Consider the following 866,279-nt stretch of genomic DNA (forward strand, 5'->3'; position numbering starts at 1 on the left):
TCTTTGAGGAAAGGGGTTCTACCTATTGATTTTTATATTTTAAAGTCTTAACAGAGAACACTGAACATAGCAGAAGTTTAATAAATCTCTGTTATTAAGATTTCATCAGTGAAATACAAGTTTGCTTTGCTCATCATTGTATCCCAGTGACCTAGGGCAAGATCTTATTCATTGTAGGAATTTAGCAAATATTCGTTAAGTAAACATGATTTGGAAATCTTGCTATTGGCAGGTACAATTAAATCTAACATGAAAAGTTTCCCTTGGGGGAAAAAGTAAAGTTTCCCTTGGTGTCTTAGATTGAGGAATAAATGCAGATCAGAGTATGATTCTGAAAGATGTTTTATTTTTTACTATGAAACAACTCTACCCTACAGAGGTGGGGAGCAGGGAGGGGAAGGGAGAGAAGCTGGAAACAAACAAGTGAGGCTCACAGGAGAAAATAGCTCCTCCAAGGGGAGCCACATGCTCTGATACCCATGGCAGTGGCATGAGGAAGCAGCCTAAAATTAGCAGGATGGGCAAGCCCAGGAAGGGAAAACCACGGCAGCCTTTCCTGCCCTCAACAAGTGAGGTGAGGGGCTGGGAGTCCCGGCTGGAACTACCCAATGTAGCCTTTGGAGCTCCACTGCTGTTTGTGCCAGGTAAGGTCCTCCCTCAAAATTCATCTTGGGAGGTAAAGCAAGAGATTTCTTAAGGGGATGTCCAGATAATTGAAATATTTAATACTGTCCCAGTAAAAAGGTGCCTCCAGGAATCTAATGATTAAGAGAGCAATAGATGAAGAACATTCTATTCATCCTTAATCAGGGTATTCATCTGAACCACTCCCTCTCACCTTATTGAATTGGGGCTCTCTGGGGTATGTAGGTGCTGCTTCTTTCAAGTGTTAAAGAGGGGAGGGTGTCCTAGAAAAATCTTTAAAGCCATGTGGGAAAAGGAATGATGAAAGGGCATTGCCAAGCAATGTAAAGAAACTGCAGAGCCAAGAAGGAAAGATCAGAGATAATACAAATAGGACTCAGTGGGCAACAGTCTGCTTTTTTCATGAATGAAGTGCAGAGCAATTGAGCTGATTGAGGACAGTCAACAGAATCCTAGAGAGGACCAGAATATTCTGTATTATTGTTTCATAAAGAACTGGATCAGTGATAGATTTTTACGTTGCACATGAATAACTCCCAGTCAGGGTGCTGATCTATCACTCTCCATTGTTTCTATAAGTTTCTGTCTCCCATACTAGAATTCATTTTAATAATATATTACCAATTGCTTTTTGAAGTTACAGCTCCTCATTAATGGTAAAAACCTTCCAGTGCTATTAACACAGTTTCTCACAGGGTTAATCTGAAGGAGTTGTGCAAGTGGATAGCAGAAATTCAGAACTTTAAAAAAATAAATTAATTGAGATATAATTAATACACCATACAATTCACCTGCTTAAAGTGTGTAAGTCAATGGATTTTAGAAAATTTACAGAGTTGTGCAACCATTGCCACAAACAATTTTAGAACATTTGTATCACCCCCTCATATCCAATAGCAGTAACTCCTCTTTTCCTCCAACATCCTCCCACTCACAGCCCCAGGAAACCATTAATCTACTTTCTGTTTCTGTAGACTTGCCTATTCTCGATATTTCACATCAATGAAATCACACAATGCGTAGTCTTTTGTGAGTTCGTTTGTTTGTTTAATTTTTGAGACAGAGTCTCACTCTGTTACCCAGGACGGAGTGCAGTGGTGCTAGCTTAGCTCACTGCAACCTCTGCCTCCTGGGTTTAAGTGATTCTCATGCCTCAGCATCCCAAGTAGCTGGGATTACAGACATGCGCCACAGTGCTCAGCTAATTTTTGTATTTTTAGTAGAGACAGGGTTTTGCCACGTTGGCCAGGCTGGTCTTGAACTCCTGGCCTCAAGTGATCCACCCACTTTGGCCTCCCAAAGTGCTGGCATTAAAGGTGTGAGCCACTTTGCCTGGCCTGTTTTTTGTTTATTTGTTTGTTTGTTTGTTTTTGAGACTCGCTCTGTCGCCCAGACTGGAGTGCAGTGGCGCGATCTCGGCTCACTGCAAGCTCCGTTTCCCGGGTTCATGCCATTCTCCTGCCTCAGCCTCCCGAGTAGCTGGGACTACAGGTGTCTGCCACCATGCCCGGCTAATTTTGTTTTTGTATTTTTAGTAGAGATGGGGTTTCACCGTGTTAGCCAGGCTGGTCTCGATCTCCTGACCCCATGATTCGCCCGCTTCAGGCTCCCAAAGTGCTGGGATTACAGGCGTGAGCCAGCGCGCCTGGCCTTATTTGTTTGTTTTTAAGAGAATGCTTAAGTGTGCGAGAAGAGAGAAGAGAAGCCTCTTTTGTTGTTGAAGTATCAACTGTTGATTCACCCAAAAAAGGATCTGTAATTGTCTCCAGTCTCTGTTTTCAGTGAATATTTATAACCCATTACTCTAAGATTGTCCAGTTATAGTGGTACTTCAGTGTTATATATAATGAAATGATTAATAAATGCTTTACAGTAATGATAATTTTCACTTAATGATAATCTTGGATATGATCTGATGGAATGAAGTATATCCATTTAGGGTATCATTAGAGAACTTATATGGGACACAGCCTAAGGTTTTAGTAAATAATAAATGAAGTATGATGTAGTGTGTCTAGAATAGCGCCTTGCAGGTATTAGATTATTAGTAAATAGGCATATTTTCCTCCATCCGACTTTCAGTGTTAGACGTCTACTCGTGTTATAAAACCTACAGAGCAGATTTGAAAAAAATCTTAACCTGGCAGAATGCTTTGAACATACTACTCAATGAACACTTTTTTTTTTGAGACAAAGTCTCACTCTGTCACCCAGGTTGGAGTGCAGTGGCGCAATCTCAGCTCACTGCAACCTCTGCCTTCTGGGTTCAAGCAATTCTCCTGCCTCAGCCTCCCAACTAGCTGGGATTACAGGCACCCACCACCACATCCGGCTGATTTTTTTGTATTTTTAGTAGAGATGGGGTTTCACCACGTTGGTCAGGCTGGTTTCGAACTCCTGACCTCAAGTGATCTACCCGCCTCGGCCTCCCAAAGTGCTAGGATTACAGGCGTGAGCCACCGCGCCAGGCCTCAATGAGCACTTATTAAAACAGGTAAGGTAGATATAGTCATGAATATGTGCAATATAGAGCTGTGACATTCTTTCATAAAGGCTGGGGAAAATAGTTTCATATCCCGGACTAGGAGGCACTAATTATAATTTCAAGTTTGAACTATCAATTATAATCTTAGATAACCTACTTACTTTCTCTGGTCTTTATCTACATCTCCAGACTAGGAATGATAACACTGGATTATAGCTAAAATGTTATACCCATTGTTCATACTGTAAAACTCCATTATGTCTCCAAGACATACCTGCCCTGTGTTTATTTCATGCTAAAGGTGACACATTGAATTATAGGATCGCTTCTTAAGGAAGTCCAGTTGGTTGACTGTCATAAGACCTTGGAGCTTATAATTACATTGATGAAATTACCAGGTTTCATTGTCTGGTGTTCAGCTTTTCAAACTCAGAAACGTAATATATATTTTTTCCCAAAATTCTTAGAGTGATCCGGCCCCTTAGCAAAGTACTCGCATTAACCAAATTCCCAAGAGAGTACTAGGTCAGCCAGAATTCCAATTTGTTAATTTACAATGATAAAAATGGTTTTAAAGCAAACCAAACAGCATGTTATGTTAAAAATCAGCTTTTCTTTTCTTTACGAGGAAACTTATTTTTTAAAAAACTAAACTGAAATTAGAATGCTGCTGGGTAGGCATGGACTGGAGAAAGGCAGGTAATTGATTATGGCATCTTGTGAGCATTGGCCTGGGCTCCCAGCTTCTCCACCAGGAGCAATAGGGCTCTCTCGGGTGGACAGTGCTGATTCTTTATTCTCTGATTTCTCTTTCCTACCTGTCATTCTATTACCTCTTAAGATATAGATATATGCATATTTATATTTAAGTATAAAGACATATATACATATATACCATCAACTAGACTACAGCCCTTTTTTTTTTTTTTTTTTTTTGACAGGGTCTTGCCCTATTGCCCAGGCTGGAGTGTGTTGGTGCAATCTCGGCTCACTGCAACCTCCAGCTCCCAGGCTCAGGTGATCCTCCCACCTCAGCCTCTCGATTAGCTAGGGCTACAGGTGCCTGCCACTATGCTGGGCTAATTTTTGTATTTTAGGTAGAGATGGGGTTTCACCATGTTACCCAGGCTGGTCTTGAACTCCGGGGCTCAAGTGATCTGCCCCCACTTAGCCTCCCAAAGTGCTGGGATTATAGGCATGAGCAACTGCGCCCAGCCTAGACTACAGCCCAAATTTGCTCGTTTTTTTTTTATTTTCCTTCTTTTGATGTGCTTGAGGCATTCTGGTTTTTTGATGTGGAGGAAGAGTTTTACTATTTTGTCCTCTTTATAAAAATAAACACTTTTATTAGAACTTTTTTTTTTAAAGTGCAGCCAAAAAAAAAAAATTACAAGAGAAAAATCACCCGTAATTCTGCTCCCTGGCTATAACTAACATTTTAAAATATTGTAATCCAGGTTGGGTTCTTTGGCTAGTACTTGTAATCCCAGTGCTTTGGGAGGCCAAGGTGAATGGATTACTTGAGCCCAGGAGTTCGAGGGTGCAGTGAGCTATGATTGTGTCACTGCTCTCCAGTCTGGGCAACAGAGCACAGCTCTGTCTCTAAAAAAAAGAAAAGAGTATTTGACTCCAGAATTTTAAAAAATAAAGTGCAGTCATAAATATTGTTTTGAAAACTGGTGAAAAAAATTTTACATATCATCTTTCCATGTTAAGAAATGTATGTTGTTGGCCGGGTGCAGTGGCTCACACCTGTAATCCCAGCACTTTGGGAGACCCACCGAGGTGGGTGGATCATCTGAGGTCAGGAGTTTGAGACCAGCCTGGCCAACATGGTGAAAACCTGCCTCTACTAAAAATATGAAAATTAGCCGGGCATGGTGGCAGGCGCCTGTTATCCCAGCTACTCGGGAGGCTGAGGCAGGAGAATCACTTGAACCTGGGAGGTGGAGGTTGCAGTGAGCCGAGATTGAGCCATTGCACTCCAGCCTGGGGGACAAGAGTGAGACTTCGTCTCAAAAAAAAAAAAAAAGAAATGTATGTTGTTTCCAGTTTTTTGCTGTTACAAGCAGTTCTTGATGAACATCCTTATAAATACAGGAATGCTAGTTGTTCTTAAGGATCGTCAAATTACATGCATTATTCATGATATGTTGATTTTCTAGTTAAATTTTCAGAGTGTAGGAGTGCTGTATGATGCTTCCATGTGTTTTCTATAAAATAAAATTCTTTCATAATTATGTCACTTTATTTTATGTGTCATGTTTAAGCTTTCAATCCTTTGTATATTATTTCATTCTTATACTCATTGTAAATTTTCTGAAGTAAGCAAAACAGTTTTCCTCATTTTTCGTTAACTGAAAAGGTGAGGTAACTGAAGCATGTAGAATGATTTACCCAAGGCTGTATAGCTAGTGAGAGATAGAGCTGGGGCTCGAACCTGCTTGTTTTCTTGGATCAGTGGTTTCCAACTTGTGAGCAAGACCCCTGGAGGGCCATGAATTAACTGTAATGGGCCCACAAATCCATGTGTACATCAAAAATTATCTGAAAACAGATAATTTTTATTTTTTTTAGTAGAGATGAAGTCTCACTATATTGCCCAGGCTGGTCTCCCATGAACCCTTGAGCTCAAGTGATCCTCCTGCCTTGGCCTCCCAAAGCGGTGGAATTTTAGGCGTGAGCCACCAGGTCCAGCTGTCTACAACATTTTTACATGTTGGAAAAAGGAGGCCTCATCCCAACCTTGAAAAGATTAGAAACCAGTGCTTTTGACCTTGGTAAGTTTCATTATATTTGCTCTTAAGTATTCTAAAATGGCTTAAAATTCTTGACAAAACCATGGCTCTAAAAATGTAGCTGACATCAGAAAGGGGTCTCGATCCAGACCCCAAGACAGCGTTCTTGGATCAAGAAAGAATTCAGGGCAAGTCCATAGAGTAAAGTGAAAGCAAGTTTATTAAGAAAGTAAAGGAATAGGCCGAGCGTGGTGGCTCATGCCTGTAATCCCAGCACTTTGGGAAGGCCAGGCAGGCAAATCACGAGGTCAGCAGATCGAGACCATCCCGGCTAACGTGGTGAAACCCCATCTCTACTAAAAAAAAAAAAAAAAAAAAGAAATACAAAAAATGAACCGGGTGTGGTGGCGGGTGCCTGTAGTCCCAGCTACTCGGGAGGCTGAGGCAGGAGAATGGCGTGAACCCCGGAGGCGGAGCTTGCAGTGAGCCGAGATCGCACCACTGCACTCCAGCCTGGGTGACAGAGCGAGACTCCGTCTCAAAAAAAAAAAAAGGAAGTAAAAGAATAAAAGAATAGCTACTCCGTAGGCAGAGCTGAGTAGACATAGACTGAGTATACATATTGTTGCTTCTTGATTATATGCTAAACAAGGGGTGGATTATTCACGAGTTTTCCAGGAAAGGGGTAAATATTTCCCAGAACTGAGGGCCCCTCCACTTTTTAGGCTACATAGGGAAACTTCCTGTCATTGCCATGGCATTTGTAAACTGTCACGGTGGTGGTGAGTGGGAGTGTCTTTTAGCATGCGAATATACTATAATTAGCGTATAATGAGAAGTGAGGACAACCAAAGGTCACTTTCGTCGCCATCTTGGATTTGGTGGATTTTGGCTGGCTTCTTGACCATATCCTGTTTTATCAGCAGTATCTTTACGATCTATATCTTGTGAAACCAATCCTGCCCGCCTTCTGTCTCATCCTGTGACTAAGAATGCCTAATCTGCTGGGAATGCAGCCCAGCAGGTCTCGGCCTTATTTTATTTTTTAATTAATTTTTTTTTTTTGAGATGGAGTTTCGCTCTTGTTGCCCAGGCTGGAGTGCAATGGCGCTATCTCGGCTCACTGCAACCTCTGCCTCCCAGGTTCAAGCGATTCTCCTGCCTCAGCCTCCTGAGTAGCTGGGACTACAGGCTGCCTGCCACCACGCCCAATATTTGTATTTTTAGTAGAGACGGGGTTTCACCATGTTGGCCAGTCTGGTCTTCAACTCCTGACCTCAGGTGATCCATCCACCTCGGCTTCCCAAAGCGCTGGGATTACAAGCGTGAGCCACTGCCTCTAGCCTTGGTCTCAGCCTTATTTTACCCAGCCCCTATTCGAGATGGAAGTCACCGTGGTTCAAACACCTCTGGCATAGGTAGCAGCATTTAATACAAATAAAATTTATTTCGTGATATGTAAATTAGGCTCCTCTGAAACAATGTCACTGGGTCTTAAAGTTTAGCATTTTCAAAGAAAACAAAAAATAGGTGGGTGTGACTGTGTAAAATATAAAGCATGGGGGCTGGACACAGTGACTCAGGCCTGTCATCCCAGCACTTTGGGAGGCCAAGGTGGGCAGATCACTTGAGGTCAGGAGTTCGAGACCAGTCTGGCCAACATAGTGAATCCCTGTCTCCACTAAAATTACAAAAAGTAGCTGGGCATGGTGGCGGGTGCTGTAATCCCAGCTACTAGGGAGATTGAGGCCTGAGAATCACTTGAACCTGGAAGACGGAGGTTGCAGTGAGCCAAGATTTCACCATTGCACTCCAGCCTGGGCTACAGAGGGAGACTTTTTAAAAGCAATGAAGAAGATATAAGGCACGAGGTCAGGAGCAGTTTGGGAGGCTGTGGTGGATGGATTGCTTGAGCTCAGGAGTTCCAGACCAGCCTTGGCAACATGGTAAAACCCCTTCTCTACAAAAAATTCAAAAATTACCTGGGTGTGGGTGTGGAGTCACATATCTGTGGTCCCAGCTACTCGGGAGGCTGAGGTGGGAAGATTGCTTGAGTCTGGGAGGTCGAGGCTGTAGTAAGAAGAGATCACTCTATTACACTCCAGCTTGGGTGACAGAGTCAGTCCCTGTCTCAAAAAAAAAAAAAAAAATTATAAGGCATGAAAGGCATGCATATGACTAACTCTTTTTTGGCTGTAATTTGCAGAAGCATCCTGTGCACTGTGGCAAGGTGGGAGAGCCTATCACAAATCACACTGCAGACCAGGGTCTCCCTGCCTCCCATCTGAAGTACCAGCCATTTACAACTCCACAAACTGAGTACCTAGAACCAGCCTAATGTGGATCCTCCAGGCAGAGCTCTGTTACAGAGTCTTACTTCAGAGACTAATTGGAAGTGAATAATTTAAAGAATCTTCCCCTAAGTTTTCTTTAAAGACAAAACACTTTTGAATGTTCATAAGCATAGGTTATATGGAACTAAGAGTAGCAAGACAAAGTCCTAGGGACAGAAAGGAGAATGGTGGTTGCCAGCAGTTGGGGGAAGAGGGGAATAGGGGGTTATTGTTTAATGGATACAGAGGTTTAATTTTGCGAGATGAAAAAGATTCTGGAGGTGGGTGGTGACAATGGCTGTACAACAATGTGAGTGTACTCAATGCCACAGAACTGAAACCTTCAAAATGGTTAAAATGGTAAATTGTATGTTATGCATATTTTACCAAAATCCAGAATGGAAAAAAAATTGTTATCTGGAGATCAGATTTCAAAATAAATTTTTTATTAGGCCTTTTTCTCACAAAATTGAAATAGAATAGAATTATGCTAAGATAGTTCATTATTAGGTATGAATTTGATTCAGAGATCGATAAAAGATAATATACACAAATCAACCGATATTTCTAATAATTCCTAAATCATGTCATCCTATTTATGGGGACAAGATTCACCAAAACCTGAAGATTTATAAGATAAACACTGGTCTGGGCAAATGATAACTCTTAATACTTCAGTATTGACTTGCCGTGTAACTCTTAAGTCAATTGTTCTTTCTGTATGTCAGTTTTCTCATATGTGAAACATGAGTATTAAAGCAGATCTGACTTTGGGAGGTTGAGGCAGGAGGATCACAAGGTCAGGAGTTCAAGACCAGCCTGGCCAATATGGTGAAGCCCCGTCTCTACTAAAAATACAAAAATTAGCCGGGCATGGTGGCAGCCGCCTGTAGTCCCAGCTACTCGGGAGACTGAGGCAGGAGAATCACTTGAACCTGGGAGGCGGAGGTTGCAGTGAGCTGAGATTGTGCCACTGCCCTCCAGCCTGAGTGACAGAGTGAGGCAAAAAAATTATTCAAGCACAGTATTATTAATAATATTTGGGCATTTGAATATAATAGGATTTAAAACATCACCGTTCCTTTGTATTTGACATCTGTCCCAGTTCATCATCATTATCCTCAGGAGCATTTATTTAGAAGAACTGAATCTGCTTTGTCTTATTCTACATAAGAGTGTTTATATGCATTCAACGGTAGTCTATTAGACAATTCACGATCATAGAAAGGTTAGGATATTCCTCACTTTCCTAGATTTCTCTATTCAAAATCACTTAACCTTAACAATAATTTGGTTAGTCTATGTTGAATACCAAGCTTATGCTGACATCCTTTTTAGATCAGATAATACAAGAGATATATCAATACGCTCAATTATTATTTTCCTATCACAAAGCACATAGCATAAACTGGATATACTGCTCTGATATTTGTCTCTGCTCTACTTATTTGGCTAAAGAAGGATTGTTTGATACCTGGTTGTCAGATCAAATTATAATTTAAATCCTTTAGCTATGTTTAGCTCCTTGGCAGTAGGTGAGTAGAGAACATAGAATTCAGAAGCATATGGTTCAGGAACATGGTAACTAGATATGAAGCATTTTACCTCTATGTTACCGGTGTGAATCTGAACTTGATTACTATTGGTGCTCTGTACAAGATGTAAGTGATCTGATTTGCATCTCTAATGGAGCACCCCATGTTACAAAACTCATCACCCTTGGCACTAATTAGCATTCTTGTTGTCAGCCTCGGGATAGACGCCAAGGACTGAATCAGTCTGGAAACCTGAACTGCTGCTGTGTCTGACTCATCAGTCTAGGTGGCCCATTCAGCCTTTGGCCTTTCCTTAGAGTTTACAGCTCAGTGCAACTGGGTGTGCTCCACTCTGTGACTTCACAAAGTGAACTAAAAGATGTTTATTTAAAATAAATATATTTTTATAATAGTAATGATAATAGTGGTGGTTTACATTTATTGACCACTTGCTAGGAGCCAGGCATTGTTCTAAAAGTATTAACTCACTTAAGTCTCACAGCATTCCTATGATATTTTCCTCTTTTACAGAGGTGAGAAAACTGAGACACAAAGAGATTAAATAACTTGCCTAATGTTTCTCACATAATAAGTGGCGGAGTTGGAATACAGCTCTAAATACTAAATTACTCTCTTCCTAATTATAGCATTTATTTGATTTTCTCTTTTATCATCTTACTATATAGCTGATTTAAAAAAAAAAAAATCCGTGTCCAAACCAAATGGGGCATATATCAATTTCCAAATTTTAAAATTGTTCATCTTTCAGTACTAGTTTTTAAGTACTATTTGTTTTCAAAAGAGGTGATGTCCCTTTCTTAAATTTAGTTCATGTGCATCATTATTCTGAACTTAAGGTCCTTAAAGATCTCAATTTTAGGCCGGGCATGGTGGCTCATGCCTGTAATCCTAGCACTTTGGGAGGCCAAGGTGGGTGGATTGCCTGAGTTCAGGAATTCCAGACTAGCCAGGGCAACATGGTGAAACCCTGTCTCTACTAAAAATACAAAAATTAGCTGGGCATGGTGGCAGGCACCTGTAATCCCAGCTACTTGGGAGGCTGAAGTGGGAGAATCTCTTGAACCTGGGAGGCGAAGGTTGCAGTGAGCTGAGATTGCGCCTCTGCACTCCAGCCTGGGCAACAGAGCGAGACTCTGTCTCCAAAAAAAAGATCTCAATTTTACTATGGCTTTTATGCTTATCTATTTTTTTATTATTTAAGTTAAACATTACCTGATCGTGGCACTTGGAAACGTTCTCTGCCCTTCACTTTCTAAATTAATAGATTTAGAATCTAAATTAATTTGAGAGGACAAAATAAAATAAATCTCTATCAAACACTTAATTCCAACACATAGTTCACATGATTGGTGAACAAATGACAAACAGGCAGTCCAGCTACTTCTTTTTATTAACATAGTAATTAGATTATTTTCACCACTATTCATGCAAAATTGGAAAGCAGGTAAGAAATTTTTTGGCTGGGCACGGTGACTCACACCTGTAATCCCAGCACTTTGGGAGGCCGAGGCGGGCGGATCATGAGGTCAGGTGTTTGAGGCCAGCCTGGGCAACACGGCAAAACCTCGTCTCTTTAAAAATACAAAAATTAGCCCGGTGTGGTGGCAGGCGCCTGTAATCCCAGCTACTCAGGAGGCTGAGGCAGGAGAATCGCTTGAACCCAGGAGGCAGAGGTTGCAGTGAGCTGAGATCATGCCATTGCACTCCAGCCTGGGCGACAAGAGCAAGACTCTGTCTCAAAAAACAAATTTTTTTTGAAAATCTGGGTCTTTATTTTATGAGATTTCCCATAGTAGCCAGGGAAGAAGTTTTTAATACACTAAGTGACCTTTAAAATAAAGTTCACGAAGCAATTACATATGTTTCGATGAACATATAAATTAATCTGGTTCTCACAGTTTTCTTAAGACTTAGTAAAATAATATTGGTAGTAATTACTGTTTAGAGACATAAAATAATCTATAACCACCTTTTAATGTTTCTTTTTGTTGCCTTGTATACCCAGTTACTCAAAGCTGTTGTAAGTCTCATTTGGCACACATTTATTGCTCCAGTTTTGCTAATAGATAAAATTTGGGGTGGCTCCCAAAATAACCCTCATTAGACTAAATTAATAATGTCAACTTGAAAATCTGAGTTTTACTGCTGGCTTACATGGATATGCAGCATGGCCTTTCTAGTGCTTAACTTTCCTATATACAAAATAATCATAATGAAGACCAATTTCAAGGGCAGGAGTGTTGTTTTGTTGTTGTTGTTGTTTTTATTGGCATGTAATAACAAATATGTGATTGTAGGTAACTTCAGATGTCTACTTTAAAAATAGTAACTACAGCCTGGCCAACATGGTGACACCCAGTCTCTATTAAAAATACAAAAATTAGCTGGGCATAGTGCCACGCGCCTGTCATCCCAGCCTCATGTCTCAGGAGGCTAAGACATGAGAATCACTTGAACTTGGGAGGCAGAGGTTGCAGTGAGCCAAGATCGTGCCACTGCACTCCAGCCTGGGTGACAGAGCAAGACTCTGTCTCAAAAAAAAAAAAGTAACTAATAATTTGCAGATAGAGATGCACAGAGAGAATTGCTTATTATGTATTGTTGCTTCAATTCCTTTAAGCTATTTCTTTGACTAGTGAGAGATAGTAAATCACCTGCATTTCCAAGGACTTGGAAACACTTTGGAGGAAGTCATGAAATCAAGGTAATACCAATATCACCAGATGTCTCCATCTTGTTACTCTGCATCTTCTGTGTTTTTTTCCAAATAGATTCCTGAATGCATTACTAATGAGTGTGCAGGCCTCTGAAATGTGGCGTGGTGTAGCAGACAAGAGCTGGGCTTCGGCGTTGTATGGACCTTAGATGTGAATCACAGCTCTGAGTGGCTTTGTGCAATTTCTTCTCTGATCTTCAGTTTCCTCCTCTATAAAAAGAGGATAATGATATAGTATACCTTGGAAAATCTTAAAGTATGCTTCCTAAGTCTTTTTCAGATCCTTGAATTTGCAAAAACCACAGTAGCATATAATTTTTTCAGTTTCATCCTTCACTAAATAGGGATAATGACCTATACTTCCTGGGTTATTGTAGTAAATTAAATTATGAATTAAATATGAAGAACAAAGCTTGGTTAATGTGGATGCTGGGTTGGGGTGAGCTAGGGTCACTCAGGGAGCTAAATAATTCATTCTGGCTTATCTGCCTTTCCAGAAATGAGTCCAGTTTGCAGTCAGTCACAAATAGTTGAAATCATGATTGAAATTAGAAAATATTATGTGTGTTTTAAGTGTACTGTTTATTTCTGGGCAAACAGGAAACAGTCTGTGGCTTGAGTGGGATCCCCAAAACCAGCGCATGAGAATGAACAGAACTGCCCATCGGCGATGAGGATTAGGGTCATGAAGCACAAAACTCATTAGAAGCAGCATATGGAAGCAAGAAAGAGCCTGATCTTTACAGGGTGGATAGAAAGCAAGGACCTTATGTAAAACAAAGGTTGGGCAAAGGTAGTCAGAAAAAAATAGTAGTAAGCCGGTTTAGAAGGATGTAAAAGTACGAAAACACCTCTTATTAGCACCTGTGGACGAACCCTTGGGCAAGGTGGTCACTGAAAACAGCACCAAGTCTTTTTCAAAAGCAAGAATTCCCCTATACCAATTATCTCAAGAATTATAAGCATCCATTGAGCCAAATGCACATATAGTTCCTCAGTTTGTGACTGGTGCATGGTGAACATACGATCATTTTTAGCTCCTTTCTTCATTTGATTTAATTCTTAATAGTATTTTTGTGTTAAAAAAAATCATAACCATTAATGACAATTAAATCAGTTAATGTTGCTGAGAGTCTAGGCCATTTGATCTTTCCTGGCACATGATAAGTTTTCAGTAAATACATGTTGATTGACTGAATAAGACAGTTTACACATCATTTTTATGGCATGCCACAGATAAATATTTATTATGTGCCTACTTTGTGTCATGCCTTGAGATTAGAACTGAGTGACCTAAAAAGAAAAATTTTGTATAGCTTCAATTCTCAAAAAGTTGATCTAGTTGAGTAAATAATACATAAATACGTAAAAAAAGACCTGGTTGAATTCAACAATATAAGAAACACTGCAACAAGCAACAAGTAGTTGTTTAATTACATAAGTGGAAGTGACAGTGAACAAAGGCACGAAGTAAAGAGAAGGCAAGGAAATATTGGTGGAACATTTTGGTTGGAGATAAGTAATTGTGTAGAAGAGTGGCAGGTAAGACCAGAACAGTGGTTTGTATTTCATAAGATTGGGATGCTCACATTTCTGATTATACCAAAGCTTTTCTTATCCTTGATGAAAATTTGCTCTAGCTGCCTTCATCAGTATGTAATGTCATCCTTTGGCCTGATGGTATTTTTTAGCTTTATATTCTCTTTTGTCCGATATTAAGATTACTACACCAACTTTCTTTAGGTTCATAGTTGCTTAATATAAGCTTTCATTCCTTTCATTTTTAACATTTTTTTTCATTTTGTCTTCAATGTGTTTATTTAATATTCTTGTTCTTAACTCCAGGTTGACAGTATCTGTCTTTTAGTTGGTGGATTTAACCTATTTGTACTTATATTTACTCAATTTTTTAAAACTTACTTCTGATAGCTTATTATATTTTTAATTTACTGAACTTCTCATTTCTTCCTTTTTGTTTCTGTTCCTGATTTCAATTGTATAGGTCAAGTTTTCTTCTGCTGGTTTAGAAATTGTAAATTTTGTTTTTATACTTGTTATCCTTATCTTAAGATATAGTCTCATATTTACTTATCCCTATTGACTTCCTTAACTTATTAATATTTGCATTTTTCTCCTAACAGGAAAAGTACTTTATCACATTGTCATCTGCCTTTAATTTTTTGATACTGCCCAGAATTTAAATTCTGGGTTCTCTTGAATGATGAATATTACCAAAATATTTGGTTTTCATTAATTCTCTATCTCTTAAACAGCAATTTTCAGGGATCTATTTCTCTCTCCTTTTTTTTTTTTTTTTTTTTTGAGATAGGGTCTCATTTTACTGCAGCCCAGGCTGGAGTGCAGTGGCACAATCAAAGCTCATTGCAGCCTCCACCTCCCAGGCTCGATCCTCCTGCCTCAGCCTCCCAGGTAGCTGGTACTACAGGCACACACCACCACGCCCAGCTAATTATTTTTTAAATTTTTTATAGAGGTGGTGTTTCATCATGTTGCCCAGGCTGGTCTCAAACTCCTAGGCTCAAGTCATCCACCGCCTCAGCTTCCCAAAGTGCTGGGATTATGGCTGTGAGCCACTTCACCTGCTGTGCTTCTCTTATTTTTATTACTTTCTCCCAAAATGTTTTCTCACAAAAAATGAGTCTTTGTATGGCAAACCATTTGAGACCTATGTGAGAGAGTACTTTTATTATACCTTCAAATTTGAATGACAGTTTGTCTAGAAATAATATTCTAGGTTCAAATTTCTTTTCCTTCCATTATTTAAAAATATGGCTCTATTGTTTTGCATTCAGTGTTGCTGTTGGGAAATCGAATGGCAGTCTGGGTCTTGTTCCTTTGCAGGTGAACTGCTCTTTACTTATGGAAGCTCTTGGAATATTTTCTTTGTATTTGATTATATTAACTTAACTACAATTAAAAAAAAGAAAATTTGCACAATATTGTCAGGCCAGTGGACTTATAATAGATTTATCCCCAGCTAAATTTATCCCCATTGTGAAAAATTTTTGTGTTTAACTTCTCTGTAACATTATCTGCTTACTTATCCCTTTTAGTGACATTATCACCTGCATTTCGAACTGAAGCTCACTGTCTAGCCTAAAAGATGAAGGGAAAGGAGATCTAAGATATTTAATACACATGATAATTACATTGAACCATGAATCTTTGTTTGGGCTGTTTTGATTAATTCATTCTTAGTTTGGAATGAAGAGCAATTTGGAGGTGAGCAAAATGGATGAAAAAGCAAAACAAAAAGATTTTGCAGGTCTTCCTACTGCCTTTATTCACTTGGAAGTTTGCTGACTCTGGAAAATGCCAGACATATAGATTCATATGCAAATAAAAATGTGAACTTGGATAAGGATATAAGATACAAATTTCTTTTGAATTTTCCATGGTCTGTGTTCTCCAAGCTCTTCCTCTGTACTCTTTCCTCCTTGACAACAGTTTCATTCCATTTGGCACTTACTATTTTCCTGACAAATTATATGTAATAAGATGGTAACTTCCCAGAAGTGTGTATTAGCCGTTGCTATTTCAGTCAACCAATTTTATTGAGTCTTCTTTGTGAAAATAGCCCTAGAGCTTAGTCATATGCTATTTTTCTGTACCCTTCATGTTTCTATTAAATAAACACAAAGTCAATAAAACTAAAGTGGTATCTTTAACAATCCCATTGCCCATCAATACATATGAAAATCATGATGAATTTCCTCCTTTGAGTGAGTTCTGATTTTTGAACTAATCTTAAAGATTCTTCTTCATGATAAGACAGTGGAGGGCCATTGAAAAGAGAGTGAGTTCTAAACTAAAAGGCTTATGTTAGGCTGGGTGTGGTGGCTCATGCCTGTAATTCCAGCACTTTGGGAGGCTGATGTGGGCAGATCACCTGAGGTCAGGAGTTCAAAACCAGCCTGACTAACGTGGTGAAACCCTGTCTCTACTAAAAATGCAAAAATTAGCCAGCCGTGGTGGCAGGCGCCTGTAATCCCAGCTACTTTGGAGGCTGAGGCAGGAGAATCACTTGAACCTGGGAGCTGGAGGTTGCAGTGAGCTGAGACCGCACCATTGCACTCCAGCCTAAGCAACAAGAGTGAAACTCTGTCTCAAACAACAACAAGCCTCTAAAAGGCTTAGGTTTGAATCTACTCAACTGTGTAACTCACTGGTTGGGTAACTTTGGGAAAACTATGCTTCTTTAAGGCGTAATTTCCTCCCAGTAACATGCAGATAACAACACTTTGCAGGGTTGCTATGAGAATTAAATGAGAGTAACTTAGACTACTCCCCAGCCTAGAATACACTTGTAAGAAATGTTAGTTCCCATTTCCTTTCCCGCACATCATTAACATTAGTGTGATTACCTGGGTCATGAGTAAGAACACTGAACTTTGTTTTCAGTTTTTGGAGATGTCCAAGCAGACCAAAAATAGAATCTGTGTGGAATCACTCAGATCCTGGCATATTGGCATATTTTGAGCTAACCTTATGAAGAGAGAATATTCAAGCTGTTATTTTCCTACCCCTAACTTGTAAAAACTTTATTGACCCATGTTGCTGTGCTCAGAAATAACACCAAAGCATTTAAATTTAGTTTTAAAAGAACAAACCTCTTGTATTATTTCAGCACAATAATTATAACAAATAGAAATGAAAAAATAGGTCTGTCATAGCATTCTGACTGCTTCCAATGCCCCACTTTTCAGCAATAATGCCTAACTCCAGTCTACATATCAATTCATGTTCCCAGATAAAACATTGCATGTAGAGTTTATTGCAAGCATTTGCTTTTTTCTTTCTAAATTATCACTTCTTTTTGTTTGCTTAGTCATACAAAATAATGTCAGGGTCGGTTTCAGTCAGAAAAATTACAAACTTAAACCCTATATAGTGTTCCCTTAGAATATTTACTAAAAGAAAGATATATTTTCTATTATTTCTTTCTTTATTTATTTTTTTGAGACAGAGTCTCACTCTGTCGCCCAGGCTGGAGTGTAGGGGCGTGATCTTGGCTCACTGTAACATCTGCCTCCTGGGTTCAAGTGATTCTCCTGTCTCAGCCTCCCAAGTAGCTGGGATTACAGGCACGCACCACCACGCCCAGCTAATTTTTGTATTTTTAATAGAGACAGGGTTTCACCATGTTGGCCAGGCTGGCTTTGAACTCCTGACCTCAGGTGAGCCACCCGCCTCAGCCTGCAAAGTGCTGGGATTATAGGCATGAGCCACCATGCCCGGCCTAATATGTTTTCTATTCATTTTTACCTTGAATTTTTCACAAATATGTTGGAAATATAATCATTTGAATATTTGCAGTGGTTATGAGCACAGACTCAGGTTCAATTTTGGCTCAGTCACTTACTTGTTGTGTGACCTTGGGCAAGTTTTAAACTTCTTTCTAAGCCTCAAGTTTTCATCTGTAAAATGAGAATTATAACAGTACCTACTTCATAGACGTTAAAGGAATCTATTAAATAAAACACACACACAAAGAGCCTAGCATAGTGCCTCGCACATAGCTAAGGAATGTTAACTTATTACTACCAAGACTATAGTATATTTATGTGTGTTAATATAATCATTATATTAATGTGGTGAGAAGTAGGATTTAACTGTATACCTTGAGGAGTACATACATGGTAACAATTGTTCCAGATTTCTTCAGTAACTTAGTCTCAGAGTGCTCTTTTAAAAAGTTCTGAATAGATTTTCTTCTTGGAAATAATACTTTTTGAAAAGTGTAAACTTTGATATGTACTACATACCAAAAGAACAAGTAAAGGAAGCTTTGTTGTGTTTTAATGCAAACCACACAGTAAAGCTTTAATTTAATCACCTTAAAATTAGGGGAACAAACAGGAAGTGTTGTAATAATTGATTGTTTTTTCGTATTTACCTTAATAAATGCCTTGACCATAGTCCCAGTTTGGTACCAGATAAAGATATTTATACATGTAATATGCATCCTGTGTATAGATATCTTATGTATTCCATATGCTTTATTCTTGAGAATTTCTTCACTCTTATTTTCATTTAGACTAAGGAGAAATCAAGAAAGCCTATTTCCTTAGTCATCTTAGTCATTATCCACCCCCACCAGCCCTGCAGGCTAAGAACATCGTGCAGACTGAGTTATTAAAGTTGATCTGAAAGAGCAATCTGTTCTAAATGACTGTCCCTGGATCTGCAACGGAACCCTGTAAATACCCTTCATTACTCTGGCGGGGCAGTATCACATTTCCTTCATGGCACTTTTGTGTCTGACACAAGTTAGGCAGTGAGATTTGGACTTTAGATGATCCTGGTTGATTGATATAGGAATGGTGCTTCTCCTGAGACAGGTAACCACAAATTTACTTCTCAGGATAATGTTTTAAAGTGGGTGTTCTGTTTAGTTTTTAAAAATGTTTTTAGTTTTTAAAACTAAGTGGGTTTTGAACTTTTAGTTTTTTTTTTTAATGTTTTTAGTTTTCCCAGGCAAGCATTTTCAGTAGTTTAGATGAAAAAGAAATTTCTTAGTGATTTCATTGTCTTTTTCAATTATATTGTTGTCATGCCTTTTATATAAGATCTTTTATAATCCACCACCCATCTATTGTTTTGGATAGTCAAGAACTTGTCTTTGCTGTGAAAATTTTTCTCATTAAAAATGGCTAAAAAATACATACTTTCTCTGTTTTTCAAAAATACGGCATAGAGGTTTTGTTTAGTTTTTTCATCTGATACTGGATATGTCAAGATGAATCTATGAACTTCAAGCAAAACTTATTGAAGCTTTGGTATATGTGAGTAATTTGTTTTAGAGAACTGGAGCCTATAGCGATATAAAAAAATAGCAAATGCAAACATTTTATATGAATCTACTAGCATGGAAATTCTCCCATGCTTACCGTCCAAGTGAAGACTTCCTCTGCCATAGAACTTCCAGATTCCTTGGCATTCCTGTGGATCATCCCAATGTGAGTAAATTGTTTCTGTGGCTGACTGACTGAATTAAGAAAACAGCTGAAGGCAAGCACAGGATCGTGTTCAAACCACAAGAAACACATGTGTTGGATGAGCCACTCAACTTTATGGGGAAGGCTTAAGACATGTAACCAACCTTGTGTTTGCTTGCCACTTAACAAAGTTTGTTTTTAACTATGTTGGGCATTAGAAAGTTTTAAAGATTATTTTTTGTATCAATAAACTCTGATGAAATCTTGAACTAGTAGGTTTGTGATATAATGTTTATACAATTACAACTGAAGATAAGCAAGGCAGGAGCTGGGTTATTTGGAAGCAGAAATTAGTTTTTAAAAACTAAAATCTAAAATATGTTTGATGTACTATAACCAGAGTGTTCACAATTACTAAATATTATTTATTTAAAACATTTATATTCAGCTTTTTTTCAAAGAGCTCAAAAATTGTGTATGGTATCTGTATTTGAAAATGTTGCAGTAAAAATGAAAAGAGAAAGATGACTGCCATTCAGAATGTCTTTGGCTTCTCTTTTCTTTTTTTTTTTTTTTTTTTGAGACAGTCTTGCTGTGTCACCCAGTCTGGAGTGCAATGGCACCATCTCGGCTCACTGCAACCTCTGCCTCCCAGGTTCAAGAGACTCTCCTGCCTCAGCCTCCCAAGGAGCTGGGACTACAGGCATGCACCTCTACGCCCTGCTAATTTTTTTTTTTTTTTGTATTTTTAGTAGAGATGGGGTTTCGCTACGTTGCCCAGGCTGGTCTCAAACTCCTGAGCTCAGGCGATCCGCCTGCCTCAACCTCCCAAAGTGCTAGGATTACAGGCGTGATCCCCCGCGCCCGGCCGGCTTCTTTTTTCTGTAACTCTTCTTTTGCATTTTAAACCTACTTTAATTCTTCATATAGATTCCTAATTTCACTGCCCAACCAGCTTTATTCTACCTTTTAGTATGAGTCTCCTTCAACCTTAGTATTCTATACCTGGGTGAAAGGTAGAATACCAGGCTTATCATGGCAGTTTGCAGGAAAGTAAAAATGTGTTTACTTATAGTGTGTTTAAACATTGCCTTTACTAGCCACCTGAAATAGAGGTTCTATTCTCCCATGGGAGAGACCTACCCAAGACCCAGCAGCACTTAACATTGATTACGGCTTAAGATCTGAGTGGGATAGTGGAGGAAGATCCTCTTTTTAAATAAAAAGAAATTGTTGGCATATCCACATAAATAGAATATGCAGAAGGACAATTAAGTGGTCTTGACATTAGTATCAGCACAAGATTAGGTAAGAGAAAAAATAAATCTGTACATTGAAGCTCTGGGTTACTGTGGTAATGAGAATAACCTGTACAGATAATTCATTTCCTCCTGTATCCTCTTCTCTCCTCAATACCAGTTATTTCAATCTGAATTATTTAAAAGTGTTCTTCATCTTTTTTTGCCTGTGTAAGCATAAAACCACATAAAAAAGGTGTAATTAAACCTCCAATGTGATCACAATAAGCAAAGAAATTTTATATCTGTTCAATGTACTATCAATAGTCTCACGATGACTGAAGAGGATAAAGATCTCTTCGTAAATTCCACGAGGTCAGAAATTTTTGTGTATTTTGTGCACTGTTTTATACTCAGTACCTGGTACACAGTAGGCATTACGAAAATAATTATCAAATGAATGAATGACTAGGAAGAAACCCTATAAGCAGTTGTATGACTTAATTAAGAAAGCTAGATTTAAACCAATGTGTTTCATGCTATCAGAATCTAAGAATGATCTTTTTAAAGAATAATAACCATCATTTAAGTCTGAATTTTCAAAGTCCTGTCTTCTACCATGATTGATAATGTTATAGCATCATTTAATCTATACTAAGCAATCAGGTTAACTTTTTTCAAGTTTATTTATTTATTTATTTTTAATTTTATTATTTTTTTTGAGACAGAGTTTCGCTCTGTCCCCCTTGTTGGAATGCAGTAGCGTGATCTCGGCTCACCGCAACCTCTACCTCCCCGGTTCAAGTGATTCTCCTGCCGCAGCCTCCTGAGTAGCTGATTTATAGGCATGCGCCACCAAACCTGGCTAATTTTTGTATATTTAGTGGAGACGGGGTTTCGCCATGTAGGCCAGCCTGGTCTTGAACTCCTGACCTCAGGTGATCTGCCCACATCAGCCTCCCAAAGTGCTGGGATTACAGGAGTGAGCCACTGCGCCCAGCCAAGGAATTTTTAACGTTAGTTACCTTGTCTGCTTTTGCTTAGCCTTTGGACGAACAATCCAAAAAAGCTCTCAGCTTTAAAACGTTAGACCTTAGCTTCAGGTTGGCTTTTCATAGCCAAATGTCCTAAAATGTATCAGTGATTTAATGAGAGTAAATTTCCTATTGATTAAAATTAAAGATCTTAAAAATTAAAATGAAGAGTTTTCATACATTTAAAAATAATGCCATTTTTTTGAATGATGAACTATGGTATAATGCATTTAGTGTTCATTCCAAACGTCAATCAATAAATAACATGGGCCTCTAGCTATAAGGGAAATTCTATAGGTAAAAGAACTGATTGACCCCCACCCCCATAGGTGCTGTCCTGCTATGGAATCCCTTTGCTCAGTTTTCTCCTGTCCAATCAGGTGGAATGTTTCACAGGCACATGGTTTATACAGCTCAAAATAACTTGGGACCTGTGAGCTGACAAATGCTCTGGCTCCGGTGGTGACAGGTTGTCCAGCTTCTTACAGCCATCTTCACTGAAACTAAGGTTAACTCCTCACTCTCTATGGACGGCTACTCTCTATTTCCAAGGGCGTGAAGAATTTCCCTCTTCTCCTGTGCTTTCATCTAAAAGTTCTCCCTGGATAATTATCATTGCAGTGGAGTGCCTGGATTGGACATCCTCATCTGGGTCAACTAAAAAAAGAAAGGTAATATCCAGATTTAAGTTCACAAGTGTGTTTTGATAACAGGGCACTGACAGTGGAAAAGCGAATATTTCAAAGAACTCATTACTGTTACTTGAAATGAAACCTAGGATAACTGTCTAATTACATATGACGGGACACGAAATTAAGTGAAAAATAAAGCTTTCCACATGTAAAGATTTTGGAGGGGATTGATGAGACTCACAGAGATCACAGACTACTTGAGTTCCTAAGGAAAAATATCTCAACAGAAGAAGTTGTGACATGTTGCATATCTCATTGGCATTTTCCACACATTCATTTATTAAAAGAATGTTGTTTATATAGAGAATATGTAAGCAATGCCAGTTTCCTTTTTAAAGGAAGTTGAATCTAAAATAATATGCCTGCATAAAGACTTTCATTTTAAATTTTTTTATCATGTAAAAGGATACGCTTGCTATATTTAGTGTTGGGAGATCTGCTCCCTGGATTAATGTACACAACAGCTGCAGAAAGTCTTGCTCAAGGGACATTGCTCTTTCTTTCTCCTTTCTCTCTCTCTCTCTCTCTCCGTCTCTTTCTCTCTCTCCCTTTTCAGCTGCATCAGAAAGACACTTGACAGTCAGTGGCAAATGTTTGGCCTGGTACATTGCACTATTAGCAGTAATAGATGCACATCTTGAGTTAAATTTTAAAAACTGTATAAGCAAAGACAGAGAAAAGATGGATTATTATGTATTTCCAGTCCTCAAAAGTGAACATTACAGTAATGGTGTTAAGGAATTTTAGTAACTTATCAACAGATTTTTATATGCTTATTAAAGATATTAACATCAGCTTGAAAGAAACAACACAGTCATCCAGTTTTCTTTCTCAAAAAAGTATGATTCAATTACTTTTACTTTAGTAATAATGAAATGAATCCTACAAACACTAAATTAAAAATTTGTCATAACTTTATAGTCTCTCCTTAATAATAACAGCTCTTGAGTTCACATAAAATTCATAATCCTTTTCTAGGAAATTGAGAATGTCTATACTTACAGCTATCATAAACATATTTTTTAAAACAGAAAATAAGATATACTGTCCGACACATGATTTGACAACAAGCAAAATATTTAAAATCAAGGCCATCCCAAGAAATCTGAAATATATGGATAATATACTTACAGAGGTGTCAAGAGATAAAATTATAGGCCTTACAGAATCTTATAATAATGGACTATGAAACAAACAGTTGAACACTATCCAAATTCTGGAAGTGTGTCTCTATCCCCACTTATAGTATATGGCTAATGCTACTGGAACTCATAATAATGTGTTAAAACCCCAGTCTTCCATATATCTACAATTTATAATATAGACACTACTACAATATGCTTACAAAGGCACTTTCAGTAGAACAGACACAGAACCACAATTTATGGACACAAGAAGTTGAATGAGTTTTTGTCCAAGCTGGTTTTGGAATTCATAGTGGTAGTTTTTGCAAATTTGCTTTTGAACATATGAGACAACAGGTAAATCAGGTTCCATTTTGAAAGGGTTTTAATGAACTAATGTTGGTATGTGAAAAAGTGAGAGTTCAATTTTTCAACAGTTAGTTCCTACACGTAATAGGAATAGTAGACTCAGTTCACTAACCTGAAAATATAAGTCAAATGCTCCTGCCAACCCTAGAACAATTAATTTTTTTTTCATTCACATTGAGATTTGACAAAGATGTTGCTGGTCTCATGGTGTTAGATAACAAGATAGAAAAATGAAAGGGTTTTCTTAACAGGTTTTCCCCTCTCCTAGGGGATGATATTTTTTAAAATATCTCTGTGGTGCTTCATGGTTGACCAAATGCTTTTAAAACTACTATAACATTACCCATTTGCTTAAAGGGAACAACTTAGGTAGAGACTAAATGGTCTGTTTAGAAATTTAAGAACAATTTCAGCAGATATATTTTTGGTGGGAACAAAGGTTGGTGGGACTATTTACCTGCAGTAGCTATAGAGTTCTCAGAGTTCATGTATAACCAGAGTCACCTTGACAAGCTCTGTGCAGGCTCCCTGCTACGGAGACCTCCACTCGGAGTCACAGTGCACTCCACTCTCAGGGAGGGGCCCAATAGAGCCTCCCAACAAAGTGCTTGAACTAGAACTTGATCTTGAGATCCCTTGGGACACCTACTGCTCTCTCAATCTAGCAAATGTATTATGTCAATTTAATTAGGGAAGTTAGCTTTTTTCAAATCCTTAATTACCTTAAAAATGACACAAATAGTAAGAAGCTGAAGAAGAATGAAAGTGTTAAATTTTTGCATTTAAAAAATAAATATTTGAGTTGATAGGGATTGACGAAGTTTTCCCATTTGGGATTTCCTTTATAACAGTTTGGTTCATTATGAATGGTGAGATCTTGAGAGTGATATAAAACCTCCTATGCCTATCACTTTTGTGACAACCACCAAACCCTTTTTCTTTTTTGATCCTAGATTCTTGAAGTCTTCTTGATTGCCTTCCATGAGACTTTCTATGGGCCATAGGATTTATTTTTTACAATATTTCTTCTCTGTCTTTCAGATTAAATAGTACCTTTGAGCTCTGGCTGCAGTGTCTTTCACTAGCGCTTCCCTACATGTTTGTCATCCTCTGGATACAAAAACATACATAATACGCTTCGTAGGAGCCAGTCTTTTTTCTCCCACTCAAACGAAATCTTTACTTTCTTTCCTACATTCTTACTTTTACCAATTCGATTAAAATAATAATAAGAAAATGGCCTACTCACCTTTGGCTTATTATCTAAAAGTCTTCATTACTTAACCTCTGCCCTTAAAGGAATGTCCCTAAACGGATTCTCATTAATTCCCTGATGGATCATCTCTGCTCGGCCTCTTTATCTCAACATTCTTTTCTGATGTATGCATTTGTCTGTATTTATCTTTTCTTCTTTCAAACTGAAAAATTTTTGAGATAATGTGTCTTATATGATTTCCATATTATTATTGACATATCATTTCCATATTCCTCAAGTTCTTACTCTGGTAATGCAGTATATACTAATTTATTAAATTACTAATGCCGTTCACACGAAAAATAGACTAGAAATAAAAGTAAGATGGGGATGATCACTGTGATAGTGAAGGGATGGATATTGTAATAGTGTACCAAGTACACTCCATCTGCACCCAGATTTTAAAAAGGTGATCTGTACATAACTCTCCAGGACTGGTTCCCGTTCACTGGGATTTGGTTTTTGACCCAGCAAGAACTTCTCCAAAAGAACTGACTTAGATACTTCTCTAGGGTGATATCATTGGATATAGAAGGCAAAACCAACAGGTCAATACTGGCATTAAAAAGAGGGAGCAAAGTCTATTTTTTCTTTCCCTAAAAAGCATTCTGGGCATATTAATTACACATCACCAGCAAAAGGTCACCTCAAATTTGCATAGTGCTCTACAGTTTTAAAGTGTTTTCACAAACAGACCTATGAAATGAGTAGGGTAGTTCTGCTCATCCCTGTTTTAGATGAGTTACTTAAACATATTTATCTTTTCCTATCCTGGCTCTCTTTACAAATAATTATTAACTATTAGGCTATTTTTGGGCCTGCCTCTAAACCAGATTTAGGTTACTTAGGAGTTCTTTGGTTTTTTCATGAATGTGCTTCCCACATTATAAGGAATGTAGAGCAGTGTTTAAAGACACATGTAGCTAGGTGCGGTGGCTCATGCCTGTAATCCCAGCACTTTGGGAGGCCAAGGTGGGTGGATCACTTGAGCCCAGGAGTTGGAGACCAGCCTGAGCAACATAGGAAGACTCCATCTCTACAACCAATTTTAAAAGTTATCTGGGCATGGTAGAAAGCACCTGTAGTCCTAGCTACTTGGGAGGCTGAGGTGGGAGGATTGCTTGAGCCCCAAAGCTCAAGGCTGCAGTGAGCCATGACTGCACCACTATACCCCAGCCTGGGTGACAGAGTGAGATCTTGCCTCAAAAAAAAAAAAAAGACACATTTAAAAAAATAATAAATTCGTTTTTTTCAGCTTTATGAAGGTTTAATTGACAAATTAAAAATTGTATATATTTGTGGTGTACAAGGTAATGTTTTGCTGTATGTATACATTTTGCAACGATTAAATCAAGCTAATTAATATATCCATAGCCTCACATACTTACCACTTTTTTGTGTGGTGAGAAAATTGAAGCTCTACTCTTTTAGTAATATTCAAGAATACATTACATTATTACTAACTATAGTCCCCATGCTGTACAGCAAGACTCCATAATTTATTCCTTCTCCTGTGTAACTGGAACTTTGTACCCTTTGACCAACATCTCGGCATTCCTCACACCCAGATTTGTTTTCTCATTTAAGTATCTAATACTTCACAATCAGAATACTTCACTATTTATGTTTGAATTCAAGTTACTTCATACTAGTTTTTGCCAATTCTCTGGTCAATGCCCCAGCTTAAATTTTCATATTATAACTAAAAAATGAGTTTATTCCATGTATTTCCAACAACAGGGTCTTCTTAGAGCCTGAAGAAGGATAGCACCGAGTTAACATGAGTTGAAAAACATGTCCAAAGGTATCAGCCTCAAACTTTTGTTTTTATGAACCTGACTCTCTTTTTTTTTTCTTTTTTTTTTTTTTGACGGAGTCTTGCTCTTTTGCCCAGACTGGAGTGTGGAATGCAGTGGCACAATCTCGGCTCACTGCAACTTTTGCCTCCTAGGTTCAAGCGATTCTCCTGTCTCAGCCTCCCAGGTAACTGGGATTACAGGCACCTGCCACCACGTCCAGCTAATTTTTGTACTTTTAGTAGAGACAGGGTTTCACCATGTTGACCAGGCTGGTCTCGAACACCTGACCTCAAGTGATCTGCCTGGCTCGGCCTCCCAAAGTGCAGGGATTACAGGCATGAGCCACTGTGCCCCACCATAAACCTGACTCAACATTTTCAGAAAGTTCTTAGGGCAGATCCTCTTTTCTGGAAAAGTCCTAGGGAAAAAAATAGAGATATTTAGGAAAGTAAAGGAAGTAAAATAAGCTGTCTATGTTGCCAAATTATTTTACGTGATTTGCTAAAGTCTATCTTGATGTTTGATGCCACATTAATTGTTTCATTTCCAATCTGGTGCCATTTCATCAATGCCATGATCTGTTTTCAAGGGTAATTACTCATTCTTATTTTGAAAGTGGGAAAAAAAATCTAATTTTCCATTTTGTGAGAAACAGAAAAGAGGAAACAAACTCAAATATCACTGTGACGGGGCATGGTGGCTCACGCCTGTAATCCCAGCACTTTGGGAGGCTGAGGCAGGTGGATTACTTGAAGTCAGGAGTTTGAAACCAGCCTGGATAACTTGGTGAAACCCTATCTCTACTAAAAACACAAAAATTAGCCAGGGGTGGTGGCACGCGCCTGGAATCCCAGCTACTCAGGAGGCTGAGGCAGGTGAGTTGCTTGAACCCAGGAGGCAGAGGTTGCAGTGAGCGGAAATTGCACCACTGCAATCCAGCCTGGGCGACAAAGTGAAACTCCATCTCAAAAAAAAAAAAAAAAAAAAAAGTCAAATGACACTCTGAATACTGCAGCTGAAATGTCTAAGAGAACTTACGATTTTCTTTCCTGAAACCTGCTCCTGCCTCATCCCAGCAAATGATTTTGCTAATGACCTAGTTGCTCAGGGCATAAATATTGGAGTAATTCTTGACTGCTCTTTCTTTCACATCCCACTTTTAATCCATCAGCAAACCGCATTGGCTCTACTTTTAAAGACATCTCAAATACGAGCATTTCTGGCCATCTCCCATGGCTACCGCTCATTGGTCCAAGCCACCATCATCCCTTGTGTAGCATGTTGCAATTGCCTCCTAACTGATCTGCTCACTTCTACTGTTACTTCCTTCAGTTTGATTCTTTGCATAGCAGCCATGATGGAACTTTTTCAAAACCATGCCATCTGCTTCTCAAAACCTTTAAGTGGTTTCCCTTCACACGTTTAATAAAATTTGAAGTCCTTTCCATGGTCTGCAAGACCTTAAATGATCTGGCCTTGAACCTTTCTGCCCTCATTTTCTTTGGCTCTTCTTTTTCACGCACTTCTTCGCTCACTGGGCTTGACTTAAACATACAAAACACTCACCTCTTCAGGCTTTGATGCTTACTTCTACCTCTGTCAGGAACATTTTTTTTTACCAGATGGTCACATGAGTAACTTCTCCACTGCATTATAAGCTTTGCTTGACTTTGCTAGCTAAAATAACACACTTTGTTTCCTCCTCCATTATTCTCAATCCCCCTTTTCTATTTTATTTTTCTTCCCAACATTAATATTTTCCCTACTAGAATGTCAGTTCCATTAGGATAGAGACTTTGTCTTTTGTTCACCACTGAATCCACAGTGCCTAGAACAGTGCCTGGCACATAGTAGATGCTCAATAAATATTTATTGGATGAATAAATGAATTATAGGGTACCTATAAGAGCACTTATGATTTTTTTTAAGTACAAATTTTATAATAGTTATAAAATTAATGCTTAAAATAGAAAGTTTTTAAATTAATGCTTAAAAAAATAATTTTCATATTTTTTATTTTGGCTAATATTTTATCAGTTTAACAATTTATATATGCATTTTCATCTGAGAATCCTCAAAGATAGAATTGTTGTCCTATTTGACAGATGAGGTTAACTGAGATTCAGATGCATTAAGTGACTTTCTCAAGAAAACAAAGTTATTTAGTGTTGGAGCTGGGATTCAAACCCAGGTTTCTGATTATAATCAGATGTTCTCTGATACTTCTGGTATGAAAGTAAAGCATTCCAGCCTGGTCAACATGGTGAAAACCCATCTCTACTGAAAATACAAAAATTAGCCGGGCATGGTGGCAGGTGCCTATAATCCCAGCCACTTGGGAGGCTGAGGCAGGAGAATCGCTTGAACACGGGAGACAGAGGCTGCAGTGAGCTGAGATCGTGCCATTGCACTTCAGTCTGGGCTATAAGAGCGAGAGTCTATCTCAAAAAAAAAGAAAGAAAAGAAAGAAAAAAGAAAACAAAGCATGATTTCAGTTATTTTATCCATCATAAATAAATTTTCACTTGAAAGTCATCTTAAAGTTATGACTGCCTTTACCAGTTTATAGTTTTTCTTTGTGTCTATAAGTTTTCTTTGACCTCCTTTATCTGTCCTATTTTATCCTACAATCAAAAGTGAAAGATAGGCCGGACATGGTGGCTCATACCTGTAATCCCAACACTTTGGGAGGCCGAGGCAGGTGGATCACTCGAGGTCAGGAGTTCAAGACCATCCAGACTGATCAACATGGTGAAACCCTGTCTCTACTAAAAATACAAAAATTAGCCAGGCATGGTGGCACATGCCTGTAATCCCAGCTACTTGGGAGGCTGAGGCAGGAGAATCGCTTGAACGTGAGAGGTGGAGGTTGCAGTGAGCCGACATCGCACCATTGCACTCCAGCCTGGGCAACAAGAGCGAAACTCTGTCTTAAAAAAAAAAAAAAAGTGAAAGCTAATAGTAGAGTTAGCAGAAAATTCTAATGAACACATAAATTCAAAAAAAAAAATTTATTGACCACCTTCTATGTGCTATGTGGGTGCAGAGACGATGGTGTACAAAACATAGTGAAGGAGACAGAGAAGAAAATACACTTCATATATTGTGATAAGTACTGTGTTTGGAGACTGTGTCAAGGACAGTGAGCTTTGGGAGCACATTGGAGAGGTACCCAACTCAGGGAAGAGAAGAAATCCCAGGGCAGTGATGTCTCAGCTAGGAACCAAAGACCATGTAGGATTAGGCCTGATAGGATAGTGAAAAGAGGTGGGCACAGGAAGCAGTCCAAGCAAAGAGAATACAAAGATCTGAAGTCAACACAGTTAATTCATGAGACTGTATTTCAATAGAATACAGATACACTGAATTAACTATGAATGTAGACTTTGGTTTTTCTTCAAATTTTTCCTCGGATCAAGCCACTTCACTAGTTCTGCCTCCATTTCTTATCTATAAAATGGAGGCCATGATACATGGCCATAGCTGTTAAATAATAATAATAATTATTATTATTATAGTAATAGTAACTTCCATTTATTGAATGTTTACTAAATCCCAAGCACATTTAATCATCACTTCTACCTATGATATGGCTACTACTATTATATCTGTTTTACAGATGAGTAAACTGAGGCATATAGAGTTTAAACTTTCCCAAGTTTATACGAGGATATTAGGAAGTGTCAGAACTAGGATTTGAACCCAGTTCTATCTAATGCCAAAGTACTAGGTCATAAGTACTACATTAAAACATTAAAGAAATCTTTATTTTGAATACCTGAAAGTTTTGTTGTAATAATTTATCATAACCATAAACATAAGAACAGGTACATTAACACCTCAATTGGCTTCTTTTCTTAAAAAAAAACTTATCTAAGAATTTTATTTTCTATTTCCACCACAAATATAAACTTTTTTAAAGTTCTTCAACTTTAACATCACCTTCACCAAAGCATTGTTTTTTACAAACATCAGTTGAATACCCATTATAGTGGCAAGCCCTATTTTAAGGACTTTGCCTTTGATGTTATTAATCCTTACTCCCCTGGGAAATAGATTTTTTCATGTTTTACAGATGAAGAAACCAAAGCTCAAATAAGTTAACTTCTCAGAGTTACATAATTGTTACGAGATGAAGCAGAATTTGGAATTAGATCTATCTGGTACCAAGGCCAATGCTCATTCCATGTTGCCTCAGTATAAAAGCTATCTCAAAATAAAGAGTAAAAGACAAAGTCACATTAAAACACAATATACAGGCTAGGCACGATGCCTCATGCCTGTAATCCCAGAGCTTTGGGAGATGGAGGTGGGAGGATCACTTGAGGTTCTTTGAGTTGGAGACCAGCCTGGGCAACATAGAGAGACCTCGTTCCTACAGAAAATTTAAATATTAGCCAGGTGTGGTGGTGCGTGGCTGTAGTCCCAGCTACTTGGGAGGTTGAGGAGGGAGAATTGCTTGAATCCAGGAGTTTAAGGCTACAGTGAGCTATGATCATGCCACTGTGCTCCATCCTGGGTGAGGGAGTGAGACCCTGTCAAGAAAGAAAGAGAGAAAGAGAGAGAGAGGGAGGGAAAAGAGTGATGAAGGAAGGAAGGAAGGAAGGAAGGAAGGAAGGAAGGAAGGAAGGAAGGAAATTTAAAAAACCACAATAAACAGTAATGTCCAATGAATAGAGAGAAAGCCATCCTGATTTATAAGGCACTTAATTTCCCCCCCATCTAAACAGAAACAGAAAATTAAACGAGGCTAAAGAAATAGTTGAGTTACAAATGAGGATTTTCGGTATATTAATTACATTTTCAAATAACATTTTGCACCTTATTTCATATATCTTTAACTGTTACTACATGTAGTTGGTGCACAAATGAGAAAGATTTTCAATTGGGGTATCAATTATACTTTCATATACTATTTTGTGTATTATTCACTGTTCCATGAAATTTAATAAATAGCCATATAGTTCTATTTAATGAGTAATAATTTAATTAACTAATTTCTTATTACTGAACATGGTTACAATTTTTAAATATTATCATGTGATAAACACCTTTGTAGACAAATCTTTGCCCTCCAACACCTTTGCATTTTATTTTATTTATTTATTTATTTATTTATTTATTTATTTATTTATTGAGACAGAGTTTTGCTCTTGTTGCCCAGGCTGGAGTGCAATGGTGCAATCTTGGCTCACAGCAACCTCCGCTTCCCAGGTTCAAGTAATTATCCTGTCTCAGCCTCCTGAGTAGCTGGAATTACAGGCGCCCACCACCACGCCCAGCTAATTTTTTGTATTTTTGGTAGAGACAGGGTTTCACCATGCTGCCCAGGCTGGTCTCAAACTCCTGACCTCAGGTGATCCACCCGCTTTGGCCTCCCAAAGTGCTGGGATCATAGGCGTGCGCCGCTGTGCCCTGTCACCTTTGCATTTTAAATTAATCTTTTTTAAAAGGCATCATAGACTTCATCCAAATAAGTAGCTCTAGTACGGGCAATCTCAGTCTGTGGCAAGTAGGTGGGAAAAATATTTTACTGTGGATGGTCCTTTCAGTCATCTCTAATTGCTTCTCAAGGTGGCTGCCTACTTTGCCAAATCAGAGGTTAGTTTGGGATAGCATTCTAGAAGTTTGGGAACTGGGACAGTTCCTAGGAAGCCTTTCGTGTGATATAAGTGATGCTGTCATATAAGAGAATGGAAAGAAATCAACTGAAGTAAGTTCTATTATAGGATGTTAAAGCCAGAAAATATTTAGAAGATTACTTTTTTCTCCACTTTCCCACACAGTAGCCAAGAATGGCAAATAGTCTTCATCTCCATTGCCATCTCTGATTGGTGATGGCTGAAGGAGTGGAGTGTTAGGAAAGTCAAGGTCAAGGGGAAAGTACAGTAATCACTGAGCTGCAGCTTTTAAGGATGAGAGAGAGTAGTGACAGCCTAAGTCACAAATTTGCCATCCTTTAGTAAATGTTTGAATGAATAAATGGATATAATATTAAAAATACAAAATTGGCTTGCATTATTATATTACTTTCTTAAGACTTTAAAAATATTTATTTTTTGAATAGGTAATATCATATAATTAAAATTCAAAAGTTAGGAAGAACACAGAGCGAAGTCTCCTGCCAAGCATCATATTCCATTATATCTCATTTCCCCTCTTAACCAAAGTTAATTTAAGATTTTTTAAAAACCTAGGCTCTAACTCATATCTTTGTAGCCTAATATGAAGAAGCTAAATCATCATAGTTTTCAAGAACAGGTTGAGCCTAATAACAACATTGAATTTAAACAGCTTGTCTCTAGCAAGCTTGTCAAAAAACAAAAGCATTGTTTACTTTCCATGAGCTAGCTAGATCAAGTTCATATTTTCAGTAACTAGGTGAGATTATGTTGTCAATATCTTTCAATTTCTATAATTCTATTACATTCAAGGTAAAGAGGAGAGGGTGGAGAGCAAATCTCTGTGTATGAAAGCACTGTATAACTAAAAGACCATTATCGACATTATCAATATCAGGCTTAGAAATGTTATTTAATATTATTACAGTTATGTCATGGCCTTCACAACTGAACTTGCCTTTAAAGAGTTTAATAAAGTGGTAATCATCCAGGTCTTTATTTTCAATTTCAGGGAAATTTCATTCTGTTCTTATTTATTTCATAATTTGAGAGTAATATTTAAGTCTTTAAAGTTTGTAAAAGGGGGAGGGCACAGTGGCTCACCCCTATAATCCCAGCACTTTGGAAGGCTGAGGTGAGCGGATCACCTGAGCCCAGGAGCTCGAGACCAGCCTGGGCAACAGGCAAAAACCTTGTCTTGCAAAAAATACAAAAATCAGCTGGGTGTGGTGGCACATGCCTGTAGTCCCAGCTACGTGCAAGGGTGAGGTGGGAGGATTGCTTGAGCCCATGAGGTGGAGGTTGCAGTGAGCCGAGATTGCATCACTGCACTCCAGCCTGGGTGACAAAGTGAGACCTTCTCTCAAAAATAAATAAATTAATTAAAAGTTTGTAAAAGTATTAAAATTAGGCAATTCTTTATTTTGAGCTTTAATTTCTAACGAGTCTGCAGTGCTATAATAGACATAGACTTGTTATTCCCTAGAAATGATCCAAACTTTTTGTTATTATTATTTTGTGACAGCATGCAAGACGACAGCATAGAAGCTTCTACTTCCATATCTCAGCTTCTAAGAGAGAGCTATTTAGCTGAAACCAGACATCGGGGAAACAATGAGAGGAGTCGAGCGGAGCCCTCCTCCAACCCTTGCCATTTCGGCAGTCCTTCTGGGGCCGCTGAAGGAGGCGGAGGCCAAGATGACCTTCCAGATCTTTCAGCCTTTCTGAGCCAAGAAGAATTAGACGAAAGTGTCAATTTGGCAAGACTGGCCATCAATTACGACCCTTTGGAGAAGGCAGATGAAACTCAAGCTAGAAAACGACTTTCTCCTGATCAGATGAAACACTCACCTAATTTAAGTTTTGAGCCTAACTTCTGCCAGGATAACCCTCGAAGTCCCACCAGCTCTAAAGAAAGCCCCCAGGAGGCAAAAAGGCCACAGTATTGTTCTGAAACCCAGTCCAAAAAAGTATTTTTAAATAAGGCTGCCGACTTCATTGAAGAGCTATCCTCCCTTTTCAAATCCCACAGCTCCAAAAGGATTAGACCTCGTGCCTGCAAAAACCACAAGAGTAAACTGGAATCTCAAAACAAAGTTATGCAGGAAAACAGCTCCAGTTTCTCAGATCTGTCAGAAAGACGAGAAAGATCTTCTGTTCCCATCCCTATCCCTGCGGATACCAGGGATAATGAAGTGAATCACGCCCTGGAACAGCAGGAAGCCAAGAGGCGTGAAGCGGAGCAGGCTGCCAGTGAGGCGGCTGGTGGAGACACTACACCAGGGTCTTCCCCTTCATCTCTGTACTATGAAGAACCTCTGGGGCAACCTCCCCGGTTCACTCAAAAGTTACGGAGCAGAGAAGTTCCAGAAGGAACTCGAGTACAGTTGGATTGCATAGTGGTAGGAATTCCACCACCTCAAGTAAGGTAAAAATGTCCCATTGGTAATGCTGAGTAATGTTGCTTTCCATCTACCATGACCCTCCCAAGTATTATCATTTAAGCACCTGGTTTACAAAATTATATACTCCCTTTGAGAAAAGTAGTCGGTATCTAAAGCAGCTTGGTCCAATAGAAATGTAAACCTAGTCACGTATGTAGTTTTAATTTCTCTAGTAGCTACATTTTTAAAAACTAAAAAGAACCAGGTGAAATTAAAGTTAATAACATACATTATTTAACTAACATATTAAAAACATTATCGTAGGCTGGGCGCAGTGGCTCACGCCTGTAATCTCAGCATTTTGGGAGGTCAAGGCCAGCCGATCACCTGAGGTCGGGAGCTCGAGACCAGCCTGACCAAAATGGAGAAATCCCATCTCTACTAAAAACACAAAAATTAGCCGGGCGTGGTGGTATGCGCCTGTAATCCCAGCTACTCCGGAGGCTGAGGCAGGAAAATCGCTTGAACCCGGGAGACGGAGGTTGCGGTGAGCCGAGATCGCGCCACTGCTCTCCAGCCCGGGCAACAAGAGCGAAACTCAGTCTCAAAAATAAATAAATAAAATAAAATAAAATAAAACATTATCATTCAACATATAACCAATATAAGAATTATTAATAAGATATTTTACATTATTTTTATTATACCAGGGATTTGAAACTCGGCGTGAATTCTACACTGACAGCATATTTCAATTTGGATGTTAAATTTTCCTAGGGAATACAACCTTCATTTTGGCCGGGCGCAGTGGCTCCAGCGTATAATCCCAGCACTTTGGGAGGCCGAGGCAGGCAGATCACTTGAGGTCAGGAGTTCAAGACCAGCCTGGCCAACAGGGCGAAACCCCATCTCTACTAAAAATACAAAAAAATTTAGCCGGGCGTGGTAACAGGCATCTGTAATGCCAACTATTCAGGTGGCTTAGGCAGAGAGAATTTCTTGAACTTGGGAGGCAGAGGTTGTAGTGAGCCGAGATCGCACCACTGCACTCCAGCCTGGGCTACAGAGCGGAGGCTCCATCTCAAAATGAGTAAATTAGGCCTGGCGCAGTGGCTCACGCCTGCAATCCCAGCACTTTGGGAGGCTGAGGCGGGCGGATCACGAGGTCAGGAGATCGAGACCATCCTGGCTAAAAAGGTGAAACCCGGTCTCTACTAAAAATACAAAAAAAAAAAAAAAATTAGCCAAGCATGGTGGCGGGCGCCTGTAGTCCCAGCTACTTGAGAGGCTGAGGCAGGAGACTGGCGTGAACCCGGGAGGCGGAACTTGCTGTAAGCCGAGCTTGCACCACTGCACTCCAGCCTGGGCGACAGAGCGAGACTCCTTCAATAAATAAATAAATAAATAAATAAATAAATAAATAAATAAGTATAATTAAAAATTCAGTTATTTAGTTGCACGAGCCACATTTCAAGTGCCCAGTAACTGCATGTGTCTAATGACTACAGTATTGGACAGCGCAGGGCTACAATTTATAGCCTAAAAAAGGTCTCTATGCAATGAATACCTGCAGTATTTTTTTAAACTTTAAAGAAACCCAAATAATAGCATAAAAACCTATAGAATTGGGCTGAGGCTAAAGTCAATTTAAAGATTCATTATACATGTATTAAATGTATTATACACTTTCCATGTCAGCTTCATGAAAGCTATGACTGATGGATAGAGAGGTTATTCATCTTTTATTTGCCTACCATGGTCAGCTTTTCTGTGAGGCAAATGCAGTGCAAGTTTCAGGACGCCTCACTTGACTAGGCTATACCTAATTTTGCATTCTAAGTTTATTTTACTTTTTAAAGGAGCCCTTCCACATTTATGAGCTTCAGGTCCCACAAAACCTGGAACCAGCGTTAGCCCCTAGGGTAACATGTCCTACTTTTGATTTTATAATGGAATAACATGTGAAAAATGTGGTTGAAGTGGATTACTTTTGTAGAGAATTCCTGGTATTTAGAGTCCTACAAGAGTTACTTTGTGTTTGTAACTACCTGATTATTACTAGAATATGATTTCATTACTATTTAACATTTATTCTCTGTATGTAAATAGGGCATCTGGGCATCATCTTTTTATTCCATAATATTCAATTATAGGACAATAGTAGTATTAATAATAGCATTTTTGTTTATATATAGGCATATTAATTCAAGGGATTCTGGCCCAAAGACATATTCATATATTGATTTTTGCTTTTCAAAGGCGACATAAGGCAATGCCAAATATTATTTCTACAGTGGCAGATACATTTGACTATTAGGTTATCCTGCTGACCTCCTTGAGGGCAGGGATTCTGTTGTTTTTACCTTTGTGTCTTGAGCACTGAGCACAGCTTTGGGCTCATGGTAGCCACTCAGAAATGTTGAATGAGCTAGTGGATAAAGAAACAGGAAAACAAGAAACTCAACTTAGATTTAAATCAGAAGTGAGACCGTTGGCCTAAGATGTAGCAAAGGGTTGGAACTGAAAAACACAGGGCGGTGTCTACTCTTCTGCTCTGAACGTGCCTGATGATACTCCCTGGGACTCTGGTTGGTAATGCTAGTGAGATGTCACTACAGCCCCATGACAGCTACTACTCAGCAGCATCTGGTCAGTCTAAGTAAGCTGGTGAGCACTCCAGTTGTGATATACACAAAACTTAGGTTAGTCCTGTCCAATCCATTAGTTTCTGGACATAGATTGATTAAAACAAAAATTAGACCAGATCATTCAGGTCTCATCCTACTCATTTTTCAACCATGACAATCTCAGATACAAGAATGAATTCAATGCACCACTAAGAAATGTCAATTAGGAAGACATTCCCCACAAAGCAAAGTAATCTGGTGGCCACTCAGAAACCATTTAATCAGCCAACTAAAAATTTGCAAATCTTCAAATTTAAAAGTGAAAGAAATGTACACAGTTTCCATGTAGCAATGCTAATTTTTCCTGGGAAGAATTTCTTTACTGACAGCAATCATGCCTGTATCCTAACCACTGGTTGGATGCTAGGAAATTAGTAGGTATATGCTAAATATTTTCTGAATGAGTTAGTACTTAATTTTATGACTGCAATTAGATTAAGAATAGAATTAGAATTGTCCGAGTAGACTATTAGCTGCCATTTTCCTAAGCACAGAATTTATATAACTCCAATCAGAAAGCAAATATGTATTTATTTAGTTAGTTTTTACTGTGTGTTCGGCACAGTGATCAATGCAATGACAGACACAATATAAATATGCATCCCTGCCTTCAAGGAGCTTGCAATACAGTTAAAGAAATAATCCTAATTTTTATAGTACAAACTTTAAGTAGTGTCAGGTGTCAGAGAAGGAGTGAAGGACTAGAAAAGTCAAAGAAGTCTTCAGAGATGTAGGAGGATTTTACTTGAACTTTGAATAGTGAAAATTTAGGTAGAAAGTTTCTTATTTACTCATTCAACAAATATCAATTGAGTTACTAAAGTGATTCACTGGGAGTACAAAACAATTGTGAGCTAGTGGAGGTCATAAATCTTGTTTTGAAACCAAATCTAAACTCTTCTGAGAGGGTGGCTCACAATCTAATAGCTAGGAATCAGGCAGACAGCAAACAAATCAATCACTGCAGTATTATGTAATAAGGGCTATGACAGGAGTCTGTAGAGGAGGCAGTGGTGGCTTAAAAGAGTATATGAGTTGCTTGGCCTGGAGTGCATGATAAAGGAAGTGTTAACACAGGAGGTAGAGGAGGCCAAGGGTAGAGGGGAAAGCAAGTGCAAAGCTCCCGAGGCAAGTGTTATCAGGGAACCATAAGTACTCATCTATGTCAAGAACATAGGGTAAAGGTAAGAAAGATTAGAGATAAGGTTGAAGAGGTAGGTGGAAGGAATGGGTCCTTTCAGGCCAGGTCACTTCAGCATGTTTATGGAAAGGCACAGACGCTCTAATTATAATAATATTTTTTATATAGCAGAGAGGACACTGACCAAACTGGAAAGGAGAGTAGAGTCAGATGACTTCGAAGAACCTTGAAAGCAAAGCAGAGTAGTTCAGACTTGGTTTCAAAACAAACTGGAAACCATTTAAGGTTATGTATAGGGAAGTAACAAGATGAAAGGGAGGATTTAAGGATAATTAATCTGCAAGAATAAGTCACACCTGGAAAAAATGAAGCCATGAAGCCACTTAGGAAGCTGCGGAAGGTATCCTAGGCATCTGATGCTCTGGTCGGACTCGGGTAGGTGTGGTAGGAACGAGGAGGAAGGATGTCAGCGAGCAATGTTTAGAAGAAAAGAAATCAAGCTGAACTTGGTGACACACCACAGAAGAAGGATGGGTATACAAAATTTACTCCACAAGTTTGTGGACCTGGATACTTGAAAGAAAGATGGGGTCTCCAGCATGGACTGAGATAAGGGAAGAAGTGGCTGGTTTGTGGAGGAGGTCGATGGGAATTTGAGTCTGAGGGGACAGAAGGACCATTTCCAGTAGGCAGCCAGAAATGCAGGACTGAAAGTCAGATGAGAGAGTAGTGGAACTAGAAACATTCCAAGGAATACCCTGGACACTGAGAAAAGCCTGACACAGTATCTCTGTACTTACAAAGGAACCGTAAACACAACTAATACTTGGAGCCATCTCCTAGTTGGTTCAGTCCAGTGCTAGAGTGGAGTAGTGATTTTGACACAGAGTCTCTCCGTCACTCAGGCTGGAGGGCAATGGCCAGATCTTGGCTCACTGCAACCTCCACCTCCTGGGTTCAAGCAATTCCCCTGCCTCCAAGCAATTCCCCTGCCTCAGCCTCCCAAGTAACTGGGATTACAGGTGCCCGCCACCACACCCAGCTAATTTTTTGTATTTTCAGTAGAGACGGGGTTTCACCATGTAGGCCAGGCTGATCTTGAACTCCTGACCTCAGGTGATCCACCTCCCTTGCCCTCCCAAAGTGCTGGGATTATAGGCGTGAGCTACCATGCCCAGCCTGGGACACATATATCTTTTTTTTTTTTTTTTTTTTTTTTTGAGATGAAGTCTCGCTCTGTCACCCAGGCTGAAGTGCTGGAGTGCAGTGGCACAATCTTGGCTCACTGCAACCTCCGCCTCCTGGGTTCAAGTGATTCTTCTGCCTCAGCCTCCTGAGTAGCTGGGATTACAGGCACGTGCCACCATGCCCAGCTAATTTTTGTATTTTTAGTAGAGATGGGGTTTCACCATGTTGGTCAGGCTGGTCTTGAACTCCTGACCTCATGATCTGCCTGCCTCGGCCTCCCAAAGTGCTGGGATTACAGGTGTGAGCCACCGTGCCAAGCCTGGGACACATATATCTTTTTAAGATAAAGTAGTGCTATTGAGTTTTGAAGAGGGGTGGGGTAGAGATGCCTGGAGCCCTACCTGTTTGTTCGCCACTGAAACTTTTGAGGCATCTCCACAGGACCCAGGAAAACAGATTTTGATTCAGAGGATTTCCTTAAAAAATACCTTAAAATAACAAAGTAATGAGACATTTTGGTTTGCTAAATAGGAACACCACAGTCAATAAGGATAGTATCCTTTTTTGCTATCTTAGCAAGAAAATATAATAAGCATACTGGGCAACTGAAGCCTAACCTATGTGCTCCTGTGTATTATATAATCAGTGTTTTGCCCATGTTCTTGTAACCCTAGTTTAACAAGTTGAAAAATTATTTTGTTTATATTGTTGATTTCCAAGTTAATTGGGTAGAAATTGTTGTATAAGTAGGGGTGGAATCCTGTATCACTGAAGCTAGTGTGTTTTGCAAGCCTGTTAATCTTTCTTGGACATAGCTTCATTGGAGGAGTTGTCTTAGAAAATGAAATACGTTCATGTATTACCCAGAGATGAAAGAGTCTGTGAGAATTCACAGCAAATGGCCGTGATCCTTTCCTGTATCCCAGCTCCAAATTCTTTCCCCAGGAATGTACAGCTGGGTAACTCTATGTTTGCTTGTACACAACCTTTCCAGGCAGCACAAATTTACCTTTTATAGATGTTGATGCCTGCTATGGCTGTTAAGTTTTGTTATTGCTGCTTCTAGACATTTGTCTACAAGTAGTGTAGGAAACAAAATAGTTATAAATAAAAAGCATATCTGAATTTCATATTACACTATTTAGAGGCTTTTTCTTTCTACTTTTTGGAAAAATCTAGATACCTTCATTCATTCATTCATCCAACAAATATTAAGTGCCTATTTATGTGCCCCATACTGTTGTAGACACTAAGGTTAAAGCAGCAAACAAGACAGCCAAATTCCCTGCCTTCATGCAGCATAGAGTATAGTAAGGAACACAGATAATAAACACAAATTCCATAACTGTTTATATAATTACAATTGTGATAAATGTTATAAAGGAGGGAGCATATAGCAAAGGGACCAAACCTCATGGGTTGGGAAGGTTTTCTTGAAAATCAATATTAAGGCTGAGACATAAAGGACAGCTAAGAGTTAGGCTGGCAAAGTAGTCTGTGGGGAAAAGTGTCGCAGGCTGAGGGAATAGAAAATTTGAAGCCCTTGATGCAGCAAGTTAATTGGTGAGTTTAAGAAATTGAAGAAACCAATTATGTCTTGATGTCACTAAATCTTAAAGAGTGAGGGGGAAATGGTTTGAGATAAGCATAGAGAGAGACTAGACGCCAGATTCTCTCTCCTCTCTCTCTCTCTTTTTTTTTTAATGTGCCTTAAACTAGTTCCAAGAGGTCAGATTCTAAAAGCCTCCTAGAGCAGGCTACTCAAAGTGGGTCCATGGACCAGCAGCGTCAGCTTCACCTGCGACTTGATGGACAGGCAAATTCACAGGCCACATCTCGGACCCACTGAATCAGGATGTCTAGGGAAGAGGCTCGGCCGTCTGTGTTCTAACAAACTGCTGATAATTTGTTGAAGATAAGCAATGTGTGCAAAGGGGTACATTGTTCTAGTCTCTCTATGTATGTTTGAAGGTTTTCATAATGAAAATATTTTTAAAAATAATATTAGTAACTTTTACATGTTTTAAAACTGATACAAGTGAAATCAGAATGTCTGTTTTCTTCTACTACTTGAATTTTTTTCTTTAAAAAGTATATCCATGTTACACACAACTCTAAACCACTTGTTTTCATTGCTATGCAGTATTTTACTGTATGGCTAGAATAATATATCATTGATGTACATTTGGGTTGTTTACAGGTTTTTTCCTAATATGAACAATGTCATTACAAATGTTCTAGTATGGTACACAAGCTTTTCCTGGTGAATGAGTGCGTTGGGCATAAAATTGCTGGCAGACTATGTATAACTTCAACTTTATGATAATACCAAATTGTTTTCCAAAGGAATTGTTTTGATTTACATTCCCACCGACATTGTGTAAGAGTTTTGGTTGTTCTACATCATTGCCAATATTGATATTATTGTTTGAGACCAGAAGTGTTTCAAATTTCAATTTTTATTGGATTTTGGAATATTGCATTATACTTACTGGTTGAGCATCCCAAATCTGAGAATTTCAAATCTCAGATGAGATTGGCTCTAATAAACATTTCCTTTGAGTGTTGTCAGCACTCAGAAAGTTTTAAATTTTTGTAGCATTTTGGATTACATATTTTTGGATTTGGGATGCTCAACCTATACCAGACTTTTACATTTTTGCCAGTCTGATGGGTATGAAGTATTATCTCAAGTGGTTTTAATTTTCATTTCCGCAGTTACAAATGAGGTTGAAATTTTTTTGTTTGTTGACCTTTCAGGACTCTTGTTTTATGAAGGGCCTGTTTACATCTTTCACCCATTTTTCTATTGGATTTTTTGTTCTTTTCTTATTGATTTATAAAACTTTTAAAATATCCTGTATAGACTGGGTGTGGTGGCTCACGCCTGTAATCCCAGCACTTTGGGAGGCCGAGGCAGGCGGATCACCTGAGGTCAGGAGTTCGAGACTAGCCTGGCCAACATTGTGAAAACCCGTCTCTACTAAAAATACAAAAATTAGCCAGGCGTGGTGGCGGGCACCTGTAATCCCAGCTACTCGGGAGGCTGAGGCAGGAGAATTGCTTGAACCCGGGAGATGGAGGTTACAGTGAGCCAAGATCATGCCATTGCACTCCAGCCTGGGTGACAAGAGTGAAACTCCCTTTCATCCTCTCGAAAAAAAAAAAAAACAGCAATATCCTGGATACTACTGGATACTAGTCATATAACACGTTATGAAAATATCCTCTTCTGGTTTCATTTATTTTTCTATTTCCTCTTTTTATTTTTATTTTATTTTAGTTTATCTTTAGATAATTAGATATTCTTAACTTTTGCTCCAAATTAATTAATTTTTTCCTTTATGATGTTGGTTTTTGTAGTTCGCATCTAGTTTAAGAAATTCTTCCTAACCTCAAAGTCATAAAGATATTCTTGTATTTTGTCTTCTAAAAATTTTGTAATTTTGTCTTTCACATTTAAGTTTTTAATCCACTTAAAGTTGATTTTTGTGTATAATGTAAAGCCGGGAACCCATTTTCATTTTTTAAGATTGGATAGCCAATATTCTAGCACCAGTTGATGGAAAAGTATATCTTTTCCCCACTGATCTATAGTGTCAGCTCATCATAAATTGAAATTCCATAAACGTATGGGCTTTCTCTTATTTTCCTGTGATTTATTTATCTCGCTATAATAGGCTTTTCACAGCTCTTGGTTTCCAAATTTTTCACTTTAAGGATTTTTGGCCTTTCTTGCTCTTTTGCCCTTATAATATAAATTTTGGAATCCTCTTACCAAGTTTTAAAATCTAGGCCGGGTGTGGGGGCTCACGCCTGTAATCCCAGCACTTTGGGAGGCCAAGGCGGGCAGATCACTTGAGGTCAGGAGTTCGAGACCAGCCTGGCCAACATGGTGAAACCCCGTCTCTACCAAAAATACAAAAATTAGCAGAGCATAGTGGCGGGCACCTGCAGTCTCAGTTACTTGGGAGGCTGAGGCAGGAGAATCGCTTGAACTCAGGATGTGGGGGTTGCAGTGAGCCGAGATCGTGTCAGTGCACTCCAGCCTGGGCAACAGATCGAGACTGTGTCTCAAAAAAAAAAAAAGAACAACAACAAAAAAAACTAATAAGATTTTTGGAATTGCATTGAATCTGTATATCAATTTAGGGGAATTGACATCTTTAAAATACTGAGCTTTCATAGTCAAGGACATGGTATATTTCTCCATTTTCAAAGGTATTCTTTAATTTCTGTCACCCAGGATGGAGTGCAGTGGCACAATGATAGCTTACTGTAATCTTGAACTCCCAGGTTCAGGTGATCCTCCTGCCTGGTTGTCCTGAGTAGCAGGGACTACAGGTGTAAGCCACTATGCCAGCCTTCATAGGCGGTATTCTTTAATTTCTTTCAAAAAAGATTTGTAATCTTTTCTCTGGGTCTTACAAATCCTTGGTTAGCTTTATTCATAGGCATCTCATTTTTAATGCTATTATTATTTTTTAATGCTATTATTAATGGCATCATTGTTAAAAATTACTTTCTATGTTTGTTATGTAATAGAAATACAATCAACTTCTATAACCTTGTTAAATTCATGAAACAATTCTCCTTTGGAGGACTTTTCCTCATTCAACAACCGCTAAATTTATGGAAATCTATCTATAGATTTTTGGGTGTGTTCTTCCTTTATAATCCTCTATTTCGTATTTCATTATTTTTGCTGTTTTGAGCTTGCTAAATCCTTTGGTACAATGTTGGACAGAAGTGTCTTTTTCTGTTCAATACATGCTCTAGTCTTATTTCTGATCTTGAAGAGAATGCTTTCTAGCTCTATAATAACATATTATGTAGGATTTTGTTGTAAGTTCTGATGTCTAAAATACTAAGATTTTTAAAAATCATGAAAGGATGTTGAATTTTTTCAAGCACTTTTTCTGCATTTATTGAGCTTATCATGTGTTTTTCCCCTTTACTCTGTTAGTATGGTAAAGAATATTGATTTTATAATGTTAAACCAATCTTGAATTCTTTGGATAAACACAATTTTGTCATAATCCACTATCTTTTCATATATTTCAAGATTTGGTTTGCTAATTTTTAAAAGGATTTTGCATTTTTGTTCAAGTACAAAATTGGCCTCAATTTTCTTTCTCATATTTTTGTCAGAAGATAATTGGCCCCAAGCCCCAGTTGTGATATTTAATTAGTACAACTGGTATAGCCCTTGAGGCTGGTTATGGTTTACATCTTTCTGATTGGTAGTGGCATCCATTCTGAATCAGCAGTTAATTACTTCAAGTATCACTCCTGTCCAGACCATACTGCAAACGAATGCCAAGATTTAAAGTTTGGGTAGATGACAAAAATCCCCTAAAGGAAATTGGCAAGGAACATTCCAAATGGTAGGGGGGATATAGGGCAGTCATAAAAAAGAAGAGTTGCTTCAAGAGGGATTAAGTAGTTGACTACAGTGAATACTAATTAGAGATCAAATAAAATGAAAACTGAAAAGTATCATTTGATTCAATAACAGGGAGGCCATAATGACCTCAGTAAGAGCAGTTTGACAGGGTGATGGGCACCAAAGGCAAATTAGAAGTAGTTTAGCAGTGAAAAGGGCATCATCATCCCAAAATGGTAGACTGAGCACATGGGCCTATCTTCTCTTCCAACACCCCAAAACCTAACTGGAAAACCATATAGAATGCCATGTGTAGACCTCAATTTTTTTTTTTTTTTTTTTTTTGAGATGGAGTCTTGCTCTGTCACCCAGGCTGGAGTGCAGTGGCATGATCTCGACTCACTGTAACCACCACCTTCTTGGTTCAAGCAATTCTCCTGCCTCAGCCTCCGTAGTAGCTGGGATTACAGGTGCCTGCCATCATGCCCAGCTAATTTTTGTATGTTTAGTAGAGACGGGTTCTGCCATATTGGCCAAGCTAGTCTCGAACTCCTGACCTTATGCAATCCACTTGCCTCAGCCTCCCAAAGTGCTGGGGTTACAGGTGTCAGCCACCATGCCCGGCCTATAGACCTGAAATTTTAACAAATTTCTCAAAGGTAGAAAGCATATAGATGGAAGAGAGTCAAGTTTTGTGGGTCCTGAAGTGTACACAGTTTGGGAAGTCCCCTTTAAGATAAATAATGCAAATTGTAAATATGCAATTGGGTACAGGGCTTTGGAAGGGAGCCATGTAGGTGAAGAACCCTGAAGCTTCATTGGTTTCATGGTAAATCTGCCAATAAGCAGGTGGAACTTGATTGATAAGAGAACCCAAAGCCCAAATTGTATCCCAGAGAGGACTGTTGCAGCATAAGGAACTCTCTGGACATGCTCCAGGCTCAGGGACAAAAGATACAATAAGCGAGAGGGGGCCCAGGGCAGTCAGGGTGATTAATCTGGGAGCTACATTCAGAGCAGCTGTGTAGGTCAGTGCCTCCTGCTTCCCCTGCTTGGGCTGAGCCACAAGCACAGCCAATTTACACGGAAGCCAGAGCAGCCAATGTGTGCTGGACAAGCAGGGCAGCATCCCAGATAGCCAGGAGGACTGAGGAGCTACTGGTACACAGTACATGCCTACCTGAAATTACAGTCTGCTCCTCCCCAGCAATCACCAAATATATCCCCCTGTAATCAGAGCCAACCTCCACAAAAAAGCAAGATTTTCAAAAAGCTAAGAAGTCAACACCATGAGAGGCTCTAAATTGAACAAATAGAAGAACTTACCCTAAAAGAAAGAGTTAACATAGCAAACAGAAGAAGGGAAGAAATCATTCTTCAAAATCTATAACATGCAAAAATTCAAGTACATTGAATTAACATTAACAACAAAACTAAAAAATTCAAGATGTTCGTTTGTTCATTCATTCAATAACAATTCATTCAGCACTCCCTACTAGTCTCACTACTATCAGGGACTATTCCAAATACTTGGGATTCATCAGTAAATAAAGCAAAGTTTCCTGCCATATTACATTCTAGATGAGGTGAAGGAGAACAGATAAATATTATATTTAATAAATAAGTAAATTATGTAGCAATTTAGTAATAAGTACTATCAGACAAAGAAAAAGAAGGATTTCTAGAGGAGACAATAAAAACTTTCTAGTCACCCCTCCTCAAAGTAATTTAATGTTTAAAAAAACTATTTTAGGAACTGTTTTCATCTTCACATTTATTCATCCTCTCTTTTGTTATATCTAAAATAGGATATGTGGGCCAGACATGGTGGCTCATGCCCGTAATCCCAGCACTTTGGGAGGCTGAGGCGGGTGGATCACGAAGTCAAGAGATCAAGACCATCCTGGCTAACATGGTGAAACCCTGTCTCTACTAAAAATACAAAAATTAGCTGGGCATGTTGGTGTGCTCCTGTAGTCCCAGCTACTCTGAAGGCTGAGGCAGGAGAATCACTTGCACCTGGGAGGTGGAGGTTGCAGTGAGCCGAAATCGCACCACTGCACTCCAGCCTTGTGACAGAGCAAGACTCCATCTCAAAAAAATAAATTAATTAATTAATTAAATTAAATTAAATAGGATATGTGGTAAGGGGTGGTATTGATGTCTTGGTATTAGCCACTACCTACTTATGCTTTTCTTAAGTTACCAAGAAGTTTCTGCCTGGAAGAACTCAATAAATTATTTTATTTTATTTTATTTTATTATTTTTTTTGAAACAGGTCTCACTCCTTCACCCAGGCTGGAGTACAGTGCCATGATCTTGGCTCACTGCAACCTTTGTCTCCTGGGTTCAAGCGATTCTCAAGCCTCAGCCTCCCGAGTAGCTGGGATTACAGGCACGCGCTACCATGCCTGGCTAATTTTTGTATTTTTAGTAGAGATGGAGGTTTCACCATGTTAGCCAGGCTGGTCTCAAACCCCTGACCTCAAGTGATCCACCTGCCTCAGCCTCCCAAAGTGCTGGGATCACAGGCGTGAGCCACCGTGCCCAACCAGAACTCAATAAATTTTAATAACACTTAAAACATAGACATATCCTCCCACTTACACTCCTACCCTCCCATGAGTGGAACATGGACATGAAGACTTAAGTTTACTAACTCAGTAGCAGTCAAACAGGACATACAAATTGTGTCACAAAATTCAACATAACTTTATTAGACAACATTTATTATTATCTTATTGTCCGATATATTCCAGTTGCACTCTGTATATGAAGAAGAGTTACTCTGATGCTTGGAGAGAGCTGGAAATGTGAGTAAGCAAATGTACTACTTTTTGGCTGTGTTTTAGGCCCCACATTCTTCACTTAAGAGATCAAGCATTGCTAAATGAAGCTGGGCAAAGACAATTAAAGGAAAGTCCTTTTCTGGTGCACAAGCCTTCTTGAAAAAATGAAAATGAAAAAAACTTGAGGCTATAATGACCCTAGTTGAGTTATTCAGTTAACATTCACACAACAAATATGTTTTGAGCAGCTAAAATGTACCATACACTGTGCTAGGTGTGGGATAGACAGAGGTAAACAAAACAAATGAGATAATTTTAGCCCTTGTGTTTATTGTTCAGTAAGGAAGAGAGACACTAAAACAAATAAACCTACAAATAAATATATAATTATAAAATATATAAGGGTTCTGGAAAGGAAAAGAACAGGGTGTTAGGAGAGGGAATAACAGAAGTTGGGATAGGGACTTTGGAAGGGCTGGGGCATGGTTAAAGAAAGACTCTGAGTAATCATTCTTTTAACAAGCGTTATTACTGGTGAGTCAGAATAACATTCAAATTACGTTTAGAAGTTGTTAATGTGCTAAAACAATGAGTCATAATATTTATCCAAGCCATATTTTAGAATAAATAGTAACCTCACAGCAGAATGGTGATAAAGAGCCAAAAGTCCAGTTACATCTGAAAAATGTGTCTCTTCAGTGTCTTCCTTCTTTCTTCCCAGGCTTGCTAGCTAGCCAAATGAGCAGATCTGGCAAGCCATCCTTGTGCGTGAAAGGTGGGTCCTTTTCTTTAACCATCTGGACCTGCCCTATTTATCCCAATCATTGACTCATTTCTATTGAGCCATGAATCATGCCTGGCACCTACTGCCATTCTGTAAGTGTCATGAGGATTTGGCGTTCTAAAAACATGCCACCGGTCAGGGCATTTCTATGAAAGCATTCCCTAACATGGATGGAGGTTTGAGAGTATGGTTCCCCCTGACCCTCAAAAGTCTTCAGCATAGCAGGGTAAATTTAATACCTTTTCAGAAGCCAGCCTGATCCCTGCCTAATTTCTAAGTGGGTCATGCTGTTAAAGTCAGAGTGACGGTTACCGATTGTTTTTTTAGGCCTGCTGAGGCCATCCTGGCCATCTGAGTAAGGACAAAAACACTTCTGACAGAGAGTTTGGGCATTTGAATCATTCCACTTATCTCCTTCTGGCTATCCAATTGCTCATAGATGTTTCCACTCTCATTTTGGTAAGGACGAGAAATGTTCTCTAAATAATTTAGATAATCCTATAATGTTTGTATAATGGAAAGTATTAGTTTTGAAATAGCTATTGATATTTGTTTTATCAAGTTAATAGAGTTACATTGCTTTAAAAGCCAAATGTTATTAAAGAACAGACCATTTTCAACTCTTTTTTGCAATTTTCTGTTTATTTACCTCTAGCTTCTAAATAACATGCCAGTGGTTCAAACTTTTTATTCTCAGGATCCCTTTACAATCTTAAAAATCAGTGAGGCCCAAATGAGGTTTTATGTGAGTTGTAATATTTTATTTATTAATCATATTAGAATTTAAAACTGAAAAAGATTTTAAATATTGTTTATTCATTTTTAAGTAGTAATAATAAACATGTTAACAAAAAAAATTTATAAAAAATAACTACATTTTCCAAAATGAACAAAAAAACCATTTAGTGAGAAGAGTAGCATTGTTTTTCATTGTTCGCATATCTCTTTAATATCTGGCTTAATGGAAGACAGCTGGATCCTCACATTGGCTTCTGCATCCAGTTTGTTGTATTACGTTGTTTGGGTTGAAGTAAATTTTTAAAAATCCAACCTTACACAGTTATGTAGTCAGAAACAGGAGGAGTATTTTAATAGTCTTTTCAGGAAATTGTGGCTATTCTTATTTTATACCATATTAAAATTAACTAGCAGTAGTTTCTGAAAGATTTGTTGCAATGTGAAATCTGAAACCACACCAATAAACTTTTGTGCTCTGCTATACTGAAACCTACTGGTCTGTCTTGAACTTTGAATGGATAATATCACGCATTGGTCATCAGGAAAATTAGTAATGCAGATCTTCCAAAAGGTGATACATTTTATTATATAATATTTTAAAATCACATTTGTTAATATCATCACTGATTTCATTAAAAAAATTTAAGTATTGGAAAACCATAAACTTACCGTGGAGAATACAAGTTTTCCAAACTTCTAATTTTCCCTTGAAACCTCAAATTTTTTCATTCCAACAAATACTGTCAGTTTTTTTTTTACTTGAAATGTCAGGTTTACTTCCTTCAGTTTTGAGAAAATGTCTGCTGAATACCCAAGTTTGAATAACCATAATTTGTCTATCATTTGTTCTTTCAAGTTGAAATATTGTTTCATGCATTAAGCAGCTAGTTCAACCCTTAATGTAAACATCACACAAGTGTTCTTCCATATGCAACAGATTTTTATGCTATTAGTACTTATGCTATTAATATTTCTCATTTTACCACCCAAATATTAAGAACACATGGACTCAAGGTGGAGATTAATAAAAGTAATGATTTTTACTGCTTCATCAAGGACATTTTTTGGTGAAATGGAATTTTTCTTTTTCTTTTTTCTTCTTTTTTTTTTTTTGAGATGGAGTCTCACGTCGTGCAGGCTGGGGTGCAGTGCCGCGATTTTGGCTCATTGCAACCTCTGCCTCCTGGGTTCAAGCGATTCTCCTTCCTCAGTCTCCTGAGTAGCTGGGAATACAGGTGTGCATCACCATGCCCACTAATTTTTGTATTTTTAGTAGAGGTGGGTTTTCTCCCTGTTGGTCAGGCTGGTCTTGAACTCCTGACTTCAAGTGATCCACCCGCCTCAGCCTCCTAAAGTGCTGGGATTACAGGCATGAGCCACTGTGCCCGGCCTCTTTTTCTTTCTTGTTTCTTTCTTTCTTTTTTTTTTTTTAATTGCAAGTGTGGTGGTAAATGCAATAACCACTAATCAGTTTTGCAACAGTGCTTTAATTTGTGTTGCTAAAGCACCAGCAATTAGACCCACTGTGGCTTTTGCACCATCAGTGTAAATGTCAATACAATGAAAAGGCAAATAATATCTTTGTATTATATAAAAATAGTTCTGTCTTCACAGAAAGTGAACCACACTTTCAGAACCACTGTGATATGCTTCTACTGCTATTGCTTGGTTTGCTGATGTTAGCCATTTCTGCTGACTTCCTATTCTGCAAGATGAAGGGTTAGCACCCTTTAAACTAGCATTCCCCTTGCTCCTTTCTTTATCACTTCATTATAATCATCACACTGTGGTTTAGGAAACTGCTTACCTTCCAGTTACTACCTAAGTATTGTTCACTACCAAGCCTGGTAGGGTAAAGTGAATGCTTCTTTGCTTGTACAACTCTTTATTTTGATCTTAAAGTTGATGACACCATTTTTTTACATGCTTAGTTCTGTGTTTCTATTGCAAATTTGTCTTAATCCTCCAACAGATTTGTGTAACTTCTCCTAAATATTCTCTTCCATGCAGTCTTAGGTGATCCATAAGGCCCATGTTTTTCCCTAGAGAAATCCCTTTAGAAGCCCTTCTTCCTCCTGCTCCAACATGGAGCAGCTGCTGGCTCAGTCTGCAACTCAGCCTTCATTCCGGGACATTCACTAACGGCTCAGAAGAGGAGAAGTGACCTAGTGGGGAGATCTAAAAGCTCATGTTCCAAACTTGTAACCAACCTCCCTGTTTTAAGCTCTGTATCTCTTCTCCCATTGTCAGCAATCTTGTGTCTCCAAATCCCAAAACTTTCTGGGGTTCTGCTGCACAAATTGGCTTCTTCTTTGACTAATATCCCCAAGTGGGCACTTGGTTTCCACATTTCTCAAATCTCCTGGCTCCTCAACCTGCTTTCCACCTTCCGAGAGTTTTGAAGTCTTAGACCTGCTATTGTCTCCCCTTCCATTCTTTTTGTCTCTATGGTTTTGTACCTTTAAAAAATTCTTTTATTCTCATTTTAGGGGCATTTCAGGAGGGGAGTAAAGATAAACATATGTGCTCCATATGTCTTGTTTAATCGGACATCCAGTATTTGAATTTGGAACTGCACACGCTCTGAGGATTTGTTTGTACAAGCTCCTTGTGGTCTTGGTAGTTTTATGCTTTGGGAGATTTATGAACCCATTTCAGCAGCTCTATGTTCTGCTGCTGCCACAACAGAAATCAAAGGTTGCCATAGAACTTGATGAAGCAAATAACAAATACTTAGAAAATATTAACTGTGAATTTTTTCCATCATTCAATCTTTCAACAAACCCATCAAACACTTATTTTCTGAGTACCTACCATGTGCCAGGGCACTATTGTAGGTGCTGACATTGTAGTGGTGAATAAGACCAATACGGTCCTCTCGTGCACTTTGCAGTCTAGTGAAGGGAGCAAACCACAATAAAATAAACAAGTATATAAGACAATTTCAGATAGTAACAAATGCTATGAAGATAACAAAAGAGGGTAATGTGCTGGAATGACTGAGGATAAGGGGGCTATATTGGGAAGAGGGTCAGGGAGGGCCTCTCTGAGAAGGCGACATTTGAGCTGAGGTCTGACTCATGAGAAGGACCTATCTTTGTAAAGGTCTGGGGGAGGAGGGTTTCAGGCAGTGCCAAAATTCCAAAGTGGGGAAAAGCTTATGTGTTCACAGAATCAAAAGACCAACGTGGTTGGAACATATTGAAGGGAAGAGTGATGGGAGATGGGGTCCAGAAATCAGATCTGGAAAGGCAAATATGGATGATGGCCCAAATAGAGGTAATAATTGAAACTATAGGATGAGATAAGATGGCCAGAGGAGAGAGAGTATATAGAAAACTGTGGTAGGCACTGTGGATGCTTGCAAGAGCATCCAAGACACTGTCCTTACCTTCAAAACATTTACAACCTAGGAAACTGGTGAGGCAAGACACATTTTCAAAATAGAAAATAGTAAAAGCGTGTATAATCAGGTATTTGCATGACATAGTATAGGTTTTTTTTTTTTAGGTGAAGTTAGAAAATGTAACAATCATTCAGAATTGATGGTAAAATATAGCTTTGTGGAGGAGGTAATATCTGAGCCAAATTTTGATGGATGACTTATATTTGTAGTAGCTGAAAGGCAGAAAAAGAGAATCTCAGACAGAAAAAACATGGGCAGAGACTTGAATGTGTGGAGGTGACCATGACATATTTATGGAATAATGAAGAATAGCTTGACTGTTGGGAAGTAAACAGGTGAGTTTTCTTCAGTGTGCTTTAGAATCTTGCCTTATAGGATGTGTGTGGTGGCTCATTCCTGTAATCCCAGCACTTTGGAAGGCCAAGGCGGATGAATCGCTTGAGCCCAGGAGTTCAAGACCAACCTGGGAAACATAGCAAAACACGAATCTACTAAAAATACAAAAATTAGCCAGGTGTGGCAGCACGTGCCTGTGGCCCCAGCTACTTGGGAGGCTGGAGTGGGAGGATCACCTGAGCCCGGGGAGGTTGAGGCTGGAGTGAACCATGATCATGCCACTGCACTCCAGGGCAACAGAGTGAGACCCTTCCTCCACCACCCCCCCAAAAAAAGGGCCAGGCGCAGTGGCTCATGCCTGTAATCCCAGCACTCTGGGAGGACAAGGCGGGTGGATCACGAGGTCAAGAGATCAAGACCATTCTGGTCAACATGGTGAAACCCTGTCTCTACTAAAAATACAAAAATTAGCTGGGCGTGGTGGTGTGCACCTGTAGCCCCTGCTACTCGGGAGGCTGAGGCAGGAGAATTGCTTGAACCCGGGGGGCAGAGGTTGCAGTGAGTGGAGATCGGACCACTGCACTCCAATCTGGTGACAGAGCAAGACTCGGTCTCAAAAAAAAAAAAAAAGAATATTGCTGTATAAATGGTGGGAGGGAGACAGGGATTATAGCACTGAGTGGTTAGATCTAAATTACAGTAAAGATTAGCAACTGCCAAGGCTACTTAATTTTTGACACTTAGTAGTTATTATACCTCCCACTTAATTACTTTTTATTATGTTGATTAATAGTTATTATTTCAAAAAATGAAAAAATGTAAAAGGGTACACTGAGCCATCTCACTCCTATCTGTCCTTATCCATCTTGTTTCCCTTCGCCCCTAATAGCCGCTTATGATTTGCATTTTATTCTTTCCAATTTTCTTTCTGCAAATGCAAACAACACGAACATATCTTATTTCTTGCCCCCTTGTAAGGTCATTTTCACAAGTATAAGGGTGGGGTAGAACTTCCACATATCTATGGTGGGGCGACATAATGAAACCCGTAAACCCCATTTCTTATACAAGGCTAGCACCCTATATGCACTATTTTGCACCTTACTGTTAAAATTCAATTATATATCTTGGGATTCTTTCCATGTCAGTACATAGTGATCATTCTCGTCTTCTTTTTAGAGCAGCATAGTGTTCTGTTGTGTGACTGCATCAGTCCCCTGAGGATGAACGCCTGAATGGTTTACAATGTTTTGCTGCTTGAATGAGTAGCCTATACATTTGTCATTTTGTATGTATACCAGTGGATCTATAAGATAGATTCCCACAAGTGGGATTGTTGGGTCCAAGGATATTTGCATCTGTAATTCTGGCAGTACTGGCAGACTTCTTTCACAGGGTTTATGCCATTCACAGTAGCAATGCGTAAGAGTGGTCAAACATTTAGAGTTTTGCCAATCTTCTACGTGAAGAATGGAATTTCCATTTAATTTTAATGTCCATTTCTCTTATTATGCACCTCTACATTTTAAACATTATTTTATATAGTATTTTTGGTAAACTTTGGCCAGAAAACTAGGCTGTAATAAAAATTTCTAACTTCAAGGATATAGAATTAAAAGAAAATATCATAACCTACAGAAACATATTTAACGTGGGTTATTTGCCAGAGTTGGGCCACTCCTGGGAGAATATGACCCCTCCTCCTTACTCTGATGGCTCAAGTAACAGAACAAATTAATTTTCATTTAGTTAGGTCAGATAAAACTTAATAGAAAGAAACGAGTGTCCTCAACTGTACGAACCTGTATTATCTCTTAGATTCTCTCATATAAGCGAATGTAGCACTTAATGCATATGATAGGAATCAGAAAGTCATTTTAGGAGAAGCCAAGTTCCACATCAAAGACCCTGATCTTTGTTCTTGGCTGTTCCTGCTTTCTCACCAGTTTTCTCAGTTGTACCATTCTTAACTGGAGCTACTTTCTAATTTCCTGAGTGTGGTGTCAGTATGGTTTGAATACTGCCAACTCTTCTCACTGTTACAAAAAAATAATGTTATAATGATGGAGTTTTTTGTTGTTGTTGTTCTGACTTCAAATGAAGCTCATTTAAGAGAATATCTGGAGCTGTCTATGTTATTGTCTTGCATTTGAGTCATGTCCAATGACCATATCCTTTTCCCTGCAGGTGGTACTGTGAAGGCAAGGAGCTTGAAAATTCCCCAGATATTCACATCGTCCAGGCAGGAAATCTGCACTCACTGACCATTGCGGAAGCCTTTGAAGAGGACACAGGACGCTATTCCTGCTTTGCTTCTAACATCTATGGGACAGATTCGACTTCTGCTGAGATTTATATAGAAGGTAAAACAAAATGCTCTTGGAGTATGACACTTAATAGTAAGACATTTAGTTATAATAAATAAATATTTATTGAGGGCCTCCTCTACCATGCGCTCTTCTAGGCAATGAGGATACAGCAGTGAACCGAGTAGAACAAAAATACTTAGGCTCATTTACTGATAATTTACATTATATGATGGGAAAGACAGAAAATAAACAAGATAAACAAATAAAATATATGATATGATAGGTATATATAAACACTGTGAAAGATACAAAAACCAAGAAAAAGAGATAGGAATGGTGTATGTATGAGTGTAGGGGGCGGAGGAGTGGGGAATGAGCCACAAGGTCGTTTGAGAGAAATTTACTCTAGGCAGAAAAATCAGCAAGTGCAGTGGCCCTGAGGGTGGGAGTGTGCTTGTCTTAAGACACAGATATGAGCCAATGTGGCCAGGGTGGAGTGAGCAAGAAAGTAACAGAAGATGAGGTTGAAAGGTAAGATGGGGTGGAAGTGGAAGGAGGGAGGTAAGCAGATCACAAAAGTCCTTGTAGGTCATTGCAAGGACTTTGGTTTTGACCCTGAGGTAGATGAGAAGTTCTGGAGCATTCTGAGCAAAGACATGACATGATCTTAGTTTTTTTGTTTTTTGTTTTGTTTTGTTTTGTTTTGTTTTTAAGACGGAGTCTCACTCTATTGCCCAAGCTGGAGTGCAGTGACACCATCTCGGCCCACTGCAACCTCCGCCTCCCGGGTTCAAGTGATTCTCGTGCCCCAGCCCCCCGAATAGCTGGGATTACAGGCATGCGCCACCACACCTGGCTAATTTTTGTATTTTTAGTAGAGATGGGGTTTCACCATGTTGGCCAGGCTGTTCTTGGACTCCTCACCTCAAGTGATCTGCCCACCTCGGCCTCCCAAAGTGCTGGGATTATAGGTGTGAGTCACTGTGCCTGGACGATCTGACTTAATAGTCACTATGGCTGCTGTTTGAAAATATACTGCAGGGAGTCAAGGATAGATGCATGGGTACCATCTGGGAACACTGGAAAGGCATTTACATTGGCATCAGGTTTATATGATTAATTTGAGGTGAAAAAAATCAACTTATGCTCCTTTGTATCTACCTATATTTGCATTCCTATTTTATCTTATCCTCTGAATTTTGTCTGCAGATCATTCTTTAGCACTTTTTTCACCAATAATACCTTATGTATGCCTTGGTTTTAGCATTTAAACATATTATTATGGTATAGATGCCCATTTATCAACTAGATTGTAAGGCCACGACTTATTTATATCTCCAATATGTACTTGTACTAGGTACTTACATAGTACCAAGTACATAGTGAGTATTTGATAAACATTTTTTGAATAAATACATGAATAGAAATGTGTTGTATGTGTATGTGTTTTTATCCTCACATTTTTGGAGTCCAATAAATGCCTCCAGATTTAGCTGTTATATATCTTCGTGGAATGCACTATCTTGAGAAGTAAATCCAGGATCAAAGCTCTGCTAACAGTGCTGAGATTGGATTGCTGGGTTTTTTTTTTCTTTGTGACAAAAAGATTTTAAACACCCCCTCTCTCACAATGAAGTATGACTTGTTAATATTAGGACTGGACGGAAGAGCATCCACCTACACCTACAATGTTTGGAATCCAGTGTAATCCCTTCTTGTATTCAATCTGTGTAGGCCAAGAGGAAGAGGATTTACGAACACCAGAGAATGTCTGCAAATACTGCTCTGTTAGGCCAAAGGCATCAGCAGGTGTTTTACATATGTGAACGCTTAGAAGTTGGGTCAGTTAATTTGAACAGTGCCACTAACTAGACATGTGACCTTGAGCAATTCCTTCAACTTCTTAGGGCCTATTTCCTTGTTTGTCAAGTTGGGTGTTAGTGTAGTGAATCAATGAGTTCATTTCTTTTTTTTTTTTTTGAGACGGAGTTTTGCTTTTGTTGCCCAGGCTGGAGTGCAATGGCGTGATCTCGGCTCACAGCAACCTCCGCCTCCCGGGTTCAAGCTATTCTCCTGCCTCAGCCTCCAGAGTAGCTGGGATTACAGGCATGCACCACTATGCCCAGCTAATTTTGTATTTTTAGTAGAGATGGGGTTTCTCCATGTTGGTCAGGCTGGTCTCGAACTCCGGACCTCAGGTGATCCACCCCCCTCGGCCTCCCAAAGTGCTGAGATTACAGGTGTGAGCCACCACGCCCGGCGTTACTGAGTTCATTTCTAAGATTCTGTAGGTATTCAGATATTTAGGAATCAGGTAAACAAAGTATCATCTTAAAAATCTTATGTCGTGTTTAGGAACCAATTTAAGAAATTGTCATCTTAACAATCTTATGTCTTGTTTTTATTTTTCCAGGGGTTTCTTCTTCTGACTCAGAAGGCGACCCTAACAAGGAAGAGATGAATCGGTAATTCTGATTTTCTGTCTTATAGCTTTAGCATCCTCAGATCAATTAATAGCTCAAAGAGAATGATTAATTGGTTACTAGAACTTAAGAAGGGTGGCTCCAGGGTTTGACCACAAAAATAAATAAATAAACAAACAAACAAACAAACAAATTGAGTGGATTTGAAGAAGACCCTACTTTTGCTTAAGTCTTGCCTAGCAGATAAATTTGAATCTTTCCAATTTACTCCCTACAGAGGATGAGCTCCTTAAGGGCAGAAATCCTTTGTTCATGCCTACCTTGAAATGATAATTTGCTTCTAGCTTTTGTGCAGATACGAACATTCATAACCAGAGTAAATGACTCCTCTTTTACCCCCTTCCTATATCATTCTCGTGGCCTTGAGTCAACTCCTCCTTCTCTCCTGCCTTTTATGCCAACCACCTCCTTAGAGGGCTTCCTGTCTGCTTCTGCCTTTTTCTCTCTTTTATAGTGTCCAAACTACGACCAGTTATTCTCTAAAAGAGATCAAGATTCTGATCCTATTGTTTTCCTGACTCAGAAAAAGATTATCTATGAGAAAACAAAAATCAAACACAAAACAAACAGCAACATTTAAAAAAAATCTTAACATGGCATACATACAAAGCCTTATTCAGTAGAGCATCAACCAGGTTTTTCTGTCCCCTCCTTCCTTCCCCACCTCAGGCTGTCTACATTGTTGACATCTCACCCAAATCATGTATAGTTCCTCTTCACTCCTTTGTTCAAGCTATTCACTTTGCTAGGATTGCCCTATCTTCTCTGTCTAGCAAACTCTTATTTGTCCTGCAAAACCCAGTCTAAATGTTCTTTCTCTTTGAGCTCTGTAATAAACTTCTCCCCTATTGCACACGCATCACTGCTTCCTTGTGGCTCCCATAATGTGTTACAAACCTAAGGGGTATGAATTTTGATCTATAAACTTAAATAAGCAAGAAATATCCCATTTATTTATTTGCTTTAAATCTACTTGTAGTTGTTGGGATTTAGCCTCCGTTGTGTATCATAGAGACTCAAATTAACTGTGACTTAAATGAAACAGATATTTATTTCTTATTTACATACAAATCTGGATTTGGTGGGTAAAATGACCCCACATTCCACTAGGTTCCTCTGTGCTTCCTGCTTTCTGCTTTATCTCACACTAAGATGTTGCCCTCGTCTTCTTAGGCTAAAATAGAAAGAAATAAAGGCTTGTCAGCCTTTTAAGGTCATCTCTCTTAAAATGCATATACCACTATCCCTCATATCCCATAACCAGAAAGTACCCATGTGGCCACACCTAGCTGCAGTGAATTTTGGGATATGTAGTCTTTATTTGGAGCAATCATGTAAAGAAATCAGGTATTCTATTATTGTAGAAGAAGAAAACAGATGCTTTGGATACACGGATTGGCTTTGCATTAGCACATCATTCTGCTTGAGACCAAATGCTGCCTGGTTAGGGAAAACATCCAGTCTGGTATTGAGTGTCACTTTCCCCCTCACAGTTTTACAATGAGCCATAGAGAGAGAGAGCAGTTTTGGAGTAAGCACCATTCTAAACACATTACATGAATTATCTTATTTAATCCTCACAAAACCCTATGAGATAAGAATTTTTTTATTATTTATTTGTTTATTTTGAGACAGAGTGTTGCTCTGTTGCCCAGGCTAGAGTGCTGTAGTGCGATCTCAGCTCACTGCAACCTCTGCCACCCAGGTTCAAACGATTCTCCCACCTCAGCCTCCCAAGAAGCTGGAATTACAGGCACACGCCACCATGCCTGGCTAATTTTTTTGTATTTTTAGTAGAGATGGGGTTTCGCCATATTGGCCAGGCTGGTCTTGAACTCTTGGTCTTAAGTGATCCACCCACTTCAACCTCCCAGAGTGCTGGGATTATAGGTGTGAGCCACCGTGCCCCCTCCGGGAATTATTATTTCCCCATTTTAGAGATGAGGAAGCTGAGGCAAAGAGATATAACACCTAGACCAAAGGAAAGCCCTCTCTCATCCAGTCATCTATCCATGGGTTACAGGTGAGAGGCCCATGTCCCAAATCCCAAGTTCTCTTCAAGTCCAGAGCTTGTTGCTTTCTGACGTGTGTAATTACTGATATCTTTAACAAGACTGGGAGCCGTTTACCGAGAGAGATGGCCTTCCCCTCTGGACGTAGGTTCTCCCTGGGGTCAGGTTCTCTGGCAAGATCCACAGACCTCTGTCTCTTCCACAACAAAACTAAAATAATCTCCCCTCTGCAGCCTTCTCAAGAATACTTGCTGGCTCTCTTGCCCTTCAAATACTCTCTTTAATTTAATTTGTGTAAACTTGAAAAGCTTGTTGACTTCATGCCATTTCTACTTTCTGCCATGCCAAATTCTCAGAGGTTAAGTTTTATATATGAGAGACCCTGTCTTGGATCAGAGGTATAGATTTAAAAAGCCTGGCCTCTTACTTGAAATGGGAGGGGGAGGGAAAATACCGAGGGTAACAACAAAACAAATCTCAAAAAATTACCTTCTGCACATGCTTCCATCACTGCATTTGTCTTGGATCTCAGTTAACTGTTAATATGTTTGACTCCCTGGCTACACTGAGAACAACGGCCCAAGGACAGGAATGGTGTCTTATGCATTTTCGTGTTTGCATTGCCTAACAAAATGTGTAGCAAAAATGCCCTTGGTCAACGTTTGTAAAATATCATCAAACCAAGATTTTTATTACACTCACCTGTAAGCAGTGATGCCATTACTAGTTTTCCTAAAATAATTTTCACAAAGAGTGATAGGTCTATTTTATAATCTATATTTTAATAATTTCTCAGAATCCAGAAGCCAAATGAGGTGTCATCTCCTCCCACTACCTCTGCAGTCATTCCTCCAGCAGTACCCCAAGCCCAGCATTTGGTGGCCCAACCTCGTGTGGCAACCATCCAGCAGGTACAAGAATCCAAGCGAAACACAAGTGCCATCCACTGTGACAGACAGTCATGGTGACCATGACCATCTTGCATGGCATGATCGTGTTTTTCTCAGGTGCAACTCCATCATCAGGATAATCACCTTGTATTTCTGATGTTTGAGAGCAGTGGTTCCTGTTGCTTTGGGAACATATTCTCGGGCTTCAATAGGCAAATTTCTGAGGAGAAGAAACGCTTTACAAATTAGTCCCTGGCTTTTCAGCTTTATAAAGGGTGCTGATTACATATGCAGTGAGCTGTCAGCTCTCAGACTGGCCTAGAACAAACACTCTATATCATAAAACCTGATTAGTTTCATGGAGCTGCAGAGAATTCCACTTTCTAAGACGAAGCAAGCATGTAGTTATTTTTTAGAAAACAGCAAAGGCTCTCATCCTTCAAGTTAATAATAATGATACATGCTTATTGTAAAAACACTTTAAAAGTACAGAAGTATGCCAGGTGTGGTGGCTCACACCTGTGATCTCAGCACTTTGGGAGGCCAAGGTGGGAGGATTGCTTGAGTCCAGGAGTTTGAGACCCGTCTGGGCAACATAGCGAGACCCTATCTCTACAAAAAAGAAAAAAAAATTAGCCAGGCATGGTGCCATGCACCTATGGTCCCAGCTACTCGGGAGGCTGACATGGGATGATCACTTGAGCCTGAGAGGTCAAGGTGACCTGTGATAGCATAGCTGCACTACAGCCTGGGCAACAGAATAAGACCCTGTCCTCCCACTCCCCCCCGAAAAATGTATTAAGTAAAAAGCTTAGTCAAGATTCTACTCCAGTGCCTTCACTCCTCAGAGGTACTTCATGTTAGTAGTTTCTAGTGGGTAGTTCCAGGCATTGTCTATGCATATAGAAGAATACATATATGTATGCATAGACTTTAAAACATATGAAGTCATACTATCTAAATATACATATAACATGTTATTGATGTATTTCTTTTATATACATATTTTTTTTCTGTTTTTCAAAAAATTATTTGTAGAGACGAGATCTCACTGTGTTGCTCAGGCTGGTCTTGAACCCTGGCCTCAAGCCATCCTCCCGCCTCAGCCTCCCAAAGTGCTAGAATTACAGCTGTGAGCCACCATACCCAGCCTGATATATTTCTTTATTGATGATCAATGTATTTAAATATATTTATCTACAACCTCTTTTTAAAAATTATCCAACCCATTTAGTAGTGCAGAGGGGTCAAGTTTTAGTTCTAATCCATTGGTTTTCAAACTGTGATCTGTGTAGCCCCAGGGGTTCTACGGAGCCTCTTTGGAGGTTTAGGGTTAATGACATAGATCCACAGATCTACATGTGAAGGGGTGGCGTGGGGATAGGCAGCACATATTTTATAGCCACCATGACCTAGAGAGAAATAGAGTCAATTCAGTCTAAAATTTGAAGTCTGTGATTCATAAACTTAGAATACATCAGTTTTTTGGTTTGGGATGCATTTCATATACCAAATTCTATAGGTTTGTTATGTCTCACTATCCATCTAATAATATTAGTAACAATGAATTTACTGTTGCTTCCCTTCTACCAGTGTCAGAGCCCCACCAATTACTTGCAGGGATTGGATGGAAAACCTATCATTGCAGCTCCTGTGTTTACAAAGGTAATAAAAATATTACTTCTTTCTGTCATGGCTTTAAAGATACCACAGCACCCAAAGTTATAGGATACAAGATTTATTCATTTTTATCTCAGGATTTGGTCTTCTGTATGTACGGTATAGGGTTTGGGTTGTTTTGTTAGTTACTACAGTATCGCTTCAAGTCCCAGATTTCCAATAACAGTTTTAGTAATGAGAGAAATGTCTTTCCCTCTTACCACACTAATCTCTGTGGCCATTATACAACTGTTCAACATAGGAGCCACCCCTAGAGGTCAAGTGATAAATTTCTAGCCACATATTACTCCAAAGGTTTCTCTGAATTTTTAGAAAAATTCAATTGCAGGTACCTGGCTTAGGTGCTCAAGGAGATGGAGTTAAATGCTCTTAGGAGGTTTAACATAAAGCCTCCCTCCCTCTAGGACAAAGAGCTTTCTTTTTCTATTCCATAGTATCAACTGTTGAGGTGGCATCAAATTCTGAGTCTCATAATCTTTGTACTTAGCACTAGAAAATTTAGTCAAGCACATTCATTTACAAATGAAAAACCAAGGGAGGGCCAGAGAGATGAAGCCATGTAGCCAATGTCACAGATCCAGTTAGTGGCAGAATCAGGACTACAAACAAGTTGTCCCAATTCTCAGACTATCAGACTGTGTTTATATGTTGCCCAAGCCAGTGAGTGTGAAGATGAAAAAATGGAATCACATTAGATTTTATGGTATTATGAGGACCAAATAGGCAACATCTATGCCTGGATTTATTGTTTATTGTTTGTATGAACACCAAACTTAGGCCCAAATAGATTTTATCCTCTTTGAAGTATGCTTTGGTTTAGAGCAATGGTTCTCAATCATGGTTAATTTTGCCCTTCAGAGTCATTGGCACTTTTGTTGTCACAGCTGGGGGGTTGCGTTCCTGGCATCCAGGAATGGTGCTAAACATCCCACAACACATAGGATGACAGCCCCCCACAACAAAAATTGTCTAGCTCAAAATGTCAACAGTGTTGAAGCTGAGAAATCCTGGTTTGAGCAAAATGGAAAAAATGGGCTATTTTTCTAGTGAGTACTGATCCTTAAAGGAATAGCTAAATCCACAGCTTCTACAGAAGCATCCATTTCATGGGAGCTCTGCTGTATCAGATCATTCAAGATGGTTTTCCAAAACCCAGAGTGGAGTCTAGAGCGAACAACCATGTTTACCAATATCCATATCAGTTAGGCAAACATTCTTATGTGAAACAAGATGCCTCTCAATTTTTCAAGTTCAGTTCATAACCTACATTTGAGATTTTAGCTTTACTATTTTCAAAGTCTTGAAGTAGGAGAGCAACATGTTGTGATTTGGTGGATACAAGACTTTGATGAGGAGTTATAGGTGGACCTTTATGCGGGGGGGTGTATGTGTGTTTGTAACACAGCTAAGAGAGCTACTTCTTATTGTCTCTTATCATCATTGCTAAGTCATCTAACCTTAAAACAGTGATTAAGTGCCACAGACACTTTAATTTATCATGCCAGTTTGTCACACCTTAGAGACAGTGCTGACTCTTCAAAGGCAGCTAAACCACAAGATAGTTTATACTCAGTCTCAGCTAAAGTCTCCCCCTCTCTTCCCTTCCTCAACTCCATCTGCCTAGACAGACAGGTGACATCAGAGGGATATCAGGTAATATCTCCACTCAATTTGAAATCTTCCTAGGTACTGTGTCTTCCCTGCATCTATGTCTAGGAAAAGAGTCCAACTCTGTAAAATAGTTGGAAGAGATTTATTCTCAGCCAAATATGAGTGACCATGGCCTGTGACAGAGCCCTCAGGAGATTCTGAGAACATATGCCAAAGGTGGTCTGGGTACAGCTTGGTTTTATACCTTTAGGGAGACATGAGACATCAATCCGTACATGTAAGATGTACATTGATTTGGTCTGGAAAGGCAGGACAACTGGAAGTTGGGCCTTCCAAGTCATAGGCAGATTCAAATATTTTTTTGATTGGCAATTGGTTGAAAGAGTTATTAACAATAGAAAGGAACGTCTGGATTAGGATAAGGGGTTGTAGAGACCAAGGTTTTATCATGCAGATGAAGCCTCCAGGAGCAGGCTTCAGAGAATAGATTATAAATGTTTTTTATCAGATCTTATCAGACTTAAAGAGTCTGTTTTATCAGTAATTCCAGGAGGGTATAATGAGGCATGTCCCCTTCCCATCATGACCTGAACTAGTTTTCAGGTTAGCTTCAGAATGCCCTTGCTGAGAGGAGGGGTCCATTCAGATGGTAGGGGGCAGGCAGGGGAGGGTGCAGAGCGGGTGTGCGCTAAGAATTTCATTTTTGGTTGACACATGTCACCCAGAGCATACCTCTGGCACGTTTATCATGACAGTAAAGCTGTTTACCTTTCAATCTCTCCCGTTCACCTTGAAGACTATCTCTAATAACTAGATAGGAGTCCATAGAGGCAACAATAGGTAAAAAGTTGTTATTATTTTGAAAAGTCCAATAGGACTTTAACATTTATTTATTTGTTTGCTTGTTTGTTTTTTGAGATGGAGTTTCAGTCTTGTTGCCCAGGCTAGAGTGCAATGGCATGATCTCAGCTCACTGCAACCTTGGCCCCCCCGGGTTTAAGCGATTCTCCTGCCTCAGCCTCCAGAGTAGCTGGAATAGCAGGCGTCCACCACCATGCCTGGCTAATCTTTTGTATTTTTAGTAGACGTGAGGTTTCACCATGTTGGTCAGGCTGGTCTAAAACTCCTGACCTCAGATCCGCTCACCTCAGCTTCCCAAAGTGCTGGGATTACAAGCATGAACCACCACACCCGGCTAACATTTATTTTATTTTATGTTATTTTATTTTATTTTATTTTATTTATTTTATTTTATTTTATTTTATTTAGACAGAGTCTCCCTCTGTCACCCAAGCTGGAGTGCAGTGGCATGATCTTGGCTCAGTGCAACCTTTGCCTCCTGGGTTCAAGCGATTCTCATGTCTCAGCCTCCCAAATAGCTGGGACTATAGGTGTGCACCACCATGCCTGGCTAATTTTTGTGTTTTTAGTAGAGACGGGGTTTCACCATGTTGCCCTGGCTGGTCTGGAACTCCGATCTCAGGTAATCCGCCCACCTCAGCCTCCCAAAGTGTTGGGATTACAGGCGTGAGCCACGGTGCCCAGCCACATTTATTCTTTACATTTAATTTTCATGAGCTGATTAGAGCCACAGATTGAGCTGCCTTTGTGTGGTGATTCTGATTAGCTCCTTCTATTAATAATTAGATGCTCTGATTGGCAGATGCATATACTTTTGATAAATAAAAATAGGAAAATGAATTAATCATTCACATACTTTGTTTGTTAGATAAAATATCTAAAAGAAATAGCTTCATGGTGGGAAAATGGTCCTTAGTACACAGACCCAAACCCTGACGAGGCTTTCTCAGCCTCGTCAGGATATGTGCTTTTGCCTCCATAAATGGGTTAAGGATTGTTCAGGCATTGGGCACTAGGATAGGCAGTGGCTCAGATTCCAGAAAGACTTATCAGCAATGATGTGCTTGCGTTAGTTTCCATCAGTGAGGGCAGGATTGAGGTCATAGTCACTGCCAGTGTCATTAGCAAATTTCTGAGTCAGAGCCACCAGTGATGGATGGTATCATGTGGCTATGAGCCATGATAACAGATTATTTGCATATGTTTGTTTGGCTTCTTCCTGCCCTATTTACTTGTTTAGGGACTTCTGGCATTCCATTCCCTGTGACTCACTTTCTATACTGCCCAACAAAGCATTTCTTTGCCAATCGTGGCAAGAAGCCAGTTTTTTTTTTTTTTAAAGCAACGCTTAGCGAGCAGAGTTTTATTTAACTCCTTCCTCTGCTGGTGACAGCGAAGTACTTATCTTCTTTTAAAGAAAGTTAAAATGAAAAGGAGAGTAGCCCAGCAAAACAGTGGTAGAATTTGAGAGAGGACTGTGGGATTCCAAAACTAGTTCACTACTCTACTCATAGGTGATACCTATGTTTTTAGATGCTCTTTAACTGTGGATAGAGATAGACTATCCTCCATCCTCTACGCAGTATCAAAAAAACTTTTGCTCTGTTTATGCAGGGAAAACAGCACTCACACTTCTTGAATGTGAAGGGAGGTCGATGATCAAATTAGAATCTTACTCCTATCACTGCTCCCACCCCAGCAGCAGCTGCTCTGGCAGGCTTTCAAGGCTGCAGCAGCCCTGGCCCCAGCTGCTTCAGCAGTAATTTGAAGAGTGCAAGGGGGCAGGGGAAGCGAGAATTTGAAAAAGAGCACTTCATTATATAACAGCAAAGGCAGGAAACCCTGAAATAACTGGGCCGGTAGTGGGATCCAGATTTCTGGAGTTCATGGGCCCCTCTCCCCATTCAATCAATTCTGGAGACTTTTCTTACTCAATGATTGCATGGGGCACTTGTGACAGTCAAGGGGCAAAAGAGCTTTCAATCAGACAGTTCTTTATCAGTAAAAACCACTTTGATCCAACTCCATCCTAAAGCACTGTGCACTTGCAGCATCTTCCAAGGTGCAAAATTATCAACTGGATTGAAAAACAAATAAAATGGCAAAACGAACCTTGTAGCTGACATCTTTTAACCAATAAGGCAGATGCTGTTTCTCAAGGATGTCCCAGCATTATGTTTGTGGTTATAGATCTACTAAGCAAGAACTATATCCTTTCAACTCACGTTTATAGCAGTGGGCATGGTGCTGGGCACAAAGCAGGCACACATTTATTCTGTGGCAAATAACTTCCATTTCAGGCCAGGCACGGTGGCTCACAACTGTAATTCCAGCACTTCGGGAGGTTGAGGCAGGAGGATCACTTGAGGCCAAGAGTTCGAGACCAGCCTGACCAAGATGGCAAAACCCCGTCTCTAACTAAAAACACAAAAATTAGCCGGGCATGGTGGCACTCGCCTGTGGTCCCAGCTACTTGGGAGGCTGAGGCAGGAGAATCACTTGAACCCAGGAAGTGGAGGTTGCAGTGACCCGAGATCATACCATTGCACTCCAGCCTGGGTGACAGAGCAAGACTCCATCTCAGAAAACAAAACAACAAAAAACAAAACAAAACAAAAAAAACCCTTCCATTTCAGCTAAGAAGAAATTATTATTTTCATTACTTTGTGACTTCAGAGTATCTTTAGGAGGAATAGAGAAAAAAAGTAAAATGTCAAATGGCCATGGAAGAAGACAAGCTTCCCAAGTCTCTATGTTGTCAAGTCACCCTACAAAGAATGTCCTCCCAGATGACCAGTTTAGTGATGCCACACAAGATAGATTTGCACTTTGAATACTGCATACCTGAGGAGGTTGTAGATCTTTGGTTATAGTGACTTTAGCCCAGACTCATAATTCCTAGAAAAGACTAACTTAATCTTTGCTAGTTGGAGACTGTTTGGTCTGTCTCATTTGTTGTCAGTGAAGCTGAAATGATCAAGTCTGTACACCCCATGCCATTAGTAACCAACAGCCTAAGACCTACTGTTGTGATGAACGTGATGACAGCTACACTATGTTCTAATAGGGTAACTGGTTTGGATCCTGATCTGTGGCAATGTGAGCCAGCTCTTTCTCACGAAACTTTGTAGAAAAGCAGCTTTCAGCAATAACAACCATCCTCATCCTTATAACTATGACTCTTAACAGTTTTCTAAGTGGCTTGTGAGATGACCCTTGGCACCTCCTTTACTGAGTATTGATGATGTGCCACACTGGAATGAGCTTCCATCACAGACATTAGGAGGCCCATTCCATACACTGTAGTATCTCACATAACTAGGCTGGGCTCTTGAATAGAACACAAGTCTTGCCCTTTGATGTTAAATGAATAACAACCAACTGATGGTTTAAATTGTGAGCAACATATTTTCTCAAGGAGATCCTTTTGCAAGCAGGGCTTTTGTGTAATCTCTGCAGATTGGGAACTGGCTCATATATCTGAGCTCAACTTTAGGCCATGTCAGAGCATATTAGATTGACCTCATTCTACTGTGAATGTACTGTTTCATTTACTCAACCCCTTCTGCCACCACCACCTTTTTTGATGTTTGGTTTGGCTTTCTAATTGGTTTGCCTCAAGAAGGAATGAAAACTTTATTATGTATAAGCTCCAGGAGGGTGTCTAAGTGCCATTAAAGTTTTCAATGGTCCCCAAAGCTGCCATTTGAGCACACAATTTGCTCAGAGGTCAGGGTGGAGGACATACTCACCAGTTTGCCGGGAGCACCCAAAATTCACTGATGCTTCCTGTTTTCCATTCTTGTCGTTAGTAGATGTTTCGGGAAGACAAATAATAACAAGATTTTTCTGTCAAATAGTTCTTTATTAATTCAGAAACCACTCGGTGCTAATCCCATCCTGAATTACTTCAGCAAACAAATTTGGGACCTCAGAAAGAATAAAACACTAGCATTGAACTACAGCGCCTCCTGGCTGTCACAATATCAATGCATAACATCCCTGAGGTGAAAGTCTCTTACACAGCTAATGCTATGTGGTTTTCCCCAGCCCCATATTCTCCTTAGGTAAATGCTATTAAGTACGATAGGACCAAGTACAGAATATCATAAGTTGTTCAGACAAGAACTGTAAAAAATAACGAAATATTCGTAACAGCGAATGACAAAAGAGAAAAAACGATTGGCTTTCCCCTTCTCTGAAGCAAGAGCCAGTATTTCCTAAATGCAGGTCCAAAAATTGTAATAATAGAAATCCATGCAGCATTTGTTGCTTACAGAGTTTGTGGAGGAAGTTTAATTGTAACCTTTTTTATGCTTACAGTCTTTGGGCCAAATGAAAAACAAAAATATGCCAATACATGTGCCGAAAAAGCATTTCATAATCACATGAAGTGCCAACTACAGAAAAGAATGTATTGTTTTCAGCTCACAAACCATGATGAATAAGAAACTAGCTGTGAAAAAATGTGCATTTTATTATCTTCTAGAGTCTAATACAGAATACACTGATATCTTACAATTCAAAGTGGTCTTTCTAAACCTTTCATTGTGGGAGTGTGGAAAAGCATTTAATGATTCCTTCGCAAATTTACAACGTATTTTACAATGACATTGACTGTATGTGTGACTAAGATTTTATAAAGATTGTGATTGCTTTTATTCCTCAACAGATTAGTGAGCCTATCCTGTAAAGACCACATAAGAAAAACAAAACAGCACAATGAAAATCAATTTCCAGGACTGCAGAATGTAAACAAGGCAAAGCTAGGAAGACAGAACCAGTTACTTGGGCCATAGAACCCTTCCACATTATGAGCAGCCACATTCTTTTGTGGACTAATACATCACTCCTATGTTGAACACATCTAGTAGATACTCACTGCAAATTTAAATATTATTATTATTTCTGGAAATCAAACACCACTTGGGCACTTAAGAACAGAGGTACTGAGGCCGGGTGCGGTAGCTCAAGCCTGTAATCCCAGCACTTTGGGAGGCCGAGGTGGGTGGATCACTTGAGCCCAGAAGTTTGACATCAGATTGGGCAACATGGCAAAACCCTGTCTCTACAAAAAAAAAAAAAAAAAAAAAATTAGCCGGGCGTGGTGACCTGTGCCTTTAGTCCCAGCTATTCAGGAAGCTGAGGTGAGAGGATCGCTTGAGCCTGGGAGGTTGAAGCTGCAGTGAGCCATGATCACAACACTGCACACCAGCCTGGGAAAGAGAGTGAGAACCTGTCTCAGAAAAAAACAAACAAACAAAAAAAAACACCCCCGACCAATAAAAAAAAAACCCAAACCAAAACAACAACAAAAAAACCACCCCAAAGACACTATATTAAAAGTAGCTATATTACTCAAAATGTCTTGCCTAATATTTAATAAATTTACTTAGCATTGGTAGAGAGAGAAAGGAAAACAATAGCGAGGGAAAAGCTTTATATAGGCTCAGATGATTCTGTCTTCAAACCTACTTTTAGGATGTGAGGGTGATCTGGCTGTGACATCTGTCACCCCATTGATGGCCAGAATTAATTCAGCTGATCAGGCTGGCTATGCGGGTGCCCTTTTTCTCCCTCATTGTTTCCATGTGCGTCCCTCCTGAAGCTGTGCGCTCAGTGGAAGAAGATGACCATCCCTGATAGAGGAGGACCAATCTTAGGTCAAGGGCATAGGAGTAGCCACGCTCGCCTGCTAGAGCCTCCAAACAAGCTCTCAAAACTACTTTTGAATGCACATCCACAGAACTGAAGCTGCTAGAGATGTAGATGCTTTGGAGAAAAATCCAAATATGGAGACGGCATCTTTTTCTAAAATTCAACACCGAAACTAGATTACAAAAATGTGTACTTTTTTGTTCTAACTACATTCTTCTTATCATTATAGATGCTACAAAATTTGTCAGCTTCTGAGGGTCAGCTGGTTGTCTTTGAATGCAGAGTAAAAGGAGCTCCATCTCCTAAGGTTGAGTGGTATAGAGAAGGGACTTTAATAGAAGATTCTCCAGATTTTAGGATTTTACAGAAAAGTAAGTTAATACTTTAAATTATTTTCTGATATTTTGTTTTTATGAACTTATTGTACACACTTATTTTTATAACTTTTTAACAACTAATTAAAAATATAGTCAAAAAGAATAAAAAACACCTGTAATCATACTCCTGTTAATATTTCAGTATATGTTCTCCAAGAATTTTTCCATGCATAGTTTTTAAAGAAAAGCATCATATTCTTTTTTGTAAATTAATTATTTACTCAACATTTAATGAACACCTTTCCATGTCCATAAACACAGAGCCTCCTTACTTTTTTTTTTTTTTAGATGGAATCTCACTCTGTCACCCAGGCTGGAGTGCAGTGGCACGATCTTGGCTCACTGCAACCTCCACCTCCTCGGTTCAAGCGATTCTCTTGCCTCAGCCTCCCCAGTAGCTGTGAATATCTACAGTTATTGCCTTGGAATAAATTTCTAGTATGAGAATTGCTGCTATAAATTTACCTTTTTTAAGGCTTTTAAAATATGTTGCCAAAATGCCACCCCAAAGGGTTGAACTAAATTTAGGATGGTCACACAATTAATCAGCCAAAATGAGATCCTTTAGGGGAGTGAAAGAGGATGCTATTAATAATTATACAGGGATCCCAGGCATAAACTAGGTCTGCCCCAGTTGAACTGGGACACACGTCGCCCTAGCTATATCCTACTACAACCAACAATACGTGGGAATGCCTTTCATCTCACACCTTCACCAACAATGAGTGTTAACCATTTTATTAAAAATCTTCACTAATTTTATAGGCCAAAAAATGGGAACACTTGTTTTAATCTGCGCTTCACTAATTAAATCTGGGATGAAACTTTTCTTTTTCATATTTACTTAAGTCTTTGTATTTCTTTATTTCACATTGGGTTCTTGCTCTTTTTTATTGTAAGAATTATTTAGAAATTTACATGGTTAATTCTTCTTTTCTTATCGCACAATGCTTTCACCTTGTCATGCAGTGCTTTCTCCTTGACCCATTTCAGCCATAAACTACATTGCAACATACTTGCTTTTTAAAAATATGTTTTATTAACTATGTAGAGCAATCATATGATAGAAAAACTTGGGAAAGAAATTTGCTAAAATGTTGGCAGTCTTTCTCTGGGCAGTGAGTCTAGGGTCAATTGTTTTACTTCCTTTTGCATTTCTGTATTTTTTTAGTTTTTCCATAATGAACATATATAACTTTTATTTTTTATTTTTTACATTGATTGATAAAAATTTTACAAGTTACCATGTACAACATGATGTTTTGAAATATATATACATTGTGGAATGGCTAAATTGAGCTAATGAACATACGTATTACCTCACACACATCATTTTTTGTGGTGAGTTATTTGCTTTTTTCTTAATCTTTTTCTGCCTATCACAAAATAGCAGTCTGTAGATCAGTGTGACATATGAATCAGAGCTACTCTCAGGTTTTATTGGTAGTAGCAGCAACAATAATATATTCTGAATGCCATTTAAACTGAGAGATGCCGGGCACAGTGGCTCACACCTGTAATCCCAGGACTTTGGGAGGCCAGGCCAAGGCAGACGGATCACTTGAGGTCGGTAGTTTGAGACCAGCCTGGCCAACATGGTGAAACCCTGTTTCCACCAAAAACAACAAAAACAAAAAAAACCAAAAACTCAGCCGGGTGTGGTGGCACGCATCTGTAGTCCCAGCTACTCTGAAGGTTGAGGCAGGAGAATCACTTGAACCCAGGAGGCTGAGTTGCAGTGAGCTGAGATCACGCCACTGCATTCCAGCCTGAGCAACAGAGTGAGACCTTATCTCAAAAAAAAAAAAAAAAAAAAAAAAAACAGAGAGAGAGAAAAAAAAACTTCAATGGGTCTACCAGTGTAGAAGATTAAAACTAAGTTCAACAACTACTTTTTGAGTGTTGGCAATTCAATATCAATCAAACACCTGTATTCAGTACCACCGTGGGCACTTTCATGAAGCCCAAAGAATTTTAAGATAAGATAAGAACCTACTCTTGGCTGGGCATGGTGGCTCATGCCTTTTAATCCCAGCACTTTGGGAGGCTGAGGCGGGCGGATCACGTGAGGCCAGAAGTTTGAGACCAGCCTGGCCAACATGGTGAAACCCCGTCTCTACTAAAAATACAAAACTTAGCTGAGTGTGGTGACAGGTGCCTGTAGTCCCAGCTACGCAGGAGCCTGAGGTAGGAGAATCACTTGAACCCAGGAGGCAGAGGTTGCAGTGAGCCAAGATCTTGCCACTGTACTCCAGCCTGGGCAACAGAGTGAGACTTCGTCTCAAAAAGAAAAAACCTACTCTTGAAAAAACTATGATCTATCTTGAGGCTCTTAATCTTAGAAACCTCAGAGCAGGAGGTATAGTGTATATTTTATTAGGATATCAGAGCCCAAAGCCAAGAACAATCTCTCAATCTTCACAAACCTTTTTCAGGTAAGGCTGAATGAGTGCCAGTAAAAGCAAGAGTCATTTCTGAAATATAACTAACTCACAAACCTCCTTGGCTAAGGTTTATGTATCCCAAGTGAAACCCAGATTTATTTCAAGAGGAAGCAGTATCATTTAATTGTTGCTCTTGGGCAAGGCACAGTGGCTCCTGCCTGTAATCCCAGCACTTTGGGAGGCTAAGGCGGGCAGATTACCTGAGGTCAGGAGTTCAAGACCAGCCTGGCCAACATGATGAAACCCCATCTCTATCAAAAATACAAAAATTAGCCAGGCATGGTGGCACATGCCTATAATTCCAGCTACCTGGGAGGCTGAAGCAGGAGAATTGCTTGAACCCAGGAGAATTGCTTGAACCCAGGAGGCAGAGGTTGCAGTGAGCTGAGATCGTGCCATTGCACTCCAGCCTGGGCAACAAGAGTGAAACTCAGTCTCAAAAAAAAAAAAAAAAGTTTTTGCTCTTTTGCTGCCTTTCTGTAATATCCATCCTGTCCCTGTTGAGATCATCTTACTTAATATTGTCACATAATCTTATTGTATCACTCCTGAGTGTGCAAGAGACTGTGAAATTCTATAGGAAGCTTCTGATGAACATGTAGTTTCTCAGTAAAATAAATGCTCAGAATCTTTTACTTTCTTTTCTTTTAGAACCTCGATCCATGGCAGAGCCAGGTAAAGATGATTTCAACTTTAATTTATTAGTATATGAGTGATTTTATATATACAAGAATACATAATGAAGTTACACTGAGATGAATAAAAAGTGAAAAATAAAGTTTTAGGAAAAAAAGATCCAAATGGGCCGGGTGCAGTGGCTCATGTCTGTAATTCCAGCACTTTGCGAGGCCGAGGCGGGCGGATTACTTGAGATCAGAAGTTCAAGACCAGCCTGGCCTACATGACAAAATGAAACCCCATCTCTACTAAAAATATAAAAATTAGCCAGGCATAGTGGCGCACGTCTGTAATCCCAGCTACCTGGGAGGCTGAGGCAGGAGAATCACTTGAGCCTGGGAGGTGGAGGTTGCAGTGAGCCGAGATCGTGACACTACAGTCCAGCTGCGCGACAGAACAAGAATCTGTCTCAAAAAAAAAAAAAAAAAAAAAAACATCCAAATGAACTATAGCTATTATTGTAGGAGGAAAGGAGGGGTGCATGTGCAAATCTGGAATATATATTTAATACCTCACATGAATGCAGCTGGTTCTTGGTTATTGAGAAGTGTTTCTTAGGAATATTTTTCCTCCATAAATGGCCGCCATTTGAGCCCTCTCAAAACTAGGCAAAGCAATTTTTATAATGCTAGGTCAATTTCATTTCCATAGCCTAGGTATCTCAAAACTTATGCATCATCAGATTTTGAAGCTTGCAGAGATTCAATAAAATATCTGTGATGTTATTAGATTTGGTTGGGAGGATACTACGACGAGATACAAGTGACAGTAGGCGAAGTTAGAAAATACAAGTCACTCACAAAACAGGGCATAAACATCTGAATGCCCTCTCTGTGACCACCTGGAAAAATCAGATTGTATTTGCAACCCTGTGACAGAAAGCTGGTTTGTGATCTCATTATTATAATTCTCTCTTCAGGCCGGGCATGGTGGTTCACGCCTGTAATCCCAGCACTTTGGGAGGCTGGGGCGGGTGGATCACCTGAGGTTGGGAGTTCAAGACCAGCCTGGCCAACATACATACAACCCCATCTCTACTAAATTTACAAAAATTAGCCAGGATAGGGTTTTTAAGGGTTTTGGAGTGGGTTGAAGAGCGGAGATCACTGGTTGGTTAAAAAGTGTGGGGTGAAGTCATGGGACAGGGAGATGAAGAAGCCGGGTTCTCATGCTGATCTCGATCCTCTGTGGGGGTCTTCAAACTAGTTGCTGGAATTCATGGCCTGAAAAAAATGTCTTAAGAGATCCTTAAACAAAAGCCTTATGAGGCTGGGCACAGTGGCTCACACCTGTGATCCCAACACTTTGGTGGGAGGATTGCTTGAGCACATGAGTTAAAGACCAGCCTAGGCAATATAGTGAGCCTCCCACCTCTACAAAAACTCAAAAATTAGCCAGGCATAGTGGTGCATGTCTGTGGTCCCAGCTACTCGGGAGGCTCAGGTGGGAGGATCACTCAAGCCTTGGAGGTGGAGGTTGCAGTGAGCCAAGATTATGCCTCTACACTCCAGCCTGGGCAACAGAGCAAGACCTTGTCTCAAAAAAAATAGAAGCCTTATGATTCTAATGTTAGAAATCCTGTCTATAGCAGCTGGGTGCGGTGGCTCACGCCTGTAATCCCAGCACTTTGGGAGGCCGAGGCGGGTGGATCATGAGGTCAGGAGATCGAGACCATCCTGGCTAACACGGTGAAACCCCGTCTCTACTAAAAAAAATACAAAAAATTAGCCCGGCGTGGTGGCGGATGCCTGTAATCCCAGCTACTCGGGAGGCTGAGGCGAGAGAATGGTGTGAACCCGGGAGGCAGAGCTTGCAGTGAGCCAAGATCACGCCACTGCACTCCAGCCCGGGTGACAGAGCAAGACTCCATCTCAAAAATAAATAAATAAATAAAAAATAAAAGAAATCCTGTCTATAGCAACAATGGGGATGCAAATCAATTCTTAAACAGTCTTATGATCCTAATGTCAGAAATCCTATCTATAGGAACAAGGGGATGCAAATGGTCAGGATCTAGTGCTACGTGACTTTTAGTGACAAAGGAAGTGGGTCAAAGTGCAGCCTGATTAATGCTTAACTATATTTCTGTCCAGAACCTAGTATGCAATTCTTGTCAACCCTGTGGTTATGGTTTCAATATCACACTGACTGGAATTGTGTGTCTCAACTACCACTTAACAAGAATAGAGTTAGCTTGACTGGCTTAGACCAGTCATGATTTACCATCTGAGGCTGAGAGGAACCAGCTTTCTTCAGAACATATGACCAATCCAAGTAGAGTAGACAAAGCCAGGGTTCTATCAACAAGGAGGTAGGAGGATGAAGAGTTACTGAGTAGGTACTTGCTTGGTCCACTGTGTGCTGCTGTGACCGAATACCTGAAACTGGGTGATTTTTAATAAAGAACAGGGATTTATTTCTTACAGTTCTGGAGGCTGGAAAGCCCAAGATCAAGGGGCCTGCATCTGGTGAGGGCCTTCATGCTGTGCCATTCCATGGCAGAAGGCAGAAGGGCAAGAGAGCAAATGCGCAAGAGAAGGGAGGGAGAGAGGGGGCCACTCTTACTTTCATGACGAACCCACTCCCAAGATAACAACATGTATCCATTTATTAGGGCAGAGGCATCATGACCTAAACACCTCCCTTTAGGCTCCACATCCCAGCACTGAAGCATTGGGGATTGTTTCCAGCACATGAGCATTGGGGGACATGTTCAAATAGCAATACTCAATACTACCTGCCATGCCCCACTGGCCAGATTTCCTAGAAACAGTCTAGTTAATTCAATTCAATTATCATGAAGCACTGAGATGCCTGCCAAGTTTCTCCTAATGCAACTATTTTTTAATAATTTTGTTTTTAATGTCAGTTCAATGGAGTGATAACTGGAGGTTTATGCTGCTGTCTTATACCTCCTCTTTATTAGCTGTCAAGGAATATCTAACTTTAATAATTTTGGACTGTAATCATGTGGTTCTACCTGGGAATCACCTCTGTAGTTATTCACAGAGAATCATCGTTCACAGTGTATCAGAGTAATCCATAAGAATTACCACAGTAATACAAAAGTAGAAATGCATTTCACTCTTCTTTCACACAGAATTTCAAGTTACTCTATCAGCTCATTACTACTAGTAAAGCAAAATATTTATTTGTTGTCCAATTTTAAATTGTGGTCCTTGTTTAAAATAATTTCAATGCAAAAGTTCCCCAAGGAAATAGTGAGAGATCTAGGCTTAGAAAATGTTTTATTAGTCCTTTAATTTCACAGAAACTTCCTTTTCCTTTGACTCCTAATTTGTTTTTGTGATTTTTTAAGTTTATTGTTATACATTTCTATTTTTGCCATCTGTACTGATGACATAAAAATAGAAGATTATCTGAGAATCCTTATTTTTACAAAATCCCCTTGTCAGGCCGGGCATGGGGGCTCACGCCTGTAATCCCAGGACTCTGGGAGGCCAAGGCGGGCAGATCACCTGAGGTCAGGAGTTTGAGACCAGTCTGCCAACATGGCAAAACCCTATCTCTACTAAAAATACAAAAATTAGCCGGGCTTGGTGGCACATGCCTGTAGTCCCAGCTACTCGGGAGGCTGAGGTAGGAGAATCGCTTGAACCTGGGAGGCGGAGGTTGCAGTGAGCCGAGATCTTGCCACTGCGCTCCAGCCTGGGCAACAGAGCGAGACTCCACCTAAAAAAACAAAAAAATCCCCTTGTCAGTACTTGGCCTGTCTGCATGGAGTTATTGTTTCTACATTCTTTGACTCATTTTGCCTACTAATCAGTCAATTCAATCAAACAATTGTTTTGACCAATTGTTTTCAAAGAATTAATATAGCCAGCTTTTTATATTGACTTTGTAGAATCATCATCTGATACCAGTAAATTCTATAATTCTGTTTTCATAATGAAGTCAGTAACCATTCTGTTTCACTGGCATATAGAGGAGATTTGCACCTTGGTCATTGCTGAGGTGTTTGCAGAAGATTCTGGGTGCTTCACATGTACTGCAAGCAACAAATACGGCACAGTGTCAAGCATTGCACAGCTGCACGTGAGAGGTAAGGACTCTTTAATGCTAGAACAGTTTAGCCTATGACTTTGAGTGTGAATATGCAGATTTTGTGTTTCCATTCCTTCCTGTTTTTCATACAAAGCTGGCTTGGCTCTTCTAAAAAGATTTGAATTATTGAGGAAAATGTTCTTGAACAGTGTCCAATTTTCAACTTCTTATTGCGCTTACAGCCACCACCCCAGTTAACCTGCTGTCATCACTATATTTCCTGAGAACATCTCCTCAATAAATTTCTAAATTTCTTTCCAAAAGGGTACTTAGATTTTAAATTTAGTTTTTTATTTTTAATTTAATTTTTTCCTGTATCCTTACCATTCTTTAATGCCCAGATGATGATCTGTTTTTGACAAGCATTTTCCCATTCATACATTCCTCTGGTGTGAACACTTTCCCATTTGTGCACATGCCCCAATTCAGGCTTACAGTGGCTGACAGCTCAGGTCCTGTGATTGTCCTTTCAGGAAATGAGGACCTCAGCAACAACGGGTCTCTTCACTCAGCCAACTCTACCACCAACCTGGCAGCTATTGAGCCACAGCCCTCCCCACCCCACTCAGAGCCTCCATCTGTGGAACAACCCCCCAAACCCAAACTCGAGGGGGTTCTGGTGAACCACAATGAGCCCCGGTCCAGCTCCAGGATTGGGCTTCGTGTGCACTTCAACCTGCCTGAAGATGACAAAGGAAGTGAAGCATCCTCCGAGGCTGGTGTGGTGACCACCAGACAGACCAGGCCCGATTCTTTCCAGGAGAGGTTCAACGGACAGGCAACAAAAACCCCAGAGCCTTCTTCCCCCGTGAAAGAGCCCCCTCCAGTTCTGGCCAAACCCAAACTGTAAGTAAAAAGTAGGATGAATAACCAGGAGCTTCTGTGATCTTTTCTTGAATCTGATCTCCTTAAAAGTAATGGAACTCAGCTAGGCACAGTTGCTCACACCTGTAATCCGAGCACTTTGGGAGGCTGAGGCAGGAGGATCGCTTGAGCCCAGGAATTCGAGACCAGCCGGGGAAAAATAGTGAGACCTCTGTCTCTAAAAGAAAAATTTTAAAGTAAAAAAATTAGCAGGCATGGTGGTGCACACCTATAGTCCTAGCTACGTGGGAGACAGAGGCAGGAGGATCACTTGAGCCTAGGAGTTTCAGGCTACAGTGAGCTGTGATCGTGCCACTGTACCCCAGCCTGGGTGACAGAGCAAGACTTGTCCAGGAAAAAAAAAGATGGAACCAAAAAGGGGAATTCCCAAATGAGAAAATACACATTAAATGTTTTGCCAAATGTACATCCTTACATCAATAGAAGCATGCTATCACTATTATCCTTAATTAATAATCTACCTCCAAGCAATGTTGCACTTAAACTAATTCAGAAACATTTGTCTGACATTCTGACATCAGAGTCCCCAGGTAAAGTACTTCTGTGCTTCTCTCATAAAGACTTTTTTTGTGTCTAATCGTCTTTACAGTCTGTAATTTCATCCTTATATTTCCCATTTCTGCTTCAACTTAAGCTTCTGTAGTCATTATGGAAAAACTATTTAGTAATTTTTAGATAGTTCCTAGCTGCAGCTGGATGAATATAATAGGATGAATAAGTGGTCATGATTTTCTGACTCAACTCAGGAGCCTACTGTGGTTGTTGCCCTGACTCTCTAGAAAGCCATGTTGCAATGTTTAAAATGTCCATCCATAACAAAGCAAATAAAGGGCATGATATTGCTATTATTTCCTGTTTCATCCACACATCAAAATGATAAAAAAATTGTTTCTAATTACAGAAACCTTTAAATATCAACATCAAAATCTACAGTCCCAGTGCACCCACTGTGTGTTGCTCATCACCATGAGATGTTCACTAGAAGCCATTCGTGTTTAGTTTCATATTCTGCTCACCACTATATAAGGCAAAATTCTGGACATAAGATTCAATGTTGTGAAACATGCCTCTAAGCAAGTCACATCCAGAAATGTCAGTCCCCTCAAAGTCCTGTCAGTCACAGGAAACAGGAATCCACTTAAAGTAAAAAGAGGGGAAGAGGTTATTGCAGGGATATAGGCAGAAATGGGTAAACCAAACACAACCAAATCCTGCAGGAGAAGAACTAGAGAGGCGGGAACTGGGCCTTTTCACCTGTCACTCAGGATCACAGGTCAGTCCAGCCTCTGTCTGATGGAGCTTGCGCGGCTGGTTCGCCCTCTGTCTACGTGAGCATCTCCTTGTTTCCTCTTTACTTATCTGATCCATTCTTCTCTCTTTGAAGACCCATCAGCTCATAAGTGGCCCATCATGGCCATGTCCCCATTCCACATCATGATCTGTGTCAAGTACCACTGTTAACTAAATCAGTCTCAGCCCCTCAACTCCCAATTCTATTTGGTTCAGGCTGATCAGGTGACCTCCTGCCCCCTCCCCAGTACACTCAACTGTTAGAGGATTTATGTTTGGAAGAAACTGGGTGGGAGAAGTTCTCAGAGAAGGGAGTTACAGGGAACAGGTAACCCCAAACAACCTCCTGGGGAATTGCCTCCTTTGTAGGACTGTCTCTTCCCCAGTAACAGTTTTAGGGGCCGTTACATATGATGATGGAAAAAAAATTCTGCCAAAATATTTAAAGAGGTTTATTCTAAGTCAATATGAGTGACTGCGGCCCAGGGAAATACAGTCTCCAGAGGTCCTGAGAAAGTGCACCCAAGGCAGTCAGGTTGCGGTTTGGTTTTATGCGTTTCAGGAAGACAAGAATTGCAGGTAAAATCATAAATCAATACAAGAAGACAAACATTGGTTTGGCCCAAAAAGGCAGAACATCTCAAAGCAGGGACTTACCAGTCATAGGTGGGGCTGGGGATTCTATGGCTGGCAATTGAAAGAGTTAAGTTTTGTCTGAAAACTTGGAGTCAGTAGAAAGGATTGTTCAAGTTAAAATAAGGGAATCCGCTGTTTGTCATGTGATGCCATGCCAGAGTCGGGATGAAAAGAAAACCACCATACACGGGGTCAAAAAGGCCTGTTTCAAATTAGCCAGGTGTGGTGGCGCGTGCCTTTAATCCCAGCTACTCAGGAGGCTGAGGTGGGAGAATTGCTTGAACCCAGGCACAGAGGTTGCAGTGAACCAAGATCGCGCCACTGCACTCCAGCGTGGGCGACAGAATGAGATTATTTCTTAAAAAAAAAAAAAAAAAAAAAAAAAAAAAGACCTGTTTCATGAGATTTTATGGCTTGTAGAAGTGACTTTCCGGCCAGGCATGGTGGCTCATGCCTGTAATCCCAGCACTTTGGGAGGCCAAGGCGGGCGGATCACGAGTTCAGGAGATCGAGACCATCCTGGTTAACACGGTGAAACTCCGTCTCTACTAAAAAAAAAAAAAAAAAAAAAAAAAAATTAGCCAGGTGTTGTGGCGGGCGCCTGTAGTCCCAGCTACTTGGGAGGCTGAGGCGGGAGAATGGCGTGAACCCAGGAGGTGGAGCTTGCAGTGGGCCAAGATCGCGTTACTGCACTCCAGCCTGGGCAACAGAGTGAGACTCCGTCTCAAATTAAAAAAAAAAAAAAAAGAAGTGACTTCTCTCTCTAGGCCCCTTAGAATAGGATTTGAGCATGGAAAAAGGTCAGAGTTCAGTCCTCAGGTACGTCGGTTAGGATTAAGTTGAGCTTCACTTTGCAGACAACCCAAACTAACAGGGTTTAAATACTTGAGGGTTTATTTTCTCTCACATAAAGTAGACAGGGAGTCTGGGGCTGTGATGTGGGTTCCATGGTCATTAAGAATCCAGTCTCCTTCTGTCTTTCTGCTCTGCCATCCCAAACACTGGCTTCTTCTCCAGGTCCCCTCATGGTCCAAGACGGCTGATGGTGGTCAAGTCACCACATCTACAGTTCAGGCAGTCAGAAGGGACAATGGGCAGAAGTCATAGCCTTTTTTTTTTTTTCTCCAAGATGGAGTCTTGCTCTGTCACCCAGGCTGGAGTGCACTGGCGTGATCTCAGCTCACTGCAACTTCTGCCTTCCGGGTTCAAGCAATCCTCCTGCCTCAGCCTCCCGAGTACCTGTGATTACAGGTGCACACCACCACGCCTGGATAATTTTTGTATTTTTAGCAAAGAAGGAGTTTCACCATGTTGGCAAGGCTGGTCTCAAATGCCTGACCCTGTGATCTACCCACCTTGGCCTCCCAAAGTGCTGGGATTACAGGTGTGAGCCACCCACCGCACCCAGACAAAAGTCACACTCTTGATGTTAGAATCCCTTCTAAGGAGACTTCTTAGAGGTTTCAACCAAAATCTGCTTCTGCCTCTTTGGCCAGAATTTAGGCAGATGGGACACTAGTTGCAAAGGAGGCTGGAAGTACAGTCCCTAGCTGCACATATTGCCACCATGAACAAAATCGGGTTCTTTTACAAGGGGGGAATTAAGTAGACAGCAGTGCCTGCCACATGAGACTTCCAATTAATATAAGACGTCTTTCTACTAAATCATGTAGTGACACCCTCTAAAAACATAGTTCTCAGCACTATATAATTCTTTAATATTCTTTGCCTTCCTTTTCTCTTGTATATATGTATATGTTTACATTAGTATAGATATGAATATATATATTCACACCACATACACATACACCACACCCTTTGTAAATCTACATGCCTACAACCTTTTCTTACTAGTTTTAACCTCATTAGTTTAACCTCACAACTTTGCATTAAAATATATTGACTCAGTCTTCTCAAGGATACAATTTTCTGCTTGTTCCTTCAATTTGCTATTCATATGGAAAATAGAGATAATGTAGATCTTAAAATTGCTACAGAAAGGGAAGCTGTCATTTTTAAACCTTGTATCATCAAAGCCTGACTTTGAAATTTCAGATTGAATATTAAGCTGTCTAGAGCAGTGATTCCTCACCCTGGCTACACTCTAGAATAAAATGTGGAGCTTTTAAAAAACATTTATGCCCTCCAACTCAATTGAATCAGAATCTCTCCACAGATTATTTTAATGTGCAGCCAGTTTGGAAATCACTGGTCTAGAGTTAGAGAAATAACCCCGGCCGGGCATGGTGGCTCAAGCCTGTAATCCCAGCACTTTAGGAGGCCAAGGCAGGTGGATCACTTGAGGTCAGGAGTTCTAGACTACCCTGGCCAACATGGTGAAACCCCGTCTCTACTAAAAATACAAAAATTAGCCAGGCATGGTGGTGCATGCCTGTCATCCCAGCTACTTAGGAGGCTGAGGCAGGAGAATCGTTTGAATCTAGGAGGCAGAGGTTGCAGTGAGCTGAGATCATGCCACTGCACTCCAGCCTGGGTAACAGAGCAAGACTCTGTCAAAAAAAAAAAAGAAAGAAAGAAAGAAAAAAGAAATAACCCTGAGAGTTGCTACTATTCCCCACTCCCTACCACCCACCCGCTATACCCAGGAAAACACAATAATTAACATTTAAAAGTGAGATAATGTCAGACAAAAGTCAGAATATACTAGGAAAGCCTATGCTTTGGGGCCAAATGTTTCTTTAGGGCAGCAGTTCTCAGTCCTGGATGACTGTGAGAATCACCTGGGGCTTTGTGGTTGGCAGACCCGCTGCATCAGCATCACCTGGAAGCTTGGTTGGAATGCAGACTCCCAGGCCCCACCCTACACCTGCCGAATGAGAAACTCTGGGGATGGGGGCCAGAAACCTGTGTTTTAACAGGCCCTCCAGAGGATTCTGAGGCCCAGTAAAGTTTGAGAATGACTGACCTACATTTGAAAAGATAATAATAACTCTGTCTGAATTCCATCCCAGGTAAATTAACTCTGAGCAGGTGCCTAAAGCAGCAAGGTTCATTTGTCTTTTACAGTCTCCAGGTGATTCAAATGTGCAACCAGCACAGTGACTACTGCTAAAACCACAGCAGATTTACTCAGAACTAGTTTTCCAAGTCAGTGATGCACTGGCAAATGTTTAATGACTGACAGGGGTGAGAAAGCCCTGATTTTTAGCATTTGCACCAATTTCAAGCTACTAAGAGAAAGTCATCGAATGGGTAGTTGAGATGTGCACTACCTGTTCTTCAAAGCCAGTGAACTGGCTCCAGCACACACTGCCAGAAATTGTCATTGCCAAAACTGCTTTCAAAAGTACTTGATACAGTATCTCAAGTTGGTTGTCTGGCATTTTATCTTAAGAATTCAAAATCCTTAATAATTTCTTTTATATTCCTTATAATGCAGAGTCTTTGTGTCCCAAAAGCAACACATATTTCCAAAGAACATAAAACCAGCAAGGCGCTTGCCTGTAATTCTAGCACTTTTGGAGGCCAAGGCGGGCAAATTGCTTGAGCTCAGGAGTTTGAGACCAGCCTGGGCAACATGACGAGACCCCCAACTCTACAAAAAATATAAAAAATTGCTGGGTGTGGAGGCACGCACCTGTGGTCCCAGCTACTTGGGAGGCTAAGGCAGGAGGATCACTTGAACTCAGGAGGTTGGGGCTACAGTGAGCCGTGATTGTGCCACTGTACTCCAGCCTAGGTGACAGAGTAAGACTCTGCCTAAAATAATTAAATAAATAAAAATAGAATAAAGAACATATAATTAGTGGTCCTGAAGCACTGTGATCTCACTTATGGGTCTTCCCGTGGTTACTCATTCAACAGTAGATTCTCCTAAACATCAAAGTTTGACAGCCTTAATGACTTTATGCATATATGATTTTAAGACATTTTTGTTGCACTTTCTTTGTTAAAAAATAACTCTTTTGTGAAGAGAAATTCAATAGACCATTGAATTCAATGGACCATTAAGGCAAATCACGTGATGCCTCTGTGACTCAGGTTCTATAAATGGAGAAACTGCTTCCAGTTTGATCTTTCTCCTTTTAGGAACAATAAAAGTCTAAGGCAAGGTTTATAATCAGGGTGAGCATATAATCATCATTCAAATTAGGACATTTCTGAGAGTGAAAGTGAGTTCTATTAATAATGATGTCAGGGCCGGGCACGGTGGCTCGCGCCTGTAATCCCACCAGTTTGGGAGGCCAAGACGGGCAGATCATTTGAGGTCAGGAGTTCAAGACCAGCCTGGCCAAAATGGTGAAACCCTGTCTCTACTAAAAATACAAAAATTAGCCGGGCATGGTGGCAGACACCTGTGGTCCCAGCTACTTGGGAGGCTGAAGCACAAGAATCACTTGAACCCAGGAGGCAGAGGTTGCAGTGAGCCAAGATCGCACTACTGCACTCCAGCCTGGGCAACAGAGTGAGACTCTGTCTCAAAAAAAAGAAAAACAAAAACAAAAATAATGATGCCAGGAAAAGATGTTAAACCAGGACCTTCCTGAATGTATGGGGACATATGGTCACCTTATCTATAAAGGTTTGTTATCGCGAGAGAATGAGAAACCTCTCTGAGACACATCCGGCTTCTTTGTTAAGGTCGGCTCTAAAACAAGGCAGAGTGGAGAATACAGCATGTTCTCATGGAGAATTCAGCCCTTTTCAGTAACTCACACTGGCATGTAGCTCAGTGCCTTCTGTTCTGAAGCTGGGATACTTTCCTCTGGTCATCAGAACTTTGAGCACTGCCTACAAGAGAAACATTGTCTCTATTTCTCTTTTCCAATTTATAAACTCTTTGTTGCACAACTCCAAGGTCGCAATACAAAGAATACAGTGTGAAGGACGCCCTTGGAAAGAAGGAAAGACAAACTCACCAATTATTGATCAGCTGATTTCTTGCCACTCTGGTTGTGTGTTCTTTATCAACATCAAGTTATTTTATTTATTTATTTATTTATTTATTTATTTATTTATTTATTTATTGAGATGAGTCTCACTCTGTCACTGAAGCTGGAGTGAGGTGGCAAGATCAGGACTCACTGCAATCTCCGCCTCCAGGCTCAAGCCTGGGATCTCAAGTGATCTTCCTGGGATCCTCCTGGGATCACTAAAGCAATCCTCCCACCACAGCCTCCTGAGTAGCTGGGGCTACAGGCGTGCACCACCATGTCTGGCTAATATATATGTATATATAATTTTTTTTTTTTTTGTTAGAGACGGGGTTTCACCATGTTGCCCAGGCTGGTCTCAAACTCCTGGACTCAAGTGATCCACCTGTCTCCGCCTCCCAAAGTGCTGGGATTACAGGCATGAGCCACCATGCCCCGCCTATCATCAAGTTATAAACAGTCTGTCTGAACATTGTTTGAAAGGTGAGGCCAATAATAACACATTTCCTTCTCTCTCTCCACCCTTGTTTTGTGTACAGTGATTCCACTCAGTTACAACAGCTTCATAACCAAGTCTTACTGGAACAACACCAATTGCAAAACCCACCTCCTTCATCTCCTAAGGAGTTTCCTTTCAGCATGACTGTTTTGAACTCCAATGCTCCCCCAGCGGTGACAACATCCAGTAAGCAGGTGAAGGCTCCTTCATCACAGACGTTCAGCTTGGCCCGGCCGAAGTATTTCTTCCCCTCCACGAACACCACCGCAGCAACTGTGGCCCCTTCCAGCTCTCCGGTGTTCACTTTGAGCAGCACTCCTCAAACTATTCAGAGGACAGTGAGCAAAGAAAGCCTCTTAGTGTCTCACCCCTCTGTGCAAACCAAATCTCCAGGAGGGCTTTCCATCCAAAATGAGCCACTCCCACCAGGCCCAACAGAACCAACACCACCACCATTCACATTTTCCATCCCCAGCGGAAACCAGTTTCAGCCCCGCTGTGTGTCCCCAATTCCTGTCTCTCCTACCAGCCGGATTCAGAACCCAGTGGCTTTCCTCAGCTCTGTTCTGCCTTCTCTCCCTGCCATCCCACCCACAAATGCCATGGGGCTGCCTAGAAGTGCACCATCCATGTAAGTGTCATTGAGGTTTCTTGATGTAAGATGCTAGTTAAGAGTCGATGTGCACATTGAATAGCTTGATCTGAAACAGGGCTCTCATTTTGTGGATTCCTAGATAATCTTATTCTCTTAGGCACAGAATGGATGTGGAACACTTCAGGACAAAGGGGATGATTACTTTGAATGATTATTAATAATTAAAATATCAGGCTAGGTGTGGTAACTCATGCCTGTAATCCCAGCACTTTGGGAGGCCGAGGAAGGCAGATCACTTGAGTTCTGGTGTTTGACAGCAGCCTGGGCAACATGGTGAAACCCCCGTCTCTAGGAGAAGCACAAAAAATTAGCTGGGCGTGTTGGTGCATGCCTGTAATCCCAGCTACTCAGGAGGCTGAGGCAGGAGAATCATTGAACCCAAGAGGCGGAGGTTGCAGTGAGCCGAGATCACACCACTGCACTCCAGCCTGGATGACAGAGACTCTGTCTCAAAAAAAAAATTTTTTAAATTAAAGTATCAAAAAGACCTTTACAAATACCGATTCTCTGCACAGGGCTTAATTCCCTAAGTGCCTAATGACCGCTGGTTTCTGGTTGTCATTTCAACCACTCTGATTTCTAGGCCTTTTTACCCTGGCCAGTGCTTTTCATGGGTGTGTCAGGTGTGGATTTATCTTACAGGCCATCCCAGGGATTAGCGAAGAAAAATACAAAGTCTCCTCAACCAGTGAATGATGATAACATTCGTGAAACTAAGAACGCAGTGATTCGAGACTTGGGGAAAAAAATAACTTTCAGTGATGTCAGACCAAACCAGCAGGTAAGATTGTTGGATTTAGAAGGTTTATTGAAATTTTATTGTAAGGAATTTAATTTTGCTTGATTCAGTCCTCGGATACTCAGGTAACCTCAGTGAGGCTGATGTTGCAGCTCAGATGGTAGAGCACAGACTAACCAAAGGTCATGTGAGAAACCTGCCTGTGTGGATCTGCGGTTCGTAATTCTCCCAGTAGTTAACTCAGTTTACTTGTTTACATGTATTTACCCAGAATAGGATATATTAAAGAAGAGAGTAGACAATCTATTGCGCATCCCAGCAATCCTCACCTCAGTTTACAATCTAAACTTTTTTGAAACAGGTCTCGATCTGTCACCCAGGCTGGGGTGCAGTGGTATGATCACGGTTCACTGCAACCTTGACCTCCTGGGCTCAAGTGTTCCTCTTGCCTTAGCTTCCCAAGTAGCTGAGACTACAGGCCCAGCTAATTTTTTTAATTTTTTGTAGAGACAGGGGTCTTGCCATGTTGCCCAGCCTTGTCTCAAACTCCTGGGCTCAAGCAATCCTCCTGCCTCAGCCTTCCAAAGTGCTGGGATTACAGGCATAAGACACCACACCCAGCCTATGACCTAGACTTTAAGGAATTCTGGGGTTCTAAGCTGTCTAATCTTCAATCTAATGTGCTTAAAAGTTTGATCACCAGTACCTCTCAATCCTTATATTAGGTTGAATCATGTGAAATAGCCATTAGGCAACATCCTGTTGTTCATCCTATACAACTCTTTGCTTTCTAGTAAATGCTTACACCAAAGGAAAAAGAGGAAAGCCACCTGTGAGCATCATTCAAACAAAAGAAAGATAGACTGAACGTTTTCTTATTTGAGGCATTTATTTTTGCTTTTGAGAATCCAGTGGTTATTTTTAATGCAGGTTTACATTATAATAATCTAACTCTTGGTTTATTTCCCAAGATTGGAACTGATAAAAATATTACAAAATTTCAGTCAGTACAGTATGCCAAATATTGTGGAATTTGTGGACTCCTAGAAACAAAGCTCTCGACTTCCCAGACCATATGCTGTTTTCCTTAGTGTTTCTGTCTCTTACTTCCAGTGGAGCCATGGATATATAGTAATTCGCAATTGTGTTATATATTGAGCAACTTATACTGAGTGGATTCTTTTGAAAATGTGCTTCTTAAAATCTTTTAAAAATTCACTTAAAATTATTAAGGAGAATATTTAAACTTGCCATAACTGAGTATACTTTTCATGGATTATTTCACCAAATTTCATCTATTTCTGGGAGGCAAATGCCAACGCTACTATTCTTCTCTTCCATCTTCTAGACAGAGAAACTAAGGCACAGGCTCAGTAGTGGAACTAGAACTAGAGCTATGGTTTCTAGGATACTCTCACATTTTCCCTGAAACGCTGCAGTGTTTTCAGTTTTACAGAACAGTTACCTTCAAGCTCTATACATGTTGCTCTGTCTAATGCAGATTTGTTTTCCTATAATACTGTCACCACACTTGTGGTTGTTAATCCTTCTAAGTGTCATTGTAATTATAGCTGTATTCAGCCTATGTCTTTTACAACTCGGAGAGAGAGCAATTAGAGCCTTGTAAAAACAATGCTAGCTTGCACATACGCTGTTTGATTTTACTTTTATAGTTACTCTGTAGGTAGATCCAGGATACCCCATTGCCCAGCTCAGGGGAAAGAAGGGTTTTTCTCTTAGTTACCTGACATGTGTGTACATGTAAACGTGAAATTCCACAAGTTGAATGCCATAAACCCAGTAGAAATCTCTCTTAAACCTCCATCATGAATTAACTTCTGGACTAATCGCAGGAACTAGGAAAGTCTCTAAAAGCACCTCAACACTCTCCTCTGAATATTTGTGACATATGTCATTCTCCTGAGAATTATTATTCTGAGAATTATTGCAGTTGGTTAATTACAGAATTGATCTTAGACTACATTCCATGCCATGGATAATGAAATCCAAGCTGCATAAATGAAATTTGGGAAACTGGGAGCTGTCTGAGATGGAATGCTTGCATTTGGATGGCAGATGTTGACTCTGAGGAAGTTTTGGGAAATAAAATGATGATCATATTATAATATTGTTTTATCCATTGCTGTCTTCGGAAATGATAGTAAAAACATCATGAAGAACTGTCTAAAATATACTGTGACCCACGCTGGTGAAGTTAAGAAGAAAGTCAGCTTAGGAAAGTGTAAAAACACTAGACAAGCAGAGAAAGATTATGAAGAGACCCCTGTGTATTGATAGTCGTCTAGGCCTGCAGTCCGGGGTCACAGGAATGAAAATAATCTGTGTTCTCATTCCCATATTAGCCTACACATGTGGGAATGGGGTGCAAATGATTCCTTCGGAAGAGTATGCATTTGTTTTGCTTTGAAAACTTTTAGGTCCAGAAAGCTGGGTTCTCTTGCCCTATTTTAGTTCTAAGTAAATAAAGAATACACTGTCCTAGAACATTTGCATGATCTAGCATTAACACATTGTGCTGAGCATGAAAATAAATCAGAAGTCCTTGAACAATGAATATTACTGACTATAAACAATTTTCTCCCCAGAACTCAAATTTATAAATTATGTTTTAAAATGTGTTTTCTTTGATGTATCTACCACTTTGTGTTTCTCTGTTGTGATAGTTCAGTCTTTGCCTTTTAACTCATCTTACGTATTTACAATTAGCAAGTAACATTTGTAGATTCTTAGAACCTTTTGAAATGAGAAGGTGCCATCCTTTCAGAGGCTCATATTTATTAAAATTTTTAGCTTTCTAAACTTACAACAAAGTGTCTTTGAGTTGGGGATGAGCCAAGAGAAAGGTTTCCTTATTTCTAGATTTTTAGGCTGCATCATTTGCTATTTTGAAGAGTACCATTCATCACCAGTGGATCTTGACTGGACATCAATAAATCCTAAATGGTTTAGGTTAGAATGGTGAATCTGAAAAGTCAAAGGAATCCAGGATCACGGCCGGGCATGGTGGCTCAGGCTTGTAATCCTAGCACTTTGGGAGGCCGAGACAGGCGGATCACTTGAGGTCAGGAATTCAAGACCAGCCTGGCCAACAGTGAAACCCCGTCTCTACTAAACATACAAAAATTAGATGGGTTTGGCAGTGGGTGCCTGTAGTCCCAACTACTCGGGAGGCTGAAGCAGGAGAATCACTTGAACCCAGGAGGTGGAGGTTGCAGTGAGCCGAGATCATGCCATTGAGCTCCAGTCTGGGTGACAGAGCGAGACTCTGCCTCAAAAAAAAAAAAAAAGGAATCCAGGATCACAAAGCATAATGGAGCTTTCATGACAAATGATTTTAATTCATACATGACTTAGCATGAAGTTCTGCACCCAGTAAATATTTGTTGACTAGCTATGTTGACTGAGTGTTAATTTCTAATCTCCATTTCCCACCCCTCTACCCCCAGCTAATGTCTTATTCCAACTTTCCTCCTTGACCTCATTTCTCTGGAAACTTTCCCATCTCGTTATTTGGTCCTCTCACACCCCCTGCTTTTTATTATTATTATTAATGTTTCTTTTAAACTATCTGCAGTTTCCAGATACTGCCCTACGTGACAGAGGAAAAAAAAATAAGTACCTCCTAATTTTTGTTCTGCCTTTTGTTCCTCTAATCTCCTTCTTCTCTGAACTGTTCTGTCAGTTCTTCTATTTAAGTCTTTCCTCTTTCATCTCTTACCATGAATTCTTTATGACAATCCTCTTTTGTGAGCCGTGAATAGTCATGCCATTCATTCCCTTTCTAACAAGAATTTCACATTGGCCTTACATTCTACTTTGTAAGGCCACTGGCTTTATGCTGCCCACTTTGGGCATTTCAGGACCTTGGCTGCTGGGATAGTGAAGTGTCTCTGTATCCTCTGCCATGGACCCACACAGAATGCACCAGTCAGGAGCAACCTGGGGGCTCAGACTGGGCGGTGTCTTGTTCATTGCTGCATCCCTGTTGTGCATGGTGCAGAGTAGGTGCTCAGTGAACATTGCTGAATCAACCCACGACTATGGGATTTACATTAGTTTCAGAAAAGGTAATAAAACTGTTAACCAAGTAGAAAAGTTTGGATTTGTTGCAAAACTATGGAAAATAGTTCACTTGACTATATAGATTCTGATTATACCTCATTATGGATACTACCCACTATGGTAACAATCCAACTTAATTAGCTGATTTTAAAAGATGAAAACTTTTTTATTTTTTTGAGACAGAGTATCACTCTGTCACCCAGGCTGGAGTGCAGTGGTGCGATCTCCACTCATTGCAGCCTTGACTTCTCGGGCTCAAGTGATCCTCCCACCTCAGCCCTACCCCCAGTGGCTGGGTCTACAGGTGCAAGCCACCACACCCTGCTTATTTGTAGTTTTTTTAATAGAGAGGAGGTTTCGCCAAGATGAAATCTTTTAAAAACACACAGAAATTAAACAAAACTCTTGTGTTAACCAAACATTTAAGTATAAAGTAAATCTGTGCATCTTTTAATAATTCTTTATTCTTAAGTACAAAATTGGATTGAAAGTATTTTTAGGTAAGCTCCTTGAAGGTAGAGTCTGTGTTTTGCAGAATGTTGTATCCCCATTGTCTATCACAGTGTTTAGCACATAATAGGTACTTACTAAGAATTTGGCAGCAGAGACAGGGTAGGCTATGATAACTAGTTATTTCTACTGAAGGCAACAAGTGATGTTAGATAAATGGCAAAATAAATTATCTTCTAGTTATGTTAACCTCCAAGTTTCTGTCACCCAGGCTGGAGTGCAGAATGCAGTGGCGCATTCTCTGCTCACTGCAACCTTCAGCTCCCAGGCTCAAGCAATTCTCCCACCTGAGACCTCCAAGTAGATGGGACTACAGGCACGTGCCACTACTCGTGGCTAATTTTTGTGTTATTTGTAGAGATAGGGTTTCACCATTTTGCCCAGGCTGGTCTTGAACTCCTGAGCTCAAGCGATCCACCCGCCTTAGCCTCCCAAAGTGCTAGGATTACAGGCGTGGGCCACTGTGCCCGGCCTACCTCCAAGTTTATTTAAGAATCCTTTCTTCTGTCTCTAAACTCTGTCTGTCTCTGGAAAGAAAAGGAGAACACTTTCTCTAACACACAGTGCTTTCTTTTACTGCACATCATACCCAGAATCTGTTGGGAACACTTTGAGCAGGTCTTCTAGCTGGCTTGATCCTGTTTGATTATTTGCCCCTGAAGTCCAGGCTCAGGACCCAGAGTAGAGAAAGCCCGCGGTGAGCTCAGGCAGTGACTGTTGGATCATGGCCCATACCTCAGCAGTGCCATATCCAATTAGGATGCATCATTACATTATGGTTCGCAACAGAAAAACTGTCTCCACCAATTGGAAGGAACTGCCAATTTGAAGAAACTTTTTGCTGATGTGTCCCAGAAATCAAATGTTTCAAGTTGTCAATTTATCAGCCTGAAGAGGATTATCTTTTTTAAAAAAATGGTTATATTTTCAAGTGGCATATTCTTCTGAAGTAAATATTTTTAGCTTTTCATTTCCTTTCATAAAGCAACTCTAATTCTATGCAATTCATTAGCCTAGAGAGGATGGGTCATTTCTCATTGATTTAATTTCTATAACACCCAGATTTACACAGAAAAAATATTCTTTCCTTTGAGTGTAGACGTCATCTATGAGCAGCTAACACAAAAACTCCTGTTTTTACTCACAAAGGAGATGAGGCAAGGGAAAATGGAGAACACGGCATAAACCCAGTACTGGACATTTAAAATGGACATTTACAAACAGTGGATTGATAGTGAAACATTTGTGCAGAACAGTGCAGAAAATACCTTTACATTTAATTTTAATTTTTTTTTTTGAGATGGAGTCTTGCTCTGTTGCCCAGGCTGAATTGCAGTGGCATGATCTCGGCTCACTGCAATCTCCGCCTCCTAGGTTCAAGATTCTCCTGCCTCAGCCTCCTGAGTAGCTGGGACTGCAGGTGCTCGCCACCATGCCTGGCTAACTTTTGTATTTGTAGTAGAGATGGGGTTTCACCATGCTGGCCAGGCTGGTCTCGAACTCTTGACCTCAAGTGATCCACCTACCTCAGCCTCCCAAAGTGCTGGGATTACAGGCATGAGCCACCATGCCCGGCCTAACTTCTGCTCCTGATTCCTTCCTTTCTTGATCTTGAAAGGACCTAAGCTGATGCCACATTGACTTTGTTTTGTCTGTGGCCTACAGATGCATGATGGGAACCACAGCACACCCTCTGCCCTGACACACTGTCAAGGCAGCCTTCCACTTTGCCCATCAGCAAAAAGCCAAGCTTGCTCCTCACTCTTTAGATTTCTCAGGCAGGGGGCAGATGGCAAACCCCTGTGTCCTCCTAACTGTAGGAGGCATAGCAAGCTCTCCAAGCTCTCCGATGGACCCTGGACCCTCTCCAAGAGGGTCCATTTAATCTCCCTCGCTAAACTTGAGGTGAAACAAGTACCCCAGGGTTAGGGGTGGAGGTAGGCATCTCACAGACATTAATGGCTCTCTCCAAAGTCCTCTTGCTGGGTCTTCTCCCTCCTGACTCTTGAGTCTGTGATGAAGGTAAAAGGTTGAAATCATCTAAGCTGTCCTTAAGCACCTGCTTTGAAATTTCTGAATAATAATGTGTCTCAAAAGTCACTTGTTTTCTGATATCTAGCCCATCTTGGTGCCTCAGTAGAAACTTCTGATTACAATCTAGTTACAAGTGTATCCTCACTACCTGGTTACTAATGTTATATATATATATAACACATATATATATAACATATATATAACACACATATATATATAACATATATATAACACACATATATATATAACATATATATAACACACACATATATATAACATATATATAACACACACATATATAACATATATATAACACATATATATAACATATATAACACATATATAACATATATATAACACATATATATAACATATATATAACACATATATATAACATATATATAACATATATATATAACATATATACACACACACACACACACACACACACATATATATATATGGCATTTTTTTTTTTGAGATGGAGTTTTACTTTGTCGCCCAGGCTGGAGTGCAGTGGCATGATCTCGGCTCACTGCAACCTGTGCCTCCCGGGTTCAAGTGATTCTCATGCCTCAGCCTCCTGAGTATCTGGGACTACAGGCACTCGCCACCATGCCTGGCTACTTTTTTGTATTTTTAGTAGAGACGAGGTTTCACCCCATTGGACTGGCTGGTCCCAAACTCCTGACCTCAGGTGATCCACCTGCCTCAGCCACCCAAAGTGCTGGGATTATAGGCATGAGCCACCACGCCCGGTCTCTAATAGTATATTTTTAAAAACTCATTGAGTTCTCTGTTTTCATGACCTCTCAACTTGGAGTACTGGTTAAGATAATAAATTTATAGCCAAGTGTGTATTTACTATACACATTTATAGTCAAATAAAATGCACATATTTTCATCATATTGCTTCTGTAGTTCCTTTGGCTAAATCAATTCAAACATTTAAATTCTGTAAAATCAGGCCCCAACTTAAAATCAAGTTCCTAAAATTGTTTGTTTGGAATACATAGAGACAATGTGGTATTTATATTCTCAGGCAGGTGCTTAAAGCTATATATAACCCATTGTATTTCTGAAGTATAAGTATAATCATAACTTACCACCATGTATAATAATATTTCTCTGCGGCCAGGCACGGTGACTCACGCCTGTAATCCCAGAACTTTGGGAGGCTGAGGCGGGCGGATTGCTTGAGCTTAGGAGTTCAAGACCAGCCTGGACAACATGGCGAAACCCCATCTACAAAAAATACAAAAATTAGCTAGGTGTGGGGGTGCTGTGTGCCTGTTGTCCCAGCTATTCGGGAGGCTGAGGTGGGAAGATGGCTTGCGCCCAGGAGGCAAAGTTTGCAAGGAGCCAAGATCACACCGCTGCACTCCAGCCTGGGCAGTAGAGCCAGACCTTGTCTCAAAAAAAAAAATTATTTGGAAAAAAAAATAGTTCATAATACAGAATTTCAGGAATTCATCTTTCCCTGTAATAACTCTAACAGTGTAGTTAGCCAAGAACTTACCAGTTCTCCCCAGTCAGGCAATAGAAGCTGCAGAAAAGGTTCTTTAGCTTGTAGCAAGAACTCTGTTAGAATAGGGGCTAGAGGTGGTATGGATGGATTGGAAATTTGAGGACATAATAAAACAAGATAAGAAGCCATAGAAGGTTAAGACCTCTTGCTTATTGAAAACCCCCAAAGGCCAGGTACAGTGGCTTAGGCCTGTAATCCCAACACTCTGGGAAGCCAAAGTGGGAGGATTGCTTGAGCCCAGTTCAAGACCAGCCTGGGCAATATAGGGAGACCTCATCCCTAGAAAAAAAATTAAAAATTAGCTGGGCATGATGGTGCATACCTGTGGTCTCTGCTACTTGGGAGGCCAAGATGGGAGGACTGCTTGAACCCAGGGAGTTGAGGCTACAGTGAGCTGTGATCATGTCATTGCACTCCAGCCTGGGTGACAGAGTGAGAACCCTGTCTCAAAAAGAAAAAAAAGAAAATCCCTCAGAATACTTCTCCATTTTGGGCTGGCTCCTTGGTTACTCCCTTTATTTTATTCTATAGACCTCAGGGACTGGTATTCTTGTTTCTCTTCATCCATCAAGTTTTTCTTTTGTTCCTGGTAATTTGGATTCAGATACGTAATATCCTGATACAAAGCAAGCAAAGCCTTTGTAAAGGTTTTCAGGAATAACTGGAAACAGACTATGTGAGAGTAAAAAGAGTCTGATATCCACCTTGATATGCCCTTTTCTTCACATAGTCCCATAGGAACAAGGGCCATTCGTAGAGAATTGGTAAAAGGATCGGATGCATGAATGACCCAAATAAGATTTACCAGAGTAAACACGAGGAGTCCAGAGTAAACCCAGATCCTGTGTTAACTGTTGGAGGCATTTTTTTTTAGACGGAGTTTCACTCTTGTCCCCTAGGCTGGAGTGCAATGGCACGATCTTGACTCACTACAACCTCTGCCTCCCGGGTTCAAGTGATTATCCTGTCTCAGACTCCCGAGTAGCTGGAATTACAGGCACACGCCACCACGCCCAGCTAATTTTTGTATTTTTTGAGGCATTTCTTTAAGGAACTGTGGCAGGACATGGAAATGAGATAGGAGCAGAGGAAACAGGAATGGAATGAGGGCGGGCAGCAGACAACAGCAGGGTTGGGTCTGGGGAAACAGCTGCAGCCCCAGTGTCAGGGAAGGGACAGGTTGGGAGACGAAGCCTTGGAGCTTTCTCTTCTGACTTTCGGTGCCTGTGCCCTGTCCTTGGCTGGCCAGCACTAACCAGTCCTGGGAGTATGCTGAGAAGTGGGGGCTGGAAATGGGAGGTGGAGGACCAGGATCTGTAGCATCGAGAGAGGAAAGAGGAGAATCTCTGGTGGGTGAAAAGGAAACATCTGAAGCCACACAGCCTCCCCATTCCTGTTAACCATTTAAGGGTGGATGGCTATAACTTGGTGATGATGGAAACTGGGACTTCCGGCCGGGCGTGCTCAAGCCTGTAATCCCAACACTTTGGGAGGCCAGGGCAGGTGGATTGCTTGAGCTCAGGAGTTCAAGACCAGCCTGGGCAACATGGTGAAACCCCGTCAGAAAGAAGGAGGGAGGGAGGGAGGGAAGGAGGGAAGGAGGGAAGGAGGGAAGGAGGGAAGGAAGGGAGGAAGGGAAGAAGTGAAAAGAAAAGAAAGGAAAGGAAAGGAAAGGAAAAAAGAAAAGAGAAAAAAAGAAAGAAAGAAACTGGGACTTCTGCTTGCTTTAGTCTTTGTTTCTGAAAAATGAACAGAAAACTCTGAAAAGCACAGATTAGCTTTTAGAAAACAATAACATTTTCTTTATGATTTACCCATAGCAAGAGTCCCCAGCTAATTCCCTAGTGGGGGCCTCCAGGGTGGGTGCCATCCACATACCCTCCCCAACACCCCCTGCCACGTACAGGCTCAGTCAGCACCTCTAGGCACTCCTCCTTATGAGCACAGGCACCCAGTCCACACCCCTCCCCACCAATGATCACAGAGCCTGAAATAAATGGAGAACAGCCACCCTCATGAAAAGTTTGGGGTCTAGGATCTGCATGTGGAGTGAGAACTATGTGAATTATTCATTTTGAATGTAATTTGAAAATAGTAAATAATAAAATGTAGCACCTATCTCACATGGTAAGGGAATAAAATGATTTATTGGTTTACTTCTAAACATCCTGGAAAATAAACCCAAATTTATTAAAAAGAAAAGTAATATCAATTTAGAATCATATCAATTTAGAATCATGAATACAATCCAACAAAGAAAAAAAATATCCTGGTGTAATTTTAAACTGGCAAGTCTAGAAAATACTTCAAACTTGTGAGACCATTTAATATATTTCTGGAAAATGTAGTCATTGTGAAGAATTAGGCTGAATCATATGAAACTTCTGATAGTCTACAATTGTTGACCTACAAAAATGTCAGTTTCACATGGTTCTACCTAACAGGTGGATAGTGGAAGCTTTAATTGTTAACTTTTCCCAAAAATATTCCTATAATGTAGGAAATAATCTTAATATATTTCAACTAAATCTGGTTTCAGAATCCAGTAACAATCTTTTACTTTAACTGATTTGAATGATCTCATTAAAAATTAATAAGCTTTGCTGGATGTTAATCACTTTTTCCACCCTATAAGAACTGTGTACTTACTTTTTTTTACCCAGTTTGAGACGAGGCAGAGAGGAGCAGATTTAAAATTGGTTCCAGTAAATTAAAACCAAGAAACACTTGGTTTCTGTAGTTCCAAAGTTAAAATTCTATCCAAATTCAGATGATTATATTGAATGTATAAGGCAGTAATTAGAGAACATCACTAATGTGATTTAGCTTGAGAATGCTTGAGTCCTGAACTCAGTTACTCTCCCGCTGACTAGGGGCAGGTGCATATCAGCCACATGATTCCAAATTCCACTTCAGGAGCATCCCAGTACCATCTCCATAGAGCTCCCCTAAATTATAAAATTAGGGTTAACTAGAGTCATAAATTTAACCAAAGGTCTCACTCTCACCCCAAGCACATGGCTCCAGATTCCCCAAAGATGTGTTAATGTCAGAAAAAGTGATTGCTTCTATTTGATTCATGTATTCACTCATTCTTCAGATCTTATTGAGCGCTCACCTGCCATGGTGCAGGTACTCTTCTAGGTGCTGTCAATATAGGGAGAAGGAAGACAAGATCCCTGCTCTAGCGGAGCTAACATTCTAACACTTGAAGATTCAATCATTCAATCAATAAACAAACAAGAAAAATACTAGATAGTAACCAGTGCTATGTAGAGAATTAGAATGGGGAGTTACATTAGATGAAGGGATCTGGGGAGGCTGCTTTGGGGAGGTGACATTTAAGTTTGATGGGCAGGCTATGGCAGGGAGAGGGAGTAAGAGGAATCCAGGATGAGTCCTAGATTTAGGGTTTACTTAGTGCTGTCAAAGTGTGGTCCGAGGACCTGTGCCAGCCTGCAAGATGTCACCTCTCTGCCTTGAGATTAGCACAAAAATTAAGAGTAACCATTCAGGGCTGGGCATGGTGGCTCACACCTGTAATCCCAGCACTATGGGAGACTGAGGTGGGTGGATCACTTGAGGTCAGGAGTTCGAGATCAGCCTGGCTAACATGGTGAAACCCTGTCTCTACTAGAAATACAAAAGTTAGCTGGGCATGGCAGAGGGCGCCTGTAATCCCAGCCACTGCACTCCAGCCTGGGCAACAAAACAGAGGGAAGACTCCATCTCAAAAAAAAAAAAAAATAGTAACCATTCAGAAAATTTCATAGAAATTTGACAGGGAAGTTTTATATAGTATACAATAATTTTGCATTTCTTTCATTTGGCTAGTAATTTGTTTTTATTTTACTTTACAAAAGTGCAGCCTGGAAATTTTTAAAACCTGATTTTCATGGTAGACAGTGTGAGAAACATTGGTTTAATCACTCAACCAAGTGGTGAATAGTGGTGCCATTTCCTGAAATGAGGAAAAGTAGGTTACAAGTATCTCTTGGGGACAGAAATCAAGCATGTGCTGTTTGAGCCATCCTGTCTGAAATGCCCATTAGACACCATAATGTAGAGTAGTAGTATATGACTCTGGAATTCTGGGAAAGAGACCAGGCTTGGAGATATGGATTTGGGAGTCATCAGCAGAAAGTATCTGAAGCTAGGAGATTGGATGAGCTCACCTAGAGCAGAGGAGCACAGGAGACTGGTGCAGTGAGAGAAAGAGAAGGAAAGACCAGTATGGTGTGTCACGGAAGGAAATGTTTCAAAAGGAAAAAGTAGTCATCTGTGTCTAATGCTGCTTAGATCAAGTAAGGTAAGAATGGATAAATGACAATTAGATGTGGCATATTTGGAGACCCTACAGTAGCAATCTCAGAGGAAGAAAAAGAACACAAGACTAATTGAAGTAGGTTAGCAAGAGAATAGGTGACAATGAAACAATCTCATAACATTAGAGGATTATTTCACATGGTTTTGTTGTGAGGGGGGCAGAGAGATGCAGTGAAAGCAGACATGGGGTTAAGAGAGATTTTTTTCTTTTTCTTTTCTTTTTCTTTGACACAGAGTTGTGCTCTGTTGCCCAGGCTGAATTGCAGTGGCATGATCTCAGCTCACTGCAACATTTGCCTCCTAGGTTCAAGCAATTCTCATACCTCAGCCACACCAGTAGCTGGGATTATAGGTGTGCACCGCCACACCCAGCTAATTTTTGTATTTTTAGTAGAGACAGAGCTTTTCTGTGTTGGCCAGGCTGGTCTCGAATTCCTGGCCTCAGGTGATCCACCTACCTCAGCCTCCCAAAGGGCTGGGATTACAGGCGTGAGCCACCATGCCTGGCCTCTTTTTTTTTTTTTTCTATCATTCTTGTATTGTTACAGTAGAGATATATTTTTCAAGACAGGTTTTCCTCAAGTGTGAAGATGGAAAAATCCAGTAGAGACAGGAAGCTGGTGATGCAGGCATGTATCAGAATGCAGTTCAGAATGGCTTTGCCAAAATAATGCTATAGGAAGTTTTCCATATTGAAAGGAACACTAATAGTAGCTCTGAAAATTATATTCCATCTACATTCCATTTCCTACAGAATTCTCCTGGGGCTGCATGCTCAGGTGGAAAATCAGGATTCACTAAGGCCGTGTGGGATTTTAGGAGAGACACTGACATTTCCTTTAGTGCTCCATGGTGAGAAACTGGATCTGGAACATACCTGGTTCATTTGGATTTCATGGTATAAATCTAACGTCTGAATCTTAAAAAGTGGCTTCCTCAATTGTACTGATGGACATGTTCTTCCTTGCCATATGGAAATTGAAACACGTTTGTCATTTTGACAGGAGTACAAAATTTCAAGCTTTGAGCAGAGGCTGATGAATGAAATAGAGTTTCGCTTGGAACGTACTCCTGTTGATGAATCAGATGATGAAATTCAACATGATGAGATCCCCACGGGCAAGTGTATTGCTCCCATCTTTGACAAGAGACTCAAGCACTTCCGGGTCACAGAAGGCTCTCCAGTTACATTCACCTGCAAAATTGTTGGGATACCTGTTCCAAAGGTAGGGAAGATGACAAGCCAGTTGGCCACCTCACAGCATGAAGCTATAGACAGTGCCTTCAAGAAGGTCTTTAAAAAATATACGCAATGTTTTTTCTTCTTTTTTGTATTTGTTATTGATATAGTTGTACATGTTTTAGGGTATATGCAATATTTTGATACATGTATACAATGTGTAATGATCAAATCAGGATAACTGAGATATCCATCACTCAAACATTTATCTTTTTTGTGTATTGGGAACATTACAGTTTTTCTCTTCTAGCTATTTTGAAATATACAAGTTATTATTAACTATAATTTTTCCACTGTGCTATCAAGTACTAGAACTTATTTCTTCTATCTAACTGTGTGTTTTTACCCATTAACCAACCTCTCTTCATTCCCTTCTCCCATCTATCCTTCCCAGCCTGTGGTAACCACCATTCCACTCACCACCTCCATGAGATCATTTCCTTTAGCTCCCACATGTCAGTCAGAACATGCAATACATGCCTTTCTGTGCCCAGCTTACTTCACTTAACATAACGACTTCCAGTTCCATCCATGTTGCTGCAAATGATGGGATTTCATTCATTCTTTTTATAGCAGAATAATATTCCATTGTGTATAGATACCCCATTTTCTTTATGTATTCATTCATTGATGGACACATAGGTTGATTCTGTAACTTGGCTATCATGAATAGTGCTGCAGTAAATACAGGAGTGCAGATATCTCTTCAACATACTGATTTCCTTTCTTTTGGATATATATCCAGCAGTGGGATTGCTGGATCATATGGTAGTTCTATTTTTGGTTTTTGGAGAAAAGAATCTCCATACTGTTTTCCATAGCAGCTGCACTACTTTACATTTCCACCAACAGTGTATGAGGGTTCCCCTTTCTCCGCATCCTCACCAGCATTTTTTTTTGTCTTTTTGGTAATAGCCATTCTAACTCTGGTGAGATTATATTTCTTGGGGTTTGATTTGCATTTTCCTATTGATTAGTAATGTTGAACATTTTTTCATATACCTGTTGGCCATTTGTATGTGTTTTGAGAAATGTCTATTCAGGTCTTTTTTGTGTGTGTGTGTGAGACAAAGTCTCACTCTGTCGCCCAGGCTGGAGTGTGGTGGCACAGTCTTGGCTCACTGCAACCTCTGCCTCCCAGGTTCAAGCAATTCTCGTGCCTCAGCCTCCTGAGTAACTGGGATTACAGGTGCCTGCCACCACACCTGGCTAATTTTTGTATTTTTAGTAGAGACGGGGTTTCACCATGTTAGCCAAGCTGCTCTCAAACTCCTGACCTCAGGTGATCCACCCTGGAGGCCTCAGCCTCCCAAAGTACTGGATTACAGGCGTGAGCCACCACGCCCAGCCTATTCAGGTCTTTTGCCCATTTTTAACAGTCTTTGTTTTTGTTTTTGTTTTTTGCTATTGAGTTGTTTGGGTTCCTTATATATTCTGGTTAGTAATCCCTTGTCAGATGGATACTTTGCAAATATTTTCTCCCATTCTGTAGGTTGTCTCTTCACTTTGTTAATTGTTTCCTTTGCTGAGCAGAAGCTTTTTACTTGCTGTAATCCAATTTGTCTATTTTTGCCTTTGTTGCCTGTGCTTTTAAGGTCTTACCCAAAAAAAAATTTGGCTAGACCAATATCCTATAGTGTTTCCCCATTGTTTTCTTCTAGTAGTTTCATAGTTTCAGGCCTGGCACTTAAGTCTTTAATGTATTTAGACTGGATTTTTTTATCTGGTGAAAAGTGAAGATCTAGTTTCATTCTTCTCCATATGGGTATTTAGTTTTCCTAGCACCATTTGTTGAAGAGACTGTCCTTTCTCTCAATGTATGTTCTTGGCGCCTTTGTCAAAAATGAGTTGGCTATAAATACATGGATTTATTTCTGGGTTCTCTATTCTGTTCCATTGGTCTATGTGTCTATTTTTTTGCGAGTACCATGGTGTTTTGGATATGATAGCTTTAAGGTATAATTTGCAATCAGGTAGCATAATGCCTGCAGCTTTGATCTTTTTGCTCAGGGTTGTTTTGGCTATTTGTGGTCTTTTGTGATTCCATATGAATTTTAGAATTGTTTTTTCTATTTCTTTTTTTTTTTTCTTTTTTGAGACAGGGTCTTGCTCTATTGCCCAGGCTGGAGTGCAGTGGTGAGATCTCTGCTCACTGCTACCTCCACCTCCTGGGTTCAAGCGATTCTCCTGCCTCAGACTCCTGAGTAGCTGGGATGACAGCTGTGTGCCACTATGCCTGGCTAATTTTTGTACCTTTAATAAAGATGGGATTTTGCTGTGTTGGCCAGGCTGGTCTTGAACTCCTGGCCTCAAGTGATCTGCTCACCTTGGCCTCCCAAACTGCTGGGAATACAGGCGTGAGCCACCACACCCAGCCTGTTTTTTCTATTTCTGCAAAGGATGTCATTGTTGTTTTGATAGGGATTGCGTTGAATCTGTATATCACGTTGAGCAGTATAGACATTTTAACAATGTTAATTCTTCCAATTCGTGAACGTGGGATATCTTTCCATTTGTGTGTGTGTGCCCTCTTCTATTTCTTTCAGTGTTTTATAGTTTTCCTTGTAGAGATCTTTCACTTCTTTGGTTAAATTTATTCCTAGGCATTTTACTTATTTATTTTTGTAGGTATTGTAAATAGCATTGCTTTCTTGATTTCTTTTTCAGAGTGATTGCTGTTAGTGTATAGATGCTACGGATTTTTGTAAGTTGATTTTGTATCCTGCAACTTTACTAAATTTGTTTACCCTAAGAGGTTTTTGATAGAGCCTACATTTTTCTAAAATATAAGATCATGTCATCTGCAAGCAAGGATAATTTGACTTCTTCCTTTCCAATTTGGGTGCCTTTATTTCTTTTTCTTGCTTAATTACTCTGGCCAGGACTTTTAGGGCTACATCAGATAAAAGTGGTAAAAGTGGGCATCTTTGTCTTGTTCCTGATGTTAGTGTAAAGGCTTTCAATTTTTCCCTGTTCAGTACGATATTAGCTGTGGGTTTGTCATATATGGACTTCATTGTGTTGTGTTCCTTCTACACTCAATTTGTTGAGGGTTTTTTATTATAAAGAGGTGCCGAATTTAATTGAGTGCTTTTTCAGTGTCTATTGAAATGATCATATGGTTTTTGTCTTTGATTCTGTTTATGGGATGTGTCATGTGTATTGACTTGCCTGTGTTGAATCATCCTTGCAGAGCTGAGATGAATCACACTTGATCATGATAAATAATCTTTTCGATGTGTTGTTGAATTTAGTTTGGTAGTATTTTGTTGAGGATTTTTGCACCTATGTTTATCAGGAATATTTACCTGTAGTTCTGTTGTTGTTGTTGCTGTTGTTGTTGGGTCTTTGACTGGTTTGAGTATCAGGATAATGCTGGTCTTGTAGAATGAGTTTGGAAGTATTATCTCCTCTTTAACTTTTTGAAATAGTTTGAGTAGAATTGATATTAGTTCTTCTTTAAATGTTTGGTAGAATTCAACAGTGAATCCATTAGGCCCTGGGCTTTTCTTGGATGGGAGACTTTTTCGTTACTGCTTCAATCTCATCACTCATTATTGGTCTGGTCTGCTAGTTTTCTATTTCTTTGTAGTTTAGTCTTGGTAGGTTGTATGTGTCCAGGAATTTGCCAATTTCTTCCAGGTTTTCCAATTTGCTGGCATATAGTTGTTCATAATAGTCTCTAGTGATCCTTTGTGTTTCTGTGGTTATCAGTTGTATTGTTTCCTTTTTCATCTCTTATTTTATTTGGGTCTTCTCTCTTCTCTCTTTCTTTCTTAGTCTAGCTAAATGTTTGTCAATTTTGTTTATCTTTTTAAAACACCAACTTTTCATCTCTTGTATTTTTGGTCTTTTGCATTTTTTTAGTCTCAATTTCATTGATTTCTGCTCTGTATTTATTATTTCTTTCCATCTACTAATTTTGAATTTGGTTTGTTCTTGCTTTGTTCTTTGAGATGCCTCTTTAGCTAATTTATTTGGAGTCTTTCTGGGTTTTTTTTTATGTAGGTATTTATTGCTATAAACTTCCCTCTTAGTAAGAAAGTCTTATCAGATTCTAGTGAAGTGTCTACAGAGGGAATGAAAACCCATACCAGAAAATTAGCAAAGCCCAGATAATTTCACTTAAAAAAAAACCCCATCAGGAATGAGATCATTAAATAGTCACGCTAAAAAGAAATCAGACTTATGGGTAAGTTCAAATTTTAATAAAAGTTTAAAATAAATGTCTTAGTCATGATACTATATTTTGGGCTATTGATTTTCATAGCCATCAAACTCACCAAACTGATATTTTTCTGTCTGCTTAATATCTATTTAATATCCACAGGGTACCTGTTCTTGTACAAAGTGAACTGTATTAGGTTGGTAAATGCTGAAAATGTCATATCGTTATCACTGGATGCTGAAAAATCACATCAGTCAGCAGATTTTTTGGCAGTCAGCTGAGAGAAGGATTTACACCCAGCATGTTTGTGGCAGAGGATCTCTCTGCTCTACTTTCATAAACATTAGCATAGTGTTATCATGTATGGTTAGGTAACCAGGAAAAGTAGAGGAGGACAGCTGTAACCAGCACTTTATCTCCTCTGTCTTTGAGAGATCTCCTTCACACATGCAAAACTTAACAGGAAATATATAGATAGATGTGTATGTGCACACACACACACACACACACACACACACACACACACACACATAGATATTTACATTTTGGCTAGATGAGAAATTTAGCAAGTTAATCCTAGCCTCATTCCATTTAGTGTAACAAACCATACTAACCTTTCAAGCAAGGTGACTTGTTCTAAGTGCTGAGATCTGCAACTGCAGGAAACTTGAGCTTGTAAATAAGGTAATGAGAATATCCACTCTCCTGGTTTTCATTATTTTGCTTCTGAAGGCATGTCCAGTCCTTAGGGTGGCTTTTAAAACTATGTGTGAAGTACAAGAAAAATAGTCAAAAGCTTCATCTTAGTCCTAAATTATATTGGATTCTTGACTTAAATAATATAATATTTAATATTAAATAGTATTATACAGGTACGAGTGGAGGGGCATATTATACAGCCATTTTTAATATGTTTTATAACTTTTTTTCAAGTGCTTCATAAAGTATGGTCACTTAAAAGATGGCAGTTGGCCCTTTCCTCACCCCAGACCCTAGTTCATTAACCTCTAAAGATAAACAAAACAGTGTACATCTTGATAATTTTTCATTTCAGGTTTACTGGTTCAAAGATGGGAAGCAGATTTCTAAGAGAAATGAGCACTGCAAAATGAGGCGAGAAGGAGATGGGACATGCTCTCTGCACATTGAATCCACTACCAGTGATGACGATGGCAACTACACCATCATGGCAGCCAACCCCCAGGTGGAGACGCAGGGTTCTGCGCTGTGCTGCACTCTGAGGAAGGAGCGGTTGATGTCATTGTGAATGAGACCTTGAGAAGTGCGAGTTACTAAGGATTGCTGAGGAAAATGAATGAGAAGCATTGTGATTTTGTGTAACTAGGGCACAGCATCACAACTTAAAGGACTAGTTAGCCACTGACAGGTCACTCAATCCTTCAGCCTTTGTCAAGGGACCTTAGTACTATTTTTTCACTATGTATACCTTGCAGACTTCTTGAACTAGATCTTGTGTTTCTCAACACATTGATTCTCTTGAAGAGTCAATAAATCATTATATCAATCATTCTATCAAGAACGATCTGTCATTTTTGTTCTTTAGTGAATAGGCAAATTACTTTGCGAAGGTTTGTGAATATCCCTCAAACTCATAGTGTCCACATTTTGGGATTGTTTTGTTTTTTAAACTTGGAAAGCCATAATCATCCACTTTCCTTTTCTGAATGAAGCCAAATCTTAAAATTCCCCTAAAAGATGTGGCAGAATAAACATCTTCAATTACTATTTGAATAGGAAGTACAGAACTATAACATCCATTCCTACTGAAATGTTAGTTTTGAAGAATCTCTGTTGAGGAATGTATGAAAATATTTGGCCATGCTTTCTAAATTTTGACTGAAAATAAAGTTAAGTACATAAGAATTCAAATTTCTTTTTACCTTTGACTTGTTCATATCTCAGTTTAAAAATGAAAGTCGTTACCATACTCTTAAAAATCTCTCCCCCTGGAATATTAACAATGATTTAAGAAATCATATTTTATTGTTTTTATTTCTCTCCCCCAAAGAAAAACTCATAATAGCCAAAATTTCACGGTGTTCTGGTCCAGAAATTTTTATGTAAATTGAAAAAATGTGAGATTGTTCTTGTTTTAATCTTGCTCTTTTTCTGTTTGTCAGGGGAGAATCAGCTGTTCTGGCCACTTGATGGTACAAAGTTTGCCCATTCGCAGTCGGCTAACCTCTGCTGGTCAGTCTCACAGGTAAAGACAGTAAGAATTCCCCCTCTCTAGGCCCTTCCCAAGCACCTGCCCACTATCGTGAGCACCAAAGTACTGGATCCACAAATTCTTAATTAAAGGTAGTCCTTCACTTGCAGCACTAGCATCACCTGGGCGTTGGTTGGAAATGCAGAATCCCAGGCCCCACTCTGGATCTACTGACTCAGAATCTGCATTTTAACAGAATTCCCAGGTGATCCACAAGCATAGTAAAGTTTAACAAGCACTAGTCTCTGGGGCTTTTTTTTTAAGTTTGATTTTTATTTTTTAGAGACAGGGTCTCACTTTGTTGCCCAGGCTGGAGTGCAGTCGTGTGATCATAGCTCACTGCAACCTCAAATTCATGGGCTCAAGCCATCTTCCCACCTCAGCCTCCCAAGTAGCTGAGACTACAGACGCATGCCACCATGCTGGCTCAATTTTTCTGTGTGTGTGTAGAGACAGGTGTCTCACTATGTTGCCCAGGTTTGTCTCACACTCCTGGCCTCAAGCAATCCTCCTGCCTTGGCCTCCCAAAGTGCTAGGATTACAGGCATGAGCCATCACTCCCAACCTGGCATGCTTTTAATGGTTCAAAATTTGTAACCATCAGTAGCACCTGCACACATAATATGTAAATCAGACCCATTGAAGTAAGTTACCATCTTTTGTTTCATAAAACAGAAACCTTTAATGATTGAATGTATATTGATGGAATGTTTTTGTTGTTGTCTCCAATACAACAACTGGTTTTCTTCCTCTCTGATTTTACTAACCACTAAGAAGAAAGAGCCTGGCTTTCCACCTGAATCTTACGGTGCCACGAAGTCTTAGCAAAGCATTCCATAGCTGCTGACACAGACGAATTAAATGTGACTTACCAAAGGAACAAAAATAGTGACCCATGTTTCAGATACAGTATTTCACCACCGTTGCAACTATACCTTCTTCTTCTTTTTTTTTTTTTTTTTGAGATGGGGGTCTCACTCTGTCACCCAGGCTGGAATGCAGTGGTGCGATCTCAGTTCACTGCAACCTCCACCTTCCGGGCTCAAGTGATCTTCCCACCTCAGCCTTCCAAGTAATTGGGACCACAGGTGTGCACCACCATGCCCAGCTAATTTTTGTATTTTTTTGTAAAGACGGGGTTTCACCATGTTGCCCAGGCTGGTTTCAAACTCCTGAGCTCAAGCAGTCAACCTGCTTCAGCCTCCCAAAGTGCTAGGATTACAGGCTTGAGCCACCACACCTGGCCCCCTCTCCCTTTGCCTCCTCCTCCTCCTTCTCCTCCTCCTCCTTTTTTAAGAACAGCTGTTACCGTTGGTCAGTCTTATCCAGTTTAAGTTCATAGTCATCTTTAATGGTCTGCCATAATTTATAGCCAGGTTAAATTTTATTACTCAAAGACACAGGGATTGCAGCTGCCTTACTCTGGGTAATAAACAGGACTTCTCTTTTGGCTCTCGTTTGAGGTTCAGATTGAATACTGATCTATTTGTTTATTTTGATGGCTTTTGAATAACTGGTCGAACTCATAGCAAGGGGAGCTGAGCCCACTTAATCCAGAATGACAGAAAGAAGCTAAGCCTGTTTATTTGATTGCAGATCTCGCAAGACAATCCCACAGTATATGAGATACTTACCACTTTGTGTTTTACATCAGCTCCACACCATTATTTATTGTTTATAGTCCAGCCTCCCCTTTCCCCCTTCAAAAAAAAAAAATCTGTTCTCTAGGTCTGTAGCCATGCCTAAATGCCTATTATCATAAGTTTGTAAATTTATTTCTATGTTTAATATCTGAACATGCTTGTTGTTATAGGGGAAGATCCCGAGTGCAAGAAAGAGACAAAGAGCCCCTACAGGAACGCTTTTTCCGACCACATTTCCTGCAGGCTCCTGGGGATATGGTAGCTCATGAGGGGCGCCTCTGTCGGCTGGACTGTAAGGTAGACTCCAGCACCCATGCTTAGTTCCAGATCTGTTCATATTTTGTATTTGTTTGCATTCATTTTTATTTGTATTTGTTTTGTGGGTTTTTTTTTTCAGGAAAGATGAGATGGGGAAGGGAGACAGATCACTTTTTTTCATCATAAGGCTTGTTTGGAGTATTTAATGTCAGATGAAATTATTTTATGAAATTTTTGAATCTCTATATATTAATAAAAATTACATTGGTATTATATCAAGTTAATTGCATTTTTAGAAGACAACCAAAGAGGTGATACACAGTAGTTCCCCCTTATCTGAGGGGCCCGCGTTCCAAGCCCCACAGTGAATGCCTGAAACTTTAGGTAGTACTGAGCCCTATATATACTATTTTTTAAAGTTGATAACCAAGACAGCTACTAAGTATCTAATGGGCAGGTAGCATAGACAGTGTGAACGCGGTGGGCAAATGGGTGATTCATACCCATGGGTAGGATGGAGTAAGACGGCATGAGATTTCATCATGTACTCGGAACGAAACACAATTGAAAACTTAGAAACTTTATTTCTGAAATTTTTCATTTAATATTGTCAGATTGTGGTTGACCTCGGGTAACTGAAACTTTAGACAAAAGGAGGACTACTATAATTCAGACATTTGCATCTAAGCCTTTTAAGAATTCTAGAATGCTATGGAAGATTTAGATACAAGCCTTTTCATATGGTGTCTGGAAGGCCTTTATTACTATAAAGCCATATGGTGTGATTTTCACATCCTTGAAGTGAATTGTTGAATGTGTGGCCTTTGAAAATTTATAGACATGAAAATATGGCTCCAAGGTAGTGTATGAGAACAGAAGCTGGTTTCTCATACTAATCAACCTCCATTACCTTTAGCTATTCTGCATTCTCATTTTTTGACCGGGCTCTAGTTGAGCAGCTTGGATATCTCTCAGAATGAAGAGAAGCTTATGTCACCCTTTCTGCCCATAGATGCAGAATGCTATGGAAGACTTAGATGCAAATTAGTCAAAACTTGAGATTAAGCATTCATAAAGGGTCCACTTCTATCTGTGGTTCTTCTTCTCTCTGTGGCTGCCTAAATAATATTCGGATTGATTGCTACATCCCCCTCCCTAAACTCTGAAAGATTCCCATGCCTGGGTCCCATCCGCAGAGATTCTCACTTATGGTAAATGGGCACCAGGATTTTTAAACACCTCCCACATGATTGTAATACACAGCAAGATTCAAGAGCTCTGGTTTAATATCTGGCCTTTCATCATCCTCAGCAAACTAACACAGGAACAGAAAACCAAACACCACATGTTCTCACTCACAAGTGGGAGTTGAACACTGAGAACACATGGACACAGAGAGGGGAGCATACCATGCCCTGTTGGGGGGATGGGAGGGGTGAGGGGAGGGAACTTAGAGGACAGGTCAATAGGTGCAGCAAACCACCGTGGTACACATATACCTATGTAACAAACCTGCGTGTTCTGCACATGTATCCTGTGTTTTTCTTGTTTTCGTTTTTTTTTTAGAAAAAAAATCTGGCTTTTCTCTTGGCTATTAGGTATGTAAGCAGTATATCATCTCTGAAATTGATGCTGCAGGCCTATTATATCTATCTATTTCACTTTTTAATTCTTATTTATTCTAATCTAGAGTATAATCAAATAGGTTAACCATTACCTTAACTGTGACCAAAGTACCATACAGTTCAAATTCATGCAGCTGTTTATTCAGACTCTTCGTTTCTCTCGATGCCCCTACAGAGAGGTTTCTCATCACTCCATGTTTTCTCTCACTGTCTGTTTGGTGCCAAGCAAGGATAAAGAATTCAGCCATCAAATAAATGTGCCTGTCATCAGTCATGTGCCTCAGCTGTTCTGTTGTTTATTAGGTGAGTGGTTTACCGCCCCCGGAGCTGACATGGCTACTCAATGGCCAACCTGTGCTACCAGATGCCTCCCACAAGATGCTGGTCAGGGAGACCGGAGTCCACTCTCTGCTCATTGACCCACTCACTCAGCGCGACGCAGGGACCTATAAGTGCATCGCTACCAACAAAACCGGGCAGAATTCTTTTAGTCTGGAGCTCTCTGTAGTAGGTAAGGTTTGCTGCTGGGACCCCTAAACACAACTTCCTCCAAAGTCATTACCCAAAGAGGCAGAGCCTCTGCCAGAATTCCTTCATCCTTTGCCCTACTAACTCCAATCTCAATTTCCCCTTCACTGTGGTAGGGGTGGTATTTCCCACATCACTTTCAAAAACATGCCAGTAATCTAAAATCATAATATGACACCATGTGCATAATACCCATTAAATAAATGAGAGCCATTGTCATCATCAGTCAATCAATCAATCAATTAGCTGTCACTAAATTCCAGTTATTTGCCCTACAGTCCATCATTCCTGGAACATACTAGGCTCTTTGTCCTCTGTCTAAGCTTTCATGCCTTTGCACCAATGATCCCTCTACCTGAATGTCCTTTTCTACCTGAATGTCCTTTTCTGCCTGGCACCTCCTACTCATTCTGTAAGACCTAACTGAAATGTCACCACCAGGTACAGTGGATCCACCAGGCACAAATACCCCTTCCCAGCCTAACAACCGTAAAGTGTTTCCATAGCACTCAGAAAAGGAGAGATTCATAGAGCAGGTAGGGCCTTCTGTGTAAATGTTAATTATTTGCCTCCCTGAAGAGATGCTGAGCTCCTAAGGTCAGAGACTGTGGCTCGTCTTGCACATCTCCAGTGCCTCTGTCTCTCTTCTGCATATCTCAGTGCCTGGAACATGGAAGGTGCCCAAGAAATATTGAATCAATATCTAAACAAGTGAAACTTTATATTCTTAGATGATGTGAATGAAACACTGTAATGCCTATACATAAGGACAACAAGACATTGTCATCTGGGAGGTGCCAGCCCTGAAGTAAATTTCAGAATGCAGGAATTCTGGTGCTGGGCTTCCTTCTGCTCTCAGTGTGGCCCTTTAAGAAAATCAGGGTGTGGGGCACGGTGGCTCACACCTGTAATCCCAACATTTTGGGAGGCTGAGGCGGGTGGATCACCTGAGGTTAGGAGTTCAAGACCAGCCTGGCCAACATGGCAAAACCCCATCTCTACTACAAATACAAAAATTAGCCAGGTGTGGTGGCGCACACCTGTAATCCCAGCTACTAGGGAGGCTGAGGCAGGAGAATCGCTTGAACCCGGGAGGTGGAGGTTGCAGTCAGCCAAGATTGCACCACTGCACTCCAGCCTGGGTGACAGAGCAAGACTCCATCTCAAAAAAAAAAAGAAGAAGAAATTCAGGGTGGCTTCAGCATGCTAATCCTCTCTCTAGGCTAGTGGCGGTTTCCCCTGTATATCTTTTTCCTTCCCTCACTTTTAATTTCTTCTCACCAATAAAACAGGAAAAACTCATTCTGCAAGAATACATTGATTTCAGGCTTTTACCTTTATTCCACTATTTTGCTAAAAAATATTGACTTTGGAACCCTAAGACATGAGGTACCTTTACCTAAATTTGTCCTGGCCAAATCTCTAAAAGCCTCCTTGGGAAGCACAGTCTTGTGTGTGTGTGTTTTAGATAGTGTTATTCTGTAGGTGTCAGATTTTTGTGGAAAAACTATTATGTCTTCTACAAAATAAAACTCCACCCCCAAAAATCTGTTTTAGTAAATAAAATATATGGTTCTCAAAATCTACTGTTGAGATATAAAAGAAATTCCTTTAATTCCACCATTCCTGGCATTTGCATCCCATGCGAACGACCCAGATCCTCAAGTATTGCCTCTCGTGGGATGTGCAGAGATGGTTGCCCCATTTCTTTTTGTTTTTTAAACCATTTATGAAGCTTTTATCAAGGCAGTGATCCTCACTAAAAGACATGAGGAGTGTTCTGACCAGGAGGTAAGGTGGGTGCATGCCCACTCTGCTGAATTCCAGAACTGTGGTGACTGTGAGGCATGAACCTCAAAGTACTTACTATTCAAATAAGAATGACCCTTCTCCACCAGGCACAGTGGCTTATGCCTGTAACCCCAGCACTTTGGGAGGCCAAGGCGGGTGGGTCACCTGAGGCCAGGAGTTCGAGATCAGCCTGGCCAACATGACGAAACCCCTATCTCTCCTAAAAATACAAAAATTAGCCAGGCTTGGCGGTGCACGCCTGTAATCCCAGCTACTCGGGAGACTGAGGCAGGAGAATCACCTGAACCTGGCAGGGGAGGGGTGCAGGCAGAGGTTGCAGTGAGCTGAGATCTTGCCACCACACTCCAGCCTGGGTGACAGAGCAAGACTCTGTCTCAAAAAAAAAAAAAAGAAAGAAAAAAAGAATGACCCTTCTCTTGCTCAGCCAAAGAGGTGAAGAAAGCACCTGTGATCCTGGAGAAACTACAGAACTGCGGTGTTCCCGAAGGCCACCCCGTGAGACTGGAGTGCCGCGTGATAGGCATGCCCCCACCTGTGTTCTACTGGAAGAAAGACAATGAGACCATCCCTTGCACCAGAGAGAGGATCAGGTACAGCAGCCACCACATCCAGAGGGACTCCCACTCTCAGTGGGGCTTGTTGCGCCACCCAAATAAGTCTGCTGCTATTTGAGTCTGGCTTACTTCATTTAGAATAATGCATTTGCGTTTCATTGATATTATTGTGTGTATTAAGAATGTATTCCTGGCCAGGCGCAGTGGCTCATGCCTGTAATCCCAGCACTTTGGGAGGCCAAGGCGGGTGGATCACGAGGTCAGGAGATCGAGGCCATCCTGGCTAACATAGTGAAACCCTATCTTTACTAAAAAATACAAAAAATTAGCCAGGCGTGGTAGCAGGTGCCTGTAGTCCCAGCTACTCGGGAGGCTGAGGCAGGAGAATGGCGTGAACCTGGGAGGCGGAACTTGCAGTGAGCTGAGATTGCGCCACGGGACTCCAGCCTGGGTGACAGAGTGAGACTCCGTCTCAAAAAAAAGAAAAAAAAAAGTACAAGGAATTTATGGAAGATTTTGCAAATTTTTTGTCCCATGTCTTCAATTATATCAGGACCCAGAAAAGCTCTTTGAAGTAAAAAAGCTAACACAAAATGAAACATCAAGGCAGTTATACTCCTTTTCCATCCATCACTAAATGATTGTTTTTAAAGTAAGCTTAAGGATCCAGTTTCTTAAACTGGGTACGTTGCTTAATCTTCCCTAACCAACTTAGGGAAATGGCAATTTCTTTGCCATTTTGGTTTTATACCACAAGGGGACAAGTAAGTAAAGGTAGCTTCTGTACAAAACTTTCTACTGAGAATTATTTCACCACAGTAAACGGAAATTGCCCCAGAGAATGCTGTAGCTGTTGGGTTTTAAAGAATTTTGACATCTAAAATATGTGTGTGTATTGTGTGTGTTGGGATTGTGGGGGTGTGGGGGTGTGCATTTTTCTACAGTAAAACTTAAGCAAGAACAGAGAATAGTCTTGGGTTAATGCTCCAATCTAACAATGCAATATGTTAAACTAGATTAAACTATATACTCTAAATAAACTGAGGGTCTACAATTTTAAATATGGTTTTATTGGGCAAAAACAAAATCAATGTCTGGAAAGTTCATTCCCAGTCGAGGCTGACTGCTGGGACCGGGTGATTGCTCAGTCCTGGACTCTGAGGACCAGCTCGGTTTAGTCACCACTTCCTGGGGAAGGCAGTGGCAGGGGAGGGAGGAGGAGTGACTGAGATGCTGCCGTGGGGAAAGCCTAAGACTCAGAGACCGCTGCCCACTCACTGCCCATTCATCTTCCCCCTGCCTTTAGTGACAAGATGCCTGTCATTTTAATGTAAGCATAGGACATTCTGGCTGGGCACAGTGGCTCATGCCTGTAATCCCAACATTTTGGGAGGCCAAGGCAGGAGGATTGCTTGAGACCAGGAGTTGAAGACTAGCCTGGGCAACATAGCAAGACCCCATCTCTAAAAAAAAAAAATTAATTGTCTAGGCATGGTGGCACACACCTGTAGTCCCAGCTACTCAGGAGGCTGAGGAGGGAGGATTGCTTGAACTCAGGATTTGAAGGCTGCAGTGAGCCATGATCATGCCATTGTACTCCAGCCTGGGGACAAGCAAAACCCAGTCTCAAAAGAAAAAAAGAATAGGATATTTTGATACTTTAAACTCATAGTGATTAGCTTCTGAAAACCACACACCTAGGAACATCTGAATGGTCCTAAAACGCGCACGCACACACACACACACACACACATACACACACAGAGAGAGAGAGAGAGAGAGAGAGAGATACAGTTGCTCCTCAACTTACGATGGACTTACCTGGATGTAACCCCATCATAAATTGAGGAGCATGTGGAATGCAAGCATCCTAAGTCAGGAACTGCCTGTATATCACTGTGATTATAACTGTGTTGTAAGTGTTGTAAGTATTTATGGTTTTCATGTCCCTGCCTTCTCTCACCTATATACCTCTGCTCAGGACATTCCTTCTTTGGGAACTCTCTTCGCCTTCTTCTCTACCTCCACGCTGCAGCCCACTTCCCTAATGTCTGTTATCCCTTAATACTCACCTCAAACATCATCTTTCTAAGGAAGAGCAGTGCCCCTGCTTCCTCCCCAGCTTGGTCCAGGACTGAGTTGATGTTCTTCTACCAGCAACTGTTGCACGTAGTCACAATTGTTAGTACTAATGGTTTCATTCTCTCTCCCACGACTAGACTGTGAGCATCTTGAAGGAAGAGACCACGTCTTCTTTGTTTTCGTATGTCCTGACTCTTCACAACACCCAATGCCTTTCACCTAGTAGCATATTATGTAAGATGAAGGAATTACAAACAAATGCATGAATTTCCACGGCTATTGCCTCACCTCACTAAACTACAGCAATAGCACCCTAATGTGTCTCTCTGCGGCCAGGCTCAAGCCCTATTCAATACCCCTCCTCACCACTGTGAGAATGACCTTTTAAGAATGCAAACTGACCGGGCGCAGTGGCTTACGCCTGTAATCCCAGCACTTTGGGAGGCCAAGGCAGGTGGATCACCTTTGGTCAGGAGTTGGAGACCAGCCTGGCCAACATGGCAAAACCCTGTCTCTACTATACAAAAATTAGCCAGGCATGGTGGCATGTGCCTGTAATCCCAGCTACTTGGGAGGCTGAGGCAGGAGAATCACTTGAACCTGGGAGGCAGAGGTTGCACTGAGCTGAGATCACACCACTGCACTCCAGCCTGGGCCACAGAGTGAGACTCTGAGACTCTGTCTCAAAAAAAAAAAAAAAAAAAAGAGAATACAAACTGATTATATCAACTCCTGCTTAAAATATATCATTAGTTTCCCATAATCTGAGAGGAAGGGTCCCGTCCCTTTACCATAGTGCACGTGACCCTCTCCCCTGCCTTCTTCCTAGTCCCCCCACTTGCCAGTACCCCGTGTGCACTCCAACCCCAGCTGTAAGGAATATGCCATGATCCCTCCCACACCACCACGCCTTTGTGCAGGCTGTTCCACCACCTGGAACAGCCACATCCCACCATCCCTGTGAGTTTCCACTCGACCTTTGAGACTGAGCTGGAGCACATCTTCTGGGAAGTTTTCCCACCCTTGAATTGGCTACATTATATTTCAGTGCTTGAGAAATAGATTTTTAAAGTAATCTCGTCTTAGTCGTCTCAGGTCTTTATACAGTGTTACATTTTTCTGTGAGCCTAACCTCACATATGCTGGTGCTTCTGAACATCCAGTATCTTCATGCCTCCTTCTTGATGCCTGTGGCTTCCCAGAATAACCTTTTCCCCTCTGTCTTCCCCAGGCATCTTTCCCACGACATTACTCTAGCATTTGTTGCATTCTATTTATCTTTATTTCTACTTATTTATCTTTTATTTATTTATTTTCCATTAAACTTAGGGATCCTTCTAGAGAAGGAATTTCTTTGGCCAGGTGTGGTGGCTCACACCCGTAATCCCAGCACTTTGGGAGGCTGAGGAGGGTGGATCACCTGAGATCAGGAGTTCGAGACCAGCCTAGCTAACACAGTGAAACCCTATTTCTACCAAAAAAAAAAAAAAAGAAAAATTAGGCAGGCATGGTGGCAGGCATCTGTAATCCCAGCTACTTGGAAAGCTGAGGCACAAGAGTCTCTTGAACCTGGGAGGGGGAGGGTGCAGTGAGCCGAGATCACACCACTGCATTCCAGCCTGGGCAACAGAGCAAGACTCTGTCTCAAAAAAAAGAGAAGGAATTTTTGTCCTGTTCATCTTTACACCCTCAGCACCCAAGGCAGTAGCACCTAGCATTTTCCCCAACATAGTATTCGTAAGTGTTTACTAAAGAAATATATCAAAGAATGAATGGATTAATTAATTGACTAATCAGAAGGTGAAGGTAGCCAATGTGTTAGTGTAGTGAAATTGTGGTGGATATTTTATTACTTTATTCTTGTTATACTTGTTATTGATTGATTTATTCTTTATTCTTATTACTTTATAAATTCTTAGACATAATAACTTTCAATGAAAGGTAAACACTTATTCATCCTTTGAGCTCAGGAAGCCGTTGCTGTTGCCCCTACTGTGCAAATGAGCTGTGGCAGCCCCAGAGGAGAGCTTGGAAGTATGAGTGATAAGAGGGCCAGGCCAACAAGGGGTGTAGGGAACATGTGGCCCTATGGTTTTTGATCCATGGCTGCATATTGCAATTACTGGGGAGTTTCCAAAAATCCTAATGCTTGGATCCCAGCCTTTGATTCTGATATAATTACCTGGGATATGGCCTGGGATTCCAATATGCAGTCAAGGTGAAAAACTATGGATGTGGAGAAAAACAGAAGGAAACAGCAGGCTGATTTCCTCCTAAACCTCGTGAAGCTGGAAGCTGCACGAGCCCAGCTGGTTACATTAGGAAATGCCGTCTATGCTGCCAGTTCATCCACCCCCTGGCTCTATTTTGTCTTGCTTTCCCTGTTCATCCCAGAGCATCCTAACAAAGTTATCGATGAAATGTCCAACCTTGTTTGGAAAAGAGATCTTTCTGAACTTTGGTTGTGAAAATTGGGGGTTCTGCTGGTGGGGAGCGCAACTTCAGTGGACTTGCAGCAGTGGGGAGGGCAACAGCAGGTCTCAGCCCCAGCTGCCCCCTCCTCCTAGCATGATTAAGCTCACTGCTGCTCTTCTTTGACGTCTTCCACCTTCAAATTTGTCTTGATGTCTGCCTTAAGCTGAGTTCCCCCTTCTTCCTGGAACCCTAAATTTGACAAAGGCATTTCTGCCCCCCGATAAAATATAGGTATATTCTCTCTTTTTCTCCAGTATGCACCAGGACACAACAGGGTATGCCTGCCTTCTCATTCAGCCAGCCAAGAAATCAGACGCTGGATGGTACACGTTGTCAGCCAAGAATGAAGCCGGCATCGTGTCGTGCACTGCCAGGCTGGATATATACGGTAAGTGTAATGCTGTTAGTTGAACATCTGTATGCAACTGACAGCTTAAAAATATTTTTTTAAAGATAAATGGGTCAGGCAAGGTGGCTCATGCCTGTAATCCCAGCACTTTGGGAGGCCGAGGCAGGCAGATCACCTGAGGTCAGGAGTTCAAGACCAGCCTGGTCAACGTGATGAAACTCCACCTCTACTAAAAATACAAAAATTAGCCAGGCATGGTGGCACACACCTGTAATCCCAGCTACTCGGGCAGCTGAGGCAGAAGAATTGGTTGAACCCAGGAGGCAGAGGTTGCAGTGACCCGAGATTGCACCACTGCACTCCAGCCTGGGCAACAGAACAAGACTCTGCCTCAAAATAAATAAATAAATAAATATAGATGGAATATGTTTCCATAAATGAATCGGGTAGACTATACTATATTTTAGTGCTTAAGAGATAGATTTTAAAAGTCATCTCATCCTGGTTACCTCAGGGCGTTTGTACACTTTTACATTTTACTATGAGCTTCACCTTCTTCCAGAACAGTGCCTCTAATACCAGGAATTACAGCTAGTCCAGAGTTTGCAAGTGCTTGTGCCTCTGAACAGCCAATGTTTTCTTGCCATCTCCTTGCTGCCGCGGGCCACCCACTGGAACTTCCCACTGCCTGTGATGCCCCGGCAGAATTTTTGAAACTCCTTTCATTTATTCCTTTAACAAATGTGTGTTGCTCCAATCCCCCAGACTTCTCTAATAATAGAGAGCTGTCCTAATAATAATAATAATATCAAGTGACATTTGTAGGATGACACATAGGCTCCCCTCTCTCGTCCAAAGGCGGGATTCAAAGTGATACCTTTAAATCTCCCAGACCCATGAGATTATTATAATTGTAGTTACCTTCATTTAACGCTGAAAATTACATGAGAGTAACAACATTGTACAGGCTGTCCCACCACCTGGAACAGCCCACCCCACCCTCCCTGTGAGTTTCCACTCAACCTTTTAGACTGAGCTGGAGCACGTCTTCTGGAAAGCTCCCCCACACTTAAATTGACTGTGCTATATATTTAGTGGAAGACTTGGAGAGGTTAATGACTACAGCTAGGAAGCAAATCTAGGCCTTTGCATTGTTTCTTTGAACCACATTTCCAATTTTCAAAAGGATCTAAGAAATAAATTTTTATTTATGTATTTGTGTGCTCAATCCTACACTTTTTGACATTAACTGGTATTTTTAGAGACATATTTCTTAACCCAAAAGAGTGGTTTTTTTAATCCTTTTTGAAAAAACATAATTGATTAGAAAATCTCACATTCAAAACTGGCTTAACCTAATTAGCCAAAATAATAAATAAGACTAGCTCTGTCTATTACCTGATAGATCTCTCTGCTATTTATGGTTGCATAGCAGGTATTCCCTTTATTTAGTACCATACAGGAGGGGCTTCAGCCTGCCATTTTCTCTAGGTCTAGTTTTTGGAGAAAATATATAATTTTCTGGTTATTTTCCCTTATCCTAGGACTTGAGAAGAGATTAAACTGTGAAGGAAGCAGACACTAATGTACTTTTCCCTGGAGAAATCGGGGGAGAAAGAGGCCAGTAGTGATATGTTCCTTAATCAAGGCTCAGTCCTTAACCATTTCCCAGTCTTCACCAAGTCAGAAGGCAGTAGGTCTCCAACTGAGAAACTCCCCACCAATAAGCCCTGAAACAGATGACTCTTGTGCCAATCCTGCCCTCCAGTGGCTGAGTTTCCAGGTCACTTTGCCCTGGCTCTCCTCTCCCTTTCGTTCCTGTCCTGCTTCCATAGCACCAACAATAGGCAGTGCTGTTTCCTCAGTTGGGACCTAGGATGGAGGACGCGTGGAGGACTTGGGCTGGAATCGATTCCCTTCCCCGCCACCACACTTCCTGCCTTTCTGAGGAATAGGGACACGTAGGGCTCCCCTCTCTTCTCTCACTTCCTAATCCTAGGAAATGCAGTAGTCCAGTTAAGATGTCAGAGAGAGCCGGGAAGGGCTAAGAGATGGAGGGGCTGGGAGGAGAGACTGCGCAAGAGCAGGCCTTACTGAGTGTCTGCTCTTTAGTGAAACCGCTCTAGGTTTGGTCCTCCAAATTTTGATTTTTCTGAATTCACTCAGAGGTATGTAGACTGGAAAACTGAATCAAGATGATGAAATCAACAAAGGACCAATTTCTAAATCAGAATGCTAGAAAGGGGCACAGCTTTCCAGGACCCAGAGCACGAGAGTTCCCCACCTAGGGAACGCCCTTCTGCACACCAAGGTCCCCAGAAACCTAATCAGAAGATTGCCCAGTAATTTCTGAATCAGAAACCACAGCAGAGACTGTGAAGTTTGGACAGATAGCTCGCTCAGGCCATGTTCAAACCTTAAAGTCATATCTGCTAAAAACAGCAGCACTTGGTGAACATAGAAACTCTAATAAATTATCTTTTGTCCCTGAACCATGGTTGATTGTATCTAAATTACTTTTCAGTCTTCTTGCTGTAACAATAGAACCTGATTAGGGAGGTGGGTAGGTAGGTAATGACTGATTAGGGTGATTAGGGTGTGAGGTAGGCACTGCTCAGAGGGGCAAACCCATTGTTTGGCTTTCATTTCTGCAGCTTTCTTGTCTCTATCTTTTGAGGTACCCTCTTTGAGAGCCTACAACCCTCTGTACACTGCCCCTAACAGGTCTTCATGGTAGGACGCTGGAAGGGGATAAGCTTGAGAAATCACCCTCGTCACCCACTCTTCCATCTTATAGAATTCTTTTCTTTTTTTTTTTTTTTTTGTTTGTTTTTTTCTTTTTTTGAGATGGAGTCTCGCTCTGTCGCCCAGGTGAAGTGGCATGCCTTGGTGTGATCTTGGCTCACTGCAACCTCTGCCTCCTGGGTTCAAGTGATTCTCGTGCCTCAGCATCCTGAGTAGCTGGGATTACAGGTGTATGCCACCATGCTCAGCTAATTTTTGTATTTAGTAGAAACTGGGTTTCGCCATGTTGGCCAGCCTGGTCTTGAACTCCTGAGCTCAAGTGATGTGCCCTTTTCAGCCTCCCAAAGTGCTGGGATTACAGGCATAAGCCACCGTGCCTGGCCGCATCTTAGAGGAATTCTAATCTCTCACTTGTAGGATTCTAATCTCTTACTGAATTAGAATCACAGATTTTGGAATTAGGGGCTTAAGATATCACCAGCACAGTTTCCTTATTCCTGGCAGGGAAGGCTTTATTGTTCTCTTCTACAAACGAGGCAATTCAGACCCAGGTATAGTTATATGCTTTACCAAGAATGCTCAGGGAGAATCGGGGTGAGGACAGAATGCACCTCTGCAGCGTACATGCTGGACTGCATTCCTTTGATCATAACACATTATTTGGTCCATTTTCCAGCTCAGTGGCACCATCAGATCCCACCGCCCATGTCTGTCCGGCCCAGTGGCAGTCGCTACGGATCTCTCACCAGTAAAGGACTTGACATATTTTCTGCCTTTTCCTCCATGGAAAGCACGATGGTGTATTCATGCTCTTCTCGGAGTGTAGTGGAGAGTGATGAACTTTAAGAATGTCTAGGTACCTGCTGTGTAAGAGAGCGGACTGTGGAGGGGGAATGAGAACAAGCCAGACTTGGTGGTTTCCAAGCAACCGAAGTTGAGTAAGTTCCCACACTGCTGGACCTGTGGCAAAGAGTGCTTTGAATAAGTCAGCTAGGGATTCTTGCAGTCTCAGCTGAGGGAGAAAGGTAGGGCTGTGCCTTCTAAAGATTCCAACAGAGATGTGAGAAGATAATACAGATGAACCAAAGATGTCACACAGTTGCCATCCACTGCTTTGGGAAAAAACTAGCATGCTCCCCTGCTCCCTGTTGTGTTAGGGATGTTTAGGTCATACTAGGAGCAATTAGGAGCCATATGCCTGGGCTGAGAAGAGCTAGGCAGTAGTGACCTTAGGATATGACTAACTCACCAAACAATGCCAAGGAGAAAGGCGGACAGGTCACCATCACCTTTCATCGATTACATGTATAGCAGTAGTTTTGGTGAATTCACCAAATCAGCTTCCACTTAGCATTAGGAGGTCATGCCATACAACTCACGTATGCGGGCAAACACTTTTGATTTGCATATCCTGGGTGTACTGAGCCACATAATAAGGTGTCAAAATGTGCTTGAGATTCCAAAAACTTGCTGAAACACTTGATATTGCACAGTGCACTTATTTTGTGGCCAAAGCATGGCCTTACCAGCTTGTCTGCACTATTTTCTTTTGGGTGGTGACTGTTTTTTTCTGACTTTGCATATCCCTAGACACTAGAACTAAAGGATTGGTAATAAACCAATCAGAAAGAAATCCTCTGTGGGGTCACTTTAAAAACTACTAGCTTCAACTACCACTTACAAAATGTGCAAGAGTCATCATTTGCCCATAAAATACACCTCATGGGCTCCTACCCCTTTCCCCAAAAGTCTGAAAGTGTAGGAGGAAGGAAGAGATACAAACAAGGAGAGGAAATGATGGGAGAGTGTTGTTTTTGTCACTTGCCCCAGCAGAGCAGGGGTTTTGGAAGGAGAGGTCTTTAATAGCTTTGAAATGCTTTGAGATCATTGGTCAAATTGCATTTTCTATGTAGAGAATATTCTGCTAGGTGGAAAAGTTGGGAGAAAGGGGAATATGCATCTTTATTCTAATCACCAATTCAAACCCTGCCTCTTAAGGAATTTTTAGACTTAAGTTCACTGTGATATCCCTAGTACCTAGAAGAGTACCTAGCACAAAGTAGACATTCAATAAATATTTGCTGGTTGAATGAATCTTCTGTTATTATGTCTATTATAAGATAACCTAATCTTATATTCTGCAGGAATATGCCACCCACACACCAGTCCAAACACTGCCCTGGGAATGCTCATCACAGCACAGTTTGCTCTAGGCTGTGCAGGGAAATGAATTGCAGGTGTCTGTTTTCAATTCCCTGTGCTGGAATCCCTGGTGCTGTCTGTGCCAAGCACACTCAGCTGGCATTGTATTTGTGTGAACAGACAGTAACTGCTTAGAAAGGCTTGAAACTGTCTTCACTTCAAGGCAAGGATTTCCAGCATAAAAATAAATTCATTCACTGGAGAAATCATTTGTATGTCTACTCTGTATGAGATGCTGTGCTAGAGATACTGCGGCAGATATAAAGATATGAACAAGTCACAGTCCCTACCCTCAGGGAGCTCACAACCTATTAGGGAAGGTAATATTTGAGGTGTGCAGAATGCTGTCTCTTGAAGCAAAATAGAAGTTTCTAGTGCTCTTCATTCTATTTTTTTATAACTTTAAAAATCTTTTCAATCTTTATTTCTTAATGAAACAAAATGCCATAGGTTACATCCTCAAGCAATAACTATTTCAATTATTCAGCAGAATTATTAGATTCTGTTTTTTAATGTATTCAGTAACAGCAGTAAAATACAGGCATCCTTAATGGAATAGAATGCATTTCATATGGAATCCAGTGAAATATTGTTTCCATATTGACTTCTGAGATCTCTTATAAACAAAGAGCACTTTTTTCTTTCTTTCTTTCTTTCTTTTTTTTAATGGAGTCTCACTGTCACCCAGGCTTCAGTGCAGTGCCACGATCTTGGCTCACTGCAAACTCCGCCTCCCAGGTTCCAGCGATTCTCCTGCCTCAGCCTCCCAAGTAGCTGGGATTACAGGCACACACCACCAGGCCCGGCTAATTTTTGTATTTTTTGTAGAGACAGGGTTTCGCCGTGTTGGCCAGGCTGGTCTCGAACTCCTGACCTCAAGTGATCCACCCACCTCGGCCTCCCAAAGTGCTGGGATTACAGGCATAAACCACCGTGCCCAGCTTAAAGAGCACTTTCTAACTCCAGGACTGCTCCTAGATTGTACACCAGACCTCCCCATCACAGCTACTTCTGTAAACCCTAGATAGTTCTCCCATGAAAGGATGTTCTTCATCTCTGTGTTTTAGCTTTCTGAACAGAAAACTAAGATAAATATTACATTTGGCAACTAGGTGGCGTTGTCTCACCCCAGACATTAACAGGCCTAAAAATTACTGAAATTTGAGCTATTAGATTATGTTAAAGCGGGGTTTCCCAACCTCAATACTACCGACACTTTGGACTGGATAATTCTCTGTTATGGAGGACTGTCCTGTGCATTGTAGAATGTTTAGCAACATCCCTGGCCTCTATCCACTAGTTGTTCTTCCCCAAGTTGTGGCAGCCCAAAATGTCTTCAGACATGGCCGTATGTTCCCTGAAAGGCAGAATCCCCCTTTGTTGAGAACCACTGTGTCAAACAAATCAAGGCCCTGCTTTAAGAATTCCATTAGAACTCAACCGAGCACAATGACTGTAATCCTGGCACTTTGGGAGGCTGAGGCAGGAGGATCGCTTGAGCCCAAGAGTTCGAGGCCAGCTTAGGCAACATAGTGAGATGCTATCCCTACAAAATATTGACTTCAAAAAAGAATCCAATTAGAATTCAATTACAATGAGGAATATTTGAATAAAAATTTTAGTTCCATTGGATGTTTGTTTTCAACATATCCAAAATCAGATTCATCTTCCCTTTATAATCCATTCCTCAATCTAGTTTAATGATTTCTGTTATTGGCACCATCAACGTTCCTCATAATTCTAATAAGAAACATCCAAGTCAGTTTTTGCTTCCTCTACCCTATCAATGGACAAGTCCTGCTGATTCTACTTCTATCATTCTTCTTATAGTCAGGAGTTTCTTCCTTTCCCCTGCAGTGCTCCAGTTCAGACTTCCATTACTTCCTTCACTTGCCCTCAATAATACTTCTTTTTTTTTTTTTTTTTTTTTGTGAGATGGAGTCTTGCTCTGTCACCCAGCCTGGAGTGCAGTGGTACAGTCTTGGCTCGCTGCAACCTCTGCCTCCCAGGTTCAAGCGATTCTCCTACCTCAGCCTCCCAAGTAGCTTGGAATACAGACGTGAGCCATCATGCCCAACTAATTCTTGTATTTTTAGTAGAGATGGGGTTTCACCATGTTGGCCAAGCTGGTCTTGAATTCCTGACCACAAGTGATCTGCCCGTCTTGGCCTCCCGAAGTGCTGGGATTACAGGCATGAGCCACCAGGTCCGGCCACTTCACCTCAATACTACTGACTTCAACCATAACATACTCCTTCTGGTCTTCCTGCCTCTAGTCCTGCCATTTCTTCCTACTCAAACCTAGCCCAGATCTCAGCAGCGGATCATTCTTTGCAAAATACTGCTCCAGTTATATTAATATTATTTCCAAGTGTTCAAACCCCTAATGGCTACCTGGAGCCAATTCAGGTACCAGCTGACCTGCCCTGTGCTACCTAATATGATCCCAAAGCTTTTCATCCATTACTCAGAAAATGTGCCCAACACAGCAGCAAACCTCACACAGGCCCCTGCTTTTCAGCCACATGCCTTTCTTCTGCCTCTGCCTGGAAGGCTCTCCTCAGTCTCCACCTACGGAAGTCTTATCAGTTCCTTCAAGTCCATCTCAAATGCCATTACCTCTGATATATTTTAGGATCTCCCACACTCCAACCAAATATAATTCTACTTTCTTTGAAGCCTTATACCAAGTTCCTTGAGTCTGGAGGAAGAAAAGATTACTTTCTACGTGTTTTTTTGTTTGTTTGTTTTTGAGACAGAGTCTCACTCTGTTGCCCAGGCTGGCTTGCAGTGGTGTGATCTCGTTCATTGCAACCTCTGCCTCCTAGGGTTCAAGCAATTCTCGTGCCTCAGCCTCCCGAGGTAGCTGGGATTACAGGCACCCCCCACCATGCCCAGCTAATTTTTATAATTTTAGTAGAGACGGGGTTTCACCATGTTGGCCAAGCTGGTCTCGAACTCCTAACCTCAAGAAATCCACCAGCCTCAGCCTCCCAAAGTGCTGGGATTACAGGTGTGAGCCACTGCACCCGGCCTCTACAGTGCTTTGTACAGAACACAGCCTCTGTGTACCTGCCTGCCCTCCCTCTTACACTAGCCCACTCTTGCTTGCATTAGGTTTTGGCTATTTGTTGGTACGGACTGTGTCAGGAGTTTTTTTTCATGCCTTATATAGAGTAGTCACTCAATAAATATTTATCAACCTAAATGGAATTTTAAATTGTATACAAGTAGGTTTATTTCTATATAAAGTGTATTCAGTCTAAGCAGCGATTGTTAACCTTGCCTGCACATTAAAAGCTCCTGGGGAGCTTTTAAAAAATCTCAACACCCAGGCCATTTCTCAAATCAACTGAATCAGTAGCCCTGGGGTTGTGACACAGGCATCAGTATTTTTTAAAGCTTCCCAGGTGATTCCGATGAGCGACTAAGGTTGAGAAGAATCATTTTATTACCATGATTATCGTAGAACTTACCCGTAAAGGTCTGAAGGGATGCAGATGGCACAAAGCTGTAGTGCTGGAATCCATGAGGAAGGTACTGCCCCTGGTTACGCGTGCAGTATGTGCCTGGAAAATAGAAATAAGCACACACGTTGGCTTTATTAGACCCTACTATTTTGTGCTACATTTGTTAGACATGCAGCATTCATGAAGCCCCCAAAGGAAGCTCAGAAACCTGCAAAAAATGGATCAAGGAAAGAAGGAAAGTTGATGCAATTTGCCTCGCCATTTATTTCAAAAATGTGTGCAGATTCCATAAGCACCCTTCTCTCCAAGCAACTGAAGGGCTTTTCATAACTTAATTAGTCATGGCATTGGGGATCAGAGGGAAAATGGAGAAAGAAAATGCACCGTTTAAACCAAAACTGCCTTGTTGAGATAGATCACTCTTCACCAAACTAAGGGATTATGCAGAATTTCCAAATAGCAGAAGTGGTTTAAATGCATCCTTCTCTTTTTATTCATCACTTAACTTTTGTAGGCATTCAATAAGAAAACATGGTCAATAGACAAGCAGCAAGTAGACTTAGGGCCCTGAGGAACACGTACAAGGAAGAATCATTCCCAGAGGAGTCAAAAGATGACTTTGGTAAGGGCAGTTTCACCTGGATAATCCTCACATGATAAATGGGTTGTGCTCCACATATTCATTTGTAAAGTGGTTGTTTAAAACTGAGACTATATTTCCTTACACACATATCACCCAACGCTGGATTCCCAAGTGAATCCAGAAAAGCCCGTCTAATTCATGACTGATTACAGCACAGAAATACCTCCCTTTACTGCTTCTCACTTCACTGTACTTCACAGATACTGCAGTTTTTACGAATTGAAAGTCGGTGGCAACCCTGTGAGAACGTGTGCTCTCACTGCCTGTTTCTGTGTCGCATTTTGGTAATTCTGGCAACAATTCAAAATTTCAACATTATGATACAGTTATGGTGATCTGTGATCAGGGGTCTTCGATGTTGCTATTGTAATTGCTTTGGGGCACCATGAACTGCACCCATAGAAGGCGGCAAATTCAATCGCTACATGTTGTGCGTGTTCTGACAGCTCTACCAACCGGCTGTTCCCACATCTCTCTCCCTCTCCTTGGGCCTCTCTAGTCCCTGAGACTCAGCAATATTGAAATTAGGACAATTCATAACCCTACATTGGCCTCTAACTGTTCAAGTGAAAGAAAGAGTAGTACATCTCTCACTTTAAATCAAAAGCTAGAAATGATTGAGCTTTGAGAGGAAGACATGTCAAAAGCTGAGCTAGGCCACAAGCTAGGTCTCTTGTGCCTGTTAACCAAGTTGTGAATGCAAAGGAAAAGTTCTTGAAGGAAATAAGTGCTACTCCAGTGAACACATAAATGATAAGAAAGCAAAACAGCCTTATTGCTGATATGGAGAAAGTCTGAGTGGTCTGGATAGAAGATCAAATCAGTCACAACATTCGCATAAGCCAAAGCCTAGTCAGAGCAAGGTCATAATTCTCTTCAATTCTGTGAAGGCTGAGCTAGGTGAGAGAGCTGCAGAAGAAAAGCTGAAAGTAAGGCTGGGCACGGTGGCTCACGCCTGTAATCCCAGCACTTTGGGAGGCTGAGGCGGGTGGATCACGAGGTCAGGAGATCAAGACCATCCTGGCTAACACGGTGAAACCGCATCTCTACTAAAAATACAAAAAATTAGCCAGGCGTGGTGGCGGGTACCTGTAGTCCCAGCTACTCGGGAGGCTGAGCCAGGAGAATGGCGTGAACCTGGGAGGCGGAGCTTGCAGTGAACCAAGATCCTGCCACTGCACTCCAGCCTGGGTGACAGAGCGAGACTCCGTCTAAAAAAAAAAAGAAAAGCTGGAAGCTAGCAGAGGTGGGTTCATGAGGTTTAATGAAAGAAGCCATCTCCATAATCTTAAAGTGCAAGGTGAAGCAGCAAGTGCTGATGTAGAAGCTGCAAGTTATCCAGAAGATCTAGCTAAGATCATTGATGAAGGTGGCTACACTAAACAACAGATTTTCAATGTAGATGAAACAGCCTTGTATTGAAAGAAGATGCCATCTGCGACTTTCCTAGTTAGAAAGGACAAGTCAATGCCTGGCTTCTAAGCTTCAAAGGACAGGCCGACTCTCTCATTAGGGGCTAATGCCGCTGGTGACTTTAAGTTGAAACCAATGCTCATTTACCATTCTGAAAATCCTAGGGCCCTTAAGAATTGTGCTAAATCTACTTTGCCTGTGTTCTATAAATGGAACAACAAAGCCTGGTTGACAGCACATCCGCTTACAGTGTGATTGACTGAATATTGTAAGCCCACCATTGAGACTCAGAAAAAAAGTTTCCTTTGAAAATATTACTGCTCGTTGACAATGCAGCTGGTCACCCAAGAGCTCTGATAGACACATACAAGAAGATTAATGTTGCTTTCATGCCTGCTAATACAACATCCGTTCTTGATCCAGCCCATGGATCAAGGAGTCATTTCAACTCCCAAGTTTTATTATTTAAGAAACACATTTCTTAAGGCCATAGTTGCCATAGACAGTGATTCCTCAGATGGATCTGCGCAAAGTAAATTGAAAAGCTTCTGGAAAGGATTTACCATTCTAGATGCCATTAAGAACATTCATGACTCATGGAAGGTCAAAATATCAACATGAACAGGAGTTCGGAAGAATTCGATTCCAACCCTCATGGATGACCAAGAGGTTCAAGACTTGAATGGAACACGTCACTGCAGATGTGATGGAAATAGCAAGAGAACTAGAATTAGAAGTGGAGCCTGAAGATGGGGCTGAATTGCTGCCATCTCATGATCAAACTTTAGCAGATCAGAAGTTGCTTCTTATGGCTGAGCAAAGAAAGTGGTTTCTTGAAATGGAAACTACTCCTGGTGGAGATGCTATGAACATTGTTGAAATAACAATAAACAATTTAGAGTATAACATAAACTTTGTTGATAAAGGAGCAGCAGGATTTGAGAGGATTGATTCTAATTTTGAAAGAAGTTCTACTGCGGGTAAAGTACTATTAAACAGCATTGCATGCTGCAGAGAAATCATTATGAAAGAAAAAGTCAATCAATGCAGCAAACTTCGCTGTTATTTTAGGAAATTGGCACAGCCACTGTAACATTCAGCAACCACCACCCTGATCAGTCAGCAGTCATCAACATCAAGACAAGACCCTCTGACAGCAAAAAGATTATGAGTCTGTGAAGGCTCAGATTATTGTTAGCATTTTTTTTTAGGAGTAAAGTTTTTTTTGGTTTGTTGTTGTTGTTCTTGTTGTTGTTACAGGGTCTGGCTCTGTCGCCCAGGTTGGAGTGCCGTGGTGTCATCTCTGCTCACTGCAACCTCTGCCTCCCAGGCTCAAGCCATCCTCCCACCTCAGCCTCTCAAGTAGCTGGGACTACAGGCACTCACCACAGTACCTTGCTAATTTTTTTAAGTTTTTGTAGAGCCAGCGTCTCACTGTGTTGCCCAGGGCTGGTCTCAAACTCCTGGGCTCAAGCGATCCGCCCACTTGGGCCTCTCAGAGTGCTGGGAATACAGGTGTGAGCCACAGTGCCCTGTCAAAGTATTCTTTAATTAGGGTATGTACATTGTTTTTTAGACACAGTGCTATTGCACACTTAATAGACTACAGTATAAACATAACTTTTATATGCACTGTGAAAGCAATAAAATTATGTGACTTGCTTTATTGTCTGGAACAGAGCTCTCAGTATCTCCGAGGCATACCTGTACCTATTACACTAGATTGGGTTATGGCCTCAAGAACAGGGAACCAGACAAAGCAGTGAATAAGAGAAAAAAGACTACTTCCTCCTCCTTTTCGGTGCCTATGATGTGTCAAAGCTAGAGTGTCTATGATCCTTTCTGCATCTAGCCTTCATTCTTTGTTTTTCTTCCCAGGTGCCCTGTGCCCCATGTTCTATAATCTCACTGCTCTAACTTGTCCCATCTCATCCCTTCCCCAAGGCCTGCCAGGGTGCTTCACGCTCCACAATGACCTAACTCCAGTTCCATACATCTTGGCTTGGTATCCAGAAGAAACCAGTCCAGTTGAACAAATTCTAAATGCCCGAGAGTCTTTTAACTTCACAGAGGTGCTGAATTTTTAAAACCAATTGCTTTCTCCCTCCCATCAACTTCTATTTAATAAAATTGCTGAGAGAGTTTTTAAAAAAAAAATCAAACTGTGAGGGGAAATAGAGGGAACTGACTCAGACACCCGAACTGTTCCTGCCAATCACAGCCTCTTCCTTTCTTCCTTCTCCTCCATGTGCTCCCAAAGTACCTTCCAAGCCGGGACCTTGAGTTTATGTGCATATGGGCTATTAATAAATCGATTGTAAACTCAAAACTGCCAGGGAAACCATAAATGTAGGCAAATTTACTCATAATAGCCTTTATTCAGGGTCCCTTCCAGGGTCCTTGGGTAACTTGCATTAAAAATATTTCCACTAATGGTTGAGTTGAAAGTCAACATGCCTTACCGGTAAATGAACAGTTACTTAGACTTCAATAGAGTCAAAGTCCTTTTAATCACTAATAGCTTTTTCTTGTTTTAAGTGTATCAATATTCCAGAAAGTTCATTACTGAAGCATTGTTTGAAGAATGCCAAGCATCTTCTAAACTTTGACAATGCAGTGGTCATCAGTATGCTAAAAAGTTGCTAATATCATGTTTTTAAAAATCTGTGCAGTGCAAAAAATTGCATATTTGCTAAAAATATGTTTGCCTCTTATTTCTAATTACATTAGTTAGCATACTTGGTATTATAGAACCATAAACAAGCTGCCTTTGGTTAATATGTACATAATAGCCACTTCAAATTCCAAAGAGAAATAGCCTTGAACTTGCAAAAAATAAAGAAAGAGCATACTTTTCAATCCTCTGAGAATTGTGCCATAAATGCTGAGAGTATTGAAAATGGCTGCACTGCTATAAACATTAATTTGCTAGAAGATTTTAACATATAAGTGAATAGAAACTGTTTCTCTAATAATAAAAAGTAAAATATTTCAACATTATTTGACAATAGTATTTTAAGGCTGAAATAAATGTACATTTTTCTTTAAAATGTAGAAAGTAGTTATAGTTTCCAGGTTTAAAGATTACTTTTTGATAATGAATGAACCAATTTTTTTTTATTTCTTAGAACTGATAAGAGCAGATACTACACTTGGTCTTAGCTAAAAGGCCAAGAAGCAATTGGACCAATTCTTCTTTCTTTCTTTCTTTCTTTCTTTTTTTTTTTTTTTGAGATGGCGTCTCACTGTATTGCCCGGGCTGGAGTGCAGTGGTGTGATCTCGGCTCACTGCAGACTCCACCTCCAGGGTTCAAGCGATTCTCCTGCCTCAGCCTCCCGAATTTTTAAATGTACAAATATATTTGATTTTTTTTTTTTTTTGAGACAGCGTCTCGCTGTATTGCCCAGGCTGGAGTGCAGTGGCGCAATCTCGACTTATTGCAACCTCTGCCTCCCGGGTTCAAGCGATTCTCGTGCCTCAGCCTCCCAAGTAGCTGGGATTACAGGCATGTGCCACCACACCTGGCTAATTTTTTTTGTATTTTTGGTAGAGATGGGGTTTTGCCAGGTTGGCCACGCTGGTCTCCAACTACTGACCTCAGGTGATCCACCCACCTTGGCCTCCCAAAGTTCTGGGATTACAGGTGTGAGCCACTGCCCTGGGCCTTATTTGACATTTAAAAGTAATTTTATAAACGATTCTTATTTATATTGTATAAATTACTACATGTATTACAACCTGGTTAAAATATCTCTGGAGCAACAGAAAGATAACTGGATTTTGGTTTTCATTCTTAAACGCTTCTTAACTGAAAACAAATACACATTAAAAAATGGGATTTAAAGATGGGCAAGCACAGTTTGGACTGGAAATTCATGGAGATATGAATATAATCTTGTTACAATAAGAGGTGTTTTTATACTCACAAGAAACATAAATTATTTGTATATAGCTAGCATGGTAAAAGTAATTGCTCAATATTCCAAAACTCCAAAAACTCCAATGTTTCTACACAGATTCAATGAGTTATCAGCAAACAAGAGATAGATTCCTGTACTTTCCACATGATTACTGTTGTAAGAATCCAGTGAATGTATACTAGTATTGACTATAGTTGTCACTGCCAAAAGATGACTAAATATGTATACAGTATAAAAGTTTTACTGCATGTTTTAAGGGCAGTAAAAATCCTAAAATAATTCAAATGAGAAAATTTTAATGCAACTATATTTTAACACAGTATTGGTAAAAAATGTTTCCAGTATTTTGATTTCAGAGACACCTTATCCTCTTTTATGATTTTCACTTAGTTTTTGCAATCATTAGCATTAAATTTATTGACCTAATCTTCTCTTTTCATTATCTCCCTGTCCAGATAAAAATTTTTAGAATATTTAATAGCATTAGGAAAGCTTCCTAGTTTGTAAATTCTTAGGTGAATTCTAAGGAGGATTTTAGTCATTCAAATGAGTTTAGATAGATTCTCTAATATTTTCATAACTCTGGGATCTCTGTCTCTTTATTTGTAAAATAAGCAAAGTAGTGAGGTTTGCTGAGGATGGAGGGTAGGATAAATGCATAAATAAATATTTATGAAGCGTTTAGACAACCCCCCCCCCAAAAGAGTGGTAGCAGTTTTTTAAATATATATTTTTAAAAATGTCTTTAATGTTTAAAATATTTTTCTCCAAAGTAAATAGTTAACTTGTTTAAAAAGTTCACATTACTGGCCAGGCGCGGCAGCTCACGCCTGCAATCCCAGCACTTTAGGAGGCCGAGGCAGGCAGATCATGAGGTCAAGAAATCGAGACCATCCTGGCCAACATGGCGAAACCCCATCTCCACTAAAAATACAAAAATTAGCCAGGTGTGGTGGCGTGCGCCTGTAGTCCCAGCTACTTGGGAGGCTGGAGCAGGAGAATCGCTTGACCCTGGAGGCGGAGGTTGCAGTGACCCGAGATCCCACCACTGCACTCCAGCCTGGGCGACAGAGTGAGACTCCGTCTCAAAAAAAAAAAAAAAGTTCACATTTCTTTCCTGCCCACTACTTTGTCCTTCCTTAGAAGGGTAGTACACAATGATGGGATTTTGTCTTCCAAGATGGCATGCAGCAAAGAAATAAATGGACAAACCTAAAGAAAAATCAAATGGATTTTCAAGAAATATCCTGTCTGCTTTCTGTAGGGAGATTCCAGGGAAATTCACTTCAGTGTAGGCAGAATAGCCTAGGGGAATTTTGACTTCTGTGTCTATGATTGAAGGTAGTGGAAATGATGACTCCACCGTGCAGAGAAATAGCAAGGGAGTTTCTGTATTCCTTTCTGGCATAAGTAGTTCAGGACAATTCCACAGTACTGTCCCAAACCCTAATGAAGAAACATCCCATGCCAGCATCTCAGTGGCCTTACATTGAATAAATCAGCTTTAGAATACCTGGTATACGTGGACCCTCAAAAATAAGCATATCCTTTGGTCTCTGTTTTTGCATTCTCAGCTACATCACGTCTGAACTTAATCCTGTTGATTCACATGAAGACTGACAAATGATGTACACCCACACACACACAAACACACACACACTTCAAGTAAGGAGTCGTGGAGCACCCACAGCTGACTTAATTCAATCCAAATCAAGTGACACCTTGTAACGCTTTTTCTCCCTCTCCATGCATAAGTTCTTCCCACTTGAAAACACACCAGGCCCCAGAAGTCCCGCAAACATGGTATGCTTCCATCTCAGGAAGCTGGAGTCAACTTATTTTCTAGAGTACTTTTTTTGGTTATTGAAATCTTAATGCAAAAGCCATTATAGTGACTATTTTGAAATGCGTGCATTGCATAAACTGTATATTTCACCTCTATTACTAGAAAGCAATTAACAGATCTTGGCTTTTATCCATGTTCCTCCACATCATGCATGTGAAGACCTTCTGTGGAACTGAAAACCAGTGATCATTTAAGCCAAAATGTCTGCGAGCATAAATCACGTCCTTCCTCAGAAGGCACATGGTATTGTATTCTGGTAGAACACGTCATCTACATGACACCCGTTGCTGTTCCCTAGTCCTGCTTTCTTAAGGATTTGTTGGGATTGTGTTTTGTTTGGAAATTTTGCAATTAGAAGAATAAAAATTAAATTTATGAATCAGAATTTAATATAAGCTGCATGTTTTTAAAGGCAATTTAGAGGATGTGATGGACTGTTTCTTTATTTATTAAATAAAGTTTTATTTATTCTCAACTGATTGTTGGGTTGGTTTTGCTTTTTTTTTTTTTTTTTTTTGTCCCACTCTTAGTATTCTGTGTTCTGTTACGTGATGGTCACTCAGGTGTGCCCATGAGAGGAGTCATAGGAAAGGCTCAAGAAAACAAACTTTATTGTACTCACAGATCCTAGAAACAGGAGGCATGTCACACCATGCAGGGCCACACGGGGAAGCACCAGCTTCAGTCAGGAGGCAGAAGGGGCTGGAGCAAGGTAAGAGCCTAGGCCACGGCCCTTATTGTAGTTCCTGTGAGGAAGGCAAGGCAGGGCAGGATTGGCTTGTTTAAATAATTTGGAAAGGCTCTAAGGAGAAGTCCCTAGCTACCTGGTATCTGGCCCTGAGATAATTAAGGCAGGTGAATATTACTTCCTGGTGTGTACAGGCCAGATCTCTGGATTGGTTAGTCTGCATACCAAAGGCAAGCTTTCCTTTGAGCCCTTTGCTATCCTTAAAAATTGGCCAGCCTTAAGAGGGGCAGTCTCTCCCCACCCAGAAAAGTTTTTTGTTGTTGTTCTGTTTTGTTTTAAGAAACAGTCTCATTCTTTTACCCAGGCTGGAGTGCAGTGGTACTCATAACCTCAAACTCCCGGGCTCAAGCAATCCTCCCACTTCAGCCTCCCAAGTAGCTAGGATTACAGGCGCACACCACCACACCCAGCTAACTTTTAAAATTTTTTGTAAAGACAGGGTCTCACTATGTTGCCCAGAGTGGTCTCAAATCCCAGGCTCAAGTGATCCTCCTGTCTGAGCCTCCCAAAGTTCTGGGATTACAGGAAGGAGCAACCACACCCAGCCCAGAAAGTTTTTTTAAATGTTAAAACAGCATAATATACAGAACATTTTAAAACTAAACAATATACTTAGTATATGAGATGGGTAAATTCTTGTTTTCCAGAACAGTAATTTGCTGCATAACAAGGTTTTAGTCAATCACTTATATGACAGTGGTCTCTTAAGCTTAAAACAGAGTTGAAAAATTCCTATCACCTAGTGACTTTGTAGGTAACTGATACGGTTTGGCTCTGTGTCCCCTCCCAAATCTCACTTTGAATTGTAATCCCCATAATCCCCACGTTCTAGGGCGGGACCAGGTGGATATAATTGAATCATGGGGACAGCTTCCCCCATGCTGTTCTCTTGATAGTGAGTGAGTCTCACGAGATCTGATGGTTTTATAAGAGTCTGGCTTTTCCCCTGCTGGCACTCATTCTCTCTCCTGCCACCCTGTGAAGAGGTGCCTTCTGCCATGATTGTAAATTTCTTGAGGCCTCCCCAGCCATGTGGAACTGTGAGTCCATTAAAACTCTTTTCTTTATGAGTTACCCAGTCTCTGGTATTTCTTCATAGCAGTGTGAGAATGGACTATAATACAGTAACATAACATTGTAGTGCAACACATGACTCAACATGTCTGTAGTGATGCTACTATAAACAAACCAACTGCTCTGCCACTCATACATATTCAAACAATTGCACATACAACTATGTACAGTACATAATACTTGATAATGAAAATAAACAACTATCTTACTGGTTTATGTATCTATTATAAAATACTTTTAGAGTGTACTTCTTCTACTTATAAAAAGAATGGGTAACTGTAAAACAGACTCAGGCACATCCTTCAGGTGGTATTCAAGAAGGCATTGTTATCATAAGAGATGGCTCCAGGCCTTATACTACCCCTGAACACCTTCCAGTGCGACCAAATGTGGAGGAGGAAGACAGTGACATTGATGAATCTAGCCCTTTGTAAGCTCAGGTTAATGTGGGCCTACAAAGGTTAATGTGGGCCTACAAAAGGTTAATGTTTCTTTTTTTTTTTTTTTGAAACGGAGTCTTGCTCTGTCGCCCAGGCTGGAGTGCAATGGTGCGATCTCAGCTCACTGCAACCTCCGCCTCCTGGGTTCAAGTGAGTCTCCTGCCTCAGCCTCTTGAGTAGCTAGGACTACAGCCATGCGCCACCATGCCAGGCCAATTATTGTATTTTTAGTAGAGCCAGGGTTTCACCTTGTTGACCAGGCTGGTCTCAAACTCCTGACCTCAGATGATCTGCCCAAATCAGCCCCCTAAAATGCTGGGATTACAGGCGTGAGCCACCATGTCCGGCCATTAATGTGAGTTTCTATGTCTTAGTTTTTAACAAAAAAGTTTAAAAAGTAAAAAAATTAAAATAAATTTTAATTTTAAAAAATCTTATAGAATAAGAATATAAAGAAAATATTTTTGTACAGCTGCACAACGTGTTTGTGTTTTAAGCAGTGTGCTTTTACAAGAGTCAAAAAGTTTGAAAATGTCAAAAAATTACCAATAAGCTGAGGTTAATTTATTATTAAAGAAAGAAAATATTTTATAAATTGAGTGTAGCCTAAGTGTACAGTGTTTATAAAGTCTGCAGTGGTGTACAGCAATGCCCTAGGCTTTCACATTCACTCACCACTCACTGGCTCAGCCAGAGTAGCTTCCATTCCTGCAAGCTCCATTCATGGTAAGTGCTTTCTACAGGTGTGCCATTTTTTATCTTTAATACTGTATTTTTACTGTACCTTTTCTATGTTTAGAAACACAAATAATTATCATTGTGTTATAATTTTCCACAGTATTCAGTACAGTAACATGCTGCACAGGTTTATAGGCTAGGAGCAATAGGCTGTACCATATAGCCTAGGTGTGTAGCAGGCTAGACCATCTAGTTTTTGTAAGTACACTCTGATGTTCATACAATGATGAAATCACCTAACAACGCGTTTCTCAGAATGTATGCCCATTGTTGAGCAATGTGTGACCGTTGTCTTTCAGCTTTGGTATTTTGGGGATACACGATTCATCTGAAATAGCAATCTAAAAATCCTATGTAAATTCAATATAATACTTGTTAACATTTGTACCCACTAGTATATTTATAACCAGAGAAGGGAAAAGGTGTACATATGAGACAATAGATCATATATTTATTGTCTTATGTGTACTTTGAAATTTCTGGCTGGGCGCGGTGGCTCATGCCTGTAATCTCAGCACTTTGGGATGCCAAAACGGGCAGATCACGAGGTCATGAGATTGAGACCCTCCTGGCTAACACGGTGAAACCCTGCCTCTTCTAAAAATACAAAAAAGTAGCCAGGCGTGGTGGCGGGTGCCTGTAGTCCCAGCTACTCGGGAGGCTGATGCAGGAGAATGGCGTGAACCCAGGAGGCGGAGCTTGCAGTGAGCCGAGATCGGGCCACTGCACTCCAGCCTGGGGGACAGAGCGAGACTCCATCTTAAAAAAAAAAAAAAGAAAGAAAGAAATGTGTTTCACACATAGGTATAGAAAAGAGATATCTTCAGTGATGTCTAGACAGAGAGCAGATGCTAGCCAAATTCAGTACCAAAATAGCACTTTGCTTTTACTGCAATATGGCGAAATTTAAGTGAATTGAGCCTTAATTGTTGAATCCTGCAGCTCCACTAACCACAATCTAAATACACCCTCATCTGTGCCATATCTAGCAGAAATTTTAGATCTTCATTAGTATAAATATCAACTCATTAACTAAGAAACTGGCTATATTGGATGTTTAGCCTCGTCTTCCTTATGATCTGCAAATAGAAAGAATAGAAAGTCGGCCAGGCGCAGTGGCTCACACCTGTAATCCCAGCACTTTGGGAGGCTGAGGCCGGTGGATCACGAGGTCAGAAGATCGAGACCATCCTGGCTAACACGGTGAAACTCCATCTCTACTAAAAATACAAAAAATTAGCCGGGCATCGTGGCGGGCGCCTGTAGTCCCAGCTACTCGGGAGGCTGAGGCAGGAGAATGGCGTGAACCCGGGAGGCAGAGCTTGCAGTGAGCCGAGATCGCGCCACTGCACTCCAGCCTGGGCGACAGAGCAAGACTCCGTCTCAAAAATGAATAAATAAATAAATAAATAAATAAATAGGAAGTCAGTATAACCAGTTTTTGGTAATGAGACTAATGGTGGCTTGTCCCATCTTTTTTTGTTTTTCTTTTTGTTTTTGAGACAGGATCTCACTCTGTCACCCAGGCTGGAGTGCTGAGGCACAATCATAGCTCACTGCAACCTCAAACTCCTGGACTCAAGCAATCCTCCCCCAACTCAGCCTCCAGAGTAGTTGGGACTGCAGATGCACACCACCACACCTGGCTAATTTGTAAATTTTTTGTACAGATGGAGTCTCACTTTGCTGCCCAGGCTGGTCTTGAATTCCTGGCCTCAAGTTATCCTCTTGCCTCAGGCTCCCAAAGTGCTGGGATTGCAGGGATGAGCAACGGTGCCCAGTTACCTTTCCCATCTTGATAGTCCTGTTTATTTGTATGTGTTTCTTCAAGAGTTCTGACCTTGGGGTTTGGGAGCTCAATCTCTAGCTTGCACCCAGGGAGAGCCCACATATAATAATAGCTAGTCAAACTTCCAGAGGAGATCTTCCTTTATTATTTAATGCCCCTCTATTAGGAGCTCTTACAGCACATATCCCTGGTACAACACTATTGAAGGATTTGGCTAAACTCTGTTTAGGACTACTTAATGATTAATGTGTGTGTGTTCTCTTTTGGTTGTCTAGCCAAGGACAAGAATGGTGTCACATAAGACTGGGTGTGTGTCGGTACTTGATAATATTTGTTGATTTGTTGAAAAAAAGGAGCACAGATACAAAAATATTTTTTAATTTTAATGTCTTGTCAAACTAAAAAGAAAATGAATTTCCAAGATGAACAGTATAAAATACTATAGCAAGTTTTAGGTTGCTTGGTAATCGAAATTCTATTACATATCATGATATATGAATCTTGACTGCAAAAAGATTTTATACTTGGTTTTAGCTGAGCTCCTACTTAATAAACCACAATGGATCTCTCAACATACAGTTTGAAGAGTTTCATCAAAGATTGGATTTGATCACTGAGACTTATTTACTTTTCCCTCATATGTCTTCCAGGAAAAAAAAAAATAGTACATTGAGTGGGGTGGAAAGTTTAGAAATTTGGTAAAAGCTAAGTTGCTTCCAGAAATCTTCAAAACCCAGAAGCAGAAAGCTAAAGGCTTAGTATTTAAAAGACAGACTCCCATTCTTTTGGAGGAGCGACGTCAGGGAAGAAGTATGAGATTAGAATCCCATCATTTTAATTAAATTGTCTTATTTCATTAAGAAAGTGTTGTTAAATTGGTAGCCAAAAATGAAATATCTGTTGAAAAAATAACTTTTTCTGTGCAAAGCCCTATACTAGAAGCCATAGAGATACAATGAAAAGCACACTACTCTTTCACAAGGTATTTACAGTTCAGAGAGGGAGATGTGACATCCTACCTGAAAAATGACTAATGATCTTAATATATTTTTGAGACATTCTCTGATAAACAAAAGCACCGATTTTGCTCATTCTCGAACTCTGCACACTTCCTGGAGTTATTAATGAAGCTTCTCAGGAGATCTGAGTAAGTAGACTATTGTGCCCAAATAGCAAGTAAGGCAAATGCCTTGAATCTTGCCATTGACCCAAGTGCACACTGCAGAGTGGAGTTGTGACTAGAAAGGGGTCCTGGCATCATGACTTCTAGAATTGTGTTGTTTGTCTGCTAGATCACATAGCGTCTTTTAAGAGTTGTTGGAGTCAAGAGGTTAAACATTTTACTATTGAATTTGCAGTTTCTAAATTTTCAGTTTACTATCAAATTTGCAGGAAGCAAAGTTCTGAGCTCTCCTGTTTCTCATTAATGGATATCACCTGGAAAGGGAAATGCAGCTTCAAACTCCCAAGGGGTTTCTGAAAATACACTTGTGATTTTTTTTTTTTTTTTTTTGAGACGGAGTTTTGCTCTTATTGCCCAAGCTGGAGTGCAATGGCACAATCTCGGCTCACTGCAACCTCCACTTCCCGGGTTCAAGCGATTCTCCTGCCTCAGCTTCCCAAGTAGCTGGGATTACAGGCATATGCCACCACGCCTGGCTAATTTCGTATTTTTAGTAGAGATAGGGTTTCATCATGTTGGTCAGGCTGTTCTCAAACTTCTAACCTCAGGTGATCCACCTGCCTCGGCCTCCCAAAGTACTGGGATTACAGGCATGAGCCACTGCGCCTGGCCCACCTGTGATTTTTTTAAGTGTAAATGTATGTATGGGCTGGGGAAGACACTTTCCCTCATTACACACCAAACGGATTTTGATAGGGATAACTAAGAAAATAAAAATTGTAATAAAGTCTGTAGATAAACTGTGAAGAGGCAGCTGTGTCTGAGGTTAGGCTTGGGAATCCAAAATAAAAGAGTTTTGGGAGTCATTGGTGTTTTTGTTGACTTGTGACAAGACAAATTCCAAATGCATGGATAACTTAGAGTCCTGCTTTTCCTAATTATGAGTAAGACATTCTCCCAAATGCATGCACCACTCTTCACCAAGTCACTCTTTACATGAAGGGCTTGGTTTATCCACGCAATGGTTAAGCAAATTAATGAAAGTAATTCAAACCAATACCATGTTTATTATTTTGCTCCCATTTTGATTGGTCTTGATGGTAGTGAAGCCCTTATTGTCCAACTTGTACTGATTAAAAGGAAATCACTTCCAAAGGCAATATTTTTAATTTCTGTGTTAGTTTTAGAAATATAGAAGTGTATTCCTGTATATGTGTATATATACATTACTGTATACATATAAGAATAACTACATATATTTGGGTACTTGTAAGGACTTAGTAGCAATCTGCTTAATGTGGATAATAAAATATTGAGGAACTGTGTATCTAGTTACTTAAAAGCTAAATATTTCACTTTAATCTTTTTAAAAATCAACAAAAAATATACAAGTTGACAGAGAAAATGTTTAAATTAATTACATGTACTCTCATCAGCTTTTTGAGGAACTACTACAAAGCGGCACATTCGTTTATTGGTCGGATTAGGTTTAAACACTCCACATCTTTGCTCAGGGAAGCATTCTATATCATCACCTCCAAAGAGTTCTTTAGCGCCATCAGGAAACTGGCAAGGTACTTGGCATGAAAAACAAATCCACGTTTTTATTTATATTTTATAAAATGTATATTTTAATAATGTGTACACAGTTTAAAAAAATACAGAGCACCGATACCCATGTACTGTACCCAGAAAAAAAAAGTGTTTCTACTTCATGCTTGCACACACAATGCACTAAAGCAAAAACGCATTTACACAACAGGAAGGTAGCTCTGTTGTGAGCAAACACAAGTAATGGATACTGTAACTTCACCCGAACAGGACAAACTCACAAAGTTTAAGAAAGTGATTATTTCTCTGAGGACTGGAACAGAATAGCTTAATCCTATTTTTCTTAAGATTGTTTTCCCTCAAAGTAGCCCAGAAAAGGGGAAAGGGGGCATTATTTTCACAGCAATCAACCCATTCACAAGATCCATTAATGAAATCTACAAAATACAAAGGAGGAGGGGAAAAGAAAGGCAATTAAATGATTGCGTCCATAGGTCTGATGATGCGAATAAAGGTAATCTGAGAATCGACTAATTTTCCTCGAGGATTGCATCCTTAGAATCCTGGGCCGCCGGAGGCTTCTGGGCTACTTGGGGCAGGGCCGAGGCTCGGAGCGGCTGCCGGACACCCACCCCCGCGGAGGCGCGCGCCCTAGGTGGCCATCTGGAAGGGCTCGGGCTGGAAGCCGAAGAGTCTCTGGCTGTACAGCTCGCTCTCGCCCGGCAGCTTCGCGCCCGGGAACGGGAGGTAGTGGTCGCGGCCGAAGTGCTCACAGTGGAGACCCACCCAGTCCCGCTCCGAGCCGAATCGCTCGGCCTCGGCCAGGATCCGGGTCAGAGCCATGATGTAGCTCAGGGCCATCTGCAGGGTCTCGTACTTGGACAGCTTTTTATCCTGGCCCCACTGGGGAACCACCCTGCGTAAGCGGTCGAAGGCAGTGTTGAGCCCCTGCATGCGGCGGCGCTCGCGCGCGTTGGCCGCCAGGCGCCTGCGCGCCGCGCTCTCCAGCCGCCCGGCCCCGGCGCACGTGCCCGCGCACTCGGTGCCGCCCGCGCACGGGGGTGCAACGCGCGCTCCCGCCGGCGGGCCGCTGGGCTTGCAGGACTTCATCCCCGGCCCCAAGCAGCGAGGCGCCGACCTCGCACGCCCGCCCGCTCAGGACCTGCGCGTGGGCTGGTCTCTCGAGCCGCTTCCCAACGTGCCTCTTCTGAGCAAATAAGTCATAAACAAAGCAACTCACGTGCAATCAAATAGTTTACAGTGGGGGAGTGCGGGACTCGGCCTTCTGTTCTACTGGATGACCAGGCTGATATCTCTTCACTTGCCCAAATTTAGGGGAAAATGAGATGCTCAAGAGAAAGTCATTTTCTCAACATGAAGTTGAAAAAGAGAAGGAAACCTTCTGCAGCAGAGTTTGGTGTGGCTGGTTCGAGGAAGGCCTTTCAAGTCCTCTGGGAAAGCCTGAGACTCCTTTGCAGGAAGATGAACTCTTTCCCGAAGCTCAGGGAAGGAGCGCTTTTAGCGCAGTAGCTGTCGGAGAGTGCAGAATGAATCTTGGAGGGAGGAGAATTTATAGCAAAGAGCTGAAGGAGGGAACAGGTGGTGGCAGGTGGGCGGGCGTCCCTCGGCTTCTATCTCAGCACCTTCCTACCCTGGGAACTGCGGGGAGGAGGGGGCGACGCACAGCAAAATCCTGACATTACAGCATTAGTCTGTTGAAGTTTCTCCAAAGCTATGTCCAACACTAACTAACACACCATCTGGAGTGGCCTGGCTGTCCCCAAAAGAATAACAAGGTGGGGGTTGGGGCAGAGCTTGGTCTATCTTTTCCCGTATCAGTGGGCAGCTTACGTATCAAAAACTTAACCGAGACTTGTAAATTATTAGACATCATCTGTGTGAAAATGTTGGTTTCGGCATTATGAGATACATCGGGACTGTAGTATAAGAGGATGTAGCTTTGTTGAGAAGTGTGACAATTTTGCATAACGCTAATCTAATATACTGACATTTTAATTTTAGTTATTAAGTAAGTTGGAACAAATTAGCAGGTTCCAATATTATTGCAGACCTGGAATTTTACTGTGCAAATAATTTGGCTGTTTTCTATGAAATAATGTATTATAACATATCAAAAGATATTAACGTGTATATAAAACTTTATATTATTCTAATTATATAATTGGGTTGCTTGAATTCAGATACTTAGGCAAATCAATTCAGTATTTATACTTCATTCCCCCTGACACAGGTTCATAAATATTTGTGGGAAATGCACTGAGATGATAACTAATCATTTAATCATTTAACATTTAAATCAAAGAAAACTAATCATAATGCACATTTTTGTGCAAAATGAGAACATCTAAGTAACTTCTGAGGTTTTAAAAAATAGTTCCCAAAGCACAATTTTTGAAAATAGTTTACATCTTTGAACATTTCAGTTGTGTCAACTGCCCGCAGGAATAATAACAAAGCATGATTTCTGCTATTGATAATGACGATCTAATTGATGCAGAAAAACCATTAATTTGATTCTCTCATCTCTGCTCATTTCTCACTCTTAAGAGGAATCAAGGAGCAAGAAAACTACCTCCAAATAGGTTCAATCCAGAATCCTTACTGGATTTTTTAGGAAGACCAAGTATGCTCTTTCTCCTTTTGAAATATGGATATGTCAGCATTATTCTCAAATATGTTTATTAAAATGTCAACAAACTGTCACAAACTAGTAGTCTTTTAACCGTGACTTGCTTTCCCCACCATTGCTCAGACTATAACCCCATTGTGACCGCCCTGACTCCAAGTCCTGTCTTCTCATAAATAGTTGATTAATCCCCCAGCTGAAGCAATGACAATGAAATGAAGTTGAATGACATGAAGACAATAGGAAGCAATTGAACATTAATGATCTCCAGCATGACAGATGTTGAACACAGACTTCTGCATGGAGCCACTCAGCTCTGTTACTTTGGGTCATAACAGTCTTGGTTGGGAACAGCAGTCCTGTGACAGAAAAGACTATGTTATATAGTCATCAAAATGTCAAATATATTTTTCTGTGTTTCTGTGGAAATCTGCCCTATTAATGCCGTTGTTCTTCATATTCATTTGCTTCATCTCTTTCCTCCAAAGAGCTCCCTCTGTGCTGCTCTGTGGAATGTTTCTCTGCAAAATGGACTGTACATTTGTTCTGGATGTTATTGTCCAAAGTGCTAATGAGATGTATGATTTTGCAGGCCATGTACCCAGGATTGATGAGACTGTAGCCCAAGTCCAAAGGCAATGAAAGCATAACTTGAAGAGAAACAGGAAATACTACTGTGCACACAACAGTTATATTAGAACATAAACTAGCAGATACCTATGATATGAAGTTGATCCAAGGATAGAGAGAATTGCTGCAGTAAAGGGTCTTAGAGGGCATGTATAACACATTTCCCAAATGTATTCTGAAAGACATTATTAGAATGACAAAGATGCTTCTGGGGGAAAGGGTTCCATTGTCAAATAAATTTGGGAAACAGTATCTGCTGTCTTCCACTTGGAGAGTCATGAAGCAAAATTGGCACAGTAAAGTTTCTGAGAAATCCTGGAGTAAAGAAACCTATTGACTCCAGCATTTCTGAGATCTCCTTGAACACAGAACCCTCTTATCCTAGAAAGATCTATTGACAAAGTTCCTTGGCTGGGTGCAGTGGCTTATGCCTATAATCCTAGCACTTTGGGAGGCCGAGGCGGGAGGATTGCTTGAGACCAGCCTAGGCAATATAGTGAGATCCTATCTCTATGAAAAATGTTTTAAAAATATTAGTTGGGTGTGGTGGCATGCACCTGTAGTCCCAGCTACTTGAGAGGCTGAAATGGGAGGTTTGCTTGAGCCTGGGAGGTGGAGGCTGCAGTGAGCAGTGATCACCACTACACTCCAGCCTGGGCAACAAAGTATGACCCTGTCTCAAAACAAACAAAGTTCCTTGGACACTTTTTCTAACCTGCTCTAGTACATTTCATTTCATTTATTTTATTTATTTGTTTGTTTATTTTTTGAGACAAAGTTTCACTCTTTTTGCCCACGCTGGAGTGCAGTGGTGCAATCTCAGCTCACTGCAACCTCCACCTGCCAAATTCAAGTGATTCTCCTGCCTCAGCCTCCCAAATAGCTGGGATTACAGGCATGTGCCACCACACCGGCTAATTTTGCATTTTTAGTAGACACGGGGTTTCACCATGTTGGCCAGGCTGGTCTCGAACTCTTGTCCTCAGGTGATCCACCCGCCTCAGCCTCCCAAAGTGCTGGAATTACAGGCGTGAGCCACCGCGCTCAGCCTTCATTTATTTTACAGAGGAGAAGGAGACTGAGATCTAGAGACTGAACATTGTACTAAAAGGCACTGAGCAATTTAATGATTAGATTAAGGCAAGAAGTCAAATCTCCTGCATCCCTTCATTTTAGAGGCTTTAAAATTAGAAGATCAGTTAATACAAGCCCCTCATTTTGCAATGGGCCAACTGATATCTACCAGTCACTTCCCAGTCAGACAAGTCACTAATAAAATTTTCAGGAATAGAATTAGCAATTTTGTGCATAAAGGACAGCATCAGTTATTTTATAACCCTAGTGTCTAGCACACTAGACACTAGAAAATAATAAGTAGTCAGTAAATAACCTGGAATGAGTGACTGGAACAATAAACTAGGTAAATGATAGATGCGGGCCAGAATGAACACATTCCTAGTGAATAACCCAGACAATGATTCATGTTCCCTCACCTGTAGGGAACGGGAGCTAGCTGCACATTTTGAATGCAGAATGACTTCTTAAAAAACAGGCTGGGTGCAGTGGCTCACACCATCATTTCAGCACAGGAATTTCAGACCAGCCTATGCAGCATAGTAAGACCCTGTCTCTACAGAAATAAAATTAATTAGCTGGGAGTAATGGAGAATGCCTGTAGTACCAGTTACTTGAGAGGCTAAGTAAGGGAGGATAGCTTGAGTATAGGAGGTCAAGGCTGCAGTGAGCTATGATTGCACCACTGACTCCAGCCTGGGTGACAGAGCAAGACCCTGTCTCAAAAAAAAAAAAAAAAAAAAAATCCATAGCCTTTTGGGCCAGAAGAACATGTATGTCAGACTAATTTCCACAGTGTTTCCATACTGAATGTATGATCTTACTAGTTGAATTGGTGGTTACCATACATCTGGTGGTTGGCCAGAAATCAAAACTGGCAGATGGAGATAAGGAGATGGCAGGAATTGGGGGTGGACCCAGGGAAGAAGGAGTTTGCACATGCAGAAGGAATAGAAAAATAGAAAATATTATTTTAAAGGTAAAAGATCCATGGCTAGAAATTATTACATAAAATGTGTAGAATAGGTTTAAGGGTAAACATTCCTTTATTATCCAAAACTGTGTTTAATTTTTAAGATGAAAGCTCTCAAACACACACACACACACACACACACAAACACACAAAATTAAAAGAGAGAAAGGAAAACACTTGGAAAAAAATATTCATTCTGAAATTTGCAGAGAAAACTATGGAAATTGAAGACTGAGCCTTCATTATTGAGAGTGTAGCAGTCAGGAGACTCTGGGTCCCCTAAAGACTAAGAGGAAAGTCAGCAAAGGACAAAGGAACAATGAAGCTGAGGTCCACTCCTATTTTATTGAAAACCAAAAGTGCAGTGTGTTAACAGTTCCTGTAGCTTTATTTATTTATTTATTTATTTAAAGGCGGAATCTGACTCTGTCTTCTGGGCTGGAGTGCAGTGGTATGATCTCAGCTCATTGCAATCTCTACCTCCTGGGTTTGAGCAGTTCTCCTGCCTCAGCCTCCTGAGTAGCTGGGGTTACAGGGGTGCACCACCACACCCGGCTAATTTTTGTATTTTTAGTAGAGATGGGGTTTCACCATGTTGGCCAGGCTAGTCTCAAACTCTTGACCTCAGTGATCTGCCTGCCTCGGCCTCCCAAAGTTCTGGGATTACAGGCGTGAGCCACTGCGCCCAGCCGAGTTCCTGTAACTTTATAATGTGCTGCGTAGTTACCAGGAGGAGAAAAACCCACAAAAAGATTGAAGGATTGAAGCCAAATCTTGTACCTCTACTCCCTGCCACTCAAAGGTCCAGGGAAGAGAAAAGCCAGTGAAGGACAGAAATTAAGAAGGGACAGGGACTAATCATGAGGTCAAGAGAAAGATGACAACAATGGGGGGCCTTGTCCCAGGCCTCGGCAGTAATCACTCACCAGAAAAATCCAAGCTCACCAAAGGACCCCAGGAGGTTCTCCAGCTTCCAGTCACTTGGCACACTGCTGGAGAATTCTGGCTAGGCACTTTGATTTAGACTCTAGTTGCCATGAGCCAGACCGACTTGCACAGTTTGCACTCTGCCTTCACTCTTCTTGCTAGTGGATCTTAGAGTCCTGTTGGCATTGTGGCTAAACATAACACCATCTTTGGAGTCCATTTTGAATCCTGGACCCCCCATCAACTAGCTGAGTTATGTGCTCTTGTGCAAGTCACTTCTCCTGTTTCTCCACCTGCAAGGTAGGAATCATAATACCTACCTCATAGGGGAGATTGCATTAAATAAGACTGGGCCTGCAAAAGACCCTGCCTGGTCCCTATGAAAGTCACCCTTTAAATGACAGCGAGGATTACATATTATGAATTTTTTTTATAAATCGTAATAAAAATGAGCTTGTCATCAGTTTCTGAAGATTCTGAATTAAATGAATAATTTTTGAACCTTTTATACATCGAACTATAAAGTCATGATATGAATCTCAGCTGTGTGATCTTGGCCAACTTACTTAACTTCTCTGTGCCTCTCATGTTATATGTAAGAGAGGAATAGTAATAGTATAATCAATCTCATACAATAGGATTAAATTAGTTTCTCTTTGTAAAGCACTTAGATCTATGCCTGGCATACAATTAAATGTAATATAGCTGCTTGCTTAAATAAACAAAATAACCTGTTGCAGTTTTCCAGGGTGTAGAATAGTCACCCACTCCTGCTTATTTTTGCTTCAATTTTCTGCTCTTGAGTGCTGGTACCTTAGGGTGAACAGGGACAGGGAGAGAAGGGAAAATTCAAATAGGTTCATTTTGCCTTTGATATTGGAGCAATCTTGTTTGAAATGTCAGAGACTGGCCAGGCGCGGTGGCTCACGGCCGTGATCCCAGCACTTTGGGAGGCTGACGCAGGTAGATCATCTGAGGTCAGGAGTTCGAGACCAGCCTGGCCAACATGGCGAAACCCCGTTTCTACAAAAAAACTACAAAAATTAGCGGGGCATGGTGGTACACGCCTGTAGTCCCCACTACTTGGGAGGCTGAGGCAGGAGAATCGCATGAACCCGGGAAGCAGAGGTTGCAGTGAGCCGAGATCGTGCCACTGTACTCTAGCCTGGGTGACAGAGTGAAATTCCGTCTCAAAAAAAAAAAAAAGTCAGTGACAGAAGCCAAAAGGCTGCTCAGGGAAAGCCTTAGTTGGTAGTAAGTTTAGTGATTTCATTAGAGTTTGAGGTTCAGTTTTACAGTTGCAGACACATAGTTAAAAGTGTTCATTTTCAGGGGATGCTCTACTTGTCCAGTGACTGAAATATTTGCATTTACCATCCAGGCCTCTTCCTTCCTGGTACGGAGGTATTTGAGGAGACAAACTGACAATCATGATGTTGCTTTACACATATAGAACCAGAACAAAGGGAATGGGTCTTAAGGATGTGCTAAGCTTTTTGTGGCATACTTAGGCTGGCAGCTACATTTCTCAGAATGCCTTTCCCTGTGTGGCTCCAGATTTGAGTTGGGCAAACGAGCAGTTGCATGAGCTATGGGAGGCATAAGTAAAGTCACCAAAGTCTGGAGACGACTGCAGGTTGAGGGACAGGAGAGACAGACACAGAGGTGCCAATGGAGCCCAGTTTGTGTTTGTCTTCTCTTATTCCACATACAGCACACACCCTCTCGACTGTTGGCCCTACTGAGCAACAGCAGCCCCAGGCCCGCCACCAGATGCTTCATGTGAACTCAAGGAGGTGACAGCCACAGGGCACCTGGCTTCTCTGCCACCTCCCTGCCCTTACTTCAGCAGTTGGACATCCCTGGCTTCCGGAGTCCTTGCATGCTCGGATTCATTCACCCAAGCCAGTGCTGCTTAGGGACTTTCATCCAATCCTTCAACAACTTTTTTTTTTTTTTTTTTTTTGAGACGGAGTCTTGCTGTGTCGCCCAGGCTGCAGTGCAGTGGTGCTATCTCGGCTCACAGCAACCTCTACTTCCCGGGTTCAAGCAACTCTCCTGTCTCAGCCTCCTGAGTAGCTGGAATTACAAGCGTGAACCACCATGCCCGGCTAATTTTTGTATTTTTAGTAGAGATGGGGTTTCACCATGTTGGCCAGGCTGGTCTCTAACTCCTGACCTCAGATGATTTCCCCAACGGGGCCTCCTAAAGTGCTGGGATTACAGGAGTGAGCCACCACGCCCGGCCAGAAACTTCTTTTTTGGACCTTTATGTCCCTAGCTCCTCTCCCAATTGTGTAAGACCTTGTCCTTCTAAGAAATTCCTTCTTCCATTATGCTCAGAGTGGCTCTGCTTTCCTGACCGGACCCTGACTGGAGCAAGGGATATTTCATCCAGACCTCAGTAAGGCCACAAGACCTATCCCTGCCTGCCAGTGGAGAGAGACCATCTGCACAGTGTCCATGTGTCCACCAGGATACGAGACTTTGTATCTTGGACAGGGATTACTACTTCTATCTGTTCAGCCCTGTGCCAGGCAACATCAGGGATAAGACGGCCTTTAGCCTATTGGAATTCACGATCCAATTCTGCAGGTAAGATCCATTTAACAGATATTAAAAACCTACCGTGAGCAGTAAACCAGGGTCTTGCTCCCCAACAGGTGCATAAGACAACCAATTAGAGTATGGGAAAATAATATAAATTTTACTGACATTTGTTTTACATCTTTCTTTTAATTTCTGTCTTGGGGTGGAGGGACCCCACACACGGGGGGAGAGTAGACATTGCCCCCCAGCAACTCCCAGCAACACAGCTCTTTTTCCTTTTGCTAATGGCCCCTTTCAAGAGAAATAATGTCCTCCAAAAGCAATGGCAACAGACCTGCTGCTTTGTTTCTGCTCTGAAATGGTGGCATTTGCTGTTTCACAGTGAGCAGGTGGCTTTCTTCCCCAAAGGGTGGCTCTCATTACATCCAGGTTTCAGGCGGTACCTGAGTCAGCTCAGAGTTAAAGCCCAGAGGCTTCACTTGCCCAGGCCAGACACTGATGTCGGCTCCCTGCCCCGTGGGAAGTGGTTTTCTGTTTATTTTAGTTGGTTTAGCCTTTTTTGTTTCCTTGTGCAATTTCAGCAGCTTGGCTAAACAAGTTATTCTAAGTGTCCAGACACCCGGGTCTTCTGATTCTGAGGTTGTATTCCCATCACTCCTCACCATTGTTTTTGACTCTTACTTCCTGGCTGTGTGCCTGCCTCCTACTGACCTCCACTGAGAGGGAAGCAAAAAGATACCATGGCTAGCTGGCCAGACATCTGTCCCAATCGGATTCCTAGGCGATCTTTAAGTAGAACCCCAAACTGGAAGCCATATGAGTGTATAGTCTTTTCTATTCCTTTGGTAACTATATACCAACTTGTTTCATTGTTTCAAACTGATTTTCATTTGTTCATTTACTCAACAAATTTTTATTTTATTTTATTTCATTTTTTGAGACAGGGTTTTACTCTGTCACCCAGTCTGGAGTGCAGTGGCACATCATGGGTCACTGCAGCCTCAACTTCCCTGGGCTCAGATGATCCTCCCACCTCAGCCTCCAGAATAGCTGAGAAAACAGGCACGTGGCCACCATGCCTAGCTAATATTTTTATTTTTTATTTTTTCAGACGGGGTTTCACCATGTTGCCCAGGCTGGTTTCAAACTCCTGAGCTCAGGCAATCCACCTGCCTCGGCCTCCCAAAGTGTTGGGATTACAGGCATGAGCCACTGCGCCAGGTTTGACAAATACTTATTGTACTTACAATGTACCAGGGATTGTAGGCCCTAGAGATAGTGCTGAACAAACTGCAAAAATCTCTGCCCTCGTGCATATTTAAAACTGGTAATGTTGGTATCTTCTTACATGTTTATTTCCTGCTTCTCCAAATAGACTAAAAATTCTTTGAGAGAAGGGACAAATTTTCAATGTCTGGTTCTTGCTAGAATGTTCAATAAATACATATTTGCTGCTTGGCTGACTGAAGTTCTTACTTATTCAGGCTGACCTTAAGCTAAAAAAAATGGTTATCATCACCATAACAATATTTGCACCTTCAGGAAATACCAAATGCTCACCCAGTGTTAACTCCAATTCTTATAACCCTCTTTGAGTGAGGACAGTTGTAATCCCATTTTGTGGCCAAGAAAACCAAGGCCCTAGTTAAACTGAGCAACACAGCAGCCAGGTTTGAACCCAGCTCTCTTTCTACACAGAGCTCATGCTCTGTGCTGCACTGGCCCTTGTCTGTGAGAGCTTTGATGGCAGGAACACGGCCTTATTCTTCACGGTGTACCCAGTTCCTAGAAAAGGAGCTGGGACCCGGTTGCACTCATTAAATATGCTGGGATGTGTAAGCAGTCACTGTGTCAGGCCCAGCTGGCCCCCATTCTGCTAAACTATAGGCACAGGATCTAGCAATCTGCAGGCACAGATGAGCCTCATTCTGTGAACCAAGTCCAAGGGTTCCTTGGAGCCCCATTTCCCACTAGGTGTTGTCTGATATACCTGGGAGTGAGCCAGAGGCTCCTGAAGATGCATAAACCTCACCTTCTTCTTTGGACCTTCCTGCAACACCCCTTCCCCCATGGGCCCTCCTCCTTAGGTTCCCAAAGTTCCCATCAGCTTGGGTAATGGGGTCCCTTGTCCACCATGAGATCTCTCCTCTGAGGACCTGGACTCTTGCTCTTCTCTCAGCAGAGGACTAGGGGCCTGCCTAACCTACACACACCTTCCCAGCCCCGGCACCCACCACTGGATTACTCCCACACTGCACCGTACCTGGAGCCTCTGCATCTCTTCACATAAAATCAGATCCTTGCACATTGGTGCCAAAATAAAGTCTCAGTTTGCCTTGTCCCTCTGCCACTGAGCATCTGACCATCCTGCTCACATGCCAATTTCACCCCCGAGTCAGTTCCTCCAACCCTGGCTGCCATTGTTTGCATGTTCACCTCCCTGGGACTGCCTGTTCTTGAGGCTTCGGTGGACCAGGGGTGGACCTGAGCACCCGGCACTGACAGTCATGACATTCCTGCTGACTGCAGTGCTCAGGTGACAAGTGACACTCATGACCTTTCTTTTCAGCACATTTGTCCCATTCCCTAGTGGCTACTCCCAATTGCCATATAATTTGTCACTCTACGTCACTTGATTCACCTCAGCAAGCTTGCTTTGCTACTATCCGAGGAACACTGAATTGGGTCCCAGGTAACATTGGTTCCATGTCTCCATGCTCCTTGGTGGCATACATGACTCACGTAAGTCATCTAGGATGGAAGCCAAAGTTGGCTTATATACTTAACCACTTCAGGCTAAGAAACACTCCTATAACATAAGTTTTCTGCAGAAGCCCATTAAAAGAACCTCTTACTGATTGGATCCCCAACATGTCCCCAGAATCAAGTGGTTCGGAGTAATTCCAGAGTGCTGACTCAAACCCCAATCCCTCCTTTTTCTCATTACTCACTTTATCTAGATCAGCTTTGTTGGTCCTCCAAAGTGTGTTTCCCAAATGTTGTCCTGAAACTGCTACCCTTCAACAAAGAAAAGAAAATTCTGGCTTAGACAAAGCTATACAGTCATCCTTTGGTTCCTGTTGGGGATTGGCTTCAGGACCTTTTTTGGATACCAAAATTTATGGATGCTCAAGCCCCTGATATAAAATGATGTTGTATTTGCATATAACCTATGCATATCCTCCCATATACCTTAAATCATCCACAGATTACTTGTGATAGCTAACACAAAGTAAATGCTATGGAAATTATTGTTGTACCGTATTGATTAGGGAATAATGACAAGAAAAAAGTCTGTGCATGTTGAGTACAGACACAATTTTTTTTCTCAAAAAAAAATTTTTTTTTTGAGATGGAGTCTAACTTCTGTTGGGCAGGCTGGAGTTCAGTGGTGTGATCTTGGCTCACTGCAACCTCCACCTCCCGGGTTCAAGCAATTCTCCTTCCTCAGCCTCCCAAGTAGGTGGGATTACAGGCATGCGCCACCACACCCAGATAATTTTTGTATTTTTAGTAGAGACGGGGGTTTCGCCATGTTGGCCAGGCTGGTCTCGAACTCCTGACCTCAGGTGATCCACCTGTCTTGGCCTCCTAAAGTGCTAGGGTTACAGGCATGAGCCACCACACCCGGCCTTCTCAAATATTTTTGATCCACAGTTGACTGAATCCATGGATGTAAAATCCATGGATAGGGAGAGCCAACTCAATGATTGTTTTTTTTTTTTTAACTGCAGGACTTTTTAGAACGTTTACTATGATTATGGTTTTTCTCAAGACAGAATGTGCAGCATTTCCTGAACTTGTATGGCATGGAGCTCCTTCATCTCAGAGAATATCCAAAGAGCATGTCCATAAAAAAAATTTTGAAAAATGCTAAATCCAGCTGGGTGCAGTGGCTCACACCTGTAATCCCAGCACTTTGGGAGGCTGAGGCAGGCAGATCACTTGAGGCCAAGAGTCCAAGACAAGCCAGGTCAACATGGCTAGACCCTCGTCTCTACTAAAAATACAAAAATTAGCCAAGCGTGGTGGTGCGCACCTGTAATCCCAGCTACTCAGGGGGCTGAGGCACAAGAATCCACTTGAACCCAGGAGATGGAGGTTGCAGTGAGCCAAGATCACAGCCCTGCACTCCAGCCTGGGTGACAGAGTGAGACCCTGTAAAAAAAAAAAAGACGGAAGAAAGAAAGAAGAAAGAAAGAAAGAAAGAAAGAAAGAAAGAAAGAAAGAAAGAAAGAAAGAAAGAAAAGAAAGAAGGGAGGGAGGGAGGGAGGAAGGAAGGAAGGAAGGAAAGAAAGAGAAAGAAAGAAAGAAAGAAAGAAAGAAAGAGAAAGGAAGAAAGAAAGAAAAGAAAAGAAAAATGCTAAATCCATAACTTAAATTAAAGAGTAGTCTGTCTTAAAACATTTCAGTGGATAATTTTTAAAAATCCATACATCTTTACACTCAGAAGTTTTTAAACTTGCTATTTTGAAATTAAAGAACTAGATTCCTCCTCCCTGCAATCTAGTCATTCTTTTGAGCCCTGAAGATTTCTCTTATAAAGTGACTTATAAGCATGCAAATTCTCCAGCAGTGTCAAGGGTAAGGTAGATGTGCTGGGAGAATATTCAGGGACAGAACTGGTTGGCAAGGAAGATGCTCAAACACTCATAGTTCCGTTGGCTGTGAGGGGAGGAAGACTTTTCTTCATCCATCCTATGCTCCTGGCTGAGGCCCCTAAAACAAAAGACAGCCAGGCACTGTGTCTCACACCTGTAATCCCAGTTCTTTGGGAAGCCAAGGCAGGAAGATCACTTGAAGCCAGGAGTTTGAGACTAGCCTGAGCAACACAGCAAGATCCTGTCCTACAAAAAAAAAAAAATTAAAAATTAGCGGGGTATGGTGGTATGAAGCTGTGATCCCAGCTACTCAGGAGGCTGAGATGGGAGGATTGCTTGAGCCCAAGAGTTTGAGGCTGCAGTGAGCTGCGATTGCATTACTGCCCTCCAACCTGGGCAACAGAGCAAGACCCAGACTCAAAACAAACAAACAACAACAACAAAAAAAACCAAAAGACTGATTAACAAGAGAAAAGCATATAAATTCATTTAATATACATTTTATTTGACATGGAGGCCTTCATAAGGAAACGAAAACCTGAAGAAATAGGTAAACCTGCATGTTTTGTGTGCCAGGTTTGATGAAGAAGTGGATAGTTGTGGAGAAGTATGATTGCACAAAGGGATTTATCACCTAATGGTGATAAACTGGGGGAACTTAGCAAGGTCTGTTTGTTCAGATTCTTCCTTGTGTCTTCAAAGAAAAGGATATTCCTTTCCTCCAGGTATAAGGGGGTCACCTCTCTTTTTTTGAGATGGAGTCTCACTCTGTCGCCCAAGCTGGAGTGCAGTGGCCCGATCTCGGCTCATTGCAACTTCCGCCTAGCAGGTTCAAGTGATTCCCCCACCTCAGCCTCCCCAGTAGCTGGGACTACAGGTGTGCACCACCAAGCCTGGCTAACTTTTTTGTATTTTTGGTAGAGATGGGGTTTCACCATGTTGGCCAGGCTGGTCTCGAACTCCCGACCTCAGGTGGTCCGCCCACCAGTCGTTTGACCTGCTTCAGGGGAGAAGGGCAGGGAAAAGGTGAGAGTGACCTTCCTGCTTCTGCTGTTTTCTCAGATATTTTGGGGATCGTGCCCCGAACCCAGTCTGCAGGCAGCCTAGAATTTGGCTGTGTATACAGGAACCCAGGAAAGGAAGGAAGTGCCAATAGAGAGAAGGGAAATGGTGGCAGGGTCAGATTCAAACTCTGGCCTTCCCCGTAATTTATTGCCCAAGGCCTGGTGGTATACACATGTCTGTGAATAACCTGCCTCTGCTATGTGAATGCTTCTAACTGTTGTTCAGTTAACCCACTAAAAAGAAAAACAGAATCAGACATCATGTGCCTCACAATGGAAAAACACAGCATCTAGTATACTCACTAAAAAATTAAACCTGAATTTTATTAGGTCTCCATATCTAATGATTAATTTGCATGAAATTCAGGGGAGAGAGAATTATGTTAAGAGAGACCATGGGGAGGCAATCAGCAAAATCCAGAATTAAGAAACTGAATAAGACAATTGATTGGTTTCTCCAACAAATATACTGCATTTTTTTTTTAAAAAAAGGAGGGAAATGTGTAGAATTAGAATAAGAGACTAGAACCATATCAACCAAATGCAATGTGTGAGTCTTGTTTGGATCCTGATTCAAATAAACCAACTCTAAAAATATTTTTGGGGCTATCAGGGAAATTTAAGCTCTGACTAAATAGCTGGTAATAATAAAGAATTATTGGCTGGGCACAGTGGCTCATGCCTATAATCCCAGCACTTTGGGAGAACAAGGCAGGAGGATCACCTGAAGTCAGGAGTTCGAGACCTGTCTGGCCAACATAGTGAAACCCTGTCTCTACTAAAAATACAAAAATTAACTGAGTGTGATGGCACACATCTGTAGTCCCAGCTAGTCAGGAGGTTGAGGCAGGAGAATCGTTTGAACCTGGGAGGCAGAGGTTGCCGTGAGCCAAGATCATGCCATTGCACTCCAGCCTGGGTGACAGAGCAACACTCTATCTAAAAAAAAAAAAAAGAAGAATTATTAGGCTGCATGTTGTGGTTCACATCTGTCATACCTGTAATCGCAGCAGCATTTTGGGAGGCTGGGGCAGGAGGATCACTTGAAGCCAGGAGTTCAAGACCAGCCTGGGCAACATAGCAAGACCCTGACTCTACAAAAAGTGTAAATATTAGCGAGGTTAGGTTGCATGCACCTGTAGTCCCAGCTACTTGGGAGGCTGAGGCAGGAGGATTGCTTCAACGCAAGAGGTCAAATTTACAGTGAGCTATGATCATGCTATTGCACTTAAGCCGGGTGACACGGCGAGACCCTGTCTCTAAAACAAACAAAAAGAATTATTATTATTTTAGATGTAATAAAGATATCATGGTTACACTGTTTAAGGCCTTATATGTTAGGGGTACATACTAAAATATAAATGAAACTATATACAGTAATGTGTAAGATTTACTCTAAAATAATTCAGGGTGGGGGGAGTAGGTGAAGGTATTGGTGGAACAAAATCAGATGCCTACTAGTTAATAATTGTCAGAGCTGTTTATGGACACATTGTGGTTCATTATATGGTACTATTCTCTCTGTTTGAAATTCTCCATTACACCAAATTTATTTATTTATTTATTTATTTATTTATCTATTTATTTATTTATTTATTGAGATGGAGTCTCGCTCTGTTGCCCAGGCTGGAGTGCAGTCGCGTGATCTCAACTCACTGCAACCTCCGCCTCCTGGGTTCAAGCGATTCTCCTGCCTCAGCCTCCTGAGTAGCTGGGATTACAGGGATGCGCCACCACGCCCAGCTAATTTTTGTATTTTTAGTAGAGACGGGGTTTCATCATGTTGGCCACGCTGGTCTCAAACTCCTGACCTCAGCTGATCCACCTGCCTCAGCCTCCCAAAATGTCAGGATTAAAGCGTGAGCCACTGCGCCCTGCCATTACACCAAATTTAAAAATTGTGTGTTGGGATTGGGGCGAATGAGTCGATCATCATCATGTGGGCTCCTGAAAATTGAAAAAAAAAATCAGTCTGTAGAAAATTTCCATTTCAAGGTTGTATTTGGTGATGCTTCAGAAATGGGGACAGAATTCAGAACAGGAGCAGCGTGTGTCTTCAAGTGCTGGTGGTCACCATCAGTGCCTTGGCCTCAAGGAGGTGACCTGCTTACAGGTCAGTGAACCTCACAGAACCTCCCTCTGGGGTCCCAGATATTAATCCAACTCTTTGCTGATTTCACAACCTGCCTGGAGACACCCCTAGCTGCTCCCTGCTGGACTGATCCCAGTCCTGATGTTACCTACCATGTGTGTTGCGGGGAGGGGGAAGGAAAGGAGACTTAGAGAGATAAATGTAAGGTACGGGAGCCCTCAAGATGAGGAGGCCATAAGAAGGTTGTAACTGCTAATTCCTGACACGGAAGCATGAAAACCCTTGGAAGCTTAGAGGAGGTTTTGGTAGATCCTGTGATATGTATCATAAGCTAAAGCAATGCTGCTGAGGCTAACTCCTGCAGAAGTGAGGATGGGTTATGTCATGGCCACCCATGGGGGATGATTTCCATGCCAGAGAAGAGAAGGAAATGAATTGGCCTTTACAAGAAATTCTAGCTTCAGCTCAGCTACAAAGTTACCCAGCCTTTGATGATATCATATAGAAGGTCTCCCTATTTGAGGGAGGTAGGAGAAAGATTTCAATCTCTTGGTCAGAATTTTGCCCAGCTTCAGAGTTGTCACAGATAAATGGACCCAATCTCATGTTCAGATCCTGATGAAGCCTTCTGGAGAAGTCAAAGCCAGAGCCTTCCAATTTTGAATCAGTGCCCAAACATGAATTACAATGACGGATATTATGGAAGAAGCCATTCCCAGTGATAACTGTGGGAAATCCATGGCCTGCCTCACTGTAGGAGTAACAGAGCCAAGACTAATTTCCAGCTCATCACTGAAGGCAATATTGTGGTTCATAAAGAAAAGGAAGGTACTTAGCTGTACAAGTTCGAGCAGCTTAGATGAGCCTGAAGCCTTTTTTCTGATACAGTGGACCTTTGGCATTTGAAGAATTAACATTCCAGTGTCACCTCTTCTCGAGGAAGCCACTTGGGTATTTTGGGTAGGCATAAATTTCAATCCCAGATTGCCAGACATGGATGCAAATCACTTAGCCAAGGAACAGATCCAGCTGGCTAACCACCTGGCACCTGCATCCCCGTGCAGCCTTACACTCTTGTGCCTTACAGCTCAGGTGACCTTTATGAGGAAAATGTTACATTATGATGATATATTTTTTTTTTGAGACGGAGTTTCACTCTTGTTACCCAGACTGGAGTGTAATGGCGATCTCAGCTCACCGCAACCTCCACCTCCTGCCTCAGCCTCCCGAGTAGCTGCGATTACAAGAATGTGCCACCACGCCCCGCTAACTTTGTATTTTTAGTAGAAACAGGGTTTTTTCATGTTGGTCAGGCTGGTCTCAAACTCCTGACCTCAGGTGATCTGCCAGGCAAGGTAGTTCACGCCTGTAATCCCAACATTTTGGGAGGCCGAGGTAGGTGGATCACAAGGCCAGGAGTTCAAGATCAGCCTGGACAACGTAGTGAAACCTTGTCTCTATTAAAAATACAAAAATTAGCTGGGCATGGTGGTGGGTGCCTGTAGTCCCAGCTACTTGGGAGGCTGAGGCAGGAGAATCCCTTGAACCCAGGAGGTGGAGGTTGCAGTGAGCCGAGATCCCATCACTACACTTCAGCCTGGGTGACACAGCGAGACTCTGTCTCAAAAAAGAAAAAAAGAAAGAAAAAGAAAAGAAAAAAGAAAAAAAGAGAATCCAGAGGTTTTGGGTTAAACCATTTGCAAACATCACAAGCCTACTGTACAAAACTCATTCTCACTCTTTTTTTTTTTTAATCTTTGTTGGGGAATAGTATCACTCAAGCATCTTTCAGAAGCAAAAAGAAAAAAGAAAATAACCATTCTTCGGTTAATGTATTTATTTATTTTTATTTTTTTATTTTGTTTGAGACGGAGTCTTACTCTGTCACCCAAGCTGGAGTGCAATGGCATGATCTTGGCTCACTGCAACCACTGTCTCCCGGGTTCAAGCGATTCTCCTGCCTCAGCCTCCAGAGTAGCTGGGATTACAGTTGCACTCCACCACACCTGGCTAATTTTGTATTTTTAGTAGAGTCGGGGTTTCACCATGTTGGTCAGGCTAGTCTCGAATTCCTGACCTCAGGTGATCCACCTGCCTCAGCCTCCCAAAGTGCTGGGGTTACAGGCGTGAGCCACCACGCCCAGCCTCTTTGGTTAATTTAAGCAAAAAAGGGGATTTATGAGAAAGATGCTGGGAGTAGCTCACTAAATCAAGTGAAGCTGAAACCATCAATTCTCTGTCAGGACGTAAATGAAGGTGACCTGGGACCTTGGGAGCTATTGCTCCTGGCACTGGAGCACTATCATGAGACGACTCTGCACCAACTGACTTGTCTATTTCAGTCACATTTTCAAATACCCAGGAGAGAGAACATAGCTGGCCAGCTTGACAGGTGTCTCTAGCTTCGGCCAGAGAACAGGACACGGAGCACCAGCATGGTCACTGGGAGATCAGTTGTGAGCCAGAAGCCACTGCAGGTTGTGTCTACTAGAGAAAGAAGGACCTGCTAGAGAAAGAGGGATCCTGCCCCAATGATGGAAGCCAGCTGAAGCTGTAGATTAACTAAAAAAAAAAAAAAAAAGTAATCAAGCATCTTGCAGAAGCTGTGATTCTGGTTTGTAGCACAGTCCTCCCTACCGCTGCTGCTCTCTACTCATCTGGTAGAACTGGCCCTTCCTCTCCCATGCTCCTCACTCAGCCCCATGCAGGGGCAGAGGCAGAGGTCTTCAAGAACTCCCATTCTCTTGGCGTCCATTGCAATGAAACTACCTCTGATGGAAGAGAGGAGACCTTGTGGTACAGGCCAGGCAGCCCACACTCCATCAATGTCTGGCCCTGAAAAAAGCAACCCCATCCCCAGCTACATGAAAGCTTTTCTCCCACATGGATCATCACTTGATCTTGCTTATCCATCTCTCTTGGGAATGATCCACCTGAGAAATATGACAGAAGCCATTGCCATAGCTGTTGCCAGGTACCCCAAGTTCTGTTTCTGATGGGACCCGGGAATTGGCATGAAGTGCTTCCGGAGCAATAACCCATTCATCTCAGGGTGAATCAAAGTACAGCATGATGGCTGGATCCTCATCTCTTTGATGAAAAACAAGGAAGTTTAACAAGTCAGAGCAAGGGAGAAATAAACAAGTTAAAGAATTTTCATACAAATTTAAGACTATGGAGTTCAATTGTAAAAATGTTAAAAGTTGAAGGTTTTAAAACTAGCACTACTACTTCAACACTACTGTTCCTGCCTATTTTAACAGGCCTATCCTATGGCTGGAATTATTATTATCATTATTGTCATCTTTAACACCCAAGGTTTATGAAAAAGTGCATTAATGTACCAGGCACTATATTAAGCCCCTTCAACATATCATCTTACCTCATCCTTTCAGCAGCTCAGTGAAGGGGGTATATTATCATACCCATTTACAGATGAGGAAAGCAAGTTCCAGGGAGGTTAGGAAACTTGCCCTACATACCTTTTGCTGGTGAGTCGTGGAACCTGGATTTGCCTGACTGCAGTGCACAACCTCTTAACTGCTCTAAAATCTTATGTAAAGAAAATCTTATGTAACTACTACAAAATCTTTTATGTAACTACTACAAAATCTTATGTAAAGAAAAACGGGTCTGCTTAAAATGGAGTTGGCACATTGAACATAATTGAACATAATGATTCAATGTTGCTACATGCAGAGGAACCTCCATGTCTCCCTCAGGCTAGAGACAATGTGGTAAGGCATTTGGGGCTTACACGTATTGCACTGACAATCAAATCTCCAGGCCCTGGATAAATAATGGCTAACCTCATCCTTACTCTGTCTTAGCATGACAGCCAGGCTCAACACTAACCCCTAGTAAACAGACTCTTCAATTCAACTTATCAATGCACTGCGAAGATGTCCGACTTCATTGCAACAATCCTGGGAGGATGCTCTGAGCTCTGCCCTGCCCATTAGAGGCTGTAAGTTTGTGCAAATAACCATAAAATTAAACCCACCCAGGGAGGGCCATTGATTTCCAATTGGCACAGTTTGCCAGATGCTGTTTGGTCTAAGAACTGCCTTGACCTCTAGTAGTGACGCCGCCTGCCCTTGGCTTTGCGGGGTGTGTTCCCAGCAGGGAAGGCCTCTCCACTAATGCTTGCTACTGGAACTTGGGCTGAAAATGTGGTGGGTTCCCCATATGTTGCAGGGGAGAGGCCAGCCACACCTGGCGTTGGATTCAACCTCTTATCCAACCCTGGGGCTGAAGCCACCCCCAGGAGATTACAGACGCTCCCACCCCCAACTAATTAAATAGGTGGCCTCCTGCTGTTAAAAGGGAATGAGGGCGGAAAAACAGAGGATGCCTGATTTAACTAGGACCTGGGTAAGTAGCTTACCAGCCAGACCCAGAAATCACCGATGCATGCCTAAGCAGTCTCTAATGGGTCAGGGTGGTTCTATGCCTGAGATCTGGAGTTCTGCTTATTCTCAGCTTCCTTTGTACTTTCAAACCTGTAGTCCAAAACATTCATCATGGAAGCTTTACAAATTATTAAAAATAATATTGTTCTATTAATGAGTATATCTTATACAGCTATTATTACACACCAATCCTTGTGTTCAAACATTGGAATAAAGTGACTATTCAAAGACATTATTTGTTTCTTGTAGTACAACCTGAAGACAGTTCTACCCCCTTCCACACACACACCCACTCGCACACACACACAGAGAGTAGGCTTCTGAATGCAAAGCAAAGTGTTTACCTAAGTTACCAGTGCTAAATCTAAATATCCATGCAATTATAAATTTAGATGGAAACTAAAATTGTGTTTCCAATTAAGGAAAGAAACCCCTTAGACTTTTTCAGTTCAGCCTAACAAGCAAGTTACTAATTGTTTCAGTTTTGGTTTTGCTACAAATCATTTAGAAGGAAAGAGGATCTGAGGTGCAAAGAGGAAGGCAATTGTAATAATGGGAAATTGGACTAAATTAAAATGATCCTAAGTCACAGCACAACTAGGCCTCTTTGCCACCAACTTTTGACATTCTAATTAGGGCAAATGATTATGCAAATCCAGTCAGTCGCTCTTTTCCCCCCAAGCTGAAGTGCTTGTGATTGTTCAAGTGAGGACTGTTGGTGGCGTAATTAAAGCTCTCCTAAAAATTAATTGAGAATCAGAGGACAGCCTCCAAAGATGCCCTAATTTGTGGGCAGCCCAGCACAGCTGTCCTTTTGTCCTGCCTGCCACCAGGACGCCTCGAGTTTCCCCATCAAGTATAATAGAATGTGACACTTGAGGTGTTCTCAAGCCTTGGTCCTCATGAGTGGAGTGGAGGACAGGACAGCAGGAGTCCAGCACACCTAGGTCACCTCCTTCTGGGCATGTTAGCTGAGGAAACAGGGTTGGAGGGTGAACCCAAACATGGAGCACAGAGCACCTGAGTTTGGGGGCACCTATGAAATAAAATTGATCATGGGTTGATAAGCATTGAAACTGCATGACATGTACTTGGTTGGTTGGTGGCGGGGTAGGGTAAGTATAGTAATTTGCTTTGCTTTTGTATATGTTTAAAATATTAATTTTTTAAAATTAATGCATGCAATGCCAAAAATAGCATCTGTTATGGAGAGAAAGTTAATAGCAAAAGTCAGCTTTTGGTTATCTTTTAATGGGGCAGAGTTCTGGAGACACTAATCTTTAAAAGTGGGTATACTGTTCTATTACTTCTCCTTAATCACCTCTCATTACATGAACAACACATCCCCAGATCTGGCCCTTACTCTTCTCAGTTTAGCCCTAACGCTTGGAAGAACAAAGACTGAGTGGCTAGGAAAGAAACCGAACCAAGTGAGAGGCAGAAGAGCTCTATGTGGGGGAGAAAAGTAAGAGAGATCCCCAGGTAATCCAGCCAGAGGATAACTGAGAGCTGACTGTGAATTACTTCTATGTCATAAAAACCCAATACTATCCTATCTGACTTTAAAAGAAAAATAATTTACATAAAGCTCCTAAATTAAAAAAATAAACAGTTCCAGAAAACCAAGGGGCAAACTCTCTACAGAGTAACAAGCTCCCCGGGACAGCAATGAGTAAGAATGCCGAGGGAGAAGCAGTCGATAGTTTCAGCTCTGTAGGTGGAAGTTTTTAAATCTGGGGAGCACCTTGGCTGTAGGAATCATACCACCGGGTAGCTGCCGGCCTTGGAGATCACTCATCTTCCCTGGTGCAGCATGATGCTTTTTTCTTTATCTTTTAGGAGTATCCATGACTGGGGTAATTAATTAGCTCATAAAAAGCTGCTCCAACCAGGCTGTGCCCAGTGTTTCCTAGCTTTGTTAGGAAAACTTGAGAGAATCAGTGTGGCTGAATTAACTGGTCTTCAGGTAATAACTAAATCAAAGATGTCTTGGGTACCCTGGGAAGCTGGAGTCTCCTCTTTCCTGTGAATCAGTCAGCTCAAGATTGATGAAGGGCTGCTAAGGTCAGGCTTAGAAACACAAAACCATCTGCCAACTCTCTAGGGCTGGTATCTGCAGTAGAGCAATTTTAGAAGAACAGGTGTTCACTTTTAACTTACCTCTTCTTTTCTTTTATGCTGAAATCGTGATTTTTAGCTAGAAAGTACCTCCAGTTGGTTGATGAGATACACAGACTGTCTACTGTAACTTAAAATAACCTGGCCCAAAGGTATAGAGATAACTTCAGCTGACTATCACCCAAAGTCATAGGCCATGCATCCCTGGCAGTGGCCACTCTGGCTTCCCCAGAAGTATTTGGCAGCATCAGGAAACAGTGACTAGAAGTCACTGCCCCAAAAAGATTAAGCCAAGGAACACTGTTTCACCCTCGGAATGATGCAGGACTGTGGAAAAGATTCCATTTGGCCCATCTACTTTGCAGAGCATGCTCAAGAGCCACAAAGTCCTTGCAAGCTGACAGTTAAATGCTTCTGGTTCCTTGAAAGTATCTTCCAGCTCAGTAGTCTGAGAACATTTTCAAAAGTCTTTGATGATGAACTGTAAGCACACCCATATGTTTGGTCATGATGGTTCAATGACAGGGGGTGTCTTTGCTCAATACAAAAAAGGTTCAAGATTTATATCAAGTTTTCTTCTTTTTTTTTTGAGACAGAGTCTTGCTCTGTTGCCCAGGCTGGAGTGCAACGGTGCGATCTTGGCTCATTGCAATCTCCGCCTCCCGGCTTCAAGTGATTCTCTTGCCTCAGCCTCCCGAGTAGCTGGGATTACAGGCTCCCGCCACCATGCCCGGCTAATTTTTGTATTTTTAGTAGAGACAGGGTTTTGTCATGTTGGCCAGGCTGGTCTCAAACTCCTGACCTCAGGTGATCCACCCGCCTCGGCCTCCCAAAGTGCTGGGATTACAGGCGTGAGCCAACGCACCCGGCCAAGTTTTTTTTTTAGTGAAGGTATCCTTGTTCCTGCTAACCAGTTATGTTCCCATCTTCCCAAAAATATGAGAAACTTCCCAAAACTCTCATGTGGCAGATTCTATTTTCCAAAGGTAGCTGCAGTTAAATATATTTCATCCTGTATGCTCTTCTTACAACGTGATATTGACGCTTCTCTATCAAGAGGTTAGATTCATGGTTCCTGTCCCTTGAGCCCCGATAGAACTTTGTAAATGCCTCCAACAGTGGAATGTAGCAGAAGTGAAACAGTGTGAGTCTAAGTCACAAAAGGTGACACAGCTTCCACTTGGCTCCCTCAGGGCATGTGCCTTATGAGCTAAGCCAATGTGGATGAAGTCCAGTGATCCTAAAGCTTCCGTGCTAGAAACATCATATGAAGAGACCACATAGAATTAAAGATGCTCAAGGAGCTCTAACTGTTCCAGCTCCCGGCTGTCTTGAGTGTTCCTAACCCAGGCTCCACATATGTGAGCAAACAAGCCTTTAGATGACCACAACCTCTGCCTTTGAGCCACTCAGTTGAAACCAAGAGGAGCACAGACAAGCTTTCCCCATTATGTCCTGTACAAATTCCCAACCCACAGGATCTGTATGTGTAATAAATGGTTGTTTTATGCCTCTAAATTTTGGGAGTAATTTGTTACACAGAATAGTAACTAGAACAACACTTGAGGGGTATTCCTTGAAGTGTGAAAGGGCATTAGGTTTGCAGTCGTATAGCCTGGTTTTGAATCCAGACCTAACCACTTTACTGAGTGACCTTAAGAAGGTCAGTTTCCTTTCTGAGCATTGCTTTCCTCATCTATAAAATGGGGTTAATAATGGCTACCCAGGCTGGGCACAGCGACTCACGCCTGCAATCCCAGCATTTTGGGAGGCCAAGGCGGGCGGATCAATTGAGGTCAGGAGTTCAAGACCAGCCTGGCCAACATGGTGAAACCCCATCTCTAATAAAAATACAAAAATTAGCCGGGTGTAGTGGCAGGTGCCTGTAATCCCAGCTACTCAGGAGGCAGAGGCAGGAGAAGCACTTAAGCCCAGGAAGCAGAGGGTGCAGTGAGCTGAGATTGCACCACTGCACTCCAGCCTGGGTAACAGAGCAAGACTCCATCTTAAAAAATAAAAATAAAAAATAAAAATAAATCACTACCCAAATATACATCACATTTAAAAATTAAGATGCAAAACAGTGTGATTAGTAGGCTACCGTTAATGTTAAGACATATGTATATGCACAGAGACATATGTACATAGACAAATGTACCCACACTGATACATTTGTACATGTATAAACTTAACTAGGAGAATAAAAATTTGAAAGAGTGGTTGCCTCTGAGGAAGGGAATGGTAGATTAGGGATCAGAGCTGGGAGGGAGACTAACTCTGTATACTTTTACATTACTTGAATCATTTACCAAATGTTTGCACTAATAATTTTGAAACAATTATAAAATTAAAATAAATAAAATTTTGGAAATTTTATGGCAAATTTTGTGTAACAAGTATAAAATGTTTAATAAAAATAATACTTAAGGCTGGGTGCAGTGGCTCACGCCTGTAATCCTACCACTTTGGGAGGCTAAGGCGGGCAGATCACTTGAGGTCGGGAATTCAAGACCAGCCTGACCACCATGGTGAAATCCCTTCTCTACTAAAAATGCAAAAACTAGAGGGGCATGCTTGCGCATGCCTGTAATCCCAACTACTTGGGAGGCTGAGGCAGGAGAATCACTTGAACCCGGGAGGTGGAGGTTGCAGTAAGCCGAGATCATGCCATTACACTCCAGCCTGGGTGACAGAGAGAGACTCCATCTCAAAAAAAAAAAAAGAAAGAAAGAAAAAGAAAAGAAAAGATTTTCAATAGGAGATTGAGGGGATTGGTTGAATAAATTGTGGTATAGCTATACTTGGAATAAAGTTCAAACATTAGAAAGAATAAGCTAGAGCATGAGCTAAAGAGTCATGTCAGTTGACTGTTACATCAGAAAGAAGGAGGTGCAGAGAGGGTTATAGAACATGACACCATTACTTTAAAACAAACATGTAAAACAAAAATCATATGTAATTGTGTTCATGAGCTGATATATTATTATATGAACATGGAGAAGAGAATGGAAGAATGTACCACATTGCCAACAACAATTTAATGGGGTGGAGGATGGGGAGGGAGGAAGACTAGTTAGGGAAGGAAGAAGTGAGAGTTGGGGGAAAGAGGAAAAAGACTCAGTATTTGCAGATGGAACTCTGAGCAAATACAGGAGTAGAAAACTAAGCACTCAGCATTCAATAAAAGCCCTGCGATAAGGAGGCGAATTCCACATGAGTGGAATACGCCTAACTGTGGACACACAGACACAGGGATCCAGGGTGAGAGAAACCAATCAGGGAGAGGAGGATATCTGTGCAAGCAAGCATGGTGGTAGCTTGGAATGGGAATCAGAGTCCAGGCAGAGATAGGACGGCTCTCTTGCAGAGTATGGGGTGCAGAGATATGAGATGGGTTAGGTATAGGGAGATTGATCAAATAAGTAAATATATTAAGGATAATGGAAATTAGGTTTCTCACTGATGGTGAAGGGAGTTACAAATGCAGAAAGGACTGGTCATGTTGAATTAGAATTGGAGGTATTCATTTGAATTCATGGCTTTCAACATATATAGATATAGAAATAAATATAAATGAGTGCATGTGTGTGTGTAAAACACATATTTCATAACTCTGTCCACTGAGAGAGGCTGGAGCAGCAACATCCAATAGCAATGAGTAGATCTGACAACTAGATTCTGGCATCTAAGCTGTCATTTTGCACTAGAAGGAATCAGGGCTCCTTGTAGAAATGGCTGATTCCAGGGCTGGTACTTGGAAAATACAAGATACACTGGACTACCTATCTTATCATTCCAAAAAGCAAAGAAGTGCTCAAAGAGTGATGTAGACAAAAGCCAGCTTCAATAGGCTTTCTCTGGACAAATTTGAGATAATTTGAACATCAAAATAAAAATCAATAGTAATACATTATAGTTCATTGCATAATATAGAAAACTATGAATCTGGAGAAATATAAATTATAAATTGAAAGTTTGATGAGGAAAAAGATATTTAAATTGTTTCAAAGTACTTCCCCACAAATATTTATTAATTACAAAGGGGAAATGGGTAATTTACAGTAAAGAAAGCTAGTAGACACCACCTTAATCAAGAAATCAGAGTGGGCCAGGTGTGGTGCCTGACGCTTGAAATTCCAGCACTTTTGGGGTCAAGGTGGGAGGATTGCTTGAGCTCAGGAGTTTGAGGCGGCTGCAGTGAGCTGTGATCACACCACTGCACTCCAGCCTAGGCACTACAACAAGACCTTGCCTCTAAAAAAAAAAGAAAGAAAGAAAAGGAAATCAGAGTGAATGTCATCAGCAGCACCACAGGCTCATCAAAATCATGTGCCACCTAATAGGATGCAACAAGGTCACAGTGTCACCTCTTTATTAGACCTGCCAAAGCTGCATATCCTAATCTAATCACAAGGACACACCAGACAAACTCAAATTGAGAGACATGCCACACAAAACTGGCCTGTAATCTTTAATAGTGCCAATGTCATGATGTCAAGGAAAGACTGAGCAACTATTCCAGATTGGAAAGTGAGGAGATATGAAAAATTGAATGGAATGTGTCATTTGGGACTGGATCCTTTTGCTATAAAGGGCATATTGCCATTAAGGACTATTGCTAAAAACATGAATCAGGTCTAACGATAAGGAGCAATAGTGTGTCCAAGTTAATTTCCAGAATTTGATGGTTTTATTTTGTATATGTGGGAGAATGCTCTTGTTCATAGGAAATACACACTAATGTAGTTGGGGATGATGGGGCATTAGGTTAGCAACTGAATTTTTAAATTGTTTAAGGAGAAAAGTTGTTATCCTATTCTGTAAACATGTCTGTTGTCTATGATTATTTTAAAAGAAAAAAGGATAATAACAGAGAGGAAAAGATGACAAATACACACAAGAATCTAATTTAGCTCAGTCTTAAAATCCACTAAAATGAGAATAAACATAATTTTAAAAAATATGTTATTGTGGTAACATATGTAACATAACATTTACCATTGAAGCCATTTTTATCTTTTTTTCTGAATGTTTGTTGACACTTCATTGACACTTCTCCATTTAACACATTTTTTAATTTTTTAAATTGATACATAAAAATTGTATATATTATGGACTACATACTGATGTTTTGATATGTAAAATATATAGTGATCAGATCAGGGTACGTAACGTATCCATAATCTCAAACACTTATCTTTTTTTTTTTGAGACAGTCTTGCTTTGTTGCCTAGGCTGGAGTGCAGTGGTGCGATCTTGGCTCACTGCAGCTTCCACCTCCTGGGGTCAAGCTATTCTCATGCCTCAACCTCCTGAGTAGCTGGGACTACAGGTATGTGTCACCACGCCCAGCTAATTTTTATATTTTTAGTAGAGATGGGTTTCACCATGTTTCCCAGACTGGTCTCAAACTCCTAGCCTCAAGCAATCCACCCACCTCAGCCTCCCAAAGTGCTGGGATTACAGGCGTGAGCCACTGCACCTGGCTATCAATTCTTTGTGTTGGGAACATTCAATATTCTTTCTTCTAGCTATTTGAAAATATATAATACATTATCAACTGTAGTTATCGTTACTTACAGTGCTATAGAACATTAGAACTTATTCCTCCTCTCTAGCTGTAATTTTGTGTCCTTTAACAAATCTCTCCCAATACCCCCTCAACCTTGTGCCCTTCTCAGCCTCCAGTAACCTCTCCATTTAATGTTTTAATTGTACAGCTCAGTGGCATTAAATTACTTCACAATGTTGTACAACTATCACCACTATTTCCAAAACCCTTTCATTACCCCAAACAGCAATTCTGCCACCGTTAAGCAGTAACTCCTCTTCTCCCCTTTTCCTAGCTCCTGGTAACTTGAAATCTACTTTCTGTTCTATGAATTTGCCTATTCTAAACACTTTATATAAGCGGAATCATGCAATATGTGCCCTTTTGTGTCTGGATTATTTCATTTAGCTTGTTTTCAAGATCCGTCCATGTTGTAGCACATATCAAAACATCATTCCTTTTTATAGCTAAATGGTATTTTATTGTAGGTATATACCATTCCTCTATTGATGGGCACTTGGTTCAAGACCAGCCTGGCCAACATGGTGAACCCCATTTCTACTAAAAATACAAAATTAGCCAAGTGTGGTGGTGGACGCCTGTACTCTCAGCTGATGGAGAGCCTGAGGCAGGAGAATCGCTTGAACCGGGAAGGTAGAGGTTGCAGTGAGCTGAGATCAGGCCACTGCACTCCAGCCTGGGCAACAGAGCAAGACTCTGTCTCAAAAAAAAAAAAAAAAAAAAAAGAAGTGGTATTAAAATGCTCAATTTGGGCCATCATAAAGTAATTGGTATCAGACTTAACCTCCGGCTGTTAAAAATAAAATTAAAATTAAAAACCTGGACAAAATGTGAAAAACCAGGGTTGCAGACACTAACAGTTACCAATACCACACTGTGATCACAGAGAGAAGGGGCTGTGATCATCGAGGAACTCACACAGGTGAGTTCCACATTTACCCTGGCTTTCTCCCATTTTCTGGGCCAGGCTGTGGGGCCAGGGAACACAGCCAGGGGAGAAGAGCGTCACACGGGTTAGGAGTAGACGTCAGGCTCCTCCTGTCCATCAAAACTCCTCAGACCAGGGTCGCTCACGTCTGCTGCCTTGCCATGCCTTCCTACAGCTGTCACCAGTCACAGACCAGCCTCATCCTCCTGGGGCTTGGGTGGCAGCTCCATGCATTTTGAGGCAGGGGACACCTTCTGCATGCCCAGCATCCACCAGGATCCATGGGCCACAGCATGTCAGTATCCTCTGTTGGTTTCTTGTCCTCATCCTTTTCTGTGGGCTATGATGGGGACGATGGGGGTTACAGTGGCAGCTGTGCTAATGCCCTGGCCAGGTCCAATGGGCTGCTGGTAGGCAACGAGAAGATCACCATGCAGACCCTCAATAACCACCTATCTGGCCTCCTACCTGGCCAAGGTGAACGCCCTGGAAGAGGTCACCTGAGAGCTGGGGGTGAAGGTCCATGGCTGGTACCAGAAGCAAGGGCCTGGGCCCTCCTGTGGCTTACACCCACTACTTCAAGCCCATCAGGGACCTATGGGACAAGATTCTCACTGCCACCATTGAGAACTTCAGGATTGTCCTGATGACCAACAGCACCCATCTGGCTGCAGATGACTTCTGAACCAAGTTTAAGGAGCTGGCCCCGGGTCTGAGCCTGGAGATCCACATCAACGTTCTGTGCAGGGTGCTGGGCGAGCTGAGCCTGGCCAGGACTGACCTGGAGATGGGGATGGAAAGCCTGAAGGAGGAGCTGGCCTACCTGAAGAAAAATTGCCAGAAAGGAATTGTTGCCCTGAGGGGCCAGGTGGGAGGCCTAGTCAGTGTGGTGATAGATTCCCCTCCAGGCATCAACCCAGCCTAGATCCTGAACAACGACTTGAGAAGCAAATAGGAAGTCATGGCTGAGCAGAACTAGGAGGGTGCTGAAGCCTGGTTAACCAGCCAGTCCCAGGAGCTGAATCAGGAGGTTACCAGCCACATGAGCAGCTCCAGATGAGCAAATTCAAGGTCACTGACCTGCGGTGAACCCCCCAGGGTTTTGACATTGAGCTGCAGCAGCTCAGCATGAAAGCCGCCCTGGAAGGCACACTGGAAGAAACAAGGGCCCTCTTTGGAGCCAAGCTGGCACAGATCCAGGCGCTGGTCAGGGGTGTTGAAGCCCAGCAGGGTGACGTGGGTGCTGACAGCCAGCAGCAGAACCAGCACCAGTGGTTCATGGACATCAAGTCTCAGCTGGAGGAGGAGATTACTATCTACTGAAGCCTGTCCTTGGGCCAGGATGCCCAATAACAACCCTCCTGCCTCTAAGGTCCTCTGAGTCCACTGGCTTCTGGGCTTCTGTCCTCCAGGAGAGGAGTTCCCCTGGGTAGGGGAAAGGGAGGGGAGGGACACTTACCCCTGGCTCTTTTCCTGGCCAGCCAATAAAGTTTTATGGCCTAAGGTGGGTGTAGGGGTGTGGGGAGGAGAAGTAGATTTCATAGTTGAAGGCTGAGGAGCCAATTGAGATTAAAGGTGGGGCAGGACGCCGGAGGCGGTGCTACAAAAAAAGAACCCAAGAAGTCTGTGTGGAAAACTCTCTCAGGTCTTGGCCAATTCCTGGGCCATGTAAGAACAGTGACTAGAAGACGGAGTGCTGGGTGGAGATCTGGAGTTTTCACAGTGCTGGGAGACATTGGGATTTGGATCCAGCCAGAGTGGAGAAACTTCAGTGAACACCCAACATTCAGTTGAGACCCTAGCAAATTACACAGATGGGTTGAAAGTAAAAAGATGAAAAAGATAAACCCTGCAAACACTATCCAAAAGAAAACAGTTGTGCTTTATTAATATAAAACAAAGTAGACTCTAAGACAAGAAATATTACAAGAGATATTATACCTTATTAAGAGGGCTAACAATCGTATACATTAAAAAATTAACATGTACCTAATAATACAGGTTCAAAATATGTAAAGGAGAACTTGACAGAACTAAAAACAGGGATAACATTCCATTTACATAGTTAGAGATTTTAACAACTTCTCTGAGTAACTGATAGCAAAAGCATACAAAAACATCAGTAAGGCTGGGTGCAGTGGCTCACACCTGTAATCCCAGCACTTTGGGAGGCTGAGGCAGGCAGATCACGAGGTCAGGAGATTGAGACCATCCTGGCTAACACAGTGAAACCCCATCTCTACTAAAAAAATATACAAAAAATTAGCCGGGCATGGTGGTGGGCACCTGTAGTCCCAGCTACTCGGGAGGCTGAGGCAGGAGAATGGCATGAACCCAGGAGGCGGAGCTTGCAGTGAGCCGAGATCGCGCCACTGCACTCCAGCCTCGGCGACAGAGCAAGACTCTGTTTCAAAAAAGAAAAAAATCAGTAAGATATAGAAGATTGAAAAACATGATTAACTAACTTGGTCCATAAAATATTGCACCAACAATATAGAAAACACATTCTTTTCAAGTACACTAATATGGTTTGGATTTGTGTCCCCACCCAAATCTCATGTCAAATTGTAACCACCATTGTTGTGGGAGGGGCCTGGTGGGAGGTGATTGAATCATGGAGGCAGACTTCCCCCTTGCTGTGCTCATGATAAGGAATGAGTTCTCATGAGACCTGGTTGCTTAAAAGTGTGTGGCACCTCTCCCCTCTCTCTCTCTTCCTCCTGCTCCAGCCATGTAAGACGTGACTCCTTCCTCTTCACCTTCCACTATGATTGTAAATTTCCTGTGGCCTCCCCAGCCATGCTTCCTGTACACGGTGTGGAACCATGAGCCAATTAAACCTCTTTTCTTTATAAATTATCCGGTCTCGGGTAGTTCTTTATAGCAATGCAAGAACAGACTAATACATACACACAGAACATTTATCCAAGTAGACCATGTTTTGGGCCACAAACAAGTCTTCACAAATTTCAAGGGATTGAAATCAAACAGGACATGTTCTCTAAACATTGTGGGATAGAAAAATAAACTCAAAAGAAAGGAGAGGAAAGAAAATAATAAGAAAAAAGCAAAAATCAATGATATCAAAAATAAATCTATGCTGGAAAAAATCCACAAAGACAAGAATTGATTTTTTGAGAAGAATAATAAAATTGATAAACTCCTAGCAACTAATCCATAACAAAGAAAACACAAATTGTCATCTTTATGAATAAAATAAGGGATATCACTACATATCCTACAGACATTAAAAATGTGAAAAGATACTATGAACAACCTTATGTCAACAAACTAAAAATAGAGATTTTCCAAGGAAAAAGTCCTTGGAAAGCACAATTTACCAAAACTGATACAAGAAATAGAAAATTTGAATGGTTATACAATTATTAACTATTCAATAGTTAAATAAATTAACTGGTCAACTGTTAAATAAATTGAATCAATTATTAAAAGGCTTCTACTGAGAAAACATCAAGGCCATATGGTTTTGGTCTCAGATTGGTTTCCCTGGAAACAGATTCTGAGATGCTGAATTTCATGCAGGAGTGGGAGACACATCTGTAGGAAACTGGTGTTTCTGACAGGATTGGCCAGAAATAAAAACTGACTCACAATGCAGTTGCAACCCAGGCCTCAGCCAAGCCCTAGAGCTGAGATAACCATTGAGAATTGAATCAATTTGAGGAAAGGGGCTAGGCTTTAGTATTCCTATCTTAGCACCCTGAAAATAAGCTTAATCTTGGGTGAGGCAGTTCCCTGCAGCTGAAGGTAGCTCCCAAGGAGGAACATGTTGTGAGCTGTCAGCATCAGACATTTGAGCAGTTGGAGAAAGGGTGCATTAAACCTTAGAAGAGATTTAGGTTGAGTACCAGAGTATCCAATAAGGTTGCACTGGTGATTTTTCCAAACATGTAAGGAATAAAATCTTACACAAACTCTTCCAGAGAATAGGAAAAGAGGAATCAATTCTCAACTCATTTTATGAGGTTGACACTAAAACTTAACAAGGACATTAGGAGAAAGGAAAATTATAGATCAATATCACTTATTAATATATAGTCAATATCCTAAATAAAATATAAACAAATAGAATCTAACAATACATAAAATAAGAAAATATTATTACCAATTAGTATGTATTTCAGGAATATAAGGTTGGTTTAACATCTGAAATCAAGGTATTTCATCCACACTAACAAAATAAAGGAGAAAATCCATAGGATAATTTCAATAAAGAAGGAAAAGCATTTTACAATATGCAACATCTATTCACGCCAAAAGAAAATGTTCAGTTGGGCAAGGTGGTTCACACCTGTAATGCCAACACTTTGGGATTCTGAGGTGAGGAGATCACTTGAAGCCAGGAGTTTCAGACCAGCCTGGGCAACATAGCAAGACTCCATCGCTACAAAAAAATTTTTTTAAATTAACTGGGCATGGTGGCATGCACCCGTAATCTCAGCTACTCAGGAGGCTGAGGTGGGAGGATCGCTTGATCCCAGGAGTTCAAGGCTGTTAAGCTATGATCCCACTAGTAAACTGTAGCCTGAGTGACAGAGCAAGACCCTCTCGAAAGAAAGAAAGAAAGGAAGGAAGGAAGGAAGGAAGGAAAGAAAAAAGGAAGGAAGGAAGGAAGGAGAGTTCTCAGCAGACTAAACAGAAGAAAAATTTCTTAATCTGATATAGAATATCTACAAGAAAGCTACAGCTAACATCATATTCAATGGTGAAATATTGAACATTTTTCCCCAAGGTCAAGGATGTTCACTCGTTTTTGTTTTGTTTTGTTTTGTTCTGTTTTGTTTTGTTTTTTGGTTGTTGAGACAGAATCTCACTCTGTCGCCAGGCTGGAGTGGAGTGATACAATCTCAGCTCACTGCAACCTCCACGTCCTGGGTTCAAGTGATTTTCCTGTCTCAGCCTCCCGAGTAGCTGGGACTACAGGCGTGTGCCACCACACCTGGCTAATTTTTGTACTTTTAGTAGAGACCATGTTTCACCATGTTGGCCAGGATGGTGTCAATCTCTTAACCTTGTGATCCGCCCACCTCAGCCTCCTAAAGTGCTGGGATTACAAGCGAGAGCCACTGTACCCGGCAGGATGTTCACTCTTATCACTTCTACTCACTATTGTACCAGAGGTCTCAGCCAGTGCAATAAGGCAAGAAAAGGAAATAAGGGGTAAAAGGTAGAAAGGAAGAAATAAAAATGTCTTTGTTATTCATAAATGGCATGACTGTTTATGTAGAAAAACCAAAAGAATCTATAAGCTGCCAGGTGCAGTGGCTCGTGCCTGTAATCCCAGCACTTTGGGAGGCTGAGGTGGGCGGATCACTTGAGGTCAGGAGTTCAAGACAAGTCTGGTCAACATGGTGAAACCCTGTCTCTACTAAAAATACAAAAATTAGCTGAGCATGGTGGTGTGTGCCTGTAATCCCAGCTACTTGGGAGGCTGAGGCAGGAGAATTGCTTGAACCCAAGAGACAGAGGTTGCAGCAAACCAGATCATCCCTCCGCACTCCAGCTTGGGCAGCAAAGTGAGACTCCATCTCAAAAAAAGAATCTACAAGCAACTAGAATTAATAAATTCTATTAAGGTCACTGAAAAGAAGACAAAACATATAAAATCAGTTGCATATATATTTATAATAAATTACTGGAAGATGAAATTTTCTTTTTCCTTTTTTTTTTTTTTTTTTTTTTTGAGACTGGGTCTCATGTTGGAGTGCAGTGGCAAAATCATAGGTCACTGCAGCTTTGCAGCCTTGATCTCCCAGGCTGAGACTACAGGCACATGCCACCAGGCCTACCTAATTTTTTTTTTTTTTTTTAAGTAGAGATGAGGTCTCCCTCTATTACCCAGGCTGGTCTCAAACTCCTGAGCTCAAGCAATCCTCCCACCTCGGCCTCCCACAGTGCTGGATTACCGGTATGAGCCACCTCACCCAGCCTGAAATTTTAAACTACCATTTATGATAACATTTTTAAAAATCACAAACCTGGAAATAAATCTAGTGAAAGATGTGTAAGTCCTACACTGAAAATTACAAAATATTGCTAAGAGAAATAGAAAAACTTAAACATGTGGAAGGAAAATTCATTGATTAGAAGACTAAATCTTGTTAAGATATCAGCTCTCTATAGATTCATCTGTAGAGTCAATGCAATCTAAATAAAATTCTCAGCAAGATTTTAAAGACTTTGTCATCCTCAAAAGTTGGCTAACTTACACTTTCAGCTATTGAAATGTGCTATAATGTTACATTAAATTAAGACCGCATGTTGGTGCAAAGATAAATAGGCCAGTGGAACACAGTAGAAAATCCAGAAAAATACCCCACAGATACAGTTGGTTGATTTGAGGTAAGAACACTACTGAATTTAGTGGGGGAAAGTGGTTTTTTCAGTCGGCAGTGCCAGAGCAGTTGGTTATCCACATAGAAAAAGAATGAATCTTGACCCCTACCTTACAATACATAAAAATTAATTTGAGGGGCCAGGCGTGGTGGTTCACGCATGTAATCCCAGCACTTTGGAAGGCCAAGTGATCAGGCGGGCAGATCACCTGAGGTCAGGAGTTCAAGACCAGCCTGGCTAACATGGTGAAACCTCTTCTCTACAAAAAATATAAAATGAGCAGGGCATGGTGGTGCATGCCTGTAATCCCAGCTAGGCAGGGGGCTGAGGCAGGAGAATCGCTTGAACCCAGGAGGTAGAGGTTGCAGTGAGCTGAGATCGCACCACTGCACTCCAGCATGGGCCACAGAGCAAGATTCTGTCTCAAAAATAATAATAATAATAAATTTCAGGTAGGTCATAGATCTACATGTGAAAAGTAAAATAATTTCTAAAAGAAAACATAGAGAGAAATTTTCATATTCTTGGGGAAGGCAAAGATTTCTTAGACTGAACACAAAAAACACTAATCATAAAAGATCAGATTGATAAATTAGGCTTTATTAAAATAATTTGTTATTAAAATATACCATTAAGAAAGTGAATGAAGATGCCACAAACTAGGAGAAAATATTCACAGTATATACATCTGATGAAGGATTCATATCCAAAGTATATAAAGAACTCCTACAAATCAATAAAAAAGACAACTCAGTTGTGAAGTAGACAAAAATTTGAACCAGCATTTTGACAAAAGAAGATCCCAAATGTCCAACAAACCTATGATGAAGTTGTTCAATAACAGAACTCGCTGGGGTATGCAACTTAAAACCCACAATGAGATAGCACTATACTCTCCCAAAATGACTAAAATTAAAGAGTGACACTACCAAATGCTGGTGGGAATGTAGAGCAAGTAGAACTCTCAGATGTTACTGGTGAAAAGCGTACGTTCATTCAACTGCATTAGAAAACCATTTGGCAGTATCAAAGTTAAACATATAATAAATCTGTTACTCAATTATACTCCTAAGTATGCTCTTCAAAGTAAATGCATGTATATGTCTACCAAAAGACATGTACAAGAATGTATTTATAACCAAAAACTAGGAACAACCCAAATGATCACGAACAAATGGTAAAAATAAAGCATAATATAGTTACACAATGAAATGCTATATAGCAATAAAAAAGAATAAACTCACCATCATGTATAAATCTAAAAAACATTATGTTGAATGAAAGAAACCAAAACCAAACAGTATATACTTTATGAATCTATTTATAAAAGCTAAAGAATAGGCTGGGCACAGTGGCTCACATCTGTAACCTCAGCACTTTGGGAGGCCAAGGCAGGCAGATTGCTTGAGCTCAGGAGTTCAAGACCAGCCTAAGCAACATGGTAAAACCTCGTCTCTACAAAGAATACTAAAATTAGCCAGGTGTGATGGCGTGCACCTACTGTAGTCCCAGCTATTCAAGAGGCTGAGGTGGGAGAATTCCTTGAGCCTGGAAGGTTGAGGCTGCAGTGAGCCATGATCCAGCCACTGTACTCTAGCTAGCCAGACGACAGAGCAAGACCCTGTCTCAAAAAAAAAAAAAAAAGCCCAACAATAAGCAACCAATTTATAGTGATAGAAGTTTCAGAATAGTGATAATTTTAGGGAGTGAGATATGGAGAGTTATTTTGCTTTGTTTTATTTTGCCAAGAAAGAGCATGAGGGAACATTCTAGGCTGATGGGAACATTCTATATCTTGATCTGGATGGCTGATACACATTGTATACTTATGTTAAAACACATATAATATTGGCTGGGGACGACGGCACTTCGGGAGGCTGAGGCAGGTGCGATCACTTGAGGTCAGGAGTTCAAGACAAGCCTCACCAACATGGTGAAACTCCATCTCTACTAAAAATACAAAAATTAGCTGGGCGTGACGGCACATGCTTGTAATCCCAGCTACTTGGGAGGCTGAAACAGGAGAATCACTTCAACCCAGGAGATGGAGGTTGCAGTGAGCCAAGATCGTGCCATTGTACTCCAGTCTGGGCAACAAGAGCGAAACTCAGACAAAAAAAAAAAGATAGATAGATAGATAGATGATAGATAGATAGATAGATAGATAGATAGATAGATAGATAAAAATAATACATATGTGCTGAACAGCTCCCACACATTGGGCAATTTCCTTACCCCACCATGGGAAAAAAGACTAGAGGTTTTTTCTTTGGAGAATATAAAACAGAAGAAGAAGATCTCAAGACTCAAAGGCACCAAGCACAACTGAAGGAGGGATACCTTACTGAACATCAGGGGCTTAAGTAAACCTATGCATGTCAAATGCTGTTTCATCCCACCTTTTTCCTCACTTGACTCCCTGAACTGAAAACTTACCCTCATGTCTCGTTGGCCAGAATTGTATCACATATTCATTCCTAAACCAAGGAACAGGATAGGAAATGTCCAAGATGGAGGAATCCAGAAAAATCAAGACAACCTTGAAGTTTGTCATCACTATCATCATCCCCCTCATCATCACACATTTATCATACGTTCATACAACACAGACTTGATTCCGTTACCTACTAGACCAAAATTAAACAAATATTGTTCGTGCAGCCATTATTCTGAGAAGCTACCAAATTCCCAGGACAACGTCTCTAACTTGGTTGAGCGTGAGTAGCATGCCCACTCTCTGATTTGCAGGAAGAGATGGCATCTGGCCACATTGGCTTCCATGATAGAAGTTGGGTACTACCTCCTTAGACTACTCACAATGAGAATTTCCCAATTTCAGGTGCCAGGACAATGGTGTTTGGATGCTGAATAACCCCAAATGACAAATATTCATTCCCAAGAAAAAGTCATGAACTGCCTTTAATCTACCTTGAGCTAAAATTTGAAAACACTTTCCCTGTTATTTATCTGTCTTTGAGTTTATCTGATACCTTTTTAACTGGACAGTCTCATTTCTTTCCTTGCTCCAATAGCACAAGGCTATAAATTCTCTTTTTGTGATTCAACATGCAGGAGTGTTCCTGGTCTCTAGGAGTTCACCATCTCCCACTCACTTGATGCTCTGAATAAAGTGCAAAGGCCTGGTATGTAATTTTCACTCTTTCTTCTCTAAGTCCCGTCCCATTAACCAATGGTCTCCATTATAGTAGATTGCATATGTGTAAACAGAAAATATGATTGAGCAATATACTTCGCCTATAACAGATCTCACTAGAATACTACATGAGTTTTGTTGTATGGATCAATTCCTGCTGGAAAAAAGTACAATATTAATGTGCAGTGATTAATTAACATTGCCAAGTCAATTCCCTAATATTGCATAAAATAAAGTTTGTTTTGGCTCCCTTAAAAATGAGTATGTTTTATTCTTGCAGGTCTCAGCAACCCAACTTGTTCTGCATATGGTTGCATGTTTAATTAGTGATCCTTCTGTAAGACTCTGCAATTAGCACCCTGATGATTAATAAAACAACTCCTTTAAAGCTCCATTTAGCTAGCAGAACTGCACAATCAGGTATAATTAATTCATCATTAATAAATCATGGCTGATTAACTAATCTGTTTATTACCAACACATTACTGAACAGCTCCCACCTGAGCACAGCTAATTTTTCTATGCTGAACAGAGCTAGAAGCTAATAAAAAATTAAAAAAAAATAAAAGCTTCTCTAAAAGTGCACTAAGTAGCAAGTGTGTTGGTATAGTCAGGGAGATCATGGGACAATGCATATTTAAAAGTTATTGAACTGCACAGGCAATTGTCACTCAAGAGTGAAGAAAATGGTGGCTAAGTCTGAAAGCCTAAACACCTAATGGTTCTCGAATTTAAACATACTCCAAAATCACCTGGATGGCTTGTTACAACCCAGATCACTAGGTCTTCCCCCCGGAGCTTCTAATTCAGTTGGTCTAGGTTAGGGCCTGTGAATGTGCATTTCTTTTTTTTTTTTTTTTTTTTGGAGACAGTCTTGCTCTGTCACCCAGGCTGGAGTGCAGTGGCGCAATCTCGGCTCACTGCAACCTCTGCCTTCTGGGTTCAAGTGATTCTCCTGCCTCAGCCCCCCGAGTAGCTGGGATTACAGGTGCGTGCCACCATGCCCAGCTAACTTTTATATTTTTCGTAGAGATGGGGGTTTCACCATGTTGGCCAGGCTGGTCTCGAACTCCTGATCTCAGGTGACCTGCATGCCTCGGACTCTCAAAGTGCTGGAATTATAGGCATGAGCCACCACACCCAGCCGTGAATGTGCATTTCTAACAAGCTCCCAGGTGGTGCTGATGCTGATTGTCAGAGAACCACGGTTCTACCTTTACTCATATACTGGGAATGACTCACCATTGCTATGATTTCTAAGTCCTTTTTATAGATTTTAATAGTTTCCAAAATAAAACACCAGTAAGAATAACTTTCAGTATTGTTTATCTGTCCTTGTGTTTACATGTTATCTATTCAACTGGAATGTTAGTTTAAAAATTGCTGTTTTTTTAATTTCTTTCTGTGTGCCCCCAGAACCTAACAACTACTTTCTAGATGTAGAAACCCTAGACAAAACCCACACATGCCCTGAGCGTTCATCTCTGAGTCTTTGCTCATACCCTGATATTTCTAAGCCCTTTTCTTCAATACTCCCCTGCTATCGCCCTTGGTGTCTGTGCCATATGTAGGCCTTAATCACAGACCCACACAAGAGCTCATTATCTTTTCATAAAAGGATGAGCCTGGTCTCCACAGTTAGCATGAGTCCCTTGAGAGCCGGGTAAGCTCCCTCTCTAATCATGTTTGCCGCCTGCCCCCCAGCTCTCTGCCCTGCCAACTTCTAGCAGAGTGTCTTACATTGCTTTTTACCAACCATGTAAGATTGCTTTACAACACATCTGACCCCAGGCTGTGAAATCAGATCCCAGCTGGGTACCTAACTCGCAGGATACAGGGATGGACAGCGGGGGGATTCCCCTCCTGAAGAGAACTTGGAAAGAGGAAAACAATTCACCCTCTGAGAGTTAAGCCACAAAACAAACAAAAGAATGAAAGAAAAAAAAGACAGATAAACTTAAAGCAGTGGTTCTCAGCAGAATAATGGATTTTCCCCTTGGCAACCACCTCCCTGGGACATTGGGCAATGTCTAGCAACATTAAAGGAACAGAATGGCTTGACTATAATCTGATCCACGTGGAAAGACAGCACTGGTTAGCATGGAAGCTCTGGAAAAGCTTGCTCAGGGAGTCACGCTTTGGCAGGGCCCAGGCAGGTCTTATCTGAGAGAAAGGCTAAGGCATGGAAACAAGAATCCAGACTGTGCTATGAGGCAGGTTACATACAGTAGACTCACATCTCATGAAGTGCAGGCTAAAGTCAGCATGTCTTAGAAAAACTGTGAAAAACTCGGGCGTGGTGGCTCATGTCTGTAATCTCAGCACTTTGGGAGGCCAAGGCAGGCAGATGACTTGAGGTCAGGAGTTTGAGACCAGCCTGGCCAACATGGTGAGACCCCATCTCTACTAAAAATACAAAAATTAGCCAGGTGTGGTGGCACACGCCTGTAGTCCCAGCTACTTGGGAGGCTGAGGCAGGAGAATCGCTTGAACCCAGGAGGCGGAGGTTGCAGTGGGCTGAGATCGGGCCACTGTACTCCAGCCTGGCAACAGAGCGAAACTCCGTCTCAAAAAAAAAAATAATAATAATAATTATCCAGGCGTGATGGCGCATGCCTGCAGTCCCAGTTACTTGGGAGGCTGAAGCAAGAGAATCACTTGAATCTGGGAGGTGGAAGTTGCAGTGAGGCGAGATCATGCCACTGCACTCCAGCCTGGCTGACAGAGTCAGACTCTGTCTCAAAAAGAAAAAAAAACACAAACAAACAAAACTGTGAAAAAAAATATATAAGGCAATCAGGGAATGGGAACATTAACTGGATATTCAATAATATTAAGTAATTGTTGCTAATGTTTTGGATAGTAGTTTTCTATTGCTGCACCAATATTACCACAAACTTAGTAGCTGAAAACAACACACATCTATTATTTCACAGTTTCTGTGGATCAGAAGTCCAGGCACAACTGAGTTCTCTTCAAAGCTGCAATCAAGGTGTTAGCGAGGGTTGGGGTCTCAGTCTCATAAGAATGCTCAACTGGGGAAAGATCTGCTTCCAAATTTATCCAGGTTGTTGGCAAAATTCAGGTCCTTGCTTTCATAGGACCGAGAGCTTCATTTTCCTGCTGGCTATTGGCTACAGGCTGCCCTCAGCTTTTAGAGACCACCCTGAGTTCCTTTTGGGTTGCTGTAAACCAAAAATAAAATTCTAAGCCCCTCAGCCATCTGAATGGACCCCTCTTCTTGGCAAGGGCATTCCAAACTTAACCTGAAAAACTAGCTCAGGCCATGATGGGAAGGGGACATGACTTGTTATACCCTCCTCCCTTTTGGCATTACTGATAGAACAGACTCTAAGTCTGATAAGAAACATTTACAATCTTTCTCTCTCCAGCCTGCTCCTGGAGGCTTCAACTGCATGATAAAACTTTGGCAAGAAGAGGGAGAGCATTAGGACAAATACCTAATGCATGCAGGGCTTAAAACCTAGATTGTTGATAGGTGCAACAAACCACCATGGCCCATGTATACCTATGTAACAAACCTGCACATTCTGCACATGTATCCCGAAACTTAAAATTAAAAAAAAAAAAAAAAAAAAAACCTTGGTCTCCACAACCCATTATCATAACCCAGACATTCCTTTCTATTGATAATAACCCTTTCAACCAATTGCCAATCAGAACATCTTTGAATCCACCTATGACCTGGAAGCCCCTGTTCCCAGTTGTCTCACCTTTCCAGACCGAATCAATGAACATCTTACATGTATTGATTGATTGATGCCTTATGTCTTCTCTAAAATGTACAAAACCAAGCTGTAGCTGGACCACCTTGGCACATGTCATCAGGACACCCTGAGGCTGTCACAGGCATGTCCTTAACTTTGGCAAAATAAGTTTTCTAAATTGATTGAGACATGTCTCAGATAGTTTTTGGTTTATATTCCCCAACATGGTACCTTGCATCCTCATAGCCAGCAAGGGAGAGGGAGTCTCCAACAAGACCATGCTACAATCTTATATAACATAACCATGCAATACATATATGTAATCACATACATTTCATCATCTTTGTTGTACTTATTGGTTATAAGCAAGTCACTCTCAAGGGGAGGTGATCACATAAGTGCTTGAACACCAGACCACCTTAATGGTCTGTCTATCACAGAAGTGATATTAGTGTTAAGGTTACTTTTTTTTAAGAGTACTTATATTTAAAAGATAAATACTTAAATATTTGCTGATGAGAGTGTATGATTTCTTCAAAATAATCCAAGGGAGAAAAGAAGTGGGCTCTGAAGTGGGGTATAGATGATTGGCCATGCACTAAAACTGCTGAACCTGAGGGATAGGTTCATGGGGGCTCATCACACTATTCTATACCTTTGAATATGTTTGAAATTTTCATAATAAAATTAAAAAGATAAAGACAGAGCAAGACTATCTCTAAAAAAGAACATAAAAGGCTGGGCACAGTGGCTTACACCTGTAATCCCAGAACTTTGGGAGGCTGAGGCAGGTGGATCACTTGAGGTCAGGAGTTCAAGACCAGCCTGACTAACATCGGGAAACCCCGTCTCTACTAAAAAATACAAAATTAGCCAGGTGTGGTGGTACGTGCTTGTAATCCCAGCTACTTGGGAGGCTGAGGCAGGAGAATTACTTGAACCCAGGAGGCGGAGGTTGCGGTGAGCCAAGATTGTGCCATTGCACTCCAGCCTGGGCAACAAGAGCGAAATTCTGTCTCAAAAAAGTAAATAAAAATAAAAGATAAAGACACCATGTGCATTCATTTTCTTTTGCTGCAAAACAAATTACATCAAATTTAGCTACTTAAAACTACAAACGTTTATTATCTCAGTCTCTGTGGGTTAACAATCTGGAGTAGCATAGCTGGGTACCTCTGGTTCAGGGTTTCTCACAAGGCTACTGTCAAGGTGTCAGCAGGATGGCATCATCTGAGGATGACCGGAGCGGGAAGGTCCACTTCCAAGCTCATTTATGTGGCTGTTGGTCAAAGGCCTCAGTTCATTGCTGCGTGGGCTTCTTCTTAAGGCTGCTCATGATGAGGCAGCTGGCTTCCCACAGGGCAAGGGATTCAAGAGAGGGAGGTAGACGGACAGAAACTGACCAAAACAGAAGATGCAGCCTTTTATAACCTAACTGCATTACCTCTGGATATTCCACTGGTCTCACAGACCAATCATGGTGCAATGTGGGAGGGGACTGCCTAAGGGCCTGATAGCAGAAGATGGGGATCATTGGAAACCATTTTGGAGGCAGGCTACCATAGCGCATAAGGCAAAAATTAAGTTTTCCAAGATTATCCTTGAAAATCCCACAAATAGGCCGGGTGTGGTGGCTCACACCTGTAATCCCAATACTTTGGGAGGCCAAGGCAGGCAGATCTTTTGAGGTCAGGAGTTCGACACCAGCCTGGCCAATATGGCGAAACTCTGTTTCTACTAAAAATACAAAAATCAGCCAGGTGTGGTGGCAGGCGCCTGTAGTCCCAGCAACTCAGGAGGCTGAGGCAAGAGAATCACTTGAAACCATGAGGCAGAGGTTGCAGTGAGCCAATACCACGACATTGCACTCCAGCCTGGGCGACAGAGCGAGACTTTGTCTCAAAAAAAAAAAGAAAGAAAGAAAATCCCATTAATAACCTGTAAAGCATAGTTGACAGACACACCAGTTCACAAGCATAGCACTACCAGTTTTTTCCTACAGTGCTAGAACAAATCACTGTTTTGTTGAGTGTCCGACAAAGATGTTTGCTTGAACTAGGGACCATAGTTGTACCAAAAATAAATATATTTAGGCCAAGTGTGGTGGCTTACACCTATAATCTCAGCATTTTGGGAGGCCAAGGCAGGAAGGTCACTTGTGCCCAGGAGTTTGAGACCAGCCTGGGCAACATAGTGAGACCTCATCTCTATAAAAAATCAAAAAATTAGCCAGGAGTTGTGGCACATGCCTGTGGTCCTAACTACTCAGGAGGCTGGGGTGGGAGGATGGCTTGAGCTCAAGAAGTCAAGGCTGCAATGAGCTATGATCACGCCACTGCACTTCAGCTTGGGTGACAGAGAAAGACCCTATCTCAATCAATCAATCAACACTAAAAGCACATGTGGCCTTGACCTGAGCACATGTAGTCAAATTTGACTAAAGTAAGTGCAATATGATAGGATTCTATTGTGTTGTCAAAGTGGGGAAGCTTATCATGTTTTGATGACATCTGCCATTTAAGTCCATTTTGCTGACTCTCCTTGTTTTGGCTCCCTGGTCACCAAGGAGCTTTCTGATTACAATTTGGTTTCCCAAACAGATATGCAAATGCTGTTTGGGAAATCAGAGAATAGGTTAGATCAGAGAAAATGCTCTGATCTAATCTATTCTGTGGTTATATTTCTCATTGTAAAATAACAAATTGGTGTTTTGGCTTTATACGTCAGTCTCTATGTGCTAGGTTAATGTGAGTCTGCCCCTGAAAGATAGATTTATTCTTGGTGCACTTACATAATAGGGCTTTTGAGACTGTACCCCTAATCCCCTGGGCTGTGATAAGTTTACCCATGTAATGTCATCCTAGAGGGAACCATCTGAGTGGCCTGAAAACCTTCCCCAGGCACAGCAATTACATTTACTGTACACAGAATAGATCCATGAGCTCTCACATTTCTCAGCTCTTTGGCTGTTAGATGGAGATATGTGACCAGTTCTGGCCAAAGGCTGTGAACAGAATTGACACCTATCACTTCTGAGCCAAAGCACAGGAAGGTGTCCATACACTCTTTCCTCCTGCTGCCACAACCACAGAGACCACATGTTGAGATGGCAGAATGAAAAATCAGCCTGAGCCACTGCATGATCACAAGGAACAGTACCCCTCCTGGCCTGTACTAGACACTGAGGTCAAATAAAATGTTTGTTATTTTAAGCCACTGTGATTTTGTAGATATTTTGTGCTTTAGCATAACCTAGTCTAATTCAATACACCAGAGATGGGATGCCAACTTTACTGGGAGCACTCTTTTCAACCAATAGCAACATTAAACTTGAAAGCAGTGATATGGTTTGGCTGTGTCCCCACCCAAATCTCATCTTGAATTGTAGCTCCCATAATTCCCACAACTTGCGTGAGGGACCTGGTGGGAGATAATTGAATCATGGGGGCGGTTTCCCCCATACTGTTCTCATGATAGTGAATAAGTCTCATGAGATCTGCTGGTTTTATAAGGGGTTTCTCCTTTTGCTTGGCTCTCATTCACTCTTGCCTGCCACCATGTAAGACATGCCTTTCACCTTCTGCCATAATTGTGAGGCCTCCCCAGCCATATGGAACTGAGTCCATTAAACCTCTTTTTCTTTATAAATTATCCAGTCTCAGGTATGCCTTTATCAGCAGCATGAAAATGGACTAATACAGTAAATTGGTACTGGGAGTGGGGCACTGCTGTAAAGATACCCAATAATGTGGAAGCAACTTTGAAACTGGGTAACAGGCAGAGGTTGGAACAGTTTGGAGGGCTCAAAAGAAGATAGGAAAATGTGGAAAGTTTGGAACTTCCTACAGATTTGTTGAACAGCTTTGACCAAAATGCTGATAATGATATGGACAATGAAATCCAGGCTGAGGTGGTCTCAGATGGGAATGAGGAACTTGTTGGGAACTGGAGTAAAGGTGACTCTTGCTATATTTTAGCAAAGAGAATGGCAGCATTTTGCCCCTGCCCTAGAGATCTATGGAACTTTTAACTTGAAGGAGATGATTTAGAGTATCTGGCCAAAACAATTTCTAAGCAGCAAAGCATTCAAGATGTGACTTGGGTGCTGTTAAAAGCATTCAGTTTTAAAAGGGAAACAAAGCATAAAAGTTCAAAAAATTTGCAGTCTGAGGATGCGATAGAAAAGAAAAACCCATTTTCTGAGGAGAAATTCAAGCCAGCTGCAGAAATTTGCATAAATAACAAGTAGACAAATGTTTATCACCAACACAATGGGAAAAATGCCTCCAGGGCATGTCAGAGATCTTTGTGGCAGCCCCTCCCACTATAGGCCCAAAGTCCTAGGAAAAAAAATGGTTTTGTGGGCCAGGTCCAGGACCCTCCTGCTGTGTGCAACCTAGGGACTTGGTGCCCCACATCCCAGCTGCTCTAGCCATGGCTAAAAGGGGCCAAGGTATAGCTCAGGCCATTGCTTCAGAGTGTGCAAGTCCCAAGCCTTGGCAGCTTCCACATGGTGTTGAGCCTGCGGGAGCACAGAAGTCAAGAACTGAGGTTTGGGAACCTCTGCCTAGATTTCAGAGGATGTATGGAAATGCCTGGTTGTCCAGGCAGAAGTGTGCTGCAGGGATGGAGCCCTCATGGAGAACCTCTGCTAAGGCAGTGCGGAAGGGAAATGTGGGGTGCAAGCCCCCACAAAGAGTCCCCACTGGGGCACTGCCTAGTGGAGCTATGAGAGGAGGGCCACTGTCCTCCAGACCCCATAATGGTAGATCAACCAACAGCTTGCACCATGCACCTGGAAAATCCACAAACACTCAACATCAGCCTGTGAAAGCAGCCATAAGGGGGGCTATACCCTGCAAAGCCACAGGGGTAGAGCTGCCCAAGGCTGTGGAAGCCCATCTGTTGCATCAGCGTGGCCTGGATTGAGACATGGAGTCAAAAGATATCATTTTGGAGCTTTAAGATTTGACTGCCCCAGTGGATTTCAGATTTGCATGGGGCCTGTATGTAACCACTTTGTTTTGGCCAATTTCTCCCATTTGGAACAGTTGTATTCACCCAATGCCTGCACCTCCATCGTATGTAGGAAGTAACTAACTTGCTTTTGATTTTACAGGCTCATAAGTGGAAGGGACTTGACTTGTCTCAGATGAGACTTTGGACTGTGGACTTTTGAGTTAATGCTGAAATGAGTTAAAACTTTGGGAGATTGTTGGGAAGGCATGATTGGTTTTGAAATGTGAAAACATAAGATTTGGGAGGGACCAAGAAGGGAATTATATGGTTTGCCTGTGTCCCCACCCAAATCTCACCTTGAATTGTAGCTCCCATAATTCCCACATGTTATAGGAGGAACCTGGTGGTGGGAGATAATTGAATCATGGGGGCAGTTTCCCCCATACTGTTCTTGTGGTATTGAATAAGTCTTACAAGATCTGCTGGTTTTATAAGGGGTTTCTCCCTTTTGCTTGGCTCTCATTCTCTCTTGCCTGCCACCACGTAAGACATGCCTTTCACCTTCGCCATGATCATGAGGCCTCCCCAGCCATGTGAAACTGTGAGTCCACTAAACTCTTTTTCTTTATAAATTACCTAGTCTCGGCGCACGCAGCTCGCGCCCAGCGCTCTCCAGCCGGGGTGGTGGCGGCAGCAGCGGCGGCGGGGGAGGGGTGCGGCGGGGGAGGGGTGCGGCGGAAGAGGGGAGGAGGCCTGGCCCCGCGGTCGCAGCCGCCACCGCCCACCCCGACCTCCCGGACCGCCGCGGGGCCATGGGCCTGAGCCCCGGATTCGCGCTCCGGATTCGCCTCGGCTCGGCCGCGCGTATATTTGCCTTCCCTCCATGATCTCCAACACTATCCAATAAAGTAGAAGCAACTGAGGTACCATGAAAGAGAAAGAAGCTGGAACTGAGGAAAAGCAGAGGCTGGAGTGCAGTGGCGTGATCTTGGCTCACTACAACCTCCATCTCCCAGCCGCCTGCCTTGGCCTCCCAAAGTGCCGAGATTGCAGCCCCTGCCCGGCCGCCACCCCGTCTGGAAAGAAGTGAGGAGCATCTCTGCCCGGCCGCCCATCGTCTGAGATGTGGGGTGCACCTCTGCCCCGCCACCCCGTCTGGGATGTGAGGAGCGCCTCTGCCCGGCTGCGACCCCGTCTGGGAGGTGAGGAGCGTCTCTGCCCGGCCGCCCTGTCTGAGAAGTGAGGAGCCCCTCCGGCCGGCAGCCACCCCGTCTGGGAAGTGAGGAGCGTCTCCGCCCGGCAGCCGCCCCGTCCGGGAGGGAGGTGGGGGGACAGCCCCCGCCCGGCCAGCCGCCCCGTCCGGGAGGGAGGTGGGGGGTGCCTCTGCCCGGCCGCCACCCCGTCTGGGAGGTGTACCCAACAGCTCATTGAGAACGGGCCATGATGACGATGGCAGTTTTGTTGAATAGAAAAGGGGGAAATGTGGGGAAAAGATAGAGAAATCAGATTGATGCTGTGTCTGTGTAGAAAGAAGTAGACATAGGGGACTCCATTTTGTTCTGTACTAAGAAAAATTCTTCTGCCTTGGGATGCTGTTATCTATGACCTTACCCCCAACCCGGTGCTCTCTGAAACATGTGCTGTGTCCACTTAGGGTTAAATGGATTAAGGGCGGTGCAAGATGTGCTTTGTTAAACAGATGCTTGAAGGCAGCATGCTCGTTAAGAGTCATCACCACTCCTTAATCTCAAGTACCCAGGGACACAAACACTGTGGAAGGCCCCAGGGTCCTCTGCCTAGGAAAACCAGAGAGCTTTGTTTACTTGTTTATCTGCTGATCTTCCCTCCACTATTGTCCTATGACCCTGCCAAATCCCCCTCTGCGAGAAACACCCAAGAATGATCAATAAATAAATAAATAAGAAAAAATAAATAAATAAATAAATTACCTAGTCTCAGGTATGTCTTTATCAGCAGCGTGAAAATGGACTAATACAAGCAGAAACATAGCTCCCTCTGCACTCACCTCTGGCCATTCTCAGTAAGATCAGGTAGGCAAGAGGTGGGCAGAGGTGGAAGAGGCAGGAACAAACCTATCTGGAAGTAGGGCTCTCAAACCTGCCCTGCTCATATCAGCAGATAACTCACTGTACAGCGTATACCCTAGAGGCTCTTTGCTCTTGCTACCCAGAGATGTCACTTTTTATATTTGTATAAAAACATGAAAAGCTGGCCAGGCACAGTGGCTCATGCCTGTAATGCCAATGATTTGGGAGGCCAAGGCAGGAGGATCACTTGAAGCCAAGAGTTCAAGACCACCCTGGGCAACATAACAGGACCCTGTCTCTACAAAAAATTCAAAAATTAGCTGGGCATGGAGGCACATGCCTGTAGTCCTAGCTACTCAGGAGGCTGGGGTGGGAGGATCACTTGAGCCCAGGAGTTTGAGGCTGCGATGAGCTATGATCACCCCACTGCACTCCAGCCTGGGCAACAAGCAAGGGCAAAAGAGCAAGACCTTTTCTCTTAAAAACAAAGAAACAAACAAACATTAAAAAGCTGCATAGTGACAAAGAAGCCAAAATAAGAAGAGTCAGCAAAATGGCAAAATGGACTTAAATTGTAGACGTCATCAAGACATGATAAGCTTCCCCACTTGGTGAATTAAAATCCCATCATACTGTATTTAATTTAGTAGAATTTGACTACACATGCACAGTCAAGACCAAATGTGATTTTACTGTTTATTTATTTATTTTTAGACAGTCTCGCTCTGTCGCCCAGGCTGGAGTGCAGGGTGCAATCTTGGCTCGCTAAAACTTCTGCCTCCTGGGTTCAAGTGATTCTCCTGCCTCAGCCTCCTGAGTAGCTGGGATTACAGGCACCTGCCACCGCACCCAGCTAATTTTTGTATTTTTAATAGAGATGGGGTTTCACCATGTTAGCCAGGCTGGTCTCAAACTCCTGACCTCAAGTGATCCACCCACCTTGGCCTCTCAAAATGCTAGGATTACAGGCATGAGCCACCACGCCTGGCCTTAGTGTTTAAATATGTTTATTTTTATATAAATGTAGGCATATTTATATAAAGATAAATAGATGTTTTGTTTATTCAGGTGTGCTTGTCCTGTCCCAGTCCCTGCTTCTCTGGTGGCTACTTCCCACACACATGTGCACTGCAGCCCCTGAGTCCATTTTCAGCAGGCTGAGGAAACACAGTAAACATAATCAGTGTTCTTACATAAACAGCCTATGTATGGAAAAAAACATAATCAGTATTCTGACTATTTGGACTCAACTATCCATTGGACAATTTCAAACAAAAATCACACAAGTGAATATGTGGTTTGAAAATATAGGATGAGGCCAGGCGCGGTGGCTCACGCCTGTAATCCCAGCACTTTGGGAGGCCGAGGTAGGCGGATCACGAGGTCAGGAGATCGAGACCATCCCGGCTAGCACGGTGGAACCCCGTCTCTACTAAAAATACAAATAATTAGCCGGGCGTGGTGGCGGGCACCTGTAGTCCCAGCTACTCGGGAGGCTGAGGCAGGAGAATGGCATGAACCTGGGAGGTGGAGCTTGCAGTGAGCCGAGATCGCACCACTGCACTCCAGCCTGGACGACAGAGCGAGACTCCATCTCAAAAAAAAAAAATATATATATATATATAGGATGAAAAGTCAAGTCAGGTGCTACAAATAACAACTTTCATGTGAAAAGGAATCCAGAGTTATGTCAGAGACTTCTTTCCCAAAAATATCTATTAAGAATATAGCACCACCAGGCACAGTGGCTCACGCCTATAGTCCTAGCACTTTGGGAGGCCACAACAGGTGGATCACTTGAGGCCAGGAGTTTGAGACCAGCCTGGCCAACATGGTGAAATCCCATCTCTACTAAAAATACAAAAATTAGCCAGGCATGGTGGTGAGCACCTGTAATCCCAGCTACTTTGGAGGCTGTGTCATGAGAATCATTTGAACCTGGAAGGCGGAGGTTGCAGTGAGCCAAGATGGCACCAGCCTGGGCGACAGAGCAAGACTCTGTCTCAAAAAAAAAAAAGAATTTAGCATACATTTGAAAGATCAGATTCAGATCTGATCAAATTCAGGCCCTCTCAACTGTACATTTATATAAACTTATTCATATAGTTCAGTCTCAGGTTTGGAAAATCCAAAATTGGGGGAAAACCCTCTGGTGATTCTCGCCCTTGGTATCATGACCCGTGGGTGTGTTGTGATGAGTTGTGAGGTCTTCTGGGGGGCGGTGGGGCACTGGTTACTCAGTAAGTTAAGGCATTAAAGCTGGTGAATTATTGATTTATTGCACATCAGGAGAAACACAAGATTACTGCTATAATAAATTCACTCTTACATGCTTTAGCAAAAATCAGTAAAAATAGAAAACATGGTAACAATTAAAGTGAAAAAATTGGGGTCATTAAAGAATGTCTGACTGATTAGCTTGCAGTTTTTGAGACGGCTGAGAACTACCATCAATGAGATCACCTTAAACAAACACTCTTAATGACTTGAAAAAGTCCCCATCCCAAAGTCAACTATAGGTATTCAATATTGTATATTTAACTGAATTTAAAGTTATGTTAAAACCCATTTTATTGAAGTAAGAGAAGAATTCCTTTTACATTATCATTCTCAAGCCATATATCAAGAAAAAGATTGAAATTACATTCCTTTTTTTTTTTTTAATAGAGACAAGTTCTCGCTGTGTTGCCCAGGCTGGTCTCGAACTCCTAGGTTCAAGTGATCCTCCTGCCTTGTCCTGCCAAAGTGCTGGGATTACAGGCATGAGCCGCCACGCCCAGCTGAGATTACATTACTTTGAGTGTTTAATTTCACTATGACAGGAAGTAGCCTAATACATACTTTTTTGTGTTAATTTTCTGGATTCATCCTGATTTTTAGTCTTCGTACCTGAGTACAACAATAAAGGAAATCACTTCTTAGATACATTAAAATTACTTCTAAACTTGCCCCCCACACATGAACTGTTTTCAGTTTGCTATTTTTAATGGCCCATGCTTATTTATATAGACATAGCATAACACTGCTAACACTTTATGGCCTACTGTCCTCTTTCTTAGTATTATATTATAAAATATTTTTCTATATTTCCACATAGTTATTGACTCATTTTAATGGCTGCAAAATCAGGTACTCATTTAAGCTCAAATGGTTTAGTATCACTCCTCAGAAATGTATTCCTCCTTCTCTTGATTGGTAGTCATAATCAAATGAAGTGACATTATTCTTTGTAGCTGGTTACTTACATTTCAAATACACTCATGAGTGGAGCCAAAACTCCATTAGTTCATTAGTCTGGAAGCACTATTAAATCTCCATTAAAATGTCTTCACTTTTCAATTTTGTGTGTGTGTGTGTGTGTGTGGATGGAGTCTTACTCTGTTGCCCAGGCTGGAGTGCAGTGGTGTGATCTCTGCTCACTGCAACTTCTGCCTCCTGGGTTCAAGCGATTCTCCATGCCTCAGCCTCCCAAGTAGCTGGAATTACAGGCATGTGGCACCACACCCAGCTAATTTTTGTATTTGTAGTAGAGACGAGGTTTCACCATGTTGGCCAGGCTGGTGTCGAACCCCTGACCTCAGGTGATCCACCCACCTTGGCCTCTCAAAGTGCTACGATTACAGGCATGAGCCACTGCGCCTGGCCCATTTTTCGATTTTTAACATGAGGATTAAGTAGACTACTACGCACATTTGCTAAAGGCAGCCCCTTACATTTCTTTTTAAGCAGAAAATACTTGGTGGTTAGAGACAGCAGCGTCACAGCATAACCACCTCTAGGCTGTCAGTGTGCCCTCTAAAACAACAGCTGCACCTCCTCTAATGTCAACCCTTCCGTCTGGACGAAGGGAAATTCCCAGCTCTCCTCCTCGGTGGGAACACTGAAAAGCTAAAGAAAACAAACAGGTCAAATTAAGAGTATTTTCACCCTTTTAAATTAACAAAGCATAGTGAAAGACTTATTACAAATCTTAGAGTCCTCCCAGATCAGTTTCAAGAATAAATTCCTTCGTCTGTTTATGGTACTGCCCACTCCCATCCCCATTCTCCTGCAGACTGAGAAAGCCACAAACTCAATTTGATCTACAGAACACACAGCTCCACATACTCCCTTCCTGAGCCTTTTCCTGGGCCATCTCCTTCACTAATTCCTGTAATGGCCCAGACACACCCCACTCATCGCTTCTTCCCCTGCTCTCTCTAGGAGTAAGCAAAGATGTTTGAAACAATAGAGGCAGGCCTATAACTCTAGGAAGATGAAGAAGGGTGGTCTCAGCCCTCTTGAGAAGGCCCCCATCTTCTCAGCTCTGAATAGGACAGAGGGAGTTCATTCACTCATAACATATTCAAGCAACCACGTGTTCCAGGCAGACAAAAGAGGCATAGCCTCAGCCTTCCAGGAGCTCAGTACTTAGGAGAATAATTAGACTCGCCAAGGAAAATGAATAGCCACCTTGCTCTCTCCAAATCAGGGTCACAGACTCCTCCTTGGATGATCAGGGCAGTGCAGCCTCCATTGGCTGCCATCATTTTTCTCTGCCTCTAAGCAATACATTAATCACTAGGGGACTTGGTTCCAAAGTAATTTGTTTGATTCAATCCTGTGACTAGCAATAGCAGTAAGGAACCTTGGTCATCATCCAGTCTCAACCCATCACATTATAAATAACCTCTCTGGGCCAAAGTTATACAGCTATTTTATTCAACAAACACTTATTGGGCAGTTACTGTATCTGTGTCTGTACAGTCTCTGTATGTTGGGGGAGGCAGAGGTGAAGGCTGTTTGGGGTGGAGGATCTTTAAGGGTGAAGGAATTTTAAAACCTTTCATTTTCACATGGGTGATACATGACATTGTATTACATTTTCAAGGGGATAGTACATATGAGAAGGAACACTAGCTTCGAATTAGGCAAATAAAAAAGAAATTGGTAAAGAGCTGTCCTACCATGCATTTCTTTCTTCCCCAGATGCTGGGACCAGTAGCTGCTGAGAACAGCGTGTGCAGACCCTCAAAAGAAGTGAAAAGTTAGGAGACAATCCCCAAGAAAACAGAGGCGATTTTGTGGTAAATTTCTAAGCAATTACAATCAATTATCCAGTTTGAATAAACTCTAGATCACCTAAATCATTATGTTGGCCAGGCCACAGCAGGGTGTAGAATTATGAAAGGAGATAAAAAGGAAGACATAGAATTTATGGATAAACTCGGCCAAATTATGTATCAAATATGTCTTACACTTTCTTTTCTTTCCTTTTTTCTTTTTATTTTATTTTATTTTTATTTTTATTTTTTTGAGACACAGTCTTGCTCTGTTGTCCAGCTGGGAGTGCAGTGACACAATCATGGCTCACTGCAGTCTTGACATCCCGTTCTCAAGCCATCCTCCTACCTCAGCCCCCCGCAAGTAGCTGGAACTACAGGTGCATGTCACCATGCCTGGCTAATTTTTGTATTTTTTGTAGAGATGGGGTTTCACCATGTTGCCCAGCCTGGTCTCGAACTCCTGATCTCAAGAGATCCACCTGCCTCAGCCTCCCAAAGTGCTGGGATTACAGGTATGAGCCACGGTGACTGGTCCTTACAGTCTCCTAAGGCTGAATTAGACTGCAGGTTTTAATTCTTGTCTTGTCTACCAGCTCATTCTTAGCCCTTGGTAGGAGAATCAAGGCCTTTGAATAATTCTTTTTTTTTTTTTTTTTTTTGAGACGGAGTCTCGCTCTGTCGCCCAGGCTGGAGTGCAGTGGCACAATCTCGGCTCACTACAACCTCTGCCTCCCGGGTTAAAGTGATTCTCCTGTCTCAGCCTCCTGAGTAGCTGGGATTACAGGCATGAGCCACCAGGCCCAGCTAATTTTTGTATTTTTAGTGTAGACAGGGTTTTACTATGTTGGCCAGGCTGGTCTTGAACTCCTGACTTCAAGTGATGCACCCATTTCAGCCTCTCAAAGGGCTGGGATTACAGGCATGAGCCACTGCGCCCAGCCTTGCATAAGTCTTTCTACATCTTTCCAGGGAAAGTATCTCCTTCTTCCCAGAGTGCATATGCAAAGAAAGGTGGAAACTCTGAAAAAAGGCTAAATTTTCTTTTCTTTTAACTATTATTTTTAAATTTTTCTGTAGAGACGTGGTCTCCCTATGTTGCTTAGGCTGGTCTGAAACTCCTGGCCTCATGCAACCCTCCCACCTCGGTCTCCCAAAGTGCTGGGATTATAGGCATGAGCCACTGCACCTGGCCAAAAGGCAAACTCTTCCACCAAGCTAACATTCCTGAGCTTTTGGCACCAAAAGAACTTCTTTTTTAGTGAGGTATTTTTTCACGTTTGTACTCTAGATTTAGATCAGAGATTGGATTTTAAAATGAAATAACAAAATATACAGCAATAACTGACAGAAAAATATTTTGCGAAGAAAAAGATGGGGAGGAAAAGCCTCTCGTTTGGGAAAACCTATGAAGTGTTATGGGGTGGGCGTCCCAGCACTTTGGGAGGCCGAGGCAGGTGGATCACCTGAGGCTAGGAGTTCAAGACCAGCCTGGCCAACATGGCAAAACCCTGTCTCTACTTAAAATACAAAAAATTAGCCTGGCATGGTGGCAGTTGCCTGTAATCCCAGCTACTCGGAAGGCTGAGGCAGGAGAATCTCTTGAACTTGGGAGATAGAGGTTGCAGGGAGCTGAGAACGTGCCATTGCACTCCAGCCTGGGCAAAAAAAAAAAAAAAAAAGTGTTATGGGATGTTCAAGTAAGGCAACCAACCATCCTGCCTGGTTTGCCTGAGACTGTTCTGGTTTTAGCACTGAAAGTTCTGAGCCCTGAGAAACCCTTCAGTCCCAAGCAAACTCAGATGTTGGTTATCAAAGTCCAAAGGCCTTTATACTCTAGAAAAGCATTACGGGGAAAAACAAACAAACAAACAAACAAACAAACTTGCACTCTGTGCCAATTAAAATCTTTGTGAAGCAGCTGTGCTTGTGCAATCTGCTTGGAACTTTTCTTCCATGGGGAAGCTGCACTCTGGATATGGTTGGGCATTTTCCTGAGTCTTAAAAGTGCTTGTTTGCTGAGTTTTGAATTTCACGTGTTTTGTTACTCAGAGAGTAACTGAGCCATCCAGGCCCTGCCATCTGACCAGAACAGGAGCCCTGAAGGGTCTGCCCAGCCTCCTGTGGCCCCTTCACCATCCCACCCACCATCCTCCCACATCAAGCATTCTCGTCCTTTGCAGTGCAGCCCACTGTTCCCAAAGAGAGGGAGAGTAGGAGTCATGACATTTCTGCCCACCTTTGACTCATCCCTCTGCTCCCAGGTGGTGGACAATCTAGAAGTGTTGGCTCAAGGAGCTAGTTTTGTTGTTATTATTAAAATAGCTAGTAGTTAGCTAGGCGCAGTGGCTCATGCCTGTAATCCCAGCACTTTGGGAGGCCGAGGAGGGATCATTTGAGGTCAGGAGTTTGGGACCATCCTGGCCAACATGATGAAATCCTATCTCTAGTAAAAATACAAAAATTAGCCGGGTGTAGTGGCAGACGCCTGTAGTTCCAGCTACTGGGGAGGCCAAGGCAGGAGAATCACTTGAACCTGGGAGGCTGAGGTTGCAGTGAGCCGGGATCATGCCACTCCGTTCTAGCCTGGGTGATGAAGTGAGACTATGTCTCAAAAAGATATAATAATACAATATAATAGCTAGTAGTTATTGGGCACTTACTAGGTGCCAGGCACTGTATTAAGCCCTTAACATGCATTGTGCTTTTATAGCCCTATGAGGTATTATATACAATTTATAGAGGAGGGAACTGAGACTTTTAAAAGTCAAGTCACTTGCCCAAGGTCAAAAGCTAGGAAGCTAGGAATGTAAACCCAGGCTGTCTGACACTCAGGTTTAACCCTGTTATCCACCTGCTCTATTTTATGTTTTTCATGGAAGACTTCAGTGAAGGGATGGCAGGGATGGGGAAAGATAGAGGAACAAGGCAGCTCAAAACTCAAGCCACCTGAAAGGTCACAGGAAGTGCACTTAAATAACTATTTGTGATCCTCCTCTTCCATTGTTTAACCCTCCCCTGGGCTCAAGTAAAAAGTACCTGTCACTGGGTCTTCAGCCACACCAACCCACGGTGCAAAATATCTTGAGTAAAAGTCAAATGCTTGGGTCTGCCCACCAGGCTCTCCTTTAAGGGTAAGAATAAGCCCTTTCACCTTCCCTGTGTTTTCAACTTGCAGCAGATTCTCCGTGTTCACTTTCAGGTTCTCCAGAAACGACCTTGTTCATAAACAAGATGGATTAGGACAAACCCATTTCACAGCCCACTCACCACACAGACTCTGTGAAGCAGGCCAGGGTGCAGCTTGCTCAAAGAGCTTAACAGGAGGGGAAGGAAGAACAAGTGGGAATGTCTTCCTATCAGGGAAAGAAACACTCTGGCTGCGTAAATCATGGTTTGACTGGACACAGCACAGCCAGACTAAGGAAGAGCTATAAATCTGGGTACTCAGCCCTCCCCAAAGTGCTGATGCAGCCAAAAATCTTACCTGTTGTAAACGTCACTGAGGCGGACGAGGAGCTTTTGGGTATCTGGAGAATAACAGATGTCCTGGACCAGTGTGTTGCCTATGGCAGTCTGTGGAGACAGACCAAAAACTCCTCAGGGACATGCCCTGGGCCAAGTCCTTGATCCCCTGAAATGGGAAATGACCTCTCATTGAGCATCCACTGTGAGCCAAGCATGCCCATCGTCTCCAGTCCCCAAGAGTGTTAGTGCAGTTTCAGAGCTTAAGGTGTTGCCCAAGGATGGTCAGTCTCCTGGCTACCAAAGAGGCCTCTGTGAGCCTCAAAACAGGCATTGTGGCCAGGTGCAGTGGCTCACACCTGTAATCCCAGCACTTTGGGAGGCTGAGGTAGGTGGATCACCTGAGGTCAGGAGCTCGAGACCAGGCTGGCCAGCATGGCAAAACCCCATCTCTACTAAAATACAAAAATTAGTCGGGCATGGTGGTGCACTCCTGTAATCTCAGCTACTCGGGAGGCTGAGGCAAGAGAATCACTTGAACCTGGTGAACCAAGAATCACTTGTGAGCCAAGAATCACTTGGCCGAGATCGCACCACTGCACTCCAGCCTGAGAGACAGAATGAGACTCTGTCTCAAAAAAGAAAAAAAACATAGGCATTCTCACAAGTGCCTACTATGTGCCTCAATGCACAACTCCTTCAAGTAGGTATTCTCCCCACAGAGAAGGAGAAAGAGACTTAGAAAGGCCAAAGATCACACACACACACACACACACACACACACATATCTTGACCCAGGTCTGAGAAGGTCAGAGAAAAAGCTCTAAATCCCTACTGTCCATCATCTTTAGAGATGGAGGGGCCTCATGTCCACCTCTTAGAGCTGTGAGGATTAAATAAAATCGTATATGTGGAGTATCTGCAGCAGCAATTAGAACGTTCCACACGGCAAGCACTCAGGGCTAGCAGCTTGATTGGAAGGAGGGACTAGAGGGCTCGTCCTGTGCTGCTCTGCTTGGCAAGCACACCACTTTCACTCAGATTGTATGTGACAGATCAATAACATAACATGTTCTCAAGATACCCTGGTTCACTCTACCTGACTGCACATAATCTTGCTGAAATCCAGGAACATCATTTGTTTGTATGTTTGTTTGAGGGTGGCTTGGGGCAGAGGGGGATTATGAGGAGACAACCCCTTCCCACACCACCAAGTCATCCTTTGGCACCAGCCCCAGCTGCCAGGCCCAGCAGATGGTAATTACATGGTAATTGTATGGCAGTCACTAGGTGGCTTCAGGTTCTCTAATCCTTGTTAGAGGCCAAGATACTCCAGTTCCCACATCCAGAATTCCTTCTGCCTTGGGTGGTACTTGGGCTTTCTGCCTCTGTGACTATGGGCTGACCAATGTAACTTCCTCAAGAAATGGGAACTCCTACAGCCGGATCCCATCTGTTCTCCAGAGCCTTAGTCTCTCGAACCCAGCCCTTATCTGCATGAGTTTGTACATTGATTTAAAAGTTCAGGGGTGGGCGCGGTGGCTCACACCTGTAATCCCAGCTCTTTGGGAGGCCGAGGCAGGCGGATCACCTGAGCTCAGGAGTTCGAGACCAGCCTGACCAACATGGAGACACCCCGTCTCCACTAAAAATACAAAATTAGCCAGGCATGGTGGCGCATGCCTGTAATCTCAGCTACTTGCGAGGCTGAGGCAGGAGAATTGCTAGAACCCAGGAGGTGAAGGTTGTGGTGAGCCAAGATCACACCATTGCACTCCAACCTGGGCAACAAGAGCAAACTCCGTCTCAAATAAAAAAAAAGGTTTAATTCTTGGCTGGGAATCTTACTGCCAGTTTCTAGGGAAGAACACAAAATGGCAATACTTACAACCCTTTGTTATCCCATTTAATAAATGCTGACCCTGAGACTAAGTTGAGTTCTTTCTACCATGAACAAGGTCTACCATTATAAGTTTTTTCCACTTTCTTACCAGTATGTTTAAAGCAGTTTGTTTTTAAATTTGGCTTGTCTCCAAAACCCAAGCCATGGATGGGGTTGAGTATAAAATCAGAATCCATCATGCTTATTTGTTTATATTCTTTGAAAACACAGATAAAGCCAAATACTAGAGACTACAAATGCTGTAGTTAAAAATTCACTGAGAAATACCCAAGTAGTACTCACAATAGACTAAGCTACAGAATCATTTTTCTCATGACAGCCCTTGCCCTGGTCCTGACCTGGGCCCTCTCTTCTCTACACACCAAGCCCCTGGTCATCCAGGGCTGCTCTGGCCCTGCAGAACCTTCATGGGACAACTGCAGTGCCTACCTTACTGAGAAACATTGAGAATTAAATGGACAATGCAAGTGAAATGCTCAGCATGTGGCACTGCACACAGAGAGACTCTCAAAATGTTTCATCATCATTAATATTATTAAGCCCCATGCCCACACAGACCCCATGAGGAGCCCATGTTCTGTATCTTGTCTTATCTGCAAGGTACTCATGCTTTCTTGGTTTCCTCTATCAAAGCACAGCCCTCCCCCACCTCAGTCCCATCCTTTACTACAGAAACTGGGGACACTGACAGCTGCCAGGAAGGTTCCATTTTTTCCCTCCATCTTGTGTGTATGGATTTTATGGAATGACCTCTTTCTGCCAGAAATTCCCAACTTTCACACCTGAACTTGCACAGCCATGCTCGGGGCCCATTCCTCTCCTTCTAGCTAGAGAAGCACAGAAATTCAACATCCCTTAATTTCCCTAAAGGCTGGTCTCCTCCCAGAAACTTACATTTCCTTAAGACATCCTATTCTCCCTCTTCTTTACCACCTCCATTGGTTCTTTTGTGCCTTTCAGCCTGTCATATAACAGTGTCTCTTCCCTCCATCCTACCATGGGGGCCAGCAGTGACAATCAGGAGCCAAGGAAAACTGGTCAACCTTCTCACCAAATAGACTGAATATTAAAATTCAAACCTGAAACACTGTAACATTTATATTGGTAAAATGCCTATCTTTGTGGATCAAATGATACCAAATCTTTGTGTGCAAACAATAACAAATAACTAGGCTCAGGTTTGATTCTTTTTACCAACCTTTATCAAGTCCTCTACTTCATGGAAGTCCTAGATGGGGGGAAAAAAAACAAAATTATTATAAAACAGGAGAGCTGTCGGTTGTAGATGGCTTAGGGCAATAATTACAAAGAGCTGACCTGGGGGTGGGCTGGATAAAGAGGCAAGTCCAGGACGATGCCATCCTCTGCTCGTCTGGCCCTTAGTTCTCCACTCAGAGTGACAAACGTGAGCGTGCTATTCATGTTTTCTGGCCAAAATAGGAATCAAGAAATAGGAAATAAACTTTGTCATATATGCGCATGTCCATTTCAAACACCTTTGCATTGTCTTAGATTTTCTGGCACTGTCATCCTTTTCTATGATGGAGCGAGGTTTGGGTTGCTGAGGTCTAGAATGGAGAAAACTCTCACTAGATTCTAACTTGAGAACCAAGAACATAACTGATCAGATGTGGCGTCATACTTCAAGGCTTCAGATCCCAGCTCTTTACTGCTTACTGTGCCCTTACTAACTTAGCCTCCTTTTTTTTTTTTCTTGAGACATGGTCTCACTGTGTTGCCCAGGCTGGAGTGCAGTGGCACGATCTCAGCTCACTGTACCCTCTGCCTCCCACATTCAAGTGATTCTCCCACCTCAGCCTCCCAAGAAGCTGGAATTACAGGTGTGCACCATCACATCCAGCTAATTTTTGTATTTTTAGTAGAGACGAGGTTTTATCATGTTGGTCAGGCTGGTCTCAAACTCCTGACCTCAAGTGATACACCCACCTCGGCCTCCCAAAATGCTGGGATTACAGGCGTGAGCCACCACACCTGGCCAGCCTCCTTAAATCTCAGTTTCCTCATCTATAAAATGAGGTTAATACATTAAACCTACCATTTATAATGTTTTCTCTTTCTTTGAGGAACTGTCTCACTCTGTTGACCAGGCTGGGGACTGGCTCACTGCAGCCTTGACCTCCTGAGCTCAAGCAATCCTCCCACCTCAGCCTCCCCAGTAGCTGGGACTACAGGCATGAGCCATAATGCCTGGATAATTTTTAAATATTTTGTAAAGACAGGGTCTCACTATGTTGCTCAGGCTGGTCTCTAAGTTCTAGACTGAAGCAATCCTCCCGCCTTGGCTCCCAAAGTGTTGGGATTACAGGCATGAACCACTGCACCCAGCCTGTAATGTTTCTAATACAGATTTTAAAATATCCAGCAGCAACAACCATAGAGTCATAACCTCTTCTAGTCTAAGATACGCCAAGGGAATAACAAAACATTTAAGTTGTAAATATCAGTGTTATATGAAATAAATTTGGTTTATCCTAAATGAACCAAACTTTTTACATAACAATGTAATTTAAAGAATGCACCACAAATGTTGGCATCCCATGTTACTGATACAACTTGGGCTACTTATCAGTGTGTATAACATTTTTAGTGAAAACAAAGAATGCTGACCCAATTCTTTTCTCTCCCTTAATATTTCTGTAAAACTTAAACCACATGTCAAAGGTGAAGAACTTTGGCTTGTTAACTTTTATTGAGCATAAAATTGACATTCAGAAACACAAAGCTTAATTTTTCTCATTACGATTTGCATAAGACATTATTTACAAAGCATTTTTTCATACCTTATCTTATCTAACCTGAAGACTGCCCTATGGGGGTTTCCAGGATGTTATTATTCCAAACCTCAGCATCAAACCAACCCACGTGGAGTCCAGTTTTCAAAAGACACTCAATCTTGCTTTGGGAGGCCGAGGCGGGTGGTTCACCCGAAGTCAGGAGTTTGAGACCAGCTTGGCCAACATGGTAAAACCCCATCTCTACTAAAAATACAAAAATTAGCCAGGCGTGGTGGCAGGCACCTGTAATCCCAGCTACTTGGGAGGCTGAGGCAGGAAAATCACTTAAACACAGGAGGCAGAGGTTGCAGTGAGCCAAGATCTTGCCATTGCACTCCAGCCTGGGTGACAAGAGCAAAACTCCATCTCAAAAAAACAAAAACAAAAAAACAAAAGACACTCAATTTAATTTCAGTAAACCCTATTTTTCAAGACTCAATTCCTAAACATTTCGGAATGTTTGCTTGCCTTTTGCACATGTCCCCTATCCACAGATACCAAAATCATCTTTTTAAAATGTATATTGAATTACATTATATGGCTTCTCAACTTTATCTCCTGCCAATCATATAGACAGGCCCCAGGGACTTTGCACTTGTTAGCCTCTGCCTGGGATGCTCCTCCTCTCGCTCTAGCTCATCCCACAGATGCTTCATCTTATCCTTTCGCCCAAAGTTCCCCTTCTCTGGTGGGTGCTGATCCATATTCTATGTCTGACCCATGGCCTCAGGACTGGGACTCCATGAGGCAAGGAAGTACCATAGGGTACAAAATGTAAGGAGACACCTGCTCTCAGCTGCAACCTGGGGCCTTGCTGGCTCTGCCTACACCTGGCCCTGACCCTGCTTGCCCAGAGTGCTAGTGGCCAACAGCTCTCAACTGAGTCACTCTCTTGGAGTTACCTTTGGCTGAGTAGAGCTACCTTGCCCAAAGTCATACATCTTTTCCAGGCTTTGGGAACTGGTCCATGGAGGGTAAAAAGGCCTGAATCTTTGCCTCTACTTGGAACTATACTACTTGAAAAAATGTCCAGCTTTAGAGCTCCCCACGGATTTGGCCTAGGCCTTTCCTTGTTGCTACTACTCTGCAGTTCAATTTCTCCCTCTATTCAATCCTACTTTCTTTTTCTTCTTTTCCTCGAGGTGGAGTCTCGCTCTGTCGCCCAGGCTGGAGTGCAATGGCACAATCTCGGCTCACTGCAACCACGGCCTCCCAGGTTCAAGCGATTCTCCTGCCTTAGCCTCCTGAGTAGCTGGGACTACCGGCGCCCGCCACCATGCTCAGCTAATTTTTGTATTTTTAGTAGAGACGGGGTTTTGCCCATCCCCCACAGTGACATTCTGTCCTATCATCCTGTTTCTTTCCTTGTTTCCATTTCCGTTTGCTGTCTATGCTTGTTTGTGGCTGCTTCCATCTCCTGTTTTAGGGCATTTCCCAGGAATCTCTTCTCTGTCCCATCCCCACAAGGCCCTGATCTTTGTCCATTAAACTAAATGCAGCTAAGATAGAAACTGGCAGAATTAAGGTGCTGCAACTCCTTTTAAGGTGAATGTATACAGTGGGGGCCCAGGAATCTTCAAATTTAGAGCAAAGAAGCTCTTATTGGCCGGGCGTGGTGGCTCATGCCTGTAATCCCAGCACTTTGGGAGGCCAAGGTGGGCAGACCACTTGAGCTCAGGAATTTGAGACCAGCCTGGGCAACATAGCAAAACCCTGTCTCTAACAAAAATACAAAAATTAGCCAGGTGTGGTGGTGTGCACCTGGGGTCTCAGCTACTTTGGAGGTTGAAGTGGGAGGATGGCTTGAGCCCAGGAGTCAGAGGTTGCAGTGAACTGATATCCTGCCTCTGCACTCCAGTCTGGTCAACCGAGCCAGGCCCCATCTCAGAAAAAAAAAAAAAAAATGTTTATTGAAGAATCTCTTATTGTGAAATGAATTTCAATGTGGGAGCGGAAATAATTGGAGTGAAATGTTCCTGTTGATCTCCAATCTCATATCGTATGAGATGACAATTCTGCCCATGCAAGCTTCACAAAGACCAGAGATCTCCAGTTTAAAATGAGGCCAAGCATGGTGCCTCACGCCTATAATCCCAGCACTTTGGGAGGCCGATGCAGATGGATCACTGGAGGCCAGGAGTTTGACACCAGCCTGGCCAACATGGTAAAACCCCATCTCTACTAAAAATACAAAAATTAGCTGGGTGTGGTGGTGGGCGCCTGTAATCCTGCTACTCAGGAGGCTAAGGCAGGAGAATCGCTTGAACCCAGGAGGTGGAGAGAGGCGGAGGTTGCAGTGAGTCAAGATCGTGCCATTGCTCTCCAGCCTGGGCAACACAGTGAGACTCTGTCTCAAAAAATAATAAAATAAAATAAAATGGTTGTCAAATTCTTTGTAGACCAGAAAGTAAAATAAAATAAAAATAAAATAAAATAGCATTCTGATCGCAGCTTTCCAATGATGCTGGGCACATACTCAGAAAGGCCAAAGTGCTATTGAAGGTCGCTGGTTTTGTTTCTGCATTATGAATAGCATGAAGTAAACTCTGCAGAGTCTTTATACCAGTCACTTTGGACCATCAGAAAAAGTGTGTGTGAGAACTTAAAAAAAAAAAAGCCATTTGCTAAGTGTTAGATTCATTAAAGAAAATCACATTACTTATTTTGTGAAACAGCACAGCTGCAGAAGCCAGGGTGGCATGGCCACAGAGTGGGACCTCACTCGCTGGTGTAAACCATCTCAGTCCAAAGCAGGAACCTGAGGATAGGAAAAGCCAAAGAGAGATGAGATCATTCCCATGCAAGCAGGTCACAGATTTCTCATTTTCTTCTTTCCTATATAGTTCTCTAGCATGATGAGTAGCCAAAACATGTTGTAAAAGGAGGAATGATGGCTAGGCAAGCATCCTAGGGCTCCCCAGTGCTAGATCTGGAATGGAAACATTCAGATTCACCAAAACCCCCTTCCCCAAATGAACCGAAACCAAATCAGAATCTCCCGCTCTATCTACTATCTGCATGCAAATAATAAGGGGGCATTTTCCTTAAAGATCATTCCCCCACCTAAAAAATAATTTCTGATGTCATTCAAGAATTATTTTAAAGTGCATATTTAGGCCAGGTGTGGTGGCTCACACCTATAATGCCAGCACTTCGGGAGGCTGAGGCACAATAATTGCTTGAACGCAGGAGGCGGAGGTTGCAGTGAGTCAAGATCATGCCACTGCACTCCAGCCCGTGCGACAGAACAGTTCTTAAAAAAAAAAAATGCATATTTACTTTGTGCAAAGTTGTCTGTCGGGTGCAGTTTTCGGATAAAAGCAGTTTCAGAGAGGTTCATCTCCCTTGCAATTTTCTGATGCATGTCTTCATCCAATTCCTTAATTAGAAACAGACGATCATTGAGGTTTCAAAAACACAGATCAGACTTCCTTTGGACAACAACTACCATTAACTTAAAAAGCAGTTTAGCAATAATAAGAGTTACACGCTTAAAAGGAAATAATTACCAAGGAATTCAAGGCACTTTTATAAAGATTGGTTCTCAGAAACCCATGCTTGCAGTGCCCTGTGAAGAAGGGTTATAAATGTGCAAGCTGGAATAGACTGTGAAAAACTGGCTGGCCTGGCCTGTCTTTTGTCACAGTAAGATCTAGTCTAGCTGACAGAGTGTGCTGTCTTCTAAAAACAATCTCCACACAAGGAAGTACCCCAATCTCCTTTGCTTTGCTGGTGAAAGCGAGGTTCAGCACTCACTCTGGGCAGGCTGGACCACTCCTCCCCTGTCTTTGCATGGTTCACTCTCTTTCATGGGAAGGGCTTCAGGCCAGGGGTCACCTCCTCCAGTAAGCCTTCCCAGACCACTGTGTCTAAAGGTGTTGTCTCCTCTCCAGTGCTTAGATGTCCTGAAATTGCCTGGTGTGCCCTTTACTGTCTGGCCTCGCCACCTCTGATTCTAAGTTCTGTTGGGGTATGGACTGTGCTGTCTTGCTTTGCCGGGACCTGGAACAATGCCTGGTATTCATCCCAGCACAGTAGGAGATCAGTAAACATTTGTTGAAAAAATAAGTACATTATTTCACTTAATCTCATTTTTAAAACCCTCAATGTAAATATTTTTATACCCTTACAAATGAAGAAATTAAACGGAGAGATCATATAATATCCTAAGACCACAATATACCTAATAAACAGTACAGTGATTAAGAATGAGAGCTTAGTTAGGCATGGTGGCTCACGCCTGTAATCCCAGCACTTTGGGAGGCTGAGGCGGGAGGACAGCTTGAGTCCAGGAGTTCAAGACCAGCCTGGGTAACATAGTAAGACTCTGTCTCTGTAAAAAAAGATTTAAATAAAAAAAAAAAGAGTAAGGGCTTTAGCTGGGCATGGTGGCTTATGCCTGTAATCCTAGCATTTTGGGAGGCCAAGGCAGGAAGATTGCTTGAGACCAGGAGTTCAAGACCACCCCCCAGTCTCAATAAAAAATAAAAATAAAAAATTTAGCCAGGCATGGTGGTGCTTGCTTATGGTCCAGACTATACGGGAGGCGGAGGTAGGAGGATCTCTTGAGCCCAGAAGTCAAGGCTGCAGTGAGCCATGATTGTGCCACTGCACTCCAGCCTGGGCGACAGAGCAAGATCCTGTCTCAAAAACAAAAAAGAAAAGAAAAAAGAAAAAGAATGAGGGCTTTGCAAATGTGGACAATAGTAACAACTGGCCAGGCACATGCCTATAATCCCAGCACTTTGGGAGGCTCATGCCTATAATGCCAGCACTTTGGGAGGCCAAGGAGAGTGGATCGCTTGAACCCTGGAGTTGGAGACCAGCCTGTGCAACATAGCGAGAACCTGACTCTAAAAAAATTTTTTTTTACACAGTAACAACTGGTGAATCTAGAGAAAGGGAATATGCATGTTCATCATACCATTCTTGAAACTTTTCTGTAGGTTTTTAATTTTTCAAAATAAAATATTTAGAAAAATTATGTGGGTTTGAAAACAGAATTGAATTTCTATCCTGTGTGAGCTCCTAGCAGCAGTGTAAAAGTGGGCAAGTCATTTAATCTTATGGCCTCAGTTTCCACACCTTTAAGATGGGAATAATAGCACTTAAGTCAAGGTTTATTGTGAAGATATATACATGCATACGAATACACACACACACACACACACACACACACACACACACATTCCTCTTAACTCAAGAAAAAAGTGGACCCAGCTGGGCGTGGTGGCTCACACCTGTAATCCCAGCACCTTAGGAGGCTGAGGCAGGTGGATCACGAGGTCAGGAGTTTGAGACCAGCGTAGCCAATATGGAGAAACTCCATCTCTACTAAAAATACAAAAAAATTAGCCGAGAGTGGTGGCACGCGCCTGTAATCCCAGCTACTCGGGAAACTGAGGCAGGCGAGTTGCTTGAACCTGGGAGGCAGAGGTGGCAGTGAGCCAAGATCGCGCCACTGCACTCCAGCCTGGGTGACAGAGTGAGAGTCCGTCTCAAAAAAAAAAAAAAAAAAAAAAGTGGACCCGAAGTATGTTTTCCTTTTGAGAAGAAAAATCCATTTTTAATCAATAAAATGCTTACTAGTTAGATTTTGAATTTTAAAGAAGTTTCAAGAAAACACATTTTTATTTTGGCCAAATTTATTGCTCTTGATCTCCTGAAACTCTTTCTAACGGAAATCTACTAGTTAGATTTTGAATTTTAAAGAAATTTCAAGACAAATGCATTTTTGTTTTGGCCAAATTTATTGCTCTTGATCTCCTGAAACCCAGAAGAATTATAATTTTATATTAATAAATTCATAATTCACTTCTCTGAGTTATCCAAATTAAACACTCTTGTCTTTGATTCAAAATCTTTTGAAACATGTTCCATATAATTATATAGGGCATAAAAGTGTGATTATTGTGAAAAATCAGTCATGATTTTAAAACTACCGGCTGATATAAAAATCTTAGCAGGGGCCAGGTGTGGCAGCTTATGCCTGTAATCCCAGCACTTTAGGAGGGCGAGGCGGGTAGATCACCTGAGGTCAGGAGTTCGAGACCAGCCTGGCCAACATGGCAAAACCCCATCACTACTAAAAATACAAAAATTAGCCAGGAGTGGTGGTGCGCGCCTGTAATCCCAGCTACTCAGGAGGTTGAGCAGTAGTCACTTGAACCCGGGAGGCAGAGGTTGCAGTGAGCCGAGATCATGCCATTGCACTCCAGCCTGGGTGACAGAGCAAGACTCCATCTCAAAAATAAATAAATAAATAAATCATGGCAGGAAACATAATAAGCTTTTTTTTTTTTGAGACAGAGTCTCGCTCTGTCACCCTGGCTAGAGTGCAGTGGCACTGTCTCAGCTCACTGCGATCTATGCCTCTTGGGTTCAAGCGATTCTCTCATCTCAGCCTCCTGAGTACCTGGGACTACAGGTGCAGACCACCATGCCCAGCTAATTTTTTGTATTTTAGTAGAGATGGAGTTTCACCATGTTGCCTAGGCTGGTCTGGAACTCCTGAGCTCAGGCAATGCGCCCATATTGGCCTCCCAAAGTGCTAGAACTACAGGCATGATCCTCTACGCCCCGGCTTACCCAGAGAGAGACTGAAAGAAACAGAAAGAGAGAGAGAAAGAGATAACTCATCCCAGTGCCCAACACGTAGTAGGTACTTGATACATGTTAGCTTTTTATTTGAGTGGCTCAAAGTCATGCTTTAACTAGCCACACTACACTGCCTGCCCATCACAAAGACAAACGATTATTAACCCTGTAACATGCTACAGACAGGGAAAACAAACGTCTAGCAGAGAAAATGGACCCCTGCAAGGTTTCTAAGACGGAACAGCAATAAATAAATTAATGAGTACTGTGCTGAGCCAGGAGCACGGCAACACAACTAAGGGGATTTGTTAGAAATGCAGAGTCCGAGGCCCCCTGTCTTGGGCCTCCGACATTCTGAATCAGAATCTCCATTTTCACAAGCTCCCCAGGTGATCGTGTGCACATTAAAGTTTGAGAAACCCTTGTGTATAAGCCATGGTTGTGTTCAAGGGACTTAGCATCTAGGTGGGGAGTCAAGACAGCCACAGACAGCAACTGTGAACAATACCAGAGAAAATGTCATTGAGACACATAGATTTTGACAATAAATACTCTAAAACTTTAAAGATGAGGTCTTGTGGTGAACCTAGAAAAGAGGGGAGATTTCGGTGATTTGGACAGAAAAGTGTGTGCAAAGAGCTTTGTATTAGGACAGCTTCTTAGGCAAGTTGCTTGATCTCACTTCTGTTTTTTTGTTTTGTTCTGTTTTTTTGAGACGGAATCTCGCTCTGTCACCCAGGCTGGAGTGCAGTGGTGCGATCTGGCTCACTGCAACCTCTGCCTCCCAGGTTCAAGTGATTCTCCTGCCTCAGCGTCCTGAGTAGCTGGGATTACAAGTGTGTGCCACCATACCCGGCTGATTTTTGTATTTTATTAGAGATGAGGTTTCACCATGTTGGCCAGACTGGTCTCAAACTCCTGACCTCAGGTGATCCACCCACCTCGGCCTCCCAAAGTGCTGAGATTACAGGCATGAGCCACCGCACCCGCCCATTCTCTTGTTAAATCAGAGATTAAACTTTAACATAATGGACACTCTAGAATTCTAGAAGTAGGATGGTGAAAATGCAGTGGGATGAGTACCTGTCCCACCTGTGGGCACCTGTGGGCCTGGATAAGTGAGAAATCCCACCTAAGAAGAGGAGTAGAGGGGGCCACTGGAAAGTCCCAGCCAACAAGACAACAATGTTAACAATTGAACTCAAGCACTCTCCATGGCCTGTTGAATGTTTTCTGTGGAAACTGGTCCAGATGCACATGCACACAACACCTGATAGAAACTGGGAGGTATTTAAGCCCCTTAGTGCAGAGTCTGCAATCACAAGTCTCAGTGGTAATCGAAAGGTGATCAAGAAAAGCCTTTGCTGGCCTTCCTGGACTTGCCTCCTTGCTTGCAGAAACCTAAAGTGCCTGTCAGTCCTTCCTCTATATGATCTGGCGAAACTTCCTATCTTCGTCCTTCCTTTCTTTCTCTATAGCTCCCTGTGACCTTTAGGATAAGTCTTTAAAAGTATTAAAACATCCTACATTGTAGCCAAGCTCACCATCTATTGGTAATAGATTTCTTTGCAAATGGGCCCTTTCACACATTAGCTAGGACGCAAAGTCCACTGCCCACCAGCTCTTTAATCCTCTCTACCTTGGTATACTGCATTTCTTGCAATTTGAATTTATATAACTGTAACTTCTATTTCAGGACACTAAAAAATGCACCTGCTATTTGCCTGAGGGACCAGAGACACGTGGAAAGTTTAACAGTAGCAGCCCACAACATGTACCACTGGCAGCTGGACTTTCACTGAATTTCTACACTGCAACCAAAGGTCAAGACAATGGTGAATCATGGAAAGACTTCAACTTTGAAAGCCTTACAAACAAAAGAGAGAGGATGCATTTGTTCAAAATACTGGCTTTTCTTTTCAGCAATTTTTCCATTTTACACTAGGAGCTTCTTTTCAAACGCTGCACAAAACAGTTACAAACCAACAGCTATGAATTCCCTTGCTTTAATATCCATTTCCCTTTGGCCATCTCATGTGAATCAAATTTCCAACAGCAAAAACAGAGTGATGTTTGCCTTTCTGAATTCCAGTGTACTGCTTTGGCATACCGAGGTTCCATCGCCTTATGACCCACAAAGATTAATGATCAGAAAATCAGAGTAAAGTTTTAAAATACTCCCATCTTGTGGCAGTTTTGAAATATGGCAACCTGAATATGACAGTCCCGACTTATCAGTCCTTATTGTTCATTTGTCCCTCTGCTGTAGATAAGGTTCCAGTAAATTCAACACACCTGGATGGAGAAAGTTCTAAAACCATCAAGGAAGTGGCAAACTTGTAAACTAAAATTGACAAAACATTAGGCTGGGTGCAGTGGCTCTTGTCCAAGCACTTTAGGAGGCTGAGGTGAGAGGATCACCTGAGGCCAGAAGTTAGAGACCAGCCTGGGCAACATAGCAAGACCCTGTCTCTACAAAAAATAAAAATTAGCTGAGCGTGGTGGTGCACACCTGTTGTCTCAGCTACTCTGGAGGTTGAGGCAGGCGGATAGCTTGAGCCCAGGAGTTCAAGGCTGCAGTGAGCTATAATCATGCCACTGTACTCCAGCCTAGGGGAGAAAGCAAGGTCCTGTCTCTGGAAAAAAAAAAAAAAATTAGAATTTAAAAAAAAAAAAGCACCACTGGTTGTTACCACCACAACCAGTAGCTAGTCATGGGTCCCTCTAGTTTTTTACCCAGCTATCATCATAATGTATCTGTTTTACTTTTTACATTGCTTCTATACATTTTCCATGTTTCTACAAGGTCTTTATTGTCAAACGGATTGTCAGGCATCTGAGGACACCATCAATTATTTATTTATTTATTTATTTATTTATTTATGTTTGAGAAGGAGTTTCACTCTGTCGCCCAGGCTGGAGTGCAGTGGTGCTCTCTGGGCTCACTACAACCTCTGCCTCCCAGGTTCAAGCAACTCGCCTGCCTCAGCCTACCGAGTAGCTGGGATTACAGGCATGCGTCACCACACCTGGCTAATTTTTGGCTGGTCTTTAACCTTGGCTAATTTGACGGGGTTTCACCATGTTGGCCAGGGTGGTCTCAAACTCCTGACCTCAGGTGATCTGCCTGCCTCGGCCTCCCAAAGTGCTGGGATTACAGGTGTGAACCACCGCACCCAGACAATTTTTATTACATTGTTTTCAAATATTTGTTCTATGTTTCCAGGTAGCCGTTAATTTGTTTTTGTTTTCACCTAATGTATAGTGTTATATGTTGTCATGTGAAAAATTTAAAAATTTAAAAATGTCAGCCGGGCGTGGTGACTCACACCTGTAATCCCAGCACTTTGGGAGGCCGAGGTGGGAAGATTGCTTGTCTCAAAAAAATAAAAATTAAAAAATTTAAAAATGGACTTGTCTTGAAAACAAAAAATCCTTTAGAATATTATAGAAGCTCTTGAACTTTATTACTCAGAAGTTTTTACTTTACTTTCAGTAGTCTTTTATCAAGTGTTCAAAAAGCTCAAAGCACCACGACCTAGTCTTTAGTCTATCCACCAGGTTTTCCTGTGGTTACTCTCATCCTGGTCAAATTTTGAATAACTTAAAACAAAGCTACAAAAAAAAAAATCATCTGAAGCCCTGCACTTAAAATCTGAGGTATTTTTACCTCATAAAACCTAACATTATTCCATTCTCTGAGGCCTGGTACCTTCAGGTCTTTTAGTCTCTGTAGTGACTACTGAATAACGATGGGTTTACATGCCCATTTTCTGCACTAGACTCTGAGCCCTTCAAGGGCAGGTGAACTTGTTAACCTTTGTACCTCTGGCTCCTAGCCCAGAGCCTGGCTGAATTCCTACTGAATTGTGTCCAATATTATAAGATTTAGCGTTTATTTGTCTCTGACATTTTCCTGTGGCCACCTGTATTCTCTCCACCATCTCAGGACAATGAACCCAAGGGCAGACACCACCATTTATACGTCTATTATAATTTTTATTGATTACGAATTAGGAAAAGTGCTATCTTCGCCTCTAGGAGGATAAGATTCTCACATCCAAAGAGCAGAAAAGCATGACAAAGAGGCGTAGCAAACTAATCTTTAGATATCTATTCAGGTGTCTCTGACAGGCCGTGAAATTTTCCTGGTCTCACAGGCCCAAGCCTCAAAAGAAGTGAATTGGAAAACTCTTTAGAGAGCATCCCCAAATCATGGACTTCCTTATCTTCTTTTTCCTTCTTCCATTCATACTAAAGCGTGTTGTTTTAAACTGTAAGTTCTTTGCTTAAATTTTTATTTCCTAGTTTTTCCAAATATATAATTAACATACAAAATATGTTTTAACGGAGAGATAGGTAGAAAGAGAGAGAAAAAAGAAAGAAAGAAAGAAAGAGATATCAATCCCATAAGTCTGATGTTTGCTGAATTTACTGGAAATAAAAGGAGTAAGTTGGACAATAATCCAATTCTTGTTATCTGATAAAAATGGAATATATTCTATTCAATATAAACTACTGTCAAAACTCTTCAAGGATATTACATGCAGACATGGGGCAAATGTATTAAGACTTTTGACAAGCAGTTATAGTCAATTCCACAATTCCTTGACAGGAAGTTGTGTCTGCCAGATTGTTTCTAAAGAAAGGTCATGACTTGGAATCTGGTTGTTAATTGTTTTCATACTAATCTTCCCAAACTCTTGTAATAATGGACAAAGTTTATTACCTTCTGCATTTTGTGGAGAGAAAATACCAGCTCAAGTCTGCGTAATGAATGTAGAGTTAAGGTAAGACAAGGACTCTTGATGGCCACCTTACTGCTCCACTTAAGGGAGAAAATAAGTGTGAAAAGGACTCAATTAATAATATTCCACCAGGTGCAGTGGCTCAGGCCTGTAATCCCAGCACTTTGGAAGGCCAAGATAGGAGAATCACTTGAATCCAGGAGTTTGAGACCAGCCTGCTCAATTTAGCGAGACCACATCTCTATTTTATATAAAGTTTTAAAAAATAAAAAACAACAACAACAGCAATAAAAAACGACATTCCGCTCATCAGTCCTCCTTTTTTTTTTTTTTTCTTTTTTCTTAGAGACACGGTCTCGCTGTGTTGGCCAGGTTGGACTCTGGCTCCTGGCCCCAAGCAATCCTCCTGCCTCAGCCTCCCAAAGTACTAGGATTATAGGCAAGAGCCACCACACCCAGCCCAGTTCTCCATCATGATTGCACACTGGAATCACTTGGGGAACTTTAAAAAAAACACTGCTGGCCGGGCGCGGTGCTCACGCCTGTAATCCCAGCATTTTGAGAGGCCAAGGCAGGTAGATCACCTGAGGTCAGGAGTTCGAGACCAGCCTGGCCAACATAACGAAACCCCATCTCTATTAAAAATATAAAAAATTAGTCGTGCATGGTGGCGGGCACCTGTAATCTCAGCTACTTGGGAGATTAAGGCAAGAGAATCACTTGAACCCGGGAGGCGGATGTTGCAGTAAGCTCAGATCACGCCATTGCACTCCAGCCTGGGCAACAAGAGCGGAACTCCGTCTCAAAAACAAAACAAAACAAAAAAACACTGCTTCCCCCCAACTCCCAGAGAGCCTGTTGTAATTGCTCTAGAAGACAGCATTTTCAAAGTTCCTTGGGTGATTTTCATGTATAGCCAGGTTGAGATTCACTGTCCCTGAAGGCCCCAACACACACTTTGCCCAACTTAATATGACTTATTTAAGATCATCAATTGCTAACTGTCTTCTTGAAGTAATTTTCAGATAATCTACTCTTGTGCTAACTGCTCTGAGTGAAAGCACTCAGAAACGCCTTACCTTGTTTCTCACTACTTAGGGACCAACACAAGGTCAATATTCCTTGACCTTGAGGGTCAATATTTAAATATTAACTATTAACAATATTTAAATATTTAACTATTCTATTAATATTTATCTATTTAACTATTAATATTTAACTATTCCATTAATATTTAACTATTCCATTAATATGTATCCTAATCAAAAAGCCATTTTAAAAATGAGTCTTTCAGTAAGTTATTTATATACTATAGCTTAATTCCTTCTACCTCTCTACTTAACTACTTAATTCCTTGCAAAATGTCTCATTTTCTTGATCCTGAAAAGAATTTCTAATTGCCTGAGCTATAGATAAGGTTAAAGATACTCAGTTAGGATCTGTTATGCTCAATGTGAAATTGGCTATGTCTAGTCACACAAAACTCATCTAATTTCATTCTCCTCAACACTTGGTGCTAACTAAATGAAAACCTGATGGCTAAAAGGGAGCTCTAGCTCTTCTTTTTTAAAATTGGCTCTAGTTCCTCTTTATCTGAATCTTCATTTCATTGGACGTACCCAAGGCATAGGCATTTTTATCAAATACTTTGGTCAAAATCAACTTGCATACATGAACATTACTGATATGATGGCAAAGAACACAAACCAAAGAGGTAAACAAACAGGTGAAACTAGTCTTTTAAAATAAGTAATTGTTTCTACAGGAATCTAGAATTTCAGGTACTGTAATTCAAAACCAAGCACTTACATTTTCTAGGAGGCAAACAGCAGCAGGATTCCCACGAAATGCTCTTGCTGTGAATGCATCTGCTATGAAAATAGGAAGCTTCATTTTCCTTGCAAGCTGTTTTTGCAAGTTCTCAAAATTGCTGGTAGCCTGCTTTACGTCTTCTTCTTGGAAAAGGAAATCAAAAAGTTAATGTTTTACTTGGTGTCCAGACGCAAAGAACAGTTCCCAGATACAAAGTCAAGCAATTATTCAAAGATACTACATTTAAAGATATATAATCCCCTAACTTCTTTTTTCATTTTTTGAGATGGAGTCTTGCTCTGTTGCCCAGGCGGGAGTGCAGTGGCACCGATCTCGGCTCACTGTAACCTCCGCCTCCCCGGTTCAAGCGATTTTCCTGCCTCAGCCTCTTGAGTAGCTGGAATTACAGGCACCTGCCACCACGCCTGGCTAATTTCTGTGTTTTTAGTAGCGTCAGGTTTTCACGGTGTAGGCCAGGCTGGTCTCGAACTCCTGACCTCAGGTGATCTGCCCTCCTCAGCCTCAAAAAGTGCTGAGATTATAGGCATGAGCCACTGTGCCTGGCCAATCCCCTAACTTTTTAAAACCTCTAAAATGAAATTCATTTTAAAATACTGGCTAAATTGATTTTTTCCATATTCTGTATTGACTTTTCATATTATACATAGAACTTAGCAGCATAATCATAGTCTTTCTTAGAGTAGCCAGAACTAGCTTAGGATCTGTTTTTTGTTTTGTTTTGTTTTGTTTTTTTGAGACGGAGCATCGCTCTGTCGTCCAGGCTGGAGTGCAGTGGCATGATCTTGGCTCACTGCAAGCTCCCCCTCCCAGGTTCACGCAATTCTCCTGCCTCAGCCTCCCGAGTAGGTGGGACTACAGGCGCCCGCCACTGCGCCCGGCTAATTTTTTGTATTTTTAGTAGAGATGGAGTTTCACCATGTTAGCCAGGATGGTCTCGATCTCCTGACCTTGTGATCCACCCGCCTCGGCCTCCCAAAGTGCTGGGATTACAGGCATGAGCCACCGCACCCGGCCGCTTAAGCTCTGCTTTTAATGAAATGCATGAAACATACAAGAGGCATGTATGTTGCTTACAGTCTCCCAATGAATATTATTACTATTTTTTAAAAGAACGCATTTTTTCTAATTAAAAAATATGCTCATTATAAAAAACTTGGAAAATAAAGACCCATAAGTGCACAAATTAGCAATAACATTATTAATGTTCTGGATGTACAGCTTTTATCAGAATTTTACCCTCTTAACAGTAAATTGGCCCTCTGTATTCACAGAGGATAGATCCCAGGACCCCCTGAGGACACCATACTCCCACAGATGCTCAAGTCCCTTATATAAAATAGCGTAATTCAAGGGACATTCCAATACAATTGGAAAACACTGTATAGCATGAATATTTTCTAAACACACCAAATGCTTCAAAAACACCCTTTTAATAGATTTACAATACGTTTATGGATATGCTATAAGTTGTTTAACCATATCCCTTTGGGTGAATATTTAAGTTGTTTCTAATTTTTCACTTGTAAAGATAATGCAGTGATCAAACCTGTTAAATGTAAATTTTCTTCTGTGTTCCTGATTCTTTTATATATATTCCTAAAAGTGAAATCCCTGGGTCAAAGAGTACAGATGTTTTAACTTAAACAGTTAAATTTATCTGCAGAAAAAGTATACCAATTTAGACAGTATATGAGAGTGTCTGATCATTGCTAATCTGATAGATTTTAAAATATCTTGTTTTCATTTGCATTTCTTAGATTATTCTTTCTTTCTTTCTTTTTGGAGACAGAGTCTTACTCTGTCACCCAGGCTGGATTGCAATGGCACAATCTCCACTCACTGCAACCTCTGCCTCCTGGGTTCAAGCGATTCTCATGCCTCAGCCTCCCAAGTAGCTGGGATTACAGGCACGTGCCACCACACCTGGCTTATTTTTTGTAGAGACAGGGTTTCGCCATGTTGGCCAGGCTGGTCTGGAACTCCTCACTTAAGTGATCCTCCCACCTAGGCCTCCCAAAGAGCTGGGATTGCAGGCGTGCCCCACTGCACCTGACCTGCATGGTGTGTGTGTGTGTGTGTGTGTGTGTGTGTGTGTGTTTGTGTGTGTGTGTTGAGACCATTCTCTTGAATTTTAATCTTGGTTCCATTTACCACGTAAATGTAGGAAAATCAGAAAGCTTCCTTGTCCAAATAGCTTAGTCATTAAACCTGCCCATGGATGTGCCTGGGGAGAGTGATGTATATTTGTCCCTCTGCAATAGTCTTAGTTTGTTTACAGTTTTCCTGTCACTGCAGATTCCTGTTATTCTGTAGCTGTTAGCACAAAAGAACCCACTTCATGGCCTGGTGCAGTGGCTCACGCCTGTAATTCAGCACTTTGGGAGGCCAAGGCAGGCAGATCACTTGAGGTCAGGAGTTTGAGACCACCCTGGCCAACGTGGTGAAACCCATCTCTACCAAAAATATGAAAAAATTAGCCAGGTGTGCTGGCTCGTGCCTATAATCCCAGCTACTTGGGAGGCCGAGGCAGGAGAATCGCTTGAACCTGTGAGGCGGAAGTTGCAGTGAGCCGAGATTGTGCCACTACACTCCAGCCTAGACAACAGAGTGAGATTATGTTTCAAAAAAAAAAAAAAAAAAAAGAACCCACTTCACTCTTGCTTATAACTTTTATAACTTCCGCCTCAAAACGAGGCTACTCATTAATAAATATCAGTTTAGTTCTTTGAAAAAAATAAATATTGGCCAGGTGTGGTGGCTCACGTCTGTAATCCTAGCACTTTGGGAGGCCGAGGCAGGCAGATCACGAGGTCAGGAGATCGAGACCATCCTGGCCAACATGGTGAAACCCTGCCTGTACTAAAAATACAGAAATCAGCTGGGCATGGTGGCACATGCCTGTAATCCCAGCTACTAGGGAGGCTGAGGCAGGAGAATCGCTTGAACACAGAGTCAGAGGTTGTGGTGAGCCGAGATCACGCCACTGCTCTCCAGCCTGGTGACAGAGAGAGACTCCGTCTCAAAAAAAAAAAAAAAAAGAAAGAAAGAAAAAGAAAATATAAATATGTAGGCCAGGCACGGCGGCTCACACCTGTCATCCCAACATTTTGGGAGACTGAGGTGGGTGGATCACTTGATGTCAGGAGTTCGAGACCAGCCTGGCCAACACAGTGAAACCCCGTCTCTATTAAAAATACAAAAATTAGCCAGGCATGATAGCAGGCACCTGTAATCCCACCTACTTGGGAGGCTGAGGCAGGAGAATTGCTTGAACCTGGGAGGCTGAGGTTGCAGTGAGCTGAGATTGTACCACTGCACTCCAGCCTGGGTGACCGAGAGAGACTCTGTCTCAAAAAGAAAAAAGAAAATAATAGAGTACGGGCATTCAAAGTGTATCCGAACACCATCTACTTTTTTTTCAGTTGGTGAAAAGAAAATAAGTATCAAAAAGAATTATAAAGTGTAAATAAAATAAGTTTTAAATCAAAATTTGAAAGAAAATTTTTCTTTTTACTTTGTTTATGTTTCTTTTAATTGACAGATAAAATTATATTTATCATGTACAATATAATGTTTTGAAGTATATATATATATATATATACACATTGTGAAATGGTTAAATCTAGCTAATTAACAAATGCATCACCTCACATAATCATTATTTTTATGATTAGAACACTTAACATCCACTCTCTTTGCATTTTTCAAGAATACAGTATATTAACTATAGTCATGATGCTATACAATAGATCTCTTGAACTTATTCCTCCTATCTACTGTAATTATGTACCCTTTGGCCAGATCTCCCCAACCACTCCCCTCCCCAGCCACCCCCACCTCTGACAACCACCATTCTACTCTCTACTTCTACAGTGTCAACTTTCTTAGATTCCTCACTGAGTGAGATTATGCAGTATTTGTCTTTCTGTGTTTGGCTTATTTCACTTAGCATAATGCCTTCCAGGTTCACCCATGTTGATGCAAATGATGGGAATTCTTTCTTCTTTATGGCTGAATAATATTCTATTGCATAAATATAGACACTCCTCTACTTTTGATGGGGTTACATCTCAATAAACCCATCATAAGTTAAAAATATCATAAGCTGAAAATGCATTTAACACACCCAACCTACCAAACAATATAGCTTAGCCTAGCCTACCTTACACATGCTCAGAACACTTACATTAGCTTTCAGGTGGGCAATCATCTAACACAAAGCCTATTTTATAATAAAGTGCTGAATATCTCATGTAATTTATTAAATACCCTACTGAAAGTAAAAAGCAAAATGGTTGTATGGGTACACACCATTAACGTACACCGCTGAAAGCACACTGGGCTTTCAGTGTGTTTTCAGTTTGAAGCATTAAACTAAAATTGGCCAGGCACAGTGGCACACACCTATAATATCAGCACTTTGGGAAACCGAGGCAGGTGGATCAAGTCAGGAGTTCCAGACCAGCCTGGCCAACATGGTGAAACCCCATCTCTACTAAAAATACAAAAATTAGCTGGGCGGCCAGGCATGGTGGCTCATACCTGTAATCCCAGCACTTTGGGAGGCTGAGGCAGGTGGATCACAAGGTCAGAAGATTGAGACCATCCTGACTAACACAGTGAAACCCCATCTCTACTAAAAATACAAAAAAGTAGCCAGGTGTGGTGGCGGGCGCCTGTAGTCCCAGCTACTTGGGAGGCTGAGGCAGGAGAATGGCATGAACCTGGGAGGCGGGGCTTGCAGTGAGCGGAGATCGCGCCACTGCACTCCAGCCTGGGTGACAGAGTGAGACACTGTGTCAAAAAAAAAAGAAAAAATTAGCTGGGCATGGTGGCGCATGCCTGTAGTCCCAGCTACTCGGGAAGCTGAGGCAGGAGGAGCGCTTGAACCCGGGAAGCGGAGATAGCAGTGAGCCGAGATCATGCCACTGCACTCCCACCTGGGTGGCAGAGCGAGACCCTGCCTCAAAAAAAAAAAAAAAAAAAAAGAATAACTGATAGAAAGCACTAGGGTGCCAACATTTGTTGATGGTTTAGCAGGCATAGTGTTTTTTAGGAAGATGGCAAATACTGGCTGTTTACCCCCATAATCGTGTGGCTGGCTGGGAGTGCAGCTGGCTGCCACTGTCCAGCATTGTGGGAAAGTATTGTACCACACATCAGTAGCCTGGGAACAGATCAAAATTCAAAATTCAAAGTACTGTTTCTGCTGAATGCATATTGTTTTCCCACCACCATAAAGTCAAAAAATTGTAAGTCAAAGTATCATAAGTCAGGGGCCATCTGTATACCACATTTTCTTTATCCATTCATTGAGGAACAGTTAGGTTGATTCCACATCTTGGCTATTGTGAATATTGCTGCAATAAACACAAGAACGCAGATATTTCTTCAACGTACTGTGTTTTACACCCAGTAGTGGAATTGCTGAATTACATGGTTAGTTCTATTTTCAATTTTTTGAGGCATCTCCATTCTGTTTTCTGTAATGGCTATACTAATTTACATTCCAGCCAACAGTGTGTAAGGGTTCCCTCTTCTCCACGTCCTCACCAACACTTGTTATCTTGTGTTTTTTTTTATAATAGTCATTCAACAGGAGTTAAGTGATATCTCATTGTGGTTTGATTTGCATTTCCTTGATGATTAGTGATACTGAGCATTTTATAATATAGCTATTGACCATTTGTATATCTTCTTTAGAGAAATGTCTATTTGGATACTTTGCCTTTTGTCCATTTTTTAATAGAATAGGGTTACTGGGTTATTTGGGGGCTTTTTGTTATTGATTTTCTTTCTTTTTGTTATTGAGTTTCTTTCCTTTTTTTTTTTTTTTTTTTTTTGAGACAGAGTCTTGCTCTGTCTCCCAGACTGGAGTGCAGTGGTGCGATTTCAGCTCACTGCAAGCTCCGCCTCCCGGGTTCACGCCATTCTCCTGCCTCAGCCTCCGGAGTAGCTGGTACTACAGGCGCCCGCCACCATGGCCTGGCTAATTTTTTTGTATTTTTAGTAGAGACGGGGTTTCACCATGTTAGCCAGGATGGTCTCGATCTCCTGACCTTGAGATCCGCCCACCTCGGACTCCCAAAGTGTTGAGATTACAGGCGTGAGCCACCGGGCCCAGCCTTTTTTCTTTTTTAGGCAAGGTCTCACTCTGTCACCCAGGCTGGAGTGCAGTGGTGGTGGTGCGATCAATCACAGTTCACTGCAGCCTCGACCTCCCCAGGCTCAGGTGATTCTCCCACCTCAGCCTCCTGAGTAGCTGGACTACAAGCATGCACCACCACGCCTGACTGACTTTTGTATTTATTGTAGAGAGGGGTTCTCGCCATGTTGCCCAAGCTGGTCTCAAACTCCTGGGCTCAAGCAATCTGCCTGCTTTGGCCTGCCAAAGTGCTAGGATTACAGGCTTGAGCCAACGTGCCGGGCCGAGTTTCTTATATTTTTTGAATATTAATCCCTTATCAGATGTATAATTTGCAAATATTTTCTCCCATTCCATACTTTGTCTCTTCATTCTGTTGTTTCCTTTGCTGTACAGAAGCTTTTTAGTTATGTAATCCCATTTGTCTATTTTTTGTTTTGTTGCCTGAAGAAAACTAACCTCTAAATTAGTTTCATCTAGCTACTAATATAGATCTATTCAAATACGACATATGTAGTGTTCAACTACTTTGTGTTTACTTTTATGCATACTTCCCGGATGTCACAGAAGCTCCAAACACCGCCTTTGTTAAAATGTTCATAGGCTAGTTCTGAATTCCTCAACCAGATTTATGTTCAAACACCTGATGTTTGGGAATTTTTTCACTTTTCTGCTAAAATTTAGGATTCTCATATTATCATCATGATTTACCATTTACCAAACAAATTTTATGAAAACACTTTGGTGTTAAGATCCACATTCTTGCTCCTCAAAAGCTCAAGGGCCTGGAAGGGACTTCAGAAAATAGATTATAAATTGATATTAAGATGCTTTCTAAATAAGAAAACATAGTTCAGTACTTTGCAGTGGTAAAACCTTTACCATATGCCAGAAAAAGACAACAACAACAACAAAAAAACCCTTTTCCATATGCCAAAAATTGTTTAGGTTCTTTCTGCTGCTCTGTTAAGGAAGCTGTACTTGACAATCCAATTGAACTGGAGGTTTATATTTTAAACTTCTAATTTTTATTTTTATTTTTACTTATTTATTTATTTATTTATGGAGACAAAGTCTCACCCTCTCACCCAGGCTGGAATGCAGTGGCACAATCTTGGCTCACTGCAACCTCTGCCTCCCAGGTTCAAGTGATTCTCCTGCCTCAGCCTCCCGAGTAGCTGGGACTACAGGCGTGCACCACTGTGCCCAGCTAATTTTTGTATTTTTAGTAGAGATGGGGTTTCACTATGTTGGCCAAGCTGGTCTCAAAGTCCTTACCTCAGGTGATCCGCCCACCTCAGCCTCCCAAAGTGCTGGGATTACAGGCATGAACCACCACACCTAGCCTAAATTTAGAATTTTCAGTTTCACAGTTAAAGACTTAAGAATCTGTTTATAAGCACTGGTGGAGTTTTGCTCTATCTTGAAATTAATGGGGAAAACTTGGTCCACATATTCTTTACGAAAAGATATTACCTATCACTCTTGCCCTAGTTGATACTCTCTCCCCAGCTACATGATAGCTTTGAGAACCACCATCCTGCAATCACCTGATAGCTACTAGAAGGGACAGGATGTGGTTGAAGTCTCTTCAAAGCTGCATTCATAGAGAATTGTCATTTGACTTGTCTGGTAATTCCCTGGAAGACCCCCACTAACAAGGTTTGTCTTTTTTTTTTTCTTTTTGAGACAGAATCTCACTCTGTCACCCAGGCTGGAGTGCAGTGGCGCAATCTTGGCTCACTGCAACTTCCGCCTCCCAGGTTCAAGCGATTCTCCTTCCTCAGACTCCTAAGTAGCTGGGATTACAGGAGCACAACACCACACCAGGCTGATTTTTGTATTATTTTTAATTTAATTTTATTTATTTATTTATTTGAGACAGAGTCTCACTCTGTTGCCCAGGATGGAGTGCAATGGTACAATCTTGGCTCACTGCAACCTCTACCTCCTGGGTTCAAGCGATTTTTCTGCCTCAGCCTCCCAAGTAGTTGGGATTACAGGCACCCACCACCATGCCCAGCTAGGTTTTGTATTTTTAGTTGAGACGGGGTTTCGCCATGTTGGTCAGGCTGGTCTCGAACTCCTGACCTCAGGTGATCTGCCCACCTCGGCCTCCCAAAGTGCTGGGATCACAGGTGTGAGCCACCGTGCCCGGCTGTGGCTTGTCTTTATTGACCTGAGTCAAAGCTCACCCAACACAAACAGCCTTTCCTCAAGGGTTGTTTGTCAAAAACAAACAGCAACTGTTTAATAGCACCATGGCTGTCTGAGTCAGTGGATAATAGCTAAGGCAAATGATAGGCTAATCAAAAGTTGATAAGGAATAGCAAGGGAATGAGATGTCCAGAAAGGGTTTTGAAAAGCTCTGATGACCAGGCATGGTGGCTTGTGCCTGTAATCCCAGCACTCTGGGAGGCCTAGAAGGGTGGTTGACTTGAGGTCAGGAGTTCAAGACCAGCCTGGCCAACATGGTGAAACCCTGTCTCTACTAAAAATACAAAAATCAGCTGAGCATGGTGGTGTGTGCCTGTTATCCCAGCTACTCAGGAGGCTGAGGCAGGAGAATCGCTTGAACCTGGGAGGTGGAGGTTACAGTGAGCCAAGATCGCACCACTGCCCTCCAGCCTGGTGAGAGTCTGTCTCCAAAAAAAAAAAAAGACAAGAAAAAAAAAGCTCTGACATAGTCTTGAGAATCTAGAAGGCAATATACATACATAGGGCTCTGCATATATCCTAGGACTGTGTGCATGCAGAAAACCTGAAGAAACCCTAAGCTCTCACCTCTGACTGAGACCTAGGGGTTTTGTGCAAGCAGAAAGTGAAAGGTAAGGCAGAGTTACTACCTGTCTGGCTGAGTGTCAAGGGTGTGCCCCAGCATGTACAACTGAGTCCATCAGCAAAGACTGAGAGACATATTGACTCCAGGAACGTAAGAAAATCTCTGTCTAATAATTAGCTGATGCTAAGCTAACATACCAGTGTCTTCAATGGCCACACACCACAAAGAATACAGACTTGAGAGAAAGTAAAGAAAAGTAACTAAAGAACTCACAATAACAAACAATGGTGAAGGGGAGAATCTGATTTCCAGAGGTACCACAGTATATTATCTAAAATTTCCAGATTTCAACAACAAAAAAGAGGTGTATATAGAAACAAGAAAGTATACCATACAAAGAATAAAGAGTAGTTAATAAAAACTGTCCCTGAGGGAGTCCCAATGTCGGGCTTACTAGACAAGAACATTAAATCAGCTGTAGTTAAATATGTTCCAAAAACAAAAGGAAACCAAGTCTAAAAAACTAAAGCAAAGTATGAGAAGCATGTCTCATCAAATAAAGAATATTAATAAAGAAATTATTTTTTAAAAGAGAACCAAGTAGAAATTGTAGAGATTGAAAAGTATAACAATGGAAATGAAAAATTAATTAGAGAGGTCCAACAGCAGGTTTAAGCAAGCAAAAGAAAAGGCCAGTGAACTTGAAAATAGGTTAATTGAGATTATTCAGTTTGAGAAACAGAAAAAGGAATGAAGAAAAATTATAAGAGCCTCAGAGATCTCTGGGACATCATCAAGTATACCACTATATGCATAATGAGAGTCCCAGAAACAGAAAAGAGAAAGTGGCAGAGAAATTACTCGAAGAAATAAATGGTCAAAAACTTATCATATTTGATGAAAAACATTAATCTATGCAGCAAAGAAACACAGCAAACTCCAAGTATTATAGAATTAACTCAAAGAGACAAACACCTAGACACACAATAATCTAACTGCAGAAAGAAAATGACTGAATTGGTGGGGTACAGTGGCTCATGCCTGTAATCCCAGCACTTTGGGAGGCTGAGGAGGGCAGATTGCCTGAGCTCAGGAGTTCGAGACCACCCTGGGCAACACAGTGAAACCCTGTCTCTACTAAAATACAAAAAATTAGCCAGGCATAGTGGCGTGCGAATGTAGTCCCAGCAACTCGGGAGGCTGAGGCACAGGAATCGCTTGAGACCCGGAGATGGAGGTTGCAGTGAGCTGAGATCATGCCACTGCACTCCAGCTTGAGCTACAGAGTAAGACTCCATCTCAAAAAAAAGAGAAAACAACAGAATCTTGAAACCAGCAAGAGAGACATAACTCATCATGTAAAATGGACCTTCAATAAGATTAACAGCTGGTTTATCAGTAGAAACTATGGATGCCAGAAGGCAGTAAAATGATATACTCAAAGCAAGAATATAGACCAAAAGAACAACTGTCAACCAAGAATTCTATGTCTAGCAAAACTATCACTCAAAGCAAAGGTAAAATTAAGATACTTCCAGATAAACAAAAACTTGTTGCTAGAATTTGTTGCTAGTATTCCTTTTCTGGAGGAAGTATTAGTGGGAGTCCTTCAGGCTAAGATGAAAGGACACTAGACAGTAACTCAAATCAACATAAAAAAACAAAGAGCAACAAACATACAAATGGCCAATAAGCACATGAATGGGTACTCAAAATCACTAATCATTAGGGAAATGCAAATCCAAACCACAATGAGACATCATCTCACACCTTTCAGGATGGCCACTATCAAAAGAACAGAAAATGCCAGGTGTGGTGGCTCACACCTGAAATCCCAGCACTTTGGGAGGCCAAGGAGGGCATCCCCTGAGGTCAGGAGTTTGAGACGAGCCTGGGCAACATGGTGAAACCCTGTCTCTACCAAAAAAAATTACAAAAATTAGGTGGGCATGGTCATGTGCCTGTAATCCCAGCTACTCAAGAGGTTGAGGCACGAGAATCGGTTGAGCCCAGGAGGCAGGGGTTGCAGTGAGCCGAGATCACACCACTGCACTCCAGCCTGGGCAGTGACAGAATAAGACACTGTCCCATAAAAAACAAACAAACAAAAAAAATGTAGAGATTTGTTGCACAATGATATGAATATACTTATTACTATTGAGCTTAACTTCAAAATGGTTAAGAGGGTAAATATAATGTTATGTGATTTTTACCACAATAAAAAAATAAAGTAAGGCCGGGCACGGTGGCTCACGCCTGTAATCCCAGCACTTTGGGTGGCCAAGGTGGGCAGATCACGAGGTCAGGAGATCGAGACCATCCTGGATAACACAGGGAAACCCCGTCTCTACTGAAAATACAAAAAATTAGCCAGGCGTGGTGGCAGGCACTTGTAGTCCCAGCTACTTGGGAGGCTGAGCCAGGAGAATGGTGAGAACCTGGGAGGCGGAGTTTGCAGTGAGCCGAGATCAAGCCACTGCACTCCAGCCTGGGCAACAGTGTGAGACTCTGTCTCTAAATAAATAAATAAATAAACAGCACCAGTAGACCAGACAAGGTGGCTAGTGCCCATAATCCCAGCCCTTTGGGAGGAAGGTGAGAGAACTGCTTGAGGCCAGGAGTTCAAAACCAGTCTGGGTAACACAGCAAGACCCTGCCTCTATTAAAAAAAAAAAAAAAAAAAAAAAAAGCCAGGGATGGTGGCATGAAAGGCTGAGGCTGGAGGTTCCCTTGAGCTCAGGAGTTGGAGGCTGCAGTGAGATATGATCATGCCACTGCACTGTAGCCTTGGTAACAGAGATCCTGTCTCTTTTAAAAAAAAAAAAAAGACAACTGCATAAAGCAATAGTCATAAATCTATATTGATGCCCATAAAATGTAAAAAGATATATTTGAATGGCAAGAAAGTCACAAACAGGTGAGGTGGGAATGGAGCTATATAAGTGCAGTTTTTTTATACTATTAAAATTAAGTTTCTGTTAATCTAAACTAGATTGTTATAAACTTAAATGTTAAGTATGATTCTCCAGGCAACCATTAGAAAATGACTCAAAATATATAGAAAATGAAGTGAGTTGGGTGCAGTGGCTCACGTCTATAATCCCAGCACTTTGGGAGGATGAGGCAAGAGAACAGCTTGAGTCCAGAAGTTCACAGCTGCAGTGAGGTATGATCACACCACTGTACTCCAGCCTCAGCAACAGAGTGAGACTTTGTCTCAAAGAAGAAGAAAGAAAGAGGAAAGAAGAAAGGCAGGCAGGCAAGAAGGAAGGAAGTTAGGAAAGAAAGAGAGAAAGAAAGAAAGAGAGAGGGAGAGAGAAGGAAAGAAAGAAAGAAAGAGAGAGAAAGAAAGAAAGAAAGAAAGAAAGAAAGAAAGAAAGAAAGAAAGAAAGAAAGAAAGGAAAAAGAAAGAAAGAGAGAAGGAGAAATAGCAATGGAACACAAGAAAATATCTAGTTGGGACTCCACTGATGGAGAGTGAAAAAAAAAAAGGATGAAAATATCAAGTTACCATAAAAGAAGGCAGTAATGCAGGAGTAAAAGGAACAACAAAGACATGAGACATGTAGAAAACAAATATCAAAATAGCAGTCATGAACTCTACCTTATCAGTAATTACATTTAAGTGCTTAAACTCTCCAAACAAAGGGCAAAGATCGGTAGAATGGACTTCAAAAAGTAATCTAACTTGCTGGGCATAGTGACTCAGGCCTGTAATCCCAGCACTTTGGGAGGCCAAGACAGGTGGATTGCTTGAGGCCAAAAGTTCAAGATCAGCCTGGCCAACATGGTGAAACCCCGTCTCTACTAAAAATACAAAAATTAGCCAGGTGTGGTGGCATCTACTAAAAATACAAAAATTAGCCAGGTGTGGTGGTGTGTGCCAGTAAGCCCAGCTACTCAGGAGGCTGAGGCAGGAGAATCACTTGAACCTGGGAGGCGGAGGTTGCAGTGAGCTGGGATCACAACACTGCACTCCGGCCAGGGCGACAGACAAAGACTCCATCTCAAAAACAAAGAAAAAGATAAAACAAAACAAAAAACTGACTAAATGCTTTCTATAAGAGACAAACTTTTTAATTTTTATTTTTTATTTATTTATTTATTTTTATTTATTTATTTTTTTTTTGAGATGGAGTTTCGCTCTTGTTGCCCAGGCTGGAGTGCAATGGTGCAATCTCGGCTCACGGCAACCTCCGCCTCCCAGGTTCAAGCGATTCTCCTGCCTCAGCCTCTCAAGTAGCTGGGATTACAGGCATGTGCCATCACGCCCGGCTAATTTTGTATTTTTAGTAGAGAAGAGGTTTCTCCATGTTGGTCAGGCTGGTCTCAAACTACCGACCTCAGGTGATCTGCCCGTCTCGGCCTCCCAAAGTGCTGGGATTACACGCGTGAGCCACTCGCCCGCCTAAGAGACAAACTTTAGATTCAAAGACACAAATAGGTGAAAATAAAAGAGTGGAAAAAAGATATGCCATGAAAAAAGTAACCAAAAGAGAGCTGGAGCAGCTATACTAATATCAGACAAAATTGACTTTAAGACAAAAGTTGTTAGTAGAAACAAAGAAGGACATTTTATAACAATAAATGGAAGAATCCATCAGGAAGATAAGACAATTATAAACATATACACACCTAACAACAGAGCCCCAAAATACATGATGCAAAAACTGATAGAATTAAAAGGAGAAACAGGCAATTCAACAACAATACAGTGATCCCTTGGTATCCACAAGGCACTGGTTCCAGGAGTCCCTGTGGATATCAAAATCCAAAGATGCTCAAGTCCATTATATAAAATGGTGTGTATTTGCATATAACCTATGCACATCCTCCCATATACTTAAATCATCTCTAGACTCTTATAATACCTAATATGATGTAAATGCTATGTCAAAACTTGTAACAATATATTGCTTTTTTATTTGTAATTTTTATTGTTGTATTTCTCTCTTTCTTTTAATTTTTTTATTTTAATTTTTTTTTAATGGAGATGGGGTTTCACTATGTTGCCCAGGCTGGTCTGAACCTCCTGGGCCTCAAGCAATCTGCCCACCTAGGCCTCCCAAACTGCTAGGATTATAGGCATGAGCCATTGTGCTCAACCCCCTTTTTTTTTTTTTTGAGACAGAGTCTCGCTCTGTTGCCCAGGCTGGAGTGCAATGGCACGATCTCAGCTCACTACAAGCAACCTCTGCCTCCCATGTTTGAGCAATTCTCCTGCCTCAGCCTCCCAAGTAGCTGGGACTACAGGTGCGCACCACCACGCCCAGCTAACTTTTGTACTTTTAGCAGAGATGGAGTTTCACCACATTGGCCAGACTGGTCTGGAACTCCTGACCTCAGGTGATCCACCCACCTCGGCCTCCCAAAGTGCTGGGATTACAGGCATGAGCCACCACCCCTAGCCCCGACCCCTTTTAATATTTTTAGGGTTTTTTTCTTTTCTTTTCTCTTTTTATTTTCTTTCTTTCTTCTTTTAATATTTTTGATCAATGGTTGATTGAGTTCACAGATACAGGACCTACAGGTATGGAGAACTGACTGTAGCTGGAGATTTCAATGCCTACTTTCAACAGTGGATGAAACAGCTAGACAGAAGATCATCAAGGAAACAGAAGACTTGAGTAACACTATAAACCAACTAGACCCAACAGACGCCTACAGAACACTCCACAACAACAGCAGACAACACATTCTCCTCAAGAGCACATGAAACATTCTCCAGAGTAGGCCATTTGTTAGCCCATTAAAGAAGTCTCAATAAATGTAAAGGACTGAAATAATAAAAAGCATGTCCTTCAACCACAATAGAATGAAATTACATAACAGATAGGAAAGGAAATTTGGGAAATTCAAAAAAATGTGGAAATTAAACAACATTCTCTAGTAGTAAAAAGACCTGGAGCTTCCTGGAGACATGACTGATTCTAGCATAAGTGCAGGGAAAAGACCAGGTGAGGCTGGAATCTCTTCTAGTACTACAAAGTAAACCAGTACTCAAAAAAATAAATAAAAAGGAATACAGGAGTCAACCTGGAAGAGCTCCCAATGGCTGAAGCAAGAACAATTTGAGTAACAAAAGAAGCAACACGGTATTGGATTATAACCCAAAGATAAAATTAATATCCATAACCCATACTTACATAAATAAAAGACTACATAAATAAATGGAGGAGAAGAGACAAACTTCCTTACAGAATTCCAAATAGCTTATCTAGCTAACTACCTAATCTCCTTTCCAGGAGATGGAGCTTAACTTCCCCAGGACCCTGAGTATGGGCTGCTCTCAGTAACTTGCTTCCAAAGAACAGAGCATGGAAAGACAGTAAAGAGTAACTTTACAGTGGAGAAACCTAGCAAACACTACCTCAGCCAGGTGATCAAGGTAAAGAGTCATGTTATTACCATGTGAAGAGGATGGCACTTTACCTCTGTGGTTTTCCTCCCAAGAACCCATAACCCCTGTCTAATCCTGAGAAAAACATCAGAAAAAAACCCAGTTGAAGGATATTCCACAAAATACCTGACCAGCAGATGCTAAGGAGACATGATGACTAATGTAATGTGGTATCCTGGATGGGATCCTGGAACAGAAAAAGGACATTAGGGGAAAACTACTGAGCCGTACATAAAATTTGGAGTTTAATTAATAGTAATGGACCAGAGCTAGGCACGGTGGCTCACAACTGTAATCCTAGCACTTTGGGAGGCCGAGGTAGAAGGATCACTGGAGCCCAGGAATTCAAGACCAGGCTAGGCAACATAGAGAGATCTCATCTCGACAAAAAATTAAAAAAAAAAAAAACAGGCATGGTGGCACACACCTGTAGTCCCAGCTAGTTGGGAGGCTAAGGCAGGAGGATTGCTTGAGCCTAGGAGATCGAGGCTGCAATAAGCCATGATTGTACCACTGCACTCCAGCCTGGGTGACACAGCGAGACCCTGTCTCAAAAAAAAAAAAAAAGTAATGGACCAATGTAATTTCATAACTTGTGACAAATGTAGCATGGATGCTACCATCAATGTAAGATTTGTTTTGTTTTGTTTTTTGTTTTTGAGACAGGGCCTCACTCTGTTATCCAGGCTGGAGTGCAGCGGTACAATCATAGCTCACTGCAACCTTGAGAGGCTCAAGTGAGCCTCTCCATTAACTGGGACTACAGGCACACACCACCACATCTGGCTAACTTAAAAAAAAAATTTGTTAGCAGAAATGAGATCTCACTATGTTGCTCAGTCTGGTCTCAAACTCCTGGTCTCAAGCAATCCTCCTTCTTTGGCCTCCCAAAGTGCTGGGATTACAGGTGTGAGCCACTGTGCCAGCCAAATATAAGATGTTAACAGAGGAAACTGAGTGAGCCATATATAGGAATTCTATGTAATATCTTTGCAACTTTTCTATAAATCTACAACTATTCAAAAATCTAAAATTTTATTTTTTTTAATGATCTGAGGCCTGCCAATAGCCATGGGAGTGAGCTTTTAAGCAGATCCTACCCTAGTTGACCCTTGAGATAACTGAAGCTCCAGCTGACATTTTAATTATACCCTTATAAGAGACCCTAGGCTGGGCATGGTGGCTCACGCCTGTAATCCCAGCACTTTGGGAGGCCAAAGTGGGTGGATCACATGAAGTCAGGGGTTCAAGACCAGGTGGGCCAACATTGGGAAAACCCGTCTCTACTAAAAATACAAAAATTAGCCAGGCTTCGTGGAGCATACCTGTAATCCCAGCTACTCAGGAGGCTGAGGCTGGAGAACAGCTTGAACCCATGAGGCAGAGGTTGCAGTGAGCTGAGCACACCACTGCACTCCAGCCTGAGGGACAGAGTGAGATTCCATCTCAAAAAAGAAGAAAAAGAGATCCTGGGCTAGAAGCATCCAGCTAAGCTGCCCCAAGATTTCTGATCCACAGAAATTATGAAATAATAAAAGTTTGTTGTTTTAAGCTGTTAAGTTTTGGAGCAATTTGTTACACAGCAATAATAACTAATAGAGTATACTTCCTTTTATGTAGAATATTCAGAAGTATCCCCCACAAAAACACTGGGATAATTTGCATTCCATTTGTTTGATAGTTATATTCTTCACTGTAAATAATAAATTCTCATTCTAGTTTTTACAACAGATTCCACAGCAAATTTACTTAGCCTGAGGCCATCCCAAAAAACTTATTTTGAAGTATAAAAGCAAAATATATGTCAATGAATGCCAAATCTACATTCCTATCCAGATTAATTTCCTACTAGACACATTCACTCGGACAGTACATGGCATCTCAAAATCAACACACCCGATATTCCTGTATTTCCTATGTCAGTTAAAATTCTCAGCATCCAACCCTAAGCCAAAAATAATTCATCCTTGACTTCTTTTCACTCACCCATGCACAGCCTTTCTACTCAAGCACTAAACCCTGCTGATAAATAGCTCCTAATTTTCTTTTTTTTTTTTGAGATAGAGCTGGGACCACAGGTGTGCGCCACCATGCCTCGCTCTGTTGCCAGGCTGGAGTGCAGTGGCACGATCTGGGCTCACTGCAACCTCTGCCTCCTGGGTTCAAGCGATTCTCCTGCCTCAGCCTCTCAAGTAGCTGGGACTACAGGTGCGCGCCACCATGCCCAGCTAATTTTTGTATTTTTTGTAGAGATGAGGTTTCACCATGTTGGCCAGGATGGTCTCGATCTCTTGACCTCATGATCTGCCCACCTTGGCCTCCCAAAGTGCTGAGATTACAGGTGTGAGCCACTGTGCCCAGCCAAATATTTCTTAAAGAGAGCCTCCTGTATCTATCCCTAATACCATTGCTCTAGTTTAAGTATTCATCATCTCTACTGGTCCTTCTCCTAGTCTTCTCTCTTCTTACCCTCCCAATATCTACCCTCCACACTTTATTTATTTATTTATTTATTTATTTATTTAGAGACAGGGTGTCACTCGCCCAGACTGGAGTGCAGTGGCACAATCTCAGCTCACCACAACCTCTGCCTCACAGGCTCAAACGATTCTCCTGCCTCAGCCTCCCAAGTAGCTGAGATTACAGGCATGTGCCACTATTGCCCGGCTAATTTTTGTATTTTTAGTACAGACAGGGTCTCACCATGTTGGCCAGGCTGGTCTTGAACTCCTGACCTCAAATGATCCACATGCCTTGGCCTCCCAAAGTGCTGGGATTACAGGCGTGAGCCATCATGCCCAGCCAACTCTCCACACTTTAATCAGAACTATCTAATTAAAACACTACATCTGGGCTAGGTGCAGTTGCTCACACCTGTAATCCCAGAACTTTGGGAGGCCGAGACAGGCAGATCACGAGGTCAGGAGTTCAAGACCAGCCTGGCCAACATGGTGAAACCCTGTTTCTACTGAAAATACAAAAAGTAGCCAGGTGCGGTGGCAGGCACCTGTAATCCCAGCGACTCGGGAGGCTGAGGCAGGAGAATTGCTTGAACCCGGGAGGCGGAAGTTGCAGTGAGCTGAGACTGTGCCACTGCACTCCAGACTGGGTGACAAAACAAGACTCCGTCTCAGGGAAAACAACAAAACAAAACAAAAACCCACTACATTGGCCGGGAATGGCGGCTCATGCCTGTAATCCCAGCACTTTGTGTGGCCAAGAGAGGTGGATCACTTGAGGTGAGGAGTTTGAGACCAGCCTGGCCAACATGGTGAAACCCCGTGTCTACCTAAAAATACAAAAATTAGCCAGGCGTGGTGGTGTATGCCTGTAGTCCCAGCTACTCAGGAGGCTAAGGCAGGAGAATCACCTGAACCTGGGAGGCAAAGATTGCAATGAGCTGAGATCACGCCACTGCCCTCAAGCCTGGGAAACACAGTGAGACTGCATCTCAAAAACAATACAAAAAAACCCAAAAAGCACTACATTGATCATCAATCTTAAAAGCCAAGCTCCATAGGGTAGCACACAAACTTCTCCAAGATCTGGTTCCTACCTACTTCCTTATTTTACAATGTTTCACCTGCTTAGAGTTTCCACTTCTGCCGTTATTTTGTACATCCATGCCTTGGATCTTACTGCGTCCTCAACTGTAAATGCTTTTCCTATTTTTCATTGCCCCACTAAATTTTACTTATCCTCCAACACTTAACTCATGAGTTGTCTCCTTCAGAAAGCTTTCTCTGAAGCCCTAGACTGTGTGAATGGCCAGATTCTGTGCTCCCCAAACACTCTGTGCTTACCCTATTTTGTCACTTGCTACAGTTTAATGTAATTTATCTATGTAATGGAATGTATCTGTATGCTCTTGAAAGTCAGGGACAGGTTCACTTTATGTACGTGCATTTTTTTTTTAGCTCATCCAACATTATAGAATGTACTTGATTTTTCTGTTTTGTTTTGTTTTTGTTTTTTGAGATGGAGTCTTACTCTGTTGCCGAGGTTGGAGCACAGTGGCGCAATTTCGGCTCATTGCAACCTCCGCCTCCTGAGTAGCTGGGATTACAGGCATGCAGTATCATGCCCGGTTAATTATTTTTGTATTTTTAGTAGAGACGTGGTCTCACCATGTTGCCCAGGCTGATCTTGAACTCCTGATCTCAAGTGATCCGCCAGCTTCGGCCTACTAGAGTGCTGGGATTACAGGCATGAGCCACTGTGCCAAGCTGTACTTGTATTTTTTATGGATGGATGGAAACATATACTGACCTACTAGGAATTCAGTAATGCTCTCAAATCAATTTCCATTTATTAATAACAGCTGCATCTGCCTATATTGGAAAATCAGCAGCACATTACATCGGAAATATTATTTATTCTGCCCACAGAATAGTTCATATGAGTTACAGATTTCACTGGAATAATGTCCTGGCTCCCAATGTAGCTCTTAGGATACTGTACTTACTTTAAAAATTCTATTAAATTCACTGCTATTAAATGAGTTTAGCAGGAATGAACCAGATTCATTAACAATGCTAGGACAAACACAAATAAATAAAACAGCATGGAACTAGAATTAACATTATTTCAATTACTAATCTCCACCCCCTATATAATAACCTAACAAACCATTTTAGAGATTAAGAAACTGAGGTGGCCATGCACAGTGGCTCACGCCTGTAATCTCAGCACTTTGGGAGGCCGAGGCCAGTGGATCATGAGACCAGGAGATTGAGACCATCCTGGCCAACATGGTGAAACCCCATCTCTACCAAAAACACAAAAATTAGCTGGGTGTGGTGGCACATGCCTGTAATTCCAGCTACTCGGGAGGCTGAGGCAAGAGAATTGCTTGAACCAGGGAGTCAAGGGTTGCAGTGAGCTGAGATCGCGCCACTGCACTCCAGTCTGGCGACAGAGCGAGACTCCACTACAAAACAACAACAACAACAATAAAAAAAAAACTGGGGTTCAGAAAAGTTAACTGGTTCAGAATCAATTCACTGGTAGCTGGTGTCAGAACTGGGACTCCCTGATTATGAAGTCAAGTCTAAGTTTTGCCATTTACTTTTTTGGTAAACTTTGAAACACTACTTTATCTACTGGCTTTTTCATTTCTTGGTCCATGAAACAGTAACTTTGCAAGACTGCAGTGAAAATGAATGACTTAAAGTGTCCCTGCCCCCAGTGTGACCATCGTTATTTTTTGCAGACTTAAAAACATAGGTATATGAATAATGAGATCTATATTTTTATCTACCACCAAGAAGCTTAAAATCTGGGTGGGGCTGGGCGCTGTGGCTCACGCCTGTAATCCCAGCATTTTGGAAGGCTGAGGCAGGTGGATCATGAGGTCAGGAGTTCAAGACCAGCCTGATCAACATGGTGAAACCCCGTCTCTACTAAAAATACAAAAATTAGCTGGGCGTGGTCATGCATGCCTGTAATCCCACTCAGGAGGCTGAGGCAGGAGAATCGCTTGAACCCAGGAGCCAGAGGTTGCAGGGAACAGAGATCATGCCACTGCACTCCAGCCTGGGCGACAAAGCAAGACTCCACCTCAAAAAAAAAAAAAAAAAAAAAAATCACGTTGGGGGAAATGGTCTATTACTGTATTATCAATGCTGTATTTTCAAAGTTATTAATGTGCTTATGACACACTAAAAGCAGTACAATAATTTCATTTAAATTATTTAAGTAGCTATCTTTTTAAGCTGCTTTCCCTAGCCTTCACAGCAATTCACTGGAACAAAAAGAATGTTCAATTATTTTAATTATTTTCAAAAATTAGAGAAAGAATATGTTTAGGTGCTTTCTTCCTTTTGAGTTTTCATTTGTTTACTTAGTATAATTATTAAGATTGAACAGGCCTTTTGGTTGCCAGATTCACAAAGAACACTTAGGTGACTTAGAGAAACAAAAAAGTATCAAGAATATAAACTGTGTAATTCAGTCTTGTCTTGAGAAACAATGTTGAACCATAATAAAGGAGATTAGTGCTTTCTAAAGACAAGATACATAGGATATAAACCAAAGAATAAGCATTTCACAGTCTTACACAAATTTAGTGTTTAAAAGGCATTAACTACCTTAATTAGATGAAATTTAGTGGATTTTGTTACATTTTTTAGATTATTTGCTTTTTACATAGGCAAAAGATTATGATAATCCAGTTTTTATGGTACTTCACAATGCCACTGGGGATATGTGAACAAATATCTTAACCAATTTTTCGTTAATGTGCCTTCCCTCCCCCCGAAGAGTGTAATCTCTTTCAATTTCTTTTTTTCTCTCAGGCTCTGCACGGAATTTTCCTCTCCTCTTCATCCTGATGGTGTAATACATGATCACGTGTTTGTTGTCTTGTTTTCCTCTGGGTCACATGGGTACTTCTATTTCCTTCTCCTTTTTCATCTTTTCTCTCATTATGGTCTCTAACAAGATCCTCTCCAGGGTCCCTCTGATCTCTATGCTAATAGGAAAGCACTGGAATGATGAAAAGGAAGACAAAGAGAAAAAAAAGTCCCAAAAGCAGCTGGCAGTCCTTGGTTTTAACCATCTCTATGGAAACAATTCCACACAGATAGGTCTGGAAACAATTCTGTAGGGATCACTGGAGCAGTGGTGAGCCAGTCTCACCAAGCCTTATTTACAGGATTCAACTTGCAAATGAGAATCGTTGACAAGACTTTTTTTTTTTTTAAGAAAGGTAGTAAAATAGGAAGCCAAATAAAATGTACATTTATGACTATGTAGCGGTTTTGTTTGTTTGTTTGTTTGTTTTGAGACGGAGTCTCGTTCTGTCACCCAGGCTGGAGTGCAGTGGCACGATCTCGGCTCACTGCAACCTCTGCCCCACCAGGTTCAAGCAATTCTTGTGCCTCAGCCTCCCAAGTGACTGAGATTACAGGCATGTGCCACCACGCCCAGCTAATTTTTATAGTTTTAGCAGAGACAGAGTTTCCCTATGTTGGCCAGGTTGGTCTCAAACTCCTGACCTCACGTGATCCACCTGCCTCGGCCTCCCAAAACGCTGGGATTACAGGCGTGAGCCACCATACCCAGCCTATATAGTGTATTTTTTAACTCAAAACTTCCTACTGTAATAATAAAAAGGCAAAAGGAATGTGTAAACCAATTTCAAGTCCTTCCTGAGTATGCACACTGGCAGAGTGCCTGACCCAAAGAAATTATGGCAAGCAAGCAAGCAAGCAAGCAGCAGTTTGGTAGTGAAAAGTCAGTCATGTCATTAGAATGATTTTAAGATTGTGGCCCATAACCACACAAAATATGCGGAAGGAATGCCAAATTCAATTAGGCAGTAAAACAAATTGTTTGAATTCAAGCAAGGAGTGAAGGAGATTACAGAATTCCATCTGCCAAATCGGTTGAAAGACTGAAAGGATAGAAGTAGCCATGTAACTTGAACCCAGGAGGACCAAGGGAAGAACTCCATCAGAATTGTGGGAGCTTAGAGTCTTATTAATACAGCAATTTTTTTTTTAAAAGGAGGGAGAGGGGTTGGGACTCACAGTGTCTTGGGACTCACAGTGTCAGTGATAATGGGACTATAAAGTTTCAGGCCTGTTCAAAAAGTCTCCAGCCAATAAGCTAGTAACCACAGGTCTCCTGAAATGGTAACTCCAGTGTTAATTAGGCAACATAACCTCAATTTTCCAAAAATGATGTCTGTTTCCTTAAGTTATAGATAAGTTATTTGTAACCTCACGAAGGTTCATAGTGTTTTAAGACCCTGGCCCTTGGGTAAAACCCTATGGGCTCCAATTCTAGCTCTACCACTCAACTGTGTGACCTTGGGCAACTATTTTCACTTCTCTAGGACTTAGGCACTTCATCTGTAAAATGAAGATACTTATTTTTCAGGGTTGTAAGAGTACAGTGTGTAGCTTATGCTACACACTGTACTCCATTTGCTCTTTACAACCCTGAAAAATAAATATGAGCCATTGTTACTACAGCATCCTTGTTTGGTTTTCCATCTCTTTTAATGATGATAACACTGTCCTTTCTTCCTTCCACTGAGTATTTTTAGGGAGTGGGCCATTGGGGGTATGTGAGCATCATGACTTAGGGAATTCTTACTGCCCCACACTCGTCTTAAGCAGGTTTGAGGATGAATTAAAGCTTTGAAATGAAGTTTCCATTAAATGAAGGTAATGGAAACTTACCTGTCTCCATCCTACACACTGCAGATCTCATGGGAGAAAAAATTATACATCCTCCTACGTTGCTAACACCTCTCACCCTACCCCCAACAGGCTTCCCAATGTCTGTACCACAAAGTTGAAAGTCTTTTGGCCGGACATTGAAGATTGTCTACAATCTAGCTTCATCCACATTTCTAACATTACCCCATCTTCCTGACACCCCACGTATGTTCCTACCTTTGTACTTGAACTTGCACTGATTTTTTTGGGGGGGAAAGGGAGGTGGGACGGAGTCTCGCTCTGTCGCCCAGGCTGGAGTGCGGTGGCGCGATCTGGGCTCAATGCAAGCTCTGCCTCCCGGGTCCACGCCATTCTCCTGCCTCAGCCTCCTGAGTAGCTGAGACTACAGGGGCCCGCCACCACGCCCGGCGTGTGTGTGTGTGTGTGTGTGTGTGTGTGTGTGTGTGTGTGTGTGTGTATTTTTAGTAGAGACAGGGTTTCACCGTGTTAGCCAGGATGAACTTGCACTGATCTCTTTACCAGGCTTCCCCTTAACCCTCTGCGCAGAAATTCGGGGTTTTTCTTTGTGTTTGAGACAAGAGTCTCCCTCGGTCTCCCAGACTGGAGTGCACTGGCGCAATCACGGCTCACTGCAGCCTCAACTTCCAGGGCACAAGCCATCCTTTTGCCCAGCCTCCTGTGTAGCTGGGACTACTCGGGAGTCCCATCTACTCCCGTGCGCTGCCATCACGCCCAGCTAATCTTTGTATTTTTTGTAGAGACAGCACCTCACTATGTTGCCCAGGCTGGTCTCCAACTCTTACGCTCAAGCGATCCTCCCCCTCGGCCTCTCAAAGGCGTAAGCCACCGCGGCCAGCCTTTTTTGGAACTTAAAAAAAAAGCCATAATGTGTCATTAGGAACCTTGGTGACATGACAGCAAAACCAAAATGTACTTATTTATTAGGTGTCACTTGGAAGCGCAATTTTCAACAACGCAAAACTATAAAAAAAACCCAACGTCGGCCTCCACAGGCTAATCAGTCTCCGAGGCACTGACGGCGGGAGAGATGAAAACGCGAAGGCCAGAGGAGAAAAAGAGGAAGGATTTGCAGAGAGAACGGTAACGTGGTGGACATGAATACACCCAAGAAACCCGGATCCCGCGCGGCACATTGGGACGAAGCGCGCTGGCGGGCGGCCAGCAACTCTGGGCCAGGGGAAGGAGGCGGACACCCAGCCCGAGAGCCGAAATCGGCCCCAGTGGACGCTTTCATCTTCGCGGCCCAGAAACACTCCTATTTTTCACCGCACAATGCAAACATGGTGGACCAGAAAATCCGCCCCGCGTTTGCCGGTCGAACCACGTGGGGCCCTTTCCGCGCCGTCGATGCCTAGCCAGGGCGGGGCCCTCACAGAATTTGTTCACGGTGGGGGCAGATCACCGGAGAACTTCTCCAGAGCGCTACGGCACGGTTCCTTCTACACACTGGCAGAACTGCCATTGCCATCGCCCCGAGGCGGCAGAATGGTACGCTCTGAAAACTGGATGGTTCTAACGTAAGCAAGAAAAACGGTGCGCGCTGCAGCTCTTTAACTGGAACAGCCTCTGCTCGGTCTACCTCGCCCCCAACAGCTGCGCAACCCACCACCGCGCAGGCGCGCTGCGTGCCGCCAGCGCCATGCGAAACCGACTTTCCCGTCTCGCGAGAGTGGGGCCGGCCGCCTTCGCAGTTCTCGCTCCGCCCCCCACTTCTTGCTCGTTCCCTCCCATCCCCCCAAGCCAGTAGCTGTGCTGCGCAGCTCCCTAAGCGGTTGTCACCGCTGGAGACGGTTGGGAGAACCGTTGTGGCGAGCGCTACACGAGGCAAACGACTTCTCCCTTCTTTGAACTGGACCCCGCGAGCACCAGAGTCGGCGTAACTATCGCCTGACAGGGTATCTGAAGTAAAAGGGGGTAGGTTGGGCTGGTGGTTTCGAGAGCGGAGTCGGGAGAAGGACGAAAGGCCGGGAGGGGCTGGGTTGGGGGGTAGTGGGGTGGTCGCCGCTCGGAGGCCGCCGCTTGGAAGCGGCGGGGCTGCGCCTCCCCGACCATCTCCCACTTCAGGGAGGGCGGCTTGCCGATGGGAGGACTTGCTCAGGTGGAATTCAGTGGACGACGCCGAGGCCCGAAGTAGGGGACATCCAGCATTTTCCCCTTTCCCTGCTGGCTTGGCCTCCGCCATTTTGGGTACAGTGGCGCGGCCACCTCGGCTTCCCGCCCTTCCCCGCTCTTTTTACTTTTTTGTTCCCCAGCTTCCGAAAACTGATCTAGAAGGCCAGGGGAGGGGGTGGTCAAAGCTCCCTGGAAGGGATGAGGGTGGGTAGTGAAGCGAGCAGGGAAAGGCCGGGCAGTTGGGTGGAGGGAGGATCGGGTTTGCCGGGCGCGCTCCCGATGGAAATGGCGCCGGATGGGCCTGGCCTCCCACCGCGGCCTCCCTTCCTCCGCAGTCTCGGCAGGGCTACCTGGGCTGACGGGACTGCGAGTGACTTCTGACGCAGATTCCCAAGATGAGAGAGGCTGGAGCTGGGGGAGGAAAGCCAATGGCGACGAAGGTGCTCAACTCCCAAATCCAGGACAAAGGAGGCAGACGGCCTCCTTTGTAATTCTGCCGCCCGGTGGCGAAGGGTTTTAAGCCAGGCTTGGCTGCTGACGGGAGGGGGAAGGGGCGTACTCTCCCTAGCTTTCTGGTCTCTAGGGCAGCTAGATAAACGGAAAGTCTCCTGGGAGGAATAAAGGACGCTTAGCCGGCCCTTATATTCCAGATTTGGAACTTCGAAAAGAGTACGTACTGATTTTCCAAAGGGTTTTTTTTTTTTCATGTTTAAACGTTAATAAGGACTTCGGGGATGATTTTGTGAGCAGAAAAGTGGGTGATTTATCAAATAGGAATGTGAAATGGGCATGTTTCAAGTAGGTCGTCTGGGCCCAGTGAACTATAATTGTTGCTTTTTGAACTTTCGGGGTGGGGGTGGGTGATGTAGCAATTGTTTTGCGTAGTTTGGCGTATATATGTTAGAATTTGTTTTTAAGTTTTACTTTTGGGAAACAGTTAAAACAACCCAGTGATGGTAGATGTGTGTGTATTGAAATTGAGCTTTCGATGTTAAATCTTCCAAGAGTTGTATTTTGTGCAGTTTTTTTTTCCGATGGCATTAAGGCTCTAGAAGTAAAATACTTCAAAATACGGTTATGGTTTATTTTCTTTTGGTAGCTAGGCATGTTTTTTCTTTAGTGTAGGAGTATAGTACACTGTAATCGTATTTTAAACAAGGGAATAAGCCTACTAAACATAAAAACAAATTGTAAACCCAGTCACGTGGTGGTGGTGTGATTCGGATGAGGGTCCTGAGAACTGGATCCGTAATTTTCATTGAAGACAGTACAAAAGGGAGGAGAAAGGCCTGAGAGTAAGAATTTCTGATAATTCATGTAAAACTTTATAAGAATATTGTTACCTACTTTTCCAGCTCTAAAAACAAAAACTTATTATTATTGAAGATGTTCAGTGATGCTTTCTCAAGATTGCCAAGGAAAAGTTTACGAAAATCTTACCTTGAAACAGTAGGTTTGAGTGACCCTTTGAAGAGATAGTCCAGACTGTCCTGTAAAGTTATATATGATATAACAAATAGCTTTACTAATTGGATTGGACTACACATCTTTTTTCTGTCCTCTTTTCATTTGTGCCGTTATCTGGAAATCCATCTAATTGCCTTTTTAAAATAATGTTATCTTTGATTTCCTTGTTTTGGTAAACTGACTGAACTGCAGTAGATAAAAACCTGGTTCTAGTGAACTAACATTTTAGAGACCTTACCTCCTTAAGCTATTAGGGGTGTGTCTAGTTTTTTGTTTTTGTAAAGAGCAAGCCCATTGGGAAGGAATGATGTAAATTTTCTGTTAAACTTAAATCATCAGCACTTTTTCCAAAAAATAAAATTCATTCTCATTTCTTGACCACTGGGCTACCATTTAGAAAGTTATTTATTGATGTAAAATCCTTTATGTATTACTTCAGAAGATAGGCTATGCCTCCGTGTTAAGAGGATTCTCTATTTCATTTGTTCTTTAGTGGATTTTTTTTCTTTAACGACTTTGGTATATAATTCACATACCGTAAACTTCACCAATTTTAAATGTACAGTTTAGTGGATTTTAGTACATTCACAGCGTTGTGTGACCGTCACTACAATTTAATTTTAGAACATTTTTGTCACTCCAAAAAGATATCCATACCCTTTACTGGTCATTCCCATTGCTGGCATCCTCCCTCCCCTCAAGCCTCAGACAATCATGAATAGAAATGGAATCATGCAATATGTAGTCTTTTGTGACTGGCTTGTTTCACTTGGTGTAATGTTTAGAAAATTATACTTAAAGTCTCATAAAACTTGACCAAAGCTATCCTCATATTTTAACTGTGGTATCTTTTATTGGTACTAGCACCTAGAATTCTTAAAGCAGAGTAGTGATTAGCCATGACATTGTTGCAAAGAAAGGTTGAGGTGGATTATCCTGAATAATTAGTAAACTGTTTTAAGTAGTTTCTGACAGCTTTATTAGAGCAGATTGCTTCTTCCTGTGCCCTTAGAGTTTTTCTTGTTTTTGTTTTGTAGGTAGGATTTTTAGTTTTGAAGGGGTTGGTAGAGTGAGGCTGTTTTTATTGTATGTGCTTTGCATACACAGTCACCCTATAAAATAGATTAAGTGTTCCGAGTTCGGTTGGGTTTTCCGCAATTAAAAATTGTGTTAACAGTTTAGTGTTTCTTACAGATAACACTGATAACACTTTTTTTGTTTTCATTGGGTCTTATCATTGGTACAGACTGATCCAAAAATCCAATTGGCTTGCTAGTAATTTTTTCCTGTGAATTGCTAAGATTTATGGGTAAATTAATTTTTCTTTTTCTTTTCTTTTTTTTTTTTTTTAAGCATTTGCTCCTTAAATGCAAATCGTACCACTAAGATCCTCTCACAACAGATTAAGGTCGAATTTGCAGAGTTCTTCAATTTTTCATGAAGCAGTGAGGGTAGATCTGTACCACTTTTTCCGTTCTGTGTAAATCACCGTTTATGGGAAACACTTGTTTTTTAGGTTGGTGCTATTTAAAAAAAATAAATAAAACGGTAGGCATTTTCAAAACATCTCTGAACTTTTTTTTTTTCCCAAACTGGATTGGGGCCGCCTCCTCTCAGAGCTACTCTTTAGAATAGTATTAAACTTATAAAAGCCTTTGCTGGCTTTGGGAAATAAAATTTTTAATAATTCTCAGTTCTTTTCAAGGCTTGAATTGTTTTCTGTCCTTCAGGGTTCACATATTTTGTGTATGGTATAGCTCACTGGCTTTTGCAGGGCCCCTTAAAGTCCAGTAACAATTGCCATCAGTAAATGCTTACCATGAGGCAGACCAAGCACTTGAATAGTCCAGTGAGGTACAGGTACAACTGCTATAGTTTACAATTGAAGAGGCTCAGAGGTAAAGTGGTTCAGGTAGCCAGTGAGTGGCAGAGTAGGGATTCAGACCCAGAACATTCATAATATTTATTTGTGTGCATAACAAGTAGTTGTAATGTCAGTTAAAAGTTTGTATTCCCATTTTGGTTTTCTATGTCTAGAGTGGCACCTAGGGCTGAAGGTGATTGACACTAGAGGTACTTAACTACTTCCAGAGAATTTCTACATTAGCTTATTTTAAGTGCATGAATTCTAGGGAAAAATATTTTACCCTTTGCAGATGCCACCCCTAAGAGATGCACCAACAAATAGATGACATGAAATTAAGCATTAGTGAATGCTGTTGATACGAAATATGATCTTCAAACATAAAGGAATCAAATGAACAAACTTTGTTTACAGGGGAGGAGGTGGTGAGGGAAAGGTTTGAAATACTCAGGTGAGTAGGATTCCTACAGCTGCATAGTGAGATTTGTAAGGTTCTGGTAAGTTTCTGCAGCTGAAGGACTTCTGCATTCACCTCTTTTGTAAATATTATGGAATTTTAAAAGGAAGGATGGTTGCCTCTGGGGAAGGGAACTGGGAACTGAGGTTATTTTGGAGGGGAAGGGGGGCTTCTAGATGTACCTTTTATGCTTTATTAAAAAGTATATTACCTATTAAAGTTTGTTTAAATCTATTTGATTAAAAATTTGAGTAAACTGGTTTCTAAACACTGTCTCCAGTGGCTTCAAAAACACAGGTACTGTTGGAAGGCATTCACTTTTGAGTGGCCTTTGACCTCAGTTTTAATCTGATTAATTCAGTCATTTTATAATCTTGCTCTTGGTGAGTTTAAACTAGATTTGGCTAAAATAGAGGTGGGAGTGTTGGCCCTTCAAAGACAGTTTGATGTGTTCAAAATTGTAGTGCATTTAAAAGGGTTAGACTTCTGTGATATTTGTCCAACGTCAATCAGTACTCATTGCATTTTTTTACTTAGGCTCTTGATGTTAGTGGATACTGGTATTATATGCAACTTCTGAATAAGTTTTAAAGAATTTGAATAATCAGTTGAATAAAAACCTGAAAAGTGGTGAATGAAAATTTGAGAGATAAGGAAAGGCTAGAGTTGGCATTCAGGGGACACAAATAGTTTGAAGACTCTGGTAGTAGAATTATGCAAGTTTTCTTAAAATTAGGCAATATATAATATTGATACTACGAAATTCAGTACTTTTCCGTAGGAGGGGGTCAGGTCTCATTGCCTTTTCCGTACCCCAAAATATGAAAGGTGGTCTACAATTTTGTTGTGGCATTGTCACAGCAGTTGGCCCCATGTTACATTTCCTCTTGTGGCACCTCTGAGAGGTGTTTCTTCATTACCTCTTGACAAGAGTATATTTTGATTGACTGCTCTATGTGCTTGTTTATTTTTTATAGCATTTAAATCAAACGGTATTGAGATGGATTGGGTTATGAAACATAATGGTCCAAATGACGCTAGTGATGGGACAGTACGACTTCGTGGACTACCATTTGGTTGCAGCAAAGAGGAAATAGTTCAGTTCTTTCAAGGTACCTCTAGTATTAGTCAAAGTTTAGTAGTATTGTAATTTTATATTTGTATTGTTTTACTGTTTTTAATTTGTAAAACCCATTTGATTTTGGAACTTTTAAGTTTAACTATGATAGTCTTGGTTAATGTATTAAAATAATATGCTCCAGTTAATATTCAATACAGAATGTGTAGAATATGTAAAACCTAGTTAATGTGCAGTAACATATTTGAGAATTGTGATGAAATGAACCGTGAATTAGTATATGGAGCATATATTTGATTTTGTAGCCTTTTTTCATGTAATATAGGTGGGCTTTTAGAGTGTGTAATTACACAGTGTTTTTACACTGGTCGCAAAAAATTTATTTAATCCAGTAATATTTGAAAAAATCTTTCATTTGTATTATGGGGTGATGGGAAACTAAGCTTTTTTGTTTTGTTTTGTTTTGTTTAGACTTGTTTTAAATATTTGATTCAGATGGGAATGTTTCAGCCTTTAACACTGTTCCCCTTGATGGGGTTATTTGTCCTTGGGTTAAAGGGTTGGAAATCGTGCCAAATGGGATAACATTGACGATGGACTACCAGGGGAGAAGCACAGGGGAGGCCTTCGTGCAGTTTGCTTCAAAGGAGATAGCAGAAAATGCTCTGGGGAAACACAAGGAAAGAATAGGGCACAGGTGGGGATGGAGAGTTTGGGATGGTGTTAAATTTTTATTTTTGGGGGTTGTGGGTCACTATTGCTTAAATGGGGGGGTAGCCATAACATTTTTCTGGGGTAGTTTAAAAGAATTGATAATTATCTAAATTTAACTTGGAAACTACAGATTTGGGTGGGGAATTAATGCTAATAGTTAAATTAAAATTAGATTGTTTCCATTTCTCTGTAGGATGTTGTTGATAAATGCTTTTGTATAATCACCTATTTCCTTTAAAACACCTATTATGTACTAAAAGAGACAAAGTAAAAATATACTTTATGAATTGTTTTCCGTGACTAATTTCTTTGTAAAACTTAAATATTTAATTAAGTTTGTAGGTTTAAACTGTTAACTTACGGTGTATTTAGGCAATTTAAATTGGGTTATGTATCTAGATATAGAAAAACTTACTGCATTTTGCCCAGTATCTAATTTACACTAATACATTTATGCTGAAACCTGTACCTTAAAACATTTTTAAATAGGTATATTGAGATCTTCAGAAGTAGCAGGAGTGAAATCAAAGGATTTTATGATCCACCAAGAAGATTGCTGGGACAGCGACCGGGACCATATGATAGACCAATAGGAGGAAGAGGGGGTTATTATGGAGCTGGGCGTGGAAGTATGTATGACAGAATGCGACGAGGAGGTGATGGATATGATGGTGGTATGTGTATCTAATGAACAAAGGTTCTGTTGTCATTTTCTTAATGTTCCTGACACTTTGTCAAGAAATACAGAAATGGCAGTAATTTCAGTACCTATTAGGTTTTAAAACCTGTTCATGAAAATACGGATTCCCATGGCTAGCTGTGGGACTTGACTGATGCACATATTGGCACCTAGAAAACTTACACAGAAATTAAAATTAAGATGTTGGCATATTTTGACCTTTTTTTGCCTAAGGATGAAATTTAATTTACATGTCTGAACTTAATTAACTTTCTGAGATTTTAAATTTCCATCACGTTGACTGCTTTTTTCATAGGTTTTAAGTTGGGAATTGCAAACTTGCAATCAAGTTACACAGACTGTTACCACAAAATGTTTTTGTAAACTAAATTATAAAATTTATCTCTGGAAAGTGTGTAGTCATGTGTTTCTCCTTAAATTACACAGGTTATGGAGGTTTTGATGACTATGGTGGCTATAATAATTACGGCTATGGGAATGATGGCTTTGATGACAGAATGAGAGATGGAAGAGGTAAAATAAATATTAAAGACATTTTTATTCATAGGTAAATTTTAGTATTTGCTTTGCAAGCTCTTAGTGGTAATATAGGAAACTTGTATAAAGTTAATTCAGACAAATTTCAGTGCATTCCTATATAGAGCTTTATACCTTGTATAGTATGTATGTATACTTCCCTACTTGTATCTGTAATAGTTTATAATCTTGGCAAATTGTGTTTTCCAGGTATGGGAGGACATGGCTATGGTGGAGCTGGTGATGCAAGTTCAGGTTTTCATGGTGGTCATTTCGTACATATGAGAGGGTTGCCTTTTCGTGCAACTGAAAATGACATTGCTAATGTGAGTAATTTTTAATAACTATTAGTGGTTTTATACTTATCCTGGTGTCTAAATCTTTAAGCATTCTTAATGTTCTCATGTTTATAGCTTAATACCAAAATCCCTTGAATATAAAAATAGATCTACCTTTAATTCTTTTTTTGAGATGGAGTCTTGCTCTGTCCCCCAGGCTGAGTGCAGTGGTGTGATCTCGGCTCACTGCAAGCTCTGCCTCCCAGGTTCACGCCATTGTCCTGCCTCAGCCTCCCGAGTAGCTGGAACTATAGGTGCCCGCCACCACGCCTGGCTAATTAGATCTACCTTTAATTCTAATCACTGATGGATATTTTTGTATCCATTGTGTGTCAACCTACATAGGATTCAAACAAGTAAAAAGCTACATTCGTGAAGTCCAGTTAAGAGTATAATGAAAGACTGATCAGCATAGAATGGTGATGACTATACCATTTTGTGCTGGTGTCTTTTGTTGTACCGTTTTTTGTTTTGTTTTCTTTTTTGAGACAGAGTCTTGCTCTGTCGCCCAGGCTAGAGTGCAGTGGCGCGATCTCGGCTCACTGCAACCTCCACCTCCCGGGTTCAAGTTATTCTTCTGCCTCAGCCTCCTGAATAGCTGGGATTACAGGGGCACACCCCACCACTCCTGGCTAACTTTTTGTATTTTTAGTAGAGATGGGGTTTCACCATGTTGATCGGGCTGGTCCTGACCTCATGATCCGCCTGCCCTGGCCTCCCAAAGTGCTGGGATTACAGGCGTGAGCCACTGCGCCTGACCTGTATTAGGGTTTGAAAGAGTGAATATATAAATATTAGTGATTTGGTTTGGCTTTCTAGGCTAGATGGTGATTAGAAACTGAGGAGTTGGAAATAACAGGAATAGATGCTGCTGTTGTCACTGATGTGAAACTGGTTGGTTTCAGATTTGTTAGGAGGTCAGCAAACTTCAGTCCATGGGCTAAATCCGGTCACACCATTCCTCTACCTGTTGAGTGGTTACATTAGAGACCCAATGGCCATTCAGGCCAAAAGTACTGACTCTGGCTTTAAAAGCAATGGTGTGCTCTAGATCTTACTGGGAATCAGCTGGCCTGAGTTCCAACTGCTTTTAATGATAGTTTAAAACCTGGCTAACTTGTGATTAGAACCAAATGATATCTTTTGGGGAACAATTTCATATAGTCTTAAATAGGTGGCTTTATTCAAACCGCATAGTTCCAAATCATGATATCCCGTATTTCTCTCTGTGTGTTTGTGTGCTTTTTTTTTTTGACAGTCTCCCACTCTGTCTCTCTGAGGCTGGAGTGCAGTGGCGTGATCTCTGCTTACTGCAGCTCCCACCTCCTGCGTTCAAGCGATTCTCTGTCTCAGCCTTCTGAGTAGCTGGGATTACAGGCGTGAGCCACTGCGCCCTGCCTATCTGCTTATTTTAAAAGCAGTAAATTCTTTACATTATCCCTAAGTGTATACTCTGATATTCACAGAACCTCTGTAGTTGACTAAGTTATTAGTCTGACAGGGCAGTGGAAGGGTTTGTTTTAATTGATGAGGAAAAATCAAGGTATGTGGTAATTTACTTTAATATTCTCAATAGAAAAGTAAATAAGTGTTTCCTTTTATTTAGTTCTTCTCACCACTAAATCCAATACGAGTTCATATTGATATTGGAGCTGATGGCAGAGCCACAGGAGAAGCAGATGTAGAGTTTGTGACACATGAAGATGCAGTAGCTGCCATGTCTAAAGATAAAAATAACATGCGTAAGTGGTGTCTTTGGCACACAATCTTATTTCCTAAACGTGAATTTATAAAATAAGAGGCTCTAAGATCTGTAGGTAACGCTTGGCAGTTGTTGGGATTTAAAACCATTTGACCTCTATAATGGCTTTCTGTGGGCTTTATATATCGCTGTACTAGTAATTAATAAGCATACTTTGTTTAATATTACTTAATTGATCTTTTTTACAAAGCTTGTATTGATGAATTTTATCCATCATTCCTTTCTCCCCTGTTACTCTTTCTTTTTTTCTTAAAGAACATCGATATATTGAACTCTTCTTGAATTCTACTCCTGGAGGCGGCTCTGGCATGGGAGGTTCTGGAATGGGAGGCTACGGAAGAGATGGAATGGGTATGTAAAGTTTTTAAAATATGCAGGGTTAGCTGCTTATCGATGAGTCTCAATTTTTTTTCTTTTTTCTTTTTAAAGATAATCAGGGAGGCTATGGATCAGTTGGAAGAATGGGAATGGGGAACAATTACAGTGGAGGATATGGTACTCCTGATGGTTTGGGTGGTTATGGTAAGTATCTCTAGTTCAGTTTGTGTTAGTCCGCATATGTAGTGCAAACTTTAAAGTGCAGGTATTACTTTTATTATTTTATGCAGATATCTCCTGCTGAGTGATTCTTAATATCTTTTTCTTAAGGCCGTGGTGGTGGAGGCAGTGGAGGTTACTATGGGCAAGGCGGCATGAGTGGAGGTGGATGGCGTGGGATGTACTGAAAGCAAAAACACCAACATACAAGTCTTGACAACAGCATCTGGTCTACTAGACTTTCTTACAGATTTAATTTCTTTTGTATTTTAAGAACTTTATAATGACTGAAGGAATGTGTTTTCAAAATATTATTTGGTAAAGCAACAGATTGTGATGGGAAAATGTTTTCTGTAGGTTTATTTGTTGCATACTTTGACTTAAAAATAAATTTTTATATTCAAACCACTGATGTTGATACTTTTTATATACTAGTTACTCCTAAAGATGTGCTGCCTTCATAAGATTTGGGTTGATGTATTTTACTATTAGTTCTACAAGAAGTAGTGTGGTGTAATTTTAGAGGATAATGGTTCACCTCTGCGTAAACTGCAAGTCTTAAGCAGACATCTGGAATAGAGCTTGACAAATAATTAGTGTAACTTTTTTCTTTAGTTCCTCCTGGACAACACTGTAAATATAAAGCCTAAAGATGAAGTGGCTTCAGGAGTATAAATTCAGCTAATTATTTCTATATTATTATTTTTCAAATGTCATTTATCAGGCATAGCTCTGAAACATTGATGATCTAAGAGGTATTGATTTCTGAATATTCATAATTGTGTTACCTGGGTATGAGAGTGTTGGAAGCTGAATTCTAGCCCTAGATTTTGGAGTAAAACCCCTTCAGCACTTGACCGAAATACCAAAAATGTCTCCAAAAAATTGATAGTTGCAGGTTATCGCAAGATGTCTTAGAGTAGGGTTAAGGTTCTCAGTGACACAAGAATTCAGTATTAAGTACATAGGTATTTACTATGGAGTATAATTCTCACAATTGTATTTTCAGTTTTCTGCCCAATAGAGTTTAAATAACTGTATAAATGATGACTTTAAAAAAATGTAAGCAACAAGTCCATGTCATAGTCAATAAAAACAATCCTGCAGTTGGGTTTTGTATCTGATCCCTGCTTGGAGTTTTAGTTTAAAGAATCTATATGTAGCAAGGAAAAGGTGCTTTTTAATTTTAATCCCTTTGATCAATATGGCTTTTTTCCAAATTGGCTAATGGATCAAAATGAAACCTGTTGATGTGAATTCAGTTATTGAACTTGTTACTTGTTTTTGCCAGAAATGTTATTAATAAATGTCATTGTGGGAGATAATAGTATGGCGTCTGTCCTAGAATGCTTTGTGTCAGTTACTAATTCTAAAATCAAATTGGTAGAAGGTGGTACTACATACGATGTCTATGATTTAGGAGAGGGAGCCGGGGCAGCCTATATATGTGGAGCCTCTTGACTGAAGCTATGATTCATCTTAATGCTTGTATCCACTTCCTTTAATGAGCAATTTAAATATTAGGGCATACACCACCTGTCTTTTTTGAAAGTTGTATGTGTTTTATTTTCCCAGGATTACTCTCTTAACATCTTAAAGCAGTAAAAGTATACAGTATTAATGAAACCAAAATTGCCCTTTTAAAGCAGGCTAATTTTCCAAATATTTATTTAGTTCATAAAATTCACATTTTATTTTTTAAACATTATAGGTTAGAAGAATTACAATTGTAATTCCCTGGCACCATGATAGCATTATTGTGGTAGTACTGCTAGGTGAGGGAATGGTATGTTAAGTCTGTTTTTGAAAAGTAAAATGAATACGAGTTCACAATCACGAAATACAGATTGTTAAAAGTCTTGTAACAGAAAAATCCAAAGTTAGTATAGTTTTTAAATAAGCCAAAACTACATGGAGCAAGTTGCTGTCATAAAAGCTGCCTAAAAAAAAAAAAAAAAAAAAAAAAAGCAAGTCAGTCAGTGTTGATACATGAGTTTTGAAAAGTGAGAAACTTACTTAAAGGATGACAAAATCATGGTTTGTTGAATGAAATTAGCCTTGGAATTTAAGCAACTTAAGTCACATTTTAAAATTTGTTCTAAGCACAGTAATAAAAAAGCATATTTGAAAATTTCATTTTTTGTTTATTCAGTAATCATAAAAATGTTAGCCCATCCCACCTATCAATACAAAATGGTTCAAGAATATAATCCTCTCTTGAGGACATTTCTGTCAGTATTCAAGAAAGACCATCTAGAAATCTGTGTCACATCTGACACCTCAAAAGCTGACTGGAAATTTACGGGTTTTGGAAAAAATAGATCTTCAAGTAAAATATTCATTTCATACTTAGGCTATTCAGAAAAATTTAAATTTCATGGAAGCATATATTCATGAAGAAAAGATCCTGCAGTATTAATAAGAACTCCTTTGTAGGCAGGGAGGTACCTAGGATTAACCACTAAATATAATGCTCTTAATCCATAAATTTTCTATGTATTTTTTATAGGCTCACAAACTTAAAGTGCATGGTTAAAAATTAATGTAAAAAATAGGATACTGAATGGTGATAGTGTTTATGTAACTATTCAGAGGTAATTTATACAAGTTAAATTCTTAGTATGCCATAAGCAATATAACTTGGATTAGTGTTCATTGAGTCAGCTTGAAATAGGTCAAGTGTACTGGCCAGGTGCTGTGGCTCACGCCTGTAATCCCAGCTACTTGGGAGGCTGAGGCAGGAGAATTGCTTGAACCCAGGAGGTGGAGATCGTGCCATTGCACTCCAGCCTAGGCAACAAGAGTGAAACTCCATCTCGAAAAAAAAAGAAATAGGTCAAGTGTATATTTCATCATCTCAACACCCTTGGCATAGAGGTGCTCAATGGACATGGTGAAATTTTACTGTGGATGTATACAGGTAGGCCACTACAATGTGATACTTCCTAAAATTTACTCCAATGAAAATGTTAATACAAAATTTTTTGAACTGAACTCTAATACATTACCAAAGCAAAGTCCTGATTTTTTTCTCACTTTTAATGCTTAGAGGAGAGGACCTTTATAAGGAGCCTGTAACATCCCCTACTATTACATACTTTTTTTTCTGGGGAAGGATTTGTGTTTTCATCTTTGAATTGGGGTCTGAGTCACCCCTTAAAAAAACAGCAATTTAATGAAACAGCATATGGGAAGATTTATAAATCAGGAAAAGAAAGATGGTTATATGTAACTTCCTTTCAAGATTAAAAGGAAAAAAGTAGAGGCCGAGGCCAAATAATGCCCCCTTTAATTTAATCCACTGTAGCTGAAAATCTTCAGCAAGCACGACAATAACTGATTTTTAAAGAGACCAAGAGGAAATTTTGTAGGACAAAATATTGGCCCTGTCTAATGCAAGAGGCAAAGGGAGAGGGGGAGAAGAAAGGGCAAATAAATATAGTTGAAATCTTACAAAGATAATGAAAATCTGTTGAATTAGAATATTAATAATTTTAAAAGTTTTATGCGTTTCCAGTTTCAGAACTGTGAAGCTTTAAAGTGCATTAAGAGAACTGCAGGCACCATCAAATACCAAATTGACAGAATTCAGAAGAAAAAAACAATCTGAAGCCTTATTTTTAAGGCCTTTACAAGATAAGGCAAGTTGTGTTAGCTCTGCTCTCTGGCCTTTTAATGAGTTACATGATTTTTAAGCATGCTCTGTTGAAAATACATTTTGAAAAACAATGGGGAAGGAAATATATAACTTGTAATTTCCATGAGCTGAATATGTAGAAGATAAACTGGTACCAAATACTGACCGAAAGCCGCTTAAGGAGAGCTGTCTGGTTACCTTTGTATACAACATCATAACATTCATTGTAGGTAATTTCATACATAAGGATTTAGTTCTGGAGTCTCAGGGCAAGTTAGATGAGCATCTCTGAATGAGCAGTGCATGACAGGAATCACAAACCCGTACTGGTTTTGGTGAAGAAGGCAAAGGTAGTTCGTTGTCAGAGCAGGCATTACAGAAAATTTCCCCACAATTTCTACAGTGGTGCTATTAAACAGAAAAATCAGAGGGAAAAAAACACTTTAAATAAAATTAGCATTTTTGCACTCCAAATTTTTGGACTCACTTCTTATCTCCCTTACCTTTCTCTTAGAGAGTGAGAATTCCTTTTCACAAAGTTTACAATGTGTTGCTTCTTTGTCTTTCAGCCAAACCAGTCCCTAGTAGGAAGAAAATATTAATGCTCAAATTGGTAACACTAAAAATTAAATGTGAAAACTTTTTCCCCCAAGAACATTATTTATAGGAATAGATATATGAAGAATGGAAAATAAGTTATTTTCTTTGAGAGATGTATATATATGTAAATATGTATGGAATTAGCCTCAAAATATTCTGGGTTGGGGAGGTGGGATGTGGATTAAGTATAAAAAACAAGATTGCAGCCAGGCGACAATGGCTCACACCGGTAATTCCAGCTACTTGGGAGGCTGAGGTGAGAGGATCGCCTGAGGCCTGGAGTTCAAGACCAAGCTGGGCAACACAGAATCTGTCTCTTAAAAAATAAAAATTGAAAAAATGAAAAATCAAGACTGCACATGATAAATATTGAAATGGGTAATGGTTCATTTTGCTCTTTTCTATACAATTGTATATATTAGAACATATAACATGTAAAAATGCTTTAAAGAGATAATCTGTTGCTGATGGGAATTCTCTTCAGGAAAAGAACCTTAAAGATGAAAAAAACCTTAAAATAGTACAACAACATTTTATTTTTTAAATTTTTGTGGGTACATAGTAGTTACATATTTATGGGGTACATGAGATGTTTTGATACAGGCATGCAATACGAAATAAGCACATCATGGAGAATGGGGTATCCTAGTCCAACAATATTTAAGGATAAATTCTCACTGTGTAAAATGCAATAGTTTGGCATTATGTATAACTTATACCTTAAGACCCTAAAATTTGAAGGAAATTGGGGAAATCAGATATTGGAGTTCATTATTTTATAAGACCTCTTTAGGAGGCCGAGGCAGGAGGATTGCTTGAGGCCAGGAAGACTGGCCTGGGGAACAGACTCCATCTTTACAAAAAAATTAACCAGGCTGCGTGGCATAAGCCCATAGTCCCAGCTACTCTGGAGGCTGAGAAGGGAGAATCGCTTAAGCCCAGGAGTTTGAGGCTGCAGTGAACTATGACTCAGGCTTGAGTGCCACTGCACTCGAGCCTGAGCAAGAGTGAGACCCTGTCTCAAGAAAAAGAGGGGAAAAAAAAAGGACCTCACTTTAAAAGTTTTACATGGCTATTTCCCTCAACTTTTATAACATATTTAATAGCTGCTATGTAAACGTTAGTAAAAAAATGGATGTAAGTAGTCTTAAGCAGTATTTATGACAACTTGACCCTTTTTTTTTTTTTTTTTTTTTTTGAAAAGAGAGTCTCACTCTGTCGCCCAGGCTGTAGTGCAGTGGTGCAGTCTCAGCTCACCGCAACCTCCGTCTCCCAGGTTCAAGTGATTCTCCTGCCTCAGCTTCCCTGTAGCTGGGATTACAGGCACACGCCACCATGCCCGGCTAATTTTTGTATTTTTAGTAGAGATGGGGTTTCACCATGTTGGCCAGACTGGTCTCAAACTCCTGACCTCAGGTGATCCGCCCACTTCGGCCTCCCAAAGTGCTGGGATTACAGGCATAAACCACCAGGCCCAGCCTACTTGACCCATTGTTAACCAGCTTGCTTAACCAATCTTGGCTAGAAAGACCTTTTTTCCCCTGTGAAGGCAACTTTGTTAGATGATTATCAGTTTCACAATGAGAAGACCCAGATGAAGGAGGAGCCTCAATACTGATTGATTTCCTAAAACATGTTCCTAAAACAGCCCAGACCAAAGAACCCAAGTATAACTGAAGATTCCAACCTGGACATGGAGCAACTGCAACCTATCAATTACTACTGAAGCACAGGAACCTTTATTACCTAATGAGAGAAAAATTCTCTTAGGAAAAAAAGGCCCATAGATACATTTCTAAAAACAAGAGTTTTCTTAAGACTTTTCCAAAAGCAGAATTCTTTGAAGAAAAAAAAGACAAAGCATTCACAGATCAAGATCACAAGGTTAATTTCAGGTCTTTTTGTTTCACAGTCTTAATAACTAGCACTTATTATACAGCAGAGATAATACAGTATTGGTTACTGCATATGAGGAAGCCTAACTCTCCTTAGAACACAGGATTATAAGGGCTTTTTTTTTTTAACTAGATAGTTCATATCAGACAAACACCAGCAAAGAGTCAGATAGCTTGAATCATAGAATTTTTTTTTTTTTTTTAATGCAGGACGGGGGCCAGGTGCAGTGGCTGACACCTGTAATCCCAGCACTTTTGAGACTTTGAGAGGCCAAGGTGAGAGGCTCTCTTTAGACCAGGAGTTCAAGACCAGCCTGGGCAACATAGCAAGACCCCATCTCTACAAAAAAAAATATAAATGAAAAGAAATTAGCCAAGCATGGTGGCATGCACCTGTAGTCTCAGCTACTTGGGAGGCTGAGGTGGGAGGATTGCTTAAACCCATATGTTCAAGGTTACAGTGAGCTGTGATCATGCCACTGCACTCCAGCTTGGGAAACAGAGGAAACTCTGTCTCTGAGGGGAAAAAAAAAAAAAGGCAGCAGCAGGAAGGGACCCTAAAAGATAATCCAACTTGATGAAAACCATACAAAGCAAAGTGATTTGCCAAATGTCCCACAGCCACCTAGTGGAAGCAGCTTGTAAGGGCATCAGGTTCGGAAACAACCTTGCTGACATGGAGACTAGGCCTTTGGAGACTTCTTTTCATTGAAACTACCTGCCGCCCTCCCAGGAGAGAAGCTCACTTTAAAGTAAGCCTAGTGTGTCCCTGTGAAGGGATCTCAGAGATGAGCACCTGGAGCCCTCTCATTTTACACATGAGAAAACTTAAAGCCTAGAGAGCTGAAGCTGCCTGCTCAAGGAAACAGCCGTTTACCAGAAGAGCTAAGACTAGAACGGAACAACCTCTTGCTCTGCAAATAAACAGCAATTTTTCTCTGCCCAATTCCAGAAAGTTAGCTGCTAGACTTACACCCCCTAGATAGGATACTACAGGATTCTTCTCTGGAGAAATTCAACTGCCACAGAGAAAAGTCCTGTAAATACTAAACATTTGTAGAGGGTACCCAATAGTTCACTAATCATAGCAGATTTCTCTATGGTGAGGCCTACCAGTTTTTAACAACCCACCCAACCAATACACACACAAGGTTTCCGATAACTCTTATTTGTGCCTTTTATTGAAATTGGGGGATATCACAACATTTGAGAAAACTTCAGAGAATCGATAATGAGGCCGGGTACAGTGGCTCACACCTGTAATCCCACCACTTTGGGAGACTGAGACGGAAGGATCGCTTGAGCCCAGGAGTTTGAGACCAGCCTGGGCAACACAGTGAGGCCCCCACCATCTCTAAAAAATAAAATAAAATTAGCAGGGTGTGGTGATGTACACCTGTGGTCCCAGCAACTCAGGAGGCTGAGGGGGGGAGGATTGCTTGAACCCAGAAGTTCAAGGTTACAGTGAGCTATGATGGAGTCACTACACCCTGGCCTGGACAACAGAGACACTGTCTCTAAAAAAATTTTTTTTTAAAGAAAAAAAAATTTTTTTTTTGAGACAGAGTCTCGCTCTGTCACCCAGGCTGGAGTGCAGTGGTGCAATCTCGGCTCACTGCAAGCTCCGCCTCCCGGGTTCGCGCCATTCTCCTGCCTCAGTCTCCTAAGTACCTGGGACTACAGGCACCCACCACTGCACCCAGCTAATTTTTTGTATTTTTAGTAGAGACGGGGTTTCACCGTGTTAGCCAGGATGGTCTCGATCTCCTGACCTCGTGATCTGCCCGCCTCAGCCTCCCAAAGTGCTGGGATTACAGGCGTGAGCCACCGCGCCCGGCCAGAAAAAATTTTTTAAATAATAATATCAAAGACAAAATATAACAGGACGCTATTTTTAAAAGGAAAAATGAGCAAATAATAACCCACTGAATGTTAAAAATATGCCTGCAGAAAAAATATCCCCCAGAAGGTTGTACCTGAATCTAACCAAGGCTTTATTTTATTTTATTTTTCATATTATTTTATTATTTAGATGGAGTCTCGCTCTGTCGCCCAGGCTGGAATGCAGTAGTGGGATCTCAGCACACTACAACCTCCGCCTCCCGGGTTCAAGTGATCCTCTTACCTCAGCCTCCCAAGTAGCTGGGACTACAGGCGCACACCACCATGCCTGGCTAATTTTTGCATTTTTAGTAGAGATGGGGTTTCACCATGTTGGCCAGGTTGGTCTCGAACTCCTGACCTCAGGCCAATCCACCTGGCTCGGCCTCCCAAAGTGCTGGGATTACAGCCGTGAGCCACCATGCTTGGCCTAATCAAGGCTTTAGATTTAACTTCCAGTTCACAGGCAACAAGTAGACAGGAACAAGTTAACAAACACTGCAAACAAACATTCAGAGAAAATCCAGAATGTGAAAAACTGTTTAGGACAGCTGTTCTAGACCCTTCAGCTGGTCAACAGCATGGAAAAGAAAAAAAAGTCAACTCAGATATGAATCCAGTTTCCACATAAAAAAACTGAGAAAAGCAGATAATATTCTGTTAAAGACAGATGTGAGTAATAAGTATAAAGCAAAACAAAGTAATAATTAACACAAAATACAGGAGAGATGCCATAAAGAGGAGAGTGCAATCAAGAAGCAGATGAGGCTTCTAAGGTACTGGTCATGTTCTATTATCATTAACCTAAGCGGAGGATACGCAGTGTTTTTTTGTTTTTGGTTTTTTTTTTGGAGATGGAATTTTGCTCTTGTTGCCAGGCTGGAGTGCAATGGCATGATCTCAGCTCACCACAACCTCCGCCTCCCAGGTTCAAGCAATTCTCCTGCCTCAGCCTCCTGAGTAGCTAGGGTTACAGGCATGCACCACTATGCCCGGCTAATTTTGTATTTTTAGTAGAAATGGGTTTCTCCATGTTGGTCAGGCTGGTCTCGAACTCCCGACCTCAGGTGATCTGCCCACCTCGGCCTCCTAAAGTGCTGGGACTGCAGGCATGAGCCACCGTGCCCCGCCCCACAAGTGTTTTTAAGTTGTACTATATATGCATTCTTATATGCATATTTCACAAAACTTTTTTTAGAGTTTACATAATGATGGTTTTGGCAAATATCCATGTATCCATACATTTTTTTTTTTTTTTTTTTTTTTTTTTGAGACGGAGTCTCACCCTGTTGCCCAGACTGGAGTGCAAGGGCATGATCTCTGCTCATTGCAACCTCCACCTTCCGGGCTCAAGCAATTCTCCTGCCTCAGCCTCCTGAGTAGCTGGGATTACAGGCATGTGCCACCACGCCCGGCTAATTTTTTCTTTTGTATCTATAGTAGAGGTGAGGTTTCACCATGTTGGCCAAGCTGGTCTCAAACTCCTGACCTTGTGATCCACCCGCCTTGGCCTCCCAAAGTGCTGGGATTATAGGCGTGAGCCACCACGCCCAACCTCCACCCATCTTTTTTTTTTTTTTTTTTTTTTGAGACGGAATCTTGCTCTGTCGCCCAGGCGGGAGTGCAGTGGTGCAATCTCAGCTCACTGCAACCTCCACCTCCCAGGTTCAAGTGATTCTCCTGCCTCAGCCTCCCAAGTAACTGGGACTACAGGTGCGTGCCACCACACTCAGCTAATTTTTGTATTTTTAGTAGAGGCGGGGTTTCACCATGTTGCCCAGGATGGACTCAATCTCTTGATCTTGTGATCCGCCCACCTTGGCCTCCCAAAGTGCTGGGATTACAGGCGTGAGCCACTGCACCCGGCCCCATCTTCTTGAAAAGTATGAGGATACGGCCTGGCAAGGTGGCTCACGCCTGTAATCCCAGCACTTTGGGAGGCTGAGATGGGCAGATCACCTGAGGTCAGGAGTTCGAGACCAGCTTTGCTAACATGGTGAAACCCTATCTCTACTAAATATACAAAAATTAGCTGGGCATGGTGGTGGGTGCCTGTAATCCCAGCTACTTGGGAGGCTGAGGCAGGAGAATTGCTTGAACCCAGGAGAGGGAGGTTGCAGTGAGCCGAGATCATGCCATTGTACTCCAGCCTTGGTGTCAGAGCAAGACTGTCTCAAAAAAAAAAAAAAGAAAAAAAGTGTGAGGATAAAACAAAGGTATATTCAGATACGCAAATTCTTTTCTTTCTTTTTTCAAATTTTGGTAGAGACAAGGGCTTGCTATACTACCCAGGCTGGTCTCAAACTCCTGGCCTCAAGCAATTCTCCCACCACAGCCTCTTAAAGCACTGGGGTTACAGGTATGAGCTACCATGCCTAGTCTCCAGATGTGTAAATTCTTACAACCTCTATCTTCATTCACCATTTTCAGGAAGCTACTGAAAGATGTGTTGCCGAAAATAAGGGAGTATACAAAGAGAGAAGTTAGGGAATTCAGGCAACAGGAGCTCCCACAAAGGGGGAAGGTAAAGGAAATTCTGAGAATACCAGCAAAGGGAAACATCAGGACCAGAACAAACATGAGCAGGAGAGCAGAGAACTCTTGAAGTTGGAGGCAAGACGTCAAAGAAAAAATAATGACGTAACCAAGTACCTGATATATTTTACCATGTGGAAAACTTTATCAAGAAGCTTTTTTAAATAGAGGTGTTTCAAGGTATGAGAAAACTCAAATGTTATACAACTAATTTGTTTTTAAAAAGAGAGGGGTGGCTGGGCACGGTGGCTCACACCTGTAATCCCAGCACTTTGGGAGGCCAAGGTGGGCAGATCACAAAGTCAGGAGTTCGAGACAAGCCTAGTCAATATGGTGAAACCCCATCTCTACTAAAAATATAAAAATTAGGTGGCACATGCCTGTAATCTCAGCTACTTGGGAGGCTGAGGCAGGAGGATCACTTGAACCCGGGAGGTGGAGGTTGCAGTGAGTCAAGATCGTGCCACTACACTTCAGCCTGGGCAACAGAGGGAGACTCCATCTCAAAAAAAAAAGAGGGGGCAATTATTAACTCCAGAGGAAGGATAAAGTAGTTCAAGTAAGAAAATATAATCACAGTACCTGGCTCAGCAAGGAACAACATTCAAATAATCATAATAAAAAATTCAGAATAGGGGCTAGATGCAGTGGCTCACACCTGTAAGCCCAGCACTTTGGGAGGCCGAGGCAGGTGCATCACCTGAGGTCAGGAGTTTGAGACCAGCCTGGCCAACATGGCGAAACCATCTCTACTAAAACTATAAAAATTACCCGGGTGTGGTAGCACACACCTGTAGTCCCAGCTACTCGGGAGGCTGAAGCAGGAGAATCTCTTGAAGCCGGGAGGCGGAGGTTGCAATGAGCCGAGATCGCGCCACTGCACTCCAGCCTGGGTAACAGAGCGAGACCCTGTCTCGAAAAAAAAAAAAAAAAATGAGCTAGGCGTGGGGGCAGGTGCCTGTAATTTCAGCTACTGGGGAGCCTGAGGCAGGAGAATCACTGAACCAGGGAGGCAGAGGTTGCAGTGAGCCGAGATCATGCCATTGCACTCCAGCCTGGGTGAAGAAGCAAGACTCCGTCTCAAAAAAAAAAATACAGAGTAAGACGGGTTTTGGGGGCTCATGCTTGTAATCCCAGCACTTTAGGAGGCCAAGACTGGAGGACTGCCCGAGGACAGGTGTTCAAGACCACTCTAGACAACACAGCAGATACTGTCTCTACAAAAAATTTAAAAATTAGCCAGGCAAGGTGGCACGCACCTGTGGTCCCAGCTACTCAGGAGGCTGAGGCAAGAGGACAGCTTGAGCCCAGGAGTTTGAGACTGCAGTGAACTATGATTGTGCCACTGTACTCCAGCCTGGGCAACACAGCAAGACCCCATCTCAAAAAAATAATAAATAAAATAACATAAATAAAAAATATATATATAAAGTAAATGAATGCCACAAAAAACCTTACTTGATTATACTGGGAGACCAGAAAGACCAAAATGAGAGTGAGCAAAACTCTTCATCCACCATATGATGACGTTAATATATAAGTCTAAAACTGCTGAATCAAGAGCAAATAGTACATACTGAACATTAGTTAGACATACAGAGATAAATGCCAGAAGAAACAGCTAAAAAACTGGAAGTAGCTCCCTTTGGGTGGCAGGAGCTAGGGCAGATAAAGGGCAAGGGAGTGAAGAACAAGAGACTGCTACCATCATCATCATTATTATTAATAATATTATTTGGAGTTAAATCTTCTTAGTATAATTTTTTAAAAATGATTTTCATGTAACACTTTTTTGTCACCCAGGCTGGCGTGCAGTAAGTAGCATGATCAAGGCTCCCTGCAGCCTCGACCTCCCAGGCTCAAGCAATCCTCCCACCTCAGCCTCCCAAGTAGCTGAGACTATAGACCTGCACCACCACACCTGGCTAATTTTTTCTTATTTTTTAGTAGAAATAAGGTCTATTTTACCCAGGCTGGTCTTGAACTCCTGGCCTCAAGCAATCCTCCTGCCTTGGCCTCCCAAAGTGCTATGAACCACCACACCCAGTATCATGTAACACTTTTTGATTTTAAAAAATGAAGTTGTTGGGTAGGAAGCCACCTATCACTGAAGTGATCACACAGACACTGTCCTTTCTTCTATGTTGTAGCAAGGATTCAGACACATTCACAACCATACTGGTAAAGTGTTCCAACCACTTTCACACACATGTATTAACCTACTCAATATTCAGAGCAACCCTACGCAGAATCATCAGCCTATTTCAGAGAAGGAAGCTGAGGCTCAATGAGGATACATGACTTGCTGAAAGTAAAAGAACTAGTAAGTAATAGACTGGCATAGGAACTCAAGATTCTCAAGTTCATAGGCAATTTCACTCTATCATGCCATACTTTGTAGGGAAGTAAACAAAATTATTTCTAAGGTCAGTTTCTTTTTTTTTTTTTTTGAGAAAGAGTCTCGCTCTGTTGCCCAGGATGGAGTGCAAGGGCATGATCTCTGCTCATTGCAACCTCCACCTTCCGGGCTCAAGCAATTCTCCTGCCTCAGCCTCCTGAGTGGCTGGGATTACAGGCACCCACTACCACACTCAACAAATGTTTGTATTTTTAGTAGAGATGGGATTTCACCATGTTGGCCAGGCTGGTTTCAAACTCCTGACCTCAAATGACCCACCTGCCTCGGCCTCCCAAAGAGCTCGGATTACGGGCGTGAGCCACTGCGCCCGGCCTCTAAGGTCAGTTTCTAAAGGAAGGTTATTAATAATGTGACTCTAGGGGTACAGGGAAGAGCTGAACCCCCAGCATCCAAGCTCCTCATTCAGTGCTTCGGCCTCTATATATCCTGGGGTTAATAATACATTAGATTCACACAGGGCATTACCTTCCATTGGAGACTTTCACATACCTTCCCACTTTAGGAAAACGTTCTACTCACCTGCAATGCTTTGTTGGCTTCTTTTATGTCTTCAATTTTAAGTTTTGATCTAAAAAGATTACAAATAGGTCCAAATTTCAGTACACATATTTAAATATAGAACACTTAGTATTTCAGTAGGTATTGGTATTTCATAGGATATAAAATTATGTATAGTATATGATTTTTATGGCCTTCTCTGGCTAGTGGAATATTTCATATTTTCCTATATTTTCTAAATGTCCTAAAGCAAAAATATTTTAGATTTAAAACTTGCTTTTTAAGAAATATTGGCATTTTCGGCTGGGTGCGGTGGCTCATGCCTGTAATCCCAGCACTTTGGGAGGCCGAGGCCCGCGGATCACGAGGTCAGGAGATCGAGACCATCCTGGCTAACATGGTGAAACCCCGTCTCTACTAAAAATACAAAAAATTAGCCAGGCATGGTGGCGGGCGCCTGTAGTCCCAGCTACTCGGGAGGCTGAGGCAGGAGAATGGCGTGAACCCGGGAGGCGGAGCTTGCAGTGAGCCAAGATCACGCCACTGCACTCCAGCCTGGGTGACAGAGTGAGACTCCATCTCAAAAAAAAAAAAAAAGAAAAAAAAGAAATATTGGCATTTTCATGTGATCATGACAATATTTATAGCTATCATTTATTGTAGGTTTACTATGTGCCTTTGCATGCATAATCTCATGTAATCTACACAAAAACCTATTTTAAAGATGAAGAAATGACTGATGAAGTTTAGTCACTTGTAAGAAGTCAGAGAGCTCCAACTGGGGGAGCTAGGATTCAAACCCTTGTCTGTGACCCCAAAGGGCACATGCTAACCATTATTCACATTATTTCTCTAGCAAATACAGAAGTGCTAAGGAAGAAAATACTGTGAGCCAGGCGCGGTGGCTCACACCTGTAATCCCAGCACTTTTGGGGGCCAAGGCGGGTGAATCATCTGAGGTCAGGAGTTCGAGACCAGCCTGGTCAATATACAGTGAAACCCCATCTCTACTAAAAATACAAAAATTAGCTGGAAATAGTGGTGCACGCCTGTATTCCCAGCTACTCGGGAAGGTGAGGCAGGAGAATCACTTGAACCCCGGAGGCAGAGGTTTCAGTGAACCAAGATCACACCACTGCACTCCAGCCTGGGTGACAGCGAGATGCCGTCTCAAAAACAGCAACAAAAAAGAAAATACTGTGGAAGACACAGCTGCAAATACTTTCCCACTTTTTTGATGGAGTCTCGTTCTGTTACCCAGGCTGCAGTGCAGTGGCACGATCTCAACTCACTGCAACCTCTGCCTCGTAGGTTCAAGTGATTCTCCTGCCTCAGTTTCTTGAGTAGATGGGATTAGAGGCACCCGCAATAACTCCCAGGCTAATTTTTGTATTTTTAGTAGAGACCGGGTTTCACCACGTTGGCCAGGCTGGTCTCGAACTCCTGACTTCAAGTGATCCACCTGTCTTGGCCTCCCAAAGTGCTGGGACTACAGGTGTGAGCCACCAAGCCTGGCATTTTCCACCTTTTGAAAATATGTATGTTGGGCCAGATGCGGTCTCTCATGCCTGTAATGCCAGCACTTTGGGAGACAGAGGTGAGCAGACCGCCTGAGGTCAGGAAGGAGTTCAAGACCAGCCTGGCCAACATGGTGAAACCCCATCTCTACTAAAAATACCAAAAAAATTAGCTGGGCGTGGTGAGGGGCGCCTGTGATCCCAGCTACTCAGGAGGCTGAGGCAGGGAGAATCACTTGAACCGGGGAAGCAGAGATTGCACTGAGCCGAGATCGTGCCACTGCACTCCTGGGTGACAGAGCAAGACTCCATCTCAAAAAACAAGAAAAAGAAAAAAGAAAATACATATGTTGGGATCAATTTGCTACCAAGTGGTATAACTTTGTTTTTTTTTTTTTTAGATGGAGTTTTGCTCTTTCACTCAGGCTGGAATGCAGTGGCATGATCTCGACTCACTGCAACCTCCGCCCCCAAGGTTCAAGCGATTCTCCTGCCTCAGCCTCCCGAATAGCTGGGATTATAGGCAGTTGTCACCACACCCAGCTAATTTTTGTATTTTTAGTAGAGACGGGGTTTTTCCATGTTGGCCAAGCTGGTCTCAAACTCCTGACCTCAGGTGATCCACCCGCCGCCTCGGCCTCCCAAAGTGCTAGGATTACACACGTGAGTCACCGTGCCAAGCCCCAGTTGGTATAATTTAAATTTTTTTTTCTTTAAAAAAGAAAATGTGTTAATGAAAATGCAAATTATAAAAAACAATATTTAATTACCTGTGATCCCATTACCCAGAGGTAATCTTCTCTATATATCTGTGTATTTTAAATGGAATAATTATCTACATAGTTTTCCATAACCAGCTATTTTCACAATATATCCTGAACAGCTTGCAGCTACTGGCTTGTTACCGAGTATCTGCCATTATCATTATAGTAAATGGTCACTTGGTATATACCATGAAAAAGAATATAAAATAGTATATATAATTATCTACTGTTGATCTTTCAACTTGTTTCAAATTTTTCGCCACAAAAGTTGTTTATTAAAATTACAATGACTAGTTCAGGCATGGTGGTTCCTGCCTGTAATCGCAGCACTTTGGGAGGCTGAGGTGGGGAGATCACTTGAGGTCAGGAGTTCCAGACCAGCCTGGCCAACATGGTGAAACCTCATCTCTATCAAAAATACAAAAATTAGCCAGGCATGGTGGTATGCACCTGTAGTCCCAGCTACTCAGGTGTCTGAGGCAGGAAAATCGCTTGAACCTGGAAGGCATAGGTTGCAATGAGCCAAGATTGCACCACTGCCTTCCAGCTTGAGCAACAGAGCGAGACTCTTATCTCCAAAAAACAAACAAACAAACAAACAACAACAAAAAAATTGGAATGACTAAAACATTAGTATTAATTCTCTTACAAATGAAATTCCTGAATCAAATGATATATCAGATACTAAAGCCTCTACTACTGAAGCAGGACATTAAAAATCTGCTTTGCCCTATAAAATGCTCTTCATTCCAAGACATAAAAACAAAGTGTGAGTCTTTCACCTACCTCATATTGACTCTTACGGTGGAAATAATCAATGTAAAACTACACACTGTAAAAATACTGACATAATCATCACATTTTCTTGGCTAAATTCACATCTACAAAATGTGCCTCAGGAAAACTGACTCTTGGGAATAGTGGCCACAACAGTGATGATTTAATTATGCTATACAGAAAAACTGAATATGGAATTAAAGTGGCTTAATGATATTCACCACAGAAAATATTTTCTTGGCTGGGCACAGTGGCTCACACCTGTAATTCCAGCACTTTGGGAGGCCAAGGCAGACGGATAACCTGAGGTCAGGAGTTCGAGACCAGCCTAGCCAACATGGTGAAACCCTGTCTCTACTAAAAATACAAAAATTAGCCGGGAGTGATGGCACACACGTGTAATTCCAGCTACTCTGGAGGCTGAGGCAGGAGAATCGCTTGAACCCAGGAGGCAGATGTTGCAGTGAGCCAAGATCACGCCACTGCACTCCAGCCTGGGCGACAGAGCAACACTCGGTCTTATGCCCGGCCTAGGAAATACTTTATGATAATTTACTGGTATTGATAGATTTTTGATTTAAATGCTCTTATTCATAAATAAGGACTCAAAAAAGACGGCCTCTCTATGATACATATTGCCTAAGTGTCCTAAAGAAAGGAGCATCGGTTACAATCCCAATAACCATAATGTACAAGAATACCTTCTCAGCCAGGCACAGTGGCTCATGCCTGTAATCCCAACCCTTTGGGAGGCCAAGGTGGGTGGATCACTTGAGGTCAGGAGTTCGAGACTAGCCTGATCAACATGGTGAAATCCCACCTCTACTAAAAATACAAAATTAGCCAGATGTGGTGGCACACGCCTGTAATCCCAGCTATTCAGGAGGCTGAGGCAGGAGATTTTGTATATATACATATATACGTATATATACATATATAAAATAAGCCTAAAAGGAAAATATACATATGTATACATATACGTATATATGTGTGTATATATACGTATATATACATATATAAATATGTGTGTATTGCGTGTATATATACGTATATATAAATATACATAGTAGTAATGCTACTATATATAAAAATATATATAGTAGTACTACTATATATATAAATATACATAGTAGTATATTTATATATATAATGCTACTATATATAAAAATATATATAGTAGTACTACTATATATAAATATACATAGTAGTAGTGCTACTATATATATATAAAAATATACATAGTAGTAGTGCTACTATATATATAAAAATATATATAGTAGTAGTACCAGCTACTCGGGAGGCTGAGACAGCAGAATTGCTTGAACCTGGGAGGTGGAGGTTGCAGTGAGCCGAGATTGCACCACTGCAGTCCAGCCTAAGCAACAGAACAACTCCGTCTCAAAAAAAAAAAAAGATAGATTTGGAAGGCTTTAAACACTGACTATTCTTCTGAGTAAATTATAATTAGACTGTCTAATAATTAAGGAAATGAAAATAAGCCTGAAAGGAAATATATACATATATGTATACACGTATACATATTCTCCTGTCTCAGCCTCCGAAGTAGCTGGGACTACAGGCACATGCCACCACACCCGGCTAATTTTTGTATTTTTAGTAGAGATGGGGTTTCACCACGTTGGCCAGGCTGGCCTCGAACTCCTGACCTCAAGTGATCCGCCCGCCTCAGCTTCCAAAGTGCTGGGATTGCAGGCGTAGCCACAGCACCTGGCCCAAATCTATCTTTTTATAAGAATTCTTCAGGCCAGGTGTGGTGGCTCAAGCCTGTAATCCCAACACTTTGTGAGGCTGAGGAGGTGGGAGCATCATTTGAGCCCAGGAGTTTGAGACCAGCCTGGGCAACATAGTGAGACCCCGCCTCCATATAAAATATATAAATAAAAATTTAAAAAAGAATCCTTCAAGCTGGATGTAGTGGCTCACACCTGTAATGTCAATATTTTTGGAAGCCGAAGCAAGAGGACTCCTTGAGGCCAGGAGTTTGAGACCAGCCTGGGGCAACACAGTGAGACTCTGTCTCTATTTAATTTTTTTAAAAAAATAATCTTTCAGGCCAGGTGCGGTGGCTCACGCCTGTAATCCCAGCACTTTGGGAGGCCGAGGCGGGCAGATCACGAGGTCAGGAGATCGAAACCATCCTGACTAAAATGATGAAACCCCATCTCTACTACCAAAATACAAAAAAAAATTAGCCAGGCATGGTGGCGGGCACCTGTAGTCCCAGCTACTCAGGAGGCTGAGGCAGGAGAAGGACGTGAACCCGGCAGGCAGAGCTTGCAGTGAGCTGAGATACTGCCACTGCACTCCAGCCTGGGCGACAGAGCGAGACTCCATCTCAAAAAACGATAATAATAATCATCATCATCTTTCAATAATAAGCCGATAAGAGCAAATATTTCAATTTTCAAACCCAGTAAGTGGAGGTTGCAGTGAGCCAAGATCACACCACTGCACTCCAGCCTGGGTGACAGAGTGAGACCCCGTCTCAAATAAATAAATAAATAAATAAATAAATAAAGGCAACATCTAGACATTTATATGATCATGCCTGTAATTCAACTATAAAGTCTCTATTAAGTATGAAGTGAGGGGCCGGGCGTGGTGGCTCATGACTGTAATCCCAGCACTTTGGAGGCCAAGGCAGGCAGATCACCTGAGGTCAGGAGTTCAAGACTAGACTGGCCAACATGGTAAAACGCTGTCTCTACTAAAAATTAGCCAGGTGTGGTGGTGGGCGCCAGTAATCCCAGCTACTCAGGAGGCTGGGGCAGAAGAATCGCTTGAAAAGAACCCAGGAGGCAGAGGTTGCAGTGAGCTGAGATAGCACCACTGCACTCCAGCCTGGGCAACAAGAGCGAAACTTCCTCTCAAAGAGAAAAAAAAAGTATTAGTTGGGGAATGGGTGAAAAGTAACACATATTCCTTACTTTACTATTCCACTGTTTTAATATTAAACCATTATGATCTTAGTAAACGCAAACATGCTTATTTTATATTGTGAGGATTGCTCACTGTTGAGTCTCTAGCACTTAGTATAGTGCCTGGCACATAGTAGAAGCTCAATAAGTGTCTGTCAAGAAATAAATGGAAAATAAGGTAATAAGCACTTAGCACAGGGTCTGGCTCAAAGTGCTCAATAAATGGATGCCAGATTGGAATTGAAATCTTGCTTATCAGAACCACAATGCAGATTGTTCTTTGAAGAGCTGTAAAGACAAAAACAGCTTTATCTTTTTGAGATCTAATATTTCCTTTTCTGGTTCTAGTGAATTACTCCTTCTTATGCCCTTGGAAATTGGTTGCATTATCTCTTAATGGAATCCCACCTTTAGCAACTAAGTCTCCATTCTAGTATGATTTCTACTTAATTGAATATATACAAATGACATATGTCCATATAACTAATTCTATCTAAATAAATGACAAGATGTTTACACATAGAATTGTTTGAGGTTAGTTAAACTTTGCAGATTAATACTTGGGAGAAGGGAAGTACTTGCTTTTTTATCTTAAACCTTTTTGTGCTATTTGAATGTTCTAATCACATAAAACATCAAAGAGATTTATACAGGTGAAGAGATTATGAGACATTGTAGCTTTCTTATTTTTACTTTTCTGTACTTAAAAAAGTGGGCTGGGTGCAGTAGCTCACACCTGTAATCTCAGCACTTTGGGAGGCTGAGGCAGGATGATGTCCTGAGCCCAGGAGTTCAAGACCAGCCTGGACAACATACCAAGATCCTAACTCCACAAAAAATAAAAAAAAATTAGCCAGGTATGGTGGTGTGCGTCTGTGGTCCCAGCTACTCCGGAGGCTTGAGGTGAGAGAATAGCGTGAGCCTGAGAGATCAAGGATGCAATGAGCTGTGCCTGCGTCACTGTTCTCCAGCCTGGGCAACTTGAGAGCAAGACCTTGTCTCAAAACAAATAAAAATAAACAAAAAATATTTAAAACGACTATATATTTTAAATGTGGCAGTGGTACATTCAATACTAAATTAAACCCTCTTGAGCTTATTCCAAATATCTGGCAATATGTTCAATCAGGCGCAAAGCTGCTACCCCAAAACACAGACTATGGGGAACAAAAGGAAAATGTGGCTGGGCACAGTGACTCACGCCTGTGATCCCAGCATTTTGGGAGGCTCAGGTGGGAGGACTGCTTGAGGTCAGGAGTTTGAGACCAGCCTGGGCAACATGCAAGACCCCATCTCTATAAACAATAAAAAATTAGTAGGGCATGATGGTGCCTGCCTGTAGTCTCAGCTACTTGGTAAGCTGAGGTGAAAGGGTTGCTTGAGCCCAGGAGGTCAAGGCTGCAGTGAGTTATGATTGTACCACTACATCCTGCCTAGGCGAGACCCTGTCTTTGAAAAAAAAAAAAGGAAATGAAAGAAAGGCAAAACACCATTTCTCCTTCTTGTCTTTACAGGATCCCAGTGACATTTTACTGCAACAAAACCAAACTGTATGAAGTTAAGCCCTGTCTCCAGGAGGCATGAAACCACCTCCACTTCTCGTGATGCTGGCTTCTTCTCAAAACAATCTCAAAGACAGCTCCCCGGATATTTTGAAAATTCAGCTTCTGTTTTTCTGAGAAAAATATATTAATAACTTCTGAATTCTCTGACATTGAATAAATTGAACAAGAGTGTTAGCTTTCATCTACTGGGAAATATTCAAAGCTAAGTCTACTAAATTGAATAAAACTTTTAATAAAATCTCTCTAGTCTAGTCTCATTTTTTAATCTTTAGAGTTTTTGTTTTGTTTAATAGTTTGTATCTTTCTCCTTTTCTTCTGAGACAGAGTCTTGCTTTGTCGCCAGGCTGGAGTCAGCTCACTGCAAACTCCACCTCCTGGGTTCAAGCGATTCTCATGCCTCAGCCTCCCGAGTAGCTGGGATTACAGGCACACGCCACCACAAGCAGCTAATTTTTGCATTTTTAGTAAAGACAGGGTTTCACCATATTAGCCAGTCTGGTCTTGACCTCCTGACTTCATGATCCACCCGCCTCGGCCAGGAATTACAAAGTGCGGGGATTACAGGCGTGAACCACCGCGCCCGGCCTAGTTCGTATCTTTCCTATATTTAAACTCTTCTGCCTAATAGATTTGGCACACTTATACCTTTTATAAAAGTCAATAATGACTACTTAGTTGAAGGAAAAAAGAAATTACTCGCTAAGCTTGTTGCCGAGTTCTTGAAGAGCTTGCTCTTGTTCATGATATATTTTTTTCAACTGCTGATTTTCATCCTGGAGGTTAAGGAACTCCTTCAGAACAATAAAAGACAGAAAATGAAATTTAAAAGAAAGAAACAAGAAACTCCAGATTGTACATATACCATTAATTAGAAACAAACATCCTTTAGCTTTTTAAAAGAAACAAATTGTGTCCAAAGCTCTTTCCTAGCTGCTGTATCAACTATTTTCCATTTACTTAATCTCTTTACTGATATTTTTTAAGATGACTAGTATATCCATTTCCTTGGTATAATGTAAATTATGATTTATCTTTTTAAATAAGTTAACATTTGTCAAGACAGAATTTTTAAAGTTTTACCACTATTTACTTTTTTAAGACTAATGATTTGTTGAGTCTCATTTCTAAGATGAGATAAGGCATCTTTCTCCTTTTGAAGATCTTCCTGCAAAGTCTGCCTCCATTCCTTCTCAATCTTCAAGTCAGTTTCCAGTTGCACCCTTGAATGACAAATAACACACAGAAGCTCAGTGCTATTTCTCACACGACAGTTGTTATGTATTCTTTACTAAAATCACCCTTTTGGTTTATTACTTTGGCCTTTGTAATGCATTTTTCAGACATTTTCTTTCACAAATATTTTTCAGTAAACAAGTTCAGCAGCACAGGGTTTTCCAGTCACAAAATACTGACTCATTTGCCAGCCACGAAAAAATCCTTGCTAAACCATTTATACCATTAATTAATTTCATATACATAAATATTGCATAAGCATAGAAAATGCCTTGGAAAGGCACACACCATAATATTAAAACTGGTTACATCTTGGGAATGGAACTAAGAGGAGGAATGTAAGATTCTAATTGTCTTACACTTCTATGCCATGTGAAAAATTTTACAACAAACTTTATTCCAATATAAGAATTACAGCAATTGCTAAATCAGTTTAACTTCAGTAACGGCAAAATCAGCCCTGTTGCAGAGTGCTAATTTGCAAACTACTGTTGGAAGCTGACCAATTACAGGAAAGACCTAAAACCAAGCAGACATTGGGGGAAAGTCCACACTGCCTGGAAATGCCAGTTCTGAAAGCATTCCTGCATTGTTCTTCTTTTTTTTTTTTCTGAGACAGGGTCTTGCTATGTTGCCAGGCTGGACTCAAACTCCTGGACTCAAACTCCTGGGCTCCTCCCACCTCAGCCTCTCAGCATCTGAGACTATAGGCCTGCCACCAAAACTCCTAAATTATTCTAACAGGTGCTAGCTGGCAAAGCAAACATAGTTGAATTTCCACATTTTAAGTTGACTAAAAAAAAAACAAACACAAATCACTTCCATGATTATTGCTCATAAGCAGGTATAACAAGTGAGGCATTTATCTACTAACAATACTACAGTTACTAATACTTTATATTTTAATTGCAACATTATAATGTTGAGTACATTATTTTAATATGTTTGTGTTAATATTTAGATTATTTTTTATTATTTCCTCATAGTTAGCATTTCCACATACAGCCATATATTTTTCAGTGGAATAAATTTCAGATTTTGTAATTCAGGTTGAAGAGAAGAGTACCTGAAAATGGAATTTACAAATTATTGATAAATACTATTTTACTACAAAGTTAAAATTTGAACAGCATCTCTTCAACTAATGTTATTTCATTACAATGCTGACAAGAAAAAAAACTGATTCCCACTAGCACCACTGTCTGTGTGAAGTCTGCACATTCTCTCCATGTCTGTGTGAGTCTTCTCCAGGTACTCCAGTTTCCTCCCAGATCCCAAAGATGTGCACGTTAGATGAACTGGCATTATCTACATTGTCCCAGCCTGAGTGTGGGTGTGTTTGGGTGCATCCTGTGACGGAATGGTGTCCTGTGGAAGACTGGTTCCTACTGGGTGCCTGAGCCACCAGGACAGGCTCCGGCCACCAGAGAGCCTGAACTGTAAAATTGGGCAAAGAATTAGCTTACTCGTTTTTATCCATCTTTCTTAAATGTATGCATAACTCACGTTTATTTCAATATTTAATATTAGAAGTGTTCTGGTCTTTAATTAGCAGTTTAGTGATGTTTTTGTGAACATAATTATGCAGTAGAAACTTAACTCTTCATATCAAGTAGCCTATGATAAAACTGGTTTCATTTAGCATCATTTCACTCAGTCAGAGTTTCCAAGAACCGTTGATGCCATTAAGTGAGGACTTACTGTGTATGTTACATAATGTGAGGACTTACTGTGTATGTTACAAACACTGAAGTAACCAAAGCACACAGTACCCTGTTGAATGGCCTCATCATCCAGAATCAGAAAAAAAGTGAATGAAAAAGCAAAGGAAAATTTTGTTTTTAAGTTATATAAATATATTGTAAGAATACATGTTGAATACTAAAGGCAAAAACCACAAAAGGAAAAAGGGAAGATGTACTAAGTTTGGTGGCTCATGCCTGTAATCACAAAACTTTGGGAGGCCAAAGCGGGCAGATCTCTTGAGGCCAAGAGTTCAAGACCAGCCTCCCCAACATGGTGAAACCCCATCTCTACTAAAAATACAAAAATTAGCCGGGTGTGCTGGTGCCCACCCATAATTCCAGCTACTACTTGGAAGGCTGAGGCAGAAGAATTGCTTGGACCCGGGAGGCGGAGGTTGCAGTAAGCCAAGATCTCACTACTGCACTCTAGCCTGGGTGACTGAGCAAGAACTCCATCTCAAAAAAAAAAAAAAAAAAAAGAGAGAGAAAGAAAAAGGAAGATGTAAGTACATAAAGAATTAAAATGTCTAAATAAAAATCACTATAATCTAAATTTTAAGATAAACAATAAACTTAGAAAAAATTTTCAGGCTGGGCGCAGTGGCTTATGCCTGTAACTCCAGCACTTTGGGAGGCCGAGGCAGGTGGATCACTTGAGGTCAGGAGTTCGAGAACAGCCTGGCCAACATGGTGAAACCCTGTCTCTACTAAAAATACAAAAATAGCCAGACATGGTGGCACACACATTTAATCCCAGCTATTCAGGAGGCTGAGGCACGAGAATTGCTTGAACCTTGGAGGTAGAGGTTGCAGTGAGCTAAAATCGCACCATTGCACTCCAGCCTGGGCAACAGAGTGAGACTCTAAAATATATATATATATATATATAATATTAAATATATTAAATAAATAATTAATAATATATAATATATATAATATAATGTTATATGGTATATATTATAATAATATATAATATAAATAAATAAATATATTAAATAAATATATATATATATAAATATATATATTTATGGTTCATGCCTGTAATCCCAGCACTTTCAGAGGCCGAGGCGTGCAGATCACAAGGTCAGGAATTCGAGACCAGCCTGGCCAACATGGTGAAACCCTGTCTCTACTAAAAACACAAAAATTATCTGGGCGTGGTGGCGGGTGCCTGTAATCTCATCTACTCGGGAGGCTGAGGCATGAGAATTGCTTGAACCCAGGAGGCGGAGGCTGCAGTGAGCTGAGATTGCGCCACTGCATTCCAGCCTGGGTGACAAAAAAAAAAATAGTGGTATCACTATAGAATAAGTTGCATTACTGCAGAATATCAGATTTGTCTTACCTATGCTTTTGTCAAACACTAGAAAGGTAATTCAGTAACAGAGTACCAGAGTTTCAAGACTGTATTCTACTGACCAGCAAAGTATCCCAGTCGTGTTCTTCATGTGTTTCATTTGGCAAGGCACAGAGTCTTACACAACAAACCCAGTGCACCATTAATAAATCTGATGACTTAAATGCTCCTTGTAACTTAAAATTAAGAGGAATTATTTTTTTTCTGAATGTTTTGGGGTTTTTATTTTGTTCTGTTTTTAGAGACAGGAACTCACTCTGTCACCCAGTAGGCTGAAGTTTAGTGGCACAATCACAGCTCACAGCAATCTTGAACTCCTGGGCTCAAGCAATCCTTTTGCTTCATCTTGCCGAGCAGCTGGGGCTACAGGTGTGTGCCACAACACCCAGCTAATTTTTTCTTTCTTTCCTTCTTTTCTTTTCTTTCTTTCTCTTTTCTTTCTTTCTCTCTCTCCCTCCCTCCCTGCTTTTTCTTTCTTTCTCTATCTCTCTCCCTCCCTCCCTCCCTCCCTCTCTCTCTCTCTCTCTTTCCTTCCTTTCTTTCTTTCTTTTTGTAGAGACAGGGTCTCACTATGTTGCCCAGGCTGGTCTTAAACTCCTGGCGTCAAGCAATCCTCTCACCTTAGCCTCCTAAAGTGCTGGGATTACAACCATGTGCCACCACACCTGGCCCTGTTTTTGGCTTTGGGAGTGGATTTCAATTTCACAGTTTTCACAATGTAGAAATAATGTGGGTTGTCTTTTTTTTTTTTTTTTGAGACGGAGTCTCGCTCTGTCGCCCAGGCTGGAGTGAAGTGGCGTGACCTCAGCGCACTGCAACCTCCGCCTCCCGGGTTCAAGTAATTCTCCTGCCTCAGCCTTCTGAGTAGCTGGGATTACAGGCGCCTGCCACCATGCCCAGCTAATTTTTCTTTAATTTTTAGTAGAGATGGGGTTTCACCATGTTGGTCAGGCTGGTCTCGAACTCTTGACCTCATGATCCGCCTGCCTCAGCCTCCCAAAAGTGCTAGGATTACAGGCGTGAGCCACCAGGCCCAGCCTGTAGGTTTTTAACCACAGTAATACTTCCTGGCCTAAAGCCAGGGAATTCTACATATTAATTCCTCAAATTTCTCAAATTATTATATTTGAGAAATATTAATTTCTCAAATTACAGGTGCAGTGGCTCACACCTGTAATCCCAGCACTTTGGGAGGCCGAGATAGGCGGGTCACCTGAGGTCGGGAGTTCAAGACCAGCCTGACCAACATGGAGAAACCCTGTCTCTACTAAAAATACAAAATTAGCCAAGAGTGGTGGCACATGCTTGTAATCCCATCTACTTGGGAGGCTGAGGCAGGAGAATCGCTTGAACCCGGGAGGCGGAGGTTGCAGTGAGCCAAGATCGCGCCATTGCATTCCAGCCTGGGCAACAAGAGCAAAACTCCATCTCAAAACAACAACAACAAGAGAAGACTCCAGAAAGTAAAGAGAAGAAGTTTGATCAGCTAGGAACTCCAGGAATCAAAGAACAACATGGTGATGAGTTACCTCAGGTTTCTTTTTATCTCATATATAGCTCATATTGGGTGTTGATGAAGCCCTCAACCCATTAAATACTAATGGGCATAGACAAAAAAAGCCCCAAGTGGAGCTGTTCCCGGGCCAAAGGGCCAGGAAATAGCCTAGCAAGACAGAAAACTCTGGACAATAAATGCCCTATTCCAGCAAAACACCCGAGAAAAAACCCATGCCCCCGCAACAAACCTCAGTCAGCAAAGGCTGAGTGAGGAGCCTGGATTTCTACTCTTGCCTGGCAATGATGAGGTAAAGTTCTTGCACCCTGCTGTGGTAGTATCAGAAAATGCCAAGTGGGAGCCTGAACCTTCCTAACCCCCAGCAGTAATAAGGCATCTGTTATGGTTTGAATGTTTGTCCTCTTCAAAACTCACATTGAAACTTAATTCCCAATTTAACAATATTAAGAAGTAAGGCCTTGCCGGCACAGTGGCTCATGCCTGTAATCCCAGCACTCTGGGAGGCCAAGGCAAGCAGATCACTTGAGGTCAGGAGTTTGAGACCAGCCTGGTCAACATGGTGAAACCTCATCTCTACAAAAAATACAAAATTTAGCCAGGTGTGGTGGTGTGTGCCTATAGTCCCAGCTACTAGGGGGGCTGAGGCAGGAGGATTGCCTGAACTGGGGAGGTCAAGGCTGCAGTAAGCTGAGATTGTACCACTGCACTACAGCCTGGGCAACAGAGCCAGACCTTGTCTCAAAAAAAAAAAACAAAAAAAAAAACAAAAAAAAACCAGGCGAGGCCTTTAAGAGGTAATTGGCTTATGAGGTCTCTGCCTTCATGAATGAATTAACAGGTTAATGGACTAACAGGTTATCACAAGAATGGGTCTGTTATAACAGCCAGTTTGGTAGGCCAGGAATGGTGGCTGACACCTGTAATCCAAGCACTTTGGGAGGCCAAGGCAGGAGGATCACTTGAGTCTAGGAGTTCAAGACCAGCCTAGGCAACATAGAGAGATCATGTCTCTATAAGAAAAATAATAAATAAAAATAAAAAATAAAAGCCAGTTTGACTCTCGGTACACCCCTCTTGCCCTGTGATGTCTTCTGCCATGTTATGATGCAGCACAAAGCCCTCACCAGAAGATGACCAAATGTAGCTGCCCAATCTTGGACTTCCCAGATTCCAGAACTGTAAGAAATAAACCTGTTTTCTTTTTAAATTACCCAGTCTCGGGTATTCAGTTATATTAATAGAAAGTAAACTAATCTAGGCCGGGCACGGGGGCTCGTGCCTATAATCCCAGCACTTCGGGAGGCCAAGGCAGGTGGGTCACATGAGGTCAGGAGCTCGAGACCAGCCTGACCAACATGGCAAAACCTCATCTCTACAAAAAATACAAAAAATTAGCCGGGCATGGTGGTAAGTGCCTGTAATCCCAGCTACTAAAGAGGCTGAGGCACAAGAATCGCTAGAACCGGGGAGGCAGAGGTTGCAGTGAGCCGAGATTGCACCACTGCACTCCAGCCTGGGCAACAGAGCGAAAACTCTGTCTCAAAAAAACAGAAAGTAAACTAATCCAGTCTATCCCTGGATCTAAGGGAAAAAAATAAAGACAAAAGAAAACAAAGTGTCTCTGAAGCAACCCCACTGGTAACAATGGAAGAGTAACCTGGGACTTGAATCCCCATGCAGCAGTAACAAGGCATTTCTTTTTTCTTTTTTTTTTTTTTTTTTTGAGACAGAGTCTTGCTGAAATAAAAATAAATTAGCCAAGCATAGTGGTGTATGCCTGTAGTCCTAGCTACTCAGGAAGCTTGGGCAGAAGGATCACTTGAGTCCAGAAGTTCAGGTTCACAGTGAGCCAGGTAGGGCACATGCCACTGCCCTACAGCCTGGCCGACAGCAAGACCCTATCTCAAAACAAAACACAAACAAAACAAACAACAAAAGAAAACAGATCAAATGGAAATCTTAGGACTGAAAAATACAATAATCTTACTGAAATGGCTCAAGAGAAGAATGAAGATGGTGAGGGAAGAATGAATGAATTTGAAAATATAACAACAGAAATTATCCAATCTGAACAGGAACCTGTGGGACTACTAAAAAAAAAAGGTCAGCTGGGCTCAGTGGCTCACGCCTGTAATCCCAGCACTTCGAGAGGCCAAGGTGGGTGGGTCACAAGGTCAAGAGATCGAGACCATCCTGGCTAACATGGTGAAACCCTGTCTCTACTAAAAATACAAAAAATTAGCCGGGTGTGGTGACGGGCACCTGTAGTCCCAGCTACTCGGGAGGCTAAGGCAGGAGAATGGAGTGAACCCAGGAGGCGGAGCTTGCAGTGAGCTGAGACCGCGCCACTGCACTCCAGCCTGGGTGACAGAGAGAGGCTCTGTCTCAAAAAAAAAAAAAAAAAAAGCCAGGAGTGGTGGCTCACACCTGTAATCCCATCACTTCGGGAGGCCGTGTGATGGGTCAGGAGTTCAAGACCAAACTGGCTAAGATGGTGAAACCCCGTATCTACTAAAAATACAAAAAAATTAGCCAGGCGTGGTGGTAGGTGCCTATAATCCCAGCTACTCAGGAGGCTGAGGCAGGAGAATCGCTTGAATCCAGGTGGCAGAAGTTGCAGTGAGCCAAGATCGCACCACTGCACTCCAACCTGGGCGACAGGCTGAGACTCCATCTCAAAAAAAAAAAAATACAAAAATTAGCTGGGCATGATGGCGCACGCCTGTAGTTCTAGCTACCCAGGAGACTGAGGCAGAAGAATCGCTTGAATCCAGGAGGCGGAGGTTGCAGAGAGCCGAGATCGCGCCACTGCACTCTAGCCTGGCGACAGAGCGAGACTCCGCCTCAAAAAAAAAAAAAGACCCAACATTCACGGTATCAGAGGCTCTGAAGGGGAGAAGAAAGCAACTGACACTAAAAAAAAATCTGAAAAAGTAATGGCTGAGAATTTCCCAAATCTGACAAAGACATAAACCTACACATATAAGAAGCTGACCAAATCCCAAATAGGTTAAAGCCCAAAAAACATTTTTTTTGAAAGCAGTAAGACAGAAATGACATTAACACCTAAAGAGAAACAACAATTCAAATGACAGTGTATTTTTAATCAGAAAACCATAAAGGCCAAGAGAGAGTGGCATAAGATTTCTCCAGTGCTAAAAGAACTGCCAACCCAGAATTCTATACCCAGTGAAAATATCTTTCAGAAATGAAGGTAAAATAGAATTTATTGCCAACAGACCTACCCTAAAAGAATGGCTAAAGAGCTGAGCATGGTGGCTCACACCTGTAATCCCACCTTCTGAGTAGGTTTATTTGAGGCCAGGCATTCAAGAGTAGCCTGAGCAACATAATAAGACCTCATTTCTAAAAAAAAATTTAAGGCCAGGTGCAGTGGCTCACGCCTGTAATCCTAACACTTTGGAAGATCATGGCAGGAGAACTGCTTGAGGCCAGGAGTTCAAGACCAGCCTGGGCAACATAGCAAGATCCTGTCCCTATAAAAATTAGCCAGGTGTGGTGGTATGCTACTATCATCCTAGCTACTCAGGAGGCTGAGGTGAGAGGATCCCTTGAGCCCATGAGTTCAAAGCTGCAATGAGTTATGATCACGCCACTACACCCCAGCCTGGGCGACAGAGGAACAAGTCCCTATCTCAAAAAAATAAAATAAAATAAGTTTTTTAATTAGCTGGCATGGTGGCACATGCCTATAGTCCCAGCTACTTGGGAGGTAAAGGCAAGAGCATTGCTTGAGCCCAGGAGCTTGAGGTTGCAGTGAGCCATGATCACACTACTGTATTCCAGCCTCAGTGACAGAGTGAGACCCCTCTCTCTTTAAAAAAAAAAAAAAAAAAAAAAGAGGCCAGGCACAGTGGCTCACGGCTGTAATCCCAGCACTTTGGGAGGCCACGGTGGCCAGATCGCTTGAGCCCAGGAGTTCGAGATCGTTCTGGGCAACATGAAGAAACCCCGTGTCCACCAAAACAAATAAATAAATACAAAAATACAAAAATTAGCCAGGTATGGTGACATGCACCTGTAGTCTCAGCTACTCAGGAGCCTGAGATGGGAGGATTACTAAGCCCAGGAAATCAAGGCTGCAGTGAGCTGTGGTCACACCACTGCACTCCAGCCTGGGTGACACAGCAAGACCCTGTATCAAAAAAAAAAAAGAATGTTTAAAGAAAGTTCAGACACACACAAAAAAACTTGGAGCTTCAGGAATAAAAAATAATAATGAAGTTTTCTAAATTAGATTAAATTTAAACATTAAATTCTGTTTATGGTTGCACATATTACAACATTGTCTAACATGATTCTCAATATATGTAAAAGAGATAATTAAGCAAATTATATTAAAGAGGGGACAAGGTATGAATACTTAAATAGAGGTAAGGTTTTCACACTTCATCCAAAGTGGTAAAATGTTAATGCCAACAGACTGTGGAAAAATAGCATATGTGTAATATAATGTCCACAGCAAACACCAAAAATCTATACCAAGAGATGCATTCAAAATTGCTACAGATAAATCAAAATGGAATTCTAAATAATGTTCATGTAACTTATGGGAAGGCAGAAAAAATTAAATAGAGGAACAACAAACAGGAAAAACAAATTAAACAATAAAATGGCAGACTTAAGCTCTACTGTATCAATAATTACAACAAATATAAATGGACTAAATATACTGTGAAAAGACAGAGTTGGAAGAATTGATTTTAAAAGCATGAAGCAGGCCAAGCATGATGGCTCATGCCTATAATCCAAATGCTTTAGGAGGCTGAGGCAGAGGAATCACTTGAGGCCAGGAGTTCCAGACCAGCTTAGGATACATAGCAAGACCTCCATCTCTTAAAAAAAAAAATTGTTTTATTAGCCAGGTGTAGTGGCGTATGCCTGTAGCCCTAGCTACTCAGGAGGCTGAGGCAGGAAGATCTCTTGAGCCTAGGAATTAGAGGCTGCAATGAGCTATAATGGCACCACTATACTCCAACCTGGGCAACAAAGCAAGATCCTGTCTCTAAAAAACAAATAGCAGCAACAACAAAACATGAACTATATGCTGTCTATAAGAAACTTTCGGCTGGGAGCAGTGGCTCATGCCTGTAATTTGGGAGGCCAAGGTGGGAGGATCACTTGAGCTCAGGACTTCAAGATCAGTGTGGGCAACATACCAAGACCTTGTCTCTACTAAAAAAATAAAAAGAAAAATAAGTTAGCTGGGTATGGTGGCACAATGCCTAAGGTCCCAGCTACTCTGCAAGCTGAGGTTGGGAGGATTGCTTGAGCCTAGGAGATCAAGGCTGCAGTGAGCTATGATCATGCCACTGCACTCCAGGCTGGGCAAGAGTGAGATCCTGTCCCAAAAAAAAAAAAAAAAAAAAAAAAGGAAAAGAAACTTCAAGCCAGGGATGGTGGCTCACACCTGTAATCCCAACACTTTGGGAGGCAAAGGTGGGAGGATCGCTTGAGGCTAGGAGTGCAAGACTAGCCTGGGCAGCATAGCAAGACCCTGTCTCTCCAAAAGAAAAAAAAGAAACTTCAAACATCATAAAGGTAGACTGAAAATTAAAAAATGGAAAAATATACACTTTAATCAACGGAAAGCAGGAGTCACTATATTAATATCAGAAAAATTAACTTCAGAGCAAAAAAAAATTACCAAAGACAAAGAAGTACATCATATAATGACAAAAGGGTCAACCTACCAAGAAGACATATTAACAGTCCTGAATATGTAGGCACCAAGTAACAGAGCTTTAGAATACAATAAGCAAAAACAGAATTGAAAAAATATATTTACCAATCCACAATTACAGTTGGATATTTCAACAAATCATCCCTCAATAATTAAAAACTACTAGACAGAAAATCACCAAGGACAGAGAAGAACTTAACACTTCAATAGGTATAAAGGCAGCTTAGCAACTTATACATCATACATGGCATGTGGTCTTGTTTTAATGATCTGTTAATATAATATGTAACTATTTTCCATTGTTGTTTTCTTTTTTCTTTGGTTGTTTGTTCTTATTGTTGTTTTCTTTTAATAACAGAATTGGTGCATATTAACTGGGGGAAAATACTGATGTTTATAAAATAAAACTAAAATGCCCCTGTCAACCTCAACCTGCCAGCATTCACCTGAAATAACCACTCCCCAGAATCTGTATTCTTTAAAATCTTTTCTATCTATATATAAATATATATGCATGCATGGTTTTAATTTTATTTTTAAAATTGAATCATATTTGGCATACTGTCTGCAACTTGCTTTTTTTCAGCACAACAACATATACTAACATCCTTCCTGGTTGGTGACATATAGATCATATAAAGTTCTAATAAAAATGTTCTCAGAAGCTGGGCATGGTGGCTCACTTCTGTAATCCCAACACTTTGAGAGTTGAGACGGGAGAATCACTTGAGTCCAGGAGTTAGAGATCAGTCTGAACAACACAGCAAGACTCCATTTCCACAATTTAAAAAAAATGTTAGGGAGCTAAATGATAAGAACTTACGAACACAGAGAAGGAAACAACAGATACAGGTGTCTATTTGAGGGGGGAGGATGGGGGGAGGGAAAGGAGGAGAAAAGATAACTATTGGGTACTGGGCTTAATACCTGGGTGATAAAATAATATACACAACAAACACCCATGACACGTGTTTACCTAGTAACAAGACTTCACATGTACCCCCAAACCTAAAATAAAAGTTAAAAAAAAAATTAGAGACAATTGGCCGGGTGTGGTGGCTCACACCTGTAATCCCAGCACTTTGGGAGGCTGAGGCAGGTGGATCACGAGGTCAGGAGATCAAGACCATCCTGGCTAACACAGTGAAACCCCATCTCTACTAAAAATACAAAAAAAATTAGTTGGGTGTGGTGGCGAGTGCCTGTAGTCCCAGCTACTCAGGAGGCTGAGGCAGGAGAATGGCGTGAACCCGGGAGGCGGAGCTTGCAGTGAGCCGAGATCACACCACTGCACTCCAGCCCAGGCGATAGAGCGAGACTCCATCTCAAAAAAAAAAAAAAATCAGACACAATTAAAACAAAAAGTTCGCCAGGCACAGTGGCTCACGCCTGTAATCCTAGCACTCTGGGAGGCCAAGGCAGGCAGATCACCTGAGTTCAGGAGTATGAGACTAGCCTGGCCAACGTCATGAAACTTTGTCTCTAATAAAAAATACAAAAACTTAGCCAGGTGTGGTGGCACAAGCCTGTAGTCCCAGCTACTCGGGAGGCTGAGACAGGAGAATTGCTTGAACCCAGGAGGCAGAGGTTGCAGTGAGCCACCAAGGTCGTGCCATTGCACTCCAGCCTGGGCGACAGAGTGAGACTCCATCTCGAAGGAAAAAAAAAAAAGTTGATTTAAAAAAAAATGTTCTCGGCTGGGTGCAGTGGCTCATGCCTGTAATCCCAGCACTTTGGGAGGCCAAGACGGGTGGATCACCTGAGGTCAGTAGTTCAAGACCAGCCTGGTCAACATGGTGAAACCCCATCTCTACTAAAAATGCAAAAAATTAGCCAGGCGTGGTGGCAGGCACCTGTAATCACAGCTACTCAGGGGGCTGAGGCAGGAGAATCGCTTGAACCCAGGAGGCAGAGGTTGCAGTGAGCTGAGGTCACATGCCATTGCATTCCAGCCTGGGCAACAAGAGTGAAACTTCATCTCAAAAAAATGTGTGTATATATATATATATATATATATATATATATATATATATATATATATATTCTCAGAAAACAGCATGTCCTTTAATAATATAAGTTTCTTGTAGTTACAAAAGCCTATACTCAGCACCTAGAAACATAATGACCATCAGATTAATGTTAAACAACAGAAGAATGAATAAAACTCTCCTAGAGCAAGAAGACAGCAAAACAGAGTTGAAAGTACTCTGTAAATCATAAAGGGAGTAAAAACATAAGTATTATTACAATTATATTTTCTAAATTTTTTTGTTTTTTAAAGTAAACACTAAAAGCTAACTGGCATCATTAGATAAATAAAAATATTGGTATTCTATCATTATGTGCAAAAAAATGAGGGGGTTATGTTAACACAAGTATTTGTTTCTGAGAGTGAAATACTCACAGCTGTTTCTCCTTTTGGGAGATTTGTTTCTGCAGACTATCAGATTTACTGAGACATTCTTGTAGATATTTCTCATCCTCATCTTCAGCTTCCATTTGCGCCTTCTCTGCTTGCTGCAATCTGGTGTAATTCAAATCAACTTTGGGTAAAACTGAGGCTAGAACTAGGGTGTAAAAGGGTGAAGAAGACAAATAAAAGAAAAATGGGGAAATAGAAACATTTCTAAATGAAAACAAAGTTTGGGGGAAAACTCACAAACTCAAACGTGAAAGAGCCACACAATGTCTAGAAGTTGTTTTGTGATTTTTTTTTTTCAATATAACATGTAGTATGCCCAGAATACTATCTTCAAATTTGTTTTATTTCTTGTTCATAATTAACAGTGCAAAGCAATACAGCCTTTACCACTTATGCAGAGCATAACGAATCAAATTTCAAAGCATAATAGGTATGTTACTACCTTTTTACAAAACCATGAAAAGCAAAGGATTTATGCCTACACTAGGTGAAGAAGCCACACTGTTATATGTTATGCTAGGATGTGTATGCCAGGAATCAAGTGTGCTACAAGGCCAAGAGCAAAGACCTGCAATTACTCCAAATGATAGCCAAGTCCTTCTTACGGCATCTTTATGCATTTACTAAATTATGCCGAAGCTCTGTGTGTGTGTGTGTGTGCACGTGTGCATATATGTTTAAGATTCAAAAAGAATTTGGTGCCAGTTGGCATCATTTGCTAGAGATCATTTTTGTTCCTCACCATTTAATATTAAAAATTAGCTAAAACATTGTGATTTTCATCTTTCCTGTTTTTATTTGTAAGTCGTTGCATTTTCCTGTGCTTAGCTCCACTCCCTGCCTTCTTTGGCCATCTAGGATTTCTTGTATTTAACTTCAATATTTTTATAAGAAAATATTTACCAAGATTCAAAGGATATTAACTCCTTGCAGGAAATCACAAGAGAAATTTCGGTTCAACTAACTAAAAAACTCTTCCTCTTCCTTTCTTCCTTAAAACCATACCAATGGAGCAACCCTCACATATTTCAGGGGTATAAATGCTGCTTCCAAGGAAGGGAGAGTAACATTTAAGTTATCTCCAAATCCAAGTTTAAATTAAAATATTCAGGTGCTGGGATTGGACCCAAGCTTTTCTCTAAGGTTACAAAAAGGAAAATAGAAGTCAGAGTGAGGTAGGCCTTGAAGTTGTGCTATCACAGAAGAGGGCAAGGGAGAACCGGAAAACTGAGAAGCTGAAGCACAGGGTGTTGGCCAGTCTGGGTTATAAATTATTTTAAAGCATATGTAAAAATCTGTAAGGGAGCCATTGGGCAAAGAGTGGGCCAATGAGAAAAAAATATCTGTGCCAACACAGTATAAAACTGAAGGTTAAGTTATTTTTAAACAATCTTTATATTTTTCATCAAAAAGTAGCTAAAAAGATAAAACTGCATTTGAAAATCCTGACCTCCAAAGGGTCAATACTCAAATCACCCTTTGTGCACAAGGTTTGAGGAACGTATGTCTGGAAATCCAAGTGCACCCACTCTGCTTGATGGCAGTGTATTACCACAGCAGCTGACCAAGAAATGTACAGGGTTCCTAACATCCTTTTAGAATATTTAATAGCATTTAGATTCCTTTCTATTTAATATATTATAAAATTGTTGATTCTCTTTTCATTTAGTCTGTTTAAATACAAGTGGTCTTCAGAAAGATATATCTTTAACCAGCTTGTACTGGTCCTGCGTGTCACTGCTGGCACATTTCACCAATGACATTGCAATTGTCCTAGTTTGAGTTAACAAATCGTTGTCACTTCATAATGGAATGGAAAGAAATCAAAGACAGAAAAAGGTAATAAAAATGTCCAAAATGTAAAAATGGGGATAAAGAAAACAAAAAAGAAAAAAGAAGAAAGAGGATGTCAATAAAAGAATATTCATGTCAATAAAGCATTAATAGTTATGTTTTTCATAAGTAGATTCAAAGAAAGCAATGATAAAAGACATATGTTGACACCAACATGACAGGGCAATGGAAATACATTACATTTTCCAACAATAAAAGTGAAAAATGCCAATATAAAACAATTCAATTTAAACAAAATTATATCCTCGGTTGGGTTGAGGGTCCTAGCTCAAAGAAACAAAACTAAACCACCAATTCGGAATGCTTGATTTCAGATAAACAGATGGTGAATGGCAAAGAATATGACAATTAATATGCATGGAAATCAATCAGGGATAATCTCACTCTGTTTGTTCATTTTTAATTTTTTTGACATTTTTATTTGTGTATTTGTTTTATGTAACTGAACGACATGAAACTGCTGATATTAGGCCTCTAAGAAAAATCTACAATATGACAACTTCAAATGAATCAGCGTAATATAAAGCAACTTGATTCCATGCAACAACCAAAGCAAAAACGCAAAATCCTGCTGGGCTTAAACAAAAAACATGTCCTAATCTATGTCTTCCTAATGGTTTTTGTGGCAGGTGTAGGAACTGAATAAAGAAAAAGGGAAGAAGAAAAGAAAAAAAGAAACTAAGACTGGAAATGCTGTACCTTTGTTCCAGCTGCCTCATGGCTGCAGTAATTTTATTGGTTTTTTCTTCTAGTCGGGCAATTATTTCATTTTTTTCTTTCAAGCCATCTTCAGAACCCTATTTATAAAAACAAAAGCTATGGTGGTTTTGATTTGTGTGTGTGTGTTTGTGTGTGTGTGTGTGTGCGTGTTTTTAATAGATAGGGTATCACTATGCAGCCCAGGTTGGATTTGAACTTCTGGGCTCAAGCTATCCCACCTCTCAGCCTCCCAAGTAGAGTTCTGATCTGTTAACCTGAGTATTTATAAGTTTCTTACACCATTTTGCTATGGGACTGTTACTTTGAAATGAACAGAGTTACTTTATACATTAAAATAATTGTGTGATATAAAGCAGTGCTATTAGTCATTTTTTTTTTTTTTTGAGACAGTCTCACTCTGTCGCCCAGGCTGGAGTGCAGTGGCACCATCTCGCCTCACTGCAAGCTCCGCCTCTCAGGTTCACGCCATTCTCCTGCCTCAGCCTCCCAAGTAGCTGGGAATACAGGTGCCCGCCACTGCGCCCAGCTAATTTTTTTGTATTCTTAGTAGAGACAGGGTTTCACTGTGTTAGTCAGGATGGTCTCGATCTCCTGACCTTGTGATCTGCCCGCCTTGGCCTCCCAAAGTGCTGGGATTACAGGCATGAGCCACCGCACACGGCCCTTTTTTTTTTTTTTTAAGATGGGGTCTTGCTATGTTCACCAGGCTGGTCTCGAACTCCTGGCATCAAACAATCCTCCCATCTCGGCCTCCCTAAGTGCTAGGATTACAGCATGAGCCATGGCACCTGGCCTCTATTAGTCCTCATTTAAAATGTAATAGGCCGGGTGCAGTGGCTCTTTGGGAGGCCTTTGTAATCTCAGCTCTTTGGGAGGCCAAGGTGGGAGGATCGCTTGAGACCAGCCTGGGCAATATAGTGAGACCTCATCTCTACAGAAAACAAAAGAAAAAAAGAAAAAAAAATTAAAAAATAAAATGTAATAAAGGAAAAAAAAACTCCACCTTCAATATTTTTGGAAGATGACAGAATACACTCTTGTAAAATATGACATTTTTCAAATTAATTAAATTGTAAAGGGTTTTGGCAACATATCTACTTAATAGCAATATCATCGTACAAAACTCACAATTATGGGCCAGGCATGGTGGCTCACGCCTGTAATCTCAGCACTTTGGGAGGCCGAGGTGGGCGGATCACCTGAGGTCAGGAATTCGAAACCAGCCTGGCCAACATTGTGAAACCCCATCTCTACTAAAAATACAAAAATTAGCCGGGCGTATTGGTATATGCCCGTAGTCCCAACTACTAGGGAGGCTGAGGCAGGAGAATCGCTTGACCCTGGGAGGCAGAGGTTGCAGTGCGTCGAGATCTCACCACTGTACTCCAGCCTGGGCAACAGAGCGAGACTCCATCTCAAAAAAAAACAAAGAAAGAAAATTTACTATTTTGATAGTGTAGCATTTCAATCAAAATTAAATCTTTCTTAGAACTACACTGGAAAAGGAAGTTCACAAAAACGTTTTGCAGTTTAAATTGAGAGTTTTCCCAAAAGATTTAATCTTCATACTCTTAATCTTTCAACATTAAAAATTTAGACAGGTGATATTTTGTTTGTTGATACCTTTTTCATTACATTTCTTAAGCTTTCATTTAGAAAAAAAAAGACATTGGCCTTTATAATATTGCACAGTTAAAATAAAATGGGCTCATCTCTTAAAAACCAAAACCTTTCTACAAATATTCACTTTCAATTTACATAAAATGAAATTTAAGAACAATCCTTACCTGCAACTTTTGATACATCTCTATGTTAATTGCTTTAACTTCCTCTAGTTGTTGTCGAAGGCCTATCAGAGTATCTTGTTTCTCATGGATATCTTTCTCCAGCAACTTCATGGCAAGTTCAATCTCATGCTTCATACTAACTTGTACTGCTAGCTCATTCTCTACATCCTGCAATTTCAATGTATCCTCAATTCACATGCCACTTCAGGATGTAAAAATTAGATATACTTTAAGAAAGATTTTCCATTCAATATGCAGACTACACCTTTTAAGTCCACTAAAGGGAATCAACCAGGCCCTATAACAAGGCAATAAATATTTTGAAATGCAGGGCCAGGCGCAGTGGCTCATACCTGTAATCCCAGCACTTTGGGAGGCCAAGGTGGGTGGATCACTTGAGGTCAGGAGTTCAAGACCAGCCTGACCAACATGGTGAAACTCCGTCTCTACCAAAAATATACAAAAACTTAGCCAGGCATGGTGGCACACGCCTGTAGTCCCAGCTACCAGAGAGGCTGAGGTGAAAGAATCACTCGAACCCAGGAGGCAAAGGTTGCAGTGAGCTGAAATCACACCACTGCACTCCAGCGGGGGCAAGAGAGTAAGACTCTGTCTCAAAAAGTAAGTAAATATTTTCAAACGCAGTTTTTGTTAAAATGAAAGCATTTTCTATATTCTGTTAATCATTACTCTTTAACGGTCCAAGAATTAATCATTTTTATGCTTCATAGATTGAATATTAATTTTCCTTAAACAAAAGGAAATGAAGCAGTCTGTACATGTAAAGGCCAAAGTAACTCAAATAACAGTTTAATTTCCTTTTTTTTTTTTTTTTGAGACGGAGTCTCGCTCTGTTGCCCAGGCTGGAGTGCAGTGGCACCATCTTGGCCCACTGCAAGCTCCGCCTCCCAAGTTCATGCCATTCTCCTGCCTCAGCCTCCCGAGTAGGTGGGACCACAGGGGTCTGCCACTATGACTGGCTAATTTTTTTTTTTTTTGTATTTTTAGTACAGACAGGGTTTCACCATGTTAGCCAGGATGGTCTCGATCTCCTGACCTTGTGATCCACCAGCCTCCGCCTCCCAAAGTGCTGGGATTACAGGCGTGAGCCACCGTGCCCGGCCAACACAGTTTAATTTCTTAAGAATTTTTTATCAGAAGGATTAAAAAGTTTCTTATGATTTATTTTAAGAAATTTATTGGCCTGGTGCGGTGGCTCATGCAGGTAATCCCAGCACTTTAGGAGGCCAAGGTGGGCAGATCATGAGGTCAAGAGATCGAGACCATCCTGGCTAACATGGTGAAACTCCGTCTCTACTAAAAATACAAAAAATTAGCCGGGCGTGGTGGCGGGCGCCTATAGTCCCAGCTACTCGGGAGGCTGAGGCAGGAGAATGGCGTGAACCTGGGAGGCAGAGCTTGCAGTGAGCCGAGATGGCGCCACTGCACTCTAGCCTGGGCAACAGAGCGAGACTCTATCTCAAAAAAAAAAAAAAAGAAAAAAAAAAGAAATTTATTAGCATTCAAGACAAACAGAAAAGGTGATAAAAAGATGGGCAATATTCTCTTCTTGACCTGGGTGGAGGTTACGCAGGTTATTTGTGTTATAATTCATTAAGCTGTATATTCGTATTTTTCTGTTGGCATTATATTTCACAATTTCAAAGGTTAAAAAACAAGTTAATTTTAAATATGACTTTCCTAATATTTGAATATGTCATTCTGTTCTATTTCATTTTCTATAACGCTGGTCATAACCCATTCATTCACAATCATATACTGTAACTTACAGTTTAAAAAACACTGATACAGGTCAGGCACAGTGGCTTATGCCTATAATCACAGCACTTTGGGAGGCCAAGGCAGGTGGATCACTTGAGGCCAGGAGTTTGAGCCCAGCCTGGCCAACACGGCAAAGCCCCATCTCTATAAAAAATACAAAAGTTAGCCAGGCATGGTGGCACATGCCTGTAGTCCCAGCTACTTGGGAGGCTGAGGTACAAGAATTGCTTAAACCTGGAAGGCAGAGGCTGCAGTGAGCCAAGATCGCACCACTGCACTCCAGCCTGAGTGACAGAGCAAGACTCTGTCTCAAAACAACAATAGGCTGGGCGCAGTGGCTCACGCCTGTAATCCCAACACTTTGGGAGGCCAAGATAGGCAGATCACTTGAGGCCAGGAGTTCAAGACCAGCCTGGCCAACATGGTGAAACCCCATCTCTACAAAAAATACAAAAATTAGCCGGGTGTGGTGGCACATGCCTTGTACTCCCAATTACTTGGGAGGCTGAGGTACAAGAATCACTTGAACCCGGGAGGCAGAGGCTGCAGTGAGCCAAGATCACACCACTGCACTCCAGCCTGGGCCACAGAGTGAGAATCTGTCTCAAAACAACAATAAAACATTGATATAGTGGAAGCTTAGAAAATTTGAGAAGATTAAGGGGTGAGCTTGCTACATACCACACCAAAAAGGATAAGGCTGAAAAAGATTTTAAATGGTGCTTGCTTGAGGGTAAATTACTCCCAGGATGATCTTGCTAATGTAATTTTTAATATAACCTACCTGTCGTAACTGAGATTCATCTCGAAGCTGCCTTCTGGCTTCATTGTACATTTCATCTAGCCCCTGACGAGAATGCTTATATGTTTGAAGCTCAGTTTCCACATCTACTTTGGTAACCTAGGAAGAAAACAAAATTTTTCATTCTATAATCACTACTATTAATACAGCATAGAAATACCTACTTCATCCAAAAATCCCCAAAAATGGTAATTTCTGACACGAGATTGTCTGCTTGAAAGCAGTCTATACTTACCTCTAGGTGCTGCTGTGTTTTCATTAAAATCAATTTATTTTCACTTCGTAATTGATGATTTTCTTCCTGGAGTTTAATGATGTTATTCTTTGCTATTGCTAACTAAAAATTAAGAAACGGGCAAGAAAAAAGATTTTAAACACCCTTATACTTGCTTTGCAGGTTATGTGCATGGCCATAAACATCAGAAAATAAAATCTCACAACTAGCAAAAGGTCTGTCACATTCACAGAAACGTTCATAAGGAAAACACGCTCGTTATTATCCCAAGATACCAATTTTAAAAATTATACTCTTATTTCCTTTTGAATTATTCCTACTATTTTCTTTTATAGTTGAAACACATTAGGCTTATTTGTTATGCTTATAATAAACATATTATGTTTACTGTATGATTTACAGTATGTCCTGAATACAAAGTGTCTGAGTAAACAAATAGAGAAATATGCATTAAATAACAAAGGCTTTAAAGACTTGTGTAAAGATAAAAACATGCATAAGGAAAGAAGATTGTGCTATCATTGAAAATGTAATACAGACATTTGTGGTAACTGAGTTGGACACCCCATGAAGTCTAGACATGTAACAGGAACTTAAGTGACTACAACAAACAAGAGACAGGTCTCACCATGAGTTAAACATGAATGATTAAGTGGTTTGACTCTGAGGCCCAGAATGGAAAGAAAGATCCTATGAAAGCAAAGCAGAGACCATTCCCTAATGATGGTTTGCAATTAACACATTTCTAAACATTTTATCAGGAATCAACTTGAACTTCACAGTCCTACTAAAGTCAAGAAGAGGCACAAACTAGTGAGTAGCTCTATAATGGTCCCGATCAGGAGCCCAACCATCAAAATAAAGATGCATTCTTAACTGCAGTCATGCAAGTTATCATGTGTTCGTTGGTTTGGAAAAATTAGGCCAATTTGGCTGGGTGCAGTGGCTCACACCTGTAATCCCAGTACTTTGGGAGGCCGAGGCAGGTGGATCACGAGGTCAGGAGTTTGAGATCAGCCTGACCAACACGGTGAAACCCCGTCTCTACTAAAAATACAAAAAAATTAGCCGGGCGTGGTGGTGCGTGCCTTTAATCCCAGCTACTCAGGAGGCTGAGGCAGGAGAATCGCTTGCACCTGGGAGGCGGAGGTTGCAGTGAGCCGAGATCGCGCCACTGCACTCCAGCCTGGGTGACAGAGCAAGACTCCATCTCAAAAAAAAAAAAAATTTAGGCTAATGAGAATGTTAATTAACATGGAAAATAGGGTTCACAATACAAATAACAGAAGCCTAAATATTTCTGAAAATATATAAGCAATAATTCTGTGATTTAATACATTAAAAAAAATCTAGAAAGCAACTCTACAAAAAAGAGAGCTGAGATAAATTTGCAAGAAAACAGAGCACATGGGATGAGCTTTGCACATGAGAAGGTGGAAAAATGGTCAACATGATCATGCAGTGATGCCTGTGAAGAAAAGTAATCTGACTAGTGGAACAGTGGGAAGAGAGGGACGGTATCATTTTAACAAGAATTTCTTTTTTTTAATGTGTATTTTTTTTTGTATTATACTTTAAATTCTGGGATACATGTGCAGAATGTACAGGTTTGTTACACAGGTATACATGTGCCATGGTGGTTTACTGCACTTAACGAGCATTTCTAATTACAGGTGATTACACTAGGTAAATATAGGTCATCCAGATTTTAAAATGAAAATCACAGCTTATCTACTGAAGAATTTGTGTGAGTTTCATCTCTGAGGCTCATTTTTAGAAGCTGAGTATCTCAAATATAGTATCTCAGATTCATATAACTGAGGATTTGCCTAAGAATATATGGTTTCTCTAGAACTTATAATCATCAGTTACGACTATATTACAAGTATTGCATCACAATGATGAGTGTGTGTTCGTGTGTGTGTGTATGTTTAATGCATTCATACTTAAAATGGAAAAGGATCACAAACACTAGGTCCATGAAATACATTTATCCATTAGACAATACCTCTTCAATCAGCTTAGTATTTGACTTTTCTAATGAATCAACTCTTGAATGGAGGCTGCTGACTGTGCTGCTGAAATTAAGAAACAAAAAAACTCATTCAAAATCACACGAACTCAAAAAGGCACGAAAAAATATGTTATCCTAGATTTACTATGTTTACTGACAGGCACCAACTGCCCTGTCCAAATTTCTGAGTGTGGAAAATTTCATTAACTTGGATAACTTGATTTAGCTAGGAGGGCAATAAAGAGTGTAGCAAAATAATATTTGTATTAAAATTCCATTTGGTGCTACTGATTTTTTTTTTCTGAGATGGAGTCTCACTCTGTTGCCCAGGCTGGAGTGCAGTGGCACGATCTCGGCTCACTGCAGCCTCCGCCTCCTGGGTTCAAACTATTCTTCTGCCTCAGCCTCCTGAATAGCTGGGTTTACAGGCGTGCGCCACCATGCCCGGCTAATTTTTGTATTTTTAGTAGAGACGGGGTTACACCATGTTGGTCAGGCTGGTCTTGAACTCCTGACCTCATGACCCACCCACCTCAGCCTCCCAAAGTGCTGGATTACAGGCGTGAGCAACAGCACCCGGCCTACTCATTTTTTTACATTGTCTTCTTAGGGTCCTTCTTAAATTTAACTGAAAATATTTGGGAATAAAAATTCGACACAAAGATTACTAAGTATTGTTAAAATTATATTTAAAAGGATGAGCTTTAAATGTCTACTTTATAATTATGTGGTTTCATGAGGCATATAAACAATGGTCTTTAATTCAAGCTCCATTTTGATTCCCCTCTCCATTTTCATGAGAACTTAGAGACATCCAAAGTCAACCATGGTTTGAGAAATATGAAGATGAGATACCCAGCATCAGGTTCTTAGTATCAAGGATCTGGCAGCTAAACACCCTGTCTTTCAAAGGAAATAGTCAAAGGTCAGATTATACCAGATGAACACACTTTTTGCATTTTTGTTTAAATGAATCAAGACTGGACATTATTGTATATTTTAAGAATGTTGGCCAGGCACAGTGGCTCACACCTGTAATCCCGGCACTTTGGGAGGCTGAGGCAGGCAGATCACCTGAAGTCAGGAGTTGGAGATCAGCCTGGCCAACATGGTGAAACCTGGTCTCTACTAAAAATACAAAACTTAGCCAAGCGTGGTGGCGGGCGTCTGTAATCCCAGCTACTTGGGTGGCTGAGGCAGGAGAATCACTTGAACCTGGGAGGCAGAGGTTGCAGTGAGCCGAGATTGCGCCACTGTACTCCAGCCTGGGCAACAAGGGCAAAACTCCATCTCAAAAAAAAAGAATGTTGTCCAAGGCCTGCTTGATACTACCATCTCAAAACCTTCTCTAATAAAATGTAATATTCTATATGTAGTATGTTTCAGCAAAATCAACAATAGATGCAATAAATTTTATACCAGCCTCAGAAACAAGTATTGGTATTTTAATTTTACTAGTGAAACAAGAAAAATGTTTTTCCATTCATATTAAATCATTTTTAAGACATAATCATTCTTAGGTAGACAACTTGAGTTTTTCACAAATAGCACCAGGATGTCCTGATGGTAACGACAGACAAACACAAGTCTAGGAGACGTAAGACCAAGAGCCCTGCTTTTCTACTTCCTAATTGTGTCACCTTGAAAGTTGTAAAACCAGCCAGGCACAGTGGCTCACACCCATAATCCCAGCACTTTGGGAGGCCGAGGCGGGCAGATCACAAGGTCAGGAATTCAAAATCAGCCTGGCCAACATGGTGAAACCCCGTCTCTACTAAAAATACAAAACTTAGCTGGGCGTGGTGGCACACGCCTGTAATCCCAGCTACTCAGGAGGCTGAGGCAGGAGAATCGATTGAACCCGGGAGGCGGACGTTGCAGTGAGCCGAGATCGCACCATCGCACTCCAGCCTGGGTGACAGGGCAAGACTCTGTCTCAGAAAATAATAATAATAATAAAAGAAAGTTGCAAAACCTTCCTGAGCTTCAGTTTCTTTTCAACAAATTGGACAATAATATTCACCTTGCCTTTATGCGAGGATACAATAATCATCAAGAAAAGCACTTTGAAAACAAACCCTCAATAGTAGTTTTGAGTGAGGAATAATAGGCGAATTCAGGCCAGGCACGGTGGCTCCACATGTAATCCCAGCACTTTGGGAGGCCGAGGTTGGTGGATCATGAAGTCAGGAGTTTGAGACCAGCCTGACCAACATGGTGAAACCCTGTCTCTACTAAAAATACAAAAATTAGCCCAGCGTGGTGTTACGTGTCTGTAATCCCAGCTACTCGGAAGGCTGAGGCAGGAGAATTACTTGAACCTGGGAGGTGGAGGTTGCAATGAGCTGAGATCGCGCCATTGCATTCCAGCCTGGGCGACAAGACTAAGACTCCATAAAAAAGTGAATTCTACTTTTTTTCTATATGTTTTCTATATTTTGAAATATTCTAAAGGTACAATAACTACTTTTTATTAGAAAAACAATGAAAGGCCGGGTGCAGTGGCTAACATCTATAATACCAACACTTTAGGAGGCCACAGTGGGTGGATGGCCTAGCTCAGAAGTTTGAACCAGCCTGGGCAACATGGTGAAACCCCAGCTCTATGAAAAATAAAAAAAATTAGCTGGGTGTCGTGGCGCAAGCCTGTGCTCCCAGCTACTTGGTAGGCTGAGGTAGGAGGATCGCTTGAGCCTGGGAGGCAGAGGTTGCAGTGAGCCAAGATCAGGCCACTGCACTCCAGCCTGTGTTGACACCATGAGAACCCTGTCTCAAAAAAAAAAAAAAAAAGAAAAGAAAAGAAAAAGAAAAAGCAATGAAACACTTTTACTTTTATTTATTTATTTAGAAGCAGGGTCTCATCTGTCACCCAGGCTGGAGTGCAGCGGCACAAACTCAGCTCAGTGTAGCCTCAACCTCCAGAGCTCAAGTGATCTTCCCACCTCAGCCTCCTGAGCAGCTGAGACTACAGACACACAACACCATGACCAGCTAATTTTTTGTACTGTTTTGGGTGTATAGAGACAAGGTCTCACCATGTTGCCCAGGCTGGTCTCAGACTGCTGAGCTCAAGTGATCCTCCCACCTCAGCCTCCTAACATGCTAGATTACAGCATGCGCCACTGAGCCCGGTGCAATGAAACATTTATAAAACATAAGGTATACAAAAGTCAGACACCAGTATTGCTGTAACTGATTAACACACATGATTTAAACAACTGAGAATGAGAAAAGTCTTTTGAACTGGGCCGGCCACGGTGGCTCACGCCTGTAATCCCAGCACTTTGGGAGGCCGAGGTGGGTGGATCACGAAGTCAGGAGTTCAAGACCAGCCTAGCCAATATGGTGAAACCCTGTCTCTACTGAACGTGCAAAAAATTAGCTGGGCATGGTGGCAGGTACCTATAATCCCCTACTCAGGAGCCTGAGGCAGGAGAATCACTTGAAACTGGAAGGCGGAGGTTGCAGTGAGCCGAGATCACACCACTGCACTCCAGCCTGGGTGAAAGAGCGAAACTCTGTCTCGAAAAAAAAAAAGAAAATTATTTTGAACTGAATGGAATAACCCCAAGATAAATTGTTGGCCAGGCATGGTGGCTCACACCTGTAATCCCAGAACTTTGGGAGGCCCAGGCGGGTGGATTGCTTAAGCCCAGTAGGTGGAGGTTGCAGTGAGCTGAGACTGCACCACTGCACCCAAGCCAGGGACAACACAAAGAGCTCTCGTCTCAAAAAAAAAAGTGAAAATAGTAAGGTATAGAGTAGTGTGAAAGTATGCTACCTAATATGTAAGAAGAGGGAGAGGGAAGAGATATGAGAATAGATATACATATTATTGCTATGAGCATAAAGTATCTCTGGATACACAAGAACCTAATATATTAATTACTTGTGAAGAGGGAAACTAGATGGATGAAGATCAAGGAGAGGGAGACTTTTGTTTTATGTTCCTTTTGTGCCTTTTGAAGTTTGAGCCATATGAATATATTAATATTACCTGTTACCAAAAAGTGATTAGAAGTTTAAACATAAATAATTAAGAAACACAAGCTTGCATTTAGAAATACAATCTCAGAAATACAAATTACAAAATATACATATATTTCCTACGATTTCTATTAAAACTCCATTTAAAAAAGACTTATATGAAGTCTTTCCTATTTCTACTTTAGAGGAAAAGCAAGAGTCACAGCTTATTAGTTTCTTTTCCTAAAATGGAAAAATGTTTAATTGTATTTTCTGATTATAATACATATTCACTGAGTAGTACTCAGAAAATATAGAAAAGTACAAAGAATAAAATAAAAATTATTCATAATCCTATCACCCAGAGAATATTTTACTAATTATTAAATGTGATTAATGAAAACACTTCATTTCTAATTACATAGCAAATATTACTCGCTATACCTGTGCTGTCCAGTATGGCCGCCATGAGCCACATGTGGCTACTAAACACTTAAAAATGTGGCTAGTCCAAATTGAAATGTGCTGTAAGGGTAAAATATATATTGGATTTTGTAGACAGTGCCAAAAAAAAGAGAGTATAAAATATGTCATTAATAATAATTGTTTTTTAAGAGATGGGGGTCTCATTATGTTGCCCAGGCTTATCTCAAACTCCTGGGCTCAGGTGATCCTCTCGCCTCAGCCTCAAAGTAGCTAGGACTATAGACATGTACCACCATGCCAGGCTAATAATAGTTTTTTTTTTTTCTTTGAGACAAGGTCTCACTGTGTCACCGAGGCTGGAATGCAGTGATGCGATCATAGTTCACTACAGCCTTGAAGTCCTGGGCTCAAGAGATCTTCTTGCCTTAGCCTCCCAAAGTGCTGGGATTACATGCATGAGCCATCACACCTGGCCTAATTTTTTTTTTTTTTTTTTGAGATGGAGTCTCGTTACGTCGCCCAGGCTGGAGTGCAATGGCGTGATCTCGGCTCACTGCAATCTCCACCTCCTGGGTTCGAGCAATTCTCCTGCCTCAGCCTCCCGAGTAGCTGGAACTACAGGCACATGCCACCATGCCTGGCTAATTTTTGTATTTTTTAGTAGAGATGGGGTTTTACCATGTTGGCCAGGCTGGTCTCGAACTCCTGATCTCAAGTGATCCACATGCCTCGGCCTCCCAAAGTGCTGGGATTACAGGAGTGAGACATCGTGCCTGTACCCTAATTTTTATATTGATTGCATGTTGGAAGAATATTTGGGGAATACTGGGTAAAATAAAATATATTTTTAATTTTTGGGGTTTTTTTTACATTTTTATTATAGTTACCAGAAATTTTAAATTACTTATGTGGCTGGGCACAATGGCTCATGCCTGTAATTTCAGCACTTTGGGAGCCTGAGGTGGGAGGATTACTTTAACCCAGGAGTTGAAGACCAGCCTGAGCAACATGGTGAGACCTCATCTCTATGAAAAAATTTAAAATTACTAGGCATGGTGGTGCACACTTGTGGTCCCAGCTACTTGGGAGACTGAGGCAGGAGGACTGCTTGAGCCTGCAATGTCAAGGCTGTGGTGAGCTTGATCATGCCACTGCCCTCTACCCTCCAGCCTGGGCAACAGAGTGAGACCCTGTCTCAAAAAAAAAAAAAAAAAAAAAAAAGGCCAGGTGTGGTGGCTCACGCCTGTAATCCTAGGACTTTGGGAGGCAGAGGCAAGTGGATCACCTGAGGTCAAGAGTTCGAGACCAGCCTGGTCAACATGGTGAAACCCCGTTTCTACTAAGAATACAAAAAAATTAACTGTGCGTGGTGGTGGGCACCTGTAATCCCAGCTACTCGGGAGGCTGAGGTAGGAGAATCGCTAGAACCCTGGGGGCAGGCAGAGGTTGCAGTGAGCTGAGACGGTGCCATTGCACTCCAGCCTGGGCAACAGAGTGAGACTCTGTCTCAAAAAAACAAACAAACAAACAAACAAACAAAAAAACTATGCATCTCATATATTTCTTTCTTTTCTTTTTTTTTTTTGAGACGGAGTTTCACATTTCACTTTTGTTGCCCAAGCTGCAGTGCAATGGCACGATCTCGACTCACTGCAACCTCCACCTCCTGGGTTCAAGTGATTCTCCTGCCTCATCCTCCCGAGTAGCTGGGATTACAGGTGACCGCCACCACCCCTGGCTAATTTTTGTTTTTTTTAGTAGAGACAAGGTTTCACCATACTGGGCAGGCTGGTCTCAAACTCCTTACCTCAGGTGATCCACCCGCCTCGGCCTTCCAAAGTGGAATTACAGGCATGAGCCACTGCGCCTGGCCACATCTCATATATTTCTATTAGAATTGCACTTTGCTATTTTACATACAGGTCTCAAAAATTCTTCTCAACAAGAGTATTCACTGATGGCTTCAATGACCAGTTGACAATGTAAGAAAGCAAAAATTTCCACCACAGAAGATGACAGACAGCCACATTTACATATGAAGCCCTTTGAAGTAGGAAAAATGAATTTCTGAACCATCAAACTGATACAAACTTTTACCTTAGCCTTTTTTGTCAAGGGTACAGCAATAAGTTTTAAGTTCTATTTAAATCTGATGAAGATTCTGTATTAAAAACCTGACTCTCGGGCCAGGCGTGGTGGTTCACGCCTGTAATCTCAGCACTTTGGGAGGCCAAGGCGGGCAGATCACAGGGTCAGGAGATTGAGACCATCCTGGCCAACGTGGTGAAACCCCGTCTCTACTAAAATACAAAAAAAAAAAAAAAAATTAGGTGTGGTGGTGCGCGCCTATAGTCCCAGCTACTCAGGAGGCTGAGGCAGGGGAATCACTTGAACCTGGGAGGCGGAGGTTGCAGTGAGCTGGGATCATGCCACTGCACTCCAGCCTGGCAACAGAGTGAGACTTCATCTCAAAAAAAAAAAAAAAAAAAATTCTGACTCTCATTTTCTGCTTAAAATGAATTATCTCCAATAATTCTCTGTATTCTTACTTTCCATTTTCTCTCTATCCCCTCAACCCCTTCTCAAAGACTCTTAGAAGAAAGGAATACGGTAAGCTGAAGGGAAAAAAACAAAAACCTAAGACAATATTCATAAATGTGCTAAGTATCCATAATACTTACTTCAGTTGTCTATTTAATTCTTCAACATAATTCTTTTGGTCTAATATGGCAGCAATTTGAACATTCCTAAATGAGGAAAAAAGTAGCTTTGTGCTAGTTGAAAAGGTATTTATTAAGCACAAAAAAATCTAAATCATCTAAAATTATTATAAAACTAAAATAATAAAACATTGTCTTGCCTTTAAAATAAAACATAAGAATAATAGTAAACTGTGTACTAAGTATCTATAACCTTTGTTGAATAAATTACTTGCTAATAATACACTTAACAATACCATTAGTGTATTTTTAAATTTAAACATAATTAGGGCCGGGCACAGTGGCTCATTCCTGTAATCCCAGCACTCTGGGAGGCCGAGGCAGGCAGGTCACTTGAGTCCAGGAGTTCAAAACCAGTCTGGCCAACGTGGTGAAACCCTGTCTCTACTAAAAATAACAAAAATTAGCCAGGCATGGTGGCGGGTGCCTGTAATTCCAGCTACTGGGGAGACTGAGGCAGAAGAATCGCTTGAACCCAGGAGGCGGAGGTTGCAGTGAGCCAAGATAGAACCACTGCACTCCAGCCTGGGCAACAGAGCAAGACTGTGTCTCAAAAAAAAAAAAACATAGTTCGATCTTGAAGTAAACCAGTATTTGCAAACTTGTGAATAATAAGCTTTCATCTCTTTTATTCCAAAAAACCACTATTAAAATGGGTCTCAGTAACTACAGGTATAACCAAAGGTCCCACTTCATACTATTAATAAAACCTCCTTCTCCTAAGTGATTTTCCATAATCTGCTTTGTAAAGCTTGTAATGGAAGTGAAAATGAAATGAAGAAGTCACAGGGGGGAAAACAACAAAATAAAACCACACTGTAAATAGATGGATCTTATAATGATTTGTAAAGAGCTATATAAAAAACCCAATATGTGAAATAACTTATGAAAATCATACCTTTCTTTATTTCCAATATCTTCTTCATTCTTTAAATACATAGAAAAATCAATCACTCCAACCTGAAGTAAATAAAGTTTTTTTTAATTTAAAGGGGAGAAAATACTTTATCAGAAGTACCTTTACTGAATGTTACTCTTAATATTCCTTTAGTGTTTAACAGTCCTGTTTACAACTTCAAATGACACCTGATCAAGGAGGAACTGTGCAAACTGAAAACACTCTGCATTTGGCACTAGTCACTTTCACTTACTTGTGAGTCTAAATCCTCTCCCTTCACACACAGATTAGCATCGATCACATTCAGGCCAACCAGCAGCCCAACAATTACTGCTCCTTCTTCTTCCATCATTAGTGCGTGATACTCATAAAACTCACTGTGAAAATTTAAAAAATAAGGACTTTAAATCACAAATTTATTTCAAAAACTAAAATTTAAAATCACCATTATCTTCCTAATCTTCTACCTTACAGAAATGGAAGCCATCTCAGTTAGGTGCCTTCAAATTAGCCTTTATACGTGTGAATAACTTTTTATATTTTTTATTTTTTATTTATTAATTTTTTTTTTTTGAGACGAAGTCTTGCTCTTTCACCCAGGCCGGACTGCAGTGGCACTATCTTGGCTCACTGCAAGCTCTGCCTCCCGGGTTCACACCATTTTCCTGCCTCAGCCTCCTGAGTAGCTGGGACTACAGGTGCCCGCCACCGCACCCGGCTAATTTTTTGTATTTTTAGTAGAGACGGGGTTTCACCGTGTTAGCCAAGATAGTCTCGATCTCCTGACCTCATGGTCCGCGGGCCTCAGCATCCCAAAGTGCTGGGATTACAGGCGTGAGCCACCGCGCCTAGCCAACTTTTCATATTTTTTAAATTTAAATGTCTCTATTGAAAAATCAAAAGGACTGAAGGAGATAAAAGAGGGAAATTTTTTTTGAGAGAGAGAAAAGAGGAGCAAGGAGGGATGAAAAGAAAAAGTGGCACGAGACACGGTGGCTCACGCCTGTAATCCCAGCACTTTGGGAGGCCAAGGCGGGAGGATCACTTGAAGTCAGGAGTTCAAGAGCAACCTGGCCAACATGGTGAAACCTCATCTCTACTAAAACTACAAAAATTAGCCAGGCGTGGTGGCACACGCCTGTAATTCCACCTACTCGGGAGGCTGAGACAGGAGAATTGCCTGAACCCAGGAGGCAGAGGTTGCAGTGAGCCAAGATCGCACCACTGCACTCCAGCCTGGGCAACAGAACAAGACTCCATCTCAAGAAAATAAAAAAAAAAAAAGAGGCAACACTGAGCCCTGGGACGTTTCTGACTCAGATGGATATAGTGACTGCTGCTGATCTGATTATGATATATTTTATTAGAGTTGAATTTTCAATCCTCGGATTTATTAAGACCCTTGGGATAAAGACTAAGGTAGAAAATGAACATATGCAACATTTCAAAGTCCATGTTCAAGTCAATGCATTTGATAGGTATATTATAAATCTTAATAGATAATCATCAATTAAAGACACTTTGGGATATCTACATTCTAAAAACTGTTGAAAAAGAGAGTTGTGAAAGAAATAGGACAGTTCAAAAACTAAGTCTCACCAACATACATTCAGAGAAGTAGTTATCACTGTCTCATGCCTTCTTTAATAAGGCCCATGTACATTATTTAATCACTTTAATTATCCTTCAGAATATTGAGAAGCCATGGGTGCTTAACATATGGTCATTCTCGTTTAACAACTGGGAAAACCACAATGTAAAACCAGCATCACAAGTAAAACCAAAACCAGGACTAAATTCTCCACAACATCAGAGAGGCACTCTAACAGAACAAGAATGAATGGAGGACCACCATGGGCCCACTCCCTTGGAGAACTGATTGCCTTGCTTTGAAAATCTGTCTTAAATAAATGTTTGGCCTTCGTTTTATTTTATTTTTTTGAGACAGGGTCTCACTCTTATCACCCAGGCTGGAGTGCAGTGGCGCGATCTCAGGTCACTGCAACCTCCCTCTACCGGGTTCATGTGATTCTCCTGCCTCAGCCTCCCAAGTAGCTGAGATTACAGGCATGCGCCACCACACCCAGCTAATTTTTGTGTTTTTAGTAGAGACGGGGTTTCACCACGTTGGTCTCGAACTCCTGACCTCAAGTGATCCACCTGCCTCGGCCTCCCACAGTGCTGGGATTACAGGCGTGAGCCACCACACCCAGCCAAAATAAATGTTTGGACTTCAATTTAAACTGTGCCCACAATACAGGTGAAGCAATAATATGGATATTCAAATTCTAAAAAAAAAAACAAAAAACAAAAAGCCTATGAAATTAAAGCCACAAATTCCAACACAAATTTTTATCCATAGAATTAACCATATTCAGAAAAATAAAACTAACAGAAATGTATTATATACGGCAGTTTCCAGGCAGGGCAAAAGAAAAAATTTTTAAACAAAGAGGAAGAAATGTAATATATATAAATTTCCCCATCCTGGCTGATAACAAAGCTTATGGTATTCATATGTAAGGCTAGTTCCTGATCCATGTTATGTCTCTATCATGTTTTTCTGTCTCATTTTGCTCCTCCTCTTATTTTATATCATTTTATTATATGTTATATATCCTTTCATATTACATCTTAAATCCTTTTTGGAAGACAGCATATAAATAAAATAAAAAATGAAAAGATCACGACTTAATAGTACTAACCTCAAGAGATCCCTCTGAATAATTAAGCAACGTAAGTAATCGGCCATTTTTTTTTGCATGAGGGCTAATCGAAGCCACGCTCTTGCTCGACCCAGAGGGGTCCTAAAGAGAAGAACCAATTGATCAGAAAACAGCCCTAGCCCAAAGATCACATCTTCTGTCTCTAGAGGTAAACATTAACAAGGAAAAAGGGCATTTTTATAATGGTTTTGTTTTCATTTTTATAGGTTTATCTTTTTGAGCACACAAACCAATCCCTGAGAGCTGGGTAAATCTGTTCCTCCTGTAGGACATCCAGGTACTATTTAATGTCTTGGAAGAAATGACTCTCTAAACACAGTAGTGTGTCACTTAATGATACTTTCAGAAAAATGCGTTGTTAGGTAATTTCATCATGGAGTGTACATTTGCAAACCTAGATGGTATACACACCTATGCTATATAGTATACCCTATTGTTCCTAGGCTGTAAACCTATATAGCATGCTACTGTACTGAATGCTGTAGGCAATTATTAACCAATTGTTAACTATTTGTGTATCTAAACACAGCTAAACATGGAAATGGTAAAGTCAAAATACAGTATTATAATCTTTTGGAACCACCATCATTTAATGAAATGTTATGCAGCCCAGGACTCTGGTGAGAATACTTCTATAAGAAATATTTAGGTGGGCACGGTGGCTGACACCTGTCATCCCTACACTTTGAGAGGTCAAGGTGGGAGGATCACTTGAATCCAGGAGTTAGAGAACAGCCTGGACAACATAGGGAGACCCTGTCTCTATATAAAAAAAATAAATTAATTAAATTTAAAAATAAAAAAAATTAAAAAAGTGAAAAAAAATCAAAATGCCAGGTGTGGTGGCATGTGCCTGTATTCCCAGCTACTCAGGAGGCTGAGACAGGAGGTTGCTTAAGCCCAGTAGGCAGAGGCTGCAGTGAACAGTGATTGCATCACTGTACTCAAGCCTGGGTGATAGAGTGAGACCCTGTCTCAGAAAAAAAAAAGAAATATTTAGTCTGAATGAGCTTAGCCCTCTAAAAATAAATATTAAAACTTCACCAGGCCGGGCCCAGTGGCTTACACCTGTAATCCCAGCACTTTGGGAGGCCGAGGCGAGCGGATCACAAGGTCAGGAGTTCGAAAGAAGCCTAGCCAACATGGTGAAACCCCGTCTCTACTAAAAACACAAAAAATAGCTGGGCTTGGTGGTGGGTGTCTGTAATCCCAGCTATTCAGGAGGCTGAGGCAGGAGAATCACTGGAACCCGGGAGGCGGAGGGTACAGTCAGGCAAGATTGCACCATCGCACTCCAGCCTGGGCAACAAGGTAAGATTTGTTCTCAAAAAAAAAAAAAAAAAAAAAAAATTCTACAATAAGGCACCATAATGCCTTCAAAAACATAGGTAACATTATATCTGAATTTTAAAAATCATAACAAAGCTAAGAGGGTGCCAGGCTAGTAATTAAAGAGAAATCACTGTGCTGCTTACTGGTTTTCAAATGTTTCTTTAATTTGGTTGCATTTAAGAAATTAAATCTCATACCTCTCTTACCCAAGTTCTATCTGTTATTAAAAATAAAAGTGGCCTGGCGTGGTGGCTCACGCCTGTAATCCCAGCACTTTGGGAGGCCAAGGCGGGTGGATCACTTGAGGTCAGGAGTTCATGACCAGCCTGGCCAACATGGTGAAACCCCGTCTCCACTAAAAATACAAAAATTAGCCAGGCACAGTGGCATGAGCCCGTAATCCCAGCTACTCGAGAGGCGGAGGCAGGAGAATCGCTTGAACCCAGGAGGTGGAGGTTGCAACGAGCCAAGATCCCGCCACTGCACTCCAGCCTGGGCAACAGAGACAGACTCAGTCTCCATAAAATATAATAATAATTTTTTTAAAAAGCAACTTTTATACCACTTTTTTTTTTTAAAGAGAGTGGTATCATTCACACTTTTATATTTTCTTATGCAGAGAACATTTTGGCAGATAGTACAGGAAGAGACTTGATCTTCACTTCTAATAATTAACGCATTTCTTATAGCTTAGCATTTTAATGAACACCATCAGAAAACAGGTTTTACTATTGTAGAGTCTGGCTTTTTAACAAAATATGAATACATATTTTCATATTAAAATGAATCAAATCTTACATTTTTGTTTTTGAGAGTTGAAATTCTGTTTTTCCTCTTTGTTAAAAATCTTTACACCTGATATACCAAAAATATCAATTGTGAACAAATATCATTTGATTTTTTTTTTTTTCCAATTTTTTTTGGTGGGGGAGACAAAGTCTCACTCTGTCACCCAGGCTGGAGTGTAGTGATACGACCTTGGCTCACTGCAACTTCTGCCTCCTGGGTTCAAGCAATTATCCTGCCTCAGCCTCCCGAGTAGCTGGGACTATAGGCGTGCACCACCACACCCAGCTAATTTTTTTGTATTTTTAGTAGACATGTGGTTTCGCCATGTTGCCCAGGCTGGTCTCGAACTCTTGGGCTCAGGCAATCCACCCATCTCAGCCTCCAAAGTTCTGGGATTATAGGCGTGAGCCACCACACCCAGCCACTTTATATTTAACTCTAAAAACTGGGTTTAAATCCTGCCTCTGCCACTTTTTAACTATAATTTATCTGGCATTTATTTTTCACATCTATACAATTATAATAATAACCTCTACCTGTAAGACTGATTTAAGCACTAAAGGAGATAATTCATGTAAAACAGGTACCTTATTACTCTAACACAGTGCTCAACAGTAGCCACTTACTTTTATCACTCAATAAATTCCAATTTACAAACATTTGAACATTTGAACATTCAACAACAAAATAACAGCAAAACACTACCATATTCCCCACAACATATATAAACCCTAAGTTGTAAAACTATGAGAAAACAAACGATTAACCTTACAGAAAATGCTTAATGCAAAAAAAGTTATCTCATTAACAAGAATTAAGATAAACTAAAGGGAGGCTGGGCGCTGTGGCTCACGCCTGTAATACCAGCACTTTTTTTGAGACAGAGTTTCTCTCTTATTGCCCAGGCTTGAGTGCAATGGCGTGATCTCAGCTCACTGCAACCTCTGCCTCCCGGGTTCAAGCAATTCTCCTGCCTCAGCCTCCCAAGTAGCTGGGATTACAGGCATGTGCCACCACACCGGCTAATTTTGTATTTTTAGTAAAGACAGGCTTTCTCCATTTTGGTCAGGCTGGTCTCGAACTCCCAACCTCAGGTGATCCGCCCACCTCGGCCTCCCAAAGTGCTGGGATTACAGGCCTGAGCCACTGCGCTGGGCCAATTCCATCACTATTGAGGACAGGAGTTCAAGACCAGCCTGGTCAATATGGCAAAACCCCCATCTCTACTAAAAATACGAAAATTAGCCAGGTATGGATGGTGGCACATGCCTGTAATCCCAGCTACTTGGGAGGCTGAGGCACGAGAATCACTTGAACCTGGGAGGCAGAGGTTGCAGTGAGCCGAGATTGCACCACTGCACTCCAGTCTGGGCAACAGGGTGAGACTGTCCGTCTCAAAATAAAATAAAATAAACAAAGACAAACAAAAGAGAACACTTACATTTTAATTACACTCTAAAGAATATAAGAACTGGTCAGGCACGGTGGCTCACGCCTGTAATCCCAGCACTTTGGGAGGCCAAGGCGGGCGGATCACAAGGTCAGGAGATCAAGACCATCCTGGCTAACATGGTGAAACCCCGTCTCTACTAAAAATACAAAAAATCAGCCAGGCATGGTGGCATGCACCTGTAATCCCAGCTACTCGGGAGGCTGAGGCAGGAAAGTTGCTTGAACCCATGAGGCGGAGGTTGCAGTGAGCTGAAATCGCACCACTACACTCCAGCCTGGGCAACACAGCAAGACTCCATCTCAAAAAAAATAAAGAAAATAAAAATTAAAAAGAAAACTAAAAAAAAAAAGAATATAGGCTTGGCGCGGTGGCTCACGCCTGTAATCCCAGCACTTTAGGAGGCTGAGGCAGGCGGATCACGAGGTCAGGAGATCGAGACCATTCTAGCTAACATGGTGAAACCCGATCTCTACTAAAAATACAAAAAAATTAGCCGGGCGTGGTGGCGGGCGCCTGTAGTCCCAGCTACTCGGGAGGCTGAGGCAGGAGAATGGGGTGAACCCGGGAGGTGGAGCTTGCAGTGAGCCGAGATCGTGCCACTGCACTCCAGCCTGGGCGACAGAGCGAGACTCCGTCTCAAAGAAAAAAAGAATTTAAGAACTGAGTCTTAACACTTTACACCTACAAAAAATTTTAAATACTCATGAAAGTATTCTTAGCTAACATACTCCAACTTTTAAGACATTTTACATACATTTGTCTGATGAAACAGGCTGGTGACATTATAGGTACCAATTTTCAGAGGAAGCAAAGAAATGTACACCAGTCCTAGGGTATACAACTGGCTTATCTGAGAACTGGAATATCCTGAGCCTGTGCCCTGGATTCAGCCTAAATCAGTCTTTCCTCAATACTTACTGACTTTCTACTACAGGCAAACTAATTTAACACTCAGAAAACAAAGATGCATAACTGATATATCCTATCTTAAAAGGACTTTCAATTTCCTACAATACAAGGCAGAATGGTGAGTGGTTAATTTTGATCGAAGAGGCTAAGAAAAACTTCATAAAGGAAATGGGATTTGAGTTGAGCCATAAAGAATGAACATAATTTTATTATAAGAGGATTAGAAGAAGGGGACTTAAGACTAAGAGAAGACAATAAGCTAGAGTGTGAGGTACTTTGGAGGAACAATGAATACACTTCTGTGGCTAGGGATGAACAAGTAATAGGCCTCCTTACTTCAGACCAGGTAGATCCCGGACACTAGCTCCTATTTCCTCTGCTTCGGGGTACAGCTTCTCCACCAGTTCCAAAGGGCCCCAGATGGTTTTGTTGTAACTCAAAAATGATTTTCTTACTGAAAAAAAGAACACATAATGCACACAATGTCAACATAAAAAACTGTAGTAACTTATTTTTAAATATTTAGTTTCAACATTTCTAACTTAACATACAATTATTCAGAGATCTTTCCTCTTTTATCCACTACATATCCCAGTGGATCTGGAGCCTGTGCCAGTAGGATCCTGTTGCCCATCCTGCTATTTTTTTCCACATGATAAAAAGACACAGTGACCATTCTTTCATATCAAATATGCAGTAAGGTAATTAAAGTGAAAAATGACTGCACTCATTCTCTACCAATACCAAAATAAAGGCTGGTGGCCCTAGCTGATTGATCTTTATAAGTTTATTAAACAAACCAAGCACAAATAAAAAGTTATTTTATTTTTTATAATGCCTTTTTTTTTTTTAGTAAGTAGAGATGGCATTTTGCTATGTTGACCAGGCTGGTCTTGAATTCCTGGCCTCAAGCGTTCCTCCTATCTTGGCCTCCCAAAGTGCTGGCTGGGATTACAGGCATGAACCACCACGCCCAGCCTAAGAAGTTATTTTAATTTTAAATATGAAAAATTGTGAATTTCCTTTTCCTTGTATTTTATTCTGAGATTTGGTCAATATAAAACCATGAAATTGCCATACATTTTTGTTATTACTGACCAGATCTCCTGCAAATACAGGGTGCCTATCATATACACTACCCAAGGACACCCAAGATAGGCAATTTTTCCCAGGGGGAGAAAAGCACACGCACAAAGTAGCTTTATAATGATTCATCCAGATAAGCCTATAACTGCTAGGACATGGTTCAACATAAGTTGTGAAGTAAAGGAAATACAGTCTAAAAATAGTTTAAAATTTAACTATTTTGGCCATAATTTGGCAAACTCCATTTCAGCAGTCTTGGGGAAAATCAAGATGCACTCCTGATTTTTTCTGAAATCAAGATGCACTCCTGATTTTTTGAAAATCAAGTCTCACTCCAGAGTGAGACCCCCATCTCAAAAAAAAAAAGAGGAGCATGGTTAAATTATGCCATATACATACCATAAAATATCGCACAGCTATTAATTCTGATACAGATGTCTATGTAAATGGAAAGATCTCCAAGCCATATCTTTTTTTTTTTTTTTTTTTTTTGAGACAGAGTCTCACTCTGTGTCTCCCAGACTGGAGTGCAGTGGCATGATCTCAGCTCACTGCACCCTCTGCCTCCCAGGTTCAAACAATTCTCCTGCGTCAGCCTCCCAAGTAGCTGGGACTACAGGCATGCAGCACCACACCCAGCTAATTTTTGTATTTTTAGTAGAGATGGGGTTTCACTATGCTGGCCAGGCTGATCTCGAACTCCTGACCTCAAGTGATCCGTCAGTCTCAGCCTCCCAAAGTCCTGAGATTACAGACATGAGCCATCGCACCCAGCCACTTTTTTTTTTAAAGAAGGAAGTCACAGAATAATGCTAATAGCATGATTACAATTACAGTTAAAGAAAAAAAAAACAGAAAAGGGATAACAGAATATCTAATTCTCCCATTTTCTTTCTTTTGAGACAGAGTCTCACTCTGTCACCCTGGGCTGGAATGCAGTGGCACGATCTCAGCTCACTGCAACCTCCGCCTCCCAGGTTCAAACAATTCTCCTGCCTCAGCCTCCTGAGTAGCTGGGATTACAGGCGAACACCACCAGCCTGGCTAATTTTTGTATTTTTAGTAGAGATGGGTTTTCACCATGCTGGCCAGGTTGGTCTTGAACTCCTGACCTCAAAGTGACCCACCCACCTCAGCCTCCCAAAGTGCTGGGATTACAGGTGCCCAATTTCCTTTAGAGAGGTTAATAGAAGAGAATGAATAAAAACCATGTTTTGCTCTGTGTACTTCTCTGTTGTTTATGTACAAAAAGAGTATCTTTCGCTAGTATTTATACATTTTAAGAAATTGCTTTAAGTCTCTAAAGAAAAAGAAATGAGTATGCTAATAACATCACACAGGATTTCTCAAATTTTGATGTCAAGGCTTCCTTCTTGTTTTGAAGTACTTTTTATTAAAACAAAGTTTAGGTAAATCTTTGAATCTTTTTTTTTTTTTTTTGAGAAAGGGTCTCTCTCTGTTGTCCAGGCTGGAGTACAGTGCTACACTCAGAGTTCACTGAAGCCTCGACCTCCTCAGGCTAAGGTGATCCTCCCACTTCAGCCTCTCGAACAGCTGGGACCACAGGCATATGCTGGGATTACAGGCATTAAGCCACCGTGTCTGGCCAGTCAAGCTTCTTTTACTCTATAATAGTCACTCTAGTGTACAACTCTTACATAGCCCTCTACATAGATACTCATCGTATGAACTAGAGGCCAAAACTGTGAACAGTTATTATAAGTAAAAGCACAGTTATTATGCAATGAATATTTTTAAATTAAATATAAAACCAACATTTTATATGTAACAATAATTCAATATGTACTGAGAGTGGAGTACAATATCTGCTGTTATCATCTTCAGGGATGGCTCACATTTCTACAATAACTCCATCCAGAAGATATTTCTACATATGTTCGTGTATATATCTAGGAGGTTTCTATTTCAACAATCCACTATTTCAATGCAGTTGTTCAACAGGGTTCGAACTATTAATATGAGCTCATAACAGTATCACCAGCTTTAAAAAATAACTCTATAATTGTCCTAGAAAACAAAATAATTCAGATTATGTGTTTAAAAAATTAAAAAATCAAATATTCTGTTTACAAAATATTAACAATTAAGCATTTTCTGAAGACCATTTATTATTCCATTATTAGAAAACATAGTCATAAGATATTTTCTCCCAAAATCAATCCACTCAATATTTTTTAGTGCACAGTAACGTAATTATGGCCTCAAAAAATAACCCATTCTCAAGGGCACTTGAAAAACGGAAATTCTAAAATGAATTAATTTTTTAAAATCTCATGATACCTTTAAGACCGTGTTTCAGGCAATGTTCCATAACAACAAAGAATTGCTGCAAGGGGGGATAGTCAGAATCCAAAGTGCGGCCAAAGCTCAGAGCAGATTCAATGAGTCCTTTGATACTCAGTTTAGCCATGTTTAACAAGTTTGCTCTCTCTACAGCTGTGGGGTCTTTTGTAGCTGAAAACACAAGAAAGGAATCCAACATCATTTGTAAGACATGACAATGAAAAATATACAAACCATTCCCTTCCCCTATAAAAACCAACAGTAGTTTGCTGTTCCTTGGTTGACAAATTCTCCCCAGCTAAACCACACCCTTGATTAACTTCTCTTTACATCTCTCACATATACTGTAAAAAATTTCCGGCCAGGCGCGGTGGCTCACGCCTGTAATCCCAGCACTTTGGGAGGCCAAGGCGGGTGGATCATGAGGTCAAGAGATTGAGACCATCCTGGCCAACATGGTGAAACCCCGTCTCTACTAAAAATACAAAAATTAGCTGGGCATGGTGGTGCGCGGCTGTAGTCCCAGCTACTCGGGAGGCTGAAGCAGGAGAGTCACTTGAACCCAGGAGGCGGAGATTGCAGTGAGCTGAGATAGCGCCACTGCACTCCAATCTGGTGACAGAGCGAATCTCCGTCTCACAAAAAAAAAAAAAAGAAAAAGAAAGAAAGAAAGAAAAAAGAAAATTTCCATGACCACTCCAGCCAAAGTTAATGAATTATTCTCAAGATCCTGCAAATCTGCCATTCTCCTGTATTTAACTTTCCTGGTACCTCTTCATAGAGAATGAGTTTTTTAAAATGATCTTCTATGGAGATAAATTTGGGGTGAGAGACAACAGGTTTAAGGGCCTCATGCAAAAGGTAGATAGCAGGTACGGTCTTAGGATGAATTCCAAGGCAAAAATGTTCAGAATAAACTGGCAATAAAATAAAAGGTAGTTAAAATTCTAGGATTCCAGTGTCATCCACAACAAACATGACAGGTAAAATACACTGACAAGGGGACACAGAAGAAGCCGTCCAATTCTTTCGTCTACCCTCTTTCTGTCTGGCTTCTTCATTCTGACTGTAGTTCTGTATTGCATGACTGTTTTATTTTCAAAGAGAAAATAAAAGCAGAGACCAGTTTTACATTAATGTTCCTCACCCATCCACACAGTTGAGGATGCCCACAGCGCCAGTCTGAATACCAAGTTAATAGATGCAAATTCTAAAAGGCCTGATTTTTAATTGATATTTTTAAGACACAGTATCATCAAGTAAGATATTTTCAATTCACAAAAATATTGTCCTCCTTCCCGCAAATTTTATTCTCAGTTTACTTAGAAATTCAGACGCTTCCCCATCATCTCATCACTGTTGTGACTGGTGGGAATACCTTCAACAAACACAGATGACAAAACTAAGGTGTGGAAAAACGAAGCACTTAGTATAACATTTCATAATCTCTGACAAATTTACAAGTAATCAATGTGCCCGTTTTTCCTTCACTGAACAACAACAACAACAAAAAACCCAGAGTCTCCAATGATCTAGTATTCCAGCTCCGATTTCTAGATAGCTAGGCATGAAGCCTGACACTGAATCCTAAGCAACCTAAAATGCAAACAGCCACAACTGCTATGGCCAAACTGCCTGGTGGAAAAATGTCCACACACGAATTCCTTCAAATCTGCATCGTGGTCTGACTCCCACTATTTTTCGGGAGTGAAACCACTTCATGTTTCATAATCCGTGGCAACTCTCATTTTTAACACAGCCCATCATAATTCCTAACGTGCGATGCGACAACCACACAAAGGGTGTTTTGCAGCTGCTGGGAGGCAGATCGGTGCTGGGCACCGGCAGTTCCCACGCCGAGGGGCGTTCACACCGCGGCCACGCCCCGGCTGCGCTACAGGACTTCTCCGGCCCGTACGCGACCCCCAAACCCGGCCGCAGGCGCGCAAGGAGTACCAGGGCCAGTGCCCGCACCTTGCCGGGGCCTAGAGCCCCTTCCCTGCCTCTCTTCCTGCCCCCTCCCCCCAGCAAGGCTGCCCAGAGGCCTGGGGGCCCCCCAGGACCATCGCGGCGGGCTCACCCAGGCTCCTGCGCGTCAGCATTCCCCGTCTCCCGCCCTCGGCGTCAGGCACCCAGGCCAAAACCTGAGATGCGTCTTCCCTCCGCCACCCCCAAACCTGAAAAGTCATCGCCCCTCCCCGCCTGCTCCCCGACCCGGGAGTGACACCCTGCCTGGCCCTGTCCTCGCTCCTGGACGCCGTGGCACCTCGAGCCCTCGGCCACTATGCCTCAGAACCCGGGCGGGAACGGGCCGGAACAAGGGAGGGGGCGCGTTGCCATGACGACCCCGGGAGCCCCCGAGTCCCAGGCAGTCCCCGCCCATCCTGGGTTCGGGCCCCAGTTCCGACTGGCGGCCTCGGCGTCTCCCCCAGCTCCCAGTCCACCCCGCCTGGCCGCGGCCCTCAGCCCGGGACTGAGGGCCTAGCGTTCGGTTTCGGCCCGCTCGCCTTACCCATGGCGGCGGCGGCTGCGCGGTCTCGGGCGGAGGCTCCCTCGGCCTGTCCAGCAGCTCCTTCCAGGCGCTCGGCGGCCACCACCGCATCTGCAGCCAGGCCCGCTGCAGCCCACAGCGCCCCCGGCGGCGGGAGGGCGCCCGGGCGGCCCCAGGGGGAGCGGCGCCCCGGGCGGGGCGGGGACCCGCGGACCCTGCGGCGGGCGGGAGAGAAGCCCGCCGTCTCTAAGCCTCCTCGCATCCGCTGGGACCGCGAGGAGAAGGAAAGGAACGTGAAGGAGACCACATGTGTGAGGAGCCAGAGTGCTGGGCCCTCGGTCCCGTGTCCCGGGGGCTTCGCTGGAGCGCGAAGGCCGGATTTCAAGGGGCGGCCGGCCACACGCAAACGTTGCTTCCACCGGGCTGGTGGGGCCTGATCTAACACGCCTGACTACTGCCCATTCACCTTCACAAACACAAAGGGGACCAAAAGAATTTAGAAAATCTGAAGCAATTAACAGTAGGCAGAAACCTAATAAAACTAGTTAGTCCCAAATTACGACTTTTTTTTGTTTTTTGGGTTGTTTTTTTTTTTTTTTTTTTGAGATGGAGTCTCGCTCTGTCACCAGGCTGGAGTGCAGTGGCGTGATCTTGGCTCACTGCAAACTCTGCCTCCCGGGTTCAAGGGATTCTCCTGCCTCAGCCTCCTGAGTAGCTGGGATGACAGGCGCGCGCCACCCCGCCCGGCTAATTTTTGTATTTTTAGTAAAGACGGGGTTTCACCATGTTGGCCAGGGTGGTCTCGATCTCTTCACCTGGTGATCCGCCCATCTCGACCTCCCAAAGTGCTAGGATAACGCCTGAGCCACACAGCCCGCCCTAAAACAATTTGGTAAAGCTCATTACAAAAAGCTAAAGTGAAAAAAGAGAGAAAACAATTCAAAAATATTTCATTATGTGCCACAGCAATATCCACACAAGCACTAAAATTCAGACCTCGGCTGGGTATGGTGGCTCATGCCTGTAATCCCAGCACTTTGAGAGGCTGAGCTGGATAGATCACGAGGTCAGGAGTTCGAGACCAGCCTGACCAACATGGTGAAACTCCGTCTCTACTAAAAATACAAAATTTAGGCAGACGTAGTGGCATGTTCCTGTAGTCCCAGCTACTCGGGAGGCCAAGGCGGGCGGATCACCCGGTCAGAAGTTCGAGACCAGTCTGGCTAACATGGTGAAACCTCATATCTACTAAAAATACAAAAATTAGCCGGGCGTGGTGGCGCGTGCCTGTAATCCCAAGATTCCGTCTCAAAAAAAAAAAAAAAAAAGTCAGACTTCATCCCTGGATCCATCTTGGTTCACATTTCCCAGGATTATGAGCCCTAGTCATCGTAAGGGCCAGTAGTGACTCAAGTGGAATTAGATAGGCATATCCTATTAGCTAGAAGAGATTTTTTATTTTTTTCAGACAGGGTCTCACTCTGTCACTCATGCTGGAGTGCAGTGGCGCGATCTCAGCTCACTGCAACCTCTGCCTCCCAGGCTCAAGTGATCCTCCCACCTCAGCCTCCCTAGTAGCTGGGACCACAGGCGCTCATTGCCACACCCAGCTAACATTTGTATTTTTGTGCTTAATTTTTTAAAAAAAGTTACATATATATGACATATACTTATGATCCCAGTTTTAGTTTATCAATAAATACAGCAATATGAAGGTATATCTATATATCTATATATAGATATATATACATAGTTAGAAAAATAAATGCATAGGTAAGAGACTGAGTAAAGTACATGAAAATGTTAATAGTTATGATGTGTGGGTGGGGGCATTGTGATTACTTTTTTCCCTAAACTATTGTGTGTGTGTGTGTGTGTGTGTTTGTTTAGGCTTTTATTTTAGGTTTGAGGGTACATGTGAAGGTTGGTTGCATAGGTGAACTCATGTCATGGGGGTTTGTTGTACAGATTATTTCATCACCCAGTTAAGTCCAGTATCCGATGGTTATCTTTTCTGCTCCTCTCCCTCCTCCCATCCTCCACCTTCAAGTAGACTCCAGTGTCTGTTGTTCCCTTCTTTTTTTTTTTCTTTTTTTAAGACAGGGTTTCACCATGTTGGCCAGGATGGTCTCGAACTCCTCAGCTCAAGTGATCTATCTTCCTCAGCCTCCCAAAGTGTTGGGATTACAGGCATGAGCAACTGCACCTGGTCTTGCTTTTCCCTTCTTTGTGTTCATGAGTTATCATTTAGCTACCATTAATTTTTATTTTATTTTTTGTAGAGATGAGGTCTCACTATGTTGCCCAGGCTGGTCTCAAACTCCTGGTCTCTAGTGATCCTCCTAACTCAACCTTCCAAAGTGCTGGGATTACAGGCATGAGCCACTGTACCCAGCCTACAAGTCATCTTTTTCATGAGCAATATAGTCCACTGAATCCAGGTGGACCAGCTTGTCACATCATACCACAGAGCTTTCAGCCATAGCTTTAGCTGGCTCAAGACATGATTTTCTTATAATGACAACTGTAATGCTTCTGAACATTTGTATAGCACCTGGAAAATGTTACCACGCTGGGGGGAAAAGGAGATACACATAATGGCCAGGAAAATTGCAGAATTCCTAATCAGAAAACGTGGGTTCTGGCAATGACTTGCCATGGGTCACATGCTAACACAGACTATCTATGATAGGTTCTCTATAGGGTTTAATTCAATTGGGAAAATATCCATGAAAAATATTGATAAATATTAAAGTATCCTACTAATTACAACTGCTACTTTAAAAAAGCAGTAAACAGGCCAGGTGCAGTGGCCCACGCCTGTAATCCCAGCACTTTGGGAGGCCAAGGTGGGAGGATCACCCAGTCAGGAGTTCAAGACCAGTCTGGCTAACATGGTGAAACCTCATCTCTACTAAAAATAAATACAAAAATTAGCCAGGCGTGGTGGCGCGTGCCTGTAATCCCAGCTACCTGGAAGGCTGAGGCAGGAGAATCGCTGGCACGCAGGAGGCAGAGGCTACAGTGATCCAAGATCTCACCACTGCACTCCAGCCTGGGCAACAAAGCAAGACTCCATCTCAAAAAAAAAAAAAAAAAAAAAAAAGGCAGTAAACAGCCAGATGTGGTAACTCATGCCTGTAATCCAAGTACTTTCAAGAGGCTGAGAGAGGAGGATTGCGTGAGGCCTGAAGTTCCAGACTAGCCTGGCCAACATAGCAAGACCCTGTTTCTAAAAACAAATTTTTTTTAGTTAGTTAGCTGGGTGTAGTGGTGTGCACCGGTAGTCCTACCTACTCAGGAGGCTGTGACAGAAGGACCGCTTGAGGCCAGGAATTTGAGGTTGCAGTGAGCTATGATCCTGCCATGCACTCTAGCCTGGCCAACAGAGACTCCATCTCTTAAAAAAAATTAAAAATAAAAGCAGTAAATGCTATGAAGCTCCATATAGGTACTGTTATAGTACTGTATAAAGATGAAGATAATTCTTTTGGCTGGGAGAAAAATCAGAAAAGGCTTTTTGGAGAAGGTGGCATCTTAAAGTCTAAGTGGGTAGAGATGCCTAAATGGTGACAGAGGAACAGACAAATCTAGAGAGTAGATCAAATGGGAAACAGAATAGGCATGCACAGGAACAACAAAAATAGTTTCATATGGTTACAACAAATACACAAAGATGCCATTAAAGAATAATCACTATTACAAACCATGGGTTCCGACCTACTAGTGGCACCTGAAAGCAATTTTAACAGGTTGCAATTAGCTTTGTTTTTATTTATTTTTTATTTTATTTTATTTGAGACAGAGTCTCGCTCTGTCACCCAGGCTGGAGTGCAATGGCATGATCTTGGCTCAGTGCAACCTCCACCTCCACCTGCTTGAATTGGATTCAAGCGATTCTTGTGCCTCAGCTTCCCAAGTAGCTGGGATTACAGGCATGCACCACCATGCCCAGCTAACTTTTCTATTTTTAGTAGAGACGGGGTTTTACCATGTTGGCCAGGCTGGTCTCGAACTCCTGACCTCAAGTGATCCACCCACCTCAACCTCGCAAAGTGCTGTTATTACAGGCATGAGCCACCGCGCCCGGCCACGCTTTGTTTTTAATGGAATAGAGTGGAACAAATCAGGGTATATCATATACAGAAAGGGTAAATATTGTTTTATGACAGTATTGTTTCAGATGCATATTCATACACAAATCTACATTGAGTCATGATGTAAAATGGATTTCTTATTGTGGATGTGGTAATTTTGGTTTAAATACTAGCCTAGATCATCATAGACCAAACTATGTAATTACTAAAGGATGAAATTACAAATAAATTTCATTTTCTGGCCAGGCACGGTGGCTTATGCTTGTAATCCCATCACCTTGGGAGGCCGAGGTGGGCGGATCATGAGGTCAGAAGTTCGAGACCAGCCTGGCCAACACAGTGAAACGTCAACTCGACTAAAAATACAAAAATTAGCTGGGCGTGGTGGCAGGTGCCTGTAATCCCAGCTACTCAGGAGTCTGAGGCAGGAGAATCACTTGAACCTGGGAGGTGGAGGTTGCAATGAGCTGAGATTTTGCCACTGCACTCCAGCCTGGGCAACAGAGCTAGACTCCATCTCAAAAAAAAAAAACAAAAAAAAAAAACCAGAAATTTCATTTTCTAAAATATGTAGTGTTTGAACTTCTTACTAAAATCATGTACTGCTCTGTAATTACAGGGGGAAAAATGTTTTGGTGTTTTTTTGTTTTTTTGTTTTTTTTTTTGAGATGGAGTTTCACTCTTCTTGCCCAGGCTGGAGTGCAATGGCGTGATCTCGGCTCACTGCAACCTCCGCCTCCCGGGTTCAAGTGATTCTCCTACCTCAGCCTACCTAGTAGCTGGGATTACAGGCGCCCGCCACCACACCTGGCTAATTTTTGTATTTTTAGTAGAGATGGGGTTTCACCATGTTGGCCAGGCTGGTCTCGAACTCCTGACCTCAGTTGATCCACCCGCCTCGGCCTCCCAAAGTGCTGGGATTACAGGCATAAGCCACCGTGCCCAGGCCAAAAATGTTTTTTGTTTTTTTTTTTTTGAGACGGAGTCTCGCTCTGTCGCCCAGGCTGGAGTGCAGTGGCGGGATCTCGGCTCACTGCAAGCTCCGCCTCCCGGGTTCACGCCATTCTCCTGCCTCAGCCTCCCAAGTAGCTGGGACTACAGGCGCCCGCCACTACGCCCGGCTAATTTTTTGTATTTTTAGTAGAGACGGGGTTTCACCGTTTTAGCCGGGATGGTCTCGATCTCCTGACCTCGTGATCCGCCCGCCTCGGCCTCCCAAAGTGCTGGGATTACAGGCGTGAGCCACCGCGCCCGGCCAAAAATGTTTTAAAGAAAGAAAAATTATGCCAAGATCTTTAAGCTCAGTGAACTGTGAGATGATGTCATTTACAGAAATAGGGATCACAGGAGGAAGGCATTAAATGAAGATGGAAATTTCCAATTTCTTTGTACTAAGTCTAAAATGTTCACAGAATATTCTGAAGGCATTGGCTGGAAAGCAGCTATATAACTAGAACTTGGAAGACAGGGTGTAGTACAGGTTGAGTAAACAGCCACATGGGTGATGGGTGAAGCCAGTGACTGTCCAAGGAGAAAGAGGACCAAACCAGACTTGGAGCTCTGGGGAAAGCCTGCCATTAGACAGCCAGGAATAGGGAGAAAAGAAAGGAATCAGAGATGGCAGGCAGCAAGAGGGAAGTCAGGGGGAAGAGGAGAGGAACTCTGAACTGATTCAGGAGAGGGGCCACTGGAACAGCCACATTGTCTTCGCATCGTGGCTTTATACTTTTTTGTTGTTGTTGTTGTTGTTTTGAGATGGAGTCTTGCTCTTGTCATCCAGGCTGGAGTGCAGTGGCACAATCTCAGCTCACTGCAACCTCCGCCTCCCAGGTTCAAGCGATTCTCCTGCCTGAGCCTCCTGAGTAGCTGGGATTACAAGCGCCGGCCACCACACCCGGCTAATTTTTTTGTATTATTAGTAGAGACAGGGTTTCACCATGTTGGCCAGGCTGGTCTCGAGCTCCTGACCTCAGGTAATCCACCTGCCTCAGCCTCCCAAAGTGCTGGGAATACAGGCATGAGCCACCATGCCGAGCTTCCTAACTCTTTTAAACAATTAAATGGCTAGACTCATCACCAAGACAGATCCAAAAAAAAAAAAAAAAAAAAGGAAACACAGAACACATCCCCAGGTTCTCTTCTATGGAGCTTTACTTTTCAGGCCATACAAACCTGTAATGAAGCAAAAGGACTTTCTTATTCATTTCATTCCCAGGAACTAAAATTACCATCAGATTCCTTCCTGATTTATACTCTCATTATATCTAACCAATATTTAAGTTCATCACAGCAACCTTTCCCGTTTGTCCTATCTAATCTATAACCCCTCTCCATGATCAAGCCCATCCTGTGTGCCCTTCATAAATCTCTTTATAATATCAATGCTGCTTGGTTTCAGCTTTCTAGCATGATCAATACTTCACTTGTCACTATCAGAAAACATGCGGCCGGGCGCGGTGGCTCACGCCTGTAATCCCAGCACTTTGGGAGGCCGAGGTGGGTGGATCACGAGGTCAGGAGATGGAGACCATCCTGGCTAACATGGTGAAACCCCGTCTCTACTAAAAATACAAAAAAAAAAATTAGCTAGGCGTGGTGGCGGGCACCTGTAGTCCCAGCTACTCGGGAGGCTGAGGTAGGAGAATGGCGTGAACCCGGGAGGCAGAGCTTGCAGTGAGCCAAGATCGCACCACTGCACTCCAGCCTGGGCGACTCCGTCTCAAAAAAAAAAAAAACAAAACATGCTAGATAACCCTGAGTTTAATTATTATTCAGTATTAATAATAATTGACACAGTTAAGATCCATTAGTAGAAAAAATTTATTAAATAAAAAACTTCAAGTAATAATTTAAAAAAACACATGAGGTAGAAATAAAAATTTTAACATATTTAACACTCATTAAAAAAAACCCTCAAGAGAAATGGAAGATTTCCAAGCCCCAGAAGAATCTGTTACCCCAAGAATCTTTTAACCTTTGTTAAAATCTGTTACTTTTTATATATATAATATAATCACTTTGAGACAATTTTGTTTTACAAAACATCTTTACACAAAAAAGGGAAAACTGAGTGATACCCCCAAACATAGGGGCATATGAACATATGTGAAAATAGGAATCAACTTTTTAAATTTATTATCAATTCAGAAAACAAAATTTGTTGCAAAAGATGATGTAAGAATTATTTTCTTTTATATCAAAATCTACTCTAGAATACTGAAATACTGAATACTGAAAACAAAAAAGGAGGATAGTAAGGGAGGATAGAAAATTAACAGGAAGTAATCAATTCATGTCATAAAAGACTAGGTTTAGAGTGAAAACACATCTGATAGCAGAAAAAATCCTAGCAAAATGGGCTTTGGATTAGGGACCTCAAAATACAGAAAAGAATCACACTTATGTTCTCATCATCACAAGACTGTGCTTAAATGATGAAAACAAATCAAATCCCTTTATTCAGTCTTTCAAATAAAGTTCTTACAATGATATCTACAAAATCAAATTAGTCCTGAAATGTCTGACTTAAAAGTTTAAAGCTCAAAGTCAAAAGTTAATCCATCTTCAAAGCTGGTAAAAATTTATCAAACTCTTTCTCTAGGTTAGGCAAAAATGCATGCATAGAACCCATAAATTCAGACTTTTCACAGTTTTCGGTACACCTGTGCTTTAAAACATAAATACTGCATTAAATTTTGTATGGTGATAGAATTTTCTGTATGGGCACTAGCTAGAGGAGATACTGCCCTAGTATGAAAAGGCAAGGGAAATAGTGTTTTATTCTCTTTGAAAGTCACCCAATATGTGGCAAAGACTTTCATGTTCTCTTGATGGAAGATCAATGATGTAAAATAAATTAAGGAAGAAATATTTAGCACAATATGGAATGGCATAAATTTATGACATTATTATTTAACATTTTGTAATTTGACTTACAGGACCACAAAAAAAAAATAAGGATCTTTATGGCATTCAATGAATAATTATGCCTTTAAGCAACAGGAGTTATTTATCTTTTTTTTTTTTTTTTCTGAGATGGAGTTTCACTCTTGTTACCCAGGCTGGAGTGCAATGGTGCGATCTCAGCTCACCGCAACCTCTGCCTCCTGGGTTCAAGAGATTCTCCTGCCTCAGCCTCCCGAGTAGCTGGGATTACAGGCATGTGCCACCATGCCCGGCTAATTTTGTATTTTTAGTAGAGACAGGGTTTCTCCATGCTGGTCAGGCTGGTCTCGAACTCCCAACCTCAGGTAGTCCGCCTGTCTCAGCCTCCCAAAGTGCTGGGATTACAAGCGTGAGCCACCACGCCCAGCCTCAGAGTTATTTATCTTAGCCTACTTCATACCTTCATAAGAAGTATGAAGTTCTTATGAAGCCTAAGAACTTCATACACTGTTTTTTTTGTTTTGTTTTGTTTTGTTTTTTGAGACGGAGTCTCGCTCTGCCACCAGGCTAGATCTCGGCTCACTACAACCTCCGCCTCCCGGGTGCAAGCGATTCTCCTGCCTCAGCATCATGAGTAGCTGGAACTACAGGCACACGTCACCATGCCCAGCTAATTTTTGTATTTTTAGTAGAGACGGGGTTTCACCATGTTAGCCAGGATGGTCTCAATCTCAACCTCGCAATCCACCTGCTTCAGCCTCCCAAAGTGCTAGGATTACAGGTGTGAGCCACCAGGCCCAGCCCATACACATTTTTAAAAAACGATTTATCTTAAGGCCAGGTGCAGTGGCTCACCTCCTCTCTATTAAAAATTTTAAAAAATTAGCCAAGCGTGGTGGTACGTACCTGTGGTCCCAGATACTCAGAAAGGTAAGGTGGGACGACTATTTGAGTCCAGGTCAAGGCTGTAGTGAGCAGTGATCCTGCCACTACACTCCAGCCTGAGTGAAGTTAGGCACCACTTCTTGGGGGAAAAAAAGGCTGAATGTGGTGGCTGACACCTGTAGTCCCAGCACTTTGGGAGGAGGCGAGTGAATCACTTGAGCCCAGGTGTTCAAAACCAGCCTGGGCAACATGGTGAAACCCTGTCTTTACAAAAAAATACAAAAATTAGCTGGGCATGGTGGAATGCACCTGTGGGCCCAGCTACTGGGGAGGCTGAGGTAGGAAGATCACTTTAGCCTGGGAGATTGAGGGTGCAGTGAGCTCTGATCATATCACTGCACTGCAGCCTGGGTGACAAAGCAAGGCCCTGTATATAAAATAAATAATACTCCATTTTAATCTAATCATTTGTTCTGGATTAAAAAAGGGTTATAGGCTGGGGGCCGTGGCTCACATCTGTAATCACAGCACTTTGGGAGGCCTACACAGGAGGATCGCTTGAGCCCAGGAGTTCAAGACCAGCTTAAGCAACATAGTGAGAGCTTTAATTTAAACAAGCAAATAAATACTCACAACAGTGCAATCAAATGTGACCATATACAGAAGAAAAAGGATATTAATTTTTCTGAGTTTAAATGATTAAGCAGCTTCTCCAAAGGAGGATAGCAATTTAGTGAGGGCACACACCCCAGAAGAATCAGTTTATGTTTGGCTCTGGTTATAGCAACATTAAGACGTCGCCAATCTTTCAAGAGTTCACCAACCTGTAAGAAATATAATTTTCAATTATTCAAGTTCAAAGGAATGGTTAAATATATTACAACACATCCCTACACAATGGACACCTGTGCAAATTTAAGAATAGAATGAGGCCAGGTGTAGTGGCTCATGCCTGTAATCCCAGTACTTTGGGAGGCCGAGGCAGGTGGATCACTGGAGACCAGAAGTTCAAGACCAGCCCGTGCAACACAGTGAGACCCCATCTCTACAAAATATACAAAAATCAGCCAGGCGTGGTGGTGTGCACCTACGGTCCCAGCTACTCAGGAGGCTGAGATGAAAGGATCACTGAGCCAGGGCTGCTTGAGCCCAGAAGTCAAGGATGCAGTGAGCCATAACCATGCCTCCACACTCTGACCTAGCCTCTCAAAAAAAAAAAAAGGAGACTATCTGAGGTAAGAACTGAGTAGATGAGGGATGGAGTACAAAGGAAACCTTTTATTACGTATATTTTAAAACCATATGGATGTATTATACAGTTGAGAAAAATGAACTAAGGAGAGGTAAAAATAAGAAAACCAAAAAAAAAAAAAAAAAAAAACACTATTTGGGAGGACAAGGTGGGAGGATTGCTAGAGCTCGGGAGTTGCCCATAAGCCCGGGCAACATGGCTCTCTGCAAAAAATACAAAACTTAACTGGGTATGGTGGCGCATGCCTGTAATCCCAGCTACTCAGGAGGCTGAGATGGGAGAATCACTGAACCAGGGAGGTGGATATTACAGTGAGCCGAGATTGTGCCATTGCACTCCAGTCTGGGTAACAGAGCCAGATCTCATCTCAAAAAAAAAAAAAAAAAATCAAATCTGAATTGTCTATAAATTTGAAAGTATACAAGGAAGATTTTATATTAAACAGGCCTCAATTACAACAGCCAAGGGGTGGAAGCAACCATTCCATCTGACAGATGAATGGATAAATAAAATGTGGTATATAGAGACAATGGAATATTATTCAGTCTTAAAAAGGAAGGAAATCCTGTCGCATACTACAACAGGATGAACTAGCTGGCTAAGTGAAATAAGGTAGTCACAAAAAGATAAATGCTGTACGATTCTACTTATATGAGGTACTTAGATTAGTCAAATTCAGAGATAGAATGTAGAATGGTGGTTACAGGTGCTGGGGAAGAAGAAAATGGGTGGTTAATCATGAATACAGAGTTTTAGATTTGAAAATGAAAAAGTTCCAGAGATCTGTTGAACAACACTGTGAATGCACTCAACACTAATTAAACTGTACACCTAAAAATGGTAAGATGGGCTGGGCACAGTGGCTCACGCCTGGAATCCCAGCACTTTGGGAGGCCAAGGCAGGTGGATCATCTGAGGTCAGGAGTTCGAGACCAGCCTGGACAAGATGGTGAAACCCCATCTCTAGAAAAGTACAAAAATTAGCCGGGCAAGATGGCGATGCCTGTAATCCCAGCTATTTGGGAGGCTGAGACGGAAGAGTCACTTGAACCTGGGAGGCGAAGGTTGCAGTGAGCCGAGATCGCACTACTGCATGCCAGCCTGGGCAACAAGAGGAAACGCCGTCTCAAAAAAAAAAAAAAAAAGTAAGATGTATGTTTTATGTGTTCTTTTAAACCACAATTTTATTTTCTTTAAAAAAAAAAAAAACCAGAATACATCTGCAGAACGTGCAGTTTTGTTACATAGGTAGACATGTGCCATGGCGGTTTGCTGCACCTGTTGACCCATCCACCAGGTTCCCGCCCCTCACCCCCAACCCGCTAAAGGCCATGGTGTATGTTGTTCCCCTCTCTGTGTCCACATGTTCTCAATGTTAAACCGCAATTTTTTTTTTTTTTTTTTTTTTGAGACAGAGTCTTGCTCTGTCGCCCAGGCTGGAGTCAATGGTACGATCTCGGCTCACTGCAACCTCCACCTCCTGGGTTCAAGCAATTCTCCTACCTCAGCCTCCCAAGTAGCTGGGATTACAGGCGCCTGCCACCACGCCCGGCTAATTTTTGTATTTTTAGTAGAGACAGGGTTTCGCCATGCTGTCCAGGCTGGTCTCAAACTCCTGACCTCAGGTGATCCACCCGCCTTGGCCTCCCAGGGGGCTGGGATTACAGGTGTGAGCCACCGCGCCCGGCCCACAATTTTTAAAGAGAGAGAAATGCCCCAAATGAATCAGTAGCAAACACAATTAACTCACAGTTCCATCCTTATTACTTCTAACAAAAGATACTAGGACAATACTTTTGTCCCTTCCTTGGTATTTGTCTACTGTATTAACTTCGACCATCCCAATAGAACGTGCCAATAAATCATTGATGATCTTTAATTGCTGCCTGTACGGTGCAATAATACCAATATCAGAGGGACTGCATCCAGCCTAAATAGAAAAAGACACAATTTAAAAGAAAGAAATCCTGATTAAGTTAAACTTTTCTGAATTTAATAATTAAATGTTTACATTATGTGCCCAACTGATGTTTATAACAAACTTTCCTATCTCAAAGACTGAATACAATTACTGAATTTGCTCTAAATCTGTCCATATTTCCCAGGATGAAATAATTCCTTAGACATTGCTCCCTTAATTTTTAGTTTCATGAGAACGTAAAGGATTATATGCTACTAAAACAGTGCACACACACACACACACAGTACAAAGAAATACATTTCACCTTCTGCTATTTCTTTCACAGAAAAATTTCCAATTCCTAATCACTACAACATAGTATTGTCTCAATTAGAATTAGCTGACATTACAAAAAGTTATTATCGTAAATGAAAACTCCAAATGTCATTATAAAATATTACATGTCTTAGATACATTTTCTCAAAATAAAAACAATGGGGCTTCAATCCCCCCCTTATCTTAATAAACGAGACTTAATGCCAGATTGTAAGTGTCTTACAGTCTAACATTCTTTTATTCTGCACTTTAATATTTGCTAGCCTTGAAAATTCTAAATTACCTTAACAAAAATGGAGGTTAGGAAAACTATGAGTTTGGCTTCTGTTACATTGCTCACACCACCTTTTTCAACTTGTTCTGGCGCTGGAACCTAAGTGGAAAAATATACAGCCTGCTGATAATACAATCTCTAAAGAGTACTATAAGTACGCAACTGGCCATAAAGACTATACTACCGACTTGGAGATGAAAAATAGCTTTGTCTAAAAGATGAAGGTGAAAGAATCAACAAAAATGAATATTAATATTAGTCACTTTCAGAAAGCCACGCAGAGGCCACCTATCTGAAACATGCTATGATTGAGGCTAAAATACCTACGAAAGCTGATCACACACTGAGCTTCAAATACTTCACTTTGTTATCCCCCATTTTACAGGAATCAAAGGCAGAAAAGAATAAGTAACTTTCCCAAGGCCTCACAATAAACTGTGGCACTACTATTTGAACTTAGGGTGGCCGGGCGCGGTGGCTCACGCCTGTAATCCCAGCACTTTGGGAGGCTGAGGCAGGCGGATCACAAGGTCAGGAGTTGGAGACCAGCCTGGCCAACACAGTGAAACCCCGTCTCTACTAAAAATACAAAAATTAGCTGGGCGTGGTGGTGCGTGCCTGTAATCCTAGCTACTCAGGAGGCTGAGGAAGGAGAATTGCTTGAATCTGGGAGTCGGAGGTTGCAGTGAGCTGACACAGTGTCATTGCACTCCAGCCTGGGAGTCAGAGTGAGACTCCGTCTCAGAATCAAACAAACAAACTTAGATCTGGGTCGTATATCTGTGCTCTTTCCATTTTCTTGTCCCCTTTTATACAAATAATGGAGCAGATAAAACTGCTGTCCTACCTCCTGATACATCTCTTCAAAGACTACTTTCCTCCTACATCATCCCTAAGCAATCTTGATTTTTTTTTTTTTTTTCTGAGACACCAGGAGATTGCACCACTGCACTCCAGCCTGGGAGACAGAGCAAGACTCCATCCTAAAAAACAAAAACAAAAACAAAAAAGTCGTTGTGCAGATTTCTTTTTAATGACTGGTTTGTAAAAAGGTCTTCATGTGCATATGTGGGGGAGGGAGGTTATGAGAAACCTCTGTACTTTCCACATAATTTTGCTATGAACCTAAAACTGCTCTAAAAAATAAAGCTTTTTTTTTTTTTGAGATGGAGTTTCACTCTGTCACCCAGGTTGGAGTGCAGTGGCGCGATCTCGGCTCACCGCAACCTCCGCCTCCCAGGTTCAAGCGATTCTCCTGCCTCAGCCTCCCAGGTAGCTGGGACTACAGGCGCACCACCACACCCAGTTAAGTTTTGCATTTTTAGTAGAGACAGGGTTTTGCCATGTTGGTCAGGCTGGTCTCGAACTCCTGACCCCAGTGATCCACCCCCCTCGGCCTCCCAAAGTACTGGGATTACAGGAGTGAGCCACTGTGCCCGGGTTTAAAGTCTGTTTTTTAAAAAGTCTTTAAAAGGACATCAATTTATTATACCCTCTGTCCATTTGTAAACCCAGCCCTTTGATAGTATCAGTGCCATTTCCTTTTCTAGGAAATAGAATTATACCCCTGAGTTCACTTTGTGGCCTTCCTTCTTCAAAAGTCAATTTTGATATCTACTGACCTCCAGAATAAACCTCCTCCAAAAAATACTGGGCCTATAGAAAGAAAGACTATTTTGGGCCGGGCACAGTGGCTCACACTATAATCCCAGCACTCTGGGAGGCTGAAGCAGGCGGATCATTTGAAGCCAGGAGTTCAAGACCAGCCTGGCCAACATGGTGAAAGCCTGTCTCTACTAAAAATACAAAATTAGTCTGGTGTGGTGGTGGGTGCCTGTAATCCCAGCTACTTGGGTGGCTGAGGCAGGAGAATCGCTTGAATCTGGGAGGAGGAAGTTGCAGTGAGCCGAGATCATGCCACTTGGGCAACAGAGCAAGACTCCGTCTCAAAAAAAGAAAAAGAAAGGAAAAAGAAAGAAAAGACTATTTTGGGTTGAAGTATGAGAAGTACATTAGTTTTGCCTTTTTTTTTCCCCCCAAGATGGGAGTCTTGCTCTGTCACCCAGGCTGGAGTGCAGCAGTGTGATCTCAGCTCACTGTAACCTCCGCCTCCCGGGCTGAAGCAATTCTCATGCCTCAGCCTCCTGAGTAGCTGGGATTACAGGCACCCACCATCATGCCCAGCTACTTTTTATATTTTTAGTAGAGACAGGGTTTCACCATGTTGGCCAAGCTGGTCTTGAATTCCTGACCTTGTGATCTGCCCGCCTTGGCCTCGCAAAGTGCTGGGATTACAGGTGTGAGCCACCACGCCCAGCCTAGTTTTGCCTTTTAACTGATAAGCTCTAATTAGGGCATGTGCTAATGAAAACTGAGAAATTTAAATAATAGGACAAAATGAGAAAAACTAAACAGAAATTTTTTTTTTTACCTTGTCTGTATTAAGGAAACAAACAGGATTGTTGGGTTCAAATACTCCCATCAACCAAGGATTATCAGAATAGTCAGCATAAAATTCCAGTTCCAGCTTCACATCTTTAAAGTGACGTAGGTTTATCACTGCATTGGCCACTTTGTCTGATCCACACTCCAGCTTGCCCTCATAGGTCAGCTTATTACTTAAGGACATAATTTTACTAAGGGAATTACAAAAGATAACTTTAGTTTTGGTAGATGGAAACAAACATGAAAACCACTCCTAGCTAACACTGTTACAAATACCTGTTCATTCTGTACTGCACGGTTAACTGTACAACAGCACTCTTATTCTGCTCCAGCCTCTTGAATAAGCTTTCACTCATGCCAAGAGCTCTGTCAATAAATCAGATTCATGTTTATCAGTGTACTAAATCTGTTCCTTGAAAATAATCTAGTTTAAAATTAACACTTAAGTGTCTGCCTACCTTGCTTCACGGTTTAGCACCAGGGGAGGAAGCTGCTGATGGTCCCCCACTAACACAAATCTCCGTGAAAAAAAAAGGGGGCCCAGACAAATTGGTTGGCTAATTTGAGAGGCTTCATCCACAATACAAAAATCAAAAATTTTACGGGAAAATATTGGATGGTTTATTCCCATACATGTTGTTGCAACTATAAGCTAAAAACAAGGAAAACAGATCAGTTATTTAACATGTAAAAGAAATGTAGTTTTGTTTCTCTCATTTTTGAAATGAAAAGATCAAAAGGTTTTTGTTCTATGGCATCAGGAATCCTTCGATATTATTTAATTCTGAAATATTTATAGCATGCAAATTTTAATTTTTTTCTACAAATTAAAAATAATCAAGTAAACTTTCCAGACACTATTGAACAATGCTCACATTTGGATATTTCCCAGTGGAAATCTGGAACATTCAAGAGGTAATAAGTTAGTTCTTTTTTTGTTTGTTTGTTTGTTTGTTTAATGTCAACCAGGACTTTGCTTCTGGGAAGATGGAGTACTTTTCCTTATTCTTTCCACAAACGACAACTAAAATCCCTAGGCATTATATATAAAAAAAAAAAACAAAAGAAGACTCTGAAAGGTGGAGAGAAGGCAGACCAGCTAGGGAGCTCAGGACCAAAGAAACAACACAGTAGTTGATTCCCTGGGCTTTCTTTTTGCCTCATAGATCCCAGATTTGGAACTGAAGGAGCCACGGCACACCAGTGGGTGCTAAAAACAGCTGCAACCAAAGTCTGCTCTCTCCAGCTGAAGGAACAGGAAAAGGAAAGCCTAGCTAGACAGAAAACTTTCACACAATAACTACTCTAGCCAAATATCACTGGAAAAAAAGTACAGCCCCACAACCACAGACACCAGCAAACAGGGAGGAGGGTAGATCTCTGCCCTTCTCAAGGCTGTAACAAGGTGCCCCACACCCCACCAGGCGGGTGTCAGAGAAAGCCAAGTAGGGAGTCAGGTCTTTCATCCCCGATGACTGGTAACTGGCACCAACCCCACATGTTAGTAGAGACCACATCAGAAGCCTAGACTTCCACCCCAACCAAGTGGGCCCAGCGGTAACGAGGAACCTCCCACTTTGGTCAAAGAAGGCTGAGTGGGGAACCCACACTTCGACTCCCACCTGGCAGGAATGAGGTGGTACCCCTCTTCCCCTACCATGGCAGTGTGAGAGGAAGCCAGCTAAAACAGAAGTTTTCAGTAACAACAAAATATGCTCATGTTTCAATAAAAAAATCAATAATTAAAGACGAACCAGGAAAATCTCAAACTCAATGAAAACAGATGACAATCTATAAATGCCAACACCAGAATGACAGAGAGGTCAGAACTATCTGACCAAGATTTTAAAGCAGCCACGGTAACAACATTTAATGAGTAATTATGAACACGCTTGAATATGAACCAAAAAACAAAGTCTCAGCCAAGAAATAGAAGATAGAAAGAATAAAATGGAAATTTTAGAACTAAAAATATGATAACTGGGCCAGGTACAGTGGCTCACGCCTGTAATCCCAACACTTTGGGAGGCCAAGGTGGGCAGATTGCTGGAGCTCAGGAGTTTGAGACCAGCCCGAGCAACACAGCGAAAACCGGTCTCTACAAAAAATACAAAAATAAGCTGAGTATGCTGGCATATACCTATAGTCCCACCTACTTGGAGGGCTGAGGCAGGAGGATCACTTGAGCCAAGGAGGTCGAGGCTGCAGTGAGCCTTGATCATGCCACTGAACTCCAGCCTGGGTGACAAAGTGAGTCACTGTCTCAAAAAAAAAAAAAAAAACAAAACAGGCCTGAGGCCGCCGCTAGCCGGAGCATCACCATGAAGTTCAATCCCTTCGTGAACTTGGACCGCAGCAAAAACCGCAAACGTCACTTCCATGCCCCCTTGCACGTGCACCGGAAGATCATGTCATCCCCGCTCTCCAAGGAGCTGCGGCAGAAGTACAATGTCCGCTCCACACCCATCCGCAAGGACGACGAGGTCCAGGTAGTTCAAGGACACTACAAAGGTCAGCAAATTGGCAAGGTAGTCCAGGTGTACAGAAAGAAAGATGTCATCTACACTGAGCAGGTGCAGCGTGAGTAGGCCAACAGCACAACCGTCCACGTGGGTACTCACCCAAACAAGGTGGTTATCACCAGGCTAAATCTCAACAAGGATCGGAAAAAAATTATTGAACACAAAGCCAAGTCTCGACAAGTCAGAAAAGAGAAAGGCAAATATAAGGAGGAACTTATTGAGAAAATGCAGGAATAAATATAACCTGTTGTGCAACCATGGTTTAACTGAGATTTTTAGGCTAGTGTGTGTTTCTTTGGAACTTTTCAGAATGTCTCTGGAACATTTCTTTTTTTTTTTTTTTTTTTTTTTTGAGACAGAGTCTTGCTCTGTAGCCCAGGCTGGAGTGCAGTGGCATTATCTCGGCTCACTGCAACCTCCGCCTCCCAGGTTCAAGCGATTCTCCTGCCTAAGCCTCCCGAGTAGCTGGGATTACAGGTGCCTGACACCATGCCCAGCTAATTTTTTGTATTTTTAGTAGAGGCAGGGTTTCACTATGTTGGCCAGGCTGGTCTCGAACGCCTGACCTCGTGATCCACCCGCCTCGGTGTTCCAAAGTGATGGGATTACAGGCATGAGCCACTGGGCCCGGCCATGTTTGTGTTCTTTTTTTTTTTTTGAGATGGAGTCTCGCTCTGTCTCCCAGGCTGGAGTACAGTGGCGGCGATCTCGGCTCACCGCAAGCTCCGCCTCCCCGGTTCACGCCATTCTCCTGCCTCAGCCTCCCAAGTAGCTGGGACTACAGGTACCTGCCACCATACCCGGCTAATTTGTTGTATTTTTAGTAGAGACAGCGTTTCACCGTGTTAGCCAGGATGGTCTCCATCTCCTGACCTCGTGATCCGCCTGCCTCGGCCTCCCAAAGTGCTAGGATTACAGGCGTGAGACACCGCGCCCGGCCATCTCTGGAACATTTCATTTCCTGTTTTGTTACCTGAGGCTCTGTAAATCTACTTTTGCAAATTTAATTAATAATTTTATAAATAAAAATGGGAAATGTTTCATAATTCAAAAAAAAAACAAAAACCCCAAAAACCCAAAAAACAAATACCAGGCCAGGCGCTGTGTCTCACACCTGTAATACCAGCACTTTGGGAGGGCAAGATGGGTGAATCACTTGAGGCCAGGAGTTCAAGACCAGCCTGGCCACCACAGTGAAACCCTGTCTCTAATAAAAATACAAAAAATTAACCAGGCATGGTAGTGCATGCCTGTAGTCCCAGCTACTTGGGAAGCTGAGGCATGAGAACCATCTGAACCTAGGAGGCAGAGGTTACAGAGAGCCAAGATCGGGCCATTGCACTCCAGCCTAGGTGACAGAGGAAGATTCTGTCTCAAAAAAGAAAACCTTCAGCATCTGGGGCTAGACAGAGTTCTTAGACTTGAGACCAAAAGTATAATCTATAAAAGGAAAAAATGTATATTCCGGACTTCCTCAAAAAAAAAAACCTTTTGCAGCCGGGCACAGTGGCTCACGCCTGTAATCCCAGCACTTTGGGAGACTGAGGTGGGCGGATCACCTGAGGTCAGAAGTTTGAGACCAGCCTGGCCAACACAGCAAAACCTCATCTCTATTAAAAATACAAAAATTAGCCAGGTATGGTGGCTCATGCCTGTAGTCCCAGCTACTTGAAAGGCTGAGGCAGGAGAATCGCTTGAACCTGGGAGGCAGAGGTTGCAGTAAGTGGAGATCACACCACTGCACTCCAGCCTGGGTGACACAGTGAGAGTCTGTCTCAAAAAATAAATAAATAGGCCGGGCGTGGTGGCTCACACCTGTAATCCCAGCACTTTGGGAGGCCAAGGCAGGCAGATCACAAGGTCAGGAGATGGAGACCAACCTGTCTAAGAGACGGTGAAACCCCGTCTCTACTAAAAAAATACAAAAAATTAGCCGGGCATGGTGGTGGGCGCCTGTGGTCCCAGCTACTTGGGAGGCTGAGGCAGGAGAATGGCGTGAACCCGGGAGGCAGAGCTTGCAGTGAGCCGAGATTGTGCCACTGCACTCCAGCCTGGGCGACAGAGCAAGACTCTGTCTCAAAAAAATAAAATAAATAAATAAATAAAACTATCTTTTGTTCTGCATAAGACCCTATGAGGAGGATAAAAAGCAAGCGATAGAGTGGGAGAAAATACCTGCAAACCACATATCCATTAAAGGGCTAGTATTAGAATATACATTTTAAAAATTCTCAAAACTCAACACTACAAAGCATATAATCCAAAATGGGCAAAAACATGAAGAAGAGATACAGATGACAAATAAGCACATGAAAAACTCATTATGGGCCAGGTGTGGTGGCTCAAGCCTGTAATCCCAGCACTTTGGGAGGCTGAGGCAGGTGGATCACCTGAGGTCAAGAGTTCGAGACTAGCCTGGACAACATGGTGAAACCCCGTCTCTACTAAAAAAAAAAAATATGTGGCGCATGCCTGTAATCCCAGCTACTTGGGAGGCTGAGGCAGGAGAATCACTTGAACCTGGGAGGCAGAGGTTGCAGTAAGCCGAGTTCACACCACTGCACTCCAGCCTGGGCAATAACGTGTCAAAAACAAAAAAAAAACCCCACCACATTATGGCTGGATGCAGTGGCTCACATCTGTAATCCCAACACTTTGGGAGGCAGACAGAGGTGGGAGGATCATTTGAACCCAAGAGTTCAAGACCAGCCTGGACAACATAAAAAAATTGAAAATATTAGGCAGGCATGGTGGTACATGCCTGTATAGTTCTAGTTACTCAGGAGGCTGAGGCAGAAAGATCACTTGAGCCCAGAAGGTCAGGGCTGCAGTGAGGCGTGGTCTCACCAGTGCACTCCAGCCTGGGCAACAGAGCAAGACCTTGTCTCAAACACACACACACACACACACACACACACACATTTTAACTGGGTAAATGCAAATTAAAATCTCCAAACACCTACCAAAATGGCTAAAATTAAAAATAGTATCAGCTGGGCACGGTGGCTCATGCCTCTAATCCCAGCACTTTGGGAGGCCAAGGCGGGTGGATCACGAGGTCGGGAGCTCAAGACCAGCCTGGCCAACATGGTGAAACCTCGTCACTACTAAAAATATAAAAAATTAGCCAGGCGTGGTGGCGCATGCCTGTAATCCTAGCTACTCAGGAGGCTGAGGCAGGAGAATTGCTTGAACCTGGGAGGCAAAGGTTGCAGTGAGCTCAGATCGCACCACTGCACTCCAGCCTGGGCGCCAGAGCCAAACTCCATCTCAGAAAAAAAAAAAAGCCCGGCACAGTGGCTCACGCCTGTAATCCCAACACTTTAGGAGGCCGAGACAGGCAGATCACAAGGTCAGGAGATTGAGACCATCCTGGCTAACATGATGAAACCCCATCTCTAGTAAAAATACAAAGAATTAGCTGGGCGTGGTGGCAGGCGCCTGTAGTCCCAGCTACTCGGGAGGCTGAGGCAGGAGAATGGCATGAGCTGGAAGGCGGAGCTTGCAGTGAGCCAAGATTGCACCACTGCACTCCAGCCTGGGGGACAAAGCGAGACTCCGTCTCAAAATAAAAAAAAATTGTATCGCCACCAAATGCTGAGGAGATCACTCATACACGTGAAATGTTCCTGCTTAGAAAAACAGTTTGGCAGATTAAAAAAAAAAAATGAACATGCAACTACCAATCAATCCAGAAATTGTACTACTGGGAATTTATCCCAGGGAAATGAAGACTTATGTTACGCAAAAACCTGTAACATGATTGTTTACAGCAGCTTTATTCACAATATCCAAAAACTGGAAACAATCCAGATTTTCAGAGGGTGAATGGTTAAACACAATGCAGTACATCCATGCTATGGAAAAATACTTGGCAACAAAAAGGAACAAACTATTAATACGTACAACTATCTGGGGGAAGCTCTGGAGAATCAGGCTAAGTAAAAAACACCAATCCCAAAAGGCTATTGCATTTACTTAACATTCTCGAACGACCAAATTATCGAAATGGAGATCAGAGTCTCAGAGTCATGGCTGTCAGAGGTTAAGGAGGGGTAAGGCAGGAGAGTGGATACAACTATAAAAGTGCAACATGAGGAATCTTGTGGTAATAGAATAGGGACTGTATCAATGTCAACATCCTGGGTGTGACATTGTACTACAGACTTGCAAGATGTCACCACTGGATAAAGGGGACACAGGCTCTCTCTAGTATTTCTTACAACTGCATGTGACTCTACAATTACCTCAAAGTAAAATGTTTAATTTAATAAAAATGTTAACCAGATATACATCTTAGCCAGTTCTAAATTTATCAATAACAGGGACAGATATTAGACAAAAATATGCTAGCATTAGACAAAGGAGGTAAAGGAACACTCTATTAAATCTAATCTTTGGGAAATTTTTTAAAGACAAAAATATCAGTTAAGCCAGGCACTATAGCCGCGCCCATAATCCCAGCTACTTGGTGGAAGGTTCAATTAAAAAAAAAAAAAAAAAGCCGGGCGCAGTAGTTCACGCCTATAATCCTGGCACTTTGGGAGGCCGAGGCAGGAGGATAACCTGAGGTTGGGAGTGCGAGACCAGCCTGACCAACACGGAGAAACCCTGTCTCTACTAAAAATACGAAATTAGCAGGACGTGGTCAGGCATGCCTGTAATCCCAGCTACTTAGGAGGCTGAAGCAGGAGAATCGCTTGAATCCGGGAGGCAGAGGCTGCTGTGAGCTGAGATGGCGCCATTGCACTCCAGCCTGGGCAACAAGAATAAAACTCCGTCTCAAAAAAAAAAAAAAAAAATTAGTCAGGCGTGGTGGCGGGTGCCTGTAGTCCCAGCTACTCGGAAGGCTGAGGCAGGAAAATGGTGTGAACCCAGGAGGCGAAGCTTGCAGTGAGCCAGGATCGCGCCACTGCACTCCAGCCTGGGTGACAGAGCAAGACTCCATCTCAAAAAAAAAAAAAAAAAAAAGAAAAAAAAATCTGTTAAGAACTCCCAGTATAAATAAACATTAAATAACAAAATAAAATAAAAATTAGATTCTATATAAAAGCCTAGAGATAGTTATCACAAGACTATTAAGTACCATTGTTTCTAATTCAAACTTACTAAAAAACCCGGATTTTTTTTTTTTTTTTTTGAGCTGGAGTCTTGCATTGTCACCTAGGCTGGAGTGCAGTGGCGCGATCTCTGCTCACTGCAACCTCCGCCTCCCAGGTTCAAACGATTCTCCGTGCCTCAGCCTCCCAAGTAGCTGGAATTACAGGCGCCCACCACCACGCCCGGCTAATTTTTTTTGTATTTTTAGTAGAGACAGGTTTTCACCATGTTGGCCAGGCTGGTCTTGAACTCTTGACCTCATGATCCACCCACCTCAGCCTCCCAAAGTGCTGGGATTACAAGCGTAAGCCATCGCACCTGGCTGAAACCCTGATTATTAGTAGTTTCCTAGGATATTTGAAACTAGAAGAGAGCCCTAAATAATAAACCCAAAACCTTATTTCAGATCAGAAGGAAATAGCAAACTATAAGTTAATAAACTGGTCGTATAGTACATATAAATTAATCATGTGCAAATCCAGTCAATGTGACTAAATTTCCCAGAGTACAGTTTCTCCCCTCATTCTGGCTGTGGACATTAACTGTTAGTATTATTATACAATAATTGTGCTTACTTGACTATTGTAGAGTTCTTCTAGAAGAGCTAAGGATTTAATGGACTTTGATCTGCAAATTTCTTGCTCTGTAAATTGCTGGATAGCTGGATGAACCTTCTGAATCTGACCCAAACGCAAAAATCCTATTTTAAACTTGGCTAACTTCAAAAGAATATTGTCAACAGCAGAGTGTGTATAGCTGGTCAACAAAACGCTAAAACCACAGGCGTAGAGAATTCTTACCTAATAATGGGTAAGAGAAAAAAGAAAAAACAGCCTTACTTTTAATTCCAGATAATTTTTAACATGTTTATAAACTTAACAAGAACCATATCTAAGAGCTGAGCCAAGTAAAAATTATGAAGCCAAAACATTTTACAAAAATTACATGACATTATTATACGTTATTAATAATATGTCAATAATACATCATAGGCCAGGCATGGTGGCTCACACTTGTAATCCCAGCACTTTGGGAGGCTGAGGCAAGTGGATCACTTGAACCCAGAAATTCAAGACTTGCCTGGGCAACAAAGTGAGATGCCATCTCTTTTTAAAAAATTCTTTTTTTAATTAGCCAAATGAGGTGGTGCGCCCCTGTGGTCCCAGCTACTTGGGAGGCTTAGGAACGAGGACTGTTTCAGCCCAGGAGATTGAGACTGCATGAACTGTGATCATGCCACTGCATTCCAACCTGGTCTCAAATACCAATCCCCCTGACTTGGACTCCCAAAGTGCTAGGATTACAGGCATGATCCACCTCGCCTGGCTCACGTTAACAAGACTCCATCTCAAAAAAAAAAAAGAAAAAGAAAAGAAAAAAAGAAATTTACTGACATGAAAAAAAAAATCCAAGAAAAATCTCTAACATCTTTTTTTTTTAGGATGGAGTTTTGCTCTTGTTGTCCAGATTGGAATGCAATGGCGTGATCTCAGCTCACTACAACCTCTGCCTCCTGGGTTCAAGTGATTCTCCTGCCTCAGCCTCCCGAGTAAAGCTAGGATTATAGGCGCATGCCACTACGCCCGGCTAATTTTTGTATTTTTAGTAGAGAGGGGGTTTCACCATGTTGGCCAGGCTGGTCTTGAACTCCTGACCTCAAGTGATCCGCCCGCCTTGGCCTCCTAAAGTGCTGGGATTACAGGCGTAAGCCACAACGCCCGGCCTCTAACATCATCTTTAAAGGGAAAGGAAAACATATAGTGATAAATATCACATACCACTAACGGAAAGCGATCTTAGAAAATTCTAAATGCGAGAAATCTACATGATTACAACTGTTTGTGCTTCAGCTTTACTATTTCTCATCATTCTAAAAAGTTCATTTGAAACAAAGACACTGAATTAAAATTCAGCCCTTTTGATATTCAATATTACATCCTCTGAACTGAGGAGAAGCTGATACAAATATTTTGTCTCTAAGCAGAAGAATAATAACCTTACGAGAGTACATATCGTAGTTGTTTTTCCTGTCCCAGGCATACCCACGATGAGTGTGTAGTCTTTTGAAAGAAGTACCTTTTTCATCGCTTGCCTCTGAGGCTTATTCAAACCTACATTTAAATTCAAAAATAACAGGAAAAAGAGTGTTGAATTTCAAAGGAAAAGTTAATTATTTCATAAGAAAAGCAGTCTCTATCCAAGTCTATTCTTCAATACAAAACCATTTCCAAAGAGTCTTGGTCTAAACATTGTAGTTGCAAGTCTAATCAAGATATTAGACTACAGTATAAATCAAATAGAAACAAGAAAAATTAATCAAAGCAGACATGGTGATTTTAGCATACCCTTTAGAATGCAGGCAACTGTATCCTTTGCATCATGTGGAAGAACAGAACTAAGGTAGGATATAAACTGAGGTTCACGAAAGTCAATAATTAAATCTCGAAGTTTTTTGCTGAAAAGTGAAAAAGCACTTTTAGTAATATTCCTTAGAAAAGTGGAGTGAAATTCAAATTTGCTCATTGTTACAAACCTGACAAACGTGTTTTCCATCAATTTGGAAAGATTTCCTAATGGGGTATCTATATCACAATTTTTTTCTTCTTGGTCTAATCTGAACAAAGTTGATTCTGGAAGGACCGACAAGTTTCTAAAACAACAAAACAAATATACATGAATGCTCGCCATTTCGCATAGTCTGTATAAGAAATATGCTGCTATCTGCTAAAAGAATGAATGGGCCAGAATAGCTATTAAAATAGCTACCAGCCCTCAGTCACACTTGCCAATCAAGGACAGCATGAGGCCCTGGATTGGTGGGAAAAGGCAGAGGGAAGGGGAAGGTCCAAGGCACCAAGGTCAAAGCAATTAATAATTGGGAACCTGCAACATTTGCTGAAAATTCATTTACCCTTGCAGTCGAACACGGGTTCACCATCCCCAGAGGGATCCTGAATGCATGGCTCTTCCTTCCTCTAACCTGGAGTGCAGGCTTCTTTTCTGCCACCTTCTCCCTGTCTTCTATCTGTCCCTTAAGCTCTGGTATTCCCTAGAGTCCCTTCCCTGGTTCATTGTACTACTCTTTCTCATTGTTTGCTCCAGGGTCCCAGGCCCTCACGTGCCTCCAAATTCCAAATTCCATCTTTAGGCCTGACCTCACACTCCTCTCCTACCTGGTTCCTCACCCAAGCTTTGGGTTTGGATATTTAGTAGGCAGTGAGATCTCTCCACTTAGCTAAACCCAGGCTGTGAAAGCACAGTACTTTCAAAGCAGAACTCCTCCTCATCCCTGCTGAACCTGATGCTCCTTCTCTGGTCCTGATCACAGTTAATGGCATTGGCATTTGCATTTGCACTGCCATCTTGATCCTTCCCTCTCCCTCATCCTCTCCCCAACCCACACACCCAATCAGTATCCAAATGCCAGCCACTTTTACTTTCTAAATACTTCTCAAAGTCATTCCATTCTCTCTGCCAACACTACCCTGCCTCAATTTCCTCTAGCCTGGGTCACTGCAACAGCTTCCAGGTTTGCTTTTAGTTTTTCTTCCATTAATGAACTCAATTCTCTACAATGTAGCCAGAGGAAAATGCAAATCCAATGATTACCCACTCTTCTGTTTAAAACCTTTCAATACAATTCTATTTATTCAATAGAATAAATAAAATCTAAACTTTTTTTCTTTTGAGAGAGGGCCTTGTTCTGTTGCCTAGGCTAGAGTGCAGTGGCATGATCATGGCTCACTGTAGCCTTGAACTCCTGAGCTCAAGCTGTTATCTCACCGCAGCCCCCTGAGTAGGTGGGACTACACGTGTACACCACCACACCTGGCTAATTTTTTAATTTTTTGGAGAGATGGGGGTCTCACTATGTGGCCCAGGATGGAAAACTTTTTAAAATGATACGTAAGACATTCTATGACCTGATCTAATTACTCTCTTCCTTATATTTTATATTCTAGAAATAACGTAATTACCTGCATTATCCTGAATGCTCCATGTCACACTACATCACACGTTTGTGCAACAGGTTTGCCCAGTATAGTATTCTCTTCTCACACTGTTTCACCAGACTAATTTATTAATCCACAGGATGAAGATTCAGAATTAGCTCTTCGAAAAGGCTTCCCTTGGGCTGGCATGGTGGCTCACGCCTGTAATCCCAACACTTTGGGAAGCTGAGGCAGGAGGATCACTTGAGATCGGGAATTTGGGACCAGCCTGGACAACATAGTAAAACCCTGCGTCTACTAAAAATATAAAAATTAGTCGGGCATGGTGGCACACGCCTATAATCCCAGCTACTCGGGAGGCTGAGGCAGGAGAATCGCTTGAGCCTGGGAGGCAGAGGCTGCAGTGAACTGAGATCGTGCTACTGCACTCCAGCCTGGGCAACAGTGAGACGGTCTCAAAAAAAAAAAAGCCTTCCCTGAACCTCCTAAAATTGAATTAAATACCTCTCCTCTGTGTTCCTATCAATTTGAACACATATCAGATTGAAAATAAGCTGGGTGTAGTAGCTCATGCCTATAATGCTAGCACTTCAGAAGGCTGAAGCAGGAGGATCACTTGAGCCCATGAGTTCAAGACCAGGCTGGGCAACGTAGTGAGACCCCCCCCATCTCTACAAAAAATTAAAAAATTAGCCAGGTGTGGTGGCATGCACCTGTGGTCCCAGCTATGCAAGAGGCTGAGGTAGAAGGACTGCTTGATCCCAGGAAGTCCAGGCTGCAGTGAACTGTGATCATGCCACTGTACTCCAGCCTGGGCTGGAGTGAGACCATGTGTCAAAAAAAAAAAGAAAATATGTATGTCTACACGCAAGACCATAAATTCCTCAAGGATTTGCAAAGTGCTTAATACATGGTAGACACTAAATAAATACTGCAAAGGATACACAAATCCAAGCAGACAACTGGAATATTGTGGATCACCATCCCATGTCATGACATCTAGACAAGGGGTGGTTATGACTCAACTAAGATTACTGATCAGTAGGGAACAAGCCTGGACATTTCCATTACAGTTACTCAGATGTCAATGAGTCCCAATTGCTGACCTCTATCCATTAAGAAATGGTCGGGCATGCCCGTATTAACTGTAAGAAATGCTGGAAAACACAATCCATCTGACTGTGAAAGAGGAGGGAATATGGATTATTCGTGAATATGGATATTGGTCTCTGCCACAATTTTTTTTTTTTCTTTAAGACAGGGTCTCACTCTGTCACTCAGGCTACATGCAGTGCAGAGGTGTGATCTCAGCTCACTGCAGCCTCAACCTCCTGGGCTCAACTGATCGTCCCACCTCGGCCTCCACAGTACCTGGGACTAAAGACATGCACCACCTCCTAATTTTTGTATTTTTGGTAGAGACGAGGTTTTACTTATGTTGCCCAGGCTGGTCTCAAACTCCTGGTCTCAAGCGATATACCCACCTCAGCCTCCCAGTGTGCTAGGATTACAGGCGTGCACCACCTTGCCTGCCCATATTTTCCTATCAATTATTCTACTATTAATATTTTTATTTAGGCCAGGCGTGGTGGCTCACAAGGTCCAGCCTAAATAAAAATATTAATAGTAGAATATACATACACATATATATATATATTTTTAGACAGAGTCTCACTCTTGTTGCCCAGGCTGGAGGGCAGTGGTGCAATCTCGGCTCACTGAAACCTCTGCCTCCGGGTTCAAGCGATTCCCCTGCCTCAGCCTCCCAAGTAGCTGGGACTATAGGCATGTGCGCTACCATGCCCAGCTATTTTTTTGTATTTTTAGTAGAGACGGGGTTTCATCGTGTTAGCCAGGATGGTCTTGATCTGACCTTGTGATCCGCCCAACTCGGCCTCCCAAAATGCTGGGATTACAGACGTGAGCCACCACGCCCCGCCTATATATTTTTATTTAAATCAGCCATTTTGTTGTAACTGAAATGGGTATACTTATATCACAACTATAAATGGGAAAAATAAACATTTTTATTTAAAAAAGGAGAGAACAAAATAGTCAGTGCCCAGCATGCAAGGAGAAATAAGCATTATAGCTAACACAGGGTGGCATCTATGCTGTCTGCTATACATGTGGTTGTAAGAATTAGATAAGATTATGTCCACATCATCACTATGGAACATAATGTACTAAACAAAACTTTAGCAGTTTGGTAGTTCCTCAAAATGTTAAACATGAAATTAGCACATGACCCATGCCTAGGTAACTACAAAGAAAATGAAAGTATGTCTACCTAAAACTATGCATGTCAATGTTCATAGCAATATTAATCATTACAGCAAAAAAGTGGAAACAACTCAAATGTCCATCAGCTGGTGAATGGATGAACAAAATGTGGTGTATCCATACAACAGAATATATTCAGCCATAAAAAAAATGAGGGTCTCATATATGCTGAAATATGAATGAACTTTGCAAACATTAGGCTAAGTGAAAGAAGCAAGACACAAAAGGTCACGTATTGTATGGTTCCACTTATATCATATATCCAGAATGGATGAATCCATACAGAAAGAAAGCCAATTTAGTGGTTGCCAGGGACTTCAGGGAGGAGAGAGTGGGAAGTGACTGCGTAATAGGAATGAGGTTTCCTTTTAGGGTGATAAAAGTGTCTTAGAAATAGACAGAAGTGATGGTTGCACAATATTGGGAATATACTAAACGCCACTCAATTATACACATTAAAATGGTTAATGATCAATTTTGTTATATGAATTTTACCTCAATTTATTTAAAATAAAAAGAATGAAATGCTGATACATGTTATAACATGAAGATGAATTTCAAAAACAGTGTGCTGTGTGAAAAAACCCAGTCACCAAAGACCACATATTGCATGATTCCATTTACATGAGATGTCCAGAATGGGCAAATCTACAGAGACAGAAAGCAGGTTAGTGGTTGCCACGGGCTGGGGAAATTGGAGGAAAATGAAAAGTGACTACTAAAGGGTATAGGGCTTCTTCCTTGGGAGTTTCTTTTTGGGGTGATGAAAATACTCAAAGTTGATTGTGGTGATAGCTGCACAACGCTGTGAATATACTAAAAACCAGCGAATTGTACATTTTAAATGGATGAACTACACAGATGTGAATTATATATCAATAAAGCTGTTATCAAAAAAAGTAACATTTCATTACCTGTCTAATAAACAAGTTACTGTTGTCATGTTAATCTCCTTCACATATCCTCTAGACAAAGCAAACAGTGACCTTTCTTCTCCACTTACAATAACTCTGTCACCTGCCATTAGATTTGTGACAGGTATGGCACCATGTTTACATTGGAAATTATGTAAATATTGCCCATCACAAACTATCTTTACATGTTCCATTCTAATCAGGTTTCCAATGCAACTGCCACTCTTCTCCCTATGAAAAGACCAAAGAGAAAAAAACTTCTGTTTATATTACATACGTAAGTATTGTGTCTGCATTTTCCTACAACTTACTTGTTCATCTGACTCCTAAAAATTATTATTGAGGCCGGGTGTGGTGGCTCACGCCTGTAATCCCAACACTCCAGGAGGCCGAGGCGGGTGGATTACCTGAGGTCAGATGTTCAAGACCAGCCTGGCCAACATGGTGAAAACCCTATCTCTACTAAAAAAAAAAAAATAAAAATAAAAAATTAGCCAGGTGTGGTGGTGCTCGCCCGTAATCCCAGCTACTCAGGAGGCTGAGGCAGGAGAATCACTTGAACCCGGGAGGTGAAAGTTGCAGTGAGCCAAGATCTCACCATTGCTCAACAACCTGGACAACAAGAGCAAAACCACCTCTCAAAAACAAAAACAAAAACAAAAACAAAACAAAACAGACTAATATTGAGCCTGTCATTTTTACATTTTCCACAACCTACAGTAAAATGTTAGAAATGTTAAGTAAACATTCTCTTAGTTTCTGGGGTTTTTTGAGACACCCTCCGACCCCCACCCTGTTCAAGCGATTCTCATGCCTCAGTCTCCTGAGTAGCTAGGATTACAGGCATACACCACCACGACAAGCTAATTTTTTATATTTTTAGTAGAGACAGGGTTTCACCATGTTGGCCAGGCTGGATTCGGACCCCTGGACTCAAGTGACCCACTGGCCTCAGCCTCCCAAAGTGCTGGGATTACAGGCCTGAGGCACCATGCTCGGCCCTCTACTAGTTTTAAATGAATTGCTCAACAATAGTCTTGCAAGAAAGTGCTAGGGATCGCCCCACCCTTGTTGCACCCACAGGCTGGGATCTCCAAAAATGGTGTTTTATTGGCACTTTGATCCCTGAGGGGTAGATACCCCCACTTCTTGGGCTGATACATATAATACCATTACAGAAAACAAACCATAATAACCTGCTCCCAAATGCAATATAAAAAAAATTATAGCCAGGCGCGGTGGCTCACGCCTGTAACCCTAGCATTTTCGGAGGCCGAGGCAGGCAGATCATCTGAGGGCAGGAGTTCGAGACAAGCCTGACCAACATGGAGAAACCCTGTCTCTACTAAAAATACAAAATTAGCCGGGCATGGTGGCACATGCCTGTCATCCCAGCTACTCGGGAGGCAGAGGCAGGAGAATCACTTGAACCTGGGAGGCAGAGGTTGCGGTGAGCCAAGATCACGCCATTGCACTCCAGCCTAGGCAACAAGAGTGAAACTCCGTCTCAAAAAAAAGAAAAAAAAACCATTTAAAATCTCTCTGGCAGCACTACTAAATAACATGCAATCTCAGAAGCTTATTAGTATTTATATATGTATGACAGATTCGCTACATATATGCAGTCTAACTACAATTAAATAAACTTTCTCCACAGCAATGTTATCTTGTGTTAAAGTCTAATGTTAGGGAAGAAAATGATCCAATTATTTCTGAAGTCATGTTATTAATATTCATTCTGGGCCGGGCGCCGTGGCTCATGCCTGTAATCCCAGCAATTTGGGAGGCTGAGGTGGGCAGATGACCTGAGGTCAGGAGTTCAAGACCAGCCTGACCAAAATGGAGAAACCCCATCTCTACTAAAAATACAAAATTAGCCAGGCATGGTGGCAAGCACCTGTAATCCCAGCTATTCAGGAGGCTGAGGCAGGAGAATCACTTGAACCCGGGAGGTGGAGGTTGCAGTGAGCTGAGATCATGCCATTGCACTCCAGCCTGGGCAACAGAGCAAGAATCTGTCCAAAAAAAAAAAAAAAAAATTCATTCTGGAAAGAAAAAAATGAAACTAAAACAAGTTACGTTTTACATAAAAAAACATTTGAGGCCAAGTGTAGTGGCTCACACCTGTAATCTCAGCACTTTGGGAGGCTGAGGTGGGCGGATCACGTGAGGTTGAGAGTTCAAGACCAGCCTGACCAACATGAAGAAACCCCATCCCTACTAAAAATACAAAATTAGCCGGGTGTGGTGGTGCATGCCTGTAATCCCAGCTACTCGGGAGGCTGAGGCAGGAGAATCACTTGAACCTCGGAGGCGGAGGTTGTGGTGAGCCAAGATTGCAAGATTACTCCCCAGCCTGGGGAACATGAGCAAAACTCCATCTCAAAAAAAGAAAAAAAAATTTTTGAGGCCGGGTGCAGGGGCTAACGCTTGTAATCCCAGCACTCTGGGAGGCCAAGGCAGCTGGATCACCACGAGATCAGGAGATCAAGACCATCCTGGCTAACACGGTGAAACCCCGTTTCTACTAAAAATACAAAAAAATAGCCAGGTGCTGTGGCTCACACCTGTAATCCCAGCACTTTGGGAGGCCGAAGCGTGTGGATCATCTGAGGTTGGGAGTTCAAGACCAGCCTGACCAACATGGAGAAACCCCGTCTCTACTAAAAGTACAAAATTAGCCTGGCGTGGTGGCCCATGCCTGTAATCCCAGTTTACTCGGGAGGCTGAGGCAAGAGAATCACTTGAATTCAGGAAGAGGAGGTTTCAGTGAGCCAAGATTGTGCCATTGCACTCCAGCCTGAGCAACAAGAGGGAAATTCTGTCTCAAAAAAAAAAAAAAAAATTAGCTGAGCATGGTGGCACGCACCTGTAGTCCCAGCTACTCAGGAGGCTGAGGCAGGAGAATCGCTTGAACCCGGGAGGCAGAGGTTGCATGAGCTGAGATCGTGCCACTGCACTCCAGCCTGGGCGACTGAGCAAGATTCCATCTCAAAAAAAAAAATTTTTTTGGCTGGGTGCAGTGGCTCACACCTATAATCCCAGCATTTTGGGAGGCTGAGGTGGGTGGACTGCTTGAGGCCAGGAGTTCCAGACTAGCCTGGCCAACATGGCAAAACCCCGTCTCTACTAAAAATACAAAAATTAGCTGGGTGTGGTGGCACGTGCCTGTAAACCCAGCTTCTTGGGAGGCTGAGGCATGAGAATTACTGGAACCCAGGAGGCAGAGGTTGCAGTGGGTCAAGACACTCCAGCCTGGGTAACAGAGTAAGACTTTTTTATTTTTTATTTATTTATTTATTTTTTTGAGACGGAGTCTCTCTGTTGACTAGGCTGGAGTATAGTGGCACAATCTTGGCTGACTGTAAGCTCTGCCTCCCGGGTTCATGGGATTCTCCTGCCTCAGCCTTGGGAGTAGCTGGGACTACAGGCACCTGCCACCATGCCCAGCTAATATTTTGTATTTTTAGTAGAGATGCGGTTTCATTGTGTTAGCCAGCATGGTCTCAATATCCTGACCTCGTGATCCACCCTCCTTGGCCTCCCAAAGTGCTGGGATTACAGGCGTGAGCCACCTTGCCCAGCCCAGAGCAAGACTTTGTCTAAAAAAAAAAAAGTTTCACATACTACAAAAGGCCTGAGATTAAAAAAATGAAAGCAATTAAATTTTACATATGTATAGTATACTCACTACACATACGCAGTCTATCCACAATTACATAAACTTTCTCCACTGCAATGTTTCCTTGTGTTAAAGTCTAATATTAGGGAAATAATAATCCAATTATTTCTAAAGTCACATCATTAATACTCATTCTGCAAAGAAAAAATGAAGCTAAAGCAATGAAATTTTACATAAAGAAAAATACTACGCAAAGATAAATTCTAGGCCAGGCATAGTGGCTTATACCTATAATCTCAACACTTTGGGAGGCCAAAGTGGGAGGATCACTTGAGCTCAGGAATTTAAGACTATGCTGGGCAACATAGCAAGACCCTGTTTCTATAATCACGTAAAATAAAATAAAACAAAAAAATTAGCCATGGCACAGTGGCTCGCAGCTGTAATACCAGCACTTTGGGTGGTCAAGATGGGAGGATCACTTGAGGCCAGGAGTTCAAGACCAGCCTGGGCCATATAGCAAGACCCCATCTCTAAAAAAAAAAAAGTTAGCCAAGTTTGGTGGTGCACACCTATGGTCCTAGCTACTCAGGAGGTTGAGGCAGGAGCACTGTGAACTTTATCCCAGAAGTTCGAGGCTACAGTGAGCCATGATTGCACCACTATACTCCAGTCAGGGCAGCAGAGTGTGACCCTGTCTCTTAAAAAAAAAAAAAAAAAAAAGAAAAATTCTAACTTTACAGGTACATATTACTATTATTTTTTTAAATGAATCCCACAAGGACTATGAAATGGACCTTTAGAAAATTTGCATCTGTATCAAAAGTTACTGAAAATATAAACATTTAAAATACGAGTATTTAGACCAGGCAAGGTGGCTCACGCCTGTAATCCCATCACTTTGGGAGGCTGAGGTGGGTGGATCACTAAGTCAGGAGTTCAAGACCAGCCTGGCCAAGATGGTGAAACCCTGTCTCTACTAAAACTACAAAAATTAGCTGGGCGCAGTGGCAGGCGCCTGTAATCCCAGCTACTTGAAGGCCGAGGCAGGAGAATAGCTTGAATCCAGACAGCAGAGATTGCAGTGAGCTGACAACATGCCACTGCACTCCAGCCTGGGTGACAGAGTGAGATTCCATCTCAAAAAGAAAAAAGCGAGTATTTAAAAAATCCAGTAAATACCACATTAATTTGCATTATACCAATATATACAACAATTTACTTTAAGATATACTCAAGTTTATAATGTTATCACCGATGAAAAAGTGTATACTGAAAATTTTTAACAGGATTTAAAATAATTTTTTTTTTTTGAGTCAAGGTCTGGCTCTATCACCCAGGCTGGAGTGCAGTGGTGTGATCTCAGCTCACTGCAACCTTCACCTCTGGCTCAAGCCATCCTCCCACCTCATCCTGGGACTACAGACATGCACGACCACACCTAGGTAATTTTTGTATTTTTTGTAGAGACAGGGTTTTGCCATGTTGCCCAGGCGGGTCTCAAACTGGTGAGCTGAAGTGATCCACCTGCTTCGGCATCCCAAAGTGCTGGGATTACAGGCATGACCCGACGCCCTGACAAAAGTAATTTTTTTTTTTTTTTTGAGACAGAGTCTCGCTCTGTCACCCAGGTTGAAGTGCAGTGGTGCGATGTTGGCTTACTGTAACCTCCACCTCCCGGGTTCCAGCAATTCTCCTGCCTCAGTCTCCTGAGTAGCTGGGATTAAAGGCGCCTGCCACCACGCCCGGCTAATTTTTTGTTTTTGTTTTTTTGTGACAGTTTTGCTCTTGTTGCCCAGGCTGGAGTGCAATGGCAGGATCTTGGTTGACTGCAGCCTCCGCCTCCCAGGTTCAAGCGATTCTCCTGCCTCAGTCTCCCAAGTAGCTGGGATTACAGGCACCCGCCACCACGCCCAGCTAATTTTTGTATTTTTAGTAAAGACGGGGTTTTGCCATGTTGGCCAGGCTGGTCTCAAACTCTTGACCTCAGGTGATCCACCCACCTCGGCCTCCCAAAGAAAAGTAATTTTTAAAACAAGATTTCTTGAGGTATATTTAGTCTACTGAAACTATATTACTAACTAGCAATGATTGCAGCACATAGGATACACAGGAATGGTGCTCTTCTTAGAAACAATAGAGAGCCATCTGCAGTTGTCATGAATAAATGAAATCACGTTATCTATAACATGCTTCATAACTTGTATTTGTCATAAATTCCAAAGGCCACCTCATTCACTAATCCAAACTACTGAAATCTTACTGTACTAAATGGACCACTTACATTTCCGAAGCAGGCATTAGCCAGATATTTTGGTGATTCTTTTTATTATCCTTCGATTGTGACTCCAGGGTTAACATTAGACACCAAAGGCTGAAATATTCTAAGTGTGTTTGCTTCAGATGCTGGGTTTCTTCTTCTATTTTGGGCAGCATCACAATTGGGACTGAACTACAATCCATCTGTTGTTCAACTGCTCTAAATATAAAGTTCCAAGTTAGAGATGCTTATAAACCATTTCCCTGGCTGGGTACGAAGTGAGATAATTCCAAAATAAGAACACATATATGATCATCATCATAACTCATAACCACAGCCCCTAATGTTCCTTAAAAGTCATTTAAACATAAGCCATATGGCTTTTTATAAAACCAAATGTGTGAGAAACTCAATACTGCATTATTTTGCCTTCAGCGACTATCCCCCAAACAACTCAGGTTGGGTAAACCCTAATCTTCATTCCCATATGCAACAAGTTTTGGCTTTTAATACAACTTCATTTCTCAAAAATCACAATATTTGTACACCCAGCTCAGTGACGTAAGTACACATAAAAACACAGAGAATCATTTGGATTTTGCTTAATACCAGATTAAAATATTTTCTATAGAAACAAACATGCTATAGGACAGCATACCAAACACTGACGATAAACATAAGATTTCAAAGAAATATGCCCAGACTTCCTACGGTTCACAGTCCTCTGCCATTAAGAGATCCCTTGAAAAAATACCTTAAAAAGTATTTATATGAGGCCGAGTGCAGAGGCTCATGCCTATAATTCTAGCATTTTGGGAGGCCAAGGCGGGTGGATTGACTGAGCTCAGGAGTTCGAGACCAGCCTGGGCAACACACGGTGAAATCCCGTCTCTACTAAAATACAAAAACTTAGCCAGGTGTGGTGGCGGATGCCTGTAGTCCCAGCTACTCGAGAGGCTGAGGCAGGAGAATTGCTTGAACCCAGGAGGTGGAGGTTGCAGTGAGCCAAGATTGCACCACTGCACTCCAGCCCAGGCAACAAAGCAAGACTCTGTCTCAAAAAAAAAGAAAAAAAGTATTTCGGCATAGTGCAGTGGCTCAAGCCTATAATCCCAGCACTTTGGGAGGCCAAGACAGGCAGATCACTTGAGGTCAGGAGTTCAAGACCAGCCTGGCCAACATGGTGAAACCCTATCTGTATTAAAAACACAAAAAATTGCTGGGCGCAGTGGTTCATGCCTGTAATCCCAGCACTTTGGGAGGCCGAGGTGGGCGGATCACGAGGTCAAGAGATCGAGACCATCCTGGCCAACATGGTGAAACCCTGTCTCTACTAAAAATACAAAAATTAGCTGGGTGCGGTGGCGAGCGCCTGTAGTCCCAGCTATTCGGGAAGCTGAGGCAGGAGAATCGCTTGAACTAGGGAGGCGGAGGTTGCAGTGAGCCGAGATCATGCCACCGCACTCCAGCCCTAGTGACAGAGTGAGACTGTCTCAAAAAAATAAATAAATAAATAAAATACAAATAAATAAATAAAAATACAAAAAATTAGCTGGGCGCGGTGGCTCACGCCTGTAATCCCAACACTTCGGGAGACTGAGATGGTCAGATCACCTGAGTTCGGGAGTTGGAGACCAGCCTGACCAACACGGTGAAACCTCTTCTCTACTAAAAATACAAAATTAGCCGGGAATGGTAGCACATGGCTGTAATCCCAGCTACTTGGGAGGCTGAGGCAGGAGAATCGCTTGAACCCAAGAGGCAGAGGTTGTGGTGAGCCGAGATTGCACCATTGCACTCCAGCCTGGGCCACAAGAGCAAAAAGTCCGTCTCAAAAAAAAAAAAAAAAAGAAAGAAAGTACTGTGGTTTTTTTTCTATTATCTTAATTTTAGAAATAATACGAAGGAAAATATAAAGGAAAAATAACTAAAATGATGTTATCAATGCCCGTCTGGCCACCAGTGTTAAACGTATTTAGTTGAGTTCATACTCAACTAGAAATAATGCCTTTGGTAGACAATATTTACCTGCTATAAAGAGCACAATTGCCAATTTGTGAACAATATTTACAAGTTTTCTCTTCCTCAATTATTTGTGGCAAAGAAGCAAGCTGTGTCTTCTGTCTAGTAGCAGATTTGCTAATACGGTGAAACAATGAGAATGCCATCTGGTTTCTTAGCTTTAATAATTCTATGAAAAAAAAGGTGAATGTCTTTTTAAGAGTTAAATAAAGTTTATCATGTCTTTTTCACTACATATGTAAAACTTGCAGATTTAAAAACATTTTAGGGCCGGGCACAATGGCTTACGCCTGTAATCCCAACACTTGGGGAGGCTGAGGTGGGCGGATCACCTGAGGTCAGGGGTTCAAGACTAGCCTAACCAACACGGTGAAACCCCGTCTCTACTAAAAATACATAATTAGCTGGGATTGGTGGCGCATGACTGTATTACAGCTAATCAGGAGGCTGAGGCAGGAGAATCACCTGAACCTGGGAGGCGGAGATTGCAGGGAGCTGAGATCGCATCATTGCACTCCAGCCTGGGTAACAAGAGCGAAACTCGGTCTCAAAAAAATAAATAAATAAATAAATAAAATAAAAATAAAAACATTTTAAAACGGAGAAAACAGTATTCATATTTCCCACTATACTAGAATAACAACATTTTGGTATTCATATTTCCCACTATACTAGAATAACAACATTTTGGTACATTTCCTTTAAGTTTCTGTTCACTTGATAAATTCTTTAAACTATATATTTCGTAACTAGTAAGCATTGTGAAGTTGGTATTAGCTGAATACTGAAGATAAATACAGCTATCTAGAATATCTTTAATATAAAATAGAAAGTTTGAAATAAAGTTTTGCATAATAAAATTTTAAAAGATTAATAATGTTTTCAACTATAGAGTATATTATTAAAATTCTTTTAAAAAAAACCACAATTGGCCAGGTACAGTGGCTCATGCCTGTAATCCCAGCACTTTCAGAGACCAAGGCGGGCAGATCTCTTGAGGCCAAGAGTTCAAGACCAGCCTGGCCAACATGGCGAAACCCCATCTCTACTAAAAGTAAAACTAGCCAGGCATGGTGGCACATGCCTGTAATCCTAGCTACTCAGGAGACTGAGGCAGGAGAATCGATTCAACCCAGAAGGTGGAGGTTGCAATGAACCAAGATTGTGCCACTTCACTCCAGCCTGGGCAACAGAGTGAGACTCTATCTCAAAAAACGAAAACAAAAACACACACATAAAAAACAACAACAAAAAAAACCCACAGCTACAAATTATAACCTATTAAGTGCTGTGAGTAGATTGTCAGGTATAAATATGTATCACTAGAAGCTGAAGTGGGGGGGTGGGCAAAGAAGTAAAACTAAAAAAAAAACGGCTCAACCTCTTTTATCTAGATGGTTGGCAGGCACAGGGTACATCTGACCAGTCTTGAGGTAGAGAAGCAAGCCAGCCTCTGGATCAGCTCTTCTCTCTTGGCTTAGTAGAGTGTACAGAACAACCTGTGCAAACATTGACATTTGCTCAAACAAAACTATAACTTCTTGTATTTCCTTACATTGTCTTGCAACCAACACATAATTTTAAACTCAAAAGATCAATAAAGTTATTTCTATTTAATAAGTAACATGAGCCAAATTGGTAAAGATAACACAACAAATTTGATGTCAAACATTTAATCTAGGCCAGGCATGGTGGCTCAGGCCTGCAATCCCAACACTTTGGGAGGCCAAGGCAGGCAGATCGCTTGAGCCCAGGAGTTTGAGACCAGCCTGGGCAATATAGTGAGACCAAGTGATAGTCATTATGTTAAGCAAAAAAAGCCAGACACAGAAAACTTTGTATGTTCTCACTTACTTGTGGGAGCAAAAAATTAAAACAATTGAATTCATGGAGACAGATAGTAGAAGGTTGGTTACCAGAGGCTGGGAACAATAGTGAGGGTGGTGCGGGGGGAGAAGTGGGGATGGTTAATGGGTATCAAGAAACAAAAAAAAAGAGTAATGAATAAGACAGTATTTGCTAGCACAACAAAGTGACTATAGTCAAAAATAATTTAGCTGTGCATTTTAAAATCACTAAAGGAGTATAACTGGGTTATTTGTAACACAAATAATAAATGTTTGAGGGGATGGATACCGCATTTACTATGTTATGATTATTACGTATTGCATGCCTATATTAAAATATCTCATGTAATCCATGAACGTATACACCTACTAAGTACCCACAAAAATTTAAAAGCATAAAAACAAAAACGTAGTGAGATCCCCATTTCTACAAAAAGACATGTATGTAAAAAAAGTTAAAAATTACCCGGGCACGGCTGGGCGTGGTGGCTCATGACTATACTCCCAGCACTTTGGAAGGCCAACGTGGGCAGATTACTTGAGGTCAGGAGTTCGAGACCAGCCTGGCCAACATAGTGAAACCCTGTCTCTACTAAAAATACAAAAATTAGCCGGGTGTGATGGCACATGCTTGTAATCCAGCTACTTGAGAGGCTAAGGCAGGAGAATTGCTTGAACCCGGGAGGTGGAGGTTGCACTGAGTCGAAATCGTGCCACTGGACTCCAGCCTGGGGGACAGAAGGAGACTTCACCTCAAAAAAAAAAAAAAAAAAAAAAATTAGCCAGGCATGGTGATGTGCGTCCATAGTCCCAGCTACTCAGGAGGCTGAGATGGGAGGATTGATTGACCCTGGGAAGTAAAGGCTGCAGTGAGCCAAGACCGTGCCACTACATTCCAGCCCAGGTAACAGAGGGAGACTGTCTTAAAATAAAAAAAAAAGGCCGGGCGCAGTGGTTCACGCCTGTAATCCCAGCACTTTGGGAGGCCGAGGCGGGCGGATCATGAGGTCAGGAGATCGAGACCATCCTGGCTAATAAGGTGAAACCCCGTCTCTACTAAAAATACAAAAAAATTAGCCGGGCGTGGTGGTGGGCGCCTGTAGTCCCAGCTACTCGGGAGGCTGAGGCAGGAGAATGGCATGAACCCAGGAGGCAGAGCTTGCAGTGAGCCGAGATCGCGCCACTGCACTCTAGCCTGGGTGACAGTGAGACTCCGTCTCAAAAAAAAAAAAAAATTTAATTTACACAAAACAAACATAGTTCATGCTTCTCAGTTTTACTTAGATAACCAAGAATTCTATAGAGAATTTTCTTAGAAAGCAAATATTTAGATATCCAATAAATTGAAGAAGGAAATTAATCAAACTATGATTTACATTTTGAAGTTAACAGTCTGTAGAGACTATTTTCTCCATTTAAAATAAATGATCCAAAACAAAAATGATTATCATTTACATGATAGCTACTGTGACAAATAATACTAACTCTACAGTTTGTTTCTCCAGAGCATGAAATGTCATTAACCACCTTAGGTTTCATGAAATTCTTCGGAGAAACCATCTAAGACAAGTTAAAAATAGTCCTTTTAGCTCATGTAACAGCTTTAGCTGTAAGTCAATATAGCAAGACCCCATCTAAAAAAAACTTTCTTAAACCTTTTATTATCAAAATTAAAAAGTCAAATCTTTTAAGTAGGGAAACATTTTTTTCCTCATACCCAACATAATAATGAACTACCATAATTAATTTTTCAATGTCTTGTCTCGTGCATAATATGCAATATAAATTCCAACTTTTTTTAAGCCTTGTTCTAGCAAATTTCCTCATTTTTTTCAATACAAGAATTACTACTTTATTCTTAAAATTTTCTTGCACTTCTTGCAAAAATAAAATCTCCAATTGAACAAAATTAAATACAGTAATATTCTTTGCCTTGAAGCAATGGTGAATTAGAGCAACAATCTCAATGGAAAAAGATCTTGGAATCCAGATCACTTAAGATATTGAAATGCTTTTATTTATTTATTTATTTTTGAGATGGAGTCTGGCTCTGTCACCCCGGCTGGGGTGCAGTGGCGTGATCTCAGCTCACTACAACCTCTGCCTCCCTGGTTTGAGCAATTCTCAGCCTCCCGAGTAGCTGGGACTACAGGCATGTGCCACCACACCAGGTGTGTGTGTGTGTGTGTGTGTGTGTGTGTGTGTGCGTGTGTGTGTGTGTGTGTAGTAGTTTCACCATGTTGGCCAGGCTGGTCTCAAACTCCCGACCTCAAGTGATCCACCCACCTCGGCCTCCCAAAGTGCTGGGATTACAGGCGTGAGCCACTGTGCTGGCCTGAAATGCTTTTATATTTCTCTCCTGTTTAGCATTATAAAGTGATTTCATTCAAACTTGTGATTTTAAAAATCAATTAAAAATTTTCAGTCTCATATACACAAAACACATTCCTTCTGACCTTTGACTTCAAAAACAAGCCTTTCTTCTATTGACATAATGTTCCTTCCTCCAGAGGGTTATAATTTAGCCAAGTATTTAAGTTTGTAATTTCAGTTATTTCTGTATTATTAAAGTAAAAAGTTCAAGTCTTTAAAAAGGGGAAACATTTTTTCTTCCACTTCCAACATCTACAGAAAACCTAATAATAGGTGAAACAAAGTTACCCTACTTTTCATTCCCAAATGTAAAGCTCTTGTGAAAACCTTCAATATTTCGTACACAATTAATAGCAAAAGGCTGGGTGCAAGTGGCTCACACCTGTAATTCCAGCACTTTGGGAGGCCGAGGTGGGAGTATCAGGTGAGGTCGCGAGTTCGAGACCAGGCTGGGCAACATGGCAAAACTCAATTTCTACAAAAAATACAAAAATTAGTCAGGCATAAGGCCGGGCTCAGTGGCTCATGCCTGTAATCCCAGCACTTTGGGAGGCTGAGGAAGGCAGATCACGAGGTCAGACCAGCCTGGCCAACATAGTGAAACCTGTCTCTACTAAAAATACAAAAAATTAGCTGGGCATGATGGTGAGGGCCTGTAATCCCAGCTACTCAGGAGGCTGAGGCAGGAGAATCGCTTGAACCCGAGAGGCAGAGATTACAATGAGCTGAGATCACACCATTGCACTCCAGCCTGGCATGAACCCAGGAGGCGGAGCTTTCAGTGAGCCAAGACCACGCCACTGCTCTCCAGCCTGGGAGACAGAACAAGACTCTGTCTCAAAAAAAAAAAAAAAAAAGTATAAAACAGACAATTTTCTTATTAACATTTATACCTGACTACGGTGTTCAATAGAATTTGATTCTTTGCCAGTTTTAAGTTCCAGCGGCATTATCTTGTATTTTGTTTTATACCCTCGATGTATTTTCACACCAACTGTAACATCTATTTTGCCTTTCAATCCAAACCTAGGGGACCAAATGCTTTCTTCAATATCCATTGGTTTCACGACTTCAATGTTACATGTTGAATTATCCTTACTATTATCACTTGGCCTGAAAAAAAAAAAAGCACAAAAACACTTAATTAGAACTCTTAGCTCATTTCACATCTGCTGGCTCTGACTGCCTATTACACACAGAGAATGTGGGGAGGGGAAAGAGTCTACCTACCTTTACAGCAGTGATTTTCAAACTTGGTCCCTGGACCAGTAGCATCAGCATCACCTGAGAACTTGCTATAAAAGTAAATCCTCAAGACCCACTCCAAACCTACTCAAACAGAAACTCTAGGGGTGAGGCCTAGCAATCTGTTTAACCAACCCTCCACAATTTTGATGCATGCTCAAGTTTAAGAACCACTGTTCTACGGGCTCTGCTCATGGAATTTAGTCTTTCTTGGTATTTATCATCTGTTCCTTTCAGTCATTCCTACTATAATCTTCTTAACTCAGGCCCTTATTTTCTCAGGCCTAGATTACAACAGTTTTGCTACTTAAATTGCTAGAGCCACAATTCCAATCTGAGTATTTTGATATACAATTATTACGCAAATTAGTATGTAATGGCTTGCATGTGGTTGCGCCCTAAGCAATGAAAGATGTATTCCTTCACATAACACTAGATTACACTGATTAAGAATGAGCTGTCTGCTAGGCCTAGTGGCTCATGCTAAGGCAAGCAGATCACTTGAGTTCAGGAGTTCAAGACCAGCCTGGCCAACATGGCGAAACCCTGTCTCAATTAAAAAAATACAAGAATTAGCCGGGAAGGGTGGCACATGCCTGTAATCCCAGCTACCCAAAGGCTAAGGCAGGAGAATTGCTTGAACCCAGGAGGCGGAGGTTGCAGTGAGCCAAGATCGTGCCACTGCACTACAACCTGAGTGACAGAACAAGACTGTCTAAAAAAAAAAAAAAAAAAAAAGAAGAGCTATCTCCATCATCTATGAAGTCTGGGGCTCATTCACCCAACACTTCATTCACACATCCCCAGGTGACAATCTTCAAAGCTTCAAAGGAGCTCATGGTCACTTCCAAGTGTTCCATTTTCTTTACTTAATAACTAAATGAAACCATGTCTCCCACTATCAATATTTAAAGTAAGTACTCAATTTTTTTTTTATAAAAGAGGTTCTGACTTTAATCTCTTAATTGGTAAATAACCCATGAGCACAGAAAGGAGAAAAAAAGGGAACATATAAATGTTGAAGGAACGAGAAGAGGTGGAAATAACTTACAAACCTCCTCTCTTATCTAAGATTTACTCATTTTCAGAGCAGTTACGGTTATTCTGCAGAAAGATAAGAGTTACCTCTTATTAATCCTATCTACTGGGAAAATATTTTACACTTTTAGATTCAAAGCCAGCCACATAAAATACTAAATCTAGTGGAAATCTTACATAAAAAAAGATGACTTTTCTAGTAATAAAACATTTCCTATCAAAATGAAGATTTTTAAAAATAGAATAATTCTAGTGGTTAGAATAGATTATTTAGTTGATTTTTGTTTAGTTCATATTATTATGGTCAACCCCTATTTCTTTTTTTGGACAGCTATTTCTTCCTTTTTTTTTTTAATAGAGACAGGCTTTTGCCATGTTGTCCTGGCTGGTCTCAAATTCCTGACCTCAAGTGATCCACCTGCTTTGGCCTCCCAGAGTGCTGGATTACAGGAGTGAGCCACCACACCTGGCCATGGACAGCAATTTTTTTAACAAATGAGAATATTTTCTAAGAAAAAAAAATGCTGTCTTAAATAATTTTTTATAAAAAAAAAACTATTCCAAGATGCTTCAAATATAATCTCATGGAAGATATGTATCCTTCCAGAATAGTTGAAGAAGACAGTAGTGCAATTCAGAGAAGCCATAATTTATCTAAAATTTCTTTTTCTTTCTTTCTTAGTGAGACAGGGTCTCTCTCTGTTGCCCGGGGTAGAGTGCAGTGGCATGAACACGGCTCACTGCAGCCTTGACCTCCTGGGCTCAAGCAATCCTTCTGTTTCAGCCTCCCAAGTAGCTGGGATGAGAGGTGTGCACCACCACACCCCACTAATTATTTTCAAATTTGCAGAGACAGAGTCTACAAAAGGTGGGGCAACATGGTGAACTCAACCAATCCTCTTGTCTTGATCTCCCAAAGTGCTGGAATTACAAGCAAGATCCACTGCACTGGGTCTGAAATTTCTTAAATATTTATATTCTCTCACCAACTGTTACTTGTTCACGGTGTGTATTCAGATATGCTTTTATTAAATTAGGCAAAACTTATTATTTATGAAATGTCACATGTATACCTAATAGAATACAGGTTAAAAAAACTTTTAAAGTTGTTACTAAAATTCAATGCCCTGGAAAAAGAAGCAATGTGGCTTTATTATTATTATTATTATTCTGAGACAGAGTCTCACTCTGTCACCCAGGCTGGAATGCAGTAGCACGAACACAGTTTACTGCAGCTTCGACCTCCTGGGCTCAAGAGATCCTCCCGCCTCAGCCTTTCAAGTAGCTGAAACTACAGGCATCTGCCATTACGCCCAGCTATTTTTTTTTTTTTTTTTTTTTTTTTTTGTAGGGACAAGTTCTCACCATGTTTCCCAGGCTGATCTCGAACTCCTGGTCTCAAGCAATCCTCCTGCTTTCGCCTCCCAAAGTGCTGGGATTACAGTTATGAGCCACCATGCGCGGCCACTATATGTTTATTACCACAATTTTTTTTTTTTTTGAGATGGAATCTCGCTCTGTCGCAGAGGCTGGAGTATAGTGGTGCAATCTCGGCTCACTGCAACTTCCACCTCCCGGGTTCAAGCAACTCTCCCATTTCAGGCTCCCGAGTAGCTGGGATTACAAGCGTGCACCACCACGCCTGGCTAATTTTTGTATTTTTTAGTAGAGATAGGGTTTCACCATGTTGGCCAGGCTGTCTCTAACTCCTGACCTCAGGTGATCCATCCATCTCAGCCTCCCAAAGTGCTGGGATTACAGGCGTGAGCCACCACACCCAGCCACCACAATTTTTTTAAATGGCAACAAAAATTAATTTCTAAGTACTACTTTAGCTATAGTCTACAAAATTTGGTATGTAACCACCTTTTCTAAATGTGTTAATTTCCTTTATGACTGACCTTTTAAAACATTTATCAACATTTCCTTAGTCTACAAACCATGAGAATTTTAGATATCCTTTTAAGTTCTAACTTTGTTACAGTACAGTTGCGGAACATCGTTTCTAAGATACTGATCCTTTAAAATTTATTGGTGTTTCCCTTATGGCATAATGCATAATCTATTTCAGTAAAAGTTCTGTGTGACTTGAAAAATTATATATACAGTCATCCATTGTATAACAATGATTTCGTCAACCTAGGATAGTGGTCCCATAAGATTATAATGGAACTAAAAAATTCCATTGCCTAGTGACATCTAGCTATTGTGGTAATACAACACACTACCTTTTCTATATTTCAATATGTTTAGATAGACAAATACTTACCGTTGTTACAATTGCCTACAGTATTCAGTACAGTAACATGTAGTACAAGTGTGTAGCCTAGAGGCAACGGGCTATACCATACGGCCTAGGTGTGTAGTAGGCGCTCTACCATCTAGGTTTGCACAAGTACACTCTGATGTTCACACAATGATGACATTGCCTAACACCACATTTCTCAAAACATATCCCCATCATTAAGCTAGCATGAGTGCATTGTATATAAAATGTATATAAGTTTGTGTTTTGACAAAAAAATGTGGGATTTGATTTCAAAGATTCCTTGCAGGTCAAAGATGAGTCTGAATTCCACACTCTTTCCTTAGCATCTGTGATGCCCTTCTTCCAGGATGCAAATCCCTTGCTGACCTATCCTAAGCCTTCTTCAACAGATTCTATTATCTCCTTCTATGCCTTATATGCTGTTAACTGCCAGGGTCCCATGCTGCTTTTGTCACCCACATTTTATCCACCAGCAAACCTCTTCACTTTTATTATTTTCATCTACCACCAATACACTGAGTTCCTGAGGGCTTTAGTTATCCCTGTAACAACAGTACCTGGTATAATCCTTGGCACACATATAGCATTGAATAAATGTTTGCAGAATTTATTAACCCAGGATTCTGAGAATCATGCTTATCATTGTAAAAACAATGGGTTAATTTTAACCAAAAAAAAAAAAACACATTTGGGTTAAGACTCCACCAAAGGAAAACAAACAAACAAACAAGCAAACATGCAGACAGGATGCTAAAACAATTAACAAAAAGTAAAAGAAAAGCTTATGTCCAAAAAAACTACAAAAATAGATATCTACCGTAATTTAAAATGTCAAGCAGCTGGGCGCAGTGGCTCACACCTGTAATCCCAGCACTTTGGGAGGGTGAGGTGGGTGGATCACCTAAGGTCAGAAGTTTGAGACCAGCCTGGTCAGCATGGTGAAACTCCGTCTCTACTAAAAATGCAAAAATTAGCCAGGCATGGTGGCAGGCGCCTGTAATCCCAGCTACTCAGGAGGCTGAGGCAGAAGAATCGCTTGAACCTGGGAGGCGGAGGTTGTAGTGAGCCGAGATTGCGCCACTGCACTCCAGACTAGGTGACAGAGCAAGGCTCCATCTCAAAAAAAATAATAAATTTCAAGCAAATGTAAATGACAAAAAGAAATAAAGGAGGAAGGAGGGGGAAAAAAGGAGGGAGGAGGAAGGAGGGTAAATGAGGATAAATAATTAGGAGCAGTTGAAGATAAAATTAGGATTTTTTTTTTTTTTTTGAGATGGAATCTTGCTCTGTCACCCAGGCTAGAGTGCAGTGGCATGAACTCAGCTCACTGCAACCTCTGCCTCCTGGGTTCAAGCGATTCTCCTGCCTCAGCCTCCCGAGTAGCTGGGATTTACAGGCATCCGCCACCATGCCTGGCCAATTTTTATATTTTTAGTAGAGACGGGGTTTCACCATCTTGGCCAGGCTGGTCTCAAACTCCTGACCTCATGATCTGCCCACCTCAGCCACCCAAAGTGATGGGATTACAGGCATTAGCCATCACGCCAGGCCGATAAAATTAACTTTCTTAGTGTTACAGAACATTCACAGAGACCAGAATGTTATAAAGCAAAGCAAGGAACTAGGTGAAGGATGACTACTTGATAAACACAGTTTATCACAGTGAAGCCCAATATCCAACCCCTATGTCAGTCTGTTCCAAAGAAATAACAAAAAATGAAACATTTATAAATTTATTTTTAAAACACAAGAAAAACTAAACAATCTATTCACTCTAGCTTTTTTCTTAGTGTAGGGAGCTGGTGGCAAATTTATGACCACTACAGAAATAAAAAATATAAAAAACAAACTCAGCCGGGCGCAGTGGCTCATGCCTGTAATCCCAACACTTTGGGAGGCTGAGGTGGGTGGATCACTTGAGGTCAGGAGTTCGAGACCAGCCTGGCCAACATGGTGAAACCTCGCCTCTACTAAAAATACAAAAATTAGCCAGGCGTGGTGGCTCATGCCTATAGTCCCAGCTACTCAGGGGGCTGTGTCACAAGAATCATTTGAACCCAGGAAGCAGAGGTTGCAGTGAGCCAAGATTGCACCACTGTACTTCAGCCTGAGCGACAGAGCGAGACTCCATCTCAAAAACAAAACAAAACAAACAAACAAACAAACAAAAAACTCAACTCTAACAGCAAGACAAGCCTTTTTTTAAACTACTAAATATTTTTAAAATACATGTGAAAATCCCATTAGAGGGCCAGGCATGGTGGCTCACGCCTGTAACCCTAGCACTTTGGGAGGCCAAGGCAGGAGGATCATTTGAGTCCAGGAGTTCGAGACTAGCCATCCTGGGTAACATGGCAAAACACCATCTCTACAAAAAATACAAAAATTAGCCAGGCAAAGTGGTGTGCACCTGTAGTCCCAGCTACTCAGAAGGCTGAGGTGGAATGACTGTTTGAACTCAGGAGGCAGAGGTTGCAGTGAGCCTAAATCACACCACTGCACTCCAGTCTGGGCAAGAGTGAGACCTTGTCTCAAAACAGAGAGAGAAAAAAAAAAGTAAATGAGATCAAGGCAGAAACTAGCACACACAAGTTAAGGAGCCTGCTGTAGTTATACAGCTAAATTACAGCCAAACTGGGATTCACATCCAGGCTCATTATATCATTCGAACCACAGGGAATAGGTCCAAAGAACTAACTACTGCAAAGCTTTGTGACTCACAAATCTTAAAGCATTTTTGTTTTTTGAGGTGGAGTCTCGTTTTGTTGCCCAGGCTACAGTGCAGTGGCACGATCTCGGCTCGCTGTAATCTCTGCCTCCTAGTTCAAGCAATCCTCCTGCCTCAGCCTCCCGAGTAGCTGGGATTACAGGCACCCACCACCACGCCTGGCTAATTTTCATATTTTTAGTAGAGATGGTGTTCCACCATGTTGGCCAGGCTGGTCTCAAACTCCTGAGCCAGTTGATACAGTGCCTCAACCTCCAAAAGTGCAGGGATTACAGGCATGAGCCACCATGCCCGGACCCCCTTAAAGCAAATTTTTTAGATCACAAAATGTTATAAAATATTGAAAATATTGAGAGAACATTGAGAATATTAGTATACATGGAAGTCGTGCCTATTTAAAGAAAAATAAAACTCTGCCAGTTTAAAAAAAAAAAAAGGAGCCGGGCACGGTGGCTCACGCCTGTAATCCCAGCACTTTGGGAGGCCAAGGTGGGCGGATTACAAGGTCAGGAGATCGAGACCATCCTGGCTAACACGGTGAAACCCCGGCTCTACTAAAAATACAAAAAATTAGCCAGGCATGGTGGCAGGCACCTGTAGTCCCAGCTACTCAGGAGGCTGAGGCAGGAGAATGGCGTGAACCCGGGAGGCGGAGGTTGCAGTGAGCCAAGATCGCGCCACTGCACTCCAGCCTGGGCAACAGAGCGAGACTCCATCTCAAAAAAAAAAAAAAATGGAAATCAGATAAAAACCCTCCAATGGCTTCCATTCTAATCAGAGCAGCAGCCAAGTCCTGACCAGGATGATAAGGCTCCAGGGGAACTACTGCTGCTCTTCTCCTACTGCACTTTGCTCTAGCCATCACACTAGTTCGCTGAGATACTGCACACACAGCTAGTATGTGTCAGCCACAGGGCTTTTGCCGTTTCCCCTACCTAGAACATTCCTCCTACAGACAGCTGTACGGTTCACTACTTCATTTCCTTTAAGCTTCTGCTCAAATGCTACCTTATGAGGAAGGCCTTCCATGAACATTCTATGGAATATCCCTGCCACCACTACCTACCTATTCTCCCTTTCTTCTTATCCTCCTCATTGTTCGGCACTGCATTAATCACAGTCTGGTCCCCTGCTGTTTACTTGTACAGTGGTATAGAAACTCCACAAAGTAGGCAGTTGTATGTTTTGTTTTGTTTTTTGCTACCATGATCCAAGCACCTAAAACATTACTTGGCATATATTAGACACCCAATAAATATTTGCTAAATGAATAACAGAAAAAAACATATTTCCCCTATAAAATTATAACAATGCCACTTTGAGAAAAAAAAAAAAAAAACTTGAAAATACACATAATGCCAAACAGCATTAAATGGCTAAACACAGTAAATATATAGCACATCCATATGACAGTCAACACATGACACAGACTATATGCTAGTAACACAGAAAAATACACATGAAAGAATCAAATGAGGCCAGGTACAGTGCCTCATGCCCGTAATCCCAGCAGGTTGGGAGGCCAAGGTGGGAGGATCACTTGAGGTCAGGAGTTCGAGACCAGCCTGGCCAACATGGTGAAACTTCATCTCTAATAAAAATGCAAAAACTAGCCAGGTGTGGTGGCACACACCTGTAATCCCAGCTACTCAGGAGGCTGAGGCAGGAGAATTGCTTGAACCCAGGAGGTGGAGGTTGCAGTGAGCAGAGATCACACCATTGCACTCCAGCCTGGGGGACATAATGAGACTCCGTCTCAAAAAAAAAAAGAATCAAATGATAAAAATTAGGACCCCCAGAATATTTATAAATTGATTACTTTATAAGAAAATACAGACCAGGCATAGTTGCTCACACCTGTAATCCCAGTACTTTGGTAGGCCAAGGTGTGTGGATCACCAGAGGTCAGGCATTCAAGACCAGCCTGGCCAACATGGCAAAACCCTGTCTCTACTAAAAATACAAAAAATTAGCCGGGTATGGTGGTGGGCGCCTGTAATCCCAGGTACTTGGGAGGCTGAGGCAGAATAATTGCTTGAACCCCGGGAGGCGGAGGTTGCAGTAAGCCGAAATCATGCCACTGCACTCCAGCCTGGGCAACAGAGCAAGACTCTGTATCAAAAAAGAAAAAAAAAAAAAAGAAGAAGAAAGAGGCTGGGCACAGTGGCTCATGCCTGTAATCCCAGCACTTTGGGAGGCTGAGGCGGGTGGATCACCTGAAGTTAGGAGTTCGAGGCCAGTCTAGCCAACATGGTGAAACCCTGTCTCTACTAAAAATACAAAATTAGCCAGGTGTGGTGGCAGGCGCCTGTAATCCCACCTACTTGGGAGGCTGAGATAGGAGAATCACTTGAACCTGGGAGGCGGAGGTTGCCGGGAGCAGAGATCAGTGCCACTGTATTTCCAGCCTGTGCGACAGAGCAAAACTCCATCTCAAAAAAAAAGAAAGAAAAAGAAAATACATATCTACATATAGAAAATAAGCTATCATAATAATGAAAATAAAATTTTCTATTCACTGGGTTCTTTTTTGTCATGGAAAGATACTTAGGACCATAATTTATAAAATAAGCAAGCAAAATGGCTAATTGTAATTACTCAATCTTTAAAAACTTTGATTCAACACACAGAATGGCATCCTGGTCTAAAAATATGAAGACTATATATATAAACAAAATGTGTTTCTTACAGAGAGAGCTGCATCTGAGGGAAGTCAGTCGAAGTGTTTTTATGCATGAAATCTCCTGCCCATTTACAAAACGAAGGAAGATAGTCCTCTACTTCTTGTTTTATTTCATCTTGACTTAGATTTAAGCGGTACCTGCCAAAAATATAATAGTAAATAGACTTAGACTTAAGCGGTACCTGCCAAAAATATGATAGCGAATATGAAAGTATAAATATGAGAAAAGTAAACGAGGACAAAAAAATACATATAAGCAACCCAACTGTTCGTCAGCCAATAAATGGATAAACAAAATGTGGCATATTCCATACAATGCAGTATTATTCAGCTATAAAAAGGAAGGAAATTCTGACATATGTTACAACATTGAAGAACCTTCAGGACATTACGCTAAGTGAAATAGGCCAGTCACAAAAGGACTAATATTCATATGAGGTACCTACAGTAGTGAAAATCACAGAGATAGAAAGTAGAATGGGGGTTGTCAGAGGCTGGGAGGAGGAAAGAAGGGAGCGTTATTGTTTCAAGGGCACAAAGCTTCAGTTTGGGAAGATGCAAAGAGTTCTGGAGATAGATAGGGTGATGGCTGTACAACAAGGTGAATGTACTTTGCCTCTGAACTGTACCCTTAAAAATGGCTAACATGGGCAGAGCGCAGTGGCTCACATCTGTAATCCCAGCACTTTGGGATGCGGAGGCAGGTGGATCACAAGGTCAGCAGTTCGAGACAAGCCTGGCCAACATGGTGAAACGCTGTCTCTACTAAAAACACAAAAATTAGCCAGGCATGGTGGTGCATGCCTGTAATCCCCGCTCCTTGGGAGGCTGAGGCAGGAGAATTGCTGGAATCCAGGAGGCAGAGGTTGCAGTGAGCTGAGATCGCACCAGTGCACTCCAGCCTGGGCAAGAGAGCAAGACTCCATCACAAATACACACACACACACACACACACACACACACATACAAGTTAACATGGTAATTTTTTTTCTTCTTTTTCTTTTTCTCTTTTCTTTTTTTATTTTTTGAGACAGGGTCTCACGCTGTCACCCAGGCTGGAGTGTAGTAGCGCTATCTCGGCTCATTGCAACCTCTGCCTTATAGGCTCAAGTGATTCTCCCCACTCAGCCTTCAGAGTAGCTGGAATTACAGGCACACACCACCATGCTAAGGTAATTTTTCTGTATTTTCAGTAGAGATTGGGTTTCACCATGTTGGCCAGGCTGGTCTCAAACTCCTGGGCTCAAGCAATCTGCCCACCTTGGCCTCCCAAAGTGCTGGGATAACAGGCATGAGCCACCGCACCTGACCTAATACGGTAATTTTTTTTTTTTTTTGAGAGAGAGTTTCACTCTTGTTGCCCAGGCTGGCGCGATCTCTACTCACTGCAACGTTTGCCTCCCAGGTTCAAATGATGCTCCTGCCTCAGTCCCCTGAGTAGCTGGAACCATAGACATATGACACCACGCCCAGCTAATTTTTGTATTTTTAGTAAAGACGGGGTTTCACCATGTTGGCCAGCCTGGTCTTGAACCCCTGACCTCACGTGATCTGCCCGCCTCGGCCTCTGAAAGTGCTGGGATTACAGGGGTGAGCCATTGCACCTGGCCTAACACGGTAATTTTTATGTGCATTTAACCACAATTTTTAAAAAACATCCAAATAACGCCAAGCATGGTGGTGTGAAACTATAGTCCCAGCTACTCAGCAGGCTGAAGCGGAAGGATCGTTTCAGCCCAAAAGTTTGAGGTTACGTGACCTGTGATCTCACCACTGTACTCCAGCCTGGGTGACAGAGTGAGACCCTGTTTAAAAAAAAAAAAAAATCCAAATAACACTGAAACAGTGACATGACATCAAATTTCAGATAATTTGCTCTAATTCATACCATGGTCTAATTGGAAGAGTCCCAGTTACACCTTTGGGATTAAAAAAATGGAGATATTGCTCCTGAAACCAAGCAATGGAAAGTAGAAATGTAAAAGAGAAAAAAGGGTCATATGGACAGAAAGGCAGTATCAGCCTTACAACATGAAAGGACAGTATATAGGAATGTTAACTTCTTATGTGAGAAATCTACAGAAACAAAAAAACTAAGTCTCAATTTTTCAGGGTTCTTACAAGGTCAAAATTATGTCGTAACAATATGAATACATTTTTTATCATTTTCCTTTCATAAGAGTACAGTTGAATTTTCTGAGGGTACATGACATAAAACATAGAAATATTTTGAATGCAGAAGCAGATACAAGAATCCACGATCTTATATGAAGTCATACATTTAAAACATTTGCAAAAATAGAGGCTTGGTCTACACCCATACCACCCAGAACGCAGCCGATCTCATCTTATCTCAGAAGCTAAGCAGGGTTGAGCTTGGTTACTACTTGGATGGGAGACCACCTGGGAATATTGGGTGCTGTAGCTTTAAGAAAGAAAGAAAAAAAATGGCCAGGCTCTGTGGCTCATGCCTGTAATCTCAGCACTTTGGGAGGCAGAGATGGGCAGATCACCTGAGGTTGGGAGTTTGAGATCAGCCTGACCAACGTGGAGAAACCCCATCTCTACTAAAAATACAAAATTAGCCAGGCATGGTGGTGCATGCCTGTAATCCCAGCTACTCGGGAGGCTGAGGCAAGATAATTGCTTGAACCCGGAAGGCGGAGGTTTCGGTGAGCTGAGATCATGCCACTGCACTCCAGCCTGGGAAACAAGAGTGAAACTCCGTCTCAAAAAAAAAAAAAAAAAAAAAAAATAGAGGCTGGAGGATTGTTTGAGGCTACAGTGGGTGATAATTTCATCATTGCACTCCAGCCTGGGCAACAGAGAGACACCTTACCTCAAAAAAAATAAATAAGGAAGAAAGAAAGCAAAAAGAAACTGAAAAAAATGTAAAACAATGACATTCATTACATTTTTTTACAATAGTTTTTTCATTAAAATGTTATGTTAACAAGCATAGATTGATATTTTTGAATGAAATACATTTTAGGCTAGGTGCAGTGGCTCATACCTATAATCCCAACACTTTGGGAAGCCAAGACGAGTGGATCACTTGAGGTCAGGAGTTCAAGACCAGCCTGGCCAATATGGTGAAACCCTGTCTCTACTCACAAACACAAAAATTAGCCGGGTGTGGTGGCAGGCACCTGTAATCCCAGCTACTCAGGAGGCTGAGGCAGGAGAATTGATTGACCCAGGAGGTGGAGGTTGCAGTGAGCCGAGGTCATGCCATTGCAATCCAGCCTGGGTGACAGAGCAAGACTGTCTCAATAACAACCACAGCAAAAATGAATATACATGTTAATTTCAAATGAATTAATAAACATGTTTTACTTTCTAGTACAGTAATTAATCATAGATATAGCCCACATAAACAAAAGCTCTTTCCAGTCTTTAATAATTTTTTAGTGTAAAGGGGTCCTGAGAGCAAAAGTTTTGAGAACTGCTGTTATAAACTTACCCTCCCAGGATGATTATTCCAGTTCCTTCTTTATGTTTAAGCTCCGCAATCTTAATAACTACTCTAGGGTGGTAGGGGCTTATCAGTTTGTATATAAAATCACACCTAGGTTTGAATCCTAACTCTGCACTACCAGATGTATGACTAAGAGCAAGTCACGGTTAATTAAGCCTGTTTCCTCATCTGTAAGGAGGAGATAATAACTACCTTACAGTGTCAGTCTGAGGATTAAATAGAACAATGTATGTAAAGCACTTAGCTGATGGTAAGCCCTCATTAAAGTATAGGCTGGGCATGGTGGCTCACACCTATAATCCCAGCACTTTGGGAGGCCAAGGAGGGTGGATCACCTGAGGTCAGGAGTTTGAGACCAGCCTGGCCAACATGGTGAAACCCCATCTTTACTAACAAATGCAAAAAAATTAGCCGGCCATGGTGGCACACGCCTGTAATCCCAGCTAAAGAGAAGGCTGAGGCAGGAGAACCACTTGAACCTGGGAGACAGAGGTTGCAATGAGCCGAGATCACGGTGCTGTACTCCAGCCTGGGCGACAGAGCCAGATTCAAAAAGAAAAAAAAAAATCATTAAGATGTAAAGACCTGGCCGGACGCAGTGGCTCACACCTGTAATCCCAGCACTTTGGGAGGCCGAAGCGGGTGGATCACGAGGTCAGGAGATCGGGACCATCCTGGCTAACACAGTGAAACCCCGTCTCTACTAAAAATACAAAAATTCAGCCGGGCGTGGTGGCGGCCGCCTGTAGTCCCAGCTACTCGGGAGGCTGAGGCAGGAGAATGGCGTGAACCCAGGAGGCGGAGCTTGCAGTGAGCCGAGATTGTGCCACTGCACTCCAGCCTGGGGGACAGAGCAAGACTCCATCTCAAAAAAAAAAAAAAAAAAAGATGTAAAGACCATGATGATAACCATAAATACAGTGCTAACTATAGGTCAGCACTATTCCAGGCGTGGTGGCAGGCGCCTGTAGTCCCAGATCAGATACTCGGGAGGGTGAGGCAGGAGAATGGCGTGAACCCAGGAGGTGGAGCTTGCAGTGAGCCTAGTGAGCCACTGCACTCCAGCCTGAACGACAGAGGAAGACTCCATCTCAAAAAAAAAAAAAAAAGATACAACTTACAATTTTTCTCACTTGCTTAAGGGAGCACCATAATAACACATTCATCAGACATTGAGACTTCAGGATAATACACATTTACCATATAACTGTGCAATATTAAACACCAAATTTAATAAGCTGTTACTTTCCTAGGTTTCTGCCACCTCCAGCTTACCAAGACTGACAGAGCAGAGTTGTGTCAGCCCTCTGAGAGAGCCAGTCCAACAGAGAAGACAAAATTAGCAATGCTAGCTCTGCCAAAATTGACTTAAACAAAATAGCAACCACAGGTTGAAAGAGAAGCTGAAATTCCTCAAGCCAGAAAGCAACTGCTAATACCAAAGCATCCAAAAAAGATCTAGAGAAACACACATTTAGAGTACTGAAGATGAAGGTTATCCTTGCAAAAGGCTGTTTGAAATCAGGCAGTTTCCAGTTGATTAAAAATGATGTAGATGACCATATGGTCTCACAAAGTCTCATATATTGCCAGTAGAAATGTAAACTTGGACAATGTCTATAGAGAGCAATTTGGTAATATGTATCAAAATTTTAGGCCAGGCCTGGTGGCTCATGCCTGTAATCCCAGCACTTTGGGACGCCAAGGTGGGTGGATCACTTGAGGTCAGTAGTACAAAACCAGCCTGGCCAACATGGTTAAACCCCGTCTTCACTAAAAGTACAAAAAAATTAGCCGGGTGTGGTGGCTCATGCCTGTAATCCCAGCTACTCGAGAGGCTGAGGCAGGAAAATTGCTTGAACCCGGGAGGTAGAGGCTGCAATGAGCCAAGAGCAAGCCACCGCACTCCACCTTGGGTGACAGAGCAAGACTCCGTCTCGAAAACAAAACAAAACAAAACAAAAACTGGTAAGGTAGGCCGGGCGCAGTGGCTCACGCCTGTAATCCCAGCACTGTGGGAGGCCGAGGCAGGCGGATCACCTAGGTCAGGAGTTCGAGACCAGCCTCAACATGGAGAAACCCCGTCTCTACTAAAAATACAAAATTAGCCAGGCGTGGTGGTGCATGCCTGTAATCCCAGCTACTCGGGAGGCTGAGGCAGCAGAATTGCTTGAACCTGGGAGGCAGAGGTTGTGGTGACCTGAGATCACACCATTACACTCCAGCCTGGACAACAAGAGCGAAACTCCACCTCAAAAAAAAAAAAAAAAAAAAAAAAAAAAACTGGTAAGGCAGGCCAGCCATGGTGGCATGTACCTGTTGTTCCAGATACTCAGGAGGCTGAGGTGGGGAGAAACACATGAGCCCAGTCGTTTGAGTACAGCCTGGACAACATAGCAAGACCCCTATCTCCCCTCCAAAAAAAAAATACTGTAAAGCTGCATTTTTTTTTTTTTTTTTTGAGATGGAGTCTTGCTTTGTCACCCAGGCTGGAGTGCAGTGGTGTGATCTCGGCTCACTGCAAGCTCTACCTCCCGGGTTCACACCATTCTCCTGCCTCAGCCTTCCGAGTAGCTGGGACTACAGGCGCCTGCCACCATGCCCTGCTAATTTTTTGTATTTTTAGTAGAGACGGGGTTTCACCATGTTAGCCAGGATGGTCTCGATTTCCTGACTTCTGATCCGCCCACCTCGGCCTCCCAAAGTGCTGGGATTACAGGCGTGAGCCACCGCACCTGGCCGTAAAGATGCACTTTGAAACCAGTTTCATCTTCTTCCCAACCCCATATAATTCTCAGTATATCACACTGTTTCTAGAACTAATGCAAAAAAGTTCTTTATACATTCTCTGAAAGTACTTAAGGAATCTGTTATGCACATGTACAAAATATTTAGGTATTTTTACCCAAAAAGTTCCTGTTGAGCAATTTCAGAAACTCTTCACAGAGTTCCAACAATGTACTAGAACTATGAAATCTGCATTTTAGATTACACTAATTTATATTGGATAGTCTACACAAATACTTTATAGTTTCTAGGACAGAAGTTATATAATAAAATTATACCTGCAGTTCTTCTTATAACTACTTACATTTCCTTCAAATGTCTTATTTCTTGAATTGTTTGAAAAGCAAGTTCTTGTAGCTTTTCTGGGGCAAAGCTATTATTTATGGCTTTTTGAAACACCTCATGGAGAACCGTACCAATTAGCATTTGGCGTGTGGCTGGATCAGAGCTCTACAAAAGCAAATCACACAGTTTATTTCACAACATATTAACAGACACAATTGTATATTTATTACCTAATCTATTAAACCACCATAGCCAAAATGCACTGGTAAGACAAATGCCAAAATATTAAAAAAATTTTTTTCTGGTGCGTGGAATTATAAGTGACTTTCACTTTCTTCTATCCAGAATTGTCTGAATTACTGTATGAGTTATCCTTTTTTTTTTCTTTTTTGAGACAGAGTCTTGCTCTGTCACCCAGGCTGGAGCACAGTGGCACAATCTCAGCTCACTGCAACCTTCATCTCCCAGGTTCAAATGATTCTCATGCCTCAACCTCCCAAGTAGCTGGAATTACAGGTGTGTGCTATCATGCCCGGCTAACTTTTATTTTTTGTATTTTTAGTAGAGGCAGGGTTTCACCATGTTGGCCAGGCTGATATGAATTACTTTTAAAATCAATGTTCTCCATTTTGAAAAAAATTAAAATAACCAATATTTTAAAATTCAAAATATTCTCAAATAATTAATATTTAAAGTATTGTTCTCTTATTTCACTTGATAATCCACCCAATAGAAAAGTCAATAAAGGCATAGCTGATAAACTCATGTAAGTAAAAGATACCATTCAAACATAAAATGTAAACCTACTTAGCAGTAATGTTTGGGAAGAAAAAAAATTTTTTTAACCTACAGCAGAGATTTTTGGCAAGGAATTTTTCTCCACTCAAAAAGAAACACTACATTTCTTGATTAACTCTTGTATTAGCCTAGACCTTTTTTTTTTTTTTTTGAGACAGAGTTTCGCTCTGTCACCCAGGCTGGAGTGCAGCCGCGCGACTTTTGCTCACTGCAAGCTCCGCCTCCCAGGTTCACGCCATTCTCCTGCCTCAGCCTCCCGAGTAGCTGGGACTACAGGCGCCCGCCACCACACCCGGCTAATTTTTTTGTATTTTTAATAGAGATGGGGTTTGACCATGTCAGCCAGGATGGTCTTGATCTCCTGACCTCGTGATCCGCCAGCCTTGGCCTCCCAAAGTGCTGGGATTACAGGCGTGAGCCACTGCGCCCGGTCCAAAAAGTTTTTTAAAACTTAATATTCAGGCCAAGCACAGTAGCTCATGCCTATAGTCCCAGCTACTAGGGAGGCTGAGGTGGCCTGGGAGGTCAAGGCTTCAGTGACACACTGCACTCCAGCCTGGGTGACACAGTGAGACTCAAAATAAAATAAAAGTACGTTTCAAGAAAAATATATAAAAAGCTGGGTGTTGGGTACGATCATCTCTTTGTATGTTTGAAATAGCCCAAAATACATTTTTGTTTGTTTTGAGACGGAGTCTCCCTCTATCTCCCACCGTGAAGTGCAGTGGTGGGATCTCAGCTCACTGCAACCTCCGCCTCCAGGGTTCAAGCAATTCTGCCTCAGCCTCTCGAGTAGCTAGGATTACAGGCGCGCACCACAACGCCCGGCTAATTTTTGTGTATTTAGTAGAGACTGGTTTTCATCATGTTGGTCAGGCTGGTCTTGAACTCCTGACTTCATGAACTGCTCACCTCGGCCTCTCAAAGTGCTGGGATTACAGGCGTAAGCCACTGCGCCCAGCCCCAAAATACGTTTTTTTTTTGAGACTTTTTATTTTAAAATAAAACTGCATGTTTCAAGAAAAATAAATAAAAAGCTGGGTGTTGAGTACATGGGAGTTTATTACAATCATCTCTTTGTATGTTTGAAATAGTCCAAAATACATTTTTGTTTGTTTGTTTTGACACAGAGTCTTGCTCTGCCGCCCAGGCTAGACTGCAGTAGCATGATCTCGGCTCACTGCAACCTCCATCTCCCGGGTTTAAACGATTCTCCTGCCTCAGCCTCCTGAGTAGCTGGGACTACAGGTGCACGCCACCACACCTGGCTAATTTTTCTAGCAAAATACATTTTTTAAAAGCAGTTTGCACATTTATTTTTAGTTTAGTGGGAATCACATGAAGCCAACTTTGGAAATGTCTAGGTGTGTTTAAATTTAAAAGTTTATCATTTAAATTAATTTTCTTATTATAATTAGTTATTTTATTAAGCCCTGAACAAGATTCGAAGGACTCAGGCACCTGGCCTTTAGTCCTAGCACTGCCACCTCATAGTTATGTGGCTATGGGGCAAGTCACTTCACCTCTCTGAGCCCATTTTCCTCATCTATAAAATGCAGCTAATTAATACCATTTATTTTATAGGGTTGCTGGGAGGATTAAGTGAAATAATAAATGTAAAAGTGCTCTGTAAAACTCTCAGACCCTGCAGAAACATTAACTGTTACTATTATTTACCCTAAAAGTTTCACTCAGGACAGCTCTTCTCATACATCGAATACTACTGGCTATGCTGGTGCCAGAAATCAGCATGTCTGGATACAGAATCAAATATCCAAAATCTTTATCTATTATCCAAGTGTCAGATGTGCAGTCTCCCTCCAAATGAATGATATCTCCTGGCTCTACTGGAACAGAACACCTGAAAATAAAGCAAAGTTAAAGTATAAATACATAGCTTAGGTTCCTACATGTAAACGTATTAGGGAGGCTTCAAAAAAATAAATGAGTATTTTATCTGAAGAAGAAAAAAATATTTCTAAATTTCTGGGTCTTTAAAAAAAAAAATCAAATAGCAGGATACAGTCTTCTAAAACAACCCCTAGTTATTCTACCCCTTTCTATGTGTCAAACACATCTGAGAATACTCAAGGGTCTTCTATAAATCCCAAAGGGAAAACAACTTAGTGCCAGTAAAGTCTATTGCAAAAGCTATCAAAAAACCTTTGCTAATGTAATATATAGCTCCAATTATGAATTGGGTTGTTTTAATAATTTACTCTTTCTTAAGACTTTTAGGAAATCTACAGCTTGTATAAGTCTTGAAGCATGAAGCCAAATCCAGTGTAGCAAGAATAAAATCAAACTGAACTAGTTGAAACTAGGCCAGGCGCGGTGGCTCATGCCTATAATCCCAGCACTTTGGGAGGCCGAGGCAGGTGGATTCCTGAAGTCAGGAGTTCAAGACCAGCCTGGGCAACATGGTGAAACCCCGTCTCTACTAAAAATACAAAAATTAGCCGGGCGTGGTGGCGGACGCCTGTAATCCCAGCTACTTGTGAGGCTGAGGCAGGAGAATCGCTTGAACCCAGGAAGCGGAGGTTGCAGTGAGCCGCGATCACGCCATTGCACTCTAGCCTGGGCGACAGAGCAAGACTCCGTCTCCAAAAACCACAACAACAAAAAACAAATTAATTCACGGCTTAGACGAAGAGTCAAAGTTAGACCTCTAGCTTTTCTGCATCTACACTCCACCCCTCACATACCACACTTTGGGTAGAGAAATCTAAGGCCTAAGAATGTCCATATGTTTTAATTAATTTTGCTTTTAGTTAAAACTAACATGTGTTTAAACTGCAATCTTAGAATGTACTGGGAAGGCCGGGCGCGGTGGCTCACGCCTGTAATCCCACCACTTTGGGAGGCCGAGGTGGGCGGATCACGAGGTCAGGGGATTCGAGACCATCCTGGCTAACATGGTGAAACCCTGTCTCTACTAAAAATACAAAAAAAAAAAAAAAAAAAAGAATGTACTGGGAAATAGGAAGTAGTCATTAATAAGGTCCTTTGTACGTGATTTTCTTTTCTTTTTTTTGAGATGAAGTTTCGCTCTTGTTGCCTAGGCTGGAGTGCAATGGCATGATCTCAGCTCACCACAACCTCCACCTCCCAGGTTCAAGCAATTCTCCTGCCTCAGCCTCCAGAGTACCTGGGATTACAGGCAAGTGCCACCATACCCAGCTAATTTTTTTTTATTTTTAGTAGAGACTGGGTTTCTCCATGTTGGTCAGGCTGGTCTCAAACTCCTGACCTGAGGTGATCCGCCTGCCTTGGCCTCCCAAAGTGCTGGGATTACAGGTGTGAGCCACCATGCCTGGCCCACGTGATTTTCAAATGACAACAAAAGTCAATTTTTGGAATATGAGACTTGAGATACAGGAGTAATAGATACAATTTTCATGCAGAATTAGGCTAAGATCAAACCTACTCCCTTTTAAACAATTAAATTATAGTAACATTCACAGAAGCCATTTGATGAGTTTTACGACAGTACCCTTAAGATTCAAATCGGTGCTCAAAGTCACATAAAAATTACCAGTCATTCCTAAGGATGCATAGTTCTTTATTTTCTAGTGACTGTGAAGCAGTGATGACCAGGCGCTTTTCACAGTTTCCCTCTTTGTTCTGTACAGTATTGACTGCCAACACCAGGTACCGGTTATCCATTCCTGTGCTCAGAACTGTTCTTGGAAAGGAAGCTACCACTTTCTTCTGAAATCTAAAGCACACACATACAAAACTATTTTAGCACAACCATGAAATAAGAAGCCATCCAATATGTTTTATCTACAAACCAATCTTCCAGTTTTCTAGGTTTCTTTCTTCTGAAAAGCTTATTGCAATGACATTTAGACAAAATAGGTAAAATTAAGAGAGCAAAGACACAGAAGAATTCCTATTATAAAAACTTCCCAGAAGTAATGCCATTTCAAACATGCTCATGATATGAGATTTTCCATTTTAATTTCTGTAAAGCGTTCTGTGGGACACTCATTACAATGAGGATTAAGAATAAACTGGAAGCCAGGCATGATGGCGCACACCTGTAGTCCCAGCTACTCAAGAGGCTGAGGTGGAAGGACTGCTTGAGCCCAGGAGTTTGAGGCTGCAGTGAGATACGATCATGCTACTGCACCCCTTCCTGAGCGACAGAAAAAGACCCCGGTTCTGGCGGAGAAAAAAGAAAGGAAAGTATAAATTGGACAACATTAAACAAGAAATTTCTACCACTGGTGCAAGCCTTCCCAAAGTACAAGTAAAAGGAGATGTTTTGGACACGATCCTTTTTGTAAATATGAGACTTATGTTACGGAAAAGGGTATTGTCCGTGGTTCACTGAAAGTCCTATCATGAGCCACAGAATTGTACTTAGAAATAATTTAGTCCAACCTGCTAAAGTAATGCCGGAAATCTTTCGATAAAATCTCACTGGACAGAAAGCAGGCTTAATACCTATCGATTTAGCTCAATCCTTTACAGAGTAATTCAGAACTTTATTACTTATATTTATAGTGGGTAAGTCAATTTGTCAATACTTTCATCCATCGGTCCAAGCTGTCTAAAATTATGCAAAATAATAATCTCTCAAGAAAACAGCCCTTCTCCTATTAAGTACCTCTTAAGTCTTCCCCGTTTGACTGAGGCATCAGTGAGGGACCAAAGGAGGGTCCAAAGTCATTACCTCTCCAGTGATAACACCAAACGCCTTTCACATTACACTGCAAGTTATCTTTTGTTACCTGACCGTAGGTTCTATTATTTTGCAAACGCTTTATTCCTGTAGTCCACCTAACCTCAGGCCATGAATTTCGCAAGATTGGCTATGATGCCTTAAAGATGTTTCTCAAAAGGTATTGCTGATCAAAAGCCCAAACGCAAAAGTCCCTCAACGCTAATTAGCATTATTGCTATAATATTGAAAGTAATTCCACATTATGACCGTGGTTAACTTCCTCTGATCATTTATATACACCATGCTGAGGGTGCAGAGATCCCCCAAGGATAAGTTAATCCAACTAAACATCGAGAAAAGCCTACGGCGGTTGCAATTTCCTATTATAAAAACATTCCAGTGGCCGAAACTCCTCAACTTAGGGAGAGAGGTGAAATCAAGGGAAACAATGAACTGCTCGGCGAGGGAGAGTCCAGGCTCTGGCTGAATGTGGCCCCAAAGAACACCTTGGGAGGCAGGCCCCGACTCCGGAGGCTCGTCGGGTGCCCAGGGAGCTGCACCGGGTCCCTGGGCCCCGGGCCCGGTCAGTCTGAGGCGGTGCGGACGCAGCCTCTCCCGCTCCTTCTTTCAAATCTCCCGCTTTGTTCCCACACCCTCCCCCCTCTCCGCTCACAGCTCCGCCGGCAGCTCCGCCTCCTCCCAAAAACTCTTCTCCATCAGCAGCTCCAGTTCGTTCAGCTGCTCCATCCTGGACGCGGGGATCGCAAACTGTAGACAGAAAAGACAGCGGAACCGGGGGTAACACAGAAAGCTTAGAAAAGGGAAAAAGGCGCGAGCCTGCGCACCTCGCGCGCATGCGCCAACCCGCAGATGTCCCAAATGACCTGCGCCAGGCCGCCCCTCCCGCGCCGGCGCGTTCCACGTGGGGCCCCTCACCTGAGCAGCAGGGCTCTGTCCCCTGCCTTTGCTCCCTTGCTTAGGACTGGGAATACAGGGAGTCTTCATATCTGAAGCAGACTAAACGCTCCTGCCTTCTCTCTTGACACTCCAACCCGTGTCCGAAACCTCCCGGGTTCACACCATTCTCCTGCTTCAGCCTCCCAAGTAGCTGGGACTACAGGCGCCCAGCTTAGTTTGAACACAACCTTTACACGCTTAGTTTGAACACAACCACATTTGTAGTTGCCCAAAACCAGGCGCCCCTGGTTAGCCTTCAGAATTGTGCACTCCCTGGGAAACAGCCTCTCCCCTTTTTTTCAGAAAACTTATTGAGAAAATAGAAACTGTCGGATAGGAACTCCTTGATCATGCCACGGCTAAATCTACAAAACTTCTGGCCAGGCATGGAGGCTCACGCCTGTAATCCCAGCACTTCGGAAGGCTGAGGCGGGAGGATCACGAGGTCAGCAGTTGAGACCAGCCTGGCCAACATGGTGAAACGCCATCTCTACTAAAAATACAAAAATTAGCCGGGCGTGGTGGCATGCGTCTGTAATCCCAGCTACTCGGGAGGAGGCTGAGGTAGAATAAATTGAACACGGGAGGTGGAGATTGCAGATCCTGCAACGGCACTCCAGCCTGGGTAGAGCGAGACTCCGTCTCCAAAAAAAAAAATTCTACAAAACTTCTAATATCTGCACCATTCTTCATAACCTCTTTCCACCTTTTTTCAATAGCAGACAAAGTGTTCTTCTGGTTAAAGGGCAATCGCTCCACTTGCACTTGGCATCCCAGGGCTTCAAGCATTCTCAAGGGCATCGCTTCTTCAATTATTCTCTTGTATCATCAGCCTCGCCCTCACTATTGGATTGAGCCTCTAATATGGCCTGGTGTCTCCCATTTTTAAAAGATGTTTCCTTGCTGGGCACAGTGGTGTGCACCGATTTTTGATATTTATATACTTCTCTCATCTGGAGGCACTGACAAGAACATCCAGAGCCATGTTAAATATCAGTGGTATAACTGTTATCCTGATTTTTGTTATTCATTTTTTAAATAGATAAAATGCGCCGGGTGCCCGGTGGCTCAGGCCTGTAATCCCAACACCTTGGGAGGCCGAGGCGGGTGAATCACTTGAGGTCAGGAGGTCAAGACCAGCCTGGCCAACATGGTGAAACCCAGTCTCTACTAAAAATATAAAAATTAGCCGGGTGTGGTGGTGCACTCCTGTAATCTCAGCTACTCAGAAGACCGAGGCAGGAGAATCACTTGAGCCTGGAAGGCAGAGGTTGCAGTGAGCTGAGATCACACCACTGTACTCCAGCCTAGGTGAAAGAGTGACTCAGTCTAAAAGAAAAAAAAAATTGGCAAAAAGTTAATATATTTATCATGTACATGGGCTTTCAAATATGTACACACTGGAATGGGAGTTATTCTATTAGTATTTGTCCCTGATATCAACAGCTTTATGACCTACCTTTGCAAGTGATATAACATCACGGTAGTCACAGGCCCACTCAGCCAGATTCAAGGGAAGGGGAACACAGTTCCTACCTCTTGATGGGATGAGTGTCAACGACACATAAGAAAAGCATATGGGGCCTGGTGGCTCACGCCTGTAATCTCATCACTTTGGGAGGCTGAGGCGGAAGGATCATCTGAGGTTAGGAGTTTGAGACCAGCCTGGCCAACATGGCAAAACCCCATCTCTACTAAAAATACAAAAATTAGCCAGACATGGTGGCGCATGCCTGTGATCTCAGCTACTTGGGAGGCTGAGACAGGAGAATCGCTTGGACCTGGGAGGCAGGGGTTACAGTGAGCAAGATTGTGCCACCGCACTCCAGCCTGGGCAACAGCGAGAATCCATCTAAAAAAAAAAATAAAACCATATGAATTGGGATGTGTTCTGGTCATTGTTGGAAAGTATAAAGGTATACTCTGCCAAAATGTCCTTTATTAGATTGAGGAAGACCCCTTTGTTCTAAATATGATTCATTTTGATAACGAATAAATGCTGGATTTTGTCAAGCAGTTATTGCATCTATAGAAGGACTGTATGGTTTTTCTCCTTTATTCTGTTATTATGAGAAGCTTTACCATTGATTTCACAATGTTAAAAAAAACTTTGCATTCCTAGGATAAACCCAAATTGGTCATGACATAATAAACGTTTTATGTATTACTGGATTTGATTTGCTCTGTTGTTAAGAATTTTTCCATCTGTTGGTTTTTTGGTTGTTTTGTTTCTTGAGACAGGAACTTGCTCTGTCACCCAGGCTGTAGTGCTGTGGCACAATGACAGCTCACTGCAGCCTCGATCTGCCAGGCTCAAGTGATTCTCCCCTATCAGCCTCTCAAGTAGCTGAGACTACAGGAGTGTGCCATCACACCCAGCTAATTTATTTTTTTATTTTTAGTAGACACAAGCTCTTGCTGTGTTGCCCAAGCTGGTCTTGAACTCCTAAGCTCAAGCAATCCTCTCAACTCAGCCTCCCAAAGTGCTGGGATTATGGGTGTGAACCACCAAACCCAGCCCATCTAAGTTCTTGAAGGATACTGATTTGTAATTTTCTGTTTTATAACAGCATTGTGGGGTTTGGGTATCAGGGTTATACTGGCATCATAAAATGAGTTGGGAAGTGCTCTCTTCTAATTTCTAGAAGTTTCTGAGATTATTCCTTAGCTATTTAGTACACTTCACTACCTAGCCCTGGGGTTTTCTTTGTGGAAAGGTTTTTTTTTTTTTTTTTTGAGACGGAGTCTCGCTCTGTCACCCAGGCTGGAGTGCAGTGGCGTGATCTCGGCTCACTGCACACTCCACCTCCCGGGTTCACACCATTCTCCTGCTTCAGCCTCCCAAGTAGCTGGGACTACAGGCACCCACCACCACACCCGGGTAATCTTTTGTATTTTTAGTAGAGATGGGGTTTCACCGTGTTAGCCAGGATGGTCTCGATCTCCTGACCTTGTGATCCGCCCGCCTCGACCTCCCAAAGTGCTGGGATTACAGGCATGAGCCACCGTGCTTGGCCACTGCCGTATCTTTTTAAATGAAAGTACTTGTGTTTTTTTTGTTTTTTTTCAAAGGATATCTGGGTCATCTATGATGTTACTGTTACCATCTAAGGGTTTTTTTGTTTGTTTTTGAGACAGAGTCTCTGTCACCCAGGCTGGAGTGCAGTGGCATGATCTTGGCTCACCACAACCTCCACCTCCTAGGTTCAAGCAATTCTCCTGCCTCAGCCTTTCAAGTAGCTGGGATTACAGGCATGTGCCACCACGCCCAGCTAATTTTGTATTTTTAGTAGAGACGAGGTTTCTCCATGTTGGTCAGGGTAGTCTCGAACTCCCAACCTCAGGTGATCCACCCGCCTCAGCCTCCCAAAGTGTTGGGATTGCAGGCGTGAGCCACCACGCCCGGCCCTCAATTTCTTAATTTTTTGAGACAGGGTCTCACTCTGTCACCCAGACTGGAATGCAGTACTGCAATAACAACTCACTGTAGCCTTGACCTCCCTAGACTCAGTTGATCCTCCTACCTCAGCCTCCCAAGTAGCTGAGACTATAGGTGCACATCACTATGTCCAGGTATATTTTTAAAAGCAGACACAGGGTCTCACTATGTTGTTTGGGCTGGTCTCAAAATCCTGGGCTCAAGTGATCCTCCCATTTTGGCCTCCCAAAGTGCTGGGATTACAGGCATGAACCACTACGCCTGGCCTCACTTTCTTTAATTGGCTACACAGATTTTCTGTTTCATCTATGTCAGTCTTGGTTGAATTTTTCAAGGTATTTTTCCATTTCATATAAATTGTCAAATTTCTTTTTTTTGTTGTTTTTTTTGTGTTTGTTTTTTTGAGACAGGTTCTGGCTCTATTATCTAGGCTGGAGTGCAGCCTAATCTCAGCTCACTGCAACTTTCCCCTCCCAGGATCAAGCCATCCTCCCACCTCAGCCTCCCAGGTAGTTGGGACCACAGGCGTGCGCGAACACACCCAGCTAATTTTTGTATTTTTTGTAGAGATGGCGTTTAGCCATATTGGCCAGGCTGTACTCCAACTCCTGAGCTCAAGCTGCCCACCCACCTTGGCCTCCCAAAATTCTGGGATTACAGGTATAAGCCACCACACACGCCTGGCCCTTAATATCTTTTAAACATCTGTAGGATCCACAATGATGTCCTCTTTCTCATTCTTGAGATTTGGGGTTTATTTTCTCTATTGTCTTTTTAATTTTTATTTCTGTTTTTGTTTGTTTTTCAGACCGAGTTTCGCTCTTATTGCCCAGGCTGGAGTGCAATGGCGCGATCTCGGCTCACCACAACATTCACCTCCCAGATTCAAGGAATTCTCCTGCCTCAGCCTACCGAGTAGCGGGGATTACAGGGTTGCATCATCACAACTGGCTAATTTTTCTATTTTCAGTAGAGAGAGGGTTTCTCCATGTTGGTCAGGCTGGTCTTGAACTCCTGACCTCAGGTGATCCAACCACCTCGGCCTCCCAAAGTGCTGGGATTACAGGTGTGATCCCAGCCTTTTATTTCTGTTTTAACTGCAAACCATCACTGACAAAGCAGTGATCTTTGTAAAAACATAATCAGACAACGACACCAGCTGAAAATCTTCAATAGTTTCCCGTTGCATTCTTTTTTTTTTTTTTTTTGATATGGAGTCTCACTCTGTTACCCAGTCTGGAGTGCAGTGGCGTGATCACAGCTCATTGCAACCTCCACCTCCTGGGTTCAAGCAATTCTCCTCCCTCAGCCTCCCAAGTCGCTGGGATTATAGACGTGCACCACCACGCCCAGCTATTTTTTGTATTTTTAGTAGAGACAGCATTTCACCATCTTGGCCAGGCTGGTATCAAACTCCTGACCTCAGGTGATTCGCCAGCCTCGGCTTCCCAAAGGGCTGGGATTACAGGTGTGAGCCACTGCACCCGGCCTTCCCATTGCATTTAGAATAAAAAACAAAATCATTACCATATCCTGTAAACGGCTACATGATCTGGCCTTTGTCTATTTATTTCTTTTTTTTTTTTTTGAGATGGAGTCTTACTCTGTCACCAGGCTGGAGTGCAGTGGCGCGATCTCAGCTCACTGCAATCTCCACCTCCTGGGTTCAAGTGATTCATCTGCCTCAGCCTCCCGAGTAGCTGGGACTACAGGTGCACACCACCACGCGCGGCTAAGTTTTGTATTTTTAGTAGAGATGGGGTTTCACCATGTTAGCCAGGATGGTCTTGATCTTTTTTTTTTTTTTTTTTTTTTTTTTTTTGAGATGGAGTCTCAGTCTGTCACCCAGGCTGAAGTGCAATGGCGTGGTCTCAGTTCACTGCCACCTCTGCCTCCCAGATTCAAGCTATTCTACCACCTCAGCCTCCCGAGTAGCTGGGACTACAGGCACATGCCACCACACCCGGCTAATTTTTGTATTTTTAGTAGAGACAGAGTTAACACTATGTTGGCCAGGCTGGTCTTGAACTCCTGACCTTGTGATCCGCCCACCTCAGCCTCCCAAAGTGCTGGGAATACAGTAGTGAGCCACCGTGCCTGGCCTGGTCTTGATCTCTTGACCTCGAGATTCGCCCACCTCAGCCTCCCAAAGTGCTGGGATTATAGGCATGAGCCACCATGCCCCACCGCCTTTGTCTATTTCTTTGACTCCATCTGTTGCTACTCCTTCACGCACAATACTTCAGTCACACCAGCCTTTCGGCAATTCCATTGTCAAACCAAACTTTTTCCTGTTTCAGGGTTTTTGTGCTTGGCGTTCTCTTCACCTGGGCCAGTCTTTCCCCTGAACTCTTTGCATGGCTGTTTCCTTTTCATCCTCCATGTGTCTGTTGAATGTACATATAGCACATCAAAGAAACCTTTCCTTGACCATTCTCAAGTAGCTTATTTACTGTTTTCATAAGCACTTTCCACAAGCTGTAATTATTTTATTGCTTGGTATGTTTATTGACAAGTTCAAATTTAATGACATGTTACAGTTTCATTTGAACAGTGTATTACTGTATTAAAGTATAGCATCATAGCTAAAAGAATAGGCTCTAGATTCAGACCGGCTGAATTTGAATCCTAGATCTGCCACTTACATGAACCTGGCCAAGTAATTTAATCTCCCTAGGCCTCGATTATTCCCATCTGTCAAAAAGAAATATTAAATGGTACTTATATCATAGTATTGTAATGGAGATTGAGCTAAGGCATCAAAGGTGCTTAAAACAAGGAATGCCACATAATTCTTCAGGAAATATATGTAATTGTTATTATTTATCACCAGTTTCTAGTGCCCAATACTAGAATGTGTCTGGGTTTCAAAGAATAGATGCGAGGAACTATGTAAAGTGTATGCTTGCTATACAAGTGTGTCAGGTATTATTGATCCAACTCTGCAAGGCAACCCATTAATTGTACATAGTTTGGGAATAATCCTTGGGGAAAAAAAATAAATAATTATACATAGGGTTTTTTAAAAAAACATTTTATATAAAAAAATGAGACAGAGTCTTGCAATGTTGCCCAGGCTGGGCTCGAATGCCTAGGCTCAAGTGATCCTCCTCGCTCAGCCTCCCAAAGGGCTAGAATTACAGACATGAGTCACTTCACCCAGCCATAAAAACTATTTATAAGTTTTATTTTATATATATATATGATATGTATACATATATTTTTTATTTTATATATTCATTTATTTTTATTTTTATTTTTTGGGACAGAGTCTCACTCTGTCACCCAGGCTGGAGTGCAGTGGGGCAATCTTGGCTCACTGCAACCTCCGCCTTCTGGGTTCAAGCAATTCTCCTACCTCAGCCTCCCAAGTAGCTGGGACTACAGGCGCCCACCACCATGCCTGGCTAATTTTTATATTTTTAGTAGAGATGGGATTTCACCATGTTGGCCAGGATGGTCTTGATCTCCTGACCACGTGATCCGCCCACCTTGGCCTCCCAAAGTGCTGGGATTACAGGCGTGAGCCACCATGCCCGGCCAGGTTTTATTATATATTTGCCACTCATGCTGGCAAATCAGCAATAAGACATTTCTGCGAAGCAAACCAAATGACTTTATTCCTAAATTGTTTATTTCTTGAACTATTTGTGCTTCATTTCTGCCTGCTAGAACATAAAGTCTTCAAAAACAGGGACTAACCCTTCCTTCTACCCACCAGTAAACATCACTGAGTACCACTCTGACGCCATACCCTGTGCTCCCTGCCCTTGAAGGAACCAGATATTGGGATGTGGGGACACTGATAAACAGGCAGTTAGCAGAAAGTGTGGCACATACTCTATTAGAGAAATACCTGGTGTTATATGCTGATTTGGGAACCCAAATCAGATTGCAAGTACAGCTAACAAGCCTCCCAAGGGAAGTCCTCCATAATGCTGACACAAGGTCTGGCACACAATTGGTGCTGAATAAATGGATGGTCAGTACCACGGTGAAGAATGGAATGAGGACAGGAGCACTGGCTCATGCCAGTAGTCCCAGCATTTTGGGAAGTCGGGGGGGCAGATCACTTGAGGTCAGGTATTCAAGACCAGCCTGGCCAACAGGGCAAAACCCAGCTCTACTAAATACACAAAAATTAGCTGGGCGTGGTGGCGGGTGCTTGTAACCCCAGCTACTCGGGAGGCTGAAGCAGGAGAATCGCTAGAACCCAGGAGGTGGAGGTTGCAGTGAGCTGAGATCACACCACTGCACTCCAGCCTGGGCACTCCAGCCTGGGCAACAGAGTGAGGCTCTGTCTCAAAAAAAAAAAAAAAAAAGAAAGAAAAGAAAGAAAAATACAAAACTCAGCTGGGCATGGTAGCACATAGCTGTAATCCCAGTTACTTGGAAAGATGACTCGGGAAAATCGCTTGAACCCGGAGGTGGAGATTGCAGTGAGCCGAGATTGCACCACTGCACTCCAGCTTGGGTGACAGAGTTAAGACTCTCGTTAAAAAAAAAAAAAAAAGAATGTAATGAGATATTATTAAACATATCCAGTAACTTCTCCACCTTCTACAGGTAATTACTGAAAACTAGGAGGTATACCTCACTTATCAATCTGGAAACCAGACCACTGTCCCATTCTACAGACCAGAGAGCTATACCCACTGAGAGGTGGAAGAGAGGAACAATAAAGATCAAAAAAGAAATAAAATGTCAGTCTTCAAATGGAAGATAACCTGGCAAGATGCACTTTGGGCAATCTGAAATAAATCAGATATAAACACAGTCATTATTTTAAATATTCTTCCATTCTGACTTATGTTTAGCATTTGTGCTTCAATATGTAAACAGTTGAAAGAAAGAAATTGTCAAAACATGGATAAAATTTATTTTTAATATCCTCTGTATTCTATAACATATAGAATGCAAATTTTTATTTAAAAGATATTTGCAATCCCCTTTTACTGATAACCTAACTGAGGTATCTTTTTTTTTTTTTTTTTTTTTTTTGAGATGGAGTCTTGCTCTGTCGCCCAGGTTAGAATGCAGTGGCACGATCTCGGCTCACTGCAAGCTCCGCCTCCCAGGTTCAAGTGATTCTCCTGTCTCAGCCTCCTGAGTAACTGGGACTACAGGTGCGTGCCACCACGCCCAGCTAATTTTTTGTATTTTTAGTAGAGATAGGTTTTCACCGTGTTAGCCACAATGGTCTCGATTTCCTGACCTCGTGATCCCCCCGCCTCAGCCTCCCAAAGTGCTGAGATTACAGGGGTGAGCCACCATGCCCGGCTCAATACTTATTTTATATACTTAAATTATCTTAACATTTAATAACAATAATTAGCTACAGTGTGGTCTAGAAATGAAAATATACAAATGGTTTTAAGAACACATGTATTTCTTTTTTTTTTCTTTTATACAGTCTCTGTATAAAAGAAATTTTTGTACAGCCTTTTTTTTTCTTTTATACAGTCTCACTCTGTATAAAAGAAATTTTTATACAGGCTTTTATACAGCCACCCAGGCTGGAGTGCAATGGCGCAATCTTGGCTCACTGCAACCTGTGCCTCCTGGGTTCAAGCAATTCTCCCTGCCTTAGCCTCCCAAGTAGCTGGGATTACAGGCGCCCGCCACCATGCCCGGCTGATTTTTGTATTTTTAGTAGAGACAGGGTTTCTCCACGTTGGCCAGTCTGGTCTTGAACTCCTGACCTCAGGTGATCCACTCGCCTTAGCCTCCCAAAATGCTGGGATTACAGGCGTGAGCCACCACATCTGGCCAAGAACACATGTATTTCTACCTACTGGTACACTTATAAATCATACAAAGATACATACTTATTTTTAAAATAAAGGCTTTCAAAATGAAACCAGCTCATCAAATTTTTACCAAGGTATGACAAGAAACCTTTTATGTAAAGAAATAAAAATTGAAGCAAAAATAACACTTTCAACTTAGTTTTCCTTCTTTTGTTTGAAAGAAACGGGGTCTCACTATGTTGCCCAGGCTGGTCTCGAACTCCTGGGGTCAAGATATCCTCCCGCCTCAGCCTCCCAAAGTGCTAGGGTTACAGGCAAGAGCCACCACGCCTGGACTCAACTTAGTTTTCTAATGTCTCCTTTTTTTTGAGATGGAGGCTCATTCTGTCACCCAGGCTGGAGTGCAGTGGTGTGATCTCAGCTCACTGCAACCTCCGCTTCCCGAGCTCAAGCAATTCTCATGTCTCAGCCTCGCGAGTAACTGGGACTACAGGCACGAGCCACCACACCTGCTACTTTTTGTATTTTTAGTAGAGGTGGGGTTTCACCATGCTGATCTTAAACTCCTGACTTCAGGTGATCCACCCAACTCGGCCTCCCAAAGTGCTGGGAATAAAGGCGTGAGCCACCACACCTGGCCTTCTAATGTCTTTAAAGTCACATCAAAGGGCCGGGCGCCGTGGCTCACGCCAGTAATCTCAGCACTTTGGGAGACCAAGGTGGGCAGATCATGAGGTTCAGGAGATCGAGGCCATCCTGGCTAACACGGTGAAATCCCGTCTCTACTAAAAATACAAAAATTAGCCAGGCGAATTTTTGGTGGTGGGCACCTGTAGTCCCAGCTACTCGGGAGACTGAGGCAGGAGAATCACTTGAACCCGGGAGGCAGAGGTTGCAGTGAGCTGAGATCGCGCCACTGCACTCCAGCCTGGGCGATAGAGCGAGACTCCATCTCAAAAAAAAAAAAAAAGTCACATCAGTTCTACAAATTACTCTTTCTGAACACAGAACTTTAAATATTCCCTTCCCATTTATGACACGCTTATAATAAATCATAAAAAGTACTCTAAACAGAATAAATGGAATTCTTACATTTTAAAACATTTTCTTAATATAAAGGATAACAATTCAAATCATATTTTACATTTCTACGTCTTCATATTGCACTAAAATTATTTTACATGGAAGAACTAGTTGATGCATCATAATACCTTAGAAACATTTTTTGATATTCACATCTATATTAATAAATATTTCACAGTCTACTTAAATATTCTACTATAGAGCAAATCATCTAACAAAAACAAATCTATAGTGTTACTTTTTTTTTAAGAGCAAAGATATTCAGTATTTTTATTTCTGCCTCTGGGAAACACACTGACATTTTAAAACACATGTAAGTCACTCATAGTACCTCATAATAACATTTGAGCAAGACTTAGTCGTTCATTCATTTATTAAGTGGGGTTTCATGATGTTGCATAGGCTGGCATGGAATTCCAGGGCTCAAGTGATCCTCTCACCTCAGCTTCCAGAGTAGCTGGGACCACATGCCCATCCCACCATGTCCAGCTTCTTCATTTATTTTTGTGTCTCTACATGGCTACCTTTTAAATACAACATTAATTTTATTTAAAAAATGAAGGAAAGAAGTGTTTTTCCTATTATCCAGTGGAGCATAATTGTGAGAAGAGAGATAACAAAAATAAAATGTCAATGCTGGCTGTTTCATAGAACTTAAAAATTCAATTCTCATTATTCTATTGCAATATAACCAACCCTGTTTATTTTAATAATAATAAACACTGTCAGTCTTTTAAAAACCATGATAACAATTAAAAACTTTGAACAGCATGACAAAGCTAATGGCAACCTCTTGAACCCCGTTTTAAAGCTAGTTCTACTTCCAAATAAAACTTTAAAGCGGTTTAGCCAGCATCAGCTTAGGAATATTTTCTTCAATGTTCTAAGGTATAATGTTTGGCATCAAAAAGTATGGTAAGCAGTTCTGATTTGTGACTAAAGAAAAAATAATCAAGTACTAAAATACCAGTGGCTCTTGTGACAGGGTAAATATCCCCATTCAAGTAATGTTCCCCCCACAATTATAGTAATGTTTCATTTCTCCCTCTGAGAATGTATTAAGAAAAACCAACCATAATTTTTTTTTAGTTGAGGTGAAAAAACTGCTTCATAAGTTCGTATGTTGTAAAAGCCACTGCTTGAGAGGGAATACAGCGAATGTAATTAAGAGATAAACCACGATAGAGTCCTTTTCGAATTCCATGGTGTCCATAGACATACTTCATAGTATCCCGCATGGTACTGAAAGACAATGATTAAATGATGACCTCTATGCCCACTCATGAAGAAACAATTTCAGGATCCATAATATCAATTTTGTTTTTTTGAGATGGACTCTTGCTCTGTCACCCAGATGGGAGTGTGGATTGCAGTGGCATGATCTTGGCTCACTGCAGCCTCTGCCTCCCAGGTTCAAGTGATTCTCCTGCTTCAGTCTCCTGAGTAGCTGGGATTACAGGCACGCGCCACCATGCCCAGCTAATTTTTGTAATTTTTAGTAGAGACGGGGTTTCTCCATGTTGCCCAGGCCAGTCTCAAACTCCTGACCTCAGGTGATCCACCCACCTTGGCCTCCCAAAGTGCTGGGATTACAGACATAAGCCACCTCGCTCGGCCCATAATATTAATTTTTAAAGAAGGTTAAATGCCATCTTGAATAGCTTTAGAAAGACAAATGTTTTAACAAGTGAAAATTTTTTCATAATAAAAAGGCAAGTCATTCTAAACAAGTACAAGCATTATGCATCAAATTTCAGGACTCATTAGTACAACATATTTTGTTTGTACTATGTCTATGACATTTACTGGACAACAACTATTTCATACTTATATTTGAAATACTAATGCAATCCTTTTAAAGGATGTATATCCAGTTGCCCTTTAAGCCTTTATTATAGCTCAAGTTGTATAGTATCAACAGCAGGTGGTTATAGAACTAAAGCTTGAAGGACTATCTTTCAGATTTCAGCAATGAACACTTTCCTGTTTCAGAGTTGTTCCTTTCCTTTCAAACCAATAATTTGGGCTTGGGCTTTCCCTTTCAATAGGCAATCTGGACCGAAATCTTTTCAAAAATCTTTTTTTTTTTTTTTTTTTAAGAGACAGGTTCTCACTCTGTTGCCTAGGCTGGAGTGCAGTGGCAATCATAGCTCACAACAGCCTCCAACTCCTGGGCACAAGCAATCCTCCCACCTCAGCCTCTTCAGTAGCTGAGACTACAGGCACACACCACCATGCCTCACTAAATTTTTTGTTTGTTTGTTTTTAGTTAAAAAAAATTTTTTTAGAGCCAAGGTCTTACAATGTTTTCCAAGCTGATCTCAAACTCCTGGCCTCAAGTGAACCTCCCACCTCAGCCTCTCAAGTAGCTGGATACAACAAGCACAGGGTAATGCTCCCAGCCCAAAAAATCTTTTGGGTGAACACGGCAATCCAAATTCATGAACAAATGTTCTGCTCTTCCCCTGAGAGACAACATATCACCAATCAAATGGAATGGTTCTAAATTACTATAAAGAAAACTCTGGAGCTGTGCTATACAATCACAGCAGCCACTAGCCACATATGGCTATTAAGCACTTGAAATGTGGCAGTCCAAATCAAGACGTGCTGTGAGTGTAAAATACACCCTGGATTTCAAATAGTTTGTATTTAAAAAAAAGAAACAAAATAATGAAATGTTGAGGTGATAAAAGTTTAGGTTAAACAAAAAATATTTTTAACAATTATATATATATTTTTTCTTCTTTTTCTTTTCTTTTTTATTGACACGCAGCCTCGCTGCCAGGCTGGAGTGCAGTAGCACGATCTCGGCTCACTGCAACCTCCGTCTCCTGGGCTCAAGTGATTCTTGTGCCTCAGCTTCCAGAGTATCTGGGACTACAGGCGCACACCGCCACACCCAGCTAATTTTTTTGTATTTTTAGTAGAGATGGGGTTTCACCATGTTGACCAGGATGGTCTTGATCTCCTGACCTTGTGATCCTCCCGCGTCAGCCTCCCAAAGTGCTGGGATTACAGGTGTGAGCCACCGCGTCCCAGCCCTTTTTCTTTTTTAGACAGAGTCTCGCTCTGTCGCCCAGGCTGGAGTGCAGTGGCATGATCTTGGCTAACTGCAACCTCCGCCTCCCAGGTTCAAGCAATTCCCTGCCTCAGCCTCCTGAGTAGCTGGTATGACAGGCACCTGCCACCAGCCCAGCTAATTTTTTTTGTATTTTTAGTAGAGACAGGTTTCACCATCTTGGCCAGGTTGGTCTTGAACTCCTGACCTCATGATCCACCCACCTCTGCCTCCCAAAGTGCTGGGATTATAGGCGTGAGCCACTGCGACAGGCCTTTTTTGTTTTTTTCAGAGTCTCACTCTGTCACCTAGGCTGGAGTACAGTGGCGCCATCTCAGCTCTTTGCCTCCTGGGTTCAAGCAATTATCGTGCCTCAGCCTCCTAAGCAATATTTTTTTTTTTTTTTTTGAGATGGAGTCTCACTCTATCGCCCAGGCTGGAGTGCAGTGGTGCGATCTCGGCTCACTGCAAGCTCCGCCTCCTGGGTTCACACGATTCTCCTGCCTCAGCCTCCCGAGTAGCTGGGACTACAGGTGCCTGCCACCACACCCGGCTAATTTTTTGTATTTTTACTAGAGACGGGATTTCACCATGTTAGCCAGGAGTACCAGACCAGCCTTGCCAACGTGGTGAAACCCCGTCTCTCCTAAAAATACAAAAATTAGCCAGGCGTGGTGGCAGGTACCTGTAATCCCAGGTACTCGGGAGGCTGAGGCAGGAGAATCGCTTGAACCCGGAAGGGGGAGGTTGCAGTGAGCTGAGTTCATGCCATTGCACTCCAGCCTGGGGGACAAGAGTGAGACTTTGTCTCAAAAAAACAAAACAAAAAAAAAAAAAAAACACAACCTCTAAAATAATATTTTTTTTTATAGAGACAAGGTCTCACTGTGTTGCCTGGGCTGGTCTTGGACTCCTGAGCTCAAGTGATCCTCCCACCTTGGCCCCCCAAATTGCTCGGATTACAGGCATGAGCTACCACAACTAGCCTAAATTTAATATTTTCTTTGTTTTTTTTAGTTTGTTTTTGTTTTTTTTATTGAGATGGAGTCTCACTCTGTCGCCAAATTGGCTCACTGCAACCTCCACCTCCCTAGTAGATGGGATTACAGGCGCCCGACACCACATCTGGCTAATTTTTGTATTTTTAGTACAGATGGGGTTTCATCATGTTGGCCAGGCTGGTCTCAAACTCCTGACCTCAGGTGATACGCCCTCCTCGGATTCCCAAAGTGCTAGGATTACAGGCACGAGCTATCGTGCCTGGCCCTAAATTAAATTTTTAACAGGAGGATTAGAACCTGATTATAGACCAGGCAGGCAGGCAGATCACTTGAGGTCAGGAGTTCAAGACTAGCCTGGCCAACATGGTGAAACCTTATTTCTACTAAAAATACAAAAAATTAGCCAGTCATGGTGGTGGGTGTCTGTAATCCCAGCTGCTTGGAAGACCGAGGCAAAAGAATCACTTGAACCCAGGAGGCGGAGGTTACAGTTAGCCAAGACCATGCCACTGCACTCCAGCCCGGGTGACAGAGTAAGACTGCATCTCAAAAAAAAAAAAAAAAAAAAAAAAAAGAACCTGATTGCCTGATTGTAATCTTATAAAGTTACCAAAATAAACTTCGGGAGATAAAACGGAAGATACAGACTATTGGTCAAACTAGAGTCCTATCTCCTTACTGAGTTTAATGTTACATTTCCTAAAGAAAATGAACAATGACATATGATGAACTTACAGGCACTTTTCAAATTCCGGCAGAACAGTTCCTAATTGCATTCGCCGACGAGTCACATCAAATGGGTAGCTAAAAGAAGAAAAAGGCATAAAGAATTAAAAATTTTTGGTTTTCTACTCAACAACTATTGAATACAAAGCCCTATAAATTCAAAGAAATAACGTGTTACTGCTCTTATTGTTCTGTCTAACCTAGGAGTCGGGATATAGGCATATGAATAAAATCAATTAACAATACAGAAGTCTTTGCTTATGTGATCCCTCTGATTAGAGGATTCTTCTCTCCCATCACCGTAATATCAAGTTCTGTTCATTCCTAAAGGTCAAATTAAATGCCAGTTCCTGAAGAAACAAACTGGTTGCTTTTCATTGTTGAACACTAATATACAGTTTCCAACACTGGCACTACTGACATTTTCGGTTGGATCATCCTTTGTTGTGGGGAACTGTCCTGTGCACTAGAGATGTTTAAGCACATCCCTGACCTCTTCCCACTAGATGCCAGTAGCACTCTCCCAGCTGTGACAACCAAAAATGTCTCCAGACATTAACAAATGTCCACTGGTGGTAAAATCAACCCCAGTAGAGAACTGCTCTAATGCTATGCAGCAAGTCCCCTTGAATACAGTAGACCAATACAAAATTTTCCATAAGGGCTAAAACTAATAATACAGATAACTGCCTGAAATTAAATACACAATATACAAATGCAATCTCTCTTTTTTTTTTGAGATGGAGTCTCACTCTGTCGCCCAGGCTGGAGTGCAGTGACGCAATCTTGGCTCACTGCAACCTCCACCTCCCAGGTTCAAGCAATTCTCTGCCTCAACCTCCCGAGTAGCTGGGATTACAGGTGGCTGCCACCACACCCGGCTAATTTTTGTGTTTTTAGTAAAGACGGGTTTTCACCATGTTGGCCAGATGGTCTCAATCTCTTGACCTTGTGATCCACCCGCCTAAGCCTCCCAAACTGCTGGGATTACAGACGTGAGTCACCGCGCCCACCCTCTTTCTTTTTTTCTTAGGGGCAAGGTCTCACTATGTCTCCCAGACTGGCCTCAAACTCCTGGGCTCAAGCAATCCTCCTGCCACAGTCTCCCAAGTAGCTGGGACAATAGGCAGCACTACTGCATCCAAACATGTAATTATTTATAATATGCTTAAAGTGCACACACATCTGAAAAAATGTATTAAATTGAGACCTATATTTTGCAAGGATCCTCTTTTTGAATAATCTATTAGAAAAAATAAATGATTAAACAATGCTGAAAATCAGGACTGGGTAACTATAATTTGATTAAATTAAGTTAGTGAAGAAACTTACGATATTGTCTGCGCTATTGCTCCAGCAACACCACCACAAAGTAAGTTTACATGAGTTTTCAAAACTAAGACATTAGGATTGTCTGATGAAGGTCTGCCAAGAAGGGTAGGAGCATGGGAAAGCCCAACACTCTTCAAGGTACCAAAAGTAAAAAATGAAACACCTGAAAAACAAAAAATAAATTCACCATGATGCTTAACATAACATGAGCTGTGAAAAAGACACCATTCTTAAATAATAAACACATTTCCTAATTTCTGGTGTTTGGCTTAATTTAAAATAGAAAGATTTGTGTACATAAATAACCTAAAGATGACAAAATTACCACCAATAAAAAATTATAGCTTTGGTTTTCATGCACCACTGAAGTTTACTGCACTGAAGGAGGCTATAGTGAATATAATGCCACTTTATATGTGGAAAAAAAACAAAGTTTTCCAAGGTTTCACATGAGAAAAATTAAATTCATGATTATTAATTACAAGGAAATGTGACAACTTAACATTTAAAATAACAATGATGGCCGGGCGTGGTGGCTCACACCTGTAATCCCAACAATTTGGGAGGCTGAGGTGGGCGGATTACCTGAGGTCAGGCGTTCGAGATCAGCCTGACAAACATAGAGAAATCCCATCTCTACTAAAAATACAAAATTAGTCGGGTGTGGTGGCGCATGCCTGTAATCCCAGCTACTCGGGAGGCTGAGGCAGGAGAATCATTTGAACCCAGGAGGCGGAGTTTGCGGTGAGCTGAGATCACGCCATTGCACTCCAGCCTGGGCAACAAGAGCGAAACTCTGTCTCAAACACAAAACAAAACAAAACAAAAAAACAGTGATGGTGATAATGTAAGATACAGGCAAAAATTAAGAAGTGAAAAAGCATTTTTATTTTAACTAAGTGTCTAAGTTTGTCTTCAAGGAAGAATTGTGACCATGAGAGAAGCGTTTATGTTAATTCACAAAACACGTAGAATCTGATAAAAATAGTATGCAGGTAGTGCTTGTTAAACATTACATGATACTAGAACCATTAAGGTTGTTTATTAATAAAATTAAGAATGAAATTCAGGGAGGGAAAAAAGTAAATAAATATGAAATTCAAGCGTTCCTCCCAACTAAGCATTACTCAAGATATTGTGATGTTTATTGAATTGGCCAGGCGCGGTGGCTTATGCCTGTAATCCCAGCACTTTGGGAGGCTGAGGCAGGCAGATCACAAGGTCAGGAGTTTGAGACCATCCTGGCCAACATGGTGAAACCCTGTCTCTACAAAAAATACAAATATTAGCTGGGTGTGGTGGTGCGCGCCTGTAGTCTCAGCTACTCAGGAGGCTGAGGCAAGAGAATTGCTTGAACCCGGGAGGCGGAGGATGCAGTGATCTGAGATGGCAACACTGCACTCTAGCCTGGCAACAGAGCGAGACTCTGTCTCAAAAAAAAAAAAAAAAAAGGAAGAAAGATTCATAAGGGATTTCTCTTACCAAATATAAAGACTCATTATGAAACTGCCGTAGCCCATGTGGCAGCTCACACTTGTAATCCTAACACTTATGGAGGCTAAGGTGGGAGGATTGCTCAAGCTCAGGAGTTTGAGACCAGCCTGGGTAATATAGTGAGAACTCATCACTACAAAAAATGTTTTAAAGGAGGTAGATGCAGTGTTACGTGTCTGCAGTCCCAGTTACTCAGGCAGCTGACATGGGAGGATAACCTGAGCTGAGGGAGGTCAAGGCTGCAGTGAGCCACAATTGCACCACTGCACTCAGCTATGATTGCACCACTGCACTCCAGCCTGGGCAACACAGCGAGACTCTATGTCAAAGAAACAAACTCTGCACTAATATTATTTTTTTAAGATGACTGGGAAAAGAAGAGACTTTTTTTTTTTTTTTGAAACAGAGTTTTACTCTTGTCACCCAGGCTGGAGTGCAATGGTGCGATCTTAGCTCACTGCAGCCTCCGCCTCCTGGGTTCAAGCGATTCTCTTGCCTCAGCCTCCTGAGTAGCTGGGATTACAGGCGTGCGCCACCACGCCTGGCTAATTTTTGTATTTTTAGTAGAGATGGCGTTTCATCATGTTGGTCAGGTTGGTCTCAAACTCCTGACCTCATGATCCACTCCCCCTCGGCCTCCCAAACTGCTGGGATTACAGGTGTGAGCCACTGTACCCGGCCAGGGAAGAGACTATTTATAAAATGGTGCCAAGTCAAAAGTGAAGGGGAAAAAAAAAAACTTCCTTAACAAAGAAAACAAATACTTCCAGACAGATTAGTGGCATATATATAAAATGCTAAACGTTAAAAATCATTCTCAGAAGAAAATTTTTTTGACACAATAAAGACTATCCATAAAAGAATAGATTGATGCATTCGACTACCTTAAAATTTGAATTTCTTAACCACTAGAACAGCTAAAAAATATACTTTTTTTTTTTGAAACTGGGACAGGGTCTTACTCTGTCATTCAGGCTGGAGTAGAGTGGCATGATCACAGCTCGCTGAAGCCTCAACCTCCTAGGCTCAGGCAATCCTCTTAACTCAGCTTCTCAAGTAGCTGGGACCACCAAGCCTGGCTAATTTTAGAAAATTATTTGTAGAGACAAATTCTCCCCATGCTGCCAAGGCTGGTCTCAAATTCCTAGGCTCAAGTAATCCTCCTGCCTCAGCCTCCCAAAGTGCTGGGATTATAGGTGTGAGCCACCATGCCTGGCCACACCACATTTTAGTTTGCTATTAGTGCACTGTTTTTTTGTTGTTGCTTTTTTTTTTTCTTTTTTGAGACAGAGTTTTGCTCTTGTGGCCCAGACTGGAGTGCGATGGTGCAATCTTGGCTCACTGCAACCTCCGCCTCCTGGGTTCAAGTGATTCTCTGCCTCAGCCTCCCAAGTAGCTGGGATTACAGGCATGTGCGACCACGCCCAGCTAATTTTGTATTTTTAGTAGAGACGGTGTTTCTCCATGTTGGTCAGGCTGGTCTCAAACTCCTAACCTCAGGTGATCCACCTGCCTTGGCCTCACAAAGTGCTGGGATTACAGGCATGAGCCACCGCACCGGCCCTTGTTGTTGCTTTTTTGTTTGTTTGATTTTTAGAGACAAGGTCTCACTCTGTCACCCAGGAGGGTGTCCATTCTTTTGCATGAAGCTCCTACACTAGGCCCTAACAGACCAGACTAAAAATCAAAACAGAGTCACCATGCTTAAGTTCCACACTACCAAACTAAAACTAGTTGTTACCTGACCTCCTGAGAAATTAGGAGAAAGAAGTGACAGCCACTTTCTCTAACAGGCCAGTTTCAATCTTGAATAAGCTTGATAGTAAACTTCTCTCTGTTTGCTTGCTTGCTTGCTTGATTGATTGATTGATTGACTGATTGATTTAGAAATGGAGTCTCACTCTTTCGCCCAGGCTGGAGTGCAGTGGCGTGATCTCGGCTCACCACAACCTCCGCCTCCCGGGTTCAAATGATTCTCCTGCCTCAACCTCCTGAGTAGCTGGGATTACAGGCACACGCCACCAAGCCAGCTAATTTTTGTATTTTTAATAGAGATGGGGTTTCATCATGTTGGCCAGGCCAGTCTCAAACTCAGGTGATCCACCCGCCTTGGCCTCCAAAAGTGCTGGGATTACAGGCTTGAGCCACCACACCCGGCTCCTTTTGCTTTAATACTTACACAAAAAAGGTAGCCTAATATAACCTGAAGTTAACTAGTGATTTTTCTATTTTATTCTTCCTGTCCCCAACTTACAAGGATAGTAACTTTGAACTGAGCAACCTGATTGTTCATTGTTTCTGCTTTCTTCAACCCTTCCTCTATATAAAATCAACTCCTTCGGGTCTAGTCATTCCAACACTTACTCTATTTTTATGAAATGAAGTATTGCCCAATTCTAGAATTGCAAAATAAAGCCAACTGAGATGTTTAAACTAAACTGGCTGCAATTTTGTCTTGTAACATAACTGTATGTAAATCCACAATTACCTCAAAATAAAAAGTTTAGTTTAAAAAAAAAACAGGACTGCTGGGCACGGTGGCTAATGCCTGCAATCCCAGCACTTTGGGAGGCCAAGGCGGGTAGATCACCTGAGGTCGGGAGTTTGAGACCAGCCTGACCATGGGCAGGAGAATCGCCTGAACCCAGCAGGTGGAGGTTGCAGTGAGCCGAGATCACGCCATTGCACTCCAGCTTGGGCAACAAGAGCGAAACTCCGTCTCAAAAAACAAAAAAAAACAGGACTGTAAACAAGGTAATAAATGGAGATTAGAGAACTATAGGTATCCTTATTTTTCTTCTTTCTACTTTTCTATATTTTCAAAATTTGCCATGTCTTCATTATTTATAATGAGACAAAAACCACTTTTCAACTCCTATTTTTAATTAACATGCTCATAAAACCTAAATGTTTAACATCATCTAACGTAAGTGTGTGTTAACAAGACTACAGCTGGCTCAGATATTAAGAAAAAGATGTAAAGTACTTCTCCAATTATACACGAATAGTCATCTTTATATCCAAGATATTATTATGTGACCATCCATAAATCATTTCTTATTAAAAGTACTTAACAGATAACATCTTTTTATATTACCATTTCAGAAAAAAAAAAAAAAGGTAACAAATTTTAAACATGCATATTAGGATTCTGGCAAATTTGAAACATACCTGCATATGGAGCCATTCCTAAAATAGTAGGCATCAGACCTCTGTAAAATCCAAAGAAACCACCTTCCTTTTGAGTGAAGGAAAATTGCAAGTGAGATTACATTGTGCTCATTATCATAAACATCAAAGAAAAAATCACACTTTATAACAGAAAAATTATTCAGGGATCCACCCTGAAACACAAAGATGTGTTTTCGTAATTATTGTTATTAACATCAATAATTATAAGTAAAAGAATAATTACTTATATGACATTCAAAATATTTTCCTAAGTATAAAAGGGCATGTTATAGATGAGGAAGGTAAATATGAAATACCTTTGCATAAATTGTTTTGAAAGCATGAATAATTCCTGTATAGCTGTGTTCCCCTTTCACCTGGAATGCTAGGCGGACCCTAACCATGTCAAGAGGGTAAGTACAGATAACTGCTGTCATACCTGAAAAGAAAGTAGAAATTTAGAGGTACAATGAATTTTTGATATATACATATATTCCCCTATCATTAGTATTATTCTCAATATTATGGCAATGGTGAAAACCCAATAAAATCAAAGGTGATATTACTGACAGAATTATACCATATCATTAGATGGAAAACAACCTAGTAAGTGAAGGGTCAGTTTGTAAAAAATGTTTTCAAGTTCTTCTCACTGTGAAGTTATACTGTTAGCACCAAAATGGTACAGTGTACAGTGTAAGGGAATCATGAGATTTTTTTAAAAAAAATTATTCTACTATTTATGTATTCCCAGTTAAGATATCAGAAAGGAAACACAGTAGGCTCTCCTGATCCATTGTTTCCACATCCATGGATTGAAGCAACCATGGACGGAAAATGTAGTGAGGTCTACAATGGTTGCATCTGTAATGACCATGTACAGATTTTTTGGTCACTATTTCCTAAACCATATACTATAACAGGTATTTACATAGCATTTACATTATATTAGGTATTATAAGTAATCTACACCCAGCCCAACTCCATCTATTTCTTAATTCCTTTTCCCATGTTCCGAGTTTTCTGGTTACTGGCTGAAGGTGGTTTAATAGGCCAGGCGTGGTGGCTCACGCCTGTAATCCCAGCACTTTGGGAGGCCGAGGCAGGTGGATTATGAGGTCAAGAGATCGAGCCGTCCTGGCCAACATGGTGAAACCCCATCTCTACTAAAAATACAAAAATTAGCTGGGTGTGGCGGCACATTCCTGTAGTCCCAGCTAGTCGAGAGGCTGATGCAGGAGAATCACTTGAACCCAGGAGGCGGAGGTTGCAGTGAGCTAAGATCACGCCACTGCAGTCCGGCCTGGCAACAGAGTGAGATTCCAGGAAAGAAAAGAAAAGGAGGGGAGGGGAGGGAAGGGGAGGAGGGAGGGGAGGAGAGACGGGAGGGGAGGAGAGAGAGAGACAGAGAGAGAGAGAAAGGAAGGAAGGAAGGAAGGAAGAGGTTTAATAGAAAATCACTGTGGGAGCTAGGCATGCTCACGCCTGTAGTCCCAACACTTTGGGAGGCTGAGGTGGACAGATCACCTGAGGTCAGGAGTTCGAGACCAGCCTGGCCAACATGGTGAAACCCCATCTCTACTAAAAATAAAAAAATTAGCTGGGCCTGGTGGCACGCGCCTGTAGTCCCAGCTACTTGGGAGGCTGAGGCAAGAGAATCACTTGAACCCTCAGGAGGCGGAGGTTGCAGTGAGCCGAGATAGTGCCACTGCACTCCAGCCCGGGCGACAAGAGTAAAACTGCATCTAAAAAAAAAAAAAAAGTAAAAAGAAAAGAAAACAAAATCACTGTGGGAGTTAATGTAGTGGTTAAATAATGAATTGGTAGGAAACAAGAGTACCCAGAAATTTGTAAAGGTAAAGGAGGTGTGTGGGTACCATGGCTCACTCCTTTTAATCCCAGCACTTTGGGAGGCTGAGGTGAACAGATCGCTTGAGCCCAAAAGTTCGAGAACAGCCTAGGCAACATAGCAAAACTTCGTATTTATTTAAAAAATAGGCCGGATGTGGTGGCTCACACCTGTAATCCCAGCACTTTGGGAGACCGAGGTAGGCGGATCACTTGAGGTCAGAAGTTCCAGACCAGCCTGGCCAATATGGTGAAACCCCATCTCTACTAAAAATACAAAAATTAACCAGGTGTAATGGTGGGCACCTGTAATCTCAGCTACTCTACTCGGGAGGCTGAGGCAGGAGAATCCTTGAACCTGGAAGGCAGAGGTTGCGGTGAGCCAAGATGACACCACTGCACTCCAGCCTGGGTGACACAGCCAGACTCTGTCTCAAAAAATAATAATAATAAACTATTAACTTTTGACTTATAATCAAAATTGACCAAAATGGTCAAAAGTTAAAAGAGTATATACTCTAGGGCCGGAAACAGTGGCTCACGCCTGTAATCCCAGCACTTTGGGAGGCCAAGGTGGGTGGATCACTTGAGACCAGGAGTTGGAGACCAGTCTGGGCAACACAGTGAAACCCTGTCTCTACTAAAAACACAAAAATTAGCCAGGCATGATGGTGGGTACCTGTAATCCCAGCTACTCAGAAGGCTGAGGCAGGGAATCCTTGAACCCGGGAGGCAGAGATTGCAGTGAGCCGAGATCATGCCACTGCACTCCAGTCTGGGCAACAGAGTTAGACTATGTCTCAAAAAAAAAAAAAAAAAAAAGAGAAAAGAGTATAAACTGTAGAGTGCACCTCCTTGTTTCAAATTAGACTCTACTACTAACTAGATATATGACCCTGATCAAGTTACTTAACCTGGGTTTCAATCCTGTTATCTGTCAAATGAGTATCATAATAAGTGGGTACCCAAATCAGGGTTTTGTAAAGATTAGGTGAGCTAACATATGTAAATGCTTAAAATAATTCCTGGTACACAGTAAAGGTTATATATGTGTTAGCTATTATTCTCATGTATTCTATTGAAACTATGTACTTTGTTACCCTTTCCTTTGAGAATCAATTCATTTATCTCCTCTTCTTGCATCCCCTTGCCCCCCATCTGTCTCCTGCACATCAAAGCTCACAAATTTGAATTAAAAGGGAAGCACAATCAGAGAATTACTGAAGAGGAATATGTAACAACGTGGGAATTCAGCTTGCCTGCTGCTAGTAATCAGACTGACATCCATAACAATCATTCAGAGGGTGACTGAGGTTTTCAATTCATGAAGCTACAGTCTCCCATTGGGCCTCTTTTCTCCATTCACACACTCCTTACTATTCTACCTAACACTTCTTTTAAGAAGGCCAAAAAAGCCCTCGATGTACAAATAAGGCAAATCAGAAACTGCTTACCTTGAATAGTGGTGGTAACAGCTTTCTTCTTCCCTCAGTTTACAACTACAATCCAATACAAATAGTAGAATATGTTTACCTACCAGGAAGCAATGAGACTCAATCAAGCTGAGACTTGCTTTCAATTTTTATGAATGTGCAAACTCTTCTCTTTCCCTCTCTTAAGTCAAGAAACTAAGGACATAAAGATAAATCTAAACAAAGTCAGACTTTTTTCTCTAAATTCTCATCATCTTACTGTCTCTACAGTCTAGAATCCCAGGAGTTATGGGAAACCTGAGAACATATTTTAACCAGCAATTACATTAGAAATCATATTTAGAAAGTATGGTAATTATGAATTATTTATTGTGTTCCAGAAATAAACACAAAAGACTTTTTTTCCTCTTTTTGTTGAGATGGGGTCTCGCTCTGTCACCCAGGCTGGAATGCAGTGGTGTGATCACTGCACACTGCAGCCTCAAACTCCTGGGCTCAAATGTTCCTCCTACCTCAGCCTCCTAAGTTGCTGGGATCACAGGTGTGCATCACCTGACCTAGCTACAAAGGATTTCTTAAAAAAGGAACTAACATTACAAGGAGAGAGTAAAGGGAAGGAAGAAATTAAGATTAGAAATTGCATAATACAGGGTTGAAGTATATGGACATTTACAGACCCTCATCAATTCATCCTCTCCCGCAACTTCTCAATGAATACGGAAGTGGATTTGTTCTCAAAGACAGCTTCTCACCACCCTCCATTCCCATCTGAGGCTGACATAGTGGGAGCAGCATCCAGAGTCCATGTACATATTCAAAGAGATTAAAGTTTGACAAAAATACATAGATTCTAAATATATACTTTAGACAAAAGAAGGACTCCAAGCGTCATAGATACAAAAACTAAGCCACAAAGCTAAACAAATTGGTCTGGAGTAGGAGTCCAGTTCTATAATAGTTTGTCCTTTGGGAACACGTTACTACTTCAAGGTTGACTAAATATCAGTTATGAACAACCAAAATACACCTGTCTATAGTTGTGTGCAATCTCTGATGAGTGTGACAACTAAAACTATGTTCTTAGAGTAGGATCTAGTGAGAAAAAATTCAGTTATGACACTCATGAGCCACAATAGAAACCATTATAACACAAAAGAATAACTGTATGTCTTTTTCTTCTTACTTCTAACATCTTTTTTTTTTTTTTAATTTTTTTTTTTCCAAGATGGAGTCTTGTTCTGTTACCCAAGCTGGAACGCTGTGATGTGATCTCAGCTCATTGAAACCTCCGCCTCCCGGGTTCAAGCAATTCTCCTGCCTCAGCCTCCCAAGTAGTTGGGATTACAGGTGTGCGTCAAGACACCTGCCTAATTTTTGTATTTTTAGTAGAGATGGGGTTTCACCATGTTGGCCAGGCTGGTCTTGAACTCCTGACCTCATGATCCACCCCAGCTTGACCTCCCAAAATGCTAGGATTACCCACCGTACTCTGCCTTTATTTTTATTTTTGAGGAAATGGGGTCTCATTGTGTTGCCCAGGCTAGTCTTGAATTCCTGGGCTCAAGCAATCCTCCCTCCTTAGCCTCCCAAAGAACTGGGTTTATAGAGTGAGTATATGCCTTTTGTGCAGGATTCTCACACAGAAATCACAGATCTCTGATACCTGTACAACGTAAGTAAAAAAGCCAAAGGACTTAAGAGTAGAGGCCTAAGCATCATGCCGCTCCCCCACTCCCACAAATCAGGACTCAAATTCTATTAATCAGAACTTACCTACATTCCAATTTTCAAAAATTCAAGAGTTGGACTACCAGCTCAGAAGAGCAATTTTTCCAAACACGTAGGAAGCTTGTTGCTTTTGAATTCTGGATCAGAGCTCAAGGGAGATATTTTTTTATTTTTAACTTTTTCTTTTTTTTTTTTTTTGAGACAGAGTCTCATTCTGTCACCGTGCCCGGCCCTAGAATTCCCTTTTAAATATAAAAGTATTTGGAAGGCCAGGCGCAGTGGCACGTGTCTGTAGTCCTAGCTACTTGGGAGGTTGAGATGGGAGGATTGCTTCAGGCCAGGAATTCAAGACCAGTCTGAGCAAAATAACTTCTCATTTTTCTGTCTCTACAAAAAAAAATTAAAATTAGCCAGGCGTGATGGCATGTGCCTGCAGTCCTGGTTACCCAGGAGGCTGAGCGGGGAGGACTGCTTGAGCCCAAGAGTTAGAGGCTGCAGTAACTATCATCTCAGCACTGCACTCCAGCCTGGGCAACAGAGCAAAACCCTGTCTCTGAAAAAAAGAAAACAAAAAGTTATTTGGGAAAGGTGCCTACAAGCCTCTTTGAGATCCTCAAAGTACAGTGAGCACGTGGTTCTAATAATCATTGGAGTATACCGTATGGTCATTCTGGTTGCAGATGTCCAGCCTCTGCTGTGATTGGCTACTGCCTTTGCCATAGTGGTTGTTAAATATTTTGAATATCACCATTATTTACAACTAAAATATTCCCTACATTACAAATGAAACAAAAAGGAGAATAAAGAATTCAGGTTGCTGACTTAAAAGCATCCAAAAAGTCATTGGCATGGAAGGATTAATAACATTCCCTTGTGTTCATGGAGGACTTCAGATCTTTCAGACTATTTTTACAGCAATTCTTTATGCTGACCCTCAGAACAACTGAGATAGAGGAGAAAGAATGGGAAAAAGGAGGGTTGGGGGAGAGAGAGAGAGAGAAACCACAAGCTCCTCTTTAACAAACATACAGGCAAGTTACAGAGGTTTTGGGTGATCTGCCCATGGTCAAAGGGAAGGTGAGTAACGGAGGCCAGGCAGGATCCCAGCAAGTGTTCTGTCCACTCAATCACCAAGCTTTGGACCGGAACAGCAAGTAGGAGCAGACCAAAGAGCACAACAAGCGGAACTCAGCTCATCACTTCTAGGTTCTAACACTTTCCTTCTTTTTTTCTCTACTCTTTATCTTGTCACGTTTAGTTCCATGGAAACTGGCAGAGCCAGATGGATTTCAGACAACTAAAACATACGTGGGGAAAGAAGGAGACCTTCCTTAAAAATACAAACCCTTCTCTTCCCTTTTGCGGCCATCACCGAAGCAGGAGCAGCCAAAATGAAGTTCAATCCCTTTGTGACTTCCAACCGAGGCAAGAAACGCAAAAGGCGTTTCAATGCAATATCCAACATTAGCAGGAAGATTATGTCTTCCCCTCTTTCCAAAGAGCTGAGACAGAAATACAATGTGTGATCCATGCCCATCCGAAAGGTTTTGATGAAGGTCAGGTTGTATGAGGACACTATAAAGGTCAGCAAATTGGCAAAGTAGTCCAGGCTTACAGGAAGAAATGTCATCTACACTGAATGAGTGCAGTGGGAAAAGGCTAATGGTACAACTATCCATGTAGACATTCACCACAGCAAGTGGTTCTCACTAGGATAAAACTGAACAAAGACGGCAAAAAGATTCCTGAACAGAAAGCCAAATCTCGCCAAGTAGGAAAGGAAAAGGGCAAATACAAGGAAGAAACAATTGAGAAGAGGCAGGAATAAAGTAATCTTATATACAAGCTTTGATAAAAACTCGAAATAAAAAAAAGAAAATACAAACCTTGATCTCAATCTTTAGGTTTCCTTTTGCTGGCCAACTGAGATTTAGTATGTATTGGATTATAGTTGTAGGACGAGGGACAGGGAAAAGTTTTTAAAAAGCTTTAAAATAAGCTACATTAAAATGATCATTAAAAACACCACTTTTTACTTTGGCAAATATAAAATTTCCAAAGTTACATTTAGAAGCCTTATCAAAAGTAGAGGAGCAAAGATACCAGACATAAATTAATCATAAGATCCATTTCAAGTGTTTCAATCACAGGAGAAAAATATAAATTGTAATTACTTAAACATATTTATACAAAGTCTAGCTCTGTTGCCAACGCTGGAGTGTAGTAACGCGATCTGGGCTCACTGCAACCTCCACCTCCCAGGTTCAAGCGATTCTCCTGCCTCAGCCTCCCACGTATCTGGGATTACAGGCGCCAACCACCATGCCTGGCTAATTTTTGTATTTTTGCTACAGACAGGGTTTCACCATGTTGGCTAGGCTGGTCTCAAACTCCTGATCTCAGGTGATCCACCTGCCTTGGCCTCCCAAAGTGCTGGGATTACAGGCAAGAGCTACTGTGCCCGGCCCTGAATTAAATTTTTAACAGGAGGATTAGAACCTGATTATAGGACAGGCACCATGGCTCACACCTGTAATCCTAGCACTTTGGGAGGCCAAGGCAGGTAGATCACCTGAGGTCCGGAGTTTGAGACCAGCCTGGCCAACATATTGAAACCCCCATCTCTACTAAAAATCCAAAAATTAGCCAGGTATGTGGCACGTGCCCGTAATCCCAGCTACTAAGGAGGCTGAGGCAGAAGAATCTCATGAACCCAGGAAGCGGAGGTTGCAATGAGCTGAGATTCCATCACTGCACTCCAGCCTGGGCGACAGAGGGAGACTCCGTCTCAAAAAAAGAAGAAAAAAGATAATTACAAAGTGATATACAGGATGCGTGCGGTGACTCACACCTGTAATCCCAGCACTTTGGAGGGCCGAGGTGGGCGAATCACCTGAGATCAGGAGTTTGAGACCAGCCTGGACAACATGGTGAAACCCCGTCTCTACTAAAAACACAAAAATTAGCCAGGCATGTGGCACACACCTGTAATCCCAGCTACTCGGGAAGCTGAGACTGGAGAATCGCTTGAACCCAGGAGGTGGGGGTTGCAGCGAGCCGAGACTGTGCCACTGCACTCCAACCTGGGCGACAGAGAGGGACTCCATCTCAAAAAAAAAAAGTGATATACAAAATAACACATTGAAAAATTTGGAAACTTTCTCACATTGCTCTTCTGTAAAATGAAGATAAATCATAGAGCTTTCCTCATAATATTGTCCTGTGGACTCCATGTCGAGTGTCCAAATATTACATGTCAAGAGTTCTGTCAGCCAGGCTGAGTGTAAACTCATCCCACTACTCAGCCTGGGTAACAGAACAAGAGCCTATCTCAAAACAAACAAACAAACAAAAACAAAAAAAAAAGGAAAGTGAGAAAAAGGAGAGAAAGAGGAGAAGAGGAGAGGAGAGAATGAGGGGAGGGGAGAGGAGGGGAGGGAAGAGGAGGGAAGGGAAGGGAAGGAATGTTGGGAGAATTTGACTCAAAATTTGAATGTTCAAATGGGTGCAGTAGTGTGTGCCTCTAGTCCCAGCACTTTGGAGGCTGAGGCAGGAAGATCACTTGAATCCAGGAGTTTAAGCCATCCTGGGCAACGGAGCAAGACTCCATCTCTAAAATAACTTTTTTTGGCAAAAAAGTTACGTGAGCGAATAATGTTGGCACAACTGACAAGTCATATGGAAAACTTATTCCATCCATCCCTCACTCCCTCTACAAAAGTAAACATAAGATCAACATGCCAAAACAAATAGTTTTAGTAGAAAAACATGACTAGGGCCGGGCACGGTGGCTCATGCCTGTAATCCTACATTTTGGGAGGCCAAGGCGGGTGGATACCTGAAATCAGGAGTTCAAGACCAGCCTGGCCAATGTGGCAATACCCCATTTCTACTAAAATACAAAAATCAGCCGGGCATGGTGGTGTGAGCCTGTAATCCCAGCTACTGGAGGGCTGAGGCAGGAGGATTGCTTGAACCTGGGAGGCAGAGGTTGCAGTGAGCTGAGATTGTGGCAGTGAGCTGAGATCGTGCCACTGCACTCCAGCCTGGGCAACAGAACAAGACTCCGTCTCAAAAAAAAAGAAAAAGTAAAACATGATTAAATGTCTTTACCTTAGAACGGGGAGAAAATTTCTACATACAACACAAAATTTAGAAGTACCAGAGGAAAAAAACTAACATGTTTGGCCATGTAAAACTTCTCTATAGGGAAAAAAATCTTGGATGATTTTTTTTAAAAAATCATAGAACCGAAGGTCAAATCTAAAACTGGGAAATAAAATATTAACAATATCTGAAAGAAAAACAACTAATGTCCTAACTCCCAAACTCAGAAAAATGAATATTTAAAAAACAGAAATAGGCCAGGTGAGAATTTGAGGAGTTTGAGACCAGCCTGGGCAACATGACAAATGCCCGTCTCTACAGAGAATACAAAAATTAGCTGGGTGTGGTGGCATGTGCCTATAGTTCCAGCTACTTTTGGGAGGCTGAGATAGGAGGATGGCTTGAGCCTGGGAAGTGAGGGCTGCAGTGAGTTGTGATCACGCCACTGCACTCCAAGTCTGGGAGACAGACCCAGACCCTGTCTCAAAAAAGGAGAGGAGAGGAGAGGAGGGGAGGGGAGGGGAGAAGAAAAGAGGGGAGGGGAGGGGTAGGGAGGGAAGCGGAGGGGAAAGGAGGGGGAGGGGAGGGGAAAGGAGGGGGAGGGGGAAGGGAAAGGAGGGGGAGGGGAGGGGAAAGGAGGGGGAGGGGAGGGGAAAGGAGGGGGAGAGGAGGGGAAAGGAGGGGGAGGGGAGGGGAAAGGAGGGGGAGGGGAGGGGAAAGGAGAGTGGAGAGGAGAGGGAAGAGGAGAGAGAAGAGAGGGAAAGGAAAGGAGAAGGAAAGAAATTGCTAATCATGGTTGTCTCTAGAGAATGCAACTATTTTTACTGTATAGGAGCAGTTATTACTTTAGTCATTATAATTCGTTACAATTTTTTTAAAGAAAAAAGAAATTTTGAAAAGTAATGGCTGGTCCAAGTGAAGTGCAGTGATGTTTAAAACTCATTGATCACAGTCAGTTACAGTTTTCTTTGTTTTTTTCTCCACTCACACTGCATTACATGACTAGCCTTCAGAAAAATGTTTTTTAATTTTTAAACATTTCCAAAAGTAGAATTGTCAAAGAGAATGCAAGCTTTTCACATAGTTATAAGTTGAGACTACTCCTTATCCTCTACTGTAAAATGACTCTTTTTCAGTTGGCGTACTGATAATTTCATATATATAACTGAATATAGAAAAACAACAAATGTGTGCTACTAAATCAATGTCACACTTTTTATTTTAATACATACCTTTTTTTGAGGATGCACCCAGGAAAAAATACAAGTCACAGGACACCTGCAACCTGTGCTTTCCCCAATGGCACTCATATAATCTAAACCAAATTAAATATTTTAATAGAAAATTAATTTGTCAGAAATAAAATATACCTAACTCCTCTTACCTGCCATGGATCCAGCCATTAATCTGTGCACATGACCTGAAATTCCCAGCTTCGTAGTAATTAACTAGAAAACAAGAACACTGAATTAAATGAGATATTTTTTAAATGCTGCCCATTTCACTGTTTAATAATGAAGATTTATTTCAAGAGTTACAGGACTAATAAAAAGGAAATTAATAATAAATGTGAACGAAATGAGCACAATTAAATACAGCTTGGCAGTGTTATATCACAGCAGAAGGGGATATTTCCTCTGTAGTCTCTGCTTTAATTTTTTGCATTTCTGCAGAAGCAAGCTAGCTTAGTATTGCTAAGTATATGATACTGTGTATTAAGGAACACAAGCCCTTAACAAGTGACTGGGGGTAGTAGGAATAAACTGCTACTTTTTTTTTTTTTTTTTTTTTTTTTTGAGATGAAGTCTCGCTCTGTGTCCCAGGCTGGATTGCAGTGGCACGATCTCGGCTCACTGCAACCTAGATTCAAGCGATTCTCCTGCCTCGGCCTCCCAAGTAGCTGGGACTACAGCCGTGTGCCATTACGCCCGGCTAATTTTTTATTTTTTAGTAGAGACGGGGTTTCACCACATTGGTCAGGCTGGTCTCGAACTCCTGACCTCAGGTGATCCACCCACCTCGGCCTCTCAAAGTGCTGGGATTATAGGCTGAAGCCACCGCACCCAGCCTAATTTTTTATTTTATTTTTTAAATGCTCTATAGACAATGAAGTCCTGATACACAAATGGCATCAATTCTCTTTGGCTGACTAGCTTAGAATGTTGTTCCGATCTCTGCTGCTTGTGTTTTTTTTGTTTTTTTTTTTGAGACAGAGTCTGGCTCTGTCGCCCAGGCTGGAGTGCAGTGGTGCGATCTCGGCTCACTGCAAGCTCCGCCTCCTGGGTTCACACCATTCTCCTGCCTCAGCCTCCTGAGTAGCTGGGTTTCACCATGTTAGCCAGGATGGTCTCGATCTCCTGAACTTGTGATCCGCCCGCCTCGGCATCCCAAAGTGCTGGGGATTACAGGCATGAGCCACCGCACCCGGCCTTGTTTTTTGTTTTTTGTTTTGATTCGGAGTCTCACTCTGTCACCCAGGCTGGAGTGCAATGGCACGATCTTGGCTCACTGCAACCTCCGTATCCCGGGTTCAAGCGATTATCCTGCCTCAGCCTCCTGAGTAGCTGGGATTATAGGCATGCGCCACCACATCCAGCTAATTTTGTATTTTTAGTAGAGAAGGGGTCTCTCCATGTTGGTCAGGCTGGTCTCAAACTTCCGACCTCAGCTGATACTCCCACCTCGGCCTCCCAAAGTGCTGTGATTACAAGCATGAGCCACTGTGCCCAGCCAGTTTCACTATTTTGTTTAATAAGAAAATCCAAAGTCACAGTGTTCCTCTCCTACAATTGAGTAACAAAAAGCACACTAAAGGCTGGGGCCCACAGATAGCTTGGGCCCAGGAGTTCGAGACTAGCATGGGCAACACAGTGAGACCCCATCTCTACAAAATATTTTTTAAAAAATCAGCCAGGCCTCTTCTCCACCTCTGAAAAAGAAAGAAAAAACAAATTAGCCGGGGGTGGTGGCACATGCCTCTAGTGCCAGTTACTCAGGAGGCTGAAGTGGGAGAATTGCTTGAGTCCGTGAGGTTGAGGCTGCAGTAAGCCAGGACCACATCACTGCACTCCAGCCTAGGTGACAGAGAAACTATCTCAAAAAAGAAAGAAAAGAAAAGAAAAGAGGGAGGGAAGGAGGGAAGGGAAACACATTAAAAATATATTAATATTATATGGATTTATTATTATCTTCTTTAAAGATATTCTAGCTCTCATTCATTAGGAGTGAACATAAAGAATTTACTTGGCCGGGTGCAGTGGCTATGCCTGTAATCCCAAGAATTTGGGAGGCCAAGGTGGGCAGATCACCTGAATCAGGAGTTCCAGACCAGCCTGACCAACATGGTGAAACCCCGCCTCTACTAAAAATACAAAATTAGCCAGGAATGGTGGTGCATGCCTGTAAGAATCTGGGAGGCAGAGATTGCAGTGAGCCAAGATCATGTCATTGCACTCCAGCCTAGGGAACAAAAGTGAAACTCCGTCTGAAAAAATAAATAAATAAAGGCCGGGCACGGTGGCTCAAGCCTGTAATCCCAGCATTTTGGGAGACGGAGGCGGGTGGATCACGCGGTCAGGAGTTCAGGACCAGCCTGGCCAAGATGGTGAAACCCCATCTCTACTAAAAATACAAAAATTAGCTGGGTGTGGTGGCGGGCGCCTGTAATTCCAGCTACTCAGGAGGCTGAGGCAAAGAACTGCTTGAACCCAGGAGATGGAGGTGGCAGTGAGCCAAGAGTGCACCACTGCACTCCAGCCTGGGCAACAGAGTGAGACTCCATCTCAAAAAATAAAATTAAATAAATAAATAAATAAATAACTCATAAATGACTAACAATTCTGGAATCGGTAATTCCAAAGACAAGTTATATTTAAAATCTTAAGCTGTCACAAGTCTTATTCCTTTAAAAAGGCATTGCTATATCAAAAGTAACTTTTTGGCCTGGTACCATGGCTCATGCCTGCAATCCCAACACTTTGGGAGGCCAGGAGTTTGAGACAAGCCTGGCCAAAATGGCAAAACGCTGTCTCTACTAAACATACAAAAATTAGCCAGGCATGGTGGCATAGGCCTGTAATCCCAGCTACTCAGGAGGCTGAGGCAGGAGAATCGCTTGAACCCAGGAGGCGAGGTTGCAGTGAGCCTTTCAAAATCGTGCCACTGTACCCCAGCCTGGGCAGCGAGACTCTGTCTCAAAAATTAAAAAAAAAAAACCAATAATTTAACTTTTTAAAAATATGAAACTTTTACATATTTTTAAATGTCCAAAGCAAATGCCTGGTCAAGCATGCATGATATTCAAGAACGCAAAAGAGAAAAGATCAAAGTTTAACTACCGTTTTATAATGCTCAAATGCCATAAACTGGATTGCACCATAGGGAAAGATTCGAATCATCATTGCACCATTTCCTTTATACAATCCAAGGAATCCTTCTTTTTGAGGAACAGCACGCAATGCAGAAAATACTCCTATTTTTAGAGGAAAAATGCTGTTAAAACAGAGAAAATTATCTAAACCTAAATTTTCATGACAATCACAGATAAAGATTAATGTGCCATCACTCAAGATATAATTTTGCTTGAGGGATTACATGAATAGTAATTTCTATAAAACAGTTAAACCTACTAAAAATGCATCATATATCCAAATAATATAAATAAGCACACCCCATATAATATAAAACCTACTGTAGAAACAACTACAAATTACAGCAAATTCTATTTATAATAATAGCAAATTATATTAAACTATAGCAATCTAAAAAATATTAACAATAGAAATATATGCAAGGTCCAGGTTTGCACTAAAGATGACCTACTCTTTTTTTTTTTTTTTTTTTTTGAGACAGTTTTACTCATGTTGCCCCAGCTGGAGTGCAGTGGCGCGATCTGGGCTCACTGCAACCTCCGCCTCCCAGGTTCAAATGATTCTCCTGCCCCAGCCTCCCAAGTAGCTGGGATTACACGCGCCCGCCACCACACCCGGCTAATTTTTGCATTTTTAGTAGAAACGGGGTTTCACCATGTTGGCCAGGCTGGTCTCAAACTCCTGACCTCGTGATCCACCCGTCTCGGCCTCCCAAAGTGCTGGGATTACAGGCGTGACCCACTGCACCTGGCCCTGAAGATGATCTACTCTTTATCTGGAAGGATGAAGGAAGGTTTCAGAGGCCTACCCAGATACATGTGTTTTGTTTGTTTACATAAAGAGATTTTTAAATAAAACAAGCAAATAAAAAGACTACCTATTAATACTCTTTAAGTGTGGGGGCAAATTTTCATTATTAGGACACTTTAGGAATAATGATAAACAAAGGGCTGAGTTGTAATCTATATACAGTGATATTCTGAGCTTTCTAACTGACAAGTAAAAAATATATAGACACATCTATATATAGTGATATCTTTATTACTCTATTAACATCAGTCACTAATCCTACAAGCAGTATACAGACTTCTCAAAAACATATTACTACTTCCATTATTCAACAATTTAAATTCAGGTTCCCTTTCAAATTTTTCAAGCAAACTTTTGATCAAATATGAAAGGAAATCACCAGGTTCATTTCAAATTTTAGACTGCAAATAACCTCTTCAGCCCTTCTCAGTAATTAAAATTGTAGGTACTTATTAACATCCAAAAGATATATCCCAAAAGCAGATATCGAAATGGACTAACATTCTGGTAAGAAGAATTCTGGCCTTGCGTGGTGGCTCATGCCTGTAATCCCAGCACTTTGGGAGGACAAGGCAGGTGGATCACCTGAGGTCAGGAGTTTGAGACCAGCCTGGGCAATATGGTGAAACCCTGTCTCTACTAAAAATACAAAAATTAGGCAGGCATGGTGTCGTGCGCCTGTAATCCCAGCTACTCAGCAGACTGAAGCAGGAGGTAGAGGTTGCAGTGAGCCGAGATTGCACCACTACACTCCAGCCTGGGTGATAGAGTGAGACTCCATCTCAAAAAAACAAACAAAAAGATAACTGCTTGTTTGAACAAAAATTATGGCAATGCAATCTGGAGTTTATGACATATGTAAAAAGTAAAATGTATGACTATAATAACAGAAAGAAGAGTTCATACCAATAAAACTGTCAATTCATCGAGAGAACAGAGGATACAAAATGTGGATAGGAGAGTAACAGGAAGCTTTAAAAAAAAAAAAAAAAAAAAGAATTCTAGGCCAGGCGGGGTGGCTCAAACCTGTTATCTCAGCATTTTGGGAGGCCGAGGAGGGTGGATCACCTAAGGTTGGGAGTTCGAGACCAGCTTGACCAACATGGAGAAACTCCCGTCTCTACTAAAGATACAAAAAAAATTATCTGGGCATGGTGGCGGGTGCCTGTAATCTCAGCTACTGGGAAGGCTGAGGCAGGAGAATCGCTTGAACCCGGGAGGCGGAGGTTGCAGTGAGCCGAGATTGTGCCATTGTACTCCAGCTTGGGCAACAAGAGGGAAACTCCATCTCAAAAAAAAAAGAATTCTATTAAAACTTCCTTTTGCTGGAAGCGGACACAAAGGTTAAGCCCTGTTTAATTTGATCCAAAAGTGTTTGTAATAATTAAAGGGTAATCAAATTTAGAGTAATGATTACCTAGCAGAGACAGGAAGGCTAATGATAAGGTAGAAGTATCGAGGGGGTTTCAACTACACTGACAATGTTTATTTCCAAAGCTCTGTTGCAGGTCCACATATGTTTATTATGTTATTACTTAAAATTTTTTGATTGTCGCCAATTTTGTTAAAAGCATTTTAAGAGAAACCATTAGTAGAAGTGAAATAGATACAGTACTTCTAAAATTAAGGGCCGGGCGCGGTGGTTCATGTCTTTATTCCTAGCACTTTGGGAGGCAGAGGCAGCGGATCACTTGAGGTCAGGAGTTCAAGACCAGCCTGACCAACATGGGGAAACCCTGTCTCTCCTAAAAATACAAAAATTAGATGGAAATGGTGGCGGGTGCCTGTAATCCCAGCTACGAGGGAGGGTGAAGCAGGAGAACTGTTTGAACCCGGGAGGTGGAGGTTGCAGTGAGCCACTCCAGCGACACTGCACTCCAGCCTGGGCAACAAGAGTGAAACTCTGTCTCAAAAAAACAAAACAAATTGGGACAAGGAGAAATTTTTAAATATACTCCTTCCTTATAATTTGAGGAAAATAATTTTAATTTAAAATAAGAAGTACAACCAGGCACAGTAGCTCATGCCAATAATCTGAGCACTTTGTGGGGCCAAGGTGGGAGGATCGCTTGAGCCCAGGAATTTGACACCAACCAAGACAACATAGTGAGACACCATCTCTACAAAAAAACTTAAAAGTTAGCTCTGCGTGGTGGCGCTCGCAATTCAGGAGGCTGAGGCAGGAAGATTGCTTGGGCCCAGGAGGTAGAGGCTGCAGTGAGCTGTGATCACACCACTGCACTCCAGCCTGGGTGACAGAATAAGACCATGTCTCAAAAAAAAAAATCTATATATCTATCTATCTATATATATATCTATATATATAGATATATAGATATAGATAGATAGATATATAGATAGATATATTTTTTAAAAAGACAAAGGCCAGGCGCGGTGACTCATGCTTCTAATCCCAGCACTTTGGGAGGCCAAGGCAGGCAGATCACGAAGTCAGGAGTTCGAGACCAGCCTGACCTCGTCTCTACTAAAAATATAAAAATTAGCCCAGCATGGTGGCACATGCCCGTAATCCCAGCTACTTGGGAGGCTAAGGCGGGAGAATCGCTTGAAACCAGGAGGCAGAGGTTGCAGTGAGCCGAGATCGCGCCACTGCACTCTAGCCTGGGTAACAGAGCAAGACTCCATCTCAAAAAATAAATAAATACATAAATAAAAGACAAGTAAAATAAAAACATGTCTTTGATGCCTTGGAAGTAATGTGACACTTTTTATAAAAAGTCGGAGTAGAAGTAATAGTTTTGTCCAATAGCATATCTTTAACATCTGTGAAAAATCATGTTTAAAAAAGCAAAATTTTTAGGGGTCGGGCACAGTGGCTGACGCCTGTAATCCCAGCACTTTGAGAGGCCAAAGTGGGTGGATCACCTGAGGTCAGGAGTTCAAGACAAGCCTGGCCAACATGATGAAACCCTGTCTCTACTAAAAATACAAAAAAAAAAAAAAATTAGCCAGGTGTGGTGGCAAACACCTGTACTCCCAGCTACTCGGGAGGCTGAGGCAGGAGAATTGCTTTAACCTGGAAGGCCAAGGTTGCAGTGAGCCGAGATCGTGCCATTGCACTCCAGCCTGGGTGACAAGAGTGAAACTACGTCTCAAAAAATTAAAAAATGGGCCGGGCGCGGTGGCTTACGCCTATAATCCCAGCACTTTTGGAGGCCGAAGCAGGCGGATCACCAGGTCAGGAGATCGAGACTATCCTGGCTAACACGGAAAAACTCCATCTCTACTAAAAATACAAGATCAGCCAGGCGTAGTGGCATGTAGCTGCAGTCCCAGCTACTTGAGAGGCTGAGGCAGGAGAATTGCTTGAATCCGGGAGGCGGAGGTTGCAGTGAGCTGAGATCATGCCACTGCACTCCCGCCTGGGCGACAGAGCAAGACTCCGTCTCAAATAAATACATGAAAAAATTTTTCGAAAAGAGCAAAATTAAAAAAACTATCTTATACCTACAAAAAGTGGGGAGGTACCTGGAATAAAATGCTTAAAAGCATTTAAAAAATAAATTAAAGCCCAGTGCAGTGGCTCACGCCTATAATCCCAGCACTTTGGGAGGCCAAAGCGGGCAGAACACGAGGTCAGGAGGTCGAGACCAGCATGGCCAACACAGTGATACCCCGTCTGTACTAAACATACTAAAAATTAGCGGGGCTTGGTGGCAGGCACTTGTAATTCCAGCTACTCGAGAGGCTGAGGCAGGAGAATCTGGCCTTGAACCTGGGAGGCGGAGGTTGCAGTGAGCCAAGATCACACCATTGCACTCCAGCCTGGGCAACAAGAGTGAAACTCCGTCTCAAAAAAGAAAAATTAAATTAAATTAAAGCCACCAATACAGATTTATTTTTTTGAGGGGGCTCGTATATATTAAAAATAGAGGACACTCCAAAGACTACTACAATAGTTCACTGTTGCACTCCAGGAATTCTACTCCAAATTTTATATGCCTTGTAGGGTATACTGTAACCAGGGTACACTGTAACCCACGGCATGCAGCCCTATAGAGTGTGAAATCTAATATGAATGTGTAACCTAATGATTGCAAATCAGGAAACAAAACAGCACACATCAGCACGGGGAGGAGGTTAAAGGAATAAAAGAATCCTGTTCACACACTGATACGCAGAGTAATACACCCCAAGACACTGGGTAATATCATTCTTCTCCATTTTATCCTCAAGTTAGACAAAAAAAGAAAATAATTTCCTTCCTTTCCAGTTTTTTATAATCTCTCAATAAGTTCACAGGTCTAATCCTTTCTTTTTTGGAGACAGAGTCTCACTCTGTTGCCCAGGCTGGAGTGCAGTGGCACAATCACAGCTCACTGCAGACTCAAATGCTTGGGATCAAGCAAGCCTCCCACCTCAGCCTCCCAAAAGTACTGGGACTACAGGTACATGCAACCACATGCATTTAATTTTTTTTTTTTTTAAGATGGGTTCTCACTCTATCGCCCAGGCTGGAGTACAGTAGCACAGTCTTGGCTCACTGCAACCTCTACCTCCTGGGTTCAAGCAATTCTCCTGCCTCAGCCTCCTTAGTAGCTGGGATTACAGGTGTGCGCCACCAAGCCTGGATAATTTTTGTATTTTTAGTAGAGACGGGGCTTCACCATATTGGCTAGGCTTACACACGTTTAATTTTGATTCTTTGTATACATGAGCAATAAACTGTGTGAGGAAGAATTCATTGCAGAGGCAGGGCACAGTGGCTCATGCCAGTAATCAAAGCACTTTGGGAGGCCAAGACAGGTGGGTCAGACAGCTTGAGCCCAAAAGTTTGAGACCAGCCTTGGCAACATAGCAAGACCTTGTCTCTCCAAATATTTAAGACACCCTGTCACAAATAAATAAATAAATACATAAATACATAAATTAGTCTAATAGAAACTAAATTAAAGATAAATGATATTGGCCGGGCGCGGTGGCTCACGCCTGTAATCCCAGCACTTTGGGAGGCCGAGGCGGGCGGATCACGAGGTCAGGAGATCGAGACCATCCCGGCTAAAACGGTGAAACCCCGTCTCTACTAAAAAAATACAAAAAATTAGCCGGGCGTAGTGGCGGGCGCCTGTAGTCCCAGCTACTTGGGAGGCTGAGGCAGGAGAATGGCGTGAACCCGGGAGGCGGAGCTTGCAGTGAGCCGAGATCCCGCCACTGCACTCCAGCCTGGGCAACAGAGCGAGACTCCGTCTCAAAAAAAAAAAAAAAAAAAAAAAAAAGATAAATGATAATTCACTCCTGGATATGAAGATAGTTGCAATTTTTCTATTTCAAAGTACAGACTTCCTCACTATTAAAAATGTTGGTTGGGGCTGGAAGTGGTGGCTCATGCCTATAATCCCAGCACTTTGGGAGGCTGAGGCGGATGGATCAACTGAGGTCAGGAGTTCGAGACCAGCCTGACCAACATAGTGAAACCCCATCTCTACTAAACATACAAAAAATTAGCTGGGCGTGGTGGCGGGTGCCCGTAATCCCAGCCACTAGGGAGGCTGAGGCAGGAGAATTGCTTGAACCTGGGAGGCGGAGTTTGCAGCGAGTTGAGATTGCACCATTGCACTCCAGCCTAGGCCACAAGAGAGAGACTCCGTCTGATAAACAAAACAAAACAAAATGTTGGCTGGGCGGTGAAGTCCCACGCAGTAATCCTAGCACTTTGGGAGGCCAAGGCAGGAGGATCACTTGAAGTCATGAGTTGCAGACCAGCCTAGGGAACAAGTGAGACCTACTCTCTATTTTTTTTTTTTTAATAAAAAATAAGAAACCAGCCTGGCCAAACATAGTGAAACCCCGTCTTTACCAAAAATACAATAATTAGCTGGGCACAGTGGTGCATGCCTGTAGTCCCAGCTACATAGGAGGCTGACACAGGAGAACTGCTTGAACCCAGAAGGCAGAGGATACCATGAGCTGAGATCACATCACTGCACTCCAGCCTGGGCAATAGAGCAAGACCATCTCAAAAAAAAAAAAGAGGAAAAAAAAAAGAAAAGAAAAGAAAAAATATTGACAAGAAAATGAGTTATAATTAATATACCGCATAAATATCCATTCAGGTTTGTAAGAATAACACTTTTAAAATGCAGTTGGAAAAATAACTCATTGTTATTCACCCTGTTAAACATCTTTCTATAAAACGATATTATAAAAATCAAGCACAGTGCCCGCGCGTGGTGGCTCATGCCTGTAATCCCAGTACTTAGGAAGGACAAGGCGGGCAGGTCACCTGAGGTTAGGAGTTTGAGACCAGCCTGGCAAACACGGTGAAACCCCATCTCTAGTAAAAATACAAAAATTAACTGGACATGGTGGCACACCCCTGTAATCCCAGCTAGTCAGGAGGCTGAGGCAGGAGAATAGTTTGAACCCAGGAGGCAGAGGTTGCAGTGAGCTGTGATTGAGCCAGCCTGGGCAACAGAGGAAGACTCCATCTCAGAAAGAAAAAAAAAGCTAACGCAAATAATGTTTTGGCCGGGAGCAGTGGCTCATGCCTATAATTTCAGTACTTTGGGAGACCAAGACAGGCAGATTATTTGACGTTAGGAGTTCGAGGCAGCCAACATGGCAAAACCCTGTCTCTCTACTGAAAATACAAAAATTAGCCGGTCATGGTGGCGGATGCCTGTAATCCCAGCTACTCATGAGGCTGAGGCATGAGAATGGCTTGAACCCTGGAGGAGGAGGTTTCAATGAGCCAAGATCATGCCACAGTACTCCAGCCTCTGGGCGACAGAGCAAGACTTTGTCTCAAAAAATAGTAATAATAATAGGCCGGGCACAGTGGCTTTCACCTGTAATCCCAGCACTTTGAGAGGCCGAGACGGGCAGATCACAAGGTCACGAGTTCCAGACCAGCCTGGCCAATATGGTGAAACCCCGTATCTACTAAAAAATACAAAAATTAGCCGGGCGTGGTGGTGCACGCCTATAGTCCCAGCCACTCAGGAGGCTGAGGTAGGAGAATCACTTGAACCCGGAAGGCGGAGGTTGCAGTGAGCAGAGATCACACCGCTGCACTCCAGCCTGGGCAACACAGTGAAACTCCATCTCAAAAAATAATAATAATTAATGTTTTGATCCTTGCATATGTATCATTGACCACATTTCTGTTTACTTCCTTAGAATAATCTCCTAGAACTGGAACCGCAAGGTCAAAGAATAGGTACTTTTTGAGACTTTTACGCATATTGCCAAAATGCCCTCCAAAGACTAAACAATTCTTATTCTCACCAATGACAAGTTATTGAAGTGTCCATGTTAATCAAATGGCTGGTCTGTAAGGAACAACTAAGGTCTTGATTTTTTTTTTCAGACGAAGTCTCGCTCTTGTCCCCCAGGCTGGAGTGCAATGGCTTGATCTCAGCTTACAGCAACCTCCACCTCCCAGATTCAAGCTATTCTCCTGCCTCAATCTCCCGAGTAACTAGGATTACAGGTGCCTGCCACCACGCCCAGCTAATTTTTGTATTTTAAGTAGAGACAGGGTTTCACCATGTTGGCCAAGCTGATCTCGAACTCCTGACCTCAGGTGATCTTCCTGCCTCAGCCTCCCAAAGTACTGGGAATACAGGCATGAGCCACTGCACCTGGCCTAAAGTCTTGATTTTTTTTTTTTTTAACAAAGCAAGTGGCCAGGTGCGGTGGCTCACACCTGTAATCCCAGCACTTTGGGAGGCCGAGGCAGGCAGATCACCTGAGGTCGGGAGTTCGAGATCATTCTGACCAACATAGAGAAACCCCGTCTCTACTAAAAATACAAAAATTAGCCAGGCGTGGTGGTGCATGCCTGTAATCCCAGCTACTCAGGAGGCTGAGGCAGGAGAATCACTTGAACCCAGGAGGTGGAGGTTGTGGTGAGCCGAGATAGCGCCATTTCACTCTAGCTTGGGCCACAAGAGCAAACTCCATCTCCAAAAAAAGAAAAAAAAAAAAAAAGCAAGCACTGGATTCTTCTTGAACAAATATTTCTAGAATGCTTTTTAAATTAAGCGTTAAAAAGGAGTAATTATTTCAGTTTTGCATTTTTAAATTTCATCTCCCATCTCTTATTGCATTTAAAAAATCAGACTGAGGCCAGGCTCGGTGGCTCACGCCTATAATCCCAGCACTTTGGGAGGCCGAGGCGGGCGGGTCACCTGAGTTTGGGAGTTCGAGAGCAGCCTGACCAACATGGAGAAACCCCATCTCTACTAAAAATACAAAATTAGCCAAGCGTGGTGGCACATGCCTGTAATCCCAGCTACTAGGGAGGCTGAGGCAGGAGAATCGCTTGAACCTGGGAGGCAGAGGTTGCAGTGAGCCGAGGTCGCGCCATTGCACTCCAGCCTGGGCAACAAGAGCGAAACTCTGCCTCAAAAAATAAATAAATAAATAAATAAATAGTAAAAAATCAGACTGAGTTGTTACGTGTGCCTGTGAACAATGTGACTAATAAATCCCAATAAACATGTAATATTTGCTTCAATGATTCCAAGATTTGGGCTAGGAAAATATCAGCATCCTAAAATGATAATATATATAACCACTACTGCAAATGAAAGGATTATAATGGATAAGAAATATATTCTTTGGAAAATTTGCCCCCTTTCAAGTTCCTGAACCTACAGAGAAAAAACAAATAACAAATTTGCCCATTTGAAATGCTCGTTTCCTGGTGCCGTAAAGAAATAGTACTTGAACCTAAGTTTAATTTACTTAGCAAGGTCATTTTTATTTTTTGCAGAAAGGGTATACTCGCCAGCAGTTTTGCCACGAAAGTACACCGAACAAAGGAGACAGGGTCATTTATAACCTGACATGTCCACCCTACTGCTGTGTCCAGTTTCCATTGGCTGGAACGGGACCTCACAGCCTGTATTTGTCCCGACTGGCTAGCAACTTAGAACTTTTTAAAAGAGGCAAAGGCAGAGGAGCACAAGGGAAGGAGAAAGTAACCTGTGGAATGCTGGGGAAGGTAAAAAAAAAACACCTTTAAATAAGGAAGAGGAACAAGCTATGACCTAATGCTTGCTTGGAGCAGAATAAGCATGCCAGGGCAAATATTTAGGCTAAATTGTGGGAGCTAAGAACATAAAGCACATTGATTTTTTAATCATGGCTAGCAAATATTTAAGAATGTTAGCACAGGTCTTTGAATAAATTTTGCTTCTGAGAGAAGTTACTATTTATTCCTAATTAAATGGGGAAAAAAGTTTTTAAAGAGGAACCTCTACTTTACTTTTTACACCCCCAAACTTAAATTCCCTTTTTTGCCCACTTTCCACAATATTTTCATTCATTTTTATCTTTAGCATCTATTAACTCACCTAAATGCTTGTAATGGTGATTGTGAGCTTGTAATAAAACCTTTACTCGATCCAATGGAGCAACTGTTGTTTTGGCACAGCATCCAGCAATACCTAAAAATTTTTCAAAAGGTCAGGAAGAAATTGCGTACCATTTCTTTCCAGATGGAAATCATTAGTTGTTCAGCCAGCAAACCCTCTAATCTCTAATTCAGTCTCCATGAGTAAATCTGCCCACAGCGTATAGATATGCAGATGACTGGTCCCCATTTCCTGTAACTTAATAAGTGAGCATGATTACACTGCTAAAACTTACTAAAACAAATTTTAGTAGTGTAAATCGTCATCTAATACCTGAGGAAGGCTGGGAATCTTGCTAAAATGTGGTTATGGAGACAGACACTTCAAGGTATTAATCCAACTGCCAGGTTCTGTTTGAAGTAACCTCCTCTTCTTCTGGAACATTTTTACGGAGACAGACACTTGAAGGTATTTATCCGATTGCCAGGTTCTGTTTGAAGTAAACTCCTCTTCTTCTGGATCATTTTTCATTGAAACAACCAACTTTTACCCATAAAATTAGTCATCCATTTATACATTCAGCAAATATGTATTTCGACCCTACCATGTGCCACTGGGGAAAAGTATAGATGAAAGTAGAATAAAGTGCATACATGGGCTTTAGCATAGGTCAGAGTCCAGGCCAGCCCTTCGAGCTTGGCATGCTTCTAAAGCAATAATATAGACTTCTCTACAATACTGTACATCTAGTAATGACTTGAAAAAATGGGTTGCTCCTTTTATAAAAAGGTGAATAACAGGCCAGGCACAGTAGCTCGCACCTGTAATCCCAGCACTTTCGGAGGCTGAGGTAGAAAAATTACTTGAGACTAGGAGTTTGAGACCAGCCTGGGAAACACAGTGAGACCTCATCTCTACAAAAAATTTTTTAAAATCGGCTGGGCGCAGTGCTTCATGCCTGCAATCCCAGCACTTTGGCAGCTCGGGGCGGGCAGATCTCCTGAGGTCAGGAGCTCGACACCAGCCTGGCCAACATGGTGAAACCCCGTCTCTATCAAATATACAAAAAAATTAGCAAGGCATGGTGGCAGGCGCCTGTAGTCCCAGCTATTTGGGAGGTTAAGGCAGGAGAATCCCTTGAACCCAGGAGGCCGAGGTTGCAGTGAGCCGAGATCACACCATTGCACTCTAGCCTGGGCGACAAAGCGAGACTCCATCTCAAAGAAAAAAAAAAATTAGCAAGGCATGGTGGTGTGCCTCAGTACTCAGAGACTAAGGCTGGAGGATGACGTGAGCCAACAGTTGGAGGTCACGGAGAGCTATAATTGTGCGGCTTCGCTCCAGCCTAGATAACACAGCAACACCTGGTCTTTAAAAAACAACAAGTCCGGGCACGGTGGCTCACGCCTGTAATCCCAGCAATTTGGGAGGCCGAGGCAGGCAGATCACTTGAGGTCAGGAGTTTGAAACCAGCCTGGCCAATATGGTGAAACCCCATTTCTACTAAAAATAAAAAAATTAGCCGGGCATGGTGGCGGCTGCCTGTAATCCCAACTACTGGGGAGGCCGAGGAAGAAGAATCTCTTGAACCCAAAAGGTGGAGGTTGCAGTGAGCTGAGATCACACCATTGCACTCCAGCCTGGGTTACAGAGACTATGTCTTAAAAAAAGAAAAAAAAAGAAAACACAAATAAAATTTTAATTTTAAAAATCCATATTCTGAGATATCCAAAAATAAATTGTGGCTGGGAGCCGTGGCTCATGCCTGTAATCGCAGCACTTTGGGAGGCCGAGGCGGGCAGATCACGAGGTCAGGAATTCAAGACCAGCCTGGCCAACATGGTAAAATCCCATCTCTACTAAAAACACAAAAATTAGCTGGGCATGGTGGTGCGTGCATGTAATCCCAGCTGCTTGGGAGGCTGAGGCAGAAGAATTGCATGAACCCAGGAGGCAGAGGTAATAGTGAGCCGAGATCGCACCACTGCACTCCAGCCCGAGCAACAGAGCAGGTCTCGGTCTCAAAAAAACAAATAAAATAAATAAATAAATAAATAAATTAAATAAATAAATAAATAAAATGTATTTTTTACTCAGATATTATATCCACTATGTTTCCATATCAAAGCTCTCTTATCCGAACTAATGAAAATAATAGTTGGCCAGGTATGGTGACTCATACCTGTAATCCCAGCGCTTTGGGAGGCCGAGGTGGGCGGATCACCTGAGGTCGGGAGTTTGAGACCAGCCCGACCAACATGGAGAAACCCTGTCTCTACTAAAAATACAAAATTAGCTGGGTGTGATGACGTGTGCCTGTAATCCCAGCTACTTGGGAGGCTGAGGCAGGAGAATCACTTGAACTTGGGAGGCAGAGGTTGTGGTGAGCCGAGATCACACCATTGCACTCTAGCCTGGGCAACAAGAATGAAACTCCGTCTCAAAAAACAAAAAAAGGCTGGGCGCAGTGGCTCATGCCTGTAATCCCAGCACTTTGGGAGGCCGAGGTGGGTGGATCACGAGGTCAGGAGTTCAAGACCAGCCTGGCCAAGATGGTGAAACCTTGTCTCTACTAAAAATACAAAAATTAGCCAGGTGTGGTAGCGGACACCTGTAATCCCAGCTACTCGGGAGGCTGAGGCAGAGAATTGCCTGAACCCGGGAGGCAGAGGTCTCAGTGAGCTGAGATTGTGCCACTGCACTCCAGCCTGGGTGACAGAGTGAGACTCCATCTCAAAAAAAAAAAAAAAGTAAATCATAATCATAGCTATCCAAAATTATGGGTAAACTAAAAATAATATGCATTTGGATACATTTGGTTTCAGAATATTTTATATTATCTTCTCAGTTGTGTATGAATTAACTGTATAATGAATTATTTAGGCCAGGTGCAGTGGCTCTCGCCTGTATTCCCAGCACTTTGGGAGGCCGAGGTGGGCAGATCATCTGAGGTCAGGAGTTCGAGACCAGCCTAGCCAACATGGTGAAACCCCATCTCTTCTAAAAATACAAAAATTAGCCAGGTGTGGTGGCACATGCTTATAATCCCAGATACTTGGAAAGCTGGGGCAGGAGAATCGCTTGAACCCGGGAGGCATAGGTGGCAGTGAGCCGAGATCATGTCACTGCACTCCAGCCTGGGCGACAAGAACGAAACTCCGTCTCAAAAAAAAAGAGAGAAATTGTTTAGAATGTATTCAATAAGTACTTTTATATAATAGTATCTTTTTTTTTTTTTTTCCAGGGCTGGAGTGCAATGGTGCGATCTCGGCTCACTACAACCTTCACCTCCCAGGTTCAAGCGATTCTCCTGCCCCAGCCTCCCGAGTAGGTGGGATTACAGGAACCCACCACCTCGCCCAGCTAATTTTTTCTTTTTTTAGTCTTTAGTAGAGAGAGGGTTTCACCATGTTGGCCAGACTGTTCTTGAACTCCTGATCTCGTCATCCACCCGCCTCTACCTCCCAAAGTACTGGGATTACAGGCATGAGCCACCGCACCCAGCCTATTTAATAGTATCTTAACTTGCTTTCACACTACGATAGTCCCCCCTTATCTGCAATTTCACTTTCTGCAGTTTTAGTTACCACCAGTCATCCATGTTCAAAAAATATTAGATAGACAATCTGTAAATAAACAATTGACCCGGGCACAATGGCTCATGCCTATAATCCCAGCATTTTGGGAGGCCTAGGTGGGAGGATCACTTGAGGTCAGGATTTCAAGACCAGCCTGGCCAACTTGGTGAAACCCCGTCTCTACTAAAAATACAAAAATTAGGCCAGGCGCAGTGGCCCACACCTGTAATCCCAGCACTTTGGAAGTCCGAGGCAGGCAGATCACCTGAGGTCAGAAGTTCGAAACCAGCCTGACCAACATGGAGAAACACTATCTCTACTAAAAATACAAAAATTAGCTAGGCCTGGTGGCACATGCCTGTAATCCCAGCTACACGGGAGGCTGAGGCAGGAGAATTGCTTGAATCCAGGAGGCAGAGGTTGCAGTGATTCACAATTGCACCATTACACTCCAGCCTGGGCAACAAGAGCAAAACTCTGTCTCAAAAAAAAAAAAAAAAAAATACAAAAATTAGCCAGGCGAAGGGCCAGGCATGGTGCCTCACATCTGTAATCCCAGCATTTTGGGACGTTGAGGCGGGCAGATCGCAAGGTCAGGAGATCGAGACCATCCTGGCTAACATGGTGAAACCCCGTCTCCACTAAAACTACAAAAAATTAGCCGGCATGGTGGCACGTGCCTGCAGTCCCAGCTACTCGGGAGGCTGAGGCAGGAGAATCACTTGAACTTGGGAGGCAGAGGTTGCAGTGAGCCGAGATCGCGCCACTGCACTCCAGCCTGGTGACAAAGTGAGACTCCGTCTCCAAAAAAAAAAGGAACACACAGACACACACATACTCACATTTAATATCAAGTGCCAACAAGGCAGTGGGGATACAAAATGGAATAGACACTTTAGAAATACTTTGACAGTTTCTAATTAAAACCGGCCGGCTGTGGTGGTTAATGCCTGTAATCCCAGCACTTTGGTGGGCTGAGGCAGGAGGATCACTTGAGCTCAGTTCGAGACCAGCCTGGCCAACATGGCAAAACCCCATCTCTACTAACAGTACAAAAACTAGCCAAGCAACACACCTGTAATCCCAACTACTGTGGAGTCTGAGGTGGCAGAATCGCTTGAACCCAAGAAGCGGATGTTTCAGTGAGCAGAGATGGTGCCACTGCACCCAGCCTGGGTGACAAAGCAAGACTCCATCTCAATAAATAAAAAATAAACACAACGAGGACTGGTGCAGTGGGTCATGCCTGTAATCTTTTTTTTTTTTTTTTTTTTTTTTTTTTTGAGACGGAGTCTCGCTCTGTCGCCCAGGCTGGAGTGCAGTGGCGGGATCTCGGCTCACTGCAAGCTCCGCCTCCCGGGTTCACGCCATTCTCCTGCCTCAGCCTCCCAAGTAGCTGGGACTACAGGCGCCCGCCACTACGCCCGGCTAATTTTTTGTATTTTTTTTTAGTAGAGACGGGGTTTCACCGTTTTAGCCGGGATGGTCTCGATCTCCTGACCTCGTGATCCGCCCGCCTCGGCCTCCCAAAGTGCTGGGATTACAGGCGTGAGCCACCGCGCCCGGCCATGCCTGTAATCTTAACACTTTGGGATGCTGAGGTGGGCAGATCACTTGAGGTCAGGAATTGGAGACCAGTCTGGCCAACATAGTGAAACCCGTCTCTACTAAAAATACAAAAATGAGCTGGGCGTGATGGCGCACACCACCTGTAGTCCCAGCTAATCGGGAGGTTGAGGCGGTAAAATCGCTTGAACTCGGGAGCCAGAAGTTGCAGTGAGCTGAGATCATGCTGCTGCACTCCAGCCTGGACAACAGAGAGAGACTCTGTCTCAAAAAAAAAAAAGAAAAAAGAAAAGAAGGAAATACATTACTTATACGTGCAATGTGAATGAATCTTAAATGCATTAAGGTAAGTGATGGAAGTCAGACTCAAAAGGCTACATACTATATGACCCGATTTATATAATATTCTGGAAAAGTCAAGACTACAGAGATAGAAAAACAGATCAGTGGTTGACAAGGGTTGCAGATGAGAGGAGAGGATTGTCAAAGAAAAGTGGAAATAAAGCCAGGCACAGTGGCTCATGCCTGTAATTCTAACACATTGGGAGGCCAAGGCAGGTGGATCACTTAAGGTCAGGAATTCGAGACCAGTCTGGCCAGAATGGTGAAACCCGGTCTCCACTGAAAATACAAAAATTAGGCCAGGCACGGTGGCTCATGCCTGTAATCCCAGCACTTTCGGAGGCCGAGGCAGGCGGATCACGAGGTCAGGAGATCAAGACCATCCTTGCTAACACGGTGAAACCCCGTCTCTACTAAAAATACAAAAAATTAGCCAGGTGTGGTGACACACGCCTATAGTCCCAGCTACTCGGGAGGCTGAGGCAGGAGAATCACTTGAACCTGGGAGCTGGAGGTTGTAGTGAGCCAAGATTGCACCACTGCACTCTAGCCTAGGCAACAGAGTGAGATTCCTTCTCAAAAAAAAAAAAAAAAAAAAAAAATTAGCCAGAAGTGGTGGCACCCACCGGTAGTCCCAGCTACTCTGGAAGCTGAGACAGGAGGATCACTTGAACACGGGAGGTGGAGGTTGCAGTGATAATCAGGCCACTGCACTCCAGCCTAGGCAACAAAGCGAGAATGTCTCAAAAAAAAAATAAAAGTGGAAATATTTTGGAACTACTCTATATCTTGACTATGGTGGTCATTACACAACATGTTTGTCAAAGTGCATTTAACTTAGCCAACAACGATAGCTCTTTTTATTCCCCCTTTCACGGAATCTGGCTCTGTTGCTCAGGCTTGAGTGCAGTGCTGCGATCTGGGCTTACTGCGACCTCCGCCTCTCGCGTTCAAGTGATTCTCCTGCCTCAGCCTCCTGAGTAGCTGGGACTACAACAGGTGGGCGCCACCATGCCCAGCTAATTTTTGTATTTTTTGTACAGACTGGGTGTCACTATGTTGCCCAGGCTGGTCTCCAACTCATTAGCTCAAGCTATCCCCGCTACTCAGCCTCCCAAAGTGCTGAGAATAGAGGCCTGAACCAGTGCACCCGGCCATAGATATTTTGTTCTCTGATTTATACCAAGCAAGTCGGAGGCACATAGTTGGAACTCGAATATTTTCCGTGTGAATAAATGTCATTTTTTTTTAATTGAGAGGGAGTCTTGCTCTGTTGCCCAGGCTGGAGTGCAGTGGAGCGATCTTGTCTCACAACAACCTCCACCACCCAGGTTGAAGCGATTCTCATGCCTCAGCTTCCCAAGTAGCTGGGACTACAGGTGCGTGCCACCAAGCCTGGCTAGTTTTTTTGTATTTTTAGTAGAGATGGGGTTTCGCCATGTTGGCCGGGATGGTCTTGAACTCCTGACCTCAGGTGATCTGCCCACCTGAGCCTCCTGAAGTGCTGGGATTACAGGTGTGAGACACCTCACCTAGCCTAAATGTCATTTTATCAGCAGAACAAAATAATTAAATCCCGAGGCCTGGATTGGTGGCTTATGCCTTTAATCCCAGCACTTTGGGAGGCAGAGGTGAGCAGATTGCTTGAGGCCACGGGTTCGAGACCAGCCTGGCCAACATGGTAAAACCCTGTCTCTGCTAAAAATATAAAAATTAGGGCCAGGCACAGTGGCTCACGCCTGTAATCCCACCACTCTGGGAGGCCGAGGTGGGTGGATCACAAGGTCAAAAGATCAAGACCAGGTGGCTCACGCCTGTAATCCCAGCACTATGGGAGGTCAAGGCGGGCGGATCACGAGGTCAGGAGATCGAGACCATCCTGGCTAATATGGTGAAACCCCGTCTCTACTAAAAATACAAAAAATTAGCCGGGCGTGGTGGCGGGCGCCTGTAGTCCCAGCTACTCAGGAGGCTGAGGCAGGAGAATGGCGTGAACCCGGGAGGCAGAGATGAGATTGCAGTGAGCCGAGAGCACGCCACTGCACTCCAGCCTGGGCAACAGAAACTCCATCTCAAAAAAAAAAAAAAAAAAAAAGAGAGATCGAGACCATCCTGGCCAACATGGTAAAACTTCGTCTCTACTAAAAATACAAAATTAGCTGGGTGTGGTGGCACACACCTATAGTCCTAGCTACTCAGGAAGCTGAGGCAGGAGAATCTCTTGAACCCAGGAGGCAAAGGTTGCAGTGAGCTGAGATGGCACTAATGCACTCCAGCCTGGGTGAGAGTAAGACACCGTCTCAAAAATAAATAAATAAATAAATTAGCCAGGCACGGTGGCGAGCACCTGTAATCCCAGCTACTCGGGAGGTTGAGGCAGGAGAATCGCTTGAACCAGGCGGCAGAGGTTGCAGTGAGCCGAGATTGCGCCACTGCACTCCAGCCTGGGCTACATAGTGAGACTCCATCTCAAAAAAAAAAAAAAAAAAAAATTAACTGGGCATGGTGGTGCACGCCTGTAATCCCAGCTACTTGGGAGGCAGAAGCAGGTAAATCACTTGAACCCGGATACGGAGGTTGCAGTGAGCAGAGATCGTGCCGCTGCACTCCAGCCTGGCCGACAGAGTGAGACTCCATCTCAAAAAAGAAAAAGAAAAAAAATTAGCCAGGCATGGTGGCATTCCCCTGTAATCCCAGCTACTTGGGAAGCTGGGTCAGCAGAATCACTTGAACCCAGGAAGCAGAGGTTGCAGTGAGCCAAGATCACGCCACTGCACTCCTGCCTGGGTGAGGGAGTGAGACTCTGTCTCAAAACAACAACAACAACAAAAAAAACTTAATACTGCTGCAGTCTTCAGATATTATCTTTCTACAAATCCTCATAATGTGAGGTTTTTTTTGTTTTATTTTATTTTGTTTTTGAGATGGAGTGTCTCTGTCACCCAGACTGGAGTGCAATGGCAGGATCTCGGCTCACTGCAACCTCCACAGTGATTTAGGCGACTCTCCTGCCTTAAGCCTCCTGAGTAGCTGGGATTACAGGCGAGTGCCACCACGCCTGACAAATTTTTGTAGTTTTAGTAGAGACAGGGTTTCACCATGTTGGCCAGGCTGGTCTCAAACTCCTGACTTCAAGTGATCTGCCCACCTTAGTCTCCCAAAGTGCTGGGATTACAGGCGTGAGCCACCCTGCCCAGCGAATTTTTATTGTTTGTTTTTGTTTTTTTCTTCTTTTAGGAGAGGGTCTCTCTCTGTAGCTCAGGCTGGAGGGTAGTGGTGTGATCATGGCTTACTGGAGCCTCGATCTCCTGGACTCAAGCAGTCTTCCTGCCTCAGCTTCCCTAGTAACTGGGACTACAGTAGTGAGCCACTGCACACAACTTCAATGTGGAATTTTTAAATTTTTGAATCTTAAATAATTAAGTAATGACAACCTGTGGGGAAAAGCAAGAGAGATCAGATTGTTACTGTGTCTGTGTAGAAAGAAGTAGACATAGGAGACTCCATTTTGTTCTGTACTAAGAAAAATTCTTCTGCCTTGAGATTCTGTTAATCTATAACCTTACCCCCAACCCCGTGCTCTCTGAAACATGTGCTGTGTCACAGAGTTGAATGGATTAAGGGCGGTGCAAGATGTGCTTTGTTAAACAGATGCTTGAAGGCAGCATGCTCCTTAAGAGTCATCACCACTCCCTAATCTCAAGTACCCAGGGACACAAAAACTGCGGAAGGCCGCAGGGACCTCTGCCTAGGAAAGCCAGGTATTGTCCAAGGTTTCTCCCCATGTGATAGTCTGAAATACGGCCTCGTGGGAAGGGAAAGACCTGAACGTCCCCCAGCCCGACACCCGTAAAGGGTCTGTGCTGAGGAGGATTAGTATAAGAGGAAGGCATGCCTCTTGCAGTTGAGACAAGAGGAAGGCATCTGTCTCCTGCCTGTCCCTGGGCAATGGAATGTCTCGGTATAAAACGCGATTGTATGCTCCATCTACTGAGATAGGGAAAAACCGCCTTAGGGCTGGAGGTGGGACCTGCGGGCAGCAATACTGCTTTGTAAAGCATTGAGATGTTTATGTGTATGCATATCTAAGAGCACAGCACTTAATCCTTTACATTGTCTATGACGCAAAGACCTTTGTTCACGTGTTTGTCTGCTGACCCTCTCCCCACAATTGTCTTGTGACCCTGACACATCCCCCTCTTCGAGAAACACCCACAAATGATCAATAAATACTAAGGGAACTCAGAGGCTGGCGGGATCCTCCATATGCTGAACGCTGGTTCCCCGGGTCCCCTTATTTCTGTCTCTATACTTTGTCTCTGTGTCTTTTTCTTTCCTAAGTCTCTCGTTCCACCTTACGAGAAACACCCACAGGTGTGGAGGGGCAACCCACCCCTACACAACCCAGAGAAGTAATTAAGGAAGGGTGGAGCTTGAAGGCCCAGGAAATTCCTAAGAGACAATATGAACTTTTTGATCCCAAAGTCACATCAATAATAGGGCTTGTCAAGTACTGTGTCACAGTTTACTAGAATCACTGGAACCAGTTTTGGCTGTAGACAGTTTGCACAATTTTCCAGTAGTCATTAAAAAGCTGATCTCCAATATTTGTTTTCCTTTAAGCAAACAGCAAAATCCAAGTCTACACTGGGTCACTCACGGTTTTTATAAAAGAAAGGAGTGCCCAGCATGTCTCACTAAAACCCCAGGGTCTCTGTAAGGGATCCTCCTCTTTTCCCTGTTATCCAGCCCTGAAGAATGGGTGCCTGATTCAGACCTTCCACCTCCCCAGCCTCTGCCGGAGTGCCAAAGGTCCCACTCCCCATAACCTAGCTGTCATTAGTCAAGTGATTACTAGAAAGAGGTTACAGCAGGTCAGGGCAGACATCTAACAGAACATTGAAGCAGCCAGAGTCCAGGAATGTCATAGAGGCCGCTTGCATCCCACTTGCCCACAGTCCTGCCCCCGCCACTCAGAGCGCGGCTGGCTCTTCGTGGCATGGACCCACCTCCGGCCAGAAAGGAGCGCAGCCAGTAGAAGTCTCTGCGGGTTGTGGGCCCTCCGGCCCCTGCCGCCTGCGGCATTGCGGGAGGGGGATCGGCCGCCGCCAGGGCTGCCGCGGCCGTCGCCGCCGCCATCAGGACCAGGGTCGCGTCAGGAGCCTAGGTTGCCAACTTACAGAACACCGGACGGGACCATAGCCGGAACAGGCGGTGACAGGAGGCTGACCGCCCCGCCGGCGGGGCAAAGTAACACCCGGCGGCGCGGCGCCGGCTGATGGCGTACAGCAAGGGCGGGGCCTGTGTCACGCGCCAAGGGGCTCTGCCGGGAGGGGCGGGGCCAGGACGCGGAACAGGGCGTCACCCAGGCTCGTAAACTCCTCCATCCCGCCTCACCCGGCGTTGCCACTGTCAGTTCACTGCTCAGGCCCCTTCTGTTCGGACGGAAAAAGGAAACGGTAGGCAGTGAGATGGTCCCATTAAAACCCACAACCTGGCCGGGCGCGGTGGCTCACGCCTGTAATCCCAGCACTTTGGGAGGCCCAGGCGGACGGATCACTTGAGGTCAGGAGTTCAAGACTAGCCTGGATGCCGGGCGCCGTGGCTCACGCCTATAATCCCAGCCCTTTGGGAGGCTGAGGCGGGCGGATCACAAAGTCAGGAGTTCGAGACCAGCCTGGCCAATATGGTGAAACCCCGTCTCTACTAAAAATACAGAAATTAGCCGGGCGGGGTGGCGGGCACCTGTAGTCCCAGCTACTCGAGAGGCTGAAGTAGGAGAATCACTTGAATCCAGGAGGCAGAGGTTGCAGTGAGCTGAGATAGCGCCACTGCACTCTAGCCTGGGTGACAGAGTGAGACTCCGTCTAAAAAAAAAAAAGACTAGCCAGGCGAACATGGTGAAACCCCGTCTCTACTAAAAATACAAAAAATTAGCCAGGCGTGAGGGCGGGCGCCTGTAATCCCAGCTACTGGGGAGGCTGAGGCAGGAGAATTGGTTGAACCCAGGAGGCGGAGATTGCAGTGAGCCTAGATCGCACCATTGCACTCCAGCCTGGGCGACACAGCGAGACTACGCCTCAAAAAAATAAAAAATAAAAAGGCCCACAACCTTAGAAAGCTCTCTCCTGTCTCGTCCCTTGACCTATATTGACCACTGACCAGTAATCGCCTATCGCGCTTTTTTTTTTTTTTTTTTTGAGACGGAGTCTCGTTCTGTTGCCCAGGCTGGAGTGCAGTGGCGAGATCTCTGCTCACTGCAACCTCCACCCCCTGGGTTCAAGCAATTCTCCTGCCTCAGCCTCCCTAGTAGGTGGGATTATAGGCGTGCAATACTACCCCTGGTTACTTTTTGTATTTTTAGTAGAGACGGGGTTTCCAACGTATTGGTCAAGGCTGGTCCGAACTGCTGACCTCATCGGATCCGCCCTCCTCGGCCTCCCAAAGTGCTGGAATTGCAGGCGTGAGCCTCTGCGCCCTGCTCTCGGAGCTGTATTCTGACCTCCCTAAGATGCAGCCTTTCTTTTTTTTTTTTTTTTTTTTTTTTGAGACGGAGTCTCGCTGTGTCGCCCAGGCTGGAGTGCACTGGCCTGATCTCGGCTCACTGCAAGCTCTGCCTCCCGGGTTCACGCCATTCTCCTGCCTCAGCCTCCTGAGTGGCTGGGACTACAGGCGCCCACCACCACGCCCGGCTAATTTTTTGTATTTTTAGTAGAGACGGGGTTTCACCGTGTTAGCCAGGATGGTCTCCATCTCCTGACCTCGCGATCCGCCTGCCTCGGCCTCCCAAAGTGCTGGGATTACAGGCATGAGCCACGGCGCCCGGCCAAGATGCAGCCTTTCTAACCTGCGGCTTCTCGCTTTTTCAGGCATGTTTTGACTTGCTTCCATCTCCCACCAAATCAGCTCTGCCTTGTCAGAGCTCCTCACTGAACACCAATTTCTGCCCTCCCTAAATCCCCCACTAAGCTTCCATTCCTCCCCTACCACCTCTGCAAAAAAAAAAAAAAAAAAAAAAAAAAACACACACAACCAGGCCTGGGGCGGTGGCTCATGCAGTAATCCCAGGATTTTGGGATGCCACGACTGGCGGACCACCAAAGGTCAGGAGTTCGAGACCAGCCTGGCCAACATGGTGAAACCTTGTCTCTACTAAAAATACAAAAATTAGCCAGGCGTGGTTGTGGGTGCCTGTGGGTGCCAGTAATCCCAGCTACTCGGGAGGCCGAGGCAGGAGAATCGGTTGAACCTGGGAGGCGGAGGTTGCAGTGAGCTGAGATTGCACCGTTGCACTCCAGCCTGGGCGACAAGAGCAAAACTCCGTCTCAAAAAAAAAAAAAAAAAATATATATATATATATATATATACACACACACACACGTGTATATATATGTGTATATATATGTATATATGTGTGTATATATGTATATATTATATATGCATATATGTATATATTATATATACATATATGTATATATTATATATACATATATGCATATATAATATGCACATATATATAGTATTTGCTAAAGCAGGTGATTCTTTCTTTTCGGCCCTACACATTTCACAAATAGTTCTGCCTTTCCAGGCAATCCTGAATCTGTCTTCCACTCAGTTCTCCAATTTGTTTGAAATATTTGTTTTTTGGTGCCGTAAATAAATAGCACTTGAACATAAATTTAATTTATTTAGTAAGGCCATTTTTACTTTTTGCAGAAAGGGTACACTCGCCAGCAGTTTTGCCAGGAGAGTACACCGAACAAAGGAGACAGGGTCATTTATGACCTGACGCGTCTACCCCACTGCTGTGTCCGGTTTCCATTGGCTGGAACAGGACCTCACATTTTTTGTTTGTTTCGATTGGCTAGTAACTTAGAACTTTTTAAAAGAGGCAAAGGTAGAGGGGAACAAGGGAAGGAGGAAGTAACTTGTGGAATGTTGAGAAAGGTAAAAACACTTTTAAATAAGGAAGAGAAACAGGTTATGACCTAATGCTTGCTTGGACCAGCATGCCAGGGCAAATATTTAGACTAAATTGTGGGAGCTAAAAACATAAAGTACATTGATTTTTTTATTATGGCTAGCAGATATTTAAGAATGTTAGCACAGGTCTTTGAATAAATTTTGCTTTTAAAAGAAGTTGGCTGGGCGCGGTGGCTCATGCCTGTAATCCCAGCACTTTGGGAGGCCGAGGTGGGCGGATCACGAGGTCAGGAGATCGAGACCATCCTGGCTAACACGGTGAAACACCTTCTCTATTAAAAATACAAAAAATTAGCCGGGCGTGGTGGCAGGCACCTGTAGTCCCAGCTACCCGAGAGGCTGAGGCAGGGGAATGGTGGGAACCCAGGAGGTGGAGCTTGCAGTGAGCCGAGATCGCACCACTACACTCCAGCCTGGGCGACAGAGAGAGACTCTGTCTCAAAAAAAAAAAAAAAGAGAAGTTATTATTTATTCCTAATTAGACGAGGAGGAAAGTCTTTGAAGAGGAACCTCTATTTTACTTTTTACAAATTCCACTGTGCTCTGCTTCCTACCAACCTCAAGTCTCTGCCCTAAACTCTGAGGAAACTTCCAGGTTCATCTCCCTGGTCCCACTGTATCCAAGACTCTTATTTGTTAACCACCATTTACAAGCACTTCTCTCTTACTGTGGACCCCACATCACTTCCAGCCTGGACAAAACTCATTCCCAATCTTTGTGACCAAAGTTGTACTGAACTTTTATCCTCCCTTTCAGAAATTACCTATCATATTTTTTCTAAATACTTACTCCAGCCTTCCCTTTACAGATACTGATCTCTTTCTTTTTCTGTGCATGTGCCTCTGCAAAACGTGCATTTGCAGATGTTCTAGTGTCCCAGAGCTTAGTCTATGGGTCTCTTCTATGATTTTATTTGCTCTTAGAGATCTCACCCAACCTCATGGCTTTTTTCTTTCTTTTTTTGAGTTGAAGTTTCCCTCTTATTGCCCAGGCTGGAGTTCAATGGCACAATCTCGGCTCACTGCAATCACCACCTCCCAGGTTCAAGCAATTCTCCTGCCTCAGCCTCCCAGGTAGCTGGGATTACAGGCATGCACCACCAGGCCTGGCTAATTTTGTATTTTTAGTAGAGACAAGGTTTCACTATGTTGGTCAGGCTGGTCTCAAACTCCTGACCTCAGGTGATCCACCCACCTTGGCCTCCCAAAGTTCTGTGATTACAGGCATGAATCACTGCCCCCAGCCCCGCACCCCCCACCTTTTTTTTTTTTTTTTGAGGCAAGGTCTCTTGCTCTGGCTGAAGTACAGTGGCAAGATCACAGCTCACTGCTCACTGCAACCTCAAACTCCAGAGCTCAAGTGATCCTCTCACCTCAGCCTCCCAAGTAGCTGGGACTACTGGCATGCACCACTATGTCTGGCTAATTTGTTTTTAAATTTCTTTTTTTTTTTTTTCAGACAGAGTTTCACTCTTGTCACCCAGGCTGGAGTGTAATGGCACGATCTCAACTCACTGCAACCTCTGCCTTCAGGGTTCAAGTGATTCTCCTGCCTCAGTCTCCCAAGTAGCTGGGATTACAGGCGCCCACCACCAGGCCCAGCTAATTTTTGTATTTTTAGTAGAGACAGGGTTTCACCATGTTGGCCAGGTTGGTCTTGAACTTCTGACCTCAGGTGATCTGCCCACCTTGGCCTCCTGAAATGCTGGGATTACACGCGTGAGCCGCCTCGCCCAGCCTGTTTTTTAATTTTTTGTAGAGACAAGGTCTCACTCTGTTGCCCAGACTGCTCTCGAACTCCTAGCTTCAAGTAATACCACCTCAGCCTCCCAAAGTGCTAGGATGACAGGTGTGAGCCATGTGCCCGGTCTCCAACTATGGTTTTTTTTTTTAGACGAAGTCTTGCTCTGTCGCCCAGGCTGGAGTGCAGTGGCACGATCTCTGCTCACTGCAATCTCCGCCTCCCGGAGTCAAGTGATTCTCCTACCTCAGCCTCTGGAGTAACTGGGATTACAGGCGCGTGCCACCATGCCATGCTAATTTTTGTATTTTCAGTAGAGACAGGGTTTCACCATGTTGGCCAGGCTGGTCTTGAACTCCTGATCTCATGATGTGCCTGCCTCGGCCTCCCAAAGTGCTGGGATTACAGGCATGAGCCACAACCAGGCGTGGTGGCGCATACCTGTAATCCCAGCTACTCAAGAGGCTGAGGCAAGAGAATTGCTTGAACCTGGGAGGCAGAGGTTGCTGTGACCTGAGATCATGCCATTGCACTCCAGCCTGGGCAACAAGAGCGAAATTCCGTCTCAAACAAACAAAAACAAACAAAAAAAACCCCCTCTGATGGCTTCCCATTCCACATAGAGAAAGCTGAAATCCTTACAATGACTTTGTGAATTCCTACTAAATCTCTGACCTCCACAACTAGGACTCCCCTCAGTCATGCTGGCCTCTTTGTTGTTTTTCATAAACACCAAACATGCTTCCTTCGGGGACTATGCATGTGCTATGTCTTCTGCCTGTACTGCTAGATATTCCTCGTAACTTCCTCCTTCTCTCCCCTCCAAGTATTTAGACAAAATGACACCTGAAAGAGGCCTTGCCTAACTACGATATTTAAAATTACCAATCCATACCACAATTCACTATCCTTTTCTCTCCTTTTTATTATAATAATAATAATAATTATTATTATTATTATTATTATTTTGAGACAGAGTCTCGCTCTGTCACCAGGCTGGAGTGCAGTGGCGCGATCTCCACTCACTGCACCCTCCGCCTCCTGGATTCAAGCGACTCTCTTGCCTCAGCCTCCCGAGTAGCTGGGATTACAGTCACAAGCCACCATACTCGGCTAATTTTCTTGTATGTATATATATGTGTGTGCATATATATATATATATATATATATATATATATATATGCACACACACACACATTTTTTTCTGTGTGTTTTTTTTTTTTTTTGAGATGGAGTCTCACTCTTGTAGCCCAGGCTGGAGTGCAAAGGCACGATCTCAGCTCACTGCAACCTCCGCCTCCCGGGTTCAAGCAATTCTCCCGTCTCAAGCTCCTGAGTAGCTGGGACCACAGGCGCATGCCACCATTCCCGGCTAATTTTTGTATTTTTAGTAGAGATGGGGTTTCACCATATTGGCCAGGCTGGTCTCAAACTCCTGACCTCAGGTGATCTGCCCACCTCGGCCTCCCAACATGCTGGGATTACAGGCATGAGCCACCTCACCCGGCCAAAATAAAGTCACTCTTGGCCCCACATTCTACCCCTCTAATGCATCTATTACAATCTGATGCACCTACTTCTTCTGCGATGGCCCCTGAGCCTTATGGGAGACGCTGAAGTTATTTCCATGGTGTGGGTGACATGCTGCATCAGTTTGTTTTCTAGTTGTAAGCAGAGGCTGCAGCAACAATACAACAGACGAGATATCATAGGTCAAATATAAGGCACAGAATTAAAAATGCCTTTGTCACCACGTTTACCCATAGCCAAACCAGGAGGAGAGCCACTGGGAGAAAGAAAGGGTAGAGAAACACACTTCAGAAAGAGGTTCATTTCTCCTTCTGTAGGGCAGAGCACCAGGAGGAACAGAAGACTGTGAGTGGAAATATAAATGTTTAGTAGATACTTGGTGGGGGAGTTCTTCTCCATCAAGCGGAATTACTATGGTAGTTTCATCTCATTAGTGAGGACATAGGCAGCCTAAGGATTATGGGCTGGGGGTGCATACCAAACATGTTGCCCAAGGGACAAAGGTGCCAGTATTATGTGTAAGACTACAGGAGTAGCAAAAGACCATGTCGGACGGCTGACCAAGGTTCCCTTTAAAAGAAGCCTTGTTCCAATGTATTGGCATGTGGAGCATTTTGGCCCAGACTCCAAAAGGATCAATGCAGACCACTTACACTGGCCAGGAAATCCCTTGCTCTTCGGCAAGAAAGGCCCTGTTCAACCTGGGGGAAGTTGCCAGTCCAACCCTCATTCAAGTGTCTCCTCCCCTTGCCGGGCGCGGTGGCTCACACCTGTAATCCCAGCACTTTGGGAGGCCGAGGCGGTTGGATCACCTGAGGTTGGGAGTTCAAGACCAGCCTGACCAACATAGAGAAACCCCGTCTCTACTAAGAATACAAAATTAGTCGGGGTGGTGGCACATACCTGTAATCCCAGCTACTCAGGAGGCTGAGGCAGGAGAATCGTTTGAACCCAGGAGGCAGAGGTTGCAGTGAGCCAAGATCACGCCATTGCACTCTAGCCTGGGCAACAAGAGCAAAACTCCGTCACAAAAAAAAAAAAAAAAAAAAAAAAAAAAGGTGTCTCCTTCCTGGATCAAGGTACTGGGGAGTCCTAAATAGCATTTGCTGTTGGCCTGTTATCAGCACTGGTAGACATGCATCTGGTCAGACTTTTTTTTTTTTTGAGACAGAGTCTCGCTCTGTCACCCAGGCTGGAGTGCAGTGGCGCAATCTCAGCTCACTGCAACCTCCGCCTCCCGGGCTCAAGCAATTCTCCTGCCTCAGCCGCTCGAGTAGCTGGGACTGCAGGTGTGCACCACCACACCCAGCTAATTTTTCTATTTATAGTACAGACAGGGTTTCACCATGTTGGCCAGGATGGTCTTGATCTCTTGACATCGTGATCTGCCTGCCTTGGCCTCCCAAAGTGCTGGGATTACAGGGATGAGCCACCATGCCCCGCCCAGACTTTCTTTATAAGTGTGATCAATAGACCCTCCCCAGTGGTGGTACTGAGTCCATGGTATGGTACCAGCACAGAATGTATTTCAACCAAATTAAGATTTGTTTCTTTTTTTTGGAAACAGGGTCTTGTTCTGTGGCCCAAGCTGGAGTGCAGTGGTGCCATCATAGCTAACTGCAGCCTAGACCTCCTGGGTTCAAGTGATGCTCCTGCCTCAGCCTCACAAGTAGCTGGGTCTCCAGTTGCATGCCACCACCATGCCCATCTTGCTCACTCTCTCTCTCTTTTTTTTTTTTTTTGGAAGAGACAGCATTGCACTATGTTGCCCGGCAGGCTGGTCTCCAATTCCTGGCCTCAAACAATTTTCCCACCTTGGCCTCCCAAAGCATTGGGATTACAGATATGAACCACCACCCCGGCCCAAATTAAGGTTTCTTTTATTTTTTTTAAGATGTCGCCTCCCTCTACCGCCCAGGCTGGAGTGCAGTGGCATGATCTCGATTCACTGCAACCTCCACCTCCCAATTTCAAGCAGTTCTCCTGCCTCAGCCTCCTGAGTAGCTGGGATTACAGGCGCACACTACCACGCCCAGGTAATTTTTCTATTTTTTAATAGAGATGGGATTTCACTATGTTGGCCAGGCTGGTCTCAAACTCCTGACCTCAAGTTATCCGCCTGCCTTGGCCTCCCAAAGTGCTGGGATTACAGGTGTAAGCCACCTTACCCGGCCCTAATTAAGGTTTCTAATTAAGGCCAAATTAAGTTTTGCCTGAAGCAAAACCTCCCACCCATGCAATGTTCTGGATTGCAAAAATATTCACTGTGTGTCTTCAAATTGCCATTTTTTGTTTAAATAAACCTTGCCACTTGGGGATTATATGGCAAATGAAATCTCTGGTCTATATCCCTTTCAAGTGCCCAATCTTGGACATCATGCCCAGTAAAATGTGTGCCTACGTCACTACAAATGCATCAAGAGTATCCATACGCGACACTGAGTTGTTCCAAGCCCTTAATGGTGGCTATTTGGTTTGCCCTTTTACAAGGGAAGGCCTGTAACCATCCTGTGACGGTGTCTTCATGTTAGTATGTACTTTTATCCCAAGCTTACTGGCAGGGGTCCATTGTAGTCTATCTGCCAGCCTCTCACAGGAGTGGCTGTCTCATATATGTGTCTAGATCTATGTGGGATGCAGCGGGGGCACAGGTGGGAGCAAACTGAACAGTGTGTTACTGCTACTGCTAAATCTGCATAGCAGAGGGGCAATCCTGCTCCCTTTCCTGTTCGCCAGCCCACTCATACACTGTGATGCCCACTGTATTTATGTGCCAATCAGCTAGCTCAGAGAATTGCAAGGGAGCCAGGGTTCTAATTTTTGCCAGGGTACCAGCCTCCATGATACAGGGGTGGGGGTGGGGGTTGAATCTGACCAATGTGCTGAAACATGATACACAATTAGGTTTGCAGTGAGTTCTTATAGCTTTTCCCAAATAACTTTCCACATGGCAGCTCCCCACAGTATGTGCCAGTCATCCCAACCCACTGGGCAAGCCAAGTTATAAGGTCCCTTTTTTTTTTTTTTTTTTTAACTGAGACAGGGTCCTGCTCTGTTGCCCAGGCTAGCGTCCACTGGCACAATAATGTCTCACTGCAGCCTCAACCTCCTGGGCTCAAGCAATCCTCCTGCCTCAGTCTCCCTAGTAGCTGGGACTACAGGTATGCACCACCATACTGAGTCAAATTTTTTTTTTTTTTTTTTTTTTGAGACGGAGTCTTGCTCTGTCACCAGGCTGTAGGCTGGAGTACAGTGGCGCCATCTTGGCTCGCTGCAGCCTCCACCTCCCGGGTTCACACCATTCTCCTGCCTCAGCCTCCCGAGTAGCTGGGACTATAGGTTCCTGCCACAATGCCCGGCTGATTTTTATATTTTTAGTAGAGACGGGGTTTCACTATGTTGGTCAGGCTGGTCTCGAACTCCTGACCTGTTGATCCACCAGCCTCAGCCTCCCAAAGTGCTGGAATTACAGGCATGAGCCACCGCACGTGGCCAACACCGAGCCAATTTTTTATTTTTTTGTAGAGACGAGGGCCTCACTATGTTGCCCAGGCTGGTCTCAATCTCCTGAGCTCAAACGATCTCGGCCTCACAAAGTGCTGGGATTATAGGCATGAACCACCACTCCTGGCAAAGATCATTGAATACTGCCCAACTATTTGAACGGAGAACTATATATAGGCCATGGCTCATGGGTACAAACCAATTGTGCAGCTCAGAGTTCTGCCTATTGATTGCTTTGCTGCATTCCCTTCTCAAACCGTAAGGTATCTGCCTGCGTATGGGCAGCTGCAGCTACTATGTGTCCATCCACACAGGTTACCTCTGCTCAACCCATCTGAGTACCAAATGTTTTCAAGAATGAGGGTCATGCCTCCATGTACACACTCTGCAGTAGGGGCAGCACTGGTCTCATAATGTACTGGCCTTAAGATAGCATGCACGGCTGGGCACAGTGGCTCACGCCTGTAATCCCAGCACTTTGGGAGGCCAAGGTGGACGGATCACCTGAGGTTGGGAGTTTGAGACCAGCCTGACCAACATGGTGAAACCCCGTCTCTACCAAAAAAACACAATTAGCTGGCCGTGGTGGCACATGCCTGTAATCCCAGCTACTCGGGAGGCTGAGGCAGGAGAATCACTTGAACCTGGGAGACAGAGGTTGCAGTGAGCCAAGATCTTACCATTGCACTCCAGCCTGGGCAACAAGAGCGAAACTCCATCTCCAAAAAAAAAAAAAAGATAGCATGCAATTCATCTCTGAAGAGACTCATGGAGAGGGCACTATGTTATTGCAGGTATGCACGCCACTTTTGTAAAGTGGAGGCCTGGGCAATAGCTGAGGCAGTCCTGGCAAACAACGCTTCCATCCAGCCTCTGAGAGGGAAACCCGTTTTGTTTTTTTGTTTTGTTTTGTTTTGTTTTGTTTTTTTGAGACAAAGTCTTGCTCTGTCACCTAGGCTGGAGGGCAGTGGCACCATCAAAGCTCTCTGCAGCCCGGAACTCAGAGCCTCGAGTGATCCTTCCCCTTTGGCCTCCCAAAGTGCTGGTATTACAGGTTTGAGCTGCCATGCCTGGCAAGGAGACTCGGCCTTACTGTTATTGGCAAAGCAGCAGTTTTGAGTTCCACTTGCTATAAGACCTTGTACATCCCCCAGGATCTGTTGTTCAAGTGGGGAATAGTGGGTTTCAGCACTGTTGGTCCAGAGTTGTGACCAAAATCCTAGAGGAACTGCTTTCCCATGTTGGACTTGCCAGAGGGCCCAACTGGTCCCCTCAGCATTTATGGTCACATCTAAAGACATCACTATCCAGGAGAAGGGGAACCTAAGGCTTTTACCTGAACCACTAGCATTTCAGCCTTGTCAAATGTTTCCTCTTGTTTTCTATACCAGCACTAACTAGATCCCTTCTTTACTTGTCAGTATAGGGGATACAAACATTGAGCTAAATGTAGAATGATGCCTGCTGGTATCCCAGAAGACTGAGGAAACTTTGTAACTGTTTACCTGTTTTAGGCATGGAAAATTTTTATATTTTGCCAATGAATGTGCCTGGGATAAGGTGTGTCTTACCCGATCAAGTGACCCTCTAAAAACTTTACAGATGGTCCTGGCCCTTGTATCTTTTGCAAGTTGATGGCCCATCCTCTGGATTGGAGAAGGGTGCACAAGTGTCAAGCTGTTGCTGTAACACTGACAAATCTTCAGAGGTTAGCATAATATTACCAACATAACGAAGCCATATGACAGCAAGTGGTGGTGGACATAGAGTCAAACCTCTAACAATCATACCATGACAAATAGTGAGTCTATGTAAATAACCCTGGGGCAACACTTGGAATGTCCACCTCAGCTATCCCAAGTAAAAGCAAATTGGCCAGACATGGTGGCTCATGCCTGTAATCCCAGCACTTTGGGAGGCCAAAGGCTGGAGGATCACTTGAGGTCAGCATTTTGAGACCAGGCTGGCCAACATGGTGAAACCCTGTCTCTACTACAAATACAAAAATTAGCTGGGCATGGTGGTGCACACCTGTAATCCCAGCTACACAGGAGGCTGAAGCAGGAGAATCACTTGAACACGGGAGGTGGAGCTTACAGGGAGCTGAGATCACGCCACTGCACTTTACCATGGGCCACAAAGGGAGACTCTGTCTCAAAAACCAAAAACAAAAACAGCCAGGCTTCAGTGGTTCACACCTGTAATCTGAGCACTTTGAGAAGCCGAGGCGGGTGGATCAGCTGAGGTCAGGAGTTCCAGAACAGCCTGGCCAGCATGGTGAAACCCCATCTTTAAAAATACAAGCATTAGCTGGGTGTGGTGGCACCTGCGTGTAGTCCCAGCTACTCAGGAGGCTGAGACAGGAAAATTACTTGAACCCGGGAGGTGGAGGTTTCAGTGAGCCAAGATCAAGCCACTGTACTCCAGCCTGGGCGACAGAGTGAGACTCTGTCTCAAAACAAAACAAACAACAACAACAACAAAAAACCCAGCAAATTGGTCCTGCAAGTCAGGATGCAAAGGGATGCTAAAGAAGACATTAATGGCGGGGTATGGTGGCTCACGCCTGTAATCCCAGCACTTTGGGAGGCCGACGTGAGCAGATCACCTGAGGTCAGCAGTTCAAGACCAGCCTGGCCAACATCATGAAACCCTGTCTCTACTAAAAATACAAAAAATTAGCCGGGCATGGTAGCAGCGCCTGTAATCCCAGCTACTCAGGAGGCTGAGGCAAGAGAATTGCTTGAACCCAGGAGGTAGAGGTTGCAGTGAGCCGAGATCGCGCCATTGCACTCCAGGTTGGGCAACAAGAGCGAAACTCTGTCTCACAGAAAAAAAAAAAAAGAAGAAGAAGAAGAAGATATTAGCAGCTGGACACGCTGGCTCACGCCTGTAATCCCAGCACTTTGGGAAGCTAAGGCAGGCGGATCACCTGAGGTCAGGAGTTTGAAACCAGCCTGACCAACATGGAGAAACCCTGTCTTTACTAAAAATACAAAATTAGCCAGGCGTGGTGGCACATGCCTGTAATCCCAGCTATTCGGGAGGCTGAGGCAGGAGAATCACTTGAACCCGTGAGGAAGAGGTTGTGGTGAGCCAAGATCATGCCCTTGTACTCCAGCCTGTGCAACAGGAGTGAAACTCCGTCTCAAAGAAAAAAAAAAAAAAGACATTAGCGAAATCTAACATGACATAGGTTTAGTTGCATTCTGCACCTGTGTCCACTAAAGTCAAGGTTCTCTATGTGTTTCTTGGCATCTAATAGATTGTGAGCTCCACATGGACCTATGCCCCCTACTGCTTGTGGGTGAAGGTGACCTTGGCCCCATCCCTGGTCTTCAGGCTGAAGAGGAGTCCACCTTTGGAATCTTTGAAATGTAAAGTTTAGGATTTTCTTTTCTTTCTTTTCTTTTGTTTTTTTTTTTTTTTTTTGAGGTGGAGTCTCACTCTGTCGCCCAGGCTGCAGTGCAGTGGCACAATCTTGGCTCACTGCAACCTCTGCCTCCCGGGTTCAAGCGATTCTCCTGGCTCAGCCTCCCAAGTAACTGAGACCACAGGCCCATGCCACCACGCCCGGCTAAATTTTGTATTTTTAGTAGAGACGGGGTTTTACTGTGTTAGCCAAGATGGTTTTTTTTTTTTTTTTTTTTTTTTTTTTTGAGACAGAGTCTCACTCTGTTGCCCAGGCTGGAGTGCAGTGGCATGACCTCGGCTCACCGCAGCCTCCACCTCCTAGGTTCAGGCAATTCTCCTGCCTCAGCCTCCCAAGTAGCTGGGACCACACGTGCATGCCACCACGCCGAGTTGATTTTTTTGTATGTATAGTAAAGCCAGGGTTTCATCGTGTTGGCCAGGGTGGTCTCGAGCTCCTAACCTCAGGTGATTTGCCCGCCTCGACCTCCCAAAGTGCTGGAATTACAGGCATGAACTACTGTGACCAACCGAGTTTAGGGTTTTTTACATGGAGTTTCTTTTGTTACTTTCCCCTTTCCTGGTGGGGCACTAGGGAGGGGCCTAACTTGTTGGTCAAGAGTCAGGTCTTCCCAAAGGCCCACCAATACTGCATTTGGCTGTGGATCTATTTTCTCTTTTTCTTTTTTCTTTTTTTGTCTTTTCTTTGTCTCACTCTGTGGCCTAGGCTGGAGTGCAGTGGCCTGATCTCGGCTCACTGCAATCTCTGCCGCCCAGTTTCAAGCTATTCTCCTGCCTCAGCCTCCCAAGTAGCTGGGATTACAGGTGCCTGCCACGGTGCCCAGCTAATTTTTGTATTTTTAGTACAGATGGGGTTTCACCATCTTGGCCAGGCTGGTTGAACTCCTGACCTCATGATCCACCTGCTTCGGCCTCCCAAAGTGATGGAATTACAGGCATGCGCCACTGTGCCCAGCCTATTTTCTCTTTTTCTATCTTGGGTGAAATCAGATCATACCACATTTGTTTCCTGGTAATCCTAATTAGGCTTTTTTGGCTTCCCTTTTTGGTCTAGCAGACTTGGTTTTTAAATTTAATTTAATTTTATTTAATTTTATTTTCTAGTAACCAATCTGACTTTCTCTCTTCCTTGTTCTGTCTCTCCAAGATTAGCTATGGTTTATCCCACATTATATATATCTTGTCCCATAAGAGGGCTCAAGAGGAATATGAGAAGGCCATGCTACTCTTGGGAAGCATTCTGTAACAATTTGCTTTTCATACCTGTGGTAAGCACAGTCTTTTCTGGTCCTTCAAATTGTCAGGGCCGGACCCAGTGGCTGACTGGGCAAGGTGGTTCATGCCTGTAATCCCAGCACTTTGGGAAGCAGAGGCAGGCGGATCACTTGAGGTCAGGAGTTTGGGACCAGCCTGGCCAACATGGTGAAACTCCATCTCCACTAAAAGTACAAAAATTAGCGGGGCATGGTGGTGGGCACCTGTAATCCCAGCTACTTGGGAGGCTGAGGCAGGAGAATTGCTTGAACCAGGGAGGCAGAGGCTGCAGTGAGATGAGATCGTGCCACTGCACTCCAGCCTGGGTGACAGAGTGAGACTCCGTCTCAAAAAAAAAAAAAAATTGTTGGACCTAATGCATGCCCCACTCTCTAAAAGTGCTCTGTGCTTCTTCCAAAGACTGCCATGGTGAGCTGTGTCCAGAGAAGTCTCTTTTATTTGGCCAAGCCTTTCTCGTGGTCATTATAATCCCAGTCCACAAGGCTACAGTTCCCCCAGACAGTTCTAGCATAATACAAACACTGTCTCAGAGTGAGATGAGTCGGTTATATTACTTATTTTTTTTCAGCTTCACTCTCTGCTGGAGAAATGTCATCCTCACCAGTGTCCCATAGCTGCACCATCCATGTGGCTGAGCTTTCTCTCAGCAGCTGTTCGGAAATTTTTGCTAGGTCTAATAATTCTTCTGAGGAATAATCTTGGATCGTCGAAGATTCCTGCAAAGGCTATTGCTTATGGCCAGGATGTACGTATAGGGCTTTTGCTTCCTGCTGCATACCCTCAAAAGGGGACGATAATTATCCTCCACCTCCCAGATAACCTCTGTGTCTTTATCTGGCTCACTAGTTGGTTCCCAATAATTCCAAATATTTGCATCCCAGTCTGGTTTGGCAAGGGCAGCCTGCATTAGCACAGTTTTCTCCCTCCCAACTGTACAAAGTGTCAAGCTAAGGTTTCCAACTGTGCCTCCTGAGTTTCAAGCTTATCTGCCAAACCAGACACTAACACAGATGTGGAAGTTTTTGTGTTTTTCTTTTTTGAGACGGAGTTTCACTCTTGTTGCCCAGGCTGGAGTGCAATGGCGCAATCTCGGCTCAATGCAACCTCTGCCTCCTGGGTTCAAGCGATTCTATTGCCTCAGCCTCCCGAGTAGCTGGGATTACAGCCTCACACCACCACGCCTGGCTAATTTTTTGTATTTTTAGTAGAGACGGGGTTTCACCAAGTTGGCCAGGCTGGTCTCAAACTCCTGACTTCAGGTGACCCACCTGCCTCGGCCTCCCAAAGTGCTGGGATTATAGTCAGGAGCCACTGGGCCTGGCGTGGAATTTCTTATATCCCTTTCTAATTGCAGTTCTTCTAACTTTCAGACATTTGCTGTAGCTGCTACCTGTACTTCTGTGGTTGCTGGCATAGACCATAATAGCGGCCAACTCACTGTCATAGCAGCTTACTGACCTTTCTCACCACAGTGAGTCATATGGCTTTTTACAAACAAGCACTCTAGACTCTGGGGTTTTGGAGGTGTTTCTGTACTCACGTGATGGTCCACAGGTATCTAGCAAATGGGCAGCACCACTTCATTTAGATGAGGAGGACTACCCCAGGATTTCCCCAAGGATGCTTCTTTCTTCATGCTCATGCTTTGGTTTCCTGGCTCCTGGCTGGATCACCACTTGTTTCATGTAAGGGCTGTATATGCAAAGCCACCCTCAAATGCAGAAAGAGCTGAGAAATTAAAGAAGGGAGCAGATAAATCCAGTTTGTCAGTATGGGATGACTTATTGGGGGAATTTACAGAGAGAAGCATGGTCTTGGGCAGCCACAGACAGGTAGAGCTCTTTACCTCAAATGCCCAGGTCCAAGGCTTAGACCTTGGAGAAAGGTAAATGTGCTCTGGAAGGAATGTGTAGGTGGCTATGGGTGTTAAACCTATGATGTACCAAGGGTTGCTTTGAAGGAAAGGTGAAACTTACAATGAATAGGTATCCTATATAAAGAGTAATACATCACCTAGACATTTTGGAGGCATTCCCAGACTCAGGGTTAGTCAGCGAATTAGCGTTTCAAATAAAGTTATTCTCATCCCCAAAATGACAAATGGTTTTTGAATACAGACAACACAAAATTACCATACAGACCATATATAACAATAACTACCTAAAAAGCCTTCTTTGAAAGCTTTCCCTCATTTGACATGTACCCCAATATATTATGAAATGGGGGAAATGGTGTACATTTTAATAAGCATTGTCTTGAATCTTAGCGATCTTTTTTGTTTGTTTTTGTTTGTTTTTGTTTTGTTTTGATTTTTTTATTTTTTTTATTATTTATAGTAAACTTTATTTTCATTGATATTTCACTTAACATAATTTCAAAGTCAGTCTGTGGTCTAAGATGAGCAAAAGAAAAGATATTCTAAATCTCTCAAGAGATTTTTTTCACACTGTTCCTCTGAGCAGGGAATGGGGTTTCAGGGTTCTCAATGTCAACACCTAACATTTTACCCTTGAGATTTACCTATAGATACAGAAAGAAGAGATAAAATCAATATACAAGAATCGATCTCTATGAGGGTCTCAATAAGCCCGTGTTACATGCTCGCCACCTCTGTAGGGTTATAATGGTAACAACTGATTTTCCACCCCTCCGCCAAATTTGGTCTTTTTTTTTTAGGTAAAATATCAGATGCAAAAATGCTGCACTTATTTCTCTTAATACATTGAAAATAGTGGAAGATGCAGATTTTTAATCCTTCATGAGTCCAAGCTGGAACATCTGATTCTGCTAATCAGATGTCATCAACATACGAACTCCAACTTTGGCAGCCATCAGCAAACTGGCACCTGCAATTAAACCTACAGGCATGAATTTTCCATAGTAGTAGGATCTCATTCCCATAATACCAACAAAAGTAACAGATGTAGCGGCTAGGAAATCCCAAACATTCCTTGGATCCTGATACAGCTGGTAAGCACCCACGCCGGCTAGACTGCCAAAGAGCAGCCCTGCAGCCAGGGACGGCGCCCTGCCTGTTTTTACATAGCCAACGATCCCACCAGAAACAACCAGTGCTGTGTAGCCAAAGCCAAACCAATGCAAAGGCACTAATGGGAAGAGGGGCTTCTCCATTCTTCTCTTCTCAGTCCAGAAAGGAGACTACCCCAGGCCTGCATCTCCTGAAGGCCCGTGGGGAGCACAATGGAGCGCAAGCCGCGGGACACAGCTGCCAGGTCTCTTGTTTTTATTTTTTATTATTATTATTATTTTTTGCAACAGAGTTTTGCTCTTGTTGCCCAGGCTTGGGCAACAAGTTTCACTCTTGTTGCCCAAGATGGAGTCTTGCTCTGGTGCCCAGGCTGGAGTGCAGTGACACAATCTCAGCTCATTGCAACCTCCGCCGCCCAGAATCAAGCGATTCTCCTGCGTCAGCCTCCTGAGTAGCTGGGATTACAGGCACCCACCAACATGCCTGGCTAATTTTTGTATTTTTAGTAGAGACTGGGTTTCGCCATGTTGACTGGGCTGGTCTCGAACTCCTGACCTCAGGTGATCCACCCGCCTCAGCCTCTCAAAGTGCTGGGATTACAGGCGTGAGCCACTGTACCCGGCCGGACCTTAGCTATCTTTGTCTTCTATTATGTAGTCTCTTTTAGACCACAGATCATTAATTTTTTTTTCTTTTTTTCCGAAACAGAGTCTTGCTCTGCTGCCCAGGCTGGAGTGCAGCGGCACAATCTCAACTCACTGCAATCTCCGTGTCCCGGGTTCAGGCAATTCTCCTGCCACAGCCTCATGAGTAGCTGGGATTACCGGTGTGCGACAGCATACCCAGCTAATTTTTTAATTTTTAGTACACATGGGGTTTCCCCATGTTGGCCAGGCTGGTCTCAAACTCCTGACCTCAAGTTATCCACCCGGCTTGGCCTCCCAAATTGCTGCGATTATAGGCGTGAGCCACCACACCCAGCCAATTTGTTTTCTTTAATATAAAACTTAGAGGCGGGTCCAGTGCCTTACGCCTGTAATCTTAGCACTTTGGGAGGCTGAGGTGGGCGGATCAGGAAGTCAGGAGTTCAAGTCCAGCCTGACCAACATGGTAAAACCCCATCTCGAAAAAAAAAATTTAAAAAATTAGCTGGGAGCAGTGGTGCATGCCTGTAGTCCCAGCTACTCAGGAGGCTGAGGCATGAGAATCGCTTGAACCCGGGAAACGGAGGTTGCGGTGAGCTGAGATTGCACCACTGCACTCCAGCCTGGGCAACAGAGTGAGACTCTGTCTTAAAAAATAAATAAAAATAAGCCGGCTGGGTGCGGTGGCTCACGCCTGTAATCCCAACACTTTGGAAGGCCGAGGCAGACGGATCACCTGAGGTCCGGAGTTCGAGACCAGCCTGGCTAACATGGCGAAACTTCGTTTCTACTGAAAATACAAAAAATTAGCCAGGCATGATGGCACGCGCCTGCAATCCCAGCTACTCAGGAGGCTGAGGCAGGAGAATCGCTTGAACCCGGGAGGTGGAGGTTGCAGTGAGCCGAGATTGCATCATTGCACTCCAGCTTGGGCAACAAGAGCGAAACTCTGCCTAAATAAATAAATAAATAAATAAAAATTAGAGACATTGTCTTTCCATGTCACCCAGGTTAGTCTAAAACTCCTGGGCTCAATCAATCCTCCTGTCTCAGCCATCCAAAGTGATGGAATTACAGGTGTGAGCCACCTTGCTCGGCTCATTATTAACTCTTATTTATTTATATTTATCAGAAATAAGCATCATATATTACAGATGCCTTATTCATTTAAAAAACTTTGGGAACAGCTGGGCACAGTGGCTCACACCTGTAATCCCAGCACTTTGGGAGGTCAAGGCGGGCGGATCACAAGGTCAAGAGTTCGAGACCACCCTGGCCAACATGGTGAAACCCCGTCTACTAAAGATATAAAAAATTAGCTGGGTGTAGTGCCGCCTGCCTGTAATCCTAGCTACTAGAGAGGCTGGGGCAAGAGAATTGCTTGAACCTAGGAAGCGGAGGTTGCAGTAAGTTGAATTTGCGCCATTGCACCTCAGCCTGGGCAACAGGGCAAGACTCCGTCTCAAAAATAAAAGGGAGTCTGCTGGGCACAGTGGCTCACGCCTGTAATCCCAGCACTTTCAGAGTCTGAGGTGGGTAGATCACCTGAGGTGAGGAGTTTGACACCACCCTGGCCTACATAGGGAAACCCCATCTCTAGTTAAAAAAAAAAAAAATTAGCCAGTCATGGTGACAGGTGCCTGTAATCCCAGCTACTCGGGAGGATGAGGCAGGAGAATCACTTGAACCCGGGAAGCAGAGGGTGCAGTGAGCCAAGATCCGCCATTCCACTCCTGCCTGGGCAACAAGAGGGAAACCCCATTTTAGCCTGGCATTGTGGCAGGCACCTGTAATCCCAGCTACTCAGGAGGCTGAGGCAGGAGAATCGCTTGAACCCGGGCAGCAGAGGTTACAGTGAGCCGAGATCGTGCCACTGCACTCCAACCTGGGCAACAGAGCAAGACTTTTTGTCTCAATAATAATAATAAAGAAACACGACATCTTCATTATCTTTTATAGTCACATAAAGTACAGGATTTTAGTACATCAGAAGAAATGACATGATAAATCTCAGAAACATACGCAAGAATTTGTCAGCCATGATGATCTCTGAGGAGGCGGATGAATGAAAGATGAGGAGCTGCACTTTCTTTTTGAGACGGAGTTTCGCTATGTTGCCCTGGCTTGAGTGTAGTGGTGCAATCTCAGCTCAATGCAACCTCCGCCTCCTGGGTTCAAATGATTCTTCTGCCTCAACCTCCTGAGTAGCTGGGACTATAGGCGTGCACCACCACACCTGGCTACTTTTTGTATTTTTAGTAGAGACGGGGTTTCATCATCTTGGCCAGGCTGGTCTGGAACTCCTGACCTCGTGATCCACCCGCCTCGGCCACCCAAAGTGCTGGGATTACAGGCGTGAGCCACCGTGCCCCGCCTACTTTTTTTTTTTTTTTTTGAGATGGAGTCTCACTGTGTCACCAAGCCTGGAGTGCAATGGCAGGATTTTGGCTCGCTGCAACCTCTGCCTCCCTGGTTTCAAGCAATTCTCCTGCTTCAGCCTCCCAAGTAGCTAGGACTACAGGTGTATGCCACCACACCCAGCTAATTTTTGCATTTTTAGTAGAGATGGGGTTTCACCATGTTGGCCAGGCTGGTCTCGAACCCCGACTTCAAGTGACCCACTTGCCTCGGCCTTCCAAATTGCTGGGATTACAGCTGTGAGCCACCGCACCCAGCCCCGACTCCTTTTTTGTTTTGTAGAGAGGACGTATCGCTGTATTGCCCAGGTGGGTTCAATCTCCTGGGCTCAAGCAATCCCCTGCCTTTAGCTTCCCAAAGTGCTGGGATTACAGGCATGAGCCACCGCACCCAGCCGAAAGCAGGGGCTTAAAAAAAGTTTCAGATTTATCTTTTCTTTTTGGCTTGAGTAATATGGTTATTATTATATTTTTTCATGAAAACTGCCCAGGCCAGGTGCAGTGCCTCATGCCTGTAATCGCAGCAGTTTGGGAGGCAGAGGCGGGCGGATCACGAGGTCAAGAGATCAAGACCATCCTAGCCAACATGGTGAAACCCCATCTCTACTAAAAATACAAAACAATTAGCTGGGTGTGGTGGTATGCGCCTGTAGTCCCAGCTACTCGGGAGGCTGAAGCAGGAGAATCGTTTGAATCCGGGAGGCAGAGATTGCAGTGAGCCGAGATCACACCACTGTACTCCAGCCTGGCGACGGAGCAAGACTCCATCTCAAAAAAAACAAAAACAAAAACAAAAAAAACACAGAAAACTGGCCAGGCATGGTGGCTTATGCGTGTAATCCCAACACCTTGGAGGCTAAGGTAGGGGCATCCCTTGAGGGCAGGTGTTCAAGACTGACCTAGGCAACATATTGAGATCCCACCTCTGCAAAAAAAAAAAAACTTGGGCATGGTGGCGTGTGCTTGTAGTCCCGGCTACTTGGGAGGCTGAGTAGGAGGGGATGGCTTGAGCCCATGAGTTCGAGACTGCTGTGAACTAAGGTTGCACCACTGCACTCCAGCTTGGTTGACAGAGCAAGACCCTGCCTCAAATAAAATAAAATGAAATGAAAAAGGGACATGTTTTGGTCAAGTCTTTTTCTACAGCCCACCAAATCTATACATTAAATATCCAACACCACAGATGGGCATGTTGACTCATGCCTTTAATCCCAGCACTTTGGGAGGCTGAGTCAGGAGGGTTGCTTGAGTCCAGGAGTTTGAGACCAATCTGAGCAACATAGTGAGATCCATGACCAGCCTGGCCAAGCTGGTGAAACCCTGTCTCTACTAAAAATACAAAAATTAGCTGGGCGTGATGGCACGTACCTGTATCCCCATTACTGGGGAGGCTGAGGCAGGAGGATCACTTGAACCTGGGAGGTGGAGGTTACAGTGAGCCAAGATATCGACAGTGAGCCGAGATATCGACATTGCACTCTAGCCTGGGCGACACAGTAAGACTCCATCTCAAAAAAAAAAAAAAAAAAAAAAAAAAGACAATCCCATGCAAGGTATGCAATTTGGTGAGTAACTGGAGTAGAATGTGTGAGCATTGCAATGAGAGAGATATAGGAATGTTGCAGAAGCAGCTCAGAGATCCATAAGGCTATGGAGCTCCTAATTCTGCCTCAGTAATTATAAAAGGTTTCACAGACTAGGAGCTCTGTGAGCTGGGTTTTGAGGAATAAGGACAAGTTTGCCAGGTTGATAAAAAGGAAAATTAGTCTGGGCGCCGTGGCTCATGCCTGTAGTGCTAGCAAATTTGGGAGGCTGAGGCTGGCAGATTGCCTGAGCTCAGGAGTTCGACCAGCCTGGGCAACATGGTGAAACCATGTCTGTACTAAAAATACAAAAAATAGGCTGGGCGCTGTGGCTCATGCTGTAATCCCAGCTCTTTGGGAAGCCGAGGTGGGTGGATCATGAGGTCAGGAGTTCAAGATCAGCCTGGCCAACATGGTGAAACCTCGTCTCAACTAAAAACACAAAAATTAGCTGGGTACAGTGGTACGTGCCTGTAATCCTAGCTACTCAGGAGGCTGAGGCAGGAGAATCCCGGGAGGCGGAGGTTTCCGTGAGCTGAGATCGCATCATTGCATTCCAGCCTGGGCGACAAAGCAAGACTCTGTCTCAAAAAAGAAGAAGAAGAAGGCTGGGCGTGGTGGCTCACGCCTGTAATCCCAGTGCTTTGGGAGGCCAAGGCAGGTGGATCAAGAGGTCAGGAGTTCGAAATTAGCCTGACCAACATGGTGAAACCCCATCTCTAATAAAAACACAAAAATTAGCCAGGCATGGTGGCGCATGCCTGTAATCCCAGCTACTCAGGAGGATGAGGCAGGAGAATCACTTGAACCTGGGAGGTGGAAGTTGCAGTGAGCCAAGATCGCACCACTGCACTCCAGTGTGGGCAACAGAGCGAGACTCTGTCTCAAAAAAAAAAAAAAAAAAAAAAAAGGAAAGAAAATTAGATAAGAGAAGAAGAGGCAGGAGGAAGAAGAACATTCTAGGCAGATCTGCATCTGTCCCTCTGTCCCAACATTTCCATCATCTCCATTCACAAAGCCTGAGAAAATGTTAGGAGAAACTCATGAGGTAACTAAGATAGCTTTTATTAAGATAACTAATTTTTTTTTTTAGACAGGGTCTTGCTCAGTCTCCCAGGCTGGAGTGCGGTACCACAATCTTAGCTCACTGCAACCTCCGCCTCCTGGGTTCAAGCGATTCTCCTGCCTCAGCCTACCAAGTAGCTGGGATTACAAGCTCCTGTCACCATACCCAGCTACTTTTGTATTTTTAGTAGAGACAGGGTTTCACCATGTTGGCCAAGCTGGTCTAGAACCCCTGTCCTTATGTGATCCATCCACTTTGACCTCCCAAAGTGCTGGAATTTCAGGTGTGAGCCATTGCTTGTCCACTCATTCAGTCATTTTTAGTGTCTGAATAGGCATGTATGGAGGTTACAACATACAACATAAATGAAGCGTCAGAGGGGAGGAAGTCTCAGCATCACTCAGGTGAAAATGAATGGAAAATAGAGCAGGAACGCAAAACATGGCTTCAGAGGTTAGTGGTAACACCAGAGCTACAAACCAGGGCTGGAAATTCAGCTTCAGAAGTCTTCTGAGACCAGGAGTCTTGAAGGGCTTGCAGTACCAGGAAGTCTCCAAAGGAGGGAGCAGGAAGAGAGAGAAGATGGTGAAGGCAATTTGGACATGTGGGTGGCCTATTAGCTGCCACAGAGATCCAGGGAGGAGGCATTTTTAAACAAAGGAGAATGAAGATGTGTAGTGACTATAGCCTTAGGAGAGTGCATCAGTGAACTCAGGAATAAATGGGCATTGTAGAAAAAAGAAGCAGCAAATAGAAATTCTTGGCCAGTCATAGTGGCTTCATGGCTGTAAATCCCAGCACTTTGGGAGTCTGAGGTGGAAGGATCACTTGGGGCTGGGAGTTCATAACCAGCCTGGGCAACAGAGCAAGATCCCATCTCTAAAAAAAAAAAAATTTCTTTGAGATAGAATCTGGCTCTGTCTCCCAGGCTAGAGTGCCATAGCGTGATCTCAGCTCATGGCAACCTCTGCCTCCCGGGTTCAGGCGATTCTCCTGCCTCAGCCTTCTGAGTAGCTGGGATTACAGGCATGTGCCACCATGCCTGGCTAATTTTTGTATTTTTAGTAGAGATGGGTTTTTGCCATATTGACTAGGATGGTCTTGAACCCCTGCCCTCAAGTGATCTGCCCACCTAGGCCCTCCAAAGTGCTGGGATTACAGGCATGAGCCACCATGCCCAGCCAAAACAATTTTTTTTTTTTAATTAGCCTTGCCTGGCTCGGCACAGTGGCTCACACCTGTAATCCCAGCTCTTTGGGAGGCCAAGGTGGGCAGAACACGAGGTCAGAAGTTCAAGACCAGCCTGGCCAATATGGTGAAACCCTATCTCTTTTTTTTTCTTTTTTTTGAGAATTATTCTCACTCTTTTTGCCCAGGCTGGAGTGTAGTGGTACAATCTTGGCTCACTACAACCTCCACCTCCTGGTTTCAAGTGATTCTCCTGCCTCAGCCTCCAGAGTAGCTGGTGGGTGGAGTGGGGGAGCTACAGGCACCCCCCACCATACCTGGCTAGTTTTTATATTTTTAGTAGAGACGGGGTTTCACCATGTTGGCCAGGCTGGTCTTGAACTCCTGATCTCGTGATCTGCCTGCTTCGGCCTCCCGAAGTGTTGGGATTACAGGTGTGAGCCACCTCGCCGTGCCGAAACCCTGTCTCTACTAAAAAGTACAAACATTAGGCTGGGCATTAGCCTTGCCTGTAGTCCTAGCTACTCGGGAAGCTGAGGCAGGGGGATCGCTTGAAACTGGGAGAGAGGCTGAGGCTGCAATAAGCTGTGATCATACCAGTGCACCCCAGCCTGGGCTACAAAAGAGACCCTGTGTCAAAAAGAGAGAAAGGAAGGGGAGGGGTGGGGAGATGAGGGGAAGGGAGAGCTTCTCAGGAAAGAAATAAGAAAGCAAGGCCAAGCAAAGGGGCCACCTGGTCATGGTAAACACAAAAGACCTATAAACAGCAGAGGAGAAGGAATTAATGAAGAGGAGACGGTGCTGATGCTAGAAAGACAGGGGCTCATTAATGGAGTAAGAGGTGCTTAGATAAGTAACATGGAAGCTATGGGCTCAAGGATACAAGCTAATGGGCAGGCACATAACATAGAGAAGAAACTTCAAGTAAGAAAAGAAATTGCACGCTGAGGAAAGGAAAGAAAGGTAAGAAATCTCTGTCGTCTGAGCCACCGTGCCTGGCCACACCCAGCTATTTTTTTGTATTTTTAGTAGAGATGGGGTTTCACTATGTTGGCCAGGCTGGTCTCCAACTCCTGACCTCATGATCCGCCCGCCTCGGCCTCCCAAAGTGCTGGGATTACAGGCCTGAGCCACCGTGCCCGGCCGAAACTATTGCTTTTTAGCAATTTTTATTTATTTAAAATTTATTTTATTTTTTAATAAAATAAAATAAGTATTTTAAAACCTATTGCTGGCTGGGCACAGTGGTTCACGCCTGTAATCCCAGCACTTTGGGAGGCAGAGGCAGGTGAATCACGAAGTCAGGGGTTTGAGACCAGCCTGTCCAAGATAGTGAAACCCCTTGTCTACTAAAAACTACAAAAAAAAAAAAAATTAGCCAGGTGTGGTGGCAGGTGCCTGTAATCCCAGCTACTCGGGAGGCTGAAGCAGGAGATCGCTTGAACCAGGGTGGCAGACGTTGCAGTGAGCCGAGATCACGCCACTGCACTCCATCCTGGGCAACAGAGTGAGACTCCATCTCAAAAAACAAAAAAAAAATTGTTTATTTCTTGAATTTTCCATGGAATCTTATCAGACCACTGACGACCTCTGATAAGGAGTGGACTACTATGATATGAAATACATTTAGTCTGAGTCCCCAGCTCCTGTCACACAGCTCCTAAAATCGTAGGAATTTCCTGAGTGCTAGGAATGTCTTAGTTATTCACAACAAATCCCTTCATCACGCCAGAGTTTATGCTAAAGAAGTGATTTAGGGTGGGGCCCCAAGGTAGCCTTAGGCTGGGGCTGCTCAACGGGTGATTAGTGGATTGGAAAGGCAGAGGGGGTGGGGGAGGGAGGGGTTCAGGAGATGATGCTCCATAGAAACTTTTGAACAAGGAGTTGCTGAACACTTCGAGTTGCTGGGAGGTCAGTGTGCACAGTCAAGGTACGGAAGCTTTGTGACACCTCCTTCCACAATCATGCCCTTTGCATATCTTCTTGGAGTGATCATTTGTGTCCTTCATAATACATTGGTTAACATAAGTAGAGCATTTCCCCTGAGTTCTGTGAGCCATCCTAGCAAATTATCACAGCCGAGGAGGGGGGTTGTGGGACCCCTGATTTATAGTCAGTCAGAAGCACAGGTCACTGTCTGGGACATGTAATTGGTGTCTCAAAATGGCGGCAGTCTTGTGGGACTAAGCCCCTATCTGTGGGCTTCAGATAGCATCAGAATTGAATTGAGTTAGAGGACACCCAGTTGGCATCTGCTGGAGAATTTTGGTGTGTGTGTGTGTGAAAACCCCCATAAATCTGATAAATATTCTGAGCTGCATTCAGTGCGAGTAGGGAGAAAAAACTTTTTTCCCTTAATTTGTGACCAATAAATGCCAATTCTTGAACACCTGCTCAGTGCAAGTTCTTTCCTCTGGTAGTTCTCTGGTCATTCCCTTGGGTCCTTTCTTTTTTCTTTTTCTTTTTTTTTTTTTTTGAGATGGAGTTTCACTCTGTTGCCCAGGCTGGAGTGCAATGGCGTGATCTCGACTCACTGCAACCTCCGCCTCCTGGATTCAAGCGATTCTCCTGCCTCAGCCTCTCGAATAGCTAGAATTATAGGCATCCACCACCACGCCTGAGTAATATTTTGTATTTTTAGTAGAGACGGGGTTTCACCATATTGGCCCAGCTGGTCTTGAACTCCTGACCTCAGGTGATCCACCCGCCTCGGCCTCTCAGAGTGCTGGGATTATAGGCATGAGCCGCCACGGTCGGCCTCTTTTTTTCTTTTTTAAGAATTATTTTAATTTATTTTATTTTTTTGGCAGACTCATGCTCTGTCACCCAGTCTGGAGCACACTGATGCAGTCATAGCTCACTGCAGCCTTCACCTCCTGGGCTCAAGCAATCCTCCTGCCTCAGCCGTCTGGGTAGCTGGGACTATAGGTGTAAGCCACAGTGCCCAGCCTCCTTGAGTTTTTTCTACTTGAAATTTTTCTTTCTCCTTTGAATTCCTCGCCCAACTGACAGCATTAGATCTTCACAAATGCTACTGCTGGCTTCTGCTGCTACAAGATGTATCTTGCCCAGCTTCCCCGCTATCCCCCAGGACCATGCAGAGTGTGCTGTCCCAGATCACCAAGGGACAACTGACTCTTTACTACCTGCTATTATATCAACTATCTATCTATTGAATTTACGTTTTATATTTATTTATTTACTTATTTTGAGATGGAGTTTCGCTCTGTCGCCCAGGCGGGAGTGCAATGGTGTGATCATGGCCCACTTCAACTTTCACCTCCCGGGTTCAAGCAATTCTCCTGCCTCAGCCTCCTGAGTACCTGGGATTACAGGCGCCTGCCACCACGCCCGGCTAATTTTTGTATTTTTGGTAGAGATGGGGTTTCACCTTGTTGGTCAGGCTGGTCTCAAACTCCTGACCTTGTGGCCAGGCGCTGTGGCTCACGCCTGTAATCCTGGCACTTTGGGAGGCTGAGGTGGGCGGATTGCCTGAGCTCCGGGGTTGAGACCAGCCTCGACAACATGGTGAAACCCCGTCTCTACTAAAATACAAAAAAAATTAGCTGGGCGTGGCGATGTGCTCCTGTAGTCCCAGCTACGCGTGAGGCTGACGCAGGAGAACTGCTTGAACCTGGGAGGCGGAGATTGCAGTGAGCTGATCACGCCACTGCACTCAAGCCTGGGCGACTGAGGGAGATTCCGTCTCAAAACAAAACAAACTCCTGACCTCATGATCCACCCGCCTCAGCCTCCTAAAGTGCTAGGATTACAGGCATGAGCCACCGCGCCCAGCCTATTTTATTTTTTATTTTATTATTTATTTACTGAGTTAGGGTCTTGCTATGTTGCTTAGGCTGGTCTCAAACTCCTCACACATCAGCATCCTAAGCAGCTGGTCCCACAGGCATGGGCCACCTAACCCAAATTAATTTATCTATCTATCTATCTATCTAATCAGACCCTGATCTCCATATAGGAAATAATGAGTTTGTCTTCCTTAGTTACTATATAATTTGTACTACCAGGATTGTATAAAATTCCTAACACTTAGTATTGCCAAATTTTAAAATTTTGTCCAATGGAGATTATATTCTTTCTTTTTTTTTTTTTTTTTTTTTGAGGCGGAGTCTTGCTCTGTCGCCCAGGCTGGAGTGCAGTGACGCGATCTCACCTCACTGCAAGCTCCGCCTCCCGGGTTCACGCCATTCTCCTGCCTCAGCCTCCCGAGCAGCTGGGACTACAAGCGCCCGCCACCATGCCCGGCTACTTTTTTTTTGTATTTTTAGTGGAGACGGGGTTTCACCGTGTTAGCCAGGATGGTCTCGATCTCCTGACATCGTGATCTGCCCACCTGGGCCTCCCAAAGTGCTGGGATTACAGGCGTGAGCCACCGTGCCCGGCCAACCTGGCTAATTTTTGTATTTTTAGTAGAGACAGGGTTTCACCTTCTTGGCCAGGCTTGTCTTGAACTCCTGACCTCATGATCCGCCTTGGCCTCCAAAAGTGCTGGGATTACAGGCGTGAGCCACCATGCCTGGCAGAGATTATATTCTTTAGGAAAGAATCTCTGTGTGTGTATGTGTGTTTGAGGAGGTTATTCTATATTATATATATAATTTCCACCTCTGCCAGGTCACTAACCAAGATAATTTGGTAAGCAGAGTAGCTAAGATGTTTTGGAGATAGAGCAATAGTAAAATGAGAAATAACTGTAGAGGGAACTTGAGTTAGGTTTGGATGAGTTAGATAAGTGCAGTTCCTATACCCTTATGACATAATTTTCATACCTCTTTTTAAAAGAGGTGACTGGAAAAAAGACATTCTTGCTGTTACTTGGGGAAGAAAATGGGGTAAGTTAGTTATAAGGATAGTGGAAAATTGCCTAAACATTTATTCTTTGTTATTGAGGTCTGGAAAGAATTGCACTTTATTTTCTTCTCCCTGAGTAGTCACCTCATGTTATTGTTTAATTTCCCATGACTTGTTAAACCTTTTAGACTTTATGGAAACATCTGGCCCCTTTCCTGACAGATGAACCCGATCAGGTTGCTGGGTGCCAAGATGGTTTTTAATATCATCTACATGCTGATGACTCTCAATTTGTTTCTTCAAGATAACTCTCCTTCCCAAACTCGAAATTGTCCCAGACTTGGCCAGTGGGAGAGACCTGTCCTTTTTTGATGGACATTTAGATGGTTTCCAGTTTTTCACCATTGTGAAACATAATGAAAATATTTTATTGACACAGACTCAATTCAGCCCTCAGAGCCTTTGCACTTGCTTTTTCCTAAGCCTGCAATCTTCTTCCAGCTTCCTCCCTTACTTTTTTCAGTCTACTCAATGTGGTCTTCCTTGATTGCTGAATTCAAAATTAAAATTCTGGTCAGGGGCAGTGGCTCATGCCTGTAATCACAACTACTTGGGAGGCTGAGATACAAGAATTGCTTGAACTTGGGAGGAAGGTTGCAGTGGGACAAGATTGCACTACTGCACTCCAGCCTGGGCGACTGAGTGAGACTCCCTCTCAAAAACAAACAGGCCAGGCGCGTTGGCTCTCTGGGAGGCCGAGGCAGGTGGATCACCTGAGGTCAGGAGTTTAAGACCAGCCTGACCAACAAGGTGAAACCCCATCTCTGCTAAAAAAACACAAATTAGCCACACGTGGTGGTGCATGCCTTTAGTCCCAGCTATTCAGGAGGCTAAAGCAGAATTGCTTGAACCTGGGAGGCGAAGGTTGCAGTGAGCCGAGATCGGGCCACTGCACTCCAGCCTGGGCGACGGAGCAAGATTCCATCTCAAAAAAAAAAAACCCAAAAAACAAAACACACACACACACACACACAATTATTTTAGAAGCACACATGCACTTAGAATCCTTTTAGAAGCACTCATTGGGTTTTTTGTTTGTTTGTTTGTTTGTTTTGAGACAGGGTCTTGATCTTTCCTCCAGGCTGACATGCAAGTCATACAATCTTGGCTCACTGCAACCGCCTCCCAGACTCAGGTGATTCTCCCATCTCAGCTTCCCGAGTAGCTGGGAAAACAGGCATGCACCACCATGCCTGGCTAATTTTTATATTTTTAGTAGAGATTTCACTATGTTGCCCAGGCTGGTCTCGATCTCCTGGGTTCAAGTGATCCTCCCCCCCTCTGCCTCCCTAAGTGATGAAATTACAGGCATGAGCCACTGAGCCCTGAGCCCTGTGTATTGTGTGTGTGTGTTTTTGAGATGGAGTCTTGCTCTGTCACCAGGCTGTAGGCTGGAGTGCAGTGGTGCCATCTCGGCTCACTGCAACCTCTGCCTCCCAGGTTCAAGCGATTCTCCTGCCTCAGCCTCCCGAATAGCTGAGACTGCAGGTGCGCGTCACCACTCCCAGCTAATTTTTGTATTTTTAGTAGAGACTGGGTTTCAACATGTTGGTCAGGATGGTCTTGATCTCTTGACATTGATCTGCCTGGCTTGGCCTCCCAAAGTGCTGGGATTACAGGTGTAAGCCACTGTGCCCGGCTATTTTTTTTTTTAATTGCAATCTTCCCCAGCATTTCCCATCCCCTTCCCTGCCTTTTCCCCCCACTTTATCCCGGTGCTATCACTATCTGATACACTATATATTCTGCTCATTTATTTTCTTTATTTTCTGTGCCCCGACTCTTACAACACGATGGAATGCAAGCTCTACAAGGACGGAGGTTTCCTTTTGCTCACTTTTGTTTCCCCAAGTTTGGAATTGTGTCTGGCACTAAGTAGGGACTCAAGGGGAATGAGTGTTACCATGGACATCATTCTATATAGTTGTATGATTTTCCTATTTCAATACATTTTAAAGTTAATCCAGTTAATTGACAAAAGCCAGGATATTTCTATTTTATGATAGTCCTTTTCCTTTTGTTCTTCATGAAAATTAGATTATGTTGGATTTTTCCTTTTCCTTTTTTTGGGGGCAGGGAGATGGGTCTTGCTGTGGTTGCCCAGGATGGCCTCAAACTCTTGGGCTCAAGTAATCCTCTTGCCTCAGTCTCCCGAGTAGCTGGGATGGTGCGCACTATTATGCCCACCTGAAAGTCAGGATTTTTTTTAAGACAGTATCTTGCCCTGTCACTCAGGCTGGAGTGCAGTGGCTTTACCAAAGCTCACTGCAACCTGAAACTCCTGGGCTCAAACAGTCCTCCTGCCCCAGCCTCTCAAAGTGTTAGGATTACAGGTGTGTGCCCAGCCTTGAAAATCAAGTTTTATAAGTCAAACTCTCCCTGCATTCCTTTCTTTTTATCTAGGTAGAATGTTTCTAACAAGATTTTAACAAGTAACCTTTTGAAGCATTGGCTCAGAAGGGTCAATTTTTGTCCATAAGATTTATTTCACGGAAGGCAGCTATGCTAACCCCTATACCATCAACGGGTCATATAAGATTTATTTCAGGCCTGGTGTGGTGGCTCACGCGTGTAATCCCAGCACTTTGGGAGGCCAAGGCAGGCAGATCACCTGAGGTCAGGAGTTCGAGGCCAGCCTGACCAACAAGGTGAAACCCCATCTCTTCCAAAATAATAATAATAATAATAATAACATAGCTGGGTGTGGTGGCGCACACCTGTAAGCCGAACTACTCAGGAGGCTGAGGCAGGAGAATCGCTTGAACCCAGGAGCAGAGGTTGCAGTAAGCCGATATCATGCCATTGCACTCCAGCCTGGGCAACAAGAGCGAAACTCCATCTCAAAAAAAAATTTATTTCAAATGCCACATTTCTGATTTTATTCAGCCAAGGTACTTTGATTGTGCCATTGAAAACACGAGTGCAGTCATCAGTTTGCTCTGCCAGCCTGGAATCTCTGTTCCTTCTGTGTAGGAGGCAAATTTTATTCATCCTTGTATGCCTACATTGTAGTGCAAGAATACATTTGTATGAATCAATCAGTGAGGAAGGTTAAAAGTTTAGGAATCTTTCCCAGAACAGCCCGGTTATACTTATGTGTATACGAATAAAATCTAAGTGCAGAATGGGGGTAGAATGGTGTGAAATGCAATGAGGGACTGAATCCTTTCTCTTCACTTGAAGTTTGACCTGGAAGGAATGAAGATTCCATGAACAGCATTTTCCTTACCACGGTGACCCCATTAAAATCCTGGATTCCCTTGTCTGTGTCATGACTGCTGGAAGAAGCAATAGCTATCAAACATTTAGAGAAAAATTCAGATGCCCTAGTCAGTCTTAATTCTGGCGTAATGCCACTGGTTATTCCTCCTAATTCGGAAAACTTAGCTCTTCCTGCCCTTTCATTTCTTCATTCATAAAGTGAATACGACCACCACTGAGGTCCAGGGCCAAATAACTAACAGAAATATTATGATGAACTTTGCAGACATCCAGCCCAGAGTCAGGGAACACAGCCCTCATCTGGTTTCTCTCTTTGGTGTTGAGGGCGGTTTTCCGTTGCTGGCGACCTAGACATTGCTCAATGGTGTCATCTCTGACCTGGCACCTTCTTCATACATTTATAAACATGCAATTTAGAGATCCTAAAAACTTTTTCTAGAGCTCCCCTGGGAAAAAAGTTAATGACAAAATCTTGACACCTCTCTACGTCTTCTTCGGAGACAGAGAAGTTGAGAGAGGTGGAGAACGAGGGGGAGGGGGAGGGGGTCGAGAGGGAGTCGAGGAGGGATTCCAGCTCCAGTTTGGGTAAATCCAGCTCGCGTTTTGTCTCTCGCTCAACTGTGCAGGGTCCAGCGAAGGCAGAGCCCCAGCTTCACTCCCTGAGGTCTGTCCTGGGGAGACACTGCTGCTCCGGGGGGCTGACCTGGCGGGGAGTGGCCGCGCAGTCTGCTCCGGCGCCGCTTTGTGCGCGCAGCCGCTGGCCCCTCTACTCCCGGGTCTGCCCCCCGGGACACCCCTCTGCCTCGCCCAAGTCATGCAGCCCTACCTGCCTCTCCACTGTGGACCTTTGGGAACCGACTCCTCACCTCGGGGGCTCGGGCCTTGACTGTGCTGGGAGCCGGTAGGCGTCCTCCGCGACCCGCCCGCGCCCCTCGCGCCCGCCGGGGCCCCGGGCTCCAAAGTTGTGGGGACCGGCGCGAGTTGGAAAGTTTGCCCGAGGGCTGGTGCAGGCTTGGAGCTGGGGGCCGTGCGCTGCCCTGGGAATGTGACCCGGCCAGCGGTGAGTTGGGGCCGGGGCAGAGGGCAGGGGTGCGGGGAGCGAGGACTCCGACGCCGAGGCCCGAGGGGGGTCCGGGAGGCGGCGCTCGGCGCGGGCTGGATGTGGCCGGGGCTCTGCGTCCTTGGCTCTCCCGCTGCCTCAGGGGTGGGCTCGTTCCCCGCCTCGACCCCCCACCCCGGGACGCTCGGGACGCTTTTGTTGCCGGAGATAAACAATGCCCCCGGCCGGAGGTATCGGCCACCCGCTCCGGAGGCCCCGCCACAGCGCCGGGTTGGGGGCAGCGGGGGCGCCTGGGGCTCTGACCCCGGGCTGCGGTGGAAGCGGGGCTGGGGGAGGGCAAGTGTGGCGTGGGGGAGATGGCTGAATATACCAGCGGTTGGTTCCCTGGCCCCTTTGGGGAGTTGGAGGTCGGGGCGCCTCGGGGTGAGGAGAGGCTAGAGTCTGTGCAAGTTGTGAGTGGGGAGTCCGGGCTGTCCCGTGCTCAAGCGTACCCCCTAAACAAGTTTTCTCCCTCCCCCCATATATATATGAGAGACAGGTTGGTAGGGAAACGCTTTGGCGCCTGTCTCCCCGAGAGTTTTGGGACGGCAGCTCCAGGGATGAAACGTTTGGAGTGGAGGCAGTGGTGCAGTCTTGCTAGGAGTTGGCTGGGAGTTGTAAGGATCAGGGAAGAAGGGAAGAGGGAGTAGAGTGTGTTCTGTCAAAATGGCATTTAAGAAACTCATTTATGAGCACCACTGGGTCGCTGGACGCGCTGGCCTTGCGATCCCATCAGTCCCCGTCTGGCGGGATCCCGGAGCGGGCCCCGAGGGTGGGAGGTGCGCGGAGCTGGGTGCTGGGGCTGGTCGTGCAGCACGTGAGGGGCCTGGTCCTCGCTCTCGGGCGAGGAGGCGGCCGCACAACCTACCGCCCCCAGAGAAAAAATGCTCTCCTCTCTCTCTGTGCTTCCCTCCCTCCCTCCCTCTCCCCCGCTCCGGTCCCCGCCTCTCTCGCCCCAGGCTCTTGAATATATATATATATATATTCTACAAGAAGTGGTCTGGAAGGGACTGGCCGACGCTGGTAATCTTTCCACGTGAACGAGAAACCCACGCTGGGCATTTCTGATCCACTAAAAACTAAAGTGTTTCCAAAAGAACACTTAAAGCTTCAGCCTCGGAGTCTTTCCCGCGCCCCCAACTCGTCCCTCTCCCAAATTAACCAACCTTTCTGCATACGTCTCTTAGGGTGCCTCTTCCCCTCCGTCCCGGTTCCACTCCTGGGCACTAAACGAGCTGCACAATATGTCCTAGTAATGACTGCTTTTTGAAGAAATGTTTGAAAAGTGCTGCAAGACCTTGGAGCGAGAACAGGATTAGGTACACAGCCCTGGGCCGGCGGGGTGAGCCGCGCGCGCCACTGGAAGAGCGGCGCTGTATAGCAGCAGCCCCAGGTCTCCCCTGGACCTGAGTGTGCTCGGCGTCCCCACCCCCAATATAAAGTAAAATAAAAGCAATGGTTTAATTAGGCCTCAGGATACGAAAAATATGGAAAAGGCGCTTCTTAACCAGTAAGGGCAACAGTTATTTGGAGCACACTAGGAATTTATGACTACAATTAAACCAGGGGCAGGGGTACACGTAGATAGGTACGGAAATAAGGAGATTGGTGTGAGTTAATAATCGAAAGACTTAGGTGAATCAAACCAAGAATCAAAAGACTTAGGTGGCTTTTGGTGTGTTTCCGATTTTATCGGTATTGATCATACGGGTCCCCCTTTTCCCCAATTAAGGGATTTTTAATTAGTTTGTCAGTCTTTAAAGCTAAGTTGTGGTTTCAATTAAATTTCAGAATCAAGATATACGGGAAATGGCAGACAGTGTCCTTTTCTCTTTGCAAAGATGAGGAGTCCAGGCTTACAACTCTGGGACTGCCACTTTCCATTTTAATAAGAGTTAACTATCGCTCTCCGGGCTGGTCTCCCAGAATAGATGGGTGGGAGGGTTGGGTCTCCACTGTCCCTGCCCTTTGTTTCTCTTCCTTCTCCCATCTGATTTGTCTCCCCTCCCCCACCTTCTGAGCGTCCGTATCTTCCCTGCACACTTGATTTCCCCTATCCCCTTGGTCTTTTAGTTTTCGGCCTTTTGATCCCAGTTGCCTTTTTATGTTCTAGCTTTATTACTATAGATGTCGAACCCCTTCCTCAGTTTTTACTATAAGTAATTTTTGCCCTTCCTCAGTTTTTTACTATACATTTCTTCCCCTTCTTTCGTTTTTGGCCTTTTTTGTTTTCTTTTTGGGCATTTTCTTCCTTCTCTTGCTTTTTCTTCTACTTCCTCCTGTTGTGTGTTATGTCTTTCTTGTCTTCGGAAGGACAGTTCTATGTCCATTCTAACGTCTCCCTTCCCTTTTCTTGGCCCTTTTCCCCCCTTTTTTCCCCCTTCCTCTCTGCAGGGCAGAGGGGTGTTTTACATATGGAAGGAGCCATTGACTAAATGTGCTGGCATTCTAGTGAGTTTCCCTGAACAGCTTTTACATGTGCCGAGGGCTCTCACACTTCCTGTGGTAGAAAACTATCTAGGAACAGCAAGCAGTTGCCTGCCTGCTCTTCCTTTCGAGGTAGAACTTAGTTGCTGGAGGAAACTGAGCCAGGTGCTGCCTTTTTTAAAAAATGTTTTAAATCTTGTTTTTCTCTGCCAAGTGCAAGAGCCTTTAAGTTCTGTAGAGCTGAATGGAGGGACTATGAAATCAGTCTCTTGCAACTAGCTCTATGTATGCAAATACCACGTTTTTGGCCACTGCTGGTAGTGGGAAGAATTGAAATATGACTTTAATTTAACATGCAGGCTGGATTGTTACATCAGTTAAGCATTTTTGCCCAGAGGATTTTGGGGGAATCCAGAAAAAGGACGGATATAGGTGGGAAGAGGATCTTGCTGACATGTTGCTGTCAATACTGGCTTTTTTGTTTGTTTTTTGAGACGGAGTCTCGCTCTGTCTCCCAGGCTAGAGTGCAGTGGCATGATCTTGGCTTACTACAACCTCTGCCTCCGGGGTTCAAGCAGTTCTCCTGCCTCAGCCTCCCAAGTAGCTGGGATTACAGGCGTGTGCCACCACACCTGGCTAATTTTTGTATTTTTAGTAGAGATGGGGTTTTACTATATTGGCCAGGCTGGTCTCAAACTCCTGACCTGAGGTGATCTGCCTGCCTCGGCCTCCCAGAATGCTTAGATTACAGGCAAGAACCACCGCACCAGCCAGTTCTTTGCAGAAAACCCTTACACTTTAAGAAGCCAGCTTTTCATTCTCTAAGCAAGGTAATTATTTTTAAAAGTTAGTTGGGTTATTATCTCCTAGCCTATAATTTTGGATTGCATACTCTGTAGTTCCCTTGTCATAAAGACATTTTAGGGGGAAAAATGTTCTATTGTTTTCTTTTTTTTTTTTTTCAGAGTCTCACTCTGTTGCCCAGGCTGGAGTGTAGTGGTGTGATCTCCGCTTACTGCAACCTTCATCTCCTGGGTTCAAGTGATTCTCCTTCCTCAGCTTCCCTAGTAGCTAGGATTACGGGCATGCGCTACCATGCCCGGCTAATTTTTGTATTTTTGGTAGAGATGGGGATTCACCATGTTGGCCAGGCTGGTTTCGAACTCCTGACCTCAAGTGATCCACCTGCCTCAGCTTCCCAAAGTGCTGGGATTATAGGTGTGAGCCACCACGCCTGGCCAAAAATTATTCTGTTGTTGTTTAGGGCGTCTTGGTGCTCTCTGGTGAAAAGATCTGTTGATTGAGTAATGTTTTACATCCCAGAAATGGTTTTTTGTTTTTCCCTTCCATGACAGTAAGAACTCACAGGATGGTGTCCATTAATTGCACATGATTCCCTTCTTGGCCAATGATAGATGCTTAATAACAGGGTCTCCAGTCTTATTTTCTTCTCATATCATGTTATCATGTAGCTATCTCTGCAGCACTTTCACTGACTCTTGAAGACATTCCAGGTTAGAATAAAAGTAACTTTCTCATGCCTGTAATCCCAGTGTTTTGGGAGGCTGAGGCAGGAGGATCACTTGAGGCTAGGAGTTCAAGACCAGTCTGGGCAACATAGTGAGATCACCCTTGATCCTCATCTCTACAAAAAATAAAAAGAACTTAGCCAGGCATGGTGGCCTGTGCTTGTAATTCCCGCTACCGCGGTGGCTGAGATGGGAGGATCACTTGAGTCTAGGAGTTTAAGGCTATAGTTAGCGATGATCACAGCACTGCACTCCAGCCTGGGCAACAGAGCAAGACCTGTCTCAAAAAAACAAAACAAACCTGATATTGAGAAACATTGAAATATCAGTTTTTATCAGAAATGAAAAATGGAAGTAGAATTAGGGAAGAGTGTACACGGGAGAGATTTGACTGCTGGAAATATTTTAGTTCATCTGAGTGGTAGGATCTGAGTATTTATTTGAAAATACACATTTTTTCTGGACATGGTGGCCCACACCTGTAGTCCTAGCACTTTAAGAGGCTCAGGAGGGCAGATGACTTGAAGCTAGGAGTTTGAGAGTGGCCTGGGCAGCATAGTGAGACCACCCTGTCTTTACAAAAGAAAGAAAAAATTAGCCTGGTGTGGTGGCACGTGCCTGTAGTGCCAGCTACTTGGGAAGCTGAGGTGGGAGGATCACTTAAGCCCAGGAGGTCAAGGCTACAGTGAGCCTTGATATACCTGAGCGACAGAGCAAGACCCTGTTTAAAAAAAAAAAATATATATATATATATATATATATGCACACAGACACACACACATTTTTGTATGAATTGAATAATCTATGACAGAAGCACTAAAAATGGAAGCAGAGCATTTAATAATGTTTACAAAAAAGAAATTAATTTCTGGAGGTCTTTGAGGTAATTCCATATTTAAATGTGGACCTATTTAATGGAGTGGACTACATTCTCTTGCCCCTGCCTCCACAAATTTCAGGATAAACTTACTGCCCCTACTCCGTGAGTTCGGCTCTTGGGACAACTTAGTTTGTCACAAAAGAAGTTTATGTTTCAATAGTGGAGCCATGAGTGATAAAAATCAGGGTCTTGTGGGAGTCCTTATTTTGTTTCTGGTTGTCTCTGATTCTTTGGCTGGGTGGCACCCAGTGGTTTTCTCCCCTGCAGTTGGGTTTTTCAGGGGTCATTGGCCTCTTTCATGATCTCATAAAAAGGCTGTTACCATTTAAAGAGGCCACATCTTCGCAATCCATGTTGTTCATACCTTTTCTATTTCCTTGACAGGCTGTTTTTTAGGAGATAGGGTTTGAATGATAAAGATTATCTTAATTACAAGTCTGAATTTCTAAAGCACTTCAATTTAAAAATATGAAAGAATATAGGAGAGACAGAAATCAATTTGTAAACCACTTTCAAAGCAGATCCCATGACACCCTCTGGCATACCCAGATTACTTGCCTACATATATGAATTTTAATTTTTGTGGCTGATTTACAATGACTAGATTATATACTCCTAATAATTTTTTAGCAGTATAATCTTGATACAAGAGAGAAAGCATGCTTTTAATGATATCGTTGAATTTCAAGAGATTAAAATGAATTGCTTTTTGTAATGAAAATGCATCCTGATGAAGGTATTTGTTGACTTTTTGGAAATTGGAATTGGAATGTCTTGTTTTCTGAAAATCTTGTACAAAAAGCAGTGGTCTTTGGAGAAAATATCTTTCAGTTTCTCACAGCCAAAGACTGAATTACTGCAAGCCAAAACTTTTTTTTTTTTTTGGAAGAAGGGGAAAGCAGTAAGCTTAGATGCCAAGAATTCAAGTGAAGTATTCTCTGGCCTAGTGTTTGTATTTAGTACAGATTTATCAAAATGTTATTTTTTGTGTATTTGATGTTATCACTAATGTCTATTTTAAAAGTCTTAAAGACACATTACATTGACTAAATGTAGTGTGCTCTGGGAATTCTTGTGTGTATAACCTACGTAGTGTGTAAGGTGGGAACAGAACCAAAAGGAGATCTTGTTCTGGAGAATATAGCAAACTCTGAGTTAAACTGGTTCCATAATAATGATAACTACCACTTATTTTCTCTCTCTCTCTTTTTTTTTTTTGTATTTTAGAGTTGCAAACAGGCTTTTTTTTTTTAGCTCCTATTTATGAAACACCTATCATGCGCCAGCCCTGTGCTAAGCCTTTACACATATTATTTCGTTTTATTCTCATGATAACCCAATGAGGTCAATACTATTAGGTTTTCTTTTGTATTAAACATGAAGAAACATAGGTATAAAGATACCAAGAAACTTGTCACAATCTACTAATATTTATGAACTGAAAACTGAACCCAGGTCAGCCTACTTCCAACGTCCATCTTTTTACTCTGCTACCCATGTCCCCTGACACTCAAACCACAGATACCACAAGGATGAAACCAGTGCCACTAGTTTTTTCCTGTGGGAGCCCATTGAAACCTCAAAACTACCTCATTTTAGATGAAGGAACATGGACTCAGCTAAGTAGTTCTCTGAAGGACACAGAGCTGGCGATCACAGATTCAAACCCAGGACTTTTTGGTGTGAGATCATCTCTAGACATGAAACTAAACAGTGGGTCCTAGGATTACCTAGGTCAGTCAGTAATTTTTAAACAGATTGAACCCGGGAGGGTTCAAGTGATTCTCCTGCCTCAGCCTCCCAAGTAGCTGGGATTACAGGCATATACCACCACGCCCGGCTAATTTTGTATTTTTAGTAGAGACAGGGTTTCTCCATGTTGGTCACGCTGGTCTCAAACTCCCGACCTCAGGTGATCCACCCGTCTCCGCCTCCAATAGTGCTGGGATTACAGGCATGAGCCACTGTGCTTGGCCAGGTTTATTTTTTTTTAATCTATTTTTAATTTTTCTCAGACATTGGGAGGCTGAGGCGGGTAGATCACCTGAGGTCAGGAATTGGAGACCAGCCTGCTCAACATGCCAAGATCGTGCCATTGAACTCCAGCCTGGGCAATAAGAGTGAAACTCCATCTTAAAAATTAAAAAAAAAAAATCATAGAATCAAGACTGTGACAACAGAAAATTAAGACTAGTTGTCATTTGAGACCATTCGTGAGAACATATGGTTCTCACAATGAGAACAAATGGTTACCAACAACCGTTTTCCTACACCATGAGACGGAGTTCCTACACCATGAGATGGAGGCTGGAGTGCAATGGCACGATCTTGGCTCACCGCAACTTCTGTCTGCCAGGTTCAAGTGATTCTCCTGCCTCAGCCTCCTGAGTAGGTGGGATTACAGGCATGCACCACCATGCCTGACTAATTTTGTATTTTTAGTAGAGACAGAATTTCTCCATGTTGGTCAAGCTGCTCTCGAACTCCCAACCTCAGGTGATCCACCCACCTTGGCCTCCCAAAGTGCTGGGATTACAGGCGTGAGCCACTGCACTGCGCCCAGCCTTTGGGATTACAGGTGTGAGCCACCGCGCCCAGTCTTTTTTTTTTTTTTTTTTTTTTGAGATGGCATTTCACTCTTGTCACCCAGGCTGGAGTGCAATGGTGCGATCTTGGCTCCCTGCAACCTCCACCTCTCTGGTTCAAGCGATTCTCATGCCTCAGCCTCCCGAGTAGCTGGGATTACAGGCGCCCACCACCACGCCCAGCTACTTTTTGTATTTTTAGTAGAGACAGGGTTTCACCATGTTGGCCAGGCTGGTCTCGAACTCCTGACCTCAGGTGATCTGTCCACCTCAGGTGATCTGTGCACCTCAGCCTCCCAAAGTGCTAGGATTACAGGTGTGAGCCACAGTGCCAGGCCGATGCTGTGATCTTGAGAGAGACTGTTGATATCCTACTATAGTGAGCTTTGCTTTTGCTTAGAGCTTCATCTTATTTTGGGTCTGGGTAGGCAATCTGAAAAGACCCGGGTCAAAACCCAGAGTCAAGTGGTGAGACTCCATCTCCACAAAAATTAAATATTTAGACTGGCGTGGTGGCACATGCCTGTGGTCCCAGCTATTCGGGCAGCTGAGGTGGGAGGATTGCTTGAACCCAGGAGGTTGAGGCTGTAGTGAGCTGAGTTAGCACTACTGCACTCCAGTCCAGGTGACAGAGTGAGACCCTGTCTCAAAAAAAAAGAAAAAGAAAAAGACCTGTGGGATCTTGTAGAAGGGATTTTAGAACCAGCAGTCTTTGGATTGAGTCAGGAGAAAGAAAAGAGGGACATTTCTGGGTTTGGGCAGTGTCCACCACAATGCCTTCCTTAGACATAGCAGGTACTCAACAGATGTATTGGACCTGTGAGTCTTATTTGTAACCTAATTTGTCAATACTGTCTCCTGAGATTTTATGCTGTTTTGGTGTGCATGTGAAAAGCTCAAAATCTGTGGATTGTTAATTGGAATGTGGTAGGAATACTGCTGGATCTCCAGGCAGGAGAGTTTCTTTTTTTTTTTTTTTTTTTTTTTTGAGATGGAGTCTAGCTCTGTCACCCAGGCTGGAGTGCAGTGGTGCAATCTCGGCTCACTGCAAGCTCTGCCTCCCGGGTTCACGCCATTCTCCTGCCTCAGCTTCCCAAGTAGTTGGGACTACAGGTGCCCGCCACCAGGCCCGGCTAATATTTTTTGTATTTTTAGTAGAGATGGGGTTTCACCGTGTTAGCCAGGATGGTCTCGATCTCCTGACCTCGTGATCCGCCCACCTCGGCCTCCCAAAGTGCTGGGATTACAGGCGTGAATCACCACGCCTGGCCAGTTTCTTACCTTATATGAGCCTCTTCTTCCTCTGGTTTAACCAGCTTTACTGTCAAACAGATGATACTTCTCCCAGTATAGGGATATGCTCAGGAAAGAGATAATTTTTAAAGTATCCAAATTTGTAAAGATTGGGATTTAAGCTTTAAAACATATATAATGGCTAGGCATGCTGGTTCACACCCGTAATCTCCGCACTTGGGGAGGCGGGGAGGATTGCTTGGGGCCAGGAGTTCAAGGTTACAGTGAGGTATGATCATGTCACTGCACTGCAGCCTGGGCAACAGGGAGACCTGTTTCAAAAAAATAATAATAATAAATTAATTAATTAAAAATGCATGAAACTACAAGGGGTGTGGTTTCTAATGTAGAGAAAACCCCATGCTTACCTTATTTGAGGAACTTCATCAACTTAAATCATTTGTTGTAGCAATTAAAGAAGCTTTATAGTGAATCTAAGGTTTAAAGGATACTTTAGTATTTTTTCTTTTTTAAAATAATTTCAACTCTTTTAGGTTCAGGGGGTACATGTGCAGGTTTGTTACATGGGCATATTGTGTGGTACTGTGGTTTGGGGTGCAATTGGTCCTGTCACCCAGGTAGTGAACATAGTACCCAAAAGTTTTTCTTTTTTTTTTCTTTTTTTTTGAGATGGAGTCTTGCTCTGTCACCCAGGCTGGAGTGCCATGGTGCAATCTCAGCTCACTGCAACCTCTGCCTCCCGGGTTCAAGTGATTCTCCTGCCTCAGCCTCCGGAGTAGCTGGGATTACAGGCGCCTGCCACCACGCCCGGCTAATTTTTGTATTTTTGGTAGAGACGGGGTTTCACCATGTTGGCCAGGCTGGTCTCAAACTCCTGACCTCAGGTGATCCACCTGCCTCGGCCTCCCAAAGTGCTGGGATTACAGGCGTGAGCCACCGCGCCCAGCCAGTACCGGATAGTTTTTCAACCCTTGTCTCCATCCCTCCCTCCTTCTCTAGTAGTCCCCAGTGTCTATTATGGCCATCTTTATGTCCATGAGTACCTGATAAGTGAGAACATCAGATATTTGGTTTTCTGTCCCTGCATTAATTCACTTGGGATATTTTAGTACTTTCTGTGTTGATTATATTTTTCTTTTGCAGTAAACAATTCTCAGTTCCATGATTTTAATTATTTTTAATTTTTTTTTTGAGACAGAGTCTTGCTCTGTCACCCAGGCTGGAGTGCAGTGGCGTGATCTTGGCTCACTTCAAGCTCCGCCTCCCGGGTTCACGCCATTCTCCTGCCTCAGCCTCCTGAGTAGCTGGGACTACGGGCACCCGCCGCCACGCCCAGCTCATTTTTTTTTTGTATTTTTAGTAAAGATGGGGTTTCACCGTGTTAGGCAGGATGGTCTCGATCTCCTGACCTCCTGATCTGCCTGCCTCAGCCTTCCAAAGTGCTGGGATTACAGGTGTGAACCACCGCGCCTGGCCTAATTATTTTTAAATTTTTGTCATTTTCTATTTTTGTTATTTTATTTTATTTATTTTATTTTATTATTATTTTTCTGAGATGGAGTCTCGCTGTGTCACCCAGGCTGGAGTGCAATGGTGCAATCTCGGCTCACTGCAACCTCCGTCTCCTGGGTTCAAGAGATTCTCCTGCCTTAGCCTCCTGAGTAGCTGGGATTACAGGCGCCTGCCACCACGTCTGGCTAATTTTTGTATTTTAGTAGAGACAGGGTTTTGACACGTTGGCCAGGCTGGTCTCGAACTTCTGATCTCAGGTGACCCACCCACCTCGGCCTCCCAAAGTGCTGGGATTACAGGCATGAGCCACCACGCCCAGCCCTGTTATTTTATTTTATTTCATTTTATTTTTTGAGATGGAGTCTCACTCTGTCACCCAGGCTGGAGTGCAATGGCGCAATCTCGGCTCACCGCAATCTCCGCCTCCTGGGTTCAAGTGATTCTCCTGCTTCAGCCTCCTGAGTAGTTGAGATTATAGGTGTGCACCACCACACTCAGCTAATTTTTTTTTTTTTTTGGCCAGGCTAGTCTGAAACTCCTGACCACCTCAGGCTCCCAAAGTGCTAGGATTACAGGCGTGAGCCACTGCGCCTGGCAATTTTTGTATTTTTAGTAGAGATGGGGTTTCACCATGTTGGCCAGGCTGGTCTCAAACTCCTGACCTCATGATCCACCTGCCTTGGCCTCCCAAAGTGCTGGGATTACAGGCATGAGCCACCGCACCTGGCCACTGTTTTTATGAGTTGGAGTCTGCCTATGTAGCCCAAGCTGGTCTTGAACTCCTGGCCTCAAGTCATCTTCCTGCCTCAGTCTCCTAAAATGCTGGGATCACAGGCATGAAACACTGCTCCTGGTCCTTACTTTTAACTGGCCGGGCACGCTGGTTCACACCTGTAATCCCAGCACTAGGGGAGGCCAAGGTGGGTGGATGGCTTGAGCCCAGTTAGAGACCAGCCAGGGCAACATGGCGAAAACATGTCTCTACAAAAAATACAAAAATTAGCCAGGTGTGATGGTGTGAGCCTGCAGTCCTAGCTACTTGGGGGGCTGAAGTGGGAAGATTGCTTGAGCCTGGGTAGGTCCAGGCTGTGCTGAGCTGTGATCATGCCTCTGCACTCCAGCCTGGGCAACAGAATGAGACCCTGTCTCAAAAAAATAAAATAAAACAATTAGTAGTGAATATTCTATTTCAAATAGGGGAATGCATAGGAAAAAGACTCACTTCAGTGTATTCTGTTGTTATTTCAGACCAAAACCTTGTGTGACTGAGCTGAAGAGCAGTGCATCCAGATTCTCCTCAGAAGTGAGACTTTCCAAAGGACCAATGACTCTGTTTCCTGCGCCCTTTCATTTTTTCCTACTCTGTAGCTATGTCTCGATCCCGCCATGCAAGGCCTTCCAGATTAGTCAGGAAGGAAGATGTAAACAAAAAAAAGAAAAACAGCCAACTACGAAAGACAACCAAGGGAGCCAACAAAAATGTGGCATCAGTCAAGACTTTAAGCCCTGGAAAATTAAAGCAATTAATTCAAGAAAGAGATGTTAAGAAAAAAACAGAACCTAAACCACCCGTGCCAGTCAGAAGCCTTCTGACAAGAGCTGGAGCAGCACGCATGAATTTGGATAGGACTGAGGTTCTTTTTCAGAACCCAGAGTCCTTAACCTGCAATGGGTTTACAATGGCGCTACGAAGCACCTCTCTTAGCAGGCGACTCTCCCAACCCCCACTGGTCGTAGCCAAATCCAAAAAGGTTCCACTTTCTAAGGGTTTAGAAAAGCAACATGATTGTGATTATAAGATACTCCCTGCTTTGGGAGTAAAGCACTCAGAAAATGATTCGGTTCCAATGCAAGACACCCAAGTCCTTCCTGATATAGAGACTCTAATTGGTGTACAAAATCCCTCTTTACTTAAAGGTAAGAGCCAAGAGACAACTCAGTTTTGGTCCCAAAGAGTTGAGGATTCCAAGATCAATATCCCTACCCACAGTGGCCCTGCAGCTGAGATCCTTCCTGGGCCACTGGAAGGGACACGCTGTGGTGAAGGACTATTCTCTGAAGAGACATTGAATGATACCAGTGGTTCCCCAAAAATGTTTGCTCAGGACACAGTGTGTGCTCCTTTTCCCCAAAGAGCAACCCCCAAAGTTACCTCTCAAGGAAACCCCAGCATTCAGTTAGAAGAGTTGGGTTCACGAGTAGAATCTCTTAAGTTATCTGATTCTTACCTGGATCCCATTAAAAGTGAACATGATTGCTACCCCACCTCCAGTCTTAATAAGGTTATACCTGACTTGAACCTTAGAAACTGCTTGGCTCTTGGTGGGTCTACGTCTCCTACCTCTGTAATAAAATTCCTCTTGGCAGGCTCAAAACAAGCGACCCTTGGTGCTAAACCAGATCATCAAGAGGCCTTCGAAGCTACTGCAAATCAACAGGAAGTTTCTGATACCACCTCTTTCCTAGGACAGGCCTTTGGTGCTATCCCACATCAATGGGAACTTCCTGGTGCTGACCCAGTTCATGGTGAGGCCCTGGGTGAGACCCCAGATCTACCAGAGATTCCTGGTGCTATTCCAGTCCAAGGAGAGGTCTTTGGTACTATTTTAGACCAACAAGAAACTCTTGGTATGAGTGGGAGTGTTGTCCCAGACTTGCCTGTCTTCCTTCCTGTTCCTCCAAATCCAATTGCTACCTTTAATGCTCCTTCCAAATGGCCTGAGCCCCAAAGCACTGTCTCATATGGACTTGCAGTCCAGGGTGCTATACAGATTTTGCCTTTGGGCTCAGGACACACTCCTCAATCATCATCAAACTCAGAGAAAAATTCATTACCTCCAGTAATGGCTATAAGCAATGTAGAAAATGAGAAGCAGGTTCATATAAGCTTCCTGCCAGCTAACACTCAGGGGTTCCCATTAGCCCCTGAGAGAGGACTCTTCCATGCTTCACTGGGTATAGCCCAACTCTCTCAGGCTGGTCCTAGCAAATCAGACAGAGGGAGCTCCCAGGTCAGTGTAACCAGCACAGTTCATGTTGTCAACACCACAGTGGTGACTATGCCAGTGCCAATGGTCAGTACCTCCTCTTCTTCCTATACCACTTTGCTACCGACTTTGGAAAAGAAGAAAAGAAAGCGATGTGGGGTCTGTGAACCCTGCCAGCAGAAGACCAACTGTGGTGAATGCACTTACTGCAAGAACAGAAAGAACAGCCATCAGATCTGTAAGAAAAGAAAATGTGAGGAGCTGAAAAAGAAACCATCTGTTGTTGTGCCTCTGGAGGTAAGCAAACAGTCAAGGGGCTGGGAGACAGCTGACACTTGGTATAGTGATCTATATGCAGAGACACTTCTAGTGTCTCTAGTGTCTCTATGTAATAGTGAATTGCTTCACTATTACATATTTTTACTTTGGTACAATGTTACTTTAAGTTATCCATAAAAGAATTCCTGGACCTACCTGAAGTATGTCTTGTGCAGTGATGCCTTAGCTAGCTTATTTTTAGAATTTGTCCCAGAAAACTAGAACATACAGTTTTTTTCTCATTACAGGATTTGATGGAAACATAGAGAAATTGTATGAAATGTGTTTTTGCAGAGATTTCCCCTATGCCTCTTTTGGCTAGTTGCATGTCTTTTTTGGCAGTCACAGATTTAAAAATTAAGAGTGGAACAAATTCATTAACTCCATAGCAGCCTGAAAAACCAGAGGAATTAAACATCTTTCCTTTTGAAAGAACACAGTTGCATCCCTAATCTTGAAACTTTGTTTTGGAGACATAGCAATAATACAGCTTTTGTCTCAACTTTTGGTGAGTGATTTCTACCTGCTCTACCAACCTCATAGGGTTGTTGGGATTAAAGGAAAATGGCTTGTAAACTCCAAAGTGATACACAAACATTAGTTCTTATTATAGTTTATGAACCTAAGGTAGTTAAAGGATCTGTTGATTTAGAATTTATTTAAAAACTTTTAGGGAGCTTGGTTAAAACCCAGTATTGCTTTTTTGGCCTTTTGAAACACCTGTCAAATATGATGTTTTGTGATTTTTAGATCACGCATTAAAGTTATGTTTATTACATCTACTATGAATGCAGGTATGGTAGAATAGATGGACTTAGAAGTATTGTAGGCCTGGTGTGGTGGCTTACGCCTGTAATCCCAACACTTTGAAAGGCCGAGGCGGGCAGATCACCTGAGGTCAGGAGTTTGGGACGAGCCTGGCTGACGTGGTGAAACCCCATCTCTACTAAAAACACAAAAATTAGCTGGGCGTGGTGGCGGGTGCCTGTAATCCCAGCTACTCTGGAGGCTGAGGCAGGAAAATCACTTGAACCCAGGAGGCAGAGGTTACAGTGAGCCAAGATTGCGCCATTGCATTCCAGCCTAGGCCACAAAAGCGAAACTCTGTCTCAAAAATAAATAAATAAATAAATAAATAAATAAATAAAGTATTGTGGTTGGGCATGGTGGTTTACACCTGTAATCCCAGGACTTTGGGAGGCCAAGGTGGCGGATCACTTGAGGTCAGGAGTTCGAGACCAACATGGGGTGAAACCCCATCTCTACTAAAAATACAAAATTAGCTGGGCATAGTGGTGCACACTGGTAGTCCCAGCTACTCAGGAGGCTGAGGCAGTAGAATCGCTTGAACCCGGGAGGCGGAGGTTTCAGTGAGACGTCATCGTGCCACTGCACTACAGCCTGGACAACAAGAGTGAAACTCCATCTCAAATAAATAAATAAATAAATAAATAAATAAATAAATAGGCCGGGCGCGGTGGCTCACACCTGTAATCCCAGTACTTTGGGAGGCCGAGGTGGGCCGATCACAAGGTCAGGAGATCGAGACCATCCTGGCTAACACGGTGAAACCCCGTCTCTACTAAAAATACAAAAATTAGCCGGGCGTGACGGCGTGCGCCTGCAGTTCCAGCTGCTGGGGAGGCTGAGGCAGGAGAATGGCGTGAACCCGGGAGGCGGAGCTTGCAGTGAGCCGAGATTGTGCCACTGCACTCCAGCCTGGGTGACAGAGTGAGACTCCATCTCAAAAAAAAAAAAAAATTAAATAAATAAATAAATGAATAAATAAAAGTGTTGTGAGGCTGGTCATGGTGGCTCACACCTGTAATCCCAGAACTTTGGGAGGCTGAGGTGGACAGATCACTTGAGGAGTTCGAGACCAGCCTGGCCAACCTGGCAAAACCCCATCTCTACTAACAATACAAAAATTAGCCAGGAGTGGTGGTGCATGCCTGTAGTCCAAGCTACTTTGGAGGCTCAGGCACAAGAATCACTTGAACCTCGGAAGCAGAAGTTGCAGCGAGTGGAGGTTGCGCCACTGCACTCCAGCAGGGGCAACAGAGAGACCCTGTCTCAAAAAAAAAAAAAAAAGTATTGTGAGGTTTAGGCCAGGCATGGTGGCTCATGTCTGTAATCTCAGCACTTTGGGAGGGCTCAGGCAGGTGGACTGCTTGAGCCTAGGAGGTCGAAATCAGCCTGGGCAACATAGCAAGACCTCATCTCTACTAAAGATACAAAACTAACTGGGTGTGATGGCACGCTCCTGTAGTCCCAACTACTTGGGAGGCTGCAGTGAGAGGATCGCCTGATCCTGGGAAGTCAAGGCTGCAGTGAACAGTGATGGTGCCACTGCATTCCAGCCTGGTTGACAGCAATGAGACCCTGTCTCAAAAATAAATAAATAAATAAAAAGTACTGTGAACTTAAAATTCAGGAAACTGTTTCTATTTCTTTTTTTGTTTTTCATTTTCTTTTCTGAGACAGAGTCTCACTCTGTCACCCAGGCTGAAGTACAGTGGCATGATCTCGGCTCCCAAGTTCAAGCAACTTCTCCCTCCCAAGTTCAAGTGATTCTCTCTTGCTTCAACCTCCTGCATAGCTGGGATTACAGGCACCCACCACCATACCTGGCTAATTTTTGTATTTTTTTTTTTTGAGAGAGTCTCACTCTGTTGCCCAGGCTGGAGTGCAGTGGCGCGATCTCGGCTCACTGCAAGCTCTGCCTCCTGGGTTCACGCCATTCTCCTGCCTCAGCCTCCTGAGTAGCTGTGACTACAGGTGCCCGCCACCGCGCCCGGCTAATTTTTTTTGTATTTTTAGTAGAGACAGGGTTTCACCGTGTTAGCCAGGATGGTCCCGATCTCCTGACCTCACGATCCACCCGCCTTGGCCTCCCAAAGTGCTGGGATTACAGGCGTGAGCCACCGTGCCCAGCCTTAATTTTTGTATTTTTAATAGAGACAGGGTTTTGCCATGTTGGCCAGGCTGGTCTCCATCTCCTGACCTCAGATGATCTGCCTGCATTGGCCTCCCAAAGTGCTGGGATTACAGGCGTGAGCCACCGTGCCTGGCCTTCTATTTCATTCTTGACTTAAATTATCAGTTTAAAAATGCTGATTTTGGCTGCTTGTGGCACTTCGAGAGGCTGAGGGGAGAGGATTACTTGAGGCCAGGAGTTTGAGACCAACATAAGCAACATAGCAAGACCTCATCAAAAAACAAAAAACAAACAAACAAACAAAATCATAGCTGGGCCGGGTGCATTGGCTCACTCCTAGAATCCCAGAACTTTGGGAGGCCAAGGCAGGCAGATCACCTGAGGTCAGGAGTTTGAGACCAGCCTGGCCAACATGGTGAAACCCTGTCTCTACTAAAAATACAAAAAATAGCAGAGCATGGTGGTGCCCACCTGTTAATCCCAGCTACTCTGGAGGCTAAGGCAGGAGAATCGCTTGAACCTGGAGGGGGGCGTTGCAGTGAGCCAAGATCGCATAATTGCACTCCAGCATGGGCGACAGAGCAAGACACTGTCTCAAAAAACAAGAAACAAAAAAACATATCTGGGTATGTTGGCATGCACCTGTATTCCCAGTTACATGAGAGGCTGAGGTGGGAGGATAGCTTGAGCCCAAGAGTTCAAGGCTGCAGTTAGCTATGATGGCACCATTGCATACCAGCTTCAGTGACAGAGCCTGACCCTGTCTCAATAAATAAATAAATAACACTGATTTTTTATTTGTCTGAGCCACTGCAAATGAGAAATCAGACATTTAATAAATCATGTATTGATGGGCATTTAAAGTGTTTCTAAAATACTTTGTTGTAAAAAATCTTACTGAGCCTGTAATCCCAGCACTTTGAGAGAGGCCAATGTATGCTGGGCGCGGTGGCTGGCAAGAGGATTGCTTGAGCCCAAGACTTTGAGATAAATAAACTGGGCAACATAGCGACATAAACCTCTACACCAAAATTTTATTTTATTTTATTTTATTTATTTATTTTTGAGACAAAGTCTCGCTCTGTCACCCAGGCTGGAGTGCAGTGGCGTGATCTCAGCTCACTGCGACCTCCACCTCCCGGGTTCAAGCAATTCTCCTGCCTCAGCCTGCCGAGTAGCTGGGATTACAGGCACCTGCCACCATGCCCGGCTAATTTTTGTATTTTTAGTAGAGACGAGGTTTCACCACGTTGGCCAGCCTGGTCATGAACTCCTGACTCAGGTGATCTGCCTGCCTCGGCCTCACAAAGTGCTGCGATTACTGCGCGTGGCTGATTTTTGATTCTTTATAATATTTTAATTCTTTTTTTAAAGCCCCAACCATGGCAAGGACAGATTTTGAAGTTTTTAACGAGTCCTGATAAGAATTTTTACATTTAGCTAGGATTTGGACAAAGCCACCCATTCAGACATTTTCAGGAGCAAAATGGAAAAAGATCTTATTTGATGCTGAGTGACGGATACACATGGGGGACAAAGGGGATGCTTTTGCTTTGAATAGTGTTGCTAATTGCCAATTTCTGGTCTAACTTGGGGTGCTGGGATTGTAGGCATGAGTCACCATGCCCAGCCCCAAAATTTAAAAAAAAGAAAAAATTTGCCGGGCGTGATAGCTCATGCCTGTGGTCCCAGCTACTTGGGATGCTGAGGTGGGAAGATTGCGTGAACCTGTGAAGCTGAGGTTGCAGTGAGCTATGATCGCGCCACTGCACTCCAGCCTGGGTGACATAGCAAGACCCTGTCTGAAAAAAAATAATAACTACCTTACTGAAATGTATAATCTTTTACTCAATCAAGTCACGTCACACATGTGGGAATAGATAAAATGTGGCCAGTTACTGATGGTTTACAAAGTAACATTTAGCAATATCTCTAGTAGAGAGACCTCCCTTGTAAGTTACTGGTTTGTAGCATTGCCAAATGACATCATTGTAAAAAACACTGTATCTCTAATGGATATGAACACATTTGTTCTATTCTTTCTCAAACCTGCTCTTTCTCTTGCATTACATGTTTGGTTCAGTGCCATAACAAATGATTACCCAAAATAGAATATTCAGTATCCTCGCCTCCTTTGCTCATCCATCCAAATTCTCTTGTTCTACAAGTTCTGAGCGCTACCACCTCTCCATTTTCTTGGCCACTGCTATATTGAGGCCTTTATTTCTTCATCAGGATAACTTCAGTGCTATCTTTACTATCAACAAGTATTGCACTTCTCCTAGGCTATGCACTGGAAATCCAATCATGAGCATTCTAGCCACCAGGGAAATCAGGAAGCTGAATAACAAGCTCCCCTTAGGGGAGTTCAAGTTTTCCTTCTGAAAAACATGATTCTCCTATCTAACTACATGTAGTGTTCTCTTTATGTGATATATTTCACTCAAAATAAAAGAAATAGAGCAAAACTTTCAGGGCCTTCGAATGATTAGATGAAGCCTAGATTCATTAGCAGGGAATACAGCACCTTTAAGATTTTTGCAAAACCCACTTCTGTCTTGTTTGCCTTCATGTATCTTCACCTTCTACTTGCTGCAGCAGTATACGACTGCATACATTTCCCCAGTGCATACTCTTGCCTCAGTCTCCAGGCCCAAGTGATGCCCTTCTTCCTTTCTCTCTCTTCTTTTTTTGAGACAGACTCTCACACCTTCCTTCTTCTTTTTTTTTTTTTCAGATAGAATTTCACTCTTGTTGCCCAGGCTGGAGTGCAGTGGTGCAATCTCAGCTCACTGGAACCTCTGCCTCCCGGATTCAAGTCATTCTCCTGCCTCAGCCTACCTAGTAGCTGGGATTACAGGTGCACACCACCACGCCCAGCTAATTTTGTATTTTTAATAGAGATGGGGTTTCTCCATGTTGGTCAGGCTGGTCTCAAACTCCTCTCCTCAGGTGATCCACCCCCCTTGGCCTCCCAAAGTGCTGGGATTATAGGCATGAGCCACTGTGCCCGGCCGAGTCTCACTCTTTCACCTGGCCTATTTTATTATTAATTTTTATCTTATTTTTCAGTATGAACCAATGCATTTTTATTATATTCAATTTTTTTTTTTTTTTTTTTTTTTTTGAGACAGAGTCTTGCTCTGTCACCCAGGTTGGAGTGAGGTGGCATGGTCATGGCTCACTGCAGCCCTGACCTCCGGGCTCAAGTCATTCACCCACCTCAGCCTCCCAGTAGCTGGTACTACAGGCACATGTCTGGCCAACTTAAAAATCTTTTGTAGAAGGCCGGGCACGGTGGCTCATGCCTGTAATCCTAGCACTTCGGGAGGCCAAGGAAGGTAGATCACTTGAGGTCAGGAGTTCAAGACCAGCCTGGCCACATGGTGAAAACCCATCTCTACCAAAAATTCAAAAAAAATTAGCCGGGTGTGGTGGTGCATGCCTATAATCTCAGCTATTTGGGAGGCTGAGGCAGGAGAATGGCGTGAACCCAGGAGACGGAGGTTGGGGTGAGCCAAGATCGCACCATTGCACTCCAGCCTGGGCAACAAGAGCGAAACTCCATCTCAAAAAAAAAAAAAAAAAAAAAAAATATATATATATATATATGGCGTGATGGTGGCCCACACTTTTGTAATCCCAACTACTCAGGAGGCTGAGGTGGCAGATGGCTTGAGCCTGGGAGGTTGAGGCTGCAGTGAGCTGTGATCTCTCCACCGCACTCTAGCCTTGGTGGCAGTGAGACTGTGTCTCAGAAAATATGTGTAAATTCTGAAGGAGTCTCTGAATTTATTCTCGTTTGAAGGTTGCCTGTAAGAAATAAAATATATTTAGCCCCTAAAGCCATGTACCATTTCTCAGAATGTTGACTGCTAACTCCTCGGATAAGTGAAAACAACCTTAGACTTTATTAAGTCATAGATTACATTGTAGTCTCCCATTCTTTAATTGTATGACAGTGTGTTATGTAATCTTCTGAGAGGTATCTTTTGGTCATGGAAAAAAACTTAATTTGTCATCTGTCAAGCCTAATTCAGCTTACTCTTCTTGATGTTCAGAATTACAGATAATTAAAACTGCTAGCTTTGTCACTCTCAGTCATCTAGGAATTTGCTTTCGGTTAGGGTTTTCCTTCTATGTGTTTGTAATTTTGAAAATACTATAAATAGGGTAGTGCATTTTGAAACATATGCACTACCCTATTTATTGAACAGTGAGAGATTGTTACAAAAAAGGAACGGGGGACTGTAGAGCTATTCGCAGACATTAGAGAGTAGGTGCTTTGGCTAAGCTACACTTTCACAAGTAATTTTTAGTATGTGTGAAAGCCAAAGAAAACAAAATTGGCCATGGGGACTGGCACATGCCTGTAACCCCACCACTTTAGGAGGCCGTGGCAGGCAGATTGCTTGAGCCCTGGCATTGGAGACCAGCCCAGGCAACATGGTGAAACCCCGTTTCTCCAAAAAAATACAAAAATATTAGCTGCGCATGGTGGCATGTGCCTATAGTACCAGCTTCTCGGGAGGCTGAGGCAGGAGGATAGCTTGAGCTCAGGAGGTGGAGGCTGTAGTGAGCTTAGATCACACTACAGCCTGGGCGACAGAGTGAGACCGTGTCTCAAAAAAAAAAAAAGGAAAGCAATCTAAAGTCGTGGACTATATCCCTGAAGATAGGGTCTTCATATATCTCTAGCCAGGTGATTTTGGTGTAGTATCATGCATTTAATTAACTTTCATTGAATGACTGGACAATTAGTTTGCAAGTTTAGTCAAACTGAAATAATCTCTCATATTTACTCTGGTTAATGTATTTTTTGTCTAAAATATTAAAGGGCTATTATGTACTTGGTTAGTTTAAATAGAAGCATATTAGATGACACTATTTTTTTTTTTTTTTTATGGAAATGGAGTTTTGCTCTTGTTGCCCAAGCTGTTGTGCAATGGCACAATCTTGGTCACCACAACCTCCACCTCCTGGATTCAAGCAATTCTCCTGCCTCAGCCTCCCGAGTAGCTGGGATTACAGGCATGCACCACTACGCCTGGCTAATTTTGTATTTTTAGTAGAGACAATGTTTCTCCATGTTGGTCAGGCTGGTCTTGAACTAACCTCAGGTGATCCGCCCACCTCGTCCTCCCAAAGAGCTGGGATTACAGGCATGAGCCACCGCACCTGGCCTTAGATGACACTATTAAGTCAGCTAATGTGCCATGTTCATTACCACGCTAGCCTCTTAATTAATGCAAATTCCACTGGAAAAAAAATTGTAATACCTACATGGGCTGTGTTTCAGGAGCTAAAAAGTTAAGTAGTGTTAATATGATACAAATTGAACGACTGACTGTCCACTATTTTATGTGCAGGCCTTTCCATGTGATAATTGTCTAGTTCCAGGGCTGTCATTTCAGAATTACTTGACACACTTGTATTATTTTATCCCTTTTGGTGGCAGTGGGGGTGGGGCTAGCCTCTCTTGGCCATTGCTTTTCTCAGTTTTCAAACAGCCGTATCTCATTATGGCATATGTTACATATGGCATATGGAACAAATTTTTGCTACCAACTCTTTCAATTGAGGGCAGATGTTATATGTACTTAAATATGCCTTTAAGGAATCTCTTTGTATCACTACTGAGACTTCAGTAGCATACTGCACCACAGAACTGGACTTGGGGAAAAAAACCAAAAAACAAACTTTTGTTGTTTAGTAGATATTCGTGTATAACCTCCAAGTTTGTCAGTATAAAGGCATGTAGACTGATTCTGACCCATGGGTGTTAATTTCTGAAATTTTGTCACAGCAGTTCAAATCTTACCCTGTCATTTCGTATGTGTTATCTTTTCCAGGAAGAAAAATTTGTAAAACTGGCCAACATCTTCATCTAGTGTCAGCATAATCCAAGTTACACTGTGATGTAATATTGAGCACCCTATTATCGTGCATGTTTATTTTGCTGCAGGGCTTAACTTCAGATCTCTTTTTGTTGGTCAGGCTTTTGGTTTTTTATTCCAGGGTGGTATTTCAAGAATTGACTATATCAAAGCTGCAAAAGTCCTTTTCAAGTAGCCAGCCACTGTGGGACTATGATGGATAATGGCACAAATGTTACCAGGAGGGGTAGGAGAAAGCATCTCCTTTTGCATTATTATCATACTAAAATAAGACACAACTTCCAAATGAATCAGACTAATCTAAACAATTCAGGGCATTACCTTGACAATGAGACCCAGTGCTCAAGACATATCCAGAAGGTGTTGGCTAATTATCATCAGCTTTTCATGTCTGCTATGAGTGCAACAAAAGAGAAATTTTGCTTTTTACTGATTTAATTATGCACCATTAACACCAAGTCACTGTTTCTAAAGAAGGCCCTGATGTTCTCCTGCAGAGAGAGCAGTAGAAGTGAGATGCTTGACCGGACACGGTGGCTCTCGCCTGTAATCCCAGCACTTCGGGAGGCCGAGGCAAGCAGATCATGACGTCAAGAGATCAAGACCATCCTGGCTAACATGGTGAAACCCCATCTCTACTAAAAATACAAAAATTAGCTGGGCATGATGGCGCGTGTCTGTAGTCCTAGCTACTCAGGAGGCTGAGGCAAGAGGATCGCTTGAACCTGGGAGGCGGAGGTTGCAGTAAGCTGAGATTGAACCACTGCACACCAGTCTGGCGACAGAGACTCTGTCTCCAAAAAAAAAAGACATGCTTATATTAACTTCCAAAGCCCAAGCCCTGGATTAGGGGGTGCTAACAGCACATAACAAGTGCTCAAGAAATATTTGTTGAACAAATGATTGAATTAGTGAATGAATAAAATATCTTTTTTTTTTTTTAATTTTTTTGAGACAGTCTTGCTTTGTCGCCCAGGCTAGAATGCGGTGGCGCGATCTCGGCTCACTGCAACCTCCGCCTCCCAGGTTCAAGCGATTCTCCTGTCTCAGCCTCCCGAGTAGCTGGGATTATAGGCACACCCCACCACACCCAGCTAATTTTTTTTTATTTTTATTAGAGATGGGGTTTCACCATGTTGGCCAGGCTGGTCTTGAACTCCTGACCTCAGGTGATCCATCTGCCTCAGCCTCCCAAAGTGCTGGGATTACAGGAGTGAGCCACTGCGCCCGGCCATGAGTGAGTAAAATCTTACAAATACATATGAGTCAGCCTATTTTTCATATGACAATGTCTGTTAAAAGAAAAAAAAAGAAAATGGGCTGGGTGCAGTGGTTCAGGCCTGTAATCCCAGCACTTTGGGAGTCCAGGGCTGGCAGATCACTTGAGGCCAGAAGTTCGAGACCAGCCTGGCCAACATGGTTAAACCCCGTCTCTACGAAAAATGCAAAAATTAGCCAGGCGTGGTGGCATGCACCTGTAATCCCAGCTATGAGGGAGGCTGAGGCAGGAGAATTGCTTGAACCCAGGAGGCAAAGGTTGCAGAGAGCTGAGATCGCACCACTGCACTCCAGCCCGGGTGACAGAGTGAGACTCCGTCTCAGGGAACAAACAAAACAAAAAAAGTATACTGTAAACCATACATTTTATTCCATATGCAGTATACTATAGCAGCTAGTACCCCAAAACAACATTGTATTAGTTTATTCTACACATATCTCTTTTTTTTTTTTAGGCAAAATCTCGCCCTGTTGCCCAGTCTGGAGTGCAGTGGTGCGATCTAAGCTCACTGCAACCTCCGTCTCCCGGGTTCAAGCGATTTTCCTGCCTCAGCCTCCAGAATAGCTGGGACTACAGGCGCCTGCCACCATGCCCAGCTAATTTTTTTGTGTTTTTGTTTTGTTTTGCTTTGTTCGAGTCAGAGTTTTGCTATTGTTGCCCAGTCTTGAGTGCAATGGCATGATCTTGGCTCACTGAATCCTCTGCCTCCCGGGTTCAATCGATTCTCCTGCCTCAGCCTCCCGAGTAGCTGGGATTAAAGGCATGCGCCACCACACCAGGCTAATTTTGTATTTTTAGTAGAGACAGGGCTTCTCCATGTTGGTCAGGCTGGTCTTGAACTCCTGACCTCAGGTGATCCTCCCGTCTCGGCCTCCCAAAGTGCTGGGATTACAGGCGTGAGGCACTGCGTCCAGTCTTGTGTTTTTAATAGAGACGTGATTTCACCATGTTGACCAGGGTGGTCTTGAACTCCTGACGTCAGGTGATCAGCCTGCCTCAGCTTCCCAACGTGCTGGGATTACAGATGTGAGCCACTGTGCCTGGCCAAGAATTTCTAGAACGAATTTGATCCTAGTTTAAATGATCCCAACATCATACTTTCATATGATTTAGAAATCATAAAACTGCAACTTCTACATCAGAGGTTCTTACTCTGGGTAGGCTTCAATGGTCTGTGATCCCACCCCCTCAGAATTATATGCAGCATATTGCATTTATATGCATTTTTTATGGTGAGCTTACCCATAGCTTGTATTGGATTTCAGAGAAAGGAAATCATATGTCCACTCCCTGAAATAAAAACAAATCAAAGAATCAGACCACTTAAAAAAAATTTTTTTGGGCCGGGCACGGTGGCGCACACCTGTAATCTCAGCACTTTGGGAGGCTGAGGCGGGCGATCACAAGGTCAAGAGATTGAGACCATCCTGGCCAACATGGTGAAACCCCGTCTCCACTAAAAGTACAAAAATTAGCCAGGCATGGTGGTGTGCGCCTGTAGTCCCAGCTACTCAGGAGGCTGAGGCAGGAGAATTGCTTGAACCCTGGAGACGGAGGTTGCAGTCAGCTGAGATAGCGCCACTGTACTCCAGTCTGGTGACACAGACTCCATCTCAAAAAAAAAAAAAAAAAATTTTTTTTTGAGATAGAGTTGTTCTGTCCCCAGGCTAAGCTGCAGTGGCATGGTCATAGCTCACTGTAACCTTGAACCTCTGGGCTCAAGGGATCCTTCTGCCTCAGCCTCCTAACTAGCTAGGACTATACATGTGTGCCACTATGCCTGGTTTATGTTTTTGGTTTTGTGTTTTGAGAAGGAGTCTTGCTCTGTTGCCTAGGCTGGATTGCAGTGGTGCAATCTCGGCTCACTGCAATCAGTACCTCCCAGGTTTAAGTGATTCTCCTGCCTCAGCCTCCCTCATAGCTGGGATTACAGGCGCCAACCACCACTCCCAGCTAATTTTTGTATTTTTAGCAGAGACAGGGTTTCACCATGTTGGTCAGGCTGGTTTCAAACTCCTGACCTCAGGTGATCTGCTTGCCTCGGCCTCCCAGCTTGCTGGGATTGCAGGCGTGTGCCATTGCACCCAGCCAGCTAACGTTTTTTTTTTTTTTTTAATTTTTATTTTTTGTAGAAATGTGATCTCACTATGTTGCCCAGGCTGGTCTTGAACTCCCGGCCTCAAGTGATCTTTCCTCCAGCTTTCCAAAGTGCTGGTATTACAGGCATGAGGCACTGTGCCCAGCCTCACATCAGTTTTTTTTTTTTTTTAACAGATTTGAAGGAATGCAATTGAATATTGTTTCTATGGTTAAGGAAAAAACAGTTTGCTAAGAATTTAGTTATTTCCTATATGGTAAACAGTGTGAGAGTGGACCTACTTGTAACATTGAGATAGTCATACTGCAAAGCAGAGATGCCATGAGGAGCAGAGATGATGTCTGTAAAGCGTCTTGCAGTGTGTCTGCTATACAACAGATGCTTAAAAGTGGTGGGTATTGTATATGTTTGAAGAGATTTGTGTATTTATTTCATTACTTTCACCTGTTTTCCATCTTGCCATTTTATTCATGTTATGTAGAGGAAAGTAATTAAGTTTTCTAAGTATTCCATATGTACCATTTCTCAGTATCTGCAAAAGCATTTTTCCTGCTGGAGGATTAAGATACTTTATGAATGAATTGGTTTCACTGTTCCCATGTGATGCAGAATTATAGTTGTGGTTTCCAGCGAGATGACTATGCCGCAGTTATTTTCTTGTGCTTGTATAATGAGAGGGTTTTGGTGTTTCTGCTGTGTTCTAGACAGTTACACTATACAGCTCATTTTCATATCATATTTCATACGCAACACCATATTGTGGTGAGTTTTCTGTAAAAGTAGGATCAAGGGACGAGGAAGTGGGAGGACAAGACAGTGGAAGGCCAGAGTTGATCCAAGCCATGGAATTTTGGATGGAGTGGATATAGGTTAGATTTAGAGAAAAAAGCGGGTGTCTGTTGGTTTCTTCTATCCTTGGAGGAGTAAGTAATTTGTACAGGAGTTATTACAGAATTGCAGGGAGATTTGTCTACTGGGCAACACAGAAGTTAAGTTGCTTTCCTTATTTCCCATTTTCTAGAGACTCTGATACTGCATTATGAGTTGGTAAAACAGACTAATAAAACAAGAAAATCAAAATAGTGTTCTATTTTCTCTTCCTTTTTAAAGAACCAATAACCTTTATTAATTAGGTACATTACTAATTCACATTACTTCATTACTAATTAGGTACACGCAGTTTTAACAAAATTGAAACTTTGCTTGAAACACACACAGGAAGCTGGCAAAGGAAAGGAAGGTGGAAGGAGACTAACATTTTTTTGAGGGGCAGACACAGTGATAAAAGACTTCCTATTACTGTATTCAATGCTGACAGTAACCCTAACCCATGAGGTGTAAGTATTCGGATTCTCATTATGCAGAATGGGAAATAGAAACACGTCTTGTTGTTTTTGTTTTGTTTTGTTTTTTGAGACAGTCTCACTCTATCACCCAGGCTGGAGTGCAGTGGCGCAACCTCTGCCTCCTGGGTGCAAGAGATTCTCGTGCCTCAGCCTCCCAAGTAGCTGGGAGTACAGGTGCGCACCATTACGCCTGGCTAATTTTTGTATTTTTAGTAGAGGTGGGGTTTCACCATGTTGGTCAGGCGGGTCTTGAACTCCTGACCTCACGTGATCCACCCGCCTGGGCCTCCCAAGTGCTGAGATTACAGGCGTCGGCCACCTTGCCTGGCTTTTATTTTTTATATGTAGAAATAGAGATGGGGTTTTATCATGTTACCCTGGACTCAAGCAATCTGCCCGCTGCAGACTCACAAAGTGCAGGGATTACAGGTGTGCATCACTATGCTCAGCCTTATTCAGTATTTATTAAGTGAGCAGTATAGCATTAAGAACTCACATGCTCATTGTCTCATACAATCTTACAACAATCGTATGAAATATATGTTCTGCTTTAATTTATAAAGTAAGACACTGAGGCTTAGAGATGCCAGGTAACTTGCTTAAGAACATAGTTGATCTGGGATTAGAATCCCTGGGTTGAATGGTATGTGTTCATTTTAGTCACCATATCTCTGAGCTAAGGCAATGAGGAAAATGTGAAAGGCCCAAAAGATGGAGAGTAGTGAGACTGAGAGGTGGACTGGTTGAGGAATAAGTCATGTTGAGGTTATTGCTGTCATCTTTTAGACTTGTTAAATTTGGAGAGATGTGAGCATCTTCTAGCTTCATTTCACACAAAAAACAAAAATGTTAACATGATTTAAATACTTCAAATCTTTGAGTTTGTCAATTCTACTGCTGCTATATTTTAATATTAAGGTGTTCCTTTAACTGTGTTTAACTCTTTCCATTTTTAATTTTACTTAAAATATTTTTAGTGAGACCCTGTCTCAAAAAAAAAAAAATGTTGGCTGGGTGTGGTGGCTCACAGCTGTAATCCCAGCACTTTGGGAGGCTGAGGCAGAAGGATCCCTTGAGCCCTGGTGTTTGAGACAAGCCTGGGTAACAAACTGAGACCCTCATCTCTACAAAAAATGCAGGAATTAGCTGGGCATGGTGGTGAGTGCCTGTAGTCTCAGCTAGTAGGGACGCTGAGGCGAGAGGATTGCTTGAGCTGGGGAGATGGAGGCTGCAGTGAGCTATGATTGCACCACTGCACAGCAACCTGGGCAGAAGACCCTTTCTCAAAAAAAAGAAAAAAAAGAAAAAGTTTTTACACTCCCTGGACCTTATTTCCCTCTGAATCATGGTCTGGTAATTCTTCACTATCATGGTAATGATTCACATTCACTCTCCTATTCCTTCAAGCAGATGACTTTGTATTTTGTCCAGCTTTTCTAATTGTCTTCAGCAGGAGGTTTCTCCCAGATTATCAATTTCATTATCACTAGAAGTGAAAGTTTCTTATTCTCTTTTACTTAATAAGTGTAAGGTTATATTATGATGCAATTAGCATGGAGCTAGCCTATCCCAATACTAGTAGCAAACTTGTTTAATACTTAGATGCATATATCTATATGTGTGTATATATATACTTTAAAAAGAAATTTATAAAAAGAGATGGGGTTTCACTGTGTTGCCCAGGCTGGTCTTGAACTCCTGGGCTCAAGTGATCCACCTGCCTCGGCCTCCCAAAGTGCTGGGCTGACAGGAGTGAGCCACCTAGCCCAGCCTTAGTGCTCTGGGAGAGGTTCCAGTGCCCCAAAATACTGTGCTCGGTTAATATCTCCAATTTTTTTTTTTTTTTTTTTTTTTTTGGAGACAAGAGTCTCACTCTGTCACCCAGGCTGGAATACAGTAGTGACATCTCAGCTCACTACAACCTCTGCCTCTTGGGTTCAAGCAATTCTCATGCCTCTACCTCCCAAGTAGCGGGGACTACAGGCATGCACCACCATGCTCACTAATTTTTTGTATTTTTAGCAGAAATGGGGCTTCACTGTGTTGGCCAGGCTGGTCTCGTACTCCTGGCCTCAAGCCTTCTGCCTGCCTTGGCTTTCCAAAGTGCTGAGATTACAAGTGTGAGCCACCATGCCTGGCCTTCCAATTTTTATATTAAATGAATTTTAACTGCTCATTACATGGTTTACGTGTACACTGTTTTCTTAATTAGTGGCAGCCATGGTTCTCCATTGCTACAGTTGTACGGACTGAGAGTCAAGTGCCATAACACATGCTTTTCTTTTTTCTTTTTTTGTGTGTGACAGGGTCCTGCTCTGTTGCCCAGTCTGGAGTGCAGTAGTGTGATCATGGCTCATTGCAGCTTCGACCTCCCAGACTCAAGTGATTCTCCCATCTCAGCCTCCTGAGTAGCTGGGACCAGAGGCATGTACCACCATGCCCGGCTAGTGTTTTTGTTTGTTTGTTTGTTTTTGTTTTTGTTTTAGAGATGGGTCTCATTATGTTGCCCAGGCTGGTCTCAAACTCCTGGGCTCAAGCAATCCTCCTGCCTTGGCTTCCCAAATTGTTGGGATTACAGGCATGAGCCACCACACCCAGCTACTACATGCTTTTCATATCCAATATTGCATATAACTCTAATGTTAGTATTTCCCCCCATTGAGTCTACTGGAGGTTGACTTGCTCATGGTCCCATCATTGGGATTTGGATCTCCCCAAGGATATCCTCGTTTTGTATAAGATCCCAGCACTTTGAGAGGCCAAGGTGGGATGATCACTTGAGGCCAGGAGTTTGAGACCAGCCTGGGCAACATATTGAGACCCTGTCTCTACAAAACATAAAAACAATTGGAGGCTGAGGTGGAAGGATCACTTGAGCCCAGGAGTTCACTGCATGTCTGCCTTGAGCCATGACTGCACTAGTGTACACCACCCTGGGTGACAGAGCAAGGCCCTGTCTCTAAATAAATAAATAAATATTTAAAAAATATATAAAGCTATTTTCTTTTTTTTTTCTTTTTTTCTTCTCTTTTCTCTTTTTTGAGATGGAGTTTTGCTCTTCTTGCCCAGGCTGGAGTGCAATGGCACGATCTCGGCTCATTGCAACCTCCACCTCCCAGGTTCAAGCGATTCTCCTGCCTCAGCCTCCCAAGTAGCTGGGATTACAGGCATGCACCACCACCCTCAGCTAATTTTGTATTTTTAGTAGAGATGGGGTTTCTTCATGTTGGTCAGGCTGGTCTCGAACTCCCGACCTCAGGTGATCCACCTGCCTCAGCCTCCCAAAGTGCTGGGATTACAGGCATGAGCCACCGCATCCCATTTATGCATTTTAAACAAAAAAAGCTAATGTGTCATTGACTAAGTATTTGGATATCAGGAAAATCAAACAGACTTTGGAAAGTTAATTGTAGAAATTCTGTTGTAAATATTATGAGTTCAATGATAAGTCTTTTTATTTTTTGGTTCCTCTCTTTTTTCTATCTGAGTTATGTTCCATGGAAAAGTGCTTTTCAATAAGAACCACAGCCATTAAGCAGTGTCCTCGAACATAGCTGTTGTTCTGTATTCTATTTCTGGAATGAACAAAGTAAGAGCATCCCCTACTTCCAACATCAGAAGCATCTGTGCAGTACAGGGTCATCCAGCTGAGAGAGTAACTCATTTGTAGGCAGTCAAATCTTGCTTCTCCATAGATTGTGTGAGACTCGAGTAAATGAATTTAGAAACTAAAGAAATAAGCCTTTTCTGAATAACTGGTCTCATCTCAACAAAAACAGCCTACATAAAGGCCGGGCACAGTGGCTCACACCTGTAATCCCAGCACTTTGGATGACCGAGGTGGGTGGATCATGAGATCAGGAGATTGAGAACATCCTGGCTAACACGGTGAAACCCCGTCTCCACTAAAAAATACAAAAAATTAGCTGGGCGTGGTGGTGGGCACCTGTAGTCCCAGCTACTGGCTGGAGGCTGAGGCAGGAGAATGGTGTGAACCCAAGAGGCAGAGCTTGCAGTGAGCCGAGATTACACCACTGCACTCCAGCCTGGGTGACAGAGCAAGACTCCCTCTCAAAAACAAACAAACAAACAAACAAACAAACAAAAACAGCCTACATAATATCCATTCTCAAAATAATTGCTTTTCTCTGATTAGGAGACTTAGTTATACAAGGGTGTTTTCTAGCTTAAAAACAAAAGAGTTGACTGGGTATGGTGGCTCACGCCTGTAATCCCAAAACTTTGGGAGGCCGAGGTGGGTGGATCACCTGAGGTCAGGAGTTTGAGACCAGCCTGACCAACATGGTGAAACCTTGTCTCTACTATTTACAAAAATTAGCTGGGCATGGTGGCGGGCGCCTGTAATCCCAGCTACTCGGGAGGCTGAGGCATGAGAATTGCTTGAACCCAGGAGGCAGGGGTTGCAGTGAGCCGAGATCGTGCCACTGCATGCCAGCCTGGGTGACAAGAGACTTTGTCTCAAAAAGAAAAAGAAAAAACAAAAAACAAAACAAAACAAGAGTTTCAGGTCTGGGACAAACCAATCACCTCTCTTTAGTTCTCCCCTTGAAAAGGTAACTTATATTTTTGATAATCGTCTTAACAGGAGCGTTATTCTTGGCTTTTCAAAGAAACAATTATGGACAATTGAAAGAACAACAAAAATAATTCTAACGGGAACGGTAGAGAAGTAAAGGCTGGCATCTCTTCATATGCATGCTCAGTAACCTTGCTACCCAAGTGGTGGCATATTTATTGATATTTGTATCTCCCCATGGCCCCTTAACAACCACACTGGAATGTTACCTCAGCAACTTAGTGCTCCAGTGTCTTTGTGGGTGCTGTTACCTCCATGTGGGGCACACTCCTTTCTTCTCTCCCTCTATATCTTGCCAACTCCTACCTGCCAACCCTTGGGTTTCAGTGGGAAATATTGCTTCCCCTGGGAAGCCTCCTCTGGGTACTATATACCTCCTGGGCTCATCTCATTCTACATTACATCATGAATATGTGTTTATTTGTTTGTGTCTCTTAGAAGATGGTAGTTTCCGGGTGGGTGGCAACAATGACATTCCTCCAGTTATACACTCAGCACTATGTCTGCATGAGAGAGGTGCTCAAGGCTGGGGCACAGTGGCTCATGCCTGTAATCCCAGCACTTTCAGAGGCCAAGGCAGGTGGATCACGAGGTCAAGAGATCGAGACCATCCTGGCCAACATAGTGAAATCTCTACTAAATATACAAAAAAAATTACCTGGGCGTGGTGGCATGCACTTGTAGTCCTAGCTACTTGGGAGGCTGAGGCAGGAGAATCGCTTGAACCCGAAAGTTGAAGGTCGCAGTGAGCTGAGATTGCGCCACTGCACTCCAGCCTGGCGAGAGAGTGAAACTCTGTCTCAAAAAAAAAAAAAAAAAAAAAAAAAAGAGGTGATCAACATACATTACATTGTTTTAAGGGGTTTTGGTTATTAAATGGGGAAAGTTATTGTGAAAAACAAATTAATACATTTAAAGAAAACATTTTTGGACCTGGGTTCTTTTAAGGTTCTTCAATAATTTTAAGTTCTCTGAAATGGAAGGGAAAAAAATAAAGTTTTTTTAAAAAAATTTTTAATTTTTTCACTTTTTATGATGGAGTCTCACTCTGTTGCCCAGGCTGGAGTGCAGTGGCAGCATTTTGGCTCACTCTCTGCCTCCGGGGTTCAAGGGATTCTCTTGCCTCAGGCTCCTGAGTAGCTGGGACTACAGGCATGCGCCACCATACCTGGCTAATTTTTGTATTATTATTATTATTTTCAGACAGAGTTTCGCTCTTGTTGCACAGGCTGGAGAGCAAATGGTGCGATCTCGGCTCACTGCAACCTCCGCCTCTCAGGTTCAAGCGATTATCCTGCCTCAGCCTCCCAAGTACCTGGGATTACAGGCACCCGCCACCACGCCCAGCTAATTTTTTGTATTTTTAGTAGAGACAGGGTTTCACTATGCTGGCCTGGCTGGTCTCCAACTCCTGACCTCAGGCGATCCACCTGCCTTGGCCTACCAAAATGCTGGGATTACAGGCGTGAGCCACTGCGCCTGAGCTATTTTTTTTTTTTTTTTTTTTTTTTTTTTGAGACAGAGTCTCTCTCTGTTGCCCAGGCTGGAATGCAGTTGCAAGATCCCAGCTCACTGGAACCTGTGCCTACTGGGTTCAAGCGATTCTCCTGCCTCAGCCTCCTGACTAGCTGGGACTACAGGCATGCGCCACCATGCCTGGCTAATTTTTGTATTTTTAGTAAAGACGGGGTTCCACCATGTTGGCCAGGCTGGTCTCAAACTCCTGACCTCAAGTGATCCTCCCGCCTTGGCCTCCCAAAGTGCTGGGATTACAGGCATGAGGCACCATGCCCAGCCCTGTTATTGGATTTTTCTGTCCAAATTTTGAATCTAGACACTGACACAGGGAGTAGGCCTTCCAGTTTCTAGTTGGTACAAAGAAGAGTTGAGAAATTTGAGAGAGGCAATAATTTCAGCCCCATTCTTACAACAGTTTGTCTCAGTTGGTAACTGTTGAAGATTATTCACCTACTTTTTCCTCAATTCTTGCTTTAGAAGAGCCATCAAGGAACAGCTATTACCAGCAGAACTGCTGGAAGGAATCCAGTAGATCTGGCCCCTTGGGAGAGTGGGGGAAGAGCAAGAGTAGCCTCAGGGAAAGGGGTCAGGGAGAGATCCAGCAGGAAAGGCTCTTCTAGTGGACCAACCGCTTACATCCGGACTATTACTCCACCCAGTCTTCCAAGGAGATTCTCCAGTGTTAGCCTTTCAGGTTCCTATGTGTCACAGGAAATAAAACCAAACTAGCTTTTTTAAATCTATGAGAGAGAACGGGCGCGGTGACTCATGTCTGTACTCCCTGCACTTTGGGAGGCTGAGGTAGGCTGACCACTTGAGGTCAGGAGTTTAAGACCAGCCTGGCCAACATAGTGAAACCCTAACTCTATTGAAAATACAAAAATTAGCCGGGCGTGGTGGCACGTGCCTGTAATCCCAGGTACTCAGGAGCCTGAGGCAGGAGAATCCCTTGAACCCGGGAGGCGGAGGTTGCAGTGAGCAGAGATCTCGCCATTGCACTCCAGCCTGGGCAACAGTGCTCAAGACACCATCTCAAAAAAAAAAAAAAAAGAAGAAAAGAAAAAAAAAATTAGCTTGTTGTGGTAGCACATGCCTATTTGGGACACTGACATGGGAGGATCGCTTGAGCCCAGGAGTTCGAGGTTGCAGTGGGCTATGATTGGAGCATTGCACTCCAGTCTGGGGAAGAGAGTGAGACCCTATCAAGAAAAAAAAAAAAAATCTCTGAAAGGTACAAGACATTCTTTTCTTATTCCTTAAATTTTTAAAAAGTTTTTAATTTTTATGGGTACATAGTACATGTGTACTTATTCTTATTGATTGGAAGTTTATAATAGATGGTACTTGGAATATCTTTAGTTATCACTGCAAAATTGTAGCCCCCAAAATCAGAAGAAAAATAAAGAATTTCTTGGGAGAGGAGAGCGCGGGACATATTGGAAGGAAATTGTGTTTCGGTCTTCAGTCTTGAGGAAAGGTGAATTACTCCTGAGATTAATTTGGAAGAAAATTCCTTGTAGTATGCTGCTGTTGTTTTAATCTAGGTAGTTTGTACTTACAGTTTCTTATCAATCCAGAGGTGCATATACCCAGAAAGAGAAGTGGAGTTTTGGAATTATTCATAATTTTAATCCTGAAGCCACAACACACACACACACACAGCTTCTTTTTTTTTTTTTTTTTTTTTTGAGGTGTAGTCTCATTATGTCACCCAGGCTGGAGTGCGGTGGTGTGATCTCAGCTTAACTGCAAACTCCGCCTGCCGGTTTCCAGCAATTCTCTTGCCTCAGCCTCCCAGGTACCTGGGATTACAGGCAAGCGCCACCAGGTCTGGCTAATTTTTGTATATTTAGTAGAGACAGGGTTTCATCATGTTGGTCAGGCTTGTCTTGAGCTCCTAACCTTGTGATCAGCCCGCCATGGCCTCCCAAAGTTTGGGATTATAGGTGTGAGCCACTGCGCCCAGCCAAAACATATATATATATATATATATATATATATATATATATATATATACACACACACACACACATATATACACACACACACACACACACACACACACACACACACACACACACATATATATATATATATACACATTTTTTTTTTGAGACAGTCTCTTCCTGTTGCCCAGGCTGCAGTGCAGTGGCGCAATCTCAGCTCACTACAAACTCCGCCTCCTGGGTTCAAGCGATTCTCCTGCCTCAGGCTCCTGAGTAGCTTGAGATTACAGGCACGTGCCACCATGCCCAGCGGAAGACATTTCTTTTAAGGTTATTTTAGGATATTTACAAATGTCTTTTGTTAGATACTGAAAATCAAGAGGATTTGTAGAGAGAGCTGTATAGATGGTTAGAAGTGGGATCAACTCAAATTCTATATATTTTCATATTTTTTCTGTATATTAATAAACATCTTATGGTACATGCTCAAGTCAAGTTCTAACCTGCTGTGCAAGCTGAGATATTTTTACTTCTTTGGGCCTCTGAATTATTTCATAGCTAATATTTAATTTTTTTTGTAGAGATGTGTCTCCGCTATGTAGCTTAGGCTAGCCTTGAAATCCTGGGCTTAAGTGATCCTTCAACCTTGGCCTCTCAAAGTGCTTGGATTGCAGATGTGAGCCACTGCACCTGGCCTCTGCTCAGAATTTCTGACTATTCTCTCCCATCAAAACTCGCCCAGAGCTCAGACCACCAAATCACTTAGTATAGGAATTGAAACACCTGATCTATGCTGTGTTCAAACAAGTATAGATCTTCGTGGTGAAGCATCAATTTGATATTTGGAGTTAATGTTAGTTCTGATCACATTCATTAACTTTCATATATAGCTAGGATGAGCCTTGGCTTTATTTATTATCCAATTTTACAGAAGAGTGCACACACAGGCCTTCGATGTTTGCTTAGGTTGTCAAGTGCAATGTTGTATGGCTTCATGAGTATCCTATACAGTGAAAACACCTGTCTTTGGGCCTTTACAAAACAGACCTCTCAGCAATATAGATATTCTGTACACCTAACCCTCTGAGCCTGATTTCATTTTATTTTATTTTATTTTCATGATCACACAGCTAATGGATTTTTTTTTTTTTTTTTTTTTGAGACCGAGTCTCATTCTGTTGCCTAGGCTGGAGTGCAGTGGCACGATCTCGGCTCACTGCAACCTCCACCTCCCAGGTTCAAGTGATCCTCCTGCCTCAGTCTCCCGAGTAGTTGGGACTATAGGTGCATGCCACCACTCCTGGCTAATTTTTGTATTTTTAGTAGAGATGAGGTTTCATCATATTGGCCAGGCTGGTCTTGAACTCCTGACCTGAAGTGATCCACCTGCCTCAGCCTTCCAAAGTGCTAGGATTACAGGCGTGAGCTACCACGCCCGGCTGATCGACTTAAATTATACAATTCTATCATAATATATCATGGCCACTTTACTAAATATTGAACAATTAACCTGGAAAAAAATGTTCATTTTTTAAAGTTATATTCAAACATTCAACAGAAGAGGCATAATGTGTAACTGAAATGCAAGGCACTTCAAGAAATGTAGGACTACCCTTGTGCAAAGCTGATGGGAATGTAAAATGGTGCGGCTGCTATGGTAAACAATTTGGTAGTTCCTCAGAAAGTTAAACATAGCCTTATCATATGATTCAGCAATTCTACTCCAAGGTGTATACTACTTGTATACCTACTTGTACACCTATGTTCATAGCAGTAATATTCATAATCACCAAAAAGTACAAATGTCTAACAACAGAATAAGGGAAAAACAAAATGTGTTATGTACATACAAAGGAATATTGTTCAGCCTTCAAAATGAATGAAATTCTGATACATTCTACAACATGGATGAACCTTGTAAATATTATGCTATTAATAAGTGAAGCAAAGAGAAACGAAAAGAAAAATACTATATGAAAAATACTATATGATTCCAATTATAGGAGGTACTTAGAGTAGTCCATTTCATAGACAGAAAGTAGAATGGAAGTCAGTATGGGCTGGGGGAAGGCAAATGAGGAGTTATTGTTTAATGGGTATGGAGTTTCTGTTTACAAGGAAGAAAAAGTTCTGGAAATGGAGAGGTGATAGTTGCATAGCAGTTGTGAATGTACTTAATGTCACTGAACGATACACTTAAATATAGTTAAAATGGGCTGGGCGCAGTGGCTCACTCCTGTAATCCCAGCACTTTGGGAGGCCAAGGTGGGCGGCCCACCTGAGGTCAAGAGTCCGAGACCAGCCTGACCAACATGGTGAAACCTCGTCTCCACCAAAAAATACAAAAAATTAGCCAGGCGTGATGGCGCATGTCTGTAATCCCAGCTACTCGGGAGACTGAGGCAGCAGAATCATTTGAACCCGGAAGGCGGAGGTTGCAGTGAGCTGAGATCGCACCATTGCATCTAGGCGACAAGAGTGAAACTCGATCTCCAAAAAAATAGTTAAAATGATAAATTTTATGTTACATATATTTCATCACAATTTAAAAAAAAATCACCAAAAATGGGATGTACAGCTAAAAGATTTTGTACCTATTTTCAAATCTTACTGTATTTGATTATTTTTCTGCCAGTTTCAATGCTGCTTTATTCCTCACAGAGAGCTTCTTATAGATAGTGTGGGCTTAGTGTGCTCAAAGTTGCACTGGTGGATGTGCATATTTCAGAGTCCATTGGTTTTGTTACAAGTGTTGCAGGAAGAGTTGAGAACACCATATTCATTAGGTTTTTTTTTTCTTTTTCTTTCTTTTTTTTTTTTTTTTGGAGACGGAGTCTGGCTCAGCCATCTAGGCTGGAGTGCGGTGGTGCTCACTGCAACTACTGTCTCCTGGGTTCAAGCGATTCTCCTGTCTCAGCCTCCCGAGTAGGTGGGATTACAGGCACCCACCATCATGCCCGGCTAATTTTTGTATTTTAGTGGAGACAGGGTTTCCTGTTGGCCAGGCTGGTCTCAAACGCCTGACCTCAGGTGATCTTCCTGCCTCGGCCTCCCAAAGTGTTAGGATTACAGGCGTGAGCCACTGTGCCCGGCCAATAGTTTTTTTCTTACATGAATTTGTTAAAAATGTGGGTGAGGGGTGGGTGAGTGAGAGGTAATTTAAAAGTGGAAAAACAACGCATGCCGGACTTCACGTTCCAACACGGAAAGCATGCTTTTGTGGCAAACTGAAAGGCTAGGGATTAAGGGTGATGAAATGCAGGCCTTCCGGCCCTCACTCTGTTCCTGATTTCTGGTTGTGGGAATCTGTTCTGAATCCAGCTGCAAGTGGAAAACCCATCTTTGGCTGAGCAGCCGGGGAGGCCCTCCTGCCAATCCCCGAAATGTGCTGCTGAAACTTTGGCCCTGCAAGGCTGGAGCTAGGGCTGTCTTCCCCAGATCTGTGCAGCTGTCAAGGTGGCTGTGATGGGACTGTGACCGCCCTCTACACTGCATTTTGGCAGTGACCTTGAGACCAGCCAGCTCACCACAGCTGCCCTGCTCTGCTGCCGCTGTTGCAATGCCAGGTGGCTTAAGAGGGGTCGTGGGGGGCACGGCTCCCGGTCCAGTCTTTCCCAGTGTCTGGCAGGTGCTAGCTGTGGTGCCAGCTGTCCCACTGCCTACCACCCACTGGGCGTGGGGGCAGTCCAGGTGTGTGTCGGGAGATGGTGGTTTGTTCTACCCCTGGCTCAGGTCCCGATCCCTGGGAAGTGGGTGGTTCCGTCTGACCGCGAGTCTGGTGCGCAGACCGGCCCCACGTGGGGACTTGCTTGGCAGGTCTGCGGATATAGATGCTCAGTGACAGTTGATCTTGGGAGACAGAAGAGCCAAAGGTGTCCTTTTGTCCCAAAGATATGAGTCCGAATTTTCCTTCTCGTAGGGGAGAAATTTTATTTGGAAATGAAGGTCATCAGAAATGCCCAGAGCAAGAGAGAAAATCCTTTCTCTCTAGCCACTCAGAGTGGCAAGTGTATTTTGAAAACTCCTCCCTCTCTTTTTGTCCTCATCCTGTCCTTTTCCTTTTCAGTGGCTTTACTGTTATTTTTTAATTCGCCATTGTCATTGGACATTTATTGACAGAAATCAAATTGCTGTGTTTCTGGGCAAAGCGCCTGCTGCAAAGAGGTGTGGTTCCTGAGGAATGAGACACGCAGCCCAACAGCTGAGCCTACACTGTCCTCACATAACCTCCCTGCCTTAAATATCGCCAATATTTAGCCTTGCCTTATAAAGTAAAAATGCACAATACCTTCCAGAGTTTCAGCAAGCCCAAATGCCCCCCTAGGCTCAGTTATGTCTCCTGTACATTGGAGGCAGAGCAGCGCACCCCTCCCCCATGCAGACCTGCCCTCGGAACCGCCAAGAGGTTACTAATCAGGAAGGCTCTACCATCGATCCAATGGTGGTGACCTGGGGGATTTGTGTGCATTGTTTTTGTTGAAGCCTCCTGTGATTTCGGCGCGACCAGATCCTCTGCAGCGAACTCCATGTCGCAGCTTGTGGCTGCCTGTGTCCTGTGGTGAGAGCCGAGCCGCACAGGAGATCCTTTGTCTAGGAAGGGCTAGGCTGAGAAGATCACTTTGGAGTTGCTAAGCTCTGCATTGCCATTGGCTGCACTCTTTGTGGGGCTGTTTTTGCAAAAGGCATGCCCAGCACGTCTACAGTGCTGGCAGGCCAGGGCTGCCTTTAAACACCATGATAATAATACCAAAAAGCAGTTTGCAGAACTGTTCCACTGTAGAGGCTTCCTCTGCAGAAGCAAGCAAGATGGCTACCTCGTGGGCTTCGCTGTGAAGAATGCAGAGGCTAATTAAGACAGACTTTAAGGGGAAAAAAGGGTATTTCCCTGCTTCATCTTTATGCAAGATTTTTTTAGTGACTTTTAAAGTATACATTTTACATAAGCTCTTTAGGTTCTGCCTAGCAAACATGTTGATGATTTTAAATGGTATAAATAGTTTTACAGAGAAATAGCCAAAAATTTTGGGGATGTGGGAGCTAATTTTATTTCTTAAACAGAGGCTCATTTTGCAATTTGATTTTTTTTAGGTTATAAAGGAAAACAAGAGGCCCCAGAGGGAAAAGAAGCCCAAAGTTTTAAAGGTAATCAGCTGTTGATTAAATAATATTTCATTATTTTTCCATTTCATATAGTATTTTTCTGCACTTGGGTATATTTGGAGTACAGTATATGTGAATTCTCCCAGATTTTCAGTAGATGGATGAATTTCCACTCAACTAAAGTGTTTTCTCTCTCTTTTTTTTGATGTGCTGCATAATGTGCATATTAGCATCCTTTATTTTCAACTCCACTCAAGTCTACAGAAAGAAAAGTTTGTATGCAGAGTGTTGTGAATAAAATTTGTTTTTCTTTATAGCTCCCTTTGTAGCATCTGCATTTGTGGTGTTGCACCAGTGTGTAAACTTAAGCCCTTTAGAAGAAAGGCACTATTTGAAGTTGACAGCTATGATCCATTGTGATTTTAATAGACTGTCCATTAAAGGCTATTTTAAAATGTATGATTCTTTTCCAAAGAAAAAGTCCTTAATGTGTAAGTAGTGGAGATCTTACAGCCAAATTATAGTTGTTTAATCTCAAATTCTCATAATATCATCTTTAATTTTGGCTTTCATGAAGCCATAAGAATATGCATGTTTTCTTTATTTTCTATAGTTTGCCTGATGAGTATTAATAGTAACCTAATTCAGTTATAAGCTCACAGTCTGTGTGATGAGATTTGTACAGTGTTTAGAAGGGTTAATTTAAAAGCATATGGCATCACTAAAAGTTCAAGGCTAGCTTTAGTCTAACGAATAGGTGCTTATGTGTTTAAGATTTCAAGTGGTGTATTGCTATTACAAATGTAAGCAACCTTTGCAAGCCACCTTTTAAATTCATGAAGAAATACTAAGCAATAAAATGACTTATCTTTAATTATTTTGTGTACATTTAATTTAAAATAGTTTTACCTAATCCTAGCTTTCCTTTTTTACACATAAAGTTTTAGCACTCAAAGAGGAACAACATGTTGAACTATGAATGTGGCAGAATTTTATTTCATTTGTTGCCCCAGTGTGTAACTTGAAAATGTTGACACGGAGAACCAAACCTTGCCCTGCTTTCAAATTTGCCTGACCACATTGAGTTTCTGCTTCCTGTGTATATACAGCATTTTCATGTACCTGTTTCATCAACCAACAAGTATTTATTTAATATTTACCACATAGTCAGCAATGTGCTAGGCACTGTGAAATGAATGAAATTGCTTGACACAAATTTTCACTGGGCCTGGACAAATAGAATCATGGTTATTCTCAAGGTAAATTAAACCCTTTTCTGTTTTTCTTCTTTGTGTTGATCCATCGACCCCCATTTATTCCTTTTCCTTCCAACAGAGATAGAAGTTTATCATTAAAAGCTCCTTCTATACTTTCTGTGTTGGCTATATCCATCTCAGGCATTTTGTGAAAAATAGATTTAGTCTTCCTCTTAAAAATGGCTCTCATTTGTTGGGGTTGTGGATGGGGATTAGCAGGAGAAAGGGATAGATTATGTGGAGAAACTAATACAGACCAAGCCTAGTATCTATGTCTTCCCCTGCCTTGGCTAGGAAGTAGAATTGGACTTTGGGAATGCAATTTAATTCTATGTTTATTTTGTTAGATTGTGAGTGTCCTGTCACCTGAAATAAATGTAAAAAGTAAATATGCCATGTGTTGCTTTTTGGAATCACGGTAGTGGACTCTGGCTTAAAAGAAAAAGAATAAAAGTGCCTGTGGGTGGCCACATTTCATCTGCAACAGCAAGCAGAACCAAATTGTTGCTCACGTTCCTCTATAGTTAGCAATTACTGTACAAGAGCAGGAAAATATTCTAAAAGGAAAAAAAATTTCTGATGTTGGCATTTAAAAATGGTTTTCCACATTTTCTGTTAGACATAATTTTTTTTCTCATCCAAAGAAAGCTTTGTTTCTCTGCTTCACAGTAGAAATGCTAAAAAAAACTTTCAGATTTTAGCTTGATGTGTATAAAATTCATAGAGCAAATGTAGAATATTATATAATCCTATAGAAGACATAAAAAAAATGAAACCTGTGTTTGGGAGGGAGAGTGGGAGAGGAATACAACTGTCAGCTTGAGGTTTTATGAGTGAGGACTTCAACATTCTAGGAGCATGCTACCTGGGGGACCAGTGATGGGAATCTCACAGTTTATGATTTGGTCTTCCATCATTATTTGCTGTCTTTACATTTGGTGTCATTCCAGAAATTTAGTCTGCTTCCTTTGACTTTATCCTTTTAGATGTTGAAATCTCCTGGATCATTTACCCTTTGTCAGGGTGGATGCTGCAGGTATCCTGATTGACTTTTCATTTTCATCATCTATTAGAAAGTAGTTGGATACGTGAAGAACCTGATTCAAGAAGTTGGGTATAGAATTTGAGACTTGTTTCATCCTACACTGACCTGAACCTGATAACTATTGAATCCAGTTGTGGGGCTGAAATTGGCTGGCATGTCTTATATCCCTCTCCTCTTAAAAACATACCTGTTATCCACCAGGTATGATGACTCATATGTGTAATCCCAGAACTTTGGGAGGCCAAGGCGGGAGGATTGCTTGAGGCCAGGAGTTTGAGACCAGCCTGCAAAACCTAGCAAAATCCTGTCTCTATGAAAAATTTAAAAATTAGCTGGGTGCGACGGTGTGCACTTCTAGTCCTAGCTACTCAGGAGGCTGAGGAGGGAGGATTGCTTGAGCCTAGGAGTTGGAGGCTGCAGTGAGCTATAATCACATGAGCTATATGCACTCCAGCCTCAGGAATAGAATGAGACCTTGTCTCCCACCACCAAAAGAACACTATTATCCATATTTATACCATATTCATTCTATTGTACTTCAAAATTAAAAACTAAATAGCGATCTAAATCCTGATTAGAGATTCTTCCTGTAGCTGAAATGACAGCTCTGGCCAAAGCACTCTAAAGGCCAGAATGGGTATCAGCTAATGGTGCACTAGTGGTGGGTGGGGGTAGCTCAGCATCAACTTCCTATTCAAGCCTATTGGTGATCACTAGTTATTTTCATATATAGATGACATCTTGTTAGCAATGTTATTATTGGAAACACAAGCATTTCCTTGACTCTTGATCTAGGTAGAGGTGTGGTCTAATTCCAGTCCTTCAATCACGAACTTAGCCTTTTAAGTGACGTGGTTTGGAATTCCTCTTGGAAGAAACATTTGTGTAAATAACTTTTACTTTGTGTGTGTGTGGTGGGAGCAGGTGAGTAGGAGTGTATACTCCCTTTAAGAAAGTCAATTTTAAGATGATAATAGTTTTGTTAGATTGTTAGTCATTGTCCCTGGAGAAAATCAGACAGCACAGTCAATTGGGGGTTTGAACAGAGTTTAATAAAGGAATTACTTTCAATAGTGTGGGAGGGTTAAGGAAAGAACTAAGGATGGTGAAGAAATCCAGATCTAATGAAGGCAGAGCTATTACTAATCCTAGGCCTGAAGGGGGATGGTGAGTGGAAACCAGGTAATGTAGCTACAGCTGAGTAGAGGAAGCATGGGCTGGAGCCTTTGGTAAAGAGATGCTCTTGCAAGGAGTCAAGTGGGGGGTGGGTGTGGGATAAATGCCCTGCTCTCCAGTCTCCTGCTGCTTTGATTGGTTGATCCCAATGGGGAGCCAGAGTGAAAGGGGAGACCTCTGATGTAGTACACGCTGGTCAGCCTTCTGGGATGTGTAAGAAGGTTATGGAAGGTGGAATGTAGGCCTGGAAGGGAAAACAACATACTGGGCATGACTAGTGACCACAGGGGTGGTATGGTAGAGTGAACAATAGTACTAGAACTGTGATTACATAAGATGGTAACATTAGGCAAAGATGGCTGAAGAGTACATAAGAACTCTATACTATTTTTGCAACTCATCTGTAAATCTAAAATTATTTCCCAATAAGCATGAGGATCCTTGAGGGGATGCATTTATACATTCTGTAATTAGATAGTCTTTTTGGCTGGTAAGGAATATTTTCTAGCTATTTAATTATAAAATATCATCAGAGTAGTATTTGGAAGAGCTGGGTGAACAAATATAAAGAAATGTCAGTGGATATTAAACTAGGAGAGTGTCTCCAGAGGTTGATTTTAAAAAGGCAAAATGAAAACTAAGGGATCTTCCTGCAGGGTTCAGCACTGACTTGCTCTTCTCTTTTCCTTCATTCCTTGATGATGCTGATAAAGAACAAGTGGGGCCAGGAGAGTGGCTCAGGCCTGTAATCCCAACACATTGGGAGGCTGAGGCGGGCAGATCACCTGAGGTTGGGTGTTCGAGACCAGCCTGACCAACATAGAGAAACCCCCATCTCTACTAAAAATACAAAATTAGCCAGGGGTAGTGGCGCATGCCTGTAATCCCACCTACTCGGGAGGCTGCGGTAGGAGAATCACTTGAATCCAGGAGGCGGAGGTTACAGTGAGGAAACAAGCAAAAATTGCCGAGATGATGAAGGAAAACATCATCTAGGGAAAGATACTTAACATTCCCATCATTTATAAATTGTTTTTATTGAATTTATTTACTTATTTATTTGAGACAGAGTCTCACTCTGTCACTAAGGCTGGAGTGCAGTGGTGCAGTCTTGGCTCACTGCAACCTCTGCCACCTGGGTTCAAATGATTCTCCTGCCTCAGCCTACTAAGAACTGGGATTACACACATGTGCCACCACGCCCAGCTAATTTTTTTGTATTTTTAGTAGAGACGAGGTTTTGCCATGCTGGCCAGTCTGGTCTCAAACTCCTGGCCTCAAGTGATCTGCCCACTGCAGCCTCCCAAAATGCTGGGATTACAGGTGTGAGCAACCACGCCTAGCCCATAAATTATTTTTATATATACTAGACCAGTGCTGGTTTAAAAGGACTAAATTATACTCTGGTTATGTTTGTTGTTTGTTGTTTGTTTGTTTGTTGAGCTGAGGTCTTGCCGTGCTGCCCAGGCTGGTTTTCAACTCCTGGGCTCAAACTATTTTCCTTTCTCATTCTCCTGAGTAGCTAGGATTACAGCCACCCTCCCCTGCTAAAATTACTAAATTAGATACAATTGAGTTACATTGTTTATTTTAAAATTCTATTAAGCTATAAATAGGCCAGGTTCGGTGGCTCATGTCTGTAATCCCAGCACTTTGAGAGGCCAGGATGAGTGGATCACTTGAGGTCAGGGGTTCAAGACCACCCTGGCCAACATGGTGAAACCCTGTCTCTACTAAAAATACAAATATTCGCCAGGTGTGGTGGCAGGTGCCTGTAATCGCAGCTAATTGGGAGGCTGAGGCAGGAGAATCGCTTGAACCTGGAAGGCGGAGGTGGCAGTCAGCCGAGATTGTGCCTCTGCACTCCAGCCTGGGCGACAGAGGGAGACTCCCTCTCAAACAAACAAACAAAAAACCCTACAAATGAAAGATAACATAGTTGCTAATGATTTTCTTCTGCTTATTTGTCTATAACTTTGTTTCAGTTAGTAAAATAAATCATTGGTAAAGTAATTTCTTTAGAGTTTTTAAACAGACGGTTATAATGCAACATTCTATTACTTGTAGCAACATGTTGCAAATTTAAGTACTAGATCAAATACTAAGCTTGACCATCCTTCAGGGGAAAAACAAAAACAAAAAAAAAAACACATGTCATTTTGATAGGTCCTTATAGTCCCAGGCAACTAATCCCAGACTTCTGGATTTAATGGGCCAGTGAGGAAAAAAATCAGAGTGGGTGTTGAAAATATTCACAAGGGAATACCAGCTTTAATTTTTAAAAATGGAAAGAAGATAATATCAGAACACAGGAAGGTCATAGAAATTTAATAATTTAGTTTTATGACAACACATTGTCTTTATTGAACTCATTTTGTCATAAACTGGCAAAAACTGTTAAGGACGTGTGCTCACCCATCAGTGTTTATTCACACAATCAAAGACACACATGGGCTTCGTTTGTATACCCAGAAACTGTAATACAGCATTTTGCCTGGAGATCAGACTGGATTTCAGGGCTGAGTTCTCACTAAACCAGCTCATATACAGGCATTCGTTTATCACTGCAGCATGTATATTTCCAGTGACTCAAGACTCATGTCCATTCTGTGATTTCTAGGAATGATCCCAAACAGAGAATCAAAGTGAATAAAAGCCAAATGGAGTTGGACGGGTTTAAGGAAAATTTCATTCAGGCTATTAAAAAAAAAAAAAAGACTTGAATTCTTCCTAGTCCACAAAAGAACATATGCCTTGTATCCTGAATACTTAGGCTCATCTGGTACGTGTTTGTGTTTTGATAGTGCCGGATTCATACTGTTTCTGAGTTGTACTTTCTTTACTGTATAGCTCTCCATTTACTGACTAGAATATATTCTCATGAGTCAGATGAAAAGAGCCAACTAATAACTTTATTTAAGTTTTGTTTGGATCTTAAGTTTTTTTTTTTTGTTTTTTTTGTTTGTTTGTTTATTTGTTCTTGAGACAGGTCTCACTCTGTTGCCCAGGCTGGTGTGGAGTGGCACAATCTTGGTTCGTTGCAACCTTTGCCTCCGGGGTTCAAGAGATTCTGTAGCCTCAGCCTCCCAAATAGCTGGGATCACAGGCACACACCACCATGCCCAGATAATTTTTGTATTTTTTGTAGAGACAAGGTTTTGCCAGGCTGGTCTAGAACTCTGAGCTCAAAGCAATCCATTCTCCTCAGGCTCCCAAAGTGCAGGCCTGCACCACTGCACCTGGCCTTCTTAATTCATTTTTAAGTGAAATATTTTTAATAATGGAATGTCTTGCAATGTCATTCATATATATATATGAATATATATATTCTCTCTATATATAGAATATATAAATATGTTTATATATATAAATATAAATATATATTTCATTTTCAAAGATTTGATGGTAAGGTTTGCCAACCAAAATGGCCTATGCAAGAGAACGTGGGTAACAGAGGTAACAGTGTCTTTTTTTTTTTTGGACAGAGTCTTGCTCTGTCACCAGGCTGGAGCACAGTGGTGCAATCTCGGCTCACTGCAGCCTCCATCTCCCGGGTTCAAGCAGTTCTCCTGCCTCAGCCTCCGGAGTAGCTGGGACTACAGGTGCATACCACCGCACCCAGCTAATTTTTGTATTTTTAGTAGAGACTGGGGTTTCATCATGTTGGCCAGGATGGTCTCAATCTCTTGACCTCATGATCCACCCTCCTTGGCCTCCCAAAGTGCTGGGATTATAGGCATGAGCCACCGTGCCCAGCCGACAATGTCCTATTTATTTATTTATTGAGACGGAGTCTCACTCTGTAGCCCAGGCTGGAGTGCAGTGGCATGATCTCAGCTCACTGCAACCTCCGTCTCCCAGGTTCAAGCGATTCTCCTACCTCAACCTCCCGAGTAACTGGGATTACAGGCGTCCGCCACCATGCCTGGCTAATTTTCTTTATTTTCAGTAGAGATGGGGTTTCACCATCTTAGCCAGGCTGGTCTCGTACTCCTGACCTCGTGATCTACCCGCCTTGGCCTCCCTAAGTGCTGGGATTATAGGCGTGAGCCACCGCGCCAGGCCTATTATTTATTTATTTTTGAGATGGAGTCTTGGTTTGTCACCCAGGCAGGAGTGCAGTGGTGTGATCTTGGCTCACTGCAACCTCCACCTCCGGGGTTCAAGTGATTCTCCTACCTCAGCCTCCTGAGTAGCTGGGACTAAAAGTGTGTGCCACCAAGCCCAGCTAATTTTTTGTAGTTTTAGTAGAGACAGGGTTTCACCATGTTGGCCAGGCTGGCCGCCAACTCCTGACCTCAGGTGATCCGCCTACCTCAGCCTCCCAATGTGTTGGGATTACAGGCATGAGCCAACATGCCCAGCCATATTTATTTTTTAATTAAAAAAAAATTTTTTTTAATACAAAAGAGGGGTCTCAAATGTTGCCCAGGGTGGTCTCAACCTCCTGGATTCAAGCGATCTTCCTGCCTTGGCCTCCAAAAGTGTTGGAATTACAGGCATGAGCAACCTTTCCTGGCCCATAGTTTTGTTTGTTTGTTTATATGTTTTTATGACAGGGTCTCACTTTGTCACCTAGGCTGGAGTGCAGTGGCTCTGCTCACTGCAGCCAAAACCTACTGGGCTCACGTGATCTTCCCACCTCAGTCTCCTGAGTACCTAGGTTGACAAGTGTGTGCCACCAAGCCTGACTAATTTTATTTTTTTTTGAGATGGAGTTTCGCTCTTGTTGCCCAGGCTGGAGTGCAATGGCGTGATCTTGGCTCACTGCAACCTCCACCTCCCAGGTTCAAGTGATTCTCCTGCCTCACCCTCCCTAGTGGTTGGGATTACAGGCATGTGCCACCACGCCTGGCTAATTTTGTATTTTTAGTAGAGATGGGGTTTCTCCATGTTGGTCAGGCTGGTCTCGAACTCCTGACCTCAGGTGATCCACCCTCCTCGGCCTCCCAAAGTGCTGGGATTACAGGCATGAGCCACTGCCCCCGGCCAAGCCTGACTATTTTTAAAATTTTTTGCAGAGACCAGGTTTCCCTGTGTTGCCCAGGGTGATCTTGAACTTCTGGGCTTAAGCAATCATCCTGCCTTAGCCTCCTCAAGTGTTATCCCACAGTTTTAAATAGTAACTCCTTTTCTGTACTTCTGAAGTTTTTGTCATCTATGTGTAAAATTCAGTGATGTCACATGAATTTGATTAAAGCATAGATTATTTTCATAATTCTAGGAAATCAGATATTAAATAATAAACTTATTCTAGGAGTTTGGTTATTTTATATATATATAGCGTGTGAGAGCATTTTAAAATATTTCATTTATTTATTTTTAAATATTTTATATACATATACACCATATCATAGGATTATCTGGGAGTTGGGTGAATTATTTAAAATATGTTAGGCAGGGCACAGTGGCTCATACCTGTAATCCCAGCACTTTGGGAGGCTAAGGCTAGTGGGTTGCCTGAGCTCAGAAGTTTGAGACCAGCCTGGGCAACATGAGAAAACTACATCTCTATATATTTATAAAAAATAAGGCAGGGCACGGTGGCTCACCCTTATAATCACAGCACTGTGGGAGGCCGAGACAGGAGGATCACGAGGTCAGGAGATCAAGATCATCCTGGCTAACACAGTGATACCCCATCTCTACTAAAAATACAAAAAATTAGCCAGGCGTGGTGGCGGGCGCCTGTAGTCCCAGCTACTTGGGAGGCTGATGCAAGAGAATGATGTGAACCCGGGAGATGGAGCTTGCAGTGAGCTGATATTGCGCCACTGCACTCCAGCCTGGGTGACAGTGCGAGACTCTGTCTCAAAAAACAAACAAACAAAAAGGCCAGGCATGGTGACTTATGCCTGTAATCCCAGTACTTTGTGAGGCCGAGGCGGTGGATCACTTGAGGTCAGGAGCTCAACCAGCCTGGCCAACATGGTGAAACCCCATCTCTACTAAAAAAAAGGAAATAACAAAAATTAGCCAGGCATGGTGGTGGTTGCCTGCAGTCCCAGCTACTCGGGAAGCTGAGGTGGGAGAATTGCTTGAACCCAGGGGGCGGAGGTTGCAGTGAGTTGAGATCGCCCACTGCACTCCACCCTGGGTGACAGAGGGAGATTCCTTCTCAAAAGATAAAAAAACACAAAAATAAAAAATATGTTAAATGTTTAGAACCGCTTGGCATACTGTGGTTTTTTTGTTTTTACTTTTTTTTGACAAGGTCTTCCTCGGTCACCCAGGCTAGAGTGTAGTGGTGTGATCATGGCTCACTGCAGCCTTGACCTCCTGGATCAATTGATCTTTTACTTCAGCCTCCCAAATAGCTGGGACCATAGGTGTGCACCACCAATCCCGCCTAATTTTTATATTTTTTGTAGAGATGAGGTTTTGCCATGTTACCCAGGCTGGTCTCAAACTCCTGGGCTCAAGCAAACCCAAAGTACTAGCACTACAGGCATGAGCTACCTTGCCCAGCTAGTAATTTTTTAATAGTGATTATAATTACAAGTAAAGGTGTAATTTATGTTCATAAGAATATGAAGTGAACTAGGCTGGGCGCAGTGGCTCATGCCTGTAATCCCAGCACTTTGGGAGGCCGAAGGTGGTGGGTCACAAGGTCAGGAGTTCGAGACAGGCCTGGCCAGCATGGTGAAACCCCGTCTCTACTAAACACAAAAATTAGCCAGACATGGTGGCGGGCACCTGTAATCCCAGCTACTCGGGAGGCTGAGGTAGGAAAATTGCTTGACCTCAGGAGGCGGAGGTTGCAGTGAGCTGAGATTGTGCCACTGCACTGTAGCCTGGGCAACAGAGCGAGACTCCTTCTCAAAAAAAAAAAAGTGACCTTTCCAAAAAATGTGGATTTCAGTCAGGTGCAGTAGCACACTCATGTAGTCCTAGCTACTCAGAAGGCTAAAGCAAGAGGATTGCTTGAACTATGGAGCTCAAGACCGTGGTATGCTATGAGAGCTCCTGTGAAGCCACCGCACTCCAGCCTGGGCAACATAGCAAGACTCCATCTCTTCAAGAAAAAAATAAGTGGGTTGGGCATAGTGGCTTATGACTGTCATTCCAGTTACTCAGGAGGCTAGGGTGAGAGGATCATTTGAGCTTGGGAGTTCCAGGCTGCAATGAGTTGTAATCATGCTACTGCACTCCAGCCTAGGCCAATTGTCAGAGACCCTTTCTTTCTTTTCTTTTCTTTTCTTTTCTTTCTTTTCTTTTCTTTTCTTTTCTTTTTCTTTCTTTTTTTTTTAGAGGGAGTCTCGCTCTGTTGCCCAGGCTGGAGTGTAATGGTGCGATCTCCGCTCACTGCAACCTCTGCCTCCTGGATTCAAGTGATTCTCCTGCCTCAGTCTCCATGAGTAGCTCGGGAGGTGGGGGGGGTGGGGAGAGAGGGAGAGAGAGAGAGAGAGAGGGAGGGAGGGGAGAAAGGAAGGAAGGAAGGAAGAAAGGAAGGGAGGGAGGAAGGGGAAAAGAAAATAATATTATTTCCTCTTGGTATATTCACTTGATAGCCTTACTGAGAAATATAAGCCTATATTCAACAGAGGCTTTTCATTCCTTTTGAAAATGTCACTTCTGTTTTAATTTACTTACAATGGATGAGGCATATCTTGTTGTTGTTTTCTTTTTTTTTTTTATTTGACAGAGTCTCACTCTGTCACCCAGGCTGAAGTGCAGTGGCTCGATCTTGGCTCACTGCAACCTCCGCCTCCTGGGTTCAAGTGATTCTCCTGTCTCAGCCTCCTGACTAGCTGGGACAACAGGGGCACACCACCACACCCAGCTAATTTTTGTATTTTTGGTATAGACGAGGTTTCACCATGTTGGCCAGGCTGGTCTTGAACTTCTGACCTCAGGTGATCCACCAGCCTCAGCCTTCCAAAGTGGTGAGATTACCAGCATGAGCCACCGGGCCCGGCCAGTCATTTTGTTTTAATGTGATCAGCAGGTACTAGGACCCAATTCTATAATCCCAGCAGTGTGGGAGGCTAAGTTTGGAGAATCCACTGATCCCCGGAGTTTGAGACCAGCCTGGGCAACATGTTGGGATCCAGTTTGAAAACTGAAAAATAAAATAAAGTCCTTTATAGTCTATTAATTTGCTTAAGTTTTTATTTGCATTTATTATTCTATATGTATGGGGGTTTTTTGTTTTTGTTTTGTTTAGGAGATAGAGTCTCACTTTGTCACCCAGGCCGTAGTGCAGTGGCAAGATCTCGGCTCACTGTAGCCTCACCTCTCAGGCTCAAGCGATCCTCCCACCTCAGTCCCCCAAGTAGCTGGGACTACAGGTACACACCACCACGCCCAGCTAATTTTTGTGTTTTTCATAGAGACGGGTTTACAGCATGTTGCCCAGGCTGGTCTTGAACTCTTGAGCTCAACTGATCTGCCCACCTCAGACTCCCAAAGTGCTGGAATTACAGGCATGACCCACCATGCCTGGCTGCTTTTATGAATCATTACAAATCCTTTAAGGGTAGAGTAGTATTCACCTTTTTGTTCTCCACAGTGTCTAACAGAATATCTTGTGTTTACAACTCAATACATTTATCTTTTTAATGAATAATTGAATTCATACACATTATAGCTTAACTTCAGTCAGTTAAGTCAGAACTACAAAATTTGTGTAATTGCATCTTGGTGTAAAGGAAAAACTACTTCCTCAAATCATTGATCCAGCGTTGATAGTCTCTGTAATTAATTGCTATGGCAAATCAAGATACATATTTAATACATTTATTTTAATTTGGTTAACTTTTCTCTGACATGTTACATTTAAAAGAACCCAAACCTACAGAAAAGTCTTTCTTTTTGATGATGGTTGCATAGACTACTTGTTCCATTTTGTAAAAAAATCTTTTGATTTGATGGTCAAGTGATTTGGGTAACTGACAGTAAATTTCAGTAAGTTTCAGGTAGGTTGTCCAATCTATGTTTAACTGTTGGAGTCTTTGTTGGAGACTGTCCAAAGTTCCTAATTACAGGAGATTAGCAGATTGGAAAAAATAATGTAATTGGGTAAACTCAGAGATTAAATTGATCTGCTGCATCCACCCCAGTGGTTTCAGGGAATGAAGATAAAAGAATGCCTTAATCATTGGTTCATTGAAAAAACAACATGGAAAAAAAAAGTAATGATATAATAGAGCAATGGGGAAGCACTCACAAAAACACTACTGGTTGGCCGGACACAGTGGCTCAGCCTGTAATCCCTAGCACTTTGGGAGGCCGAGGCAGGTGGATCACCTGAGGTCAGGAGTTCGAGACCAGCCTAGCCAACATGGTGAAACCCTGTCTCTACCTAAAGTACAGAAAATTAGCTGGGCATGGTGGTACGCACCTGTAATCCCAGCTACTCAGGAGGCTGAGGCAGGAGAATCGCTTGAACCCGGGAGACACTGGTTGCAGTGAGCCGAGATCGTGCCATTGCACTCCAGACTGGAGGACAAGAGCGAGACTTCGTCTCAAAAAAAAAAAAAAAAATTGCTGTTTAAAGTATTTTGGTGAACCTTATTTGAAGGTTATTTGCTGATTAAGATAAGTAGAAGCTATTTCAATGTTAATTTTGTCCCTCCACCCATGAAATCTGGTTTATGCTCTCACTTAATGGATAGTGTAAAATAGCTGAACTGAAGATTGGAACATTTCATGAGAAATTTAATCCACCTGTCCAGGGTTTATTTAAAGCCTGTGATATTTGATCACTTCACTAAAACAACTTAGGACCATGCTGACCATGCTGATTTAGTTGGGCCACATTTTCTAAGATGCTATGCATTATCACAAATGATACAATTATACTATAAGGTCTAACAGCTAATTTCTGCTCAATAGAATTTCTAGGGGGAAATACTGAAGATTAATTTATGTGCTGTTCATGGTCAGAAATAAAAAACAGTGTAAATACTGTGTTTTCCTTCAAAAGTGGAGAAAGGAAAAAATGTATTTTTCTGTCCTGACTTTTCAAAAAACTCAGTCAAATTCACTGCCCAAGAAATGTGATTTGCTAAATTCTGAAATGAAAAAGTATCCTGTCTTCTCACTTCTTAATTTTTTGAGACAAGAGTCTTGCTCTGTTATCCAGGGTGGAGTGTGGTGGCACGATCTCAGCTCACTGCAACCTAACCTTCACCTCTTAGGTTCAAGCGATTCTTGTGCCTCAGCCACCTGAGTAGCTGGGACTACAGGTGTGCTCACTGCATTCTCCACCTCCTGGGTTCAAGCAGTTCTCGTGCCTGAGTCTCTTGAGTAGCTGGGATTACAGGTGTATGCCATCACACCTGGCTAAATTTTGTATATTTTATAGAGACAGGGTTTTTTCATGTTGCCCAGGCTGGTCTCAAACTCCTGAGCTCAAGCAATCCGCCCACCTTGGCCTCCTAAACTCCTGGGCTTACAGGCGTGAGCCATCACACCCAGCCATTCTCACTTCTTTCTTGTGTGTTTCATAAAAAATTTAAAATTTTTATGGCTTTTTTTTTTTGAGTTTTACTTTTTTGCCCATGTTGGCACTCCAACGTGGTGTGATATCGGCTCACTGCATCCTCCGTCTCCCAGGTTGAAGCAATTCTTTTGCCTCAGCCTCCTGAATAGCTGGGATTACAGGCGTGTGCCACCACACCCGGCTAATTTTTGTATTTTTAGTAGAGATGGTTTCACCATGTTGGCCAGGCTGGTCTCGAACTCCTGACCTCGTGATCCACCCGCCTGGGCCTCCTGAAGGGCTGAGATTACAGGCTTGAGCCACCGCTCCCAGCCTGGCATAGTACACAGTATTCCCTTATACCCTACCCTGAGGTTTCTTTTTTTTCCTCTCTCTCTCCACACAGTTTTTACCCTGAATTCTTTGAGAGTAAGTTTCAGAATGGTGTTTCTTTTCTTTTCTTTTTTTGAGATGGAGACTCACTCTTTTGCCCAGGCTGGAGTGCAGTGGCATGATTTCAGCTCACTGCAACCTCCACCTCCCAGGTTCAAGCGATTCTCCTGCCTCAGCTTCCTGAGTAGCTGGGACTGCAGGCACCCACCACTACGCCTGGCTAATTTTTGTATTTTTAGCAGAGATGGGGTTTCTGCATGTTGGCCAGGCTGGTCACGAACTCCTGACCTCAAGTGATCCACCTGCCTCGGCCTCCCAAAGTGCTAGGATTACAGGCATGAGCCACTGCGTCCAGGCAAGAACAGTGTTTTTTATTTTTTATATTTTGAGACAGAGTTTCACTCTTATTGTCCAGGCTGGAGTGCAATGGCGCGATCTCAGCTCACCGTAACCTCTGTCTCCCAGGTTCAAGCCTCCCAAGTAGCTGGGATTACAGGCATGTGCCACTACGCCTACGCCCGGCTAATTTTGTATTTTTAGTAGAGATGGGGTTTCTCCATGTTGGTCAGGCTGGTCTCGAACTCCCGACCTCAGGTGATCCGCCCGCTTTGGCCTCCCAAAGTGCTGGGATTACAGGCATAAGCCACCACGTCCGGCCTAAGAATGGTGTTTTTTAAACTCCTTACTAGAGTATTTCCTATAAATAAGGACATCTTAGCTTACTGTAAATCATCAAATTAAGGAAATGAACATTTATACAATGCTATTATTATCTAATGTACTAATGTACTGATAAGGAAATTAACATTGATACAATGCTATTATTATTTAATCTACTAATAAGGAAATTAACATTGATACAATGCTATTATTTCATCAGATAATAATTTACTCATCAGTACCTATTCAGATGTCACCAATTGTCCTAATACCTTGTAATTCAGACGCTCATTATGCATTGCATTCAGTTGCTATATCTCTTTAGTCTTTCAATCTGATATTTTCCAAGCGTACAGGTCAGCTATTTTTGAAGAATTTCCCTCAAATTGAGTTTTGCATTTGCTGATGATTACATTCAAGTTATGCATTTTCACAAGAGTATCACAGAAGTGAGTTTGTGATCTCTGCAGCATCGTATCTGGAGACACATGTCAATTTGTGACCTTAACAGATCACTTGGTTAAGGTGTATCTGCCAGGTTTCTCCAGTACTAACTTAGTCTTTCATTTTGTAATTAAGCAATCTTTTGAGAATTTTTTTTTTTAATGAGACATGGTCTCACTCTCACCCTGGCGGGAATGCAGTAGCTCAATCACAGCTCACGGCAGTCTCAAACTTTTGGGCTCACACGATCCTCTCGATTCAGCCTCCAAAATTGCTGGGATTACAGGTGCATGTAAGTATGCCCAGATAATATTTAAACTTTTTTTTTTTTTTGAGACGGAGTCTTGCTCTGTCGCCCAGGCTGGAGTGCAGTGGCGCAATCTCGGCTCACGGCAACCTCTGCCTCCCGGGTTCATGCCATTCTCCTGCCTCAGCCTCCCGAGCAGCTGGGGCTACAGGCGCCCACCACGACGCCCAGCTAATTTTTTGTATTTTTAGTAGAGACGGGGTTTCACTGTGTTAGCCAGGATGGTCTCAATCTCCTGACCTCGTGATCCACCCGCCTCGGCCTCCCAAAGTCCTGGGATTACAGGCATGAGCCACCGCGCCTGGCCTTTTTTTTTTTTTTTTTTTTTTTTTTTTTTTTTTTTTTGAGACGGAGTCTTGCTCTATCGCCCAGGCTGGAGTGCAGTGGCGCGATCTCACTGCAAGCTCCGCTTCCCGGGTTCACACTATTCTCCTGCCTCAGCCTCCCGAGTAGCTGGGACTATAGGCGCCTGCCACCACGCCTGGCTAATTTTTTTTTGTATTTTTAGTAGAGACGGGGTTTCACCATGTTAACCAGTATGGTCTCGATCTCCTGACCTCGTGATCCACCCACCTCGGCCTCCCAAAGTGCTAGGATTACAGGCGTTAGCCACCGCGCCTGGCCAATTTTTAAACTTTTTTACAGACATGGAGTCTTGTTACATTGCCCTGGCTGGTCTTGAACTCCCAGCCTCAAGCGATCCTTCTGCCTCAGCCTCCCAAAATGCTGGGGATACAGGGACACCCTACCAAGCACAGCCTGAGAAGATACATTAAGACTATGTCAATATACTGTTAATTCTCTTTGGTTTTTAGCATCCATTGAGGATCTTTGTTTTTTTTGTTTGTTTGTTTGTTTGTTTTGAGAGGGAGTCTCACTCTTGTTGCCTAGGCTGGAGTGCAATGGCATGATCTCGGCTCACCACAACCTCCACCTCCCGGGTTCAAGCGATTCTCCTGCTTCAGCCTCCTGAGTAGCTGGGACTTATAGGCATGCGCCACCACGTCTGGCTAATTTTGTATTTTTAGTAGAGGCGGGGTTTCACCATGTTGGTCAGACTGGTCTGGAACTCCCAGCCTCAGGTGATCCACCCGCCTCGACCTCCCAATGTGCTGGGATTACAGGCGTGAGCCACCGCGCCTGGCCAATGGACTCTATTTTTAACCCAAACATTTTATCTTGTACCATGTTACCTTTACGTCATCTTGAATTTCTTTCTTTCTCTTTTTTTTTTTTTAAAGAGACAGTGTCTTGCTCTGTTGTCCATGCTGGTGTGCAGTAGTACAATTATGGCTCATTGTAGCCTGAACCTCCTGGGCTCAAGTGATCCTCCTGAGGCATTGGGATTACAGGCGTTAGTCACCATACCTGGCTTTGAATTTTGGGGGTGGGGAGGGCATAGCAATGGTACCTCTTGAGTTTTTAAGAGTAAAGGAGGAAACCTTTTAAGTAATAGTAAAAAATGCTTATGGCTTCTTGTGTCACTCCACTCATGAAATCTAGTTTATACCTTCACTTAAACTAGATCAATATCTGATTGCACAGTGTAGTTAAAATGGCTAAGTTTGGTTTAAGAAAGTTGGAGTCAGGTTACTGTATGGTAAAATGTGGCTGTAGTAACTGGCATATTTTTTAAAAAAAATAGGTATTAGGGAATGAGGCTAACTAGGCATAGAATTCCACGGGAATGTGACATAGACTTCATTCCTTCTTTATCTTGCCCTTCCTGCTCTTATCTTCCACAGAGCTTTATCTTACCAGGACCTTAATACAAACAAAAGAAGCCCAATGCTGAAAGTCAATGGAGATAAAGTAAAATAGAAGATAACCAATTAATCAGTGACAACCTACTCCTCCAATCTGGGACCACCTAGCTGTGAACAAAAGAAAAAAGATTTGTTTATGTACCAGATAGGAAACAAATAGCAGAAAATGCCCTTCAGGTCATGTACAAACACAAAAATTACCTCTGAGTGAAATTTTAGCTTATTATAATAGCATAAGTATAGTACAATCCTATGTACAACTGATAATCCAAGGGCAACATGTCAAAGTGTAGTCAAAATTAATTTGTTATGAAAGAAAATGCAGATTAATCAGTATGATTTAAAAGGAAATCTGGGCCTGGCCTGGTAGCAAATGGTGTCATCTCAGCACTTTGGGAGGTTGAGCTGGGAGGATCACCTGAGCCCAGGATTTCAAGGCTGCAGTGAGTTATGATCTTGCCACGTCACTCCAGCTTGGGTGACAGAATTAGACCCTGTCTCTTAAAAAGCAAATAAATAATTAAGTAAAAAGAAATTCAATGAATTCATTTAATAGTAGTTTTAAATTTTCGAAAGGAATTAAAGGTACAAAGGAAAAGTAAACATTCTCCTGTATACTTGTTCCTCCCTTCTTTCAATCTTAGTCTCATATATCAGAGGTGCAGTCTTGATAGTTTTGTGGGTATCTTTCTAGGTATAGTCTATATACATACAAGTATCTCTATAGTTACATATGTGTAGTATAGACACATGTGTCCACCCCTTCCGTTATTCTCTTTTTTTGAGCCAGAGTCTCTATCACCCAGGCTGGTGTGCAGTGGTAGAAGCTCATCAGCTCACTGTAACCTCCGCCTCCCGGGCTCAAGCGATCCTCCCACCTCAGTCTCCTAAGTAGCTGGGAACACACATGCTCACCACCACACCTGGCTTTTTAAAATATTTTTTGTAGAGACAGAGGGGTCTCACTTTTTTGCCCTGAGCTCAAGTAATCTAGCCCCCTCAGCCTCCCAAAGTGCTGGGGTTACGGGTGTGAGCCAACTGCACCCAACCACGCCCATTCATTTTGAATGGCAGAATTATTTTTAAAGTTTATTTTTATTGTAAATTGACAAACAATAGTTGCATATATTCATGGGGTACAAAACAACATTGCATTTTTATGAATACAACGTGGAAAATTAATCTAATTAACATATTTATCACCTTAAATAACTTATGGTGAGGATATTTGAAATGTACTCAGCAAATTTGCAGTGCACAGTACACTAATAGCTATATTTAACATGCTGTGCAGGTGTCATTAGTTTTTGAAGTGCATTTTACATATTGTGAAATACTCAGATCACAAATATATTATTCAGCGAGTTTTGATGACTGATTTCCCCAGTCTCATTGAGATATGATTTGTATACCATACAGTTCACTCATTTAAAGTGTACAATTCAGGCTGGGCATGGTGGTTCATTCCTGTAATCCCAGCACTTTGGGAGGCCGAGCTGGGCAGATCACTTGAGTTTAGGAGTTCAAGACCAGCCTGGCCAATATGGTGAAACCCCCGTCTCTACTAAAAATACAAAAATTAGCCAGGCGTGGTGGCAGGGGCCTGTAACCCCAGATACCTGGGAGGCTGAGGCAGAGAGAATTGCTTGAACACAGGAGGCGGAGATTGCAGTGAGCCAGGCACTCCAGCTTGAGCGACAGAGCGAGACTTTGTCTCAAAAATAAATAAATAAAATAAAGTGTACAATTCAGTGGCTTTTAGTACATTCACCAATGTGCATCTATCATGACAATCAATTTTAGAACATTTTCATTACCTAAGAAGTAACCCTGTTCTCCTTAGCTGTCATTCCCCAATCCTTCCATTTACCCCAGCCCTTGGCAACCACTAGTGTACTTCCTGTCTCTGGATTTGCCTATTCCAGACATTTCAAACAATGGCATCATATAGTACGTGATACTTAGTGACTGACTTTCACTTTGCATAATCTTTTCCAAGTTTATCTGTTGTAGCATATATCACTACTTTTCTTGAGTAATGTTTCAATGTATGTATTATGTATATAGCTCATTTTCTTTCTATATCCTCCAGTTGTTGGCCATTTGTACACCACCCCCACCCCCAAACACACACACTTTTTAACTACTATGAAGAATCCTGCTATAGTCATTCATGTGGAACTTTTTGTGTGGACATGTTTTCACTCTTCTTGGGTACATACCAAGAAGTGGAACTACTGGTTCCTATGTTAACTCTATGCTTGACTTTAAGAGCCACTGCCAGACCTTTCCAAAGCAGCTTCATCCTTTTATGTTCCCACTACCAGTGGATGAAAGGTTCAGTTTCTCTACATCCTGGTCAACACTTATTAATGTCCATCTTAAAAATTTTAGCCTCCTAGTGGGTGGCAAACTGGTATCTTGAATAGCTAATGGTATTTAACATCTTTTCATGTGCCTCTTGGCCATTTGTATGTTTTCTTTGGAGAACTATCTATTCATATTTAAATTGCGCCATTTGACTGTTTATTATTGAATTATAATAGTACTTTATGTCCTACACACAAGTCCTTTATCAAATGTATGGTTTGCAGTTATTTTATTCTGTTAGTTATGGTCTCATAATTTTGGTTGTGTTCAGTTTATCTTTTTCTTTGGGTAATTATGGTTTTGGTGTTAAAAACAGTTGGCCAGGCATGGTGGCTCATGCTTGTAATCCCAGCAATTTGGGAAGCCAAGGTGGGAGGATTGCTTGAGCCTAGGTGTTTCTTGTTGTTGTTGTTGTTGTTGTTTTGAGACGGAGTTTCACTCTTGTTGCCCAGGCTGGAGTTCAGTGGCGTGATCTCGGCTCAAAGCAACCTACACCTCTTGGGTTCAAGTGGTTCTCCTGCCTCAGCCTCCTGAGCTCAGGAGTTTGAGACTAGCCTGGGCAACGTGGTGAAACCCCGTATTTACTAAAAATACAAAAATTAACTGAGCTTGGTGGCTTGCACCTGTAGTTCCAGCTACTCAAGAGGCTGAGGCAGGAGAATCTCTTGAATCCGGGAGGCGGTTACAGTGAGCTGAGATCGCACCATTGCACTCCAGCCTGGGTGACAGAGTGAGACTCCATCTCAAAAAAAATAAATAAATAAAATTTTAAAATCTGGCTGATTAAATACCAGTTTCCCCTGAGTAGACGATTTGGGGTGTTTCTTCTGGTTTTCCTTCTCTACATCTGTTGCATTTTCAATTTTTTTCTGTAGTGAGACTTTAATAAAATCAAAGAAATTTCAAATTATAATGAAAAACACAAAGGCTAACCTTAGGATTAAAGAACTGAGTGATCAACGTCATGTACATTATGAAATCCATTCCCTATATCTAAAAGTTCTGTTTAAACCTGAGCCTTGAGGGAGAAAAAGGGTCTTGGGAACAGGAGTATGGGCTCTAAACTGAGATAGTTATATGTTTGTCTTTTTTTTATTTGGATATCATTTGATATTTATAAAATGATTACAAAAGTAGTACAAAGAATTCTCTTATACTCTTTATCCAACATCCCCAAATGTTATCTTACATAGCCTTAGTATCAGTCAAAACTAAGATGTTAACAATAACACAGTGCTATTAACTATGTTAAAGATGTAACTCAAATTTGGCCAATATTCCCACGAATGTCCTTTTTTGGGTGCAGGATTCCATATAGGATACCTATGCCCTTCCTTCCTTCCTTCCTTCCTTCCTTCCTTCCTTCCTTCCTTCCTTCCTTCCTTCCCTCCTTCCTCCCTTCCCTCCCTCCCTCCCTCCTTCCCTCTCTCCCTCTTCCCTCTTTGGACAAGGCCTTGCTCTGTCGCCCAGTCTGGATGGAGTGCAGTGGCATGATCTCGGGTCACTGCAGTCTCTACCTCCCAGGTTCTAACAATTCTCCTGCCTCAGCCTCCAGAGTAGCTGGGATTGCAGGTGTCTGACACCAGACCCAGCTAATTTTTGTATTTTTTTTAGTAGAGACGGTTTCACCATGTTCGCCAGGCTGGTCTGGAACTCCTAATCTCAGGTGATCTGCCTGCCTCGGCCTCCCAAAGTGCTGGGATTACAGGCATGAGCCACCACACCCGGCCCCTCATTGCATTTAGTTGTCATTTCTCCTTGATCTCCAACACAGTTCCACACAGTTCCTCAGTGTTGAACAGTTCCACAGTCCTCTTTCAACATAGTTTCTCAGTGTTTGCCTTTCATGACATTGGCAGTTTTAAAGAATCTTGGTCTGTTATTTTGTAGAATGTCCCTGAAATTGGTTTTTAAGAAAATTTTTGTAGAGACAGTGTCTCGCCGTGTTGTCCAGATTGATCTCAAACTCTTTCCCTCAAAGGACCCTCCCGCCTTAGCCTCCCAGGGTGCTAGGATTACAGGCGTGAGCTACTGCTCTTGGCTACTCAAATTGGGCTTGTTTGGTACTTCCTCATAATTAAATTTAGGATATGCATTTTTGGCAATAATCCACAGGAGTCAGGTGCCCTGCTGTGTATCATGTCAGAAAATCACATTATCTGGGTTAACTTTGATCTCTTGGCTTAAGGGTTTTACAGAGATCCTTGGCCAGGTTTCACCTCTGTAAAATTACTGTTTCCCTTTGTAATTAACAAATATTAATATATTGTGGGGAGATACTTGGAGACTATGCAAGTCCTTTAATCGTATTTAGCATCTACTTTGCCTCCAATACATATTAATGTGGTGTTTGCCAAATGGTCATTTTCTGTTTCTACCATTCCTTCTACATCTATTAATGGAAATTCTACTGTAAAAAAAGTGTTGTCCTTTTTCTCCCATTTCTTTGTTCATCAATTATTTGTTATATTAATATAAACTTACAGCTATTTATTTTATTCTATGGGCTATAAACTATTACTGACAAATATATGAAAGGTTAAAATAGGACTGTTGGATAGAAGGGAGGAGGAAACAGCCTACTACATACTGTTTCGAGGTAGTTAGTTTCCTGTTGCTTTGGATACTTGGCAAAGGTTGAGGAATCACTTAATAGAGTTAACAGAGTCCACCCCTGGCATCAGTAGATGGACTCGATGCCCTTGAAGGTCTCTTCTACCTTTGAGATCCTCTCAACGGCTTAAGCAGAAAACACAGATGGCCACTTCATAACTTACTTAACTACTAAGCTTGCATAGTCAGGGTTAGCCTCTGGTGTATCTGTCACATAATTAGTAAAATCCAGCAACACCACCAGGCAACGGGTAAAGTGTGTAGAAATTCAGTGTACATCGAAACAGACCATCCCTGATGATTCCACCACACTCATTTAGCTGAGGTCTCACTTGCAAGACTCAATATACTGATGCCTAAGTAGCTCAAAGCGACTTTTCCTTGGCATGTACAAAGAAGATTATTTCATTTTCTGGTGTTGTTTTCTAGTAACAGCTACACTGCTGTGTGATGTGTTGTCTGCTGCCACCCCAAATCCTTTTCCAGCACTTTTTCCTTTGAATTTCAGCCTTGGATTATTCTCCCCCAGACATTTCCATATTTTTCAGCTGACTTGTGTACATGTTTCCTGCCTCCCCCATTTGTGAAATATTTTCATGAAGCAATATAATAGTTTTAACACACATATTTTCTTTTTTCTTTCTTTCTTTCTTTTCTTTTTTTTTTGAAATGGAGTCTCGATCTGTTGCCCAGGCTGGAGTGCAGTGTCGCAATCTCGGCCCACTGAAACTTCCCCATCCCGGGTTCAAGCAATTCTCCTGCCTCAGCCTCCCAAGTAGCTGGGATTACAGGCGCGTGCCACCATGCCTGGCTAATTCTTGTGTGTGTGTTTTTTGTTTGTTTGTTTCTTTCTTTTTTTAGACGGAGTCTTGCTCTTGTTGCCCAGGCTGGAGTGCAATGGCGCTATCTTGGCTCACCGCAACCTCCGCCTTCCGGGTTCAAGCAATTCTCCTGCCTCAGCCTTCCGAGTAGCTGGGATTACAGGCATGCGCCACCACACCCAGCTAAGTTTATATTTTTAGTAGAGGCAGGGTTTCTCCATGTTGGTCAGGCTGGTCTGGAACTCCCGACCTCAGGTGATCTGCCCACCTCAGCCTCCCAAAGTGCTGGGATTACAGGCGTGAGCCACCGTGCCTGGCCTTATTTTCTTTTTCTCTTTCTTTCTTTCTTTCTTTCTTTCTTTCTTTCTTTCTTTCTTTCTTTCTTTCTTTCTCTCTCTCTCTCTCTCTCTCTCTCTCTCTCTCTCTCTTTCTTTCTTTTCCTTCCTTCTTTCTTTCCTTCTTTCTTTCTTTCTTTTTTTTGAGACGGAGTCTTGCTCTGTCGCCCAGGCTGGAGTGCAGTGGCGCAATCTCAGCTCACTGCAAGCTCCGCCTTCCGGGTTCACGCCATTCTCCTGACTCAGCCTCCCGAGTAGCTGGGACTACAGGAGTCCGCCATCACGCCCAGCTAATTTTTTTTTGTATTTTTAGTAGAGATGGGGTTTCACCGTGTTAGCCAGGGTGGTCTCGATCTCCTGACCTCGTGATCTGCCCGCCTCGGCCTCCCAAAGTGCTGGGATTACAGGCGTGAGCCAGTGCGCCCGGCTTCTTTTTCTTACTGTATGTTCTCTTACAACATCAGTTAAATTTTCTTCCCTTTTAGTAGCCTGTAGTTATTGGTCTCATTTATTATTGGCCCAACACTTGGATTTTACTCATTTTCACTTAATTGTTAAATTTAGAAGGTCTTAGGTTTTATTTGAATTTCTACTAGCCAAGTTTGCCCGCTCCTGGCAAGGGTCCTTTGTTGACTGTATTTGATCCAGTATCTAGTCCCTATGATTGCACTGTCTCAAGCCGATTTGTTTGAATCAGTTTTGCAAAGAAAATGCCAAGAAGCCTTGTAGAAATTGCTTTATTATTAATATTCAGATGTAGAATGCCTGCCAAGGCTTCATCACACAGGAGCCTTGGGGTCTCAAAAGTCCCATTAGTTTTTGCTGCTGTCATCTCATTTGTTAGCAGGCATCAAAGTCGCTTAAAAGCGGGTCACAAAAGGCTACTTGGCAACGTTCCACAGAGGTGTAGATTAAAGATATTTTAGGGTCAGGATGTAACTTTAACAGAAAACCTTCAGTGTTCACATATCAGGAAATCACATGGTTTTCTGGTGTTATTTTTACCTATTTTCATAAAAAGCCTTACACTCAGCTGTGTTGGTCTTTGCAACCTTCCTTAATTGTATGATTTTAAGATTCATTGTTGTTTTTAGTTGTGTAACACCAATCTTTTTGGACCTCTGGAATTCATACTATTGAAGTAATGCAGTCCCAGATTTGAATTTATCTGTTTATAACTGTTAGGAAATACTTAGAGTGAGCCAAGTGTAATGGCTCACACCTGTAATCTCAGCACTTTGGGAGGCTGAGGCAGGTGGATCGCTTGAGCCCAGGAGTTTGAGACCAGCCTGGGAAACATGAAGAGACCCAGTGTCTATAAAATACAAAAAAGCCTGGCATGGTATCTACATGCCTGCAGTCCCATCTACTCAGAAGGCTGAGGGGGGAGAATCACTTCAGCCCACAAGTTCCAGAGTGAGGTGAACCGAGATGGTGCCACTGCACTCCAGCCTGGGCAACAGAGTAAGAACGAGACCCTATCTCAAAAAAAAGAAAAAAAAAAAGAAAAGAAAAAGAAAAGAAAATACTTAAAGGGGGAGGGAAAATACGGTGTCCTTTTCTGTATGGTTGTACTGACTTCTAATGTCTTTTAAAAATGTTTTCTTTTTTACTTTGTCTCTCTCTTTTTCTCTTTACTCGTTTTTTTATTTTTTGTTTTGTTTTGTTTTGTTTTGTTTGGACACAAGGTCTCATTCTGTTTCCCAGGCTGGAGTAAGGTGGCATGAGCAGCTGGGACCTAGATACTATTTATTTGCTTGCTTGTTTGTTTGTTTATGTAGATACAGAGCCTCTCTATGTTTCCCAGGCTGGTCTCGAACTCCTGGCCTCAAGGGATCCTCCTGCCTCAGCCTCCGAAAGTGCTGGGGTAACAGGTGTGAGCAACTGCACCTGGCCTAGACATTTATTATTGTCTTTTTCTTTATTTTAAATTTATTTTATTACTTTATTATTATTATTTTGTTTTTGAGACAGTCTCACTCTGTCACCAGGCTGGGGTGCAGTGGCATGATCTCAGCTCACTGCAACCTCTGCCTCCTGGGTTCAAGCAGTTCTCCTGCCTCAGCCTCTCGAGTAGCTGGGATTATAGGTATGCGCCACCACACCCAGCAATTTTTTTATATTTTTGGTAGAGACGGGGCTTCACCATGTTAGTCAGGCTGGTCTCGAACTCCTGACCTCAAGTGATCTGCCCTCAGACTCCCAAAGTGCTGGGATTACAGATGCAAGCTACTATGACTGGCCCCTTGTTATTTTATTATTTATTTATTTATTTTGAGATATTCTCATTCTATCGCCGAGGTTTAAACTTTAGGTTGTGAAATATTCATGCAAGTCTGTCTTTAAGACATTTGTACAGTTAAGAATTATTAGAAAAAGAACACTTGGATGGGCGTATTGGCTCATGCCTGTAATCCCAACACTTTGGGAGGCCGAGGCGGTGGATCACCTGAGGTAAGAAGTTCGAGACCAGCCTGGCCAACATTGTGAAACCCCGTCTGTATTAAAAATACAAGAATTAGGCTGGGCGCAGTGGCTCATGCCTGTAATCCCAGCACTTTGGGAGGCCAAGGCGGGCGGATCACCTGAGGTCAGGAGTTCAAGACCAGCCTGGCCAACACGGTAAAACCCCGTCTCTACTAATAAAATACAAAAATGAGCCAGGTGTGGTGGTCCGTGCCTGTAATCCTAGCTACTCAGGAGGCTGAGACAGGAGAATCACTTGAATCCGGGAGGCAGAGGTTGCAGTGAGCCAAGCTCACGCCACCGTACTCCAGCCTGGGTGACAGCAAGATTCTGTCTCCGAAAAAAAAAATAAATAAATAAAATAAAAATACAAAAATTAGGCGGATATGGTGCTGGACGCCTGTAATCCCAGCTACTCGGGAGGCTGAGTTAGGAGAATCGCTTGAACCCGTGAGGCAGAGGCTGCAGTGAGCCGAGATCGTGCTACTGCACTCCGGTCTGGGTGACAGAGCGAGACTCTGTCTCAAAAAAAAGTAAAAAGAAAACTCAATCACCATGCAGTTAAGAAATAAAGTGGCCGGGCGCGGTGGCTCACGCTGTAATCCTAGCACTCTGGGAGGCCGAGACGGCAAATCACCCGAGGTCAGGAGTTCAAGACCAGCCTGGCCATCATGGTGAAACCCCGTCTCTACCAAAAAAATAAAAAAATACAAAAATTAGCCAGGCGTGATGGCAGGTGCCTGTAATCCCAGCGACTTGGGAGGCTGAGATGGGACAATCTCTTGAACCTGAGAGGCGGAGGTTGCAGTGAGCTGAGATCGCACCACTGCACTCCAGCCGGGGCGGCTGAGCGAGACTATGTCTAAAAAAAAAAGAAGAAAGAAAGCACTGCCGTGCCCGGCCCCCAAATATTTATTATTATTATTACTATTATTATTTTTGGGGGGGACAGAGTCTTACTCTGTTGCTCAGGCTGGAGTGCAGTGGCGTGATCTCGGCTCACTTGGCTGGGATTATAGGCACCCACCAACACGCCCAGCTAATTTTTTGTATTTTTAGTAGAGATGGGTTTCGCCATGTTGGCCAGGCTGGTCTCCAACTCCTGATGTTAGGTGATCCGCCCGCCTTGGCCTCCCAAAGTGTTGGGGTTACAGGCATGAGCCACTGCCCCCGGCCGAAATGACAGTTTTTTAACAAAACAAATTGAGAGAAGAATGCAATAAAGGCCACTAAATCTGTTTTCTCAAGAAAACAAGTCTTTTTCTCTGAGTGAATGACTAGAAGGTGTCGTCGTTAAGTTTAAATCTCTTAATAAGAGTTTTCTACATGATTATGCCAGTATTACAATTCCTTTACATTATCAAAGTTCATCCTTAGATTTCTCCAGTTGTTTCCCAAATAAAACAATTTTGAGCCTGGGGGACAAGCACCAAGATCTGTCCTTGAAGTCCAGGAAGGGATAGCATTGCAATCAAATCAGTAAGTACAATCAATGGATTTGATAGAGAGCTGTGTAGGGATAGTAAAGGGAGGGGTGCTTAGTTTTATCTAACTGAAGCTGGTGAAGAAATGTGTAGTTTACTGTCACCTTTGTCCAGTTCTTAGAGATGAATGGGTGATTTTGGGGCTGCTGGACCGGGGAAGGATCGAATAACAAGGGCATTCTAGGACTTGAAGCAAGGCTGCTTGAAATAGCATTTGGCAAGGCTCCAGACCTAAGGAAATCATGCAGAGGCTGTGGTTTTCTAAAACCCCTCCTAGGTGATGTTGATGTTTAGCAGGTGCAGAATGCAGCCTGAAGGAATGAGAGTTTCATATTAGAAGGAGCCCCTTAAAACTGCAGTCTAATGTTTGAAATTTGGGTAGGGCAGCTAAGAAACTGACTTTGTGATTTCATTTCAATCAATTTAAATTTGAAAACTGAAGCAACAGAAAACATTTTTCTCTAAAATAGAAATTCATCGTTTTGGTATCCCTGCATTTTATTTTAGTCACTAAAAATTTAGCATGTATGCCGGGCGCGGTGGCTCATGCCTGGAATCTCAGCACTTGGGAAGCCTGAGGTGGGGGGGTCACCTGAGGTCAGGAGTTTGAGATCAGCCTGAACCACATGGTGAAACCCTGTCTCTACTAAAAATGTGAAAATTATCTGGGTGTGGTGGCGAGTGCCTGTAACCCCAGCTACTTGGGAGGCTGAGAGAGGAGAATCGCTTGAACTTGAGAGACAGAGGTTGCAGTGAGCCGAGATTGTGCCACTGCACTCCAGCCTGGGCGACAGAGAAAGATCTCGTCTCAAAAAATAATAATAATAATTAAATAAAAATGTAGCATCAAATTGAGATGTATTAATTGTAACTTTTACTTTAAAATATATCTATGAAATATAATCAGATATTTAGCTTGTAAGTATTTTTGAAATGTTGAGATATTTTTAATATTGCCTTAAATAAAAGTATATTATTATTTTTAATTTTTTTTTTTTGAGACAAAGTCTCCCTCTGTCACCAGCTTGGAGTGCAGTGGCATGATCTCGGCTCACTGCAACTTCTGCCTCCCGGGTTCAAGTGATTCTTCTGCCTCGGCCTCCCCTCCCAGTAGTTGGGACTACAGGTGCCTGCCACCACACCCGGCCAATTTTTTGTATTTTAGTAGAGACGGAGTTTCACCATGTTGGCCAGGATGGTCTCGATCTCCTGATCTTGTGATCCACCCAATTTGGCCTCCCAAAGTGCTGGGATTACAGGCGTGAGCCACTGCACCCAGCCAAAAGTATATTATTAATATTAATTTCATCTGGTTCTGTTGGTCAGTGCTTACCTAAAACAATATGAACGATTGGAAGTGCTACATACTTAAAGTCACCCTCAATTCTGAGACTAATCCTGTAAGGGTGTGAGTTGATAGAAGATTAGGTTCTGAAAATATTTGTCAGAACAACCACTAGAGTGTAATCTCCATAAATCTGGTATCTTTTTTTATTTTCTTAACCATTTCTAGAGCATGTTTTAGGTACTCTATATTTGTTGAGTGAAGACAGTGAGGCAGAAGGAGTATGAGTAGAGGACACGGGCTGGATGGAAGAGGTGCTAAGTAGATCGACTCTGCTGAACTTGGTGGCTGAATTTGGGTCTTGAACATAGGGGTATTTTGAGAGGAGCCTTGGGTTATTATTAAGTGGGTACTGGGATTAAAGCAGGTATGGGGAAGAGGTTACTCATAACTTTTAGACATGGTTGAGTTTTGTTGTTGTTGTTGTTTTGACACGGAGTGTCGCTCTGTTGCCCAGGCTGGAGGGCAGTGGTGCTATTTTGGCTCACTGCAACCTCTGCCTCCCATGTTCAAGATATTCTCCTGCCTCAGCCTCCTCCTGAGTAGCTAGGATTTTAGGCACCTGCCACCACGCCCAGCTCATTTTTGTATTATTAGTAGAGATGGGGTTTCACCATGTTGGCCAGGTTGGTCTCAAACTGCTGACGTCAGGTGGTCTGTTTGCCTCGGCCTCCCAAAGCGCTGGGATTACAGGCATCAGCCACTGTGCCTGGCCTAGACGTGGTTGACTTTTGTCTGGTGAAGATATCCAGTTGGTGGTTGACTGAGTTTGGAATTCAGGAGAAAGATCTTGTCTTGATAGGGGAGTTATCAGCAAATAAGTGTAGGTTGATGCCAAGTATGTGGACAAGTGGAGAGATTGGACAGAGGGCATAGGGGAACACCATCATTTATAGGTGGACGTGGGAGCCAGCAAAGGTAAGTGAAATAAAGAGTGGAGAATTGAAGTGACGACGATCCTAAAGAAGTGAGTAATACTATCAAAATATATTCTAGTCAGGTGCGGGGGCACTCAGCCTTTTATCCCAATACTTTGGGAGGCTGAGGCAGGAGGATCCCTAGAGCCCAGGAGTTTGAGACCAGCGTGGGCAACATAATGAGACCTTGTCTCTACAAAAAATTTTAAAATTAGCCAGGCATGATGGTGTGTGCCTGTATTCCCAGCTACTTGGGAGGCTGAGGCAGGAGGAGACTCGAACCCAGGAATTCAAAGGTGCAGTGAGTTGTGATTCTGCCACTGAATTCCAGCCTAGGCAATAGTGCCAAACTTTGTCACAAAAAACAAAACAAAACAAAAGAAATATATTAAAAACAAAGATGATTCTGGCATTCCATTGAATTTGGCAGTGGGGACTACGTTGGTGAATAGTTTCAACATAGTGGTGGGAACAAAAACCTAATTGTAGTAGATCGAAGAGTGCATGTTAGACAGACAGTGATTGCAGACAATTATTTGGAGGACTTTGGTTGTAAAATGGTGCAATGTGGTAGGGTATTAGCTAACTATCCCCAGAAGATTTTGTTTTCTTTCTTCTTTTTTTTTTTTTTTTTTTTTTGTATTTTTAGTAGAGCTGGGTTTTGCCATGTTAGACAGGATGATCTCCATCTCCTTATCCGCCCACTTCAGCCTCCCAAAAGTGCTGGGATTACAGGCGTGAGCCACCACCCAGGTTTTGTTTTCTTAAGATAGGAAAGACCTGCTTGTTATTGCCTGTGGGGAAAGAGCCAGCAGGGGACGATTTACAGATCTCCAAACTTTGGCTCCAGAAAGCTGATTTTTCTCTTAGGAATGTGTAAACACGTCTGTGCATATTACCACCAGCTAAGTGCTTGATGGTAAATAAATACTCGGTATTCTTGCAGCTTATGTTCTTAGAAAGCTGAGACGTAAATAGACATTACTTTTTTCTTTAAGGGGTAACATTTGAGGAACTGACTAGAGACCCAAGACCACAGGGGCAATAGTGAAAGAACTAAAAGCCTAAACGTTGATTGGTGGCTTGTCGGATCATGAATTAACTAGTTATCTGATGGCCTTCTGCTTGGAGTTAGGCAAGGTCCCTGAAAGCTATCTTTGATCATGAGGGAGCATTCCACGAAAGATGACTTGATATTGGCTAAACCCTAGTAGAAAACAGGATCTGGCCGGGCGTGGTGGCTCATGCCTGTAATCGCAGCACTTTGGAAGGCCTAGGCGGGTGGATCACGATGTCAGATCGAGACCATCGTGGCTAACATGGTGAAACCCTGTCTCTACTAAAAATACAAAAAAATTAGCGGGGCGTGGTGGCGGGCGCCTGTAGTCCTAGCTACTCAGGAGGCTGAGGCAGGAGAATGGCGTGAACCCGGGAGGCGGAGCTTGCAGTGAGCCGAGATCCCGCCACTGCACTCCAGCCTGGGTGACAGAGCCAGATTCCCTTTCAAAAAAAAAAGAAAGGGTGCAGGGCGGGTGGAGTCGCGGAGTAGTCCTCATGGCCTCCACGCCGGAGCCCGGTGAGCCCGAGGAGAGGAAGTCCCTTAAGCTCCTAGGATTTTTAGATGTTGAAAATACTCCCTGCGCCCGGCATTCAATATTGTATGGTTCATTAGGATCTGTTGTGGCTGGCTTTGGACATTTTTTGTTCACTAGTAGAATTAGAAGATCATGTGATGTTGGAGTAGGGGGGTTTATCTTGGTGACTTTGGGATGCTGGTTTCACTGTAGGTATAATTATGCAAGGCAAAGAATCCAGGAAAGAATTGCCAGAGAAGAAATTAAAAAGAAGATATTATATGAAGGTACCCACCTCGATCCTGAAAGAAAACACAACGGCGGCAGCAGCAATTGAACAATCTTGAGCATAGAAAAGAAGTCAATGTAAACGAAGTTAAGATCAACCACATAAAACATTTCATGTGCAATAAGCTCTCAATCAAGTAAATAAAGTTTAAGTTGTAAAAAAAAAAAAAAAAAGAAAGAAAACAAAATTGTCTTAAGAAAACCAGATTTGTCATAGGAAGAATCTCCTGAACTCTTAAGGAGCATTTAAATGGTATTTGAATTTTAAAAAAAAAAGGACAGATCACCTGAGGTCAGGAGTTCGAGAGCAGCTTGTCTAACGTGGTGAAACCCCGTCTCTACTAAAAATACAAAAATTAGCTGGGCGTGGTGGTGGGCGCCTGTAATCCCAGCTACTAGTGAGGCTGAGGCAGGACAATCACTTGAACCCAGGAGGTGGAGGTTGCGGTGAGCCAAGATTGCCCCACAGCATTCCACCCTGGGTGACAGAGTGAGACCTCATCTCAAAAAAAACAAAAACAAAAAAACAAAGTGTTGTTGAAGTCTGCCTTCTATATTGAGCCTTTACAGTATGAGTGAACATAAACCTTATTTGTAAAACTAGTGTGATTTAATCTTGTCTGATTAATCTATATTTGTATGGTCTTTTAATTTGTTTTTTTAAAAATTAATATGGAAATTTATACTGGGTTTTTTTTTTATTGTCTTGTTTTGTTTTTTGAGAGACAGTCTTCCTCTGTCACCCAGGCTGGAGTACAGTGGTGTGACCACGGTTCACTGCAAACTCTGCCTCCCAGACTCCAGTGATCCCTTCCACTTTAGCCTCCTGAGTAGCTGGGACGGCAGGCATGCATCACCATGCCTGGCTAATTTTTGTATTAGGTTAGTGCAAAAGTAACTGCGGTTTTTGCCATTACTTGTAATATTTTTTGTAGAGATAGGGTTTCACCATATTGAAGGTGAAACCCCACGCTGGTCCTGACCTCAAGTGATCTGCTCACCTTGGCCTTCCAAAGTGCTGGGATTGCAGGCATGAGCCACGGTGCCCAGCCCTGGGGTATTTTTTAATGCTAATAAGTTTTCACTGGCTCTTAGTCTCCCAGTTATATGAAAGTATAAAATATGATGAAAAAGGTAAAAATATAGAACATATCAGGATTATAGAGAAATGAGGAGGGTTTGTAGTCCAAGGAATATTTGGAGGGAAAATGGACCATGACCTTTGACCACATCCTCAAGGAATGGATTATTTTTGTGAGAAACAGTCTCACTCTCAGCTCACTGCAGCTTTGACCAGCTGGGCTCAAGCGATTCTCCTGCCTCAGCCTCTTGAGCAGCTAGGACTTCAGGCACGCACCACTACACCTGGCTGATTTTTAAATTTTTTGTAGATACGGGGTTTCACCATGTTGCCTAGACTGTTCTTGATCTCCTGGACTCAAGCAATCCTCTTGTCTAGGCCTCCCAAGGTGCTGGCTGGCATTACAGGCATGAGCCACCGCAACTAGCTAAGGATTGGATTCTAAATTGAGTTCTAAATTTACCCATTTTCCCTAGCAGCTTGCTCTGAACTCAGTGTGTACTGTAAATATTGATTTTGGACATAAGATGGTAATATTTTGAAGAGCAATGCTATACTCCTACAACTCACAGTTAACATCCTTTGACACACAAATGAATAAAACAGGCCAGTGGATTTGGAAATTTGATAATCTGTACAATCTAAGAAAGTAAACTACCAAAAGAAGTAACTTAAATTCATTGTAACTTTAATTCAGTGCATCTTAGTTAGCATTAGTATCCAGTGGAATTCATTGTGAATGTTAACACTTACTATTTGCTACTGAATTGTTAATTTTAAAACAGTGCCTGGGGGTTAGACACTAGGACCTTGTTGTTAGACCTCTGGTTTGAGGCCTGGTTCTTGATACTGATCTGAATAAGAAATGTTCAGTGAGTGGAAATACTAATATTACTTAGTGGGAGATGCAAATGAGAGAATTCCTATGAAGTACTGTTCATAATGATACCTGGCAAGTAGTAAATTCTCAGTACATAATAATAGGTATTCATAAATGTTCTTTTTTGTTTGTTTGTTTGTTTTGAGATGTAGTCTCACTCTGTCGCCCAGTCTGGAGTGCGGTGCTGTGATAGCTCACTGCATCCTCCGCCTCCCAGGTTCAAGCAATTCTCCTGCCTCAGCCTCCTGTGTAGCTGAGATTACAGGTGTGTGCCACCATGCCTGGCTAATTTTTGTATTTTTAGTAGAGACTTGGTTGTATATTTTGTATATTTTAGTAGAGACTGGGTTTCACCATGTTGGCCAGGCTGGTCTCAAACACCTGACCTCGTGATCCGCCCACCTCAGCCTCCCAAAGTGCTGGGATTACAGGCATGAGCCACCATGCCTGGCGCAATATATATATATAATATATATATTTTTTCCAATATTCTTTTATTAATTGTGAGTTTGAGACTGGAATTACTAGGTTTTTCTCAAATGTTGGAGGACAAGTAGAAAAGGAAAGGTTTTTCTCAAATGTTGGAGGACAAGTAGAAAAATGCCTATCTAATAGGCATTTTTCCTTTAAATAAGTCAGTTCATTTCAACATATACTAAAGTCCAGCAATTTGGCTGGGTCTGGTGTCTCACACCTGTAATCCCAGCACTTTGGGAAGCTAAAGTGAGAGGACTGCTTAAGCCCAGGAGTTTGAGACCAGCCTGGGCAACATAGCAAGACCCTGTCTCTTAACAGAAACAACAACCTACAGTTTATAGGAATACATTGATTCATTTAATCCTCACAATGAACTTCTTTAATACATGTTATTACTAGCTCTGCTCCAAAGTTTGTTGTTTGATTCCTGCCAAACCCATGTTCTTAAAAATATATAAAATAGCTAAGATACTGAAAAGAATAATACACTAATCACCAGAGTTGGTTATTAACCTTAAGCATGGGTGGGGGATTGTTCATGGTAAGTGTGAAGAATGAGAAGGTAGTAGGTTTTGCTTTAGAGTCCTCTAGGGCCTGGGCAAGGTGGCATATGCCTGTAATCCCAGCCTTTTGGGAGGCTGAGGCAGGCGGATCACGTGAGCTCAGAAGTTTACAGACCAGCCTAGGCAACAAACCGAGACTCAGTCTCTACCAAAAACAAAACAACGAAGTGAAAATAAAGTAGAGTCCTCTAGGAGTAGGCTCATCAAGGGGCCAAGAGGTGTGAGAGTGAAGCTTCAAGGAAGATCTACATTTTAGAGAGTTTTAAGTGAAAATTCTCCTTGGAGGTCTACAAACCAGACCATTAAGGGGTCATGGCAAGTTAAGTCTGTGGTATTTAAGAAATGATTGAATCTGACTGATAATTCAATTATAATTTGGTAGAAGTTTAAGATATTTGAATAAGGAGGGAAATTGGTAGAATGACAGTTTGAGGCAGATTGGGTGGTCTTAGAAGGTTTTTCCTCCTTTGGGAATAAATTATACTGGCTCATAGCCCCAAAGAAAAAGGAAGATAGCCAGGAATACTTGTGAACAGAGAGCATTAACTCTTAGGTCAGTCATGATTTGCTACACATTTGGAGCCAATCTTCAATTTGCACGTTAAAAAAAATTAAATAGAGGTTTTTGATCCCTCCCTCAATTAACAACCTGCTCAACTTCCCCTCTGCCCTTCACTCCAGCCCTGATTTGAAAGGATTTCTTGTGAGTTCTAAGAAGCCCTGGACAGATGAGGGTGGAGTTCTCGTTTGGGGTAGGAATGAGAAAATTAGAATATCAAAGTAATCCCAGCACTTTGGGAGGCCAAGGCAGGAGGATATCTTTAGCCCAGGAATTTGACACTACTAGCCTGGGCAACAGAGTGAGACCTTGTCTCTACAAAAGCAAAAGTAGCTGAGCTTCAGGGGATCCCTTGAGCCTGAGAGATCGAGACTGTAGTGAGCTGTGATCCTCTTACTGCACTACAGCCTCGGTGATAAAGTGAAAAGGAAAGAAGCCTGGCTCTAGTGAAGAGATTCTGGAAACTTCTGAAGCCTCTGCTGTGGCTCCCATCCAGCCTAGATATGGAAGAGCCATGAGGCCCTACATCACCAAGGTAAGGAGAGTGGAGTCTAGGGTCACACAGTTTCTCAGATCCACTTTTGGGGCAGCACTTTCTTTGACCCTGACTTTCTGTGGACTTCGAATCTCTCAGCTGATGGCTGTAGTCAGTAGGGAAACGGATCAGAGGCAAAGCTCCAAGAATATTAGGTATTCGACACTTGGTTTAGCAGCTGACTTTTGTTTTCTATTATTTTACTCGTTGTGTGTGTGTGTGTGTGTGTGTGTGTGAGTGTGTGTGACAGAGTCTTGCTCTGTCACCCAGGCTGGAGTGCAGTGGTGCAATTTCGGCTCACTGCAACCTCCGCCTTCCGGGTTCAAGTGATTCTCCTGCCTCAGCCTCCCAAGTAGCTGGGATTACAGGCACGTGCCACCATGTTCCGCTAATTTTTGTGTTTTTAGTAGAGATGGGTTTTCACTGTGTTGGTCAGGCTGGTCTCGAACTCCTGACCTCTGGTGATTCGGCCTCCCAAAGTTCTGGGATTATAGGCATGATTCACTGCTCCTGGCCAGCTTTCTTTTTATCCCTAAAAAAAGAAAAATAAATTGATGGCTGAAATTCTGAACTAGTCAAATTAGTTCATTTCACTTCTTTGGGAAAATAAGGTTGTTGGAAAAACTTTGGGAAAAACTGTTGTACAGGTCTTCTTTGAAGAGATTTTTGTTGCTTTTGCCTTAAATGTTCATTTTAGATTTCTCCTTAGGTGAATCTTTGGTGGGTAGCCAGTTGTTTCCTATTCTTTTTTTTTTTTTTTTTTTTTAAGAGACAGAGCCTCATTCTCTCGCCCTCAGGCTGGAGTGCTGTGGTGCCATCTTGGCTTACTGCAACCTCTGCCTTCCAGGTTCAAGAGATCTCGTGGTCGGGCACAGTGGCTCACACCCTGTAATCCCAGCATTTTGGGAGGCCAACATGGCAAACCCCGTCTCTAGTAAAAATACAAAAATTAGCCCAGTGTGGTAGGGCACACCTGTAATTCTAGCTACTCAGGAGGCTGAGGCAGGAGAATCACTTGAACCTGGGAGATGGTTGCAGTGAGCCAAGATGGCGCCACTACACTCCAGCATGGGTGACAGAGTGAGACTCCGTCTCAAAAAAAAAAAAAAGATTCTAGTACCTCAGCCTCCAAAGTAGCTGGGATTACAGGCATGTGCCACCTCGCCTGGCTAATTTTTGTAGTTTTCGTAGAGCCAGGGTTTTGCCATGTTGGCCAGGCTGGTCTTGAACTCCTTACCTCAAGTGACCCACTCACTGCAGCTTCCAAACTGTTGGGATTACAGGCGTGAGCCACCATGACCAGCCAATCTTTTCTTTTTATTTAAATTTGGTTTAATTAAATGGCCAGTGGTACTGGGCACTGTATGGTGGTTGGTTGCAGAACAGGGCCTGACCTCTATACTTCTTAGTAGTGTCAGTGGGAGGAAGTGAATACAGTATCTTAAAGTCAACATTATGAAGGCACCAGTGGTTGTCTCTGAGTTTTTTCCAAAAACACTCAGTTTTCAGGCTGACAGCATAGGTCCTGACAGTGTCATTTCTGATTAGACAAATACTTTGTGGTCTGCCCATTGTAGTGTTTCACATAATACTTTGTTAATAATTTGGTCTTTCCTCAACAATTTGATATATTTACTTTATGCATTCTCAAGAGAAATGAAAATTGGATGTTGGTGAGTGGAGGACAATCTGAGACATTACAATTGGGTCACAGTACCCAAATGGTATGTCCGTGGTATTAAAATTTCACGGAGAGGGTTATTAGGGAAAAAAATGTCTAAAAAAGCCTGGAGGGAATGGTTATTGGTGAAGATGAAAAACAGTTGACAAACCCTGAGCTACCTCTAGTAAAGGTCTTACTTGACCATGTCAATGAACAGACTTCGAAAGGCTTTATTTTTCTATATGATTTGAGTAGCTGTTTCTTTATGGGTTGTTGTTGTTTTTGGAGTAGCTGTTTCTTGATACAGGAAATACTGCATGTATGGAGTTTGTGTGTGTGTGTGTGTGTGTGTGTGTGTGTGTGTGTGTGTGTGTGGTGGAGGGGCTATAGTCAGATTCTGTTCAAATGACTCAGTCATTTCAGAATAAAACACCACATTGCTCCTTTAGACTGGGTATAAGATTATCAAGACAATGGGAATCTGGAAAAATGAGAAAATGGAGAGGGCGTAGGAACTACTAGACCCAGACTTGATCTAAGGAGTTCAACATTATTCTTGCTTCAGGGTGGGTAGGATGGTCCCAGAGCAAGTTCTCGTCTTAGGATAATTTTTAAAAGTGATATGAAATATAACTAATAAAAAAGTTCAAGGGTTCTTAATTAAGCTCATTAATTAATGTGAATGTCTTATGAAGATTTTCTTTTCTTTCTTTCTTTTTTTTTTCTTTTAAGACAGAGTTTCACTCTGTTGCTCAGGCTAGAGTGTAGTGAGGTCAGGAGTGCGAGACCAGCCTGGCCAACATGGCAAAACCCAGTCCCTACTAAAAATACAAAATTTAGTTGGGTGTGGTCCTGTGAGCCTGTAATCCCAGCTACTCAGGTGGCTGAGGCGGGAGAATCACTTGAAGCTGGGAGACGGAGGTTGCAGTGAGCTGAGATCTTGCCACTGCACTCCAGCTCGGGTGACAGAGCAAGACTCCGTCTCAAAGATTACTATTACTATTATTATTACTACTACTACTACTACTACTATTATTATTATTATTATTATTATTTTAGACAGGGTCTCTCGCCCAGGCTGCAGTGCAGTGGTTCACACTGGGCTCACTGGAACCTGTGCCTCCCAGGTTCACGTGATCCTCCCGCTTCAGCCTCCCAAGTAGATGGGACTATAGGCGTGCACCACCACGCTTGGCTAATTTTTAGTAGAGACCGAGTTTCACTATGTCACCCAGGCTGGTTTCAAACTTCAAGCATGCTGGAGTCAAGTCTGCCTGCCACGGCCTTCCAAAGTGCTGGGAATACAGGCGTGAGCCACCATGCCCCGCCCTTTCTGTACATAAATCTTAGAAGGACCTCAAGATCTTTCCTATAGAGAAATACATACACTGAAATTCTCAGTGTTCTTGGATATGCACATCTGTAAAATTAAAAGTACCAAGTCAAAAAATGAGACTCCTCTTTCTGCAATCCTATTAGTGTTAAACACTAGTAACTTTTTATTTTTTTAAGATGGAGGCTCGCCCTGTCGCCCAGGCTGGAGTGGAGTGGTGCTATCTCGGCTCACTGCAACCTCCTCCTCCCGAGTTCAAGCGATTTTCATGCTTTAGCCATCCGAGTAGCTGGAATTACAGGCATGTGTCACCTCGCCAGGTAATTTTTGTCTTTTTAGTAGAACCGGGGTTTCACCATGTTGGTCAGGCTGGTCTTGAACTCCTGACCTCAGGTGATCCGCCTGCCTCGACCTCCCAAAGTGCTGGGATTACAGGCGGAAGCTGACATGCCCTGTCTGTCATTTATTTTATAGCGGAAGACTTTCTCTACCTTAAATTTTTTTTTTTTTCTGAGAGGGAGTCTCACTCTGTCGCCCAGGCTGGAGTGCAGTGGCTCAATCTCGGCTCACTGCAACCTCTGCCCGCCAGGTTCAAGTGATTCTCCTGCCTCAGCCTTCCGAGTTGCTGGGATTATAGGCGCCTGCCACCGTGTCCAGCTAATTTTTTTATTTTTAGTAGAGATGGGGTTTCACCATCTTGGCCAGGCTGGTCTTGATCTCCTGAACTCGTGAGCCACTGTGCTTGGCCTAAATATTCTTTTTCTTTCTTTCTTTCTTTTTTTTTTTTTTTTTTTTTTTTTGAGATGGAGTCTTGTTCTGTCGCCCAGGCTGGAGTGCAGTGGCGCTATCTAGGCTCACTGCAGGCTCCGCTTCCCAGGTTCACGCCATTCTCCTGCCTCAGCCTCCCAAGTAGCTGGGACTACAGGCGCCTGCCACCACACCCGGCTAATTTTTTTGTATTTTAGTAGAGATGGGATTTCACCATGTTAGCCAGGATGGTCTCTATCTCCTGACCTCGTGATCTGCCCGCCTTGGCCTCCCAAAGTGCTGGGATTACAGGTGTGAGCCACCACCCAGCCTAAATATTATTTTTCTTACATCTCTTGTGTATGTATGTGACATGTAATATTTATACAATATTTATATGATTTTTATGTAATGATATTATGTAAATAAAAATATTTATGTAATATTTATATGATGGTCGCATTTTAGTGTCCATAGTCTTATTGCAATACTACTACACTCATTAGTTTGCATATTATTTTTGAGGCTGCTTACTAGATACAACAGGAGTAACTGTGACAGGTTGTATGGCACATGAAGCCTAAAATATTTACTATCTGACCCTTTACAGAAAAGTTCGCCGAACCTTGGTGTAAACAATGTGTCTTTTGGCAACATGATAATCTGTTTAATCTTAGACATTTTTATTCTTTTTTTTCTTTTTGAGTTGGAGTTTTGCTCTTGTTGCCCAGGCTAGAGTGTAATGGCACGATCTCGGCTCACTGCAACCTCTACCTCCTGGGTTCAAGCGATTCTCCTGCCTGAGAGGCAGGGTGTCACTTTGTTGCTCAGGCTGGAGTGCAGTGATTCCACCACTGATCAGTTATAGTTTTGAATTTCTATGTTTGTGACCTAGGCCAGTTCACATCTCCTTAGGCAACCTAGTCTAGTGGTCTCCTATTCCCAGGAGGTTACCATTTATTTATTTATTTATTTATTTATTTAATTTTATTTTATTTGTTTATTTTTTTTTAAGACAGACTCTCAGGCTGGAGTGCAGTGGCACGATCTCGGCTCACTGCAGTCTCCGCCTCCCGGGTTCAAGCGATTCCCCTACCTCAGCTTCTCGAGTACCTGGGACTACAGGCGTACGCCACCCTGCCCGGCTAATTTTTTTTTTGTATTTTGGTAGAGACAGGGTTTCACCATATTGGTCAAGATGGTCTCGATCTCCTGACCTCGTGATCCGCTCACGTTTGCCTCCCAAAGTGCTGGGATTACAGGCATGAGCCACCGCACCTGGCCTATTTATTTATTTATTGAGACGATGTCTCATTCTTTTAACCTGGCTGGGGAACAGTGGCATAATAGTATCTCACTGCAGCCTTGAACTCCAAGTCTCAAGGGATCCTCTGGCTTCAGCCTCCCCAGTAGGTAGGACTACAGGTTCATGCCACTGCATGCGGCTCTTTGTTTTTTCATTTATTCTTTTACTAAATTTACAAATAAATATTGTGTATATTTATCATGTACAACATGAAGTTTTCAAATGTGTATACACTGTGTAATTGGAGTTATCATTCTTTTTACAATTGGTATCAATGGGAACACTCCACTGTCTCGATTCCTGTGGTATGTCTGATGAGCTGTTTCAAGGTTTTACAAAATTAGTCTGTAGTCCCAGCTTCTCTAGAGCTGAGGCAGGAGACTTGCTTCAGTCCAGCACTTCAAAATCAGGCTTGGCAACATAGAGAGACCCTGTCTCTACAAAAAATAGGAAAAATATAAATTAACCAGTTGTGGTTACAGGCGCCTGTAGACCCAGCTACTCAGAAGGGTGAGATGGAAGGATAACTTGAACCTGGGAGTTCGAGGCTACAGTGAGCCGTTATCGTGCCACTGCACTCCAGCCTGGGGAACAGAGTGAGACCTTGTCTCAAAAAAAAAAGAAAATAAAGTAGATAAATAAGGATTAGAGGAGGAAATAGGGAGTGATTGCTTAAACAGGGCACAGCATTTCTCTTTGGGGTTTTGAAAATGCTCTGGAAGTAGAGAATGGCTATGTTGTACAACAGTACAAATAAACTAAAAACCACTGAATTGTACACTTTTCTTCTTTTTTTTTTGAGATGGAGTTTCACTCCTATTGCCTAAGGTGGAGTGTAGCAGCACAATCTTGGCTCACTGCAACCTCTGCCTCCCGGGTTCAAGCGATTCTCCTGCCTCAGCCTCCTGAGTAGCTGGGATTACAGGCACCCTCCACCACGCCCAGCTAATTTTTGTATTTTTAGTAGATACGGGGTTTTGCCCTGTTGGGCAGGCTGGTCTTGAACTCCTGATCTCAGGTGATCTGCTTGTCTAGGCCTCCCAAAGTGCTAGGATTACAGGTATGCGCTACTGTACCCAGCTGTATTGTACACTTTGCAACTGTAAAGTGATGGATTTCATGTCATGTAAATTCATCTCAATAAGAAAAATTAGGTTGGGTGCAGCGGCTCGTGTCTGTAACCCCAGTACTTTGGGAGGTCAAGGTGAGCAGACCACTTGAATCCAGGAGTTTTGAGACCAGCCTGGGCAACATGGTGATATCCTGTCTCTACAACAAATACAAAAAAATTAGCCAGGCATGGTGGTATGTGCCTGTGGTCCCAGCTACTCGGGAGGCTGAGCTTGGGAGGATCATCTAAGCCTGGGAGGTTGAAGCCACGGTGAACTGTGATTGTACCACTGCACTCCAGCCTGGGTGACAGAGTGAGACCCTGTCTCAAAAAAAAAAAAAAAAAAATGAAAGAAAGAAAGAAATTGAAACTATAGCAGTTACTCTAAAGACCCAAACACTAAAAATAACACAATGCCCATGTCCAGCAGAAAAAATAACATTGTTATGTATTTAATCAGTGAACTTACTATACAGTGAGAATGGACTACAAGTATACTTAACAGCTCATTTTGTGAAAACTTAACAAGCTATATACTTATGATTTGTACACCTTTCTATGTGTATGTTCTACTTGAAAACAGTTTGTATCAAAATAATAGGTATGGCTGTGCACGGTGGCTCACACCTGTAATGCCAGCACTTTGGGAGGCTGAGGCGGGCAGATCACCAGAGGTCAGGAGTCCAAGACCAGCCTGGCCAACATTGTGAAACCCCATCTCTATTAAAAATACAAAAATTAGCTGAGTGTGGTGGCTGTAATCCCAGCTACTTGGGAGGCTGAGGAGGAAAATTGCTCGAACCCGGGAGGCAGAGGTTGCAGTGATCTGAGATCACACAACTGCACTCCAGCCTGGGCAACACAGCAAGACCCCGTCTGAAAAAAAATAAATTATTTAAAACATAAAATAAAAAATAAATAAAATAGATATTGCCTAATGAACACTACCGATGTAAAAGTAGTTTATTTTTTTATTTTTTATTTTTTTTGAGACAGAGTCTCACTCAGTCACCCAGGCTGGAGTACAGTGGCATGATCTTGGCCCACTGCAACCTCTGCCTCCCGGGTTCAAGCGATTCTTGTGCTTCTGCCTCCCAAGTAGCTGGGATTACAGGTGTGCACCACCACGTCCTGCTAATTTTTGTATTTTTAGTAGAGACAGGGTTTCACCATATTGGCCATGCTGGTCTTGAACTCCTGACCTTGTGATCCGCCCACCTTGGCCTCCCAAAGTGCTAGGATTACAGGCATGAGCCACCACCCCTGGCCTTTGATTTTGTTTCTTGGAGAAGAGGTCTCACTTTGTCACCCAGGCTGGAGTATAGTAGCACAGTCCTGGCTCATTGGAACCTCCACCTCCTGTGCTGAAGCGATGCTGTCACCATCAGCCTCCCGGGTAGCTGGGGCCGCAGGTGTGCATCACCACACCTGACTAATTTTTTTTGTATTTTTGGTAGAGACTGGGTTTCACCATCTTGCTCAGGCTGGTCTTGAATTCCTGGGCTCAAGCGATCCTCCCATCTTGTCCTCCCAAAGTGCTGCGATTACAGGTGTGAGTCACTATGCCTAGCCTAGTTGTCTTTTCTTTTTGTATATTATGTCCTTTTGGTATTTTATGACTTCGCTGAATGTGTGAAAAGCAAAAATAATATTTTAGGCTGTATCCACAGGGGCTTTACATTTAGTTGTTATTAAATTTTAATCTTCTATGGCTGTTATTCAGATATTTAAGTAGATGACATAAGTAATTTCTGTATTTTACAGGCAGATTTTGACAACAAACCAGTAAATGGCCCCAAGTCAGAATCCATGGACTACAGTAGATGTGGTCATGGGGAAGAACAAAAATTGGAATTGAACCCACATACTGTTGAAAATGTAACTAAAAATGAAGACAGCATGACAGGCATCGAGGTGGAGAAGTGGACACAAAACAAGAAATCACAGTTAACTGATCACGTGAAAGGAGATTTTAGTGCTAATGTCCCAGAAGCTGAAAAATCGAAAAACTCTGAAGTTGACAAGAAACGAACCAAATCTCCAAAATTGTTTGTACAAACCGTAAGAAATGGCATTAAACATGTACACTGTTTACCAGCTGAAACAAATGTTTCATTTAAAAAATTCAATATTGAAGAATTCGGCAAGACATTGGAAAACAATTCTTATAAATTCCTAAAAGACACTGCAAACCATAAAAACGCTATGAGCTCTGTTGCTACTGATATGAGTTGTGATCATCTCAAGGGGAGAAGTAACGTTTTAGTATTCCAGCAGCCTGGCTTTAACTGCAGTTCCATTCCACATTCTTCACACTCCATCATAAATCATCATGCTAGTATACACAATGAAGGTGATCAACCAAAAACTCCTGAGAATATACCAAGTAAAGAACCAAAAGATGGATCTCCCGTTCAACCAAGTCTCTTATCGTTAATGAAAGATAGGAGATTAACATTGGAGCAAGTGGTAGCCATAGAGGCCCTGACTCAACTCTCAGAAGCCCCATCAGAGAATTCCTCCCCATCAAAGTCAGAGAAGGATGAGGAATCAGAGCAGAGAACAGCCAGTTTGCTTAATAGCTGCAAAGCTATCCTCTACACTGTAAGAAAAGACCTCCAAGACCCAAACTTACAGGGAGAGCCACCAAAACTTAATCACTGTCCATCTTTGGAAAAACAAAGTTCATGCAACACGGTGGTTTTCAATGGGCAAACTACTACCCTTTCCAACTCACATATCAACTCAGCTACTAACCAAGCATCCACAAAGTCACATGAATATTCAAAAGTCACAAATTCATTATCTCTTTTTATACCAAAATCAAATTCATCCAAGATTGACACCAATAAAAGTATTGCTCAAGGGATAATTACTCTTGACAATTGTTCCAATGATTTGCATCAGTTGCCACCAAGAAATAATGAAGTGGAGTATTGCAACCAGTTACTGGACAGCAGCAAAAAATTGGACTCAGATGATCTATCATGTCAGGATGCAACCCATACCCAAATTGAGGAAGATGTTGCAACACAGTTGACACAACTTGCTTCGATAATTAAGATCAATTATATAAAACCAGAGGACAAAAAAGTTGAAAGTACACCAACAAGCCTTGTCACATGTAATGTACAGCAAAAATACAATCAGGAGAAGGGCACAATACAACAGAAACCACCTTCAAGTGTACACAATAATCATGGTTCATCATTAACAAAACAAAAGAACCCAACCCAGAAAAAGACAAAATCCACCCCATCAAGAGATCGGCGGAAAAAGAAGCCCACAGTTGTAAGTTATCAAGAAAATGATCGGCAGAAGTGGGAAAAGTTGTCCTATATGTATGGCACAATATGCGACATTTGGATAGCATCGAAATTTCAAAATTTTGGGCAATTTTGTCCACATGATTTTCCTACTGTATTTGGGAAAATTTCTTCCTCGACCAAAATATGGAAACCACTGGCTCAAACGAGGTCCATTATGCAACCCAAAACAGTATTTCCACCACTCACTCAGATAAAATTACAGAGATATCCTGAATCAGCAGAGGAAAAGGTGAAGGTTGAACCATTGGATTCACTCAGCTTATTTCATCTTAAAACGGAATCCAACGGGAAGGCATTCACTGATAAAGCTTATAATTCTCAGGTACAGTTAACGGTGAATGCCAATCAGAAAGCCCATCCTTTGACCCAGCCCTCCTCTCCACCTAACCAGTGTGCTAACGTGATGGCAGGCGATGACCAAATACGGTTTCAGCAGGTTGTTAAGGAGCAACTCATGCATCAGAGACTGCCAACATTGCCTGGTATCTCTCATGAAACACCCTTACCGGAGTCAGCACTAACTCTCAGGAATGTAAATGTAGTGTGTTCAGGTGGAATTACAGTGGTTTCTACCAAAAGTGAAGAGGAAGTCTGTTCATCCAGTTTTGGAACATCAGAATTTTCCACAGTGGACAGTGCACAGAAAAATTTTAATGATTATGCCATGAACTTCTTTACTAACCCTACAAAAAACCTAGTGTCTATAACTAAAGATTCTGAACTGCCCACCTGCAGCTGTCTTGGTGAGTACTTGTGTGCATGTGTTCTTATTTCACCTGCACAAATTACCTCAATCATGACTGAAGCAAATTCTGATTCATCTTTTTTGTGTGATATTTTTTCCCCATTCTTATTCTAACTAAGATGGATTAAGTAAATCTATAACCATTTTTCTGTGGGAACTTTTGGTTCTGCCACAAGAATGGAAAATTCAGCTCATAATTTGGAAAAACAAACTTGGAAAAGGTAAACCCGCTCAAGTGGAAAAATAGGCTGATATATCTCTCAATGTTGAATGTCTGTCAATTTATCGTGCGTAGCATAAGAATGAATTTCGTAGGCCAGGCGCAATGGCTCTTGCCTGTAATCCCAACATTTTGGGAGGCCGAGTCAGATGGATCACTTGAGGTCAAGAGTTTGATACTAGCCTGGCCAACATGGTGAAACCCTGTATTTACTTAAAATTCAAAAATTAGTTGAGCATGGTGGTGCACGCCTGCAATCCCAGCTACTCGGTTGGCTGAGGCAGGAGAATCACTTGAACCTGGGAGGTGGAGGTTACAGTGAGCCAAGATTGTGCCACTCCCCTCCAGCTTGGGCAACAGAGCAAGACCCTGTCTTAAAAAAAAAAGAAAGAAAGAAATAACTTAATAGTTTATTACAGTTTGTTTATTCTTCCTATATTCAAAAAAATTTCAACTTACAAGCCTTTCATTATATTTTTGTGTGTGTGAGATAGAAGATACATATAGAGAATGTAAAACATATGTATAAGTTAACAGTTAAGAAATATATAGCTGGCAGTTGCCGTCCTACTCTAGAATTGAAGCTGGTTTATGTCTTTTTCAGTGTCTAGTGCTTTTACGCTCTGTCCAGTACAAGATCTAATACTGTCTTTTTTTGTCCAAAGAGCACTTGATATTCTGGAATAATATATTTCTATTTCTCTGCAATACAAAGTGTACTTATGTATAAAGAAATTCCATAATCTTGGCCACTTGAAGAATTCATAAGCCTTTCTGAATTTTAACATATTTTAACAAATTTGTTTAATCCTGATTTCCTATTTCAAAAAATCAAAGAATAACCAGTGTGCTAACATGAGTCATGTGCTAATAGCTGACTCATGGACTGATCCCTAACCAATGTATTTCTACATTTTTGTGCCTTAGGAGTCATTGAAAGAGAACATTCTGAACCAATTAGTTTTATTAGTGTGTTAAAAGCCCTGAGAAAATCTTGCTGGGTAAAGATTCTCAGGCAGACCTTATGAGAAATTTCCTCAGTATTTGAAACATGTGAAAGCTTAATTTGAATCCTGTACTGATTAGTTACTGTCTATGGCCAAATTTCAGGTAAGCACTCTTCTAAGAAACCTGTTGACTCTAATATAGCTGTAAAAAAATAGGGAAATTCAATAGATTGTGTCATTAAAGTTCGTTAGGCTGCTTGAAGCCCCATTACTTTGTTTACCATACAACTATGTTAGAATAAATTTTGTGAAAAATCTGTTTTGAACCTCATCCAAATAGGTTTAGTTATTGGAAGTCTTACTTAAAATATGGCTCCAAATCACAAAGACTCAAGATTTGCCTTGACCAAAGGTGATGTTTTTATTAGAAGCAGGTGGTTCCATAGGGAGGCTAAGTATATCACACTGATTTTTTAACAACAGTAGAAAATATAGTGTTGTGTAGTAATAATATTGAATTCTTGTCTTTCCAAAGTACACTTGTTGTTCTGAAATAATATCCTTCCATTTCTCTGCTCATTGTTCAATACACAGTGTTTTTTAGGTTTTTGTTTTGTTTGTGGATATGAGGTCTCACTTTGTTACTCAGACTGGTCTTGAACTCCTGGGCTCAAGTGATCCTCGTGCCTCAGCTTCCTAAAGTGCTGGGATTACAGACATGAACCACCACACCAGCTAACACACAGTTTTGACAAACTGCAATGTGCCAGTTATCAAGGATAGGCTGTTCTGAGAAGAATCTCACAATTTGGAAAGAGTGACAATGCTGTCTGAGTGGAGTTGAATTGGGAGAAAAAGTTTCTTGAATTAAGGAGAGAAGAAAGTAATCATCATAATGGCTTCCATTCTGGAGATCTTACTACAAGTCTGATATTGTGCTTGCCTTGACTTGTTATTTTCACAGAAGCTCTTCAAAGAGAGGGTTTATTATCCCCATTATACAAATGCAGAAACTGAGGCACAGAGAATTTCATAGCTATCCAGTAACTGAACTGGGACTCAGAGACAGCAGTCTCAACTCCAGAACCTATCCTTATAACGAACACTCTGGTGCTTAATAAAGGTGAATTATAAAAGAGAGAACACTTTTCGGCTGGGTGCAGTGGCTCACGCCTGTAATCCCAGCACTTTGGGAGGCCGAGGCGGGCAGATCACGAGGTCAGGAGATGAGACCATCCTGGCTAACACGGTGAAACCCCGTCTCTACTAAAAAATACAAAAAATTAGCCGGGCATGGTGGCAGGTGCCTGTAGTCCCAGCTACTTGGGAGGCTGAGGCAGGAGAATGGCGTGAACTGGGAGGCAGAGCTTGTAGTGAGCCGAGATCACGCCACTGCACTCCAGCCTGGATGACACAGCGAGACTCTGTCTCAAAAAAAAAAAAAAAAAAGGGAGAGAACACTTTTCTAAATATCCTTACAAATGGAAATAAGGCCTGTAGTTCAACAAACACGTGCCTTTAAAGTTTATATACCTGAGCTAGACTACTTTTTCTATGTGCATGGTTCTAAAAGGATGATTGTCTAGTTTGAAGACCCTTTCCTTATGCAAAATAACTAGTCACAGCATATAGGAATAGACAGCCAGGCATTCAAAGTTGAATAAATACCTGCAGGGGACTCAGCTGTTTTATCTACTGTCACTAACATGTCATTAGTAAATCATTACATGTAAGTTTATTGTGCTCATTGTGTAGAAAAAGGCACTTAAAGACAGAGAAACAAAAAGTTACTTACCCAGTCACTTTTTATCAAATCATCCCAAGTAGTACCATCCATATCTGAGGGTAAAGAATTTCCATGGTGGAATTATGTTCTAGCAAAATAATCTCTAGATTAGGATTCCTCAAACTGAGCAGTATTGGTGTTTTATCCTTCGTAATTCTTTGTTGTGGGGAGCTGTCCTGTGCATTGTGGGATGTTTAGCAGCATCTCTATCTTCCACCCACTAGATGCCAGTAGTAATGCACACACATAACTGCCAAATTGTCACGACCAAAAATGTCTCCAGGTATTTCCATGAGTCCCCTTAGCGGCAACATTCCCCTGGTTCAGAATCAGTGCTGTAGATCACTAAGAATAAGATAAAATCTATCAAGTGTATCTTACTTAAGAAGCCACAGAAGTAGGCTGGGTGCCGTGACTCACACCTGTAATCCCAGCACTTTGGGAGGGGGAGGCGGGTGGGTCACCTGAGGTCAGGAGTTCGAGACCAGCCTGGCCAACATGGTGAAGCTAAAAGTACAAAATTAGCCAGGCATGGTGGTGCATGCCTGTAATCCCAGCTACTTGGGAGGCTGAGACAGGAGAATCGCTTGAACCCAGGAGGCGAAGATTGCAGTGAGCCAAGATCTCATCACTGTGCTCCAGCCTGGGCAACAAGAGTGAAACGCCATCTCAAAAAAATAATAATAAAAAATAAAGGTGAAAAAGGAAGCCACAGAAGTAATTCCCCTAGTATTTGACATCCAGTGAAAATGACTTTTTGGTGTAGGTATACCATGGCTAGAAATTCATGAAACGCAGAAATTCCCCAGTAATTCTTACTACACATGAGTCTAAGGGGCCAAGTTAAAAATAGCATTTTTTAAGAAACATAAAATTCATGCTCACAAAAATTCAAGTGGTGCAGAAATACGACGCAAACATCTTCCTATACTCCCATTCTATACAAAAGAACATTATTGATTTTAATTTTGTTTCCATTTTTACAAAAATTTAAAACAATCTTTCTACTTGGTTTTTTAATATAATGATATTGTGGATGTCTAAATGTTTTATAAATATTATTGTTTCAATAGATTTATTGTATACCACTATATAAACATCCCATAATTTATTTAAACCACATGTTATTGACAGATGTTGAGTGTTTTGCTCTCTTTTTGATATTACAAATAATTGTAACAAGGAACATTCTTTTGTAATTGTGCAAATGTATAGTAGAATAAATTGTCTGCAATGAAATTGCTCAATTTTCCCAGCACTTTGGGAGGCACAAGGTCAGGAGATTGAGACCATCCTGGCTAACATGGTGAAACCCCGTCTCTACTAAAAAATACAAAAAAAAAATTAGCCGGGCGTGGTGGCGGGTGCCTATAGTCCCAGCTACTTGGGAGGCTGAGGCAGAATGGTGTGAACCCGGGAGGCGGAGCTTGCAGTGAGCCGAGATCGCGCCACTGCACTCCAGCCTGGGCGACAGAGCAAGACTCTGTCTCAAAAAAAAAAGGGGATTGCTCAATTTTAATAGGATTCTAAGGGCAACCTTTAACATTTATTGTTCTTGGATAACTTTTAGTATTACACCTCAATTAATACAGATTTTTTTTTTAAGCAGGAGATAGGAGTATAAATATGACCCACATCTTAAAATATTTTTTTTCTCCTCTGATTTTCAGAGGAAGAAAGAATTCGTTAGGGGCAGGAAGAAAGGAACATTAAAAGTTAAATTTCATGGGCTGTTGTCCTTGCCTTTAATTATCAAATCTTACCAAAACCTTGTCAAGATTCATGGTTCTGAATTGAGGGGGAACAAAAAGTATAAAAGTAGCTTCTCCTGTCCCCTATGCAATTCTGTAAAGCTTTGGGTCTAATAATCTTATTCCTTCCACAGATCGAGTTATACAAAAAGACAAAGGCCCATATTATACACACCTTGGGGCAGGACCAAGTGTTGCTGCTGTCAGGGAAATCATGGAGAATAGGTGAGGAAATACGCTTCCCTGTTAAAATCATTCTTACTGTGGATCTGACTCAACGGAGATAAATCATCTCTAAGAACAAACGCCGTGATTGAAAAATGATCAGGAGTATGAGTTGGATGTTTCTTAGGGCCCAACAAAAGAGGGGTGTCCTCGTGTCCCTACTGAGCCACCCATCATACAAGCTGTTGGGCACATAAAAGCACCCACAAAGCAAGACTAGTTGTCTTTGATAAACTCAGAAGTACTTTTTATATATCGCATAATGGTAGAAATAGGTCAAATTACCACCCTTGACACTGCATACCCTACATTCCCATTGCTTGTCTGGCACTCAGCCTATTTTTTAAAGAGTGATCTTTGAGGATAAGTGAGTAGGACTGGTTAACAAATTAAAATACCTGCCACACAAAAGCAAATGTTTAACAAGAGTAAATTACGAAGAGTGTCTAATTTTTGAACTTCTGTACATCTATATCTTATATACATTAAGATGTTCAAAGCCAAAGCCTTCAAGTACAGATTGCAATTAATTAGTACATTCCCTTCACTGTGTTTTATACTCAGGTATGGTCAAAAAGGAAACGCAATAAGGATAGAAATAGTAGTGTACACCGGTAAAGAAGGGAAAAGCTCTCATGGGTGTCCAATTGCTAAGTGGGTAAGTATTTCCTATTTATACATTTTTTTGAAGCTTGTTATTCCAGAGCTGATATTTATACATTTACAATAGCCAGAGTGATCTTTATTTTATTTATTCATTTATTTATTTAATTTTTGAGACAGGCTTTGTCGCCCCGGCTGGATTGCAGTGGTGCAATCACACCTCACTGCAGCCTTGATCTCCCAGGCTCAAGCAATCTTTCCACCTTAGCCTCCAAGTACTTAAGACTTGCCACCAAACCCGGCTAATTTTTTTTTTTTTTTTTTTTTTTTTAGTGGAGAGCTCAAGTGATCCTCCCGCCTCAGTCCCCTAAAGTGCTGGGATTACAGGCGTGAGCTACTGTACTGGGCCAGATTTTTTAATAGATTTTTAAGTAAATTGGCCATTTGTGATGAAAGTTGCAAATATATTTTCTCAGTTTGTTGTGGTTTTACCAGTTAGATTTTTTTTTTGACTGTAATCAGCTTTTTCATCTTTTATAGCTTTAGGGTATTTTATCTTAATTAGAAAAATCTTTACCACTTGTAGGTTATAAATCTTTCATTTTCTTTTGTAGTATTTTAATGATTTTATTTTTTCTATAATGAAGTATTTTATATTTATCCTGGTTTAGAATATTGGTAGCTATGTACACTTCTCCAGATGGCTACTCAGTTATCCAACACCACTCATTTAATTGTACATCTCTTCATTATTGATGTGTATTTGTTTATATGTGAGAATTCCCTATTGTGTTAAATCACTGTCTTTAATCAGCATGAGATTGCTCTAATTATTTAGATTTTATAATGTTTCCATGTCTGATAGGCTAATTCCTTTTAATTTTTCAAAAGTGGTCTGACTATTCTGGTTTATTTTATCATATTAGTATATAAACACCACGTTTCATTACAAGAATAAAATCCTACTGGTAATTTTATTGGAATCATGTTAACAGAATTTGGAGAATTTACATATATTTCATGTTCAGTCTTCCTATTCTACATATTGCATCTTTACATTTACATATGCCTTCTTTTGTCCTTTAGAACCATTTTAAGGTAGAATTTAAGGGAGAATTTACATGTTTCTTGTTTTTGTACATATTTCTCTTGTGTATCCTCTAATACAGTTAGTCCAACAGACTAACTCTAATTTTATATTGCTTTAGTAACGATGGTCTCCTTACTTTGTTTCTCTCTTCCCATGGGGATCTTTCCAGGGTTTTCCCATTAAGTGTGGGTTGTCGGCCCAGCACGGTGGCTCACGCCTGTAATCCTAACACTTTGGGAGGCCGAGGTGGGCAGATCACCAGAGGTCAGGAGTTCAAAATCAGCCTGGCCAACATGGTGAAACCCCGTCTCTACTAAAAATACATAAATTAGCTGGGCATGGTGATGGGCACCTGTAGTCCCAGCTACTTGGGAGGCTGAGGCAGGAGAATCACTTGAACCCAGGAGGCAGAGGTTGTAGTGAGCCAAGATCGGGCCACTGCACTCCAGCCTGGGCAACAAGAGCAAAAATGTCTCCAAAAAAAAAAAAAAAAAAAGCATGGATTGTCAGGGAATGCCTTTCGGGGGAGGGAACATTTAAGCTGAGAAAGGAGTGACAAAAAACAAAAAAGAGCTAAGTAGGCAGAGGATAAGCAGGAAGTAGCATTCCTAAGCAGAGAAAACAGCAAGAACAAAGGTCTTGGGTTTAGAAATAAGAGTCCAGTAAAAAAAATCTAAGCAGAGTCAGTTGAAATTAAGGGGATAGGCCAGGCGCAGTGGCTCACGCCTGTAATCCCAGCACTATGGGAGGCCGAGTGGGGCAGATCACCAGAGGTCAGGAGATCGAGCCTATCCTGGCTAACATGGTGAAACCCCGTCTCTACTAAAAATAGAAAAAATTAGCCGGGCGTGGTGGCGCGAGCCTATAGTCCCAGCTACTCGGGAGGCTGAGGCAGGAGAATTGCTTGAACCCCCGAGGTGGAGGTTGCAGTGGGCCTAGATCGTGCCTCTGCACTCCAGCCTGGGAGACAGAGTGAGACTCCGTCTCAAAAAAAACAAAAATGAAAAACGAAATTAAGGAGATAATTAATAGAACCAGGTGGGGGTAAAAAGGTGAATGATTTTGTAGGCCATAGTGAGGAGCTGAGGTTTTAGCCCATGAGTAACATGAAGGCCTTCATGTTTGAATAACAAACAGGTATTATCTCCTGCAGTTTTTGTGGGTTAGGAATCCAAGTGGTGCTTCTGACATAGGCTCCTATGAGGATGCAATCATCTGAAAACTTGACTGGGGGAGAGTGGTGCAGCTGGAAGACCCACTTCCAAGCTCCCTTACAGGAGGCCTTAGCTCTTTGATGGCTGTTGGCTGGAGGCCTCAGTTCCTCCTCATCTTAAATGTTTTCATAACACAGCAGCTTGGTTTCCCCCAGAGTGAGTGAATCAAAAGAGAGCAAGAAGGAAACTACAGTGTCTTTCTTTCATCACCTCAAGAGGTTGAGGCCAGGAGTTCAAGGTCACAGTGTACTATGGTGGCTCCTGTGAATCCATAGCCAGCCACTGCACTCCAGCCTGAGCAACATAGCAAGACCCCACATCTCTTTTGTTTGTTTAAAGAAAGAAACAAAGAAAATAAACTAGATTCTCAGAAGCCCCAGTTATAAATCTCCCAACCTGGCTTTGTGGTAATAATTTTCTTGCTTTCCACCTTTCCCTGCTACTTATATATTTCTCAAACAGTATAGTTTTATTTTGTTTTGTTCTTTTGTGTCTGGCCTATCCATAGTACCTTGTATATTTGAAATAAATCACACAATTGGTTCCCAATATCTGGCGCTGATAGTTGTTACCAATTTATTGAGCTATATCTGTTAGCTATTTCTGAATTGTTCACTCCTTTGTCTATTAAGTGGTAAGGAATGAATATGTCCTCATGTTGTGGCAGCTGGCTTCTCCTACAGTGAGTCCAAAAGAGAGAAATGTAACTAGGCTTATTGGTGGGATTGGGATGATTTCTTTTTCCTCTCTTTAAAACCTTTTCTAATATAATAATAATGACAGTGATATAAAGAATTGTAGTGTATAGTTTTTTTGTTTTTGTTTTTGTTTTCCTTAAGAAGGCAAATATAAATGCTGTAGCTTAAAGATTTCGGTAACAACTTTCTATTAGTATTTTTCCCTAGCGAAATTTTATTTGTTTTGGATATCTGTCTGTGTTGCCTGGGCTAGAGTGCACTAACCCAGGGGACTCCAACCCCTGAGCCATGGGCCAATAGGAACCTGACTTCATGGCAGAAGGTGAGTGGCAGGAGAGCAAGTGAAGCTTCATCTGTATTTACAGCCACTCCTCATTGCTAGTATTACCACCTGAGCTCTGCCTTCTGTCAGATCAGCAGTGGGATTAGACTCTCATAGGACTGCAAACCCTGTTGTCAACTGTACATTCAAGGGATGTAGGTTGTGCTCTCCTTATGAGAATCTGATGCTTGATGATCTGTCACTGTCCCACCTCACCCCCAGATGGGACCGTCTAGTTTTAGGAAAACAAGCTCAGGGCTCCCACTGATTCTTTATTATGATGAGTTGTATAATTACTTTATTATATATTACAATGTAATAATAATAGAAATAAAGTGCACAATAAATGTAACGTACTCGAATCATCCCAAAACCTCTGCCCCTGGCCCCACCTCTGTGGAAAAATTGTCTTCCATGAAATGACAGACTCTGGCTGTTGCCCAGGCTGGAGTGCAGTGGCTCAATCTCGGCTCACTGCAAGCTCCGCCTCCTGGGTTCACACCATTCTCCTGCCTCAGCCTCCTGAGTAGCTGGGACTACAGGCGCCTGCCACCACACCTGGCTAATTTTTTGTATTTTTAGTAGAGACGTGGTTTCACTGCATTAGCCAGGATGGTCTTGATCTCCTAACCTCATGATCTGCCCACCTCAGCCTCCCAAAGTGCTAAAATAGATTTTTTAACAGATTTTATGTCAGAAAAATCGTAATGTTAGTCAAACTTTATTTTTCCAAACTTTCCAGGTTATCTTACTTAAAATATTCATATCACTTACTGCTTTTGCAGAGAGCAATGCCGAGCCTAGAATTAGCACTCAATAAATTTGTGTTGAGTGAATGAATATGGAGCTTAAATATGGCTATTTAGAAAATGTATTTTAGGGCTGGGTGAGGTGGCTCACGCCTGTAATCCCAGCACTTTGGGAGGTCGAGGCGGGTGGATCACCTGAGCTCAGGAATTTGAGACCATCCTGGACAATACGGTGAAACTCCGTCTCTAGTAAAATACAAAAAATTAGCCAGACATGGTGGCACGTGCCTATAGTCCCAGCTACTCAGGAGGCTGAGGCACGAGAATCACTTGAACCCAGGAGGCGGAGGTTGCCGTCAGCCAAGATGGTGCCACGGCACTCCAGCCTGTGCAACATCCAGAGTCTAGCTCCAAAAAAAAAAAAAAAAATTTCCCATTTGGGTGCGGTGGCTCATTTCTGTATATCTGTAATCCCAGCACTTTGGGAGGCTGAGGCGGGAGGACCACTGGAGCCCAGTAGTTGGAGACCAGCTTGGACAACATAGTGAGACTCTACAAAAAAAATTTTTTTTCTTTTTTTTTGAGAGGGAGCCTCGCTCTGTCGCCCAGGCTGGAGTGCAGTGGCGTGATCTCGGCTCACTGCAAGCTCCACCTCCCAAGTTCACGCCATTCTCCTGCCTCAGCCTCCCGAGTAGCTAGGACTACAGGCGCCTGCCACCACAACTGGCTAATTTTTCGTATTTTTAGTAGAGACGGGGTTTCGCCGTGTTAGCCAGGATGGTCTCGATCTCCCGACCTCGTGATCCGCCCACCTCAGCCTCCCAAAGTGCGGGGATTACAGGCGTAAGCCACCACGCCCGGCCAAAAATTTTTTAAATTAGCCAACTGTGGTGGTGTGCACCTGTGGTCCCAGCTACTCTGGAGGCTGGACGATTGCTTGAGCATAGGAAGAGGAGGTTGCAGTGAGCCATTATTGGGCCACTACACTCTAGCCTGAGTAACGGAATGAGCCCTGCCTACAGAGAGAAAAGAAAGTTGAGTATCTTGAATTTGAATTGGTATCTTGAAATAGTATGGCTATGGTATTCATTATTAGCTATATTCTGAGGCATGAGAAACTGAGGATTAGAGCTGGGAATCTGCTGGAGTTGTCCACCCCACGCTTAAACTTTAGGTAGAGGTTGAATGAAAATTGGAATTAAAAAATGTCCATGAAGGAAGGTGGGAAAAATTTTAAAACAATTTTAAAAAAGAATTAATTTGTCTGTATTCTACATAGTTTGTAGAACTTTATCATGAGGTTATTTTGAATGACACTAGTGCAATTGGGTGGATTATACGTGGGTGAGGGAGGAAATGAAGGTCAAAAATTTTGAACTAAGAAATCGAATATACACATACAGCCAGTGAATTACATTGCTCCAAATTTACTTTTCATCTTGGATAGTGTACCTTTTTTGTGTATTTGTTATAAAACATTAATCTATATCAAGCATCGTTTCATGATTTCATTTTTTAAAATCTCCATGTATATGCTTAGGTTTGTTAATAGTATTAAAGTTCTGTCCTAAACTGCCCCCTCACCTTTTTTTTAAGTTGTGTTTCTCTTGTCTTCTTTTTTTTGAATCTTGCTCTGTTGCCCAGGCTTGAGTGCAGTGGCACAATCTCGGCTCACTGCAACCTCTGCCTCCCAGATTCAAGTGATTTTCCTGCCTCAGCCTTCACCATGTTGCCCAGGCTGGTCTCAAACTCCTGACCTCAAGTAATCCACCCTCCTCCACCTCCCAAAGTGCTGGGATTACAGGCGTGAGCCACCGCGACAGCCCTCTTGTCTTCTTTGCTTGGAAGAGAGATCTATTGCTTCTCTTTTTAATGATCACACACAAAAAGTCTAACAGCAAATTCTAACTGGCCAGCACCACTTTCTTAGCCATTCTTATGTTGTTTTGCCTATGTTCGCAACACCGTTTTATTCTTCTCTTGAAATGTTTCCTTGCCAGGTGGTCATTAAAACTCTCACATAATTATAGTCTTTGGCAGAGATTTTTGACTCTTTTTCTCTGCTGTCACTTTGGATCTTGTCAGAAACAAGTTATCTTGTTCTTCAGTAGATTTTGAAGAAAAGGGTAATGTAGTTTCTTAGATGCACCTTAGATGTTCAAGGAGAATCACTTGAACCTAGGAGGCAGAGGCTGCAGTGAACTGAGATTGTGCCACTGCCCTCCAGCCTGGGTGATAGCATGAGACCCTGTCTCAAGAAAAAAACAAAAAAAAATAGTATTTTAAAAATTAGCTGGATGTCGTGAGTAAATCACATTTAAGAATTTCCCAGCTGGCCAGCGTGGTGGCTCATGCCTGTAAACCCAGCACTTTGGGAGGCTGATGCAGGCAGATCACTTGAGACCAGGAGTTCAAGACCAGGCTGGCCAACGTGGTGAAATCCCATCTTTGCTAAAAATACAAAATTAGCCGGGCGTGGTGGCATAAGCCTGTAATCCCAGCTACTCAGGAGGCTGAGGCAGGAGTATAACTCTTTGTATACTTCCCCTCTTGAGCTTCTGGGGTAATGGCAGAAGTAGGTAGAAGAAGTCAAACAGTGGATGGCCTCATTGGCCCCAATGCCTGAGTGCTTCACATTGGGCATCATATGATGAGTTCCCCTCTGTGCGATTGTGTATTAGTCAATAGAGCAGATGTGGCAATGAATACCTACAAGTGATTTTTTTTTCTTTGGAGATGAAGTCTTGCTCTGTTGCCCAGGGTGGAGTACAGTAGTGTGATCTTGGCCCTTTGCCTCCCAGGTTCAAGCCATTCTCCAGCCTCAGCCTCTCGAGTAGCTGGGATTACAGGCGTGTGCCACCATGCTCAGCTAATTTTTGTATTTTTAGTAGAGGTGGGGTTTCACCATGTTACCCAGGCTGGTCTCGAACTCCTGACCTTAAGTGATCCACCCACCTTGGCCTCCCAAAGTGCTGTGATTACAGGCATGAGCCACCGCGCCCGGCCAATATTAAACTGACTTACATGTTTTTCTTTACTTAAGCTTATTGTCTGCTAAAGTACCATTAGTACTCTTTTTATGTTAGTTTGTTTACTTGCTTATAGAGTTCATTTTTTAAGGAAATTTTAATTCAAGTATAATATACACACAGAAAAGTATACATACCATAAGGTACAGCCCAGTGAAATTGTACAAAGTGAACATACCTATGTGACCAGTGGCCAGATCAAGACATTACCAAAACTTCAGAACCCCGTTGTGTGAACTCAGTCATTAATCCCTTTACAAAGGTGGAATTGTATTGTAAAAGTCTCATTTTCTTGTAATATGTAGATAGCTTTAAATGATGTTAACTGGTGACATTTTGGAGGAGTTGGCCACTATAATTTTGTTTTGAAAAATTTACTCTACTTTGTCTCTTACATGATTATTGATGAAACTCAAAATGACCCTTCTTTGGAAAGATACCCGCTACACTTGACATGAATGTTGCTCCCAGATCTGAATCTGATCTGGAATTTGTATGCTGCCCAGATCATTTGTGCACTGACGAATCACCCTATTCCCTTTGGAAACCTTACAAATAAGATTGTGTTACAGGGACTTATTTTTTGCTTTAAAAAAATAATCTTTTAAAAAAATTATAATTTACAGCTTGGATACTTCCGCTTAGTTTGGTTTTTAATTTAATTTAACTTTTTTTTACTTTTTTCTTTTCTTCTTCTTCTTCTTTTTTTTTTTTTGAGATGGAATTTCACTCTTGTTGCCCAGGCTGGAGTGCAATGGCACAATCTGGGCTTACTGCGACCACCATCTCCTGGTTTCAAGCGATTCTCCTGTCTCAGCCTGCTAAGTACCTGGGATTACAGGTGTCCCCCAGCCAAGCCCAGCTAATTTTTGTATTTTTTAGTAGGGATGGGGTTTCACCATGTTGGCCAGGCTAGTCTCAAACTCCTGACCTCAGGTGATCTGCCTGCCTTGGCCTCCCAAAGTGCTGGGATTACAGGTGTGCCTGGCCAATTTTTTTTTTTTTTTACTTTTTAAAAAACTATTATTACTTTTTTGAGACAGAGTTTCACTCTTGTCGCCCAGGCTGGAGTGCAATGACGCGATCTCAGCCCACTGAAACCTCTGCCTCCCAGGTTCTAGGGATTGTCCTGCCTCAGCCTCCCAAGTAGATGGTATTACAGGTGCCCACCACCAAGCTCGACTAATTTTTTTTGTATTTTTAGTAGACATGGGGTTTCACCATGTTGGCCATGCTGGTCTCGAATTCCTGACTTCAGGTGATCCACCCGCCTCGGCCTCCCAAAGTGTTGGGATTACATGCGTGTGCCACCGCGCTAGCCGTTTTAAACCTTAAAATTTTTTTTAATTGTGTAATCTTGCTCCTTCTAATATTAGTTGTTTTTTGTTTTTGTTTTTGTTTTTTTTGAGACAGAGTCTTGCTCTGTCGCCCAGGCTGGAGTGCAGTGGTGCGATCTCGGCTCACTGCAAGCTCCGCCTCCCGGGTTCACGCCATTCTCCTGCCTCAGCCTCCCGAGTAGCTGGGACTACAGGCGCCTGCCACTGCGCCTGGCTAATTTTTTTTTTTTTTTTTTTTTTTTTGTAGTTTTAGTAGAGACGGGGTTTCACCATGTTAGCCAGGATGTTCTCGATCTCCTGACCTCGTGATCCGCCCGCCTCGGCCTCCCAAAGTGCTAGGATTACAGGCATGAGCCACTGCACCCAGCCTCTAATATTAGTTTTTAAATTTAAAAATTATATATACACATTATAGATATATTTCAAATTTTAAAAGCCATTACAATTTTATCCTGTGCTTAGAGATTATAATTTTTAGCAGTTTGGGTATACTCAAACTAAGAGTTAGGCTGTGAAAATTTTCTGTTTTTTGAGACAGGGTCTTGCTCTGTCACCCAGGCTAAAAGTACAGTGGCGCAACTCACTGCAGCCTTGACCCAGGCTCAAGCAATCCTCCTTCCTCAGCCTCCCAAGGAGCTGAAACCATAGGCACTCACCACCATGCCAGCTAGTTTTCTGGGGTTTGTTGTAGAGACGGGGTCTCATTTCATTGCCCAGGCTGGTCTTTAACTCCTGGGCTCAAGAAATCCTCCTACCTTGGCCTCTCAATGTGTTGGGGTTACAGGCATGAGCCACCATGCCCAGCCAGAACTTTTTTCTTTTCTTTTCTTTGTTAAAAAAACACACACACACACAAAAAACCAAGTATTGTGGGTTTTTTAATTTAAAAAAAATTTTTTTTCTTTTTTTTTTTTTTTTGTGAGATGGAGTTTCACTGTTGCCTCCCAGGCTAGAGTGCAGCAGCACGATTTCAGCTCACTGCAACCTCTGTGGTTCAAGCGATTCTCATGCGTCAGCCTCCCCAGTAGCTGGAACTACAAGTTGCACCACCACACTCGTCTAACTTTTGTATTTTTAATAGAGACAGGGTTTCACCATGTTGGCCATGCTGGTCTCAAACTCCTGAACTCAGGTGGTCTGCCTGCCCTGGCCTCACAAATTGCTGGGACAGGCTTGAACCACTGTGCCCTGCCCTAATTTTTGTATTTTTAGTAGAGGCGGGATTTCACCATGTTGGCCAGGCCAGTCTCGAACTCCTGACCTCAAGTGATCCACCCGCCTTGACCTCCCAAATTACTGAGATTACAGGCATGAGCTACCGTACCCAGCCTGTTGTTAATAGTCAAAAAAATAGAAACAAAATACTAAGCTAAGAGTGATAATTTTTGTCATTGTACATCTAAGGTGAAAGTTGACATCATGATTCAATTTGCATTGTAACTAGCAAAGTTGGATGTCTTTACTTATTATTAATTTTTATTAATAATAAATTTTACGTATTATTAATTTTTATTTCTTCCATGAATTCACTCTTCATAGCCTTTTTTTAGGTTATCTTCTATTATACTTTTGTAAATATGTATAATAGACCACATATATATAATATGTGTATGTATAATAGACCATGGCTGGTTTTATCATGGCTGGGCGTGGGCCCTCACACCTGTAATCCCAGCACTTTGGGAGGCTGAAATGCACAGATCGCTTGAGGCCTGGAGTTTGAGACAAACCTGGGCAACATAGCCAGACCTCATCTCTACCAAAAATACAAAGAAGTAGCCAAGCACGGTGGCAAGCACCTGTAGTTCTAGCTACTTGGGAGGGTTAGGCGGAAGGATCGAATGAGCCTGGAGAGCTTTTAAATGATGTTAAAGGCTGCATACAGTGAGCCATGATCAAACCACTGCACTCCAGCCAAGGTGACATAGTGAGACACTGTCTCCAAAAGGAAAAGAAAACAAAACAAAAAAAGAACAGTTTTAAAAGAACAAACTTCAATTTAGAAGGGCAGTTCCCTTATTTGTTTAAAAAACGTTTCTCTTGAGGGTTGGAGAATTACCTGTTGGGTACAATGTTCACTATTTTGGAAGTGAGTATACAAAAAGCCCAAGACTTCACCACTGCCCAATATATCCATGTAATAAAACTGCACTTGTACCCTCTAATTCTTTAAAAACAAATTTTCCTGACATGATGCTCATTTACCCTTCCATATGAACCTTAGAAGCACGCTAAATTTGAACAGACTGGGGGAGAGATTTGTGGCTAGACATTTAGGGTTGGCTTTCTCATTTAGGAACACTATTATGTTCTTCCAACTGAACTTTCTTTTATAACCTTCTCTGCATTTTTTATAGTTTTATTCTTAGGTTTTTTGCATCTTTCTGTTTTTTAACAACCTTACTGAGATATCAGACTTTAAACCAAACTTCTATCTGGTTATTCCCACTATATAGTAAAGCTATTGCATCCTCAGTATATAAGGATCCAATTGTTTTACTTTCTTTAAAAATCAAGTAGATTTTTCTGTGATTCTCTTGAAAAATATTCTAGAAAGACTATTATAGCTATAATAATTGTGTCCTATTATTTTAATACCAGTCATATATCATATTGTCTGTTTCAAATAGGACTGTAGAACAATTATGAAGTCTGTATACCAGCAAGAAGTTAGTGAATATAGTAGAAAAATAATTAAATGTCACTATAGTATTCATTGACATTAGGAATAGATAGTATATTTTTGTACACACAGAACAAGAATGTGTATACCTTTAGTGTTCTCCTGGTTTTTGGAAGGAGGGTAATTAAAAAGCTGTTTAAATACTTGGTTTTTCTGTTTCCTATATGCATGTGACATGACTAGAAGCCAAATTTGCCTGCTGTAGCAAAAACCTCTATGGGGCTTTGAGCTGCTTCTGTCCAAGCCTCGAATATTCAAGAATAATCTTAGCTGCAGTTGCCTCTTGGAAATTTAACAGTATCTTTATCACAACACTCTCTTCTCTCCACCAACGTAGGTACCTCCTTTTTTTTTTGAGATGGAGTCTTGCTCCCATCGCGCAGGCTGTAGTGCAGTGTTGCAGTCTTGGCTCGCTGCAACCTCCACCTCCCAAAGTGCTAGGATAACAGGCATGAGCCACGGTGCCGGCCTGGGTAGCTCCTTTTTACTGTGTTTTACTTTGCTAGGTGACAAATATTGTCGGACATATATTCATATGCTCATCATCTATTTTCATATTCTCTATTGTGAAGTGCCTATTCAATTTTTTCTGCCAATTTTCTATGGGGGCAATTCTCTGTATATGTTGTGTCGTATATATTATGCCAAATATATGTAATGTAAATATATATAATGTGTATATATATATCATGTCAAATATATGTCATGTAAATATTTCTCCTGCCCTTTTGCTTGCCTTCTTTATTTTTTTATTTTTTTTAATTTTTTTGAGACAGAGTTTCTGTCTCCCATGCTGGAGTGCAGTGGCGAGATCTGGGCTTACTGCAACCTCGGCTCCCGCCTAAGCCTCCCAAGTAGCTGGGACTGCAGGCAGGTGTCCACACCCGGCTCATTTTTGTGTTTTATTGAAGAGACAAGGTCTCACCATGTTGCCCAAGCTGGTCTCAAATTCCCGACCTCAAGTGATCTAACCACCTCCCAAAGTGCTGGGAGGTGCGCCCAGCCTGCATTTTTTTTTTTTTTTTTTTTTTTACTCTGTTGCCCAGGCTGAAGTTCATGATGATAGCCTTGAACTCTCCCATCTCAAGTGATCCTCCTGCTTGCCTTCTTTATTTTTTTATTTTATTTTTTGGCGGGGATGGAGTTTCTGTCGCCCATGCTGGAGTGCAGTGGTGCAAGCTGTGCTCACTGCAACCTCGGCTTCCCAGGTTCAAGGGATCCTCCCCCCTCAGCCTTCTGAGCAACTGGGACTACAGGTACATGCCACTATGCCGGGTTTATTTTATTTTTTGTGGAGACTGAGTCTCAGTATGTTGCTCAGGCTGGCCTCGAACTCTTGGCCTCAAGCAATCCTCTCACCTCTACGTTCCGAAATCCTGGCATTACAAGTGTGAGCTGCGGCACCCAGCCTTTTTTATCTTTTCAATTAGCAGATTTGGTGTAAGCCATTTTAAAATGCTTTGCCCACTCCTAGGTCATGAAGATGTTTTCTTCTAAAATTCTTCATTGCTTTATTTTTTGTGTTTAGATACACATTATAATTCAAGTTGATCAATGTGAGGTAGGGGTCAAGATTCATTTTCTTTCATAAACTTTGGAACAATTGGTCAGTTTACACATACACACACACACACACACATACACACGAACCTCTGATAGGGTTTTGATTGGGATTGCATTGAATCTAGAGATCAATTTTGGGAAAATTGACGTAATTATAATAATGTCTATTCCATGAATTTATACTCCTCTGCATATAGTTAGTCCTTTGTTTATTTTAATAATAGTTTTAGTTTCCAGAAGCCTTACGGATTTAATATTTAAGCAGTTTATGGAGCTCAGATTTGAATTTAAAGACTCCTAACCATTGTGCTTAATTTTCTATTGTACACTGATGGAAACTTGGAATATCCAGAAAAGGCACAAATATCATCAGTAAAAAGCTTTTTAGCATTTCCTATACAAAAACTTTATTAATATAAATTCATTGTTAATTTTGACAACTTGAATATTAACCAAAATAATTTTGGTACTATATATATATATAATTTTGCATTTGAGATTATTTGCAAGCACTGTGTTATTATTTGGCTGTAAGAGGACGTATAAATATAGAAAAAATTTTAATATAAATAATTGTGTCTAGGGGGAAGGTCCTAAAGCCAACTCTACTCAAGGGATGCCTTGGTAGCAATGATTGTTAACCATCTGGAGTGACAGAAGAAAGTGATATTGGGTAACTAACTTCTTAAGAAGTTTCATCTCAAGTTTTGTAATATTATAGCAACAAAAAATTATGCTATTGGTTGCTCCATTCTGGTCACATGGATGGGCGTTTTCATCATGTCCTGGTTATGTACTGATTAATGTGGTCAATCTCTGCACTTTCTAAATTTTTGATACATGGAGGCAGTTTTAAATGGTTGGATGGTTTTATGTGGTGACAACATTTGTATAGAATTTTTTTTTTTTGTAGTTAACACTCAGACCACTGAGCAAATTTTAAATACTGCCGAAGCCTTTTTAACATCCCAATAATTGGATGCAGTATTAAATAAACAAATAAATATTTACAATTAATTTTTCTATTTTGCATTCACCAAGTCAAGTAGACCACATTAGTCTTATGAATAAAATGCATATAATGCATCCTTCCAATAACATGTAAAAATCATAGAAACCACAGAGGCATTCCTTTGTGTATATTAATTCTCGATAGTAAAATGAGTCACCCAAAGGAAAAGCCATAACATTCCTCAGATGGCCAAAATTCGTTGTCAAGTTTATTTTTAATGTTGAGAGTTCTTGGTTATTTCCATCTAACTACATTAGATGGTTTTTTTCCATCGTCTACATTTGTTCCCTTGTGACATTTGTGGAATTTCAGTGCAGTTTTCTACCGGGCCCTCTCTTGTCTGTTGTGCAAACTATAACAGCAGTGAAATAAAACACAGACTGCCTTGTACTACTTCTACAAATAATAACCACGTGTCACAGATTTTTGTTCTGCCTGTTGTTTGTTAGTCATATAGGTTCAGGTACTCTTGTGATGAGTCTCATGGAGGGAACTGTTGAGGCAGTGGAAAGTCCTACAGGGTTTTATCCCTTGAGAAGTAGTAACTTTAAAAAAACTAAAATATGGCCGGGCATGGAGGCACATGTCTGTAATCCCAGATCTTTGGGAGGCCAAGGAAGGAGGATTGCTTGAAGCTAGGAGTTTGAGACCAGCCTTGGTAACATAGTTAGACCCCGTCTGTAGAACAGATTTTATAAATTAAGTAAATAAACTAAAATATAATCATGGAGAACATCAAAAGGAATATCCATTGCATTCAAATTTGGCATACTTGTCTTCCATAGATGAATGTATTCTGTTTTTTCAGGTTTTAAGAAGAAGCAGTGATGAAGAAAAAGTTCTTTGTTTGGTCCGGCAGCGTACAGGCCACCACTGTCCAACTGCTGTGATGGTGGTGCTCATCATGGTGTGGGATGGCATCCCTCTTCCAATGGCCGACCGGCTATACACAGAGCTCACAGAGAATCTAAAGTCATACAATGGGCACCCTACCGACAGAAGATGCACCCTCAATGAAAAGTAATTAAATCTGTTTTATACTGCCTTACCATTCAGATCTCTATTACATATTGGTAAAATTGTTAATTAGCTACCAACTATGTATATTATATGGGAGAATAGGATTTGAGTATTGTGGAATTAAAAAGAATGAACATTTCTGTAAAGAGAGAGTCTCTATTTTATAGTGAGTTAAGGTTACTTTAAATCATTCTCCTTTGGAATATTACTTCACTGTGACCAGGTGCAGTGGCTCATGCCTGTAATCCCAGCACTTTGGGAGGCCGAGGCAGGAGGATCATGAGGTCAGAAGATCAAGACTATCCTGGCTAATATGTCTCCACTATAAATACAAAAAATTAGCCGGGCGTGGTGGCGGGCGCCTACAGTCCCAGCTACTCAGGAGGCTGAGGCAGGAGAATGGTGTGAATCCGGGAGGCGGAGCTTGCAGTGCGCTGAGATTGTGCCACTGCACTCCAGCCTGGGTGACAGAGCGAGACTCCATCTCAAAAAAAAAAAACAAAAAAGAAAAGAATATTATTTCATTGCTTCCCAAAAAGGGAAGCAATGAAAGAATATTGCTGACCCAACTCACTTCTAGAGTCTGGAGGAAAGGGATTTTGACTTAAAAGAATGGTCTTCCACAGGAGTGTCATATCATTTTGCATTTCCTCTATTCAATGTAAGAGAATATCTGTTTTTCTGTAGTCTTACCAATGATTATGTTGGCAAATGTGAGTTTTTGCCTATTAAGAGAAATGACATCAGTGTAATTTTGACCTGAATTTCTCTTATGAATGAGAGTATTTTTTTCACATGACTAAAAACCATTTGGCTTTTTTTGTTTGTTTGTTTTAACCACCTGTTAAATAACCTAGCCCATTTTTGCAGAGAATTCCTCCATTTATCTATTTTCTCTCTGATGGTGCTATTAACTCTTATTCTGTGATATAATTTGCAAATATTTTTCTCAGTTTGTCTTTTTCCTTTGGCTATGTTATCTCCCACAAAAGGTTTTGTTTTTGATGCAATCAAACATACCCATCTTTTTCCTTATTTGGATCTGGATGTTGAGTGGTATTTAGGCATGTTTTTCTATGACTTTAAGCAAAGCAACATATAATGAAACCAATATTTTTCTCATCAACGCTGTAGCAATATTGAGCGATATTCGGGGAACTGCTCTAGGTGGTTTCACTTATAATCAGTTTCTAACAGCCTGTTGACATCAAGTGAGAAATGACTATACTTGTTTAAAATATAAATTTTTGAAATTTAAATCTCTCATACATTTAATGAATCACTGGTGAATAGTTGTAAGAGGAGATAAGTTTTGTTGTTGTTCTTGTTGTTTTGTTTTTTTGAGACGGAGTCTCGCTCTGTCACCAGGCTGGAGTGCGGTGGCGCAATCTTGGCTCACTGCAATGTCTGCCTCCCGGGTTCAAGCGATTCTCCTGCCTCAGCCTCCTGAGTAGCTGGGACTACAGGCATGCGCTTTGGGAGGCCGACAAGGGAGGACCACTTAAGGCCAAGAGTTCAAAAGCCAGACCAGGCAACATAGTAAGACTCCATCTCTACAAAAATATTTTTTTAAAAAAACTGTTTGGGAATGATGGCATATGCCTGTAGTCCTTAGGTAATTAGGAGGCTGAGGTGGAAAGATTGCTGTTGCCCAGGAATTTGAGGCTGCAGTGAACTATGATGATGCCACTGAACTCCAACCTGAGCAACATGGCAAAAGGAGAGAGAGAGAGAGAGAGAGAGAACTTCATGGGCCTGATGTACTGGCTCATGCCTGATCAAAGCAGGAGGATTTCTTGAAACCAAGAGTTTGAGAACCTATCCCTACACAAAATTTTTAAAACCAGGCATAGTGGTGTGTGCCTGTGTTCCTGGCTACTTTGAAAGCTGAGGAGGGAGGATGGCTTGAGGCCAGGAGTTTGCCGTTACAGTGAGCTCTGATTTTGCCAGTGCACTTGACAGAGCATGATCAAGTCTTCCCCTCACCACCCCCCACAAAAAAAAAACAGTTCACAAATACAGAAAGATGTAAGAATACTTCAGCGGAGTCTTTTTTTTCCTTTTTTCTTTTTGAGACAGAGTCTCACTCTGTCGCCCAGGTTGAGTTGCGGTGGCGTGACCTCAGCTCACTGCAAACTCTGCATCCCAGGTTCACGCCATTCTCCTGTCTCAGCCTCCCAAGTAGCTGGGACTACAGGCGCCTGCCACCATGCCCAGCTTTTTTTTTTTTTTTTTTGTATTTTTTTGTATTTTTTGGGGGGGTTTTTTTTTGTATTTTTAGTAGAGACGGGGTTTCACCATGTTAGCCAGGATGGTCTTGATCTCCTGACCTCGTGATTCGCCCACCTCGGCCTCCCAAAGTGCTGGGATTACAGGCGTGAGCCACCACGTCCAGCCCAGTGAACTCTTTTAAGACAGAGTCTCGCACTGTCGCCCAGGCTGGAGTGCAGTGGTGCAATCTTGGCTCACTGCAACCTCCGCCTCCTGGGTTCAAGCAGTTTTCCTGCCTCAGCCTCCCAAGTACCTGGGATTACAGGCGCCCGCCACCACGTCCAGCTAATTTTTGTTGTTGTTGTTGTTGTATTTTTAGTAGAGACGAGGTTTCACTATGTTGGCCAGGCTGGTCTCAAACCCGCCTCAGCCTCCCAAAGTGCTGGGATTACAGACGTGAGCCACCGTGCCCGGCCTGGTAAACTCTTATATACCCTTACTTAGATTCCACAATTGTTAACACTATGTTACATTTGTTTACGTACACATACAAACACGTTACTGTTGTAGACTTATTTCTTTCTTGATCATTTGAGAGCTAGATGTAGACTTTGTCTTTTTCCCTAAATAATACTTGAATGTATTTATCCTAAAAATGAGGATTGTTCTCTTGTATATCCCCATATAATGATCAAATTCAGGAAATTTAAATTTGATAAAATACTGTGATCTCATCTTAGTTCATATTCAAATATCATCCATTTCCCAATAATTTTCCCCTGTCCATGATTGAATGCATTTAGTTATTTTGTCCTTTTGCTCCCTTAATCCTTTTTGTTTTCTCAGTTTTTGTCTGTCATGACATTGAAATTTTTGAAGCGAAAAGGCTAATTCTATAGACTGTTAATCAATTTTGGTTTATCTGTTTCTTCCTGACTTAAGTCAGGCTATGAAATACAACCTATAGCCAAAGATGGCTGAAACAAAAGAAAAAATAATTAAAAAGATGAAATATAACCTGGACTATTACACTCAGTGCAATTTGTCCCACTATTGGTGTTGTTGACTATTTAAAATAATCTGAGGATGCTCTTCTAGATCTCACAACTTATCACATTTCCTCTGTGTTTCATTTTTAAAATAATAGTACATAGTAAGTTAAACAACATTTTTCTCTCCTTCCATGTCTTTTTCAATGATATGAATAAATTTCTTATGTTTCTATTTGTTTGGCAACTTTAATTTATTCTATTCAAAATGTTTTAACCATTTTCATTCCATTTGCATCTCATTTAGTGAATTTCATCGTAGTCTTTCTTTTATAAGCAATGCTAAGTTACGTATCAGGCATTTTCCAGGCTTTCACAGTGAAAACATAAAAAATAGTTTTTTTCTAAATTTTTATATTATTTTCACTTTTTCAAAATAATTGGTTTCTTTATTGTTTTATATTTTAATCATTATATAAGTACAATATATACTAAGTTGTAAGCATTATGCAATTTTATTTTTTACTTAATTATTCTTTTACTGTTTTTTTTGTTCTTTCTTTCTGGTGGAATTTAAAATCATGCAATCCTTTTTTAACTTTCATTTTAGGTTCAGGAGTGCATTTGCAGGTTTTTTATTTAGGTAAATTCATGTCACAGGGGTTTGTTGTGCAGATTATTTCACCAGCCAGCTACTAAGCTAGTATCCAATGGTTATTTTTTCTGATCCTCTCTGTCTTCCCACCCTCCATCCTCAAGTAGGCCCCAGTGTCTGTTGTTCCCCTCTTTGGGTCCATGAATTCTCATCACTTAACTCCTACTTATAAGTGAGAACATGCAATATTTCATCTTTTGTTCCTGTGTTAGTTTGCTAAGGATAGTGGCCTTTAGCTTTATTCATGTTCCCACAAAAGACACGATTATGTTCTTTTCTGTGGCTGCATACTATTCTGTGGTGTATGTGTACCACATTTTCTTTATCTAATCTGTCATTGATGGGCAATTAGGTTGATTACGTGTCTTTGGTATTGTGAATAGCACTGCAGTGAACATTCACATGCATGTGTCTTTATGGTAGAACGATTTATACTCCTTTGGGTATATACCCAGTAATGGGATTGGAAGAGCATACAGTTTTATAACTACAAGAAGAATATATGGTACTTTCGTTGTCATTCTTAGCATATAGTTTAGTTTAAGGCTTTAGAAATGCCCTAAAAGTTATACACTTAAGATTTAATTAAATGTAACCGGTTTTCTGCTCCATTTTTTTCTATTATGCACTTTTTAAAGTTTTTAAAATTCAGAAACTGTTTTGTTTTTGTTTTTGTTTTTGTTTTTTGAGATGGAGTCTTGCTCTGTCACCCAGGCTGGAGTGCCATGGCACGATCTCAGCTCACTGCAACCTCCGCCTCCTGGGTTCAAGCAATTCTCCTGCCACTGTGCCAGGCTATTTTTTGTACTTTTAGTAGAGATGGGGTTTCCCCATGTTGGTCAGGGTGGTCTTGAACTCCTGACCTCATGATCCGCCCACCTTGGCCTCCCAAGGGCTGGGATTACAGTAGTGAGCCACCACACCTGGCCAAGAAACTGTTTTTATATAAAATATATATTGTTTTTCAATCCTTAGAAAATTATATCCGTCTCATTTTAGATATAAAGCAGCTGAATTCCAAAGCAGTAATAAAATGTTCTAAATTTTCATTTGTGATATGGAACAAATCCAGGATTTAAAACCCAGATTTAAAAACCAGGTTCTGTCCAGGCTCAGTGCCTCACACCCGTAATCCCAGAACTTTGGGAGGGTAGATAACTTGAAGTCAGGAGTTTGAGACCAGCCTGGCCAACCTGATGAAACCCGTCTCTACTAAAAATAAAAAAATTAGCTGGGCGTGGTGGCGCACACCTGTAATCTCGGCTACTCAGGAGGCTGAAGCAGCAGAATCGATTGAACTTGGGAGGCAGAGGTTGCAGTGAGCCGAGATTGTGCCACGGCAATCCACCCTTGGTGACAGGGCTAGACCCCATCTCAAAAAAAAAAAAAAAAAAAAAAAACACCAAAAAAAAAAAAAAGAAAAACCCAGGTTCTTTATTTCCCTATCTCAGACATCTCCAAATCAAACAATACTGTGAGTATTTTAGATCTGTATAGTTTATTCCCACTTATTTGGATTTGCAATCATGACCAAATATTTCTGCTAAAAATTTGGTTATAATAAAGTATAGTTAACCCTGGTCCCCTAGTCAGATTTCTTGAAAAAACAAAAGTTAGCTTTTTATTGTTAACATTAAACTATTTTAAATAAGTAATATAATAGATAAGTGTTATAACCGGTTCTTTAGGCATCCATCCTTCTAAAGCTATAGAAACCTGAAATGTTCTCTCTGAGGTATTGTAATGCTTCATCAATTCACTCTCTTGAATTACAATCTTACAGTCGTACCTGTACATGTCAAGGAATTGATCCAGAGACTTGTGGAGCTTCATTCTCTTTTGGCTGTTCATGGAGTATGTACTTTAATGGCTGTAAGTTTGGTAGAAGCCCAAGCCCCAGAAGATTTAGAATTGATCCAAGCTCTCCCTTACATGTAAGTGTCCTTCTTTATTCAAATAATTTATTTTTGAATTACACATTGAATATGTAAGTGCATTCCTTTAACATTTTTTGAAACACTATAAAAACTAAATATTGAAAAGTAGTAATCAAATAGTAAAATTATATTTCTATTATATAAGTAAATAAATTAATTAAGACTCTAAATAAATTAGGTAAAGACTTTAGCTATCTCCCCAAATTCCAATTGTCCCTGGCTTCCTCCTCCTGCTCTACTACCCCACCCCAGCAAAATCATCATTAAAAGAACCTAGAATTTTATACTCAGCCAAAATAGGAAAAACCCATTTGCCAAAATTTCAAAGACTCAGAAAGTTTACTACCCACAGACCTACTATGAAAGAATTACTAAAGGACGTAATCCAGAAAGAAGATATATGAAACCGGAACGAATCAGTCCGGGACACGAGGCCATGGTGAGCAAAGAAATTAGTCGAACTTGGTGTTAAGTTAAATAAGTTCAATACTTATATATTATATTAAATTAAAATAACCTATAAGTATAACTCCACACCTTTATCAGCTCGTGGGTGGGTAGGCAGTGGGAGGGGGTGGGGCACCAATAGGAACTAAGTATTCTAATGTGTTATGCTTTGTTTGTGTAGTGAGGATTTATATATTGATTAACTATAAGATTGATATCTTTTAATCTTTGAGCAGTGACCAAGAGTAAAAAACATTTTATATTACAAGCCACTATACACATACATAGACATAAGAAAATAATTAGACCTATCTGAAAACAATACTTACCTTTCTTACATGTAACAGCAGTAACATCAAAATATTTAAAAAGTTAATATCAATGTAGTTATTCTAAGAGTCTATGATACATCATTTTTTTATCAGATTTCTTTCTTTTTCTTTTTTTTTTTTCTTTTTCTTTTTCTTTTTTTTTTTTTTTTTTGAGACAGAGTTTCGCTCTTGTTGCCCAGGCTGGAGTACAAAGGTGTGATCTTGGCTCACTGCAACCTCCACTTCCTAGGTTCAAGCAGTTCTCCTGCCTTAGCCTCCCAAATAGCTGAGATTACAGGCATGCACCACCATCATGCCCAGCTAATTTAGTATTTTTAGTAGAGATGAGGTTTCACCATGTTGGCCAGGCTAATCTCGAACTCCGGATCTCAGGTGAGATCTGTAGTCCCAGCTACTAAGGAGGCTGAGGTGGGAGGTTGGCTTGAACCAACCAGCTAGGTTTTCTTTCTAAATATTATATGATAAAAGTATCTGTCCCTTTTTGGCTCTCTGAGCAGCACTGTAGTGGTTGGCAAGAATAAGGCAGCACAAAGGGAGCCAAGAAGAAAGTGCTTGATCCATTTTCTAAGAAAGATTTGTATTACGTGAAAGCATCTGCCATGTTCAATATAAGAAATATTGGGAAGACACTAGTCACCAGAACCCAAGGAACCATAATTGAATCTGATGGCCTCAAGGGTCGTGTATTTGAAGTGAGTCTTGCTGATATGCAGAATGATAAAGTTGCATTTAGAAAATTCAGCTGATTACTGAAGATGTTCAGGGGAATGATTGCCTGATGAGCTTCCATGGCGTGGATCTTACCTGTGACAAAATATGTTTCATGGTCAAAAAATGGCAGACAATGGTTGAAGGTCATGTCAATATCAAGACTACCGGTGCTTACTTGCTTCATGTGTTCTGTGTTGGTTTTACTAAAAAATGCAACAATCAGATACGGAAGACCTCTTATGCTTAGCACCAATGTTTCGGCCAAATCTGGAACAAGTTGATGGAAATCATGACCCGAGAGGTGCAGACAAATTACTTGAAAGAAGTGGTCAATAAATTGATTCCAGACAGGATTGGAAAAGACATAGAAAAAATTCTTGCCAATCTATCCTCTCCATGATGTCTTTGTTAGATAAGTTAAAATGCTGAAGAAGCCTAGCTTTGAATTGGGGAAACTCATGGAGCTTTATGGTGAAGGTAGCAGTTCTGGAAAAGCCACTGAGGACAAAACAGGTGCTAAAGTAGAACGAGCTGATGGATATGAACCACTAGTCCAAGAATCTGTTTAAAGTTCAGACTTATAGTAGTGGCAAATAAAAAGTCATATTTGTGGGGGAAAAAAGTGTCTGTTAGTTGATAAACATAAAGGATCTTCAAAACATTCAAGGAAAATGCATATTATGAATAAACTATGTATGGATTTCATAATAATTTTCACCAAAATAAACTCATACTTACTTGTAACATGCCTGAATGGGGTCTAGTTTGATGCACTAAGAAGGATAAGATGTCAGTTTATAAACTGCCTCTATCAGAGCAACATGAATTGTGCTAAAATTGAAGCAAGAACAAACATCAAATTTCTGGTGAAGCTTGGGTGGAAGAATGATAAAATCGTTGATGCCTTATAAAAAGCTTATGGGCACTGCCCCAAAGAAATCTGCAGTTTACAAATGGATAGCTCATTTTAAGAACGGATGGGACGATTTTGAAGATGAAGGCCAAAGCGTCAAACTATCCACGTCATTTTTTTTTTTTTTTTTTTGAGTCTGGGTCTCGCTCTGTCATCCAGGCTGGAGTGCAGTGATGTGATCTCAGCTCACTCACTGGACCTGACCTCAGGTGATCTGCCTAACTCAGCCTTTCAAAGTGCTGGGATTACAGGCATGAGACACTGTGGCCAGGCAGATTTTTAGAAATTAAGATAAAATTGGCCCTCTCTGGCTGTTCAAGGAAAAATATTTGGCCCAAGATCAATGACAGTCCCTACTCCTTGCCAGGTGCCCAATTAATACCTAGGCTCTTTTATAAAGCTATTTTGTTGTTGTTGTCTTGAGATGGAGTTTCGCTCTTATTGCCTAGGCTGACGTGCAATGGCTTGATCTCGGCTCACTGCAACCTCCACCTCCCGGGTTCAAGTGATTCACCTATCCCAGCCTCCTGAGTAGTTGGGATTACAGGCTCCCGCCACCATGCCTGGCTAATTTTTGGTATTTTTAGTAGAGACGGGGTTTCACCATCTTGGCCAGGCTGGTCTTGTACTCCTGACCCTGTGATCCACCCACCTCAGCCTCCCAAAGTGCTGGGATTATAGGTGTGAGCCACAGCACCTGGCCTTTTGTGTGTGTGTGTGTGTGTGTGTGTGTGTATACACAAGATATATATGTATATATATACACATATATATGTATGTATGTGTATATATATATATATATATATATATATATATATTTTTTTTTTTTTTTTTTTTTTTTTTTTCTTCTGAGACGGAGTCTTGCTCTGTCACCCAGGCTGGAGTGCAGTGGCGCGATCTCATCTCACTGCAAACTCCGCCTCCCAGGTTCACGCCATTCTCCTGCCTCAGCCTCCCAAGTGGCTGGGACTACAAGCGCCCACCACCACAGCCGGCTAATTTTCTGTATTTTTAGTAGAGATGGGGTTTCACTAGGATGATCTCAATCTCTTGACCTTGTGATCCGCCTGCCTCAGCCTCCCAAAGTGCTAGGATTACAGGCGTAAGCCACCGTGCCTGACCTGGCCATTTGTATTTTTTTTTCGTAGAGATGGGATTTCATCATATTGGCCAGGCTGGTCTCGAACTCCTGACCTCAGATGATCTGCCCTCCTCCGCCTCCCAAAGTGCTGGGATTATAGATGTGAGCCACTGTGCCTGGCCCACATCAATTTTTGAGGAAACATTAATCTTGTTTGTTCCCTAACTGAATAGATATATCAACTGGTTCAGCCTACACAATTCTTACTGAAACATTATAGTTGTGCAAACTTCCTACTTGATGGGTTCCAAAACTGTTGTTCCCAGCTCAGCTGCAGAAAAGAATAGAAATTTTAAACAAGTGGGATCAAGATCCTGAGGCATTCTTAAAATTACAACAGGAGATGGAGCATGGCTTTACCAGCATAATCCTGAAGACAAAGCATAATCAAAGCAAACGCCAGCAAGAGGTATAGGAAGTCCAGTCAAAACCAAAGTGGACCAGTAAAGAGCAAAGTTCATGGCAACAGTTTTTTTGGGATGCTTAAGGCATTTTCCTTGCTCACTTTTTGGAGGGCCAAACAAAAATAACATCTGCTTATTATGAAAGTGTTTTGAGAAAGTTGGAGAAAGCTTTAGCAGAAAATAGCCCAGGAAGGCTCCACCAGAGAGTCCTTCTCCACCGCAAGAATGCTCCTGCTCATTCCTCTCATCAAACGGGGGCAGTTTTGCAAAGTGTATCAATGGGAACTCATTAGGCATCCACCCTATAGTCCTGATTTAACTCCTTCTGATTTCTTTTTGTTTCCTAATCTTAAAAAAATCCGTAAAGGGCACCTATTTTTCTTCACTTAATAATGTAAAGAAACAACAACAACAACAAAACTATATTGACATGGTTAAATTCCCAAAGTGCTCCATGCTTTAGAAATGGATTAAATGTCCAATATTGTCACTTACAAAAGTGTCTTGACCTGGATGGAACTTATGTTCAGAAATAATGTTATTTTATTTTTTGATACGGGGCCTCACTATGTTGCTCTGGCTGGACTCCTGGGCTCAAGGGATTCTCCTTTCTCAACTCCAAAGCTGGGATTACAGGCATGTGCCACCCTGCCTGGCAATTTTTTTAATTGAGACGGAGTTTCGGTCTTGCCCAGGCTGGAGTGCAATGGTGTGATCTCGGCTCACTGCAACTCCTGCCTCAGCCTCCCAAGTAGCTGGGATTACAGGCATGCGCCACCACGCCCAGCTAATTTTGTATTTTTAGTATAGATGGGGTTTCTCCATGTTGGCCAGGCTGGTCTTGAACTCCCCACTTCAGGTGATTCGCCTGCCTTGGCCTCCCAAACTGCTGGGATTACAGGCATGAGCCACAATTGCAGACCAGTATTTTTTATTTTTATTTATTTTATTTTATTTTTTGAGAAGGGTTCTCACTCTGTCACCCAGGCAGAGTGAGGAGGGAGGCCACCCACCTCGGCCTTCCAAAGTCCTGGGATTACAGGCGTGAGCCACCACGCCCAGCCAGAATCAAAGAGTTTTAAGGAGGAGAGTGACATACTTACACTTGCCCTTGAATGAGATCCCTCTAGATGCTGTTTGAACAATAGACTAAATGTAACCAAGAGTGGATTTAGCAAGATGAGCCAACCATCTATGAGCACAATCCATGGAGGGGATAATGGTCACTTAAATTATATGGGGTGGGGGGTTCATCTTTATCATCAGGCACACTGGAAATTGGACCAGGTTTGTAGAGGGCAGATCAGTAATTCAGTTTAGATATATTGGTATTGAGATTCCTAAGGGAAATCTACATGGGAATGTCAGGTCAATAATAGGAATCTGAAACTTAAGAAATGGTCTAAGTGGTAAGTATAGCTGTGGATGAGGATATGATGGTCCTAGAGATTAGATACAGAGTGTGAACAGAGGCCTGGTGTGGTGGCTTACATCTGTAATCCCCGTACTTTGGGAGGCCAAGGCAGGTGGATCACTTGAGGTCAGGAGTTTGAGACCAGCCTGGCTAACATGGTGAAACTCCGTCTCCACTAAAAATAGAAAAATTAGCCGGGCATGGTGGCGGGCACCTGTAATTCCGGCTACTCAAGTGCCTGAGGCAGGAGAATTGCTTGAACCTGAGAGGCAGAGGTTGCAGTGAGCTGAGATCGCACCACTGCACCCCCCCACACACAAAAAAAGAGTGGGAGAAGGAGTTAATCTTGACCACCAATAGGTAAAGATCTGCTAAGTAATTCCCTCTGTATCTGACATGCATGTTCATTCTAATGAAATAATTAGAAGGTCAGGATTTTACAATATGAATAATAAGCCTGTAATAGTAAAATAATACTAATAGGGCCGGGCACAGTGGCTCACACCTGTAACCCCAGCACTTTGGAAAGCTGAGGCAGGTGGATCACTTGAGGTCAGGAGTTCAAGACCAGCATGGCCAACATGGTGAAATCCTGTCTCTACTAAAAATGGAAAAAATTATCCGGGCGTGGTGGCTCATGCTTGTAATTCCAGCTACTCAGGAGGCTGAGGCAGGAGAATTGCTTGAACCTGGGAGGTGGAGGATACAGTGAGCCGAGATTGTGCCGCTGCACTCACACTCCGGCCTGGGCAACAGAGTGAAACTCTGTCTCAAAAAATAAAAGATGAAAAATAATAAAATAATACCAACAGTGAACTGTACAAACTATGAGTTGCTTCTAGTTGTCTACTTTATTTCAGTGCTTCTACACAATAAATGAGGTAATTTGAGATGACCTGTTCCTCAGTAGGACTTGTGACTCTGTGTGGTCCACAACAGAATAAATATTATTACAAAATAGAGTAAAGTGATGTGAGAATATTAAAGAATTTAAACCTGATGCTGCATACAAAAAGTATAGAATTTACATGTGACTTTTCCAGTGTTCATATCAATAGCAGTACACAAGTGTTAACATTTCTCTGCATTGTTCCACTTGTAGTAAAACACGGTTACCCAGCCCACTGGATACTTCCAGTGATTGAAGATATAAATAGAATTGTTTTAATGGGTGTTGATTTAAAAGTTTCTCCCAAATAAACATAATAATTAGTGTATGGGTTTAGCGAGGGCATGTTTTTAAAGTAGGGTCATGACTTTCCTGTTTTGTTTTGTTTTTTTGAGACAGAGTCTGGCTCTGTCTCCCAGGCTGGAGTGCAATGCCATGGTCTCAGCTCACTGCAATCTTCACCTCCCAGATTCAATAGATTCTCCTGCCTCAGACTCCCAAATATCTGGGACTACAGGCGCATGCCACCACACCTGGCTAATTTTTGTATTTTTAGTAGAGGCTGGGTTTCACCTTGTTGGCCAGGCTGGTCTCGAACTCCTGACCTCAGGTGATCTGCCCACCTCAGCCTCCCAAAGTGCTGGGATTACAGGCATGAGCCACTGTGCCCAGCTGACTTTCCTGTTTTTTAAACTACAACGGCTAAGATAAAAGTAGCCTGATTAACAGACAAATCTATGAATGGATCCTATGGATTTTTTTTGTGTAATCAAGTCAATATAAATCAATAGGAAACCAAAATGATTATGAGTCACACTTACGGTTGCTAAGATGGAGGCTTGTCAGAAACCACTAAATAATTGACTTGCTGTGTCTAAATTATTGTGTAGCTTTGGCTTTTATAATAATTTGATGCATACCAAAGGTCAATTGATTCATATAATGGTCTCCTTTCTGTGTTAATGGCATCTCCTTCCACCAAATCTCACATGAGCATATGAGGCGAAAGCCTCACTCACCCTGTTTAGTCCATGTTCTCTATACGTGTTTTTCTTTTTTGAGACAAGATCTGGCTCTGTCACCCAGGCCGGAGTGCAGTGGCTTGATATCATCTCTTGATCTGCCACTTCAGCCTCCCAGGTTCTAGCAACCTTCCCATCTCAGCCTCCCAAGTAGCTGGGACTGCAAGTATACTCCGTCACGGCCAGCTAATTTTTTTTATTTCTTGGAGAGGTGTGGAGTTTCACCAAGTTCCCCAGACTGGTCTCAAATTTGTGAGCTCAAGTGATCTGCCCGCCTCGGCCTCCCAAAATGTTGGGATTACAGGCGTTAGCCACCATGCTAATAGAGACTCATGTGATAGTTTTCCTTTGAAAAAATCTGATGTCTCTATCAGTAGCAATCCAGATTTCTTGAGTGTTAATGGTCCTCATAGTCCTTCAAAGTCTTCTTCAATTTGTAGTTATTATGGTGTAGAAAAGAGAACTATAGACAACCACTTGCCCACTTACTTCCTTTGATCTGCAGGCATTTACTAAACCTCTCAGTTATCCTGACCTTGCTCTTTCGTAGAGATCATGCGTAATATTCCTGTTTCATGGGCCATAAGGACATGTGTTTAATTCATAAGGACATATGGATTCCATTTGAAACAGGATCTCACACAGAGTAGGTGTTTTATGTATGTACTCTCTCTTCTCCGTTATAGGAACCTGTTACATTGTAACCAAGTTACTTGCCATTTCCCCTTGCCAGCAAGAACGTTGTTTGCATTTATTCCAAGTGTGCAATACTATTGAATAAATATAAAACATAGCTCTCATTTTTCACAACATGAACAGTATTGTAATTTATCTCTAACACTATTTAAATTTCTAATTAACTTAGAATTTTCATTTCAAAAGACTTCATTAAAGCATAACAATGTCTAATAGTTTAGATGGAGAAAAGAAGCAGTGTAATTTTCTGTGGTAGCTATTTTATCAGGATAAGTATGAATTGTGCATTAACCACCATCAGCCATGATTTATGATTCAGTTGTACCTTAAACACATGAAGGTGCGATTATAAAATACCTAATGGATTCTGTTTTCCTATAGGAAAAAAACCTTGAAGATAACTTACAGAGTTTGGCTACACGATTAGCTCCAATTTATAAGCAGTATGCTCCAGTAGCTTACCAAAATCAGGTATGTATTGGTATGAACTTTTTATTTATTTATTAATTTGAGGTGGGGTCTTGCTTTGTTGCCCAGGCAGCAGTACAGTGGCATGATCAAAGCTTACTACAAACTCCTAAGCTCAAGCAATGCTCCTGCCTCACCCTCCAAAAATGCTGGGATTACAGATATGCCAGACTGTTTTATATCTTAAAAAGTCATTGTTGGCCAAGCTCGTTAGCTCACGCCTGTAATCCCAGAACTTTGGGAGGCCAAGGCAGTCGGATCACCTGAGGTCAGGAGTTCAAGAATAGCCTGGCCCACATGGTGAAACCCCATCTCAACTAAAAATACAAAAATTAGCTGGGTGTGGTGGGTGTGCACCTGTAGTCCCAGCTAATCAAGAGGCTGAGGCAGGAGAATCACTTGAACCCAGGAGGTGGAGGTTGCATTGAGCTGAGATCATGCCACTGCACTCCAGCCTGGGTGACAGAGCAAGACTCTGTCTCAAAAAAAAAAACAAAAAAAACCAGTCATTGTTAATAGAAAAATTTTCAAATTTGAACAAATATATACATACACAGCATATCTATCTAACATACATTTATGTAATTGGACTTTTTATTGATCTACTCTTTTTTTTTTTTTTTTTTTTTTTTGAGACAGAGTCTTGCTCTTGTTGCCCAGGCTGGAGTGCTGTGGCGCAATCTCAGCCTTTTGGCTCACTGCACCCTCTGCCTCCCAGCAGGTTCAAGCAATTCTCCTGCCTCAGCCTCCCGAGTAGCTGGGACTACAGGCATGCGCCACCACACCCCGCTAATTTTTGTATTTTTAGTAGAGATGGGGTTTCACCATGTTTCCCAGGCTGCTCTCGAACTCCTGGCCACAAGTGATCTGCCCGCCTCAGCCTCCCAAACTGCTGGGATTACAGGCATTAGCCACCCTGCCCAGCATCCACCTTTTCATTTTAAAAGGAGTTACAAATTGACTTTCAGTAATGGTTCATGAAATGTATGTATATCTTCTTTTTACGGATATTGAAAACTCTGTGTATATGATTAATGCGCTTTTATTGGTCTTTCTTTCTAATGGAATGATTGAGTCTATTTTACTTGCTTATCCATCTCCAACAAGAATTAGTATCCTCACCCTGCCTTCCCTTGTAAATTCAGTGATTTTCCTTTTACTCCATGTATTGTCAAGTGCTTTCTCCTGAATGTTGCTAAGCTACACCTTCATGACAATAATACATTTAGTCTCAGAAATTACAAAGTGTAATTAATTAGAAACTTCATGAGGAAATTATTTTTACTCTTTACTGAAGGTAGGTGATTTCCTTCTCTCTCTTAAGATTGTGCTCCATGCTTTCTTTTCTAGGTGGAATATGAAAATGTTGCCCGAGAATGTCGGCTTGGCAGCAAGGAAGGTCGTCCCTTCTCTGGGGTCACTGCTTGCCTGGACTTCTGTGCTCATCCCCACAGGGACATTCACAACATGAATAATGGAAGCACTGTGGTATGTACCTGTGTGAATTTGTATTCTAAAAGCTCCATCACTATATGCTTAGGCTGCAGTCCTTACGTATACTGTGATGACTATTACTGTGAAAAATCTTAATTTATGTGTTATTAGAAATAAGTGGAAAATAAAGTGAAAAAAAAGAAATAAGTGTGTAGTGCAGGTCTTCATTAAATGCATTATCTATGCACTTCTAAAAAGTAACAGGGCCAGCTTCAAACAAACATTTTATTGAAAGGCTATGTTACATATTTAATTGTTGTGTTTTTGCTGGGAGGCAGGAGTACTTTTTTTTAAATTTATTTATTTATTTATTTTTTGAGACGGAGTCTCACTCTGTCGCCCAGGCTAGAGGGTAGTGGCACGATCTCAGCTCACTGCAACCTCTGCCTCCTGGGTTCACGCCATTCTCCTGCCTTAGCCTCCCAAGTAGCTGGGGCTACAGGCGCCCACGACCACACCCGGATAATTTTTTGTATTTTTAGTAGAGATGGGATTTCACTGTGTTAGCCAGGATGGTCTTGATCTCATGACCTCGTGATCCACCCACCTTGGCCTCGAAAAGTGCTGGGATTACAGGTGTGAGTCACCACGCCCAGCCAATTTTTTGTATTTTTAGTAGAGATGGGGTTTCACCGTGTTAGCCAGGATGGTCTTGATCTCATGACCTCGTGATCCGCCCACCTTGGCCTCCCAAAGTGCTGGGATTACAGGTGTGAGCCAACGCGCTCGGCCAATTTTTTAAAGTAACAATTCTCTGCTATCAAACTAGTAGGTATGAAGTTGAGCATGTTACTTGATATTTGTTTTTGCCATCTGCACTTCAGGGTTTTTGTGAGGCAACTGTGCCAATTATCAGCAATATTTGCATTCTGGTATGCCTACTATGTTTATAGTTATGTAAATCATCACATGTCCATCGCCTGAAGTCAATTAAGAAATACGTAAATTAGGCAGAAGACCCAGTGGAAAATCTTGAAATAGTATTTTTGTCTGTTTGCTTCACCTGTTTGTCTTCCTGTCATCTAGTAAAGCAAGATCAATAGAGAGCAATTGCTTTTGTTTTTCTGCTGCACCAGTTTTTTAGGTTTGCCAGAGAATTCTAAAACCTTCATTAAGTCTTGGCTGCAGGATGAGCATGTTGGCTCATGTCTGTAATCCCACCTACTTCGGAGGCCAAGATAGGAGGATTGCTTGAGCCCCGGGAGTTCTAGACCAGCCTGGGCAATAAGACCCCGTCTCTTTAAAATATACAATTTTTAAAAAATAATTTTTTTTAGGTTTAGCTACAGCCTCTTACAGTGTGATTGAAAGTATATGATCAGATCTATCAACAGGCAGTCTTTCTTCCTTGCTTGGTCAGTAGAAGAGTATTGGTGATAGATTAAGCCACAACAACTTTTTTTTTTTTTTTTGCGTATCATTCCTGTATACAAAAATGTTTTGCAGAGTCTTTGAGACCAATGTTATTTCTAAGTGTTGAAGTTATATAAATCCAGCCTGGTAAATACTAGCCAGGCAGTGGTTCATCACCATCACTTGGCCAGGACATTTTACCTGAATTACAGAATATCTGTGATCAGGCTGAAGTCAGTTCAGAGTCAAGCTAAGTTTCAGTTTCTCTTCTCTGCGCTCTTTGACTTCCAGGGCCCGGATTACTCACTCAATGAGGGTCTTATCCGGAACTTGACATCACTCCAAATTCCCCCATCTTCAAACATGTGAACTCTTGAAATTCTACCACTACCTCTCCCTTCACCCTGTTTTACCATAATTTCTATTTTTTTTATTTTTTTTATTGGTTTACTCTCTACTCCTTATTGGTTTACTTTCTAATTATGCTCCTCATGTCAACTCCTTATGTCCTTCTTAGTCTCTCTGTGACCAATTAAATTGGTTCCAGTAAACATTTATTGATGTGACATTCTGATTTTCAGCATGACTATTATTAGTTATGAACAGATTACCACCATGACAGTTTAATATTGCAGGCTTTCTCCAGGCACCATGGCTCATGCCTGTAATCCCAGCACTTTGGGATGCTGAGGTGGAAGGATTGCTTGAACCCAGGATCTTGAGTGTAGCCTGGGCAACTTTGTGAGACCCTGTCTCTACAATTAAAAACAAAATTAGCTATGCGTGATGGTACACAACTGTACTCCCAGCTACTCGAGAGACTGAGGCAGGAGAAACACTCAAACCCAGGAGTTTGAGGCTGAAACATATATTTATATTTTAGACTTTGCTGAAAAATGTGACTACAGATATTGAAAAAAATGAATTTTTTTAACCTTTAACTTTGCTTTACCTTGGTATCTATCAAGTTCTACCATGAATACAAAAATGCTTTGGAAATCAAATCTGTTTATTTCATTTATCTCCAGTCTTCGCTATCACTGAAAGGGTTTACAGCTCCGGGATATATGTTTTTATTATTAAATAAATAAAACATTTTATAGGTTTCTGTTGGATTTTTAATATTTGAAAATTAATTTGGCTGGGCCCAGTGGCTCACACCTGTAATCCCAGCACTTAGGGAGGCCAAGGTGGGTAGATCACTTGAGGAAAATTAATTACAATTAAAATATTAGTTTTATAATAAAATGTTAGTTTTTAAAGCAGAATATTAATATTAGGTATCAAAAGTCAGGAATCACTATAGTGCCTATAGTTCTGTATTTTCATTTCTCCATAATAAATATAACCTTTAATGTAAGGAGGAGGGCTAAAATAGGTTGCATTTAAGATGAAAAAAGTTGGCTATTAGTATTTCATATCCAAAGAAAGGCAAATTTATTGATATTTATTGATATGGCTCCTCACTGGAATAGAGCAGTAATAGAACAGAAAGAGAATATTTATCAATATAAAATTAAAAAAAAATTTTTTTTAACTGTTAGCGTATAAGTCTTTCTGGAAAGAGAAATCAATTATGTCCCTGCTATCCAAGGAATGTGACATTCTTGAAATATCAGAAATATGGTGCTATGTGAGCTAAAATCATATCTTCCTAATAAGTTATACTTAATATGAACACAATAAACATAGTTCAATAGCCATTCCTTAATTTAGGCAATGAAGTAAGATGAAATGTAACAAGAATGTTTAGTATCAAAAATACGTAAGTATTTTATAACGTTATATTTACTTAGAAAATTAAATATTATTCTGGTCTGCCTACAAACAACTGGGAAGTTACTATGATTGAACAGAGTTGGGTGGCTTGATATAAAATAATAATATACCATCAGCAACCAATTGAAAATAAAATGGGAATACAAATCTCTTTCCCAAAGGCAACAACACGAAGGTAGGAATAGCCACAATGAATGTGCACGACCCGTATATCTTTCCCATTTCATGTTTTTCTCCCTATCAGGTTTGTACCTTAACTCGAGAAGATAACCGCTCTTTGGGTGTTATTCCTCAAGATGAGCAGCTCCATGTGCTACCTCTTTATAAGCTTTCAGACACAGATGAGTTTGGCTCCAAGGAAGGAATGGAAGCCAAGATCAAATCTGGGGCCATCGAGGTCCTGGCACCCCGCCGCAAAAAAAGAACGTGTTTCACTCAGCCTGTTCCCCGTTCTGGAAAGAAGAGGGCTGCGATGATGACAGAGGTTCTTGCACATAAGATAAGGGCAGTGGAAAAGAAACCTATTCCCCGAATCAAGCGGAAGAATAACTCAACAACAACAAACAACAGTAAGCCTTCGTCACTGCCAACCTTAGGTGAGCCCTATGGAACCTGGTAATCTCTGCACAACTTTGATGGATAGATGTGTTTGGACTTTGCCTTGCCTTATTTGTTTAGAGTTAAAACTAAGACACTGAATATATTTTTACATATACCAGAACCAAAAGTCAACAAAAAAGTGACCCATCAGTATTTCTTGGTAACTTTTTCGACTTATCCTTTTTTTTTTTTTTGAGAGGGAGTCTTGCTCTGTCACCCAGGCTGGAGTGCAGTGGCGCAATCTTGGCTCACTGCAAGCTCTGCCTCCTGGGTTCACGCCATTCTCCTGCCTCAGCGTCCTGCTTAGCTGGGACCACAGGCGCCCGCCACCACGCCCAGCTAATTTTTTGTATTTTTAGTAGAGACGGGGTTTCACCGTGTTAGGCAGGATGGTCTCGATCTCCTGACCTCTTGATCCGCCCCCGCCCCCCCGCCCCCGCCTTGGCCTCCCAAAGTGCTGGGATTACAGGTGTGAGCCACCGCGCCCGGCCTACTTATCCTTTTTTATACTTTAACATATTCTTTTTTTATGGCATGGGGAGGGGTCTCACTTTATTGCCCAGGCTGGCTTGGCACGCCTTGGCTTAAGCAATAATCCCACCTCAGCCTCCTCCAGAGTAGCTGGAACTACAGGCACACAGCACTGTGCCCAGCTAATTTTAACATGTTCTTATCATTGTTCCTGTGAATTTCCCCATCTAATTCGAAGCCCTACTCGTTGTTGGCATAGATAAGAGACATGACTTTCGGGATGCCTTCCTTGGTCACCTTTACCATCAATTTAAGCAATAATTAAATAAATATTACTAAACACCACTTTCAACAGTGGTATTGTGGGTTGTCGTTGTTGTTTTTGTTTTGTTTCTTTGTTATTTTGTTTTTGTTTGTGGAGACAAGATCTAGCTCTCTTGCCCAGGCTCTGGAGTGCATGCAGTGGCGTGATCATGGCTCACCACAGCCTCAACCTTCCAGGCTCAAGCAATCCTCCCACCTCAGCCTCCCAAGTAGCTGAGACTGTAGTGTGTGTGCCACTGTGTCTAGCTAATTATTGTATTTTTTATAGAGATAGGGTTTCACCTGTTTGCCAGGCTGATCTGGAACTCCTGGACTCAAATGATTCTCCCAAATTGGTGTAATTACAGGCATGAGCCATCACACCTGGCTTGATTTGTTGATTATAAAGTCTCGTTAGTTTTGGTTTTGGGTTTTGGGTTTTGGGGTTTTTTTTAAAAGACAGAGTCTTGCTATGTTGCCAAAGCTGGAGTACAATGGCTATTCACAGACACAATCATAGCACACTGCTGCCTCAAACTCTGGGATCCCATGGGAACCTCTCTAGCAGCTAGAACTATAGGCGTGCACCACACCTGGCTCTTACCAGCTTTTCGCCTAATATATATTTTGAGTCAGAGTCTCACTCTGTCACCCAGGCTGGAGTACAGTGGCACCATCTTGGCTCACTGTAACCCTCCACCTCCTTGATTCAAGCGATTCTCCTGCCTCAGCCTCCCGAGTAGCTGGGATTACAGGTGCCCGCCACCACGCCCAGTTAATTTTTGTATTTTTAGTTGAGACGGAGTTTCACCATGTTGGCCAAACTGGTCTCAAACTCCTGACCTCAAGTGATCCACCCGCCTCGGCCTCACAAAGTGGTGAGAGCCACCACGCCCGGCTGGCTTCTCAGTTCTTTTGTCACAACCTCAATTGTCTTTTGATAGCTTTTTTTTTTTTTTTTTTTTTTGAGACAGAGTCTCGCTCTGTCTCCCAGGCTGGAGTGCAGTGGCGCAATCTCAGCTCACTGCAAGTTGTGCCTCCCGGGTTCACGCCATTCTCCTGCCTCAACCTCCCGAGTAGCTGGGACTACAGGCACCCGCCACCACGCCTGGCTAATTTTTTTTATATATTTTTAGTAGAGATGGGGTTTCACCGTGTTAGCCAGGATGGTCTCGATCTCCTGACCTCGTGATCTGCCCGCCTCAGCCTCCCAAAGTGCTGGGATTACAGGCGTGAGCCACCGTGCCCGGCCTACTTTCTTAACTTCTATAACAAGTTGTTCCAGGCTTATCTATATAATTCTGCCCCATATTTAAAATCAGCCATTTCTTTGATGAGCCTATAGAAGGAAAAAAAAATCATGAATTCATACTGACACTCAAAATTAACATTATAATGTATTCCTTAGCTTCTTTCATTTTTACATTTATGAGAAGCTGTTTATTTGTTTTTATAACATGAGCAGAGTTGGCAGTGCAGGCATTTATATAATGCTGAAAGAAATGCAATAATACAGAGAAATACTGAGAAGAAATGTATATTCCCAGATATTTGTAAGCATAATGTACAATACTTGGGCCATAATGTCCTTTTGTAATTCTACCCCTCAGTCATTTAGTCTTTCCTTCCCATCATTTACCTTCTGTGGACAACTTAACCTCTATAATAATAGTGCCACTGATAACAATAGAGGTTTCCTGATGTACCATTTCTGGGTCTTATGTATGCGTTATCTTTAGAAATGAGAGCTCTCAAGGCTCCAGGTTGTAGCATCTGAGAGGAGAACTGCAGAGCTTCTGAAATTGATCATTATGTATTATATTATCAATTTATTATATTTTTAATTACTTTAAAACATGGCTGCTTTACCTTTTCTTGGTCCTAAGATTTGCTGGTTTTGCACTTCCAAATAGTTTTTTAGAAGTTCACAACAGGGGCTAGGCGTGGTGGCTCATGCCTGTAATCCCATCACTTTGGGAGGCAGAGGCGGGCGGATCATGAGGTCAGGAGTTCAAGACCATCCTGGTCAACATGGTGAAACCCCGTCTCTACTAAAATACAAAAAATTAGCCAGGCGTGGTGGAGATTGAGACCATCCTGGCCAACATGGTGAAACCCCGTCTCTACTAAAATACAAAAAATTAGCTGGGTGTGGTGGTGGTGTGCGCTTGTAGTCCCAGCTACTCGGGAGGCTGAGGCGGGGGAATCGCTTGAACCTGGGAGGCAGAAATTGCAGTGAGCCAGGATCGCACCACTGCACTCCAGCCTGGGCAACAGAGCGAGACTCCATCTCAAAAAAAAAAAAGAACTTCATAACAGGGAGAATGTCCTCAAGGAAAATGTTCCCATTGGATGTGAGATTTATGTGGATGTGTCAGAGCAAATAACCCACAGTTGACATCTTGAGAGTAATGATCTCCTTCCTTAATGAGAAGGAAACTAAGCTGAAATACTCTTGCTTTTGAGGGTCACAAAGATTTATATTCAAGTACAATATTTTGCTTGACTTCCCTCTGCCTAACCTTGGACTTTGCCAGTTAAGATGTTTTGTTACCTAGAAATATTTATAAACTATTACTTGTTTTTACTTTTTAAAATATAGGGTCATACAATGCCTAAAACGTATCTAAATATCTTTGAATAGTTAAATATTGCTGTATGTGATTGTATTACAATACCTGCACAATATTACAACATTTAGTTGTATTACTTACTTCCTACCTAATTAGTTCAATTCTAATATTTTACTATTTCAAACAATGAACAGCCATCCTTTTGGCTAGATTTTTGCACTTATTTATGCCTCTTTCCCAAAGGAAGAGTTCTTTAAAGAAAATTATGGCCGGGCGCAGTAGCTCAAGCCTGTAATCCCAGCACTTTGGGAGGCCGAGGTGGGTGGATCATGAGGTCAGGAGATCGAGACCATCCTGGCTAACACGGTGAAACCCTGTCTCTACTAAAAAATACAAAAAATTAGCCAGGCGTGGTGGCAGGCGCCTGTAGTCCCAGCTACTCGGGAGGTTGAGGCAAGAGAATGGCATGAGCCGAGATCGTGCCACTGCACTCCAGCCTGGGGGACAGAGCGAGACTCCGTCTCCAAAAAAAACATAAAAATAAAAATTATTAGATGAAAAATTATACAAAACTACATAAAATTTTTAATTCGTGTTTGTGATTTGAAATGAACAGAACAAAACCAACCAACACAACATCAGCGTTTTCTTATATAATTCTTTGTACTTGTCTTTGAAAATACTTTTTAAAAGGCAACCCCTACCAAAAGTAATTTGTATTTTTCTTCACATTTGGTGTCCTTGTTTAGGGAGTAACACTGAGACCGTGCAACCTGAAGTAAAAAGTGAAACCGAACCCCATTTTATCTTAAAAAGTTCAGACAACACTAAAACTTATTCGCTGATGCCATCCGCTCCTCACCCAGTGAAAGAGGCATCTCCAGGCTTCTCCTGGTCCCCGAAGACTGCTTCAGCCACACCAGCTCCACTGAAGAATGACGCAACAGCCTCATGCGGGTTTTCAGAAAGAAGCAGCACTCCCCACTGTACGATGCCTTCGGGAAGACTCAGTGGTGCCAATGCAGCTGCTGCTGATGGCCCTGGCATTTCACAGCTTGGCGAAGTGGCTCCTCTCCCCACCCTGTCTGCTCCTGTGATGGAGCCCCTCATTAATTCTGAGCCTTCCACTGGTGTGACTGAGCCGCTAACGCCTCATCAGCCAAACCACCAGCCCTCCTTCCTCACCTCTCCTCAAGACCTTGCCTCTTCTCCAATGGAAGAAGATGAGCAGCATTCTGAAGCAGATGAGCCTCCATCAGACGAACCCCTATCTGATGACCCCCTGTCACCTGCTGAGGAGAAATTGCCCCACATTGATGAGTATTGGTCAGACAGTGAGCACATCTTTTTGGATGCAAATATTGGTGGGGTGGCCATCGCACCTGCTCACGGCTCGGTTTTGATTGAGTGTGCCCGGCGAGAGCTGCACGCTACCACTCCTGTTGAGCACCCCAACCGTAATCATCCAACCCGCCTCTCCCTTGTCTTTTACCAGCACAAAAACCTAAATAAGCCCCAACATGGTTTTGAACTAAACAAGATTAAGTTTGAGGCTAAAGAAGCTAAGAATAAGAAAATGAAGGCCTCAGAGCAAAAAGACCAGGCAGCTAATGAAGGTCCAGAACAGTCCTCTGAAGTAAATGAATTGAACCAAATTCCTTCTCATAAAGCATTAACATTAACCCATGACAATGTTGTCACCGTGTCCCCTTATGCTCTCACACACGTTGCGGGGCCCTATAACCATTGGGTCTGAAGGCTTTTCTCCCCCTCTTAATGCCTTTGCTAGTGCAGTGTATTTTTTCAAGGTGCTGTTAAAAGAAAGTCATGTTGTCGTTTACTATCTTCATCTCACCCATTTCAAGTCTGAGGTAAAAAAATAATAATGATAACAAAACGGGGTGGGTATTCTTAACTGTGACTATATTTTGACAATTGGTAGAAGGTGCACATTTTAAGCAAAAATAAAAGTTTTATAGTTTTAAATACATAAAGAAATGTTTCAGTTAGGCATTAACCTTGATAGAATCACTCAGTTTGGTGCTTTAAATTAAGTCTGTTTACTATGAAACAAGAGTCATTTTTAGAGGATTTTAACAGGTTCATGTTCTATGATGTAAAATCAAGACACACAGTGTTAACTCTACACAGCTTCTGGTGCTTAACCACATCCACACAGTTAAAAATAAGCTGAATTATTATTTCATGGTGCCATTGTTCCAACATCTTCCAATCATTGCTAGAAAATTGGCATATTCCTTTGAAATAAACTTATGAAATGTTTTCTCTCTTAAAATATTTCTCCTGTGTAAAATAAATCATTGTTGTTAGTAATGGTTGGAGGCTGTTCATAAATTGTAAATATATATTTTAAAAGCACTTTCTATTTTTAAAAGTAACTTGAAATAATATAGTATAAGAATCCTATTGTCTATTGTTTGTGCATATTTGCATACAAGAGAAATCATTTATCCTTGCTGTGTAGAGTTCCATCTTGTTAACTGCAGTATGTATTCTAATCATGTATATGGTTTGTGTTCTTTTACTGTGTCCTCTCACATTCAAGTATTAGCAACTTGCAGTATATAAAATAGTTAGATAATGAGAAGTTGTTAATTATCTCTAAAATTGGAATTAGGAAGCATATCACCAATACTGATTAACATTCTCTTTGGAACTAGGTAAGAGTGGTCTCTTCTTATTGAACAACCTCAATTTAGTTTCATCCCACCTTTCTCAGTATAATCCATGAGAGGTGTTTCCAAAAGGAGATGAGGGAACAGGATAGGTTTCAGAAGAGTCAAATGCTTCTAATGTCTCAAGGTGATAAAATACAAAAACTAAGTAGACAGATATTTGTACTGAAGTCTGATACAGAATTAGAAAAAAAAAATTCTTGTTGAAATATTTTGAAAACAAATTCCCTACTATCATCACATGCCTCCCCAACCCCAAGTCAAAAACAAGAGGAATGGTACTACAAACATGGCTTTGTCCATTAAGAGCTAATTCATTTGTTTATCTTAGCATACTAGATTTGGGAAAATGATAACTCATCTTTTCTGATAATTGCCTATGTTCTAGGTAACAGGAAAACAGGCATTAAGTTTATTTTAGTCTTCCCATTTTCTTCCTATTACTTTATTGACTCATTTTATTGCAAAACAAAAAGGATTACCCAAACAACATGTTTCGAACAAGGAGAATTTTCAATGAAATACTTGATTCTGTTAAAATGCAGAGGTGCTATAACATTCAAAGTGTCAGATTCCTTGGGAGTATGGAAAACCTAATGGTGCTTCTCCCTTGGAAATGCCATAGGAAGCCCACAACCGCTAACACTTACAATTTTGGTGCAAAAGCAAACAGTTCCAGCAGGCTCTCTAAAGAAAAACTCATTGTAACTTATTAAAATAATATCTGGTGCAAAGTATCTGTTTTGAGCTTTTGACTAATCCAAGTAAAGGAATATGAAGGGATTGTAAAAAACAAAATGTCCATTGATAGACCATCGTGTACAAGTAGATTTCTGCTTGTTGAATATGTAAAATAGGGTAATTCATTGACTTGTTTTAGTATTTTGTGTGCCTTAGATTTCCGTTTTAAGACATGTATATTTTTGTGAGCCTAAGGTTTCTTATATACATATAAGTATATAAATAAGTGATTGTTTATTGCTTCAGCTGCTTCAACAAGATATTTACTAGTATTAGACTATCAGGAATACACCCTTGCGAGATTATGTTTTAGATTTTAGGCCTTAGCTCCCACTAGAAATTATTTCTTCACCAGATTTAATGGATAAAGTTTTATGGCTCTTTATGCATCCACTCATCTACTCATTCTTCGAGTCTACACTTATTGAATGCCTGCAAAATCTAAGTATCACTTTTATTTTTCTTTGGATCACCACCTATGACATAGTAAACTTGAAGAATAAAAACTACCCTCAGAAATATTTTTAAAAGAAGTAGCAAATTATCTTCAGTATAATCCATGGTAATGTATGCAGTAATTCAAATTGATCTCTCTCTCAATAGGTTTCTTAACAATCTAAACTTGAAACATCAATGTTAATTTTTGGAACTATTGGGATTTGTGACGCTTGTTGCAGTTTACCAAAACAAGTATTTGAAAATATATAGTATCAACTGAAATGTTTCCATTCCGTTGTTGTAGTTAACATCATGAATGGACTTCTTAAGCTGATTACCCCACTGTGGGAACCAAATTGGATTCCTACTTTGTTGGACTCTCTTTCCTGATTTTAACAATTTACCATCCCATTCTCTGCCCTGTGATTTTTTTTAAAAGCTTATTCAATGTTCTGCAGCATTGTGATTGTATGCTGGCTACACTGCTTTTAGAATGCTCTTTCTCATGAAGCAAGGAAATAAATTTGTTTGAAATGACATTTTCTCTCATAAAACTGGTCATCTAACATTATTTCTACCCCTCTATTATGTTTTACTGTAATGATCACCTTTTCTTATACCTCTCTTATAACACTTAAATTGGGTTTTAAATCTGCGTTTGTTCATAGTATGATCATTGAATTCACTGATACATGACCTCCTAATAGCCCACTCAGTTCATAATATGCTACAAACTTACCAATTTTAATGAGAGAATAATTCCTGCCTATTGCAGAATCGTACAAAATATCATGCTGCCCTTGATATTCCATTTCTTTTTTCTTTTTTCTTCTTTTTTTTTTTTTTTTTGTAGAGACTGTCTCACTATGTTGCCCAGGCTGGTCTCAAACTCTTGGCCCCAAGAGATCCTCCTGCTTCAGCCTCCTAAAGTGCAAGGATGATAGGCATGAGCCACTCCACCTGGCCTGAAATTCCATTTCTAATGGCTCTTCAGCCATTGTTGAAATTTCTTTTTTTTCTTGTGCTTGTCTGTCTCACCTACCTCTTGTTTCCAATTCATCTACAAAGTACCAAATAGACCAGGTCATAAACATAATTGAAATACATTCTTATTGGAAAGTGAGGCTATCTGAAAAGGCATAGCTGTAGGCAAATTATTGCAACATGTTTACATCTTAAATAACTTTCCAACATCTTTGTTACTCAGTCTGCATGTTGATAATTTCATTTATTAAATATAGAACTTCAACTAGATGAGATCCATAAGTAATTTACTTAAGACATAAACTCAATACATATTTAATTGAATGCATACCCTTGTGTAAATAAGCTACTGATTTAATTCACATGACTAACCTACTTTCTAACATTATTACAGTGGATTTCTACTGATAACATTTCACAATAGCGTGTGTGAAAATAACCCTGAACCAGTTTTTAAAACAAAAATTATATTGACTTTTTATCTGGGACATAGGACTTTATTGCACGAAACTTCCACTGACAGGGGCACAGCATTTCCTTCGCATGTGCCAACTAAATCAGTAGCTGTATGCAAACTTTAATAGATTTATAGCTACTACCTTCAATTTCACACCTTGATGCATGGAAATCTTTTTTATCTAGATTTAATACAACTGTGAGTTTTGATCTTTTATAGAGATTTATGACAAGAGAATTTTGAAATAAGTTCATATAGTAGTGGCCTCTCATAGCAATGGAAGACACCTGAGAAATCACAGAGCTCAATCACTGGGGCCCAGAGAGCAGATCTTAATGCTAGATTGTAATTAGAATTTAAATAGATGAAGGCCACTTTGTGTTGAGAACTGTAGGGAAACTTGATTTTCTTACCCAAAGGGTATTTTATCACTGGGAAATAAACAAGTATCAGATGCTTATAAAGTATAGGCTTTCAATTCCCCTGGAACTAGTGTTAAGCATATACAAGAAGTTATAAAGGCATGGATGATTGAAATAATTAAGGAAAGTGTATTTCCACTGTATATACTACCTAGCCATGCTTACAAAGTTCATTCATGCCCTTTGCCTAGTTAGCCTCACAATTAAGCCCCAGCATAGTTTATTTTGATGTAGCTGTCTACATGTATTGGAATACTATTTTATTGCACATAGCTTCTAAACTTGCCCATAAGTATATTGAACACCAGTTGTGTGGCACACTCAACCAAGTGAATGTAATCAATACGTAATTGCTGAAGGAGTCTGGATTTATCCAAATCAAATTATGCTCCATGTTGAGCTACCTCTTAACAGCTTTAGAAAATGATGTCATCCATTGCTCTGGAATGCAGTTCAGAAAGTCAGACTCAGTATGTCCATCAGAAATTAAATTTGTGTGTTTTCATAGAATGTATTGAGATTTATTGAAATGTTCTTGCTTTTCCTATATGTATAAAGGGGAAACTGAGTTCCTTTATTACTTCCTGAGATGGTAGAGCTGACTTTTATGCAGGATATCATCACTATTTTTGTCTGCATTGATAGCTACAAATTTTATTATTATTTTTTTGGTACAAATTTTAATTCTCTACCTTTCAGTGTCTGGATGACTTTTTAATTCCCTATTTCTTCTGGGCTTCCAATCATATACCATTGTTTGCTTCAAAAGGGATATATTATACTCTCTCTAGTAATCCAAAGGTATTCCTAATTTTGCCACTCCTCATTTTCGCTTCTCTTTAAGGGCCTTATAGTATGTTCTAATTTCTCATTTGGTAGTATGCAACATTCAATATTTCTAGCTCTAAAGTTCCATCATTAATTATTTCTTTTTTTCTTTTTTTTTTTCTTTTTTTGAGACGGAGTCTTGCTCTGTCGCCCAGGCTGGAGTGCGGTGGTGTGACCTCAGCTCACTGCAACCTCCGCCTCCCGAGTTCAAGTGATTCTCCTACCTCAGCTTCCCAAGTAGCTGGGATTACAGGTGCCCGCCAACACGCCCGGCTAATTTTTGTATTTTAGTAGAGACAGGATTTCACTATGTAGGTCAAGCTGGTCTCAAACTCCTGACCTCAAACGATCTGCCCGCCTCGGCCTCTCAAAGTGCTGGGATTACAGGCGTGAGCCACCGCACCCCGCCAATCACTTCTTTATCAGCTATACTTCTTTCCTACCTTTACTGTAATACTTATGATCTTGCTTGGGTCATAGGTTTTCTTTTAGTTTGTTCAGCTATAGATGACCTTTATGTTGGAGCAAAACTAGGTCCAAGGTAGGAATGTCATTATTAGATGTAAAACATGTTAGCTGATTTAACCCATTTATGTTTGAATGCAACTTTGAAAACCCTTGGTTAACAGTGTAAAGCTAGCTTTCCTAAAAATAGAAATTTTGTCCTTGGCAGCTGTTATGTAAGTCATGACCCTTGTCTTGTTCATGAGAAAGAAATTTTGCAGCTGTCAGATTTTCATTTTAGGAGAAACAATATTGGAAATTAATTTGGTTTCTTCTCCATTTGGCAAGGTATGAACCTTGACTAGAAACTCTACTTGTTATTTTTCTTTTTTCTCATTTTACTGAAGCTGCAATATCACTAAGCGCACTTTCATTCTTTTTACAGTGTTATTTTTCTTCTCATTTTCTTTAAATTAAAAATCTATTGCTTCCCCTTCTCTGTCCTGTCTGCATTCCTCTGATCCCCTACACAAATACACATGGTTCATTTAAAAAATAGCAACCATCCTGGTAAAGCTGTCTTTTCCATTGTGTCCTGCAAGTTCTTTTAGGTGTAACATCATAAGAAATCACAAACTTGTATTCAACTCTTTTCAGTTTTAGGCAAATTCCATTTTTAGGAATAATAGTTAAGCAGTCACAAGACCACAGGTTAATATTGAGTGCTCTCTCTCACTTTACCAATCCCAACAATGTTTAACTCTTATTTATTAGTGTTTGAGTGTTTTATTTGTGTACAAAGTTAAATATTCTAAGTTCTTCTGTATGGCTTTACTATTTCTAATGTAAATTTACTCCATTGGAATTCTTTGGTTTTTGGCAGTAATAGGAATTATTCTGTAATCTGTGTGAGAAATATTAGGAAATGAACTGAAAGTAATTGAAAGAGGAGGCACAAGTAAACCATCAGAAACGCTTTTGACCATAAGAAGGGGAAATTAAGGGACAGAACGGAAGAACTGTGCTCCTATCAGCAATCTGAGGGTTCGCTCTACCTGCTTAAAAGCAAGAAATATTTTTAATATTTCTTCTCTCTACTCTGTACTAATTTTATCTGAAAAATTGCTGCTGAAACTTAGGAGCCATTTTGAAAGCAACGGTAGTAATCAAAGGTATAATCCTCATGCTATATAATGTTTTAGATTACCAACTGCTTTACTATGTGGAGCGTTTTCTGCCCGTTACTGAGGGTTAGATGGAGAACACTGTTCCCATCTTAGAGGTGAGGAACCTACAGATGGCAAGAATAGCATATGGCTGGCTCCAAGTCACACAGCAAGTCAATCAATCGGAGACTAAAATATTTATTACCTGTAGACTGCTAAATTTCTGCATCATGAACAATGACTTGGAGAGAATGTTGCTGAGCAGAAATTTTGTCACACCTGATCTGAGAATATAAAATTTGTTCATTTGCAAAACATGCTTCTGAAATATTTTGTTTCCATTATTTATTTAGCCAGCTAGTTTCTTATGGGTACTAAAGAAGGTCTCCCAAATTACCTAAATTCCACAATAGGGCTTAGATTTATGAAGTTTTATATTTTTTCCTCCTTATAAAAAGCTCTTTTTATAAAGAATATCCATGTAATACTAAAACGGGGAAATCTCCTAAATAATATATTTTTTAATATTACTTTTTTAAAAAGCTAGGGTGAGCACCTCACAATCAAAATTTAATGTATTTGTCATATTGAAATGCAGGGTTTTTTGAAGGAAACATGGTAGGTAAACATTTTAGTTCCCAACTCCTGATCGTTAAAATGCAAAATTGGGCCTGGTGTGGTGGCTCACGCCTGTAATCCCAGCACTTTGGGAGACCAAGGCGGGTGGATCACGAGGTCAGGAGTTCAAGACCAGCCTGGCCTAGATGGTGAAATCCCCGTCTCTACTAAAAATACAAAAATTAGCCGGGCATGGTGGCAGACGCCTGTAACCCCAGCTACTTGGTAGGCTGAGGCAGAGAATTGCTTGAACCCAGGAGGCGGAGGTTGCATTGAGCCGAGATTGTGCCACTGGACTCCAGCCTGGGTGACAGAGTGAGACTCCATCTCAAAAAAAAAAAAAAAGCAAAATTGTTGGCATCTCTAAGACAGAGCAAGACTCCCTCTCTAAGAGATAGTAGTGTCTCCCACTTAATTGAATTCGTTTTGTTTTGTTTGCTTTGCTTTGATTCTTGCCACGTAAAATCTGTGGGTCTTGACCCAGAGATTTGCTCAGACAGTTAAGAAAAATAATAAGATGTATTTGTAAATTTTTACATAATGAAAAATGAGATGTATTTGTAAAATTTTAAAATAACCTCTTTATAAATACGTTTATAAATATAAAGAGGTAGGATGTTTTGGCTAATTAGCACATTCTGGGTCATACACACACACACACAAACAGGCCAAACACTCTAGATAGTCAAATAAATTCCCCTTTTGGTGATTCAGTTCAGTAATGGTGATTCAGTTCAGTAACTGCCTATCCTCATCAATGCTTGTTTGTGATGATGAAATAGTTGACAACCGGGACTTTACAAAAATAGCTCCTGAAAAAAATTAAATATTTTATTGCAATATATGTTCATATTTTTTTTAACTTTTATGAAATAACATTGTGATAGGTGCTTTAAGAAAAATATTTTTCCAGAAGTGGTTTATAGTATAAACTAAGGGCAGTTTTTACATTGTGATGTGTGGGTGGATGGTCATATTTAGTTAGGTTATTAAGAAATCATGAAGTGTTCCCTAACAAGAAACTTGCAAAGCTATTTGGCAGGAAGAAAATCATTAACTTCTAGTTTATTTATTTTTTTTCTCATGCTATACGCTTAATTACCAAGTAAATTCACTTGCATACCATTACCTTAATTCAAAGGAGAAGCCAGAATGTTTATCATTGGTGGGAGTAAAATATACACAGATTCTTTACCATGGTGAAATAGAATAATACTGAATTCCCAATACAGAAATACTAATTTCATAAGCTAATATTCCTATCTTTTAGCTGACTTCTTTCTCTCTTCAGGATATATTTACTATTTATTATTTACCTTTGAATTTTTGATTTGGGGGATTTTTACCTATTGCCATCCTACTATCTTAAGTATCCTGTACAATGAAATATCTTAGCAAGGAAACACTTTTAAAACTTCACAAATATCCAATTTCATTCTTAACATATGGGGGAAGCAGTAAAAGAAAAAGCACTTCACCACGTAGAAGAGAAAGTGATCATTTTAATTAAGATAATTTCAATTCATTATCAACATTTAATCCTCTGCAAACAAGGGAACACTTACTAGCAGTACTTGAAGACTTGTGAGTTGGAATTGCATGTTACTTGAAAGATCTAATTAAGCTAAATTTTGGTGCACAGCAGGTTGTACATGATTTCATGTTTATGTAGCAAAATGCATTGAAATGTATTAGTGTTGAAACATACATGTAAAGGTAGTTGTGGAAATTGTTATATTTTCCTTGTGTGTCATTTATTTAGAGCATAAAGGTTTTTTTTATTCAGCCTAACTGAATAAGGCTAAATGAATACTGTAATTGAAAATATATTTTAAATCTTTGTCATGAGTTTTTTTAAAAAAAACTATTGCAAATTGTATCATTCCTGATTACACAGAACTTTGTGGGTGGTTTTAAATAAATTTTATACTTCTATTTTGCACCTGATAGTCTAATTTTTCTTTCCTTCTAAAAATCACATTTAAAAGTTTTAATATTCAATAAAATTCACACATTTTAACTACAAAGGACTATAAGATTTAATATTTGGAGATGACTAAATGTATGCATGTGCTCACCATAAAACCAAAATGGCTAGCATTTGTGAAATCCTCATTATGTGCCAGAAACCTTACATTTTATGTAAATTATGTAATTCCCATGGTGATTCTATTAAGGACTCTTATCAGCCTCATTACATAGATCTATTCTGAGGCTTGAAGTTATTAAGTTCACAGCCCTAGTAATTGGCAGAGCTGTTACTCTACTCATGTCCTTACTTGGCTTTATAATTGTTTCAATAAACTTAATACTTTTCCTTAAGTCTGCTAAATTTAAATTTAATTCTGAATGCAGTTTGCCAATATATTTTACTTTTTTTACTTTTTTTTTGAGACAGTCTCACACTGTCGCCTGGGCTGGAGTACAGTGGCACGATCTCAGCTCTGCAACCTCTTCCTCCTGGTTCAAGCGATTCTCCTGCCTCAGTCTCCTGAGTAGCTGCGATTATAGGGGTGCACTACCATGCCTGGCTAATTTTTGTATTTTTAATAGAGACGGGGTTTCACCATGTTAGCCAAGCTGGTCTTAAACTCCTGACCTCAAGTGATCTGCCCACCACTGTCTCCCAAAGTGCTGGGATTACAGGCGTGAGCCATTGCTCCTGGACGCCAACAGTATTTTAAAGACTTCAATATTAAAGGTTTTTTTTACTTTTTTTTTTTTTTTCTGAGACAGAGTCTCACTCTGTCGCCCAGGCTGGAGTACAGCGGGGCGATCTCAGCTCACTGCAACCTCCGCCTCCCAGGTTCAAGCAATTTTCCTGCCTCAGCTTCCTGAGTAGCTGGGACTACAGGTGTGCACTACCATGCCCGGCTAACTTTTTTTTTTTGAGATGGAGTCTTGCTCTGTTGTCCAGGCTGGAGTGCAGTGGGTGATCTCGGCTCACTGCAAGCTCTTGTACCTCAGCCTCCCAAGTAGCTGGGACTGCAGGCATGTGCCACCATGCTTGGCTAATTTTTGTATTTTTTATAGAGATGGGGTTTTGCCGTGTTGGCCAGGCTGGGCTCAAACTCCTGGCCTCAAGTGATCCACCTGCCTTGGCCTCCCAAAGTGCTGAGATTATAGGCATAGCCACTGTGTCTGACCTGTATCAGTGTTTTTTAAACTGTAAGTTACAGTATATGATTGTGAATGAATGAGTTGTGACCAGCATTATAGAAAATGAAATAGAACAGAACGACATATTCAAATATTAGGAAAGTCCTATTTAAAATTAACTGGTTTTTTAACCTTTGAAATTGTGAAATATAATGCCAACAGAAAAATACAAATATACAGCTTAATGAATTATAACACAAATAACCTGTGTAACCTCCATCCAGGTCAAGAAGAGAATATTGCCCATCTTTTTATCATCTTTTCTGTTTGTCTTGAATGTTAATAAATTTCTTTTCCTTTTTTTTTTTTTTTTTTTTTTTTGAGACGGAGTCTCACTCTGTCGCCCAGGCTAGAGTGCAGTGGTGTGATCTCGGCTCACTGCAAGCTCTGCCTCCTGGCTTCACACCATTCTCCTGCCTCAGCCTCCCCAGTAGCTGGGACTACAGACGCCTGCCACCACACCCAGTTAATTTTTTTGTACTTTTTATTTATTTTATTTAATTTATTTATTTATTTATTTTTTGAGACGGAGTCTCGCTCTGTCGCCCAGGCAGGCTGGAGGGCAGTGGCGTGATCTCGGCTCACTGCAAGCTCCGCCTCCCGGGTTCATGCCATTCTCCTGCCTCAGCCTCCCGAGTAGCAGGGACTACAGGCGCCCGCCACCATGCCCGGCTAATTTTTTTTTTTTTTTTTTTTTTTGTATTTTTAGTAGAGACGGGGTTTCACCATGTTAGCCAGGATGGTCCGGATCTCCTGACCTCGTGATCTGCCCTCCTCGGCCTCCCAAAGTGCTGGGATTACCGGCGTGAGCCACCACGCCCGGCTTTTTGTATTTTTTAGTAGAGACGTGTTTCACCGTGTTAGCCAGGATGGTCTCCATCTCCTGACCTGGTGATCCGCCCGCCTCGGCCTCCCAAAGTGCTGGAATTACAGGTGTGAGCCACTGCGCCCAGCAATTTTTATATTTTTAGTAGAGATGGTATTTCACCATGTTAGCCAGGCTGTTCTCAAACTCCTGACCTCAGGTGAAGCACCTGCCTCGGCCTCCCGAAGTACTGGGATTACAAGCGCGTAATTTTTTTTTTTTTTTTTTTTTTTTGAGTCAGAGTCTCACTCTGTCACCCAAGCTGGATTGCAATGGCTGATCTCGTCTCACTGCAACCTCCGCCTCCTGTGTTCAAGTGATTCTCATGCCTCAGACTCCCAAGTAGCTGGGATTACAGGCGTGCACCACAAAGCCTGGCTAATTTTTTGCATTTTTAGTAGAGATGGGGTTTCACTACACTGGCCAGGCTGGTCTCGAACTCCTGACCTCATGATCCCCCCGTCTCGGCCTCCCAAAGTGCTAGGATTACAGGCACGATCCATCATGCCCGGCCTGGAAAAAAAAAAAGTTCTGTTTCATCTCACACATAAAAATAATAAAGTCGGCCAGGTGCAGTGGTTCATGCCTGTAATCTCAGCACTTTGGGAGGCCGAGGAGGGCAGATCACGAGGTCAGGAGATCCAGACCATCCTGGCTAACACGGTGAAACCCCGTCTCTACTAAAAATACAAAAAATTAGCCGGGCATGGTGGCGGGCACCTGTAGTCCCAGCTACCTGTGAGGCTGAGGCAGGAGAATGGCGTGAACCCGGGAGGCGGAGCTTGCAGTGAGCCGAAATCTCGCCACTTGCACTCCAGCCTGGGCGAAAGAGCAAGACTCCATCTCAAAAATAATAATAATAATAATACAATCTGTGTAAAATGTTATGTATTTTCTCTTTCCATGGTTATTACACATAAATTATTTCATAAGAATGAACTAGTTTAGGCCTTGCTAGTCCATGCTCACCTAGAGACAGGTTATTGATTCCATATGTTCCTCGGTGAAAAAAGCACAGTCATATGGCATCTGGCCAAGCCTTTCTACCTACTGAGGCTGGGCTATCCAAAGGTCCCATGGCATGCTGACAGAATCCCAACTCTCATAAGAAAAGACAGTCGGCTGGGCGTGGTGGCTCACGCCTGTATTCGAGCACTTTGGGAGGCCGAGTTGGGCAGATCACGAGGTCAGGAGTTCAAGGCTAGCCTGACCAACATGGTGAAACCCCGTCTCTACTAAAAATATAAAATTAGCCAGGCATGGTGGCATGGACCTGTAATCCCAGCTACTGAGGAGGCTGAGGCAGGACAATCACTTGAACCTGGGAGGCAGAGGTTGCAGTGAGCCAAGATCGTGCCACTGCACTCTAGCCTGGGTGACACAACAAGACTCCATCTCAAAAAAATAAATAAATAAATACATCTCAAAAAAAAATAAATAAATATTTATCTTCAATAAAGTATTTCTAAGGAAAGCTAAAAAATTATGTCAACATCTTTATTTGTTCTGTAGTTTACTTTTTTTTTTTTTTTTTTTTTGAGGATCCTTGCTCTGTCACTCAGGCTGGAGTGCAGTGGTGCAATCTCAGTTTACTGCAACCTCTGCCTCCCGAGTTCGAGCAATTCTCCCTGCCTCAGCTTCCAGAGTAGCTGGGATTACAGGTGCCCACCACTGAGCCTGGCTAATTTTTGTATTTTTTAGTAGAGATGGGGTTTCACCATATTGGCCAGGCTGGTTATGAACTCCTGACCTCAGGTGATCCACCCACCTAGGCCTCCCAAAGTGCTGGGATTACAGGTGTGAGCCACTGTGCCCGGCCTCTAGTTTACTTTTCTTCTTCTTCTTTTTTTTTTTTTGAAACAGAGTTTCGCTCTTGTTGCCCAGGCTGGAGTGCAATGGGTCAATCTCGGCTCACTGCAACCTCTGCCTCCTGGGTTCAAGCAATTCTCCTGCCTCAGCCTCCCGAGTAGCTGGGATTACAGTCTTGCGCCACCATGCCTGGCTGATTTTGTAATTTTAGTAGAGACAGGGTTTCTCCATGTTGATGAGGCTGGTCTCGAACTCCCACCCTCTGGTGATCTGCCTGCCTCGGCCTCCCAAAGTGCTGGGATTACAGGCGAGAGACACCACGCCCAGCCTGTAGTTTACTTTTCATAAAAATTCCATTACAGGCCAGGTGTGGTGGCTCATGCCTCTAATCCCACCAATTTGGGGGGCTGAGGCAGTGGATCACTTGAGCTCAAGAGTTTGAGACCAGCCTGGGCAAGGTAGGCAAACCCCGTCTCTCCAAAAAATACAACAAAATTAGCCAGGTGTGATGGCAAGCACATGTGGTCCAAACGACTTGGTATACTGAGGCGAGAGGCTCACTTGAACCCAGAAGGTTGAGGCTGCAGTGAACTGCGATGGAGCCACTGCACTCCAGCCTGGGTAACAAAGTGAGACCCTGCCTCAAAAACAAAAACAAAAAAATTGGCTAGGTGCGGTGGCTGACACCACACCTGTAATCTCAGCACTTTGGGAAGCCAAGGCAGGTGGATCACCTGAGATCAGGGGTTCAAGACCACCCTGGCCAACATGGTGAAACCCCATCTCTATCAAAAAAAATACAAAAAATTAGCTGGGCATGGTGGCGGGTGCCTATAATCCCAGGTACTCGGGAGGCTGAGGCAGGAGAATCACTTGAATCTGGGAGGCAGAGGTTGCAGTGAGCTGAGATTGCACCACTGCACTCCAGCTTGGGCAACAGAGCGAGAGTGCATCTCAAAAAAAAAAAATTATATGTTACTGGGCATGAGGGTGCATGCCTGTAGTCTCAGCTACCCAGGAGGCTGATGCAGAAGGACTGGTTTAGCCTAGTAGTTTAAGTCCAGCCAGCCTGGGCAACATAGCAAGATCCCATCTCTAAATAAAAACAAGCAACATAAAAATTGTATAAGAAACAATAGGATCATTTATTTTTTATAATTTCAGAGTGGGAAAAGCATGTTACAAAATTTGAGAGGCATAAAATAAAAAAATTACCAATTTAACTATATAAAAATAATAGGGCTGGGCATGGTGGCTTACACCTATAATCCCAGCACATTGTGAGGCAAGGGGGGAGGACTGCTTGAAGCCAGGAGTTCGAGACCATTTCAGGCAACATAGTGGGATCGCATCTCTACAAAAACTTAAGGCCTGGGGAAGTGGCTCACGCCTGTAATCCTAGCACTTCAGGAGGCCAAGGCGGGCGGATCACAAGGTCGGGAGTTCGAACCAGCCTGGCCAACATAGTGAAACTCCATCTCTACTAAAAATACAAAAAAATTAGCCAGTGTGGTGGTGGGTGCCTGTAATCCCAGCTACTTCAGAGGCTGAGGCAAGGAGAATTGCTTGATCCTGTGAGGTGGAGGTTGCAGTGAGCCAGGACTGTGCCACTGCACTCCAGCCCGGGCAACATTGTGAGACTCCATCTCAAAATAAAAAATAAAAAATAAAAATGGCTGGGCATGGTAGGCTGAGCTTGTAGTCCCAGCTATTTGGGAGGCTGAGATGGGAGGATCGCTTGAGCCGGAGATGTTGAGACTGCAGTGAGCTGTGATAGTGGCGCTGTACTTCAGCCTGGGTGACAGAGTGAAAATCTGTCTCAAAAAAAATTTTAATTTAAAAAATAAATAATAGGCCGGGCATGGTGGCTCATGCCTGCAATCCCAGCACATTGGGAGGCAGGGGGGAGCGGATCCCTTGAGGTCAGGAGTTCGAGACCAGCCTGGCAAACAATGGCGAAACCCCATCTCTGTTAAAATAATACAAAAATGCCTGGGCCTGGGCAAGGTGGCTCACGCCTGTAATCCCAGCACTTCGGGAGGCCGAGGCAGGCAGATCACCTGAGGTGAGGAGTTCGAGACCAGCCTGACCAACATGGAGAAACCCTGTCTCTACTAAAAATACAAAATTAGCCAGGTGTGTTGGCCTGTAATCCCAGCTGCTCGGGAGGCTGAGGCAGGAGAATCGCTTGAACCCAGGAGGTGGAGGTTGCGGTGAGCTGAGATCATGCCATTGCACTCCAGCCTAGGCAGCAAGAGTGAAACTCTGTCCAGTAAAAAAAAACAAAAAATAGTAAAAATGGAACCTTCTGTACAAAAAATTTTCCCAAAATCAAAGTTGAAAAAAAAAAACAAGACAAAAACTAACAAAATATTTGAAGCTCGGTCAGGCGCGATGGCTCATGGCTGTAATCCCAGCACATTGGGAAGCTGAGGTGGGCGGATCACCGGAGGCCAGGAGTTTGAGACCAGCCTGAGCAACATGGAGAAACCTCATCTCTACTAAAAATACAAAATTAGCCAGGCGTGGTGGCGGATGCCTCTAATCCCAGCTACTAGGGAGGCTGAGGCAGGAGAATCTCTTGAACCTGGGAGACGAAGATTGCAGTGAGCCAAGATTGCGCCATTGCACTCCAGGCTGGGCAACAACAGCCAAACTCCGTCTCAAAAAAAAAAAAAAAAAAAAAAAAAATATATATATATATATATATATATATATATATATATGTATATATTTGAAGCTCGTATAACAGAAGATTAAAATAATGAGCTCTCAATAATGAATAAGGATCAGTGGCCTAATGGAAATAGAACAAAGGATAGGAACAATTGGCTAATAGAAAAGGAAATACAAATGTCTCTTACAAGTATAAAAAGATATCTTCATGCATAGTAAGAAAAATACTATAGCTACATTAAGATGCCAACAATGGCCACCCTCTTTTCCTTTCTTCTCTTTTTGTGCATGACATATCCTTATGGAGTGGTGGCAACTGTTCTTCCACCTTCTGGAATCTCAGTTGACAGTGTTCCCTTCTTCACTTTGGAGCCCTGAGGTATTACGAGTGAAGGCCAGGTTGCTCTGGGGGAAAGAGAACCTGAGAGTAATGGAGTACTGAAGTGCTAGATTGTGACTTAAGAAACAACACTGGGCCAGGCACGGTGGCTCATGCCTGTAATCCCAGCACTTTGGGAAGCCGAGGTGGGCAGATCACCTGAGGTCAGGAGTTCGAGACCAGCCTGGCCAACAATGCAAAACCCTGTCTCTACTAAAAATACAAAAAAAAAAAAAAAAAAAGAAACAACATTGGGCATGCTAGAATCAGGTAACTCTAGCCCCAGTTGCCATGTGAATACAAGAATATGAGAGAACTTAAGCAATAGCCAGATAGCTGAGCCCAGTCATTCCACAGAGCCAGCAGATATTACTATTTTAAGCCACTAAATTTTGTGATGGTTTGTTATGCCATAAAGCATGGGATAACATAGGCACGTGCCACCACGCTCAGCTAATTTTTGTATTTTTAGTAGAGACGAGGTTTCATCATGTTGGCCAGGCTGGTCTCAAACTCTACCGACCTCTTGATCTGCCTGCCTTGGCCTCCCAAAGTGTTGGGATTATAGGCATGAACCACCACAGCCAGCCATAAATTGGTATAATTCTTATGGAAGTAGAATGGCAGTAACTATTAAAATCATAAATGCACGAAATCTGTGACCAAGCAATCCTTTTAAGAAGTTTGTTTTTTTTTTTTTTTTAGAGACAGTGGAGGGGTCTTGTTATGTTGGTAAGGTTGGTCTCGAACTCTTGGCCTCAAGCAATTCTCCCACCTCGTCCTCCCAAAGTGCTAGGATTACAGTCATGAGCCACTTCTCCCAGACTTAAGAAGGTATTCTATTGATATAATTATATACAAGTGAAATCACATAATCACGAAGTTGTTTATTGCAGCACTGCCTATGAAAGTAAAGAAGAATAAGTAGCTCATGCCTGTAATCCCAGCACTTTGGGAGGCCGAGGCAGGCAGATCACCTGAGGTCAGGAGTTTGAGACGAGCCTGGCCAACATGGTGAAACCCCATCTCTACTAAAAATACAAAAATTAGCCAGGCATAGTGGCATGGGCCTGTAATTCCAGCTATTTGGGAGGCTGAGACAGGAGAATTTCTTGAACCCCAGAGCTGGAGGTTGCAGTGAGCTGAGATCAAGATATCAAGATATCAAGATCCCAACACTGCACTAGACTCCATCTCCAAAAAAAAAAAAAAAAAAAAAAAAAAGAATAAAAAGGGGCCTAAATACCTATCTATTTTGGATTGAGTAAATATCACATGGTAAATTCACAAAAGAATAAGCACTTCAATGGTTAAAAAAAAAAAAGTGGGGGAGGGGAAGCAATTTATATTTGGATATGGAACAATTTCTTTTCTTTTCTTTTCTTTTTTTTTTTTTTTTTGAGACCAGGGTCTTGCTCTGTTGCCCAGGCTGGAGTTCAGTGGCGTTATCTCCACTCACTGCAGCAACCTCTGCCTACCAGGATTGAGTGATTCTTGTGCCTCAGCTTCCCGAGTAGCTGGGATTACAGACATGCACCACCACCCCTACTTTATTTTATTTTATTTTATTTTTTGAGACGGAGTTTCGCTTTGTCACCCAGGCTGGAGTGCAGTGGCCCAATCTTGGCTCACTGCAGCCTCCGCCTCCTGGGTTAAAGCGATTCTTCTGCCTTAGCCCCCTGAGTAGCTGGGACTACAGGTGCCCGCCACCATGCCTGGCTAAATTTTGTATTTTTAGTAGAGACGGGTTTTCACCATGTTGGACAGACTGTTCTTGAACCCCTGACCTCAGGTCATCTGTCTGCCTAGGCCTCCCAAAGTGCCAGGATTACAGACATGAGACAATGCACCCAGCCCTAGCTAATTTTTGTATGTTTAGTAGAGACAGGATTTTGCCATGTACCCCATGCTGGAACATGGAACATTTTCTAAGATATATTATTTAAAAAGCAAGATATAGTACTTGTGTAAAAACGGGGAGAAAAGGATATTTGCCATATTCACTTCATTCTAAGATGCATTTTATAAACCACAGTAAAAAATTGCTGTCACTTTTATCATGTTACAGACTGTGAGATGCATTTCATTTTAAGGAAGAAAGAAGATAAAAATAAACCCAAAATAGGATCAAGAGGTCAGAAAGGAAGCAAATAATGATCAGAGTGGAAATTCATAAAATAGAAGGTAGAAAAACAACAGAGAGAATCAGCAAATCAAAAAGTTGGCTCTTTGAAAAGATCAGACTGGGCATGGTGGCTCACGCCTGAAATTGCAGCACTTTGGGAGGCTAAGACGGGCAGATTGCTTGAGCTCAGGAGTTCAAGACCAGCCTGGGCAACATGACGAAATGTTAGAAATTTGATCTTTTCTAAGTTATCTCATTTATAGCATTACAACTGTTAATAGTATTTTTTTTCCCTTTTTATTTCTGTAAGGTCAGTAGTAATGTCCTCACTCATTTCTGATTCTAGTTATTTGGGCGACCTTCTTTTTTTTTTCCCCGATGGTCATTCTAGGTAAAGTTTGTGAAGTTCACTGATTTTTTGTTTTCTTCTTCTTTTTTTTCTCCTCCTCCTCCTTCTTCTTTCTTCTTCTTTTTTTTTTTTTTTTTGAGACGGAGTCTCGCTCTGTTGCCCAGGCTGGAGTGCAGTGGCGCAATCTCGGCTCACTGCACGCTCTGCCTCCCGGGTTCACGCCATTCGCCTGCCTCAGCCTCCCAAGTAGCTGGGACTACAGTCACCCGCTACTACGCCCGGCTATTTTTTTTTTTTTTTATTTTTAGTAGAGACGGGGTTTCACCGTGTTAGCCAGGATGGTCTTGATCTCCTGACCTCGTGATCTGCCCACCTCGGCCTCCCAAAGTGCTGGGATTACAGGCGTGAGCCACCGCACCTGGCCCTTTCTTCTTCTTCTTTTTTTTTTTTTTTTTTGGAATCAGGGTTTGACTGTGCCTCCCAGGCTGGAGTGCAGCAGCATGATCTCAGATCACAGCAACCTCTGCCTCCTGGGCTCAAGCCATGTCATGGCCTCAGCCTCCCAAGTAGCTGGGACTAAAGGCACCTGCCACTACATTTGGCTGATTTTTTTTTTTTTTTTTTTTGAGATGGTGTTTCACTCTTGTTGCCCAGGCTAGAGTGCAATGGTGTGATCTCAGCTCACCGCAACCTCACCTCTGACTTCCCCAGTTCAAGCGATTCTCCTGCTTCAGCCTCCTGAGCAGTTGGGATTACAGGCATGCGCCACCATGCCCGGCTAATTTTGTACTTTTTTTTTCTTTTTTTTTTTTGAGATAGAGTCTAGCTCTGTCGCCCAGGCTGGAGTGCAGTGGGCGATCTCGGCTCACTGCAAGCTCCGCCTCCCAGGTTCACACCATTCTCCTGCCTCAGCCTCCCGAGTAGCTGGGACTACAGGCGCCCACCACCACACCCGGCTAATTTTTTGTATTTTTAGTAGAGACGGGGTTTCACCATGTTAAGACAGGATGGTCTCAATCTCCTGACCTCGTGATCCGTCCGCCTCGGCCTCCCAAAGTGCTGGGATTACAGGCGTGAGCCACTGCACCCGGCCCTAATTTTGTATTTTTAGTAGAGATGGGGGTATCTCCATGTTGGTCAGGCTGGTCTCGAACTCCCAACCTCAGGTGATCTACCTGCCTCGGCTTCCCAAAGTGTTGGCACTACAGGCGTGAGCCACCGAGCCTGGCATTTTTGTAGAGACAGGTTTCTCCATGTCACTTACACTGGTCTCAAACTCCTGGATTCAAGGGATTCACCCACTGCAGCCTCCCAGAGTGCTGGGATTACAGGTGTGAGCCACCCCGCCTAGCTAATTTTCCGGTTTCTTAATTGCCTTTTTTTTTTTTTTTTTTTTTTGAGACGGAGTTTTGCTCTTGTTGCCCAGTTGCCCAGGCTGGAGTGCAATGGCACGATCTCGGCTCACCGCAACCTCCGCCTCCTGGGTTCAAACAATTCTCCTGCCTCAGCCTCCCGAGTAGCTGGGATTACAGACATGCACCACGCCTGGCTAATTTTGTATTCTTAATTGGCTTTTTTAAAAAAATTATTGCCGAGATGGTGGCTCATGCCTGTAATCCCAGCACTTTTGGAGGCTGAGGTGGGTGGATCACGAGGTCGGGAGTTTGAGACCAGCCTGGCCAACATGGTGAAACCGTCTCTAGTAAAAATACAAAAAATTAGCCGGGTGTCGTGGCGCGCGCCTGTAGTCTCAGCTATTCAGGAAGCTAAGGCAGAAGAATCACTTGAACCCGGGAGGTGGAGGTTGCAGTGAGCTGAGAGCTGAGATCGTACCACTGAACTCCAGCTTGGGCAACACAGCGAGAGTCCGTCCCAAAAAGAAAAAGAAAATTATTATTATTGGCCAGGCATGGCGGCTTACACCTGTAATCCCAGCACTGTGGGAGGCTGAAGCGGGTGGATAACCTGAGGACCAGAGTAGGAGACCAGCCTGGCCAACATGGTGAAACCCTGTCTCTACTACAAATACCAAAAATTAGCCGAGCGTGGTCGCACACACCTGTAACCCCAGCTACTTGGGATGCTGAGGCAAGAGAATTACCTGAACCCCGGGAGGTAAAGATTGCAGTGTTCTGAGATCACACCATTGCACTCCAGCCTGGGCAACAGGAGTGTAACTCCATCTCAAAATATATATATATATATTATTATTATTTTGGTAATTTTTTTAGTATTAACTTTTTTTTTTTTTGAGATGGAGTCTCATTCTGTTGCCCAGGCTGGAGTGCAGTGGCGTGATCTCAGCTCACTGCAACCTCCGCCTCCTGGGCTCAAGCCATTCTCCTGCCTCAGCCTCCTAAGTAGCTGGGATTACAGGTGTGCGTCACCAAGTCCAGCTAATTTTTGTATTTTTAGTAGAGATGGGTTTTCACCATGTTGGTCAGGCTGGTCTCAAACTCCTGACCTCATGATCCGCCTGCCTCAGCCTCCCAAAGTGCTGGGATTACAGGTGTGAGCCACAGCGCCTAGGCAGTATTATCTTTTCTACAAGCTATTAATTGCCTTCAGCTCAAAGTAATTGTTACGTCAAAGAGGCATGTTTTGTGATGACATATTCTGGTTTCCTTCAACTCACAGCAGCATTATTCATACTAGCCCCAAAGTAGAAAAACTTAATAGATGAACTAATGAGTGGATAAGCAAAATGTGGTATATCTATTGTGTTAAAGAAAAGTTTTTTTTTATCTGTTTGTAGTCATAATTGTGATGGTTGAGTTTTCATGTGTGAGATGTGTATCACTCAAGCCTTTTTACAATGTCGGTATATTGCCGGGTGCGGTGGCTCATGCCTGTAATCCCAGCACTTTGGGAGGCCGAGACGTGCGGAACACCTGAGGTTGGGAGTTCGAGACCAGGCTGACCAACATGGAGAACCCATATTTCTACTAAAAATACAAAATTAGCCGTGCGTGGTGGTGCATGCCTGTAATCCCAGCTACTCGTGAGGCTGAGGCAGAGAATCACTTGAACCCGGGAGGCGGAGGTTGCAATGAGCCAAGATTGCGCCATTGCACTCCAGCTTGGGCAACAAGAGCAAATACTCCATCTCAAAAAAAAAAAAAAAAAAAGTCTGTATATTACATAAAAAAAAAAAAAAAAAAGAGGCCGGGCGCAGTGGCTCATGCCTGTAATCCCAACACTTTGAGAGGCCAAGGTGGGCAGATCACGAGGTCAGGAGTTTGAGACCAGCCTGGCCAATATGGTGAAACCCCATCTCTACTAAAAATACAAAAATTAGCCGGGTGTGGTGGCGGGCGCCTGTAGTCCCAGCTACTCAGGAGCCTGAGGCAGGAGAATCGCTTGAACCCGGGACGTGGAGGTTGCAGTGAGCCGAGATCACACCACTGCACTCCAGCCTGGGTGACAGAGTGAGACACTATCTCAAAAAAAAAAAAAAAAAAATTAAAAGAAAAAGAAGAAAAATCAGTGACATTTGTTAAAGCATGATAAGGAAGACTTTACTTGGGACCATTATGATTATGTATAGGGACCACTACAGTGGGATTTTACAGTGGGGAACAGAGTTGGCCTAAACTCTGAATACAACATGGGCACGGGGGAATTTATAGCCAAGGAGCAGTTTAGGGTCAGTGGATAGAAAATTACTAAGGGCCAGGCTCACATCTGTAATCCTAGCACTTTGGGAGGGTGAGGCAGGAGGATTGCTTGAGGCTAGAGTTCGTGACCCGCCTAAGCAACAAAGTGAGATCCCCATCTCTACAAAAAAATTATTGCAAAAATCAGCCAGGCGTGGTGGCACACGCTTGCAGTCCTAGCCACTTGGGAGGCTGAGGTGGACAGATTTCTCGAATCTAGCAGATCAAGGCCGCAATGAGCCGTGATCTTGCCACTGCACTCGAGCACTGCTGCCTGGGTGACAGAGTGAAACTTTGTCTCAAAAAAGAAAAGAAAAGGGCCGGGCGCGGTGGCTCACGCTTGTAATCCCAGCACTTTGGGAGGCCGAGGCGGGCGGATCACGAGGTCAGAAGATCGAGACCATCCTGGCTAACACGGTGAAACCCCGTCTCTACTAAAAATACAAAAAAAATTAGCCGGGCGTGATGGCGGGTGCTTGTAGTCCCAGCTACTCGGGAGGCTGAGGCAGGAGAATGGCGTGAACCCGGGAGGCGGAGCTTGCAGTGAGCCGAGATTGCGCCACTGCACTCCCACCTGGGCCACAGAGCGAGACTCTGTCTCAAAAAAAAAAAAAAAAAAAAAAAAAAAAAGAAAAGAAAAGAAAAGAACATTACTAACAGGTAACATCAGAGTCCGGGGATTCTGACTAAACTCATTCAACAGGATTCTTGCTGAAGACAGGTGGAGGTGATGAGACATCACTCTAGTGGTTGGTGGAGGATGAGGAACTTGACCAGATATTGAGGGTGATTAGATATCAAATGTAGGGGGTTCTTGGGCTGGGCGCGGTGTCTCATGCCTGTAATCCCAGCACTTTGGGAGGCTGAGCCGGGCAGATCACTTGAGGTCAGGAGTTCGAGACCAGCCTGGCCAACATGGTGAAACCCTGTCTCTGCTAAAAATACAAAAATTAGCTGGGAATGGTGGTGTGTGCCTATAATTCCAGCTACTCGGGAAGCTGAGACATGAGAATTGCTTGAAACCAGGAGGCAGAGGTTGCAGTGAGCTGAGATCACGCCACTGCACTCCGGCCTGGGCTACAGAGTGACACTATGTCTCAAAAAAAAAAAAAAAAGGGTTGGGGGAGCTCTTGACAAACTTACTTAACAGGGTTCTTTGCTAAAACTAGATTTTAGCTGGGTACAGTGGTGCACACTTTTAGTCCCAGCTACTCAGGAGGCTAAGTCCAGAGGAATGCCTGAGGCCAGGAGTTTGAGACTACAGTGTGCTATGATTGCACCTGTGAATAGCCACTGCATACCAGCCTGGGCACCATGCGAAGACCCTATCTTTCAAAAAACGGTAAATACAAGTAAAAGTGGGTTTTAAGTGCACAGGTGGGCCTAGGTCAAGGTGAGGAGCCTGACTAAAGTTTGGTCAAGCAGAGAATGTCTGTCAGTCTCTTATCTTGCTTTTTTTTTTTTTTTTTTTTTTTTGAGACAGAGTCTCGCTCTGTCACCCAGGCTGGAGTGCAGTGGCACAATCTCAGCACACTGCAACCTCCACTTCCCGGGTTCAAAGGATTCTCCTGCCTCAGCCTCTGGAGCAGCTGGGACTACAGGTGCATGCCACCATGCCTGGCTTATTTTTGCATTTTTAGTAGAGACGGGATTTCACCATGTTGGCCAGGCTGGTCTCGAACTCCTGACCTCAGGTGATCCACCTGCCTTGGCCTCCCAATCAACTAACCTTCCTTCCTTCCCTACTCCCTCCCTCTCTCCCTTCCTTCCTTCTTTCCTCTCTCTTTCTTTCCCTCCCTCCCTTTCTTTTTTCTTTCCTTCCTTTTTCCTTTTTTTTTTTGAGACAGGGTGTCACTCTGTCACCCAGACCAGAGTGCAGTGACGCCATCTAGGCTCACTGCAACCTCCGTCTCTCAGGCTCAAGTGATCCTCCTACCTCAGCCTCCAGAATAGCTGGTACTACAGGGTGCATGCCACCACACCTGGCTAATTTTTGTTTTTGTTTTTTTTTTGTAGAGATGGGGTCTTGCCATGTTGCCCAGGCTAGTCTCTTCTCTTTTCTTTCCTTTGCACAATTTAAGTCTGTTTTTTCATTCAATCACCTTTTATTCTTTAAGGACCAGCTGAATCATCTGTTGGGCCTTGGTAGCAGAGAATATTCACCGGATTGTTAGCGGTCAAGAATTTAACAAGGGGGAATTTCTATGAAAATAAAGAAAAATAACGATTAATAGAAACCCAGTTTCTGAATCTAGAGGGCAGTGAGTCAATAAGATTTTTAGATGTTGGGCTTGAGGATAGCAACCCAATGGATTTCCTGGTTTATGGTTTGAATGTCTCTGGTAATGACATTTGGTGTTTCTGATGAAGTTTCTGATTGGTCCACCCAGTAGCATGCACAAAGTTGATTTCTTTTAAGTTTATATCACATTTTCCAGCTTCGGCTAGCAAGGCGCTGGGAAAATGAGCAGTTTTAATATTTTGTGACTCTAAGCCATAAGGGTGGAAAAAAAAATTGGAAATAATAGTTTGGAGAGTCATAGCCAGATACTGAAGGAAACTAGAAGAATTTAGGATCCAGGTCAGTCCGCAGATAGACCTCTAAGACGATGAACAAGACTAGAATTTTTTTTTTTTTTATGAGACGGAGTTTCGCTATTGTTGCCCAGGCTGGAGTGCAACAGCACGATCTCAGCTCACTGCAACCTCTGCCTCCTGGGTTCAAGCAATTCTCCTGCCTCAGCCTCCCGAGTAGCTGGGATTACAGGCACCTGCCACCACGCCCAGCTAATTTTGTATTTTTAGTACAGACAGGGTTTCACCATGTTGGTCAGGCTGGTCTTGAACTCCCGACCTCAGGTGATCCGCCCACCTCGGCTTCCCAAAGTGCTGCGATTACAGGCATGAGCCACTGTGCCTGGCCAAGACTAGAACTTGATAATCACGAGGATGTTCTATAGTTTTCCATTGAAACTATATTGTCTCTAAAATCACCGTTATTTTTATTAAAGATGATCAAAGGCTGACTTGTTTGCAAAGTAAGTCTAGTCATTAAACTTGACCTCATTATTTACATAAGTATAGCAAGAATAGTGATTGATTTTGATCTTAGGCTTTTTATTTTTATTATTATTTTTTTGAGAGTCTCACTCTGTTACCCAGGCTGAAGTGCAATGGTGTGATCTCGCTTCACTGCAACCTCTGCCTCCCAGGTTTAAGCGATTCCCTTGCCTCAGCCTCCCAAGTAGCTGGGATTACATGTGCCCACTACCACACCCGGCTAATTTTTTGTTTTTTTTTAGTAGAGACGGGGTTTTGCCACGTTGGCCAGGCTGGTCTCGAACTCCTGACTTTAGACGATATGCCCACCTTGGCTTTCCAAAGTGCTGGGGTTACAGGCGTGAGCCACCACCCCTGGCCAGAATCTTAAGAATCTGAGAATCTTAGGACAGCTTTCTTCGGCTCCACAATTCTTCCATCCTCCTTGTGTGACCTTGCATTCATGTTGTATCCACCGTCTTCACAGTGGCATACATGACAAACTGAAAGCCCCTGGACTGTTTGGTGTTTGGATCTCTCATTACTACACAATCTGAGTGCTCCCCATTGTTTAAAATGGCTCCTCAGGCTCTCTCACCAGTTCCCCCTCCCCTTCCCCCTCCCCTCCCCTCCTCTCCCCTCCCCTCCCCTTCTCTCCCCTCTCCTCCCCCTTTTCTTAGAAGGAGTCTTGCTCTGTCGCCCAGGCTGGAGTGCAAGGGTGCGATCTTGGCTCACTGCAACCTCCGCCTCTTGGGTTCAAGTGATTCTCCTGCCTCAGCCTCTGGAGTAGCTGGGATTACAGGTCATGCCATCACACCCAGCTAATTTTATCAGTTGTTTCAAAGCCCAGTCCTCTGCTGAAGAGCTTCCATAGGTGTTCAGGCTCACAATGACAATGAAAAGAGAGAGTTTAATTTTAATTTTTAAAAATAGAGACAAGGGTCTTGCTATGTTGCCTAGGCTGGTGTTGAACTTTCGGCTTCAAGCAATCCTCCCACGTCAGCCTCTCAAAGTGTTGGGATTACAGGTGTGAGCCACTGTGCTTGTCCAGAAGAGAGACTTTCAGGATTCTTCCTCAGTGGGTTCATAGGGAAAGGAATAAACGAAGGAACATATCTCTCAAATTGGACTTTTAAAAGCCCTTTGGCCAAGCGCGGTGGCTCACGCCTGTAATCCCAGCACTTTGGGAGGCCGAGGCGGGCGGATCACGAGGTTAGGAGATCGAGACCACTCTGGCTAACACTAAAAACACTGGTTTTTCTTTTAGTAGAGAAACTCTGTCTCTACTAAAAGTACAAAAACTAATTAGCCAGGCATGGTGGCGGGCGCAGTGGCGGGTGCCTGTAGTTCTAGCTACTTGAGAGGCTGAGGCCCGAGAATGGCGTGAACCCGGGGGGCGGAGCTTGCAGTGAGCCGAGGTCGCGCCACTGCACTCCAGCCTGGGAGACAGAGTGAGACTCCGTCTCAAAAAATAAATGAATAAATAAATAAAATAAAAAAGCCCTTTAAGGGTATGAAGCCCAGCCAAGGACCTGCCATCAGATTTTGCTTGCAATACCTATGGATTTGGGTGAATTCCTCTTAAGAGGCTAAAGTATCTTAAGCCCCAAAGCATCTTAAGGTTTCTGAGCCTGCCAGAAAGTGACATCCCTTACTCACTTAAAAGCCAGACCTTATTGGCTCCATAAAGTGAAGCTTATTTTTTTTAAGTTGTCTGATCATATTTGAAAATATGACATATGGGTTAAAGTCTTGGCAATAAAACCAATGTCTCTAATTGTGTAGTGCTACAAGGTTATCAAATTCATATTGAATTTATGCGTATTACTATACTGTCATGAAAATAAGAATACTAATAGTTTCTGAATTCTGGAGGGATCAGATAGGGAGAAAAAAATAAGTTTTATCTTTGTTCACAATGGTATATTTTACCAAATTGCTGTAAGCTATAGATAGCTTAAGAGAAAATAGAAAGATTCCTTAAATTTGGAAAAAATATTAAAGAATGCGCAATGTGGCCGGGCGCGGTGGCTCACGTCTTTAATCCCAATACTTTGGGAGGCCGAGGCGGGTGGATCACGAGGTCAGGAGATCGAGACCATCCTGGCTAACATGGTGAAACCCCGTCTCTACTAAAAGTACAAAAAATTAGCCGGGCGTGGCGGCGGGCGCCTGTAGCCACAGCTACTCCGGAGGCTGAGGCAGGAGAACGGCGTGAACCCGGGAGGCGGAGCTTGCAGTGAGCCGAGATTGCGCCACTGCACTCCAGCCTGGGGGACAGAGCGAGACTCCGCCTCAAAAAGAGAAAGAAGAAAGAAAGGAAAGAAAAAAAAAGAGAAGAAAGAAAGAAAGAGAAAGAAAGAAAGCGCAATGTTAGCCATAAAATGGAATGAGTTCTGATACATGCCACAACATGGATGAACCCTGAAATCAATGTGCTAAAACAAAGAAAACCAACACATAAAAGGCCACATATTGTATGATCCTATTTATAGGAAATGTCTAAGACACAGAAATGTTAGTGGTTGACTGAGACTGGGAAGAGCAGGGATTAGGGGGCTGTTGCTTAACAGGTATGGGTTTCTTTTTCTGGTGATATAAAGGTTCTTGAAGTAGTGGTAGGGATGGTTGCACAACCTTATGACTATACTAAAAGCCACTGAATTGTACTTTTTTTTTGAGATGGAATGTTGCTTTTGTTGCCCAGGCTGGAGTGCAATGGCGTTATCTCAGCTCACTGCAACCTCCGCCTCCTGGGTTCAAGCAATTCTCCTGCCTCAGCCCCCTGAGTAGCGGGATTATAGGCATGCGCCACCACGCCTGGCTAATTTTTGTATTTTTAGTAGAGGTGGGGTTTCACTTTGTTGGCCAGACTGGTCTTGAACTCCTGACCTCAGGTGATCCACCTGCCTCGGCCTCCCAAAGGGCTGGGATTACAGGCGTGAGCCACCGTGCCCAGCCTGAATTGTGCTTTAAGATATTTTAAATAGTGAATTGTATGTTAAGTAAATTTTATGTCAATTTTTAAGACGAGTTAAGAATGTTACAGGGTATAACTAGTTCAACTATTGTGGAAGACAGTGTGGCGATTCCTCAAGGATCTAGAACTAGAAATACCATTTGACCCAGCCATCCCATTACTGGGCATATACCCAAAGGATTATAAATCATGCTGCTATAAAGACACATGCACACGTATGTTTATAGTGGCACTATCCACAATAGCAAAGTCTTGGAACTAACCCAAATGTCCATCAGTGATAGACTGGATTAAGAAAATGTGGCACATATACACCATGGAATACCATGCAGCCATAAAAAAGGTTGAGTTCTTGTCCTTTGTAGGGAGGACATGGATGAAGCTAGAAACCATTTTTTTTTTTTTTTTTGAGTCGGAGTCTCACTCTATTGCCAGGGCTGGAGTGCAGTGGCGCGATCTCGGCTCACTGCAAGCTCCACTTCCCGGGTTCACGCCATTCTCCCGCCTCAGCCTCCTGAGTAGCTGGGACTACAGGCGCCTGCCACCACACCCGGCTAATTTTTTTGTATTTTTAGTAGAGATGGGGTTTCACCATGTTAGCCAGTATGGTCTCGATCTCCTGACCTCGTGATCCGCCCGCCTCGGCCTCCCAAAGTGCTGGGATTACAGGCGTGAGCCACCGCGCCCGGCGAAACCATCATTCTGAGTAAAGTATCGCAAGGACAGAAAACCAAACACCGCATGTTCTCTCATAGGTGGGAAGTGAACAATGAGAACACTTGGACACAGGGTGGGGAACATCACACACCGGGGCCTGTCGTGGGGTGGGGGGAGGGGGGAGGGATAGCATTAGGAGAGATACGTCATGTAAATGACGACTTAACGGGTGCAGCACACCAACATGGCACATGTATACATATGTAACAAACCTGCACGTTGTGCACATGTACCCTATAACTTAAAGTATAATAATAATTTAAAAAAAGAATGTTACGGGGCATATCCTTTCTCTCAAATAATGGAACGAGGTTAAAAAAAAAAGGTTAAACATAAAATGGCGGCGGGCTGGATCGGATCACGTGACCGCCATTTCTTTCCTTCCCACCCAAAGGAAAGCCCTTCCTTCAGAGCAAGCGCAAGACATATAGCCCCGCTCATTGTTAAGCGAGGCCAAGGCAACCCTTAGGCGCGCTCTATTTCCCCTTTCGTAGCGAAAGGGCCAGGCGTATTGAGCGGTCAGGGGAGCGCGCACGCAGAACGTCAGCCAGTAAGCGCCGTTCCTCCGGGAGATGTGGAGGAGGGGGGCGGCGTGGAGGAAGAGGGGGAAGTTGGCGCATGCGCCTAAAGCTGACGGGTTTGAAATGGCTTCGATGTTAGCCGGGACCCGACTCAGGTGAAGGTCTGGTCCCCGTAGTTGGAGCAGTGGGCGGCCAAGCCGGGTCTCTTAACATCTTGTCGAATCTGTGGAAGGGCCGGGAGCGATCTTTTGGGTAGCCCGGCGGCCCCGGGCGGCGACGGTGGGGCTCTTGTGGGACTGGGACGGGAGGGACGCGGTCCCTTTTGTGCGGGTCGGAGCAGGCCCGGCGCGGCCAGCCCCACCCCCACCGCTCGGCTCCTCAGGTGCCCCCAGCGCCCCTCAGCCTCGGCATGGCGACGCTGCAGTCCGCCGCCCCATTGCTCCCGAGCCGCTGCGGTTTTACCCTCCTGGCCCCCCGGCCCGGGACATCGTGGCGGCTCCCGGCGGCGTGGGTCTTGGGGAATAGAGGCTTTCTCCGTGCGTGGTAAACGAGCCCAGGGCTCTCGGGAGCCATCGAGTGTCGTGGGGCGGTGGGTTCCGCCTTCCGTCGCCGGCGGCCGGCACGGAGCTGGGACTGGAGGAAGATGGACGGCCGAGCTCTGGCCCTTGAGGGTCGTGGCGGCCGAGGAGGGGGTGCACGGGCGGAGAATCTTCGCCTTTTCTGGTTTATCTTGGGGGGAGGGGTTTTCCCAGTGGTTCTTTAAGGGACATCCATTATCTCAACGGCCTTTTCCTTCGAGGTCGGGGTTGGAAAAGAAGCCCCCTAGGTTCCTTTTCTACTTTGGAAAGTAGAGATGTTCGTTATTTAAATGATATCTTTAAATACCTGTGATGGGGGTCTTGTCCCAGTATCCGTTATTGGTTTTAACATTACCCTGGCCTCACTCCCCAACCCATTGCCAGAAGAAACACGCAGGCTGTATTTCCTGTGAATATAAAGTTGTGAACTTTTTGTTAACAATTGGGTGGATACAGCAGATGGTCTTCGTTTAAATGTGACAACTTGTAGTCCCAGAAAGGAGTGCTTTTTCTGAGTCTCCCTCTAATGTTATCTTGTAAAATAGGGCATTTTTGGTGATCTACTTGATGTAAAATGTTTTTGCTGCATTTTGGATGTTCATTTGCCCTTTTTCTACTTAACAGTTGTTATTTCTGCTGAAATCTGCGAAGACGTCCTCGACACATTAAACATTTCTTTCTATTGTAATATCCTTTTGTGATATCTGTAGCTTGGTTGGACTTTAAAATGTGGATCCTTTTCTTGATAGATCGATGCTATAGAAGACAAACAAGGGAAGGTTTTTTTTCCTTTTGCATCATGGCTCAATTTGGAGGACAGAAGAATCCGCCATGGGCTACTCAGTTTACAGCCACTGCAGTATCACAGCCAGGTCAGGCTTCTAAATACATGTACTGTAATTGTTTGTGGGGGACTTGTTAAAACTACGTGAATTAGGGCCGGGGGTGGTGGCTCACGCCTGTTATCCTAGCACTTTGGGAAGCGGAGGAGGTGGATCACGAGGTCAGGAGTTCGTAACCAGCCTGGCCAACATGGTGAAACCCCGTCTCTACTAAAAATACTAAAATTAGCCGGGCCTGGTGGCACGCGCCCATAATCCTAGCTACTCAGGAGGCTGAGGCAGGAGAATCCCTTGAACCCGGGAGGTGGAGGTTGCAGTTAGCTGAGATCGCGCCACTGCACTCCAGCCTGGGCGACAGAGAGATACTCCGTCTCAAAAAAACAAAACAAAACAACATGAATTAGGCTGTTCTGATATTCTGATATTGTAAAGTGTTTGCAAATTGTGAATTCATTAACTTTCTCTGTGAAGCTCCTTTAAAAATCCATAGATCAACTAACAAGCTGTTTTACATAGTAGTTTGGACAGTTTTGTAGTTTTTTTTTTCCCCAAACATTTATTTTTTTATTTATTTTTATTTTTATTTATTTATTTTTTTGAGTCTTGCTCTGTCGCCCAGGCTGGAGTGCAGTGACGCAATCTCAGCTCACTGCAAGCTCCGCCTCCCGGGTTCACGCCATTCTCCTGCCTCAGCCTCCTGAGTAGCTGGGACTACAGGCACCCGCCACCACGCCCGGCTAATTTTTTTTTTTTTTGTATTTTTAGTAGAGACGGGGTTTCACCGTCTTAGCCAGGATGGTCTCGATCTCCTGACCTTGCGATATGCCCGCCTCGGCCTCCCGAAGTGCTGGGATTACAGGCGTAAGCCACCGCACCCGGCAGTTTTGTAGTTTTTTAATACCTTAGATTAACTTTTAATTGATTTAATTCTGTTAGAGTTTAGCTACTCATTCATTACAATATACTGTATTTGGCATGTTAAGTTGTCAGTATTAATGAGTTATGTTTAAAAGTAAATGGGCCGGGCGCGGTGACTCATGCCTGTAATCCCAGCACTTTGGGAGGCCAAGGCGGGCAGATCACAAGGTCAGGAAATCGAGACCATCCTGGCTTACATGGTGTAACCCCGTCTCTACTAAAAATACAAAAAATTAGTCGGGCATGGTGGCAGGCACCTGTAGTCCCAGTTACTCGGGATGCTGAGGCAGGAGAATGGCGTGAACCCAGGAGGTGAAGCTTGCAGCGAGCTGAGATCGCGCCACTGCACTTCAGCCTGGGTGACAGAGCAGGACTCCATCTCAAAAAGAAAAAAAAAAAAAGGTAAATTTAGGCTGGGCGCGGTGGCTTGTGCCTGTAATCCCAGCACTTTGGGAGGCTGAGGTGGGTGGATCACCTGAAGTCAGGAGTTCAAGACCAGCCTGACCAACATGGAGAAACCCTGTCTCTACTAAAAATACAAAACTGGCTGGGCATGGTGGTGCATGCCTGTAATCCTAACTACTTGGGAGGCTGAAGCTGGAGAATCGCTTGAACGTGGGAGGCAGAGGTTACAGTGAGCCGAGATCACACCACCGCACTCCAGCCTGGGCAACAAGAGCAAAACTCTGTCTCAGAAAAAAAAAAAATGTATTTAGGCTAGGTGAGGTGTCTCATGCCTGTAATCCCAGCATTTTGGGAGGCCAAGGTGGGCAGATCACCTGAGGTCAGGAGTTCGGAGACCAGCCTGGCTGACATGGTGAAATCCTATGTCTACCTAAAAAATATAAAAGTTAGCTTGGCGTGTTTGTGCAAGCCTGTAATCCCAGCTACTCATGAGGCTGAGGCAGGAGAAGTACTTGAACCGGGGAGGCAGAGGTTGAGTGAGCTGATATCGCAACGCTACACTCCAGTCTGGGTGATAAAGGGAGACTCTCCCCAAAAAAATTGAGTCGGAGGTCTCACTTTGTTACCCAGGTGGATCTTGAACTTTTGGGCTCACGCGATCCTCCCATCTTGGCCTCCTAAAGTGCTGGGATTACAGGTGTGAACCACCAGGACTAGCCAGTTGTTTGAATTTAAAGTTGAAAAACTACATTCAAAAAAAAAAATCACCTGGACCTGGTGTTATGTACCTGTGGTTCTAGCTATTCAGGGAGGTTGAGGTAGAAGGATTGCTTGAGCCAGGGAGGTCAAGGTTGCAGTGAGCCATGATGGTGCCATTGCACTACAGTCTGAGTGAGACCTGGTCTCAAAAAAGGTAAAGAAAAAGAAAGAAAACCAACTCTAAAGAATTTAGTTACTAGACAAAGGAAAAAGATAGTTGTAAAAGCTGCTGGATGCAGTGGCTCACTCCTGTAATCCCAGCACTTTGGGAGGCCAAGGCGGGCAGATCACCTGAGGTTGGGAGTTCAAGACCAGCCTGACAAACATGGAGAAACCCCGTCTCTACTAAAAATACAAAGGTAGCCTGGCGTGGTGGCACGTGTCTGTAATCCCAACTACTTGGGATGCTGAAGCAGGAAAATCTCTTGAACCCGGCGGAGGTTGCGGTGAGCTCAGATGCTCAGATTGCGCCATTGCGCTCTAGCCTGGGCAACGAGAGAAACTCCGTCTCAAAAAAAAAAAATAGTTGTAAAAGCAGTAAAAGAACATTTACATTTTCAAAATAAAGTCAACAAGGCCCGGTGCAGCACTTTGGGAGGCGGAGGTGGGCATATCACTGAGGTCGGGAGTTCGAGACCAGCTTGACCAACACAGTGAAACCTCCTCTCTACTAAAAATACAAAAATTAGACGGGCGTGGCAGAGGTTGCAGTGAGCCGAGATGGCACCACTGTACTCCAGCCTGAGCAGCAGAGTGAGACTCCAGCTCAAAAAAAATAAATAAAAATAAAGTCAACAAAACGTCATTTTCAAAGTAAATAGAAAATGTTATTGAAGCTTTAAATTCTTCCCAATCTTTTTAGGAAGAATTTTTTTTTTTGGTCATTTTTTGACTTATTTGTTGAATCTCAAAAGCTTTAACTCCTGTAGATTCAGAATTTTTTACTTGAATGAAACCAGTTGTGTTTAGGGATTTCAAATAAGTTTCCCAAGAATTCTACAGAATGAGATTTTGATTGTCTTTTAATTTGAATATATTTTTATTTATTTTATATCTCTTACTCTTTGCTGCATTTTACTTGCTTAAAATATCTTTTTTAATTCGAGGTCAATTTCGGAGACACTGTGATCTTCTAACTTCAGTGTTCCAAAATTTGATGGAAATGATTAGTTATCTTGGTGACCTTTCTCTTTAAAGACGTGGAGACCTGGCACAGTGGCTCATGTATGTAATCCCAGCACTTTGGGAGGCTGAGGCAGGAGGATCAGTTGCATCCAGGAGTCCAAGACCAGCCTGGGCAATATAACGAAACCCCATCTGCAGAAACTCAAAAATTAGCCAGGTGTGGTAGAGCACGCCTGTAGTCCCAGCTATTGGGGAGGCTGAGGCGTGAAGATCGCTTAAACCTTGGGAGGTCTAGGCTACAGTGAGCTGTGATAGTTCCGCCATATTCCAGCCTGGGTGACAGAGTGAGACCCTGTCCTAAAAAAAAAAAAAAAAAAAAGAAATGGGTACTTCAGGGTTTTAATTTTTTTTTTTTGAGATTGAGTCTCGCTCTGTTGCCCAGGCTGGAGTGCAGTGGCATGATCTTGGCTCACTGCAAGCTCCACCTCCTGGGTTCAAGCGATTCTCGTGCCTCAGCCTCCCAAGTAGCTGGGACTATAGGCGTGTGGCAGCAAGCCCGGCTGATTTTTTATATTATTAGTAGAGACTGGGTTTCACCCTGTTAGCCAAGATGGTCTTGATCTCCTGACCTTGTGATCCGCCCACCTCGGCCTCCCAAAGTGCTGGGATTACAGGCGTGAGCCACTGCGCCTGGCTCTTGACATGCTTAAACCTTTGTATCCTAATCCACAGTGCTTACCATAGATCCTTACTTCCCTAAGGAAGCTTTTCTCCTCCCATCTCTGGCTTGGTGGTGATACTCTATCTTTAGTATTATTATTTTAAATTCTAACTGCTTACTTTTATTTGTTTTTCTCTCTTAGTTACTATGTGTGATAATCCTTATTTTTCCTCCAGCTCCAGTGCATCCATCAGATCTGATATTCCTAAAACATAGTTTCTGTCAAAATCACAGAATTTTGGCTGGGCGTGGTGACTCATGCCTGTAATCCCAGCACTTTGGGAGGCCAAGGCAGGCAGATCACGAGGTCAGGAGTCCGAGACCAGCTTGGCCAACATGGTGAAACCCCGTCTCTACTAAAAATACAAAAATTAGCCGGACATAGTGGTGTGCATCTGTAATCCCAGCTATTCGGGAGGCTGAGGCAGGAGAATCACTTGAACCTGGAGGCAGAGGTTGCAGTGAGCCCAGATCGTGCCACTGCACTCCAGCCTGGGTGATGAGCAAGACTTCCTCTCAAAAAAAAATAAAAATAAAAAAATAAATTCACAGAATTTTTTTCAAAGCTGGATCAGGCCTAAACTAGATTTTTTTTTTTGTTTTTTTTTTTTTGACAGAGTCTTGCTCTGTCACCCAGGCTGGAGTGCAGTGGCACGATCTGGGCTCACTGCAATCTCTGCCTCCCGGGTTCAAGTGATTCTTGTGCCTCAGCCTTTGGGACTGTAGCTGGGACTACAGGCGCGTGCCACCACTCCCGGCTAATTTTGTGGGTTTTATTTTTAGTAAACATGGGGTTTTGCCATCTTGCCCAGGCTGGTCTTGAATTCCTGAGCTCAGACAATCCGCCCATCGTGGCCTCCCAAAGCTAAGCTAGATTCTATCCCAACTTAATTCTCTAAGAGATGAGGAAATTGAGGCCAAGGACGGTGAAAAAAATTTGTTTACGTCTCACAGGAGGTCATAGCAGAGTCAGTGTTAGGACCTCAGAATTGTGGTTCATTTTATCTTCTATTTCTTCATTTTCTCATTCGTCTGCAAAAGTATCTTCAAAGAGTTTTAGAATACAGTTCAGATTCTAGGATGGTATTCAAGGTCTTATTTTTGTGGCCCTGTTTTTCATTTTTCTCACCCCTTGAAATATATTCTTAATATTTACCGTATTTTTCCATATCCTACCTGAAGTGCTTTGATACGTCTTCAGTGACAGCCATTCTAGGGACCAGAGCTTTTAGTTTTGAAAATTTCTGTTGTGTAAAGAGACGTTGAGAGAAATGGCCAATGACTCACCAGTCAGTGACCAGTCAATCAAATCTTTAAGTAGCCCTTATATCAATTATCTTATTTTATTTTTTTGAACATGGAGTCTCGCTCTGTCTGCTCAGGCTGGAGTCTGTCTCACTCTGCCTAGGCTGGAGTTCAGTGGCATGATCTCAGCTCACTGTAACTTCTGCCTCCAGGGTTCAAGCAATTCTCCTGCCTCAGCCTCCTGAATATCTGGGGCTATAGGCTTGCTACCATACCCGGCTAATTTTTGTATATTTAGTAGAGACACGGTTTCACCATGTTGTCCAGGCTGCTCTTGAACTTCTGACCTCAGGTAATCCATCCGCCTTGGCCTCCCAAAATGCTGGGATTACAGGTGTGAGCCACTGTGCCCGGCCTTAGATCAATTATTGATTATAGAGGTACCTTCAGTATATTTGATGAAAAATATTTACATGTGTATCTGTATTTAAACTATTAAAATATGGAGGTGGATTTACCAGATTCAGACCTATTGTCACCCATTTCATATATTTTTTTAAACATCCATTTCATTTTTTGATTTTTTTTTTTTAATCTTTTTAGCTAAGGGAAAAAGACATCCAAAAATAATCCTGGAGGTTTTTTTTTCCGTTGTTTTTGTTTGTTTGTTTTTTGAGACAGGGTCTCACTTTGTTGCCTAGGCTGGTCTCAAATTTCTGCCTTCAAGGGATCACTCAGCCTATGAATGGTGTCTTCAACTGCCTAAGGGGATTGGCCAACAGTTATTTGAATTGTAGTAAGAAGAGGCTATTGCCAGGAGCACTAGTCCTCACTTCCAAAGGACTTCTGTCTGAGAGCGGAAGAGCTGTCATCTGTTAGGACATTATAGAGAGTATAAGAACCTCATATAACAATAAGGCTTTTCCTTTTCCTTATAGAATAGCACTGTCCAGGCTGGGCGCGAGTGGCTCTCGCCTGTAATCCCAGCACTTTGAGAGACCAGACAGGTGGATCACCTGAGGTCAGGAGTTTGAGACCCACCCACCTAACCTGGTGAAACCCTGCCTCTACTAAAAATACAAAAATAAGCTGGGTGTGGTGGTGGGCGTCTGTAATCTCAGCTACTTGGGAGGCTGAGGCAGGAGAATCACTTGAACCCAGAGACAGGTTGCAGTGAGCCGAGATCGTGCCATTGCACTCCAACCTGGGCGATAGAGCTGGACTCCGTCCCAGAAAAAAAAAAAAAAGCCCTGTCCAATAAGTAGAACTTTCTATGGTAATAAGCATGTGCTACATCTGCTTTGTATAATATGATACCCACTATGTGTGACTATTAAGCCCCTGAAATATACTTAGTGTGACTGAGGAACTGAATTTGTAATTTTATGTTAATTGTTATTAATTTAAATGAAATAACCACATGTATTTGGTGGGTAGTGAATTGGACAATACAGTTATATAAGATCATAACACTTGTAATAGGTTATATTTAAAGTATTATTTTGTAGCCAGGCGTGGTGACTTACTCTTTTTTGTTTTTTTGGGTTTTTTTGGTTTTTTTTTTTTTGAGACAGAGTCTTGCTCTGTCGCCCATGCTGGAGTGCAGTGGCGCTATCTCGGCTCACTGCAAGCTCCGCCTCCTGGGTTCATGCCATTCTCCTGCCTCAGCCTCCCGAGTAGCTGGGACTACAGGCGCCTGCCACCACGCCCGGCTAATTTTTTGTATTTTTAGTAGAGTCAGGGTTTCACTGTGTTAGCCAGGATGGTCTTGATCTCCTGACCTTGTGATCCACCCGCCTCGGCCTCCCAAAGTGCTGGGATTACAGGTGTGAGCCACCGCGCCCGGCTCTTGGTGACTTACTCTTGTAATCCTAGCGCTTTGAGAGGGTCGCTTGATTCCAGGAGTTTGAGACCAATGTGGTGGCACATGCCAGTAGTCCCTCAGGAGGCTGAGTCAGGAGGATTGAGCAAAACTCCGTCTTAAAAAAAAAAAAAAAATACAAAAACATTTCTTGGGTCAGTTTGAAATTTTGAATTTTAAAGTCTTTAAAAATTTCTTTTTTATAGTGGGGTCTTGCTATGTTGCCTAGGCTGGATTTGAACTCTTGGATGGAAGCAGTCCTCCTGCCTTAGGCTCCTGTGTGCACCAACATGTTCTGCCAGGTTTTGAATTTTATTCATTATTTCAGAAAGATGACTCACTTTTTTTTTTTATTGAGATGGAGTTTCGCTCTTGTTGCCCAGGCTGGAGTGCAGTGGTACAATCTCAGCTCACTGTAACCTCCGCCTCCCGTGTTCAAGCGATTCTTCTGCCTCAGCCTCCTGAGTAGCTGGGATTATAGGCACACGTGCCACCACACCCAGCTAATTTTTGTATTTTTAGTAGAGATGGGGTTTTGCCATGTTGGTCAGGCTGGTCTCAAACTCCTAACCCCCTGATCCACCCGTGTCGTCTTCCCTAAGTGCTGGGATTACAGGCGTGAGCTGCTGCGCCCAGCCCCTCTTTTGTGTTTTAATGATAGCTTGTGGTCAATAAATTATGTTAATAGTATATTATAACATGACTGTTTTAGTCATATGAAACTGATTGTAGTTTTTAAAAAAGAATATATATATATATATATATTTATTTTTTGAGATGGAGTCTAGCTCTGTTGCCCAGGCTGGAGTGCAATGGCAGGGTCTCGGCTCACTGTAACCTCCACCTCTTGGGTTCAAGTGATTCTCCTGCCTCAGCCTGCTGAGTAGCTGGGACTACAGGCGCGTGCCACCATGCCCCACTAATTTTTGTATTTTTAGTAGAGACAGGGTTTCACCATTTTGGCCAGGATGGTTTCGATCTCTTCACCTTGTGATCTGCCCGCCTCAGTCTCCCAAAGTGCTGGGATTACAGGCGTGAGCCACCGCACCCAGCCAAAAAAGAACATATTTTTATCCTTAAAGGTGGTTTCAGAAAACTTAGCCCTTAATTTTTTTAATTTAATTTTTTGAGACAGGGCCTCACTTTGTCACACAGGCCGGAGTACAGTGGTGCAGTCACGCTCGCTGTAGCCTTGATATCCTGGGCTCAGGTGATCCACCCACTTCAGCCTCCTGGGTAGCTGGGACTACAGGTGTGCGTCACCATGTACTACCAAATTTTTTATATTTTTCATAGAAGCAGGGTTTTGTCTTGTTGCCCAGGCTGCCCTCAAATTGCTGGGCTCAAGCAGTCAGCTCACCGTGGCCTCCCAAATTGCTGGGATTACAAATATGAGCCACTGTGCCTGGCCTAAATTTTATTTAGTAGATAGCCTGTGGTCATTTTGGTTTCATTTCATTTAGTTATTTGTGATATAAATACATAGTGATAAGTATCTATTGTGATTGTGGTATGGGACCTTTGACAATCATATTGAATGAGGTAAAAGTGAAGGATAAAGTGCTTCAATATGTATAATTGGAAAAGATCTTCAAATGACACGTGTTTAGCTATTTATGTGTGTGAGGGAGATTAAATCAGAGATTAATACCTTTGTACTTTGCAGATTACAGAATTACTTGCAGAATGTTGATTCTAATAATTCACATTGAGTGCAGAATGCACATATAAAAATATTCAAGGATAGCTTCTCAAATGTCCACAAAGGGGAGCATTAATAAATATTTAATGAAATACACTTCATTGAAATTAAAGTCTCAAGTATAAGTGATTTAGAAAAGAACTGTTATATATTTATAAAAGATATAATCACATTCACAGTGATTCCACAAAATTTGAATAAGTACCTGGTAGTGTGAAGCAACTACTCTACTGCAATGTAAATTATCTTCCTATCAATTTTTCCTAGCAGTCAAAATCTTCATTACCTATTAAATTGTCTTGTTTCTGTTTTTTTTTTTTTTTTTTTTTTTTGGTAGAATCTTGCTCTGTCACCCAGGCTGGAGTGCAGTGACACAATCTCGGCTCACTGCAACCTCTACCTCCTGGGTTCAAACAAGTGCCTCAGCCTCAGAAGAAGCTGGGATTACAGGCATGGGCCATCACACCTGGCTAATTTTTGTATTTTGAGTAGAGATGGGGTTTCGCCATGTTTGCCAGGCTGGTCTCAAACTCCTGACCTCAAGCAATTCACCCACCTTGGCCTCCCAAAGTGCTGGGATTACAGGCATGAGCCGCAGTACCTAGCTGAAATTGTCTTGTTTCTAACTCATCACATGGACTGTCAGGTGTAGAAAAGAGAAGTGTGGGTATTGGATGTCATCTTACCTACTTGGTGCTGGACTGTTGTATGCTGCCAGAATACAGGACACCCAGAAAAATTATAAGAAAAAATGGACATTCTGCGATTTTGGCTCTCAGCACTTCTGCTGTGGCAACTGTCAATACTTCCCAGGGTTGTGGGAGTTGGTACCAGCAGAGTGAAACAGCAAATCTAAGGCCGTGGTTCAGGTGGATGAAAGTGATGTCATGATACTTATACTTGAATCACTGATTTAAAATGTCAAATGCAGAACATGCCGATCTTAATTTATTAACATGCCAATTCAGATTATTAGAATTTAAAGTACTAATACTTTTTCATAGCGTCTTGTTCCTATTTACATGATAATTTTTTTTCTATTACCAGAACAGTTTTGTTTGTTTGTTTGTTTGTTTGTTTGTTTGAGACAGAGTCTTGCTCTGTCACCCAGGCTGTAGTGCAGTGGCGCCATCTCAGCTCACCGCAACCTCTGCCTCCCTAGTTCAGGCTGTTCTCCTGCCTCAGCCTCCTGAGTAGCTGGTACTACAGGTGTGCACCACCATGCCCAGCTAACTTTTGTGTTTTAATAGAGATGGGGTTTCACCGTGTTGGCCAGGCTAGTCTCAAACTCCTGTCCTCAGGTGATCTGCCCGCCTCAACCTCCCAGAGTGCTGGGATTACAGGTGTGAGCCACCATGCCTGGCCAGAACAGTTGTTCTTAACCTTTCTAGGGCCTATATATAATCCTTTTGAAAATCGGATGACAGCTATGGATTTATCTTCCATTTTGCATACGGTTTCAGGAAATTATCCCACCTTTTAGAACCTATGCCCTATCCAGGCATGGTGGCATGCGACTGTAGTCCCAGTTGCCGGGGATGCTGAGGCGAGAGGATTGCTTGAACCAGGAGTTCAAGGCTGCAGTGAGCTAAGATTGCACCACCGCATTCCAGCCTGGGTAACAGTGTGACTGCATCTCTGAAAAAATAATAATAGAACCTGTGCCCTACATTTTGATGCACTATTTTTTCTGTATTCTCATTGCGGTTAACCTCATTTTGAATTAATACTGGTGTTAAGATATTCCCCACGTCTATTTAAATTCACTTTGTTGGTCCTTGTTTTATCCTTTCTCCCTACCTATGACATCTGACTTATCTTAAAAATAGTTAAAAGAGAAAATAGGCCAGGCACAGTGGCTCATACCTATAATCCCAGCACTTTGGGAGGCCGAGGTGGATGGATTGCTTGAGCCCAGGAATTCGACACCAGCCTGGGCAACATAGTGGGACCCTGTCTTTACAGAAACTATCAAAAATTAGTCAGGCATGGTGGAATGTGCCTGTAGTCCTAGCTACTCTGGAGGCTGAGGGAGGAGGATCACCTGAGTTCGGGAGGTTGAGGTTGCAGTGAGCCAAGATTCTGCCGCTGCACTTGAGCCTGTGTGACAGAGTGAGACCCTGTCTCAAAAAAAGTAAAAAGAGAAAATGAAAAACTTGGTGTTGTAATGATTAGCACTGTGTATTTAGGACATTTGTAAAGTTTTCTTTTCACTGTAGATTCTTCTCTTTCTTTAAATTTTAAAAATCTGGTTTTGGCCTGAAATCCCAGCACTTTGGGAGGCACAGGCAAAAGGATCACTTGAGTCCAGGACACTTGAGACCAGCCTGGGCAATATAGCAAGACCCCATCTCTATTATAATAAGAATTTTTAAAATTTATTTTATTTATTTTTTATTTTTGTTGAGATCAAGTCCTGCTTTGTCACTCAGGCTGGAGTGCAGTGGCGCGACCTTGGCTTACTATACCTCCCGGGTTCAAGTGATTCTCCTGCCTCAGCCTCCCGAATAGCTGGGATGACAGGCTCACGCCACCACACCTGGCTAATTTTTATATTTTTGGTAGAGACAAGGTTTCACCATGTTGGCCATGCTGGTCTCAAACTCCTGACCTCAGGTGATCTACCCTGCTCAGCCTCCCAAAGTGCTGGGATTACAGGCGTGAGCTACCATGCTGAGGTTTTTTAAAAAACATTTTTTAAAATTATTGTTTTTGCAGAGGATAATTTTGAATTTTTAAAAATTCTAAACATGATTTCTGGGATTTTGTTTCTTTCTTATTTTGTTATTTTTTTTTATTTTAAATGAAATTAGACTTTTTAAATAGTTGATGGTAAACCTCAAACTTTGAATGAATTTTTGTGATGTTCAAGAGTAGGGTACCTGCCTTTGGTCGGTTCATTAAAGCTCTTTATTCTGTTTTTATAAAGCACAAATTGTTCTTTCTATAGAGTTAATAACTAATAGTTATAAGGCAGCATTTTTTTTCAGATTGTTCCCAGATAAAAGCAAGATAGTTTGGGGAAGGGAGTGTTCCATGAGCAAATACTGGTTTTTACGGCCTCTTGGTTTTGTCCCCCTAGATACCATTGAGAAAATTGGGCTGATGCCTGTAATCCTAACACTTTGGGAGCCTAAGGAAGGAGGATTGCTTGAACCCAGGAGTTCAAGACCAGCCTGGGCAACATTAATGAGATTCCATTTCCTTTTTTTTTTCTTTTTTCTTTTTTTGGACACAGAGTCTGACTGTGTCACCCAGGCTAGAGTGCAGTGGTACAGTCTTGGCTCACTGCAACCTCTGCCCGCCCCCGGGTTGAAGTGATTCTCGTGCCTCAGCCTCCTGAGGTATAATTCAGTTTAATTCAACTGAATTACTTAACGCAGTTACGTAAAGCGTAAATGCATTTAATTCCTGCGTTTAATTCAGTTTCCTGAACTTAGCCTTAGATCCCATTTTTTTCAAAATTTATTGCCCCAGGGAGCTAGTGGTCATTTTTCTAGGAGATGCATTTTTGGGAAGTGCAGTGCTAGACCATAATTTTTACCTAAAGTTTCTGCATTTAATGGAATTGGGTAAAAGGATCAAGTAAAACCTTTATCATATTCTCCTCAGTGTGTAGCTATCTCTGAGCATACATTAAACATTTAAGTACCAAAGTCTATCATTTTGAGCCCCTCTCCCCAATTTTTTGGTCTTAGCAAATTATCATTTTAAGTCACTACATGGTGAATTGTTTTTTAATTTCTCAGTACAGTAGTGTACACTAACTAAAACCTCTTTGTGGCCAGTTGTGGTGGCTCACACCTGTAATCCCAGTACTTTGGGATCCCGAAGCAGGTGGATTGCTTGAGCCTAGGAGTTCGAGACCAGCCTGGGAAACATAAGGTGATCCCTTTTCTACCAAAAATTTAAAAATTAGCAGGATGTGGTGGCTTGCGCCTGTAGTCCCACCTACTCGGAAGGCTGAGGTGGGAGGATCACTTGAACCTGGGGAGGTCGAGGCGTCCATAAGCTGTGATTGCACAACTGCACTTCAGCCTTAGTGACAAAGTGAGACTCTGTCTCAAAAACACAAACCGTTTTTGTGCTTTTTTTTTTTTTTTTTTTTCCAATATTGAGAGGTAGAGTTTTACTCTGTGAAAATCCCTCATAGGATTATGGCTCACTGCAGCCTGGAATGTCTGGGCTCAAGTAATCCTCTCATCTCAGCATCCTGAGTAGAATGATCCTCCTATCTCAGCCCCCTGAGTAGGTGGGACTACAGGTACCTGCCTCCATGTGTGGCTCATTTTTTTAAATCTTTGTAGAGATGAGATCTCACTTTGTTGCCCAGGTTGGTCTCAAACTCCTGGGCCCAAGTGATCCTCCTACTTCAGCCTCCCAAAGGGTTGGAATTACAGACATGAGCTGCCTCGTCCAGCCTACATTTTTTTCTTCAAAGACTAGACAAGCATTGTAATCAGAAGGGGAAGAGTAGAACAAGGAGTTCAGTCAGTAACTGAATAACCGCTTTAGATAACTCATTACCTTTGGACCAGGCTTTTTGTGCTTAAGTGTTGTTTTTGTCCATTTTCCTTTTTTTATTTTTTGAGATGGAGTCTCACTCTGTTGCCGAGGCTGGAGTGCAGTGGTGATCTCAGCTCACTGCAACCTCCGGCTCCCAGGTTTAAATGATTCTCCTGCCTCAGCCTCCTGAGTTGCTGGTACTACAGGCGTGTGTCACCATGCCCAGTTAATTTTTGTATTTTTAGTAGAGATGGGGTTTCACTATGTTGGCCAGCCTGGTCTCGAACTCTTGACCTCAGGTGATCCTCCCGCCTCGGTTTCCCAGAGTTCTGGGATTGCAAGCATAAGCCACCACCCCCAGCCAGTTTTAGTCTTTTTCAAAATTAGAAATTTTTCTTGACATGTAAAAATCCTATGTATTTATGGTATACATACACAATTACTTAATACCAAAGTTTTATAGATAATATATATAAAGTCTTGATGTATATATATGTCATGGAATGGCTAAATCAAGCTATTTAACGTGCATTACTTCACCTACTTATCTTTTGTGGTGAGAAGACTTAAAAGTCTGCTCTCTTCTCAATGTTTACATATATAATGTATTGTTATTAACTGTAGTCAACGTGATGTACAATGGGTATCTTGAACATTCCTCCTAACTGAAACCTTTGACCAATGTCTGCCCAATCCTGCCCTGGGCCCCACAGCCTCTTGTAGCCACCATTTTACTCTGTTTCTCTTAGTTTGACTTTCTTATACTCCAAATTTGAGATCATGCAATACTCTTTTTTCTGTGCCTGGCTTATTTCACTTAACATAATGTCCTTCAAGGTTCATACGTGGTGCAAATTACCGGATATTCTTCTTAAGGCTGAATAGTATTCCCTTGTGCATATATACCACATTTTCTTTATCCAGTTGTTCATTGATGGACACTTAGGTTGATTCCATATCTTGACTATTGTGAATAGTGCTGGAGTGAACATGGGGGTGCGGGTATCTCTTCTATGTACTGTTTTCATATTTTTTATATTCTTCTTAATCTTGATTTTTATTTTTTCCTTTTTGATTTCATTTTAGCTGCACTGGGTGTTCAACAGCCATCACTCCTTGGAGCATCTCCTACCATTTATACACAGCAAACTGCATTGGCAGCAGCAGGCCTTACCACACAAACTCCAGCAAACTATCAGTTAACACAAACTGCTGCATTGCAGCAACAAGCCGCAGCTGCAGCAGCTGCATTACAACAGGTAAATCTTTAATATGTCTTATTATTTGATGTAGAAAACTTTATGAAATCTGAGTAGCTAGCATTGCTACCTTCATTTTACAGGTAGTGAAGAATTATGTGTTTTTATTATGCTGATTTCTTTTTCTGGTGATGAATATTATATCTGACCAGCATATATAGGGAAGAATAGTTGGGCCAGGCATGGTGGCTCATGCCTGTAATGCCAGCATTTTAGGAGGCTGAGGTGGGAGGATCGTCTGAGCCCGGGAATTTGAGACCAGCCTGTGCAACGTGGTGAGACAGCGTCTGCAGAAAACACGAGAATTAGCCAGCATAGTGAAGGATGCATGTGGTCCCAGCTGCTTGGGAGGTTGAGATGGGAGGATTGCTTGAGCATTGGGAGGTTGAGGCTGCAGTGAACTGAGATTACACCACTGCACTCTGGGAGGCAGAGCAAAACCCTGTGTCCAAAAAAAAAAAAAAAAAAAAGTAGTTGAATAGTCAAAATTTTTAAGTCCTTAAATTGGGCAGTTCTTATACCTTAATTACATGAATAAAATTTACTTCTTTTTGGATCCCGGAGTATAAGTAATCACAACTTGATTTACTTTAGATGAAGTTTCACTGTTCCAGAAAATTTATCTTTATTATTATTATTTTTATTTTTTTTGTTTTTTTCTTTGAATCAATGCCACACCAGAACAGAAAGTTTATGTTTAGTGTAATTGTATGTATTTCTATGTATATCACTTTTTGAGAATGAATAAATTTAGTGTCTGTATTTTTCTTTGAAAAATTTTTTTTTAATCTTTCAGCAATATTCACAACCTCAGCAGGCCCTGTATAGTGTGCAACAACAGGTTAGTTTATATTTTCCGTGTTAAAAACTGATTTTAAAATAGCCATTTGCTCCAAAGTTCAATTGATAGAGAGTTTTATTTCTATCAGCTACCTTAACATGTGATACAAATTTTTTGGGAGGGGCTAGAGTAAATAGGTAGGAAAAAAGGAACGTCTCCAAGGGTGAGGGAGATAGGAGGGTGGTCCTAACAACCCAGATCCTTAGCCAGTCTTTGTCGCATGTTTCTAAGAAAGTATGAGGAGGCTGGGCGCAGTGGCTCATGCCTGTAATCCCAGCATACTGGGAAGCCGAGGCGGGCGGATCACTTGAGGTCGGGAGTTTGAGACCAGCCTGACCAACATGGAGAAACCCCATCTCTACTAAAAATACAAAATTAGCCGGGTGTGGTGGCGCAGGCCTGTAATCCCAGCTACGTGGGAGGCTGAGACAGGGAGGCTGAGGCAGGAGAATCGCTTGAACTCAGGAGGCGGAGGTTATGGTGAGCCGAGATCACACCACTGTACTCCAGCCTGGGCAACAAGAGCGAAACTCTGTCTCAAAAAAAAATAAAAAAGTATGCAGAGAATAATCTAGAAAGAACCACCCTTTGGACTGTTATGCTCCTGTCTGGAACGTTTGGGCCAGGTCTGCTGAACTAGACCACATGTGAAAATGAAAGCTCCTTTTGCTGATTGAAGCCTAAACCTTATAGGCTTTCAGCTTTTATTTTTTTTTCTTTATTTTTTATTTTTAAAAATTTTTGTTACATTAACTAACACCTACTACAGCCTTTATTTCTTTCAAGGAGTAGGACTCCTAGTCCCCTTCTTACTAATCAAATTGTGTATGGAAATCAAAATATTAAAATAGAACTGTTCAAAATGGGAGAAAGTTGGTGAGGCACAGTGGTTCACGCCTGTAATCCAAGCACTTTGGGAGGCCAAGGCGGGCGGATCACTTGAGGTCAGGAGTTTGATACCAACTTGGCCAATATGGTAAAACCCTCTCTCTACTAAAAATAGAAAAATTAGCTGGGCCTGGTGGTGCACAGCTGTAAAAAATTAAAATAAATAAAATGTGGGAGAAAGTCACACTTTGTAGTTCACACTTCTATTCCCTAGGCATGTTTAAACAATATGGAAACTCCTGATTTAGACTAAAAGCAAGTTTCATTGGACCCTTTTCCTTAGACACATTCTCTAGGAACTGTCAAGGAAAGAGAGTTTGCCTTGCTGAAATACAGATATGCTTTAGTCTAAGCATGTCCCTGGAAAGGATCTGGTCTCATTCTTTTTTGAGACTGAGTTTCATTTTTGTTGCCCAGGCTAGAGTGCAATGGTGCGATCTTGGCTCGCTGCAACCTCTGCCTCCCAGATTCAAGCAATTCTTCTGCCTCAGCCTCCTGAGTAGCTAGGATTACAGGTGCATGCCACTAGGCCCGCCTAATTTTTTCTATTTTTAGTAGAGACAGGGTTTCACCATGTTGGCCAAGCTGGTCTCGAACTCCTGACTTTGTGATCCACCCACCTTGGCCTCCCAAAGTGCTGGGATTACAGGCGTGAGGCACTGCGCCCAGCCTCATTCTTTTTTTTATGGCTGCAGAGGCTTCTCAATTCATAACTTCTTTGTCCCTAGATCCATGGCCCAGTTTAATCCTCGACTTAAGCCCCTTGAGGCTTCAGAAGCATTGCATTTTCCCAGAAGACCTCAGTATTTCACTAGTAATTGCTTTAAACTTCTTAAAAACTGACAAGAGACTGGTCTCAAATCAGATGTCTTGTTTTCAGAGTACCTTCCAACTTATTTTAGTGCTCTTATGAAATACATTTTTAAAGATGATAATGGGTGAGGCTGAACCTTGCAAAAATTGCAATACTCATTCTGCCTTTAAAAAATGGCACTACTCAACTGTTCTTAACTTACAAAAAAATAGTATTTTGATATGATCTAATCTCTAATACATGGTGACTCCAGGTAAACTGAGTGTTTTGAATTACAACCTCATACAGATTATTTTACCTTAGCCTAAGTCAAATTTGTATTTCAGAATTTTAAAATTTCTCCTTTCATACTAATTCCTTTTACTTTCTGGTAATAGTACACTTTGCTATTACAGAAAAACCATACATCAGAGTATGTGGTCCTTCATGGTCTCTGTGCCTATGGTAAATTGTCCATCAACAGTGCTTCTCATTTTATTTAGGGATATATCTATGAATTGGATTGATGACCAGTGATATTTTTTGATACAAGTAGCATATTGATGATATTGAGTCATTTCTGTAGCATGGTAATCTTCGCTTTTAGAGATTTGTGGGGTTTTACTGTGGATGCTATTCCTGGGAAATAATAACAATAACAAAAAAATCAGGTTCTGTATTTTTATTAATAAAAGTAGTTAAGTGCCTATCATTGAATGAGTTACTTACATATGAGGTCTGCAGTTTTTAGAAACAGTTGTAGGAAACTTTATACCTAGTTATCTCTGTTACTTTTCACATTTTTCTTAAGATAACTGGGCTGGGTGCAGTGGCTCATGTCTGCAATACTGTCACTTTGGGAGGCCAAGGCAAGAGGATTGCTTGAGCTCAGGAGTTCAAGACTACCCTGGGCAACATAGTGAGACCTCGTTTCTGTTTAAATACATAAATAAAAATAAGTAGAATAACTTTTATAGGATTATTTCTTTTATGAAGCATCTATGAAGCAACAATTCTGATTGACCCTTTTCTGTGTGTGTTTATTTTTCTGTTTTCAGTTACAGCAACCCCAGCAAACCCTCTTAACACAGGTTAGTTGGTATTACTTTATTTGTTTTGGATGTCTGAATGAACAGTAGACTAAAGCTTTATTAGTATTCTACTTTTTCTTTCAGGGTTTAGTTACTTGTTAGATTCACCTAATAATTTAGGAATATAATGCTAAATAAAGGTAGTAGTATGCTAGTTTATTTTTGATGGTTTCTCCTTGTAGGTTCAGCTGTGATACAGTTTGAATAAATATGAGGTTTTATTTTATTTATTTATTTATTTATTTATTTATTTATTTATTTATTTATTTTGAGGCAGAATCTCCCTCTGTTACCCAGGCTGGAGTGCAATGGCGCAGTCTCGGCTCACTGCAATCTCTGCCTCCTGGGTTCAAGCGATTCTCCTCTCTCAGCCTCCTGAGTAGCTGGGATTACAGGCGCCTGCCACCACGCCTGGCTGATTTTTGTATTTTTAGTAGAGATAGGGTTTCACCATGCTAGCCAAGCTGGTCTCGCCTAAGGTCCAGACCTTAGGTGATCTACCTGCCTTGGCCTCCCAAAGTGCTGGGATTACAGGTGCGAGCCACCATGCCCGGCTGAGGTTTTATTTTAAACTTAATACTGATTTTTCATTGATACTGATTTTTGTAGTCTTTTTCTTTTGGAAGATTTCTGCACGTTTTTTCCACTTTAGCAGGGAAAGTTATTGTGTGACATTATCTGCTTAATTTTTCAGCAACATTAAAAAGTTTTGAACTTTTCATATGTAGTGCTACCTTAGGCTTTACAGACTATTTATTGTATCTTTCACATACTCTTTTTCTATTTTTACAACCTTTTGAAAGTGTAAAAAGTGTTCTTAGCTTATAAACTACGTAAAAAGAGCCTATAGGCTGTCTTTGGCCCATGGGTCATAGTTTGCTGATCACTGGTTAATACGTAGAGTGAAATACTATGCAGCTGTTAAAGCACAACCTCTTTGTATACTGATATGGAATGATATTCCAGATAATCTGAGGTAGAAGTAAAGGTACAGTCTAGTATGTATTATATGCTCCCATTTATCTATATGCATATTTGAATAAAACATCTCTAGGAGGCTTTACACTAATAATTAGGACAGTGATTGCTTCATGTTTAGGGAACTGCATAGCTGAGGAGCAGGGATAGGAGAGAGGCTTTTCACAGTATAACATTTTGTACTGTATTTTTAGTCTTGAATCTCTTCCTTGTCTTTTAAAAATATACTTGAATTGAGAAATCAACCTGTTTTTATTAAAGAACTACAGTTGGTTAACACGTAACTCATAACTCCTATTTTCAATAATCAACAAAGTAGAATTTCCAAATTAAGTAGAAAAACAATAGAAGTTCTTTTGTTCAAATGCTATTTCCCTAAGTGTACCCATAACACATTACTAGTATCTTAAGATATTAAAGAAATTTCATGAGAAAATAGTTTTGTGGTCAAAGTTTGAGGAATGCTGAGTTCCTTTACTATACTTAGGACTTTCCTAAGCCTTTATTATGCCAGTATGGATATTGTATTAGTAAGAACACTCATCTAAGGGATCTTGATGAAATAGGCTAAAAATAATTTATAGTTTAATTTTAGACCTGACTCTCAAGATGTACATGTATATCTTCTAACATAATATGAAATTTTTAACATTCTGGGTTAGTTTTAAGTAGTCATATTCAGTTTTTAGATGATTTCAAATCATTACCTTAATTTGATGTTGATTTTGTTTTATAGCCAGCTGTTGCACTGCCTACAAGCCTTAGCCTGTCTACTCCTCAGCCAACAGCACAAATAACTGTATCATATCCAACACCAAGGTCCAGTCAACAGCAAACCCAGCCTCAGAAGCAGCGTGTTTTCACAGGGGTGGTTACAAAACTACATGATACGTTTGGATTTGTGGATGAAGATGTATTCTTTCAGCTTAGGTAAACTTAATGAGGTCTTGTCACATGGCTTCTTGCATTTACCACAAAACACCTGTTTAGTTGTGGCAGAAATTGTATGTAGCCCAGGCTGGACACAGTTGTGCAATCTCAAGTCGACTCACTGCAGCCTCTGCCTCCTGGGTTCAAGCAATTCTCTTGCCTCAGCCTTCGGAGTAGCTGGGATGACAGGCGTGCACCACCACACTCGGCTAATTTTTGTATCTTTATTAGAGAATGGGATTTCACCATGTCGGCCAGATTGGTCTTTAAACTCCTGACCTCAAGTGAGCCACCCGCCTCAGCTTCCCAAGGTGCTGGGATTACAGGCGTGAGACACTGCGCCTGGCCAGTGTAGCTATGATTTTCTTTCCTTTTTTATTTGAGACAGAGCCTCACTCGGTTGCCAAGGCTGGAGTGCAGTGGCGTGATCTTGGCTCATCACAACCTCCGCCTCCTGGGTTCAAGTGATTCTCCTGCCTCAGCCTCCCGAGTAGCTGGGACAACAGGCATGCGCCAGCACGCCTGGCTCATTTTTGTATTTTTAGTATGAGACAGAGTGTCACCATGTTGGGCAGGCTGGTCTTGATAGGATAATCATTCCCTTACTCTTCTTTCTTTCTTTTTCTTTTTCTTTTTTTTTTTTTTGAGACAGCGCCTCACTCTGTAACTCAGGCTGGAGTGCAGTGGTTCGATCTCAGCTCACGGCAACCTCCACCTCCCAGGTTCAAGCAATTCTCATGCCTCAGCCACCATGCCTGGCTAATTTTTGTATTTTTAGTAGAGACGGCCTTTCACTATATTGGCCAGGCTGGTCTCGAACTCCCGACCTCACGATCCACCTGCCTCGGCCTCCCAGGAAGTGCTGGGATTACAGGTGTGAGCCACTGTGTCTGGCCTTAGCTGTAATATTGTATTTTTATTTTTTTCTGAAGAAACTCAAGTGTGGAATTTTGTTTCTTTTTCTTTCCTACTTTCTTTTCTTTTTTCTTTTTTCAGACAGTCTCATTCTGTCACCCAGGCTAGAGTGCAGTGGCGTGATCTCACCTCACTGCAACCTCCACCTCCCGGGTTTAAGTGATTCTCTTGCCTCAGCCTCCCAAGTAGCAGGGACAACAGACGTGTGCCACCACACCCGGCTAATTTTTGTATTATTTATTTGTTTGTTTATTTATTTATTTATTTATTTATTTATTTACTTTGAGACAGAGTCTCGCTCTGTCACCCAGGCTGGAGTGCAGTGGTGCGATCTCAGTTCACTGCAGCCTCCGCCTCCCAAGTTCAAGTAGTTCCCTGCCTCAGGCTCCTAAGTAGCTAGGATTATAGGTGCCTGCCACCACGCCTGGGTAATTTTTTGTATTTTTAGTAGAGATGGGGTTTTACCATCTTGGCTAGGCTGGTTTTAAACTCCTGACCTCGTCATCCACCTGCCTCGGCCTCCTAAAGTGCTGGGATTACAGGCGTAAGCCACTATACCTGGCCAGTTTTTGTATTTTTTAGTAGAGACAGGGTTTCACCATGTTGGCCAGGCTGGTCTCGAACTCCTGACCTCAGGTGATCTGCACACCTCAGCCCTGCAAAGTGCTGGGATTATAGGCGTGAACCACTGCGCCTAGCCAGTTTAGCTATAATTTTGTATTTTTTCCTGAAGAAAGGCGGTTCTAACAATATTTCTGGGTAAACATAACTGTGAGTGGGGTGTTGAAATCTAATTTTGAAATCTAATCTTTGTTTGACGTGTCTAATGACGTAGCATAGATTTTAAAATTGTTTTTTAGCTAAGCGCAGTGGCTTGTCCTTGTAATCTCAGTTTCTTGGGAGTCCAAAGTAGGTGGATGGCTTGAGGCTAGGAGTTCCAGACCAGCCTGGGCAACATAATGGCAAGACCCCATCTCTAAGACGCAAAAATATTAACATTGAAAAAGTCAATAGGATCAAGTGATTGATGGACTGACATTCAAAATAATAATTTTTAAAAGTTCCTTTTCCATATTTAAATTAGTACTTTTATAGCTTTGTAGTGTTTGTAGGAAATACTGTACAACATTTTTCTGTAAAAGAGATTCCTGTTTTTTATCTTTTTTGCATTCATCATTTGAAAGCCCAAAGCAAATCTTAGTCTTGGGTTATAAAAGTAAAAAATGGATCAGGAGAGATAATATCAGGGAAATATGGGGTGGTAAATTATTAATTTCACTTTAAACTCATGTTTATAAGGGTGAAACACCCATTTTAAAATGAGTCTAGGAGGTATATCTACTTAACTCTTTTTTTTTTTTTTCTTTTTCTTTGAGACAGGGTCTTGCTTTATCACCCAGGCTGGAGTGCAGTGTTGCGATCATAGTGAACTGCAAAGTTGAACACCTGGACCCAGCTACCTCGTGTAGCTGGGCCATCAGGCGTGTACCACCACTTCTGGCTATTTAATTAAATTAATTAATTAATTAATTTTTTTTGAGACAGAGTTTCTCTCTTGTTGCCCAGGCAAGAGTGCAGTGGTGCAATCTTGGCTCACTGTAACCTCCGCCTTCTGGTTTCAAGTGATTCTCCTGCCTCAGTCTCCCAAGTAGCTGGGATTACAGGCGCCTGCCACCACACCCGGCTAATTTTTTTGTGTTTTTAGTAGAGACAGGGTTTCACCGTGTTGGTCAGGCTGGTCTCGAACTGCTGACCTCGTGATCCACCCATCTCAGCCTCCCAAAGTCCTGGGATTACAGGCATGAGCCGCCACGCCCGGCCCTTTTTGTTTTATTTTTTGAGATGGGGTCTCTTTTGCCCAGGCTGGGGTCCAGAAGTGCAGTCATAGCTCACTGCAGCCTCAAATTCCCAGGTTCAAGGGATCTTCCTGCTTCAGCCTCTGAAGTAGCTGGGACTCTAGGCCCATGCTACCACGTCCAGCTTTTTTTTTTTTTTGGAGACCGAGTTTCGCTCTTGTTGCCCAGGTTGGAGTGCAATGGCATGATCTCGGCTCACTGCAGCCTCTGCCTCCCGGGTTCAAACAATTCTCCTGCCTCAGCCTCCTGAGTAGCTGGGATTACAGGTGCCTACCACCACGCCTGGCTAATTTTTGTATGTTTAGTAGAGACGGGGTTTCACCATGTTGACCAGTCTGGTCTTGAACCTCTGACCTCAGGTGATCCACCTGCCTCAGCCTCCCAAAGTGCTGGGATTACAGGCGTGAGCCACAACAACGCCCGGCAACTATTTTTTTTTTTCCAGTTTCTTCAGATCTAGACATAAAGACTAATTTTTAAATTTTTTGTAGAAATGTGATCTCACAATGTTGCCCAAGCTGGTCTTGAACTGACTGCAAGTGATCGTTTGATTTTTAAAGTTATGGCGTTAGAGGCATGAACCACTGTACCTGGCCATCTACTTTTTCTTATTTTTTTATTTTTAAATTTTTTATTTATTTATTTATTTTGAGATGGAGTCTCGCTCTGTCGCCCAGGCTGGAGTGCAGTGGTGCAATATTGGCTCATCACAACCTCTGCCTCCCGGGTTCAAGTGATTCTCCTGCCTCAGCCTCTCAAGTAGCTGGGATCACAGGCTCCTGCCACCACGCCTGGCTAATTTTTGTATTTTCAGTAGGGATGGGGTTTCGCCATCTTGACCAGACTGGTCTTGAACTCCTGACCTCATGATCCACCCACCTCGGCCTCCCAAAGGGTTGGGATTACAGGCGTGAGCCACCGCGCCCAGCCTCTTTTTTTATTATTACTTTTTTTGAGATGGAGTCTCACTCTATCGCCCAGGCTGGAGTGCGGTGGTGCGATCTTGGCTCACTGCAACCTCCGCCTCTCGGGTACAGGCGATTCGCACCCGGCTAATTTTTGTATTTTTAGTAGAGATGGGGTTTCACCGCATTGGTCAGGCTGGTCTTGAACTCCTGACCATGTTAGCCAGGCTGGTGTTGAACTCCTTAAGTGATCTGCCCACCTTAGTCACCCAAAGTGCTGAGATTACAGGCGTGAGCTACTGCTGCCATCACCCAACTACTTTTTATTGTTATTTTATTTTATTTATTTATTTTTGTTTGAGACCGAGTCTCGTCTGTCACTCAGGCCAGGGCACCATCTCAGCTCACTGGAACCTCCACCACCTGGGTTCAAGCAATTCTCCTGCCTCAGCCTCCTGAGTATTTGGGATTACAGGTGTGCGCCACCACGCTCGGCTAATTTTTGTATTATTACTAGAGACAGGGTTTCACCATGTTGACCAGGCTGGTCTTGAACTCCTGACCTCAAGTGATTCGCCTGTCTCGGCCTCCCAAAGTGCTAGGATTACAGGCATGAACCACCACACCCAGCCCCATCTACTTTTTTTATTATTATTATTATTATACTTTAAGTTTTAGGGTACATGTGCACAATGTGCAGGTTAGTTACATATGTATACATGTGCTATGCTGGTGTGCTGCACACCCATCTACTTTTTAAAGAGCTTTCCAGGCTTCCATTTCTGATATAGTTTACTGTTTATTTTTTTTTGAGATATGGTTTACTTTAAAGTACTAACTATGTAAATCATTTTGGGGAGAAATCTATTTTAATTGTATTTATATTTAACTTTTTTTTTCTTTTTTTTTTTACAGTGCTGTCAAAGGGAAAACCCCCCAAGTAGGTGACAGAGTATTGGTTGAAGCTACTTATAATCCTAATATGCCTTTTAAATGGAATGCACAGAGAATTCAAACACTACCAAATCAGGTACAGAAAGTATTGAGTTAGGTATTATAGAAGCTTGGTAAATGAGTCTTCTAATTCACAAAGATTTTTTTTCTTATTCTTTCATTTTTTAATTGAAGAATCAGTCGCAAACCCAGCCATTACTGAAGACTCCTCCTGCTGTACTTCAGCCAATTGCACCACAGACAACATTTGGTGTTCAGACTCAGCCCCAGCCCCAGTCACTGCTGCAGGCACAGATTTCAGCAGCTTCTATTACACCACTATTGCAGACTCAACCACAGCCCTTATTACAGCAGCCTCAGCAAAAAGGTATCTTTGCTTTTGTTTCAGGCAAATGTATAACTTTTTAGTTGTTGATAATGTAACTATGCTTTTAATTACAAAAAAAGGCAGGGATTTCAAGAAAACTTGAAGCCTAAAAATCCTGAATAGGACACATCTACTTCCATAGCTATGTGGAAGTATTTTTTTTTCTCTTAGTGATAAGAAATTAAAAGATACACCTTTGTGGACTTAAATATCAAAACTATTAAATTACTTATTAAACCATACCACATCAAATGAATTTGCTGGGTTTTAAGTTTTTTTGCAAATTGATTGTTTGAAACTCCAGATGTGTTCTTTTTCGCTCTGTCGCCCAGGCTGGAGTGCAGTGGTGCAATCTGGGCTCACTGCAACCTCAGCCTCCCCAGTTCAAGCTCTTCTCCTGCCTCAGCCTCCCAAGTAGCTGGGACTACAGTCATGTGCCACCATGCCCGGCAAATTTTTGTATTTTTAGTAGATACAGGGTTTCACCACGTTGGCCAGGCTGGTCTCGAACTCCTGACTTCAAGTTATCCGCCCACTTCGGCCTCCCAAAGTACTGGGATTACAGGCTTGAGCCGCTGCACCCGGTCCAGACGTGTTCTTATAAAAACACTGTTTAAAATGATGCATAGGGCCAGGCATGGTGGCTCACACCGTAATCCCAGCACTTTTGGAAAAATACAAAAAAAACTGGGTCGTGGTGGCAGGCGCCTGTAACCTCAGCTACTCTGGAGGCTGAGACAGGAGAATCGCTTGAACCCAGGAGGCGGAGGTTGCAGTTAGCCCAGATCACGCCATCGCACTTCAGTCTGGGCGATAAGAGCAAAACTCTGTCTCAAAAAAAAGAGAAAAAGATGACAGGTAGCCTTAGCTTACAGAAGCCTACTTAATTAGCATTAAAAAATGTAATTGTGACATGTTCTTTTTTTTTTTTTTTTTTTTTGAGGCAGGGTTTCTCTCTATCGCCAAGGCTAGAGTGCAGTGGTGTAATCTTGGCTCACTGCAACCTCCGCCTCCCCGGCTCAAGTGATCCTACTGCCTCAGCTCCCCTGAGTAGCTGGGACTACAGGTGCGCGCCACCCCGCCAGCCTAATTTTTGTATCTTTTGTAGAGACAGGGTTTCACCATGATGCCCAGGCTGCATTTTCTTTTTTTCTTTCTTTTTTTGGAGACAAGGTATTGGTCTGTCACTGAGGCATAGGTGCAGTGGTATGATCTCAGCTCACTGCAGCCTCGACCTCCTGGCCTTAAGGAATCCTCCCTTCTCAGCCCCCCTCTAATTTTTGCACCTTTTTTTAGAGATAGGGTTTTGCCATGTTGCCAGAGCTGGTGTTGAACTCCTGGACTCAAGTAATCTGCCTATTTCGGCCTCCCAAAGTGCCGAGATTACTGGTGTGAGCCACCGCAGCCGGCCAGTACCTATTCTTTAAAAATATATATAAATTAGGCCAACTTTGAAAAAACAATTTTAGTCACTCTCAGTTATTTAACTTTGTTCCTCTAATTTTATCAGGTAATGCCTTCGAACTTTGTTTAGACACGCTAAACGTTTTTTTCTTTTATCTTTTAAAGCTGGTTTATTGCAGCCTCCTGTTCGTATAGTTTCACAGCCACAACCGGCACGACGATTAGATCCCCCATCCCGATTTTCAGGAAGAAATGACAGAGGGGATCAAGTGCCTAACAGAAAAGATGATCGAAGGTATATTTTCTAAAGTGTACTGTGGATGGTGGCAATGGTTGTACAACAATGGAAACATAGTTAATGCCACTGAACTATGCTTATAATATAAAATTTTAAAATGGTAAATTTTATGTTATGTCTATTTTACTACAATTTTTAAAAAGTTAAACAAATATACTGTGGATTCTTGCTTATATTACCTACTCTATTTACTTCATTGAAGAGCTTTTCCATAATATTAGAAATATTAGTAATTTTAGAAAAATTTGCTTTCAGTCGTGAGAGAGAGAGAGAAAGACGTAGATCGAGAGAAAGATCACCTCAGAGGAAACGTTCCCGGGAAAGATCTCCACGAAGAGAGCGAGAGCGATCACCTCGGAGAGTTCGACGTGTTGTTCCACGTTACACAGTTCAGTTTTCAAAGTTTTCTTTAGATTGGTAGGTTATTCCCCACCCATTGTTTTCTTGAGTTACTAATTTCATATAATTTGATAGAATATGTCACAGAGGTATTTTTCTTGCAAGATTGATTTCCCGACAGTTAGTGTTCTTCATATAAGGGCAGAAATGCAATTTGAAATAACTTAATTATCTACAATGCTGCATTATTTTTATACCCCCATGAAGGATATCGACTGGTATTGAAAAAGGCAGCCCCTCAAGGAAATTCCTCTGTCATAACGTTATTCCCCTAAAGTTAGAATCAGTTAAGATCTAGACTTACTGATAACTTGAAGATCATGTATAGTCCATTGTGTATGATAAAGCAATAATAGAGTAGTAAACTGATTAATTTCAAGTTTAGCCCTGGCAGTGTAGTATAATAGAAACATTGATATGCGTATATACTCACATACATAATGTATTCACATGTATAGTGTATGTGTATGTATATACATAAATATATTATTCACCCTTTGAATCAGAAGCCATGACAAATTACCAGAAATTTCTTTTTTCTTTTTTCTTTTTTTTTTTTTTTTTTTGAGATAGGGTCTTACTCTTTCACCCAGGTTGGAGTGCAGTGGCATGATCTTAGCTCACTGCAGCCTCTGCCTCTGCCTCCTGGGTTCAAGCTATTCTCCTGCCTCAGCCTCCCTAGTAGCTGGGATTACAGGTGCTCAGCACCACACCCAGCTAATTTTTGTATTTTTAGTAGGGACGGGGTTTCACCATGTTGTTGGCCAGGTTTGTTTCGAACTCCTAACCTCAAGTGATCCACCTGCCTGGCCCTCCCAAAGTGCTGGGATTACAGGTGTGAGCTACTGCTCCTGGCCAAGTTGCCAGGAATTTCTGAGGTTCACCTGCAAAACAAAGGTAATATTAACTAGCAAAATTATTGTGAGGTTTAGTTCATGTATCCAAAGGACTTAACCCAGTGTGTGGCAGTTGTATAGTCTCAGTAATTAATGGTGGGTTATGGTCGCAACTTAGGTAATAGATTAATAGATGGAAAAATAACAAATTGACAGTAAAATAAGAAAATCATTAAAAGCAGTGTTCAGGGCTGTTTAGCCTAAAAGCAAATAGCTATATGCAATGCAGTGGCCTAAGAGGATATTATTATGTTTAAACAGAGTGATAATTACCGTTCATAATACTTGCCTATCAGAGGTCAAAATTTCCAGATATTCAGTTCTAGATTTAGTAACCCAGTGAATTTTAGTCAAGCTACTTAATGCCAAGAAAATTTTGCTTGGTGACTTTGCTTAATTATGTTACATAGTTGGCGTTCATTTACTCTTACTTATGGTCAAATCAGCACCTACTTTTTTTTTTGTTTTTGTTTTTTTTTTTGAGATGGAGTTTCGCTCTTGTTCCCCAGGCTGGAGAGCAATGGCGCGATCTTGGCTCCCTGCAACCTCTGCCTCCCAGGTTCAAGCAATTCTCCTCCCTCAGCCTCCCGAGTAGCTGGGATTACAGGAATGCGCCACCACACCTGGCTAATTTTGTATTTTTAGTAGAAACAGGGTTTCACCATGTTGGCCAGGCTAATCTCAAACTCCTTACCTCAGGTGATCCAGTCGCCTCAGCCTCCCAAAGTGCTGGGATTACAGGTGTGAGCCACCATGCCTGGCCCAGCAACTACTCTTAACTTTACACTAGTTTTCTTCTTATAGCTGCTTACTCTTATACTTAAAAATCTGTAGTCTGCATATTTCCGAGAAACCAGTCGAAACCAAAACCACTTTTCCCAGCCTCAAAGATATTAAATAGAGGAGCTCTGATTTTAACCCATCTGTTCTCAATATTGAATGCTCTTTTGGGAAGAGTTGATGCATAGGATATGAAATTGAACAGCTATTTAGCTTCTTCTCAATTAGACCTTCAGGGGCCAGGTGCAGTGGCTGACGCCTGTAATCCCAGCACTTCAGGAGGCTGAGGCGGACAGATCACTTGAGGTCAGGAGTTCAAGGCCAGCCTGGCCAACATGGTGAAACTCCATCTCTACTAAAAAATAAAAAAATTAGCTGGGCGTGGTAGTGTGCGCCTGTAATCCCAGTTTCTTGGGAGGCTGAGGCAGGAGAATCGCTTGAACCCGGGAGGCAGAGATTGCAGTGTGCCGAGATTGCACCACTGCACTCCAGCCTGGGAGACAGAGGGAGACTGTCTCAAAAAATAAAAAACTAATAATAATAAATTACACCTTCACAGTTTAGTTTTTTGTTTTTGTTTTTTTTTTTTTTGAGATGGAGTCTTGCTCTGTCGCCCAGGCTGGAGTGCAGTGGCTCAATCTCGGCCCACTGCAAGCTTTGCCTCCCGGGTTCACGCCATTCTCCTGCCTCAGCCTCCCGAGTAGCTGGGACTACAGGCGCCCGCTACCACGCCCAGCTAATTTTTTTTGTATTTTTAGTAGAGACAGGGTTTCGCCGTGTTAGCCAGGATGGTCTCCATCTCCTGACCTCATGATCCGCCCACCTCGGCCTCCCAAAGTGCTGGGACTACAGGCGTGAGCCACCGCACCCGGCCTCACAGTTTAGTTTTACCACTTTGAAGTAAATTCCGAGAACATTAAATGGATCTCTTGCAAGTAAAAATGATTTTAAAGTTTCCATACTTCTCATTTGTAGTTGTGTAAATCAAGATTTTCTTATACTAATATGATTATAAGAAACTTCGTGCCCATGAAATGATTTATTTGTACTTATATCTTTTGTTTTATTATAAATTTTACTCCTGTGGGGTAAAACATGACTTCATAAATTCTGGTGATACGGAATTGGGAAACAATTATACATACTTGCTTTTTGTAACACTTCCTTAAAAACAAAACTCAGATACTTGTTTCATGTTTTTATTATTTTGACAGCAGAATCATATCCAAATAAAGTATAATTATAGGCCTGGCACTGGTGGCTCATGCCTGTAATCCAGCACTTTAGGAGGCTGAGGTGGAAGGATCACTTGAGGCCAGGAGTTTGAGACCAGCCTAGGCATATAGTGAGACCTCACCTCTACAAAAAGTAGAAGTTAGCCACATGTGGTAGTGCACCCGTAGTCCTAGCTATAATACTTAGAAGCTGACATGGAAGGATTGCTTGAGCCTAGGAATTCAGGTTATAGCAAGCTGTGAGTATGCCACACTGCACTCTGGCCTGGGCGACAGAGCAAGATTCTGCCTGTAGATAGGATAGAATAGATAGATAGATAGATAGATAGATAGATAGATAGATAGATAGATAGATAGATAGATTCTGTCTGTAGATAGAATAGATAGATAAATAGATGAATAGGTAGGCAGGTAATAGTCTGTTAACTGACAGGTTTATTACTCTGTATTTATTTTTATACTTCAAATAAAGACATCTCTGCATGTAGATTACTTCATCTTTCATACTTCTGCTTTTAGTTGTCTTTTCATCTTACATTATACTTTTAACAGACATCTCTTAGCCTTTTGCCAGATTGACCTTTCAGTTCCTCTCTTTTAAAAGCTCTACTTCTTAGGAAAAAGGAAATGATCCTTTAAAAAATCAGTGTGAGATTTAAAAGGCAAGAAATTTATCCCCTCTATACATAATAATCAGGTATGGATCTTAATCATTCACAGAGAAAGGGTTGTGGAGGTGCAGATAATCCAAGGAACATATGAATTTTGCTTTTTGTGGATTTTTGTATTTAATTTTGAATGTAAGTATGCTTGATCTAGGAACTTACTATAGTAAAATAAAAGTTATAATTTTTCTACACTCAAAAACCTGATTGAGGGGCGTACAGAAATACTAATACTCTCATTGCTGTTTTGTATCTATTCAACATGAACCATAATTTTCAAGTAATCCACAGTTCCAACTGAGGAAAACCTGCTTTTGTACAGATCTTTTCTGGAGCTGAGATTCAAGTTATTTCAAAGCGTCTTCTGTAACAAAAAGTATCAAAATAAGGATAACACTGAGAATACTATTTATTCAAAGCTTTGCGTATATAAATTTGAACGTAATATTTTCATATGTCTCTATGCAAATCTATAGCTCATTAGTAACTGACTTTGTCTTTTTTCAGCTTACTTTTTACTATATCCAGTTATATTTGCTACAGAATTAAATGTTTGTGTAACCTTTTTTATTAAGGCTATTTATTCACTACTTATGTCTGTTTTTCAGTCCCAGTTGTGACATGATGGAACTAAGGCGCCGTTATCAAAATTTGTATATACCTAGTGACTTTTTTGATGCTCAATTTACATGGGTGGATGCTTTCCCTTTGTCAAGACCATTTCAGCTGGGAAATTACTGCAATTTTTATGTAATGCACAGAGAAGTAGAGTCCTTAGAAAAAAATATGGCCATTCTTGATCCACCAGATGCTGACCACTTATACAGTGCAAAGGTTTGTATTCAGCTGTGATATGCAGCTTAAATTTCTTAGCAGTTATTCATAATAAAAGGGTATGTAGAATTATCCTTCAGAAAGTGTTTGTTAGGTAGACCCGAATACCTGTTTTCTTCTTAACTGCTTGATCCTATTTTGGTTACATAATTTAATTTAAGCTCTCTTTGCCTCATCTCTTGAGCTGTAAAACTAGTTATTCTAACATTTTAAACCTTATTAAAAATGTGAAGATAAAGTTGATATTAATGAGATATTTGGAATGTTGTATGACTTCTGGTAGCCTCAGATAAAACTTAATGTTAGATGAATGCACTAAATGTCAATCTTAAGGGAAACATTCAGTATATTGTGTATAGTCTATAGTTTTGTTTAAAGCATTGTGTGACTGAAAAAGCATCCCTTCAAAAGTTAAAACTAAGTAATTATAAGGTATCTAGGCCTGGCGTGGTGGCTCACGCCTGTAATCCCAGCACTTTGGGAGGCTGAGGTATCTAATACTGTTTCTGCTATAGTATTACTTCCTATTTTTATTTAAATTTCAGACATCTTATATTTAAAGATAATTAGTAGTGCTTCTCATTTTTTCACATTACTTTAGACTTTTGACAGGATTGAATTATTTGACTATAATAGGTAATGCTGATGGCTAGCCCTAGTATGGAAGATTTATATCATAAGTCATGTGCTCTTGCTGAGGACCCACAAGAACTTCGAGATGGATTCCAACATCCTGCTAGACTTGTTAAGGTAAAAGGACACATTTGTTTTAACTTTAGATGTATTCACTTTGCTTAGCTGTAACTTTGTACACATAAAATCTAAAGCCCTACATTTTAATATTTGTTGATTAATGAGTAATTTTAGTATTAAGGCACCCAGAATTTAATGATGTAGATGTTTTTCTCATTGCAGATTACAACTATATCTTATTTGTACGCTACTAGTTCAACAGTCATTTTGATGTTTTATATTTGTAACATAGTAGAATATTAGTGGTAATAGGATTCAGAGTGTCTTTGGATGTTGTTGAAGTTTGAATTATAGCTTGTTTCTTTAAAAGAACTCTATCTGAAGAAATATTTTAAAAGGATGAGTTATGATGTGTGTAAATCCTATTCCATTGCTGAAATGCAGTGTGGAACACAATGAACTGAACTCTTCCTTGACTGACAGATACCAGAGGTAGTAAAAATGATATTGGAAAGGTTTGTACCTTTCCTTCTCAAGTATCTTATTGGTAATTTGACAGGGTGCGTAATATATGTAAATGATTCTTTGTTTTGAATTAGTTTTTAGTGGGCATGAAAGGCAAGGATGAAGCTATGGCCATTGGAGGCCACTGGTCTCCTTCGTTGGATGGACCAGACCCAGAAAAAGATCCCTCTGTGTTGATTAAGACTGCTATTCGTTGTTGTAAGGCTCTGACAGGCATTGATCTAAGTGTGTGCACACAATGGTAAGTACTAATTCATTTCTTGATTAGAAGTGTTTTACTGATAGTTTATGTAGTTGTTCTTATCGATCAGCCTTTTCCCCCCGGCTTATTTTAGCAACCCTGGTCAATGCAGGTAATCTCAAAGGAAAATCCCCATTTGTAGCTAAAGTTTATTTGGTGCCAAAATGTTTTGGGGGAAAAGGGATTAAGAACTAATCAAAATAAACTGAAAATTTAAATGTTTTGTTATGTTGTACTTTGGAAGTTGGATGTATGTTGAAAATACTTTTCATTTCATGCATAGCTGGAGAAGATCGTCAAGAGAGAACTTCATTTCATTATAATTCTTTTGTTATAAAATGATGTAGTTGCGATTATTTTTGTTCAGCCATATTTTCTCTTGAGGCTTATTTGTCCTGTGTATTTTAGTGTATCTCTTGTGACTTAATTTGAGAATATTCTTTTTTAGCACATGAAATCTGAACAGCTATCCAGCTTCTTCAGGTATTCTCTAAAATGCGGGTAGCTCTGTAATCAAACTTGAAAATGCCTTGGGGGAACATATTCTTCCTTTAACTTATTAAATATTGTACAAATGTACCAAAAGAGGAACTATGGCTTCTATAATTTTTTTTTCTTTAGACCAACCTCAAGTTCTTGCAGCAAAATTTCTTTACTTGATGTGCTACAAGTGAACTAGGGTCTTTAAAATGTATTTTAGAATTTTTTTTCCAACATGCTTCTTCCCTTGCAACAGGTACCGTTTTGCAGAGATTCGCTACCATCGCCCTGAGGAGACCCACAAGGGGCGTACAGTTCCAGCTCATGTGGAGACAGTGGTTTTATTTTTCCCGGATGTTTGGCATTGCCTTCCCACCCGCTCAGAGTGGGAAACCCTCTCCCGAGGATACAAGCAGCAGCTGGTCGAGAAGCTTCAGGGTGAACGCAAGGAGGCTGATGGAGAACAGGCACTGAACGCTAATCCCTTTTTCTATTTCCGCTTCTCACAGGCACAGGAACACAGGCACAAATGCACACCACACACTACATAATAAACACACATGGAGGAACATAACTGGTAACAGCGACTGGTAATCCAGCTTTCAGCAGTATAGTTGTATGTTCTTTTCTCTTAAAATTTCTGTCTTATTATCCTAACTTTAAGAGTGCTGAGACCTCAAAGGAAAATAAGTTGTGCTTAAATTGCACAGAATTTTGTTTTTATCATAGGTCTAGTTGCTGGAATCTGGGACCAGTTGTTGAACAAGATTCAGTATTAAGCCATTTTAAACATTTTGCCATTTTCTAAAATTTAAAAAATTTTCTTTTTCATGGTCATCAGTTCTAGTCATGGATATTTGAAATTGGACAACCACAAGTCTGAGAGATTTGAAATTTCAGGCTATGTGGCAACGTCTTTGGTACATTTCAAAGGTCTGACTAAATCAGTCTTTGGGTGGCTTGAAAATTGAGGCAAGATCACACACTGTGTGGTTTGTGGAGACCGGCAGTGTTTGTGCATCCCTGATATCCTTTGTGTTGTAATTTATCACCCTTTTGTGTTTCACAGATCTGGCTTTGATTGGCTGATGAGTGTCTTTGTGATCAGTTAAAAGTGGTAGAATGTATGTACGTGGACTTGCCTAAATAATAACTTTAGGAGAAGACAATCTGAAACATTTGTGACCTTGCACAGATCAGCAACAGACTTTTAAAAATAAATTATTTTTATTTTAAGGTTTCATAATAGTAATTACATTCTTAACTTTGTATGTCAGGATGAAGAAGAGAAGGATGATGGTGAAGCTAAAGAAATTTCTACACCTACCCATTGGTCTAAACTTGATCCAAAGACAATGAAGGTAACTTTGATAAGGATGGATTTTATTTATTTTTTTCAATTAAAAAGTTCTTTCTGAGATGGAGTCTCGCTCTGTCGCCCAGGCTGGAGTGTAGTGGCGCGATCTCGGCTCACTTCAGCCTCTGCCTCCTGGGTTCAGTAGATTCTCTTGCCTCAGCCTCCTGAGTAGCTGGGATTACAGGCACCCTGCCACCACGCCTGGCTAATTTTTCTAGTTTTAGTAGAGACAAGGTTTCAGAATGTTGGCCAGTTTGGTCTCGAACTCCTGACATCAGGTGATCCACCTGCCTCAGTCTCCCAAAGTGCTGGGATTACAGGCATGAGCTGCCGTGCCTGGCCAATTGTATTTATATACATATAAATTAAAAGGCAATTTTATAAATCAGTACAGCCAATATCTGTTGAATGCCTATAATATATGAGGGTCTATAGTGTAACTATAGTAACTTTGAGAACTAAGAAGGTAGGATTTCTGCACTAAGTAACTTCAAGGGGATGGGACTATAGGCGCCTGCCACCACGCCCGGCTAATTGTTTTGTATTTTTAGTAGAGATCGGGTTTCACCGTGTTAGCCATTATGGTCTCAATCTCCTGACCTCGTGATTCACCCGCCTTGGCATCCCAAAGTGCTGGGATTACAGGTGTGAGCCACCGTGCCTGGCCGTAATTTGGTTTTTAAAATAGAATATTTTTTTGAGACAGAGTCTTGCTGTGTTTCCCAGACTGGAGTGCAGTGGAATGATCTTGGCTCACTGCAGCTTTGGCCTCCTGGGTTCAAATGATTCTTGTGCCTCAGCCTCTCGAATAGCTTGGATTACAGGCACGTACAACCATGCCAGGCTAATTTCTGTATTTTTAGTAGAGATGGGATTTTGCCATATTGGTCAGGCCGGTCTCACACTCCTGGCCTCAAGCGATCTATCCACCCCCGCCTCCCAGAGTGTTAGGATTACAGGCGTGAGCTACTGCGCCCAGCCTAAAATATATTTAAAATTAAAACATAGATTGATACACATCTAAACTGGGAAGAGGCCAGAAGCGGTGGCTCACTCCTGTAGTCGCAGCACTTTGAGAGGCATAGATGGGCAGATCGCTTGAGTCCAGGAGTTTGAGACCATCCTGGGCAGTGTGTGTGTGTGTGTGTGTGTGTGTGTGTGTGTGTGTGTGTATACAGTGTATACATATATATATGTACACACGTTTGTATATATGTACACACACATATATATACGTGTGTGTATATATATATATATGTATATATACACACGTGTATATATATATATATGTATATATACACACGTGTATATATATATTTTTTTTTTTGAGACAGAGTCTTGCTTTGTTGCCCAGACTGGAGTGCAGTGGCACGATCTTAACCTATGCCTCCCGGGTTCAAGAGATTCTCGTGCCTCAGCCTCCCGAGTAGCTGGGACTACAGGCCTGTGCCACCATGCCTGACTAATTTTTGTATGTTTAGTAGAGATGGGGTTTCACCATATTGGCCAGGCTGGTCTGAACTCCTGACCTCAATTGATCCACCCACCTCAGCCTCCCAAAGTGCTGGGATTACAGATGTGATCCTCCTCCCCTGGCCCGCTGTCATTCATAACATTGTTAGGTGTTTTATTCCATTTGTATTTTTCTGGGTACAAGTTTTGTGATTGGCTGATTGCTTATTGTATATAAAAGTTACGATCACTTCAACCCAAGGATACTGAATAGAAAAAACAACAACCAACAACCATAAAGTAATAAGCCAGGCAAGGTAGCTCATGCCTGTGATCCCAGCACTTCTGGAGGCTGAAGCAGGAGGATTACTTCAGTCTAGGAGTTTGAGATCAGCTTCTGCAACATAGTGAGGCCCTGTCTCTACAAAAAGTTTAAAAAATTATTTGGGCATAGTGGCACACGCCTGTAGTCCCAGCTACTTGGGAAGCTGAGGTGGGAGGATTGCTTGAGCCTGGAAGCTGGAGCCTGCAGTGAACTATCATTGTGCCACTGTACTCCAGCCTAGGCAACAAAATGAAATCCTGTCTAAAAATAAATACATATGTGTGTGTAAGGTTGCAGCTGGGCACAATGCTTTATGCGTGTAATCCTAGCACTTTTGGAGGCCCAGATGGGCAGATTGCTATAGCCCAGTAGTTCAAGATCAGCCCTGGCAACATACTGAGACTCTCTACCAAAAAAAAAAAAATTAGCTGAGCATGGTGATGCATGCCTATAGTCCTAGCTACTCAGGAGCCTGAGGTGGGAGGATCACTTGAACTTGGAAGGTCAATGCTGCCGCGGTGAGCCGTGAGCTGTGAGCCATGAGCCATGGTTGTGCCACTCCAGCCTGGGTGACAGAGCAAGACCCTGCCTCAAAAAAAAAAGAAAAATGACTCATCCTGTTGCGTTAACATTAATTTTATCCATGTAATTATTTTTAAATATTTTATACTATTCAATTAAATTGATATACAGATATTTCTTAGGTGGTATTATTATTATTTTTAAAGGGACAGAGTGCAGTGGTGTGATGAGAGTTCACTGTAGCTTCAAACTCCTAGGCTCAAGTGGTCCTCTGACCTAAGCCTCTCAAGTAGCTTGGGCTAAAGACATGTTCCACCATGCCTGGCTAATTTTTTTTTCTAAAGAGATGGGGTTTTGCTATGTTCCCCATGCTGATTTTAAACTCCTGGCCTCAAGCGATCCTTCCACCTTGGACTCCAAAGGTGCTAGGATTACAGGCACGAGCCACCATTCCCTGCTGGTGTTACTCCTCTGTTGGACATTTGTTTATTTACTTAACTTTTAGAGACAAGGTCTCTGTCGCCGCGGCTGGAGTGCAGTGCATAGTTCACTGGAACCTTAAACTCCTGGGCTCAAGCAGTCTTCCCATCTCAGCCTCCCAAGTGGTTAGGACTACAGGCATTCACCACCACACCTGGCTAATTTATGAGACATTTAGACTCTTCCCTTTTTTGGAGGGAGGAAATAAGTAAATCTATAGTTTTGTGGGGTTTTTTCCCCCTTCTATTTAGGATGTTTCCTTAGGGTAGACAGCCAGAAATTAGAACTTCTGGGTCAAAGAACATTTAAAAAAATTTTTATGCATGTTAAAATGTTTTATTTTCTAAAAATATTCTATCATTTTGCATTTTCACAAGTGTTTTGTGAGCTGTACAAATGTTCTTTTCACCACATTTTTAAAAAGTCACACGAAAGGCTGGGCGTGGTGGCTCACGCCTGTAATCCCAGCACTTTGGGAGGCCAAGGCAGGCTGATCACGAGGTCTGGAGTTCGAGACCAGCCTGACCAACATGGTGAAACCCCGTCTCTACAAGTACAAAAATTAGTTGGATGTGATTGTGCGCATCTGTAATCCCAGCTACTTGGGGGGCTGAGACAGGAGAATTGCTTGAACCTGGGAGGCAGAGCTTGTGGTAAGCCGAGATCACGCCACTGCACTCCAGCCTGGGCGACAGAGTTTGGCTCTGTTTCAAAAAAAACAAAAAACAAAAAAAAAAAAAACACACAAAATATAATTGTTAATTGTAGCTAGTTTGTTTCCTATTTCAATATCCGCTGCCCCCCGCCCCCCGCCACCTTTTTTTTTTCCGTGTTTTTCTGCTCCATATATTCAGGTAAATGACCTCCGAAAAGAATTAGAAAGTCGAGCTCTTAGTTCCAAAGGATTAAAATCCCAGTTAATAGCCCGATTGACAAAACAGCTTAAAGTAGAGGAACAAAAAGAAGAACAGAAGGAGTTAGAGAAATCTGAAAAAGAAGAGGATGAGGATGATGATAGGAAATCTGAAGACGATAAAGAGGTATGTACTCAATCTATTATTATACTCTATGGTATTAATATTCATGTATAGGGTGTTCTTGGAATACGTGAGTTAAGATTATGTGTGTGTAAGCTTTTATTTATTTAATTTAATTAATTAATTTATTTATTTGAGACTGAGTCTCGTTCTGTTGCCCAGGCTGGAGTGCAGTGGAGTGATCTCAGCTCACTGCAACCTCCGCATCCCAGGTTCAAGCTATTCTCCTGCCTCAGCCTCCCGAGTAGCTGAGATTACAGGCGCCCGCCACTACGCCTGGCTAATTTTTTGTATTTTTAGTAGAGACGGGGTTTCACCATGTTGGCAGGCTAGTCTCGAACTCCTGACCTTGTGATTCGCCTGCCTCAGCCTCCCAAAGTGCTGGGATTACAGGCGTGAGCCACCGTGCCCAGCTATTTATTTATTTTTTGAGATGGAGTTTCGCTCTTGTTGCCTAGGAGGGAGTGCAATGGCACGATCTTGGCTCACCACAACCTCCACCTCCCAGGTTCAAGCAATTCTCCTGCCTTGGCCTCCCAAGTAGCTGGGATTACAGGCATGCACCACTACGCCTGGCTAATTTTGTGTTTTTAGTAGAGAAGGTGTTTTTCCATGTTGGTCAGGCTGGTCTCGAACTCCTGACCTCAGGTGATCCGCTTACCTCAGCCTCTCAAAGTGCTGAGGTTACAGGCGTGAGCCACTGTGCCCGGCCATGCATATGCGTTTATTAAGGTGCAATTTACTTATTATAAAATTCAACCTTTTTTGTGAACAGTTCTGTGAGTTTTTACAAATGCATATAGTTATATAACCACCACCAACACCACAATGAAGATACAAAACAGTTCTAGGTAAAAAGGCCGGGAGCGGTGGCTCATGCCTGTAATCCCAGCACTTTGGGAGGCCGAGGTGGGCGGATCACGAGGTCAGGAGATCGAGACCGTCCTGGCTAACATGGTAAAACCCCGTCTTTACTAAAATTACAAAAAATTAGCTGGGCGTGGTTGCAGGCGCCTGTAGTCCCAGCTACTGGGGAGGCTGAGGCAGGACAATGGCCTGAACCCGGGAGGCGGAGCTTGCAGTGAGCCCAGATTGCGCCACTGCACTCCAGCCTGGGCGACAGAGTGAGACTCTGTCTAAAAAAAAAAACAAAACAAAAAACAAACAAAAAAAAAACAGTTCTAGGTAAATGGCTCAGAAATTGAGTTCTAGTGAAGTGCTTATTCCAGAATCTGTCTACTTCTAAAACAGTATGTTTGATTGAGTCAAACCTTGAGACTCAGACTATTTATTCAAGCTGTTTTATGCTTCAGTTTTATGTCCAATAGAATAACTCCCGGATGCATAAGCCTGTTACTTGTTTTCTGAATTTGAAATATAGGGATATCAGAAGTGTGTTTTAGCACCAGTAATTGGATAAGCCACATAATCAGTTTCTAAATCTTATACATTGTAAAGTACACATCATTATTTATGAAGAATTACTTCCAGAAATGTTTGCTCTAAATCTGATTGTGAGAAAACAGATAAATCTAGAATGTGAAATTTTCTTTTTTAAATTTTTTATTTTTTTTAAATTTTTTTAGAATGTGAAAAATTCTCGAAGCTTTCCTAAGCTTTTCAAAAAATGGTCCATATAATGAAAGATAAAAGAAAGAAGTGGTTAAAGGGATCTCTTAGATTAAAGGAGGCTAGTGAGACATAACAACCAAATGAACTAAGTGAAACCTGACTAGATCCTGGATAGGCAAAAATAAAAGTCATAGAGAGTATTTTTGGGACAGTTGGAGAAATTTTATTATGGATATGGATGTGACATTAGATAATATTAAAGCAGTGTTAAATTTCTTGAATGTGATAATGGTTTTGTGATTGTGTAAGATAATTACCTTGTTCTTAGGTGATGCATGGACTTGTGATTTCTTTTTTTTTAATGTATTTTATTTTTTAACTTTATTTGTTTATTTATTTATTTATTTTGAGACGGAGTCTCGCCCTGTTGCCAGGTTGGAGTGCAGTGGTGCGATCTCGGCTCACTGCAGCCTCTGCCTCCTGGGTTCAAGCTATTCTTCTGCCTCAGCCTCCTGAGGAGCTGGGACTACAGGCATGCACCACCATGCCCAGCTAATTTTTGTATTTTTAGTAGAGACGGGGTTTTGTCATGTTGGCCAGGATGGTCTCAATCTCTTGACCTCGTGATCCACCCGCCTCAGCCTCCCAAAGTGCTGGTATTACAGGCTGGTATTACATTGCGCCCAGCCTTATTTTTATTTTTTGAGACGGAGTCTCTCTCTGTTGCCCAGGCTGCAGTGGAGTGGCACGATCTCGGCTCAGTGCAACTTCTGCCTCCTGGGTTCAAGCGATTCTTGTACCTCAGCCTCCCGAGTAGCTGGGATTACAGGCGCCTGCCACCATGCCTGGCTAATTTTTGTATTTTTAGTAGAGATGGGGTTTCGCCATGTTAGCCAGGCTGGTCTCAAACTCCTGATCTCAGGTGATCTACCCACCTTGGCCTCCCAAAGTGCTGGGATTACAGGTGTGAGCCACCGTGCTCAGCCCTCAATGAGTTATTTTCGTGATGAAATTGTCCCAGAGTTGGACGGTGGGAGTTCTTTCAAGTTATGTGCCCTTTTGACATACCTTCATCACTTTTTGAGGACTTCTTTACTTACTAGCATTTTAAAGCATTTCAGTTTTATTTTGTGCTATCCTTGTCCTAGTTCAGGAATCAGTCATTTCCCCAGGAAGCCCTGGTTCCTTTTTAGTGAAGAATGGTATTTAGAATCCAAGATATGCTCATTGCAATTAGGTTGCTGCTCCCAACCCCTTTCAGTGAACAGAGATATGGAAGATAGATATATAGATAAGTAGATAGCTAACACTTACAAATATTTAAATCTATATTTATTTCTATATCTTACACATATTGAAAGCTGTGAATTTACACAGGTGCCTCTAATTCTTCCAGTGATCTGACTCTACCCTATGCTATCTCTGCATGGATTATTGTCCTTGCTCCATCTGGGTTTCAATATTTAGTAATGAAGCAGCTCATCATCACTGGGCAGTTGTGGCTCCACCACCCTGCCAGCCTCCGTCTCCTGTGTAGACATTAACCTTCCTTGAAAAGAGTGCTTTAGAACTGAATTGTTCAGGATAGATGGAGACAACTTCGTGAGACCCCATCTCTACAAAAAAAAAAAAAAATTTAGCCGAGCATGGTCACATGTGGCTGTAGTCTCAGCTACTGGGGAGGATTGCTTGAACCCAGGAGGTCAACGCTATTTGTGAGCTATGATCACACCACTACTCTCTAGCCAGGGTGACAGAGTGAGACCCTGTCTCAAAACAAAAAAAAAAAAGTTGCATGTATTGAAATGCACAAACCCTTACCAAGTTGCAGATCTTTTCCATCTTCCATCCAGTCTCTTTTTGGATTGGCTTTTAGCAGGCCTGATTCTCCTTTCCCACGGCCACTTCTATTAGAGAAGCTGAAGAATTGCTACAGATAGGGTCAGATACATGATCTATCTACCAATCAGATACTCACTTTCTGAATTTTGAATGTTAAGATCATGATGCAGAATTCCTGTGTCTCTTGTAACATTTTCTTTTAGCACACTTTAAAAATAGTAATTTAAAATTTTCATCTGCCTTGTGGTGGTGTCTTTCTGGCCCACTTTCATCATCTACAGGGATGTAATTCTGCTGCTGCTTCTCACTCTCTTTTTTAAAACATACTAAATTTGTATGGGATTTGACCTCAATACTTGAATCATTTTTGTGTGAATTTAGATTGTCCGAATTTTATAAACGTAGTTTCTTTCAGATAGCTTTTCTAAATTCATAGAGTTCTGCTCTTACGTTTTGTTGTTTTCTTGTTTTGTCAGAAACACATGTTGGCTTGCTTTCTGAAGTTTGCTGTTCCTTTTGCCCTTCATCACTTTTTACCTGGGCGTTCTCCTATGTCTTTGTTGTCCCTCTCCTAGTCCCAGCAGTTTCTCCTCAGTATAGGGCCCTGGTAAATGAGCTTTGCAAGTTTGTAAGGCTAGAGTGGCCTAGGCCTCTTCAGATCTTAAAATAAATTCTCCACTCACTCTCTTGTAAGGGGTGAAATTTTGCCTAGTTTCAGCTGCTGCACTTTCCAGTAAATACCTACTGGCTGTTTTTTGGTTTTCTTGTTCTCCCATTGCTTCCTTATGCTTTCTTTGGACACATTCATCAGTAACACATGGGTCTTTTGGCCTTTTCCCACCCATTTGTATATTGGTTTGTGGGGATACCTTGTCACTTAGTTTTGTTATGAATGCTATCAGTTTTTGATTTTTATATCTATATTGCTTTGTCTTTTTAGTGTGAGGTTTCAGGAAGATCTAAAACCTATGCTACCACTACTATTTTCCGAGAATTTTCTAATTTATATAATCTCAATATAGATAATTTTTCCCCCTCTTTACAAGGCAGTTTCTTATGCTGGGAAATCCAAAAGAGAGTTAGGAGCCATCAAAGCTTACTACTCTTAGTGAATTTGAGCTTTCCTCCCTTCTCAACGCTTATGGTTTGTATAAGTACCATGAAGAGTCATGGGAATTTTGTTCCTTTTATTTATGAGATATATATTCAATATATATTCATCTTGCACATGTATATACATCCTACTTGCAGATTTAACCTTGACTTGAAATTTGAAATATTTAGGAAGAAGAAAGGAAACGTCAAGAGGAAATAGAACGCCAGCGTCGAGAAAGAAGATATATTTTGCCTGATGAACCGGCCATCATTGTACATCCAAATTGGGCTGCAAAAAGTGGCAAGTTTGATTGTAGCATCATGTCTTTGAGTGTCCTATTGGACTACAGATTAGAGGATAATAAAGAACATTCATTTGAGGTAATGTTTTAAGTTTGAAATAAGATCCATATAAGGTCCACACATTATGACTAGTTAATATATCTCTATCTCTGAAATCTTTTTTCTTTGTTTTTCGCTTTTCGTGGTTTTTTTTGTTTTGTTTTGTTTTTGTTTTTTTTTGAGACAGAGTTTCACTCTGTTACCCATGCTGGAGTGCATTGGCATGATGGTGGCTCACTGCAACCTCTGTCTCCCGGGTTCAAGCAATTCTCCTACCTCAGCCTCCTGAGTAGCTGGGATTACAGGCACCTGCCACCACACCCAGCTAATTTTTGCATTTTTAGTAGAGACGGGGTTTCACCATGTTGGCCAGCCTGGTCTCGAACTCCTGACCTCAGGTGATCTGCCCGCCTCAGCCTCCCAAAGTGTTGAGATTACAGGTGTGAGCCACCATGCCCGTATCTCTGAAATCTCTTTGAATGCCTCTTTCATTCTTTCTTTTTTGAGACGGAGTTCACTCTTATTGTCCAGGCTGGAGTGCAGTGATATGATATCTGCTCACTGCAACCTCCGCCTCCCGGGTTCAAGCAGTTCTCCTGCCTCAGCCTCCCGAGTAGCTGAGATTACAGGCATGAGCCACCATGCCCAGCTAATTTTGTATTTTTAGTAGAGACGGGGTTTCTCCATGTTGGTCACGCTGGTCTCGAACTCCAACCTCAGGTGATCTGCCCGCCTCAGCCTCCCAAAGTGCTGGGATTACAGGCCTGAGCCACCGTGTCTGGCCCTGAATGCCTTTTCATTGCTTGTTTTTTTGAGTTTCTGTTGTTTTTTTGTTGTAGTCTACTTCTTGGGAAAAAATAGATGATTTGTCCTCTAACTTTCCTTACAGACTCACTTTTGCTGATTGCATTTCTGTGGTATGGTTTATGTGTTCCTCTGTCCTCTGTATTTCATGTAAATTGATTGTTGGATCTAAATTTTTAATCAAGTCCAGTTCTGTTTTTTCCCTAAGACGCTTTCATAAGTAGTGTGGTATGTTCTTTCTTCAGGATATCCATAATGTCTAGTTGTCTCTTTTGGGGATGAGGTAATGCTTTATTATTTTCTCTAGAATTAAAATAGCATTTAATACCATTTAAAGAGATAAAAAATTTAACTTGCGTTTGAGTTGTAAGAGAAAATAATTGTTTAACTTTTCATTATTAATCTATTTTTTGTATCATTATTTTATGTATTTATTTATTTTTGAGACAGTCTCACTTTGTTGCCCAGAATGGAATACGATGGCACAATCTGAGCTCACTGCAACCTCTGCCTCCCAGGCTCAAGCGATTCTCCTGCCTCAGCCTCCCGGGTAGCTGAGATTACAGGCATCTGCCACAATGCCTGGCTAATTTTTTGTATTTTTAGTAGGGACAGGGTCTCAAACTCCTGACCTCAAGTGATCCAACTGCCTCAGCTTCTCAAATTGCTGAGATTACAGGCGTGAGCCAACTGCACCCGGCCTATTTATTTATTTATTGAGACAGAGTCTCCCTCTGTCACCCAGGCTGGAGTGCAGTGGCTCGATGTTGGCTCACTGCAACCTCCGCCTCCCAGGTTTGAGCAGTTCCCCTCCCTCAGCCTCCCAAGTAGCCGGAATTACAGTTGCGCACTGCCAGCCCCGGCTAATTTTTGCATGTTGGCCAGTCTGATCTTGAACTCTTGACCTCAGGTGATCCACTCTCCTTGGCTTCCCAAAGTGCTGGGATTATAGGCATGAGCCATTTCACCTAGCCTGTATCATTATTTAGAGCAGCTTTACATCATGTAGTTTAGTTTACTTTACAACATGTTTGTTTTCAAAACAATTGAAAACTTTTATCTTTAAGTGTAATTGCTTCACTCCTTAAAAATAGAATTTCCAACATATTAATTTTGTAGTGTCCTGTACAAAATCATATCTAAAATTATTACTGTGTTTAATTATTGTATCTTATCAACATATCTTATGTTCTTTTATTTTCTAAATTATATTGGAAAAATCAATCATGCTTCTTTGAACCAGAAGGTCATTGTTTACCAACTGGTAAGATGAAAATCAAGGATGACTAGAGACCTTTGAGGATTACTGAGGCAATTATGAAACATAAAGTCCATGCTTATTGGTGTTTAAAACATGTTATAAATATTAAATTATGTCCAAGTTGTTGGGATTTTTTTTTCCAATGTTAATTATTCCAATAAGCAGATGTCCTTAAAATCAGATGCTATATGATGTTATCTTTTTTTTTTTAAGCAGTTGCCTGGCTGGGTGCAGTGGCTCATGCCTGTAATCACAGCACTTTGGGAGGCTGAGGCAGGTGGATCACCTGAGGTCAGGAGTTTGAGACCAGCCTGGCCAACATCGTGAAACCCCATCTCTACTAAAAATACAAAAAATTAGCCAGGCTAGGTGATAGGCGCCTGTAATCCCAGCTACTCAGGACGCTGAGGCAGGAGGATCTCTTGAACGCAGCGGGCAGAGGTTGTCGTGAGCCAAGATTGTGCCACTGCACTGCAGCCTGGGCAACAGAGCGAGACTTTGTCTCAAAAAATAAAAAAAGTAAGCAGTTGCCATAAATTGAAGTAATTCCTAATAGTGCCATCCCTGTAATAATCACTTAATAAATAAATACATAGGCTGGGCACAGTCCCTACGGCACTTTGAGGGGCTGAGGTGGGAGGATTGTGTGAGCCCAGGAGTCTGAGGCCAGCCTGGGCCAACATAGTGAGACTCCCATCTCAATTTGAAATAAAAAAGATTGGGCAACTAATGAAAAATAGGCTAAAATAAATTATAGTTATAATAAATTGCATTATCCTTTATAATCAGAAAATGATCTGATTAACATATTTTAGCAAATATATCAGATTTGCAAAGATGACACATTTAAGGGCTGTGGTCAACCATTTCAAGTTTTAACCCTTTTTTTGAGACAGTCTCACCCTGTCGCCCAGGCTGTAGTGTAATGGCATGATCTTGGCTCACTGCAACGTCCACGTCCCAGATTGAAGCAATTCTCCTGCCTCGACGTCCCGAGTAGCCCTGGGATTACAGGCGTGTGCCTACACACCCAGCTAATTTTTGTATTTTTAGTAAAGACAAGTTTCACCATGTTGACCAGGCTGGTCTCGAAGTCCCGACCTCGTGATCCACCCATCTCAGCCTCCTGAAGTGCTGGGATTACAGGCACGAACCACCATGCGTGGCCCGTTTTAGCCCTTTTTAAGAGTCTGTTGAAAGCAATGGACTTTAGCCTTAGAAATTGGTACATAAGGCTGGGTGCAGTGGCTCACGCCTGTAATCCCAGCACTTCGGCAGTCTGAGGCAGGCGGATCGCCTGAGTTCAGGAGTTCAAGACCAGCCTGACCAACATGGAGAAACCCCATCTCTACTAAAAATACTAAATTAGCTGGGCGTGGTGGCGCGTACGTGTAATCCCAGCTACTCGGGAGGCTGAGGCAGGAGAATTGCTTGAACCTGGGAGGCGGAGGTTGCGGTGAGCCAAGATAGTGCCATTGCACTCCAGCCTGAGCAACAAGAGTGAAACTCCATCTCAAAGAAAAAATAAATAGGTACATAACAATTTATAATATAGGCCAGGCGTGGTGGCTCACGCCTTTAATCCTAGCACTTTGAGAGGCCGAGGCGGGGGGATCATGAGGCCAGGAGATCGAGACCATCCTGGCTAACACGGTGAAACCTCGTCTCTACTAAAAATAAAAAAAATTAGCCAGGCGTGGTGGCAGGCGCTTGTAGGCCCAGCTACTGGGGAGGCTGAGGCAGGAGAATGGTGTGAATTGGCGAGGCGGAGCTTGCAGTGAGCCGAAATTCCGCCACTGCACTCCAGCCTTGGTGACAGAGCAAGACTCTGTCTCAAAAAAAAAAAAAAAAAAAAAATTATATAGTTTTAGGTTTATGCGTATGCTATAGCCCATTATCTGTGGATGCTTGCATAGTAATAGATGCTCCCTATTCAGGGCTTAAAATTGTTTCCCTAATCCAGAATTTTCTTCTAGATACCAATATGGCTTATTTCCTTATTGCCTTCTGGTTACTTTTTAAATGTCACCTTATCAGAGAGGCCTTGTCTTACTATTCTCTCTTGTTATACTCTAGGTGTTTATCCTGCTTGTTTTTCATATAATTTGATGTTGATTTGGTTGTTCATTTTCTTAAAAACCAGGCAGCCCTAGAACCAGAATAGGTTAACAGAGACTTCATGATTTGGTTATTTATTCTCTCCACTAGCTGGATGATAGGAGGGGTTTTTATCAGCTTTCTTCAGTGCTGTATCCCTAATGCCTAAAACAGGCCCTGGTACATACCAGGCATTTGACTTAAAACTTATTGAGTAAATGAATAAGGTACACTTATCATGAAGATTAACGGTTGGTTGGCTTCGCGGGGTGGCTCACACCTGTAATCGCAGCACTTTGGGAGACCAAGGCAGGCGGATCACCTGAGGTCAGGAGTTCAAGACCAGCCTGGCCAACATGATGAAACTCCATCTCTACTGAAAATACAAAAATTAGCTGGGCTTGGTGGCACAAGCCTGTAATCTCAGCCACCCGGGAGACTGAGGCAGGTGAATGGCTTGAACTCGGGAAGCAGAGGTTGCAGTGAGCCCACATCATGCCACTGCACTCCAGTTTGGGTGACAGAGGAAGACTCTGTCTAGAAAAAAATAAAAATAAAAAAGATTAATGGTTGTGTTAAAATGTTTGATAAGTGGCTAGGCGCGGTGGCTTACGCCTGTAATCCCAGCACTTTGGGAGGCCGAGGCGGGCAGATCACAAGGTCAGGAGATCGAGACCATCCTGGCTGACATGGTGAAACCCTGTCTCTACTAAAAATACAAAAAAATTAGCCGGGCGTGGTGGCGGGCGCCTGTAGTCCCAGCTACTTAGCAGGCTGAGGCAGGAGAATGGCGTGAACCCGGGAGGTGGAGCTTGCTGTGAGCCAAGATCGTGCCGCTGCACTCCAGCCTGGGCGACAGAGCGAGACTCCATCTCAAAAAAAAAAAAGTTTGATAAGTTTACATAATCGTTGTATGTGGCAAGTTTTTATTTGCTAAATTACTCTGCTAGCTTTATTATTTCTGTTGAAATTTGGCTAGGTTCATGTTGATATCTTTTTATAGGTTTCATTGTTTGCGGAACTTTTCAACGAAATGCTTCAAAGAGATTTTGGTGTCCGTATATACAAATCATTACTGTCTCTTCCTGAGAAAGAGGACAAAAAAGAAAAGGATAAAAAAAGCAAAAAAGATGAGAGAAAAGATAAAAAAGAAGAAAGAGATGATGAAACTGATGAACCAAAACCCAAACGGAGAAAATCAGGCGATGATAAAGATAAAAAAGAAGATAGAGATGAAAGGAAGGTCTGTAATAACAACCTGCTTTAGAAGCTTTCAGTTACTCTTCTAGGTTATAAAGGTTGATGTTGATTTCCATCAGAATATTAGATGTAAAAGCCAAACTGAAAGATTTTACTATATTAGAAAATCAAGTCTTTGAGACCATCACAGCTAACACAGTGAAACCTCGTCTCCACTAAAGATCCAAAAAATTAGCCTGACATGATGGCACATGCCTATAGTCCTAGCTATTGGGGAGGCAGAGGCAGGAGAATTGCTTAAACCTGGGAGGTGGAGGTTGCAGTGAGCCAAGCTTGCACCACTGCACTCCAGCCTGGGTGACATAGCGAGACTCCATCTCAAAAAAAAAGATAAGAAATTCAGATCTTCAAATTAAGCCAATATGAGCATCTACAGCTAGTTTTCTAATACTTTATTCTTAAAATTTTTTTTTCCTTTTTCTGAGACGGAGTCTTGCTCTGTTGACCAGGCTTGCTGAAGTGCAGTGGCGTAATCTTGGCTCACTGCAACCTCTCCCTCCCAGGTTCAAGCAGTTCTCCTGCCTCAGTCTCCCAAGTAGCTGAGACTACAGGTGCACACCACCTTGCCCAGCTAATTTTTTTGTTTGTTTGTTTTTTGTTTTTTTGAGGCAGGTTTTCACCATGTTGGCCAGGCTTGAACTCCTGACCTCAAGCGCTCTGCCCACCTCAGCCTCCCAAAGTGCTGGTATTACAGATGTGAGCCACCGCACCCAGCCTAATTATTATTATACATTTATAGTATGGGCATAGTGGCTCGCTGCTATAATCCCAGCACATTGGGAGTCCAAGGTGGACAGATTGCTTGACTCCAGTAGTTCAAGACCATCCTGGACAACATGGTGAAACCCCCTCTCTACAAAAATTAGGAAAATTAGCTGGACATGGTGGCATGTGCCTGTGGTCCCAGCTACTTGGGAGGGTGAGGCAGGAGGATTGCCTGAACCCAGGAGTTGGAGGCTGCAGTAAGCCCAGATTGTGCCACTGCACTCCAGCCTGAGCAACAAAGTGAGACTGTGTCTCAAAAAAAACAAAAAAAAAAAAGTAATTTGCAATGTAAAACTTTTAAATAACTTCAGTGGATTTACTATTTTTCAGTTTTAGTAATTTAATGTGTGGTGGGATTTCTTGCTTAATTTAAAACCATTTTAAGCCAGGCACAGTGGCTCACACCTGTAATCCCAGCACTTTGGGAAGCTGAGGTGGGTGGATCACTTGAACCTGGGAGGTGGAGGTTGCAGTGAAGGGAAATTGTGCCACTGCACTCCAGTCTGGGCGACAGAGCCAGACTCCATCTCAAAAAAAAAAAAACCATATATATATGTAATAATATATAATAATTGTTATGATAATATAATAATAATATAACTACTGGCTGTGGTGGCTCACGCCTATAATCCTAGCCCTTCAGAAGGCCCAGGCCAGTGGATCGCTTGAGCCCACGGGTTGGAGACCAGCGTGGGCAATATGGCAAAACCCCGTCTTCTAAAAATAAGTAAATAAATAATAAAGGCATTTTAAATTATAGAAAGAAGATAAAAGAAAAGATGATTCTAAAGATGATGATGAAACTGAAGAAGATAACAATCAAGATGAATATGACCCTATGGAAGCAGAAGAAGCTGAGGATGAAGAAGATGGTATGATTGAAATTTATTTATTACTTCTTAGAGTTAAGAATACATTTTTTGTTTGCTGACATTGTATTCACTGAAATCTATACTTTTAACATTTTTTTCTTTAGAATAGAAAGAGTAATATACTCTTCAGTGAGAAAGTTTTTCTGATTTTTAGGTGAGAAGATTGTTTGAAGACATATTTATTACTAATTATCCTATGTCTCATATATAATTAATACTCAATTTGGCGGAACAAATTTCCCGGAACATGGTGCCTAAGCTGTGCCATAAAAGCTATAATAGGACAGGCATGGGGGCTCACACCTGTAATCCCAGCACTTTGGGAGGCCAAGGCAGGTGATCATTTGAGGTCAAGAGTTCCAAGTCCAGCCTTGCCAACATGGTGAAACCCCATTTCTACTAAAAATACAAAAATTAGCCAGGCGGTAGTGGCGCGTGCCTATAATCCCAGGTATACTCTGGAGGCTGAGGCAGGAGAATCACTTGAGCATGGGAGGCGGAGGTTGTGGTGAGCCAAGATCGTGCCATTGCACTCCAGTCTGGGCAATAGAGTGAGACCCTGTCTCAAAAAAAAAAAAATGTATAATAGTCCTTGATGTTTCATATACTAATTTTTTATTTTTTTAATTGAGACAGGGTTCTCACTGTATTACCCAGGCTGGAGTACTGTGGCATGCTCACAGCTCACTGCAGCCTCAGCCTGCCAGGCTCAGTATGATCCTCTCACCTCAGTCCCTGGAGTAACTGGGACTACAGGTGCTTGCCACCATTCCTGGCTAATTTTTAAATTTTTTTTTTGTTGTTTTTTTTTCAGACGGAGTCTTGCTCTGTTGCCCAGGCTGGAGTGCAATGGCATTATCTCAGCTCACCGCAACCTCCGCCTCCCGGGTTCAAGCGATTCTCCTGCCTCAGCCTCCCAAGTAGCTGGGATTACAGGCATGCACCACCACACCCGGCTAATTTTGTATTTTTAGTAGAGATGGAGTTTCTCCATGTTGGTCAGGCTGGTCTCGAACTCCCCACCTCAGGTGATCCACCTACCTCGGCCTCCCAATGTGCTGGGATTACAGGCCTGAGCCACTGTGCCCGGCCTAATTTTTAAATGTTTCATAGGCACGGGGTCTCATTCTGTTGCCCAGGCTGGTCTTGAACTACTGAGTTCAAGAAATCTGCCCACATCACCTTCCCAAAATGCAGGGATTATAGGCGTGAGCTACATACGTGTTCTAAATATATTCTTTAGAAAACTAATTTGGGGCTGGGTGTGCTGGCTCATGCCTGTAATCTCAGCACTTTGGGAGGTCAAGGCGGGTGGATCACCTGAGGTCAGGGGTTCAAGTCCAGCCTGGTCAACATGGTGAAACCCCATCTCTACTAAAAATACAAAAAATTAGCCGGGCACGCGCCTGTAATACCAGCTTCTGGGGAGGCTGAGGCGGGAGAATGGCTTGAACTCGGGAGGCAGAGGTTGCAGCGAGCCCAGATTGTGCCATTGCACTCTAGCCATGGCAACTGAGGGAAACTCCATCTCAAAAAAAAAAAAAACTAATTTGGGCATTTTGTTTAACAAAGACTATCATAATGCAAAAGAGTACATATAGAGTTTAAAGGCTAATAGTAATAAACACCCATATACCTTTCGCCTAAGTTTTATAAGACAGACTTTGTTAACCATGCGGTGACATTTAAAATACAGTAGATGCTCTGACCGTAGACATCAACGATCAAATACCTCAAAAGTGCCTCTGAATACCTTACCTGTTCTTTTCTAGGTAGATTTGTGGCTTTTTAAAAAATTATATTTTTCTGATATAGAAAATTATAAGAGTTCTTTTTGTTTTTTTTTTTACAGTTTGTGTCTCTGGCAATTACTTTTATTTACGGTATATTTTGTTTGCCTCTACATTTTCTTCTCTCTACCATATCAGTTTTTAATATTGTTTAATGAAAAAGTTGAAAAGATCAAAAAGTTGATAGTGCAGTGAACACCTGTGTATCCATCAACTTTGATTCAATAATTGTTAATATTTGTCTTGTTTTGTTTTTGTAACCCAGTTTAACATATGAATTCTTCAGTTTGCCTAAGGAAAAAACATGCTCTGAAATAACCACAATTCCATAATCACACCTAAGAAAATAAGGTCGTAATAGCATCTATTATTACTATGTAATATCTCCTCTTATTTGCTTTAATATAGTAACTCATTAGCAGTGACATAATATTCATACAGCAGTGTTTATCTTCATTACTTGCTTTACTTAATGAAGACTTAAGCCCTTTTTACAGCCCCATTTTCTCTCCCCTGTACGCCCAGTATTATTTTATTGCTGCTTTAGTTGAATCATTAAATAGTATTCTCATTATTTTGTTAGTGTTCCAGCTGTCAGCCTCATTTTCTTTTTTTTTTTTTTTTTGTTTTTTGTTTTTTGAGACAGAGTGTGGCTCTGTCACCAGGCGGGAGTGCAGTGGCACAGTCTCGGCTCACTGCAACCTCTGCCTCCCGGGTTCAAGCGATTTTCCTGCCTCAGCCTTCCGAGTAGCTGGGACTACAGACATTTGCCACCACGCCCAGCTAATTTTTCTTTTCTTTTTTTTTTTTTTTTTTTTTTTTTTTGAGATGGAGTCTCACTCTGTTGCCCAGGCTGGAGTGCAGTGGCGCAATCTCAGCTCACTGCAACCTCTGTCTCCCAGTTTCAAGCAATTCTCCTGCCTCAGCCTCCCAAGTAGCTGGGATTACAGGCATGTGGCACCACACCTTGCTAATTTTTGTATTTATGGTAGAGACGGAGTTTTACCATGTTGGCCAGACTGGTCTCGAACTCCTGACCAGGTGGTCCTCCCGTCTTGGCCTCCCAAAGTGCTGGAGTTATAGACATGGGCCACTGCGCCCAGCCTAATTTTTGTATTTTTAGTAGAGATGGGGTTTCACCATGTTGGCCAGGATGGTCTTGATCTCCTGACCTCGTGATTTACCCGCCTCAGCCTCCCAAAGTGCTGGGTTTATAGGCATGAGCCACTGACCCCAGCCCAGCCTTAGTTTATTTTTTCCTCTCACTCCTTTAATGTTGGTTTCATCCATTCTCCTAGCTTTAAATGCTGTCTATATACTGTTAATTCTCAAATTTCTAATTTTCTTTTTCTTTTCTTTTCTTTTCTTTTTTTTTTTTAAGAGATAGGGTTGGACTGGGCACAGTGGCTCACATCTGTAATCCCAGCACTTTGGGAGGCCAAGGTGGGTGGATCACCTGAGGTCAGGAGTTCGAGACCAGCCTAGCCAACATATTGAAAACCCCACCTCTAGTAAAAATACAAAAAATTAGCTGGGCGTGGTGGCGGATGCCTGTAATCCCAGCTACTTGGGAGGCTGAGGCAGGAGAATCACTTGAACCCAGGAGGCGGAGGTTGCGGTGAACCGAGATCACGCCATTGCACTCCAGCCTGGGCAGCAATAGCAAAACTCCGTCTGTAAAAAAGAAAAAGATAAGGTCTGTCACCCAGGCTGGAGTATAGTGGTATGGTCATAGCTCACTGCAGCCTGAAACTTCTAGGCTTAAGCAGTCCTCCTCCTCAGCTTCCTGAGTGGCTGGGACTACAGGTGCATGCCATTGCACCCAGCTGTTTAATTTTTTGTAGAGATGGGGTCTCAGTATGTTGCCCAGGCTGGTCTTGACCTCCTTGGCTTCAAGCAGTCCTCTGCCTTGGCCTCCCAAAAGTGCTGGGATTACAAGGATGTGCCAAGCCTCAAATTTCTATCTCATATCAGACTTCTCTCCCAGTCTCTCATATTGAACTGTCTACTTGACACCTCCACTTAGTTATCTGGCATTTCAAAATCAGTATATCTGAAACTAAATTCCTGCTAACCCCTTCACCAGAAAGAAAACATACACAAATCCTACAACCTTAGCCTTTGCCAACCATCTCATTTAATGACAATTCCATCTTTCCAGTTGTTGAGACTAAAACCCAGGAGTCATCCTTGATTCCTTTCTTTCTGCAGTACCCTACTTCCGATCTATCAGGAAGTTATATTTGCTCTGTTTTCATAACTTATCCAGAATCAGTCCACTTCTTACGAATTCCACTAATTTGACTATAATGCAAGCCACATTATCTCTTGCCTAGATTATATTAATAGACCCCTAACCTGTTTACGTGTTTCCTCCCCTCTACAATAAAGTTTCTCAATACAATTGCCAGAATGATCTTCGCAAAATTTAGAATTTATTTCATTCTTTTGTTCAAATTCTTCCAGTGTATCCCCATCATTTTTACTTCATAGAAGAAGCCACTGTTCAGGCTGGGCATGGTGGCTCACGCCTGTAATCTCAGCACTTTGTGGGAGGCCGAGGCGGGTGGATAATTTGAGGCCAGGAGTCCCAGACTAGGCTGGCCAATATGGTGAAACCCTGTCTTTACTAAAAATACAAAAAATTAGCTGGGCATGGTGGCGCGCACCTGTAATCCCAGCTGCTCAAGAGGCTGAGGCGTGAGAATCACTTGAACACAGAAGGTGGAGGTTGCAGTGAGCTGAGATTGCACTACTGCACTCCAGCCTGGGTGACAGAGCAAGACTCCGTCTCAAAAAAAAAAAAAGCCACTGTTCAGATCACTTGAGCTCAGGAGTTCAAGACCAGCCTGAGCAACATGACGACACCGTGTCTCTACAGAAAATAAAAAATGTATCCGGGCTTGGTGGTGCATGCCTGTAATCCCAGCTACTCAGGAGTCTGAGCTGGTAGGATCACTTGAGCCCGGGAGGCGGAGGTTGCAGTGAGCGATGATCACACCACTGCACTCCAGCCTCGACAATAAAGCAAGACCCTGTCTGAAAAGAAGGCCGGGTGCGGTGGCTCATGCCTGTAATCCCAGTACTTTGGGAGGCCAAGGCAGGCGGATCACAAGGTCAGGAGTTCGAGACTAGCCTGACCAACATGGTGAAACCCCTTCTGCTAAAAATACAAAATTAGCTGGGTGTGGTGGTACATGCCTGTTATCCCAGATACTCAGGAGGCTGAGGCAGGAGAATCACTTGAACCCGGGTGGCAGAGGTTGCAGTGAGCCGAGATTGTGCCACTACGTTCCAGCCTGGGTGACAAAGCAAGACTCCATCTCAAAAGAAAAGAAAAGAAAAAGCTAGTGCTCACAATGACTTACAAGACTCTACCACGTCATGTCTCCAGTTACATCTCTTAACCCCTCTTCTTGAGAAGAGTGGACCCCTCACATATGCTTCTATGTTAGGAGATTTACATTGGCAGTTCTTTCTGCTAGCAGGGTCTTTCCTGGAGATCCACCTTCCTTAGTTTCTCATATATGAAGTCTGTTCAAGTATCACTTTGTCAGTGAAGCCTGCTGTGCCCCCTACTTTATTTAAAATTGCAATCCCCCGCCCTCCCTTACTGCACATTTCTGGTCTCTTATCCTCTCCTTTTTTTTTTTCCATAGAATTTATGACCTATTTTATTACATACTCTTTATTTTGCTCATTGCCTGTCTCCCTCTACCCCTACACTTGAATAAAAGCTGTTATGTAAGAAAAAGAGATTTTTATCTGTGTTCTTTGTTAATATATATTCCAAGTTCCTGGAACAGTCTAAATAATTAAATAGGCTCCAAATATATGTTGATAGGATTATAGTTGTTTTTTGTTTGTTTCCCTGGAGTTTCCAATTGCTGCTTGCTTCTGTTTTACCACTTTTTTTCATATTTTATATCTCATGATCCTGTTAAGTTTCCTGGAGACTACTCTTTTTTTGTTTGTTTTTTGAGACGGAGTCTCGCTCTGTCACCAGGCTGGAGTGCACTGGTGCGATCTCAGCTCACTCCAACCTCCGCCTCCCGGATTCAAGCAATTCTTCTGTCTCAGCCTCCTGAGTAGCTGGGATCACAGGCCCACGCCTGGCTAATTTTTTTGTTTTTTTATTAGAGATGGGGTTTCATCATATTGGCCAGGCTGGTTTTGAACTTCTGACCTTGTGATCCGCCTGCCTCGGCCTCTCAGAGTGCTGGGATTACAGGCGTGAGCCACTGTGCCTGGCTGAGACTACACTTCTTAGAATACAAAAGCAGAATTATAACATGAAAATACAGTATCAGTAAATGTATTAAATGGTGTTGAATTTTGTTAGTAATTAGGAGAGCAGATAACAATAAGATACTTTTTTTTTTTTTTGAGACAGAGTTTTGCTCTGTCGCCCAGCCTGGAGTGTCGTCGCGTGATCTCGGCTCACTACAACCCCTGTCTCCCAGGTTCAAGCGATTCTCGTGCCCTCAGCTTCCTAAGTAGCTTAGATTACAGACATGCACCACCATGCCCGGTTAATTTTTGTATTTTTAGTAGAGACAGGGTTTCACCATGTTGGCCAGGCTGGTCTCGAACTCCCGACCTCAGGTGATCCGCCCACCTCAGCCTCCCAAAGTGCCGGGATTACAGGCGTGAGCCACCACGTCCGGCCTATCTTTTTCTTATCAAGTTAATGAAAATTAAATTTTTAAATGAAAGGTAACACAGTTTAACAAGGGTAAAAGGAGTTACACTTTCATCACTCTTCTTTGGGACTATACATTGTTATACCTTTTCTGAACAGAAATTTGGAAATGTGAATTAGCCATATCCTTTAAAATATCAACATGAGTGATCATTCCATAATTTATTATAAAACAAAACTATGGAATCAATCTGAATAGGAATAGAGAATTATTAAATTGTACTTTGGTAATATAGTCATGCAGTTAAAATTCTGTGCACCCATTGAAGAAAACTTGGAGAAGTGTAGTGACATGGAAAAAGATTTTTAAAGGGTTTTTGTAGATAGCATGTTCTATAAATAAATTTAGTGTTGATAAGTGTGTATATATGGGGAAAAAATAGGACATGATCACTACTCTCATTTTGTGTGGTGGGATTGATTTATTTTCTGTGATGAATAAATACTACTTGAATATTTCAAAAGTTATTTCAAAAATACAAGTTTCGGATGAGACAGTTTTGAAAGTGACACCTCTCAATATAAATACCCAAATAATGTGGATTATATTGTGAGTATTTTTCAATCATCAAAAATAAGTAAATGACTAGGTTCCAAGGAGAAGTTCCCTCTCATTCTTTCTTTTTCAAGACAGTCTTATTCTGTTGCCCAGGCTGGGCAGTAGCACGCTCGTGGCTCACTGCTGCATTGAACTCCTGGCTCATGTGATTCTCTCACTTTAGTTCCCTGAGTAGCTAGGACTACAGGTGTGCACCACCACACCTGGCTAATTTTTAAATTTTTTATAGAGATGTGGTCTCACTATGATGCCCAAGCTGATCTCAAACTCCTGGCCTTAAGCCATCTTCCTGCTTCCCTCCCAAAGCGATGTGATGACAGGTATGAACCACCACACCCAGCCATTAGAACATTTGCTTAATTTTTTATTTAATAACACCTTTATTGAAATGTAATTCACATACCATACAAGTAGACACTTTATAGGCATGCTTTGTTTTTTTTGCACTGCACTTTATTGTGCGCCAAAGATAGTGCCTTACGCCAAGCAAGCCTATCAGCACCACTTTTCCAACAGCATGTGCCACTTTGACTTTCTTTCACATTTTGGTAATTCTTACAGTATTTCCAGCTTTTTCATTATTACTATGTCTGTTTTGGTGATCTGTGATCAGTGATCTTTGATAATACTATTATACATGTTTTGGTGCACCTTGAATTGTGCCCATAGAAGATGACGAGCTTAATTATAAATATTGTTTGTGTTCTGATCACTCTATCAACCTGCCATTCCCCTATCTCTGTCCCTCTTATTGGGCCTCCCTATTCCCTGAGACAAAACATTGAAATTAGGCCAATTGTGCCAGGCACGGTGGCTCACGCTTGTAATCCCAGCACTTTGGGAGGCTGAGGCGGGTGGATCATTTGAGGTTAGGAGTTTGAAACCAGCCTGGCCAACATGGCGAAACCCTGTCTCTACTAAAAATACACAAAATAGCCAGGTGTGGTGGTGTACGCTTGTAATACCAGCTACTCGGGAGGCTGGGGGCATGAGAATTGTTTGAACCAGAGAGGCGGAGGTTGCAATGACCTGAGATCACGCCACTGCACTCCAGCGTGGGTGACAGAGTGAGACTCTGTCTCCAAAAAAAAAGAAAAGAAATTAGACCAATTACAGGTGCGGTGGCTCATACCTGTAATCCCGGCACTTTGGGAGGCTGAGGTGGGCAGATCACCTGAGATCAGGAGTTTGAGACCAGCATTGCCAACATGGTAAAACTCCGTCTCTACTAAAAATACAAAAATTAGCCGGGCGTGGTGGCGGGCACCTGTAATCCCAGCTACTCGGGAGGCTGAGGCAGGAGAATCACTTGAACCCAGGATGCAGGTTGCGGTGAGCTGAGATCATGCCATACGCTCCAGCCTGGGCAACAGAGCAAGACTCCGTCTCCAAAGAAAAAAGAAATTAGGCCAATTAATAATTAGGCTGGGCTCAGTGGTTCATGACTGTAATACCAGTACTTTGGGAGGATAACGAGGTGGGATCACTTGAGGCTAGGAGTAAAGACCAGCATCTGCAACATAGTGATACCCCATCTCTACAAAAAAAAATAAAATTGGTGTGGTTACATGCCCCTGTGGTCCCAGATACTTTTAGAGGCTGAGGTAGGAGGATCTGTTGAGCCCAAGAGGTTGAGGTTGCAGTGAGTCATGATTGTGCCACTGTACTCCAGCCTGGGCAACAGGGCAACACTCTGTCTCAAAAATAATAATCATAATAACAAAGAAAAAACCCAAAATGGCCTTGGAGTGTTCAAGTGAAACCTAAAAATCGTTAAAGTGAGTGAAGAAGGCATGTTGAAAGTTGAGATAGGCCAAAAGCTAGTTTTTTTGGCGTCAGTTAGCCATGTTGTGAATGCAAAGGAAAAGTTATTGAAGGAAACTCAAAGTGCTACTCCAGTGAACATGCAAATGGTGAGGAAATGAAACAGCTTTATTGCTATAAGGAGAGAGTTTTAGGGGTCAGAATAGAAGGTCACACCAGTCACAACATTCCCTTAAGGCAAAACCTAATTCTGAACAAGGCCCTAACTCTCTTCAATTCTATAAAGGCTAAGAAAGATGAAGAAGCTATAGAAAAAAGTTTGAGGCTACCAGTGGTGGATTCATGAGGTTTAAGGAAAGCAACCATCTCCTTAAGGTAAAAGTACAAGGTAGTTGCTGAGGTGGGAGGATTGCTTGAGCCCAGGCATTTAAGGCTGCAGTGAGCTATGATTACGCCACTGCACTCAAGCCTGGTTAACAGAGCAAGACCCTGCCTCTTGGGGGCGGGTAAAAAAAAAAAGGCACATTGAAACAGCAAGTGCTTATGTAGAAGCTAAGATCATTGATGAAAATGGCTATGCTAAGTAAATTTTCAATGGAGACAAAACAGCCTTCTTCCATCGGCTGAAGATGCCATCTTAAGACTTTCACAGCTAGAGAAGAGCATTCAGTGCCTGGCTTCAAAGGACAAGTTGACTTTCTTGTTAGGGCTAATGCAGCTTGTGACTTTAAGCTGAAGCCAGTACTCATTTACCATTCCAAAAATCTTAAGCCCCTTAAAAATTATGCTAAACCTACCGTACCTGTGCCCTAGAAATTGAACAAAGTGAGAATGACAATTGTTTACAGCAATGCTTTACTGAATTTTTTTTTACTCCTTTATCATGTAACCGACGTTTTTACTAAATATTTTAAGCCCGCTGTTGAGATCTGCTCAGAAAAAAAGATTCTTTTCAAAATATTACTTCTCACTGACACCACACCTAGTCACCCAGAGCTCTGATGGAGATGTACAAGGAGATTAATGTTTCATGGCTGCAACATCTATTCTGCAGCCCTTGGATCAGAGAGTAATTTCACTTTACTCTTTTTTTTTTTTTTTTTTTTGAGACAGGGTTTCACTCTGTCATGCAGGCTGGAATGCAGTGGCGTGATCATGGCTCAATCCAGCCTTGGACCTCCTGGCCTCAAATTATCTCCCACCTCATCCTCCCAAGTAGCTGGGATTACAGGCATGAGCCACCATGCCCAGCTAAATATTTATTTATTTATTTATTTTTATTTTTTATTTTTTGAGACGGAGTCTTGCTCTGTTGCCCAGGCTGGAATGCAGTGGCACGATCTTGGCTCACTGCAAGCTCCGCCTCCCAGGTTCATGCCATTCTCCTGTCTCAGCCTCCTGAGTAGCCACCACCACGCCTGGCTAATTTTTTGTGTTTTTAGTAGAGACAGGATTTCACCACGTTAGCCAGGATGGTCTCGATCTCCTGACCTCGTGATCTGTCTGCCTTGGCCTCCCAAAGTGCTGGGATTACAGGCGTGAGCCACCGTTCCTGGCCTCATCCATGTCTTTCTGAAGTTCTAGGATCTGGTCCAGCCCTGGGGATATCCCATACTCTTGAGTGCTGAGGAAGGCACGAGGTCAGGAGTTCGAGACCAGCCTGGCCAACATGGTGAAACCCCAACTCTACTAAAAATTCTCATGGATGACTTTGAAGGGTTCAATAATTCAGTAGAGGGAATAACTGCAGGTATGATAGAGCAAGAGAACTAAAATTAGAAATGCAGCCTGAAGATGGGATGGAACTGCTGCAATATCAGGATAAACTAAACTGATGATTGTTTGCTGCTTTTTTTTTTTGAAGATGGAGTCTTGCTCTGTCGCCCAGGCTAGAGTGCAGTGGCGCGATCTCAGCTCACTGCAAGCTCCGCCTCCTGGGTTCACGCCATTCTGCCTCAGCCTCCTGAGTAGTTGGGACTACAGGCGGCCGCCACCACGCCTGGCAAATTTTTTTTATGTATTTTTAGTAGAGACGGGGTTTCACCATGTTAGCGAGGATGGTCTCGATCTCCTGACCTCGTGATCCGCCCACCTCAGCCTCCCAAAGTGCTGGGATTACAGGCGTGAGCCACTGCGCCCGGCCAATTGTTTGCTTCTTATGGATGAGCAAAGACAGTGTTTTTTTGAGATGCAATCTGCTTCTGTGAAGATGCTGTTAACATTGTTGAAATAACAAAGGATTTAGAATATTATGTAAACTTAATTAAGCAGTGGCAGGATTGGAGGGGATTGACTCTATTTATATATTTATTTATTTATGAGATGGAGTCTTGCTCTGTCGCCCAGGATGGAGTGCAGTGCCGTGATCTCGGCTCACTGCAACCTCTGCCTCCCGGGTTCACACAATTCTCCAGCCTCAGCCTCCTGAGTATCTGGGACTACAGGCACACGCCACCACACCCCACTTATTTTTGTGTTTTTAGAGATGGGGTTTCACCATGTTGGCCAGGCTGGTCTCAAACTCCTGACCTTAAGTGATCCATCTGCCTCGGGCTGCCAAAGTGCTAGGATTACAGGCGTGACCCACCATGTTCGGCGATTGACTCTAATTTTAAAAGAGGTTATTCTGTGGGTCAGATGCTATCAAACAGCATCACATAGGGTCTCACTTTTCACCCAGGCTGAGTGCAGAGGTGCAGTCATGTCTCATTGCAGCCTCAAGCTCTGGGACCCAAGTGATCCTCCCACGTCTGCCTCCCAAGTAGCTGGAACCGCAGGCATGCGCTACTTAGTCTGACTCATTTTTTAAATTATTTTTGTAGAGACCGGGTCTCATTATGTTGCCCAGGCTGAGGCAAGATCCTTTACCAGCAAAAGGATTACTGCTTGCCAAAGGCTCAGGTGATTGTTAGTGTTTTTAGAAATAAAGTATCTTTTAATATATGTACTTTTTTAAGGCATAATGCTATTATTGCACACTTGATTATAGTGTGAACATAACTTTTTTTTTTTTTTTTTTTTGAGATGGAGTCTCGCTCTGTCACCCCGGCTGGAGTGCAGTGTCACAATCTCGGCTCACTACAAGCTCCGCCTCCTGGGTTCACGCCATTCTCCTGTCTCAGCCTCCCGAGTAGCTGGGACTACAGACGCCGGCCACCATGCCAGGCTAATTTTTTGTATTTTTAGTAGAGACGGGATTTCACCGTGTTAGCCAGGATGGTCTCGATCTCCTGACCTCGTGATCCGCCCACCTCGGCCTCCCAAAGTGCTGGGATTACAGGCGTGAGGCACCGCACCCGGCCCTATAACTTTTTTTTTTTTTTTGAGACAGGGTCTCGCTTTGTTTTCCAGGCCAGAGTGCAGTAGCATGAACATGGATCACTGAAGCTTCACCATCCCAGGCTCAAGTGATTCTCCCATCTCAGCCCTCTGCGCAACTGGGACTACAGGCGTGTGCTACCATGCCTGGCTAATTTTTGTATTTTTTTGTAGAGATGGAGTTTTGCCATGTTGCACTGGCTGGTTTAAAACTCCGGAGCTCAAGCGATCCACCTGCCTCAGCCTCCCAAAGTGCTGGGATTACAGGCATGAGCCACTGTACCTGGCTGTAAACATAATTTATCTACTGGAAAACCAAAAAATTTGTTTGACTAGCTTTATTGCAGTACTTGCTTTATTGGGGTGGTCTTGAACCAGAGCCTTCAGTAACTCCCAAGTTGTGCCTGTATGCAAGTCAGTGGTTTTTAATATATTCAGAGTTGTACAACCATCACCACAATTAACTATAGAACATTTTTATCACCCTCATACCAAGAACCCAAAAGAGATTGATTAGCAGCCATTCCCCATCTTCCCTGAACCTCTTCAGTCCTAGGCAACCATTAGTCTGCTTTTTGTTTCTGTAGATATTCTGGACATTTCTTATAAATGGAATAACACGATAAGTGATTTTTTTGTGACTGGCTTCTTTTACTTAGCCTGTTATCAAGGTTCATGTATGTTTTAGCATAAGGTTTTCTCTTTATGTTTTTGTTGTTGTTGTTTAAAAGACAGGGTCTTGATCTGTCACCCAGACTGGAGTGCAGTGGTATAGTCATAGCTCACTACACCCTCGAACGCCTGGCCCTCCTGAGTAGCTGGGATAACAGTCATGTGCCACTGTGCCCACTTGAAAGTATGTGTATTAATGACTTTTTTGCCACTGTTATATTTATTTTACAGATAGGGATGAGGAAGAAATGACCAAACGAGATGACAAAAGAGATATCAACAGATACTGCAAGGAGAGGCCCTCTAAAGATAAGGTGTTTATTGAATACTGTATTCTTTATAATATGGTGATATCTTACATCATCTAAACATAACACAGTTGTGAAGTTTATTAGTCCTTATACATCTTTATTACCACTAAGTAAAATTCTGTCAGTTGTTTTTTTGTGGCTATGTCAGATAACTAGTATGTCTGATTCTTTTCTCTCATATTCGTATACCAGATAAACTCATTTTAGCTAGGATGAGGCAAATATCTTATTAGATTATTGCTATCTTATGCACAGTCTCCGTTTCTCACTTTTTGGGGGTAAAAAATTTGAAATTTGAATACTATGTTTTCTACTTCTCCATTTTCTTAGGAAAAAGAAAAGACTCAAATGATCACAATTAACAGAGATCTGTTAATGGCTTTTGTTTATTTTGATCAAAGTCATTGTGGTTACCTTCTTGAAAAGGATTTGGAAGAAATACTTTATACTCTTGGACTACATCTTTCTCGGGCTCAGGTAATCTATCTTGTGAATATTTAAAAGGAAAACATTTTTTAAAAGTTACCTTTCCAGTGAAAAGTTAATAGAACCTCTGTTGACTTTTTGATATATTAAAGCAATATAAGGGCCAGGCGTGGTGGCTCACACCTATAATCCCAGCAGGTTGGGAGGCTGAGGCGGGCAGATCAGTTGAGGCCAGGAGTTTAAGACCAGCTTGGCCAACATGGCGTAGCTCCGTCTCTACTAAAAATGCAAAAATTAGCTGGGTGTGGTGGCACACGCCTGTAATCCCAGCTACTCGGGAAGCTGAGACAGGAGAATCTCTTGAACCCAGGAGGTGGAGGTTGCAATGAGCCAAGATCACGCCACTGCACTCCAGCCTGGGTGACAGAGTGAGACTCCATCTCAAAAAATAAAAATAAAGCAATATAACACAAGCCAGTTGTAAAACACTTCCCTTCTCCCTCTCCCTCTGTTTCTACTCCTTAGGACTACAATATATAAAATTCTAGATCTTTTTGTAAGCAGCTCAGTTCCATTTTTATAAACAAAACGTGGAATTATTCTGTACGTTTTGACTGGCTTTTTTTTTTTCATTCCACAGTATTCTATAGATACATTCACCATGAAAATAGAGACCTGCCTCATTCTTTTTATAGCTGCACAGTACCCATTATACAGATGTACCATAATTTACCTACCTAGTCTCCATTGCTGGTGGTTTTCATTTATTGGATTTACCAACTATGCTGTAATAAATCATCCCTGTGCATAAATTTTTATCAATGTTATACTTTTTAACAATGAAGTTTTTTTTTTCAAAAGTAACTTGGATCTTACTCAATTCCATGGATTTCCATCATAAGTGAAAATTACAGCTGGGCATAGTGGCTCACACCTGTAATCCCAGCACTTTGGGAGGCGGAGGAGGGTGGATCACCTGAGGTCAGGAGTTCAAGACCAGCCTGGCTAACATGGTGAAACCCTGTCTCTCCAAAAATACAAAAATTGGCCAGGCATGATGGCGGGTGCCTGTAATACCAGCTACTCTGGAGGCTGAGGTAGGAGAATCGCTTGAACCTGGGAAGTGGAGGTTGTAGTGAGTCGAGATCACACCACTGCACTCCAGTTTGGGCGACAAGAGCAAGACTCTTTCTCAAAAGAAAGTGAAAATTATATCATAGTTTTTCTAAGAGAATCAAGAAATGTATTTTCATCTCTGTATTTTGTTTACTTGCATGCATAACAGGTAAAGAAGCTTCTTAATAAAGTAGTGCTCCGTGAATCTTGCTTTTACCGGAAATTAACAGACACCTCAAAAGATGAAGAGAACCATGAAGAGTCTGAGTCATTGCAGGAAGATATGCTAGGTCTGAGTAATATTAAGATTTTGCTTTTTAATAAATATACTAGTAATTAAAGAAGAAAAATAACTTACTAAAATATGGTATATTTTATATTATAGGAAACAGATTATTACTTCCAACACCAACAGTAAAGCAGGAATCAAAGGATGTGGAAGAAAATGTTGGCCTCATTGTGTACAATGGTGCAATGGTAGATGTAGGAAGCCTCTTGCAAAAATTGGAAAAGAGCGAAAAAGTAAGAGCTGAGGTAGAACAGAAGCTGCAGTTACTAGAAGAAAAAACAGGTAAGGGTCAGCTTTGAATATGTTAATACTTTCAGCACCCTGCTGGGACACGTATATGTTTATGTGTGTACATACATATATACGTACCTGTGTACACATTTGCATATGCATACCAGATATTTTCATCGAAGTACATAAGGAACTTTTTAAAATTTTTTATTATTTATTTGTTTTTAAGACAGGGTCTCACTCCGTTACCCAAGTGGAGTGCAGTGGCACAATCTCAACTTACTGCAACCACTGCCTCCCGGATCCAAGTGATTCTCCCACCTCAGTCTCCCAAGTAGCTGGGATTACAGGCATGCGCCACCATGCCCAGCTATTTTTTGTATTTTTAGTAGAAATGGGGTTTCACCATGTTGGCCAGGATGGTCTCAAACTCCTGACCTCAAGGGATCACCCACTTTGGCCTCCTATAGTGTTGGGATTACAGGCAGGAGCCACCATGCTCTGCAGGGACCTTTACTTTTCACTATTTCTGGTTCAGGTTATAAAATTGCTTAGCTTTATCTGAATCTTAGGTCTTCCTGTGTATTCTCAGGTTCATTGTTACCTGTTGCATCCTTTTAATCATCTTCTGGTTCCACTTTTTTTTTTTTGAGACAGAGTTTTGCCCTGTCACCCAGGCTGGAGTGCAGTGGGGCTATCTTGGCCCATTGCAACCTCCACCTCCCAAGTTCAAGCGATTCTCCTGCCTCAGCCTCCCAAGTAGCTGGGACTACAGGTGCGTGTCACCACGCCTGGCTAATTTTTTGTATTTTTAGTAGAGACAGGGTTTCACCATGTTTGCTAGGATGGTCTCGATCTCCTGACCTCGTGATCCGCCCACCTCAGCCTCCCAAAGTGCTGGGTTTACAGGCATGAGCCACTGCGCCTGGCCTCCACTTAGTTTTTACCAGTCTGTGTTCTCTAATCTATACAGTCATCTAAAAATAGAACATAGGTTTTGAAATAATACAAGTTAAAAATTTAAATGAAACAGGCCAGGCATGGTGGCTCCCGCCTGTAATCCCAGCACTTTGGGAGGCCGAGGCAGGCAGATTGTTTGAGGTCAGGAGTTCGAGACCAGCCTGACCAACATGGTGAAACCCCGTCTCTAAAAATACAAAAATTAGCTGGGTGTGGTGGTACGCGCCTGTAATCCCAGCCAAGATCGTGCCACTTCGCTCAAGCTGGCGCAACAGAGTGAGACTCAGTCTCAAAAGTAAATACATAAATAAATGAATATTGCAGTGTGCTTTATGACTAATGAAATTGACAGACATTGCCATTTTATGGAATTCTATCAGCTTTTTATTTTCACAGCTTAAATATTTTAACCTCAAAGTTAAATTTGAAATTTTAGGAAGTAAAATGTTAATTTTTGGATTTTTTTAAACAGATGAAGATGAAAAAACCATATTAAATTTGGAGAATTCCAACAAAAGCCTCTCTGGTGAACTCAGAGAAGTTAAAAAGGACCTTAGTCAGTTACAAGAAAACTTAAAGATTTCGGAAAACATGAATTTACAATTTGAAAACCAAATGAATAAGACAATCAGAAACTTATCTACGGTAATGGATGAAATCCACACTGTTCTCAAGAAGGTGAGAAATTTTGTACTTTTAACATTTTCTTAGTTTTAAAAATCTAACTCTGGTGTTTTTAATGTATTTTAATGTTATTAAGCTCTTAGTGATTATTCTAAAAGCAAATAATGATAGCATTGTGACCTTCCTGAGATTAGTAAAAAGTGATTCACAGGCTGGGCACAGTGGCTCACACCTGTAATCCCAGCACTTTGGGAGGCCAACGCGGGCGGATCACCTGAGGTCAGGAGTTCAAGTCCAGCCTCGCCAACGTGGTGAAACCCCATGTCTACTAAAAATACAAAAAAAATTAGCCAGACATGGTGGCGGGCACCTGTAATCCTAGCTACCCGGAAGGCTGAGACGGGAATCACTTGAACCTGTGAAGCAGAGGTTTCAGTGAGTCTAGATTGCACCATTGCACTCTAGCCTGGGCAACAGAACTAGACCCCATCTTAAAAAAAAAAAAAAAAGTGATTCCCAAAAGATGTTGTTTTTCTAAATCTTAGTTGGAATGTCAACATGATTTAAGTATACAGACTTCTTGAAGCAAATTTCATTTTTATTTCTTTTTAATCCAGAGTATAAATTTGAATTAAACCATTCACTTCACTTCTCTGTGTTTTTTTTGTTTTGTTTTGTCTTTTTGAGACAGGGTCTTGCACTTTTGCCCAGGCTGGTTTGTTAGTGGCGCTATCTTGGCTCACTGCAGCCTCTGCCTCCTAGGCTCACGTGATCCTCCCACCTCAGCCTCCTGATGAGCTGGGACTACAGGTGTGCTCCAGCACACCCAGCTAATTTTTATATTTTTTTTAGAGACAGGGTTTCAGACCGGGCGCGGTGGCTCATGCCTGTAATCTCAGCACTTTCGGAGGCCAAGGTGGGCGGATCACGAAGTCAGGAGATTGAGACCACAGTAAAACCCCGTCTCTACTAAAAATATAAAAAAACTGCGAGACTCTGTCTCAAAAAAAAAAAAAAAATAGAGACGGGGTTTCACCATCTTTCCCAGGCTGGTCTCCAACTCCTGGGCTAAGCAGCCCACCTATCTTGGCCTCTCAGAGTGCTGAGATTACAGTCATGAGCCACCACACCTGCCCCATTCACTGCATTTTTAGACCCCATTTATTCTTGGGCAGAATTGAGGTAAATGCTTCGTCACCATTAATTTTAAGATACTAAAATTAATTTATTGTTCTTTATCACTAGAAAAAAGTATACCAAACTGAATACCATTGTACTCTAAAATCAAAGTAACATTTAAGATAATCTAATAAAATGTATTTTTTCCTTCTCTATTGTCTTATAGGATAATGTAAAGAATGAAGACAAAGATCAAAAATCCAAGGAGAATGGTGCCAGTGTATGATAAAATCCATGTAGTGATGAGGAATGGTGTTAAATAATGTAATATATAAAAATCATGATATAAGAATGTTTGAAGGTGATGCATGTTTGATTTTAGTAGTATAAATGTATTTTAGTTCAAATGATGTATAAAGTTTTATGAATGTGAGTTTCTGCTTTTGAAAATTGCTTGTAATTCCTAGCCTTCAAATTATTAAACACTCCTTGAGTGAAATAATTTTGCATTGCAAAGTGTTTTAGGATGAACTTTGTTATAGTTTTAACTCCAATAAAGTTCATCAGTTTAATTGACTGTAGTATTTAATTACCAAATTTCTTTTATTAAAATGCCTAGAAATTTTTAATTTATAGAATTATTAGGTTTTAAAATTTTTAGTTCATCTGTTAAAATTTCAGTCAAAATCATAAAATAGCATGATGCTTAATTTTTGCAAGTTTTTTGAAACTTTTTGTTTTTTTTACTCATCACCAAAAAATCCCCTCTTGATCAGTCTCTAAAAGCATTCATTAAAAATTCAGTTCAGGCCGGGCACGGTGGCTCACACCTGTAATCCCAACACTTTGGGAGGCCGAGGCAGGTGGATCACCTGAGGTTAGGAGTTCGAGACCAGCCTGGCCAACATGGTGAAACCCGGTCTCTACTAAAAATATAAAAATTAGCTGGGCATGGTGGTGGGTGCCTGTAATCCCAGCTACTTGGGAGGCTGAGGCAGGAGAATCGCTTGAACCCAGGAGGCGGAGGTTGCAGTCACTCAGGATCATGCAGCTACACTCCAGCCTGGGCGACAAGAGTGAAACTCCATCTCAAAAAGAAAAAAAAAAAAAATCAGTTTATTTGAAAGACAGTATATCAGAAAGAAAGAAGCAATAGAGAACTAGTATTGTTCTTTATGGGTTAGACTTTACATAATATTAGTTGTCCTGATGTCAATGTTACTGCTTTCAATTAATTTTTCTACTTTCCCAGAATAGCATCTATATTCCTTTTAATTTTGAGGGTTTAAAAAAAAATGCAGTGTATGTCAAATTTACAGTTTAGTACCAAGCCAGTAGATGTCAGTATGATGCCTTAAATTAAGTCTTCTTTAATTAAAGATATTTTTTTAAATTAACCTGTGTACTTCCTTCAGAATTTTAGTGGATACATGAGGTGACTTAACTGTAGAATAAAAACGGTAGTAAATATGAGTGGTTCTCAACAGAGGGTGAATTTATCCCTTAGAGGACATTTGGCAGTGTCTAATGAGGTTTTTTTGGTGTCACAACTGGGTGGGTGCTGCTGGCATCTAGTTGGTAGAGGCCAAAGATATCACTAAACATCCTTTGTTGCAGAGGATAGCCCTCTACAACAAGGAATTATCCAGCCAAAAATGTCAATAGTGTCCAGTTTCAGAAACCCTGCTCTAAAGGAATGTAAAGTTAAATGACATTTTGTCTTCCAAGTTTTACTAGTGAAAACTTAATGGAATCCATTACTGGAATGTTTCACTGTCATATAAATATATGGTGTATTAGAGTTTTGTTTTATTTTGTTTTGAAACGGAGTCTCGCTCTGTCACCCAGGCTGGAGTGCAGTGGCTTGATCTCGGCTTACTGCAACCTCTGCCTCCCAGGTTCTAGCGATTCCCCTGCCTTAGCCTCTCAAGTAGCTGGGATTACAGACGTCTGCCACCATGTTCAGCTAATTTTGTATTTTTAGTAGGGATGAGTTTTCACCACATTGGCCAGGCTGGTCTCGAACTCCTGACCTCAGGTGATCCACCCACCTTGGTCTCCCAAAGTGCTGGGATTACAGGCATGAGCCACTGCACCCGGCCTAGAGTTTATTTTATTTCATTTTGTTTTATTTTATTTTGTTAGAATAATGGCTAGGTGTTCCAAATAGATGAATATGAAAATGTAAAGTGCCATTTATATGTGACTTACGCTAAATGGAATTCACATGGCTATTACTAAAAAATGGATTATAATACCTCAAATTCTTTTAGACCAATTTTTGTCTTAAGTTACTGTTGGTGGTCATATGGCTTGTTAACCTTCTCCAAAACCAGATTAGAGATTGATCTATAATTATTACATAATTATGATATAAATATTTCCTTCATCTTTAAGGTGAGATGAAACAGTTGTTGAAAATGGTTTTTTTCCTTCTTTCTTTTTTTTTGAGATAAAGTGTTTGTTTCCCAGCCTGGAGTGCAGTGGTGCCATCTAGGCTCACTGCAATCTTTACCTCCCGAGTTCAAACAATTCTGGTGCCTCAGCGTCCTGAGTAGCTGGGATTACAGGCATGCACCACCACACCGGCCAAGTTTTTTGTATTTTTAGTAGAGATGGGGTTTTGCCATGTTGGCCAGGCTGGTCTTGAAACTCCTAGCCTCAAGTGGTCTACCCAGCATGGCCTCCCAAAATGTTGGGGTTACAGGCGTGAGCTACCGTGCCTGGCCCACAAAGTGTTTTTTTTTTTCAAGGGACAATCTTGAAGATAAACTTTTAACTAAAAGACAGTGATGATAGTAAAAGACAGTAATGATAGAGTTCCTTGAAAAGAGTATATTGTTAATAAGAAACATTATATAAAGTACATTTGTGAGACTTTTTTTCCTCCAGATAAATTTAAATCAGAATAAAATTGGGATGACAGAGAAAAAGACTGAACCTTTCAATCACATTGTTACTTAGGGGTAAATTTCTTATAAAATAATATCTTTGGAAGTACAAATTGAGATGACTAAGGAAAAAAGCAAGTTGCACACAGAAAAATTGATTTTGGCCGGGCACAGTGGCTCATGCTTGTAATCCCAGCACTTTGGGAGGCCAAGGCAGGCGGATCATTTGAGGTCAGGAGTTCAAGACCAGTCTGGCCAGCATGGTGAAGCCCCGTCTCTACTAAAAATACAAAAAAAAATTAGCCAGGTGTGGTGGTGCATTCCTGTAGTCTCAGCTACCTGGGAGTCTGAGGCAGAAGAATGGCTTGATCCCGGGAGGCAGAGGTTGCAGTGATCCAAGATCGAGCCATTGCACTCCAGCCTGGGCAACAGAGCAAGAAAACTTACTTTTTTTTTTTTTTTAAGGTACCTAAATAGGTATTGTTGGCAATTCCAGAGGAAAATAATTGTATATTCATTCAGTGGATGGCTGGGTCTAGGCCACATGAGTTTCTCTGATCTGGGTGATAAATGACCCTTGAGAGCCTTAGCTATAGATCTAAATACTGGCTAGAATTGTCAAAAAATATTACAGTGGTTACTGTATGTTTTGTTAGGGATTTACGTGATACTGAAGGGCTTTCAGAGCACTCTGACGTTAACATACATAGAGTAGAATGGACACTCCTTCCCTACTTCTTTTGATGAAGCCTCTTGATAGCACGGCATGCCCTTTATTTTTAATCAGTCATTTGCAGTCCACAAGTTAACACTGACGTGGCTTTGAATTTTTTTGTGGGTCTGAGATAATCTGAGGTTGTTTTCATTGTCAGAAATTATGTAAGTTTTCTCCTAGTGATGTGACATCCTATAGATTGTGAATCAAAGCAGGCATCATCACATACCAGAAGCATGTAGAGATTTTAGGCAAAGGACTGAAATGTACACAGTAGCCTAGGTGCGGTGGCTTACGCCTGTAATCCGAACACTTTAGGAGGCCAAGGCGGGCGGATCATGAGGTTAGGAGTTCGAGACCAGCTTGGCCAATATGATGAAACACCGTCTCTACTAATAATACAAAAATTAGCCGGGCATGGTGGTGCGCACCTGTAGTCCCAGCTACTCAGGAGGCTGAGGCAGGAGAATCGCTTGAACCTGGGAGGTGGAGGTTCCAGTGAGCCGAGATTGCACTACTGCACTCCAGCCTGGGCGACAGAAAAAGACTCCGTCTCAAGGAAAAAAAAAAAAGTGTACACAGTAATTAGAGGCACCATAAAAGGTGCTTTGTAAGGTACAGCACATTTCCTTGTTTGACTGCAATGCAGCTGCTGTGCTATGGGTTATGGAAGGAAATTTTGCCCACTTTAATTCTTCCCACTAATTTTTTTTTTTTTTTTTGGAGGCGGAGTTTTGCTATTGTCACCCAGGCTGGAGTGCAGTAGTGCAATCTCGGCTCACTGCACTCTCCGCCTCCCAGGTTCAAGCGATTCTCCTGCCTCAGCCTCCTGAGTAGCTGGGATTACAGGCGCTCACCACCACGCCCAGCTAATTTGGTATTTTTAGTAGAGATGGGGTTTCATCATGTTGGCCAGGCTGCTCGCGAGCTCCTGAACTCAGGTGATCCACTCACCTCTGCCTCCCAAAGTGCGGGAATTACAGGTATGAGCCACTGCGCCTGACCTCTTCCCACTAATTTTATGTTCAGATTATTTTGGAGTTAAAAATATTGTGTAAGAACACAAATTATTTTTGTTAAATGAGGCTTAGTGAAATGGTGAGAATTTTTCAGGATTCAATATTAATATAGTTTACTGCCGTATTTAATATTTTTGTTTTTTATAAAAGAGCTCCAAATTTGTGAGTGATTTACTCTTGTTTTAATTATTATTTTTTTTTTTTTGGGGGGGGAGACAGTATCTGGCTATGTTACCCAGGCTGGAGTGCAGTGGCACAATCTCAGTTCACTGCAACTGCCACCTCCCGGGCTCAAGTGATCCTTCCACCTCAGCCTCCTGAGTAGCTGGGATTACAGGTGCATGCCACCATGCCTAGCTAATTGTTTTTGTATTTTAGTAGAGACAGGGTTTCACCATGTTGCCCAGGCTGGTCTCAAACTCTCTGAGCTCAGGTGATTCACCCACCTAGGACTCCCCAACTGCTAGAATTATAGTCATGAGCCACTGCACCTGGCCCATGCCTAATTTTTCTATTTTTGGTAGAGACGGGGTTTCCCCTTATTGCCCAGGCTACTGGAACTCCTGAGCTCAAGCAGTCTGCCTGCCTCAGCCTCCCAAAGTGCACAGATTATAGGTGTGAGCCATTGCACCCAGCCTCTATTTTATCTTTTATTCATAGGATGGGTGGGCCAGGCACAGTGGCTGAGGCGCTACTCTGGATGCTGAGGCAGGAGGATCACTGCATCTCAGGAGGTGGAGGCTGCAGTGAGCTGTCAGGGTCTCGCTCTGTTGCCTGAGCTAGAGTGCAGTGGCACAATCATGGCTCATGGCAGGCTTGACCTAGATCTAGTGATCCTTCCACCTCTGTCTCCCAATATGTAGCCAATAACTTACTGTCTAAACTGGGAACCTTTAGAGAGAAAAGAAAGGTGCCAGGAATAACTACGTCATAACACGAGATATAACCAGGAGGCAAACTGGAACATAGAGTTACTGCCTATTTATCATTCATCTTGTGGATAATATTGACCTGCGTTTGGTGTTCACTAGTTAAAAAATGAGCCTCAGGCTTACACATGAATGAAGATTAAGTTTAGAGTCCCAGAGTACTTTTGACATAAATTATGCACTTGGTTTTTCTTGTGTGTATAGAGGGGTGGAGTACTACTTAAGTACTGAGTCAGCTCCTTATTAATGGTGGTCTGAATGTGATCATTATGCCTAATCTAATGCAGGTTCTCAAACAAGTATGTGTCTGAATCACCAGGTCTGGGTTAGGGCCTAAGAATTTGCATTCCTAACAAGTTCCCACGTGCTGCTGCTGCTATTGCTGGTCTAAGCAAACCCACTTGGAGAACCTCCTAACTAAGGTGTTCTAATTAGGGAAAACTTAGAGCAGTTTTCCCTAGTTAATACGTGATTTTTTTAAATAGAGAAGAGTAAATGGCCTTGGAGACACTACCTGAACCATTAGAGCTTTTTCTTCAGGGATAGATAATCCGGCATTGGGCTGGGCATGGTGGCTTACACCTGTAATCCCAGCACTTTGGGAGGCCAAGGAGCAGAATGCTTGAGTCCAGGAGTTCAAGCCCAGCCTGGGCAGCATGGTGAAACCCCGTCTTTACAAAAAATGCAAAAATTATCCAGGCGTGGTGGCAAGTGCCTGTAGTCCCAGCTACTCAGGAAGCTGAGCTGGCAAGATCGCTTGATGCTTGAGCCTGGGCAGCTGAGGCTGTGGTGAGCCATGATCATGCCACCATACTCCAGCCTGGGCAACAAGGACCCTGTTTCAAAAAAAAAAAAAAAACTACATTGGATAAGCCATAATTGACACTGAAATACTTATTAAATGAATGAATACAAGTCTATACCTGCAGGATAGTCACTTAAATTTTTTATTCTTTTTTTTTTTTTTTTTTTTTTTTTTTTTTTTTTTTTTTTTGAGATGGAGTTTCACTCCTGTTGCCCAAGGTGTAGTGCAGTGGCACGATCTTGGCTCACTGCAACCTCTGCCTCCTGGGTTCAAGCAGTTCTCCTGCCTCAGCCTCCCAAGTAGCTGGGATTACAGGCACCTGCCACCATGCCCAGCTAATTTTTGTATATTTAGTAGAGATGGGGTTTCACCATGTTAGCCAGGCTGGCCTCGAACTCCAGACCTCAAGTGATCCTCCTTGGCCTCCCAAAGTGCTAGGATTACAGGCAGGCAAGATCTGGTCATTTTAAAAAAAGATTTTAGCCCCGGTGCAGTGGCTCAAGCCTGTAATCCCAGCACTCTTGGTAGAGACGGGATTTCTCCCTGTTGCCCAGGCTGGTCTCGAACTCCTGAGTTCAAGTGATTGAGCCGCCTGTGCCTCCCAAAGTGCTAGAATTACAGGCATGAGCCACTGCGCCCAGCCAAATTTGTCATTTAATTTTACCTTCTTTAGGAATATGCAGGATGGGAAATTTTTTTGGGAGGGGGGATGAGAAATATTTATTAAAGTTGGTATGATCTTTTGAAACTGCATATCAGCTGGATGTTGTGGCACAACCAGATATTTCCATATGCTTTAGTTTCTCAGGCAAAAATTATGTCAAAGCTGCTTCTAGTCTCTCATTTTCATAAATACCTTTACTATGTACCAAAGAAGGGAGCCCTATTTTCCCACAAGTCCTTCTGGGATGGTAACTTACCAGAATGATGTATAGCTTTCCCTTGAGGCATATTGGAGTTATAAGGGATAGGAATGAAGGAATTGTAGAGTATGTTGGTAAATAGTTGGACTGATGATAAAGGGAATTATCTTAACTGTGCTGTCCCCCTCCCCAGGGGTGACTAACAGTCCAGAGACCTGCATACAGTCTAATTTTACTATCCAAGTGTCTAATCTGGTAGGTGCTGAGGAAATGGTAGTCCATCCAGTATCCGTATTACTACAAATCACACAGATTATCATCTTAGTTCCAGGGAAGTTTATCCGCTTGAATTACACCTCAGCCAGTGGCAGAGCCATGAAGACACAGTCCAGCCCCCTAAAGTAGAGAGGATTTTGCACTGTTGAGGCTCTAACCACAGAGGAGGCAGGATTCAAGCCTGGGTCCCAAATTCAGCAGACAACTTGGCAAGAGGCCAGGAACTAGCCGGGCGCTGTGGTTTACGCCTGTAATCCCAGCACTGTGGGAGGCCGAGGTGGGTGGATCACGAGGTCAGGAGTTCAAGATCAGCCTGGCCAAACAAGTGAAACCCCATCTCTACTAAAAATACAAAAATTAGCCTGGCATGGTGATGGGCACCTGTAATCCCAGCTACTTGGGAGAGGTAGAGAATTGGTTGAACCCGGGAGGCAGAGGTTGCAGTGAGCCAAGATCACACCACTGCACTCCAGCCTGGCGACAGAGTGAGACTCCATCTCACAAAAAAAAAAAAAAAGCCAAGAACCAAAGTAGAGGCTCATCCATACAGATTTTGAGTGAGGACTAGAGCTTGGTGATGGTGGCATTTCGGATCACACTATATTAAGTACAGTGAAACTAATTGTAAATCCATTGGTGTGGTAAACATTGTTAGGCACAGTTTTGGATTAGCTCAGAGCTTTTATTAATAAAATCTAAGTATTTTAATATATTCAATTAATGTTCGCTAGTGTGAGCCAACTTAATTTCAACTTGAGTGAAATCAAATTCAGAGTAAATCTGGATTTGGAATAAAATAAGAATCTTACTATTCTAGAGATAAACCTTCTGCTCCACAGTTAATTTATTGTTTTCAGACTTGGTCACATTTAGCTCTTGGTTGCCTAGGGCCTCCACTAGTCTGCAGATAAAGATCAACTCAGGAAACTGAGGCCCAGAGGTAAAACTTACGATCCATGAATTTCTTGCTTTCCTGGGCATTCGACATTGATCCAGCAGTACTCTTGCTTATAAGTGAGCTCAAGACCAGTAAACAAAACTAATACTTTTAAAGAGTTCGTGGCTGGGCAACAGTGGCTCACGCCTGCAATCCCAACACTTTGGGAGGCTGAGGTGGGAGGATCACTTGAGGTTAGGTGTTTGAGACCAGTCTGGTCAACATGGTGAAACCCCGTCCCTACTAAAAATACAAAAATAAGCCAGGCATGCTGGTGTGCACCTGTAGTCCCAGTTATTTGGGAGGCTGAGGCAGGAGAATCACTGGAACCAGGGAGGTGGAAGTTTCAGTGAGCCGAGATTGTGCCACTGCAACTCCAGCCTGGTTGACAGAGCGAGACCATGTCTCAAAAAAAAAAAAGAGGCCAGGCATGGTGGCTCACGCCTGTAGTCCCAGCACTTTGGGAGGCCAAGGCGGGCAGATCACGAGGTCAGGAGATCTAGACCATCCTGGCCAACATGATGAAACTGTCTCTACTAAAAAAATAAAAAAAATTAGCCAGGCGTGGTGGTGCACGCCTGTAATCCCAGCTACTTAGGAGGCTGAGGCAAGGGAATCACTCGACCCGGAAGGTGGAGGTTGCAGTGAGCCAAGATCGCACCACTGCACTCCAGCCTGGCAACAGAGCAAGACTCCGTGTTTAAAAAAAAAAAAAAAAAAAAAAGTGTGTTTTATTTAGGAGATCCTAAACTTGTGAATTGTGTGTTAAGAGAAAAAAAAATTGTTCATGCAAAGTGCATGAATATATCAGGAAAGCTTCCTTCCAAGGCTAAAATCTTTTTGTGGTGTAACTAGTTTCTGGCCTAAATCTCATGGGATTTTTTTTCACTCATACTTCTAAGTGGCTATTTTGAAACAGTTATTTTTAGGTATTTAAGCTTTAAAAATGTTTCCAAGCCTAGGTTTAGATATTCTAATTACCTTTTAAATATTTAGCTCTTGGCATTGTTTTACAATGTCGAGAGCAGATGCCTTTCCAATTCAGCAGTTTTAGAACCCATGTGTCCTAGACTCAACATCAAAGAATGCCATATTTTTCTCATCACTTTAATTTTTCTCCTTTATTGCACGACTGCAGTTTCATTATTAACATGTGGTTAAGAGGGTACCTCTTGGTATGAACTTTGTTCTAGGTTCTCAAATTTGGGGGATTAATTTAAATGTCAGAATTAGATTTTTTCAACACCCCCTTTTAAAAAAATTAATTAGCATGAATTTGTATTTTCATGGCCTTTGCCCTGAAAAGTTTTCTGAGCTCCAAAACCAAGTGCAAATTTTGCCTTTCATTACATATATACATACATGTATTTAGTTCCAACAATAATTGATATTGCAGTGTTGCTCTAGCAGTTCAGGCAAATTAAACTTAATATTAAGTTCAGGGAACAACTTTAAGCCATCAAATGCAGGTTATTAAAATACTGATCTAGGCCGGGTGCAGTAGCTTACACCTATAGTCCCAGCACATTAGGAGGCTGAGGCAGGCAGATCGCTTGAGCCCAAGAGTTGGAGACCAGCCTGAGCAACATAGTGAAACCTTATCTTTACAAAAAGTACCAAAATTAGCCAGGCATGGTGGTGTGCACCTGTAGTCCCAGCTACTCGGGAGGCTGAGGTGGGAGGATCACTTGAGCCCAGGAGGCGGAGGTCACAGTGAGCCATGATCATGCCACTCCACTCCAGCCTGGGCAAGATCACAAGACCCAATCTCTAAAAAAAGTAAATTTGTGTAATAAAATATAACAAAACTAAATAAGAGGAATTTGCATGCTCTGGTTCACGATCAGTTCTAAATTTTCAGATTGAAGAAAAACTAAAAACAAAATTATACTTGAGATTAGTTTGCTGCAACAGATTACCCTTTGCAAGGGTCATGTAAGAGTTTGGAAAATTGATATAGCAGTTAGTAATCTAAGCTTCATGAAAATTGGTCATCTCATGTTATTTTCCCCATTCTAAAGATGAGAAAATGCAACTAAAGTAAAAAAGTTCACCTTCGTGTCCCCCAGATAAATGGTAAAGGGCTTAATATTTTTCATCATCTGGCTTCACTAAAACCTCAGATCCACTTCCTAATTAAACCTGCCCTCCCAGTCTTTTTATTAAAGTGTGTTTCCAAATGCAGCTCATTGGTTATCTCTAGCCTTTTTGTTTGCCTTCAGGCAGAGAAAGAGCAGAATCTACTGTTAACACGTAAAGAATTAATATTTCATGGCCATTCATTTTCTTTCTTAAATAGATGGACATATTGTAAGCCAGTCCTGGCCACACAAAGACCACTTGCTGTTTCTGGCTATAACATAAATATTTAATTAAAGGAAAAACTACTCTGAGCCATTCTTTTATAAGGCATAAACTATACTAGCTTTGGGCTACACTTTTGCAATTTCCCAAATCCATCTGTTACTTATCCCAGAGTTTTTGCCAGCTTGGAAAACTTAGGAGGCGTATTCACCTGGGTTTTAGAAATGTTTCCAGGAGGCTGGGTGTGGTGGTGCGCGCCTGTAATCCCAGCACTTTGGGAGGCCAAGGCGGGTGGATCATGTGGTCAGGAGTTCGAGACCAGCCTGACCAACATGTTGAAACACCATCTCTACTAAAAACACAAAAATTAGCTGGGCATGGTGGCAAGTGCCTGCAGTCCCAGCTACTCAGGAGGCTGAGGCAGAAGAATCGCTTGAACCTGGGAGGTGGAGGTTGCAGTGAGCCAAGATCATGCCATTGCACTCCAACCTGGGCAACAGAGCGAGACTCCATTTCAAAAAAAAAATGTTTCCAGGAGATGAATGTGCAATCTTTGAGTTGTTATTTCTAGAAGAGAACCATCCAACCGTCACTATAAGATTCTGGATTTGCAGTTAGGCGTGGTGGCATGCACCTGTAGTCCCAGAACTTGGGAGGCTGAGGCAGGAAGATCACTTGAGTCTAGGAGTTCAAGGCTATAGCACACCATGACTGCACCTGCAAATAGCCACTGCACTCCAGCCTGGACAACATAATATGACCTAGTCTCTTAAAAAGAAATCAGAATTTGGAATAAAATGAGAAGTCTGATATTCCAAAGCTAAGCCTTCAGCTCCACAGTTTGTTTCTGTTACAAGGTTTGGTCATGTTTAGTAGCTGGGACCTCCAATAGTCTGCATAAAGATCACCTTGGGAAACGGAAGCCCAGAGGTAATAATCTATGATTCACAAACGTCTTGCTTTCCCAGGCTTTCAGTGTTGCTTCAGCAGTACTCTTATTTTAAATTATTAAGGATTTGTTGTAAATAAATTATTACTTAAAGATTTTTCTTTAGGCCGGGTGCGGTGGCTCACGCCTGTAATCCCAGCACTTTGGGAGGCCGAGGCAGGTGGATCACGAGGTCAGGAGATCGAGACCATCCTGGCTAACATGGTGAAACCCTGTCTCTACTAAAAATACAAAAAATTAGCCGGGCATGGTGGCACGCACCTGTAGTCCCAGCTACTCAGGAGGCTGAGGCAGGAGAATCACTTGAACCCGGGAGGTGGAGGTTGCAGTGAGCCAAGATCGTGCCATTGCACTCCAGCCTGGGTGACAGAGCAAGACTCTGTCTCAAAAAAAAAAAAAAAAAGATTTTTCTTTAATAGCAAACCAGCTCTTGTTTCCTGGGAGCCAATATTTATGTGCTTGGATAGCAAAGGTTTTAAAGTCTTTACTTCATTAGATTCAGTTGCCCAAGATTATGAAGTCACATATATACTTCTGTTTTGATTATAGAGAGAGATGGCAGTTACTTTGTTAATATACCTATATCCAAAATGACACCTGGAAAAAGTAAGAGGTTGAAGTGTCACAGCATAAGAATAAGAGGGGCTGGGTGCGGTGGCTCATGCCTGTAATCCCAGCACTTTGGGAGGCTGAGGCAGGCGGATTGCTGGAGCCCAGGAGTTCGAGAGTAGCCTGGGCAACATGGCAGAAACCCATCTCTATAATATAAAGTAAGAATAAGAGGTTTCCCATGTGGGGCCTGGTGTGGTGGCTTATGCCTGTAATCCCAGCACTTTGGGAGGCTGAGGCGGGTGGATCACTTCGGGTCAGGAGTTTGAGACCAGCCTGGCCAATATGGTGAAACCCCATCTCTACTAAAAAAAAAAAAAAAAAAAAATTGCCAGGAGTGGTGGCATGTGTCTGTAATCCCAGCTACTCAGGAAGCTGAGGCAGGAGAATCGTTTGAACCCAGGAGGTGGAGGTTGCAGTGAGCCAACATTGCACTACTGGACTATGGCCTGGGCAACAGAGTGATACTCTGTCTCAAAAAAAAAAAAAAAAAGGCCTGTCACAGTGGCTCACGCCTGTAATCCCAGCACTTTGGGAGGCCGAGGTGGGCGGATCACAAGGTCAGGAGATGGAGACCATCCTGGCCAACATGGTGAAACCCCGTCTCTACTAAGACTACAAAAATTAGCCGGGTGTGGTAGCACGCGTCTGTAGTCCCAGCTACTCAGGAGGCTGAGGCAGGAGAATCACTTGAACCAGGGAGGCAGAGATTGCAGTGAGCCAAGGTCGCGCCACTGCACTCCAGCTTGGTAACAGAGCAAGACTCCATCTCAAAAAAAAAAAAAAGAATAAGAGACAGGAACCTAATAAAGGTATAGCATATGGGGTTTAGTCAATGTAGATTAATTGATTGATCTGGCTTGCTAAAACAGATTTCATTCCAATAAAAAATTTAAGAAGAATCCAATTTCTCACTTCATTCTATGCTTAAAATAATAAAATAAAGTTGATTCAGGCCAGCTGTGATTTAATGGTGCTTATATTGATGGTAAAACTCTTCATTAAATGTCTTAAAATAGCAGAGTTGAAAGCCTAATAAGCTGCGGAGTTAGAGCCACTCCTGTCTTGTACTGTTCTTAGCCCTAGTCTTGTCCAGCTTAAAATGTCTTCCATACGTAAAGGGACTTTTTAATATTAACTTTTTAATGTAAATTGCTTTGAGCCAATGTATATTATCCCTACTTAATACATATAATTCCATAGATAAGCATATTCTTTCAGGTTAAGGCAAAGATTCTCATACCTTTGCTAACTACCTTCAAAACAATGCAGTCTCTCAAATGAAAATGGTGATATACCCAAATATTAATTGAGAGCATGACAGATGAAAGATAGAACTTTAATAAGTTTGGGATAAGAAAAAATTATTATGACATAACTTTGGAATTTTCTGTCAATAAGATATAATTACAAGATGGATATAAAAAGTTTTGAACTTATAAAACATGTTTCATAGTATAATGTATCATCTTTATTTAGTATTATTTTATCCCTGTCTTAAACCAACCCTCACCCTAAATTATGCTTCACTCAATCATCTTTGGATGTTGTATGATATGGCTTTTCCTCATCTGCCCACTTCATAGGTGAGAACACTGAGGCAATGAACCAGAACAGTGGTGACTTACCTCAGGTCACACATACACTTAGAAGAATGTTTCCTGGCTGAACCATGTAATACCAACTGAAGACCCTCCCCCGCCTCATAAACAATCTAAAATTTTAGATTGCTCTTCTTAGTTATCATGATAGGTGTCAAATAAAGACAAAATATTTTTGATCCTTTTCATAATGAAGTGGAATTCAGAGAATTTTACTAAAAATTATTCTTTGATAGGCTGTCCTATTTTTGGAAAAATAGTTTAGGATAGATCCAGTGTAAGAATGATGTAAGGCTGAGCACGGTGGCTCATACCTGTAATCCCAGCACTTTGGGAAGCCGAGGTGGGCAGATCACTTGAGGTCAGGAGTTCAAGACCAGCCTGGCCAACATGGCGAAACCCTGTCTCAACTGAAAATACTAAAAACAGCCGAGCATGGTGGTGCGTGCCTGTAATGCCAGCTACTTGGGAGGCTGAGACAGGAGAATCGTTTGAACCTGGGAAGTGGAGGTTGCAGTGAGCCGAGATCGTGCCATTGCTCTCCAGCCTGGGCGACAAAGTGAGACTCTGTATCAAAAAAAAAAAAAAAAAAAAAAAAAAAAGAATGATGTAGCTGGCCAAGTGTGGTGGCTCACGCCTGTAATCCCAGCACTTTGGAAGGCCAAGGCGGTAGGATCACTTAAGCCCGGAAGTTTGAGGCTGCAGTGAGTCATGATTGCACCACTGCACTCCAGTCCAGGTGACACAGTGAGACTCCGTCTTTAAAAAAAAAAAAAAGAAAAAAGATGGCCGGGCGTGGTGGTTTACGCCTGTAATCCCAGCACTTTGGGAGGCCGAGGCGAGTGGATCACGAGGTCAGGAGTTTGAGACCAGCCTGACCAACATGGTGAAACCCCGTCTCTACTAAAAATACAAAAATTAGCTGGGTGTGGTGGTGCACACCTGTAATCCCAGCTACTCAGGAGTCTGAGGCAGGAGAACTGCTTGAACTCAGGAGGCAGAGATTGCGGTGAGCCGAGATTGCGCCACGGCACTCCAGCCTGGGCGACAGAGCAAGACGCTGTCTCAAAAGAGAAAAAAAAGAAAGAAACTGATTTGTTGCCACTTCTGCAATAACTTCATCACTCCTTTCTTGCTCACACTGTATTTCTAGTGCCTTAACATGGTTACTATCAGAAACTTATTTTTGAGCATCTACACTGCTGTTTCACAACCAATTGAGGTTTTTTTTTTTTTTGCATTTTTTTGAGACGGAGTCTTGCTGTGTCACCTAGGCTGGAGTTCAGTGGTGTGATCTTGGCTCACTACAACCACCACTTCCTGGGTTCAAGTGATTCTTGTGCCTGAGCTTCCTGAGTAGCTGCAACTGACTACAGGTGGGCGCCACCATGCCCAGCTAATTTTTTGTATTTTTAGTAGAGACAGGGTTTCACCATGTTGGCCAGGCTGGTCTTGAACTCCTGACCTCAAGTGATCTGCCCACCTCACCCTCCCAAAGTGTTGGGATTACAGGCGTGAGCCACTGTGCTCAGCCACCAATTGAGTTAGGTAAAACATTTGAGGGTGAAGAGTGGATGAATGAAAGCTAAGAGGGCAGACATCTTCATTCTGGGCCTGGCAAGGGAATGTGCTAGACATTTGCGTTGGGAAATGGTATATCAATGTAAAAAATGTGAAATAGGGGCCAGAAGATCTCTTGAGGCCAGGAATGTGAGACCAGCCTGGGCACCATCGTGAGACCCCATCTCTACAATAATTTAAAAATTAGCTGGGCATGGTGGTGTGTGCCAGTAGTCTCAGATACTTGGGAGGCTGGGGTGGGAGAAACATTTGAACCTGGAGGTCAAGGCTGGAGTGAGCTGTGATCATGCCACTGCACTCCAGCCTGGGAGACAGAGCAAGACCCTGTATCAAAAAGAGAAAAATTGTGAAATAAAGTTCTTTTTGCTCACTATTCTCCATCCAAACCCACTAAAAATAAAAAAAATAACAAAATAGAGGGAAAACTCCCACCTCCATCAAAAGGGTAGCCACAGCTACTATGAAGTGAAGGTGCAGGCTGAGTTGACACCTCGCTTCTCATACCTTGAAACAATATGCATCTTTTCCACAAGTGCCAGAGTCTTTTTTTTTTTTTTGAGACAGAGTCTCTCTCTGTTGCCCAAACTGTAGTGCAGTGGCACAATCTCGGCTTACTGCAAGCTCTGTCTCCCGGGTTCACGCCATTCTCCTGCCTCAGCCTCCCGAGTAGCTGGGACTACAGGCGCCCGCCACCAGGCCCGGGTAATTTTTTGTATTTTTAGTAGAGACGGGGTTTCACTGTGTTAGCCAGGATGGTCTCGATCTCCTGACCTCGTGATCCGCCCGCCTCAGCCTCCCAAAGTGCTGGGATTACAGGCGTAAGCCACCGCGCCTGGCATGCCAGAGTCTTAAAACGAATATTCTTGGATTCTTGATTAGAGCAGTCTGATAAAACAGCAAGGTCAGGCCACAGGAGAAGCAAATAATATTCTTACAGAGACTCAGTTTCTGTCCGAGAGGTGGAGCTGGGGATAAACCAAACCATCCCCACTATTTGTATGATCTCTGACCTAGCTTCTTAGTTAAGGTGGAGCTTTAGAGGTGGAATGGGGTGAAGGAGATAGTATTATAGCAATAGATAGAAACCCTGTGACCTAAAGGGCTTTGTCTCAATTTTCTTGAATCCTGAGAGGTGAAGAGAGATGTATCCATAGAGCAAAAGAAATAATAGATTTTGGCCAGGCGCAGTGGCTCATGCCTGTAATCCCAGCACTTTGGGAGACCAAGGCAGGTGGATCACGAGGTCAGGAGTTCAAGACCAGCCTGGCCAAGATAGTGAAACCCCGTTTCTAGTAAAAACACAAAAATTAGCCAGGCATGGTGGCGTGTGCCTGTAATCCCAGCTACTCGGGAGGCTGAGGCAGGAGATGAACCCAGGAGATGGAGGTTGCAGTGATGCCAAGATCATGCCACTGTGCTCCAGCCTGGGTGACAGAGCAAGACTCTGTCTGAGGAAAAAAAAATAAGAGCACACTAGATAAATTCTAAAGATGAAATGTACTTCCCTCTAGGTTTTTTGTAATCCTTTGACTCAGTCTAGGTAGTTGTTTTTTTTTTTGTTTTTTGTTCCTTTGAGGAGGAATTAGTTGAGGATAGAGAGTTCCTTTTTTTAAAATTATTTATGAGACAGGGGTCTCGCTATGTTACCAAGACTGATCTCAGACTCCTGGGTACAGGGCATCCTCCCACCTCAGCCTCCAGAGTAGTTGGGACTACAGACATGACACACCACACCTGGCTATAGCTATGGACATTTCTGTGACAGGGTGAGGTTGCCAGTCAGTCCCCAAGAATAGCCAATCTCTGCCCACCTAGAAGCCCAGGCACCTCAGTAAGTCCTCTCAGGCCAGCTCCTCAGCTCCTCAGCGCTTCCTAAGCGCTTGGTGCTCAGCAATGTGAGGACAGTTTTGTTGTCATTTGCTTGCAATTTTTAAAATTGAAATAAAATTCAAATAGCATTAAAGTCACTATTGTTGGCTGGACGTGGTGTCTTATGCCTGTAATCCCAGCACTTTGGGAGGCCAAGGTGGGTAGACTGCCCGAGCCCAGGAGTTTGAGACCAGCCTGGCCAACACGGTGAAACCCTGTCTCTAAGAAAAATACAAAAAAACGAACCAGGCGGGGTGGCATGCGCCTGTAATCCCAGGTACTCGGTAGGCTGAGGTGGGAGAATCACTTGAACCAGGGAGGCAGAGGTTGCAGTGAGCTGAGATCTTGCCACTAGACTCAAGCCTGGGTAACAGAGCAAGACCCTGTCTCTAAATAAATAAATAACTAGAATCATGCAATGTGTGACCTTTTCCATCTGGCTGCTTTCACTTAGTGTGAGGTTTTCTCTCTCTTTTTTCATAAAACAATGGGTCAAAAGAAAGTAGGATGTTTTTGAGATTCATCCATATTATAGCATGTACTGCATTTATTTATTTATTTATTTATTTATTTATTTAAGACTGAGTCTCGCTCTTGTTGCCCAGGCTGGAGTGCAACGGCACAATCTCGGCTCACCACAACCTCCGCCTCCCAGGTTCAAGCAATTCTCCTGCCTTAGCCTCCCGAGTAGCTGGGATTATAGGCATGCACAACGACGCCTGGCTAATTTTGTATTTTTAGTAGAGACGGGATTTCTCCATGTTGAGGCTGGTCTCTAACCCCTGACCTCAGGTGATCCGCCTGCCTCGGCCTCCCAAAGTGCTGGGATTACAGGCGTGAGCCACTGCGCCCGGCTCTTCATTTGTTTTATTTTATTTTATTTGAGATGGAATTTAGCTCTTGTCGCCCAGGCTCGAGGGCAATGGCATGATCTCAGCTCACTGCAACCTCCACCTCCCGGGTACAAGCGATTCTCCTGCCTCAGCCTCCCAAGTAGCTGGCTATGATTATAGGCATGCGCCACCATGCCCGGCTAATTTTGTATTTTTAGTAGAGACGGGGTTTCTCCATGTTGATCAGGCTGGTCTCAAACTCCCGACCTCAGGTGACCTGCCCGCCTCGGCCTCCCAAAGTGCTGGGATTACAGGCATGAGCCACCGCGCCCGGCTCTTTATTTATTTTTTATGGATGAGTAATTGTGTGGACAAACCTCATTTATCCATTCTTCAATTGAGGGACATTTGCACTGTTTCCACTTGTGGACTATTATGAATAATGCTGCTATGAGGATTCATGCACACATTTTTGTGTGGACATATGTTTTCATTTCTCTTGGATATATAGCTAGGAATGGAATTGCTGGGTCATCCATTGAGTTTTTTAATGTCTTCTTTTTTTTAATTCAAATATTTTAATTTGGTTCTTTTTTGTATCTTCCATTGCTCAGGGTTTTTTGTTTGTTTGTTTTTGTTTTTGTTTAGACAGAGTTTCATTCTATTGCCCAGGCTGGAGTGCAGTGGGGCGATCTCCGCTCAACCTTCACCTCCCAGGTTCAAGTAATTCACCTGCCTCAGCCTTCCAAGTAGCTGGGACTACAGGTGCATGCCACCACACCTAGCTAGTTTTTTTTTTCATTTTTGGTAGAGAGAGGGGTTTCACCAAGTTGGCCAGGCTAGTCTCGAACTCCTGGCCTCAAGTGATCCACCCATTTCGGCCTCCCAAAGTGCTGGGATTAACAGGCGCCAGCCACCATGCCCGACCAAGGTTTTTTATTTCTTTGCTGAGACTTTTTTTAAGTGAAAGCAAGTTTGTTAGAGAAGCAAAGAAATAAAAGAATGGCTACTCCACAGATAGAGAAGCCCCAAGGGCTGCTGGTTGGCTATTTTTTTTTTTTTTTTTGAGATGGAGTCTCGCTCTGTCGCCCAGGCTGGAGTGCAGTGGCGTGATCTCGGCTCACTGCAAGTTCCGCCTCCCGGGTTCACGCCATTCTCCTGCCTCAGCCTCCCGAGTAGCTGGGACTACAGGCGCCCGCCACCGCGCCCGGCTAATTTTTTTGTATTTTTAGTAGAGATGGGGTTTCACCATGTTAGCCAGGATGGTCTCGATCTCCTGACCTCATGATCCGCCCGTCTTGGCCTCCCAAAGTGCTGGGGTTACAGCTGTGAGCCACCGCGCCTGGCCCGGCTATTTTTATGGTTATTTCTCTATCATATACTAAACAAGGGGTGAATTATTCACGAGTTTTCCAGGAAAGGGGCAAGAATTTCCAGGAACTGAGGTTTCCTCCCCCTTTTAGACCACATAGGTACATTGCCATGTCATTTGTAAGCTGTCATGGTGCTAGTGGGAGTGTCTTTTAGCATGCTAATATATTATAATTAGCGTATAATGAGCACGAGGACAATCAGAAGTTGCTTTCTTTGTCATCTTGGATTTTTTTTGTTCCCTGGGATTGAGTGCCACTCTGTCACCCAGGCTGGAGTGCAGTGGTGCGATTCTCATGCCTCAGCCTCCCGAGTAGCTGGGATTACAGGTGCCTGTTGCCACACCCAGCTAATTTTTGGTATTTTTAGTGGAGATGGGGTTTCATCATGTTGGCCAGGCTGGTCTCGATCTCCTGACCTCATGATTCGCCCACCTCAGCCTCCCAAACTGCTGGGATTACAGGCGTGAGCCACCACGCCCGGCCTCAAGTGTGTTTTCGTTGTTGTAGTTTAGAGACGGGGTCTCTCTGTGTTGCCCAGGCTGGTCTTGAACTCCAGGATTCAAGTGATCTCACTGCCTCAGCCTTCCCAGTAGCTGGGACTATAGGCAACTTGCCTGGCACAATCATGTTCTTAATTGCTCACTGAAGTATTTTTACGATGGCTGCTATAAGTGTTACTGGAATGGGGTCCTGATCCAGACCCCAAGAGAGGAAATAATTCGAGGCCAACCCATAGAGTGCAGTGAAAGCAAATTTATTAGGAAAGTAAAGGGAAAAGCAATGGCTACTCTACAGGCGGAGCAGTAACACGGCTGCTGGACTAAGGATACTTACAGTTATTTCTCAATTATGTGCTAAACAAGGGGTGGGTTATTCATGAATTTTCTGGGAAAGAGGTGGCAATTCCCAGAACTGAGGGCTCCTCCCTCTTTTATTTATTTATTTAATTAAAAAAATTTTTTTCCTCCACCTTTCAGACCATATAGGGTAACTTCCTGACGTTGCCATGGCATCTGTAAACTGTCATGGTGCTGGTGGGAGTGTCTTTCAGCATGCTAATGCATTATAATTAGCATATAATGAGGAGTGAGGATGACCAGAGGTCACTCTCATGGCCATCTTGGTTTTGGTAGGTTTTGGCCAGCTTCTTTACCCCAACCTGTTTTATCAGCAAGGTCTTCGTGACCTGTATCTTGCGCTGATCTCCTATCTCATCCTGTGACTTAGAATGCCCAGCCTCCTGGGAATGCTGCCCAGAAGATCTCAGTCTTATTTTACTCAGCCCCTATTCAAGATAGAGTTCCTCTGGTTCAGACGCCTCTCACATAAGTCCTTGTCAGATCATTCTAACATCTGTGTCATGCCTGCGTTTGTATCTGTCCTTTTTTCTTTCTTTCTTTTCTTTTTTTTTTCAAGACAGAGTCTTGTTCTATTGCCCAGGCTGGAGGCAGTGGCATGACCTCAGCTCACTGCCATCTCTACCTCCTGGGTTCAAGTGCTTCTCATGCCTCAGCCTCCCAAGTACCTGGGATTATAGGCACATGCTACCATGCTAATTTTTCCATTTTTTGGTAGTGACGGGGATTCGTCATGTTGGCCAGGCTGGTCTTGAATTCCTGGCCTCAAGTGATCCACTCGCCTCGGCCTCCCAAAGTGCTGGGATTATAGGCATGGGCCACTTCGCACAGCCAGAGTCTGTTCTTGTTCACTTCGAGATCTTCCTGGTTTTTGGTATGACAAGTGGTCTGTAATTGAAACCTGGACATTTTGATATTGTAAAACTCTGGGTTTTATTTAAATCTGGTATTTTAGCCAATACCACTCAAACCTCTGACACCACTCTAGTGGGAGAAAACGGTTGCCACCTTTTTACTGCCAGATCAGGGTGGAAGTCCAGGTTTTCCACTCAGGCACCCTTGACAGTGAAAGGAGAGACAAGTGGGAGGTTGTTGGTGCCTCTGGGTGGGGAGAGAAGTTCAGGCTGTCCACTAGGCCTCTGCTGGTACCACCTTGGCTAGGAAGTAGAAGGGCTCCTTGTTACTGCTTTCCACGTGGCCTCCACTGACACTGCAGAGGGTGGCCTTGTTATTGCAGAGCTGTGGTCAAAGTCCTCACTCCACTAGGCTGCCTCTGACACTACCTCAGTGGGGACGGGAAGGGGTTCTCCCCATGCGGAGCTTGAATTTCTATCCCTAGCTGGTACCAGTAGAAGTCCGAGCTCCCCATGTGGTCTCCTCTGACACTGTCTGGGATGGGGTGCTCCCCACTGTGCCTTCTCCATCACCACTGCACAAGTTGGGTGGGGCATGAGGACAACTGGGGATACATCTTTACAACCTGGCAAGGGTGGCAGTCTAGGCTCTCCAACTGGCCTTTACTTGTGAGATGTGGGTGGAGCCAGTTTTTTTCTATGAGGTTTAGCTAGAGTAGAGTGGGTATCATGTATAAGTTTTCAGTCTTGAGGCCAGGTGCTGTGGCTCACGCCTGTAATCCTAGCACTTTGGGAGGCCGAGGTGGGTGGATCTTGAGGTCAGGAGATCGAGAACATCCTGGCTAACACGGTGAAACCCTGTCTCTACTAAAAATACAAAAAATTAGCTGGGCGTAGTGGTGGGCACCTGTAGTCCCAGCTACTCGGGAGGCTGAAGCAGGAGAATCGCTTGAACCCAGGAGGTGGAGATTGGAGTGAGCTGAGATCGTGCCACTGCACTCCAGCCTGGGCAAAAGAGTGAGACTCCGTCTCAAAAAAAAAAAAAAAAAAAAAAAGTGGTAATAGGCCTGGGTGCAGTGGCTCACACCTGTAATCCCAGTACTTTGGGAGGCCAAGGCAGGTGGATCACCTGAGGTCAGGAGTTCAAGACCAGCCTGGTCAACATGGTGAAACCCCATCTCTACTAAAAATACAAAAAATTAGCCGGGTGTGGTTGCAGGCACCTGTATTCCCAGCTAATAGGGAGGTTGAGGCAGGAGAATCCCTTGAACCCAGGAGGCAGAGGTTGCAGTGAGCCAAGATTGTGCCATTGCACTCCAGCCTGGGCAACAAGAGGGAAACTCAGTCTCAAAAAAAAAAAAAAAAAAGTAATAGGTGGAATGTGAGAAGGGAGAAAGCAACAGTTTGTTTTTCAATTAATTTCAGGGTGAGAGGAAAGAGAGCCAAGGCATGCTTTCTCCCCTCCCATAAGAAAGCAGAAAAAAGAGAAAGTTGGGGCTAGAGGGCAGGGTCTTCACTGGAAACAGAGTTCCTTTGAGATCTGGGCACCTGGAGTGCAGCCAGCTCATTTTTGATGGGATTTGCATGTAAATAGTGGGATATGAGGCCCAGCTTTACACCCTCTGTTATAATAAAACCAAAGAGAAGTGGTTTCTCCTTTATAATCCTGAAACTAGGTTTGGCATCTTGCCTTAGGCTTTCATACTTTCTTCTTTTTTTTTTTTTGGTAGCCGGAAGGGTTAGTCTGATTTTCCATGTTTCAAATTATAAGAATTTTGCTAACTTGCTCCTGTGCCAGGGGGCTTGGTTGCAAGCTTTCTTGACAGACTGGGGCTCTAGCATTCTTTCAAGGAAGTAACATTTTTAGGCTTTGAGACCTGCCATTTGACCCCAAGTCTAATGGGGTGATAGAATGGTGGGGTCTCCTCATTTTGGTTAGAAAGCTTATTGGCTTTGATGGCCCCAAGTGCAGGAGAGCCAGCTGCCTTAACTTCCTTCAAACCAAAAATTATTGAGGCCTTTCTTTGTTGTAGAATTTTTGGAAAGTATAGAAAAGCTCAAAGAAAGAAAGAAAGAAAGAAAATTGCTGTAATCTCACCACCCAGAATAATTTCTGTTAACATAATGATCATTATTCCAATCCTCAATCAATCCTCCTCAAACATTATGGGATGTTTTCAATGCTTCGTGGGTGTTTGTTCTTTTAAGAAAGTGGGGAAAGGCAGAGTACTGGGAAGTGTGAACTGGCTCCTCACCTCAGAATCAAAGGATTTTCCTGTAATCCCAGCACTTTGTGAGGCTGAGGCGGGCAGATGACTTGAGCTCAGGAGTTCGTGACCAGCCTGGGAAACAAAGTGAGACTCCCCCTGTCTCTACAAAAAATACAAAAATTAGCCGGGCATGGTGGCGCATGCCTGTGGTCCCAGCTACTAGGAAGGCTGCAATGGGAGGATGGCTTGAGCCTGGGAGGCAGAGGTTGCAGTGAGCTGAGATTATACCACTGTACTCTAGCCTGGGCAACAGAGTGAGACCCTGTCTCCAAAAAAGAAAGAAAAGAAAGAAAAAAAAGATTTCTACAGACCCTGCTTCTACAAAAAAAAAAAAAAAAAAAAAACAACAACAAAAAACCCAAAAACAAAAATTAGCTGGTCATGCTGGTGGCATTCCTGTAGTCCCAGCTACTTGGGAGGCTGAGGTGGGAGGATCGCTTTAGCCTGGGAGGTCGAGACTGTAGTGAGCCAAGATTGCACCACTGCACTCCAGCCTGGGTGACAGAACTAGACCTTACCCCTGCTCACCCCAAAAAAGGATTTCTAGTAGTCAACTTTTCACTGTTCCAACTAAGAATCTTTTTTTCTCCAATAAATATATATATATATTTTTGGCCTCTTGCCACTGACCATTGCAAAGACAAAGCAAATGAATTATTTTTTTCTTTTCTTTTCTTTTTTTTTTTTTTTTTGAGACAGAGTCTTGCTCTGTCACCCAGGCTGGAGTGTAGTGGCATGACCTCAGCTCACTACATCCTCCACTTCCTGGGTTCAAGTGATTCTCCTGCCTCAGCCTCCTGAGTAGCTGGGATTACAGGTGCCTACCACCATGCCCATCTAATTTTTTTGTATTTTTAGTAGAGAAGAGGTTTCTCTATGTTGGCCAGGCTGGTCTCAAACTCCTGACTTCAGGTGATCCACCCACCTAGGCCTCCCAAAGTGCTGGGATTACAGTTGTGAGCCACTGCGCCGGGCCAAATGGAATAAATGTTTTAAAAAGGTATTAAATGTCCTTCCCTAACAAAGTCTCCTTTGATCAAAACTTTAGTTGAACTCTTCTGAGTCCCTTCTGACTAGGCCTCACACTGGACTTCCCTCTCTGTCCTTGTGGAATCCAGTTTGAGCGAGAATCGTCAATTTAGTGAAAATCGCCTACCCTCGATACCTGACCACCCTCACTATCTTATTACCCTGTCCTGCTTTCAGCAAGAATTTTGTTGAGTTGTTTTAACAAGGATCCCACTTAGAGGCTGGGCGGGGTGGCTTACACCTGTAATCCCAGCACTTTGGGAGGGCAAGGCAGGCAGATTACTTGAGGTGATGAGTTCGAGACCAGCCTGGCCAACATGGAGAAATACCTTCTCTATCAAAAAACACAAAAATTAGCCAAGCGTGATGGTGTCCGCCTGTAATCCCAACTACTCGGGAGGCTGAGGTAGGAGAATCACTTGAACCCATGAGGCGGAGGTTGCTGTGAGCCGAGATAGCCCCACCGCACTCCAGCCTGGGTGAGAGTGAGACCCCCTCTCAAAAAGAAAGAAAGGAAAAAGAATCCTACTTACCCTTGATGTTTCCTCTTAGTAACTTTCCTTGTTGGACAAGAGGGGAGTCGAGTCCCCTCCCTCCCCCACTGCAAGACCCCATTGCAGTAGTTCCTATACCTATCGCCATGGTCTCCCTAAATAAAGCCTTCCTGTTACTATCTTTAGCAAGGGTCACAAATGTCTTTTTCTTTAACATCCCCTGCCCCTCATCTCCTTTTCTCTCTCTTTTTTTTTTTTTTGAAATGGAGTCTTGCTCTGTCGCCAGGCTGGAGTGCAGTAGTGCCATCTCGGCTCACTGCCAGCTCCGCCTCCCAGGTTCAAGCGATTCTCCTGCCTCAGCCTCCCGAGTAGCTGGGACTACAGGCACATGGCACCAAGCCCGGCTAATTTTTATATTTTTTAGTAGAGACAGGGTTTCACCGTGTTGGCCAGGATGGTCTCGATCTCTTGACCTCGTGATCTGCCCACCTTGGCCTCCCAAAGTGCTGGGATTACAGGCGTGAGCCACCCTGCCCAGCCTTTTCTCTTTTTCTTTAACATCCCCTGCCCTTCAACTCCTTTGAGTCAACACAGTTGTTTAGCAAAGCCTCACATTTCCTTCTGAGAACTAGAAAGAAGCGTCTCCAGGTTTGTTTGTTTGTTTGCTTCCTGGGCAAGGGGAAGAAAGGTGCTGTAGAAGAGGAAATGGTTCTAATAAAGATAATCCAGATAGGAAATGCTTTCTAAATCAGCCTTAAGTGTCAAGGCTTGTCGGAGTTAAGGGAAGGGAACTTCAGCTTATGAATTTTGGTATGAAAAAAATCTGAGGTTGTGAATCCAAACATCATCCTGAGTACATATGTGCTATAAACAGACTCCAGAGAAACTACGGACATCCAAATGTCTGGGTATGTGAGGAGACCTGTTCCTTGAGGCTCTATCCTGGACATTGACTATTGGATAACCGAGTGATTCACCCTCTAAACCAGAAATGCTCCTGTGTATGGTAAACCAGGCTAGTGAGAAAGCAGCAAAAACAGTATTATTTTGTAACAAGTACTAATTAAATTTGATTTGATTCAGGTTGAAGAAATCCTTGTGCCTGACACTAGGCTCGGTGCCAGGGCCCTCAAGGAATCTCAGGTTGCCTGATGAGACAGGTAACTACATATTATAGCTCTTATCAGACAATCTAACAGGGCTAAAAGTTAAAAGGGTTAACAACATCTTGGAGAGCAGATGAAATTTTTCTGTATGTGTCACAGATTTTATGAGCTGGGTTTTGTAGGATAATACCTGGTGGAAAGGGGCAAAGGCCTTCTAGGCAGAAGAAATAATGTGAGCAAAGATGGTGGGAGCATGTGCTCTTGGAAGGTTTGTACTGTGTGGCGGGAGCATGAGGTCCTCGGTGTGGACTAGGAGAGCACTGATGGAAGTGGAAATGAAGCTAAAAGGGCAGGCTAGGGTCCAGAGTGTGAAAAACACTGATTGCCTTACTTAGGAGAGGTATAAGGCATACATGAATATCAACAGGTCAAACTTATCTTCTGTAGAGGTTATAATAAAGCAGGTATGAATTTGTTTCCCTTCAGGTTGAGTTTTCTTTTTCTTTACTTTCTTTTTTTTTTTGAGACAGGGTCTCACTGTGTGGCCCAGGCTGGAGTGCAGTGGTGAGATCACAGTTCACTGCTGCCTCGACCTCCCAGGTTCAAGAGATCCTCCCACCTCAGCCTCCGAGTAGCTGGGACTACAGACACACACCAGCATGCCTGGCTAATTTTTAAAAATAGTTTTGTAGAGATGGGGGTCTACTATGTTGTCTAGGCTGGTCTTGAACTTCTGGGCTCAAGTGATCCTCCTGCCTCAGCTTCTCAAAGTGTTGGGATTACAGGCATGAGTCACTGCACCTGGCCTCAAGTTGAGTTTTCTTTTTTTTTTTTTTTTTTGAGACAGAGTCTTGCTCTGTCGCCCAGGCTGGAGTGCAGTGGCGTAATCTTGGCTAACTGCAAGCTCTGCCTCCTGGGTTCACGCCATTCTCCTGCCTCAGCCTCCCAAGTAACTGGGACTACAGGCTCCTGCCACCATGCCCAGCTAATTTTTTACATATTTTAGTAGAGATGGAGTTTCACCATGTTAGCCAGGATGGTCTCGATCTCCTGACCTCGTGATCCACCCACCTCGGCCTCCCAAAGTGCTGGGATTACAGGCATGAGCCACCGTGCCTGGCCCTCAAGTTGAGTTTTCTAAACCAAATAAAATCTGACTCCCAGCCCCAGAAAATGGGGAAAGGCACCCTGATGCTTATGATGGTTACCTTAGTACCTGCGGCCATGGGGTACGGATGTGGAGGGCTACTCCTCCACCTCCACCAACCACCAAGCTCCAAAGCTCTATGTTGGCTCAAAAAGGCCCTACAATGGTCCTTACTGCATTGCCTCAGAGACATCTTGGAGTCTAGTCTCCATAAGCACAGGCAAGTTTCCCTCCATATGGCATACTCCTGGGGTCACTCTCTCAGTTCATTGTAAGGCACTGGCCACCTCTCATTCCCTCCTCTCTAGGATAAGCCATCTTAATCTTCCTCAATGATTCTTTTTTTTTTTTTTTTTTTTTTTTGAGATGGAGTTTTGCTCTTGTTGCCCAGGCTGGAGTGCAATAGTGCAATCTCGGCTCACTGCAACCTCCACCTCCCAGGTTCAAGTGATTCTGCTGCCTCAGCCTCTCAAGTAGCTGGGATTACAGGCACGAGCCACCATGCCTGGCTAATTTTGTGTTTTTAGTAGAGACAGGATTTCTACATGTTGGTCAGGCTGGTCTCAAACTCCCGACCTCAGGTGATATGCCCACCTCAGCCTCCCAAAGTGTTGGGATTACAGTTGTGAGCCACTGCTCCAGGCCCAACGGTTCTTTTTTTAGACAGGGTCTCACTCTGCCGCCCAGGCTGGAGTGCAGTGGCGTGATCTTGGCTCACTGCAGCCTCAACCTCCCGGGCTCAAGCAATTTTCCCACCTCAGCCTCCCAAGTAGCTGAGACTACAGGTGTGAGCCACTACGCCCAGCTAATTTTTTGTAGATATGGGGTTTTGCTATGTTGCCCAGCCTGGTCTTGAACTCCTGAGCTCAAGCAATCTTCTTGCCTGGGCCTCCCAAAGTGCTGGGATTATAGGCATGAACCACTGTACCCAGACCTTCAATGGTTCTGAAGCGGAAAACCCTTCTTTTTTTTTTTTTTTTTTTTTGAGACAGAGTCTTGCTCTGTCACCCAGGCTGGAGTGCAATGAATGGTGCAATCTCTGCTCACGGCAACCTCTGCCTCCTGGGGCCAAGCAATTCTCCTGCCTCAGCCTCCCAAGTAGCTGGGACTACAGGTGCGCAACACCATACCTAATTTTTTGTATTTTTAGTAGAGATGGGGTTTCACCATGTTGGCCAGGCTGGTCTCGAACTCTTGACCTTGTGATCCACCCACGTAGGCCCCCCAAAGTGTCGGGATTACAGGCGTAAGCCACCATGCCCGGCTCTTTGTTTTGTTTTTTGTTTTTGAGACAGGGTTTCACTCCCTTCACCTAGTCTGGAGTGCAGTGGTGCAATCTCAGCTCACTATAGCCTCGACCTCCTGGGCTCAGGTTTCTCCCACCTCAGCCTCCAGAGTAGTTGGGACTACAGGCGTGTGTCCCACCATGCTTGGCTAATTTTTGTATTTTCAGTAGAGATGGGATTTTGCCATGTTGGCCAGGCTGGTCTTGAACTCCCGGGATCAAGCAATCACTGCCTTACCCTCTTAGTGTTGGGATTACAGGTATGAGCCACCGCACCCGGCCTTGCTCTTTTTTTTTTTTTTTTTTTTTAAACAAAACAAAACAAAACAAACCTTTTATATTAGGTTCAAGGGTACATGTGCAGGTTTGTTATACAGGTAAATTGCATGTCACAGGGGTTTGGTGTGCAGATTATCTCATCACCCAGGTAATAAGCATAGTAGCTGATGGGTAGTTTTTCAATCCTCTCACTCCTCCTGCCCTCCAACCTAAAGTAAGCCTCTGTCTGTTGTTCCTTTCCTTGTATCCATGTGTACTCAATGTTTAGCGCTGACTCATTTTTATTTTATTTTTATTTTTATTTTTATTTTGAGACAGAGTCTCACTCTGTCACCCAGGCTGGAGTGAGTGGCACAATCTTGGCTCACTGCAACCTCCGCCTCCTGGGTTCAAGGGGTTCTCCTGTCTCAGCCTCCTGCGTAGCTGAAATTACAGGAGTGTGCTATTTGTGTGTGTGTGTGTTTTTAGTAGATATGGGGTTTCACCATGTTGGCCAGGCTGGTCTTGAACTCCTGCCCTCAAGTGATCCACCTGCCTCAGCCTCCCAAAGTGCTGGCATTACAGGTGTGACCCACCATGCCCGGCCTAGCTCCCACTTATAAGTCAGAACATGTAGTATTTGGTTTTCTGTTCCTGTGTTAGTTTGCATAGGATAATGGCCTCCAGCTCCATCCATGTTGCTGCAAATGATATGATCTTGTTCCTTTTTATGGCTATGTAGTATTCCATGGTGCATATGTACATTTTCTTTATCCAATCTGTTCATGGTCATTTAAGTTGACTCCATGTCTTTCTTATTGTCCCAAAACTCTTTATAGATCCTGTGTCCTGTCCCATGAAAGCCCACTGTACTTTTGGAGTCAATAGCAAATTGGATGAGCTAAATAAATCTTCACAAATAATGTGATAATGGGAGAGGCAATGTATGTACCCTTTTTTTTTGAGACGGAGTCTCACCGGCCCCCCCGCTGAAGTGCAGTGGCGTGATCTTGGCTCACTGCAACCTCTGCCTCCCAGGTTTAAGCAATTCTCTGCCTCAGCCTCCTGAGTAGCTGGGATTATAGGTGCCCACCACCACGTCCAGCTAATTTTTGTATTTTTTAGTAGAGACAGGGTTTCACCATCTTGGCCAGGCTGGTCTCGAACTCCTGACCTTGTGATCAGCCCACCTCGGCCTCCCAAAGTGTTGGGATTACAGGCATAAGCCACCGCGCCTGGCCATATGTACCCTTAAAAGTGGACTTTGGAGACATCTCCTTTCCTAGGCTGGAGCTGTCTGGGCAGGGATTTCAGGCCTGACAAGATGGGCAAGAGAGATCATGTGGAAACAGGAGAGAAGTAAATTTTTATAAAATTACTCTGGAGGGAATAAATTGGACAGTCAAACTCAACATGGACAGTCATTCTCAAAATGACCAAAGCTGATCTCTTAATGTCCTGATACATGTTTTTAAATAACTTTTTAAAAATTTGAACTTAAATTTTTTATTTTATAAATAGAGATGGAGTCTTGCTGTATTATCCAGGCTGGTCTTGAAGAACTCCTGACCTCAAATGCTCCTCCTGCCTCAGCCTCCCAAAGCGCTAGGATTATAGGCATGAGCCACTGCACCAGGCCTTACTTTTATTTCTTTTGAGAGGGAGTCTTGCCATGTTGCCCAGGCTGGAGTGCAGTGGCTATTCACAGATGCAATCATAGTTCACTTCACTTTGGAACTCCAGGGTTCAAGCCATCCTCCCGCCTCAGCCTCCTGAGTAGCTGGGACTACCACAGCATCCAGCTTTCAAACTTTTTTTTTTTTTTTTGAGACAGAGTCTCACTCTGTCGCCCAGGGTGGAGTAGAGTGGTACGATTTTGGCTCACTGCAACCTGTCTCCCAGGTTCAAGTGATTCTCCTGCCTCAGGCTCCCGGGTAGCTGGACTAGAGGTGCCCGCCACTACACCAGGGTAATTTTTGTGTTTTTAGTAGAGATGTAGTTTCACCGTGTTGGCCAGGCTGGTCTTGAACTCCTGGCCTCAGGTAATGCGTCTGCCTCGGCCTCCCAAAGTGCTGGGATTACAGGCATGAGCCACAGTGCCTGGCCTGAAACTTTTTAATGACTACATAGTAGAATCACTGGATTTTATATAGTGTTTAGAATCCTTGGCCGGGAGCAGTGGCTCATGCATGTAATCCCAGCACTTTTGGAGGCAGAGGCGGGCAGATTACCTGAGGTCAGGAGTTCAAGACCAGCCTGGGCAATGTGTCCAGAACTGGTTCCTTCCGGTGGGTTCCTGGTCTCGCTGACTTCAAGAATGAAGCCGTGGACCCTCACGGTGAGTGTTAAAGTTCTTTTTTTTTTTTTTTGAGACGGAGTCTCACTCTGTCGTCAGGCTGGCGTGCAGCAGCACAATCTCCGGCTCACTGCAACCTCTGCCTCCCGGGTTCAAGCGATTCTCCTGCCTCAGCCTCCTGAGTAGCTGGGATTACAAGCGCATGCCACCACACCCAGCTAATTTTTGTATTTTTAGTAGAGACGGGGTTTCCTCATGTTGGCTAGGATGGTCTCGATCTATTGACCTCGTGATCCTCCCGCCTCGGCTGCCCAAAGTGCTGGGATTACAGGCATGAGCCACCACGCCTGGCCCAAAGTTCTTAAAGATGGTGTGTCCGGAATTTGCTCCTTCAGATGTTCAGATGTGTCCAGAGTTTCTTCCTTCTGGTGGGTTTGTGGTCTCGCTGGCTTCAGGAGTGAAGCTGCAGACCTTCGCAGTGAGTGTTACAGCTCATAAAGGCAGTGCCTACCCAAAGAGTGAGCAGCAGCAACATTTATTGCAAAGAGCAAAAGAACAAAGCATCCACGGCATGGAAGGGGACCCAAGCCAGTTGCCACTACTGGCAGGGGTAGCCTGTGTTTATTCCCTTATTTGGCCCCACCCACATCCTGCTGATTGGTCCATTTTACAGAGAGCTGATTGTCCATTTTACAGAGTGCTGATTGGTCCATTTTTACAGAGTGCTGATTGGTGCATTTACAAACCTTTAGCTAGACACAGAGCGCTGACTGGTGCATTTACAATCCTTTAGCTAGACAGAAAAGTTCTCCAAGTCCCCACTTGATTAGCTAGACACAGAGCACTGACTGGTGCATTTACAAACCTTTAGCTAGACACAGAGTGCTGATTGGTGCATTTACAATCCTTTAGCTAGACATAAAAGTTCTCCAAGTGCCCACCCGACCTGGAAGCCCAGCCGGCTTCACCTCTCAGCAACATGGTGAAACCCAGTCTCTACTAAAAATACAAAAATTAGCCAGATGCAGTGGTGGGCTCCTGTAATCCCAGCTACTCTGGAGGCTGAGGTAGGAGAATTGCTTAAACCTGGGAGGTGGAGGTTGCAGTGAGCCAAGATCGTGCCACTACACTCCAGCCTGGGCAACAGAGTGAGACTCTGTCTCAAAAAACAACAACAAAAAAGAATACTCCATATTTCTCAGGCATACAGAGACCATTGCAAATATAAGATAAAAAATAATTCCATCTTGACATTTTTTAGTTCCAATGTGACTTGACTACTCATGTGCCACTTTAAGTGAAGAATGATACTAATTCTTTTTAAATGCTTCTTTGTCTGATCTGCAGAGATCACAAAGATGGAAAGCCCTTAAGCATTTCTGTTTCTTGGCCAGGCGTGGTGGCTCATGCCTGTAATCCCAGCACTTCTGGAGGCCAAGGCGGGCGAATCACCTGAGATCGGAAGTTCGGGACTATCCTGACCAACATGGTGAAACCCCATCTCTACTAAAAATACAAAAATTAGCTGGGTATAGTGGTGGGCGCCTGTAATCCCAGCTACTTGGGAGGCTGAGGCAGGAGAATCACTTGAACCTGGGAGGCGGAAGTTGTAGTGAGCCGAGATGGCACCATTGCACTCCAGTCTGGGCAACAGAGTGAGACTCCATCTCAAAAAAAAAAAAAAAAAGATTTTCTGTTTCTCTAGTTATGCCATGGAACACAAAACCATTCAGGTCAGAGGCCCACAGCTTCTCATTTAACTTTTAAGACATACTCCATTTTGTAGGAGCTTGGGGATATTCAGGAAGTAGCTGACCCTTTAGGGAAAAAATGGCTAAGTATTTGGCTGTAGTTTAAAATTTTTCTCCTTAAATTATCTTCCTCTTCTTTTGTTAATTGGACTGTTAATTGAACTAGCTTAAGTAAAATGATAAGAGAATTTCAGCTGGGCATAGTGGCTCATGCCTATAATCCCAGCACTTTGGGAGGCCGAGGCAGGCAGATTGCTTGAGCTCAGCAGTTTGAGACCAGCCTGGGCAACATGGCAAAACCCCATCCTACAAAAAGTGCAAAAAAATTAGCTAGGGGTCGTAGTGTGCACCTGTAGTCCCAGCTACTCGGGAGGCTGAGGTGGGAGGATTGCTTGAGCCCAGGAGGTTGAGGCTACAGTGGGCAGAGGTGGTGCCACTGCACTCCAGCCTAGGTGACAAAGTGAGACTTTGTCTCAAAAAAAAACCAAAAAAAAAAAAAAAAGGAATTTCATACATCTGAACAAAAGGTTCTAATGCTTAAGACAGTTCTACCTAATAATTTCAGGCCATGAAACCTCATAGCTAGATTCTGCCTTGCAGCATCCTTGCGGCTGTAGCCCCTGCTAACAAGGCTTTATTGTTTCTGTGTATTTCCAATTCAAATTCTTAGGAGAAAGAATCACACTTAGGACTTCTGACACCAGGCCACGGTCCAGTAAGTCAGGGTATGGCCTTGTCCTCATCAGGTGTGTGGGCAAGAAGACACTGGGATCACCTCCTCACCCTCCAGTAGTTTTGTCTTCACGGGCAAGTTGCCTAAACTCACTAAGCTTTCGTTTCTCCTGGGGAAGTCATGGCTTAATAATATTATCCCTTTTGGAGAACTAATTTTTGGATAAAATTAGTTCACATATGTAAAATTCCTTAGTACAGTTCTAGGCACAAACTGAGCTGAGAGTAAATGGAAATTATCACCGACCTTATTACAATGGGAAAGATGCTGTACTATATGCTACAGATATTGAGCCCAAAGTCATGGTTCTCCAGTATGGGGACACAGGAAGGCCACCCTTGATCCAGCAAGATGAGAGTGCCACGATAGAACCCAGAAGAAGAGAAGCTTTACCCCTCTTGAGAGTATACATGCATAGGAGTTCACTGTGTTTGTCCTATGGGCTGTATCCATCCATCCACCTCAGAATCAGAATTCAGATGTGAGATGGTAGTCTCAGGTTCACGTGATTATTTGCATTGAAAGTGAAGTCAGACTTATTTGTCATAGGGAAGCCTTACTTGGCAGTTGTCTGAGTACATTTCTTACTACCTGTGTGACTGGGAAACACTTCTTAATCCAACTAGCTGCAAGTCCCTCATCTGTAAAAACAAAACAAAACAACCAGGGATAATAATATTAATAGTAAACACAGAGTTGGCAGGCATGGTGGCTCATGCCTATAATCCCAACACTTTAGGAGGCCAAGGTGGGCAGATTGCTTGAGCCCAGGAGTTCAAGACCTGCCTGGGCAACATGGTGAAACCTCCTCTCTACCAAAAATACAAATATTAGCTGGGTGTGGTGGCATGCACCTGTGGTCCCAGGTACTCCGGAGGCTGAGGTGGGAGGACACTTGAGCCCGGAGGACCAGGCTGCAGTGAGCCTCGCCACTGCACTCCAGTATGGGTGGCACAGCATGGGTGACAGTCTCAAAAAAAAAAAGACAGTCTTGAAATTAATGGCCCCAGCATATAGTGTTCAATAAATGTTAGCTATTGTTATTATCTATCATTTATTGCGTGCTTACTGGGGGCAGGGTATAAATTATCTCCATGTTTATAGTTTTTATTGAGGACTGATGAGCTGAGGGAGTGGGAAGTCTGGAATGACTCCTAGATTTTGCCAAGCACCTCTGCTCCCTCACAGTACTGTGTTCTGGTACCAAGCATAATGCCCTTCCTCTTCTTCTTCTTTTTCTTTTTTTCCCGAGAGGGAGTCTTGCTCTGTCACCCAGGCTGGAGTGCGGTGGCACCATCTCAGCACACTGCAACCTCCGCCTCCGCGTTTAAGCAATTCTTCTGCCTCAGCCTCCCTGAGTAGCTGGGATTACAGGCGCGTGCCACCACATCCGGCTAATTTTTGTATTTTTAGTAGAGATGGAGTTTTACCTTGTAGGTCAGGCCGGTCTCGATCTCCTGACCTCGTGATCCGCCCACCTCGGCCTCCCAAAGTGCTGGGATTACAGGCATGAGCCACCGCGCCTGGCCCCTTCCTCTTCTTTTAACATGTTGTATTTTCAAATGGGTTTTTTTCTCAAGGAGCCCTCCCGCTGGGCCTCAGTCTGGGTCCTCAGTCTGAATCGGCCTTCACTGCTTTGAGGCACAGGTCACATTCTACCGCCACGCATCACAAGCTCTCCCTTTGCCTCTGGGGCAGGACGGTGTCCGTCTTTTCAGAATGTCCACATCTAACCCAGGGCAGAATCCTACGATATCACCACAGCGCCACACCAATCAGGGTGGCACCTCTCCACTCTGCTTTCCTCAGCACTCAAGAGTATGGGATATCCCCGGGGTAGGACCAGATCCTACAACTTCAGAAAGTCATGGATGAGGCCGGCCGGGCGCCGTGGCTCACGCCTGTAATCCCAGAACTTTGGGAGGCGGAGGCGGGCGGATCACGAGGTCAGGAGATCGAGACCATCCTGGCTAACACCATGAAACCCCGTCTCTACTAAAAATACAAAAAATTAGCCGGGCGTGGTGGCGGGCACCTGTAGTCCCAGCTGCTCGGGAGGCTGAGGCAGGAGAATGACGTGAACCAGGTAAGCGGACCGTGCAGTGAGCCGAGATCGCGCCACTGCACTCCAGCCTGGGCGACAGAGTGAGACTCCGCCTCAAAAAAAAAAAAAAAGAAAGTCATGGATGAAAGGGTCCTTAGTTTATTATCCTGTGAAATAGTAGCTGGGACATTTCTGAGGCCCAGAGAAGGGAAATAACTTGAATGAACAGGTTGGGAGCAGGCCAGGCGATGTGGCGGGCACCTGTAGTCCCAACTCGGGAGGCTGAGATCAGAGGATCGCTTGAGCCCAGAACTCAGTGAATAGCCACTGCACTCCAGCCTGGGCAACACAGCGAGACCTCGACTCAAAAAACAAAAATAGAAACAAACAACTAGCTTAGGCGCAGAACTGAGACTCAAACCTAGGTTTCCTGCTCAACCCCCACACCTCCCAGGCCCCCGCTGACACCCTCAGGCTGTTCCTCGTGGTTGCTAACTTGGAACGGCCCCAAAGCCAGGTCGAAGGCGAGTCTCCCCGCCCTGGGGACTCCTGGCGCTGCAGTTCGCACGGCGGATGGACGCAGTCAGGTTCTCCAGGGAGCTGCGAGGAGCCCCAGGACTTGGAAAAACCCCAGAGCGCGCCCCTGGGGGAAGGGGAGCTCGGGACCTCGAGGCGGCTGGAAGTCGAGGGCATCGCCAGGGGGCCGAGTTGGGCCCGGGTGTGGAGAACGAAGCCGAACGCTGGGCTCTGGATTCTCCTCCAGAGCGCTCCGCCGGCCTAAGCACGGCCGCCCCACCCCCGGCCCGCCAGGCGCAGTCGGCCCCGCCCCCTGGAGCTCCGTTCCCCCGGCAGCCAGCGCCGCGGACCCGCGCGCAGTCGGCCGATCCTCCCGCCGAGCGAGCGGCGTCGTAGCCGCCGCGCTCGCCGAGGCCCTGCGTTGCGGGCTCCCGGCCGCCGGCGAAAGCATGGCCCGGCCCGTGCAGCTGGCGCCGGGCTCGCTGGCGCTAGTGCTGTGCCGGCTGGAGGCGCAGAAGGCGGCGGGGGCCGCGGAGGAGCCTGGTGGGCGCGCGGTGTTCCGCGCTTTCCGTCGCGCCAACGCGCGCTGCTTCTGGAACGCGCGGCTGGCGCGCGCCGCCTCGCGGCTGGCCTTCCAGGGCTGGCTGCGGCGGGGGGTGCTGCTGGTGCGCGCGCCCCCCGCCTGCCTGCAGGTGCTGCGCGATGCCTGGCGGCGCCGGGCCCTGCGGCCGCCGCGCGGCTTCCGCATCAGGGCGGTGGGTGAGTGCGGGACCCGGAGGGGAGGGGCGTCCCGGCCCGTGCAGCTGGCGCCGGGCTCGCTGGCGCTAGTGCTGTGCCGGCTGGAGGCGCAGAAGGCGGCGGGGGCCGCGGAGGAGCCTGGTGGGCGCGCGGTGTTCCGCGCTTTCCGTCGCGCCAACGCGCGCTGCTTCTGGAACGCGCGGCTGGCGCGCGCCGCCTCGCGGCTGGCCTTCCAGGGCTGGCTGCGGCGGGGGGTGCTGCTGGTGCGCGCGCCCCCCGCCTGCCTGCAGGTGCTGCGCGATGCCTGGCGGCGCCGGGCCCTGCGGCCGCCGCGCGGCTTCCGCATCAGGGCGGTGGGTGAGTGCGGGACCCGGAGGGGAGGGGCGTCCCGCGCCAGCTGTGAGCGCGGAGCTCCGCGCTGCAGGGGCGAGCGCGGCCCCGTCTTCTGCCACAGAGGCTAGGCGCTGCTCTGAGGGCCCGGGGGCTGCGGTTGGGCGGCCGGTCCGGGGGGCCAAGACGCCCCGGAGACGTTCCCTCCCGCTAGGACACTGCAGCTATAGTCCCCAAGGTGTGCCTGGCCGCTGCTAGTACTGGCTCCGGGCTGAGTCCGTTCCTCAACTCTTAAAGCCCGTGGAGTGCACAGAAGGAACTTTCTGCTTAGAAAAGTGATGCTCTGGATAGAGAGGCTTTGGGCTAGGGGCCACTGTCTAGGCTCCACCGGGGCGGTTAGGAAGGGTACCCCAGGGGAATGGCCAGAGTTTACCATATCTGGCAGCTTTATTATTATTATTTTTTGAACTACAGATCTGCAGCGAACGGCATTCTGGTTTTCATGTTCTGCAGTGTGGTGGTCTTGGGTCGGGACCTAGCAGCTTTGGGGTCGTTAACTTCTTGGGGAAAACAAGTAGCGTCTCATCCCTTTAGCTGAATAGACAGGATTCCACCTTCCCAGTCTTTTCAAACTTAACTGTTTGTTAGACAACAGCAGCTTTTTGCCTTTTTTCATAAAATAGCTTCTCATTTGAGAAACTAAACCACCGCACCCGTGAGTGGTCTCTGACTCTGGGCACTAAACCCAGGCAGGTGTGTCAGCTCCCTGTAACAACCTTGTTCTTGTCTGCATTTATGTGAGGCTGCAAGGGCCATTTGATGGTGTGTTGACAAGTCACCAGTTGTTCCGCGCTTAATTTTCATTCTTACCAAGGAACCCCTCTGTATTAGTCCATAAATCATCCTCTTCCATCCGAGGAGAAGGAGTCGCAAATAAAAAACATTTGTTTGGCCAGGCGCGGTGGCGCTCGCCTGTAATCCCAGCACTTTGAGAGGCCGAGGCAAGTGGATCACCTGAGTTCAGGAGTTAGAGACCAGCCTGGCTAACATGCTGAAACCCCTCAGGAGTTCAAGACCAGTCTGGCTAATACGGTGAAACCCCGCTTCTACTAAAAATACAAAAATTAGCCGGGGCGTGGTGGCAGGTTCCTGTAATCCCAGATACTTGGGAGGCTGAGGCAGGAGAATCGCTTGAATCCAGGAGGTGGTGGTTGCAGTGAGCCGACATCAGGCCATTGCACTCCAGCCTGGGTGACAAGAGCGAAACTCCGTCTCAAAAGGAAAAAGAAGAAGAAAGAAAAGAAAAAAAGCACTTATTTAATTTCCAGGGATTTGAAAACAGGGCAGCAAGAAGCAAGCACCTGACCCACCGATAACTGTATCATCCATTCAGAGATGGTATTACCACATCCCAGCAGCCAGTGCTTTAAACCTTCACTTCTCACCTCCATGCTGTCTGTTCCCTCTCCTCCCCACCCCGCCCCCGTTTTTCTTAAGCTCAAAAAAGAGCTCTTTGCAAAACCACATATACACATTTCCTCTCCTTTTACTTGCAGGAGTGAAGAAAATAGGTTTCTGGCTCTGAGAGCAGTGAGCCAAGTAGCCAAGCCAAAATCCTCACGAGCGAAGAGGTCTTTCAGACAGGCTCGATGAAAAACTCTTTTCAGTTCTGCATCCTCAGTTTTTCTGGTTTGAATTAGTGGTTACATTCTCAGGTCCCCCCTTTCAAAGGGTGAGCACAGAGTATATTGCAGAGAGGGAGTGGGATGCAGGGTGGGGGGTCTAGACCTGGGGGCGAAATAAGAGAGGGCTTGTGCTAAGTCACGGGCTGCCACTAATGCCCCAGTGAGCAGTGGTAAATGCTGGTGTCTGTGTTGGTGCTGTTTGCTGCCATCTGAAATATGTATCACACGTCACCTGTTGCTCCCATTCTCTTCTGCCCAGTGGGTAATGCTGCCTCATAGCACAACTCAGGATGCAGTGGACACTATGACCCCATCTGTGGGGTGTGCAACGCAGTGGACTTCCGCCGGCTCATCACCCTTGACTTGGGTCTCCTGGCAGGAATGATTTTGAGGTTTTCAAATTTTGTTTTTAATTTAATTTAATTTTTTTTGTTTGACAGAGTCTCTCTCTGCTGCTCAGGCTGGAGTGCAATGGTACAATCTTGGCTCACTGCAACCTCCACCTCCTGGGTTCAAGTGCTTCTCCTGCCTCAGCCTGTGGAGTAGCTGGGATTATAGGCACCCGCCACCTTACCTGGCTAATTTTTGTATTTTTAGTAGAGACAGGGTTTCACCATGTTGGCCAGACTGGTCTCGAACTTCTGACCTCAAGTGAACTGCCTGCCTCAGCCTCCCAAAGTGCTGGGATTACAGACATGAGCTACCGCGCCTGACGATTTTTGTTCTTTATAATATTTTTATTCCTTTTTTTAAGCCTTGACCATGGCAAGGACAGATTTTGAAGCTTTTAACGAGTCCTGATACAAATTTGAACATTTAGCTGGGATTTGGACAAAGCCACCCATTAGGACATTTTGAGGAGCAAAATGGAGAAAGATCTTATTTGATGCTGAGTGATGGATACACATGGGGGACAAAGGGATGCTTTTGCTTTGAATAGCGTTGCTAATTGCTGATTTCTGGTCTAACTTGGGGTCCCTAGGTTCATATCAAAAGAGAAGAGGCAGCTCTTGGGCTACCTTAGAGTCCTGGAGGGTGGCGAAGGCAGGAGAAGCTGCTTTCCCCAAAAGGAATTGAAAGTTTGTGTCGGCTTGCTCTCTTGCCTCTTGCAGCACTGACTTCCAGGAGGGCGGGGAAAGAGCTGCTGTGGACTATTGCAGGTTGTTGCTCCATTCTCACTGTTATTTTGTAGGAAAGAGCAAAATGCTAGAAAAGGACAAAAAGAGTCAATCTGATCTCTTTGCCATAGATATTTATTTATCTATTTATTTATTTTTGAGACGATGTTTCACCCTTGTTGCCCAGGCTGGAGTGCAATGGCGCAATCTCAGCTCACCGCAACCTTCACCTTCTGGGTTCATGCAATTCTCCTGCCTCAGCATCCCGGTAGCTGGGATGACAGGTGCCCGCCACCATGCCCAGCTAATTTTTGTATTTTTAGTAGAGATGGGGTTTCACCATGTTGGGCATGCTAGTTTCGAACTCCTGACTCAGGTGATCCGCCCGCCTCGGCCTCCCATTTGCTGGGATTACAGGCATGAGCCACTGCGCCTGGCTAGATGTTTTTTTAAAGGCTAATTTACTGCTGCATAAAAGCATTAGGGTATAGGAAGTATTGCTGGCCAGCTCAGGCAGAAAATGCAGGGAGAGAGGGATGGCGGTCAGCTTTATAAGTCCAACTGTGCTGCCTTGGGTCTTATAAGACCTGGGACTTACAAGGTAAGAGGAGGGAGCACCCTAGCCAAGCCGACTGGAGTGACTGGAGCCCCAGTTGTAGACCTGAACTTAAGTCATGCAGAGGTTTATGTTTTCTCCAAGTTTTCTGCCTTAGTTCTCTCTGATTTCATTCTCTCTACCTTACCTTTCCTCTGGTAAGGAAAGTAGTTCCCAGGCAGAGAGTATTTCTCTAAAAAGAGAGACATTGGATCTTTAGCTTGATTAACAAGGGGCTAACTCTGTTTTTGTGCTCCAGTCCTCAAATGTTGTATTTTCTTTTCTTTTCTTTTTTTTTTTTTTAAGTGGAGACAGGGCCTTGCTCTGATTCCCAGGCTGGTCTCTAACTGCTGGGTCCAAGGGATCCTCCCCCCTCGGCCTCCCAAAGTGCTGTGATTACCAGTGTGAGCCACCGCACCTGGCTCAAATGTTTTGTTTTCTGTTTTTCATTAGCCAGTGGCTTTCACAAATGAAAGAGTGAGTTCTGGAAGCTGGAGGGAGACTGCTGCCTAACCAGCTGAGCCACTGGGGAAGGAGGTACTGCAGGGAGGTGGGGCACCTGTATTTGTTTGGAAGAATCTGTTGCTACTCTGAGAATACACCTAACGGGACAGGAAAGATTAACGGTGGGGGTGGGCGGCCACTTGGCCAAACAAGTTTGTTCCCTTCTGAAATTTATAGCTGGGGTGTCTCCACCCTGTCACCCCCAGCAGGGCCTTTCATCTTTTCTCACTGAATAAAAATGCCCCAGGCCATGCCTGGTGGCTCTTGCCTGTAATCCCAGCACTTTGGGTGGCTGAGGCAGGTGGATCACATGAGGTCAGGAGTTTGAGACCAGCCTGGCCAATGTGGTGAAACCCCATCTCTATTAAAAATAGAAAAATTAGCCCGGCATGGTGGCACGTGCCTGTAATCCCAGCTACTTGGGAGGCTAAGGCAGGAGAACCCGGGAGGCAGAGGTTGCAGTGAGTGGAGATTGTGCCACTGCATTCCAGCCTGGGCAACAGAGGGAAAATGTCTTAAAAAAAAAAAAAAAAGAAAGCACCAAGTGCTGGTGGCTCTTTTTAAATACTTGCTTCATGAATTCATTCATGAGCCAGGTACTGTTCTAGGTGTTTCTCTGTGTTTTGTTTTTTGTTTTGAGACAGAGTCTTGCTCTCTTACTCAGGCTGGAATGTAGTGGTACAATCATGGGTCACTGCAGCTTCGACCTCCTGGGTGCAAATGATCGTCCTACCTCAGCCTCTTGTGTAGCTGGGAACACAGTTGCGTGCCACTGTGCCTAGCTAATTAAAAAAAAATTTTCAGTAGAGGCAGGTCTTGCTCGCTATGTTATCCATTTTGGTCTCAGACTCCTGGGCTCAAACAATCCTCCTGCCTCTGCCTCTCAAAGTGCTGGGATTACAGGCATGAGCCACCTTGCCTAGCCACTTCTGTGGGTTTTTTTTTTTTTTTTTTTTTTTGAGACAGAGTCTCACTCTGTCGCCCAGGCTGGAGTGCAGTGGTGTGATCTCAGCTCACTGCAACCTCTGCTTCCCAGGTTCAAGGGATTCTCCTGCCTCAGCCTCCCGAGTAGCTGGGACTATAGGCGCGTGCCAGCACGCCCGGCTAAGTTTTTTTGTAATTTTAGTAGAGACAGGGTTTCTCCATGTCAGTCAGGCTGGTCTGGAACTCCCGACCTCAGTTGATTCATCCGCCTCAGCCTCCCAAAGTACTGGTGTAGCAGGACAAGCCGTAGACAAAACTCCTCAGACACCGAGTTAAAGAAGGAAGAGGTTTATTTGGCCGGGAGCATCAGCAGGACTCCTGTCTCAAGAGCTGAGCTCCCCGAGTGAGCAATTCCTGTCCCTTTTAAGGGCTCACAACTCTAAGAGGGTCCATGTGAGAGGGTCATGATCAATTGAACAAGCAGGGGGTACGTGACAGGGGCTGCATGCACTGGTGGTCAGAGTGAAACAGAACAGACCAGGAAGTTTTATAATGCCTTTCCATACAATGTCGGGAATCTGTAGATAACATAACCAGTTAGGTCGGGGTGGTCTTTAACTACCAGGCTTAGGTCAGGCAGGCCCAGGACTGGTTTCGGGTCTGATTCCTAGGCGCCGGGCTACCTGCCTTTAGTTTTGCTTTTCTTTCTTTTTCTGAGTATAAAACATTATAAAACAATATGAGAGGGTCTGTCTCTCTTCTCTTACTGGCGTGAGCCATTGCACCCGGCCCGCTTCTGTGTTTTAATGCATCTTTCATTCAGATTTGCCTCTGCTCAAGGGAAATAGAGTCAGGCTTATTTTCCACATCTAGTTCAAGAGGGGATAGCTGAGTGGGAGGCCATGTTCTGGAAACTGGCTGGTTCACACAATCTTCTCCATCCCACAGTGACTCTGGGTACTGCAGTTTCTGCCTTTAATTAGGCAGGAGTTCTTTGTGCTTTGGGAGGTACTGAAGATCAGGCACATCAGGTTGGCGAAAGGGAAGTGATGGGAGGATCTTCCACATCTCCTCGTGCTCCTCCTACCTGATCCCCCAAATCCCTCTGAGCATGGCCTTCCAATCACAGAGAAATATTCAGGCAAAATTGCAAGTACTCTAGGAGTGTAGAGTGTAGTATCTGCACTAACGCTAGATGTTGACTGGTTTCAGAATCTATCCTGGGATCTGGTTTGGGAGAGGAAGAACAGTGCTAGGGTACTCGGTGCCTGATGCTGCAAGAATTGGGCAAGTCTCTGGACCACTGTTCTTATTTGTTCTGTGACTTAGGGAATGGTGTGGGGGAGTGTGTACAAATGGTAAGGAAAGGGAGTGGTCTGATTCCTATTCTGTTTTATTTCTGAAGTCCTACCTTGAATGACAGTAGGACATCTTACAGCACTTCGTAGCTAATGGAATTTTGTAGGTGAAATTTATATTTAGGGAAATGCACACATCTTAAGTTTACTATTTGATAAATTTTTCAAATGCATACATGTGGTAACCCACATTCCTAGCAGGATTAGAACATTACCATTACCCCAGAAAGTTCCCTCCTGTCCTTTCCCAGTCAGCTCTGCCTCGATTCTCAGAGATAACCACTATTTGGAATTATTTTTTCTTTTTTTGTTTTTTGAGATGGAGTCTCACTCTGTCACCCAGGCTGGAGTGCAGTGGCGTGATCTCGGCTCACTGCAACCTATGCCTCCCGGGTTCAAGCGATTCTCCTGCCTTAGCGTCCCAAGTAGCTGTGATTACAGGCGTCTGCCTCCACACCCGGATAATTTTGTATTTTTAGTAGAGACGGGGTTTCTCCATGTTGGCCAGGCTGGTCTCAGACTCAAAACCTGAGGTTATCCATCTGCGTTGGCCTCCCAAAGTGCTGGGCTTATAGGCGTGAGCCACCATGCACGGCCAGGCTTTATTATTACTATTGTTTATTGATTTATTTTGAGATGGAGCCTTGCTCTTTTGCTCAGGCTGTAGTGCAGTGGCATAATCTCGGCTCACTGTAGCCTCCACCTCCTGGGTTTAAGCAATTCTCCTGCCTCAGCCTCCTGAGTAGCTGGGATTACAGGCGCCTGCCACCATGCGCGGCTAATTTTTGTATTTTTAATAGAGACGGGGTTTCACCATGTTGGCCAGGCTGGTCTCAAACTCCTGACCTCAAGTGATCTGCCCGCCTCGGCCTCCCAAAGTGCTGGGATTACAGGCATGAGCCACCGCACCCGGCTGGCTTTATTATTATTTTTTAGATAGAGGGTTTCACTCTGTCATCCAGGCTAGCTCACTGAAGCCTTGAACTCCTGGGCTAAAGTGATCCTCCCTTGTCAGTCTCCTGAGCAGCTGGGACTACAGGCACCCATCACCACATCTGGCTAATTTATTTTTATTTTTTGTAGAGATGGAGTCTCCCTGTGTTGTCCAGGCTGGTGTTGAACTCTTGGGCTCTCACTTCTCTGGGCCTCTAGTTCTTTAGGTATGAACGTCTTCCTGCCTCTGCTTCCCAAAGTGCTGGGATAACAGGCATGAGCCACCGTGCCTGGCCTGTTTTTAAACACATTAAGTTACTTACCTTCTCATCGTATTATGCATTGGGCCTTTTCGATATCCTTCCGCTTATGCGCATTCCTACTGAAAAACACCAGTGCAAAATTATTTTCAGTTACAGGCAGCAAAAGTGAGACTTGAGGAGTCACTGAAAACTGTAGTTTAAAGTTTCCAGATGACCCAGAACCACTGTGGTTAGTGAAGAAAATTTGAGCTCAATTGTTTTTTTCTTTGCATGGAGTCTCGCTCTGTCGCCCAGGCTGGAGTGCAGTGGTGTGATCTCGGCTCACTGAAACCTCCTCCTCCTGGGTTCAAGCAATTCTCCTGCCTCAGCCTCCTAAGTAGCTGGGATTACAGGCGCGTGCCACCACGCCAGGCTAATTTTTTGTATTTTTAGTAGAGACGGGGTTTCACTGTGTTAGCAGGATGGTCTCAGTCTCCTGACCTTGTGATCCACCTGCCTCGGCCTCCCAGAGTGCTGGGATTATGGGCGCGAGCCACCACGCCCCGCCCTTGAGTTCAATTTTTTGTGCTGCTATTTATTAGCTGTATGTCCTTGAGCTAGTTACTTAACCTCTCTCAGCTCCATTGTCTACATGGGTACAAATGAGGACACAGTAGCCCCTTTTCAGGTTGTTTTGAAGATAAGGTACCTGAGAGCCTTCAGCCTGTGCCTGGTTCAGAGTCAGCATCAGGAAAATAACAAATACAAGGCAATTTCCAGCATGGAGGAAGAAGAGAATGGGTCTGGATTCTTGTTCACTAGACAAACCTGTCTCTGTTAAGACTTGTGCTAATCATTGCTTGCCTGACATATACTTATGTTCAAGACCTCCGTCTGTCCTTCTGTCTCGTCCTTCTGTCCTGTCCTTTGTGCTTAGTGCTGGTCACGTCCACAGCCGTGTGTTGTCCTGTGCCTCAGCCCAGGTCCCAAGGGCTGCCTGGTGTCGGAGAAGGAGCCTGTACTGGGATTCTGATGCCTGAGTTTGCAACCAACCCTGCTGCTAAGTAGCTGGGAGCCCCCCAGCCTATCCTCTCACTTCTCTGGGCCTCTAGTTCTTTAGGTGTGAACGGCTTCCTGCTCACTTTGACTCTGTTGACTGGCTAAGCCTTCCCACCTAGCTTGGCCCTGGCCTCACCTGGGTCAGCCTCCCAGTCATCTGTGTCAGGAGGCCTCGGGAAGAACAGACAGAAGCTCACATCAAAGTTGCTTAAGATATTTTCCACAAACAGGGGAAGTATACCTTCCTCTTAGTACTGCCCAGACATCTTGGTTCTCTAATACCATTCCCCCTTCACCAAGCAACTGAAGCTACACAGTTGTTGAAGCACCCACACCATGCTGGGCTGCCCTTGCGCTTGCAGTCGTTTGTTAGGTATGCATTGAGCATTTACCCTCTGCCCAGCCTGACTGGTTGGTCCATACAGAGGGGCAAAAGGCTCATGCCCTGTCCTCAAGGAGCTCATAGTCTAGGGAGCAGATGGATGAATAAGTGATACACAGTTATAGGGAGCAATAAAAGGATAGCTGATCAAGAATCCCATGCATATGTGTATGTGTATTCAAGGAAGACTTCCTGGAGGAAGTGATGCCTAAACTAAGATACACAGAATAAGTAGATGTTAGCGTAGTGAGAAGCACATTTTAAGTTGAGAGTGGGGCATGTGTCCCGGTTGTATGACCCACATGTGGAACCACAAGCTTCTGGGTGCAGCTGGAGTATGGAGCGGGAGGTGGGCGTTGGCACAAAGGGCCTGCAGAGGGGCTGACGTGGAATGGGCCCTGAGTACTCTACTCATGCATCTGAGCCTGAGGTCACTGAAGAGTATTATGCAATAAAGTGCATGTATGTGATTATATTTATAATCCTGTTTACATGATATACATGGCAGATACTTCTCAGCCTGAAGTATGCATTATCTTTCATCAATGGTTGTCTGGAATGGTGGCGCCTTGGAAGGGTGATGTAAGCCCCCATGGGCCTACGGGAGTGCCCATGGTGCTTGTTCAGTGGCAGATCTGACATCTGAGAAAGACCTCAGGAGCCATGCAGGACACCTAGGATCTAATCCCTTGTCACTAAGCAGCTGAGTGACCAGCTTCTCATCCAGTCCTCTTGGGGCCTTGGTTGCCTCATGTGTTGGTAGGTATTCTGCCTGCCCTTTTTACTGCACAGATTTGGCATCGGACTCCAATAAGATACCATCTATGCAAACACTTTGAAAAGTGCACAGTACAAACACCAGCATGTCTTTACATCTATTTGTGCCTTCTTTAATTTCTTTCATAAGTGTTTATAGTTTTCAGTATGCCTGTCTTTCACCTCCTTAGTTAAGTTTATTCCTAAGTATTTTATTCCTTTTGGTGATGTTGTCAATGGGATTGTTTTCATTTCGTTTCTTTTTTTTTTTTCTTTTTTCCTTTTTGAGATAGGGTCTGGCTCTGTTGCCCAGGCTGGAGTGTCGTGGTGTGATCATGGCTCCCTGCAGCCTCGACCTCCCAGACTTAAGTGATCCTCCCATCTCAGCCTCTCCAGTAGCTGGGACTGCAGGCAGGTGCTACCACACCCAGCTAATTTTTGTGTTTTTAGTAGTGATGGTGTTTCACTGTGTTGCCTAGGCTAGTGTTGAACTCCTGGGCTCGAGTGATTCTTCCGTCTCGGCCTCCCAAAGTGATGCGATTACAGGCGTGAGCTAGGACTGTTTTCTTAATTTCCTTTTTGGATAGTTTATTGTTAATGTATAGAAATGCAACTGATTTTATGTTCAGTGTGGGTTCTGTAACTTTACAGAACTGATTAGTTCTAAGAATTTTTGTGTGTGGCATCTTTAGGGTTTCCTATGTAAGATCATGTCATCTGTAAACAGAGATGATTTTACTTCTTTTCTGATCTGGATGTCTTTTATTTGTTTTTCTTGGCTAATTCCTCTGGGTAGGACTTCCAGTAATATGTTGAAAAAAAGTGGCAAGAGCCGGGCGCGGTGGCTCATGCCTGTAATCCCAGCACTTTGGGAGGCTGAGGCAGGCAGATCATGAGGTCAGGAGATTGAGACCATCCTGGCTAACATGGTGAAACCCCATCTCTACTAAAAATACAAAAAATTAGCCAGGTGTGGTGGCAGGCACCTGTAGTCCTAGCTACTCGGGAGGCTGAGGCAGGAGAATGGTGTGAACCCAGGAGGCGGAGGTTGCAGTGAGCCGAGATTGCACCACTGCACTCCAGCCTGGGCAACAGAGCGAGACTCTGTCTCAAAAAAAAAAAAAAAGAAGTGGCAAGAGTGGGCATCTGTGTCTTCTTCCCAGTCTTAGAGGAAAAGCATTCAGTTTTTCACTGTTAAATAAGATGTTAGCTGTGGGCTTTTCACATATGACCTTTGTTGTGTTGAAGTAATTTCATCCCATATCCATGGATTGGGAGACTTAGTATTTTTTAAATGTTCATGCTACCCAAAGTGAGCTACAGATTCAATGCAATCCCTATCAAAATCCCAACAGCTTTTTTATGCAAATAGGAAAAACAATTCTAAAATTCGTATGGACTCACACAGGATCCCAAAATAGCCAAAACGATTATTATTATTTGAGGCAGGGTCTTGCTGTGTCACCTAGGCTGGAGTACAACAGTGCAATGACAGCTCACTGCAGCCTTGATCTCCTGGGCTCAAGCGATCCTCCCACCTCAGTCTCATGAGTAGCTGGGACCAGAAGTGCGTGCCACCACACCCGGCTAATTTTTAATTTTTTTGTAGAGACAGGGTCTCGCTCTTTTGCCAAAGCTGGTCTTGAACCCCTGGGCTCAAGCAATCCTCCCACTTTGGCCTCTGCCAAAAATGACTTTGGAAAGAAAAACACAGCTGGGAGTCTCTCTGGCTTGGGGGCTGCCTGAAAAAAAGAACAATAAAAAACAAAGCTTGAAGCATCACACTTCCTGATTTCAAAATACATTACAGGCCGGGCATGGTGGCTCACGCCTATAATCCCAGCACTTTGGGAGGCCAAGGCAGGTGGATTACCTGAGGTCAGGAGTTTGAGACCAGCCTGGCCAACATGGCAAAACCCCATCTCTACTAAAAATACAAAAATTAGCCAGGCGTGGTAGTGGGAGCCTGTAATCCCAGCTACTTTGGAGCCTGAGGCAGGAGATTCGCTTGAACCCAGGAGGCAGATGTTGCAGTGAGCCGAGATTGCGCCACTACACAGAGTGAGACTCCGTTTCAAACAAAACAAAACAAAACAAAACAAAAACCACACACACACAAACAAAACAAAAACCAAAAGGTATTACAAAGATATAGTAATTAAAACATGTGGTACCAGCATAAACACAGATATATACAGCAATGGAACAGGATAGAGAGCCCAGAAATAAACCCACACATATACAGTTAACTGATCTTCCTTGAGGGTGCCGAGAACACACAATGGGGACAAAAGGGTCTCTTCAACAAATGGTCCTGGGAAAACAATCTCCACATGCAAAGGAATGAAATTCTACCCCTTTCTTATACCATCCACAACAGCCAACTCAAAACGAGTTAAATCTAAGACCGGACACTAAGACTCCTAGAAGAGAACATGGGGAAAAGCTTAATGACATAGATTTTGACAATGATTTTTTGGATATGACACCAAAAGCACAGGCAACAAAAGCAAAAATAGAGAAGTGGGACTAAGTACAAGCATCAACTATTTATTTTATTTTACTTTATTTTTAAATTTTTATCTATTTATTTATTTCAAGACTGGGTTATGAGCCTGGCTAATTTTTGTGGGGTTTTTTTGGTAGAGATGAGGTTTCACCACATTGCCCAGGCTCGGCTCAAGTGCTGGGATTACAGGCGTGAGCCACTGCTCCCGGCCCAAGCACCAAATATTAACAGTGGTTATTTTGTTTTATTTATTTATTTTTGTTTCTTTTTTGAGACAGAGTCTCATTCTGTCACACAGGCTGGAGTGCACTGGTGTGATCTTGGCTCACTGCAACCTCCACCATCCTGCTTCAAGCGATTCTCATGCTTCAGCCTCCCAAGTAGCTGGGATTACAGGCATGAGCCACCACGCCTGGCTAATTTTTTGTATTTCTAGTAGAGATAGGGTTTTGCCATGTTGCCCAGGCTTGTCTTGAACTCCTGAGTTCAGGTAATCTGCCGCCTCGGCCTCCCAAAGTGCTGGGATTATAGGCATGAGCCATCGTGCCCGGCCAACAGTGGTTGTTTTATCTCTGGTATGGAATATGGCTGTGGGGTGTGTGTGTACGTGCACACATGCACTTGTAAATGTTCTTGCTTTTTGCTTTTTTTTTTTTTGGAGACAGTGTCTCGCTCTGTTGCCCAGGCTGGAGTGCAGTGGTGCGATCCTGGCTTACTGCAACTTCTGCCACCAGAGTTCAAGCGATTCTCCTGCTTCAGCCTCCTGAGTAGCTGGACTACAGGTGCCTACCACCAAGTCTGGCTCATTTTTGTATTTTTAGTAGAGACGCGGTTTCACCATGTTGGTCAGGCTGGTCTTGAACTCTTGACCTCGTGATCTGCCCGCCTTGGTCTCCCAAAGTGCTGGGCTTACAGGCATGAGCCACCATGCCCGGCCTGTTTTTGATTTTTAAATATATATTACTTTTAGTACCTTTTATTTTAATTTGAGTTTCACTTGGTGGGTTGCTCCTGTAACACATTCACATAGTATGAAAGGGTATGCAGGAAAAAGTCTCTCATTTCCCTATCCCAACCACTGATTGCCTTTCTCTGGAAATGGCTGCAGTGACCAGTTTTCTAATCCTTCTATAGATAGTTTATAAATCTACAAATAATATGGATAGACATATCTGCCTCCATTTTTACATAAATGTTAGCATATTACATGTATTATTTTTTCTTGGAAACAAATTTTCTTAAGTCATTAAAAAAATCCATGTATAAGTGCAAGGAAGTTAATAGCATTGTTCTAGGGTACAGAAACACTAGTTCTGTAGGATGTAAGTAGGGATTACATGAAAGAGAGTTTCCTAGTTCAGTGTGTTTGGATACCATGTTTAAACAGGTTTCATGAGTGCAGAGGCTTTGGGAGACCTTGGTATGCTGATGGTCTCCATCCAAGAGGCAGGGGAATAATCTGAATGCTCCAGTCTCATTCTACCAGCAAAGCCTGTTTTTGCTGAGCTCCTTGTGGGTAGATGTTGGAGGCGTTCCTGGGAAACTCTGGGTCCCTTTGGAGTATCTTCCTGTGGAAGGAGCTGATCATCTTGTCCCATGAGCCCAGGGCCCACCTTACAGAGAGCCATGTCTCAGAGCCCCATTGTGGAGTGGACAGAGATCACAGTAAAAACTACCCACGTCCCGCACCCAGGGAGGTGTGTGTGTTGGAGGATCATGGAAAGAACACTAGACATGAAGTCCGGGCCATCTGAAGAGTATTAACCATGTGACCTGGGGCAGAGCAGTCCTCCCCTTATAAATGGCAGCCACCATGCTTGCCTTGCTCCAAAGTTGTGGCATTGGGATGCAGAAATGCCCTATTTGAAGATGTTATTCCCCAGACCTTCAACCCCACAGTGGAGGTTTCAGGAAGGGGCAGAGTTTGGACATCCCATAGGTTCATAGGTTTCATAGATCAGAGGGCTTTCAGAGGCCATCCTGGAGGTTTAGCTACATTCTGTGCTAGTGGAAAGTCACATTAAGCTTTTACAATGTAGAGAAATTTCTAGAACAGCTGGCTTTTAATAGATGAGACAGAAACTGCTTGTCAAGATCATTTGCGATGTTAAGCTTATTCCATGATAATTGACTCTTTTTTCTCTTAATTTATCTTTTGAGGAAAAGGTATGCAAAGTGATCCTTTTTCTTGTTGATGCGAGGTGCCTCTCCATGGCTCTGTACCATTTCTTTTTTTTTTTTTTTTTTTTTTGAGATGGAGTCTTGCTCTGTCACCCAGGCTGGAGTCCAGTGGCACGATCTCGGTTCACTGCAACCTCCGCCTCCCGGGTTCAAGCAGTTCTCTGCCTCAGCCTCCCGAGTAGCGGGGATCATGGGTACCCGCCACCACACCTGGCTCATTTTTTGTATTTTTAGTAGAGATGGAATTTCACCATCTCGGCCAGGCTGATCTTGAACTCCTGACCTCGTGATTCACCTGCCTTGGCCTCCCAAAGTGCTGGGATTACAGGTGTGAGCCACTGCGCCTGGCCGGCTCTGTGCCATTTCTTTAGCAGTTCATTAAGGATTAGGAGGTCCCTTGTGAAATTCTTTGTAAACCAAACGAGCCTTTGACTCCCCGAGTCTAAAGCCATCAGCTGTGACTGTATTCATTTGATGGAAGGGAGATGTAGGGTCTGGCAACGCATGGCTGACTGGTACTACATAATGGTAATTACTTATAAATTATATTTTTATATTTTAATTTTTTGAAACAGAGTCTCACTCTGTCACCCATGCTGGAGTGCAGTGGTGCAATCACAGCTCACTACAACCTCAGACTCCTGGACTCAAGCCATCCTTCTGCCTCAGCCTCCTGAATAGCTGGGACTGTAGGCGTGGGCCACCACACCAGCTACTTTTTTTTGTAGTGATGGGGTCTCACTCTGTTCCCCAGACTGGTCCCGAACTCCTGGTCTCAAGCAATCCTCCCGTCTTGGCCTCCCAAAGTGCTGGGATTATAGCCGTGAGCCACTGTACCTAGGTGAGATTTTGGTGATTTTGAATAGAACTATAATAACATTCATCAACAGGTCTGTGGACATGTTTTCATTTCTTTTGGGTGAATAACCAGGTGTGAATTGGAGGGCTGCTTTTCAAAATGATTGTACCACTTTGCAATCGTGCCATCAATGTATGAGAATTCCAGTTCATTTGATATTATCAGTATGTTATTATTTTTGTTACCGGTTTTTTTGTTGTTGTTGTTGTTGTGATGGAATTTCACTCTTGTTGCCCTGGCTGGAGTGCAATGGAGCGACCTCGGCTCACTGCAACCTCTGCCTCCCTGCAACCTCTGCCTTCCGGGTTCAAGCGATTTTCCTACCTCAGCCTCCAAAGTAGTTGGGATTACAGGTGCCCATCATCACGCCCAGCTAATTTTTTGTATTTTAAGTAGAGACAGAGTTTCACCATGTTGGCCAAGCTTGTCTTGAACTCCTTGACCTCAGATGATCCAACCACCTCAGCATCCCAAAGTGCTGGGATTACAGGTGTGAGCCACTGTGCCCGGCCTATTTTATTATTTTTGGCTGGACTAATAGTTGGATAGTGGGCCGGGCGCCATGGCTCACGCCTGTAATCCCAGCACTTTGGGAGGCCGAGGCGGGTGGATCACAAGGTCAGGAGATCGAGACCATCCTGGCTAACACGGTGAAGCCCTGTCTCTACTAAAAATACAAAAAATTAGCCAGGCGTGGTGGTGGGCGCCTGTAGTCCCAGCTACTTGGGAGCCTGAGGCTGGAGAATGGCATGAGCCCGGGAGGCGGAGCTTGCAGTGAGTCGAGATCGCGCCACTGCACTCCAGCCTGGGAGACAGCAAGAATCTGTCTCAAAAAAAAAAAAATTGTTGGATAGTGGTAGTTCATTGTGACTTTAATTTGTATTTCCCTAATGACTAGTGAGTTGAGCATCTTTTCATGTGTGCTTGTTTGCTATGTCTGGATCTTCTTTTTTTTTTTTTTTTTTTTTGAGATAGAATGTCACCCTTGTCACCCACACTGGAGTGCAATGGCGTGATCTTGGCTCACTGCAACCTCTGTCTCCTGGGTTCAAGTGATCCTCCTGGCTCAGCCTCCTGAGTAGTTGGGATTACAGGTATCTGCCACTACACCCAGCACATTTTTGTATTTTTAGTAGAGATCGGGTTTCACCATGTTGGCCAGGTTGGTCTTGAACTCCTGACCTCAGGTGATCCACTGGCCTCAGCCTCCCAAAGCACTGCGATTATAGGCATGAGCCACCATGCCTCGCCTGTATCTTCTTTAATAAGTGTCTGTCGAAATGTTTTGCCCATGAAAAAAGTTTTTTTCCTTATTAAATTGTAGGATTTCTTCATATATTTTAGATACAAGTCCTTTGTCAGATGTGTGTTTTGCAAATGTTTTTTCCCAGACTGTGGCTTGTCTTTTTATTTTTTAATATTTATTTATTTTTGAGATGGAGTCTCACTTTGTCACCCAGGCTGGAGTGCAGTGGTGCGATCTCACCTCATTGTAACCTCCACCTCCCACTTTCAATTGATTCTCCGGCCTCAGCCTCCCAAGTAGCTGAGACTACAGGTGCACACCACCACGCCCAGCTAATTTTTGTATTTTTAGTAGAGACAGAGTTTTGACATGTTGGCCAGGCTGGTCTTGAACTCCTGACCTCCATTGATCCACCCTCCTCGGCCTCCCAGAGTGCTGGGATTATAGGTGTGAGCGACAGTGCCTGGCCAGCTTGTCTTTTTAATTTCTTACCAGTGTCTTTTGAATGTTTTAATTCTTTTTTCTTCAAGATGGAGTCTCGCTCTATCACCCGAGCTGAAGTGCAGTGGTGCGATCACAGCTCACTGCAGCCTCAACCTCCCAAGGCTCAGGTGATCCTCCTGCCTCAGCACCCCCAAGTAGCTGGGACTACAGTTGCGCACCACAACAGCTGGCTAATTTTTTTTTTTTTTTTTTTTGAGATGGAATCTTGCTCTGTCACCCAGGCTGGAGTGCAGTGGCGCCATCTTGGCTCACTGCAACCTCTGCCTCCCAGGTTCACGCCATTCTCCTGCCTCAGCCTCCTGAGTAGCTGGGACTACAGGCGCCTGCCACCATGCCCGGCTAATTTTTTTGTATTTTTAGTAGAGACAGGGTTTCACCATGTTAGCCAGGATGGTCTCGATCTCCTGACCTCGTGATCCACCTGCCTCGGCCTCCCAAAGTGCTGGAATTACAGGCATGAGCCACCGCGCCCGGCAACACCTGGCTAATTTTTTTATTTTTATTTTTATTTTTATTTTTTTTGGATGGATTTTCGCTCTTGTTGCCCAGGCTGGAGTGCAGTGGCAAGATCTTGGCTCAATGCAACCTCCACCTCCTGGGTTCAAGCGATTCTTCTGTCTCAGCCTCCCGAGTATCTGGGATTATAGGCGCATGCCACCACGCCTGGCTAATTTTTGTATTTTTAGTAGAGACGGGGCTTCACCATCTTGGCCAGGCTGGTCTTGAACTCCTAACTTCAGGTGATCTACCCGCCTCGGCCTGCCAAAGTGCTGGGATTATAGGTGTGACCCACCGCACCCAGCCCCAATTTTTGTATTTTTAGTAGAGATGGGATTTCGCCATATTGCCCAGGCTGGTCTCGAACTCCTGGGCTCAAGTGATCCTCCCACCTCAGCCTCCCTGAGTGCTGGGATTACAAGTGTGAGCCACTGTGCCCACCTCTATTTTGAGATTTAACATTTAAATCTATAATGCATTTCATGTTAATTTTTGTATGTGGTACAAGTTATGGCTTGAGGTTTTTATTATTATTATTATTATTATTATTATTATTATTATTATTATTTGAGACGGAGTCTCGCTCTGTCACCCAGGCTGGAGTGCAGTGGTGTGATCTCAGCTCACTGCAACCTCTGCCTCCTGGGTTCAAGCTATTCTCCTGCCTCAGCCTCCTGAATAGCTGGGAGTACAGGCATGCACCACCAGACCTGGCTAATGTTTTTTGTATTTTTAGTAGGGATGGGATTTCACCATGTTGGCCAGGCTGGTCTTGAACTCCTGACCTCAGTTGATCCACCTGCCCCGGCCCCCCAAAGTCCTGGGATTACAGGCATGAGCTACCACTCTTGGCCAGAGGTTGATTATTATTTTTTGCATATGGATGTCCAATTCTTCAGGAACTCCCTTGTTGAAAAGACTGTCCTTTCTCCATTGGATAACCCTGGCTTTTTGTCAAATAGCAATTGACCACATGTGTGTGTCTATTTCTAGACTGTTCTTTTTTCTTGATCGATACCCCTATGCTTTCTCCAATACTACAGTGTTTTCATTACTGTAGCTGTATAGAAGTCAGATATTCTGAGTCCTTCAAGTTTGTTTCTTTTTATTTGGTTATTATTGGTCCTTTGCTTTTTCCATGTAAACTTTAGAATCAACTTGTCTATTTCTAAAAAAAATTCTGCTTAGGTTTTTATTAGGATTGTGTTAGTGCTTGTTTTGGCAGCACATATACTAAAATTCAAACGATATAGAGAAGATTAGCATGGCCCCTGTGCAAGGGTGACATACAAATTAATGAAGGGTTCCAATTAAAAAGAAAAGGATTATGTTAAATCTATAGATTAATTTCGGGAGAATTCACATCTTAACAATCAATATTGGGTCTCCTGAGCTATGGAAGCAGTATATCTCTCTAGTAAATCTTGGTTTCTAATTCTGTTACAAATGTACCTTTTGACCTTGGAGTTCCTGAGTCTTTGAACACCTTCTGTGAAACAAAATGCCTTCCAGATACCAAGGAATAAGGAATTCAGGTGCTTGAAAAAGCCAGAAAATGGAAACCTCAGTAGACTCATTTAAATTCTCCAGAGGCACAGTGGCACTGAGGATCAAAAAGGAACAAAATCCCTTGAGGAGAATTAGAACATCTGTATCAACTGAGGGGAAAAAATATTTTGAACAGCAACAAAAGATGACCCCAGTATAAGTTTAAAGAGCATCAGCAGACACATGTTATTATGGTGGCTTGGGTTGTGGGGGAGTTTGTTTTGTTGGGTCACGGGTGGATTTGGGGATTGGAAGGTAGAAGGTTTTGTTTTGTTTTGTTTTGTTTTTCTCGAGATCACTGTGTTGCCCAGGCTGGAGTGCAATGGCACGCTCTCAGCTCGTTGCAACCTCCGCCTCCCAGGTTCAAGCGTTTCTCCTACCTCAGGCTCTCAAGTAGCTGGGATCACAGGCGTGCACCACCACGCCCGGCTAATTTTTGTATTTTTAGTAGAGATGGGATTTCACTATGTTGGCTGGGCTCATCTCGAATTCCTGACCTCAAGTGATCCACCTGCCTCGGCTTCCCAAAGTGCTGGGATTACAGGCATGAGCCACTGCACCGCTGGAAGGTAGAAGTTTTTTTTTTGTTTTGTTTTGTTTTTTGAGACGGAGTTTCGCTCTTGTTGCCCAGGCTGGAGTGCAATAATAGCATGATCTCAACTACCGAAACCTCCACCTCCTGGGTTTAAGCAGTTCTCCTGCCTCAGCCTCCCAAGTAGCTGGGATTACAGGCATGCACCACCAAGCCTGGCTAATTTTGTATTTTTAGTAGAGACGGGGTTTCTCCATGTTGGTCAGGCTGGTCTCAAACTCCCGACCTCAGGTGATCTGCCCGCCTCGGCCTCTCAGAGTCCTGGGATTACAGGCGTGAGCCACTGTGCCTGGCCAATAGAAGTATTTTTAAGTCTTCTCTTCTCCTGCCTCCATCTTGCTTGGAATAGATCAAGTCCTTTCCTTTAGTTGTTGATCAAGAACCATGCTGGGCCAGCCCTGACCTGGGTGCCAGGTGGGAGATAGTGAGGGACACTAGGTCCTGTTGCCCTGAGGACACACCTGGAAAACACATCTGGCATTTTCCTTCCCATGTCTCCTTCAGGGCAGAGGCAAGGAGCCTGGCCCTTAGTCCCTGCTAATGGATCATAACTGGAAGATGCTAATTCCACCCAGACCTCAGCCAGGTCAGGCACAACCCAGCTGTACTACTCCCTGCCACCTAAGCCCAGTGGCCTGCAAGACCTTTCACCTTTCCACCCAGCTTTTGTGTGGGCTTTCCATGCTACTGCTTGGAGCTGCAATGCCACTGGTCAGGTTAGATATTTAAGAAGGGGGAGGAGGGCCTTCAGATATGAGATGACGGGCAGTTTGCTTAACCTTTCATGCCTCTGCTTCCCGATCTGTGAAACAGATGATAATACTACCAATTTCATAGTGTGGTTGCAAGGATTAAATGAAACAATACATATAAAGCACTTAGGAGAGGGCCCAGCACACAGTGAGCTATCAGTGAATGTGAGCAGTTTGTTTGTTTTGTTTTGTTTTTTGAGACAGTCTCACTCTGTCTCCCAGGCTGGAGTATAGTGGCATGATCATAGCTCACTGTAACCTCAAGTTCCTAGGCACGTGTGATTCTCCTGCCTCAGCCATCCAAGTAGCTAGGACTACACACTCTTGCTACCATGCCTGGCTAATTTTTTAAAAAATTTTCCTGTAGAGTTGAGTTCTTGCTGTGTTTCCCAGGCTGGTCTCAAACTCCTGGGCTCAAGCAATCCTGTTGCCTTGGGCTCCCAAAGTGCTGGAATTACAGGCATGAGCCACCGTGCCTGACAACGTTAGCAGTTAATTATTATTGTGGAACTCATAGGGTGCCAAGCCAGGCATGGGACCCACGTCTGGCATCTCAGGCTGTCCTGGAGGCCTCATTCTGTCACTCTGGAGCATATCCTTCGGCCATCTTGATTTCATGTGCTGAAAAATCACCATGGTATTAACACACAGGAACAACTTTCTTCTGAATTAGGACTACATTCTTGTAGCTCAGGCTTTGCTTTTTCAGGTTCAACCAGGCATTATTGGCCCTGTGTGTCCATGAGACCTGGATTCCAGTCCTAACTTCTCCCCTAACTGGCCAGCTCCTTCCAGTCTCTGAACTTTAGCTACAGTCTGTGGCATAGATGTGTTCCATGCTGTGATGTACTGTTCTCAACCCATTGAATCACTGAGTGATTCTCTTAGGCCAGTAATTCCCGAACTCTTCCGATTATTTAATTTATAAATTACCATTTCTTAATAGTATGGAATGGCTCATATTATTTTTAATTTATACAGGATGAAAATTATGCTTTGAAAAATGGACAGTTGTGATTTCTGCCCATCTGAGAGAGGGAGTTTCAGTCTCAGGGAGCTGTGGAAGGAGCCCTCAACCAGGGGAGGTTCATCTGTGGATCATGCTGGGGAGGACCCAGGGAGCTCAGGGCACCTCCTGCCCGGCCTTGTGCACAAGGCCTCTCCCATCTGATTGGGCCAAGCGCTTGTACACAGAAAGCTAGTAAGGGTGGAAGCTTACAGGGTGAGATATGTTACTCAAATTCCTCTCATGATTGTTCTTTCATCCTTGTTCTAGATTTTGATTTCTGTTGCAATACAGGTTGAAAAATTACCTGCAAGGAGGAGTTTTTGTGTTTATTGATTTTTTATCACAGCATTTTTCCGAATCCTCTTCTCCTAAACTTACCATTCATCTGACTCTTCACAACCCTAAGAAAGATACGGCTTGCCCTTTAAATGGTAATTGTGGGTCATGTAAAATGGCCAGTACCTGGAAAGCAATAGCATTTGGGGATGGGGCTTTTCAGAAAGCCCAGAGCTGTGTTTTTTGTTTTTGTTTTTGTTTTGAGATGGAGTCTTGCTGTTGCCCAGGCTGGAGTCCAGTGGTGTGAGCTCGGCTCACTACAACCTCCACCTCCCGGGCTCAAGTGATTCTCTTGCCTCTGCCTCCTGAGTAGCTGGGACTACAGGCCACCACGCTTGGCTAATTTTTTGTATTTTTGGTAGAGATGGGGTTTCACCATGTTAGCCAGGATGATCTGGATCTCCTGACCTCATGATCTGCCTGCCTCGGCCTCCCAAAGTGCTGGGATTACAGGCATCAGCCACTGCACCCAGAATGTTTTTTGTTTTTAAACCGAAGCTTATTTCTCTAGCCCTGCAGTTGGCCATAGTTATATTTGCTGGTTGAAAGCCTTGGTAATAAAAAGAGCTCCCCTCCCTCCCACCTTAAACACTTTCCAACTTAAAGTGCTGTAGAGCTCATTGGTTACTTGATGGGCCTTCAGCACAAAGTGCATAAAATAGTTGAAGACATCCTTTTCAGAAGGAAGCCTGGTTATCAAACCAGGGCACTTTGCAAAGACAGTGCCTTCTATTTCCATTCACACACTTTCATCCCACACAATGGATTAGGGCAATATTTCCCAAAGTGTGGCATGTATATTATTGTGGTGGTCATTGTGGTGGTGCACAAGTTGATTTAGATACACTTTTAAACATTTGGCTGGGCACAGTGGCTCACGCCTGTAATCCCAGCACTGGGAGGCCAAGGCAGGTGGATTGCATGAGCTCAGGAGTTCAAGACCAGCCTGGGCAACTTGGTGAAATCCTGTCTCCACAAAAAATACAAAAATTAGCTGGGCATGGTGGCGTTCAGCTGTAGTCCCAGCTACTTGGGAGGCTGAGGTGGGAGGATTGCTTGAGCCCGTGAGATCAAGGCTGCAGTGAGCCGAGATCGAGCCACTGCACCCCAGCCTGGGTGACAGAGCGAGACCGTGTCTCAAGAAAAAAATTAAAAAACCAGCAAAAAGCAAACAAACACAAAAAAAGCAAGAGAGGCCAGGTGCGGTGGCTCACACCTGTAATTCCAACACTTTGGGAAGCTGAGGGGAGGATCACTTGAGCCCAGGAGTTAGAGACCAGCCTGGGCAACATAGGGAGGAGCCTATCTCCACAAACAATAAATTAGCAAGGTGTGTTGTGTACACCTTTGGTCCCAGCTACTCAGGAGGCTGAGGTGGGAGGGTTGCTTGAGCCTGGGAGGTCAAGGTTGCAGTGAGCTGTCATTGTATCACTGCACTCCAGCCTGGGCTACAGAGTGAGACTTTCTAAAAAAAAAAAAAAAAAGAAAAAAGAGTGGAGAAAGGGAGATTCTAGGAAGTTGAGTGTTCTAAGAGTAAACTTAATTGTGTTTTAATTCACTTTCTAATATAATTATGATCCAATTGTGGTAGTAAAAAAAATCATTAAACTTATAAATATTTAAGGTGATGGATATCCTAATTACCCTGATATGGTCTTTATGCACTATATGAATGTATGAATGTACCAGATTACCACATGTACCCCCCAAAATATGTACATCTATTTGCTGGGCACAGTGGCTCACACCTGTAATCCCAGCACTTTGGGAGGCTGAGGCAGGTGGATCATTTGAGGTCAGGAGTTCAAGACCAGCCTAGCCAACATGGTGAAACCCTGTCTCTATTAAAAATACAAAAGTTAGCTGGGTGTGGTGGTGTGCACCTGTAATCCCAGTTACTTGGGAGGCTCAGGCAGAAGAATTGCTTGAACCCAGGAGGTGGAGGTTGTAGTGAACTGAGATTGCACCACTGTACTCCAGCCTAGGCAACAGAGCGAGACTCTTGTCTTAAAAACAAACAGCCGGGCGTGTTGGCTCACGCCTGTAATCCCAGCACTTTGGAAGGCCGAGGCGGGCAGATCACCTGAGTTCAGGAGTTCGAGACCAACCTGGCCAACATGGTGAAACCCCATTTCTACTAAAAATACAAAAATTAGCCAGGCGTGGTGGTGAATGCCTGTAATGCCAGCTACTTGGGAGGCTGAGGTAGCAGAAACGCTTGAACCTGGGATGTGGAGGTTGCAGGGAGCCGAGATTGTGCCACCGCACTCCAGCCTGGGCGACAGAGTGAGACTCCCTCTCAAAAATAAATAAATATGTTATCTCACTGTCTTCTGACCTCTGTTGTTTCTGATGAGAAGTCAGCTGTTAATCTTATTGTGATTTGCCTGTATGAGTTTAAGTTTTTCTCTTACTGCTTTTTTTTTTTTTTTTTTTTGAGACGGAGTCTCGCTCTGTCGCCCAGGCCGGACTGTGGACTGCAGTGGCGCAATCTCGGCTCACTGCAAGCTCCGCTTCCCGGGTTCACGCCATTCTCCTGCCTCAGCCTCCCGAGTAGCTGGGACTACAGGCGCCCGCCACCGCACCCGGCTAATTTTTTGTATTTTTAGTAGAGACGGGGTTTCACCTTGTTAGCCAGGATGGTCTTGATCTCCTGACCTCATGATCCACCAGCCTCGGCCTCCCAAAGTGCTGGGATTACAGGCATGAGCCACCGCGCCTGGCCCTCTTACTGCTTTTAAGATTTTTTTGTCTTTTTTTTTTTTCTCCAAGACAGGGTCTCAATCTATTGCCCAGGCTGTAGCGCAGTCTCACGATCATAGCTCACTGCAGCCTCAGCTCCTGGGCTCAAGAGATATTCCTGCCTCAGCCTCCTGAGTAACTGGGACTACAGGCACATGCCACCATGCCTGGCTAATTTTTTTTTTGAGATGGAGTCTCGCTCTGTCACTCAGAATCAGAATTCATATGTGAGATGGTGGTGTTAGGTTCATTTTGTATTGAAAGTGAAGTCAGACTTACTTGTCATAGGGAAGCCTTACTTGGCAGTTGTCTGAGTATATTTCTTACTACCTGTGTGACTGGGAAACACTTCTTTTTTTTTTTTGGAGACAGAGTTCCGCTCTTGTCACCCAGGCTGGAGTTCAATGGTGCAATCTTGGCTCACTGCAACCTTCACCTCCTGGGTTCAAGCGATTCTCCTGCCTCAGCCTCCCGAGTAGCTGGGATTACAGGCATGCGCCACCATGCCCAGCTAATTTTTTGTTATTTTTAGTAGAAACGGGGTTTCACCATGTTAGCCAGGCTGGTCTCAAACTCCTGACCTCAGGTGATCCACCCGCCTCGGCCTCCCAAAGCTCTGGGATTACAGGCGTGAGCCACTGTGCCCGGCCGGTCATTTTGTTTTAATGTGATCAGCAGGTGCTAGGACCCAATCCGCTGGGTTCGCCTTAAGCAGCACTTATTCAGCTATTGCCTGCAGAACTCGCGAGGGCAGGATGAGATCAACCCCACTGTGTGGTCTTAGCTCACCCTCCAAGGCTTCTGGTTTTAGTCAGTTGAACAAATCTCATTTACCATAAAGGTTTACTTTAGAAAGGCTGGTGACTCTCAAGTTTCTGAATTAACCTGGCTCAAGACATATAGCTGGGTGTATTATTAATTTGGTAAGACTTTGTCATGGCCTGCAAGGGAGAAATCTGTAGCAAATTCTGTCTTCTGTATAATTGGCCAGTGATTTGAAACTGACCTGAATGGCAGGGCTTTTCAGGCTGAGTCAGGGTCATAAGTCACTTCAATTAAAGTATGGAACAAATTTCATACCACCTTTCTTACCTTTCATTTTTTTTTTGTTTTTTGTTTTTTGTTTTTTGAGACGGAGTTTCACTCTTGCTGCCAGGCTGGAGTGCAATGGCATGATCTCGGCTCACTGCAACCTCCGCCTCCTGGGTTCAAGTGATTCTCCTGCCTCAGCCTCCCAAGTATCTCGGATTACAGGCATCAGCCACCATGCGTGGCTAATTTTGTATTTTTAGTAGAGCCAGGGTTTTTCCATGTTGGTCAGGGTGGTCTCAAACTCCCGACCTCAGGTGATATGCCTGTCTTGGCCTCCCAAAGTGCTGGGATCACAAGTGTGAGCCACCGCGCCCAGCCTTTTTCTTTTTTTTTTTCTTTTTCTTTTTAGACAGAGTTTCACTCTTGTTGCCCAGGCTGGAGTGCTGTGGCACAATATCAGCTCACTGCAACCTTCGCCTCCCAGGTTCAAGTGATTCCCCTGTCTCATCCTCCCAAGTAGCTGGGATTACAGGCATGCGCCACCACGCTGGGCTAATTTCATATTTTTAGTAGAGAAGGAGTTTCACCATGTTGGTCAGGCTGATCTCGAACTCCTGACTTCAGGTGATCCACCCGCCTTAGCCTCCTAAAGTGCTGGGATTACAGGTGTGAGCCACTGTGCCCAGCCCGTTTTTTGTCTTTTGAGACAAGGTCTCTTTCTGTCACCCAGGCTGGAGTCTATTGGTGCAATCACGGCTCACTGCATGCAGCCTTGACCTCTCTGGGCTCAGGTGATCCTCCCACCTCAGCCTCCCGAGTAGCTGGGACTACAGGTGCATGCCACCACGCCTGGCTAATTTTTGTTATTTTTAGTAGAGATTGGGTTTCACCATGTTGTCCAGGCTGATCTTGAACTCCTGAACTCAAGGAATCTGCCCACCTTGGCCTCTTAAAGTGCTGGGGTTACAGGTGTGAGCCACTCCACCTGGCCCATACCACCTTTCCAATGGCATAACTCACTACAGGTATGCTGCCCACAGAGTGCATGTCTGAGGGCTACTTGATCTACCTGGGGTGTTTTCTCAAAGACTTGAACCACCTCTAGGTATAAGCCAGTGTTTTTTACCAGAGATAAATTAATGCCTACCTTTCATATGCATGACCCCAGAGGGCACACATGGCACCCCTGGTAACAAAGAGTTTACAGTTGTTAGGGCTACCAAGTAAGACATTACCTTCTAGGCATGCACAGTAGATAAGGCTCCTAATGCCTAGGGAGGAGGATTGCTTGAGTTGGAGACCAGCCTGGGCAACATAGCCAGACTATCTCTACAAAAAATTTTAAAATTAGCTAAGCATGGTGGTGCATGCCTGTGGTCCCAGGTACTGGAGATGCAGCTACTTGGGATGCTGAGGTGAGAGGATCCCTTGAACCTAGGAGTTTGAGGTTATAGTGAGCTGTGATCACACCACTGCACTCCAGCCTGGGTGACAGAAAGACTGTTTCTTAAAAAAAAATTTTTTTTTTTTTTTTGAGATAGTCTTGCTCTGTCACCCAGGCTGGAGTGCAGTGGCGTGATCTTGGCTCACTGCAACCTCCGTCTCCTGGGTTCAAGCAATTCTCCTGCCTCAGCCTCCCGAGTAGCTGGGACTACAGGCATGCACCACCACACCCAGCTAATTTTTGTATTTTTAGTACAGACGAGGTTTTGCCATGTTGGTCAGACTGGCCTTGAACTCCTGACCTCAGGTGATCCTCCCGCCTTGGCCTCCCAAAGTGCTGAGATTATAGGCATGAGCCACGGTGCCTGGCCAAAAAAATTTTTTTAACTCTTAAAGACTTGTTTTTTGAGACTGGGTCTCGCTGTATCACCCAGGCTGGAGTGCAGTGGCATGATCTCAGTTCACTGCGGCCTCGACCTCCCCAGCTTAAGCGATCCTCCCGCCTCAGCCTCACATAGCTGGGACCTCAGATGTACACCACCAAGCCAGGCTAATTTTTAAATTTTTAAATTTTTTGTAGTGATGGGATCTCATTATATTACCCAGGCTGGTCTCTAACTCCTGGGCTTAAGTGATCCTCCCACCTCAGCCTCCCAAAATGGCAGGATTATAGGCGTAAGTCACTGCACCTGGCTAAAAAAAGGAAAAAAAAAACAAAAAAAGACTCTTAATGTGTCCTCTCATCTCCCATCAGCTGATAAACTTGGGGGCCCCTCCCAATTCAGCCCAAATAATTCAGGTCAGTTCTTGTTTTCAGAGGGACTTCCTGGGGGCAGTTTTAAGCAGTCCTGCCCAATTCATCTGTCCTGCTGTGTTATGACATCTGGAGGTGTGCAAGATGTTATGTGTGGACCGTATGTGAGCTGGGACCATCCCCTACTGTCTGTGACCAGAGCTGTCAGTCAGAAATGGTGTACTCAGCAGTCAGTCTGAATTCAGAGTGCTCACTGCACCCAGAAGAGCAGTCAGGAAGAGGGCACAGGGTAGCAGGTTGGGAGAGCAGGGCAAAATGCTCTCCTCATGTTTTAGGACTTCCTCCTTAGTTCAGCTAAAGACGGGTCACGTGCTGGGATTAGAGGTGTGAGCCACTGCACCTGGACCAAAGCTGTTTTTAAACTCCTCTTTTTTTCCAAAGTTTTGCTCAAACCCTAACAGTTAAATTCAGCATTTACAGGGATAAAATTGCAGCTGCAGGGAGAAGCTATTTCCTCCCTGCTTGGAGGAAATGCAAAAAGGGAGGCAGAATGCAGGTGACAGCATGGCGTATGAGAGCTCTCCTTCTCCTTCTCCCCGTTTGGACCCTAGGAGAGAAGTCTCCAGGACTGTTTCTGCTGCTCACAGAGGTTTCTGTCTGCATTCCTCAGCATCCGTCTCCCACGTGGGCACGAGGGTGCTAGTACCTGACACAACTATCAACATTCAAATCTCTCCCCTACACTGTTGTTTCCCCTGTGTAGGGGACTAGTGCAGTACCTCCTGAGACAGGAAGATCAGCTGGGGTAGGAAGGGAACTAAGGATTAGAGGAGAACAGAAAAGTGTCTCCAAGTCAGTAGGCCAGACACCCTCCTCCTTGCTGCAGCGTGGCCCTGCAGCCCTCATAGACCCACTCTGGCTGAGGGAGCCTCAAGAACCCTCTCCCTCTCACTGCAAGGAGACAGCGACAGAAACTTCTCTCGTTCCACCTAAAGCTCATCTCTAAGAATTTCCAGGTCCCTTCCCCTCCCACCTGGGGAGGACAGCAAAATCCAAAGGTGCCATTCTGGCAGCATTTTCCAAGCCTACCTCCTGATCCCTGGCTAACACATTTTCCAGTCCTTTCAGTAGGTCTGTGCTGGTTCCCATAGATATTGCTCCAATCCTCCTAACCAACTACAGGCCCTTGTCTGTCTCTTCCAGTAAACCAGGTGACAAGTAGGACCCTATCATCTTTGTTGCCATAACTGTTGGGATTTTAATAGTCATCTTTATTAATTTTATTTTGAATGCAAACATGGTGTCTTCTGCATCAGAAGCATTTGTTATTTACAGAGTAAGAGAAAAAAATAATATGCAAATAATTATAACTACATAGGCACTCCCTACCCCAGGGCTTACCCCAGGGTGGTATGATGAAAGATGGAAAAATCTCCAGCCGTAGTGGTCAGACACTTCATAGGTGAGGGACAGAGAAAAATGGAATTTCTTTGTTTACATGAAGGAGAAAAAGGCAACTGCTTCCCTCCCCTCCTGAAAGGAGGGAGGAAGCATCTTTGCTGCCTGGAGACAAAATGGAAGGATCCCGGGTTCTCTATTTAACCTTCTGGAATATACATCTTTCTGGGAGCCAGGTCAGCTCTGGTGGCTCCAGTTTTTATGTCCTAGGCATGTCTCCAAGGTCCTGGGCCTCATTTTCCCTTCAGATGTAAACACACGCTCAGAGTTAGGTAAATCTTTCTGGAGTCTCTCACTATACAGTTGTAAAATAACTTAGCTAAGGATCCCAAGTTTGCAGTGACATTTATCCTAAACCCAATTCTTAAAAGACAAAGATTCTGTTTCTCTTGCTACTGACTGCTCCTTTGGGTCACATTAGAAGCAGGATGGGTGTGGAGTGGTGACCCAGCAGTCCATGCTGCTCCAGGCTCATGAGAATTGGCTTTGCCCCCTAAATTAGAGCTGAGGCACCATGCACTGGGCTGCCAGGCTGGAGCCTGAGGTGGTGGTGGGAAAGGGAGGAGGTGGCCTGGGCATGAGGGTTGGTGAAGGGAGCTTCAGGTGAGAAAGCCTGGTAGGAGCAGGAGAACTGGCTGTGGGGCACTTGGGAGAGGGGATGTCTCATAAGTGGAGAACATCAGTCTTAGGTGCCTAAAAAGGAAGAAGGGGCTAGAAAAGCAATAAGGCAGGAAGCAAGTGTATTTAAAAGAGATGTTGGAGCTCCTTTTCTAGACTGAAACCCAAGAGAATCTGAGTTCTTGTCTAGAATGGGGTTAGGTTGTTGTGTCAGTGTGCAAAGTCCCTGGAAAAGCCAGATAGCCTGTGCAGATGGACCTCGCTTGTTCTGCCTGGTCACACTGAGAAAACCTCCAGGATGCCATGGGTCAATGGTACAGTAATGGATGGCTTAGTGTGAAGAAGGTGGCCAGCTCCTAGAAGCAGAAGTCGGGTGACCCTCCCACGTAGAGATCAGAGCTGCTGACCTACAGCCTCAGTTGAGATTTCTTAAGAGTTGCAAACTTTACATTTGGTTTCTAAGGCAATGGCCTTGTGAACATATACTGCAGTCCTGCTGAGGAGCGGTCACCTCCACCCAGATATAACCTGAAACCTTCCTTCTGTGCTGAAGAAAAGGGAATTCACAGTCTTAAAGTTGAACAGTTTGTGTCTTTAAAATTTCTAACAGCCTAGAAATGCTTCTTAGTAAAACTACATTTATGTGAATTGTATCCCTGAAGTGGCTTTTATCTTTTAAAAGTTAATATTTCAGAGGCCACAGAGTCTGTAATCAACTTGAAAGCAGCTGGGAGACCTGAAAGACACTATTAATGCAGAAACTCAGTGATGCTTTCCAGATTGGGACACGAGCGGTTCAGAGGTTGGGAGAGAGGGTGGGCAATGGGGTAGAGTGGCTAAGCAGGGATGGGGAAGCACCTGAGGGTGTAGATAGGCCTTCCTGGATTCTTGTGCAGGTCCTGTTTATTATTCTGGGCCACTTGAGCCCCTCTTCCATCAGTAGGAGAGAAGCAGGCAAGGCTGCAGTTTCTGTGATGCTTTTGGTAACGTATATGTATATGTGTATAGTCTGGGCTAAATGGTAGCACTACACATGTTTTATCTCATGATGCAAAGTGGAGCCCTATCCCAGCTCCTGTCACCACAAAGCCTGGGAGTGGGAGGCCTCTGCTGGGCTTCGTCACCTCCACACCAACCCTGCCCACAGAGACCTGGGGCCTGGGTGGATCCAGGTTCTTTGGGGACTCACAGCAACTTTCTTCAGCAAATGGCAGGGATTGCCTGCTTCTGAAATATACATGATGTTAGTCATTATTTGCCCCTCTAAGTTCTGAGCTAATCCTGTATTGATGTTAACAGTGATAGTGGCTTATTGTCTCCATTTCACAAGACTTCCTTTCAGAAGTGATTGAAAGGCATCCCATTCTCAGGGCCATAACTGTAGATACCCATTTTGAGAGCAACCTATTCTTTGAACAGCTGTGACAGTTCTTATCTTCCCCTCTGTGATTTCTGCATGCTGTAAGGAAATACTTCCTCATCCAGGAAGAGTGCCTATCACTATCTTATCAGTATGAATTAAAAACTAGGCAATCCTAGTTGAAGCTTCTGCATCTCATCTCAAAGCTTCTGCATCCCAAACTTGACGTGATGCAGGTAAAGCAGCAGCAGTCCTGACACTTTTTCTGTAAATATCTATCGTGTAGCCAGCTCATGGGAGTTAATGTGTTGAAAATAAGTATTTAGTGTGTTGTCAAATCCAGAAGGTCTAATCAAGCCCTTAGCAAGACAAATGTTTTGCTCACAGCAGAAAAAATGAGGAGGCAATAAATGCCTAATGTCCTTGGCTAGGTATTTTGGTTAGAGCGGTGTTTTGTTGCAGATTGTAGAAAGTCTTCTAAAAATGACTTGAACAAATGAGGGACAGATTCCAACAAGAAGCTTGGAAGTAGGTAGCCTGGGTGAGCTTGGCTCAGCAAGGCTGTCTGAGACTTGGGCCTTTGATTTCTGCTTCATCTTCCTAGTAGATGATCTTTTGACATCATGCTTGTCTTTTGACATCATGGTCAGAAAATGAAAAACCATGATCTTTTGACATCATGGTCAGAAAATGGTTGCATCCTCTGCAAGATCCAAGCAGGAAGAAAGAATCGGAGATGAAGGAAGGGCCTTTAAAAAAGTTTCACTGGCGGCTATGCGTGGTGGCTCATGCCTGTAATCCCAGCACTATGGGAGGTCGAGATGGGCAGATCACGAGGTCCAGAGTTCGAGACCAGCCTGGCCAACATGGTGAAACCCCAAAAATTAGCATGGTGGCGGGTGCTTGTAATCCCAGCTACTCGGGAGGCTGAGGCAGAAGAATCACTTGGACCCAGGAGGCGGACGTTGCAGTGACTCAAGATCATGCCACTGCACCCCAGCCTCGGTGACAGAGCAAGACTCTGTCTCGGTGGGGGAAAGAGTCTCATTGGTCCAGGCATGGTGGCTCACACCTGTAATCTCAGCACTTTGGGAGGCTGAGGCAGGTGGATCACCTGAGGTCAGGAGTTTGAGACCAGCCTGAGCAACATGGTGAAACTCCATCTCTACTAAAAATACAAAAAATTAGCCAGGCATGGCAGGAGCCTGTAATCCCAGCTACTCTGAAGGCTGAGGCAGGAGAATTGCTTGAACCTGGGAGGCAGAGGTTGTAGTGAGCTGAGATGATGCCACTGCACTCCAGCCTGGGTAACAGAGTGAGACTCTGTCTCAAAAAAAAAAAAAAAAAAAAAAAGGTCTAATTGGCCACACTTATGTCATATGTCTGTTAAGTTATGAGGCTGGGAAATTGAGCATGATGCTTTCCTGCCTCCATACTAGAGGAAGGCGAGGGAAAATTTGATTGGGTGTGTGTGTTAAATGGGCCAACCAGTGTTATCTGCCACAAGGGATCACAATAAAATATCACTGAATAGGATGGGCCACTGAGGTATGCCTCTCAGAAATGAAGTAGGGCTAGTAGAAGGCTTTGGCAGTGTATGTTCCTTCTTCTTAGGTGAGGAGAAGGTCATGGGGACTGATGCCTGGTCAAATAGGCTATGGGAGTTGGGAAAAGAAAAGTCAGGATTGGCCGGGCGCGGTGGCTCACACCTGTAATCCCAGCTCTTTGGGAGCCCAAGGTGGGCAGATCACCTGAGTTCAGGAGTTCAAGACCAGCCTGACCAACATGGAGAAACCCTGTCTCTACTAAAAATACAAAATTAGCCGGGCATGATGGCACATGCCTATAATCCTGCTGAGACCAGCTCAGTCATGGAGACCCCAACCCAGCAGTGCTAGAGGAATAAAGACACAGACACAGAAGTAGAGTGCAAAGTGGTATTGGGGGGCTAACAGCCTTCAGAGCTGAGAGCCTCAAACAGAGTTTGACCCACCTATTTATTGACAGTAAGCCCATGATAAACATCGTTTCTGCAGTTTATAGATTAACTAAAAGTATTCTTCAGAAGAACAAAGGGACAGGGTCTGGCTTTTTATCTGCAGCAGGAACATGTCCTTAAGGCATAGATCGCTCATGCCATTGTTTGTGGTTTAGGAACACCTTGAGTGGTTTTCCACCCTGGGTGGGCCAGGTGTTCCTTGTCCTCATTCCGGTAAACCAGCAACCTCCAGCGTGAGCATCATAGCCATCATGAGCATGTCACAGTGCTGTGGAGATCTTGTTTATGACCAGTCTTGAGGACTGTTCCTTGCATGTCCCCCTTTTTGTTTTTGCACGGCAATAAAAACCAAGGCAGCTTTATAATGGTGAGCTACTTTACCCAGGAGTTGGGATTTGCATCTGCAGACTACACAAAGACAAACAACACAGATTAATAGCACAACCATCACAGAAATCACAGAGCCTCCAAGTGTTTTTATCCATTTGGAAGGATTTATGGCTGCCCATCTTTCTGCAGCTCCTTTAAGCACTCCAGTTCCTGGCATTAAGGTCAGGTGTTCCTGGGATGCTTTAAATATTTGTTCTGTTAATTTTGCAATATCCAAAGACAAAGTTTGTAGAGTGTCCTTCTAGATGCTTTTTTATTTTTTTCTATTCATGCTCTGATTCATTATAAGGGTGAGGAGTGATACAAAAGTCAGAAGTATTCCAGTTGCATTTTAGCTGCATTGTATATTCCAAACTAACTATCTCCTAGCCACATTACAGTTTGTGGGTGATCATTGATTTGATTAACTATCTTTTGGTCTATTTTAGTTTGAGAGTTCCACAGCATAGTAGAATTCTTTTGCCGTTTAGTTACAAAATCTGCTGTCTGCACTGATGAATGTAGCGCAACTCCAGCTGCTGCACCAGTAGGCTGTGACAGTGATCAGTCCCATAATAATTAAGATTAAAGTAGCAATGAAACACCGAGAGTGTCTCAGAATTTTCTGAAGAATTTCAGTAATAATATGTACAGAGGGAGAGGCTTCCCAAGGATGGGAAAACTTCACTGGTAACCATACTCCTTGAGCTCTCACTACTAGGATAGAATGATTAGTATTAGAGGTCACACAAGAGAACGATCTACATTCCTGGCAAGTTACATAATAATTAGGGATGTCAACCTTTAGATTGCCCATTACCAACAGAAAAGGAGGGTGAACACAACTTTGTATCCAAATTGTATTGTTTTCAACAAGTTCTAAAATGTAATTAGGATTATATTGTGATGGCATAGTATATTTTCCTTCCTTAATCTTGATCTTATTAAGAGCCATTAATAGTTTCCACAAATCCTTGTTTAGCTCCTACAGCAGGCCATATCATTTGAGGTTGAGGTGCCACTATACTGCCATGTTTCCAGATAATAGGAACTCTTGCCGTACTTCTTATCATTTCTGCTATCTGATCGTTCTGTTCAGACAAGCTGAACATAGTGTGGCCATGGCACACAGACTGAGAGGTGCAGTTTATGCTAAACATCTCCTTAGGGGACCAATCAATAATGATTCCATAGGAATCGTTGTGCAGCACCTCTGCCTATTCTGCAATGCAATCTTCCCAAACAAGTACATTCATTTTTTCTGACCAGGTCCAATCTTGTTTACAAATAGGTTTTTGAGGGCGGTATGCCTCAATTACAGGAGCAGATTCATTATGGTAAGTGTGGAGACCAGAAAGCATGAGTAACTGTGCCATAGAGTGATATGTCCAGGCATTATTGCCAGCCAAGATTGATAGCAAGGGGGTAGGCAACTAGTGTCCTTTCCCAAACAGATAGGCCGATGTTCAAATCCTAAAGAAATATTCATAACAGTTCCTTCTTCATGTGGGTGAGATGGGCCTTTATTATCTGTAGGACCGGGCAACCAAGAGCTATCGTTAGTGTATACCTCCAATGGGGGATCCAGCCAAGTTACAGGCTATAGAAGTGGTGGAAAAGGTAAATATGCCCCAATAGTAGAATTGTTCTCTGTGTCAGCCCTTGCTGAAGGAATACTCACGGCAATGCTGATCACCGCTATCATAGCTATCATTAAATTACTCATTGTGACTGGTTGTCCCGCCTTCCTCAGGTTCTTCGGGATCCTCCCAAAACCTCTTCCTGGGTATCTGGCTCATAATAGGGCCAGATACCCAAAAGGAAAAAAAAAACAGATGAGGAATGCACCATTTGGCAAGTTGGGCATCACTGGATAATAGCTTTAGCTTCTTTCCAGGTAATGCTGTATCTGTGTTTGACACCAGAGGCATTAACATGGGTTAAATTGTGAAAGTGTCTAGCATTAGATATTGCAGTACCAACTAGGCCATCAGCCATTTGATTCCCTGCATTCAAAGGTCCTGAAAGAGGTGTATGAGCCTTAATGTGAGTGATGTAAAAAAGGGTGCATTTTACTCCTAGCTGTTTGCAATTGGGTAAATAAAGTCACAAGTTGCTCATCTGTATGGAATCGTAACTGAGCATTTTCAACTGTGTAGGATGAACCACATATGAAGAATCAGAAATCACTTTAATAGGCATATTAAAAGCAGTCAATACCTCAATTACAGCTATAAGCTCTGCTTTTTGAGCTGAAGTAATAGGCATATTAAAAGCAGTCAATACCTCTATTACAGCTACAAGTTCTGCTTGTTTTTTTTTTTTTTTTTTCTCTGAGACAAAGTCTCGCTCTCTCACCCAGGCTGGAGTGCAGTGGCGCGATCTCGGCTCACTGCAAGCTCTGCCTGCCAGGTTCATGCCATTCTCCTGCCTCAGCCTCCCAATTAGCTGGGACTATAGGCACCCGCCACCGCACCAGCTAATTTTTTTGTATTTTTAGTAGAGGCGGGGTTTCACCTTGTTAGCCAGGATGATCTCGATCTCCTGACCTCGTGATCCGCCCGCCTCGGCCTCCCAAAGTGTTGGGATTACAGGCGTGAGCCACCGCACCCGGCCAAGTTCTGCTTTTTGAGCTGAAGTATAGGCCGTCCGAAAAACTTTACCTTTTGATCCAGAATAAGAGGCTTTACCATTACTAGACCTATCTGTGAAGACATTCTCAGCACCTTTAATTGAATTTAGTTATTTTAAGGAGAATCCAATTAGTTAATTTCAAAAATTGAAACAGTTTTGTGTTAGGAAAATGGTTATCTAGAATACCCACAAAGTCAGATAAATGGGTTTGCCAAGTAAGACTATTTATAAAAGCTTGCTGTATTTCTGCCTTCGTGAGAGGGACAATAATTTTTCCAGGATCATATCCATGTAATTTAACAATCTGAGTTCTCCCATTTCCTATCATAGTAGCGATTTGATCCAAATAAGGAGTCAAAGTCAGTGAATTAGTATGTGGAAGGAAAATCCACTTCATAAGATCTTGCTCTTGAACAGTAACACCAGTAGGTGAATGATAAGTTGGAAAAATTAGCAAATCTAGAGTCTTCTCTGGATCTGTTTATTTGGGCCTTATGGACTTGCTTTTCAATTAGCTGCAGCTCTGCCTCAGCTTCTTTTGCTAATTGCCAAGGGCTTGTGAGACTAGGATCTCCTCTAAGGATAGAAAACAGATTACTCATGGCATAAGTAGGAATGCCTAGAGCAGGCCGTATGCAATTAATGTCCCCTAGTAATTTTTGAAAGTCATTCAATGTTTTTAATTGATCCTTATGCATGGTTACTTTTGTGGCACTATTGTAGTGTCATTTACTAAGGTCCTCAAGTAGGAGTAAGGAGTAGTAGTCTGAATTTTGCCAGGAGCTATAATTAAACCGGCACAAGAAACCAAATTTTGCAAGTGATCATAATATTGGAGTAATATTTCCCGAGTGGGGGCAGCACAAAGAATATCATCCATATAATGAATAATGTAACACTGTGAAAATCTTTTACGAGTAGGTTCAATTGCTTGCCCTACATACGTCTGGCAAATTGTTGGACTGTTTAACATGCCTTGTGGCAACACTTTCCAATGAAAATGCTTAGCAGGCTGCAGGTTGTTTACCGCAGGAATCGTAAATGCAAACCGTTCACAGTCCTGCTCAGCTAAGGAGATAGTAAAGAAACAGTCTTTTAAATCTGTGACTATTAAAGGCCAGTTTTTGGCCGGGCGCAGTGGCTCACGCCTGTAATCCCAGCACTTTGGGAGGCCGAGGCGTGTGGATCACGAGGTCAGGAGATTGAGACCATCCTGGCTAACATGGTGAAACCCCGTCTCTACTAAAAATACAAAAAATTAGCCAGGCGTGGCAGTGGGCACCTGTAGTCCCAGCTACTCGGGAGGTTGAGGCAGGAGAATGGCATGAACCTGGGAGGTGGAGCTTGCAGTGAGCCGAGATCCTGCCACTGCACTCCAGCCTGGGCGACAGAGTGAGACTCCATCTCGAAACAAAAAAACAAACAAAAGGCCAATTTTTTGGAATCATAGCAGGAGAAGGCAGTCCTGGCTGTAATGCCCCCTAGGTTGTATAACTGAATTAATGGCCCTTAAGTCAGTTAACATTCTACATTTACCTGATTTTTTCTTAATTATGAAAACTGGGGAATTCCAAGGGGATTCCCTTTTGAAGCTGTTCTTTGAGTAATTCATTTAAAGCCTCCAGTTTCTCTTTACTCAGCAGCCACTGTTCTATCCATATTGGCTTGTCTGTCAGCCATTTTAACGGGATAGGATCTGGAGGCTTAACAATGGCCACCATCAAAATGGTATCCTAAACCTTGGTAAGAACTTTGTCTTTCTGCTTGAAGTGGTTCCTTCAAACCTTGCAAATTTTTTCCTAGTCCCATACCAGGGACATACCCCATTTCATGCATCATAGATTGACTTTGAGGGCTGTATAATTGCTCAGGAATTAAAACTTGTGCTCCCTATTGTTGTAATAAATCTCTCCCCCATAAATTTATAGGTTCAGAAGTTATAGTTGGTTGAATAGTCCCAGGTTGTCCATTGGGCCCTTCACAATGCAAAATATAACTACTTTGATATACTTCAGGGGCTTTACCAACTCCAACTATGTTAAATTGAGTGGGTTGAACTGGCCATGTGGATGGCCAGTGCTGTAGAGAAATGATTGAAATGTCTGCTCCTGTATCTACCAAACCTTTAAATTTCTTTCCCTGAATAGTTTTTTCACAGGTAGGATGTTTATCCGTAATTTGATTTACCCAGTAGGCGGTTTTCCCTTGTTTATTTGTACTGCAAAATCCCCCTGTTCTTTTAGTTTCACTTTTTCCTAGTCCCACATACAGTAAAATCAGAAGCTGTGCTATACACTCTCCCAGTTCTGCCTTCCAAGGAACAGAGGTAGATAAAATGATTTGAATTTCCCCATTACAATCCCAGTCAATCACTCCTGTATGAACCTGCACCCCTTTTAAATTTAAACTAGATCTTCCCAGAAGTAGTCCTACCGTTCCTTCTGGCAGGGGTCCGCAGGCTCCTGTTTCTACTTTCTGTGGCGGCTCTCCAGGCACACTCACAGCCCTGGTGCAACACAGTCTACTGCAGCATTACTGGCTGTGGCGGGGGACAAGCATTGTATAGGGGTGAGGGAGTGGCCTGAACTGGGAATGCCCTGGTTTGGAACGGGGCCCAGGACGGGCCTCTCATGGCATTTCCCGAAATCGGGTTTCCGTCTTTATCAAATTTAGAATGACACTGATTGGACCAATGCTTTCCTTGTTTTTTTTTTTTTTTTTCGAGGCAGCCTCTTGCTCTGTCACCCAGGCTGGAGTGCAGTGGCACGATCTCAGTCACTGCAAGCTCCGCCTCCCGGGTTCACGCCATTTTCCAGCCTCAGCCTCCCGAGTAGCTGGGACTACAGGCGCCCGCCACCACGCCCAGCTATTTTTTTTGTATTTTTAGTAGAGACAGGGTTTCACTGTGTTAGCCAGGATGGTCTCAATCTCCTGACCTCGTGATCCGCCCGCCTCAGCCTCCTAAAGTGCTGGGATTACAGGTGTGAGCCACCGTGCCTGGCCCAATGCTTTCCTTTTTTACACTTCAGGCATAGACCTGGTTCATACTGATTGACAGCCTGTTTAAACTCTTCGAGTAATTTAGAGGGAAAAGGCTCAAATGTAGCCATAACATTCCCCTGTTGATCTGGGGGGTATATCCTAACAGGGAACTGCCAAGCCTCTAAATCACCCTCTCTTCTAGCTTTCTGAATTCCTGCCTGAATAGAACTGAGGGTGGTTGCTCAGGGCGCTGTTCTAATAGCCACTGGGGTGACTACTTTTTGCCCAGTGTCCTCTGGAAAAGAAAGATCCAGAGGGTCAGGCCATTATCTTCAAGGTATTGAGGGGGTGCCAAGGGGCAGGGACAAGCTTCCCCTTCTTGGGTCTCTTTAAGTGGTTGACAGATCTGTTCTTTTATCTCTTCCGCAACATTATCACACTCCTCTCCTTCATCTCCTTCCTCCTCATTGTCAGTGTGAAAAGGTTCCAAGGTGGAATGAATCAGAGCCCACACTGACCAGACAGTTACAGGAATATCCTCAGCACTATCCTTATATGCCTTTTTGAGTGCACTGCCTACCTTCTTCCAGACCTCTACATCCATAGTTCCTCAGTTCGGAAACCAGGGACAATATTTCTCTACCGCACTAAAAAGCCGCATAAGGCGGCTAGTGCTAACCTTCACTCCTTTTCTGAGGAGCTGCTGAAGCAGACTCAAATAAGCCTCATGCCTGTTCGACCCTTGTCTTATTTTTACCCTGATGCTTCTAAGCTCCCCTTTTTATTCACCACGGGGATTGCTTAAGAGTACTCGGGTGTCCTCCAGTGTAGTTCCACGTTCTCCAACCGTCGCTCTGGCGACCCTTCGATCCGGGTTCGAGCCCCAAGTTTGGGTGCTGCTTGCTGAGACTAGCTTGGTTGTGGAGATCCCAATCCAGCGGTGCTAGAGGAATAAAGACACAGACAGAGAAATAGAGTGCAAAGTGGGATCGGGGGGCTAACAGCCTTCAGAGCTGAGAGCCTCGAACAGAGTTTGACCCACCTATTTAATGGCAGTAAGCCCGAGATAAACATCGTTTCTGCAGTTTATAGATTAACTAAAACTATTCTTCACAAGAACAAAGGGACAGGCTCTGACTAGTTATCTGCAGCAGGAACATGTCCTTAAGGCACAGATCGCTCATGCCATTGTTTGTGGTTTAGGAACACCTTGAGCGGTTTTCCACCCTGGGTGGGCCAGGTGTTCCTTGCCCTCATTCTGGTAAACCAGCAACCTCCAGCGTGAGCATCATAGCCATCACGAGCATGTCACAGTGCTGCAGAGATCTTGTTTATGGCCAGTCTTGGGGCCTGTTCCTAGCATAATCCCAGCTACTCAGGAGGCTGAGGCAGGAGAATCTCCTGAACCGAGGAGGCAGTTTGCATTCCAGCCTGGGCAACAAGAATGAAACTCCATCTCAAAAAAAGAAAAGTCAGAATTGGCCAAGAAATCCATCCATGTGCCTAACTGGTGCCCTACAGGAGAAACTTGAAGTACTAGTAATGACATGGAACAGGGTCTGATCAAGTTAATATCTTAATTTGGGAAGAAAAGTTAAAAAGCGCTGATATCAGTAGAAGAACTGACACGTGTCAAATCTATTCCAGGCATTTTCAGATTGTTTTCCCACAGTAACCTTTTAGCCAGATACTATTATTCATCTTGAAGAGCTGAGGTCACTAATTAATACTCAAAGAGGGTACACTGACAGTAAGTGGAAGTAGAGAATGTGAGCCCAGGTCTACCTGACCAACTCCACTATTCCTTTATTTATCCCGTGCTGCCTTAGTGGCCCAAGGCCCTATGAGGAACAGTCTGGCTCTTCTTCCTCGTGATGGTCCTGGCCCAGGCAGCCACAGACTTCCGGGAATAGCATTCAGGCTTGGGACCCAGGAATACTGAGTCCTAGTCCTACCAATTATGGCCTCATGATAGGTTAAGATTGTCTTAACCAACTGCTGCTCTTCCATGACAGTCAAAGCCCATTGAGTGTGAGGACTGTATCCTGTTTGCTCTTGTAACCTTTGTAACTGGTATATAGTAGATAATAAATATATGCTGGATAAGGAATGATTGAGGGACTGTGCTGTTATAATATCAATTTACTCTGAGTGTCTGATGCTAAACAATGGTAGCCATTCGTTAAATGTTTATTAAATAGTACATATGAAGAAGGAGAATATATTTCCAGCTGATGGGATCAGAAAACTATCCATGATAGAGTCACTGAGCATTTTAGTTAGTCTTAAATGACAGGATTTTGAAACGCTGAGGTATGGGGAAGAGTGCTGTAGGTGGGGGATACAGGGACAAAGGGACAGGATATGGACAGATACTGACTATTCAGGGAGAGGCCAATCTGAATGGAGGGAAGTCACAGCTGAAGGTACAGTACTTAGCTGAAGGGTAGTACAGTACTTAGGAAAAAGGAGTTTGCTGTCAAATATGATCAGGGAACATTGGGTTAAATAAACTAGGTAGTTGTTTGTTATAGAAGTTTTCAGAGCCTTTCACAATACCACTGTGGCTCCAAGCAGCATTTCTCAAACATTTGGCATGGGGACCCTTTTTCTTGTAGAGAGCATTTCATGGAATGAATGTTCCACAGAACTCTTTTTGCGAAATGCTGATCTAGTTCAGTTCCCTGTGTATGGGCAAGGGAACTGAGACCCAAAGAAGAGAGGCGACTTACTCAGGGTCACAGAGCAGAATCTGGATTAGAACCCCAATACCCTGATCAGATTGCTTGGCCCCCAGTATAGGACTTGTTTGTAATGTGAGGATCATGAAAATAGAAAGGACAGCTTTAAAAAAAAATCTAGGGAAACTTTAATTTTTTATTCAAACAACCACCTTTGTGCTGGACTTTTAAATTTTTATTTATTTTATTTTTTTCTTTCTCTCCTAACTTCCTAAACTTGTTAAGTTCTGGGCTTTTTACCCCCGTTTTGTACAGTGGTATTTTCTGTTAATCACCATGACTAGACCTGTTAGTCACTGTCATTGCCTTTGTGGCCTCCAGAATCTTGGGAAGAAGAGGCACCATAATCTGTTCCAGGTTTCCTGGAGGTCAAAAAAAGGATGTTCTCCTGCATGACTACTTTTAGGGACATATAGGTACTACAGCAGTTTACAACCTGTGCCTCTCTTGCTATTTATATAGCTATTCCTTGCCCCCAACGCTTGTAACTGGTGTGGTAGGTAGAATGGTTCACCAAAGATGCCCATGTCCTAATACCTGGAACCTGTGAATATGTTACCTTACATGGCTAAAGAGACTTTTCAGGTGTAATTAGGTTATGGACATTAAATTAGGGAGATTATTCTAGATTATCTGGGTGGATCCTGTCTAATCACAGGTACTCTTAAAAGCAGATAAATTTTCTCTGGCAAGAAGCAGAAGCAATGCAATGGAAGTGCACGTCAGAGAGTGTGGGCAGATTTAATTCTGTGTTTGAAGATGAAGGGGACAACATGACAGGAAATAGAGGTGACTGAGAGAGGCTCCCATCTGACAGTCATCAAGGAAATAGTGACTGCCGTCCTCAGTCCTACAACCATAAGGAACTGATATCTGCCAAAAACCTAAATGAGAGTGAAAACATTCTACCCCCAGAGTCTCCTGATAAAGCCTAGGCTGGCCAGCACTTTGGTTTTGGCTCTGACACCCAGAGCTTCTGACCTATAGACTGTGAGATAATAAATTTGTGTTGTTTTAAGCCACTAAGTTTGCTGTAATTGATTTTGACAGCCATTGAAAACTAACACGACTGAATAAAGTCATGAACATATCCAGGGTGGAAGCCTTGAAGGGAAAGAGTGTAGGAAAGGGCACTTCAGAGCCTAAGGGTTTTGGGCCAAATGTGGATTCGTTTTAGTATTATTCAAAAGCCAGCTGGTTTGAGTCATTCAGCTGGTTTGAGTCGGTCATTCCTGACTGAGGCTCCTTGTATCTCTATCCGCAGTGAGGGTGGTGGCCATGGGGGAAGGGAGCTAGAGGCTCAAAGGGCACCCCCGGGTGGGGCCACCTGTCTTCTTGGTGTATCAGTGTGCTGACAACCAAATTGTGGGGTCTGTTCCAGGCCCTCTGAGACCCAACTGATAGTCAATATTAGTGAATATATCACCCGAAAAGGAGGCCACTAACTAAATTCTGGCAGGTTGAAGTGTGATAAGTAAAGAAGACATTACTAAGGACTCCTGCTGTTGAACAGCTCATCTTCCCAAGGGAAGCCTTTAGCTTTCCAGCAGAGGGTATTTCCCAGAAGGGAGCCATTTGTCTAGGAGTTAAAAATAAACATTACCATGCTTGAGAAAGAATTCCAGCTTCCATGGCAGATAACCCGATTACCCTTAGATCTGCAGCCAGCTTCTGTCTTGGTACTCTTTTGTTTCTGAATGTGGAGGAAAGTTTTTGCATTCTTTTACTTTACTAAAATAAAAGGGAGATGTGGAGAGGGGCTTGGTTTACTGGCCTGGAACCTTTCTTCTTATTGTTTCCATTTCATTTGATTTTCTGAACCTATTTGAAGTTGTAACACAATAGATCTAATTGTTTAAAGCCATCAAAGATTTGCACAGCATCTTATCTTTAATGAGGGGCATGTTGTTACAAATGCTTCAATTTTTCAAAGTTCAGGATTAATTTTAATGTTAAAAACATTTGGTGGAAATTCTGTACTGGATAAAAGAGCAGTTTAAAATCACGAAAGCTTCTTGGATTACTTTGAACAAAACATCCTTTTTTTTTAAATTAAACTTGAGTGTACCTGCAGGCTGTTTTATTTGCACGCTGTTGTCATCCCTAATGCGCATAGAAGATACCTTTCCCACAGTGTGATTCAATACAGGCGCCCAGAAAGATGGTCTCAGATTTCATGTGTCTGGGTAATTAGTTGAGTTAGAGCAGCTCTGTTAAACCACTTGAAGGTCAATAATGCATGAATTTCTGGCAGACTTCCTAGCTCTGAGTCCATAAACACACTTGCATAGGGACTAAATGTTCTTATAGTAGAGAAAAACTCGTGTTCTAAATATAAAATAAGTAATGCTAGGGATTAGTTTTTTCTTTTTCTTTTCTTTTTTTTTTTTTTTTTTTTGAGACAGAGTTTCGCTTTTGTCATCCAGGCTGGAGTGCAATGGCACAGTCTCGGCTCACCGCAACCTCCACCTCCTGGGTTCAAGTGATTCTCCTGCTTCAGCCTCCAGTGTGGCTGGGATCACAGGCACCCACCACCACGCCCAGCTAATTTTTGTAATTTTTAGTAGAGACGAGGTTTCACCATGTTGGCCAGGCTGGTCTCGAACTCCTGACCTCAGGTGATTGGCCCACCTTGGCCTCCCAAAGTGTTGGGATTACAGGCGTGAGCCACTGCACCAGGTCTAGGATTCATTTTTTTCTAGAATTTAATTCTATGACAAATTCATGTTTTATTATGACACAAAAATGTTAGGATGTGGGTGCTTTTTGAATTCTGAAAGAAAATCTTTCCTCTGTCTTGCAGATTAGTAGCACAGTCTTTCATGGGCCTTAAAATCAGATTCAAGCATCCTGATTTAAAATGTTAGAATTTAAATTCCAAGAGCAGACCCTCTTGGAATTGGTTTTGGTCTTTTAAAAGCATAAGATTAATGTAAAATAAGCGTAATTGTTCTTTTTTTTTTTCCCCTTAACGGTACAGTTTTTATTAAAACTTTAATTTTGTCCCTGAGGTTTTACTGGAGTGCTCAGATATCAAAATAAACACTTTTTTTTTCTTTTTTAGAGACAAGGTCTTGCTCTGTCACCCAGGCTTCAGTGCAGTGCCATCATCATAGATCACTGCAGCCTTGAACTCCTAGGCTCAAGCAATCCTCCAAGCCTTGCCTGCCAAAATGTTGGGGTTGCAGGCATCAGCCACTGTGCCCAGCCACATTCAGATTTGATAAGGATTCTTTTACTTCTGAGACGGAGCAGGGACCCTCTTTTTAGGGGCCTGTGCCCAAACAAGAGCATTTTTTTTTTTTTTTTTTTTTGAGACGGAGTCTCGCTCTGTCACCCAGGCTGGAATGCAGTGGTGCCATCTTGGCTCACTGCAAGCTCCGCCTCCCGGGTTCACGCCATTCTCCTGCCTCAGCCTCCTGAGTAGCTGGGACTCCAGGCGGCCGCCACCACGCCCAGCTAATTTTTTTGTATTTTTAGTAGAGATGGGGTTTCACCGTGTTAGCCAGGATGATCTCGATCTCCTGACCTCGTGATCCACCCGCCTCAGCCTCCCAAAGTGTTGGGATTACAAGCGTGAGCCACCGCGCCTGGCCTTTTTTTTTTTTTTTTTTAATCCTGAGTTTTAGAAAAATTTCAGATAGCTAGCTAGTCCTTTTTTTTTCTTCTTCTTCTTCTTTTTTTTTCTTTTTTTTTTTTTTCTTTTTTTTGAGACGGAGTCTCGCTTTGTCGCCCAGGCTGGAGTGCAGTGGTGCGATCTCCTGCAAACTCCACCTCCCGGGTTCAAGCAATTCTCCTGCCTCAGCCTCTTTAGTAGCTGGGATTACAGGCGCCCGCCACCATGCCCAGCTAATTTTTGTATTTTTAGTAGAGACTGGGTTTCACCATGTTGGTCAGGCTGGTCTCGAACCCCTGACCTCGTGATCCACCCGCCTCGGCCTCTCAAAGTGCTGGGATTACAGGCGTGAGCCACTGCACCCAGCGTTTTTGTTTGTTTTTTGTTTTTTTTAATCCTGAGTTTAAGAAAAATTGCAGATAGCTAGGTAGCCTTTTTTTTTTTTTTTTTTTTTTTGCTTAAATCCACCTTGGGAAAGTTACCATCTTGTCTTTTTTCTTTTGCTACCTAGTCCTAAAAAGTAAGTAACTTATTAAAAAGGCAGTAACCTAAAACAATAGCCAAAAAAGTTAGAATCCAGAGGTGTTTGGTTTCCCTATAAAAACTAAAGATAACATCTTAACGTATGTCCCTGAGTTGTCTTTCAGAAACTTGGACCCCTACTCTGAAGACCCTCACCCAACAGATTCACTGGCACATAAACCTCAGATAAGAAAAAATTAAGTACAAAACCCTGACCTGCGTTCTTTGTTCTAAATTTCTTCCTAGTGGACTTGGAGGGAGTCATACCCCTGAGCCAGTTACTGACCCCAGACTTTTAAACAAAGCTTCTCTTCCTTAACCAATTAAAATAGAAAATCTTTAAATGTACCTACGATCTGTAAGCCCCTTCAAGATATCCTGCCCTTTTAAGCCAAAACCAATGTATAACCTCCATATATTAATTTATAATTTTGCTTGTAACTTCTACTCTCCTTCCCCTGCCTTTAAAAACCCTTGCTTCCCGGGAGGCGGAGCTTGCAGTGAGTCGAGATCCCGCCACTGCACTCCAGCCTGGGCGACAGAGCGAGACTCCGTCTCAAAAAAAAAAAAAAAAAAAAAAAAACCCTTGCTTACAAGACACTGGGAGGTCAGGATTTAAACAATGGCTGCCTGGTCCTCCTTCCTTGGCACCCTACAAATAAATGCCTTCTCTTCTATAGCTGTAAGAAGCCTTGATGTAGATACCTGGATTTACTGTGCCAGGCGAGCAGACCCCAGTTCAGTTAACCCTCCAAGGGTGTTGTGAGTGGACAAGGCAAACACAGAATTGGGCCAGGTGGATTGTAATGATTTTGTAATGATTCTCATTGTGGTGTGAGTATTCACACCTCCTGAAATGGCCGGGAAATGGATTTTTTTAGTCACTTGGTGACCCAGGGTCACAGGCTTTCTTTGTGTCTGGCTGGGTTTCCACTAAAATGCTTATGATACCAAAGCTCACCTTCAACTAATTTTTAGTTACCTTCAAGATGTGGAGTGAATGTACTATTTGAAGCCTGGCATTGTTGCCCTGTGTCAGACCTTCTCTCAGGGCGCAGGTCTTGTCAAGGTCCACATCCCTCGGCTTGTGATCCTCACGCCCCCCAACCTGGGGGAAAATCACTTCACTGGGTAGGCCCATGTGCTGACGCCAACTCTCCCTCTTACAAGAGTGCAAAGTTTAGGCTTATTTTCATTTTGCTAATGTTTCCCAGTGATCATCTGTAACTGGAAGATTTTAGGAGTCCACAGGGCCCCTGGTTGAAGATCTTTCCAGTACCACAGTTCTTGGGAGTGTTCACTGGCTCCACTACAGCTACCCTGCTGGGTCTGGCAGGAAGGCAATCTTGAGATGTTTCTATTTGTCATGGGTGCACCTCTTGATATTCTACATTGGGGTATGAGTATTCACACCTCCTGAATTGGCCAGGAAGTGGCTCTTTGAGCCCCTTGTTTTTCTGATAGAAAACAGCCAGGATAGGATATTCTAGAGGCCTTCTTCTTCAGGCTTATGGAAGGGGCCTTTGTGTCCTTACATAAAGAAACCACTTCTTTTTCCTCAGAACTTTGATGAGGTCTTGGGTTGCACTGGAACAATATTGTTGAGCTATTGTCACCAACTCCAAGAGCAAGTCACACTTTCCCAGGGGCCTGCTCCTATTGGCCAGGGGCTTTCTAGGCCACTGTCATTAGGCACCAGGGAGCAGAGACTGATTGCTTGGGGTTGTATGAATCCACGTCCATCCTACAGGAGGCTGATTCTAACATTGTCTGCTACAAGGGCCTGCTCTAGACTTCACTGGATGAAAAGCTTTTGATAGTGAAGAGCTCAGTATTTTCATTTGTGAATTGGGCATCCACATGCTACATTTAATTTGCTTTGCACTTTTTTTCCTCAAATGAGTGGACTTGTAAAAGAATAATTTTTAAACTCCTCATACTTTGCTTTTATCATTACTTTTGACTTTTTTTTTTTGTGGCGGTGAGGAGTGGGGGTTGCTTTCTGGTCTTTACCAGAATATATATATATATATATATATATATATATATATATATTCTGAATATGTATATTTGAAATAGAGTTTTACTCTTGTTGCCCAGGCTGTAGTGCAATGGCGCGATCTCGGCTCACCGCAACCTCTGCCTTCCGGGTTCAAATGATTCTCCTGCCTAAGCCTCCTGAGTAGCTGGGATTCAGACATGCGCCACCACACCCAGCTAATTTTGTATTTTTAGTAGAGACGGGGTTTCTCCACGTTGGTCAGGCTGGTCTCGAACTCCCGACCTCAGGTGATCCGCCCCCCTCAGCCTCTCAAAGTGCTGGGATTACAGGCATGAGCCACCACACCTGGCCAACAAAAAAATTTTATTCAGCAACTAAATCCTTTCGTAGTACAGCAAAGAATCAGTAAATTAACAACAACAAACCTTTTCAGAAAGTGTAGCAGGCACAAATAACCTCAGCTCTATGGTTCTACTTTGTTGTTATTTTTTGTGAAACCAGTCTTTCAGCCTAAACACTTTTTTCATTTCTGAGGCACCAAAGAGCACAAGACTGTGTAAACAGAGAACGCTGTTGTCAACTGTTTATGCTCTGGCTCAAAGTCTCTCCTTAGCCTTCTGAGCCCCGCTAAGCTCAAGGGTCAAAAGTCCACAGCTGGCCTCGACTGAAGAGTGCTCTTCAGTTTACTCCCTCATAGTTGAGGACAGACCCAAAGGTCTGGCCTTCTCTTATTGTGGAATCTGGTTACATCTATAAGTGGGATCTTCTGCATAGAAAGTTAATTTTTGGTGAAAAACTCTAAGAGATGCATTCCAAAAAGCAAAGGAGTGCAAAAGTCACTGAAACAGACCATAACTGAAGCTCGAAAATGATCCCCATGTCTGTCATAAGTGTTCCCGTGTCAGGGTGCACTCAGCTTTCCTGCACAAAGGAAACTCGATGATTTGTGCACCTGAAGGATGTATCTTAGCAACGACTGTGAAGGAACTGTACTGAGAAACTTTCTCTAGGCTTTGTCTAGAGGAGCTCCACAGCAGAGGCGAATAGCAATTAACGGTGTCCTCTAAAGTGAAGTTTACATTTAGTTGTATTAATTTTAAGGGGGGAAAAAAGGCAATTAGTCTTCCTAGTTGATAGTAGATTTGTTCACTCTTTTAAAATACCCATCCCCATGTCATAGTAGGAATTATGAATAAATTTTTTAAGAGTATCTTTGGATTTGGCAAACAGTGTTAGGGTTGTTTTAAAAAGGTGGGGTTTGAAAAATGTAAGAAAAAAGTTGTGTTTCATACATTTCTCCTTGGTAATTAAAAGTAGTGCTTTTTGAAAAATCAAGTTTTTGCTCTTATTTTGAAGTAATTATAGATTCACAGGAGGTTGCAAACAAAGATACAGGAAGCCCTTTGCACCTCTCTCCCAGCCCCATGAAAATCTATCTTGACTATTAGTTTTCTTATGAAAAGAGGAAACAAACCTAAGGATTGAACTAGAAAATGGGCTGCTTCAGTTCTAGCCCAAAGGCATAGTGGAGACAGCCCTACTATGTTTTCCAGTGCACAGAAATGGGCAGCCACCTGCAGGCGGACACAGCAGGGACACCAGATGACATGCTGATTTTCTCTCTTTCAGTGTTCTCCCCCACCCCACCTCCAAGTTCACAGTGCCTGGTTTTAAGAAAAGGTGAAGTGAGGCTCAAATGGGTATTATGTGGCTAAGGAAAGCCTTCAGGCTTTGCCCTCTATATCTAGCCCTTGTCTTTCAAGGAAGGGAAACTTTTCCCCCCTCTTTTAAAATTAAGGGCCTCTAATCCTCTAGGTTTTATGGCTGGATTTGGAGAAAGGGGGTTCTGGTTTCTATGACCTGCCTTGGGGAAGAAGGATTCTTGTTTCTATGGCTGTCCTTAGAAACAAGATAGGAGGATAGGAAAAGGCCAGAAAAAACCTCTTGCTTCTGAGGCCTTCATTATGGAGTATTACTTTCTGAGTTCCAAGTGCAGTGGGGATGGGTAATCAATTCAAGATCACAGGAAAAGATGTTTTTAGGGAGGTAGGGAAGAGAGATATAAAAGCTTAAAGCCACTTATTTTAACTAAGCACATACAGTTATATCAAAGAAGCATAAAAATATTTAAAATTGTACTTTAATTTCACATTTTGTCTGGTTGAGTGGGGAGATGAAAGCCAAGAAAGTAAAACTCAGATGAGGAAGGAAAAAAGAAAAGAGGGAGTGAGGATAGAGGCTTGTTACCCTCAGTTCAGAAGTTGAGTTTCAAGGAGGATTTTGAGTTTTAGGTAAATTAATGCCCCGCTTGGACAGATTTTCAGGACATCATCTATCGCCACTCTTTGAAATGCTAATTAATTGATTAGCCATTCATCCTAGCTTTTCAGAGTGGTATAGGCCTCTGAGAATCACCCAGTGGGATAGCCACAGCCACACCTAGAGGAGATCATTCCCAGGCTGCAGAAGCAGACAGCAATTCTACCTTGTGATGTGACCTTCCAAGGCCAGATAGAGAAGCTTAAGCAAACAAGGGAACAATGGAAAGTATAACAGCAAACTGCTTATGATTTCCTTGTTGAAGTCCTTTATCTTCATGCAGATACAATAAGAATACAGTACTGGCCACTTACCAGCTCTGGGCTTCAACCCTTCACACCTGGCCCCTCAACAACCAGTACAATGTACTGCTTTCTCTACTGTCACTGGGAGAGTTTAACTGCAGAGCATAATCAAGCTTTCTTAATTCTTTAGCTTCCTTCTGGCTATACTTGACTCCCCATTCAGCCCCAGGATCATGTTTGTTAAATGGTTAGCTACTTTAACATTGCTGTCATTAACACCCTAACCCTCTACCAGTCCAAAGAGTAGTACTCAGACCTGCAGTGTGAACATCTCTGGGAGGTTGTTAGAAGTGCAGGATCAGGGGCTCTGAATCAGAATCCACGTTAGCAAGATCTACTGGTGATCCTCATATGCACATTAAAGTTTTAGAGGCATGGGCTGGCCTCCCCCAGCTCTCACCCTTTTCCATTACAAAATGCCACCCCTCTGCCAAAAACTATGCATAAATCACCTGGACTTAGGGCTCCTTCACAATCTTCTTACTCATTTTTTATTTCCTAGTACTTTGAGAATAGCTCCTCAAACCCCCTTTCCACCCGCCATCCTCTCATTCCCATTTTTCCCTCCTCTCATTTCTATTTTCTTTCTAACTTGACAGAAGTCAGATGACTTTGCTGTGCTAATATTTTTTTTCCTTCTCTGCCTCAATATATTTGTGGTCTTCTGCCACCCTCTGTATTATTTTCTCAAGTCTCAGATAGAGTAGCATCTTCCTCATTTGTAAGCTAGCCTCTCTACTTACGCCCTTGATACACTTTCCCTTTCCCCTTCTTTGGGATCTTGCTATCTTACTGATCTCCCCTCTCCCAGAATCATGTCCACCATCTCCACTAAGCCCTTCCTTTTTGCATCCAAAGGGACACAGATCTTATTTTAAGAAAACCACAGCATCCAGTCATATTCACTGGATCCTACTCCTTTCTGGTTTATGATCTATTTCTCCTTATTCACCATCAGATTTTGCATACAAATGGTCTAGAGCAGTGGTTTCCAACTGGGATGACTTAGCCATCGAGAGGACATTTGGAAGTGTCTGGAGACATTTTTGGTTGCTGCAACTGTGGGAAATGCTACTGGCATCTAGTGGGTAGAGGCCATAATGCTATTAAATATCCTACAATGCACAGGGCAGCCTCCCACCGCAAAATTATCTGGCTAGGGTGGCTACTTATCCCAGTTTGCCAGTAACTTTCCTGGCTATAGGCTTATAGCACTGAATGTCCTGTGTCCCAGGAAGCACCTCAGTCCTGGGCATACTGGGACCATTGTTCATCCTATATATATCTCACCCCAAATGTCAAAAGTGCCAAAGTTGAGAAACGCTGCTCTACAAGGAACACCCATTAACTTTACATTTTTCTCACCAACTTCCTTTCCTTCAATTGGAACTTTAATTTCTGTCTTCTTTTCTACTGAAATAGTTTTCTTTCTTTCCTTTTTTTTTTTTTTTTTTGTTTTTGTTTTGTTTTCTTAGAGACAGGGTCTCACCCTCACCTACGCAGGAGTGCAATGGTGCAGTCATAGCTCATTTCAGCCTCTAACTCCTGGGCTCAAGTAATCCTCGCACCTTAGCCCCCTAGCAGCTACGACAGGCACACCACCATCCTGGCTAATTTTTAAAATTTTTATCTTTGTAGAGATTGGATCTCGCTATGTTGCTCAGGCTGATCTGGAATTCCTGGCCTCAAGTGATCTCCCTAAAGTGTTGGGATTATGGGTGTGAGCCACTGTGGCCAGGCTGAAATTGTTTTCTTAAAAGTCACCAGTGGCACCTTCCAATCAATAAATCCAATGGCTTTTCTCCTTCCTCAACCCTTTGGATTTCCTTCTAAGCATTTGATACTGTTGACCACTATTTTTTTGAAGCCCTTTTTTTTTTCATACTTTTGGTATGTGCCAAGAGGTATGTGCTCTTTTGTGGGTTCCTAATTCCTACTGTTTTTTGTTTTTTGTTTTTTTTGAGATGGAGTCTCAGTCTGTCTAGGCTTTGCCTAGGCTCACTCACTAGGCTGGAGTGCAGTGGCGCCATCTCGGCTCACTGCAACCTCCACCTCCTGGGTTTTAAGCAATTCTCCTGCCTCAGCCTCCTGAGTAGCTGGGATTACAGGAGCCCGCCACCGTGTCCGGCTAATTTTTGTATTTTTAGTAGAGATGGGGTTTTACCATGTTGGCCAGGCTGGTCTCAAACTCCTGACCTCGGGTGATCCGCCCACCTCGGCCTCCCAAAATACTGGGATTACAGTCCTGAGCCACCACATCTGGTCCCTACTCTGTCTTAAATGTAGATTGTTTCTTAGTTTGATGTTTCTTGGTGCTTTTCTTTATTCTCCTATTAAATAATTTATTCCACTCTAGCTTCAGATCTCATCTCTATTAGTTGATTCCCAGATCTCTTTCCTGAGTCTTAGTCTTTCATTTCCAATTGATTGAGGGGTTTCCATGGATATCCAGCAGAATCCAATACTCAACCTGAGTAATGGCAGGTTAAGAAGAACATTTAATAGACTGGCTAGGAGGAAAGACAATATAGTCTAGCTTACATTTCCAGCCTTGTCTTCCACTTTGGTCCTGTATTAAGCCTTAAGTTCTATTGAACCAGGATAACTCTATCCATGCCCTTAAATGTGCTTTCCATGGTTTTGCTTCATGTCTTCTTGCTCATTGGAAAACACTTCTGCCTTTCTTCAAATCTTCCTGATCATCCCAATCAGGAAAATGTGGAATGGTGAAAATACTGGATCAGGAGTCAGAAGACCTATTTCTGTCACTTTACTTGCTTTTAGACTTGGGACCATTACTTGAGTTTTCTATAACTTTATATATTTTAAGTAAAGAAATAATCCTGTGTCTGCCTTTCTCAAGATAGCTAATATGAAAAAATAGTTTGAAAGATGGTAAACTGCTGGTATATAGTATATTTAGTATTTAAGTATTGCATGACCTCCTGAACTCTGATAATACTTTGAGCCTTTCTAATGGAATCTTGCCATCTCTTACTTGTAGAGACAGTTAATACACATTTCTTAAAAGTAGAGACCACAATGTAAATCTTTTTCTTGCATAGTTTCTGTCATTGTACATGTCATGTTAACAGATTCTGAGTAAAGACTGATGAAAGAATTGCAATTCTACCTATTAGTCTTTATTTTTGTTTCACTAATTCCAAACATTTTATACTATATCAAATTTATCAACCCCCTCCCCCTTTTTTTTAAATCTCCAATTTAGGTGATGTCTTTCCAGTGCAAATGAATCCAATAACTCAATCTCAGTTCGTACCTTTGGGTGAAGTTCTTTGCTGTGCTATATCTGATATGAATACAGCTCAGATTGTAGTAACGCAGGAATCACTTTTGGAGCGTTTGATGAAACATTACCCAGGTAGAGTAATAAATTTTTGTCTATTTGTACTTCACTGTATGTGTTTGGTTTCTATTTATAATTAGTCTTAAGCACATAAACTGGGTGATATCCTTTTTTCCCCTCTTCTATAGAACTTTATATCAGAACCCTGCCAGAAGAAGTCCTGCATCAACAAATTTGATAAGGGTATTTCTTTTACTTTTCAGATAAACTTTTCCAAAAATAAATGCTTATGGCAATAAATAAATAAATAAATCACACTCTGTGGAAAGGAGTGCAAAATGAGAAAGTAAAGTTTATTTCCCCTCATCTCCTATTTTTTCATTCTCACTTCCCAGAGGTAATAACTGCTATTATCATTTCTTATATATGATAATATAATAAATTTTTCATAACATAAATTGGATCTTTTTTTTTTTTTTTGAGACAGAATCTTGCTCTGTCACCCAGGCTAGAGTGCAGTGGCACCATCTCGGCTCACTGCAACTTCCGCCTCCCCGGGTTCAAGCGATTCTTCTGCCTCAGCCTCCTCAGTAGCTGGGATTACAGGCGCCTGCCAGCATGCCCAGATAATTTTTGTATTTTTAGTAGAGATGGGGTTTCACCATGTTGGTTAGGCTGGTCTCGAACTCCTGACCTCATGATCCACCCGCCTTGGCCCCCCGAAGTGTTGGGATTACAGGCAAGGGCCACCATGCCCGGCATAAATTGGATCATTCTATACATTCCCTCAACACGTTTCTCTTATTAACTTAAAAACACATCTCGGAGATCTTTCCATGCTAACATATATTGATATGTCTCATTCTTTATTTTACTTGAGACAAGGCCTCACTCTGTTGCCCAGGTTAGAGTGCAGAGGCACCTTCTTAGATCACTGCAGCCTCAAACTCGTGGGTTGAAGCAATCCACCTGCCTCAGCCTCCCAAGTAGCTGGGACCACAGGTGCGCACCACTCATTCTTTTATTTATTTATTTTCTTCCTTTTCAAGAATGGCATCTGGGCCGGGTGTGGTGGCTCACGCCTGTAATCCCAGCACTTTGGGAGGCCAAGGTGGGCGGATCACGAGGTCAAGAGATTGACAACATCCTGGCCAATATGGTGAAACCCCATCTCTACTAAAAACTACAAAAAAAAAAAAAAAAAATTAGGCACGGTGGCAGGTGCCTGTAATCCTAGCTACTAAATAAACGAATGTTTTCCTCAGTCACAGTTTAAATTTATAATGGGTTTTTATTTGAGTGAATTCAGATTTTTTTTGTCTATTTACTCATTAACCTACCCATATGACTTTGTGTGGACCAAATTATTTTCCTGTTATTTTTATTTTTATTTTTGAGACAGGGTCTCACTCTGTTGCCCAAGTTGGAGTGCAGTGGTGCAATTACAGCTCATTGCAACCTCTGCCTCCAAGGGTTCAAGCAATCCTCCCACCTCAGCCTCCAAAGCATCTGGTACTACAGACACCCGCCACCATGCCCTGCTAATTTTTGTATTTCTAGTAGAGGAATGATTTCACCATGTTGCCCAGCCTGGTCTTGAACTCCTGAGTTAAAGCGATCTGCCTGTCTCAGCCTCCCAAAGTGCTGGGATTACAGGTGTGAGCCACCATGCCTGGCCTATTCCTATTATTTAAGTTATAAATATTATTTATGCTTCTTTGGCTTTTTTTTTTTTTTTTTTTTTTTGAGACAGGGTCTTGGTTTGTTGCCCAGGCTGGAGTACAGTGGCACAATCATAGCTCACTGCAGCCTTGAACTCCTGAGCTCAAATGATCCTTCCACACCTGGCTAATGTTTAAAAATTTTTTTGTAGAGATGAAGTCTTGCTATGTTGCCTAGCCTGGTCTTGAACTCCTGGGCTCAAATGATCCTTCCACACCTGGCTAATGTTTAAAAATTTTTCTGTAGAGACGAAGTCTTGCTATGTTGCCTAGCCTGGTCTTGAACTCCTGGGCTCAAGTGATCCTCCTGCCTCAGCCTCCCAAAACTCTGGGATTATAGGCATGAGCCATCACACCCATCCCTGGCATTTTAATCACATGTATTATGTTACAATCAGCTCTGGGTTTATCAAGCCAATGTGTAGTCATTTCAGAGTTACTGATTTCACTCATTAAAATTTTTCTTATTCAAAATCTATCTGTAAAATGCTTGTCTGTTTTAGGCATTGCAATTCCATCGGAAGATATTCTTTATACCACTCTGGGAACGCTGATTAAAGAAAGGAAGATTTATCACACTGGAGAAGGATACTTCATAGTTACTCCTCAGACTTACTTCATTACAAATACAACCACCCAGGAAAATAAGAGAATGCTGCCATCAGATGAAAGTCGCCTGATGCCAGCTTCCATGACATATCTGGTGAGCATGGAGAGCTGTGCAGAGTCAGCCCAAGAGAATGCTGCCCCCATATCCCACTGTCAGTCTTGCCAGTGTTTCCGGGACATGCACACTCAGGATGTTCAGGAAGCACCAGTTGCTGCAGAAGTGACTAGGAAGAGTCACAGAGGTCTTGGGGAATCCGTATCTTGGGTACAGAATGGGGCAGTTTCAGTGTCTGCGGAGCACCACATTTGTGAGAGCACCAAACCTTTACCATACACAAGAGATAAAGAAAAAGGCAAGAAGTTTGGTTTTAGTCTCTTATGGCGCAGCTTATCTAGAAAGGAGAAGCCCAAAACAGAACACAGCAGTTTCTCTGCTCAGTTCCCACCTGAAGAATGGCCCGTCCGAGATGAAGATGACTTGGACAATATCCCTCGAGATGTTGAACATGAGATAATCAAACGAATTAACCCCATTTTGACTGTTGACAATTTAATCAAACACACTGTCCTAATGCAAAAATACGAAGAACAGAAAAAATATAATAGCCAGGGCACTTCCACTGACATGCTGACAATCGGGCATAAGTATCCTTCAAAAGAGGGGGTTAAGAAAAGGCAGGGTCTGTCTGCAAAACCTCAAGGGCAGGGCCATTCTCGAAGGGATAGACACAAAGCCAGGAATCAGGGAAGTGAGTTTCAGCCAGGAAGCATTAGACTGGAGAAACACCCCAAGCTCCCTGCTACACAGCCCATCCCCAGAATTAAAAGCCCAAATGAAATGGTAGGTCAGAAACCACTTGGTGAGATTACAACAGTGCTAGGTTCCCATTTGATTTACAAAAAGCGAATCAGTAATCCTTTCCAGGGTTTGTCTCACCGAGGAAGCACAATATCCAAAGGGCACAAAATTCAGAAGACGAGTGATCTGAAACCCAGCCAGACTGGACCAAAGGAAAAGCCTTTCCAAAAGCCTAGGTCCTTGGATTCCTCAAGAATCTTTGATGGTAAAGCCAAAGAGCCATATGCTGAACAACCTAATGATAAAATGGAAGCAGAATCCATTTACATAAATGACCCTACTGTCAAACCCATCAATGATGACTTCAGAGGTCACCTCTTCAGTCACCCTCAACAGAGCATGTTGCAAAATGATGGTAAATGCTGTCCCTTTATGGAAAGCATGTTGAGATATGAAGTGTATGGTGGAGAAAATGAGGTAATTCCTGAAGTCTTGAGGAAAAGTCATTCCCACTTTGACAAATTAGGGGAGACCAAACAGACTCCGCATAGTCTGCCATCACGAGGTGCCTCCTTTTCAGACCGAACACCCTCTGCTTGTAGATTAGTGGATAACACAATACACCAGTTTCAAAATCTTGGCCTTTTGGATTACCCAGTTGGCGTGAACCCTTTAAGACAAGCTGCAAGACAAGACAAAGACTCAGAAGAATTATTGAGAAAAGGATTTGTCCAGGATGCAGAGACTACAAGCCTAGAAAATGAACAGCTTTCTAACGATGACCAGGCCTTGTATCAGAATGAAGTGGAAGATGATGATGGTGCCTGTAGTTCATTATATCTAGAGGAGGATGACATTTCTGAGAATGACGACTTACGTCAAATGCTGCCTGGCCACAGTCAGTATTCCTTCACAGGTGGAAGCCAGGGAAATCATTTAGGAAAACAAAAAGTGATTGAGAGATCTCTGACCGAGTACAACAGCACAATGGAGAGGGTTGAGTCTCAGGTGCTTAAAAGAAATGAATGCTACAAACCCACTGGGCTGCATGCTACCCCAGGTGAAAGCCAAGAACCTAACCTCTCTGCTGAAAGTTGTGGCCTAAATTCAGGGGCCCAGTTTGGTTTTAACTACGAAGAAGAACCCAGTGTTGCTAAATGTGTACAGGCCTCAGCACCTGCTGATGAAAGAATCTTTGATTACTATAGCGCAAGAAAAGCCAGTTTTGAAGCTGAAGTCATACAAGACACTATTGGTGACACAGGAAAGAAGCCAGCTAGCTGGAGTCAGAGTCCTCAGAATCAGGAAATGAGAAAACATTTCCCACAAAAGTTCCAACTTTTCAACACTTCACATATGCCAGTGTTGGCTCAGGATGTCCAATATGAACACAGTCACTTGGAAGGGACAGAAAATCACAGCATGGCAGGAGATAGTGGAATAGATTCTCCACGGTAGGTCCATACAAAAGTGTCTGATTTAGGCCGGGCGCAGTGGCTCATGCCTGTAATCCCAGCATTTTGGGAGGCCGAGGCGGGCAGATCACGAGGTCAAGAGATTGAGACCATCCTGGCCAACATGGTGAAACCCCATCTCTACTAAAAATACAACCAGGTGTGGTGGTGCGTCCCTGTAATCCCAGCTACTCGGGAGGCTGAGGCAGGAGAATCGCTTAAACCCGGGAGGTGGAGGTTGTAGTGAGCCGAGATCGTGCCACTGCACTCCAGCCTGGTGATGGAGCAAGACTCTGCCTCAAAAAAAAAAAGAAAAAAAAAGAAAATGGCTGATTAGCCACAGTTCTACAGGAATTATGAAAATCAAGGGTATTTTGTTAACTAGTCAGAGACTACTATCACACTTCTATAATGATACAATTCTGCCAGCTTTTATACCTTTACTGAATAAATTGTATAAAGTTACAATGAAATCTCTTATATAGTAGGATACAGTTTATTTTTAATGTGAACCAAATTTGACTGTCCCCACTACTCATAAATCTTCAATTATTTCTAAAAATAGAAATTTCTGTAAGCCAAGCACTTTCTGAACTGAGGGTTGGAAGTTTTCACTTCTATTCCTGGCTCTACACAGGTTGAGAAAGGGATGTGGCTACTATCCACTAATATTTTATTTTTGAGATGGAGTTTTGTTCTTGTCACCCAGGCTGGAGTGCAATGGCGTGATCTCGGCTCACCACAACCTCCGCCTCCTGGATTCAAGTGATTCTCCTATCTCATCCTCCCGAGTATCTGGGATTACAGGCATGCACCACCACACCCAGCTAATTTTTTATTTTTAGTAGAGACGAGTTTTCTCCATGTTGGTCAGGCTGGTCTTGAACTCCTGACCTCAGGTGATCCGCCCACCTTGGCCTCCCAAAGTGTTGGGATTACAGGCGTGAGCCACTGCGCCCAGCCTAATATTTTCTTTCTTTTTTTTTTTTTTTTTTGAGGCAGAGTTTTGCTGTCGTCCAGGCTGGAGTGCAGTGGTGCAATCTCTGCTCACTGCAACCTCCGCCTCCCGGGTTCAAGCAATTCTCCCACTTTAGCCTCCCAAGTAGCTGGGATCACAGCCATGCACCACAACACCCAGCTAATTTTTGTATTTTTTAGTAGAGACGGGGTTTTGCCATGTTGGCCAGGCTGGTCTTGAACTCCTGACCTCAAGTGATCCGCCCTCCTCAGCCTCCCAAAGTGCTGCAATTACAGGCGTGAGCTGCCATGCCCGGCCTCCACTAATGTTTTCCATGCCAATTTGTTTAAATGTTGTTTGGATTATAAAAATAGTATAGCCATGATAGAACACTTAAGTACTGAAAAGTATTTTTTTTTCTTTTAAAATAGCTAACAATCTTACTGGTTGAAAAATATTTTTTAAAACACCTATACTTATTCTAACACACACACACGCGCGCACACACGCACACACACGCGCACACACACATATATGTTTTGAGATGGAGTTTTGCTCTTGTTGCCCAGGCTGGAGTACAATGGTGTGGTCTCAGCTGACTGCAACCTCCGCCTCCTGGGTTCAAGCAATTCTCCTGGTTCAGTCCCCCAAGTAGCTGGGATTACAGGTGCCCGCCACCACGCCTGACTAATTTTTTGTATTTTCAATAGAGACAAGGTTCCACCATGTTGGCCAGACTGGTCTCGAACTCCTGACCTCAGGTGATCTGCCCGCCTCGGCCTCCCAAAGTGCTGGGATTACAGGTGTGAGCCACTGTGCCTGGCCTAACATCTAGATATTTTTTAAAAATCATTTTATATTTGGTTTGTTTCTGTATAACACTTCAGTCCAAATGTATAGATCTATAGATTTTGTCTACTGGGCTCGTACTGAGTTACTATTTTGCATGTTGCTTTTTAAAATTAATAGCCTATCATATGAACATTTTCCCTATGTTATTTAATAGTTTCTCAAAGGTCATTCTAAAATTTGGTTCATATCTTTGCCAGTATTTTTTTTTTTTTTTTTTTTGCTTTGAGACAGTGATTGACTCTGTCACCCAGGCTGGAGTGCAGTGGTACAATCACAGCTCACTGCAGCTTCAACCTCCCTGGGCTCAAGTGATCCTCCTACCTTAGTCTCCCATGTACCTGGGACTACAGGCATATGTCACTATGCCCAGCTAATTTTTTTTTTTTTTTTTTTTTTTTTTTTTTTTGGAGAGATGGGGTTTCACCATGTTGCTCAGGCTGGTTGGTCTCAAACTCCTGGGCTCAAGCAATTCAGCCTCCCAAACGGCTGGGATTGCAGGTGTGAGCCACTGAGCGTGCCTGGCCCTACACTTTTTTCTATGCATTTGTAAGTTGCTCTGTTGTTTTTTCTTTGAGACAGGGTTGCAGTCTGTCACCAGCTGGAGTGCAATGACACAATCATAGCTCACTGCAGCCTAGGCCTCCTCGGCTCAAGCCATCCCCCAACCTCAGCTTCTGGAGTAGCTTGGATTATAGGCACATGCTACTATACCCAGCTAATTTTTTGTAGAGATGAGGTTTTACAGTGTTACCAGTCTGGTCTCGAACTCCTGGGCTCAAGGGATTCTCCCGCTTCAGTCTCCCAAAGTGCTGGGATTACAGGCATGACCCACCGCACTGGCCATCAGGCTAATTAAAAAGTTTTTTTGATCACTTCTCGGCCTTTTGGCTAAGATCAAGTGTAAAACGTTTTTTTGTGGAGACAATATATTGCTATGTTGCCCAGGCTGGCCTTGAACTGGATTCAACCATCCTCTTGCCTTGGCCTCCCAGTTGTGGGATTGCAGGCATGAGCCCTGTACCAGGGCTTAATAAAAGTATTTTTAACAACAAATCATACAGAGCCATGGCTTTCTTTTTTCATGTAACTTATGTATATCCTGTTATTGATAAATGTAGCTTAAGCTTGGTGTTTGTTTGCTTATTTGTTTTTTGAGATGTAGTCTTGCTCTGTCGCCCAGGCTGGAGTGCAGTGGTGCGATCTCGGCTCACAGCAACCTCTGCTTCCTGGGTTCAAGCAATTCTCATGCCTCAGTCTCCCAAATAGCTGGGATTACAGGCACACACCACCAGGCCCAGCTAATTTTTGTGTTTTTATTAGAGACAGGGTTTCACCATGTTGTCCAGGCTGGTCTTGAACTCCTGCCTCAGGTGATCCACTCGTCTCAGCCTCCAAAGTGCTGGGATTACAGGCATGAGCCACTGCGCCTGGCCTCAAGCCTTTTTTTTTCCTTGCCTCAGCCTCCTGAGTGGCTGGGACTACATGCGTGAGCCACCATGCCCAGCTATTTTGTGTGTGTGTGTGTGTATTTTTTTTTTTTAACAGAGATGAGGTTTCACCATGTTGGCCAGGCTGGTCTCGAACTCCTGGCCTCAAGTGATCTGCCCACCTTGGCCTCCCTGGTCTCAAGTGATCCACCCACCTTGGCTGGGATTACAGGCGTGAGCCACAAGCTTGTTCTTTTTAATGGCTGTTTAGCATTCTGTTATGTGGACTATATATATATGTAACTATTATTTTCCTTTTTTTTTTTAAGAGACAAGGTCTCACACTGTTGCCCAGGATAGAGTACAGTGGTTCAGTCAGGGCTCACTATAGCCTTGGCCTCCTGGTCTCAAGCAAATCAGCCTCCTGTGTAGCTGGGACCACAGGCTTGCACCACCACACCCAGCTGCTGCTGCTTATTATTATTTTGTTAAGAATGAGGTCTCACTATGTTGTCCAGGCTGGTCTCAAACTCCTGGGCTCAAACAGTTCTCCCATCTTGGTCTCTCAAAGTGCTAGGGTTGTAGGCATGAGCCACTGTGCCCAGCCTATTTTCCTTTCTTTGACATTTAGATCATTCCCAATTTTTTGCTATTAACAAATCAATCTGCAGTGAGTTATTTTTACATAAAAATGTTTGTGGGCATTTCTGAGTTTTTTTCTTAGGATATATTCCTAGAAATCTACATTTTAAAAACGTATCATTACTTCTTTATTGGGGGTGCAAGACCTTTTCTTTTTTTTTTTTTTTTTTTGAGATGGAGTCTCGCTCTGTCACCCAGGCTGCAGTGCAGTAGCGCAATCTCAGCTCACTGCAACCTCTGCCTCCCGGGTTCAATTGATTCTCCTGCCTCAGCCTCCTGAGTAGCTGGGATTACAGGCACACGCCACCACGCCCAGCTAATTTTTGTATTTTTAGTAGAGGTGAGGTTTTCACCATGTTGGCCAGGCTGGTCTCAAACTCCTGACCTCAAGTGATCTACCTGCCTTAGCCTCCCAAAGTGCTGGGATTACAGGTGTGAGCCCCCATGCCCAGCTATTAAGTATTTAAGATAATCAAAACATGTCTTCAAATGTGAACAATGGTGGTGTAAACCAAAAAGCCATGGGTTCCTTTTCTTTCTCTGTGGCAAAAACAAAACAAAAACAGATGAGAGACATTACTCCTTGATAGGTGACTAGGAATTTTGATTTGCAAAATTTTGAGAAATTTAATTTCTTAAGGATTGCTTATTTTTAAGCAATATGCTTTCCTGAAAGGCTAGCTATAATTGACAGGCATTTAGAGGAAAGGGAAAGGAAAGTAACATTTGAACATCAACTGTGTGCCATGATGGTTATAAGGATTAGGGGGATAGAGATGAACAAGACATTGTTTCTACTTACAGGAAGTATACAATTTAGTTGGGGAGACAAACAATAAACATAGGCAAGTTGAACTTAAGAACAAAGCATGAGACTTTAACAGTCAAAGAGTGATGGAATTGAGTGATGGGCTGTTTAGAGAAAGACTTATTAGACGAAATATGTTTGAGATATATTTTAATGTAATGGACAGTTGATGGAGAGTAGCAAAGTGGGAAAAGGGAATGTCGAAAAGCAAAAATAGGCTGGACGCAGTGGCTCACGCCTGTAATCCTAGCACTTTGGGAGGCTGGAGCGGGTGGATCACGAGGTCAGCAGTTCAAGACCAGCCTGACCAACATGGTGAAACCCCGTCTGTACTAAAAATACAAAAATTAGCCAGGCGTGGTGGCACGCGCCTGTAATCCCAGCTACTCAGGAGGCTGAGGCAGGAGAATCACTTGAACCCGGAAGGCGGAGGTTGCAGTGGGCCAAGACTGCACCATTGCACTCCAGCCTGGGCAACAGAGTGAGACTCTGTTTCAAAAAAAAAAAAAGCAAAAATACTTTTTTTGTGTGTGTGACAGAGTCTCACTCTGTTGCTGAGGCTGGAGTGTAGTGGGTGCGATCTTGGCTCACTGCAACCTCTGCCTCATAGGTTCAAGAGATTCTCATGCCTCAGTCTCATGAGTAGCTGAGATTACAGGTGTGCACCAGCATGCCTGGCTAATTTTTGTATTTTTAGTAGAGACAGGGTTTCACCATGTTGTCCAGGCTAGTCTCAAACTCCTGGCCTCAAGTGATCTGCCTGTCTTGGCCTCCTGAAGTGCTGGGATTACAGAGCCTACCAAACAGTATTGTGAGTTAGCTGAAGCAAGGCATATGTGTTAGATAATGGGCTAATATAGCTTGTTCCTTCTAGAAAAGAACATTGTAATATTAAAAATATAATAATTTGCTTTTCTCTTCCATATGATTTCTCATAAAAGTAATAAATTTCACAGGAAGATATTGGCCACTTCAGATATATGGAAGTTTTTCGGGGAACTTACTGTTTCTGACTAGAACATACTTGATACTAGATCTGAGAAGAGATGTTTTTCAGAAAATATAAACTTCTGTGAAGGCAGCTGTCAAATAATTGAGATGCTATTGTGAAGCCTTTAAAATGTAAAGAGCACTTCGGATTTTTAAAGGTTAACTTATTTGATAAGTGTACCTTTGTATTAGTAAATGTACTACTTCAAAGTAGCAAATGGAAGTATAATGCCTTGGTTAGAAATTCAAGTTCCCTTCGAAGCCAATAATTCTGTTATTTTTAATATCTTTAGGACACAGAGTCTGGGATCTAATAATTCAGTCATTTTGGATGGACTAAAAAGAAGACAGAATTTTCTGCAAAATGTCGAAGGCACAAAGAGCAGTCAACCACTCACATCTAATTCCTTACTACCGCTAACTCCAGTCATAAACGTTTAATTTTCTTTTGGAAACCTACTTTTTTCTTTATAAAAAGGTAGAGCATTATTACAGAATCTTTCAATCATGTAAGAATTGAGTATATAAGAATTGTCTAAAGGCAAGCATATCTATACTATTAACCACATTACACATTTTGTTCTAATTACTGGCTTTTTTTCCTCTTTTGGTGTCTTAAGGCTTTTTGAAGCTTATTTTACTGTGAGTTTATTGGGAGTATATAGATTATTTTCGATTAAAAAGTGGAATTATTGGTCCCCTTCCAATTGTAATTATCTTGAATTTTTATACATTAGTTTCTCAAATATATAGAATGCCAATTTACTTCCTGTAGTGAATTTTTTTTTAACCTACACTAATATTGAGTTCTAAGTTAAGTGGATCTCACCAGATTTCAACACAAAATCAGAAAACAGTGTGTGTTGAAGCAGTGTCTGTTGCAAGAAAACAGTGTCTGCTGCAAGATATCTATGCAACCCTAGGTCTTTATCATTACCAAGAAAGAGTTTACATAAATGTGTTGGCTACTCTGCAACAAGAATTCCTTTAATCATTGCTGCCCAGGGGCTTCTCTTTGACCAGCTTGGACATGAACAAATGGTTCCCAATGTGACTGACAATGTCGAAAATTCCTGTGGCAAGAGGCATCTGGCTGTACTACTGTTCCTCTGGTTCCTCCCTACATTTCAGGCCTTCTTTGAGATGGAGTCTTGCTCTGTTGCCCAGGCTGGAGTGCAGTCGCACAATCTCGGCTCACTGCAACCTCTGCCTCCCAGGTTCATGCCATTCTCCTGCCCCAGCTTCCCGAGTAGCTGGGATTACAGGCGCCTGCCACCACACCCGGCAAATTTTTTGTATTTTTAGTAGAGACGGGGTTTCACCGTGTTAGCCAGGATGATCTCGATCTCCTGACCTCGTGATCCACCCGCCTCGGCCTCCCAAAGTGTTGGGATTACAGGCATGAGCCACCGCACCTGACCCAGGCCTTCTTTATAGATGGCAGTGAGAAGTCAGATGGTGGAGATAGAATGTGGAGATAGAAGGGAAGCAGAATGGTTACCGAATGGCTTGGGAGTAAAAGGGAGGTTCTGAATGAGAGGTTTAGAGAAAGGTGGAAGGAGTCTGGTAGACATTTAGCAATTCATCTGCATTTTGGTCCATTTCCACTCATGGTAAGACCTAGAATTTTTTCTGTTAAGCTTTTTCAGACCAAGTAGTAGAATGGTCAGTTCTCTTGGGTTTGGGGAATATGGAGCAATCAAGACTGGTTTCAGCATGTCGAGAAGATGATGGTGCTGATTTATGGTTGAGGGAATGTCTTTTCTTTTCTTTTTTTTTTTTGAGACAGCATCTCGCACTATTGCCAGGGCTGCAGTGCAATGGTGTAATCTCGGTTTACTGCAACCTCTGCCTCCCAGGTTCAAGCGATTCTCCTGCCTCAGCCTCCTGAGTAGCTGGGATTACAGGTGTGCACCACCACACCCAGCTAATTTTTTGTATTTTTAGTAGAGATGGGGTTTCACTATGTTGGCCAGGCTAGTCTCGAACTCCTGACCTCGTGATTCGCCTGCCTCGGCTTCCAAAGTGCTGGGATTACAGGTGTGAATGACTGAATAATTGGAGAGTGTCTCTTTCTGACTCTCACCATACTGACAACAGTGAAGTCCAGAGAGAAGCCCGGCACTGGAGAACTTTGTGCAGTCCCTGTGGAAGTGCAAATGACATTCACTGCTCTCTTTTGCAGTGGTCAGCTCACTCACTCTTGACTATTGGCTTTCAGTGGACCCCAACTGACTGACATACCACTGCATTCTTAGAAGATTAATTGTTGTCAAAACAACAGTGTAAACCCTGCTCTAAGTGCCAAGAGAGGTGGGTAATCTGGTATAGAAAAGACTTGTAGGGGAAGTAGAGGTGAGAGTATAGTTTTAGGGGGGTCTCACAGCATGGAATCAGCACCAGTGAATGGAAGTTAAGAGAAGTATTTTAACAACGAAAAAAAAATTTTTTTGAGACGGGGTCTCTGTCACTCAGGCTGGAGTACAGTGGCATGATCACAGCACACTGCAGCCTCGACCTGTTGGACTGAAGTGATCCTCCCACTTTAGCCCCCCGAGTAGCTGGGACTACAGGCGTAAGCCACCAGGCTTGTCTTAATTTTATTTTTTGTAGAGACAGGATCTCACTATGTTGGCCAGGCTGATCTTGAACTTCTGTCCTCAAGCAATCCTCCCACCTGGGCCTCCCAAAGTGCTGGAATTACAGATGTGAGCCACTGTGCCTGGCAGAATTTTATATTAGACAAAGCTATCTGAAGATGAAGTAGGTAGCTTTGGAAAAGAATGAATTTCCCATTGTTTAGGGCATTCAAGCAGAAGCTTGGTGATCCCTTTACTGATATGTTGGAGGGCAATTTCCAGAATTTAGTTTAACTGGCTGGCTGAACTACATGATTTTGAAGAATCCTTCCAACTGTAAGGTTTTTCATTTGTTCTGTTTTTTTAGGAGATGGGGTTTTGCCATGTTGCGCAACTAATGAAGTCCATCTAATTTTGCCACTGGATGCATTATGACACTCTCCCTGTTTTAAAGGAATGTATTAAATGAATCAAGCTCATTATGAAACCAGTAAAATTTTCTCCTATGAAACTCATCATATAACACAGACATTAAAGATGGGAATATGTGCGATTAAATTGTTTGGGAGATTCTACTCTAAAATAGGTGACCTGCATTTTTCTCCCTAGAAATAACTGCTTTTTGTGGCAACTTTAGTTCTTGATTTATCTTTCCTAATGCAGTCTATTCTCTAATGAGAAATCTGTTTTTTTGAGGCAGCTTAATGATCTGAGGTTAGGAGTCAGGCACAAGTTTGAATTCCAATTCCAAATCCTTCGTAGCTGTGTGATGGAGCAAGTCACCAAATTCCTCTGAATTGGTTTTCTCATCTGTCAAAGGGAGATAGTAATGATGTCTCCCTTACGGGATTGTTGTGAGGCTTGGGGATGATCTATCAAAAGTGCCCAATGTAGGCCTGAGCAACCCCACTGTGGGCGCGGCTGTGGAATGGCTTTGGGTCTTGAAAAGAAAAGTGCCCAATGCAGGAGGTACCTAATATTATTATACATATATATGTATGTATGTATTTTAATATATTTTATAGTAACAAAACTTGCTTGATAGGTAAATAAATACATGGCCCACTATACCGGTCCCCTGTTTTTGTCAGGTTGTCTGGAATTACTCCATTACAGATTTAGTCCTTTGGGAAGGTTATAGGATGTATCTGCCATCAAAATCCAGGTATGCCATGGGGAGGTATTATGCCTTTCACTAACAAGTTTTCAGTTGATAGCTTATTTTATAAGTAGGAATAAAATATGCAAAATATGGGCTTATTGTAGACATTCATACAACATACATCCTCTCTCATCTGAGATTTCAGACTCCTAGGGATCCCTGGCATAGCTAGGTTTTTTGCAAACCATTTTCATTATTTCAAAAATCCTAATAGAAATTGTACTCAATTCCTTTGCCTTACTCTAATTCCTTGCTAGCTAAAAGATCCTTTCTTTGCAAATAGTTGAAATTACACCAGCTCAGTAATGCAACACTATCCCATGCTGGTGTGGCAGTTAAACTGCATTTGTGTCTTATTCATAGATTAGAATAATGACCATGGATCAATCATCCCTAAATACAATTTATCAGACAAAATGTTACAAAATTTCAAATCTTTTTTTTTTTTTTTTTTGAGACAGTCTCACTGTGTTGCCCAGGCTGGAGTGCAATGGCATGATCTCAGCTCACTGCAACCTCTGGTTCAAGCAATTCTCCTGCCTCAGCCTCCTGAGTAGCTGGGACTACAGGCACATGCCACCATGCCCAGCTAATTTTTGTATTTTTAGTAGAGACAGGGTTTCACCATGTTGGCCAGGATGGTCCCGATCTCTTGACCTCATGATCCGCCACCTCGGCCCCCCAAGGTGTTGGGATTACAGGCATAAGCCACCACACCGGGCCTATTTTGTATTTTTAGTAGAGACGGGTTTCACCATGTTGGCCAGGCTGGTCTAGAACTCCTGCCCCTGTCCTCAGGTGATCTGCCTGCCTCGGCCTCCCAAAGTGCTGGGAATACAGGTGTGAGCCACCATGCTTGGCACAAATCTTTTTTCTTGTTTCCTTTTTTTTTTTTTTTTTTTTTAAGACGGAGTCTCGCTGTTGTCACGCCGGCTGGAGTGCAGTGGCGCAATCTTGGCTCACTGCAACCTCAGCCTCCCGGATTCAAGCGATTCTTCTGCCTCAGCCTCCTGAATAGCTGGGATTACAGGTGCCTGCCACTACGCCTGGCTAATTTTTGTACTTTTAGTAGAGACAAAGTTTTGCCATGTTGGCCAGGCTGGTCTCGAACCCCTGACCTCAGGTGATCTGCCCGCCTCAGTCTCCCAAAGTGCTGGAATTATAGGCGTGAGCCACCGCGCCCGGCCCCAGATCTTTTTTTATGTAGTGGCGCGCACATACACACACACACACCCCAAACCAAAATGTCAAGTCTATGAGGAAGAGCAATGGAAAGAGCCTGAAGGGAAAAGATTGGGAACCATGGCATTTTGAGAACCTATCTACAGCTACTAAGGCTTTTTGGGTGTTGGGAAAACAGGCTATTGCTTAACAAGGGTGGGGAAGAGCGACATGAATGTCATGAAACAAGAATGGGGGCATCAAAGACAAATTCATCATTACTTTGCTGGTGTCTTACAGGACTTTCTTCCCTTTGAAACCTTAGTAACATTTTTTCCCCTTTGGAAAAAATGTCAGAGGTCCTAAGAGCGGGCCTGAAAAAAGAAAGGAGTAGATGTCTGGAAGAAGCAGAAGCCGCTTCCAAACATTACTTGGATAATGGTGCCCTCTTCTGGGGTGACTGATGTGACAATGTGACTCTGAAACCCTGTCTCCTACTACTTGGTTCAAAACATCCAGAAAGTAATTGACTAAAGAAACAATGAGACTAAAGGTTAAGCACTTACAAAATCATTTAAAAGTTTGAATTTAGGAGCTAGATACATGCATAAATATACATATGATAAATGTATTCAAAGATGTCTCTTTTCCTTTTTTTTTTTTTTTTTTTTTTTTTTGAGACAGAGTCTCACTCTGTCACCCAGGCTGGAGTGCAGTGGCGTGATCTCGGCTCACTGCAAGCTCTGCCTACCGGGTTCACGCCATTCTCCTGCCTCAGCCTCCTGAGTAGCTGGGACTACAGGCGCCCGCCACCACGCCCGGCTAATTTTTTGTACTTTTTAGTAGAGACGGGGTTTCACCATGTTAGCCAGGATGGTCTCCATCTGCTGACCTCGTGATCCACCCGCCTCGGCCTCCCGAAGTGCTGGGATTACACGCATGAGCCACCGCGCCGGCCAAAGATGTCTCTTTTCCAATGCTGTCAAAACCTCAAGCTAATGTAAGCACCTCTGTACCTCATTTCCATAGTGCTGTTATATCAGCGGATCCAATTTCCTGTGCTATCAGCATTACTCTTCTCACTTTTCTAGCAAGATTTTAGAACTGACTTGGTTTAGGTTCCATGGCAATGGGAAAAATACCCTCCTCCTTCCCTCCCATTCTCTTTGCCTTTACGCTCTTTCTGCTTTTCCATACTCAACACTTATTTTGTGCCCCCAATATGTCTTAAATCAGTTTTTAACTGCCACTTAAACTATTTCCATGTCACAGCATTTAAAAATGATGGTTCATGACGAAGCTGCTGGGGATAAAACGTTCAATTCCTCTTGTCACATAAGATTGACGTGCAGACGCAAACAGGTTATTTGATGACTTTTACCTTCAACTCTCTAACTACAGAGTAAAACTAACCTAGTCCTGTAGTTCTAAAAAGATTAGAGAGAGGCAAGTTTGGAAATAGTCATCTTCTTTTTATATCTTTTTTTTTTCTTTTGAGATGGACTTTCACTCTTGTTGCACAGGCTGGAGTGCAATGGCTTGATCTCGGCTCACCGCAATCTCCTCCTCCCGGGTTCAAGCGATTCTCCTGCCTCAGCCTCCTGAGTAGCTGGGATCACAGGCATGTGCCACCACGCCCCGCGAATTTTCTATTTTTAGTAGAGATGGGTTTCCTCCATGTTGGTCAGGCTAGTCTTGAACTCCTGACCTCAGGTGATCCGCCCACCCTGGCTTCCCAAAGTGCTGGCGTGAGCCACCGCTCCCGGCCCTTTTCTTTTTATATCTTAATGGTCAGTTTAAACAAGCTGAGGCAAAGGGCAAGGGAAATCTTTATAGGACCTTGTAACAGGAGTAGCAACTGAAGCACCCAACTCTTAAGTGTTGTAAAAGAAAGTACATCAGTGACTCTGGTAAGATGTTTGGAAAATAAAGATGTTCTAATAAGATTGTATCTTGAATTATTGTGCATTTTAATTATTCATGCACAGTATGCCTCCCCCTAACCCCAAATCTCATCAGACACAATCTCTTGAGATTTACAGACAGAGCAAATATGAAGAAAACAAAGTTCTCCACTCCTGCATCCCGTTCCCACGTTTTCTAGTTGATTGAGGCAAAAATGATATCCCCGGAGAACACATGTGTAATGTGGTACATATTTTTTTCAGCTAAGCCACTCCTTGGTCAAATTACTGACACATCGGTTTATACTTGCCCTTTCCATCTGACACAGACAGCAGCCAGAGATTTGGTTCAGTGAATTTAGGGCTTAGAAAGGCAGAGTCTGTAGTGTTGCAAGTCACAGAAGGTCATTCTAAAACACTCGTATACTTGTTAATCACTTGAATAGGGAGATTTGAACAGTCTACTCCTTTCTTTTTTTTCAGGCCCGCTCTTAGGACCTCTGACATACAAATGAATGCCAAAGAGTGCTCAGGAGCTCAACTTTTACTTCAGCTGTTATTAACCTTCAACCACAAGACAATAACATCTGTTCCTTTTATCCCAATTTTACGTGCGGCATTCTTAGCCATATCTACACTGTGTTTTTATGCACATCATCATACCCTGTTGTAGGGCTATAAAGACCCTACTATGGTAGAATTGGGAGTGGACTGAGGGATTAGGACAAAAGGATGTGGAAAACCGCAGATCTAGAGATGCATAGCTATTCTCATAACCTAGGAAGAGAGGTGGATTTCTCCGTCATCAATAGCTGAACACTCCTTGTGTTTCTAAGTATTGAATCCATAAAGTTACATGCAAACATACAGCCCTTGCCTTCAGGCCAAGCCGTAGTTATGCAGAAGGCTTGAAGCAATCACAGATTTAACATTTGTGGTTCCAGCTATTCAGGACCAATTCCCAAACTCCACGACATGTAACAATTTGTAATTTTGCTAGGACACAGTTTGATGCTTAGGTTTTAAGGCTGGTGTGCTAGACGTTATCAAGTGGTTTGTGAGAGTAGCCCTGTGTCTCCATTGGGTAGAGTAGCTGGGTCGCAAGGATCATGAAGAGATGAAGAAATGGCTGTGAAAAGCCAACTAGCCTCGGTGATAGTAAGCAAAGGTATAGAAACACTAAGGAAGTTACCCTTTGTATTGTCAAAGGTTTCAGTTTTGTGTAAGGTGGTGATTCACGGGCAGTTAATCTCCATCACTAAAATTAAATCCTTTTTTATTCATTGCAAATAGATAATCTGTGGAAGACATTTTGGCTTTTCTCGCTAGCAGAAAATGTGAGGCTTCTTCAGGTTTTTCCTGTTCATTGTTTCACGGGAGCATCTTCCCCAAAACACTGCAAAACTCAAAGTTCTCAGGCTGATGTGGCAGAAAGAGCATTGATCTCGGCTTCAGGAGCTAAATTCTCTAGTCCTGACTGTGCCACTAACAGACTGTGGGACTTCAGACAAGTACATTCCTTTCTCGGGTTTCTTATGTCAAATGGACAGCGTGAGAAGGATCACAATGAACCAGGGATCAGCTTCACGATTAAAACCTAAGACTTAAGAGACGGACATCTGTCCGTTCCTGGCTACACCTCCGGCCCATCTGGCCCACCCCAAACTGCGCGAAGCCCCTCTCCACCGACGCCAGGCCTGTGGCCTCGCGCGAAGCTGTTGGTCGTTAACATCTCCCCCGCAATGGGCGGGATGGAGGGCTTCAGCTTCCGGCTGCAAATGGCGAGGCGGCGCGCGGCGTTGCCCACTGGCCTCGGCATGGGCCTGCCCACGCACCCGCCCAGCGCGCGCCGGACCCTGTCTACCGCCGTTGAAGGGCTTCCCAGCCCTAGCAGTGCGTACTGGGAAGCCCCCAAAAGGCTCTGCGAGGCCGAGGAGACCCGTTCGGAGTGGGGGAGGGGAAGATAAACCGAACTATTTATGTTAATCAGTGCATGCTTCCTTTATGGAGATTGGCCAGGGTTTTACTCTAGTAACCAATCACTTCAGAACAAGGGCGGGCCCGTTGATATCTCTCACACTCATTGGTTGAGAGGTTGCGGCGCAATGGAAGGTCTTAAACCGAGAGTATCCGGGATTATTTTTCCCCGCCGTGCGGTGCGTGTCCCGGAAGTGACGCATGGCCAAGGCCGGGCGGCCGCCTTGCCCCCGCTTCCTTTCACGCTGTCGCTGCCCGTAGGTGGTTGTGGCCACTGTGCCCGGAGGGAGGCGGCGGTGGCCAGTAATGCCTGGGAAACTCCTCTGGGGGGACATTATGGAGCTGGAAGCACCCTTGGAGGAGTCCGAGAGCCAGAAGAAGGAGAGGCAAAAGGTGCGCTGAGCATGGGCCGCGCCTCCTTTTGGGCTGCGCCGGCTTGGGCGGGGAGGGGAACTGTCTGTCCCTGATGATGGCCTGTCAGAACCGGGCCGGAGCATCCGAGGGCCTCCCTTCGCGCCGCCCTCGGCCCTCTGGGGTCGCTCAGGGACCGTTTCCACCTCCACCCTCCCGACCTGGAGAAAGATGGCCCTGGGCTTTGGGCCTCTCCTCCGCGTGGCCCCTCAGCCCTTCCCGTTGGCGCCTGAATCTCAGATGGGCAGACTCAAGCTCCCATCACCATGGAATCTGTTCTTTCTCTCCTGAAGCAGTGACGCTTGCCATTTCGTTTTCATTGGCCCTCTTAGAAGATGATTAAGAAAAAATGATTGCTTTGAATATGTGTTGCTTCTGTCACCCCGTCCCCTGTGCAAGAATCCTGGGGAAAGCGATCTTAGGTTTACAGACCTCAATAACTAGTCTGTAGAGGCTTAAGGAAAAGTGTCACTGAGACTTGCCAGGATTTGTCAGTGATGGAGATCGTGTGGGTTGCATTATTAATAGCCTTTACTGTCAGTATTTTCATTCAATCCGCAGGTGTTTATTGAACCTAATTTGTACCATACTCTTTGCTGAGTACCAAGGAGGTTAAACTAAATAAGTAAAGAAATGGTCTCTGCTCTCAAGGAGCCTGTAGAGGAGTTGTAGTCTTTCCTCCTCCCAGCCCCCTGCCCTCCAAAAAAAAAAAAAAAAAAAAAGGAAAAGAAAAAACATCCTGAAACACTCAGAGGATCACAAGGTGCTGAAAAAATGCCCAGGTAAAATTATTACTGGAGACATTTGACCTGGAAAAAAGAAATCAGCTGAAGAGGCTAAGGTGGCAGTATTCGAAGGCTGACATTCGACAAAAGAATGAGACTTATTTTGTATAGCCTTAGAAAGCAGAATCTACCTCTCTGACCTTATCACTAAGGTAAACTTGCCATTTCAGCTAACACTTTTATTGTGCTAAAATACACATAACGTTTATCATTTTAACCATTTTTAAGTATATAGCTCTGTGACATTAAGTATATTTACATCGTTTTGCAGCTGTCACCATCATCCATCTCCAGAACTTTTCATTGTCCCAGACTGAAACTCTGTGCCCATTAAACACTCACTTCTCATTCCTCTCTCCTTCCACTCCCGGCAACTACCATTCTACTTTCGCTCTGTGAATTTGACTACTGAAGTTACCTAGAGTGTAAGCAGAAAACCAAGCAGGTATTTTAAAAAAGGCTTCTTTTGAAATTCTTGTCTTTTGCATCCCAATCCTGTCCAGCGGTCAAGGCCTAGTTTATGTCTTTCCTGACAACCCGAATGTACCGTTATCTAGTTTCAGTGGCTATCTTCATCATTTGATTGACATTTGTTATGCATGTCTATATAAAATTAGTTCATTTTTCCTGTATGTATCCCACATATTTCCCAAAAGTTCTTGAGGAAAGTGACCAAATCTTTATCCATCCTTATGTTTCACTATGTTGTTTTAAATTGGTGGCTTTCACATTGTAAATTCTCCAGAAATACATATTGACTGCCCTTTAACTATGAAAGATAACCAGAGATTTGGAAACGAATTGGAATACCAACTAAAAGAAATAGAGCATTAGAATACAGGTCTGGTGGCTAGCTGCAGTGGCTCATGCCTGTAATCCTAGCACTTTGGGACGCTGAGATGGGAGGATTGCTTGAGCCCAGAAGTTTAGGTAGAGTTTTGTAGAGACCCTGTCTCTACAAAAAATAAAAAAATTAGCCGGGTGCGGTGGCTCATGCCTGTAATCCCAGCACTTTGGGAGGCTGAGGCAGGCAGATCACCTGAGGTCAGGAGTTCAAGACCAGCCTGGCCAACATGGTTAAATCCCATCTCTGCTAAAAATATAAAAATTGGGCCGGGCATGGTGACTCACTCCTGTAATCCCAGCACTTTGGGAGGCTGAGGCGGGTGGATCGTGAGGTCAGGAGATCGAGACCATCCCGGCCAACATGGTGAAACACCATCTCTACTAAAAATACCAAAAAAGGCCAGGTGCGGTGGCTCACGTCTGTAATGCCGGCATTTTTGGAGGCTGAGGCAGGTGGATCACCTAAGGTCAGGAGTTCGAGACCAGCCTGGCCAACATGGTGAAACTCCGTCTTTACTAAAAATACAAAAATTAGCTGGGCATGGTGGCACATGCCTGTAATCCCAGCTACTCAGGAGGCTGAGGTAAGAGAATCGTATGAACCCGGGAGGCTGAGGTTGCAGTGAGCTGAAATCGCACCACTGCACTGCAGCCTGGGTGACACAGCGAGACTCCATTTAAAAAAAAAACCCAAAAAACCCAAAAATTAGCTGGGTGTGGTGGCGCGTGCCTGTAATTCCAGCTACTCGGGAGGCTGAGATACAGGAATTGCTTGAACCTGGGAGGCAGAGGTTGCAGTGAGCCGAGATCGCACCATTGCACTCCAGCCTGGGTGACAGAGCAAGACTCCGTCTCAGAAAAAAAAAAAAAAAAATTAGCTGGGCGTGGTGGCAGACGCCTGTAATCCCAGCTACTCGGGATGCTAAGGCAGGAGAATTGCTTGAACCCAGGAGGCAGAGGTTGCAGTGAGCCAAGATCACGTCATTGCACACCAATCTGGGCAACAAGAGCGAAACTCCGTCTCAAAAAAAAAAAAAAAAATTAGCCAGCCGTTGTAGCTCGTGCCTGTAGACTTAGCTACTCAGGAGACTGAGGTGGGAGGATCACTTGAGCCAGGGAGGTTGAGGCCACAGTGAACCATGGTTGAGCTGCTGCACTCCAGCCTGGGAGACAGAGTAAGACCTGTCTCAAAAAAACAAAACTGAAGTGAATAGTGGTCTGGTATTGAGGTGAGGATAACTTTGGTTCGGACGTGTTGAGATATGGAGCTGGTGCTTAGATTCTTAGAGTTGGAATGTAGGTGAGGAAGGGAGTCTGGAAGTACGTATTGAGCCATGAAAATAGTACTAAAAGTGAACATAGAGAACAGATACTCAAGGAGCATCCACTGGAGGAGGAAGGAGAGGAACCATTGAAGAAGATATGTGGTAGAGGTAAGAAGATAGAGGTAAGAAGGGAATATAAAGTGTAACTGAAACCAAGTAGACGGAGAGTGCCAAGCATTGTGGGTCTAAAGTGGAATTATTTATTTAATCACCTTGAGATGTTACTGGGCTTAGACCGAGAGGTCTCCTTTTGCCTTGCTTCAACTTCTCTCTGTAGTGCAGGGCCCAGAAGCAATTCAAGCCCCAAGGCTGAATCGATAAATAATCTTATTTTTCTGTAGAACCTATTGGTTTGGAAAGATGTGGTCTAGTGTAGTTAACTGCAGATCATATGATGTAATGTGTAACTGCAAAGCATTTTCACACATATTGTTCAATTCTCACAGCAATTCCAATTTTATGGATGAGAAAATTATATGTGAAATAACTCTAAAAGTTGTGTAAGTTATGGTGAACATTTTGGTGGTAGTAGTTTTTACTATCACTAATTACTGCTATCTATTTTGAATATTTGACCAGGTAATTCATTTTTTTGAGAGTGGCCGAGATTACAGGCGTGTACCACAACATGCAGCTAACTTTTGTATTTTTGTAGAGACGGGGTTTCCCCATGTTGGCCAGGCTGGTCTTGAACTCCTGACCTCAGGTGATCCGCCCAACCTCGCCCCCCCAGAGTGCTGGGATTATAGGCGTGAACCACCACGGCTAGCCACCAGGCTAAAGTCCTAAATTCCCAAATCATTTATTGTGTTCTGTAAATATCACAACACTGGCCACTAGTTTGAGATTTTAAAATTGAAGTTGAAAAATAGTGTTTTTTAAAAAAATTAACTGAATTTAAAACGTAAAAAAAAAAAAAAAATCCAGGATTACTGTCCTTCCGTGGAAGTATAACAATTGGACTTCTATATGAATTATATAGTTTCTTTTTGTTTTCCTTTAGCCTGTGAATTGTCAAAGTGCAGGGAGGAAGCATAATGTGAAAAGAGAATGGGCTTTCAAGTCAGGCAGTGCTAGATTCAGTTTCTAGTACTTATAGCTGCAGGAAATCCCACATGTGGATCTTTGGCAAGTTGCTTAACCTCTTACAACTTCTGTTTCCTTGTCTATAAAATGGCAAAGGTGGCTGGGCACAGTGGCTCACGCCTGTAATCCCACCACTTTGGGAGGCCGAGGCTGGTGGATCACCTGAGGTCAGGAGTTTGAGACCAGTCTGGCCAACAGGGTGAAACCTCGTTTCTACTAAAAATACAAAAATTTAGCTGGGCATGGTGGCGTATGCCTGTAGTCCCAGCTACTTGGAAGACTGAGGCAGGAGAATCACTTGAACCCGGGAGGCGGAGGCTGTAGTGAGCCAAGATTGCGCCACTGCACTCCAGCCTGGGTGACAGAGCAAAACTCTATCTCAAAAATAAATAAATAATTAAATAAAATGGCAAAGGTAATACAGGTTCACTATCCCTTATCCAAAATCCTTGGAACTAGTTGTATTTTGGAATTCAGAATTCTGGGGATTTTTAGAAAGGTAGCACCCCGGTAGGGTTTGGGGCCTGAAACCTGTAATCAAACACCTTAATATTAAATATGAGTGGTCATACTAAGCAGGATAAATGAAGACTATAAAGAGCCTCACGTTAGTTCAAGTTAAATTTTGCCATCAAATGAGTTCAGGTAAGGTTTTGCCTCCAAATAAGTTACAAAAAAAACTTTCGGTTTTCAGAGCTTTATGGATATCGCAATTTCGGATAAGGGATTATGGACCTGTACTTCCCTTATAGGGTTGTTATGAAGATTTAAACAAGATAAGCTGAAAACACATTACACAGTGCTGGGTAGGTATTCAATAAGTATTAATTTTTTTTTCTCTTGGAAATGTTGGAAGTTTTTGCTTGTTTAGTAATTTATAATTCTGGGGTTGTCTTTCTTTCCCTGAGGAGAAACCGTTTTAATTTTCCTTAAATCTTATGATGGGATTAGAGAGGGGCTAGAGGCTGAGTCTTGAGAATGCTAGGAAGGGGATGAGAAAGATAGCAACAGTTGAGGCTTAGAGCTTGGCATTAGTAAGCAGTCTGGATTTCTACCAGGCAGGTTTTCAAAGTAACTGTAGATTGAGCTGAACTGGTGGGGGAGTCATGCTCTAACTTCTCTAGAGTCTTAAAAGAAAACCTCTGACCATCTTGTCATTGCTTCTTTGTTTGTTCACAGAGTGACAGAAGGAAGTCAAGGCACCATTATGACTCGGATGAGAAATCAGAAACAAGAGAAAATGGTGTTACAGATGACCTGGATGCTCCCAAGGCCAAAAAATCTAAAATGAAAGAGAAGCTAAATGGAGACACTGAAGAAGGATTTAATAGACTTTCAGATGAATTCTCCAAATCTCATAAGTCAAGAAGAAAAGATCTACCAAATGGAGATATAGATGAATATGAAAAAAAATCAAAGCGAGTATCATCTTTAGATACTTCTACTCATAAATCAAGTGATAATAAACTAGAGGAGGTATGGAAGCTTTTTATTTTGCATTTGACATTGTTGTTGAACTATAGGTTGATTTGAATTTTTTTAGGCTAATTAGAATTGATTCTATAACATTTCTTGATTAGTGTCTAGTATTCTTAGTTGCACTAGAGTCTGTACAGGTGAAGCCTGAGCCTTTTTTCCTTTGGCCCTTGTTTATTTCACTGTATGGCCTTTTTCTTGGGGCGAGGTGGGAGCAATAGTTAAATTTAAACCTTTTCTGTACATTTGGGTTCCTAAAGTTATTCGGAATTGCTTGATGGTTATCTACTTGAATTTCTTTTCTTTTTTCTTTTTTTTTTTTTTTTGAGTCAGAGTCTCTCTCTGTTTCTCAGGCTGGACTGGAATGGCACAATCTCAGCTCATGGCAACCTCTGCCTCCCGGGTTGAAGCGATTCTCCTGAGTCAGCCTCTCAAGTAGCTGGGATTACGGGCACGCACCACCATGCCTGGCAAATTTTTGTATTTTTAGTAGAGACGGTGTTTCTCCATGTTGATCAGGCTGGTCTTGAACTCCTGACCTCAAAGTGATCCACCTGTCTCGGCTTCCCAAATTGCTGGGATTACAGGCATGAGCCACCACACTGGGCTGATAATTAGTAATTCTTTATATTATATAAATACGATAATTGCTGATATTCATATACATTTGAGCTTAATGCATAATCTTTGGGGAAAAGTGTTGAATCCTTGTGTTATGGCCTTTTTTTTTTTAATTTGTGAATTTGCTGTTTGGCAGGAAGCACATGTGTTTGTTGATCTAAATAAGGTCCTTTAAATCTGTATTTCTAGCAGTGGAATGTATGGCTTGCTTCTCACTTTGGTGGGATTTTGCCTGGTAAAATCTGTATTATAATAGGTTTAACAGTTTATTATTTTGTTTAGATCACATGAGAGTTCAGGAATTCTACTTAAAGGAATTTATCCTAAGGAGATGATGAAGAGGTGTGCAGAGCTGTATGAATAAGTACTCTTATCATAGTAATATTGTTGATAATAGGAAAATATTTAAACATCCTAAATGTCTGATAGTAGACATTTGGTTTAAATAAAACATACTATAGCTGTATAATAGAATACAGCTATCCCAAAGGGTGTACAATAGAAAAGGTAGTCATTGTATCTTGTTAAAAGAAAAAAATAGGCTGGGCGCAGTGGCTCACGCCTGTAATCCCAGCACTTTGGGAGGCTGAGGCAGGTGGATCACCTGAGATCAGGAGTTCCAAGACCAGCCTGACCGACATGGTGAAACCTGTCTCTACTAAATACAAAAAAATTAGTTGGGTGTGGTGGCGCATGCCTGTAATCCCAGCTACTTGGGAGGCTGAGGCAGGAGAATCGCTTGAACCTGGGAAGTGGAGGTTGCAGTGAGCCGAGATTGCACCATTGCACTCCAGCCTGGTCAACAAGAGCGAAACTCCATCTCAAAAAAAAAAAAAAAAAAAAAAAGATTATAAAATGGTATATACAGTGTGATTTTATTTCTATTTAAAAAATTTTATGTGCATAGAGTGAAGACTGGAGGAGTATGTTTCAAATATGGCTTTAGCTGAGTGGATTATAAATAATTTTTAAATTTGTTTCTGTTTCCTCTGTAGTTTTTAAAATTTCCTTTTTTTTTTTTTTTTTTTTTGAGATGGGGTCTCACTCTGTCACCTAGGATGGAGTGCAGTGGTGTGATCATGGCTCACTGCAGCCTCATCCTCCCTGGGCTCAGGTGATCCTCCCACCTCAGCCTCCTGAGTAGCTGGGACTATAGGCGTGTAGCACCATGCCTGGCTAATTTGTGTATTTTTGGGAGAAATGGTGTTTCATTCACTATGTTGCCCAGACTGGTCTTGAACTCCTGGGCTCAAGTAATCCACCCACCTTGGCCTCCCAAAGTGCTGGGATTACAGACATAAACCACTGGGCTCTGCCAGTTTCAAAAGTTTCTACAATGACAGTGTATTGTTTATTTTTGTTTGTTTGTTTGTTTTTTATAGAGACAAGGTCTCACTGTATTGCTCAGGCTAGTCTTGAACTCCTGGGCTTAAGTGATCCTACCACCTTGGCCTCCCAAAATGCTGGAATTACAGGCATGAGCCACCACGCCTGGCCGACAGTGTATTATTTTTATAATTTTTTTTATCATAAAAAGGTAACAGCAGCATTGAAGTTTGTTTAAATGGCATGCCATTTGAATTTGAAATTATTTTTTATCTAATTCCAAGTTTGAAAATTGTTAGTGTGTGTTTCTTTAAACACATGAACAATAAAGCTTACTGGGTAGACACACTGTTTTTGTTCTATGTGCACATTAGTATACAAAGTTTTCAATAAATGTTAAATGATAATCTCATGGTAACTTGTATATATGTTAAAGAAATCTTCAAGCTTACGGTAACTTTCTCTTGTATTAGCAACCTAAATAAGCTTTCAAACGCTGTAGAATAAATTTTTAACTTATTTTCAGAAAAACTTTACATTCCTCATTATATACTTTCTTTTAGCTTAGTTTATAGGCTTGTGTTAATCTTTATAATTTTGTCTACATCTGTATGATTTAGATGAATAAATAACCTTTTTGGCTGGGCATAATGGCTTATGCTTGTAATCCCAGCAGTTTGGAGGCCAAGGTAGGAGGATCTTTTTTTTTTTCTTGTTCTTCTTTTGAGACAGAGTTTCGCTCTTGTTGCCCCGGCTGGAGTGCCATGGTGCAATCTCGGCTCACTACAACCTCTGCCTCCTGGGTTCAAGCAATTATCCTGCCTCAGCCTCCCGAGTAGCTGGGATTACAGGCATGCGCCACCATGCCTGGCTAATTTTGTATTGTTAGTAGAGACAGGGTTTCTCCATGTTGGTCAGGCTGGTCTTGAACTCCTGACCTCACATGATCCACCTGCCTTGGCCTCCCAAAGTGCTGGGATTACGGGCATGAGCCACCGCACCTGGCCAGGAGGATCTCTTGAGGCCAGGAGTTTAAGATCTGCCTGGATAACATGGTGAGACCCTGTCTCTACAAAAAATAAAAAACTAAGTGAGCATGGTGGCATGCGCCTGTGGTCCTAGCTGCTTGGGAGGCTGAGGTTGGTAGGATTTGAGCCCGGAGGTTGAGGCCACAGTGAGCTGTGATGGTGCCACTGCACTCCAACCTGGGCAACAGAGTGGGACCCTGTTTCAAAAAAAAAAAAAAAGTGTTCCACTAATTTTCCTTGTAAGTTAATCTGTAAAAAATTAAAAACAGTAAATGAGGAAGAGTTGAGTATAAATTATTTAGGCCATTGATTTCATTTTTACAGACCTTAACACGTGAACAGAAAGAAGGAGCCTTCTCCAATTTTCCTATTTCTGAAGAGACTATAAAGCTTCTGAAAGGTATGCAGTTTGGTTGTTGTTGTTATTGTTGTTGTTTTGAGACAGAGCCTCGCTCTGTTGCCCAGGCTGGAGTGCAGTGGGGCAGTCTTGGCTCACTGCAACCTCCGCCTCCTGGGTTCAAGCGATTCTCCTACCTCAGCCTGCTGAGTAGTTGGGATTATAGGCGTGTGCCACCATGCCCGGCTAAGTTTCATATTTTTAGTAGAGACGCAGTTTCACTGTGTTGGTCAGGCTGGTCTCAAACTCCTGACCTCCTGATCTGTTCCAGTTGGGTTACCAAAGTGCTGGGATTACAGGCGTGAGCCACCACGGCTGGCCCAAAGGTTTGCAGTTTTAATGGATATGCAATTAAAAATCTATCACTAGATTTTGTAAAACTCCTGTGCCTTTTCTGACCAAAAGGAGAACATAAAAAGCATAGAGAAGTAGCTCTTCTTTAATTGCACTTACTTTTACATCATCCTTTTCAATATTCTGCCTTGTTTTTAGCTTTAAGATTTATATGCATTCGTCAAAAGTTTAGACTAATTTTTTAGTAATGCTTGTTTGTGGTAGGAATAACTGTGTCACCAGGTGGCATGTCTTTAGGCAGACATAGAAGAATTATGATTGTCATTTTCAAATGAATATATTTTTTCCTAATGCTAGTCGTAAAGAAGTATTTTAATTAAATCTCATTTTACAGGTCGAGGGGTAACATATCTCTTTCCTATTCAAGTTAAGACCTTTGGTCCTGTATATGAAGGAAAAGATTTAATAGCTCAAGCACGGACAGGAACAGGAAAGACATTCTCTTTTGCCATCCCCTTAATTGAAAGACTCCAAAGAAATCAAGAAACAATTAAAAAAAGCCGCTCACCAAAGGTAATCGTTATAGGGGGTAAAAGCTTTAAATGTTACTCTAACAGAAAGGGAAAGAAAGTTACACGAGTCCTAAGTTCTAGTACCCCCAAAATAGAAAAGTTAGCGCTGTGGCATAAAACAAAAATATGTTGTTTTTCACAAAAAGAAATTTCAAGCAAAGTTAAAGTGAAGTAGTTTTTGCATATGAATGTGATGTGTATGGATCCATAGATGTCTTTGATAATTTCATGAATTATAAAGCCGGTATATCTTATTTACAGTTTTTATATTTAGTTGACCCTTTTCTTCTCTTTTCTTCAGTCCTGACCTTTGCTTTTAAATAAATGAATTTTCTAAAGAGGTGTTCATTTATTTGTCATTCAGTAAATGTTCAGCATCATTTATTTCAGTGTTACCTTTTTTTCCCTTTAGTATGGAATACGTCATGAATTTTCATGTCATCCTTGTGCAGGGGTCATGCTAATCTTCCCTGTGTCATTCCAATTTTAGCGTATGTGCTGCTGAAGTGAGCACACACAGATGGACTTTTTAAGAAGAGTATTATAGAAATGATACTGCTAGTTTATATATTATTGGGGTACTAGACATCTTATTTTATAAATGTAAAATCAACCAACAGAGAGGACTAGTAAAATGTAAGCCTAAAATTTGACCTAAAAAGCTGTGTGCACTTAAGGTTTGTAAAAGTGAAGAAAAAAATCAGCATCATAATATGAACAACTGTATGACTAAAAGTAATTTGTTCTTTGTAAGACTCCTGAGTGGTATTATAAGAGCAAATTAACATACATACATAAATATAATTAAATCATAATAGTCTTGGATCAGCTATCCCAAATCAGGTTGGCTGTGTTGACTTACAGGATAAATATTTTTGGAGAGTTATGTTTTTCGGGTGAAATTAGGAAAAGACTGAAATAGGACATAGGATATAATCTCAACACTGCTTTTTTTTTGTTTTGTTTTGTTTTTTGTTTTTTTTAAAGACAGGGTCTCTCTCTGTTGCCCAGGATGGAGTACAGTGGGGTGATCATGGCTCATTGTAGCCATGAACTCCTGGGCTCAAGCAATTCTCTCTTCCTCTCAGTCTCTCCAGTAGGTAGGACTGCAGGCAGGTGCCACCACACTTGGCTAATTTTTTATTTTTTGTAGAGTTGGGGTCTCATTCTGTAGTCCAGGCTGGTTTTGAACTCCTGGCCTCAAGTGATCCTTCCACCTTGGCCTCCCAAGGTGTTGGGATTACAGGTGTGAGCCTCCACGCCTGGCCCCAAAGCTGCCTTAAAAAGCTTTTGTATTAGAAAGATGTTACTGGAGATTCCAGCTCCGCCATTTCTAGGTGTTTGATTTTGGGCAAGACTTTAATTCTCTGAGACACAAGTCTCTCATTTACGAAAATGGTGGCATAATGCCACTCATGGGTTTTTATGAGAATCAAATTAGATAATTCCTGTAAAGCATTAGTTCCTAGCACATGGTGAACATTCATTCGTTTAACATTTTTGAGTTTCCTGTACTGTACCAGGCACTGTTTGAAGTGTAAGGAATACAGTAACCCAACCTGACATAAATTCCTGCCTTCATGGAGCTTACATTTTATTGGGTGAGATAGACAATCAGCAAATAAGTAAAATATCAGTATCTTAGGTGGTTTAAGTGCTGAGGAGAAATGATAAAGAGGGGCAGGGGGATATGAAAATGGGCTTGGGAACCTCACTGAAGAGACCTGAAGGAAGTAAGGGGGGAATGTAATAAATACATGCTGCTGTTCCTTTTGCTATTTGTGATGTGTCTTTAAATACTTCGACATTAATGTTGAGATTCCTGGTTTTAAATGCACCTAAAAAAAGTCTTCTTGGTTTTAATTTAGATATGTCTTTAGAAAAGTATCTTTTTGTTTTTTAAACCTCTTGCTCAGGTACTTGTTTTGGCTCCAACAAGGGAACTGGCAAACCAAGTAGCCAAAGACTTCAAAGATATAACTAGGAAACTCAGCGTGGCGTGTTTTTATGGTGGAACATCATATCAAAGCCAAAGTGAGTAAATATGTTTGATAGACGTGCAAAGGCATATTTGATACTCATATTTAAATAAATAATGTGAAAGTTTGAATTTTACATATTGGTGGCATTTCTCTCTTCTCACAGTTAATCATATTCGAAATGGTATTGACATCTTGGTTGGAACACCTGGTCGTATCAAAGACCATCTGCAGAGTGGCCGATTGGATCTTTCTAAACTGCGACATGTTGTGCTTGATGAAGTGGATCAGATGTTAGATTTAGGTTTCGCTGAACAAGTTGAAGATATTATTCATGAATCCTACAAAACTGGTATATCCTAATTCAAAATAAGCACATTAGCAATTATTGTTCGATCTTAAATGCAAACGAGTTTTTATTTAATAATTTTTATTGCAGTGTCCCCTGCGTTCTAACAAAACTAAAATAATTTGGTATCTGTTCTGTCCTTGAAAAAGAAAGTATGATAGCATCATTTTAACTATTTTCTTAGCTTTCTGTGCTTTATTCTATTTTTTTATAGTCAGTAGTTAGATTTACTAACTCATTTTATTGATTTCTTTGTTCATTGTTCCTGCTTAAATTCTCACTTTCCTTTTGGGTTCAGTTCTCTTCATATTGTCCCCCAGTTTTGCAAGTTGAAAGTTTTAATAATTGCAATGAAGTCTGTGTGTTAAAAATTCACCCCAAGTTTTACATTTTTCATTATTTTTTTGAAGCTTGGGAGGATTTTTAAGAGCGGGCTACATCGTGGGAAATTAAGAAAACATTTGAATTCTTTTTGTTTATTTAAGATTCTGAAGACAATCCTCAGACTTTACTTTTTTCTGCAACTTGCCCACAGTGGGTATACAAAGTTGCAAAAAAATACATGAAATCCAGATATGAACAGGTTGACCTTGTTGGAAAAATGACTCAAAAGGCTGCAACTACTGTGGAAGTAAGTAGCTTTCTAGCATGATAGATTTTAGCTTTTAGTTGGTATTTACTTTTGACATTTGTTGAAGCTAAATTTAAGTTTTGGGTACCTCTTCATGCCTAATCTTCCTTTTCTGCTCTTAGTAAGACACCTATATATTTTTATAGTCTGAGACTGAGTAGCAGAATAGAATAAATAGGGGGAAAAAAAGCACGTGAATAGGCAAGTCCTAATAGGAAACACACAAGCAGCCATAGAGACAGATTTGAAGTGTTTCTTTCTTTCTCTCTTTAAAGCCGCTCAAAAACAAAAACAAAAAACAAAATATTTACAACGTGACAAAGAAGGCGATTTATATTGACTAGAAAAGAATAGTGCGGAGATAATTTGTTAAAGCTGAGGTGAAAAAAAGATAGATCCTCATCCCATTCCCCCAAACCAAAAAAATTTCTCAAAGATTTAAAAAATTAAGCTGTAAAATAACTTAAAGCAGACGTAGGTGAATAAAGAGTTTTTTGATTTCAGGAAAGGGAATGCTTTTCTAACATAGAAGTTGGGCTGAGCATGGTGGCTCACGCCTGTAATCCCAGCACTTTGGGAGGCCAAGGCGGGCAGATCACTTGAGGTCAGGAGTGTGAGACCAGCCTGGCCAATATGGTGAAACTCTGTCTCTACTAAAAATAGAAAAATTAGCCGGCCTGGTGGCGGGCCCCTGTAGTCCCAGCTATTTGGGAGGCTGAGGCATGAGAATCACTTGAACCCAGGAGGTGGAGGTTGCAGTAAGCTGAGATTGCGCCACCGTACTCCAGCCTGGGTGACAGAGGGAGACCCTGTCTCAAAAAAAAAAAAAAAAACCACAGAAGTCAGAAGAAGAATCCATAAAGGAAAAGGTTTATAATTTTGACTCCATGAAAGTTAAACCAATGGTATGTTTAAAAAAAGAATTAGGGCCGGGCGTGGTGGCTTACGCCTGTAATCCCAGCATTTTGGGAGGCTGAGGCAGGCGGATAATGAGGTCAGGAGATCGAGACCATCCTGGCTAACACGGTGAAACTCCATTTTTACTAAAAATACAAAAAATTAGCCGGTCATGGTGGCGGGCGCCTGTAGTTCCAGCTACTCGGGAGGCTGAGGCAGGAGAATGGCGTGAATCCGGGAGGTGAAGCTTGCAGTGAGCCAAGATCGCGCCACTGCACTCCAGCTTGGGTGACAGAGCGAGACTCTGTCTCAAAAAAAAATAAAAGAAAAAAAAGGCTGGGTGCGGTGGCTCACGCCTGTATTCTGAACACTTTGGGAGGCTGAGGCGGGCAGATCACGAGGTCAGGAGATCGAGACCATCCTGGCCAACATGGCGATACCTCGTCTCTATTAAAAATACAAAAACTAGCTGGGTGTGGTGACCCGCACCTGTAATCCCAGCTACTTAGGAGGCTAAGGCAGGAGAATTGCTTGAACCCGGGAGGCGGAGGTTGCAGTGAGCCAAGATCGTGCCACTGCACTCCAGTCTGGAGACAGAGTGAGACAACATCTCAAAAAAAAAAAAAAGAAAAAAGAACTAAAGGTAATATTTACCGTATTTATGACAGGCAACTAGGTAACATGTCATCTTTCTATTTAATAGATGCATATATATGTGTATGTAGGAAAGACTAGGTGACTAAGTGAATAGTAGTATCTGCAGAATGTAATGCAGTGGTTAAAAACAATCAGTGATAAAAACCAAATTATACAATGATGTATACAAAAATTACACTATTTTAAAAAATAAATAGTGCTAAATGGATTCCTTAGGCATTTATGTAAATATACAAACACAGGTTGAAAGAATAAACATCAGATAATGATTACTTCTGGGAAGGGGCATGCTGGATGGTAAAAAGAAGCTTTGTGGGCCGGGCGTGGTAGCTCATGCCTGTAATCCCAGCACTCTGGGAGGCCGAGGCGGGTGAATCACGAGGTCAGGAGTTCGAGACCAGCCTGGCCAACATAATGAAACCCTTTCTCTACTAAAAATACAAAAATTGGCTGGGCATAGTTGCGCACGCCTGTAGTCCCAACTACTCGGCAGGCTGAGGCAGGAGAATTGCTTGAACCCAGGAGGTGATAGTTGCGGTGAGCTGAGATTGCGCCACTGCACTCCAGCCTGGACAACAGATTGAGACTCTGTCTCAAAAAAAAAAAAAAAAGAATAAGAAAAAAGAAGCTTTTTTATTTTGTAATGGTTGAAAGTTTTGCAGTAAGAATGTAAAATGTATAGTAAAAAACAGTTGATAAGAACATTTTCAAACATATAAAATTGAATAGTAAATTGAATAGAAAGATTGAATAGTATAAAGAACATGATATACCCATTACCTATTACCAGTCTTTAACAATGATCTTTTCTTCACCCCTGCATTTGAAACAATCCCAGTCATCATTTTATCTTCAAGTAATTGTATGTATTTCCAAAATGATAACTAAGGGCTCTTTAAAACCACAGTCATTATCAGTAGAAGAAAAACAGTAATTTTTTTTGAGATGGAATTTCACTCTTGTTGCCTAGTCTGCAGTGCAATGGTGTGATCTCAGCACGCTGCAACCTCCACCTCCCTGGTTCAAGTGATTCCTCCTGCCTCAGCCTCCTGAGTAGCTGGGATTACAGGCGCCCACCACCACACCTGGCTAATTTTTTGTATTTTTAGTAGAGACTGGGTTTTGCCATGTTGGCCAGGCTGGTTTCGAAATCATGACCTCAAGTGATCCGCCTGCCTTGGTCTCTCGAAGTGCTGGGGTTACAGGCGTGAGCCACTGCGCCTGGCATAGTAATTCTTTAATATCATTAAATACCTAGTGTGCACATTGCCCTTGCTGTCTTTTTTAAATAGTTTGTTTGAATCTGGATCCAAATACAATTCTTGACGTTGCTACTGATTGATATGCGTCTTAAACATTTTATAATCTATAGTTCCTTTTTTTTTCTTTGCAATTTTCTGTTGAAAAAACTCATTTGTTGGCCAGGCGCAGTGGCTCACACCTATAATCCCAGCACTTTGGGAGGACGAGGATGGTAGATCACCTGAGGTCAGGAGTTCGAGACCAGCCTGACCAACATAGTGAAACCCTGTCTCTACTAAAAATACAAAAATTAGCAAGGCATGGTGGCACGTGCCTGTAGTCCCAGCTACTTGGGAGGCTGAGAAAGAAGAATCGCTTGAACCAGGAGGCGGAGGTTGCAGTGAGCTGAGATCGTGCCACTGAACTCTAGCCTGGGCAACAGTGTGAGACTCCGTCTCAAAAAACAACAAAAAAACTCATTTGCCTTATGAGTTTCCCACAGTCTGTTTTGCTGATTTGCATCCCTGTGGTTTTTATTTTTCCTTATTTTTTTACTGTTAACACCACTCAAAGATGTGGTGGGTTTTCTTGTTTGTTCGTGTTGTGTTTTTGTTTTTGTTTTGAGAGTCTTGCTCTGTCGCCCCGGCTGCAGTGCAGTGTGGCATGATCTCAGCTCATTGCAGCCTCCACCTTCCAGGTTCAAGAGATTCTCCTGTCTTAGCCACCTGAGTGGCTGGGACTACAGGCATGCGCCACCATGTCCGGCTAATTTTTGTGTTTTTAGTAGAGATGTAGTTTTGCCATGTTGGCCAGGCTAGTCTGGAAGTCCTCACCTCACGTGATCCACCTGCCTCCGGCTCCCAAAGTGCTGGGATTACAGGTGTGAGCCACTGTACCTGGCCTCCCCGTAAGTATTTTAACATACATATCTTTTTTTTTTTGAGATGGAATTTCACTCTTGTCGCCCAGGCTGGAGTGCAGTGGCGCAGTCTCAGCTCACTGCAACCTCTGCCTCCGGGGTTCAAGCGATTCTCCTGCCTCAGCCTCCTGAGTAGCTGGGATTACAGGCGTCTGCCACCATGCCCAGCTAATTTTTGTATTTTTAGTAGAGATGGCGTTTCACCACGTTGGCCAGGCTGGTTCAAACTCCTGACCTCAGGTGATCCACCCGTCTCGGCCTCCCAAAGTGGTGGGATTACAGGCATGAGCCACTGCGCCCTGCCTATATATATCTTTAACTAGAGTGCCATATTTACAGTTTTTTAAATTGAGGTAAAATTCACATAACTAAAACTAACCATTTTAAAGTATACAGTGTCATATAGTACATTTACAGTATACAGCCATCATTTCTATCTAGTTCCAAACATTTTCATCACCCCAGAAGGAAACCCAACAACCGTTAAACAGTTACTCTCCATTCCCTCCTTTTTTTTTTTTTTTTTTTTTTTTTGAGACAGAGTTTAGCTCTGTTGCCCAGGCTGGAGTGCAGTGGCCTAATTTTGGCTCACTGCAACCTTCACCTCCCGGGTTCAAGCAATTCTCCTTACTCAGTCTCCCGAGTAGCTGGGACTACAGGTGCCCATGACTAAGTTTTTGTATTTTTAGTAGAGATGGGGTTTCACCATGTTCCCCAGGCTGGTCTCGAACTCCTGACCTCAGGTGATCCGCTGGCCTTGGCCTCCCAAAGTGCTGGGATTACAGGCGTGAGCCACTATTCCCAGCCTCCATTCCCTCCTTTCTTTATCCGCTGTCAACCACTAGTCTGTTTTTTGTCTGTATGGATATACCTGTTTTGGATATTTCATGTACAGTCATGTGCTGCATAACGATGTTTTGGTCAGTGATGGACCATATATATGATGGCATATGCTCGATGGTGGTCCCATAAGATTAAAATGAATCTGTCCTATACAGGTGTATCAGTTTTTATCTTTTATGCCATATTCTTACTGTGCCTTTTCTATGTTTAGATATGTTTAGAGACGCACATACTTACCATTGCCTACAGTGTTCAGTACAGTAACATGCTGTTTAGGTTTGTAGCCTAGGAGCAATAGGACATACCATATAGCCTAGGTGCGTGTAGTAGGCTATACCCTAGGTTTGTGTAAGTACACTCTTTGATGTTTGCGTAATGATGAAGCTGCCTAACAATACATTTCTCAGAACATATCCCTGTCATGAAGCAACGCATGACTGTAAATGTAATCATACAATATGTGACTTTTTATGTCTTGTTTCATTCACTTAGCATAATGTTTTTGAGGTTCATTCATATAATTTTTATTATGTACAATGAAATGTAAAATCTTGTGTACATTTGCCTATTTTTGAAAAATTCATATGTGTGTAACCCAAACCTTTATCATCATATCGAATATTGCCATCATCCTGGAAAGTTCCCTCATGCCCCGTCCCAGTCAGTATCCCCAGTTCAGAGACAACCACTGTTTGATTTTTCTTCCACAATTGATTGGTTTTGCCTATTCTAGAACTTCATATAAATGGAATGATACTGTATGTGCTCATTTTCTGTAAGATGTTATTCGGCATTTTTTTTAAGGTTCATATTGTTCCATGTATATCAGTAGTTGGTTTCTTTTAATTGTTGAATGGTATTCTGTTTGAATATACTGCAGTTTGTTTATTCTTTCGTCAGTTTATTGATGACCATTTGTCTATATTGTTTTTAAGTGCTGTTGAGGAGAGTCTTTGTCTTACAGTCTCCCAGGAAGGCTAATTCTTGACCAGATAGAAAAAATACACAAGAGAAATATTTTAAAATAATTTTAATGAAACAAATAATGTGGTATTTTCTTTCTTCAAAGCATTTGGCCATCCAGTGTCATTGGTCTCAGAGGCCAGCAGTTATTGGAGATGTCCTTCAAGTCTACAGTGGGTCTGAAGGGAGGGCTATTATTTTCTGTGAGACCAAGAAGAATGTAACTGAAATGGCCATGAATCCACACATAAAACAGGTAAGTCTTTTTTTCATGCTTTCTCTAATTGAAATTATGGGGATGAATCACTGAACGAAAATTATATTGTCCTTTGTGGACCAGATTTGATAGTCATTCTCAAAACTGAGTTGTAAGGCTGGGCATGGTGGCCCACACCTGTAATCCTGTGACCTGATAAGTCAGGATAGAATTTTATCAGTTTTGTTTGTTTGTCTTGAGACAGGGTCTCCCTCTTATGCCCAGGCTGGAGTGCAGTGGGACAATCATGGCTCACTGCATTCTTGACTTCCTGGGCTCAGGTGATTCTCCCACCCCAGCCTCTTGAGTAGCTGGGACTACAGGTGCGTGCCACAATGCCCAGCTCATTTTTTGCGTATTTTGTAGAGATAAGATTTCACCATGTAGCCCAGGCTGGTCTTGAACTCCTGGGCTCAAGCAATTCCGCCCTCCCCTTGGCCTGCCGAAATGCTGGGATTACAGGTGTGAGCCATCACACCTGACCTCTATCAGATTTTATCAGTTTTTTTTTAAGACTTTGAAAATGTGATCTGGAAAATATAAAAGTTGAAACAAAATGAATTTCTATGGGTAAGAGAGGGTAATATTTTAGAGTTGTGTTACAAAACTACAAATTTTTATTAAATTAATAAATCAGAATACTAAATCCATGTGTTTTTTTCTTTCTTAAAAAATATCTTTTGGCTGGGCACGGTAGCTCATGGCTGTAATCCCAGCACTTTGGGAGGCTGAGGTGGGTGGATCGCCTGATGTCAGGAGTTCAAGACCAGCCTGGTCAACATGTTGAAACCCCATCTCTACTAAAAATATAAAAATTAGCCGGTGTGGTGGTGGGCGCCTGTAATCCCAGCTACTCAGGAGGCTAAGGCAGGAGAATTGCGTGAACCCAGGAGTTCAGTGATGTAGCGGGGAGCTGAGATTGTGCCACTACACTCCAGCCTGGATGACAGAGTGAGACTCCATCTCAAAAAAAAAAAAAAAAAGAAAGGGAAAAAAAAAACCTTTTAAAGAAAATGTCAAACATGGACAAAAGTTGGTAGAATCATGTAAGGAACCCCTATGTATTCATCCACCAGCTTCAGTAATTATTTTATCTATATGCTAACCTACCTACTCTTTCAGAAGTATTTTGATGCAAACCCTGGATATCATATTATTATATCCATAAATGTTTGGTTATGTATCTCTAAAAAGGATTTTCAAAAAAAAAAATAACAATACTGTTATCACATCTAAAAAATTAATATTTAGAAATATTAATTCATTTCACATTATCAATTGTCTTACAAATGGTTATTTTCTTTTATTGTTTGTTTTCTTGAATCTGAGTCCAAATAAGGTTTTTACATTGTGTGATTATTAAGTTGCTTTTAATATATGGATTACTCCTTTATGCATTTTTTGTAGCTTTTTTTGTTTGAGAAACTACATTGCCATAAATCTAGAGTATTGCTTCCCCATGATGTCATTTAGCATGTTCCTCTGTCTTCCATATTTTCTGAATATTCAGGTTTGTTTGTTTGTTTGTTTAGGGCAGAACTACTTCATAGGTGGTGTACTTCCGGCAGGAGGTATATATGTCTAGTTCTTTTTGTGATGCTAACATCCACCAATAATCAGTGCCATCAGTCCTTATGTCACTGTCTCTCCAGTCATTTTTGTTGTTTGTGACTTGTTATTAAGTAGATTCCTGAGAAAGGGCTTATGGAAACAGTATCGCCTATTGATAATATCTTGTTTGTGTCTTTATACCTCAAAATTATTTTGGCTCTATATAAAATTCTTGGTTCACATTTTCTTTCCTTCATTGTCTTAAATATGTTACTTTACTGTTTTTGGAATAAAGCATCGGTATAAAAAGTGAGATGCCAGTCTAATCTTTTTTCCTTATATGTGATTTTCTTAAAATCTTTTTTCTAAGTGATTTCCTTTAAAAATCGGTAGTTTTACTAGAATATATTTTGGTGGTGTTCTTTGTCAGTTTTTCTGGGTACGCAGTGTACACTTTCAATTTGTAGTTTCATATGTATTTTTTAAAAGTTTCAACAAAATTTTCTTGAATTACAATTTTTAGCATTTGGTTTTACAGTTGCTTTGGTTTTCTTCTTTAAGGACTCTTGTTGTGCATATATTGACTGTTTGTTTTGAATCTCCCTTGTCACATCAAATCTTTTTCCTCTTTTTCCTTATTCAGTTTTCAAAATTTCTCTCTTTTTTTTTAAGAGACAGGATCTTGCTGTGTTGCCCACATGGGAGTGCAGTGGCTATTCACAGATGTAATCATGGCACTTGATAGCTTTGAGCTCCTGTAGCTGGGACTGTAGGCATGCACCACTACACATGCCTCAAAATTTCGCATTTTTAAAAAATCTGTTGTGTTTATTCAGTCTTTTACTCTTTCTAGTATAGTCTTAATTTGTGAAAAGTTATCTTTTATTTCTACTTCTTTCTTGAGTTATTTTATCTCATTGAAAAACTGAAAAGTTTTTCTTGATTTTTGTTCTTTATTACAGCATTAAAATTTTTTCTTTTAGCAGGCATGGTGGCTCACACCTGTAATCTCAGCACTCTGGGATTCTAAGTTGAGGATTGCTTGAGCCCAGGAGTTCAAGAAAAGCCTGGGCAATATAGCAAGACCCTGTCTCTACAAAAAATAAAAAAATTAGCCAGAGGTGGTGGTGTGTGCCTGTACTCCCAGCTGCTCAGGAGGCTGAGGTGGGAGAACTTCATGAGGCCAGGAGCTAGAGGTTACAATGAGCTGTGATCGTGATGCTGTACTCTATCTTGGGTGACAGAGTATGACCCTTTCTCTCTCTTTTTTTTTTTTTTTTGAGAGTCTCCTATTGCCCAGGCTGGAGTGTAGTGGTACAATCTCGGCTCACTGCAACCTCTGTCTGCCTCCTGGGTTCAAGCGACTCTCCTGCCTCAGCCTCCTGAGTAGCTGGGACTACAGGCGCATGCCACCACACCCAGCTAGTTTTTGTATTTTTAGCAGAGACGGGTTTCACCATATTGGCCAGGCTGGTCTCAAACTCTTGACCTCGTGATCTGCCCGCCTTGGCCTCCCAAAGTGCTGGAATTAATTACAGGTGTGAGCCACCGCACCTGGCTGAGTATGACCCTTTCTCTTAAAAAAAAAAAAAAAAAAAAATTCTGTTTGTGTGTGTGTATATATACATATAAAACTTTAAAAACTTTTATATATTATTTATATATTTAATATATATAATATATATTTTATTTTTTTTTCGGAGATGGGGTCTCTGTCACCCAGGCTCAAGTGCAGTGGCATGATCTTGGCTCACTGCAGCCTTCACCTCCCAGGTTCAAGTGATCCTCCCACCTCAGCCTCCTGAGTACCTGAAACCACAGGTGCATGCTACCATGCCTGGCTAAGTTTCATTTTTGTAGAGATGGGATTTCTCTAAGTTGCCCAGGCTGCTCTCAGTCCTGAGCTCAAGTGATCCACTTGCCTCTGCCTCCCAAAGTGCTGGGATTACAGTCGAAAGCCACTGTGCCCAGCCAATATATGATATATATGTATATTTTATTTTATTTATTATCTTTTAATTTTTTGTTGAGACACAGTTTCACTCTATCAGCCAGGCTGGAGTGCAGTGGCAAGATCCCGGCTCACTGCAACCCTCCGCCTCTTAGGTTCAAGCGATTCTTATGGGTCAGCCTCCAGAGTAGCTGGGATTACAGGTACACACCACCACACCCGGCTAATTTTTGTATATTTAGTAGAGATGGGGTTTCACCATGTTGGGCAGGCTGGTCTCGAACTGCTGACCTCAAGTGATCGTTTTGCCTCGGCTTCCCAAAGTGCTGGGATTATAGACGTGAGCCACCATACCCGGCCATATATGTTTGTTTGAGTTCATTCACAATGGTATGCTTTTATTTGTTTTGTGGATAAGCTTTTCTAGATCACTTTATTTGAGGAGATAGTCTGCTTTTTTTTTTTTTTTTTTTTTTTTTTTTTTGAGACAGAGTCAAGCTCTGTGGCCCAGGCTGGAGTGCAGTAGTGTGATGTCAGCTCACTGTGACCTCTGCCTCCCAGGTTCAAGCGATTTTCCTGCCTCAGCATCCACAGTACTACAGTAGCTGGGATTAGAGTTGCTGGGATTATAGTCGGTGGCACCACGCCCAGCTAATTTTTGTATTTTTTGTAGAGATGGGGTTTCACCATGTTGGGCAGGCTGGTCTAGAACTCCTGACCTCAAATGATCCACCTGCCTAGGCCTCCCAAAGTGCTGGGATTACAGGCATGAGCCACCGTGTCTGCCAAAATTTTTTTTTTTTAAGAGACAGGGTCCCACCATGTTGCCAGCGTTGGAGTGCCTTGGCTATTCACAGACACAATAATAGCACACTGCAGCCTCTAACTCCTGGCCTTAAGGGATCTTCTCTCATCAGCCTCCTGAGTAACTGGGACTACAGGCATGTGCCACTGTTCCCAGCTTATTCTGCCTCTTATTGTTTTTTTCCTTCCTAATTACTTTCTGTGAGATTTGACTGTGATCTCTTCTGTTGCTCATTTTTAAATTAAGTTAAACTTTGAACCTTAGATGGGAAGGCATTGGTGAGAATACTTCTGGCGTCACAGCTCTAGAGCTGCTGCTTTTGTTATTTTTGTTAGTGCTTAAAAATATAGTCTGTAAATTATATCTGAGTAAAGCTGTTAAAAAAAAAAGGTCTACTTTCTAGTTCTAGCTGTGTCTTTCCTCATTTTTCTCTGTATCTTTTTTTTTCTTTGATCCTGTTATTCTTGGCATCCTTAGTTTAGATCCTCTGTCCAGCAGTTTCTCCTCAGTATGGGGCTTTGTCCTGGAAAGTGAGCATTGGCTGTTAATTTAGAAAGTTTTTATAGGGCCCAGCTTGCTCCAATCCCTGCAGACCTTAACTCTGGCTCCTCACAATCACCCTCAAGTATATAAAAATCCTCCCAGGTTCAGCTGCTGTTGTCAACAATTTGAGAATATGCCTTCCAGGTAGCTTTTCAGTATGCTTTCAAGATGTCAGACCTGAAAGACTGGGTCCCTGAATCACCTGTTCTTAGGACTAGCAAATTCCCCCACGTAGATACAAGAATTATCCTTCCCTGCTCATGGTTTTTTTTTTTTTTTTTTTTTTTTTGAGAAGGAGTTCTGCTCTTGTTGCCCAGATTGGAGTGCAATGGTGCGATCTTGGCTCACCACAACCTCTGCCTCCCGGGTTCAAGTGATTCTCCTGCCTGAGTCTCCCAAGTAGCTGGGATGGCAGGCATGCGCCACCATGCCCAACTAATTTTTTTTTTTTTATTTTTAGTAGAGACAGGGTTTCTTCATATTTGTCAGGCTGGTCTCGAACTCTCGATCTCAGATGATCCACCCGCCTCGGCCTCCCAAAGTGCTGGGATTACAGGCATGAGCCACCGCGCCCAGCCTCTGCTTATGTTTTAGAAATCATGAGACCATTTTGTCAGTTATTTGTTACATGTGTCATCTGTGGATTTTTAGTTTTGTTATCCTAGTTGATGTGTGTTATGTGGGAACTAGAGACTCAAAGTCACTGTCTTCCCCAGTGTCATTTTAACTAATTGTGTAGCATTAGCTTTGATGTTTAAATGTCCAGTATAGGCCAGGCATGCCTGTAATTCTAGCACTTTGGGAGGCTGATGTGGGAGGATCATTTGAGGTCAGGAGTTTGAGACCAGCCTGGGCAGCATAATGAGACACTGTCTCTATAAAAAGTTAAAAATTAGCCAGGGCCAGCTGCAATGGCTCACGCCTGTAATCCTAGCATTTTGGGAGGCCGAGGTAGGCAGATTGCCTGAGCTCAGAAGTTCGAGACCACCCTGTGCAACATGGTGAAACCCGGTCTCCACTAAAATACAAAAAATTAGCCAGGTGTGGTGATGCACACCTGTAGTCCCAGCTGCGTGGGAGGCCGAGGCACGAGAATCACTTGAGCTAGGGAGGCAGAGGTTGCAGTGAGCCGAGATCGCGCCATTGCACTCCATCCTGGGCAACAGAGCAAGACTCTGTCTCCAAAAAAAAAAAAGATTAGCCAGTTGTGGTGGCACGTTCCTGTATTCCTGTCTACTTGGGAGGCTGAGGCAAGAGGATTGCCTGAGCCCAAGAGTTAGAGGTTGCAGTGAGCTATGAACATGACACCGCATTCCAGCCTGGGCGACAGAGCGAAACTCCGTCTCAAAAAACATAAATAAAATAAAATAAAATAAATAAAGTCCTTTATAAACAGATAGATGGTAAATAGTGAAAGAGTGGTAGAGGGTAATTGATTTACCTTTCTTTTCGTTGCTTTAAAATATTCAGTAGCGGTTGTCTTGCAGAAGCTGTTTTTTAATCTTGAAGAAATTGTCTTGCTACAAAGGCTGGGGGAGAATTCCCCTTTCAGTGGACAGTAATCTGTTTCTGTGATTTGGAGAATGGAATTCTCCATCCTCCATTCTGCTGGGTGACTTTGCTATTTAGATAGAAAGTACTAGTAGTATCTCATTATGAGTTATATGGGATTTTATGGATTAACTACAGAATCTGAATAGTTTTTTGTTTTTATTTTTAAATTGTAATTTACTTGTAAAAAGTCAAGTTTTACTTGGTTTCCCCCAGAAACAAATGCCTTCTAAATTCTAAACAGCTGGGTTTGGTGGTGCACCTGTAATCCCAGCTACTCAGGAGGTTGGGGCGGGAGAATCGATTAAGCCCCAGGCAACACAGCAAGAACCCACTCTCTAAATGAATGAATGAATGAATCATTAAACAGTCTCTGTGTCTCACACAGAGATACACACACACACACACACACACACACACACACACTTTTGGAAAAAAAAATTATTCAAAAGTTGGAGACCTGGAAACCATCACTGATACCATGAATGTAGTATGTTCCTCTTAGGACAAATTATCAAGTAAAAAAAACCCCTGTGTTCTTTTTTTTTGAGAGAGGGTCTTACTCCGTCGCCCAGGCTGAAGTGCAGTGGTGTGATCACGGCTCACTGCAGCCTCAGTCTCCCAGGCTCCAGTGGTTCTCCCACCTCAGCCTCCCAACCAGCTGGGACTACAGGCATGCGCCACCACACCTGGCTAATTTTTTATTTTTTGTAGAGACAGGGTCTCCTTGTGTTACCCAGGCTGGTCTCGAACTCTTAGCCTCAAGCAGTCCTCCCACCTCGGCCTCCCAAAGTGCTGGGATTACAGGCATGAGAAAAAAACCTGTGTTGCAATTGAAAAATTCACTATGAAAAACTGTCCAACTTATTTATAGTATATTTGTTTATAACTTTTTTTCAAAAATTAGATGTTTCTTCTCTTGAAATATTTTTCTTAACTTGGGTTATATGATAACCACACAGGTTTATTTTCTTCTTTGGCTAACCTTTCCCAGTTTCTGTTGAGGTCTTTTTATATTCTTGTCTATACTTTAAATATTGGTATTCCTTACAGATCTGATTCTTACTCTACATATTTTTCATGGAGGAAAAAAGAATAGTGATTAATAGCACAGACTTGGGAGTCAGATTGGGGTTTAAATCTCAGTTATGCTACTTACTAGCATAATTTTGTACATACGTACATATGCACACATACTTACGTACATATATTGTCCTGCTTTTAAGAAGTGGTATTTCAAGTATCTGCTTTTGGTGAAGAAAAAGTAAATTAAAAAAATATATATTTGCCAAGCATGGTGGCCCATGCCTATTAGCCCAGCACTTTGGGAGGCCAAGGCAGAAAGATTGCTTGAGCCCAGGAATTTGAGACTAGCGTGGGCATTTCATTTATATAGTAGATATATTTTTAAAGGGAGTCTTATGCATGAATTAAACATCTTAAAATGTATTATGGAAATTGTATAAGCTTCCTATTTAAAGGGATACTTTTGAGCTGGCCGCCATGGTTCATGCCTGTAATTCTAGCTACTCAGGAGACTGAGGTGGGAGGATCTCTTAGCCCAGTATTTTGAGGTTGTAATGAGCTATGATTTTGCCATTGCAATGTAGGTTGGGCGACAGAGCAAGATTCCATCTCTTTAAAATAAATGAATAATAAAAGGATGTTTTTGAAATTAAAAGAATTTCCCTGGGAAGCCAAGACAGGAAAATTTCTTGAGGCCAGGCATTCAAAAGCAGCATGGAAACATAGCAAGAATCTGTCTCTACAAAAAATAAAAAAATTGCCTAGGTGTGGTGGGACACACCTGTGGTCCAAGCTACTGAGGAGGCTGAGGTGGGAAGCATTTCTTGAGTCTAGGAGGTCGAGGCTACAGTGAGCAATGATCATGCCACTGCACTCCACCCTGGGCGACCGAGTGAGACCCTGTCTCCATAATAAATAAATAAAATTTAAAAGGTGGTATTAAAAATTACTTTCTTTTTTACCATTTTAAGATTTAGGTGGGCCAGGCACGATGGCTTACATCTGTAATCCCAGCACTTTGGGAGGCCAAGGCAGGAGGATCACTTGAGCTCAGGAGTTTAAAACCAGCCTGGGCAACATAGTGAGACTTCATCTCTATATTATTTTTTAAAAAATTGTTTATTTAAAGCATTTTGCGTAGTGCATTTCTTTTCTTGAAGCAAGGAGTCAATTAGTATAGGAATATAGAAGTATAGATATGTATAGATAGGTCTAATCACTCCTGTGGCTCCAGTCATTGAGTATATGGTAATGATACCCAAATCTTTTTCTCACTGGGATCTGCCTCAAGAATACTAGACCTACTAGCCACAGACACACCAACCTTTATGTTCCTAAACCTAAATTAATTAACTTTCTACACTCCTATACCCACTCTGTCTCCAGCATTCCCTAGGGCTAAATCATACATCTACCCATTGCTTAAACCAGAAATTTATGTATTATTCTTGAATTTATTCCTTACCCTTGGCCATCCAGCCAACTACATAGTATTTTTGGATTATATCTCCTATGGTTTAAAGTGTCCCATTTATTTCTTTTTTCTTTTCTTTTTTTTTGAGACGGAGTCTTGCTCTTTCACCAGGCTGGAGTGCAGTGGCGCGATCTCGGCTCACTGCAACCACCACCTCCTGGGTTCAAGCGATTCTCCTGCGTCAGCCTCCCGAAGCTTGTATTACAGGCGTGTGCCACCACGCCTCGCTAATTTTTGTATTTTTAGTGGAGAGGGGGTTTTGCCATGTTGGCCAGGCTGGTCTGGAACTCCTGACCTCAAGCGGTCCACCCACCTCCGTCTCCCACAGTACTGGGATTACAGGTATGAGCCACTATGCCCAGCCTGGTCCCTTCCTTCCTTCCTTCCTTCCTTCCTTCCTTCCTTCCTTCCTCTCTCTCTCTCTCTCTCTCTTTCTTTCTCTTTCTTTCTTTCCTTCCTTCCTTCCTTCTTTCCTTCTTTCCTTCCTTTCCTTTCTTTCCTTCCTTTCCTTTCTTTCCTTTCTTCCTTCCTTTCTTTCCTTCTTTTCTTTCTTTTCTTTCCAGATGGAGTTTCACTCTTGTTGCCCAGGCTGGAGTGCAATGTTGTGATCTTGGCTCACTGCAACCTCCACCTCCTGGGTTCAAGTGATTCTGCTGCCTCAGCCTCCTGAGAAGCTGGGACTACAGGCGTGCACCACCACACCCAGCTAATTTTTGTATTTTTAGTAGAGACGAGGTTTCACCATTTTGGCCAGGATAGTCTCAATCCCTTGACCTCATGATCCGCCCACCTTGCTCTCCCAAAGTGCTGGGATTACAGGCATGAGCCACTGCGCCTGGCCTCTTTTTTTTTTTTTTTTTTTGAGATGGAGTCTCACTGTGTCGCCCAGACTGGAGTGCAGTGGTGCGATGTCGACTCACTGAAACCTCCGTCCTCTGCCCCCGGGTTCAAGTGATTCTCCTGCCTCAGCCTCCCTAGTAGCTGGGATTACAGGTGTGCAACACCATACCCGGCTAATTTTTGTATTTTTAGTGGAGACGGGGTTTTGCCATGTTGGCCAGGCTGGTCTGGAACTCCTGACCTCAAGTGATCCGCCCACTTTGGCTTCCCAAAGTACTGGGATTACAGGTGTGAGCCACTGTGCCCAGCCTGGTCCCTTTCTTCCTTCCTTCCTTCCTTTCTTTTCCTTCCTTTCCTTTCCCTTCCTTCCTTCCTTCCTTTCTTTCCTTTCCTTTTTTTTTTTTTTTTTTTTTTGATGGAGTTTCGCTCTTGTCGCCCAAGCTGGAGTACGATGATGTGATCCCAGCTCACTGCAACTTCTGCCTCCCGGGTTCAAGCGATTCTCCTACCTCAGCCTCCTGAGTAGCTGGGATTACAGGTGCCTGCCATCATGCCTGGCTAATTTTTGTATTTTTAGTAGAGACGGGGTTTCACCACATTGGCCAGTCTGGTCTCAAACTCCTGACCTCAGGTAATCCACCCGCCTTGCCCTTCCAAAGTGCTGGGATTATAGGCGTGAGCCACCGTGCTCAGCCTTCATTTATTTCTTACACCAGTTGCAGAAGCTAAACATCTGAGAATCATGTATAATGTATCTCTTTCCTTTATACATCATTTCTACTCCCTTGAGTATGTCCTTCCAATTTCATCAACTAATAGTTCTTGAATTCAGTTATGGTGTAGCCTCTAGCCTCTACTTACCTTTCCAGCCTCATCTTACACTTCCCTCTCATTTTTTCATTTTGTGCACACACTCCATACATGCCATGGTTTTGTTTTTTTTGGGGGTGGGGAGACAGGGTCTCACTCTGTCCCCCAGCCTGGAGTACAGTGGCACAATGGCTTATTGGAGCCTCAACTGCGTGGGCCAAAGTGATCCTCCCACCTCAGCCTCCCAAGTAGCTGGGACGACACGTATGTGCCCCTACAGCTGGCTAACTTTTTATTTTTTATAGAGATGGAATATCCTTACATAGCCCAGGCTGGTATTGAACTACTGGGCTCCAGCCATCTCCCGCTTTGGCCTCCCAAAGTGCTGGGATTACAGGCATGAGCCACCATGCTGGTCAGCTCTTGAATTTGTAGTCTACCTTGCCTAGCAACTCCTACTCATCCTTCAGATCTCAGTCCAAAGCATCACTTTTTAGGGAATCCTTTCTTGCCCCAAGCTAGGTCAGATTGTCCTCTTATAAAGCCTCATTGCCTCTTAGACCCGTGCATCATCCATTACATTCATTGTCTAAATTTATTTGTGGTCCTAATTATTTGATTAATGTCCATCTTTCTGACCAGGATATAAAGACTATGAGGACAGAAGCAGTCTTATTTTTGTTCACCTTTTTATCCCTAGTGCCCAACATGTTGTAGGTCATTATTATATTTGTGGAGTAAATAGGTGGTCATTGCCACCATCTTAGGCCACCGATAACCTCTTTATTTCCTTTTTCAGAAACAGGGTCTTGCTCTGTCACCCAGGCTGGTGGGTGGGTGACGGATCATTAAAAAAAAAAATATATATATATATATATGTATATATATATATATACACAAACACACACACACACAATTTTTTTTTTGAGATGGAATTTTGCTCTGTTGCCCAGGCTGGAGTGCAGTGGCACAGTCTCGGGTCACTGCAACCTCTGCCTCCCGGTTTCCAGTGATTCTCCTGCCTCAGCCTCCCAAGTAGCTAGGATTACAGGCGCCCGCCACCACACCCGGCTACTTTTTTAGTAGAGACGGGGTCTCACCATGTTGGTCTCGAACTCCTGACCTCAGGTGATCCACCTACCTCGGCCTCCCAAAGTGCTAGGATTACAGGCATGAGCCACTGTGCCTGGTCGTATAATTTAATATGTTCATGATATTTTTCTGCTTATAATCATTCAGTTGTTTCATATTGTCCTCAGGATAAAGTTCATATTCTATTCCAATCTCATCTCTCACTCCCTAACCCCTCATCCCCGCTCCCTTTTCAGTCTGTTCCAGCAGTGCTCAAATATTTGTAGGTTCCACTCCCCATTCTTTATGTATGATATTTCTTCTACCAGGAACTCCCTAGCCTTCTGCTCCTTCTTTTACCTAGTAGTTCCTTATGATGTTAGGTCTCAGCTTCAGTGCTGCTTTCCCCTCAAACAAGACTGAGTTAGATTTCCCTCTTAAGTATTCCTGTAACACTCTGAACCTATACCTGTGATAGCACACATCATACTGTATTGAAGATGCCTGTCAGCTGGTTGTCCCAGAGCCATTTCTTTATGAATGTTCTGGAACCAGGTATAATCCAGGCAGATAGCAAGTGCTCACTGAATTCATTCATGTATATGTTAAGCTATTTAGATACCAAGGCTGAAATACTGTTGGGGTTAAATTACTGTTATGAACTTCTGTTTTTTGAGACAGAGTCTCACTCTGCCACCCAGGCTAGAGTGCAGTGGAGCGATTACGGCTCACTGCAACTTTTACCTCCTGGGTTCAAATGATTCTCCTGCCTTAACCTCTCGAGTAGCTGGGATTACAGGCATGCACCACCATACCTGGCTAATCTTTGTATTTTTAGTAGAGATGAGGTTTCACCATGTTGGCCAGGCTGGTCTTGAACTCCTGACTTCAAGTGATCCACCCACGTCAGCCTCCCAAAGTGCTGGGATTACAGGCATGAGCCACTGAGCCTGGCCTGATCATTGTTATGAACTTTTTGACTTTAATATAGTGGCCAGGAATACTAGGAAGTGTATTTATAATACCAGGAAATTTGCAGCAGAGATGAAGATCTACCTAATATAAATAGGTTCAGTGTCACTAATGCAGCAGAGATGAAGATCTACCTAATATAAATAGGTTCAGTGTCACTAAAAATTACAGACATGTAAATTAAAACAACATTGGGAAATTATTTTTGCCTATTAAATTCACAAAGATTACAATGATTTATAATATACACAAGCTGGGTAGGGTATGTTGAAATAAATACTCATAGAGTATTGAAGAATAAAAGGTACACAACTTTTTTTATAATACAGTTTTTTAAATAATACAGTTTCTGTTAAAATGCTACATGTTCATAATTTTTGACCCAGAAATTCAACTTCTAGATATGTATCCTACTGAAATATACAGATACTGAGGCATCCAGAGATACAAGTACAAAGTTACAAAGTTGTTCATTGCAACATTGTTTGTTTGTTTGTTTTTTTTTTTTTTGAGATGAAGCTTCACTCTTGTCCCCCAGGCTGGAGTGCAATGGCACGATCTCAGCTCACTGCAACCTCCACCTCCCGGGTTCAAGCTATTCTCCTGTCTCAGCCTCCCAAGTAGCTGGAATTACAGGTGCCTGTCACTGCGCCTAGCTAATTTTTTGTATTTTTAGTAGAGACAGAGTTTCACCATGTTGGCCAGGCTGGTCTCAAACTCCTGACCTCGGGTGATCTGCCTGTCTCGGCCTCCCAGAGTGCTGGGATTACAGGTGTGAGCCACCATGCCCGGCCCATTGCAGCATTGTTTCTAAAGGTGAAAATGTGAATACAGCCCAAAAGTTCATCAGTAGGATATTGCTAAAATAGATGCTGGTGCATCCATATGAATAAATTATATACAGTTTAAAAAAATTAAGTAGCATTTTATCTATAGATGTGGATAGCTAAGATACACTAAATTTATCAAGTAGGTTACAAAACCCTACCTATGTAATATCCACGTTATAAATAAATACATAAAGTCATAGTATATGCTAGTGTAATGTGAGTATGTGTGTATTAAAAAAAAAAAGTGGCCGGGTGTGGTGGCTCACGCCTGTAATCCCAGCACTTTGGGAGGCAGAGGCTGGCGGATCACCTGAGGTCAGCGAGTTCAAGACCAGCCTGATCAACATGGTGAAACCCTGTTTCTACTAAAAATACAAAAATTAGCTGGGCATAGTGGCAGGCACCTGTAATCCCAGCTACTCGGGAGGCTGAGGTAGGAGAATCGCTTGAACCTGGGAGGTAGAGGTTGCAGTGAGCCAAGATCGCTCCATTGCACTCCAGCCTGGGCAATAAGAGCAAAACTCTGTCTAAAAAAAAAAAAAAATCTGACAGAATATTTACCAAACTCTTAGCAGTGAATTATTTCTAAGTCACTAGTATTAGGGAAGCTTTTACATTTTATGTTAAATATTTTCTGTCATGTTTGACTTTTTTTTTTTACAGTAAGCATGCATTGTTAAAATCATCAAAGTAAGATTTAAAAACATGCAAAAGGAGCACAGACTAGATGTTGTTGTGCTATCAGTTGCAAGTATGAGCTGTACACTTAATTTTCTCCCCCTTTCTCAAATAGAATGCCCAGTGTTTACATGGGGACATTGCACAGTCACAAAGAGAAATTACACTAAAAGGCTTCAGAGAAGGTAGTTTTAAAGTTTTGGTGGCAACCAATGTGGCTGCCCGTGGTTTGGACATTCCTGAAGTTGACCTGGTGATTCAAAGTTCTCCTCCTCAGGTAGGAAATGGGATTTGATTTGGGAAAAATAAGAGCAATTTTATAAATTCCCATTTAATTTACAACATATTGCTTGGGATGTGAAAAATATGTCATCTCTTCTTGCTCTTAGCCATTTTTTGTTAGTGTGCTATTAAATTTATCAGATTCTGATACTTTTGCAGATGATTAACTCTATTGTTTGTATTTGAAGCATGGAGCAACAAAATCAGGCAGAGAATTACAAAAAGTTGCCATAAAGAAACCTGGGATGAGGTGGATTAAAAGGTTTTAAATCATATTGCCTTTACCCCAAAATCCACACATATAAATTGTTTGGAATGTTGAAAAGGGCAACAGGATTGAAATAAATATATTATTATTAACATTATTATTTGGATTCCGGAATGACTGCAACTTGCTAGATTTTTAAAAAATATTACCTTTTATAATCTTTAGGATGTTGAGTCCTATATCCATCGCTCTGGACGCACAGGTAGAGCTGGACGGACAGGGATTTGTATATGTTTTTATCAACCAAGAGAAAGAGGTCAACTAAGATATGTGGAACAAAAAGCAGTAAGTAGAGTTAAATTATTTCAGGCTTATTGTCTAAATGGTGCCTTAAAAGAGAGCTCTTCTTATATTTATTCTTACAAGTAGGTCTTCATAACTTTTCTCAGTTTAAGCTGCATTTGGCTGTGAAGCCTGTGGAGATCTAAATTTATATTAGCTTCAAGACTTTAATACAGCTTTTATTGTGAAGACAGTGGAGCTGACTTTCTCATCTTTTCCTTGAATTTCTCTCTTCATACTAAAATCAGAAGTGCATTGTGATTTCAGTACTTCTTAGTGTAAATGGGTGACTAAAAGATTGTCTTGGTATAATAGTTAAGATTCTTTTAAGTATGGTACAATAGACAGTTTCTAAAGAAACTGTACATTTTCTGTGGTCTGGATTTTTTGTGGTATTTCACATTTTTTCCTATTTTTATATGTGTTTTTATATGCAATTTCATATACTTTGTAAAATGAGATAGTGTAATAAGGAAAAAAGCTGATAGATTTAAACATCTGTTTTGTTTTGTTTTTTTTTCAAATCAGGCTTGTTTTACAAGTGAAATTCCATGATTGTAACTAAGGGGCAATTCAAAAAATTATTTTTCTCTTTCTGAAATTTGTAATTGATGATTTATGAGAAAAAAAAGATCTTGGCTGGGTGCAGTCACTCACGCCTGTAATCCCAGCACTTTGGGAGGCGGAGATGGGCAGATCACTTGAGGTCAGGAGTTTGAGACCAGCCTGCCCAACATGGTGAAACCCCATCTCTACTAAAAATACCAAAATTAGCTGGGCATGGTGGTAGACACCTGTAATCCCAGCTACTATGGAGGCTGAGGCAGGAGAATTGCTTGAGCCCAGGAGGTGGAGGTTGCAGTGAGCCAAGATCACGCCACTGCACTCCAGCCTGGGCAACAGAGCAAGACTCTGTGTCAAAACAAAAACAAAAACAAAAACAAAAAAGATAAAACTGATCTTTTAATCTGCTAGGGCTATGAAATCTTTAAATGCAAGAAATAGAAATTCAACGAACTATTAAAATATTAATTTAGGAATTAATTGTAAAGACTTCCATTTTTCTTTAATGTAACTCTTTCATTTTCAGGGAATTACTTTTAAACGTGTAGGTGTTCCTTCTACAATGGATTTAGTTAAATCTAAAAGCATGGATGCCATCAGGTATGCTTTCTGAACTTGCTGAATAATTGTTTCTTTTGTATTAGGCTATTCATCTGTAAGCTCTCCCAGTTCAAATAGCAGAAAATTTTACCACCAGTTTTACCAGCAGACATTTAGTTATATTAAAATATAAAACAGTGGCTCATGCCTGTAATTCCAGCACTTTGGGAGGCTGAGGCGGGCAGCTCATGAGGTCAGGAGATTGAGACCATCCTGGCTAACACGGTGAAACCCTATCTCTACTAAAAAAATACAAAAAATTAGCCAGGCGTGGTGGTGGGCGCCTGTAGTCCCAGCTACTTGGGAGGCTGGAGCAGGAGAATGGTGTGAACCTGGGGGGCGGAGCTTGCAGGGAATCGAGAGTGCACCACTGCATTCCAGCCTGGGCGACAGAGCAAGACTCTGTCTCAAAAAAAAAAAAAAAAAAAAAAAAAAAATATATATATATATATATATATATATATATATATAAAATGTGGCTGGGCACTGTGGTGCACGCCTGTAATTCCAGCACTTCGGGAGGCTGAGGTGGGCAGATTGCTTGAGCTTAGGAGTTTGAGACTAGCTTGGCCAACATGGCGAAACCTTGTCTCTACAAAAAATACAAAGATTAGCCAGGAGTGGTGGCGCGTGCACCTGTAGTCCCAGCTACTTGGAAGGCTGAGGTGGGAGGATTGCTTGAGCCCGGGAGGTTGAGGCTGCAGTGAGCCAAGATCGTGCCAGTGCGCTCCAGACTGGGTGACAGAGCAAGGCTCTATCTCAAAAAAAAAAAATTACTCCTTCTTTTTCCCATTTTTCTTCTTATCTTTTATTTTTTCCCTATGTCTTGACCAAGAATACTATTTTTAAACCATAGGTCTCTGGCTTCCGTTTCTTACGCTGCTGTTGATTTTTTCCGACCATCAGCTCAGAGACTGATAGAAGAGAAAGGTGCAGTGGATGCATTGGCTGCAGCTTTAGCCCACATTTCTGGTGCATCAAGCTTTGAACCACGATCTTTGATCACCTCTGATAAGGTAGAAATCTGTGAGAAAATTGTACATGAGTGGGAAAAGGTTAAAATTGAACATAGGAAATATTGTAGTGAATTATTGTGCTTTTTGTGCAGAAAAAAACTGTTTTGCTCTATGAGAAACTGGTCTCCTTATTTTCCTCTACTCCCTAATAAATCCTTTTTTGACAATCACCTCTTCCAAATTTTTCAAACCCACAGAAAAACTGAAAGAATAATGCAGTAACCACATACGATCCACCTAGATTCAACTGTTAAAAGTCTGTATCATGTGCTTTATATCCTTTTTTAGCTCTAATTTGTAATTAAAAAAAAAATGACATGTAATAATTGTACATATTTATAGGGTATGTGGTGATGTTTCAGTACATCCGTACATACCATGTATAGGTATCAGATCAGGATCATTAGCGTATCCATCGTCTAAACATTTATCATTTCTTTGTTTTAGGAACCATTCAATATCTTCCTTCTTGCTTTATAACTTTATAAGTTTTTTTTTTTTTTTTTTTGAGATTGAGTCTTGTTCTGTTACCCAGGCTGGAGTGCAATTACGTGATCTTGGTTCACTGCAACCTCTCCCTCCCGGGTTCAAGCAATTCTCCTGTCTCACCCTCCTGAGTAGCTGGGACTACAGGCGCACGCCACCATGCCTGGCTAATTTTTGTATTTTTAGTAGAGACAGGGTTTCACCATATTGGTCAGGCTGGTCTCAAACTCCTGACCTCAGGTGATCTGCCCTCCTCAGCCTCCCAAAGTGCTGGGATTACAGGCGTGAGCCACCTCACCCGGCCTGTATTTTTTTTCTAAATCATTTGAAAGTAAGTCGAAACACCGTGATATCATCCCTAAATATTTCAACATGCATCCTCTGAGAATAAGGATATTCTGCTACATAACCACAATATAATAAGCTCATCTGTGAAAATTAATGATAGTTCTGTATCATCATCTAATATTTAGTTTATATCCATTTTTTTCTCATTATCCTGAAAATGTCTGTCTGTCTGGGTATTTGGAGAGAAATATAGGAAATGCTCACTTTGCACAGACCTTTGTTAACTGAAACTTGTATCCCAGAACCTACATTTCATTTTGTAAGTTTCCATGGAATCCTGCAAAGTAAGAAATAGACTCTGCACAATTAACACAGTAGCATGCAAAGTAAGTAAGAAATGCCTGTGTGTGTGTGGAGGGGTTGTGTAAGTGTAACACCATCTGAACTGGCCTGCTGCCAGATTCGTATCACATGTCAAAACATACCACACCAGAACCATTGGTGCAGGTAGCTCAGAGATTTTTTACTTATTCAAGTATAAGTGAGGGGAGTTTCTTGGTGAAGAGAATTTTAAATAAGAGTTCTGTTATGTCTGAGTGGAGAGAGTGAGTGAGCGAACCTGGTCCTGGAGACATCTATAAGACTAGAGCCTGCTGGTGGGATTTTCAAATAATAACAAAACAGACTAATTTGGGCAGCACATCCCTGTGATGGGGAGGAGGAAACAAAAAGGGCAGGGCAGGTTCACTTGGATGTGACTTATTTGGTGTAGCACAAATGAATGCTGCTGGGGTATCTGATGGTTTCTACCTGGTAGGTGTTAATAGTTTAGCTAAATGTCATTTTGCTTTGAGTGACTTATTGGGCTCCATTCCGTTTATCCATATGTGTACATATACCTATTTGTATGTATGTTTTTAAAAATTCAGGACCTAGTTAAGTTTTACATGTTACATTTGGTATTATGTCTCTTTAGTCTCTTTTAGTCTGGAACTGTTTTCTCATCTTTTTAATTTTTTTCTGATATTGATTTGGTGAAGAGTCTTGGTCGGTTGTTTGGTAGAATATCTCACTGTCTGGATTTGTCCGAATCTCTTCAAGCATCATTTAACTTTTGCCTTTATCCTCTTTTAAACTGAAAGTAATATCAAAGCTTGACTTTTATATTTAGGTGAAATGTTTTTGGCAAGGGTACTTTATAGTTAATATGTACCTCATATTGCATCACATCAAGAGGCATAAAATGTTAGGTTGTTCCAGTACTAGTAATGCTTAATTTGCATTTGTTTAAGATGGAAACTGCCATATTGTAAAGGTGTATTTTACTCTCTGTAATTAGTAACTTGTGGGGTGATACTTTAGCATTGAGCAGATATCCTATCCCTAGTAACCCACCAAATGCTTAAGACAGTATTTAAAACATATTTCTTTAGAAAATATTGAGATTTGAGCTAAGAAGTACCTAAGAAGTTATTTAGTCTCAACTCTCATCCAATGAAGAATCCCTCTTTGGCAGATGGGTCATTTAATCTCTGATTAAATATCTTAGAAACAGGGTGTTAGTGGCTTTAAATTTCTTTCATGGGTTAAACCAAAATCCAGTCTTTATCAGGAATGTCCTATAGGCTTTTCCTCTTGCTATCTTCTTGACGTCATGTCTTATCACTCTCCCCTTTCTTATTTCAGCCACCCTAACCTATTTGGTTTTCCTCAGACATAAACTTAACTATTACACAAGGCCTTTGTACATACTTTCATTGTCTTGAATGTTCTTCCCCTCTAATAACCATGTTGCTTCCTCCTTTACTTCATTCTGGTCTCTGCTCAAATATCATACCAGAGAGGTCTTTCTTGATCACTCTAAAATAGCTTACTCCTCCCTATACTCTTTGTTCCCTAAGCCCTGCTTTATTCCTGTTCGTGACGCTTATTACTATATGATATTCCATATATTTGCTTTTTTGTTTACTGTGTACCCCCCCACCCAACCCCACATACAGGTGTAGGTACATGCACATGCACTAGAATTTACTGTCCATGAGAGAAAGGACTACTTACTGCTGAATCTCTAGCACCTAGTACAGTCTGTGGCACATACGTAGGGCGCACTCAATAAATATTTGTTTGCTGAATGCATCCCCATATCTTCTTAATGTTGATTCTTTTGCTGTTAGTGAAGCTTTACAGAACAAATAATTTTTGCTTATGTAACACTCCTTCAAAAGTTTAAAGAAATTGTTCAGGCATGGTGGCTTATGCCTGTAATCCTAGCACTTTGGGAGGCTGAAGCAGGCAGATCACTTGAGTCCAGGGGTTCAAGACCAACCTGGGCAACCCCGTCTCTACTAAAAATACAAAAATTAGCACGGCATGGTGGCACGCACCTGTAGTTCCAGATGCTTGTGGGGCTGAGGTGAGAAGACTGCTTGAGCCCAGAAGGTTGAGGGTGCAGTGAGCTGAGATCGTGCCACTGCATTCCAACCTGGGTGACAGAGCGAGACCCTGTCTTAAAAAAAAAAAAAAAAGGTTAAAGAAATTTATGTTGTATTTACTTTTTATTTTTTTTTTGAGACAGGGTCTAGTTCTGTCACCCAGGCTGGAGTGCAGTGGTGCAATCTCGGCTCACTGCAACCTCTGCCTCCTGGGCTCCTGGGCTCAAGCCTCCCAAGTAGCTGGGACTGTAGGAGTAGGCCACCATGCCTGGCTAATTATTATTATTATTATTTTTGTAGCAATGGTTATTTCACCATGTTGCCCAGGCTGGTCTCAAACTCCTGGGCTCAAGTGACCCTCCCGCCTCGGTTTCCTAAAGTGCTGAGATTACAGGTGTGAGCCACCACACCCAGCCAAGGTTTTCGTTCCAAGCTGACTTTGACTCCTTCAACATTTCCTTAATTCTTCACTACCTTGTTGTCTTTCTTGGCTCTGGTTTGCTTAATTCTTAATTCTCTCTTAAAGCATAATGGTTAGAATTAAATAGAGTCTTACAGCAATACATAGGATAGTACTTTCAATTATCTATAAACACTATTCTTCTAATAATGTAGTTTCAAAAAAATTTTTTAGCTGCAATGTTATACTTTTGGCTCATAAGAAATGCACAGTTAAGTCTTGAAGGATTATAGAGTTAGAATTTCATTGTACTGCTGCTGATTTATTTCCAAACATAATGTGGTTTTTATTCCTTAAGGGGTTTGTGACCATGACTCTGGAAAGCCTAGAGGAAATACAGGATGTCAGCTGTGCTTGGAAAGAACTTAACAGAAAGCTGAGTAGTAATGCAGTGTCTCAGATTACCAGAATGTGCCTCCTGAAAGGAAATATGGTAGGCTTTTCCAGACAATTAAAAAGCTTTTTAATCAACTACCCCAAATGTTTACAAACACTAGCAAATTTTGTTCTTTCTCTTTGAAGCCTAATGGCATGAATAATGCTGTTTTTTCTCTGTTAGTTTGTTTCCAGTTATAAATTTGGGGCATTATATATGTAACCCATTCCTCCAGAGCTGTAAGTCATTCTGTTCAGTTTGACTATCTAATACCCAAATTATCTAAGTTTCTGCCACATACTGTATGTGGTTGTGTACATGTGTTTATTCTCTTTTTATTTTTTAAATTTTATTTATTTACGACTTTATAGTGATGAGGTCTCACTATTTGCCCAGGCTGGTCTTGAACTCTGGGGCTCAAGTGATCCTCCTACCTTGGACTCCCAAAGTACTGGGATTATAGGTGTGAGCCACTGCACCTGGCCTTTTTGTATTATTATTATTATTATTTTTATTTTTGAGACAGAGTTTCACTCTTGTCGCCCAGGCTAGAGTGCAATGGCACAATCTCGGCTCACTGCAACCTATGCCTCCTGGGTTCAAGCAGTTCTCCTGCCTCAGCCTCCTGAGTAGCTGAGATTACAGGTGCCCGCCACTATGCCCAGCTAATTTTTGTATTTTTAGTAGAGATGGGGTTTCAGCATGTTGGCCAGGCTGGTCTCGCACTCCTGACCTCAGGTGATCCTCCCGCTTCTGCCTCCCAAAGTGCTGGGATTACAGGCGTGAGCCACCATACCCTGTCCATGTTATTATTATTGTGATTATTATTTGGTAAAGATGGGATTTTGCCATGTTGCCCAGGCTGGTCTTGAACTCCTGAGCTCAAGGGATTCACCTGCCTCAGCCTCCCAAAGTGCTGGGATTACAGGCTTGAGCCACTGCACCTGGCATGTGTGTTTATTTTGTAAGACTAAGTAGCTTATGATTGCAGTAGTTAAACAGCTCTATAATTTTGAGGACATGCAGTTTGGTTTTTAAATGGCCTGCTCTTTGTTGTTAATGAATTAATGATATGAATTAAATAAATACTTTAATACATTTATATAGCAAAATTAAAACTGTAATCTTGTGACTGATTTCTTCTAATGGTTTTGAAAAATGATGTTATGTTATTAATTTAACTTTACTGCATAGGTTCATTCTAGCTTGGAATTTATTAACTAGATTGTTTATTGCAAATAATCATCTCTCTCAAAGTTTAATATTACTTGCCTTGTAAAAGGATGTGGGGCAAGTATGAGACAAATATATACTTTCAGGAAAAAAATGTAGAGGGGAGGGAAAAAATAGCAAGATCCATAGGCCAAACTAGTTGCTATACTTGAGTATTAAATTAACTTTCAGCTTATTGACAACTAAGACCATAGAAGAAACATCTTGGGTTATATAATTCTTATTATCTAACAAACATTGCAGCTTTTTTCTTTTTTTTTTGAGACAGGGTCTCACCCTGTCACCCAGGCTGGAGTGCAGTGGCGTGATCTTAGCTCACTGCCACCTCCGCCTCCCAGGCCCAAGCGATCCTCCCACCTCAGCCTCCTGAGTAGCTGGGACTACAGTCATGCATCACCACACCTGGATAATTTTTGCATTTTTTTTGTAGAGATGGAGTTTTCCCTATGTTGCCCAGGCTGGTCTTGATCGAATTCCTGGACTCAAACAATCTGTCCACCTTGGCCTCCCAAAGTGCTGGGATTACAGGCATGAACTACCACGCCTGGCCCATTGTAGCTCTTTGTAAATGAGACTTTCTATCATTAAATTTTAAAAGAAATTTATTAGAAGGATCATTTTACAAGGGACATGGAACAACATATAGGGTCTACACAAACTCTTCTAGAGAATACTGTAGATTCTTAGCAGTAGTTGTAAATTCTTATTGGATACTGTGTTTAGTTACTTTTTAAATTTAGAAAATACATTAAGCAGCCACTGAGTCATGCATTATTAGTAAAACAAAAAAAATCTACACATATGCATCTAATTTAAAATGTTTTGCTTTGTTTTGCTTTTAGGGTGTTTGCTTTGATGTTCCTACAACTGAGTCAGAAAGGTTACAGGTATTTTTAAAATTTTATCTTTTAAATGGTTGAGTACATTCTCTAACATTTAGATTGGGATATTTTGGGAAACATAGTCACAATGTCATTATCATGCCTAAATCAATGAGGAATTCCTTAATATAAAATAACCAGTCTGTCTCAAACTTAAATTTATTTTTAAAGAGATGGAGTCTCTCTCAGGCTGGAGTGCAGTGGCACAATCATAGCTCATTTGCAACCTTGAATTCCTGGGCTCAAGTGATCCTCCCACCTCAGACTCCCAAGTAGCTAGAACTACAAGGCGTGTGCCACTATGTCTGGCTAACATGAGCCACCATGCCCGGATAATTTTTTTTTTCTTTTTGTATTTTTAGTAAAGATGGGGTTTCTCCATGTTGGTCAGGCTGGGCTGAAACTCCCGACCTCAGGTGATCCACCCACCTTGGCCTCCCAAAGTGCTGGGATTACAGGCGTGAGCCACCGCTCCTGGCCCCCTGCCTGGCTAATTTTTTTAAAAAATTTTTGTAGAAACAGAGTCTGTAGCACAGGTTGGTCTTGAACTCCTGGCCTCAAGTGATCCTCCCACTTTGACCTTCCAAAGTGTTGGGAATATTGGTGTGAGCCACCATACCCAGTAAAAAATTTGTTATTATAAATCATTTCAAACATATTTTTTAGATGAGGGACTTGTATAATGAATCTCCATGTACCCAACACTCAGCTTCAACAATTATCAGTTCATAGCCAGTTTTGTTTCATTTCTGTGTCCATCTACTTACCCACTTTTCTGCATTCTTTTGAAATAAATTCTAGGTATTCTATCATTTCAACCATAAATATTTGCATATTTCTAAATATTAATGACTTTAAAAAAGACCTTATCATAATACCATAATTAAACTCCCCCAAAATAATTCCTTAATATCATCCAATTTTATTTAAATTTTTCCATTTGTTTCCTAAACTTTTTAAATACAGGGTCCATAAAGCTCATAGATTGTAATTTGATGTTTCTTAAGTCTCTTTTAATCTATAGGTTCTTCCTCCTCCCTCTCTCTCTTTTAAAAAAGTATTCCTGTGTATACTTTACTGTGTAAAGTATCTTTATCTGTTGAAGAAGGAAGTTGTCTACTGGATTCCCATAATGAAGAATTTGTCTATTGTATCTCAGTACATACTTATATACCTACTTTGAAACAAAAATGAGTATTTTGCTTTCGAAGTCTTTTTAAAAATTCAGAATATGTTAAAGACACATTTTTGTGTCAATAACACAGTTCTTTTTTTCTTTTCTTTTTATATTTTAATTTTTTGTTTGTTTATTTTGAGACAGAATCTCGCTCTGCTGCCAGGCTGCAGTGCAGTGGTGTGATCTCAGCTCACTGCAACCTCCGCCTCCCGGGTTCAAGCGATTCTCCTCCCTCAGCCTCCCGAGTAGCTGGGACTACAGGCAAATGCCACCACGCCCAGCTAATTTTTGTATTTTTAGTAGAGACGGGGTTTCACCATGTTGGCCAGGATGGTCTTGATCTCTTGACCTCATGATCCGCCCGCCTCGGCCTCCCAAAGTGCTGGGATTATAGTCTTGAGCCACTGTGCCTGGCCTTTCTTTTTATATTTTTAAATAGAGATGGGGTCTTGCTATGTTGCCCAGGCTGGTCTCAAACTCTTGGTCCCAAGTGATCCTCCCAAAGTATTGGGTTCACAGGTGTGAGCCATTGCACCCAGCCACAGTTACTTATTTTTAATGACTCCCAGGCATTTGGCCATTTGGGTGGCTGGTTTTCTTAACCAGTGTCCTATTTTCTGAAATTTAGATTATTTCTAATAATTTACTATTATTAGGACTGCCCTAAACATTGGTATAGCGAATTCTTTATGCATTGCCATGTTTATCTCTTTAAGATGAGTTTTTAAATGTGATTGCTTGGCCAAAAGGTTTGTGCCTTTTTTTTTACTTTGGTTATATATTGCCAAACCCACCAGTGGAATGTTCGTTTGTCTTTTCCCAAAAAGTACCAGTATTGGAAAGAAAGATAGCCTTAGCAACAGGGTGTCTTAATAACAACATTTTTTTTTTTTCTTTGAGACAAGAGTCACTCTGTCGCCCAGGCTGGAGTGTAGTGGCACGATCTCGGCTCACTGCAACCTCTGCCTCCCAGGTTCAAGCAATTCTCCTGCGTCAGCTTCCCGAGTAACTGGGATTACAGGCGCCCACCACCATGCCCGGCTAATTTTTGTATTTCTAGTAGAGTTGGAGTTTTACCACGTTGGCCAGGCTGGTCTCGAACTTCTGACCTCAAGTGATCTGCCCGCCTCGGCCTCCCAAAGTGCTGGGATTACAGACATGAGCTACTGTGCCCGGCCAATAACAACTTTCCTTGCCAACTCATGATCACAATAAGGAACAGTTAGTGTAGCAAGATATAAAATAGTGATGCTCTTATGGGTTACTGATTTGTATATCTTCACTTGTTTACTCCAATATCAAAGTGTTTCCAGTGGCTACATTTTTTAGTCCTTGGCTGGTGTTGACTTGTATTTAATCTCCATCATGGGCTCTTTTACTTTTTGCTTGTCAGTATACCTGCTGAAAACAACGCACTACTTATTAATGGCCTGTCTGCTTTGTGCTGAGATACCAAATAGTGCTGTTTTAGAATGTAGAAACTGAGTATAATGTATATTTTTGTACATTTATTTAATTAGTATATTTATTTAATTAGTAATACATAGTATAGTTTTAGAATGTATATTTATTAGAATAGAATATATTTAGAATGTTAGTATTAGAATAGAATGTATATTTAGAATGTTAGAATTTATTTAGAATGTATATTTAGAATGTATATTTATAGAATGTATTTAATTAGTACATGTAATTAGTAATACATAGTTTAATTTTAGAATGTATAAACTGAGTATGAATTTATGATCTCGAAAATTGAAAATATTTTTGCTTATTTTCTGGTTTTCATTTTTGTTCCAGATACGTTAACAGAATAGATGGCCTTTAGCTAATAGATATGAAAAAGGTGTCTTCTTGTACTTAACATGTTTGCTTATGGTTTCTATTTTGCATTTATATTAATCCTGTAAATTCCCCTAACAGGCAGAGTGGCATGATTCCGACTGGATACTCTCAGTGCCAGCCAAATTACCTGAAATTGAAGAATATTATGATGGAAACACATCTTCTAATTCCAGACAGAGGAGTGGCTGGTCAAGTGGTCGATCAGGCCGGTCAGGCCGGTCAGGTGGTCGATCTGGCGGCCGGTCAGGTAGACAGAGTCGACAAGGAAGTCGCTCAGGAAGTCGACAAGATGGTAGAAGACGAAGTGGGAATAGAAATCGATCAAGAAGTGGGGGCCACAAACGGAGTTTTGACTGAGTATTTGATAGTTAATCTACCAGTGTGAGCTTGCCTATTTCTGCCTAATCATGTACATTATCCACCAAAAATTAGGTCATCATAGTTGAGGTATGTGTCTGCTATTTGCAAAGAAGTTGGTCGTATTTTTTTAAAAAGTATTTCACAAGAATGGAACAAATCTACTTATCCAGTTATACCTTTGAATAAAAAAACCTCCTTTTATTGTCTCTTTTCACTTATGTGTTAAGAATTTTCTCAATGTAATCTCAAAAATTTCTTTAAAAACTTGGCAATCAGGCCAGGTGCGGTGGCTCATGGCTGTAATCCCAGCACTTTGGGAGGCTGTGTTGGGCGGATCACTTGAGGTCAGGAGTTTGAAACCAGCCTGACCAACATGGTGAAACCCCAACTCTATTAAAAATACAAAAATTAGCTGGACATGGTGGTACATGCCTGTAATCCCAGCTACTCGGGAGGCCGAGGCAGGAGAATCACTTGAACCCAGGAGGTAGAGGTTGCAGTGAGCCGAGATCATGTCACTGCACTCCAGCCTGGGCAATAGAGTGAGACTCTGTCTCAAAACAAACAAACAAAACTTGGTAGTCAAGCTAATCATAACATAAGATTACTTGCATTTTACAAAATGTGATGTATTTGTATTCATATAATTCCTCCCATAGGTTATGTGATAAAAATAAGAAATTCCCTTCTACATTAAAGGGCTGTGTAAACTGTTGACATGGTTAGTTAGGTGTATCATTTTAGTCTAGACACAGTTAATTAAAAGAGTGTGCCAACAGTGCATACTCATTAATTTATTCCACAGATATTTATTGAATTTCTACTATGTTTCCATCACTATGCTAACCACTGGGGAGTATAGTTGTGAATAAGGCATAATCACTATCCTTAAGGAACTTAGAGTCAATTATTACAGACTAACAAATAAAAGCTAAGACAGTGGTAGGTATGGTATGCTAAGGACCTACTTGGGGTACACCTGACCAGTTTTAGCAGTCAGGAAGGCCTTTTAAAAGTGATACCCAACAGAGAAATAAAGAAGTATCCATTTAGCCACATGTATGTACAGGTGGGAAGAGGAGTTTAGAAGGGAGAGGGCTTGCAGGCAGAGAGAACAACATATGCGGACACCAGAGGCAAAGAATAGCATGGTAAGTCTGAGGTTTCCATATGATAGAGAACAGGAATAAGAGACTGGTTCAGTATTTAACAGGGACAGATTTTAAAGGCCTTATGTACATTGTTAAGGAGTTTAAAGCTTTTCTTGAAGACAGTGGGTAATCATTTAAGGGCTTAAAGTAAGGAGTAACATGATTTGATTTACATTTTAGAAAGAATGCTGGCCACACTGAAGAGACTGGATTGGAGAAAAGCCAGACTGGAGGCCTGGAGACCTCTTAAGATGCCATAGGAGTAATCTATGGTAGAGATGCTGGTGATCTGAACTAATGCTAAGTAACATATTTTGAGGGATGAGAACTGAGGCACTTGAGAGGTTGTTACTTGTCCAGAATCATGCAGCTGGATGATGTGAGGTAAATGAGGATTTGAACCCAGAAAAATGTCTAGCTTCTGAACCAGCACTCTTAACCACTGCACTAAATAGTGGCAGTGGACACTGAGAAACATGGATAGGTTTCAGAGGTTTTTTTTTCTTTTTTTAGACGGAGTCTCGCTGTGTCACACAGGCTGGAGTGCAGTGGCGCGATCTTGGCTCACTGCAACCTCCGCTTCCTGGGTTCAAGTGATTCTTCTGCCCCAGCCTCCCGAGTAGCTGGGACTACAGGCACGTGCCACTATGCCCAGCTGATTTTTTGTATTTTTAGTAGAGACGGGGTTTCACCGTGTTAGCCAGGATGGTCTCAATCTTCTGACCTCGTGATTTACTGCCTGCCTTGGCCTCCCAAAGTGCTGCGATTACAGGTGTGACCCACTGCGCCCGGCCGGTTTCAAAGGTTTTTAGGAGACAGAATTCTTAGGACTCAGATAGTGGATTGAAAGATGAGAGGGAAACAGAATAAAACCTAGTTTTTTTTGTTTTTTTTTTTTAAGATGAGGTCTCACGCTGTTGCCCTAGCTAGAGTGCAGTGGCTCAATCCAGGCTCACAGCAACCTCAACCTCCTAGGCTCAAGTGACTCTCCCACCTCAGCCACTCTAGTAGCTGGGACTACAGGTGCATGCCACCAAGTCCAGCAAAAAACCTAGATTTTGTCCCTGAGATAGGGTACAAGGAGGAAGAGCAAGAAAAGTTAAGAGGGGTTGGGAATATGATTAGTTCAGGATTAGATATATTTTAATATTAAGTAGCCCATGAAATATGTAAAAGGAAATAAACAGTAGACAATTAGATTTGTAAGTCTGAAGCTCAGGAGAGATATTTGTTCTAGAGATAAAAGTTTGGGAATGATAGACCAAAAAATGATAATTGTAGTTAAGCTAGTAGATGAGATTATCCAAGTATGGTAAGAGCAGAGGACTGAGGAGGGAAGCCAGAGGGCTACCAATGTACTTAATTCATAGTAGAAGAAAGAGGACTCCATTGAGAAGAGATGAGGAGGATAGAAAGCCCAGGAGTGTGTGGCTTTTAGAGGAAACAGGACGAGCTGGAAATGGTCATTGGTTGTGGCAAAAGAAACTTCATAGGGAGCACATAGTAATAAGAGTATTGAGAATAGAAGCTAGTTAGCAGTGGGTTCAGTAGGAAATGGTAGATGAAGTGGTGAGAACAAACATGAAGATCTCATTCTGAAATCTGATTGTGAATAGGGAAGAATAAGCAAAAGCTTATTCTTTTGCTTACAAGGACATGAAATTCTGGCAAGGATTTTCTGTGTATGTGTGGGAGGTGGGGTATTTGAGCATGTTGAAATATGGTAGGAAGAAGCCCTAAAGGAGGGAGGGCAACATGAAGTTTCAGGAGAAGGAATATATGGGATCAAGCACACAACTAGAGATTTTAGCTTTATTTATTCATTGTTTATTTTTTAAAAGTTTACTTATTAGGCCAGGCGTGGTGGCTTATGCCTATAATCCCAGCACTTTGGGAGGCTAAGGCTATAATCCCAGCACTTTGGGAGGCTAAGATCACCTGAGCTCAGGAGTTCGAGACCAGCCTGGCTAACATGGGGAAACCCTGTCTCTACTAAAAATACAAAAATTAGCCAGGCGTGGTGGCAGGTGCCTGTAATCCCAGCTACTCAGGAGGCTGAGGCAGGTGAATCGCTTGAACCTGGGAGGTGGAGGCTGAAGTGAGTTGGGATTGCACCAATGCACTTGCAGCCTGGGTGACAGAGCGAGACTCTGTCTCAAAAAAAAGAAAAAATATATTTATTGATTGATAGGGTCTTGCACTGTTGCCCGGGCTGGTGTGCAGTGGTGCATTCATGGCTCACTGCAGCCTCGATCTCCCAGGCCCAACTGATCCTCTCACTTCAGCCTCCTGAGTAGCTGGGACTACAGGTGTGTGCTACCATACCCAGCTAGTTTTTGTGGGTTTTTTTTGTAGGGATCAAGTCCCACTATGTTGCCCAGGCTGGTCTGAAACTCCAAGGCTCAAGCAGTCCTTCCATCTCGGCCTCCCAAAATGCTCAGTTAACAGGTGTGAGCCATGTGAGCCACTGTGCCTAGGCATTTTTTTTTTTTTATTGGCTGTGTTGCCCAGGCTGGTCTTGAACTGGACTCAAGTGATCCTCTTAACCTCCTGAGTAGCTAGGATTACAGGTGCATACCACTGTTCCTGGCTAGAGATTTTAGCCTTAGATAGCATAACATTTTGTCAGGGAGAAAGTATGATTATCTTGCAGATATTAAGGTAACTACAGGTGGAACAATTAAGTGATTTCCTATATTAACACAGCATTCTGTTGTAGGAATGGAGATGAGGGATAGTTGATTGACCCAGGATTGGAGTTTTACTTTGTGAGTGAAAGGATGACGAGGTAAAGATGCCGAAGACTCTGGCAAAAGTGATTGGAGTAATGGTCCATGGAGTCTAGACTGCCTAGGGATTGAAGTGGAGATGGGGTTGATAACGGAGAATGTAGAGGAGGCAAGGGACTGAAGGTCCATGAAGGCTGTCTGAACTTGAGATTTCAAGAATGGAGCAACTGGGGAGAAGCAAGTGCAGGGTATGACCTTTGTCTGTTGGGACAAAGGTCACCTCAGTTGTAGTGGTCAAAGCAGTGGGTATGTGGGTGGTACTCAAGGACAGTGAGGTCTCCTATGATGAAAACAAGCCAACACTGCAGTAAGGAAGACTAACCCGATTCGAAAATATCAGTGAATGGTGGAGGCTAGGAAATAACCTGAATGAGGAGGGGTAGGGTGACATTATGCCTTATCTTCAAAGGGATGAGAGCTTTTACATGAAAGTGGAGTAATGGTTTGGAAATGGATTTGAGGAAAAGAGGACTCTGACATCAACTGGGATATGGGGAATTTCAGGGAATGGGCAACATCTTGTGTGTGAAACCTGCAGAGGGTGGGTTTTCAGAAAGAGCCAGATTTCAGTTAAGCCAAGGAGGCAGGGAAGGACTTTCAGTGCTGGATTGTGGAAGGTGGAAGTTTTGATTTGGGGGGCTAGTGTTACAGACAGACACAACTGGGGGGAAAATCTCAGTCTGCTTTGCATTTGAGCAACTGAGTTGTAGTATAACCAAGATGAAACAGGGGCTCCATTCATATTAAGTTGCATGAGTACTACTATGTTCAGTCAGAATATGTTGTGTGACTACAGTGTCCCAGGCAATATGTTTTGGGTTAATAAGCAGTGCCTAGTCTCTACTCTGGAGCTCAGAATCTAGTGAAATAAGTGGACAAATAAACCTATGTCCATGGGAATGACTAACTACAATGATTTGTGAACACTGAGCAAGGGCACCTGGCCCTGGAATGGGAGTGGGGGTTCAGGGAAGGCTTTTTAGACGTGATGGCTGAGCGTTAAGTAGGTAAAAGAAACAGGAAACCTTGCATCCAAGCAAAGGCACAGAAAAGCTGATGAAACAACATGGTCTTAAGTATGGGGAACTATGAGTAGCTCTTGTTGCTGGGATCGTGACTGTGAGGAAGGCAATGGTGAGAACAAGGCAAGATGTGTTATATCTTGGAGGGCTTTGTAGGTCTTGTTTTGGATAGCTGTTGGAGGGTTTCAGGGAAGAGTGAAAAAGATAAGTATATAGGTAAATGCCAACAGGGTGGATGGGTTTAAGAGAGTCTACCTGCTAAAGGTCAGATGCCCTATTAGCAAGGGTCCTAACAAAATTAAATAATAGCTTTCCACATGTTTTGAAAGTAGGATGGGGCCAGGCAAATTTCTCATCAAATTCTCAGCTTTGGGCTGCACTCGGCCACTGGTATCTTTACTCTTCTTCCTTTTAGAAGCCAGTACCTTCATGGCTCCCTTTTTTTGGCTTTTGGCCTCCTGTTTGGTACTCTGTGCTCTAGTCATTTAACAGCTATTTGAACTAGAATCAGTTACTCTGATCTTCAGTTTTTGAATTTATAAATGAAATAACATCTGCTTTATTCTCTCCAGCTTTAGAATTATGAATTCACTTTTAGGTTTAAATATCTTGAGAGTCTTCTCTCACATTGTTTTTGTTTCCTGTATTTTGGGGATAGTGCTTAACAGTAGTTTTTAAAAACCATATTCCTTTTTTTTTTCCTTATAAGTATACATGTCAGGCAGGGCGCAGTGACTCACGCCTGTAATCCCAACACTTGGGAGGCTGAGACAGGTGGATCACTGAAGGTCGGGAGTTTGAGACCAGCCTGGGCAACATGGTGAAACCCCATCTCTACTAAAAAGACAAAAATTAGCTGGGCATGGTGGCAGGCGCCTGTAATCTCAGCAACTTGGGAGGCTGAGGCAGGAGAATTGCTTGAACTCAGCAGGTGGAGGTTACAGTGAGCCAAGATCGCGCCACTGTACTCCAGCCTGGACGACAGAGTGAGACTTCGCCTCAAAAAAAAAAAAGATACATGTCCATTGTTGGGAATCTAAAAAAGTAGAGAAGCAAATGGAAGACTATAAAAACCACCCACAGTCACATTACTCAGAAAGAATGACTGCTAACATTTTATTTTGTAGACTTTTGAATTCGTTGTGTGTGTGTGTATACATGCTTTTAAAAATACAAATTCTCCCTCTAATTTTGTGAAAACATTACATCATCCAGATCAGAGGAAATAGGCCTGGCAAAATATTGATATTTAAGCATTCAAGGATATTCAACATTTCCTATCAAATTTTTCCTCTTTTTTTTTTTTTTTTTTTGGAGATAGGGTCTTGCTCTGTCACCCAGGCTGGAGTGCAGTGGTGCAATCTTGGCTCACTGCAACCTCCGCCTCCCAGGTTCAAGCAATTCTTGTGCTTCAGCCTCCCAAGTAGCTGGGACTACAGGTGTGCACCACCATATCCAGCTCCTATCAAATTTATGTAAGCTATTCTTCGTCTTGTTATTGAATTTTATACTGATGACAAGATAATTAATTGGCTACCTTTTGTCAAATGGGCCTTTTGCATGTTTCCTGGTGGAAATTTGGGTTTGTCCCTATATGCAGGTTACAAAGGAACTTATTTTAGAAGCTTTGAAAAGTTTTCCATTTAGTACCATTCTGGGGCTTACTCTCTTGTTGAATATCTCTTGATAATAAACATGTCCCTGTACTGTATGCAGTAGTATCATGTATATAGCAGGATCATGTAGTGTTGTGGTTTGTCAACCAGACTGCAGGTTCTTTGAGGTGGGGACTGGGCCTCCACTTAGTATCTAAACTACATGATACAATGGTGAAACCAGAGATGTTAAGCATTTTGTTGGCCAATTAGTTGACTGCATTCATGCTTGCTCTCCTTTCTTCCACATCTAACACCAGGATGACTCAGGTACTTTCGTACCTGGGCATATAGCTAAAATTTATTTCAAGGGGTTCCCCTCCACCACTGCCATGTTAACATTCATTAAACACTTAATTACAGATTACTATGTACCA

General features: G+C 42.5%; 11 protein-coding genes, 3 long non-coding RNA genes, 1 other non-coding gene and 12 pseudogenes across 115 annotated transcripts, besides 90 other annotated features; 16 read left to right on the forward strand and 11 right to left on the reverse strand.

The window, feature by feature from the left end:
• Nucleotides 1-548: 548 nt before the first annotated feature.
• Nucleotides 549-124,669, forward strand: MYPN (myopalladin). 12 transcript variants are annotated; one of them, NM_001256268.2, is made up of 24 exons: nt 22,140-22,375; nt 26,885-26,948; nt 34,090-34,992; nt 48,111-48,164; nt 48,862-48,915; nt 49,252-49,383; nt 55,592-55,767; nt 58,127-58,178; nt 61,005-61,119; nt 62,692-62,763; nt 71,138-71,279; nt 74,381-74,404; nt 78,354-78,470; nt 78,946-79,318; nt 86,718-87,308; nt 87,975-88,113; nt 101,557-101,778; nt 107,015-107,164; nt 108,102-108,184; nt 110,004-110,130; nt 112,020-112,227; nt 114,481-114,646; nt 119,422-119,555; nt 122,938-124,669. In NM_001256268.2, the coding sequence occupies exons 6-24, from the start codon at nt 49,364-49,366 to the stop codon at nt 123,105-123,107; spliced, it is 3,081 nt and encodes a 1,026-aa protein (NP_001243197.1). In that variant the 5' UTR covers nt 22,140-22,375; nt 26,885-26,948; nt 34,090-34,992; nt 48,111-48,164; nt 48,862-48,915; nt 49,252-49,363; the 3' UTR covers nt 123,108-124,669. The 12 variants fall into 12 exon arrangements, 10 of the variants coding, with proteins under 10 accessions (XP_047281835.1, XP_016872323.1, XP_047281833.1 ...); XM_017016833.2 differs by lacking the exons at nt 22,140-22,375; nt 26,885-26,948; nt 48,111-48,164; nt 48,862-48,915; nt 49,252-49,383 and adding exons at nt 18,659-18,835; nt 19,192-19,453; NM_001256267.2 differs by lacking the exons at nt 26,885-26,948; nt 48,111-48,164; nt 48,862-48,915; nt 49,252-49,383 and adding an exon at nt 18,659-18,835 and having other exon boundaries at nt 22,257-22,375.
• Nucleotides 59,291-70,881, reverse strand: LOC107984240 (uncharacterized). 2 transcript variants are annotated; one of them, XR_001747479.2, is made up of 3 exons: nt 70,726-70,881; nt 69,003-69,051; nt 59,291-59,370 (listed from the first exon to the last, which is right to left on the reverse strand). It is a non-coding gene; the product is annotated as an uncharacterized LOC107984240 (long non-coding RNA). The 2 variants fall into 2 exon arrangements; XR_001747480.2 differs by lacking the exon at nt 59,291-59,370 and adding an exon at nt 61,096-61,318.
• RN7SKP202 (RN7SK pseudogene 202) lies at nt 70,731-71,060 on the forward strand (annotated as a pseudogene).
• Nucleotides 97,244-97,538: a silencer, noted in NCBI's record as "tiled region #5989; HepG2 Repressive non-DNase unmatched - State 4:PromP". NCBI's record gives its function as "represses a minimal TATA promoter and a strong SV40 promoter by Sharpr-MPRA in HepG2 cells {active_cell/tissue: HepG2}" and the evidence as "EXISTENCE:reporter gene assay evidence [ECO:0000049][PMID:27701403]".
• Nucleotides 107,111-107,280: an enhancer, noted in NCBI's record as "experimental_16132 CRE fragment used in MPRA reporter constructs". NCBI's record gives its function as "activates a minimal promoter by MPRAs in K562 erythroleukemia cells, with activity observed for both the introgressed and non-introgressed 10:69954301 variant alleles {active_cell/tissue: K562}" and the evidence as "EXISTENCE:reporter gene assay evidence [ECO:0000049][PMID:34662402]".
• Nucleotides 113,117-113,286: an enhancer, noted in NCBI's record as "experimental_16136 CRE fragment used in MPRA reporter constructs". NCBI's record gives its function as "activates a minimal promoter by MPRAs in K562 erythroleukemia cells, with activity observed for the non-introgressed 10:69960307 variant allele {active_cell/tissue: K562}" and the evidence as "EXISTENCE:reporter gene assay evidence [ECO:0000049][PMID:34662402]".
• Nucleotides 115,660-115,829: an enhancer, noted in NCBI's record as "experimental_16144 CRE fragment used in MPRA reporter constructs". NCBI's record gives its function as "activates a minimal promoter by MPRAs in K562 erythroleukemia cells, with activity observed for both the introgressed and non-introgressed 10:69962850 variant alleles {active_cell/tissue: K562}" and the evidence as "EXISTENCE:reporter gene assay evidence [ECO:0000049][PMID:34662402]".
• On the reverse strand, nt 116,697-136,412 carry LOC124902443 (uncharacterized). Its single transcript, XR_007062176.1, has 3 exons — nt 136,379-136,412; nt 127,940-128,032; nt 116,697-116,911 (listed from the first exon to the last, which is right to left on the reverse strand). It is a non-coding gene; the product is annotated as an uncharacterized LOC124902443 (long non-coding RNA).
• Nucleotides 125,917-126,086: an enhancer, noted in NCBI's record as "experimental_16173 CRE fragment used in MPRA reporter constructs". NCBI's record gives its function as "activates a minimal promoter by MPRAs in K562 erythroleukemia cells, with activity observed for the introgressed 10:69973107 variant allele {active_cell/tissue: K562}" and the evidence as "EXISTENCE:reporter gene assay evidence [ECO:0000049][PMID:34662402]".
• Nucleotides 130,507-130,676: an enhancer, noted in NCBI's record as "experimental_16197 CRE fragment used in MPRA reporter constructs". NCBI's record gives its function as "activates a minimal promoter by MPRAs in K562 erythroleukemia cells, with activity observed for both the introgressed and non-introgressed 10:69977697 variant alleles {active_cell/tissue: K562}" and the evidence as "EXISTENCE:reporter gene assay evidence [ECO:0000049][PMID:34662402]".
• Nucleotides 133,054-133,171, reverse strand: LOC124902593 (uncharacterized; annotated as a pseudogene).
• ATOH7 (atonal bHLH transcription factor 7) lies at nt 143,247-144,765 on the reverse strand. Its single transcript, NM_145178.4, has one exon. The coding sequence runs from the start codon at nt 144,327-144,329 to the stop codon at nt 143,871-143,873; it is 459 nt and encodes a 152-aa protein (NP_660161.1). The 5' UTR covers nt 144,330-144,765; the 3' UTR covers nt 143,247-143,870.
• Nucleotides 144,240-144,319: a silencer, noted in NCBI's record as "silent region_2418". NCBI's record gives its function as "represses an Ori minimal core promoter by ATAC-STARR-seq in GM12878 lymphoblastoid cells {active_cell/tissue: GM12878}" and the evidence as "EXISTENCE:reporter gene assay evidence [ECO:0000049][PMID:35858748]".
• On the reverse strand, nt 149,171-156,811 carry LINC02640 (long intergenic non-protein coding RNA 2640). Its single transcript, XR_001747481.1, has 3 exons — nt 156,776-156,811; nt 154,972-155,038; nt 149,171-150,283 (listed from the first exon to the last, which is right to left on the reverse strand). It is a non-coding gene; the product is annotated as a long intergenic non-protein coding RNA 2640 (long non-coding RNA).
• Nucleotides 154,055-154,224: an enhancer, noted in NCBI's record as "experimental_16219 CRE fragment used in MPRA reporter constructs". NCBI's record gives its function as "activates a minimal promoter by MPRAs in K562 erythroleukemia cells, with activity observed for the introgressed 10:70001245 or rs12573244 variant allele {active_cell/tissue: K562}" and the evidence as "EXISTENCE:reporter gene assay evidence [ECO:0000049][PMID:34662402]".
• Nucleotide 154,140: a transcriptional cis regulatory region, noted in NCBI's record as "Neanderthal adaptively introgressed variant 10:70001245 (GRCh37/hg19 assembly coordinates) or rs12573244 in the experimental_16219 CRE". NCBI's record gives its function as "modulates activity of the experimental_16219 enhancer by MPRAs in K562 erythroleukemia cells {active_cell/tissue: K562}" and the evidence as "EXISTENCE:reporter gene assay evidence [ECO:0000049][PMID:34662402]".
• Nucleotides 162,382-162,551: an enhancer, noted in NCBI's record as "experimental_16253 CRE fragment used in MPRA reporter constructs". NCBI's record gives its function as "activates a minimal promoter by MPRAs in K562 erythroleukemia cells, with activity observed for the non-introgressed 10:70009572 variant allele {active_cell/tissue: K562}" and the evidence as "EXISTENCE:reporter gene assay evidence [ECO:0000049][PMID:34662402]".
• Nucleotides 163,431-163,931: an enhancer, noted in NCBI's record as "H3K4me1 hESC enhancer chr10:70010536-70011036 (GRCh37/hg19 assembly coordinates)". NCBI's record gives its function as "activates a minimal SCP1, AML or CMV promoter by ChIP-STARR-seq in naive H9 embryonic stem cells {active_cell/tissue: H9 hESC(naive)}" and the evidence as "EXISTENCE:reporter gene assay evidence [ECO:0000049][PMID:30033119]".
• KRT19P4 (keratin 19 pseudogene 4) lies at nt 172,969-174,185 on the forward strand (annotated as a pseudogene).
• On the reverse strand, nt 195,312-245,580 carry PBLD (phenazine biosynthesis like protein domain containing). Of its 6 annotated transcripts, none has more exons than XM_017016513.2 (10): nt 245,436-245,580; nt 219,413-219,555; nt 209,538-209,637; nt 208,918-209,016; nt 204,781-204,890; nt 204,662-204,691; nt 201,583-201,671; nt 201,135-201,313; nt 198,000-198,037; nt 195,312-196,941 (listed from the first exon to the last, which is right to left on the reverse strand). In XM_017016513.2, exons 2-10 carry the CDS (start codon nt 219,494-219,496, stop codon nt 196,849-196,851), a joined length of 822 nt encoding a protein of 273 aa, XP_016872002.1. In that variant the 5' UTR covers nt 219,497-219,555; nt 245,436-245,580; the 3' UTR covers nt 195,312-196,848. The 6 variants fall into 6 exon arrangements, with proteins under 6 accessions (XP_016872002.1, NP_071412.2, XP_011538362.1 ...); NM_022129.4 differs by having other exon boundaries at nt 198,000-198,062; XM_011540060.4 differs by having other exon boundaries at nt 219,413-219,558.
• Nucleotides 206,087-206,256: an enhancer, noted in NCBI's record as "experimental_16457 CRE fragment used in MPRA reporter constructs". NCBI's record gives its function as "activates a minimal promoter by MPRAs in K562 erythroleukemia cells, with activity observed for the non-introgressed 10:70053277 variant allele {active_cell/tissue: K562}" and the evidence as "EXISTENCE:reporter gene assay evidence [ECO:0000049][PMID:34662402]".
• Nucleotides 209,133-209,302: an enhancer, noted in NCBI's record as "experimental_16478 CRE fragment used in MPRA reporter constructs". NCBI's record gives its function as "activates a minimal promoter by MPRAs in K562 erythroleukemia cells, with activity observed for both the introgressed and non-introgressed 10:70056323 variant alleles {active_cell/tissue: K562}" and the evidence as "EXISTENCE:reporter gene assay evidence [ECO:0000049][PMID:34662402]".
• Nucleotides 213,210-213,410: a silencer, noted in NCBI's record as "peak989 fragment used in MPRA reporter construct". NCBI's record gives its function as "represses an SCP1 promoter by STARR-seq MPRAs in K562 erythroleukemia cells {active_cell/tissue: K562}" and the evidence as "EXISTENCE:reporter gene assay evidence [ECO:0000049][PMID:32103011]".
• Nucleotides 213,390-213,590: a silencer, noted in NCBI's record as "peak990 fragment used in MPRA reporter construct". NCBI's record gives its function as "represses an SCP1 promoter by STARR-seq MPRAs in K562 erythroleukemia cells {active_cell/tissue: K562}" and the evidence as "EXISTENCE:reporter gene assay evidence [ECO:0000049][PMID:32103011]".
• Nucleotides 227,050-227,250: a silencer, noted in NCBI's record as "peak991 fragment used in MPRA reporter construct". NCBI's record gives its function as "represses an SCP1 promoter by STARR-seq MPRAs in K562 erythroleukemia cells {active_cell/tissue: K562}" and the evidence as "EXISTENCE:reporter gene assay evidence [ECO:0000049][PMID:32103011]".
• Nucleotides 227,274-227,373: an enhancer, noted in NCBI's record as "active region_3460". NCBI's record gives its function as "activates an Ori minimal core promoter by ATAC-STARR-seq in GM12878 lymphoblastoid cells {active_cell/tissue: GM12878}" and the evidence as "EXISTENCE:reporter gene assay evidence [ECO:0000049][PMID:35858748]".
• Nucleotides 243,073-243,242: an enhancer, noted in NCBI's record as "experimental_16557 CRE fragment used in MPRA reporter constructs". NCBI's record gives its function as "activates a minimal promoter by MPRAs in K562 erythroleukemia cells, with activity observed for both the introgressed and non-introgressed 10:70090263 variant alleles {active_cell/tissue: K562}" and the evidence as "EXISTENCE:reporter gene assay evidence [ECO:0000049][PMID:34662402]".
• Nucleotides 243,886-244,195: an enhancer, noted in NCBI's record as "active region_3461". NCBI's record gives its function as "activates an Ori minimal core promoter by ATAC-STARR-seq in GM12878 lymphoblastoid cells {active_cell/tissue: GM12878}" and the evidence as "EXISTENCE:reporter gene assay evidence [ECO:0000049][PMID:35858748]".
• Nucleotides 244,256-244,385: an enhancer, noted in NCBI's record as "active region_3462". NCBI's record gives its function as "activates an Ori minimal core promoter by ATAC-STARR-seq in GM12878 lymphoblastoid cells {active_cell/tissue: GM12878}" and the evidence as "EXISTENCE:reporter gene assay evidence [ECO:0000049][PMID:35858748]".
• Nucleotides 244,345-255,848, forward strand: HNRNPH3 (heterogeneous nuclear ribonucleoprotein H3). 21 transcript variants are annotated; one of them, NM_001322438.1, is made up of 10 exons: nt 244,345-244,506; nt 249,851-249,985; nt 250,510-250,648; nt 251,155-251,294; nt 251,792-251,878; nt 252,092-252,207; nt 253,826-253,961; nt 254,237-254,332; nt 254,411-254,503; nt 254,630-255,848. In NM_001322438.1, the coding sequence occupies exons 2-10, from the start codon at nt 249,874-249,876 to the stop codon at nt 254,704-254,706; spliced, it is 996 nt and encodes a 331-aa protein (NP_001309367.1). In that variant the 5' UTR covers nt 244,345-244,506; nt 249,851-249,873; the 3' UTR covers nt 254,707-255,848. The 21 variants fall into 21 exon arrangements, with proteins under 21 accessions (NP_001309367.1, NP_001309374.1, NP_001309363.1 ...); NM_001322434.2 differs by lacking the exon at nt 244,345-244,506 and adding an exon at nt 244,716-244,887 and having other exon boundaries at nt 251,155-251,339; nt 254,630-255,845; NM_001322442.2 differs by lacking the exon at nt 244,345-244,506 and adding an exon at nt 244,716-244,887 and having other exon boundaries at nt 251,155-251,321; nt 254,630-255,845.
• Nucleotides 244,428-245,242: an enhancer, noted in NCBI's record as "NANOG-H3K27ac-H3K4me1 hESC enhancer chr10:70091533-70092347 (GRCh37/hg19 assembly coordinates)". NCBI's record gives its function as "activates a minimal SCP1, AML or CMV promoter by ChIP-STARR-seq in naive and primed H9 embryonic stem cells {active_cell/tissue: H9 hESC(naive and primed)}" and the evidence as "EXISTENCE:reporter gene assay evidence [ECO:0000049][PMID:30033119]".
• Nucleotides 244,484-244,778: an enhancer, noted in NCBI's record as "tiled region #82; HepG2 Activating DNase unmatched - State 1:Tss, and K562 Activating DNase unmatched - State 1:Tss". NCBI's record gives its function as "activates a minimal TATA promoter and a strong SV40 promoter by Sharpr-MPRA in HepG2 and K562 cells {active_cell/tissue: HepG2 | K562}" and the evidence as "EXISTENCE:reporter gene assay evidence [ECO:0000049][PMID:27701403]".
• Nucleotides 245,106-245,155: an enhancer, noted in NCBI's record as "active region_3463". NCBI's record gives its function as "activates an Ori minimal core promoter by ATAC-STARR-seq in GM12878 lymphoblastoid cells {active_cell/tissue: GM12878}" and the evidence as "EXISTENCE:reporter gene assay evidence [ECO:0000049][PMID:35858748]".
• Nucleotides 245,243-246,056: an enhancer, noted in NCBI's record as "NANOG-H3K27ac-H3K4me1 hESC enhancer chr10:70092348-70093161 (GRCh37/hg19 assembly coordinates)". NCBI's record gives its function as "activates a minimal SCP1, AML or CMV promoter by ChIP-STARR-seq in naive and primed H9 embryonic stem cells {active_cell/tissue: H9 hESC(naive and primed)}" and the evidence as "EXISTENCE:reporter gene assay evidence [ECO:0000049][PMID:30033119]".
• Nucleotides 245,366-245,595: an enhancer, noted in NCBI's record as "active region_3464". NCBI's record gives its function as "activates an Ori minimal core promoter by ATAC-STARR-seq in GM12878 lymphoblastoid cells {active_cell/tissue: GM12878}" and the evidence as "EXISTENCE:reporter gene assay evidence [ECO:0000049][PMID:35858748]".
• Nucleotides 246,347-246,516: an enhancer, noted in NCBI's record as "experimental_16564 CRE fragment used in MPRA reporter constructs". NCBI's record gives its function as "activates a minimal promoter by MPRAs in K562 erythroleukemia cells, with activity observed for the non-introgressed 10:70093537 variant allele {active_cell/tissue: K562}" and the evidence as "EXISTENCE:reporter gene assay evidence [ECO:0000049][PMID:34662402]".
• Nucleotides 252,243-252,412: an enhancer, noted in NCBI's record as "experimental_16571 CRE fragment used in MPRA reporter constructs". NCBI's record gives its function as "activates a minimal promoter by MPRAs in K562 erythroleukemia cells, with activity observed for the introgressed 10:70099433 variant allele {active_cell/tissue: K562}" and the evidence as "EXISTENCE:reporter gene assay evidence [ECO:0000049][PMID:34662402]".
• Nucleotides 253,764-319,929, reverse strand: RUFY2 (RUN and FYVE domain containing 2). 25 transcript variants are annotated; one of them, NR_103476.2, is made up of 19 exons: nt 319,838-319,929; nt 317,323-317,496; nt 314,272-314,389; nt 309,432-309,533; nt 306,980-307,103; nt 306,727-306,788; nt 305,790-305,855; nt 298,711-298,780; nt 296,703-296,804; nt 296,450-296,566; nt 293,884-294,051; nt 292,076-292,173; nt 289,505-289,624; nt 276,636-276,765; nt 276,242-276,336; nt 268,005-268,053; nt 258,659-258,736; nt 258,354-258,563; nt 253,764-253,940 (listed from the first exon to the last, which is right to left on the reverse strand). NR_103476.2 is itself a non-coding variant. In XM_047425444.1 (19 exons), the coding sequence occupies exons 2-19, from the start codon at nt 318,474-318,476 to the stop codon at nt 258,420-258,422; spliced, it is 1,821 nt and encodes a 606-aa protein (XP_047281400.1). In that variant the 5' UTR covers nt 318,477-318,703; nt 319,406-319,929; the 3' UTR covers nt 256,060-258,419. The 25 variants fall into 25 exon arrangements, 23 of the variants coding, with proteins under 23 accessions (XP_047281400.1, NP_001317032.1, NP_060457.4 ...); NR_103475.2 differs by having other exon boundaries at nt 319,558-319,929; XM_047425444.1 differs by lacking the exon at nt 253,764-253,940 and adding an exon at nt 318,473-318,703 and having other exon boundaries at nt 256,060-258,563; nt 319,406-319,929.
• Nucleotides 267,230-267,430: a silencer, noted in NCBI's record as "peak992 fragment used in MPRA reporter construct". NCBI's record gives its function as "represses an SCP1 promoter by STARR-seq MPRAs in K562 erythroleukemia cells {active_cell/tissue: K562}" and the evidence as "EXISTENCE:reporter gene assay evidence [ECO:0000049][PMID:32103011]".
• Nucleotides 277,059-277,228: an enhancer, noted in NCBI's record as "experimental_16583 CRE fragment used in MPRA reporter constructs". NCBI's record gives its function as "activates a minimal promoter by MPRAs in K562 erythroleukemia cells, with activity observed for both the introgressed and non-introgressed 10:70124249 variant alleles {active_cell/tissue: K562}" and the evidence as "EXISTENCE:reporter gene assay evidence [ECO:0000049][PMID:34662402]".
• Nucleotides 283,654-283,823: an enhancer, noted in NCBI's record as "experimental_16593 CRE fragment used in MPRA reporter constructs". NCBI's record gives its function as "activates a minimal promoter by MPRAs in K562 erythroleukemia cells, with activity observed for both the introgressed and non-introgressed 10:70130844 variant alleles {active_cell/tissue: K562}" and the evidence as "EXISTENCE:reporter gene assay evidence [ECO:0000049][PMID:34662402]".
• Nucleotides 314,961-315,161: a silencer, noted in NCBI's record as "peak994 fragment used in MPRA reporter construct". NCBI's record gives its function as "represses an SCP1 promoter by STARR-seq MPRAs in K562 erythroleukemia cells {active_cell/tissue: K562}" and the evidence as "EXISTENCE:reporter gene assay evidence [ECO:0000049][PMID:32103011]".
• Nucleotides 319,086-319,587: an enhancer, noted in NCBI's record as "H3K27ac hESC enhancer chr10:70166191-70166692 (GRCh37/hg19 assembly coordinates)". NCBI's record gives its function as "activates a minimal SCP1, AML or CMV promoter by ChIP-STARR-seq in naive and primed H9 embryonic stem cells {active_cell/tissue: H9 hESC(naive and primed)}" and the evidence as "EXISTENCE:reporter gene assay evidence [ECO:0000049][PMID:30033119]".
• Nucleotides 319,588-320,087: an enhancer, noted in NCBI's record as "H3K27ac hESC enhancer chr10:70166693-70167192 (GRCh37/hg19 assembly coordinates)". NCBI's record gives its function as "activates a minimal SCP1, AML or CMV promoter by ChIP-STARR-seq in naive H9 embryonic stem cells {active_cell/tissue: H9 hESC(naive)}" and the evidence as "EXISTENCE:reporter gene assay evidence [ECO:0000049][PMID:30033119]".
• Nucleotides 319,588-320,089: a biological region, named in NCBI's record as "H3K27ac hESC enhancer GRCh37_chr10:70166693-70167192".
• Nucleotides 319,640-320,089: a silencer, noted in NCBI's record as "silent region_2419". NCBI's record gives its function as "represses an Ori minimal core promoter by ATAC-STARR-seq in GM12878 lymphoblastoid cells {active_cell/tissue: GM12878}" and the evidence as "EXISTENCE:reporter gene assay evidence [ECO:0000049][PMID:35858748]".
• On the reverse strand, nt 326,716-385,173 carry DNA2 (DNA replication helicase/nuclease 2). Of its 5 annotated transcripts, none has more exons than NR_102264.2 (22): nt 384,706-384,773; nt 384,443-384,537; nt 382,633-382,815; nt 380,775-380,958; nt 378,319-378,464; nt 371,756-371,887; nt 362,680-362,899; nt 358,948-359,065; nt 357,573-357,735; nt 355,569-355,763; nt 349,663-349,893; nt 345,046-345,162; nt 344,858-344,967; nt 344,509-344,623; nt 343,088-343,192; nt 335,349-335,542; nt 335,167-335,256; nt 334,877-335,081; nt 332,455-332,544; nt 331,686-331,865; nt 329,361-329,507; nt 326,716-327,759 (listed from the first exon to the last, which is right to left on the reverse strand). NR_102264.2 is itself a non-coding variant. In XM_006717680.3 (22 exons), the coding sequence occupies exons 1-22, from the start codon at nt 384,772-384,774 to the stop codon at nt 327,691-327,693; spliced, it is 3,273 nt and encodes a 1,090-aa protein (XP_006717743.1). In that variant the 5' UTR covers nt 384,775-385,173; the 3' UTR covers nt 326,716-327,690. The 5 variants fall into 5 exon arrangements, 4 of the variants coding, with proteins under 4 accessions (XP_006717743.1, NP_001073918.2, XP_016871288.1 ...); XM_006717680.3 differs by having other exon boundaries at nt 343,088-343,312; nt 344,514-344,623; nt 384,706-385,173; NM_001080449.3 differs by lacking the exon at nt 384,706-384,773 and having other exon boundaries at nt 343,088-343,312; nt 344,514-344,623; nt 384,443-384,625.
• Nucleotides 327,695-327,864: an enhancer, noted in NCBI's record as "experimental_16635 CRE fragment used in MPRA reporter constructs". NCBI's record gives its function as "activates a minimal promoter by MPRAs in K562 erythroleukemia cells, with activity observed for both the introgressed and non-introgressed 10:70174885 variant alleles {active_cell/tissue: K562}" and the evidence as "EXISTENCE:reporter gene assay evidence [ECO:0000049][PMID:34662402]".
• Nucleotides 328,802-328,971: an enhancer, noted in NCBI's record as "experimental_16643 CRE fragment used in MPRA reporter constructs". NCBI's record gives its function as "activates a minimal promoter by MPRAs in K562 erythroleukemia cells, with activity observed for both the introgressed and non-introgressed 10:70175992 variant alleles {active_cell/tissue: K562}" and the evidence as "EXISTENCE:reporter gene assay evidence [ECO:0000049][PMID:34662402]".
• Nucleotides 337,212-337,649, forward strand: RPL26P29 (ribosomal protein L26 pseudogene 29; annotated as a pseudogene).
• Nucleotides 345,699-345,868: an enhancer, noted in NCBI's record as "experimental_16656 CRE fragment used in MPRA reporter constructs". NCBI's record gives its function as "activates a minimal promoter by MPRAs in K562 erythroleukemia cells, with activity observed for both the introgressed and non-introgressed 10:70192889 variant alleles {active_cell/tissue: K562}" and the evidence as "EXISTENCE:reporter gene assay evidence [ECO:0000049][PMID:34662402]".
• Nucleotides 346,127-346,296: an enhancer, noted in NCBI's record as "experimental_16661/16662 CRE fragment used in MPRA reporter constructs". NCBI's record gives its function as "activates a minimal promoter by MPRAs in K562 erythroleukemia cells, with activity observed for both the introgressed and non-introgressed 10:70193317 variant alleles {active_cell/tissue: K562}" and the evidence as "EXISTENCE:reporter gene assay evidence [ECO:0000049][PMID:34662402]".
• Nucleotides 346,127-346,297: a biological region, named in NCBI's record as "Neanderthal introgressed variant-containing enhancers experimental_16661/16662 and experimental_16666/16667".
• Nucleotides 346,128-346,297: an enhancer, noted in NCBI's record as "experimental_16666/16667 CRE fragment used in MPRA reporter constructs". NCBI's record gives its function as "activates a minimal promoter by MPRAs in K562 erythroleukemia cells, with activity observed for both the introgressed and non-introgressed 10:70193318 variant alleles {active_cell/tissue: K562}" and the evidence as "EXISTENCE:reporter gene assay evidence [ECO:0000049][PMID:34662402]".
• Nucleotides 350,373-350,542: an enhancer, noted in NCBI's record as "experimental_16674 CRE fragment used in MPRA reporter constructs". NCBI's record gives its function as "activates a minimal promoter by MPRAs in K562 erythroleukemia cells, with activity observed for both the introgressed and non-introgressed 10:70197563 variant alleles {active_cell/tissue: K562}" and the evidence as "EXISTENCE:reporter gene assay evidence [ECO:0000049][PMID:34662402]".
• Nucleotides 360,128-360,297: an enhancer, noted in NCBI's record as "experimental_16683 CRE fragment used in MPRA reporter constructs". NCBI's record gives its function as "activates a minimal promoter by MPRAs in K562 erythroleukemia cells, with activity observed for both the introgressed and non-introgressed 10:70207318 variant alleles {active_cell/tissue: K562}" and the evidence as "EXISTENCE:reporter gene assay evidence [ECO:0000049][PMID:34662402]".
• Nucleotides 363,141-363,310: an enhancer, noted in NCBI's record as "experimental_16686/16687 CRE fragment used in MPRA reporter constructs". NCBI's record gives its function as "activates a minimal promoter by MPRAs in K562 erythroleukemia cells, with activity observed for the non-introgressed 10:70210331 or rs1554907764 variant allele {active_cell/tissue: K562}" and the evidence as "EXISTENCE:reporter gene assay evidence [ECO:0000049][PMID:34662402]".
• Nucleotides 363,226-363,227: a transcriptional cis regulatory region, noted in NCBI's record as "Neanderthal adaptively introgressed variant 10:70210331 (GRCh37/hg19 assembly coordinates) or rs1554907764 in the experimental_16686/16687 CRE". NCBI's record gives its function as "modulates activity of the experimental_16686/16687 enhancer by MPRAs in K562 erythroleukemia cells {active_cell/tissue: K562}" and the evidence as "EXISTENCE:reporter gene assay evidence [ECO:0000049][PMID:34662402]".
• Nucleotides 363,847-364,016: an enhancer, noted in NCBI's record as "experimental_16694 CRE fragment used in MPRA reporter constructs". NCBI's record gives its function as "activates a minimal promoter by MPRAs in K562 erythroleukemia cells, with activity observed for both the introgressed and non-introgressed 10:70211037 variant alleles {active_cell/tissue: K562}" and the evidence as "EXISTENCE:reporter gene assay evidence [ECO:0000049][PMID:34662402]".
• Nucleotides 374,059-374,177, forward strand: RNA5SP319 (RNA, 5S ribosomal pseudogene 319; annotated as a pseudogene).
• Nucleotides 386,991-387,191: a silencer, noted in NCBI's record as "peak997 fragment used in MPRA reporter construct". NCBI's record gives its function as "represses an SCP1 promoter by STARR-seq MPRAs in K562 erythroleukemia cells {active_cell/tissue: K562}" and the evidence as "EXISTENCE:reporter gene assay evidence [ECO:0000049][PMID:32103011]".
• Nucleotides 390,650-440,175, reverse strand: SLC25A16 (solute carrier family 25 member 16). Of its 7 annotated transcripts, NM_001324314.2 has the most exons (10): nt 439,898-440,175; nt 429,736-429,917; nt 429,403-429,495; nt 419,237-419,370; nt 416,284-416,347; nt 406,101-406,222; nt 405,784-405,850; nt 401,119-401,281; nt 399,796-399,864; nt 390,650-396,240 (listed from the first exon to the last, which is right to left on the reverse strand). In NM_001324314.2, the coding sequence occupies exons 4-10, from the start codon at nt 419,297-419,299 to the stop codon at nt 396,084-396,086; spliced, it is 705 nt and encodes a 234-aa protein (NP_001311243.1). In that variant the 5' UTR covers nt 419,300-419,370; nt 429,403-429,495; nt 429,736-429,917; nt 439,898-440,175; the 3' UTR covers nt 390,650-396,083. The 7 variants fall into 7 exon arrangements, 6 of the variants coding, with proteins under 6 accessions (NP_001311243.1, NP_689920.1, NP_001311246.1 ...); NM_152707.4 differs by lacking the exon at nt 429,736-429,917; NM_001324315.1 differs by lacking the exon at nt 439,898-440,175 and having other exon boundaries at nt 394,985-396,240; nt 429,736-430,870.
• Nucleotides 408,621-408,790: an enhancer, noted in NCBI's record as "experimental_16712 CRE fragment used in MPRA reporter constructs". NCBI's record gives its function as "activates a minimal promoter by MPRAs in K562 erythroleukemia cells, with activity observed for both the introgressed and non-introgressed 10:70255811 variant alleles {active_cell/tissue: K562}" and the evidence as "EXISTENCE:reporter gene assay evidence [ECO:0000049][PMID:34662402]".
• Nucleotides 408,621-409,221: a biological region, named in NCBI's record as "OCT4-NANOG hESC enhancer GRCh37_chr10:70255753-70256326".
• Nucleotides 408,648-409,221: an enhancer, noted in NCBI's record as "OCT4-NANOG hESC enhancer chr10:70255753-70256326 (GRCh37/hg19 assembly coordinates)". NCBI's record gives its function as "activates a minimal SCP1, AML or CMV promoter by ChIP-STARR-seq in naive H9 embryonic stem cells {active_cell/tissue: H9 hESC(naive)}" and the evidence as "EXISTENCE:reporter gene assay evidence [ECO:0000049][PMID:30033119]".
• RPL26P27 (ribosomal protein L26 pseudogene 27) lies at nt 412,142-412,661 on the forward strand (annotated as a pseudogene).
• Nucleotides 438,767-439,451: an enhancer, noted in NCBI's record as "NANOG-H3K27ac hESC enhancer chr10:70285872-70286556 (GRCh37/hg19 assembly coordinates)". NCBI's record gives its function as "activates a minimal SCP1, AML or CMV promoter by ChIP-STARR-seq in primed H9 embryonic stem cells {active_cell/tissue: H9 hESC(primed)}" and the evidence as "EXISTENCE:reporter gene assay evidence [ECO:0000049][PMID:30033119]".
• Nucleotides 439,872-440,081: a silencer, noted in NCBI's record as "silent region_2420". NCBI's record gives its function as "represses an Ori minimal core promoter by ATAC-STARR-seq in GM12878 lymphoblastoid cells {active_cell/tissue: GM12878}" and the evidence as "EXISTENCE:reporter gene assay evidence [ECO:0000049][PMID:35858748]".
• Nucleotides 439,872-440,318: a biological region, named in NCBI's record as "Sharpr-MPRA regulatory region 5966".
• Nucleotides 440,024-440,318: an enhancer, noted in NCBI's record as "tiled region #5966; HepG2 Activating DNase unmatched - State 1:Tss, and K562 Activating DNase unmatched - State 1:Tss". NCBI's record gives its function as "activates a minimal TATA promoter and a strong SV40 promoter by Sharpr-MPRA in HepG2 and K562 cells {active_cell/tissue: HepG2 | K562}" and the evidence as "EXISTENCE:reporter gene assay evidence [ECO:0000049][PMID:27701403]".
• Nucleotides 440,824-441,509: an enhancer, noted in NCBI's record as "H3K27ac-H3K4me1 hESC enhancer chr10:70287929-70288614 (GRCh37/hg19 assembly coordinates)". NCBI's record gives its function as "activates a minimal SCP1, AML or CMV promoter by ChIP-STARR-seq in naive H9 embryonic stem cells {active_cell/tissue: H9 hESC(naive)}" and the evidence as "EXISTENCE:reporter gene assay evidence [ECO:0000049][PMID:30033119]".
• Nucleotides 456,678-457,592, reverse strand: TMEM14DP (transmembrane protein 14D, pseudogene; annotated as a pseudogene).
• Nucleotides 464,020-464,589: an enhancer, noted in NCBI's record as "H3K27ac hESC enhancer chr10:70311125-70311694 (GRCh37/hg19 assembly coordinates)". NCBI's record gives its function as "activates a minimal SCP1, AML or CMV promoter by ChIP-STARR-seq in naive H9 embryonic stem cells {active_cell/tissue: H9 hESC(naive)}" and the evidence as "EXISTENCE:reporter gene assay evidence [ECO:0000049][PMID:30033119]".
• Nucleotides 472,706-473,228: an enhancer, noted in NCBI's record as "H3K27ac hESC enhancer chr10:70319811-70320333 (GRCh37/hg19 assembly coordinates)". NCBI's record gives its function as "activates a minimal SCP1, AML or CMV promoter by ChIP-STARR-seq in naive H9 embryonic stem cells {active_cell/tissue: H9 hESC(naive)}" and the evidence as "EXISTENCE:reporter gene assay evidence [ECO:0000049][PMID:30033119]".
• On the forward strand, nt 472,989-607,139 carry TET1 (tet methylcytosine dioxygenase 1). 19 transcript variants are annotated; one of them, NM_001406365.1, is made up of 13 exons: nt 472,989-473,394; nt 484,869-486,904; nt 513,633-513,686; nt 557,350-559,657; nt 564,498-564,588; nt 565,153-565,246; nt 579,697-579,908; nt 585,547-585,697; nt 586,053-586,139; nt 594,051-594,140; nt 595,488-595,625; nt 599,008-599,359; nt 603,460-607,139. In NM_001406365.1, exons 2-13 carry the CDS (start codon nt 484,991-484,993, stop codon nt 604,464-604,466), a joined length of 6,498 nt encoding a protein of 2,165 aa, NP_001393294.1. In that variant the 5' UTR covers nt 472,989-473,394; nt 484,869-484,990; the 3' UTR covers nt 604,467-607,139. The 19 variants fall into 19 exon arrangements, 16 of the variants coding, with proteins under 16 accessions (NP_001393294.1, NP_085128.2, NP_001393302.1 ...); XM_017016688.2 differs by lacking the exons at nt 472,989-473,394; nt 484,869-486,904 and adding exons at nt 512,920-513,102; nt 515,887-515,936; XM_017016687.2 differs by lacking the exons at nt 472,989-473,394; nt 484,869-486,904 and adding exons at nt 513,126-513,421; nt 515,887-515,936.
• Nucleotides 480,449-480,949: an enhancer, noted in NCBI's record as "H3K4me1 hESC enhancer chr10:70327554-70328054 (GRCh37/hg19 assembly coordinates)". NCBI's record gives its function as "activates a minimal SCP1, AML or CMV promoter by ChIP-STARR-seq in naive H9 embryonic stem cells {active_cell/tissue: H9 hESC(naive)}" and the evidence as "EXISTENCE:reporter gene assay evidence [ECO:0000049][PMID:30033119]".
• Nucleotides 480,950-481,450: an enhancer, noted in NCBI's record as "H3K4me1 hESC enhancer chr10:70328055-70328555 (GRCh37/hg19 assembly coordinates)". NCBI's record gives its function as "activates a minimal SCP1, AML or CMV promoter by ChIP-STARR-seq in naive H9 embryonic stem cells {active_cell/tissue: H9 hESC(naive)}" and the evidence as "EXISTENCE:reporter gene assay evidence [ECO:0000049][PMID:30033119]".
• Nucleotides 511,528-512,093: an enhancer, noted in NCBI's record as "H3K27ac-H3K4me1 hESC enhancer chr10:70358633-70359198 (GRCh37/hg19 assembly coordinates)". NCBI's record gives its function as "activates a minimal SCP1, AML or CMV promoter by ChIP-STARR-seq in primed H9 embryonic stem cells {active_cell/tissue: H9 hESC(primed)}" and the evidence as "EXISTENCE:reporter gene assay evidence [ECO:0000049][PMID:30033119]".
• Nucleotides 512,796-512,845: an enhancer, noted in NCBI's record as "active region_3465". NCBI's record gives its function as "activates an Ori minimal core promoter by ATAC-STARR-seq in GM12878 lymphoblastoid cells {active_cell/tissue: GM12878}" and the evidence as "EXISTENCE:reporter gene assay evidence [ECO:0000049][PMID:35858748]".
• Nucleotides 512,866-513,165: an enhancer, noted in NCBI's record as "active region_3466". NCBI's record gives its function as "activates an Ori minimal core promoter by ATAC-STARR-seq in GM12878 lymphoblastoid cells {active_cell/tissue: GM12878}" and the evidence as "EXISTENCE:reporter gene assay evidence [ECO:0000049][PMID:35858748]".
• Nucleotides 513,276-513,365: an enhancer, noted in NCBI's record as "active region_3467". NCBI's record gives its function as "activates an Ori minimal core promoter by ATAC-STARR-seq in GM12878 lymphoblastoid cells {active_cell/tissue: GM12878}" and the evidence as "EXISTENCE:reporter gene assay evidence [ECO:0000049][PMID:35858748]".
• Nucleotides 521,728-522,407: an enhancer, noted in NCBI's record as "H3K27ac hESC enhancer chr10:70368833-70369512 (GRCh37/hg19 assembly coordinates)". NCBI's record gives its function as "activates a minimal SCP1, AML or CMV promoter by ChIP-STARR-seq in naive and primed H9 embryonic stem cells {active_cell/tissue: H9 hESC(naive and primed)}" and the evidence as "EXISTENCE:reporter gene assay evidence [ECO:0000049][PMID:30033119]".
• Nucleotides 529,539-530,039: an enhancer, noted in NCBI's record as "H3K27ac hESC enhancer chr10:70376644-70377144 (GRCh37/hg19 assembly coordinates)". NCBI's record gives its function as "activates a minimal SCP1, AML or CMV promoter by ChIP-STARR-seq in naive and primed H9 embryonic stem cells {active_cell/tissue: H9 hESC(naive and primed)}" and the evidence as "EXISTENCE:reporter gene assay evidence [ECO:0000049][PMID:30033119]".
• Nucleotides 530,040-530,540: an enhancer, noted in NCBI's record as "H3K27ac hESC enhancer chr10:70377145-70377645 (GRCh37/hg19 assembly coordinates)". NCBI's record gives its function as "activates a minimal SCP1, AML or CMV promoter by ChIP-STARR-seq in primed H9 embryonic stem cells {active_cell/tissue: H9 hESC(primed)}" and the evidence as "EXISTENCE:reporter gene assay evidence [ECO:0000049][PMID:30033119]".
• Nucleotides 541,271-541,471: a silencer, noted in NCBI's record as "peak999 fragment used in MPRA reporter construct". NCBI's record gives its function as "represses an SCP1 promoter by STARR-seq MPRAs in K562 erythroleukemia cells {active_cell/tissue: K562}" and the evidence as "EXISTENCE:reporter gene assay evidence [ECO:0000049][PMID:32103011]".
• On the forward strand, nt 544,989-545,488 carry COX20P1 (COX20 pseudogene 1; annotated as a pseudogene).
• Nucleotides 586,956-587,802, forward strand: RPS3AP37 (RPS3A pseudogene 37; annotated as a pseudogene).
• Nucleotides 597,235-597,424: an enhancer, noted in NCBI's record as "active region_3468". NCBI's record gives its function as "activates an Ori minimal core promoter by ATAC-STARR-seq in GM12878 lymphoblastoid cells {active_cell/tissue: GM12878}" and the evidence as "EXISTENCE:reporter gene assay evidence [ECO:0000049][PMID:35858748]".
• Nucleotides 616,378-616,547: an enhancer, noted in NCBI's record as "experimental_16818 CRE fragment used in MPRA reporter constructs". NCBI's record gives its function as "activates a minimal promoter by MPRAs in K562 erythroleukemia cells, with activity observed for the introgressed 10:70463568 variant allele {active_cell/tissue: K562}" and the evidence as "EXISTENCE:reporter gene assay evidence [ECO:0000049][PMID:34662402]".
• Nucleotides 625,610-625,707, forward strand: LOC124902592 (uncharacterized; annotated as a pseudogene).
• Nucleotides 630,589-630,758: an enhancer, noted in NCBI's record as "experimental_16833 CRE fragment used in MPRA reporter constructs". NCBI's record gives its function as "activates a minimal promoter by MPRAs in K562 erythroleukemia cells, with activity observed for the non-introgressed 10:70477779 variant allele {active_cell/tissue: K562}" and the evidence as "EXISTENCE:reporter gene assay evidence [ECO:0000049][PMID:34662402]".
• Nucleotides 633,891-705,029, forward strand: CCAR1 (cell division cycle and apoptosis regulator 1). Of its 4 annotated transcripts, NM_018237.4 has the most exons (25): nt 633,891-633,934; nt 635,107-635,229; nt 649,528-649,700; nt 650,497-650,541; nt 653,281-653,313; nt 655,028-655,221; nt 659,813-659,927; nt 660,026-660,218; nt 661,788-661,917; nt 662,176-662,337; nt 666,504-666,729; nt 667,366-667,479; nt 668,022-668,188; nt 668,925-669,135; nt 669,946-670,029; nt 673,659-673,844; nt 678,540-678,731; nt 683,858-684,097; nt 685,640-685,751; nt 698,788-698,870; nt 699,198-699,344; nt 700,579-700,699; nt 700,795-700,980; nt 702,362-702,567; nt 703,859-705,029. In NM_018237.4, the coding sequence occupies exons 2-25, from the start codon at nt 635,157-635,159 to the stop codon at nt 703,916-703,918; spliced, it is 3,453 nt and encodes a 1,150-aa protein (NP_060707.2). In that variant the 5' UTR covers nt 633,891-633,934; nt 635,107-635,156; the 3' UTR covers nt 703,919-705,029. The 4 variants fall into 4 exon arrangements, 3 of the variants coding, with proteins under 3 accessions (NP_060707.2, NP_001269888.1, NP_001269889.1); NR_104262.2 differs by lacking the exon at nt 668,925-669,135 and having other exon boundaries at nt 633,891-633,940; NM_001282959.2 differs by lacking the exon at nt 650,497-650,541 and having other exon boundaries at nt 633,891-633,940.
• Nucleotides 634,024-634,193: an enhancer, noted in NCBI's record as "experimental_16840 CRE fragment used in MPRA reporter constructs". NCBI's record gives its function as "activates a minimal promoter by MPRAs in K562 erythroleukemia cells, with activity observed for both the introgressed and non-introgressed 10:70481214 variant alleles {active_cell/tissue: K562}" and the evidence as "EXISTENCE:reporter gene assay evidence [ECO:0000049][PMID:34662402]".
• Nucleotides 634,024-634,247: a biological region, named in NCBI's record as "ATAC-STARR-seq lymphoblastoid silent region 2421".
• Nucleotides 634,118-634,247: a silencer, noted in NCBI's record as "silent region_2421". NCBI's record gives its function as "represses an Ori minimal core promoter by ATAC-STARR-seq in GM12878 lymphoblastoid cells {active_cell/tissue: GM12878}" and the evidence as "EXISTENCE:reporter gene assay evidence [ECO:0000049][PMID:35858748]".
• Nucleotides 654,720-654,889: an enhancer, noted in NCBI's record as "experimental_16857 CRE fragment used in MPRA reporter constructs". NCBI's record gives its function as "activates a minimal promoter by MPRAs in K562 erythroleukemia cells, with activity observed for both the introgressed and non-introgressed 10:70501910 variant alleles {active_cell/tissue: K562}" and the evidence as "EXISTENCE:reporter gene assay evidence [ECO:0000049][PMID:34662402]".
• Nucleotides 667,824-667,890, forward strand: SNORD98 (small nucleolar RNA, C/D box 98). Its single transcript, NR_003076.1, has one exon. It is a non-coding gene; the product is annotated as a small nucleolar RNA, C/D box 98 (small nucleolar RNA).
• Nucleotides 673,942-674,111: an enhancer, noted in NCBI's record as "experimental_16866 CRE fragment used in MPRA reporter constructs". NCBI's record gives its function as "activates a minimal promoter by MPRAs in K562 erythroleukemia cells, with activity observed for both the introgressed and non-introgressed 10:70521132 variant alleles {active_cell/tissue: K562}" and the evidence as "EXISTENCE:reporter gene assay evidence [ECO:0000049][PMID:34662402]".
• Nucleotides 680,642-680,811: an enhancer, noted in NCBI's record as "experimental_16874 CRE fragment used in MPRA reporter constructs". NCBI's record gives its function as "activates a minimal promoter by MPRAs in K562 erythroleukemia cells, with activity observed for the introgressed 10:70527832 variant allele {active_cell/tissue: K562}" and the evidence as "EXISTENCE:reporter gene assay evidence [ECO:0000049][PMID:34662402]".
• Nucleotides 698,089-698,258: an enhancer, noted in NCBI's record as "experimental_16884 CRE fragment used in MPRA reporter constructs". NCBI's record gives its function as "activates a minimal promoter by MPRAs in K562 erythroleukemia cells, with activity observed for both the introgressed and non-introgressed 10:70545279 variant alleles {active_cell/tissue: K562}" and the evidence as "EXISTENCE:reporter gene assay evidence [ECO:0000049][PMID:34662402]".
• Nucleotides 705,486-705,655: an enhancer, noted in NCBI's record as "experimental_16893 CRE fragment used in MPRA reporter constructs". NCBI's record gives its function as "activates a minimal promoter by MPRAs in K562 erythroleukemia cells, with activity observed for the introgressed 10:70552676 variant allele {active_cell/tissue: K562}" and the evidence as "EXISTENCE:reporter gene assay evidence [ECO:0000049][PMID:34662402]".
• Nucleotides 714,541-714,710: an enhancer, noted in NCBI's record as "experimental_16897 CRE fragment used in MPRA reporter constructs". NCBI's record gives its function as "activates a minimal promoter by MPRAs in K562 erythroleukemia cells, with activity observed for both the introgressed and non-introgressed 10:70561731 variant alleles {active_cell/tissue: K562}" and the evidence as "EXISTENCE:reporter gene assay evidence [ECO:0000049][PMID:34662402]".
• Nucleotides 726,644-726,813: an enhancer, noted in NCBI's record as "experimental_16901 CRE fragment used in MPRA reporter constructs". NCBI's record gives its function as "activates a minimal promoter by MPRAs in K562 erythroleukemia cells, with activity observed for both the introgressed and non-introgressed 10:70573834 variant alleles {active_cell/tissue: K562}" and the evidence as "EXISTENCE:reporter gene assay evidence [ECO:0000049][PMID:34662402]".
• Nucleotides 730,485-730,654: an enhancer, noted in NCBI's record as "experimental_16907 CRE fragment used in MPRA reporter constructs". NCBI's record gives its function as "activates a minimal promoter by MPRAs in K562 erythroleukemia cells, with activity observed for both the introgressed and non-introgressed 10:70577675 variant alleles {active_cell/tissue: K562}" and the evidence as "EXISTENCE:reporter gene assay evidence [ECO:0000049][PMID:34662402]".
• Nucleotides 739,269-739,438: an enhancer, noted in NCBI's record as "experimental_16918 CRE fragment used in MPRA reporter constructs". NCBI's record gives its function as "activates a minimal promoter by MPRAs in K562 erythroleukemia cells, with activity observed for both the introgressed and non-introgressed 10:70586459 variant alleles {active_cell/tissue: K562}" and the evidence as "EXISTENCE:reporter gene assay evidence [ECO:0000049][PMID:34662402]".
• Nucleotides 740,005-740,384: a silencer, noted in NCBI's record as "silent region_2422". NCBI's record gives its function as "represses an Ori minimal core promoter by ATAC-STARR-seq in GM12878 lymphoblastoid cells {active_cell/tissue: GM12878}" and the evidence as "EXISTENCE:reporter gene assay evidence [ECO:0000049][PMID:35858748]".
• Nucleotides 740,183-808,084, forward strand: STOX1 (storkhead box 1). Of its 5 annotated transcripts, NM_001130161.4 has the most exons (5): nt 740,183-740,585; nt 794,610-794,762; nt 796,912-799,270; nt 805,241-805,425; nt 807,894-808,084. In NM_001130161.4, exons 1-4 carry the CDS (start codon nt 740,276-740,278, stop codon nt 805,386-805,388), a joined length of 2,970 nt encoding a protein of 989 aa, NP_001123633.1. In that variant the 5' UTR covers nt 740,183-740,275; the 3' UTR covers nt 805,389-805,425; nt 807,894-808,084. The 5 variants fall into 5 exon arrangements, with proteins under 5 accessions (NP_001123633.1, NP_689922.3, NP_001123631.1 ...); NM_152709.5 differs by lacking the exon at nt 807,894-808,084 and having other exon boundaries at nt 805,241-805,712; NM_001130159.3 differs by lacking the exon at nt 807,894-808,084 and having other exon boundaries at nt 796,912-797,111; nt 805,241-805,712.
• Nucleotides 740,876-740,955: a silencer, noted in NCBI's record as "silent region_2423". NCBI's record gives its function as "represses an Ori minimal core promoter by ATAC-STARR-seq in GM12878 lymphoblastoid cells {active_cell/tissue: GM12878}" and the evidence as "EXISTENCE:reporter gene assay evidence [ECO:0000049][PMID:35858748]".
• Nucleotides 741,156-741,205: a silencer, noted in NCBI's record as "silent region_2424". NCBI's record gives its function as "represses an Ori minimal core promoter by ATAC-STARR-seq in GM12878 lymphoblastoid cells {active_cell/tissue: GM12878}" and the evidence as "EXISTENCE:reporter gene assay evidence [ECO:0000049][PMID:35858748]".
• RNU6-697P (RNA, U6 small nuclear 697, pseudogene) lies at nt 759,457-759,563 on the forward strand (annotated as a pseudogene).
• Nucleotides 789,271-789,471: a silencer, noted in NCBI's record as "peak1002 fragment used in MPRA reporter construct". NCBI's record gives its function as "represses an SCP1 promoter by STARR-seq MPRAs in K562 erythroleukemia cells {active_cell/tissue: K562}" and the evidence as "EXISTENCE:reporter gene assay evidence [ECO:0000049][PMID:32103011]".
• Nucleotides 790,855-791,426: an enhancer, noted in NCBI's record as "NANOG hESC enhancer chr10:70637959-70638530 (GRCh37/hg19 assembly coordinates)". NCBI's record gives its function as "activates a minimal SCP1, AML or CMV promoter by ChIP-STARR-seq in naive H9 embryonic stem cells {active_cell/tissue: H9 hESC(naive)}" and the evidence as "EXISTENCE:reporter gene assay evidence [ECO:0000049][PMID:30033119]".
• Nucleotides 813,220-813,289: an enhancer, noted in NCBI's record as "active region_3469". NCBI's record gives its function as "activates an Ori minimal core promoter by ATAC-STARR-seq in GM12878 lymphoblastoid cells {active_cell/tissue: GM12878}" and the evidence as "EXISTENCE:reporter gene assay evidence [ECO:0000049][PMID:35858748]".
• Nucleotides 813,510-813,739: an enhancer, noted in NCBI's record as "active region_3470". NCBI's record gives its function as "activates an Ori minimal core promoter by ATAC-STARR-seq in GM12878 lymphoblastoid cells {active_cell/tissue: GM12878}" and the evidence as "EXISTENCE:reporter gene assay evidence [ECO:0000049][PMID:35858748]".
• Nucleotides 813,967-859,499, forward strand: DDX50 (DExD-box helicase 50). 5 transcript variants are annotated; one of them, XM_011540144.3, is made up of 16 exons: nt 813,967-814,123; nt 818,936-818,989; nt 819,363-819,659; nt 822,959-823,034; nt 823,720-823,898; nt 825,814-825,931; nt 826,043-826,228; nt 826,711-826,856; nt 832,484-832,633; nt 846,851-847,012; nt 847,451-847,570; nt 848,658-848,731; nt 849,588-849,747; nt 853,712-853,846; nt 855,865-855,909; nt 859,004-859,499. In XM_011540144.3, exons 3-16 carry the CDS (start codon nt 819,471-819,473, stop codon nt 859,280-859,282), a joined length of 2,019 nt encoding a protein of 672 aa, XP_011538446.1. In that variant the 5' UTR covers nt 813,967-814,123; nt 818,936-818,989; nt 819,363-819,470; the 3' UTR covers nt 859,283-859,499. The 5 variants fall into 5 exon arrangements, with proteins under 5 accessions (XP_011538446.1, NP_076950.1, XP_047281682.1 ...); NM_024045.2 differs by lacking the exon at nt 818,936-818,989; XM_047425726.1 differs by lacking the exons at nt 813,967-814,123; nt 818,936-818,989 and adding an exon at nt 814,708-815,078.
• Nucleotides 814,040-814,129: an enhancer, noted in NCBI's record as "active region_3471". NCBI's record gives its function as "activates an Ori minimal core promoter by ATAC-STARR-seq in GM12878 lymphoblastoid cells {active_cell/tissue: GM12878}" and the evidence as "EXISTENCE:reporter gene assay evidence [ECO:0000049][PMID:35858748]".
• On the reverse strand, nt 824,305-824,411 carry RNU6-571P (RNA, U6 small nuclear 571, pseudogene; annotated as a pseudogene).

This window comes from Homo sapiens, chromosome 10 (genome assembly GCF_000001405.40).
Source record: "Homo sapiens chromosome 10, GRCh38.p14 Primary Assembly".
Lineage (NCBI taxonomy): Eukaryota > Metazoa > Chordata > Mammalia > Primates > Hominidae > Homo > Homo sapiens.

Excerpts from the sequence above, each read along its gene's own strand:
- STOX1 (NM_001130161.4), top strand. The coding sequence starts at position 740,276 with ATGGCCCGGCCCGTGCAGCTGGCGCCGGGCTCGCTGGCGCTAGTGCTG. Across the intron at positions 740,586-794,609 it reads CTTCCGCATCAGGGCGGTGG|GTGATGTCTTTCCAGTGCAA; the intron begins GTGAGTGCGGGA and ends TCTCCAATTTAG. Across the intron at positions 799,271-805,240 it reads AGTGGAATAGATTCTCCACG|GACACAGAGTCTGGGATCTA; the intron begins GTAGGTCCATAC and ends TAATATCTTTAG.
- ATOH7 (NM_145178.4), bottom strand. The coding sequence starts at position 144,329 with ATGAAGTCCTGCAAGCCCAGCGGCCCGCCGGCGGGAGCGCGCGTTGCA.
- RUFY2 (NM_017987.5), bottom strand. The coding sequence starts at position 319,514 with ATGACTTTTCAGGTTTGGGGGTGGCGGAGGGAAGACGCATCTCAGGTT. Across the intron at positions 314,390-317,322 it reads CCTGAAACACGGTCTTAAAG|TAAGAAAATCATTTTTGAGT; the intron begins GTATCATGAGAT and ends TCTTTTTTTCAG. Across the intron at positions 307,104-309,431 it reads ATTCAGAGGGATCTCTTGAG|TGAGTTTTATGAGTATCACG; the intron begins GTTAGTACTATT and ends AAATTTTCACAG.
- HNRNPH3 (NM_001322434.2), top strand. The coding sequence starts at position 249,874 with ATGGATTGGGTTATGAAACATAATGGTCCAAATGACGCTAGTGATGGG. Across the intron at positions 251,879-252,091 it reads CAGAATGAGAGATGGAAGAG|GTATGGGAGGACATGGCTAT; the intron begins GTAAAATAAATA and ends TGTGTTTTCCAG. Across the intron at positions 254,504-254,629 it reads TGATGGTTTGGGTGGTTATG|GCCGTGGTGGTGGAGGCAGT; the intron begins GTAAGTATCTCT and ends CTTTTTCTTAAG.
- TET1 (NM_001406365.1), top strand. The coding sequence starts at position 484,991 with ATGTCTCGATCCCGCCATGCAAGGCCTTCCAGATTAGTCAGGAAGGAA. Across the intron at positions 486,905-513,632 it reads CTGTTGTTGTGCCTCTGGAG|GTTATAAAGGAAAACAAGAG; the intron begins GTAAGCAAACAG and ends GATTTTTTTTAG. Across the intron at positions 595,626-599,007 it reads TGAATAATGGAAGCACTGTG|GTTTGTACCTTAACTCGAGA; the intron begins GTATGTACCTGT and ends TCTCCCTATCAG.
- DDX50 (NM_024045.2), top strand. The coding sequence starts at position 814,037 with ATGCCTGGGAAACTCCTCTGGGGGGACATTATGGAGCTGGAAGCACCC. Across the intron at positions 819,660-822,958 it reads GTGATAATAAACTAGAGGAG|ACCTTAACACGTGAACAGAA; the intron begins GTATGGAAGCTT and ends TCATTTTTACAG. Across the intron at positions 823,035-823,719 it reads GACTATAAAGCTTCTGAAAG|GTCGAGGGGTAACATATCTC; the intron begins GTATGCAGTTTG and ends CTCATTTTACAG.
- MYPN (XM_047425876.1), top strand. The coding sequence starts at position 19,377 with ATGCTTACCGTCCAAGTGAAGACTTCCTCTGCCATAGAACTTCCAGAT. Across the intron at positions 61,120-62,691 it reads GTGTGGCAACCATCCAGCAG|TGTCAGAGCCCCACCAATTA; the intron begins GTACAAGAATCC and ends CCCTTCTACCAG. Across the intron at positions 108,185-110,003 it reads TCTGCTGGTCAGTCTCACAG|GGGAAGATCCCGAGTGCAAG; the intron begins GTAAAGACAGTA and ends TTGTTGTTATAG.
- SLC25A16 (NM_152707.4), bottom strand. The coding sequence starts at position 440,027 with ATGGCGGCGGCGACGGCCGCGGCAGCCCTGGCGGCGGCCGATCCCCCT. Across the intron at positions 419,371-429,402 it reads TCACCATTACAAGCATTTAG|GAGTATTTTCTGCATTGCGT; the intron begins GTGAGTTAATAG and ends CTCTAAAAATAG. Across the intron at positions 405,851-406,100 it reads TCAAAACAATTTATGCAAAG|GAAGGTGGTTTCTTTGGATT; the intron begins GTATTTCATATT and ends TTCACTCAAAAG.
- CCAR1 (NM_018237.4), top strand. The coding sequence starts at position 635,157 with ATGGCTCAATTTGGAGGACAGAAGAATCCGCCATGGGCTACTCAGTTT. Across the intron at positions 660,219-661,787 it reads ACAGCAGCCTCAGCAAAAAG|CTGGTTTATTGCAGCCTCCT; the intron begins GTATCTTTGCTT and ends TATCTTTTAAAG. Across the intron at positions 670,030-673,658 it reads TTGATCCAAAGACAATGAAG|GTAAATGACCTCCGAAAAGA; the intron begins GTAACTTTGATA and ends CCATATATTCAG.
- PBLD (NM_022129.4), bottom strand. The coding sequence starts at position 219,496 with ATGAAGCTTCCTATTTTCATAGCAGATGCATTCACAGCAAGAGCATTT. Across the intron at positions 201,672-204,661 it reads AAGTAGAGGACTTGATAAAG|ACTGCCATAGGCAACACACT; the intron begins GTTGGTAAAAAG and ends CTGTCTCCACAG. Across the intron at positions 201,314-201,582 it reads CTCAGTGACGTTTACAACAG|GTCGTTTCTGGAGAACCTGA; the intron begins GTAAGATTTTTG and ends TTTATGAACAAG.
- DNA2 (XM_006717680.3), bottom strand. The coding sequence starts at position 384,774 with ATGAAGACTCCCTGTATTCCCAGTCCTAAGCAAGGGAGCAAAGGCAGG. Across the intron at positions 335,082-335,166 it reads GTGCAGTACAGAATGAACAG|TAAAATTATGTCCTTAAGTA; the intron begins GTATTTGTAACA and ends TAATTCCCTTAG. Across the intron at positions 329,508-331,685 it reads GAAGTAATAAGGATGGAACT|GTTGGTGAACTCTTGAAAGA; the intron begins GTGAGTTAATTG and ends TATTTCTTACAG.